Source organism: Cardiocondyla obscurior, linkage group LG16, assembly GCF_019399895.1.
Source record: "Cardiocondyla obscurior isolate alpha-2009 linkage group LG16, Cobs3.1, whole genome shotgun sequence".
Classification (NCBI taxonomy): Eukaryota; Metazoa; Arthropoda; class Insecta; order Hymenoptera; family Formicidae; genus Cardiocondyla; species Cardiocondyla obscurior.
Window position 1 is genome coordinate 1207505 of NC_091879.1, and position 1145199 is coordinate 2352703.

At 41.7% G+C, this 1145199-nt stretch overlaps 70 protein-coding genes, 9 long non-coding RNA genes and 2 other non-coding genes across 164 annotated transcripts in view; 39 read left to right on the forward strand and 42 right to left on the reverse strand.

The window, feature by feature from the left end:
- The first annotated feature begins 83084 nt into the window (after positions 1-83084).
- Positions 83085-84630, forward strand: Mrpl46 (mitochondrial ribosomal protein L46). The gene is made up of 4 exons (XM_070667777.1): positions 83085-83242; positions 83589-83954; positions 84082-84224; positions 84317-84630. Exons 1-4 carry the CDS (start codon positions 83191-83193, stop codon positions 84587-84589), a joined length of 834 nt encoding a protein of 277 aa, XP_070523878.1. The 5' UTR covers positions 83085-83190; the 3' UTR covers positions 84590-84630.
- Positions 84571-86302, reverse strand: LOC139109014 (18S rRNA (guanine-N(7))-methyltransferase). Of its 4 annotated transcripts, none has more exons than XM_070667781.1 (6): positions 86107-86302; positions 85864-85975; positions 85717-85754; positions 85459-85637; positions 84958-85384; positions 84571-84840 (listed from the first exon to the last, which is right to left on the reverse strand). In XM_070667781.1, exons 2-6 carry the CDS (start codon positions 85900-85902, stop codon positions 84696-84698), a joined length of 828 nt encoding a protein of 275 aa, XP_070523882.1. In that variant the 5' UTR covers positions 85903-85975; positions 86107-86302; the 3' UTR covers positions 84571-84695. The 4 variants fall into 4 exon arrangements, with proteins under 4 accessions (XP_070523882.1, XP_070523881.1, XP_070523879.1 ...); XM_070667780.1 differs by having other exon boundaries at positions 86077-86302; XM_070667778.1 differs by having other exon boundaries at positions 86045-86302.
- A 1538-nt stretch (positions 86303-87840) lies between these two features.
- On the reverse strand, positions 87841-93107 carry Eif4a (eukaryotic translation initiation factor 4A). Of its 2 annotated transcripts, none has more exons than XR_011546763.1 (8): positions 92961-93107; positions 91567-91684; positions 91221-91368; positions 90880-90989; positions 90524-90799; positions 89489-89940; positions 88917-89149; positions 87841-87909 (listed from the first exon to the last, which is right to left on the reverse strand). XR_011546763.1 is itself a non-coding variant. In XM_070667764.1 (8 exons), the coding sequence occupies exons 1-7, from the start codon at positions 92981-92983 to the stop codon at positions 89005-89007; spliced, it is 1272 nt and encodes a 423-aa protein (XP_070523865.1). In that variant the 5' UTR covers positions 92984-93107; the 3' UTR covers positions 87841-87909; positions 88959-89004. The 2 variants fall into 2 exon arrangements, 1 of the variants encoding a protein (XP_070523865.1); XM_070667764.1 differs by having other exon boundaries at positions 88959-89149.
- Positions 93108-93432: 325 nt separating this feature from the next.
- LOC139109002 (uncharacterized) lies at positions 93433-96439 on the reverse strand. 2 transcript variants are annotated; one of them, XM_070667750.1, is made up of 4 exons: positions 96305-96439; positions 95281-95465; positions 94902-95083; positions 93433-94818 (listed from the first exon to the last, which is right to left on the reverse strand). In XM_070667750.1, the coding sequence occupies exons 1-4, from the start codon at positions 96315-96317 to the stop codon at positions 93645-93647; spliced, it is 1554 nt and encodes a 517-aa protein (XP_070523851.1). In that variant the 5' UTR covers positions 96318-96439; the 3' UTR covers positions 93433-93644. The 2 variants fall into 2 exon arrangements, with proteins under 2 accessions (XP_070523851.1, XP_070523852.1); XM_070667751.1 differs by lacking the exon at positions 96305-96439 and adding an exon at positions 95639-96296.
- Positions 96440-96523: 84 nt separating this feature from the next.
- On the reverse strand, positions 96524-99433 carry LOC139109011 (activating signal cointegrator 1 complex subunit 1). 8 transcript variants are annotated; one of them, XM_070667770.1, is made up of 9 exons: positions 99210-99433; positions 99028-99135; positions 98442-98675; positions 98192-98301; positions 97803-98121; positions 97379-97539; positions 97187-97305; positions 96947-97104; positions 96524-96659 (listed from the first exon to the last, which is right to left on the reverse strand). In XM_070667770.1, exons 2-8 carry the CDS (start codon positions 99045-99047, stop codon positions 96991-96993), a joined length of 1077 nt encoding a protein of 358 aa, XP_070523871.1. In that variant the 5' UTR covers positions 99048-99135; positions 99210-99433; the 3' UTR covers positions 96524-96659; positions 96947-96990. The 8 variants fall into 8 exon arrangements, with proteins under 8 accessions (XP_070523871.1, XP_070523877.1, XP_070523876.1 ...); XM_070667776.1 differs by having other exon boundaries at positions 98442-98591; positions 99101-99135; positions 99210-99432; XM_070667775.1 differs by having other exon boundaries at positions 98442-98628; positions 99101-99135; positions 99210-99432.
- Positions 99434-99705: 272 nt separating this feature from the next.
- LOC139109005 (ADP-ribosylation factor-like protein 6-interacting protein 4) lies at positions 99706-102119 on the forward strand. 4 transcript variants are annotated; one of them, XM_070667762.1, is made up of 3 exons: positions 99706-99903; positions 100307-101495; positions 101567-102119. In XM_070667762.1, exons 2-3 carry the CDS (start codon positions 100318-100320, stop codon positions 101694-101696), a joined length of 1308 nt encoding a protein of 435 aa, XP_070523863.1. In that variant the 5' UTR covers positions 99706-99903; positions 100307-100317; the 3' UTR covers positions 101697-102119. The 4 variants fall into 4 exon arrangements, with proteins under 4 accessions (XP_070523863.1, XP_070523864.1, XP_070523861.1 ...); XM_070667763.1 differs by having other exon boundaries at positions 100310-101495; XM_070667760.1 differs by lacking the exon at positions 99706-99903 and adding an exon at positions 99910-100046 and having other exon boundaries at positions 100310-101495.
- Positions 101786-104025, reverse strand: LOC139109017 (uncharacterized). Its single transcript, XR_011546767.1, has 2 exons — positions 103892-104025; positions 101786-103821 (listed from the first exon to the last, which is right to left on the reverse strand). It is a non-coding gene; the product is annotated as an uncharacterized lncRNA (long non-coding RNA).
- LOC139109007 (mevalonate kinase-like) lies at positions 103084-104486 on the forward strand. The gene is made up of 2 exons (XM_070667765.1): positions 103084-104043; positions 104208-104486. The coding sequence occupies exons 1-2, from the start codon at positions 103084-103086 to the stop codon at positions 104484-104486; spliced, it is 1239 nt and encodes a 412-aa protein (XP_070523866.1).
- A 555-nt stretch (positions 104487-105041) lies between these two features.
- On the forward strand, positions 105042-107127 carry Psf3 (DNA replication complex GINS protein PSF3). Its single transcript, XM_070667782.1, has 4 exons — positions 105042-105174; positions 105291-105429; positions 105519-105648; positions 105719-107127. The coding sequence occupies exons 1-4, from the start codon at positions 105069-105071 to the stop codon at positions 105944-105946; spliced, it is 603 nt and encodes a 200-aa protein (XP_070523883.1). The 5' UTR covers positions 105042-105068; the 3' UTR covers positions 105947-107127.
- On the reverse strand, positions 106043-134094 carry Hnf4 (Hepatocyte nuclear factor 4). Of its 7 annotated transcripts, XM_070667753.1 has the most exons (8): positions 134078-134094; positions 132230-132369; positions 113562-113763; positions 113282-113376; positions 113006-113151; positions 112451-112730; positions 109135-109293; positions 106043-108651 (listed from the first exon to the last, which is right to left on the reverse strand). In XM_070667753.1, exons 2-8 carry the CDS (start codon positions 132321-132323, stop codon positions 108179-108181), a joined length of 1449 nt encoding a protein of 482 aa, XP_070523854.1. In that variant the 5' UTR covers positions 132324-132369; positions 134078-134094; the 3' UTR covers positions 106043-108178. The 7 variants fall into 7 exon arrangements, with proteins under 7 accessions (XP_070523854.1, XP_070523853.1, XP_070523856.1 ...); XM_070667752.1 differs by lacking the exon at positions 134078-134094 and having other exon boundaries at positions 132230-132707; XM_070667755.1 differs by lacking the exon at positions 134078-134094 and having other exon boundaries at positions 109135-109272; positions 132230-132687.
- Positions 134095-135354: 1260 nt separating this feature from the next.
- On the reverse strand, positions 135355-136823 carry Rpl35a (ribosomal protein L35A). 2 transcript variants are annotated; one of them, XM_070667783.1, is made up of 4 exons: positions 136753-136823; positions 136093-136329; positions 135780-135938; positions 135355-135422 (listed from the first exon to the last, which is right to left on the reverse strand). In XM_070667783.1, the coding sequence occupies exons 2-4, from the start codon at positions 136324-136326 to the stop codon at positions 135399-135401; spliced, it is 417 nt and encodes a 138-aa protein (XP_070523884.1). In that variant the 5' UTR covers positions 136327-136329; positions 136753-136823; the 3' UTR covers positions 135355-135398. The 2 variants fall into 2 exon arrangements, with proteins under 2 accessions (XP_070523884.1, XP_070523885.1); XM_070667784.1 differs by lacking the exon at positions 136753-136823 and adding an exon at positions 136705-136724.
- A 60-nt stretch (positions 136824-136883) lies between these two features.
- On the forward strand, positions 136884-141969 carry Oseg1 (intraflagellar transport protein Oseg1). The gene is made up of 16 exons (XM_070667749.1): positions 136884-137054; positions 137408-137517; positions 137589-137709; positions 137787-137997; positions 138063-138136; positions 138208-138478; positions 138559-138720; positions 138803-139100; positions 139173-139543; positions 139620-140012; positions 140083-140497; positions 140572-140798; positions 140869-141256; positions 141355-141524; positions 141603-141764; positions 141842-141969. The coding sequence occupies exons 1-16, from the start codon at positions 137002-137004 to the stop codon at positions 141926-141928; spliced, it is 3513 nt and encodes a 1170-aa protein (XP_070523850.1). The 5' UTR covers positions 136884-137001; the 3' UTR covers positions 141929-141969.
- Positions 141970-142282: 313 nt separating this feature from the next.
- On the forward strand, positions 142283-144099 carry LOC139109009 (uncharacterized). Of its 2 annotated transcripts, XM_070667767.1 has the most exons (9): positions 142283-142421; positions 142492-142647; positions 142733-142863; positions 142936-143068; positions 143143-143265; positions 143321-143404; positions 143468-143620; positions 143678-143806; positions 143876-144099. In XM_070667767.1, the coding sequence occupies exons 1-9, from the start codon at positions 142283-142285 to the stop codon at positions 143983-143985; spliced, it is 1158 nt and encodes a 385-aa protein (XP_070523868.1). In that variant the 3' UTR covers positions 143986-144099. The 2 variants fall into 2 exon arrangements, with proteins under 2 accessions (XP_070523868.1, XP_070523867.1); XM_070667766.1 differs by having other exon boundaries at positions 142733-143068.
- Su(p) (prostaglandin E synthase Su(P)) lies at positions 144041-145946 on the reverse strand. Its single transcript, XM_070667768.1, has 5 exons — positions 145585-145946; positions 145438-145512; positions 144905-145242; positions 144691-144802; positions 144041-144473 (listed from the first exon to the last, which is right to left on the reverse strand). The coding sequence occupies exons 1-5, from the start codon at positions 145876-145878 to the stop codon at positions 144111-144113; spliced, it is 1182 nt and encodes a 393-aa protein (XP_070523869.1). The 5' UTR covers positions 145879-145946; the 3' UTR covers positions 144041-144110.
- A 247-nt stretch (positions 145947-146193) lies between these two features.
- Positions 146194-149339, reverse strand: Ilk (integrin linked kinase). Its single transcript, XM_070667789.1, has 7 exons — positions 148822-149339; positions 148367-148532; positions 148098-148290; positions 147940-148020; positions 147378-147820; positions 147055-147285; positions 146194-146896 (listed from the first exon to the last, which is right to left on the reverse strand). The coding sequence occupies exons 1-7, from the start codon at positions 148908-148910 to the stop codon at positions 146750-146752; spliced, it is 1350 nt and encodes a 449-aa protein (XP_070523890.1). The 5' UTR covers positions 148911-149339; the 3' UTR covers positions 146194-146749.
- Positions 149340-149442: 103 nt separating this feature from the next.
- Pngl (N-glycanase Pngl) lies at positions 149443-152090 on the forward strand. The gene is made up of 6 exons (XM_070667788.1): positions 149443-149888; positions 150022-150293; positions 150373-150582; positions 150654-150828; positions 150905-151327; positions 151407-152090. Exons 1-6 carry the CDS (start codon positions 149667-149669, stop codon positions 151971-151973), a joined length of 1869 nt encoding a protein of 622 aa, XP_070523889.1. The 5' UTR covers positions 149443-149666; the 3' UTR covers positions 151974-152090.
- A 565-nt stretch (positions 152091-152655) lies between these two features.
- Homer (homer protein) lies at positions 152656-158008 on the forward strand. 2 transcript variants are annotated; one of them, XM_070667791.1, is made up of 7 exons: positions 152659-152943; positions 154029-154185; positions 154278-154409; positions 154493-154738; positions 154832-154978; positions 155056-155331; positions 155434-158008. In XM_070667791.1, the coding sequence occupies exons 1-7, from the start codon at positions 152918-152920 to the stop codon at positions 155617-155619; spliced, it is 1170 nt and encodes a 389-aa protein (XP_070523892.1). In that variant the 5' UTR covers positions 152659-152917; the 3' UTR covers positions 155620-158008. The 2 variants fall into 2 exon arrangements, with proteins under 2 accessions (XP_070523891.1, XP_070523892.1); XM_070667790.1 differs by having other exon boundaries at positions 152656-152943; positions 154493-154978.
- A 1687-nt stretch (positions 158009-159695) lies between these two features.
- On the reverse strand, positions 159696-163218 carry LOC139109034 (uncharacterized). 2 transcript variants are annotated; one of them, XR_011546773.1, is made up of 3 exons: positions 163085-163218; positions 161946-162572; positions 159696-161850 (listed from the first exon to the last, which is right to left on the reverse strand). It is a non-coding gene; the product is annotated as an uncharacterized lncRNA (long non-coding RNA). The 2 variants fall into 2 exon arrangements; XR_011546772.1 differs by having other exon boundaries at positions 159696-162572.
- On the forward strand, positions 161017-166194 carry LOC139109023 (annexin B9). 6 transcript variants are annotated; one of them, XR_011546770.1, is made up of 8 exons: positions 161017-161155; positions 162967-163008; positions 163463-163844; positions 163974-164053; positions 164136-164382; positions 164534-164715; positions 165228-165415; positions 166013-166194. XR_011546770.1 is itself a non-coding variant. In XM_070667794.1 (7 exons), exons 2-7 carry the CDS (start codon positions 162979-162981, stop codon positions 166061-166063), a joined length of 972 nt encoding a protein of 323 aa, XP_070523895.1. In that variant the 5' UTR covers positions 161017-161155; positions 162967-162978; the 3' UTR covers positions 166064-166194. The 6 variants fall into 6 exon arrangements, 4 of the variants coding, with proteins under 4 accessions (XP_070523895.1, XP_070523897.1, XP_070523893.1 ...); XR_011546769.1 differs by lacking the exon at positions 166013-166194 and adding an exon at positions 165776-165955; XM_070667794.1 differs by lacking the exon at positions 165228-165415.
- A 99-nt stretch (positions 166195-166293) lies between these two features.
- Positions 166294-167947, reverse strand: LOC139109028 (uncharacterized). The gene is made up of 4 exons (XM_070667819.1): positions 167254-167947; positions 167060-167164; positions 166862-166954; positions 166294-166777 (listed from the first exon to the last, which is right to left on the reverse strand). Exons 1-4 carry the CDS (start codon positions 167381-167383, stop codon positions 166446-166448), a joined length of 660 nt encoding a protein of 219 aa, XP_070523920.1. The 5' UTR covers positions 167384-167947; the 3' UTR covers positions 166294-166445.
- A 371-nt stretch (positions 167948-168318) lies between these two features.
- On the forward strand, positions 168319-175717 carry Crebb (Cyclic-AMP response element binding protein B). 14 transcript variants are annotated; one of them, XM_070667797.1, is made up of 8 exons: positions 168321-168468; positions 169312-169524; positions 170058-170207; positions 170321-170444; positions 172101-172190; positions 172715-172858; positions 173238-173307; positions 173434-175717. In XM_070667797.1, exons 2-8 carry the CDS (start codon positions 169333-169335, stop codon positions 173576-173578), a joined length of 915 nt encoding a protein of 304 aa, XP_070523898.1. In that variant the 5' UTR covers positions 168321-168468; positions 169312-169332; the 3' UTR covers positions 173579-175717. The 14 variants fall into 14 exon arrangements, with proteins under 14 accessions (XP_070523911.1, XP_070523910.1, XP_070523898.1 ...); XM_070667801.1 differs by having other exon boundaries at positions 173247-173307; XM_070667804.1 differs by having other exon boundaries at positions 168324-168468; positions 169312-169425.
- A 103-nt stretch (positions 175718-175820) lies between these two features.
- Positions 175821-177474, reverse strand: LOC139109033 (uncharacterized). Its single transcript, XR_011546771.1, has 3 exons — positions 177335-177474; positions 176701-176744; positions 175821-176487 (listed from the first exon to the last, which is right to left on the reverse strand). It is a non-coding gene; the product is annotated as an uncharacterized lncRNA (long non-coding RNA).
- A 211-nt stretch (positions 177475-177685) lies between these two features.
- On the forward strand, positions 177686-185223 carry LOC139109027 (transmembrane protein 47). Of its 3 annotated transcripts, XM_070667818.1 has the most exons (7): positions 177686-178137; positions 178537-178678; positions 179053-179131; positions 180304-180490; positions 180564-180713; positions 180799-180861; positions 180969-185223. In XM_070667818.1, exons 3-7 carry the CDS (start codon positions 179081-179083, stop codon positions 181181-181183), a joined length of 666 nt encoding a protein of 221 aa, XP_070523919.1. In that variant the 5' UTR covers positions 177686-178137; positions 178537-178678; positions 179053-179080; the 3' UTR covers positions 181184-185223. The 3 variants fall into 3 exon arrangements, with proteins under 3 accessions (XP_070523919.1, XP_070523918.1, XP_070523917.1); XM_070667817.1 differs by lacking the exon at positions 178537-178678 and having other exon boundaries at positions 177687-178137; XM_070667816.1 differs by lacking the exons at positions 177686-178137; positions 178537-178678; positions 179053-179131 and adding an exon at positions 179190-180196.
- Positions 185224-185738: 515 nt separating this feature from the next.
- Positions 185739-191747, forward strand: Man1 (LEM domain-containing inner nuclear membrane protein MAN1). Of its 3 annotated transcripts, none has more exons than XM_070667785.1 (11): positions 185739-186358; positions 187124-187800; positions 187881-187989; positions 188067-188257; positions 189130-189350; positions 189416-189544; positions 189627-189756; positions 190199-190466; positions 190547-190771; positions 190863-191047; positions 191196-191747. In XM_070667785.1, the coding sequence occupies exons 1-11, from the start codon at positions 186180-186182 to the stop codon at positions 191321-191323; spliced, it is 2442 nt and encodes an 813-aa protein (XP_070523886.1). In that variant the 5' UTR covers positions 185739-186179; the 3' UTR covers positions 191324-191747. The 3 variants fall into 3 exon arrangements, with proteins under 3 accessions (XP_070523886.1, XP_070523887.1, XP_070523888.1); XM_070667786.1 differs by having other exon boundaries at positions 185740-186358; positions 188085-188257; XM_070667787.1 differs by having other exon boundaries at positions 185740-186358; positions 188088-188257.
- Positions 191748-192678: 931 nt separating this feature from the next.
- Unc50 (Unc50 RNA binding protein) lies at positions 192679-194820 on the forward strand. Of its 2 annotated transcripts, XM_070667814.1 has the most exons (6): positions 192679-192996; positions 193232-193383; positions 193464-193650; positions 193810-193940; positions 194031-194132; positions 194207-194820. In XM_070667814.1, the coding sequence occupies exons 1-6, from the start codon at positions 192905-192907 to the stop codon at positions 194341-194343; spliced, it is 801 nt and encodes a 266-aa protein (XP_070523915.1). In that variant the 5' UTR covers positions 192679-192904; the 3' UTR covers positions 194344-194820. The 2 variants fall into 2 exon arrangements, with proteins under 2 accessions (XP_070523915.1, XP_070523913.1); XM_070667812.1 differs by having other exon boundaries at positions 193810-194132.
- A 364-nt stretch (positions 194821-195184) lies between these two features.
- On the forward strand, positions 195185-196493 carry Chrac-16 (chromatin accessibility complex 16kD protein). The gene is made up of 2 exons (XM_070667820.1): positions 195185-195470; positions 195653-196493. Exons 1-2 carry the CDS (start codon positions 195336-195338, stop codon positions 196052-196054), a joined length of 537 nt encoding a protein of 178 aa, XP_070523921.1. The 5' UTR covers positions 195185-195335; the 3' UTR covers positions 196055-196493.
- A 33-nt stretch (positions 196494-196526) lies between these two features.
- LOC139109026 (transmembrane protein 199) lies at positions 196527-197487 on the reverse strand. Its single transcript, XM_070667815.1, has 2 exons — positions 196916-197487; positions 196527-196830 (listed from the first exon to the last, which is right to left on the reverse strand). The coding sequence occupies exons 1-2, from the start codon at positions 197340-197342 to the stop codon at positions 196586-196588; spliced, it is 672 nt and encodes a 223-aa protein (XP_070523916.1). The 5' UTR covers positions 197343-197487; the 3' UTR covers positions 196527-196585.
- Positions 197415-198471, reverse strand: Muted (biogenesis of lysosome-related organelles complex 1 subunit 5). The gene is made up of 4 exons (XM_070667821.1): positions 198370-198471; positions 198164-198246; positions 197671-197859; positions 197415-197582 (listed from the first exon to the last, which is right to left on the reverse strand). The coding sequence occupies exons 1-4, from the start codon at positions 198386-198388 to the stop codon at positions 197415-197417; spliced, it is 459 nt and encodes a 152-aa protein (XP_070523922.1). The 5' UTR covers positions 198389-198471.
- A 1176-nt stretch (positions 198472-199647) lies between these two features.
- On the forward strand, positions 199648-202302 carry LOC139109032 (uncharacterized). The gene is made up of 4 exons (XM_070667822.1): positions 199648-199703; positions 200127-200271; positions 201074-201145; positions 201499-202302. The coding sequence occupies exons 1-4, from the start codon at positions 199648-199650 to the stop codon at positions 201631-201633; spliced, it is 408 nt and encodes a 135-aa protein (XP_070523923.1). The 3' UTR covers positions 201634-202302.
- On the reverse strand, positions 200326-214232 carry LOC139109035 (uncharacterized). The gene is made up of 3 exons (XR_011546774.1): positions 214129-214232; positions 200650-200939; positions 200326-200530 (listed from the first exon to the last, which is right to left on the reverse strand). It is a non-coding gene; the product is annotated as an uncharacterized lncRNA (long non-coding RNA).
- A 3884-nt stretch (positions 214233-218116) lies between these two features.
- Positions 218117-275921, forward strand: LOC139108890 (uncharacterized). The gene is made up of 3 exons (XM_070667545.1): positions 218117-219641; positions 264663-264894; positions 272744-275921. The coding sequence occupies exons 1-3, from the start codon at positions 219522-219524 to the stop codon at positions 273070-273072; spliced, it is 681 nt and encodes a 226-aa protein (XP_070523646.1). The 5' UTR covers positions 218117-219521; the 3' UTR covers positions 273073-275921.
- A 3808-nt stretch (positions 275922-279729) lies between these two features.
- LOC139108894 (uncharacterized) lies at positions 279730-290976 on the forward strand. The gene is made up of 4 exons (XR_011546740.1): positions 279730-281593; positions 281753-281790; positions 285530-286033; positions 286150-290976. It is a non-coding gene; the product is annotated as an uncharacterized lncRNA (long non-coding RNA).
- A 5744-nt stretch (positions 290977-296720) lies between these two features.
- On the reverse strand, positions 296721-302735 carry LOC139108884 (4'-phosphopantetheine phosphatase). Its single transcript, XM_070667536.1, has 13 exons — positions 302234-302735; positions 301405-301687; positions 301140-301323; positions 300965-301057; positions 300587-300734; positions 300268-300458; positions 299839-300113; positions 299627-299779; positions 299455-299542; positions 299179-299383; positions 298924-299081; positions 298631-298800; positions 296721-298516 (listed from the first exon to the last, which is right to left on the reverse strand). Exons 1-13 carry the CDS (start codon positions 302346-302348, stop codon positions 298171-298173), a joined length of 2409 nt encoding a protein of 802 aa, XP_070523637.1. The 5' UTR covers positions 302349-302735; the 3' UTR covers positions 296721-298170.
- Positions 302736-303063: 328 nt separating this feature from the next.
- On the reverse strand, positions 303064-306577 carry Alg9 (alpha-1,2-mannosyltransferase Alg9). Its single transcript, XM_070667542.1, has 12 exons — positions 306304-306577; positions 305973-306111; positions 305688-305893; positions 305498-305611; positions 305304-305414; positions 304922-305204; positions 304576-304692; positions 304153-304366; positions 303878-304019; positions 303660-303789; positions 303372-303502; positions 303064-303277 (listed from the first exon to the last, which is right to left on the reverse strand). Exons 1-12 carry the CDS (start codon positions 306381-306383, stop codon positions 303136-303138), a joined length of 1809 nt encoding a protein of 602 aa, XP_070523643.1. The 5' UTR covers positions 306384-306577; the 3' UTR covers positions 303064-303135.
- LOC139108893 (cilia- and flagella-associated protein 300) lies at positions 306536-308041 on the forward strand. The gene is made up of 6 exons (XM_070667551.1): positions 306536-306861; positions 306956-307037; positions 307155-307224; positions 307283-307455; positions 307553-307725; positions 307800-308041. The coding sequence occupies exons 1-6, from the start codon at positions 306536-306538 to the stop codon at positions 308005-308007; spliced, it is 1032 nt and encodes a 343-aa protein (XP_070523652.1). The 3' UTR covers positions 308008-308041.
- LOC139108885 (uncharacterized) lies at positions 308031-314953 on the reverse strand. Of its 5 annotated transcripts, none has more exons than XM_070667537.1 (12): positions 314590-314953; positions 312970-313209; positions 312612-312762; positions 312485-312532; positions 312172-312356; positions 311946-312066; positions 311352-311874; positions 311063-311268; positions 310744-310981; positions 309729-309945; positions 309484-309656; positions 308031-309414 (listed from the first exon to the last, which is right to left on the reverse strand). In XM_070667537.1, exons 3-12 carry the CDS (start codon positions 312743-312745, stop codon positions 309316-309318), a joined length of 1944 nt encoding a protein of 647 aa, XP_070523638.1. In that variant the 5' UTR covers positions 312746-312762; positions 312970-313209; positions 314590-314953; the 3' UTR covers positions 308031-309315. The 5 variants fall into 5 exon arrangements, with proteins under 5 accessions (XP_070523638.1, XP_070523642.1, XP_070523639.1 ...); XM_070667541.1 differs by having other exon boundaries at positions 312956-313209; XM_070667538.1 differs by lacking the exon at positions 314590-314953 and adding an exon at positions 313940-314328.
- A 2518-nt stretch (positions 314954-317471) lies between these two features.
- LOC139108889 (CD63 antigen-like) lies at positions 317472-326987 on the forward strand. Its single transcript, XM_070667544.1, has 5 exons — positions 317472-317660; positions 324614-324811; positions 324989-325165; positions 325388-325588; positions 325843-326987. The coding sequence occupies exons 1-5, from the start codon at positions 317601-317603 to the stop codon at positions 325915-325917; spliced, it is 711 nt and encodes a 236-aa protein (XP_070523645.1). The 5' UTR covers positions 317472-317600; the 3' UTR covers positions 325918-326987.
- A 128-nt stretch (positions 326988-327115) lies between these two features.
- Positions 327116-329612, forward strand: LOC139108888 (tetraspanin-31-like). Its single transcript, XM_070667543.1, has 7 exons — positions 327116-327567; positions 327636-327722; positions 327902-328157; positions 328279-328512; positions 328790-328948; positions 329057-329251; positions 329323-329612. Exons 3-7 carry the CDS (start codon positions 328077-328079, stop codon positions 329443-329445), a joined length of 792 nt encoding a protein of 263 aa, XP_070523644.1. The 5' UTR covers positions 327116-327567; positions 327636-327722; positions 327902-328076; the 3' UTR covers positions 329446-329612.
- A 481-nt stretch (positions 329613-330093) lies between these two features.
- On the reverse strand, positions 330094-500607 carry LOC139108883 (uncharacterized). 5 transcript variants are annotated; one of them, XM_070667532.1, is made up of 16 exons: positions 500351-500607; positions 496996-497413; positions 432643-432723; positions 432068-432290; positions 382497-382607; positions 347499-347632; positions 342010-342100; positions 338273-338494; positions 337657-337921; positions 337041-337497; positions 336549-336813; positions 335957-336326; positions 335542-335822; positions 335187-335420; positions 334969-335119; positions 330094-332620 (listed from the first exon to the last, which is right to left on the reverse strand). In XM_070667532.1, the coding sequence occupies exons 2-16, from the start codon at positions 497034-497036 to the stop codon at positions 332334-332336; spliced, it is 3213 nt and encodes a 1070-aa protein (XP_070523633.1). In that variant the 5' UTR covers positions 497037-497413; positions 500351-500607; the 3' UTR covers positions 330094-332333. The 5 variants fall into 5 exon arrangements, with proteins under 5 accessions (XP_070523633.1, XP_070523631.1, XP_070523632.1 ...); XM_070667530.1 differs by having other exon boundaries at positions 338246-338494; XM_070667535.1 differs by having other exon boundaries at positions 332484-332737; positions 338246-338494.
- Positions 500608-504880: 4273 nt separating this feature from the next.
- Trnav-uac (transfer RNA valine (anticodon UAC)) lies at positions 504881-504953 on the reverse strand. The gene has a single exon. It is a non-coding gene; the product is annotated as a tRNA-Val (tRNA).
- Positions 504954-505515: 562 nt separating this feature from the next.
- Positions 505516-510288, reverse strand: LOC139108891 (CD63 antigen-like). Its single transcript, XM_070667547.1, has 5 exons — positions 508526-510288; positions 508148-508336; positions 507817-507981; positions 506950-507141; positions 505516-506703 (listed from the first exon to the last, which is right to left on the reverse strand). Exons 1-5 carry the CDS (start codon positions 508586-508588, stop codon positions 506641-506643), a joined length of 672 nt encoding a protein of 223 aa, XP_070523648.1. The 5' UTR covers positions 508589-510288; the 3' UTR covers positions 505516-506640.
- Positions 505520-505591, forward strand: Trnad-guc (transfer RNA aspartic acid (anticodon GUC)). Its single transcript has one exon. It is a non-coding gene; the product is annotated as a tRNA-Asp (tRNA).
- Positions 510289-510337: 49 nt separating the features above from the next.
- Positions 510338-521644, reverse strand: LOC139108892 (superoxide dismutase [Cu-Zn]). Of its 3 annotated transcripts, none has more exons than XM_070667548.1 (5): positions 521200-521644; positions 514461-514533; positions 513885-514094; positions 513287-513537; positions 510338-511498 (listed from the first exon to the last, which is right to left on the reverse strand). In XM_070667548.1, the coding sequence occupies exons 2-5, from the start codon at positions 514518-514520 to the stop codon at positions 511396-511398; spliced, it is 624 nt and encodes a 207-aa protein (XP_070523649.1). In that variant the 5' UTR covers positions 514521-514533; positions 521200-521644; the 3' UTR covers positions 510338-511395. The 3 variants fall into 3 exon arrangements, with proteins under 3 accessions (XP_070523649.1, XP_070523651.1, XP_070523650.1); XM_070667550.1 differs by lacking the exon at positions 521200-521644 and adding an exon at positions 517729-517872; XM_070667549.1 differs by lacking the exons at positions 510338-511498; positions 521200-521644 and adding exons at positions 512816-512880; positions 517729-517872.
- Positions 521645-524660: 3016 nt separating this feature from the next.
- On the forward strand, positions 524661-528811 carry LOC139109066 (superoxide dismutase [Cu-Zn]-like). Its single transcript, XM_070667883.1, has 3 exons — positions 524661-525248; positions 527317-527541; positions 528125-528811. The coding sequence occupies exons 1-3, from the start codon at positions 525081-525083 to the stop codon at positions 528377-528379; spliced, it is 648 nt and encodes a 215-aa protein (XP_070523984.1). The 5' UTR covers positions 524661-525080; the 3' UTR covers positions 528380-528811.
- A 160-nt stretch (positions 528812-528971) lies between these two features.
- Positions 528972-530062, reverse strand: LOC139109077 (uncharacterized; the record flags this gene model as incomplete). The annotated part of the gene is made up of 2 exons (XM_070667893.1): positions 528972-529720; positions 529879-530062. Coding segments are annotated over 2 exons (420 nt in total), but the record flags the coding sequence as incomplete, so codon positions are not given.
- A 320-nt stretch (positions 530063-530382) lies between these two features.
- On the reverse strand, positions 530383-538403 carry Nasp (Nuclear autoantigenic sperm protein). Its single transcript, XM_070667878.1, has 3 exons — positions 538218-538403; positions 532768-533430; positions 530383-532655 (listed from the first exon to the last, which is right to left on the reverse strand). The coding sequence occupies exons 2-3, from the start codon at positions 533428-533430 to the stop codon at positions 532005-532007; spliced, it is 1314 nt and encodes a 437-aa protein (XP_070523979.1). The 5' UTR covers positions 538218-538403; the 3' UTR covers positions 530383-532004.
- LOC139109064 (uncharacterized) lies at positions 533454-537535 on the forward strand. Its single transcript, XM_070667880.1, has 5 exons — positions 533454-534089; positions 534397-534624; positions 535921-536028; positions 536116-536253; positions 536429-537535. Exons 1-5 carry the CDS (start codon positions 534011-534013, stop codon positions 536692-536694), a joined length of 819 nt encoding a protein of 272 aa, XP_070523981.1. The 5' UTR covers positions 533454-534010; the 3' UTR covers positions 536695-537535.
- A 291-nt stretch (positions 538404-538694) lies between the features above and the next one.
- On the forward strand, positions 538695-541807 carry Rpl4 (ribosomal protein L4). The gene is made up of 8 exons (XM_070667879.1): positions 538695-538810; positions 539386-539563; positions 539764-540009; positions 540135-540259; positions 540587-540685; positions 540831-541102; positions 541268-541427; positions 541606-541807. The coding sequence occupies exons 1-8, from the start codon at positions 538808-538810 to the stop codon at positions 541723-541725; spliced, it is 1203 nt and encodes a 400-aa protein (XP_070523980.1). The 5' UTR covers positions 538695-538807; the 3' UTR covers positions 541726-541807.
- A 91-nt stretch (positions 541808-541898) lies between these two features.
- Positions 541899-546006, forward strand: Hps1 (Hermansky-Pudlak syndrome 1 protein). Of its 2 annotated transcripts, XM_070667876.1 has the most exons (9): positions 541899-542234; positions 542404-542672; positions 542865-543334; positions 543488-544115; positions 544374-544494; positions 544559-544672; positions 544764-544852; positions 545220-545374; positions 545456-546006. In XM_070667876.1, exons 1-9 carry the CDS (start codon positions 542118-542120, stop codon positions 545461-545463), a joined length of 1971 nt encoding a protein of 656 aa, XP_070523977.1. In that variant the 5' UTR covers positions 541899-542117; the 3' UTR covers positions 545464-546006. The 2 variants fall into 2 exon arrangements, with proteins under 2 accessions (XP_070523977.1, XP_070523976.1); XM_070667875.1 differs by having other exon boundaries at positions 545220-546006.
- Positions 546007-546405: 399 nt separating this feature from the next.
- LOC139109060 (BRISC complex subunit FAM175B) lies at positions 546406-549020 on the reverse strand. Its single transcript, XM_070667877.1, has 6 exons — positions 548804-549020; positions 548551-548641; positions 548030-548345; positions 547780-547920; positions 547315-547636; positions 546406-547102 (listed from the first exon to the last, which is right to left on the reverse strand). The coding sequence occupies exons 1-6, from the start codon at positions 548888-548890 to the stop codon at positions 546692-546694; spliced, it is 1368 nt and encodes a 455-aa protein (XP_070523978.1). The 5' UTR covers positions 548891-549020; the 3' UTR covers positions 546406-546691.
- A 195-nt stretch (positions 549021-549215) lies between these two features.
- Positions 549216-553546, forward strand: LOC139109067 (histone H2A). Of its 2 annotated transcripts, XM_070667884.1 has the most exons (4): positions 549216-550266; positions 550592-550933; positions 551069-551204; positions 553433-553546. In XM_070667884.1, exon 1 carries the CDS (start codon positions 549343-549345, stop codon positions 549715-549717), a length of 375 nt encoding a protein of 124 aa, XP_070523985.1. In that variant the 5' UTR covers positions 549216-549342; the 3' UTR covers positions 549718-550266; positions 550592-550933; positions 551069-551204; positions 553433-553546. The 2 variants fall into 2 exon arrangements, with proteins under 2 accessions (XP_070523985.1, XP_070523986.1); XM_070667885.1 differs by lacking the exon at positions 553433-553546 and having other exon boundaries at positions 551069-551208.
- LOC139109078 (longitudinals lacking protein-like) lies at positions 552491-553882 on the forward strand. The gene is made up of 2 exons (XM_070667894.1): positions 552491-552670; positions 553433-553882. Exons 1-2 carry the CDS (start codon positions 552491-552493, stop codon positions 553880-553882), a joined length of 630 nt encoding a protein of 209 aa, XP_070523995.1.
- LOC139109065 (uncharacterized) lies at positions 553880-559365 on the forward strand. The gene is made up of 3 exons (XM_070667881.1): positions 553880-554065; positions 557604-558019; positions 558128-559365. Exons 1-3 carry the CDS (start codon positions 553981-553983, stop codon positions 558338-558340), a joined length of 714 nt encoding a protein of 237 aa, XP_070523982.1. The 5' UTR covers positions 553880-553980; the 3' UTR covers positions 558341-559365.
- Ninac (STKc_myosinIII_N_like and MYSc_Myo21 domain-containing protein ninaC) lies at positions 559352-579130 on the reverse strand. Of its 3 annotated transcripts, none has more exons than XM_070667873.1 (24): positions 578195-579128; positions 574503-574761; positions 574170-574351; positions 571868-571972; positions 568529-568920; positions 568358-568448; positions 567924-568019; positions 567644-567829; positions 567216-567404; positions 566932-567131; positions 566492-566832; positions 566154-566364; positions 565900-566041; positions 565330-565785; positions 564840-565129; positions 564529-564779; positions 564341-564409; positions 564007-564185; positions 563450-563670; positions 561316-561410; positions 560977-561209; positions 560590-560771; positions 560423-560507; positions 559352-560248 (listed from the first exon to the last, which is right to left on the reverse strand). In XM_070667873.1, exons 2-24 carry the CDS (start codon positions 574723-574725, stop codon positions 559943-559945), a joined length of 4725 nt encoding a protein of 1574 aa, XP_070523974.1. In that variant the 5' UTR covers positions 574726-574761; positions 578195-579128; the 3' UTR covers positions 559352-559942. The 3 variants fall into 3 exon arrangements, with proteins under 3 accessions (XP_070523974.1, XP_070523973.1, XP_070523975.1); XM_070667872.1 differs by having other exon boundaries at positions 578191-579128; XM_070667874.1 differs by lacking the exon at positions 561316-561410 and having other exon boundaries at positions 560977-561115; positions 578191-579130.
- LOC139109069 (uncharacterized) lies at positions 563139-603473 on the forward strand. Its single transcript, XR_011546782.1, has 5 exons — positions 563139-563226; positions 572111-572163; positions 601836-602199; positions 602378-603004; positions 603297-603473. It is a non-coding gene; the product is annotated as an uncharacterized lncRNA (long non-coding RNA).
- Wnt10 (Wnt oncogene analog 10) lies at positions 580789-595259 on the reverse strand. Its single transcript, XM_070667886.1, has 4 exons — positions 592747-595259; positions 586872-587128; positions 583011-583294; positions 580789-581387 (listed from the first exon to the last, which is right to left on the reverse strand). Exons 1-4 carry the CDS (start codon positions 592851-592853, stop codon positions 580872-580874), a joined length of 1164 nt encoding a protein of 387 aa, XP_070523987.1. The 5' UTR covers positions 592854-595259; the 3' UTR covers positions 580789-580871.
- An 18685-nt stretch (positions 603474-622158) lies between the features above and the next one.
- Positions 622159-651631, forward strand: LOC139108747 (protein Wnt-6). The gene is made up of 5 exons (XM_070667277.1): positions 622159-623697; positions 635342-635562; positions 648960-649079; positions 649396-649595; positions 649875-651631. Exons 1-5 carry the CDS (start codon positions 623630-623632, stop codon positions 650334-650336), a joined length of 1071 nt encoding a protein of 356 aa, XP_070523378.1. The 5' UTR covers positions 622159-623629; the 3' UTR covers positions 650337-651631.
- Positions 651632-670375: 18744 nt separating this feature from the next.
- On the reverse strand, positions 670376-687330 carry Wg (Wnt family member 1 wingless). Its single transcript, XM_070667870.1, has 4 exons — positions 687066-687330; positions 679933-680192; positions 671305-671579; positions 670376-671056 (listed from the first exon to the last, which is right to left on the reverse strand). The coding sequence occupies exons 1-4, from the start codon at positions 687164-687166 to the stop codon at positions 670502-670504; spliced, it is 1191 nt and encodes a 396-aa protein (XP_070523971.1). The 5' UTR covers positions 687167-687330; the 3' UTR covers positions 670376-670501.
- Positions 687331-697511: 10181 nt separating this feature from the next.
- On the forward strand, positions 697512-750178 carry Ndae1 (Na[+]-driven anion exchanger 1). 15 transcript variants are annotated; one of them, XM_070667866.1, is made up of 24 exons: positions 718201-718597; positions 724979-725103; positions 726537-726674; positions 728951-729016; positions 731263-731401; positions 731575-731794; positions 732174-732297; positions 733009-733185; positions 733855-733917; positions 735890-735985; positions 737093-737196; positions 737499-737684; positions 739059-739265; positions 739520-739932; positions 740110-740275; positions 740362-740520; positions 740941-741090; positions 741204-741479; positions 741656-742045; positions 742124-742231; positions 742565-742699; positions 745565-745746; positions 745970-746084; positions 746705-750178. In XM_070667866.1, exons 1-24 carry the CDS (start codon positions 718584-718586, stop codon positions 746780-746782), a joined length of 3831 nt encoding a protein of 1276 aa, XP_070523967.1. In that variant the 5' UTR covers positions 718201-718583; the 3' UTR covers positions 746783-750178. The 15 variants fall into 15 exon arrangements, 14 of the variants coding, with proteins under 14 accessions (XP_070523956.1, XP_070523955.1, XP_070523967.1 ...); XM_070667855.1 differs by lacking the exons at positions 718201-718597; positions 733855-733917; positions 735890-735985 and adding exons at positions 697512-697556; positions 714212-714299; XM_070667854.1 differs by lacking the exons at positions 718201-718597; positions 733855-733917; positions 735890-735985 and adding exons at positions 710816-711023; positions 714212-714299.
- LOC139109057 (uncharacterized) lies at positions 717433-718094 on the reverse strand. Its single transcript, XR_011546780.1, has 2 exons — positions 717732-718094; positions 717433-717640 (listed from the first exon to the last, which is right to left on the reverse strand). It is a non-coding gene; the product is annotated as an uncharacterized lncRNA (long non-coding RNA).
- Positions 750179-750344: 166 nt separating the features above from the next.
- On the reverse strand, positions 750345-752492 carry LOC139109055 (putative gustatory receptor 28a). 2 transcript variants are annotated; one of them, XM_070667869.1, is made up of 4 exons: positions 751056-752492; positions 750871-750939; positions 750715-750804; positions 750345-750641 (listed from the first exon to the last, which is right to left on the reverse strand). In XM_070667869.1, the coding sequence occupies exons 1-4, from the start codon at positions 752172-752174 to the stop codon at positions 750540-750542; spliced, it is 1380 nt and encodes a 459-aa protein (XP_070523970.1). In that variant the 5' UTR covers positions 752175-752492; the 3' UTR covers positions 750345-750539. The 2 variants fall into 2 exon arrangements, with proteins under 2 accessions (XP_070523970.1, XP_070523969.1); XM_070667868.1 differs by having other exon boundaries at positions 750715-750939.
- A 1090-nt stretch (positions 752493-753582) lies between these two features.
- Positions 753583-758084, reverse strand: LOC139109079 (putative gustatory receptor 28a). The gene is made up of 7 exons (XM_070667895.1): positions 758070-758084; positions 757019-757123; positions 756714-756797; positions 756318-756361; positions 754099-755215; positions 753917-753985; positions 753583-753852 (listed from the first exon to the last, which is right to left on the reverse strand). Exons 1-7 carry the CDS (start codon positions 758082-758084, stop codon positions 753730-753732), a joined length of 1557 nt encoding a protein of 518 aa, XP_070523996.1. The 3' UTR covers positions 753583-753729.
- Positions 758085-758323: 239 nt separating this feature from the next.
- Positions 758324-764545, reverse strand: Jasper (JIL-1 anchoring and stabilizing protein). The gene is made up of 12 exons (XM_070667867.1): positions 764287-764545; positions 763510-763580; positions 763228-763388; positions 763020-763144; positions 762596-762782; positions 761752-761847; positions 761328-761658; positions 760932-761106; positions 760796-760849; positions 760640-760705; positions 760418-760550; positions 758324-760313 (listed from the first exon to the last, which is right to left on the reverse strand). The coding sequence occupies exons 1-12, from the start codon at positions 764365-764367 to the stop codon at positions 760036-760038; spliced, it is 1758 nt and encodes a 585-aa protein (XP_070523968.1). The 5' UTR covers positions 764368-764545; the 3' UTR covers positions 758324-760035.
- A 756-nt stretch (positions 764546-765301) lies between these two features.
- Positions 765302-771733, forward strand: Wit (wishful thinking). Of its 2 annotated transcripts, none has more exons than XM_070667917.1 (12): positions 765302-765471; positions 766434-766713; positions 766898-767000; positions 767101-767298; positions 767403-767636; positions 767779-767934; positions 768035-768217; positions 768325-768494; positions 768571-768769; positions 768876-769076; positions 769160-769381; positions 769466-771733. In XM_070667917.1, the coding sequence occupies exons 2-12, from the start codon at positions 766549-766551 to the stop codon at positions 770500-770502; spliced, it is 2868 nt and encodes a 955-aa protein (XP_070524018.1). In that variant the 5' UTR covers positions 765302-765471; positions 766434-766548; the 3' UTR covers positions 770503-771733. The 2 variants fall into 2 exon arrangements, with proteins under 2 accessions (XP_070524018.1, XP_070524019.1); XM_070667918.1 differs by lacking the exon at positions 765302-765471 and adding an exon at positions 765874-766051.
- Positions 771734-771810: 77 nt separating this feature from the next.
- LOC139109106 (tRNA (guanine(6)-N(2))-methyltransferase THUMP3) lies at positions 771811-774521 on the forward strand. Its single transcript, XM_070667925.1, has 7 exons — positions 771811-772539; positions 772649-772761; positions 772851-773376; positions 773494-773672; positions 773739-773918; positions 774007-774141; positions 774223-774521. Exons 1-7 carry the CDS (start codon positions 772452-772454, stop codon positions 774388-774390), a joined length of 1389 nt encoding a protein of 462 aa, XP_070524026.1. The 5' UTR covers positions 771811-772451; the 3' UTR covers positions 774391-774521.
- LOC139109108 (probable ribosome production factor 1) lies at positions 774476-775954 on the reverse strand. Its single transcript, XM_070667929.1, has 3 exons — positions 775217-775954; positions 774873-775137; positions 774476-774754 (listed from the first exon to the last, which is right to left on the reverse strand). The coding sequence occupies exons 1-3, from the start codon at positions 775782-775784 to the stop codon at positions 774577-774579; spliced, it is 1011 nt and encodes a 336-aa protein (XP_070524030.1). The 5' UTR covers positions 775785-775954; the 3' UTR covers positions 774476-774576.
- Positions 775955-776092: 138 nt separating this feature from the next.
- Bet1 (blocked early in transport 1) lies at positions 776093-777508 on the reverse strand. Of its 2 annotated transcripts, none has more exons than XM_070667932.1 (5): positions 777183-777508; positions 776997-777073; positions 776791-776913; positions 776554-776720; positions 776093-776489 (listed from the first exon to the last, which is right to left on the reverse strand). In XM_070667932.1, exons 3-5 carry the CDS (start codon positions 776807-776809, stop codon positions 776334-776336), a joined length of 342 nt encoding a protein of 113 aa, XP_070524033.1. In that variant the 5' UTR covers positions 776810-776913; positions 776997-777073; positions 777183-777508; the 3' UTR covers positions 776093-776333. The 2 variants fall into 2 exon arrangements, with proteins under 2 accessions (XP_070524033.1, XP_070524032.1); XM_070667931.1 differs by having other exon boundaries at positions 776995-777073; positions 777444-777491.
- A 300-nt stretch (positions 777509-777808) lies between these two features.
- Positions 777809-780332, reverse strand: LOC139109105 (multiple epidermal growth factor-like domains protein 11). The gene is made up of 4 exons (XM_070667924.1): positions 779938-780332; positions 779661-779739; positions 779071-779507; positions 777809-778989 (listed from the first exon to the last, which is right to left on the reverse strand). The coding sequence occupies exons 1-4, from the start codon at positions 780090-780092 to the stop codon at positions 778161-778163; spliced, it is 1500 nt and encodes a 499-aa protein (XP_070524025.1). The 5' UTR covers positions 780093-780332; the 3' UTR covers positions 777809-778160.
- A 357-nt stretch (positions 780333-780689) lies between these two features.
- On the reverse strand, positions 780690-793273 carry LOC139109104 (uncharacterized). 2 transcript variants are annotated; one of them, XM_070667922.1, is made up of 10 exons: positions 793155-793273; positions 792950-793071; positions 792422-792548; positions 787213-787390; positions 785454-785571; positions 783255-783511; positions 782765-783046; positions 782308-782538; positions 782039-782179; positions 780690-781903 (listed from the first exon to the last, which is right to left on the reverse strand). In XM_070667922.1, exons 2-10 carry the CDS (start codon positions 793054-793056, stop codon positions 781767-781769), a joined length of 1578 nt encoding a protein of 525 aa, XP_070524023.1. In that variant the 5' UTR covers positions 793057-793071; positions 793155-793273; the 3' UTR covers positions 780690-781766. The 2 variants fall into 2 exon arrangements, with proteins under 2 accessions (XP_070524023.1, XP_070524024.1); XM_070667923.1 differs by lacking the exon at positions 792950-793071 and having other exon boundaries at positions 793155-793265.
- Positions 793206-853838, reverse strand: Ance-3 (angiotensin-converting enzyme Ance-3). 4 transcript variants are annotated; one of them, XR_011546783.1, is made up of 15 exons: positions 853600-853838; positions 851057-851290; positions 849128-849286; positions 848876-848972; positions 848132-848275; positions 847667-847858; positions 847420-847517; positions 847129-847298; positions 846921-847045; positions 843967-844309; positions 817210-817353; positions 808861-809027; positions 805988-806153; positions 804592-804835; positions 793206-793295 (listed from the first exon to the last, which is right to left on the reverse strand). XR_011546783.1 is itself a non-coding variant. In XM_070667921.1 (14 exons), the coding sequence occupies exons 1-13, from the start codon at positions 853651-853653 to the stop codon at positions 806005-806007; spliced, it is 2076 nt and encodes a 691-aa protein (XP_070524022.1). In that variant the 5' UTR covers positions 853654-853838; the 3' UTR covers positions 804521-804835; positions 805988-806004. The 4 variants fall into 4 exon arrangements, 3 of the variants coding, with proteins under 3 accessions (XP_070524022.1, XP_070524021.1, XP_070524020.1); XM_070667921.1 differs by lacking the exon at positions 793206-793295 and having other exon boundaries at positions 804521-804835; XM_070667920.1 differs by lacking the exons at positions 793206-793295; positions 804592-804835 and adding an exon at positions 805195-805689.
- On the forward strand, positions 822014-824367 carry LOC139109107 (uncharacterized). Its single transcript, XM_070667928.1, has 2 exons — positions 822014-822174; positions 822840-824367. The coding sequence occupies exons 1-2, from the start codon at positions 822163-822165 to the stop codon at positions 823968-823970; spliced, it is 1143 nt and encodes a 380-aa protein (XP_070524029.1). The 5' UTR covers positions 822014-822162; the 3' UTR covers positions 823971-824367.
- On the forward strand, positions 829924-833346 carry LOC139109111 (uncharacterized). The gene is made up of 2 exons (XM_070667933.1): positions 829924-831287; positions 831471-833346. The coding sequence occupies exons 1-2, from the start codon at positions 831011-831013 to the stop codon at positions 832397-832399; spliced, it is 1206 nt and encodes a 401-aa protein (XP_070524034.1). The 5' UTR covers positions 829924-831010; the 3' UTR covers positions 832400-833346.
- Positions 834680-837137, forward strand: LOC139108899 (probable serine/threonine-protein kinase kinX). Its single transcript, XM_070667557.1, has one exon. The coding sequence runs from the start codon at positions 835797-835799 to the stop codon at positions 837135-837137; it is 1341 nt and encodes a 446-aa protein (XP_070523658.1). The 5' UTR covers positions 834680-835796.
- On the forward strand, positions 840331-841699 carry LOC139109109 (uncharacterized; the record flags this gene model as incomplete). The annotated part of the gene is made up of 1 exon (XM_070667930.1): positions 840331-841699. A coding segment is annotated over one exon (1263 nt), but the record flags the coding sequence as incomplete, so codon positions are not given.
- A 15763-nt stretch (positions 853839-869601) lies between the features above and the next one.
- On the forward strand, positions 869602-884422 carry Wat (worker-enriched antennal transcript). The gene is made up of 3 exons (XM_070667385.1): positions 869602-869985; positions 880475-880607; positions 883433-884422. The coding sequence occupies exons 1-3, from the start codon at positions 869977-869979 to the stop codon at positions 883549-883551; spliced, it is 261 nt and encodes an 86-aa protein (XP_070523486.1). The 5' UTR covers positions 869602-869976; the 3' UTR covers positions 883552-884422.
- Positions 884423-904263: 19841 nt separating this feature from the next.
- LOC139109112 (uncharacterized) lies at positions 904264-908929 on the reverse strand. Its single transcript, XR_011546784.1, has 4 exons — positions 908687-908929; positions 908152-908461; positions 907014-907103; positions 904264-906917 (listed from the first exon to the last, which is right to left on the reverse strand). It is a non-coding gene; the product is annotated as an uncharacterized lncRNA (long non-coding RNA).
- A 27317-nt stretch (positions 908930-936246) lies between these two features.
- On the reverse strand, positions 936247-939352 carry LOC139108926 (trypsin-2). The gene is made up of 8 exons (XM_070667614.1): positions 939222-939352; positions 938639-938769; positions 938475-938569; positions 937970-938129; positions 937780-937890; positions 937459-937608; positions 937070-937289; positions 936247-936368 (listed from the first exon to the last, which is right to left on the reverse strand). The coding sequence occupies exons 1-8, from the start codon at positions 939280-939282 to the stop codon at positions 936331-936333; spliced, it is 966 nt and encodes a 321-aa protein (XP_070523715.1). The 5' UTR covers positions 939283-939352; the 3' UTR covers positions 936247-936330.
- Positions 939353-985934: 46582 nt separating this feature from the next.
- Positions 985935-1071664, reverse strand: Heca (hdc homolog, cell cycle regulator). The gene is made up of 5 exons (XM_070667693.1): positions 1069836-1071664; positions 1067857-1067953; positions 987852-988040; positions 987523-987708; positions 985935-987115 (listed from the first exon to the last, which is right to left on the reverse strand). Exons 1-5 carry the CDS (start codon positions 1070588-1070590, stop codon positions 986942-986944), a joined length of 1401 nt encoding a protein of 466 aa, XP_070523794.1. The 5' UTR covers positions 1070591-1071664; the 3' UTR covers positions 985935-986941.
- A 16156-nt stretch (positions 1071665-1087820) lies between these two features.
- Positions 1087821-1145199, forward strand: part of LOC139109131 (uncharacterized) — a 57589-nt gene continuing 210 nt past the window's right edge. Inside the window, exons 1-2 of the long non-coding RNA XR_011546788.1 lie at positions 1087821-1089096; positions 1089213-1089256. This is a non-coding gene — a long non-coding RNA (uncharacterized lncRNA). The remainder of the gene's footprint in view (positions 1089097-1089212; positions 1089257-1145199) is intronic.
- On the reverse strand, positions 1113788-1114849 carry LOC139108822 (chymotrypsin inhibitor-like). The gene is made up of 3 exons (XM_070667416.1): positions 1114693-1114849; positions 1114333-1114430; positions 1113788-1114079 (listed from the first exon to the last, which is right to left on the reverse strand). The coding sequence occupies exons 1-3, from the start codon at positions 1114742-1114744 to the stop codon at positions 1113999-1114001; spliced, it is 231 nt and encodes a 76-aa protein (XP_070523517.1). The 5' UTR covers positions 1114745-1114849; the 3' UTR covers positions 1113788-1113998.
- Dhc93ab (Dynein heavy chain at 93AB) overlaps positions 1128130-1145199 on the reverse strand; it is a 22318-nt gene continuing 5248 nt past the window's right edge. Inside the window, exons 7-35 of the mRNA XM_070667957.1 lie at positions 1144917-1145184; positions 1144269-1144812; positions 1143832-1144149; positions 1143295-1143649; positions 1142851-1143122; positions 1142237-1142617; positions 1141861-1142009; positions 1140735-1140980; positions 1140101-1140629; positions 1139469-1140033; positions 1136993-1139386; positions 1136478-1136839; positions 1135831-1136307; positions 1135404-1135668; positions 1134963-1135312; positions 1134586-1134848; positions 1134187-1134483; positions 1133934-1134103; positions 1133550-1133853; positions 1133006-1133475; positions 1132209-1132763; positions 1131837-1132137; positions 1131345-1131626; positions 1130847-1131148; positions 1130529-1130656; positions 1130246-1130460; positions 1129818-1130174; positions 1129605-1129753; positions 1128130-1129450 (exon numbers count right to left, since the gene is read on the reverse strand). Of these exons, the coding sequence (XP_070524058.1) occupies positions 1129156-1129450; positions 1129605-1129753; positions 1129818-1130174; positions 1130246-1130460; positions 1130529-1130656; positions 1130847-1131148; positions 1131345-1131626; positions 1131837-1132137; positions 1132209-1132763; positions 1133006-1133475; positions 1133550-1133853; positions 1133934-1134103; positions 1134187-1134483; positions 1134586-1134848; positions 1134963-1135312; positions 1135404-1135668; positions 1135831-1136307; positions 1136478-1136839; positions 1136993-1139386; positions 1139469-1140033; positions 1140101-1140629; positions 1140735-1140980; positions 1141861-1142009; positions 1142237-1142617; positions 1142851-1143122; positions 1143295-1143649; positions 1143832-1144149; positions 1144269-1144812; positions 1144917-1145184 (11563 nt within the window). The 3' untranslated portion in view covers positions 1128130-1129155. The remainder of the gene's footprint in view (positions 1129451-1129604; positions 1129754-1129817; positions 1130175-1130245; positions 1130461-1130528; positions 1130657-1130846; positions 1131149-1131344; positions 1131627-1131836; positions 1132138-1132208; positions 1132764-1133005; positions 1133476-1133549; positions 1133854-1133933; positions 1134104-1134186; positions 1134484-1134585; positions 1134849-1134962; positions 1135313-1135403; positions 1135669-1135830; positions 1136308-1136477; positions 1136840-1136992; positions 1139387-1139468; positions 1140034-1140100; positions 1140630-1140734; positions 1140981-1141860; positions 1142010-1142236; positions 1142618-1142850; positions 1143123-1143294; positions 1143650-1143831; positions 1144150-1144268; positions 1144813-1144916; positions 1145185-1145199) is intronic.

Consider the following 1145199-nt stretch of genomic DNA (forward strand, 5'->3'; position numbering starts at 1 on the left):
GACACACTTGAGCGTCGGGGGAGTCTGCTAGACCCTTTATTGGCAAACGCCGCTAAGGTGGATATCTAAAGAGAATTCGAACTTGAGGAACTCGAGTTACACATCGGCGGAGTCGAACGCGAATTTCGAGTAAAGATGGATAAGAGAGGAGTGCAAGGCGAGGAGGATACCAGTTCGAAGGTGGAAACCGCTTAATGTTCCAAGTTCAAGCTGAATCTGACCCAAGACTTACAATCGTACGCTTAATGTGGGGAGCCTAAGGAATTAAAGGGAATGATAGTATTGCGAAAGACTGTATGGCTTAATGTAGATTAGTGTGATATATAATACAGCTGCATTAATTATTACCGAGTTATTTAATTTGATTATAATTTTAATATTGCCGTTTATATAAGTTTAACAAAAAGTTAAAAAAAAAAAAAAAAAAAGAAACTACAATTAATTAATTAATTAATTTGTTCCTTATTGAGATCGTGTTTCCATCTCGACCGCGCTTGTCGCAAAAATTGTGCGATATAATTACATTTTATAATTGCGCACGTATCAAAGAATTCGCCTGTACAATACCGAGCTATGAAACAAATGGCTTGCTGTTGAAAATGGGAGGTAAATTGAACAATTTCACGGCGGATAATCCAGGATGGATTCGCTCGATTCGAATACACGTAGCTCCGAATGCACAAACGCGTACACAGGCGCAAGTGCCGGGACGAGTCATTTGAGTGATGTAGGCAGATCGAATGTTCTTCAACTAGTCAGACTTCGAAAGAGTCGGAGAAGGAGGGCGAGAGAGAGAGAGAGAGAAAGAGAAATAAAGAGAAAAAGAGGGTGAACGGAGGGTGAAGGCTCGAGCAAGACACCGGGAAGAAGCAAGCCGCGCGGGGTGGCCGACAAGAGCCAGGGGATTCGCGGGATGTTCCCGCAGTACGGATTCACGGAGCGTTATGATTTGTGCTCGCTTAGACTTCCGTCAATAATTTTACAGCAAATTTAACTCGAAACTTTCCGCCAGCCGTGTTTCGTCCCCTCCCACTTGCGTCGCTCCTTCATCCCCCGCCGCGTACCCCCGATAATTCACCGTGGACGGCTCTCGACACTCGCGTAAAAAACTTTCGGCTCATCTGCCACCCCTCGTCGCGCTCCCCCGCCGCGATGTTTATTCGTTCGGATAACGGAAATGTGATTGCTTCCAAGAATCTCGATGATTATCGAGAGCTCTATGCCTCATTAATTGCTCTCCCTGACTTCGAAATAATTGACGATTAATAACCGACCCTCACGTCGTGTGTGAAGAATGACGAGATACATTATCATCTCTGTGCTTACTAGGCCTACATTATTATATCCGCAATAAGCTGCCGAAATTATACGTATATTTTAAGAATGATATCGTACGAGAAATGGTTTTTTTAATTATATATAATTAATAATTGATAAAAAAAATTATTAATAAATGTAAAAAACACACTTTAAATATCGACGCAGCGATGTGCATTACGACTACAATTTACAAACGTAATAATTTATTAAAACTACGCTGTACGTTGTATTAAATATTTTCACCGGGCTATCGGATTACCGAGAGACATTATTAATGCTTCTGCCAACATACTTATCAACAGCCTTAATTTATTTCAGCGTTTATTGGAGTATCGTATGTAAAATAAAATATTAACGAATGGAAAGTTGAAAATAACACGGGAAGAGTAACTCGCGAGCTGGAAAGTCACTCTTTCTGTCATTTTGTTAATAGATAACGACAGCCGTTCTCAAAGTTGATTGATTCAAAAGCTTTCAAGAGATTTCCGTTTAGAAATTCTCAACGTATTCACAGCCGCGCGCTCAGAATTAACTCTCATGCTTTGTAAATCATAAAAAGTGCTTCACAAATCAAATGAGTAAAAAAAAAAAAAAAAAAAAAAAGAAATTAACACGTTAAAGTTCAATGTTAGAAACGGCGGCGGTCGTCCGCAGATCTAGAAAATAAAACGGGTGAGACGGTGGGAAGGGTTTCCGAGCAAGGCTAAGAGAAAAACGGAACGGGTGATACGGGCGTAGAAGAAATGAATCGACGACAGGAGAAACGCGCGTTCATCCGCGCTTACGCCGATCCCGTGCTTCGTCGCTATAGATAGACGCGTGCAGCATCGCCAGCACGCATCGCGTACGAGAGCGATGAAGAACGGTGACGCGATAATTCGGGTTACGGTCGTTTTCGGCGTCGCGACGCCGATTCGCGTATTGCCGCATCTCGAATCCGCCGTCATACGATCAACCCGATCATAAGAAAGGGAGAAAAGAACAGTAACGATAAAAAATAAAGGGGAAAAAAGGGGGCGAGAAGGGAAAAGAAAAGCGGCAAGTACGAGACAAAATCGGGAACGAGTTCGCCAGTGAGCACGGGAGCGCGACACGACGAAGGGATCGGGAGGGCAAAGAGGTAACGGTGACACTTAACTGTGTCTGAATCCAGCCGCGTGCATTGTTCGCCGCTAATTTTAGTGCTAGCTGTCGCTTTGTCCAACGCTTCTATAGCCGGATCGAGGAGAGTCGAATGGTCTCTATGTTTCCCTCTTCATCTTCTTTACCTTCGCGCTTTTCTTTCTCTTTCTTCTTTTTTTTTTTATTTTTTTTTTATCGGGACACGATGAGAAAAAAAAAATCTTGGTGAAAACGAAAGGACCTTGTAGAGGAAGTTTTGCCGAGGAAAACTTTTGCCGTGATTCGTGCGCATAGTGCGTGATTTAAATCGATCTTCTAGTTACAGGATACCATCAAAGAAATTTTTTTTTTTCTACAATGCAATTTTTTTTATTCAATGCAAAATATTATTTTATGCATTAGGGGACGAATTTTAAGTGAGCAATATCCGCGTTTAATATGATTTACTTGCGTTTGCCAGTGAAGACATGGTATTTTCATCGTCCATTTACCGTTAAATATACTTGTCATCTCGTGTTGACGTTGGATACGATCTTCATGTCGAGTAAATAAAATTCAGACGTTCGCAAATAATTTTCCACGCGATGCAAGGAACGAGCTCGATAATTAGCTCGATAACATTAATTTCAGTATTAAATTGTCACGGATATGAAATTATGTAAAAAGAAAATCCAACGAACTATTTAATATTGAATTGAATTGCATTCGAGATTCGCGAAGTTAGCACGGCCCCCGTAAAATAGTGATATAAATAGTGATATATAAGAATTAGAAAAAAAAATTAGGACCATTTATTAAAAAATCAGTTTTAGATCATTTAAAAAAATTCAATTCAATTCAATTAAATAATTCGAAACTATTTTTATTTAATTTAAAAAAAAAAAAATTTTTAACCCGAAACCAAATTTAATTTTATTTAAAAATAAAATCGGACCATTGAATTAAAAGAAAGACTAGATTTGCCGCGTAATATTAACAGTATGAAGAACGAGACCAAAGAAACTCAATTCTTCAATCAAAAACTTCTAAAGCTACGTACGCGGCTTTCTTGCTGCATCAGAATACAGTTATAAATATTTCACGGGCACACGCAGATTCCAAGGGAGCCGCCGACGTATCTCATGGGGCCTACAACGACGAGGGTGTTTGCGCGAGTTCTTTTTCTATTATACCGTGATTTTTTATTGACGAAGTGGACACTGTGGTCTCGCAAAGGGTCCGAGGACATCTATTACTTTGTTACTTGCTTTTTTCGCCGCTGCACACCTCAAATACACGAGTGCGCGCTCCCACGCTCACATATCCGGCCGCGTGCACGTACGAGGCCGCCTCGCGACCCTTCTTCGCGAAGGGTAGAAACTCGGATCGGAAAAGGATAGAAGGTAAGAACGACGAGGATGAAGGTTCGCTCGCACGCTCGAAGCAGGAATGAGAAAGAGCAGCGGAAGAGAAAGAGAGACGGCACGGATAAACTGACGTACTGGAGGGAGAAAGCGCGAGAACAGGTCAGTTTTGTCCCAAGCGTGCAATGCTCGAGGCCATAGATCACGCAATATCAGTTGTCAGGCTGACTCGAACGGATCGAATGGCGGAGGCGATGGGGTGGACACGGGACTGCCGGGACAACTGGACACTGACTGTCCCTGAAGTGCGAGTGATGACCCTCGGGGGAGCCCCCCGGCCCATGCAAAAACGTCGCGGCCGATTCCCCCCCTACCCCTCCCCTCCGCCCCACGCCTAGGTAGACCCTAGACTACTGTCCGACGTCACCTTTTCCCCGTTTATGGCAAAGGACACATAAAAAGGAATATGTAACGAAGACCGATAATTCACGTTGCCGGTTATTTCTCCATACGAATATTCCTGTCTCCCTTGGTCAAACTAACCGAGGAGAGTGAAAGAGAAAAGGGGAGAGAACTTGGGGTTTTTTTTTTTTTTTTTATCGTTCGAATTCTCGGACAGCGGAGATTTCTGTTGTCCGGGAGGGTTTGAATATGGTTTGATAGGGCCACCGCGCAATCGGCCTCTATGTGTTTCTCCGTTCTCCGTTTTCCCTGCAGACCGTGAATACGAAATTGCCCGGTCGCCTCACCGGTGCCCCATTCGCCGCTGACTTATTTATGTGATTGCCTATCGAGTCGATGAAAAACAATGTGCAACAGAAGTGTAAAGAGGCCAGAGGGGAAAGATCGATGGGTATAAGGGTGATTCTTCTCTATCTTTCTTGACCGTTTGATGTAATTCCAACGGATTCTCTTCGTACTTAATGTCTGAGATATACAGGGTGTCCCAGGGTTAGTGTGATAACGCTCGTGGGGCGATAGATCTCGACAAATTGAACGTAAAAGTTCTATATCATTTTACGTTTTTTCAAATTATAGTCGAGATGTGAATTTTTAAAAATTAATAAAATACAGCGAATAAGTTCCACGCTGTAGTAGAAAAAAGCACAGCCTACTCTAACACGCATGTAATAATATTTTGTCGTATTGCTATTTCGAATGTTATAACATCGTACGGCTTTTATAGCGTCAGAAATAGACAGGACACGCGTCGCATAGGGAAAATGTAAAGCAAAGGTAGATCGAGGCAATGTAGATTCAAGTGAAGAGCCTAAACAAACATGCTTGCCTTTATTACTACACCTCTCTTTGCCTCCTACCGCCGTCCTACTACATTTCACATGACATTTTGTCTTATTTAAATTTTATCTTATCTACGTGCTAACACATCGAGTACTTTAGCGTTTAAAGATATTGCTTCGAGAAGATTGGAAAGTTAATATTATTTATCAAAAAGCAACTGATTTCCTTTGCGCGAGCTATATTTAAAATAAAAAATGCAAATAATAAAAATTTACTAAAAGAAATTTTTTTGATACGTAGCAAAATAACAAAGTTATATGCCGTCGGAACGTAGCGAATTTCAGACCCGTTTGATCAAACTAAACCGCACGTTATATAGAATTGTCGATTTCTCATATAACCGTTGGCTGATTTTGAGAATAGACATGCGCGAACGATTATTTCGAGGGCTGATCATCCCGTTAAATCCTGATTCGCAGTTGCCCAGAAGCACCGGGAAGTAATCAGACCGATAGGGCAGTTAAATAGCATCGTAACCACGACCGAATTGTTAACACGTGGAACACGCAACGTACATGTTGCTACGGGGCACAAAATCCGTTTGGTCGAATCTCCAAATCTGTATTACGCGCGTTTTCGAGATCGGTTGTGTTAGCAGTGCAAAAGTATAATGCAAAATACCGGAAAATAGCTCTCTTTATCTTAGAAAATTAATACAGGAAATTAATACAAAAATAATCAATAGGTATTATTGCAAATATGCTGTTGTAGATTTAAAAATGTCAGATATCACAAACGAAAAAGTATAGTTAAAAATATTTAGATACTTAGGTAGTGTATTCAGATATAAAATGAAAAAATTAGATTGACTCATTTTATTTTTGCCACACCATAATTATCCCGTCACTGCCAAATACAAATCAAAAGCCAATTTAATGTATTTGGCAGTGACCGGAGAATTATGGGAGAATTAATTAAACTTTGTTAAATTAATTATTAAACAATGTATGCCAATCTAATTTTTTAATAATAACTTTTTTAATAACACTACTTTATATTAAATAATTTTTGGTGCCCGAATACTTATGGGAGTCACTGTATCTAATGTAATTTTAATTATGTTATACATATAATACAATATTATAAATATTAATCTACATTAATACTATTTTATTTTATGTTACAGTCACCGGCAGCATCTTCAACTCCGCTGATGCTCATGCAGATCGGTGAGTCGCATGTTCTTTTTTTTCCTTTTTAATATAGTTTGTAGAAAAATATATAACATGTTAAAAAATAATTGTAATAAAAATGTATAAAAACAAAATTATTAATTAAACTGAGAAGAGGAAATAGCCTCGAAAAGGCGATATGCATCAGCGAAGCAACTTTTAAAGAAGCATTAATTTTTCTCTAAATAAAAATTGTTTTAACTTGCGTTAAAAAACCGAACAAACTTATTTGCCAACCTAATATATTTTTCTACAAACTATATTAAAAAAAAAAAAACATGCGACTCACCGATCTGCATGAGTATCAGCGAAGTTGAAGATGCTGCCGGTGACTAACATAAAATAAAAAACTATTAATGTAAATTAATATTTATAATACAATATTATCGAAAATTGACGTAAGTATAACATTGCATCCCGATCGAAACTCCATAAACTCAAATGACGACTTTATACGGTTACCCCTAGATAGATTCGTATATTCGGAGATTGATCATTGTATCCCTAACGTATCGCTAATCGTTCCTGTCAATCATCTTGGCGTTTTGGTACGATAAAGCACTATTAGATACTCGAATGAAGTAGAAGAACGCTATCCTTGTAGCGTACTTGCTGATTGACGTTACACACTTTTCCAGAAAGAATGTAATTGATTAGCAATTTCCGGAAGAAAAACTTCTTACGAAAACCATGCACTTACGATACACGTCTTATATGCAGGCAAAAAAAAATGAGAAATATAACCCAGGACATTAAATAGATATAACAATATTAATTAAATATGAGAATTAATAACGAAAATTGTTATTTGTAGCGTATTAATATTTTTTAAATATTTTTTAATATTTTTAATTTAATATTTAATTAAACACCTATTTACTTTACGAAAAGAAATATGGATCAGCGGAGCAACTTTTAAAGAAGCATTAATTTTTCTCTAAATAAAAATTGTTTTAACTTGCGTTAAAAAACCAAACAAACTTATTTGCCACAAGGAATAAAAAGAACATGCGACTCACCGATCTGCATGAGCATCAGCGGAGTTGAAGATGCTGCCGATGACTGTAACATAAAATAAAAAAGTATTAATGTAAATTAATATTTATAATATTGTAATATAAATATTTTTTTCCTTTTTAATATAGTTTGTAGAAAAATATATAACATGTTAAAAAATAATTGTAATAAAAATGTATAAAAACAAAATTATTAATTAAACTGAGAGGAGGAGGTAGCCTCGGAAAGGCGATATGCATCAGCGGAGCAACTTTTAAAGAAGCATTAATTTTTCTCTAAATAAAAATTGTTTTATTTTAATATACGTTTAATTTAATTTATTCTTTTATCTTTACAGTGGAATCCCTTGCGAGAGTAGTGCAGTCAAAGAGGAAATGCGAAGGCGACAAGTGGAAAGAGACCACGTCAAAAGGTAATTCACGAAAAATTACTAAGGCAAAAATATATTTTTTTTTTTATTCAAACATGAATAATGTGTCATAATTTGTTTGGTGTATCTTGAGAATAGGTTTTAACTGATATATTTTAGATAGCATATTATTGCTTATATATTCGTTTTATGTTTATTTGGGTGGGAATGGCTGAAATCTCACGCATTTTTTGTGGGATATCGGCGTGTTGTGGCTCGGGTGAAAGCCGGATCATCCACAGATAACAGGGCGATAGTGGGCATGAGAAAAATTAGCGATGTACGCACGCTTGTAATCCTGTTGAATGGTAGTAGGATACATCAAATGGTCGGTCCACGTGACAGGAAACGTGTCGAGAATTATGGCACATCCCCGCTGCATTTCGACAATAGATCATTAAGTTGTATTAAGAATACATTACGGCGAGACACCCGCGTTGCAAACGGATAAAGCAGATATTTCTCGCGTTTGCGTGGCGGACTGTTCGTTTTTCCATCCCGTTGTACCGCCGGAGACATTTAGTTCGGAATAGAGATTGTGCAATTAGCTTCTTCACGTGCACCGTACGTTTCACATTTTGTGTTCCAGATACATATAGTTTTAATCCCGTATTTACCTTGAAATTTTATATTTTCTTCGCGACGAACATTCTCTTCACGGAGGAGAGAATTTTTTTTTTTCTTTTTTTTATCTCTTTGCGACGAATCGTCATGTTCGATTGACCATTTGAGCGCTTTAGGGGTGCATAGTCACCGGGGGATAACCGGCCACGCGTAAGAAAAAGGCGTATTATGTATATTAGGGGTGTCGAGGATCAGATAGCCAGGGCATTTAATAATGCTGTTCCTGTCAAAACATACAGTGAAACCAACTGAGGGTATAATGTAGATAAATTGCTCCATAGAGAGCGAATGAGGGAGAGAGACAAAGGGTGAAAAAGATCGTGGATGAAAAAGAGAGGCGATAACGGGTGTGAGCTTAACCCCTCCCTTAGACCCTCGTCTCGGCTATTACTTGTTACCGTCTCAATTGCATGAGGGGGGTTGCTGTAATATGAAGTCGAGAATAAAGTTTTACACGTAACTATATAAACAGTATAAAATATATTCGCACGATAGATCTACTCGAAAATTAACAGTAAACGATTATTACCGCGCATCGACTGGCGAAATATTCGGCATAGGTTTGCGTTTAATAATATATTGAATATTTGGTGACACGGTGAGGGTAGCTATCGAGTCAACAGTCCTGGTGTTCTGTTTTTTGGCATGTGTAAACTACCTGTGTTAAGAAATTAATTTAAATATAACGAGAAACGATATTCTCTTATTATTAACGACGGTAAATAGCAAGCTCGATTCATTATAAATTCATTAATCGAATCTGATTGATAAATTGTTAATTATAAATTATTTGAACATTGTAAAAAAATTAATTTAATTTGATCGACTGATACTTTATTAATAATCGAAATGTTTGTTAAGATAAATTTTTATTAGGTACTTTATTTTGATTAAGTATTAACAAAACGATATCAAATACGCGATTAAAAAAGAGAAAATAGTTTTACAGACATATTGTTACGTTCATTTTGTGTGGCCATTGTATAGCCATGTAGAGACACGATTGAGAAAAATACCAAGCTTAACGATAACAAGCGGAAGTCAGTGTGAGAATTGGATTTCGGGAAACGGCAGATTTTACTTGATATTATCTAATTGAGCTAACATGGAAAGGATACGTCGTTCTGCTCTAACTTCATGGTCGGTCGTGCGTATCTTCCGGCAAGAGTAGATCCGATCTTCATTATTTCTCGCGTGTTTGAAATAGATTTTGGAAAGTGGTATGAGTTTTGATGCTATCTAACATGGTTAAGAAACTTCGAGTCTTATACATATAATTAAAAAATTGTCACCGAATAAATAAATTTATTATTTTTATTTTAATATTAATTTTTATCATCGATACTGTTTTGCACGATCAATATGCAAAATAAAAGACCATAATTTTATACACACTACGAAAAAAAAAAGAAAGAAAAAACGCAATAGGAAAAGTCACGTAAAAAGTAGAATAATTATTGCGGTGTGCTTATGAAGGAAGAAAAACCTGATAAACTTCAGTAAGAAATACTTGTTAATCGGCAAATGAAAGAACGCGTATAAATTTCGCTTTTGAAGTGCATAGCGAAACGTCGGGAGGGAAATCACCGTAGACACATACGTATCGTTCTTTGTTTCCCTCGCGTGTTACTCTTTTGTTCATCCGTTAGCCCCGATAGCGATGTCGAACGAAGCAAACGATCTCTCGAGCGCTCGGCATGGTCGGCGGAGCGACTCGTTGTGATCCGATAAACGGATAGATATCCGTCCGCCTGCCTAACCGGCACCACTATAATTAACGCTGACCTCCTGACGACCCACCGGCAATTTTAGTAAGCGAACGATACGAAACACGGACAATCATAATAATCGCGGGCAAATCTTTCGACTTGTCAATCAGCCGACTGACACACGATGGTGGGTTGTTACCCGCCACGAGTTCTCTCGCTCTCCGGGTTTGCGTGTCCTGAAACGTGGCGTTGCACGCTAACTTTGCGAATGCTCGGCTATTAGCCGTGCTTTTCTTACTTCCTCGTTCGAGCCCCTCCGCGCGCATCCTCCTCGTCATATCCCTTTGGCGTGTGCAGCCACGTCATTTACGATAACGCCGAAGAGTACACCATTCCGACGTCGTCGCAACATATTCGAGGGGATAGCAGATGGGTTATGCATTCGCGGCTAGTTTAACGTACACCGCTGAGTTTGAATCCTATAATCTACAAGTCGAATGCGCACCAGAGAACCTCGCTCCACACTCTCTTGCAGGTTGCCGGTGACACTGCCGGCGCTATCTCGAACGCGGGATCATGGCCAATGGGGCAGGGGAGGGAAATGAGGGGGGTGAGGGCCCTACGTAAGCCGGTTATCTAAATACCGTAAATAACAACATCCCCCCTGCCCCCCTTCCTTTCTCGACACTGTGAAGAAGAGGCCTTCGGCCATCTCTCTATGCATCATCCCTTTTCGCGCCTCCGTTTTTTTTATGAACGTTCCGCAATCCCTTTCGTGCTCTTTAGGTTCGACTTAATTGCTATTTTATCGAATTAATGCGCGCGCGCAGCGCGCGCCTGTATTGTTCTAGTTACGTATAAATTTTTGTAAAAATATTATTATGCAATATCGATATTAATCTACTTTAAATACGAGCGATGTTCTCGCGTATCTGGCGGCCCGTGCACGGATATTTTGCGCCGATTCATACAGGGTAATGAAAAGTTGGAGCTATAGGCGAGAAGATACGAAAAGGGACAGAAGTGTAAGGGGGTCAGGAGACAAGAGATGGGGTTCGGGAACGAGGAATTAGAGAAAGTTTTCGAGGGTTGTACTGACCCCTGTTCGCTCATTGTTAATATTTAGGGTAGCCCGGCGCCACGAACAATGCCGAATGTCCCCCAACGCGCAACGGGGAGTGTCTAACGTTAACCTGTTTCAGTTTTAGGCCGCGTATACTCAGCACGCGTAACGCAGCATGTCTGTTCTCGTACACACGGGAGCGAAACGTCCTCGCTCGCAAAATCCCCCGGGTTATGATTAATGGATCTGGCACATATTAGCGCCCACTTGGTGCACCCCAGTTGAACTTCTCCGTTCACAATTTGCATTTGCAATTTAATGATCCTCCCTCAAGGCTGATTGACTTACATAATCACGAAGACTGATTTCTCACACGTCTCGATTGCCACCGCTCGAAATTCAGATTTGATTATACCGTTAACAGATATTACAAATCGTTACGACACGTTACGGTTGTATTAATTGAAAGATAGATTTCGTCTGCTTTTTCTTGATTCTTTTTGAAAAATGTACCGCGTTCATAGATAAAAATTTATTTAGGAAATAAAGAGATTTAACTAATTTTTTTCGCGAGATATTGATATAAAATAATTTGATATATTTTTAGTCTTCGGAATTATAAGTCTTTCGGCGAACAACAACGGTATATATTTACTGGGAATTTGTTGCAACCGATGCAACTGACGACTATTGTAGTGCAGTATAGTAACTATCGCTGGGTCAGCAGATGGACCGAACTGACCGATGCTTTCAAGGGGACAATAAAGCTCATACACATTGTATCTCACTCGAGTATCCTATTGTAGCCGTATGTGAATCCGTGTCGTACCACGATCCGATAATTGTGATTTCACCCACGAACCATTTCGACGAATCACCAAAAGACCGTAACGAAAGCGAAGCAATATTTTCTGCCTCTGAATCATGCGCAAGGCATTTCCTATGTACGTTGAAAATTTTCAAGATATCGCATCGAACAGACGAAAGAAAAAAAGGAAAAAAAAAGAGATAGAAAAGACAGGAAAGATAACGAGAAAAACTCGCAAGTTAAAACAATTTTTATTTAGAAAAAAATTAATGCTTTTTTAAAAATTGCTCCGCTGATGCATATCGCCTTTTCGAGGCTACCTCTTCCTCTCAGTTTAATTAATAATTTTGTTTTTATACATTTTTATTACAATTATTTTTTAACATGTTATATATTTTTTTACAAACTATATTAAAAAGGAAAAAAGAGCATGCGACTCACCGATCTGCATGAGCATCAGCGGAGTTGAAGATGCTGTCGGTGACTGTAACATAAAATAAAAAAGTATTAATGTAAATTAATATTTATAATATTGTATTATAAATATTAATCTACATTAATACTTTTTTATTTTATGTTACAGTCACCGGCAGCATCTTCAACTCCGCTGATGCTCATGCAGATCGGTGAGTCGCATGCTCTTTTTTTTCCTTTTTAATATAGTTTGTAGAAAAATATATAACATGTTAAAAAATAATTGTAATAAAAATGTATAAAAACAAAATTATTAATGAAACTGAGAGGAGGAGGTAGCCTCGGAAAGGCGATATGCATCAGCGGAGCAACTTTTAAAGAAGCATTAATTTTTCTCAAAATAAAAATTGTTTTAACTTGCGTTAAAAAACCGATGCACCTACGATACACGTCTTATATGCAGGCGGAAGAAAATGAGAAATATAACTCAGGATATTAAATAGATATAACAATATTAATAAGACATTTACATTTTCCTGTTTACTGTAATTGTTTTAATAATTAATAGAAATAATAGAGAAATAAATTGCAAAAAAAAAGATATTAAATTTGAGACAAGATTTCTTAATGAGCTTGCTTGGAAAATATACAAGTGTTTCATTAAACAGTTAAATAAAAAATAAATTAGAAATGTATTAAATGTATTTTTTCAAATAATGGACATTATTTTGGGCGTTGTTTTAATTTAAATGTTATGTTTGTAGGATGCAGTTCACTGTGACTAAATCTTCAACCGCTGCGCATCGTATCGGTGAGTGATTTTTTAAATTGAATATTATAAGAAGCAACATTATGAGAATGAATATTACATGTGAAAAATTAATGTTAATTAGAAAAAATTCGCACATATCGTGATTTCGTTATTTAGAACTCTTACTCTTGAAATGTATCGAGCAAGAGAACAATTATACAGTTTAATATTAATATTTTTTAACACTTTGTTATTGGTAGCTCTTATTTTTTTTTTTTTTTAATAAGCATCATGCAATGAGATAATTATAGTGCATGATAATAAATCTATAACATATATCGCAAACTTTTATTAAAGTATAATTTTAAAACTTGATAGAAAAAAATGTGATAGTAAATAGAATAATTTGCAGAGTATGAATATCTTTTCGCGAAACTTTTAAATCTAGGAAGACGTCGTTTAGAATTCTTTACGTGTCAGCGATGATACATCTGAATTGGAAGTAAGAAAAGAATCTTATTGTTCGATAAACTTAATCGGTTGAATTAATGTAGGGTTGCCGAAACCATCCTTCGAACTTAGCTTCGGTCATTTTTCTAACGCAACGAAGTGTAACACAGGGCGATGCGAGCTTCGAACAGGTGAATGAGTACGGGAGGGCACGAATGATGAACGTTGGGGGTGCGGGAGACCGATAGAGGATACGGGCGTCGGATGGTGTTGGATCTCTTGACGGGTGCATCGATGTCCACTAGCTCCCAAGGGAAATCCACTTCATGATGGGAATCCCATTATTTCCCGAGCGATATAAAAGTAGGTAGTCCAGTCGTCCACGTGCTGTCCAGTTGAGGCTATTCCGACGGCCGTCCTCTATCCTCCCACGCCACATTGAGGCTCTGTTTTTCTCCGTTTCTCTCTTCTTTCTCTTTTTTGTTGTCTGCCCCATCTCCCTTCTCCCTCTCTCTTCTCTTCTCTTTCTCTCTTTTTCTCCTCTTATACCATTACCATTGTCTCCTCTCGTTCGCTTCTAGATCTCACTGTTCTCCGTCCATTCGCAATCCATTTGATTCCGAGCCTGTCTCTCGAAGGCGACGCTACTACGAAGGACCATTTTTAGTTTAGACTAATACCATGCACTGCCATGAGATACGCAATTTAATAAATGGATGCCGATCTCGAGTGTATCACCGAGGTCTCGGCGAGTACGACCGTGACGTTCGGACTTGCGATAGAATCGGAGGGGAAGAATACGTTTCGCGCATTTGATTATTTTCACTAAGGCGTCGGATATTTCTTGTCAATTATTTAACGGGAATAATAAATTCGCGCCGGGCAAATTATTACGCGTAAAATCACGACTAGATCGAGCGGAATCAAAACGCCGTCGCCTGGGTTTCGCGAAAATAAACACGTTCGACAATTCAATATCGTCTCTCGATTGAATCGAGAGCGCGTACGGTCGAAACGATAGAAGCAGGTTCTGTGTTGGGAGAGCGGCTTGATAAAGAATTCCATCCCGGGGGCCGTGGAATGGTCGTACAAGGTGCGGGCAGTATAAAATAAATATGTGAGACGCAGGGGGTGGCACTCCAGAAAAGATGGACGCCTAGAGAGAGGGCGTGAGAGCTCGGCACAGCCTTCGTAGTGGGGAAGAGAGCGGGGAACGGGCTAGGTTGGGTGGACCGTGTGGAGATCGGCTGCAGGACTCGCGTGTGTGTTGGTGGGTAATTGATTTCTTTGATACCACCCGCGCCAAAGGAACATTGTAGATGCTTGCCTGCGTACGTACGTAGAGGCTCTCGTAGGAAGGGACGGACGCTCCTCTCACTTTCTCTCTCTCTTTTTTCTTCCGCTTTTCCTCCTCTCTCCATTTCACCCTCATAGGAGTCGACAGCGGGCAAAGGGAGGAGGATCCTCCCTAGGATATAGAATGTAAGAAGGGGGTAGAATTGAGGATGGTGGCGGATCTACCGTCCTTCGGATCGATGGATATCTCTGCGCCGGACAAGGCCCTCTACCCTACCCTTCCATCTTCTCCCCGAGGATGACCAATAACAAACACCGTCGCTTCTCTCTCTCTAATGGAGTTTTTACCGATAAAAAATTCACTCCCTTTGCTCCTTTTTCCCGCGGACGGTTCCTACCCGGTTTCCTCCACTACCTTACTACCACTAGCGAACACCTACGCCCATTCGCCCGACTGACGGACCACCACCATCCCTCTGGCACCTTCCAAATGCTGCCTATGAAACGACGCTTTCTTCGCGACATCTCTGAGTTACGACGGTCACGTTTGACTGAGAACACTATACGGAGTACCGTAACGAATAAGACATTTTATTGAATTTATGATTCATCATATTGAATTTATGATATTTTTATTTATGATTAATTAAAAATGAGAATTAATAACGAAAATTGTTATTTGTAGCGTATTAATATTTTTTAAATATTTTTTAATATTTTTAATTTAATATTTGATTAAACACCTATTTACTTTACGAAAAGAAATATGTAAAATTTTCTCCGTGCAATTTTGTTCTTGTATAAAAAAGTTAAAAAAGCGATTTAGGCTTTGAATAGAGGAACAATGCGTTTGCAAAATGCTGCGAAACCGGAGAACGATTTAATTACACACCAAAAATGATTGGTTAACCGGAATTCAGCCGTATACGAGAATAATTAGACGCAACCGGGCAAGTCTGTAGTATCGAATAACGTCAACAATGGGAGATCTAATCAGAATCGACTATTACAATTCGCTGATACCGATTGATCGTCCGCGCATCTCGCTATCGCTTACAAAGCTCGCAAGCGCATGCTTGCACATTGCGTGTTTCTCTGTCTCACTCGCTCCCCTTTAACCACGTCTCTCTATTTCTCTGTGTTGTACGCAGTTGCAGATGCAATGGAATACATTTAGCCAAACAAGAAGCATATATAGCTTTCTGCATTTCACGACGTCCAAACAGCAATAATCAAACTAATTATGTTTGCATCGGCGAAGTCATCCGAAGCGAACAGTGGCTACGCAACTTCCTATTGCTCATTTACTTTACGCTTCCGGAAAAAAAACCCCCTCCAAAATAAAAGAAAAAAGAACCCAGCTTTTTTTAATCGTGTTTTTCGTACAACAGAAAATACTTTATATGTAATTATATCAAATTTTAATCGCAATGTAATGTATAACGTAATTGAAATTATTTTCTACAAACTATATTAAAAAGGAAAAAAAAGAACATGCGACTCACCAATCTGCATGAGCATCAGCGGAGTTGAAGATGCTGCCGGTGACTGTAACATAAAATAAAAAAGTATTAATGTAAATGTAAAATGTAAAAAATGTTTTTATTTTATGTTACAGTCACCGGCAGCATCTTCAACTCCGCTGATGCTCATGCAGATCGGTGAGCCTTTTTTTCCTTTTTAATATAGTTTGTAGAAAAATATATAACATGTTAAAAAATAATGGTAATAAATGTATACATCTTTAATCAAAAAGTATTATATTTTTTAATCAAAGATGTAAAAAAATTTTATACACTAAAAAGTATAATAAATATTTTATAAAATTTATTTTATTTATTAAAATGGTATGTGTCAAATTTTTTTAAATTATTACGTACGGATTATATTTTAAAATAAAAAGAAAAAAAAAAAAAACATTGATACACTTTTTAGAAGAGTATATGAGAAAATAAAAATAGAGAAAAAAGAGAGACTCGTTTTCGTTTAAGAGTAAAAATGTGATAGTCGAGTTTGGCTTATAGTCGAAGAGTCGAGGAGATATGTGCGCGGTCAGTATGCCGTAGGGAGCCACAGACTATGATATATCTTATAATATTACATACGAGAGGTCAGCAATGAAAACTAAGTGCATATGAGAATTCATGAGGTTATAAGATTGTGAAAAACGGCAGGAGAAACTAAATTCGTGTATTTCGAAAATTATTTTCTACTAAAGATATTATTTCTTTATAAATAAATTTCAAATTAGGTTTTTACTGTAACTTTTTAAGTTACAAAAAAGGGTTTTTTTTAATAAATAAGTCTTTATATAATATTAAAATTATAATTAAATTAAATAACTCGATAATAATTAATGCAGCTGTATAATTTTTAATTAAAGCGTTTAATAAAGTAATCTGATGTGAACGATAAAAAGTCATCTAAAAAGCAAACAAAAGCTGTTTGAATTACGAAGAGATTTCTTATTATACAGTGATACTTCGGCCCTAAAATTCGTACTTTACAGCGGCAAGGAAGAGGGATCACCGCGTGTGCCTAGACTTTGACTGTTTATCTACCGGCTTTTATGTCGGATTTATGAGGAGGCAAATGGAAGAAAAACATGACTGGCACGTGTTTATTGTCAACGTGCGCAACTTCGCCATTGTGCCATACCGGCCTGCTAGCATTTTCTTCCCCGGCCATATCTTCTAGTACTTTTTCTTTGCTTCTCCACCTCATCCTACAACGTCCAACGCTACTTCTCACGTTACTCCGGAGAGCTTAGCGCTCGTAGACATACGACACGTAAAGGTATAATGTTGAACAGTACTCAGCCGTAGTTATCGCCATATGTGATGTTGCATTAAACGCGACTTTGTTATGCATCACCAATTTTCTACGAGACATTATTTTGTACACCTAGTATAATTTATTTGTAAAGAAGAAAAGAAAAAAAAAAAAAAAAAAAAAAAAAATACGATTATAGAATATTTTATGTATGAATAATGTAATAAAAATTTTAATAAATATATACTAAAAATATTTTCTTCCCGAGTTATCCTGCGAAATTAATTTTAAAACTTCGTGCGTAATATCCTTTAAAATAACATCGCTTTCAAATTAAGTGTGACAATAATGTGGTATTATACAATCGGCGAATTCGCATTCGGCCACCCGTGGGATCGTATTAAGATAACGCGAGGTCTTTGAACACGGCCAACGCACGTGTGATGATCGCGGTCGCGAAATTGTCGTTACAACTGGCAGTGCCGATGGCGCGGCGGAGCGAAGAATGCCGGGTATATCGATTTGAGCTCAATAAAAAAGTCATTTGAGAACTGCAAAAGCGTCGTATTGGCTGTAAAACGTTTGGCGGGTGATAACATCCAGGCGATGGTTCGCGAACGGTGGACGACCGTTGGTGGCGGCAGTGGTGGGTGGTTTCCTGTCTGGTTGGCTGACTAGGTGGATCGCGCTTCTCCTTTCCTTTCGGCCTCCGTTCCTTTCTCCTTCGCGAGATCAGAGGGATGGCATAGAACGGGGCATGAGAATAAAGCTGCGCCGGGTCAGAGTAGGGGGAGAGACGAAACGAGAAAGAGAGAGAAAGAGAGAGAGAGAGCGAGAGAACGTGGATGCTAGAGATCAGACTGTTATTTAGTTAATGACTATTCTCTCGCTCGTAGGCGCTGCCAGCATTGCGACCAGCTTGGAATACAAGATCGTGTTTGAGATGCTTGGCGTGCTGCTGCTGTTGCTGCCCATCGGTTGTTGTCGGTAACCCCGGATAGCGTGGATTCGGACTCCGGACAGTTTCGAGCAAGGTATCCCCCTCGAAGGTATACCTTACATTATCGCGTATATGTATATACCGAATGCCACGAGCGAAGTACGCGCCGTTTGCACTGTCGTGCGTATATCTTTACCTCGCATTGTTGATAATGCACTGAATGTTTCATTCGCTTAACGCGCACTCGGTGACAAAGAGGGTCGCGAAGAATCTTACGTATGTACAGAATAACTATAAACGTATTTGGTCTTCGCGAAGAAGACCGAAAGACACGGAGATTGTGAGTTCTATTCCGTCGAATAATTTAAAACTAGCCCTGTGGTTAAATTACTGCGTGTGTCTTGTGAAGAGAGAGAAATGTTAATTATTATTTATTTGATTTAGCGCAGGCCACGAAATTAAAAATATAAAAAACGTTCGGGCAAAGACCTTTTTTTCTTTTTTTTTTTTTTTTTTTTTTTTTTATTCGCAATAAATGTGAACTTTGTAATTTCTTTCACAAGCTGTGCAAATCGGTAGCTATCAATTTTCCATTCGTTCCTTCTTCTTTATGAAAATCTGTTTTATAAGGCGGCACGGCCGGGCTTACGCTGCGCACGATAGGGATTTTTGTGGGAGGAGGGAAGGGTCCAGAAAAACGACGAGGGGCCACGGAGAAAGGTGCAAGATAAAAGTAAACGCGGGTAGATGCATGACGATGGGAGGAGAGGGCAAACGACGGCGGGGCACTAATATCGGAACATCGACGGCCCAGTCGACTTGGGATTCGAGCGAGCTGGATGTTTAATTAGGAGCCAACGAAGGTAGTATCCGTAAAGGGACGCTAGGTAGGAGGGAAGGGAGGGGGGCGAGAGGGAGATTTGCGAGGGAGTACGAGTGGGAAGGCGCGGAGATGGAGGGATTCGCGATACGCAAGGATAGGAATATCTTTATGTATAGGTGCTTATAGCTATATACAAAGCGCGTATACGTGTGAGCGAGAGTAAGAGAGCGAAAGAGAGAGAGTAAGAGTGAAGGCGAGAGAATCCCTGTCGTTTCCTCCTACAGCTTATCCACCTCCATTACTCGATGGAGCTGGTGAGAGGCAAGAGAGAAAGAGAGAAAGGGAGAAGCGAGGGGAAGGCCGGTGAAGAAAGAAGGGAAGAATGGCAAGAGAGCGAGAGAAACGCAACATAGACGGCCAAGGAATTGTCTGCGATTTTGTTTTACCTCTCGCGGCTACCTCTCGATCGCATTCATCGATTTCTCACACTCCGCGCTTTCTCCGTTGCTCCGCACGGTCGTTAACCGAAGTCTCCTCCTATGTCTCCACCGTCAGAAAGAGACGGAAGCTGTGTGCGAAAGAACGCAAAGTGGCCTGAAATCTTCGTGTGCGCCTCGTTGAGTTACAGCCGTTGTGCAGTTACAGCTTGTGCCGCTGCTACTACAATCTATCCTTACAAAGGGCTTGCTGCACGTTCGCGATTCGGATGTTTGGAGCTGCGGCAGACAGATAAACTCTTGGAATTAGTTCTCTGTACTACTGCGCTCGCTTACGTACACGCAAACGTGAGAATTATCGTTCCGAGCGCGTTGCATGGAGACGTCAGTCAATATGTTGTACGGGGAAAAACTTTTTTAATATGCCGCCTTGATCTCCGGCGCGGCATCGACGCGATACGGGTTATATGTATTTTTTAATAAAGTTATAACTTTGATATATGTATACACCCGATTATTACTTTCAGCGATAAAATCTATTGGACGCACGCCGGCCGCCATCGATGCTTAATAATATTGCAAGTTTTTATGAGATTTAATTGTATTTCTAGGCCAACAACGAGTAAAAGAAAAAAAAACTTGGAAGAGACCAGAATGCAGAAGAGCAAATTAATTAAAATCGACGTGATTAAATAAATTATGAGGAACCATTGTTAAAACAGTAATAATAAAAAATAATAAAATAAAAAATATATATACGGTGGAAATAGTAAGAGGATTGGTAACTTAGCAGGCAGCCGTTGCCGTCATTGTTTCGGGATTGGATTTAGTGTTTCGAAACCTATACTGTTTTTCATTCTCCAGGAAAATGTATGAATCGTGTTATAGAGGCTTTGCGAGTGTGCGGCTAATGGCTGCGGAGAAGTTCCGTCTACCACCCTAAATCTACCTCTCTACCATCGACTCGCATGAGCACACATAAACCGTACACCGATATCTGACGTACCGGTGTATTAGTTTGTCCACGCACGTTCTCGCACGCGTGATTCGATATGCATGTACACATGGATCGCATACCTAAACGCTCCACTGTGCATTCACACTCTTAGCTTCATCGACACAAATCTCATTTCACGACAGAGGCTCGAAAAAGGGATTAACGACGACCACTTTTCGCGGAGCCGGTTTTAACTTTCTCGATGGTTCATCTATTAAAACGATTACTAACGACAACCGAGCAGTCCTAGAAAGGGTTTAAGCTCACCGTCACCGCAATTGCACCGCCCGGCGACTTTTACCCGATCACCCTCTGTCTGATTCAAAAGTAACGTTAATCCAAAAGGATTTATGTAAAAAAAAATGTATAAAATAAAAAAAAAGTATATCAAGATATTATTATTTATTTTTCGCATTAACTACCTATCCGCAAATGCATTTTTTAAAATCCTTTTTAGTTCGCAGTTTACCGTTTTGTCATAAATATAAATTTTTCGCATTAAAAAAAATATTTTGCAATATCGCTGTTATTAAAACTTAAACTTGATAGTTTTGTAAATTATAATTTTTTTTTTTTTTTGTAAAATTAGTTATATAAAAATTTTCTACGTTAATTAAAGACAGTCTTTATAGTATATGCAAGCCAATGTATTTCTCATTAATTCGAAATTAGTATTTATATAATACCACCTTGGATTATGCATAGATTCGACGTAATGTTAACGCGGCCGTGAAAAAGAATGGAACGATTATACCGCAGTTCCAGGATCTACATCAAGTTCTCACAAACGTCTACGTAGATTATCAATTATTAAAAACACGTGGTCGAGTTACACACTGAAGCTTTTCTCTCATCTCGCCGTTTTATTTCCACGAATCTCTGTCGCGACTCCATATTGCTAACTCACATGAATCCAATCTGAGAGTGCTATCGTTCTTTTTAATGACATGAATGCCACGTGACTCAAATCGTCGAAGCTTGAAATTTGCGGCGAAGCGGTTTGCGAAGAAAATCAAACCGCTAGACAAAAACAGATACGTTACTTTAACCAGCGAATCATTCCACGTAAGTAGGTGGTATATTTATAAATACTTGTGTGCCTGAAAACATTTGGCATACTCTTCCTGTTAAAAAATATAAATTCGGAAGCGATAAATTAATACAATTTTAGATACGGTTATTTTAAAAAGTGTCAATTACGTGAAAATCGATTTCTAATGTTTTCACATCAAAAAAAAAAAAAAAAAAAATCGAAATATTAATTTTGTTTTCAAATTTTAAAGAACAAAATGTTATTTCTGCCAAACTGTGCTGTACACAAAAATAATCTAATAAAAAAATATATGCCAGATTTTGCGTAAATACAGAATAATTTACTAATACATGATTACGTTTTAAATTTATCATTTAAATAGAAATTAATACGTATTAATGTTAAAATTGCTTTCTTTAATAACGTTTCTGCTCTGTACGTGTAAGTGCACGTGTCGTAAGCTTTATCTTGAAAAGAGAAGCGCTTTTGCTCAGAGAAAATACGAGAAATATGGTGAAATATCATTAAGCGCACATATGTGACGCTCTAAACTCCAACGGTAACGATAATTGCATTATCAAGGGCGAGGGTCGGCGATTTTCGGGGTTCGAAACGAGCTTTGCTGTACGCGGGGTCAACGATACCGTTCGCTTGACCCTAGCTTACGGATATAGCGAGTAAATGTAACTATGGTCAGTGTGAACGAATACCACGTTATACATCATTAGACCCCGTGAGGGCTTCGATGAGCCGATCGTGGGTGTCAGAGAATCGCCAGATGGCCTTCCGCTGCCAAACGACGACGATATGTTTAGGGAATAAAACGATCTACGCGCATGCCTTGCCTTCGCTTCGATTTCTAAGACGAAAAGTGATTAGACGCGAGATATATGTTCTGAAATGTCTCAACCAGATGAGCCGATTATTTGTTTGTATAAAAAAATAATGCTTTACGATCCTATCGAATTAATTATTTCTTTGTCAATGATACGATCACGGAGTCATATTATTTTTAATTGTAATTATTTTTTTTTTTTCAGATAAAACTTTTTTTTATCAATAAATAAATGAGTTAACTTAAGCTGCCAAAGTACGAGCAATGTATTGAAATATCTGAAATATAACGTCGTGATATCGAGTGGTATCGAGCGATGACTCAGAACGAAATTGTATTTCTCCTTCTCTCGAAAGTGTATTTCTATGTAAGTATTTATCGTAACATAATAGTAGTGCAAGGAAGGGGGTAAGGAAAGCGGCCGCCTTCACTCCATCAAAGATGAATCGAACCCTCCGGACATTCGTAATTAGGCTACACTCAGTTAGTGGACGCAGCCGGGCCGTAACACGAACGAAATGATTGGCGGCTGAGCTACCGAGGAACGAGAGCTTAATGAGAGCAAAAAGGAAGGACGCGGCTGTGTGGGGTCCGTGTATGATGGTCAAGTACATTCGGAATATCGCAGCGCGCTGATGATGATGAGTCCACATGTTCGCGTACACGCTTCTCGGTCTGCCTAAAGTTCGCAACGGGGGTAAGCGACGCGCAGAGGAAAGGACACGGGAGGGGCTGAGGGCCAAACTCCCGCGGGAAGCTGCTCGATTTTGAAGTCCTCTGGAGTCGCAGACCGTGCGCCACCGCCAACTCCCTTTGGAATTCCTATCGTATAGGAGATTTAACCGTATAGACGACCCTTCGACACACTCTCTTGCCTAGGTGCCACTCTTCAGTCCCACCCGTCCCTCTGACAAATCAATTCGGACATAACGTCGTAAATACGGCACAGTTGCACAGACGAGGGAATTTACACAGTCGGCGATGGCACTTCGGCAGCCACTCGAAATGCTAGGAACGCTAAATTGATACGAGGAATCAATGCGAATTCCCGACTACCCCATGCACCGAATTCTAAACTCGAAAAAGATTGAAAATTAATCCCGTTAATAGCAACGAACTGGGACGCTAGCCGGTATTATTTAGCGCTCCGAAATTGAAAGATGCTGATACGAGATTGCGCGCTTTATAGAAAGTGAACGTTGATATAATCGAGTTTCCATCCCGCATTTCATTAAGTTTTACGTCTTTTATACGCCGCCACGCCGGCTCAATGTGACAACTAGCCTGTAAAACATGTGCCTTCGTGAAATTTTATCTACGCTCGTGAAGAGGTACTTGAGAGTAGTTTTCAAAGCGAATGATTGAAATGGTGCTCGATCAACACACCCAAGCGTATCGGCACGACAATATGAGAGAGGGACGAATCGTGATTCTTATCCGGAGATCTGTGCCATTTCGCTCGCTAATAAAAAATCTAACGTATCTTACGTAATATCCGCGGCGTTTACGCTTTTTTACGCGTTAGGAATCTAATAGTTTCCTTTACATTTTCGAAAATTAACGGTTTGATCGGCTATTTTCGATTAATCGAAACAATTCGCTTTCCATCAAACATAAACGGAAGAGAAGCGCACGTATCGCGTCAGCAATACGTACACATGAACACATGTAATTTCGATCGGTGGTATCGGTGGCCTGGCACTGTATGATGCTACAGCTGCAGGCACCGAGCTCTATAGCGTGCGATGGTGAATTGTACGTGATGTTGTATACGCAAGGCTCACGAGATTCCTAGGGGTTGAGAGAGAGAGAAAGCGGGAGCGCGAGGGTGGTTATCCCGGAGCTCTGAGCTATAGAACCTTCCTGGATGAGTACCGAGGCCAGGATTAGTGCTGATTGGTTCGGCCTCGGTGTGATTAGAGATGTTATCAGCGAGGTTACGCCGCACGCTCCCGCTGTCCGACCGTGTATCACTGTTACGAGTTTACGTTCTTGCAATGTCCATCACCATTGTTGACCCACGAACTTCCCGTTTACGATATCGCGTCGTAATATTAACGTGACGAGTATCTCATATTAACGTTTTTCTCTTATTTATTATTTAATTATCATCAAACTTTCTTTTTTCAATTAATTAGTATTAATTGTACGAACGAGTAATGCTCTATACGATAATGTACATAAGAGAAATTAATATAAATAATATTTGTTCGCGACGTTCGCGTTTATTATTTCTTTTAGAAATTTTTTTCAATCCTTTCTATTAAAGAAAAAAAAAAAAAAAAATTTAATAAAATGTAATATTAAATTTTGTTAAAAAAAAAAAATCGGATATCGATTCAGAAACGTTACGCGTGTCGATATCGTCACGAAATCGATATCTTCCAAAAAAGCTCTTTGTGTTTCGACTAAAAATGCACCCACCAAGAAGAGACAGAAAATGTGAAAAATACGTGCTAAGAGTCAATATAGATAGGATAGGATAGAAGTGTCGAATAAACAGCGGCGCAGTGTACCCGGAGGTAGGTGTCGAAGAACAGGAATAACCCGGTCGTCTACCTGCTTACATCACTGACCGAAGGAAGGGCGTCAATTCTTCACAGATTGTTAAATTATTACACGAGGTTTATGGCGAGCGTCGAATCGATGGGTCGTCGGGTGCGGCCACATCGGTACGCCCGACGCCGTCTCGACTTCCAATTAGCAGCTTATCGTTTATTGGTTTTCGATATTTGTTTTCCTTTCGTGAAGCTCATCGAAACATCTCAAACGCTTCCGGCGGTACGTACGCTACTTTTCGAAGAATGGAAATCGGTGGAATCTTTTTCCACCACGCACGGAAACGTCAAAGAGGCATTGCCGAGAACGTGCGCGGAATTCATTAATCGATATATAAACAGCGGGGGAAAAAACTGTTTTTTTTTTTTATCTCGGTTCGTTTTCAAGCAGACGTAAAAAAAAAAAAAAAAAATGTTAATTACTGCCGGGGCGTTACTTTTGTCAGTCGATTAATTACCAGCAAATTATTATTATTAACAGCCAAGTAAACGTAATGTTAATGAAATAAGACGAAGAAATATTTCGAAGAAGGGGAGAGGGGATACATTTATAATCGCAACGAGTGATGAGAAAAGTTCGAGGCGACTTGTGCCCGCTTCGAAGTGAAAAGGGAGATGTGAAAAAGAGGGGACGGTTCCTGCCTCCTTCACCCTCTTTTTCCGCCGCGGCGGTCGGGAAGAGGGCTAATATATATCAGCAAGTAAAACAAAAGCCTCGGACAAACAACAAACGGTGATGTGTCTACCTCAAGGATAGAGGCGGCAAGGGAAATGAGGATGTAGCGGGGAGGGAGACGACGTAGGCGAAGGGTTGGTACGTTCGGTGGTGAGAGGAAAGAGAGGGTTACCGGAGTGAGATATATGGGGAGGCTTTTAGTTTCGTTAATGGCTATCTCGCAGACCGATAAGTGCCGAGATCTGTCTACCTTCGCTTGCTTTACACCTTTCTCGCTACGGCTGCTGCGCGGTCGTGCCTTCGCATTTCTATAAAAGCTGAAAAAGACACGATACCGCGAAAAGGGGCCCCCGCCGCGGTACTTGAAACGATCGTAAACGATTATGCTTTTATTTTAACGATTTAGTTGCATATATCTATACGCTGATTTCTATAAACGGTAGTTCGGTGAAAGAAATTTGCAGAAAATTGCAAGCAATATAATACGACATAATTTGAGTATAATTTAAAAAATCAGAACAAGAATTAAATCTCTATAATATTTTAATTTTTAAGTATATAAAAACAAAGGACATAGCTTTTAATTAATTAATTTTACATTTATATCTTTTGATGGAAGAAAAATTTATTTTATTTTATAATTTTTTTTTTAATTAAAAGCCTGCATATTTATTATAATTTTATTTCGTCTGTTAATTAATATGTTCGCTTTTATATTACGCATTTTCAAATAAATTAACTCTACATAAATTTAAAGTTTCGCGGATTCGGGTCGAACGGAATATCACCTATTGCGCAATCTAATTATCGTATGTGTACTCGTCTACTTCCTTGATATTATCCACCGGAAGATAGGTCATCTTTTACGATTACACGGAATAAAGCGGTGAACAAGACCGGCGCTGATTTATGCACGCACGATAAATGACAGCGACGTAGTCAACATAACGAACGACTTAAAATACGTGCTTTACTTGTTTATCTATGTAGGAACTTGTATCTTCACCTCTCTTTCTCCCTCGGTTCACTTACGTGCATTGACTCATACGTTCGTTCTCGCGTCTTCCTATTCTGTTCGCGCCGCTCGTTCGCCAGACGAATTAGCCGGATTAATTGAAGCGTTGCGAACGATACGGACCTAAAGGTTACGAGAAGTAAATTTTCAACTTGGAGACAACGCTTCGAGGCTTGGCTGCGACATTAAAAAAAAACGTACGAATCGGGACGAAAAATATTTTAGCGAGTTATCGCGTTACGGATTAGGGGAAAAGGGGAGGTGGGAGTGGGTACGCCTTTATAAATGCTCGTGGTAGTTACGCAGATGACGCGCTCTAATAATTATAGCTCTGTTGCACGGTGTAGGCCGGAGCGACCGATCCGACGATGCGAGTTGAATGGCGGACGAGACAGCCTAACGATTACCGATAATCGCACCGACATGCGGCTCGCGAAACGTGGAAACACGTCAAAATAATAGCACATCTATAGTTTTCCCAGACGCGCTCGATACAAAAAGACACGCAGGGAGAAAGAGAAAGGAAGAGAGAAATTAAGGGAGAGAGAGAGAGAAAGAGAGAGAAAAGAAAAATGGAATGTTTCCTCTTCGAGCGAAGGCTGTGAATGACCAGATAAAAATAATACGGATCCGCAAACGTTTTGCCAGGAGGAAATAGATGGAACGTAGAAAGGTATTTGGCACGATCGGAGCGTGCATAAAATTTGGCAGACCATGGGATGAAATACGGGAGTAAGAAAGTAGAAATTCGATCGGTCCGATCTTATAGGCTTCCTATATACTTTCTCAATGCGCGCTTCGTAGCATGTAATATGATTCTCTCATCAATACGCGCAGTTGATGCGATTGATCGAAGTGAGGAGTAAAAGATAGGTAGAGGATTAAATCGCGAAAGAAATCGTATACATAACTTGTACGTAGCTTCTAACATTGCTATAAAAAAAATATTCCCGTTAAACTATTCGTAAAAATTTAACCGAAGCAATCTGCTGATAAAATGTAACGTTTTTGTTAAGCGAGGTAATAGGTAATAGATTTATACATATAGTCGAACGGTTGTGCGTTCTTCGTAAAATTCCTGCCCATGTTCGACTTGATTGAAAAGCCGCGAAAAACGGGATAGGCTCCTCGCGGCGCATATCGCGAGCCATGATTGGCTAATTGGGAAACCCAATAGTTCTAAATTAATCGGTATCATTAATAGCACACGCGGGGACAGACCCGAAAAAAGAGAGAGGGTGCCAGACTAGATAGAGTAAGAGATCGAAGCCCGAGAGAAGAAACATTTAAAAAGTCGACCCGGCATACCGACAAGTCAGCCGCGCAACTCTTCCTCTCTCTCTCTTTCTATCTCGCTTCGTCTGCCCAGCTAAATTTATCCTAAACGATGGATGAACAATGGTTACATAAATAGAACAATATGCGTAGCAGTCGAGAAGAGCGAGAGAAAGAGAGACGGAATGGAACTCGTTCAAAAGTCACAATCGCCGTCTCTCGCTTCTTCCTGTCTTATTTCACGATGCTCCGAAGGCAGCCGTCTCACTTTCTCGTCTTTCAACGCCTCTTCTCGTAGTCGTACGCGTCGAAAAGGGGAACCCTAAAACCGCCGCTTTGCTGCTTTCGGGAGAGAGACTCGCGTTCCGATAGACATTGCGATTCTGCATTCAGTGACGCTTCTGTTTCATCGAAATTTTATTTACAAATACTCGCGACCGAATTGTAAAAGGCATTCAACATTTTTGTACACGTGCTTACACTTTGGCGCAGCATATAAGTCTCGTCTTTTAATTGTTAGCTTTAATCAACGGCATCGTCGCGTAATACAGACACGCACTTGCGTATCATTGTGCAATATTATAAGATATTATCTATACAGATTAGAGAAAAAAACGTAAACGCGAAAAGAATTTATATTTTTAATAGCAACACGAAGTAAAATTAATTTACTTTTTATTAAGTTAAAAAAGAAAATAATTTTTTTTAATTTAATCGCATAATTAATATTTTACTTGACCACTCTATTTCAATAAACGACCCATTCTCGCGTTTTAATATTAAAATAGAAAATACTTGTTTCAAGTGTAACGAAAAAAATGTATCCCAGGCTGCGAATTAAAGTAAGTCACAGCGCGTGGCAGATACTCACGGGATCAATAACTAGTTTCCCTTATTGTTATGGGGGTCCCCGACAGAGACCGGCAGTTCTTACTAGAAACAAAAATGCACAATCTGTCCGGATAAACATATACGTACGTCGAGAGACGAGCGAAACGAGGTGGTGCACCGATGATCGCATAAATTCGCGGCACGACGATAAAGCTCGTTTAAAACGCGAATGAGAGAGAGAGAGAGAGAGAGGAAGAGAGAGGAAGAGAGAGAAAGAGACAGCGCGAGAGAAGGAGATAAAAGACGTATAAATACGTACCCGGGCGTGTTGTGATATTAATACAATCACGGATCATTCCCGAGTTAGCCGGCAGCCGTGCGCAGACACTAGATTGTCTGAATCGGGGTGAACGACTTTATATAGCTTAGCGGAGATAGAGACGGAGAGAAAGAGGGTTCGTTCTTACTTCTCGCCTTGTTCGGATAGTTTGGAATCGGAACATCTCTAGGGGCACGCGTTTTGCGGATACGCGCGTACGTGAACGCGACGACAGGTTTTCCGTGCGCGGTAAGAAATCGATGACGCGTGAGGAACGGAAACGCGTTGCCCGTTGACGGTATTTTGCCACGGCATTTTTCCTTTCGCAGCTTCTTTTTTATTTAATCATAAAGCTGCCCCCCCCCCTCTCCCTCCCCTCCCTTCGCTCTCCAGGAACCTCGCGCAGTTGTATCACGTACACTTTTTCCTCCGGCGCAAAAGATCGTGAAACCGATGACGAATTTATTACCGGTTTTTATCGTCGACTCGGTTTAATGGCGTAAGATGTGTCTCCGTGAAACTATTAACGAAGGAATCGGAGGATCAGACCGTACTGCACACGGTATTCTAGTACGCTCCGCGGAGCGGAAGTGATCTTCACCGTCTCTTTCCTACCAGTTTATCGTATCCCTTTTCTCTTACGTACCGGTTCCTGCCGTGCAATCGTGACCCTCTCCTCCTTGCCCCACCAACGCTCCCCCCACGGTAATCGGCAATCCGATCAACCGGAACCTCTCCAATCCACCGACCCAGACCACAAGTATCTCGCTCGAGACCGCTTCTTCGACTACCAATCATGCATTTACTCAAACGTCCCTAATCCCTCGAGGACTCTTCTTCAAGATTGTCACGTCGTTATTATTCGGAAAACTCCGACTGACCGCACATATTTACCGAACCCACTTAGCCGTAGGCGCACTTGTTCGATCCAGATTGGATAAACTCGCAATTTTTGCGAAACGGCGACTCTTAAGGTGCGAGAAAATATCAAGCGTTAAAAAAACGAAGATAACGTCGAGGAAATTCAATTTGTACAGCGCACGCACGCACGCGATTTTCTCGACCACGAAATAATATTTTAACCTCGGTAGAATTAAGACGGCAAAATTTTGTTACAAATAGACGAACTGTTCGTTAGATTTATATTTCGCAAGTGTGAGTCGAACGCAAATGAAAAAGCGTCGATACCTACTTTCCACCGAGACAATTAGCAAATCGAGCAGCTATCACCTTAATATTTCATAACGCAAACGCAAACGAGATCGTTCGTATACTCGATATTTTATCGTTAGTAAAAAGTGTGTCAGAAACCTTTTACACCGTGCAAATTTGATCTCTGAATAGTAAACTCGGTACACAGAAGTTGCAATAGAGTAGCTTTTCTCGCATTCGTTGTAACCGGAGCTTCAACCGGGAGTAATAAAGTGTAAAAACGTGGGGGGAAAAAAAAAAAGAAAGAAAAAAAAAAAGAAAAAAGGGGGAAAGAGCGAACAAAATTGGGAGTTGTTCGCAATATTCCAGATTTATTCATCCCACTCTCTGACTGCGCGCAAAGTGTTATGCGCGCGAGAACAATAGGGTACAATCGAGATGCCATCTGGTACACGACGCAGCTCGTCGACGCAGTAGTGATGCGTATCGTTACCAAATTAGCATCATAATAGCGACGGTTGGTGTCGGCAGCAGGTAGCCGTCATTATTAAAATATTATAAACTTCTGATGCGTTGCGAGGACGAAGCCCACTTACGTCATATCGATTCGGTTTGGGTGACCGAGGCGATCGTAGCCGGGTGAAGGGGGAAGGGGAGAACCGGAAGTAAGAGCGTGGGTATTATAACGCGAGGCGACAGGCTCCGTCGCACTTGTTCAATGCTGTACGATTCAATAACACCGCCACCCAATACATTTGTATAACTATGGGGACAACGCGCTATCTGGCGATACTTGGATATTATGGCAGGATTCATAGGGTTTCGGTATTGAATTCGGTAATTAAAATTGACACCATTGGAATTAATATTATCGAAGCAGATTTGTTTCCACTATTTGTCGATACGATAGTTATATTAATCTCGTACGTTGAACGTACGCTGGAAGACAGATTTGGCGTTTGCTGCACCGACAGCAGATAGCGAACGTAACTTTAAAGTCGTGTGAGTCGAGTTTCACATGTGCCGCATATATGTACCGCGCCGGCCCGTTGCCGATGACTGATTTTGGCCCCCGTTCTCTCATTCCCTGCCTCTGTCGCCTACGGTTACGTACGATAGCCGGTGTCGCCGCAAAAATCGTTATATTTGCTTTTCGGTGTACATGAATCATATTTTTCTTTCCACTCGAGAGATACGTGACGCGCATTTGAAATAAATAATTTACGCAATATTAAATATATCGTCTACCGTTCGGCATTTTGAAAGAAATCAAAGTAGTATTTAAATCACAAATTGTACGCCGTCATTCCAAGTTTTATTTTCTGGATAATATAACTGAACGAACGTTCACCGGACCATCAATGGTCGGCGGTGTGTGTCTAATCGGTTTTGGAACCGTCTTAACGGCCTGGCGCGGACAGCGCAGAACCGGATTGCAATGTGGTGAGGAAACAGAGTAGTGGAAGAAAGGGAAGAAGAAAATGAAGAAGAAGCGCGAAGGGAGAATCAACGCTCGATGAGGAATCGATGATGACTATGCGCATATCCGTTGTTCGGCGTCCTTGAAAAGGACCATTCCCACCTCCAGGTGTCGGTCACGGGTAATCCAACCTACTGGCTCGATGTAACGAGCGGATCGAAATCGCAAAAGAAACCCATATTCGTGTCAAAACAACCACCGAAGTACAGACCCGACTCGTTTCTCCTCATCTTCCAGCAGCTTTGCTCAGTCTTCATCAACAACTACCTCCGGTGTAATGACGTACTTACAGAATAAAAGAAAGCGAAAGAGAGACCGTCTTGATGAGCAAAGTAAAATTGCGGTTGATATTTATATATTTGTTTATTATAAAAGTTAAAAAAAGGAAAAAAAAACGCGCAGTAAAATAATTTTTCATACAATTTTACGATATTTGAATTTAGAAGGGGAGAAAAAGTAATTAATTAATGTCAATTATATCGATTTATCGTTAATTATTGATCGGTGAATATTGATATTACGCGTCGATATCTCTCGCTTGAAAATTAATACGTCGCTCGAACGTTGTCCTGTTCAATTTGAGAGTCACTGCAGTTACAAGTAGCTCATATAAGTGTTTCTACTAAATTAAATCCTATTCCGATGATGAAGAGAGTCATGTGGGTATGTTAGTGTACAACGACATTGAATGGACCAGCGTCAGGAGACGGTGGAGGGATGCGTCGAGGTGTTGAGATTCCGGGAGCAAGAAATACAAGAATAACTGCGGAGAATGCTAAACGTACCGTGACTTATTGGAGGAGTGGAAAATGAGATTTGGACATTGAGAGTGTGAACGATGATCTCATTTCTGAGAATACAATGCACGTCCATCTCGTCGGATCTTTGAAGGAAGGTGGTCGCTCATCGCTCTCGCGTGATGCGCGTACGCGTCGTAAATCGTTATTTTCAGAAATTGTCAGACATAACACGTACTCCCAGCGGATATCCAAGTCGTTCAACCACTTATTATTTTAAATACCTGTTTATGTTTGTTGAGAAAGATTATTTGAGGCTTTAAAACAGTTTTTTTTTTTTTATTCTAAGTAAAGAATTTTAATTAAATATATGCCATATGTAAATGCGCGATAAAGTCTGCAACGTATTGAGCTCGAATCTGTGGTTTCGCTAAATTCAAATGATTACACGGATCAGTCATCCCTACAAGATTTCACGAAACTGTGAGGAATACCTATGCTCTGCCATCTCTTGGAGAGTTTCAGGACTTCTTTGACGCTTTTACGTATTTCGTACAAAAAAGAAAACCTTCCTCCGCTTTGGGAATCACAAAAGTTTTATCTAAATCGTCAGCGCAGTCTCGTCGATCAAGCGCGACTTAATTAAAAAGACGCGAGCTGGTAAATGAAATGCATTTAAAGATACGCACCTCTCATAACTGACGAGTTAAATATATTTAATTATAATCCTTCGTACGCAATTTAATTTTTCTAAAAACGTTCTCTTTAAAGCGTTCTTGTTTAATAAGATTTAAACAACATATACAAATGCACAAATGTATAAAAGAATTCACGCCCGTCTCTTTAATTACAAGTATACGTAAATTTAAACTTCGATAGAATAAAATTAGAAAGTAAAATATAAATTAAATAATCGAATAAAAATTGAAAGTCAATTAACCGATGATATTCAGCTACGATAAATAATATGCACGTTTGCAATGCGTAAAAGATCGATGCAAATGTTTCTTGAAAAACACGTGAAATTAATACAATAACGTACCGTGCGATATGATTCGCTCGATATAGTTTTAATTCAAAGAATTGCGCGCAAGAAAAAGATGAAGCTCCCTCGCAAACTAAAAAGGACCGCGACGGTTCTCACATTCTCGACGGTCTTTTAAAGAGAAGAGTTCCACGAGTCCTTTCCCATCCTATCCTAGTCTAACTCCCATGAGGAGTCGCTCCCGTACGCAGACCAGATTTATGTGTAAAACTCCCGCGCACTGCGTCGTCCCGGTTGACGGTGATGCCAGGAAACGATCCCTCAGGACTCAAGAATAAACTTACTCTTAACGATTGGGAGATCTACATGATTGTCAGGACAACGCGATCATAACTTCTAGCGCGGCCCTATCGAAATTATTTCGCTCGCAGATGTATCGTTTAACGTGATACGTTGCAAAGACTTTTGCAAGTACTTTAAGCACAAAATAATAAATAACTATTATTTAAAAAATATGTTATACTTGTTTAATATGTATGTAGTATAAAATTGATTAATAGAATCGATAGAATTTTAGTGATTACATTTACTTCACGACTTATAATAATTTATATGAAACGGGAAAATTATACGTCAAAGAAATAATCTCCTTGCCTCGTCAAGACGCGGAAGTAAAGATATACGGCTCAGCAAAATTCCGTGCGTGCCAGAATCATCCGAAAAAACCACCTAATAAGTTAATCATGAAGTTACGCAAGGTGAAGAAAATCGTGAGCGTTTTACAATCTCAGACGTTTCGCAGCTTTCCAACGTTTTCCCTAAACTTTTACTGTCGCAACTTTCCCTGGGAAAATTTCATTTTATATCGCCCTACCTGTTATTTACCAGAAACTTATTTAACGCGTACGACTTCTCTTTCTGTTTTTCTTTTCTTTTAAATGCATTTTTCGAATACTCAACCGCCTTTTCCTTAGACTTGAGTAATTTCCACTTTCTGTAATTATCCAGTTCGCAAGTTACCGCATACGGTAGTTCGCACTCGAAATCATAGACCTTGCAATTCTACGTGGGTACTATCGTTCGAAGCAAACTAATGTTTCCTCAGGCCACTTAATAATTCCGCACGCGGTGCGTAGACGCGTGACCTGGACAGTTCCCACGCACGATGCGGAACACCACGCACCAAAGTGACGTATCACATACGTGATCATGTTCTAATGCATCGTACGTTTCTTCGGAAATAACAATTAGACGGCGAACGAGGCTACTTATAACGCAATCTTACGACTGTTAAAGAATCTTAGTATTGTTCCTCCTGAGCAATAGAAATTACATCGTTAAAAAAAAAATTACTATTTGCCGAAAGAAAAAAAAAAAGTTTACACCTTCTACTAAAGTCTCTCTTCACTTTCCTCTACGAAAATTGCTCGGTGTCACGATTAAGAAAATAAAATTTTTTTTTTTCTTTTTCTTTTAATTTTATAAAATTTAAAATTTACGAAACGTTAAGCTGTCGGTGCGTTCGTCTTATTCTACGTTCGTGGAGAAGTTTAACTGTTTCATACACAGAGAGAACGCCTGTCTTCGCCGCAATAAGAATAATATTGTAATGTAATGAACACAAATATACGAAACGTAATAACCGTAAAGAGCCGATTTTATTCCCGGCGTTCGGCATTAAACGCCGAGAATTCCGATGGAACGGCCCAGCGTCTAACGTTATTTTATATCTTCATCGTCGAGTTCGCCGCAAAAAAAAAACCTTTCTCGCGTACCGCCATTCGCATTGTGCGCGCGCTATAATCATATTCATATCTGATCCGAATAGCAATTCACAATCTAACCGTACGTACAAATATCACCATACTGACGAGCATGTAAGTATTATTATGCGACGGCATGATAGAGGCCTCTTCGGCATTCCGTCATGTTCGCGTTTCCCAGATCGAAATAATGCTATGCGGGCATTATAATCGTAAATATGGGGCCGCACTTGCCCGCGTGAGATATCTACATGCCATCCGCCTATTTCAGAAGTGAATTATAATTTATTATTACTACGTATACGCGCGGAATAACAAACGTAATCGCTGATACACGCGGTTTGCTCTTTCACGAACCAGGTCGAGTCCCGATCGATCTTTGAATACTTACGCGCTCAGCTCGTTATCCGGCGCGTCAATCAAACACCGAGCCAAGTCATTAATTGAAATCGAAATATCAAAGGATTTATAACGATTAATAAATTTTATTGTTAATCACGTTTAACCACGGGACTATAAATATTTGTCTAATGCCTTACAAAGTTTTTAATTTATATTAATAATGTTTCAAGTCTATGTATAAATATTGAAACAGTATGCGGTTGATAAAATTTTTATGTATTTTCCATTAAGCGTCATGGTGATTCCATAATCAAGATCTTTAGTTCGACATCTACTATTCTGTACATGAGAACTTATGGCTGTTATAGGGGCAGCCGATAAATCGAAGAATTCGAGTGAGGAATATCAATTCGCGAAGTGGCCTCCACTAAACGTGGCACGACATTGAAAGGAATGTAAATGCGTTATGAGTACCGGCCCAGTTCTACAGTGACACGAAGCATTCGTCAACGTGTCCGCTTGTGGCTTACAGATTGCCCTATAAATGAACGGTAGTCTCAGAAAACGCATGATACAAACTATAGACCGTACGTGATGCGCAGACAAGTCGAATTTTGTGAAGAAAAGAATTGTACGTGATGATAAAAATTCAAAAAATCAATCTCCAAACATTCCTAAATGTGCCAACGGTTTGCTTGTGCCTACGAAATTGAAGATATATCAAATACGTGAGCCGTGTGTTAACGAAGAAAAATATAAACTTAAGCGGGAACACTGACGAGGCGACAAAGATAATCCAAAAAAAAAAAAAAAAAATTACTTCGTAGTAAAAATAAATAATTACTACGAGAATATTACACGAAAAACTAAAACCGCGAAAATAGAGCGAAAGTATAAAACATTAAAATATAATCTCGAAATTCCCTCCCTCTCAAAAGCAAAGGAGATAAAAAAAAATTTTATATCAGCGATTTAATATTAAATGTCAAGTTTAATATATAATGCCTTAATGAACCGTGAAATTGCATTCGTCATTATTGCAATAAATCACGCGAGAGTTTTTCCTCGTCCCTCTGGTAAACAAGTGATCGCGATCATCGACAACGATCGAAATCGATGGGGATTGGCGCGTATCGTTAAAAGCAAGCGGACCACCAAGACCGGCGGGGCAAGTATCACGGTGTCAATTAATGAGCCCCCTACTCGGGACCCCGGGATTCTCGAACGTTATATGGAACGGTCTCCAAAGAGAGTCCCGCGGAGAAGCAAAAGAAAGAGTTCCCGAGGCTCCTGTGGTTTTGTCGCGCGATTCCTGGTAGGCAGCCATAATAAATACATAATATGCACATAAAGGCGAGCCGGCGCGATCGAAATGATCAAGAGAAATCCTCACCCGTTCCCGCCGCTCCGTGGGTGGTTCTTTCAGGCTTCGCGTCGTGCCGTTTCTCGTTCAAACGCGCATTTAACCCGGCAAAGTGAAAATCGCATAGTTTTCCCCGCACGGCTGTCCGAACAGCTGGGCGCCTCTGCGAGCATTCATTGTTGAAAGACGTAATCTACGAGGCCCTAAAGTTTTTATCGCGCCGCTATCTAGAGCGTGATGTAAAACTTTTCCCGCTAAAATCTTCCCGCGCAGTTGTATTATAAACGAGTCGGTACATAATGCAACGCCGAGAACGGACTGATTCATCTTGAATATTTAGATTAATAAAATAGAAAAAAAATTTGTTAATGGAAGTTTAATAATTTTCCTGTAATAATAATAACTGTAACGTAGATAAAGCTTTTTTATTTCAATGTCCCTTGTTTGACTACCGTATCAATTTTACTGCGATTCTTATATTTCGGATAATGCCAGACTTGGCTTTTTGACGACAGCCTCACCGTCACACGTTTTCTTTTGCACGAGTTCTGCTGAAAGCGCGCGTTAGAATTGCACGAAAGAGACTAAACAAATCGCTACTGCCGAGATCAGAAGCGTGCACGAAAGATGCCTAGGTTGAACGAGGAAGGACGGCTTTATCTCGGCGGTGGTCCACCCGATGGAGGAGCAAAAACGCTGTTATGGAAGAAGGAACGTATAACTTATAATATACATCCATCTTCGAAATGGTGCAAGACAATATACTTGTCTGATAATAAAAAATATCAACGCTTTAATCCTTTTTTCGTAAAATTAAATCGCGCAATTAATTTAAAATACCAACATTATTATTATTAAATACACAAACTTACGCAATGTATGCCGCGGCTTCGAATTTTAATTCCTACATATTCAATAAAATAATTTTCTGCACCAGTTAAACAAAAAAAATTATATTCTTTTTTTTTTTATGACTCTAAACTCATCCATATTAGCGTTCACCTCTTCGCATTAATATTTCTTCGATTTCTTCCGAGAAATGTTCGGGTATTCGAGTATTGATGCAAACGTGTAAAGTTTTACGGAGGAGAAACCGAGATGTTTCTCGAGCTTATGAAATGCCAAAGGAGTTATGCATGATTCGAAAAGGTGATTCAACGTTTATATTGAACGGGAGCTAATGGGGATTCGAGCGTCGATGAGGCTTCGACGACGATGAACGTTCACGTCCGTCAAGGGAGCCAGGTCTCCCGATGTTTTTACGCCGACGTGCCAGTAATTTACAGTCGGCCGTACATGGACGGTTCGGTAGCCTCGCGATACGTCAAATTAGCCCATATATCATGGCTTTCTTTACCGATCCGTCGATTTATGTGCATGCGCGTAAGATAAATTATTAAATGAGTATATACACGTACGTACATATACGTATGTATTGCGATTACGTGAGGCGAATTACGCGTGTGCATACGCGTGTGCGTACGCATGCACTTTGCGAACATCATCGTGCACTTATCGTCCGGCGTATTTATAATTGCAAATTAGATCGTAACAATAATGACGGTTTCGAAATCAAAGTACGCTAATAATCGTTTAAAATTGAACAATCGTCGATGGGACAAACGTTTGCATGTTTTTATACATTTATTACGAGTTATAACTCACATTATTAATTGGAGACGAATCTAAAAAAAAATTTATTTAAAATGTAACAACCGTAAAGGTTCGACGGAAGTATGTGTGTTTACACAAACGCACGTGCGAGATAGGCTCGAAGGTATTCAGAAAGTTAAAACGCGGACGTGCATTTCTTTGTTTTTTAATTAATTATCGAAAGTAATAATAACCATCACATTTGAAAATATTTTTAATTTACAAGACGCCTCCATGATATCGCGTCTTGAATTTCTAATTTGCGTCGCGTTCCCCCCGTTTTTGTTTGCGAGAACATATGAGGAAACAAAAGCCGAAATAAATTTGATATTAATTCCAGCGGAAGAATTCGCCCAGAGATCGCGAAGTACGACATGATTTCGAAATCCAATCGACATCGGCCAATAAAACTGTCAAACGGTAAATCTTCAGGAGAGAGCACCTCCGGCTCTTGGAAGGTTGTAGCGTTGTATTGACGTGAGTTATCAGAGATAGAGAACACCGGGAGAGAATCGGGGTGGATGACTCCCTCCTGCTCCCCGCTCGCTTACCCTCGTACACCATGATTCTATGCTGTGCAACCCTCAGCACGGGATTGGCTTTACCGACCTCCGCAAAACGGAGGATGGAGAGGCGAGAGGGAAAGAAAGAAACAAAGAACGACAGAGAGAGAGAAAGAAAGACAGGAGGAGAGAAAGAGAGAGAAAGGGAGAGAGAGAGAAAGAGAGAAGCCGCTGGGCTTGTCTCATTTTACTTTACAAGAGGGATTTAAAAACGAGGAAACCGTTTGACAGTTATTGCAGCCTCGCCGACGCACACCACTACAACCCAGCCTCCCCCTCTGACTTGATCTACCGGAACTTCGAATTAAATCTAATATATACAATAAACAAGAAAACAATCAATAACAAGGGGGGGAGGGCCATCCTCGTTTCCCGTTGGTATTCCTGGCGTCCGTCGCCTTAAGTCGACAGTGATATGTCGATAATTAAACGCCGATTTTGTGTGTGAAAGTTGACAAGAATATAAATCGCCCGGCCGAGACGTATACAAGGCTCGTCTTAACTTAAATCGTGAAAAATGACAGCGTTTTATTGCCGATATAAATTTCAATTACCGCGCAAAAATAAAATAAAATAAAATAAAATCTCCAAAAATCTGTAATCGCTTCAAATGTGATAATTATTTATTCCTACCGTGTTTAACACGGGGACCTGAGGCGCCAGGTACTCTACATTTAAATAAAATACGACAAAATTTATAATGCAGAATAACCGAATAATACCGCATATTTAGGCAAATATATTACCGATTCGTATCGATTAAAAGAACATTTACGCTTAACTAATGCATCGCGCGCATAAAAGTTATACGTATAAGACGACTTTTTCAGTTTTATAGTGATTTCTCATCCGTTGCTGGACACACCGCGTTAGTTCTTCCGGTCATTAAATCCAATCTACTATGTAATTTGCAGAGACATTATACGGACTGATTAAAATAATAATGCCGGGCCGCCATAGTCAATGAGCGTGACGCGACGACTCCTAACCGAACTACCTTATGAATATTGATCTGCATCCGGTGTTTAGTGATAAATAAAACCATGTGGCATCATTCTTACATATATATTAAAATCACAGTGGAATGGGGAAAGAAAAAAAAAAAACCGGACGTCATCGATATCGATGTCATCGTTCAGTCAACTTCTATGGTCCTACGTTCTTTTTTTTAATGCGATATATTACGAGCCTTCTCCCTTTCCCTCCCAGATACTAACATAATCATATCGAGGCTGAATAACATGTTTTTCTTCAATGCGATTTATCGGCGTATTTGTTTCTCGATCGCGAGATACGCACCGATTTATTTTCAAAAGTAAATGGAATGCATAATATAAGTACAACGGTTAAATACATAGAAAAATGGTGCTTTGCATAAAACGGAAGGAGATAAAAGCTGATACTAATGCATTTGTGATTTAAATGGGAAGCAAGACACACACACGTACGCGCGTTCCACCTATACACAGGGTAAACCGAAGGAACGAAAAAAGGATAACGGGCAGAGTTGCAGGGAGCCTGCGAATAAGCGCCGCTGGTCTTACCGCCGCTAGCCAGCAGAGAACCCCCGCTGACATTAGGCCCCCCATCGACACCTGACAACCTGTTAGCTGCTGCCAACAAATTGCTTTGCATCCCATTCAGCTTGCTAGCGCTACCATAGCCAAATTATCCACTTTCTTATCCTAAATAGATTCCTATCCCATTTCATTAATTGCCTATTGTTTCTCGATATTTGGTTAAATATTTATGAGCTACAACGATTTTAATCGTGATAAATTGCGATTATTAAATTTATTAAAATAAAATATTATAACCGTTTGCCTTTAAAAAAAAATAAAAATAAAAAAAAGTCACGTTGAGTAATAAAAAAAAAAAGAAAACGGAGATAAAAAATACAGTTAACAAGTGTGACAAATAAGAGAAAAGTTAATAGAGAATAAGATAAATTGCGCATTAAATTTCAGGCGTGAAGCAAAAGCGTGCGCCCTTTTTCCCTACCTAACGATCGATGGTGGGAGATGAAAACGTCGAGCGATGTAATAATCCCGTAGGCGCGACGATATAACGTGACAATTTCTCGGTGCATTAAAGGGGACTTACATATTTTATGGGGATTTTTGCATATAATTTTACGGCGCGTTAGAGCGACATTTAAATACGGCAGCTGGATAAACAGAGCGCGACGGTCCTATTCCTTTCCCATCTCCTCCCCCCCCCCCGTGGACAAGTGACGAAGGTGAAACGACGTTAGATTGGAAAGAGAGACCGAAACGACAAAAAGCACGCGGGGGAGTGAAAGGGAGACGGAGCGAAGATAAAAAGGGGTCCCACAGGAAAAGAAGGAGAATGCAGCTTACGCTACCGAGAGAAGAGAGGGTGTGCATCCGCGATCTGTTTGCACAGCATGCGATACATGTGTTCATGCACCGAGTCTAAGGGCGGCAGAAACGATTTGACGATTCACTTAAAGGCTAATCTCCCCACGACGTCGGACGATCCGTTCCGATGATAACCGCATCTGCATCTTCATACAAACGATTTCGTTTCTAAACGCGTGGCTGGATAAAGGATGACGCAGTAGATGCGATAACGAGATTGAACGCACCTATTATTTCGTAAATTGCAAAATAACACAAACGCGCGAGAACTCGCGCGCGAAAGAAAAGCTGACGGTAGGGTAAAGGTATTTTATATATTAAAAAATGAAGAATAATAATAATGACGCGTAGAATATTTTATCGTAACCAAATATCTGGTGTCTGGTAATATTTGTCGAGCAGATATACATTTATTCACAACCTGTGAATATAAGTGATATTTGCATTATAATACTGCTATTGTAGGGAACAATGTACCGGTATCGCCAGTCTTTATGCACATTGCGATCAATTAAGCAGATATTTCGTTTCCGGATCGGTCAAACGTAGAAAGCAGCATGTAGATATGATACTCCTGTCGATAACATTAACGAAACAATTTTCCTCTTCCGCCGTTCACGTTATACACATGCAGAATATTCCAACGCTAGCAATTTTAATTTTAATAGCAGGTTTAAATTTTCTGAATCCAACTTAGTGGAAAAAAAAAAAAAGAAAAAGGGAAAAAGAACAGAAAAAAATCAAGAACAAATTATAATATAACGCGTTTGAATAACTATAAATAAAAATTTCAGCTGCTGATTCCTTTTTGAATTCAAATTACAAACCTGTTGCATTATTAATATCGTTTTTATATCATTTATTATGCCGATACACGGGCGGGAAATTAAATTAGTGCTCGCACGCGTAAACTCAATGGTAAGAAATCACGTCTCCTCGAGGCGCAATTACACGATCGCTTGGCACCGCTTTTTATTACGCGACGGAACGGAAAGAGATGGTCGTCGAGCGTGCGGCAGCTGTCACGTAGGCGCGGCGAAATAATCGTAATAGAATTGTCAAAATTGGAGTCGCGCGTTTGTTTTATACAAGTGTGAATCGATGTGAATCGCGCCGGTAGACGGGAGGGAGGACTTCTTTAGCGAGAGGCGCAACGGATCCGTGGAGAATCGTTTCCCCGGAGAATTACCGGGGTATTATATCGAACTGGCAGAACGGCGGGATAGGGGTCTGGTGCAAATGGAGTAGCCCGGCGGAATATGCTAGTGTCACGAGGATGCTTACTAATACCTCGGATTATACAGATATCTCGACGGTATATCTTATTCGCGCGATCGCGCACGGTGTACGTATAATACGCGCGCCGCGTCTTTAGGAAATTACCATATCGCGATAAAACTCAACGCGAGGGTTATCGTTACTTCTTGCGTAAGAAAATTACGCGTTGCCGGTACTTAATTTACGGACAACAGACGGTACCACGGAAGTATCGCAAAATCGCTGTTATTCTCTTATACTTACGCGTATCTCAATAAAATTGTTAGGATTATTTCACGGTTGAATTTTAAAAATACGTCCGCAGTGGAAGACTCGAAATTTGTAAAGTATTGATAATCGAAGAGAGAGAGAGAGAGAGAGAGAGAGAGAGAGAGAGAGAGAGAGAGAGAGAGAGTGTCCTGTACAACTTTATTCGCAAGATGGGTCTTAGAGATGAGGGTGAAGTCCGGCGCGTTTATTACGCGGATCGATTTAAGAGGCGTCGCGTCATTGTCTAAATTAAATCGGGATCGGCCGGTTTTCTCGGACGACGAGCGCATATCACGTCGTGCAATGAAACGGTCTAACGGAGAGAAGTCGGATTGTAGACAGTAGATGGGGTTGCCAGATCGCGTAATGAAATATGCGTGACGAGAGATCCCACGAGTCCCGGGCTCGCTCTACTATTACTCAGTTCAGCTCAGCCCGGCGCGGTTCAGCTCTGCTCACGAAGGGTGGCACGTTATATTATTCAATTATGTCATTCGAGTTATACGCACGGGCCTGCCAAGGTGCGACGGGGACAGAGGGCAAATAGATCGAACAAGCGGGGAGGCGATAGGGGGAGGAGAAAGAGACAGGAAGCGTCCCTTTCTCTTCTTCCTGCAAGCCGGCTGGTAAGGCCGTGTTTGTGCGTAAGTGTGGCTCCGTTTCCTGCTTCAAGGGCGCAGCCATTATGAAATTGTAGTTACTCGATTAATTTCACCCCGGGCGCGAATTATCATAAGATAATAGGCTCTCCCCCAAGTTGGTTCGTTCGCGCGCGGGGCCAAGTTAGCGGTTCAATGAAATGTTTTATTGCCAATTACGGTGCGCCATTGGCGTCCTACGCTGAAAGCACTTTGCTAATTATTCCGCATGGACAAGCCTTCCTTTAACTTATGTAAAAGATTTTAATTGCAATTAAGACGAATACGCCAGCGAGTCCCAGAGTCCTGATAAAATACCGAGGAATTATAATTATTAACACGCGTCGTCCGCGCTTCGTTTTAATATTGCGTAATTACTGCGGGATCGCCAGGAGCGTTTACAAACTATATACGGCAATTGTAAAATAAAATAAAAAATATATATACATACAGTGACTCCCAAAAGTATTCGGACACCAAAAAATTTTTAATATAAAGTAGTGTATTCAGATACAAAATGAAAAAATTAGATTGGCTCATTTTTTTTATGATACATTATTCATTTTACTTTAATATTGTACAGTATTAATTTAATAAATTAATACATACATTGTTTAATAATTAATTTAACAAAGTTCAATTAATTCTCCCATAATTCTCCCGTCACTGCCAAATACATTAAATTTGCTTTTGATTTGTATTTGACAGTGACGGGATAATTATGGTGTGGCAAAAAAAAATTGAGCCAATCTATATTTTTCATTTTGTATCTGAATACACTACTTTATATTAAAAATTTTTTGGTGTCCGAATACTTATGGGAGTCACTGTATATACATATATATTTTCGCCTGAAAGAAATTTTCGCTGTAGACTGCAAATATGCTCTAGAATGAAGTGCGATCGGCCGAGAAAAGACGATAAGTTTGCGCTGATAGATTTTCTTCCGAAATATTACACGGGGGATAAAAAATTGTTATTTAAATATTTTAATTTGTACTTGGCATAAAATAAAAGATTTATATTGTACGTACACGCAACTCTCGGCAGCGTCGCGCCGAGTAGAACTAAAAAAGTTTATATATTACTAAACCGGGGCATTTTAAATTTCACATTATTTCTTTACCAAGTGAAAACGGTCGAGCGTTTATAAGAGGGAACTAAACGGAGATCGTAAACGATCGGGGCACGTCAATCCGCGCGCGGAGTGAAAAACGATTGATGGAATCAATGATCCAGAAGTTGACGTTATTCGGAAACAGCCAGCAGAGCCCAGCATCATAATATCCGCGTCTTCACCGGAAACGCAAGCAACGCGTGGCCTGCGATGGGGGAACGACGGATACAGTTCCGTGACTCGTGCCAACTAGTCGGAACGATTTACTATTATAGTCCCCGTCAATTCTACTCGTGGACGCGTTTAATAAAATTCGATGAAGCCCGTTTATAAAATGCCGCGCGACTTATAACGAAGCTTCGCGACGCGCGGCACCTTTTCGCGACACGTCGACGGGAGTCCCTCGCGTCGAGATCGTGAGATATTTATCGCGAAATAACTGGAAACAGTCCCGAAACTTTGTCCGCACATAACACGCCGCGCGGTTTAAAGTCGTACGTTTGAAATTGGCGCACGTCGGGCGAGAGAGCGCACGAATTCGCCTTGAATGAGTCAAAAGAGGACTCGAAGCTAGACGGTTTCCCCGGGGAACATCACTGCCGTATCCGGGACTTTCGTCCGTCCGCTTTGATTTATGTCCTTGTAAGTGACGTCACTCGTGTGCGTCCGCCGCGTTCTCCCGGCGCGATACCCCCTCGTGTGTGCACAAAGGATCCTCCGTCATATTATCCCGGGCGTAGCGTATATAAATGACCGAAATTGGGACTTATTGTGTTTGTCATCGGCACGGGAAATCTTTCGCGCTGATTTATTATCTTTACTTTCGACCGCCTCGTCTTTTCTCGGCCGATCGCACTTCATTCTAGAGCATATTTGCAGTCTACAGCGAAAATTTCTTTCACGCGAAAATATATATGTATATACAGTGACTCCCATAAGTATTCGGACACCAAAAAATTTTTAATATAAAGTAGTGTATTCAGATACAAAATGAAAAAATTAGATTGGCTCATTTTTTTTTTGCCACACCATAATTATCCCGTCACTGCCAAATACAAATCAAAAGCCAATTTAATGTATTTGGCAGTGACCGGAGAATTATGGGAGAATTAATTGAACTTTGTTAAATTAATTATTAAACAATGTATGCCAATCTAATTTTTTCATTTTGTATCTGAATACACTACTTTATATTAAAAATTTTTTGGTGTCCGAATACTTTTTGGAGTCACTGTATATTAACAACACGCGTACCTTTCTCTGCTCGGTAGAAACGCGTCTTTTTTTTTTCCTTTTACTCTCCTCGTTCGCTTTTAGCGCTTCGCAGTAACGACATCGTTGAGCCGCGTAAAGGATAATCCTCGATAACGATGTCGTACATTCCGAAAACAGCGTCGGATGGATCGATATATATTTACGTAAGGGTGACTATTCGTTTCATATTTACTTTTGTTAGGAACGTGTTAAAGCGCCGATAAATATAACGTGCGAATTAACGCAAACGTCGCGCACGTGTTACGCGGATATCGACGCGAGACCGGAGACTTATTCGTCTATCCAGAAAATAATCCGGAGATAGCATCTTCTCGCGTTGCCGCATCCATAAGCGACGAGGTAGTCATTTTAGGGTTGACAAGAATGGGGGGGTCGTGCGCACACGGAGATTAAAGATTATTTACGAGATGACGATAACGTTTTTAACGATAACATCTAACGATCGGTCTTCAAAGGGGAGAAACCCACCAACCGTTTTCACGACAGACTAAGCGAGAAATGCCGCTCGTCACGAAGCGTTCATTTATCTATTGGCTGGTGCCTCTGACAGCCACTTGGCTTCGATACTAACGTTGTAACCATCGGCAGAAGATAGTTATTAATTATCACAACTACGATTATACATCGCATTCTACAGGGTGTCCCACCCCATATTGACAAACTCTCAGAGTTAGATAGGTCTCGTGGATACAAGTCAATAAGTTCTTTGCCGTTTTGCAAAATTCACGATAGTTATTGAGAAAAAAATTAATTTGTCTAGCGCAAAAGCGACAAGGAAGCTACGCGTGAGTGAGCGCGACAGCCTCGTCTGTCGCGCTCACACGCCCGCAGCTTCCTTGTCGCTCTTAAGTTACACATTTTAATTATTTTTTCAATAATGGTTGAGAATTGTACAAAATGGCATAGAACTTATTGATTTGTATCTACGAGACCTATCTAACTCTGTGAGTTTATCAAGATGGGGTGAGACACCCTGTATATGAAACGTAGGTATATCCTACGTCGAATATCATCGGATATTAATTTAACCGCGGTCTAATAAAAAGTTCTAATTAAAAAATATGTGAAGAAATAAACGAATTGGTTAATTATATCATCCTAATCATTCGTCAAATTTATTTCAAATCCATCGCGAGTCACGCGGACGGCGTGACACCTGAAGGGCCGGACTGACAGAACGAGAGGAGGGCCGGACTGACAAAACGAGAGGAGGGCCAAACTGACAGAACGAGAGGAGGTCCGAGTTAAACGAACGAGCAGCAATCCACGGCACGAGACGGTGCAATATACGGATACAGATTTACCTGAGCGTAAAAGGTTGAACGCGAGCGTGATCGTAGTCGGAGAAACGATCGTGCAGGGATTGTTAAATAAATTTTCGAGCCTCGATAAAATAATAAGAATAACCGCATACTGCTTGAGACTCGGCGGGCGAGGCACGAAAACGGCGGATGCACGCATCACGCCGAGCGAAGCGAAAGTCGCTTTACAAATGCTAGTAACGAGCGTGCAGGGAGAAGCATTCCCAGACAAATATACGCGATTGTTAAATAAACGAGAAATTGCAACCGACAAGCAATCTATTATCGCGGATTCCATTTATCAATAAAAATTCTGAATCAATACACTTCAAATAAACAATATCATACAATATACAATATCATTATATTATATTGTTAAAAGATATTTTTAACTCACCGGTTCGATGCGCAACGGCGGAGTTATGCTGCTACCAATAATCCTGTAACATAAAAATATAAAAATTACATTGTAGATATGTTCAAATAATGTTAAATATGTCTGAATTAATTTAAATAACGAAAGCTACTTATAGATCAAAAAATGTCGCGCGACCTGAATAACGGTACTCGCGAAAAACCGTGTCTAAATTAATTTAAATCACGAAAACTATTTGTAAATTAAATAAATTAAACTAATTCGCACGATTCTGATAACGGCACTTACGTTAATAAAAAATGCAAAGAAAAAAAAATAAAATAATACGCTACGTATATTAACTACCGGCGATTCGTTAGTTTCTTTTCTAAATGTTCACTTAAAACAAAAGAAAAACTTTACATAAATAAAATATTTCTAACATTTATTTATTACAACCAAGTACCCGTGTGAGGTAGTATCTTTATTATATAATCTCGACTGTCGGCAGGCGAATATTATTATGACGACGTGACGATAGCGTGTGATTACGTACCCTGCCTGTGTCGGTGAACTCTAAGCAGCGTGTCTCGCGGACTACGCATTGTACGTGATATAAAACTACGCCTGCCGATCATTACACTGGACGTTATATTTAATACACGACGAACTTGTACATACCTGATGAATGCGTTGCGATGTTCGGCCTCGTTGAAATTCTACCGGCCGCGGCACCTCGACTGCTTTCGTTGCCTTCACTGCCGCCTCCGCAACGTCCAGGAAAAATGCGAGTGGTAAAACTGAAAGATAATGACCAATAAATATCGTCAAAACTTATTCGAAAAAGCTCTGAATTAAATTTCTAACGCTGAGAATTATCTTTAATTTCGATTTAAATCGCTCTTTATACGTTTTTAGTTCCAACTAAAATCACATAAAGAGAAAGCCTAGCCGAGATAGAGGTTAATTCGTATGATAGAAATGCGTTCTTAATTACGTGTCGCGTACGCGGAACAGTCTGAGGAGAAACATATAATACATTAATGAACTATAATTACCCGTAGGTACGAAAGTAGCGCCCACGAGTACTCTCCGCAGCGAGATGATCGGTCACGGACGTGATCTTGCCACAGTCGATCGCTTTCTTGATTGAAAGCCTAATTTTTGGTCCGCGCAGGAACTACATCCTTACTCGGTGCGCACTTGGCTGGGACTGCAATGGCAAGCAAGAAGGCCCAAGGTCGAGCTGCTGCGCGTGCTGCCGCATTGCCCCACTGTCTTCCACCTTCTGGCTGCAATCCGTATTATATTTTTCGTTCGGTCGTTTTCTGAAATAAGAAATTCTATCGTTATATGACAAACGTTACACGTCGAATATTATATGTATTTAATTATATTTAATATTATACGTAAATTTTATGTCTCGCGAATTCGTAGCTGAGAAAATAAAGCAACAGTATCTGGTCTATTAAATCTAATTTAATTCGCGTATTTAACGTAGAGAAAAAAATATTAACATGCATACGAATGCATATATAAATCTCATAAAACAAAATAAAAAGTATTTAAAGTACTACAATACATACGTCTGCAGTAAATTGCTAGAAATTATTAAATGTAAAAAAAGGTTCTATTTAATGCGGAAGAACCGAAAGTAAATTGACGCGTGCGTTTTGTAATGTCGAGTATGATTAAAAAGGAAGAAAGAGGGTAAAAGGAAAAAATTATTGTCTCTTTTCATTCCGACACAATTTACGCAACAAAAGGAAAATAGCCCTTTAAATGTATTGAAAATGCTGGGTGATATTGGACGCGTTTAGTCAACCCGATAAATCAGGAGGGGCATAGATGAATGTCGACATAATGTAAAAGAGAGAAAAAGGGAACGTCACTTACTGTCAATACTCCCGCGAATTTGCAATATCTTATCTTCGTGTTGTCTCGTCGTTTTTTTTTTTTTTGTTATCGACGTCTTACGTGCAAATGTACCCGCGCATTATTCATGACGGTGCTTCATATACCGCGAAATTGAGATAGTAAAAATAAAATGACAATAAAGATATAAATAAAAATCGGGTACGGCTACCGTAAACTTATTTGTAACAAATAAAACAGTCGTAGTCATTCTAGTTTTACGTTCCCAACAGATATTTGTCATGATTTAATAAAATAATAATTTCTAAATTGATTTAAACTGAGTATCTAAGTTTCCTCATTAATTATTTCATCAAATCAGTTATATATATTTTTTTTTCTTTTTCTTTTTTTTTTATAAAGCAATATTGCATTGGCACAAGTTTTCTGAATTTTAATCATTGAATCTTTTAACAACTGAAGAGAATAAATCAACGTTAACTCAGTCACACCTTAAGTGTTGAAAAGTCTCTTTGGCGTACACATTTGCATCCGTTATCTTCGATTAAATTCCGGAGGAACAGGGAGGGATAAAAACGATGAACTTTATTTTATAGCTAACGCGAGGGAGTCGGCCTTTGGGTTCTTTAGAGGTAGAATATGTTTCGTATCATCATAGGGGATTTAGCACCGTCTCCTTCCTATCCATAATGCTCCCGTCCGCCTAGCAGCCATTTTGAATACATTCTCACCCAAGGAGAGTTATCTGCGAAGCGTTTCGATTTCCCATTTAAAGTATCTTATATGTACACGTTCTCCCGGGGAAGGATGCGCAGGAGCATCGAGAATAGACGGCGGAGAAACGGATGTCTGAAAATATTAGCCTATTTGCCGTTATTTCACCGACATTCCCATTTCCCTCATACATCACGAAAACAATCGCGGAAAAAGAAAAAAAAAAAAAACATATATAATTCAAATCCTAAAAAATATAATATCCGCGACATTCGATATTACAGAAATTTATCAACAATTAACATTCCGTCCCGACGTATTTCCTTGATTTCCAAGGAAAGAGGAAGAGGCGAACGACGACCGCACCGTGCCTCTCGATAAATCGCGTTATCGATCGCGGGAAAAAAAAAAGAAAAAAAAATAAAATAAACGCGTATTAACGTCATCACGCTTCAGCGGCTGCTTTCGCATTCAGATCTCGACGACACTGAGTAATATACCCGAGCGGGGGATAACTTTTTTTCTTTTCGATCTTCTCGGGGAAAAGAGAGAGAGGACCGCTGATGGGTGGCTGAAAGAAAGAAACGGTGGTCGGTATTGGCTCGCTAGCGGCGTATGCTTATTTTAATTGAAACAGTCGAACACCACCGCCACTTTGCCCCTCGCCACTGCCATGTCTCTTTCTCTATTTCCCTTACGTCCCCGTGCCCCTCTGTCCCATATAGAAGGCGACAAACTCTCCCTCCACGGTGCCGGCGCCCCTGCCGTGTTAAAACGACCTACCGCCGTGCTCACCCGGAGGATATTGTTTCAAACGAATATGCAAATCATGAGCCAACCCAGAACGTGGTCCGCTGTAATTTCTATTGCTTCCACCTAGCGGGCGACACAAATAGATATCCTTAACGCTCCCCAGATCTAAAGGAGAAACGTGCGCCGAATGTGCTCCGCGCGAATCCAGCTTCCCTCTCCGCCGCCTCGCTATCAGCTACGTACCAGAATTTCCGCGGACGCGGCGGGGAAAGAGCGAAAGCAATTCTGCTCAAAGATTACCATTAAGGGTGTAAACAATTTTCATTAAGCCGGCATCGCGCACTCACTATTCGCAACGCGCTGTTCGACTTTATCAGTAAACTTCAAGGCAAATCGACTGCGCGAGCCAAAGTTAAAAATTTACACGCTACGCCGCTCCGTATGTTGCTTCAAGTGAATCTCTCTTTCATATGAGCGCACAATACCGTGTAATGTGGGAGAATAAAAAATGTTTCGCGTATTTTTTTTTTCTTTCATCTACAAAGTTTTATAGCTGCGGGTGCAATAATTGTCTTTCAATTTCCGTTTCATAATATTAATCGTCTGAATTTTATACATTATGTAACATTTATACAATGAAAAAGAAAGAAATTAAATAATATTCAGCAAATAAATATATAAAAAAAAAAAAAATAAAGATTTCTTTATTAATACTTAAATTGCAAGTCTTAATCAGAGCTGCATTAAAGACGAGATCGACGCGGAAATTTTCCAAACTACACTGCGGGAAGTTTCATGTCTACGACGTAGTATTTACGTATCGACTCTCGCGGGTGGCGAGATCGATTGCAAAAGTTGTAGAAACCGTACCTCAACACATATAGAACGTCGTCTATACGTACCACTTCTAAATATCTACGAGCGAAGCAGCGAAACAAGTATCCACTGTTTTCAAATCTAGTTGCAAAACTTATTCTGTCTTATATACAAATGACGATGTGTCGAACTTATTTTTATTTTTAAAGTAAAACAAAATAATTGAATAAAATTATTAAAATATAAAGATGATAAAAAAAAAGAGAGAGAAAGAGAGAAAAAAAAAAGAAAAAGGAAAAGTAACAAAGTTTTTACAGAATTTACAGAAAAGCTGTTCGAAGCGGTCGAATCAGCGGTAATTCAATTTTACACGCCCGCGCAAAAAAATTCGCGAAAAATGCGAGGACGCGGGAATATAATCAGGCGTGTTTCTGAAAATCAGATTCCCTGAACTAAGGAGGAAGGAACCGAGATCGATGTCCTCCAGCCAGTCCGGGGACGCTAACCTTCCCCGGCTCCGAAGCCCGGTTAACTAAGTGAGAGAGTGACCCGTACTTTGTTCCCTCGCACCGCGCCAGCAGGAATATATTGATAGTCAGCTCAAAACTCCATTAGGGCCGGCCAAGTATTCTCTCGTAAATACGAAAATGCTATCCCATTATTTACTGGTTAATTGGATTAATGAGACTCGTTATTCCGTGGAGGGCCGTGACTCGCGACCCACTCCGGAGTCTCTGTCGTAGGAGAGAGGAGAGTTAAGAGGGATGGGTCACCCGGCGGCAGGGTCACGACGGCGAAGGATGAGAATAGGGAATAAAGGGTAAGACCGCCACGTGAACAAATATGTCCCGACACGTCGCCAACGCACGCGCGCGCGTGTAAATCGCGTGAGCCGGCGATATTTTACGATGTAATCACGGAATTTAGAATTTTATCGCGGGATAAATTCTCCGAGATTAAGCCGAGAGGCTTAAGCCTACTTATGATCCTGAGATTATTAAGTCTCAATTTTGATTAATATGTGCGCACCCTTGTAAAGAATTAACTAAATATTATTCACTTCCATCAATATACAATTTTACAATTTTTCTAATTTATAATTATAGCTTATAAAAAATAAAATTCGAGAGGTTTAATTTTCTTAAAATAATGTGCGATATGTGATACGATAAAAATTCGATGGAAAGAGAACGCACAGACTTGCACGGCTTGGACGTACAAATTGCATATACGCGATAGAATTAAAATATGATTAATATTCATCTAAATATTGAATCTTATAAGACGGATTATTTTCCCAGCATTAAAAAGCTTCTCGCCGGCACGCTCGCTTCCGTGTTTCGACTCACCGCACCGTCGCGTTAAGGGTTTCAGCGACAATTAATTATTCCTAATGCCTCCACAAAGTTCGCGGCGCCTCGCGCCGGTTTCGATTATTCGCGTGTTATTGGAACGATAAATCAAAGATTCTCTGAGAAAAGCTGCGCGTCAAACCCGAATTCCGCGGGAGGGATACACTTTTGAAATGGCAAGCCGACTTCATTAATCAGCGGTACCACCGTGTCAAGGGCGACCGCACTCTGGATGCCGTATTATATAGAATAAAATTAATGAGATACACAGAAATACACTCTAGTTCCGGTTCAGCGCGACGCGCGCGATCTCGTAGTTCCGACAGAACGATCTCCCTTAGATTCAGTCCTGTACATATCGCTCAATGCTCTGAGTTTGAATTAGACACCCCCTCCCCCCCTCCGAACACTTATATGTACATGTACGGCGCGATCGTAACTCAAAATAAAATAGATGCATCTTTCAAAATATCTACGAATCCTACGGAAAAATAAATGTAATATAAAATGTTAAGAATTTATAAGTATATTAATCTTGTATTAATCTCTTTGTCTTTGTATATTATAATATTTTATTTTAATTCCACATTGCAGCAGCCTATTTTCCCCATTCGTACTTGATTTACTTATCCCTAACTTGATAGTATTAATTTATAATCGCGAGCTATTTCATACGCGCGATACGTGCACGTCAGCCGCTGCCGAAATAAAAAGATCGAGTCCTTTCTCCGCCAAGTTGTATCAAACTCGGATGCAATTTCGGATATACGCAACTAGTCATGCAACCAGCGGTCCGGTGATAGTTTGAGCGCGAGAACGTCGCCCGAAGGACGAAAGGACCCGCCGCGCTGTCCAACTTCCACCCTCCGCGCGTCCCCACCATCTCCGTCATCACGCACGCGACCGCTACCCGCAAGCAAGTAAGACAGAACGAGAAACGTGGACAGCGTGCCCGCTGCCGGAAAAGCGTAGCGGGCGCGACGAAGAGACAAGAAGCGAGAGCGAACGAGGAAGGGAGGAAAACGCGGTGAGAAACGGAGAGTGGGTTGTAGCAGCAGCCTCTGGTTCCCCAACGGGATAGCCCAAGGGGGGTGTAAAGATGGCGGCCGAGGAGGGAGAGAGAGAGAAAGGACGCGCGTCGGTTATGATAAGGCGATGCTTTAATGACAGCGCGTTTCTATGGCAACGGGCGTGTAGGGGCTGGCCGCCGCGACGCCCGGCGTCGGTCAGCTCGGGGGGTGGAGAGTGCATTGAGCGGCCAGCCGCCATACTAGTGGACACACAGCCTCGATTCTCAGGGATGAATTTCTCTGTGTGTGCGCGCGTGTATATACTCGTACCATTCTCGCGCTCCCCGTTTTACTCTCCACTCTGCCATTCCTCCTCCCTGATGCACACACGCGCGATCGTCCTCTCCTTTCGTCTCGCACGCAGGGGAGGAGGAAGAGAGTTCCTTCCATTCTATCTGCTCTTACATCTACCATTTCCACCTCGGCCTTTGTCTTTCCATAGCTGGGGCACGGCGAAACCAGTAACAACGCAATGTTATCTATCTTTCGTATTCGCCACGAAGGACACGCTCCTCCGCATCTTGAGAATTCGAAATCTTAGAATCTACTTAGGTTTAAGAAGAATCTTTTCTTAGGAAAAAATCAACGCGTTAATTGACGCGGACACGGACCGTATCGGAATAAATAAAAAAAGTTTGCGACGGGTGCAAAACTTATATAAGTTTTCATAATTATCTGTAAAAAAATTGTATTATTTTGACTCAATAAAAAAAAAATAAAAAAAAATTAAATTATTATGTAATTGAATATATGAATAACTCTCGGACTTTCGCTTAGCTTGTGGCGTTGCGATTTCAATTTGCCCATTTCGCCTTAACATTAAGACATACATAAGGATTCCTCAAGTTATTAAGCGGGCTCAGAAGTTTCCCCGTAAAGTTCGAATTCCCACAATTAAATGAAGCGTACGACCCCCTGCGTGCGAGAATCTAGAACCTCCTCACCTGCAGAAATTGCTCGGGACACGTTAGCCTTTCAGCGGGAACATTTTAGGAGAACATCAAAGAATCTTTAATCGTTTTGCGTGCGATCCCCTTTACACCGACTCTCAGTGAATATCCTCGATAAGCTGGGAGCCCTTCGTCAGGGTATACATACCGCTAACTAAATTATACATTTCGTCAATTGCCACGATAAGCAACTTAAATGTATATTAATATTCATAGAATACACGTTTCGCTTTTAAATACGAGAAATTTTATGTATAATTTTTTTTTAATGCATTAAATACCCTTTTATATTTGTGAATAATTATATAAAGTGCCCAAGAAAATAATAAGTTCTTTAAAGACCGACTTTTATAATCTTTTCACGATATTTCATGATATAAAATAGAAACGAAAAGCGTATGTGGCATGCAATTCCGGCCTCCGTCATTTCCGATTCTCATCTAAATCTGCGCGCCTGTCCTCGCTTCGGTTTTGTGCGATTTTCGAGCTGACACATTCGCGGCACGATCACACGTCGACCGTGAACGCGGGAGCGCATGCCGAAAATTTAAAAACAAATCTCCGTGGACGACGCGGATATACATACGTAAGAGTGATAACGGAATTTCATAGTAGAAGCTCCGAGCAGACAAACCAGGCATCAAGAGTATCCGAAAACACACAAGGGATGTTTAGGGGAACGCAAACACACCGTGTCTCTGCATTATGGATGCAACGGAGTGGACCGCCACCCTAGTGCACCCTCTCCCTCCCTCCCTCCTCCCCCCCCGTCGTCCCCCTGATCTACCACCCCCGTTCCCCCGGCTTGCCTTCTCTTTCCGGTCCTCTCTACCCTCTTTCCATCTCCGTGTGCACCACGCGAGATGGTTGGTTGGGCTGGCTCCGGGCTTCACCCCCGCTCGCATTTATTTATAATCAAATTCCATGTATACCGGCAGCCGGTGCGGTGGCGGTCTGAATTTCTATCCGAATGTGTACACACTCGTCCGCGAGGAGGTAAGCGCGAGCGCAGACACGACGACACACATATGCACGCAGACGCGTACGCACCCTCCTCCCCCCCGGTGTACACATGCACGCGCACGGGTGAACGGACACATAGATGAACGCGCGCGAGTTTCGAGGGTGGATTCTTTCGCCTCTCTCTTCCGCTTTTACTCTTTCTCCCTATCTCGCTCCCTATCGCGGACGGGAGCGGGAAAGCGCGGATTCGCTCGGCGGTCAATTTAAAAATCAATATTGACCGAGGAGCAGCCAATCCTTTATTTATCGACGCGGATTGTTGGCTGCACGGGAGAGACGCGCCAAGAAGATTGCTGCTCTCTCCCCCTTCTTACCACCCACAGCATCCCCTAGGTTTCCGCTGCCATGTTGTTCCAAACGCGTCCTGAATAATGCGGTCATCCTCGTTACAGTCCCTCTTTAGACCGTCATGTTACAGTCCGCTTCGCTTCAGCAATGAAAGTTGTCAAAAGAAATGCGCGTAGCCTACCAATTTCTCCAATCGGCCACAATGGCATTGAATTAGTATACGTAGATATTATTACTTATCAATACAATCACCAAATAAAAAAAAAAGTCGATTTCAGAATTAAAATCTAATAAAATAAGAAACAAAATTCAAAATAAAGTTACATTTGGCATCGAAAAAAATATTAAAAAATTATAATAAGAATTTTTAAGCAGAGAAAAAGATTTCATAGTAAAAAAAAAAAAAAAAAAAATTAAGTTGTAAACTATATTCTTTCCTGTTATATTATTTTACATTAAAGTATCTGCGCAACGGACGAATAAGACGGTTTTAAAAGAGAGACTGAAGCGTGGATGCTATGAAGAGCCTGATAATCATGCAACAGTAATCGCTTCCCAGAATGAATTACTAGGTCCATTTTTTAGATTGATCGTCCATAATAGTGGGTGTTTGGGATTGTGGGCTGATCAAAGCGGGAGCTGAGGCGGAGTCGGGAAGATGTAAGATTCAGCATCGAGGGTTCGACCCTCAGTATCCCTCCAACTCACCCTTCAGCAAGGTACCCTAACCGACATGATCAAGAAAAATGATATCGCCCGCTCAAAAGCAGATGACTTTTTGCGCAATGGCGGACGCAGCTCCTTCTTTCACCAGACGACCATTTGTTATTGAGAAAAATATGGCTGCATCATTAAAAGACTACTCAAAAGACAAATTGCTCGAATTCTATGTTAATTTTTTTTTTTTTTTTTACCAAAATTAATTTTACTTTTACTCATTTAATATTTTACTTTATTTAAATGAATATTTTGTATGTATAATAAAAAAAAAAATTTAATTAGATAATATTTATATAAAATTCTAATAAAAGTGTGATTTTGTTATATATTAATACTGTTAGAATTTTAATCATTAAAGTTCACAGTCCTAATTATGTTATCTGTAATTCAAAGATCGCGGGATATTTTTACATTATAGCAATCATCATTCTTTTTCATTTAACCCCCATTAAAAGGAAAAGCGATGAATCAGAGACACCCTATAGCACTTCCCGACATTATCAAGATTTATTTTATCAAATTGTGTTTGCTGGCAATAAGACGTATTACTTGAAAATATCGTATAATAAATATGTATTTCTTATTTCGTTTTTAATTATTTTTGCCGGCCTAATATTTTGTTCAAGTTGAACGATAACTAACATAAAATATATCTTACTGCGGCCTGCTCGACCGTAACGGCCCGTACCGAAAACAACGGAAATGCAGGGCCACCCCCTGCCCATACGCACGATATGTCCATCTTCAAGCGCGACGGACACGAGGCGGTCGCCGCGCAAACAGATCAATGCTTCGCGTTCCAATATAAACAGTATTATTGAAACAAAGCGGGCGGGACGGAGGTGTAGCTGGATGAAGCCTGGCGCGCGCGTGTGAGAAGGGGACCGAGGGATGAAGTTGGGGCAGGAAGAGGACAAGAGAGGTAGTCGGGGCGCTCTCCGGCAAGGGCAAGGGAGGAGTGAGGACGAGGGGTAGCGAGCGAGTACGGGGGTCGTGCGGGTGAAGCGGAGAGGAGGGTGAGGCGACCCGGCGAGGAGGATGAGGGTTGATGTTTCTGCCGTTCCGCTGGGTTGCGGGGAATGAACGAGGGGAGAAGAGTTATGTTGCCGCGATATTGTGCTGCGCGGCACGAGCGAACCTCGAGGGGGTGGCTTCCTGTTCCACCACCCTCTCCTCCTCCACCTCCGGCCAGGATCTCCCCCCGTCCCTCCCACCCCCGTTCTCCGTCCCCGCTGGATTCTACGCCGCGCCATCTCGTCGTATCCTCCTGTTACCCCCCTTCCCCCCCTGCCGCCGACCGCGCTCTTGCTCCCCCTTGTCAGACTCACGAACCCATCGACTGTCGATTCTGTATTATATGTCAGGACCCAAACTCCTTGATGCACGTACCACTCCACCGCCACCTTACCCCCCTGTCGGTCCTTTTCTTATATTCGTCGGTAACTTATAGCGCTGTCGGTGTTTTCTTCAATAACGAAAGAAACGTATCCTCCACCTCGGATTCGCTCACGACAAAAAACGACTTTCCACGATCAGACACAAGAATTGATGCTGCAGAAAATAATAGCCGACGGTATCGGCGAAAATCTAATCTTAAAGTGATAACGTTTTATCGTTACTTTTTTGTTATTATCACTTTCTTATCTTATTTAAATTAAGTGACTCTGCAACGACGAAGTTTGATTTACTTCCGATATTTTTGTGAGAGATACCAAAGAGGAACGTTTAAGAAAGTGTAACTTAATTATCCGATCGTTAGATAACAATTTATATCAAAAGTTTCATATATGCAATTCGTGAATAATTCACATAATAATCATATACACAAATGATACGTTAATATTAATATAAAATGCGAGCAAAAATTTATTAATATGACTGAATGTAATTAACTTAAATTAAAAATAAAAAAAATTAAAAATTAAAATAAAAAGAAAATATGACTGTATAATGTAATTATCGGCGCGCACACGTATACAAACGATTTAATGAAAATCCGTAATCATGTATTGCGGCAAGTCAATAATTTGTAACGGAGGTTTCCAATTCGGATGGACATTGCGTGCGGCAATTCTTGCCTGATTATTAGCGCTACTACTGTGGCGAAGCAAGCAGTCAATCAGGATAGCGGACTATTTGGGTAGGTGGGTAGCTTGCTGGACGCAGTCAGCTTGGTGTGAAATTAGCGCAGATGTCGTGGCGATGGTTCATGCTACAACTTCTCTGTTCATTTTCCACGAGAATGGCTCGGGAAGGGGTCGTCGGCCCTATCTTCTACCGCCCGTCTCGGATTTTCAGTTGCTAACATTAAGCAATCGTTGACCCAATTAATCCGCCTCCCCCCCCCCTCCTACCCACACGATATTCTACAGGATAACTCTTTGAGGAAACATAATCCCGTGGTATTATTGCTGTTAATCAGCGAAACTAATTAGACCTTTTCGGTGGTTCGAGCAGCCGGCAGCTAATTTTCCGTTCGGCATATATCCGCGGCGACTTGGAAAATTGTCACGCGCCGCGATTTATCAGATATAAATCTTTGCAAAACGACTACCGGGGCTTTCATCCTCTCGCGTACATACAAAACGACGAAACAATGGCCGTATTTAGTCGTGAGAAAGGGATTTTTCATTAGGACAACCTAAGCCCCGATGCGAAAGGATTAATAGAAGTTATAAAGTAGAGCCCGAAGAGGTGGAGGAACATTACGTGACCTGACTCCGATCGAGTCTTTCTTCAGGTTATATTGCAGGTTGCCGTCGTTTCTCATTCACCCCCCACGGCTCATGCGCATCACATCTGACCAATAGAATCGCGTGGTCCATCTCTGCTGCTGACCAAACCCCTTGACTCGTACCACTCTTGCCCCCGAGATACATTCCCCCGCGAAGAAAAAAAAAAAAAAAGAAACTTTGAGACCGGTCTCCCCCTTACCCCTGGCAACCTCGCCACCCAGCATACCTATGTCGAGTGTGTATTTTCTAGAGGAAACCTCATCAACTCCATCGAAACTCCATTTCTAAGAACGAAATTGGAAAAGACGGAGAAATACGTTCGATTCGATGTGAACGATATATGTATAAACCCGAAAAAATATCAGATATAAAGATAAACTATCTCGAGAGCGATACGCTGAGATAAAACTATTTTTTAATTCTTTCCTTCTTAATCGCTATATATCAATAAAAAAAAATTTTTTAATACAAGTATGTGATAAAAATTATTAATTGACGTTTTTTTCAAAATAGTTAAAATAATTTTAAAAGATCAAATAAAAGGTGAAATTTTTCTTATAAAATTCCAGGATACCATCGGTTTTCTATGAATTTAAGGTCAAGAATAAATGTAACATAGTACGATAAGAACAGGCTTAGCGAAATGACACGTAATCGCGGTTGAAAGCCAAGAAACGAAGAATGTGTTTTCACGAGAAAACTGGCTTTAACGACTCGACAATTCGCTCTTATCCGCCAATCTGGCGTTAACCATGGCGCAAGCTTTCTCGCGGAACTGTCTGGTCGGGCGCGTCGAGCATGACTGGAGTGCGACGTGAATAACTTAGTAGCTCAATTCTGCTCATCCAGCACCGGCGAGAGTTGGCTCGGCCTTCAACCAGCGCAGTAGCTACATCCATTCTTCGCTACTCCGCAGTAATATAATATTATCCGAGCATTGTACCCGACTAATTAGTTATATTAACGTCGTGCGACCTGATTACACATTCGGCTCGGCTATCTCAGACTTACAGAATTTCCAAACGTATATTAAAATTTGTTAATTAAATTAAATGTAATTAAAAAGCTTAAATTATATGTAAATTAAAATTTGTACCACCGTGCTACTTGCAATGTGCTACAAATGCATGAAATATTTAAAGTCGGATGCATGTTATTTAAAAAGAAAAAAAAAATTAAGTATCGCGTTATGTTTTTAATATTAATTGTTAAAAATATTGATAGCACCGAATGGAATGGCATATTTATTAAAGTAATGATACTTGCAGAAATAATTAAGATAGTAACAATCGGAGAAGCTAATCTCGCTCGCTTTTGCGTGTAATAATAAGAGGCGGGCAATAATTGCGGTACAAGTACGTGCTCGCACCGGATAGAGTTTAATTCTGAGCGATATTATAATTAAGTGGTTCCCAACGTAATGGTCGGCGTCACGTCAAGTAGTAACACCGAGGTTGGCGCTCATCATACTGCTTAGTTCAAACAATCAGCGACCCGATGGTAGCCGTCACGCAAACCCATCTTTTGCCCCAACCAGCGTTCTAATATTCTATATAAAAGATCTCATATTAGCTATAAAAATATAATTGTAATAACAAATTTCTATAAAACCGAGCAGAAAATGCAAAATTAACGAGCCACTAAAATATATAAAATTCTATGTACGTGTAAAATAATATTTTATTTAATTGCCTGTAAAGTTTGAGGAATTATTGAATAATTATATGATTATTAGCAATCCTTGAAAGCGTAATTAATAATATTAAGCGCGTCGTTTTTATGCACTCTGCTAATGTTTAAATATTTATTTCAAAAAAAAAAAAAAAAAAAAGAAAAAATGCAGAAGAGATTTTTATAAAACAAATCAGACAGCAACCGTGATTCCCTGAAGTCCCGTCAATATGTATATTCAATTAATCAACATTCACGATGACGAGAAACACGTCTTCCGCCACGCAAATTAGCGTACGTCAATCTGGATCAGACTTAACACGCCGTTGAGTCGAGTACTCTACCGATCGCCGAACCGCAACCGGAAATTGGCCGCTTGGTTATCAAAGTTTGCGGTTTGCGTGTCTGCCGAGCTGAGCGGTAAATAGGCGAAAAGGGAGAAAGGTATAGGCGGATGGGGTGAGATATCCCCATTAATAAGCGAGCAAGAGATAGCTGACTCGTTGAATTAGGGTGCTGAAGGTAAATATTCATTTCACGATTGAACTGACTCCACCAACCAGGTAATTTTTTTTTTCTCTTTTCTTTTCTTTTTTTTAAGTATTTTTTCGTTTCTATGCTGTTACAAAATTTGCACTTACTATAAAAATTAAAATAATTTCTTTTTTAAGTTTATTAACAAAATGAGTATTACATGTGAATAAGTATCCACATGAAAATTATTTAAATATTTATGCTTGTACATAAATGCCACATAAATGCATTTAAAACACCATAGAGAATATTCAATATAAATTTCAAAAGCGTTATATTTAAAAGCACAATTATCTGCTTTCAAAAAATTGAACTTTCTAATAAAAACGGATATGTAACTATTACGGGTTACAAAATTATTTGCTCCACGCGTAATATTATACATTAAAACCTTCGCCCCCCGATACAGAGATATACGTTATATTCCGACAAACAAATAAACGTATTTCCAATTTGCATTTGCACTCGAGCCGCGCGCACGATTGTTCGTCCACGGTGGCGCGCACTCGGAATCAACGCGCCGACCGCGATGCGGATGTCGTCGCGAGTTGAATAATAAATTGCGCCGTTAATTGAAACAATTAATTAATAATTCATGATAGGCAAGGAGAATTTGCCAGGCGGATAGTGAGCGAGCGTGCGGATCGGGATGGAAAGGGGTGCCTGGCCGGGGTGGGCGCAACGAGGCGGTCGTCGCGGAAGCTTGTAATTTGCGTCACGAGTAATGCGCAAAAGCGAGACAGTGAGGAAAGTTGCGGGCGCGTAGGACGCAGACGGATGTATATACGTCTCTACCATCCTGAATATAATTTACTTGAACAAACTAAAATCCCCATCGAGAGCGCGCCACTTCGTCGCGCCTTCTGCCGCCCGTAGCTTGGCATCCTTTTCGAGGACCTGTCGCGTCTCGTCGCTTCAGTAACCCTCGACGTTCTCCCCGTACTCCGACCTATGAAAACCGCTCCGATCGGTCCCGCTCAACCCCATCGTTCCGCGATTCGCCCGATTCACTCCTTTACGAATACTTTATAAGCCGGAAGACGCGGCCCGATACCGCTCAAGCTTTATTCTCTATTTATGTTTAGTCGCGACAAAAAAAAACGAAAAAAGACGCGACCTTCTTTCAGCGTTCCTTGCTTTTTTAAAATCAATCTCGTGTATTTAATGGATTATGGCACTGAAATAAAGAACGGTGCATTTTCGCGCCGTTCCGTTGCATAGATTACTCCCGGCGAAGAGTAACCGCGCAAAAAATAATTCTGGTTATTCAATTTGATGAAAAACCTTAGTATCAATTTTTAATACAAGTACGCGGCGAAAAACGTTTAAATATCTATTTAGATACACGGTCCGCGCTGGACAGTGACTAGACGACCGATAACAGACAGATTTAGTTTCTTTTTTTTTTTTTTTTTTTTTAAATGACAACTTTATTTTTTAAAGATTGTCACCAAATAATAAATACTTTCTTATAATTTATGGCCAGTACCAAGCTAGTCACCAGTCAAGAAATATATTTAATCAGCGCGATCTAACCACTAGCTGCAAAATCAAATTAGCTAAATAAATTTCCACTCGGGAAATATTGTTTTAACCATTAAAACAACTGCTACTTTTGCAGCATGTAATACCTGTCCTCGAAAGCATATTCAGCGGGCTTCGGAATTTTATATACTCGATATACGTAATAATACTCGACGATGATGAAAAGCGGCATTAAAATTTGCAAAACGGTAAAATTCTATCTTCGACTAATGGAAGACACGTGTCGGGCGGAAGATTCTAATCAAATCGACTTAGAGCGAGCTCAATCGACTTTCTTGGTGAGATGCGGTTCAATCCCTGTGTGCGGACGATAAAAATCCAAAAGGATAGAAAGCTGCAGGTTCATTTCATAGGGAAGAGCAAGAGACGCGCGGGGTGCGGAAAGGGGAAATGGGTACAATCAGTAGGAACGATGAGGGGGCGGTGGGTGGCGGATGGCGGAGAGGGATGGAACCGTCGTTCATAAATCTCGATAGATTACTAAATCCCGGGTTTGATGAAACTCTGGGCTGGAAGCGTACATACACGTATGTCACCGCGCGACGCGTACGGTTACGCGTACACGCACACGTATAAGTCGGTGTTGGTATCGCGCTAGCTCATCGGGAGCCGGGCGCTGATAACATTATCATAAAACGGCAATATCGTGCGGATATTGACTCGACAGAGAAGCGCGCCGCTATGTTGTCAGCTGCTTACCGTCGAACCTAGCTTAAGAAGTAATCTAAAACGTGGTTTCACGGCTCACAACTTTTTTTCATATGCAAATAATCGAATAAAACAGAATCAGAATTTCAGAAATCACGATGACTTTTGAGCCACGTATCTTCCACGGCTCGATTTACCGCTGCGCGATCCGCGGGAACGAAATTGTTATACGTTTTAATGTAAAATGAGGCAAATTTTTGTTAACCGTGCTGAATCATTAAGCCTTAAAAGATCCTGTTGTAATATTAAGATATCGCGTTCGAAGTTTGATGAAAGCGAGTCTAATCCAAGACGGCATCGGAATACTTCAAAGACGCGTATCGTCTTTTCTCTCATTTTCTCTTTCTCTTTCATCCCCCGGTAGTTGCCTCGCCAATAATGTCTAATATAGCAGAAGGCCTAGATGATGAGACTTCGTCCCGCCTCAGTTCAGTTCAGTTCAGGTATTAGATTATGAATATTCATGGCGGTGTGTCTGCGCGGTGCTTCATTACACCTTCCCCCTCCCCTCCCCGCGCCCCTGTCGCCTGCTCAGCCTCCGCCTCGGTTCTCCGTCTCATCCTCTTCTTCTTCTCCACCCTCGCCTCCTGATCCGGCAGCAGGCGCGTCAATCAATATGCAACACCACACCGCGCTTTGCTTATCTTCCGCAGTTCCCTCACCCACACGAATATATTCGCCGGCCGATCCGCGAGAATATCTTTTCTGATTCATGCCGCGTCTCGCGACGATAATGATCCGCCGGCGGATCGATACGGAGATGAGACCGTTCAGAACCCATTAGAACTGTTTCCCTCAGACTCGATATTAGCGTTGTAACCTGATAGGCAAGATCGACTGGTCGGTTAAATATGCGGTGACAAGTCCATTTAGCTTGGACGGCGATGAAGTAAATTCGATGCACGACAGACAATCGGCTACTTTGAAATATGCAACTCTGAGATTCACTAATTTGCTAAAAGTTTAACGAGACTAAGAACAACGTGTTTGATAGCTAAATTTTTTTTTTGTTTCAATTTTTAATACGCCCAGCTTAAAACAGGAAATTTTTAATGCAGTTAAAAACAACAGCACACATTCAACATTGATTTCCAATAACAAAAAGGTTAAAATCAAATACTTTAAATAAAATGTCTAGATAGTTATTGTAAAAACATGATTGGACGCCGAATAAATGATCGAATGTCATTACTTCATCTATTGATAAAGTACCTTAAATATTGGTAATACCGTTGCACATAATTAATAAGATCTACCAAATTAGTAACAACTCGACATACATCGTTAACAGAAGCATATTGAACTATTCGAATGAATAAATTTTCACGACCCTCTAAATGTGTTTATCTATTAAAAATACACATTGTCTGTTTATGTAAAAGATACAATTAACGATAAGACAGACCTTAAGCTCGTTAAACGAAATTTAACATGAAATGTATTTTATCGCGATACTCCGGTCAAAATTACGCATTGAACAGTTGCTGAAAGCTTAAAAAGCTCCTGCTAATAATAAAAAGTTCACCGCAAATTATAGATCGCGCTAAACGAACGTAAGAATTGCGAAAGCTATTAGCGGTGGCGCGTATCAGCCCGTGATTGCTGGCGCGCGCTCTCGCTTAATCTGCCAGACGGCAGACGCGTCCTATTAGTCACTTGGCCGACGATCGGGCACGATTTGACGCCCTACCGTCGATGGAATTAATAAAGCGCGGCCGAGCAATCTGCTCGTACACACCAGGCCGGACGACGGGGATACCAGCGGTGGCGGCAATATAGAAAAGTGGGAAGCCCGGGAGAGGGGGAAGGGGGGGAAGGAGAGGGTCCTCGGAATCAACGTGGTGGAGAATCCCCCGCGGCGACGACGACTGCCGACTACTACGGACTCGTTCGGAACCTGCATGATTTGATTAGCCTCAGATTGACCCCACGAGCCATCTCCCCGCTTACACTCTCGCTTTCCATGCGCTCCGCGCCATGCGGGGCTCTAATCACTCACGAGACGGTTCCTTTTTACTCGGTCTCATCCCCCCGCGCTCTCCTTTATGCTGCGCAACCGACACCCGCCGCGCGCAGCGGCGCGGATAGCGCCGGCGACGGCACCCTTGCCCTCCCTTCCGCGGCACCCTCGGCCCTCCGCACCATTAGTCTTACGCCGGGCACTTTATGTCGGGAAATTTGCAATCTTTCCATTTAATATATCGACGGTGCGCAGTGGCTGGAGGCATACGATTTGAATACATTAGCTCGACAGGAAGGCGCTTCTCGCTTCTGTCTCCTCGGCACGAATACCATGGTCGATATACGTCAGGACAGCAAAATGCGAAGCCACGTCACGTAAAGAAGTTCGCCGAGTTACGACGTTGCAATTTTTTTTTTTTTTTTTGGAAATAAACGATACCTTTTTTTCCCAAATTCGAGAGAAGCCGTTCAATTAATAATAGCATATTCTAAGTTTTCTCGAATAGAAATTGATGTACGGTTAAATAAATATTTTATTTTTATAGCTTTTAAGAACGTCATCGACGTAACGGATCTTGAGTAAAATGGTATCAGAAGTAAGGCTAAGAATTCTATGGAAATGAATGGAAAAAGAAGAAAAGAGTATTGGATTAATCTGAGACAAATCTGTATAAATGTAGTTAATATTGAACATAAGGGGACATGATATTAGTCAGGGTGCTACCCTCTCGAATTCTGTCCACCAGCCACACCCCGAAAATGAACGTTGTCGCAGTTCATATTTGGCATCTGCCCCGATATCCTCGAAAGTAATTTCACCGGTTAATTATCCCGACGTAAAACAAAATTCGGAAGTTGTGGAAAATTATATAATAAAAAATTAATACCTTAATGACGATTTAGGCATTCGTATCGAAACTCAATAGTTCATAATAATTTTAGCAAGATTAGGCGTACTACTTATAATTCGATTAAATCTTAATCTTAGACGAAAATTAAAGAAAGAAAAAGCGGCGGACGCGTAGAAAAAAGATCCACGAACATTTATTACTCATTACGTTCACTACTCTGATCACTGAATTGACATCCATTAATATCAAGCATGATAATTATCTTTCTCGAACTAAAAAAATTAAAAAAAAATTAAATTTATATCCCATATAAAAAAATAAAAAATAAAAAGTTTAATGACATCTTTAGAAAAATAGTTAAGATATTTTATAGTAATATAATATATTTTTAAGCTATTATTTTAATTATAGTATTTCATTAATTATCGAACAAATGTTATTTCTTCAAATAAATACTTCCGATATTAATGTTGGTCACTAAGAAAAAGTAACAAAATAAATCAAACTACTTAATAAATAATACAATGCTTTCGTTAACAACAACAGAATTTCATGGGCGATAATGATCCGAGTTAGCCCGTAAGAAATGAAGAGGGTTTTGATGAAAAATGGAGATGTTTGCACGAAGGGAAACACTAGTTCGTTCGCAACATATACTATCTCAAGCATGGGAGAAAAAGACTGAAGAAGCGTAAGCAATAGACGAATCATTCATTCCAAGGACAAGATGGCTATCGTAGACAAGATATAAAAAAAAGGAGAACGTCGCCGAAGGCGTAAGATTTGTTGCCATAAAGAAAATTGCTTGGCGCTAATGAAGAAACATTACCTCGGCAATATTGCGTCCTTATTCACTACACTGTCTTGCATTTATGGATGAGGAGATAAAAAGGATCGATCGATCTGAACAAATGGGTTAACGCGTGTACTGACTTTAACATTAACATATTAAAAACCTTTGAGAATATTTACCGCATTGCATGTATCGAGAACAACTCGTGACGTGTTAAATCAAATTTTATCAAATACCGCAGCATGCTACGAGATATTTAATAGAACGAAAATTCCACGTACAAACGCAGAAATATGTATAATATATGCGGCATTACGTAATATATTTGTTACAATTGACAAAATTTAATGAATACCATTAATGTGATAATATGATAGAATTTTCAAAGTATTATAAGCTATTTCTTTTTTTTCTTTTAATTTATATTAGTTATTTTGTTGCCTACTTGTAATCTATCGTAAATTAAAAATTCTAAAATCAAGAAATTTATAATATTCATCATATCGCGCTCTGATATTATCGTGCCACAGCACGGTATTGCCGTGGTCATTCAGCGGTCCCGTCTTTCTCCCTCGCATTCATTAAAATCTTCCCGACATCTGTCGCGTTTCCATCCGTTAGATCGATCGACGTTTCTCGTCTTATGGTCAGCCCGACAAAGAGATACAGTCAGTAACACGCCGATGATTTGTGAAACTGTCCGGTCAGCAAGTATGCCAAAATGTATATGGCTTCGCGCAAGCGCAACCCCTTTTTCCGGCGGCCCCATGTATTGACGCGGTGGTCACTAGCAGAACTAGAGAACCCTCACTGACCAGCACCCCTCTATTCCGTTCGGGCATCCATGGAGAAGGCTGTATGTCTTACGGAATGCCTATGATGCTTTCTCGCACAACCCCTCCAAATCCTCCTCCGGCATCCCTTCCGTCCCGCGGCACGCCTGTGCATCCTCAACTTCCAAGCACTCTCCAGCACCCCGATTCCCCGAGTCACCCTCTCTATCTTTGTTTCTCTCTGGACCCGACCCCATCTCCTCTGACGGCCACACGCTCGTGACAAGTGCGAGGCGGCCATCCAATAACCCACACCGGCCACTGGCCTCCTCGGACTCCCACCTTCGACGCCGCCATAACCAGCCAAGTTATTGAGGACACGAAGAAATTAAGAAACGGACGGGGATGCGTTTGTCAGTTTCTGTGTTTTTTTTTCTCACAATCTTTCTGCAGATGATGAGCGCAGAAATGCTACGCATTTTAAATTAACTTTCTTTTTTTCTGTTTGTTCATAAAGTAATCTCGCTAGAAACTTTGTACGACGCAACATGCGATTTTTTAAATATTTAATTTGCTAAGAAAACTCAAAAAATGAATATTGAATATTTAATTATATTGACAATAAATTATTAGCACAGATGTCTGTATTATTAAAAAATCTGTTATTAATATTTATCGTACGCTTTCATTTTAATAATAGTTTATAAGAAAGGCGTAATATTTTATGAAATCTTTGATAGATTTATTTTAAAACTAAAGTTAATTTGTGTAGAATGTAATGTTAAATTTAGTCCGTAAAGTATAATTCTTCAATGCTTAATCAAATTAAAATAGAATAATATATACCAGTAGCATAATAATTATTTGAAATAAAAAAGAAATAGTATTAAGGAAAATCAGATAATTAAACCCTTTTCTTTTTTTTTTTTTTGAGTTTTCTCTACTGATAGTCTATCAACGAAATACAAATTAACTAAAATTCAATTTTCATTACACGCACGTACAATTTTTATACGATTCAATATTATTTATAAGAATGTATATTACACGCTGTTTAATTTTAACAAACGAGCAAATAAAAGCAGATTGAAATCTCTTAAGCGGCAACATTAAATCTTGCACAATTAATATCTTTCAAATATCTCGCCTGGGAAAGTACGTGCGTCGAGATATCGAGTGTGTACGGATCAGTCGATCTGCTGCTTGTAAGAGTCAGGCCGCTATTATTAGGCAAGGCTCATTGTAAACGATAATGCGTAAAGAACAATCCATTCTTCACAATGTACGGTTTGAAATAACAGGTGCCCGAGTGCTGTACGGTGTTCATCCCGTATTCAGACGAATGGATGAACATCGTGTGCTGACGGTTATAGTCCGAAACGTTGGAGATGAGGCACATTTATATAGGCACGCACACGCGCAAGCAAGTCCAGTAGTCGGTCCAGTGGCCGTAGCTGCGGCCGGCAGCTGCGGGGGTGGCGATCGGGGTTTTCCCCCCTCGGCCGTAGGAGGGTGGCGAGGCGTTGATCAATACGTGAAGATAGAATCCGATGCTACCCATCCAGCCATTCCGTCTCCCCTCCTCCCCCCCTCCGGCCCCTTCCCTCTTTGTCCCCTTGGTTCCTCTCCACCATACGCCAGCTCGACAACGCTACAACCGCCGCTGCCCGGTCCGGCTGAGGGTATCGCGGCTCAATCGACTGATTTGTCACCCACGCATCATTTTCTTCGAAGGAGGGTGGATTTCTCGAAGCTTACTGCAGAGAGCGTCCAAGCCTTGCGGCGTTTCCATTAGCGGCGAAACGTTTAATTTTACTTCAGCATGAATCTGCACGATTTATCCTCACGCCGATGCCGTCCAGCGGCAATCCAATGAAATATTATTAATTAACGAGCACGATCACGTTTGCGTGTACCTTCGTCCGCGCAAGCTGTTGAATATCTATTCCAGGCTTTGTAAATGTTATACGTCTGACGAGTTTTAATAAAAGTCAGCGCGTAACCCGCTCAATAATGCGAAAGTCCGGTACGATGTTTGCGATATTTAAGGGAGAGAGACTCGAACGCGTTATGCAGTTTATTAAGCGAATAATGTAAATTATGTTGAAACTTTTTCGTTGTTGAAATGTTTTTTTCTATTTGCCCGTGGATTAATCAACTCCCATCGCGATTCAATAGCGATTTTAATCGTTGTATTTCTTTGGCAAAGAGGGCCCGCTTCCAGAATACGAAAAACAAAATTACTAATGCGATATTAGCATAGAGAAAATAACAGGTAATTTAACACGGAAGGATTAGTGCGTTAGGAGGGTCTAAAATTTTGCAGGCAGGCAGAGGGAAAATGCCAGTCCGGTAACGGGGCTCGCTCTGAAAGGAAAGTTAAATCCCTTTACAGTTTATACGACGAACGCTGGTGTTCCCAACTTAGCTGGTTTAGGGTCATAAACCTTGCCCGAGCATGCAGAGGAAAACGCATTTATAACTAACGTAACTCGTATCCCGCTTAGCTAAATAATTAAAAGATACGAGAGAGGAGGGGGTTGCGTTCCTCCTCTGCCGCTGTGAACATTACTGCCATTACCGTCGAGCCTCAATTCCCTTCAGCTGTCAACTATATTATATACCTTCGTTACGTCGTTATCATTGCCTCTGCTTCATGTTATAAAAAAAAAAAAAAAGAAAAAAATTAAATTAAATTAAATTAAAAAAAAAAATCTTTCCTATATTTTTATTAATATTACATATTATATATTCTATTTAAAAATATAGAAACAAAATATAAAATGTAATATGCCTTCCTGCATGCTTATAACTGGATAACGATCAAAAGTAAATTTATTTTCTCAGATTACTTTTCACGTTAGATAATCCGCACGTCATTTATATCCTCGATTCATTATCCTTATTAGATCCGCGCTGTTATTCTCGGAAAGAAACGCGTGATGTCACCCTGGTTAGATAAACGTATGCGCGGGGATGATAAGAGCGAGCGGTCATTGGACTGTTGACGAGAATCGGTTTAGCGTGCCGCAGTGTAAGAGGCAGGGACCAACGTTAGCTTTATGTTAATCTCGGCTAGCGGCGCTGCGGCTGACAACGATGCTGTCGCTGTTAATATCGCCCGGTGACGTAGTAGTAACTAGTTGCCGGTATACCTGCCGGCCAAACTGCATTGCGTCGACATAGTCTGGGAGCGTACGTGTGGAGTATGCAGCCTGCCGCTACGTACTCTCCTATGGTGTACGCTTCGGGGGTGGTATCGCACGATATGGTGTGGCTGTACCACCGAGAGGGTGGCGACAGGGGTGGCAATCAATATGGGCCTCAACGCAAACACGGCGCCGCTGTTGTACTAACATCAAATAGGCGGATAGCGACCGGTCGCTCGCCTCGTGTGCATTGTCTACTCTACTGCTCTGTATAAACCGACCGCTTTTCGATATTTTTCGCCCGGCTGATCGAGTCGGGTTAACCGTCGCCGATCGTGCCGTCCCCGATATTTACTTCACACGAAGACGTTGCTTAATAAAATTTATCAGCCTACGCGAGTACAATATTAAATCTAGAGATACACAATCTAATTAATTATCTCCCGTACATTAGTTTTTTTTTTTTAATAAAAATTATAAATTATTATAAATGTTACACGCCCGCGTACTGTTACGTACGCACGTGAAAAAAGATAGTTTGCGAAACTAAAATAGGAAAGTATTTTGTTGTTCGAAACCTATACGACGTCAATGAGCGTGCATAAACGAAAGTAATTTGCAAGTCACTTTTGGAAAATGAGGAGTTGGAAGAAGGAACAAGCAGCGTGCAGTAAAATTCTGGAGAGCATCGCACAATAAATTCGAGGATTGCCGAGTACAAGGAAGGCTACAAAATTCCGCACTCGGAATTTTCTTCGCCGAAGTAGAATCACGCGGGCTGCGAGTCGCCGCCACCCGCCGCCGCGTTGCGCTCTACTCTCTTCTCCCTCGACAAGGCGGAGCAAAAATTCGATGGCGGGAACAATAGCGCGAAATAAATTATGCAAGATTACAAAGAAGACAGCACGGGCCGAAAAGGAAAGGGGAGGGGGGGACACTTTATATTATCCGGGGACAGCGGTAGCATAATTGCCACCCGGGCCACCGCCGTCCCTCGATCTCTCCCCCGACCGTTTCCTTCCACCCCCCCTGCCGTCCTCTCGTTCCATGTTCCTCGATAACGCCTCTGGAAAATAGAAGAAGACGAAGAAGTCCCTCGTTATGAGATGCGAGCTGGTTTCTTGCCCAGCTGTTTTCCACCCCGCACCACCATTCTTTAGTAAGATTTCCCCAACGTAAACATCCCAGCTCTGGTTCCAGCACACCACTCCACTCACTTCGTTCCATTCCACTCGATTCGGCCTACCATCCGCACTCCTTCAATCCCACGGAATGAGCTTTGTTTCGCGCCTCTATCAAAGAGTATACGTATAATGAAGTTACATTTAATAATACACATAATTTTATGAATAAGCAGATCGATTAATAATTTTAAAATATATAATAAATTATAATTTTAATCGTTCGTTTTTTTTATATCTTTTTGCGTAAATTAAATTCATGTTTTCTCAGCTAATCTGATAGTCAATTTAAATGTTGAATTTCTTTCTTAAAATATTGAGAGAGGATCTTACGATTAAAGTTCTGTTCAACTATTGCCACGATGAATTATTCCCGATGTAAGACGGATGTTTAGTTAATAATATCTCAATTTTTTTAATATGAAAATTAAGAAAATAAAGTTATGTGTGCAGTATATAGAAATATTAAAGCTGCTTGTAACGATGAAGATAGTCTTAGGAGGACAAGGTTGAGGGTGATGGAAACGTAAGATGTTAATGAGGCTGGAGGGTTCGCATTCCAAGCGGCCTCCAAGACTTCCAAAGATTTCTCTCTGGTGACGTCAAGATTCTGATCCTTCACGAGTCTTCAATCTCGACGCGCATGTTTACTCTAAATCTAGTTTTTTCACAAACAAAATTTATAACGCGAAGAATCTTTGAAACATTGAAACGTAACAAACTCGAATTTTTCAATTATTTGATTTCTTATCAAAGTTACTTTATCATTATGATATCGTTAATAAAATTTTGATCATACGAAATATTTGAAAAATACATTTATAATTAATATTACAAAATATTTTTAATTATTTTCTCAATCAGAATCGCGCGCCTTCATTTTCCGCGGTTTTTTTCTTTTCTTTTTTTTTTTCCCCAAGCATGGTGGTGCGCGGTGACCACCCCTCGTGCTCTTAAATTATTGTTGTTTGGGGTGGAGCATACAGCGAGGGCGTATCATCCACGAGATATGATAACTCGGGGCTATGGATTGGTTCGATTCAACAGACCAATAACATTTCATGCTTGTTCCATTCATAACTAGATATCATAAAGTACCGCCCATCGAAAGAAGTCCTCTCTTACGTGCAAAATGCATAATACTTATAATCAGCGAACTGTTCTCATTTATTACTACGTTTATTATAAAATACACGTGATAGATGAAAATTTAGATTTAGATTTCAAACAAAAGTTTTCTCTAATCTCGATAGGTTATATTTATTCGAGAAAGAAAGAAAGAAAGAAAGAAAGGCCCTTAATCGTGATTAGCGTAGTAAGATTCTCCGTATTATAATTTTCTAAGAGTTCAAGAAGATTGCAAACGTCAGGTACAGCGGAACGCTTAAGACGTTTGAGCAGCAATGAGGGGATGAATTGCGGTGAAAACGTTAGGTCGAAGCAAAGGGGGTATTCGCGGGAAAGAAGAGAAAGGGCGCCGGGGGGGAGGGAGGGAGGTAAAACCAAGAGATAGAGGGTTGCTGTCACAACCACGCCAGCCGTTACTTCTGCTCTGGTAAATTCTGCGCTCGCTAGAACATCAGATGATGTTCCGCCCATTCGTCTGACTGCGATCGGTTTCTCCGATGCTTCAACGAACACTTTAATCCTCCTTTTTCTCCCTTTGCAACCAAATCATTGCACAAATGACACTTTTCGTAAACGGTATACTAATTAAATGGCAATAAATTACGTAACAAATATTCTATAATTTTTGTCGTAACGTAAGAATTAGATAAATGTAAATATTTTTAAAATAATTAAAAGAAAAAAAATTATTAATTTGTAATTATTAATAACTGTACGAAACAAATTTTAAATGCGTATCGCGAAAGTAAAATAAAGCATAAGAGCGAAGCTGCGAGATGAGAGAAAATTCTATACGCGTAAGCACGAGTAGGTATGAATTCTTGATTGAGCGCGTCGAATTCTCCGCTCGGGGCAAAAGCATTCGGAAAAAGAGAAGCAGTCAGAGCGCGGAAATTGCGGCGCGATCTGTTTCAACCTTGAATATCAGCCCCGCATCGTCGCCCACGAGAGCGTTCAGCCGCATCCCGCGTGGAATATCGCCCGTTTAAAAAGGGAAACGCCGCCAAGCGCATGAGAGCTTTTTTCCCTCCTCCCATACGACGCATCAATTTATACGCGGCGTTGAGAAATCAAGCGAAGAAGGCAACCCTAGACGCGCGCCGCTCCCGCGCCGTGCCGCGTTCTCGGTAAGCGGCCCCGTTTATACGCCGATAGGGATGAAACTGAGGGGTGGAAGCTTTGTTTTATACTTATACGAGTTTGGGCTCGTGATGTATTCCGACAAGGAGGACGAGCGTGTCCCGATCGCGAAAACAAGGAAGACGGAAAACACGTAGGTAGGAAATGGCAGGGCCGACAGCAGGGAAAGTAAACCGAAAGTGGTAGGGGCAAATAGATATCAAACCGCGATTGCCATTTTTACTTTCGCGAGCCGGCACGCGCGGATCTCGCCCCCCTTTGCTCGGGGGGTCCGGCTTGCGATTTTAATCCGTATCGAGCGACGAGCACGCTCGAAAGAGAGAGGGAAAAAGCCGCCAAAAGGACGTTGAGAGGGAAAGTGACGGCGACCGTCGCTTTTTCAGTGATAGACTCGCATTTTCAATCGTACTAATGGGCGAGAGCTAAATCGCGATAATATTTCGCATGCTGCGATGAATTTTATAGATTGAGCAACAATAAAGATTGAAAGGAATGCTGCGAACGATGGAACAGTTGCACAGAATTTTTTCCCTCTTTTGTAAATTGTTAATACTTATCGAAAGAATAATTCGTTTTTTATCATTTTACGCGACATTTCCTCTGGTGAGAAATTCATATACTTCCTACACTTGTATACGTTTTACATTCTTTATATTTTAATAAATATAAAGTTTGGTGGTGCATAAGGATTTATTCTTAAAATAAAAATATCGCGTAAAAGTAAAAAAAAAAAAAAAAGAAAGAAAAAGAAAAAGGTTGAAATAAATGTCTTTGTTAGAAAATACTTCCTCCGCGTTAAAATGGAAATAATCTGATCGGCAAGAGTCGAGGCGAAGCGTATCGTTCGGCAAATATTTCGATAAATCAGCGCGACCATGGCGAAAAGCGGCACGGCGTAGTAGTAAGGTATACAACACATATCTTAACGTCGTATAAATCTCCCACTGGAAAATTACACCAATGCGAGATAGACGGAGAGATCGCGAAAGAAAGGATGAGAAAGAAAGTTTGCATCGAAGGTGGGCAAGCACAAGCGAAGTTGGGGGAGGATAGAAAGCACGAGACTCCCCTCAATCGGTAAAGGTGAGGTGAGAGTAGAGGGCGAGGCGAGGCTCGAAGATCCCGGGTTGGGGTAAAGAGTATACTTCCCCTCTCCTTTTGCCACCCGCCACCCCCGCTGTTACCGGCTTCTCTTCTACCAATACTGCCGTCACCATCACCAGCACTATCCCGAATCCAGTAGTAGTAGCAATAACAGCGACAGTAGCAGCCAGCAGTAGTAGCAGCAGCAGTAGCACCGGCGACAGCGGCGGTGGTGGCAGCGACAACAGAACGCAGTAGCAACAGCAGCAGAGGCTACAGCGGCGGCGTCGGTGGTGGCGGTGGAGGTGGCGGCGTAGTAGCAGCAGCAGCTTTCCCCACTTCAGAAGAAAAGCACTTTCATAAATCTGCCAGCAGATATATGTGCGCACAATTTCCGAGATCCGGCCATTAAAGAGCCGCTCCTCGGCTATACCTCCCCTACTTCGTCCGTTTCTGCCTCTTCTATCGCTCTGAACCAACCGGTCCACCCTCTTCCTCCGCCGCCCGTTACCCACCCCTGCCCAGCCGCCGAAGCGGCGTGGATATAATGCGGCCGGGAGCCTGAAAGTAATTCTCTCCGTGGTTATATCTTGATCTCATCCCCACTCCGTTACCCTCTTCCACCGCCGGCTCCTCTTTCTCGCACAGCTACCTTCAGAGAGAAACCCTCGAAACCATTGCTATGAAGAATAAACAGCTAAGCAATGCTAGCGAGCTTGCGATCACCCACCCCCATCCGCCCGCCTCATCTACCATTCCGCTCCTTTCCACCTGAACCTACCCCGACTCACCCCGAGTCGAAAACTCAACGCGTTTAGATAACGTACTGAAATGCCTCACGGCACACTCCACCGCCTACCCCACCTTCTTGCACCCTTCCTACCTTCGCTTCCACCTCCGTGCGCCACGTGGAATTCACCCTTTTCTCGACGTTCACACAACAAGGGGAGGGCAGGGGGGGGGAGGGAGGTAGAGTAAGGGCGCGCGGGATGAGTATGCCCCGGATATCCCGCGGCGTGGAGTAACACGCTGTAAACAGTTTACTTCTAAATCGGCGAGTTTGCTATATATTTTCAGATAGGGGCTGACTTATGCCCGCCGACGCCCCTAGTAAGCGTCGACCGTTTTTAAAGATTTATCTTGGCGCAATACGCCGAGACGAAGGCCTGCGCCATTGCACCGAGCCACAATCTTTTACTTTGAAAACGTTTCTTCAGACAAATCTTAAGAGCTGGAGATTTCATTAAATTCCATAATTGTTAAAACAAAAAGATATAAGTAAATTACCATGACTTCTTCCATTAAAAATTTTATCAGAGATAATGCAAATAAAATAGTCTCTATTCCTGTTTGTATTGCTATTTAAAATAATTAATGGGTCTAATAATTGTTCATTAAATTAATAAAACAATAAAATAAATTAATAGTAAAATAATAGCGTATATGTTAAAAAAGCAAGTTAGTGATTTATAGAAAAAAAAAAAAACAACGCGAAGAGGCTATCCGGTTTCCGGTAACAATAAAATTTGATAAAGAACGACGAAGTTTGCAATACAGCACTCTCGGCTCTCATTCTCAGCTGGCTATGGAGCTTCTGGACGTAGCAAAATAGAAGGAGAAAGCGGAAGTGAAAAAGGTGAACGCGCTTCTATAAGCGCAGCGAGACACTGTTACCTCTAGTCACTTTCAGCACAGAAATAAAAGTTCAGTTAAAACTAAATCATATTATTTGTCGAGCTCATTACATTTAATCTATGTGAAATAATTTAATGTAGATTATTAATCAATTACGATTAATACCTGATATATTAAAATTAATTAAAAATATACGAAGTTCTTTTTTTCCAATTAAAAAAAAATTAAAAAAAAAAAAAAAACCAATTTAATTTTAAATGTATGTTCGTCTAAAAAAAAATATTATCAATTTATATACGATAAAAGTTTTGAAAAATTAATATTCCACAGCATATTGCATTGCATTTATTAAAACTGAATATTTATTTCTGTACGCGAGACGCTTGAACCTTGTAAAAAGATGCTCGGAACTAGACAGAACTGACCCAAAGTGCTAAAGACTATCTACGGGTGAGTAAATATGACTCTACCGCATACGACCCTCACCTATTTCGCTGTCTGGTCTTAGGATCTAATTCAGAGGAAGAGCGAAGAACGGTAAGGAAACGGGGAAATACGGAAATGACGGAAATGAGAATGAGAAAGAGAAAGATGAAGGAAGGCACGAGGCGAGAGAAAGCTAGACAGAGGTGTAGAGAAAGAGAGAGATGAGAAGGTAAAATACATCAAGATTGCATCCCCACTCAACATCACAGAGGACGGGAGAGGACGTTCTCCCCTTCTCGTGGTCGCTGCAGGAGAACGTGAGGGAGATTGTAGGTGGATGAGGAGGTAAAGGACGACGGGAGGGTGGGTGCCGGTGGTGGTTGTGGCTGAATTCAACGGGGTGTACCGTCTGTTGCCAGCCCCGCCCGTCATATTCCGCGAGGGCCAATCCCGCGAGCTCTTTTTATTAGATCCATAAATCCATCATATCGGTCTCACCCCATGGACCGTACGCCCTCGCGTACTCATTGGTCGGCATTATGATCTCACACCTACGCGATCGTGAAAGTTTATGGCGATGCGCGATTCAGATCTGCCGCGCCTTTGGCGCATTGCGGACTTTTCTTCACTCCGCCTCGTTATTAATATTGAATTTTTCCTACGTGAGAAAAGCGACCGGGACGAGAAGGCCAAGAAGCACCCTTCGAGGGTGCACGCCAAGAACTTGCTCGCGGTGGTGCTCGCGGAGGAGTGGTACGCTCTCGTGTGTAGGTGGGTTCAAAGGGGCACCTATGTTGGTGGGGTACACTAGATGCGCGCGCAAATCTTTTAACCCTGTTGTGCAGACCACTGTCCACTCTTCGCCACCCTGCGTTCTTTCCTCATCACGCGCCCTACGTTCCGACGGGACTGACGAGACGTCTCTGCCGGAGGAATCGGAAATTTGCCCGGTAATGCAACTAACACTACGACACGTGCCTTTCGCAATATTTCAAACATATTACAGAAATATTTAAAAAAAAAAAAAAAAAAGAACATTCTAACCGGTTAAAAAAATTCTACCGACTTTAATTCATCTACGCTAATGACTAAAAATAAAATTAATTTTCTATTTTAATATCTGACAACCCGAAGAAAAAGTTTGTCGCGAGATAAGTAAATTAAGCGAAGCTAAATATATTATAATCACGAGGCAATCATTCATAACTCGAACATGATCACATTGTGTAAACAGGGGTGTTTCAGTTCCCAGAGGGCTAGTTCTCTTGTCCCCAAGGAATTGCAGGACCGAAAGAAACCGACGATGAGCGGGAAGCGCAGGAGCGGGGAAGACTCGAAGACCATCAGACTGCTTGACGGACGCGAGGATCAATATCCTCCGATACCATACTCCGAAAGCTATATACGAACCCATTTCCACCGCCAATAAAACGCCATACCTACGTGTATTGCGCTATTCGGGCGATTCTCTTCCTGGCCTCCTATTGGCCGTAAAACACTGGTCGGCTGAAAGGTTGAATTTTATCGCGGGGAAAGAAATATCGATGTAAAGGAGAGCAACTCAGGGCGGTACGCTACGTACATATACACAAACAGTCGCTACGTCTGTTGTGCGTTACGGTAAATGTGTCGGTGAAACGTTTCGCGTTTTCCATGATCTCAAAACGAGAAAACGAAGAACGATGTTTAGATTCTTAAAAATGTTCGTCTTTTTAATTAAAACAGCGCGAACGTTACAGAAGCAAATTTTTCAACATCAATACAAAGCAGCAATTATTTCTTTTATTAAAAAATTGCAAATAAAATCATTTACGAAAAATTGCTGCAGATAGATAAAAATTTAAATAAAAATAAAAATGTTTACCGATAAAACGATATTTGTAAAACTTTCACGTAGCCGTAGGCTCAAACTGTCGAGCTTGAATCGAATAGACGGAATGTAATAACTAATTATTCAATCTCTTTCTCTCTTAAAATATTTACAAAATCTAGCTTTAACCGCGAATGCAGGAGGATATTCCGCAAACGGAACGCCGAGATAGAAGAATCTCGTGAATATGGATAAGACACGCTCACGCGATCTCATTGGAAGATCCGCGGCTCCAATCATAAGACGTACCGATATCGCGTTACGCTATGATATGACATTATCATAACGCGGCCGGTTTATTATTGGTCGCGGGTGTGCCCTACTCTGCCTCCTTCGCTCCTTCCTTTCTTCCGTTCTTCCAGCCACCCCCGAGCCATGCCTCGACGCATACGTTTCTCGGTTGGTGAGGTGGGGCTCAAAGCCTCCACTACCACCCCACTGCCAACTGCCGCTTCCCCTTCTAACCCCGACCGCCCTGCCGCCATCTCCCCGCCGTCCTGGCTACCCTCCACCCCCGCCCGAATTATGAGGATCAATACACGAGGAAGCTTGCAAGGGCAGCGCCGACGCTACTCGTTTATCGACCTTCTTCGAGCGTGGACCTTCTTCGTCTCACTGGACATCCGTAGGAATGACGGCATTTCAGTCGCCAACTTTCGCGCACTATTATTTTTTTTTTTCTCTCCCTTAACATCCCCCTTTTTCACGGCTATATACATATCGCGAGATACTTCTTTAATATGTAATGTAATGATAGAATAAATGATTGATACATATCCCTTTTCTATTTCTTTTTTTTTTCTTTTTTATTTATTTATTTTTTTTTTTTTTTTTTTAGTCAAAAATTGAAAAATGATAAAATATGATTGTTAAATATTAAATACTTTTTTTAATCTTCGATCAAATTCTACAATTGATTTATTCATCGATTATATTAGTCGGTCTTATAATTTCTTTTCTTTTTTTTTTTTTTTTTTTTTTTTTGTACTAATATGTTTTTCAATAATATAGCCTTCCATCGATTTTATCGATGTAACATTTATCTTTTTTTTAACAAAAATACCGAAGTAATTAGTGAGATTCAAATCAATTAACATAATTAGAGTTGAAAATTAGATGTGTCTAAATAAACGAGATAAACATCAAAAGAGAAAATAAACGCTCTCATAAAGTCCTATTTTTCAATTAGTTTGGATTGAATTTGATTGAAGATTTGAAAGCTTTTCGTGTAAAAGCAATATTTACTTTTGTTTTCTGGTTTTAATTGACCCTCCCCTTTTTTGTGAAAATATTAAATATTACTTATAAAATAGTCTTTAAAAATCATAAAGAATTAATGATAGTCTCTCAATAATATCAAGTGTTCAGGATTTCAAATGTTAACGTTTATATAGATATATTATTATAAAAATGACTTCAAGTCTTTTGCTCAAATGCAGCCTTCTATTATGTAAAGTGCCTGCAAGAATACCTATACATAACGAAAGTAAGAGAGAATCGGATACACAAACTCGGCACGAAGCACCCGCATGGTCTCATATGTGCGTGGCTGGCATTATATTGCAGAACAATCGATACATACCGTCAGCACACGATAGAGCTCGAATTCCCGGCCCCTGTTGGCCGAACTAAGCTAACCGACCCCGCACTGCCGTCCCGCTCAACGACCACAAACTGCCTAGTTCTCCAACATTCGCGTGTCACTTTACATATCTTACAAGACGACGACCACAATCTCAAAGCCGTTCGAGCCACCTGTTCTCTATGCATCGCGTGGACGTCCGCAAAAATTTCTTAACTTCTACTTTTAAATGGCCCACCCAAATTTCTAAATACGCATAAGTAATTCATTAAAATCTAAAATACATAAAAATAAAATAATTTTTATTTATCTTTGATGTACTAAAATATATAATAATATTAGTTTCGTTTAGGTCTTAAACGAAACTCCCGAAGCAAACCCGACGAACCGACTACGGCTCGTATGTTCCACGATAACGGCGACGAAAGTTCGTTAGCTTCCTTAGATCATCGTCTAGGAAAGCAGAGTCCCGGTTAAATTATACGCTCGAGGTATCGGATCCACCCACCGCGGCGGCGATGATGGTGCGTGAAAAAAGATCGCGGAAGTTGATTGCGCCGGCCGACAACTTCGCTCAGAATTATATCTCGACGGTACGAAATATTCGACAGTATGATTAACTTACGTGACGCCGTCCACCGCCCACCCAACGCCTGCCGTTGGCGACTCGAAAATTCCTGTTGCACTATGGACCATTTTCGACGACGACTTCTCGCACGTAAAAACTTTTCCGAGCAGCAATTATGCTTTGAAACGTAACGGATGCGAAGCAAACCGGCCACAACGCCCTCCTAGCGGTAAGCGCTGATTGGCCGCAGATCGGATCGAGACATCGAACGTTGCGAGACTCAATCTCGACGTATATGCCGGAAAACGATCGCAGCTATTATTTTCGTTAGGTTAGGAATAAGAGCGTCAAGATGTTTAAACAAATTCTCCGATCCGGGTGTAATTTAAATGAAAGTTTACCGGGTAGGTAGAAACAATTGCTTTCTTTCCCTTCTGTTCGAATATTAAAAAATGTCAGCTTAATTAACGCTAAATGGACCTAGCTGTGTAGTGCTTAATTTTCAATTTGTTCGTAACAAATTAATGTTATTTATTCATTTTTATTTCGTTAACGTAGATTAACTTTGATCTCACCTCGATTTACTTTTTATCGTTTTGCAATTTCTTGACTTAAAAAAAAATAATAGAACACTAATTAAATTAGGACTAAATTTAATTCACATTGGTGAACATTAATGTTTTAACTGTATGTATATTGTATGTAAGGTTTGGTATATTGTATTAATATCTTATTATTTTTTTTATACAGCTAAATTACAAAAGGTAGCTGCAGTATGTTCTAATGTAATTCAATATCAAGACGCCCGGATGCTTACTACTGCCAATACAAAAAAATGGGATTTATATAGTGCTGTCTGCTTAGAACGTCATCCAATTGTTACACAGTCAATGCAAGAAATAGAAGCAAAATTTCATAATATGTTAAAAACAATTGAATATGAAAATAGTTTAAAGTCTGATTATGAATTAAAAAAAGAAGCAGAGAATAAACAAGAAAAATTGAACAAGACAGAAAGTGTAGATGATATAAATGTTGTAATGCAAACTATGCAAGACATTGAGGATATTTATCAAGAGGAATTAAATAACTTTAAATTTGCACCTAGAGTTACAAGTATGCATCTTTCCTGTGTGTATACATAAGATAAAGATAAGATTAATTTTATGAAACCTGCAAAAAGGAAAAAACATATGCAAATAATATTTTTATCGTTGTAAATAATTATTTATGTTATTTTTAGAATTTGACGAACAAAACATAACGTCGTCTTTAAAACGTAAATTAGATAAAAATTTATTATTATTAGTACAGCAAAAAGTAGGTGATGTGCATTACTGGTTACCTCCCCAAGGTATTCGAAAGCAAGGAGAAACTATGAGACAAGTAAGTTTATCATCTTTCTTTAGTTAATTTGATTTGTGCGAATTAACGAGTATAAAATATAACTGGATGATTATATTTATATTGTTTTTCAGACTGCAGAAAGAGTATTGCAAGATGCATGTGGCACAAAAATAAAAGTAAAATTTTATGGAAATGCACCTATCGGATTTTACAAATATAAATATCCTAAAAAGCTTTGTGAGCAAGGAAATTATGGTGCTAAAATATTTTATTTCTTAGCAAAATACACGGATGGAGATGTTTCTAATGACGTAAAACATCAATGGCTGGATCATGAAGAATTAAAAAATGCATTACCTAAAGAAATAAAACAGAGTATTTCGCAATTTATATTATTTCCATAAAAGAGTTTAATAAAATATTAAAGTCATGCTTTAATCTGTTATCACGTTTTCTTATTTATAATCTGAAATTATTAAAATATCGTTTTATATATTACGAAAAGACATTTTAGAATCGTCCAGATCTCTTTCGCCCAGTATATTTTGAATCCTGTCGAACTTCTTTTCCTTGTCGTCGCCGTCTTTCTTTTTTCTCTAAAATCCAATTTCTACTCTTCTTTAGTGAATTACCTCTAGCCTTCTTTATATATTCCCTGTAAATACATAAAAATTATAATTAGTTTTAAAAAACAAAAATATAGTTACAAAAATTTTTTTAATAATTGCCAATTATGAAATAAAAAAATATAATAGATAACGAGAGAATCAACCTTCTTGAATTAGCTACAGTTTGTCTATCTTCATCCCCTGTGCCTAATGCTTTCGGAAGTGGAACAGCTCCTCCCGTCATTAAAACTAAAAACATTTTCTTTGCTTTTGTACTATTTGGAAAATCTACAACAACACCACCATAAAAGCCAGCTTTTATCGCTTGTGCGGTAATCAATTCAACCTGTTCACTGTTTTCAGGATAGAATTGTAAAACAGCTCTTGCATTCCTTGATAAACAAGCGTACAATGACGAAAAGAAACGATATAAACGTTTTGTAGGATTGTGTGAAGCTTTGTTTGCATAACACAACCACTGAAGTGCAGAAATGCTAACAGCCCCATCAAATGTGCCAGCAGTAAATGGCAATCCTTGGCCTATATCTCCCAAAATTAAATCACCATCAAGTTCTCTTTCAACAGCCACCTCTAAAAATTATTGTGTTAATATATGTATGTGTATAAATATAATTAAATGTATATAATATAATTAAAATACTTACTAAGCATAGCTAAAGAAATATCTACACCTATCCATATATGTCCCTGCTCTTCCAATACACTACCACTGAGGCCTGATCCACAACCAATATCTAAAAGCAAACAGCTCTGATCTTCTGGTAGCACAAGAAGTTCTATTGCACGTTCACACATTTGTTCTTGAATTTCCATCATACGAGTGCTACAAAAACATGTATTTTATTATAAACATACAGTAAATATCTAAGTAATATTAATATAGAAGTTACATAAAGATATACCTGTGAGTATATTTATTGGCTTCCTTTTCATCATAAAACTATGACAGCAAAATTAGAATTAGTTTCTTTCTTCACTTAATAATACTTTTATAAAATTTATATTTGCAAGAAAAAATAAATTTTAAATCAATAAAGCATACTACTTACCACCTCGGGTGGTGCCATAAGTTCCGGACGCTTAGACATTTTGATTAATAATAATTATTCGTCTGCCAATCCAATTTTTAGCTTTTATATCCGTTCCAGACTGTTTGCTGTTCTACTGATAAACAATTTTATAAATACCTTCTAATACTTAAAACAGCCTTATTTAAAATTAATATTGTACAATTTTCTATTGAATACATTCTAGTACTTCACCGATTTCCAATATAATCAATAAATCAACACCTTCAGTATCCTAAACTTGTTTGACAAGCGCGTGTAGCTCACGAATGAAAGCGAAACGTAACCTAACTTATTCTCATCCTCGTGGTCGACTATATAGGAATGATAGATGTAGCTCCAGCTTCCACGTGAGCACAAATAATTAGCCATGGTAGAATGTATTTTATCTCGACGAATTGATCACATTCTAATTAACATAATAAGCTAGTAGAAAATTAAAACTTCTAACTATAATAATCTTTATCTCTTATATTTATTGTCCACATAATTAGTAAAATATTAATTTTTATTTAGTTCATAAAATGTCCGATATTATTGGATTGTTGATTAAATTGACCTAAATTCACTAAGAACAATCGTTGATTTTATAATAAATTAATAATTGCATAATATTTATAATTTCTAAATTTTTTATGTATATTAAAAAATATAAAAATTGATAATCTAATTATATTAACAAAATACTTACACAAATTATAATAAAAGTACTTAACATTCAAGTGTCGTGTGTTTGTGCTTGTGTAGTCTGTATAGAAGTTAATATTTAATTTAACGAAAGCTTGATTACTTCGTTCCAAATTTAATATTTTTAATCTGAAAAATAAAAGTAATTTATTAAATAGTTTCAAGAATCAATATGCGACAAACCACTTCATAATTTGAATGAATTCCAAACAAAATTTAAACACTAATTTATACAGTAATTTAAAAAAAAATTATATTTAACGCATTAAAATTGTATTTTATTAATTTATTTTAGGTAGCATATAGGGCACATTGTTTTTAAAACGTAAATTTGTTTATTTTTACGTTATGTTACGAAGTTAAATTATATGACAAATACTTACGCGCAATTTAAATAATTAACGTAATATCCATTATTTCAAATATATGAACTGTTGCTTACATACAATTGCTACAAAATATTTTTATTAAAATGCATCTGCAATTGTGTATTTTTTATATTCTTAAAAGTGACACACACCAATCTCCCATTTTGCATTAAGAAATGATTACATGATTTTGTTTCGATAATTTTAAATATAATTTTGTACATAATGCTTATTCGAATCATAGTTCACTTAATGGTATTGATAATACAAGTATAATCAAAGGACATTCACGTTTATTATATATTATTCAGTTTATACGTTCAGTCATAAATATTATTTATATGATGTATAAATACATTAGACACACAATGGTCCATTCCTTCAAGATCCATTTATATAATATTTACAGTATTTTTAAAAACTAGTTTTCGGAAATTCGAGATAATTTTGCATTAACATAAGCCGTATAAAAATGCGTGATCAAAAACAAATGTTAATGCAATCACAAATCAATAGCTACAAAATGCATACAAGTGCTTACATGATTTACGCACTCCAATTTTCGAAAACTATCATTAACACTTGCAAATTTACGATTAATGACGACAATAGAGTATGATATCGCAATATTTTTAATAATTTTGTAAAGACATGATACAAAAGTTCTCACAAGACAGATAACATTTCAATTTAATATTCGGTATTTATAAGTGTGCACAGAAAATTTATACGTAAATAATATTTGCAAAGAATTTTATTAATAAATGTAAAAAAAATCTAAGAATTTATTATTTTATATCATTAATAAGAATGTAAAAGTATAAAAAAGAAAAGAGAAAATATATATTGTTAAAGCCTATAAAAGGCAGGAGTTTAGAGAGGTAATCGATTTACAAAACTTGGATTTTGAATCAGGAAATCTGGTCTTTATTTCCAAAAATATGTCGCCCACATCTGGACTGTCCAAAACTGCCTGCAAATACAAATAAAAGAAAATTGTGAGAACTTTTTCGGTATATAAACTGCAAAACTTAATCCCAACGCGGAGCACTTCAGACTTTGCGAATCTCACTCTTAACAGTTTGTCCATTCAGGGTTTTCATTGTGAAATTGGATAAAATTTAATAAGACAATAACTAATAACAAAAACCACATTTTCTTAAAAGGTCAAACACTTTATTTAATAATAAAGATGTGTGCGCCTGGGATTTAGGATTATACAAAAAATTCATATCATCTAAGCTTGATTATACCTCTCCTCCGGCAACGCTTGTGATTAAAGTAACCCTTCCAATACCCAACTAAACCTCTGCCTAGACAAACAAGTTGCAATCGCGGTGATAAAAGCATGAAATACAGACTATTAAAAATAAAAGAATGAATCATCCAATTAGAAATACCTTGTGAAATAATAACCCGAATGAGAAATTTTCGAAAGCAAGACTTAAAAAATCCTATGACGACCATTGAATTTGTGGCAGAATAAGGATATGGACGCATTCTGAATAATATAAAACTTGTTGCGACAGTAAGAATAAAAATATTATCGAATTGCGCCGGGCTGCGCTTTTCGTATTTTGCTAATTCTATTTACCACTTTGTGGTGTGATATTTTAGTTGTGTGGTAATATATCCCTATATTATTATTAAAAATTAAAATAAAAAATAATCTTGATAGCAATCAGTACCAGTAATACCAATGATAGTATAGTATAATATTAATAGTAATATTAATAGCGGTAACGATAAGAATAATAATTATTAGCAGCAGCGGCGGCAATATCAGTAGCGGCAACAGTAGTGATAATTACACTAATAGTAATAATAGTCGTACTACTATCTCCTGTAGCGCAACAGATAACTATTTCCGTAATCTACTATTATAAATCGAAATGAATACGAAAACGTTGGAATATTTTGGTTTAGATCGCGTTTACATAAGCGATATAGTTCACCAACTCACTCAATATATATACTCACACACCATGAGAGATCGATCAGCTGAGAGCTTCTGTCACTTACTTTTTATTATTTTTTTATTATAATGGATTATAGCCAATAGTCGGATTTAGATCAGATCAGCGACATTCATTGGCATTTCATCGATGTGAGTGTTATAAAACTGTTCGATATCTTTCAAGGTTCGTTTATCTTCTTCTGTCACAAAGTTAATGGCCACACCTTTGCGGCCAAAACGACCACCACGACCAATTCTATAAATAAAAAATTAAGAAAGATATAAGTATTTAAATTTTAAAATTATTAACATTATTTAAATATACGTGTTTAAGTTTTTAATTATACATAAGTATTTCAATTTTTGAATATATATTAAAAACGCAATTAACAGATTTGTATTTTGTCATACATATGTACGAGATTAAAAAATTTTAACACTTTAATCGATGTAATTAAAAAAAAAAAATTTAACTTTTTAATATTTTCCTAAAGTATATTATTAAGATTATTAAAACGTTATAAAGAAATAATTTATATTTTTTATTATAAAGTTATTTATAATTAAAATAAAAAAATTTAAAGTAATTACTTACCGATGGATATAATTTTCTCGATTAGAAGGTAAATCATAATTAATAACAAGCGAAACTTGTTGCACATCTATACCACGAGCAAGAAGATCAGTAGTGATTAAAACTCTGGATGATCCAGTTCGGAATTGACGCATAATAAGATCGCGTTCTTTTTGTTCCATATCTCCATGCATAGCCGAAACAGTGAAGTCACGTTTATGCATGCTGTCTGTTAGCCAATCTACTTTACGCCGCGTATTGCAGAAAATAACGGCCTGGGTAATGCTCAGCGTGTCGTATAAATCGCAAAGAGTTTCTAACTTCCAATCTTCACGTTCGACGTAAACGAAAAATTGTTTGATCCCCTCTAAGGTCAGCTCCTCTTTTTTAACCAAAATACGGATGGGATTCCGCATAAAACATTTAGATACATCCAACACGTCGGATGGCATTGTCGCAGATAATAATATAACCTGTAAAAAATAATTATATTGTATTAGAAAAACGAAGACTGGAATTTTACACAAAAAAAACCATATCTCGATGCAATGTGATGACCAATATCATGTCGTAAAAATTATATGAAGGAAATGAACTGCATTTACCGAAATGTTATATTATACATGTGTGTGCAATATAATAGCATCATGCTATGTATAATAGGTATTTTGTAAATTCTTGCTCATTACAAACATACTAAAAGTGACAAATTGATCATTAAAACATTATGATTATTATTAAACGTGCTATGCACAATAATTGTTTGCATTTACGCCGCTATTATTTCCAGACAAAAGCTAACACATTTTATGATATGTCAATCTGGTGTACATTTGTCAAAAATGACACTATTGCGACGCACCTGCATTTTAGAATATATTTGTTAACTTATTATAAGATACACTGCAACTTTTTCGTCTTGTACGATTTGTGGACTTGTCCAAAAAAGATACTTTCTAATAATTAAAATAAAAGTATCTATTAATAAAACTATTTGTTAGACAGTAATTGTAATAAAAAAAATCTACATTGCTCCAAAACATTTTTTATATTTACCTGCACTTCATTAGGTAATAATTTGAATACGTCGTGGATTTGATCCTTAAATCCTCGAGAAAGCATTTCGTCGGCTTCATCCAGCACAAACAGCTTGATGCTACTTGCTCGAAGTGCTCGTCGGCTGATCATATCGTAAACTCTCCCGGGCGTCCCAACAACCACGTGAACTCCCTGATCCAGTTTTCGCATATCTTCGCGAACGTTGGTACCTCCAATGCAAGCATGACACTCCGCATGCATAAAATCTCCTAAAGCGATAACGACTTTCTGGATCTGGAAATAAAAATATTATTAGAATTTTCTTCATATATTACGTGCGGCATATTAAAACTTTTCCAACAAGAATCACTTACTTGTTGAGCTAATTCACGGGTTGGTGCGAGGATCAAAGCTTGACACTCTTTGATATTAGTGTCAATTTGTTGCAGAATCGATATTGAAAATGTTGCAGTTTTTCCAGTACCTATAAATAATTAAAAATATTGATTAATGCAATGCAAAGTAAACTTTAAAGCAAATTTACATAGCAATATTAATTATTACGGGAAAAACCGAAGTTAAAAGACCGAAAACAAGACGCCTTATTATAAAATATAAGATTTCAATTTTAAATTTTAACACGATATATTTTCGAAGTCATATTTTTGACTTTTTAATTGAGATTTCTTCCTTAATATGTATTCAAATCTTTTACCAGACTGGGCCTGAGCAATAACATCGAGCCCCCTTATGCATGGTAGGATGGCACGTTGTTGAATTGCAGATGGTTTTTCAAAACCGTAAGCATATATGCCACGTAATAGTTCTTCCTTTAAGTTCATCTCGTCGAAGTTTTCCACAACCTGTTAAGGTAAAATTTATTAGTAATATATATTATTTTTATGTATTAAATTTAATTATTGTTCTAACATTATTCGAAAGCATTATATTTTGACAATTTTAACGATATTTTTATATCATGTAATTATCTTTCAATTATTGGTTCTTTAAATTATTAAAAAAAAAATTTACATTTAAAAATACAACAGCAAGTCACTTACAACATCCCAGTTGGACTCGATAATACCATCGGGGTCCATTCCGGGAGGTCCATCGTATGTGGGTTGTTCGCTTTCACTAGGACCATTTTTTGAATCCCCCTGCCATTGATCATCATTTCTAAAATATAAAGATAAGATATTAATGTGAGTCATGATAAGATTAATAATATTAAACGTGAAATCAAAAGCTATATCATAATTGTACAAGATACTTGACAAAATGAGTAAATAAGTATGTGTACACACATATAAGACGATTGTTAAATAAACGAGTCATAAAATATTTGCGTAATACATAATTACATTTAATTGCAACATACCATTATTCCGATAAAAAGTAAAATAAAAATTTTAAAAAATCCCACTTCTTTAGTACAAAATGTGAAATCTCTCGTTACACACACGTCTTTACTTCTACTATTTGCGATAAATAATTATTTCATCGAGAATATTATTTAAAAAATATCGGAGCTTAGCTGCTGCAAGAGATCGATAATATCGGTCACGGCGATCGAGCGATGACAGACTACTTTAAATCCACGTGACCTTGAAAGCCGAACTTTTAACTCTACGAATGCGATGAAATTGCGCACGTAGTTTCTGGTAATCGTGTGGATTAATGGCCATTTTTGCGTTTTTCGCGTGGAGGACCGAGGGGAATCGGGCCGAAAAATTAAGGGCCGCGTGGTCCGATAATCATCATCAGCCAATTATTCCGGCAATGACTCACGCGTAAGCGTGTCGGAGGCGCGAGACGTGTTGCTTCGCCGTGGCAGAGAACGTGCGAGCGATGACTATGCGTCCGGTAGTGCGCAAGGAGCGCATGGGTCGCGGGTCAGCGCAATTGATTTTTCCTTCTATCCTCGACACCCCGGGCACTGGGAAATCGCGCGAGAAGCCGCTATTATAATTACGTAATTTCGGGTCGGGAAAAACGTGCTCGCCCGCCAAGGTATGCACGGGGTCGAACGAGCGAGCGAGGAAGCGAGAGAGAAAGAAAGAGAAAGAGCGCTTCACCCACGCTAACGGCGTCGGAGCTGAGCATGCATACCGTCGAGTCGCCGCCGATCTCGTCACCGCGGTCGACGATCCACGGCGATTCCCCGCCGCGAGAAAGAGGTTAAGCGTCGGAACGACGTGGATCCCAGCCGTCGGTCGCCGCGAGGGGCAATGTGACAAAAACGACTGCACGCCATGTTGTCAGTCTCGTGTTCCCCCGTGCATCCGTCGATCGCGAAGGCACACTGCATCTCCGCCGGCTGTATTTTAACCCGCGCGAACGCGTATTTCGCGACGCGCGCGATTCGCGATTATCACCGCGTGAAAACGGCCGCTTCGCGACGTCGAAACGCGGCCCTGGCGCGCCGTTATACACGAAAAATGGTTCAACTTACCTTCTCTCTGCAGTATGCGACATGTTCAACTCGCGAGAGCTCGACGGAAAGGAAGAGCTCGTGTGGCGTCACGAGGAGTATTCTTGGTTCTGCCACTCTATGGCGCTGCTTGCCTACGGCTCGTCCGGCGTACCGGAAAACGCCGGTTACACGGTTTTCAGGTGCGCGCGAATGCCGTCGAGTGAAGTTAGTGTCGCCGCGCTGATTGGCCCGATGGCATAGTTACGAATCGCCACAGCCAATTCGGATTTTTCCTTACAGGTATGATTTTAAAGTTACTCCACTTGTTCGTGATCGGTGATTACCGCGCATGGCGGAAGTGACATGTTGCTCGATACCTCGCGACTGCGATGATGGAGGCTTAATGCGGCAACTACGAACAGCTGGTAAACATTTTTATAAAATTACTAAATTAATCGTCAGTAGAAAATTACATTGATTATAATTATACAGTCATCAATTATCAATCAAGTTATTATAAAATATTATTTTATTATTTTTTAATCAATATTCATACATACTTTATATTGAAATTGTGATTAATTCGCAATTTAAACACCTGAACTTGTATTAAAATAATTTATATTGTAATTTCTGAAAAAAAAAACAATTTTACAGAATTGCTTGTTTTTAAAAAACTTATTTTTACAGGTACTAATTTCTATTTATAAGTATCTAAACCACTTATATAAAGGCACAACCAAGAATTAATAGTAATATCGCAATTGGAAAAATCATATATGCACCCATTCGTGGCTGGCAGACAGAAATTAACATGCCAGCGTTGTCCGTTTCGTTATGCTCTATACCATCATGAGTTGGTATTTCGACAATTACCCTATCCCCTGAGAGTGGACTTATACTAAATGAGCATTCGGTTTGATTAATACACGATTTTGTCACATTTTCATATTGAAAAGTTGGTTTATATATATCAAAAATTGCGTAAATATCATTGGACACAATATCGTTGTCGCTATAAAAAATGTAATAATAATAACCATCTTGTTGTACGTGGTGATTAGCTTGCAAGTGTTTATTATTAAGTAAATAGGAGACATCAGTGCATTGTTCTGATGGTTGAAATTCATGCGCCAGCAATATTTCTCCGTTGTAACAATTTAGTAAATCACTTTCGAAACTCGAAACAGATGATATTCCTTCGGAATTAGATGTGTAATTTTTGTCAGCATTGCCACCATGTGTGAATCCTCGATCTAATAAAGACGGCGGCTTTATAAGTTCTCTACTTCTTTTCAATCTCTGGATATCTATCTCAGTTTTCTTCTTTGTTTCCTGTTCTTTCCGTTCATTATTTATATAACGTAGTGTTCGTTCCAATTTTTGTAGGCGCTTTATTTTATTATCGATTTTACTATAGATATCCTTTCGTTTTCGCTCCGTTTTATCATGCTTATTTTTCTTCTTATAAAGTTTGATATGTCTTTCTTTTCTAGTGTTTTTCACATTTTCTTGTTGATTATTTATGTATTCATTAATATAAAATGTTGCATTATGATACAAACTCTCTAAACTTGTTAAGTTTTGTCCTGAAGAATACGCACGTGCGTTATTATCTGGCTTTATCTTAATAATTTTTTTTGAAAATGTTTTAGAACTTATGTTGGTGACTGATTCATTTATTTTATCGATATTGTACGTGGATTTAGTAGATTCGGTTGTAGTTGTTTCTTTAGAATCAATTTCTTGTGCATTTGATTCATATATTATTTTAACTTGCTTGTTTGCTCCTGAGAAAAAGATTTCTTGTGCTTGTTTATCGTTATTATGTTCCAAAAGACCACAAGTCCGTAAATTTTTTTCTCCCTTTACCACTAATATAGAAGCTCCTTCAAATCTGAAAAAAAATTTCCTTATTCTTTATATACATACTATTTACAAAAATGCATAAAATTAAAAGAAATACAATTAATAGTTTACCTTGAACATACAGAAAGTGTTACAGTTGCATTTTTTAATAGATAAAATCCCCAATACTCCAATGTGTCATCAGGTAAATTCATGCTTTTTTTAAGTCTTATATGTTTTCGTTTTGATGTAATCTCTGGTCTATGAGCCATTTGAAAAGCATTAAAAGTGCCATTCATTTTTAAAATATGTTCCTATTAAAAAAAAGCAGTTTTAATTATAATCTACTTATAAAACATAATAGTATGCTAAATTAAAAAGACTGTCTTTGATTATTGCTAAATTGTGCATTTTATTATTTGTAACAAATATTTAAAATTTTAGATGCAGATAATAAAATAAAACATAAATTATTTTGAAAATAATATTAAACTGTTTTTTATTTTCTTACCGAACAGAATATTGTTGAAATTCCATCATTGATTTCAATAACATCAGATTCTGTTACTGCATAGGCGACATCAGCATAAAAAATATGACGTAGATACAAAGGAATTATTATAAGAGCAAATGGCAAAACACCTATTAATATACAAAAAACCACCAATCTTTGTACACCACGCATTTTTGTTACACCTGCCAAATAAAGTAAATGTTATTATCTCTATTAGTAATAAATAAAATATTAATAAATAAATTAAAATTATATACACTGTATATTCTACAAGGCAACAATCAATATTTAAATGTATGTTTTTACTTTGTTTTCACTACCATGATAATACTTTATAGCATTATTAAAAAATCACCTTTCCACATGTTTTAAATTATAAGTATACACTTCTTTATTATAGAGTTATAGAGTTACGTCTTTTAACTTATTTAACAAAAATTAACAGCTTTGTTCGTATATATCAAGAGCTGTAATTTATAAACTTAACATATACAATGCTTAGGCTATGTTATAATTACAAGTTAAAACCAGTATGTGCTTATTTTATCAAATTTTTTTTCTGGAAAAAATTAATATTTATATTCACTGTTTTATTATTTACAGAACTTCAAGATTCAAGCTTTGCGATAATTATTTTAATTTAAACTAATTAAAACTATTTAATAAAAGAGGTTAGGCATTAACAAAAGCTGAACAGATGGAAACTGAGCTCTATTGACAGTGTGATAAGAAAAATACATGATTAGAATTCAACCAATGTCGTAGTTGATTCACGTCTTATATTGATATAAGACTATAAGATATATGATTTTTTAAATGTCGTAGATAACCGAGATACATCCTAAAGTTGATTGAATCACATGTTTTTATTCATACGTTTTTTTAGCCAACTCAAAATTAAGATTTTTTTTTTTACAAATTACGGGAATAACTTCCAATTAACATGAAATATTTCTTTGTAATTGCATCACATAAATTATTACATAAAATTCTATAAAAATACAAAATTATTTTTTCCTACCTTTATTTTCCATGTTTAATTAAAAGCGCAATATCATTTTGGATATACCGATCTTTTTTACATAAATTCGATTTTTTTAACACTTTGTTAATACAGCGACAGTTTTCGAACTTCTTATCTTTTAATGTAGAAAAATTATATAGTAGCTTCTTAGCGAGTTACTTCCAATATGAGTAGTTTCCCTTTATTAGCATGTGTTCTTTCACATTTTTCAGGTATCCGTTAATCTCCGGAATTCCTTTCTTCCTTTTCCCCCTTCCCTATTCTTTGAATCATTTTCTATTCAAAACTTTTAAAACTGTCTGAACCAATAAAGTTTCACTTATTCAATTACTAAACTTCCGGCTCACATAACCTTTGGAAACAATAGAAAATTCGTTAAACATAAATTTAAAATTACGTTTAAAATATTCTTATATAGAAAAAAAATACTAAAAATAAGAAATCGACACAACTACATGACGAAAGCCACATTAATCAAAGTGGAATAAAACTACGTAAAATAAATATAAAACAATCATATTTTCAAACTTGTTCCATTTAAAATATCTTTAATTAAAAAATATAATAAGTTAAACAGAAATTAATATTATCACTGTATGTACATATGTTTTATATATACAATATAATTCTTTTACTTACTTTTTGCAATACACAGAGATTAGTTACAGTTGTAACACCTCAACCTAAAAAGTAATGCTACCTAGTGATTGATAATAATCGTTTGGAGGAGCACTACCGAGGATAGATATATCTATTTGATTAAATATTGTTTCTCCAAACGATGTATCTTTATATTCCTAAAAGAATAAATATTAAATTAACATTATTCCATAAATTGTAATAAATTATAAACAATTCTATAAAAATAAATTCTGTTACTTTTAATATTTCACTTGCATCATATCTTTTTTTATATTTTCCTGGAAAATTCTTTTTAAAAGTTGTATTCATAAAAGTAATATGTAATTTTACATTATCATCTTTCTGTTGTATTAAACCTAAAATTAAAAATTAATTCAAGTTCCTATATTTAATATTTTTGGAAAATATTAATTTTTTGTATATTATTACCTATATCATTAAAGTATTCAGCAACTTTATTAACAAGTTCTTGCAGTTTTTCACTCTCTGCAATTTGTGCATACAAAACGGCAACATCAGAAGGGTCATCATTCATTATTGCAACTCCTTGTAACTTTATATTTATTGGCCCAGTTTCTTCAAGAATAGGACTGTAATTACATATAGAGCATTGTTTAAAAACAGGTACGAATTTATTACATTTATAATTCTATATAGCTAATTACAAAACTAAATTACATGGTTAAATAATAAATGTAATTTAGTTTCGTGATTATAATTATAAAATCAATTTAGACATTTTTAGATCAAAATAATTAATTATACTTTTAATTTCTTTAAAACAAATTTAACAAATTAGTGAAATGGGCTTAATTAAATATGTACTATTATTACTGACTCAGTATTATCTTACCGTATCACATAATCTCTACACCCCGTGAGAGCTTCAACAGCATGTTGTTCGTCGTCATCATCAAATAATTTAAGCATTCCAATAGTAATGTGTAACTTTTCTGGTGTTTGAAAAATGGAATTATCAATGTTATATGCAGTTTTACCATATTTTTCCAATACATTATTCTTGAAACAGTTAAATTTATCAATTATATCTTTTTTATTTAATGGAATTGACAAAAAATGTGTAAACTGTTTCATCTCTTTTAAAGTTTCTATCTGCAAATCAAGCCTATTTCTTGCAGATATGATACCCTTACGTTCATTTCCATAAATAACTATAAATAAATGAACAAGATTAAAAATATATATTTAAATAAAAATTAATTAATATAAAATTATTTTTACCAATATTTCCATCTTCTCCTCTTTTTGGAATATAAATGGTTGTTTTTGTGTCATTTTCTAATTTTTTGCGTGATGCATTTTTTGCACCAATTATACGTGCATAAAAAACCCTAAAATATTATAATAAAATTTTGTAATATAAATTATTATTAAATATTAGCTTAATTAATTTTTTACTATATTATATATATAATCATTATTAAATTCTGAATATTATTATTATTATTATTATAAAATAAAAGATACCTACTTAGGTACATAAAAACTATGTGAAAAACCTGAATCACTTGGTATTATTTCAATATCAGTTTCAGATTCATCATTTGAACAATTTAATTCCATGTCCTCTGTATATGGGGCTGATGTATGAATGTTATTCCAAGCTGTTCTTTCATAAAATCTATAGCAACGTCCATCAACCCAAATTAATTCTGGTTCTAATATATCCATTATAGAAAGTACAATATTTTTTATACAAACACTCCTAAAATTTATGATGAATTATTGATGCATTTTATACAAACATAGATTTAGAAAATTGATTCATATAATATATTTAACTTTTACCAATTACAAATTAAATATAAAATTAAATATAAAAAATTAATTTTATAAAGAGCTTAATAGTTAAAATTATATGTATATATCTTAATAAATTATTTTTAACTAACATAATATAATTATATTGTAGATTAATCGTTGTATAAAATAAAAAGGTAATTTATTAATTATATATTTTAATCTTGCATTTAACTGTTAACTTATTTGTGATAAGCTTTTTATAGATTAGAATTTACTATGTAATATGCAATGCATAAACTAAATGCAATGCCTACCTTCTCAGTGCACTTAACATTAAATTATTCGATATTGACAAATATATAATAATTTGCTCTGTTTTTTACGTACTTCAGTTATTACTCAATCCTAGAGAAAACAATCTCCTGTGGAAACGTAAAATTAGTGGAATGACTGTCGAGTCGCGGTCGAATCTGGTTTGGCACTCTGGCGTACATACGTGTTATTTAATTAATTTTTGTTTTATTTTACCATATTTTGCTTTATTATATTTATATTGTACTGTATTTTGCTTGATTTTGTCCAATTTCTCGATATCATCGATCTCTATAACCTCTCGATGTATTTGCAGCGACGATGACCAACGATGGCGGCTGTATCTGATATACGCTCCCGCCAACTCCGTGGCCACTGGTGGCCACGCCCTTTTTATAATGGTTGCCTCTTTTACTAATCAGTAGTATGTTTAAATAATAAGAAATAATTAAAAATAAAATAAAGCCAAGTAAGGTAAAATAAAAAATAAAATAAGGCAAAGTTAATAAAAAAATTAAATTAAATAATTTACGTCTCGGATAGTATTAGAGGGAAATTCGTCAAATTGAAAGAAATTTAGTAGATAATTTTATGTTAATTAAATACGTACGATTTTTTAGTACAACTGTTATTAATATACATGTATATATTTTTGATTTTTTATGCATTTTATTACAATTTAGCGGTGGTTTATCATCGTTGCATATAGAATCCACTACCAACAAAAAAACTACGAAAAAGGCAAGTTTGAAAAACCCTAAATAGCGTGGATATATGAGAAGCCGTCTTGCACGCCGTTTCGACTTTTCGAAACCGGAATGTGTAATGGACCTGAATGGACCTAGACTAGATAGAGGTGATTAGAAAATAATGAGCAGGTAATTATTGGCACGTTTTGATCAGTTACCAATCTTTCAATCAACGAACTTTAATAAGCGGATGAAAAATATATAATTCTTCGTTCGATACGACAATTTTACGTGACAAAATGTAACACTCGGCATGGCGCACGACAGTAAAGGTTAGATTTCTGTAACGTATTGTAGTAGCCAAATACTGATAATTTGTTGAGAAAACTGAATCATCCCTGACTCAATAATTATGTGTATTACATATATTTCGTTGAATTAAATATGCTTCATTAAAAACGGCAAGATTTATGTCATTACGAGTAATGAATAGTTTTGTTCAACGCGAAATAATTTAACTATGTCAATCACTTAATATATTTTAATCCACACAATTTTATGAGATTGGCTTTTAATAATAACGTCTTTTTAGCAGATTACGCGATGAATAATTTAGAAAACCCAGCTATGGAGGCAGAGTTGTCCGATAAGAGTAAGGTAGGTAGGACGTTGAAAAGACGCTCTCTTTCTTCGTCCAACAATGACTCGGAAAAGAACAAAAAAAGACGAAACGTATGTAGCAAGGATAAAAGGAACAAGTCTAGACGTAGAAGTAGTTCTAATAGTTCTAGGTCTTCTAATATTTCCAACTCAGAAAAAGATATGTATAAAGTAAAGAAAGACAGAGGCGATGACTTACGATACAGAACTAAAAAATATGAAAATAACGTAGAATTACAAAGAAGGAGATACAATAATGATTACAGAGGCAATCGAAGGCACGGCAACTTTTTGAACAATCAAAGAGATTATAACTATTCACGACCTTACAGATATCATAATTACAATAGAAATAGAAGAGACATGCAAAATAATTATCAATATAGATATAATAACAGAGGCTTTGACAGAACGTTCAATCAGAATAGATCCAGAGTATCAAGTTATTATCGAAATACTAGCCATGATGGGACTAGTCAGCCCTCACGAGAGAATAGTTCACGGGAGCATACGAATCGATCGAGATCGATCTCTAAAACGGAAAAATCTGAGTCGACAAAAGATAACCTAGACTTTAACGAATCTGTAAAACAGAAAGAGAAGAAAAAAACTGAAAATACACAAAGTGTAGCTCAGTCAAGCCGCAAGAAATCAAAGAAAAAAAGATCTTCATCTACGTCTAGTTCTTCCAGCGTCACAAGCACCAGCAGTGAAAGTAGCACTAGCAGTTCTAGCAGCAGCAACAGCAGTACCAGTAGTAGCAGTGATACTGAGTCCAGTAGCAGTAGTAGCAGTATTGATAGCTCAGAGGACGAAAAAAAACAGAAGAAGGCCAAAAAGAAGGCTAAGAAATTAAAGAAAGCCATGAAAAAACGAAAGAAGAAGAAACGAATGAAGAAAAAGCTAAAAAGAAAATTAAAGAAGTCTGCATCTAAGAAGAAAGGACACAATAAGAAAAAGCCTAAGGAAATGAAGCAAATTCAAGAGGGCAAGGAGAAAACGAAGGAAATATCAGACGTAATAGAAAGAGCGAAAGCCATGGCGCCTATGACAAAAGAGGAATGGGAGAAAAGGCAGAGCATCGTGCGCAGAGTGTACGACGATGAGACCGGGAGACACAGGTAATATATTGCAAAGCAACTAAATTCTTATTTAAAATGTCTATTAAAATAAATTGTATATTTTTGTAAAGATTAATCAAAGGCGACGGGGAGGTTTTGGAAGAGATAGTTAGCCGAGAACGTCACAAGGAAATTAATAGACAAGCTACGAAAGGGGACGGCAAATACTTCCAGACGCACTTGGCGATGAATGTTTTGTGAAATATATATTTTTGTGTAAACCTAATTAGAAAGCATAATTACCCTTTATATATATATATATATATATATATATATATAATATATATATAATTTATATATATATATAAATATATATATATAAATTACATGTTATATAGTAAAGACTTAGGTGTAAGTTATGTGTGTATATACCTATATATGTATGTACGTATACGTGACTTATATTTTTCCTTGTTATATGCGATACTGTCTCACTTAACACGTTTTATAATGTATTACGATTTTGAACATTTATCTAAGGGTATACTTAAAACGTTATTATACATTACAATCGTAATTCATGCGTGGATCATTGAAAGTTAGATTAAACTTAAATTATTTTATTATTATATTCCTATTAAACATATAATATGTAACGTATCTAAAATAAATTTTTATATAGGACATTTTTTTTTCATTGAAAATTAATTCAATTTACCCAATTAATATAAAAATTAAGTTTTTGATTTAATGTTAAAATTCCACAGATAAATCTTTATGACCGCCTTTCCGATTGTTTTAAGCTACGAATGAGCAGAAGCGTAATATAACGCGGCTAAGTTTACGCAAATATATAAAATAAATGCAACCTTTAACATATTGCGATTTTAATCATTATTTTTATTACGTTTGATGTAATAAATAGGAAAAAAATTAAACTTTAAACAGAAATTTAGACACAAGTATTAATGAGGAACAAGGTTTTTTTATAGCATATTCTTAACATGCACAACAAGCATATTATATTCTATAGTTATTAATACGTTTGTTCACCAATTAATAATATATTAAAAAGTAAATTTGTACTTTGCTTGCATATTATGAACAATAAAAATGTAGCCGTTGCAAATAAATTAAACACAAGTTAATAATTTTAAATAAAAATTCCAACGGTGAAAATGATCGATAAATATAGCATGTAAATATATGTTTCATGAAACGAGTAATTATTTTTCATATTTAGTCGTCCTTAATAAAAAAACAAACTTTAGTTTCGTGTATTGTCGAAAACTTCGTAGAGATGTAAATAAAGTTGATGTTACGTTAGCTGCTCAGTCGACTTTGATCTGTTTCAATTTACACTCGCTCATATGATTTGACACACGTTATTAAGTGAGTAATAAATATATATTAATTTAAACGTGTAGGCATACATTTAATTTAATTTATATTTCGATATTAACTTTTCTTAAAAAATTAAAATAGAAGATTCTTTCGTTACAAGTACTAAAATAATAATAAAAAGTAAAAATAAAAAAACCCAACTAAAACGGAGAGCAGACGTTACATTTGGTTATAACTAAATTATGACAAGTTACAATACAGATAAAATTTAATATTTACAGATAAATAACAGATAATAATAAAAATGGCATCGAAACCATCACCCGCAAAAATAATCGAGTTCAAGATATCCGCACCAAGCATAATGAGCTTACTCGGTGAACGATTAGACGACTCTCCCGTAATATCAGCTGCTCTTAATTTACGTACAACAATGAAATTCGAAGAATTACCTCTTTCGGCCAACGTTATTACCATACAATATCTTAAAGTTGGTCTAAAACATGACTTACCTTTACCGGAGTTCGTTAAGTTTTACAACACTTGTACCGAAAATATGGATTTATTAAACGAGCGAGTTGTAGAATTCCTTAACTCGACATATAAATTTCCCAATTGCAGAAGGCTCATACACACGCTTTATTATTTGCTCGTTAGTATCCTCCATAAAGAAAGCTTCGAGCTAAAATCATTTGCGCTGCACTTATTTTCGGAAATTGAAATCGACGATGGGCTACCCTGTCCAGCATCATCTACGGTATGTATCGCGGCATGTCTCATGCACTGGTCACAATTACAAAAAGGACCTCACGATACATTCGACGACGACGATCTCGAAGTTATTGACACTTATGCCAAGTGCTATGGCACAATTTATCCTGAACTTGACGAAATCAACGTGACTGCGAGCGTATTTGGCTTGATACGAAAATTTATTATAAACGAAACGGGCTCGTCGTTAATCTCGACAATCGAGGTACAGGATCTCCCAACCATCACCATTCTGCTAGTAAATTCAAAAAAGACGCAAAGCATCGAAAACCTGAAAGAAATTAAAGTGTTACAAATCGAAGACCAAAAGGAGCAAATTAAAATATTAAAAAATAGCGTACCAGACGTTTTTGAGTCCATCTGGGAAAACATAGAAAAAGTGTCGTTAAACGCTTATGATCTATTGTTCAATCTTGCTAGAATCCATGGAAATTCAGAGGAGACTTTTCAAACGAGATATCTGACTACATTGAACTTGTACACTGAATTAAAGGTAATTAAAAAATTAGTTACAAGTGTCTTATCGCCAAGTATGAAAGAAAAAAAAATCTTGCACTCTTATTTATTATCGCATGCTTTTGTTACGAATATGGAATATTAAATTGCGTATGCCAAAGCATCGCAACCTAATCCAATTTTATTTTTTTTGTGTTTTAGACATTTATTTCTATAAACCAAAGCTTTTTGCAAGCGTTGAGACTGACCAATGCTGACATGGACGAAATTTGTCTGATCGCACGAAAGCACGAAATGGCTGGGAAACATACCGACATTTGTGGGGGTAGATACGTATTTATTTTATGTCCACTAACGATACTTGATTCAAGCACAAAAAGAATTGAACGTCTCATGATAAACTTGCATGAACGCGGCTTCACCGTCAAAAAAACGAATTTGGCACAAAAAGGAGTAACGATTGAGCCAGAGGAATACTAAAATTATTGTATCCGAGCTTGAAAGATTAAAATGTATCAAAATATATACTATGGCATCAGAAAATCATCCAAACTGTCTTATCGAATATTTATTGTTTCTTATACGCGATTCAATGACAATTACTTGCAATTCTTTCAATCCCGGACTGTCTACGGCTCGCAGACTTTCTAAAGATTCAATTTCTTTAACACGACTGCCTTTATAGCAACCAATTTTGCTTTACACTCACGTAAATATAACAGTTACGTACATTATGTTTTTCTTTTATGTTCGACCATCTTTAGCTGACATATGACTCGTTGTCAATGTGCGTGAAATTGCTTAGTATTAAATCTGTCTTCCGTTGTTTTATCACCTACATTATCATCCCACGTTATTTCATAATCGTCGTGTATTGGAAATTAAGTGATAAAGTCTATCAACGTTCCGTAAGAGGCGCTAACTGTTGGTCTACGAGTAGAGCCAGATGCCTCGATGCAGTTTTATGTGGCTAAGAAGCGAGTGCCAAAATAATCCAAGAAGAAGAAGCAGTTTTATCGCGAACGTTTGAATGCTTCTGAAAACAATATTAGAAGAGAAACAATGACGCAAAATTATAGTTACACGCCGGATTACTTTTCTCTGACAGATATTTTGTGCACCGAGGAACGAATGTCGTGCACAGTAGAAGTTACGTTACCTCGATTAGGTATGCTTTTTTGTATTTATACTTGTCAACTCTCATTATGTAATAACAATGTAGATAAAAAATTATATTCTTCATAAGGAAGCATTGCTCGATGTTGTATTTTGTTGCACGTATAGGTTTTTTGGATCCTTCTTCCGAGTCAGAGGATTTAAAGCAAGGTACAAAATTAGAGTTTCCACTGTGGTCAGCTCAACAGCTGAATGAGAAGTCAGTGGTCACTGTTGATATACCTAAAACCTACAAAAAGGGTTATAGGTATGTATGTGTCTGCAAAGTGAACTTAATTTCTATTAAAATGTAGAAAAGTTTTCCATTGATTTACTTCTCATATATGTATGTTGCAGAGAAATTTTATTAGCAGATGCTTGTACAGTTGTACTGAATAAATGGAACCCATATTATTATGAACTGGGAATGTATCTAAGTAAATTTAACAATAGCGATTGTGAAATGATAATTGACAGTTTACTATTGGTAAGTAGTGTCACATTACTTTAATTAATTTATTCATTAACTTGTATTTGCTAAATTGTGTATGTCTCAGACTTTCAGATCGCGATTTAGACTGATTATGGACTGGGCACAAAATCCTGTTTCTGATCCAATGCTCAATAACTTACTGCCAAGGTTAGAGAGAGATTTATTTCTTACGGGCAGAAAGGCTAAGCTGCAATTAAATGAATGGTTAAAAAAAGGTTCAAGTGTCATTGAAACTTCACAAAGTGCTGTAAATCTTAAAAAGCGAAAACGAACAGATTACGAATTAGATTGAAATTTACATACATTATATGTGTTAAGACAAAGTACAATTAATAATTATATATATTTACGCAATTTAACTTTTTTATACGATATTTAACAAACGCGATTGTAATATTAAATAAAATTTATTGTCTTATACGTTAAAACTACATGTCCCATTATTTAAAAATACAAATATATATCTGCGTAATTTATTACTTATTAAATAACAAAAATTTTATACGTATATACATATGTATATCTTTTATATCTGGAATCAGTCACATTCGAACTGTCAACAATATATAGAAAGGATCATACAACATAAAGTGATAATATCTATTTCACAACCCATGACTAAAAATTGTTAAAATATCTTAGAGCTATAAAACACTAATATATTACACTCTTTAGTGAAATATCATTTTATTATTAACAATGATAATCGCGTACGTATTTCTTTTTTCTGCCATTACTTCATATCTTATATTAAACGTTAATGTTTATTAAACTCTTCGTACAAAAATATAAAATATATATTTGCCGGGCTAATTTGCAGTATCTACGACTTATATTAAATGTCTTTTTATATAGTACTATGCGTTGTGAAACTTTGTTTATATACTGTATGTACGTATATGTACGTAATATTGCATACACATGGAAGACCATACAGAATATAATGATGCAAATACGGCACATGAATAAAAATTATTACAATAAAAAAAGTCCAATTGCAAAATTCAGATAAATGAAAAATAACCAGCAGTGGTTAAACAATATCAAGTAAAATATTTCTCAAATCTCGATTATTTAAAGTACTTACATATGTTGCATGAGTTTGTTTTTAGACCAAGGTCTGTCCGGTGCTTTCCAAATGAGAATGATTCGTTAGTTTCGATTATTCGCACATAATCATACTTGCACGTAATTATTTCCATGGTTCGTAAATGTTCTCACGTATCACTATAATATAACAATTACAGCTCTCATCTCCGAGTGACCGATGCATGTTTGCACGATCAACGTATAGTTTATATTACATTATAATTCGTACTCATACTTTACTATTTTGTTAATTTTACTATCTGATTATTATGCTATTGCTTTCTATCCGGCCGTAATGTCAGTGTTGACATCTCGCTAAAGACTAACACCGCGATAAGATGCACTAGCCATTTTTTGATTAGGCACAGGCTGTCGTGGCAAATCGGTTTATCGCGCGACACTCGCATGCGTAAAAAGGCCAAACGCCTGTGTATATTTCTCATCACTACTAACGGTAAATTGCATTGCAATGGCGCACTTTTCACTTTGCGCGGAACTCACGCACGACGAATATTTTAAGCGCGGGTCCCATCAAACTATTTTAAGACTATATCTACATAATGCTTACATGGACACAGCTACACTTGGAATGTTATACATTGCTGCATCATTTTATTTACACTACGTTACGAACTACAGTAACGTTATTCACCCGATTCGAACTGAGCATAGTAATAAAAAAAAAATGAAAAAACAATATTTCTCGTTGTATTAATGTTTCCTATCATTTCTGATTACTTAATTCAACTTACACATATATTTCTGTATGTACAGCAATAGTAAGTCGTATACGGCTTTACGTATCTTAAATCAAGGTTTGAAACCGATATTATTTTAATAAACTCAAATTTTGACGTCGTAAAATGGAAAGTACCAAGGATATTGATTTCTTTTTGGATACTAACGAAGACACGTTGAGATTGCCTCGGTTTCAGGTTCCATTCCAAATTAAGTTGCTGAAAGTTATAATTGTCAACTGTATAATTGTATTTTACTCGTTACCTTTCAGCCCTAGCGCGGACTTCAGAAACGACCTGAATACTGTCGCAACAGTAATAATAGCAATAATATTGGCAGGACACGATCTTATCGCTTATCACATTCATCTTGGTCGGCGATTAATCATTATCTGTACAGGTGCGGGTCTTGGCTGGATAATCAGCCGCAACTAGGAAACGTGATCGCGGTACGTCGCGTCGTTAATTTTATAATTACATAAAACGATATACTCTCACGAGCTCTTTTGCACGCTGCAGCACGTGTCGATCTTCCGTTTCTTCCTCTCGCCCCGCCTCGTTCCGCGAGCTAACGTCAACGATCACATTTCATTCGACGTAATACGCGCCGTTTTATTAATTGAGCAACAAGTTTTTTTTTTATTTTTTGAGCAGAATGTCGTTAGCTATTCAGCGATAAGCTCAGTTGCCGAGGTTAGTCAGAAGCTGGTCTCGGGTTCGAGGCTGGGCTCCTGCTTAAAATATCTAAAGTCCTGGTTCGGTGTGAGATCTCTCAGGATCATGACGGGCATCTGATCGGCTTGTGGGCTCAGATTGCCGGTGTTCGCTGGTGTCAGCGGGCTGCTAGGGCTTTCATTGCTGCTCATGTAGCTACCGGGCGCGGTGCTCGAGATCGGCAAGGTGGTAGCAGCCCCGTTCATCTCTGACGTAGTGCCGCCCAGGAATATCTCTTGAAGCAAATTGTCAATATGTGCGACCCCGAACAGCCTGACAAACTGGATCTGTTCGACCATCTGCCATGAAATTGACTGCAAGGCCGGCAGCATCAGCAGAATATCTCCGAAATGCCCGGGTAGATCACAGCGGTGATCGCTGATGTGATTCTCAAGCTTTATCTGAATGTTGTGACGAAGCTCTCGGACCGTTTTCTGATCGCTCAATCCTTTCGCATCTAAAAAAAAGAAAAAAAAATGAGAAATTTATAAAAGCGTAATTGTGCGCTAGTACAAAAATTTCTGTTCCTCGAAGGCTGCGATAATTCACTTTCGAGTTAACGTTACGTTAATTATAAATTCAACGACAAACGGAAATACTACGGAGAAATATTGAATTAATCGGCTTATTAAATCTTGGCACATCAACTGGAATGCGCAAATTTTTTTTTCCCCGCTCCGTCTCTCGCCGATTTCTATTAATAAGCGATGATTTGCGTTGTTTATGAAAGCCTCGCGAAACCGCGAGGCGTGATTGCCTCAACAAGACCGAATTGATCGCGAAGAGCACAGAGATTATTGCGAAGCGAATTGCATTCGATCTATATTAACGGCGCGCGTTTATTGTCTATCGCACGCGGCAGTGTTTCTTCTATTTCGTTTGATCCCGCGCGCATAATCTCTGTCGCGAACCACCGAACGATCCTTCGATGAGAACTTACTTGGGTCAAAGAACACGATGGCTTTGAGAAAAGCGAACTCCGTGTCGTCGATCTTGATCTTCTGAAACGGTTTTACCAGCTCGTCCATCACCCTGATGCCCACCTTGCTGATATCCAGATCCTGCTGATTGCTTCCTTCTACAAATTGCAATGATATTACTGATAGACGCGATTACGCCGTTGTTCCTTCGCTCGTTTCACAGAGACTGAGTCCGGCAAAAAGAGAAGAAAGGAAAAAAAGATACCTCCCCCTCGCAGATATTACCAAGCCGATGTTTGAAAATCGCTTTTCCGTCCCAACATCGTACAAAGTAAAAGCGGAAAATCGAAATCATTAGCAAAGCAAAGTGAAAAATCTCTTCTTAAATTTTTTTCTAAATCAAAGAAATTTTTTCCGCCTCGCTGAATGATTATTTGGAAACTCGGTTTGTGCGCGAAGCTACATTTGGAATTTTAAAATACAGACGAATAAGAGAAAAACTTTTTGCATCAGCTCAGTAAATGTAGTCGAACCGAACATTAATGTTCATGCATTAACATGCATTTTCAAAGTGGCACACAACAACATACGAATTCCGGACTCAGTTAACCACCTAAGCCCCGTAATTGTGCAACGATAGACAAGACATTCAGTTAATAGAAGAATAGATTGCCAGCCGGTTTAAATTAGTTATTACATTATAAAAGAAGCGCACATTATCCTGGCTAAAAATTTAAATCTCGAAATACGCCGGGGAAAAGCCGAAAAAGTTCTATTCTTTTCTTTTTTTTTTTTTTTTGGTCCCGGCAATAAAATATCCCAGTAGTTAGTAAAATTTTTGAATATGATAATTTGAATTTGAATTACAAAGAAATGAATGGCAAATCGATTGCAAGATGCAATTCAAATCCAAACTTACTAAAACTATTAATCTGTTACGCATGTGTTGCGCGTATGAAAAAATTGCTTTTTGTACTGAAAGTATTCGAACACTTGTAAACATGGATGTTAAAACTATGGCACTTTCTGACTTTCGAAAGAAATGTCTGTTGCTATTTATTGGCACGAAGCTAAAATTTAATTAGTGATAAAATAATAATTATTTCCTTATCCGTGCATTTATATAAATTTGTCGTAATTACAAAGATTTCGAACTGAATGAAGCGCGTGACCTCCAACACCAAATCTCTTTTCATTAAGTTAATTACAAAATGAGATAACATTCTGCCCGAAAATGTTTTACATTGTAAAATACGATTAGTTCGCGACAAGATACATGACGTGGCGCGACATTCCTTTTATCGATCGGCATAAATGAAACTTATCTTTATAATGGAAAAAAAAAAAAAAAGAAGTGATTTTTGATCAATGAGAAATTAGAATCGTGTAGATATTGGTAAACGGTATTTGTAACATTTTTAACGCACAGTACAAAAACAATCCAAGCACATTTAAAACATCGATATAGTAAAAAAAAAATATATATATATATATATATATATATATATATATATATAAAATATAAAAAAATTGTCGAACGCATTTATGGTATATTATGTAAAAGACTACACAACGCAAGAATATTTTTGTGTCTCGCGACTCACCATGTTAATCCGATAGGAAAGACCTGTGTATTTACCGATAAAATATTAAAATATTATGAAATCGTTGGCGTGCACGTGCCTTACGTACGTATCGACAAGAAAGCTATTTGTGGCCGAGCGAAGGCAATCACTAGCCTCGCACGAGAAAATCTTTCGTCTTCTCGCTGGCAGGATTGCCAGTTAAATAAATTGAGATGCGGTTTACGGTTTTATTACGGGAACGCGAAACAGGACGTAATGTTTTGGAGGTAAAGCAAGCGTTCGGGCAACGAAGAAATCGCGGCGTCCACGATTTACGTGAACGGCAGAATTACGTAAGCAAAAAGGTGAAGGTCGTTGCCGAATCGGATATTTAGACGAGAAGGTTCTCTTTCGTACCGCCGCGTCGGAGGGGAAAAGAAAAAAAAAAAAAAGAGAGAAAAAACGCTGGCGTAAGCTACACACAAAAGGACGGGTCGCTTCAATATCGTCTTTCGTCGACGCCAGTCAAGATAGTTCCGCCTGCCCTGATAAGAAACCACATATTTACGCTATCGGAATGTTTCCGAGATATTTTACATACGGTGGAAAATTGCATACACCGCATATTCACCGAAAAGATTATTATTTAAGCTCCGTGTTGAAACTAGAAAAAAAAAAAAAAAGACGAAGCCGGCTCTTTCATAAGTTTCGTAACCTTTCGCAGATTTATTCAAGTCAATTTAAATGTGAAGATGCACGACGCCGATGCAGAATAAAGAAATCGAAAATGTATTTTTAAAACAGTATAATTCTCCCATTAAGAGGTTCCTGTTTTATTCCGTTATTCATCATACTGAATTATGATATTAGAAGCAAAGGATCACGTGAATCTTTCACTGCGCCACATCGAGATGAATTGATCCTCTCGCACACCGTCGTGCGTCTTCAATAATGCAGATTGATGAAAATATCCCGAAAACTTCCCTGTCCAACTTACGGATTAATGAACATAACGGTAAATCTTGATTACTTATTGTGGAATCGATTAAAAAAAATGTATAATAGTTGAAATAACATACATATTTACCCAAATAAAATTTTCAGAATGTAATTTAATGTCGTGAGAAAAAAAAAAATAAAAAATAGAGAATGAAAAACCTGTCTTCCGTCATATTAAAATCTCAGACGCGAAAGGCGTTCTCCTGATTATCTTACCCGAGTATTTTGTCCTTATATTAATCACAGCACTTCGTTACTTCATACGCGTAAATGTCCTGACCGCAACGAGTTGCGCAACGCGTGCCGAGAGAAAAGTGCTCAAGATTTGCCTAGCATTCACCTCATGCGTCCCACCTTTATCCAGAAAGAGCCGTTACCAATCCCGAGGAACTCTTAAAAACGTATTCCCCTCCGTCCACCCTCCGCGAGCGCGTCGCGTTTTCTCGTCGTGTTTAACATCGTTATTTAGCGAAGCATACAAACGTTAACAAGTGTGAACGGAGCGCAAAAGCTGGCGTCAAACGCACTTACGAAACCACGTCGAGAGATATCTACGCGCATTTATGAACGCGGATCCAATGAGACGAATGGCCCGAGAGGATGCTGAGAAGCCGCGGTTCGACCGCTCGAAAGATCTCTCCGGCGCGAGACGTCTCACGGCCATTAATCTAACGCGGGTTTTTCCACGCTCGACATTGCCCGCTCCGTTCAGGGGAGGAAAAGTCCAAAGAAATATCCCGCACGACCCGATAGTTCCGCGAGCTCCACGTACCAGGACAATTTCTCATGATAATGCAATCGTTGCCGAGCAGCAACACGTCCGTGAAGTTCCTGCTACGCCTCGCCACTCCCAGTAACAGGTGCTCGCCAGCATGGGCCCTCAACAACGCGACCTGGTCGTCCAGCGACAGCGCTTTGAATTCGTCAAAACACTTGGCCCACTCGATCAAAATCAGTAATTGCTCCTTCATGCTATCGCACACGTCGTTTATCCCAGCTATCCGCTTTGTACTGAGGTCGATCTCGCCGGTCGGACTGTCTGGCTGCTGAAGCTGCACAAACCATTCCGACCGTCAAAGGAAGCAAACAATTTCAAAATGTACATTCGAGAGAAAAAAAAAAAGAGAAAAGGGATAATGTTTCCTTAGCGTAATATATTTTTTACAGAAGCGTGAAATAACTGAAATAAAAGGAACTAGTGAACACTCAATATTGAAATAAACGGTGGCGGATGAGCGGTGGGTCAAATTTTCATGCATGCGTTAACGAACGAAGAATCAAGCTTCATGAATATTCAATTCAGCTGGGGGTCAAGCCCTCGACTCACCTCTAACCCGGTAACTTGCTTGCTGAGCATTTCGGCGCGCGCGTCCGCTTTCACGACATCCTCCTTCGACGGACCCTTATTCTTGTCGGGTGGGTCCTCATTGCTAGGCCGCCGACAGCTTATCCGGTCCCTTTCGTTTTGCACGGCTGTGAAAATTAGCAGCACGTTTTCTCGATGCTCAACGTCAACTCTTCGCTCCACTGTTTCCGTATGCCTTTCGAGCGCAAAAGCTTGCGGCGCGCGATAAGCGAAAGAAAAAAAAAAAAGAAAACTCACCTTCTTTTTTCATACCGGCCCTAAAGCATTTCCGTAGTCGGCAATACCTACATTGATTTCGTTTGTCCCTGTCGATCGGACACTTCCTTTGAAATCTATTTAAAAACAGAAGAAGAAAAGAATAATTTTTTTTCTCTCTCTATTTTTTTTTTTTCTTTACATAAGCCTCGCTATGTTATTATACATCACTTCGAGCTTCGAAGTCATTAAAACGTTCATAAAAAATAGGTATTCGTCATTAAATTATCACAATACAGAAGTGTGATGATAATAAAAGTACCTGCATGTGTACTGATGATTTTTTCTAACCGATCGGCGAAAGAAACCCTTGCAACCGTCGCAGGATGCGGCACCATAATGCTTTCCCGTAGCGCGATCGCTACATATAGCACACGTTTGTGAAAGAGCGGCATGGACTCCTGGACCGGGTAGAGTTAGAACAGGACCACCCGCTGCTCCTGCACCCATGCCCAGATCCGCATCTATGGAATATAAAATAGACAAATTTTTATTTTATTTTATTTTATTTTTTACATTAATGCGCCATACAGTTTTTTGTGCTATTATTATATTAATATTTCAATTAAAACAAACTTTTAAATTTAAAATAATAAAGATTTCCAAATATTAGCTATGAAAAATGTAACAGGAAACATCTCGCAATACATATTTTATAGAAATTATAATATCCTACTTAAGTCTTCTAAAAATATCAAAGTATTAACATTAAAAATAAGAAAATTTCAAAACAAATTACCATAATGATATTAAATCGAAGAATTGCGCGTTAAATATTATTAAGTTATGATCCCCGACGGTGATATTATGCCATAGTTAATAAATTTTTACTGCGAGAATAATTTTAGATTATAATAACGTGGATATATCCGCCGATACTGGGTCAGTAGGGGTTAATTATGCAAATCATCGTAAACCTTGAAGAAATGCATACAACGATAATATAATATGAATGATAAACCGTGAATATTCAATTAAATTCAAGCTAAGATTTGTACAATGCATACATGAAAATAAATGCATTCGAGAATGTTTTTTTTCTAATTTTCATGGACGAGTCGTGTAATTGAATCTTCTTAGTCTTCGGCATCTAATCACTTTCTTACATAAAAAAAAAAAAAAAAAAAAAAAAACATATACATATGAAATTGACTTCTTAATTCACATAGAGTAAAATAAAATATTGCTAAGTGTGATACATTTATAATTTCAAAGAACTATTGACGTAATATAATATCGGGATAACGTGTGAACAGCTTAATACCTCACCGCACGAACGTTTAAATTCTTATTTTTAATTAACTCTCGTAAGTGCCTTCAAGAAATACCGGAGATACAGATGTTGCGCGAAAGACGTAGATCCGCGGCCTTGGAATAATTTATAACGTGCGATATAATAGAGTTAATTGATACGTGATATAATTTTTCTTCGTTCTTGTTCCCTCCAGCGAAACTTGCTCAATTCTCTCTTCTTTACTCTCTAATTAACAACGTGTGCAGACCGGTATTTAATTGTGAGAGATATTTGCTTACAGAATTCTATATATAATAACGCCAGACGAAAGGAAATCCCCAACGAGATCGGCCAGATTAAAAATCGCGATACTCTTCCGACCTCTCCCCTCCCCTTTTAATAAGTCTCGCGGCATTATTATCATCGCGAGACGTTATCGTCGCAAGTATAACGTACGTTTTAATTATTTTCAACATGCAAAATAATGAAAATTCAGCTGACATTCACTCTCGCGGCAAGAAACGAGCCGAACGAGAGAATCAATCAGCATCGCGGAGAAGCAGCGACAGGTGATGAGACTAACGATCATGTCTACAATAATTTTAAATAAAATATGATTTTTATTACAATTCCCGGTTCTATTTGCGCGTCGTATACGTAACATGAAAGCTAGGAAATTTCTGCAGTCTTATCGGCCGTATCGAATTTAATTTTGGAAGCAACGAAAAGCAACCGGAAGTTAGAAAAGTCTCCACGTTAATTCGCCGGTGCATAACTATGCTTTCGGTGAGAATTTTTAATTCGAAAGCTTGATCGATCAAGACGCACAAGCTCGCGGATCTGAAACTGGTAGTTTCTACGCGCGACAGAAAAATAGAGCGGAGCTTTCGAAATCGTTTGCGTAAGGACTGTATTTATGATCATATTTCCATAACCTCGCGATAGAACGTAGAAAAAACACTAGCAGTGTTACATAGGCGATCAGGGGGTAATTACGGTTTGCGGCAAATAATTATTCGAGAGAAGTGGGAAAAAAAAAAGAAAAAAAACCCACCGGCATGCACAATGCGGCACGTGTCGCTTGAATTATCGCCGCATGCACACAGACATTGGATTTATGTAGTAAATCTATTTTTCTGGGCGTAATAACTTACGTTCACAGTGGATATTTAGCGACCAAAGGCGGTTGTAAGATTCCATTCTAATGGAACACATCACGCTGATGACCAGCGCGAGCAAACTTAAGTAATCATTCTCATTTTTACTTTCTAGTGAAATTCTTTTCTTCCATCGCGGTTTTTTTTTTCTTTTTTTTTTTCTTTTAGTATACTTTACGATTAATTTAACGAGGCACCGAGACTTCTAAACGAGAAGTGAAAAAATTCCAGATTTTTGTATGCTCAGCATGATATCGTCGCGGCTACGGTGATATTTTCCCGAATCGAAGACCGGGTTGTGTTTATCGCTTCCGCAACCTTGGCATTAGGAAGGAAAACGGGGTATTATCGGATGTCCGGGAATCAGTCTCCTACCTTCATCCTCTCTCTTTCTCTCTCGCCGATCGAGGCGTCGCGAATTCCGGACTTTGGAACGGCTACAACGACGCCGCGAATACCCTTCGCCCCTAAGATCCCCGAGAACGCTATCATCTCTCGCCTAGACCAAACGGAGCCGCACCGTATGTGTGCCGAAGTCTAACATGGTGACCCGCATTCGTTCGCTCGCGTGCTACAATGCTGCAATGTACCTCGGTGAAGTTTGAGAGGAAAAAATCGTCCAGGCAACGCAGGGTCTTCCGAATAGAACTGCGTCCACCGCGAGATACGCAAAACGGAACGGGTGCGAGAAGATGAGAAATAAAATAGCGTTAGAAATAAAAATAAGCCCCGTCGCGACAAAGAAAATTATTACCGTACCATACAAAAGAAAAAAAAATAGAAAAAAAAAAAGAAAAAGCGGTATCCAGAACAAACTCACGTCAGCAGTGTTACGTGGTTTTGTGCGCTGTCTTGCGTCAGCAGATCGCTACTTCGCTGAAATTACAGTTAACACAAAAATCCTGGCCTACTTGAACGCGTCGAGGAATTTTTAAACGCTTGCCTTTGAGCGAACTCTCTTCATAAAATTATAAGTATAGCTGTTCGGGGGCTTTTCTCTTTCAAAAAAAAAAAAGAAGCGAGCGACCAGCCGCGTTACGTGATAATAATCGAAATAGACGTCCAAGTAATCAGTAACGCGGAACATCTTTAGAGGTCTACGTTAATTCAGTGAAAACGTTTGCGCGATCATCCTTCGCTCATCCTTCACCTATCTTCGTCTCGAGGACGTTCTTGCGAAGCCGAAACCCTCCCTCCTTCCGCGAGAAGCGCGTTGCGCTCACGCCAATCGGCGCTGCGCCCATAAATCACATATTCATAATCGTATGCTTCGCGCGTCGTTTATCTGCAATAGAGATGCGTCGAATTGAGGACAATCACGAGAAGAAGAGAAAGACAAGAGCCTGCGCCACGAAGATACAGTTCGCAGAAACGGTCGGATATCGAACGCGACACGTAATTTCTTCCGGTGAATAATTGAGCAAATCGGCTGACGTGTCTCGCTCCATTCCTCCCGCGTTTTATCTCGCTAAAAATTGCACTCGCAATCTCCATAAACCGAGATTAATCGGCGCGGAAGCCTTATCTCGTTTCTCGCGCGCGGCATTCCGCGACAATGCCGGCGCTGTTTGCGTCAGTCAATCACAGAGTTGTCCTATCATTTTTCTAAGAACCGCCAAGTCGAAGGTAACTTCACGGATCGCGAAGCCGGATGGTTAGTTGACTTTAGCGCGACTCCGATAATTTCGTTCGCTCACGTCGGGAAGCAAAATGATCAAACGGCGAGTGATAACAAAGGTGGAAGCTGATTCGGATTCCGTCGGTCGACCGACGTTGCAGCGTTTTGCGCGATAACTATCCGAGATCCTTGAAAATCGAGAGGCATTGTCCGTTAAGCTAAAATCAATTGAGCGACAGCCGGTTAATTACACGCCGTTTGATAGCTAATAAGGTACCATGAGCGGACATTGCGTTAACGTCGAGCCGGCGGAAAATTCGTAACGCCTGAAATATTTTTGCCTTACGCGGCGCTAAGCGTGCACGTGGACGGAACGCGGTGTGTCGCGAGCGGCCTTTCTTGAACAAAGTTTGCAGCTGACGAGTGCGAACCTTTTTCAGCTTTCCTCCCGATTACGTCGCTAGCGAGAAGAAAGGAAAAAAAAAGAAAAAAAAGGAGGGGGAGGAAGAAACAGCCGGAAAGCACGCCGCTTTCGTTCCTAGACGCGAGGGCCTTCTCGCGATGCGGTAATCGTGATAACGTAATTATCCTCTTAGTGCTCCTTTTCTCCCTTGATACCAGTGTTTCATGCTTTCACTTTCGTGCATCACTTTCGCCACGTTATCGTAACATGCAAAGTCGCCGCTTTTTCTTTTTTTTTTTCTTTCCTATCTTTTTATTTCTCAAGAATCCGACAAGTCAGATTCTACGCGCGAGATCGTTAAAGAGTTGACGAAAGAAGCGTCCTTTGACACTTGGCATTTCAATGCGTAACGCGACACCGCGATCCGCGTCAAGGGGAAGCAAAAAAAAAATTGCTCTTTTCTCCGGCCGTCTACGCAAAGAACCCCTCTCCGCCTTCAGGTGTTCAATTGATATCTACTTAAGTTAATGCAACGGCGCGATTACGACACGCGGCAGCCGTGTCGCGTGCGTGTCCTATTATGTTACGTAACGTCTCTCGGTTCCGACCGCGAGAAAATTAATGGATTCCAACTTAATACGCGCGGGGTAGCGCGGGGAAAGGAAAGGGACCGGCCACGCTGCGTCGTTCCTACCTTCTTCCTCTTTCTACACAGTAAAACAGCGCGGGCTAGACGCTCGTCATAGTGACACTGCGAATCAATTTGCAGGCTATTAATTATTTATGCATGCTCCGCCGGCGGAGTAAAACGCTTAAAGCCGCTCGACTCGTCGGTCTTTCCTTCTTCATTCTTTTTATTTTTTTCTTTTTAATTTTTTTTTCTTTTTTTTTTTCCTACTTTTGTAGATTTTCAGCGGTACACACGAGTATATTGCCCAGTTTACCTAGGCTGTTAGCGCAGTATTAGCATAGTCAAATAGCGGTATAAGGGAGGACGCGACCGAAGAAAAGAAACGACGTAATTACTCCGGGGCCAGCCTTAAAACGCGCCTTCCTGTTGACCAAATCGACCAGCAGCGTTCAATTCGAAACGTCAAACAGGAAACCGAACGTCCGTCGTACTTCCGTATCATCGCGCGGCTATTGTCTTTTGCCGTCGTTTAAATTTTCTGAATACGACGAGTCTTAATGCAAGCCGGGAAGGGTATACTCGCCTCGCGGTTTATCGAGTTATTCGGCGGCGGCACCGCGAATAAATCACATTTCCAGTCGCAAAAAAAAAAAAAAAAAAGAAAGAAACATTCATAACATTTTTAAATCGCAAATGTCACGCACTACAGCGTTTAATCCCAGACATATATTATGCTGTTTCGAAGCCGAGAAATTCAGAGACGCGCGATTGTCGCACGAACGTGATCCGAAGTATCTGCACGCCTCGCAAAAATCGACGGCGGATGAGCGCGTCATCATTTTAATTTTAGTCCTTTGTTTAAAAAAAAAATTAATAATAATAATAATAATAAGCCTGTATTTACAGCGCACTTTCCAATATAGTCTCATTAATAATTCATATTACGACCAATCATTAAAATAAGCGTAAGAATATTCCGTGGTGCGATTGTCTGTTGTGCAAATTCGGAATAAATAAACACTGTTAAATCCACGTTGTCAAAGATTTTCAGCCTTTCGCACCTGTCAAAACGGCGCGGTTTTACCCGCGACAAATCCCCGATATCTTTCGGTAATCTTCCGATCGGCGCAATCGGGCAAATCTACCCGCCGCGTATCAAATTAATATTTTTGTCGTTATCCAATCTTGATACGCGCGAAGAATATTCGAGGAAAACCGTGCCTCGCGGCGATAAGATTCCGGGACTCTTGACAAATCCTAAGTTAGCTCAACAGAATTTCGATTCAATAAAATCGCTTTAATCAACGCTGAGAATTACTGCAAAATTTAATTGCGCATGCAGATTACAGTCAAGTAGATCACATAGCGGTCGGTTTAAACTTTTTTTTTTTATTCGATGAGACATTGTTGAGTTATTATTAATTCTAGTCGCGCGTTCCTTTTAATTTCCATTTCGACAATTATGTTAATCTTTTACTACTGGTAGTAGGCGCGCAGGTGTATGCGTGTGCCTGTACGTGCCTATATTGATGCGTCAATCACACGCATGCAGACGCGCGTCACGATCCGGCGCCACTCGACATATGTAGAACGCACACATGCAGTAGCATATGATCAAGAACGTTTCATCCGACTGATAAAAACCCTAAAACTGTAATTTTCTAAATAATATTCAATGCTTTCGTAAACTACACGCAGTGTCCATTATTCTTTTTATTGAGAAAAAAAAGTCACGTGCGTTATTTTAATTTTATTTTAAATAACAATTATTAGTTGTGTTACATTAAAGAAAAGTAAATTTAAAAAGTGATATAACGAAAGCGATGATTTGTTATCACGTGAAGCAAATTATGTACCAATCTTCGCTATGTTAATATTAACCCGTCGTTCTTTCCCAAGTGTTTAATAAATTTTTTTTTCTTTTAAGAGTAAAATGTTAAAAAAAAAAAAACGTTGAAGATAAAAATATAAGAATTATGTTAACGCGGATACGCCACTGCCTTGTGCACTGTCTCTGTGTGTATATTCGCATTGCGACGCCGCTGACGATAACACGACGACGTGTCAACTGGAATGATAAGGGGCTTCTCTTTCTCTCTTTCTCTATCTCTGTCTTTCCCTGTCTACTTCTCTCTCGCACAGCAGAGATTTTTAATTGCGACGTTCTCTACCCGAGGAAGCGCTGCCGGCAAACCGAGGCTTAAGATCTATTTACTTTAGCTGCTTCCTTCTTTCTACATTTAAGATCAAACAGTTGTACGTTTCAGCCTTTAGAAAAAAGATGTAATGTAAAAAGCACATTTAACAATATTTCCGGATGTACAACCTAAAGATAGTCGCGATATCTCGAAACCGAAAGCTCTACACGATAGATAAAAAGAAAAAAAAAAAGGAAAAAAAAATTGTTTCTTCAGCGGAAGACCTTCAACGCCGCTTTTCTTTTTCTTTTCTTTAATAAAAAAAAATCTTCTTCGCATATTAAAATTGTTTCTATATAAAAATAACGCGTTTACATAAAATCAAAACCTTTTATTGCGCAATACTAACTTTCTAAGTTAACTACTTTCGACGGCTTCCTTTTTACTTTATTCTATTATTTTGCTCGCCGTTTCGATACATTTTACTTGCGGGAATGTTGAATGCGACAAACCTCGCTCTTTCTCGCTCGCGCAGTGAAATTATTTAAATTATCGTTCTCCGCCGATGTCATGAGTGATATATTCTAAAATGGAACAGCAAGTCACTCTCGAGCTCGCTTAATTAATCCGGAGACCGCCGATGCAACCGGACCTCGATACGCAGTGCGCAGCCACACACGGATGCGGAATGTCACGCGAAAACGCAAGTCACGTTTAGGTCATGGCACAATTAGATCGAACGCAAGCCGACGGCCGTCACGCGCGCAAAACCTCCTTCGGGATGATCGCCGTTGACGCTTCTAATCGTCTCCGGAAAGTTTTCAACCGCGCCGCGTATCGCGGAGATATTTTTCCTTTTTTTTTTCTCTCTTTTTTTTTACGCAATGTCGAATAAACAACCGGAATTGAAGAGCCCGGGTCAGATAGAGTGGTCCAGCTACTTCTTTAGGGAACTAAGAAATTAAATTTGCCGAAGCAATACGCGCGTTTTAAAAACGAGGCATGCAGATATTCGAAATAGGATAAAAACGTTGAACGACTTTTTTTTTTATTTATTTATTTTTTTTAAGAGAATTAATTAAACTCTTGATGGGTCAAGTTAATCGAAGAGTCTAACTTTTTTTTTTTTTTTAAGAAAATCTTAATTCGCACGCAATTGTTAATTTTTATTTCATGAAACGGTAAATTAAAAAAGTATCTACTGAAACAGGATTTGTATTATTAAAATAAAAAATGTGACTTATTGTTAGTAATAGACGACGCACGTTTATCAATTCAATGAATGTCTGCGATGATTTTTTGCATACACGTAATATGAATAATATGGAGTCTTACTTATCTGCGAGTTATCTGTCTCTGTCACACACGCACACTCATACAGCTGATTCATCAACTCCATTCGTTATACAATAAAATATTCCTATCAATTTTAAAGAAATTTCGATTATGTTTCCTAGCCCATTTTGCAGATCGTGTCTTACACGTTTCCTTCACTGAAATAGAATCTCGTTACGCAATCGCGAGACTAATTTGATGACTTTGCGATATTAGCAGAGTGGAAGATCGCAGAAGTTTCCGTGCGTTAAAATTAAACTTGGAAGAAAAAAAAAGAGAGAGAAAAAAAAAAAGGAAAGAAATATAAAAATAAAACGTCTCGGATTTATAACTTCATTGATCAACGTGAACTTTTTGTGCTCGCTTCAATAATAAAAATCCAATTACGGCGAACGTTCGTGACAGATCGGTTGTGGTGCGCGAAGCGAAAGTGACGCGTAACAGAGTTGATAAAGAATCTCAACATTGTCGCAATTGGAAAATGATACTTATCCCCTTACGATCCTCCGTTCGCAAACCATGACGAGAATGATACGATAATGCGACGCATGCAATGGAGAGGATAAAAAAGAAACGAGAGCGCACCTGCCAGGCCCATGACGACACTCTTTTTCCACCAATCGGTCTCCGTGCCGGTGCCCCTTTCGATCTCGACAAAATCGGCACTCTCTCGACCGCGGCCGCGATGTGTTTACTTTCTTATCCGCGCGCGATATAATCGAGAGATCAGTCCTGGATCGAACTCTTACGTTACGTCCGTCACCGGTCCACTCCCTCCTTTGTTTTCCTCCTCTCTGCTTTCCAGAGTGAAGCTTTAATATTCATACGACCCCGACGGATAATCCACCCCCGGTGTCGCCTCGTAAACGAAACGACGTGGACGAGCCCCGACGCGGTGCCGAAAAATACGCGGGACGATTGAAAAGCGACGATCGCGGCGGCGTTAATGACCTTCGCCAGACACCACGGCGACGGTCCGATGACGACTGGCAAACAGCTGTAAACGTACGCACGTTTTGCCGTCGTGCTTTGCCGCGATTCCGCCGATGGTGGGAGGCCCAGAGCTGCGAGCGCGAGCGTTGGGCGCGATCGCGACTCGCCGATCCTTCCGCGGATCCTTTACGAATGCCGAGGAGCGCGAGACGCCGCGGTCCTTTCGCGATTCCTCTCGAGGACGACTTCGGAGGAAGTTTCATTCTTTCTTTCTTTCTTTTTTTTTTTTTTTTCGATTTTAGGGAAAATTTTCGGCTTTTCGACTTCCCGTATCTCTCGACGATCTTAAGATACGGCTGCGAAATAAATTCAGAAGTATATGTGACGGAGATCGCGGTACGATACGATATCGTTTATCTGATTGCAACGAAAAACAGTCCGTTACGCGCGTGCGAGTCGAATAGTTCTTTATCGTTGCGACGACGGCCGCGGGTAGGTGCGTCTTTGTTATTCTGGCCTATTTATTCGCGAGAGAATTCCCTACAAAGCCAGGTGGCTCGGATGGCGTTGCGTCACTACGTTCTAGGGCCTGAGATCGGACGAAGCGCAATTGCAGCGTGCGATCTCTTTCGCGCGAGGACCTACGTAAGCGTCGGAGCGAGCTAAAAATACGGAAAAGAGGATGCGCTTTGTCAAATATACACCGCCTCCCGCATATGCACGCGTTTATCTCATTCATAGACTATACACGCTGCCGCTGCAGCTGCCGCGGAATTTTTAATCACGGCGCGGATCGATTAATTAATTACGATTCATTATCAATTATATGTATAGCAGATCTACGAAATGTAAATATTTAAAGTTTAAAGTCTAGTCTGAAATTTAATATAGAATAAAAATTTCTAGCGATCAACAGATATACATTTAAAGCAATAATTTATATTAAAAAAAATTAAAAAAATTAGTTTTACGCATCTGCTTAATGATCGAGTGTTCGACGTTTTTTCGTGCGCAAAACAGCATCGCGACGTTATATCCGCGTCATTCATTATTTTTCTTTCATCGGCACGCGCGGCTGACTCCATATCAGCCACCAGACGGTGACAAAGAGACTGCTGAGATTGCTTGCGTTTTTCGCGCGAACTCAGTCAACGCGAGACGACGTGTAACAAAGCTCCAGCTGGGTGGACGAATACCAGGGGATAAGGAGATAGGGGGCGAGAAGAGAGAAAGAGAGAATCAAAGTGAGTCAGTTTCCCTGCGATAAAGCACAATACATCGGAAAGCTCCTGTACCCGACCCGCACCGGCGAACAATGAGACAGCTAATGAAAGTGTGATTCACGCCACCCGTTTTCTTCACATTCGCCTCTTCCTCTTCCTATCGCGAGCTTACTCGCGCTCGCGCTTGGTATCGCAAAGAAAAAAAAATAAAATAAAAATGAAAACTACACGTAAACACGTAAAAGATTATGCGTGTAATTTTTTTCTTTCTTTCTTTTTTTTAATTCACCGGTGATTTAGCGTTGTTTGAAAAATCCGCGAAGGTGGCAAGCGACGATCGCGATAATTTCACGAGCGGAATAACAAATACCGAGAAAGCGGGATACATCGGGCGTAATAATGCCAGCCTAGTATCTTTGGACGTCTGCCGTATGTACTCTTAGATTTTCATATCGTGTCAGGCGAATTGTACGCGGCTGATTTCTGGGGCGTTAATTGCGAGATAAGTGCAGTAAACACGACAACATTTCGCTGTGATGTAATCGACGACATGTCCCGAGTTTCCTTTCTTAACAATTTCATATCTGTTAGATAAGTGCCTCTCGATTTGAAATCAATTTTATCGAGTTTATTGTTAGATGATACATATCATATCCACGCCCGAGTTGCGTGGGCATTCGAAAAAGAAGGGGATTTTTTCGAAAAGTATAAGTATGTATGTATATACTTCCAGTGTGATTATGATAAAAAAAAAAGAAAAAAAATTGCGACGTATATTAAAAGCACGACCTAACATACATCATTACAAATGATAACATGATCGTATTTAACGGCGGAATCCGTGAAACGATAGAGTTAATAGTTTATCTACCATTAGATAATACATCCAGTGTAAATCTGTCCAGATTAAAAAAAAAAACACACATTTTTTACAAGTAATATTCTTCACGATGCTTTTTTCTGTTTCAGTTTTGTATCAGAAGATTATTTACGTCAACGCAAATAATCCATCAAATCAAAAACTCAAGAAGTAAAAATGCAAATGTAAAATTTTATGTAACGCCCATTTGTAACATTCTTTTAAGTAAATTTTCATTAATATTCCGATTTTCGTCTTTATTTCTCGTTCTTAAATTTTAGTAATCTTGAGTTACTGAATTTCGGGTTTTTCTTTACGATCGTAAATATCATCGTTGAGTATGTGATACAGAAATGAAAAGATATATTCGTAATCTATCTGATATCATTTAAGTGCATTGATAACAGATTAATTCAAAACAGGTTAAATATATAGATAAAAAGATAAACTATTTTTTTTCCAACAAAAAGAAAATAAATTCTCACAAATTAGTTAATGGGCGCGCGTTACAAAAATCTTCAATGTCTCAAACATATTTTTACTTCGGCACTTAAAATTCATTAATTATAAAAAAAGTTATCAGGCATCTTTAAATACAACTTTTACGTGTGTGTGTTTTTTTTTTCCTCTCAAAAAGTAACACAATCTTTTTTCTGTTATTATAGAAATATGAACTCACAAGCCTCGAGATATTCACAAGCGCCGAAATCAACGTCTGGCTGGTCAATTATGTCGAAGGAAAAAGTATCGTCGTTGAGCTTCATCGCGGAGTGCTATTTCTTTCGCAGGTGACGATACGATGCGGAGCAAAAAAAAGAATTTACTCTCGAATTGAATGGACGAAACGTCAAATGCCGCGAGCACTACTATCACGAGTAGGGATTGGAGTGCGATTTGCGATGATCCGGAGGATCCTAGTCTCTAATCGTGGACATGGCTTCTCTCGGTGCCGAGGATACAACTACGTGGAGTCGCACAAAGTCACGGAGGAGCTGTGCACAACAATTTGATCTCGACGAACGCACTAAAGTGTAGGATAGAATTTTTCGTTTTGAGAGATCTCGCTGGGGTAGAGACGGTGCCTCGCAGTGGGAAAGAAGGAAGGGAGGATCCGGGAGGGGAGGAACGGCTCGGGACTGATAATCTAATCTTGTCCTTCTCGCCGTTACACTTATGCACGCGCGATGCACTATAGGTTCGTTGAAAAGTTTTCCAATGGAAACAATTCAGCAAAAAAAAGAGGGGAAAGAAGGAAGGCGTGATTGATGGCTGATCCTCACAAGGATCAAGAAAAAAAAAGGAAAAAAAAAAAAAAAGAGATGGATTAATGTCATACGGTACGCAAGCAAATATCTTAAGAACACAAAAGAATTTAATGTTTTTAAAAAGAACTTGCTTTTAACTACGGAAGATGTTTATCTCTCACGCTGAAGTACCGGAGGTTTTTTTTTGGGTACTTTGAGACTGTGCGCTACTGTATTTAATACGTTAAAAGCCAACGTCCTATTTTCGCGTCCCGTAATTACCGAACGAAAAAGAATCTCGTGGTAGAAACGATAGCTGAGGAGCGTGCGTTTTCGGTCCTCGCGGTGCAAAGCACTGTCGTACGTAACGTCAAACATTGTAAAAAGCGTCAAAGGCGCGTATCAACTTCGTACAACGGCGACTTAGTCGCGAAGATTATGTAAATGATGATCATGCGAGAAAAACATGGCAATCAGTGTGCGCGATAGAATGGCGTCTGCTGCAACCAGGTCGAAGAAGTAAGTGCTCGTCATGATTTTTTGCTACGGCAGACCTGTCATACCAGTTTCCCCTTTGCGACAAAACAATATTTCATTTTTCAATGTCCGTTTGGCAGTTTTTACGTGTTTTCTAAGTGTTTCTCCGAAGTGACATATTATTTCATCAATTTCTTCCGCGTTTCTCCCCTTATCGCGCCTTCTCTCTGCGATGAATCCGCGAAGCGCATCTATCAACCGAATAAAGTTCCCTACAGATTCCTTCAGAGACACATGCGCGTATTTTTCCTCGACTTTTTTTTTTTTTTTGCGGTAGACGCATGAGTTTTAGTTATAAAAATGTGATTAAGTGATTAATAATTGTCGAAATGGTATCAATGGGTCGCGTTAATTTGCATTTGGGGCATTGCAATAAGCTACTCGTACGATAAGTGTTCGCAGCAATCGGGATGACCTATCCTAACAATGCACACAAACTGCACTTCAGGTTGCGCCGATTAAAGCTGCGATCAGCAGCTAATCTCGCATAAAAAAAAGCAGTGATGTCATATCACAAGCAAATCCTAACTTTCCGAGGTAATTTGTCACGTTCTATGGATTATCTCTCGCTGCATTTTTTTTTTTCTTTTTTTTTCTCTCCAAACCGACTGACGTAATGCGCTCGTGTACGCGCGACAAATGTGGCGAAACCGCAAATCGCGACACACGCCTTTCCTATGAAGCGAAAATAATCGTCGGGTATAATAAGCAGCATTATGCGTAACGCCGCATTACATCTGCGAATATCCATTCCTGCGTGTTGCCGCGAGAGGTCAATAGGTCTCTTTAACCTTCGCGGTACCTTTTTTTCCGCTCTGTCGCGTACGCGACGCGTTGAACACATGACACATCCGTCAGAAATATTTTTAACTAACACTTACATTTGTATAAATATAAATTAATTACAATATATTATTACTATTACTATCAATCTATAATTATACCGATGTAATAATAAAATAAGTGAATAATTGTGGAATGTAAAATTTTTTAAAGGTATAATTTTATACCTTTAAAATTAGGTCTTTAGGAATATTAACGTCTCAAATTTAATTCGCCAAAAGTTCTCAGCAATTCTCTGGATCTATTAATTTCTCTCTACGTTGCCTAAGATACATCTCGCGCTTCAGATTTCGTAGCCGAGAATAAAATAATGAAATCCGTTGATAAAGGTACCGATATCACGGCAGATAACGAGCTATCTCGTTATCTTTACTGAAGGAAAATAGCTCAAAATAATCAAGAACCTATTGTTCGAATATCTACCGATAACGCAAAACACCATATAAACGTATGCAATGCACAATTTCACGTATAACGTTAGGCATAATGTCGTGGCGTTTTACGTATTATTTTTTAAGCGTCTCACGGACATTAAAGCTCTTTCGTTTAGAACAAATAATGAGTACGTGACGAGTGTGTGCTATTCTCGCATGCAAATTCATCGTCGATCGATTATATGATTAAAGATGGCTGATTCCGATCAATACATTATAAAAAAAAAAAAAAAAAAGTTATTATAAAGTGTATTATGCAGTCGTAGTGGTACCTATACGTATACGCATTATTACGAAACGAAGGAAAACAGATAAGCGAAATCGTTGCTATTTTCGTATTTGATTAGATCTGCTACATTTTGCAATATATCACAAGCAAGAAATAATTAATTGATAATAAAAACTAAACATCGCATTTAATAATGGCTAACGCACTGCACTCAATACAGCGAGATTGCTTTGCATTGAAAAATAAATACTTCAGACTCAATGTTATTGCACATAAAAAAATTATTTTGTTGTATAAGGATTTTATTTTTTAATTATTATAATTTCTTTTAGATCTGAGGCACAAATTAAGCTTATCGCGTGTGAACATATTATTTAAAAAAAATCTATCTAACTATAGCGTTAATCTTGAAACATCCGTAAACCTCGTTTTAATATAAGAATGACAATGCATTTCGCACAATGTTTATTTAAAGAACATTATTAATTCTTGATGCATTTTACTTAGTAATACTTTTTAATAATCCCTCTTTCACTTAATATTGAATAAAAAAAGGTTCAAGATTTTTCAAGATGTTTTTCATTAAAAACTATAGGCAACAGATGCAAATTATAAATTTTACGTTAGACATATTGCATTACATAATTCCAAAAAAAAAAGAAGAAAAATAAAAAAAGAGCAGATTGAATATTTTGTGATTCTTAGAATTAATCAAACAATTTTTAATTGACTTCTCGAGCAGCTGCATTGTGCATAAAATAAATGTATTGTTTTAAGAGTTTTCGTAACATTAATTAATAAAAAGATCTATTCCGTGGCATTTTTTTAGAATTCGTCCTCAGTATTTTTTTTTACAATTTAGAGATGTGAGTCGATGCAATGCGCGAGCATTCAAAACTTCGCATTTAAGAGAAATACTTGTAATCTGGCGATAATGGTCTAATCATTGGCGATAGCGTGTGTATTTATCGGCTTTGGTGCTTATCTCTAATAAGTTAAAAAAAGAAAAATAAGAAGCTTCTGAAAGTAATAGAGAGCGGAAAGCTACAAAAGAGAATTTCTTAATTTAAAAGAGTGAATAACTCTTATTCGTTAATTTACTTTGTCAGGCTATGATTCGCGAAATATTCCGCAAAATATTTTTGTCTAATATAAACAACCGAAATAATTAAGACAATATATTAAAATAGTCTATCGCGTGTTACTTCTTTCGAATCTTTGTCGCAAGCAAACACTTTCATTTTTTACGTCCATATTATACTTTCTAGATTACGGCGAGGACCGTAATACAGAATTATTAAGAGTTCCAATTTTTAAAAAGGGGAAGAATATGCGACAGCAATTTTTCTACGAATATGTACATGTGTTCCAAATATGTGAACGCTAGTTATCGATGAATCCTGATCGTTACACGTGTCTTCGCACGCGTTTACGTGTTCAATTAGTGCGCAACATGATAAAAAAAAAAAAAAGAGAATTTTGTCGCGCACGATAATGTTCTCGCGCGGTATCGGTAATTTATTTCATCTGCACCGTTAGACAGATGCGATTAGAGTACGCCAAATCGATGGCGCTAGACGATCTCGGCGACCGTCGTAAAACTCGGGCTCTTTCCTCCTTGCCGCGGGTTATCGGCTGACCTTTTCGCGGCGCGGTTTGCTTATAACGTTTATTACAGCCGCCGATACGCCACGACGAGGATGCAACCTTCGATTTGTCATGCAGTCGAAACGTGTCGCGTACCACCGACAAGCGAAACCCGTCCGGCGAACCGTCCTTGGGCGCCCAAGTATGCCCGAGGGTGCTTAGGCAAAGTATTCTTTTTTCTTCGAAAAGAGGAGTGCTTATGCATACATCTAGCCTTCGCCTAGCCGCGCAGCTTCGCCACGATTTCGAAACGTTTCTGCCGATATTCGCGTTTGTGGATAAAACCGCTGAGTCAGACGTTACGATAAAAGGAAAAGAAAAGGAAAAAAAGAAAAAGAAAATTAAGAATATCGTCTGCGATGAGTATAATTATAGGAGGATGCAGAGAAAAAGAAACACGCGAGTCGCTAGTAACGAGAGTGTTACTTCATATTTCCCTAGTTCTTTAGGCGTTATCTCACGTAAACACGCTTCTCCGTACGCGATACTCGCTCCCGTCGCGCGAATCGTGGAAATAACCGCGCGCGGATGCCACGTGCTTTGACCAAGACGCGCCGCCGATGGGTTACCGTTGCTCAATTGAAAAGCTCGGTGCAATAAATCAATTATCGCAAATTGAAAGCAAAATAAAGTGTTGCGACATAGTTTGTGTCTCAAACGCGCGAGAAAATCTCGAGAAAAATTATTTCACAACGGAATAAAAAAAAAGAAAGAAAAAAAAAAGAAAAATAAAAAATGGAAAATTCATTAGAAATAAATATTTAATTTCTCATCGTATCCGCAAAAAATCTATTCTTTCAAGAAGAGACCAATCTCGGAAAATTAAAATTAAAACCAAAGGCTCCCGGTTACTTTTATATAATTATAATGAGATTACTTGTGCCTTCTTGCAAGTAATATTTATTATACGCAAAGAATTAATTGTCGTCAATCGTAGCAACGCGGTACAAAAAACTTATCGTGGTACAAATAATCTCGCATAATATAAATTTGTTCCCGGAAGTAGTATTAAGTATTGTTAAATGACAAACATGCTAGCCGCGCACGACTTTTTTTTTCTTTTTAATTTTACATCATGCACAACGAACGAATAAACATCTTCACGAGTCATTTTTTTCAGCGTGCCTTTATAACGCGACGTGAATTACAAAATAATGTCTCATCCTGCTATTTTCAGAATTTCTCAGCCGCTGTCAGGAATAATATTCGTAATAATTTGCTTCCAGAAAAAAAAGGGGTACCGTCATTTTTTAAATTAATATAATAACCATCACTCAATTATACCGCGTTATTGCCAATCGGCTCGTCGGCGATAATGATCCTTCCTTTTCAAAATACCGGCAATCTATTGATGTGAACGTAATCGATTATTCGGTTGCCATTTCAAAACACAACGTTCACTATTAATAATGAATTCCGAATCGTCCACTCGATTCCTTCGTCAACGTTCCCGAGATATCGTATACAATTAAGTAGATGGTTATTGTTTCTAAGGGGCATGATCATCATTTTAACTCTACTATTGATTTGTCGAACCAGTCGCGGTTTAAAGACGCAGAGTCGTCGCGAATTTCGAATATCCGCTTGTTTTATTTAGCGCTGATCTTTCCGCTCGTGTCAACAGATCGTTATGAAGATTCTTTTCGTATAGCACGCTGACGATTCATCGCAATCGATTAAGAAACCGCCATTTTGATACTGCGCAGCCGGGGTCCCTGGGTTATCTACGGGCGGCGGCATGGCCGTCGCGACCTTATCTCGCGCGCGGCTTCTTCATCTCGCGTGAATTTTTGTGCACAGTCGCCGGCGTGGCACAAAATGTGCGTGTCTGCAACCGATTGCATAATAGACTTCCCGATTTTCGTACATGTGCTCACGCGCGCGCTGGCCTCTATTTCTTTTTTTTCTTTTTTTTTTTCCTTTCTTTTTTTTTTTTTCACCGTGCAATCGTCCTTCGCAATGAGCTATTTGTGGCATTGTGAAGAGACGATACGCGACAAGTTTGCCAAAACTGTTGCCGCAAATCTCGCGGGGGATACTCGGCTTTGAAGCCGATTAGAAAAAGCTACGTATTTTAGACGTTCGTTACATAGCGCGGGACGTGGCCAGTTTTCTCGCCTCGTCTCAAGATTAAACGCACGGGACTCGATTAGAAAATAAAATTAGAAACGAGAACGGTACCGTTTGTAAGAAACAGAAAACTCGCGTTGCATATGTGCGCTCTATAAAAATAATATTATCAATTGCGAGACGGCTTTCTTTTTAAATGTTGCACACGCACGGTGCGTTCACACATTCTCAATGATAACTAATACCGTGGCAAATAGAACGCAGTATTCGAAAAAAAATCCAGAATAACAAGGATTGCTTAATCAGCTAAATCGCATAAATCACTGGTAAAGAACGATCGCTCGTTACGTTGCGACTCATGCGTCTATAGGTACTTGTGTATATGTGAAACTTACCGCCGTTTGAAGACGAACAGAGCGGCGGATGTCCACCTCTGACGATCACACTGTCCTTGGCGGCCACCAGCTCCTGAATGTCGTGGCCCTCCATGTCAAGGTCGGGATCGCCCCCGCCGCTTGCTCCACTGCACCATCAACTGTCAAGGACGACGTAAATCGGATATGAATGTCGTTCCGTGATCTCGGGCACTCCGTAAAAAAAAAAAAAACTCGAGCACCGTTTACGCGCGGAGTCGCGTAACGCCCGCCCGCCGATGCGCTCCGCGTTTTGCCTGAAACCAGCCGTGTACGCGCGTCGCGACCGGCCGCGTCACCTTCAGGGGGTTGAGAAACGCGCCGCTCTCCCTCGCCAGCGCGGCTATTTCGAAAATATCACCGCGCGGCACCGCAGACAAGTCCGCACCCTATCTGCGATTCGTCGTCTTTTAATCATCGCGTGCTTTCGGTGAGATTAGAAAACGAACTCGACGATCGAGTGGGACAGACCCGCAGCAGCTTGACGCGTGATTCAAACGCGTTCGCGATTACGCTCCCACGATATCAACCGATCACGCGCAATCATCGCGCGCGTATCAAATTGATTCGGTCCCGGATGAGTGGGATTTCAGGAAGGCACGGATCACGATAAGATCTGAATTTGGAAAATGACGCTTGTAATCGATAACACGCCGTAGATAAGGGCGATTTTTTTGTCTCGCTTTTCTCTCTCTCTGTCTATTTCTTGGCGTATAAACAGACTGCAGAGAAGATGCGGTTTAAACAAGTTAAAATTAAAACGCCCAAAATAGTCTGGATATAAATATGAGTCGACCAGCGATTCATCTACAGTTTTGTAACGCTTCTCGGTAAATATGTAATTCGCCCGCCTACTGAAATTAAAGATGCAATCTAATATAACGCCCACAATATTTAACGTTGTCAATAAAAAAAAAAATATATATATATAGTACTTGAGAATCAATACCATCTCAGTTTCTTCGATTATAAAGAAAGTCTTATTTGCAGACATTAGAATAAATCTCATTCGTACAATCGCTCGTTCACGTTTCATCAAAATTACCGTCAAGAAAAAAATTAATATACATTTTTTCTTTTTTTTTTTTCTTTTGTTATATTGCCTCTGAATTCAAAACGAGGAAGAAGTTTGTTCTCTTTAACTGATAAGACGTCAATTACTTTTCAACTACTCGTGTCCACTGATAATCGTACAAAATTGATCGCGGGCAATGATCTAAACACACGTTTATCGATAAACAGAATATTTTTCCTGGAATTTTAACTTCAAATTTACCTTTAAATTAAAAAAAAAAAGTTAAACTTTAAATCCTCGAAGATATTGAAAGTGATTACAAAATAGTTGATAAAATGTCAATTATTATATATGCATAATACAGCGTACGGAAATACATAATGTAAAAATTAATTTCCTATTTTCATTTACCATTCGATACTTATTTCAATTTCAATCCACGGTAATGTTCGGTAATCCCAGTAAGCTCTTACGAAATAAGATACGAATTCGCGATACAACGGCGCTCATACCGAGACGTATTTATGGGGAACATAGGGCAGCTCGTTGTTAACAAAAATCATCATTGAGAAACGAGTACGCAACGAACGCAGCTGCGCGTTTCTATTGTCGTGATCTCGATCGTGTTAAGAGGATTAAAGTACCACCGCGAATGACTGCCATATCGGGACAGCTCTAGGAACAGAAAAAAAAAAAAAAAACGATTTCAAAAGCTAGGCAAAGACATTCCAACGAACTGAAAGACTTTTCGAGCCTGATCAAGTGTTGACTAACCCGACGTGTCGTAATCAATATGAACCTGTTTCGTCACTTACTGCTCAACTTATTTGCCAGAAACATGAAATAATCCGTCGGAGTTGATTCTAACCGCGGACGAGCGAGATCATCCCGTTTATACCCGATATTTCTTACGCGTACGATCCAAGTCGGTTCCACGTTGCATCTTGCATCGACAGGAAAACAAGAGTGAGAAGGAGAAAAGATGGAGGAAGAGATCTAACCTGATTAATCCGATCGCGGCGCCTCCGTTGTCCGTCTGTTTTGCCACGCGCACCGTTCCCAGTCAGTGACACCTCAATAAAGTTAGCGGAACAACTTCGGTTTTCGTAAGTTTCTAATTTACGTTGTCCCGCTAACTTTATTGAGGTTGATATAATTATTAAATTCAACAAAATTCTATCTCTCGAGTCGTTGCATGGAAATAATACCGTGAAATTAATTCTGTATTTTTATTGGTTGGTAACAGTCGCGATATATTTTACGCTTGTTTCTCGCGTTATTTATTAATTTTTTTTTTGTATTTTCTTATTTTTAATGTTGATTTGCAACCCTCTGATTCAATGTTATGATTAATTTTACGAAATTTTATTTCTCGAGTAGTTATTGTTACATGTAAGACTTAGTTCCGCACTTTTATTGGCTGAATTCTTTCGCACAAAATCGGATGCTTTTCCGAACGTTTTTTCGTCCCTTTCCGTTTATACGGATCTCGATTTACAGCTCCCGAATCTAAAGTAATTGAAAAGTTTTCTTTATTTCTCTTTCGTACGATTTCTAGTTTTAATCCCGTGTCTTTTTATTTCTTTCGAGCCGCAAGATGCTTTTTTAAGGTTATGTCCGTATCGAGCTCTTTTTGTGCCTGGGGAGATAATAATAAAAGACGGTAATTACGATGTAAAGGTTACGTATCTGTTCGTGGGAAATTCTCACGGCGGAGTTTACAGGAATGCCGATTTCAACGGATTCTTTAATTTCTCACTGGGCAATAACGAATCTCTGATGAACATGACAAAAACGAAATTGAAATCGAAACTGATTGAGAAAAATTTATAGTTATAAATAAAAGTGAAATAAATCTAACTACAAGATGTGGCTTATGCTCACTTTGTCAATGTGTAGAAATGTCTTTTTATACCGTTTTTGATAACACTAAAACAAACCATCCGCATGCTTCGCGTGTGTTATTTTTCCGAAGGTCCTAATTCGTGCGCGTCATTATAATTAGGGGCATTAATTAATTACAATTTCTATTTAATAATTACAATTGAGTAACCTATAATCGACGACGGGTTGCTGGTTTAACAGACTGAAATTTTAGTACCAAAAGGTATTTATTTGATTATATTTAACAAGAGTTTATACTCGACTGGGATACAGCATCTGTAACAAAAAACAGTCAAAATTAAATATCCACTAATTCACTGCATAGAAAAATTTGTAAGTAAGCTTAAGTGACAAAACATAAAACTCAATACATCTACATATACAGGGTAACCGAAATAAAATGTCAAATCATTAACTGTAAGAATGACAATGCCGAGAGCGAACGTGACGGGCGAATAACGCCATCGCCTGTCGCGCTCACGCACATTAAAATTTTTTCTAAATAACAATCAATAATTTTAAAAAATAATATAGAACTTTTCGATTTCAATTTTAATTCTCTACCCAGTTTTATGATTTGACATTTTATCTCAAACAGCCCGGAATAAAATTATAATGCAAACTTTAGCTTACAATTCTGATTCTGTGACCCATAGCTTTAGCTGGCAGATTTCGCTTAAACTTAGCGCGAACTGATCCACTTGCACCATGAGGACGAGTAACTTTGCCCCAAATAGCCCTAACCTTCGTTTTCTTCGTCGTCTTTCCAGGTACCGGGGTCTTGTTCTTAGCCTGAAACAATTATATGTACAAGTTAGTAATAAATTAATCTTCCATAAACTTAAGAAAAAAAAAAATAAATTTAATGATCTCACGTATTCATTACTCGAGTTTAATTATTAATTCCTTTTCTAAACAATCTTGGGCAACACCAATCAGGCCTTACTTTATATACGTAGACGCATCTCTTTCCTACGTAAAAATCTGAATCGTTTTTTGTGCTAGCTCCATCAATTTTGAGGAGGGCGGTATGCTCGTGTTGGTTGCGCAATCCTCGCTTATAACCGGTAAAGATCGCCTTGGCATACAGCCGTCCGTGCCTCTTAAAAGGCCTCTTCCTCAGCGGCGTTTCCTCCGGAGCGCCTTCTTTTGTTTTCGGCGCTTTCGCTTTGCTCGTCATTTTCTAAAAGAATAAAACGATTCAGTAAGAGCACCACAAGTATGCTGAAACTTGACGAAGATTTTTATGGTTATGTACGATAAAAATAGCAAGGCAAAGAAAATGTAATTTTTCACCGGACATTTTACAAAACTACCTTACGTGCAAAACTAAATATATTTTAAAATGTAATAATTAACGAGTGCACATGACGTATTATATCGAGCGTACGTTCTATTGTCACGTTGTGGTTAAGTGCCACATAAAACCGATCGCGACAATCCGTCAGAATCGTTAAAAATTAATTAATATATAATAAAATGAGTGGTTGTAAAATAGCTCGAAACAATAGCGCGCAAGGTGCTCTTGTTATTTATGCAAAATGATCAAATTACGTACGTCTAGATTTTACTAATAAATACGAAAATCAGTCTAAGTAAAACGTACCGAATGCTCGTCACGGACGCCACGAACTAAAAGGAAGATCTGAGGACCCTCTGTCGACAAAAGATATAACACAGTCGTCGATTAGTACTCTACCGATGTAGCAGCGTCTCTCGAAACGGTGCCACCCGCGTTTTACACGGTTTTGCGGTTACCATGGAAACAGTGTGAATGCCAAACAAATCCTCGTGTTTTACGATACAGAATATTATTGCTAGCCGATTTTAGGCAATCTGTGCTGAATGTGACAGAATGAGAGCACATCCAGCATGGGTCGACAAGGTGCAAGAAAAGTCAGATCAATGGTAAAGCTTTTTAATTTGCAATTTACTATTTGGCGGTTATTAATTGATCTATGCAAACATGCCGAATGAGAATGCTCCGAAATCTTAGAGTGTATAAAGCACGAATTCGTTTATTGAACTTTCACCGAACAAGCAGTTTTTAAATAAAATTATAGTAACGATGTATATAATATTAATTGTATAATTTGTTCGTTTTTTTTTTTTTTTTTACTTATATTTGCAAAAATTATTATTTATTTTTTTAAATAGATTTATTAAAACGAGCGATTTTGTTTCACTTAACATTTATCGATATATTCTTTTTATTTTCCTTTGTTGCTGTTTGTTAGAAATTTAAAGTGATATTGTTTCAGTATATATGATCTGTGTTTTAATCCTGATGGCACACAGTTGGTTGTTGCCTCTGGCCAGCAGGTTCTTGTATATGAAACAAATGATGGTGCTTTGATTCAACCCTTAAAAGGTAATTATCTAAAAGAATTTAATGGCTTAGATTTTCATATGTTTTTAAAATAATTAATTTTTTTATTGTAGGGCATAAAGACACAGTCTACTGTGTATGCTATGCAAAAGATGGTAAAAAGTTTGCATCAGGTGGGGCAGACAAAAGTGTTATTATCTGGACTTCCAAACTTGAAGGGATATTAAAATATTCGTATGCTTTACTCTTGTAACTCTTAATAACACACAAACCTTTAATCTTTGAGTAATTAATAATTCTTCTTTGTTTAGACACAATGAAGCTGTACAGTCAATGCATTTTAATCCCGTCTCGCATCAGCTTCTCAGCTGTTCGCTTTCGGATATCGCCTTTTGGTCGGCGGAACAGAAAGCTGTGCAGAAACACAAGTCTGGAGGGAGAGTCAATTGTTGTGCATGGACAACAGATGGGCAATACTTAGCCCTTGGTCTTGCAGCTGGATATGTGTCTATAAGAAATAAAGTATGTTAAATAATATATTTTTTATTTTTATATTTTTAATAATGTATTTTTTTTTTTTTTTTTAGAACGGCGAAGAAAAAACGCGCATTGAACGGCAACTTGGAGTGCCAATTTGGAGTTTATCGTGGAATCCTTTACAGTACATTTACACACATATATTAAAAGTATAATTATTATGTATAAAAAAGAAACTAATTCATATTTACTTAGGGAAGATGGTACTGATATTCTCTGCATTGCTGAGTGGAATGGAGTCATCTCATTTTACACTATCGGCGGAGAAGCTATTAGGCGAGAAAGATCATTGACTTTTATACCACTTAAAGTCACTCACTTCCCGGAAGGCCAGTACCTTCTCGTTTGCGGTAGTAATAAACAATGCCTGTTAATGACGCACGACGGCATACAGCTAGTTAACGTAGGTGGAACATTTTCGTCTTGGGTATGGAGCTGTGCCGTCCATCCAACTGCTTCGCATGTTGTAAGTACTGAATATATTTATAAAATATATATTTATAAGATATTTTATTTAATGATTTATTATTTAACAATTTTTTTTAGGCACTCGGTTCTCAAGATGGAACGATAACATATTTACAATTAACCTGGAGCGTGGTGCATGGCCTATATGGCGACAGATACGCGTACCGAGAAAACATGACTGACGTGATAATACAACATTTAATTACGAATCAGAAAGTTCGAATTAAATGTAAAGATCTGGTGAGTTTAATATTTAAAATGAATAAGTAACATTGTATATAATAAAAAATATAATATACCTTGTTGCATTTAAACATTTTAGGTATGCCGAATCGCGGTGTATCGAAACAGATTAGCTGTTCAGTTACCCGAGCGTGTCATCATTTACGAGCCGTCCGGCACCGGTGATGGAATGCATTATAGAATACGAGACAAGCTTAATCAGATGTTAAATTGTAATTTGTTGGTTGTCACATCGAATCATTTGGTTTTGTGCCTGGAAAGACGTTTGCAGAGTCTCTCATTTGCCGGGATAATAGAAAGAGAATGGATACTTGATGGACTCATTACTTACATCAAAGTTGCGGGTGGTCCTGCTGGACAGGAGTGTTTAATTGCTGGTAAATTTGAGTAGACATTTTATATTGTCTTGCTATGATAAATTAACAATTCTAATATGAGTTTGATGCTAGGTTTGAAAAGCGGGCATGTATTCAAGATATATCTCGACAATCCATTTCCCGCGCACATCGCAAAAATTGACGATGCCGTGAGATGCTTAGACATCAGCTCTTTGAAGGAAAAAATGGCAGTGGTTAGCGAGGCTGGTACCTTATCCGTGTTTGATCTGTGCACGGGAGAAAAACTACAAGAATTCCAGAATGTTAATAGTGTCGCGTTTAACATCGCTTTCGAGGACATTATGTGCTTCGCGGGCAACAATTACCTTGCAATTAAAGTTGCAAATTTCTCTGAGTACAGACAAAAGTTTTCCGGTTTCGTTGTAGGACATAACGGTTCGAAACTGTATTGCTTGAATGGCTCCAACATTATGACGCTAGAGGTATGTGATGTTATGTAAAATGTGTTACACTTTGTGAACATTATAACATATATAATAATATATTTTATATTTATAGGTGCCACTATCGTTATTCATGTATCAATATGTAGATATCGGATTGTATAGCCATGCTTATGACATAGCATGCTTGGGCGTAGCTGAATCAGACTGGCTTGCTTTGGGTACAGTATGCCTGGATAATCTGGAATTGAACATTGCGTATTCGGCGTTCGCGCGAGTGAAGAAACTACGTTACATAGAGATCGTATCTGAGGTAGAAGAGAAATTAAAGTCAGGCGAATGGGGACGAGAAGCGTGTATGGCTACTGCTGCAGCCGCGATGGGTAGGCTTCGCGATGCGGCGAAGCTTTATCAAAAAGCTGGTTTGCAGCAATATGCTCTGGATATGTACTCCGATTTACGTATGTTCGATATTGCTCAAGAATTTATTGCTTCCGGTAACACGCAGGTTCGTTTGCAATTATCACAAATTAAAATTTATTAAACATCAAGTTTAAAAAATTAATTTAAATCTTTAGGATCGTACAATATTATTACGACGACGAGCAGAATGGGCGAAAAGTTTGGGCGAACCGCGAGCTGCGGCCGAAATGTTTCTCTCTGCAGGAGATATTGATCGTGCTATTAGTATTATCGCCGAATATGGTTGGATCGACATGTTAATCAAAGTAGGCAGACAATTGGATAAAGCAGACAGAGAAAATCTGTCGATGATCGCTAAAAAACTTAAGCAGCTGGGCGCATCTCACGGCGCAGCGGAAATTTTTAGTCGGCTAGGGGACGATCCTGACGTTGCTGACGTGCTTGTAGATGCACAAGCATGGCCTGAGGCCTTCGAGCTTGCAGAAAGAAATCCGAAATTAAAATCACGAGTATACGGGCCATACGCACGATGGTTAGCGGAAACTGGACGTTTTTCCGAGGCTCAAGAAGGTATTAATTACTGTTGTATCGGTCGTATATCGAGGTATTTAATATTTATTATTTAATATTTAATATCTGTATAGCGTTCCAAATGGCGGGACAACCAGAGGAATCAATATTCGTTCTTACGATGCTGGCTAATAACGCTGTGACAGAAAGAAGATTTCGCGACGCATCTTACTTTTATTGGCTCCTGTCGCAGTTGACTCTGAATTTATCAAAGAGCGTGGAAGAGATAAAAACGATGTTTCTTAATTATTCTGACAAGGCGGACATTTACTACGCGTATCACGAAGTGTACAAGTACCTGGTACGATTTTAATACGTTAAATTCAGCACGTTTTTTTGTATTCTTCTCTCATAACGCTGATATATTCCAGGAGGAACCTTTTACGTCTTTAATGCCAGAGGCCTTATTTAACATTTCGAGATACTTGCTCATGAAGACTCAAAACAAACGATTAGAAGGCATCTCGAAAATGATGATAATGTATAGTTTAATGAAACAAGCGCGAATATTAGGAGCTAACAAATTGGTTATGCAATTGTTGGACCAATTACGTTCGATGAAAATACCTGTGAATCTTTTGGCGCAAATGGAAACGTCAACTTTAGTTGCTAGATCTTATCCATATCGTGATCCGGAAGAATTATTGCCTCTATGTTACAAATGTTCCACGTTTAATCCATTATTGCCAACGAGTCATGCCTCTGGTAGTAATTGTACGCAGTGTGGTTTAAAATTTCAACATTCTTTTGTTATGTTCGGTAAGCACGGGATTTTAATTATGTACTTCGCCTCATAATCGTAATCATAATCGTGTTTTAATTTTAATAGGATTATCAATTTTGGTATTTGTTCATAGAAATTCTGCCGCTGGTTGAATTTGAATTGGAGGATGACATCACAGACGAAGAAGCTGAAAAACTGATAGAGGAGCCATTACCTTCTCCCGACGATATCGCAGTTAATGATCAATTTACCGTAACTTCCAGCGAAGCCGATCTTTTCACCGTTCGTTTATTGAAATACGAGGTATAGTTAGATGCACGATCGCATAAAATATTTATTTATTAATTTTTTTTAATTAAAAAACTTACGTGTTTGTTACAGGAAAAATCTAATAATTCCACTGTGACCGTCGGAAGAGGCGTATTAAAGAGTATGGATCCGTCCACTGTAATAATTATTAAATGGCCTAAGCCGTTTAAGACCAGATATTTTCGAAATCTCTTACCTGATCTGCAGATTAGCTTGTGCAAGTGTTGTTTAAAGGTAAGTTATAAGCGGTGCTGTTTTAAAAGATCAAGTTTTATAGAATCTTGTTAATATATGATCACACGATGTTTCAGTTATTTCATTCAGACGATTACGAGCTAGCATTGTTACGACACGGCCATTGTCCGTTTTGCCGAACACCAAACGTGACTGCGGGCTAAGATAATATAGAATAAAAAATTTGTTATAAATCATGCATATATGTTAGATTTGTTAAAGATATTTTAGAAATGTTTTAATTATACGCGAAACAGAACAATCAAACATATAATATTTGTTTTTTATACGTAAAACTTAGCAATTACGTTATCTTTTTCTACTTTTGTTACTATTATAATTATTACATTATTCAAACAAATAAAACAGGAATACAGCTGTCGTACAGTTAAAGAAACAGTAAATCCAAGAGTTCGACTACGTGCTAATTGCGGTGATTACTTAAGCACACATTTGTTCCGTTATCAGTATCTCCTGAGACCTAAAGTACATTCTCGAAATTAGTTGCATCACCAGACATGATCAGTGCACTATTACTTGCCTGCGTTACTCTTGTATCTGTCATAAACGCTCAGAGTGTTAATTTAAATCAATCGACAAATTCGACAAATAATGCTTTAGAGATTAAATCCTTTAACTCCAACCATCAGGGAAGGTGTAAGTCATTTAAGGAATATTAAGTATTATTTAGATATATGTCTACATCTTAAACAATATATTCGTTCAGTCTTCCCGCTATTCAGCGTCGTGCGTTTCGCTAACACCGAGTGCTTGTCGAGCATCGATCAACTTAATGGCACGTGTTTTACAAGACGGGAATGTATTAATTACGGCGGCAATCCGTCAGGACACTGCGCTAATGGATTGGGTACTTGCTGCGTATGTGAGTAATGCAATAGAAAATATTATAAATTATAAATTATTATGCGTTTCAAATATGCGTATAAATAACATAATATTATTTACAGTTCAAAAGTCTTGCGGCTCCACCACCAATGTGAACAACACGTATTTTGTAAGCCCGAGATATCCTATTACTTACCGAGGTGGAGAACGATGTACGATTACTGTGCAACGCTGCAATTCTAAAATATGTCAGGTAAAATGCATATACATGGATTTTAAATCAATTCCCATAAATTATATTTTACTTATTCTCTCGTATTTGCAGTTACGACTGGATTTTCTGGAAGCCACATGGGCTCAGCCGAATTCAACAGGGTTTTGCGATCTAGACGTGTTTCTGGTATCGGGAGGCTCATCTACGGTGCCTCGAATATGCGGAGAAAACACCAACCAACATGGTAAGACATTTCTAAATTTTCATAAAGATTCAAGGAAGAATTAATTAAATCATGATTAATTGGATTCTTTTTAGTATACGTCGATTTCAATGGAGCAACGCCGATTACGATATCTGTTGACACTAACGCGGATTACGCGTTTGATCGACGTTGGAATATAAGAATTCAGCAGATAGCATGCGATTCTGTGTGCAAAGGTATGTTTTCATTATTACCCTAAGATATTTTTAAAACTTTAATTTCATTTTTTAGCACCTAATGGATGTTTGCAATATTATAAAACCATCTCAGACACCGTAATGAGTTTTAATTTTGGTACAACGGAAAATGCCCGAGGTACGCGTTTGTTAAGTCACAACGAATCATAAATGAGCAGTCTGAAACGAAAAATTATTTTAGCGCCTCAAATTGGAACGCGGCAGATGGTGAATCACCGTTACGGCGTGTGCGTTAGGATGGCTTTAGGCTACTGTAGTATCGAGTGGTCGCAAGTGGATAGATTCTCCTTCTCCGTTTCTGGAGACACAGGATCGTCTGATTTAGACGTAATAGGTAATTTTAAAAAATGTCTTATTTCTCACAATATTTAATTTTTATGTATTAACACAGGCACAGATTTAGTAGCGGAATCCGGGACCAGTTGCACTAACGATTTTATAATTATACCCGATCCGCGTGAAAATGGTGTTTCTGTTAACACTGACAGATTTTGTGGAAATGGATTTATAACCAAAACTTGTAAGTAATCACATGAAACATTATTAATTAAAAAGGTATTAATTTGCTTTTTTTTTTTTACATTTTTAGCGAACTTGAAGCCATTTATACTTTATACTGTTACGAATGGCGACGAAATACAAGACGTCCAAAATAAGGGCTTCGCGCTTATGTTTCGTCAGTTACCTTGTGCCGTTTAAGTGTATTATGATTATACATTAAATTCCTCTGATGAAGAATAACGTAATCTTACTGTTAATGAGCATAATCATAATTTATTAATAAATGTAAATAAATAACTCTATATGTACACACATCATTATTATTATCTACTCAGAATTGAACTACCAGAATGTGTATCGACTTGCTCTTTCACAGCATTGTACCAAACGTCGATTTTTGTGTGAACTAACAAATCTCGGAAAGCGTCGCAGCCTTCAATACTTTTTAAAACGCCGTAAACAGCAAGATCGGATAGATCAGGCTGGTTACCGCCCATGAACGTAGTACCACGCACCTTAATAGCACGCAACCAGTAGTTTGCCTCATCGTATAATGATTGTCGCACATCTTCTTTTAAACGATGTTTCTTCTTAAGTTTTTTCCCTATCAGCCACATCGCCGTCGCACCTACATTCACTATTAACAACTGTTCCCACGTAGGGAAATATTCCTTCCATCTTCCAACCTAAATAAAAAAATATTAATTCTATTAATATTATTTTCTTTTTAATTTTAATAAATATTATAAAGCGCAAGCTTCGCACGTGTTATTTACGATGCATTATTTCTTTTATATTTAATCATTTTCGGCAATATTAAATTACCTTTTTTATTTAATTGTAATTAAAGATTAAATATTATTTATTCGATTTTATTTTATTTTCTTCGATATATTTACTCACTTCCGAAAACCAATTAAAAGTTCTGTAGGATTCATCCAGTGTTCTGTAGACGTTCGGCGAAAGAGTGTGAACAAACACCTCATCTACCCATTTCCTCCATTTACGTTCCTCGCTGGTAACAGGTATATTAAAATTAATTAATTAAAAATTAATTAAAATTAATTTAAAATAAAAAAAATATAATTATCGAATCATACGAATAAATTTCACTTACATGATATCGTTCATCGATTTGTTTTTCGGCAACTGCTTATTAAACATGAGGAAATATTTATTTATCATCTCGTATTTAAATTTACCATCTTCATCGCGTATAGCTATATTCGGATAATAATTAGCCAGTTCTTCAATTTTATAAGAAGTATCGTATAAATGGGAGGCAAGAAGCGACACTATCATGGTGCTGTCATTCAAGGGCTGATAGCCCTCCTCCACTTTTGTCAACAGGATCGGAACTTTCTTATAAGAAGACCAACCAATTTCTTTACGAAGCACTGGATCTACCTCCACAATATCGTAAGATATCCCGTAATAATCCAAAAATACTCGAACCTGAAATAATAATTAATTTCAAATTAATTTAAAATAAATTAAAAAAAAAACTAGCTTATCAAATGTCAATGTTATTCCGTATGGATATCATTAGACTTCTTGCTACTGAAAGAACAATAAAATCGTAAAAAAAAAAAAAAAGCAGCGGTTATCTTTAATAGTTCTGTTCCTCGAAATGTTTGAAAGTTTGCTCACTTTGCAACAAAAGGGACACGTCTGGTATTGAAACAAGGTCAGCTTCAAACCGGTGGAATCCACTGGGTACGCAATCTGAAAATAAAACGTGCGCAGTTACGTCGATGCAAAACGCAGCGGTTTTTCGCGGAGCAATCGTCGGAATACCTTCCGGGACGGTGCGACCGGCGGCTTGTACTTCAGCAAGACGGTCTCCAACTGCGTTCCTTCCAACCCGATGTTCTTCCGATCCTCGCTGATCCTGTAGTAGGCATAGCCTGCACCTACCGCGATACCGGTAGCCGCTCCGATCAGGCCGAGCTTTAACAAACTGCGCGTCCGTTGTGGTTGCTGCACAATCGTGCAAAGTGACCTAGACGCCCCATTCTGACTAGCAATGTAAAATTTATTAAAAAACTTTACTCCTTCCGTGAAACGGCCGAGTTTGCAAACCGCGGCCATTTCTAGGTTATCGGATCAACTGTTTGAGTTCTTGACGCAATCACACAACACACAATCACACACCGGCACTATCTATACTATATTCAAACACATTTAAACTATACTAATACTATACTCAAAACATATTTAAAATTTATAAATACACTGTAACTTTTTTCTTCGTATCTTTTAAATTATTTCTTCATACATTTAATTAATAAATAAAATTAATTTTTAATACTTGTAATTTATTAGAATTGATTAAAACTGTTATTAAATTATTTCTTTGATCCAGAGCAATATTAATAATCAGCTGATGGAGAATTAGATATAAAATTATTGTTTAAATATTTTTATTAAAGATACATATTTGTTCCAGTTTTTTAAACGAATTCGATGTAATAGCGTTCTACACATTTAGGCTTATTAATTATTTTGATTCTAATTATTATACATATAATGCACAATTTAATATATTTGGCGATACTCTGGCAGAAAACGTGTCACCGAACATTTTATAAAAATATGATCTTTAACGTATGTAAATAACATTATTAGTCTATTTTTTTAATATTAAAAATTCTGGCGATTTTGTCAAATAAACAAAATTCCAGTTACACATTTACAAACTCATTTTATAGATTAAAAATATGAACGTGCTTGTACGATATTCATAAGTTTAAATATAAATAGTTAAAAATTAGTTCGTTTAGAACTTGTTTTAGATTTTTAAAGGCAGTACTCGTCCACTTGTGGAATACAGTGTTATAAAAATATTCTATCATTGTTAATAACGATTTTTCAGGCAGTTTAATAAATATAGAGATTCTTTAGGCACTATTAAAACTGTATCATTGTTTCTTCTATGTTACTTTTTATCGAATATAATTTTTCAGCGTTTCATCTTGTCGAGAATCGGCACAACCATGTCAAAGGACGGTCGCTTGCCAGGATCCTCGTTCATGCAAATTCGAATGAGCTTTGCAAGATGTGGAGAAATGCCCGGCGGTATGCTCACACGTAAATCTTCCAAAGCAATCTGAAATAAATTATTATTCGGTTATTTTTCTTAATTTAATGCTTAAATATAAACATTGATATGTAAAACGAGATTTTTTGCTAGAGTTACGAAGAAGAAAAAGAAGATTTATAATATACAGGGTGTTCTATAGTAAAAAAAAAAATCGTTTTGCTCACCTTCATGCCACATTCCATAGGCGATAAATCCGCGAACGGTACTTCTCTGGTAGCCAATTCCCACAGAAGGACTGCAAAGCTCCACATATCGCTAGCTTCGTGATTGATGTCTACCGGACGCTTGCTCAAAGCTTCCGGCGACATCCATGCCGGCTCATAAATTCTTCCGACTTCTTGAAAAGAGAACTTTGCATCCGCCATATTCACACGAGCTGTTAGATCCTCATCAATCTGAAATAGAACGTAGGATGATGAAATTTTACGTCTGTTTATTCAACATTATGAACATTTAATTAGTATAATTACTAATTATCCGAACTCACCATTATGTGCTTACTGTTAAGGTGAAATCTGCATCTATTCTGCCGATCCAAACCGTGAAGGAATGCCATAGCTCTAGCAACGTCAAGAGCTAATCGAAGAGCACGTGCCGTATCTACGACGACACCCGTTCCGCCGTGTAAAAGTCGATGCAAGCTGCCACGCGACATGTACTGGGAGACAGTCGCTAACTGCGGCGGTTGATTCACGCAGCCAAGAACTGGCAGAACGTTTGGATGAGAGAAAATTCTCAACTTTGGGAACTCCTCATTGAAATCCCTGGAGATACGAGCAGTACATTCACGGACATTCAATATTTTGGCAACGATATCGTTATTTTGCCATCGCCCTCTCCAGGTTTCGCCGCTCGGTGTGCTCGCGAGATGCATATGGAGAGATAGATCTGCCATACTTATCCCTTTATGCCTCGAAAGAGTTGCGTCTCCTGAAAAATAATTTAAAAAATATATATTAAAAAAACTTACTTTTTTTTATTTTTTTATTTTTTTTTTTAAACAAAAACACTCTTAAGAGACATTTTTTAGAGATTTAAAAAATATTTACGGCTTCTGGTCTTCAATCCTAGCCAGCTCTGATCCTTGAACTGTATTTTCTTCAAGTCTTGTCCATATTCCACTGCCAAATCTAATGAAACAAGAAATAAATTCGGTAAATGCAAGTGGAAGAGTAATTTCAGAATACATATATTATCGTTCACGTACCGTGTAATCTTTTAGCTAAGACACCTCTGGCTTTATCGAGAGGGGTGTCGCCGTCCTTGTTGGCGATGGATATGAGAGCACCGGCTGCAACGAGTTCCTCGGCAATCGCCTGATCTCCCCAGAAACAAGCGTAATGCAGGGCAGTGTTCCCATGTTCGTTTGTAACATTCACGTCGGCACGGTTTCTAAGCAACTGTAAGTAAAGTTATTTGCTTTAACAAATAATTCTGACAATCGCAAACAGCGTTATTTAATTTTATTTTTATTACCAATTGCACTATTTCCTTGTGTCCGTGTGCTGAAGCTAGATGCAATGGTGTATCATCTCCTCTGTTGGTGGCATTAACGCGTGCTCCTCGGCTGACCAGCAATTCCGCCAGCTTTGAGTGGCCTTCCTTGCAGCACCAGTGAAGTGGACTGAATCCGTGATCATCTCTACAAAAAGAAATTTAATAGTAAGATATTTTGCAATGAGATAAATCAAGATTTTTTAAATATTATTACGAACAAATTCAATCCGTTCAATCATATCTGCCGGGTATTTTGGTAATTAAATCTTATACAAATTTCTAATTCACCTATGCTTCTTAGAATATTTAGGAGCTTTTAAAACAGAATAATCTTTACAGAATCGTTCAAGTTGTCCAGCCAACCTAATTATAGAGTAGGAGGAACCATCTGGCAGAATAAATCTTTTCCAAAAAAGGAGTTTCGAAGTAGTTACCCCTGATTCATATCATGCTCCGTGTCGTCCAGCCAGACGCGGACCTGCATAGCATTGCCCTCGCGACACCATTGAAATATATCTTCCATCTTCGTGCTGTTATCACGAACTAAGGGCGTAAACACACAGGCGACGCGACGCCACGAGCGAGCTATATCAAGTCGTTCGTGCTCCCAAACGGCCAGCCGTCATACGCTAAATATAGCCATGTTCCTGACACTAATACCAGCGTGGCAACCTCATTACTTGTTGTGCGCGCTTAACGTCAGTGTTACTTAAAAAATAATATTAATAAAAAAGAAAAGCACGCCCGTGTTAATTAAAATTGCACATCTCGAAGATTCGGCCGTCGAAAGGTCGTGGTTCCGCGCCGAGTCACCGTGCGGGTGACCATATACGAACCGACGGCGAGATACACACCGACACGCACAGAGAAGTCAGCCCACACCAGCGGTGGGCGGACACCTTCATCTCCCTTCGCGTTGCGTCCCGATGATTGCACTCAATGAGTATTTAACGGAGCAACGGAGCAACGGAGCAACGGAGCGTTTCCACGAGACGCCGTCTAGCTCCGTTCTGTTTCGTTGCAAGCTCATGACTGGCAGTCTGCTTGCCGTCGATAAAACATATCCACGTGCCTTCTTTTTCTCGCGCGAACTCACGCGCTTGTGTCTGTCTTCGTCTTTGACAAGCAGGTCGTGCTGATTCAAGCCGGGAGAGCTTCATCTTATATCCTTCGCGATCAAAGCCGTGTAAGGAGTCAGCAAAAATGATGACAGACGGACGTCCTACTGCGAACGCGAGCAGATGATCGCCGACTGTTCGAGTGTGCGATTCACGTCACCATGGACGACAGCCTGGAGCGTTGCGTGAGGTCCCTGGAGGAAAACGCAAAGAATGTGCGCGATGAGGCTCGACGAACCCTCCTGAATATCTGCCGCAATGTACTGGAGTCGCCGAACAATCACAGGTTCCGCGAACTGCGGCTCAACGACGAGATCGTTATCGAAAAACTTCTGCCAGCTATCGGTGCCATGGAGTGCTTGTTCGACGTCGGCTTCGTCGAGGTCGGTCGAGACGCTAATCTCTCGGATTTCAATCATTGCTATAACGAGATATAAGCTAATGATTATACATGTTTGTCATTTAATTTGAACAAATTTGTCAGAGTTTTTGTTAAGTTATTATTTATATTAACAGGATGGAGAACGCATATTCCTACCGCGAAACGCATCCCTTTTGAGACTCCAGAGTCTATCAAGACTATTATATACCGCGATGGAAAACAGTCTTATAATCGACGACGTAGACAAAGTCTCTGCAAAACAAAAAAAATTCTTCAGTAGAATTATTAGACATTACCGCTATATTATGTACAACGAAGATCCAGATTTGCAGAGAAAGGCTAGGCGAGTCATACCTATTGCAGAATTGGAAATTGCAACAATGAAAAAAATGAGGGATCTACAAAAGTAATAGTCACATTTTTTTATCTTCTCTATGATAAAGTTTATCTTTATATGCTTACCTTTTCGTATCTCGTGTTCGCAGATCCGTTAAGTTAGGCGATGCTGCTGCTGCACAGTTTGAGGAGGAACTGATAGCCAAGGATTTATTCCTGGTTGAACTTCTACATTGGTTCAAGTATGAATTTTTCAAGTGGGTTAACTATTCAATATGCCTGACATGTTCCATTGAATGCTCGTACGAAAATGCGATACCTTCTACAGACCCTTATTGTATGAGAATAGAGCTTCATAGGTAAAATCTTTTTGATAGAACCACATGTGAGCAATTTTGCAAATACCATTGTGACGTTAATTCAATCTTAGATGTCCAAAGTGCAATATAGTTGTCGAATTTCCTCGTTATGCGCATCCAGAGCCTCTGTTGACCCTGAGACGTGGTCGCTGCGGGGAATGGGCCACCGTTTTTACCTTTTTATGTCGCTCGTTGGGTTACGATGCACGGTTTATACGCGACGAGACCGATCATACCTGGACAGAGGTACATCGAATTATTATTCATAAACTTTAAAGTGTTCTTTAATCGTAATTTTTTTTTTTTTTTTTTTTTTTTTTAGATATGGTCGGCGTCAAATAAGAGATGGGTTCACATGGACCCGTGCGAAAACGTTATAGACAAACCGTTGATGTACGAAAAGGGATGGCAAAAGAAGCTGACGTATATAATAGCTTTTTCCAAGGACGAAGTGCAAGATGTTACGTGGCGTTACACACGAAACCAAGAAGCCGTCCTGAAAAGGCGAAAAATTTGCACCGAGCAGAGTTTAATAAATTTCCTTCAGTCGCTAAACGATCATTTGCAAACTTCTGCCGGCTACAGCCGCGCGCGTAGGGAGTACGTCACCAAACGAAAAGTATTGGAGCTTGCCGATATGCTGTACATTCCCAATGCACAGAATAAGGATTCCGACGACGAGACTTACGAGGGGCGAACCTCGGGTTCTCTTACATGGCGATTGGCACGCGGTGAAATTGCGCAGGTACGAATATATTACAAATTTTCGAAGCTAAGTTGAACTAAATTTTGTAACATAATCGCTCAACTTTTTTTTTTTATAGGCTGACACAGAAAATAGTTACGTCTGGGATATTTCCAAGTACGGACAAACGTTCGAGCTGCGATATAACGTCGTTAAAGATTTATATTACGTTGTGCGTGATGACGAAATTTTGGAACAAAAATCCGGATGGCTAGAAGGGATAAACGCCACAGAGGGTGGAATCTTTCGTAAAATGGAGAACGATTGGAAGGTGGTTTATTTGGCGCGGTCGCAGCAGGCGAAACGTGGCCGTGTCAAATGGGCTTTTGAAATCGCGAACTCTGAATCGCGTTTAGAAGCATTTACCTTAAAAGCTAAGTCTGAGGTGTTCCAAGGAGCCCAAGTGTGCTGGGAGATCGAGGCCACTTTTGACGACGGCAAAGTGATCGTCATGCCTATTCCCAACTGCGAAGATTTTCACACGGAAGATGTAAGAGAGGCGGTGCGCTTGAACGTAATTGCGACATTATCCGGTGGCCAAGGCCAGAGTGCTTGGCAACACGCTCAACTTTTTCGACAGAGTCTAGACAACACCGAGAAACCATCAATGAAAATTAATATCCAATTGAAGAAGCGTGAAGTATGATATTCTAAGATGTACGCTCTAATCCAACCCTTAGAATAAATATTTATGACCTTTTTCTGAAAAAAATAATTTAAAATCAGATTCATGTTACATAAAAATGCAATATTGTTTTACGTATCACCTGTTCTTTTATGATGTCCAGAGTGAAACTGCTCGCGCCAGTCTACATTTATATTATTCACCTTCCTTCCTTTAATAATCTTTTTCTATATATCAGGCGAGAAACAAAGCTGATATCGTCGAAGTCAACTACCGAGTAAATTAATTGAAGTTCGTTTACGATCGAATCCTCGCGGAGTGCGAAAATCGAATGGATGCTGCTGCCAACCACTCAGAGCGGCAACTTGGCGCACGCGGGTTTCTCTAGGTATGTTTTCCTGTTTTTTCACGGAGAGCGCGGAAAACGCCGGTGCGCACGGATTTGAATGATCGCGCCGTTACGTTCGCGGCCTGAAGAATCCGCACGCGGCGGCTTCGAGTCGGCCGGCAGGCGCGATATTCCGGGCGAATTCGACTCGTCGTCTTCGCGAAGAGTGGCGTGGTGACCGCGAGCGCGAGGCTGACGGTGAATGGCGCCGCGGGGCGCGGAAAATCGATCGCGCGAGTTAGGTGAACCAGTGACGCGAGTGCTCGGCTACGTTTATGCCGTCGCGTGACCGTCGTCGCCGCCGCGCGACGCCGTAGAGGAGAGCGGTGCGTGAGGGAGCGCGAGTAGGCGCGCGGGGAGAAGGGGGAGCTCTCGCCGATGGCGGCTGTCAACTCGCACGGATCCCAGCCCTCCGCGCGGCGTGACGCGACGTAACGCTTCCGCTAGCGAGTCCTCCTCGCCCTCGCCCTCGGGCCGAAAATAGCCGGTGCGCGCGTCCGCAGTGAGAAACCGCGCGGCGGCACGAGCCGCGAGACTGCGCCAGCCGACCGTACCGTGTGCCACACCAGCCTCTTATATGACATCGGGCAAGGAGACAATGGGGTAAGTTGCGCGATCTTCCTGGGCCGCGGTCGTCCTGGCCGTGGATCTCATCTCGCCGCGGTACCGCGCGCCTTTTAAGGACGCGCCGGGTGGCTCGTGCGCCGTACCGGGTTCCCCGGTGCACCGCGTGCCGCGGCTACGGCAGAGTTCATTCCTCACCCTCCGCCCTGCGAGGGTGTGTGCATGTATGCGTGCCTACGTTACGTACGATGCGTGTGTGCGTGCGTGCGCGCCGCGCCTGTCGCCGGCATCCCCGTCGCGGCACCGCATCCCTCCGCTTCGCATCTGCTCCGCACCGATCTGCTTCGCTCTCCGAAAACGCGGAAGACGACGGAATCTGGTGCTCTCCCTCCCCCGCGCTGCGACACAGCGCCGCGTATCCTTTTCTCTCTCGCGCCTGCTGGCGTAAGTTCGTCTCCCTCTCCCCGACTTTTGATCGCCGGCCCGATTGACACTGATGCCGCGCGTATCCGGGTAATAGAGCAGCGGATAATGCCACTCCGCTTTCTTTCTTCCGCGAGAGATCTGTCGGCGGCGCTCCTCCTCACTGCCGGAAAGGCGACGTCGATCCATCCGGCTTCAGCGAAGACGTCGATTCGCTCTCGGAAGCTGAGAAGTTCTCAAAATGCAGTAGAATATTAATTCTATAATTTATAATAATTTATCCGTACAAGAGCATTTTTTTTATTAACAATTTTTTTTTTAATTTCTATAGCTGATGTTCATTTAAAGTTGCACGGATGTTATTAAATCATTCGTTTAATTTAAGAGAATTAATCTCTTGAAAATTAAAAGCCCGAAAGTTTTTTAAATGAAATAATTTATTGCTCGATAAAACGTCACGTGGAATTTTATTTTCCCTGTTGATGTTTAAAATACAGATAGGCACAATGTACCTATCTTGCCGTGTTCTTATTTTACGCATTTCCTTCCGCTTCATCGTTACACGCAGCAATTCCATACTGTATATCTGTAAATAATGCACTCCTGTTAACTGGGTCGGTTAAAAATAGATGCTTTGTATCATATATGGAAGATCCGCGTACGCACTCACCCTCTCATTATTATTCTGTAATTGATTGCAGTGAACAACCAATTTTCATGTGCAAGGCGCACGTGTTTCACATCGATCCCAAGACCAAGCGGTCTTGGGTGCCGGCGTCATCAGCAGCAATATCGGTGTCGTTCTTTTATGATTCCACCAGAAGTTTATACAGAATAATCTCGATCGAAGGAACAAAGGTAATTGACAAGCGTACGTCTGCTAGAATAGAAACGATATAGACCTGTATGTTCAGCTAAATTTAATTTCTTTTTTTTTCTCTCTTTTGCAGCCCGTTATAAATAGCACAATCACTCCAAACATGACTTTCACCAAGACATCGCAGAAGTTCGGTCAGTGGTCGGACGTCAGGGCGAACACCGTGTACGGCTTGGGCTTCGCGTCCGAGGCTGAATTAGGGAAGGTTTGTGTCGCGATTGCTCAGGAAAGCTTTACAAAAAGCGGAAGGCTTGGGTTACGCTCAGAAATGTTTTTCTTCGTTAACAGTTCATTGAGAAGTTTCACGAGGTGAAGGAGGCTACGAAGCTGGCCAACGCAAAACTGCAGTCAAACAGCTCTTCAGTCACCCCGGCCACCAGCGCGAACGTCAGTCCGATTACGTCCCGGTCGAGCGTCCCGTCGTCCGAGCAGGATCTCATAGACCCGCCAAACTCCTCGATGATTAACTCCACGTCGGCGAACAACCAGAACACGAATGCCAATATGATTTCCGCTCAGAACAGTGTATCTTCGGTAAGCAGCAGTCCTTTACCTGGTAGTTGTCAGAATAAAGTGGACGACGAATTGAAAAACGCAGTCCATTCAAGATCACAGAGTGTTTCTCAGAGTACAGAAAGTCCACAACATCAAGGGAAATCGTCGAGTATGAGTTCAACGCAAAGTGGACAGTCAGCTGAGGTGCAGCTGAAATATGAAAACGACAGGTTGAAACTTGCCCTGGCTCAAAGTTCTGCTAACGCTAAGAAATGGGAGGTACGATCACGAGGAATGTCATATTTTTATAATTGCATATAACATATAAATAATAAAACCACGCCATTTTATTACAGGTTGAGTTAACTACTCTTAAAACCAACAATGCTAGATTAACAAGCGCGTTACAGGAGTCCACGGCTAACGTTGACGAATGGAAGAGGCAACTGCAATTGTACAAAGAGGAAAATGCTAAAATAAAGCTTAAGTATGCTGATCTGGAGGCTGGTAAGATTGCGGAAGGAAATAGCGAAGCGCTAAGATTGAGAGTCGAAGCATTGGAAAGCGAACTGAGAACGCGGAACGATGAAATCAAAGCTCTCACTGTGGCCACCAAAAATAAGGATTTCGTGGTATGTACATAGTGCTCGCTAAAACTTAATCGGTATTCGCGTTAACGTTGATGTTTTATCATGTTATATTTGATTAACGAATATTTCCATTTATTTTGTAAGGCTCTGCAAAAGGAGAATGCGGAACTCCGCGAGATGTTGAATGTAGTTCATGAACAATTAGAACTTGCGCTGAGTGCAAACAAAGTTCAAAAACAAAATTTGGATACGTTAAACGCCAGATTAGCCGGTTACATACAGGATTTGGTAACTGTACATCGAGAAATTACAAATACATTGCAAACCTAAGTTTGCACCATAGGGGAAACCTAAGAGTGCCTCTCTTAGGTCTTTTGTATTTATTGTAAGCGCGATGTACGAATGGATGATATAGATAAATAACAAAGAGAGAAGTTCCGAGAACAAATAAGAAACCGAATACAGATTAATCGAGCAGAAAAATTATAGAATATTGAGATAAATGTCTCAAAAATAGTACACTACAGAAGAGATTGCTCCCTGAACATGTATTTAAATTGGATCGATCTGATCTGTTTGAAACTTTCTTTTAAAGGATAGGTTTTGTGCCATAATCACGCTGCTGTTATACAGAATAGGACATTGATTTTACCATCTGTTCTTTAATTTTGTAGTTTGACTTTGTTTAAAAAAATTATAATTTGTTTCTCTCGTCTTAAAGTTGAAAAAAAATTTCTCACGTTTCTTTAAAACAAGTTCTGGAGAATTAAAGAAATTGACTCGATGCTCACCTTAATATTTTTTCTGAATATTGCATTGCATAGAAAGTTTTTGCATTATCCGCAGTCTCTGCGAGACATGGTAATAACTTTCTTTTCAACAGTTATATTATTAGACTCTCATTCTAAAACGTAGCAATAACTTTGCAGTTTGATTATTAGATAGACTGTTTTTTAGAGTAATAATAGCAATGTACAATAATAATTATTATTACAGTCGTAATTTGATTATAACGTAGTTTATAATCGAATAATTATTTGTAATTCTCACAAATTGAGAATTTAACGAATCTATACACATTTAGCAAAATGTGAATACTATTAATAAAAAACTGTTTTTTTCGGCGAATTCACAAGTGACTTGCAAGAAAATTGAATGGGAGTCTAGTGATTTAAGTGATTAAAATATAAAGTCAAATGTCACATGTCGACCAGATACTGGTAGATACGGGTAATAAGGGGAGACCTTTACAAGCACTGGAACACATTTAAATAACTTAAATATTTTATACAATAGACACTTTGAAGGTTTTCTATCGTATTAAATAATGTTTAAATTATTAAATCTGCTCGAGTGGTGAAATATTTCGTCTCTCTATGGATCATACAGGGTGTCAAAATATACAGCCAAACTTATACATTATTAAAGTGGTCGAGCATGTGAGGAAAGTTTGTATTGAATCTCTGTCCATATAAAACTTTGTATTAAGGAATTCTAAGAGATAGTCCATTGCTCTGCACAAAACTGCTCTCGTTTTTATAATTCTTTAGACATGTTGCTAATTCAGAAGCGAATGCATGTCAGTTATGATTTACACTTTGGCATAACAATAATTAAATTTATTTAAGCAAGACATCACAAAACTAATAAACTTACATTAACTGTAGCAGAGCTGTAAAAAAAATGTAGTCATTACAATTGCGATTACGATTACTTGTAATCAAAGAACATGATTCCCGATTACGATCGGTAATCATGTTTGTCTTTTGATTACGAGTAATTATAATTATCCAGTTATTGATTACCAAAATAGCCACTACTTATACAGCTCTGAACTGTAGCAGACAAATAAGGGGTGCTTGTATATATAAATAGAAAAGAAATATGGACAATAAGAGAAATCAATTTCAAGCAATTTATATATAGGAAGAAAAGAAATGTTGTATTAATATCCCTTTTATATTTGTTTTATCAGTGATAATTGTAATTACTTTTTCTACTTTAGATCGCATTGAATATTTTATAATGATATGATATGACTTTTGTGTTACTTTTTTACTTTTCTACTACAATTTCAATTTTAGAACAATTTTAGATGTAAGACGATAATGACAAATACGAAATTTTCGCAATTTTTAGAAAATCTTTGCGCAGCGTAGATTAACTAAGTGAACATAACAATATCTTCTCTGGAACATTGTTTAAGAGTCATTGCTTCGCAATACGTATGAGATAACTTTCGAATTTTATTTATGTAAATGCTAATCATGTGCCTGATTGACGATATGCAAAACATGTTTACTACATTGGCACATGAAACATTGGTAATGTGTCTGTGATAATTTTTATTTCGATATGCATTACGTTTTTTATGTTTTTGTTTTGATTTAAACATTTATTGCTCTTACACTAAAAAAAAAATTCTATAACGTTTACTGATAATCTTTTTATAAAAATTTTATATTTAATTTTTATTTGTTATGTTAGATGGAAAATATTTCAGATGGTAAAGTTAGGTGTCCTACTCTGTGAAAGATACGTACAATTATTGTTGAATTTGACGTATGCGAGCACCAGTCTTATGTATAAAATACAGTAGAACGACGACTGTCCTAAGTGCGTGTTTGTGAGAGATGTTTTCATAAGAGCGTTCCTGCGAATAATCCATCTAGATGAAAGAATGCACAAAAAAAAAAAGAAAAAAGAAAAAAAAAGAAAATATTCTTCCAACAAAAAGATCAAGATGTCTGATATCAGTATGACAAATATAATACTGCTTCCCTGAACGCATTAGCTAATATTAAAGTATGCATCCTGCGCCTCTCACAACTACTGCGTTTCAGTGCTATTGTATAATTAATATATATAGAGAGAAAATCATTTCAAGTTTCACGCGCATTTTCTTTTGATCACAAATACTCAGACCTGGTTGACAAGTTCATAAATGAAGGAAAATGCAGTGAACCTGGAATGCTTTGTACATAAATTTATTTTAATTTTTGAATTTTGCAGTACTCGCGCACTATGCCTCATCATAAAATTTATTATCCATGCTCGCTTATCAACACGATCACATTGATTTTGCATCAAATCGAAGTCGCATTTGACGCTAGATAATATATTAACAGAGACATTCGTTGTAATTACATCAAGCTTAAGACTGTATGACTACTGAAGGGTTTAAAGCAATGTTATATTTATCGACGGAATTATATATAATCTTGTTATTAGAGAGAGAATTTATGTTTTTAAGGAACATATACGTATATTTCTAAGTTTAGACTCGTCTACTTTTATAAATATTATTTTTTATTGAGATTGTTTGCTAGGATTTTTTTTGTTATTCTTATAGTACTTCGTATTTAATATGTACAACTATATTTAATGTTTTTTTTCTTTTTTTATTATTAAGATAATCGTTATTCGTAATACTCATGTTAATTTATATCTCGGATAATCGACGTTTTACTGTACAATATAGGAATAGTTTGATTTTCCATGACATGTACCGAAGCTAAATAATTGACGCATGAACGTGCGCATTTATAATTAAGTAATTAATATATGCACTTATGTATTAAACCCATCGGAGAAAATGTGTAGTAATTTTAAGTTGCGTCTTGGCCGCAGATTTATAGACTCTTTTGCAATTCATTTTCGTATAGAAATTTAAAGTTATGTCAAATGCATGTTTGTTATATTTTTTATTGTACGAATATTGGAACGCGCATTATCATTATTGTTGCTGAAAAAGCGTTACTATTGTCATTGCTATTGTCGCTACTTCTATTGCGATCACGATACTATTGTTAAGTCACTCTCTTAATCTACTATTACTATCGCTCAAATCTCTTTCTCTCTATACATCTATTATTGATATCTTCATTATCTATTATTGCAAGTGGCATTGTCGTTAGAGATATTTTAATTACCGGTATTACAAATACATTGTATTAATTGCGCCTGCAAAAATGTTTAATAGATACATAAAACATATCAAGAATGTCACACGATTAGCATAACATGCGTTTCTCAAATTCTTCCTTTTCTTTTCTTATTTTCACTCCCACATAAGAGATTACAGTTACCCATAACGTCTATGCATTTAATGTGAATAACATTTTAGTAAAATCCGTATTATATAGCAGAACTAATTTTATTTTATGTTATATTTGTATTACTCGTGCAGAAAATTTTTCATTATCATTGATTTATGAAATGTTTGATACACGTTGTATAAAACTGTTCGTAATACACGGTTTTAATTGTACAAGGTGATTATCACCGATTATAGAATCATACGTGTATGATTTGAAAATGTGTATGAGATGATTCCTTTACTACGCACAACTCGGAATCGTCGATCAAGACATGTTCTGATGTATTCGAAAAAAAGTTATTAGAACTGTATGTTAATTTTTCTTTTATAAATTCTTATACAGTATGTTGAAAATATACATTTTACTGTTAAGACAATGTATCATATTCTGCAAAATGCGAAAAAAAAAAGAAAAAACTGATTATCAGGATATCCGTCATGATTACGGATGATTACAGCTCGTACGTTTATCGCTGCACTGTAATTGTACAGCGCTGAAACGTATAATGGGAACGATTCGCACAAGGAGTCGAAAAGTGAAATCTCTCAAAGTGGTAAAGATGAATAAATCTAGACAAATTTTTAGTAGATTATTTAGATAACAGGTGCAAGATGCGCTAGGGTATGCACTTTTGATCGAAAAAGTGTTAAAGAGATGGATTTTTAATTTGAGGAATTGGAAACAGAAGCCTCGCTTGCCATATGTAATCTTAATAAAACATTTTCAGACGGGCTTGCGGTGTTTTCTTTCTAACATAAACTTCGCATATGAATTCTTAAGGGTACTATTAATCCTTGTATTAGATACTGAATGTCAGATTCATCGAATTCCTATGAAATGAGTCGTTGAAATCTGATTACAGTCTCGAGTGAATAAATTTACAAGTAGGCATGCATGCAGTATGACGTTATATGTGCATAGACAGTAAACGTAGATAAAAAAAAATACTGTTCTGCATTTACGCGCATCTACACATATAATTAAATATAAATACAGTCAAATAATTTAATCCTTTACCGATAAATCCACCGATATTAAAGTTTAAGTTTAAAAATTTACTGAAAATTAATCGACCTATGCTCCTATCACTTGTTAGTTTGCACAACTCGGCCTTGTATTTGTTACAGACGAATTTGCTTTTAACTAACAACGCCTCGGTGTTACAATATACTTATTTATAGTTGGATCTCTCTCTGCGATTCATAGGAAAATGCGTGACTTGTGAGACGCTACGTACGTGTCGATTTCGTCACGCATTCTACGTGCAGCAAACCGTCACGATCAGTTCTCATTGAACCAAGAATTGTGAATCATATACAAGTGAGTAACATTCATTACGTATGTACGTCTTAGATTTTAATTTTCTACCTATAGTTTTCAGGAGTGACAAGTTGCTTGGGACACCCTGTATATAATACGTTTCTGACACAATAATGAGATATAATTTAGTAACATCCTATTATGTAATACGTCCGCCCTTGGTATCTTATATAAATGTATATATATATGCATGTTGTTTTTGTTGTAATCTTATCGATTTTATATATGACATCAATTCGTTAGTTTACTCGCCATCTTTTAGCTTGCCACAGGATACTTCGTTCTCCACGTCATTATTCGATGCTACGTCGACAACCCCACCAACATTCTCTCTCTCCTCAACGCTGTCCTTAATATCGTTGCTGTCTGAACGTTCCCACCCAGTTGGCGAAGCATCCACAATCGTATAGATCGAAGAACTTCGAAACCGGTGTTTTCCGCAAATTGTAAGTGAAATTACAAGTGTAGTGTCATATTAATAACCGGTTATTAAATTGTTTGACGTATTGAAATTAACATAAATAATAATTTAAAAAGTAATCTTAAGAGATTGATATGTTATTTCGTACAGACGTAATCAGTTTACGTTAAAACGATGCACGGCTCTTTCATTAAATAGCTGACTGTGATTAAAAGTTATCAGGGTGTTAATTACGTTGTTTGTTTGCACGATTTCAATAATCTTGGCTGTTAAATTTTAAATTTAACTTTAATGCAGTCAGTCTTATTACACAATCTTTGTTCAGATACTGACTTCGTTAAAAATTTTTTTAGACGTATTAAATAATCTTTTTTCAAAAATATATTACGCATTTATATTCTTCTCAGAGGAAGAACGGTTATTAAATGTACATGAATCGCAGAGAGAATCCGAGAATAAGAAACAAAAAGTTTATACGTACCTTTTTTTTTCGCTGGCAATTATATTAATGGGTTACGGATACGTATTTCAACTTTTAAAGTTCTTCTGTCAAGACCCATAATTGTCATCATTAATATTTTGCGAGACCAATCATCGAAGTAATGAACCGAACAATCGATATCGATTTTATGTTTCTCGTATTACATCCATTTCCTGGCGCCGCGTCGCCTTGAAAGCAATATAGGTTTGGTAGGGATTGCCTTCAAGGATACTCAGGATCTGAAACAAAAGAATTTATTTCGGTTAGCGTAGAGTTGTTGACAAAAGAAAAACAAGCTTCAAGCAAAAACCGAAGTTAAAGTAAATTCCATTACCTTAGAATTACTATTATTTAATTAATTTATTACACTTATCGTTATTAAATTTTGAAAATAGAAAAACCGCGAACAATATTATAGCATTCACGTCTAGATGACTCATATAATTAGAAACCATTCGGTGACGTTTCGCATCAGAAGACCATGTGAGAGTCAAGGACCGGTACCGGTCTCATTTATCTCGCGTTGTCATTCAATTCCGGGTTTCATCCGGCAAAAAGTACCGGCACCGGTATCGTTCAGTGCCTTCGTAGTCGACAAATGCGAACGCGTATCTTGCCCCACCAATGAGAATTCCTTTCCTCTTCTCTCTATGCTGTTCCTCGACGGAAGAGGCTCTCGGCAACAGCGAACGCTGGGTGCGAGGCATTAGTTAGTTGGCCACCAGAACCGGTACCGTTTCATAGAAAGAACGCATCGTCGAAAGAGGTAAAGCAAGCCACACCCTGTGGTCTTGTGTCATTTCGCCGGTATCCGCTCGATATAATCCTGCATAAATCTGCCTTCCTTTGGCCATTAAATTCATACAAAGTGATACAACAGATTCTCAGTAATCATGTAGCAACAGGCGAATAAATGCGGGGTGTTACTCGATGAGATCATCATCACGAACGCGAGGCGTATCTGAAATGAGTCAAGGACTAAAGCACCGCGTCGCCGGATCGCGTGTTTGCACGCATTAGTGGTGACAGAGTTATCATCGCAAAACATCTGTCTTTTAATAACAATTATGACTTTCACATTACGTTAAAGTGCCACTATTAAAATGCAAAACAAAAAATTTAATTAAGCCACAAACTCGTGTTTTCTAAATAAATAATTAATATTCTTAATATCTGGATATTAGACATTTAAAAAAGAGCTATCAAAATAATACATTTAATAAGCCTAATAAAATTTTCGATTTTGAAATATGTAGTGCTAGTTACATTATCAATTAATTCTAGATTTTTAATTTCTTATTTGATATAAAATACATTTTAAAAATATAAAATACATCTTTAAAATGTGTTTTCAGAAAACCAGCAAGATGGCAGCGAGTCAATATTATCACGTACAGGTAATTTTGTATGTTAATATCTTATAGCATCGCAATAAAATCTTGCATTAATGACTGAGCAAGATGAGTGACTCACCTCATTATTTCCATTTGTTTTAATCTTTTATCCATCTAAACGGACAACTCTCGTAATATCTGCAGCGTTATTTTTCAGTTCAGAAAAAGAAAGAATGCCGTTTAATTGAATTACCACAAGAATTTTATGTCACCTAAAAAAATAAAATTGTATAATATATATGATATTCACAATGAGTCATATATCGATACATTAATGCAAAAACCAATCGCATTACCACTCTTTCCTAATTAAACAGAAAAAATTTACAAGTCTTTTCAAAAATGTTATTTTAAGAACCGAATTAATGAGCTCGTTATAGTATATTTAACACATTTAGCGTGATAATTAATTAAAAATTGTTTTAAGCTAAAAATGCGAGATTAAAAATACTTTTAGTGCACGCCTACCGTGTATCCGGCTGATCCTTTCGATCCCGAGGCGGATGCCAGCCTTTTGCGAACCGCGATGAAAGGTTTCGGGACTGACGAGCAGGCTATTATTGACGTTTTGGCTCATCGTGGCGTCGTGCAACGATTGGAGATCGCTGATAAATTTAAGACCATGTACGGAAAGGACCTCATCTCCGAGTTGAAGTCAGAGTTATCCGGAAACTTCGAAAAAGTCATCCTAGCTTTAATGACTCCTCTTCCCGAGTATTACGCTAAGGAATTACACGAGGCCATCTCTGGCATGGGTACCGACGAGGGTGCACTCATCGAGGTTCTCGCTTCCTTGAGTAACTACGGCATCAAGACGATTTCGGCTGTTTACAAAGATCGTAAGTCATAGCACTGCCTTTTTATCTAGAAAAGAAATAAAAAAAAATTAAAAAAAAAGAACGTATAGCATTTCTAAAATTTTTGGTTTAATTCTAAATTACTAATATATTGTTAATTTATTTTTCTAGTGTATGAAAGTGAGCTGGAAGATGATCTTAAGAGCGATACCTCTGGTTATTTCAAGAGACTTTTGGTGTCATTGTCTTGCGTGAGTAACAGAAGATAATATATCATTCCGCACAACTGCTTTGCTAATTGTTTCTGCTTTTCTTTTTTTTATTAATTATCAGGCCAGCAGAAACGAAAGTCCGGACGTCGATGAAGGAGCCGCACGTGAAGACGCCGAGAGACTGCACGCTGCGGGTGAGGGCCAATGGGGTACCGACGAGAGTACTTTCAACGCAATCCTTATCACTAAGAGTTTTCCACAGTTGCGAAGGACCTTCAAAGAATACGAACGTATCTCCGGGCACAGCATCGAAAAAGCTATTAAGCGAGAATTCTCTGGTTCTGTCGAAGATGGCTACTTAGCTGTGGGTAAGAAATGATTAAGTACAATAAATATAACTAATTCATTAAGTTTTTTTTTATAATAAAAAGTAAGTTGCTGTTCTTACTGTTAATCGTGCTGTTTTTGCCACATATGTTTATATCTTCATATTAAAAACTGTGAATGCTTTTCTTTTAGTGAAATGCGCCAGTGACAAAACTGCTTATTTTGCCGAAAGATTGTACAAAGCTATGCGGGGAATGGGTACAACCGATTCAACGTTGATACGCGTCGTTGTGGCACGATCGGAGATCGATCTGGGCGATATTAAGGATACTTATGAAAGACTTTATGGAAAATCTCTTGCTGAAGCCATCGACGTAAGTAAAAGCAGCTACTTCCTAAAATAAAAAATAAATTTTGTTAGTCATTATTTCAGCCGTTTTGTTTGCTTTTTTTTTAAATGAAATTTAAGTTTTTTATTTCTGCAGCAATTAAATTAATAAGAAGACACAATAATACATATAACGCAATGAATGTACACATATATGTACAAGTTTTAATATACCTTTTAATGATAAAATTTTTTAGTGAATTTCAGCGAATTAATTCTATTTATTAATTTTTTTTTTCGTAATTCCAATTTTTATGAAATACTTTTAGACTCAATTTAAATCCAACGCTTTAATTCTGCGGCTTTTACTTATTTATTTAATACAGTAATGCTTCGCCCACAGTCAAAATGTAAAATTACGCATTTACATCATAATTCTCTCACGTATATACTTATATATGCATTCACAATTGCTAAACTATAATAAAATAATAATAATCTGTTAACTCACGTACGAACTTTGTCTCAGCACATCATATAACGTTCCATAAATTTCAGGACGACTGTTCAGGCGACTACAAGAGACTCTTGCTTGCTCTTCTCGGATGAACATATTTCAATCGTACAACAGACCCTTTTCTTGAAAATTATACTTCAATGTCGCGAATATTGCATAGTGCTTCATTATACATATTCTGCAAAGATCTTGGTTAATTTATTTCTTTATGTTACGCTGGCTGTTAATGGTGAATTTTATTCGTGTTATTTATCTTTTGCGCTTAATTGAAGTGACGTGTGTAAAACAAATTACAAAACAGTAAGAAACCTGTACATAACAATAAGTACGCGTTTCTCAATGAAGATCGAGCGAAAATTGATCTACAATTGGCAATTTGTATATTAGTACAAATGAAGTATTATTATTAATTTAAACTTTGTTGAAAATTTATTCCCTATTATACTAATTCTATTAATTGGTTTAATCATCGCCGATTGCATGCATGCTTGTACTAGTTGTATGTACATAAATACATAAACGTCACGATTTTCTCCAAGCTAATGTTAGCTTTTAATTCTCCTACATTTTTTTTTTCTTGCATTTCCAGAACGATTGCGGTGACGACTTTAAGCGGCTTCTGATCGCACTATTGAATTAATGAGCTCGAGGAGTTATTTTCGTTACTAAGAATCCAATCAGATATTTAACATTGAGTGTCAATAATCCGAAAGCATGTAAATGTAACACATACATTTATTTGCAATAAACGTATATGTATATCCACAAATTATCCTCGGCTCATTTTACTGGTGATACGCAAGAATATCTTTGATTTCTTTTTCAGAACGAATGCGCCGCCGAGTGGAAAAGACTTTTAATAGCAATGTTGAATTGAAAAAATCTTTAGAAACTGTAAGAACAACTATAATTAAACGAGATAATTAGAACAGAAACAAATAATATTTAAACCAATGGATTATAATGTACAAAACATTTATAATACATGGTAATCAATTGTTAAATGAACGATATGCATTTCAGATTTATAAGATTATGATATGTAAAAATATAATGTAATGTTAGCATGCCTATAAAAATATAAACTTATAAAATATAATAGCCTGCTAAACCAAAAAAAAAAGTGTATGCTTTTCTAGTGCAAAACTTAAACATTTGTTAAACTAAATAAAATTTAAGCATCTTAAGAAAATGGCGTAAAAAAAAAAAAAAAAAACTTATATTACTTAACTGATCTTAAGATCCTTCGTTCGAGGTATTTATACCATGATTACATTAGGTAGTGTATCTTTTTGTATTTTTTTCCGAAAGAATAATGACCAATTATCTTCTATTTTTTTTTGTATAATTTTTTTTTTTTCTTGTACGTTTTCAATAATCTCGTTTATATATTTTATGTCACTCGATGATTTAAAATGCAAACAACCCAGGTGTATCTTTGCGATTGTAAATTTCATTATTTTTCCTGAGACTTCGAAACACGCGTGAAACTTGTCTTTCTTAAGTTCTATATCGTAAATTCGTAAGCAAATTTCAGCATCAAATAATTCATAAATATCGTCTCCAAAGCAAAAAGGTGGCGGATTTCGAGCTAGAAAAAGAACATACGTATTTATATGTTCCGTTTGTCGGAAAATAACTTCGTATATATACTTTGTACGTAATTAAGTATTACCTGTAATTGTCTCGTTAAAAATTATCAAGTTATTAAAAGTCAATGTGAGTGAAATCCCATAGTCATTGTCCAGGTAAGTTGTATTTATGCATACTACTCAAAAATGAACGTAAAATTTCAAAAATAAAAAAATATATAAGCAATAAGCGACAAATTGAAAACAATTTGTTACAGTACAGACTACAAGTAATTACTTACATGTCCCATTTAAAGAGACTAAACCCCAATTTAGACGTTGGCAGCATCCGCAATCATATTTAATACATTCGCACCCACTATTGTACACTTGTATAATAAATTTGTCTACAAAAAGAAATTTTTTTCAGTCGATATACATGTATACTTATTTTAAACGCATATATTATTAAAAAGAAGCAAAATTTAATACATACTATGTGGCTCGATAGCCGATGCGTCCAATGTCGACATTATCGTATGACCCATCACTTCTACAACTCCAGAGCAGAATAATATCCCAATAAAGGCTACGCTCGTAACGTTGTTGCAACGTAAACGTTTCATAATTGTTTTAGCCCGCTATTTTTAGTACTTTGTACTAGCTAACGTGAAATCTTGTGACAGATATCGTATTGCTACTTCGAACGACTGAGCTTTGTTCAGTTCCTTCTGATCACGCGTTCACAACTAGCGAGCTGCGTCCTCTCCCTTCATTTTTTTCTCAGTAAAATATTGTTGTAATACGATGCCGTGAAATATGATTCTTCGTTTACTGATAACGATAACCTTTATATTCTTTCGCTCCCACCATCTAAAGGAAGTTTCGACAAAGCTGAGACAGTTATTCTTCACCAAATGCGACAAGTACAGACATAACATCTTGAGTCTTGATCATTGCTACGCTTCGCGACTGTTTCGCTTTTTTTTTTTTTTTTTTTTTTCTTTTTCCTTACAGTACTTCGTATTCAGACGTCTGAAGAGAAAAAAGAAAGGTAGAAAAAGTATCATAAAGAAAGTAAACAAATTGAGCGATATGTACCTGCGTTGAGCGTGTTCCCGATCATTTTCTAACGTCTAATGCAAATCGCGAATGAAGCCTATATTTATAAATTACGATCGACGATGCGGCAATTTGTACATTTTACAAATTTGCATAGTAATAAGACGCAAACGACTGTGATATACGTCACGTATTACAAATGTCTCACGCGAAGTATGCAACGAACGAGCGACAAGGCAAACGAAAAGCGCGCGAAAAAAGAAAAGGAGACGGGAGTGCAACGGGAGTGCAGCAGAGCGGCGGAACGAATTGCGGGAATCGTTGGTCGCGGTTGAAAGCGGCGACCGCACGCGTGACGTGCGTAGAGGCATACGTGAAATCAGATTACGCGGGGTCGAAGTGCGGTGGAGGAGAGGCGCGACGGCGGTCAACGGCGACATCGGCAGCGAGCAGGGAGCAGCAGGAGCAGCAGCAGCGGCGGCGGCAGCAGCGAGCACGACGGCGACTGCCATCTTGAGCGTGACGCGCGACTCAGAGGTCGTGGGCTCCACCAGTGACGAAGCCACTGGAGTTTTGACGTGGCTGCTACGTACCTGCCCGACTGCCCACTCCGATTGCAGCAAACTTGGTGACGAGAAATACGTAACTGGTAAGTGCCCCGGCTGGAGAATAATAACAACAACGGGCCGTGGACCAGCGCGCGCTTCCTCGCCGCACCGCCGTCGCTCGCGCGCGCGATACGGAGGTACGGTCCGAGGCGCGCTCGGCCTCGTCGTGTTTCGCTCTCGCCTCGCGGGTATCGCCCGCGCAACGCATACGCATCGCTCTGGCATCGCTCATCCGCTGCGCCCAACGGCGATGCCGCGTAACATGGCGACACGACGGCCGCCGAAGAGAGACCGCGCGTGTCCGCGTACAATCCCAACGGCCGACACGAGGTGGGTTCGTTTTTTCATGGGCTCACATCCCGCGGCCGCCCCGATGTCCACGGCTCTCTCCCCCCCTTCCGCGGGTGAGGGGAACCTGCCGCGGGTTACGCGATCGCGCTTCCGGAGGACGTGGGATCGAGGGTTACCCTTGCCATTTTACCCTGACGACAGTTCCCCGTCGTTTTCCGCCGAATGAGAAAGAGAGATAGATAGAGAGAGAAAGGTGGATAGATAGATGGATTGCGACAGAGAGAAAGAGAGTGAGAGTATGAACGCGTGTTTATTGTCCCCTCCCCTCTTCCCGCCCGTATTATTTTTAGCCTCGCTTATGTAAATGACGCAGTAGCAGTCATCCAGCTCGTTGGCGGGACATTTAAACGATTCGCGCTTTCTTAAGTTTTCCGAATTGAAAAGTTTGCCGTGTTATGATCAACTATATGTAGCAGTCGGGGCATTCAAGTTAATTGTCGCTTAACCAGGCACGTTTGTTTTTTTTTTTTTTTTTTCTCTCTCTCTTTCTCCATATGTTTGATATTTGTATTACAGCGTGTTTTATATTGCAGAGCTCGCGAGGTAGCCGGGCTATGGAAAGTATGGTCGAGGAAAATGGATCAACTGTCGATCCGTTGTCCCAGAGCTCCCAGGGTGGCGACGCAGCACCTGCAATTGCAACCTCGGTACAATCTATCAATAGAACACATCAGCAGCAAACTCATCACCTGGTAGCTTCTACCAGCATTGTGCAACTGACGCTACCCTCGTCAGGAACAACACAGGTATACAGGAGACTCTCCTGTGTATCTATGTCCGATTAATTTGCCATCTCTTTGTTTCGGAGCATGCATATACCGTTTATTTGTCCTTTATTACCATTATTGTTTCTTCACGATGTAAGAGCAATCCGATTTAGACATCTGATCTTGCATAATGCTGGTTGCGTCTTGGGAATGCGGAATGCTTTCCCAAGATCATATTTTCATTCTTAGATTGTAGAACATTACGAGTACGTCTTGAATATGATACTGTATCAGGTGCACATCAAACATACGAATTTTGAGTGTGTTAGAAAATTTATTTAAACTAATTTCAGCTGGTTTAAATATAAAAAAATGTAAAACACAGTAAGCGATATGTAACGTTATTTTTCATAGTGTTAGTAAAAGATATCGATCCGCGTGATAATGAATACAGTATCGTATATATAAGAGATACTAATCATATGTAATGTGTATTTAAAATTGATTTTAATAGCATAATAATTCATTTGATTTAATACTCGATTGATATTTTATGTGCGATATTTGTGCAGGTGCAATCGGTTATACAACCCAATCAACAGTCCGTGATACAAACCGCCACAAATATACAACCCGTCGCTATCTCTAAAGGGAACGTTATCTTGGTCAGCAAACCCAACTCCGTTATACAAACTGCCCAAGGTAGTTTGCAAACACTTCAAGTAAGTTATACATATTAATATTTTTTTTAAACTTTAATTTTGACGTATATAAAAATAATAATAAATGTAAATAATATTAGAGCATTAAAAATATGATCCCAATTTTTATTAAGGTGGTTGAAACTGCCAGTGATGACAGTTTCTCAGATGAGGATTCACCTAAAAAGAGAAATATTCTTACTAGACGACCATCATATAGAAAGATTCTCAACGATTTAGGTGGAGGGGAAATTACAGGTAAGATAAATTTTTTTAGATTAACTATTTCGAAACGTGCTCGTAGACATTCTGTCGTGTAATAGTTCATTGTCATGGTACAGGGAATATAATTTTGCGTTCTCCAATCTTTGCACATTTCGAGCTAATTGTATTCGTATAACTTGCCTAGCATATCGTCCTGAATGCAGAGTTATGGAATAGATATTAATAAATGATTCGCGTATGTTAAATCACGAAAGACGTTTACGTGCATGTCAGTTCATACAAGTTAGCGTATGAAAGAAATGTATAATTATGTAATATTAATTTATTTATCAAAAGTATATACCTTGAAATTATAAAAAAATTTAACCGCGAGATTGTCTAGCTTTTTTAATTTGTCACTGATTAATATAAATATCGTTTTTTTTCCTTTTTTTATTTATGTTATTATAATAGTATTTCTCAAATATTATTACACAGCATGATGTAATGAATATTTGTATCAAAAATTTTCTGGCACCTTAGATTAAATTATAATAGGTAATATAAGGCTTTTCCAAGCGTAATTAGTTACTACGTGGTTAAGTAAAATATCGTTTATATTTTGTACAATTGTACAAGAGAAGTATGCCATACCAAGCTTGTGTATAGAATAGCGCGAACGATAAATTAATATTAGAAGCAAACATGGGATATTATTAAAATGTTTTTAAATTAAAAAAAAAAATAGAGATTTTGGAAAAATGTTTAGTTAAATTGTTCCCTCATTACCTTAATAAAATTAATACAAAAAGGAGATAACGATTGATAAAGATAAAGCTTTTTATATTAAACGGTAAAAAAATGTAACAAATTATCGGATTAACGATAATTAATTCTCACGTATATGTGGTGTGTAAAAAGGTAAGTACAGTTGACGGCAATATTAAAAATAATAAATGTGTTGATGTTTTATTAAAAAAAGGAACATTGTATATATGAGAAATATATTTAGAACGTCGGGGCAAGTACCTAAATATTAACATCTTTATCAAATTAACCTTGCATGAAGTGTAAATCGTATCAGCCAATTCCTTTCCCATCTTTGATTATTCAAGGATACATCTTTATTAATTTTTAATTTGGAAAATAAAGTATGCAAAAAATAATTATATATATATATATATATATATATATATATATATATATATATATATATATATATATGTATATAAAAGATACATCCATTTATTGTGTGAGTAATTTATGCAGAATTGATTGTAATTTCTCTGTTTTTATTTAGAACTTAATTATTTTATCGTTTAATATTTGAGAATTAATTATCTTCAATAAACGCTTCTAAATATTTTTCTATTTCCTTTTTGTATGAGCTGACTGCACATAGCACAATGATAAATATATGTCGTATAATCAGCAGCCAGAGAGGAAATAGCTTAACAAATTGTAATTACACGATAAAATTCGATTTTGTTTTTACAATTATTGCTACATTTTTACTTTTTGGGCGCAATCACTTGCAATGGAAAATAATTGATATTATTCAATGCGACATAGATATACGATTTTGCGTTTTTTTAGAAAATAAAAAGAGCAAAAGTAAGCGATACATTGTACATAGAATGATGCACACACGTTAGCGGCACCGGTTACGAGCTAATTGTAATGGGGGTTTGGGTTGATTCGGTGTTACAGACGGTCGTTTGCCCCCCTTAGAATCATCCTCCGAGTGTGATTCTAACGTGGACAGTGAAGTGTCTTCCCATTCGCTCCATTACCAAACAGGTTGGTTATTTTATCTTCCTTTTACGTATCTTTCCTGGCTGTATTACGTTCCACAGGTTATCCATATATCTAGCTCATACGTTCTTCTCTATACCGAGGGAGATGATGTTAGAGGAGTACTCAATTTAAAAAAAAAAAAAAAAAAAAAGATTTTTTTTTTAAACCAAAATCTATTGACATTTTATAATTGTCTTCCATCCCTGTGTGTACTGCCTAACGTGGTATATCATTTCTCACGATACTCGCTTGGTGTGGCATTCTTGCTTATGGGATAATATCAATGTAAACGTGTCATTTGGATCATTCAATGGAAAAAAAAAGGAACGGTAAAAATTTAAAACTTTCTAAAGACCCACGATATCATTACGTGTCATGCATATCTTTTTCAATGCAGATGCATTATCATTTTAAGTGCGTTATACACGGCACGTATCGTTTAGAATTTCTTTCTTTTCTCTAAAAAAAAAAAAATTAAAAAAAAACACATGTATACGTCTATATTTCCGATATAATTTGTTTTACAGTAATTCCTGCCGGTACTATTCAAATTGCAACCCAAGGGGAGGGTGTTCCGGGGCTTCACACGTTAACTATGAGCAATGCGGCGACAGCGGGTGGAGCTATAGTGCAGTATGCACAGGGCCAGGACACTCAATTTTTTGTCCCAGGTGTGCTTTTGCATCATTTCCTGTCAAAAACTGTTAAGAAATCTCTGTTTCTATTATATTACAATACTGTATTGTGATAATAATACATTGTTGTAATATATTCTATATTGTTTTAGATAAATGTAGCACATTATAATTAATTTTCATCAAAATTTCTATATTCTATATTATTGCATGATATAACATGTTAATTTAACGCTGTCATAATTTTTAATATTTAATTATAATATAAATAAACGTCAATAAAATTACTTTTCAAATTTTATCTTAATAAATTAATAAGTAAAATAAAATAAGTTAATAAAAAAGAAATATTATGCAAAATTTTGACACACGTAACATAAAAAATTAGAAAGTGCAGTCTCTTGCAATGTTCCAGCTTACACAGGTCACGGGGTAGTAGTGGAAGATGCTGCACGAAAGAGAGAACTGAGGTTGCTTAAAAATAGGTGAGTGATAAGAATAGATTTATCATATATAAAGTTATGCCTTATAAAATTTTCCTATATTATGTACATAATTATGAAAACATCTCCGTGACAAAGAATTCTTATATCTATTTTTAATGTGTGCAGAGAAGCGGCGCGTGAGTGTAGAAGAAAGAAGAAAGAATATATAAAGTGCTTAGAAAATCGTGTTGCGGTGCTGGAGAACAGAAATCAGACGCTAATCGATGAACTGAAGTCGTTAAAAGAATTATATCAGCAAAAAACCGACTGAGATTGGTGTTTAAAACCTGCGCGACAGTGTATCAAAACTATTATCCAGTCGATGAACCTGTACATGTCTTGTTTGTGTACATTATCCTAAATGTTGCTAGGGGTAAGCGATGGTGATGTACATGCATTCTTATAGATATTTATCTGTAACATACTGTATTTAAGTACGAATACGAAGGCTTGTGAAACTTGCTGTTACTAAAGCGGGAAGCCAAAGTTATAAGACACGGAGGCAGCAAACACGTAGGCAATATATCAGTCTCTATTTTGGGTAAATATGGCGCATTTATTCCGAGTTGAATCTGCGTATTTAAAATTTCGATCTTAAAGACTGGAACAGTTAGATAACTGGCAAATGATATTCGTGTTTGTTTAGCATCACTGTCTACCGACCGTTTGTACTAGATGAAAGTGTGTCTTGCATCATTATGACACGCTGCAGTTAATTTCTTTATATGCAATATATATATATATATAGAAAAAAAGAATATATATGTACGGAAAGAGTTTATGCGCTAGCTGGAAATAGCGTTTCACTTTTGCATGAAAATATTTATGTAAATAATTTTAACATACTGTGGCTTACATTTGTGCACTAGATGACGTTTGAAATATTCATGATAGATTCACAAAACACTTTGACAAATAGATCAACAAAAATTGGAATATCTCGCGTTGTATTCGCATCTTTTAAAATAATTATTCTTTAAAATGTAATAAATTATTTTTCAAAGAAAGCTTTAATTTTACTATAACAGTATTTTTTTAAATATTGTTATACCGTATACATTTGGTGCAATTAGATTACTTGATGGTGTAATAATTTGAGATTGATCTACGTATTATCTATTTCGTAACGTAAAAAACAAAAATGGACAAAGTTTTTTATTTGCTGTGTATTGCTACAATACAATTTGTTATCGATTTAACAATATGAACGAATTTCTATGTATATATATATATATAAACCGTGTTATGGCGAGACGCGCTTCCATCTACCATAAATAGGTCTTAATATATACGATCATATATATAATATATGATCTGTCACAAGATAAAACCATATATGTCCTCTAGTTTCACAAAAAAATTGAGAATTCTGCTTGAAAAAGAATGCTTTAAAGTCGAATGTTCTATAAAAGAATCTTGACATTGACGTAGGAAAAAATGTAAAATGTAGTTATATGAAATTCGAGTGATATAAGAAAAGAAGAAGAACATAGATATCTTATTGTCATGTTTGCATCGTCTTTTTCGTTTGCTGTATAAAAGTGCGTACAGAGCGGTACTACGTCATTTAAAAAATGAGCAAAATAATTCTGTTTTACGTCTCGTCAGAATGCCCCGTTCAATAAGCGCTGAACAACACAATTTGTAAAATATGAATGTAATATACATCTGGAGTGCCTTGAAGATTTATGATAATTGTGATATACATATACATATGTTGGATACAAAAGAAACGCGCAACATATGCATATGTATGTATATACGTATGAAGGAAATTATGTTGTAGGTAAATATGGGTAGATATATATATAAATATATATAATATTTTTAAAGTATATTATTAATATAGTTTTATGTACTTGACACATGCAACTCTATCACGAGAATTGTATTATTTTTTGGAAACTCGTGTTCCCACGTAATCTCATTATCGTCGAATCGATAACCAATTACTGACACTGCGCAATGTATTGCGAACCATATGCGTGGTTTTACCATGAAAAGATAGCGTTACAAATTCAAATAAAGAACATAATTTTTTTAACAAAAGTTGCAGTTGATGACGTATTGTAAATTTTAGTTGTCTACTGGTGCAAATCTTGAATTTATTATACATGAATTACATACGTTATCGTAAACGAAAAAGATAAATCCGATGTTTTCTAAAGCATACAATGAACGTATGAAAATTATTTATAACAAGATAGTACATACCCAAAAATTCGACGCCAGACACATGTTTAGAATTTCGTATTTTATCGGTCCCTCTTAATTATTCGTAGTTTTGTAATGCTAACGCATAATGAACATTGTCAATTTATGAAACTTTGCTTAAAAAAAAGAAAAAAAAAAAAGAAAAGAAAACAGAATGAAAGAATCATTAGAGATAATAAATGTGCCGTATCCTTTACATGTGCATTTCATTGTCGCCACTGCATTATTAAGTGTTTGAGAATACTCAAACATTTATTTCAAAAATTAAATTTTGCTTTGCTTACTAATAAAATTAAATCTTTTGTTTTTTAAAAGCAGTACCTTTTATTGAGTTAAATTGTTATCTACAGAAGAGAACCAAGAAGCTTTATTCTAGTGAAATCTAGTGCAATATTAAATGCATTTTTTAATTATAAGTTCTCATTATCTTTATGCGTCTTTATAATTTGATGATTGAAATAAAAAGTAGTAACTTATTTCTGTTGTCTTTTAATTATCCTCTAGGTTTTTGACCGTGTGCGGTGTGGGATCTGGAATGATATGGGTGGGTTGTGCTCCTAATGACCTTGCTACGGCTACCGACGTGACTTCCTGCACTTCGAGGGTATGCTGGATAGTCACGCAGTCTCTCCTTTTACAACTTTTGTATTAAAAAATTGAATGCATTAATTATAAGCAGAGCTGTAGAAAAAAAAATTCCTACAATTACGATTACAAATAATCGTAATCGTCCAGTTACTGATCACCAAAGTAGTTACTGTTTAAACAGCTCTGATTATAAGGCATATACACAAAAATTATTCTTACAATTTATATTTAATTTTTAATTCAACATTATTGCAATATAAATTCTACAAATAAATTTAATTAATTATTGATTCTTTTTTTTACAGTTTACATATACTTACACAGTGTCAGTTATCAATTTTTATCTAATCTATGCAAGTATCTTCCTTTCTTTTCTCTCTGCAAAAATAAAATGTAAATTAGCAATTTTCAAACAACAATATTTTTTGTGAAAGAACTTTAACTTATTTCAGTTGGTAGTGCATGTAAAAATAATCATAAAATAAAAATGTTTGAAAATTTTTACTTCATACATGTAACAATCATCCTATTTATTTTTATTTACTATGTATATATGTTAAGAAATATTAGATTTATAACAGTGGTTCTTACCATTTACTTACACCAAATGAAAAAATTATCTCAGTGCTATACCTCTGAAAAATAAATATTAACAAAATTAATTTATATATTTAAGCTTTCTCAATAAATGCGCAAATATAAAATATCTCAGTTGGTAGTGCATGTATAATTATAATCATGATTTCATACTTGGTAAAATTCATCATGTGTGAGTATTAAAATTTTTTTCAAGCAAGATAAAAACGTTTTAAAGATCAAAATGTGCAAGAATACAACATATATTAAGTTAACAAATATAATTCTAGTTTAAAATTCAGAATTATCACTAAAAATGCAGTCTTGAAAAAAAGAACAGATTCTTTGTACTGGGCTCAAGTTCTCAATTTAATTATAACTCTTTTTATTAAGCAAAATCGACATGGTAATTAATAATAATATGTGCATTTCCAATTTAACGATAAAAATTTAATTGTATTACGAGTTAGTAAATTGTAATAAGATCGACAATTTCGGTAGATGCACGTGGATTGCGAATCGCGGCGAGCAGGTTGCCCGAATAACCAAGACTTTTCACGTTCAATCCGTATTTTAGTCAATTAATCGTTGCGAGCGTCGATTATAAAATTCTTTCGCGTTAAAATTAAACGTTATTGATTTCTTTTACCTGTTTTAATATTTCGTCGTATTAATTTAACAGAGCACGAAACGACCCTTCCACGATGGCTGCCCCAGCTAACTTGCTTAACTTGCTCAATGCAGACCGCTGACGACGGCATCTATTTGAAGACGATATTCATGAGTTTGATTTGAAGATCCCCACCCCTGGCACGATTTCATCGGCTGAACAAAACTCAACGTTTTTCGGAAATTAAGAAGATCACACTAAAGATTTTGTAACGGCCGAAAGACTTTTATTAATAAAAATCATAAAGATATTTATTTTCATTAAATTGGAGTATGAATATTATTTATTTTTTACCCTACATGTGAATCGGTTTTTAAGATCTAACTTCAGAGAGCAGACGGTGCATGAAGGTGCAAATTAGATGTACTATCGAGCGACCGGAGCGACCGAGCGTTGGTTATTCACGAATGGAGCGGATGACAAAATACGGATTTATCTTAAAATGATTCATCGGACCTGCAAGGCGTGAGCCGGGCGTTAAACATGCACCTGGAGTAATCTCGGGCTGCACGCTCCCGTCGACTCGCTCGACAAGAATCTCCAGCCCGTGCATTCATCCGCAAGTCGCAAAAGCTGACGAATGTTCGCGGCGCGTACGAGGTCGCGACAGTAAATCCCGAAGAAGAGACGAGGCGGTATGGACGCGTAGTTCTCGCGATAGAGAGGAAAAGATCTTTACTCCCATTTCGGATCAGGATTTGTGGGTCCAACTTTAACCTCGAAACCGAGCTCGCGTGCCAATGGCACGCGTGATAGGACGAAGAGAAATTTCTTTCTGAAAGGTAGTGGTAACGTACATACAGTTTCTCTGCGTGAACAGACTCCGTCTCGACGAAGACAAAAATCAGATCGCAAAGTTGAATGTAAGGAAACGGAGACAGAAACCTGAACAGAACTCCTGGCCCGTGTAAATTAAAACCGTACGAAGTAGCGTAAGGGACGCTTTTTCTTTATACGTTTTTTTTTTTTTTTAATTTACTTTCCAGATGTTTTGCATACGTCTCTGTTGTTCTTATGTTTAACTTGTATTTCGATTTCTGTTTTCTCGCGAGCTTCTTTAAATGATGCAAATTCTTTTCAATCGTATATTATGCATTCGAAATTCAAATTTTGAAAAGGACAGAAACAAAGAGACTTGATGCAGTTAATGAAATTAAAATGTAAGATGTGATGGTGGACAGGGACAATGGATGGAGAAAGGAGCACTTAAGATGGATTGCTCAGAGATGAATCACATGTGGAATGTTAGAAGTGAGAAATCTCAGAGAAATATATTAGCAGTTTCTTGATTCTCCTTCTTATTCTTTGCTTGGAGATTTTGTGGTGTGTATCAAAGTTAAAATTGTAGACAGAGATAGTATAAAGTCAAAAAGTTTGACACTCTGCTGCATTGTTAAATAAGTGCTGATCAAAGTTTATATCATTTGCAATGTAAGATTATAATTAAATCTGAACTAAAAGATATAGAGCATTTTTCCTTTTTATCTTTGCGATATCCATGGGTATCCTACAAAATCACATTGAATTTATTTATTTTTAGTTAAGTGTACTGAACCAAATTTTACTTTGACTCCTTAATGCATCTTGTTTGCCTTGTTTTGTTCTTTTTTTTTAATGCAATAATTTTAAGTTAATTCACACAGAAATTTTTCTTCCACTATTTTCGTTTTTTAGTTACATTTTTTTTCTTATTTCAGCCAGTACAAATAAAAAAAAACAAAGACAATGCCTCAAACAACCACTATTGAAACTCTTACCGTGACCAGGCCACTTAAGGTAAATTTATAAATTTTAATTATAACAATTATTTTTTATTGCATATAGAATTTACTTATAAATTTTGTATATGCTGTGTATTAAGATTTTAAAACAAAATTTCAAGGTATTATTTAAGAATATGAATAATCTCAAGACTATCAGAATTACGAGCTATTAAAAGAACGTGGAAAATATATACTGAACTGGGAAAGAAAGAAAGAAAGAGAGATAAAAATATTAAAATGAAAGATAGGGCGAAGAAAGAATGGGAAAGCGTAGAGATTGGCGCTCGCGCGCATTGCGCCGCGACCTTTAATGGGCGCTGATGGGCGCAGCCTCCCTGGAACCTAGAATCCGATTGCCTCCCTCTCCCAGTTGCGGAGAGTCAGTCGCTCTCGCTTGAGACGCGGTTTTCTCCCTTTCCCTCCTTCTAGTGTCGGTCATTAAAAATCGTTCGAAGTCACGAAGGAGGGGAGAGGGCCACGACCCGAAATACTGCCATCGATCAGCGATCCGTCCGCTCTGCGAGAAAGAGGCGAGAAGAAGAGAGAGGGAGAAAGAAAAAAGAAAAGAGACAAAAAAAAAAAAGGGAGCAATCTGCGCGGTTCGCATTATAGGGGGTTGCCCTCGTCCGATAATACGCTGCGGGCTCGCCAGCGCGACAAAAGCCATTGACCCACGCACCCGTTAATCAACCCTCCCCCCATTGGCCGCAATCCACCACGATTGTCGCGCGAAACCTTCGACGCACGTTATTTCGTGACCCGCGTATCTCGGCGTCTTTTTGGGAAAGCGAGAAACGGAGGGTGGGTTCACGCGAGTCCGTGAATTGCGAACGTAAGTGTCCGGCATTGAAAGAACGCCCTGGGGCGGACGATGTATCGTACGCGCTACCCTGGAAGAAGCGTGTCGTCGTCGCGCGTACGTCTTTGAAGGAACGCCGCGGAGAAGCGACTTTTCCCGACCGGTTGCCGTCGACCCGAGCGTGCTTTATCTCCGCGAATCGTGATTGCGAACTCGTGAAGTGAAATGATTATGTACACGGTCGCCGAGGATCATATGGGTGACAACGAGATCGCGCAGGTATCGCGTTTCCTCTACCCTTGATGTTCTGCGACAGCAGATTTGAACGGTGGCCTACTGATTTCTCATACGTCATTTTACTACTACATTTACTTGTCTCTTTACAGGTGATCGCTTTTATATGCGGGATCATAGTGGTTCTACTCATGATAATGGGCCTGGCGTCAACCGACTGGTTGATGGCCCTGGGATGGAGACAAGGGTTGTTCGCCCACTGCATCGAGGAAGGCGCTCCAACGCCACTGCCCTTCAACATGCCTGACCCTCCGGGATGCTACCCAGCCAGGGATAGCGGTACCATTCGTTTCTTAGCCAAACGTTCTGGTTAATGCTAATCGGGATTGTAATCTCACATTTTACCTTGTAGCCTACATAAAAGCGGCTGCAGCCTTATGCGTGGTGTGTCTTTTGACTGACATCGCTGCGACGATTCTTACCGGCCTCGGTTTGCGTACGCAAGATCATAGGGATAAGCACAAATATTATAGATTTGCAGTATTCTGCATGGGTGTTGCACGTGAGTATTATACAAGTTTCTTTCTTTCCGTTCTTATTTCAGTTTTATTTTCTACAATCTATTAATATATGTATATCTATTTCAGTGGTGTCTCTCTTGATAGCATTGATCATATATCCCATATGTTTTGCAGCAGAGCTGAATCTTGGTAACTTTTTAACTTTTTTTTGTGTAATTTAAATAAATAAAGGCGAAAAAAAAAATTCTACGTACGCGGTTGTAGTAATGTATAAAGTAATATAATTTTCTTTTCAGGAAATCGAACTAATTGGGAATTTGGTTGGGCATATGGTGTCGGTTGGGGTGCAGTCATTTTCCTAGTTGGAGGAGCAGTATTACTGTTGTGCGAAAAGGAAAGTGAAGAAATTTATTATAAGGAAAAGAAAACCGTTCGCGATGATATAGGAAGCGGCGGTTCCATGATTGGCATGGGACATCACGCTGGACGAGGTGGAACGCAGCTAGCCTAGTGGCATTGCTCCCTGCCCGATGTTGTTCTCTAGACGATTTGTTTCATCTTTTTCTGCTCTCACAGTTCAACACATGCGCATACGAGAAGGTATACAAGCCTATAAGACCGATTTTTTTGATAGAGCGTTTTTAGCTAATGCAAGTGAAACTACCCTTACGGATTCTCTGACCAATCTAAATTTCTTCAAATACATATACAAAAGAATGTTTGGTGGCCTTTCAGAAAATTTAAATATTTAAAGTTTTATACAGTGTCTTATAGTAAACTATCTCTTTTCAGGAGCAGATAGAATTTATCGAAACAATTAAGAAAATTTTATGTTATATTAGATTTTTTAATTCATATTTCGGGTATTATCGTGAAAAATATAATATAACATAGGATTTTCCTACTAGTCTCGATAAGTTTTACCTACTCCTGAAAAAAAGATAGTTTACTATGAGACATCCTGTATATTTCATGTTAAAAATTAAGAGAAATTATTGGAAAAGAAATAGTAACGCTAATTGTTTTAAAAAAACAAAAAAAAATAATTGACTGGAATTTGGTCGAAGAATCTGTCAGTCGGTTTTTATTATCGTTGTTCGAAAATATCTGAGGTAGATATAATCTGTTCATTAGATGGGTGTGTATTACTATCAGTTTGATAAAAAGTATCTTATTAAGGAAGTTATGAAGAAGAACGCACTTTGTTCCCGACTTTTTTTTTGTATTTAACGATAAATTTTTAACTGACAATTTTGGGACCATTATTAGCTTTAATTTTGTTCATATCTTTCCATTTTGCATAATCTTGGACAATTTTATACATGCACTCGTATAATATTTTTACTGTAATTTATATTATAACAGTTTATAATTAACGTTATGATGACGCTGCATTTATTGTCCATAAACTAAATTAATAAAAATGTAATTGTCATCAAGTTTAAAAGACAAGCAAAGATTCCAACATTTCATAGATTTCATCACGCCCGATAAAAATTCAAATCGTAAATATCAATATAACATCGGGATTGGGATTTTGGACACTATCTAGTGCACACATAACACAATTATATCTAATTCATTCTACAATAACGATTTTCTTTATCCTTCGCAATTTATATTCTTCTACAATGATAAACATATCACATTTTATTCTATTTCCTTAATTCGTTTTTATCTGTACAAGTTGCCCCAGAAAAAATATCATGAAAGTATATTTTACTTAACACATTTTACGTAAAGTAAAATAAAATATTTTAAATGTGCTGTAAAAAAATACTGGGATATTGATAATATTTTACTGACCAAGTATACATAAAAGTATCTTTTTTCGTTAAAAAAAAAGATACATTAGCATAAAAATAACACATGTGAACTATAGTAGAAGATCAGTTTCGTAATTATTTATGATACTGAATGCTTTTAATATTATAAACTTTGAAAGCTGAATTTAATTGTTGTTTCTTATAATATATTAATTTGCTTAATAAATGCAAATATGTTTGAAAGTACTTAAACAATACCGTCCAAACGTTCAGGATATTTCTGCTGGGGTAACATGTGCATTTGTGACCAAAATTTGAATAATTGAAGTAAAGATACAACTTATATTGGCCTATCATCGATACTTGTCCCTATTTTTTTAAGCAGCACCGTGACTAAGAACAGATGATATATAATGTAAAACTTATTATAAAAATCCAGATTTGAGAAAGATACGTTTGAAAAACTTGTTTTTAATTTTATAATATATTTTCTTGTATGAAATCTATAATGTCGTGAATAATTCTTTTCAAGCTATTTAAAAAAGTTTAATATAGCTTCTTGCATTTTTTTTCCAGTTGTTTTAATTACGTATTAGCAACACTTTTTTTTCTGTCGAAAAAAAGTCCTCAAGGGACAATGTGTTGATGTCAAGTAATTTTTTCATCAGACTTTTTGTAAATGTGGTGTATATATTATAGATATTAGTAATTTATTATTAATTTTTATGCACACACATTACACATAATTTTCTTTTTTTTTTTCCTTTGTTTCTTTTATTTTTATTTTATATATAATCTGCGTATATTACTAATATATACATATATATATTTATACTGAAAATCTGCCAATTTCATTATGCATGTCATAAATTTTCGATATGCGTAGCGTGAGGGCACACCCCATGAGGAGGGAATAATTTACTTAATATATACCGATTTGATACAAACCTAAGCTATACATAAAGCGCTTCATAATTTTAGCTTTTACATTTTATTGTCGTAACGGCTGTAAATTTTCCTGATTTACGATAATAAGGAACTTTATCGTAGACTGACAGTTCTAAGTAATTATCGTTTAAAAAACAAAGCGCATGGCTGAGATGACGTATGTCTCATTTGAGCCTTACATACACCATTTATAAATGTTTCACTAGTTACTCATCGTGAATAAAACACAAAGAAATGAGCTTGCGTGATGGAGAATGGCTCAACTAAGGCTTATTGTTATCACATGTATTATCATTTTTATCCGTTTCATATCGTTAACAGCGTTGATTGCGGACAACATAAAAAAAAATTAATTAATTCATAAAATAAAAAAAATAAAAAATAAAAAAAAAGCAAAGACTGTAGTAGCATACGTATGTATTGGAAAAAAAAAAAAAAAGATATCCTGTATAGCATGCAAAGCCGGAGGGTTCTTTTTCGAATGCTTGAAGACGAAGTTTTTACATTTCAAGAAAAGCGAAGCGTAGCGATATCCATCGTTTATAGCGTATATCTTTGAACTTATTACCTCATGTATCTTTTAAGTTAATTATTAAGCACAAGACACGTTTTTTAAGTGCAGGATGAAATGGAGGCAGCTCGGGCAGATGTTATTTATTGCGTTATTTGCATTAGATATGTGTACGTACATATATGTGTATATATAAATATATTATATATATATATATATATATATATATATATATATATATAGATATATAGATATAATATTTTATAAGTACGTGTAGTTTATAGCATTATATACTCAGACGTAATAATCTGATGCGTGCAGTTTGCGGTATACGGCGAGTACGGTCTACGTTTTACATTGAATTCCTCATCGCAATACGACTTCTGTATGCTTTCGATAGCAGAGAACACGTAGCACGTTTGTTGAAATATTTTCGACGATGCGATTAAGAGGAAAAAAAATATTAAAAAAAAAAAAAAAAAAGAAGAGAGAAACTCAAAAGACTATTAAGAACTGAGTACAACGTTGTTACATTATATTCTGCTTATACAGTAGATTTTCTATTCTTTAACTGCTTAAACAATTTTATCGCGCATGTAGTGATACTTTATAACGTATATAAGAAACAATACTGCGACATAAGAAATTAAAGGAATTACCGAGTGTGTGTAAACGAATTCGTGATTTCTATATGTATGTCGTAAAAACATGCACATAGCATATAAGACAATCTGTTACGTCAGTCTCGTGTATATGACTGTATGTGTGTGTAATTCCGTCATCTATTTGCAAAGGGGAGAGATAAAAAAAGCTTATTATGAGTTGAATATTTGTCGTCCAAACGTATCGGGGTAAACTTTTTTGATAAAATTAAATAATATACGTAGATTAAGTGTTCGAAGTCTACGAAGTGGATTTCTCCGCATAATTAACGGCGATGTGTTACAATTGAAATTTCTCGTTTGCAAATCGTCGACGGGATCGCGACCACTGTTCACCGAGTAGATTTGTCATTCTCCGACTCTTCGTCGGGCAGCTTTCGGATAGAATTGTACAACGATTCAGTGTAATGAGTGAAAAAAAAGCAAAGGAGATGCGTTGCCATTAACTGATTACACTGATTGTTTAAACGTGCATTTCATCAGCGACACAACAGTTGTATAGTTTCAAACCATATACATATCGCATTCGTATGTATGCTGTAATAAGTATACCATTACATATAAGCACACGGATCCTATAATATATTCATATACTGTTTGTGCGCCATATTCCAATGTTAACGTATTGTATTGTACAAAGAACAAAATGTAACGTTAAAGCGAACACGTTGCGTACTTGTGTATTAATCCGAAGACCACTTTAGACTCTGTAATCATTTTTGTGTGTATTTTAAGTAGCTTTTTCTTAAGTTAATTTTTTATAATATAATTTTCCATCATTATAATTTATCTTAATTAAATTTACATTTCCTGTTTCTTTCAATGTTCTTTCATATTACGTGACGTAGGAACAATGTCGTTTGCAGATAAGTGCTTCTGAAATAATTTCTATAAATTCGCATTTATTAACTTAATTATTTTATTTTATTTTTCTTTTAAGTTTGATTCTGATTCAGTTTTTGGTATTGCAAATATAAAAGTTCCCGCTATTTTGCCCAGCCAACTTCGCGAGTCTCGTCGCGCTCGTGATTGGAAGATCCCGGTCGCTTCGGGATACCTGTCGACCATTTTGAAACACGCCGACGACGCCACCGTCACGAACGCACGCACGCACACGACCGCGTATCTTGTATGCGCGCGACCGCGACCGTTAGAAAATTGCGCCATTTTTCTTTTTTCAGTTACCGAGCAAGTTGAAACGCTTCGCTTGGAGGAGTCGGAGGAGGCAGCGGACAAGCCGCGCGATAAACGAGACGTGTGCGGTGAGACGGGCCGCCGGGCAGTGGTGGTACGTGCGATCGTAAACTGCAGGATCTCGCCGGTTCCGGGGACTGGTCTACGGGGCGGGGAACGACCGGGGGGTCCCACGGGCGTCCACGTGCGTGGACAACCAAGAGGAGCGGCAACGGCGAGTGAACGTGCGTGCGTACGTGCGTACGTCCCTCGCGCGAAGGCGGAGGATCGATCATCGATCGAAATAAACGGGAGCAGGGACGTCCGCGGCGCGGAAACGTCCCGCGGCGTGACACGGCTGTCGCCAATCGGGCGTCGCGTCGCTTTTCGTAAGCCAGGGCCACCGAGGTACGTTTTCGGGATACCACTACCCGGCCGCGAGACAAAATGTCGGTGGACGCGCTCAGCGATTCCGAGCTGCGGACGAAGCTGATGGAGTACGGGTACCCGGTGGGACCGGTAACGCAGACGACCCGTAAGATCCTCGCCAAGAAGCTCAAGAACCTCATGGAGGCCCGTGGCAGCGGCGCCGCGGGGACCGCGTCCCGGCACTCCTTGGCCGCAAGGTGAGCGCTTTCCTTCGGGGAAGATACACCGACGAGAATTTTTATTTCAGTTGCTTAGGCGCACGTGAAGTAAGCTCGATGTTTGAGCGATAGGAGAGAAAGAGAGGGAGAGAAGCGCGAGTGGACCGTCGAGAGACCGGTACGATTACACAGGTTTCAGATTCGCGCGAGGTCAGCATGCGATAACGATTCTTGACATTCAAGCAGTGATTGGAAATGCAATGCTTTTCTCTATAGCACCTATCTCGACTAAAAGAATTATTGTTCTACCTCCTGATAAATTTGTCTATCAGGCACTCGTGTCTATCTTTATTTTTCACTCTATGTAGATATAGATAGACACATGTTTACCTAATAGGCAAATCCACCAAGAAGTTGGAACACCCGGTCTCAAATGAGAAAAGATGCATGAACTTGTAATGTTTACGCGTTATTTTTGGTAATGTGTAATAAAAGCTGTATTTAGATCATCCTTGCCGGTAAAAATTCATAATGTGTGTGGCATAAACTAGATTTTTAATATTGTGATAATAAGAATATTTAAATGCAATCGTTATATTAATCTAATTCATTATGGAAATTGTTTAAAAAATACAGCTATTTTTTTTCCAACTGAAATGCAAATTACCGAAAAAATTGAATTTTAGTAAATAAGATAAAATTTAAATTTTTTTTACATAGTTTTAAATTGTGTAATAGACATATATGTAGAATGTGTTTTGTATTTGCATTTTGATATTCTTTTTTTTTTCATCTATGCATTAGATATAGCAGCGACGACACCGATGATGACACAAGCACAAGTGTCGTGAAGAAAAAAAAGAGCGCAAACCTACGTCGGCAAACGTTGGCAAATCCTATGCCTCCACCTTCGATTATTCCCCCTGATTCTGCGAGCGCAACAAAAAGTACAGTTAAGGAGAATTTGTCACCGCCACATTCGGACTTTAAAGACCCTAATGTTGCGACGCATTTTGACAATTCGAGCATGCCTTCCGTAACTCGTACGAGCTCTAAAAGCACGCAGAGTAAATTTACTAAGACACAACGGGTCTATGCGTCTGACGGCTTAGAGACCGGGTCGGATTCGGATGTCGTCGAGGATGCTGGAACTTCATATGGACGTACATACGACAAGTACCTGGGCAACACGAGCAGTAGATTATACGATTCTCGAGTTTACGATCGTGGAAATCTCGATTACGATCATATACCGAAAACTAGACCTGGCCCTACGCTGAAGGAAGTTAAGTACAACATTTCTCCTGTAAAGCCGAGCGTTTCTTCGATTTCGCCAGCGAAGGAGGACGTGAGTGGAAAGGATAGTGCAAATCAAAGGGATCTCCTTGCAAACTATGACACCCCATTTCTGTCAGAGTTTACAAGGAGATTAAGTTCACGATCTTCTTTGATTAACACATCTCCATTGCCGAACTTAAAAAGTATGCAAACTTCCTAATGCGATTAAATATATTTCAATACGAGACATTTATTCCGAATTAATTTTTTTCGATTATTTCAGGTCCTACATTACGCCATACTTTATCGTCTGGTTTAGAGGTGAAAGAGAGAGATTCAAATGGCCACTTTTCTTCCTTGAGGAACATGTACTCTCCATCGAGTCAACCAAGGTATATATAAATTATTACTTTAATTGAATTTTATATGTAATATAACGAGCAATATTTAGCTCAAGATGTGTTAATAGAATTTGGAATGTTTTCAGCAGAGCGACTTACAAACCGTCGACAACGAGTACAAACAGAGAAGATGTACGAAACAATCAGAATATTGTATCGATGGGTCTTGTGGCAGTACTTGCACTATTCTTTGTAGTCCTTGCAATAATATATTTGGGACTTGGTGGGAAAACTGAGACGTTTCCATCACTTTCATCGGGTAGGTATGCAGAGATGTAATTTTTGAGACGAATTTTTCAAGAATATAATTGTAATTAAAGATAAAGAGAGATTTCTAAGATGTAACGATTTAATTTTAAATAACAAAAATGCAAAGCACAATGTATATGCTATTTTTTAAAATTGATTATGGCCTATAATGAAGCCAATTTATTGTACATTAATTACTAATTCTTACTAACGTCCACTTATTATTTTTATAAAGTTTATAAAATATTAAAGTAACTATTTTAAACTTACTAAATTAGAACTACAAGAGACTCTCTTGCATATGTATTTTTCTTTTTTTTTTCTCCATATATATATATATATATACATGTACAATAAAAATCGCATCTCTTGAATTACGTAATTTGAATATTTTATTTCCTTTTCCCGTTTTTTTATCTATGTATTTTAGTATTTTAATGTGTATCATTAAATTTAAATAAATATTATTTATTAAGTAAGAATAGAATTTATTAAATAGATCAAATAGATATAAAGTTTAAAAATGGGAGTTTATCTCAAAGTTAACATATTTGTGTCCATTATTACATGTACCTTTATTTTTTGAAGATATCGATATTTTAATAATTATCTTGACATTCTTTTTAATCTCTTGTATGCATTATATAATAAGTACAGTTAGAAAAATCAATTTATGTCGTATACAGGAAAAAAATTATATAGAATTTTAAATTAAAAAAAAGATTTACTTTTAATTAAATAAAATAAATTATTATTTTTTTATTTACAATACTCCTTTTATGAAAGTTACTGATTTTTATGTGAAATGTGAGAAAACCAATATGTTAAAAAAATCATACATTTATTCCTACTTTTCTTTACACTATATATTTTTCTTTATAGATAACAACGTACCGCAATGTTTTCTCGATGGAGCTCCCGATCTAAAAGCACCTGGAGTAAATTGCATCATGAAGGAAAACATTGACTCTGTATTACAACTGTTAAAACGTTTACAACCCATTTTAACGACAAAGGCGATATCTAAAATATGCGAAAATTCAAATGAGAAACCGTATTTGACTGATATTGATATCGTACAGATGTTCACGAATGAAAAAGTGGTAAGTTAAGAATATAATGTAACATATAAAGTATATAAATGTATGTTAATAATTTTTACTTTCAGACAAGCCTTGAGGTGAAAGAGGATTTGCATAGCGCACAATTTTTAATCATGAAGAATCCGAAATGGGGTATCTCTCTTATTGATATAAATGATGAAAATGGAGAAATTACAGAAACACTGGATACCCTTGTAAATATATATACTTTAGGTTTAATTTTTAAACGTAAGAATGCTACCAATGTCAACTAATACATTTGTCTCATTGTTACAGGATAAATTATTTTCGGCTCGTTTGAATGGAAAAATTGGAATGGTGATTTTAAATCCTGAGCTGCCAATGCAATGCCTCGTTAAGAACAAACTTTTTACCATTTTTTCTTCTCTGCTCGTAATGGCAATCGGTAAAGTTTTAACAGACTGTTTATTTGAAAAAGCTTACTGAACTTTATTTCGTGTTATAAGATTCTTACGTGCATGCTGTTAATACAATGTATTTTCATAAAATTACTCTCTCTTCTTTTATAATGTAACATAAGCTATAAGTAAATTAACTGCATTTTTTAATAATTTTATATACTTTGACAAAATAATTTCGTTTTTAATACTATGCTATCGTAAACTAGAATTGTTTTGTAATAAGGTATCATTTTTTAAATCTTAAATTAATACGATATCGTATTTTTTTATGTTAAATGTGTAATAAAAAAAAGTAAAATGCTATTTCATATGAAAAATTTAAGTGATATCTCGCAAAATAATTTATGTTTGCGGTACTGTTGTCTGTATACATAAAAATATGTATTGTATATCGAAAGATTTGTAATAGTGTCTATGTATCTTCAGTTTCATTAACAGGTATCGGAATTTATAAGTTGTATCTTTGGTATTTGAGATACAAGAGAGGTACGGAGAGAGAAGTATTTAAGCTTGTTACCGATATTATAAGTATGGTTGAATCACATCATCAAAATGCGCCCGCGCAATCGGGCACGCAGGATAGTTTTCTTGCCATAAATCACGTTCGAGACAATCTCATTCCACCGAAAGATCGTAAAAGAATGTCTGGTCTTTGGGAGAAAGCAGTCAAATTTCTAGATGAAAATGAATCTAGGTACGATAATTTTTTTACAACTTTCTCCATTTCATATTTTACTGACGGATAAGTGACAAGATATGATTTTGATCTTTCAGAATTCGAAGGGAGGTACAGCAAGTGGCAGGAGAAGAGTTTCACGTATGGCGATGGCTAAATACGAACAACAGTTCAAACAAGTCTCCAACGCAAATGTCGTCTTCAGGTAAAAAGCCAAAGGTTTGGCAAGGACAAGCATTCGAAACGATGGAGGGATCGGTTAATAGCTTGCCTTCTTCGCCAACCCCTTGCTTGAAAATCAGGCACATGTTTGATCCAGATATGTAAGTAATATACGTGGGAATTATAATCTAAAATTAGTACCGGATGATTTACTTTTTTTTATACTACCATTGACTTTATACTATAATACAGCGAAACTGAATACGACTGGGTGACAAGAGTGCAGGACGCTATTTTAGAAAAATGTGGAGAGAGTGTGAAAATACTTCACATTCGAGTAGACATTTGTAGTCGTGAGGGTTGCGTTTATATGAAATGTATGTCGGAGGAAGACGCTGGCAAAGCTTACAGGGCATTACACGGTTGTTGGTTCGATGGTATGTTAAAAATCATAATTTTTTTTTTTATTCTCTAAAATTTAGTTTTTGAACGATGTAATCATTTCGTATAAAGTTTTACTAATTTTATTTTTATTTACACGCTGTAATATTACGCTTCTTAAGATAGTCTTAACTTTCTTTTCAGGTAATTTAGTAACTGTGAAGTACCTGAGATTAGAACGTTATCATGAGCGATTTCCGGATGCCGCCCGCTGCGTGACGCCTCTTAAACCGAGTAACAATCAACGATTATCTATGCAGGCGCATTACTGACAGAGTCCAGCGGAGGCAAATTAAAAGTTCACAGTTCTATTCGGACGTTCGCAGGAAGAGTGAAGCTCGCGTTCAAATCGGACACATTTATCCTGCTGACTAGAATTAACGGAATCTGTCTACTTTTTATTTATTCCGTGATGTCATACATACGTGCCGTACACAGCGCAAATACATGTTGTAGGATTGAAAACACTTATATTTCATAAGGACATTTTCTTTTTAAATTCGCTGTTTTGTGTATTATATTCTACTTTGTATCTTTTAATGAACAAGATGTGGGAGGAGACGTGTTTTTAATAGTTGCGTAATAATAATAATTATAATAATATTATTAATAACACACACACACACACACACAATAACATTAATATATAATTAAATATGCTTTTGAAAAGCTGTAAAAAAAAATATTTTAATCCAAGTTTTATAGTATTTTCATGTAGGAATAATATGTGCGTAAGCTAACGTACATACATCGCGTTCTCTGTAGGCCTAATCTCCAGAGCTAATTCACATCAAGTTCTATGAAGCGTATATGCAAAGAAATTAATCGATCGTGTATTTTCTAATGGCATCACAGCTTTAGACAAGATTTAGCTTGGTATCACTATGTTCTGTATTCTGAAGATGTAGTGTTTGTCTTTTTTTTTATGGCTAAGAAGTTTTCGGAAAGCCGTCACTTTTCGAGAGGTGGTGATTAAATAAGAACTACCGATTCCTGTCGGGATTTAAATTTGGATTCCTGACTTACAGAAATAGCTTATGTCTCAATGCGCTTATCGATTGTATATCTAATAACTTTAATCGTAGTATAGTCTCTTAGATATTAGACACGATCGTGTGATTTCTTTGCGCGTACGGTTACGCCATCATTGACGAAAATATCAATTTAATTTAAGATTCAACAATATTTTTTTCTTTTTTGATAATCGAGAGAGCTGTTTTTTACGATGTATTATAAAAATGTACAGTAAAGTAAGATTAAATCACTTTGTAAAAAAAAGAAAAAAAAAAAAAAGACATGAGTTAAATGATGGAACGGAAACCGAATATGTTGATGTTGTTCAAGAAGAAATAAAATTGCAGAGTGAGGAAACAAGGTATATTCTATGCGTTATAAAAGGATTAGAGTATGTGCGCGCACAATTTATTGTGTAACAGTAAGTTAAAGAAATATGATAAATAAATTGGAAAAATTATCTGATTATACCTACCAGCTAATGATTGTAAGTGAATTGACGCTGACCGTTTTTAACTGATATTATCGCGCCTGTAATGCAATATTAATTTCCTAGCTTATAATTATCTGGAGTCTTGGTCGTGATAATCTAGCGAGTGTAACACAATACTTATTTCTTGTAAGATAAAGTATATTTTCTTATCGTTTCTGTCTTGTCAAGTACGTCGGTTCCTATTTCCCGCGGTTTCGTCATGTACGAGAGGGCGGTAAGAGCACAAGGCAGGCGTTTTCGCACTTGTCATAATACACGAAGCTAACCCAAAAACTCGTTCCCGAAAGGAGATTATCAACGAGATGCTTATTTGCTGGAAGTAATCACGTAATTAAAAAGCTCGAACATGAAGTATTCCACTTCGCCGTCGACGAGTCGTTGCCACTCGCCCGTTCCGACAGAATTCTCGTCTTCGCTGCCGATGCCGATCGTTTACAGGTAACGTCGTATTTGCGTTATATATTTTTTTTTGTTGCAATTTAAGCATTTTTCTATTTTTTAAATTAATAATTATACCGACGTAATTAATTCCCGTTCTGTCCATTTAACTGGACACTTCGCGAGATACATATTTCTTTTGTTTTCGAAATAAATTTTACTGTTTACGTTTCATCACTCTGTTATACGCTGACTGCTTTAAAGTTTGATAGAAAAAAACATTGTTGAATTGCAGGCATAACTGCATGGGGGCGGCAACAAAATGCTACAAATATCTAAGAAAACTACTGAAGTTTGAGCAAATGGATTTTGAATTCGCCATTTGGCAAATAATTTTTCTCCTGGTGGCACCGCAAAAAGTATATAGGAATTTCCAAAACAGAAAGCGTATGTCACAATGGATCAATTAATGTATTAAGTATTATTTTATGCTCTATTGTTTTACATTTGTGTGCCTATCTTTACAGAGACAAAGTCACAATTTGCAAGAGACGACCCGGCATTTCTAGTACTGGTGACATGCTGCTTCTGTATATTTACCATGAGTTTTGCACTAGTATTGAGTTTAACATTCTTCCAATTTATAAAGTTATTATTTTATATGGTATTTGTCGATTACATAGCCATTGGATTGTTAATAGCAACATTATTTTGGCAAGTATTTTAATTATCTTTATGCTATGCCAGTTTTTCTTTTTCTTTCTATATTACTGTTTCTCTTAAAATAAAAAAAAAACTTTAATCAATTTGAAACTTATTAATTTAATCAATTCAACTTAAATCTACAATTTTTAACTTTATGTTTGTTTTTAGGTTTATAAGCAATCGATATTTCAGGATAGATAAAACCCAAGATGTTGAATGGGGCTACGCGTTTGATATTCATTTGAACGCGGTGTTTCCTCCATTAATACTTCACATTTTACAGTTATTTATATACAACGGTACGCATATATTTCTCTTTGGTAAAAAAATTTACGCTACCCCGCACGCTTGTCAGCAAACATTGTTTAATGTGTTTAATCTTTTTGCAGCTTTGATAAATAACAATACGTTCTCAGCGCGATTTCTCGGGAATACCTTCTGGCTAATAGCTATCAGCTATTACATTTATATTACGTTTCTCGGCTACGCAAGTAAGAATGCAAATAGTCAACGGAATCTACTTTGCTTTACTATCGCGTGTCTCTACTTGTTATTCTTATTTCAGATATCGAAATACTCCATAACACACATTTGATATTGTCAGCTTTGCCAGTATTGTTGCTGATATACGTCGTAATGCTATGCGCAGGTATGAATGTCAGTTATTCCGTTATGGAATTTCTTCATCAAAGGGCTCTGTGAAATATTTTACTATGGTGTTGTGTATAAATTTCGAAATAACAGCTTGTCGTGTAGATCCCTCTACTCTGGAATCGACGAGGCAGGGTTATCTTTTCACTAAACTTTAATCCTTGCTCTCATTTTATGTACTTTCTTATTCTACGATCACGCGATAAATAGGAGAGCAGCGATGAAAAGTTCAAGAGAACTACATTATAGAGATACAACTGTTTACTGTGTAATATCGAATGGAGTATTGTTTGAAAGCTACAGGCTATTTAATGATCTTGCGTATCAAAAATAATCTATTTTTTTTTTCTTTTCTTTTTTTTATCATTTATATTCCTAAGATAAAACTATCGAACACCACGATTTAGTACGATCCGTATAGTAGCTGAAGCGAATTTTTTTATGCGAGAATTTATTGTGATACTGTATATTAGCTCGTCAATAATAAAGAGTGTTGAAGATATCACGAAATAAATTTTAATTTAGAAATCTGCGTTTTTATTTTTATTTTATTTTATTTTTTTGAATTTAGAAACATGCGACCAGCTGAATTAAAAAATCAAATAAAGCAAGCTTCTCATTGTCGATCATAAATTTCGCTGGCAGCGGACGCCCTGCTTCGAACTTCCTTGTTCGTTCTAAACTCCTGTTACTTTTTGAACATTTTAGCCCGATTCTCTTTATTCTAATTCCTTATATCTCAGCTGGTTGCAAGTTCTCTTGTTTGATTTTACCATTTAATTTTACCAACATACAACGGGCTCTCGATTATTGGGAAAATAAAAGCGTGTCTGGTAAAGTGATACGAGTTTCTTTTCTCTCGCAATTTCTTAGTTTGTGCTCTACAACGAAATCAGCACCATCTGTAACGTGAGCAGGCATCATCGAACTAATCGGTACACTTTAAATCGTGGGATCTGTTACGTTTCTTATTTACGCGGCTTTGCTTTGCGATTTTGTTATATAGAAATAAAAGTAGAAGAAAGCGCAAATAAATACGCATAATGAACACACAAGCCCCCTCCGTGAAGATGAAGGAGCTGCGTTTGCCAATCTCGAGGGTGAAGACGATCATGAAAAGCTCGCCTAGCGTCGATACTGTCGGCCAAGACGGCTTGTATTTGGTTACAAAAGCTACGGTAAGGCATACTTGAAGGTTAGAGTTACAGAAAAAAAGAAAAGAAATCCTTTGGATATTAACTGATTAATTTATATTCCGCGACTTTGTTAATAAGTAGCCACTAATGTATTAAATATTTATTTTTTATTTTAGTCTCTGTACTATCATCTTATTAATTTGGTGTTCGATACTCTTTTGTAGGAACTCTTTATACATTACTTAACAGAAGAGGCACATAATCAGAGTAACAAGGGACCTGCTTTGGATTATAAACACCTGGCAGAAGTGGTACAGACTAACGATACACTGGAATTCCTACGTGAGATAATGCCGAGAAAGATAACAGTTCGGCAGTTTAAGGAGATGATGGCAGCCAAAGAGGCATCTAACAGCAGCAGCTCTTCCGAAAGCAGTTCGGATTCCGACAGCGACAGTGATTCTGAGACAGACTCCTGTTCAGACAGCGATGAAACTAAAGGGGATAATGGCAACTCGTCGGGTAGCGAACGAGAGAGTGAAACCAAGGAGAATGGTGGTTGCCATTCAGATACTGATAAAAGTGAGAGCAGTGTGAAAAGTGACAGTGAGAACAGTAAGAGATGAAAATTTCACAGGTTTTTAATGGACAGACTCCAATTATTTAATGAACATAAATTTATAACGTGTTTTAGAAATTTTTGAATTTGTAAGAATTTAGCTGGTCAAAATTACGTATTTATATTGCTTAACAGAGTCTAAATTAATCGCCAGTCATTAATAATGGCTTGAAATTCAGAAAAGATGAGAATTTATCTGAAGTGAGAGTTTGTCTAAGCTAAAAAGATATTTTTATATATTTGTAACTGATGAAAAACAAAAGTACATTTAGGTGTCAAGATTTTTTTACATGTATTTCCTGTATCATTTGCATTTTTTGTATATATCTTACAGGATTTACAGTTAATGCATTCAGTTATGTTAATCAAGTCTTACACTAGTTGTATTTATTTATAATCATTTAAAATTATTTTTTATTCTTGATATTAATAAATTAATACCACAATATTCCGTTTTATTTGGTCTTTAAAAATATATATTATGTAGCAATCTTATTGTAATAAATTTTCTTTATTTTTTATATAGTACAAGGTTAACTTAATCTCGATGCAACTTATTCGATTTGGCTGTGACATCAAAACCATTCTCGTTTAATTTTATAGCTAGAAAGTATATCTCAGCTAGCGCTATAATTAGTGCACAAATTATACCTAAGAGTAATCTAAATCCAAAGTCTAGGTTTCCTATTATCAGTTCTACTCCAATGAATCCAAAAGCGAAACCAGCTATTACAGAAAATATAAACTGTGCGACGGCGATCAATTGTTTATTTATCTGCTTCACTGTAAAATAAAATATTAAATAGTCACGATCATTTTTTTTGTAGGCATGCTTAAAAAGTAGATTGAGAAAATTCTGCTTATTTACTTTGATACGCGATCGTGTCATCCGGCAAATATTTCCGCACAGAATCGATGCTCTTTGTCATTGTCCGGTACTCCCTAGCGTTTTGCTGCGCCGTTAGTTTCTGTATTCTAGCCTCTAACTCTGGATTTCGCGGCGTCTCTTTCGGCGTTGGTAATATCACATCGGAATCATCGAAAAGTTCGTGTAGATAAATCTTTTCCGTCGCGGTTTTCCTATACTCTTTCAGGTATTTATTTAACCACTTGAGATCGTATATTTTTAATGTAGCGTTTACTGTCTTTTCTTTTTTAGATCTCTTCGATTTGCGCAAAGACGCGATGCCGTCTGGCGCGCCATCCACGTTTTTTACATTGTGCAAAATAAAATCTATCAGTTTTTTAGATGGCTTTATCGTTACGGTGGGATCTGTAATCGATTCTAGTGGCATATTTAAATAAATGCAATACGTCGCTCGCTCTGCCACTTTATATCTCAAGGAAAAAGTTTAAAAAATTATTTCTTATAACGTAATATGCAATTTTTTTTCTAAATCAATGTAGAATTCTTTTATCTCGGTTTCTTTCTCTTGAAACGTCTGATCAACTTTTTGACATTTGTCACTCATATCATTTATAAACTTTTCCCATTCTCTTTTTCTAAGTAATCTGTTCTCGCTCAAGGTATTCTCCTACAGACATATAAAAAATATGTGAACAAGCTTACTCTTTCTTATGCTACTGGGAAAAAAAGAGAGATATAAAAATAAGTAAACGTACGGTATCAAAATCTTCTTCCTTTTGCAAAACGCGGTTGCACATACTCAGTGCAACATCCACGTTTGCTTTAAGACTGGGCAAGTGGCAATCGCCAAGTTGCTCAGTACGATCTAACTGGTTCTCCTTTAACTCGGTCGTATACTCGAGTATTTTGAACAACCGTTCCGCTTCTCTATCAGATCTTTTATCCTAAACGAGACAAAAATCAAACCTATGAATCACGTAAAACTCCGTGCAATTACATTATTCAATATCAATATTCAATACTTTAAATACTCAATTATATAAATTAAAGCAAATATAGCTTCTATCAATATCTTTGTTTACAATGGAGTTTTGTGTACGAGCTTCATGATTCGTAGGCTATGTCAATGTATCTATATCCGCATTTCTAATGGAATACATCTAATGAAATTTCCGATTTATCAACGTGACAATGACACATATCGACATGGAGATAACGTGGCGGTGAAAATACCGAGTTTGTGCCCACCTGAAACTCTCGCAGAAGGAACGTAACCTCACCCTGAACGAACGGACGATGGTTGAACAGTCTATTCCAGATCTCGCCCGTGTCTACGAAAATGAAACAAAAAAACGCGTGCGACTTATTGACAGAGTGGCAATGCTTACCGTATATAAGAATTAAATATATGGTTCGCCGAGCATACGTTTACGGCGATAACGTGAATGCCGCACCTTTGATGACGGACGCCATGTTATACGTCGCGAAATTGGCTGAGACAACGCGACATCATGTGATCGACTATACTCTACTACTGAATATCAGAGGCACCGACTTTGCGGCGGTGCGTTTCGATAACAAGTCGGGCGCTTTGATACGAGCGGCACCAGCTACGTGTCGCCACCGTTACAAACGTGGCCTAGTAGCACGAATCGCTGATAAGTTAGACGATTAATATAAAGAGGAGTTCAGTAGTACGTCAGCGACTAATCAGACAGATTTTTCTTTAATAGAATAAAATAAATGATTAATATTGCGATAGTTTTAACTGTTTATTTCCTATTGGTTTTATCGGTTTTCGTTGGAAATCCCACAGCATTTATTATTAAAGGGTGTATTTCGAGTAAGCTTAATTGGAATTGAGTTTCGGAGCTAATTAGTTAATTAATTAATGTACATAACTATGTTTAAAACAGTATGTGTACAATATTTCGAGCATTTCATACGCAGCATATTTTTCTATTTCTAAACGCTGCTAAATATAGCAAAGTATAAAATAAATATATTCAGAACGCGGTTACGTGTATTAAGATTCCGAAGCCCGAGTATCATATTTTACGTTCGCCTGCCGTTTTATTTATTTGTTTATGTCACTGTTATTTCGTCCGTATGCCGTGGAGACCAATTTGCTCGGGAAAAATTCTTCAAGTGGCAGTTAAAGTTCCGAAGTCTCGGGCGATCAAAGATCGCGGAACATTTCCCGGGGAATGAGCGTCGAAAGGTGCAAACAAGTAAAGCTATTTCGAGCAAACGTGACGCGAAGAAAAAGAAACGGGCCAATCGTTGAAATACGAAAACGTCTCGTTGCGTGCGCTCGTTTAATGATGGTCTCCGCTTTAATGGCCAGAATTCTGCGTTCATTTTTGCCTCTTTTTTTTTTTTCCCCCCCTATCGAGACCATTAACGTTGCACCAAACGACACGAACGTACCCACGCGTTCGACGATAGTATTCTAGGATTACATCGCGACGGTGATAATCTCTGTGGGTACGCCGCGATTGGATACCGAGGCAAAACTCGAACCACCGCGAAGAGGACACCCGCGACCAACAATGGTATCGCGTGATTAAGCGCGCATTCCGACACTTATACGCCGACAAAATGGGAGCTGAGGGGAAAGCGGGATGATTATACGAGGCTACATATGTTGCCTACCGCCTCGATCGCTCGTGATAATTAAGGACAGGATTCACTCGTGACAAGATCGACCGTGAGGTGCAAATTGGACTGCGATGGAGATTGCGGCGAAACGACTCATTCTGCTGATGGCAATTTTGCCTCTCGCGAGGTCGTAAGATGTCATTATTGTTTGAGTGCTTTTGTATTGTACATATGAGAATTGTTAATTTCTTTAGTTGATTATTATTATTAATATATATATATTTTTTTAATTTATTAGAATTATAATTAGAATATTATTATTGACTTGTTAATTATTAATTTTGAAAATGGGAAACATATACGTATCTTTTAATTTTATTTAATTGTTCTTGGTAATGTGTGGATGAAATAAAATGATAATCTCTCATGTTACGAAATTATTAATCTAACGTAAAAAAAAGCAATGTCTTTCTCTTGCAAATGACTAATTAATTCGTGGGGGGAGGAAGTTCAGTAAGTTCCTTTGTAGTGTGTAATTTTATTCTCACAATTAATCGCGCAATTATTGCAATATTGCTCTTAATAAAAAAAAAAAAATGTACTTTGTCAGGCAAGAGGAAGTTGTGGAAGGTGCATGCAGTTGTGCAGCCTTCCCCGTTGGAGGAACGAAACCGATAATAGAACAAACGCTACAATATTCCGTGAATTGCAAACGAGACGCCGCTGAAAACTGCCAGCAATTATGTGTCATTTTAGTGAGTACACTTTTGTATCATTTCCTTATTATTTTCTTATTACATTTGCATCTTCATTAATTACGAAAGACGTGTTATTTTCAAATCGGTGGTAACGTAGTGCACGACTTTCAAGCGCGTCGAAGCAGGTAATCAAAGAGGATAAAAAAGTACTAAAGCGCTATTTTTTAAAAGATTCCAATTTCAAACTACGAAAAAAAAGTCATGCGACTTACCAATCTGCATGAGCATCAGCGGAGTTGTTGATTTCTGCCGGTGACTGTAACATAAAAAAGAAAATATTAATTTAGACATGCCAGTAAGTTAACAAGATTAATAAAAAAAAAAAAATATAAATTTTTTTTTTCTTTTTAATTTATTTTAAAAATTAATCCTCACCTATGAGTTGCTCCGCCGATGCAGGATACCCGTCCCGGGCCTGCTCCTCCTCTCAGATGGGACGTGACGAGCCATCCTTCCGCGCACAAGTCACTCGCGAACGCGCCCGGATGAATTACTGTCGCGAAAATTACTTAACACTTACGCGCGTTATTTTTCGGCACTCCCGTAAAAAATTATGCGCAAAAAAGAGGCCCGGTAACTGGCGGCATACGCGAAACGACCGACGAACCGGCTAGCGGTTCGTATAATTAATAATATCGACGGTAACGACACTTTTGTTCGTCGATCTGTAACAAAAAAAAATATATGATTTAATAAACGGCAACAATAGAATTGGTTATCAGTTAATTTAAGCCTCACACCAATTTTTTACAGATAAGATACAACGAAATAATAATCAAGACTGATGTGTTTCTCTTAGGCAAAAATTTTTCGACATAGAGCGCCAGTGCTGATTTGCGAGAAACTAGATACCCACGTCGAGAATCTAAAGGTGAGCGGTATAACACATTTTTTTTCTTACGCTTTGCAATACATTTAGTATTTTCGCAGACACGTTTTAAAAACGTAAAATAAAAAAAATAAAAAAGACAAAGAAATGTTCTCCAAATTCTCATCTTAATATGCAAAGGGTATTTTCGCGAAAGAAGTGGGCCGTTAAATAAATGCGATTGAAGTCACGTGTATAATACGAGCGAAAGTAACGAAAACGTAATTATTTCACGCAGATAAAACGCGATTCCGTCGCTCTGGCTGTTTCGCTCGTTCGACGTTTTTTAAATGGCAATTTCTCGCGGTAATGGAACAGGCACGTTTTGTTATCTAATCCTTTTGTTTTTCACGCAGCTGGCTATATACACGAAGTCGTGTGATACGGATCTTTGGATGCACACCGGTTTGGCGGAGTACATCGAGCCCATTTGCTGCCGTGGAGAGAAAATAGTTACTTGTGACGAGGCGACGTCGATAATAGAGAATTAACGAGCTCATATTAGATTCATTATTCCCCGCTTACATCTACCGCTCACGATATAATTAATAAAATATAACGTGCGATGTAATCAACGGCACCGCTGCGTGCGGATGCCACGTGCTATCACATTGTACGCGTTCGAGCTTCTTGACCTTCGCAATCGGCGATTTTCCGGCCGATTTATGGAATAATCGTAATTGTAAGGATATTATGTACGAACAATAAAAGTGCACGAGTAACAATGGCAGGTTGGAATTTATGTGGAATTCAAAGAACGCCGTTTCGGAAGCACCGCCCGATGCATTTATATGCATTTATATATATATACTATATATATATCCTTTGTTCTCTTTACAAAGCTCGGATGCCGGATGCTGAGACTGCCAAGAAGTCTATCTGCCATTGAAGTCTCTATACAAATGCTAAAACTCGAGCTTAAAATACAATAATATCGGCGATGCAGCTTCAAAATGTCTGGCTCCTCGCGAAACGAAAAATCCACCTGCCAAGAAATTTATTTGCACTTCGCGCGAAGTTTATCCTTCGTGTGAGTTATCGCGAATGCAAGCTTAAATTATAAACGAGTATAAACCGCGAATAAAGAACGGCGGCTCGCCGTAGCGACATTTATTTTTAATAAGTAATATAATAATTTAATTATTTTTTATAATTGTTAACAAGGGAAATTGAAAGGTTTTTGAAATTGAAGATTTCAAAATAATTATTTAAAAATGTTCAGAAAAAACTTGCGTTCTAGCGCCGTTCCCTCGCACGTTCTTTTTATTTAACCCTGTTTTAGTTGTTCACCTTTCAAATTGCCAATTCAATTCTGTTCTCCGTGCTCTCTTTTATCCGCCACTCTTTCATCTATTACAAAAGCAAACCGAACAAAACAATCTCTAATAGACATCGTAATAGAAGCGCTTAACAGACGTTTTAATTCGACTCAATAATTCTTTTTTCTTAACATCTGTATTGGATTCCGTCTTATATAAAATTTTAATTAGGTTTTCCTACTTCGCGACAGGAATTTATAAATATACGTATGATAAAACATTCTGCGAAAAGCTTTTCCTTTACCGCGGCATTGAGAAAAATATAGGAAGCACGCGTCCGATAGAAACGCGTCCGTTCTCTTCATGATATTATAAGCTCCGATTATCGGAGGAGATTTAATCCCACTTGTGCTCTCACCTATCTAAAAGTCATAGTTCGCTCTAAAACGCGGGCACGCTCGAAAGCATTATACGGTATTTGTTCCCGACCGAATCTTCTTTCGCAGGGTATAAATGCCGCAGCCGATTGTACGAGGTGTATCATCAAACGTGGAAATCGTGCGTACCCGATTTTCAATAAAACGCCTAGCGGACTCTGCCCGTTTTTTTTCCATCACGATAGAAGTTTCAACGAATTTCTCGGGCTGATAAAAAAAACAAAAAAAAAAAAGAAGAAGAAGAAGAAAATAAAATACGCTTTAGAATTAGGGATAGCATTAACGATCGCAAGCTTACGCTACCAAAGTCTCAGGCGGCATTGGGCAGAGATGTAATCAGAATTTTCCCTCGCTTTTCAGTCAATTTTGTTCCGACCCAACGGAGATTTAATCGCAGGCTTAAGCGCGGAAATATCGAACTCGCGCGTAAGCCCCAATAAGCGATAGTCTTCGAGGAAAGTTTCCGCCAGGGCGGAATCGATTCCGAAATTATCGCTCGAGCGTAACTCGAATTTCTCGCGTACCACCCTGTATGCGTCGAGCCGATTCTCGGCAATTGCGGTGTAAACGCGGCCGAGAGAACCTCCCCCCCGTTGCAAAACCCTGGCTTGAGATACTCTCCATTTTGACGACGGCGTTCTCGGAGTCGTCTCTCAGAAGCCGCCACCATTGAACGGTTTGTTATCCCTTTCCCGTTCCCCGCCCGACTTCCCGAGGACCTAACCGGAGTCCTTCTGCGAGATTCAACGGGGCTGGAGCCTCTCCACGTAGAGCTTACCACGGGGCCCATTGTACCACGGGGGTTTTGTCGTCCTTACCTCGCTCGGTTTTAATGACCGCGCCCGTCTTGGAAGGTGATTCCGCGCCGATGATCGATACGCTCGGCTCTTGTCTCGTCGCGCAATCAATTAACTCGATCAATGGTGGGACATTAAAAAAAGATTCCCCGCAAAATAAAGACGGTCCTCTTACGACGCAATCGCATCGCCGAACAAAAAAGACTCGAATAACGAACCCGAAGTCTCTCCTGATTAATTTTCTAATTAATTACAAAAATTTCTATCGAATTCTTTTTTTTTTTTACGCGTTTCTCGTTTAAATACGTTTAATTTAATCTATTTGTAAGTTAAGCTAAATCGGGCTGCACTCGACAACTTTAAATCCCACGTTTGTAGGAAAATTGTTTATCGCGACGGCACACAATTTCGCGGAGTGCTCCACCCGTTAATTTAGTGGTAATTCAGAATTCATTCGGCAATATCTTCCTTTGCGCTCGCATCGCCCACATATCGTTACATCGGTCGCGGTAACGACAATATTAAACGAAACGGAAATTGAGGTAACTAATTGCGGGTTTCCGGCTTTAGTCTCATCGCCACAAGATATTACGAGAAGTGCGCCCACGCGCAAACACACGCGCGTCGATATCAACCCCCGGCCGCCCTCCCCGTGGCTCGATTAAAGGCCTTGTTACCTTTCCACGTCCCGTCACGTGCCACGCGTCGAACGTTGTAAAGGGTCTGATGCCTCCGCTGTTACCATCGCCATGACGATGGCACGTGAGTCAATCATCGGCGAATATCCACGCAGGCCTGGCCGGCGTCCACGAATCGCCCGAATATGGGGAACAGTCGAGGGACGCATCGATGGAACGTTAATCTTTTGACAAACGGGCGAATTGCTCCACTGAGAGCGAGCTTTCCGTAAAGACGTAAAAAAGAGAGAGAGAGAGAGAGAGAGAGAGAGAAAAAAAAAAAAAATTAGTTTCCACAGCGCAAAATGGATTATTTACAGTCCTCGACCAATTCAGATGTTACGAATTGCAAATTTTTCCACCGACTACATTAACGATGCCGTTGTTTAGAGCCGCGTGACGTGTCGGGCCATTAATACCGAGTCACTGGCAGAGCCGAGCATAATGAATGCTCTCGTACGGGGAGGAAAAAAAGTGATCGAAATAAAACGAAGCGGTGGGCCGAAGCTAAAAGGGGAGCTAAAACGAGGAGAGGGATTAAGTTTTTGTTCATAAAAAGATTACCGGAGGAGAATCTATAATCAGATAAATTCGCTTAATGAATTATCGGCAGGGGATGATCTGGGCTGGCAGCCACGGAAGCAATAACCGAAAATGACTGATTAGTGAATAGTTGATCGTCTAATATAACACGTGAATGTCAGAACGTTGAATATTCCATTCATTTCATAATGCGAGTTTGCAATAATTTACATTAATATTAAAAAGAAAATTGAATGGTCTTTATTAAAAGTTATAAATTTATCCTTGAGCGCGTATAAATCAGAAGAATTATATATTCCACTAAATTATTCTCATAAAAATGTAAAAAAAAAAAATTTTAATTATTTAACTGAATCTAATTTAAGTTACAAATTTCTATAGACAAGTTAAACAATTATTCATGAAAATTTTCGGTCTACCTCTTTTTTTTTTCATTTAATCCCCAAAAATACGTGGAATTTTAAACTTGAAAAATTTAAATTAATACGAAAAAGAACCTAAAATTGTAGACAACAACGAATTTACAATTTCTAATATATTATAATACTTAAATAAAAAAAAATAAAAAAAAAACTATATTTTATTATAAAAATCGTACTCGTGAAACGTATTACTTAGCATTTAAAAAATTAAATGACCAATATACCAGAACAAACAAATACTCTTCACGTACAAAACATAAATTAAAAAACGTGCATAAGTTTGCCCAGGAGTACAATGTTAATTCGCTAAAGACACTATCGTCGTAATATGTTTTATATATTTTAACTAAGAGATTCGAAAAATTATTTTATCATGCAAATGATTATACAGTCGAAATATTAAAGGAACGTGCAAACGTGAGACGCCGCGCGCGCGAGCCACGTACGCCGCCGAGAGCCGTAAGTCCGCGGTTGTCGTAGGTTGCAAAGTGGTCAGCTGACTGTGGAGGGCAATGCCCTCGCACCGTGCGCGCGCGAGACACGCATACGGCCCGCTGCTCGGTCGCTGGCGGAGGCACGACGGTAGGAATAACGCAGAGAGTAGGTCAGCGCGATAGCTGACCTACTTCAACTGCTGCGTGGCCGGCTGTTCGCGAATCGGGCATCATGCCCGTAAGGAACGACGCAAACACCGCGCCCGCAAGTCCCGACAAAAGCAGCGATAACGCGATAGACAATCGTACACGACCTGGTTGCGGAATTTCCCTGACCCGTAGTTCGTTGTTGAAAATTATTAAATGTAAAACTGTTTTCTTTTACATAAAAGAAACGAAAGTATATGACCGCTCGCAAAGCGCGCTCTTTGTAACGTCGAGTAAAATTAAAAAAGAGCTTGTAATGTGTCATAACAAAAAAGAAAAAAGAAATAAAAAAGGAGCGACGGTCGCAAGTTACTCGTAACGAATAGCTTGTTGCGCTTGCTGTAACGTTGTAATTGGGATTAAAATATCAGTGTTTTTTCAAATATTTCCGTGTTGTTAAAAGTTTTAGTTTGAAATTATATCCCAATCTATCTACGTGCATGGTACGTAAATACGATTATTGGCTTTAATCCGTGGTTTCCGCGGAAGTTTGGCGCTCGGTCTATGTAATTTTGGTTCATCTGGACCAGTTCGAACGTATAGGCAAGCGCTTAGCGCATATACATCTTCCACGGATAAGGGTATGTTTATGCACGTGTGTTTACCTATTAGCGACACGTCGGACTCGACGGTACGACGTCCGACAAGCTTTGTGATTGTTCTCACCTAGCAGTTCGCACCTTTGCATATCCATCATCTATGCCAAGCCCGCTTAGCTGCTTTTCTAACGCCGGTGCTCGTTATCGCCCGTTATTTTCGTGCGTTCCAAATAAACGGCCCGGTTGTTTTCACTTCCGTGAAACTCGCTACCCTCCGTAAAAGTCGTAATTTTGATATTTTCGAATGAGCGCGGAAATTTCAGAAACTCCGAGAGATACAAAACCGAAATTGATTCAGCAAGTAATAAAATTATTATACGCAATAAAAAAAAAAAAAAAAAAAAAAATAAATTGAAACGATACAAATTTAATATTACTGTAAACAAGTATGAACCATTATTTCGTAAGCGCGTGCATTACAAAGTGCACCCTCGGGAGTGAGAAGCGCGTCGCGGTTTGGGCAGGATGAGCGGGATTTCCGGGCAGCATCCTGATCAATACCACGACGCTAATCGAGCGCGGGAGAAGTAGCGAGATAGATAAGTCGACGAACAGACGGACAGATAACGCAAAGGGGAGATAAAGAGGAGAACATCGGTTGCGGAGGACGCGAGTAATAGTTTGGCAGAGCCTGTGAGGCTGATAGGCATGTCTGCGGGGTAGCCCCGGCTTCAAGAGCGGAGATTACTGCTGCGCTGTACCGCGCGGCCCTTCACGGCTCGCCCGGCGTTCGCAGCGAATTTCGGTAACAGCGGAAAACACGTGTCCGCGAGGCTGGAAGCGTTCTAAAATCCCGGGGAAACACGCTGACGAGCACGATTCCCGAAATTCCCGAGGGAGAGAAAGAGAAAGAGAGAGAGAGAGATAGAGAAAGAGAGGGAACCCTTACGAGGGGCAGCAATCTCCATGATTACTCCCAATTTTGGAATAAGATCCCGAGATTCCTCCCTGGCGTAGCATAGTCTTGGGACCCGCTGCTTTCAGAGTCGCGAAATGCGCGCGTGTATGAGCGACGCGGGGGTGTAAGTAGCTAAAGACAGACTCCGCGCTCAGACCCCGTCGGGGCTCGAGTCGGATGCTCGATCGCGGGCACGAAACTTCGCGCGCCTGCTCCGCTTATTAACTTATTGCATCCTCCAAGTTGCCGCTAAACTGATATTAATTATCGTCCCCGTCCCGGCGCATCGCCCTTGCCGATCTACTTCGGCGGGGTTCCGCGCCGACTTTCCGCCGACCCACTTTCGACTTTCCGCCGGCACTTCTTACTCGCGTTCGCCCGCACGTCGACTCCTACTTCCTTTTTTCCCCATTTTTTTTTTTGTTTTTTTTCTCCTATCCCCGGCGCAAACCGATCGCGCGACAACGTTATTTCGATTCGCGCGCAGTTTGTCAAAGAGACAAATTTTTCAAGCTCCGCTCTTTTTCCTCGTTTTGTCGCGCGAGAGAAACGCATTGTTTCAGTTTTTGACCAGCGAATTCTCTAATCTCGCATTCTTTCCTACGCGGAGATTAATTCCGGGGAGAGGTTTTGTTCTGTTCACCTTGATGATGCGTATCGAAATTAAAACGAAACGACAGCGCGATCGATAGACCGGCACAAACGTGTAACATTTATTCGAATTACTATTGGAATACGAGGTACGGTAAAAACCCTATCGCGGGGACGTGATTTATTCGCTGGCGAAATTGTTTTTTTTTTTTTTTTTTTTGCGCCCGTGTCCGCACAATAACCGAACGCCGATCTCGCCCGGTCCGGTTCCTAACTCTTCGCGCGGATTCCATTGTTTAATCGCAAAGTTCTTCGCGCACGGTTCACGTACGCGTGGCACCCAGTTAGGCACTTTATCAAGATGCATAATTCATTACCGTGCCCCGAGATCTCTCCCCGCTGGAGCGGGGGAGAAATAAATAAATACATAATGCATCAGTTTTTCGTGCCGAGTCGCGGTATCTCGAGTACGGGTGCGTTAAGGGCGCGCCGTATTTTCCAGCTTATCTCCCGGGTATACTTAACGGACGAGGATCGTGTTTGCTGCGGAGGACGGTGCCCGGGGAGCGGCACGTGGAAAGACAGAAAGAGAGAGTATCCCGGACCCGTAAGTCGTTGCCGAAAATGTTTTCTCGTTCCGTGCCGGCTGTTTGTCCGAGTATTTGCGCGTCGGCTATTGACACTCGCTCGCAATCGCTCGGGCACCTCCTTCTACCTCGCTTACGGGGCCACGTAGAAACCCGGCGCTTGTGTCTAGCGCGGCGCCGCGAAGTTAAATGGAAAAGCAAATTTATTGACTCTCGTAAGAGGCTATTGTGTGCGGGAAAAATTTAAAGGAGCCGCGCTACCGGAAAATCGGCGAGATACCTTCGCGCGCTTCCCTTCCGCGGGAGGATTTCCCGGATTAAACGGCGGACTTTGCGCCGAGAGGTATTAGCATTTGTCGGATCTAACGCGGTAGTTTCCCCGACCCAGCTTCAACACTTGACGGTGGCTGCGGGCTACAGCCGTGGTCGTCAACGACACGCGGCGTTTCGAAAAACTGTTACAAGTTCTGGCGCGGAATGCCAAAGATCGCGACGGCGAAGGGAATGCTGCGATAACCGGTGGTTCGAAAGAGGTTGAAAAGGTATTGAACTGATCGCAATAACACATGCTGGTAACGCGAGTTTTTTTTTTTTTTTTGGACACTTTAGGAAGTATTTAAAAAAATCATGGGTGAATAGACGGACGACGTTTTGAAATTTATGACAGGAAAAGAGAGATAAAAAGAAAAAAAAAAAAAAAAAAAAAAAAAATTAGATTACAAAGTAAATATTTAAAGCAAACGAATTAAGGCGAAACAAGGAGTTTTCCTGTAATCTAACTTGGCGTCGTAAGATCAAATCATGTTCAATAATGATATTTATTTTTGGCGACTATCCGTTTGGCTAGCTAACAAGTTTCGTTCGGAAATAAAAGAACTCGCGCGAATTCAATTTATCCGCCCAACAAGGACCTTCCGTTAAATTCGCCGCAAATATCAATTGAATTTTAATTCGAGCCTCGTTTATTGAATAATAAAAGCCGGGCAAGTTCCGATAAATGTTAATCTTTCGTGATTTACCTTTCGAAAGGTCGACCCCCGGGCAGATGAAGAAGTGCATTATTAAAAATAACCGGGGGAGTAAAGCAACGAAGGGGTTTTCCTTATCGCTTCGTAATTTTACGGGAAAGATCAAGCGGCGGTCTACGCTCCGCTGGGTCCTACAATCTCGCGTACGAACTTTCCCCGTAATGTGACCCTGATTGGCTGCCGGGAACACTCGCGATAGCGGGCAGAGCAAACGTCATATCCGATTTTCACGGTGCGATTGACTCGGTAGTCGGCGACGGGCCTGGCGAAAATGGTGGTAAAGTCAACACGTCGATAAAATCCTACCTCGTCATCGACAACGGCAGCCGCCAGGCCACCCGCGGCACCGTCATGACTATTAAAATATTAGCGTACGCGCACCCATGCTTCCCCGCCTCGCGTCCCGATACGCCAGAAGCGCGACACGTCGGGCAAATAAGCGGGATTGCAATTAGAAAAGTAGAGACTTCCCGGGACCGATGGATGTAAATTTATTCATGGAGTTGGTCGAACCGATCTGATCGATATTTTCGCGAGAATCCCGCGGCCGCTTCCGATTCAAATTTCGGAGAGTGCTATTTCAAAAACGTACGTCGGAGGTAATTTATTTCTCAATTAAAATAATCGGGGCTTGTAAGGAGTAAAATACGAAATGTAGATAAACGTTAATCGTTTCGCTAAACGTCATTTTTTTTTTTTTTTATTAATAACTCAACATGCTTTTCTTTTAATTCAATTAAAGAAAATATTAAAAAATTAAGATTTAATTAATTGAAAAAAAAACAACAAAATTTTAATTATTCTAATTTCTGTCGTATTTCAATATGTAGACTTTATTGCAAGCGCAATCTGTGCTCCGAAATAATCCCACCTCGATCCCGATGTATGAACCTTCTCTCTCACATCGCATATCTTAAACGTCCAGCCCCGGGTTTCACATTCACTCGAGGATACATCCAGTTCGGTCGCTCGTTCGTTAACGCGGGCCCGGGAGCTCGGGGGTATTGTCGAAATTAAAAAGAGGGTAGGGACAACGACGTCGAAGATATCGCCGGGTTTAATTTAAACGAGAGAACGATCCACCGTTATCCTGCTCGTCCGTCGACGGCGGTAATGGCCGAACCCGTTGTCGACTCGTACTACTTGCCGCATCACGGATGCGGCACGTTTCAGCGAGCAGTTGCTGCGATCTCGCTTTTATTTCACGTCGTAGTCGTCGTAGACTTAAGGAGAAATAATCATTGTCCCTTTCTTTCGCACGTTCGCGCTCGCTGATACGTTAAAAAAAAAAAGAAAAGAAAAAAAAGAGAACCGAGATTCGAGGTCTTTAGTTCGAACAAGTCGAGTCGACTTACCGCAACGCGATTTTTTTTCCTTTTTTCTTTCTCGTCTCTCCTCTTCATTTAAGTGTCAAACAATTGACCGCGACTGATTATATTGGACTTTAAAACCTATTTTAACATCCGCGCGGTCTACGCGGGGCCACGATTTTCCTCCGCGAGAAGTTTTGACGCGCATTTTCCTCGCCGCGATATGTATTAATTCACGAGCGGAAAAATGAGAGGCAACACGCGACGTAATTTTATTACGGCAAAAATATCGCGGAGAGTAAGGGAGACGAATGTCCATAATGTTACGCACACAGCGCGGCAGAAACTAGGTTCAGACCGCTCTTTGAAACACTGTTATGTTATCATTACCATTCTGATTTTTTTTTTCCCCACGCAGAACCTCAGAAAGCGTTAGTATAATTGTTCGCGGCATAAATTCCCTTAAATACACACAACGCCCGCAAACTAACAGTGCCGCGTGCATTTTTATATCGCGCTACCACATTAATGAAATTAATCGCTAATCAAAGAAGAGATAGCTTTGCAACGGGAGCGCGAGTTGTTCGGCCCTCGGCGAGTACTTTGTTCGGCGTAATAATGAATGAAAAACAAGCGGATTTATCGCGGTGGGCGTGCGTAATAACGGAAATGAAGCGAACGGTCCCGCGAGTATTATCTGACAAAACTTTAGCTTTCATTAGCGGGTAAATCGAGAATGCGCGCGAAGGGCGTTTTGATTTCCGCGAGCTACACGCCTATCCGTGTAACTGGCAAATATTTAACCGCCGACCGTAATTTTTAAGCTAAACGTAACAATAATTCCTGCCCGCGCCGCCGAGTGTTCATTAACGTTGGAGGTAATATGCGCCGCGCACGTCGGCGCCGTGTATCTCGTGCAGTTAATTGGTACCGTGCGCGATATCCGCGCGCATTTGATAAAATTCTGACAGCCGGGATAAGCGGTCCGCCCGGCAAATAAACGCGCCGGCAGAGATTTGGATCGCCTCTCTTTCTATTTCTCTCGGCAGAACGTCGCGTTCGCTGCCAGTTAAAACTGTAAATTTAATTATTTAATGTCCGCGCGTAACTATATTTAAATATAAAATTCTATATGCCCGTGTGTACATAAAAATACATATATATCTTAGCCCTCGACTCGTCAGATTGCACCTAGAAGTACCTTATTAAACAGATCCTCCCTCTCCAGGAAAAATTAGCGCGCTCTCGTTGCGACTCCCCTGCGAGTCCATCCCCCTCCCGTCTCCCCTTCCGGGCTAATGCTCGCGTTCCCGTTTTTTAAAACTGCCTTAATGGCACTCGGGCGCAGTTGATAATCTCCCTCCTACTTTAATTAATCCACTTGTGCGAAATGCAGGCAAGGAGTGCATTTCGACGAGGGATCGGCAAGCGAGATTTTCGAAGCGCGCGCGTAACAAGCTTATCGTATTTTCATACTTTCCATACTCTTACTGCAATTTCGATAAGCGATCGGGTTACCCCGCGTTTACATTGCCGCGTTTGCGATGCCGCCACCTAATCATTATAAATTCCGCGTTGAATAATTCCGCTGGCGGCGACGGCACGGCGAAAAGAGCGCAGCGAAAAAGTTTATCCTATCCGCGTTGATTCGCCTCTTCAGAGCGAAAGGAGCCGAGGAAAATATGCATGAGACGATGCCTTTCTAATTAACATTCGGTAAAGCTTGTAATTCTAGTCCGGTACGAAACGAACAAGCGTAAAATATGAAATTGCCGCTTATAAATATTCACGGTGGAGCAATGCATTACGAAGCGTTCCGATGATGGAGAACGCAATTTCGGTATTGATCGATACCGATATGCTTTGTATTCATCGAATATCATTAGTAAATACGTCGTGTTTGACTGGTCCAGCTCGCGAGCGCGTGACACATAAATATTTAACATGCGACAAATAGTCTGGCGCAACAAAATTATGCCGGCCGAGTGCGCGCGGCGCGCTTAACTTAATTTCTTATTTACACTTTTTAGTCGCACCCACCCTCAGAAAATCATTACGCGTCGGCGAGAGACGGCCGGACGGATAGTCGCCCCGTTGAATTTTACCTGCATGTATTCGCGATCATTATCGGACTGCAAAAGTGGGGATTAAAATGAAGAAATAATTGGCAGTTAATGTAGTCACAAAGTCAAAAGAGAAAGGATCGCGCGAGGGGCGAGTACGTAGTTAAACGGCGAAGCCCTTTGATCATTCTCGTTGTGTTGCGCGACACGAAAATAATTATTTTCACGAGTCACGCGCTTTCGCCCGCGTCGATTAGTCACATTTATAATCGCGAAACTTATGAAACGCGGCCGACCGGCAAAAAGGAATGTTCGGGCTGAGAGGGTTGAGTTAACAATCGATCTCCTTAGAGAGGCAAGACTGACAGCCCGTCATTCCGCTAAGTACGGGCTAACAACTTCGGAGTATAGTTCTCCGCCGAGAATTCGTGACGTCTCTAAAGCGAGGAGAATTAATAATGCCATAAGCAGAATGGTAGAAATTGGGATGATATTGCATTTCGACGGCTGCGCTTTCTTTTTACCGAAAAAGTTCAGCTTAGCAAGATCGCTGCGCGCCGCGAGTACACCAATTATCTCGTAACAAACTAGAAAACGATAATTCTCTCTCTCGCTTTTTTTTTTTAATTTTTTTTTCTTTTTTTTTTAATAACAACGCGGCTCCGTTTTTTCGAAATCGATACATCACAACAGTCTTGATTAATTCCAGAGTATAAAACAAGTTCAGAAATTTTTCAAATATTTCAAATATTTTGCATTGCTTTAAATTCTGCAGCATTATGAATTGTAAATTTTTGCGGACAATATTGAATAAATCAATAACGAATAAAAGCTTTATTTCGCAGTAATCAGTACTCCAGTCATTACGTATCTATTTTGTATCGTTTAATGAGTAATCTGCCGTTTAGTTAATATTAATAAAAAGTGATGACAAGTATCGCTTATTTTTTTTTAATACTAGAATAAACCATGCGCACGTTTCGCGTACGTTATTTTTTTAAAAGACTTAATTTGTGCGCGTTATTTTAATTTGACACATTAATTATAATGGGGACAATAATTATATTGGTTGACGACGTGTTGCCAATTTAAGAGACCAAATACCAAATTATAAAAAAAAGTCATTCGACTTACCAGTCTGCATGAGCATCAGCGGAGTTGATGAAATCTGCCGGTGACTGTAACAAAAAAAGAAAAATATTAATTTAGACATGCCAGTAAGTTAACGAGATTAATAAAAAAAAGAGATAACTTTTGTTTTCTTTTTAATTTATTTTAAAAATTAATCCTCACCTATAAGTTGCTCCGCCGATGCAGGATGCCCCCCGGGCCTGCTCCTCCTCTCAGATGGGACGTGACGAGCCATCCTTCCGCGCACAAGTAACTCGCGAACGCGTCCGGGTGAAGTTAAAATCCCGAAAATTATTTAACAAATGTTTCGACACTCCCGTATTAAAAAGAATCGTAAAAAAACGCCCGGTAACTATCGGCAGCCCCGAACGACCGACGAACCGGCTGCAGTTCGTATAATTTCGAATCGGCGTGCGGCACTGAGCGATGCGACGCAGCGGAGTTTCTCTTGACCTGAAACAAAAAAATAAAACAATTATTTAGTAGATATACAATTTAATTAAATGAAAAAATTAAAAAACGTTATTAAAAATCCAAAGAAAAAATTGATATATACCCATGGGTTGCTCCGCCGGGGCAGGATACCCTTCCTGGGCCTCCTCCTCCTCTCAGGATGTCCGCGGGATGTCGGGTTGGTCTTCCTCGAGTGGTAGAATATTATCTGAAACAAAAAGATTCAAGTTAATATGCTGTTCTATTCAATGTATTACTCAACGCGTAATGTTTATGTCTTACCGCGCGCGTGTTTTGGCGCGGGTGACCCGACGCGAATTCCAGCGCTAGCAGAGCTAGCTCGCACCGTCCCTCCCCTGCTCCCCGCGCTCCCCGCGCCTACACCCGTAGACTCCCGAACCTACGCAATGCGAAACGAGCCGGCTGATCGCCGCTGGCGAGCCCCCGTCCCCTTTCCCCGTGCTCCTTGAGATTGCCGCGCCGAAATAGAGTAGATGGGACGTGTCGAGTCGTCCTTCCGCGCACCGAACACTCGCGGGACAGTCCACGCACTCCCGATAAGTCCTCGATCTCGACACAAAAGACTAGCCACGACGTAAAACAAAGTCGAAACGAGCCGCGGTATAATATGTTCCCCGCGCACTTTATCGTCCTTAAGTTCCTCAAATATCACTTGCTCGAAACGGGAGGAGACTCTGAGCCGCGACGGAGAATACGCGAAATTGCGGAGCGATTGGCGACACGTGCTAGCGCCCGTATTTCCGCAACTAGGTGTTCTGTGCAAGGCACTGCGGTTCGTAGGGCTCTAGGGCGAGGCGAGACATAGGTACGCGAAGATAAGCCGCGAGAGAATACACGCAGATGCCTCGATATCCGTCTCGAAAACCGGAAACCGCTCTCCACGTGGCAGAGTATCTTTTCGACTGTGGAACGGGTCGCGTAGATCGTTCGCGATCAGGCGATCGATAAAGCGCTGTGATTGGTCGGCGCGCTATGGTACCCCTTCATCCCCCCGGACCGTCGCCGAGCGCCAAATACGATCGCTGGTGGTTGCGGGTGGGGGCGCGGGAAAATCGCGAAGACTGTCTTTGTCAGGAAATATTAATTAAATATTAAATTTTTGATTTGATAGCTGACTCACGTTAGAAATTCGAGGTTCAAAAAATAAGCGAATGATAAAAACTAAGTCTTTTTGCAATCACTCTTTACGCTATCAGTTAATCCTAACTATCAATTTTTATTATATTTATTTCTATCATAAAGTTAATATATTTACGATATTATTAATTATTTAATCAAAGAATATATATATTTCCGAGGAAAGCTTTTTAAACGTTAATCCTACTTTTTCTAATACCTATACGGAATAATTCATCAAAAATTAATTGATATTCACATATCAAATGGCACGTTTCGGATATATTAAAAATAGATATTCCATTATAAGATTAATACAAACCGCATAATTAATTCACGTTAGAAAACGCGATTAGACCGCTCTGCGATGCGATCTTTGATCCGCTTTTTAAGAATCGGTTTTCGTGCGTTTAAACAGAAATAAACTTTGCGCGTGTAAATGCATGTTACGTGAGAGGTATTTTACTTAAGTACTTGAGCGTACAAAGAGCAAACTTGGAAAGACACGTGTCCGTGCTCCGGGCGCTTCATACCGTCCCGGACATCTCGGCTCTCGATCGCCGGTTCTATCAGCGATGGTCGAGAGCGCGGTCTACGCCATACGGCGGTTTCAATGAACGAATTAAACTCTCATTGTAGTGATGCGGTCACCACGACGGACATCATTCGTTCTCTCCCCGCGCTCCTCGTCACCCCGGCGTCCTCTTATCGTCTTGATCTCCGCGCGCTCCACGAGCTCTATCTTTCTTCCCGTCGTTTCCGGTACGCGGCTCCCTTCCCACCCGTCGTTTCCGTCATTGCTCGCACATCTCTTTGCGCGGTCCAATGTTTTCCCGCGCTTTTGACCTCGCCGCATTTTGCAGGCAGCGAAACGTGAAATTGCCATTTGATAGTTACAATTATCGGGAAATTTCTTATTGCCCTTAACTTACGTAATTGAACATCGATTAGGAGTCGGAGATTAATCCGCCGCGTTTGCATGAAAAAGAAGAGGAGTCGAGAAAGAGAAATATTTACGCGCCCGAGTCGAGGCATGCAAATGCAAATAGTACATCTACCGAAAATAAAAGAGCTTTTCTGTCGTTATATGGCTTAGGGATGAAGACGCCATAATTCAAAATGTAAAATGCCTCTTCTTAAATTTAAATCATCGTTTTCAATCACGATAATGTCAGCTCTCGTACGTTTCCACTTTTCCGAACAGCGTGCGTAACGAGGCGTAAGACATTAAGACGTCGGTCAATCAAAAGCCCCTATCTTGCTCGGCAGGAATTCTCAATTCGGCCATTGTGCCTCTACGAGAGTAGTTTGGGGTGCGAGATATTTGGCACAATCAATATGATGGTAAGTAACAACCTCGAAAGGCTTTCATTCAAATAAAAAAAAAAAATAAAATAAAATAAAACTAAAAATTGGCGAAGTTTTTATTTCCGCACGCGATCTTCTTATTTTTATATTTTTATCTTCTTTTTATCTTTATCTTTTAAATAAAAATTAATTTAAACGTGCAAAACTAAAATTGTGTAAAAGAAGAAGAAAAAAAAAATGTTCGCTATAAATATTTTGAGCTAACGTTTTATAATTTGTTGGTTTATTCGCGAGAAAATCATTTTGTAACTATCTACTTTTCTACAGAAATAAATCCGCGAAAAAGGAAGACGAAGGGATTTCTTACAAAAGGAAAAGTGTTTCACTTATCCCAATGTTTATGGATCATGTACGTCGTAAGATCGTCTGAGTTAAAATTATTTTTCCACCGCAGCACGGAGGAAATGTTGCCCGGGGAATATTTTCTTTGGTTTAGAAAGGCTCTCGCGTCTTTCATTTCTAAAGTAAGATACCTTACGAGAGATAATTCGTTTCTCAAATATACTTATACATAAAAAATAACTATGGTAACGTTAAAAAACATATTTATAAATCAAAGATCGATTTCTATTTTTCTCCAGAACGTTCAATAATTCCCTCCGCAAAACGCGCGTGCGACGAGGATGCATAAAAAAAAAAAAGAATCCATCCGCGGATCGATTTCCGTCTTGTTCGTCGAGCATTTATCTCTTCCCATTAGAGTCTCGCAATTCGGAGCGTCTTTATCGCGTGATGCCGAGGTTCCGCGAGACGGCCGCAATTCCACGGCGAGCGGGGGAGTAACAGTCCCGCCGACCGTCCCATATTGTCTCCGTTTTCAGATTCCCTCACGGTCCTCCGTCGCTCTCGCGCCCACCGTCGTTATTCCTCGTTTTCCCCACTCGCTCTTTCCCTCTCGGTTCGCCCGTTCTGGCGCGTCGCGACGGAGGAAGGACGGACGTGGGTGCCGTGCCGTGCCGAGCGAGGACCAGCGCAGCCACGGAGAGCAGCTGGAACGTCAGAGTGCCCTCCGACTTCGTCGCGTACACATCCCTCCCGGAGAACCGCGGCCACCGTCGGCGACGTGTTGCGATTCGCGTTGCGCGATCGTACGCATACGCGAGCGGGTGACCGAAAGAGAGACAGAGAGAAGAGAGAGAAGGAGAGAGAGAGAGGAGCGCGAGTGGTCTACACGTCTCTCCTCCATTTATCCGTCTATCACGGTGGACACCGCCGGCTCGTGATACTGCGACTGTCCGGAGAAAGCCTGCTCGCTTTCGCAGTCGCGGGAAGGGGCCAGGGCGGAAATTGAAAACGACGGCAATCCGACCGGCGGATCGGAAGGAGAGAAACTGAACTTCATTCCGCGCGGAATTGCGGAGCTCGCCTTCGGGAGCCTTCCCTGCGATTGCATCACCGCGGTATTTCTGCCCCCGTATCTCGGGAATTATCTCCCGTGGATCTATCGGCGGAAACGTACCGTTTGATTATTGGGGATTTTACTACGAGGCGCCGGGCCGAGGGGTAAGCCCTCCGGAAGAATCGGAGCCCCTCTTTGCCGCGGATACATCCGCGGTGGAAGCACGTAGGATCTCGTAGCTATCGCCGCGCGCTTCGGCGGGCGAAGGTTATCCCATCGGTAAAACCGTTCGACTCGAATCTGTGGTGCAGTGACGTTGGTTTTTCTCGAGTAAAAAAAAAAAAAAAATCGGATTCGCGCGTACTCAAGTGGTCGGAGATAGGATGGTCATCTGGAAGAAGCGACGCTCGTAACTCTTCAGTGGCGCGTCTCGACGCGCGGTGCGCCGATTTTTCGCCGCGGGCAAAGTTTGAGGAAAATCCTGAGGCGGTGAAGGGCCGGTGGGAGATCACAAGAGAGATCGAGTACGATGCGCTGAAGGAGCGCCGATTATCGCCGGTCAAAAGCGGGGCGGCCCATAGTAACGCTCGACATTAAGTTCAATCGCTCCGGCATCGGTACGGTCAGATAGTGTAACGGCGATAAGGCGCGGCAAAGTAAGAGCGAGAGAGAGGAGCCCGAGAAATTCAGCGTCTCGTGACCGGGTTAACTGATGACTGTCACGATATCGCTATGCAGCCGCGATTAAGTGTCTCGTTGTTTCAATAAAGCCTGTCCACAGTAACGAGAGAAACGTATAATAACTTCGGATCGTCCTGAAATATCAATCGGACGGGCGATGCTCGCGGCGAGAGGTGCGAAAATAAAGAGCCCTCGTAAAAGTCTCGATTGAAACTCGTTTTCCGAGTCGACACCGGCGGAAACAGACAGATGTAAGTGAAGCACCCATCTATCCGAGAGAGGCAAGGCACATACGCGTAAAACGCATCGAGCGATCCAGTCGCAAGGTCGCGGCGTCGCGGAAACGGCCGCATTAATTGCCCGTAATTGGGCTTTCTGAGGCTCTCGCGCTTAATTAGCTCAAGATCTAACGTGAACGATGAAGTGGTGCGTGCTGGTGTTGGTATTCGCCGGTCTGACTATGGGCGACAACGCCATCGATACGAAGGTCTTCAATTGCCCGGAGCTCAATTCTCAAGACGAGATAGACCTCGACAAGGTACGTGCGCGTCGTCGTGATCGCCGTTCCCTATCCGCAAACAAACATCGGGGCGAACGAAAACGAGTATTACATTCGCGCGTCCCTCGCGTTTCCCGCTTGGACAATTTTACGGAACGAGGCGCATTGTTACGTAAAACGACTTCATCGGGAAATGCCGTTTCAATTTGTACGTTCGAAACGAAGCGCGCCGCGCGGTAAAACGCCGCTCCTGCTTCATCCCGCTTCGCGGAGTTATCTCGGAAAAGACGCGGCGAACGAACACCTTTTTATCCCGCGTAATTTTTAATATTCTTCTACAGTACATTAGTTGCATAATTACAGACTATTCTCTGCCTTCTACGTGTCTGCTGTCGAATTAAGTCGCTCGCTCGGCACTTGTCAGAAATATACCGCGTTTAGGAATGCTTGAAGAACACGTTCATTGTTTTTTTTTTGTCTTTTTTCTTTTCTTTTTCTCCGGCAATTTAATTGAAAAACGCGACAACGGGTGATAATTGACGAGAATCCGTAGTTTCTTTTCTGCAACGTGCAGCAACGTTGGTCCAGTTGTTACAGATACATAAGGTGGCGTGGCGGGATAATATATCAGGCTTTTAATATGTTCCCCGTCATGAGCATTACCCGATGCCCGCCGATAATTCACCGGTGTGTCATAAGCATCACTCGTAGCGGCCAGACATGCATTTGCCTTAATATAACTTTCGCCGGGAAAATTATCGGGGGAGAAAAATGCTTGTTGCCGTACGAGCGAGCAGCGCGGTCACACCCCGATGTCAGATAATTAAAAATCTGCCAACGTGATTTCGCGCGCCGACGCGCGGCGCATTAATTCCACATTAATTAATTATTTCGTTTAATTTTCACGTCTCATTAAATAAGGATGAGTTCTATCGATGTTATATCCGCCGTGCCAGTTTGCCCTAGCTTAACACAGTCGCCTTCGTACATTGATAAACGCGTCATAAACGTTTCTGAAATATTCATAAATATGTTCGCCGCTCGTAATTCTCTGCGATCAAAGTACGCATCTTTTTAATTCGTTCGGGAAGATCGGAAAACTGGAAATTCCGGAGTGTAATACCTACGTTCGGACGTCGATTCGAATACACTGCGCCCGATAAGTTTAATGCTAATAATGTCAACGCCGTTTCTGAGGTAACGTTCGCTTTATCAGCGAATACAGGTAACCGTGATATACAAACGAAAAAAGAAAACAGAAAGATCGTTGGAGGGCTCGTTAACTCGGTGATATTTAGCTTCGAGCTCGAACCTTTGTATTATATTCAAGCGTGTGTACAGCGAGCCCAACCCAATTTGCTTTGGCTACAAATTTTACGTATTCAACAGCTAAAAAGAGCCGGGAATGACAACGTCCGTTTTAACGATATTTATCGCACCGGCCGCAGAGAATTAAGACTTCGACAAATTAAATTTTAAGAGCGGCAGCTCATTTTTTATTTAAGTAAAAACTTAATGATTCGCGGAATCGAATTGGCGAGGTTTAGGTTTTTGCTCAAACCGATCGAGTCTCCTTCGTTAAATGATTATTTGAAAGACATGCCAGAAAGAAAATCGAAAAAACGCTAATCTTGTTACGGTATCGTTTGTATGCGCGACGTATATGTCCTCGCGCTGTATATGCATGTACATACATACGTGCACCACGGCACGTCCATTGATTAAACCAGATTTAACGGCGCTCTATGTGTCATGGCCTCAAAAAGCAGGTCAGCCGGTTCTTCCTTAACGAAAAAAAAAAAATAAAAACTAAAAAAAACCCACCAAATTTTATTTCCCCGGTTAATGGACGTGTGTGAATTTGCATTTTTGTTAGTACATGAAACGCCACTTTTGGCTCACGTTGCGCAACTATTTTCGAAGTAATAAAAACGACTTACGTGATTAAACAAACTGAAACGCACGTGAGCATCATCAACGAGATCGTTTGTCGGATCACAGCGGATGTCGAAACAATGGTAATTTTTCTTTCTCTTTTTTTTTCTTTTTTTTTTTTTTTAATTTTTCTTCAACGCAGAGGATGTGTGCGACTGTGTACAATTGGCGTTACAATTGGACGGTACAATCGTTATGGACGAACCGCATAATGGTTCGCAGTTGGGCGCAGCTTAAAGTATCGTTAATTCAAAACAATTACGAGTTCCTGGCACGCTGCCTCTACGAAGTTGTCGGACCGCTCCGGCTTATATAGTTACACATGGAGTGCATTAAGTGCCGGTCATAATTTAAACGGCCGCGTCCAAGACTTGTAATTCCAATCCCACGAGATTAGCTCGGCGCGTAATAAATGAACCACGTTTTTTTTTCTCTTTTTTTTGTCACTAGCGTATCTCCAAGTGATGCAATACGCGGCGAGAGCGTAGCGATGTTAAAATTGTTAAATCCATCGGTTAGAATGCAATCGTTCATGCAAAGAGTCATGCCAGCCGGTTAACTCGTGGACGGGATTACCGGGGTCGAGCGGTGCTCGAATTCCGGTTGTTACGAGTATTTGAATTCGGCGGAACCACCGCAATTCGTTAATTGAACTATAATGTCTCGTAATATCTGACATGCACGGATGCGGATTATCGATATGCGCCGGGTTACGCGATACGTGAGGTTATCAAAGTCGCGCCGGCGGCTCTGCATCACGCGGGGTGCATTAAGTGGTCGTTATGAATTAAATCGTCGTGTTCAAGACCCGTTATTTCAATGGAACAAGGTTACCCGCGCGGTAATATGTAGCTGGAGCCGCTGCGCTTTCTAAGTATTCGATACATTAGCGGCGATCAATAATCTTCAAGCGCCATAATTCCCCAGCCCGCGCACACACGCCTCGTCAGAGAAAATATATATACCGTAATTTTAGTTAAAAAATAATTCTCAGCCGCTTAGATATTTTGCTCGTGCCTTTAAGTTCGTAGAACTTTAACGGTGTAAAAATAATCATGTAAATTACTTTGGGAATCTTAAATAATTGATCCTGCAACGTCAGAAACTTTAATAAAATGTTTTTGTGATTTTAATTTAGCAAGTTAGAACTTTATTTTGTCTCATCAGCGCCACACTAATTGCTGAATTTCCTTGAGAATTTATATCGCGATATATTGAGTTAATTATCTCAATAATGCCGCGGATTTTAATTTGCCGAGAATGCTTTGATATTGAACGATATTTATTCACATAACAATTAAATATGTAATTATAATTTTTTAAAAAATAAGTTCCGCCAAACTTCATCAATTACTTATCACAAGTCTGAATAAATCCTGCCTTGTTAAAACTTGAAGGATAACGTACGCGAAAAAGAATGATGTTAATTCTTAACGTACACAGAAAATAAATATAATTTTTTGTTTTAAGGGTTACGAAGTGTTCGCACAAAATTGCTGCAATTAAAAAAATATTTTTTTTACTATTTTTGGCATTGAAATTATTTTAACACAGGTTTATTTTATTGCATTGTTACGTATCACCAATTTTCGAACAAACATGAATTTAATTATTTTGACTATACCTTTTTTTTTTCGATATGTAAAAGAGAGAAGGGAATGGAAGGTAGAAATTGCGATATCGTATACATATAAATTGAATATTAACAGAATTTTCCTTTCTACGACATTTCATAAACTATCTTATACTTTCGGTTGAATGGCGAGATAACGTTCGAGACACTATTCTATATCTTTCCCCATATCGCCCGCACGAGCTGGACTTGTGTTACATTATTATCAAAGCTCCCATCGTGCAGCAAGCTTTCGAGGTCTCTCTCTCTCTCCTACTCTCTCTCTTTCTCTTCGTCGTCATTCAACAGGGTTTCTATGAACTGCGTCCTACAACCGTGCAATGAGCCAAGAGAAGAAGTTCAACTCCACGATTTATAGTAGTAGAAAAATAATATCTATATTTAAGAAAAGCGGAAGGAAATAAAAAGAGTAACGGACAGAGAGGAGGTTCGCGGAAGAAGTTTGAAATAGTTTCGAGGGTGCTTCGTGTTTTATAGCCAAATAAAAAAAATTTTCTTTTTTAATCCGCGGTGAAGTCGGTGTTAAAAATAAAAATTAACAGATTGTCAGGCAATAAGAAATAGTTGATACAATTATATATTAAAATGCTAGAATTTCAAATAACCTTTTTTAATTATACCAGAACAAATCATGCGCGCGCTATTTTTCGATATAATTTCATTTTTATTACCCAAAAGAAAACCAATTCAAAAGATGTTTTACTAAATTAAAAAAAAAAAAAAAACCTGATTTGTTCTAGTCTCCTATGTTAAAAAGTTGGTGCGTTACGCATGAATTAACTTGTAAAGAAGGAAAAAAAGAAAAAAAAAATTAAATTTAAATAGAATAAAAAATATAATTATATTATATTTTTTATTCTATTTAAATTTAATTTTTTTTATTTATTTTTTTTATTTATTTAAATAAAATCATGTCGGGATTTAAACCCGGTCCACCCCCGCGCTCCTCCGCACTAGACGGGTATCATAGACGCTCGGCTAATTAGCCCTTATAATTATATTATATTATTTAGTCTATTTCAATTTTTTTTTTTTTTTTTTTGCAAGTTAATCTATCCTTGGAAATATTAATAGAACGTCCGTAATTCATATGTTTTGAGAAAAAGGAAAATTTGTATTGAGAATAATCGGTGCTATAAAAACCTATTCTTAGATTAAAAGATCCTTTGTTATGTCTAGAAAAGAAAAAAAAAGCTTATTGCCGTTTTTCCTTTTTCTTATTTTTTTTTTTTTATATTTTCACGAGACCGATTTGTTATTCGCGGAGCTGCGAGTTGCTCGTATTTCGGGCCAGTTGCTCTAGAAAAGCATGAAATAAGCCGTTCTCGTAAATGGTTCGTCTGTCGTGGGTTGAGAACGTAACGGCAAACTGCATCTGCGGTTCTTTCATTTGCAATCGCGTCGTAATGGCGAACGCGAAATCGGTGCCACGGCAGGCGTTATCTTGCTTGTTAAAAAAAAACACCCCTCAAAAAAAAAAAAACCAGAACAGAGAGAAAAAAAGAAGAAACTTTCTTCCGCGCTTTCCGTTGAAAAGGCTTTCGGTGTAAGTTTTCGCGGCGCACAATAAACCACGGTCATTTCTCATTGTGCCATTTGTATGGCGCATTGAGAGAGGGGCATTCACCGACGACATCGAAATTTATTTCCGGATTTATCCTTTAAACTTCTCGCATCAGTAATTAGCGCGGCTTAGAATTTATCGCGGCAAGTAGCAGGTGTTTGCGTTATAAGCAGCAAGATTGCGGATATTAAGATGCAGTATCTCATACCGGGACAAGTTTTAATTCGAAGGCAGAGAGGAAGCCCTGAACTTCGCCCGCCCGGAGATTAATTCGCAGCGGGCTGAGCCCTTTCATTTTTCGGAAAGAATAGAGTAAGAATGCCGTTTCCCCGAAATAAGGGTTTTGCGCGCGACAGTTTCCGCACGTGAAACGCCCGGTTATTCCGTGACGTGACTACCCGGAGAATCTTCTTTCCAAAATTAATCTCGAGTTCAAAATGTCATGAACGCAGTCCCGGAGTCCGCCGGGCTTGTACGTCTTTCCGGCTGGCAGACGTGCCGGCAGGGACGCGGATTAGTGTGTGTACGTGCAAGCTGATAATAGTGCGCAAATATGATATAACGTCGTCGCGAGAATCGTATGATATGTGCCACGACACGAGTACAATCGCGCCGTTCACCCGTCGTCGCTCCTTCATCAGCGGCACCCACCGTTCCTATTCGCGATAAACGGATAAAGCGCGCGTCCACCTTTAATCATTTTTCGATTAACTTCCGTACGACGTTCAAAAAAATATCCGGCGTTACGGCACGTGAAACAAACGGGTTCCGCTTATCCGTCGTTCTCGCTCGATCTCGCGTAGTGCGAAATACCTCAAGAGCGCGACTCGGCCTCGAAGATTTCATAAAGCGCCTCCTCGGGGCTCCCATTTATTTATGGAAATCCTTTCTAATGCCGACCGAGGGGAATCTTCCCGATCTCGCGCTCCGCCCGGCGCGGGAGGGGGGAGGGGGGGAAAAGCCTTTTCGCCTCTTGACGTGCGCGTTTCCGCACGGCCAATTTGACATAACGTTTCGTAAACCTCGAAAGGGCCCCATTCTCGTTCGGCGCGGGAGGAAACGCGAAAAGTGCGGCGTATCGTCGCGTCTGCGAGGCCAGGGGAAAGCTTTTTCTTTCCCTCCCGCGCGTATAGCTTCCCTTTTTGCCGCGGCGACGAGGCCACGAAAGCCAGTTACGACGAAAGTCTTGCGTACTGAATATAAATTATGGCAATAGCGGCGTAGAGGCGGCTTATGGGCAAGCTGTTGCAGCGCGAAATGCCACCCCACCCCATCCCCCTCCGCCGTAGCTTTTGTGCGGCGACGCATGCATTTGCACCTCCGGGAGGCGAGCGTAAGAGAGCAAGGTGGGAAAAGGAAAGAAGGAAACTTTCTCTTTCGGCCCATATCCCGTATCCGAACTTCTGGAACGAATCCTTCGTCTCGGCAAATCCCTTTGAGGTCGAATACGTATTCCGTGTGCACGTTCGGTTAAATAACTGTGTATCGCTGGCGTATTGTCTGAAGTTTGCCTTGGCACCGTGCTCCCCGAGCAACGCGTTCATGCAAAAATATGCACATCGCGATCTCCGATTATAACTTCGCGAAGGATACAAATTTCATATAAAACCATGGGGCCCTATCAATAATTCATCGGGAATACGTATCCGGCTTTAAATAAAGAGAAACGGCGCTTCGATTCCGCCGCGGCGTGTTTAAAATAAGTCAGACCTGCCTCGTGGCGTATAATGAATGTGTCATTTATCCCAAAAGATACCTCCGCGATGATAAACGACCCGCCTGTCGCGTGACGCGCACGGTGAAACGTAACAGACAGTTTCTCGTTAGTTAAACATCGAATCCCTCATCGCTTTTATTATCAATAAAGCCCGCGATACATATTCGCACCGTTACGCGAGTCCCCGTTCGACTTTCCGTCTTGTCCGCTTGTATCCGGGAGAAGCTTTTATGACGTTACGAGGGGAAGAAAGTCGCGGCTCGAAACTTTCCCTCACCTCCCGGTGTTCTCTTTACACCGCGGTCTTTTCAATTTTCCGCCGCTATTAGCGATTAACATTAATTCCGCGGAAAATACACCGACCGAATGCAAAGCGATGCTGGGCGCGCTTGGAATTACGGGCAAGCTGTTGCGGCCGTTGAATTGGCTCCAACGACGTGCCGGCGCGCTCATAATTGCGAGCATGTTCGCACTGGCAGTTTTCCACAAGGTGAAAAAGAGCCTCGGCCTTCTATTTCGTCGGGGAAAAGGGGAAGGGGGAGGGGGAGGAGAAAAAAGCAGCGGCGATATCGTTTTTCAGTTTTTCGTGTAACAGCGTTTTCCCTCGTCAAAGGCGCATCTGCTGATATCGAAAATAATCGGGCGCGCAAAAGATACGGTCGCAATAAACTGTCCGTCCGAATGCAGCCGTCAAAGAGGGATAAAGTTATGGCGTTCCGTATTATATCGCATGAAAATGTCTGCCAGTGTCAGATAATGTAACGAATAACGGCGGGCGAGCTGTGAAAATTATTGGCACTGTTTGTATATCGTATTTCACTGTCAAAGTCCACGGCAAATCGGGAGCAATCGGCGCGCGCCCTCGATAAATTTAAAAGCGAAATTATCCTGCTCTTTTGGCTCGCGAGGCTTTTATACAAGGGCTGTACTTCAGGGCTGAAAGAGTCGTAATAAATCCTACGTCTAAACGCCTTATAGTATTATAAGATAAACCCTGTGTTTACGACTCGTTAAGATCCATATTTCGGACGCGTGCGAGCGCGACAACGCCGTCATGTCTCGAGTTACGCGCAACCTGTCGCGAAAGTTGCCATTTCCACGCCATTGTCACATGCATCGGTAACTTCCTGAGGAAATTTTCCTCTTCACGAGGAAGTCGGATCCCGTTATTTCGCGCATCCCCTTTCGCGGAGTTCTTGAACAGTTTTATTCAGCACGTTGATAAGCACGCGTGTCGCGCGTCAGACGATCAGCTTACGATATTCGTGAAAATGATGGAATAATTTTATCGTGGCTGGTCGTTTTAATTTTTTAATAAATACTTGTTGCCAGAGTTTTAATACTTTAAATTTTTTTAACGAATTATTGAGAAAAGACTTAAATTTTTTTTCTTTCTTTTTTTTTTTTTCCGGAGAAAGAATTAAAGCAAACACCTTTATCGCAGCAGAAAAGAACGAGGGTTTTTTTATTTCTATTAATGTGTGCAAACTGTAATTCCGTATTTGATTACGTCATTTTTATAATAAATTTAAAAACCGTAAAAGTACAATATTACATAAAATGCAATTATATTTTATAAACTAAGAATATTATACGATTTAGGTCATTATATTTTAATAAAAATAATCATGTTGAAAATATAATTTTACCGGGATTTTCAACAATCGTATTTCAATTTCAATTGTAAATTGAAACGCGTAATTAAATATTTTGTATTCCGGACATATGTATGTCTTCGGCCGTAATAATGTATATGTAAAAAAATAATGATTTAACGCGGCAGTTATATTCAAAATATCGATAAATTTCTCACGTGACGTTTATCGGTATTAATGTAGGATTATCCTATATATTAGGACTAATATATAGGATTACTCTGCATATTAGTTTAACGTGAAGTATTACATTGCAGGATTACTGGATTACGGTATTACGCCCACCATATTGAGACAGCGAAAGTTTCTAATTTCGACCAACTTGATGTTCCCAATTTCGTCCTCGAATTCGCCGTAACTTGTTCCTTGGTTGCATCAAGTGTGGTACACACCCGCACAAATCAAATTCCGATCGAATACATTTACCCGAATCAAACTCTGATTAAATGCGTTCGCAACTTAAGTGGCTAAATCTGCTCTATTTAACTTACTGCATCAGTTACATTCGTAACTATTTTAACGTATATAACGGATCTCGGTGGCATCCAGTTCCATTCTCCGATTTCGGTCAATTAATGCTAAGCGGCGAGATCACTGCATTTTTTATTCTTAAAATCTCGCTTAATAAAAGTTCCAAATATAATACGTTAAAAATATTTATTTCGATAACATACGCGTCAATTTTATTTTCTTTAAAGTCACATAATTATTTTTTTTAATCCAAAAATATAATCGATTTGCACGCGCCTCGCATATCGGTGCCCGCGATTAATTTTCTGGGCTTCGCTCGTTCGAAAATTCGCCAAAAAATATTATTTCTCTCTCACATATATTCGCGATATGTTTACCCAGGCGGGCGGCCGGCGATTAACATAAATTCTTGTTTAAAAAGCATACGCCGGGCATAAAACAGCCACCGTCCCGTTGTCGCCGTTCGCCCTTATGTATGCACAAGCAGGCCGCGACAGCGCGCTGCAACGCTCCGGTGAATCTCTCCGCTGTAACCGCGTCCGCGAAGCTCTCCCTTTCTCGAGCCCGCGGAAAAGAATCCCAATGTTTCCGTGCCACCGGGCGGAAATGCCCGCTTCCCTTTGTAGCCCGACGATTTACGATCGATCGGGATTGCGAGGAGATTTATTAGGGGACCTCCATCCTGATCGCGCGACTTCGAACGCGCGCTCGCCGCCGCGTTTGAATAAAAGCCCGAAGGGGGAGGGCGATGAATCGATTGTCAGAAGAGACGGCGCGCGGATATTTCATATAAAATATTCCCTCAATTACATTTACGATAACACGACCGTCGTCTCAATATTGCCGTACGAATATGTCCGATTTGCGTGCCGCGGGCGACACGTGTCGGCTGTTTTTCGACTCTCGCGAGCGACGTTCGCGCCTCGTGATTCCACCGATTAAATGACCCTTGAACCGGACTGCGGACTGGCGCGGCAGTTCCAGGTACTTTCCAGTTAATAAGGGTAATCATTACACGTTATGTTACGGGGATGAGGGGGAGAGAGAGGAATCACGCAGAGTTCGAAGCGGAGTCGTTCGACAGGTAAATTTCGAAGTACTAGGGCGGATTGAGCGCGATCGTGCTCGTCGTAACTACCCGCTCCGAACAAAACGGGATACCGGGCGATTACCGCGAAATCTATTTTAAATTCGCCTTTAAAGCCGAGGAGGATCCGAGTAGTGGCTTTCCTCCGAGATTTATGACCGTCAGAGATCAGGGGAGCTCCGCGCTTTCGCGGACGCCTTCATTTAGCGGAGGGATTTTTCTTTTTCTTTCTTTTTTTCATCAGACGTCTAAAGATATCTTTTTACCTACGGACTAATTAAAATGCGGCAACGAATGTGGGGAAAATATTCCGGGAGTCTTGCGTAATTGATAATCTAGTGCGGATAGCCGAACGCGCACTTTTAATTACGGGCGATACCTCTTTGACGCTATTATTGCAATATCCAATTCAATATCCAATTCAATATCTATGATAAACCGTAACGGTCTGCACGCTGCGTCCGTAACAATTAAAGCAAACCTAATCTAGCATTTAATAGTATTGCGCAGCATGTTATTTGATTATTCAATAATCAAATATGTTAGCGCGATTATTTGATAATTAATAATTACATGATAGGATTGCTCCATCATTTGCAATAAATGTAATCAAAATACCGTTACGTGAATTCGTATATTAAAAAAAATTAAAAAAAAAATAAAACAAAAAGAACAAAAGAAAAAGGGAGGGAATAAAAGTTCATCTACACATCTTCGGCATACGATGCCCCCGGCGAAGTCTTCTCGAGAGATATCCCGAGAAAGCCCGGTACGTGCAAAAGTTTCGTTATATTCAAGAGAAACGAAAGCTGCTGAACGAACTTTTATCCCGCCGTTTGATATCCCGCGGAAAAAGTTGGGCGCGTCGCTGATCAGCTTGATAGGCTCTTACGTAATGTGTACCGGGTGAATGATCGATCGGTAGCTGTCGAATGGGAATCGAGGCCAGGAAGATGCTGCGAATAAAAGCGGCGGCAAATGTTCCGTGACATTCTGATTTAGCCATCCCGATAGCACGCTTTCCGTGCACGCACGGAAACAGCAGGTGATTCACGAAGGACAACGCGTGCGAGAAACGAGGTTGACGTGAAATGCAACGCGACGTACAAAAAAGAAAAAAAAAAAAAAGAAACAGAGCGCGAACTCCGACATTTGATTAACTTTTGCTGCGAGACGGTAACTTTTGATCAAATTTTCTTCGGCGACAGGGAAAACGAGAAAGCGCGTCGCTGCTTCTTCCTGTTCTTCCCGTGTCTTGATTGGCAATCTGGTTATCGTCGATTCCAATTTATGTCTCGCTTAAAAGTATCCATAAAAAAGTATCCATAACTAGAAATGTAAAGCGCGATAAAGTTGATAGGCATATTAATGGGGTTCGATTTTCGAGTTTCGGTTGCAGCTTATGATGTTTTCGTGCCCGAGATATTACCGTTTCTCGCGCCAGGTATTCAGTTTAACCCTCACCCCGTTTCTCGAAATGAAAGAAAATCGCGCGGACGTTTTATCTGCTTTATGCGCGACATCAAAATTTCAGCAAAACTGGGCAATCCTATTGTTTTCCGCCCGGTTAGATTTCATGAAGAATTGATGGGAACCTGCTCTCAGACAAAAGTGGGATGAGTTAAAGGATGGTATTTCGCATCGATTCTTTTCCGAGCGAGAAGGGTGGGTTCGGGAGAAAGATAGAATCCCTTTCAGCATCTAACGAGAAGCTAAATTAAAACATTACGTCGTTCGGAATGTACGTTACATAATTAATTAAAGCGTAAAATTTTTACGTTTCTAATCGCACGGGTTTAATTATAAGTTTCGCATATTTACGAATAATATCCATCGAAAATTAATAATAGTTTTAAAATTTAATGTTCATAATATAATATATATATATATTTCAACTTTGTAGTATTTCTGTTCTTCAATTAATGTCGCAAAAAGAATTACGTGATCAGTCGCTATTCTGCAAGTGTACAATCGCTTTTTCTCTTGCGCCATCGAAGCCGCGTGGAAAAATCTCTGACGAGAGTCAATTTGCGACAAACAGGGGACGACGAGAGCCGATCCGACGACTCGATTCGATAATACAGAAACGAGCTCGTGACCCGTTGTAAGACCCGCGCGCTCCGTCCGGATCTCTTACGTAAGAAAGGAAGTTTTTCAACATTTTCCAAACAGCGGTTAACTTGCCCGACTGCGACTGGGTAAGAAACGTCCCCTTTTTACCCCGACTCTGTCGAAGAGTGGTGGTGCAAAGCCCTCGCGATTCTGTCCCGATCGATCACGATCGACCCGGAAGTCCTACAGATGAGCGGGCATTGCTTTTTGTTTCACCGCCGTTTTAACACGCTCATACAAGTCGTGAGAGAGAAAGAGAGAGAGATAGAGAAAGAGCGTACGAGCGAGCAAAAAGAAAAATGTATTTCTACGTAAATGTAAAAAAAAAAAGCAATTTATTATTATACTTTGAAGTGAAGCCTGAAGAGGCTATAATATCGAACATATCGCGATGCGTGCATGCGTTTAACGAATCGCAACGCGAAGTTACACGGATAAAAACAATTTACGTTTATAAAGTCCAACATTGTTAACATTAAATATGTGCCAATAAATTTTCTATTAAAAAAAAAAAAAAAAAAAAAAAAAAGAAGTTTAATTTATATACATTTCGTAACACTTTTTCTTCATTTTACCCCGCTAGTTCTTTTTTACCAGAAAAGCTTTTCAGACGTAATTCCACGCAGAGTTACGTTTGAAAAGTCTTTTAACTTCAAAGAGAACGAACGCGGTTGCAGCCGAAATCATCAGAAGACACAGGAACAAATACGAGAACGAGAAGGAGACAGGAGATACGCGAGAATGCGCGTATCCCGGGAAATCTTTCTCTCTGAAAGCGTACGGATGGCATTAATAAAGCGGGTCGTAAGTGCATAATATACATAAGCCACCCTCGCAGTTTTCGCCCGCGGTAGAACGTTGCATTTCAAGATTGCGTCCTCGAGACAACTTCTTGGCGGTGTGTCTCCGAGGCCACGGGGCTCGTAAGAAATTTTCGGCGTGACTTTCCGCGGCGCGACCGAGAGACCCGGAGCTTTCTCGCGTCACGGCTGTTCAAGATTCCGTGGCAACCGGCGAAAATGTCGGGCGAGAACGAGGAATATTCCCCGAGACCACACTTGTGACATACCGGCCTGACGTCGCGCGACAACGCGAGCTCGCAGATGCGACGCGATCGTTATTTCATATGCACACACCTGCTTTGGAATGTGCATTCAGCGCAATGGTTTAATAGAACGACAGAAGGAGGTGAGACATGGAGAATACGTTCCCACTCTGCGCGAACTCTTTATTTTTTTTTCCTACGGTCACGGAAATTTTGGTTGAAAAATCAACGAGCGGTATACGCTTGTTAATTGAAAACTTCAGTTTCATCGAGGGTAAAGAGAAAACTTTGGGTTATTAAGGAGAGAAAATTTTCCCTGGAGCGGTTTACGGAATTTTAAATTTGACATTTAAATTCGCAGACTACGGAATTCGCGTGCAGAGAGACGCGGATATTGTTGTATTACCACATCCGCGGAAAGCCCGTCTGTGCTCTTTATAACATACGAATTTGAAAGAAAGTTTCCTCATATTTGCCCGTCATTGTACGAATGCACCGAAGGAATATGTTCCTCTGCGACAGACAGGGTGCCGAGCTCGTTTGTATTCAAGATCCGCGTTGTCTGACCCGAAAAACAAAGCGAGCAAGTCGGCGGCTATATTTTTTGAAGCAGAAGCATGCTATCGTGACATGCGTCGTCTTGTCGCGATGGGAAAAAAGAAAGAAAAAAGAAAGAAAAAAAAAAAAAAAAAAAAAAAAAAGAAAAAGAAAGAAAGAAGGAAATACACATTTTTGCAAGCTTTTCCGCGTGTTTTGGTGAAGCGTATAGCGATTTTAAATTCTACACGATCAAGATTAAAAAAATAAAAAATAAAAAATCTAATAATAAATAAAGATTACGACTTCGTGGCGTAATAAACTGGGGCATTATTTTTATTTGTCCGCGGGGAGAGGCGATAATGGGAAACACGAGGGTGAAAATATTGCTTTCAGAACTTTTACAGAAAGAAGGAGGGAACGAGAAGGGCGAGAGAGGTACGCAACGGCGCGAATGATGTAACAAATTGCATTAGTTGGTGCGACGCGAATATTTCCCATAACACATGTTAACCGGAACCACACGCCGCGAACTTAATTATTTGATTGACGCACGTGCGCACACGCTAATAACGGAGTCATACGTGCGCGCGTACGTTTGTGGCCCGGATAAACAACCGGCGGGCCAGAGGGCTGCATAATTCCACGCGAGAATAAATCCGCGAATTTGAAGAATCGTCCACTGAAAGAGCGCATTCGCGACGACACACGTACGTTTTCCGAATCATTGCGCGAAAGAAATAAAAAGAAAAAAAAGAAACAAAACGGCGAGTTTTTAGCCGCGAATTTGTGTCTCGAGCCTCGGATATTATTACGTGTGACTTTTTGCCCGATTAACTCTTCAACGTCGCAACGAAGTATTCGCACGATTCGGAATTCTCATCTCGAAGGCTGCTGTTTCTTTTTTTTTTCTCCTCCATTTTTGAGAATACTCAAGATTGAAACGGGAAAACGCGACACGCCGGTACATCGCCAGAACGAGAGTTTCTCAATATAGAATTTTTGTAAATTAGTCGAATCTTCCCCCTTCGCACGTAGAATTGTACTTGAGATGGAAATAAGAAGCTATTCTTGGCGTTTCGCGTGATAGTCGCGAACGATCTTGGCCCCGCGGTGCTGGATACTAAAATCGTCGCTTCGCACGCTTTTTCTCTTATGACTTCAATCCAATCTGCATGCATCACGCCGCGGTACATAACGTGCAGACTATGTACTTCGCGAAACTATGTACTTCTATACACGATACGTTACCCTCTTTATTACGCGAGCGGGCGAACAGGCCGACATGCGCAAACGCACAACGCCAAGTTAGCGTTTACGCATCGGTGGGTCGAAACGAAATTTAAGCGGCGCAAAAGGAAATTTAAAGAAACCAGATTCATTAATATTGACGCACAAAGAAAGCAATCGGATTCGTTATCATTTTTCGTTCTTGCTCACTTACATTATTTCTTTTTTATTATTTTTAAGCTGTCGTTTTTAGTACCTTTAAATATCTCAGTGATATTGATTTCCTTACACGCGAACCTGTATTTTCGTTAATGTAGCGCGAAAACGTGGTTTTTCACGTAAAAGTGTGGAAAAAAAATATTACGTTGAGGGAAAGCAAGAGAAAGGGAGAAGAAGCCGCAGTTTTATATTCTCGCCTCGGGTCCTAGTTTACCAGCATATTCACGTTTGATATCACGTAAACCTTGTAAATTGTAAAAGCGTTATCTTTACATGCTTTTGAAATCTCTCACAAATGGTATTCGACGTTGGGAAAAATCTATTGCAACCCCTTCCCGCCCGAAATATCTCATTTTGACTTTTTCATGAAGTAACATATCGATTTACAGTTATTTGCAAATATGAAGATTCAATATGGTTCTATTTAGATATAAATTGAACGATGTAAAATCAGAATAAATGTTGTTTTTAGTTATATATAAAAAAAAAAAAAAAAAAGAGAGAGAGAGAGAGAGAAAAAAAAATATTGAAAGTATTTTAACTCGACACCACTCGATGTTTGTACATGATATGACATTTAAATCGTTTCAATCTATGTCACAGTATTTAAAAATATTTCCCTCTTGCTCTCCTGCAATAATACTGTCAGCGTGAAACTTTTCTCGTCGATGATAACTTTTTAACCGTTTCAACTAGTAATAACGATGCGGAATTTCATAAACGATCGCGTAATTGAAGTGCATTACTGTTGTATGAATAACGAACGCCGGCGCAACCAAAATACGCTATCGCAAAATGGATAGTAGACGGTGCGTATACAGTTTGGCTTCGTAAAGAGAATATGTGATTTATTTTCCCCGGAATTTTCTGCAAATCTCGCCCGAGTGAATACTAATTGCGTTATTAACTTGAGATACAAGAGCGTTATCGTCCGGTCATAAATCCCGTTCGCAAGAAATCTCGTATATTAATACAATTTTTATTATCGTGAGTAATTACAATATTGTTAAACAATTTTAATTAAAATCAAAACTGCTACAGTAAAGTTTCATAATTTTTAATTGGCGTTTTAATTTGGAGCTTTTTAATTCAAAAAAAATTTTTATGTCCATACCTTTAATAATTAATTGCAATGCAGCTTTCACAAATTTCTTTTTTTTTTTTATTTTTTTTTATTTATAATACTCTACATTTTGTCAATTATTTAAAACGTATCTATTGTTGCCTACCTATTTTCGGCAAAATGTCGCGAAAATGAATATTTTTTACCACCACGTGAAAGGGGAATCAAGCAGTTCTCGCCATGTATACTCGCCAGCTTACTTTAATTTCTTGGCAACTTTGAAAATTGAGTCACCAGAAGGAAATTTAGGCGAAAATGATTTAATCGCTACAGCCGCAACTTAAATGGGTTTTCCTTATCTCGGGCGCAACTTTTACGACATCGGCAATTTAAGTAAGGTAACTAACGGTGATACAGCGTTTCATGAACCAACATGCAAATGGGGGTGCATTTACTACTCGGGTGAAACCGGGAATAATGAACGGCGGCTGACAGAAATGCAATATCGCGAAACAGATAATAAACGATCACATTAAGCCCAACATGCCATAATATTCTTTTGTCTGGCCCCCGGAATTCCTGCGCTCCTCCTCGAGCGTAATCAGTTAAAAATATATCTCTCTTATTAAATATCCCTCTCATTTTCGTTTCGAATAAATTAAAATTAAATATCTCGCGCATAAACGAATTGTCACAAGCGTGCTAATTTATATAAATTTGAATTTTAATCCAATCGTTAACATAATAATAGTTCATTAAAAACAAAGCGCCGCGTGCTTCTTTGCCGCCGAGCTTTGTCCGTGTTCTTCGTAAATAATTTTGTCGCGCGATAATGGCATATAACTAGCCATTATTAATTGCCCCGCGAAATTCTTCCCGTTATAATCTGTTCTACGAAACGATCCCGTATCGCAGCGTGCGAAATAGCCGTTGGTAAATTGCAAGCAGCAAAACAAATTTTGATCGTCCTCTTTTTTTTTTTTTTTTACCTCGGCTTGCCGGTGCAGGCGCGGCCCGCGAAACACGTAATTACTGTCGATAATTTAATGGCGTGTGCGTGATTAGTGCCAGGCGGTACGCTGATAAGCAAATCATGATGTGCGAACAACCGCCCGGTTGTCAGTTATTCATTGCACAACCGTTCAATCGAATCGTTTATGAAATTCATTAAAAGAACCGAACATAGTTGGATTTGGAAGTGCTATTTTTTTCTTTTTTTTCTCTTTTTTTTTTAGCTGACCTTTTAGTCACCCGTGACGTCACCGGCGACCTCGGTTTCTATTTCATTACTCACGTACGGGCCGGCCGATAAAGTCCAATTCGTAAAATGCGTCGACCGACGGGCTAGAGTCGCCGTTAAAACTATTTTCGTGGCGGGATTACGTTCGTCGACGTATAGTGAAAAGCGACGCCGTGTGACCAAGATACCGCGGTGCGACCAAGATTTTTCATTGCATCTGCGCTTTTTTTTTTTTTTTTTTAACGAATGATTTATCCCGAATCGCGGATAGATTTTGCGGGAAGAGCTGGTTAATTTTAAAAGATGGATCTGTATTCGATTTGTTTAGAAAAATAAGTTATTTTTCACATTTCCGCAGTAAGAAATATTTATATCAAATTGAAAAATAACATTGTAAAAAAAAGAAGAAAAAAAAATGGAAACTATGGGAATAAAATATTCGTGAACAGCAGTCGAAACAAATATTTGATATTTCATATTTTATCGTCTCTCGCTGTAATATACTTATCCATACGCTTCAAATATGCATATATACCTTTTAATCTTATATCATATTTCACGACATACGCATACATCTTACATCTTTACGTTTTGCCTCGCAAATGTGAGTTTACTATTTTGCATCCGATATGCTTTCACAATCAAGCATTGCACTAGTCGCGTAAAATGCAAGTGCGCCTTCCATAAGGAAACAAAAAAAAAAAGAGTAAGAGAGGAAAAAAAAAGAGTAAAAGAGAGATAGAGCGAAAAAGCTATAACGCAGAGAAGGCAATGCTTGATGACGCATGCAAAGGAAGGTTGATGACGGCAAAAAGCTGCGAGCTCGCCGCAAATTAAAAAGTCCTGTCCGCGTCGGAGTCCTGGGACCTGTCCGTTATGCATAGCAGCGGGACACAATGCGAGAGAGGGTCATATCGAACGCATGTGGTATCTGCATATTGTGTTCGCACTCGGGTCACCAGAGCGCGAGACGCGTTTCGGGCGCAGCGGCCGCGCGTTACAACGCGGGGGTTCCCCGTGACACAATTATCTTAATAACGCTAGTTTAGGTCGAAACAATTAATTACGATCCGACGTATGGGGAAATAATCCGGGGCCGCCCTTTGATCCCGCCGCCGTCTAGCGTTCCGCGCGTTACCGTCGAAATAAACGCGTATGAATTTTTCACGCGTTGCGCAGGAAAACGTCATCGTGACACATTTTAAATATTCAAATGTAAAGTAATGGCACGTTACTCATGCTAACTTGTTTCGACGGCCCGTCAGACACACGCTTTCGAAGTTTGACACCGCTCGATCGTACGTCGCGGGGGTACATCATGAATAATACAAGCGCATATCCCGGGTTGAAATCTATAAAACCAATTTCGCTGCTACACGGCTTTAATTTGTACATCCTACTCAGAAGAAAAATATTATTTAATATTAAAGTACGTTTCTTCATTTTTTTTTTCTTTTTACTTTTTTTTTTTATACGTTACTCGTAATTTACTTTTCGCGAGGTCTCTTTATCGAAGAGTGCTTTTTACGAAACGAATTGGACGAGTTCTATTAGAGAACTGTGTGCTCGCGATAAATATAAAATGCCAGCTGAACCGCGTATGCTTTATAAATGTCGATAAAAGTTTCAATAGAAAAAAACTTCCCGCATACGAGGGGTTATCAGGCGAATTTGCATATTATAATTGAAAGAGTAGCCGGATGGAAGATAGATATTTATAATATGTTAAAATTATCATCGATTTTAAAATTCCACGCCAGTGGTACTATCGCGCAAATGAATCGCGCGTTATTTAATAAGTAAACATATTTATTACTTAATATAAAAACTTTACAGACCGATCGTCTTACGTACGAGTGTTTTCTTTCGATTATAAAATCTCGTGGATTATTTTCAAAGCAATTTCCGTAATACTGCTTCCGTAAAATATCATTTTAATTTTTAGCGTCAAATAATACTTTTTCACAAATAAAGATAAAAAGTGCGATAATACGTAAAGTTATCCGACGTCCAACATTTAGGTTGTCAATTTAGACATCCGGCTTGGCCGAATTTCGTTCGAGCTAAATATACAGCCGGTTTGATCCAGTGCATTATAACAAAATGGAAAATAATAAAATGTTGATGAGTGTAACTGTATTTTCGTAAAAATAATGTCCCTTTTAGATTCTTTACGTCCGTAAAGCCACGGAAAATTCGAATGAAATATTTACGCTTTTAATTCATCACATAGCTGTAAACGTTATTTTGTATTCATATCATAATGAAGCGCCATGCATTTCGAACGTTAAAAAAAAAAAAAAAGTAGAAAATGCACGCGTTTTAAGAACGCAGTAAAAATTTTACGCGCTGGTGAAACAACCATGTAATAAATATCCATTTGCACAGGAAGAAAAGGGGAGAAAAAAAAAATTTTGCAACTAACGGAAACGTTAATGGCCGAATGCGAAGGACTATTTTCTGCGCGATGTCGTAGGCAAATTTAATTGTGGAATCAGGAAATGAGCGTATCGCTAATTCGCATTCCCGATTTGGCGGATGTTGATGCTCCACTAATCCGCATCGATTGCAACCCGCGCATTGCTCCGGATGTAAATGCACTTGGTCCATTCGCACGCGGGTGCCATCGAAATGCGACAAAGACAATCAATCTTCGTTGCGCCGCGGTAATACCTGACCCGTTGTGATTTTTGGCGCGGGATCACGCCACGAAAATCCCGACAAAGGCCAGGTCCGGCGGCTTTCTTCCACGCTCTGATTCACGAGGATTTACACCGGGGATATCACCACAATGGAAAACCTATCACACAACGTAATTCCTAAAGAGTTCGAGGATCGTGTACCGCATCGATTTACGAGAGCCTCAATTTTCCCTTAAGAGCTTTCTTGCGCGGAACCCTTGATCCGCGCTCGCGAGCACTCTACCATCGTCCGCAGGTGGCCGGGAAATAAAAAAGCGATCGCGAAATATCCACATCGCAAAAAGCGTCCCGTAACTAAGTTCCCCGGTATGGACCGTAAATAGGGCTCGCTAACTTTTCGCCCCGGTGCGGTCCACGACCGCGAAAAAGCTTATAGAATCCTGAGCCTGGAGCGCACGTGTCCGCGGGACCACGTTTCGAAAATAAAATTGGGACATTTCCTGAAACGGCACGTAACAATCATTTCCGCAAACGTGGTAAAATCTAAGTCCCCGCGTAATCGATAAGCGACAAATTGTCGCGTCGTGAAATATTACACGTGTTGAATAATAGCGCCTTTTACTTTCGTTCAGGACTTATTCGAATCTACGTCAAGTGGTTTAAATTAAATTTACTCGATACATTTAATGGAAATTTTAATTACGTACTCGCTCTCTTTCAGCCTTCTCCGTTAAAGCGAGCTAAACAGATAAATTCAATATAATTGCCGCGAAGCTATCGGTTGCGATATAATTTAACACGACGATGCGCGATAAGTTTTCTATTGGGCGAGAAACAAAAAAAAAAAAAAAAAAAAAAGAGGGTGAGAGAAAATCGCAGGAATGCTCGCGCGATCCTTTTGTTGCATACGGCTTCGGTAACCGCATTTCTCATCGATAGCCTACAGCTCACGGCAGAATCTCGCTTCTCGCGCGATTTGCATACGGGAATGCATTCGGGATATACGTCATCCGGCGAGTAAAACATTCCCGGCGTGGATGAACATCGGGACGGGGCGAGAGAGGACGAAAAGGGTCGAGCGCGAGAATTTGGCGTGAAAAAGACCCGCGTACAAAAGGGATCGCGAAACGGCTCGGCCGTGAACAGGAATGCATTCTATATTGTGACGTCCGGAGTCGAGAAGAGAAGCTCGCGGATAGCGCCGGGATAAATTCGCATACGTGGGTGCATCAACGAGGGACGCGTGGAACGAGAGATGCCTCGAGGGGAGAAAAAGTTCGCACGAGATGGAAGGAGTATCGATTGCGTCTCCTTTCCTTTTTTTGGAGTATTTTTTTTTTTTCTTTTTTTTTTTAAGCTAGCTTCCTTTCAACGTCATAGCCGCTTTGGTCTACGAGCGACGAGGTTCGAGAGTACGGCTCGGAATCATTTATACGATGCGTTGCATGCACGAGTTTTGACTGCGTTCGAATTGAATCATGAAATCGAAATTGAAGAACCCTCCGTCGCGTATACCTCGCCAATTTACTTTCACGCGAAAACAAAAGCAATAACGAACAAAACGTTGGAATGGTCTTATTTTGCATCATAATTGCGCAACGTGTTTGTAATAAATCTGTTAATATTTTTATTATTTATTTCGATAATTTAAAATTTAATGTATTGAAAATATTAATGAGGTATTCTTCACTTTATGAGGAAAGAAAATGAATATTAATATCGTGGCAAATTACACATATTGTGCTTAAAATTTTCGCTCGAGTGCTGGTAATGATTAAAACTTGTTCTAGTTAAAAATTTTCCTCAACTTTAAATTAGCAGTATTATATTTAGATTGCATCGCTTCGACGTGGAATGCGCAAAAATTTGAACACTAATTGAAGGCTCTTGAAAACCGTAGTCAATCAAACTTCGCTCGAGTTGAATTATATTTCGAATCTGGGATTTTATAAAGTTACAGAGCTAGTCGAATACGTAATTACATTTCGTGGATAATTTATTAGTAAGCCATTCTTATGTGCGTATGTATGAACTTTATTTTATTCACGCGCTAATAATTTCATGTAAATATTTAAAATTTTTCACATCACGTGCCTCACGTTTTTCTTCCTTTATATCTTCGGAGAGCCGCGGCAGGTACCGCTTTTGCTTTTATTAACATAAAATATGCGTTGCGATAAAAAAAAATATATATATATATATATAACCAGCTGGGGTAGCTGACGAACAAAATGTAATTACAGTTAGGCTAAACTACCTGCTACCATGGCCGTTCGTCTGACCGAGCAAAGGGCGCAAGAAAATGCATCGCGTGACCTACATACCCGACGTAACACGGCTTTCGTACCCACGTCACGTGCATCTGTATCGAAGATGCATTTTTATCGATTAGAAGTCGCATTTCGTTCTCCGCTCTCGAAATTTATTTCGGAACAACTACTACATAAATAACCCAAACGCATTTGCCGTCGACAGCGAATTGAGTGAAACGTAAATTTAGAATTATTTTTAATTAAATCATATAAATAAATGATAAACTTCTGTTACCTTTCTTTACTTTTTTATCTATAATAAATTTATATAAATCCAGTTCTTCTTATTTTTATGTTTCTCGACACCCTTAAACCTGCATTTCACTCCCACTATCTTCCTGACATTTATCGCACTGCAGCTTGTGGAAACAAGTACATATACGAGTGCATATAATGAATAAATGTATGTGGGCTATCCGCAGTGTATTGAGTTCAGAACCCGTGCCCCTTTCGCTAAGCTCAAAAAAAAGAAAAAGAAAAAAATTGACTGTGCGGATCAGTCATCTCTGCGGGATTTTTCAATCTTTCTAATGACGACCTGTTTTCCACAAACATATCCCTTTGCCGCTGCTTTTCCATTCCGCGGTCACTTATTTTATTCGTTTTTTGATTTTAATCTCTGGTTGTGAGGCAAGTATTTCATTTACGGCGAACGTGTGCCAGACTGCACAATGCCAGATAGTAACTCCATACGCGATGGAGCCAGGAAATCGTGCATCCGCGTGGCGTTGCATTATGGACCGTGCCATGATTTCCCTAACACCGTATTGTTGCGCCTGGCAGTGCATTCGCGGAATACGCGACTTAATGCGTGGTGTTTGTCGGGAATAATTGCGCGTCGAATATCGCATGCATAGTTAAGTCGTAGCGCGTAAAGTGCCGCATTCGCGTCTGGTGCCGCGAAGTGCGCGGAGTCCGGAAATAAAACGTTCGAAATTTAATTGAGGACACTCTACGGGGGAGTTAGCGGGGTTCGATTGCACACTGTTTTCGTTGTGTGAATCGCTACTGACGCGGGTGTGAGAGGCGTGGTATTCGCGAGAGAGTTATTACAGGGTGAAAGAGAGAGAGAGAGAGATAACGAATATTAACGCGCATTAACACGCGATTGTAATGCTTAATTACTATCTGATACCAGCCTGCATGATAGTAGATAATAACTTTACTAGTTATTCAGGAAACTAAACTTCGATGTACCCGGGCAACATCGAAGTGCACGGACTAACGTAATAAACACGGAATATAACGTGATTATAACGGTGTCCTTTGAATACGCTACTTCACGTAATAGAACGGGTTTTAATTGAAATACGAAGGTTCGAAGGAAGGAAAGTTTCTGCGGGCGAACATCATCCCGCAGTATTTTTTTTTTATTTTTTCTATTTAATTTATAAATTAAAGCAAAAAGTATAGTCAGGCTCCATTAGCAAATTAGCAGTGTTCGATTAACATGCAAGTGACTACAAAGAAGTAATAGGAAAATGAAATTTGGATTATATTCCGTAGCAGATAAATAATACGGTGTGTTTTATTTCATTCGGGCAAAACTGAGTGCGTTGGAGAATTATACAGCGGTGATTATCATCGATACACCGGGTCCGCGCGTAAATTCGACGAGCACATAAATTGGAGGTAAAAATAACCCGCGGGCATCGATTACATAATGATTTCCTGCCTATGGGAAAACGCGGCGTCGCGGCCGGCGCAGTTACAGCATTGTAAGGTCATTCGGTTCACGAGAAATGAGATCGATATACATATATGTATATGTATAAAAGCGAGAAGTAGAAGGACGCGAATTTAAAGAGGTCTCTTAAATAATTTTGCGATAAAGAAGAAGTACAATATAAATCTCTCGAATTAAATTATATACAAAATTAATTGTGCATTTATATAAATAAAAAAATTGTTCAATATAATTTATTCCTATTTTAGTCATTAAAAATTAAAGCTAATTTAAAAGTTAATTAAATTTAATTAGTTTCGAATTATTAATATGTTAAAAAAAAAATTCCATTTTGATTCAGCGAAAGAGTTTTAATTTATCGCCGAGATAATGTTATGGTTTTGGAAAGGCGCGATTTCGTTTTCGCAAGTTCGATCGAGCGAAGGGGTTTATATACACCTGAAACTTATTTCGGTCCGCATGCAACGGGTTTGATCGCATCTCTATAGTCCTCGCCCTAATGCAGGCACGTCACATCATGCACCGGAGAGGCAAGGACTCACGTGCCATGACCTACATTCGTCGCCTCCCGAGTCTACCTCGATTCCCTTCCGCAAATGCAATCGCCGACATTAGCGGCGCTGCACGTGACTATAACGTTGTGTATTGCGGTGCGTTTAGGTCAACGCGATTACATGCGACGTGCCGAGGAAAACCTCCGATGATTGTATCCCGGGCTCGGATGTTTCACGCACGGACGCCCGCATGTTCCAACCGTGACGCTTATTAATTCCGAGTAACGCACGATCTCTTTCGGGTTTTCGAGCAGCGGCGTCAGAGATGCGCGGAAAAAAAAAAACACGCAAGGAAAAAAAAAAACGCCGTTCTCTTCGTTCCGTCAAATTTCTTGTTTTAAATTTACTTGCTTGAAACGACGCGCGTTATCAGAAGAAACTCATTAAAATATGAACGCAAATTTTGTTTTTAGAATGCGCAGCGCGAAAGGAAAAATATGGAGGAAACGCACGTTTGTATAATTTTATTTGTCCGTACTGAACGCGACGTGACGGCGTACCTTTTTCTGCCTATACCGCACCGACAATTGTAATGAAGTTACACCGCCGGGCGGGTCATAATGTTAATTCGCGTTTGCGTGTTTTAAATTTCTACGCTCATCGCGCGTTACGTGCAAATGGAGTGCGCGCTTAATTGTCCGGTTTATACCCGAGTAACATACCCCTCGTGCCATAACAGCCGAGCATTGATAATAATTAGGTACCCTACTTTTGACGGTACACGGTTCCAAGACGGGACCGTAACGGCGAAAGAAAAATGAGATACAAAATACAATTATCCGAGGCCGGTTCGTTCAATTCCGAGGGCAAACATTCTGGCATGGTTTATGGCCATTCACGACGATATTTTCCATTTCGCTGCTAATATGAAAACCTACCGAGGGTAATTGTTTACCCGGCACTCCAACAAGATCCCAGCAGGACACCTGAAGCGACGTGCTGACATATTGTCGAAGCGCCTCTGTCGCAAGCTGTCCGTTAACGCGGTATATTCGACGCACTGACAGACAAGAATTTGAGAAATTGCCGGAGCTGACCGTGCGCGTATACTTCGAGCCTAATTTTTACGTTCACGCCGGACCGAGTTTCACGCTCGCGGTCCTTATACACGAACAATTTATGATAAGAGAAGCGAACAGGGAACTGCTGAATTGAATATTTGATTGGAATTGCATTTCGTAGGAGATTCATGGAGAACGTAAAGCTGACGGAGAGTAATCGGAAGTCAATAACTAAAGAAAAACATCTGCCTCTAAAGACTTCTCTGATATACTTATAAATTTTCATTTAAGTTCTCAAGGCGGGCGCATAACGCAACTTAAGGATGATACTTTAATAAGATCACACTGCCCAAGAAGCTATTTGCCCAAAGACATTGAAAAGTTTTTAACTGCGACTATAGCGGAGATTACGAAACTTTCGTAAACCGTTTTCTTTTACGATCTGATCCCGCGCGCGTTTACGTTGCCCAAAATATGTGCGTTTACGCGGCCGAGAGAACGAGAAATGCATCGAATAACAAGAAACCTTACTGAGTGGAAATTTATTTAGCTAATCTAATTTTTACAGGTGGTTAGATAAAGTTGTCATTTAAAAAAAAACAAAAAAAAAAAAGAAACAAAATCTGTCTGTATCGGTTGTCTAGTCACTGTCTAGCGCGTACCATTTATCTGAATAGATGTCTAGACGCTTTATCGCTTTATCGTTTACTCTTATGTTTTGATTTTACGCAAAGCTCGCTCGACTGCCGAATTCGCCGAGCAAACCGGTTCTTGCTGCCCGCTGCCCGCGCGTCCACCTTGCGAACTTGGAACGCGAGGACTGTCGAATGTAAACACACGCACGTGCTCACCCGCGGGGGTCAGTGGACCCAGCGAATTCGGCAGTCGAGCGTTGCGTAAGGTCAGAACGCGCAGTAGACTAGTACGCGGCGAAAAAACATTTAAAAAATATAAAACATAGGTAACGGTGGGAATCAATTTCCACTCGGGCAGTTGAAACAAAAGTGGCGTTTTTTAAAATTAATTACGCGATTCATATCGGTCTTGTTGTACTCGTTAAAACATAATTTGTTCCAAATGCATTATTAATGTGGAACTTGGTTGAAAGTCAAAGCAATTACGACTCAAAGTTACAAGTTTAACAAAGTGGAGTTGTAATAATGTCCCGATTTTATAACTGAAAATCAGTATATCGCGATACTAGTCTAACGATTTTTCCGGCATGAAAACGTACAAAAGTCGAGGACGCCGAGCTGGCGGCTGAGTTTCTTTGGAAGTTCTTCTCCCTTCTCGTTAGCGCCATTACTCAAGCAGATTGTCGTCACGTAAGGGTGGAACGAGCAAAGTCGGCGCGCGGCCACGAGGCTCGCCGCGGTGGTTATTAAAATTATAAATTATGCGTGTCAGGCATCGCGGCCCGCGAAATTTACGCCGTTCGCCATTTCGTAAATTCCCGCAGTCGACGGTTTAATCGCCGCGGCACGCGTCATGCATGTCGCAAGCTACTTTCTCCGACAACGGCTGTTCATTATCGGAAGCGCGCGAGGAAGTCGTGACGAGAGGAATATAATCGCGAAGGAATTCGTTTGCGAAGATATAAAAGAAAAGCGGAAGCCACTCGCGATCTAAATTGTATTATAGCTATATCGTCATCTTCTCCGAGAAAATGACTGTCTTCGTCCCCTTGAATCAACGTTGCGCACCGCGACGCCCCGGGACGAGCAAATAACGCGGAGAGGGTTCTTTTTCCGCCGATGTGCCGCGACGTGGAAACGAGAAAATTTGAATTTTCATGCAGCGCTGATTCGAGCTTCGCGCTGTTACGCTTGCCGTCTCGTTAATCCTTTCGCCGGAATAAAGCGGAGGTACGGCCGACGTTCATTTCGGTCACACGCATTAGTTAACGCACCACCGAAAGTTCGCTTGTTACTAAATAATTTCGGCACACTCGACGCGGAGTGTTGACTCGCGATAAGAATTGCCTGGAAGATAATTTAATCCACCGTTCTGTGTGATTTTGTACAAATATTAATCAATATTCCGAGTGCGTTAAAAGTTGACGCCCGTTATTAAACTACGACGATTATTATTTATTTATATTTACATATAATATTTTTTATTTAATATTTTACGTTTTAATTTGAATTTTGTATCACGATTTTTATTAAATATAAAAATAAAAAAGATTTACGTTTATTCGATAATTTGATAAATAAATATTGAACAATACTCGTTACGAGATCTGTATGCAGTTAAATAGTTTAAAATAATCCAATGGTGTCAATTATATTCCTTTACCCGGGCGTCTTTTTTTCTTTTTTTTAATAAGTAAACCGTACAGAATAAATACATTCATGACGTCCGGCATAATGGTGCAAGCGTGAAATGGGACGAGAGAAGTTTGAAACATTTTCGGCCGTCATTCTAGCGACTGTTTCGGCAAAGAAAGCAAACGGAAGCGGTACATTCAAAGACATGCGCGCAGGCGTAACAAAAGGATCAACAGAAGAAGGTAGAATCGTTCGTTCCTTTGAAAAGCAAACGGCAGCCTTTACTTCTCTTTCTCTCTCTCTCTCTTTCTCTCTCATGAATTTCTGCATCGCCAAGATGAAACGCGAAAGCTGAAAACTTGGAAGCCCTTGGCGAGCAGCGCGCAAGACGGCAGCGCAGGCTTAACTCTACGAACAGGCGGTCGAAGTTTCGGTTAAATACAAAATATAATAATGCCGTGGGCCGCGCTAATGGCGCTCAGCACTGACGCCATAGAAAACTTGGTCCGCACCAGCCTAAGTTTAAATGCAAATTTTAGCGCGCGGTCCCTCCGCCTCGCCGCCCTTATCTCCCTTTTATCTGCCGCTGTTTCGCCGGAGCACGTTCCGGCGTGCGAGCTGCAGTTGATTTGCGAAAGCGTGGCTGCTTCACTGAATCAATCGCATCGTAACTCAAATGGTAATTTCGCGCTAATTCGTCTCATTCACAGTCAATCGATCCAAAGAAGCCCTACGTTTTGACACGACCTGTCTTATCGCACCAGTGCAAACATCGCTGGACGTCGACCCGATAGCTTTGGAAGCACTTTAACGCGTAAAATTCCCGAATAATTTTCCCCGTTGCTTAATTTTCCATTAATCCGAAATTAATTCCGCGTCCTCGCTATTGTTAAATATGCTGCTAACAATAAGAACATTATGATACTAAATCGTCGGAGTTCACTCGAATGTACGACACAATAAACCCACGTTAATGGCATCCGGTTCAACTTGGCGGAAAACTTTCTCTGTTCCGAGCAGAATAGAATTTAACGTTAGTCTCTTAAGCCGAAGTCCCACCGGAGCTTCGTTCCACCCGATGCTTTCTTATCCTTGAGAAGTGCTTGATAAATAACGTTCGATTAAAGGATTAAGCAGTATACATGTGGCAGTGTCAGCGAACCGCTAATGGATAACAGTGAATTGAAAAGGCTTTTTTTATTTTTTTTTTTCTTTTTTTTTTTGCGTCAAAAGCGACCACGTTTTCGCTGATACGATCCGTTTCTGTTTCCGCTTGCGTTTTGCTGCATATTGCCAGCGCGAATCAATCGCGAAAGCCGAGTATTTTTTACCGCGCTTTTCGCAGTCCTTTTAAATCGATCGCGTGCTGCAAAACATCCCTCGCAAAATATTCTTTTATAAAAAAAGAAATAAAAGAGAAAAAAAAACACAACAAAAAAAATCAACCCCAGCTTTCTGAACTAACTATTCGCAGCTTTAAGTTAATATCAAACGCATTCCACATTCATTCCTTCAAGACTTGATTACAGCGACTCGTATCTCAAATTATCAAGCTCCACTTGTTTATCGCTGAAAAGTTTTCCCGAGTCCGAGAGGGTTCTAGCTATTAATCACGCACGCACGGTGTCGAAATTACCGTCGTCTAATTATTCTCCGAGGGACGCGGGAACTCGTCGCCGCAAATTAGAGCGCGAGAGGCACTTGGCGCGGCCCGATCGTTATTTCGCATCGGCAGGATCGAAAAATTAATCGATCATCTGGCGACGACGGCGGGAATTCCGCGACAGCGCGCAGACTGACAATCCGGCGCAGTTACCGGCGCGTCCGTTGTCGGATTTGGAAACGTTGCGCTTGCCCGGATTAAGTTGAAATTGTCAATTTAACAACCACTTCGGTTTCAAGTCAATATTTTTCGATGCCCGGCCACCGTCCGTTCGTTGGCGGATTACCTTTCCGACGTGAGCTGGAATGGCCACCGGAGTTGGGACGATTTATAATTGCCCTACAATTCGCTCGTCGGGTGAATTACGCGCCAGCGATTTGCGCGAGTGAGATCACGACGGGAAAAGATAAATATTTAAAACATACGCGGCCGCGCGTAACGTGCCGCACATAACGACAACGTAATTTAAAATAAATTGAAGTCTCCGCCGGCCAAGCTGTCTTTTACTCGTTTGTCACGTTTATATTTTTTTTTTTTTTTTTCCCCAGGGCGAGTATAATTATCTGCGATGTTCCCTCAAGTGAGATTTCCGCAATGGCCGGCGTATTATTTTCTTTTAAACCCACCCGTGCGTGGCTTTACCCCGCGCGTCACATATTGCGGCCGTTATTCAATTTCATTCCAATTACATGCATTTAGCGTTACACGCGAAAAAATATGCATTAAAAATATCCCCGGTTCGTGCGGCGCATCTCCCCGTGAAGCAGCTTAAAAGCAGCGTCGGGGCCCCCGAAACGCCGCTCCGCGGCGAAAGCTCTCGATTTCAGAAGATTTCAACCCGCCAATCCGGGATTTCACGGAGATTAACAAACACGTATTCGCGCGCGTTGATATCGCAATGCCAGGGAACCGGCACTGCTGCAGTATGCATAAGATTCAAATTCGCGGGGTGGACCGCGTCGCGGCGACAGCATATCGTCGCTTTTACACGCGAGTCTCCGTAAATAGCTTTCGCGAAACGCGAGTTTTTGTAAGCATTCGACCGCGTGCGTGCGCGCGTATCTTGGTACCGAGAGATTTGTTCCGCGCAGGGGATAACCGCAGGCGGCTAGAGGGATACTGGAAAATATTTGCAGTTTCCGCAAAAAAAAAAAAAGAAAAAAAAAAGAGAAAAAATCAACATTTTCCCGATATACTTGTGAAATTTCACATGCATCTGCGGCGTCGCGGTTAAATAAGCGATGCCGTAAGTGCCCAATTTGTAATCAATAGGTCATCCCAGCTTACGTCGCGGGCGTTAATTAGCTCGACGTTTTCCGCACGGCGGACTGGATCTTGTTTCCGATGTTGTGTTATGCAAATTATGCGCGCGACACAGCGCGGCGCGGTGCACATGCATTATAAACTGGCAACATGACAAATATATTTTCAATCGCGCTTATCAAACTCGTATAAATGAGAGACGCGTCGACGACGCGGATAATTAATGCCAGACCCGCGTAATCGCGCGTACCAGGTCTGATAAAATTAGTGATATAAATATTACATTGTAAATGATAATTGGCGCCAAGATAAATTCGCCATTGTAGGCATTTTAGGTAATGAACGCTCAACCTGCGCACGTAATGTACAAAAAAAAAAAAACAAAAAAAAACCTCCGCCTGCATACATTAATAATTTGCCACGAAAAATTTTTTATTTCGCAAAATTGTCAAATACTGCTGGCTTTAATCATCGATGATTGATCATTATCTTTTTCCTCTTTTTACCGTGGCAAAAATAATTTTTTATTATTATTTAATGGGAAGCGCACTAATGAAGTACGCGAGATAAAAGCACATTAATTCTTTAAATAATAAAAAAATAGACAAAAAACATTAAAATAAGAACAGATAAATTTCGATTGCAATAATTGAGAGGAAAACAAATCAAATTACACGTTTGCTAATTGTTTATTGAAGATATTAAAAACAAAAGTTTTTATGTAATAAAATTGTCTAATTAAGAATTTCCGTATTTTATTTGGAGAAAAATATGCCACGGCAAACAAAGATTGTATTGACGTTTATCTTTATTAATCAGTTCCGTTTTCACGAGACGGATCCAAAGCTTAATGCAGAATGTATCAAATTATCGTTGCATTTTCGCGCTTTAGCAAATGAGCTTTTTGATAAATCCAAAATCAATATCCAATATCTCGACATCGGAAGTCGCAATTTTGTTTCAATTCTCGTGGCACAATAACGCGCAAAATAAAGACACCAACGTGATTCGCGTGAACCCGGTTCGCCCGTGGAAAAAGGTGCCTTCTTCTCGTGTTTAAACTTAAAATTCCCAAGAATTTTTTTTTCAGACGAGCACGTTTATATTTGCCGGAGACTGACGGAATGGAAACGACCGGGTGTTCGAATTAATCAAGTTCTCGTTAAACAAGCAGAAGTGGGACAAACGGCGCGGCGGCTTCTTTCTGCGTTTCTTCCGATGTCGCGCGCAGACGTTTAATTATAACATGCCCCAGCTGTGCCAACGTAATTCATGGTGGTATTGAACTTCTCTACCGCGCGATACGTCGCTCGATTTTTAGCTAGCTTGCAAAGTAGTCTGCTCTAAAATCACTTTATCCTTGCTTTATTCTTGCTCTATTTATCCTTCTTCAACCGCGAGAAGGATCTTACCGCAGCAAGAACGGTATATTCGTGGATTTTCCCGTTAAAGGTTCTCCTCTGTTTTTACACGAGCGGTCGAACGTGACAATTCGCGATGTATATACCCGAAAAAAAAAAGAGAAAAAAAAAGAAAAAAAGAAAAAAGAAAGAAAAAAATAACAACCGGGCTTAAATTTTTTTTCCCCCCGTAATTTTGTACGTTTTTCTACGAACCGTACCATTCTTGCGTCATTCGCAGATGAAAAAATAATATGAAATGATATCAATTCCGCACGCCTCTGTTCTCGCGGTATTCTGCGAAGTGCAGGGGCTGATATCGCGTCGTCCACGGATGGCCATTTAATTTCTTTTCCGCGCCTCGTATTTTGCATAATAAACTCTCGGGGGTGTTTTGCCCGCAAAACGTCTCGTCTGCGCGACGGCACCCGGAAGAAAGACGGATTTTCGCACCGGGCTAATCACCGTCTGTTTTAAATTTCATTTCGAGACACTCGCGTACGTAATCTCGCGTCGAGATTTCCCCGGCCTTCGTTTCCCTTTAATTGCTTTCCCCGCCGGATTATTTCAACGCACTTAAGGATATACCGGGTTACCGTCCGTTTTATCGGACTCGCCTGGGCAATCGCGAGACGCTAAATTGTTAGTCGAATCGACATCACCGCGGACGCGGCTCGCTTTTAAAGGGTTATTGAAAAACTTTCGTCCTGCAGCTTCCGCCGCTATTCCGAATCGAATCGCGCCGGAATATGGTAGCCCGGAGTGTCCCCCGGACAGTTTATCGTCAAGTGTTTCCGATCGATTTCTTTATCAATCCGTCGGCGCTTGAAAGAGAAGAAAGGAACGCAATTAATCGGCTTTCAATGGCCCCGCGAATCGCCCCGGTATTCTATTTCAGTTCGGATGATTAATGGAACGTTTAATGGCTTCTGTTAGGCCGCGAATCGGAAGACACAAAGCGCGAACGTGCACGTGAAAAATGAATGAACGGAGACGCGTGTTGGAAGCGCATTCGAACGTAGTAACGAACTGGGAATAGAGTATTCGCGCACGCTGTCAGGTGAAATTGGTTCTCTCATTTTGCAAATTACACGGGATGCGGAATCGCTCCCCGAGTGACCTTAACAATAGCCGAAATAATTGTAATTACTTAATGTCTCATATGCAAACACTGTGATTTTCCGCGTGTCCTATTTCTGCGCGAGACACTTCAGGGTGTACAATTAGGGAGCCATAAAGACCCGGGACGGTTAATTGGGGAGGGAAACCGGCCTCTCCAGCTGTGTGTGAATGCGGCGTAATTTACTCGCGGCGACATCCTGCAATCGGTATCGATAAACCGTCTGGACCGCTGTTTAGCTGCGGTCGCCGATCCAATCAAGCCGCCAGCGTATCGCGGCCGATTGTTTTTTTTTTTTTTTTTTTTTCGTATCAACGCGACTCCTCTGTTCTTTTTCTCAAAGATGCTCAGACACGCGGAGCGACGCGGGGCAAAAGAACGACATTCGGGGAAACTGCGATCGTACAACTTCACGAAATCTTATAGCTGGTCACGGGGTAAGCATCGCAACCCCCCGTGCGACTTGCAAACCCCTCGGGCGAGCACGAGCAGTCTGCGCGAAGCCATAAACGTGAGGCGAGAAACTTTGGAAACCTATCAGTTTCGACGGAATTCTCCCAGCGCTGCTCACTTTTCCACGTTTCTCCCGGGGTGGGAAGACTTTCGATCATCGATGCGACCGATTTCAGCGACAACGGGCAAATCGAGGAAATAATAGACGCTTAAACAATTCCGGAGTTCAGGGTCGACCGCGTAACGTCACTGCGGAATTGTCGCGACAATGGGAGGACAGCTGCGGTCTGGGAATCCGCGATTGTACCCCGAGAGCATTCGTATTACCCGACCCCGAGGGTTTTAATATGGGATCTCGAAAGGCGGGATGTTCGCCGCGGCGAGATGCGTCAGCGTTTCATTGCTGATATCCCGGGCGCGCATGCAAATGCGGCGCATAAGTTAGCATAAATAAGGGCTGTTCGAGCGCAACGGCTGGAGGGTGCTAAGACAACTGAGCCTATATCGAATGAGCCTTAAAAGCGAAACGCGCGCACGCGAGATCAAAAGGTTTCCCCACCTTAAAACGCGTCCTCGAAAAGCGACAAGTAAATTATTTTCTCATCTTCGTTCGTAAACTTCGCTTAAAACTTGAACATTTAATTTCACGTACTTCGAAATACAGGTATTAAGCTTGTCCCACTTTAATTAACTTTCTCATCGAGACGGATTAATTTTACAAAAAGTTTGTAATACCCTTTTAACATTCACGAATTTATCGAACTGATTTATTCCAATTTCGCTGATCGGCGTCGATTGAATTTTCCCGTTTAATCGCATTCGATCGTTCGCAATTATCTTTATTGAGGACTTTATTAAATAATTACAATCGAAATAAGTTTGCGTTATTATCGTACGTTTAAATAGTAGCTGCTTGGTGATAATTTCGGTTACACTTTGCAGAATTCAATAGCTTCGGAAGATTTCGCGTTTCACTCATTATACGTCTCTCTCCGTCATCGCTTCAAAATGAAGTAACGTTACCGAAGACGTATAATTGAAAATGATAATGATATTCGTGAGAGCTTTAGTCCCACCCGCATCGTCGAAATTCAGTCTGCGAGAGAGTAAATAAGCGCTTTCGGAATAAACCTGCGTAACTAAAACAAACCGACGACGACGTCTTACGTCAGGTAATAGTTCCCTTGGTATCAACGCGGCGTAAAATGTGTGCAAATTAACGTCAGTTTTGTTATAACATTCTAATGAATTCGGCGTTGCATTAAGTATTCACGCGAATTATTCATTCATCAGCCTTCCCCGGGAATTGTTGCCACGTGCGCGAAATCAGGAAAGAAATATAAAAATAACTGCGTTTTTTCAAACTTCTACATTTAGAGAATGCTTTTTCGTTTCATCGAACAAAAAAAGAAAAGAGCAATTGCAAAATCATAGAGCAAAATTATTTATCTTTTAATAATTTCTTTTTTTTGATCATTGGATCGTCATATTCGAATTATCTATTTTATTTTCTTCTCGTCATATAAATATTTTAAAGGATTTTCTGTCGAACAGATTTCACCTAGATTTCAATTATAATTTAAAATAAAAAACCGTTTTTCTTATATGTCTGATTACTTGATTAAGTTTAATAAAATTACAATGTTTTAATACCGAATTAATTATTCCGAAGAAAGTTAAAATAAATTAAAAATTGATTTAGTTTATTCAAGATTAAAAAACAACCTTTTTTTTAATTTACAGTCTTTCAAAATCCCCTTCTTTTTCTTAATAATTAGAAGAAACTGTGCGCACACTTTGCGCTGTTTTCCGACAAATTCCTTTTCGTGCGCATCATTATAAATGGAATTATTAATTAATTATAATTCCAAACTAGGAAAAAAAAATCAAGCGACTTACCAGTCTGCATGAGCATCAGCGGAGTTGATGAAATCTGCCGGTGACTGTAACAAAAAAAGAAAAATATTAATTTAGACATCCCAGTAAGTTAACGAGATTAATAAAAAAAAGATAATTTTTTTTTTCTTTTTAATTTATTTTAAAAATTAATCCTCACCTAAGAGTTGCTCCGCCGATGCAGGATGCCCGTCCCGGGCCTGCTCCTCCTCTCAGATGGGACGTGACGAGCCATCCTTCCGCGCACTGGAAACTCGCGAACGCGTCCGGGTGAAGTTAAAATCCCGAAAATTACTTAACAAATTTTTCGACACTCCCGTATTAAAAAGAATCGTAAAAAAAAACGCCCGGTAACTATCGGCAGCCCCGAACGACCGACGAACCGGCTGCAGTTCGTATAATTTCGAATCGGCGTGCGGCACTGAACGATGCGACGCAGCGGAGTTTCTCTTGACCTGAAACAAAAAAATAAAACAATTATTTAGTAGATATAAAATTTAATTAAATGAAAAAATTTAAAAAACGTTATTAAAAATCCAAAAAAATAATTGATATATACCCATGGGTTGCTCCGCCGGAGCAGGATACCCTTCCTGGGCCTCCTCCTCCTCTCAGGATGTCCGCGGGATGTCGGGTTGGTCCTCCTCGAATGGTTGAATATTATCTGAAACAGAAAGATTCAAGTTAATATGCTGTTCTATTCAATGTATTACTCAGCGCGTGTTATTTTTATCTTACCGCGCGCGTGTTTTGGTTGCGGGTGACCGGACGCAAATTCCAGCGCTAGCACGCTAGCTCGCACCGTCTCCCCCTGCTCCCCGCGCTCCCCGCGCCTACACCCGTAGACTCCCGGACCTACGCATTGCGAAACGAGCCGGCTGATCGCCGCTGGCGAGCCCCCGTCCCCTTTCCCCGTGCTCCTTGAGGTTGCCCCGCCGAAATAGAATAGATGGAACGTGTCGAGTCGTCCTTCCGCGCACCGAACACTCGCGGGACAGTCCACGCACTCCCGATAAGTCCTCGATCTCGACACAAAAAACTAGCTACGACGTAAAACGAAGTCGGGACGGGCCGCGGTATAAAATGTTCCCTGCGCACTTTATCTTTCTCAAGTTCGTCAAATATCACTTGCTCGAAACGGATTGAGACTCTGAGCCGCGACGAAGAATACGCGAAATTGCGGAGCGATTGGCGACACGTGCTAGCGCCCGTATTTCCGCAACTAGGTGTTCTGTGCAAGGCACTGCGGTTCGTAGGGTTCTAGGGCGAGGCGAGACATAGGTACGCGACGATAAGCCGCGAGAGAATACACGCAGATGCCTCGATATCCGTCTCGAAAACCGGAAACCGCTCTCCATGTGGCCGGCGTATCTTTTCGACTGTGGAACGGGTCGCGTAGATCCTTCGCGATCAGGCGATCGATGGAGCGCTGTGATTGGTCGGCGCGCTATAGTACCCCTTCATCCCCCCGGACCGTCGCCGAGCGCCAAATACGATCGCTGGTGGTTGCGGGGAAGGCGCGAGAAAATCGCGAAGACTGTCTTTTCGTGGACATATTAATTAACAATTAAAATTTAAACACGTTAATATAATTATTAAAACCAAACGAGAGAATCAATCATAGTCATTTTAAAGCGGCAGTAATAAACGGCAATATTAAAATCGATCTACAGCTAATTCAAGCGTCACACCGATTTGTTTTATTTAAGATTACAAAACGACTAAAGTTTGAATATCGCACAATGATTGCTCTGTGCAATAGTCACAAATAATATCGTATTATCGATTATAAAATAAAACTGTATTTGCATTATTTTATATAGGATTGCGGAGATGTGGAAATGCCCACCGTTTGTTTATTAATAAACGGTCATTCACTACTGCATCTACCTCGCCACGCAGCTGCAAATAGCATTGGAAATGTGCCGGATTACATACGAAATTATATACGCCTCATGCTCGTAGCCGTTCGATTTGATCAACCGCATTGGTCGCTCAGATTCAAACTCATTGTTTTACAACATATATAATTACGAGAATTGCTTGCAATTGATGTGGTAGATTATAACTCTACAGAGTGAAAATCTTCGTCCAATATCGTTCTCCCAACTAGCGCGATATTTCACCGACGTGAGGCCGAGTTTTAACAAAACTGCCGAAATATCTCGATATCTTGATTAAAAAATGTTTACTGTTTCAATTTAGAAAAAAAAAAGATGCATATGTAAAATAAAAAAAAATAAAGAGACTGTATAATTTAGGAACGTTTAGAACTACAACTAGCCGGATAAAAAAAATTTTTTACGAAGGACACAAATCTGAATCTAAAAAGTAAAACAAAATAAACTGGCGGAATTGTAAAGTATCGTTTTAAAATAAAATGGTGGTGTTTCGGGACATCCTGTATAACGGCGAACGTTTCGTTTCAATGCTGCGGTTGCATGGCCGAGCGCATATTAAACTGTTACAAAGTAAAATTAGTTTGATTAATTCAAGTCGTCGACGGGCTTTGTCGTCGATCCAATCGATCTGGCGCGTTTTGTCACGCTCGAGAAAATCACGATGTACGCGGTAAAGTAACGCACCATTTCCGTGGAAACTGCCGCTACAAATTACGCTCTTGTTGAATCACGCGGCCTCTAATCTGACTCATTAGGATAATAAAATCCACTTTGTACGCGCGCACGACGCGGACGTGATAAATGAGGATAACCGCTCGAAACTTGATTCTGTTCGGCACGAGTTTAATAGTTCTTGCGCTCGCGAAAAGAGATGCATTAACAGAACTAGATTTGATTCCCGCGAGCTTTATACGCGACTAAGTTTTAATAGTTCAACGCTTTGTTCGGAGCGTATTTTCCGACTCGCCAGAGGTTTGTCGAATTTCCCTTCTAACTCTGTTTTTGTTATCGCGAGCCATGCCGCGTAAAATTCGCGAGTTGAAACGTTATTGACTGCGTAAGAGCCTGTTGCAAAATACGCGGCGAGCGCAGCACCGCAATTGAAATTCGGCCGTCAATCTTGCGGGCGGCTCGATTAGGGGGCCATTGGTGAATGATTAAGTAATTTGTTAAATATGTAAAAAGTCCGTAATGGGAGAATGAAAATTCATCGAGAGCGCCATTGTTCCCAACTATAATAGAAAGTCCGTGGGATCATAAATCATAGCCTTCTGCGCTATTTCGAGAGGGAAGTAATTAAAGTTAAATGATTCCACTAGCATATTGCGAGCGCGATTATTGCAAGAAATTTATAATGGCAGATAGATTCGAAGGGATAAGCGGCGGAGAGACCGTCGACGACTCGCCATCGGCCCTCACGTCGAGATGAAAAAGGGCCAACTGTCAACTGCGCCGTCCGGGGAGTATCGATTTAAATATAAAAACGATGCCGGCGGAAAGATATACGAGAGGCTTACGGTATCTTGACGGTCTTCTTCCTTTTTTCATTTTTAAGCTCGCCGCGCGCCGACGGGGCTGGGGTTTGTCCTACAGACGCAGGGGTTTGTCCCGTGAACCCCGAAACTCCTCTCTACGCCCTTAAGCCGCCCGTATTCTCGCACCTCCTTTGTACTTTGTCCGGCGCGTAAGAAACGTCCGCGGGTCGATTTATTTTCAACGGAGAGCCTTAAAGATATCGAGGAGAATAATAGAGGAAGATAAAAACAATACGTTCTGATATTCAGTCCTACTAAATATTTCATACAATCGACTACGAGAATTCGCAATTTCTACCCGTTATTACAATAATTCTACTTCCGGTGGGACTTCGGTAAATTTTACTTGGCGAGAAGAGATCGCGTAGAGTTTTTATTTTAAAGGAAGCTGTACTGTAATTAATCGCTCGGTATTCGAAAGCTAGGATCCTCGATGCTTCTCCTAACGAAATATAAACTCCGAATTAATGAAAGAATTGAGTTCGCTCGGCTAGGCGTTGCACCTGGATCTCCCCCCCTCCCCTCCCTTCCTCCCCCCGTACATAAAACTGCTACCGATAACGAGTCTATGTGCGCTCGAACGAGGTGCCGAATCGATGAGAGGCGAATTTCCGTGTTTTAATTAAATTCCTTTTGTAGAGACACTGCAATGTGACAATTTATTTTACACTCGACACTCCTCGCCGTGTAACCACCCTAGAGACGATTTACTTTCTATGTCGTATGACGTTGCCGCGTGTTCGCTATGGCTTTTAATATTGACAGTCACATCTGGTTTCGACGCTATCGGCTGCTCGAAAATTTCGACGACACGCAAAGGAAAATAACACCGAAAAGTGATACGCGAAAAATCGATCTCTGTAATTCCTAATAAACCGGACGGAGAGGAAACATCTTACGTTACGCTACACGTATGTTTTAACGCAATAGCGTGGCACGATAAACTGTATCATCGCCGTGAATGTTAAGAAACCCCGTTTTTCATTATCTGATACTCGGGGGAGATGCGCCACGTCGCCAAAAGTAGAATTTCATATCGCAGACGTCACCCCGTAAGAATTCAGCGTCCAGTGTCGCGCGCGGAATTTAATAAAGGCATAAATACAATAACGCGCCGCATATGGTTCCGGAAACGATCTCTCGCGGTTGTCCTTTTTTTTTCCTTTTTTTTTCTGTTCCGCCGCACTCCCATCCCAATTTGCGATCGCGCGCCGTCCCAGTTGACGCAATTTTTACCCGCTCGTCTCTCGTCCGTCGGTGATGCGTCGCGACGACGATCGTCGTCGAAAGTCGTAAAGATGCAAATGCAACGTCTCGTCGGAAGAGATTGCCAGCTGTCCCAAAACCGCCTGGAAACCCACCCGATGAATCCACCATCCCTCTTCAATACCGTCCCGAAAGCCACGTTCTCGTGGGAATCGTGAGTCGGACTCCTCAATTCGCAAATATGCATTACGAGAGGCGAAAGGGCAAGTATTTCGGAGACGGCTTGGAGGAGCGTATACCTTGCCCGGGGTATATTCTCGGGATATTTCTCGCATGAAGCTGGTAAGGTACAAGCTGCTGCCGCGACCAAGAGAGAGAGAGAGGCGAGAGAGAAGGTATTCGAAATGGAAGAGGAAATATACGAGCAGCAAACCGAGTTCGGCCAGTCGAATATATATTTGGATGGCTGGCCCACTCTTTCTCTTGTCGCGTGATCGATGAGGCAACCGAAACGAGGTTGGAGAACCCGGGGGAAAAAACACGCGTCACGTTCGCTCCCCCACTTTTATTTTTTTTTGTTCCTTCCTATTTCGGGAAATTACCCGCTATTAGCGTACGCGTACGGTAATTTACCTCGCTACTAATTACTGCAATATTCCCGTGAAAACGCTGACGTTCTCGTTACGATAGCGAATGCATAAGTCACGAAGCACGTCCGTGCCGGGTGTCCGGTAGTGTCTAATAAACGAAAATTTATCCCCGCGCGACTCGACGGTTTATTTGCCGGCAATTTTGCCCAACATCGTGTCGCCGCGTCCGGACAAAACGCATGCATGTTATTCGGCTTGTAATTATAATTCGCGAATTTGCGCAGGGCAAACTCGAGTTCATCGGTAATTTCTTGGACAGCGCGAATTATTACGGCGACAGTGTCCTATCCGCGGTGCGTATTATTAATTAACGTCGATGAAAAGGTTTGCCCCAAGTGCAGACATAAAATAAGCTTGACTCATAAAATAAAAAAAAAATAAAAAAATAAAAAAAAAAGAGATACATTAATTACTGCTATTAATTAACTGCGAAAGTTACATATTAAATATAAAAAAGAAGCACGGTCGTTTTTATAGGGTGTCTTTAAACGTACTTTTGCGCAAGTAGCGGAGATTTAGTTTGGCAATGCGTCGAGCTTAAAATCGCTGCGGCCTAGCGGCGGTTTTTATCCGATTTTATGCGGTGAATCTTCCTACGTGAAAAACTACTGGTTAAAATAAATGAACGTTAAATCTACTAAAGGGATATAAGATTATACGGAACACCGGGCTTTTAAAGCCTCGCGCGTGATTGTTAAACAATTTCACGTCGGTGATACGTTCAATTCGCAAAAAAAAAAAAAAAAGTATATTTATATTACGTTTGCATCGCGTCCGAAATGCCACGATGAATGTACCAGTTCATCCGGCAAATAATGTGATTTGTCGTATCCGGACGGAATTGAATTTTATAAGCGTAAAACTGAAAAATTGTTGCAGAAATAATATTGAAAAACCGATGAGTAAAATATAAAAAAAAAAAAAATAAAAATAAAATAAAAATAAAAAGCTAATAATATCGATGAAGTGCGCCAGAAATAGACCTATCGAAACAAATTAATATAAAGCATTCAATTAATTATAAGTATTTTTAATTTAAAAAGTAATTGGTTTCTCGCGGTATTTATTTAATTAAAAAGTTTTCGCTGTGCTTTTTAGACTTTTTAGCACTTTTGGCATTGTTATATTTTCGATTTATAATTTTCGACACTGTCTCTTTCACGAATCCTAATGTGTAACGACTAAGCGCAAGTTGCATTGGACTTTGATCATTAATTCAGTGGCTAATCGGAAGTACCCAAGGAGACACGTAATGTAATCGCATTACACGTAATAACGGCCGGACCGGCTGCTGAATATCAATTAAACTTTTCTAACTACTTTCGCAACTTGAATGAAGGCCTGTATCTTCTCGGGCATTGTCAGCGACATAAATTGCACGGCGAACGCGATGATGACGCGAGCTATCTATTGCGAGCGGCAGTTTCGTCTTTTTCAGGTTGATTAAACTTCCCTTAATTTTCGACATACGACTTTATCCCGGCATTGTATATGCGTTATTTATAAGACAGAATAATAAAGGAACTCGGCGAAGTTCATTATCGGGCGTGCATCCGGGTTTCTTAAGACTAGTAAGAAGCGACATAAAGACGGAGCCACAGAAGCTTATTTATACAAACTTCAACAACGTAGTCGGTATTTTTAAGACTAAAGAAAACTTGGCGCGGATCCTTCGCGGAGGATTAAAATTATCCGCGTTATCTTTTTCCGCTGCTATTTCTTGTACACCGAGTCATTATTCCGCGCGCAACTTGAGAATGGTGATAGCCGATGTTACATGACATAGAATATTAATTAGATGAATTTATAAGCGTTAAATTGATTTTTATACAAACTCTAATCTTTCGAAAAATTATGTGCACGATTACGTGTCGTTGCAGCTTCTGTTTTCCGTTCGACGTTATTTTCCGGCGGCACGTTTGTTAAAAATGAAATTGTTTGTCGAAGATAAATAATAAAAAAAATATATATAAAAAAAGAGAAATAGCACAATTGCAAATGAACGAGCCTGATTGCCCGAGCGACGAGATGCCCACGAAACGACAATTGAAAATTTTTTTTGCGGTCTATTCGGCAAAGGCCATATTTATTATCTCGTTAATTTTAATCCCCCGACCATGCTGTGTGACCCAGTATCACGTTCACCTCGACGACAATGATTTACGGCGCTTTTCCGGTACAATAAAGCCGGGGTGTGTACGCACATACGTACATGCACGGACGCAACACACGCGGATCGCGCGTATCTACTCGCTAGAAACAGGAACCGCGTCGATTTTTATTATTTTTCCCATTTCACTTGTATACGCACGGAGTGCCTCAGAAATACCGAACGACGTTTCCGGTGAAGGACTTTCGATCCGTAAAAATGCGGTGAAAATGCAAAGTGCAGCTTTCGAATAATTAACGATTGAGCGTGAAGGACTTTCGATAAATTCCCTCTCCATGTCCCTCCGTTTTGCCCTATTTCTTTTTTCAATTTTTTTTTTTCCTCTCTGGCAAATTTAAAAGGGAAAATAGACGGAAAAAGAAATTAATAAGCACGAATTTAATAAAGAACGCGCATTTTGCGTGTTCTGTGAATATCCGTGGAGCAACTGAAACGCGGAAACTCGCTGGGATCCCGAAAGTGAAGCAACTAAACGAACCTTCGCCGACCTCGGACCTTCGCAGGGATTATTATAGTCATTGTTAAACGAACTCTCCTTAGCCGGTTCCCGCGGGCAAAACTGAGTATCGTACCATCTGAGCTCAACAAGTTGATAATCTACATCACCGCAGTGCATCAACTTTGAACCTAAGCGCTTTCACTGGGTACATTAGCATCGTGCTTAACATAGACGAATTGAATAAACAGTTACCTATATTTGATACCTATATTTATGAGCGCGGTACACAATTTTACGCGTAAATTACACCGAAAGCCGAATCGAGATTTTCCCTTTATCCCGCAGATAACAAGACGGAATAAAACTTGCGCTTATTACGTGCCGGTAAAAGTTGGCCGCTGTGCTTTCTAAAGATCGTGTTTCTTTACAGAACAGCCGCGTTACGTGAGAAGGATCGTCAAGTTTAGCTTTCAGGGAATACCTTGCGACCGATTTTGCAGTTTTCGCTATTCGACGCCGTTGACGTGTAATCGAGTAGATGTTTGATCTTCCCGAGACTAGTTCTTTGTACGATTAATCATCGATTCCTCTAATCCAACTTATTTAATCGCATCAGTCAACATTACTAAAATCGATCATCTACTTTCCTTGATAATATCCGCGATTTAATATTACGCTCTACGATTATTTCCTCCCTGTTATTTATCACGAGGCCAATAAAACAAAAAGTCGCCAAGTTGCGGGATCGACCGGCACTTTAGATAATAAAAGATAAATCTGACAAATAAACAGCACACAGATTATTATTAAGCGGGCTTTTAATATTACGCAATCCGATTAGAGCAAGATTTTCACGGAGGTATAAAATTAAAACGATCGAGCCGAAAAAATAGGAGCGCATTATGCCGATTGAGAGATTCGGCGGTTCTTCGGCTCTTCACGATATTATTTCCTCCGGACATAATCACTAACGGTAGCGCGGCCAATAAATCGCCCGTAATTTGCTTTAAGCTCCTCACGGAATTATCTATACCTACTTTCGCCAAAGTTGTTGGATTACTCCCTGAATCGACTCTCTCGCGCAACACTTGGTGTCTCTGCACTTTCCTCCGTCTTTAAGTTCTTTGACCGCTTCAGAACTAATTTTCCCCGAACGAGAAATTAATTTTCTTTTTTTTTATTCTTTTTCTTTGCAATTTTTCAACTAATCTTTTTTTTTCAATTTTTTTTTTAATATTTCAGAAAATGAAACTTTAAGACAAAATCCTGTTTACAAAAAGATATCGAACGATAAATGCCTTGTTATCTATTTAATGTATAGTATATGTATATGATTTTCTTGTTCCAGAAATTATTCAAGTCGATTTTACGAAGACGTTTTATTTTACAGATAATGGGCAAATGGTACGTCGTCGAAGTTTTGGAACACAGACTGGACCTCACGAAATCAGTGAGCGGCTCGTACGTTGTCGACTCCTGTCCGATCGTGAAGTTAAGGCCGTTAGATAACGCTGCCCTGAGATTATTATGGACCGAGGAGTCTGGGAACGTGGAATACTTTTTCCGGATACCGGATGTCTCCAGGAAAAAGGGCGTTTGGCGAACCATGGTTTCGCAGAACGGTAAGATTACGTTTCACGCGCTTAAACTATAATTAATCATTCCCAATTTCCACGTAACTTCAGTTCAAATATTTTTTCCCTGATCTCGAATCTATTTTCGTCGTTTTCGCATCTCAAAAAGCCGTGTTTAATCGAATAAAATTTATTGTTACGCTTTTACAAGATGATTCTCTCATTTGGCTCACTTCGATGCCACGAGAGTAAGTGTCCGCTTACTTTTTATTATTTTTCCCCACGTAATATATTTTATTACTACAACGCATTATAAAAAAAAATTATACGACTCACCGATTTCTGCACGGGGGTCGGCGAAGTTGAAGATGCCGCCGGTGTCTGTAACAGAAAATTGATAATGTCAAATATTTCTAAATTGAAAATTATTACTGATGATAATAAATTGCAAAAATAAAAACAATTAATTTTTAATATGGCATTAGTAGCAGTCTGGTTACGATAATAATTCAACAACGGTGTAATTGAATTAACGAGTAAACGATGGCTGTTCTCGGTTAGAATACGTAAATTAATATTGAAACTGAACGAATTAACTATTAACGGTGCGCAAATTAATGCGTTTGTATACGTTTGATATCCACGCAACCTTGTAAACTAGAACCTAATGCAAAAACGTATTTGTATAAGGTGCAATTGCACAAAATGTGCCCGGCGATTAATAACTGTTTGGTGAAATTGGAGTAACACGATTTCAGGTTCTAACTGCTTGTGAACAAAATCGATCAAAATTGCGGGTGTGTGGGTGGGACTTTGCCTCTCCACATCTTAATCGAATCTCTTAGCATTCCGCTTTTCTCGATGAGTTCTAAAGTATCCGAACCATTCCAATTATAAGACGAGTTACGGCTCTTATTGCGATTGATTTTCCATGTTATACAGTTAGCCGAATTAAGAAACCTTTCGCGATAAAACTGGGAGTCTTAATTTTTCAATCACTCTCATGCAGCGTCTCTCCTAATCGATCTTCCTCCGAGTGTCTCTTTAGAGACTGAGAAGTTCGAGTTGGGGACATTTTAAAATTTCCCCTCCCCAAAAAAAAAAAAAAGATTATTAATCTTTGTAAAACGCACAACGCAATTTTATCGTACAATTTACAATATTTCTACATTTCGAACAATTTCGTGCGAATAAGCGAAATTAAAACCCGTCTGAAGTTCTCAATTTATCTTAACCAAAAGCAAAAACGTATTGTGTTTTTTGCACGTCTCGCATTATTATTCTCTCTATTTTTTACTCTAAATTTTATCGATCTACCGATAGAAACAGAAATAATTTAAAGTAAGAAATAAATTCGTTAATAAAAAAATGATAATTGGAATCGTCGTTTCGCGAGAAGCTTCTCCGTTTCCACGAGAAGCGACATATATCCTATCCAGGGTGCAAACTTCGGCGCAGAGTTTAAAGTTCTTTCGAGAGTGATTATCATAAGCCAGTCCGAATAACCGATCACGCCGCATTTGCCGGACGGGTGGTCGAAAGTTTCGGGGACAACTTCTCGCGGAGGGTAAATTGGATTAACGATTCGGCCGGGTTGATCACGCCCAAAGTTGCATCGGCATTAGGAACGTGCCATTAGGCGAGCGGCTCTTAAGACAGATATGCGCTTTGAATGGATCGTCAAACGAAGACAAGAATTTGCGACGAACAGGCGTCTCTCCATCACAAAAGAATCAATTGGAATTTATTCGCATCGCAAAAAAAAAAAGAATAAAATAAAATAACTTCAATATAAAACAAGTGAAAAGAAAGACTCCGAGGCAATGTGTTGCATAAGGAAAAAAAAGGACTCTGTGCTTCAAACGAAGTCTTCTTGTGTATAAAATTCTTGATCAATTCTGAATTATATTCAAAGTTAATTGGCAATTATAATTGTGACGATAAAAATACAAGAGAATTAATTTTGACACAATGGAAAAGTGAAAACCAGAATGAAACAATGTAGTGATACTATAATATTAATAAACGTACTGCGATAAATTAATATTAATTACGGTAGAATACAGTGGAAATGGAAAATCCAAACGACGAAGTTGGTTATTTAGCTGTTTGATATGCGGCTTGATTGATGACAGAAATAAAGATCTCGACAAGAGAAGAGATACGAGATTAAATTAGTCCGACGAATCTGTTTGGCTGGCTGGATAGTTTCTTGAACTCCGATCTCTTTATTATGTTTGCGTCCATCGGCGGATTAAAAGCGTAGATTAAAAAGTTCGTTCAACAAAAAGCAGAACGCTGATTCCTATGATTCGAAACGGAAGGTAAAAGTGATCATGAACGATCCGCGGAGATTCATTACCGTTATGTTAGTCAAGAGATAAAAATCTACGAGGCATCTTAGACATCTATTTCCTTTAAACGTAGTATATGTCTAAGTTTCTATAAACCTTCTGACCAAATTGAAGTTGATAAAATCGTTGTGCAGTACATTGAAGAAAATGTCGATTATCTGGATCGAGTTAAGGGATTCGATATAGTTGTTATCCGCGCAAAACGTTCGGATAAGGGAAGACGTAAAACGAGATATCAAACAAAGAAATGCTTCCCAGACGGAGCGAACGATCGCGTATCAATGTAGTGCGCCCGGGACGCGATTCGCCATCGGCAATTAAAATCCCAAGACCACGTCGCCTAACGATCTTAATGAATTCGTGGGGATCGTCCGTGTGATTATCGGTTAACCGTCAGTTGAGCCGGGATAGGATTCAGCCGTCGTAAGCCGGCGAAGTCGAGGCATCCAATTACGACTGCCGGCTGTCGAGGAATGACGGGGAACGCGGAGAATTCGTCGCGAGGTGCTCCTCCGAGGAAAAAGCGCCCGTCGACGCGGAAAATAATTTTTCAAAAGTCGCACGGCCATCTGCTCTTTCTAATTTCTTTCCGGCCGATTCTGCAAGTTCCATCCCTTTCTTATTCGACCCTCTTCCGGCGAACAACCACTCCGCCGAATAGCTTGTCCGATGCTATTCTTCGCTATCGGCCAACAGCAAATACGGGATCTCGTATAATGGCGATCTGAGCAGACGCGGAACGTAATGCGGATTGAGGTCTTCCCGGGATTTCGTTTCAGTTCTGCCTGCCCGCCGGGGTATACTAATCCGAAAACCGAAAACGATCTGAACTACTACCGCGGGATAATATGCCGCATCGCGAAACTGCAAAAGTATATATATATATTCCCGCCGATTGATGCACGGCCGTTGTTTGTGAAACTTTCAGGACAGCCACCAAGTTCGCTCCTACACTAATCTCCTCGCGAATGAATCTTCATTCGAGAAGACGATGCTTCGGTGAAATGAACAACTCTCATGGATCTTTAAGAAGGGAAAATTAACCGAGACTGCTCTTAAAAAAAAATTAAATAAAATAAAACAAATACCCGTTGCTTACAATTTATATTCAATGACGAAAGTGTTTTAATAAAATTAAAAAGAAAAAAAAATTAATTAATTTTAATGTTCCTCCACGTATATTAGGTTCAATAAATTTTTATGTACGGTAATTTTTAAGTAAGTGTTCAAACGTAGAAACTACATATCTTGATCGATCCGGAATTGATCCTTCGTTAGCGAAATTTAATTGATCGTAAACTTTCTTTGGAACAAAAGTGATAATTATCGCTTCCGGGCTAAAAATTTATTTCGATTAAATTACTAGAGAACATTTTTTAATTACGTTTTGTGTCAGAAAGTTCTCGTTAAACCCAATTTTGACCCAGTATTTCAATATCGAGACGCCAGAAAAATTCCGGCGTAATAGAATTCCTGAGAAATATCTTTCTATATTAGAGTAAAAGAGACGGAGAGAGAATTCTATACATTTTTGATTGCGTGCGCGAAAGTGACAATTGATTATTTTACCTACATAAATATGAGCACAGCAAAAAAATACGCACCAATGTATATACGTGCGAGCAATTAAATTTATTCTGTGGTTAATTAAATTTCGAGACAACAACGCCGGATAAAAGGTAATAAAAAATAAACATTAAATATCTCTCCGACTAAACAATGGGCTTTTAAACTCTAAATATAATTTTAACTCGTGCAAAATTTTGAAATTACACATATCTTGCATATCTTGCCGAGTGAAATTGCACTCGCGCTCGTATACACATCCGCGCGTACGTACGCGCGCATAATCAAGGTAATCAAATACGTTTGATTACACACGAATATAAGAGAGGCGGTCTCGCGCCCCGCGAGATTTTCTTAACGCGAAATAGAGAAACGCACACGGTCAAAGGCCACTTTTTTCATCGGCGCGGCACAAGCCGACTTTATTACAAAAAGTTAAATCAATTTCGCGCATTAACCGGTCCTTGAGCCGGAGAAGCACGAAGATTCGCTCGCGAGTGTTTTTGCCATTTTATAGACGACGCGAAATGAAAACTTTACTCCGACATCTTCTCTCTTACCAAATTTAACTTCACTCCCCCCGTCTCTCTCCCTCCCCTCCCCCTCGACTTTGGCCGGAAAATCTCATCAGAGCTGCAGCTGCCGTACTTTAGACGCTAAAAACGAAGATCCGGGCCAGTTTTTCGCGATGGAATTCATAATTCTCGCGCCGCCTACTTGGCGGCTACTGGACGCGACGGTTGACGAGACGATGAAGAGACTCTTGGGAGAGAACTAATATATGGATGTAAGTGCCGCCTACCCGGAGATCTAACCGCGGTCGGAACAACTTCACGGAGAAGATAAAGACCTCTTATCCTTATACGCGACCGACCTAGTTTTCAAACTCGCAAACGCGCGGCGTTAACCTTTTTTTAAAGCTACGCTGGAAGCAAGAAGATGCACCCGTAAAATTGCTAACATATTAAAAAGTCCCGAAAGATTTTTAGCTTGAGCAAAATAACGTTCGAGAAAAATTAATTTAATTTACGTAATAAAACTTCCCTTTTTTTTTTTTTTTTTTTTTTAAGTATTGATTTTTCGAAAGCCAACAAAAATTATACATAACATTTACAACTTTAGAGAAAGAGGGAGGAACATAATCATTAGGTTAATCGGTTAATTGGTTTGCTTGTTAATATACGATTGCTCGGTTGTTAGTAAAATGTACCGCTTAGCTGTTAATTTATAATTGTTTACATGCGGGCGGAGAGAGGTAAATTGCAATCCATCGCTTCCACCGCTCAATTTCAAGTGGTAATATACATAGTGGTAGTTAGCAAAATGTAATGATAGTGTTGGTCTATGGGAGCGAATTTGAATATACTGATCGGAATAACGGTACCGACTGAAGCGATTACGTTGCAGATATATGCACCGCGTATGATGTAAACAGTCGCATTTCCATTGTGATTTTAATATAATTTCGGCTTTGGCGCAATCGAGAAGAACCCGACTAGGTAGCCAATCTAATCGCAGTCACGTAATTACAGCTCGTGTCAGGACGCACTTTCGATTTTGTTGCCCGCGCGGTTGTTCACGTCACTTTGCTTAATCACCGGAACGATCTATTCGCAGTAAATGTCAATCGTAATCGTTTCATTGAACCGACATTTCAATGAATTGTCGCCGGCAGTATTTTGTGACAAAGATCGATACGTTATGTATCTACATAAAAACGGCGTCGCTATTCGATAAATCTTTTTGTTTTTTTTTTTGAATTCTAAACGACGTATTAAAAATATCACTTGTAGACGTTCTTAAAAAATATAAAAATATTGAAAAACTGTGTAAATAGAATCGTGCTTATTTTTTTTTTCTTTAAAAAAATTATCCGCGGAAGCTATCAAAGATTAAAAAAGAAAAAAAAATTAAAAATTAACAATAAATCCGGTAGAAATAGATTCTCTTTTCTCTGTACACGAATTTAGTTGGAAACGTAACAGATGCTTCTAAATGCCGGCATTAGAGTGCTACCTCCAGTGAAATATTTCCGACGTCGCGCGATGATCCTGCGAAATGTGGAATGCATATGCATCGCTTATGGTCGCTGCACATTGCGCATATAGATTGTACGTACACGTGCTTGCCGTCTCGTCTCCGTATATTTCCCTTCATAACGTTAAGTGCGTTCTCAACTACGTAATGAGCCGTAATATTGCGTATTTCCACGGCGCACTCGTATACTTCGCATCGTCACGAGTGGTCGTCGAATCCCGTCTCAACTGCGTCAACAAGTGGAATGATAATCGAATCATTGCAATTCTGATTACGCATCGCGTACATCGCGTTTCCAAACAGCGGGTCGATTTATAAAAATTAAATTTATTTTAATTGCTCGCGCATAAACGCAAGAGACAATGCTCGATTCTAAATTCCTTCGTATCGTTCGCGCAAGTTAAACGGGTCGACACTTTGCGTGAAATACTAATCCGGTCGATTCACTTTAGATCGAACATTTTTGCAGATTAAACGTTACGCGCCGGTTGGAGTTTATATCTCAGGATTCGGCAGAGTGGTTGAAACTTACATTTGTCAAAGCCTCGACTTAGTCCATTAAACGTGTTCAGATAAAAGTGCCAAGCCCGTGATAAATGATACTAAATACAATGGTATTGCGCTACTATTTGTTACTGGCCGTAGAAGTTTCTAAAGGAAACACTTTGGTCTCTTTGTAATTTCGTGTTACTCGCATCAGCTTTTTTATTGCCTCGCAATGCTCGTACTCATTACCCGAGCTACTTAATCACTTCCCAAGTACTATAAGAAGATTAACTGAATTTGAAAGCTCATCGTCTGGTATATCGCACGGTGCCGTATATCATTTTCTATAATACCCTCATTTAAAGCGAATGATCAAAGTGTAATAGTTTTTAATATCGTTGGCACACTACGGTGCGCGCGCAATATGTAAAAAAATATTTGCGTCGCTGTCAAGCTTGGAAAAAAAATATTAAAAAAAAAGAAAAAAAATTATGCAAGGTAAAACGGTAACTTCGCAATACATTTTTATCACATTTTGTTTACGTTTCTACTAAAACACTGAATAAACTACCTCGCGGGTGCATTTTTCCTCTTTATAAAATTTTCTCAAAAATGTAACAGTGTCCAAATGTCTTTTCTCGCCTATTACATATGCACGCACATTACATATATTTGTATGTAATATCGTGACGCGTATCTACGTGAACATTGTATATAGGTGAAGTATATAATGCTTCGCCTCCTCGCCGTATCAGTAAAGACAGGAAATTGGAAAGTCAAGCTTTCGCTGCTTGCTCGATCCTTCTTTATTGTCGCGCTTTCCTATCCTGACAATATCTGAGATACCTAGTTCGAAAAGCTTTACAGGCTGAAGAGTTTCATCTATCATCCTCGTCATTAATGTCGTGCGTGTTGAATTTATCGAACTGGCTTTAATTATCAGATAAATTTCACCGGACACGTCTGAGAACTCTTGTTCGAATGTTGTTAAAAATATTTGTGTAAAGAAAAAAAATTTATTTCTTTAATAAGAATCTGTAAGCGGTCGGTTTAAATTTCGTCAGTTTTTATCTTTCATATCACGACAAGTTATTTTCACGTGAAACAAAAATCCGCGAGTACAAAGTGTCCCGCTTCCACTACCGTGCCCTTCTTCCCATTTCACTCAAGAGCGTTCCACGTGAAGATAAAACTACTTCGTAAAAATAGACTTGTCGTCGACAGACATTTATTTCTGCAGTCGCGACAGTTCCGTTTGTACAAGAGATTCTACTTCATGCAGCGGACGGAAGCCGGCGCGAAAAGCCGGGGCAGGAAATTCGATAGGGAGGCCTCTCTCCCGCATAACCTCTCTCGTCTTCCCCTCCTCGCCCCCCTCCCCCTCCCCCCTTTCCCTAACCAAGCGTATTGCGTCCCTTTACTTTTTCTAACCTGGCTGCTGATTTAATTTGCAGGTACCTTAACGGAGAAGCAGAATTACATGCAGTTCTTCGGCAGCGTGCACGTAATGAAAGCTGTTGCCTCGGACATGGTGTTGACTTTCTGCTCCCGGAATCCCAACAATCAGCTCTATTCTCTACTACTGTCGCGCGAGCACATTCTGCCGAAGAGCGACAAACGGGGCGTTCACAAACTCCTGGAACGCCGCAAGCTGAACCTCGTCAGCATCCGCGAGACTTGCGTGAACGGCGCCGCCGGATCCAGGCGGGGCGCGCTCGATCTCGTTGCCTGGGCGATCCTCGTCGGCCTCCTCACGTCGGGCGTCCTCAGATCATGGCAATAGTGAAATTAAACGGACGATCGATCGATCTCGAGACGCCCAGATCGCCAGATCGCGCCCCGACTGTGTCACTCCGTCTCAGACTAATTAACGCGATTATGCTAACACTTTGGATGCTGCCGCGCGAATAATCTTAGAGAACGTTACGCCGGGTTACGGAAATCCGTCGACGTGCACTCGACGTTACACGTGTTACATTAGTTACGTGTAAAATATCCGTTGCGTCGAATTAAATAGTAATTTTCACGTCGCAGCTTTCCGTGCAATTTAAATTCTCACGGAAGAATTTTCAATTACGGGACTAAACTCTCTTTTCTAAATTTATATTACGACTTATTACGCTATTATAAGCCATTTCAACCAACAGGTTGGTTCAATGAACGGATACCAAAAGAACGGTGCCAGTATGTTCCAGTAAAATAAATGATTGTTAAACACATTAATATTAATAAAATTTAACTTGAGATAAATTTCAAAAAAAATTTCTCATTGTAATTTAATTCTACACGGGGCAATTAATAAGCTCTAGTCACTGTACTATTTTTTTTTTCTTTTTTTTTAATCTTTCATATAACTTTCAGCGTATCATCCACACGAGTCAGTTTTTAGCGAAACGAGAGACTTGCATCCAAGGGGTTAAAATTATACCGCACGGCGACGGACGCTCGATCATTGACATCGAAGGTTCCTTCTGCAATTAACTTAACGCCATCGCGCACAGTCGGTCGACATCGCGGGGACGGGGGGTTGCGATTTAGATCCGCGGCGTGCCCGGTCTCAGGTAATCGCACGGAAAGGACGAATCGCGCAGACGGGATCAGCGATTCGGTGGCTCCGAGACGGCGACTTTTAAGGGGGATCGAATCGCAAGGAGCACAGCGAGATTGAGTGCGGAAGGAGCATCGATATCATCTGCGATTCCCATGCGGAGGGGCTTCCTCTGTTTTATCCTCTTATAGATCCCCCGGATTCGCCGGTCACTCGAATATTTCCCGACGAACGTCTTCGCCGTCGCTTGTTCCCTCGCCGAGAATGAATTACCCATTAGGCGATTTTTCTTACGCCCCCTCGCCAACCCCGTCTTACGTTATCGCGGACTGCTCGCGGACATCTCGCTCCTCGCCGTTCCACACGGTTTTTAATCAAGGACCCTTTGTAGCGCGAGCAAAAAGTTCACCGGGGAACAAAGCGCGCGTACCACGGGGGAAGGGGAGGGGGGTTATTCTTTTCCGTGGTATGTCTTCGAGTCGCCAACGTATCTTCTCTCGCAACGAATTCGCTAAACGAGGTGATTTTGCATCGATTCTTGTTAAAAGTCGCCTTTTTATTTCTTTTTTTTTTATTCTATTTGGCACGTTTGCAACTGTATTAGGAGAATAATTATTTCTGGGCTAATTATCTTACTTTTTGCACGTAATAATGTTCCTTATTATGCGGACGGAAGTTTTCGCGAGCGGCACTCGTCGTGAGAATTCGGGAAGAAAAAAGAAAGAAGCGCTCTCGAAGTTTCGGCAAAGTTGTTAAAATCACTTTGTGCTGCGACGTGGTCCCCTCCCTCTCCCCCCCCTTCCTCTTTAATGGTGCAAATCCCAACGAAATCCGTAACAGAGGGAATGCAGGAATGACGGAACATCAGAATCTCTTCCGCGAGAGAGCCGCGTCGGGGATTTTCCACAAATACTTTTCCGATATCCGCGGGACGCGCATCCGTTTGGCGCATCTTTTAACATCCCTTTGACCACGATGAGGGAGATGTACGAGCCGTTCTCTCTCCGTCCCCCTGTTCTTTTCCTTCAATACTCGTCCGTCAGAAAAGTTCCTTCGAATTGCCTTATCGCGGAGAACATCTCGATGCCCGACCCGCGGTCCCAACGATAAGAGCGCGGATTACGACGAACGGGAGGGGGGAGGGGGCGCGGTTGAGAAATGGAAGTGCGGGGCCAAGAAGTATCTGCATTCTTGTGTGTCTCCATCAAATAGGCAAAGAGACGGCAAGAACGAGAAAACGAGAGAGAGAGAGTGGATGAGGTATGCTCTCGACGATGTCGAGTTCCACTGATGCGGCAACCTCATGTAGATTGCGGAACTGTCTGAACGGCGATAATGCCGCGGGAAGAAGCTCCCCTCCGAGATTTGCTCTCTCGCCTTTTTCGAGGATCTCTGTATACGGGGTGCTCTCGGGAGCGAGACCGATCGCGGTAAGTGGTCACTACTGAGTACTCGGTCCTGTATTTTCAATAGCAGCGGGAAAAGCCGCGGTTCGCGGTAAAACGTTGCCTACGTATAAAATTAAATCCCCGTTGACTTATGATATTAATTTATTTACGCAGTGTTTCTCTCGTAAGAAATAAAGCTGATAAAAATATATTTTAATCTCTATTTATCACGCGACGGAAAATTCGCAGTTACCTTTCAAAAGACTATTTACAATTGCTTTTTTATTATCGCGCTTGAGATATATAACGTAATAGATTCTTTTTTACAGAGCCGGGTAAATACTGTATAAATCCAACGCTCGTAAAGTCTTTTCCGAGACACCCTGTATTACCTGGCCCGGGTCACGTACAGCTCGCGAGTGTCGCGACGTCGTCGCGACGTCGGCGTCGTTCTGTGTTTCGCTTTGCGCCGCGTAACGAAATCACCAAAATCTCCGTGCTCGCGCCTGGAATTTTCAAACGACTACGCAGCAAATGGATAACCACCCAAATTTTTCAAGAGACTGTCCCGGCGATCATTGACTCGCCAGCCCGATCGGAATCGAACGAACAACCGCGCAAATCGAGTCTTTTGCACGATTATCAAATTAATATCACATTTGGGATAAAGATAAATAAGAAAAAAAAAAAAAAGAATTTATATGACGACCACCAATAGCTTTCACTGTCGAATTTTTATACATCTTTCAATGTTTTTAACGTTTAAAGCGAGAGGTAGTATACCGTGTTGGAATTTCTACACGCGCTTTATCGAAAAATCGATGTTTATGGATATCACTTGAGACCGGTCCAACGTTGCGCATATTTACGATAAGTAATTGTAATTTTGGCTAAAGTTCCGAAAAGGTTTCCACTCCCCAATTCTGACATCAAATTTTGTAACAACGTTCACCCCGATAAGATAAAAAACCGAACTATTATTTTCACTGCGAAACAATCTTTAACATACGATCTCACGCATTAATAAAAATTGAAACCAGAGATAAGCGTAAAAAAAAAATATTTTCTCTTTTATTCATTGCACGAATGGATTTAGAATAATTTCGAGATTATCAACGCTTTTCGGAACTTCGCTCGTAATTTTAAGCAAAGGATCTAAGTGTTCAATTTAAATGAATCGATGCGATTGCCGCGAGCCGCATAAGCAATGTCTGTTTTTCAAAGGGAAAAAAAGATTCGGTCGCGATCAGAATTTTATTCTCCGAAGTAACCGGATGCTATACTTGATTAATCGAATCACGACGTTTTCTTCCCGCGTCCTTTTCACGGAATAAAATACTGTCTGCGATTGACTTTTAAAAAAGATTTGATTTATGCGGCTCCCAATCGCATCAATGCAAATAATCACGCGGTACACGAATGATTCGTGTCTCTGGAGGAAAAAAAAAAAAAAAAGAAAAAAAAAGAAAAAAAAAAGGGAACGAAATCGATCGCCGTTCTTCCGTATGAGCTCGAGACACGACGAACAGAGATGCATGCCGTGCGTGTTACCGGATGTTAGAGAATGTAAAATGACAATAGGTTTCAGCGGTGAAGCTGATTCTGCGAGGATGGATAGGCGCAGCGAATTGCCGAATGTTTAAAAGTCTAAACTAACGAGCTAAATATCGTACGTGGGGGAAGTGATGATGTACCGTGACGATTTCACGTTCAATCTGCAATTCTCGAGTGTTTTCTCTACAGTCGTCTAGGATTAAGAACGTCGGTTATCTGATAAGCTACGAACGTAATAAAAATACGTAACTCTTAGCGTCTCTGTTGCGTGCGACACGAATTTCATTGTTAATTATTAAGTGCCATTATTTTTCCGATTGACTAAATTGATGTACAATCGTAAAATTATATAAACTGTATGTGTGAAGAGAGAGGGGGAAAAAGAAAGGGAAAAAAAAAATAGCTTACTTCAACCGCGAGTAATAACTCTGGAATAGCACGAGATAATAATTTCGCTTTGAAATATAAAGTGCTACTCGAAATACAATAATTATATTTATCATTTTGTTAATTGTTTTATATATATATCTCTATGAAGTGAACTTATTATTGATTATCGGGATACCGTTATTACTAGAAAGTCTATTATAAAATAATAGTAGTTGTTAAAATAATCATATTTATATATATATAAAATGCCGTAAAGATATAATAATTATTGATCGAGTAATACCAAGTGATTGTGATCAATGAATTTAATCTGATTAAATACAGAAATTATTGCAGCAAACGATTACACGAATATATTCTTTAAACAGCGTGATGCGCTTAATAAATTCCATTATTAAATTCCATTATGTGTTTACAAAATTGTCAAAGGAGCATCCAAAAAAAAAAAAAAATTGATTCAATAAACGGTAATTAAAATTAAAAAAAAATATTAATCTTAATAATTTGTACCTCAATATTAGAACAATGGTTGAACGATTCGCAAGTGCGAAGGAAAATAAGACAAGGCGAGGGAAATAACAAAGTAATCGTTTACGTCGGCACGGACATTTAAAAGAAACCGCGGGGGCGCGTGTGAGAAAATTATCATTAATTAAGGCCGCCGCGTTGATTGCAGTAAATTAATATCGATTGTGCAATAACGTTACGGTGCGCTGTAAGGGATGGAAGGGGAGGGGGGGGGCGAGTAAACAATTAAAGCTCACGATGGGACGCGATTAAGGCCTGGCGGAGCTCGATAGCTCAGGAAGGAAGGCCGGTTTATCGATCCCCTCCGCTCGAGAGTTACCGTACCGTTGTTTCCGTAACGTAATGTCGCGCCGTTATGCAGAATTTACGAGGTTGAGGTGCTAACCACGCGAGAGCCGTGCCATCAATTTTTATCACACTCACTTCCGAATTAAGCTTAAACACGATATTTCTCTTCGGAGCGCACGGTGGATTTATTGAACGATTACGCCGGAATCCTATAATTTGCGTTACGACCCGACTGCGCATTTCTCACATCGGTGTGCGCGAAGCTGTCTATACTTCTCTTTTTTTTTTATTTTTTTTTTTTTAATATCTTGTCGTTTATTGAAGAAATATTATCGACGCCTCGAATTCTCTGACAATCCTTCCCGTAACTCGAGAAATCTGAATCCCGAGGCTGAACAATTTAACGCCGAGCTTTCGCTTATTATCTGATAATTATCGCTTAATTATGTTCGAGCAATCAAATTAACATTTTTTAATTTAGCGTTACTTATATAGATAAATTTGAAAATGCAATCGTTAATTATATTTTGTTCGATATTCAAAGAAAATGTCACGCTCGGTTACTTAATGTAATTAGCGGAGTAATTCAATTTCTATTCTCGCGAATTTTTAAAATTATCAAGATATCCGATAATTTTCTATTTACGAATACAGAGAAAAAAAAAACAGATTCAGAATTCGCATTTAATTCAAATCGCTGAATAATTAAGCCATTGAAAAATATCCGTTAATCGCGCCACAATTACCAATTAATTAACGCGTGATAAAATAAAAATGTACGAAAATGACATTTGTGGCGAAGACATAGCCTGTAATATATCTTGGCTTCGCAGGCAAGATATTCGTGATATCGATCGTAAAAACTGCCCATAAATCGCCGTTAATTCGCGTTCTCGCGAACAATTTTAGAGAAGTAACGACGGATATATTAAAGAGCTCGTTATTAAATTATTGTATACTCGACGCAGTGGTCGCGCGGGTACCGCGCGATGTTATGTTTAAAATGCTCTAGAGTCTTTATTTATTGTACAAAACGCTGGACATTATACATAGATATATATACCATGTAAGTATATGTATAAGTCACACATACACGATCTATAGTACCTAATACGATGTAATCGTATGCTTATTGTGTGTATAAATATGTAACAATAAAAAAGTTCTTCGACGTTTCACGCGTCTTTATACGCCTCCCGTTCCCTCTCCTTACATCTCGCGGGTTATTTTTCACGGGAAATAATAGCCGCATGCTTTAAAGTGCGGAGCACTTCGAGGATGTGCTTTCTTCCTGCGATATTAATTTGCGAAACTCTCGCCTTACGCGGCCGCGTCGAAAGCGGCGAGAGCAACGGTTGCAGCCGGTAACATAATGCATTCTAACGTAACGCGTTACGTCACGTAACTCGGTTCTGCAAAATGCAACGGAAAGTTTCGGGAACTTGCTGCTCGCGAGGGAAGTCTCGGGCAGGCGGAGTCGGGAGTGAGCGAAAAAGCTTTCCGAGCCGCTCATATATTTGCATTGACGAGCCCGGAGGTAAGACGCAAAATCTACCATCGGCAAAATCGCGAATGCCAGACACTGATAGGCACGGGAGCGATCTATCATAATCGCTCGATACGCATCCCGCATTTATTTAAAAGTATTGGAACAAAACAAGAACGCTATTTTTCGAGAGGACTAAATTCGTTTAATCTGTGGTCGACGACGCGTTACCGTTTCAAAAAATCCTGTTACAAATTGTGACAAAAAAATTATGGAACTTACCGGTCTGCATGAACGTCAGCGGAGTTGTGAGATTCTGCTGGTGACTGTAACAAAAATAGAAAAATATTACTTTAGACATGCCAGTAAGTTTACAAGATTAATAAAAAAAATAGATAACAATTTTCTTTTCTTTTTAATTTAATTTAAAAAAATTGATATTTACCTATAAGTTGCTCCGCCGATGCAGGATGCCCGTCCCGGGCCTGCTCCTCCTCTCAGTTTGCGTGTCGAGTCATCTTTCCGCGCACAAGTAATTCGCGAACGCGCCCGGATTGATTACTGTCGCGAAAATTACGTACGCACGTTACTTTTCGGCACTCCCGTAAAAAAGACGCCCGGTAACTAACGGCACACGCGAAACGCCCGACGAACCGACTGCGGTTCGTATAATTACTAATATTCGGCGTGCGGCACTTTCTCATTTAACGATGCACAGCAGCTAATCTGCAACAGAAAAATGAAAGAATTATTTAGCAGATATTACAGTGAAGCATTTAATTCGGAAGGAAATGTGATACTTACCCAGGGGTTGCTCCGCTGGTGCAGGATATACCCTTCCTGGGCCTCTTCCTCCTCTCAAGATGTCTGCCGGATGTCGGGTTGGTCCTCCATTGGTAGAGAGTTATCTGAAACAGACAAATTAAAGTGAATATTCTATTCTGTTCAATGCGTATTATTCAGCGCGTATTGTTTTTATCTTACCGCGCCCGTATTTTGGTTGAGGGTGACCGGGCGCAAATCCCAGCGCTAGCACGGCTAGCGGCGCACCGCCCTTCCTTCTCCCCGCGCTTCCCGCGCCTACACCCGTTGACTCCCGGACTTGAGCAATGAGAAACGAGCCGACTGACTGCCGCCACAGCACAGTATCCTTTCCCCGTGTTCCTTGAGGTTGCTCCGCCGATGCAGGATACACAGGACGTGTCGCGAAGACCGACACTCATCGCGTGATCAACGTATCTGTTCGACTGCGCAATGGGTTGCATCGACCGGCAGCCCGCAGCGATCAGGCGATCCGTGGAGCGCTGTGATTGGTCGGCGCGCTAAGGTCTTCTATCATCTCCCCCCATCCGTCGCCAGCGCCGACTACATAGCTCAGAGGTCAGACACGATCGCTGATGGTTGCCGATGACGAAGAAGCGCCGGTGCCGGGAAAGTTCGCGAATTCTTCAATGGTTTCCTTCAATGCGCCATGATTGATACGTTTACGCGGATGGCACCACTGTCCATCTTTTCGCGAGAACGAACAGTACGCGTAAAAAGATCTGTGTATCAATGAGTCGCAGGATTTATGTCGAGTGACCTCTGAGTGAGATCGTCTCTACGACGAACAGTGATAACTATTGACGAATATCTGGAATATATTTGCGACGTTCGCGAGCAATGATCGCTTGCTTGATTGCGGCGTTCATTCCATGAATATCCTGTGGCATGTAGAGTCTATTCCTGATACGTCTCGAGCAAAGAAATGTGATCACCGAGGATCAAAGGAGGAACAGAAACGCCAAGTTACTTAAAGACTTTGTTAATGGTTTCGTCAGGTAGTTTATACATTCTCATATGTTACGTTTCATGTGAATTAAGTGATCGACAGATCGACACTACTCTCTGTGCAAAGTGCAAGCCAATAGTGATTTCTAGGTTAACGAAATTGACAAGATTTTACAATATCATGGAACTGAATGTCATCATGTAACTTTAATTGAGTGCTTTTGATGAGTCAACTACATATAATCTTTGGAACTGCACCTGACACTCGTGGAATCATGTGAAGCCAGCCAGTATTCCAGAACACCTCATCGTTGTGAACTTTCAATTATTCATGGGCAACTTTTGGTTCGCTGTTAGTATTTTATTATTTTATTAGACCTGCTTTATGTTGGATGAATATTAACTGATAAATATTTTTGTACGGAATTAATATTTTAGTTAATTCTCGAAGCAATTAATATATAACATTGTAATGTGTGGTGCTAAAAACTGAATGTATTATGTGTTACAGATGCAACTATGTTTCTTTGCTGCTGCTCATCGATATTGGTGAGTACTGGTTTTTCTTTCTCTCTCTTTTTTTTTGCTTTAATGCTTGCGATAATGGATCTATAAAAATATGTACATATTTAGTTGAAAGCAAGCATAAGAGTATTACTCTACGCATTATCTTCATATGGATATAATCTCATACAGGTAATGGGATGAAATGAGTTGGCTAAAATTATAGTATAGATTAATGATCTATTTAATCTTGAAATTAAACTATTAACTTATTTAATGTACAATATTTCGAAGTAAATAAATTAGTAGAGAAATGGCAAGAAATAAAAAGAAAAAATTGCCAGAATTATAATATACGTGTAACAAACAAAGGTAGCTCGGTGAAGAAAGTTGGATAGAGTTTTATTTTAAATAATTCTGCGGATAATTAATCGCTTGGAAACTTTTTAAATACTTTAAACTAAATTGTTTCAATTCCTCCCTGCACTTTACGCCATTCGCCCCTTTTGCTGGTTCATCTATCAATTATTCGCGTATATCCGCTATGTACATTCAAGTGATCCTTTCTCGCATTTTTCCCAACACCGTCTTTCTATCTCTTTTTTCGTATTCCTCGCTATCCTGCGTCCGATGAATTTTTTATCTGCATTTTTTTTTTTTAAACCAGCTAGGAGCTTTTCTCTCCCTCGGTTTCCATTCTTCCTTGCTGATTCTCTTCCTTTCATTGTCAGCAATTCTTTACTCGTCGCTTCTGCGACCCGTATGAGGTCGCGGGAACTCAAAAGAACCGAGCACATAGCGCCAGAGTATTTCCCTGGAAAGTTTGAGTTGCGTTTCAACAAATGACAACGAAAGCGGGAGTAGGAACTGATTTCGATTACTTTCCAATATTTGAAAATGGAGTGCGAAAGTTACTTGCGGTTTAAACTTGTTGCACGTTTTGGTTTAATATAAAATTCGTGAAGAAAATGAAATCTGAACCCTCGCCGATGAGATATATTTTTTTAAACAACTCTTGATACTCTGATTTATTTCCATCGCTTATTAAATGAGTCAGTCTATTTGTAATGCAGCTCAAATATTTTAGGAAACTGCGTTAGTAAAGATATCATGCCGAGCACGTTGAGGGAAGAATTGCTTGACGTGTTCCGGCAAAACGCAGTATCCATTAAGCCATCCGTTTAACGATCGACTTCCCTAACAACACGCCGATTACCTCATCGAGGAAATTAGCATGCTAATTATCACGTGGGCGCGACGGCACGCGGCTTTTCGTTGCGGCGTGGCACGACCTCTCGTCAGGCCGGGGGGAGGGAGGTAGCAAACAAGACCTTTAATAAATCAGCTAATGGACGCACCGGCGGAATTGCCGGGCTAATTCCGGGTCCAGGAAGTAGAACGGGTGACAAGGCGGGTTACGGGTAAAATTCCCGTGTGTAGGAGTTACAGGGCGCATCGCGGCGGGCCGTGTATTCTCGAGTTCGCTTCGTTTTACGAGGCACATGCGAGTAATAAGAATTACGTTCAATTAGCCGCACGTTTTGACGCGCGTAATTTCCGGTTACAAAGTAAAGCTTGCACGCCGTCGCCACTGGTCTCGACTCGTTAGACGTCTGTAAGCTTGTTAACAGATCGGGTGGGCTCGAAATACTTAAAAACATCTCCTCTCCTTCGATTATTCTCAGCGAAAAATGTTTTTTTTTATTTTACTTCCGCGTGATAATAGATTCGAATCCACATCGTTTTGTCATATTCCGCTTTAAGACACGGTGCTGAAATGATACGAAGACCGGATGCGCAAAGAGAGTCATCGCGTAGCTTCTTATCCCGCGAAGTCCTCTCGTGATTATCTACTTTCTTAGACGAGATCTCAATAAATCGTTCTTTACCGCGGCATGGAGTTAATCCTGCAGAAGCAATCTCATCTCAACTTACCGTACACAGATCCCCTCGTGCTGGCTTCGGAAATGTTTCCGGGGTTTAACGGATCCCCGACCGCTACGGGTGAGGACCGCGAAAAGGAGTAACGTTAAGCGAACTAAATCCCGGCACGATGTAATATTTGCTTGAAATGCTATTCAAGAACCGGGCAAAAATTTTCGACCGCGAAAATTCGCGGGGAAAGTTTGAGGGCGAGTGGAATAACGCGTTGCTGTTTTTTTTTTTTTTTTTTACGTGCATTGTTGCAATCGGCATTTTACGTGCTTTTAACAGGCACATTGTTTCCTCGTGTCCATTTGAAGCTACGGTGCTTCAGTCAAGCAAAACTTTTCTCCTGCGTCAGAGACCGTCGTGCAAAGCGTTTTCGCTAATTAATACGGATCCTCCGCGAAACGTATCATTTATCTCGTAATGCAGGCACATATTATAAATCAGCTCTCTCTGCAACGTGCAAGCGCGACGGTCGAAACTCGTGCGAGCGCGTTCATATTTTTCCGCACTCGTAAAACTCTACGGACATTCGACTTCGAATTTCGCAGCACACGTTCGGCTTTATATATATATAAATTTTTTTTTACTTTTTATGCGGTATTTGATTTTACACTATCGCCGCTCTGAATCGTAAAGAATCAGAACGCACACTCGTTTCCCGAGCTTCGAATATGATATGTACTTGTTACAAAGCATTTGTTAATCTCAATTCTTATTATAATTGACAATTTTTTTTTTACAATCCGGTATAATCTACCGTGGAATAACGACGATCTTTTATTTTCTTTTTTTATTACCGTTGCGTCTTTAAATTTTTATTATCCTGAATCTTTAATATCGAAAAATACATTTGTCAAAAATTTATTTCCTGGCATTAAATTTTGTGACCGCTTCGCAGTTAAGACTGTCTTGGTAAGATCGATTTAATAAAGACTTAAAAAAATCCTATATATTAATATGTTCCTGGCCAGGACAGTTTTCGCGATTTTCCCGCGCCTCCCCCGCAACCACCAGCGATCGTATTTGGCGCTCGGCGACGGTCCGGGGGGATGAAGGGGGACCATAGCGCGCCGACCAATCACAGCGCTCCATCGATCGCCTGATCGCGAAGGATCTACGCGACCCGTTCCACAGTCGAGAAGATACGCCGGCCACATGGGGAGCGGTTTCCGGTTTTCGAGACGGATATCGAGGCATCTGCGTGTATTCTCTCGCGGCTTATCGTCGCGTACCTATGTCTCGCCTCGCCCTAGAACCCTACGAACTGCAGTGCCTTGCACAGAACACCTAGTTGCGGAAATACGGGCGCTAGCACGTGTCGCCAATCGCTCTGCAATTTCGCGTATTCTTTGTCGCGGCTCAGAGTCTCCACCCGTTTCGAGCAAGTGATATTTGACGAACTTAAGAAAGATAAAGTGCGCAGGGAACATTTTATACCGCGGCCCGTCCCGACTTCGTTTTACGTCGTAGCTAGTTTTTTGTGTCGAGATCGAGGACTTATCGGGAGTGCGTGGACTGTCCCGCGAGTGTTCGGTGCGCGGAAGGACGACTCGACACGTTCCATCTATTCTATTTCGGCGGGGCAACCTCAAGGAGCACGGGGAAAGGGGACGGGGGCTCGCCAGCGGCGATCAGCCGGCTCGTTTCGCATTGCGTAGGTTCGGGAGTCAACGTCGGTAGGCGCGGGGAGCGCGGGGAGCAGGGGGAGACGGTGCGAGCTAGCGTGCTAGCGCTGGAATTTGCGTCCGGTCATCACCCGCAACCAAAACACGCGCGCGGTAAGATAAAAACAACACGCGCTGAGTAATACATTGAATAGAACAGCATATTAACTTGAATCTTTCTGTTTCAGATAATATTCAACCATTCGAGGAGGACCAACCCGACATCCCGCGGACATCCTGAGAGGAGGAGGAGGCCCAGGAAGGGTATCCTGCCCCGGCGGAGCAACCCATGGGTATATATCAATTTTTTCTTTGGATTTTTAATAACGTTTTTTAATTTTTTCATTTAATTAAATTTTATATCTACTAAATAATTGTTTTATTTTTTTGTTTCAGGTCAAGAGAAACTCCGCTGCGTCGCATCGCTCAGTGCCGCACGCCGATTCGAAATTATACGAACTGCAGCCGGTTCGTCGGTCGTTCGGGGCTGCCGATAGTTACCGGGCGTTTTTTTTTTACGATTCTTTTTAATACGGGAGTGTCGAAAAATTTGTTAAGTGATTTTCGGGATTTTAACTTCACCCGGACGCGTTCGCGAGTTTCCAGTGCGCGGAAGGATGGCTCGTCACGTCCCATCTGAGAGGAGGAGCAGGCCCGGGACGGGCATCCTGCATCGGCGGAGCAACTCATAGGTGAGGATTAATTTTTAAAATAAATTAAAAAGAAAAAAAAAATGTATCTCTTTTTTTTATTAATCTTGTTAACTTACTGGCATGTCTAAATTAATATTTTTCTTTTTATGTTACAGCCACCGGCAGAAATCAACAACTCCGCTGATGCTCATGCAGATTGGTAAGTCGCATGACTTTTTTTTATAATTTGGTATTGGGTCTCTTAAATCGGCAACACGTCGTCAACCAATATAATTATTGTCCCCATTATAATTAATGTGCCCAATTAAAATGACGCGCACGAATTGGGACTTATTAAAAAATAGCGCACGCAAAGCGTGTGCATGGATTCATCAAGTAATCATAAAATATAAATTAAATTTTAGGAAAGTAAAGAGAGGTTATTTTCTTATAAAATAAATTTTAAATAAATATTAGGATAGATGTGTAAATGGCTCGTAAAATTGCTTTTGCGTCAATGGTTAAAATCGAATAATTTTAATATTTTAAAAGAGGTTTAGTTAAAGTTTTTATTTTTTATCTCGAGCGAAATATTCGAATTATAATTAAAAGATATTAAAAACATAAAGAGAGAGTTAGATTCTTCCGGATTTATTTAAAATCCATGTATAATGTTCGTGTTTCACACGGCGTTATCCACGAGGGACGAGATTTCAATAGTTTCAGGTATTATGGTTGAGCTCTGTTGAAATGTTACCGTAACAGGGATTGAAGAGCAGAGTATGCGGAGACATATTATATATTTACATTGGTGCACGTAGTTAATACCGCGTATAGAGAGCACTAGACCGTTGTGTGCATTGGATCTGCTTTCTGTGGAATTGCTTCACATCTAGCGTTTATTATCTAGATCGTACTTCTGCGAGCTTATTTATTTGTCTTTGCGTATCCGTTCCGCGACTTGCGGAATAAATTTCGTTAGATAATTTTCATAATATATTTCCTTGACACGTCTCGCATTCCAGAAATGTGCAATTAAATTATTAACCGAAGCCATTTTTACGAAATCTATATCCGTTCTACATCTATATATTCTACATCTATATTCGATAAATTTGCAGAATACCATTCTATTTATAGTCTTTAACGTATTGCATAATACAAAATATAATTAAATGATTAAACACGTACATAATATATATTATAGCATTTTGCATTATATATTATATTATGCAATTATATTAATATATAATAACACTTAATACACGTTGCGTTTTAAATAATTATCACAAAAATATATTTTATCAAAATACATTATATACAAAATATATATGTAAAATATATATGTCGAACGCAAATATAAAATATGTTAATATATAATATTTAATCCAATTCCACATCGTGCTAATATTGTTAAAAAAAATCTTATTCGCTCGCCGCCCAGCGGCGGAGTTGCTCAGCCTCCATAATTTTATAACATACAAATGAAAGTTTTAATTATATTAGAAAGGCTGACAATAGTTTCCACCGTAAAAAAGAATATTTACGCGCTTCTAATTAGTTTATTAGTTAAATAATTAAAAGTAAAGTTTTTCTTTTTTTTTCTTTTTGTTATCTAAACAACAGTGCTATTAATTTAATGGAAAGAAAAAAATATATCCTTACCCCCAGGGTTGCTTCGCCGATGCATAGAAACGAACATAATTAATAAGTTGAAAACTTTATTGCGGTTGAACTTTCTTGGTTTCATCTGCGAGGCGCTTCGAGATCACGTTCTTTATCACTCGTGATAAACCGCGGTGAAAAGGGAGTGGACAGCTTAATTCTTTTTTATCTTCTTATTCCGTAACACACGTATCTCTCGCTCGTCATCTTCTTCCCGCTTTCTTTCCACGCGCGCAGCTCGGGGACTTCTCCCTTACATTTCTCCCGGGCCGCGTCTGAACTTAACACGTGTAATTCTTTAGAGTGGACATACACTCGGTGTTTTCGCGGCCTGATAAAAACAGTATACGACTGCGGGCGACGTGAACTTCCGTGAGTTTCGCGGCGGTTCGAATTTCGCCGACAAGCGCGCGCGACGCTTCGTACACGCGAGATATTTGTAGGCATTAATATCAAATGGCACTGCTGCTCGCGTTCAACGCGCGTAATCTGATATTTTCGGTTATTACGTTTCGACAATGAATGCACGGTAACGATAATAATTATGATAATGATTACATTACGTTACTGTAGTAAGATAGCGGCCAGGTAATGCAAAATGCAACGTAACGCTGATGTGCATACTTAAATTAAACACGATATTATTTATCTTTCGCGATGTCTTTCTTCTCCCGTTGCTGCGACGGCGGAAAATAGACGCGGCAAACACCTCACGTGTCGATCGATGAGTTAAAGACCCTTTACAAGCGTTAAAAAATTTTTTTTTTTTTTTAAAGAGCACAGAACTCAGATACAAGTTTCCCTTAACTTTCCCTTACTCGTTTCCACGAGCGTCACGATTGTTCCACGCAGATGGCGAATGTGACAATGCCCCGAACGCGGATGCTGTATCTGTCACAGGTAATGGACACACATCTCGATAACGTTCGAGCTCGACAAGGCGCTCATTGTCACCCTCATCGCCACAGAAACTCGCTTACACTCGCTGGTATTGATCAGCGCGTTAATAGTATCGATTAAAGAGAAAGCGCAGTATTGATTAGAATAGATAAAGAGAAGAAAAATATATATATAAAAAAAAAATAAAAAAATAACACAACAAAAAATAGCCTCTTCGATTAGATATCGTTCACATTCGTCATAATGAGCAATAAAGTCGTTATGTCGCGCCGATAATACTCGCCCGTGGCTCGCTCGTGATCGCCGGACGATTAAATCGCCAGAAAAGACTGGCGTTGCTTATCAAACGCATAATGAAAATTAAATCCCGGATCGCGGTCTGTCCGGACCGGATCGACGGTTGGGAAATCCTGTTGCACAACAGCCCGTCGTTCTCCACACTCCGCGCGAGAAACGCCTCGGTGCTCCGACAAGCGATCGTTGAGCTCGTGTGTACGCGGCGCTTCCGTCCATGTGCCTGTGCCTGCGGCATTATCCGGCGGTTCGTGCAAAATTCGCGGAGGCGTGATCGTGAGCAATTCCCTCACGCGCCGATGAAGCGATCCTTTCACCGGGGGATCGCCGATAGCAGGTGAATAAACAGGCACGTATGCCAGGGACCGGAGGGTTGAGCCTGGCACTTCATGCTGGCTGCTAATGACGCCGCGCTAACACACGCCCGGTTGAGAAATATTTTTCCCGCCTTCTCCGAGGTATCCGCTCGGGTTTTCGATTTTTACCCGCGTTAATCCGTATCTTTGCACCGCGGACAGACAACAAGTTGAAAAAGCACATGGCGTTAGAAAGAAAAATATCTATCTCTTTGATGGCGTTCAGGCCGTCTCCTTAGCTCTTCGCGCAAGGTTCGATACTTCGCTTATTTGAAATAATTAAGTGCTTTTCAAGCTCGTCTCCTCGACCTCGTGTTACTTAAAGTTGACTTTCTGGAAGTGTGTGGATTTTTTTTTTTCTTTTGTACCGTACGCGTAAAACACCGCTGGTAGAATAATACAAATTAAATTTAGAAGTATAAGGTATTTTTATTTTTTTATTTTTTATTTTTTATTTTATTCTATCAATTATCTACAATTACGATATGTATATTGTTAGCGTCATGTAGCAGCGTAGGAAGGCGTTGAAGCTGTTTTGACGTGTGAATGACCCGAGGGTACAAAGTGTATATAAGCTTCCGTGTGCTCTCACCATTTTAATCTGCTCCGCTCGATTTGACTCTCGAATAAACGAAGGCTGTAAGAGAAAAAGCCGCTGCAGGAAACCGTCTATTATAAAAGGGCTGCCCGAAGTGAACTCGGTTTCTCTCTCTCTCTCTCTCTCTCTCTTCCCCTCGAATTAACTTTTAAAGTTCTTGTCGCGCACTTTCTAACGCTTTGAATAAAACAGCACACTAAATTATGCAATTCGACGATTCGTAAGCAACGCAAGGTGTTTCCGAGAAACTAATGCTATTAACTACATTTTGCTAATTATTGTTATCAAAATTGCACCTCGCAGCATTCTTCGTTTTATCTTCCTTCCTTGGCTTATCCTATCTACAGTCAGTATTGGTGAAAGAAAAAAAATTAATAATTTTTTTATATTAAATAAGCAAGCGCGCTCACTTCAAGTAGCTTTTACGCTTACTGAAGTGGAATATCGTTGTTGATTCCAAATCGTAACTTGACGCAATCCTACTAATAGCCCTGTGATAACGAACTCGGTCTGATATTGCGGTCAAACTAATGAGGGAAGCTTTCTTGCGAACGCGCTCGGCCGCGTAATAATAGAAGCGCGGGAGACAACAAGGTCTTTAAGAAGGTGGACCTTTGCGTCCGAGAAGACGCATCCGTATATTCCACCGTGGCTTGAACAAGTTGCCTCTGTGTCTCTTGGAAATCTTTTTGCTCCGTTTCCCTCGCGTTTCCCTCGCGAGTACGAAAGTCCGACCGAAGGCCCGCCGTTGAAATAAAACCACCGACGCAGTTAGCGATTAACAGGAATATAAGTTGCGTTGATTCAAAGAGCGCCGAGGTCACCGACGATTGCGACGATCAACCGCGCGTATACGATAATTCGCTTAAATCGAAGGAGAACCTTGTTGGTAACGAGCCTTGTGGTACTAGTTAACCGCTTGTTAAATTTCGCTCGAAAACCCGCGGCACGCGAGCCCAAGTTTCGGGCTGCTATTACTTTTTGTACGTATTAAAAAGACGTTCAAGTAAAAAATGGAGGGATTTATAGATTTATAATTAAATCGTTTAATTCTAGCTGTAAGTTATATTTAAAGAAACTTTTTTTTGTACGCTTTGCTGTTAAGGTTTTAGTTGAAAATTAAGATTGCTTCTTGTATTTAAAGAAACACTTTTCTTTTTTTTTCTTTTTTTTTTTTACATTTATTATAATAAAATATTAATTGAAACAAAATGTTAGATACAATGCAGATAAGATGTTTTGGAAAAATTAATTTTTACGTAACTACTTATGAAATAATGTTATCAAAATTTATGAAGGCTCTTGATATTTACAAAGATATTCATTTGATCAAAGTCTGGATTCCATAAACCTTTTTGATTGCACAAACGCGTATATAGGATAATTACGGAATATAATTGATGCTCTCATTATTCATGTTTCTTCGCGGTATTTTTCCGTATAACCGTATGCAAAGGTATCTTCCGAGCTTCCGTACAGAAGTTTTAATTCGAAATACAAACAAACGCTCTAAAATCCTCGTATTTTTCGCCTCTATTTATCGAAGCGGACTGGAGAAAAAGCTCGTTGTGCTCTACTGTATTCATAAGACTCGTTATTATCTGACAGCTTGTTATGGCAGTAATGCATGGGCTTAGTGTTTCCTCAAGAATTTATAGCGACCTTGGCGCAAAGAGGAGAACCTAGGCCGTCATAAACGACACAAGAGGGATTCAGTAATATAATGGGTTGACTCATCAATTAAGATTAATTACGGTCTTTTGGTCGTTCCTTTGTCGGAGCTCTATAACGTTTTTACGCGAAATCTAAGCCGGTAGCGTAGTAATCAAACTATTCAAAGTATTAATAACGAAATGCTTTTTAACGGATATTATTTTGTAATAAAATACACTTAGAAATTATCAATAACGCATACTTTGCCGAGGTATATCGCATGTTATCTGTTAATTAATATTTTAAATATGGATTTTCTATAAACATATATGTCTATACACATCAACATAGTTGCACGTATTTTACTTAAAATTATTAAAAATTGTTTACCTCTTAAAAAGAAGAAGCATTACAAAAAAAAAAATAAAAAAAATAAAAATAAAAAATTATCTAATTATTTAAATAGTAGATTTCTCGGAAGAAATAAAGCCCTCGTAGTTGAGAGTGTTTTACGGATCGAAGTGCGATAATGTGAAAATAACAAGTCGCTGCGAAGGTCCTGAGAAAGGTATCTATTACGACGTGTGATTTTCAACAACAGACAACGTCATGCTCTTAGCGCGGGCGGTGCGGTTTCGCATCCTGGAAACGTGTTCATTAGCATACTTCGATTAAACAATGTCCTTAGCAAGCGCGTTCTCCTCTCACGGGTGGGATGGGAAGTAAGTGCACGGAGAAAGCTGCGGAAATGGTCCGCGGCGATACCAGCGGGCGAAGCGGAATTATTTATCTCGCGCTGGCCGCGTGGCGTCCAGGACCTTGATAAATAGATCCTCGCGCGAAACGTTGCAGCAGGTTTCCGCCAGTCCGCACTCGAGAAAGGACCATTAGGTAGGGATCCACCGTGGCGGTGGCGGCGGAAAAACGAGAACGAGGATAAAGGAGGAAAAGGGGGGGAAAAGAAAAAATAAAAAAAGAAAAAAAAAAATGAAAAGCAGATCGGTCGGCATGCGGGGTCGGCGGAATAAAAGCGGCCGTTTATAGTCACCGCTGGTTGCTGCCCGTTCTTTTTCATCGGGCGCATCGCTATGGAAAATTGAAATAATTAATCGGGTGTCCGACTCCGTTTTTCCTCTCTTCTCGTTCATCCTCTTTCTCCGTGGCTCTTCCGCCCCCGATCGGAGGATGCATCCTGCCGTTATCGTCGCGCCCGCGATCGCGGCTATGAATCGCATTAATCAACCGACCGAAAACCGGAGTTGGCTTTCCTCCGTCTTTAAACACGCGTAAAACACATCCCGGCGTATTAGTTCCCTCACCGCGGAATCGAGCGGTCTACAGCCGATGCTTTAATCATTTGCCCAGGGGGTGCAAACGCATAACGCAAGAATACCCGATAACGTCATAATAACTCTTCGATAAGCCATCTCTCGTGCGATAATACGCCGACGAGTCAATATCGTGTAACGTTACAATAACATAAAATGATTAAATGCGCAACGCGGCCTCGTGTTTTGTATTTTAACGAGTGCGCCGCGAATGCGCGAGATGCGATCCAATTTCCTGGACGATAAAAAAATTAACGGCGAAACGATGAGATTAAGCATTACCGTTGTGACAGTAAGGAACGTTACCGTGATTAAAGAATCACTTTGCGCGATCATTAAAGTATTTTACTTTATTGCGGCCGTTAAAATACGCATCTCGTATTATCGCGACCGAACGTTTCAACGTAGCGATACGTGAAAGCCGCGCTTACGTGATCTGCATCGCGGCCGTTTATATTATTTAATTTTGTTAATTAAAATATTAGTCGACAATTCGAGCCGCGCGCAACACGAACTCGCCCGGAATACATATCTCAGTTATTTACACGATTTGTCCATTCGGGGCTGTTTACAAAATCTTGTAAGCTCCTCGATCTAGACGAATCTACAATTCGAATCGGAAATCAGAATTCCATCGGAAATTTTACGCGCTACGTAATACGGAAAAATATTTGAAGAAACGGATGCACGCGCGTACGTACGGATAAAATACGTATTGTACAAATTCAACATTTACCGCGTACAAAAGTGTAAATAAATCGTAAAAAAAATTATATATATACTCTGAGAACGGATCTCACAAAAAATAAATTTCATATCCCCAAAAAGAAACCATCTATTTTATTTTAGGCGACGTTACGTTCGATCTTTCTAGCGTGTACATGACTCCGTTTATCGTTTAAATAAGTAATACACCTGATTGCGGGTCAATTGATATTAGCGACTAGGTCCCGCGCGGTTTCGCGGTAAGCACGTACGGAAAATCTAGAACGCAACGAAATGACAAGTGCGCTTTTTACAAAGTGCACTTCGGCGAATAATGAATACGCGCGTGCATGGCTCACTTTTTACAGCCCGCGTAATATAAATAAATGAATAAAATCCTCTCGTGATCCGCGTCAGATTGTTTCGCAACGGCAGGAGCGCATCCCGGTTTGAAATATTGATCTGGTCGAATTGCGGTGTTCTATCAAAATACATTAAAAGGACAGGCGGTTATGCTCCCCCTTCCCCTTTTCCTCTTCCGTCGAGAGATATATCGGAGGTAATGTAAACTGCGACACTTCCGGCCTGCTCGATCGATTCGAAATATCCAGTGACAAAAGTAAATTGATGCCGCGCGAAAGAAGAATGCGCGTCACAATCGCCCGCGGAATCTCTTCTGCGTGCGCGTGCACGTTCTTCGTTAAATCTATAGCGTCGCCGTGAACTCGAAAAGCATTTGTGCTTTACACGAATTCAATTTTTCCTCCGCTCCCATTCGTTCCGTCGCGTTTGTAGCGCGTAAAAAAAATTCGCCCGGCAAAAATCGCTTTATTGTGCGCAGTGTTTTAATTGCGGGCCGCGCCGTGGACTTTCGCATAAATTTCGTGAATGTTTTTCTTTTTTTTTTTTTTTTTTTCCGCTCTCCCTGAACCCGCGCACGAAAATTAAACAGTTGCATGCAAAATAATAGCGCGACTGCTCACGCATTATTGGCAGGTAGAGAAATTTCTCTCTTTACGTACAATTAATTGGAATTTTCATATAATACGATTTTGATAGGAATGGCGATCGTTGATTTTACACGAATTAATATGAATACCGTGTACGTGTGTTAATGCGCGTTGTTTATTACTCTAAATTATTTATTGTATTTTAACCATTCATTACTTTATTATAATTTGGTTATTTGAACAATTCAACATTCATTAGAAAGGGGACATTTTTATTTCAAAATTAATTAATTTGTTTAAACCCATATTTCATTTAAATTATTGTACGGCCACAAATGCGACAACAAAATTGTGTTCTGCAAATCATATGGAAATCGGAATATTCGGCATCTCTGTAACCGACGTTAAATATAACAATTTCGCATCATATCGCTCACGTAGCGCAGTTTCAACACTTTAATTAAACGTATTGTAATTCCTTGTAGATACGCATTTTACGTACATTTGAAAGATTTGAACCATCCAGTTTGAAAAATGAAAAATTCTATTCTAACCAATGGCGCGTGCAATTCGCGAGCGAAACCATTCCTTTGCACAAAAATGTTATTGGAAAGCTTTGCTTTCAGTGAAAGCTGCCAGCTTTGCAATTGCATCTAGTTGATATTGGCGGTCTTTTTTCGATTTTTGCGAAATTGTTTCAATTTTATAAAATTCCTTGTCATATTACATCGAAATCGCGGCGGCGCGCGATTCAAGTCGCGCATACCTAATTTATTTCTTAAATATTGCCAAATTATCGTATAAATTTATATAGAAATACAATTTGCTGAAGTTAAATCATCTTACATAAATCGATAAACTGCACGACAGACGTAATTTCCTTCGCTAGTTCGTTTTGTCAAATTTCTATCGGTGTCATCTAATATAACATAGAAGACGTTCGGCGAAGCGCGTACGGGGAGATAGAACACGTTGGCCGTCTCGTGCGAGTGGCCCTGTATATTGGAGATGAAAGATTCATGGAGCTCGATGCAGCGTCGAATCTTAGGTATTTATTTCATGTAAGATACACGAGCCTGTATTTTCCTCTCTTGCAGAACACGATGTCGCATAATAATGGGGCTTAATTCTTGGGCGTTTACAGTGCAATGCTGCGTGTAAAATGAATGAATTTTCTAGCGACAATTATTTTACAATAATGTCCTTTTTCTTTTTAATTAAAAATTTTAATTTAATCGAACTCACACGCAAGTTAATTATTTTTTTCTGTTTTAATATAAAATTTGAAATTACAAAAGTTAAACAGTTAATAGATTTTATATGATAAACTGTTAATTAAAAAAAAAAAAAAAAAAAAAAAAAAGGTATGTTAAATATTATCGTCGAAAGTACGAGCTGTCGTAGAGAAATTCTATTTTTAACCATCTGTGCCAATAATTCGATGAGGCGACTGTATAGGATTAATAGCGTATATAGCACATACAGATTGGAGGTGATATCTGAAGGAGTATCGATTATCACACCGGTACAAATTGGGAGATAATTGGCTGTGTCAGCTTGCGCGCACCGGTCTGGTTTCTCGACTGGACAATATCGTGCAACGGGAATTTAATAAAGCTCCGACTTGGACACTGCGTAGAACGTGGCTAAAAGAAATGGACGCGAAGCGTGTCTAGCATGCACAGGACCCTCTTTCCTTCGTTTTTGCCCTATCAACCAGTCCGCCGCATTTCCCAGTTCTTTCTTTCGCGACTTTTTTTTCGCTTCCTTCCTCGGCTCTCTTTATACTTTTTCATGAATGAAGTCTATTTTCGAACTTTATTTCCAAAGTAAAAGCTATCGATTGGTGTTATAGTACCTACTATAGATTTTTTTATTATTTTACTCGTTTTATATTTAAAAGACGGATGGACCTTTTTTCTATTCCTTCGTTACATCTGATTACGAAATTTTTACATATTTTACAACTTTGAATAAAAAGACTTCTAATTATTAAAAAAACGCGTGGAAAAAGATATTTTTTCGACGTCTGTAGACCGAGATATTCTTTTCATAAAAAATTTATTATTATTGAATTTCGTTATTAAATTTAACTTTGTCTTGTCATATTTTATTAAAATTAATTTCTTTAAAGGTTTTAAATAGGAAGAATGCAATTATACTTTGCACCTATTGACTTGTGATTAAAGTACGTATTTGTCACAGATAAACAATTTTATTACATAACTAAAAATATTATAAATTATTTTTAAATATATACAGGAAATTGGGTGAAAATAATAATTAGAAGAACTTCGATAGAATTTAAAATATCGCATTTATTTATTATCGTAACAGGAAGAGACTAAATAGAATAATATCAGTTCTTACAGTTTGCACATATTCATAAAAATAATAAATACCACGCGGAATTTCGCAACATCTTTTTAGGCGTTTTTTAATATATGTTAAAAGCAAAAATATATTGCATTTAATAATAACTGACATTCTGTGTAGTTGTACGGTATACAAATCTCGAAAATTATAACTTAACTTACAACGGAGACAAAAGAAAATTACATCGTACATACGTATTTGCACTGCTGCGTTATATATTAATTACAATATATATAAATATATACATTTTATTATATATTTACAGAGATAATTTGAATTTTATTTATCACGCGAAAGAATTGCTTTTACACGATGTGTCATAAGTACATTTCATCTTACTATGTCACTTTATGCATTCATCTCTCTCGTTTAATCACTAGTACTCTCCGAAATTGGACAGAATTGATAATTTAACTCAGAATTCATTAACCTGATTAGAACTAGTTCCACAAATAGTTATTTCTGTTTGTTTTATATTTATCTCATTAAATCATAGTATCACAGAAAATTTATTTATTATTATGTAGTATAATGTAGAGATTTTTCTTTTACAAATTAATATACATTTTTTTTTAGTAATTACGCCAACTGCAAATTATGTATAAAAACAGATTTATTGTCTTCAACCAATTATTTATATAACGTTTTTAATCATTTATAATATAAAATTCAGCACTGTTTGCTTATATACATAGTCCTAGCTGTAAAAAATAAGATAATTAACGACTTTTTTAGCATTAATTGTGACTGTATGAAGAAGGTTGAGCGTATTACAATAAATCGTTAATTTACAAATTAAAAAGTTATTAAACAACGATGTTGTTTTAGAATTTACAATTTTTTTAGCTGTTTTGTTGATTGTATTTAACATGCATAGATATTTACGTGGTAAAAAGTCATACTCTCTTCATTCGCATAATTATAATGAGATAAATTATGAAATATTATTTATAGATCTTACACTTTGATTTCAAAAATATTTAAACTAAGAAATCCAGAATTTAGAAACTAATGGCATGTTAATGATAATTTTTTGAGAACTTGAAAAAACCAAGAACACACTAGTAATACATCAGTTATTACTGAAACATACTGAACAGTTATTATAATAAAAATACAAAGATAAAATTTTATTGATAGATTATCAATAAAATATTTTCTCTCAATAGTCTCTTATATTATATTGACGATTATCTTAGATGATCACATGACGTATCTGTATGTTTAAATCTAATTATCAGTGCAGATTCGATCATATTTCTAAAATTTAAGCGTATTTGCGCGTTAATTCTTAAAATTCTTTTTTTTTGGAAAGCAATGTATCATATATTTAATTATTAGTTGGTCTGGAAAAAATCGTGTATTGCTCGTTTTACACCGATACTTCGTTCGTCTTTATATCATTAGAATTATCGCATTTGCAAAGTTCTGTTGCCTCGCCTGTACATTTTAATAGGCAACCGTCTTTTTTTGCATCTGAATTTATTTCAATATCTTGGGTCTTGTCTATCGATGGTTGCTCATATTTGCATATCACAGCATACATATCGCCACCTAAACGACGCGCTAGCCATCGATTTTTTACGACTGCCAATTTTAGACATTCACATTTCATCTTAGCATGAAAATTCGTATGTAAAGTTCTACCCATTCCTTCGATGACTATGAGATCCACGTTGTGTTTCACCATTGCAAGACACAGTTCCAAATTCAGACGACTAGTAAATGTCAAAATAATATTAGTAAATTAACATATGCATATTAAATTATAATACAGCTTTTACATTACAAATAAAATATCGTAATTATAATATATATGATAAAACAAATACCTGAGATCCAAACAAGGACCTGCTTGTGCAGTTTCCATAGCAATAAGAGTATTATTCTCTAGAGCCTGTTTGATAACGTTACAGATTTTTGAAGCATCTCGTAATGTAACGACTAATTCAGGATAAGTTACATCATTCAGAGCTGGCATAGAATTAGCGCACAATATTACCTAAACAAAAAAAAGCATGAAAATCGTATTGCAAGCAGATAATTTTTATAAATGATTTAATAACAACTTTTTAAAAGTAGTTAAAAAAATATGAATTAAGCAAATAATGTCAGTAGAACTAACTTTAGTCCCGCGTTGCAACAAATCTCGCGCAAATGGTAGAATTCCAAGAACTATATCTACACCGCTATTGTCGACAAAAATGGCTGCACAATTGTGAGGTGGTCCATTCAGTAATCTGTGTATCCAATCGTCTAAATTATCTTCTAGCCATGGTCTACCTATAATTTTCATAATAAAATATTATTTCAACGCGCTTTTAAAATTTACAAAAAATTAGAAAGAGAGTATTGTATTAAATCTCATTACTAAACTTACCCGGAATTTTTACTTGCGCTTCTTCAAAACCAAAATCATCGGTTTCTAATAACTTTGCAACATCTTTTGCACCCCAATCAAATATATTACCACTAAGCACGCCAAGAATCAAAGTGTTTATTTTTTCTGCTCCTTCTAATTTGTCTAAAGCAGTTATTCGATCATGTAGATGTTCCAATGCTTTTTCATTTTCTTTTCTTTTTTGCTGTAAATAAATCATTATATGATATATAAAAGTTTCTTAAAAAGTAAAAGCTTATAAGTATTGTTACTTACATGTAAATATGGATCTGGAAAATCGAATTCTTTCATGCAATGTTCAATGGTATCCAATAATATTCTAACCGTAAGTGCTCCATATGCACTGCAAATTTACATTACAAATTAATAACTCAATAAATAAAGAACTGGGTTTTTACGCGTATTATCATAACGACGATAGACTTACAAAGGTTGAGCGTGAAAATAATGCAATCTGTTAATGTATTTCTCTTTCAATTTTAATCCTCTATCTTTTGCTGTCGGACTATGCGGTTGACTGTGAATAGCTCTCGACACAAATTTATCCACAGATTCTTCAAAACATTGCAGCCAATAGTCTCTATAAATATAAAAGTTTTTATTTTATTTGAATAATTTGAAATTAACTGGAGGTCTTACCTTGCTTCTTTATCCTGAGCGAGATCTGTAGTATCAGGATTATAAGACGAGGGATCTTTCAGTAGTGGACAAAATGTAACAGCATATTCTGCTTGATCGATTTCTAATTGATCGACTTTAATTCCGAGATCGGTCGATACAGAATCTTTGAAACTCGATGACCCGGCATAATTTTCCAACCAGCTGTATTTGTCTGTTTGTTCTGTACCATATAAATATGCTCCAATTGCCCCAAGGTAACCTTCATGGCGAAGAAAGAGAGGCGTTACCTTATCCTAAATAATGGATATGTGACAGCAATGTAAATTATAGAGTTACAAAATTACACATGCATCTTGAACTTTAACGTTTAATTAATTAAAAAAAAATTATTTTATTCAAAAATATAACTCGATTTATCGAGAGAATTGCAAATAGATGAGGACTAACATGAGAATAATATTTGATAGAATAGGAGATGGCGTGCATTGACAGTGGATGGTTACGAAGAAAGTAGCCACCAAAATAAACCTTGTCCAGATTATAAACTGTTGCATACAAACTAGCTATGTGTCCAATATCATTGCTAATAGTGAACAATAAGCTCCTCGCTAGATCGGCTTCAGAAAATGTTGGCTTCCCTAAAACATTATTAATAAATTTGAAGTCCCTTGTATAAATTTCATAGCTGCTAAATTCTCTTAGATTTTTCACTCTTACACGAAGAAAAATTTTGTTATGCAAATATTTATAACATTATTTTTCTTACCACAAGCCACCGCTTTGCCAAAAGATGATGCAATAAGTTCTCCAGATAATCCTTGTGAGGAATAATCGCCGCCATAAATATCTTTCACTAACATATCTACATTACGGTGATCTCCTCGTTCTGCAAGTTGCAGCAATTCGTCAAAGTCCTAGTAGGATGTTTTTAAAGTCATTGTTTTAATACATATTTATATATACAATTCACATCACTCAACGGTACTACGACGGAGTAGAATCCTCTCGTATAATAATTTATTTCACCATAATTTCATTTCTAGATATTTATAAAGATTAAACATAATTCACGTCCAAATTAAAATATTAATTAACGTGCGTGTGCCATAACAGTAATAAAAAAAAATTTACATAATTATCATACCTTTCTCTTTGTAAGTAACCATCCCAGTCCCCAAAATGTGCCGCCTCCTGTAGCTGTACCTCCGACTCTTTCAAATACTTCGTCCGATTCTACCTATAAAAAAGAAAAAAAAATCTTTATCGGTAATTTGTCGTTAACTTAATAGTTATAAATTTACCAGATATCTGTTACTTACTTTAAGAATACTAACTCCACTACCAACGTTAACTAGCAAATATGGAAATATGTTAGGTCCGGCTGGTTGAAATTTATATTCAGGATTTGCATGTCGGTGGTATTCGAACGCTTCGCATGGTATATTTTTAAGCAAGAAATTACAGCCCTTTATCAAACAGTGTATCTCGTCTTCTTTATCAACTCTAAAGTGTTATCTTATCAATCAGTAAACAATTCAAAATCTGCTTGGGCGAACAAAATTGAAAGTACAGAGTAATACTTACAACAATCCTAGTTTCTCTTGAAGCAATGAGGTATATTTAAATGCTCCACCACCAGTAACTTTAATACTTTTCCCATGAAAACGTTCAACATCCACTAAATTCTTTTTGACAAAGTCTAAGCAGTTTTCAATATATCTAGTCTCAAACTTAACAAAATGCAGTCTGTTGCCCTCAAATACTTTATATGCTCTTTCTCCACTGTTCCTTAAACCTTCCTCGTCTTCATAAAGCGCCTTGCGATAACTCACCGTCGAGTAATAGGCAATTTTGGTTAGTGATAATCCTGAAAATATACAATATTAATTAAAATATAAACTTTACTCAGCTTCTAAAAATTCTGCAAAACTTGCACATTTTTTCGTAATTGATTTCTTTGTCTTAATCGCGACAGGCAAAATCTGATTAAAATTATTTAAATGATAGCATTATTTCGAATAATAGTGACATTTAAAATAATTTTTTTTACACTCGAAGTATTTACATTGAATAATTAGAAGACGTAACATAAATATTCCCCTTTCAACATTCATAAAAGAAACATAAAATTAAGAGAACAATTAGAGAGAGAAAAAAAACAGACAATGTATGAGTAATTCATTAATTTATGCTTCACTCGACTATTAACGAATGATAATTATACAAGTCGAAGCGTATCGGTATAATTAAATACGCGATAGTGTGCCGATCCGTATGAGAGATATCACGTTACAGTGCTATGTTCGTGTACGACGCAAATGTCAACCGCGGTGCGGTTTCCTCGCAACGGTCCGCGTTAACCTCTCGCAGGGGTCAGGAACCGCGTAGGGATCGATCACGATCGGCAACGTACCCACGTCTATGGCGAAGGTCTGTGCATTTTTTAAATTGGCGAACACCTCGACGGCGGGCGGCAGCTTGATGCATCGTGGATGCGATCGTTCCTCGCCGTCGATCTCCGCTGCCATCCCTACGTCTTGAATACGACGATCAGCTCCGTTTCTTCCACGTTTGTGCGACACACCGACACCGCGGCACCTTCACAAATATTTAACGCGACTGGCAGGTGGCAAACGCACCTACATCACGATCGGCTTTTAGATAAGCAGCCCGCGATCCATCGCGACCGCAATCGTACTTTGTCTCGAGGAGGAAGAATTCTTCTCGCAGGAGTCGAAGGTAGTTTTCATTTCTTTTTTTTTTCTCTCTCTCTCTCTCTCTCTTTTTCGCTCGCGAAAGCTTTCCCCTCCGCGGCACCTAGAGATTTATTTATCTCGCGTTTAGTCGACCGGCGCAAATTTAAAATTGGTTGCGACAAACATTTGTTTACATACGTATGCACTTTGGATAAAACGAGCTGGTAGATAGAAAGACAAAGAGGGATGAGGAGACAGAAACGTCAGAGAATCTTCTTTACCACACGCATTTGTAATATTAGGTCGGTTCTTTTTATCTGCATTTCTTGGGTCTTTTATCTTTTGTTTTCTTTTTTTTTCTTCGACGTAGAAAAAAAAAAAAAAGTATAAACCTTGTTAGGCTTCTTGTGGAATAAGAATTGGCGTCAAAATTGGAATATATGTGAAAGACAGACAGATGGGATTCAGTTTTTAAATTTACATTACTTAGCTAGGCTTGTAGGTATGACTCTTAAAGACTGTATGTTTACATTATTAAACAGTAAAATTACTTTGTAAAATAATAGATTTAATTTTTCTCACATCAAATCTGTTGTTTAACAAACATTCTCTCTTATGCTTAAGAGAGCTTTGAATTCTTTTGCTTCGATGACGAAAGAACAGATTTAAACTTATTACTTTGTAATAAATTATATGAACCATATGTACAAAACTTATAAGATACAAATGGAATGTAGAAAGCTCTAAAGAACGGATGCGATCTGAAACATAAATAATAGTTACATTAAAAAGTAATTTTATAAATAACTTTCTCACTGTATATTATAAATATACATGTAAAAATTTTGGACTTACTTTGACGCGTCTAGAAATTTAGAAGATTTTATAACAGTAAACTGATGATTCATGCGGGAATAATTCGGTTCTAGGGTTGTTTCAGTTCCTATGTCCAAGTCTAATAAAAAGTGGCATTTGTTTAAATTAAACTGAAAGCAAAAAAAAACAGCACTGTTAATATATCTATAAAGTTTAGGACTGTTAATGTATAAAGTTTTTAATTTCGGTTGAGTAATAATTTAAATATTTGCTACAGTTACTTAGCAACAGATAACATTGTTACGCGCATACGAAACAGATACTTACGTAACGCGATGGTTCTTCTTTATTTAGATCGTTAAAATAAGGTTGGATGATACTTGTTGCATTTTCATGATCTGAAAAAGGTTGAGGTAATTGTCCTTTAAATTCAGATTTCAAGTATTGCAGCTTCCAGCTAAAAAAAAAGAAATATTCAGTATTGTTTAAATAAGATATTTGTAATAGATTGTGAAGATTTCTTGTAAACTAATTTTGCTACTCACTTATTAGACGGAAAGAAAAAATTACTGGGGAAACGATGCCACTCTTTTCCAACACAAAAATTTATATTAATATCGGTAGGTACTTCGCCTTCCGTTCCTAGTTTGTTAACTTCAGACATAATGGTCATGGGAGCATGATATCCTAATGCATAATGATAAATTTTATTGTTAATCCATGAGAGATTCACGCAAGTTTCAAAAATTAATTTCCACAAGTGTTTTTACTATTATTTCTGCATATTATTTAAACATGTTATTAAACAAAATAACTGTACCTTTGTATATCGCCAACGATCTTGACAGTCCCAAAAGACCACACATTACCATTGCCAAAATGGTAATATCAACGGTATATTGCAAATAGTGATAATTAATATGCGATGGATTAAGTTTCGTTCTAACGTAAAAGTATAACTTCTGTACAATATCCACCGTTATAGCACCTGCTAAACAGATCATAGGGTACACTGGAAACAAGAACCGTTCCTCCTGTTGACATATTCATTTCGTTAATTCTTCAGTTATATATTTCGTAAGACGATTCGTTATATGCATATACAAAACACATTTGAACGATTAAAATATTAAAAAAAATAGAAAAAAATTTAACGTTTTTTGTGTGTAAAAAAACACATTATTTAAATGTATTTAATTTTTTCTTAATGGTATTGATATAAATATTACTTTATGATACGTACTTTATGTGGCTGAAAGAAGAACACAAGAAGCCACAGATATAAAGGAGCTAGCGAATACCAATAAGAAAGGCATGAACGGTCTCTTGGACGTGCCGGCACGATCAACGACACTAAAAACTATAAATTGTACTTAAAATACTATTAGAATATATATCGTATATTATACAAGATGTTTTATAGTCACGTTGATTTAAAATAATAATTTATTATACAAAAAAGTAGTTTAATTTAATTTTAAAATTTAAAAGAAAACTATTTTAAATTTATCAAGAAATTTGCAATTTGTAGAAAATACACGATTTCTGACATCTTGTACATATCAAATATAAATTAATAAAAATCTTACTAAACCCAAGGGTGCGAGTAATGCGCCAATAAAGACAAAATTAAAATTCAAAAACCCATTGATGATGTAATAACTGAATGGTTCAGTGCCATAAAGATTAGGTCCATGGCTGGTGAAAACATTATAGAATATAATGTTCAATGGCGCGATGACAAGTTTGCCGAAGTATAAAGAGTCCACCCATACCATTGGTATTGCAATTACAACTGCAGATATAATCACCCATTTTATAAATTTAATCCAGCCCCGTTTATGTACCAACATTTCCACGGCAATGGGAAGTCTGAAAAAAGAGATAAGAAAAATAAGCTTTCCCCTCTATTAGGATGTGCATTGTTTTAAAAGTATTTTTCGAAAGTTTACATTAGTATAAAAAAATTACCCAAGTAGCGCAGCGAATGGCCATCCAAGTAACGACGAAATAGCAGTAGCAAAAATAGCCAATTCATATTGGCGAGCGTACCAAGCTGCCGTGGCGACTGTACTCAGGTACCTGATAAATGTTGAGAGATAATGTATAGATCAATTATGTATCGAGAGATGCAAATAGGTTTCTCTCATTTTAATTGTATTTACATCGAAAAAGACGATGGTAAAAACGCAGTACTGGAGATATACATTCCAGAGCTGAGAATAAGGAATACTAATGTAAGTCTCGCCACGTGTATTCCGAATTCGCGACAAACGCTCCTAAAAAACGTTGCATTACATAATATAAAAGGTGATAGAATCGTCATTATATTTACATATAAAAAAAAATGCTTACTTGTAGAAGTATACTTCAGATAATGTACAACCTATAGATAACAGAATTCGTGTAAAGCAGAACACTGCCAAAGGATTTGGTTCCAACAGGTAATGATAAACTTTTGCTGGTACCATGTGAATTAATAAGTACATATACGAACGTAAGGCATATTCAGGACTATATTCCCATGTTTGCTGACCTGTTCCATAGAGCAAGTAATGACTCTAAAACAGGACACAATTTAGACAGTAAAATACATTTTTTTAATGCAAGAAAAAAAAACGTATTGCAATATAAACTTACCGGTTCCCAATAATTAAATGTTTCATCACAGTCTGTTATGTGGCATGACATAGCAGAGCAAAATCTTGCCAACAGCAGCACTTTAAAAGCTGTATCATAGCTAGGATAGACAAGCCCTATGTCGGAAGACTCTTCTGGCCTAATAAATAAAATAATAAATAAAATAATCAATAAAATTAATATGAAATACAGCTGCGAAACAACACATGATTGCGTGGTATACTGATGCTTTAATGATAAACAGCTGACAGGTTAGGTGGCATGAGTTGCCTTTTAACGTTTCGTTTAACGATTTACAAAATCCAAAGAGAAAAGAGAACGCTGTACGCACTTTGAGAATCTTCTTCCATTGATTTTTTTCAATTCTTTCTTCGACAAAACGAGTTGTCGTTGACGTTGGTTAGGTGCCATGATCCTCGCTCGCTGTTCTTATTTCTTGCCTATTTAGGACACTTCACTTCCATTATAACGTACGTTTATTGATATCAGAAATCGATACCAAGAAGTAGGAATCGTAATTAAAGTTTCATTGCTACGTTGAACATATTTTATGAGGATACGAAATGGCAAATGTCCTACACACACGTATGTTTTCCACGACAGGAAACGGAGCGATCATGGAGGATCGCTATCGCTCAGTCCATTTAAATTTGAATTTTTGCGGCAACGTGATATTTCTATGTAATTATTTTTTTTTTACATTTGCAAATTGTATCGTATTTATACGTGTATACACTGACATGAGTGGCATGCATGATAGAGTATATTGTTTCCATGGAGATCAGTGTGTGAAAATGGAGATTGATCCGAAATTCACGTTCGTGCCGTTGAATGCGAAATTTTATGACGGGATTAATGATAAAGATACACAAGAGTATCTACGTAAATGGTGACTTCGACATTTTAATTAATCATAATTTTTTATATCGAGCATAGTTGATCTTCTAACTGTAATAACACGTTAAGAATCCTCACGTTTTCAGGGGCTTGAAAGGAAATTTCGTTATTCAGAATTTTTCATTTAACGAACCATTTCAACAGTATCACAAATATCAATTAGCTGATGTAAGTTTAATCTCGTGTTATGTTTCATAATTATAAAATTATTATGACGAAGAGTAGAAGTAAATTATAATAATTCTCTGGTCGAAAAGAGACTTACATTTATTGATTTTTATGTAGGCATTTTTTAAAGATGCCACTGTGACGAGAGAATTATTATCTAAACAAAGCTGTGCCTGGATGAAACAAGGTATTGTGATAATTTTAATTTAAAGGGAATTTATTAAAGTTTAAAAGATATTTGTTAGGTATACGAGCGTCAAGTGTGGAGATAAAACAAGTTCCATGTTCAGTCTTAAGTATGTCGTTCTTTGATAAGATGAAGAATCCGAATAACAGGATTGTACATAATTCTGGAATGATTTGTAAGAGATATGATTCGCAAATTGAAGACTTCATTGTGTCTGACAATTTACGTGGCGTAAGATGTTTTCATTTAAGAAAAAAATTACGTGAATTCTTCCAAATTGTAGAGAGTCTTGGATGATATATTATTTCCGGCTTTCCACAATTTTTAGATGCTTTTAGATGAGGAATCAGAAGAATACAATTTGTATTCGGAAGATGAAAAATGTGAGTTTGTATTTCGAATTTTCCAAATGCTCGTTCTTGGCGGAATATTGTGTCAATTTGAGGACGTACTACAACCATATCTGGATATCACTAAAACAATTTATAAAGATCTCATAAGGTTATTAGTATTTACCAAAAATAAATTTAACAAGAATTAAAAATATGAAAATGTCATTACTGTGTTCTTTCTAGAGTACAGAAACGGAATACTTCAGATGATTTGTTCGTGAGTACTTTGGTATTAGAAGTAGTTGCTAAAGATGATAAAGACCAAGATTACTTTCCGTCTGATTCAGACAATAGGCAAAACATCGCATTTCTATTGATAGATGCTAATTCTCGCGAAATCACAACTTTTATACACCAATACGGTGGATACTGTTCTGCAAATCTTAATTAATCGCTTTTCTGCAAAATATATTTAATTACATTTATCCCCGCATATATATAATTTGTGTAATTTAATTAAATACAATTTTTTTTATTGTATATAAATAATTATTTTACTAGATTATTATCGGTTTTACATATGTATATATAATTTTTTCACATGTGAAATACACAAGTTATTTCAATCGTCACGAAAATTATAAAAAGATTGTTTCTTGCCATTATTGTATTTAGTTTAATTTTTAATATTAAACTGAGTTTATATTTCATTAAAATTGTAAAGTATTTACAATGCAAATCTTCTTTTACGCACATAATATTACCGCACGTATTTGCTAATTGTTACTTATTCTTTAGTTCTTTCTTGAAATAGATAACATTTTGCAAGATATATAGAAATTCACAAAAATTAGATATGCATGTGCCTATATTATTTCCAGAAGTATATAAATATATAAGTATGTAACACTTGTGAAATTTATATATAAGTATACAGAAAGTGTGTCACGAAAGCATGTTCGCTCTATAAAATACTTATTTTAAAGCTTGTTACTCTCGTGAAAAACAGTTTACTTTGAATAACGACTATTAGCCCGTCATTCTTATGACTTAAATATGACTAGTATTTTATTACGCTGCATTTTTTTATCATACAGATATGATGTAATTAGTCATTCTTAAACGTCAATTTTACTTTTACTATCTTGCTTGCATTGTTACGAGCCTTTTCGTTTACAAATTCTCTTTTTAAACCATTGTTGTTATCCGCACAATAATGTTTTACATCGTTATAAAAATAAATGTCCTAATTATCAATATAATTTAATAATATAGCTTATAATAGAAACATATTCAAAAAATTTAGAAATATTACAATTTTAATTATTATGAAAATGTGTTGGCACACGTATATTATTCCCAAATAAAAAATTTGGAAATACATACGTTAATGTATTTTATCGAAATTTTAAATAATTCTAAGATTATAATAACCACTTAAAGCTAATCGCCAAAGATTATACGTATTTATATCTACTTTTATTTATAATTAATTATATATATGTATATAGAATATATTCTATATATACATAATCACTTTAAATAAATGTATTGATGAATTAAAACTATCGATAAAAATAAATATAATACCGGTTTAATGCGTAATTTCGTATAGAAACAAAATGACACTAATCACAGCACTTTTGTTTAAAATTAAATAACACTTTTATAATTAAACGATTCTTTTGATTAATGTTTCGATTTGCGCTACTATCCTGCCTGGATAATGTTTAACATAATTCTATGCATTATGCGTTAATTAACCCTTGCAATAACAATATTTACGTAAATGAAATAGCGAGTTTTCCACACACCTCGCTTGGGATCCATACATATTAATTCTGCTAACATCGGAGATCTGTAACAAAACGACGATATAGTTTGTTAGAAAGTTCTTATGTCTTCTACAGTTATTTTGAGTTTTTACCTTAGTATGAAAAGTATTCTTCGCAAGATCTTGACTAATGCTAACTTCAAACAACGCGTCACCTGGTACTGTTCTTACTTTCAATTGGTAAATTTCAGTCGTTACTTTAGTTTTGGCACTAAAATCACCTATAAAACCGTCTTGATCTCCGGATTTTCGGAAATTAAGTAAACCTAAAAATATTATAGGCGTTAGTTTCATTCACAAATGATATTTGTATTTACTATATCTTGCATGTACCATACCTTTGGTGGGTATTAGCTTAGCAGCCCACAAGATCTCATCCAAATGTAATATCGCGCATATATTATGATGTTCTTCGGTATAGCCATTGAGGAATTGAACGAAGTAGTTGGCAGCAGCTACGACGTTTGCGTCATCAATTGAAACTTCTTTCCATCCGAGACAAGCGCACCAATGTGGCTCTATAAATGCATCTGCGCACGTTCTATCCAGCGGTATCTAAAGTATCACATTTAATTATTATTCTTTTTTTTTTTAATGATAATTAATTGTGAGAAAAATAAGTCATATCAGTAATGCAATAATTATAGTTGACTTAATAATTTAGTCGTAGTTTTTGAAAGAAGCTAATAGAAGCTGGGGTTCGTGCTTTAACACAGATAAAGTATATCTGTAGTAGAGATTAATAGGAAAGGCGCAATCTCGAGATATGGAGTGGTGGGGATTCTCCACACAAAGCAATGCTTTTATTTATCGGTATTACTCATATCTCGGATCGTGTCACGCCTTAACGTAAAGTAAAATGTGTGCGATATCTATTTGCTTAGATTTGAAAAAAAATACTCGAAAATTCTTTCTCAAATAAAACTTGAATTGAATCTGTGTATACGATGTGTACCAATTTGCAGCGAGTATGTGTTTGTAAATTTATTTATTATTTTATCGCGTTTTTTCTTGTGCTTGGTCTCCACTAATTTTACATATTTCCGCGTTAATCGCACAAGAAAAATATTTCAGTAATCCTCTTTCTAATTAAAATCTAATAATATTTTATTGATATTAACGATAACTTGACGGTTTCTAACATTCTTTTGGAAAAATTAATTTTTTGCTGCATATATTGCAAATAATTCTTTTAACTTTAAAAGAAAAGAAAAAAAAAAGACCAAATAAAACGTTTGTTTTTATAAGTCAAAATAAAGTGCCTCGCGTGCATTTATGTCAACTCTAAAGTTATACTAAACAATATTATCATTATTTATTCTATTAATATTTTAATGTTTGCAATCAACTTACCTTATCAAACAAACTGATAGCTCTTTGATGACGATTTCCATTTTTTGGTGTATCAAAATTAAGTATATTTTCCAATGTCTTGTGTATATCAAAGGGTGATGTTAAATATTGTGTGTTATACACAAAATTTGCATATGCTTGTGGATGCACTTGCTTGAACCAAGGTGGAAAAATGAAAGAAAAAAATGGCAATCTTTCCTCTTGCTTGCCTTGCAAAGTATTACGAATATCCGCAAATCTATACAGAAATCATTGCTTACATGTATAAAATAAAAAAGATATAATCTACTAACACTACGTCTAAAAAGAATTCACAAACCTGTGTCCATGATCACTCATCAAAATTAAAATAGTATTGTTTAGATGCCCAAGATTGTAAAGATCTTTCACCCATGAATATAAATCATCGTCCACCACTCCAATATCATTGTAAGAATCGTGAGAAAGTTCTCCGTGAAATCCAAATGCGAATTTCGGTTGATTTTTATACACATTGAACATCGTTTTTATGTAATTCATCATTACCTAAAATAAACATATATCTCTCAATAATTATAAAAAAAGGTTTAATATATATAATTTGAGGATAAACTCATGTTTATACGTACGACATGACGTGGAGTGCCAGCTATGCAAAATTTGTTGTATGTTTTAAAATATGGTGAAGCGGCTAGATAATACGTGCGCATATAATGATGAGTTGGTTGCTTATCAAACCCTTTTAAGCGATAAGTAAACGTTCCGATATACGGTACATCCTCCATAAAACCTGTTATATATCCGTGTTCTTTATATTTATTCCATATCATGGGATATACGTTAACGTAGTTCGAGTTGCGAATTCGTTTTCGCGTTTCTGGTAATTCAAGTTCGATCTTGCCGGTTAAGATTGGAATAAGTGCTTGCGGAGTGCCATCCCCTACGATATTGTATCCGTCCAACACCAGAGCATTCAGTTGTTTTATAAACTGATAAGTCTTTGGCAGCTTGCGAATGAATGTGTTTCGTGATAACGAATCAAAGCCGAACATAAGCACGTTCAATTTTAGGCCTGTGTCCGGCACTATCTTCCAATTGTGCTTTTGCTTGATATACGGATCGTATTTCACACCTGCGAGTATACTATGCCATCTAAAAGTATTTTACGATTAGCAAAATAACAGTCAATATGTTTCTGAAAGTAAATAAGCAAATTAACTAACACATTTCCACTCGTTGACTTGCATCTGACATCTGCAAAATCGCTTTCCCTTAGAATGTAAAAATCATCAGCCTCTATGCCATCTAGTAATTTATTATTATAATCATCTGTTCTGATTATTTCTAAAAAAAAGTTAAATTATTAAATAACGTAAAATAATCGTAACAATTTTATGCTAATTGAAAATTATTGCAATCTTTATTCATGTAATATAATTTTTAACTTACCACTAAAGATGCATCTTATTTGTCCATGCTTTGCCTTTGCTTTATTACTAATAACAAGTCTTGCTCCTTCTACTGATACCCAATCTTCTGAACCACAAGATAAAGGTGGTACATCATGTATAAATTTCATTATTTCTGGACTAGAAATATTTAACTGAGGAAACTTGCATGCAACAACACCTTCTCTGTAATTAGTAACAATTAGTAAAATAATTATTTCATTCTTATTATATCTATATCAAATACACAATAATAACTGGAATGTTATGTTCAATTTGTCACATTAGTCAATGGGAAGATATCGCGTACGTACCTTACATAAGACTGTTCTGATTCTTTGATTAACTGTGATATGTACATTCTGGAAATATTAAAAAATTAGATTTAAAAATGTATGTCAATACCAATACTGAAGTAAAAACATTAAAAGTGTCACTTACAATTTGTTTAAATTTGACATATCAGAATCATTAAATCCTAGCTCTATTCTTATCACTTGAACAACACAAAATAAAAGTGCTATGCATAATCCAGCTATTATACAGCGACGAAAGTGGCATGCTGTGACCCTCATATTTACTTGGTTTATTTCTGCAAATTTATTATTTTATTAAATTTATTTTATTCCTCTTTGTTGTTTGTTCTTGAGCACACATACTGTTGCTATTTTGTTTTTGTAATTTTCACCAATTAATTAACCAATCAACACATTTATGATACTACAGATTGAATATAAATCACACAATTCAAATAAATTAATAAAATGTCAAAAATATATTTTTACATGTTCAAACATACAATTGCTGGTATAAGAGTGGCATTGATTCCAGCTCAATCTGGCATACAAGACTGTAGCATCAGAACACTGTTGTACTGTTGGCTGCTGTGAGAGACTGATATTAGCTTATTTATATTTATCATAATATATATGATAATGGTATGATATATTGCCAGATATCACAGATGTGAATATAAAAAACATTATTCACTGCTCTCATTTTCACGTCATATTAATGCTGCCACTTGTCCTGTTGAATCCTAAAAGTTTAATGTTCTTTTAAGTTAACTTTTTTTTTTAACACTGCATCGATATTGCAAATTGTACATGTATATTTATACTCGTTTATTAAAGCATGCAACTACTTTGCACCTAAGTATCTCAATAAAATACATTATTAGAACCGAATCAATATTTCCAAGGTGTTTCGGTGAAGTTTATAATTCTCACGTTTCTTAACATTTTAACGATATAAAAAAACTTGTCAATTGCATTAAATTTACAGCAGAAAATAATTTAAGTATCCTGATGTCAGGCGTCATTTATATGAAGAACTACGTATTGTGTGAATATTTCAGCATATGTAGACAAAATGACTTTCAACAAACGAACGACCTAAGGCCTCCCGATCGTGTCAAATGTCGCGAGTTGCATTTAATATGCGGATAAACTTTAAGTGCCGATTTAGCGGCGTTTGCCGCATTATTAATAATTTTGGCAATTATATGTGATCGTCCGCAAGGGCCGCGAGTAAACTGCACGCACGTTGAGAGATGAAATAACGAAGATGTATGTCCGTATTGTAACCAGCGACAAGATAATTCCTGAGAGCGTCCCCGGCGTCAATCAGCGGCGTTTTCGCGACGGACAGGTTCGGCGCGAAGTAAACGCATGGCACGCCTGCGAGACAAGTGCAACGAAGCGATGCAATTTAACGCGTATGCATACACACATACAGTAGCCCTTCTCAACTAGCGTTGCACGGCGTACCAAAATACAGCTGAACGAACAGCTCGTTTCCCTCCCTTTATATATATATATGCATATATATATATGTATATATCTCTTTCTTTTTCGTTCGGTCAGTTGGAAGACGAATCTCTAAACAGTCCAGCGAAGCACGGCGCATCGGCGTCGTTGCTCATTTCGACGTGTTCGATATTTTGGACGAACGCAGACGTCTCGTTCTCACTATTTCGACAAAAATCACAGAGTTTTGCTTCATTTGCGTCACGAGGCACCACGAGAGACACCCGTACGAAGCGTATTCATGCATGTGACGTGCGCACGCCCGACGCATGTGTGCGTAAAGGTATCGTCGCGTGTACCACAATGCAGCTTGACTGACCACGGACCCTTTGGAGAGTTTCAAAAGATGCCTTGTGACTTTCCCTTAAAAGAGAATACTCTGTCCCTTTCGGTCTTTTTTTTTTTTTTTTACTTCGGCGTGAGTACGAAATAAAAATATTAGTCGATAAACTTTTATTATTTATTAATATTATTATTGATTTTTTACATTCTTTATTGTTATTGCGTCCAGCAATGTTAGATAAAATTTGAAAACCTTGGAAGGAAAAGAGCGTCTAAGAAAAAAAAATAATTTGACCGACTTAAAAAGAAGAAGGAAATTGATTACCAACCTGGAAATGCAAGCTGCAACTCATAAAACACAATTCAAGCAAAACGTACGTGTTCTTGGAACGTAACAGTCGACTATGATAATTGAACTAATTCATTTAGCACGAAAAGACGTGCTTCTCACGAAGCGTCGCAAAGGCACTTGATCACCAAATGTCAGATGTTGCGTAGCGTTAATTTGTTCAGTTACGAATGATCATCTCAAATATATATCAGCTTGCACACTGTGGGCGACAGCACGTCGAAAACCGAGCACGATCGATGAATGATTACGACATCGTGCGACGGAAGTTCCAAGATAAGAACATATCCCTCCGACGAGTTACTGATATAAATTTTTTTTGCAGGTATCAGTGAACGATTCGAGATACAGCACGAACGAAGGCAAAGAAATAATCACAGGTGAAACTGCTATGAATTAGGATATGTTGGCAGTAAGATATCTCCGTCGTGGAAATATTGTATCGATGCACAAAACAGGCAGATCCTTAAAGCTGCATAGATAATGCCGAGTTTAGTTTTAGAAAAGAATTTGCTCAGGTAATTCTGAACATTAATTATTTTATATTTACGAAATATATACTAGCGAAAGTAAAATTATGTAATTTTGACGAACTTATATCGATTTCAAATCTATCTTTTGAGGTCCAGTGAGAATAAATTTGTTAACAAATTTTGGGAGATATTAATTGTAATTGATATCGTATCGAAGTTTATATATAAACTCGTGTTCACGTACTACTAACGCGTATTCGCGTGTTACATGATGCCCGTTGATGTAGTACTGTCAGCTCTGGTAGTTTCGTATGCATTATTTCTAATACTGCACAATCGATAGCACGTAAAAAGCGAATATTATGCCAGCGGAATGTTTATTTTATTTATGGAGTTTGCATGGAGAAGTAATTAACTATAAAATACAGCAAGATGTTATATATTATATATTTCCATCAACAATAATATATATATATATAAATTTATTTTTACAGAATTATTTGGTCAATATTATTCATATTTAGAAATTTTATTAATAAAAGAAAAATAGTTTTAATTTTTTTCATTATTATCTACTACTGAAGTTTCTTTAATTTGATAAATGTGCTGTCTATTAAAATACTATCCAAGATGTAAATGATTTAATTTAATTAATTTGCTTCTTTTATTGTGCCTTTTTCTACTTTATTTTATTTTTATCTTGCTCTATTTTACTTTAGTTGGCTTTATTTTATTTTTAGTTTACTTTGCCATATTTGACTTTATTTTTATTTTATATTAAAATTTGTCTGATTTGTTATTTAGTTATAATATTTAAATCAACGACCGGCTGACTATATTCGATGGCGCGTTGACGTTGAAGTCATCGGTGGCGGGCTTGTAGCGGATTTTATAGAAACTAACATATTTTCTGTGATTTGATTGATTTTTCATGAGCCAATCAAGTGAGAGAAATTTTTGTTAGTTAAAAAGAGATCCGCTACGAGCCGCCACCGACAAATCGAGATAGCATCGGGATGGTAACTGATGGAAGTCGACTTCGACGTTATGAATAATTTTAATGACAAAATGACATTATAATGTCGACAATTAAAACAAAATTAAATTGCACGGAAAAATCAATTTTGGAACTATTAGGTAAATAATTGCAGAACACTGCAAGATGTTGTGTTTTATATTTTTATTAACAATAAATATATTTTTACAGAGTTATTTGGTCAAAATTATCTAGAGGTATTACAATATTAATTGTAATTTTACTAATAAAATAATTTAGTACATGGCTAACATTTATAATTATTCTTTGTAGGATTTCGATGGTACGTTAGATTGCATATCCCTTGCAGTAACATGTACATTAAAAAAAAAAAAAAAAAAAAAAAAGAAGAACATTGCCTTTTGTAAGCTGCAAAACGATAAGAGAATAGTCATTAGAGATTTTCTAACTTCTGGTATTATTAAAATTATTAATTTTCACGCTTATCTCGTACGTTGATTGACGTAAAAGTTATCAACAATTTGTAAAGTATCAAATAATTGGTTTAGAAGGTAACATAATAAAGAGGGAAAAAAAAAGCAGCAAGATCTTGTAAATAAAACAATGTGAAAGAAGATGGGAAGTATACATATACGTGCTGGATCAGCGAGGTATCATGCGTGTTACACATGTGAAAAGAGTATTGAAAACTTGTTGAAACTTTTACGTGTAGCCTAAGATGGGTTTTTACTTAACCTTGTGGCAAGGAAATTAATTTAATGATTATTGTAATATTTTTTTTAAGTACTTAAACACTTCAGATAGCAAATTTTAAATTTAACATTCAATGTTTTTTTATTTATAATTACGAGTTTTATCAGAATACATGTAGACTTGTTGAATTGAAATCACTTCTTGAAACTTGATAATCCCTGCGATCACTGTATGTTCAGTTCAAGATAAAATATACTTTCGATACTGATAAAATCGACAAGATAAGATTGTCTAAGAATAAATTTTAAATATAAATCATTAATTAAATATCTCATTTTAGATCATTAAGTTCTCTAATCATTTCAATCGGCCCCGCCAAATGTTATTTGAAAATACTGCTTTTCAACATATTACAATTATGTATTGCACAATTATGATTAGAGCTTGTTTTAATTCGTCGTTATTAATTATTTTTAGGGCTCGCTGTCGATTAGCGAAATCGCTATTTCGTGGTATCGAGATATCTCTCGATACTGCAAAAATATCTTGCCGGCATGCGTTCGCCGAACAACCCGGCTTTTCCATATCTGAAGCGGATTTTTTTTTTTTTCACCGCGAATCATCGGATAACTTCGGACGGACTCGGCTGCGGCCGTCATGCTGGCGCCGCGCGGAGCGTCGCTTGAATGGAATTTCAGTTGCAGTCGGTCAGTTAAAGCCGACTTGTCGCGTGTTTTGTGTGCGTGAGTCCGTCCCGGCTACGAACGTCCTTTCGCTGAAAGCGGTCGCCTCCTGTCTCTACGCCGAATCGCAGAACCAACGATCAAAATGGGGTGTGGAATGGGAGTGATCAAGTACCTGCTCTTCATATTTAACTTCATCTTTGTGGTAAGTGTAACTTGCCCTACCAGGCCCCGCGACGGCGCCATAACCAGCCATCGCGTCTCCGCGTATCTCGCGTTGAACGCTACTAAAGTGGAAAAAAATATGCAACCGCGACGGAAACGCTTCTCGAGCTTTGCTCGCGTGTCGTTTATTGCTAGCTAGAAATAAAGCGATCGCATGTTTTCTCGCCATCCTCGACCAAAGCAGCCTGTGCGACGCCATCAAATTGGGCCGATTACGCGATTCAACCTCTCGCCTCGATCGAGCCCAAGTTCACGCGGCTAAACCGGTCTTCGTCCCCGACTCGTCGGCCTCGTCGTTCCTTTCATTTTTTTTTTTTTTTTTTTTTAAAGGAAAACAGCTTCCGATTCCAATAGCGGCGTCACGCGTCTTTACGTTCAATTTGTTTCTATTTTTATCCTTGTGTGACGTTCGTGTCATTTCCCTGATTAGAGTCTTGATTGAAATGCAGCGTCGTAAATACTTTGTCGGCTGCTTTGGCACGTCCGCGGTGTTTACATAGCCGGCTCTTCACGGAATCCGCTCACGGGCGACGATTACTCAACCTCACGCGGGTGGGATTTCGTCCTTGGAAACGCGCAGCCTGCGGTCTGCTCATGATCGCGTGCGTGACCGATGCAATTTTCTCTTGTTTCCTACCGAGCAGCATTTTTTTTTAAAACAATTTAAACGTTTCCTTCTTCGTTCACGAGCCGATAAGATCAAGCGCGGTCCAAACGGGAAAACAACATCGGCTACGTGCTAAAATTCTGACTATCTAACCGTGTTTACGCTCGAACCTAAATTGAACTCTACAAAGTCGAATAATTTCGCATAAGTATGAAACTAAAATTATGTGATATAATGTAGCGGCTTTATTCGCGAAGCGTCAGGTCCCACCGGCAAACTTTTAGACCTTTTTAACTTCATCACGTTCTCTCTTTACTTCACTTTAAAGTAATATAAAGCGAGAAGCTTGTTGCTCGCTCTGAAATAATACTTTCGTATATACATACACCAGCGATCTAGCGGCGGTTCTTAATTTCTTAAATTTAAATCAAGTATTCAAATAAATATCTTAAGTGAGTTCCAGTAGTATTTAACGATAATAGGGCAGCTTAACGGCCTTTACACTTGGCGATGCCCCAAGTGCTCGAGCATGCGAAATGCGAGTTAAAAACGGGACAACGTTATACACACACACATACACATATCGTGATGTCGAGAGGCATGCACCGAGTTCGGGTTCAGGTTTCAATGCGTACATACACTGTCATATATATAATAAATGTCTCATGACCACTGACTCACGGTGATAACAAAAAATTTCAAGGCTGCCACGTCATGCCTCCAGTCTTACATTTAGCCGGGCCCATTGTCCCCCGATCGCAAATATTTATTTCTATATTAGTGACACTCGGCTGGACAATAGCACTCGCATTATGTTGTAAAGTAGACTAGCAGCGCACTCAATTCGAAGATAAATAATTGAAATACATGAGGAACGTTTTACATTCTTCACGAGCGATCGTTAATCATTGATTAAGTCAATTATTCGTTGCATCCATCGATTAATGCGTCGCAAGACGATTTTATATGTTCTAGAAGCTCACGATATCGTGCCGAATGAATCGAATGATGATTTCGATTGGTAGACAATGAGAAAAGTTAATATATAAAAAAAAAACAAAAGTGGATAGACTCGGAAGAAAATTATACGTGATAAACGTGAATTATTCCACTTATTTTTTTTTTTAATTAGTTTATTTTTATGATCATGTGGCAAAGACCACATCTCTCTCCGTCGCGAACAGCGTGCCTTGATTCAGGAAAACAGTTATATATATACAGCTTTTAATTACTTTAATTATTTTAATACCTCAATTACTACTCTTAATTACTTTAATTATCTAATGACGTGACTGAACATTTTCGTCTGGTATTTATTTTTATGACGTTAGGCGGTTGTTCTCTTCTTTCTTTTCTTTTTTCTTCCCCCTTTTTTTTTCATGATCACATCGGTTACAATGGTCGTTTCTTACAGTTTCACAAGAGAAGGCCTTCCCTCGTCTTTCCTTAGAATCATCGTTGCGCATTGAAAAAAAAAAAGAACAGAAAAAGTACCGTTTAAATTTCGTCGAACGCCAGCAAATTTGTTTTCCCGGACAAAGGATTATTGCGTAAGATTATTGCGTCTCTCGAATAGTTCCTCCCTCGGTCGAAAATCGATACACAATGGGCGAACAAACTGGTATTGAAGTCACTATATGAGTCATCATAAAAGTGCGTATCGGCGTAGGGAGAATCGGAAAAAGACATAATCCCACCGAATCCGCCGACGTAAAATCTTGCGCTTTATACATATATTCTCGGTACACCACTATTCCCTGTTTCGCAGGTATATAATCTTATCAGAAAGCTAATAGCATATATCGAAAAAAAAGTATTCCATTACTGTAGATATAATATCTTAAAAGCTTGCGGTTTCATGTAGAATTACGAATCAGAGTCGGCTAGAATACACGTAGAATATAATTGTGCAAAAAAAAAAAAAAAAGAATTTGCTCAATAGTTGTACATTTGGGAGCGGATCTAGTAGAAGAAAAAATTTAATTGCAGAAGTATTTCGTAATCATTACCAGTGGTACAATTATATTTGCATGCTTGCTTCTATTAATTTAATTCACCAAAATCTCGTTGGATTAATTATACGCGACGATAGTCGTGCGATTATTTTTGCTTGTAGATAAACCAGATATTTTTGCATCGAGATTTTAATCTCTAATTGATTTTTATTAGACGAATTTATCCTTCCGGGAATTTTCCTGGTGTTTGGTTCTTGGACAAGCGGATATTGCTTTTTGTTTCCTCCCTTTTAATATCGCGTTAAAGCTTCCTCCGATTTCCTTAAAATCTGGGTCGCGTTCCCGTTTCCTTTGTCGCTCTTCCGAAGTTACGATCAGTTTCGTAATGGAAGGTTTATTTATGGTGATCACGTATCTCCGAGAATCCGTCACGGAAAGGTCAGATTATACGTCTGTAAATGAGAAAGGAAGATGGTCAATTTTATGGGCGTCCTGGAAAAAGCGATTTTGCCCAGCCTTCATATCGCGTTAAGTTCTCGTGAATTAATTTTCCTAGCAAAATATCATCGTGTTCACTTAATCTCGGTCAATAATTACAGTCGTTTGCAGAGAGAGATAAAGAGATAAACAGCTATATTAGAAGATGCAACATTAATAGATACATGTATATACTTGACAATGCGAATCGTTTTAATTGCTCTTTCAGTTGACAACTCCTATTGTTTTAACAAGCTGACCGGAATATGCAACGTCTAAATTAATTGAACGTCAATACCAGTTTATCGTCATTTACAGAATTGCTCCATGAATATTTATCGACCTGCTCGTACGTGTGAACGATGAACTCTCACTTCGACTCATTTCTGTCACGCAACCAGGACGTAAATTATGTTTATCTTTTTGTTCTAAAGTTCAGCTAGTATATTCACGACAATATTTTGTCTATTCTAATTTCGTGTGTTACAGAAACATTTTTTTTTTAATAGGAGATATCGTGCACTCTTAAAAATATATTTCGAGCGTTTCGATTAATCAATTATTGTCAATGCTAGATTATAAACATCAGTTCTCGACAGAGATAACGATTCGCAAGAAGAAAAGAAACGATAACGGTGTATGTTCGCTTGAGTACTCGTTATGATCGCCCGTACTATTGCGTTTTTACGTGTTCTTTTATCGGAAATCGCGCAGATACTTTTGTTATCGGCTCTCTCGATTTTTACGATCACTTACGCAATATTACGCACCTACGTGCAGTGCGAAGGTATGTACGTATGTATGTACACAGGGTGTGTCCAAGAGGCGACAGTCAGAATTATCAATGATCTAGAAAGAAAAATGGACTGTCCAGCCTTCACGAATAGCGAGTAAAATTCTGATTTCGTTAATTAACTTATAAAGAAATTAAAATTAAAAAAAAAAAAAACGAATTTACTCGAGATAACTTATATTCATTATCAAAATTAATGCAAATTTATATGTTAAAAGATTGACTCAAAATTTCATGCAATTAAGCATCTGACATTATTTTCTTGTACAAGTGTACATATAATTCTTTTTATTTTTTAGCAGATAATGAGTGCTGCGTCGATACTTTATCAGTTAGTTTTATAACATGTTTGTTTGACTTGTCAACGATATTTAATACAATTGAAATATTATCTAAGCGAACCACTGTTTATCAAACACCGATTATATCATTCCGAGGAAAGATCGCGGGCATTAAGATCCGCCAGTTTTTTTTTTTTCAATCGAAGTACTACGACTTGTGCTCATGAGCCAGGCCTCTTTCGTATTAAAGTAGCACTTTATGCAAATTAGTTTATTACGCGCGCCCATTATGTGTATTAAATTTCCAAATCGAAATCTATCTCTAGAGAAATCAAACGGATAGCTAAAAGACACAAGGCACACGATAATTAGGAGAGCAAGAGAAATATTTTCTTTTAACTTCTGTTGTTAATTCTCGATACATTAATTACTGTCTCGGGACACGTTGAATTACGTGGATGTTAGAATTGTTATCATAATTACTATCTGAAAAGAAGAATGGACTGAGTTTTACTGGCAACTAACCGGAAGATGGATTACTTTTTTTTTTTTTTTTTCTTTTTCTCTTTTTCTCTCTTTTTCTCTCTTTCTCGATAAAAAAGAGAATTATTTCGTTAGCGTCATCGAGTCATTACACCGGATATGCTTGCTTGCGAGCTTCCTATTACTCCAAATTACATTGCATGTCCATAATTTTAAAACAGTCAGGCTCGCACTCAGATTTTCCACATCTCGCTTATATTTTGCACGACGTCGCTGGTTGCACATTATGCGTTTAACAGCATAGGTAATTTTTTCGTCCTTCTCGGCTCGTTCGCCAATATCGCCGGGGCATTCCCTGGTGTCTCATTTTCTGTAATTATTGCGTCACTTTACACACACATTACGTGCAAACTATCTTCGCGCGATTGTGTGTCTCGACCGCGAAAATTTTCCACATTGCGTCGAGACGTTTATAGCCTCTCGGTCGACAATAAGCTCCCATTCGGTTAGCGAGATAATACTTTCAGCAGGCTTTTCCGCCTCCGGTATTTTGCGCAGAGAAAAAAAAATTCGTACGTGAACAAAAACATTCCTACGCGATGTTAGAGATGGAGTTGCAGACATAAAGTGTTTCAGGAATGGGTTTTTTTTTCTTTCTTTTCTTTTTGTTTTTTTTTTGTTTTTTTTTAATTGCAAAACGCTCGCAGACTCTCCGTGGTTTATCGCGGGAAATTTGTTCCGTGCCATGATAATCCTAAGAGTGAATTTACCATTCCGATATCGGAGATGATTAATTGTTATTCGCGTTCGTTATCCGGAGTTATCTGTCGCTACGGAGAATTTCGTGATACACGCTTCTGATACTATTAAGAATATATGTATATTGCTTTTTATCGATGATACGGGAGGTGTATTTCGTGAGCGAGTCGTGGTTTATTTATTACATTACGTTTCGAGTATTTCTAAATATAATATTGTTAATTAAAAGACCGAGGAACGTGCTTTTCGTACATTATCCCATTAGGATTGCAATTTTCTTGCTTTCAGTATGTTGCATCTCTTTTCACTGTCGCCTTCAATTTTATTTGCTTTACAAAATCGGCAAGTTTCTCCTCCGCAATGGCGCGTTTCTGATTTCCTCTAAGTGTAAGCAAATATTTTATTTGGACCTTGGACAGAGTTATCCACACCGTTGGCGATCGATTCTTATCTTATCGATTATTGTACAGTAACCGGGAAAATCCGTCTGAGTTCTTTTCGAAGCCACGACACTCCTCGACGTATAGTACTTAAGATTTTTCAGCTAGGGAAAAAAAAAAAATCTGAACGAGTGATGGAATTTGCGAACGAAACTTCACGTAGACTTCGGTTCCTCCCTTTGGGCAGTATTAATCACGCGATGAATACATCAGTTGCTTCTGTGAAAGATAATCGCGATAGCGATGATCGCCGTGATGATCGCATCGTTTCGAGAAGGAAGTCTCGACACCGAAGATAGATCGTTGAACACGCAATGATGTCATCTCGGGGGACACATGTGCACGCACCGCTTCTTATACTAAAATGATTAGAACCGTGTAGGCAAAATAAAAGCTAGGCTGTCTAATAAGAAGCAACTGTCTCCCAACCGGGACGCGATGAACATCGTCGTATAAACCTGGGAAAATTAATTTCAAAGAGTAACCATTCGAGCACTTAATTAATAACTCCTGTATTATTTTATTTTTAATTGATTTATTTGAATGTATTTGAATGGAAGAACTCTGAAGGGGGTGTTAAGTTAATTCGACAATCTGGGCAAATTTTAAATTAATCTGTTTATTAAAAATGTGGATTATTATTATTAAAAAATATTTTTTTTTTTTCTTTACGTTGCCCTTTTGCTGCTGGTCACTTGACGATACATACCGAGATATCTTGGAACAAAGTTCTGGCGGTTCTGAAACTAGGACGGAAAGTATAATATTAAAGGTTGAATCGATTTGAAGAACGCACTTAGACTGTTCACGTCCTGCGTTTCACTTGCACAGTTTAAGTGTATTAGTCGGCCTGTGACGATCTCAAGAATGACCATAACACGTGCTGCAGCGCGTGTAAAAATAAGGTATGCCACGCGTGCGCGCACGTACGGCGTCTCAAGGACGATCTCCAGAGGTATCTGGGTCTGCTCGATGCACACCGGCGGTCGTACACCATATCCTTCATCTATTTCCGTCTTCTTAACGCATTGGCCGGAAATTTTCGAATACAAGCTTGCCGGCATCTTGTAACGCAGATATAATAAATAATCCAACACACATACGTACGTGTGCATTAAAACTATATATATTGTTTCAGCTCTGCGGCCTGGCCATTTTGATCGTCGGCGTTTTAGTGCAAGTGGGAAAACAAGATTACTCCGGGCGCCTGAATGATTTCACTGAAAACCTCACGATCCCGGCGGTGACGTTAATCGTCATTGGCAGCATTATCTTCGTCGTCGCTTTCTTAGGATGCTGCGGTGCGATTCGCGAGAGCCATTGTATGATAGTCACGGTAAGCCCAACAGCGAATTTCACGCTTCTGTGACTCGAGAAGTCTTTCACGAACTTGACTTGTATTCACGTATACGTGTATGAAGTATGATGCGTCACAATTTTGAAAATCAAAGTTGAAGTCATACATTAGACAATTGTCCATAATTGTGGTAATTAATATTTTTTTTCTTTGTAGTTCGCATGTTTGCTCTTGGCAATCCTGATCATACAAGTAGCTATCTCGATCTACGTATTTGTCTCTGCGAAGAATACCGACTTTGCCTCTTTTAAGGACGCATATGCGAAAGAACTCTTCTACAAGTACCCGAACGGAGGAGAAGAGAAAGACATCGTTGATTCCATACAGAAAGGAGTAAGGCTATTTTTCAGAATGTATTTAATACATTCTTTTCACATACAAAAATATTGTACTGTTATGCAAATATAAGTCTTGTAATAATGCAACTATTATGAATTATATCTTGAACAGAATAATCGAATACAACATTGAATTCAGTATATTTTAAATGTCATAAAAAAATTATTTAGGTTTCAGAAAAGGATGATTATTTAAATATGAAATGTACTTTTGCAGTTAGAATGCTGTGGTGTTCAAGAGCCCCAAGATTTTATTAAAATAATTGGAAAAATTCCACCAAGTTGTTGCGGTGATATTAAAGACGAATGTAATCAACAAAATGTTTACAAAAGAGGTTGCGCAATTGTACTGGAAGATCTCTTTAAGTCTGCTCTTACGGTACTTGGAGGTGTCGCTGTGGGTATTGCTGCTGCAGAGGTAAAGAAATACAATCTAATAGAAAATTTATGTACAATAATTAGATATGTGGATGTATAGAAGAACGCAATATACATGTAAGGTTTGTTTCAAATTCTGATGTAGACAAAACTCAAAATGGGGGCTTAATCTATTCGAATTTCTAAACGTATAGCATTAATGCACATTAATATCAAATACATTCTTCAGTTTTTTCACTTTTATGTATATGAATATCGCGAGATAATACATTAATTTTTTATTTTTCTTTTTAGCTGATTGGTATCGTTTTTGCACTATGCCTGGCGAATTCTATAAAGAACGCTGAACGCAGAGGCTACAGTGTGTAAGAGTGGAGCACAACGAAGGATGCCTTCGGGCAGAAGACTTTTAAACACGCAACAACAATCTTACCTTCTACCGTCAACATATTTGCCTATAATATGTGATAAAAACTTTGCGCTTTACAACAAAATTAAATTAAATCTCTTTCTTTTTTTTATTCTAAGCGGAATAGTGCAAGATGTATTTTTACGTTTTCTTGTCTAATTTCTTTGCAGTCGTGATTAAGGTAAAAAGATAATACGTTTTCAATGAAACAACATAATTTTTCGTTTACAATTTAATGCAAAGTTCGCCATTGGCAATATGTATTATCGTAATTTATCGTTTCGCAGACGTCCACCTTTTTTTTCTTGTGAAAATAATTCGTTTCTTTTTTATACAGTTGTATATATATTTTGATATAGTGCTGCTTTAATTCATATTTATTCTACATAAAAGTCTAAACGTAAAAAAAAATTTTTAACGTAATTATTTAATACATATACGGGATTGTTTTGTGAGAACGATAGTTCATAAATAAAGATATCGAGGTACCTTCGCGGAAAGCAGACCAGTGATAGTATTTTGTAAAGTTAATGTTATAAAGATATTTTTTCACATAAAAAGCTACACAAATCGTACCTGCGGAGAAATCGCATTGCTGTTAAAAACAGAGTTCTCGTATGTATCTTTATATATTAAAAAGAATTTCACTTTGTTTGTACAGCACAGTACAGATATTGTGATTTAAAAACTTATTGATAAATACATATATATATATATATTTTTTGTCTTATAATAAAAGGTTACTGTATGTAAGTGATTCTCGTCACCATGCTTACGCTCGTTAATGAACGCGATTGATGCGCGTTTGTGCAATATTTCTGTTCAGGCACGATACGACGAAGTGTTCGAAAAGTTAGGCATGGTTCGAGAAAATATATAAAATTGATAATCCAAAGTTACAAATTTACTCGTCGTTTAATATGTGAAATTACCATTATTGCTGCTACTGCTGTTGCTCTGTCGTTATTGCGAGATATAATTATGTATATCCAGTTTTTTGTATTCATAACATAAAGACAAACGAAAGAAAGAGGTTTTATTCGACTCGTCATATTCCTATTGTTCTTTTTTTTGTATCGTTAGTTACGTACGATCGCACGTAATTGTAGGCTAAAGAAAAAAAAAGAAATTATCAATCCTATCCTTTTAAGAAGCCGTGTTAGATTGAATCAATTTCATTATCGCTAGAGAGAAGCCAATTCTCTGTCGTCGCTTTTCGCCGGCTTTTCGTCGAGGTAGCGTCGAGAGTCAATCTTGACAGTGGCGTCTCGTAGCAGATTTTCTTTAAACTAAAAAAAATTTCTTTTATTTAATTGGTCCATATGGGCCAATAACTAGCGAGCACCGTTTGCGCCAATTTCGCAGCAACCATTACGAAAAAGGCGTGGCCTCCAAATTGGCGGGAACGGCACTCCGACTTTATTATCTCTACACTTCCTATATTTCTGATACTTCCCTACCATTTTCAGACACTCGGCGCCGCAAAAATCCGGGATTGACGGATTTGTCATCTTGTTTATTTTCAATTTCTCGGTAACCTATATACGGACGCATGATTAAATTACTATCTTTGTTTAATTGTTATAAGGGAACGATTATTTACTTGATTGGTAATATATTTTTTAATATCATTGGGTAATTAATTTAATTAAAATTTAATAACATTAATAATTTTTAGGGATAAACTACTGATGTACTTCGACTTTGCGAATCGTGTGATTTGTACTGTCTGGTATTTAAAAATCAGATTTAAATTTCGATATATGTGAGTTTTGGCAATATCTTAACTAATAATATGTATAATAATAATTTGAGATTACAAAGCAACCATCATTTACTATTTTTATTATTATATTATTTATTAATTAGTATTCTTATTAATGTAATATTGCACTGATACATATTCATTTGACTAATATGAGTTTTTTTTTTGTTTCTTGGAAGTAATGAATCCAACAACATTCAGCTGTTATCGCGTTATCATATCTGAGGCATTGATCATTATTATATGATACTGTGAATCGCAGAGTTTGGACAAGTAGTTCGTCACGTTATTTTCAGACGTGCTGTGCGGATTTTTTTTCTTGAGCTGTAATTGACGACGTGATCAACGAGCAAAATGGGTATATTTAACAGTTTTTCGTGCAACACGCCGTTATTCGAGAAATCTTTTTTCTACCTGTTTAGCAGTTATCTCATAGTAAGTAATAGCAAACAGACATGTCACTGTGACGCTACGACAAGACATAGATACGTATTATATAATAAAAATTAAAATACTATGTGATAATAGTAATGGATATGTGCGAAATATTTTGCAGCTACGTGCGGGAGGCACATTAATATGGAGTATAATAATGCAACTCAACATTCCCTACGCTTTCACGCATATTGACACGTTGAAAAAGGGAGTCCTGGCTTGGACAAATATTTTAATCGGCGTCTGTGTCGTTGTCATTATTTTTGACATTATTTGCGGCATCTACAGCGTGGTATATTTCGACAATGCAAAGATAAGGAGTCGATGCACTAATGTTACGTGCATGACGGTCACGGTGAGCCTCCTTGCGATATTGTTCTCAAAATTATTTTTTTATATAACTTGTAATGTAATCTTTTCTCTTATCGCATGAGAGCTCGTTCAATCAACATGTCTTATCACCAATCAATGATATTTTTCTAAAACGATTTACGACACTCTTGTCTATTAGACTCTCGTGGAAATTCAAATTAAGATCTTGTAATAATATTATAGCTTTATTTAACTGAACATGATTGAACTGCTCGAGTTATCCTATATTTTGTCATATTAATTACGCTGTTTTTGGACAGTTTGCGATAGTGTTCTTGTGTATCCTGATTGTACAAACGGCCGTCGCAGTAAACATAATTACGTTCAGATCGACGTTCATTACCGATTTTAAAAACGCTTTCTGGAATTATGAAGTATCTGTAGATAGCACGAAGTTCGTTGACGATGTTCAACGCTCAGTAAGATTTATTTATATTTTAAATATTATAATATAATCAAATGTAATGTCGAATATGTTTAATGTGACCTGCAGATCAGGTTCAACGTTACTAAATAATTTTTTTCAGTTTTATTGCTGTGGTATTTATTCCTACCGAGATTACTTGAACGAGTTCCGTCGAATTCCAGACAGTTGCTGTAATGATCATGATCATTTATGTTCGAGCGCACAATACAGATTCGGTTGCGAAACTGAAATTTTTATAAGGCTATACGGAATCTACTCAATGGGCGTTTTCACCATGACTTTCTCCATTGTCGAGGTAAATGGGATTATCTGGAAATTATAAAAACCTGAACGGATATCTTTTAATAACTCAAATTTTTTTTTTAGTTTGTGGGTTTAATCTGGGCACTGTACCTAACAAACTCTATAAGGAAAAGAAATGTAATAAAGCGACAAGAAATGTTTTTCAAACAGGGTTTACAATACAGAAACAATGCACAACGTTTTTAATTGACTTTTAATACTTTTTGATCTTTTTTAGGAAGCATCTAGTTTGCTGGAGAAAAATAATCAATTACCATTGCAATTAGTGCTGTTGTTTGTTTCGCCGTTACAATAAAAGTAAATTTTAAATCTTTATAAATAAATTTAAAATGTAATTTTTTTTTATGTTCATATATTGTCGTTATTTATTAAGTTCAAGAGAGTATAACTTACATTTGCATTGAGCTATGATACAATACTATGTACATCGTCGTTCAGCAAGTCTCATTTCACGTGTTTATCGTTTCACTTTGCCGTTACCGCGACCGGGAATAAACGGGACATTGCTGTTCCAAGTGTAGAACTTACAAACATCTTAAAGCTATGTCATTAGTCTATTATGTTCAGGCTGCAGGACGAAAGTTGTTGTGTCCTCCAGAGAAAAGTCTTACTCCTCCGATCAATTTTACATAACGATTAAAATATTACCCAAATAAATTACAATCTTTCAATTAAGGTTAGTACAGCGACAACGGAAGTAATCCTTCAGGATTATTAATTAGCACTAATTAATTACCCTGCATGATCTAACATTCTGCTGATATAAATTAGACATTTTTTAAAATTGTTAATGGTGTTTCATCATCCCTTATTATATCCATATTATTTATATCCATATTATTTAATAAATAATGATAGTGGAATATATATTATTTGTTTCAGATTAATCTCGTTTTAAATACGATTGATAAATAACGATATGAAACATTGTCAATATACACAAAGATAATACTTAAATATTTTTCTATTCTTCAATGTTTGTCAATTGTTGTCAGAAAATATTAATGTCGTATTAAAAAAAATCTTTGAAATTCAATTTTTAAATAAATTTCCAGGTGCTTGTTCTATAAATAACAAGTACGAAGCAGTGTTCATGATAAACGAGGCTAGAAATTGTTATAAAAAAATTTTCGTATCTGCTTGACTAGAACAGCAGCAGCGCGAACAAATACGAAGCAACTTTTAACGTCCGTGCAGCCTCTCCACCTCGAGTAATGAACCTCGTCATACGAGTATACAGCTATGTGTAAAATGTCTCGATCCCTAGCAAATCTTTATCTTAAACGTACGTACGCTAATGATATTACGGCTATAATCCGATTAAACGCGTTACTCAAAAATTCGCTCGTCCCGGAGCGACGAATTTCGTACAAATTACGCCGAAGTGATTCCCTGTCGTCGTTCACGCAACAAATTAGTCGTTATTTTTTACGCACGAAATCTCTCTCTCTCTCTCTCTCTCTCTTTTACAATCTACTATGTTACAAAGTTCGGAAGCAAAATGTACAGGCTCGTTTACGCTCTTATCTCTAAAGACAGAAGAAAATAGTTCATCACGCGTGGATCGAATTGTCAGTTAACGATATTTGCGGCTCTTGATGCTCGTTGATGATGATGGGGACCGGAGGGTAGGAAAGGATGGTGGAGTATAAAATACCTAACGGTTCATAAAAAATCGACGAGTACCTCTTAATCTATACTAAGCTCACTTTGGAAGGTGATCGTGCCTTGATGCGTTTCGAAGTTATGATTCAATGATATTCAATGTTGCTTGAAATGCGTTCTCGAGGGAAATAATATTTTTGTTAATCAAATGCGAGATCTCTGAGAGCCAATTGCTTAACAAAAATTGTAATTTGTCCTCAATTTAAAAAGTTGAGTATTAAATAAAGTTGAATATAATCGCAATCTCTCTTTAAAATTTTATTGGAATGCGTAAATATTTATCGATAAATCTACGTGCTAAGAGAGTGTTGCTATTTAATTTGCAAGCCGTCAGAGACCTTGCTTTTTTTTTAACAATCGTATACAATATTCGAAATATTCGTAAAAAGACTATGAAGGATAAGTTATATCTACGCCTATATCGTCAATGTATGTTTCATTCTGGTACGAGAGCCTTCCAATCGTGGCAATCTGCGTTTGTCGTACACGCTACATTAGTGTCACAGATCGACTACAGCTTACATATCCTTACCGCTAATTCTTTGATTAATATTTAATCGCACATACCCATTAGTAGATCCTTTCCATTTAAAAAGTTCCAAGTATAATGCAAACGTAACTCAAAATTTATTTAGCTTTACACTGAAAAAGATATATCGCTGTTTCTATTTAACTCGATACAGACTGGCTCTAGCCAGGAACAGTCTAGGATGTAGATCTAGCTTGGGTCATTTTATCCTAGTTCATCGCCTTCTGCTTTTGTTTACCTTCGACCACAATGAGTTGCTTGTAAATCTCGAGTAAGAGGAAGCTCGCAGAGAAAAGGAGACGAGACAAACCTTGTCTCCAATTGTAAATGTATTGACACGCCACGTTTCGAGTCTTGCAATTGTTTACTGGCAGACAAACTGCCACTAAAAAATTTCAAAACTCGAACGAGCATCGAGGATATTGTAGGATAATGTATGTACAAATCATTCTCTTCTCGTCGTAAGAAGGTAGCGGAACAACATAAATCTAATGTGACATTTTTCACGTGAATATAAAATAAATGATCTTTGACGCATCCGCTAACATATCTAGTTGTGACCTATTTATCTTTTATGATAAGTAGAATTCGACATTTTGATTTACTATTATATAATAGTCGTGATTAGGAAAAATATTTGACAATGGTGTTGCGTTTACTGAACTTATGAAACTTATACGAACAAAACCTCTTTTAGAAGAAATTATATTATACATGTACATACGACATTAAAAAAAAAAAGAAAAAACACTAAAGCAAAATCAAATTCTTTTAAATTGAATTAATTATTAGAAACAAAATATCGCATTTTATCAATCGGAAAGAGCTCGTGTTAGACAAAAATTTCCACGCGTTTTATAAAATCTATCCGCCGTTAATCCTAGAGCGGTGAGAGCTTCATGATGTCGCTGTTGAGATCAGCAGACGGTGCATCATCGTCCAGGTCAAAGGGGCTGCTGTCCGAGCCGAGCGAGGAGGGTCCTGCCATCATCGTCGTCGTGGTCGCCGCTATGACGAACTCGTCGAGGAAGTCGAACGAGGCCACTGCCTCGCGCTCCTTGTCCCCGTAACGCACGAAGAAGTCATCGCCACGGCCAATGATCGACGGTCGGGACGAGCCCCAAGCGGACGGCAGCCGTAGAACGCGATGCGCCTGAGCCGCCGACGCTGAAGAAACCAAGGGCACACAGCAGCGAGTCAACAGATGCTGCTCTCAGACTTCACTCGATTGACTCGATTTTGCGCTCTTTCTCTCTCTCTCTCTCTCTTCTCTCTATACCGGCTCTAGCAGACACAGAGTAGCTCGGCTTAGCACTCTCACCGTATTCACGTCTCCTTCTCTCACCCTCTTTCTCCCTATTTTTCTTTCGTTCTTTCTTTCTCTTTCTCACTCCTTTCTCACGCCACCGTTCGTACCGTTTTTTCCGCCTTCCACTGTCGCTCCACCGCACCGGTTACACCTCTCTCTTTATTTTTATTGCAGAATTTAGGCATTTGGCGGGTGCACGACCGAGTGGATGATGCAGTGCGCATCGGACAAATTGTGCGTGCGAAAATTTTGTTTTAAAAAAATTAAACTTGCTTCTATAAATATGTTACAAATAAGGGATAGAAGTTATGTGGACTTATAATACTGTAATACCTATTCCTAAAACTTTTAATTTTAGTTCTAAGCTTTAGATCACATTTAATTTTAATTGAGCTTGTTGCACGCTATTTGTCTGATGCGTTTTTGTATGACATGATTATGCTCAAAAATAATGATAAATTAGAATCATATATGTACATATATGATACTATTATATGATGTTAAAGATGTTACATCGAAGTATGAGAAAGAAATTCATTCAGGTTACAATTTTACGTGAAATTAAGATTAGTGATTGCTAGCGAAATTAATAACACAACATAGGTAGGCGTATAATGAAATAAAGCATTTAAGAATAAAGATGAAAATGTTGAAACGGTCTTGCACGTGCCAACAAGGTTTAAATATTAGCAATTCGTTCGCAGTATAACGAGAAAGAAAGTAATTATTCTCAATTTATACCCTAACGCAATTCCACTTGAGGGGCTGTCCCATTTTAATAATATATGATATTTATATATGCAGTCTCATATATTGTACAATCGCTAACGCACGTATCATTTTTAAAAAGATATTGAAATTGCACCTCAACTTGCACTCTTGTCTAAAAGTCTTCGGATGTTTTGAATTGCTTTTGATAGACAGTTATACGTTTGATTATCCATATAAAACTAAATGCATTTAAGAAATTGCACTACATTTAATTATACAGTGTAATTTCCATCTTTGATTATGTATGTACATACACCTTTCACCGTTTTGATTATTTATATGACATTTATGTTCAATGCATCTTCTTGCCCCAAGACTTTTGGACGGCAATGTGTGCCAAGTAGGCCACGCAGATATGCGTGAACGAGATGGAATTGCGTGAAGGCGCTACGCCAGGAATATTCTCTGCCGGTTAATAATTCTGTTAGTATAAACCAATGGTCAGTCCGTTGTGGGCGTAACACGTGGTTCAGTTCAGGACGAAATAGGTTCCCCGGCGCGGCAATGCATTCCTTCCAATTGGTCATGTCGCTTATAGAAACTGATCGTCACTAAGCCGAACTACGTAGCTTTTCTTGTGACAATCAAAGCACACCGCGTAGGAGTTACCATCTGAACAGAAAATATGGAAAAGGCTATGTACAGCGAAAAGGCTACTGAGCGCGAGCGAGGATAGTAACGCCGATTGTACTGTAATTGTACTGTGTTAATTGCGGGTGTCCAAAGTAATTGAGAGTAGATAAAACAGCCGCTCAATCGAGTGTAACGTGACGAGTTAAAAAAATGTAACATCGACTTTAAATGTGTGTAGCGAGAAAGATGTGAATGTGTTGCCGTCTTGAGCTTACGAGAGCAAGCGCTGTTCGCACACCACCTACAGAACTCTTTAAAGCATCGTCAAGCTTGTTTCTTCCAATTTTAAGCGACTAAAATAATTAGAATATCTGAATTATCGTCTAACAAATACATAACTTTTTCAGTGAAATTGAAAAAAAGCAAATAAAACATATACACATACACGAGTTTAAATATAATCCAGGATTGGATTATTAAAATATTGGATATTCAAATTCATTGAAATTAAAATAGAGTTCTGTGTATATATGTGTAATACAGAACACATAATCTGAAATCAATTTAATGGCGTTTTATTCATTTAAAATAAATTATGTATATAAAATTCAGATATTCTATATTAAATGCTTTAGCTTCAAAGCTTTTTGCATAATTCCACGCTCGTCAATTAATAAAATAAATCTATAAACAAAAACCATGAGATTGTTAAACAGTTGTTGATGGAATATATTAGTCAAAGATTAGTTAAAGAGAATGATGAAGTCGCATTTTAAATTGTGGGTTTTGCGCAAAGTGAGTGGTGATGCGCGAATACGGCATGGCAAAAGTGTCTACGGAGTAGATACCCGAAGACCAATACCTTTCTTTTGCCGTCGATACCGATGTAATCTGTGTAAGTGGCGATAATCAGGTGGTTCATCCCCCGAGTCGCTCCCTGCCGAACCGCTGCTCGATGTCGCTGAGGAACTTTCGCTGCTTGCTAGCATCACGTCTAAGAGATTAGCTCTGGCCTAAACGAAAGTTGTGTTTATTTTTATAGAAGTAAAATATAATTTGATATTTTTGCAGATAACTCACCTTAGGGTCGGTGAAGTCAATGTCACGTTCAACGTGAACCCATCCTGTCGGGCAGCAACAAGCGAGATCAAGTTTCTCCAGTGGTACTTGCGACTCGTTATTAGTATTACTATCTTCGCCTTTCCGTATCATACGATTTAATTCGTCTATAACATCCTTAGATGTGGCGCGTTCATGGAAGCTCAGTGTTCGATCTCTGCCCTCTACGAGAAGTGTCGCTCGTGCCGGACTGACCTAAACGTTAGGTTATAGTTTTTTATAGCAAAATTAAATTACAAGCTTTTCGCGAATTTTTCTTTTAATTTAAATTTCTTTTTTATGTAATTTTGAAAAGTATTCGGAAGTAAAAACTTACAACTGTACTGGGCGTAGAGGATGTCGCAGCTTCTTCGTCCTCCTCGGGAACTGCTCCTAATTCTGATGGAGCTACCGTTGTATATGTGATACCACCGTTACACGACACGGCGCTCACAATTCTTTCTTCGGACGCCAACGGTGGTACCTGTATCTGATCGAGCAGTTCGTCGTTGCTACTAGTTTCGATTATGTTTCCGGTATTGTTCTCTTGAATGAACGATCCTTCTGCCTCCGTCATCTTCGTCTCTCCCGCAGAGTCATTTTTACTAGAGCTCACATCTGTAAATAATACGATTTAAAACATATTCATAATTTTAATTTCAAACCTTTTATCGCTATATTTAGAAAAGAATTTTTTAGCGTAAAACGTTTTTTTTTTTTTTTAGTTAACCAATATGATTACTCATAATCACCTTCGGTCGAATGAGACATGTTTTGTGACTCCACGGGATTATTTGGTAGCTCCGCGAGGTACATCTGTTGTTCAGCTATAAAAGATAATACGCTCTGAAGCGCTTGTTCTCTGTCTGGTGGCGGTCTACCACTCCTGGACGACGTGCTTGCTAAACTTTTGGTACTCTCGAACTTTACTAGTCGGTAAAAATCTCTGGTAAAGTCCGTGCCAATTGATGGAGTGTCGGGATCGTCGCTGCAACCGGAGAGCGCCGCCGACGAACGCTTACTCGAGTTTTCTAGGGCACCTTCTTCGCTACTCCAAGATGCACCGGGACTCGAGGCATAGGGCCAAGGTCCGGTTGCTCTCGCGTCCATTAAAAGTGCAACCTAAAAAGGTAAAGGCTTATAATTAACTTTTAAATTACTAAATACATATTATTAGCATGTATCTCACAATTTTTAATAATATTTAGAGATAAAAGACAGATAAATAAATATCCAATAATTTGGGATGTTAAAATTAATATTTTCGATAAAGTTAGATAAGAGAACCAATCTGTATCGCGAAAAAATATAAACGTCGATCGATATCGTATGCATTCAACATACAAGTTCTCCTCCAGTTCTATCAGCGAGGTAGCTTGCGCCATTCCACAGACACTCGTTCGCGTCCTCCTCCAATTCCAGGAGATTATGCTCCTTGATTGCAGGCAGGGCGGGCGTGTTTGTAGTGGCTGGTTGCTCCTTCCACATTGATTCATTTTGTACGAGATCCTCCGTGGACAAAGAGAAACTCCAATCCTCTAGCTCCGTTCTGTCGTACTCCAATTCGAGCAAATCTCGGTGCTGTTGTGCGCTTCTACTATCGTCGAGCCTAAAATCCACACAATAATCAATTTTCCAATATATTTTGACGTCAATATATCTTATAAATTAAATCAATAATATTAATAAAATAATAAATTTATATATATATATAATTACGTTTATGTTAAAAAATCACATTTCACACATTTCGCTGTTACATTTTCCTAATTAAGTCTTTATTCACAATAATATGTTATTTTCAGCAGTATGTAGCGTTATACATAGTAAACGAACCTGAGCCATTGTTGCACATACTCGGCGTCCCAGCCCTCCTCCTCTACCAACAATAGGGAGGACGATCCCATGGGGCTAGGCAGTTTGTACGGTGTGAAATTGGTGGTGGTGGTAAGCTTGAGACAAAGGTGACTGTCCGAGAAGCTGCGCATCACGTGCTGGTAGGGCAACAGATCCTTAGTCGGCGGATAACTGTGGCGCGGATTGATACCCACAGTGAGGTTCAGAGGTAGGAAGAGAACGTCCGGATCGCCGACGTCAAGAGCAACGAGGCGTGCATCCGGTGACACGTCACCCTCGGTCTCGTCAGTGGCTTCCTTTAGGTCCTCAAGGCCGCGCGCGGACGGTTCTTGACGCGTGCCCTCACCCTGCACGTCGCTCGACATGGTCGAGTAGCCCTCGTCGCGATTGCCGCTCTCTGGGCTCTCGCTGCCCTCCTCCTCCGACGGTTTTTGCGCTGCAAACAATTAGTTCAAATAATTTCCAATAACCGAGAATACTACCTTATCTTTTTAAATTCTTACATCATATAAAATAAAGTCACGATAAAAAAATATTTTTTTTAATAGATAAGTTTATGATAAATGCATCAATCATACTTAGAGAGATTTAGTACCAAGAGGTCTGTTGCGTCGGCATTTAGTGGTTGCCATCACGGGTATCTGCAGATTGAGAGAACGCGGCCTTGAAAGGGGGACCCAGGAAGGATCCAGGCCTAGAGTAGCGACCAGTGCGGCTGGAGCAGCCTCGAGGATACCTTGGATGAGTTCGGTGGGGCTTCCAGGACTGGCAGCCTGCGCCAAAAGTCCCGACAACGCTCGGTTCTGAGCCTCAAGCTCTCGTATACGTCTCTGCAGAGCGCCTATTTCTTCCCTGAGACCCTGAAAACGTTCAAAGATCATCAGTATTTTTACTCGACGCATTCCGTCACGCTGGTATTATTCCACAAGCGCAGTAGCGGGGAGAAGCGTGTCGATTAATACATCCCTCAAAAAACTTTTCGCGTAAAAGATAAAATAAAATCTAATGACTGACAGTGAATGTTGAAATAGACAGTACATGAAAGCCATCGAAGACCAGTTTACGTTCTCACCATAGTGAACACAGATTATTCTGCAAGAAAACGAAAGAAAGAAAAAAAAAAAAAGAAGACAAAAAGCAAGTAGAGAGAAGGGTGGGGTGGTAATGAGAGCATAGCGATGAACCTTTTGGGATAGGAGAGCGCGGACCACCTGGTTGGCGACGTCGTCCAGGCACCGCTCGTATTGTCGACGCTGGGCGTCGGCGTCACGCGCTAGGGCTGCGTGTTCCGTCTCGAGGGTCGCCAGACGTGCAACCAACGCGGCGTGCACTTCACCGGCGCACGCTGCCTCCAGGCCTCGCAGCTGGCCTCGCATCGACTCGTTCTCCAGCTGCAGTTTTGATATCTGCGCCTGGTACTGGTGCACGCGCGTCTGCAAAACACGCGTGAGAAAATTATTCCTGGCACGCAGCAGTCATATACTACCTTTAAACGGTGTTGCGGAGAAACGACGCGAGGATATGGAGACGTTAACGATATTTCATGAACTGGGCTGCGAAAACGTGATAAGCATAATCCGGATATCGTTGCGAGATGCGAGGATGCTGCGTCGCGGTCGGGCCATCAACGTTAACGGTAAGTCTCTAATTAACAACTACAATAATTACCACCGCTGGTACTTTATTCATATACGATGTGCTATAACGATAGCTTTATTATAAAAATTATTTCACCTAAATATGTCGCTCTCGATGTTCTAATATTTTTGCGTCGAAGAGATTTAAATCACGCAGCGAAGTGGGAGGCAGCTCTAAATCTGGCATTTTAATTTCTGGGGCATTTAAAGATCATCTGGTGGAACGTAAAATAAATTACTTCCCGGCGAACACTTTCGTGCGTATTCGGCGGCTCTAATCTTATTTAAAGCGTTCGCGACAGCAATCTCGGTCTTAACTTAGTGTGAATGCAAAAAAAAAAAAATAGAAAAAAAAAATTGCAAGCCAACGAAGGCCGGAGGCATTCCATAAATATCCGACGTTATAGCGCGAGCTGCAGCTCGATTCCCGGCAGTCGTTAAAATTAAGCGTTAATGGATTGTTTCGATCCTATCAAGTCGAAGTGACTCACGGCCACCCCGTGCAACTCCTGGGTGCTAAACGTCGTCGTGCTCCGCGTTTAACTCGGTCACCGTAAAAAGAAAATCGACCGGTCGAATCGCGGTGATTTAAATATTCCCGGGCGGATATTTCCGCAATTACCCCGACGAGTGGTCTTATTGCGGAGCGGAACCGCTCTTAAATTATCCACTCTTAAAATACCTGGAACATCCGACGGTCTTCTTACTCCTCTTCCCGAATGGGAGTAATTACTCCGTGGCGTACGCGTGACGATTGCCATTTGCCCCTTAAATACCAACTTGCAAGGGCCACACGTGGAGAACATCCCACAGCGAGAGGCTATTATTACGTAAATGCGCGGAAGCTCTCGTTCTAAAGTACGAAAGTTTATTTATTTTTTTTTTTCTTTTCTGTCTCTTCGCGAACTATTGCAAATTATATCCCGCGCCGCCACGAAAGTATTTTAAGTCGGTGACTTTTTTAAAGGGAACGAAAATGTAATAACATTTATAAATTTAAGTTTCCCCATTCTTTTATCTCGTTTAAAGGAGATTGTTTCGTCGCGTGTACATCAGAAAATTTTTCCTACGTTCATTCCCTTTGTCAAGACGCCGCTATCGTTCCTTTTAAAGTTGGAGAACGTCCGACTTCTAGCACCGGCGGATGGAGAGGTTCAGCTTGCAGCTGAGGTATTTAAAAACTTTAACCCGCCGCTGGAGTTCCCTTACTTTCGTTCTCAAACGGAAGTAATTACGCGGCGGCGAGGTTCGTGACCGGTTCGCTTCTTTTATTGCCCTTTACTTCGAATCGGAACTCGGTCTTCGGAGACCGACGAGCTCGGCGAGAAACGAGCTGGAAACGTTACGACGAGCGATTTCGAGCGCATTGTTTATCGGCGGTCTCCTCTCGCGACTCGCGGTCGGGCAATAATAACCGGTCGTTATTAGCAGAAAGGCGTTTAACGTTGAATTAGTGCCGCGGAGAACCCTGTCGGGGACACGGGTGCTAATAGAGGGTGCGTGTGTCTGATTTATAACAGTCGGCCCTCGCTAACACACCCCCGCGTCGCGCCGCGCGAGGAAACCAACGATTTTCTGTCGTGCCTCGGTCTGAGGGAGAGTAAAAATGCAGACCGTCCGCCTTCTGCGAATTCTCGTCGACACACGTTATTTCTCGACGATGCAGATCCCCAAGTTCCGTACATATTACGCTTAAGGGAACAGCCAGAAAAATTCAGACCCCACAGTTTGACGTCAAATTCACTTACTTCGGGGTTAATAAACAAAAAATTGAACGTCAGTTCTTTTTTTTCTTCCACCATAGGGAAGAAATAATAACTTCTGCGACTATGAGATATTGTTGTAACGTACATTTTTCTAAATAATAAAATAAACTAAAATATTGAGCGTGGGCTCAAAGGTTCTCCCTGATAAAGAATCAATTCTGCTTCGACGCGTTTCCCCAGCAGATCTCATCTCGCTGCTCGATCTGACTCGACAGAATTTTTTCTTTTTCTCTCCGTGGATTGTCACCGATCCGCGCGCGGCAATAGAATCACATTCGTGCGTTCAGACGTAACGTTATACAGCACGTTTTTCGTGGAGATTGCGCGACTTGTCATTGACAGGCGGTGTGGCGGGTCGACATCGAACTCGGGGATCGAGTGACGATCGATATTAAACGTTATTTCGTGGGGAACGACGATATAGCTCCTCTTTCTCGCCCTTTCCCTCCGTTGCTACCGCCGCGGGGGGGGAAGGAGAGAAGACAACCCTCGGCACGGTACGACTCTTTTAGGGGCAAACCGCCCGTGAACGAGATAGCGCGCGTGCCGTAAGGATCGGCAGTAAACGTCCGCGTTTACTGTTCCCTCCCTTTATTACCTGAGCCCCCGGCATACGCGCTTTACGCCGAAAATCATCGTTCGCGAGAGCTTTACGAGAGTTCGCGAATTGTGGAAACGAGAAGCAAGAGCGCGAGAGAGTAGTTTTATCGGGGCGATTCTTTCGGGGCGGTACGGCACCATTCGTTCCGGAATTGTTTCGCGATTCGCGCGGCGATTGCTCTGTATTTATTTTAAAACAACGAGGTACACGAAAAATTGTTTAAAAATATAATTTGTCGCAGATTTTTTTGAAGACAGAAAATTACGGAGAATATTACTGAGAAATATAATAGCTTAATTAAATAATTTGCATAAAGGAAATATAAATCATAAATCTTCAGCGGGAGCTGAAGTCGTGGAATTAAATCGTGGCTGGGACGATGCAGGGTGTGTACGGGATACAGGGCAAAGCCACCGGAGGACCTGGCGCTACTTGACGTTTAATAATGGGAACCGCGCAAAATTCGGGTTTGCAACAATACCCGGGGACAATTCGGGCCGACGTGCTCGCGCGCGCGATGAAATACAATAAGGGCTCGTCGCCGTGAAGGAGACCGGTATTATTGGATAAAGGGAAACCTTTTACGGGGACTGTCATCGCGCTGCGGCTTCCACGCGAATGCCGTACACCTCGCAACGCGTGATTCCCTAACAATAAGTGCCCGATTGTCTGGTCGGCTCATCAACGTCGATTATCTTATGCGTGTGTCGTCACTTCGCGCAATAGACGACGTGTTCGTTTTTGCAAATCAAATACCCGCTTGGTACATTTTTTTCTAAATTAAATTCTTTCTACTTAAAGTCTAAAATAAGATTACGAAGCCTGCTATTTTCGACTCACGTTCGTTCTACGCGAGATTACGGAGAGGGAATTTAGAGAAAGTTATTCAGATAAGATCTAGCAAGTTACTCAACAATCCGTGAGGATCAGACAGCCTTACGTACTTCGTAGGACAATGTCAGCGCCGTTTTTTCCTGCTTCAGCTGTTCGGCCCGGTGCTTCTGTTGCAGCAGACTCCGCGACGACTCCTCCATCCTGCAACAACAAATCAGAGCCGTCAGCACGGAGAAGCACGCGGATTTTAATCCTCGTTGAAAAGATCCTAATTGAATGAGCCATTCTCGTAGCTCCTCGGTAGCGTTCTATTGTGCCGCGTGGAAATTTATTTGCCCTCTCGTCGGCCTCGCCTTGGCCCTGAAGAGCCTCGCTTTCGGCAGAAGAGATTCCACTCCTGCGAAATAAACTCGCCGAGAAGATTCCCTCTTCCGCCGGTACTCTCTATTCTCATCTTGGGCTTCGCTCTATGCCGGAATTTTTTTAAATCGCAATATTACAAATTGCTAGATACGGGCGCCAAGAGTTGAACTCACAATGCTTTCATTTAAATAAAGTAACGTAATATAATTAAATAAAATGTTAAAGTCGTGAAGTATGGACACCTTTCTCTAAGACGTTCCACAGTTTTAACAGTTATCTTCCAACTTTCCTCTGGTATTTTTTTTTCTTTTTTTTTTTTTTTAGATCAAAGCGTTATTAAAGTAAGCGTTTTATTTTTTTTTCTTTTTCTTTTAGCGGCTTCCTCGTTTTCTCGCTGTGAAGCTCAACTTGTTCCTTTCCGGGTTTACTCGCGAAGGAACAAATCGAAAGATCAGGATTTTTGTTTGGTGAACTTCCTTATGCGCGAACGCACCGCGGGGTTAATGATCTGATTAGGGATGCGAGGGCGCGGCTGAGATATGAAGCCGATTTAAGCTTTTCGAGGGAGGCTTTCGAGCGAGAGGTTGCCGCAGCGCCTGGCAACACCCTCCGTCTTCCCGTCGGCGGCCCCCACAGGACAGATATCGTTGCTTATGTCCTTGGTGAAGTAACTTTCGCGCTGGTTACGAGTTTCAATTCGATTGTACTCCGTTGACATTTAATAAAGGTAAATTCACGGCTTACGCCCAGAGAAATCGCGATCGTTTTCGCTAATTGGATAACCAAATGCGCGATAAGAATTAAATACATTGATTGCGCAGATATATTTTTAATATGCACCATGTGTATTCCAGCAAATATGTTATCCCGGCTGTATGAACTTTATTTATATACTCGCAACAAATCTAAAATAATTTTAAACGTACTAAAAAAAAAATTTGAGAAACAGGAATTTAACCCACGATTTTTAGGATCCTTCATGATTTTATTCAGAAAAATAAGCAGGCTATTTTTATTCGTAAATAAAATGTGTGTGGAATTTTCTGTGACAAATAATTATTGATATTAATCCATTAATTATGCTCAATGTACGTACATTGAGATTATCAGGTTTAAACATTTTTTGGAAGCGCCGAGGCTTATTTCGTTACTGTTATCGCTCGCTGTTTTACATTTTTAGTTAGACGAAGGAGTACGAAAGACCGCGCGAGGGCACGATCGATCGTCGAAGTAACACTCGCAATTGCTGCACCCTTAAAACGGGGCATAGCTCCCCCACACAAAGCAGCGCACCCTCGCCCAACACTTTCTCCTCCGCCTTTCTACTTCTCTCTGTTTTCGCTCGAAACACATGGCACGGGCAAGCCGGTCCTCATGATTTACAACTGTTGCTCGGCAAATTCGATTACGATGATTCTGGGGTACCATGCAGTCTCGAATTGCAAGCGGAAAGATGGTCGTTAATGCCACAGTGTCATTCAAGAACGTCCACGCCGCTTGGCCTCTCTTTCAAATTTTTCCCAAATTTTTTTTTTCAAATAAACAACGCGTACGCAATTTTTAAACAACGGACACGAATAAATAAAAATATATATATATATATATATATATATATATATATATATATATTTTAATCGTCCGCATGTATTATAAATTTTAAATAAGTCGAAAAAAGGGAAAGGTCTCGCGTGGAATTTACATTTTCCATTTCCCAGGACAAATCTCCGACGTCGGGGTGGAGGGGTGGCGGCTCCTCCGGCTCTGTGCTATTGTAATTACTATTTACACATGTCGGTAGTCGCGTGAGAGGCGGCGGCACGCACGACCCCGACGCACGCACGCGCGAGCTCCGCAAACTCTCCGCAGTCGGCAGAATAAACAGGTATCAGCGTTCAATCGCGCGCGCAACCGTTAACGCAACGCGCGCCCTTTGTGCGTCGGAGTCATTATCATATGGAAATTGTTACGCCCGCCGGTTTTACGCGTGTCGTTGCCGCACCGCACCGAGGACACGTCGATCTCGCGTTCGTTAACGCGTCGCCGTCGCGTCGAAACTTCATCGGCCACGAATCACTCGTTTTCCCGCTTACGAGGGGACGATGCGCCCCGTAAACTATAACGTCGCATAACGGCGTGTCATCGACGCCGACGGGGTGGATGGGAAGGTTCGCGCTATCGTACGGGGACGAAGATTAATTTCCGGCGAGCGCTTCGACTCGCTTTCACGGAACTCTGCCTTAACAAGGTACTACGTCCCAGATTGCAACGCGAGTCTTTCTTTCCGGATTCATACCTGCCGCGAATGGGAATATTATCCCGTTGTACTTCACTCCCCCTTGCGAATCTTCGATATTATAAACCAAAATCTACATGTTTTACGTAAGCTACAATTTCACATTAATTTTTTAAATCGATATTACAAATTATTAATTTAAATAGTTTCCAATCACGGCTGGAATAATATTTAATTATTCATCGCGATGCGAATAAGTTATTCGATATGGCACTTTTTCTTATTTCTTTTACTATCTTGTTGTTTATTCAAGTAATTTGTCGGAGAAACGCCACTGAGTGAATGCATTTTCAAATTGTCTGTCTGCGAGAAAATCCGAGAAAATCCGAGAAGCGAAGAGCCATACGTGTGCCGGTTCCCTCTTAGTTTCCATTTCCTTCCTTCTTCGCATATACGTACAGCTATTTAGGCTGCATTGTTCCTACGTGTGGTTAATAGGATTCTCTGCAGCGACGCCCCGAAAGGGCGAGAGGGCCTGGAAAATTCAATTTCGTGTCCGACCGCGTAAAAATAACGCCGCGCACCCGTTCTCGCGGGCCGGCCGTAAAAAGCCACTTCCAGTACGAGAGCCGCATTTTTAATTCCCCGCGATCGCGACTAGATTCCACGCGGGAAATGCATCGCGCCAGAACAAAAGATCACGTTTAATTGAGCGGTTGGAGCGCGCGTTTCGAGATGCCGAAGCTCGGAATTTTAAGTACCGTCCGGCCAACGGTGTAATGACCGCCCTAAGCCCTACGCGCTCCGTTCTTCTTATCGAAAAGCGCTGCCGACGAATTACCATAGAGAAAACACTCGAGATTTATGTCGGCGATAAAAAAAAAAGAAAAAAAAAAGAGGGAAAAAAAATCCGTCCGTGACATGTTCAACACTTTCGCTGGCTACAATTCTTAGAAAACATCTTACGTTTCTTTTTTTTTTTTTATAATGATCGCCGAACAATTAAAAAAAAATACGTATCTTTTTTTTTAAGTAAATGCTTGTGAATTCGGGTATTTAATGCTCGTCGCAATTAAATCGGACATAAGGAGTGATGCGAAGACGCAGAAAGGAGGAAGCAAGCAGACGCATCGCAGCGTGCAACGCCGCGATTATTCATTCACGGCGGAGAGGACCGTCGTGCCGACATATCCGGCTGCTTATAATGCATCATGTCGCGTTGCACGCTGTAAAACAGGGATATCAATTTGCCGTACACGCATCGCTCATGCGTGCCGCGTGCTGCGCCGTGCTGGTAGACGGGACATTTTTCCCTGAAAGCCGCGTGCACGAATAAAAGTCCGTAGGTCACACGAGGACCCCCGAAATTCCATCACGGCGATCCTTACGGTTATTTCGTTTCCTAATCTCAATACGTTTAGTCCCAAAATTATTACGTGCCTACGGTTGAGATAACTTAGCCGAATTACCGTTTTGCAATGTCGAAGCAGATTGTGATTTTCATCGCAAGTTTATCGAGCCAGCCAGTTTAATTTCAGCGCGTTATTGATTTCTAGGCAAAATAAAAAAAAAAAAGCCAGGCCTTTTTATTCGAACGGTATCGAATCAAAGGACTGCGTTTGAAAGGGGCTCTTCTATCGTGCACTTGGCGAAACGAGCCGCTGGTTTTGACAGAAATGTACACGAGAGACTTCCTTCGCGACCAACCTGCGCCAATCTATCGAATTATTCGGCAAATAATCCGCGTACACGCGGACCCGACGATAAAGAAATCCATTTATGTTCGTTAACGTTTCTCTGAAAGGATTCGATTCGGCTCTCTCCGAGATTAATAAACCCACTTATTTGAAAAATACTCTTTTAAAATGGATAAAGTTATACGAGATGAGGTACCTAATCTTTGATAGGAAATTACATTTCTAAATTAAAGCGTACATAAAATAGCGCGTTTATAAAACAAATGTCAATAAAAAAATAAATAAATAAAAAAAAAAAAAAAAGAAAATAGGCTTCTCAATGTAAGATTGTCTCTGAAACGTATGGTCGATACATATATTTTCATATTTATCAGCTATCAGCGTTGAGAAATGCGTTTAAAAACCTCGTTAATCGACACCGCCAAGAAGCCAGCCCTATTTCGTTTCGGGGAGGTCGCGATATCGCGACGATGTTACGATATTCGCGTCAATAAATCGGACCAGGGGAGGGCGACAAAGGCGTAAGGAGATTGCTATTTAGATGGGTGAATCGCGGGGACGTTATGAACGAGGGCCAATATCGATGATTTACCATTGGATCCGTCGGTTATTGCGTGAGAAACGCACGCGGGGTTTCATTATTTATACCTTACGCACAGGTACTTTTATATTTATGTATCGCACGCAGGAAATAAAATGCCGTCTGCACGGCCGCAAGTGAAATAAACGATTTCGCGGAGCGGAGAGGCCGCCAAGGAGCGGGAAGAAATCGATTTCGCGCGTTACACGGCGGGCTCGAATTATTGGTGGAAACTTCGTAAGCCGATTTGCATCCGCGACTCCCTTTCGCTTTCCGCTTGCGTTACTCGGACGAAAAGAAAAAAGAAAAAAAAAGAAGGAAAAAAAAGGGCAAATTTGGAAGAGAATTAGAGTATTCGGACGCGCTTGTCTTTCTACAATAATCTCCATTAAAACTTCCGAGTTTCAAACTCTTGGTCAAAAAGTTCATCTGCCATTGTCGCGTGCTTCCAATAAAAATTCACGTTGCGCGTATACGATTTCTTACAAGAAAGGAAGTTAACGTATAATAAGTGTAGCACTAAAGTGGACGACGTCCTAAATATTTTCTCTCAAATAGAGAAATTTTCCGAGTGTTCCGGGAAAATGTGAAACGCACGGAGGGAAGAAGGAGCCGTGAATACATTCGAGATTTATTCCGAGCAAAGTCGGAGCGAGATTTTCAACTTTGGTTTAACACTTTCGTCGCGTTCCCTCTCTGGTGCAGTTATATTCTGAAGTCTCTCACCTGGCGAGCTCTCTCTGGAGATGATGGACTCTTGAGCGTGTTCTTTCAGCCTCGGCCGTAGCCTCGCGCACCCGTGCCTCGGCCTCCATTCGCTGCCGGCGTTCTCGTTCCACATCTCGTTGCGTGGCCTCCCTCTGTAACAATTCGAGCGTTGACATTTATTAATGACGGTGCCTGGTAAACGGAAAAACGCGAGGGGAGAGGGAAAGAGAAAAAGGGACGGTAATTAACGTGGACGGAGTGACGCGGGCAGCGCAAAATTCAGTGTCGACGCGCGCCGTTCGAAAAAAAAAAAAATCGTCATCGCCGCGACAGTTGTGAATAATGAATCGGCAATAATGACGTCGATACGAGCAAACGCGGCATATCGCGGAAAGGTATCGCCGGCGCGAGTGTGATTAATTAATGGCGGATTTAATAAAGTGTTCGCAGTAGCGTCGCGCGGCGGCCGCCGCCGACTGCGGTGTTATTCGTTGTTCATTTCACCATCGGAGGCGAGGGATGTTAATTGACTTGTAATTAATCAGCGCGCACTCGTCATAATTTATTCGCGGTAACGCGCGACGAGCGGCGCGATTAATAAATCACCGTCAAACTGACCGTGCTTTTCATCTGCCCGATTGGATGGAACGAGCGGAGCTCTCGACTCGACAGTCGCCAAATTTTTGGCTGATTGGCCTGATCCCGAAGATCCGGTTTGTAATTTCGCTGAACTGTATCGACGAATGTGTCGGAGGCGGAGAATAAAAATAACTTCCCGAGCAGGTAATAGTCGACGGTGCGTTATTCGCAAAATATTTCGGGGACGCTGTACTCGCGATTGTCGCGCGGCTCATTCAGGCAACTAATCGCATAGGCCACTGCAAATAATGGACAATCGTTACCCGAATAAATTATTCAAACGGGAATGGTGATCCCCGCGCAATTCTTTCCGGGATAACGCCCAACTCTAGTCCGCAGTAAATCTGGAACTTGGTGAAATTTACCGGCGGCGGTGTCTGATCCTCGCCTGGTGAACCCGGAATCGCGGCCTCGGGGAAAAATGCACGGGACGACGGCCGAAAGAGCTCGTCGATCTTCGGATCGTCGCGTCGGGCCAGCGTAGCAAGAATTATTCATGAATTTAAATCGAAGCGCCCGCACGCCACATTGATTGCGCCCTTCCGAATTCGCGCGGGCGAGTCCGGGCCCGCCGGCCGTTCCTCCAAGTGCCATCAATAATTGTGCCGGACCAATGTGCCGAAAGCAGTATTTCACGCGATTTAACCCGCCGGTAACCGCGGCTATCTCGGGACCGGCCGTAAATTGTAGTTTGTCCCGGCCAGGAAGGACCAAGTTTCGGACACGGTCCGAGATAATATATATAATGCTCTCAGATTTGCAACGGTGGCCAGAGGATTTAGAAAAAAGACGGACGATTAGATTAATGTAGAATCTTGGCCGGGTTTAATTACCAGAAGACAATTGTGCGAATTTCTGAAAGGCAAAAAATAAAAAAATAAAAAAACCCGGGACAATAGTGAATATAAAAATTAATAAAACGTCGGTAGTTCGGACTCGATAATTGAAAGACAAAATTAGGTTAGGTTGGTCGACTGCGATAATAGAAATTAAAATAACGAACAGAGTAACAGAAACATTTTATACAAATTGTGATATTCGTCGAGAGAAAATACTCGCCTTTAAAAGCATACTTTTCGATAGATGTCCAACGTCCATAATAATTCAAAACATGCGCTTTGATGTCCACGCGTCCTTTATATGCACAAGAAGGTTTGCGATTTTTCCCAAGGCGGCGTTTACAATCGCATTCGTAAGAATTCCGCCAACGTCGACGGATATCGTCGCGATCGAGCGAAAGTTCGCCGAAGAAAGGACGCCGGTGAATTCGAGGAGCCCAAAAGGGGAGATATCGAGGAATACAATCTGGTAAAAGCCGGGCTGACCGCCGCTCGCGCGCGGAGGGTTTAAGGAACGGCCGTAGCGGATTTATGGCAGCCTTAAATCCTAACGAACGCTCCTTTCCACCCCCTCGACGATCGCTTTCCATCGGGAGTGTCGTATTTGCGAGGTTAGTTTCCACTCCGGGTGCGATTTTCGGCCCTAAAAAGTATCGCAAATGTTGCAAAAAATAATATCCGGCGTAAGTTTCTACAACGCGATGCGCGGGTTAGTTTACGTACGTGTGTGCTCGTGCGATGGTCGTACGATTATCTTGGAATGCGCTGGGTGACGAATATTTAACGTAATGTTCGTATAAATTAGTTTGTTAAATCCTGAAGTTCGTACAAGTAACAGCGCTGTTGGTCGTTGGAGAGGGGGGAAGCGCGGTGGGGAAATATCGCGCCGCGGCGAGCGATCTAGTTACTTCCCCCTCTCTGTCCTTCGCCGACTGTTGAACAGAGAAGACGTGCCTCGCGGGAGAGAGACTTACCGCGCGTACCGAAACCGCGACGAATATTCGAGGTACAGCGATGCATCCCGGTGCGCTCTGGCTTCTCCAACGAATGCTCGGTACACGGAGAGCACCTTGCGAAAAGTGTTCGTTCGTTCCAAGTAAGTGCCACTGCCGTTTGCGCGTTATTAATTAATACTCGCGTTTCTGAGCCGATTGCCCGTAACCCGCGAACGATTAATTTTCAACCCTCTTTAATCAGACTTCGAGCAAGGTGATCGTAGATTAACTTTGCGGGTACTAACGCAGTTTCCGCCGATCGTGGAATTTCCGCGCGGTAACGCCGAAAGGTAATCGTCAATCAGTGAAGTGAGAAGTCGGCTGAAATAGGCCTCGATCGACGAGAACCGCGATATATATATCTAGCGGGCTGAAATTCGTATTACATTGAGCATGATCATCGATATAGAATTCGGTATAAATTCCTTAGCCTGTTTGTGCAATGGGCTTCTAATACGTAGAGGGCGAACAACAGAAGTCGCGGTGCGGGTGAGCAACAGAGGTCGCGGCGCGAGGGGTACGTGATTTACGTAGTTTACGTTCTTGCTACTTTGACTACGATGGTTGCTGATCGAGCGCGCATTAACTACATCAGTGCACACGCCGAAAAATAACTTACATCCACCGGTTCTAACAATAAGTTAATATCCCGATATATCCCGTAATATCCGACAGCACGGATTATCTTTTGCGACGTATACTAATCAAGTGAAATTATTTTCTGTTTCAGATAAGAATCGAGAGAAAAAATAAGAGAAGAATCGACAGAAGAAGCGAATGTGCCGTCGCCGATATATTCTATAAACGAACCGCAGCCGGTTCGTCGGTTTGTTCGGGAGTGCCTCACAGTACCGCGCGATAGTAGATTATTATTCGGGTGCGGATTCTCGCGAGTGTCCTGTGCGCGGAAGGAAGCCCGACATCCGAGGACATCCTGCTGAGAGGAGGAGGAGGCCTAGGAGAGGCATCGGGCCTTGGCGGAGCAACTTTAAGGTAAATTATATTTCATATACTTTGTACTATTCGCGATATTATTAACGTTTGATGTAACAATAAATAACAATTAAAATAAGAAAGAAAAAAAAAGAATAGTTTTTCTTGGTCCGCCAAACGACGATTCTCCTTTAATAAATGTAATAAGATTTTTTTTTGAAATGTAAATTATTTAGGCACTTTTAATAATCAAGATATGTTTGTATGTTACAGGTTTACGTAATTCGCAACTCCGCTGCTGCGCATCGATTTCTCGGTAAGTGACAATCATTTTGGAAGACAGTACTTTTACAATTACTGATTATTATTTGCGCTTATTTAATGATTGAAATTTGACTGTCGTATTTATACAATCGATTTTTACGAATTGAAATACAAATTTGCATACTTGAGATTGGTACCACGAGACAAATAAATATCGCGATCCGACTAAAGTGACGAACTTTTGCAAAAGCAAAAAGCTATTGGTATGCAAAACATTTGATTCGGGTGGGCATTTAGGAAGATTTTACATCTTTGAACGACGCCGCGGAGGCGAAAGCCTTTCCCGTCGAATTTCGCGAGGAAAATCGTGATTTTACGACAAGCGAACTTTCCGCTATTCGAAGTCAAGCAAGCAGAAACGAGGACACTCTGCGTAAGACGATAAAAAGTAACCGTCTCTTTCTCCCGTAAAATAAAAACTCAACGCGCGTTAAATGTAAAAAAAAAAAAATAATTTAAAGATAAATCTTTTTTATCAATTAAATAAATAACGTTAGTCAATTTCATTACAACGCTAAATACTTCGCTGGAACTCGACTTGAATTCGGAAGTTTCGTAACGCGAGCTTATAATATCGTTGCCCGTGTATACGTGATTTCGTGGCGGGTGGAAGCTCTCAAAAATATCGGATCGTCGTTTAACGTGAGAAAACCGATGTGCTCTTCAAAGGCACCCCGTGGAGAAGCGTTCGGATAATCCTCCCGCGGCGAGGACGCGCACGTGCGTGACGCAACTTCATTCGGGACACGTGCGACGGAAAGATGCACGAGGAGGCTCGGTCCTAATCAACGCGCTGAGTGGGGGGCTGCATCGTCGAGCGTGGCGAATAATTAATGAGGCGGCGACATCCGAGGATCATCGCACCTCGGAATGCACTTCTTAATAATTCACGCGAGATCCTGGGACCCCGCGTGGTTCATCGATCGAGTCGCTCGTCGCCTACTCGGGCGAGAAGCACGTGGTGCGCGAGACGGGAGAGGAGCGCGGTGGCTAAAGACGAGGAGGAGGCTCTCGGCGAGCGCTTCTGGTCCTCTCTCGGTACTTCGCCGGATTGATAGCTGGGTCACGTGCCTGCGATCCCCGATATACCCCTCTCTTCGCGAGCACGGCGAAGGAATCGCGCGATAAATCTTTCAGGCCGGCTCGCTTTCGCACCTCCGAGAATCGTGCGGCTCGTCTTCGCCCGCGAGAGCCCGCGTGGAAATACCGGGGTGGGTGGTTCAAGGAGAGCGAGCCATTACAATAACACAGACATCCACTTGATTCGCCGCGTCGAAGTGGTCGCGGCACACAATCGTCACTCCGCTCTCCGCGGGCCGGAGTGTCTCCGTTTATTCTGGGCATTAAAAATATTCCGACCGAGGGTCGTGCGCCCGGCTATTGATTTTGTCGCGTCGAAAGTAAGTGACACCGCAGATAGCGGTGATATAATTTTCATCGTTCGAGTATTATCTCGCGTATAACTTATACAAGTTTCGCTTCAACCATGCCGCCCGGTACGATAAACGACTTTTTTTTTTATCAAACGGCAAAGAGGTAAAGCTCCGAGAAATGGTGGTCGTTCGCGATACAATGTTTCCTTTCATGAAATTTGGAGTAAGAGAATCGCGTGCTCGGCCGCCGGATTTCTAATAAATAATTAAAAAGAAAAAAAAGAATTGAGCTTGAACGTGACGTAGCGTTGTTGCGACTTGCGGCTCGCATGCATGGGCTTGTTGATAAGAGGCACGGTTGAGATGCGTTGTCAGTAGAAGTAGCCGCTATCGACGGCGGCTATGCACTGTCGGTGCATTATTTCGCGCGGTATAATGCGCGGCGAACTTTTTACATGTCAATAAACCGCTTGAAAAAGTTTGTCCGCTTGACACATTTAGCACATATAGATATACGCTGTCTGGAGTCTCTCGAAAGTTCGTATCGAACGCAGACGTGAAAGCCATTCAAAGCTTATTAAAATATATTATATAGAATTAAAATGCAGTGTTAGAAAATAAAAAAGAAATTTAATAAAAAATTAATAAATAAAAAAAAAATTAATTCAATAATTAAATAGCGACTGTCTGTGAAGATCTAATGAGTTCTATTCTCTCTTTCACTCGTTAGTTATTTCTTTCAGTACAAAAAATTGGGTGGGTATTATTTTACATTGAAACAACAATAACGATTCGGAATTCCGCTTTCGTAGGCTGTAGTAAAATTATATTTGTCGATCAACAAATCCGCAAGGATCACGAATGCGAGAGTACGCGCGAACGCGTGAATGCCTCATTCATCGGCAACGAAAGAGTATATCGTGAATGGCAGTCTCTCACGAGTATAGATATCTACGAGCAGATACCTGCGAGCGCTTTTAATGGTCCGTGAATTTTCTTGTTTGCCTTTTTCATCACTCACGTGTTTATCACAGTACCGTTCATTCAATCTGCAACGTCTATCGTCTTTATTCCCGAGCCTTTATTACTCACTTGAGCATTAAACAAAATTACGTACTACTCTGTCATAATTACGAATATTAAAAAAAAAACAAAAAAACGCGTATTGTTTCGAATTAAATTGGAAAATAATAGAATTGCTATTCGCAATTTTTTTTGCGCACCCGTCTTCTTTTGGAAATTGCGTTCACGGTACGTGATCCGGCGAGGAAGGGATGTTTTTCGAGAGCCGCGTGTCAACCCCCGAAACGAAGAACTCACCCTGCTCTGTTTAGTGAGATTGGTGCCCATCGGCTGGCGATTTTGCGTCGTGGTGCCGACGGCGACGTTGCGGCCACGCACGCCGTCGGCCGCGGGACATTCCCCCGGCCCCGAGGGTGCAGAGGGGCCCACCCCTCTCGCGCCCGTTCCCCAGCTCGGGTGCACTCGCGCGGCCACCCTGCTGTCGCTGCCACTCGCCGGGCCCTCCACCGGTCCCTTTATTATAAGTCGTGGCAAGCCACCCCTGTACGACGGCCCTTCACCGACACGATCACTACCACCACCAGCACTATCACCAACGGTGACACCACCACCAGCGACACTATCGCCGTTCGTACTACTACTAATGCGCCCGCTGTTAGCGTTACGACTATTGCCGTCGCAGCTGCTCTCTCGACCGGCACGACTACCATCGGCTACGACGACCGCACTACCCTCCGTCGCCTCCACCACCCCCGCGTCTTCCACAATCGACTCCGGCACCTCGGACGACAGCGCGAACCGTTCAGCGAGCTACCCTTTCGAACAATGTTGTCGCAGCTGCTAGCAAATCGTCGCGCAGCTGGTATTTAATTGTATCTCGAACTCGCGTGGCGTACGGAAACTTCGCTCTCGCAATTAAAAAATATTCCCGAGCGGATTCCTCTCGTAGTCGCTTAAGCTCGTTTATCCGGCTTAGCGTAGCTCCTTTGGTTCCATGAATACTTGCACCACTTATTCGAGTTAGGCTTGTCGAGGTAACTTGCGGGCCGCGGTTAGGTCTCCCGAAGCAGTTCTTAGAAGATACGTACAAAAGATATCACGAATTATCGAGGTAGAGGATTCCGCGGGCCCGTGTCCCCGCGGGACTAAGGCAACGCTTCCCGTCGGCTGAGCTTCCTCGCGTCAAAGACGTTGGAGGTACGTCAGGACCGTCACGCAGGCACCTTCGAGCGCTCGGTCATCTGCGCGAGTCGAGGAACATGTCCCTGTCTCCCCAGAATAATCCGCCGTTGTTTTCGTTCTCCTCGTCAACTTCCGCTTCGCACTTCGCCGCTGGACATGTCCCTCGCGCGCTCGCTCTTTGTCATCCGAGTCGTGGGCGACCAACTTGCATTCTCGTGTTCGCCGCCGAGTATGCCAAGCGACAGTAAGCAATCCACGTCGTTATCGTCGTCGTCGTCGTCGTCGTCGTCGTCGTCGAAAAGAGCCACGAAGAGCCACGTCGCACGGCGACGCTTTCCGACCGACTGACGAGCCCGTCGCCGTCGATTAACCGGCGGACGGCGTCGGTCGCGGTGGAGGCAGTGACGGTAGTGGTGGCAATCTTCCCGTCTCTTTCCATCCCTTTCGTCGGCTCTGACTCACTACTTACAACCCTCGTGAGCGCGACCACGCGCATGTGCGCGATACGCGTTCGCTTACACGAGAACTTCCGGTTGCACGTTTGCGCGCTGATTCGCGTCACCGTCGTGCCGAGACGGACGTGTCTAGCTTGCGAAATCCTCCCGCGAGCGGTGACAAAGGTAAGATGTGGAACAAGAGGCGAGAAACGAGATTCCTTTGTAAATTAGAGGTTGCAGAGAATGACGTTGGAATTACGATTAATATACGCGTATATTAATGAATTAATACAAAAACAATAATATCCGTATACAATATATGTCGCAATTTAAAGATATTTTTAAAGCTTCGTCCGAACAAATCCGGCGTTCGCATAACGTCTCTTTTTTTTTACTCTCGTCTTTCATTTCCTCGCGGAAGTCTCCTCAATTATTCGGCTCGTCGAGACGTCGTACTCGGAGCTATCGCTCAAAACGGAATGTCATGCAAATACCGTGCTTCTACCAAATTGCCCTGGCGGGCATCAACATTCAGACGACATACCGTAGGTCGGTTGCGGGACGGGCCCTGTATCGATAATACCGCGAGAGAGCTCGCGGGCGGCCTCGCCTTTCATCCCGCACGCCCGCAGCTAGTCGATGGCAGAGCTTCCCAATAAACGGGAGAGATCTCGGGCTTTGTGACTGCCAGAAGACAGATAAGGTATGCCGACGATAGAAACGGGAGGGTCTAACTCACGATAAGGACCTGCCTCCGCGTCCTCGGAATCCTTCGTCCCGGCCGCGCATATTAAATTGTTCGCCCTCACAATGTCGACTGCCACCCCGGCGATCCCCTTTTATCGACGACTTTCCACGATATTGGCAACCTGTTAATACACTTTGCCGAATGATTCGCGGAAAGTCGAAACGTACGGGCATGCCAAGTCACGATAGCGAGTCACGGTCACTATTAGCAGGGACGTTTTATACCAATATTGGGGGAATTGAACGATCAATGCCGCTCTGGTTTAAAAGCTCGGGAGGGTGACGTTGTGTATTTAAACGACATGGGACTTTCACTTTTCATTAAACTCCGTAAGGTTACCGAGAGCGTTTTCTCTCATAAAGAAATAAAAAAAAAAATATTTTAAGAGCAAAAGTTGTTTTTCTTTTTTAAACGTATGCTTTGAAATAAAAATTACATACGCTCGCGTTGCTTTTTTTTTTTTGTTACATCGAAAGTAGAGAGATCACAACAAACTGTGATTATCATTATTATCATTTTTTTTTTTAAGTTAGAAATTTTTCGTAAATGCCTTTTTTTTAACAGTTGAAACTGCCAGAAAAGTTGCGTAAATGTTCGGAAAAAAAATCGATAGCGTTATTCCGGTGACGACCAACCCTTTCGTCGTCGTCGGGCAATCGTCGTTTCCCTAATTAATTAAATCGCACCCCCGTGTGCTGTTCCATGCGAACTACGGTTACGGTCACAGCCAGAAGTAGGCGTCGATTTAAGTTTGGTTCAATATTTACAAGAGATCTGTAATACATAATTACAACATAATGGATATGTTAATAAACACGCCGGTGTAATTATATAAATCCCGTCTTTTAACGTTTCGGCTCAATCTCTTAAGAAAATATAAATATTTCTTGAAAACTTTAATGCCAGCTTTTAATCGTGGATTCATAAAAACGTTTGCAGAAATATTATTTAATCGTCAAGATTACGATAAAACAATCGAGATCGCGAAAGGCGCGAGCTAATGAGAATTTACCCAGACATCAGCTGGCCTCCAATTATGACTTTGTAATTCCGTTCACGCGTCTCCCTAATGAATTCCAACTTCGATTGGCCCGTAATATCCTACGGCTGATCCGCTTCTTAATGTTTTAATGGCGAGTCGGGTCGGCGCACCTAAATACGAAATGACGAGGACGGCTTTTCCAGTTTTGCGCGCGCTGCGGAAATTCGACGTTTCAAATTTCCCTTAAGCTGATTTCAACGTGGAACAACCGCCGAACCACCTCAGCCCGCCGCTTCCGCCGTCGAGTCAACCTCGCGCGGTGATTTATCCGCGGCGAGATCCGCCTTCGAGGACCGTACTTTCATTTTTAACGTAATGCGAAAAATATTCTACCGGCGTGGCGCTTTGAAAAAGAAAAAAAAAAAAATTCATAGGACGCATTAAAGGACGCGAGGGTCCGGGATACATAAACATGAGGGATTATTTCTTTAACGTGCGCGGAAATGGTGCGGTGCACAAAAGGGGTTTTTCGTTAATACTGCTCGCGGTGATCGATGCATTTTCCTCGGTGACTGGCGTGCTTGTGAAAATTAATTCCCAGCTCGTACACCTTTACGATATTTTTTATGTTTCCATCGTAAAACTCACGGCATTTGATTTTCCATGCAATTTCGACGTAAAAAAAAAATATCATCTAATTCCTCGCAATTGTTTCATTTCCAAGCCGTCGAAACATTCTTCGCGGATAGATCCCCCCACGTCCTTTCGGCAATATATCTCCACACGTTGCAATTTAGTTCGGTGTAATAAATCTCAGTTTTGACAATCAAGAGGTATTTCCGTCGAGATGGAGAAGCCGAAGTTAGAAAAGTTTAGATCGCGTATTAGAGGATCAGGACCCCGTCTGTGTTTCTTCGTTCTCCCTGTTGCACGTGTACTCGCGTGTTTGTTCATGGACTGCGCTATTTTCGTGATGCTCTCGAAAGGATGTCTATAGGGGTGGATTTCGCCATCCCCTATTAACCGTCCCTTCCTTTTTAAACACACATACATGCGTTCGTGAACGCCGACTATGTCATCTTTGTACATAGACAGAACACGTGTATATACACAGTGTTTCAAAGTTTTCTTTCGAGTTATTTAAAAAAAAAAGAAAAGTAAAAACTATTTTAAACGTCCCGACAATTAAAATTGTAATGAACAAATTTTTGGCAAATTTAAAATTAGTTTATCTCTGGCATATTAAGATTTTTAAAAGCATTTCTAAGTATAAATCTCGAAGGAAATTTCGTCTAAATTAAAAGTGGCATTTAATTTAATTAGTCACTAAATCGTTTACAAGTAAAATCTTGTCGAAGTCTTTGATATGATCTAATGAAGGCGAAATTAGCGCACGAACAATGGTGATCGATCATTAATTAAGATCGGAATAATTAATGTCAGGACACCCTGTAGACAGACGAGGTACACGGATATGTGCCTTCACGGTAATTAGCATGCATCCAACAGAGCTTAGGGATCGCCAGGGGTGTCCGAATAATCCTGCGTGATCTACGCGCGTTTCCGATACCCATATGTAGTGTGCTTATGGTGCCTCCTGCCGCAAACCCCCTAATACAAACCCTCCCCCCTATCCAATACACAAGCGACGGGCACTCGCATTATAGCGCTCGCGGGAGGCAAAAGCGGACGGGCCCTTTGAATAATTTGCCTCTCCCACGAGAAGAGGAAAGGGGCGGTGGGAACTGGACACCGGCTTTATTTGTTTCCCGGAAAAAAAAAATCAACGATCCACATCGATCGTACCTATTGTTTAATCACCGCTCCGAACACAGCCGGACAAGATAAACCGCCGTCGATTCGGGAAATTCGCGGCGCACCGGCGAAAATCGCAACCAATATCGCAAACGGTTTTCTTTTAATTGAATCGAATTTGTGAGAAAACGGGAATACCTTCAATTGATTTAATTAAAAGATTAATATGAACGGCGCACGTTGTACTCGATAAAAAAAAATAAATTAATTAAATTGCACGACGTTATTTATGGCCAAGTGGGATAATTATAAAATGCACAAAATGCTACAAATTAAAAGTGTTACGGTAAAAAATTATTTTCGCTTATCTATCGCATTCGTTTAACGAAACTCACTCCTGAAGAGGCAGATACCCCAGATTTATTTACGTAAATGAATGCTCGGCAATATCGTCTGTGTCGGCTTACAGATGGCAAAACCGCGTGTGGTTTGCGAGCTTGTACTTGCGACGATACGCGGGTTTTCGTGTCAAATATCAAGCGCGTCGCGGTATGTATCCCCGATGTCAAAGCGAGACGTGAAAGCACGTCTCGCAACGGAACACGACGGAGCAAAGATACGGAGTCTGGCAGGAGAAGAACGATAGGGGTGGCAAAGGGGGGGACGGCGGCGGAGAAGGAAAAGGTGGAGAAAGAGAGACCGAAGGCCGGAGTCTTGATTTAATATTCCGCATGAAGGACTCTTCGCCGAGAGCTTTTACACGCTCGACGCGAGCTTTTCAGCGTTTCTGCCGGAATATGAACAAGAAACGGCATGTGATGATAACGCTGAAGAGCTTTACGTTGAGTTTCTCGCATTGTGCCTCGAATACTAAAGAAAAATCTGAATAGTTGACGAATTGAGAGGCGACTCGAATCGACATTAATGCAAGTATCTTTAATATTCGATACTTACTTTCGTTCATTAAAATAATTATTTAATTATAATAATTATTTGCTGTTATTTTTATTTTAAAGAATTTAAAATTACTTCGTAGTTTAAAAATTGCTAGTGCTCGTACAATAATCTGTTTCGTTTAAAAAAAAAAAAAAGAAAAAGGAAACTATCAGTTTCTCCGCTCCTTTTGTCTCTTTAAATAATAATGTTCGCGTCGCGTTCGCGTCAACCCCCGATAGGTAGAACACAATCGCTATTCGATTCCGTTCAGATTTTATCAGGCCGGTCGATACGCGCCGCGGAAGAGTAATGGTTGATCGTGAATAACGGCGTTCCTTCGGATTGGGTCAGTGAGGCCAGCCCTTTCTCGTCCTTTGTCCCGAGAAATCCCTGACTAATTCGCCGGGCGGAAGCGGCGCGCGCTCTTGCGCCCGCGTGCGTTTTCCCCATTAATTAAGGAGGTCGGGGTGCGGAGTGCGCCCTCCGATAAAAACCTTTTCGTCGCGCGACATAAAGTCCCCAGGGAGAATAACGGCGATGTGGGCAAACCGGGATGCGGCCCAGAGATAGCCGGGATATCGCGCGGGGTCGAGCGATATCGCGCGCGGCTCGAAATCTCGGGATATATATACGTGCGTCATTATGACAATCCGGACATTACGGAAGGGCGGCGGGCAAGCGAAAGCCTTCCGGATACCGGGCTGGCTATCCTACGGAATTCCGCGATTCTACAGCGTATTAGGATTACCCGAATTATCTTCAGTGCTATTTACAATCTCCTCAGTCGCGGCGATACGAGCGGGAAATACACGCACGATGGCACACACCTCGTAATTACGTTGTAATTAATATAATTCGGTATAATCTGGAGCTCTTGGGAAAGAGGAAGCGTATATAATATTTAGTTAACATATTATATTTTGAAAGAAATATAATATTAAAGAATTGAAACGTTACCTTTTTTTTATTTTTAATTATTAATTAATGCAAAAAGAGGTTTTAATGGGGGATTTATTTAATAAGTAATTTTTATTCCATATTTAAATAACTTTTTCCCCATTCATGACTCTTCCTAATAGTATCCAGTGTCAGGGGCAAGAAATTATTCTGCAAATAGCCATTTAATTATGCAAGATGGTCCATTGTCGAAACGACATAGCCACGGATCAAAGTGCAAAGTTGTGTACCGATCAGCTCCGTCTGTCGTGAACCGACGGTACAAGCCTGCCCTAACCTCGGCTCAGTCATTAGTCATTGCTTAGGTTTCTAGTTTCGGACGATCAGAATGGGTTACTAGGGTACGATTTACAGCCTCGCGGGAGTTTTGTTTGCCGAAATACGAGCGTGTAACTTGTTCCAACTAATCTCTCACAAACCGCAAGAAATGGCTCAGAATCGCTGAGCGTTTTTTTCTTCGTCAAATTAATTTAATTAATAATCCCGCATAATTATCAATTATTAATTCATACAATTTTATATCTACCTTTTTATATTCTCAGTAATTCTTAATATTATTCTTGCTGAACGATAAACTAAAATCGGTCGAAAAACGCCGCGTTCTTTTCTCAGGGAGATATCGCGCGGTTTTCAGATATGCACGTGAAGTTTCGGGCGAATTGTGTGCGCGCTTCGGTGCCCCGATTCTGTAACGGACAAGCGTTATTCGTGCGTATAGACGGTGCCTCCGGTAATTAACGCATGACGATCCGCGGCTAATCATCGCCCGGAGGAATCGTCGAGACGTGAACTGCTTGCGTATCGTCCGGTCGACTTTGCTCGCTGCGCATCTGCGTCCTTTGATCTGGACCGGCAGCGCGACAGCCGACAGCGATTCGCTCTTGTACGTCGCTACCGTGATTAATAGATCGTTCGCTCGGTTTGATTGTAAAAGTGTGCGTACACTTAGCGAACGAACATCAAACAAATAGCGAACGCGATTATTCATAACTAATAAATCATCGCGAGAGTAACGTATATCACCAACGTGCTCGCTGCTGTGTTCGTTCGCTAAGTTAGTTATTTTGAAAAATTTCAAAATTTACAGAAAACCAAGCGAATCTTCGCTAAAGAGAATTTTCCATACTTAAATAATTCGCAGATAACGACAATTTTTTTTTATTTCACCTCGACAAGAAAGCGAACTTATATTTTCTTTTTCGGTAAGAAGCTCGAGAGAGCATTCACGGGGCAAAATAGCGAGTCGAGGACAAGGATAATTAATTGCGTGTACCGAGGCGAGGTTGGGCGTGATAAATATGGAGATAGGCGCGTAAAACATTTAAGCTACGCCGATGAAAAATTTATGAGGACCCTTTGCGTTTCATAAAAGACGCGAGTCGTGCGGAATAAAATTCGTGCAGCTGGCGAGTTTCTCGCGGTATTCGAAAGTAGAATGGCGAGGGATGTCGGCGCTATCTCTTTCGCTCTTCCCTCCCCATCCCCGTGTCGACTCTCCACCGTTATGAGCTGACGACCGCGCTTCGTAACGAGGAATTATAGCTGGAACCGACACCGGAGTCTGTACAGAATCCAACGAGCATGAATTTCACCCGATTATCGGATACGCGTGGCCCATGCTAAATACCAGTTCGGACGCTGCAAGTGAAATAGTAGAAATCCATTAAAGGGCTCTGTACGGACATCGCCGGCCATACCGGGTAGTACGTTGTTTCGAAACGACGTGAGATTTAAAGAGAGTCGCGCGTAGCCAGGAAACTCCGAATAAAGCTTTCGAATAAATTATTATCGCTTAAATACGTAGAAATTAATTTATCTCAAATTGATTTGGCTGCATAAAGCGCTTAAATATCATTAAATCTTACGTAAATGTATCCGCGGTATTGGCTTGAAAATCGTTTGATAAACTCATATGATATTTTTTTCCCCTTCGGCCAATAATTTTTCTTTTAACAATTCAAATATTGATTAAGCATCGGCATAATGTATTTTATTTTAAATATGCAAAATTCGCCGTAAATTTAGACTGAAATAATATGCCTGGGCTGTTGTAAAAAAATTTCGTAAATGGGAGGAGGGGGAGTGATATCGGTTTCCTTGCCGCAATTTATAAAACACAGTGTGTGCACGGTGGCCGGAGCCCTCCATCTCCGCTCGAATCAACCCTTCCACAAAATACCGCGGCCACTGTGTTTTTCCACCCTTCCGATCGTATTCTATCTCGCGGCCGCAACCGCGTGTCGTTCCGCGCGCAGGCATCCGTGCACAAATACGCGCGTGTGCGTGTCGCCGCAATAAATATGCGTGAGCGATAGGAGATTAATCGCATACCGTAAACAGAGATTACCTTCCAACGCGAATTAGCCTTAGCGAGTGATTCGGAAGAACAGTCCCTCCCCGCGGGAGCAATGAAACCGTGCGCTACACAAAGCCGGGGATTTAAAAACAAAACTGTACTACCGTGTGCATTTTTCAAATGCCATTTCTCTCGGGTAAAATATATATACGTGCGTTCTCTTATTCAAAAATAAAAGAATCATTCGGAAAAGTGTCGCAAAACTTCCCTCTATGAATACTAATTAACTATTTCCGGGGCCGACGCAGTTTTATCGCTCTTAATTAATTTCCTGCGAGCGGGAAAAAATAGGAAAAAAAAAGAAATTAAATGTCAGAAAGATGACGCGATGCCGACGGTACTTTACTTCATTTCGTTGCGCGATTTATGTAAAAGATACTTCCGAATCGTCCGACTATTTTAAACGTTGAGTTCTCTCCGGAAGGCAATTTTTCACAGCCACCTCGGGTAGGTAGATGGGAGCCCCCTGGATTACGGTAAAACCCCATCCGCGATTGTTTTTCACGACATTAATGATCGATGTCATCGAGCGTGTCTCGCGGCGACAATGTACCCGTCAGGTTGTTTGCGACGCCGTGTCGCGCCGCGTTGCGACGCGTCGCGTCGTGGCGCCGCAAGATCCGGGGAGGGTAGAATTTTCCTCTTTCACTCCTCGGCCCTTCGTGCTGCATCGCCGCCGGCCCTCGCCCACCCTCTATCATTCATCCCTGACGCCTTCGAATTTACTTCGACCACCCCCGAGGGCCCATTCTCTTTCTCTTTTTCTCTTCCCGCCTTGGCGTATTGATGTATCGCCGCGCTCGGATTCGCATTACACCTTGGAAAAGCGCGTTGATCAATGTTCTAGAACGAGTGGCGGATGCATAAGGGATAGTTCTTAGATCGTATCGAGTTTCAGGCCGATTATCGATTGCTGCGATGGCTCCGTGATTTCAGAACGGAAACTTAACGCGATATCACGTCCCGTTAAAAAGACAACTCGGGACATTTTGTAAAAATAATATAAACGTTCCGCGCGTATACCGAAAGTACAACGAATATTCGATAAACAGCGATGTATCTCGGCTCGGTTCGACTTCTCTGACAAATGCCCTGGACATAGAGATCACTTGTAAAAAAAAAAATTCGTCGTTCGTTCAAAGTAAGTGCTATCGCCATTTACGCGTTATTAATTATACTCGCGTTTCTGAGGCGATTGCCGTAACCCGCGAACAATTAATTTCGACCCTCTTTGACCAAGGTTCGAGCAAGCTAATTAGTAAAGCTTGAAGATAAATTTTACTGGCGCTAAACAGCGTTTCTGCCGGCCGTGGAATTTCCGCCGATCCGGGAATATTGTTGGTAAAACCGAAAGTTTATAGTTGTCGGTCAGTTGAATAGGTGGTCGATCGAAATGAGATTTGATCGACGAGCATCGCTGTACATTCGATAGTTAAAAGCACGCGATATCGACAGCAATGGTAAACTCAATATTCGGCATAAATTCATTTGCGCACGTGTTACCGCTGCGTAGAGGCTCTCCCCGCAGGAAGGCCGAGCTCAAGGCGCTTTTTTAATAGAGACTATCGCATTCTATTATTTCCTGTTAATTTAATTTCGTAATTATAACGCAATTCACGCGAAAAATTAGAATACAAACAAAAGACGAGACACGGTGAAATCGTATATGCGAGTATTCGATTAGAATGTAAATCGCGAGAGAGAGAGATGGAAGGGCCGCTTTTGTACACGCTGCGTTTTGATAGCATTACATAGGAGGTAAGATCCTTTGTTGTCCCGGTGGTTGCTTCGCAAGCGCGAGGGTGCGGATCTCGCCGATGAATCGATGTTAACGGCGCGTGTGATACGAATCTGCATAACTAATCGTCGGTCTTTGCACCGGCGTTTTTCGAGCCCCAAGTAAAGTCGTTAGTTTCCCTTTGAGACGCAAATTCGGGGTCGAAGTAGGAGGGGGGGGAGGGAGGAGGGCGCAACTGGGCGGTATGCCGCAGAGACAAAGTCGCGCGGGAGATGCTGCAAACCGCCGTTGTACCGTTTGCACTTTTGTCCTACAAGGGTAGAGTGCCGCCACGCAGTTGAAAGTAACCGCAAAACGCGAGAGCCCACGACCGCGTGAAATAAAGTCGCGGGAGTATCAAAGCCGACGACGCTTCCGGCAGGACTTTAAATACGATGTCGCAAGATCTGCATGCGACATCGTAACGTAGGGAAAGGCGAGGATAAGCTTTCTTCTTTATTATGTATATAAAGGGACGGCAAAGTCAGACTTGTAATAAAATGCCGTAATAAAAGCACCATGAAATACAGCGCTTGATACTAACACATTACATTGGACTATCAAACCCTCCGTGCTGCTCTCAAAGTTTTTACTGCCGGCATGTATTTTGATTAATTAAAAAAAAAAGGAAAAAAAAAATTCTATTAGAAAATATTAATAAAATATTTTATTAATACTTCTAATTCTGTACTGAAATTTTCTAAATTCATTTTTTACATCTCCGTGACTAGTTTCCGCATTGCTTCCGACATTTTAAAAATTAATAAATATCTCGTGGCTCGGTCGTTTTCACGGCATCAATCTTGCAAATGTAATTATCCATTTATTTATCCAGACGACGGAAATTACCGGCAGAAATTACACGAGAGCAATCACGAGGATCAAACACGTTTCTTGCGACGGCGGCATAAAATTTTACACAGCCCGTTCAAACTGAAAAGAACCGTCGCGTAACGAGCCCTCTGGTCTAATCCCCGCGAAAGTCGTCTCGATCGCGTTTTCGACCCGGATGTCGGCCGCAGGAATATTCCTATATGATAAAAACGAAGGCAATTTGCCAAAACGTCGGCTTGATGGCTACACGACGCGCTTCCCCGGTAGACAGCCGCGACACGAGGGTTGCGTCTCGGTACTTCGAGGTTTAGGGCTTTGAGAGAAGGGCGGATAGGGCGAAGGCAGGTCGACGATGGCGCCGACGAGGAGACGACGTAACGTTAACGTGGGACGAAAGGGGGACCGCGTCGCCTCCCTTGAAACGGTAGGGTCTTGGGTCCAGAACGCGGGAGGATATCTCGCAGGAGGAAAGTGGGATGTAAATTGCTCGCACGTACATTAGTCATCATCACTCGCAGCCCTCACCTCAACTTTGTTCGGGGAAAGTATCGGCTAACCCTCGTTCCTCCCTTATCCTCTCCTTAACCTTTTCCTCATCTGCCACGCTCGCCGTCATCGTCGACGTCGTCTTCTCGACTTACTCTTCAGTTCCTCACATCGATCGCTTCCCTTTCTCTCTGTCTAATACTTGCGCGATACTTTAGCTAAGTCGTATTCAACGCGACAGTTTCTCGTGGAGTCTCTTCGTATAGATTTTATGGATTTAATCTCGTGGAATCTTCCGTTCGCTGGATCTACTTCGCGTCGTACTCGAAAATTTCAACGGCGTTAAACTGTCCTATTAATTTTTATATACGCAAGTTTTTTTTTTTTTTCGAAATTTATCTCTCAATTGTCTACGTCTCTGGAATTTTTGTGAAAAAAAGGCGAAGTCGAATCCCGTCACGTTCGCGGTATCGGCTTTTATGCGTATTGTGTACCGCGGACATCTCTCGACAAACCGTAACGGCGTTAATTTATTCGGCGTCTACAATCTACGTTACGCGGCTTCTCTCCTCGGGAACGGAATTTCCCTTCTGTCTCGCCGTCATCCTCGCCTTGTGCGCCGGTGGATAAACGACGCTTGTCTAACTTCTATAGAAATACATTTCACCGTGGAGGGAATTGCTAACAAGTTGCGCGCCGGGCTCTCCCGCTGAAGTTTCGTTTCGCCTTGATCGTCTTCGAAGCACGCGGCGCTTTTCCTCTGATCCGAGAAGAAGCCATATCGCTTCGGCTCCGTAGAATATTAATTTACAAAGTTCGGAGAAATACTAAGGCAACAATCACGACGTACAATAAAAAAAAAAAATACACAAAAATAAAATGCACAAATTTTTCAATTTATTTTACATTTACATCTATAGTTATCGAATATTTAATTCTGTTAAAAATATTCCGACGTAAAAAAGGCTGAGGAGAACTGTTAACCGCCGATGTTGAAAAAATATTTTTTATCGGCACTGTATTTCATTTTTGCTTTTTTTCTTTTTTTTTTGTTCATGTTTTACCAGTATTTTTAATTTGGACCGCGCAATAAATTCTCAATATAATTTTAAAACCGCGCCAGCTCAAGCGGCAGCGATTACTCGGCGGATCGTTGATTGATCGGGACTGACATCAATAATTACCGTGCGTAAATGCGTGGTCGGGTTTTCAGGTGCAAACACAATGTTAATTAAGCGCTCGCTCGCGGCGCCGCGAGCGTTTGACGCAAAAATCTCTTCATTATAACTTTCGTGAGATTTCGAAGCGACGAAGGAGGATGAAGTAGCTCCCAGGAAGAGCTAACGGAATCACTTTCTTCCTTTGGGACCTTCCAGGGATATTCAAGCGTCTCGGGGAGTAAAGCGGTATTCCGAGTAGTTTCGAAAGCAATTACGATTTCCAGAAGGCGGACAGCGTAATTGAATATTACGCGAGCGGAAACCGCTTTCCTTCTTTTCGGAAAAAAAAAGAAAACATGAAAAAGGGAGACATAGAGAGAGAAAGAAAGACTTTATAAAGTCGACTATAAATTTTAAAAGTTTTTCGTAGAAGATGCAGGCAAATCGACGCCTATAGTGTCCCCTCTTTGAGTCTTTTATTAAAAGCATTTTACCGAAAGACGCCGCGGCGATTTGCATTCCGCGAAAGAAGATTGCGCGCGCCTTACGAATTATGCAAGGTGCATAATATTTAAAGTTTCCATTTCTCACAGTTTCTTCTTTGAAACATCCTGTCCGCGTCACCGATTATTTCGCTTTACAACGTGACATTTATATTAATCCTAACGTCTCCCCCCAAAAAATAGCGACGTTACAGTTTTAATTTTAACGAGACGTACCGAAGGCTTGGGGACACGTGCAAAATGCATAACTCGTCTCTTTTTAAATTTTGTAATAAAAAGTGCACATAGAAATCTTATTTAATTAAAACCGTTTACATCTTGTTACTCTTTGCTTCTACCCTTCGCGAACTCTTGTCATTCGTCACTTTTATTTACAATATAAACATTTCATCATTTAAGGGTTTAATGTATGCAACGGAAAACAGAAAGAGAGAGAGAGAGAGAGAGAGGTTTTCAGCTTCGCGGCTGTTTCCGGAACGAGACGAGGGCGAAAGTTTTCGCGAGAGTTATCGTAGCGCGAAATTTTAATCCACCCTTTGCATCCTCGTCTTTTCCTGCGTTTTCCCCTTCACGGTCGGCATGCTTTTCCGGCCCGGGGAAAGGGTGGCCGGATAAGAAGTTGCAAAACGGGAAACAAAGAATATTAGCACGATTAAGCGAGAGTCCTGCGGCGTACGCGGCGGGGGTTGTCCTTTCGTTTATTCTGATCCAAAATGGGGCTGCGACCTCCCCCCTTGTCTGTTTCGGAGAAAGTAACGATCCGAAGGAAGGCGTTTGTCGGAGCTTTTTCGGCCGTTCGATCCCTTCGCTTCAATGGAAATTTCCGAATAACTCTTAGGGAGGCTATCGTCGTTATCAGGGCGCGGAGAAAAAAAAAAAATAATAATAAAAAAGAACGAAGGCATACCGTAGACACCGAATTAAAAGCACGAAGCGAGTTCGATCCCTTTGAAAATCCGCCGGTAGAAATACTTCTAAAGATCCGCCTCGTTTTCTTTAAAGATTTCTGCGCTCGAGAATCTGTCACGGGTCAAAGGAGTTCGCAAAGCGAACTGCTGCTTGCCGTATTATTTTTTCACGTAGTGTTTCCGGTTATTCGCACTTTGTTTCATCTACAGGTGCTTTGAGCAATTTAATGCAGATTTTTCTCTCAAAGATAGACATTGATAATTTAAGCATACTTCATTCAAGGATAAAAAAAGAGAATAGCTAATAAAATACCGGTCATTATAAATAAAATTAATTGAAAACGTTCTTCATTCAAATTAGATTATACTCGATTATAATTTAAAATCGGGTAAATAAAAAGTCAAGAAGCCAAAGGTAATGATTTTATCCAAGTTATTATTTATTATTATTAATAATCGAATATTTTTTATTACATCGTACCGTCATTTCCGTATCATTGTCGCATCGTATCGTCATTTTCGACGACTTCGAGTAACTTTTTTCTCTGGACGGATTTTCAATGATCCGGCAAACTCTTTCCGACAGGTTACTGGCGAACTTACACCACTCGTGCGAGATACTTAATCGATAATCGTGCTCGCATCTCACGAGAGAAGAGGCTTTCCCGTGGAAAGCCTCGTCTCCGACCAAGCAGAGGTTGTTCCCGCGGGAATGAATGACTGATGAGAATCCGTCTTTCTTTTTCTTTCTCTCTCTCTCTCTCTCTCCCTCGCGCCGCAGAAAGCGGGATTTCTGCCGCAATTGTAAGATTCACTTTACGGTGACGTCCGAGATAAATTGCGGCCGCATGGAAATATCAGCGATACGTCAACACCGGAGAAAACGGCGTGCTCCTCCACTTATTGTTGCCCGCTTGCGTCATTATGCAGACGGATAATTGACGGCTGTCATGGTAACGCCGCCCGAATGTGCAGCGAAATTATTTCTGTAATTTCCCGGGGAAAAGTGCCGGAAATTGCCGCGCGCATCGTGAGAATATAAACAACGCGTATAAATTTTTTTTTTTTTTTTTTTTACCGAATAACTGAATTCTCTCGTCGAGATTTAAAGTGGTATTTTTTTCCCGACTGTAAAACATGAATATTTTATTATACTTTTACACGATACGGAAAAGTAAACACACGAATAAAGCCCGCAGAAAGTTCTTGTCGAACAATTTTCATTATTTTCATTTCCCATAAACAGATAATATTTCGTATTATATATTATAGTTCTATTGCATTTTTCTACTCGTTATACATAAATATGAAATGCCGTTAAAGTTACGCGAGCAAGTAAATTCCGGCAGCTGCGTGAAATGAAATCGATACATTTGCGCGAATCTGACACTCCCGTTCGCGTGCCACACTTTCCTTTTTATTCGGCAAAAGTTATATCTGAATAGGCGTCGTGCCGAGGTACGCAATACGCGTTTAGGCTTCTGTAGCCGCCGACCATTATATTGTACTCCCAACAAACACAACTCGGCGTTTCGTTTTATCGCGGCGACATTTGCGGCTTTAAATGCGAGGCTCGTTTTTGCCGACACCGAAGGCTACGGGTTAATATCGACATGTTCCACCTCATCCCTGCGAGCTTCTTCCTCGGGGGAGGACGGAAAAGCCGTCGCGACGGCGCCACGGGGTTCTATACACGCATTGACAATCCGCGCGCGCGACTCTTACGGCCGTCTGATACACTTTCATGCTCTTATTGTTATGACTGTCGATTCGCCGTCGTTGCCGTCCACAAATTTGCCATTATTCGCATGCCGGGATCTCTCTCTCTCGCCATCCTCCCGCGCGGCTTCTCCGAGCGTTGCACTTGACAACTATTACCGGACCAAATTGCCGTGATACGAAGCCCATATTAATTTGTTGCTATAGATATTGCGTGCAGTGGAAAAAAAAATCAATCGTCACTCGTACGTACCTATAACAATTTAATTTTTCAAAGTTATTCGCCGCCGGCGAGATCGTTTGCAATTATTGCGGCAGCGAATTGATCTATCATCTAAATTTATTTCCCGAAGTTTTATCTCCTGCTCTTTTAGATCCACTGTCTGCGTAGTTTTTTTTTTTTTTTTTTTTTTTACGCGTCGTGTTAAGTCAACGGTACTTCGAGTATAATACGTTTCTTCAAACTCTATTAAGCACGTATCAAGTGAGAGCGTTTTTCGCGGCGCATTTCACGCTCCCTCGGGTTTTTGGCCGTCCGTCTTTGCCGAGACATTTTAACTTTTTCCGTGCTTTCTTGGCAATCGCCGATGCGGCGCCACATTTATGGACGGCGAATATACGTAGACGAGCCTTCGGTGAGCTTCCATTAGGACCGCGGGCGTACTCGATACGCCGGGTCCGATTTTAATGGACTAAAAATGCTTCCCACCGTGTTTACCCTACCCATCGCGGCAGCTGCTTGGCTGATGGAACGATCGAACGTTATCTTCGAATTCCTTTCCCTCGAAACGTAAATAGAAATTCTCCGTCGTGCGCGACAACGAGAAGCCGCAAGCCTCGTTATTGGACCCGACGGCTGTTTTCCGTAGTCGAAGACGTTCCCCGACGACACACGTGATCCCGGGAGCTTTTAGTGGTCCATCGGACGGAAAAGCGCGAAGGAGAACGTTTGCGAACTTTGCGTGCGGGAGAAACGGTCGGGCTCGCGCGTACGTGGATCCGTGCGCCATTCAATTAAGTTATTTCCGGTTCCACCGCGAAGGGTTGCCAGCCCTCGGGCCTGCCAGACCCGCGTACGTGCATCCGGGGACCCTGCGGCCTGATGTCGTGATCGCGTGCGGAATAGCGGCCTCTCGAAGCGTCCGACGATTCTCGCCGCAACGGCGTGCACGTAATAACGCGCCTTATTTCTCGCATTTCTCCGCTGCGGCAGTTAACAGACTACTTCCTCGCCGTTCGTAACGAGAGACGTAAGGTCGGCGGATTAATTAGGTTTATATCTCTGGCCGCGGCGCTTGCCGGTCCTGAATCGCGGGACTCATAACCCCGAGAATTAATTTTCCGTTTATTAACCCCCGGCGCTTGCCGGCGAGTGTCTAAGGGGAAGGCGCAAGCCGAGAGAGAAATGGAAGGGGCCGTACTAACTCGTCGAAAATTTCGTTATCTCATTATGAAGATGAGAGTATAAAGAAGTACCGCGCTGCGCGAACCTGACGTCGGCAATCGCCCCCGAGTTTTGACGCTCGAGAACTTCATCCCGATACATTTTTCTCTCGCGCCCGGAACGATTACTCGGCCAGAGCGTGATTTAAAATTCGATTAAAGTAAGTAACTCGCTACAGTTGTCTATTGCGATCTACCTAGCTTTATTTCCGCTCGTGTATCCGGCGGCGAGATTCTCCCGGTGCTTCGGGATTAAATAAATGCCTCGAACCGCGGAAGTTCGGGAAACACGTACTTCCAGCGGCGCCCGAATGCGAGAAGTCTTCGCGAGGAGCACTTCGGCGGAAGATACTTCTCGCCGGGCACGGCGTTGCCTTCGGTTTTCGTTCTCCATTCTTCACGCGAAGTTAAAGAAGTTGGGATATTTTTTTAGCAAACTAGACGTTAGCGTCCGATGCCCCCGAGCAGCGAAAAAGAGGGTAAATATCGTTGAAGAAGATAGGACGAGATAAAGAAAGCCAGAAGGCGGAAGAGAAATTTGCCTCATTTTGTAAAATTTAGTTTAAAAAAAAAAACAAAAAAAATTGCAACGAACATGTCTACATTAATATTTTTCTTTTTATGTTACAGTTATCGGCAGAACTTTACAACTCCGCTGGACTTCATGCAAATTGGTAAGTCGCATAATTTTTTTTTTTACGTAGTTTGTAACTGAAGCGTGCGCATGGTTTCTTATAGTAAAATACAAAAGAAGGAAAAGACGAGGGGAAAATGTATTGCGTATATGAGAGAGATTTCTGTGCTCGATAAACGGTTACATATATATCTATAGCTTATCTTTCTGTTGAACGAGAATTTTCTCTATCGTGCTGTATCGTTCGAGAGTACATCTCGTCAGGGTATCGTCCCGTAAAAGGACCGTCGAGGGCCAAATTTCCAGCGCGGTCGTAAAGTCGCTTTAAAAGCGATCCCGGCCGCCGGGATAACGCCGCTATGTTCGCTCGCCGGCACGACCCACTTCGGCACGATGTTTACGCTGCGGATTTTCGACGGGCCGAAGCCGCGATAGTGATTTCGCACTTAAAGAAGCCGCGTCCGCCTTTAGATACACGTTTTACGCCTCCGAGCGTCGCAACAGTTTAGGTCCCGGCCGGAGATACGGGGCCGCGAGTTATCTCGAGCATCCAGGATCATTCGAATCCTCCACCGGAAAACGGTAAAACGTAGTCAATGAAGCTGCGACTTTTTGCGTATCGGTAAAAACACGTACACTAAATTACGAAATTAAATAATAATCATCAGAATAAAAATCATCGTGAAACATAGTAATGTATATTTTATGACTTTACGTGATTGGAATATAAATATGTACATGTGTATATATTTTTTTTGCACGGAAAGAAATCTAATTAATTAAAAAATATTCTTTTACAAATTCACCAAAATTGTATCGCACGGTCGCACTCGGCTGCGCCCGAGTTTAAAATTGAGTCAATTCCGCTGAAACTTTGTTAGACTGAGTTGTCATGTAGCGGTGAACGCCGAAAACGAGAACTCGATAAAATTACACTGCAATGGAAACTTTGTTCGGTTGATCCACTACGTCAAAGTTTGACGGGGGGGAGGAGAAAAAAAAAAGATAGCTTCAACATTGTGTACATCCCTTCAATCAATATCAGTTCCAATAACGTTAAAAAAGTTTCGACTTGAGCAATTTCGGACTATTCGTTTTCAATTCCGGCAATTGTGGGAAACTCAATTTCAGTCGCGATGGCGTAGTTTTTATAATTCAAGAAAATTATCCCCGCGAAGTTCGCTCTCAGCGGCGATATTACTCGTAAAACTACAAGAATTTGGAGTATCGGGGAACAAGAGAGGTATGTTTGCGAGTTCCTGCTTCGCAGAACTATTTGCGCTTCTTGGAATCTATCATTGATGTCCCCCCCGCGTTTTGAAATCGCGATGCATTAACGTTGATTTTTATCTCAATTTCACTGTTAGACGCTCAATAATTCTTCGGCAAACTTAATACGATATTTCGTAGCAATCCGGTTGTTTTCCCTTTGTTTGTTAGCACACCGAGACGTTGATCGGAGATCCGGATCCGGTCGGGAGTAGCCTGTCCAAACAAGGGTGTCGTAACGGAAACGTAATATTCTTGTCTGACCCTTGGCTTCGGTTTCTGGCACCGGACGTAGAACTCGAAGCAGCGATGTTCGTTCGTTCGGCGCCAGATATCGAGCAAGTAGAGAAGCTAGCGTATAAGTCTGCCGGGCGACGTCGGCTCTTAAAATTCACCTTCCCTCGACCGCCACCCCAAATTCTCCCGGGTTAAGTTAATAGAACGCACTGCCGCGAACGGCAAGAGGGTTTCGAAGCCGTTCTCGATTTCAGGACTCGATGCTCCATCGAGCATATCGATATTTAAGGATACCGGCCAGCTGGAAGAGACCGCTTAACTGCGAATAAATCCGAAGTTACGGACGACTTTCTCGGGAAGAAAAATAGTTAATGCGATCGTTGAATTCGCGTAATTCACTCGGCGATGCGAGGAAATCGAATAATCGAGTTTACATTATTTCTCGTATCTCAGATAAAATAATAATTAACACTTTCAGGCGCTCGATTAATAAACATTTTCTCCCATCGGCCTACCCGTTAGGTTCGTTCAATAATTATCGCCGCGATAATTATCAGTCGCCGTAACGCGTGCTTTCCACGTGAAATCACGCTTCTCGCTCTCTCCCGCGACCGTGAAGCGGAATGCCGCAATATAATCGGACATGATGACGCGGCGCAATTTCAAGGAATAAAACTTGGAATGCATTCGTATGTAAAATAACTTTTAAGCCTCCTTCTGGGTCGTCTTCGGGACAACGGGCGTAGAGAAAGAACGGTCGGCGTGAGTCGCAGGCAGCGGGCTTTCATGCCGGGATAAAAGGTCCCTTGGTTATTGCCTGCTTATTGCGCTGTTTTGCATGCCGCGGCGTCTAGGAATCGCATTTCTTACGTGAAGTGCACCGCGCGCGTCCCTCTTCCCGCCGCCGCCGTCGTTGTCGTCGGACGACAACCACGGCGACGTCGAGACAGGATCGTTTACAGGCATTCCTCTCCCGGTTGCTCCCGAATCCGCGAATCCTCGCGGCTTCTTCGCGTTATTTGTACGACCTCCTTAAGGTAAGAGCATTTGAAATTCTGAATTCCGAACACCGACGCGCCGCGAAGAAAGGATTTCACGGGTGGCCGAAGTGAGCTCCGTTAAAGACGAAAGAAACAGCCAGCTACGGGGAAGATCGTCGGCGGTACAAAAAAAAAAGAAAAAAAAAAAAAAAAAGATTCCGCTGCTCCATTTCTACTTGCAGCTATCGCACTCGTTACGATAATGACGTCGTCATTGCCGCTGATAAAACCTAATTACACGGGAATCACAGGCGCTTATCGCGAACGGAACAAATCGCATTTCAAGAATCAATTCGTGGGCGCGGGGTTGAAATCGATCCTTTAAACGAAACTAATATTCCTCCGGTTTGACGCTAATGCGGTAATATCCATTACCCCGCGTGGCAACGTTTGCTCGTTAATCGGCGCAATTTGCAATTTCCACGAAGAGCGTGTAAACGGCCCCGGCATTCGACCGATCGGGTCTATCGCGTCGAAAGAGGAAACCGGCGATTAGGCCCGTCGCGATGAAGTAAATGGCTGTTGCGAAGATAAGCGCAAACTCCTAAGTCTCCCGTTATGATAGTGAAACGCGCGAGGCGCGCGCCTCATTAATTCGCCTAATGGCGCGACTAACTAATACTGATTAGAGCGCGTGGTTTACGCGGACGTTTTCGTTATTTATGCGGAGTGGTGATTACGCGCGCGAGAAGTCTCCGACGTATATCAACTCCTTGTAAGTCAGCCGAGTGCAAACGGGTTAACGAAAAATCGCTTCGAAGTCTTGTAGAGATAGTTTTAAAATTGCGAGAGAGAACGTTTTAAAGATTTTTTTTTTATTTTTAAGTACTTGAGAGAAATACTTGACTCGTTATTTTCTAAAGTTACATCAGAATAAATTAATTATGAATATTAAAAAGTAAATTATGTACGTTAAATGGCGGTAGCGTTAAAGTTTTTTAATGTTGATTCTGTAAAACCCATGGCAACGTGACTGCGTTGCAGTATTTTCTTGATATCCTTTTTGAGAGCCGCGGAAATTTCGACGGGGTATAAAAGTGCGTTGCGGCGTTTGTATGCGTAATGCACGAACGAATGGTAGTGCTTGAAGAGAATTGTTTCGAGGATAATAAGACGAGCGAACGACGTTCTCGCAGGACGATTATTGTTACGAACAAAGAGAATTTCTCTCTTCGCCGATACGTCCGTGCCGTGCCGTTGCGTGGAATTTGCGCGTGCATTTCTTCATTATATCAACGTTGCGTCGCTTAAAATCTACGGGAAGGCCCCCATCGTCTGTTGTTCGGAACCCGCAGGTCGCGTAATAAAAAAAACGGCCGCAGTGCAAAAGTAATTCCATCCGGCTTTGGGCGCGGAACGACGTTTATTAAGTCGTAATAAATGCGTTCTTAACGCCGGCGGCCTCACGGGAGAGAACTAATTCCTGCTTTTTGTCGCGGCGGAACGCGCGGAATCATCGCCCTTCGGCGAGCCATCGCGATGACGTCGTCAGCAAACGTCGCTCGGGGGAGTCAGCAAAAAATTTTGCACACTCCGCCAAAACTCTTGAAACTGCGTCGTGTAATGGACGAATATATAGGTGCTACATAATAACTTTTGAGATAAATGAAAAATGCATGAATCTCAAAGATTAAAAAAAAAAAAAAAAAAAAAAAAAACAATAAATGTCTCTTGCAAGTAATATGTGGAAACAAATTGAAATTTTTCTAATCGATACAAAAGTTGACGTTATAAGTCAGGATTTCTTATCGGGTTAGTTTTCTCAAATAAAAGCGAAGAGAAACGCAGGCGTTTAAATACGAATTTCTTTCTTTTTTTCTTTCTATTTCTTTCTTTTTTTTATTTTTTATATCAGACCGACTTCGCGCATTGTTCGTCGACGATCGATAATACCTTCTCGGCGAGGTCCGCGAAGTGCAAGGGTGTCTGACACGCGTTGCGACGCGTGGTGAAATTTTATCGGCTCGCCCAAGAATGGGCCGCGAGATTGCCTCCACGTAGAATAATTCACTCCCCGGGTATCATCCGACCGCGAGGTGCGGACCGGTCGGAGCCCTTCCGTCGCGCGGGGGAGATTTTAAACTTTCCTATCCGCGAGAACGGCGATATGGCGAAGTTCCTACGGTCTAGACGAATCCTCGCCTCGACGTGAGGATAATCCGATACGGCTTGCCGGGAATGTAATTTACTCGAAGAAGGGGGGAAAGGACCCGCGCGCGTCACCGTCGAACCCCCCGGTGAACCTCTTTATCCTTCCGTCGCCCCGACCGCCGATCCGCTTCTCGCGGACGCATTTTCCGGGTTGTATTAGATTCCACCGTCGGGAATTTTGTAAATACAATATCTTGTCCGCGGCAAAATGGCAAATGATCCAATAATTCTCCAGACGTATATCGAGTGAGGACCCCTTAATAAATTACATTGCTACTTTATCGTGGAGCTTGCCCGCCGGGATAAAGTACTTTACAATTTCCGGAGGCAGCGGAATACCCGTCTCGCACAAATATTTAACGACAGTACTGGAAAACATATTACCTTTTTAATACTCGTACGTCTTAATGATGTCGATGCAAAGTTCTGACGCGTCGTTATAAAGCGTCCGTGAGTGTAATTAATTTTGCATTTTGTTCGAAATTGTTATAATCCTTTTAATTATTATTATCCGTCGTAAATTTTTCCGTAAAATCTTCATCTCTTTCGCCCGTATAAATTATTATTATTCGTATGCTGCATAATGAATCTTATCGAGCTCTTATTAATAGCGACGTGAAATAATTATATCCTCGGTAAATATGATCTAACCGGCGCGCACGTAGCGCGATCCGCGGAATTAATGAGATCGGCAGCTATCCAAAACTCTATCTAAATTACGCGCTTGGAAAAATGCCAGGATAAATGGAAGTCAACGAGGAGACGACGACCGCGTGCGATAAGCGAGCGAGTCGCCGCTCGTCCGACCGGTAACCCGGGACTTCTCTCGTGCGCGTTCGATCTTCGCGCGATCAGCAGGCCCGGTCCCGGTCCCTTCTAATTCCCCCGGGTCGCCGTGTTTAATTTCGGCAGAAATTACGTGGATTTAACTCGCCGCGGCGGCGGCTGCAATTTATCGCGGCTTACATACCGCGTGGCGCCGACGACGTTCGTGACTGGAAAAGTATCAAGTGGATTTGCGAAAACGCCGCGGCGGTACGTCCAGCTCGGATTACCTGCGCAACTCGCACGGTGAATAATTAGCCGGTCCCCAGGAAGAAAAAACGAAACATAGGAAGGCGCGACCGTACTCTTATTCTCTTCCCGCTCGCGCGACGTAATTAATTTGGTCCACCCGCGCCCGACATCTTACGCGGTTCCCACAATTCCGATCGGGACGCGTAGCGGCGCGCACGTTTCTCGCCCGGCGGAAAAGCGCTCCTGACAAATTAATGCTGATTGTCCGCGCTGAAAGATTTCGGTGTAATTCGAGGTAATTAATTTAATCAATTGCGTAAATAAGACTACATAATTAGTTATAATTACGTAATTATTTATAATGAAAAATTTTGTCGCGCTTGCAATCAGCGTAACGAGCTCTCACCCTCTCATTATTATATTTTATCCTGTTTTAAAAAATTGATGTAACGCGTAAATTAGCTGTTAATTGTTACCGCTTAAAACCGACGCTGATTAGTTCACTCTCGTTTGGCTTGCCTCACGCCAAGCGAGAGTCAACGTCGGCTATGAAATCGGCGATTTTGAGCTTTGATTTAATTTTAATAGTTAATTAATATGTTCAGCAAAGACGGTCTTCACGATTTTCGAGATCGAGGACGACCCGGTGGAAGTACCGTCTTTGTCTGGACATATTAATTAAATATTACAATTAAATCACACGAGAGTAACGAATAGATAGGCGCAGGGGGCGGAGGGAGGCGGGGGAGGAGAGCGAGAGCGAGCGCGAGCCTCTGTGCCGCGCGCTAGGTATATTCCCCCACCACTCCCACTCTCGCTTTGTCCTTCTCCAGCGGTAGAGCGAAACGTACGTACGCAGCACGTGCTCCGTACGTATTAAATATCTACGCACAATCGACGGGCCAGGAGCATATAATCTGGCGTGAATTACCATCCTGAATTAATTGTGCGTGACCGGCGACCACGTCTTTTGATACGAAGTAAGTTAAAACCACGTGTACGTGTATATTAAATTCGCGTCTCCTTGTCGTTAACGAAGCGTGCACGAGTGCAGTCGGGCTCGGGGGAAGAGGGTCTCGATCGACCAGTCTGCGATAGATTCGGCATATATTCGTTCGTGGTATAGGAATGCGAGGCCTCAAAAATCTTTTCGCTATCGTATTTTTATGGCTGCGTGGTGTGACCGAGAGTAGAGGTCGGTCACACGTGCCACGTACACATCTCGCGCGGTGATCAGGTGAATAGTACATAAAAATGTGCCGGCCGGTCGGCTACCGTAGTCGATTGTATATTATTATAGAATATTAGCTGATGCAAACTGATCTTCGCGATTGATAACGCGTACGTGTCGAGTATCTGTGAAGTGAATACTTCACATAAAATACTTGTAATTATTTGTAACGCAGCACGTCTAGCTTTCGTTAATTTTGCTAATAAAATATAACTTATTTGTTTCAGATTAAACCAGAGAAAGATATTCGGCGAAGAAGCACCAACCAGACATCTTGGTTAGACTGGCTAGTGCCGAGAGGAGAAGGAGGAGGAGGATCTAGAAAAGGCATCGAGCATCGGAGAAGCAACCCACTGGTAAGGATCAATTTTTTTTATCTTTACCGTTTTAACTTAATTTTGTGGTATTAAATTAAAAAATCAGAAGCGCGTATAATCTTTTTTTTTTCTAAATAATTATTGAGATCTCTATAATTTAATTTTTTCTCATTTATTTGTTACAGATCATCTCGCCAACACTCTGCTGAAAAGTGTCGCACGTCTAAATTATACTAATACGAACCGCGGCCGGTTCGTCGATCGCTTCGAGAGTTCCTCACAGTATTCGGACGTTATTCTCTTAAATAAAATTCTTTTAACGGGAGTGTCATGGACTCTATCGTGCGAATTAATTAATTTTTGTAACAATAATTTATCGGGCGCGTTCGCGAGTGTCCAGTGCGCGGAAGGATGACTCGACACATCCCAACTGAGAGGAGGAGCAGGCCCGGGGGGCATCCTGCATCGGCGGAGCAACTTTTAGGTAAATATTAAATTAAAAAAAAAAATTTGTATTAAAAAAAAACTTTTACCATTTTTTAAAATTAATTTTATATACTAATTTACGTGTCTACATTAATATTTTTCTCTTTATGTTACAGTCACCGGCAGAACTCTTCAACTCCGCTGAAGCTCATGCAGTTCGGTAAGTCACATAATTTTTCTTTTTCGTAGTTTAAAATTGGGGTCTTTAAAAAATAGCGCGCGCCTAGCGCGTGCATGGTTTCTTCTAGTCAGAATAAAATTACAGTTGCGCAATTTAAATAAAATTCGAGATTTTCGTATTTCACCGCGCTCTCACGGCCGTAATTAAAAACCTGTCGATGCCGCGCGCGCTTGTGACGTACGCGTCTATAATTAAATTATATGCAGCTCCATGTAAAGAATCAATCAGCTTATCGCTCGGTCCCGAACGCCTAGCAAAGAGCACAAAGGGACGCGGAAAATAGCGAAACGCCACGTCGCGTCGCACCATATCGCGCCGCAGGTTTAGGGAGAGACGTGATCTCGCAACGACGGCGGGGATGATTCGAAGAAAATTGACGGGAGGGCAAGTTCTTTAACTCCGACTTATCACCGCGAAATGCGTGATAGATAATCCCGATCGCTCGCGGAAAACGCGTGAATCATCCGAGCAAGTTGCAGCCGAAGGGTTTGCTCCATTTCCACCCTCCCATTCGTTCGCGCTTGTTTTTGTCACGATGTATCAAAGGGCCGGAAAGGGGTGGCGGTTGTAGGGCCGGGCACGTCAAAAGCAAGCAGCGTCCGCGTTCTGGATAGTTCGTCTTAGCGGAAGAAGAGACCGCCTTCTCTTCCCGGGAAGTAGATTAAAAATCCGCGGACGAGTTTGGAATATTACAGCTGGCCGCATACGGTGCTTTTTCGTTATTTCGGTGGAAACGTCGAGGTAATTGCGGGGCGCTTTATCCCGGAGATTGCGCCGCGGGAAATGAAGTGTGCGCTCACGGTTATGCGCAATAATGAAATATCGCGTAAATGTAAAAGTGTCGTGTGAAAACGCGAGTTTTCTTGTGTGCCAGCGCCGTTGCCGCGGATATGTAAACTTTATTATGGCGCGGCGACCTTACCGCTGTCGGCACGGTAATTTTTTTCCAGCGGAAATTATTCTTCTGTTTTAAGAGAACAGGTCGGAGTTGGATTTGAATCTTTCAGTCTCGTTATTTGTAACGAGGTTCGCAACAGCATATTCCGCGGCAGCATTTGCATACTTCATAAGTAAAAGAAATTAATATTTTCTACAAACAAAGTCTTTTTAACACTCGCGGTAAGAAATTTCGATCCATGTGCGTTTAAATATTTCTTGGCTCTATAAAAACAATTAAATTAATATCGCGAGTTACACAACTTAATTTAAAGGGGACAAAAATTATCTTTAAAGCGCTGATCTAAAGATAACTAAGTCAGATAGTTTTCAGAAATAATTTCTCCACATTTATCAGCAGTATTAATCAAAAACAACGCGCGAGAGATTTAATATCGCGAGATTATCGGAGATAAGAGGATAAATCGGTCGGTAGCGTTGGCTGTCTCGCTCGGAAGTGACATAACGCAAATAAACCTAACCGACGGGAGAGAAACGCGATTACGTGAGGGGGCAGAACCGTTTTGCCCTCTATCCCGCGGACCAAGGAGTTCCTGCAGTATACGAGGTCTGGTTTACGAGGGTTGTCGTTATCTGATACGGTGAACGGCGCCGAATGCCGCCGCAGAGTAGCGCCCGGGCTAGCCGTGCGGATAGGTAGGTCTGGTCCGAACCGAAACCACCGCCATCATCAACCTCCGCCACTTAGACCGTCCGCGCGATTGCAGCTTCGTCTCGAGGAGAACGAACCCGAGTTAACGGATCAGCGGTTCCGTGCGAGGAGATCGTAGTTTTCAGGTGCTCCGACCGACCGAATGAAACCGGGCGTCCGGCGTCTCGATCGAATTGGCTACGCGCTTCCGAACCGACCGTAACATATTTTGCCATTCTAATTTTCCGATACCGAGACAAGGGGAATATACGGGGATAAAAGTTTCAGCGGCGGAAACACAGCCTTAAAATGTATTTAAAATATTCTGCAGCTAATAGTCGCCGATTTGCCGTTCACATCATTGTGATATTTAATTAAAAAAATAATTATTTTGTTTCATACGCGAACAAAACGGTTTATTTTTGCGACTGCCGACTTTATCAAATTTTTATATTCGTGATTTACGTTGGTTTTCGTAATTTGCATTGAAAATTATTTAATTTGTTAAAAATAAGAGATAATCTGTTGATTATAATGAATCGAAAGCGAGCGGTACCTTGTTGATCTGCCGCTGCAACTTTGTGATCGTCGCTCGATCTCGCTGAGCTGCGATTCGTTCAGCCAGCAGCGCTTGCTCCAGCTCTTGAACTCGTTCCTCCAGGCTCTCCTGTAGCATTAAAAAAAACAAAATAATAAGATAACGCCATTCATCGTAATATACAGACAAGCGTTTCAATCGCTTGTATACGAGAAAAATAACGCGGCCTCGTAAATAGCTCGTGTAACGATCGAGAGCGCCATTACACCAATTTCCAATTAACTTCTCGCCGAGCGACGCAATTTCCGAAGTCCGTTCGTAACTTTCGGCGGGATATTCCCGACGTAATTCCCGTTACCTGAGTTTTAAGCTGCCTTAACGGAGGCTTAAACTTCAAGGAGAGAGATCACACTCTCCTCCGTATACTTGGAGATTACGCGCCGATGCACGTCGGAGAGTCGGATCCCCAAAGCGAGAAACCTTGTCGGTCCAGTCGATTCTTGTCTGCGGCTCGCCAAGAAAGATATCGACGCTCTCGAGTAACCTTGGAGTGGCCGTAAAATAAACCGGCAACCGAGAAATTTTTGTCGTCAAGTTCAAAGTCTGCTATTTTATTCGACAATAATTTAATATCACTTCGGGACAACCAGAATTTTTATTCCGCGACTTTTAAATATTCGAAATATGAAATTCTCCCTCTCTGTTCGTCGTTGACAATATTTCAAGCCGGGAAAAAAGAATTAATTAATTAATATTAGTTATTAATGCTGAGAATATATTTTTTTATATATTCCGAGTCCTTGTAATCTTTCGAAAGAATAATCCAAGAGTTACATCTCGAGAACTTCGATTGGCGAGAGATTACGGTATTCGTTCGTTAGAATTGGAGCTCGTCCAAACGGGGAAAATCAACCTTTTTAGTCCCGCGCCGCAATCTTCGCGAAAAGGTCGGGGACCGCCGGCGCGGTCATAGAATTGATTTACATCCTTCGTAAGGCATTTCTGATTATCAGCGACGGTTATTGGGACACTGGGACGGAATGGTAATGAGCGAAGCTCCGCTTGGTCTGCGGAGGCTGCAGGTCGCGATTTGACCGTAAGTATTGGGCGCGCGATCTATTAGATTCGAGGCGACGCCAACGCGGCAGTGGCGGTCTCTCTTCACCCCCTGGTCCTCGATTCCTTCTCGTATACGCGGGACGTATTCGTATGCGAGGGCACGTAGTCGCAATTCACCCTTCCCGAACCCTCGGCCGTCGCCGATGCCGCGTCGACAACGTGCAGCCATTGTTTGCCGCGAATGGCTCTCGTCCCGCACGCAGCAGCTGCAGGAATATTTACTTTTAAATTCGCACAGCCGCGTAAGGGAGACGATCGCGCGTTTTTCTCATTGCTCTTGGAAAATAATTACATTTGAATTTTGCGTAATTAAAAAAAAAAAATTATCTCAGCGACTGCCAAAAGTACTTCGTGTTAATCGATAAGATTCAGATTTTCAATCTAAAATAAACGATTGTCTTACAAAATCTTTCACGTAACAAAAGCGTAACGTAAACGCTCTGTTGCGAGTAAAAAAAAAAAAAAAAAAAAAAAAATGGCAATGCACGCGTTGCGATATTAAGAATTTTTTTTTCCACTCGAAATATCGAGGTGGCTAATAATTCAAAGGAAAGAGGAAAATCGTGAAACGGGGCTTGCACGTCGCTTCTGATATATAACACGTCTCGAATAATTATGAAGCTGCGTGGTGGAAGAGCGTAAAGCCTTTCGTGACGCGCGGTCATTCTTTTGCCGAGGGAAAATGTTGCAGGTCGCTAGATCGGTATGCGAGATTCCGCTTTATGTGGCACTCAAGTGTGGATGTTTGCTTGCTTTGTTCTGTCGGGTCGACGTTACGCATGATAAGAAAATATATGAAACGTGTCCCGATATTGATTCAATGATAAGGCGCTTTAAATATGCCAGCAGCCCGGGGAATTAACGAAGGGAATAAGAGATCACGATGCACGGGTACGCTATCGATTGCGGGCTATCGAGCGATTAAAATTCTTTGCTCGCGCAAACGTTGCGCCGACTTTATTATTGTCGCTGCATTTCGCTCTGGCGTTCTCCAAGGATTTACGGCCGTCCCGCAGAAGGAACATAATCGATGCCCCGATCACTATTGAATTGCCCCGCAAGAGACCGCGCGGGTCCGAGACAAAATTATCCGCGATCGATAAATCATCGGTAAGACGCAGCGACGTTTCATTAACGTTAACGTCCTGTCGCGCTAAGCAAACGTTACTTGCACGCGTTTATTTTCAGCGACCGTCGAGCGACTCGTAAAATCCACCTGTCGATGAGACAAACGATCCCCCTTGGTCGTCCGTGATCAATTAAACTGAAGGAAAATAAAATAACGACGAGCTCGAGCTCAGCGGTAAAAATTGCAATTTACGTATTCGTGCGTGTAACAAAAATGTTTCGAGTGTTTTAAATTTTAAATGCCAATCCGTACCGCGTAACATGTCCGTAATGCAATATTATAACATAAATATTGACGCACCTCCGTGATATTCGTATATCTTTTATCACGTCATTATTCAGCAAAATGGTTTAATTATGCCGTATCGCTTGCGCGGCGCGGCCTAGCCGAGGCTGAAATAAATATCGCCGAGTTATAATCGTGTATCATTTATCCGCCGCATGCGAATATTCATTCGGCTGCCCGGCGGTATAATCCGATTATGAAATTATTTATTTCGCTATATTACGACCGGGCGCAAACGTCAATAAATCAAGACCGCGAGATGTCGGAGGCCTCTCGCGTGTCGCCGCAAATATTCCACGGTCATTTAGCAAAACGCCCTTATCTACCTCTCTCCCTCGCGTCGAGGCCTGCAATTATTACGAGCGCCGGCGAGAGGTCCGCGTAGCCAGCAGCTCTCTCTCTGCGTAGAGCCTGGCGAAGGGTCGAAGGGTACGGCCGGCGGTATACATGCCCGAGGATCCGTAGAATTAGCGCGGGGACTTCCGGGACGTCATTTAAAGCGCGCGGCCCGCGCGACGCGATGAACCCACTCTATATGCAGAGATTCCGTTAAATTGCAAACGCGTCCCTTCTCGCGGCGGCCCGTCGAAAAGGGTGGCCCTTCCGACCAGGGAAGGGTTAAGGTATTGCCCTACCGGCGGTGTGTAATCAGACCCGACTGACTCCTGAACGCCATCGGAGCGTATCTGCGTTCCTGCTTTCCGGAACACCGAGAGCGCGACGGAATACACGCCCGTGTTAATTTCGGCGATTAACCGCGACTCGTCTTTAATCGTCGGATATAAATACAAAGCTCGGCTGAATCGAGTGAATCGAGTTACTCTCACGTCGAAAATCAATTTTCGGTCTCTTCGCCGGGATTGATTGCCGAATTACGATCGAGCGAAGGGCGAAATTAATGCTTACGAAAATCGCGGTGACCCAGCCGGAAAATTAAATAAACGTCGGGTCTTGCCGCGATTCGACGGCTTCGCGAATTGGAACTAGGGCAACTGCGTTCGCGAAAAGGGTGCCGCGCGAATCTCGGCGCGCGAACGCGCGGATTCCTGCCCTTTCACGAAAATTTCCCAAACCCGTCTCCTTGCCGCCCTGAATTATGGTCGTGATTTCCGGCGAGGTGGACCTTCCGGCTTGGCGGAAGTCCAGCATTTCGCGAAAGTGCGCGGATAAATCAAACCGGCGTTTTTCGGACTGCCGGCGCTAGCAAGGCGTTAGTTTATTGCCATGTAAATCATCGGCACCGCGGTCGATAGAAAAAATACGCCATCGGCTCCTGTAGGCCCGCGACGAAGCAAGCGGAGTAGCGTGCGTAACAGAGATTTGCCAGAAATAATATTGACACCGAAGGTGGACGGGTATATTCTGAGATTTGTCGTTATTTTCGCATGAATATTACCTTGGAGCTCCGCCAGAGTGTTCCGCCAACATATTGCCGGATTTATTATGATTATTCCCCTCAGACATAAGCGGAGTGAGGTTCCCTCCTCCCCCTTCCCTCTCGCTTAAAAAGCGTTCGCCAGGATCTTAATTAAATTCGTAGTCTATGGCGCGGTTTTCGCGCATTACTCCTCAAATATCACGTTGTTCCACGGCTCGTAATTCACGCGGGAGACAGGGCTTCTTCCTCGCAACTTCTCCAACAATCTATAGCAGCCGATGTATCGACTAGGCTTGCTTTACCGGTTGCTCCGAGGGCGCGTTACATCGCGTTTTATTACCGTGGCGTGCGGATGGCATGTACTCCAACGGAGGCAATAGTGACGGAATTTATAGGCGAAAGTCTTACGACGTTTCCCTTCCGTGCGGTATAAGCTTTATCGACGTGTTATTATCTCTATTCGCTCGCGCGCGAGCGTCCAGATTTCATTTCAGATATTTATGGACCTGTCTCTCGTCCGGGCGTTCTCGTGTCCGGCGTCGTCGTTCTAACGATCGCTCTCCCCCGATTACACGTCCATCCGCATTGTTACCGTACGACGCGAGAGCGAGTAGCCGATCGAAAGGTCGCCTTGTTTTGAAATTAATCTGGGTCGCGCGGATAATGAATTACGGCCGCTTAATGACGGGGAAATATTTGACCCGAGCGGCGAACAAAGCGTCCGCATTTCCGCACGTTTGAAACTCACCCGGGATGTGTATTTTGTGCCATAAACCTATTTACTCTTAACGACATAGTCTTTTAAAATTGTATAATGTAAAAAAAAAAAAAAAAAAAATTCTGTTTTAAACAAAGAGATTTTTGAGCAAACGGGTCTGTGAAATTTCGCAAATTTATCATAATACGTCGGATCAAATTTTCGCCAACGTTAAGTCCCCTCGAAATCTCCGTCGCTCCTGTACCGCGTTACTTTCAAAGTGCTCCTATAAACTCGTCCATTTTTTTTTTCCTCCCCCCTCGACTACTTTCTGCGCGCAGGGTTTCGCTTTATAAGGAAGTTGCGAGAGTGTCGGCAAAGCGCGCCCGGGAGAATTGATTCCCTCGAAAGATGAGGCCGAAAGGGGTGGCTAGGGACGTCACAAGAACCGGGAGGAACTGAAGATTAGGACATCGGAGGAGGACAACGAGGGGGAGACTTCCTTTTCCCCTCGACACGCTTTTACCTCCGTCGCGAACGGAGACATTTTAATTTACGGTCCCCCGTCGATATCGCGCCGCCGCCGATCCATTTCAGCGGAACCGCTCGGTTTTCTCTCGCCTTCGTCGAATTCATATTGTCGTGCTTAAAGAAACGAGAACAATAAGATACTCCTTAAGAAATAAACGAAACGGCGGGCGATCTTATTCACAGTTCGATGCCCCGCGAATAATTTCCCGTCGGCTGAAATTGCGACTCGGTATGATTCGCCTTGTATTAAGAAATGCAGTTACAAATTAATCTTTCGCGTCTCGAAGGAGCGCGTTAAAGGGAACGAAAAAGAAATACGTTTTCAGACAGCCGGACGGGAATTATTTGCATTAGCGAGTAATTTGTAGGAGCCGTGCGATTGTATTTGCTTAATCACGAAATTTCCACATGTCGCACGTGCACGGCGAGATAAAATGCTAGAAGACCGGTTAATGCAAATGTGACGTAAATCGTTCCTCTCCGAATGGAAGCGGAGCAAGGAGCGAGAGCGAGTAGTTACGGGCGAAGGCGATGTTTTATCGGGGGGACATCGATCTTTTTGCCCACTTGAGATATTTCGTCGCGTTCTGTCCGATTCGCCAGGCAGTCCCTCGATGCACGTCGTGTAAAAAGGCACCCGGAATTGCATGCTCCGCGTCGGCAGCGAACGGAATTCGAAGGGTGGTGCACCTTTAAGGTGCAAGTCCGCCACGGTGCTGGAGGACGAAGAACAATGGGGACCGGATAAAGGGGTGCGAGGTCGGCTCAGAGATGGCGAGGAGTACGGGTGGGATGGCTGCTCAGGCCTCCCTCGTAGACGAGACGCGGAAGAGAAAGGGTAGCTTCGAGTAGAGCTCGAAGGGTGGCTAATAGAAACGAAGGGCCCGTCTGTCGTCGAGAAACAAAGCCGTACAGGTGCTATCGGTGAAAGATCGTAGCGTAAAAAAAAAGGCAGAAGGAAGGTTAACGATCGATACGCAATACCCAATTGATCCAAAAAAACTTTAGGCTTTTTCCGATCTCGAACCAATCTTTTCTAATTAGAAAAAAAAAAAAAATAAAAGATATCGTGTGAAATATAACGAAATTTAGTTACGAACAGAATCTAAAATAAATAAGTTTTAGTATTAAAAATATTCCGATCTTGAACCAATCTTTTCTAATTAGAAAAAAAAAAAAATAAAAGATATCGTGTAAGATATAATGAAATTTAGTTACGAACAGAATCTAAAATAAATAAGTTTTAGTATTAAAAACATTGTTAATTATATTTAATAAAATTTATTTGGAGAAACGATTATTTTTATAAGTATCGAGTTTAATATATTCAATGATGCGGAAGAAATCGCGGGTAGGATTTTCTTCTCGAACGAGGGTGGAAGATGATAATTTAACTACAATCCTATAATCTGTGTAGACGGCTTCGAGGAATTTTACGTAGCTGCGAAATGTGAGAGATCGCAGATGAACGAGAAGGTCTAAACGGCGGCACGCCCAGTATTTGAAATAAGAAATACCCTCGAATTCCCGAAAGTCGAGGGTGAAAGACGGGAAAGGAGTCGAACGAATAAGAAATGAGCGCGCATTCCTTAATCGGTCGATATATTTCCCTGAAACAAAACGAGATTTTTCTTCCGAGATTTCCGCGATTATTGCCGGAAGATAAACGAGTATTTCACGACTAATTCCAACTCGGAGATCTGTCTGCGCGGAAAAAATGTAATTGGGGTGAATAAATCTAGTTCAACGTATCCGAATAACACGCGTAAAATCGGTTTAATAATCGCAATGCGTCCAATAAATAACGAGAGGAAAAATTATGGCCGTACCAGATTGCAATCTCATTTCGCCGGTTAATAATGAGCCCCTGTTTAATCGTTGCACAGACATCTTTAAATAGATCATCTCGCACAGTGTGTAATCACGAAAAGAGTAAAAGCGAAATAATCACGCGACACGGAAGATTGCGTTTTTATTTAAATCCCATTCGCGGTGCCGTTTCCCCGCGACTTGTAATATAACAGGGGGAGAAATATTCGTCCGGCGAGAATTAATCCCGGGGAAAAAAAAGAAAAAAAAAAAATTAGATATTCGCGCCAGACTTCCGTGCGTGTGGGCGTGCGTACGTGTGTTCTTTTCGCGACTCTGCTCTGCGAGTGATAAAGCAGTCTCTCGCAGCCGGATAGAACGAGGGATGTGTGCATCCGCCGCGATTGATCTCGCGACGAGATTCTCACACGCGAAATTCTCCTCCGCGGCATTCGGGTCGTATTCCAGATAGGTCAATGGCATTGATCGCAATATCGCATATCCGCCTTGGATACTGCATCGCGTGGGACGAACAAGTAACGCCTGGCTGCGAAGCGCATAATCGCCGGCGGCAATCGCAACTTTTCAACGAGATGGGAATTAAATACGACGCGCGAAAAACTGAGTAATTGACATGTGAAATTACGAGGCTAAATAAGAATTGGTTTTTTTTTTTTTAAAGAAAGATCCTCGGTATCTAACAAACCCGCGTAAAAGCCACCGTAAATATCTCCTCGGCAAGCTGTTCATGAATCATTTTAAGCGCCTGAATAACCTTAGATGAAATACCCTTTTCTCTCTCTCTTTTTTTTTTTTTCGAATAACGGTGAAGTTCGAGTGATCATTTTTGGCGTCGAGGTGTTTAATCCGCATGACGAAGCGCGACAATGTCCCTTTTAGTTCCAGCGACGTTTATCGACAATAAAATCAGCATCGCAGTCCTGTCGCTGCCACGTGCGACGGTGCTTGCAGCGAGGCGCGAATTGAATTCGCAAATTGCATCTCGCGTAAATTGCCGGGATCGTCTTTAATCCCTCTATCGCTCTCTTTCTCTCGCCCCGAGCTCGATCCTAATAGTCGTAAAGGGTAATTCGTGGATGTCCATCTAGCGCGAGCACGCCGTCGTACGGGAATCTGTTACGGTACATTAACTTTAAACACCGCCTATTCGGCGAAATCGCAGCTGGACATCGTAACGTGGCTCTCAGCTCTAATCGATAGTGGCCGAAGGATCATAGCGCGATTTACGCAGCTTCCTTGAGTTCCAACATGCTTCGAATAACTTGTCGACAGCGCCATTAAATATAATACATTTATCGCGGCAAGACCTTTTAAATAATTCTATCAACAAAACTGTATCGTTAAGTTTGCCGTAAATATCTCAAAATTTAATATCTAAAACTACCATTTTATTTCACGACGATTTTCTACAAAATTAATACACATAAAATTTTGTCTTATTTATTTTTATTGCGTAAAATAATAAAGCAATTATAAGTCTTTACGTATCTTCACAAATCGGGAAGAGGTTTCTGCTGATAATACCCCTACACTTTAATCGCGGAAGTTCCGCAACGGCGGCGAAACTCGATACGCACGCCGCTTGATTGAATCTCGTGCCCTTTTAAGTCTTAAGAGAAACGTCCGGGAGGGTGAGGGGGAGGGAGGGATCCTCAGGACGAGGACGAGAAGCGTGTCACGCGGATTTTTTCCGGCCCATTAAAAGGGAGCGTCCGCTTTGAATTCGAGTATCTCGAGTAATTACCAAAGATAATTCGATGAGGGTCCAAAGCCGCCGTGAAGAGGCCAGCGGTGAAGAGTACCAGCGTCAAGATGATGTCAAGAGGATAGGTCGAAGGTTGTCTTGAAAGGAGCTTGATGTAAGGAACGCGCCGGGATATAAAGAGAACAAGAGATTAAGGAGAGCGAGAACGGCAGTGAGCGGCAATGAAACGAATGGAAACCGTTGAGAGGCGCGCCTCCTTTCTTCCAAGGAGCAGCGGTCGTAAACGTAGAGATCGGATAAAATTAAAAAAAAATAATAATAATAATCCAACATTTAGTAAATTATTCAATTATGCTAGATTAGATTATTTGATGAAAGTAAATTTTTCTTAATTTATATTTATACAACTTTCTTCAAAATTATTTTTCAAAGTAACGTCGTCTTTACTTTTCGATTTTCATTAATTAAATACGATGAATTAAAGCGATACTTTTCCGGCATTCGCAAGCATATAGAAAACAACTTTCTCACTCGCGGTAGGACGGGGGCAGGACAAAATAATTCTAGCCGGTGCTGTCAAGTCCTTTGTCTTTCGAGAAACAAAGAGATGCGCGGGCGGTATCAACGGCGCGCTCACTGGAAAGTTTACTTTGATTAAAATTGTTTTAATAACACACCGAGATGTTTTGCGCCATTCAAATAGTTCCGCGACGGCGTGCGGAATTATCATAAAATAACGCTGGCTGCGACGCTACGTATAAAACTGTTGTTTTTCGACATTTGCGTTTTCGCGATTTTCGTTTTAATCAGAATTTAATGATCAGAGCGATGAGAGAAAAATCTTGTGGAAATTTTACGTTTCGCGTCTCTTCTAAAACAGACGTATGTATATACTCGTTGAATAGCTAAAATTTTATACATTCCATAAAACCTGATAACACTGACAAAAAAGTTTAAAAAAGAAAAAAAAACGATAATAAATCTAAAGATTATCCCGGAAGGTGGTTTAGCCTGTACAACTACTTCGAGGTATCATAAACCGCCTTCTCTAGCTTGTTGCGAAAAGCGAATACAACATGTGCACGTTTCATCTCGTTGAAACGACCATCAGTCACCTGCATCGAGATTGCGCCATTCGTCGTACCGAGAAAATCTCGTCTTTTCCTTCCATTCGAAAAAAAAGTCCCGACTGTCTCGTTCGCGAATTGCATCTTCTGTAGATTAGCGTCCTTGGCGACATCGCCCTCACGTGGGAGTAGTCAAGAGAGATTGCCGTCGTCGTCAAGTAGATCCCGAGACTCATAAATTAATACGCAAAGCGCAAAGCCCGACCCCGCTCCTCCATCTCCATCGCTCGCGATACTAATCGATTACACCGGGCACGCAATTAAATTACATCGCAATTATTTTACCGCGATCAATGTTACACAAGGCGGTATTAATAATTAGAAATCTAAACATGAACGGCCGCAGCTAATTAACGATCGCACCCCTAATTGTCCTGCGTTAATTAATTCCTTGTGGCAATTATCGTGTCAATTATGGTACAAATTAAACAACAATTATCAAGATGTGCGTGTAATTGTCCATCTCGATAATTTTCAAGCAAATATTAATCTCGAATTCGCAGAATAAGTATCTAAATTAAATTAAAAAAAAAAAAAAATTGATTAAAATCGACTATTAAATATTCTTTGCATAACGACGCATATCAAATCGAATATATTTAGAAAATAACCGTCGAGAATTCTCGCTCTGATTAAAGACCGAATATTATGACGTCTCGAAAGATTTCTGCAAAAAACAACAAGTGAGCTCTCTTCGTTATTACGAATCTCTCTGTACGGTGGTTCTTTTTTTTTTTTTCTTCTTTTTCTTTTTTTATCTCAGCGAGAATTCTCTCCAGTTTCTTAATCTCTCTCCGCTTCGTTCTTGCATTTCAACCGCAATAACATCGCCGTCGTACCGAGTGATCCCGGCTCTTCGCGGTGGTCCGCTCGTTAAGAATCGCGTATTTGGCGACAGCCTACGGCACAGGTACAGGATATCTCGAAAAAAGATTGGGAACGCGACGAAGAAGGAGGAAGTCATTCCGTGCGATTTTCCCCTCGTCACGTCACGGACCGATACACGTCGCGCGCGTTAATCGCGATGCGAGATTACTGCCGGGGTTTCCTCTCCGTATTACGATTTCTTCGCGACAGAATTATGCGAAACGGCGCTTTCTCACATACTGCCCGCGCGAAAGGAGCCCGACGTCTAAATCTCAAGGAGGAGTGAAAAATTACATTTCAAAATCACATTTCAACGTGCGCGCGAGAATTATCGTATTATTAAAGCCGAAAGAAGCGCTACAAAACGAGCGTCGCTAAAGAGAAAATGACGTGAGAACGAAGAGAAAAATAAGCCTCAGATAATTCTGATAATAAGATATCAAATAAGAGATGATTCTCTTATTGCGCGACTAGCTGTGATCTTTTCGAAATCGCGCCGATACGCTCGATGTTAGAAATTTACCAAAAGATACCAGCGACGATTTAGGTTATTACATTAGTTATCAAAAATTCAAGAAATAGTGTTGCTCGAAAACATTCCCGAATTAAACTGCGAGACTATCGACGATCCGCGACTCCGGTACATCTCGACAGCTCTCGCTATTTGTCGCCACGGTTACGGAAACAAAATGATTAGGGAGAATCTACGAGACGAGAGCCCTTTCCACCTGTTTCCCGGTGGCCCAGCAAAAAGGGCCGAAAGTAAAAGGGACGGTTTCGGGGAGCCCCAGCGGCAGTCACGTAATCGCGTAAGCCTGCGCCTCGGGACGGCAACTTCGTTTAAAGCGTTGTTCCCAATTATGCTCGTGTTAATCGCCGTCGTTGCGCGGAGCAGCCTCGCTGATTTTATTAGCTCGCGCGAATTAGGAACGCGAAACGGGGCCTCGAAGTCGTTACGAAGTCGTTTCGCGAAAAGGGCTCCGCGTCGTCTGTTCGCCTATCGTCGGCGGACACGCAATCTAATTTTTGGGAGACGACAGCTGTGCCGGTCCTCGCGCGTGTCACGTCATAGCTCATTTATCGTTCTGGTGAAAAGACGGTAGCAATCACGTCGGCTGATAAGCTCCCGTCGAGCTCCGACGAGTTCTCGAGATCTCTCTTACCAACGATAATTTAAAAGCCTTCCGCTTTAAGTGCATTTCTCGAATAGAATAATTTACTCTTCCGCAAAATAGACTACGGCGATCCGGGGCGTATCACGAAATTTCTCACTAGACGGTTCATTATCGTTCGCAAAGATGACCGCAATAAAAAAATATATAAAAAAAAACCGGATTAATGGTATTAACCATGTCTACTGCCTCGCGAGCACACGGCGACTCGTAAATTCGCCGCTGGTTCGGAAACCGCACGATGTTTTGCGCCGTTTACTGTCTGCGCTTTTTCCACTATAACCATAATTGGGTTTCTCCGACAATGAACGTAATTTATACGATCGAAAAGAAAAGTGAATCTAGCATTTGAATCTTCTTCCAAATAATAGGCATTATTAATTATAATTATTAAAAAAAAAAACAGCTGATTAATTTTCATCACATTTTTTTATACCTTCGAAAGCTCTTTGGCTGCGTATTATCTATTATCGATTCGCTATTATTTCGCAACGAGCGATAGTAAAAAAAAGCCCACAAAAATTATCAAGTGCTTCTGTAGCACCACTTGCGCCAGGACGAACACCAGATTTGCCAGCGGTCGCGCGAGGGTTAACAGCGAGCACGAATCGGCGTTCTGGCTTATGTTAAACAGACGCGGCTGGCCGGTCCGGATAATGGCCCCGCGCGTTCGTGAAAGTGCTCGGGCGGTTGCGAAAGGGTCGCCGATGCCTCTTCAAGGTGGCGGGTAGCAAAATGAATTACCGGCGCCGTTGAGCCGTGAAAGCGCGAGGGGAAGCGGAGCGGAGGTAGATAAGTGCATAATGCGATTAATACGCGAGCACATCGGATCGCGCGACTCGTCCCGCGAGAAAGGAACCTAGGCCGCAATCTCGGCGCGTCAGTCGCGGATCGCTGACCGATCCGGAGAGGAATTCGCGTGGCGCGGAAAATGTTTTCGACCACCGCCGGCCGCGGTCACGGTAAACGTGGAGGTTTAATGCCCAATATATCTCCCCGCGAGGGAATTTATTTTTGCCGTTACCGTGTAATCCGACACGCCGCGGGGAAGCGCACTCGCGGCGTCTTAATGGCCATTATAGCCGGCGTTAAAGAGACGCGCGGGGGACGCTGCGAGTGAACGCTGTAAATAATCGAACGCGTTTGCAGCCCGTCGAATTACATTTGCATCTGTAAAGTAGAGACGCGAGCGGGCGAGCCACTCTCCCTGGCTGCTTTCGGACGCGAGAGAGGGAGGATTTATGCGGCCGTTCGTTAGCGATGATATAGTGGCGTATCGTGTTGCGCGGAATGCGCGGTTTCAGCCGGAAGTGCGTATCGGCAAGCGAAGGCGAATTAAAGGGACGATCAAGTAAGAGCCGCGGCGCGGATCGGTCTTTAATCCGCGCTCGCGCCGGGGAAAAACATGTTCGCTTTAAATTGCAACGATAAACGTAATAAATATCTGTAATACAATATATTAAAACCATGTACGAACTTTGAAGCCGGGATGCAACGCAAAAAGATAAAATGAGGAAATCCGATCGCCGCGTCGAGCCGAATTCGAGGCATCGCTCGAAATCGAGATGTTAATCCTTAATTAATAGCGAGGCGAATTAAAATAGATAGCTTTTACTCCCGACTTGTTATTAAGGAATAAATTTACAGCTTAGGGCCTATAATTTCGCCCTTACCTCAGATATTCGTGACGCTCGAAAGCGGGGTGAATTTTCTTAATCAAGCGGCCGGTAATGAATTTCCGACGAGGTAATTCTCTTTCAAAGGAGGAGACCTTTAATTCGCCTTGAGCGCGCACGGAGGAGCGGGAGCGACGAAGATAAGCCGGCGTCGAGAAATTAGCGCGATTATGCGAGGCTGCTCTTTCTAGACGGTCGGCGCGGCGCGGCGAGCGGCGCGATAACGGATTCGAGTCGCGGCGGTCCGTGGCCGCGATGGTATCGCCGTCTCGCAATCAGGCCCGATTAATTGCAACGACATGATAACCGCGAACACAATAAGCCCGCGCTCCGCGGGCGGTGAGTTCCCGACCGCGTTGTATACGCGCGTCATGCGTGCAGGTGGACTCGCGCATATTGCGCTATTTATCTCGCCGCGGCGATAAGTGCACGCGTGCTGATTATTGTACTTTTTTTTTTCTTTTCTTTTTTTCTTTTTTTTGCCCTGCGGAGTGCCTATGAGAAATGAGCCTTCGCTAGCTAAATCTGTGCAGGCGCCTACGTCAAACCTAGCCCCCGCTCTCTGTTGCTTACCCGATGAGATTACGCGTCGCGTTTACTTCCTCCGAAATGTTTATTGCGCTATTATTCACGAAAATGCGTAGATAGGTTTATGAAACGTGTGTGCAGCGTGTAAGTGTGCGTGGGAATGCCCGCAGTGCATTAAGCTCGGATCCGTGGGCTCGCTAAGCCCAAATGACTGTGCGGATCAGTCACTCCTGCGGATTACTATCGTTCGATCGGTCAGCAGTCGCTTCGTTTATTTAATCCACGCGGGATTATCGATGCGATACATCTGCAGCTCGGTATAAACAATAGACAAAGAAGAAAAAGAATAAAAGGAAAATTCGATTGGCGTCGCTGTAAAATCCGTATCTTTGTCGTTAATTTATATAAAAAAAAAAGAAACCATAAATAATTATTTCTGTTTCTCGAGTCTTCGGCAAAATAACATTTCGCGGAGCATGCAAGATTCATCGTCGGTGCCATTTACCGTGGACAGTACAGCCCCGGTTGTCCCGATCTATTATCTAGGATACCATTCTAAATCGCTTAATCAGATTAATCCGTCCACAATTACAGATAATTGCCGCCTGGCATCACCGTACGAGCTCAATTATCTCCTAGTCCGTTATTACCATCCTCTCGAATTAATCCCCGCTCTATGAAAATAAGAAAATAAAAATAGTAAAACAAAACGAAACTTTTTTTTTTCCAATTAATAATTAATAACTTTAATAATTCATTAAGACTTTCTAGGCGCAATTGTACCTTATAAAATCCGAAGTAGCTTATTTCCGGTTAGTTACGTCTCGGTACTTTAGCTTTATCTTTGCCGTGGCAATTCTGACCTTCTTTTTCTGTCGGTGGTGCGCGATATACGGCGGTTACTTGTAGTTTGCGTGCCGGTCGATGCACTTCCGAGGATACGCGCGCCAAGTCGAATGTCGATGCACGGCGGGGGTAGACAAAGGATTGATTACATGGCAATGTTAGGCTAGTAAGGGCAGCGACCTTGCGCCGTCAGCTTATCGATGCGATTTAGCCCCGATGCAAGGCGTACAAAGGGCAACCTCGGATGGAAAATGAAAGCCGGACGTGCAAGGAGAATTTCAATTATCGGTTAACAGATGGATTCGGCTCGGCGTGCAGCTCGTTGCAGCAGCATCGCGATGATGAATCCCTTCGCGAATCACCCGGGACTTTCCGTTCTTATCGCGGCGATGCACCCGATCTACGAGCTCCGGCGGCACAAAATCTAGAATTTCGCGGCGATCTAGTTTCGGAAATGTTTTTTTTACAACGCGACTCGAATTTTGTTTGCGCGATAATTGCATAGGCTTGGATAAAAAAAAAGAAAAAAGAAATGAAAGTTTATAATAAGGACAAAATTTGTCAGTAATTTGTTATTAATATTCTGTAAAGTTATTATTATTGGTATTATTATTTCGGTAAGCACAGTGGTTAATGTGCTTTTTAGAGATAACTGATTTTGCAATCGACTATAATTTTATCATTCGGGTCCAAGAGACTGCGACTAATTTCGACGGAAAATACGACGCGATGAACGTGATACTCAGGCCAGAGGGCGACATTAGATAGTACTTTTCGGCTATTTGACGTAAGGATTTACGCAAACGGACCTCTCGGGCCTCTCCGCGGCCGCGTCTGTTTTTCTTGCGTGTTTGTCTTGCGACTTACGGTACGGCTTGAAAATTGGTAAAGCCCGTAATCCCGCGGGGTTAGTAAAGCCTATGTTTATAAAGTATCCGAGACTCGCTCTCTAGACAAAGAACCTCGCTTTAAGTCCCTCCCGATCCGAGCCTGTCTGTGAAGCAAATTTTCCCTCGCGCTTCCTTCACCTTTGTCCGCGGCGTTCCGTGACGTTATTTTTCGCATCAGCTGACGCGCGACCAAAGCAGTCGATTTCAAGTAGAATTGCATTTATTATACCTCGATCTTTAGATCCATAGAATATCAAACGTTCCACTTGCTGGCTCGGAATATTCCGCCTCGGCGAAGAGACTCTCGCTCCCGGTATTTTACACTCATTTCGTTTCTCTCGGGGTCTTCTCGAGTTAATAAAACTTATCATACGTAGTATATATTTTTCTTTACGTAAAAAATTACCAAAAAAAAAACAAATAAATATATAAAAAAATCCGGAATAAAAATTCTTGAGCGCCCGATTAATAATTCACGTCTCGCTACTTTTTATCAAGATGCAATTATTTCCAAATTCGTTCAACCGTGAAGATAAAGCAAATGCAGAGACGCCTGTATTTTTTTCCGCGCAATAATTTACAAATAACAGGAGCACTTAGGAGAGCGCGCGCTCGAATCGATAGCTATTTATGCTCTTAAGAGCGCGGGATATCGTCGGAATGCTATAAGCGACCCTCTCGGCCACCGGCTCGGGAATCTCACGAGCCGATGACCCGTGCTCGCTACCAGGCGCGATGAATCACGGGCCGCCGCGATAGAATTGTTCGTTGATAATCGAGTGTGGCGGCCACACGAGAGACGGTAAATCATACGTCGCATTCGCGCGAGCACGAGAAGCAAAAGGGCCCTCTCGTTATCGGTCCATTCGCGCAAGCGTTGCACCTTCCTACGTGCGAATGCAGAAATCCAATGTTCGATTGCGACGCACAGTCGCGATTTCGAAACTTACTTCCCGGTAGAGACGACTTTTTCCATAATCGTATAAATAAATGCGAAGTCAATCATTTTGTTATTCCGTTACTCCGAAGTTGAGCCTAATTTTTTTTTTATTGTTAATTAACGAACGCAGAACAGGAAATTAGATCTCTGGTAATTGAAAAAAAAAAAGTCACAAAGACTTGTTTGGAATTGTTTATTTTTCACGTAACAATTATAATTAAAGTGAAAAAGAAAGCCATTTTGACCTGTAGTATAGACTCTCCCATTTTAATGAGAATGAATCGAGTAATGTCTGGCTCTTGGAAACTTACAACAGTCATTTCCATCCGCGCTACGTTCCTGCGCGAAGGTAAGAGACCGGGCTCGTATCCTAAACCATTTCGGAAATGAGTGCTTCGCCGTATCCGCCATCCCCGGGCTTTTCCTTAAGGAAGCTTCCACGAGAAAGCGTGTTCCGCCATGCGATCTACACGTGTTCGTCTCGTTGCTCCATTTTTGTCCTTGAGGGCCGATCGAACGTGAAATTACACGGTGGTCTTCCACCACGTGGAAGAGATAAAGAGAGAGGGGTGGAGGCGAGATCGAGAGAAACCAGAGAAACGAGAAAGGGAGGCGGCGAGACGGTCGGGCGGAGGACCCAAGGCGGAGGATGGCGGTCGACGACGATAATGTCCGGCCGTGAGCGTTATTCGGGCGGGTGGATGTGTTCTTATCCTGCGCCAGGACGACTATTTGTTCCACGCAACGCGTAAATTACTGGCAATCGAGCTCCGCGACCGGAGAAAGCGGAGGTAGCCGACGGACGGACGCTACGTGTCTGTTACCCTCGACGTCTAAGAAACGCTTAAGCCGCGCTCGCTAAACGGAATAAATTATTTTTCGCCGATAACGAGTGATTTATCTGCGCGAGAGGTTACGCAAACTTGTAAAGTGTCCCGTAAAAATATTTTACCCGCTTCAACGCAAGAAGTTAGCCGATAAGAAACTTTGCTTTACATACAGCTTACGCGCAGTCCGTGGCTACGCGAGACGGTAATTTCGCTTAAACGTCAGGTAAACAAGTGCGCAGAGGTAATTCCGTCGTTTACGCAGAATGCGGATCTTTCCGAGCCGAGATCTTCCCAGCGGGACTTAACAAAAACGTTTCTCTCTATTATCTCCGTAGCGTTTCGATAGCTCGGTCAATCTATGCGTCCATCAGTTACCTTCTTGCACGTTTTTTTCCCCTCCGTTTGGTTATTCTTTACATTTCTCTTCTTTCTCGTTATTGCCTTTTTCTTTTTTACAATACCCCGAATCTACTTTCTTTTTTTTTTCTCTCTCTCCCTTTTGCTCGAAGCGCTACAAGTCTCGCGTTCGCGAAACAGACTACGGGCTACGGCACGAAAGATTCCTTTCCAGACCTCCCCGAGGACTCTTTTCGCCGCTAACGTCCGTGCACCATCCCTTCGCGCGGTCCTCGATGATCTCTTCATCTCGACGTAACCCAGCCTGCTTCGTAATTGCCGACAGTCCTTACTCCCCTCTAAATGGCTCGCGGCGATCCGGATACTTTGGTCTCGCCGAGAGAGGCAAAACTTAGACTTGGCCTAACAAGTGGATAATAGATCGCCGAGTTACGATCGCTTATTAGACGATTATAGGAGGCTGGAAGTATTGTATCGTAGATACTCGAGCGAACTGCATCGGCTAGTTCGCAAGCTGTCTGCGTATCAAATGCTAAAAAATACCGGTTTCTTTAATAATATAATTCCGCAACGTCTACAATCCTGCAGGACTTTCGAGCATACAATTTCGAGATAGCTTAATTACTCGCGATATCATTAAGTACAGGCATTTAATATCATTAGCATTGCGTAATCGACGAGCGACTCGACGAGTCGGACAACACTCGACTTAATTTTCCGGCCGGATAATTCTCGTGTCTGTTAACCTGACTGCCGCTTGCAAAATTTATGATATTAAAGATCCGAGATTCGCGCATTTGCATTTTAAAAATTTCTCCCCCGAGTTTATCGGTATATTTCACGAGGGCCGAGAGGTGCATAAGACCGCACGAGTGCACGGGAGAAGATGTTCCGCGAACTCCTCGTGAATATGCATCGCGCAATACTTAGCAAGAAGAGTCGTCTTTTCCACTCACCCTCGATCTCTCTCTCTGTCTCTTTCTACCCCTCTCGAGAATTATTCTCAACCGCGGTTCTCTCTCGACGATTCCCTCGACTAATCGGTCAAGTCGAGTACGTTGCGACTTTGTAATTGGCAAAACGGCGACGCGCACGCAACCGCGCCGTGCAAATCGACGTCACCGACGACGCCGGCGAGCAGAAGTCTGCGAAGCCCCGGAGGCTGTTTGCGCTCCGCGCCGCTTTTTCTCGCCGCTCAATTGATTCGAGTGCCAGTATATTTTGACAGGCCGCCAATACTCCTCGAGGCGTGTATCAGCGCGCGACAGCAACGCGAATTAAAGAGAGAAGGTGGCTCGCGAGATAAGCGCTGATGCACGTCGCCGTATACACGCCGCTGCACTCCGATAAATTCCGTCGTTTGCATACCCACGGTCAAGATCGAATCTATTTATACAGCACCGAATAAATAAAAAAAAAAAGAAAAAAAAATATACATCTCTTTGAGAACGTCATGCTGAAGTTGCGATAGCTCTTCTACTTCTCGAGCAAGATTAAAAAAAAAAAAATATCTTTACGTGTGCTACATGAAACTAATGTTCTTCTAAGTATTTCGAGTTTTATTCTCGCGTTTATTGCAGCCTCGAGTTATTTGCAGAGCAGACTCAGGTGCAACGTTACACCGGTAATCTTGAGTTATCCGTTACAAGGTGCCTAGAAAATTTTGTGTTAAAAAAAAGGAAATAAAAAAATAATTACAGCTTGTCGCTATTTCTGGTTCTAACAAAGACGATCTAAGGTATATCGAATACCGCTGCGGTGGCGTTTAGTCCGTCTCGGTGATATCTCGAGGAGAGCTCGGGTTCGCGATGTAGACATTAGGATAATTGCCTATGCTGATCGTTCGTTCTCGTCGTGGAATTGATACATCAGCGGCGCCAGCTCGTTTCCCGGATTTATCGAACAGGCTCCCGATATCGTAGGGGACGTTGGACACGCAACCGAGAATAGGTAGAAAAAGCTGCAGACGAGGCATTTTCGCGGCTTCTAACGTAATGCGTTCTTCTCTCTATCGAGTTGATTTCGTTCGATAGTTCCGGAACGATTCTTGGCTCTTACATGAATGAGGACGAAGAAACGTTAAGAACATAAAGCGTCTGCAACTTTTTTGCTCGAAAAAGAGTAAGCGTTAGTTTTCAAAAAGGTTTTGGAACTCGGTATCGGTTCGATTTGTAATTAATATTAGGCATATAAAATTATTTTATAACGCGTTGAATTGTGCAGAGGTGAGCGAGAGAGAGAGAGACGGGCAGGTAGCCGGGGGTGGGAAGGATGAGGTGAGCGGCGTACGTGCCGCGCGCGATCTACGTTCCTCCACTACTCCCACTCTCGCTCTATCCTTCTCCAGCGGTCGAGCAAAACGTACATACGCAGCACGTGCTCCGTACGTATTAAATATCTACGCACAATCGGCGGGCCAGGAGCACATTATCTGGCGTGAACTATCTTCCCGTATTAACTGTGCGTATCGGCGACTACATTTTTCGATAAAAAGTAAGTTAAAACCACGTGCATACGCGTACATTAAATTCGCGTCTCGTTGCCGTTTACGAAGTGTCGACGAGTAGAGTCGGGCTCGAGGGAAGAGGGCTTCGATCGACCAGCTTGCGATAGATTCGGAATATTCGTTCATGGTATAGAAATGTGAGGTCTGAAAATCTTTTTGTTAAAGTATTTTTATGGCTACGCAGTGATCTAGAGTAGAGGTCGGTCGGTCTCGCGCGCGGTATACACATCTCGCACGGTTATTACGTTAAACGTAAATATGTGCCTACCGGTCGGCTGCCGTACATAGTCAACTGTATATTAATATACAATATTAGCTGATGCGAACTGATTTTCGCGAGTTGTAATTATTTGTAACGCAGCACGTTTAATTTTCATTATTTTTTCTAATCAAATATAACTTTTTTGTTTCAGATAAAAATCCAGAAGATGACTTTTGTTGAAGGAACACTAGCCTGACATCCCTGTTAAGAGTGCCCAGTGCTGAGAGGAGGAGGAGGCCTAGGAAAGGCATCAGGCACCGGCGGAGCAACCCATTGGTAAGAATCAATTCTTTTATCTTTGCCGTATTAAAAACTTAATTTTGTGTTATTTAATTAAAAAATCAGAAGCGCGTATAATTTCTTTTTTTCTCAAAAAATATTCAGATGTCTACAATTTAATTTTTTTTATTTATTTGTTACAGATCATCTTACCAACACTCCGCCGCCTGCATATCCGTGAGTCACACGTTTTCTTTTTTTAGATTTTAAGCATTTCGGGTGGGAAAAATATTTATATTACCCGCGACACAATTATATCATTACATAATATAAAAGAAATATTTAATACACCGCGTCGGTAACTTAAAATAATAAAAACTTTTAAAATGATATAGGTAAATTAAAAAAAAAATTGTATTAATTATATATTTTGTCTTAATTCCAATTTCACATGTCAATGTAAATTGCATACATTTGTATGGAATTTACGTTGATATAATTACAGCTCAGCACTACTTTGGATTTTTATTTGAGCGAAACAAGAATTCTGTTCAGATAAAAATCCAAAGGAGAAAAAAGTCGCACGCCGAAACTATATAAATACGAACCGCGGCCGGTTCGTCGGTCGCTTCGGGAGTTCCGCAAAGTATTCGGACGTCATTCTTTAATATAAAAATTTTGTAACGGGAGTGCCATGGACTATCGTGCGAAAGTGATCAATAAAAAATTAATTTTTGTGGCAATAATTAATCGGGCGCGTTCGCGAGTGTCCAGCGCGGAAGGATGACTCGACACATCCCAACTGAGAGGAGGAGCAGGCCCGGGGGGCATCCTGCATCGGCGGAGCAACTTTTAGGTAAATATTAAATTTTTTAAATAAAATTTTTATTAAAAAAAAACTTTTACCTTTTTTTTTTTTTATTAATTTTATAAACTAATTTACGTGTCTACATTAATTGTTCTTTTTATGTTACAGTCACCGGCAGAATTTTACAACTCCGCTGAACTTCATGCAGATTGGTGAGTCGCATGGTTTTAATTTTTTCATAGTTTATAATTGGGGTCTTTTAAAAAACAGCGCGCACACGGTTTCTTTTAATAAAATAAAATAAAACCGAGAGCACAAAATATGTGAGAAAAACTGCAGCTATATATTTTCACAAATATTACGTATAACATTATTTACCGAGCCTTCATTAGCGACATAGTCTCGAATTAATAACGGTTATTATTCCCGCTATAAATAACCGCCGCGCAAACAAGGCAGTAGCCAATAATTAAATCGCCGAATCAATTGTTGAAGTGACAGAATGTTATTTGCATTCGCGTTGCGTTTAACTGTTTTATTGAAAAAAAGCTTTGCGGTATGAATAACACAGACCCCCTTCAGCAAATAAATAAATTAGAAAGTAAATACGCGGTGAGTGCGATCGCTCACCGCCAGACGGTATTATACGTGAAATCTAAAATTCCACGTTTATGACGGACATTACCGTACGGCGTGCGAGCGCAATGCGAAATGCGAACGAGTGTGGGGTGCAGAGGAAGAGGTGAGCGCGCACCTTGCTTAGGTCCTGGGATTTAGCGAAACCCGAGTTAATTCGGAGGCGGCTTGATCGTCGGCCATTCGGGCCCCGTTTTACATTCAAATCTCAGGGTTGGTCTTGGAGTCTTGAGGCTGGACCACGCGCGCGAGAAAAGGGCTTCCGCCCATCTCTGAATTACGGTTCTCTTTCCGCTGTCTGCGCCCTATTCGGCGCCTCCGCTTTCCCGAGTGTATGTACGTGCGACCCCCGTCTCTCGTCGACGGCGGCCTTATAAGCGGTCCCCGCGAAAATGATTGCTCCCACGTGAGATGTCTGGCTCATTAGGCATTCCTTCAGTCTGCGGTTATGCTAGCGCACCCGCGCGCGATGAGGGGTGGAGGAATACAGACGGATAGATAATGCGAATAAGATTCTAGGACCGGGCGGGCATAGTTGGCCAGTTATTTACACGCTCGACTGCTTATCAATTGCGTCACCCCGTATAAACGCGGCACGTTTCGCAATTCGCACGCGTCGTATTTGGCGCAAAAAAAAAAAAAAAAGATTTTCTCGTGCGCTAAAATAAAAATTTGCCCGTCACCGGGCGCTAACTGCGGAACATATGGCTTTACCTATCTCTCAGTCTTCGTGACATCATTATATACTTAACGCACGCCCCGTCGTTAAAACTATCGTCGTGATTTTTTGCTCGCGATACCTTCGTCAAGTTCTCCCCTTCGCGAACGGTCGCGAGGTTAAAAAGGCCGCTAACCGGCCTTGCGCGCTCGAGCGGGGGATCCTCGCGGCGTATCGCACGCATGTGTCGGGGATTAAATGCTGTTAGCGCCGAGACCGGAAAGTTTAAAGACCGGGAAGCGAGGGAGGGAGAGGGGGGGGGAGAAGAAAAAGGACTTCTACGGGACCTTGCAAGGTCCGGCGGCGTTGACCTTGGCTTTGGCGGCGTCTATAACGCGATTAATGACTCCGGACCTGCGGCTCGCCCGTGGAGAATCCCGTGCGGAAATCCACGCGCACGCACTCGCGTCGCGGAATATTTATCCCCCGTGCTTAATTGTTTTCCGTAAACGGCCGTGGCGTTAAACGGCCTGCGGCCATTCCGCGGGATTATACGACGCCGATACGCGGGAGACGCGAGAAATATCCGCCGCGGAGAGATCTTGAAACAGCCGAGCGATGCTTGGAGCGGAGATTTATATCCGTTCCTGTCCGTGGAACAGCACCATCGATAATCCTCTAATCGCCGCGCGGCCGCAACGTTAACGAGACGCTATCTCCCAGATCTCGTAATCGAACGAGAAACGTGGAAGAATTCAATTTCCCTCCGTACGCACGATTTCGAAATAAGCTCGGTTAATTAATTTAAAAGTACGCTTCGCGATAAATTTGCACAATTTATTGCTTTAATAACGTAATTTTCAAAGTTAATCGACGCGTTACGACGGAAATTACGACGATCGCGTATCTAATCGAATTGACCCGCTATTAGTTTACGGAATATATAGCGAGAAGCTTCAGCATTCCGCTATTTCGCGCTCTTAATATCTTGATCGTCAAAGAAGCATACCTAATGCGTATCGCAATTATAATCAGTAAAATCAAGATCGGTCACTTATTTCGATTTTTCTTAAACAAACTTCTGTCCGACGAAGGTGTTCATAAAAAGATTAAATGTCAACGAATATAAATCGCTTGCAAAACGAATATAAATTGCTAACTATAAGAGTACATAAATTACAGAAATTGCAACGATTATTAAAACAAAAAAAAAACTCAAAGAGTACTTTATGAACGTATAAAATTCGATTTTAGAAAGGAAATTTTCTTTTCGCTGATGCACTTTCCCAAGAGAATCTACCCTCCTTTCAATGTACTCTAATTGCTAACTAAATGGAGTATCCCGGTAAGAAATCCCGACACGGTAATCCGCAAGAAGCGGTTCGCGAATTAACAACTCGTGGACGAGCCGTGCTTTCTTCTCCTCCGGGAAGATGGATTTTCTAAGAAATCGCTAATTCCGCTTTCATCAGCGAGGATCAGGAAAATGATCAATTTCGGAGTCGGGGTTCGCGATCACGTACTCGGATATTCTCCCGAACGATTATACACATTGGTTGAACGTCTTTATAATTAGCGTAAGAACGATTGAGAAAAATAAGTTGAAACGGAAGCATGCCTCGCGATTATTACCTTTATGACGATGCGATTCAATTAAATAAAAATTATCAAAGATCTTCTCTATCGATCTCTCTGCGGTGTTATCGAAAAATCCCGGCATACCTCTCGTGAAAGTCTCGCGCGAAGTGGAACGTTTACGTCGGACGAAAAAGACCGGGCCTCGGAGTCAACGAGATAATTATTCCGACTTCGCCGACGCGGCCAATCGCTCGTTTTTCCGCAAATGCGTTCTCAGTTATCGCGAATCTGCATTTGGCCGGTGATTGCGGGCTCCTCGTTTGCATAATTCGACGGAAATCGACGGGCCGTTGAACGTGCCAACGCCGCTGGACATCGCGGACGCATTACCGGCCGTGCAAACACAACCGGAAGATCTCAGGTGCGCTTTCAGAACGATATGCATTCCACCGTTTAAAATATACGACGAGCGCGCCCGATCAGTTACCCGTTTTTATTTGCGCGAGATATTTTATGCGAGAATGGTAATGCTCCTTCGAAAGACTTTCGTGTACGGAAAAAAATTTTTTTTTTTTTCTTTTTTTCTCCTGTTAATAAATCACTTAGAACAACTGACCGCTAATGAACAAATCGAGAAGGCCGGCTCATTAATCTTGTAATTGGTCCTCCTTACTTTCCTGCGAGCGTCAAGCGAGCGAATAAAGAACATCTCACGTGATCGGGGGGAATTATCTCGGCGCACGAGCACTAATCATCGTCGTTTATCGCGCGGCTCCATAGCGTCTCTTCGGCATCGTTCCGACAACGAAATGTTCTTTCTCGTACAGTAAAAAAAACCGGGAATCAATGGCGGAGAACAAAAGATTTCTTTCGGCCTAAGGACGGCGGAGAAATAATGAGCGACATTTAGCGACGGTGCGTCCTAATGGCCGGAGTTAAATCTCGGCGTCTACTCGATGAAAGATCGCTTGAGATTTACGGGAATGCGGGCGAATCGCCGTAGCTTGTCGCGAGTTAATAATCGCTGGGGAACCGACACGGGTCAGTCCCGAGGGAGAAAAGTGGTTCTCACAGGCGTCCCTAGAATCAGGGCTCTTCGATTCAACGTAACGGCTAACAAGGAGAGAAGCTTAACGTTTATTAAACTCGTTGATTTACGCCCAATGACTTAAATAAATTTTTTTAACAAATTTCTCGATAATAATTCACGTATCTTACGAAGATATATCATAACGCACTATTTTCTTTTTATATTAAATCTCTTTATCGTGCAGAGGTAGCGACAGAAACAAGAACGTAATTTTTGCGATAGCGTATTTTCGATGATTGATGCAGTCCGACTGTGACGAAGTCAATCATGCGCCGACAGTTATACCAGATCGAATCTTCGGAGACGAATGTGCTGATTAATCGAGGGTGAAGTCGAGATTCCCTTTGTCACAAGCGGCTATATCTGACGACCCGCAGTGTCAATCGCGTAATTATTAGGTGATCGATTGCATCGAGCGATCTTAATCAAAGGTTTAAATGCATGAATAGATAACACAGCGAGAAGGGTAAATTACTATTATCATTATGTTCATATCACGTTTCAAAATATACATCTAATTGCATAACCTTCCTAATTATTCCGTAGTTAATTAGAAGATAATTATATCCCCGATCTAAAATGTTATTTTAAATGTCTAATACATTTTTCGAAATTACGGCAATAATCTCGCGCAGATCGTAATCTTCTTGTGCCACTTAAAGATCGCGAGTGTAAAGAGAATGTTTTATCCCTCTTCTTCCCATTCTTATAATCCATCGGGGAATATCCGGTAGATATTGAGAAAGATAAGGTCCTCCGCCTCTATTCGCCGGTAGATCGAGACGATATTGAAGATACTGGGAGACTGAGAGCCCGTCTCGTTCGAAAGTGGTAATTACACAGTGCCTCGGCTTCAATTAAAGCTCATCCCGGCGTCATTACGCGCACAATAGTCCGCCTCGATTTCTGTCCGACAATTCTCAAGTTACGGGTTTTATTTTAAATTTCCGTTTGGAAACGGAAGTGCGCGAAGGCAATGCATTTTTTTTTTTTTTTTTTTTTTTTTTCTGCTTAATCGCGACGGTGCGATTCGCCATCGTCGGTGGCGTCACTCGTCTCGAAGAAATCGAGCGCGAAAAAGAGAAAGAGACAGGTAAAAAGATGGGGGAGGTAAAACGGGATGCCCATCGGGCATAATTAAACTTGTCGCTGAAAAAATGAGCAGCCACGAAGGCGCCGTAAATAGAGGGAGAACATTTTTGAGAGGAGATGAGCCATGAGAATACAAGTCATACGAGTAGTAATTAACATTCTGTCGACAGAGGAAAAAAAAAAAAAAGCGGAACGGAGAGAGATACTGGCTCATCGTAAGAGAGAGAAAATCGTTTTCTCTTTATGCTCTCTCTTTCTCTCTTCCTTTCTTCCCTTCGGTCCGTTCTTGCTCTTTTTCTCTCCGTAAGTCTCCATCTCGCGCGAGAACGATTTCCTCGGTATCGGCAAGGATAAAGCGGGCGATCGAAACGCAGCCGGTCGAGCGGGACCCAGACCTCCTCCGCCGATAGGATCTAAATTAAACAGCTAATTAATTGCTTGGTCGAGCACGTTGCGATACAGCCACGCCACGGCGATTAATCGCTCCGCTCCCAAATCAGCCGTCGCCGCGATTTGTCCCTCCCTCCTCCGCCACGTACGCGAATTATTACGTCATTAATATGTATGCATGCAATCCCAGGAGGAAGTACTTTGCCGGAGGATTACGCAGCTAATTTTGAGTGAAAAATGTCATATCGATACGGGCCGCTAATTCGGATTAATAAAATATGAGCGTCTCGGATGTTTACAGCAGCGCCACGATGATTTACTTATCAATTAATCGCTAATTCACGAATAATATATTTGAGAGGCTATCTTTAGAGACTTATGAGAACTAGAGATTTTTTTTTACGTTACCTACCACGATAGGGAATGTAATTGGAAATTACAGCCGAAAACGCGGAGAGCGCTGAGAGTCGTACGAAAGGAAGCTTACGGCGGGACCGCCTGCTGTTTAATTGACGGTGTTTTCGACCGAAGCCGAGGTCCTAAAAATCATGCGAGTATGAAACAGGACATTGCGCAGCGCTCTTATCGCGATGTTTTCTTTTCTCTGTTAACAACTGTCTTAAAAAATTTTACGCGTTATTAAATTACAAGTTACCACATATAATTTTCAGATAATATATTTAATTAAATACCGCACTTACATAAAATATATTTACTATCCTCTTCTTAACGATCTCTTAATTTTTAGTATTTTTTATACTATTATTTATTTCTTTCTTTGCAATTATAATTTCCGAATTAATTAATTTAATCAAGTTTTTTTTTTAATTAAAAAGATACATAACAAAATACATTTGCGACATCCTGTTTCATATTTACTCTATCTATTTTCCCTTTCTTCCTTCTGACGTACCCTTGCGATTCTCTGACATAATAGCAAACAGATTAACTTTCTCTTCCGCGGATGGCAGGGAGAAGCTCTCTCAGAAGGAGCACGTGGCGAAATCGCTTTTGCGCTGAGCCTGAGTGAAAGAATAAAGCTCGCTCCCGGGAGTGAAAAGGATAGTCCGACCCATCTCGTGCGCAAAGGACTTAACGAAATCCTCTCATCCTCACCGTCATTCCGACGAGCTTTCCGTAAAACGGCGTATTATAACCGCGTAACGAGGACCTCTTGGGATCCGGATCGCGTACAAGCTTAATCGCGAGAAGCACCTATCCACAGAACAACGCTGTGCGGTCCTCTCGAGCGAAATTCGAGCACCGTTTACTCTTCTTTCTGGTTGCCGCGGTGGTAGATTCTTAAATTAGAGTTAAACTAAAGCTGAAATAATTTGGAATCTTTATGGCCCTATATTAAAATTTAATCAAACTGTCGCTGCGTGTCCGTAAAACGAATTAAAAAATCTAAATGTATATCTTTTAATCTTTCTCTCTCTTCTTCTCGATGCGGATAAATAAATTTAAAAAATTATATTTTTTAAAGTTCATTAATACGCGATGCGAAAATTCCACGAGTCAAAGAACAGTCGAATAAATTGCAAAATAGAAAAAAAAAAGAAATCATAAATAGACTTTATCGTTACAATTATATATATTTTTAAATCGAATCTCAAATCATCTCGAAAATATATATGAACGTGGCGTGGCTAATAACGAAATCTCACTCGATCTCGTTGTCGAAGTTCGGCGGAATATCAAGAGGCAGCCACGCGATTTTTTTACGACTCGATAAATCATGACGCAAGTGAAGGCAAGGATGTGATCCCGCGCGGTACCCTGGTCATTATTTACGCATCCTGCCACGAGCAGGACGAAGGGCCGGGTAGCCATTACGTTCCTAAACCCCGGTAATGTTGCCGGGTCCCGATGCGGCCTCGGAGGAAAGTATCTTTTCCGCCCTTTTCCGCGTCGTGAAAACCGCTCGTTGCCTAGGACGGGATCAAATTTGACGAATGTATTTCCTATGCGCAATCACCTTTAAAGGTGACACAATTACGCGCCGTCGCGAATACATCATTGCATGCCGACGTATTAATACGTATAAAATATTTTCTTATTTTATTTTATTTTATTTTTTTTAATTATAAATTATTATTATTTTTTGTTATTTAATAAAAGAAAGCTTGGGTTACGTGTGCCGGAGACTCTTCGAAATATACGCGATAAATTTTATTGTCCTTCTAATGATCAGGGATCACAGGAGCATGTCATGAAACGAACATAAAGAACCCAGTATCTTAGCGTTTGTCGTCGCGTGAGAAGAGGTCACTTACTTTCACGCTACGAATAGGATTCAAGAGGTCGGCCGCTCATTTCCGCCTCTTCTGCGAGCATTCGCGATCGCGTTAATCGCGTGTCGTGCCCCGGCCGAGTCACTTTTCCGCCTCGATAAATTCTCGCGCGGATTTTGCCGAGAGATTGGAGGAGAGCCGAGGACTCGGGCGCAAACGAAATGCGACGATGTCGCTTCTCGTCATTTGCAAAGGGTATCTAAAGGGTGGGAAAACAAAAAAAAAAAAATTAATCTTTCCGCGCAAACATGTCCTTAATTGCCCCCGCTGTTATTTCGACGCCAAAGTTCAAACGGTTATGAATAAAACAGCTGTCAGATAAAAAAAGACCGATAGCAAAATCCGCCACGCGAGGGGTAGACAGATCTTTCGATATTCGCGACGGCGTTGGGATCGCGATCGCGGTATTTTGTAACATGCGCACACGGACGATGCATCATCCGGCCGTCACCGGGTGTCATTAAGGATCGCCGCGGAAAAACCGCCGTAATCCGCGCGCATCGCAGGACGCGTCGCGTCGCCGCGGACCGGCGAAGCGCAGCTGGTTTTTGGCGTACCGACATTCAGGCACCAGGTGCCGGTGTGTCGCCGACGGAATAACCAGTTTAAATTGGCCGAGTGAAATACTGCAAGGTACACATGAGAGGGCTAGAGCGAAGGAAAGAGAGAGGACGAACGCGGGGCGGTAGAAGGTGGTAGGGCGGGAGCGGAATGGCGCAGACATAGGACTGTCCGGTAAAGGACACGAGCTCACCCCTGAATAGGATTCGCGGAGTCCGATCCGAAAGCTATAGGTATCCGACGAATATAATGCCCTTTGTTCGTCGCGACCGGTGGCGTTTAGTTACCCAACACTGCGAAGCGACACGTTTGCCTACTATTTCGGTTCTGATTAGCGCGAAAAATAAAAATGACAAAACGAGGAAGTCGAAACTTTTCAGCCGTCAAGAGAGAAGGTGCGACAATGACCGGCGCAATCAGCGATCGCGTAATTAAATGACGGTCAACGAGTTCGTCAAACGACCGCGCGAGGCGAGGCCGACGTCGACCGTGAAGATCGCAGAGCAAATTTTAACACGTGAGGCTGATTGCGCCGGAAAAAGGACGTACCTCGGTGCTTCGCGAAATTAGAAAAGTTTGCGATTCGAATTTGGAGAAGGCTCTGGTCCTAGAACTGAAACCTTTCGAAGTTCTTCTCGATCGCGCAGATAATTTTTCTTTAACCGTACGTTATTACGCAAATATAATAATTATACAGCTCGATGATGAAAAGGGAAATACCAAATCGTGTCTAGGTTATGCAAATAGACTGCTAATAATGTATCAAATCCAGATGCAAACAATGAAATAATTAATTCCCCGACTCCCTAAGGGACTACAAAGGGAGTCTTCTCCCCGAGTCCTTCGAGAGGGCAAAGCTAAGGGTTAAAACAAACATGGTTCGATAACCACGGAGTGATATTATCAGTTTGTACGTAAAACTGGATAAATTATGAGAACGAGTTGTTGCCCGCGGACATACGAGATGCTTATTAATTAACGACGCGACGTTTAAAAGCAGTGGTTCCTTGCTGCAAGAATAAATATAAAATATATAAATCAATTTGCAGACCCAATTTTGTCAGTAAAAAAAAAAAAACGGAGCAGAGGCAAATCTTCCCCGCAAATTCTCGTAAGAAACATTTACGTCGAAATAAAAGGAAATAAAAAAATATATAAAATACTTGAAAAGAAATGCGGGGAAATAACTTTTTTAAGAGACATGAAAGTAAAGTATGTGCTAATCTAAGAAATAATCTACGACAAAAGTAGAATCGTAAAAACCGTGCGGTAAGTGGAGCTATTAAATAAAAATAACAGAAAAATAAATGACGCGATAAAAAAAAATGAAGACGCAAATCTCGGATTTTAAAATATATACCGCGGCTTCGAGAGAGTTGCCATCTGCGTACAGACACGCGATTTCGGATACAAAAAATTTCGGTCCCGTCCAAAGTTTCGCGAATGCATTGCGCGAGTTCGACCGCCACGAGCGACAGGTACGTCAGTATTACGGAGCACGTAACTGTCTTATCGAAGAAGGGCGGCTGGGCAAGTAAGTGTTCATTCAAAAAAGGTCAGTCGACGAGCGTCTGGAACTTTACGGCATCGTAAAATCCTTTAATGACCGCCCGGGAAGATCGACATTACGCGCATATCGCGAGCAGAAGAAAACGAAGGAAAGAGAGAGAAAGAGAGAGAGATAGATAAGGAGACGACGCTGGAAACTGCGGACAATCTTCGCAGTCTTCAAAATGTCGCTTTAATATTGCCCTAACAGCCTTTCCGTGAGTTCAAGTACCGGCTCCCTCCCGGGAGGATATTGCCGTCTTAGCGCTATAGTACAAGCCTTCGCTTGTGTTTCAAAACGATCGGCCACACAAGCGCTGGCCAGGTGTATTGATTTACGAGTACTACACGAGGCGACGAGGAAGAAAGCGAGGTGCGATTACCGATGTTAAAAATTGAGAACGCGGACTCGGGTTACAGTAGTTTACGCACGTGCGTTTCGCACCAATTAACAATCTCGGAGTTAAACAAAAGTACACCGTGTGTACTAAAAAAAAAAAAAAAAATTAATAGAAGGATCTTGTAGTAATTAATTTTGAATTTAAAGCAAATATATTTGGGCAGGACTCGTAGAAAGAATAGCGACTTGCCTTTCCCGATGCCCCTTCCGCAGGGCTCACGGAAGTTACTTTCGTTATTCCAACAAAATGAGCGTTTCAATGTATACGAGATCGTTGAGCCACCGCGCGCGATCACGAAATCCGCTCGTTTGCGAAGGCGAGCGCTACGAGTTTCGAGCACCGTTCCGTCTTGTTGTCAGCTCCGCGATCCGCTACGACGACTACGATCCTTCATGCCGACCGTCTAAGATTCGAGGGGTGGTTTTAGGGAGCATCATAAAGCAGAAGCACCGAACGGCCGGCGACAAGTGGCGCGCGCGGTATCAAATCACCGACGTCGATCCGCAAATTTTTCGCTCAGAGGCGACTCGTTTAATACCGCTCTCGATGAATTAAATGAATAGATGCATGAAGAGAGGAAGTACAAGCGGGTGGACGGCCGACATAACTTCGACGAATTCACGCGTATCGAGAATGTGGGCCAATACATCTCGATCCCATTTTAGCGATACATGTATACATAGCATTTTCGGGTGATAAAATAATTTGCGGGAACCAATGACTCGTTCGCGAATAAACACGGAAGATTTTCGTGCGTTATTAATTAACTGCTAATTAATTATCTAGCGACTAGGATATCGGAATATCCGAAAAATTTTTTTCATCGAGGTACTGGCCGCTTCGTGCCCGCAACGCGAAAATAATTACGTTAACAAGGCCCGCGTTGATTTTAATCTCTCGTAAAAATCGACTGAAAAGTTCATCGAAGTTATCCCGCCGGAAGTTTGCGCGTCCATCAGAACGATCATTAATCTTTTGACTGTTTCAATTGAACTGATTATCGCACGACACGCCAGCGGCGCATTTTCGTGCCAAGATTAACAGGACGAGCGTTGCCTAATCGAAGAATAATTCGTGATTAATCTCCTAGACGCGATTAATCTTCCGTAATGGTCTAAACCCGCCTGCTAATCGACGCTGCAAATCCGCCTCCGCAAATCGAGACCAAATTGGGTTCGTTAGCGCACGAGCTATTATCTCTCTATCTCTCGGCTTTAAATAGACTAAAACTTTTTATTCGTCGCGTACAAGAAATTGCTAGAAAAATTAACAAAAATAATTAATTAACCGCCGCGGTGTCGTGTGGACGTCGAAAATAACGTAAGCAATCTCCACGACTGGACACGTCGCCGATTATTGTTTCTTTTAATTAATGCGTGCCACCTGTGCGCGCAATTATGATAAAGAATTGCGACCGCGAATTAAAACGCTGCTGCAGATTGTTCGACACTCTCGCCGAGAACGACCGAAGTTAATTTCGCACGGATATATATATTTTTTTTTTTTTAATTATTATTTTCCGCGGTATATCGACGGCATGCCATCTGCCGCGGCGGACTGCCAATCGTCGCCAGGAAATTCATTAGGAAAATACTCGCCGCGGTGGTTGGCGTTATGGCGAACGCGGTTTCGAGGGTGTGCAGAGAAGCTAGACGTAGGGCGCGGACAACGAGGGGAGGGGGGGGGAGCTCACAGGAGGTACGGCGGTAATACAAAACCGAGTCGGGGCCGGCCCCGATGTGGGTGCCGTACAATCGAGAGCAGAATCGATAACTCATCCACCGGTTCCGCGCACCACCTGGTCTATCCCGGTGTGTCAATCACGGCGCGGCGTTATCGGCGATGCCGAGTGCGCAAACTGTCGGCGACGCGAATTTATCGTGCCACCGTGTGGCAGCGGGTAGCACGTCACGTCCTACACGTGTCCGAATAAAGACCCATTTAGACGGAACGATTGTTAATGCCGTTATCGATTGCAGTAACGACGCCGCTGCAATATCCCGCCGATGCCGTTCGAATAAATCTCAAACGTTCTTGCAACATCCCGAACCCGAGACGGTAATTGTTGCACTTTAAGCCGGCCCAGTTTCAGCATTTAATTTGGTTCCGGCGAATGCGCGAGATACACGATACGTCTTAATTCTATACGTAATAGTGCTTTAGAGCTGTGAGTTTTGTTTCGAGGGAGCGCGATCAGAAATTTGAAATTATGCCGCGTTTATCTCGCGTAAAATTGCGATTTATATGGAAGCCCCTTGGACGAGCGCTGTATCATGTACGATTCTTTTTCTATTTAACAATGCCCGGCCAGATACGCGTGCATCAAGTGCCTGTGTGCTCGAACGAGATCAGTAGTAACGGAAATCGATAGTCTAGTCTAGACTGCACGTTGCAGTACTTCGCTTATCGAAATTTGTAACAGTAGAAAGCCGCGGCGCAGAATTTCCTGATCGTCGCTTCATTAGAAATGTAAATTATTGTTGACATTCCATAAACTGCTACATTAATGCAAACATCGTGGAAACGTTACACCGCTTGAATTATTAAGTAATCAATATATTTTACATATGTATTTTGCATATGAGACGTACAGTCGATCATACGAGGCCAGTTATTATTCATGCAATAAGAAATCTTTTAAAATTCTGCGCTGCATTTTCTATAGTAGAATTATTTCTACATTAAAGTAACCTCACTTACACGTTTCAGCGTTGAAATTTGATATCAGTACATACCTGGAACATAAAAAGAAACATTACGTTAATAATAATGATAACGACTTCATAAAAAATATAATTTTATTCAGCTCACGATGATAATATTATATTGACGAGAAATAAATCATTGAAATAATTTACATGAAAAAAAAATAAGTCCGAGTTTCACTAAGGTCCTTTTTATGTAAAATGACGCGAGATTTTGAGGTCGAGCGCTGATTTATTAGAACGATTTGGCGGGCACGTTAGATTTCCCGGAAAAAAAACCCCTAGTTTGTTAAAGGACAAACGGTCGCGTCGTTGAAAGCTTTCGGAAAAAAAAAGCACCGTCGACCTGACAAATCGCGCTATATTTCGATAGCACGTCGGAGACGGGCAAACCGACGGCGACGGAGCCAAAAGGATGCGGTACCTATAATGGAATCGGAGAGATTACAACGTCGAAAGCGCGGATTTCCCTTCAAAGAGTACCCTTCCCTCTCTCTCTCTCTCGGTGTAGCCCTTTTTGTCGGTCATAATCTCGGCTTGCGAGCGTGGATCCTTGGATATTTCATAATTTTTCGTCTGCGCCCCGCGAGCGAAGTAAAAAAAAAAGCATCCTTTTTTCTTGTTCTACGGGCTAAGTTTCGAAAAGCCGACTATCGAGGAGGATTTATAAAATCCAATAAATTTCTGGGCTCCCGCGAAATGGCCGGATTATCGAGTGTTCGCGTGTCACGGGGATGATAGGTTTCGCAAACCCTTATATATGCACGCGAACATCGTCGTCGTGTAAATCAACTTTAAACTCCTTACACGGAATATCTTCCCGATTCCGAGTCCTTTGGATTTTATTACGCGACTTTTGTGCACCGTCTTCAATCTTCGATTCTTAGGATTCACGTCGGGTTTAACGATGTTACGTACGGATCTCGTAAAAAATTTTTTTTTTTTTTTACGAAGCGCCTGGTGAAGACTCTTAATTAAAATCGTTTAAAGCGGACTTATCTCGACTGAAGGTCCCTTTTTTTTTTCCCTCCCCGTACACTTTCTCGGGGCGAAGGAAAACGTCTGAATTCAGCAGAATCTACTGAGTGGAAATGGTGCCCTAATCGCGAGCGGAGATGAGAGGACCGAAATGCACTATTAGCGCGACGCATCACGTGGCAGTCTTATCCCGGGATGAAATCTGCCACCCTTTTCCCGCCCTCGCCGGCGTTCTTCGTGGCACAAGCGTGCGGCATTGTTCGACCATGTCGTCGACGATGATGGCGAGCCTTATCTCGGTGGTCGCGCGTGACTGGGCGCCCGACAGAAGACAGCGGGGATAGGATAGTCTACGGTCGAAAGTCCGGGGAGGGCGACAAGGGTGACAAGAATAAGGACGAGGGGAAGAAGGAGCGCCAGAACGGCGACGTCCGATAACGCTCTTCTCTTGCCTATCGCGACGCACAAAACGCCCCGACGCGCTTCGAAACGTCAACCGATGCATCGGCGCTTGCGATTGCACTTTCCGCCCACCCTTGAACACCCCTTTCGCTCGCTTCTCACTCACTGCCACCCTTCACGGACCGATATTCCAACGTTCTTTCGACTGTAACACGGGTATGATGAAAAACCGCATTTTCGCTTTGGAAAATTGCTATTTTTTGTAGAAAAATTTAATATGGGGAAAATTTAATTATCGACCGCGTATCCGATGAATAAAGAAGATAAAAACCGCTTCGATGAAAAATAAATTCTTAGCTAACGCAACTCTTTCTCGCTGTTTAAAAATTAAGTTACTCGAGCACTTTTATTTTGCAAGTACAAAAGAAAATGAATACTTCTAATGTACACGATGCAGCGTGACGATGCGAAACGATTATTGTCGCCGGCAGTTCGTGTCATTTTCCGTTGCGCTTTCGCCGCGATGCCTGCCAATCGCGCTACCGGTCGCGCAAGCAGCCAATTAAAATCTCTTTGGCGTCGTTTTTAGAAGTATACCGCTAGGGGAACGCGAGCTAATGAATTCTGGCGGAGGGTGTCGGGCCGTAAATCCCTCGGTTTGCTGCGCTCGACGACGAGACGTCGAAGAGAACGCTAGGCGGGCGGAAATGCGAGAGAAGGGAACGGGAATGAGAAAGTCGAGGCATCGCAGAATTCCTGGTGCACGAGGCAATCGGCAGGTGACGGGATCGATGCTCCCCGTCTGCCGGCTTGAACTTCCGACCCCTTTACGAGACATCGGTAACGTAACGTATAGCGAAACGAAAATTTTAAAAGCGTCGATCGAAGATCAAAGGCGATCGTAATGCCGACGTTTGATTGCTCGTCATCGTGACAAGCGCGTGACAGGCACAAAGGGATCGAGCGCAATTCCGCGGCGATTGGTTTCTATCACTGATGATTGTGACGTAAAATAAAAATTCCGAGCGATCTTTAAACAAACTTTGCAGCGTTAAATTTGTCGAATCTAATCCACGGTTGACGAAGAAAGGTAGTGATTCAGCGTATTCCGAGATGCGATTGATCAATTATTTAAAATTACGACTCTATACTGCCAGTTATTTTATTAAATAGAAATCATATTCGTTCAACTTTCTTAAAAAAAAAAAAAAAAAAAAAAGTTTTGTCTTTTCTTTTTAACATTCATTGTTACACGTAACATTTGACTTCAATTTAGAGGGCTTGTCAAATTTTTTTAACGCCACTCCATCGGCTCGGTCGTGTAAATCGGAAATTTAATCATCGAAAGCGCACGGAAAGTAATTCAGGATTAACTCGGAGGCGGTTTCGATCACCTCCTTTCAATTCAATCAGCAGGAATAGGCATTATATCAGGGCAACAGCCGAAACAGCTGAGAGGAATATTCCATCCTCCGGCGCGACAGGAAAAGGGATCGATGTCTCCCTCTCGAGAAGGGAGATTCGCGCCTAACAAGGATCGCGTCGTCCCGGCCGCGCGTTAACTTAAACCTTTCCTCGTCAATTCGAGCCTCCTCCGTCGGGGAAACAACGAGGATTGGAAACGGGGTGTTAAACGGGGAAGAGATGAGGGTGGATTTATGGAAATTTCGGCGGTCCGGTCGAATAGGGCGTTCCGGGCTCATCCGTAGGAAAGCTTTTTCCCCTTCCCCCTTCGCTCCGCCAAAAAACATCGACGATACGCGAGAGTTTGCGTCAGGGCTGATCTTTGATCTCGCTAAAAGAGGGTACGGAGTCGTCATCGCCACGCGAACAGAACGGGACAATTGTTCCCCGACGGGGTACACACCTCCGATCGTGATTATCTCCGTTCGGTTTTAAACGAGGCAGCGAGAACAAAGCGATAAAGACGGTCGGAGGGAGGGGGAGGGGAGAAAGAGGAGGGAAAGCATGAGAGATCAAAGGCCCGTCGTTTTCGACTAGACAAGTTACCGCGGCGGCTTGTTTAGAACGAAGCCCCGCGATGGACAACGCCGCGGAAGTGGAACTTGCGCTGGTAGTCGCGAGATAACGAACGATCGTGATAAAGCGAGAGACCGGTAATTAAGATCGCTCCCCCCGAGGCATATACTTGTCGATGGTTATACTTGTTAATCGGTACCGCGGTTTTTGCCTCGTCCGCCGAGCGCTCTCGCGTTTATCTTTCGGTTAGCAATTTTCCCGTAGCTTGATTGTTATATATTTTCGATTAAAAAAGGTAAATATGCCGTTAATACGCCTTGACAAACCTCGCCATCGGGCGCGCAAACTCTTCGCCGAAAAATTTCACCATCGGCGGATGCTTTCTTTTCGCTTCTGATTAATAGACGGATATCGCCGAGATAACGACGTCGGCTCGTTCACCACCGGTGAAATACTAAAAAGCCTGTACGTGTCTCCATAAATGTTAATTAACAATAATTACGGTGCACCCTCGGTTCTGCTTAACGCCCTGAAGGATTGCTGGCCGCCCGGTAATAACCAGCGGATATCTGCTGCTTTTTACACGTCACCCGAGAGGCGGCTAACGAGAAAATATCGTCAGGCAGACGTGGACGATTCAACGGGACCTGCAGGACATATCTCGCCCCGTCGCTTCCGTCTGTTCCGCGTGTGCCGTTATGTCATTCTACATGTTTCAATTACAACGGGGAAAATTAGATATACCGCGCTTTTGTTTAGTCAGCGTTATCATGAGCACCGGATTCCGCGACATTATTGCGTTAACTTGTTATACGATGCAATATTTGGAGATGTAAATGATTAATGAAAGATACACCTATGTATACGCGCCGGATTGATAGTATTTTAAAAACAAATAATTAAACCTCTCGACGATCGCGAGACGTCAATTTAATTCGCCGTTTAATATTTGTATTTGTTGAATAAATAATTTTGCCCGCGCGTTATCAGCGTTAACTGAGTTAGCGCCGTAACTTCGACAGCTCGAGGCCGAATGATCGGCGTATCTTTTCTGCGATCGCAACTAATCAGGGACAATGATTGCGTTACGATGGGAATTCGTTCGTTTCGCGAGCTGACGAAATGGCCAGCCGTGTCGGAGAGAGATCGTGTTCGTCGATCGCGATCGGCAGTGTGGTAACTCGAGAACCGCGGTAAAAATAGGTGCTAAGTGCGGCTCGCAACAGGTTCCCGACTTCCTGCAATTCACGCGAGGTATCGCGAAACTGGTGGCACTGCGCTCTCAGCCGCAAATTTTTCGATTAATCTCAACTCGATTGGATTTTTTTTTTCTCTATTTCTTTTTTTTGCTTTCTCTTTTTTCACTCTCGACAACGTTATCGAAAAGTGAAGTAAATGCGTCAAAGATGATAAAATCGTTTGCATCTCTTCAAGGATACTTTATCAGTCAACTTCCGTGAAATTTTTCATAGACCACGTAGAGCGGTAAATAAAATATTTAACTAAAGAAAGGATTAATAAAAAATTTATTTTTAAAAAATGCTCATTTAATTATTATTAATTATTATCGTCGTTATTTTTAAAACCGACATTAAAAGAATATAAATTACAATACTCGCGGTATCTTACTTATTGCGCACCGAGAAATTTCCAGCGAAACATCCTCGCAGAGACCCCGCGCGCCGCTTTTATTTTCGCCGACATGATTACGTTAATCATTCGTTTCCGTAATTATGCAGTTTGCGGTTTAGGGGGTCGACGACTAGCAATGCGACCGCAAGTAATCCTGCAATTATCGTGTAATACTGCTGATAGATCACGTCACGAGCGGCCAGCGCTTTCCGTGAACCTCGCGCTTGGGAATTTTCAGCGACACGCGATACCGGCGCGCGTTGCGCTAACAACGGCCCCGCAATTTCGCGACGGCGGTCGTGGAAATTTTTGGCAAACAGTTGGAAACGGCCTCGTTTGCATCGGTTACGCGAGCACCGCGGGGGACCAAGAGCGAGGGCGCGAGAGCGGGGCTTCAATTCGGGTTTACGATCCTGCTAATATCGGCAAGGGGTCCGAAACCTCAAAGGGTCGAGTAATTACGTCTGTTGCTGCCAAACTATATACCGGCCGTTATATTCGAGTAGGCGCCAAAGTGCTCGAAACGCATTCCGTCCCGTAATTGCAAAAAGGGCGGCCAGAAATTTGCTGGGGAAAACACGCGTATCTTCGGATAACTTTCCCAATTTTGCCGCTGCGAGGGATTTATTAATAAACCTAAAAACCCACGCGTCCCTCGTTCTCTTTGTAAGATATGAGATAATCAAATTAATTGATAAAAAAAAAAGACCTATTGTATAACAATTTGATAATGTGCTAAAATATTAAATTACTCGATTTAAAAAATAGCAAAAATGTCAAGCCGACTCAATATTACAATTCGTTTTAAGGGGAAAAAAAAGAATTATGAGCGAAAGCTGGAACGCATAAAAAAATATTATATCATCGTCTCGTATTATGTTCGTGAACAGTATCGCTATTCCGGCGGTCGGTTCATCCAATAAGTACGATAACTCCCCCGACTGTTTGACTAATATCGCTATTAATGGATAATGAAAATTTCTGAGCTGCGCGCGAACTCGCGTTAACTGCGTACATTAACATTCGCCGGACGGAGCGAAATGCAGCTCGCACGTTCCGTAGCCACGCCAACTTAGGTAGGTACTGACTCGCGTACTTGCGCGTGTACATGTGTATATATATAATATATAATATATATACATATGAGCTATTATTAGCCGACCACCTGTGCGACCCGAGGCAGTTGCTCTCTCACAATCAGCTGCACACGTCTTTGGTCTCTCTAGGGTTGTATCGATTCCGAGCTAGCACCCAGCTTTACCACTCCGATCGACTATCTGCGCGATACCGGTTTTCAGGAAATGAGATGAGCCAATTAACAGCCGCCATTCGCGTCGCGAGATCGATCGGAAATGACTGGAAGCGTACAGAGCGGGGATGCTATTAATATTTCGAGATAATATATGAATACTCTTAATATTTGACGCATAAAAAAATAACTCGACGTTAATTCTAAATAAAATTAAAGATGAGAGTAATATGGAAAAGACGGGAATATCTTTTGCTTTCACTAAGAAAAATTCGTCTAAATAGATTTCTTGTTTCTTTAAGGGCGTTAAAAATATAATTAAATTTGTAAGTGATTGTAATAAGTAATCATGAAAAAAAGTTTACGGATTATAAAACAAATTATATAAGATGGAAAGATCGTTCTTTCATCCCGATTCATTTTCAAACTTTCATTCTCGAGCGACTGCTTTTCACGGAATATTAGCTCAGATCACAGGTCGCTGCACTAAGTATGATAAATGGCATTTCGTCGGTCGGACATTCACGCGTCCCAGACGCCGTAAGTTTCGTCAATAATCACCGCATTCGGGCTTCTAGTCATTAGGATTCTTTATACCGTTTCATAATTTTAAAGATAGAGCCGAAAAGGTCGACAAAGAAGCCATCCGGGCATTCATTTTTATTCAAACCTTCGTGTCGCAGCTGCTGCTGCCATCAGCAAAATACGCAGCAAGAAAAATGAAACGCGGAGAGCAACAAATTAACGGAAAAATACGTTTCCGCTAATAGAACATTGCATATATTTTATCGAATAATTATAATAATAGGTTGCTAATATTGCGGTTAGCGTTAATTATTATTAGCACTATCTAGCTAATGCTCGTACCAACCCGTAATTAGAAATAGTGAGCAGCGGTTTTCTGAACATTACTCAATTCACCGAAATCGGAGGCGAGTCGCGCGCTTTCGAACTCCCCTCCCCCCCCCGACGTTCGCAGCCAGCATGCAACTGCCGCAATGCAATTCCGTAAAATTCAGCGCGGCTCGTAACGCCGTTATTTCGGCCGGGTCGAAATAATTGAAGGTAATTCTCGGCGCTGTTGTTTTTAACCGATCGGTCCCGGCCGCGCGGCGATTACGTCGGCGCGCGTACGCGATTTAATTGTGAAATCCTCGATATCGCGACGTCTGAACATGACACACTGTTTACCGAATCTGATAATAACGTTGTGCGCGCCGGCGTCATTAACGGGAAAATAGAAATAATCGAGTTCGCGCGGGGGTAATGCTCGCTCCGCCCGTGAAAACAGATTCGATTAAAAAGGGCCGCTTTGGTAGCGCGCCGCGGAACAAATTATGCCGGCATTCAATGCGGTGTACGCGTGAAGTGCTCGCAATGTAATAACGTGACAAAAGACCTGGTCGTGCGAAAGTGTTGCGACACACGCACCGGGGACGGGATCCCGTGAAAATTTACGCGCGCCGTACGCGCGACGTTATTTTTAGCCCGGCCGTTACACAATGAGTAATTAGATCCGTTCCTCGGGATCATATATTTTCCACGCTCTCGTAAACGGTCTGATTATCTCGTGAGTTCCGTTCGTTACTCCCGCACGGCGATTCCTAATCGCGATCGGAGTCCCTCCTCCCGACTCGCGTACCGTACTCTGACGTGATAATTAAGTCGCAATCTGTAGCAAAGTGCACGATCGCGGAGCTAACGTAAACTGACTATCTCGGCATGAGAAGGTCGGCTAATCTAATTCCCGAGACCGCCAAGCCACCGACGCTTCGTTTGTCGAACAACGATAGATAAAATCCGGTGAAACAAGGCATGAAATGTAATTGATTAATAAATTAATTAACGAAAGAAGGAGACGCAGTTCCACTGTAGTCTTGGTAATTGTGACCGCGGGTTTTCAAATTTTCCAAGACGAATTTCGCCCACTCGAGCTTCAATGTTTTAACATTGCATTAATTATAGCTTACATTCTAAGAGCTAATTACCAAAGCTCGAGAAGCCTGTTGGACGTCGTTACTCCTTTCCCCGTCTAATCGCGCTATACGGCGCTATGAAATCGCTAACTGAATCGCTAATTAGCCGAGGCCATCGACGTCAATTCGCGCCTAGCGGGCATTAAACGCGCGAGCGTGGAAAATAACGGCGGGAATGTAAATTCTCGTCTGAGAGATGAGTTTTTGGACCCGCCGACGCGGAACACTTTGATGTCCTCCACGTTTACGAGTAGCGGATCTCGCAGGTGGTTAAAGGGCTATAAACGTTAAACATTGCCGCGCGTTACGATTCGGCGTGGAAACGGCGACCGGCGAGCTCACGGCGTGCAGGTTCATCTTAAAGATGATATTTCAGTACGTCCTTGAGCCAGACCGTCTCTTGGCTTCGCGTGCAAGTCGTCCGGCTTGTCATCCACAAGGCTGGGCGCGGTGTACAATGTACTCGTGAATCGATAAATGGAGCTCATGCGGGTATTTAGTGTCCTCTCCTTACTAAAATGTTGCTCAGTTTCTGGTTTGCGCGACACGCGTCCGACTAATGGCGACAGCTGCCCCTGCCTTCAGATTAAACTTGACATAATTGAATGTTACTGATTAACGCGGTAAATGTGTATTTGTATATGGGGGTATTTATATATGCCAGAACTCGACGTCTTCTCGTTGCCTGCTCTTTCGATTTTCTTACTGATGTACTCGTCCGATGACGGCAGCTGCGTTATCTCGCGCTTGAAATTACACGGACGATAAAATTTTACTATTTAACACCTCATAAAGGCGCATTGATGTCCGCGTATCGATTTTTTTCCCGAGTAAAATAAAATAAAATTCTTATAAGTCATATTATACATTTATATATTTTAGAGCTTTACTTTTTTTTTTTTTAATTTAAAAGCGATTACATTTTTTAATTAAATTGTACAACGTTTTGAAATATATTTGATTTTGAAATTGAGAGGCCTAGTTCACGTTAAAAATTTCGAGCGCGAGCGTTGAGATTGAATGTAGTCACCGGTTGAGTCTATTCGAGGAAGGACGATGTGCTGATTTTAGCCTTTGATGTTATCGCGATATGCCAACGGTAATGCCAGAAAATCGTCGTGCTCGATTACGTCGGCTGCCATCAAGGAGAGCACATCTCGCGCCCGCGCCTAGTTAATTAGGGGGTTTATAATTAGTCGCGTATAAACTCCCGACAATTATGCGCGTGCCTCGCACGCGCACTAATTAACGAGGACAACGGCCTTACCCGGGCGAACACGAAAAAGCGCTGCTCGTATACTTTCCATTGTACTTTAATTAATCGAAGAGCCTCGCGCGCACGTTAATTGGAAAGCGAGCCGATAAAGTTTCGCTTCTCATCGCGAAACCTCTATCCTGCCTTCTCGTTTGATAATTTCTATAGTAATTAATTCGTTTCACCACGTACGTATAACAAAGAGAACAATGCAGATTTGTCGACGCGTGCAAAAATCGACGTGCTTTCACTTGTCCCACAGATGCAAAAATTACATCTTCCCGCACGAGCGTGTAGCATTCGCGATCTCTGAACCACGGAGGAATCGAGAATTAAAAAGAAAAGAATTTTTTTTTTCCTAATTGACGTAGGCGACCGCGCAAGTTTCTTCCTAATCATCGAGGCGGCCGCTGGGTAGGAAAGTGGCGCGATGAATTATAGTTTTGCCGCAAAGTTGAATAGGAGACGCTTTTGAATTTGTCGAAATATCTGTAAACGAAGGAAAACGCGGTGCTCGCGGAATATGCCGTATAATTAATTAGAGATACCTATACAAGTAATATATTACCCCGATGCTGTAAGTGCACCATCCATCATATCGTAATGACAGTGATGTATCTTCGGTGCTTAGTAAAAGGGACGCGAGATTTCATCTTATCTAATAAGGTAATTTACAGTGCGTGCGAAATCGTCGTGTTCGAAAAATGTTCCGTTGATCGCGTCGCAAAAATGACGCGCTATACCATTCACCGTGTCGTCGAGTTATTATTACGTCGGGTTGATAATACCGAAAGAAAAAGAAAGTCCTTTTTATTTTCGTAAAACTCTGGCCTTATTTATTTCACAGCGAGAAACGTTCCACGCGCTGGATGCTCTTCGCCGCGGGAGTCTTTTAAATGCCCACTTAAAGTATTAATTATGCAGAAATTCACGCAAGCACCTACGTAGCGAATCGCACGACGCGAGATTAGAGATTTCTAATTGCGTTCACGCAGTGTAGTAATTGCGCGGAGCCCGCGATTTCCGCGGCGAGATATTAATGATGCATTACACGGCCGAGCGTATTTCCGCCTTTTGAAAACGTCACGCGCCCCATTCAATATTATGAATAATGCGCCATGTGATTGCGGCGATATTTATAGTCTATGAAAACGAGGTGAAACCGCTACCAGATGTGCATCGACCTAAAAACTCCTATTACGGTAATTTGTGAATTTCAATAATTAAAATATCAATACCGTATCGCGATATAACGCAAACTGCGATCTCGAACGTCAGTCAAAATTAACTCCTGGACTGGAAATTTATCTAGCTAATCTGATTGATTCAGAATACAATCTCATTGTCTCGTGTAAATTCCACTTTTTTTTTTCCTTTTTTTTTTTTTAAATTTAGGTGCGCAAAATATTAATAAACGTTAAATCCGCGAATTATCGCAGGCGTTAATTAAATGCACAAAATTCCGCGTATCAAAGGATCCCCGCGATCATCTCTTTCGGCTCGTCATGCGCGATAAAACGGTAGCTACCCATCGTATTTTTGCAACGATGATCGCGGCATAACGAAACAATGGGCATCGCAGTGCGATAAAGCCGGCGACGCCGCGCGTGCATTCACGCGAACGCGCGTGCTGCCGTTGCAGCGACGCAACTGCAATTGCTACAAAGGAACCTTTTGCGCGCCGAGCTCCATCGACGCAATAGCACCTCTAAAGACGTTAAATATATCAAGATAAAATTACCGATGCACCGCAGCTAGTTATTTAACGCCACTTAAATTACATACTCGTTCGAGCGTGGAAAAAGTTCTTAACTGCGAGAAAACTAATTAAGTCACAAGCCCTCGAGACTCTTTTTTTTTTAACTCGTAAATATACTTTTTATCTTTTATCCGCAACGAACAAAAATATCAACCTCAATCTTAATTATATGTAACATATTTTCTTTTTTTCTTTACAATACGAATCGTCGGTCTAAATAATTTTCAAGATAAATTTATATTTAAATAAAATTCTAATAAAAAAACGTTTCTCGCTCCGTTTTGCAATTATTATTTGTAATAATTTATTCGGAGAAAAAGTTGGGAATAAATTGGAGTGAGAGTATATCTCGAATTTCTTTTCGCGGGACGTTGGCGAACGGCGATTGCGGCCCTGCGAAGTAGTCACGGACGGTGCTCGTCAGCCGAAATTCCGGCCTTTATTCGGTACGCCCGTCGGCTCGAAACGAGTCGGCTCTCGCGTATCGGCGACGCCTACTACTATTGTCGCTGTCGTTCAAAGCCCGCGTCCGCCGCAGCGGATACAATATGGGACTGTCCGTCACGAAGGAAAACCGCGGCGTTTTCAGGAAGGGAGAAAACGCGTGTCCCGACACGAAGCGCGTATTGCGCGCGGTGCGGTGTATTCCCTCTCGTTTCACGGGACGCCGCGTCGAGTCGATCCGGCCTGCCAATCTCCGCCGTATCGTTTTCACCGGATGTCGGCATCTAGGCGGCTTTTTCCCGGCGATCTCCCGCGCACAATGCGCCTAGGGTAATATATGGAAAGAGAGACGCGTTTTCCCATCTTATCCGACGTGCCGCTTGTCACGCGCGTCATATCGGCGAGGGGGGAGACTTGTCGACGTTGAATCTCCTCGGCGAGTTCGCGAGAGATTCCCGACTACATTTGACGACGCGGAAGAGCACGCGGAAGAGAAAAAAGTTAGGTTCGCACGTCGAAGGATTACAAAATAAGTTTACAGGCGTTGCATTCAGTACGCAAGAAATCGACGATTTACAACCCGATACGCTCTGTAAAGAAGGAACAATTATTTTTACGGCAAGATGACTTTCGAGTGAATCGGCAGCGCGCGCTCCGTGTACGGCGCGGCCTACCGATAGGATGGCAAAGTAGCGCGACTCTTCTAATTCATGCTAATTTCCAGGCGGAAACTTTTTACATCGCTTAATTCAATTAGTTCCGCCGTTTGAATGCGGCAATTAGCATATTAACCTGACTAGGCACGAACCTCCCGCGAATCTGAACCGGACTGAGTCGCGACTTTTTGATTCCCGTACCCTTTCACCGGGGTATCCCCCCGCTGCTCATTACCCGGGGGGAGGCCTGGTTCGAACGCTATTATGATGCAAATTGAAAGTTAATATTTTTGCCCGTGACGAAAATATTATCGTGGCGGGAAGTAGCAGGGCGTCGTAAATCCATGACCGAAATCCAATTTGAAATCGCGTCGACGGAGTTCGCCCGGATAGAATTTGCATAATCAAGTTGTTCAATTTTGAGGGAGGATACCACTTTCAATCCGATTAATCTTTCGTCAAGACGGTCCACGCGTCGATCGCTCGTCAAACGACGGAAACGTAATTAATCGTATGTTTAACGAAAGCGCAAAAACTTTTGTGGGAGAAAAAAAAATGGCATGGCACTTAAATTTTTAACTCACGTTGAATGCACAGCTCTGGCTGGAACGGGGGAACAAAAAAAAAATAAAAGAAAAAAAAACGAGTCTCGAAGGTCCAGTTACGGATAATTTAACGACATTTCGATTCCCGAGGAGCCGAAAGAGTTCGCCGCGAGATCGATGCAGTCGAGGGTCGGATGGGAAAAGTTGCCGGGCCCCGAGAACCCGGCTGGCGTGCTCATCGTCGAAAACGCGGAACGGACACAATAACTGATCGCTCCTACAACTTCTTTCGGCGAGCTCTCATTCAAGGCCGCCGGGCATTGTCGGAAACCTTCTACGGCTGTCCGAATGAATAACGCGCGCGCTTTTGTGCGCCCGTCGGAAAACGTTACACCGCACTGTTAATAAGTCGTATGATAAAATTGACGCAATGAGTTCGGCGGACACGTGATGTTCAATGGAATAATTAATGCCGGGCGTGCGGAACGAGAGCACAGACGTCGGGCTATCTCGGCGCATTAATCGGACGTGAATATCTCTATATCGCCCCGATCACAAGGTAACGTGATCCTGTAAATCTACCGCAAGATATATTCATTTAAAAAAAAAAAAAAAATTATAATTCAATGAAACTCGCGGAATTACTATCAATTAACAAATTCTACCTTAAATTTAATATTAAAAAAAAATATATATATATAATATATATATTATATCGCGGAAAATTGTCGAACCGTTAATTTAAATCAGTTTCAATCAGGACAGGTTTGATAAACACGGGATAACATTTTCAGCTGAAAATTTCGTCAGGAAGCAATCAAAATCGAGGAAATTAAATCGCGAATAAAATTGTTATGTTCAACAACTTTTTCCAGGATGCGCTCGTTTTAAACGTAAATTGCATTTCGCGGCGATTGAATTGGAACAAAGTTTCTATACGCAATATAACCGGCAAGTTAATTCAGTTCGAGGGTTGTTTAGCGTATGCGCAAATAAAATTTATTTTACGGTTTCGAAGCCGTGTACAAATTTTTCGCGAATTATAATTCCAATGTATCGCATAACGAAAAACGTTTAATAAAAAAAAAAGGGGGGAGAGGGAGGAAACGGGATCTGCGACTGTTATTCAAACTTGATTCGAGATAAGGCGAATATTCCGCCGGTCACTCAGAGAGATTTCCTGTAGCTTAAATCCCCGGCGTCTTTGTTAAGAAGAAAAGAGGCGAGGAAACGCCTCGATTAAACTCATGCAAATGCGATTGCTCGTGACGTTGAGTTTAATATCTGTCGTGCTTTATAAAGTCACTGCGCGCGCGTGAGAGGAGGGTCAAATGAATTTCATTAACTCGTTAAGTCCACTGTCGCCGGCCTCGTCGTTGTCGACGTTACGTAGCACGCGAAACATCGTTAATTTTGGAGTAATCGCTGTATTGGCGCGTGCAGCGAATATCCTCTCTTCTGGTGCCCTAATGATGACGGGGAGAGGTAACACGAGAGAGAGCGAGAGAAAGGGAGAGAGAGAGAGGAAGGAGATGCGATCCAATTTACTATGGAGATCCTACGTCACCCCCGTCTGTCGAGGAAATCAATTACGTCGAATGAATACAACATGAAGGGTGTAAAGGGTTAGCCGCGAGTCCGCGACCGGTGACCGAAGCTTTGAGCGACGCGAGATCGAACGCGAGGTGGAAATTTCAAGAGCGAGACCCCGAGCGCAAAGAGCCGAACAGATTTGATTTGTCAGGACACAGAAATCGCCGTCGACAAATCTCGTTACGCCCGATTCCGACGTTCGTGATTAGGGCTTAAAAGTTCCCTGCCCCCTTCGGCCGAGAAGCCACTCGATATCAAAGTCTTATAAGAGCTATGCAAGCAATCTATGAGAAAGCGTTTAATGAAAGTATCAGCAATTTATATAATATATAAAATAATTTTGAGATAATTATTCTCGTAAGTTATTAAGTTATTATTAGACTTTATCACAATTGTTTCGAGATTTTTTTTACCGAAACGTTTAAATTACGTTAAAAGCAAAAAATGAATCTTAATGTATCAAACCTTGGCGGGATCGGACTTCTCCTGCTGCTCGTTGAAGGTTTGCGAAGCTCTCGACATAGTGTTCCTTCGTGGTGTCGTTGTGCCATCTTGCGAAGGGCGCACGAATTCGATTCTGCCACCCTCTACCACGATGTTGGGGGCTGGTGGAAAATTTTCCGTGTTACCGACCGTATCGCAGTAGCCCAAAAGGCCGGCTTTCTCCCCGTATAGGGGATGAATTTGCCTGCAACAGAGGGTAAAACCTCCCTTAGAACGCTCCATCGGCGATAGATGGTGCCTTGTATCAGATAATTTTAACGAGTTCTTTTTTTTATTCATATACATTCTACAAAATATACAATTGATGGAAACGATTTTAAAACAAAGTTTGAGAAGGAAAAAAAGGTGAGAAATTTAATATTTTTAACGAGCCCGAATACAAACGTAAAAATATTCTTTTACCTAATAATGACGATTAAATATAAAAAAAATTATTTAATACAAAATAAAAGACTTTAAAATATTAAAGATTGTTTATAAAGTATTAATTAACTACTCGGAACATAGTTGCACAGTTGTAATATTAATGAACTTACCTGGGGGACGGTATGGCGCGAGGTTTGTCAAGTGCCAGATCCGAGCTTAGGGGTGAATCGGGTCCACGGCCGCTGGAAGCCCTGTAACATAAACGAAATTATTGTTGGTTAAATTAGTATTCGAAAGCCGAGGGCTGATCGATCGGGACAGCTCTGTTCGGGTCCGCCGTCAAACCTCAAATAACGCGTGGCAATTAATTTTTACACGCGACACAATTCACTTGTACATAATTACACTAATAATTAATTCACATCTGAGAGCCAAGAGCTTCTCGCGAGGGGGAGAAACGCAATTTCCCATTATTCGCGCACTTTCCATCTCGACTTACAACGTAATCATGCCCGCTCGATTGAAAGCAAACGAGCCTCGATTTAACATTCGCGCGTGTCAGCCGATAAACGATTAGAGAAGCCCGTTAGGCACGCGCGCGTAAATCCTCCGCGAACACGAGGGGGCCTCCGATCGAGATGCGCTTTCGCGCGCGAATACGAGAAGCCGCGGGGGCTCTTACGGCCGAGAGTGTCGCGCGAGATGAGAAGGACCGGGAAGCTGCGTTGCGCAAAAGCCGTGATTTCGCACGTACGTATTCCGCTTGCGCTCAATGCACCGCGACTTCAATATTCATATTTCATCCGGCCGTCGACTAAATATCGACCGTTGATTCTGGCAGCCGACGTGAGCTAACAAGCCGCGAATAATTCACAAGCCGCGGAGTTCGACGGAATAATAATTTGACGAGTTAAATATTACGGGGGCGCGCGCGCGGTGACTGCGGAATGAAATTAGATGAGAATAAAGTTACGAGTTCACGCACCTAGGAATATGTATCTTTACGCGCGTGGAAACGTCACGAAGACATGATTTAAAATTGCAAGAGGCTGAATAGAAACGAGGCTCTCGCGATCCCGAGTTTCGACCGAAGCGGAGCTGCTATCGAACTTTTTATAAATATAAATTATTAATAAACGTTTCCAGAGCAGTTTGCGGATATTTTTATATTTTCGTGCTTCTCTACGTTTTACGAAAAGCTCAGTCGGGAAACAATAGCCGTCGATCGTGGAGACAGATCGCGCAGCCCCGTCCGCTTACGCGAATCCGCTCGGTGGTGTTTTTGCTCCTCTCTCGCTCGCTTCCGCTCGCAAATCCTCTCAGACCTCCGCATTTGGAGCTCTTGGCAGCCGCTCAGACGTTTGCGATGAAATATCTAGCACGAGTGACTTTGATCTTCCATGGCGTGCGCTCGAAGCAGCGAGGAGATGCGCGGGCGTGCGTGCGTGCGTGTTCACGCTCGCCCGCGAATGCGTGCACGAACTGTTTTGAGAACCAGGAAGTTTCGCTATTACTGTATGCGTGAGACGTTTTCGATACTCGGCGTAGAATGTTAAATTTCCGACGCAGTCATTTTTAACTTCAAAGAAATTTTAATAAACAAGTATCCTGAATTCAGTAAAAAAAAAAGAAAAAAAAATAAAAAGAAAAAAAATTAATAATAAAATAATTTAACAAATTTTAAAAAGTTTGCCGAACATTTTCAACTAAGTCACAGATGAATTCTTACAAACCAAAGTATCGGGTACGATTCGCGAGTCTCTTCCCGGTTCTCCGCGATACGATACGAGATAAGTGCCGCGGGCTTATCGCGACACGCCATCCGGGAGCGACGTATTTTGTAAGCAAACTTAAATGAGATGGCCGAGGAATTAATGGGCTCGCTTCAACCGGACTCCGAATTTACGCGCCGCCATGGGACACGCGCGTATACCCGTCGCGCGACAGCTGCGCCCGTATGGAAGAGGCCCAGCGAAATCTCGCTGACCCTCTTCCTCGCATTCTCGCGCGGAATGAAGGGTGGGTGAGTCACCCTCGCTGAAATTCTAAAACCGCCCGTTTCCCAAAAGTCTATTACGGAGCACTTAGAGTCACGCGCCTCGGTATTTCTGCGCGCAGCCGCTGGACCGTGCCTACCGATGATCGTTGCACCCGGCTGCACGCCGAGAAGTCGACGGTCTCCCCCGGTGATTTACCGATCCGCGTTCGCGTTCGACGAACGCCTCTTTCACGCCCGGCCCGGACAAAGGGGTTCGCGAAAGTCCGACAATCAATTTTCCTTACCGTTGCCTCGGGCGAATAAACGATTGCCGCGATACTTAAAACCGCGGTCTTATTTCTGGACCTCGCGTTTACAAGGGGAAAAGATAACGAGACGTGTGTCTCATTATCGGCGCGAAGCGAGAAATCTTCTACCGTGACGTGCGACGTTAACCTTTTCGCGCCGCGGTGTTTATAGAGTTCAGCCGCATTCGAAATTTCGTTCAGGAAATACAATTTACGAGGGATTAAGGCGTGATAGAGCGCCGTTGGCGCGCAACGGGAAAAATATTTCTTCCCCTTCGCGTGGAAGTCGCACCGCGTCAATCGTGACGAATTGCAGAAAGAGAGAGAAAGAGGATTCCGGGCTTTGAAATCCTTTTCACAAATGTCACTCGTTCTTTCTTCCCCGCGATAAAAGCCGCGCATCTGAAAAGGAGCTCCGCGAAACGCACGGCGACACTTAGCCGCACCGTTTGTCCCCTTTTTCAGCGGTGTCGTTTGCTTTCTCGTGTAACTTCGCTCAATTGCTGGGTCGTTAAGTCGTAACTGAGAAAGATTGGAGAGAGAAAAAAAAAAAAAAAAGAGAGAGACAAGAGACAGCTTCGAATATTGCACAGGCGAATCGGGCAATCTCGGAAATTCACGCGTCGCGAATTGGAGCACAGAAGCGTCGTCTACAACAGCGTCGTCGTCGTTGTTGTGCGAGACGTTCTCTTGCTCGAGAAACCCAATTTGTCGACCGTCGGCGGTGGTCGCCTTTATGCATCGTAAAAATTACAACGTGACGTCTTCCGACGTTCGCGAGGCGCAATGGCCGAAAACGAGTTATTTCGCGCTGCCCGTGTCGGCAGCGGGAATAAAAAACAGCGGAAACGGCGGGCGCCTTTGAAAGAGAGTCGACGGAGAAATAAAATAGCTGCCCGGGCAAAAATGCCAGTCGCGTAACGATCGTGCAGTCGCATTTTGCTGCGGGTAGCCCGGTAGATTAATGCCACAATTCGAGAATTGTCATAATTCTAAGCCGCTTACGTTGCTCGGTTAGTCCGTTGCCAGACAGATTATATTACAAGTTAAAATCTCGGCGATTTAAACTAATTTAATAAAGGAACATCCCGATGTTAATTTAAAAAAAAAATAAAAAAATAGAAAGAAAAAAGAAAAAAAAATAGCCTCGATAAAAAATGTTTTAATTAAAAATCTTTACAAATTCAAATAAAAAATACATTTCAATGAATAGATAATTTGATTAAAACGATTTAAATCAAAACTCTTTTTCGGAAAAATGTTAGCGAGGAGTACTTTTATCGCGATTTGATTTTAAGGGCGCAAGAGAGCCAATCGTAAATTCTCGGCGATTGGGAGGACTCGGGTGACAGAGTAACCACGCGATTCACCGAAGGAGCGCTCCTTCTTCCTGTTTGCACGCTGCATAATCCGCGATAGACCGAGGTGCAGCAGTCTGCAAAGCCGGTAACGGTACACCCGCCATGCGAATATTCCTCGAACGGAGCCGGTGTCGGATGTGCACGTGCATTAGCGGGCGTCGGGTCTCTTCGTCTTCGCGATGTAACATTATATTCCTTCTCCGCGCGAGAGAGCACGGGCTCTCTACGTCGACTCGCAATGTGTCGCCGCGGTTTGCGCGTCGTGCGGCTCGCTAACGAGAACGTTGGGAAGGACGCGCAATTATTTCCAACGCACTTGCAACCACCACGTGCGTGTTATCCTCGTATGTAATGTAACGTAATATTTCAGAGGATCGAAATCGAGAATCAAAATTATTGGCGTTCGGCGTTACGGACGATAGCGGCCTTATAAAAAATACCTCCGTGAACGATAACAGCTGATACTATTTTATTGTTTAAACGTTTGTTTTATGTCTCGATCAATAACGTTTGTACGAAATTTAGAATTATATATATTATAATTGCGCATAGGTATCATTCCGCAAAATATATTGTGTATTAAAAAAAAAAGAAAATTTAATTGTAAGATATTAATTAAAAAAAAAATACCGCGTTGATTCATTACAGAGTTGAAATAATTGTCGTGGACATCGACGCGATTTGCCATTCTGTGTGAAACCTCGAGAATTATTAAATTCCCGTGCTTGGAAATCGGATTCTCCCCTCGCCGTCCATTTGTACGCGTTCACTTATGAACGAGCCGTAAGCCGAAATGTCGAATGGCTGTCGAACGGTTTTCGAAGGGTTTCGCGCATTCAGGGGTGCCGTCGAAATCCCGCTGAATTCCCGCGAGACGTGATCTTAACAGGCCTCGAAATATTTCATAAGAGGCTGACTATCCCTGCATCGACGAGATCTCATTCGGCTAGTCGCGAAAAATGACATGATCGGCTTATGCGAGCGCAAAACCTTTGACCTCTGATGCAGGTACAATTCACGACGGACGTGAAAGCACATGCTTCTCCTTCCGCTCTTTCTCTTACAAATTAACCAAATTTTTTTAATACTTTTGATTAAAAAAAATAGATTCGCGCTTTGTTAAATATTTTCGTGACTTATTAACTTCTTCATTAAAAAGAAAAAAAAAAAAATTGATCAGCGAGTCAGTCGAGTTTTACGATTCTATCGTTTACTGCTCTCGCATTTACGCTTGATTTAAAGAGAAGGCTTCAACGTCGGGTAGCCCGAATGACTTTCAGCGAGTACTCCCGTTTATTAAAATCCACATTTCCCCTCTTCGGTGGGTGTGACACTCGCGGTTTTTCCAGCCAGAAAACGCAGGGCGAGGTGGGAAAGAGATGCGCCCTTAATGCACATTTCGTGCGAATCCGCGTTTTTTTTCCCGAGGGCGGAGGTGCTTTGCGAGAGCGCGGATCGCGCGATAAAACGCGGAACGTTAAAAAACGCCCTACGGCTTTCACTCTCCGTTACAAAGGGAACGGCGTATCCCACCTTTTTTCCGTTCTCTCGCAATTCCCTCCTTTCGCGCGCTTATCCATATCGCAGCTCCCATTTCCGTCGCCCTCCCCGCTACCCCAATTGGCTCGACTGGCGAGGCGAAATGCATACCTGTGATCGAGCGCTTCACAAAAATGTTCGAATTATGGAAATTATAACGCGCCGAGTCACACAGATGGGCTCGAGAGCTTTTTTCCGGAAGACGAAAAATCGCTAAAAGAGATTGCCTCAAAGCTCTTAAATCCGACGGAGGGGGGCTACACGAAATTTTATTCCGATCGAAATAATACACAGATTCAATCAGATTTCAATAACAATTTTGCGAGTGCCATTGTTTCGTAATAAATGCACACTTGGAAGACCATAAGTGCATCTGGTCGCAGAAAATTTATCCCGGCGGCAGCTACGAAAAATTAATTAAATATTCAATCAGTTTAATTGATTTATTGATATTTTGTTTTGTTAATTTTATAAAAAAAAAAAAAAAAAAAATTTTTTTTACACAACTCGTAAGAAGTTCGTAATAAACAGTTCGTAACGACCCTGCCTCTCGTAACGAGAGGCAAAGTATAACGCGTCGATAATTCGAGAGCAATGAGGGCGAGACGAAAGAGCAGCGGGGCCGCGTAAACAGACGCATCGCTTAGAGAATGCACCTGCACGCAGCTCGGTCACTATTTCTGGTCGCGCGCGATGGCACTCGCTCGCTCCGGACACTTCACGCGCCGCTGAAACGACGTTATATTTACCGCTTCCTCGTGCCCGAGCTCGGGACGATTCTCGGCTGCTCCTTCTCGTTCTGGGTCAAAAGTCTCGCCACCGACGACGGAAGAAGCCGAGGGGAACGAGCCCGCGTGAGAACAAATTTCTCTAACAGTGGGAACCAGAGCGGCAAGACGCAGGTGTGTAATTGCCGATTTTCGCAATCAACTTGATTCACGACCGCGTAAACGTGCGTAAAAAAAAAAATAAAAAAAAAAAATGTGGGTTTAAAATCTAAACAAGTTAGGATTACTAAAGAGTACACAAAAAATATTTGCGGCGAGAAACCTTGCAAATAACATAAACGGCGATAGTAAATGCGCTTGAAATACCGAGATTAAATTAAAATAATTAAAACTTAAGAAGTATTTATTCTGTTAAAATTTTCACCCAACACGCTGTCCTCTGAAATTATTCAACGACGTGTAGAATAAACTTGAATTAATTAAAATACAAAAATTTCCGCGAGGCAACAATAACAACTAGTTTCGAAGTGTTAAAAATTTTCTGCATACGAGACTATCTTTCACGTGGCGTTTATTTCAACGGCGTTTATCTCGACTCATTACGTTCGAGTCTCTTAAGTTTCCTGTCATAGCGGAGCAACCGGGTCGACAAACAGGACTCGAAAAAGCAAAGGCTACGAGGACACATCAGTCTCCGATCTTAACGACCCTCGTAAGGGAAGAGGTGAAAAAAGGCACGCGGCAACGTTACGCGACGCCAAGACATATAACATCGCGAGGAGAAGCGGAACGCTTGGAAAAACACTCGGCTCGATCTTCAAACGATAACTACTTCCGGCCGGATGTGCCACTCACGAATACCTTTCGCCCGACGGCCAGGGTGCAGCGCGAGTCGAAGGGCGGGCGAATCGTCTTTTCGTATTCCTCCCGCTCGTCTCTCGTGACTGTCAATTTTGCTTTGATAAACGCGAACTCGATCGGTCGGTGAATCGACAGTTCTGGAGGAGATAACCCGGAGATAACGAGACGAAAAAAGTGCTCGAAGCCAGAGTGCTTGAATAAAACATTGAAACCACATTGTGGATTTTCTCGTGGCACTTTTATGGTGTTAATTTCAAAAGTACGGATCAGAAAAGATAACTCTCGATTTATGACAGGTAGAATCTCCCCAAAACGACGACCATGCACTTTTAAAGTCAATAGTAAAAATTATCAATTCGTCTTGTCTCGTGCAATTGATTAAAAATTGCGATAAAATAAATTTAAAAATTATTTATATATTAAAAAATAATAATAATAATTGAATATATTTAATTTCAATATTACATCTCCGTGTATTTCAAGCGCCTCAATCAATTTACCGTCACCACGCCTAAAGAATGCGACGCGCTAGGCTGCGCAAGTTAATTCGCGTCCTCGCCTTCCGCATCATTATTCGAAAATCGCGTAACTGGCTTCGTGAATGAACCGCGGGAGGTCAAGCGCGGGGCTGGCCCGTTAGAGCGACAACCACGGGCCGGTTTGGAGTGTCATGCATCAGCGAATGATTACCGGTGATTGTCGGCGCTTGGCTAACTCGCGTGCGACAATGGCTTGGTCAACGTTCGACCCGTTCGAATACGCGCGACATACGGCGTTGCATTATGCAAATAAACGTGGTGGAAGCGAGCGAACGGTGTGCGAGCAGTATGCGCGAGTTCGACGAAAGATCTGTCGTCCTCCTCCTCGTCTCCATTTTATTTCGCGACGTTAACGGGTCTTTTAAGGACGTCGGGATGCGCGCGAGAGCGCAGCGCGTCTCTCCGCGTTCCGGAAAATCTATTTCGGGTACGCGCATCGCGAAACGCAATTGCCAGCTGAATCATATAGTCGAGCACCCGCTATAACTCTAGGCGATGCTGATAGGCGACTCGGGCACGAGCCGTGAGTCATTGCGCTGTTGACAGAGTCCGCTTCGCAGCGGCTCCTATCCAGGTCGGTTATAAATTCGTTCGCCTCGCAGGGTGGACGAGCTGAAATTCTCCCTTTCTCCCCCCCCCTCGCTCATCTCGGGATCTAACGAAACCGCATGTTGAATCGAACCGAACGCAGCGAATCGCGCGTGTTGTAGCGGACGGTCGAGAGTGACTCCGACGATCGAATTAATCGTCTTCTCGAGCCGGCAATTAAGCGCAACTCCCCTCCCCCTTCTCCGTGATTAAACGTGGAAGCGCAACACGTAACGTAATTGCCACGTGCGTTGTTTTTCCCCGCCCTCGATGAACTTATCACGCGTGACGTTTAAGGAACAACGAGCGGAGTGATCGCCGAGTATTTATAATTCAAACATAATCTCGCCCTTCGTTTTGTATTTTCTAATTAACAGCTCGGGACGAGGCACTTTAATTCGTCTTCCGTTCTTTTATTTGTTCGAGAATTATATCTCGATATTTTTTCGCGAAATCTCGCGACGCAAGGGCACCCCTCTGTCTATCGCAATGAGATAAATAATTGCAAACGCGTGTTGCTCAGCGAGATAGGCGTGCAAAGCTGCAAGTTGCGGCGGCTATTCATAGTCCTCCGACCGATTGTACCGTAAGATTTATGCACGGCGGGTTCTCATCGCCGGCAATGAAAATCAAATTTGTAACCGCGACAGCTTCCGGCCGGCAGCTCGTCGCGAGGCAATATTCAGCCCATCGTCGCGGCCGTCCGATAACGTTAAGCCGGCGACCCCATCGCCGCGTATTGCTGTCCAGAAAGCTGCATAATGTACGAAGAGATATTATCGCGCGACCCTCGCGCACGTCGGTTCGCATATGGTACCCGGCGCGACAGCCTTTCACGATGGTTCTCCCGTGGGAATAATTAAAATTCCTCGTAGCGCCCCTCGAGTTCGCGCGATATCAGATGCCGATACGCCGCGTCAATCGGCACTCGACACTTTCGAGCTGTGAATCTTGAGTCTGATAAAATAAAATTCGAACGCGATTAGAATCGTATCGTAATCCGTTGATCTCGCTACATCTCGTTATCGCGCGGACCTCCGATTTTCTGGGCGGCTCTCCCGGACGTTCCGTTCACTTTCTCCGGGCGGACGGAATAAAAGAGAGAGGAGACGCGGGAAATTGTGCAATTTTATGGCGCGAACGCAATTCCGAACTTTTACGCGCGTCGAATTTTCCGCGTGGCGCGCGGGGGCCGTGTTCCGGACGTTTCCGTACCGCCGCTTGCGTTTTTCATCCCCTATGGAAAAACATTGGACGAGCTTGTTGGAACAACAACAACGGGCCTGCCGCGGGCGAATTTATCGAGAACAATTTTCCACGCTCGTTCTCCGCTCGAGCTTACATTCGTAGATACGAGGAGGGGGCCCCGGATGCGCGGGAGAGCCGCGTGGGTTATCTCCCACGCGTGTGCACCGAGCGAGTCGCTCCACTTGAATATTTATTCGTCTGTTCGAGTCGCGCCGACGATTGTAACGACGATCGAAAGAGCCCCGGCTTGGGGAAAAAGCGTTACGTGCCTCGAAAACTGGTCGCGCTCGCCGCTCGCGATTCGATAAGCCTGTTAAACTGGAAAAAAAAAAGAAAAAAAAAAAATCTAGCGCCCTTGGGGTCCATAGTCGCCGGTCCGATGTGGTCCATTGGTAACACTTTGGGTGACCAAGCGGACTAGTTTTAGTATTACAGTCGCCGACCGTATACTCAATGGTTACGGAGCCATTGGTACCGCAGTCAATGATGCTCTCGGTTGAAAATAGACCAACTATTCCGGGACAACAAAGGGAACTGTGATATGACCTAACAGACGTATTTCTCGCTCAGTGGAATACCTAGTGGCTCACGTAAAAGTCCCTGCTTTGTGTCGGCGTAATTGATCACGGATATGTTTCTGTGTACACGATTCTTACGAGGCGCGGAACAATTTTCGCGGTTTATTCATCACTTTTGATCGAACGTAAAAACGTGTCGTCGTTAAACAAACAAACGAAAATAAAAAATGCATCTCGCGGATTCTGCGGGAGAGGGATGGTGGTTTCAAACCAGTTTTACATAATATCGATGTGTATCGACAACGCATCATTACTCTTTACCATTATCCGGCGACGGGAAAGCAGAATGTAATTTAACGTCATTAATGCCCAGCGATGGGATATTAAGGGATGCAACTGTATTATTAATTAAATTTCGTCTCTCTATATTATAGATCACGCTCTCTCTCTTTCTCTCTCTCTCTCTTCCTCTGTACAGAAACAAGAGAGCGTGGACCTATCGAATCCGTAGTTGCGGCTAGGCCTAAACACGGTTGAGTTACACGAATTCGGGCGCATTTCATTATCTCGATTAAGTGTTACGATCGTAACACAATAGTGCAACAACAGTAACATTGCAGCAAGATATTATTGCACATAGGAAACGCGAGGCAGTCCGGCAAATGAAAATATTACACTGCGGCGGTACGATTTGCCTGACGGTGCATTCGAGCGTTCTGCGCGACAGATTTAGTTACGCTGGGATCGAACCTCCAGCGTTCGTCAATTCCTCGTTCTATCGTCAATGACTCCGCTCATTAACCTCCGGCTCGATTTAATTTCTCATTCGAAATCATACGTCGAATTAAACCGCCTATTTTGTCCAAATAATCGTCTCGATCATATTTCCACGTCGCTATTTATTATTTATTTATAACGCATGCATAATGCATGATGTATAATCACGGCTCTTTTATAATCTCGATTATCCGCGCTCGGGCTTTGATATCGCCGGAATATCCGCCGTTTATCCAGTTTAGACACTTGACAGCTCAGATTACTCGTGAGGTAATTCGAAGATCGACAGGTACCACGTTCTGCAACCAAGGGCTTTTGTTCTCTCGATGGGCGATCCGCGCGAGTATGCACGTACGTCGCCCTAAGGTACTCGGGATATATCTAAGGTCCAAGCAACAGAGTAACCTGCCCGCGCGCGTCGTGCAGCTGCGCCACGCAATCAGCGGACGCACTCGCGGCGGGATCGTTACTCGTCATTACAGAGTTACACGCTCGAATAGCCGACGTTACAAATTACAGAGACGGCCAACGTACTCCTTTTCCCTTTCGCCCTATTCTCCCTAACACGTTCTTTCTCTCTCTCTCTCTCTCTTTCTCTTTCAACTTCGCTAACTGCCTAACTGCCGTTCGCGGATAAGCGACCTCCTCTGCTACGCCGGTGGAATCGCGAGAGCATTGTTATCAGGATTATCCACATCCGCGGCGACTCGCCAAATTAACCAGAACACCACTCTCGTGACGCTCGACAACCCCTCGAGCTCGCCCGTTTCGCAGCGCGAGGATAATCCCTTCGCGTTGTAAGAGATTGTAATATGTCAGATTGACGTTCCGCGCAGCGATACTGTTAAACTCGAGCTCTTCGTGGAACGTAGAATAGAGGTGATTGCGATAACAACCCTGCGAGTATAACACGCGACATTCCGCGGTTATCTTTCGTTGCGTTTGCGACGTTTGATATTAAATTAATATTTTTCTTTTTTTTTTTCTTTTTCTTTTCGACATGAATTTATTATAATTATCAATTTTAAGTCTATCCTCGCGCTTCTAAAAACTAAGTTTACTATTATTTATTGACCGAACCGAGGCTGCGCCTTAACTTTAATTGCAATACGGTCTCGTCGCTTACCATGAGATTACTTAGACGAAACTTTGCGTACCATTAGCGCCCGATAACGATCTCTCCTGCAGGACTCTAGAAACCAGGATTACATGTATCTTGTTACGATTCTCCGGAGTATATTAAACTGCTTTCTCGCGGGTTGATAATGCAACGCGGATAATGGGAATGGACGAAGTAACGACAAAATAATGAGTAAGACGATTACTCCTCGCGATGCATTATACTAAATATGTATAGCGAATGACATTACTTTTCTAAATCTACATCCGTTTGCGTCAACAGAATCGATTATTTATGCGCAGACAATTTTTAATTTCTAAAATAATTACATTTTTATAATGGCAAGATACTTAATCTAAATGTAAAACGCTTGGAAATATCCACAATCTTTCTTTCTTTTTTTTTTCTTTTAAAAACGTTTAAACTTGTTATCAAAATTTCCCTGCTCTTTTTATCTCTTTGATACGTCGCCACTTAATTTTCACTTCACGATGTTACCTTGCCTACGTAATGGACTACTTGACGCATTTAATATTCTCGTTGAGCATTACTTAAAGCATATTAATTACTTGTTCTTCGTCTTATGATTACAAGATCGCGCGTAGTTTGCGTTCTCTTGTGCATTAAACAAATTTCGAGTGATTATTTACGAGAAAGATATTCCCGAGACGAGAATGCCGGAAGACGCCGGGATAAAGGGAATGAAACAGAGACGGGAGTATCGCGCTCTCTTTCCTCGATGCTGAACGTGGGGAGGACGGGGTTTCCACGGGGTTGCTTTCGCGTAACTTCATTCGACGAGCGACGGTCCCGATGGATTCGCCGCTCGCGCCACCATCACCGCAAACTCGCCGGTCCGTGTCTAATTAGTAATTACGATTCATGAGAGCGGCGAGCTCCGTTAATCCCACATCGCTCCTTGCGCTCCTGCGCCCGAAATCGTGAAAGCAATCTTATCCGCGCGAAACGAGCTATTAACGTACGACGGGATTAATTCAACGGATTAATAATGCGAATAATCGTGCACTCGTCGCCGATCATTCCTCGACTTCGATAAACGATGCGCGGAGAACGATTCCCTCCCTTCCCCCGAAGGGAATATTATCTTGCTTGGTTCACTCGGTTAATCCCAGCGTTTGTAATATTAAGAAGGAAACTTTTAATTTTCCCCGAACGTCGTAAAATAATTTCAACGTTTCTCAAAGAGCCGAAGCGCGATTATGAATTCCGTGTAAGCGAGAGGGATTTAATATCTCGTTACCGTAAAATGTAAACTTATTTATTGCGCGACTAGTGTGCCGCGCAAATAAAAAGCTGGGATGTTGGTTTTGCATATGTTTGTTTTCCGTTACGGCAGTGGTTTTCCAAACAATGGGGATGCACCCTTTTGTAAGGGTGTTCGAAACCGCGATAGGGGAAGCTGGTATTTTCTCACGGGAGCAGAAAAATATCGGAATCATATAAAATGTTCACTTTCGTGCTACAAATACATATTAGTGTCTAAATTTTATATTAATAATTATTCAGTTGCATAAAATGAGCTGTTTGAAGGTACATAATCGAAACAAAAAATGATTTTTGTTTCAATAACAATCGATAATTTTATAAGATATGTAAATTTTCGTTTTGATTCTAATTTCCTGCCTAGTTTTCGAGATCAACGTGTTGTTTAAGACACTCTGTGCATCGGAATTATATTGCTTGAGATATGCATTTCGGCGCTTCTTAATCACGTAGCACAATAGTCCACGGAAACGTTGTAAAACAATGATCAAGAAAATAAAGGCAGCAATTTATATACCAGTCACGTGCCACCCACCAAACCATTCTTTACGACACACAACGTTAAGAGATTTCAGTGTTGCAACTAGCACTTGCCTACACAAAACTTTCTTTTGGTCTTACTTTATTATCCCGGTCAATGGAGTATATTCATTGCCTGCTTTATTTCGTAACTTTACATAAAACCCTTTACGAATATTAAAGTTCCTATTCTTCACGAACAAATTAATTTCTGTTATGCATTATTTCTTCTTATTTTTTTCATAATAATTAGTTTTTTTTTAATTAATAGATAGTTAATATATAGATATAAATTCGTCGAGAAAAGACTATGTTAAATTAGTATAATAAGAAATAGAAATTACATAAGGAAGCAAGGTCTCCTAGATCGAGATCTCAAGAGAACAATTATGAAAATTAATTAATCGAAGCAGAAAGACATCAAAGTTAAAGGTCGAGGGGCCACGGGAGGTACTATATGTTGGCCTAAATATTGATTTCCTCCGCACGACATTCCCTCGGCACGCGCGCGAACATTTCTCCTGACAATCGTGATCAAAGGCTTGCCACACCACCGTATATATCTCGATGGTCCACACGCGACATATGCAGCCCGCGAATTCGATCTCTCGGCGGACCGCAGCTGCGGCTGTCTTCAAAGGAGAGGAACCCCATAAAATCGTAATATGGTCAGTTAACGCGCCATTGGACGACGAAAACATCAGACACGGTCGATCGCGCGAAAATCCGACGACTGCGTGGAGAAAACGTTTCCATTAACGAGCAATTAAGAGTTCCATTACAATTTTAAATTTCGCTCGATCGGCTGGCTTCGATCCGTCGCGCGTCGCGCCCAGTTTTCTGCTTTGTAATAAAAAAAAAAAAAAAAGATTACGCGCAGAATTTATCTACCACTTCGTTGTAGCTACATTCACAACTCTAAGAATATATATCAATATCGAAAACAAAGTAAAATTAGTGAAGTTACCCAGACGAATGTTGAGCAAAAGTTCGAAGATGCAAATTATTTAAGATGTAGTTTAATCGGGTGGGAGAAGGGAGAGGAGCACTTTTCTGCTACAGACAAGCGACTCGATGCAATTTCCTGTTTCGTGCGACGAGAGTCTTTTTAGATGGACCAACCGTAAATTAAAGCAACGACGGACGACGTAACGAAACTGTCTCGTGGAAGGCATTTATTTTAATTAAGGTCGCCCGTGCTGTCTGTCGCTGATGTTTTCAGGCGTCAATTTCGATGTCGTTATCACGCGTTATGTCAATGCCTTGCGCAATGTACTTAGCATGTGATATACGCACGGTACACGTCTCTCGCTTCGTGAATTAATGGCGCACCGGCTCCTGGAGAGCCGGCGCCGCGTTATGACGCCGATCGATAGAACGTGAGAATACAATATCAACGCTCGATCAAACGAGATTGAGCACGCCGGGTTTTACGATGGTCCTTAGATTATTTTCATCCCAATCGATTCCGTGCGAGGGCATCGTAAACCCGAAGAGACAAACTGTAAAAGTGTAGCCGCGCGGCACCACGCCGTAAAGTTTCCTGCGCGACTCATCAAATTTCATGTGCAATATTTAAAAAATGCGTCACCGCGGTATTGTCCATCGAAAATCAAGAGTACCGTGGAACCGTCCGCGAGCGAGATGGAACGATAAAACGACGAGATCGATTTTAGGTATTTCCATTGGAACGCAAAGTTAAGTCCGTAAATTAACCAGAGTGATATTCACAGTATGCATTAATTCAATAATAATTTTAAAAATAAATTTAATTAATACAAATATAAAATGCCCGTAATTTTTAAATTTAGATCGTCGAAAAAGAAAGAAAAAAAAAAGAAAAAGGATTACGTAACTAATCTCACGTAAGATCAAATTGCAGTCCCAGAAATATCCATTTAAATTAAGTATGCATTTTTAAAAAGTCCCACTTTTGTTTGTTTCCACTGCGCTTATTACAGACATCGATAGCTCGCGCAAAAAGCTACCACGCATGTATGCACCTCATTTACGCTCGCTTGCACGAGTTCCGTCTCTTCTTTCTCTTAGCACCTCTTCGCATCTCCCTCCCGTTCTTTTTCTACCGCCGCCGTCGACGGTTATTAGCGATGCACGCGTGCAACGAACGATGTGCATCTGCCCGCAAGCTGGCGACCGGCTGGCATTAAACGGAAAAGCGGGACAGCGGGAACGAGGGATTTAACGTCGTGTCCGCGGTCGGCGACGCTGATATAAACGACGTCGCGCGCTTGTTAAACGGCCGCGGATTCTTCGGTGGTCCCTTCTTCGGCGGAGCCGAGAACGCGGATCGATTTACGCGTCACCGCGAAACTACGTCGGCTGCACACCCAAACCATTGTAACTACAACCCGTCGACCGCCACGAAGAAACGTTAATCACATCCGCGAAACGGCGCGAGTATATACTAAGCGCGCGCAAAAACACCGCTCGTTCCTCGTAATATGCAGAGTTTGCGGCGACCGATAAGAAAGTAATAACTCCGGTGCGGTTTTCGGTGCACTTCCCTCACCGTGCGCCTTCGTGCGGCACTTCCGCGCAAGTTCTAACCGGCCGTTCGTCTCGAGGCGCATTGGGAATTTATTCGGGACGGTTTATTTCGAGAACGACGTGATCCGAATTCCGAGCTGCTCGCATTTGTCACGCGAGAGAGTTAATTGACGAGTCGCGGCCACCGGCACGCTTACGAAGTTCAACCGATTTCTAATTCGACGCGGTAACGTCCGCATCGTCGTCGTGCAGTAAATGCAGCGCGCTACTTGTTGTCGAACCGAGGTGCACTTTCAATCGACACACATAGCAGTTTACTTATAATTATGACGAGGACGTCGTAAATCAGCTTTGTCGGGACCGGCCGAAGTACGAATTCAATAGCGATCTTAAACTGCACACGGGTCATTAAATAATGACACAGTGCTCGATCACGCGTCAAACAATCGTACGAGTTTTCGCACTCGACGTGTCGCTTTACGAGATACCATACCGACGACGCGCGGTTAATAAAAGAACAATCGAACCGTCAATTTCACGCACGCAATAACGCATCGGGATCGAATCGGGAGTAGTAAAAAAAAATTTTTGACGACGTATTATTTGAGCATTCAAGGTGAGTTATACTGTACAATAAAACTCAGTAAAAAAAAAAAAAAAAAAAAAAAAAAAAAAAATTAAAAATAGGTATAAGCTTCTTGTAATTACTTATTAATTACTCATATTAGAAAACTCCATTATTTATAATTATTAAAAAAAAGGGATAAGCAAGCTGTATATTTTTATTCTGGCGAAATTAAATTTATTCAAAATCGGTATAATTGCAAGCGAGAAATGATTGATTGTCAAAGGCTGAGAGGGTAAAACAAATTCCGTGGCATTATTAAAGTCAATGTTAACGATCGGTATCGACAATCATTTAGCTTCAAGCAGCCTCGATCAGGCAAGGAGACGTCGAAGAATAAAAAAAAAAGCGCCCCCGATATCGGCACTCCTTTCGATGAGAGCGATGGAGAAAGGAGACCGAAACTCGTTTCGGGAGTGCCCTTAGGGCCCTATCCGGAATAATTGACCGGAGGAGGAAGACTTCTCCCTCTTTCCTCCCCCTCCCCCGACCTCTTGCCGCTGCCACTTTCGTCGTCAATGGATAATTTGCTCTTTACTCCGTCCATGCCGGCTTATCCGCATCCATTTTGATGCAAAGCCCTTACCGCGCGATCCGATATCACGCTCGATCACTTCGGCGACAGAAAAGAAGGACGATGACAGACAAGCTATCATGATTGTGCGTTTATGCGCGATTGTGAAGAAGAAGCATCGTTCCAACTACTTATTTTTTTCTTTTTTTTTCTATCTACTTGAAGGCGTAGTAAAACTTTCAAAGGGAAGATACCTAATTTTTCAGTAACGTAAATCGAAGCTAGATCACTCAATGAAGCATAAGTCTTTAATTTTAATTAATTTAACGTCACGTGCGTAAAATCGATAACCTACTGTATTCGGAAATATTTTTGTTACTTCTTTCTTTTCTAGTTTAGTCGCTCCGGAGGTTCGTGCAAAAAATACGCGACGTGAACGATTTAAAAAAAAAAAAAAAAACGTGTTAAGTCTTTGCTAAAGATTTCTTTCTCATGCGGTTACGCGGCGGGATGTAATAACCATGTCACAGATTTTTATTCAAATTAAATCACGTTTAACCCCGACGGCCTTTTCGGACTTCACGTCGGTCTCGAATATCTCAGCGGATCATCCTCGCTATTTCGACGGAGAAAAGGGGTCCCTCGGTTTTTAGGGTGCGGCCCGCTATTCCGGAAAAGAGCATACCGTCGTCCCCCTACGGTACCATTTGGCCAAAACGGTCGTTGGAATGAGATTATCCAGTAATGGCACGAGTGCCAAAGAAAGCCACGTATACAGAGGTCTCGAATCTGAGACTTATCGTATTAAGTGGCCAAGCTGGAAGCGAAGAAAGAAGTCGAGGGGGCCTAAATAAATGCTCTTATTATTCACTATTTTGTCACTTAATTGATTACATGTCAAACAAAAAATTTTCCAAGAATTATCCACACGAATGCAACAAACTTTGCGTACACGAGAGACATAAATTCACGTGAAATAAAATAAAAAAATATATTTTTTCGTACTTCGAAATTTCCTATCGCGAAAAACGTAGAATCAAATTTCCGAATCGCCAGAGGCAACAGTCATGCAGACCGCTCGCAGACGGCGTGCGGCGTATTTGCAACGCAAAAAAAAAAAAAAAAAAGCGATTTATTTTGGTCACCTCAATTCCGGACGATCGAGATGACGATCGACATCGCGTCGTTCCGACGACGGAAATCGTCCCCGAGATTGCAAATTGATCGTAAAATGTTGCGCGGATTCAACAAACTATAAAGACGACAGGACGCGAGCAATCAAACGAGCAATCGTGGAATCCGAACACACGTTTCGGATTCGCGTTCGACGCGAATCAATTCGAGGGTCGGCGTGCGACACTAAAACAAACGGCGCAAGGCATCGTCATCGTCATCTCGATCTCCATGGGCTTTCGGGGCTTTTGCAAGAGACGATTTTACGACGGCGTCTTTACGAGATCGAGTGAATAAGCGGCGCGAATTTATAGTTTCAGTACATTTATGTATGCGCTGAATGCGCGATCGTTGGCAGGGAACACGTCGTAATGGAATCGGCTTCTTCTTGCTATCGTCTACAAAGAGAAATCCGCATTTAAAATACGAGCAACATCTGAACCTTGCCTCGGAATTTTAATATAAAGTGAAATAAAAGAAATAATTTATTATCGAAGACGAAATTATCACGACGGCAAGAACGCCGCTGAATTAAACAAATTTAATTAATACCCGCGATAATCTGACATAAAATTTGCGTGATAAATTTATAATAAAAATCTTCAATTAAATCTAATTAAATTTCTTTAGTTTTTGTCTTTTATAAAAACAAGCTTTTGAGAAGTTAATATATACGTATATGTTTTCTTTTTCGCAATGAGATTATTAAATCTACTCTGTAATATCAATTTTAATATTGAAACGAATTGAATCACGCAAGAGTGAGTTTTATTGTACATCTATGACCCCGGATGAAAGGAATTGTCACCCTAATTCGAGCGAGAGGACCCTCCGCGTACTAGAATACGTGCTCGGCATTGTTACCATTGTCAGTTTTGTTACGACACTATTGTGAAACCGGTCACTCTCGTCGAAACTCTACTTTATTTCAAGAAGCCCTTCGAGACTTCTCGTCATTACAATGGAACTGCTTCCATTATACGATGACTTTCTTCAATAAAAATTTAATACACCCGCGTAAGATTAAAATATCGATCCCCTTGATGTTTAAGAAAATGTCGTTAGAATATCGGTGTCCTTCAATAATTTTAATCCACGTAGAAAAGAGTTTAATCGTTCGCGATCCTCGCCCGTTCCTCGATACGCTATATGGAAAATGAAATTCTGCACTTTGGCGCGGCTAAAATTTACACGTCGACCTTCTTGGCACGCGAGACTAAATTTTACGCAGCTGCGTGACATCTTGATTCGAGACGCGTCGTCTCGACTGTCGTGTCTCCTTATTTATCGCGAAGTGATCCGAGTATCCGTCGAAAACTCCCCGAATTCTCGAATTAATTTACGCGTAAATGCAAACCCCGGCGCGCGGCATCTACACCTCGCGTCGCTAATAAACATTTATGCATACGACAGACATAATAACACTCGGTGTATCCTGGGAAATATATTTCCAATTTTCATCGCCTCGTCTAGCAATTTCGTCTTTATCGCTCGTACGTATCTTCGTAATGTAACAATATAACGCGCGCTTATAACGATATACTTATCATACCAGTAAATGTCAGAAAGTTACCTACATTTTTGGCCTGTTTTTTATTTTTTTTTTTAACAAAATCGTCTTATCATAATTTCAAATTTTCTCGCAAGTAGTTGAACGAACAAAATTGCCGCAGGCTGCATGCTCCTATCGTGTGCTTCCGTCATACACACGTCGATCGCAATCTAACGAGGCGTTCACCTCCCGGGTTTCATCAAGCTTAATGGCTGGCGTAATTAGCGGCGAGCGGAGCGACAACTTTGAACACCGGGCATGTCTTCCGCGAAAGCGCAATGAGCGCATTGCGATTGCGTGAGCGCATCGCGGCTCGTTGCACCTGTCGGGGGAGTGCACCGGCGTATGCTGCGCCGGTTATTTCGGGAGATCGTTCGAGCCCGCGTTGCAGGCAGCGTCACACTGTCTGTGAGGCACACGTGCCACGGCGCTAATGGCTCATTCAGGACGCGGCCAAGCGAATTGAAATCAAAGAGGCCCCGACGGACGCGAACGTCGGGCTAATTCGAAGACCGTCGCGGAATCCGCGCGATTCTCCGCCGACGGCGACGCCCTCAAAGTCCGCGCATCTCTTCGGTTGCTTTAAGACGCTATTTCGCGGTCGATGCCACTCCGCGGCTTTTGTACCACGCGGCTCGAAGATTATCGGCATGCGCGGTTATTTTTAGGTAGACGCGGATCTCGTAAAGTTTTCCCTCTCTCGCCCCCGATCTTTTCATCTCTCTTAAACAAGCGATACTTTGCCGATATCGAGAATATCCTGGTATAAGAATTTAAAACCAAAAATTAAAAAGAAAGATCAAAGAAAAATCAAGATCAAATTAATGTGCAAGATACGATATTCTCGACGAAAGTCGAGACGTAATGAGCTGAAGCAAAATATACGGGAAGTTAAATTAGGTACTGATTCGGGATTAGCTTATCAGACTTTCGCAAACTTTAAAAAAAAAAAAAATTACGCGATGTAAGTAGACCGATAGGAAAGAAATTTTCATTGTAAAGCGTCACGCCTTAACTTTCCGCCAATCTCAAAGTTTCGTGAAGGAGACCGGCTTCCAATTCAAGCCGATGTATGTACGTACAAGAAATTGCCTGCCGGCCGCCCTCGATAGGTCCGCCGCCTCCACAGAATGGAGCAGTTTAGAAGACACGCGATGCATCCATCGTAGCGCGGGATGCACGGGAACGTGACGTGACACCGGATCCGCCTCCGGTTGCTTGCTCGGTCCGAAGCAATTCAGTCGGCATCGCTCGGTTATTACCCCTGAGTAACTTCTCTCGGGTGTTCCATCCCTTTCCGAGCAAGTGACGGCGCTTCCTCCCACCCGACAGACGGACAAATCGTCTCCAGCGCCCGGAAATTCTCCCACGATCGCACTCGGGAATAATGCGGCGAGGTCCCTGCTCGCGATCCTCGGCCACGACGATGATTACCGGGTCCGGAGGGATCCGAGTGCAACTATCGAGGCCCAAGTCGCGGCCTGTTTGCCATCTAACTACAGTGTGTCGAAGAACGGTGCGCGTCGTATCGCGGAAGACTGCTCGCGATCGTAGTTGCGATCGAAAAACAGGCGTGGCTGCTGTAACTTTAAATCGAGGGTGAAAATTGAGAAAAAGTTTACGTGAAAATTGAAATTGGCGATTCTGAAACACTGCAAATTCTTGCATCTATTTTGCGTTATGCATTTGCGTTATGTACACATTTTTTTAAAGATTAGTTTTTTTTAAAAAAAAGAAAGAAAGGAAAAAGAAGGCGTTGAACTGGACCATTGTTCCTTCTCTCTTCACGAGTTTTATTCGCGGTTACAGAAGCACCGGCGAGCTATCTCTCGTCCGAATATTACGATCGTAATTCCGGCAAATCGCGTTTGACTTCCTAAATCACGCGATTTTCATGGGCGAGCCGATCTTTCATGATTTCCCAGATTCTCACACGGCCGATATTAATCTGACGATTTATAGAGAACGGCGGCACCAAAAGGGACGAAATTCATGATATTCCCCCGCCCTCTTTCGCGCCGTATGTCTCCTAATAAAGTTTCGTCCCACTTTATTGCGAGGTTATTGAATATGTTGTCGTCCATTCCTCATCGTGATTTATACTTCCTGCCTCTACCTGACGCAGTTAAAGATCCTCTCCTACGGCCGTTGTGTAAATAATTATGACGGTATAAAAGTTTCCGGGCGATCGTCAACGTCCCGCTAAGCCGCAGTTGAAAGGGAAAAAAAAAAAAGAAAAAAGAAAAAAAAAGCGATGTCGAAACGTGGACTTTCTTTTTTAAAGGCTATAAGTAAAGGAATAAGCCTCGGTCTTTTGCCTTCCTACTGTACCTGTGTCAAAGGTAACACGAGTCTTGTCCTCGTTCTTACATTCGACTTAGATTAGATCGTATCTTTTGTACCTTCCCTTTAAAGAACAAATCTCGGGAAAAAAATGTGTGTATATGATGTGTAAATGTATGTAAGCGCTTGCAAGTGTTCTCAGCTCGGATCCGTGGGTGTTCTAAGCCCGAGTGACTGCGAGATCAGTCATCCCCGCGGGAATTCGTGGTAGCTAAGTAGATTTCTTAGGAGGCCGATAGCTGTGAAAATGAATTATGAGAAAGCCGTAACTCTGCCAGTCGCGATATGATTTACTGGCGAAACGTCTAAATTTTCTGTAACCTCCACCTGTAAACGTCTCGAGAACGATTTGAAATATTTTAGACAAGTTTAGATAAGCCTTTGACAAAACAATCGAGACATTTGATATTTTAATCTACAACTTTATGTTTTAAAGACCAGCCATTATTTTTTTCTGTAAGATTTTTTACCTTTGACGCTAATTTGTTTTAACTCGTAAATATAGACGATGCAACGAAACTGTTTCGCGGAGAGTGTACTACGAATCGTATTAATTAACCGAGCACTGTGATACTTTTTTTTTTTTCTACCGAGAAAAGAGAGAGCCGATTATGCACGAAACGACGCGACATGAATATGTACCACGCGTCTTAATACATCTCGCGTGTTTAATAACCTTGTGTTTTTTAGTGCGGAGGAAAGTACATATGCATTATGCATTTTTTAATACACGGAGGACATAAAGTTTGTAGTTTAAATATTCTTTTCACGCTAGGCTCTCAGAGTTGTCTCTCTGTGCGTAAAAACTAGATTGCTGTATAATAAAGCTGTAAATAACATCCTTTTACTTATTCGCATGCTAAACGTCTTCATACGGATTTTACGCGATATTCGAATACAATTCATTATAAATGAGTTTATTAGCAATTTGTATTTCCTCTTCCTGCTATGTTCACAAACTGTATGAGAATCTCTGTGTTACGTATCGTCCGATTAATTAGCCCACTCGTGAATATACATTTCAACGATCGTTACCGCGTTTTTTTTAATTTTTTTTTCGTCACCGCGTTTTTTTTAATTTTTTTTTCGTCACTGCGTTTTTTTTTTAATTTTTTTTTTGTCACCATCGCTTTGCCTTGTCGGATCCGAGTCGGGGAGCCGCGTCTAGACGATAACGCTCAGATCCGTGTGATGCTCGCTGAATACTGGAATTACGACTACCGGTTTTCCTTTGGAAGCGCACCAGAGAGACTCGGGACTATTGCCGCGGTATTTCTTCCACGAAACGTATTACGAAACATTCGCGGAAAATCTTGACCCGTTACGTCGGGCGGACGTTCACCCCTTCCGCTTGGCGAGGCTCGCCTGCGAATCACGCTCGCGTATAAATAATTTATTTGTCTCGTTATTATACACGTAATTTACTCGACGTCGTACGTGTCGAAAGGATAAGATAACTCGTGTAATCCGCGATCATTAATATATATAAAAAAAAAAAAACAGCACGACTTGTGAAATTTCGACCTTTTTTGCGCGGTAGATTAATCACGTGACACATCTGCGAAGAAAAAACGGGAGGAAGAAAAAAAAAGGCATCAGCAGTAGTTGATTTAAAATATACCTACTTAAATACAAGTGTAGATATTGTTGCCCGCGTGAGAATTTTTGTTGAAGGAAACGCGTTGCGTATGTATGAAGGCAATCAAGCAGTCATTAGCGTTTTAATGTCTTAAGATTGCTTATCAAGATGGCAAGTGTGTATGATTAATGATGATTAATCTTGGTGGTAGCCTATGGATTACTCTGCAGCGGAATCCGTTCGTTTCGTTCCCACCCAAACTTTCGCTTTCGCGCCGTAGATTCACTTTTAACAAATTTAATTTCGCAAATTTCGACAAGGGTATAAGATCCTACCAAGCGCGAACATCCGTTCAGCGTTTTCTGATCACGGCTGATAGTTTCGCGCTTCGATTTCGTTCGATTTTCACGCCGCGGTCGCGTGCGATAATTGGGACCGACGCGATCTCGGACGCGATCGAGATCGCGCACAGTTTTTTTTTACAGTAATTTTCATCGGCCAAGTGAATTTACTGTTTGGGAATGGCCGGAATAGGCGTTCCCCCGGGAGAACACAACAGTCTGTTATCTCAATCCCTCATCTGCGGCGAGAGCCGGGCGGGCGCGCCGAGAGATATCTCCTCCCGCTGTCTACAACTTTTCGACCTGTCCCTCTTTTAGTAAACTGGTTTCGGACTTTGTTCCCTAATAGGATTAGCGGGATTAGCATCTGATCTTGCACTGCCAGCGTTATACCTCTTCTCGCGATACGCATCTGCATGCGCGCGTATGTGTGCCTGGCTCGTTAATGCAATACGCGACGGCGATCCGTGTCCGCGCCGCCGATTCGAATGCCGGATTAGTTCGAGGAGAACGATTTATTCTGTACTCACGTAGACACCCCCGAATCTCCCGCCTTCCCGCTCCTACCGTTATGCTGCCGTTCATTTATCAAAGAAATTCCCCGCGACCGGTCGACCCCGCGTTCCGAAGACATTCGTTACCGAGACTTTTCTGAGAAGGTGTTTATTAGGAAAGAGTATTTTCCCGGGTGATTAAGATCCTATTCCTCTCATCTTCCCTCGTGGAATTAATTCGTGCCTTTTCTATGCTGCAACATTTCATATCGCGGTAATTAAATTCCGGGAATAAAATTTTTTTTTATTATTTTAGAACGAAGCTGTGTTAAAATTCCTTGGACGCGTTTCTCGAAATGATCTCTGTTTCTTTCGCGTATTTTTCTGTCCCTTTTTTCCTCCTGCATACAAATAATGTTTTAAATTTTTTTTAATTTATTTACTCTTCGCTACAGTTTCCAATAAACTCTAATCCGTCATTCCAGAATTTTTATTACCCGTAAAAGTGCCGACTCTTTCTTCGCGTTTCCAACGTTTATGACGCGGTACGTTTATCGTACGATCGAAGGCGAGCAAGTGGAATACGGAATGGGGGGAGGGGAGGGCGATTTTCGTTCCTCTTTTCTGTAAGCGGATGAAACGGGAGACTCAACGAGAGTAGCTGACGTGGGAACCTCGTTCTCGGCGAGGCGTAAAGAAATTCGAATAAATTCGTCCGATACAATCGCGTCTTCTTACTCGACTTCTGAGTCTTCTGACGGCATTGTATACGCGTGACCGCGGTGACTCTGTCGTATTTTTTCCACCCGAGAACGAAACGAAAAGGAATTTACCCTCCGTAACGAAACGCGGGATAAAGATCGCTGGTTCACAAAGGTAGATCACGTAATTTTCGTAAATCCGTCGATTACGCAAGTGTATAACCTTTTTCAAGAAAAAAATAAAATAAAATAAAATAAATCCTCGAAATAATATAATAAAATTTTGTAAAATTAGTAACCAGATCCAAATTTTTATTATTAATATTATAAATTATATTCTGGAACAAGATCTATTATTACAGTTTTTCTAAAGTTTAATTAAAATTATTCTCGATTATACTTGTTATAATTGAATACTAATTTAAAACAATTACTTTTCAAATCAGTGGCTACCTGAGAGTTATAGTTTGAGATTGCTTGATAATAAAACTCTCAAGTGTTCATCTAATCTTATGATCTGGGGTAGCGGAAAATAAAGAGATCGACGATGACGGGGCTAAGATAAAATCCTCGAGCTATTTCATCGGATCCGGTTTCGTAGAAAAAAAAAAAAAAAAGAAAATCACCGTCTTTGCGTTATGACGTCACACAAATGTCTACTTTGCTTCTCGAATCTCAAATAGACGTCACCGTGTTCCACCAATAAATTACGTTCGCTCTTCTTACGCTGTCCCATTATACGCGCAAATTAAGTAATAAAAGCACGTTAAATCATCTACTTGACGTGAAGTAAATTAAGGACACGATTTTTTCCGCATTAACGACACGTCCGTTCTCCTTGGCTCGCCTTTCGATCACAGATCACACGGATCTATCCTGAAATCGTTCTTCGGACGGTAAAACGGAAGCGCGCGGTCTTCGGCGTCTTCGCGTATTAAAGCCACAATAAGAGTACGAATAACGCGGCACCAGAATAAAACAACTTTCGAAATAACTGCGCGCACCTTTTTCTCCGTATCTCACGAAACTTCCGAGCCGCGCGCACCCGCCATTCATCGGGCAATAAAATCCGCTCGTGTGTTAAGCGCCCCGGCCGAAGCGATGCTTTATGCCCCCGTTACGACAACGGACGATATTATCTCCCGATATCGACGGGTGAACCGTGGAAAGGAATCCGGCGCTGTGCAGAACCGACAGATTTCGTAATAGGGAGCCCGAGAGGCACGGCCCTCCGAGATTGCGAGATTCGCGGGGCGGAACCACCCGGGAATCCTTCCCCTCGGGTGCCACGTCAGGTACATGGCACGCGTGTGGTCCTTGGATCGCTGACCTCGGTTTGAACTACGAAGAGGCGCATAAGGATTCTGATGTACGAGCGCGCGCGAGCGTTACTCCTTCGGATGCACTCCGCTTGCATCGCGATGCGCCCTTCACGTCACTGTCTTTTTTTTTTTTTTTTTTTTTTTTTTTTTTACGAACGCGAGAGGGTCCGGGGATCTCGAAATATTTACGTCTCCGGTGGACGGACAGCGGGTGAATGAGAAATAGCCGTCCATCGAGGTCCGCGCGCGGGACACGAAAAAATTTATAAGAGCCGCTCGTAAGATTTACAAACGGAATCTCCGCGGTCGTAAAGTGTGATCTGGAAAAAATACAGTTCGTCTAACGGAACGGAAAAAGGGTGAAGGAAACGACGGGATTAAAGCGGAAACGGCGCCGACCTAGGTCTGCAAGCCTTTTTTTTTCCTCCTTTCTGGGAAAAATGTTGAATGAACGCACATTACTATTCTTTCATGCCGAGGGAACAATGAAATAATGATCGCTTCCTGCCATCGTGCTCAATTTTAGTTACAATTTTATAGAATTAAAAAGTTCGCTCCAAATGGCGCGCCAATCACCCGGTCTTCCGACCTTTAATCTAAAATTGAATTTAATCCCCGCTCTGCGAGGAGAAAATGTCCGCTCGTAAGAAAGAAAGCATCAATCATCTCGTCTTACCGTCATTTAAATATTACGTCACGGAATGGATAACGCAGCGGCACAAAGTTCACCTCGAACGTTACACCGGACAAATCGGGGGAACGCGATGCTAACGGGGTTTCCGGTGCAGTTGCGACGTGACCTAGCCGGTTAACTATATACGCTCGGTGTTTTCGCTTTCGCTCGTCCGCAATCAGCCGGTTATCGCGTATACCGACGATATGACGTTCGAGAAAGCGCTTCTGAATCACGTTCACGTGGCGCGGCAAACAATTCGAGGAAGCGCCGAGCCGCACGCGTGCACCACGGCTCGTCTTATCGAGTGGTCTTACCGAGCAAGATCAGCAGGTAGTGCACGTTGCACGGTCCACATACGCGCATGCATACACGTGTGCCTTTGGTTCCCTTGACTCTCTCGGTGGCTCCATCCGCGAGCGAATAAGATCGGCTCATTTCCTGATCGTCGAGATAATGTTACGCCATCGTAACACGGCCGGTTGATATCTGATGGCCCGGCGGTGCCCCGCGGTGAATTTTTATCCGGCGACAGGCTTTCGTGCCTCGCTGCCGCCGCCGATTCCTAAGACCTTTCGACTCACGTCGGCGCTTCGTCGCTGATACTAATTTGACAGGATCACAAAAGTAATTGGAAATTTTATTCCCTTTTTCGCGTCGCTTCATTAATAGGATCGGTGAAGATCGATGCTGCTTGTATGTATGAATACGATAATAAAGATCAGCGACGATCGCCGATCGAGCCCGACGCACGGAAATCAATCTTTTTTTTTTTTTAAATCATCGAGATAATTTTGATTGGGAAAATAGTCATTTATTTCTTTTTGCAACCGGCATTAAATAATTTTCACGATTAATGTTCTAATTAATTTTACAACATTTTTCCTTTTTATTTGTCTGCAAATTAAGTGAAAAAATTTCATCGTTAAGAAACTTAAAAAGTAGAAATTATTAATCGATAACAGAACCGGTGACCATTTTGTAAAAGTTTAACCGGCTTCGTGCAAAAAGAAATTTATAAAAAGATCCTTAAGGATCTAGAAGACTTATTAAATGTTCCTCGGTCTCAAAAGTTCCGAGAGTTATCCAAGTTCTGCTATTAGTCGCGACGCAAGGTGTCACGCGCGAGTTGACAATTAATTCGCGCGACACACAACGGAGACGTGTTCCGAATCGGCAAATTCCCAGACGTATCAAAAGTTGCGACGCGCGAATGACAGGCGTCATCGCGAGTTAGTCGACGGTACACACATCGGCGTTAGCCCGCGCGAGCCAAGGAACGAGGAGATTACGCTGCAAAGATGCAACTGGCGAGTCGAATGTCGATCTCGCGGCCGCGCACGCGATAGGAATCTGCAAACCGTTGCATTCTGCCTAATCGCTAAATCCCGAGACGCGACGTGGCGCCCGGTTTACGTCACGATGCATCGAACAACGATACAAACTCGGGGGATTCATGTCAGAGGCCGAACTACCGTTGTCTCCCGGGGCTCTCTAGCTGCGCGGATTGAGACGTTTAAAGCAAATCGTGCATGAAACAAAGTATCGGCAGAAAAAAAAAAAGAAAAAAAATTTTACCTAAATCCTAACATTAAGTACGTACAATATATTAGATACGTGACCTGTAATTTCCACTTGCCGCGATTTGCAACGCGTCAAGACTTTTGAATTCGTTAGCTGGCTTAAAACGTATACGAGTGACACGAGTAGCTAATTTCATCAAGAAAACCATCCCCGCGGTCAATAGGCGCGCGCGGATTAATTAGGCATTCTTAATCATCATTTCGCCATTTCTCTCATACAATCCCCTCGACGTGGACGAGGATTAAAAGGCGTATAATCGCCCGTTCGGCGCGACGCAACGCAGCGGGCTCCGTTCGTTAACCGCATTAAAACTATGGAGCCGCTCGCGCGACCGCGTCGTAATCCCGAAGTACCGTTCCGCGGACGGGTCCGCGAATAATTTAGCTGTCGTTGTTGGATTTGCGAATGTGTTACAGCTAGATTATATCGCGCAGTGCATCCGCCACGCCGCGAACAACACGTAGTTAATATGCATGCGCGGCTTAATTTGCATTAGCTCGGCGCGGAGTGGCATTACGCGCGCGGAAACGACGCCCGAAGATACGGAAGAAGAAGCGGGAAACACGGGGCAAGATCGTTCTACGAGTTCAAAGGACCGCGTGCAACTCGTGCCGAAACTATTCCCCCGCGCGTTTCTCGCTCTTCCGCGAGTTGATTCGCGCAAACGTTTTCCCGAGCGAGTCGTGTAATTAGAAGAAAGTTGCATAAATAAAATTCAAACAAAAACTTGGGAAAATACAGAAAGCGTGGACGATACTCCACTTGACGATACTCGGTACACGCGCGTCGCAAACTGAGAGCGATTGATTATAACAATTTTAATTAATGCTTATAACAACGCTACCTCTTACGCAAGCCTCTAATTAACGCGCTCGTTACAGTTACATAAAATATCGTGCAATTAGTAATCGACTGTTCAATCGCGGGCCTCAGTTCGTCACCGCAATCGTATCGATTAATTTTCACGTGCCTCTCGCTTCTTACATTTCCGGACCCGATTCAATTACGTCTACGTGCATTAATCTCCCCCGTTTTGCTGAAACGTTACGGGGAAGAATAGTTAGCGCGTGTAATGGGAACCGCCTATTAGGCGGACCTCGTTCAGGTGCGTCGTAAACGTGCCGCGGGAAGAAGAGATGGAGAGATAATATAAAGCGTAGACGAGAGTCTAATGAACGTAGGTAAACAGGGGCGGACAAGTTTATCTCGAGAGTCGCCGGCGTGCCGCAAAGGGAAATTAGCGCGCTAATGTTATCTCCGCGAAAAGCAATTAAGCGTCACGGTAATAACACACGTCGCGTCCATAAAGCCGCGCGGACGAGCGGGCCGCCGACCGCCGAAAATTGAATACTTATTAGCGTGCGACCGCGGAAAATTCGTATCGTCAAACTGACGGATCGAGCCCGCGCCCCCCCCGACTCGTTCGCCCGAAGGCAAGACTGAACCGCGAATTTAATGAAAAATGCGCAATTTCGAGGGTGCTCTGACGCACAAAGGGCAATCGCAGGCGCATAGACGTGAAAGTCATTATCGAAGATGAGAATTCGGATGAATTAACAGAACGTACCACTCGCTTTAATGGACTCCGTTCCATTCGCTCGCGATGCGGAGCCGTTTAGAATCCTGAATATTTTCCAATTGTATTACGGAGCGAACGGTATAGCGTGGCATCCGGAAAACCAGCTCTCATTAACAGTTAATTGCGTTGGAAAGGAAAAAAAAAAAAAAGAAATGTGCAATTCCATGCTGTGGGATTGACGCGATCTCCAATAACGACATTGTTCCCGTTTTTGCGTTCCACCGTCGGGATTTAAATGTATCTGGCGTGCCTACGGAAGTGAAGAAGCGTCGCAAAAATGGAGGTTTATCGCGACGCGAGTGTGCTATTCACGCTGAAGCGCGGAGGAGGAGAGAAGGGGGAACATCCGGCGCGCAGGATGCAAATCTTAAGTCGCAAGAAAGTCCCGGGGATGCGAGAAGAGAGGGATCATTCCGGCGCGCTCCGATGCTGCATTACGACGTCGTGAAAAAAATTTGCCACGTCCGATTATTTTTCCGATAAGACGTGCACCGTAGTCGCATCTCTGCTCTCGATTCTTGGCTCGCTCGATATTCCTTCTTCCCCTCAAGGCCTAACGAACCTGCACGACCGCTCATTAGACGCCAGCGTTTATAATAAGCGTTGATTTAATCGACGCCGAGCGCACATAAGTCGCGCCATACGACCGTACACGTGTCTCTTTAATGCGAAAAAAAAAGGGGAATTATGCTAATAGAAATCTTTTTTTTTTCTAAATTCGCAGCAAGCTTAGCTACTTGCGAATAGCAGTTAGTTTCCGCGAATTAAATTCAGACGAATAAAGTTTTAAGCTCGATCTATTTAATTTATTTCTTAATCATATAAAGCGAGGTCCTTTTGATTTTTCGGTCGATCCGAAATATTACAATTAAATCGAACGAGAATAACGAATAGATAGGCGCGAGGGGGTCGGGGGGAAGCGGGGTGGCACGGGGTGAGAGCGAGCGCGAGCCTACGTGCCGCGCGCTAGGCATATTCCCCCACTACTCTCACTCTCGCTTTGTCCTTCTCCAGCGGTCGCGCGAGCACACGTACTACGCACGGCACAGCAAGCACGTGTCTCCGTACCTCCGTACCAAAAGTAATTCGCACTTTCGTTTAACGAAAACCCTTCCGGCGCGATAACTATCTTTTCCTCATTCTCCGTGTGACGAGCACTTGTGGCTACGTATTCTTTCTTTAATGTAAGCTACATCCTTACTTATTCGCTCATCTCTCTGAGGTGATCTTTCTATTTCATGGGTATTGTACAGACTCGCGTTATTCTAATTAATTGTTCGGGCTTTTTGTTTGCAGGTAACCTGTGCGAGGACCAAGTTTAAACGATTTAAGAGGAAGCTAGTCCTTCTGACGGAAGTCCTGATATTCTGAAAGGAAGAGGAGACCTCGGAAAGGCATCGTGCAACAACGGGGCAACTTCAGAGGTAAGAATTACTTTCTTGAAACTAATAGCTTGCCAACTAAATACTTGTATCATCTCTACAATTAAATTTTATATTTCTTTTTTGTTACAGATCGACGCAGCTGCATCCGCCGTCGTCAACGAAAGTGTCGTTACCGCCGATATAAGTGAATATACGAACCGCAGCCGGTTCGTCGGTCGTTTCGGGAGTTCCGCTAGTTAACGGGCGTTTTTTTTTCTACGTTTATCTTTTTACGGGATCGCGTTCGCGAGTGTCCAGTGCGCGGAAGGATGGCTCATCACGTTCCATCTGAGAGGAGGAGCAGGCCCGGGGGGCATCCTGCATCGGCGGAGCAACTTTTAGGTAAATATTAAATTTTTTAAATAAAACTTATATTAAAAAAAAAACTTTTACCTTTTTCTTTTCATTAATTTTATAAACTAATTCACGTGTCTACATTAATATTGTTCTTTTTATGTTACAGTCACCGGCAGAACTCTTCAACTCCGCTGAAGCTCATGCAGTTCGGTAAGTCACATGATTTTTTTCTTTTCGTAGTTTGAAATTGGGGTCTTTAAAAAATAGCGTGCGCGTATCGCGCGCATGGTTCTAACGTTATAAAGAGATTAAAAATTCACTTCGACTTCGAGATAAAATGCAACGCGTCAAAAAAAAAATTTAATATATATTTTTTTTAATATAAATTGATAGAAGGACTCTCTTAGTAGTCGGTATCTTAAACGGTACTTAGACCGCGCCGCTTATCAGTGCAAGCGTCCTCGGTGATAAAATCTCATCAAGATATTTACAGGGAAGCGAAATTTGCGTAGAATCTGAGGAGCCTATTACGCTCCCGTTTAATGATATTTTGACTCGAGCGAGATAATAACAGTAAAAAAAAAAAAAGAAGTGCGGTCGTGAATTGTAAGCGTCTCATTAGAGAACGTTGATAAAGAGTAGATTAAAAATCTTATCTCGTGAGACAAGGGATAAGTGTTACAGATATCGCGTACTTAAAGGCGCTCGTTACGAGCCAGGCAGGTGTAATTGCATCTTGAGATGCACTTGCGTTTGCTATCGCGCCAGGAAATCTTCGACTGTTAGGCGAATTCTCTTTCCAGTTAACTATTGTACAAAGTACCGGCGGATATGCAGATACCAAAGTTCATCGTTACAATAATTCATCTCCATACGAACCTCTAATTGTACGGTTTATTTACTTTTCTAATTTACTTCGTGCTCGGCGTAATTAACGTTATAAATTAGGTCGTTGTGAGTTTATTAACGGCGCAACAATAGTTATTGTTACGCCGTTAATAAACCCGCGGAGATCTAAGACTCGATTCTGTAATCAACACCGAGACTCAACGGCGGATTATGATTTTATCTCCATCCGCGATAAAATAAGCAGTAATTTAGCCTCGTCAGATAAATCACGAGATATCCGTAAAAGAAACCTTATCCCGCGAGTTTCATATCGCGAGTTTACAGAGTGGTTTGTAATTTTTAATCGGTATAAGAAAACTAGGCGAATAAGAGCGCAAAAATTAAAAAAAAGATAAATAAGCAAAAGAAAGGAAAGGTTTTCTTTCTTTTGTGTTAAAGCGAAGTGAGACGTACGTTTCAATTTCCGTGGCGAGCGCGAACGGAATTAGAGTCGTTAAGCTTTAGAGGTTGATTAATTCGTCCGGTATAGCTAATCTCGCGATTAGGATATCAGCGCGACCGGTTCGAGCAGTTTTGCTGGGCAGGAACTACGGTTGTGCACAAGGACGGGCGGCGTGCTTCCTGATAAAATGCTAATTCACTCGCCGACAATGCCGGGCCAAAGACCCGAGAAAGGCGAGCGAGATGAGGAGTCGGCGGCGGATCGATACCGCGGGGAGGGCCAAATCGCGAAAACCGGGTCAGATCTTTGTCGGTATCGATTCTCTCGAGCCTCTCGGGCGAGCCGGCAAAGACAGGCGATTTAACGAACCGCGCGTTTCTCCCGCGCTCATTTTTTTCAACCGGACCCCTTTCTCATCGTACTACAACGACACGTCGCGCCGGATAATCGATACCTTTACGGAAACAATTAGCGCCTAGTATAAGAAGGTAATCAACTGTGAGCGTCACCGCCGGAAATAAGCACTACCTTGCTCTATTATTTAATCAATATTGCTCGAGAGAGAACGGATAAAACGGATAGGTTACAACGCGTTTCATAAGTAAGAATCGCGTATAATCGCGGAACGATAAGCGTGCACTCTTAATTGCGTTACCGATTATCAATTCCAATCGCTTAAAATTGATAAGCTATTATTAGCTTCTACGTTAAGATTTTCGACTATAATTATTGTCACGTATAGCATATAACTATTGTTATAAAAGGGATTTTACTCCGTCGTTATTTAATATTGCCGAGTAACATACGCAGCTGTGTCTTTGCGCACAGTTCACGGAGCCACTCCAAGATTGAATCGGAAAATTACTGCTTATTTGCGTGCGATTACGCAGGCAATGAGGCGAGCACGCACGCGGCGCACACACGCACAAGAGTGCTGCATGCGTGACATGAAGAAATCCAGTCGTGCCCACGCATTAGGCGACGTAGAAAAAAGAGAAAAAAAAAATATAGAAAAGAAAAAGACATCGCTTAGTACCGGCGTCCGAGATGCAAGGCTAAATGAAGATTTTAATGCAGCTGCCGTGATTAATGGCATCGACTAGGATAAATTGTGTCGCTTTTATCTACGACGGATTAACTCTCTTTACTGATCTCACATTTTACGAACACGGTATCATCCTTATTTATTAATTGGTCGCACGGGATTCTATATTTTAACGCGACAAGTACGCTTCTTAGGCTCAAAAGAATGTAATAAAGAGATAAAAATAAAGAAGATGTCTTTTCTGAGGGAGGGGGGTTTTTTTTCTCTTATTAAAATCGAGATAAGCTGAATGATTTATTCATCGCACGAATGCGATCGAGAACGACGGGAGCAATCTCCTCAGGAACGCTGCTCCGGCGAGCCGCGCGAGTTTCTTGTCAGGATATTCCGCGGCGGGAGAAAGAGAGAGAGAAAGAGAGAGGAAACTCGCGTGTCGGAAAACGTCGAGATGGAAATAACGTCGGCGAGCCGAAAGAGACTTCTCGTCGACTCTAACCGCGAGCTCAAGCGGTCGCGTACAAGAGCATCGCTCCGGAGTGAATTCTACCTCCTACAAGCATCGTCGTTTAAAAATAATCACGCATTCCCTTCTCTTCAGTGACACGAGCGACGCGCCGCTGATAACATAACGCGGCGTTTACGAGCCCCTCAAATCTTTCACGGCAAAAAATCACACGTATCGCCATGCGTGGCCTTTAAAGCTCCTAACGAAATTGAAGATAAATATTTCAGAGACAGGCCCTCGGATATTTTTCTCGTAGTAATAAATGGCGAGCGATAATATTAAAAAATGCAACGGCGCAACGATTGCAACTAGCTCCGGCCGAAATCGTCGAAAAAGTAGGTCTCTCGCGAAGGTCCGACGGCGTTTTATAGTCGTGATTTACGTTGACGTGTATGATATCGAGCAATTCAAAGGAAGAGATAAAAACGTGACCGGAAGAAACAAACTTAAACCTAAAAACTGATAAAAATGCAAATCGTCCACTCGTTTAAGAAAAATTTCGTAAAAGAAGTCCGACGTTGATTACGCCTCGATAAACGAAGGTAACGGCGGGATTTGTCCCCGGCAGCTACTCTCAGCGTAACTTTCCGGATTCATAATCAATGACATGGATCATCATTCTTCCGCGAGCGTAGATCCAAATGATCTGATTTCATCCTCCGTTGCACTTTCAATGCCGCGTTGCGTCTTTCGTCCGAACTTCGCCGAGGTTTTGTAAACGCGAGGACTCGGTTTTACATCGAAATAAAAAATAAATAAATAAAATAAAATTTAAAAAATCTCATATATTATCGAGTTTACTTTGCACGATATTCTGGACGTCGCTGGCGTCGCTGCAGCAATCAAATTAACCGAAAGTGGAAGTTTTGGCCGGCGCGATTACGGGACCGGGTGTTTTAAGTCCGCGGCATAAATCTAGGCTTCACAGTTTCTTAGGTTTGTCAAGTTTAAAGCCGGAGTGCTCACGGGGAACGAAGAAGAATGAGGGGCAAGGTGCGGCGACCTATCGCGGCCTGCTGCCAGCCGGTTACACGCCGGTGAGTATCGGCAGCGATCGCGGCAGTAGAGTTGACTCATCCGTTCGGTAACTATTCTCTGCCTCTCCTCGCGAACCCGGTGATCTTCGAGGCCCCTCTATTCCGTTCATTCCGCTTGGTTCCACTCGGCTCGTCGCCACGCTCTCTCTATCATTCAACGTTCCCGCGGCTCGAATCGCCTTTTTTAACTCTTATCGGACCTCTCCCGAGAGAAACGCTTTTATCCCAAATAAAAAAGAAAGAGAGAGAGAGAGAGAGAGAGAGAGAGAGAGAGAGAGAGAGAGAGAGAGAGAGAGAGAAAAGAAAAAAGTAGATTTATTTCGTTCGTAGAATGAAATATGGAATGTTTTAAGTTTCACTTGCCAGGAAATTTATTTCAGCGGAAATCAATCTTCTGTAGATCGGAGAAGGATGCTGACAAATTTTACACTTTCTTATAGAGACCCGCGCGAACGGAAAATAAACGTGCACCGCCTGTTTATCAATTAAAATGTTAGAAATAAATTATTATACTTCAACGAAATCAAGTTATAAAAAAAACAAGATTGACAGCCGTCCGATAAATAAAATCTGCTTTCTGCGATTAATAATTTTGCGATTTAGAGAGGAAAAATCTCGAGCTGCACTCCACGTCCACCTACGAGTTTCCTTACTTTGTTTCCCCACCGTTTATTGATCCGCGGATAGTCTCCCGAACTAAACCAACGTGAAAAACAACGTGCAGTTTTTCCCTCGGTCCCGGCGCGCTTTGTAACCGGAGAAAATCGGACCTTACGACCGCCGCAACGCCGAGATACCGGGCTAGTAATTAGTTAATTGCGATTAGAGCTAAACGGGAGAATAGGATGCTTTTCCGTTCGGATCTCGCGCGGAATTGTCTCGAGTTTAATGCCGCTCGTAACGCGCCCGCAATCCGAGTTTCTCGCCATTACGTGCATAAAACATTTAACAATAAGAAAAGATTAAAAGAGAAATTAATGTTCGAAGTACCGGGCTGGTTACTTTACTTCGGTGTCCATTAATTATCGAGCACGGACGTGCACGTGAAATACGAAATTGAAAACGAACGCATTTATTAAATTGCGTGCGCGAATGCGAGTGTATAATTTCGTGTAATACGAGGATTATTACGGGTGGCGTCGACCGGCAACGTAAACACAATAAATAAGCCTTCCTCAGTTTCCGTCCAAGTGAGATTCTCTACATATATGTATATTTATGCTCACGTGTAAAAAAAAAAAAAAAAAGAAATTGATTAATATGTAAAACCGTTTGATACGGAGCGGCGAAATGCTACTACGCCCGCAATTAAATTTGCAACGAGAAGCTCACCGGTACAATTAAGTAATCGGATTACCTTCCATAGGCCAACTTTGCAAGCGAATAATGCACGGCGCCAGATTGCAGAATGATGTAATGCGCGGGCAAAGAGGATGATGAACGTTTACGCGTAATACTAATTATTATTATTATTATTTTTTTTTTTTTAATAGAAAAAAAGGAACCAAAAATAATTTTTTTTTTTTTTTACGTATAAGTGATACAAGCTCTTGCAATTTCGGACGCAAATTAACTAGCTGCGGAGCTAGCTCAATTCCGATAGAGGGCAAAATATTTCGCGATTATCTCGGCGTTCGTGAAACTGCAGGAAGAGCCTTGTCGAGCGGAGAATGCGTTGACCTTGGACGCGTGTAGAATCGACGCGAGGCAGTTTCATAAGAAACAAAGGTGAAAGAGAGTGGACCCGAACGTCCAGGCGGCCCACACACGACGAACGGGACCGGCCCGAGCGGTAATGTAGTTCAATTAGCGTTAACTGGACCCGCAATGATTTAGGCAAAGAGCGCGCCCGCTCGTTTCTCGCCAGAAATGCCACGCGTAATTCACGGCAACAATCCACGTTTGATTGCGGCAAATTAACTGTCGAAAGACAACCGTGATTCCCGACAAATTACATATCTCCAATGCGCTTTGTCGTAAATAAAACCGACGAATTAAAAAAATTGTTTGCTCGTAAAGAAAATATTGAAAATAATTAAGAATCGCAAAATAAAAAATTTAATTGAAGTTATTTTTATGCCTAATTGCAGAGAGTAATTGCAAATTTCGGTCAGCTGCCAGTCTTTAAATTTTTCTGAAATTAATATCTCATCGTATAGTACTATTTAGCATAAAAATGATGTTAGAAATTCGAGGTTGAAAAATAGGATCAGAAATAGGTCTTTTTATCATAATTCTTTGAAAATAAAATTTTTCTTTCGTTTAAGTTGCATCGAAAAGAAATAGTATATATATTTTCGTGCAACTTTCATTATTTTAATTTCGCAAGACCGATAATTCGAGCACGTGCCGAACAAACGTAACTGCAGAATGCGAATGCGCGCACCTGCTTCTGTCCCGAGCGAGCGCCGAACAAACGTACAGGGATACTTGCATATTAACGTATGCACTCTCAAAGAGACCGCGATGGCGATACGGCGCTTATATGCACGCCACGCGGCAACGATAAAACACATCGTTACGAGCGGCTCGCATTGTAAAATTGTGCGCGCGTCTTTCGAGCGCGCGATAAGCAAAACTTGGCCGGAATTCGTCCACCTGTTGCGAATATTCGTAATTGAGATGCGATTCTCCTCGCGATTGTCCAAGTAAATTACGTCGCGCGTTGCAAAGAACGTGAAATCGCGCGTGCTTCCGTTTGCACGCGCGAGTACCGTGGCTGTTAAGAATCTCGTGAACCATTTACGAAAAACCTTCATCGAGCAGCTAAAAAAATTCTACTTTAATATCTTTCATCTTGAGACGTTCCAGCTTTCACCTCGTTGGAATCTGGGAATTAATAATTTGTGGAATTCCGTGATTCTTCTTATTATACACGAGGGCTCGGGCGTGATTTTTTGCGCCACCGGGTGGCACTTCTGACGAGTAGGGGGCTCGAAGAGATGGTGAGAAAAAAGGGCGGCGAGAGAAGTCGCTCTCTCAAGTATTTATACATCTTCGCGTTCGCGGCTGCGGGAGATAGGCGCTTTTCCTAGTAGACCCGGAATAGATACAGAAAGAGAGAGAGAGAAATGCCGAAGAAAGGAGTCGGCGGCACGTCTTCGCGGGCCCTCCGACCTCTTACGATCGCATTTTTAATTACAATTTGTTTTCTTTCGCGCCAAACGTGCGAGCACCTGTGCCTATATCGGCGTTCCGGGAAAAGTCACGCGGCGTACCCGCTCCCGGCAGGGCTTTCAACAACGATCGTTGTTTATTCTCTTTGGGTACCGCGGGTTATGACCCTGTTTGCGGGAGCTTTATCCAAACCCAGATGCTAAATTCCAATTTCCCCTTCGGTAAACTCGAGAAGCTCAAGTTCTACGTCAAACTCGGTAAACTCCGTTAGCTAAATTGTACTTATTAGTCTTTAATTGACTTTTATGTAAGACCTGGGAGCGCAGTGCTAAAGAAGTAGAATATTAAAATTCCTTCTGGACGTCGTTTTCTGAATTTTCCAGTAAAAACAATTTATCTTAGTAACCGACTATGCATTTATCTAACATGCCATCTTTGATTTTACAATTAGATTGTCGACGGTTCTGTTTGAGTACCGAAAGTCATACGTGAGCAACAAATGTAATATTATACTTTTTTTTTTTTTTTTTAAGTCATTAATCAACTCGTTAACGCCAATCAAGTTAATAACCGAGTAATGTAAGCATTATGAATTTTTATTTGATCAGCTCGCTGAGCTTTAATTGCCTTCCTCTTAATATTCAACTTACTAGATGAGTCTACTTATCTCGGGTCGCATCCGGCAGCGTTTAATTACAAGACCGTTTCTTTTCTTGTCGTTACATTCACGAATACTTAATTACCTCGCATTAACGCGTGCGGCGAGTATTCGGTTTGGCGGAACAGTCGGATTGGCATTAGTGGGTTAAAATGACGGTGCTCGAAAACCAGCGGCACGCGAGCTGCGGGCTGCATTACGAATGGATCGGGACTAATTGCTTCACGCGCCTTTCGGTTAATCGTCCGACTCGCGCCGGCTGCACTTGCATTTCTGATTCGGAAAGCGGGCGGTCTGACTCACCGGCGAACTGTGTCAGAAAATGGAACGCGACTTCCGAGAAAAACGACGATCCGGCCCTCCTTCGGCTACGTTTCTCTGCGTTCCGCGGTTTGCGTTCTCGTATTGGCAATTAGCGGCGAACGTTGGGTGCGCGGCGCGAATAACGGGTGGCGTTGAAATATCATTCTCGATCCTCGATCAATAATATCGTCATTTCTCAGTGTCCCGCGCGAGCTTGCGGAATGGCAGAAGGATTTCTCCCTTTGAAATAACCCGCTCGCGAAAAGATTTCCCCCGACTATATAACCAGAAAATAAGAAACTTGCACATACAGTCTGTATTTAGCAGTATTATTATAAGTAAGACTCCTATTTTTAACTTTTCACTAAAATCGAGATATGGAAATGTATAGTTTTCAGCGATAATAAAAATCTGGAGCACAAGCGAGCCTATATACGCCTCTGCTTTTAGACCGGATGGTTAATTTTACAGCCTTCAAAAGTAGTTTTAAAGCAGAATGCGTTTAACAGCTTTCTCTATAATCTTTAAATCGCTCTGGAAAGCGCGGCACACTTCAATTAAATGCACAATCAACGAAACAATCACGTTTGACAACTGCCGTGGAATTCACGCGCATTAATTAGGTCTCGAGAAAATGTCGCAGTAGCGCCGCTAATTACCCCGATCGTTTAATTGTGTTTTCTTTCTCTTTCACGGCACTTTACCTCTTCAAAAATATTTAGCTGCAGATTCGCTGCGAATCGTCCCAGCAGTGACGTTTCCCTATGGATTTCACGTAATATCCGTTAATTATCCTCGAGCACAGTTTATTGCCTGACCTAATTAATCTTGCTCTACTGTAGCCCGAGCGGCGGAGAAAGGAGACAGGTTATATCGCGTGAACTTCCAAGAGCAATTATCGACGTTACGCGCGACGTTCAGCCCCGTATTAATAAACAGTTGCCCCGTATTAAATAAATTACACTTAGCATTCTGTTCCCACGTTAACTGGCGATCGATAAATTTCAATATTGCATTGCTATTACCTGCACAGTCGCTGTAACAAAACGGCAAGGCAATATTTACCGATATCGAAGCTTTATCGAGGATGCCGATGCAACGTTACATATGTCGAACGGAAAAAAAAAATGAATAAACTCGTAACGTTCAAGTGAGAACATGAACAACCGTATTAATAATTCAAAATACCTCGCGTGTTTTCGCCGACTAATTATACGTATTAATTACCGCAACTTTTTTTTTTTTTTCCTTTCCCCAGAAAGTTTCGGTCTCGATTGTATCGCGGCATGTTGCGACTCCGTTGTTACAGCTGTAATGATTATAGCGAGGCGTGCAATTAAAATAATTGCGCGCATACAAGTGTGACGATCCGCGATACCCCTTCGTGTCATTTTTATTTTTCCATTCGCGTGGCAAGCGTGAGCGCGTGCTAAAAAAAATTGAGAAGCCGTACGAGAACGCACGCGGACAGGTGCTTCTCTCATCGCCGCGCGGATAAAAAGCAGTGCGTTGACTCCGCCGTGACGCGAGGACGCGCTTCGTCCTGCTCTTACGCGGCGGAGTGTCTACTTTCAATAGGACTCGCCATTGATTCACATTTACTCGACTTCCTTCTGCGCTCCTTTCGCGTCTCACAGTGGCGTAACGAGCGTGAATCTCCTTCCGTCCTGTTACGTCTCTACCTCCCGGCTTGTTAAACTCACCGAAGACGCATCGCCGTAAATTCTAATTTCACCGGCAAACTCCCGAAAAGGATTTACAAAAACGCCGCGATCCCGCGAGAACGAGTCGGCTTGCTTCGGTTGACAAGCGTATCTATCGAAAATCGTTTACGGATGAATAATGATATTAATATTATCTCTCGCGTTTTTACCGCGCGTTGACACACATCGATACAGGTAATTTATTATTAACACGAGTCCCATAAAGTACAAATACAGATATTTCAAAACGGATTTCCTGCCGTCGCACGCCATTCTCCGAGCTGCATATGTGCATGCAACTCGGATCTGCATCGGCGAAGGACAAAGAATGCGCAAGCGGGCTATTTAATACGAGGGGTCGATTGATATGCGGTCGGCGAAGGAGACGAGGACGCCAACCAGTCTGCATCCGAGCAGCCCGGTTTCTCTCTTCCCCATCCGCCTTTTTCGCAGCATCCTGTGTCCCTCCTCCGCGTTTCACCTCGCCTACCTCACCTTCGTCCTAGCGATCGCATTCAACATCTGTCGCCGCGAGACCGGCCAAGAAAGCGAGACTATGCCGGATGTTGACAAAGCCCGAGCATCGACACTGACGTTAAGTGTTCGCGGTTTTCGACGAGGTTGAATTAAAAAAAAAAAAAAAAAAAAAAAAATTACAGATAGTTTAGTTTTAAAATAAATTTAAAATATAATAAAAAAACAGATATATCGTAATGACTCGACTATTCTACAAGCAGCCACTCTCTAGCGGCCAATTTGCCGAAAGATGTTAACGTTAAATGCTAAACGGTCATATAAATCACCGACTTTCCGCTTCCGTGGGAACGCAGCTCGGGGAACGTCTCAAAAAAAAAAAAAAAAAAAAAAAAAATGAAAACGGGAAGGCGATCGATCATCGGCAGAATTATGCCGGCGCACACGATTCGCGTAGTACATCGTACCGCGGTTAGGCAATAATGATTTATGTAACCTTAATACCGCGCCGCGCCATTTATCCGGATTGCGAATATTGTTTCAGATATTCCGATATAAGATAGACGCGGGATTAATGGCGACGGGGTCTGAAAGAACGTTTCGATTATAAATGCGCCCCGGCGACGTTCCGGCAAGTAAGCAAAGGTCGTCCCTTTGCTGGTAGCATCGCTAGCTCTTTCGAAATCTTAATCAATCGTTCGTAAACCCGACAAGCCGTTCCAGCCTGCCAGCGAAAAGAGAATCGACCACCGAGCACGCGGCCGTTGTTGATCCATCGCTTTCGACTCCTCGGCAGAGCTCGGGGATGCTCATTTTTCATCGCGAGACGCCGTCATCGCGAAAAACCGATTCGCGCAAAACAAACGAGGCCATCGCGTCACGAAACAATAACGTCGAACAGGTGCTACGTCCGAAGCCCATTCTTTACTCCTGCCAATTTCCTTTCGCGAAGCAGTCGCGTCCGCTTAAAATACTGTTATGCGAAACAATCCGTTTGAATTGCACCGATTGCGTAACACATTTCCGAGGCAATAACCGAAGGCGCGGAGGTGGCGTGCCGCGAGTAAGTCTCTTTCAAAGTACGCGTCGTCGATAATCGAATGACGGTGCGTGGCGAATAAACGCCGGTGGATTAATCGATCGGCTCGCAAAGCGACGAGCCTCGCGCTACGCTATTGAAAAATTCACCGAGAGTTAAACGGAAGCAATACGGCCGCGAGTAGATTTTGAAAAATTCACGGATGCGCCGCCGGTGACATGGTCCATTGTTGATTTCCAGCGGGTGTGCGACACGTTGCAAGAACGACGTTGCATTTCAATTCCGCTCAGAGTGCAATCGGCGAGATTGCCGATACCCGATCGCTGCGCTTCGCCAATTTGCTCGTCGATCTCGTTACCGCGCACGACTATGCAGTTGTTTCAAGTCGGATACGATACGCGCGGCCCATTATTTACCGAGTTGCCATTGGCGGAAAAACCGTGCGTCCAATTTCGGAAAACGAAAATTAACTCGCGACACGAGGGAAAAAAAAAAAAAAAAAAAGCAAGTTACTGATTTGAGAAGGTGAAGCGACTTGCGAATTGCCGAACAACTTAAAAGAGCACTAGATGAAGAATCGCTTTAATTATTATCGAGCATTTTGTAACGAAAATGCAGTAGGAACATCTTTACAAAACCACACGAAAACTTTTTATTTTTAGCTAATTATTTTTAACTTATATTTTTTTTTTTATTTTACTACTTGAAAATTTAAAGACACGAAAATTTTAATAAATGTCGAATACGTACAAAATCTATCTGTATAATAGATTCAGTAGGAACTCGCTGCGCTATAAATAATTTCAATTAAGGCAAAACAGCAGTCTTGCGTTACAAGTAGTGTATTAATCAAGCCGGCAATTAATATACTCAGATCAATGGGATTCCGTAATTTAATTTCTACCAACTTCAAATCAACTCTTTGATTTACGTTCTCCCGAGCGAATGCAAAATTAGTAATTACACTCTCGAGAGCGAACGACGTAGTAAAACGCGCGCTTTAGAATCGTTTGCGAAACGCATGCGGTGACTTCGCGTAATTAATTATTCGCCGGGCGATTAAAAGTCTCGCGTCAAGTTCACGCAATACTTCTTTCTCGCAGCACCCACGTTTGAATTGCCGTACGTGTACACGAGTCGTACAATAATTACTCCCTAATAGCGGAGAACTTCGGCACCACGAGCTTACCGTTAATGATCATTATTGCAGACACTTTTATATCTCGATTTAAAGCTTTCGGATTCGGGACCTTCGGACGACGCGCCTTGGAATTTTTTTGTCAAACGAAAACGTAGCGAGTGATTGTGTCATGTAACGACGGAGCACAAGGACGACGAAAATTGCAGAGTTGACCGAGTACGAGAATAGTTTTTGGCGTACGATAGGGGATATGTATATAGGTTGCGGAAAATGTAAATTATGCGGGAGAGAGAAAGATGCAACGAGCGTGAGATGTCTCGACGATTCGCTCACGTAGTTCTACCGTTGCTCCTTCTCGTCGGAAGTCTCTAGAGACGTGTAGTATGCTCGCGATGACATGGTAAACGAATTTGGCGACGTAAACGCTTTGCGCCTGCAAAACAGCACGCTAAAATAAAATATCGCGTCGTAAACGCGAAAAAAAAAATTGACTTCGAACACTTTCCTCTTATAATTCGCCCTTTCGATAAGCAGTTTGCGAGAGTGTAATCTCGCGAAATTAATATTTCGTAATTACACGTGATCTTGTAAGCCTTACATCGAGGACAAATTATTCTCTTCTCTTTTTAACTCAAATATGAACAAAAATTCGTTTGATGTCAATAATCAAACATTCATTTCTGCTTGCACAAAAAAAAAAAAAAACTCTATTGATTTAGTTAATATTTGCCAGACTGTTATTTTATTTACGTAACGTGGATTCGACCGCATACGATTTTATTTTTTCGGAGGATATTCTCGCGGTCGTATAATTTTACGTGTACGAGAAACTCAGAGTTTTTTTTTTGTTTTTTTTTTTCCTTCGAGAAATATAAACGAGACGACATTGTAGAGTCCGCGCGTGGCTTCATCGCGATGAAACAAAGCAATACCGCCGCGGTTGGAATTTGCGTGGGCGTTATGCACCGACTAATCTGCTAATTGGAAGACGTACGGACGCGCAGAAGCAAATTGGGCTGATACAGAGCGAGCCGCGTGACGAGAACTATAAATACCACGACGTTGCGCGGGTGCATCTTAGGCGATTTCTGCCGGCCGGCCGGTTTTCTGCGCTCAGATGCGGAATGCCGTGCCCGGCAGGATTTATGGCGCCGATTACACCGACCGGCTAATGAATACGCGAGCGACGGTCCGTTTAGAACTTTTTGATTGAACTATGAATCCGTGAACACGCCGGTAGATTTACGAGCTCGTCGTCCCCCTACGAGATGCATTCCATCCCATAAATTTCCCAGCACGACTCAATTCAGTAGCAGTTAATTGACGATCATTCCGCGTCGTTGCGTTATCTGTTCGTATTAAAAAAAAAATTTTTTTCAAACAAAATATTGGAAACGCTCGATAAACGGCGGGTGTATCGTGGCACGTGAGAATCGCACGAGTAACTAACCCTTCAGGGTTGCTTGCGTGACGAGGGTAACGAATGATGAATCATTCATTTCGCACGCTAATGGCAACGCGCGACGTCTTTATCGCGAATTGTCATTCCGACAATTTATCATGAATAAATCCGTGATTAAATTTTTTTTATTTATAAGGTAAATGTAAAGTAGGCGATTTTTTTTTTCTTTTCTCGGAAATACGAACCGTTTCCGCGCGGAAGCGCGTCTAGACTCCGACGGCTCGGAGATTAACAAGGGCGATACGTTTCAATGTGCCACCGTGTATAACGACTCGAGGGGTCTCGAGGGCTCGAGGGTGCGCGGTGGAGATCCCGTTGCTTCTCACCCCCGAGAAACTAGGTGACGTACAGGCTTACTGAACATACTCCTATAAAAAGTTCTTAACGACCTTTCTAAATGCATTCGGTGCCTCATCGCTACCGTCGTCGCGCGACAAAGGCATCCATTAGACCGACGTTTCGTTACCTCGAAAAGCGACAAAGGCCACCCGACGCGCCGGGAGTGTTCTTTAATAGGCAATAAGTAATTTTTTAACAGCCTTCGGTAAAGCCATTAGAAACAGCGCGCGATCGTCTCGTGACGATCGCGCGAAAAGGGACCGAGCGGGGATCTCGAAAGCCGCGACCGATTCGAAGAATCAAAGCGCCAGCGCGGCGGAAAAACGGGACCACGGTTGCGGACAAGTGCTCCGACGGTTTTCTAGACAGAGCGGAATTCGGATAGCGGAAAAAGAGTATTAGCTAAGCGAAATATTAGTTAAGCGAAGGCTCGTGTCGCTCAGATTCGTTGAAACGAGTATCCGTAGCAATTGGTAGAGCGACGTGTCCGCGAGAGTTGGCCAGTTGCCAATATACTCAATAACCCGAATAAATTATATTTTTATTGATATCGACTCTGTTCCGATTATTTTTATTATTTACAATTTACGTAATCATGCATTTCTGCAAATCTTACGCGTTGTTCTTTCCTCTTTTTCACAATATTTTACTTAGAAAAGTGACGCTAATGGCTGATAAACAGAGAGGCTGAGAAATACATTTACAAGCATATACCATTAAAAGCGCAAAGTTCTCTCCCGAGATTAAAATAAACTTAAAAGAGCTCAATAAGCAGAAATCGATATCCTGCCTCGGTAGTTTTCCCATTCAATTTTTATCGGTAGACTGCTCTTAAAATGCAGGGGATACTGCTCTCAGGGACGATTGTCACCGCCACTCGGAAGTGGTTTCGGTATCCGACCACTTCCGGCAGAATGGGCTTTAAAACACCACTAGAGTTCGATGGGCGACAACCTGAGAACCAGACGTATCTTCGAGCGGAAATACGAGTCGTCGTTTTACGAGATACATTGTGGTTCCACGTAATCTTAAACGACACGAAACTTCGAATAACGCTGCGACGCAACCCGCGGTTCTCTCGTCGAGTAACAAACAAAAGGAAGTCGTAAAGAAAAGTAAAAAAAAAAATATATATATATATATATATATATATATAAAAAATAAATTTTAATCGCATATTACGCGATCGTATTAATAACTCGCATAGATTTCCATTAAAACCTTTCCCCGTTACATGAAAAACGTATCGAGCTGTTGTTATCCGACTTTCGCGAATCCATCTTTTTACGTAATTCGATATTTTAACGAAACCCATCCGTGTGATATTTTTTTCAGTCCGTTTCTCTGTGAAAATTATAACGCTTCATTATTGTAACGCTCCGCTGCGATATTCGTGTATCACGTTCGTTCAATTACGCCGCACGGTTCAAAAAACAGGGGGACCCGAACCCGCGAAAAAAAAAGAAAAAAAAGAAAAAAAAAAATTATTCTCAAAAACAACCCCGGGGCATTTGTTGTGCAAACAATCTGGCACGAACGGAATAACTCACGCTGCAAATGAGCGAATTGGCTCGCGTTACATAATTGCATCAAATTTTCTTGCATCGAGAAGCAGTCAGCGGACCGATGAATATTGTGTGACCAACTACGCGAGCGTCATCACGCATTGTATATCAAGCTGCGAACGATCCAACCGGCCTAAGTCATTTTGTTTCCCTCCGTTCGACTCAATTTTCCGGGATAACATGTAATTTCGCGTACACCCTCAGGCGAGGATTTTGTACAACGTTGTAGTTCAGTGTTTCTCAAATATTATCCATCAAACATTTTCAACTTCGTCTCGCACATTATTCTTTTTTTCTATTTTTTTTTTTTAGTAAAAAAAATGTATGTACACACTAATATTACTTCCTTTAATATCGAAGGATAAATCTAATATTGTACTTTGTTTAATTTTAATTAAATTACAATTCCATATAAATGTACGATTCTATATAAAACTATATTTTTCTAAATGCCGGTGCGGTTGTTATAAAAGATAAAAAAAAATGTAAAAATTGTGAAGTTAAATTTCGATAATTAATTCTATATTTCTCTGAATCTCAGAATAATGTAAATAAAAAAAAATGTACAACTAACGGAAATAATTGCAAAAGCTGTAGATATTACTCGCGTGCCTTAATTCGAGAAACACTGATGCGGAGGGTTCGAATGGGTCATTTAAGGGTTGTTAGTTCCGCCGCGGGGAAAAACACGAGACGGTGGAAACGCGAGAGGATGCAGATGCAGCCAGGCGTGCGCGCACTATTCTCCCATGCGTTTTCCCAAGAATATCCATCGGTTTGCACATACTAGAAACAAACGACCACGACGTCCGCGCGTCTGCCGGATACCTTAGCGAGACATGTAATTATTCAGACGAACGAAACAAAACATGTTTATGTTGTGGACTCACGCAGGAAAACGAAAGAGATGCCTGTTGACCCGAAAAGTCCCGCAAAGTGTAAAGAAACGTGATAAATTTTCACGCGAGGAACGACCGTCATTATTCGACACGTTAATTCTTTATAAACGAAATTGCCAATTATTCAACATAATAATAATAATAAAAAAATAACATATTAAATATACATATTAAACGCAATAGCGTTTAATATATATATTTAACACGTTGTTTTTTATAATTATTATTAATTATTATTACATATATTATTATATATTATTATTATTATAAGTAATAACTTACTATGCCCCAAGGAAAATGGCAAATAATCGCGACTTTTAATTACACGTCTCGTTATCAAGATATTCAAATGCACGAGGAAAATTTCAATACTTATCTCCCACGCTCGCACGCGAAACGCTCCGCGTGTGGTCGGCTAAAATCGTCCTACAGAATTTGCATTCGCCCGCCGCGCGACAACGACAATTGTGTTCTATCTTTAGCTGCGGATGAACTTATGTCTAATCTCCTCACCTTTTCCTCACCACTGACACGGAACTGCATCGCGTTAGCCGAGAGCCGGATCGAAAGGTCAGCGGGAACAGCCGCTTTTATTTTAAAACTTTTAAAGCGGTTATACGGCGCGAATAAATTGTTACCCGACGAAACTTACGTTAGTTACGTTTCTGCCGAATTTTTATTTGTACCAGGCGCGGAAGAATATTCGAAGCACGAAAGGCGTGCCGTGCCACATTTTCATGAATGAAACCCGGCGTAATCGATTGCGACACTTAAAGTCGGCACGGCGAGAGTTTGAGAATGAGCGGCACGTCGCGGCGCTTTCCCTCTCTTTCTCTCGCTCCTCGTCATCTTCGTGTCGCAATCGTCGATCTGCTCGAAACAAGTCATTACCTTTTTCAACGCGCGTGGAGAGCCTCGATCTTTCATCTACCTGACACGACGAGAGAACACTCGAATTTACCCGCATCGCTGAATCGAGCGCTAATTTTGTATGGGCCGCGAAGAAAGACGATTAAACTCCTTACGTCGAAAATAACATACGGCTTCGCGTCGGTATTTAAGTCCGTATTTCATCACGCTCCCTATTAATACTTAACGTTCAGTGCGTCGTTTAATCAAAGTGCGTCTCCGCTTGTGTGGCCGAGGGAAAATTAATAACTCTCAAATTTTAATTGCTAATAACAATAATTAAAAAAAGTAATATCGAGGTAATTAACTTTTCGCGAAAAGATTTAAGTATCTCAAAAGCTTTTACTATATTTTGCATAAATAATGTGTGTATTTAATAATTTTTAAAAATTAAATAAGCACAAAAAAAAAAAAAAAAAAAAAAGAAGAGCACTTTAGATTATTCGCAGTTCGTCTTTAGAGAAGATAATATCGGTTACGTCATATCTGTGAATGAGAGAAAGTGCACGACTGCTTGGACACTGTGCAAGCACAGCAGCAGCAGCAGCCCGACAGGTACGAGAGTGTTTATACAGCGTGCTGAGGCGAGAACACGGTTTGCACGCTCATCGCGTACGCGGCAAGTGAGTTCGGCGACCTCACGCTCGGCTTCTTTTCGACCGCTCAGAAAATGGCAAATACGACAAACTATTTCGCTTCCCTTTAGCTCGTAAAGGCGCTCACGTTCGAATCAATCCGCTCTCCTCCTTCCGGGAATCGGTCCCCGAGAAGAGGGACCATTGACGCGCGACAATACTATCCCGACGACAAAGGAGTCCGGTTTCCGTTTACGATATTACACCCGCACTCGAATAATTCACAAAGCGGGTTCGGACGAAGTCAAATTTGCGCGAGCGATTTTCAGAGGATCGAAAAAGATTCATTGGTCGCAGAGTGCCCGATATATTTCCCCCGGAAATGTGATAATGACGATAATAGCAACACCAATTTCACGAGGACGAAAATGAGATCGTAATTTTTCGATCGCCGACACGGCGCGCACATAATAGCATTGAATTTTCATGTAAATGGTTGAGTGACGGCGAACTCTCAAAATCACCGGAGATTAAAGTACTGGGAATTAGATTTTAATTTTTACATCAATCGAGACATAATGTCTGTAATGTGATATAATTTTAAAATAAATTACATCACGTAACGCACTTCGGTTTTAGTCATTAAATATTTCGCGACGGAATTAAACTAACGGCGCACGCAATTACGTTAAAGAAGTAAACAATAATCGCTTTAATTCGCTGGAAATGTTAAAAAGATTTTTAACGCTATCGTGAGCTTTATAAAAATTATCACATGTGTATTTAATGATTAAATTAAAAGTCTTTTAAAAATGTCCGATACTTTGCAGCGAGCGCAGCCGTCACGTGGGCGGTGCGAGATAGAAAATTTTTATACACCGCGTATTTTCTCGAAGATAGAAAATTTTATATGACATACAATTTTCTACTTGCACGAGCAAACTCTCCGGAAATCAATAACACAGTAACCGTACTTCACAGAGTAAAATCGGCGAGGAGGGTGCTTTCTCTTAGACTGATCGGGGGAGTATTAACGTGACCGGTCAGACGGAAAAATATCACGATGCTTACAGATAAAAATTGTCGGGCAACTTCTCCCCTTTGTTTCTTTCGCTCGACGACGTCGCTGAAAAGAGCCAAGGTTTTTATCTTGCGACGCACACAGCATCGAGGTGTAATAAGAGAGCGCGTAACGGTTCGACGTCGTTAAACTGTCGGCAACAAGAGTAACCGGTTGATAGATCGTCGGGACGTTTAAAGATAATCGAACGCGCGAGTCCAGAGCGTGCCCTCGTCCTTACTTTGAATCCCATAATTGCGCGACAATCGAACGGTATCGGGCAAGATTTGCGAATAAAGATACACACCTCCGCGTTATTACGCGATCGCATACGGCCAGCGAGCATATCGATCTCGTCATCGTAATAACCGACGCAATACGACCTCACGTTTTATCCGGTGCGATTTGCAGATTAATTAATTATAAAATGAATTAATTACATTACGGCAAACGAGACTGAATTGCATTGACCCTCGTTACGCAGCTCATATACGATCGGTGAGCTGTACGCAATACTGTCACTGGGCTTAAATCGCGGAACATTATCAAAGAGATTTTGAGAAGGTAATATTAAATTCTGCTGCAACGCTCGTTTACAAGCGCGCTTGTTATTTGAGGCTTGTTCTTTTATAAAAAAAAAAGTATAAACGAAAAAAAGATCAGAAAAGTTCTGTCGTCCTTCTATCATTTTTAATATATATATATATTTTTTTTTCTTTTTTTTTTTGCAAAAAAAAAGAAAGAAAATTCCCCCTTTATGCAAGATGTCAAGATTATTTTCCTCGAAGCTCGTCTACCCTTTTGAAAAGGTCTGACATGGATTATTTGCCCAACGAATCGTGAATTTTTTTTTCTCTTTTATATGTATATACCGCCGTAAAAAAAATTCAGTTGAATTCTTCGAAAATCCGAGAAAAATACGAGCAGGCTGCGTAACGTTCCGACGTGATAACGATCTCCGGGTAATTCCCTTCTCCTCGACGGAGAGGGAAAGCGCGTGGCCGGGCAATTATTTTTTTTTTTTCTTTCCTCCTCCTGTGAAACAGATACTGTACCGCGATGAGGAACAGGTCAATACGGAATAATGTAGGAATCGAATTAGACTCGCGTTCGTCGACCTGCTTCTAGCCGGGAACCAAGGTCCTCTCGACCCAAATAAAAAGGCGTCATCGAGCACGTAAGAGGCAGTTGCCTGCGAGATTAAACGGAGTAAACACTAAATACGACAACGTTGAATTAAATAAAAGTCTAAAATTTAATTAAAACCATCTAAATCCTATACATTGTTAGTAATAAAACCGTTTCGCTAAAATTTCTGCTGGATGCATCGAGCATAGTCTAGAAATAATTTAATTAGTCTAACAAATTATGCATTTCTCTCGAATGAGAAAACAAGTAATTATCGCGACTACGTTACCCAGAAAATTATGTTCAGTACGTATGAAGTTCAACATAAGATTACGGTGGTCGATTAATACTTAAAAACAGCGAAGCGAGTTTAACTTCTAGCAAAACGAAAGAAACGGAGAGAAAGAGAGGAAGGGAAAAAGTAAAAGAATATTTCTTTTATGAGATTCAGTGTAAATACAAGAGCAAAGGAGAGTTTCGTAAATTTCGCAAAAAGAATATGTGCTGTACTTGCGAGAGAAACCGCTTTAATTATTCGACCCTGACTGTAGTAGGCAAACAAATTTCTAAGGGTAAATTAAACTTGGAAAGTACACGCCGTACCTTTATACATTTTTTGCAAAAAAAAAAAAATGTATATACGTATGTAACAAATATTTATGTATTACAAACCAATATGTATCGCGAAGCCTTATAAAATATTTCTTATACAATCACATCAAAAAAAGATTTTCTGGCTTTTATAAATAGTAGCTATCTGTATTATGCAATTATAATTATTTTTTTAATTAAGCGAAAAGAAATATAATACTAAAACGTTTGAAGCTATCGCGGTGGGGAGGGTTTTTCCGAAATTCGACCCCGGGAAAAAGACGTTCGAAGTCTTTTATTTCTTGTCAGAAAAATTCTTCGGGAACTTTTGTGCAATCTCGAGAAAAACCGGCGGGCACGGTCGGCACTTGGAATTTTCCAGAGCACGCGCACGTTCGCGGGACCACCCGTGACCGAGTCTGAATGTCGCCGGGTGGAGGTTTATTGATTGGGCTAACTCTCGGGTGCCCCACCCGTTGTACCATCCGCGAATATAGTACAGCTGCTCGCCCTCGGCATTACTGACCTACTACCATGTGGCGACCCTTACCGGAGCTTAAGGTTTGCACTCAAAGTGGAATTTCGTAGAGGGGAACGAAGGGCCCTGTCGATTCTCTTTCCGAGCGGCGGCTCGGAGTAGAGCTCGAATTTGAATTCTCCGCACGAGGAATTAATTAGCAGCCCGACCCAGTTGATTTACCTTGTTTCCCTACTAACGAAATGAATTACTTTTTGACAAAACGAGGAGAACTGCAGAACGGAACGCGGTAGTAACCCAGATACCCCCGTAATGAAGTTTAAACTTCCTCCGAATGTTGATTATTAATTTGCTGCGGATTACACACGCTCTTTATTAAAATAAAAAAAAGCGAATACTTTTTTATTTAGTATAAAAAAATCAAATACGGGATAGATAGAATAACAGATTGCTTGAATTTTTATAAGTCGAATAAGATTTTCAATACGACACTGATAATAATATCGCACACAATTAAAGAATTAAATTAATTATACGTAGACGTCTTCTTGAACTACGACAGTGAATTATGTTCTAACCCGATTTGCCCGTAATTCGTTTTAATTAATTAAATTAATGATTCGCCGAAAGAACTACATTTTAGATTACGAAAGAGTGCACACTCGGCAAACGTTACGCAAGCGATGGGTGCCGTCTACCATAATCTACGCTCTCGGGCTTATCGTAGCACTTCCAGGTGTTGTAAGACACGCTCGTGTCGTAAATTAATGATAATGAAGACCGAAACGTGGATGCGCGGGGTTTCGCAAGCGGTGCAAGCGCATAGGATACGCCATAATAAAATAATTCAGTATTACGAGACGGGATTTAATGTAAGACTCGCGCTGTCATTCCGGTCGTATCTCACGCTGAACTATTTGCGCGTAGCGTAACAGCCGGTTTATCACCCTTTAAACGGCCCAATGTGTTACGATTATTTACGTTCCTGCTGGAACTCTTCTCGCTCAACGATCGACTATTTGTTGCGTTAACTAATATCCCACCCGCGCGCGAAAAAAAAAAAGAAAAAAAAACTTGACGCGGCACGTACTTACCGGAGAGTTAAATAATAATCTCTAACATTTGCTGCGGCACCAGTCGGTCCGTTGTCTAATTATGTGTAGGTACAATATCGTAAATATCCGGCAAACATTGTACTAGTTAGTTACGTAATCGCGTCGCGCTTACGTTACGCCTTTCTAAGCGACGTTGCGCTCTCCGCGTCTGAGAAACGGAGGCGTTTTCTTTTAATATTCGCACGGCGCTTATTTCCATACGGAAATGATATATTTTACGTGTTTTGTGAATAAATATTCGAGAAATACGGTACGCCCGCGGTACAGGCGCAGATAAAACGGGGCCCGATTTACGGACGGCATACGTAAAGCCGTCAAATAAAGTAGGATTTCAACATTACGCTCATTATTCTTCCGAATCTTTCTACATGGGATAAAATTATCATATCTCTCGCTTCTCGGTTGGGGGGGTTTTTTTTTTCTTTGTCTTTTTTTTTTCTTTTTTTATTTTGTATTTTTTTTTACCGACACGGAGAGACGATTCGGTTCTACGTGAAGGCCTCGAGGGAAGCCAGGGATCTCGGGGATGTAACAGAGGATCCTTTGTTCGTTTCTCGCGCGGTATACGTTCGCGGTCTCCGCGACGCGTTCGTCGTTTAATAATCGACCTCGCGGCAACAACAACGCGCATTCGTGGTCATATTGCTCGCTCGATGATGCATTATTTCATTGGTTACCTAATTACCCATACGAACCGCGCTCTGTAATGGTCAACCCAGAAAATTAGCTGTTACTTGCCGTTAATTATGGTAATCGAGCACGTTGACCTCTTTAACGTTACAAAATGTGCAGCCTTGACGGGCTTCCTCTTTAAAAAAAAAAGAATTGTAAATTTTAGATATAAAATAATTTAACTCATAAATAATTTAGTATTTCAAAATTTAGTCTTGTCCATCGGTCATTAAAAATATAATTTTTTATCGAAAATTTTGTTTATACCACTGCAATTTTATTATTTAATCACGAGGTACCAGATAAAACATTTATTCGTTCGACCTGTCGCGTCCTATCTATCTGTCCTATCCTAACAATCTATCAAGTTTGTAGTAATTAAAGAGAGAATGTTCAATTAGGACACTGATAATTTCTATTATACACGAGCCTTTCATGCTTCTCTACTATTGAATTTAATCCAGTATGACCCTTTAATTAGTCATAATCAATTCATACATCTCTTATTAATTTCGCCTCTAATTACAAATATTCACGCTTGATTTCACATCCTCGCAATTGCTGTATCAGGCGAGAGACCTTGGACGGAGTGCGTATTGTCCAGGTGCATCTCTATAAAAAAACATGACGACGCTCGGCGTCGTGTATTACGTATCGCGCGATAAATTAATATACATGTGTGTGCATACATTAATCTAGCGACAATTCGAGTCCGTGAATGGAATCAGTGATTGCGCGTGGCGGCTAACCCTTCACTTCTATCTCCTTAACCCCCGTGAAACTGGTACCTCATCAAGAATGGCAGAACTTCTTCACAGTTCTGCTTGCATCCGCGAAAGTTCTACAGTTCGTAGTTTTAAAAATAATTCCATTGATCGAAATTAAAAAATATATTTAAAAAATGTAAAAAAAAAAAAAATTAATATTTAAAAATATGAGGTTTTAATTTCCCGCGGCATTATTAGAGTTTTTCCACATAATCGCACATTGGTCGCGCTTATCAATTAAAAGAATCAATTTACGGTCGCCCAATCAGGTCGGTTCGTTGTCTGCAAAATCGAGGGAACGAAATCTCACTTATGCATGTAGGAATGACCAACAAAATGCCATTCAGCCAGCATGAAATTTTAGCGAGCAAAACGTGATTTTGCCAGCGATAAATCGCCGTTAATACATATGTGACGTTATTTAATCCAGCGCGTAAGTGAAATACACATATTACAAGAGGGAATTTTATTTATCGTGAAATCTCGATTACGCGGAATTTTATGTGTCGAAAAAGAGCAATTGTTTCCAAAGCCATATAACAAAAGCGAAATATAATTATTCTTGGCTTTGCGAATATTAATTACTAGATAAACATCAGATAATAAATTTTCCTGCGCTTATGAGAACGAAAAAAAAAAAAAAATCACAAAGACGCGACCGCATTGACATAATAATTATTTGAATTGCGCAATGTGAGAGTGCCCGCGGATGATATTTATTAGCCTACGTGCGGGATCGCCTTCGTTTCTGAATGTGCAATTGGCGAGATTGCCGGGTTCGATCGACGCCTCCGAGCTTAAAGTCAATTTGTACGGTTTGCCGCCGATGAATCATCCGAAGTGAATGTACCGAGCGTGCGAGCTTCTATTTTACTTCGGAATAAACTGCACAACCTAAGCGTAGTACATAAATCACTTGTGTAAAGAAAAATAATTTCCTTTTATATTTTTTTTTTACATTAAGTTTTCCGCGCGCGACGTAAAGAAGCCTTTAAAAATCGACAAGGATTTAGTCGAGCGTGAGAAAAAAAAAATTTCCTTCGTCGGTCATTCAGAACGAGACACTCGCTCCATTTCGTTTTAAAATGACTCACTTCAGATGACCATCCAACGCCAACGGAACTAGAAAATCACTAGCCACGTATCCTTTCTGTAAAAACACTGTTTACGCGTTCACTTTTGTCCCGCTTCGCGTGACTCACTTGCAATGATCATTACGAATGAACCGTGTAAATTTGCCTCTGCTCGCACGATCGAGGGATTACTGGACCTAAACAGGCGCTTTCACGTTTTTTCTTTTTTTTTTCTTTTCTTTTTCATTGGCGAGCAGTCGACCGATATTTCTAATCCTCAAAAATGCAAATGCTGATCATTCGCGTTGGTCAATTACAACTACTTGATAAATAATAAAAGTCATGCATTCCCGAAGTCTTCTCATAAATCAAGATATTTTTTGTCGCGTGACAATTGACATTTGCATTTTTCTGATCGGTCAATTGAAACCGTATTAATAAGTTGTGCAATGTATATACGTAAGAGAGCAGCCTTCAAGTATTTTCGTTCTAGTGTACGAGTATTGTGACGTCAAAACCGGACAATCGAGAAGCTTATTATAGTTTAGGTCCTATCCTCTTAATGATATAAAACTTTATAATGCGACTTTATAATTTTGCCACAATAGTAAACTCATAAATGTATTAATAATCGTCACAGACTAACGTACACAATCATTAAATTAATCATAACTATGCAATTTAGTTATATCAATATTAAATTAATACGCATACATCCAAATCTCGCAATTTAATTGTGCCAGAAATTACGAGGGAATTAGGAAATAATCGAAACTAATTTTTAAAGCCGCGCCAAGTGTCGAGGATAATAAACCGAGCCGGGCGAAATAAACTGCCCCACGTAAGAAACTTAAAATTGAAAAATAAGAAGAATCTCTCGGTGCAGTCGATGTTAATATCAAATAAAAAAATAAGCAAACCCGAGCGCGTCCAATGGCGCATTGTGCGCGATACGACACGGGTGATAAAATATAATACGAACCGGTCCGCGAGAAATCAAAGTCTGGCACGATACGAGACCGCTAAGTGGGCTCTTGTGCGCTGTTATCATCGTCTTTTTTTCACGGGCTGTTGATACCCGCGCTTCCCGGCCGCCCGCTTTTAAGCGCTGGAATGCATTAAAAGTGGCCATACGGTTTCATCGATTCCGTAACGCGACCGGCGACGCGTGGGAATGACGGAAGTAGTCCCCGGAGCGGTGTAAATTATGTAATATTACGTCGCGTAAAACGTCGAGCCGTTCGAGCATCGCGAGCTGAAACGAGACGGTTGAAAAATTCGTGAGAGCGCGGAGCTTATCTTCGCCACAATGTTTATTTAACTCTCGGTGTGAATGGACGTCAGTTTCTGAAACGTGTTTGAGATATTCCGATGCTTGCGTTAACATCTCCGCGAATCTTTAAAAAAAAAAAAGAAAAATCTTAATTCAATTCCGAGACGCCAATACGATTTTATTCCAATGCAACGAGCAACGGAGCCGCGCGATCTTTTTAACCGTACGATGCTGCAGCGCTGCACGCAAGATCGTATTAATGCGATAACACAATCGCGTTGCACGAGCGTCCTAAGGCGCAACTTCGTGTAAACTATATTACAATTCATACTTTTAATTTAATTTAAAATTGTGATAACCTTAAAACGCACGGTGTACTTTTTTTCCCCGGCGCATCAAATGCGTTAATTTAATTAAACAACAACGTCGAAGTGGGAGTCCGTCGCCGATTTGCGGCTGCATTAGCGTAATGAATTAATCTATGGAAGAGTTTCGGGAAATTTTTTTCATTACTGAAAAAAAACCGTTGTGCATTTTAGGTAAACAGCGCCGTCGTAATATCAATGCAATCTCGCGGGCGTAATTGTCGCTATGCAGCTACCACCGCACCCACATTTTCAATAGTTTGCGTCACATCGGTCCGCACCTCCGCCGTCGGGATAAGAGAGGTCTCTTAGAGATGGCTCTAATTGTACCGTAAAGCCAAACGCAGCGGAGAAATTGCCCGCGCGTCAATTATTCCTTTACTCGGCGATACTTTTACGAGCGTAGCGAAATTGTTCTTTCACGAGGGAATAAGACGTCGCGCGATGGGAGAAAGGCGCCTTTGACAATGCATAATAAGAAAGACATTAAGAGTAGTAAAATCAAACAAACCGCTTGTCTCGCGGGTTCGTAGAAAATGTTCACGGAGCTCGACTGCATTTCGCGGTCTCTGTGGCGCCGATTGTGTGTTAAACGCAACATAAGATAAAAAAGAAAAAGAAGAAAAAACAATTTTGTTTGCTATTGTAAACTCGACATTTTTTTAAAATGAAATCGAAACATTTATAAAGCGAGAATGCGATTCAGAGCCTATTGTTTTTGACATACATTATCCCGTCGTAATACGTTCGTAATCCTCGGTGAAATAATTGCTACATTAACAGCGTAATTAATTTAGAAAGACCGGACGCAAATTGTCAAATTTAAAAATTACGCTTTTAAAAGTTACGTAAAAAAAAAATATAATAATCGATAAAACTGTGTAAAGTTTATTATATTTAAAACTATACAGCTTTGCAAAAATTAATTCGGCACGTTTCACGTAAAAAAAAAAAAAATAATAATAATTCAGAAGTTGAATAGATTTTAATATTTAATTAATATGTCCAGGCAAAGACGGTCTTGGCGATTCTCGAGATCGAGAACGACCTGGTCTAAGTACCGTCTTTGTCTGGACATACTAAATAAATATTACAATTAAATCGAACGAGATTAACGGGCAGGTAGCCGGGGGAGGGAAGGGGGATGGGGAGAAGCGAGCGCGAGCCTACGTGCCGCGAGCTAGGTATATTCCCCCACTACTCCCACTCTTGCTTTGTCCTTCTCCAGCGGTTGCGTGAAGCACACGTACTCACTACGCACTGTACAGCAGCCACGTGTCGGTGCCGAAATTAATACGTACTTGCGTTTAACGAAAACCGCCCGGCACGAGAACTATCTTTTCCTTCCTATTATCCGTGTGTGGAGAGCACGTGTGATTACGTCTCCTTTCCTTATAGTAAGTTATATCCTTACGCGATCATCTCTCCGAATTAATCAGAGGCGCGTATAATCTTTTCTTTTTCTAAATAATTATTGAGATCTCTACAATTTAATTTTTTTCATTTATTTGTTACAGATCATCTTGTTAACACCCTGCCGAAAAGTGTCGCACGCCGAAATTATACTAATACGAACCGCAGCCGGTTCGTCGGTCGTTTCGGGAGTGCCGCTAGTTCTCGGACGTTTTTTTACGATTACTTTTTTGACAGGAGTGCGTTCGCGAGTGTCTTGTGCGCGGAAGGATGGCTCGTCACGTCCCATCTGAGAGGAGGAGCAGGCCCGGAGGGCGTCATGCATCGGCGGAGCAACTTATAGGTGAATATCAATTTTGTAAATTAAATTAAAAAAAAATAAACTTTTACTTTTTTTTTTGTTAAACTTACGAACTAACTAGCATGTCTACATTAATATTTTTTTTGTATGTTACAGCCACCGGCAGAATTTTACAACTCCGCTGTATGCAGATTGGGTAAGTCAGTAACTTGTTTTTCTTTTCAGGATTTTCTTTTTCAGGACCGCCGAAAAATAACGCGCGAATGTAATCAGTAAATTTCGCGTTTGTAAATTCACGGTCGGGGTGTTCGCGAGTGACTTGTGCGCGGCGCGGAAGGATGACTCGTCACGTCCCATCTGAGAGGAGGAGCAGGCCCGGGGGGTGTCATGCATCGGCGGAGCAACTTATAGGTAAATATCAATTTTTTTAAATTAAATTAAAAAGAAAATCCTTCTTTTTTTTGTTAAACTTATGAATTAACTAGCATGTCTACATTGATATTTTTCTCTTTATGTTACAGTCACCGGCAGAACTCTAAAACTCCGCTGAAGCTCATGCAGTTCGGTAAGTCACATAATTTTTTTTTTTTCGTAATTAAAAATTGGGGTCTTTTAAAAAATAGCGCGCGCATAGTTTCTTCTCGTAAAAAATAACAAGTATGTCAAACACTTCGATCGTGTTCATTTATTGGTAAAACAAACGAGTCTTGTGGAAATTTAGCGAAAAGGTCTGTTTTGCGAGCGCTTAAAAATTTCATAAAAATTCTGCGGTGACGAACTTTCGCGACCGAAAATCGATGCAATTTACGGACGGTGCATGTACCGAGGAGCATCCGTCATCAGACCGCAACGCGTAACAATGAAACGCGATACGAGTATTTGAACGCGTTCTATCTCCCTTTCGAAAGGATGGAAGCTCGGCTGACTTTCCAATCACGTCTCTGGATTTTATTGGATTTTCCGACGATACGCCAATCACTGTTATAAAATAGGAAATGAAAGAAGTGTCTCGACGTTGCGTAGCGTTTCGTAGATAACGAATCGGAAAACGTCTCGATGTTCCGTCATTATATAAGAAAAACAATTGCGGTAAAGATAATATCTATTATATAGACGAACTTTACGTATCGGCTCGATTAAAAGAACAAAAAGCGATTGAAAAATTAATCAATCAAAACGAAAATTCTTGGTAAATTTTTACGTTATTAATAATAAAATATTCGTGAAATATAATCAAACACGGAATAGTTTCATAGAGAGTCTCATCATCATTCAACGCACCTTTGAAAAAATGCTTCACCTGTTTCCAATATAAGTGCGTTGACCTTACTGATCGGCACCTGGTCCTGTCATTGCCCTTTAAAAATGCTAATACGGATTCTTTAAAAATCATATTCACGAATAACTAAGGGAAATAGTATTTTCAAGCGAAACGTTAACTAAACCAATTTAATAAAATAATAATAATAAATTAAAAGCAAAATACCAGCAGAATTTAAATTCCTGTTACATAAATTTTCACAATTATTATTCTTTGTCAGAAACAAAATGTTTTTAATCTATTTCATCCTTTTCTTTTTTTTCTCTCTCTATTTTTTTCGTCGAGTTTATATTTCTGATTAATACTTTAAAAAAAAATTTAATGTTAAAAATTAACGAAATTCGAGGCGGCAATTGTACGTTCAGAACGCTAAAAAAATTTTAACGCGTTCTACAGTTCGGTCAGCATACATAGACTATAGAGACGTTTGATAAACCATGATACGTCGGAATGTGTTGCTCAGTTTGAAAGCAAAAATACAACTCGAAACATGCGAGATTTTCACGAGCGATGGTCCGAACGGACGTCGACTCGTTATATAAACACGTGTCAAACAGCGAACGACCCTGGTACGTGGCTTCAAAGCGAAAGCGAAAGAAGGGTAAAACTTGTCAATCCTCTACGACTCAAAAGAATTTAGAAAGAAATTAATATTAAGTTCTTCCCTGTAAATTAAAACCAGCCGAGTTGCAATTGCCAGCTTGTGGATTATTAATATCCGACGGTTCGTTGACTTTGCGATTTACATTATTTTAAATTTTGCATACTTTTTGCGGAAACATCGATGCGAATTTCAATCTACAATCAAATGCATCTGGACACGAAACCGTGGCGTTAAATCGTACGAAAGCGCGCGATTTTCCACTCCGTTTGCCGCCCGTTCGAGCATCTGTCTAAATTAGTCTCGATTTATCTCCCGTGTGTGACCACTCCGGTAAAATCTTAAGTGCTAATGGCTCCCTCGGGCATCCGACAAACGCACGTAATTTCATTAGCGTGCAGAGACTTTCTGTGGCACGGCTTCTATTTTCCACGCATTTCCCGCGATTTGCCGAAAGAGAAAGTCTGTTTGTTGAAAGCGCACTTAACTCGCCGCTAAAAAGTACTATCGACACACCGAATTGAAGTATCAATATTTGGCGTGTGCCATAAGCCATCGAAAAAAAAAAAAAAGAAAAAAAATTTGTGTAGACGTTAATTAATTAGAAGCTCTATTTTAATTTGATATTTCTCCTCAAATATCTTCTCTAGTGTCGGAGCTAATCGCGTCAATTATTTCCGAGCGCGTCAAACGTCGAGTAAACGTTGCGGTAAATTTTGAGGTGAATTCCTGGGCGAGTCTCTTTATGCGAAATATGAAGGGACAAGATCATAAGAGCGCCACTACATTCTAGCGAAGCAGTTAAGCGGTTATGCTCCCGCGAAGAAAAGATCGGTCGCAGTGATACTTCTAAAATTAGCTCGCCGCCGTCGCCGCCGCGGCGTAACTTCCTCCCGGCGAGTACGCGCGCCCGCGAGTGTCGTGCCGCGTAAATTCCTGCGTGCCGACGTGGGCTCGCAACCGCGCGCAAATTAATTGCCACCGGGCCTCAGAAAAGTTGCCTCGAAAAGCGCACTTCGTGTAACTAATCCCGTCCGGCACCATAAATTTCCCGCTACCCGCTGTTCTGCCCGCGCTGTTTCCACTCTATCTCGGGCGAAGATGGTGGGCTCGATAATGACTTCACGTATATACGACGGTGGCGCTCGCGCGAAAGGTAAAATCGCGAAGAATTGGGGGAAAATATATCCCGGGACGCAAAGCGTCAATACCTGATTTCGCGTCGCGTAATTACACCGAAGAAAAAATAAATGGCGATAAGAAGATAAGCCTGACGCCACGCGGTTAATAAATTTATTAGCTCATCGTTCTTAGCGCGATATTCGCGTCGAAACAGTTTGAGCGACACGTGACGCCCGAATAATTGCTCGTCGACAATGCCGTGACAGGCGAATCAAACGACTGTCGCGCGCCGTATCGACAACGCGTCAACGTTACAATTGACGTTGCGCTTCCGCGAGATCAGGTTAAATCTCCCCTTTCGGGGAGATCAACGCGTCAACGGGCGTCTTAAAAAAGAAAAGTAGGCGACGGCTTGGTCGAAATCCTTAACCCGCCTAATTCGCGCTGCGATAAATTATGCTAACGGTTTATGTCAGCACGCACGCACGTTATTGGCAATTGCATAAATAATTCCGTGAAACGACTCGTGCGATTACGCGCGGTCACGCGTCGCATAGTTTTGCATAATGAGCTCGGATCGCGGCCCGTTTGAAGGAAATTATCGCGACACCTGCCGCGGCCCGGGCCTCTAATTGATACCCACCTCGCGTCCGTGACGAGATATCGACGTGAAAGGAAAAAGAATTGAAAAAAAAAAAAAAAACATTTTTTTTAAAAAAGAAGAAAGAAAGCGATAACACTTCGCGTTATCAGTAACACCGAAAACTGCAACGCGGTTAGATATTTTATCACGTACACCCGGCACATCTCGCGATTAAGACCTATCTCTCTTTCGCGCGTTCGACGCTTACGTGGACCAGGCCGAATTACTGCTAATTGATAACCCGCGGTAGATACATCACGGCTTTATTAAACGTCACTGCAATCTTCACGAAAACCACCCGGCGTTGTATTCTATCGACGTTATCACCACCTTCGATATTTATTTTAACTTCTTTGACGTCGAGAAAATTTACTTGGAGAGTTCTCCTCGGGGATATCTTTAACGCACGGTGGCGTGAATCAGTTCTATGCTTGGGAATAGGCTGAGATTGCGTTCCCTACCTTTTCGATGGCTTCCAGCGCCGCTTCAGCACTCCCAGCATGAGTGGACCGACGAGGACGAGTGAGCGCCGCCAACGGGGTCCGGCTTGTAGTAGTTTTCAAGCAGCACCAGCACTAGAACGGATCACTACCGAAACTGCACAACCACGGGACAACTTCAATCTTTCCGGTGATATCTCTATCTGTCGCGCACGCGAGTCACACCATCTCCGTCGTGCGAGATATCTTTTTCTTCCGCGCGGTCTCCAGTCCCTCGCGATCGTGATAACGTACGATAACGATCGGTGCTCGCAGGTTAGACGAGCGACGATCCGACGGGTCGTTCCTCCTGTACTTTCAGTCACGATGGACCGTGCCTTGTGATTTTCAAGCAGCCTCTTGTCATCCTCGTCACTGTGCGCCTTTACTCGCCGGACACCTGCAATCGGAAAGAGTTTCCGCTTCGTTAATTATTTACCTTTACTCTTAATTATTTCGTAAGATTTCTAATTATTTATTTTAATCATTCGTCAAACATTTTACTCGGCGATTCGCTCTTTCCGTGCCGCAGAATTGGAATCGTGCGTGATTTTTAAGACGCGAGTTCGCTCAGAACGTAACGCAACGCTCGGGCGGATTCGGTATTTGCCATTCACAAAGGACCTCGTTAATAATGAAGCATGTAGCTCGACAAATATTTATCCCACTTCCGGAGTCGCGGAATAATTTATCACCCATCGAGAGAGAGAGAGAGAAAGAGAGCCGGGCGTCACGTCGCCGTCAGCCGTCGTCGAAGGAAAAATTTGATCGATAACTCTAACGCGCCCGAAATTCCGAGTTCAAATGCCGATATTCGCTTTTATCTAACTCGCTTTTACATTTTCATCGCCTAATTGGTCGGCTGGAATTGAGTTGGCGCGTCGCGCGAGGCCCAGTGATTAAAGATTGAATTATGAATCACGGCCCTGTAATTAAGGTGATAATTAATCGATAGTGTCTCCCGAGCAGACGGGCATATTTCGTCGGCTAGGAAGAGTAGGGAAATTGATCCCCTTCACAAAAGCTGCACCCGGTCTTTCCGTCCGAACGAAAAATAACGGCTTTCTTTTCTTTTTTAAAGCCGTACAGTTATCAGGCCCATTAATACATTTATCGTACAAATCACAAGAAAATATTACCTTGTTACACGAAGATTTCAAAAGAAACGCTGCCAGCGAAGGAACCCGTATTCGTAATTATTATAACTGTTTTAGTAGCGTATTACGTTACTCGAATCCCAATTAAATGTTTATAAGCGGTTTAATTGCCCGAAAGTTCCAAGAAGCTGAATCGACGAATTTTCAAAAACTTTCCCCACCCGAGTAACTCCCCTACGCTTCGAAAGACAGATGCATAAATATACGTTGCTATCATTTCTGCGGCAAGAGGCGCAACGCTGTAGCGTGATTTGTAAATCACCCCGACGGCCCCGCAACGATGAAACGCGCGCAAATCAAAAACCTTTTGTTCCGCGCGGTGAAAAAGTAACGAGCGTGACTGCGTTCTGGAAGCGCGCGACGGCCGCCGATTTTCCCATCCTCTCTGCAGGATAAACGCGAGGCGAAATAAAACGTTTAAGCCGCCAGCCAGAGCGACCTTGATTCGCTTTCTGAGATTATTGGTTCGCGAGCAATCGCGATCGATGCGGCCGACCGTCCGATTGCCGCGAAATTGCATAACCCACGCTTAAAGGCTATTTCGGGTCTCGAATTCGCGGTCGTGAAATAGAAATGCGAGTACAAATCGCGTTGACAAATGTCTCAAAAAAAAATGTCTCCGCTTCCCCGGTTTTCGAAGGCAACGCCAAGATTCAAATTATTTCCACTTACGCCATTCTGTTTTTTTTTTCGATACGCTTAAACAACGAAGACAGAAAGACGTCGCGAGATAAAATTATCCGAGTTATTGTTACTTTTTTTTTTCTTTTTTTTTTTCCTTTTTTTCAACGCGAATGGAAAGCGACTGACGTAAGGGTGCACGATCGCTTGCACGCGAAAATAATGTAATTTTTATAACGTCTACGAGCGAACTGATGTTAAAAGCGTCTCATGTGGAATATTAATGCGGGCGTATCGGAAAACTGTTGCGCGAATCAAATCGCATTTGGAAAGAATGTAAACGCGCGCGATGTATAAATATTCCATCGGGAAGCGAATTAAATTTTTTTTTAATATGCTTCAAAAATCAATATTGCTATTTTGCGTAACCTCGGACGAGCGGAAACGCGTTTCGCTCCCGTATCCTCGATCGCGGACGTGCGGCATTGAGCGGCGAGCTCCATTATTGAGATGTTTACTTTCTCGCCGAGCGAATCGACTTATCGCCAATTATCGCACGTCGATTAAGCCGGAGCGGGTTTCCGTTTAATGACGCTGCTCCGCGACGCGGGTGATTATTTTTAGAAGGAACGTTTCAGCCCGTGAAAAATTCGTATCGTCACCCGTTAATGAGACTCGCCGCGAATCACGCGCGGAAATTCGCTCCGCCGATTAGCGCTAATTTTATCGATCGCAAAAGGGACGCTGTATTTATCGTCCACCCGCAGCAATTCGCGATACGCCTGGGCGTCGCGTTATCCGTCAACCGTTGACTGAAAATCGAAAACCGAGCGCGGTGCAATTATTGGCTTCGAATACACGCCGGATTTAACTGAATCGATTCAAAATGGCCACCGAACGCACCGAGATGAATTAACATCGGCGCTCGGCGCTAAGCGCGTCCCGCTCGTTCGCGTTGTAAACGAGGCTTGGTGCCCAACCGTAACGAAAGTCGCCGCTCGAAAATTTCAGAAGAAACGCTGGGCGACGCGGAGAGATACCCGCCGCGTGCATGTCGAGCGATCCCGTTACGCGCATTATTAAGCCCCGCGATCAACGGCGTGAATACGTGTCGTCGAGTTACCTCGCAAGCCGCTTGATCCCCGGTCGAACTACTCCGGTGCTCCGAAACGGCGAGTCGAATGGCGAGGGAAGACGTACCCGCCCGCAGCTCCGCGCCGCGTCACCCTCGTCGCGGCGTGAAATTGGTGACGAGACGCGAAAGAAAAATGACGACCGAAAATGTCTTCCGGTTCTCGCGCCTTCGAAGCGAGATCGATAACGGCGAGATTTCGAAACTGGAGCATCGCGAGAACGGCGTCGGGGCGCCTCCTCCCCCGAGCACGACGAAAGATCCGCGGGCGATTAACTGTCCGGGCCACGTAACCCCCCTTATCGAAACGGCTCGACGAGCAATCGGCGGCGTAACGAACGGCGCAAGTAACGGCGGCGGGGTGGACGCGAGTGGGCGAGAGCGGGTGGGTTAGGTAGTAGCGAGAGATATCGATCGGTTTACTCACCTCATTTTCGCCGGCTCCGGGGGTCCAAGGGCAGCTTCCGGTTCCGCCACCTCACGAGACGACGGGGACGTGTCGTGCGATCGACGATCCTGTTGCTGTCGGCGCCGCGGCTCTCCTACGCATCTCGGGGCGCCGCGGGTGCGACGGTGTGCGCGCGCGACGATACCAGTTTCTCGAAATTCGACCCGGTGACCGCGATTCGGCGCGACGCACCGACGGGACGGACGGACGGACGGGCGAAATCGAGGCACGCGAGAGGAGCGGGATCTCCGCGGCGACGGCAAAGCCAACGGGACGCGCACGATGAGTCCGAGAGCGAAGGAAGATTGTGGATCACTCGCGCGCGCGTAACGCGAGAGAGGACAGCACGACGCGACACGAACCGACCGCGCGCCAGACTCCAACTGACTACGAGCGTCTACGACTAACCGCGAGCCGGCACGAACGCCTCCACTTTTGCTGCACGAGAACGCCGCGGTGGTGAGAGGAGCGCAGGCGCTCCCCGTCCCCCTTCGTTTCCCCGTACCTCGTCACGAGACTAGGAACCATCTCGGCCGAGCAGATTCGGAGAATCGTAGAGGAGCCTCGGCGTTTTTTGTTTTGGGAGCGTTTTGTTTCACTCAGCTGTTCGACTGTGCTTGGCTCGAGTACGAAAAATATCCGACGACGAACATTCAGCGAAGTACTCGGCGTGGAAATTACGAGGTTCTGCCTAATAAAACGGGGAGAAAGGTACGCGTAAGTATATTCAGTAAACGATACGGGGGGACAGAGGGAGTGAGAAAGAGAAGGAGAGAAAAAGAAAGAGAGAGAGAGAGACAGAGAGAGAAAGATTTTTAGATGTGACTCTCGGAAAGTAACTAAAACATTTGCATTGAAAGCATTGTAATATAACATATAATATTGAGATTTCATATTTATGAAGTCGCTTAGACTGACTTAAAGTATGATATACCTCACAGTTTGTCTTCTCATCCTTTCCCTTTGCCCCAACGTTCCTCTTTATTCTACGCCAAGCGGACTTCCGAGTTCACTTCGACCGAGTCCCGATTTGCACTGGACGACGGTTAACTTTTATTGCTGCCAACAGTGTTCAGCGTTTCTATTGGACGTGCGGCCAGAAGTTTTTGCCTCCAGCGCGATGACCGAAACACCGTTGGTAACCCTGAAAACAATCGTTACTTTGTTTAAACGGAACTTGATCGAAGCGGATCTCGACCGAGGTGTGCTGTCGAAGATTCTGCTGCAACAATTCCAGCCCGTACGGGAAAAAAAAAGAGTCCTCGCGAAGTAAAAAACTCGAGAAACAACGTGAGCATAAAACTATCTCTTTATGACGGATTCTTTTTTCACCGTGAAACAGAAAAGAATCGGCCAAACTCACCACGAAATAATTAAAAAATTTTCTCTTCTTAATAGATAATAATATCGGTTTCTTCTTCTATTTCGAATAATTACATATATTAAGAAATCGTGCTGCAAATATGACAATGACGCTTATCATACAGCGTCCGTTCATCAAACATGAGATTCTTCTCCAGTCTTGAATGTTACACTTGGATGCAGTATCATTAGCTTCACTGCTCTTGTTCTTTACATACCTCTGTCTAATGTACATTTATTTTCCAGATAAAACACACGAGGCTACCACCAACGTCTAACGCTTTCACGACGCATCGCTATTTTCGGACGCCGATTATGTATTCTTATTGTGAAACAGCAAAAGAATCGAGTGAAATCGCTATAAAAGGATGGAAAGTTTTTCTTGCTCTGATGGGTAATAAATACTAAGCTATATGCAGTATTATTTATATATTTATATATATGTTTTATAACTCTTACTTCTGGAATATCTGTAGATTGTGTCTAACGTACATTTACTTTGCAGATAAAACACATGAGGCTCCGCCAATTAACGTCGAATGCTTCCTGCCGTGTCGCATTTTTTTTTGGTCACCGTCATGTATTTGAAACATAAAATGATTGATTGAAAATTTCCCTTCCTTTAATGGTTAATGAATTTTATATTATATGCAGCTTATATGTATACGCTTTATTACTCTTACACTTTTAGAATACCACAATTTTCTAACGTACATTTATTTTCTAGGTGAAACGCGCGAGGCTCTACCGACGTCGGACACTTCCGCGATACGTCTTCCTTTTTTTCGGACACAGTCAAGTTGCTTTGGCAGCATTACCTTATCGTGATCTTCGCCAGTGCATCCGTAACGTGTCGATGCAGGAAATGAGCCCACGGCGAAGATCATCCGTTAAATCGGTGAGTCTTTCAAAGATTAATTTAAGGGAGATATTCATTTTTGTTGCCCGTGGAATTTTCATTTGAAACAGGATCGTGCAATTATAAACCTTTATCAGCACGCATCGCTACGCGAAATGCAATTCAGGCAACGCGTTCTCGCTTATCACTGACGTATCGCCATATAATTTTGCTATTTATGAACACATCATTAAAGCGCGGTCCCCTCGCGCTAACTATGGCACGATTGTATAATATCGCAGGGCGATAAGATAAGATAGTCAACATATGTCGTGTTTGCGTTGCAATAAAAGTTATCTGATGAAAGCACTTTGCGAAATTGTGTGTGAGAAAGTTACGCCACCGAGAATTAGCTTCGGTTTCGTTAGAGCGTGATGCACAATATATGTTTTCCTTTTGTTAAAATATTTTATTCGCCAATATTACCGTCAATATTAGCCGTCGACTGCTCGGCGAATTATAATGTAAATTTGTGTCGCGGTAATTAAACCAACTATGAAAAATGTCAAAACTGAATCTGTGACTCGCGCGTAATTGTAAAAGAGCTGCTTCTTTCAAGAAATTCTCGTGATTCTGCTTTTAGATTGTCGGACACGCCAGTCATTCGTTCCTAGCAGTGAAAAATTAATTTAAATGCAACACGAGTTTTCTCATATTGTGCTTCACGCTGCTCCGCGAGCGTCTCTCCAACGTGCATATTTTTAAATCTAAATGAGATCCAGTAACGAGACTGAATCTCCACGTGTCGTCCGGGACATGCTAAAACGTCGTATTTAGCTGCGGTTAATTAGCACGCGACGACGTGCCGATTGTTTCAACTCCGTAGACACCCCTGAATCCGAACATAGCTGAGCCAAGTGCTCACGCATCGATTTCTCCCTCGTTCCCGTTGCAGTTCGAAAACGAGGGAACCGTTTCGCGTACGGACTCCCCCGCGTGTAGACGCATGTATCAAGGCTCCACGCCGACACTTGCCAGCATCCCTTCTCACTCGAACTCGATTCCGCGTGCTTCGTCAAGCGGAAGAGTTAAAACGGTCGTCATTCTTCCGAAAACGTTGGCAACAAAAGAAATCGTTCTCGCAATCGTTTCTGATGCATAGAGTTTATGGGAAAAGAGATAATTGAAAAGGGAGAGGCTTTATCATTTATTTGCTAGTTTTAACAAAATGACAACGATTGATAAAGCGTTAGGTAAAAAGAAGTTAGTCGGTTCGTAATGCATCAAGTTTAAAAATTTTGATGCGAAGTCGATTAGGTATAAGTCCAGCAAGTAATGGAAAGTAGGTTTTATCCTTGCAGCGTTGTTTAAAATTATTAATACAATATTTAACAGTTGAAACTTTTGGATATAAATACTGTAATTATGTAACAAAAAGTCTAAGAGAAAAGGGAAGAGATTGCTTCTCATTAGGAAAGAGCATAGGACGAAAAAATTTCGGAGTTAAGTTTAGCTTGCATGAATGATGGGCTGAGTAAAGCCGCAGGTGAACGTCGCCGATATTCATTGTCTGGCTGAACCTGAACCATCTGGTTCTCCACCTGTGCCCAGTCAACAGTTTCTTTGCCGGTGCAGCCAGCGTAAGTCCGGTTTCAATCTCAGAACTCCTGGCATTTTATCTCGCGGCAACAAAGTGAGATAGCTAAGTAGGATAATACCGATGTATATTAACAACACATTTATGTTGTTCCCGTTTGTTGCATACGGATGAAATTTTAAATAGTTATCTTTAATGTAAAAGAAACAAAAGTAAATGACGTGCTCTGCAATTTCTATTTATGATGAAATTAAATGAAATAATAATTAAACGTTAATTATATACGTTGCTCCCTTTTTTGCATGTACCACGTAAAGTTAATTCGATTTCATGTGAATCAAATGAACACAATATCTCTTTCAGTCCTTTGTCAGATATCCATTACTGGAATATTATTGCATCATAATTTTACAAGCTTTAAACTTTTCTGTGATCGTTATTGAAACGAGAGAAAACAAAGTGGTAAAAATAAAAAATTTACGTTGTCTTTAAAAAATTTAAATTAATTAATTAACTTGATATTTGTTATAGTTTGAAAAAAAAAGAACTCTTAAGCAAAAGAACTCTCATATTTATGTAGAGTGTAACTAGGGCAAATTACTATAACAAATTGAATAAGTAAATTAACCTTTAATTCTTTGTTGTGATATATGTTGTACAATTAAAAAATGTTTAAAATAACAATATTACAACGAAGAATAAAAATTATAAGTGGTTCCGGCCGGGATCGAACTGGCGACCTTCTGCGTGTAAAGCAGACGTGATAACCGCTACACCACGGAACCTTGGTGACTTAGGAAAATTATTGTACCCATGTCTGCATGCTCAATATTAATATATCATCTTTAGTCTCATCTAATTCCCTGCTACTTGATAGAATTTATTTAGTTGGATAAAATGTAGGTATTTGTTCATAGATTGCATGTGGCAAAATGATTGATAAGGTATTAATTTTCATGCTGTTACACTCGATCGATAAAACACGTGGCTTTGTCTCATGTCATACAGATGGCAACTGCAATCTACTGTATATGTCACATATGAATTACTAAATTTGACAATTTATTAAAATTTTTTTTTTTATATTTAACTTTTACTTACTTTATTTAGTTTGTACATTCGCGCTGTAATTTTTTTATATTGATTTTGTAGGAAGTAGAATATAAAATAGACGTAACACTTGTTATTTATTGTTTTATCTATTTTATTTTTATTTTAATATAAATTACAGTGAGATAAAATTTTTTTAAATAATTATTACATAAAATTTACATTTATGTCTTATAATCAAAAGATTTCTTAAAGTCAGATGATCATTATATTCCGTAAAAAGTATCTTAGAGGACATAAGTCCTCGGTAGTATAGTGGTTAGTATCCCCGCCTGTCACGCGGGAGACCGGGGTTCGATTCCCCGCCGGGGAGGTTTTTTTTTCTCTTATATTCTAACTTTATAGTTATTGCATTGATTTCCACTTATATGATAATTTTTTAAATATCTACATTAATAAATTTATTTTAAAGAATTTTTTTTTTAATTAACAGAATTATTTTTGCAGAAATTTATTATTTTGTTTTACAGAGAATGTAACATACATTATACGTATAACTGAAGAATAGACACGTCAAATTAAAATATTAAAAAATATTATTGTACATAGGAAGATGACAATTTATAGCTGTTAGTGTAAATACTAAAGATAGCATAATTTTTGTAGGATTATTACATATATAAAATCTTACGTTTATATGCAAGCTACATTTGCATTAAGCACACACATTTATACCATTCATGATCACATAGATAAATCGATTTTTAAAATAGGAACAAAACACTTAGTACATTTAATAATATATAACACTATTTGTATGTATATATGCTACAAATATCGTCACAATTTACGTCAATAATATCATTATTCTATGTTTTGAAAAAGAGTTATCGTATATTTTACTATATATGAAATATATAATATATATATAATATAATATAATTGTAAATTAACATTTTGAGGAACATAATTTTTTTTTTTTTTTTTTAAATAAAACAATCTCTTATTGGTGTTCATTAAAAAAAAAAGATATTAATACTATTTATATTAATAATATCTTTTTGTGGAAATATTTCTATAATCTCCGCGGTAATACCACTTAATTATGTAATGTAAACGCAAAGCATGATGTATATTGTTACATGATAAATATACATAAATACCAAGTGTAATTACGAAGCTTAAATTAGATCTGTTGTTGTGCTGAGGCGAGGATAAAAATATCGTAAAAAATCAATGCGCGACATTAGCCAAATGAAGTTAATAATTAATTGATAAAGCTCGTCACTCATGGCTGAAAAGAATATATAATTTTATCCTTTTCATAATATCAAGCCGAATTTTATCATACTTTTATTGGCAAGACAGCGAATTTTGCAGCTTAGCCTAATGCAGCATGAAATTAAATTAATACACTTCGTTTCATTTGTCGCTTTCCTTTTTTATGGATGCGGCGAGGCAACAGGCAAGAACGATACCGGCAATCTAAAAAGAAATTAAAATAAAACAAAATAAAATATATTTTTTTTAATATTGCCACAATAATTTGATGCATGAATTAAAATACGCCTTTGTTAAAACAGATATAAACGTAATTTTTACATCAAAAGCTCTCTTTTGTTATTGCGCCTTTAAAGTCTGTTTAATTTTATCATAATAGTAAATTGCAGAGCACATAGAATTAATTTGGCGTATTTAATTAAAATATCTTGTAAAATAAATTTTACTCACCTCCACAAAAGCTATTCCGATACCCACGCCGATTAGGACTGTAGCTCCATTCTGAACTCGCATTTCCAGCTTACTAAAGCATCCCTCTTTGTACATATTAAACCTTGTGCATTGCATTTGTATCGGACCTTCGCAACAGGATACCGGGACCGAAGGCCAATCCATATAACTATCCACGCCGCAACACTGTAACTGTTGTATGAGCAATTAAATTCAATGCATTAATCAAATTTAATTAGCTTGAAACATTTTTTAAACATTTTAATGTGGCTTACTTGAATGATTTAATAATTAATTCTATTTTTCTCGTCACTATTGTCGGCAAAGCGAAGCAAAAGTATTCAATTGCACGATTTGACTATATAACGTACGATGAAAGGCAGATATGGCAACGGCAGCTAACAAACGTGACTTTAGCGTCGTGTGCATCGAGTTTCACATGTATCGCATGTGAATATACCGCGCCGGCCGGTTTGCCGATGACTGATTTTTCCCCGTTCTCTCATTCCCTGCCTCTGCCACCTATGATTACGTACGCTAGCCGTTTTCACCGCAGAAACGGCCATATCTGCCCTTCGATGTACATTTACAAAATTGCTTTTGTCAATGCAAATTGTAAAATATTAAGTATTTGAAGATATACGATCTCGCGCGGTAGGCCAAAGTTTCGAATAGCCAACGCATTCGTAATGCTGAAATAATTTTAATTGTCTATTTGCACGCGATGATTATTTCAAGTAACCCAACCCACCCGCCATTATAGAAACCATTGTTATCTTTGTGGCACGGAAGCTATACTGTTTCATCACCTCACTTTTGTATCGACAAATCCATTAGCACGTTGCGCTCCAGATTCAGTGTGCTCACCTTTTTCTGTATGTTATCCCAGGCTTGCTTGTCGACTTCGCTATTATTCTTCAATGATTCCTTCAGGGTATCTTTCATTGCCGTGCTAAAGTCGCCCTTTAACACCGCCGCCGCTATGCCCACCGCGAGCTCGATCACGAAAATTATTAACAATGCGGCCGCAAACTAAATTAATTTTTGAGATAACATTTTAGAGATAAATATATTTAAAAAGTATCGTCAAGCTTCTAATTATTTCGATAATTATTTTTAATAGTTGCGTGACATAGATTAAATTTTTTTTTTGCTGCAAGCTGTTTAATTACTCCATTTATTATTTTCTTTGACTCACCGCGATTAGCATGTTGTAATGCTCTTTTATCGCTCCGTAGCATCCTAAAAAAGCTACGATGAAAACGATAGATCCCGCGACTATAAGCACTATAGGCGGTGCCAATATCCTGCCTTCCACAAAGTGATCAAATTCACCGACGTCTGACAACACCACCGCTCCGGCCGCGATAATGCCTATGCCGGATATCTGAAAAATTTAAATTACAAAAGAAAAAAAAATTATACTAAGCAGAGCGCAAATTTTCAAAAGATCACGCCAATTTAGAGAACGCGTATCACAATCGACCGAGTCCTTTTGCGCGTCGCATAAATTTTGCGCAAAATTTTTTCTCGAACTAATCAAACGTATTAAAATTATTTCCTCGCTTTTACTCACCGCGAAGATCAAATTGAAGACGAACAGGACGTATTTGATGACGCTCATTCCGCAGGACTCCATGACGTGAGGTTGATAGTCTTCTCCGTTGAAGGTGTTCAAATTTTATTTTTGTGATTTTACTGTTTTGAAATTCGGGAGGGTTTAAAAAATTAGACACATAGTCAATCGGGTTGCGTTCCGTGCGACGACCGTGCGGTCAATGGAAGCAACCTGGGTGGTGCTCCGTCGTTCGAGCCCACAGGAAAGGTTTCGATCGAAATCCTCGCTCGCGTGGCCGCCAGCGTGAAGGCGGGAACATAGGTTTCAGGTCGAAGTCCTACGTTATAAGTTCGTTATTGGTCGTCGATTCTAGGTGAAAGTAGTTGTCGTGGTAACCATGGTCACTTGCTCTTTACCATTGATCGAAGCACACCCTAATGGTTAAAAAAAAGCAGCATACAAAAGATACAATCTCTATTTGAATATTGATAATCTTCGTTAAAGCCTTACGAAACTCCGTTTCGAATTTGGCGTCCCTTTGTATTCCGCCCCAAACTATCGATTTGGAGACAGTCGACGGGCTCCCTTTTGTTACAACGTCTTTACGATCGAAATCAACTACAATTCTGGAAATTAATTTATGAGAAAGTTTCTTCAACGGACCTGATTTTGTGACGGTGGAATTAATTGGGCTTTCTATTATTGACAGGATATTAACTGTTGATTCTGTTGTCTTTATATGTCAGTACGAATTGATTAGATGTTAGCATTTCTGGTGATTTTTATTTTAGAGCGTAGACACGATACGTTAAAATTAATTTTCAAGATTTTAATTTAAATTAATAAAAAGTGCTCCAGTGTAACGAGCCGTTCCAAACGTTAGCGCTATTATTAAAAATTGACGTTTTAATTAACATTTTTCTACATTTTGCAGTTAATCAAAAGCAATTTTTATTATTTAACAAGACGTTTGACATTAATGTTACTCATAAAATTTATTATTTAAATAACAAATAATTATTATAATTAAATAATTTTTATTAACTTTTTCTTTTCTGCGTTTATCACTCTTTTTTTTATATACGAGCAATGATGCTGCAGATTACTTCACTAATTTACGAAGTGGCAAAAGGTTGTTGTAACGGACACATCAATTACTTGACTCCACGTGCATTATTTCGCGCCGCATCGCGAGCGAAGCGCTCTCGATTCGTTCATAGAACGAACGGAATCCGCCATAATTTTATCGGAGATCAAAACAAACCGCTCGTGAGCATCGTGCTAAACGATTGCCCCTCGCAGTTCAATAACGTCACATTATTTACACGTGTCTACGTGATAGAACGCAAAAAGTGGGTCATACGTAGGCCTCGTGGCCGCTCCGGCGAGTTTTCGTTTTCGCGATTCGATTCGCTCGATAAGCATCTACTTTTTTCCTTCGGATATTACTTAGCAGAAAAATTCAAGCGATTCGTATGCATCTAGAATTTCGCGCAAATCCAAGTCGTTTCGTGCTACGGACATCTATGTGGGTTAATGAGAGAGCACACGGTAAACATAGTTATCGCGCTCATTCCTCAAGTAGCTGCACCTGCACGTAATTCTGCATGCATAATGATAACACGTCACGACTTTAAAGTTCACCGCTGTATGGCCGAAACATCTTTTTCTACCCCGCTCGTCGTTTACTCTGCCGTTCGCTTGATATCCGCGTGGACGAGTCTATATTAAAAAACTATAGCTTAATAATCTAAGAAATTATTTCGTGGCTAGGCTCGAAGCGGATCATTATAATCGTCGTGAAAAAAAAAAAAAAAAAACACAAGACAGTTTTTACATCAACGAGGAATTTTATTTTAATAAATATGAATTCATTGTACATAAAGTTTGCGATAAAGAAACATTAATCGAAAGAATTGATAATATAACTTGTGATTCAGTTAATGCATCTGCAGTTAGAAAATAAAAAAATGTAAAACAAACGATAGTATATAATTGTATAACTCGACTTTCAAAACGTTCACGTTAGAAATATGAAAAAAAAAAATTATTGCATTAACCCTTTCGCTACGACGACGCCAAAGGTGCGCGCGTTTCATTGTTTTTGGCATTTCGAGGTGCTCTTTACTAGAAGCAAACTTCGAAGCAAGTAATATATTCTAGATAATACACTGATATAACGTCGAACAACACACTTAATTTAGAAAGTGAATGATACATATCGGTCGATTCCAGTCGCCCATGTACGAAGGATATTTCGTGACGGCCAACTATGTTTATCCGCGGTAGCGAACGGGTTAAAAATCGATAATACAACTCGATATTCTAACAAATAATACTTAATAAACTGATTCAATCGAACGGCGAATGCACTTTTTAATTAAATAATTAAGTAGACGCGACAGCAGATATACTTTACGCTCGACGGATTATTTGCCCGTCAAATATTTCGCGTTCAAACTTACGGTAATTAAGTACTCTTAAATAATATCGATATCGCACAATAATTAAATGTAAACGTAAAAACTTTCGTTGCTGATTCGTTACCGAAGTTGGAACAGTTGATCGTTCGGCGTGTCAACTCAAGTAGCTACGCTAACGTTTCGCAGACACTCGTACGTACATCGTAAATGCAATTAGAATTAATCAGCTTACTTCAATGAGCCTTATAGTAATCGGCCGGTAAGTCACGCTCGCGTTAGAATAACGATCGCCAACATAAAGCCCCGACGTAATGCTCCGCGACGTCGGTGAAAAACTACGTCGTTCGCTGATATTGTTGTAATTGACGGTCGCAGCCACCGCCCGGTTCGTCAGCTCGGTATGCAAATGTAATTTTACTTATCTTCGAACGAGACGCAAAATTATTCGGAGCCCCCGAAGGATCGTTAGAACTTGACGTGTTGATAAGCAGCGAGGAGGAAGAATATCAGGAGGGTCGATACGCTCGGCGTAACAAATGAACCAGAATTCCAACTGCCGTTCGGCGACCTAAAAGCAATATTGGAGAAATCGATAATTGTTCTTTTAATTGAGCTTCGCAATATTACGGCGAAGCGCGCGGGGGTTAAGGGTGAAAATCGTAGGATTTACATTTTTGCAAAGTTTTGCCATAACCTGCACGTATCGTCCGCCGCGGATCTAATTACGTGCAAAAATGCTCTACAGTCCACACACGCGGAGGCATGAGATCGTATCTGAATGAAAATGAAATGCATTCTACATTTCGTCACGTCACATAAATCAGAATCTAAAATTATACGCAAATCGTAGCGCGATGCGCGGCGGTTAGTCGGAAGCAAATAATAAAAGTCCCAAGCGTTGTTAAAAGCATTAATATTTATTGGCGTTGTTCGAACGACAAATATACTAACGTGGAGACAAAAAGGGAATACATAAAATGCGTTAAAATGTCGTCGCGGCTGAGGGTTTCATTCAAAGCAATGTGACACGTAAAAAATTCACCAAAAATACTTAGAGACATTTACATTTTCATAGCAATATATTTTATTGTAATTTTTATTATGTTCTTTAAAAGAAGGTAAATATTATAACTGTATTATAACTTTTGCGATTAATGTCCAGCGCGTTATTTATGATACTCGTTATACGATCGCCGTGATACTACCTTTGAATAATTGTTATAGAAAAGGGTGATATTAACTTTTCGAACTTTACTTGTGCTTTACAGAGCAGACTCATAAATTAGCAAAATATTATTACACCGCGCCGTTTTATTAGCGTGGAACTATAGTCTGAGAAAAACGTAGATTAACTAATCTCTCTTAATTACGCGAAGGGACATAACGCGCGCGTATTGTTTGCATTTAAACGTGCGTGTTCGTGAAATAATTTATTAAAGTATTCCTCGTTACGCCTTTGACACATTTAATTTGTTTAGATATTATTTAGTCTTCTCTTAAAGTAACATAAAAAAAAAAAGAAATTTAAACAGAATAAACAAGGGAAGGATGTATCAGGGAAACACAGAGGAATAAAACAAGTTGTTAACGTATCATTAACAATTTACATACAAAAGGTGGACACGCTACGAGACAACAGCCAAAGAGAGAATTACATTACAACGCATTTACACTGAGAGCATGTCGTTCGTACTAATTCTACGTCTACTTCTCACTTTATTACAAATAATAATTTTTTTTTTTTTTCTTACAAACCACATAACATGTATACGACAGAGTATTTTATAAGGGAAGAGTTGTACAGAAAATAACGTCTCGACAATAGTAGGTCAGTCCTAATCAAACGAATTTCTAATTAACGTTCTAATCTACGAAGTGATATTGATTCTTTTTTTTTTTTCTCTCTTCCGTTAACCGTTGACATTTTCCTTCGAAGTACCTCAGATTTTTCTGTAATATGCAGAACAAAATGAGATGCAGATGTTCAGTTTCGTTCTTGATGAGTCTCGTGAAAAGGGTGCGAGGATAGGACAAAATTTGCTACGCTGAATAAATGTATTTCCCGTCGGTCTAATTTTTTCCGCCTGACGTCTATAGTGCTTACGCGGCAAAATTGCAACATACATGACAAATAAGCGACAACAACGAAACAAGCAATAAGCAAATGAAAATGTAGATACTTATTCTGACATCGTTTTATCGTAAATCGTGAAAATTATTATACTCTGACGGATGTTAGAGAAACTTTTTTACTGTTTTACGAAGAAACAACAACAGAGGATGAAAATTCGGGCGTGAACAATTTCTATTTAGAATAAAATAAAGAGTAATGTGTATTCATAAAGCGGTAACCTACGCGATGCCAATGACGCCGCAGGCCCAACGATCACCAGCATTTCCAGTTGTCAGGGACAGAGAGCTATTGCCTTTGCCAAGATCGTCCTCGCCGGAATGTACAACTATGGATCGCCCTAAAATGCTGTTCGAGCCTTTCAGCGAGATAACGTTGTCAGTGATATTTATCGTCGCCTCTCCTGCGGAATTGGCTTGGATATTTCCTAGATCGCCAACGTGTCTGACGGTATCTTCCGGTGCGCCGTGAGTGGCCTAACGGATTAACAATATATAGCGAAAGTAATCGAAAAAGTAATATTAACGTAGTCAATGAAAAACTGACGAAGCAGAAAGAAATAGCCAGAGAGACATTTAACGTAGAAATAGAATTTTCTTTAAAGATTAAAAAAAAAAAGAGCCTGAGAAAAACGTGCGCTAAAAGAAAAATTTTGTTAAACGAACTGAAGCACTCGGCTATACTCAGATTTAGTTGATACAGCGAAAACAATTTTTTTTTTTCCACTGTGCAGATTAAACTAATCTCTTTTAATTGCGTGAAAGAATATAACGTGCACGCGTCTAAGAATAAACGGGCGTAATTGTGGAATATATATTCTCACGTTATCAGGGTTGAAATGTCCTCCCGCAGATGTGCAGCCCATAGTCAGATCTCCCTTCTCGTGCACGTGAAAACCGTGCGACCCCTCGGAGAGTCCGTAGATCTTGCCGGTGATAGTAACGGGTCCATTTGAAGCGGATTGTACGATCTTCAAGTCACCCGTAACATTTTGCGTGGAAAATGATGTCAGGCGAACGACTGCTATCAGGTCCTAATTTCAATTCGGTGGCAGTCAGTGTAACAGTAATAGCGAATTATCGAATTAAAATAAAAAATAATTTTTTAGAGGCGAATTAATTCACGGACAAAAAAATATTTTTTTTTTTTTTTATTTTAATAAGAATTAACAACGTATTCCTCGACTTTCTGATTGTATTACAATCTCTATTCACGAATGTCGCGTAATACATAACCGCTGTTTAATTCAAAGCTACATCACGTTATCAATTATAATCAACGCTCGTCAGAGTAATCATTCGATCGTCATACATAATAATCTACCAGAAAATCGATTGATGATTTATTTATTATTACGGAAATGAATTAATATATGCAATACTCGGATTATAATACGTACCTCCTCCGCATATGTGACAGCAATTACAGCTGCCAATAGTAATGCAACCATTCGATTCATCGTGCGTATTGGTCTGTAAATAGAACGGCAGAAAATTGATTGATATTTGTCAAGAAAATATCGAATGTCTCCGGATTATAGATTGAGATTTGCACTTCATATATACAATTAGATTGTAATTTAATCGATTTAAAGGTCAGTCAGGCGAGGGAATTAATATTAACTGTGACCTCGCACGGAAAGGACTAATCGATAATCTGCGCGACACAGTTTTTCAAGTCGCGCGATTCAGGAAAGCAAACCGTTATGCATAATTTCCGCAAAAAAAAAAAGAAAAAAGAAAAAACGTTAGGGATAAAAACAAGTGCGTTGACCAGCTGAAGGCAAAATTACTTTCACGTCACTTTGCATTATCAAAGAACTATAGGAGGTCAGTAATTTTAAACTAGCGAGCCTTTTTTCCTGCTACACGTGTGTTAGGCGTACGTGTACAATTTATTTCTTGTTATTAGTTTAAGCTATTAGATGACCTTCGCGATACGCACGAACTACGTTTTGATACGGCATACGTGAGTTTCTTCGTGGTTAATTAAGGAGATTGAGTAATTTTTTTTTTCTTTTTTATGTATTAAATGGACAGCACAAATCATACTGTCAAGCCAAGTTAAATATAAAGTTGATACCGAGTGTCCGTGTTAATTTCCGTGTATACGTTAATACATTGCACCGCAATGAGGATGAGACGTGACGTCGTCGAATGTTATTTAGAATAGTTGCAAATCATCATAAAATTTATTATTTTTACTCGGACTCCCATGAGCGGCCTACGTCAAATGCAGGATCCACGAAATTATGTTAATTTATGTAAAGCTATACGAGGTAATGTTATCGCATGATCACCGTCAAGTCATCAGATATTCTAGGTTTCTATCTATATTGTACGATTTATTTAAATTTTTTTTTCTCTCTTTTTGTTGCTTAATTTATTGGCAGAAAATATTTTTTTTTTAATATCTCTTTTATTTTATTAATAATCTTACGCGGCTTTCATAACGCATTTATATCTGTATCAGAAAGTTATCGTTTTTCTAGTTATTTTGCAAGGAAAGTTCAACTTCTTTTATTAGAACGTTATGCAATATCTGACGTTTCAAATCGTTATTAATTAGTTATTTCTCACGAACTCTTTACAGAACACGAGTACAAACTTATCGAATTATTATTTTTTTTTCTTTCTTGTCAACTTCGATATGATTGGCTCCAATAAGAAATCTCTTTTCCTCTCATCACCATTATTTCCCTCGTATCTTATAAAATACAAATATTGGTATTTTATCACGATTATTATATTTCTCCAGTACTTCTTCATACTTAACTTATCTCGTTATCTCACGCTTTTCGTTTCGACAAGTATACATTTATTAAAAGAATTTTTGTCGACGTTATTAGGATAAGACGCTGGTGCTTTCCCTCTTGAAAACGTTTCGCACAAAAGATAGAATAGATTTCCTACCAATATCGAGATGTATCGTGATTCTTGGTATATTATAGTTATTATTAAAATTAAACTTTTTTTTTTCTTTTTTTATATAACAATACAAAATTTTTACTTATAATATTTATATAATTAGAATTTATCTCAACGTATATATAATCATCAAAAATATTTCAATCCGCTGGAATGCAGGCACCAGCTGGAAAGTTCACGGTTCAAGGAGTAGCGACTCGGTCCGGTGCGAGTCAATTTAGCGGTACGTGTCGCAAAATTTTTCCATGACGGGCCGGATACCGCGGAAGGCGAACGAAAGCACCGTGAACTCGGAAAATGCGGCGCGAGGCGCTTCCGAGGTAACATCGATCCATAGCAAAAGGTGTTCGTTCACAACACCTGCGCGACTTCATCGATCAGCGTTATTCATGCGTTTTAACATAAGCACCGCGTGAATTGATGGCGCGTTTCGCGGACACCCGAGCAAGCACATGCACGCGGCGATGTATTTCCATTTTCATCGCAAGACCGGCTTTACACGTCATGTACACTCTGACGCTTCTATCGACTGTTTCTACATTGAGTTAGATTAATCAGAACTTATAGCGAGCGTCTTGTTATGTTCTCACATTTCTCAGAATTACACGTTATTAGTTGCAAAAATTTTGCGGTATTAATTTCAAATCGATATGAATAATATATACGATCTAATAAAAGTTTTGGATTTAAAAATGAAAAAAAGCTCATAGGATCTAATCGTGATCTATAATTTGAAGGAATTCTACAAGAATTAATCATGAAAATTTATTTCCATGAATTTAAAAGTAAACTCGTTTGCATTCTACAAATTATAACTTTTTAAAATATTTTTTAATAATCTTCTTTATAAATAATAATAATAATAATAATTAAAACAGCCACGTACAGACCTGGAGAAAATATTAAAAATATGTATTGATGTATTTTGCTATTTCTTCCACGGTGTGACCGTAATTTGTTTTATGCTCATTTAAAATGTCGTAGCTAATTAAAATTGTTTAGGTATAATTTCCGCCGTTATCTCTCCCGATTATTAAACTCCAACGAACCGCACAATTGACCACGTAATTACTAAATTTAACATTAGCCTATCTACGTGCATAGATATTGACATTATGGATTAACGTGTTACATTCGCTATTTCTGATAGATACGTAGGATGGCTGTAGTTTTGCATTTCTGATAACAAGCTACTATATTTAGCAATTTCCTCTTTTACGACAAATATAGATAAAATCATAATATTCGAAAAAGAGAAATATCAATGGTATTGAGATCGTTTTATTCAGGCATCGCCCGTGAATTATTCTATGTAATGAAAATATCGATTCGCATTATCGACGTTAGCCTCATTTTCAATTATTTTTATCTTTCAATTACAGCTTGCGAAGTTTTCCGTTAAAAGTAGAAACAGAAACTAACTTTTTTTTTTTTTTTTTTGAGAACCGAATGACTTGGCTGAACAATCAGCGTGCCGCGGGCGTTATTTCGAAGACTCGCTAGGTCGGTCGCGAGAATAAACTTGGGAATTTGAAATAAAATGGCAGGAATCGAGAAAAGCGCGAAATTTATCGAAAGCAGGGAAATTGTACGTTGACGATTCGTCTCACGTTCGCGCAAATAAAATCAAATTACGCAACGGTGCATATGTCACGGCGTGGAGTTTCGAGGCGGCGCGATAGTCCGGCGATCCGGACCGACCGGGGAGAAGCTTGAACACGAAAAGTGAAAGGAACCTACCGGCGAGCGGGCACTATTTTACTGGGCACTGAATGACCGAATGACTGACTGGCTGACTGCGGATGCTGGGTCCATGTTCCGCTTATATCAGCACGGTGCCTCCGTGCAAATTCCCCCACTCGCGGGGTAGACAAATCACGCGCGAACAAGTATCTTATAAATGATCATGCACCGACGGCCGGATGACCGTCGAAGATAACGGAAGATTCTGGACCCTCCTCCGAGTCCCGTGCCCGGCTTCTTTCGATTAGCCAATCGAGTGATCGCCGACAATTGAAGATATTATAAAACGTAATAATTCTGCCGCGACACAGTTATCACCTCTGATAAAAAACGGTGAAATGGTGTTAAAACACGTTGCTGCGTGATAAAAACCAGGGGATAAATACGAGATGATTGACGCTCACTATTTGGAGCAACGCCTGATAAAGATCGAAGCGTATACGTGAAATATCGATCACTGGGTTACGAAATAATCTTCCAGTTTACGGTGCTTTTGTTACGGATTTTATTATTAGAGGGATAAGAAAAAAATAATTTTTATTTGCACGGTATTTGATGAGGAACGTCGTCGGTTTAATTAATGACCGCGCAAAACCCGCGACGTAGATTCGGATGTGTTTATTGGCTTGGGTGTTAGCAGCTTAGTTTTGATTAGAGGTGACTGTTACAAGGAAGCTAGCGACGCGGCACACGGCGCAACATACGTGTCGTTTGAATTAATAGGATAATAGAGAGAAGGATGTTAGATATTCACCGACGGGTCTGTTCGAGTAACCAGTTGCAATAAATATGTCACAGGCGAACTTACGTGAAACCTGCCGCCGTCGTGAAGGGTAAAATTAGCATTATTAGCGATACATTAACACCCACAAGAAAATCATCGAGCATTAAACCCGTCGTTTTCGCGTGTGAAGTCGATCCGCTGAGGCTCGACTCACTGAACTCGTTTTATTCATCGTAAATATCGCCTATATAAATTGAAAAAGCCACTTAAAAAAAACGATAGTTATAATTTTTTAGAGGATATAATTATAATATTTTATAATATTTTTTTATAATATTTTTTTAATAATATTTTTTTATAATATTTTTTTTTTAAGAAACGTACTTTATTCTCGTTGAACTTTACTCACGCCGGGTTAAAAACAGAATTAATAAAGATTACTTGATAATTGTGGATTTAGTCAATTTTAAAATTGCATTTCAAAAAATGCACTGTATTATTAAAGATTAATTAATCTCGGGGCGGGAGAAATATCGTGATTCCGAAAAGCAACAGCTTTCATTGTCATACGGTAAAAATCCGAGCAATCAAAGCATATTTTTAAATTAATCGAACGAGATTGATGGACGCTTATAACGCATCCCAACGAAGTGGGGATAATTGTGCTTCGGATTGAAGTCTCCTTTGTGTGCCTGGTTTCTCTTTATAAAGGAAACCGGATATTGCATTTGCAGAGCTTTGATTGGCAGTCGGGCTACGCAGCAACGTTTCACACAATTGGGACTTTGTAATTATCACTTCCGGCCGAATATGTGTATAGATAGATAATTTAATTAGCAAGGATTCCGCGACGTATAAATCGGGAAACATCTCCCGTTCTAACTAGATTTCGATGAATTTTTCGCGCCGCAATATTTTGCGGTAATTATATCATTAAATTATATTACTCGAAATTTCTGCTCGATGTCGATTACGCCTATCGGTTTTACGTGCCTAAGAAACGTCCAAAACATTTTCCCTCAATACTCTCGCAATTATAGGGAGCTTATCCTTGAGGTATTATGATTGATGTAATATAATGCCTGCGAAATTGATCAGAAATTGCGGGCGCGGATCCACCGTTGAATGCAATCGTTCAACAATTACCACTTTGATCTCGGAAATATAGCGTGGCGTAAAGATATTCACTCTCGCCGACGTGATACGTCGCAAAATAAAAAGACACGCGACGTTCGTAAAACGTCGACGTCGAATGTTAATGTGGCTGTCGCTCACAGGCACGGTGCTAGACACGTTGTAGATAAAGAAAAAAAAAATTATAAAATAATAAAAGGAAAATAGTGGGCTTGCCCGACGCGAAGATTATGATACGATTTTTATTCCGCGACATGGACGGCGAGTGAAATTTTCCGTCGAGAAATTTTTTCGACATCCCGTTTAACAACCGTAACGAGGAATCTTCAGCAATTATATTCATATTTAGAAAAATCTTCCACGTTACAAAATGATATACAAATAAAACGAACTTGAACAATCCGAGAAAAACGATGTCAGGAAATTTTTGTCTCGTTCAGATATTTCTAATTATTTGAATTACTAAAAATACGAACGTAAGAATAATAATCAATTTGTGTTAGGTAATAAAAAATGGGTTATAAGTTTAAAAATTGCTGCGAAATTATTTCAGAAAAAAGCTCGTTTAACGTGTTTGAAGAAAATTTTTCATCGTGTGTGTACAATGCTCCATTAAAATGCACGAATCCACGATTTTTATCACGAAAACGATCGCGTTACAGTGCAATATAACGTGCGCAATACTCGCTAAACAATGAGGGTTTCACATAATAAATAAGTCACCGAGATAATCGCCGCATTTTTGCACATGTGCCTGGTATTATATTCTCTAATGCGAGACTTATTTCACCGCTTGTAAATTCAATATACGGTAAATACAGATAAGCAAATAAGATACTGAAATGCGATATACTAAAAAAATATGACTATCAACAATAAAAAAAATAATAATAATAATAATGAATAAAACTTAGCGTGAACGTTAAAATATTTTTTAAACAAAATAAACTAAATTATTTGTAAAAAAAGTTTTCCTCAATTACTAGATTACATAAAGTGCAGATATATTTATCCATTGCATTGCAATTAGGAAAAGAAATTAATGGATGGTATTTTATTCCGTTTTCTTCCGCATACTCGTATTCTTATTTCTTTTTTTTTTTTCCTTCATTAATGTAGACGTTATAAAGGAAAATTACAGATAGTTCTTATTGACAGTACAATGTTTAATTAAATTCAAAGGGTATATTAAAATATTAATATTAAATTGATATTTAACAGTATTGTCACAGCGCATCTCTTTAGACTTAAATACGAATTCGCTATGTAACGATTATTAATACTTGTTCCCAAGGTACTTGATATCTACGCGAGAACTGGCCAAAAATGTAAACAAGCTAAAGTTTACGAATATCTCTTTCGCAAGTTCCGAAAATAATTTCGCTTCCAGCGGTCGTGGAAAATTCCAATGGTACGCGAAATGTGTCGCATTAAGCCTTCTAATTATACGAGTCATTACTGAAGTAGTGAGTCAACTTTTCTACGCGTGAGTCATTTTTTTTTTTTTTTTTAGAAAATAGGCATGTTTATCGGTTGATTACAAAAGTATATGTTATTGATAAGTTTTTTTTTTTTTAATTTGAAAGAACATTTCTTTCTTCTTCACTTACCTTTTAACGGCTTCCTTCGACGTGATGAGGACTCGTCTACTGCGTATAGTTGCGAGCGCGACACTGCTTTCTAGATTGCTTCACTACGTGACGCACGTTATCGCTTCCACACTAGATTACGAGTTTTAAAATTCCGAGCATCGATTGCATTTCACGGCGAGAGGTAAGCCTGGAGGAATCGAGCCCGAAACAGGTGCGCGAGCCACGAGGAGACTGAGAGAAGAAAGATCGTTCTCTCGTCACTGGCGCTGTTATCGCGATTAAGCGACTTTAATGTCGGTTCCTTTTCAAAGATGGGTCGCTCTTGTATGTACACGATCGGTCGTCGACCCCCTCTTAGGAATCTCCTCTCAAGTTTCTCGGTGAATTCTCTCGATCTTCTCTCCGGCAACGGCGACTCGCAACTCGCGAGAAATATTCTGCGGAAATTTTCCAGTCGCCGTCTGCCGACAGACTGCCTGGAAAACGACCCGCACCTGCGTTATTTTTCTGACGTAAGTAGGCAACAAAATAAGAATATCTTCCACTTTTCAACTGATAATATTCAAGGCTTGCGCTCTTCCGCCTTTTTTTTTTTTCTTTTGCAAAAAGAAAAAAATAGAACAAACAAACGCTGGTTCTCACGATTCAAAGGCCGAATTAAAAAATTGCAGATTAATCATTAAGTTATTCTTTACCGGTAAGACAACTTGGAGAATCGTACTCTTCCGTCGTGTAATTGAAGAGAGACTAACGTTTAAAGCTTTTAATTACTATTTTCAATTGCGTCTATAAATTCCAACTAAGAAAAAAAAAACGAGTGTATTGTAAAAAGTAACGCAACATACGTTTGACGATTCATGCAATATGAAATATAAATTTACTTTGTTAAATAAATTAAGCAGGTGGGAAATAATTAATGAACAGTTACCACCACGCGAGCAGAAGAAGTGTAATAACGTTGACAGGAGCACTGGTTAGACGTAACTGAAACTTATGGAGAACAGTTATGACATTCGCCTTCCTTAGAAAGCCACGGGTATCTACGTATGTACCTTGTCTTATGTCCCCTCTTTTAGAACATTAGTCATTGTGGCACCAAGGTTTCACGGACCTTGTGCAATGGTTTATAAGCGGACTATACCTCGATCGAGTTACGTCGCTTTATAACGCATCACCCAGATTTCCTCGCTTTCGGGAAAACGAGGTAACTTTGCTTTAATAATGCTATAGAAACTTTATAATTTGAAAGCGACATTATTTTAAATATAAAAATAATATTTTATCTCTTTCTTGTTAAAAAAAAGAGGTTGTTTGATAGATACTGAAATGAAATATTGTGCAAGCATTTTTTCTCAATCTGTTTTTTTTTTTTTTTTTTTTTAATGAAACGTGTAATTATCATTTATTTTGAATTTTAAAAAAAGTTGCAGGGTTCTTTTTTTTTTTTTTTTTTTTATGAAGTAGATGTAGACTTGATGTGAGTTAGCGAAGAAGTTATAAGTCCGACATATCGGCGATTGATTCAGGCGATAATTAAGTATTGGCAATGACGAGCGGGATGATTGGCAAGGTTTTCTTGTGTAATAATTTCTGTCGATCAGCGAGAAAACAAAACCGCAGCTCCTTTCATTGACATACTCTACACTCTTGCCGGCGATGCGCTGTAAAGTGGCAATGGCGTTGTAAACGGCGTCACGATGTTACAACGCACCTTCACGCTTCGCTGCCTTGACCCTGTGAATTTCTTCTCTCCTGTAAGATAAAGATTACCTTGGTCACTTCGAGGCGCGAGTCTTCGACGTCGCCGTCGATGTTCAAAGCGCATATCGCGAAATATCTTTGAAGGCAAACTTCGGTAATTAATAACGCTATTCGAATGAAGATAACTATCTCGAAAGTGTCCATCATACTGTATAGAAAATTAAAAGTTTCTATATTATCATCGTTGAGCTCAACGTTATAAAATTCGTTCGTTTGTGTCGCAATTATGCCGCAATTATGAGTAATTAATTTTCAATATTACAAATGTAGAAAAGTCTCTTAAAAATCTCAGAGTCTATCTGCATTTTGAAAATTGTTGGGTAAAAATACAAATTCAATGAAAGCGCTACCTTTATTAAATTTTTATTTTACTTCTAAAGTTTTATTTAACTTTGTCTTGATATTTAAGTAATGTAAAATAGAAAAAAAGAAAAATAATTATAATTTGCAAATTATAAGTCTCTCAGAATTAGTTGCGGCCCTAATTTGATCCGATGGCACTTTCAGTAGTTTCGTGTCTTTCGAGGGACATCTTGAGGACGCCTACTATTTCTATCTGGCTGTGCTTGACCTACACGGGTCTACAGCCTTTACCTCGTGTCTCTTCTTCTTCTACTCCCGCTTTTTCTCATTTTCCTTCTCTTGCCCCCTTCGTCCAACTATCTCTCGTTGTTTTCCACGGACGAAAGAATTTTATTGTCACGCATAATCGTAAATCATCGCTCTAACGCGATTAAAAACCCGCGTCACGTCGCCCGGTGCATCGTTTCCTGGGATCGGATTATAGCAATTGCGGAATTGAAGAATACACCTCGCGGATCATTAGCACGCATCGTGAATCCCGCAATTCCGCGGCCGCGGCGACATTCGGCTTTCGTTCATGCATGCAAATGCGGACGATTGTAACTCTGTAAGTAGAAGCGCATACCGCGCTTGGAATATTCAGGAAAGACGTGCAGCGTTTTCTGGCTTCTGGCAAAAATTCAATAAAGCACCCATATAAACAGTAACGGAAAAGAATCGATTATTATTCACGGCGATGTCGCGTTCTCGCGAGATTTATTAATATTCAAACACCGTTACTTAAAAATGCCGACTCCACAATTTTACCGCATACCGTTGTTAATTAAAAAAAAATGTTTAATCTCATATAAATGTCCCAGTTAAATTAAATATATCTTGACTGTGCGGAGAAACAGAAGTTTATTAATTTTAACTTTTATCAGGAAACCATCTGGCTCAATCACCGCTCTTGCGCGATGAAGAAATTCACGCAGTGGCTATCGCCGTTCCGGTCGGATAACTAGGGAGCTGTTCGTTTTCATAGTTTTTCGCATCCGCTCCGGGGTCGGTTAGATGACTGTGTCTAGATTAGCCCGCGAATATCAACCGCGAAGTATAAGCGATCCATCAGCCTGCGGCGGAGGCGCCCGCAGGGCACATCTCGCTTTCACTTGGCTGGTCTCGCGCGTGGACCACGTGCGTTGAGATGCTGTGCGCGGCCGGATGCATGCCGAGAGCGGCGATGCGCTAAGCCGATGCACCTGGGAAAGAGGAGGATAGATGTTTCGCGTCTCGCCGATTGGGGACCGAACAGCGATTACGCGATCGCGAGATCGCGTCTCGTTAAATCGGTATCGCTCGCTCGCGATCAAGACCCCCTGGTGCCACGGCGCCCCTCGGGCTTAACACCCAAGTACAACTTGCCTTGTCCTCGTCGTGACTTGCCGATGACGCAATGCATAAATACACGCCACGGGGAATCGGAACCGGTGGCTTCTAGTCCTATCTCTGCCGCCGCTGCAGCTTCTTCTTCTTCTTCTTCACCGAAGAGAGCAGTCTTTGACGAGCGGTGGTTCCGGAGGCAGCTTCTTGATCGGTACGGCTTTGAGATCGTTATCGTGAGAAGTGGATGAATCCCGGGCTGCCAGATCTTGTGGCAATCGAGCCGAGAAGGAGGAGGTAGTGCAGCAGCCAGAAGAAGGAGGAAGGAGAAACGCACCAGGCAGAATCTCGGAGACTCCGTTCGGTTCCTGCCATCAGACTCACTTTATCCTTCGATCGACTTGGAGGACTCGCGAGGACCAAATTGCTTGCTAATTCCCTCCGGCACGTCCTCAGGACTCTAGACTCGCGAGATGTGGTCGCTGCCAATAGTGATCGGTATGATCGCGATCGTGAGGGCCGGGCCCTACGACAGAACGGCGGACTCGATGAGCGACAGAACGCTGTTCATTAGGAGTCTACCGGGTTATCCTGGGACCAGGAGCGATCTCTACGAAGTCTACATGGAACCATATTATTTTGTACGTATTTTTATGCTTTTTAAAATTGTTTTTAATTGTTTTTTTATTATTTTTTAATTTTTTTTTTTTATCGATTTTCGATAAACTTCTGACATTCATTTTAAAACGTAATTATTATAATCTGCTTAATTAATCTGTCGCGACATGTCTGTTTAATGTAATTTAATTTTCATATATTTCTATACGTAATTTAGCTTTTATATACCACACTGATTTTATAAAAATTATTAGATTGTATTATCGTAATATCGCTTTTATTTTAATTACAACGAAACGTTTTAGTTTTTATTTTATCAGTTTCTTCCACAAGTTTGAGTTCAAACGCCATTCTTTATTAAATAATAAAGTAATTTTTTTCTTTCTTTTTTTTGTATATAAATTACTAATTAGTTTTATTTTGCGTCTTTAATTGTTTTGAATCTCACGCGAATCTTATCGCGACCTAAAACGGATTACATAATCTCGTTAGACTCGTGTGAAAATGTTCAGTGAGCACCCTTTCACTTTTCTTTCAAACTTTAACTTAACTCTTCTTAACGTCGCCATTCATCGAACTTCGATCTTCCTTGATTAAAGGCAGTGCGTAATTTTGTTGCCCGATATGTAATTACCGTATACGCGGCAATTAGTATCGTTATATTTATAGGCATACGTGCAAATAACAGCTGTTAAAAAGATTTCCGTCGAACGTTATTGAAGCAGCAATCATCTGTCATGCGACGTTACGTGCTAGATGGTGCAACGAGGATCGTGTAGAATGCGATAATTCATTATTCGCGTGAGTACAGGCGTATGAAGGAAAACGGGTTGCGTTAATTCATCTTACAAATACATATTTTGCAATGAAAATCTCTATCGATAAGTCGAGCGATGCATATTTATTAATCATACATTGATACATGATTATATAATTTTGATACATCCACAAAAAAAAATTTAATAAACATAATCTCAGGCGATTTTTTTCATTATCGACGCGGAAGATATATTAGCATTTAAACTGTAATATAAACGTATATTAATGAAACAAACGTATTTATTCTCTTTCGAGCGGTGAAACGATGCACCGTCTTGCAGGATCATTCTTTCTTCGCGTGCGCCTCGCATTAACATTTCCACGCGCATGACTTCTTCATTCCTCCGCGATGAACGTGACGATACAATTCATCGAGTTCGTCCATCGGCGCTTACTTTATCATTAGTCATTAACTACATAGTCCATCTTTGATACGCGGAAATTTGCATAATTAGCCATTAAGTTATTTAAACATCGCGAAGGACGCCGACTGGCGCGCGTCGTTATGCCACGAGGACGCTTTCACTGCAAGCGATCGCTCTTCACCTATGTCCCATGCAATTCTAACGAAGCGGCGATTCACTTGGGCCGACCTTGCATGCAGTTTCTAGCCGCTTCATCGTCGCCGTAGATTATATACCTCCGATCGCATTGGTAATTGCCGACGTTACCGTGAAACTGCAACCTCAGACAAAAAAAAAAATAGAGAAAAGGGAACAAATAGACAAGATTCGACATCCGCGCGAGTCGCGTAAGGTGAACCAAGGTGAGCCCGAGCGGTGCAACCCTATTGCGAGCCAGTTGGCTGATTAAATTAGATAGGAAGCACACCGTTCCCGGGTACGCTACGTAGTGTGTATCACTCGTACACGATTCGCGGACGCATCATTATCAATTTCCGGTCTTGGCGTTCTCCCGCGGGACTCCGCTCGCGCGGGGCGGCATTTATGGATTAATCGAGCTATAATCGAGCTGTAACAAATTGCTTCCGTAGACTCTCGGTCGCGTAGAATTAAATATTCATTCCGTCCAACGTCGCCAGTCTATAGATCCTCGATCGATGAAGTCATTAAGATGTTTGCAAACTTCTTTCTCAACATTTTAGCGTATTGTCTTTAAATGTGAGATAAATCTTAGACGAATTTTGCGGGTACATCTTTGAAATAATTTCTCCTTTACATTTTTGCCGAGTGGTCTTTTATTACTTTCGTTGACCTCTCTTGCCAATCCTTTTAACGTCTAAAATAATTATGATTTTCCTTTAATTTACAGGCGGTCGGTTTGAAGGCCGTGGTGGAAATAAAAGCTCTCGACGAGAACGGCTCGCCGGTGGACGGACCCCGAGGGATGCTGACGTTGGAGCAGTATCCCGAAGGGGTCAGGGTCACGGGCAATATCACGGGATTAAATCCGGGCTCGCACGGATTCCACGTGCATGAAAAGGGGGATCTGAGGAAGGGCTGCAACTCGGCTGGACCACACTTCAACCCGTACATGGTACCGGCATTGCTATCTTAATTTATGCGCGTTAATGCAATTTGAATTGCAATCGGTTTGTGGTGTGAACAGCGCTTTTCTCTCGCATAGAATTGTGGCGCGATACATCGGAACATCGTTCTCGGGTTTTCTTTTCTCATGTCAGTGGCCCGAGGATGATTATAACTTTGAAAGTATTACAAGGATCCGCATTGATAAGACGGGCGTGGTAAAATTTCGCGCGCGATTTCCATCGTGGGGTTATTAAAAAAATAAAATAAAATAAAATAGTCTCTACTCCTTTCTGTTAGTCGCCGCTTTTACAAATCGTCGAGTTAACTTTCTTCGACCGCTGAGAGAAAATTGATTTGAACGTCGAGTAAGTTTAACTTTCGAATTAATTTCCCGAAGTTCTGAGGGGGAGGCAGAGGGATAACTGGATCACCCTTGCCGCATCGAATCTCCCGAACGCAAATGCGACGCGATTAGCGAAAATTGATAGTCTCGCGCCTCGTAGATTGAGCCGTCGCGATCTCGTCCGCGATAACGCATCTCCCTCTCCCCGGTTCTCGGTTACGGTAAACGAAGAGTGATTACGTTTCAGGTGAATCACGGCGCGCCGAGTGATCCGTTACGTCACGTCGGCGATCTCGGCAATATTGAGGTCGGGGAGGACGGATCGGTGCGGATCGACGGCATGGACCACTATTTGAGCCTGGTAGGTGTCCGGGGTGCGATCGGCAGGGCCCTGGTGGTCCACGCGAAACCCGACGACCTCGGCCGCGGCGGAACCGAAGAGAGCCTCAAGACCGGATCGGCGGGCGAGCGTGTCGCCTGCGGCGTCATTGGGTTCTTGTAAAAGGTTTTTGGCGAACGACGAATTTCAGCCACTGCATGCACCACGCGCACTGAAAACTGTACTTTCGTATCAAGAAGAAAAAAGTATAGTCCAGTAAATCCTTGGCGCACACTCCGGTACGCACAGATTTTGGTGAACGAGATGGTACACCCCTCTAGCTAAGAGTATCACACGTCTTCCTTATCTATTTAAAATTCAGTCGGATTATATCTGCGTCTTTTTATAATTTTATATATATATATATTATAATTAACCTTAATCACTTAAAATAATTGTTTATAAATTTGTGTACAACAGCGGGCAAATTGTACACGCTGATGCATCCACCCCAATTTGCCGAGAGAAATGTTGCATATCGCGGCTCCGTTCATTACTAATTTAATTACGCCCATTTGTACCGACCAATAAATCACGAATATAATTGAGCACTTATCGGGCGCGTTTTGCAGACGTTTATTTTAATTTAACTTTTCGCTTTCTGAATCACGAAAAGAAAGTAAACGGTTTTAAAAACGAAATTCAACGTCACATCGATGTCTCTTTTCTTTTTCTTCGTGTCTAGAATAACGGTGAAAATAAAATAATACATTAATTATATTAAATGATAATAACATTTATATTATGTAACAATTCACGTGCACACAAATAAGTTTTCGTTAATAAATTAGGAACTTAATGAAAAAACTCAACTTGACTATGTTGTAACAAGATTTCGTTGCAATTACTTTCGTTGTCGATACATTTCAGATACATTACCAACGAAATACACAACCGTACATAAAAAAGAAAAAAAAAATAAGTTAAATAATTCGTAATAAAGAATATGAACCGCAGCGTCCTCGGGTCTTTCAACTGAATGCAGTTTATTCTTACACGCGCATAATATTGTTACATAATTAAGAACTGATCATACAAAAGAAAGAGGAGAAGAAATGGTAAAGTAAAAATAATAAAAAAAAACGAATCATCGAATATTTTTACACGAATAGGTCCTTCGCTTTTTCTGAAGACGTTCGGAGGACGGGAGTAGTTTCCGACGAGGCAATAAGAACTGGATGTGGATTCTAAGGTGGAAATTCGCTGAAGCTGCGAGGCAGCAGATCTATCAGTTCGTCCTCGACGACGTTTCCGAATGCAACCGATATCCTGGGGGCTTCGGCGAAACTCCGCGTATTTTCTCGGATGATCTTACAGGCTCGCCCATCTCCTCGAGGGCCTGCAACATCTTGGTCACCACTTCCGGCGACGATGTTCTCTTTGTTCCCGGCGCATTCGGTCGATGCTGAAGGTCGTCCTGGCGTGGCTGCGCCGACAGCCCGAACGTTTGCGGTTGGAAATACACTGCGAGGACGTTGAACCCGCGATTTAAGTACTTGTCGTAAAACCACCCCCGGGTCTACGATATCGATCGTTTTTTTTTCCCCGGGTTACGCCGTTAACAGCGGCTGCAGCGAGCCAAGACAATAAAAATTTTATCATACAGCGAAATGCTACATTACTAGGAACATCCTGGACATCGTAATCGGAAATATCGTCCAAATTATCCGCATTGAAATCATTGCGGCCGCATCTAAAGACGAACTGTATACAATCGATGATCAGCCTTCTTGATGATCTCCACATAATCACGCGCAGACATGTTGGCACAAGATCGTCGCTAATTACGACGTGGAAATTACACTGTTACAATTTCGTGTCATCGTGATGTTGACAGAAGTGGTTAGGTATCCTTCTTATCTGTAAAAAGCCGTAATAATATCGAATCGAATTAAGTACGTTGAAGTTCGTTAAAGGGATCCTAAAGTGGACGGCGAAATCAAACGGGAATGATAAATAAGAAATTGCAAATGTCGGTATTATCAACAAAGCTGGTAATATCAAAATCTGTAATTATATCCGAATATATATGTGTACATACGTTATCACGTATTGATAAAAGAGTCGGGTCGATTGTCTGTTACTTACTACGGAAAAAAAAAATCCGAGAGAAAGGTACGAGCAGATAAAAAGACATTACCTCAACATTTATTTATGTGATATTCATACACAATCACTTATTCTTAGTTGATCTCTTATATCTACAGTTCAAAACAGTACTGCATGTGTGTGTGTGCGTGTGTCGAGCCGCTATGCAGCTAAACTAAAATAAATACATCATAATCTATCTCGGAAGCTACTATGGACCATTCAAAACTGGTTAAACAACATTAACAAGCCCTTTAAAAATTAATCTGGACCATCTAAAAAGAACTTGCTACAATAATATAATAAAAACTATTTAAAAAATTAATATAAGATACTTAATTAACAATGGAGAAAAATCACACAAAGCTACACAAGATTATCCAAATAAAGAGAACTGAAGAGTTGGATGTACAAAACAACCGAGAAAGAAATATTCAACACGGTAAGTACCCTTAAAAATATACACCTACGTGAATTGTGAAAAAAAAATGTATTAATTAAAAAAAAATCTCTTTAGGCTACTGTTTGGATTCTTCTCGAAATTAAAATGTACTGATAATGAAACAAACATTATTCTCTCGAGTTGATTTTTGATGCAAAGCTGCGTTTGTAGTCAATTTTCTAAAAACGTTCTCTAATCGTTTTAAATATTATAAAATTTATAATTAAATTCCAAATCTATCCAAATAATTCTACAACAGTTTCTTTCATGTTTTCAGAACGAAAAATATCACATACACACATTAGTCTCAGGAACTCAGGGTTTCTATTCTGTATCTTTTAACGACAGTTTTAAAAGATACAGAATAAAGACCCAGGTTCTCGATTGCCAACTGAAAATTAATTATCATTGAATAAAACGGAATACAAAGATTTTTCAGTCTCGCTTAGTATAACGAACGTATTTGCTGGGGTATAAATTAAAATGTGTATTACTTCATAAAGAAGTCATATTTCTATACAATTAAAAATATCTAATTGTTTGAACTAAACAAGTTTTTTTTTTGCAAAAATTAAAGAAGAAATTGTAACCAAATACACACACACACATTGAATATTTTTAAATGATATTGACTTTCACTCAAAAACTTCAAAACTCATAGAGTTCAAATCCTTTCAACATCCGGCGAGTTGTAAAAACTTAACACATTTCAATACAATAGAATTTGCCTAACAATGAATTTTTAATAGGTGTCTATTTAATGTAGAATAAAAATTCTAACGGTTATTTAGACTGAAAATGCTAGGAATGATTAATCAACGATTTTTTTTTTTAAACATACCGCTTTATACAGCACTAAATACTTCTTATTATCAAGAAAAATATCAAATTTTGTTTTCTTGATGATACGTAACAAACTGCGATTATAAAACGATTTTTCTTAATTTATAATTCCGCCGTGCAATTCAGTGATTCGATTTTTTCAACGGTGTTTAAATAGTGAGTTTCATTTTTACTAGCGGTTTTAAAAGATTATTTCTGTTGATATCTACACCGAAAATAAATTCATTGAGCGACAGGTAGTCGACTTTGTAGAAAACACTAATTTTTTATACATCAGCAAATACTTCTTCTACATTATCGAGAAAAATATTAACATTTTTAGTTTTATCAAAGTTCAGATTAGTCTATTTATCATAAAAATCAAACTCGCACTTCTCACGCCACGTCTTTCTCTTTCATTGATTTCTTGCAAAGAGAAGCAGATTCTTCTTCATCTTCCGCTTTGCGCTTTTTTCTTACCAGATGCGATATATCGCTGGCAGGTTTGGACGTACTGCTACCACTTCCAGAAGCCTCATTTGCTTCACCATCACTGGAGCACCCGTTCAATCTCTCCTCTTTAATATCTTTTAGCACATTGGCTTCTTTCTTTAAGTCTTTAATGTCCGCGATTTTTTCCTGAATTTCTGGAAGGAGTTCCTGCAACTCTTTGATCTCTCCTTCAACGGTGTAAAAAGGATCGTCAGATTGAGGCGGGTCATCCTGCAAAGTCTTTAAATATACGATCTTCGCTTCTAGTAACGCAGATGCTTCATTAAATTGCTCGACGCTGATGTCAAAGTTGTTCGCCATCGCGTGCGCCAATCCAAGCTGATAATGAATCTCGGCAATCGCTCGATGATCACGCGGTGTCATCTTCTCTAACAAATTCAAGCAGGCCTTGAAATCAATCAAGGCGCTCTCGTGATTGCTACCTTCCATCGCGACCTCACCTAGAAGGCGATAAGCCTCAGCTAAAAATTTCCAGCCTGGTGGTCCACGTTTTACGAGAACTAATTTCGCCAATTCCAAGACTTCCCAAGCAATCTAGAAATGGAAATTAAATATTAAAATTATTTTTAATTGAATAACCATAGCAGATATATTTATTCGATATAACTTGATCAATTTTCTCAATATTAGAATTAGCCAAAATCACCTGTAGATTGTTAATTTCGTCTTCGTCATTTTCCTTCTCTACGTCCTCTTCTTCCGCCTCGTCATCTTTTTTATTCAGGCCGCTACCCGAAGCTCCACCATTATGTTGATCGAAATCTCGACTGCAGCCAGGAATCTCTTCCTTCTGCTTATTTTTTTGCTCGATCTTACTATCAGCTGTTTTATCGGACTCTTCAGTTTTTTCATCCTTTTCAGTCTCTGTGTCTTTCACGTCCTTCGCATCCTTCGAATCTTCTTTCTTCTCCGCTTCTTTCTCAGTTGTTTCTTGCTTATCCTCCTCTTTGCCATTCGTGTAAGGGGCTTCTGTAGTATGATTGTTTTCCGTTACGGCTCCTTCCTCGGTTTCCTCCTCTTCCTCTTCCTCTTCACCCTGTTCGTCTTGGCTGGCTTCCTCTGACCCAGGCACACCACCTCCTAGCACTCCCGCCTCTTCGCGTGCGAGGCCCAAAAGAGCTCGTCCATAAAGTAGATAAAGCTCGCCCATCTCGTCGCCGGTTTCTCCATGTTCCTGTGCAAGAAGCTCGCAAGCACGAGCTAGAACGGCTACTGCGAGATGGTAATCGCGCACCAGAAGGTGGCGTTTGCCTTGAGAAATTGCTGTCGCGGCGTCCTTGATCGGCACTTCCTCCGACACATCGGCCATCTAAAAAAAACATAGAAGAATTACATAATTGCATGTACAATTATTTAAAAAATGACGATATTAAAGTTGCAACTTCGTAAAGTATACTAATAATAAAAAATATTATTTAAAATAAAAATTAATAGATAGAAAATCTCTACTATGTTGTATCTCTTTCTGTAAGTCATAATTGTTTCACGTCATATTAATAAAGTATTAGAAACAAATGTTAACAGAGGCAAACGAGTTCCTTAATTACAAAGAGATAAGTTATGGTTATTAATTTTGTTTACGGGTTTCCGAGAGAGACACGAGTTTCTGTCATGCGATTTAATTGTTTAAAAAAATTTAAATGTGCGTAGGTGATGAGTGGACATCCGCAGCATCCACGGGTGGGGATGGGGAGAGACCGGGTGGCTGTGGGTCGATTCGTCGTGGCGTTTCGACGTGGAAGGGCGGAGGGCGTCCGCATCGCTAGGATGCCGGGGAGAGAAAATGAGAAAGAGCAGGTTCCAAGGATGCACGTCGGCCAGTAACAAGTCGGGGAACGCGAGCGTCGCGTTGGAGGCATTGCGCCCTGGGCGCCGCCGTCCAAGATCAGATGGAGTCAAGTCGCGTGCCCCGGGGCCCTGCTTCGCGTCTCATCTTCCTTTTCGTCACCCTCGTGCTGACCGTTGCAGGTAAAGAGACGAAGAAATTCGTACCCCAGAAGAAACTATCCCCTTTCAAACTGTGAAAAATGTGAAGATCAATGTAGTCTCTTTAGCCAAATTTTCAGCAAGTTGATGCAGAAGACGTATTTTATTAAAAAACGGGGAACGAAATTACGTAGTTTTAAAATACTTAACTTCGACTGTTGCTCAGAAGAAATTTTATAATCTTCTTGCTTTCTTCTCAGGAAAAAAAAAAAGAAAAAAAAATTATGAACTAAGATTTGATAGAAATATTAATATTTCAGTAACATAATTTTTCTTTTTGGTTTCTCAGCTACGGGGCTCTTATGCAGTGCGATAATGTCCGATCATTGGGAAGAGATCAAGTGGGACAAGGAAGATCTGATCCGCACGAACATCAACCTCACGTGGTATCTAAACGGTCAGGTGGCAAAGCTAGAGTCTTCCGTTAATCATCGAAATAGGCATCATGCCGTTAAAACTTCGTCCTTCCTAGTTCCCATGCATGGCGGGATTTGGATTATGTGTGTTTCATTATCAGGTACAAGTTAATTACTGTTTTACTAACATTAAATTTAGATAAAAGCTCGCACGATATTTATTGTACGCATTTTAATATTTATATGCATTATCTATCGTGAATGAATAATTTCTTAACGCTTTCAGTTTATTTCTCTTTATCATGGCTAATTCCATACTTATTATTAATTTAAAAATTTTGAATGTTTTCAGTTCTGCTGATTTCAGTAGCAAATTACTAATTATAATTATCTTCGTAAACTGTTATCGTTAAATAAAGAACAGACTACAGATGAAAAAGAATACAAACTGGAAAGATTTCCTACGGAAAGATAAAATCTATTCGCGGTTCTATGCAGTTCTCTTTGATATGTAGATCTTATTAAAGATATGAATACGATCAACGCTTTTGTTTTTCGCTCACGGCAATTGAAACATTATCAGTCTCACAAATCGGCATACGAATGAGGTCTGGATCTAATAGGGCGATTGCTCAAATCTACGGAAAAAGCAGAGATCACGGTCACGCAATCGTATAGATACTCTGCACTTAAAACGTACGTTTCGGCGGTTCGATATCTCCGTCCAGAGTCAAGGTGGCATCTAAATATAGTCACATGTGCAATATAGACAAGGCAACATCTATCTAATTCCAGCACAAGATTCTTATTACACTTTTGCGAAACACAATAAGCATCGTCAGTTGTTGTTAAATTTTGATCTTACGGCATAATACTTTTCAAAGTTTTACGTGGACAAACTGACTTCAAATAATTCAAGAAGTTGAAAATTGATAGGAAAAGTAGTTTTCTAATGAAACGTTGTGATATTTGCAATTTAATTTTAATATAACAACTGCTGTAACGATATAGTTTCTCTCTCGTTTAATCGAACGGATGCAACCTTGAAGGGTACTTGAAGAATTTGGAATCGTAATTGTCTCACTTAGTTATTTTTGCCAGAATTACGTTCATAACGTCTGAGCACGCTAAGCAGTACCTAGTACTGCTTGCACTACCTTCGCGCGTGGCATTCATATCACGGCCAAGGTGTTAGTTTCCTACCGTCAAATCTATCAAAATTAAGGGATGTATCAAAAATAGAACGGAGCTCGTGACCTTTGTTATTCGACACTTTCTCTAAAACCACCCACAGTCTTTTTGCGTGACCATTTTCTATTATTGCAATTGATAACTTTCAATTATAAACGAAATACACTCTGCTGGAAAGAGCTGTAAAAGCAATTGATTATATTTTATCCATTTGGCTAAAGTAAAGCTAAAATTAAATTATCGCTAATATATATTTTTGCTTTCAGAGGAAGAGATGCAGCTATTAAGTCAAATGAATTTTCCACAAAAGAGATGCGTTAATTACTTGACGCCGAATGAGGTGCACGAAGAAACTCGCGGGGATTGGCAAAACCGTAAGTAACAGGGAATTAAATTTAAAAGCAAAGTTTATTTTATTCTCAAAAAGCTCATTAATTAATTATTTGAATATTTTATTTCAGGAATGCAAAATCTAAGTATCTCATGCTCTTTGGTGTGCCTAATTATTTTAGGATGCGCTGCACTTATAGGATTTTTCGGATTGTGTAGGCATCAAATATCGGCCGTCCTAGTAACAGGAGTGATGTACCTTCTTGCAGGTAAATTTATCTAATCAAGCAATCTAATAAGTATTACCAAACTAATGATCTAGATCTAGAGGAACAACGATTAAGATTTCAAATCGTTAAAAATGGAAAAAGAAAATAAGTCGATTAGATAACTGAATTATTACAGTAACAGTGAATAATTTGAGAATCACTCGTTTTATTCTAGCAACGTTTGCGCTGTTCACGCTCACAATTATCTGCTTCAAGAGAGCTCAGAATCGCGGCGGGACCAAACCATTAGCGGACGGGCCCGAGGACGGCGTGATCGGCATGCCCGTTTTTCGCAATGTCCTCAAAGCGAGGAGAGTTACCACCGCGTGGAGTATGGACCTTGGCTGGGGTGGAGTTACCCTTTGTGCCCTTGCATCGGTCGCCTGGATCCTTCTCAGTAAAATCATGCGCTTCAGTCCGATCGCTGCTATGATAGCGTAGCAGTGGGACGCCTTCGAGGTCTAAGGTCGTTTCTCTTTAAGAGAGCTCGTTTGCACCAAGTTAATTAATCTCGAGTGTGTTTATCTCCTGCTGGATATTGTTAGACTTTAAAAGTATTAATCTTTTACATTGGGAATCATTGGTCCTAGGAATTGAAATCTCGAAAAGCATCGCAGATTGGAGTGTATGTACTTCTGTAAAGGTCAAGTCTGTAAATGACCACCTCGAAGGCGATCATCTTCGGGTGCCTTTATCGTGTATTTATTTTATTTGTATAAGTTTATTACAGACACCGAAAGAATTAGGAAGAAAATCGAACAAACAATTATAATTGTCGCTTCATGGAACTACTATGTGTGATTTGAGTTGAATTTGAGTTACAATTTAAAAAAAAAAAAAAAAAAAAAGGTAAGATGTAACACATTCGTACTGATTTTCTCTCGGCATTCTCGCCAATGCACACTAAATAACTCAGGTATTAATATCTGTGCTATATAAAGCAATATAAATGTAAAGCAGATAATAATATTACTACAAGTGCTATATAGACTAGCATTAGATAGTTATTAAAATTTTGTTTAATTAGTTTTTATTTTTTACTTATATGAATATTACTGTACAGATAAACTCCTATAGCTTCTGCATTCAATACTACTTTTAGATAGTTATTTGCGCAATCAATGCCTCTTTTTTATACAACAAAAGCAACAGTAAAAAAGCTGTTTGTACAAATTTCTGATATATTGTTGCCTATAATGTAATACGCAAACGCCTTACAATTAGAACAATAAGCATATTTCTAATGCATAAAATAAAAATGTTAAATGTTAAACGGGAACAAGGTGTATAAAGTGTGCATTAATTTCTCTTAGATTAAAAAAAAAAACCAATTTAGCTAAAAAGAACAGGCCTCAACAATGTGAACTACAATTCCACGCGCTTACTTAATCGATAAAACAGACCTAACGTAAACCTAAAAGGCGTCTTTTTCAGAGACCAGTTTCAGTTAAAAATACTCATTATTCTCCCCTCCGAAAAAACAAAATCCTCGAAAAACGCTCCTTTTGTACGAGTGTCAAAAGAATATGTTTCATCTTCCCCAAATTTTTTCTTTATTAGACTCTCCTACCTTCCTCTCGTTTCTACCCCTCGAGAGCAATTTCCTTTCCCACATCGAGCGCGAGAGTGTGGAACTCTGAACAGTACAGCTTCCAGCTTCTATTTATCATATCGATTGTACGTATGTATGTACCTACATACGCACACATTTACCGAAAGCAGCACGCGGTCATAAATAACGTTATTGCAGGCCGCGTATTATTTTTTCCTTCCCCTCTCCCCGGCCCCTTATAATTACCCGCGTAATTAAAGCAGCGAGTCTCGTAGAGGATCCGCTTAACTCGTCGGAGAGGAAGAAACGAGGAAGATGTTGACGCCAGGTAGGATTCGGTCGCATCGATGTAACGGCGAGGTGTATTTTTTTTTTTTATAGCTAGGTGTTAACGACGTTGGTGGCCACGTACCTCGATTGGTTTCCTAGAGTGACGGCGTTACGCCCGCTGGTCGACGTCTTCGAGCACACGAGTCGCAAGGAACCACGCGGGCGAGACGACACAGGCAATTTCCGTTATCACACGCGTGAGCTGCGTAACCGGTACGCGGGCAAACTTTACAGGAGACTCGGCGCACGGTCATCGACGAACACTTGCATAGACGAACCACTTGGCCGGTGAATCCGGCTCCGTCGAGTACTAGAATCCGCCGTGACGACACCACCGCCGCGACAAACCGGCCATGCTCATTACCATTACTAAACAGAGATTATTAATTTATTAATTTTAGAAAATTGAAGATTAAATAGAAAGTACAGTTTGATTAAGTAAGAAACTTAAAAACTCTCCGAACCGACGTTGAAACTCAGCTCGTAGCGATTCTTTTCTCGGGATCGTTCCCGATTGGCGGATCATCCGCGTTCGCGCGCCACTTCCGTTTCTCACGTTATGCACGCTTCTACTCTATTCAACCTTTTCTGCCTGTGGCCAGACAACTCGATCGAACGTGGTCTGGTGAAATTTACGTCTCATGCGTGAAAAATAATAGGAAGGAAGGCGAGATGGTAAGAAATTCCAACGTCCGCGTGTCAATGCACGTCGCGGCTTTATTTCTTTCTCAATTTCGCGCGAGTGCCCGTTCAATTTCGCGACTGATCGCTGCCGTTCGTTCTTCCCGTTGTTCCTAACCACTTTCCAGATACCATCTGCAATATCCTCGCGAACGTGTCCGGTGAATTCCATCCTGCGCCCTGTTCGCTCGGCAAGGGCCAAGAAATCGCTTGCGTTGCCGTGAAAAATCTGCATCGCAATAATTCGCGCGGAATTCATCGTTATCCCTTCTAGATGGAATATGCACGTGTCGCGGTAACATATCCGGTGCGATCCGCCATGACGGGTGTCGCGACACGCGGATCAACGCGGATTCTGTGTATCGTTAAGTAAGGTCCTAATTAAAGTCGTATTTTTTACCAAACTAATTTAAATCTTGACGAAATAAAGCTTTGATACTTCAAAAATAATTTTTTTTTTTTTTCTTGACAACGGGTCAGCTGATTTCATCCTTCTACATGTTTTACAAAGAGATTTGTACAATATGAATTTATGAGTCCTTAACGGATTTGTTAAATATATTTTTCAGTCGTTATCAACAGCACGACCACTTGTTACGGTGTACACCGATAAGAATGAGACATCAGGCGATACGATTTCTTTGCCATCTGTCTTCAAGGCACCAATTCGTCCCGATATCGTCAATGTTGTGCACCAACTGATTTCTACGAACAGAAGACAGCCGTACTGCGTCTCTAAAGAGGCTGGTAAATATCGGTGTCTAATAAATATCTTTATTAATCTCGCATGTAATTATTGTACGGTAAGCATTTCACGTAAATGATACGCGATGGCCTTGCTACGCGTACATTGGACGTGAGACGCTACCGCGTCTCTCGATATATAAGTAACAAATAAATATGAAATAAATGAACATGGTATTAATAAATTCCTTTGTTTTATACAGGTCATCAAACCTCTGCCGAGTCATGGGGTACTGGACGTGCCGTGGCCCGTATACCTCGTGTACGTGGTGGTGGTACTCACCGCTCTGGTCAGGGTGCGTTCGGTAACATGTGCCGAGGCGGGCGCATGTTTGCACCCACCAAGCCATGGCGACGTTGGCACCATCGTGTCAATGTAAATCAGAAACGTTATGCTCTTGTTTCTGCTATTGCTGCCTCTGGTGTTCCTGCACTCGTGCAGTCTAAAGGTGTGTGTGTGTGTGTCTTTTGCGTAAGAAAAATTTGTATGGAAAGAAAATGGTATTCTAAAAAGTATTTTTAATTTATAATTTTATTTTTTTTTTAACATCTGCATTTTTATATTTGTATGCAGGACACATGATCCAGGATGTCCCGGAATTTCCGCTGGTCGTTTCTGATAAGATTCAAGAATACACGAAAACTAAGCAGGCTGTTGTCTTTTTGAGACGCATCAAGGCTTGGAATGATATTCAAAAGGTTTTGATTTTGAAAATTATATTTTACGCGACGTATTTGTGTGCACCAATAAATGTCCGCGTCTTTGCTAAAGCCAAATTTAGCTTTGATGCTCCTAATAGGTGCTAGAAAAATATGGTATTCAGGCGTTCTTTACTAGTTGATTTACTCCTACTAGCAAGGGGTATGAATTACCAAACAATTTTGTTCATAATTTTTATTAATATTGTACTTTTTTAAAGTACGAAATAATTATTTATCTAATTGATTAATCTAATTCTGATTTATACTATAAATTTTTTGTTAGATTTTGAACAAAATTATTTTAAATTACATTTTATTCGTTAGGTGTATAAATCTCAACGTTTCCGTGCTGGCAAAGGTAAAATGCGTAATCGCCGGCGCATTCAACGACGTGGACCCTTGATTGTATACGGCCAAGATCAAGTAAGTAGTTGTTATATTTTAATTAAAATTATTGTCTATATTTTCTTCAGATATAAATTACAAATCAAATAAATTTTATTTATATTTGTATATGAATTTAATCATTAAAGCTCGGAGTTGTTACGTAATCTCTTACAATTCGTAGGGCATCCGTAAGGCATTCCGGAATATACCTGGCATTTCTTTGATGAACATCAACAAGATGAACTTGTTAAAATTGGCACCTGGTGGCCACGTTGGACGCTTTGTAATCTGGACGAAGTCTGCTTTTGAACAGTTGGACGCTCTTTATGGAACTTGGCGTAAAGAGTCTCAGCTTAAGAAAGGGTATAACTTGCCCTTCCCTAAAATGGCTAATACGGATCTATCCAGACTTCTGAAATCTGAAGAAATCCGTAAAGTCTTAAGAGCACCTAGGTAATTAAAAAAATTATACATAAATATTACTCGGACAATTTAATTTGTGTAAATATAGTATATTTTTTAAATTTTGTATTTTCAGCATTAAAATACATCGACATATATTTTATTTTATTTACAATGTATAATATAGTTGATACATTTTATTTTACACACTTACAGGAAGAAGGTGGTGCGTAGAGTGAAGAAACTGAACCCGCTGACCAACACGCGGGCTATGTTACGTCTCAATCCATACGCCGCAGTTTTGAAACGCGCTGCTATCTTGACTGCGCAAAAACGTCAGCGCGAAAGGGATGTTGCTCTTGCCGAAAAACGAGGCGTATGTACAAATGTGTCTTACTTTATTTTATATATCGTAAAATTTACTGAATATACATGTATGCAATATAAAAAAATGTTGAAGAGATTTAAATTAATGAGACTTTAAGACAAAAAATTAAATAATTACTTGAGTATATTCAATAAATTATTTAAACATTTAATTTTATATGTTGCAGATACCATTGCCGAAAAAATCACGAACATCCAAGACTCTCGTGCTTTTGGCAAGGAGAAAAACTCAATTGGCAAATTACAAGTCAGCTGCTGCTGCTGCCAAGAAACCAGCTAAAAAGTAATCAACAAGCGTCGATAACATCAACACTGTTGTAAACCGATACTTTTTATTTCTGTCTTTAAATAAAGGGTGGAAAAATATAATTCGTCTTTTAAACCTATATATTTTTGTATGTTAATAATTAATTCTTATTAGAAAAATTTACACTTGCCGATAATGTAAGAAGCTTCGATACTAGCACAGTATGATTTCTCAAATACCGATGTTCGGTAAACACTTTAATATTGACACCAGTGATGTCGACAATTGTCATCCAAACACGTCAAGCGTTTTAAAGCAAATAAGTTAAACTTAATTCGTGTGCTTTAAGACACAAACTAACGAAAACGGAGTTCTTTCTGTTTACATGCTAAAAATACCCGCGACAGTTACACGTTAAGTTGCAAGAACAAGATGAGGGCTATATTGATATTCGACCATCTAAATGATGTATTGTTTGTAAAATGCAACAAAAAGTTTGGAAACCACATTTTGAAGCTGGCAAAAATGCAAGGATTACTTGACGATAAGGTAATATATTAATTTTGACATTTGATCGCAATGACATAACTAACCTCCTAAAATTCACGATCTCTTAAATTTGGATTATATTGTATTATTGCATTCTAGATAATTTAAAAATTATTCCAATTTACGATAAATTAATGTTTTATTAACGAGTAACGAATATTTGTTGTAGGATGCCACCAATTTGGAGGATTCCATACCAAGTGCAAACGTTATAATGCAATTATTTTCGCCTATAGTCACCTCACAATACGTGATGGCTTCGCAATTTGGAAACTCTTACACCTCTATGAAATTGCAGGATGGAACCAACATGGTGTTTGACGAGTACATTGGCTATACCTTTATGTATATCGCTGCAAAAGAAATAGAGCTTATGAAACGTACACTGGGAGTCTGTGTGTCCATTGTACGACATGTTTGTGGTCCTGATATCGCAGTGTAAGTATTCAACTAATAAATTAATTCGCATAATATAATTAATAAATGGTGAAATAAACATGAAATGCATGTGTAAAATATTTATAATTTTTTTTTTAAGATTATAAATTTCGATTATTTCTTAATTTTAGTGAATAATAATGAAAATATGATATAATTATAATTTAATAATGGCTTTTGCATTTTTTGTAGATTGAAAACCAATTGGCAGAAGGTACATCTAGTATCTTCTCTATTAGATGCATGGTCTAATTTAAGAAACTGCGAACAAAGTATGCTAACAGAAGCAGTGGAACAGTTATCTGTAAATTCCGAAGTAGCATCCTCTGTTCTCAAAGTATTACATGATGCTTGCGATAAATTGAAAAATTCACAAACTGAATTTGCAAATTTGCACTTGCTGCTTCTGGTGGGCTCCAAGTTTCTGTCTCTGTACTCTAGTAAGAACGCTCACGATCTCTGTGCCTCCGACATCTTGCTAATGATCTTGCTATGCTGGGTGGTGAATAAAAAGCAAAGTGTTCAGTCGGAGAGCAGCGATGATTGCTGTGATAGCGATATTTTATTACCGGAGAGTACTATTTCGAAAAGTGATGAAATAAAATTAAACTTTGGAACTAGGCTGGCCGCTCCTACTTCAGAGGATATTACAGATCTCTTTAGTATGTTTTTTGCAGCACAATTGTTTTTGATAATAGACATACATTCTTATTTGACATCATAAAAAATATTTAATAAATATGTTTCTTTAAGATCGTAATTAACAAAGAAATAACTCTCAATTAAACTAATTTATAATTATCTTTCATTTCTAGGAGGTTCAAGAGAATCTTCTGTGAATGAAGGCCTTTCTTCCTTAACTGAAGACGATCTCTACAGTCAATCACTTATCCTCGGTTACCAGCATAATTATACAGCTAACGCAGTTCATGTCTTCCAGTTATCAGACTCTATTAATTTGATAACAATTGTCGAAGCCACAAATTTTTCTATTTCTTCAGGAATATGCGATAGTTTTCATTATTTAAATTTATTAAATAATTTGCAGTTTCAACGAGACATCGACGAATTAAAACCAACTTTTGAAAACCTCGATACAGCAATTAAAAAAGTGTTGGAAGGAATTAAAAAAAATCGTTCTCATGTTGGAAACGATGTCGATATGTGTCAGAAAAGATTACAGACTAAATGGGACTTTGTACGGAAAAAATACAACGATCTGTTGCGTTCTAGAGATCTCGAAGTAGTATTGCAAATTGAAGCAAATACTTCTGGCTTCATAGAAACTTTGAAAGAATTATTACGTTTGATCTGTTTCGACAGAAATTTTTTGAAGCAAGGAAATGATGTTCTCACAACAGTTGGTAGACTCGTGAGACAGAAGTTGAGTGATTTCAGTGATTTCCTGAAAGTCAAAGCCCTGAAGAACTTTACTCTGGGATCATATCCTTTTCTAACAAATTTACAACGAAATTTCGTAACTTTTTTCCTGAGTAATTTTTTAATTATTTTAACGAAAAATGGAGGAATCTTATTATTGAGAAAAAAAGTTGATATACAAAATTTTAATTTATTAAAAGAATTAATTTTTTTTAGTTAAAAATTGGCCAAGTTTTTTTAATTAGTACATAGTTTTTTTTATTTAATATACCTCCTTAATGTTATGCATTTTTCCACAAGAACTTCCCTAACAATCAACAAATATCTTGAGGAGTTTCCAGGTCTAGTGCATTTCATCTACATCGACAGGAATACTCACAGACTCGTGGCACCTACGTTAGATTTTACGAGCACAGAAACACTCGCTCTAACAATGAAAAAAGTAAGTCATTTATAATTACACAATCAAAATTTATAATAAAAATTTTTCGAACTTTTATTTTTAGATTTGGAATATGGTTGAACAAAGCAGAATGCATTTACAAGAAGGTCATTTGTCAGTTATGTGGAAAGACACTACATTCAATTATTCCTACTTCTTATGGTTTGAAGACAATTCCGTACGTACAAGTATATATTTAAGGCGTGAATTTCGTTCATATTTTATGTTAAGATTTTATATTAAGACATTCTTTTCTTTTTTATTTGCAGGGATCTTCACCACCGAAATGTAAAGTTTATCTTAATTATGTCATGAAAAATTTTCCAGTACCAGGAATACTTTGCGGAGATTATTACAGGTTATTACTTTGAACCATGCAGGTAAGATTACCAGGAGGCAGCGTAAACTATACTCGATGGCGACGGATATGAAGCCAGGGAAGGAAATCGCCCGATGACGATTTTGGTTGTTCATTTTCGTGACTGTAGTTTTCATCCCCTTGACTTTTTGGTTTTACCCCCGCAGCATTACGCTTCCTCCTGGTATTCTTACTTTCATGCTTTGAACTATGTTCTTTAGTTAAATTTTTTTATTTTACTCTGGCATTTAAAAAAATGTTTTGATAAAAAAATTTTATTTCAAAAATTTAAAATATTAATATAACCGAATGGTCAGCCACTACATCACGAAAGACTAATATTCAACATGTTTTTTTTTATGTGCAGAAAATTAACCGAGACGTGCTTTCCAAAACTTTCACCCAGCAAAGTACGAATCTATGAACTATATTGCGTACATTTAGGGCTAACTACATCAACTTGTGTCTTGGAACATTCCCGCAGATTAGCAGCTACTATCTGGGAAGTCACTGGAGTACCAAGTAATCTTGCGGATATATTCTAAAATTACATTATTTAAAAAAAAAATTTTAGCTCTATGTAATTTTAATTTCACTTTTTAGATCTCTAAATGTTAGTTAATGTGCTTCAAAGGTTAAACTTTAATATATTCTTAAATTTTAATTCTTTAAGAATATCTCGTACGATATTCGAATTTCTGTGATATTTAGATTCCTAGACTTGCAAGTTTTCATTTTTATATTTTTATTCTTTTCGTGATATTACTTTCATTTCTTTAATTGTAAAACTTCTTTAAAAACGCGATAAAACTAAACAATTTCAATTAAAATATTTTAAATTTAATATCTCCATAAATTAACATATAAAATAATGAAATGTCAGTAACGATGACAGGTAATAACAGGAACCTTCCATTATTTATTAAAAATTTTTCTTACTTTTATCACATTGCTAGATATATTTCGTTTGGTTTGAATTACTTAGGATATTATTAATTATGTAACTATTAATTGTTATTGTTTTATTTATACAATACAAAATGAAATAATCATTTTGCATTTTTTATTTACAAAATGTCTTTAATAATTAATTGTACTAACAAAAAGCTTATACATTTTGTAATAAAACATGTTCAACTTCAAACAGATATATAATGGCACAATAAACGATATAAATCAAATAATAAATACAAAATGAGAAACGAAATAAGTAATTAATATTTTATCAATTAAGTTTTTGGAATTTTTCCACAAAATTTAAGGCACCTATAAGTAGAATGATATAAAAATCACTTTTAATTATTGAATAACGTTTTCTCCTCAAAAAATTCAAGCGTAGTTTTTTTTAAGCGTAAATTTGTTTAATTTCTTTTAATTTTGTTTTTTATAACATAAGATTTCTTTTAAATTCTTAAAGCTCTGAATAATTGAAAGTTTAAGAGAGTCTAAAAATACGATTTTTTTTAAGTTTTGTTTCTTTACTCAAATGTGGAATAGTATCACTATTGCATTTGTCCAGATTGGTCTTTGCGACCTGGGATAAAATTAAGTACTATTGAAATAAACAAATTTATTCTATTATTTACATCAATAAAACTTTATTAGTTATTCATTTTACTTGTGAAAAAGTTCAAGAAAGTCTATCGTTATTAAAAAGAAATACATTTTTTCAAATAATCTTTTTCTTCAAACTTTAAATTTTTTACGTTAATTAAATAAACAAAACAATGGATTTAAACTTTTTCTTTGTTCTTAGATTAGTTTTCATTTTTCAAAAAAATATTTTTTTAACAATCTTCTTCTCGATTCATCCTATTCTTTTTTTTAATTCTCAGTTTCTCACCTGTAAACGCGGGAATTAAGGGATGCGGCAGCAGAACATTCAGCGTCAGAGAAATCTTGTTCTGGATTAATGTTTTTCTCTCGAGTGGAATGTACCTGAGATGTTGTGCCAGCGCTATGATGTCCTTTTTTCATTCCCAATGTAAATTCAGGGTTATTTCGATCTCTACCTCGACCTCTGCCCTTAGCTACACTTACTTCACTATCTTCTTGGCATATAGACTCATTGACGATGTCTGACATAGGACGCCTGCTATTAGCAAAATCCTGTTGATTTTGTTGATTAGGGCTTTCTTGTGGACTGTCGTATTCTAAACGGCGAGTTTTTTCTTGATTCTGAATACTTTTGCTAATGCTGACAGCAGTATTTCGACTCTGTGTTCGACTAGTAGCAGTAACTGGTTGAGTCTAGAACAATATTTTATACATTAACGTCTTTTTGCTTTTAATTTCAAAATAACTTAATTAATTTATTAATGTATATAATTATGATATATTATAAAAAATTATAAAGAAAATATTGCTTGTATCAAATTTTCGATTAAAAAAAAAAGTGCAATTGATCCAAGATGTTTCATATTTAAGTTTAATTTCATAATCAAATTTTCAAGACGACATACGCAAGACGGGGTGTGTTCTCTTTGGAGACACGTGCCATCGCTAATTTTCATCTCATCTCTCGTCAAGGAATCAATTTTTTCTGAAAAACAATTCTCTTTGCTTGTTTTAGAGATCCTCTTGCAGCTCTCACCGTTCACCTTCGCTTTTCTAGTCAATCGCTGACCTGCAATCTTGTCTTTCAACTCACGGACTTGTTTTTCTAATTCAGCCACTTCTAGATCAGACTCGCACACTTTCGGGATAAGTGATATTAAATGCCGTTCGGCAGCCTTCTGAATCATCATAGCGCAATCTAATCCACTTGTTCTTGTCATATCCAAGCTAAAAAAAATGTTTAGTTAATTACCAATATAATTATGTGTATATCAAAATATCAGAAAAATCGAAAGTTAATTTTTCCGAAAAAAAAAAGATATAATTTGATATAAAATAATCTAACAGTTAATGCACTAATATTTACTCACTTCAATGATTCAATCAATTCGGTAAAGCCGTCAGGTGCACGCGTAGATTTTCTTACAGGTGTTGGCTTATAATCTGAGCCATCATGTCTAGATGCATCATCACCTAAATTGTTTATTCTCAAAGGAACTGGCTCAAACATCCTAATACAAATTGTAATTTAAAATATAAACTTGACGTTCGTTTTTTTTTTCTCAAATGTTAATAAATAATTATAAAAGTTTCAGATTAATTTTTGAGCTCAATATATACCTTCCATTATGCCTCAGGAACACATGTCTGAATTTATGGGTACCACGTGTTTCAGAGGTGGCAGCATTGAGAATGCAGGTAAGAAAAAGATCTTTTCTGCAGCTATTTCCGTCCAAAAAGTGCGAGGCAAATTGTTTATGCAGTATTTTGTCTCTTATCGTTGGAATTAAGCTATTGAAGTTTCGATGAAAATGGTACCAACCGATCACCTGTTTGCTCTTGTCATGCACAAAATCTTTCAGTTTCTCCTCGTCAATTCGACCTGCGGAATCTTGCACGAGATCAATCAAAGGACACGTCACAATAGTCTCCACATCTGAAAATGTTTGCATGTGTAAATGATAAATGATATTAATAATCGTAATAGTAGAGCAAGAGTTATAGTGACGTGAATTTTTTTATTTGCATCTTCTAAAGTTAAAATAAATTTATCCTCGTGTTAAGATGTACTTTCTGCACTCGCTCGCCTCTCTTTCGTTGTTTACACGAAATACCTGGATTTGCGAGAAGATTATACTCACTAATGTGAATCTTGACCGTCTCTACTTGCTTATCAGAGTCCGTGTAGGTCTTAACAATGAATTCGAGCACCTCACCGAGGAGAAAACCCATCTGAAAGAATTGTACGAAACGTTAGTCTCTCGACGTTAACAAGCGTAGCGCCAAGAGGTTATAAGACAGTAGAAACGCGATTAATTATCAGGGACCGGCTTCTCGCGCGACGACGAGGAGTTCTGAGATTATACTGACAAATCGATATACAATTTGCTTTACCTGCTCGCCGACGCTGCGCACATTTTCGTAGAACAGCAACGAAAGCGCCGCGCCCGAGATAGTAACGAGCAAATCGCCGTCCGCCATGTTGACACCCGCGCTCACGCTCTGACGTTATGTCATGAAGTAAGACTACCTTACTTCATGGCTCGTCTTATCTTGAATACTTTACGTGTTACGTTTCCATTATTTTTTTATCGACAATGTTACTGACATTGGATCACACGTTTTATTTCTACAATTATGTCAAAATGTAAGGAAAGAAACAATTGATAAAAACTTGATTGTATAGAGCTCAATTACATACGTACGAACGATGCAGTGAAGCAGCAGTTAGCCAATGACGACGCACGTACGAATCGTCGCGGTCGCGCGGCGAACTTGTTTCGCTATTGGTCGCACGTATCTGTTGCGATATGGTATAAATAGCTGAGCGACGGAAAATGGCGGCACTGAAGGGCGAGAATTCGCAACGAGCCGACGGTGTCGTGTGAGTCATATCGTTTCGTTGAATCTCGTCATTCTCTGAGGTCGCAAGCATGTCTGGCCGCGGCAAGGGTGGAAAAGTCAAGGGAAAGGCGAAGTCCCGCTCGAATCGTGCCGGGCTGCAGTTCCCCGTTGGACGTATCCATCGACTTTTGCGAAAGGGAAATTATGCCGAGCGCGTCGGTGCTGGCGCCCCGGTTTATTTGGCCGCGGTGATGGAATATCTCGCTGCGGAAGTGTTGGAATTGGCAGGTAACGCTGCTCGCGACAACAAGAAGACCAGAATTATACCTAGACACCTGCAGCTGGCTATCCGCAACGATGAGGAATTGAACAAACTGCTCTCGGGCGTCACCATCGCTCAGGGTGGCGTGCTGCCGAACATCCAGGCAGTCCTGTTGCCGAAGAAAACCGAGAAGAAGGCTTAAGAACATCCAGGAAAAAAAAAATGTGTAGGCCGAAAACGAGCAAAAGGTCTTGCGTTTCGTTAGAACATCAGAAACAGCAGCAAATAAAACGGCCCTTTTTAGGGCCACCACTTTATATGTATATGATGTATATCCTTGTTCGTAATTTTTTTTTTTATTGATTATGTGATTTCACGTATTAGGTATACATTGATATCTATAAATAAAATAAAATAAATAAGATATAATGAACATAGAATAAATGAGTCCACTAGCATTCGTGACGCTAGTGACACTTGCACACCGACGTGCTAACTGCGATAAACGCAACGAGGAACCGGCAGAACCGGCGAACAGTCGCAGAACCGCTTGCACGAGACTTAGGTTAGATCTACAATGATGTAATAACGCATTCTACAGTAAGAAGTTTGGTTCTCATATTCGATTATTTCTTGCTAGAGCTGTTTTCGCGTCATATGTGCAGAAACCATAAGGTTATTTACGTCGACGCAACAACACAACCTTAAAATCAAAGCCTTTACCGGACTTAAATCATGCTTCCCACGTTCCGTATGTAAAAGCCCTTTTTATCATTATAATTAATTACAATTAATTGCAGTAACGTCAGAAAGTAAATAGCGCGCACAAAGTACGTACTGTACACGCTTTGTGATGTCTAATTATAATTAATTAAGAAAAAAAACAAGAAGAAACAATTTGGTTTTCAGGATTAATATATTTACGTATAGTATATACATATATTTTATTATACAAATTTTGCTTCAAAGTTTTCATTAAACTTACGATCTCTGGAACAAGGAGATATTATATATTTATGTTAATTAAATCGTACTACATGTATATGAAAATTATTGACTTATATATTGTTTTTCAGACGATACCGTAAGAAAGAAAGAAGGAAAAAAAAATTGAGGAAACTACCGTGACAGGAAGTAGCAACAATTCTAAATGCGATACGCGAAAATTGGAGGTTATCGCGTGACTTTTATTCGAAGATTTTCTTCTCATGCAACATTATTCTGTAAAAATCTGAGTAATATACCAAGCGGGGTAATCTTTGAAGCATCATGTTCCGTCTTTCTGCAATCATTTCTGCATGGAGATACATTGTATATATGTACGAAGAGCCTGTATGCACCGAATCGTTTTTCAACGATATTTCTCTAATTGCAAATGACAATTAAGCATGCGATAAAGACTAACATATAGGAACCAGGTAATGGATGGAAAGTTATTAATTTGAAATTTTAATTTATCCGTAGAAATGATATGAGATAAAATTGCACTCCGTTCACTATCTACTATAACTGTCTGTTTTTCCTGTAATTAATACAATAAAATTTTGTTTTAGGAATCATCTGTATGTAAGATATATCTACGATGGCGTTGGCGAAGATTATAAGAAGAGATAGGTAAAGTTAATTGGAATATCACCAAATCAGACAAGATTTAAGAATCATCTGGATACAATAAAAATTAACAATCACGTAAGTTTCAATCATTTAAGTTTTATTTTATTCTTCGTTCTCTCGTATATTTCTTCTCATTTAGACAAAGTTTTGTCGATTAAGAAAAGGAATAGAAAAAGAAAAACTAAAAGAATTAAGACGTTGATCGCTTCAGTTGATTTAAATAAATTAGTTATTTCTTCGATTGAGAAAATAAACGCGTTGAAATACTGCCAAGTTTTTGTTCGGTGCCTTCGTGCGCCTTGACTTGGTCGTGAAGCAGGCAGGGTAGAACTCGGTGGAACCTTAACGATCATGAAAGTCTGTTATAGGCACGAACTCACGCGAGCATGCATGCACGCGAGCGGGCACGCACGCACGGCACGCACGCACGGCACGCACATTACCGTGCACGCGGGAATTGTCGGCCGTACAGCAGTTGAATATACGCACGCGAGCACGCACGTAAACACATGCACGCATGCACACCCGGCCTTTTTTTTTAATGCGATTCTACCGTGCTCAGAAACGACGTTGACTTTCGATCCGTACCTCTGCTTTTTTATACGAAAAATATAATATCTTACAGACGATTGGGAAATAAATTACAATAACGCGACCAAATGGTTTGTTAATCTAAAGTATATTTAATGGACGACATAGAAGGAAATAAAAAGAATTTTAATTTAACGATTAAAAAAATATATATATATTTCTAAGAACCCACAAGTTTGGGTAAAAAATCAATTTGTTTTGTAACTCGGGAATTCAAGAAAAATTATTTTTCTATTTCTTGTGAGTTATCTGGATCGGATTCGATCGTGAATAAATTACTCGAGGATTCTTACATACGGTATGCATGTTAAAATAGGTGACGTATAAAGTTACAAGCGAAACGTCTTCCGCGATGAATTACGAATTTTTTTTTTTTTTTTTTCACGGATGAATCTTATTTTCGCGATTTTACCGAGCCCGAGGCAGTAGCCGGGATTAGGTACATCGAATACAACTACGCCGAGACGCACGTAATTATTTATTCCGTTACGATGCGTCGCGTGACGCGGCGGAGTACAGCGTGCCGGAGCGTTCCGGGGCGTTTGAACTTGGCGCGCCTCCGCCAATACTTGACGGGCGGCCATGCTCGCGATGTTCGCTCTACCGACTCCAGCGATGTTTGTGCGTGCCTGGCACGACTGCAGCGGTCCCACTGTCGCGCTCGCCGTCTTCGTCGTCGCGTGAGGTGAGGAGGCCCACGGACACCCACCGCACGGTGCGACAGCGTCCCAACAATATACGAACGTGTCCCCGTTCGAACGCCGCGCGTCATGTCAAGTCAAATATGTCTAAAGTGGAACAGTTTTCTGAGCAATATCGCGACCAGCTTCGAGAGTCTGTGGGAGGAAGAGGGCCTGGTGGACGTGACTCTCGCGAGTGACGGACAGTGCCTCACGGCGCACAAGGTGATACTTTCGGCCAGTAGTCCCTTCTTTAAGAAGGTCTTCCAGGTAAGCCTCGTCAAGGACGATCCTCGTACTTGCATGCGACGAAACTGACCGTCCACCACGCCGTTCGTCTCGGACATGCTCCGCGTCGTCGTGCACGCGTGTTGTTGTGCGACAGGCGGGCAAAACGATGCGTTTGACAGCTGTCGCTTAGCCTTCGTGGACACTGTTTTTCGTCGAAGTTAAAGGGCTATTACTGCGACTGTCGTCGAGTTAAACGATTGTTCATTGCACAGAGCTCGTTGACTCTTTAGCTCCTTAACTGGGACAATTTCCTGGCTTATTCCTATTTTCGTTGGCGAACGGTAATACGTTTCTAGGCTTCCTATTCCCGAGGCAGGGAATCATTTTGCGATAGCCGTTTTAAATTTGTTGTGACGCAGAGTGTTAATTTTAGCATTTATAAGAGCATAGGTTTTATTTATATCGCGGGGGTTTGTAAAAATAACGATAGAAGTGATTTTAAATAAGGAACTAATTATACAGTATGAAACTGTACGAATAATAATACTAAGTGCAATCTATCTAGTTTAAATTAATAAATTTTTGTATTTTATGCATTTTAAATATTTCATGATTTTTTTTTTCTTTATTAATTTGTTGCCAATATAATTAGTACAAAATATTTCTGAAACAATGCATATACTTTTGAAAATATTCTAAATAATATGTAATAAATTTTTTTTTATGTACAAATATGATGAATATAATAATAATGTATACACTAAGTTCATTATGATCTAACAGTTTTATTTTATTTTTTAGACAAACCCATGTCAGCATCCAGTTATAATACTCCAGGATGTACACTTTAGCGAGCTGGAGGCGTTATTAATATTTATATATAAAGGAGAGGTAAATATTGAGCAGAAAAATTTACCAGCTCTTTTAAAAGCAGCAGAAACGCTGCAAATTCGGGGCTTGTCTGGTGGAGATATTTTTGCAAACGAGTCCTACAAACGGTTGGCTGAATTAGAACAAGCAGTGGCTGAGAATGTGCCATTGAGTAAGGATGAGACACCCAAAAAGAAACAGAAAGTTAGCAAACAACAAAATAATTCTATTTTAGAGAAAGCATTAACACCTAGAATATCGCAGTCAGAAAACACAAACGAATCTGCAGCCAGCGATCAAAGCGGGAAAGATGGAGAGTACATGTTGCCTGAAACTTTACCTAATCCAGTGTATCATAGTTTGGAGATGAAAGTTAGTTGAAAAATTCTGATCACCACGATAAAGTGTGCGTTATGTACAATGGTAATTCGTGAAGTACAGCAATTAATTCAAATGCTTTTCAGATAGAACCATTGGAAATGGCGGTAGACGATCTTCAGAAAAGGTCTCCTTTAGATAAAGACCCAGAGAGGCTAGACACGGGACAAACGGATGGAAATCAAGGTTAGTGCATACATATATTGAAATATTTTCTATTTTATGCAATTTAGCACACATTATGTTGCTATAAACGGCCAGTTATATGTTATAAATTATTTTCTTATTAGAAAATTATATGTTACACTAAACTATACTGTTGCTAATATCTTAATTTATATGAAATTATTTACAAAGAATGAAGAATTAATTACAAAGATCAATTAATTAGCGATTTTAAAGATGTGATATGTGCACATAAACGTATATGTATTTAGGAAGTACCACATTTTATATTTTTTTAGTGTTTTTTAAATTAAATTTATTCATTTCGAATATTCTGTGATGAAAAGACGTAACTTGTGTGTTTTTAATAATTTTTTGAATGTACAAATTTAGCATGTTTAGCACATTTAATACATAACTTATTATTTTTATTACTAATTAAATGAGCCAAGTCTTATAAATATATACTGGATTTTGTTATTAGTTTATGAATAAAAAAACGTTTTGTTAAAGTTATTGAAATAACAAATTCTAAACTAATATGGATATAATTGATAATATTGATTTAATTTGCTTTTATGAACATCAACTATTATTTAGCATATATTGTTCTTTAATATCTATTATTTTTATTATCACATAATTAATATTACCACGTGCACAAATGTTGTATACCATTGTATACACTTATTCGCTGTTTTTGCATATGCCGGCGGCTACTGTAGTATCAAAGCTTTTTCTTTGGTACGGCAGATTGTAGCTTTTTTCGAATATTCTGTTCGCTTTCACCGCATATTCTGTTCTGCTCGTTTTGGCGCGCCACGTTTTCTTTATTTGCTGTGCTAAAAGAGCTCCGTGTACGAAAGGTAGAGGCTAAAGATTGCGTGCACGAGTAAAGAGAACACTATCGAAAAGACAATGAGAGCGACGTAATTGGTGTAAATGTTAAATATCCTTTTAGTTCATCGCATCACTGTTAAAGTTGTTTGCAGAATTTTTGATACAGAAATATATTATTGCTATCTCAAAGCGCGATTGATTCGTAATAATTGTAATTCACGCAAAAATTGAGAGTAATCGGCACGAATTTAATTTTTGTCATTCAGAAAGTTTATGGGAATAAAGCACGGTTACGGCATTATGCTTAAATCGGTAGCGCATAAGCGTACGTGCGTGCATGCGTGAGCAGTGCATACATGAGATGGAAGATGCGTGATCGGTCCTTCATTATAGCCTTTTTAATGTACCCTCGCTCGCATTTTCTTTATTGTGCGCGTAATTCACGTGTGTGGGGCAGCCCGTGTCTAAAGCGCGTTGTGCTGATATGTGTGGCAGGGTCTGGGAACAGCCCTGCTGAAGACATTTCCGGTTTATCTGGCTTGTCCGGGCTAAGTGGATTCTCGGACGTCAAACCACTGCTTTACTCGTATCAGCATCTACCTTACGCCGATCTCCTGCCAAGCCCGGACATAATCTCAACCTGGGCATCGTCCCGACCGATGGATCACTTGGCATGCGACCTTATGAAGATCCTCTTCACGCCGGAAGAAAGGATTCTTTGTAACGTAAATGGCAAGATGGGCAAGCAGCAATTCGACAGCAACAAGATACATTTAATAAGAGAGGTCCTGTTGCACTTTAGCGGGATAGCGCCTAATAGCATCGAATGGGAAGAGGCTTGGAAAAATTGCGTTACCAAAATCGACACTAGTAATAGGGGTTTGAAAAGGTATTTGTTTCAGAGACGCTCAGTTTATACCCAATGACTAGGGCGTTTTAGGTCAGGGGTAAAACGGAAACGTTTCCACTGGCTGGAATAGGAATCGTTCTTTTAAATCTGTCACCCCGTTTATTCTCGAACAAGCGTCGTAGAGCGACTCGTTCCTCGCTTATTCCTCTTTGGTATAAGCTTTCGCGCTTTATATTTAGGACATTGTAAAGAAAAAGAAAAAAAGAAAAAAATATTGATGTAAGTAGACAGTAAGATTTATGCGCGCGTAGCATGTATAGCTAGGGGAAGAAGAGATGGATGATCAGGTCGGCGTAAACTAAGATCGCGGAGTCAACGTGCATTAGGAGTTTGCGAAACGTTCGTTTTACCGATTCACGATGACGTTTCTAGGCTGTAGATATCGGGGTGACAGGGTGACTAGGAAGAGCATTGTAGATGCGATCGAATTTTATTTATACGCTTCAGGTTCATCGCTCGGCGTGATGAGCGGTGAACAATCGAATAATTCTAAGCCTTCCTCGTAGTTTCTTTCCAGTTTTTATCTTGTTAAGGGAAATCTCGAGATAATTCGTGTGATCTGTCCTTCCATTTCCCCCCTTCGCACACCGCGTTCTTAAAGAATCTCCCCGCTTCTCTCTCACGACGCGCTCACAATGAGGTTGATCATTCATCCGCCCATGTACCTTTGTTTTACACGTAGCACCTTAAAGTAACATTCCTGATTACTACTTTAGTTACGGTTCATGTGAGAACTCGCTTTTACGGTAAAACGCGGTACGATGTTATTAAAAAGTTGGCGTATATCGGAGAGACACGCGAGTCTCTCCTTCTTCTTCGCACTCGAATATACACATCACGTACTCTTTCACATACACATCAGTACATTGACAAGATGCGTACGTACATGTGCGTTCGTTATGCGGAAGTATGTGGTATATATACGGGCGTGCGTATGCGATACGTGTATCCAGTTAAAGTATACGTATTGTGTATGTATGTATGTACATATATGTACGGGAATATGCGTTCGATCGTGTTGACCACGTGCGTGCGTGAACGTGCTGCACGATCACGGCAGCTTTATGTACACTTAAAGGAGAAAAGAAAAAAAAACTGTAGTTATTACGACAAAAAGGAATAGTGATATAAGACACTGCTTGTAGAGTATTTAAATTGCAGCAGAAAGTCGCTCAACATGCGCCACGAACTATTAGGGTATACGTTGCGAATCAACGTACGATTTTCATCGCGCATCTCTTTCTCAAGACCCGCGCGAAAGTGTTCTTTGATCTCCGTTTACTTGTAAAGTCGTGTCGATTTTTTTTGTTCTCGTTTGCGCGGTACGAGCGTTGATCATCGAAGCACACCAACAGCGATTTATTATTTAAATTAATATTATTGTAGACAAGACAAACAACTCGTCGCAAATAAACATATTTTACATTTTTAATTGTCTCATTTTTGATATTGTATTCTTTTACTTATTGCAAATATTTATTTTTCAAATGTATGAAAATGTAAAATTTAATTGTATTTTTTCTCATATCTATTTTATATTTACAAAAACGTAAAAGTTTTAGATCTAATAAATACATTTTTTTATATTTTTATATTCTAAATACTACAAAGTAGAACTGAAAGTAATAATTAATGCGAATAAATTTGTATTATTTAAAGTTAAAAAACAGAATATGCGTTGAATAGTATTTTTAATAGAAAAATTAATTTCATTATTATACCACTGATTAATGTAGCCAATATTTATTTTATGTATTAAATAACGCTTGTGAGAAAATTATTTAAATGGTAGATGAAAATGTTTTACAGGATCGTCGAAGCCGATAGTAACAGTAATAGCTGAAGCTCGTCACACCTCTCCAGATCCCGAAACGCACAGAAAAGATTCCTTCGCAGTTGAACGAAACTCACTATGGAATATATCGAAAATATTGGAAGACCCGTCACCTGATTTACCGAATTATTCTCGTGCTGACCAAGCAGAACAGTCGGAGTCTTCAAATTTTCTGAGATACAATCCTGGAGTTTCGCAGCCAGGTTTTCCTGCGTTTGTCGAGTCTTACAGTACAGATTTATCAGAAGAGACTATAAAAGGTGGTCCAGCATACCCACCATTTCCTTGCCCTTTTTGCGACAGAGCGTATACGAGTTGGGGTTTCCGCAGAAGACATATAAAAGCTGTCCATACTATTTCACCATCTCTTAATTGCAAATGGTGTTTACAAGTGAGTATAAAGTACTTTCATTTTTTGAAATAGAAAGCAATCAAATTAAATTATATGTTTGTGATTTGCATTTATATGACAAATACTATATGTTTGTAATTATTTTAGGTTCTCCCTACACACGCAGCGTGGAGACGGCATGTGATATCGGCACATAATCTATCAGCTAGTGACGCACACAATGGTCTCTTAATTTTAGAAGAAGCACATATGGTTCTGCAAATAGCGCGTCCTACCAGATTAGATACATTGGTTAACATTATTAAGCAAAGTTCGCAACAAAACTGTGGTCATGACACTACTCAATCGGATAAAGATTAGGTAATGATTTTCAATTACAATTTATACCTCAAAAAATTATCAATATTTTTCTAATATTTAAATGAAATTTATATCGCTGATGAGAATCTTGATGACACCATTGTGTTCGAAGAAAAAATATATAAATTATTTTTTAATACTTATAACTTTTAAATGTTTTAACAGATGTGGAACAAAGTAGTGGGACTGTTCTCTCCCTCAGTTCCATATCTGCTTGTCAGTGTACGCTGAAAGACAGATATGACGACGGCAGCTAGCGAACGTGACTTTAGCGTCGTGTGCGTCGAGTGTCACATGTACCGCATGTATATACCGCGCCGGCCGGTTTGCCGATGACTGATTTCTTTTCGTTATTATTCTCATCCCTTGCTTTTATCGTCTTTAAGATTACATACGCTAGCCGCTGTCGCCGCAAAAAATGCCATATCTGCTCTTCGGTATACGAGTATTCATAATATGTAGATGTATTTATCGTGAATATGTGGGTATATATATATATATATATATACATATATGTTTGTTGATCTTAATATTTTTTATCTATAACCATCAATAAAATGTGAATAATCTTGTACTTTGCATTAGGCTGTCAGAAATTTATTTTCAACAATTTTATTGAAAATAATAATCTGAATATTATTTTCGAAAGATTACATATTTAAAAACATGGCAAAATAACACATATTTTATATATGTGAACTACTGTGATGGATATATTTAAGAAATGATGTTATATGGCCAGTATATATACTATATTCTAAATTAAAATTCTACACTATAATAACTCGTGAAATAAAATACGAGTTTTTTCATATATCGTATACATTTTGTTATTTATTGAAAGTTATAATTTTATAATGATAGTTGTTACAGCTAAGGAATTTTTACGAGAAAGAATCTATAACACTATATATATATACGTATATAAATTGAAACAAGTTTTTATTAATTTTTTTGTATATATTTTATTATAACTTTTTAGATAATGTTACAATTAACATGTTGATTTTTACTTACATTATCATTAACAGATAAACTAAATTTTTATTATTAAAATATTTGTCTTTATATATATCTTTTTTTATGAACACATTATGTGCATTTAGCAGTACTATTATGTATATTAAACTATTTATAATATAATTTATTTATTCAGAGTTACTGATGTACTGAAATGGTTATTGTTTGTATTACTAGAGAAATAATTAAATTTTCTACAATAATAAATTACGAATAAATTATATTTCTCTCAATTGTATTAATTAATTATTCTTTTAGTGTAACTACTAGGTTGTTTAGCTAGCAGGATTTTATTAATCAACTTTTTATTATTTATTCTTTAATGATCAGGTCGAAGGTACGTAACAACAGCTATGAGCGGTAAGTAAAATTTTAATAAGTTGTTATACACGACGTTATTTTATCGTACTGGTACAGATTTATGTTTTTTATTTAATAAATTAAATTGTTATATTGATTTTTAATTACTAATTTTTTTTTCTTTTTTAGATTACAGTTCTCGAAAAAATACACAAAGAAAAATAATTTAATTAAACATTAACATAATTAACTGATTTTTATGTGATCGCTGCTTGTGGGTTTTCAGAGATCAGCCACATAGCCTTTGACAACAATGCCTGGTGCTATCTCCGTGGTAACACTACTTTTAGCGCCTTCTTTATCCCATGCATTCTTATTTGCATATTGCTCTGACATGAGAATCATTTCATTTGGATTCCATTCTAACGAATCTTTGCGACTATCGTCACTCCTGTAGACAATATGTGATTTATCTAAATTGTTACTACGATTATAAGATTTTGCTATTGATTCTGATGGCATAGCGCTCTCGTATACAGGATTACGTTTCATCGAAGCACGCTGATGAGGTGTTTTCCGTAGCATCGCCTGAAACAACAATTCGTTTTGAAGAAGACTACTAGATATAACATGCAGCTTTCTTTATAAGTTTAATTTATAGTTTTTATATTTACAAAAAGTGCACATTATACGTATATAATAATTGTATACTGTACGTATGTGATTGTAAGAAACTAAAATAAGTTGATATTTATTTCTTACTTGAAAGTTGAATGGAGGTGCATCATCATTTTCGTCGTTGTTATTTCTGCGTCCGATCATTTCTAATTCTTTAATAGGATTTGCTCTATAAAGAAGTAACAGTTGTATTATAAGAAAAGTTTTTTTTTTTTTAATATTAGGAATTTTTGTATCAAGGATGTTTATACCGAATATCATTATAAGTATTACGATTAATTCTGTTGTCAGACTCCCGGATTGTACTGTTTTTGTTTTGAATATTTGGTCCATAATTTTCAAAATTATGCTTTGATGAAGATTGCGTTAAAGTACTGGTACTTGGTACTGATGGCGATAATATTTTCTTATTAGAGTATGCTGATCCAGGATTCTGCGTATGAAAAATAAATCTTTACATATGTATATTAAGTTATTAAAATGTAAAAAATATTGTAATTGCATACTTTAACATTTTTCAATATGTTTTACAGTCTTATCTTAGAAAATATTGAAGAGAAACGTTATTATAAGCTTTGATTTAAATAATACGTAATTGCAAGTTGAAAGATTTATTAAATATGATTGTAACAACTCACATTTTGTTGTAAATTTGTGGAATAAGAAGTGTAATGCTCGGAATAATGCACAGAACTACGTTTATTCGCAGATTGAATGCCAGAAGTATTGTGGTGAGATGGCTCTTCTGATAGATACTGGATTGGAATATTCGGATCTCTAATGAATGGAATGTTAATTAAACTTTGTTCGCTGTTAGACGAGCGATGAAGCGGCATGTGATGAGGTGAGTTTGTTGTTTGGACTTCAATATCTGCCAAAGTATATTATTAGAAAAGATATTGGAAAAAGGAGCTCGCACACATAGAATAATGAAACATTTTTTAAGTTAATTTAGAGTTTCTTTACAAAGAAGGTACCTCTAGTGTGAGCATTTTTATTAGCCCAGAGTACAGTTTGTCTACGTAATGGTGCATCCCAAGGGTCTTGCTCGCTTATTGTGGATGATAAAGACCTGCGAAAATGTTTTTTTTCTCTTTTTTAATCTATAAAGTATGCTTTTAAAATTTCCCTTCCTTTTTAAACAGAAATTACGATGTGCGATGAGTATATCATTCACAATAATGCATTTATATATGTAATTAATTAAATATCAACGATTTTAGTCCGGATTACAATTGCAAAATGTTAAAATAATTTTTTTTAATTTCCCGCGCGTCTTATAATTGTTCTATGCGCACAAGTCAGACGCGCATTTGCTATATTAACTGCATAGTCGCGCCATGTCTCGTTGCGAGAAGTCGTGCCGTACCGCTCTGCGTTTTTCGTGTCGATTAGCCCGTTGAAAGTGTCTGATACTTGTCAAGAAGTGCAGGAGACATTGAGTAAGTATAAGATTATCATTGCAATATATCAGTTCGTGTATTGTTTCTATGCGTTACAAGATATTGGATTTTCTAGAACGACGAAGGTGATCAGCTGCACAGTGACTTTGTCGGTTGTGCACCTTCACGCCGTAGTTCCCATTTCGTCGTTGCGCGAACAGGAGGCTCCGATATCTTCCCCCGGGTTTTCGTGTCGGTTAACCCGTTGAAAGTGTCTGATGTTCGCCAAGAAGTCAAGGAGGGCAAGAGACATCAAGTGAGTATTGAACTATCATTAAGATATATTCGCGAATTTGTCTCTATGCGTCTCGCGATATTCGGGTTTTCTCTGGAACGACGAGGGAATCTCGCGGTCGGCGTATGCGCAGAAATCGACTGCGCATTTATCTTGTCGGTCGCGTATTACCACGTCTTTGTACTCGCCATAGTTCTCATTTCGTCGTTGCGCGAACAGGAGGCTCCGATATTACCCCCCGGTTTTTCGTGTCGGTTAACCCGTTGAAAGTGTCTGACGCTCGCCCAGAAGTCAAGAAGGGCAAGAGACATCGAGTGAGTGTTGAACTATCGTCAGGATATATTCGCGTATCGTCTCTAAGTGTCTCGCAATATTCGGGTTCCTTCTGGAACGACGAGGAAATCTCGCGATGCGTAGAAGTCGACTGCGCATTCACCTTGTCGGAGTCGTCGGTCGGAGTCATCACGTCGCTGTAGTTCCCATTTTGTCGCTGCGCGAACACGGAGCTCCGATATTACCCCCCCGGTTTTTCGTGTCTGTTAACCCGTTGACAGTGTCTGACGCTCGCCCAGAAGTCAAGAAAAGTAAGAGACATCGAGTGAGTACTGAACTATCATTGAGATATATTCCCGCATCGTCTCTACGCGTCTCGCGATATTCGGGTTTCTTCTACAATTACTGGGATGTCACGCGAAGGTAGCGCAATCGTCTTATGCGTTTAAAGTCGACTGTACATTTCTACGTCGCGGTATAGTCGCGGTAGTTCGCGTTTCGTCGCTGCGCAAACACGAAGAGACAATATAATCCCCCATTTTCTGTGTCGATTAAACGTTCAGAGAGTCTGCCGTTCACGAAGAAGTGCAAAAGACAGTAAAGACAATCATTGCCGTCAAGTAAATCTGGCGAACGATGGAGCTACGGTGGGACGACATACGTGTGCAAATTAAACGTGTGTTAATTATATTTACGTCGGGCTTTCGCGTAGAGGTCGTGTCGCGGCGCGTCGCGTTGTTTTTAGGTTAAGTTCGATAACTGTGCTCATAAGTGTTACGTATTTAAGGTGACTTTTATCTGTGAGGAACGAAACGTCGAACGAGGACTGGAAAACCGTCGCAGTACTTCGATTCTGGTGTGAGGAGTGAGTGCCTTTCCTGCTTTTGGGGATCATTCAGCCTACTACGACGTCGCAGAAATCAGGCGGAGTAATATTGGTGAGTAAATGTCCATATTTTATTTGTCTAATCTAATCTACCTTAATTTAATTCTATAAATGTTTGTATGCTTGTATTTTGTACGTAACTTTAAAAATACAAGTTGTAAAGTATTTGATACCATTCATATATCCAAAGTTATCTATTCGCGTGTAACTTTTACGTATATTATCAGACATATATTACATGAGTGATAGAATACAGATTACTTTAAGCAACTTACCCTGAACGTTTGACATTCGTATTCGAAGGATTATTCATGTATGTCATATCGAAATACGGGAGCTCTTGTTGCATATTGAAAGGCAGTTTATGGACTTGAGGTGGTTTCATTTCACTTATGTAAGCATCTACTTTGGCGTTCGGGTCAATTTTTGAGAGGGATACAACATGTTCATTAATTTTTTCCAAAGTTGCCACTACAGATTGACTGTATAGATGAACCTATTACAAACACATTTATTTATAATTTTGCTCGTGAAAGTTTGAGAGTTTTTATACTTATCTAATTCTTAAAAGAAGTACATTCAGAGATTGGGTATAATAAAATGCAAATTGTGGTAGATACTATTAATTATTAATTAAATATTTTCTATTTGTTTTCGAAAAGTATTTTGTTAAACCTCTTAACATTTTTGAAATTGAAGAAAATAATAGAGTAAGGAAAAGTTGATTCCAACTTCTTATTAGTTACTTTACTTGACAGTAATGACTTTTGTGCTTTTAATTATTTAGAAAGAAAGAAAAATAAAAATTTGTTAATTAGAAAAAATAGAATACCTGTTGTGAAAATTGTACAAAATCTTGATAGCGAGCTGCACGATAGCGTAGAAGGACTTGGAACATGCTTTTCGACCTCCATTTACTGCAATAGAATTTAATAAAATTTTTTGTCTCTTGACTCATCTCTTCCTTAAGTACAGGTTTCATGTCCTTTCTTACTACGTGTCCTCTGTATGCTGAACAAGCGATAATTAAGAATGAATACTTTGTATTGACTTAAAAAACAAAATTCTTACATTAATACTTGGAGATAAGGCACAATGAGTTTGTAAAGTAGAATCACATTTTGCACAAGGATCAATGTTACTTTATAAATTTTTTTATTACTTACTTTTTTGTATCAGTAGTGCTGCTTCTTCTTCTGAGAATGAAATACTCTTTTTGATTGATGCTTTTTTCACTGAAACATTATTAATTGAAATGTTTGAAAGTTTATCGACCAGCAAATACAAGATTACACTAATTAAACTAGTAGAAATAGTATTTATCACAATTTTGTTTAATCAGGAATTTAATTACCGATTTCCTTCTTGATTTTCGAAGCGATGTTCTTGCGTGCTAGGAAGGCGCGCATCATGCACTGCACTTTCACGATTTTTCTCACTTGAGTCTCGTACAAACGCGACAAATATTCCTGATTATAATACTGTAAGAAAACCTTGGTTTTCCCGATAATCCAACCTTCCATTTTTAATCTGATCAAAAGTAGTCTGCAGTTATCTTTCGTCATTTCTACCGTCTCGTCGAAATCGAAGGCTAGAAACTTGTATCTGTAATTGAAAACAGCCTCTGCTGTTATCTGTCAATAATTTATAAAATCATCAAATTACCTTCGGATAAATTCTTGAAAGGGCACTCTGTACGGATATCCGCATCGTCTAGCTTTCGCGGTATCGAGAATTGCTAATGCTCTAATTTGTTGTTTGACGACCTCTCGGTAAAAGTTGCGGGGAGCATCTTCGAGATCAGAGCGTATGCATCTGACGAAGTGCATACCGTTGTTTCCCGAGCCTATTGCGAGATTTTTCAAAATTTCGAGGCTTGTTGCTTTAAATATCGACGAGCATGTTCGTAATTTGCGCGTCTGCGAGTACTGTCCTTTCGACGCGGTGTTATATTTCTATTGAATTTAAATACTTTCGTTATGACGTAATTTAAAAGATCAATTTTTATGAAAAGTCTGTTTTTAAACGCTTTAAATATTTTTTTTAATAAGATCAATAAATTATTCGAAATTAAATTGAGTAATAGTTGCTGTTCAAATTAACATACGTGCACCTTGACGTGAAAGACGTGTCTACTTAGAATAATTTTACTTACTCGAAGCACAGAAGACTCCTGCATGAGTGCACTCCATTTCTTTTTCGATGTTTTCTGTGCGAAACACGGCTCGGGAACGATCGTTAGGTTGCCTGACTTGGTTAGCTTGTTGGTGAACATTTGATTGACCGATTCGTTCGAAGAGGATCTCATCACGTTGATCATTTCCGGCGGTACGAAGTCTCGATTTTTCGTGGCAAATTCGCTGGCGTCGTATGCTAGCTTACCGGCATAATGTGCGACTGTGAACTCATGCGAACTTACTAGTCTTATGTGCATGCCACGTTTGTGTTCTTTGATCCTCTCGAGAATGTACTGAGCGTCCTGCATATGCCGCGAAGCGTCATCAATAATGTGAAAAAGGCCGTTTTCTTTACTCATCAATTGATCAACTGCTTCCTTGTTATCGTAAAAACGTAATCGTTGTACGGGCACGTCTTCTTCTTCTTGTTCTTGCTGAAATTACAAAGCAGTATATGATTTATTTCTTTATTCGATGTAGAGATTCCTTGTGGCGATAGTAGAAGAAAAATAGAAGTTAACATTTTTTTTTATTTATTAGCAGCTTACCATTTCCCAAGCAAACACTCGTTGATTATAATAATATTGCATCTCTTCATTTATTGTATTAACAAAGAGCTGCTCCAGTCGATTTACCGAGAAACATTCAAATCCAAAGTAATCAAGAACACTGATGGAATATTTATCACCACTGAAAATAGAAATTAAAAATTATTAGTACAATATTTTTATTAATATTTATTAATTTTTTAATTATTTTTTTTTTTTAATCTGTGTTTCTATGAAATTTTCGCGAAACTTACTAAAGGCTACGAATAAATGAAAGTTTGTAGTTGAGGATATTAATTATCCAATCTACTAAACGCTGATAAAGGGTGTTCGCCAAGATATCTCGTGCCTCTTTCGCTTCTTCGCAGGTGTGTTTTCTACGTGTCGCTGATCCTCTCACGACCAAGCAATAGTTCATTAGGGCCCAAATAAATTTCTTTGAATCTAAGCCTAGAAGTTCCGCCACTGTAATTCGAAGCAGTTAGTTAATTGTTACTCTGAACAAATATATTGTATATTTTAAAAGATTTAATGTATCAAAATTAATTTCTTGTGTACGATAAGATAGAATTTTTCGGATTCGAATTTTTACCTCCGTTAGCAATTTCCTCGTGGTCCAAATCGGCCTCTCCGTTGTTACCCTCAATAAATCGAATCTCTCCGAGTATCAAAATAGCCGCAAGCATTTTCCAAATAATTTGACAATGCTCCTCCATGTCCATAAATTTAAAACATTCTCTAAGTTCCTTGAATTTAATCTCATTATTTTCTGGATCGTTTCTCACTTTGAATGCTCGTTTCTTTTCAGTTCCTTTGTCGGTTATTCTTAGATAACGAAGTTTTCTTCCGCTTGGTAGGAAATACGTTTTCAAACTTCCCAATGCATCAAGACCGTCGTAAAAGTAGTAAAAAATGTGGAAGTTGGATTGATTCCTGAAAGAAGTCACTTCCTTGTTATGATCTTGATAAAATTGAAAGCGTTTGAAGAATTAAAATCTTCAGCTAGAGAATTTGCGCCGCACATTAAATTACCTATCGCGAATCGAAACGCGCCACTTTTCCAACTGATACAGCCAGAATATCGCTCCCGATGCTTTGCCGGTTGACCCGAACGTCGTCTGCACTTGTAACATGCATCTGGTCGAATTGGCATTCAGCGGCGTCGACGCGTTTGTAAAAGCATGAATAATTTTTATAGCTCGCAGCACTCTCGCTCCGGTATCGTGTAGACCCTGGAAAGATGCGAACAGGTTTTCTCGTAAATTTATTTACGTTACACCGTTACTAGTTAGTGAATTCAAGTTAATTAAATTTACCTTCCCGAGGAACATAAGGTGTTCCACTAGATGCAGCATATTGGTTGTTTTCCCAGAATTACTTTCACCGGCCAGTAAAATATGCTGAGACTCTTCGTTGAGCATGACATCTTGAAACGCGCTGTCTGCTATCGAGTAGATGTGAGGAGCGTTATCCGATCGGGATTTCCATTGATACTTCGCGTGATGCTGCGAATACAATTATTAAAACTAAATTAAAAACATAAAATAATTGCCCGGTCGCACAAAGCTCATGCTTTTAATTTTACGTTTGCTTTTCAATATCTTTAATTTATATTTATGTTGGTGACTTACTACTTTTTAACAAAAATGTATTTATTGGTTTCGGGTAAGACACAAGTAGCGATGTTATTTAACTATTGTGAAGATTACTCGTCGGAAAATTAACGGTCTAGCTTGAGACTTACGTGAAGGCTGTAAATATCGTGCTCCTCGTTAGGATTTATTATCAATAAAATGTCGCCGACAAACGTGTGATATTCACCTCGCCGCAATTTCTCGCGAAGCTCATTTAAAATCCTGTCTTCAGTCAGGATATCTAGCGCCGCTAAATCCTCCGTGAACATATGTTCTAATGGATTATCTTGAGAAGTCTATTAAGTAAATTAAGATTTTTATTTTTTTTTTAATATTATAAATTGCAGTTTAATTTGTGCTTTTTTTTTTGCAATATGTACAAGTCGTTACCTTTAAGAAACCTTTACGAACTATTGACTCTGCTTTTCTTTGCCTTTTTCCCTTCTCGGAGAGATCTATCGTCAATGTTTTAATCTCTTGCGTTAACTAAAAAATCATGATGTATATATTGACTCCTTTGATTTTCATAGCGACTTGTATACGTCGATTAGGATAATTGCAGACTTTAAAAAAGAAAAGGCAGGTTGAACGTGTCCATAAATGATGTTAATTTTTTATATTTTAAAAGACGTCAATTATTTTTAATGAGTAGTACACTTTATCGTTGAATATTGTCTTAATAATTAATCAATCGGGAAAAAAAATAATCGAATGTACGAATTTAGAATCGAATGCTTTACGCGGTCGATTTTTTAAAAATAATCGTGCGTTGTATAATCCGCCTCTTCTGATTCGAAGTTTACATTGCCGAAATCATACATTACAGGATAATCGTTTTCGGGTAGTTCCGAGAGAAAGGGATGTTCAATAATCTCCATCATGTACGGCCTGTTCTCAGGATTCTTTTCTAGGCATCTGAAACAAACGTACCGTCGTAGCTCTCACGTGATTTCGTTCGCGAGTAAGAGATTTTTCATATCCATCCGATTACGTACTCCGAAATGAAATCGTTGAGGTTCTTCGACCAGTTGGCGGGTCGATAAAGAGTCGGCGGTGGATTCCGGACGATCTGGAAGAGTGCACGTGTCGGATGCATGTCTTCGAACGGTGCCTTGCCGTCGGCTAGCTCTATCGCCGTGATGCCGATCGCCCATACGTCGACTCGGCTGTCGTATCCATTGTCGGGTCCGCTATCTTTGTTACCAATCATTTCCGGCGCCATCCAAGACGGCGAGCCTATGTAGGTGCGCCTTTTTTCGCGCTCGTTTTTCATTGCTTTCGATAGACCAAAATCCACTAATTTCACCTCGCCCTCTTTCGACAGGACGATATTGTTGCCACGAATGTCTCTGTGAATTATGTTGTGCTCGTGCAAGTAGATCAAAGCCTGATAGAAAAAGAAATAAAAGGAAAAGGAGAAAAAAAGAAAAAAAGAAAAAAAAAAGCAATATGTAAAATTTGATTTAATTTTTTTACAAGAATTACAAAAAAAAAGTTAAACGTCGTATAACGCTTTGCGCAACAGTCTGAGGTTGCACCTTCGAATTTAAGAACAAAACGAACGTAATATCTTTGAGGTACGGCGATGCGGAAGAGGAGCTAGCAACTCGGCACCTTTAGCGTCTCGCGAGAATCATCTTTATAGATTTACTGCAAATTGAACAATCTATAATTTGCGGCCCGGCCGTGGTTACAGCGCGTAACAAGCGCGGGTCAGTGAGCAGTTCCGACGTGGCATGGGCATGAAATTATTAATACCTGGTTCATCAGCGAGTCGCTTCAAAGCCACACTCCGAAGCTAAAGCTAAGCCACCTCGCGAACTTTCTCATTACGAACCCGGAATTTTGCATTTATTTCTCCTAAATTCTGCGATTTATTTTGTAATATATTTCCATCTACATCTGCAAATTGTTTCGTCAAAGTTTTAGACAATTTTAATTATTTACGATATCACTCTTATTCTAAATTTTTAATATACTCGCATGAAATATACTTATATTAGATAGTATTCAACAATGTTTCGACAAATGAGAAATATAGAAAATATCGATAATAAATGTTCGTTGGCCAGATGCGTAAAAAAAAAAAAAAATAATTACGAGAATAAGGAAGGGCCTTCCAAAGGATGAATGAATTGTTAATTGGAGGATAAAGATTAAACGGGATATAACGATTGTGCAGAAGAAGCATGCTAGTAGTCTCCGCTCGTCTCTCGTCTTTTATCCGCTTCCCGCTGCTCTCTTTGTGTTTCTGTTTCGAGCACTGCGCTCGCTGCGCACTTCTCTTCGCGGGCATTTATTTCGCGTGTAATTTGCCGGCATTAAACGTCAGCGTGGTCTGATTTACCGCACGAGTGACCGTGGACGAATCGCTACCGGGCCCATGGAACACGTATCTGCGAGGAAAGAGCGTAGAGGGAGTCGAACGGGTGGAGGTTAAGGAAAGAGGAGAGACCGAGGGGTTGCGCGTACAGTTCCCAAGGTGGAAGAAGGAACAACGTAGGTAATCGGGGAGGTGAGGAGAAAAGGCGGGGAGTGCTGGACTCGGTGGCGAAGGGCATCGGATTGTGCGTGCACGAGGCATACCCGAAAGGTAGACCCACATAATGATTTAGTGACAAACTGCTTGGATCGTAAATATTACCGCCGTGAGCAACTCGCGAGAGAAAGAATGCCGGGCCTATTACGCGTGGTGCCCTTTCGCCGCGCTTCCACGCCGAGGTTACGGAGGAAGAAGTGGCTTTTGGCAAAAATATTGTTTTAAAAAGAGATCAACAATTAAATATAAAAATGTGGACGAATGAGAATAAACGCGAGCTCAATGATACGCGAATCGAACGGAAATGGTCGCTTAGGTTCCATCCTGTAGCGTGCATCGGTCGTTGGTTTCTTTTTTTTTTTTTAATTTTCTTTTATTATTATTTTTTTAATATTTTTATTTTCCTTTTTATTTTTTTTCGTCTATATATAGATGTGATTGCTTAAGTTCGTTGAGAAATGAGCACGATATCCTCACCAATTACCCGACCTCCTAGGAGAAACCGGAATCATGGAAGTATCATTGTAAATAAGCGAATCCGTTTTCCGTGACCATTAACTATTAAATAAGATTATAGCAATTTATGAAACGGAAGGGCGTTTAGCTTTTTGCATTTTGTTTTTCTCGCTTCTCTCCTCTGGTTTTCTTATTTGGATAGTACTCGAATTCCAATTTGTGCCTTATTCGTACAGTTTTTTTAACTCGCTTCCTTATTCGTCACAAATTTTGCTTTATCTCTCTCGAAACTTGTGGAAAATTAAACGGCACGGCTTACGTTTTACGATTATCGTAAACGAGGGCAATATTCCATTAATGCGGCGGATTAAATTTATTACGATGTTACTGTATCGCCCATTAATATTAATAATGACGAAGGTAAAAAATGAATACGTGCAAGCCGGTTGTAACTTATATTATTATGACGTGAATTCAGGTTATCGCTTGGTATTATAAATTGTGGTCTTGCTAAAGTATTTATTAATTTATTCGCGCGTCTATACATATATCTATTTTTCTTTATATGCAACCAGCGTTGCGTAAAAATTTAATTTTTATAAAAAGTTTCTAAACGCTTCTTTGAAATTTTAATCATTTATCGCGCAGTTAGCCCAATTAGAAGTATTATTTTTGCGTAGTCGCGAAATGCCTCGCTTTTTCTGTTCCTTGTAATTGCACAGCGCGAGCATACTTCGGTGCCAATGCGTCTTCTGTGTAATCAGAGGGATAACCCGCCGCGAGATAAAAGCATCGCCGGGACATACCATCGAACATAATTATATCGTAATAACGCGACTATTGCCGTGGCTTATACACCTACTATCATCATTTCTGTCGGTTCACCGACGCGCTCTGTCATGCAAGTAATATTTATTACGTTCCGTATCAAGAAAGGCAGGAAGGAAACGGAATGACGAAGGCGAGGAGGGAGGGAGGGGGGGGGAGGATAGCGAGGGCAAGGGGTAGATTGCGGCACAATTTTGCTGGACATTCCACGACGGCCACTTCTTTCTCAGTCACGACCTTTCTCAGCTACCACCGTATATACCTTCTCATACCCGAGCAAAAACTAATTAGCTTACTCGAGCTTATCCATTTTTTCGGTTATTATCGAGATATCTTCGGGTTTTAACATCAACGATTTATTGTTAATCATATTCTTTATGCGAAAAGTATCTTTCCTCATTATTTATTTCAGGTATTGTTGTAATTATTAAATTACGTTTACGCGAGGGATATTTTAACGGATATCTGTAATTGACTTATTTTATACATTGTCGTTTTTTTTCTAATTTACCTTGGTTACTTCTCTTAAAATGAAGGCGATATGTTCCTCCCGTACTTTTTTGTCACTTGCGATCATTCCACGAACGAGATCCATAATCGTTCCACCTTCGCAGAGCTGTAACATATAACGTGATGTTGTTAATTGTAATAGTTAATTTATTCAAAGTAAAAATTTGTTAAAATTTATACGCTACGGCAATTGTTAATTTTTCCTTTTCTATTTTTAATATGATTCTGTATTTGTGTGTTACAGGATCACGTCGTGACTACGCTGCCGTGTACTCTCCGCCGCTGCGCATCAAATCGGTGAGTCAAATATTTCTTTTCCATTTTTTCTAATTTCAACTCTATGATGTTAGGGGTGGAAGGAATTTTATGTTATACCATCTCCAGAAATTAAGCATCCGGAAAACTTTGTAATCAAAGAGCATAATGAACTTCGTGCCTAATTACGTCTATAATTACACGAAACGTGCGAGAATTATGAGTAGACGTGAGCCATCGCTTCGTATACATTTATCTTTCGCGGATTATTTCACGCGAATCGTGGATAACAGATTCATCTCTTTCTCTTTCTCACAGATTTAATAGAAATTTTTTTTTTCCAAGCCGCCGCGCTTTCTTCGTCACATTAAAAAAAAAAGAAAAAAAAGGATGAACGTTTTAATACTACTGTTTTGCATTTAGTTTTGCTAAAGTCGAATCGCAGGGTATACGCGACGATGAGGTACTTCTTTCTTAGATTTTACCCACGGTGAATTCGCGAAAGGCTTTACCGAGGCCTTACGTTCATGCCAATAAAACTCGCTCGATATGAAATACCACCGGCGATAAATCCTTGCCACATTGTCGTTGCGTGTCTCTTTCTCTTTTCCCCCCTTTGAGATCTTGGCGCTCGTTTCTGCCTTGAGCCGACTTAAAGTCGATTGACTTACAAAACTGCTATTCGGCCCGCGCGCTGCACCGTCGACGAGATGCGTTTCTTTTCTACCGCTACAACAGCCTCCGCGGCCCGTTGCGCCTTTATTGCTTGTAATCTCCGGCAACGAGCAATCAGCGAGCTTAACGTAGCGACCGTCGACTCATTACGTTTCTTCGTTGTGGGTACTTAGCTCGTCTCCGAGGCTCGCACGCGAATTCGCTTGCCGAAGTGAGTCGTGAGATTCAGGAGAATTTCGTCGTTTTTGGCGTATTCACGCGTCGCCTTTGAATCTTCGCGAGACGTGAAGGAGAGAGAGAGAATTGATTGAGAATGTGGGTGGTCGAAGTTTAAAATATAAGAAGCTCTTTTGAGCAAATAAGGATATTAAAGTATTTCATAATATCTCAGTATCTCAATTGTTTAAAATTATTGCAAAATATTAGAGACATTGAGTGTATCTCGTTTTTTTTTTGTATTTTTTTTTCTTTTTTTTTTTAACATTTCGCGTTTTGTTTTTATGATATAATTTTTGGAATCAACAAATAAGAAAATATATGTTTCGATGTATTATGCAACTTCGAGATGGTTGGTAAAGCAATCTTCTTAAAAAAAAAAATTTGTGTGTCGACGCGTTCCAAACGATAAAGGTGTGGTCGAGAAAAGGTCTTGGTTCCTGAGACAACTCGGTGGATTTTCGAGTGCATTACGTAAACTCTATCAACGCTTTATCCGAGATAAGTAATAATGTTTTGGGCACACACCGCGGAGGTCCGTCCGTAAATTAGAACCGTGACGTGCCGAGCCTCACCTGCGTACACGAACGAGTTTAATGATTGTTTAATGGGGGCGCGTGTGTCGTAAATTATCCGTGTATTCGACGGTCTCAAATGCTTGAAATTGCCTCCGGGTTCAGAGCATGGCAACCCTCGCTTTCTCTCCCTCTCTTCCATTGTCTTCCTCAAACTGCCTTCATCTTTCGCTCTGCATCTCTGTTTCTTATTCTGTTTTTCTTTCCCCCATTGTCTTTTTGCTTTTTTTTTGTTAGGAAATTACAATGTTAAAGGATGCATTATGGTATATTGCGCGACGTCGATAGAAATTTTGCTGTGACTTTCGGCACAGTATCTAATAAAAATAATTGCGATAACAACACGTCTTTGAACCGATTCAGAGTTCATAAATGTTCATATATGTATTGTAGAAAATATATTGGAGATAAATTGTGAAGAAATATTTTATTTCTATTTTTATGTTTTTTATTATAAAAAAAAAAGACGAAAAGATAAATTGTAATAATGTTGGTTAATGCTTTTAAATTTAATTTGTTTATCCAATTATTTTTATATTTACGTCTATAATTATCATTTTAATTTAATTTTTTAAAACTTACCTCCATGACGAGCCATATTTCGTCGTATTCAGACGTCTTTGCCGATCGTTTTCGATATATTCCGTAGAAATCTGGCAGATTTGGATGACCAGAAAAATCGCGAAGAACGCGATACTCTTCCACAATTAGGGACTGCGTCTCTGGCGTGAGCTTTTGGACTTTAATCGCAACTTTTTTATTTCCTGAAATAATCGATGTATCTTTATCTCTGCGCCATATAAGTTTGTAGATTAGCAGTTTTCCTGCGCTTCTATATTTTCGTGATTTGTGTCCATATGATTTTACATTCGCGTCAACACGTACGATCATTAATGCACCGTTTTGTTAACGTACCAGCTTGCTGATCTATTCCTTCGTAAACATCGCCGCATATGCCCACACCAATGCGATCCTTTAGCACATATCTCTTTCCTGGATCTTGAATGCTGTCTAATCGTTTAAGAGTTACACCACCCGTGTCGCGGTTTCTATCACGATTTTCCATTTTCCCCGGATTATTTCGGACGTCGTCGTGCCAATCGTCGCTTCCTCGTCTCCCGTAACCGTAGTCATTCATTTTAGTAGATAGATCGTATCTATTATCTAAAAGATGCTGGAACAAAAATGAGAATATTTATTAAAAATCTGTTGTTCTGAAATAATATTCTATCGGGATTAAAATTAACGCGTTGAATTATCGCGAAATTATCAACGACGTAAATAAAGATACATGCGTCTTTACGTCTTTGAAAAAAAAAATCGGGATCGATATCTTCTTCTTATGATCGAGTCGCAGGATTGAAAAATGACTTTTCGAACGTTCTTGGAATATTTTATGAAACGTCAGGATTAGGGCGGTTGAGTGTTTTAGCAGCCCCCCGTTCTCAGACCACAAAGATGAGTGCTAATTATATTCTCCTCTCGAGTGCCCCGTGAACGAGTGGTAATCGCTAATTAGTACCTTACTTCCTGAAAGCTTCGGCGGGCGTTGCCGAGGAAAGATAGGGCGAAGAAAGGATCGAAAAGGCGTCGCTGGCCGCGAACCTGACTTGCATCCCTGTCTGTTTATCGATCGTACGTTTTAATCGAATTATACAAAGCTCGCGCGTCGAGATTCGGAATTCTTTTTATGCAAACAAATTAAGACGCGTCCATCGGAATTTCCCTTAGAATAAAAATTATATCTCTTGATTCGTGAGATAAAAATTAATTACAAACAACTTTGGTGTTAAATTTGTCACTTTTGTGTTAATAATTTATTGATAAGATGGAGTAACGTATAATATTTAGCAAATACGGACAAAATTTTGTAGACTCACTCTGCGTATTAACACAGTAAAGAATTAAAAAAAAAAAAGAAATAAATAGATATGCAATTAAAAGTTAAAAAGTTTTTTTTTTAAGTGTCTTTTTCGTTTACGCTGTAAAATAATCCATTTATAATTACTCCGATTGTTTTCATTTCTCTTTTCTCGGTTAAGGACGCAGTTGATAAGCTTCATGAAAGCGTGCCATTTCTAATTGGATTATTATTCGGTTTTAAGCACAATTGTAACAAAACATGCAGTCAAAATTTTATATGAAAATATCTATTTTTTCTCCCTTAAAAGTTTGAGTTTAATTTTTCTATGTAAAGGAAAAACTTTTTGTTCAATATTTCTGTGTTATCTTTACTGTGTTTTTGCGCTTGTACATATTCGGGGATTATTTCAATTAATTAAATTATATACCACGAGACGCGTACTTTGTTATCGCGGTTTAAGCGTCGCGCCCACGATGTCTCGTGAAAAAAATTAATCTGCCCATTCCTTGACACGTATCCGCGGATCTCCGCGAAACTCATATAAATCCCTAGCTATGCACGAGTCGGCAAGGAAACTGCCAAGTATGCAGGGCGAAGAAAAGAGAGGAGTCACGTTGTTAGCCAATTCATTTATTCTCGGTAGGTCGGCGCCCGTCCGGCATAATCCGTCGATTTGTCGGCACGGCGTGTCCCGTGTAATGTCGCTTCTTGCCGCTTGTAATCGAGTCGGAGGAAAGGAGAGCGACTCGAGCGAGAGAACGGCGCGTCACTGACTATATGTGAACGGCCGTAAGAAAAGCTACTCGATCTGGAGAACGGTCGCAGTTCCATCCTCCATCTTCCACTCCTCTTGTCTACTTGCGGCGCCCCGCAGGATCTTCCTGCCTCTGTCTCTCTGTCTTTGCACCTTTTCTCTTCGTCCTGAGCTGGTCCTGCGTCGCTTTTTTTTTTTGTTTTTTTCTCTCCTTTGTTTCTTTTTTTTAATTTTTTTTTATCCGCCTTGCACTGATGCCGATGCAAGTTTATTGATACGGTGGGGCGCTAAATTATTGATGCTCGACTGCACGCCGCGAGACAACGAAGAAGGAAAGGAGGAGGTGGTCGCGGACGGATCCTGCGATTTCAGAAAAAAGTTTTCCGCGTCACTCGGCTCCGTCACCGGCTTCCCGCCGCTCCTTCTCGCTGTCTCCGGCTCGTTCTCTTCTGCGTATTAAACAAGCGAGGTGAACTCTCGAGCTCCGCGCTCTTTAAAAGGAAGGAAGAATTGCGGGGCAACGAAACGCGCGTTGTGAGAAAGTTTCGCGCGATATGTATGAGGAACCATTGCGAGGTATGTGTTAATAGGGATGAGTCGACAATCTCCCCTGATCTTTTCTGACTTGACTCCTTTCTGAGAAATTGATACTTGTTCCCCCGTTTACATCGCTTCATGGAAAGCCGATTTGAATAATCGCTACTCCTTGAGAAAAGCTATTATTACATATCATTAGATAAATGCTGTTTTCGATTCCTTGTAAGTTTCCAGCATCGCCATTGCCAAGAAAAATATTACCGTGGCGATGAGATTTTTTTTTCTTATTTTTTCTTTCTCTCTCTATGATGATGGCAATTGGTTAGGCCAAACCCAATTCATACCGTTCTAGAAATTGATCTAATCGCACAATCGTGTTGAGTAACGATTGATTGGTATATATCGGCACACGCGAGGTAACGGCAAGGTGTAATTGCCGCGAGGCAGCCGCTGCTCTGTTGCAATCTCCATTTGCATTTCCCACGTGATCAATTGACGCATGCAACGTATAGAGATCAATAGGCTTCCCGACAATTCGTTTCTGCGCTTTCTACGAAATCGTACGCCTCGCCAAAAAGTAGCTGTGGGAAAGTTGATATCTGTTTGGCCCGGAGGACGGTCGCCTGCCACACCGGAATGTTAGCACCGCGAATCTCTGGGAAGAAACGGCAACGGTAGTAGAGTGGCAGAAGAAAAAAAGAAAAGAAAAAAAAAGAAAAAAGGAACAGAGGGTGGGAGACAGGGGACCGAAAACGAGCGTCGTCGGATCTGACCAGATTCGGGACCAGTTGAAAAGGGTTCGGCACTCCTCCCGCTGGAAAGCATCGCTGGTGAACCGCTTACAAGTAGCTCGTTTCTTTCCCGTGCTCGCGCAAGAACCGTGTCCGCGGCGGCCTAGTGTCGGTAATCGTTATTTCTTCTACTTTTTTTTTTTTTTTAATTTTTTTTTACGAGCAATTATTTCCGTCGCGATTGAAATACTCGGAAGACTTTAATTCGCTTACCGTCACAGAAATGATATGCTTAGTATTGATTAATCATTGCTCGAGTAATATACAGCGATACCTTAAAGTGCGCGCGACGCTAGCGCGAGTCGTACCTTTATTCTATTATTTCCAACTTCTTCTTTTTTCCCTTTGTTTTATACAATCGTTACGTAACTTTTATTTTACCGTTTTAATAAAAAAAAAATTTCTTTTTAATAAAAATAATTATCTGCACGTGCTATAAATAACTTAATCAAGCTCAATCGCGATACATTACATGAAAGAAAAATTTTTTTAGCTTTATTAGTACCGAAGACATTCGTGTTAGTTTCCGCCGTATACCTGTCGCTCCTCGACTTCGTTATTTTTCCCGTATACGTGACGTTTTTTTTTTTTGCGCGGGTCTCGCGATACGGTAAGCGTGGTGACAATGAAAAGAGAGCACGCGAAAATTGTACTTACTTACATAAGAGACGCCGCCTCTCTTAAGTCGCACGATAGAATTCACCTCTAATTAAAACGCGTCGCAGCAGGTCGTACAGGCCCCGCGGCGTTCACTCTTGCAGTGCCAACTGCGACTAACATAAGTACACTACGACGCATTCGTATCGAGTGGCGGGCATAGTGTGCGAGGGGTGCGATGCTTGGCTTCCATGATCCAATAATACCGACTTAATTAGCTAACTGTCTAACTCCAAACAAGCCTGTTAGCTCATTGATTTCATTCGCCGGACTATCGAGCCGCTTCGCTCCTCCATCTTCTTTTCTTAAGAGTTTTATATTATCTTTCATTGTCACGAGAACGTTCCGAGTTCTATCTAGAATCGCACGAATGATCTTAGTCCTCTCCTTTACTTCTCTTACCCTTCAGGCTTTTCAAATTGCTCATCACGGTATGGATACTAATAAGTTCGCTGCGCGCGACGGAGCTTTTCAGGGCTTAATCTTCGGCAGACATCTTGATCTCTGTTCGCGTGGATCGGAATTATTCGCATGGAAAAGGAATAATTTTGTAAGACACTTTAAAGTTTGAATTTTTTAAATTTATTTATAGTACATGGTAAAAGAAAAAAAAAATTAAAGTAAAATAAGTTTGAATAATAATTATACAGAAATAAGAGTCGTTAATTTTATATCTGAAGGTATTTAAAATATTTTTGGAGAACCACTTAGTGTTGCGCTTTAAACTGTATACATTTTCGAAACACGCGTGCCAGCAAAAGTGCATAATTATTACGATCCGGTAATAAAATAAATGAAAATGGAAATAAGCGAGATAAATAAGTAAGAGGAAATGATTGCGCTGTATAATACGTGCGCGCGTTCTCATCTACTCTTATTCCTCGGATCGACACACTTTGGAAAAAGATTTCTCGGGGCGGCGTACGCGCGATTAATGCACTTTATCGCAGCTTCTTCAGAATCGTTCTGCTCGCTGTCGTTGTCAAAGGGAGCCGCTCGCCGTTCGCGAGACTGTACAGTTAATGCGGATGCGCGTCTTACCAGTCCTTCTTGCCTCGCGAGTGTTTCCTTAGATTTTGACGTTTTATCGCGGATGTATATATCTGCCTCTTTTCTTAACAGTCATTAATTTAGCAGATTTTTTTATTTTATTCGCAAGAACCCATAAAAACGTTTTACGTCTCTGCGAGCTTATAAAAAAGTAATTAACTTTTCTTCGACTCGCGAAGATAAAAAGTGACTCGACGATCTAGCGTGATTTGTGACAATCGATACTCGAATACCGGAATAATTGAGCAGAATTGAAAATTTATTTGTACTTTTTTTAGAACGCGGCGTAATAATGCTGACGGCAGTAGTAACACAAGCGTGTCGTCAGACAAAAGCACAATTAGAAATAAATACTCGTAAGACGATTAGTTTTAATTGTTAATTCCGCGGCTTTAATTAGACGATTTTTTTTTTTTAATCTAAAGATTAAATCAACATGGTTTCTACCAAAATTTTAATGCACACTTAGGTGCAATCTTTAATAAAAGAAAATGGAAAAGAAAATTCGCTGATACGGTTAAGGCGATTGAAAAGAAATACTAACGGTATTAAAAATAAAAATATTATTTGATTTTGTAATAATAATTCGACAGAAGATTAAAAAATAGATGTGATAGGAAATATTGCTTGAAGGAACTCTCTTTATTGTACGCGCATTATTAAATTGTGTACAATCGTGTCCGATCAAACAGGACACACCTTTCGTCTAATAATACTGTGCTCGAGGTTTTACAATTCACGTAGAAGTTAAAAAATTAAATATTAATTAAATAGAGCGTTATTATAAATAAATTATAAGTTTACTTAGCCTACGAATCATTTTATATTACTCACGTCATTACGGAGTAGTTCGTATAAATCTCTTCTAACACGATTGGATCTTTGCGATTGAGTCATGGTTTCTTCGCCACTCGATCCAATCGTTCCGTGATTATTAAGAATCGAAGTGTAATTTCCGTAATCGACGTTTAGTAGAACACGATTTATGTCAGTCAGTTTCGCATGATTAGTGTGCTACATTAAGAATTATTAACGCATGATCTAAGATTAGACTCTTCGATAATGTACAAATTCGCATTTATTCTTTGTGAATATAAAATTTTCACGGACAAATTTTGTAAAGTTTGCAACCGTTAGGGTGCTTCATTATAAAAATTACGTAATTTTGAAGCAAGGCGTAATTGCGTATGTAATTAAAAAAAAATTGCGTCGTTTAATTATACTTATGATAATTATTGTTTCTAAAGACTTTTTGGCTCGCGTGGAAAGTAATTTAATTTTGCCAACAAAGATTACCTTCTCAGTACGTTCGCGGAGATTCATAGCTGGCAAATAAATTTACTTCGATATCGTAATATCCCAGATGTAATATCGGTATGAAAAGAATTCTAGTTCTAATAAGAATCATATTATAAATCTTATTTACGTATCTCTTGATCGATTCGGACAAATAGCCTCGTTGCGCGTATTTTGGATGCATCTTCGAAGTTAATTTCTTCTCTCGTCGTATTAATGATCTGTCGTCGTCGTAGCTCTCTTATCAGCTCGATCACGGTAAGGAAGGATAGTTCTTGCAATTTTTCGTCAGTCTTGGACTTCCGTATTCTCCGTCCCGTTTTCTTGATTTCGCTTTATTTGCAAACCGTGATCCACTCTTCCACCGTGCAATTCTGACATTGTACGTGGCAGCACCAGTGGAACTTGCATCTGCAGCGTTCCGTTCGCCGCTGTCGCACCACGTTGTAGCCTCTGCCGCAGCACAGACTGGCGCATCCGTCCCCGCCAATGCTGGTCTTGTTGCACTTGCGGCCTGCGGTGCCAGCAACGTCGATCATGGGGTCCCGCTCGCAGAAATTTGGCGATTTTTGGTAGTAGTAAAGCTGTTTAGGGAGATCTCGGATTTTCCTTTTCCGTCCGCCCCCGCGGTGCTTCTTCTGCTTTTGCTTCCGACGCGACCCTCGAATCCTGGTCGACGGTATCACGCTGCCCAGATTGCTTTGCGTCACCATTACGGCATTTCTGAAGCGGTCCTTCAGGGTTTTGCCGATCACGCGAAAATCCGGGACGATCTTCCAGCAGGTTTTCAGTTCGCACGATCCGGACATGCCGTGGCATTTGCAGCGCATCTGCATGTTGTTCGCCAACGCCTGGAATTATGCCGGATTGATTAGTCGTGAAAGAAATTTTAACTAATTAAAAATGTGATGATCAGATTTTTATTCCTGCCAAGTATTTGTATTAAAATGTATACATATATTATTTTTAGAAACTTAGCGCGCACGTGCTCGTTGAATAGAATCTAAATTAATTTCAAATTAGTTTAAGAGTTTAAGAGCGAGAGAAAAGAACCTGCGGCCGACCGCAGTCATCTTCGCGACCACTTTGTATATCGGTTGCGCGACAAAGTTCCGCTAAAAAGTTCACTTTCACGTCGGTTGACTTTATACAAAACGGTCGGTCGGCTTTTTCATTTGCGACTGCCACGGTCGGGATCTTTTTCGCGCCGAACCTTCGGTCCAGCGGACAAGACGGACGGAATCGAATCCTTCCCCCAGGATTGCGATATCCGCGACACCGTCGTCGTGACGTCGACTAAAAAACGCCGGTTCTAACACGCTGTACAAACAGGTACGAGTTGTTCGGATACGCGGGGTGCGCAGAGTGGTCGAGAGGGTAAGAGAAGCCGAGGAGGGGAGAGAGGAGGGGCCCAGTTTCTTTTAAACAAAGAGGTGTCGCGTACAAAACAGTTAATGAGTCTACGGCTGGGTGGTCCAGCCCGGGGCTTCGTCTTAATAACGTCGAGGCGAGAGAGCGAGCGTGGAGAGGTCCGTGAAAGAGAAGAGAAGAGTCGGCCTCTCGCCTCCTTTTCCTCCCCTGCTCTTTTTCTTTCTTTTTTTTTCTTTTTTTTTCCTTTTTTCTTTTTTTTTTTTTTTTTTTTTTCAATTTGCCTCTCTTCGTTTATCTTTCTTCCTGGCTCTTTCGCTCTTTTTCCATCGCGGCGATGGGCGAGATGGAAGGCGACTGCGCATCGCTAAAAGTAAAAGCCGGGATAGGGGAGGGGGGAAAGACAGAACAATGAAGAAAGGATGAAGAGAGGCGAATCGCGCGCGCAGGATAATTTGAAGCTCTCTCACGGACCCACGCACGACGGCGTGCGCGCTAACATTATTCGCGGACGGACGGATGCGGCACGCGATTACGGATTCGCTTCCTCTCGGGATGCCTCGCCGACCGTTTAACGGTACATTTCTTACGCGCGCCTGCTTTAAGATAGCGCATCACTTACCGCCAGATACACGGGACTGTTATAAGAAGGCCGTAATCTCGTTGTAATAAGTTATCTCAAACTGTAACTCGGCTCTCTCCGTCAATAGGATCCTTCGATGTTTACGCGCGCGTAGCTCGTGCCATGAAACGACCGACGTATTACGCGGAATATCGTTAGAGGAAATTTTACAGGAGCAAAGAAACGTGCACAGTTAAAGTAGGTGCAAGACGGAGTAATTGAATAACTAGCTGTTTCTTCTAATTTAATTATGCGACGTCGGGAAGTGCATATCATTGTCTCAAACTCACGAGAACATATGCGTTGCAGAATTCAAAATGTTTTTTTTTTTTTCTTTTTTTAACTTCGCAATTTTTCAAATCTAAAACGTAAATTATAAAAGGGGAGTTTTAAACGCGTAATATTTTTATCTCTCTTTCTTCGTTGACGTTAATATAAATCGTATAGAGTTTAATGGTGACGAAGCTGCGAAAGTAGGGCTTACCAGACGACCAGCTTGGTTATTGTGTAGATTCACTGTAGACTGTATGTCGCCGGCTTTCTCCTGCGTGTCTAGGAACTGTCTCGAGAATTCCATGCCGTATTCGAGGTTGTGAGAGCAACCACCCCATTTCCATTGGACATCTCTTGCATTCGTTGGTGTATTATCCGTGTAACTCAGAGGATCGCAGCTGCACGAGAGTAGGCGGCCCATGCTGCAAGCACGAGCCACGTTATGTGCCACGCCAGCTGCCGAAATAGCGAAGGCGAACGCGGTCTCTCTGTAGCCTGTAACAAGACGTGATCGATTGTCGGCCATTGCTTGCAATTCTGTCTCTGTTTCGTCGTGAGCGAGCTCTTATATAATTTATCCATTAAATTAATATATAAAGTACCGCAGGGTTTTTAAAATTTTTTTTTATTTTCCATGGATAAAGAAATAACGAGATTTCAGTGGTTTTGACCAAACTATTACAGACTTAAGAATATTTTATTAATTAGATTTTATACAAATCGTGAATGATACATTTATTTAATTTATTTGCATGGTATGGAGCGTTGGTCTTTTGATTCGAATAATAGAGCTAATGCGACAGTGTAATAAAGTCAGGGTTGAGGTACTCGCGAGCACAGTCGCGACAGAATGTGCAGCGAAACGTCGGGAAGATACCCGGTGCCTCAGTTGTCTCCGTTTAGCAAATTGCTGGCCGTCGTGACAGCACCGGCGAACGGCGACGCGGACGATATACGCAGGGTAAACGATATCGCGCTCGGTATCCTCTCCTATCGTGAATAAAAGGTGGAGATCATGAAGCAGCAGGGACACCGGGGAAGCCGAGTTTCCGTAGAAGGAACTTCGGTAGCGAGTTCGGGACAGAACGAAACGATGGGCCGACAGACGGACAGCCATCAGGCGCAGTTCAGAGGTAGATTATTCAGCCGTCCGTCAAAACAAAGTGCGGCCATCAGCAGCGGCGGCCGGCGGGCATCCACTGTCCGCATGTATAAACGATCTCGCGACGGGGTGCCTGAAGCGATACGACGCCAAACTCCGTCCTCGCGAGAGATCTGCGGACAAATCGCGATTTCTCGCCCGATTCCACGCGGAAATCGCGAAACCGCCGTGAGATGTCTTTTAGCTTTAATAGTAGCGACAACTTAATAGCTCGTAGGTGCCAAATATTTTATTTTTTATTTTTTTTACAAATTGATTAGAACTTTCATATTTAATATATTTTTCATTACCCGTAACTTTTAAGTTTCTTGATCTCTAAGCCGAGCAATAAAAAATAAATTTTAGTATAAAATATCACAAATTATTGTGTACATTATCGTTATAATATTCAAAGAAAAAAAGAGAACGTAATAAATAAAAAATTAGATTACTAGGTTGGATAATTGTTCGTCGTAGAAAGCAATCGGACAGCTGGCCGCTGATTACGTCGCTCTTTGTTAATCGATATTGTTAAAAGGACTTGAATCCCGAAGGTCGTTACGGATCAAAGCGTTTTCTCGTGATCTTTCAGGTCGATAGGAACGTTGAGATGGGAATTGGGATCGTTTCTATTAGTTTTCGGTGCGTATATCGATCGTGATCCAGGATATTAGTCTTCAAGGGGTGTACCACGCACCGTGCAATGAGACGAGTGTACCCTTTATGTGGTCTTACGGTGAGAGAAATAGTTGGAAGTTTTCGCTATATATGGATATTGGCAGCAACTGCTTTATAATGCAGATAGCTACCGTGCTGCAAGGCCGTCGTTGTCTCTCGGCAACGAGAGAAATAGAGGCAGCGTGTAATAAATCCTTTGCGGGTAGTTGTAAGTCTCTTCGTTCACCGAACGGTGGAGAGCTCGAAGTGAAAGATAGGGAAGAACGCGTGCAGCTCCCTTCTTGTCGCGGCAGCCTTGATGTAGCGATTCAGTGACGAATGGCCGCGCTGGTTTCGCGCTATTCTCGCGTGCCAGCTCCAAATCGTTATTTAGATAACTTAATTATCTAGGTTGATCCGTTATCTTCGTCTTGTAACGAGGGTTCGATAACTTTCCTCGATCACGAGTTTATTTCGTATGAAATTTTTTGACTTCAGAATTTTTGTTAAAAATTAAAAGCGAAAAAGAATTCGATTTTGGTGATATTGAAATTAGACAAAAAGAATTTCTTTCTCTTTGACATTTTCGTATTTATATCTGTAAATCTCGTCGTTGTGGCGCATCGTATCGGTATAAGCAACGCGACAGCCGGTCCGGTCTTCTTGTGTGGGCTCAACGCTTTTGGCCGGAGCGGTCGAAGATCGGTTCCGTGTACTTTTCATAATACATTAAGTCGTTTTGCTGAAGTCCGACGAAATCGTGACGATAGGCGAGAGAAGCCGGGATAGAGGGGAAGTAGGGTAGCGTTGAGAGCAACGAGAGGGCAAAAGAACCGTGTCTGAGTGACTTGAGCTATGAGCTTCGGTTCTTCTCGAGATACCGAACCCGAGGCCCAAATTTGACACGGTGGATTTCTCAAATGATCGCAGACCGTCTCTCCACCTGGCCATCGATATCTTAAAAAGGGACAGTGGTTGTTAGTCGCGCCTGGTAAGATATAAGCTTCTCGGAAGCTATTGCCCTCTGACTGGAGCACCAAAATCTAATAACGGTCGAATCGGCTCGTTGCCAAATGCTACGAATAATCGATGAATCGCGGGTCATTTATTCTCGCCGCGAGAGAAAGTTCTTATCGCGCGAACAATCGCGCGAGTAGTTAATAAAAATAACTTAACAGCGGTACTTTCTACGACGTTAAACGACGATAAAAAATTAAGACGATTCGCTGAGCTTTTTTTTCACGAAGTTCGAAAGAAAAAAAAAGTAGATTACATTCGTAAATGAACAAGCTTTTGAAAGTATTCTTTAAATTCTACGATCTGGTAGGGCACGCTTTACATAACTTCCGAAAAAGTCGTGGAATCGACACCTTCTCCTGTCTCGCGAGCAAGAAAGGCGTACCGATCCATGGAGGCAGATAACGAGGGGCCGGATGGGAGAAGCGAGAGCCCCCCAGGTCTGCGGACGACGAGCTTAAGCTTTCAGGTCAGGTGCGCCCGATGTCGCGCTCTCCGCGCATTCGTCCCGCACGATATATGTTTCCTCTTGCGGCGCACGTACGCGCCACGACGAATTTATATGTCACACCGGAATAGGCCGACCGTGGGGGCAGGATCTTCTTATGGAATTGGGACAGGTTTTCGGGGTCTACCGCGGGGTAGGTAGGTTACGCCGTGCGCTTTGATTTAAGGAAACGCGTCATCTCGCCTCGCCTCGCCTACACCGTCCCGTCAACGACGTCGTAAAAGATTCCACTTTGTATCCTCTAAGAAACCCGTATGCAAGCGATTACACGATGAGAAATCACCCGGGAATTTTTGTATGTAGATGCGAAATGCCACGACGAAATTTTCTGGTCATATTCGGTTATTTTTAGCATGCCCCGTGCAATTTATGTGCGCCTCGAATGCCACACGTGTAAAGCCATGGGTTTTTTTTTCTTTTTTTTTTATAATAATAATATTTTTCTAACAAATGTCGCGGATAAACCTGTGATCTGGGAATTATCTTATTAAAAAGTTACATTGTTACGAGAAAATTATACGATACTTACGGCACAAAAACTTTCATCCGCGTACTATTTTTCACATAATTTCAGCCGCCATTTTAGTCTCTTAATGGAGTCTTAGATTTCGTTCATTTGTATTTATAGTGCGAACCGAGACGAATTTAATGATCCAGGAAACATTAATACGCCATTAGTAGGCAGGTAGATTATTAATCACGGCTTCAGATCTGATCAGATAATTTCACTCGTTAAGTATTCTTAGTACCTCGTTGAAGAAGGACGCTGCTCTGTTGAGTTCTGCTGGTGGGTGTGAGCGACGAGCAGTTCCACCTGTGCCACGTAAATTGATGCTGACATTCGGAGAAAGCTAATTGCAGTCCCTTTATCGCGGCTACGGTAACGTCGGGATTTCTGTGGCAGAGCTCGCGTTGTTCTCTCACCAATCCTGGTAAACTGTTGCATATCGTCACCGCGCTACCGCTCACCCAATCATCCACAGAATTGCTCATGAAGCAAGTTGCGCTGAAAAAAAAAAAAAAAAACGATCGTCGTTAAATTACTAGGTCGAAAATTACGATAATGAAAATCTTTTCTTACTCCTTAATCGAGATTAGACGAGTAGAAATAAACACAGAACTTTGATATTTTTTTAGAGATTAATAAAAAAAGAAAAGTGCACGATAAACTACGAATAGTTATTGATAAGCTAGAGATCGCATCGTAATCTTTTCATCGCCGTTACTTTTCTTCTCAGTTGCGAACGTACATATTAGTTTAGCCATGCGTCGAGTGTAATTAGTGACGACGTTGCGGAAGCAGGGAAGCAGCCGGTCAAGCTCGCTATCTGGTTAAACTCGCGAAACTGATTATCATTGAATTCTTCGCTGATAACGGTGTGCAAGCAACTGCGCCGCGGATAATCATCGGGTATTGAGATACTAGAAAATGTCGACGCCTGCGAGACGAGCACGAATAGAAGACGCTCAGACTCCTTTCTAAAACGGCTCTTCGTCCTAATCCCTTCGATCGCCCGCGGAGCTTTGCTCGCGAGAAATCTTTTTTTAAAACAATGTTTTTCTTTTTAATTAACGTATTCCTATTTAATGTCCTATTTGCGTCACTTAATAGCGATAGCTTTTAGCAAACTATTTAATTAGCTACCAAACGGGATAGCCAGCGCCGATGTTTGTTTTGAGCGGCGATTTCTAAATTTCACATTCGGAATGTTAATGGAAACGCTTGAATATCGAGATGCCGGCCTTGCATCTTCGAATCTGTGTGGTTGCAGCACTAATCGCGGCGGTCTGGAGCACCGGCTTTACGGTCGCGCGCGGCTGTGCGGCGGGGCACTTTCGCGCACGCGTGCACCGCACGCGAGCGCGTCCGCTTTCCTTCGGTTTTACGAGGCCGAGGTCAAGAGGTGCGAACGTTTTCAAAGAGCCGATAAAACCGTTTCTATCTCGCCGTCTGTTTCTGCATCCCGCGGCCTCGCGCGGGGAAGAGATGACAGGGAAGGGTCCGCGCGCACCGCTCCTCCCCCTTTGCCTCCCCCCCGAATCACCCTACGTTCTGTTTCTGTTCTTATTCCCGGTTCGGTCGCGATAACGGCATCCATCTCTCGGTAGAGGAGCTCTTAAAGCGCTATCTTAAGCGACGGCTGCTGCCTAATGGCCGCGTATTACGGTGCACCGGGTGTTAATTAATTTCGAGGTGAAAAAGAAAAAAAAAAAAAGGAAAAAAAAGGAACGGCAGAAGCGAGCGTGCATGCGTGCGCGTTCTCATATAGTCTGGGTTACGTGTGTTCGAGAGCGCGCGTTGATACGAGAGATCGAGAGAAAGGAGGGTTGGTTCCGTTCACTTCGTCTGTCGCCGCGAGGACCAGCGAAGTTGTTCTCTGTTACCACGTGGTTTACCCAAAAGAAGGCTAGATGACCAAGCCGTTAAAATTTTTTTTTCGACAGCTTTTTTTTTATTACCTGTTAAGCGTATTTACAGTTAGTAAACAGTGGGCCATAAACTGAACTCTTTTTATTAAATTTCGTTGGATTAACCTACTGCTATCTCGGACTGAGTTCTTTTTTTTTTTTTTTTTTTTTTAATGTATAGATAGTTTTTAATATTTTTCAGTTTCGGTAGTGTTAATATGCTCGAGAATATTTTGATAGATTTGTAAATTAAATTAAATCTACTTTGACAAAAATGCTCTTAAAGAGGAATAATAGTAAAATGTTGTTATAAAACTAATTTTCTTTGTGTAGTTAGTGTAGCAATCTAATTTGACAATTGTTTTAAAATGATAAAAATCGAATGCAGCAAATGTCGAATGTTTTTTTTTTCTTTTTTTCCCCCGTAACGTATACATTCAACTAAATTAACTGATATCGGGATACAGTAATTTCATGGTAATTAATATAGTTCGTTAAAATTTGTACACGTGGTCAAAGTTCCTTATCCACGATCATTGGAGCTCGCAGATTAGCCGACAGCGCGAAAAGATCGTAGCTGTAGCCTTCCTCACGATCATTAATCTACTCGCGGCGTCTCGGAGCGGTTTATTTTTTTCTTCGGCGGGGTTCTCGTTGGAGTTGTAGGGTCTTTGCGGGGATGTCATGGGCGGGTGCAAGGCTCTTCGTGGGTCGCTCGGTTATCTGCGGGTACAAATTAGCGGACGAGCTTCTTCTAAAGTAAAAGCTGTGTATAGCACCCGCGTGAACGAAGAAAGAGGAGTAAGACGAAGAAATCAGCGACAACGAACTCGGGAAAGGGGGAGAGGGGGAGAGAACGGAGGAGACGAGGAGAATGGACAGCAATAAAAAGAAAAAGTGAAAAGGTCCTGCCGCGATACTACGTAGTGTGGGAAAGAACCGCGTACAGGTGGGAAGGGGGCGGGAGGTTTTAGGGTCGCGAAGGTTATTGAGAGCTCCCATTACCGGTACACCGTTGCACCGCTGCTATCTTTCGCGCTATTGATGATCTACCGAAAGCAGATTAATGATCTTAACTCCTTCAACAAATTACGGAAGACGCTGCGTACCTGCGAAGGAAGTTGGATTGTATCGAGAGATTCCTTTCGCTACCACTCGGCTTCCCCGCACGAGTATGCGTCTCACTTCGCGATAACTTTGAATAAGAAACGAGCTTTACCGTCGCACCGTAAGGCAATGATTTTATAGAATTTTTCAAGCGACTATTTCGTTGTAGCGAATAAAATTATTAAAATTTTTACTTAAGGTTCAGGAAATTAGGGCTGTTTTAAGAAATCGTAAGTAATAATTGTGAAGTGTTAAAAATACGGATAATCGTCCGTTTACATTTCTAGGCTGAAGTAATGATAACGCAAGTTAAGTCGATTTATTGACTCGACAACGCGCTTTTATCAGCGGCCGTTATAGTTTCGCTTCGGGTGCTCGATCTTATGGGAATCCGATGGGCAAATCGGAGACGAGATACACGAGCGCGTGTCCCGCATTTTTGCAATAATCTAAGGGGTCGCAAAAGAATCTAAGATGGCGACAACGCGAGGATGCACGTGTTTTATTTAATTCCTTCCTCCCCTTCCTCCCCGTCCCGTTCGCGGAGATGAGAGAGGAACACGGTACGGAATTTCGCGTCTAATGGGATATACCCAGTGGGAAGAGAGAAATAGTTTTTTCTTTTTTTTTTTTCACGATCCGACCCCGCGAGAATACCTGCGGTAGATATCGCGGCGCCTCGCTCTTCCCTCGATCTTACGAGAGTAAATCGATTTCGCGGCAGGTACATTGTCGGGAATGCGATAGGCCGCGAATTACGTTATGTAGATGATATCGCGTGAATTATGGCGATTTGTAACTTTGCGATAAATAATTTCTCAAATAATAATTAATTCGTCATATATTCGATCTCGCAAAGCGGTCGCGTCAGCGTTCGCTCGTTTCTTAACAAACATTTAGAACCCCGCTATCTTCTCTTCGTCGATACGAACTCCTGGAAAGTGACATCACTTAAAATGACGAGCGATGTAATTATAACGAACACAATGCATCAAATTCTGTCATCGCATACATATATATATTTTTTTTCTCGTCGCGATTTACTCGTGCTATGCGAATCTGTATCGCGCAAAAAGATATGCGGCGGTATATATCAGAGAAAGCCGCGTGCACGCGCGTCAAGACGTTAATGATGCGCGCGAACCAGTTTATTGACTATTATATCATCAGAACCGTAATTCAATGCCGTCCTGCCAGTCCAGCTCGCATAAGCGCGCGTTCGTACGTGGATCTTCACGCACACGCGCACAGCCGCCGTCTTGTTCCCGGATGCTAGGCGTAATTATTTACAAGAAACCGCGCGCGGGTCTCGGAGGTGGCTATCGAAGCCGTCACCACTGACGAAGAATCGCTCGTGTGTATATATTTCGAGAACTCGCGGCAAATCACTGGCGATTATCTGGTACGATACGACACACGCCGGACGTCGACGGACGCCGGAGCCCGTGGTATCACGAAACTCTCCGCGATTATAAAATTAATTACTTGGCACTTTTATACGCGCGCGATACTGGATTTTATGATTATAGCGTCTGCGATTGAAAGCTTTACAAGTTTTGCCAAGCGGTAATCTTGTTATTTATCAATATAACGACTTCATGATGAGAATCCTCGAGTGTTGTATAAGTTAATGAGAGGGAATATTATTATGGTAATAATATTAATGTTAAACATACACCAGAGAGATCTTTAAAAGAAGTAACGTATCTCAGTTAATAATTTAATTCACTCGCGTGTACTTACATTCATCTTTGAGATCACCTATTATTTTCGTAACAATCTTGAGATTCTTTTACAAGTCACGCGATATTTATAAAAAAATTTTATGCTTATTTTTCGAAGCGATCGACTTCTTAATCCGCAAAGCTCGTATCGCTTGAGAATCGTCGCTTGACCGATATGCTTTTCGCATAGAAAAAAAAAAAAGAAAGAGAGTGATAGAAAGAGAGAGATTCGTTCAAGACGGTCCCGATGCATGAGGCGCGATTAGTATTACGGAGACTATAATAAAGATCGCAGCGGGATTCATTCTTCGTGATGCGGAGCTCGGTTGGAACGGTCTATTTGCACTTCGTCATTGTGCGCCTCCATGGAACCATCGATACGACCACCGGGTCGAAGAAGCACACCCTATTGACGGATTCTTTCCGCAGAGACAGTGGGAGCCGAGAGAGGAGACGCGCCCGAAGTACGGATATACCGTGAAAAAAAAAAAAAAAAAAAAAAAAAAGAGAGGACGAAGAAGCCGGCTGTGCTACCGCGCTCGTAAATTTTTCTTAGCGAGATTAGACACGGCGAGCCCGTTGCTCGCAGCAGCTTCTTCTCGGTTGTCCCGTGACATTGTCGTGTACTTTTCATCACCGACTGGTCAACGTGCGTTTCGTGAGCGAGCTCGCGATTTGTAGCGCTCCGTCGCAGCGGACGGACAAAGCGGGCGAGAGTGACGTTTTGACGTCTGCATTATGGTGCATCGCGGCGCATCAGAGTATCGTGTGGATCGAAAGACGGGGGAGAACTTGCTCTCCGGAAGAGTGTTTTCACAGCGACGCTGAAGTGCGAGGTGAAGAGAGAGAGAAAGAAAAGAGACGAAGAGAATGAGAGAAGGGATCTTTTAAGGATCGTGAATTGCTAGTCAATCGCGAAGGGCGGATAAGATATACTCGGGTGAAAACAGATTGGCTATGATACAGCGAACAACGAACATGTAATGAACACGTCGGCGTACTCGCGTGAATTAAGAACGGCACACACTTCGATAGTTACTTTGCAAATTTGATACGCAAGACACGCTTCGCGTAAGATGCTGTATGTTAATTAGATAGAATGAGAAAAATTATATTTCACATTTAAGGCTTGAACACGTACAGGGATATATCATAGCAGTATATTTTTTTTATTTAATATTAAAAAATATTTAATAAACATTTTTTTTTTTTTTTTTTAATCTGGACAGACTTTTATCTCGATAAATTTAATAAGTTTACGATACGTGCTCCAGTTATTACAATTATAATTAAAACGAATATGATTGAAATACGGAATTCTATACCAACAAAATTAAGGAGGTTACCACAATTGATAGATTATAAAGATTATAAAGATACTTACGGGCGATGCTCGAAAAGAATCAGCAGCAGAGCGACGGTGCGGCCGATCCTGGCGGTGATCCTGGACGGCGGTCTTTCGTATGCGCGTCCTGTACGAGACGGAGGCATCCTGTCATCGCCTCGAGGACGTCTTCTCTTCTTTGCGCGGTTTGCCCACTTTAAAAGAGTTGAGTGCAACCCTTCGTCCAGGGTTGCACACCCCTAGCACCCGAACGGAAGGACCCCTCGTTCGAGATGATGCTAAGGCTGTGCTCCTATTCTTTATCTCTCTTTCTCTTTCGTTTTTTTTTCTCTCACTCTTTCTTTGTCGCTCTTTCCGCGTTCGCCTTTCTCTTTCTCTTCCTGTACTCTCCGGTCCTTCTCCTACTCTTCTCGCCGCGGTGCCTGTGATCAGCAGCCTGGCACGCGTCGAGAACTCCTCCTCGCCCCGGGCACCGGCGCTTCTCCTTTGACGATTCGAGAGCTCCCAGTTTTGCTGCTTCGAGGGTGCGTTTCGAAAACTACCCCGGCGCAATAATATTCCGCGGCGATCGCACGATTCATCGGGCGCGTACGCGTCTTGATTCTGACTCTCGTAGAAGCTTTTTGCGTCGGCACGCTCGCTCGCCGAATGACGAGATTCGTTCTCGATGTGTAATCACTTTCCTTTTCGTGACTCGTTCGTCTATATAGTAATCACGCTTCCTTTGACGAACCGCTTGCGCATATGTTTCCGATCAAGTCTGCTGCGTTTGCCGACGAGAGCGAGTCCTTGAGGCGGCACCGTTGAATTTTGCTGATACACTTATCTTTGGAGAGAAAATACTGTTGTCTTTCGAGAGCAAATGTGAAGTGTCACAACTTTGCGTTCTCCGAGCTTCGTCGAGGTATACGTTGAGGTCACTATCACTACAGTCTGTATCGCGCCGGCTTTATTTCTGTCTTTGGCATTCTCTTCGGTTGCATAAATATTTCAACATAGCTCGCTCCTTGGACGATTACTTCATCCGATTTGCACTCCGAAGTCGTAGATTACGATTTTTTTTTCGGTGAAATCGATCCGAAAATCTGGTAACGTCATGTCTTTCACCCTTCTGGATCGTCTTCTTCTTCTTTAGCTTTCGCCCGTCGGTAACGAGGTCCAGGCGGATCGATCGATCTTTTCGATGTACTAGGCAGAAGGCGAAAGAAGGGCTCGATGACTCACTCGGTACTTCCGGTGTATGTGCGCTCGCGGCGAAGTGTCAAGCTCAAATAAAAGAAAAGTTGCCCTCTGAATCCTCCTACTCCTTCCACACGCGGACCATCTCTCCCCCCCTTCCCCGTCTGTCGGCTACAGGTCCTCTTCCTCTTTCTCTTCAACCACCGCCTCTTCTTCTTCTCTACTGTGGTTTCTTTTGCCTCTCTCCCTTGTAACCGCGCCTATCTCTCGCTTCGCTCGTGCAAACAGTCAAATAGCAAACTTCCCGCGTCACATACAGTGCGACGGTGACGACAGAGCCAGGCGAGGCTTTGAGGATTGCGGAAGAGGAAAATGTGGAGGATCGGATGAGAAGGAGGAGGAGGGGGGGGAGGAAGAAAGAGAAGAATTCCGTTTTACGAGAGACTGTAGAAGTAGAGGCGTTAATGCGTTTGATCGGCTCGTATTAGCGGGGTGAAGAGATTTTACGTCGAGAGAAAGGCACGATCAAAGATCGGCTGTTTGTCGAAAAGCTGCAGATCAGACGGAGGCGGTGGGTGAGAAGTTCCGCGAGGACCGTCTGGGAGCACAATTGAAGCGAATCGAGTGTGGTGATCGAGACGAGTTTGCCCAGTCGCCCGCGAGGAACGCGAGAAGGTCACGCACTTTTCGTTATCCCCGTGCTTTTTTTCTCTCTCACGCCCGTCGACACCGACACCACGCTACCGTAGAGCTTGAGAGATAGACAGAATCTGAATGATTCCGCCTCTGTTCAAGACCGACGAGGAGCTGTCAGGGAGATCGCTCTGTCTATGATGAACTCGGTGCGCAGTGCGCGGCTACGGGGGCCCTCCTCGCCCTCCCATAGGGAGAGAAAGGAAAGATAGGGAGCAGTATAGGCACGAAGGAACCAACTACCCCCCCACCATAGCCACCACCATCCGGACACGACCACCACCACCATTGGCCTCCACCCCGAGATTCGATGCGAGAGACGAGGAGAGACGAAACGAACCACCTAGACAAGGACGACGTGACGATGAGAGGCTGCGATGAAAAGAGCGGGAACGATGGAGGTAGAACGCGCGCGAGCGGAAAGAAGACGGAAAAATGCGTTGACCATAGACCGTTCCTTGCATATCTCGTTGCTCCTTTTTCTCCTACTTCGAATCTATCTTTTTCTCACTTTCCGTGTGACTTCGCCTTATTCTTTCAACAGATAGTCCGAAGAAAAAAAAAAATGCTTTCCTTCGAATCAGGTATAGATGCATTCGCAACTAAAATTTTCGCTCAGGATGTTTATCATAAAGCGATATATTCTCTTTTTAGTTCTGCGTTTACTTCTACGTTCTGATTTATAATCATAGATACGCAATTTTTAGCCATCGACATTACTTTATTACTTTTTATTTATAATATTATAAAATTGTTAAATAAAAAAAAATTTGCATTAGTTACAGTAAGTCATAGAAGTTGGTAAATAAAAAAAATAAAAAGATAACTAATTGAAACGAGTGCAGTCGCTTATGCATTCGAACGTCTTGAACGATCTCGCTTTATTACGTGCGAGAAAAGACGGATCATTTTCGCGTATTTCGCTATTCCCGAAGGATTTTACCCTTTAGAAAGGAAGGAAGGAAGGTTGTCTGAGATCACGTGACAGGACAAGTAGGAGGAGCGAAATCCCCCTACCTAGCATCACTCGGAGGAGTCAATCGGCATAATTGAGACTTATCTTCCACCCTTACACAAACTGCCGGCCGCCTACTCTTATCCCTCCTCTGCTTTACATTCTTTCTTGGATTCTGATTTGTACAAGAGTCATTGATGTTGGTTCATTGATGACGACTCGTTAACGAGACGAAGAAATGAATAGCACCTTATGTTATTAATTATCAAATAAAATTTATTAAATTAATTTGCTTCGTTACAGCGGTACATGAAAATATCGAACATCAGATGAAACGCTAAGAGAATTCGGTAATCTTCGCTATGACATTTAAATAGAGATATACGTTTCTAAAATCAATTTATTTACGTACGTATACATGCAGCTTCTTTTTATCATTAAAGCACATAAAAAAAAAAAAAGAAATTGAAAGAACGGTAGAGAGACGGATTCTCGAATCGAGACGCCTGCAGCATTGATTATTTAACGTTTCCTCGTTCGCTCGTTCTCTTTAAAGCCAATTAGCAGTGCATCCAATATAATATCTAGTATACGAAGATCTCGGCTGATATTGCGATCGCGAGAGAGCCATAGCGAGGGAGCGGAGGCTCCCTGTCTATTTTCCCCCTTGCTCCCGGCTCGCCTTCGATTTCTCGTCGACGCGATGTGGAAGTGCAGATTTCATTGACGTGGTCGCTGAGCTGGCAATTAGCCGCAACGACCCCGGCTCATACACCGCGCTCGTAGTCACCCCACCGTGCCACGTGGTCGAAGATCAAACGACATTCTGGTACAAAGCGCCGCGAGCAGGATTCTCTCTCGATAATCGTCAGCGACGCCGGTCACATGGACGGGCGATGAGTCCGTGGTGGTTCGTTTGGTCACCCTCGCTCTCTCAACCTTTGACCTACGCTTAATTAGGATTTACATGCCGGCAAAAACAGGTGTGTAACTCGGCAATCGGGCGCAATTAACGAAATCATTAGGTCAAACGAATGGCGGGATTAAAATCAATTCCCGGCGAATAAGAAATGATTAAGAAAGTCTAATTGAATTTCGTATTCGTTTAGGTATCGTTTGTATAACGATAATGAGGGCGGGCTTATGACAATTTATCTCGACGTCGTATCACTTTATACTTTTTTCATAAATGCTTTATGAAGAATATATTTAATTGGAGTACCAATGCGAGCAGCTTGATTTAATTAATTTTATGTTATCGGTTGTTCAATCTTTTAGTTATCGCAGAGCTGTGACAAAAAGGAAAGAGACGGAAGCAGACTTTGCTTAATTAGGTTTAGTTTTAATTCGTTTCAATGAGCAGCTCTCGATTGTCGCAATTCGGCCGTAAATGCGAATCGGCGCAGCCTCGTTATCGCATGTTCCGAAACTAACAAGCAGCGGTGTCTGTACCTTATGGCGTTCACCGTTATCTCGCATGCCACGGAATTATAGGCAGATCAACCGGCGATTTATCGGCCATTTACCGCGGCGCATACGCTGCTGGACACGTGGTTTCTTTTGCCTCGCGGATGAGCCACGTTCCATTCGTTTCGTAGAGAGACACTCATTGCCGGTCTCGATACCTCGTCCCGATAACATCGTCCGTACTTCCAGAGGAACCACTGGAAGCGCGCTTCTTCTGTTCGAGCTCGTTTCTGGCTTTTTTTTTTCTCTCTCTCTCTCTCTCTCTCTTCTTCTTCGTCTCGCTCTTCTAGACCGTGTATCCTCTGTCATCCTATCAAGGTGCATTACTTATCGAGCTATCGAGTGTCCTGACCGTGATCCTGGCACGCGAGCGCTGATACGATCGAGCCACTCGATCATCCTATCGCCGCGCAATGCACCGTCGCTTGGCAACCTAATTGGCCGACTTAAAAAAAAAAAAAATAAAATAAAATAAAATTCTTTCATGAAATGCGAAGTGTAAAAAAAAAAAAAAACAAAAAAGAAAGAGAGAGAAAGGAATAGGAAAAAAGAGAGATGATATCGTGCGCGCTACCAATATCTGCAATAGGATTCTTAGACTCTAAGATTCTCTCGAGATCCGACATTTAAACCAAGTAGAGATGGTTAGCTAATTAAATGTTCTCGTAAATATTAGCGTGTTCACATTTGTACGTTATTGCGACGCTGCATTAACCCGGGGACTGATTTACGCTACGGTGAAGGAGGGAGATTACTTTAGGGTTCGCGATTGCCGTATCATGGCTGTAATTTATTGCACGATTCAATGCTAATGATCGTTTTCTCGAACGGTGCGCAATGAAAGGTATCCCGCGACGTTCACTCTCCTATTTTAAACTTGTACGCACGCACGTTTTTCACTTCGGCTATCTTGGGGGGGAAAAGCCAAGTGTTTCTTGCGATCTGAAATAGTAGCCTTAAAGAGGCATTGTTTCTGACAAGTGTACGATTCGCCTGTTACGCCTGTCGATGTCTATTTACGGCGCTAAAAAAATCGTACGACAAAAAATGCGAAGGCATCGTTGCAGAATTCTTATTTACGTAATTTCACGAGATCGTTAAAATATTACGCAAATAAGATAACGTAAAATTCAATTTCTTATATATTTAGTATTTTTTCTAGCTACAATTTATTTCTAACATTTGATCGGCAGAATAATTAACTTGCGATCGTAGTTTCTATTATTTTACGTAATTATATATTTTTAAATATAACCTCAGAAGGGTATTAAAAAATTATACATTTACAACTTAACAATGCGTGTATCTCGCTGGATGAAACTGCGCACCTTCTAGCACAATAATTGATTGATGCGCGTGCAAAGCGTAGTTTTGTTTTCGCAAGGTAGCCATTATTGTGTCTTCAAAGGGAAGAGGAAGCAAGAGATCGCAAGAACGGGGGACGCGATAGAATGGCGGTGTGAAAATCGTCGGTAATTACAGTCGATCGTCTTCGATCTTAATTGAGACATCCGCCCGTTAGCAAGAAGTTAACTACAGGAAGGTAGTGAAGAAACGATAATATGCGCGCTATCGTTTCTTCGCATAATATCCTATATACAACAAAAGTCAGCCGCAAAAAGCGGTTTATTAGAATTTTTATGAATTTCGCGCTTATCCTGTTCCATAAAGGGCGAATATATCTCGTTACAAAAGCTCGCGTGGATGCATTCACTTGCTTTATCTCTCGCGAAAAATTTTCCTCGCCCCAAGAAAGAATTTTTCTTACGTAGATTGCGAGATATTGATTCTCTTATTATTAGAACCGATTGGTAATGTAATTGTATCCCAATTGTAAAACTATAACACCGTGATTTTAGTAACAATTTCTTTTTTTTTTTTTTTTAATATTTTCCGAGGCAGGTGATGAGATTTCTGTACGACAGTAGCCAACAATTCGAAAGATTCGCTCGCCACGGATACGCTAGAAATTATAAACCCGTCGGCGTACCCGCAGGGTACGTCGAGGTCGATAGGGAGCACTCTGGAATGTTTTAATAATATGCATTCCGGCGGAGACGAACTTTTGAAGTTCCGGGGATAGGAGAAGGGCCGGCAGGGATGAACGTACTCGATCCTCGGTACACTCTATAACGATAATAAGCCTTCGAAGCTGCGTAAAGCTTGCTCACGGTTTTTCGCGGGCGATATTAAAACTCGTTTACTCACGGGGTGAGCAGAGCTCCCCGTAATTATAGACTTTCACCTATTGCGTGCGGGCTGACAGGAATGACGACGTGTTTGAGATAAGTGAGATAGATAAGATAATTTACAGTAATCCGCGCGAGCGGCAGGATATACGCCTCAGACTTGTGCGTAATAAATTTCTCGATCGTTACTATGTACATGGCTCGGAAGATACTTATGTCTCGTCAAGGAGACAGTACCCAGATAGAACACCGTGATGTGTCTGCCGGTAAACATTTTACATAATTTCATCGTTAGCGGCCTAAAAAAATTTGTGCTGCTAAATGAATTATTAAATAGAACTAAAATTAGAAGGCAGATATTACGGGCAGTATTACCTAGTAATAATCGCATAAGCACGCGTTAGATAAATTTCACTGTTCTATTTTTTAATTAATAATTATTTCTTTAATTTTTCCGCATCGCTTATTATTCTAGAAATAAGTAGAAAGAGAGTTTAGGACAAGGTAGTAATTATCTTGGGGACATTTATATATTTGATTTGATTTTTTTTTATGCGGTGCTTTTTTTTTTTTTATATTAGGTCTTTGAAGGTTTCGGTTTCGGTCCATCTGAAAGGCGGGCAGGAAGTTTTTGACAATTCTATTATGGTAGTCAATGAAATTGCGAGCTCTGTCATTAACTATTATATTAACTAAATAAAGCGGTCTAAATAAGTGCGATAACTCCCGGAAGAAGGAATAATAAAGAAAGAGCTACGCACATGTGTGTCACGCCTCCATCCTTTCAGTATCACGGCTGTGTACCCATTTGATCGTTTCAACGCAAGATTATAGTCGAAAACGCGCTGCTGAATGAAACGTTTGACATTATAAATGTTCCGAAAAAAAAAGAAAAAAAAAATAAAATAAAAATCGAAATGTCGATTCCGAATTTGCAGTACAAATATGAATTGTTTGCTTTATAACTTGGTAGTTTATTTTTTATTACATTTTTAATTATTATACGTTTTAATTTTATTAAAACGTTAATATCGTCTGTCGAATTTTCATTGGGAGAATATCGACTTTGAATTCGTTCAGGAGATGAGGGTTTTTTTTTTTCTAACTGAAAGGAAGAGCGGTAGCTCAGGTACGCATTATTATAAGTCTCGCTGCAACGTGGTATGAACAGCAGTGGCCGGGGAAAGATATCCATTGCAACGTATAACGCTCGATCGCACGATCGACAGGCCGGATACGTCGAACGTATCATCGCCGTCGTTTTTTCGTTAAAAGGCACTTGTTGGAGTGCGTCCGAGCGTGATCGATCTGCTCGTTAAAGTAGCCCCAATAATCTGCTTTCGAAGATCATAGAGATTCCGCCCGTTTACCACACGCCCGTCGCAGGGAGCACCCTTCTGGTTCCTAGGCGGAAGGACCTCGCGTTTACCGTGGCCGCACCCCTCGAACGCATCCACGCGTATACGCAGCGTCCATAGAAAAATCGAGAGAGAGAAAAAAATCACAGCCGAGAAAACACAGTACTTTAAAAAGGAAACAAGAACAAAGTCTCTTCGCGGCGAAACGACGACCTTTGGTCGTCGATATCTTTCTTTCTTTTTTTTTTTTTTTTTTTTCGGAATGCAACGCGTTACAATGGACGCTTCGATACGCGGGAAATCCTTTTTTTTCGTCGATTTTGGTTGTAACTATTTAAGAGGTTGAATGGTTCTTATAGGATGATATTCTCTATATGTGTGCCTCGAGTTTCCCTTTATTGTAAAGCATTGTGCTATGTGCGTACACAGGTGCACACCCCTCGCGAGAAAGAGAAAGGGAGAAGCAACGTTAAGCGAGGAGAATGGATATACATCGATATCGTGTTCTTTTCTTTCCCTCAATCGATTATCGGATGATCGGTTTACAGTAAGTTATCGTACGAATTAGGGTCGTGCCATGAACGGATTAATGCTGATCTCTTTGACAAAAAGTGCTTAGGAAAAAGGGGAATATATATATATTTTTTTAGTTAAGTATTAAAGAAAGAAAATTATAGATTTTTAATTAAAAAGAATTTTTTAGAATAATAATCTTTCTTAATTCAATCTCGGATATATCGTTAAGAACATTTGTAATCAACATTTAGTTTACTTATACGTTAAATGAATATTTCGTAAAACTGTATATTACATTTGTTATCACGCGCTAATCGGCGTTGGGGGTGCGTAAACAGAATACATAACATAGTCACGGGCGCGCGACCGCTGTACTTGCCTCGTAGGACGTGACGTCACAGTGGCTAGAGCTCAGCCACGTGTCGCGCCATTCGTGTTACGTAGTGTGCAGCGTGCGGAGCTCTCGCCGTACGCAGTTGAAAAAGTATGAACTTTGATGATTAAAGCTGTCGGTTCACGTGAGCTAGGTGATCTGATCACTAATCTATTCGCGTCGAGTACTTACGACGTGAATATTTCGTATAGAATATCCTGAAACGATACCTAATCTGTAACGCAGTGATTTTATTCCGTCGTGCAATCGACCATGTCTCTCTTTCAGTACGTTGATCATTTTTCTATCATGTTATAAAGTATTCTCTTTTGTAATTACGATCTTGTCGCAGTGGGTGAGCTCTTGAGAATCTAATTTCTTGTTCTTTGTCTGTCTAGATCCGGAGAGGTCAACGTATCTTCGTCGCCGATATTAGAGAACGTACGGTTATAGCTGGCTTATCGGTTTCGTCTTGGGAGGGCTATTTAAGCAAATGGGCAAGATAAGTTTGTTAAGTAATTTTTGGAAACGGGAGTGTCGTACTATACCGCGCGAGAGATTTTATAATTTTTTACTTTTTATATTAATTTTTTTTTTTTTTAATTTTTTATTTTAATAAGTAAATTAGCCCACGCGCGTTTGATAGTTTATCCGCGATATCGCGAGATTTCTGTACGGAAGGAGGATTTATTACGACATCCCGGACATCCTGAGAGGAGGAGGCCTCGGAGAGGCATCCTGCATCAGCGGAGCAACTCTTGGGTAAGGATCATTTTTTCTTAAATAATATCATGCAGTACCTTTGTCGTTTCGATAACAGAAAATTTTATTTTTAATTATTTATTTAATAAACTATTTTGAAGCGCGTATAATTTTTTTTTATAACTGTTGAAATTACTTTTAGCATATCTATAATAAAAGTTAATATTTTTTGTTACAGTTTCATCGTTGCTAACAACTCCGCTGCAAGGTAAGTCCAAAAGCTTTTTATTATTATTAAAAAAAAATCGCGTAAATCGGGACCTCGGGTAAATCGCGTAAATCGCGTAAATAAATTCGCGTGTGTAGAAGTAGCAGCAGTAGTAGTAGCAGTAGTTTGTATACGTATATTAATTGACTGTATATTAATGTGCAATTAAGTTTTTTTTACAGGTTAATGCTGCTCGGATTTCATCTAATTAATAGAATATATTATTTCACTTAGACAATATTTTATTCAAAAATTTTTAATGTCGTCGCCGCCGCTCATATAAACGAACCACGGTCGGGGTTCGTCGTGAACATCGTATTAAAGTAATCCGGCGACCGAAATTTATGAACTTTTAAACGGGAGTGCCGCCAGTATTGTCGCGCGAATAATTTCAATTAATAATCCGCGCGCGTATTCGCGAGTGTCGCGAGTGACCTTTGGATGATCGTAACCTGTGGATGATCCAGACCTGTGGATGATCCAGACCTGTGGATGATCCAGACCTGTGGATGATTGTGACCTGTGGATCTGACAATGAGTGCTGAGAGGAGGACCAGGTCCAGGAAGGACATCGGGCATCGGCGGAGCAACGTTGAGGTAAATATATTTTTTATTAACGTAACAATAAAGGTAACAATTTTTCTTGATTACTTACTAGCTTGCTTTATCACTCTGATATCTATTAATTGAAATAATAAATGCAAAAATAAAAGATTAAAAAGTTTAGAGAAATATTTTCTTGCAAAGTTTTTTTTCAGAATAAATAATTATATTTTTAAATATCTCTGTTGAAAAATTAATTAAATTCACGTATAGAAATTAGATTAAAAATCGATAATTATTATCTTATACATGTTTTTCATTTAAGTTTTATGTTTGTGTGTTACAGATTATCATCATGTCATGGCATCATCGTAGCTGAACTCCGCCCGCGTCGCATCGAACCGTGAGTGACGAATTTTTTTTATTTAGGCAGCGAATCTACGACGAAATATGATAGTAATTAAAAATATAATGATTGAAATATAAAAATTCCAAAACATTAAAATTCGTAGATTCGTTGTCTCTCTATAGTAGCAGTAGTTAGTTAAAAAGTAGTTTAGTTCGAGAATGGAAAGACCTGCCGTCTTTCTCGACTACTTGCGGCACAGTCGACATTCTCGATTGCTTTGCGATCCAAATCCGTATAAAAATATCGTTATCTTACAATCCGTCTAAATATCGTAATAAAACATCGTTATCTAATTCGTTTAAATATCGTAACAATTATATTCCCCCGATAAAAATTTAATTTAAACGTAAAAACAATAATACTTAAAATTTACAAAATGAAACAAACTAAAACTGATAGCAAATCTCTCGATACTATAGCGAGCAAATCGAGAAAATATAGGCATCGTGGAAAAACGACAATAATTAAACAATAAATTCTTCACATTTTTTTTTATTACAAAAAATTTTTTTTTATACATAAGAAAATAGATTTACATCAAATTGCGAAAGACATTTTCACTTCTGTTCGTTCGTAAGCGTGAGAAAGAGCGCGACATGCACCGAGATGCATCTTCTGTAGGTGAAGAATGGTAGCCCGCGAGCGAGAAGGAAGGCCGGCGGGCCGCCGCGTCGGGCCACCATGCTCGCCTATTATGGCAACCGAGCCATGGGGATTCGAAGAGTGGCCCTCGACCAACAGCAATCCGAATAAATAAAAAGGGAAAATAAGATATATGCGTGTGGGTGTGGCGGCAGGCGGGACTCGGGCTCATTGCCACCTCCGAAGCTGTCGGATCTCGCACTCGCCGATAGCTACGCTGGTATGCGTTCGGAGGTTTCATGCTTGGTCGTATACCTCGCTTCCACACCTTCGGGATCTCCGGCCGTGATTCTTTTCCTCCGCTTAGCGATTATTCCGAAACATTTTTCAAATCATCGGCAGATGGTTTTTGAACCTTGTAATCTTCTGTCTCGAACAAATTTTTGCCTGTCTTCTTGCGTAGCATCTGGCTAGTTTTTCAGTCCGATTCTAATTCCACGGCACTTCTAGATCCCATCAGGTGGGATTTCAGCATATTTCCTCCCCTTTTCTATGTAAGGAATATTAATATCATTTTAGTACATTATATTTTATTCCGTAAACAAAAAAAAAAAAAGAAAAAAAATATTAACGATTTGGGAGGGAAATATATTGCGAACTTTAGAATTATTGAACTGCCGTGTATGTTATACATACACATAAATAAAAATTCATATCGCTAATCTTGAATTATGTTAAGTTGTTCGTTCGTGGAAGACATCAAATTCGTTCTTCCTTTTTCTATCGCGTGTTCGGCATAGCAAACGCGAGAACGAAGGATCGTCGCGAGATCTAGATCGTGTAAAGGGTTGAAGTTGATAAAGTATCCCCCTTCCGAGCGACTCTTATGGCCTGCGACTGGCGATCACTATCTTTCGGAGCCACCTACGAGAACGGAGATTAGAGCCGGTCGAGTAAGTGTGCCCCGGAGAAGCCTAATCGCCGTTGTTCTACTTGCGGCGAGATCCGATTAGAATCTCAACACCCACGCTCGAAAGGATGCTTCTGAACATGCGTTTGTCTCTGCGTCACGTTAACTTTGAAATTTTATTCAAACGCGCGATATGGCCTCTTTAATTACACGACCGGAGAGAGCATAAAAGTCGAAGCTAGGATAGATATGCGCTGCGCGCTGCATACACGAAACGTCCGGTAGTGGACCTAAATGCTTTTCCACTAATGGAGAGCATTATGTCTGCATTAGAGAAGCAGGGAACGACGTGGTAAACCGAGTCCGTCTCGACCGAACTAATTATAATAAACTGACACTTGACAAATCGATCGTTTTGGAACTCTCACTAACAGAGGCAGAGTTTAATTCTAGCTACGGCTACCTTTTCATTTTTTTTTTCTTTTTTTATATGTATATATATATATATACATAGAAGAAAGAAAACGACTCGTTATATTCTCACGGGAAAAGTTAAAGGATTACGGTTTCTAAGAAAAGTACGCTCGGAGACCTCCCTGAGGTTTTTCTATATTTTTTAGCATATATTTTAAAAGAAATCCGACTAGAGACAGAGCTAGGAAGTTTCTGTTGAAAATACTTATTGTTTGATAAATTTTTTTCTGCGAACGAGACGTTGGTAATATCGCGTTCGTGGTAAGTTACGTCACCGAAAGCGGAGTCTACGTTGGTACATCGATGTAACTTCGCGGCGAGGGCTCGTATTCGCCTCGTTCAGAGGTTTCGCGCCGGCGGTTAATCCTGAAATATTAAACGTCACGGTGGTACGGCCGCGAGCGGCTGTATTCTCATCGCGTATCTAGAATCGTTTCCCCATATACTTTTCTGGAATTTTAAGTGCACCGTGAAAAAACAACGCGCCGGGGCAATGCGCGCGCGTTTCCGAGCGCACGACGAAACGGAAGGGACTCGACAAAGCGGTTTTATTGGCTCGTTTGTTCCCGAAGGTGGCGGTTTCTTTGTCGCGACTAGTAACGATCGTTTTACTACCGGTTTCAACGATTAGGAATATCGTGACGTTTTGCAAATAAAGAGGGGAAAAGAAGAAGGACGGGGGGGAAGGGAAGGGCGGGAGGGGAGCCGCCGAATGATTTAGCGCTCGTAAACGATCGTAATCAACCGGGGCCCGAGCTTCGTCGGTGTACCAGGCACTTTAGGGTGTTCAGGAATTACGGGGAGAAATATATTAGCTAATATAATATAAGAGTACCTTTACGTTCCACTTGACAGGAGACACTCGGCTCGACAGGGATTGCAGCTGTTCTCGGCATGATAAGCTTGCGATACGAGCACGTTTATCGGCAGGGCCTCTTCGCCGGCGTGTTTCGCCGTAATTCTTTCGCGTGGACAATATTTTGAGCATACTTTGTACATTTCTTATCGCGAATTTAAAATAATTTAACGTTTGTCGGGACAAATTTGTCACAGGCGTGCCGCGTTCTCTCTTCTTTTCGGAATGTGCGTATGGTAGGCGAAATTATCTTACAGTCGATAAATGAATTTATTTTAGAAAATTAAAGCAGCTAATTTTAGAATAGAAACAAAGTGTTCCGATAGAAAAAGAAATATATACATTATATATAGATATCGCATTTACGATTAAATATATTTTTACGTGTTAGGAAATACTGTCGAATACGAGATACATATTTTAAAAAGTGAGGAAAAACGGTAATCGCCGGGTCTGAATTAAGTGCATTTTCAAAAGTGGATATTCCAAGGATGTTACGTCGTAGTTTTTCTTTATGTACCACTGCTGCAATTCGCGACGATTCACCGAGGCGAGCGGGACGAAAATTGATCGAACAAAGAAGTGTTAATTGCGTTATTATGAGCGACTAGCTTATCGAGGGCTCGTCCATCCACCGAAACGATCGCGATCTTATCGCGCCACGTCGTCCATTGTACGATTATTAAATACGATGATGCGGCTCTATTATTCAAGTATCTCTCGATGGCAACGATCGGTGAGAGCCGATCTTCGATCCTCCTCCCTCTCTCCTCCCCCGCCCGCGCGATCGAGTGCCACGAAAAGATCGACGAGACTTCCTACGCCGCTGCGCGGTAGGTCCCTCGATGTGATCCGCGATGATCTCTGTTTCGACAGCACTATAAATAACGATTTATATGATAATTGCCTCCTATTTTTATTTAAAACATATGACTAGCAGGATATGCATATGTAGACGCAGTTTAGCTTTTCGCCGACACGAGAGGCATTTTGACCGAATTTATTAAAACGCAAAATCTTTCCGGGTGTTCACAAATAATTGTGCAGAATTATTTTTAGAAATACGGTTTCGTACGATTGAATTTTCATAGCTCGATCAATCATGCGATAATATTTGCTTAATAATTCGACGTGTCCGAGCGATTACGATTATTCATCTGAATTGTTACGCCTCCGTATTTACGGCGACAGTGCCGATCAATCTTATTCAGCGGGCGACGTTTACAAGTTAATTGAATATCTCGTCTGTCATAACCTTACCGTTGTATCGGCGCGGTGACAAAAATTGATGGCGAGCGATACGTAGCAAGAAAACCCATTACAAAGTCAAAACGTAGGTTCTACCTTAGACTTACAACGGCGATTTAAAACGGAGATCTCGATCGTTGTACCGAGGAGAGACCACCCGTGCAATCACGTGTGCGCGCTCTCGAGCATATAACGCATTTCTCCGTGAAACTCGCCGGAGGTCGATCGCGATCTACGATTCCTCCGTCGGTGGATGGATCTTCAGCCGTATCTCGAGGGAGTCGTGGGATTCGTCTCGATATGTCGGTTTTGGTAAATCCAGCACGAGGCTTTAAATCAAATTCTACATCTTTGCGCAATTTCCTGCAGGTTCAATTGTAAAAAAAAAATAAAGTATTTACTACTTAGTACAATTGTTTGTTGAAATGATAGAAATTGACTCAAAATTTATCTTGATATTTAATGACTTATTAAGTTGACGAATAATATAAAAACTTTGCGAGATTATTGAACTGCACGTTTTATAATTACTCTCTTAAATTATTTTATTCGACCCGGTTTTGTGCCCTTAATCCTATCACGAAAAGTAAACTGTAACCGTTTCGTCGCGAATGCCATTGCTCTCGCGCGTCTTACAATTATTTATTTAAACGTTCATAAATCTCGATTGTAATCGATACCCTGATGAACCTATTAGCATGGCTCTCTGTCTATAAATAATCCTGAAATAATTTATCGACGTGTTCCTTTTGGATTAATTTATCTTCCACTCGGTTTGAATTACGTCGTTGTTTTACGATCACGAAACATAAACCACTTTCGTTGATACCAAGCGATTGTTTGGTAAAAAAATATTTGATATATTCCGATCAATTTATTAAATTTACTGTTACAATCGACGAACGATGCAGCGACTATATAATTTTTTTTTTTTTTCTTTACTTTGAGAGCGAGATATAAATAGTTCTTGAAATATCTTAAAATAATTTAATTTACGTTTACGTAATTTTAAATATTAAAATTAAATATTTTATGGAAGCTAGCTGCTGCGCGCACAGGAAAGATATACGCGATATTTAAATATGACTAATACGCGATTACGAGAATCGATGGGTATTTAATTAAAATTCACGAATACACGCGCGCGAACACGTAGGTGCTCGTGTGCAAGGAACACGTGTCACGCGATGATTTATGTCTATATGAACACGAGAAGACAAATTATTCCGAGGCTCTTTACACGCGCGCACATGCGAAAATGTATCATACCGAGCTGACCCTCCTCTTCTTTCTCGCTTACGAGCAGAGCCCGCTGGATCGGGACCGGCATTTATTAACGTTTTGTTTATACTTCGCGATTAGAGCTAATCGATCCTCCGGCGAAATGAGATATAATATAGAGCCGTGGCGGACTCATAAATACTCATTTGTGCGAGGCGACTCTGGATTTTCACCGCCCAAGTTGCCTTCGTTACGCTTATACGGATTAAATATGCGAACTTGTGTACATAATTAACTGCCGCTTATTAGCTGCCGGTTATATTTATTGCACCGCGACGATCGTTTTGCAAGTATGAGTGTAGGGTCGCGAGATCGTGAAATTCTCGGCAGGCGATGATAAAGAAATATCGATGATTAGAAAGCAAACGATAGTTTTTAAATAAAGTAATACCTTTACTTATTAAATGACGAGATTTATTTAATATTTTTATAACTCAATGACTTCTGTATATATATATATATATTTTTTTTTTTTATAATTAATTTATACAGTTTCTGTCTGTCATAAAATGCTATTAAATATTTTTTTCTCTTTAATATAATAGAAATAAATTGCCGACTACGCGTTTTGCATACCAATAGAGATAATGACACGTTTCGCGTGAATAATTGACTCCGTTATACCAAAGAACTTCTACAGCTGTAGATGAAGCAATACATAATCTGAGCATACGTCGAGATGATAGATAATATTCCAATGATTAGGAATTCTAGAACAGGCGTATACGGCAACGTAACGTTCCGAGATGATACCACGGTTGCGCGAGTTAAAATGTTAGATAGTGGAAACCTGTGTTCGTGGCAACGCGTTGATCCGCGAATCGATTAAGGATCGTTACGTTACCTCATATTACGGTGCTCCTAGATACAACGGTGGCAGGTTACACGTAGATCGGGGCCAATCTGCGATTCGTTTCGGACACTATGCTTGACCCTTTCTCACGCTACCGCATCTTCCCTCACGATCAATCAGGAAGTAATCATCGCAAATTTATTGTATCACTGTTTGGTCGTTATCGCGGATTTGTCACGCGATTAACTTGATTTTCGTACAATGCAAATCAATTTTTTTTTTGTTTTTTTTTTTTATATTTTGTTTTCTTTTTTATTCCACGAAAGTATTTTCAATAGATTCACACAAGGTAAAATTATTTCGGTGAAAAATTGTCTATTTATATTAATAATATATTTGTAATATAATAAATTAGATAAGAATTAAAATTAATATTTATACCGCTGCGTTTGCAATCGATGTTACTGAGGAAGTTAAGGCGATATTTGAAATTTTTCTCGCGTGATACTTAGTATAATTAAGATTTTGTCACAAACTCAACGCTGGAAGGCGATATTTACGGCGATACTTTCTTTTGTGTGAATTTATCACATGATATGCTACGTAATGTAATCTTCAAAAGCCCATAACGTATCGGCCACCTACGAAGCTAGCATTCATGAATGATGTTCCGGCATTATTTCTCTTGTGGGAACCGTTTTCTGTGAGATTCCGCCGAGATAAAGAATTTTATGAATGAAAGTAGCCTGCCCATTTCTACCGCCGTAGTTGTTGCTCCATTTTTCACAGTTCTCTTTTTAAATTTTAGGATTCTCGCATCTATATATATCTATCTCCTTTTTTCACACGCATTACAGTTCTCTTTCGATATACCTGGTGATCGTTCCGTGAGGTAGAGACGTCGTATTTTTATTTATTTTTTTCTCTTTCTGCTCCTTCGAGCCTCCCCATCTCGATCTTTCTTTCTCCACCCTTTACGTGGTCCACCTACTCCGTCTCCCTTTCTCTTTTCGTCTGAACTCTTTATTTTTTTGGAGCAGCATTATCTCATAATCGACCGGATGATTCTGCCGTCCACCAGAATGGCATGGCCTGCTGAGCACACGTTTGAGTTCGTTAATGTTCGCCGTGAGAGTGGATCTAATGAATTTGATGACTCCTTTCTCCGTTGATCTTGCCTCCTTCCCAATCGCGCATTCTTTGCCAGCTCTTCTCTTTCTCGCCCGAAGCGTATTTCTTCGGTATCGACGTAACGCACGGGTACGTTTATGATCCCGGCAATAAATCGCGCTGCTTCGAGACGAACATCTTTCCGAAAGACTCGAAAGTGCCGCACTTCCGGAGACAAATAACATTTCAATAAGTATATTATACATAAAATCAGTTTATATCGTTTGTAATAACGGGAAAGTTATGCGAGCATAAGAAAAAAAAAAAAATTTTGAATTAACAGGAATATTTTAATCACTTTACAAAATAATAACTGTAGCTTAATATTTTAAATCTCTACATATACGTGTTGTGCTAGATAAATATAATATACTGTCGAAAAATATATTATTTTATTAATTATACAATAGTCATTCGAATAATAATCGAAGATAATTTTTTAAATAACGAGCCCTTGCTTAGACAGACGGATTCGTGTATCGAGACTGATATTTGCGCTTCGTTATCCTCGCGTTGAGGTGCCCCCAGGACTTTAGTAGAAAACAGACATTACGTCTACGCATTGGAACTCGCTGAAATAGGTTGAAGTAAGTGACGGTCACCACGGCGCGATCGGGGGTGACGGGGGGGGAGAGGGGGAGAGATTTCGTAATTAACAATCCATTTTGTATTCGGCTCACCTGATCGCGTCGTGTGCGGTCCGTGACGTCATAATTCGGGGCCCCTTCGAGGCGTACCGCCCCCTTAATGCGAGCCCCGACACCTCTCGGCTCTGCGATCCAGCACGCACTTCCCTCTCTCTTCAGTCTTATTCTCTTTTGCCGTACGAGTGAGGTACGTGTGAAGGAAGAAGAGCCCCGCGAGATAAACGGCGAGAGTAGATGCGAGCAAGAGAGAGGGGGAGTCTCTCCCTCGCTCTCTTCGTTCTCGCGATGCCAGGAGATGCCTGGATAGTATATACACTTCGAAGGCGGTCAAGGGGGATATAATGGCTCGGTCGGACTTCACACGATGCCGACTGGTACACCGGCCCGGAGGATGATACAGAGTCCGGTGAAGTCGCGTGAGGGATAGAGAGAAAGAGAGAGAGAGAGAAATAGAAAGAGAGATGAAACGAGAGTGGACCTCCGAGGAGAGGTTCTGAAGTCGCGGAAGAAGCTACCACCGCCTTCAATTCTACCTCGATCTTCCCTGCGGAACGTTCTGATCGTTCGGTCTTCCGGGAGATGTCGGCTGTGTTCTGACTTCTTAGTTTGGTTGCTAGTTTAATCTCGTCTATGCGACACTAGTGTCTCTTTTCGCTGCTCTATCAACGATTATAAGCATGGTGATAATAACGCGACCTACTCGAGATAGTAAAGAAAACACGCTTGTCTAATTAAAGGCGCGTGGATGTGGGCAAGCACGAGACAAATTGTAATAGTTTTTTAACGATGCGCCCGGCTCTGTTTTTAATATCTGTTGCGAATATCGCGTGTCGCGGGTCCCGAGCAAAGGGAAAATAAAAAGTAGCTTGAAAGAAAAAGAGAGAGAGAGAGAGAGAAAGGGAGATTAGGCTGCTCGGAGGTGTCAGAGTGAAGGGAGGGTGGGAGGGGTGAGGAACTCCTCGTGCAGAAGAGTCGAAGGGTGGGCCCCGTTACCCGGCTTTGTACGAGAGGCCCCTTGCCGCTGTCAGCCCGCGGGGGCCTTATTTCAAGACCGTACCGAATCAGGCACGACAATCGCCCTAATATCCACACGAATGCCGTGCCGGAGGCCCCCACGGTGCAACGGAGCCTGGCCGATGAGGGAGGCAGTCCGAGTCCTCGCGATGAGTAAGAGATCTTTCCGTTTCTTTCTTCTTCCCTCGCTCATCTTTCTGTTCGTCGTTTTCTAACTTTAACCTCGCGTGTCTCGAAACGTTGCTGGGTTTTGACTGTCTCTCGTGAAACTAACGCGCTTCCACCTCAAAACAAATCGTGAATGCTTACGAAAACATTTCCAGCCGCGGCCCGAGGTTTTTGATCCTCTGCGGTGAAATGCCAAGCCGCACTTCGCGTGTTTTTCAACAATCATTCGGATCACGCAATTGTTCCTTTCTTTAACAAGTAATATTATTTAAAAACTTTTTTTTTATTCGTCTCTCTCTCTCTCTTTCTTTTATTCCAAATATCATTTCTCAATCTCATGGTTACGATTATGCAATTTATTGTGCTTTCCAACTGTTAACGAAAAGCTCGTACGATATGCTAATTAAATTCTTACGTGAGAAATTACGAATGAGAAGCCGGTGGCTCAAATATATCCGAGACGTGATGTTTTATATTGATCTTCTGTACGTTCAATATATTATCGCTCGCGATTAATATCTATCGTTATCAATCATTAATAATCTACTATGGAAGCCTTTTTTAACGCCCGCGCGGGGAAAAGGGGAGGGGGGAAGGCGGGGGAGCGGGCCTATGTCAGGTTCACGGTGTAAAAACACGATGTTGCTGACGCAACTATGTCCGTATTGTCCAAAGATGCGGCGCGTCATTAGTGGAAGCTTCAACGCTACTATCGTGCGCTTCACGTCGGCATTCAGCGATTCGCCTCGTGGATTCGTTCGCGGCGGGCTCTTCCGAGCGAGTAGGTGGCTAGCAGCTAGCCGGTCCCCGGGACGGGGGAAGGGAAGGTCGAAAAGAAAAAAGGAATCGTTTAGAGGGGTAATGGGGCCCACGGGTCCCGTGTTTCGGTTTACCGAACGCGCCCGCCACAAAGCACCCAGCGAGGGAATAAACGCAGTCGTTACGGTGTTTGCGCCAGCATTTAATTGTTTGCCCTTTTCTTTTAGTCCGCGTTTTTTGTCTCTTCTGCGAGAGCCCCCTTTTTTTTTTCTTTTCCGTCTCGACGCGATGTTAACCCTCGGATTAGTTTGTAACGAAAGGAATTTATGTAGATTAATTGAGGCTGTTTTGCGTACACGACGTGCATAAATATTTCTGTCGCAGTGAAAAACGAAATAAGCTTGTCAATTCAATTTTATACATTTTTTTTTTTGTGGTTAACGAAGAGTCGTCCGGAAGAGCATAACGTTCATGGAATAGTAAAAAAGAAAAAGGAAAAAAAAAAAAAACTGCTTGTATAATTTTCAAACAAAATTACTTTATTTGCGTGAATTATTTAAATTACAAATCACACAGTTATGTATTATCTGTATCACGTAAAGTCGCTTAGTTCGAAGTTAATTTTCTTCGGCGGTGCCAAAGTGCATAACTGGCGGTAATCGTCGTTCCACCTTATTCTCGCCACCGAGTTCCGAGCCCCTTTTATCCGTCCCGATGAAAGCGAGTCGTGCATCATGGCGTGGCTGATAAACGGATTAAGAACTTCGGATCTAATTGGACCCCGACCCCGATTGTAAAAGAAACCCTCGTCGGACCTTACTGCCGGCTACGAGATTAAAATTCGTATGGTTGGCTATATGTATTTACCCTTCTGGAGAGCTTATCTCGCTTCCATTGCCGGCCTCCAACCTGTCGTTGAAGAACCTGCGCCTGTATTTACCCACATTTCCCTCGGGTTTCCAATCGCTTTACGGCCCTAATCATCGCTTCCGCATACTTTGCTCGCTCTTGGCCGCTCGGTCGTTATCGGCCCTGTTATCGAGACTAATACCCGTGACTGTTGCCCCGCAGGAATTTTTAATAACGAACTTACCCGTGTCGTATATCGCGTCCACCTTTTCTCTCTACGTCTCCTTTACCACTCGAGAGAACAGTTCGCTCTGTTACTTAAAGTCAAATATATCGACGGAGGTTATCACTGTAGCCGATCGTTCAGAGATACGCGTTTCTTTCGTAAGTAGCTCTCTCGCGAGAACGTTCCTAGTTTAGGTCAACCGCTTGCACGTTTCTTACACATTGTCAACGATATCCGCAATGTTCTACATTTATGGTAATATTATTATATTACAATACAGTTTATTTAATAAATAGTAAAGCGAAGATATATTATAGATATACCATTTTTTTAATTACAAAGTTCTGATACCTACGTATATTAAAAGCAGTATAAATACTTACATAAATCTTAACAAAGCTGCGTATTTTCTATTCGAATACGATTTATAACTCATAAATTTTATGCAATTTACTGCTACCTTAGTCTCAACTTTTTTTTTTTTTACTACAGTATATGATTGATTGAGGCCTTCTGCCATTATAAATTTTGATTTTCGTAACGCGACGATTGAAAACGGCATTCGCGCGAAATCCATAAACGGAGGATATTCAAAGAAATTGACGAAGCTGTTGCAAAGGAGGAAGAAAAGAGCGCGGCGCGAGCATGGTGCCGCGGTACCGCGGCATAATAACAGAGCGCCGCACACAGGCCGAGCTAGCTGATGACTTCATTGAACTGGACCCGGCTCGGGCCTCGGGCTGAGGACCTCCCTGAAACCGCCTCAAATTATAACGCCGGCTCAGGCCCAGGCCCGCTTTTGATGGGCTTGAGACACATTTTAAGCTTCTAGCGAGGCACAAACAGGTTCAGCCTCGATTTCGCAGGACGCGGATGACAGAAATTTCCATGTTCCGCGTTAATTATCCTCTATTATTAGCCGATTTCGAAATATCTTTAGCTCCGGGCAAACGCGACGGACGTATAAGGGTGCTCTTGTATCGTTAGAAGGGAATAGTTTAATTAAAAATAACCCGACGCGATTGAGTCGGTTAAATGCAAACGGCGATTGAACGTTTGCTTTCAATTTTGAGACACGGGAATGAGTTTGTAATTTAGTCGCACACGAGCCGCGTGTTGCGAGTTCGCGGGTACACGTTGCGGCTGTGATCGATATCGCGTAGATGTTCGTCGACGAGAAAATCAAACGCGCCACGATAGTTAGATATTAAAAATCGCGCGGAGGCACGGAGTACATCGCCCCAGATTTATGCCCGAGAAGTCGTAATATTCGAAATGGTCCCGATGTAGATGCGACGCGTAGATACTTGGCATAAAGACGATTAGTATGCACGGCGCATACGGTACGGAATACGTAAGGGGATTAACCACTGAAAATATTCTCACGTTTACACAAACGCGATACTGTTATTAACGTTACGTGTCGTAAAGGCATTTCTGTCCGGTTTACCGGAGCGAGAAATTTAAAAAATTAATTAAAGAGATATATGTTTTTTTCCACTAACAGATTAATATTATATATAAAATTTAGCGGAGTTAATTTCTTTTTTTTTATCGCATTAATTTTTTATATCGTTCGGTATTTTTAAATAATTCTATTTTGACTTAATTTTATATAAAAATGCGAAATACGTATGTTTTTTTATTTTTTTTTATACAAGAAGGAAAAAAATATTAAAATTCCATATGAACCGATGAATTATTTATGATATACCGGTTGGAATATACGTATAGAGTATCGAGAACTCGATCACGACAATGATATCGCGGCAGTGAAGGATGATAAAAATTTGAACGACATCGCGAAACAAGCGGAGGAACACGTTGCGCACGCGAAGTCGTCCAGCTCGGCCGGGTCAGGCCCCGGATTATTCTCCATTTCCGTATTTCCTTTGAACTTTTACGCAGATCAAAACGTAGCTACATGTTTATTCGTATGCATTAAATGGTAGATTCTATGGGGAATAGAAAGCGAGCATGCAACGTTTCGCGATTACATTTAGCTTACGTGAAATTTACGAACGGGCCGGCTCGTAATTACCATTATAGAAACTCGTATTCAGGAAAAGGAGAGATAGAGAGATGGGATGCGAAAGTAGCGGAGGTGATTTCCGACGGGCGAGGTAAGAGAGAGACGGAGGAAGAGAAACAGAGAAACTACTTCGTAGCCGTATCTCGAGAGCAGGCCTTGAGAGACGCGTAAGTGCCGTATAATTGCTACGGCGCGTTTACTCGGGCATCTGTTTACTCACTTTGATCGCAAAACGCGCCGAGCTGTAATAAACGCCCATTGGCGATCGCTCGAATCGGTTTCCATCTTGGTAAGAGCGTGCTTATTAACCGCAGAAATGGGCTGCCGATTGGTATTCGCCGCGTATTAACAACGCTACATGAACGTTGTTTCGCAACTACACGCCCCGGTGGCCTTTGGTAATTAGGAAAAAAACTTCTTAGACGAAGGAGGTAATAGCCCCCGTCATCGTGCGAGAAAAGCGTATCTATCACCGCCATCGTCGAGATGTATTCGCGCCAGATTTGTGACACTCGATCGCGTTTGACAACTTGGGTTAAGTAACATTAAATGCAATATCGTGTTTGCGGCCTTCGAGAATTAAAAAAAAAAAAAAAATAAAATAATAAAAAAAAAAAAAAAATTAGAATTTATTCCCGAGGAAAAGGCTCGTCGGAGATCGTACATGTCTTAACGAGAATCGACGAGTGCAAAGATTTGAAAGGATATCGGAATGTAGATGATAGAGTGGAGCGCAATAAATCGGCGAGACGTCACGATGCAGAAAAACGGGCGGATTCGTTTCGTTTCGCTCTTTGTCGTGGGACCGATGACACGCCATCGGTCCCAACCGCAGCTCCTGGGTCCGGCACTTGGTCACGAGCCCCCAGTTCGACCGTCTGCGACGCGGCCTTACGAAATTCGCGGCAAAAAATGTCTACGGATCTCCCTTCACCATCTCTTCCTTATCCTCGTTCTGCTTCGCCTCGTCCGCCTCGTCGCTCATAGATTCGCATGATTAGGTTCGAGATCGCGCTTCCAAGATTTCACGGCTGATTCTTTGATTGTTCAGAGTTGTGACACACGGAATTAATATAAAAGATCGCTGATTTCTATAACAAAATTCGCAATTATATATAATAAATATAAATATATTTAATATTAATTACATATAATTTTTTTTTAATATTTTTTTTTATAAAAAATTAGATTTTTGTTATTTCAAAAAAAATATAAAAATTGTCAACTTATTTCAATAACGTGGAATTAATGTATCGGGCATTAACTCGGATAAAGGCAGTAATCTCTCTCGGAGAATTTAAGCTTCGAGATGTTCGTTGTCATGAAATTTCATTCCGTAAAGTAATTAGTAGTCAGGCGAAAACTCTTGCCGTTCTCGCGGAGTCAATTAGCCGAATTGATTACTAGACACCCGTGACTTCGGTCGTTATAATGATCCGTTCCTATTACTTGCCGCAAATGCCCGGCGTGCCTTCGGCCGAATGGTATGCAGAACAGCGAGGATACCGAGACTCGGGACTGAAAAAAATCATGCCGGTGGAGCATTCTGCAGCTTTGTCGAGGCACGCTCATCGCGCGTGTACATTAGTGTGTCTCGTCCCCTTTTTTTCCACGTCTCTTTCTCGCTCATTCCTTTCCTCTTTCCTCTATACTCTCGTCATAATAAAAGAATCTGTTCCTCCCTCTATAACGCCGCTCCGCCTCTACCGTTTCGACAAGCAACGGCAGCATGTTCGAGCAGGTTCTCAGGAATTCACGACTCATGCGGCGACCGGGTGTCCGGGTGAAACGGATAATGGCATTTAACGAGGAGGAATCGTTGCACCGGGTGCACTGAGCGAAGCTCAAATTGCCGGGTCAGGCTAATGTACAAATGATACCCGATGACGATCGTGGGGTATTGTTCTAACACTTTTCTCCAGGCACGTTACTTTTCGCCTCCGATCATTATCTCCGTTAGATTCTTAATTTCACTGTTTTTATCGCTTTAATCTTATACGATTGCTGTTCGATAAATCGAATAATTCTCGTATTCGTCGGTAATTAAAATTATTAAATTTAAATTAATTCTATTTTATTTCAATTGTTAATAGACTGCCAAAGTATATTAAAAAATTTCTCGAAATATTGATGTTTATTAGGTTAAATGATTAATAGATAGTGTAAAGTTTTTTTTTTTAAGCGCGACACATTAATTTTTATTTAATTTGTAATACACGTTGCGCGCTGTATTCATTTTTATATATAGAAATACACGGGCAAGGATAGATTATTTTGCAGAACTGATTGATGTAATTAGCTCGCAGCGGCCTAATCGGAAACCGCGGAATTAATATGCAAGTTCAAGCATAACGTTCGCAGGGGGAGTGTAAGAGGGTCGGACGAATTTGGATGATAGAGAAAGAGAACGAAAAAGGTGGCGGGATAAGAGAGGTGGCTCTCCTCGTCTCTGAAAACTGGTCTGGTGCAGTTGCGGTCTTAGGAACAGAGGAGAGTCGAAGGAGCTGCATTCCCCGGTAATTAGTCTCACCCATAAATTACTGGCTATTTCGCGTCTGTGTTGGTCACGAGTCGGTAACACCCGTTCCACCCTCCCGCCCCCGGTACGTTCCGACTTCCCTTTCTTCTCTTCCTACACTTCTTCGTAGCAGTTGGTTACTCAAAATCTCTCCTTCGCGTAAATGACAGACGCGAGGTGCAAGAACGCGATACTCGAACATTCCGCCGATCCGCCGACGTTCGCGCACATTTTCTGACAATTTATTTTTTTTAGACTAACCCTCTCCTTAGCTAGTGCTAAATATAGCTCCGCGGGACAAGCATTTGCATAATTCGGCGCGGAATTGTACGTTTGTTTCGGCGAGTTAGATATTAGTACGGTACCGTGTACGAGCGAGGTATCTAAATATGGAGAGATGTGCTACTTAGTAACGGAAGGTTGTAAGTGCCAGGAGGTCCGATTCTATAGGAACGAAATGGGCTCATCTTTGCCGTAGGTCCGCGGACCTGTTTTTGACCAAGTGGATCTCTCGGGGCGTTGAAGAAAGGGGCACAGGACCCCGCTGCTAAATGAGCTGTAATACGGACCCCCGCTGAACTTCTCCTCTCCCCGTCTTGCCCTTCTTGAACCATACTCCAAGATATTCCCCCTCTCTCTCAACGCTGCTTAAAACCACTCACGCTGCTTGGGCCGCAGGTTATGATATGACCACACGAGACGACTTCTTCTGCTGTCGACTCTTCCTGCAATATTTTTGCTTCCCGGGCTCACCTTTATTTTTTCCCTCTTTCATCGCCGCTATTATCGCCCTCGTCTCTATCACTGAGATCCCATCAATGACTGCCTCATTCCTGGAGATTGCGCGTTTAAAAAGAAAGAGAGAAAAAAAAAGAATAGGAAAAAAAGAATCTTACAGAAATAGCAGGCAAAGAAAAGAATTAAGAAAGAAAATGAGAGTATTAGTTTTTTTAAAGAAATTAATTAGTCGATGGAAAACGTTTCTAAAAGATAATTTTTTATTGGCACCGAAATAATACTTGTAATTATTATACAGACAAATTTATATGTAATGATATTATAAATTACATTACGAAATTATATATATACATTTTTTTTTTTTTTTTTTTATATTATTAAAGATAAAAATCTATTTTAATTCGACATTATCGGTGATACATTTTCATCTGCGGAAATACCGTTTTCGTCATCGAGCGAGCTAATTTACAGTTTGTTGTCCCAACTATTATTCTAAGAAATAACGGGAAATAGTCGTGACATCGAGAACTATCGCTCATAAAACTATTCGGTCAACGAAGCAGTTGACCTGCGACTTAGCGGCCGATCCAACAATTAGGCCAATTCCGATTCGGCTCTATAACCCGTACGATCGATGGCACGGAAACGATTAATTAAAGAGTCTTAATTATTAGACGCGCCGCGAGGCTTCTCAAGGTTCATCGTTCGTTTTTCAAAGGCGACGTATCTCGATCATAAACGAGAGGAATCGCGGAGAATTTAAATCGTCGAGCTCTCGTAAACCCGTAACGATTCAAGTTATTAGTTGAATGTGATCGTTATTGCGCGGACGCGAGGCTAGATGCATAGATTGTAAAATATCGCCATGTAACGCGGCAGTAAACATACTCCTGAGAGCTATAATTACCGTACGTTCCGCGTAATGACGACTGTTAAAAGGCTTGAGCGCCGCTACCGAAATAGAACGCTGTTAGCGGCAGAAGCTGCATCTATTACTAGGCCGCCTTCTCGCGTAATAGAATTCGGAGCGCCGATATACGCGCTCACGCCGAACCGACCCGAGTGTTCGGAAACCGGTAAAGGCTTGCGGCCGCGCGAGCGCTCGCGGCTTTGTCGTGGCGGCGGAGATGAAAAGGATGTAGCGAGCCACACGCCGACAGCTTAAGCCCTCAATAGCCCTCTACGACGGTGCCCGCGGCGTGTACCGGAGCCATGATATGGTGGGAGGAGGCGAGGTAGAAAGAGCAGGTCGCCGGTCGAAAGGAGGAAGAGAAAGGAAGCGAGGGAGAGCCGAGGCGAGGTGGCGGGTCGAAGGGAAACGAGGCATGAGACGGCTACCGAGCGGAGAGAGCTCACCTTCACAAAGCATCAGAATGGGACTTACCGGTGCCCCGTTATTAGTCCTTACTTCGCTTCGTACTCGTGTTGGTAGGGCCAACGCGGAGAGATCGGGGATCTCATCGCGTCGAGTCGCGCACACAAGGCTCTTTCCGTGCGCCTCGTCAAGGCGTACGGCGACACGGAAAACGTCAGGATCATCACCGATACCTGCTTTTCTCGTGGCGCTTCTCAATCTGAAAACTCATCATCCGGTAAAAGAGCTTTCTTTGTCGCGCTATTGGCAAAGGGCGATGAAGAAGCGGACGGGGAACGGGCGACTCGTCGGGCGGGATTCACTTGACACGGCGCGGCAAACTCCTTATTACGGAAATGAGAGGATAGGAGGGTGGTAGAGGGATAAGAGGTATACTCGAGCGTCGAGCCGATCTTCCAGATAATCTTTCGATCGAGTCTTTTATTTTCGGCGCAGTAAATCATACCCGCAGCCTCTTTTCAATTTCTCGCTTTAATTTTGTAACGCTATCACGATAATGATTAGATTACTTAGGAACGAGACGAGATAAACGTGATGAAAATTTTCTTCTTGATTTATTGACGTGAAGTAAATTTATTACAAAATTATTATTAAAATACTTAAAATATAATTACGCGTGCGTACATATACGCGACGTATATTTTTTACGAATTACATCTAGGCTGTCGATCGCGAGTAATAAAACAATGGGAGTATTTTAATACGTTTCAATGCATTGTTTCAGCGGTAGTTTAGGGGAAATAAAATAATTCTATTAACGCTTCGTCAAAATTAATAATGAAACGCTTTCCAGAAGTCCCCAACCCTTGCGCTCGACATATATTTTATCGCGTCATAAGAATTCGTTATACGCGCAGCGTACCCCGGATCATTTTTTAATGTCCCGAAGGCCGTGCTATCTCATTGCGACCTGTTAATGATTTCTGACCGCTATTATTCATCGGCCAGCATCGCGTCTATCACCTTGACATCGCGCGTTCGAGTCCCGAGACGTGGTCGCGCCTCCCTCCGTGGGATCCTAGGCAGCGCGGCGCGAGCAGAGAGGATTCGACGAGCGGGCCTCCTCGTGTCGACGGGTTCCGTAGGCGAGTTAAAAGAGGAAAAGAGGGGTTCGGTTGCGTTTCGTTGCCGCCGAGCGGCGCTCACCTGCCTAGTCCGCAACAGTCTCGTACGGTTCGCTCCGGCCAGGAGCCTCGCCGGCGATCGCAGACGGCTGCACCTCGCTGTCTCCCCTACCATCTCAATTTTTCCACTTACGCCACTTTCTCACGGGCTTTCCATCCACCTGCCCCCCCACCGTTATTTCCGTCCTTCCGTCCACTTCCCCCCTCGTTCACGTCTAAAATTTTACGCGCGTCGTACGAAAATTTTTCGCGTGGGCCGCGCTTTCCACGACACGTCGACTTGCCCGAAGGATCTTCAGCGTCTTCGTCGGAAGGGGATGACCTCTTTTCCGAGGATCGCGTTTCTCGCGACGTCGAGGGCGTCGTGGGCGTCGGTGGCGATGGTCTTGCCGCGGCGGCGATGGTGATGGTTGTTGTGGTGGTGCTGGTGCCGGTGAAGAAGAGGAAGAAGAAGAAGAAGAAGAAGAAGAAGAAAACGGCCGTATATTGGTGGGGACGGTTCTTCTTTACTCCCCAGAACTGGTGGGGGTAAGGCAACACTCAAAGATCGTGGTGACGTAGTTCTGGCAGGAACGCGACGCGTTTTTGCCCACGTAGCGAGAAAAGAGAACTTTTCAACGCCTCGTCCGTACTTTACGCAGTTGGTACTTTTGGAACAGAAGAAGAGAAAACCACAAGGCTTGAAGTAAAAAGAGAAGGCGGAGGAGAAACGTCGGATACTTTGACAGACATAAAAGAAGGAAGAAGAGGGAGCCAGCGCATGCGGGAGAAGGACAAGGGGGTGGTTGTGGAGGGGAGAAAAGAGGAGGCGAGTGGTCCACGGGACCGGAAGTCAGTGCACCTCTTCCGGGTCTTTCTCGTATCGCGAGCCCTTTTTTCGCAAACTCGAAGACGTGTATCTTTCGACGGAAGAGTATTATCCCGATCGTCCAGCATTTTTATCCCGAATACGATCATGAGGATCGAGTGTTCACCGCGATCGCCATGGCTGCGTACTATCGGCATTTTCACCTCGCGAACTGTGCCGCATGACGCAACGTTAAAAATAATTCTTCGGTAGACGTCACGACGAGAGGATCCTCGCGAGTAAATCTCCCTGCGAGCGATGACCATTGTTCTCCGGCGCCTCTGTTTCACTTCTGAGAAAATTTGTTACGCCGCGGTGCGGGAACGTCGAATCAACGGTGGCCTCAAGAGGAACCAGGCGGCATTTTGCGGGCGATGATTTACACGGTGATGTCGAGGCTGGGACCACACGATAAGGGAGTCGCGCGGTAGAGGGGCAGTGCGTCAGTTTGCGTGCCAATATTCGGCCACGAGGTGCATTCGAAACCGAAGAACCGCGGTACTGGTGAATTCGCGGCGGTTCGCGCTCGACTCGTCTTCGCAGCCGGATACCGATGAGCTCGGGAATATCGCGATCTCGCTATCTCTGAGTGCGCAGACCCCGGGACAAAGGAAACGTGATCGGTGGTCGGTTCGAGGGTGTTATTAGGTGCGGAGGGGATGGAGATGCGCCCCGTTCTCGTGGCGATCTGCCTCCTTCTCGTTACCCCCATCACCGGCTCTTTCTGGTGAGTGACACATTTCCTTTCTGTCCTATTCCCCTCATTTTTTTTTCTCTTTGCATTATTTTGGTTCAATTAACAAATAAGTTGCACTCAATGCATAAAGTTTGCGTTATAAATGTAATTCGATTTTTATTTTCCGCGTATGCGTATATGCACAATTTTTTTCGAATAGATTTTTGTGAGATTTTTTTCCCCCCCTTTCAGATTTATTAATCTGGAACGTAATGAAATACTTCTCGCTTTATTATTTTTCTGATTATTTTAACGCGATTATCTTAACTGGCAGCAACGGTTGTCTCCGCGATAGGAATAACAACGCGTTTTTACTTCCTCCGTCAGTCTCCCGAAAAATGAGATAAAGAGAGATCAACCTTGGCGTCATTATACGTGACGGTCATAAAAATCGTGGGTTAAAAAGCACTAGTCGTACGTATAGCGCCGTAGCTTATTTTACATCCGCTTTGCGTACAGCTAGAAAAAATAAAAATATGAAATAAATATGAAATAAAAAGTTCCCGTAATAATATCATTAATATAATTTCTTAAACGTAATTAAATTTTCGCGTTTTAATGATTATTACAAAGTTTAAAAAAAAAAATCTTAGTATGTCCGGTGATTACTTCGTTCTTACTTTAATTTCATCAAGTACTGGCACTGATATTACACTCACGTCGATACGAGATCGTCGCTTCGGTTGCATTTTAACGCCAATACTAGGTGAACGTAAAGAACTTAACGAGTGCTCCAGTTTCGAGGTGCGTCATCTGGGTTATCAATTACGTCGCGCGTTACGCGCACGTAAGATGAGTAATGGCGCTATAAATCCTCCTTTGGTAGTTATCCATGCTCTTATAAGCAAGCTCCGTCTCGAGATTTATGGCTTTATTTTGTACTGCGTAAGGCGCTCATTATTGACGGTGCAAGCGCAACTTTGTCAAATATGTCTTTATTTCTGGCTCGCGATCGCAGGTGAATTTATTTCGCTTGTTCATGAAATTATTTCGTTTTAGCTTTTCTTTTTTTTTTTTTTAATAGCGAAACGATTATGTCGAATGAAATCTTGGAATATCAAACGTAGCAATTACCGCGGAGTCGCGTGACACTTTCAGTAGCTACCGTTAAATCCCAATTATCTCGACGAGTAATAATAAATTACTTAGTAGCTTGACACTTTGTGTACCTCACTTTGTTACGTAAATGTTTGCACGGTGATAGAACGTTATCATGCCCGTGCCACTCGGGGATTGCAGCATCCGGAGGCGGGCTATGCCGTATCTAGCGTGAATTTTGTATATATTATATTAACATGGTGAAAGTAATTCGATTTTATTACATTAAAAGTTAGAAATTAATTATTTTTCAATTTAAAGCGGTTATTAAATGACTAATTGTATCGATTATTAATTAGATATTCTTCGGGCAATTTCTGAATGAAAGTTTTCTCTTTCTTTTTTTTTTCTTTTTTTTCTTGAGCACTTTATTTATGATGGCGCGAGCTTAGCAGTGTTAAAAAAAAATTGCTTTCGAGAATGAGGCTGGCGTTCCTCTTGAGACTGGTTAAATATTTGTTTCCGATTTAAGACGGATTTCTGCATCCTGACGATGCTGCGAGTCCGCACCTTGTTGCTTTCTGGCTCGTTTACCTGTCGCAGCCGTCGTTCACGGCGTGTTTGATAAATATATTAGGAAGATGACGGTTTGTGTTTCGATAACAGGTACTTAACGGCCTGGCTGGAAACTCTCCGCTCTTTCTGCGGTGCTTCGTTCATCATATGCGAGTTAATCTCCGACCACTATCGCGCATGAAGACACGTGTCGCACCGTTTTATTCGCTTCAGTAGTCGTCGCGGCGCATACCGCGGCTACAAAATTCGGCCGATACATGCCTCACAAATCTATTAGAGTAATTTTTACAGGCAGCTTCTTAATTGCGAGATCATCTAGAAATAAAAGCCTTAAATTTTTTTTTATAAAGTTAAGATCTATAAATATTTCCACCGAATCGGCAAAATGTCATCACGGCGATCATCTCATTCCTGCGGAATGCCGGCCTTGCTCCGAAAATATTGCGAACATCATAAATCAGTCAATCGTACGATCGTTCGTCATCGAGTCGCGCATTACGTCCTTCCCGCGAGTCTTCCTAGGGCTTCGCGAGGACCCGGGGCTCCGATTATCCGATTGGAACCGGATTCCCTTTCGTCGATCGGCATTCCTCGGTTTTTTCGCGACGAATACTGCTCTATCTTCCTCTCGTTCCCTTCTGCTCGCGCGCCGCCGCGTCCCTCCGTCCTTCTCGCGCGGTCCTCTGGGAACGAAGGGACTCGCGGAGGAGCCGAAAGAGGATGGGCAATTCACGAAGGGACAAAGACGATCGAGTGGAGGAGTAAAGAGGTAAAGAAGTGAGCGAGGATGGACAATGGTCTCGCTCAAAGCGTCACCCGTAAATCTCGTTGAGCGCGTATAATTTGTAAGTCGGCAGGAACCCCCCCCTTCGCCCGCTTGGTCCCCCCGTCGTTCCTCCGGCAGTCCACGCTGCCTGCGTTTCTTCCCTCCCGGGATATACACGAAGTTCGTCGTTCCACGTTCCTACGCGGCAATCGTATGTCCTGGCCGGCTCGTGCATTTCTTCGAAACGCTACACGTTGAACGCGATAATACTGTCGTTTTTTTTTTCTTTTTTTTTTTATCGGTACGCTGTAGAAGAACAATCTGCTCCGTCGTGAGCCTATCAGATAGTATTCTTATCTTCTGTAGTCTTACAGCGCGAGCTGCTGACTTCAGATGAAACTTTAATGAAAGACCAAGGTACGATAACGTTTATTGTTCTCCGGCCAAGAATAAGCCAGCATACGTACTCTTCGATCGCGTAACTTAACCAATTGTTAAAACAAATTTATAAGTATTTTCAGGGTACACGTCGCCTTTCTACGGTCGACGGTCGCGCGCGATTTGTTGCTACAGTTCTCGCGATTTTTTTTTCCCTCTCCGGCGCGCCCCGCGATCTCCGCGGCCGGTTGCGTGAAATTTTTTACGGGCTTTCCGTGAAATCACCCGTGGAGGATCACCGTGATTACCAATTATGCCACGGACCATTTCGATTTTCATACGAGGTGGGCGTTACGCGTTTCGCATTAATAAGCACCCGCACGGCCGCCGCACGCGCTTTCACGGCGCTGCTTCGCCTCCGCGAGCGACGCGATCGAGCGGCGGATAGTCGACGCGATCGATCGATCGCAGGTGCGTGGCACGCAGACAGGTCCAGGTACGCGCGCAATAGATCCGGCCGGACGCCGATGTATCGTTATAGCGCGCCTCGGCGATAATACGATAGCGAGCTCGCGAACCCGGCCAATAGGCCTCGGTGGGCAGTCCGCGGCTACCATCCTGCTGGTTGGACAACCCGATCCGCTCCCCCACGCTCTCACCTGGACCATTCTCTCGTTCTCTCTCACCTGCTGTATATTCATAATCATAATACCGCACGCTCGCCGCGTGCGTGAACACGCATGCGCTTAGATCGCGCGTCGGTCCTCCGCGAACTTACGAGCTGCGGCATTCGCGATCGGCGAGAAACCGCGAGGAGGATTTGTTTATTAAAAATATAATCTAGATTTGATTATCCGTATGCAGTGCGGTAAACGAGGTTCTATGTTACCAATTACAAACAGCGGGAAACGATCGGCGTTAGTTAATGATGATAGCTGATACGCGCATGATTATTAATAATTAATTAATTTTTTTTTTTATAATAAATGTGGTAGGTAATATCGCTTGGAATTGATTTATTGTAGATTAATATTAATGGCGTCGAGGTTGTTAAATTAGATTATATTAAAATAAATTTGATTACGTATTCTTATGCGCGGTCTGTGATAATTCACGGTGCGTTTTGCGTGGAAAGGCGTACTTTACGACACGCTTTTAATATGAGTATTATTAGTCCGGATAGCGCGTAATAATTCTTGATTACTATAATTACACGATATACGTGGCTGATCGTGTCGATACGCGAGCAGTGACGTTGGCGCTAAAACGGTCTTAATCATAGGTACGAATTTTATTCTCGAAACATGCCAGGAGTGAGATCTAAGATATCGTAAATTGACGATATTCTTTCGCTTAATGTATTCGTAACTGTGCATTTAAACGCGCGAGCTCTCCTCCCCGCGGAGTAAACAGCTCGGATGTAATATTCACTTTTACATAAATTTTTTTGCAATTACCACAAAATTTAGAATAAAAATATATTATAAATCTATTAACGTGCAACGTGATTAACGCGCGAGCGAGCCAATATTGTAGATCTTTCTTTTATTTCCCGCGTGGCGAAGTTTTTGATACTTGTCTTCAAAGAGGGGTCTCCGTTACGCGGCGCCAACGTAAACACATAATTCATCCCTTTTCCATCTTATACCGCGCGCATAATTCATCCCCTTTCCATCGTTCCACGTACGGTTAGGTGGATATGCGGTTTCGCCGTTGCGGCCGGCGAGATTCAGCGGGATTAAATATAGTGCCGGGCAAATATATATTTTTTTTTTCCAGTCACGAATACCCTCGATCATTCGCGAGCGAGCCGCAGTTCGCGTTCCGCTATTCGCGAGATGGAAATACGATAGGTGCATAACGCCACGTATTCACATGCGCCACGCATGCCAAATTAATGCATGCGCGCATGTGGAACGACATTCCGGCGAACGTTACATTTCAGCGTGCAGCGTTACTTTATTACGGCTGGGCTTTATTACGTAAAATAAATACAATTTATTTAACATAATCAAATTGATCTCGGTTAATTATCTTATTTAGCGGCCGAGAGTCGATGTTACTTAGTATTAAACGCGAGGGAAAAATTAACGGCGCGCGCGTCTTTGTACAAAAGATTTGCTCCAGGAGTGCCCGAGCAGTCATTTAACGGTGGTTGTAATCAGCAAAACCGCTTGTCGGTTATCCTATAATTACGACCGTTTCCGTCGGTTTATGGTGACACTCGCCATAAATTCGTCGCGGTAAGGTGAATCGTAAAACGTTCGCGGGTGATAATAGTGAGAATCTGGTACCCTAATTATAGTTTTGTCGACGCTGAATATTACATTTCTGGCGAAGGAAACGCAGCGGGAATCAAATTCGCGCATCTTTTTTCTTTTTTGTTCTTTTTTTCTCATTTAATCTCCTTCTCGTCAAACTTTAATAACTCACAAATATGCTCTCATAAAGTGTAATTTTGATATGAAAAGATTATTATAATGTTAACACGAGCCGATCAAAATTGCATTCGCACTCGTTTAACGTCAGTACAACGATCCACTCATACTTTCTTACGACAGATATTATTTAACATTAGCATAATTAAAAACGATTTAAATAATTATCACGAATTTTTTTTACACATGTGTTAGAGAACTTATAAAAAATAAGGCACTTGTTCCGAGAACAAATTTTTATTAAACCCACCTGTTCTAGAACAGTTCGGTTTGTATAATGTCAGATTTGCTTATCTTCTCTTTTTTTTTTTTTTTTTTTTTTTTGCAAGCGGTACGTTAAAGAAATGCTCGATTTGTCACGACGCGGAGCATGTCAACCATTGCCGGGTCAAAATACAGCGGGCATAATAACGGCAAAGAGCCGGCAATGATACGGGCATTAGAAACGGGGTGGTTAACGACGGGTGTCCGCGGTTAGGAAATGAGGCCCCTTGCTCTCGAGCTCTCGTGCTCGCACACTGGCTCCTCTCTTTGCGCGAAATGCAGCATGGCGTGACGCAACAACACGCACCACGTGCGGGCCACGCACAATGCTCGTAATAATTTTCTCTCCTCCTCTCGCGCTATCGCTTTTTCGTTTATTTCTACTTTTTTCTTTTTTTTTTCCTTCTCTTCCTTATTTCTCTTCGTCTTTTATCGACATTCTTCCCCTCTCCCTCTTTTTTTTCTTCTTTGTTTCTCGCCTTGGTCTCTCCGAGCTTTGCTTGGTCCTGCTCCGTTACCGTCACTCGTGTACTACCGTGCCTATAAATGATTTACCGGACGTTCCCCTTATAGAGTACCAGATTGGTCATGGCTTCGCTGCGCCAATGGTACGGTGTTAATGCGACTTTATGCCAGGCGTGAATGAGTACGTGGCCCTTTTTCAATTTGAACCCTCGGTCATTCTTCTTTCATTTATACCACTTTTTTTTTCTTTTTTATTCTTAGTCTCTCGCTTATTTAATATATTATTTCTACAAATACATAACTAGATAAAAATTATTATTTCTACTAAGTTTATTAATTAATTTTAATAAACAGCGACACGTTATACTTGTTCGACGCTACGTTTATAATTATTTAATAATTGATTAATAATTCAAGTATAACTCTGTAATTATTTTTGAGACTTAACTCGTAAGATTTACCGTTTCGTCATGGATAGACCGCGATTGATTTTGATATAGAATGTCAGACTTGAAAAGGGTGAGAGGAATCAAAACGGGGAACATAAAAAAGAAATTAATAAAAAGGAAAAATATCTGCGTGTTTGAACATGCCAGATGAAGAATTCAAAATTGTTTTATTGGCGCGTGCAAAACCGCATATCAGTTATGTACGGAATTTAAAGATCCTGTCATTATCACAGATTGCTCGAACTTTATCGATCAGATCCCAATATCGGTTTTATTAAGGTGAATGCATACCACGCATAATTTGTTACGGTGGGCGCGAGCTCGCTCACGAATTCCGAATCTGAAGAAGTTGATTAAAAATTCGTACAATATGTTGGTGAGATCGCGTGTCTTTTTCTCTCTTTTTCTGAGAGCGTTCGAGCCGGCATCCAAGCTTAAGCAGAGCACAAATTCTTCGAGATTCACCGAGAAAAAAAAAAGGAAAAAAAAAAAAAAATTATCGAAGTAAGCTGGTCCCGGTGACCCTTGCCATCAATTTGTTTGGGACATTCTCGGGTTAAATCAACTTGGTCCTTTTTCTACCCATGAATCCTTGCTGAATTCACAATCCTGTACTACCATATGGTCCTAAATCCACTTTTCTTTTTGTCCTCTCTTCGTTTGTACTTATTGTAAGCTTGATCACGCTGCAGATCTAATCGTAGCTTTCGTGACAGATTACTCTAGCGGTAAATCCTAATTATATTTATTTTGCAAAGGCGGAAAATTAAACTTAAAAACTTGTCGTTCTGCTGTTTCAAATTCCATTTTCGTCAGGGATTTTTTTTTTTATCGGCAAAATTATGAAAAATCGAGACAACGATACGTAAGTGATAGAGTGGCTTCGTTTCGTCGTAATCTTTTTCATTCGCATGATTGAATGCATGCCATCTACTTCACATCGTCTGCGCGTCAGTACTACGCAATGATAATGTTCTTGGTCACAATAATTTTAATGTTTTTCTCTTTACAATTTCTTCCTGTTTCGTGTCTTTTCCTTTCGTTTGAACTGTTCGGAGAGTATTCGAGGAATCTGCTGGTGGGCCTATCAACTCGTTTTCTTCTCTCTCTCTCTCTTTTCTCTCTTCTTTTCGCGGACTCTCTCTCGTTGACGCGATTTCTTTTCTTCTTACACTCGATGAGACGTTTTCTCCTTCTCTCGCGTACCCCTTATATTCCCTCTCCCCCCGTATCCTTCCGCTGGTCGCTCGGTTCTGCAAACCGGCCGGCCGAAAGAAGCCAGCAACGCTGCTCCTCTCGTCACTGTCTATCTGAGCAGACAGCGTGGAGCTGCCTTCGAGCAAAGTGAGGGCGTCTAATGAGGCAATAAATAAGTCGGCCGCCCTAACCGGCCTCTCCACGCTTTTCGTTCGCGACGACGTGTCCATCCTCGAGTTCTTTTCTTGCCTCCGCGTACACGAGGTGGGGCCGATCTCCTCGATTCTAGCCGGGATTCTCTTCTTCGTCCCCCTTTCTCCCCCTTTAACCCCCTTCGAGTGTTCCGCTGGCTCGATTGTCGTCGATTAAACCGAGTCTTCCCTCGTTTTTTCGTCTAGTAGCGCGGATCCACGGGATGCCTTTTTGCGAAAGTTGATACCGCAAGAAATGGAATACAAGCGAGTGACACGGGACTGTTAAAGTTCGTTACGCAGATAAATTCGGCATGTTGAGTTTTGTTAATTTAGGAAACGATAACTTGTATAATAGTTGTTTTTTTTCTTTCTTTTTTTTTTCTTTTCTTTTGCTGTTTTAACTTTACTTTTGTTAGTTCGTGGAAAGTTACGAAATCGCAATCAGCGGGTGGAAGACGAATGGCAACATAACGTCTGACCACTCCGATTTCCATTAACTCGCCTCTAGCGGGTATTAATAGGCGCGGGTGCAAAACATTCGCGGCGCTCGTCAAACGCGACGTGTTTGCAGTAACGTTGTAACTTTATTATCCGCCTCGAGGATTGGTCTTTTAGTATCGACGCGCTTGTGGTCTCGCCGTTTATTTGAGTAACGGGGTGAGATGCGCGTGGCCACTAGGAAATGGGTCTTTGAAGTCAAAAGGTCGGGTAAACCTCCGGCTTTCCTCTACTCGCGCGCGACGCTTTTCTGACGGAAACTATCGATGTGAATTACCATGCGAAATGAAAATAGACTGAGGCGTCATCGCGATGAATTAGCAAAATGCACCGAATGTTATATCAACTCTTGCCACATTACGATTAAATTCATCAATTACATATGTTTTTGATAAAATTAATTATTTTAGATATATTACATAATAGAAGTACGCGCATTTTTTTTTATTTTTTTTTTTAATTAGCGCGAAACAGCAATTAAAAAATTTGCAAATTTATTTTAATAAACCGCGTATAAATCTGCGTACAAATATTTACCATTCTGCCACTGGACATATCCAAACATTTTCATTCCCTCGTAAAATTCATACGTTATAAGACTTTTACGCCACCACAATAGACCGCACTTAATACAATGTTTAACTTCTCGCGTATTGCAGCTTCTCAGAATCGCTATATCTATGTCGCTCGTCTATTATCTTATGCCTAGGTTTAGTTGCATTCTCGCGCAGATTGATGCCGAGTCAAGAAATAGTACACGCGTTAATTCCAGGAAGATTTCGCAGCTTCTGACAGCTGGTCGTGATCTAAGAGAACTGAGAAACATGCGTAAGATTAGGCTTTAGAAATTCGCCTCTTTTAATCGATTAAAAAAAAAAAAAAATTGAATAAAAAAAATTACGTGAAATATAATGAAAAGTATAATGGTAATATTAATATGATATAATAATATAATAAAAAATTAGGAATAATAATGGACGAAAAATGTAGGACATTAACAAAAATGTAGAACATATGTTAGGAGTAATACTTTGATGAATAGAATCTTGAGAATATCCCGTTTCAGACAATAACCGCAATATGTTTTATATGAACGTTTTTCGTTACGGGAGAAAAGACGGGGTACCGTTCCCCTTTCGAGAACCCTCGGAACAGATTGAAGAAGCTTCGGCGCTTGTCGTCCGTCAGACTCTATCGAGACCAAAGGCCTTAACAGGAATATCGACGAATCGAAGTTCCTGCAGCTTGTACTCTGTCAGTGGTCCTGATCGTCCCGCGAGACGTTACATGTGCCATATTTTGCTCCAACGAGAGCGATGCTGCTCTCCTTTCTCTCTCTCTCTCTCTCTCTTTTTCTCTGTTTTTTTTCCCTTCTACTTTGTCAATGCCACTTTCTATCTTCGTTTCGCTCACGCGCAAAATCATTCTTCGATCTTTCGATCCTCGATTTCACGTGAAGTCTCGTCCCGCGTATCATCCCGCGTATCATCTCCGTTCTTGTAGTCGTCGTTCCCGGTTATAGTCGCCATTCGAGGTGGAATCCTCTTCGCCCAAATGACGATGTCACTCTCGTGCACGACTCTCCATGTCGTACTTCTGGCTTCTTATTCCCGTTCGTGCAGAACGAAAAGCTGGCGCGGGGTAGGGCAAGGTGGGACCGGGGGGATGAGAAAGGGAGAAAAGACGGGCGAGGAGGCACATTAGGAACGGGCGCGCGAGCAACCGTCCTTAACGGAATTATTGCCATTAAGGTCGTTGCATTCCCGAGAGGCCGTCGTGTACGCGCCCCGGCATCCTACCGACGCAGAACTAATGATCTTAATTAACGTTTCGTAACGAAGGTCGTCCGGACTGTCCTCTTTCTTCTTCTTCTTCTCCATTTCTTTCTCTTTCCTCTCTAACCCTGCGCGCCCCTACTGTTTCTCTTTTTATCTTTCCGCCTTCGTGCCCGTCCTCTGCGCTTCTTCCTCCTTGTCCTCCTCCTTTTCGTCTTTCTGGTACCCTTCTGCCTGCAAGTTCTCCCCGACTTCGTAGTTCCCACCGTTCGTAGTTCACTCAGAATCCATTTTGCTTTATCCTTTCTCACTTTTTTTTTTTTTTTTTAGCGCAATCATCAGGGCTGTTCCTTCCCCGCTCTTTCTCTCTCTTTCCTCTTTACACCCTCTCAGCGTACCCGTTCGTCTTTTTCGTTTCTACAGCGTCTTCTTTTACTCTCTGACATTTATTTCTTCCTTCTCTATATTTTTCCTTTTTATTTGAGTCGACTACGTCCTCACCAATTTAATGCGCCGGAACTTGAATTATTGTAGAAGCGTTAGCGTGTTCAGATTTGATCGTCGCTCGTGTCGTTACTGATTGAAAATCAGTTAAAGATATTTCAGTATTTGGAATACGCGAGGAGAAAGATAAGAGAGGAGCCCGCGAAAACAGTAACTTCCATTGGCATAATAATTTCACATTATGTCGACCGCAATTGCACGGCGTCAATACAATTACTATAATTTACTCGTCGTTAGTAAATTACCTGTATCAGGCTAACATCGCCGCCACTTTAGCAGCCCCGTCAAACAAAACGTAATAATATAGAAATTTTCGCGCGTTCTTCTCGCTTTAATTTGTCGGTTTGTTATATAATTCGTTATCATATTTTGTCACATTAGAACGCGATCGAATTATTCGAGTGGCGAAAAATTATTAACGATAAAGTAACATTAAAGAATCCGTTGAGAGTGAGAAATATCTCGTGTCCAGGCGATGCTAATGGAGTAAATCCGAATTCGCGCGCAAATAGCGAAGTTCCGGCTGATTTATGGGACGCGACGGTGTGCTCGGGGGAGAAATAAATTCTAATCCAAACACGAGCGATTAATCGTGAGGATCCGGGGAGCTGCGTCGAGGCGCGGGCTCGCGGTTGCGGTGCCGTCGTGAGTCTACGGGGCCCTAGAAGGAACGGATAAGTGTCACGAGAAAGGAAAGCTTCCGCTTAATCTTACGTTCGCGCGAAACCGTACATTTTTTTTTCTACATCACGCGCGGAAAGATATGGCGAAGCTAAATAACTGGCAACTTGGCCGCGGGATTTGTAGCTTCCGTAAATTATTCCGTGCGTTTCTCTTCCTCTCAGACGCGTGTCGCGTCCCGAGGAGACAACGTTGCTCCGAGCTCGTCATGGTTCGCGTGACTGTATCGTTGCCTTTAAGGTATTGAGTGCAAAATAAGTTAATTAAATGCCACAAGCTTACAAGTTATAGCTGAACTCAAATTTATATTAAAATTTCTTTAGGGTTATCGTTAAGAAATAGTCCCAGAGTTATACTGTATTTGATATGTACGGTGATACATTTAATTACGTATTTTAATTATCGGATTTAGGACTGTAGGAAGCCAGCTGGTGATGGACCCGATGCTTGTTTGTAAAAAAACAAGACGGCTGAGAGGGAAGCTGGCTGACATTTGTCGTAAGGAGCCGTCTCTGCTAAAAGAAATCGCGAAAGGCGTTCAAGCGGGTACTAGGGAATGTCAATATCAATTTCGAAATCGACGGTGGAACTGCACGACCGTCCGGAGATCTCTCAAGAAAATTCTGCTGCGTGGTAAGTTTGCCGAGGACGGCGCAAGTTGACGGCGAATAGTTTTTTTCGAAAGTAGTCGGGAAAGGGGAATTTCGGGGTTGAACAATACCAACGGATATAAATCGTCGGGACAATCGATTTCTTTACATTTATAAGTGAACCCTGAGGATCCGGGCGTGTTTAATTCGCCGCGGTCTTTTGCGCATGTCGGACACTCGATCCCGTAAATTCGTGAATCCGGTCGCATTATTCGCGAGTCACGGGCGCAAGGTCGGGCAGACGTTATTCCGGGCCCAGGCCTCGCCCTCTTGTCGAAAAAGGGATCCCCCGGCCCTACGGTGCCCTTTTCAGGAGCCCTGAGGGGGAGGAGGGAAGTGGGAGAGAGGGGGGGGGAGAGGCCGCGCGCACGACAATGCACACGCTAGCGGCAGATTACAGGGCGCTACTCGTTCGACATTAGGCGAACCGGATGTCGATTACACACTCCCCTACAGGGCCTGAGGGCAATTCGTTACGATTAAATGCCGGTGCCCGATCAGCACACCTCCAGAATGGGCTACCCCTTTAGGACCTTTAAGGACCTTTCTACGTGCGGGGCCTTTAAGAGGCCCCTCTGCGAGCGGAGCATGACGTTGACCACTCTATACCGATACGAGTCTATTAACGATCGTAAAACACAATGCACAACAATGGCCTCGGCATTTTCATGTTTTCATTTAGGATAATCGACTATTATTTAACGAAACGTGATATCACATTATTAAGTGTTATTTCAATTTATATTGTTTTATACTTATTTGCATCTAAATAACTATTTTTTTAATTAGGTTTACGTAGCGTTTAATCGATTAGGAATACATGTGTTCAACAATAATGCAGTTAAAGTTAAATTAATTTTTACAGACATACTTATATATATAAAAAAAAAGAAAGAAGAAAATAATTTGTCGGTATTTATGCTATTACGTAACATAACGTCTTTTATTAATAACATTCGATGATATAATTTTATTTTATTGCGCAACTTGGAGGAGGCACGGCTTTCTTTTCTGTGTTTTCTTCTGTATTGTACCGTGCGCCTTTTTTTTCAGTTCGAAATACGAACGGAATAAGTAGCAATTATTTTTAAATTAGCCTTAATGGGAGATCCTAGGAACAGTGCTTCGGTGGCTAGAAAAAAAAAAATAAAATAAAAAAGATAATGACTATTCTCTTTAATGTTGGGACTGTTTCGACACGTATACGGCTTTGAAATCAAACCTGCGAGGTGTCGCAGTAAATAGTAGCGTGTAGTAATATGATAATAATGATAATGCGATCGCTATTGCCAACAAGGATAACCGGCCGGAATGATTGAGAAATAAAAGTTCCACGAATTACGTTATTATAAACCGCTTATGCCATTTCCGCGTTCGCGTCATTATCATCCGTTAAAAAAAAAAAAAAAGAAAGAAATTAATTCCTTACGACTTCCTTGTTTCGTGCCAGCAGCGAGCCCGATCGATTTTCGTATTATCTCGAGATAAAATAAAACTTCCGTCGAACAACGTCGTCCTCACCTCGAGCGCAATAAGTGCGTTTCATCGTGTCGCGGACCGCAAAAATCGTTGTGACAAGTGCGAACGAATTTTTCTTTTCTGTCGCGATCGTTGACGGGTCGATCGATTCCTCTTCGCATAATCAAACGCGACCGCCTTCTTTTTCCGCGGGGTAGGATCCGAATCCCCGCTGTTGGATACGTAGGTATTCGATGAAAGACGAAACGCGTGGTTTTGCCTGGCAAGTTGGCCGCCCGATAAATTTCGGATGATTGGCCACGACAACCAAATCGAAGACAGCGTGTCCAATAGTCCGCGCGCTGGTTTCCTAAAGCCCGCTATCAGATCGGTGTCTTATGGTAGCCTGACAGATTGACACTGTCCGTCGGATATTAGTGGCAATATGTTCCCTTAATTAAAGCCTCACTGCCACGACGGGCCGGTCTTTTCGATTTTGTCTTTCGCTTTCTACCCCCCTTTTTCCTTGGCCGGTTCTCTCGCGATCTAGAGATCGCCGTTCAATCCTATCGATCGTCATTTAATGCGGGATCGTCGGGGGGCTATCTCAGGTAAAACGCTAAACGCGGACGCGTGTGGAATCCGTGCCCGGCGATCGATGATCGAATTAAGCACGACACCGCCGAGGATGCCTGATGATCGGCATTCACTCGTGAGATGCGAGAGATAGTAAATTATTAACGAGACAGCCTGTCGGCTCGAATAAATAAAGCGATAGTTTAATTAAGCGAATTAGCGTCACGCCCGGCTGGTGCTTAAATTAATGCTTTCATTAATTTTTTAATGTTTCGTAAGTCTTGAACTCATCCCGAAATATTCAGTTTCATCTCTTGCTGTTGGATAAAAGTACAAATTATATAAAAAGAAATTGTTATACAGAATATTACGTAAAACTAATTATTTAATATTTAGTTCTATTTTTTATAATACAAAAAAAAATGCTATTTATATTAGAAGCAGATAAATATATTTATAAAATAATTTTTCTTTAATGATGAAAATACTTTATAATTGATAATAAATTTATCATAAAAATAAAGGGGGGAAAAAAGAAATTAAGGTAGCGACAAATCAGTTCATCGAATAAAAATCGCTTTGTGTAGCGAAGCATTCAGTGAAGTCGAAAATTACGCTCTAAAAATGGTAGGTCTCTGTCGGGAAAAGGTTGAACAGCAGGTACATAAATCTCGTCTACAGAATCCATTATTGAATGGTGCGGATCGATGACAGGGGTGGCAATGTGTTAACCGGTCGTTCCGGGTGACAATTCTCGCCGTCGTCATTTATCTGTGACTCCGTTCGCGGACAGCTCGCCCTAAGAAGTCCCATGTTATACCGTTACACCGTTTTTATTGGACCGTTTCGTAGTCTACTCCACGTATTCCTACTTCCGTATTTTGCACTGCACTTTACTCGAATCACCGTTACCAGGAAGTTTTTTTTATAAATATTATTAAATTATTGTTAATATTAGCTCACCCACAATTACGTGCATTTTATTATTAATTAATTTTAAATCTTGTTCACTGAAAATACAGATTTATCAAAGGCATCGTAAATAATATTCATTGAACACACGTTGAAACTATTATCTGCTACAAGCTGAAGACAGATCGCGGTTAGAAATCTAGGCGGGAGAAATATACGACTTTCTAGGCCACCCGTCTCGACTAGAAAGATTTTAAGGAACACGTGGGGTCTGGCTACCGAATCCTGCTATTGATCTATTTTTTCTTGGAACATTTGAACAAAAAAAAAAAAAAAAAAGTGTATAAGGAAAGTAAAAATAAGAATGCGTTTTCTCTTTTCAGTAAAAAAAAAAAAAAAAATTAAAACACGAAATAATACAATAAAAATTTAAATAAATTTCTTTTATTTTTGCTTTACAAATGTACAGTCTTTTTTTTTTTTTTTTTCTATATGACGGAAATTAAAAATTCTTACTCGCTCTAAAACAGATGAAATCCGATTACGTCAAGTATCGTTGGATAATGTCTAGAAACGATACGCTGACTGAAAAGAGATACCTACAGGTTCTTGTTTTTCCGAGCCGAACATTCGACCAATACATCAGAGGTCGATGTCGCTTATCTATCGTCCACTCCCGGATGCGTCCTCTGGGGAAAAATTCCTAACGGGTAGGCAGGGAGGAGGGGAAAAAAGCGCATGAGTATCCACGCTACCGGCGGCGCCTATCTTAATTCCCGATTGACGTTTATTTATCTGGCGACTTTTAATTTTTATGGGCGCGATCCGACCGATAGCTTAGGCTCAGCAGGTAGCTCCCGCTGTGTGGTCCCGGGGACCCCGGGGGCCTCCGGTGCCTGGTATAACATTCGTGGACGAGCAGCACCTCTTAATTGAGGGGTGCCGCGTGTCGCGATAAGACGAACACGGGCGTCAAAAACCCGTAGAAAGAGCTACCTCTGGGGTAAAAGGGAAGCAGAGGAGGGCAGGAATTTATTGTGCTGCCCCGCGCCGCAGAGATTCCCGGCTCCCCCCCCCCTCCTCCGATTCGTCCAATCGATGGGGTTCCCAAATTAAGAGAGTGGTTTTCTTCATTCATCCCGAGATTTCACGGAATTCACGGAGTGACGAAGAAAACGGTCATCTAAGTGGTCGCCTTTTTGAATCAACAAATTGCCCTCTCTTTCTCTTCTTCTTGCGTCTTCGGAGTCCAAGCGGGTAGGAGTGAAGGAGGGGCCGGCCCGAGGCGCAACGTAATGATTTTATCCTTTCATTGAGAAGAAGTTCGAAGTCAACGGTCCACTTTATGGGCGCCTCGAAAGAATTTTCTCTCGTGGTTATTACATTAAATCTCAGGTCTCAAAGATAGAGGTGTCAGTATAAATCGCATCGTTTCGATTCGTCATCAGGCACGTCGTTTTCATGGAGACTTTGTTCTACTTCGATCGATTACGCTTCGCTGTCTTGAGATTATCTCGCGGATGGTTTCTTTTCTTTGCGGTTTTCCAACTCTTTAACGAGGATGCTCACCTTGAAACATTAATAAACTCCATTTCGTGCCTACGTCTGTTTTTAATGCTTTTCTTTCATAAGAGCGGTCGCAAAATCGTTTACGTTTCTGCAAATTAAAACTCCTTTTCAGGAGAGATACAACTGTCGTCATAAAGTCATATTTGAATATGATTTTGCACGTTTTTAATATTTATATGATATTAATATTTAAAAAAAAAAAAAAGAAATGGGCTAACGTCGGACGTAAATTTTTTTATACAGTTGCAAGGAGATTTTAAATATCAGTTTTTTTATACAAAATAGTTGATAAAACGAACATAGGCAGTCATAATTAAGATAATTAAAAAATAAGTACATATACAATACGCGTATAACTTTAATGTATAATTATATATAGCTTTTTTTGATTGGTATTATAAATTATTAATAAATATCCATAATTTATTGGAAGAACGGGAGACTAAAAAGTAAGGTGCAGGATTTCTCGATATACAAGTACACTTGATGAAAATAAAAAAGGCGCTTTACGCGTAATAAAAAGTGTTACCGTGGCCTCTCGACGAAGGTGGTCTGACAGATACGTTTCTCGAATCGTTTTCAACAGGGTTGGCTTGGGTTATCCCTAATAAAATAGAGGGGCAGCGAGTTTAGTGGAATCTCTACTAAATCGAGGACTAATTATTCGGCAGTGAGGGCGCCGGCGATCCCGCTAATATCGCTCGTAAAATCTTCGGCTCATCTTATTTTACGATCCTCGGATGACTCCTTATAGAACACAGAAATGTGTGAAACACGAGGGAACGCTGAGGGCGTGAAAGATCAAATTGGAGGAATTCAATGCCAAGTTTTACGAAGACGATACTCTTTTTAACGTAACCGTTTTATTAATTGAATTAAATTTATTTATTAATCGATTTTTTATTATTTTATTTTATTTTTTTTAAAGAGAAAGAAAGAAAAATTGTATACGTTTGATTATATTTTTCGCCGATTGATTGAAATCAGCGCGCGAATATTTTGCTCGGCGTTTTTTTACGGATCCTAACTTGTCCCTTAAATGGGTTAAGACTACGCGTTAAAATTAACGCGAACCCGAGGCAGCTATAATCAGAGGGACTGAAACGGATTTAGCGGCATGGCGCTAAGTGTTTCGTCGCCTCGCGAATGCGGCGCTAACTAATGCGCTCCGTATAGGATTCCCGGCTCTTACCCGCTTTCGCGTCTCTCTCTCGTTTCCCATGCAGCAAGTACGAAAATTAAATAACGCAACGCGTACGTGTCAAACACCTACTAAACTGCCTTTAAAAGGTATTTGTGTTTCGCGTCGTTCGGACTTGGCGAGTTCGTTTTGTACCGATGATTGTTGATCCTTCGCTCGTTCGCGATTATTGACACCTGTTGGCCATTGCCGGTAAAAAAAAAAAAAGTCATACATTTGAAATATCAAAACGTTTTTTAAATAGCACGTGTCAAATAATTTTTTTTACGCGTTTTATTAATACCGTCTCTCTTAAGTGCAAAATGATTTCGCAACAGTTACGGCCAGAATTTGGAAGTGCGTTTCAAGTCCCGCAGTCACGTACCGGGCACTGACCTTGCTCCTTCACTCCGAGCAAGGTCAGTGAAGCGAAATCGACGTGACTGCAAGCTACAACCGTCGAGAGCACTTTTGCCCACAGTGGACCGTCACCCGCGGTGCCACTTCTCGGGAATATATCGCCGTGGGGGGTTACTCTGCCTCCGGCTTTCGAACAATATTGCCGAAGATACACACGAAATATTATTAGCGGGCCGGATGCTGGAACGAGTGGGGCCTACATGAATCATTCATAAAGCACAGTAGCAGTGGCACTCTCGTGACAAGAGCCAACAATGGCGCAACCATGAACGTCGATCATGGGAGCGTGTCGTGCGAAGGTGAAGGAAAAGCCTGATTTTTCTCGCCTCGAGCGATCGTAGAAAACCGGTAGGAAGGAAATTATCCATAACTAAAGAGATATCTCATGCGACCGGTCCCGACGGGCATCGTATCGCGGGTATATACCTAGGGAAATAAATACAAAAAGCGATAGGGAGCGTCGACTTCTTTTCGCTTTCCTCTCCCCTCCCACCCCCTCCCCCCCTCGTTCTCTTGGCGAAGAGGACGAAAGCCTGCGTCATTTTATTAACACTATTAGCTCCGATGTTAACCGTACGTGAACCGCGTGCATTCCCGGCAAACGAAAACTATAAATGGAACGAAATACACGAGGCGCAACGCATAAAAAGTATCTTCCGTCAATTAACACATTTTTTGCGGCGTAATTTATATATCTCTATCGGTTGGAATTAATTTTAACGATGCTTTACTTCGAAATCGAATCTAATTTATATTTATATCGGACTGGATTTATTTAATCTTACGGTCGCATAATTTTTTTTTTTTTTTCTTTTCTTTTTCTTTTAATTTTGTTAATTGCTACTCTGACGGACAGGTAAATGAATGTTTTGCGATTGCTCTTTATAAGAACAGTTGCGCCCGAAAGAGCAATGGGCTCGCTGCGCGGCGAGAACGTCCGGCCGGTGTCCCTCCCTACAAAGGATTGACAACAGCAAACAGTTTAGTGTCCTATACGTTTATTGTATCACGACTACCATACGTTTAACTTCCATCGGTTCGGGAAGCTGTGGGAGGCGGGGGTCGCAAGACAGAAGGGAGCCGACGAAAAAAAAAAAAAAAAATACGCCGCGGGACCGGGACAGATCTGTTACTCCGTTAGACTTCGTCGGGCTGACATTTGAATGCTCCGTCGATTCCACGGCGTCGAGAGAGCAGAGCGGGTAAACTCGAAGAAGGAGGACTCTCGCCAAGCGCGGTTGTCGTCTTTATATTGCCTTCCTCTCGTCGTATCTTATTGGTTTTTGTCAAACTTGGGCGCATTTCTGAGCGAGTTCTACCCGACACGGGGCGAAACGGTTCCGGGGAATGTTTCCGCCACCCCCGCGCTTTTTCGCGTTATATTCGTAAACAGCGGCGATACGCGAATCCGCATATCTCGTTTATCGGTGAATTCTCTCTTTTTACGACGGCTCTTTGAAAGGGGATCGAAAATAGTTTACGGCGAAATTCGCGAATCGGATGCGCGAGGCGCAATTAAAACTTTATATTCATATCTCTCGTGTACGCGATGTACGTAAGTATTCGTGCGGAAGGCGTGCGGATAGTTTTCGCTGCGCGTTAGAGGATATGAAAGATGAAATGATAGCACGGCCGAGCGCCGTCGTTTCCCTCGATTTACCCCCGGTCTCTCGTAATTACCGGCGATATCTCGTGCAACGACGAGGCAGCGCCATGGCGGGACCGCGACTTGGGCGCGCTTGACGAGAAAACGCGGTGGGCGCGCGAGCGAGAAGGAGCGAGAAGAAATTCCAGCAAGAGCGGAGAATCCCAGCGGTGATATGGCGCGGCGGACCTCAAAAATCCGATGGAATCTCGGGGAAAAGGCGAGAGCGTGCCTGCGGAGCTCTCCCGGCTGCAATTGGTCATTCGGCGATTTTTGCCGGCATTCATGCGTCCATTCCTCGCGGTATTTATTGGGAAGATTTTCTTCCTCCCCCCAAACCTCCCCCTCCCCCGGTACGCCCCTCGGAGGCGAGCCGAAGAGCAGGCCAGCGAGAAGATCTAGTACTCGCGCGAGCGAAGCCCGACCTCGCTGTGCGCGCTTCCTTCCATCCTTCCCGCCGCGGACGCGCTCGCCCTCGCGGAACTCTACGCGCGCTATCTTCCTTTCTCATTGAATATTCCCCACTTTATTTACGGATGCCCGTCAAGATTTATCGTCGTTCGCGCTGCTCTCTTCGCTTTAACCCGCTTCGTCTTGCTTTTAGCGGTCGTCCGCCCTTTCCTTTCCCGTGTTCGTCCTACGCGTCTAATGTTACTTCCTTCCTCCCCCTCCCGCTCTCTTTCTTCTTAGTCTCCCTCCACGTTAACCCTTCGGTAACGTCGATATTTTTATGACACCACGCACCACGAAAATGATACATAGAGGAAACCTGGCGTACGGGCTGATGTTCCAGGGATAGGTATCGTAAATAAAATCATTCCGTGTTGAGGATATTACGTGCAGTTTCGTAAGACTCCGTTGGACCTGTTTTAGAAATAATTCTTCGTGCCAATTCCGTTCCGAGACACGCGGCGCGTGACGCGAAAGTATTGAGAGACAGAGAAAATTGCGATAAATGTGTTAAGGACAAATTGTGGTCGGCGCGAGTAAGAAAACCCGAAGACATTTAAACTAAGATCGATGTTAAGTACTGCTATCTATTGCACATGAATCGGTGCATTCGGCCCGATAGATCGTCCCGCGGCTAAACAAATCACCCCGTTAAGAACGCTTGATAGCATCTACGTGCGCCGATCCAGCGCATCGCCGACGTAATTCCTACAATAGCGATCCGACGCACCGTCGCAAATTGCTTGCGTAATCCGATCGATCGATTAATCACCGCGGGATTTACGAGGGATTTGTTAACTTAATAAAAAAAAAAAAAAAAAAAAAAATTGCTTGCACTTGCTTTCGCTCTTAAACATTTTTTCTTATATAAATTATTATATATTTTTATATTTAAAATATCGCATATAAAGTTTCACTAATAATCCGTGTTTTTAGATTGAATATTATCAGTATTGTCTTTTATCGGCTTACCACGCGCGTTAGAATCGCGTTTAGCGAGCGTTAAAGCCGCGCATAGTGGCAGAGAATTGTAGAACGCGATCGTGCTGTTCCGCAATCGACCTCACATAATTGACGAGCCAAATGTATCACGATCCGTTTCGACGTGACGGCTGCGTTCGCGACATTCCTCGTTTACGGTACAACGTTGAAAGAACGCCGTACGCTGATGCGCCGCGTGTATTTATGCATACTCGATGTAGTCGACGTTGACGCAATTCGCGTAATAGCCGCGAGACAGACGGTGCAATCACTTTTTACCCATAAACGGGGCTTTGGTACGCCGCCTCAATCCTCCATTAAAGGGTTCGGGTATGCTCGACATTATTAGCATTACGCGAGGTTCGTAAAACTGGTAAGTGCACGCCGACCATCTCGCGTAAATGTTCGTCCTTAGAGCTCGCTCTATCCTCTCGTTTCTTTTTCGTCGAAGGTTCGCATTCGCGAGTCAGAATTCACATAAGGCCGCCGCGATGTTACGCGTCGCGAAGAAAGAAAAAAAAAAAAACGAAAAGTGAACAATTGTTAGTACTTCGAGATGTTATTCATTAAAGTTTTGACGTTTATATTAATTTATTTTGAACCTCGCGCATCTTTAAAAAGTTAAAAGAATTCGGAAAAAAAAGAGAACTGCCTTTCGAATTCAGGAAATGAAATAATCCGTCGCGCGATTGTAGTTTATTGTCTGCCGAGTTATTCCTTCATCTGGAATGACGAGGACGAGAGAAGAAGAGAATATTGCGAGGGGCATCCAAGGTAGAGACGCGGGAAGGATTGGGAGGGGAGGGAGGGGGGAAAAAAAGAAGACGACCACTCGCAATTAAACACGGCGTAAGTCCCGCTCTGAGGATAATGCCCCGGAATGTTGATAATTGGCTGAACCGTCCGGGCGACCCGAGACGAAGGGCCCACAGGTGCAGCTGGCGGCACGGCACCGCGAGATCATCGGCTCGCGGTCCCTCGTGTCTAATTGATTCGAAGTGATTTATATTATCCGCCGTTCTTCTGCACCTCCGGCATTCCCCGAGCATTGAAGCGACCATCAAAATACTCGGATAGATTATCGTTCGGTAACGGGAAGAATCGCAGGACCGCGAGATCGAACGGTTTTCTTTGTACGCTTTCGACCGGCTGTATTTCTGTTAAAAAAATTTTTCACCGTGAATTTAATTAGTTAAATATAAAATTAAAATAAAACTTTATACGACTGTCCGTAAAACGAAATTTACGAAAAACAAATTTGATAGAACTATCACCAGAATGAATTTCGAGAAGCTCGGAACAAATTTTAACAGCGTCCGGAGAGTCCGAGTGAGGGGGAGGAGGCTGCGAAAAAAAAAAAAAAAAGAACTGCGGGACTTTCGTAAACGATCCGGCCGCGTGAGCTCGAAAGAGCTCGATGCTTCCGTCATGTTAAAGTTAAAGGGCCGGCGCACCGACTCCGGAGCGCGGAGGCTGAACGCCGGAACGAGATAGAGCGTGCTATCGATCTCCGCTCGTGAACAGAGAAGCGACGAACGCGACCGCGCCAGGAGCCGAGAGAGGAGAGCTAGCCGGGGCTACTCTCCCGTTCTTGAAGCTCCGATATCAGATCGCTCGTATAAAACTATCGTATCGTTTAAATACGCACTGAAAGGTGAGGCGATGCATCAGAAGATACGCGGGCGATGGCAGGCAGCCTCCTCTCTTTCCTTGGCCTGCGTCCTCCTGTTCCGTCCGCGCTGTCGATCCGCGCTGAAGATACCCGCTTGGAATCCATGGGAACCACAGAGAACCAGGCTTAACGCGTATAACCCCTCCCTGCCACAGTGGGGGCCTCCACCCGGGCCCCTCGAGCCTCATCTCCGCGTTTCCCTCTGGCTTTCTACCCTCGATACATATACGTTTCTCTTTTTTCTTTCTTTTTTTTTTTCCTCTTTGTTCGACTTTCTCTTCTTGTTCTTTTTATATTTAAATCGACAGCATTAGATCAAATTAGTGCACGATTTCGCTTAGGAGTCTAGAAACCTTAACGGTTGAATATATGAAAAGTATTCCGATTAACATAAATTAATAAAAATAAATGGACGAAGAGGATAACAGTACGTATTATTATTTTCTGGCGCTACATCGATGTCGCCGTCTTTATATCGGGGATAATTGACGGAAGATCGCTCTGCGAATTTCTGAAAGGGGACGAGATGCGATCGCGACACGACTCTGCATTGCCGATGCATCGCTGCTCGATATTCACGATATGGCTACCGATTTCGCTTCTTCCCCTTTGCGCTGGAATCCGTAATTGGGTGGGCATTCCACGTTATGAGTTAATTCCGGCGTGTCGGTGTCGGCAAAGATTATATCGACGCGAAGATTCACGGGACGATCTCGATTTTCTCGATCAGCATTTCGCAATAAGGTAAAGTGAATGGCGATATCGTCAGTTTAATGAAGAGACGGATTCCTTTCGAATTTTGCATTATGTATGTCGGCATAATGTCCACAAATTAAAAACTACTTTATCCTTAAGCCTCTTAGTAACTGCATCGTAATGTTATTACGCGATTATGTAAGCTGTCGCATTGCATTACGAAAAACTAGACTTTATATACTTGTTTATCCATGAAGATAAAATTAATTAAATATCTACACGTTTCTGAAAATATATAATAATTCTCAAATAAATCTAACTAAAAGACATTCGTATTAAAATAATTTTTAAGATTAATTTTTTATTTTTAAAGAACCGCGAAGGGGATGCAGGATAAATTTAAGGAGAATACAGAAATAGAAAGTAGGTAATAGAATGCATCCCTTTTGCAAAAAATAAAATAAAATAAACCGGATGCTCGTGAAAGCAGAGACAATGGCTAATCGGGGCGGTGGCAATCTTCCGTTTTAAAAAGGGGTGAAATTCCGCGTCGTGAGCATTGTCGGCTTAATGATTGAGTGGAGACATGACAGGTGAAACCGAATACACACGCATGCACGCACACAACGCGGAGGAATTGCACCGGGCGTGAGTTCTCCGCGGGTCCCCGTTGTACACCCATCGCAGCCAGACAAGCGTGAGCCCGAATTGTGGGACCCGATGGGCGTCTGCTCCCAAAAGGACCTTTGACGTTGACGATACCTCTTTCATACTGGCGAGCTGATCTTTATACAGTCCGTTGGCGATCGGCGCCACCCACATCTTACGGAACTATTAGATAGAATTTTGCAATTCGATATCTTTAGGCGAGGGTTAGTGCACGGATTTCAAGGTGAAATGATTGAAAGAAGCTTAAAAGGCTGGTTAGTGTACGTTCCGAACCGCCAATTTCAATCGCGAGGGCGAGATTCTTAACGAATTTGAAGACAGACCGATAGGCTTTAGAAAATTATCAATGTCTCCGCTGTAAGTAAGTAAGCGAGTAGTATATAAGCAGGTCTAATATCAAATTATACTTTCCCTTCCGTGTCCGTGTTCTATATTTGATACTCTGATAACGACGCATGGAAATTTTAATGATTTTCCAGATGGCTCGGTTTTATTGTTGCCGTAATTACTATCTTCATTACAGATTTATCTTTCACAAATGCAATTGGCCTAGATTATTCAATTATTTTTATTACTTATTTATACGTATTGTGCTACTTGTAATGGCGAATGAACATAGCAAATACGCGAGCACGTAAATTATAAATTATAAAAATTACAAAAAAACGACAAATGTTATCGAAACCGATTATTATAAAAAATGGGTTTTAAAAAAAAATTTTTTTTTTTTATTGACGTCGCTGGCTCTCCCGATAGACGTATTATATCTGGCGTATTTCACGTATTCCTAATGATATCGTTAATTAATGTATTCCAAGAGTTTCCAGCGCGCAGATATACGTAAGAGGGTTTTAAATTGTCTTATTCGCCGGCTGACGCGTAATCCGATTTGTTTCTCGGGCGATCTGATTGCGCGCGACCTTCTTCAACTTTCCTCGCCTAACCCTTGCCGACGTTATCTCCCGGCATCCACCTTCGTTTGAGACTCCATGCGACTTGGGAAAGATTCTTGCCGACTTTTTTTTATTACCGCGCGTATATGCGCGCCGGACGCGCCTCTTCTTGTTTCGCGATCGGTGATTTACGTTCGGACCGCGCTACCGCGGTAATAGTCCATTAATTGATCTCGGATTCCCCACCATGTGCCTCCAGATACGAGGGAGACAGGTTTCGTGAACGCCATCACCGCCGCCGGAGTTACTTATGCGGTTACCAGAGCCTGCACTATGGGTGACCTCGTGGAATGCTCCTGCGATAAGATGACGTTGAAAGGTAAAAGGCTTACTCTCTTTGTTATTTAATCCGCGTATTCGATTTCCCATTAATTCCCCCATCGGAATTTACAGTAATTTATAAGCTTTTAAAAAGCCATTAAAAATAATTTCTCTTTTTAAAACGCGAGAGAAATGTATCTCGCTATTTTATTTCGAGAGAAAATTACGGCGTGATAATTATTTTTGTTGGTTATTTAAAAACGGCCGGGGATTAAGATCGTTCGTAAAGTTACGGGTGCAAGTAATTGACGGGCCGTTGTCGTTCTCTTCGCATTTGTATTTTTGGAGATAGGAGAAAGTAGTAATTTTTACAGGTAACCGACTGGCTAAGTTCGCGCGTACGGTCGAAGCGAAGAAGAGCTTGCCGACGGACGGAGACTGGGAATGGGGAGGTTGCGGCGATAACGTTAACTTTGGCTTTAAAAAATCACGGGAATTCATGGACGCGCCTTATCGTAAAAGAAGTGATATTAAAACGCTGGTAAAGCTCCACAATAATGACGCTGGTCGTCTGGTAAGTTATTATTTTATATTTTTATTTCTAATATTTCAATTTTTTTTATTTTTGTATTTTTTATTTTTTTTTTAATTATCTCATTAATGAAGACGATTAACGGAACCTCCAACGGATATTTCTTTTTCATTGTCGACTGTTGAATAAATCTCGGCTTTAATTTTCGTGCACCATTGTTGGAGTGCAATTTGAAATCGTTAGATTTTTGCTAGAGTGGTGTTAGCACTTAGATTAAATATACATATTACGATTCGACGCGCAACGTGCATACGTCTTTAGGCCGTGCGCAACTTCATGAGGACCGAGTGCAAGTGCCACGGGCTCTCCGGCTCCTGTACGGTGCGCACTTGCTGGCGCAAGATGCCACCGTTTCGGGAAGTTGGAAATCGTCTGAAGGAGTCCTTTGACGGCGCGGCCAAAGTAATTCCCAGCAACGACGGTCACAGCTTCATCACTGAGGGCCCTACGATCAAGCCACCCGGCAGATTCGATCTGATCTACAGCGAGGACTCGCCGGACTTCTGCAGGCCGAATCGGAAGACCGGCTCATTAGGGACGACAGGTCGTCAGTGTAACGCGACTAGTCCTGGGGTCGAGGGCTGTGAGCTCCTCTGCTGCGGCAGGGGTTACGACACCAGAATCGTCAAGGAGAAGGTCAATTGTCAGTGTAGGTTCCGGTGGTGTTGCGAGGTGACGTGTAACACGTGCCTCGTAAAGAAGACTCTCAATACTTGTCGCTAGTGTCGGCGTAAGTGATGAAAACTTGTATCTGTATCTAATTGTGTTGAGAATCGAACTTATGCGATAGTTCGTCCCGCATGTTTTGATTAATTAGAGGAGGCTGATGAGACCGGTGTCGAGACAAACGAGTAAATTTAATTTTTTACGCGTAGGTCAAACGTGTGCCATAACGGTGGGTCAGAAGATTATCGATGCGTAGAGTTTTGAGACTTTTCTATTTTTTTTTTTTTTTTTTTTTTTAGACATTTATTCAAATTTTCCGACGAGAGGTTTAGTTTCGACGGTAGCGTGATTGAAGGATTTCGACTCTTATCCGTTGTTATCACTATCGACTTTTTTTTCGACACGATCGTGATAATGTTTTCTTAATAGCATTTGTAATATATCAGTTCTAGAATATAGTTCGATCGAGTGTATCAATTTTAAAATATGGTCCGACGAATATTCATTGACGAATATTCAGGCGATATGTGATTTACAATTTATCGTGGCCGCGAAGGCCTGGATCGAATCTAGGTTAGCGAGATGAACGTAGAATTTCTGAAGAGGTTTATCGCGCGGCGTCGTATAAACACGAGAAACGGGATCGAGAACGTCAGTAGTGCATGCGCGAGCCAAGTCCGGCGCAAGTCGCGAATACAGTCGAACAGCGATTTCTCGCGTTTCACGAAATAGCTCGTATCTTTGATGAATTTCTACGGATAGTTGATAATTTCAAAGCTGGATAACTCGAACATTGAAAGGAAATTAATATTCAACGGAAAGTCTAGTGACGATCAACGGTGGAAACGTAAGATTGCAGTCGAAGATTTGTATTGTTACAATTAAAACTGGTCTTAAATTCCTGTTGCCTTTTAAACTTTCGTTTTGCGCAATATGAGACTGCTACTTTCCTTTAACTAGCAATAAGGTAATACCGATATAATAATAATTTACGCTAATATTATACAAGTTTTTTTTTTTAATTTAACAAGACATCGTCCCAATAATGAAACGTGTATTATGCAAATTTAGATTTTTTTTTTATTTTTTTTTTATAAGAACATTGTTCTGACAAAGTTTTATAAACTTTCTGCTATATAGAATTTATTCTGCATATAGTTGTTATTACCGTCGCCAACGCTGCGCGAGGCGATCATGTTTTGGGCTTTCCACGTATCTCCAGTAATATATGTTAAGATATACATAAGATACCGCAATGAATTTACGTATTATCATAACGCACCGGTATTCGCATACAGCAATGACGGTGAGTCGCTTTTTCGCTTTAAACTTTTTTTTTCTCCCCCCACTTTTTAAATAAACGCTCATTATCGATTCTCGAGTCATACCTCGTTACAGGGCTTGTTGTGTACCTATATAAGACTGACTCTATTATTTGCAATTTCGCGTAATATGAATTTAGATAAAATTATACTCACGAATCTCATTTGTTATTATTAAGGTTTGTCAATTTATCTGAAATGACGATTTATCTTAGAGTGAAAATATATGAAATAATACTTGAAGCCCCAGTTTGTTCAATCCAGTTTTAAATAAATTATTCCTCTTACGTTGTCGAGATCGCAGGTGAGTAGTTCCATTTCTTTGTGTACATTAATTTCATTGTTTTAATTTGAGACTGAGCATGCCAACAGTCTTTAGTTCTTTTCGTTGTTTGATGTTAGATATCTTCGTTTAGTTTGCTTTCCTCTTTTTCTTATTTTAATGATAAGCCTTATTTGAACAGGATACTTCAAAATTTTTTGTCAAACTTAGAATAAAAAAAAAAAAGAAAAAAAAATAGAAAAAGAGTGCTAAAAGATTAATCTCGAAAGATGTTTGACACGTTCTTGGTCGACGAGGAATTTTTTTATCCCTTCGTGCCCAGAGACGTGATAATAAGGATAAATTAAGGAAACACCGAGAATGAGAAGGCCTCGTATATCAAGGCGTCGTGTAGAACATGGGCTTTTACCTGTAATTCAGGTTTATACACGACAGTCATACGGGCAGTAAAAAGGACTACCGCCATTTTTTGTAAAATAGTTTTACGGCCACCATCACGAGGAATTTCGCGTAACCATAAAGGTTTCCGAAGGCTCGCGCCATATCGCGTGCATTCATCGCCTCTCGGCGATAGCGGAAGCCATAAACTGAAAAAAATTTCTTTACCTTGTTTTATTTATTTTTTTTTTTACATTTCTTTAGTTTCTTGGCGTGACATTTTTTTTTTTTTAATTTATTACTTCAACCTTCTATAGGTAATTTAATAAAATATAGAATTCTTTCAATTGTTATACTTATCCAGCGTGAGAAGAACACGTTGTATATACGAAATAATTAAAAAAGAATAGCTAGGTTTATTTACAGAGTATTTTCTGCATAACATCACGAGCATCCGAGATTACTTGATCAACGGCGATTCACCACCAGCGGTTCCATGCATTCCCACACAAGCCACCCTCCGCCTTCAAAAAAAAAAAAAAGAAAAAAAACCCTCCTTAAAGAAAAGACTCTTAGAGAAGCGAGCTTACACCCTCTAATTTAATACGTGACGCGGCACGGCGCGGCGTGCGAGCGCGTCCGGGTAAAAGTCTCTTAATAGAGAGGTCGACCTCTCGGAGGTACGAAAGTGGTGAGGCGCAATTAGCCCCACCAAGAGGGACTGTCTGGGCTCGATTAGCCCATGGCCAGGAGATTGGTCTGCCGCGGGATGACTGGGTGGTCCAGGCGGGGTAATTTTCGGCTGCCGTCGACGTTCCCCTTCGGGGGAAAAATGGCCCCTCGAAATTGGCCCCGGAGTTACCGTGCGCCGTCGATCCACGACGCCATTTTTAGAATCTCTCCACCTTATCCCTCCTTCCGTCCCCCTCTTTCCATATTTCTGCCATATCCTCGCCTCCCCGGGGGCCGACAACGGAGAGACGCTCTCCCGGGAGAGGAGAGGCTTCTCGGTAATTCAATTTTGGGAAAAAAACGCGCTACACCGGTTATTACGCGCTGATGAAAACATTGGATCATCAGGAACGGTGTGAGAATGCGGTTTCAGTCTTGGCTTTACCGTCGGCCATCCCGTCGGAGTCCGCGGACAAAATGAAATGATATAATTTTAAATTAATTTATTAACATTTTTATTTATTTTTATATATATATATATATATTTTTTTTTTTCCTTTACGTTAAAGTTACCGCTTTTTAATTAAAATCGTGGTACTTTCGAAATCGCACGAGTCAAAGTCCGAATTAATTAAGTCTAATTTAATAATTTATTACTCCTTTATTATCGCTTTACCTCACGTGGGCAGAACGTATTTATATTAAAATTATAATCCTCGAACGACGCGGGTCCGAAGTCGCGTAAAAAGTGCGGAGGATGTCAAATGTACACGCGGGAATCTGCGCTCGCGGGTTTTACGTACGACGGGAACTCTCCCACGGCTTACGACTGTCCAGCTCTGTTCCCGGAACGATTAGGCGCGGAACAATGGTGTCCGCGGAACGCACGTGGTCGTGACGCGCGACAAAACCGCAAAATGCGACCGTGATTAATCGTCCCCGGCCGCCCTCTTCGGCCGCGCAAGAACCACGTCGTACTACGGGAACGCGCCGTGACTCTATTTTCTTCTCTTCGGGGGCCTCATGCCACGCTCGCGCAACCCTTCCCGCGAGCCGCGCGCTTAATGCGCGAGCACTCGCCCGTTCCACGTCTCGTGGAAGCCGATGATAAATTTCCACGACAACGAGCGTCCCCTTTGTACCCTTCCTCACGCGCTGCTCGGCTAGGTGCAGCAACCTCCGTTGCATTTTTCGCCCGTGCGCTGAATGTGACGGGAAAAGCACGCGCCGGATACCCGCGACGCGAAGCCGACATACGGGTATTATGTATTTGGAATAATGTCCCTGCTTACGATAGACACAGATATATTTACATATCTTTTTAATTTGAAATCTGACGCCTTATGGTATTAAAATATAATTTTATTTCGTATGCGTTTAAATAAAATTTTTGAATTAAAAAATTGATATCTTTGAAGAATTTTTATATAAAAAATCCGCGGGGCTGAATTTAAACTAAAAAAATGCGTGCGTATCGCGCGACATTCCCGCGATCGATTAAGTGTTTGCGTGCTCGCTTGTAGCAAACAAAATGCACTCGTGGAGAACGAGGGTCCGATAAGAATACCGTCGAGCATGTACCGTCGCGACACAGCAAATGACCATCAGCCTCGGGGACTAATATACCCGAGCCGAAGCGTTCATCGCGAACTTACACGCGCACACTTTACGCACACGTCCGCGAACGTATCGAATTGGACGTTGTACGCGAGATTACACGTGCAAGTCGCAAGCTGCAAGTGTACGGGGGCAAAGATACCGAGGCGCCGGAGGTGGTCGTCAGCCGTTTCGAGCCGGGCGCGCTGCTCCGACGCCAATATTAATTAAACGATCCCATAAGCGCCTAACAAACTGGCCGTACGTTAGGCGGTTTATTGGGGTCCCCGAGCGGGACGTTAAAATGTTCCAATCTTAATTAGGTAGGTGTTTACAGGAGGATAATTCCACGGGCCTTAAGCCGCTGCACCGTTTCCACCGGGCGCGGGCCACCGGGCACGACGGCGCGCGGGGCCCTCTCTCGCGACCGGGTCCTCGCGGTCCCCCTTGCGAGTCCACTTCTCCTCCGTTTCTACCGCGTCCGTCGGTTCCACTCCGATACGACATTACGGTGTCCTTCTGTTGCGCCTCTTCGTTTTTGCACTCCCCGGGGATGATCTCCCGATGTCCGTCTCGCCGCCTCTTGCCTCTCGCTCCCTCTCGCTTCTTCGCCGGAGAGTGCCAGAAGCACACCTCGAAGGACGCGGAATACCGATTATGGTGGCGGAGGAGGTCATTGAAATCTTTATGGTTTCTTCAGCTTCTCGGAATTTCGACGCCACCGATTTACACTGGTCTTGCGTAATTATCTACCGGTATTTTTTTCCTCCCTTCCCTCCTCCCCCTCCTCCTCCCTTGTGCTGCTCTTCTCTATCTTCGGGCGAATCAGCGAGGGAGAGAGAGACGAAGTGACGCGGCGAGAGAGAAGCCGCGGCGATTCGACGGGGAGTAATTTTCGTTTACTGGTACGGGACGATAAGATTTTTCGGCGAAGAGGACTTGCAAATTAAGCGGCAACGTACGCATTTCTTTACGTCACAGTAATTGAAGGAGGAAACGTATAGCTTGATCTGATAGTCTTGAAATACGAGATAGCCAGCAATCCGGATAAATGGATTTTGCTCGGTCGAACGTCGTGCGGTTCGAAGATCTTGCATCGAGTCGGTTAATCAATGCCCTGGAATAATACGAATTATTAAAAAAAAAAAAAATAAAATAAAAACATTTGTTAACAAAATCTGACGTTCCAGCGAAAAGCTCGCGGTATACGAGAATTTCAAATTCCGCTATGCAGCTACGCCAGGCCGCGGTGCGCTGCGTAAACAGCAATTTGCGCTCGTTAGAGTAGCATTTAGGAGCACTTAGCGCTTCCTCTGGGCGACCTTCCGCGTTCTCCGGACAGATTAGGCTAATTCTCGTGTTAGAACGATGCACCCGCAACCGCGGAAGAGCTAGGCATGATAGAGCGGAATGATAATGCGCGTCATCAATCTTCGAAGGTTTTTGATTCGTGAAAACAGAATTTTATCTCACGTCTATTTAAACGCAAAGTTCTAACCTTTTTTTTTCTTTTTTTTTAAAGATTTGTAATGTTTCGCTTACCCGAGATCTCTGTTTTATTCGGAGGGTCTCGGATGGACCGAGATCGAACGCACCGCTTCCACACTTCATCCGAGAATCGTTAATTAGGGCTCTCAATATTCGTGAAGCATGCGGCTGTATATAAAAGTCGAGCGTAAGCTTTTGTGACGAGATTGCGTCTTTTGAGTGCCTGGGCCTCTTAATGCGGAGCCACCTTCGTGTAGGTAATTAGCGAGATTTCGGGACAGTCGTGAACCTGTCGAAAATGACATACGCAAAACTGTCGGAGACGTGATTGGGGGATCCCCCAATTTAACAAAGTCTTTTACGTTACGAGCGGCACACCTTTGAGACACCGCGTGCACCGAACGCATAGCATACCGTTGCGCTAGAGAGTGGATTATGGGAACTTACCGATTTTTTGCCCGCTCGTTGTTAAGCTCTTACACGGTTTGTTTAATAGCTCTAGTTGTTTTATAAAAATCGCCTGTCATTATCTTTAGACTTCACCGTCTGCGTTATAAATAAATTAATATACAATTTTAATTTTTTTTTACATCGGCCGTGAATAATTTTTAAACGCACAGCGTTAAATATCTCCGTGCATTTTAAAATAAGGTTCATTAAATGCATCTCGAAAATTTGTATTTTAATAATCTAAAAAACGATTACGTATAATTTTATTTAAGTAAACTTCAACCAACATTTTTTTTTCTTTTTTTTTTATTTTAATTGATAATTACAAAAGTTTAATTTTTCTGATAAATTCCTCCTGATTTGTTTAATCGCTCGAGAATTGTTTTGAAAGACTTTGTTCATCGTACGGTCTTTGAGACACCGCGCGAGATGCTCGTAAGGGGTGTTTAAAAAAGAAGCGACCCGAGAGAGAGCGAGTCGAGTCGGCACGACGCGTCTCCGACGCGTACACGAGGCAGGACGATAAATATCTTTATGCGCTGCACGTTGCAAGCGCGCACGACATTGTGGGCAATGGTCGTAAACCGACATGTTCGTGCCCCCCTCGCCCTCGTGTCGCGCCTCCCTTGACCCTTCTCGTGTACCCGATGCCAGATTATACGCGCTGGACCGCGGCACCGACAACTTCATCCGCAGGGCGCCTCTGATTTATCCTTATTAATAAAACTTTAAAGTCCTGTTAACATGTGCCGGAATGGGAGGGAATAGGGACGGGGCTGCCCGAGGAAATGCATAACAGGGTGAGAACGTAGGCGGAGAGAATTCGTCATGACAGCGAAACTATTGCTGCGTTCGATAACGTCGATGCTCGTACTTGAAAAATCGTGAATCTTACAGTAAAAAAAAAAAAAAATTAAAAAGAAAAAGAGCGAAAAGGCTGCAAATAAAATAAAATAAAAATTACAAATTTAATATATTACATTTCAGCGTGTTTTCTGCGCGCTAACAGCTTTATCTCTACATTTATTCTAGAGTTTACGATAAATTCGTTGTTGTGACAGTATACGAGACTTTATTCTGCCTTGTAATAATCTTTTATCCGACACCGGGCGTGTTTTTTAAACGTGCTAAGTAGAATGTAAACGCGAGAGGAAGAAACGTCGTAATTGCGAGACAATATCGAGTCTTCGATCGCGTGGGCTCAGGGTTTCTCGATTCGGTTCGTATTACGACCACACATCGACTCGCAGCGGGGTGCATCGCGCGCGACCGCCGAGGGATGCGCCGTGGTGAGGGAAGCGCGGGTGAGCGAGACGCACCTATCCACGAGGTATCAGGCATTATTAAAAGTGCATAAAGCCCGCGAGGTAAAACGCGAGTTATGGCCCGGCTTGGCTGTGAATTAAGGATGGGTGACGACAGAACGATGCGAATACGAGATAAAGGGAGATATCGTGGCCTCTAGGCCTCGCGCGTCTTCTCTCTCTTTTTTTTTAATATAAATGTAAATTAAATATATAAAAACTAATCGAGGAAATATAAATTAGATTGCGGCCGTATAAGAATTTCGGAAGTACCGTATCGGAAATTTGAAGAGATGTAATCCGATGTTATCTCAATCGCGACATTTTTTTTTTGTTTTTTTTTTTTAAAGAACAGAATGAGTCGATACATTTGCTGCGACGTTCGCGCGACGTTTTCTAACGCGGGTATGACCAGTCGACAGTAACGAGAGCATAGTTGGCGTCCTTGCGTGGGACATCCGAAAGATGCCAGGCCCTAATGAAGCCGTTTTGGTGAACGGGCCCACCGTCCCGCCGGTGGCTGAGGGGGAGAGATCAATTCCTTATCGACAAGACTCGATCTGAGATCGGCGTTTAGGCTCGCGATTGGCTATCGATTCTCGAGAACTTCGCCTTGGAACTCGAACGTAATTCACGATCCCCCGTCGTCTCTTATTCTTTCCCTCTCTTTCCCATCTCAGATCGCCCGATCGCATTTGGTCGTCTCTCGATTGAGACGCCCGTCGGAGTTGACTGTGCACCCCCGCGGACGACGATCAACGGGCCTGATAGCGGCTCTCTCGTCATTAACCATTTACTAATCTCGATGTCTCCACGTCATGACGATGCAGGACAATAGTGGCGGATAGTAACTGACATTGATACGAGAATAATTACAATGAATACTTCTATATGAGACAAACACGCGCGTACAATGCCGATGTCAATCCTTTCGAGTTTCTTTTTTTTTTTTTAATTTTTAATATTTCTCTATATATATTGCTGTCGGCTTTACATAATCTTTTTGTGAAGTAGATTTTTACCATGTCGCAATATTATAAATTTACAAGCAATAACGATATATTTGAGTTTAAGCCTCTAGTGAACGTCTCGTAGAAGCTATCGGTTCGATGTGACGGGAACGGACAACGACTGTCTTAAGCGACGGCTCAATCTCGCGGAATGCGATATTAATTAGCCCCTTCATCCCGTCCCTTAAACGGTTTGTTTCACGAGGGCCGGGCAGGGAGAAGACGCGGCATGTCTTGCACTTGTCCCGTCGTTCTCTCGCTCATGTCGCGCGTCCACCCACGACGGCCGCGATATGGATGCTGGGCATTTAGCCGGCGGTGCGCAGGAAGGCCCTGAATCATCGCGCTCCTACGGAATGGTCGCGTCGCCATTACACACGTGGACAGTAACATAATGTAACATACGCACGCGCTCACGCAGTCCGACCACCACCCACGTGGCGGGACGATCTCGCAGCCGTGGCTTCGTGGAGGAAAGTCGATCGGGAAGCGGATCGTAAATCTCACACGGCGACTTATTACGACACGTTAATTAATGAACATCTGGCAACAAACTGTCATCTTCGTACCCGGTTTATTGAACGCACGCGATGCAATTTATTTCTTCGTTCGGATCGGTATTGCGAGAATACGCAATTTTTTTTTTCTTTTTTTGTTTTATTATTTAATCAAATTGTTAATATGTAAGGTTGCGTAAGTGATTTATTATTTCAGTTTGAAACTAAATCGCATGGTAAATCTTTACTGTTATTTTAAATTGTATAAAACTGGAGTTAAATTCCGCAGCTGTTTGCCGTCGTAAAGTCTCGTTGAAAAATTCTTTGAGAGATTAAGAGACTTTTATATAGACGTACATAACTTTCGGTCGGAAGAAAACGAAAGCGGAAGAAGTCTTCGGTGCGGCGAGCAAAGTATTTATCCGTAATTGTCGCTAATTAACCGCCGATAGTATACCGCGATGATGTACGATACAATGCTAGTAACTCGTGATATTTCTTTAAGGATTCGACGAGTAGATTATTTATAGCTGGATCGATCGGGTCGAGTCTTGGAATCTCAGTATATTTATTGCGGAGTATCGATGTACGTATCGATGGAGCCTATGGTTTAAGGATCAAGATGTTAGTCCGGTAACGAATCGGTTGGCATGTTTCATTAATTACGGGAATAAGAAATCATCGCGTGGTTTAATCTTCGAGATGATTATCGTATAGTTTAAGGAAATGAGAAATAAGCCTAGCCGCGCATTTTCATTGCCCGCGATTTATCTGCGAACATATGCGAAAGCCCATCTTCGAACGTGAGGCCTTCGTTTAATTTTTAACAATAATTCACCATCTTTTATTTGCGTATGTAATTACAAAGTGCAAAAGTCGGGGAATATCTTACGTTTTAAGATTTAGATTTCAAAAGTATCGCCGTATCGTTTGTCGATTAACAAGTTGACGAATAATTATAACACACACGTAAGGGAAGAAACTATATTTAATTATATTTTATCGCTTTTAATAAATCGCGAATTAGAAACTTATGCAATTTGAAGACTTCCTTTTCTCGTTCTGCCGTTCTTCTTCCCGTTTGCGGAATGCTCGCATCATCGAACACAATGACGTGTCGTCGATGCGTGCTAAGTGAGCGGTTAGTTAGCCGCGGCAATTAGCATCAGTGTCGCCGGTCGACGGATGCTGTTGCTCCTGTCGTTGCTGTCGCCATCACTTGACGCTTCTCAATCGAGCGCGCGCGACACGCTCAGCTGCCCGGAAAAACGGCTTTAAAGGCTACTAAACTGCGCGTCAATAACCGATCTCTCTTCGCATTGTACGCTAAAACTACCCGTGACCGAATCGTCGAATCGAGGAAAGATTGATCGAGCCATTTCTCGCGACTCTGCGAAACCCTGCGCCGCAGATCGAAGATCGCAATCAAGCGAACAATAAACGCTGACGTTTAAGACTTATATTCGAGTGTAAGTTTTCTGCGAGATAATTTAATGCTGACTTAATCATAAAAAAAAAAAAGGGGGGGCTATCTTCTAATTAGCGATTGTATCAGAATACACTTTCCGATCCGTTTAGCTCCGTCGAATTAGCTTACAGCGGATCCCATCCTATTAGCATGGGAATTACAATTCATCGTTCGTAAATTTTTCTCACTGCGATTCCAATACTGTGAATTCATTTGCGTTCACGCCCTCGTCTCGCCGCCCGCCCTTCGTCAGACGCGAAACGATTCGAGATCCCGGAGGGCTAGGACTATCGTGGGGGTAAGGACCGACCGGGTCCGCCGTGAGGCCGGAACGGAGGCGAGGAAAAAATCCCTTGTGGTCGCAAAACAAAATGTCACGTAATTATCGCAGTAGGTGTTCCATCGCGGCCCCCTTCCGTCCTCGGTGCTCCCCCTCTCGCCGGGATAACCTTCCGTAAGACCCCGGCGCGGAGCAAAAAGCGCAGCGAAAAACCACCAGGAGGATCGTAAAACGGGCCCGTTTATGAGCACCAACGCGCCCGAGAGGAGAAGAGGGCGTTTCCACCGGCTGCTATAATAAACATTCCCTATCGGTCGGCTAGAGGCGCAAAGGAAGCACCTGCGGTTTCTCGACGCGGCGGTTTTCTCATCGATACACGTCGCTCGCTCCCTTTCGCCGCCGAATACTACCTGAAATTTTACGGTTAATTACCGTGCGATGCAAACAAAATAAATTCTTCTTAATTTTAATATTAAAGGAGCGGTTGTCAATTAGAACTGGCGACGCCACGCTTTTATCCGTTAAATTCTAAGAGGCCGCGAAGGTGAAAGTAATACCGGATTTATCGCCGACACAGTTCCCCGACGTATTTCAACAGCATAAAGTTATTTTTATAATTAAAACGAGTGCACGAGGCAATTGCTTACGCGCCAGGAGGATTAAAGTAGGTTTATCAGATTAATCGCCGAACGTATTTCGAACCCGCGTGCTCGCGTCGCGTGCGCGATGCCGCCGTGCAGATGGAAATGAGGGAAAAAACAACAGGAGGAACAGCAACGGCAAAAAAAAAAAAAGAAAAAAAGAAAAGAGAAAAAGAACAAAAAAGATGAATAAAGGGGTGAGGAGTGAGGGAGGGAAGAAGAATGGTGAACGAGGAGAGCGAAAGGGGCCGGGTGGCGAGCTCTAACGTTCGGACACCGTTAAATTATCGTTATTGATTCGTAATTATCGGGAAATAACTCAATAAAGGGCCTGTGGATTATGGTGCGGGCCATCAATAAAATATCAATTTCGATAATGGCCGCCGGCCCCGGAGGATCACGCGAGACCGCGCGCGAAGGGCGGAGGAGGGGGAGGGGGATGGGAAGGGTGCAGGGGAGAGGACCGTAGGGCGATTTTGACGCCTCTCTTTCGCGGCGGCCTTGCCGCGTAATTACGAGCCTCGCGGAACACGGCGGTGGGTCCGGCCGGGCCCTTAAGCTTCGTCCTGTCTCTCGCTTCTTCTTCTCACCTACCTTTTCCCTCTCTTCCCGCTGTCTTCTTCTTGTTTCTCGTGCCTCGCATCTCCCTCCGTTATCAATACGTATAGACGCGCGCGCTGTCGCTCATTTAGCCGATATTCTCGGCGACTAATACGAGGATTATCAAAGGGAGGCTGTGAAAGAATTAGTACTCGATACTAAATCAAATGTCAGAATTGTTCTCAATTATTGTACTTGGCTGTAATTAATTTTTTCTTCGTTTTTCGAAATGTCGAGAGTACACACTCGGCAGATTAGACGGATGCGTATCGCAGTTGAATATTTGTTGCCTTTGAAGGTAGGCGATTACAAACTAATGCCCGAGAGAGACCGGGGCCATCGGGTAATGATAATCAATACCGTATTGCAAAGGCATGATTACGCGCGTTGCTTGTTACGTATCGATGTATCTAATTGCGCGCGTCCAGCTCGCGGGACGATTGCGACGCTCGCCGCAGAAGTGATGCTGCGAAACGCGGGGCCGCTCATTAGGGATAAATCGACGCCGCGCACAGGCGCGCGTAAACGTGATAATAATAATCGCGAATAGACTGCCGTTACCCCCCCGGTTACTTATCTCCGTGTTCGCTGCACTTGTTCATTCGATAGTACCGGAGTGCCTCGGCGCTATCCAAGGACGTCGAGGCTGCGAGGCAACCGCGATAAGACTTTAGGATTTACAAAATGATATCTTATTTCACACAAACTGGCATCTAAATTATTGAGTCTATGTTTCCGGTGAAATCGACCGGCGAATCAATTTTTTTTTTTCTTTTTTTTTTTAAAGGCCTCGCCTGGCTTTCCGTTCGAACGATCGACGGGGCGATCCCGTAACAAAAATCTCAAACACCGAGGGCGTTAGCCCGCGCGTATATAAATTACTGGTATAATCTCTGGCCCAAAGCGTAAGGAGAGAGAGCGAGGAGAAACGCGCGGTCGGAGGAAGAGAGGAAAGGGAAATGGAATGATAGAGGAGCGAGGAACCAGCAACGGCGATATGGGTGTTCCTACGAGCCGATGGCTTCCTGGAGAGAGAGTTGCCACTCATGCCGCGTAATGCAGCCGTGCGCCGTAATTTTTCGTAGCCCCGCGACGCTGAATCCCCCGTCCTCTAATGCACGACAGTTGCGGCGTGCCACCTGTTGGAACGCTCGCCGGCGATGGAACTGTTCGTCGATACGGCTAAGTGTTATCGCGGTTCGCAATCTGTCGAAACGCGTGAAAATTCACCGCGAGAAGAGCGTCGACCGTATCGTAAAATAAAAATAACGATTCGCGTAACGTGAGGGGTATTCAAAGGGATCGTCTAATGTCGTTGCTTGCCCGGCGAACTTTTTAAAAATTAAATGCGACAGCAATATTTTACACGCTGCCGTCGGTGGGGCTGCAGATTATTAAAACAAACCGGCAGAAGCGACAATTATGCATTTCACATTTTAAATGATAATCGACGGTAACCAAAGGGAATTAAGTTTTTGCGCGATTAATATATACTTTCTCGAATTTAATCGGCTGAATTGCGCGACACTTTGTTCTCGCGTTAAATCGATCGTCAAGTCTCGATGTTCAAAGGCGCTCACCGATAAAGCAAATACCGCGACGCGCGGCGAATCGGTAATCCCTCGTGAGAGAAACGACGTGCTCGAAAATCGTGAAGAAAAAGCCGGGTATCGGCGAATCACGACGTAGCCCACCATCGGCGGCGGTAACCGCGTCTTTGTTTTGACGCCTCCGATAGATTCTGCTCGACTGAACGCGAGACATTTCCAATATCGTAAAACCATTAATTATCATCCTGGTCCTGGTGTCGGTGTATCGGATCCGTCGGATCCTTCCGCCCCCGGCTACTTAGGTGGCCGACGGCGCCTGGGTGATGTATTTCAGTGTTTTTGTCCGACATTAATAACGACGTTGCTCCACTCTCTTCGGCATTTTAAATAAAGGGACACGTCGTTTCCACCATATACGTATATATATATATATATATATTTTTTTCTTTTTTTTTCTTTTCTTTTTCTTTTTTTTTTTTTTTGATGGCTTGTTCCTCTTTTCCCCTTAACTTCGCGGGCAGCGACGCTGGGTCTGGTGACCGTTATAATTTCGGAGGGACTAATTTTCGAAGCCGAAGTCGCGCGAAAATCAATCCCGAGTCACTCATTACGTGTAATTGCTGCCAGAGGGGCTCGCTAATAAAATCATGTCGAACGATGTAATTTCTAAAAGACATAATTCGTAGGCTAATAAAAGTCGGTAATTATGCTATCAAAGGAAAGATAATGGTGAGATTTTATATCGACGCTGTGATTATATACCTAAGTCTCAACGAGTATCGCGTCGGGGTATAATTTCGAAAGGATAAATTCGATTTTTAATAATGTGCATTTCAATAAGCATACACAATCATTTTCTCTTACGAACTGAAGAGCAACGTTGAGGCTCTTATTTCAGGGACATGTGCACGTTTATTAACACGCCGTATATCATTACAATTTTCTTATCGCGGTTACATTTTTTTAAATATTTTTTTATGCATTGAGAATTATCTGCGACGTAAAACTCAGTGCAGCGATATCAGTTTCAATCGCGGCCACGCGGTTCGCGCTCCCGTTTTCGGTTCTGAGAATCGACGCGAAATCCGAACAAGTGTCACGGGCAGCCGCGAGAAAAGAAGTTCAGAAAAAGGCAAGTCAGCCGAGCGGAGAACAGAGCAGAACACTGTGTGTGTTTTTCGAATTAAAGGGAGGCCAATTGTTGATTTTCCCGGGCGGTGCCTCAGTGATTCGTTACGCCACTCACGGCGTCATCTACGCTTCTCGATCTTACGAAAGGGAACACGGCCACTGGACACGTATTACGCGCTTCGATCCTCTTCTTCCTCGCCTTCTTCCTCGCCCTTGTCCCTCCTCCCCTCCCCCGCTCGCACGTCGCCGATATCCACGCCGTCGCGACTTTCTGTCTCTATCTCCAGAATTAAGTCATTCATCGTGCGCCGAGCCAGAAAAAAGTAATGAAACCTCTCGTAGAATCCATGAACGTGTATCGCCTCTGGGACCCGTGGCGAACGCGATACGTAAATCTACCCGGTGGTGGTCAGGGGGGATTATCCACGGAATCACGTCCAGGGTGGTCCGTTGCGCTCGCCGGGTTTTTTTTTTTTTTCTTTTTTTTTTAATGACTTTACTTACTCGTTGCTGACTGTTACGGATGAAAGAGCAAGGATAACGTTGGATTTCTTACAAAGTCAGATTGTCACCTCTTTAGAACCGCCTTTGTGAAACGCGAAATACCATCTTCTTCTCACGTAGCGGCCGGCTGATTGGAGTTATCGAGCTTGTTAGAAAATGTGAGCAGCCTCTTTCGTAAAATAGTACTTTGCGTTTAAATATTAATATTTATCTTTAAACAGATAGAAGTAAACGCGCGGATAAAAAAAAGTGCGGTCCACTTTTCGCGGCGCGACATTTAATTATAGTTATTTTAATAATTACTCGAGATCGTAAAACGAAAGTTGCTAAAAAAAAAAATATATATCTTAATTTTTATGGAGGCTGGAAAAGTTGATCGCGCGCAGCCGAAACAATTCCGTCCGGCGTCGCGCGAGGCGATTGCGAATGAGAACATCGGCGGCGATTGAAAAAAAGGAGGGTAAGAGGGGAGGGAAAGAAAAGAACTTCCTTCGAAAGTTTTAGGAATGAAAGGCCGAAGGATTCGAAAGGAATTCGAGTGTCGACCGACACGTTGGTACACGCTGGTTCCAGGCAACGGCCAATCCGCAATTTTGTTCCCACAGTCGTCGGGAGAGACGCGGATTCCGCTGGAGATTCTCTTTACTGGTCCCGCGGAGAACGGCCGGAGGAGGGAATGATCGAGGAAGCGAAATGTGACGAAGGGAAGCGAGAGGACGGGGGCAAGGTGGTGCGCTTTCGGGGGCTTTAAAACATGCCAAAACGCCGATAATTCGACGGTGTGGTCTCGAATGTCAGCCTATATGTTAGCCTTTCCCACGAGCGGCCGCGACGACGAGCCCCAGGTCCCGCCAAAAGGGATTCCAGCCATTCCTATAACCCGGCGACGACGTGGACGACGGCGACGACGACGATCCGGCAGAATGGACCACCTTCAACCCGTGCGATCGCAAAAACAATAAATTAGTTGATTTACGTCGACGTTTTTTTGGATCGGTAATCATCTCGGAGCAGTCGATCAACTTGCGAGGTGATTGATGGAAAATTTAAAAGCAAAGAATTTTTTTTTTTTTTTTTTTATTCATGAGAATATCGTCCTCCCGTCGCCGCTGTACTTTAATGAAATAAGTTGCGATATTAAATTATTTATTATTTAACACTGTATTTTATTATGAGCGCATAGCATTTAATTAACTGTGTTACGAAAGTAAAAGAAGCAGATGGAAAAATGCGCCGATACCTTAGACTTTCATAAGCAATAATGATCCGTTCGTGAGGGGCTCTGTACGCGTATCAGCGGCCGCATCCGACTTACGTTACGTGAATACGAAATGCACAGCACGGGAATGACAATCGAGTGCCTCCGCGTGCGGAGTTGGCTCGTGAAGAGGAACCCATCAGGATGCCACGCGCGTGTGTTCGTGCACGACACGCCGCGTGTCGTTCCGCCCGCCTGGTTGCCCCGATTTTATCGTCCCGGGGGCTCTTATAACCTCTAAATGTTTTCGTCGCCTCTATCAGATCGCGGCGCCGGGGACAGGGATCGCTCTTTTCTTCGCCGGCGAGGGAGCGATGCGAAAGATTCAAATGACGATAGAGAAGCGCAAAGGAACGTAGGCAAAAAGTGTCGATGACACAACGGCGCACTTTACATTCAATTAGCTTGTGCCGCCGTCGCGTTTTACAATGGGTCCGGTCAATAAATTAAAAAAGCAAGGTAATTTTCTTCGAGGACGCGTCCCTAGGACTCAAAGGAAACGATGACAATCTCTTTTTAAATTTAAATGAGAGGATCTCCGCGCGAAAGCTTCCTTCGGAAGGCTCCGAAAGATGCGGCACGCGAAATCGGCACGCTTTAACTTTATTCGAATTTCCCAGGGGTTCATTCAAAAGCCGCGGAGTAGTCGCTTTTAACGACATGTCGTATTTATCCGCGACTCTCCGCCCTCCCAGACGTCCGTTCCATTAAGCCGACGCATCTACCAAGCACCTCGGCGTGATCGTCGGGATCCAGGATCGCATTCCCTGAGCTGAAACGAACCGCACGCGTGACGGTATGCGTAATAATAGTAAAACTGAATGAATCCACCTCAGTCGCCTCCAGGACGCGCTCGTGCTTTTCGAGAATGCGAGGATGGTGGCCGGGAGAGAAAGAAAGAGAGAGAGAAAGAGAGTGAGAGAGGAGGCGAAGGGAAAGGGCTGGCTGCCGCTCAACGTCGAGCTGGCCCGGGGTAAAAACCCGAACTCACGAGGGCGGGGAAGAGAAGGGCTCGAGAGGCTGCTGGTGTCCGCTGCTCCGGGTGGGGGACTGAGGGGGTGGGTGGGTCAGGTAAGATCAAAGGGACCGCCGTGAGAAGTGGTCCGGCTGCCCGAGATTCTTGTCTGCCGGGACGCTGGTAGTCCCTCTCTTTCGCTCGCAAGAATTTGTTTTACTATCGTGGTATCCTATCCACCTGAGTTCACCATCTCCGTGCGTGGATCTCAATGTGACGGGCAATCCAAGAATTCGATAGCGGAAGCTGATTGGCTATTACGTAATGACATAAGCGCCCGATTGTTGCATAAATCGTAGTCGATAGCTTGATTTAATCTTTACTTACTTGACGTAACTTTCAAGGGGCTTTGGGCACATTGCAAAATTGTTACGACGTTTTGAATTAATATTAAAAAAATAATTTTTCTTTTTTGCACGCGCACAGATCTTAAAAGTAATATTTATTTGCGGGCATGAAGAGCAGATGAAAGAACTGGTGAATGATAAAGAAAGAGAGATATGCACGAGGAGAAGAAAGAACGGAAGACGGAGCATGTGGAAAAAAAGGTGAAAAGGGGGCGGGCGAAGGGGAGAGAAAGCCGGTAGGTCGGCGGTGGAGTGTTGGTACCATTAGCGCGGATGCCTGTTCGTATGCGGTCAGGGTCCTTTTATCCCGCGCGGAGATTCCTGCGGGATTCCTGCGTTCGTTATCATCGCGTGCAGCATTCGGTGGAAGGCTGAGATGCAGGAAGAAAGAACGCGATGAGAAAAAGGAGGGAAGAGCGAGAAGGGTGAGACGGGACCGAGGGGGGGTGAGAGCGAGAAGAAGGGAAGGATGAGGAGAGCCGAACCAGTCCTCTTCGGGGCATGAGCCTCCCACGACATTCACTCGGCGCAGGAATTATGAAGTCGTCCAGTTGGGGAACCAGTTGGCTATATTTCGCGGGGAGTACGTCGACGCCGGCGCGCATCGTGTAATGGGAAAATATTGAATAGTCCTGCGACACGGGACGGCGCGTCGACCGTGGGGCCGAAGTTCGAGGGATTGCTCGTACATTTCATCCGCGGACATCCGCTATCGAGATCCTAGCGCTCGAATGGAGACCCAGCCTTTGCGAGAGCTTTGATCTCGGCAAAATCAACCTGTCACTCCTTCGAACGCACGTCGCGATTTAAAAAGAAAAAATTCATAAATTATTTCATTAAAAAGATAACGTTAATTTATTGTTTTAATTTTAATAAGCAAATAATAAAATTCTAATTATATTGTAATTTCATAGCGTCTTCTTCGTTAATATGTAGAACGAGGATAAAGTGGGATTTAAAAATAACGTAACAAAGAGCTTTAATTTCGTTATTTATTTCATTTTCTTATATGTTTATTTGTATAAATTACGAGCATTATTAATATATCTAGTATGCACAACGTTGGAATTACCTTATTTACTGGGATTTTTTTTTCTTTTTTTTTCGCATTCGAAGAGTAATTCTATTTAGCATTTGTAAAGGATATTTTTAAACCCGCGGGATTCTCGATATCCCGGTACGCAATGAAAGGGGATTAGAAAAAGAGAAGAAAGATATATGTAAAAGATATAAAAATAATTTACCACTCCCGACGGTGGAGGCCGTGTCTTCGTCGCGCGTATAAAAATCTACCTGTATTTACAATAGTTTCTTACGAAGATATATATATATATTGACCACCGACTGGCTCGTATTACTGCAAAATACATCGCTATAATTTATTTATATACAAGTATGCGATCTGTATACGAGATTGTCCGTTTTCCCCGGGGGAGCGAGTGCCTAGGGTGCGAAAAAAAAAAGGGAGGCACCGTTTAAATAAATAATCCTTTCGCGAGACCGCGACGCTCGCGTTTGTCGTCAATAAACGTCACTTTTAACCGAAGGCCTCGCACGGAGGAGAATAAAATAATTGAAGGCTTCCTTATAACATCGGCTTATCTATCGCGAGTAATAATCCTCTAGCGAAGAAGGCGAGCACTAATCCCATTTTGATTAATGCACGCAGAGACGCGAGGAATCGAGCTCGAAATGTTACCAGTGGGGAGAGACGATATTTCCTTCCGCCGAGATACATTTCGCGTCTCCGATCGGATGAGAAATGCCCCGCAGCGGCAGCCTTAAATTATTTTCCTCTAGTACATGACATCGTCGCAGCTGAGACGTCGGAGCCTTTATTGTGGGGCAGGGGGGAAGGGGGGTTCGGTCCGATCCTCGTCGGTGAACAGCGATCAAGCGTGCCCGGTGCGACGGTGGGCATTTACACCGGTGTTTTACGCCGCTTTCGCGCGTCCCGCACTCGTTTCTAATGTTAAAGCCTTAAAAATCTACGATCGCACGAACGCTTCTCACCAACTCAGTCTTTAATACGCGCGCGACGCGACGTAATAAATATGTGTGATTCCGTTCGTATCGCGTAATACTGGAGACGAGGAGATACCGCGGGATCACGCGGGGACTCCACGACAGCTTCGAGCCCGTCCGGCGAAACTCGCGGCAGTCTCTCGCAGAAGCAAGTCGCCGATTGTTCACGAAAGAGACGACCAGAGTCCTCTGAGTTTAATAAAAAAAAAAGAAAAAAAAAAAAAGAAGAAAGAAAAGGATTGGTCTCGTCCATCGAGTGTCTCGACGTACCGTTACACCCAGGATTAATCTCGGAAGCAAAGCAAGCTCGAACTTGAGTTCGTTTTAACTCTGCCTCCGAAAATCGAGGGTCGCCTCGGAAATTAATCAAGATTCCGGAATATCTTGCGATCGAACTCTCTCTTCACAGGCACGTGTGTATCGTCTTTTTCGTCCTGCAGAGCTGGCACTTGACCTCGCAGCACCAGTGGAAGGTGCAGGAGCACCTCTCGATCACCGTCACCTCCTGAGTCTTGTGGCCTCTACCGCAGCACATCAGGTCGCACCCGTCGACGCCGATGCTCGTGTCGTTGCACTGCCGGCCGTGAGTGCCCAAAATGCCGAGCCTCGGATTCTTTTCGCAGAACGGCGGCGACGGTTCCACGTAGACGAGATCTTTCTGCCCGGGCGGCTTGTGCTCCGGATTGAACGGCTTTAGCTGGAAGTTGTACCGATGCCGGCGTCCGAGGCCGTCGCGGTGCTGGTGCACGGAGTTGCTCGCCGAGTTGCTGGTGATGGCGTTATTAACGCGCGCGCGTTCCGAATTACTGACCATTACCCGGGAAGCCCCGTCAAAGCGATCCTTCAGGTTGTCGCCGACCACGCGGAAGTTCGGCAGCCGCATCCAGCAGGTCTTCACCGTGCACGAGCCGGACATACCGTGGCACTTACATTCCTGACGCATCTCCGAAGTCACGTGCTGTAAACGAGTAAGGCCAAGTTCTGTAATTCTTCTCGCAAATTAAATTAATAATATTCGCGAACGCTTTCATATTTTTCTCTTCGTATAAGATAATTTAAATTATTAATTTTTATTATATTATTATATAATAATATTAAATAATTAAAAATATAGTAATATTAAATAATTAAAAAATAAAAAAGATATAATAATATTAAAATAATTAAGAGAAAAAGAAAAAAAAAAGAAATTAAAAGAGCGCTTACCGCTCTGCCGGCTTCGTTATTGTGCAGATTCATCTTTTCGCGGAGATTCCGGCCACGCTCGCCGGTGTCGACGAAATCGCGGGAGAACTTGAAGCCGTATCCAATGTTGTCCGAGCAGCCACCCCATTCCCAATCTCGTACGGCGGACGATACGCGCGATTGGTGGGTGTAATCGCAAGAGCACGACTGAATGCTTCCCTCGCTGCATGCCCTCGCAATGCTGTGGGTCACCGCCGCGCTCGTGATGGCGTAGATGAAAGCGGTCTCTCGGCAACCTGCAAGAAGATCATCGGAAACTTTACGCGTGCGGGAAAAACTCCCCGTTCAACGTAGACCGAAGTGTCGTTCTACTCAAGTCAAGTACTGTAGCACGTACGCATATAATTCTTTAAGCATATAGCGCTTTAAATATTATACTTTGAAGACTTTCGTTTTATTTTACAACGTGATATTTTTAAACGGACATACGATAGACTTTTGAGAGAATATTAATTTCCGTCTGTATGGATATTACTATTTTTGTGCTCGCCGAGAGTGTTGACAAAACTTTCACGGTGCTGGTCGCGTAGGAGGTGAATGGTGACGTCAAGCAACATCTCAATCCTCCGCGAGAGACTACCTGCGCGAGAACTCCTCGCAGGTGGAAGCGAGGGAGAACAGGAGTGCTCGTAAGAGAGAACGACAAGAAGAACGACGGGAAAAGAGATGAAGGAGGGGAAAGAAAGAGCGAGAGGCGAAAGACGGTACGTGACCTTAACCCTGAACTGACCTGAAGCACCTCGACCTTATCTGCATAAGGTGCAGGTGCGTGCCGGCTCCTTTTGTGTCGGTGAAGATATCGCGCGAGAAAAGAGCAGACGAAACAATTTCATAAATTGCGAGCTCGCACCATCAAGAGACAGTGTTACATTGTCCCATTAGTGAAAATATATTACACGGTGCTTTACATTTTAAAATTAAATCTCAACTTAAATATTTAAATTAATTTCCTGTATCTTTAAATACTTTTTTTTTAAATATAATTAAAATAAAAATGTAGTAACGCGCTTAAAAGAAGAGGAAAGTATACATAGATTTTAGTTTAGATATAAGATTGTATTAGTTAAAAAAATTTTTTTTTTTAACTTGTAACTATTTAATATGTTAACGAATTAATGACGAGCTCAACTCTTCGGATTGATTAAACATTAATGGGAAACTTACTTCGGTCGATTAAACGCGCGTGCGTATCGAAACGATAGAATCCGAAAAATTGAACAAGAATAAAATGTTAAACTATTCAACCGCGGACTAGGGCGAGTGCGATGATAAACGGATCATCCACAACGAACCGTTCTCGGCCCGAAATTCTAAATTCGTTACGAGTCTTTTACATTACGTTACGTTACGACATAGTGACATCTTAAGCTCCCTTTTTTTTCTTCTTTCTTTTTTTTTAAACCAGTAGTGAGCGTTGAGAATAGATAGAACGAGGTCGAGACAAAATCCGGGAAGAAAGGGAAGAAGAAAAGAAATGGGGCTACGATTTTTCCTTAATCTTAACGTTGGCGGAAGCGAGTGAGATGAAAACGCCGAAGAAAAGCAGAAAGATTTATGCCGTTACACGACCCATTGTCACGGTGAATTCTCGCACCGTTTCCTCTCTTACCCGAAATTCGATCGGTTCCAGATATTATTTATCAGAATGTCAGACTACCATGACTGAACGGATTACACCGTTCGTAATTGCATTGCCTTCTAGACGAGGCACCTTCAATTCGAAGACTAACAACGAAAGCATGAAAGTGTCACAAATTCGTTTAACAGGGATAGGCATGAAGTCTGAGGGGGTTGAATCGTCAGCTTGTTGAGCAGACAGAAAGAAATATTGCTACGTGCTATAACATAACAATCGCTAAATTTTTGGCGATTTTGCTCAGGCGAAACTATTCGGTTTAAAGAATTTCTTGCTGCCACTGGAGATGCACGAAACGCGATATTTCTTTCTCTGCAGTTATTTTTTTGTTTTTTTTTTTTACATGTTTTTCTTGCCCTCGAGGAGAATAAATTCACATTGATTTGTATTTTAATATATATCCGTATTAAATGAGAAACAGACGAGAAAAGAAGAGAAAGTAAAAATCTCTTGGGTAGCAAAAATAGATTAATCACTGGGTTCTCTACTTTCTTCTTTTTATTGTTACGAAGAGTTGTAATACGCTGCGTAATACTTGTTTATACGCGTCTTCCGCGCGATAGGAACACGGTTAATTGCTCGCGGCGAATGCCCTCGATGAACTCATTGCTTCGTCATGGATTTCATAATTCGTGGAAACCGATTCGTTCGATTTTTCTTGGTTTTTACGTGTTTTATGATTTGCAAACAATCGCTCTGCGATAAGCGAAGTCGCGCTCTTATATCCTCGCGGTGCGGAAATAATGCCGTTATCGGCACGTGTGCGAGATTGTAACAAAAAGAAGAGGTAATGGTAGAAAAGAATAAATAAAATAGAAAAAGAAAAAATCAAATAAAATAAGAAAAAGAATAAAAAATAAAAATGAACGAGAAAAAGAATCCGACGAAGAGATCCGGCGCGAGGAATGTTCGGCCGATGAAACAAGAAACGCGACTTTCGATAATCCCGGTGCCGCGATTGTTTGCCCCGCGACGACGTGAGTACGCCGTTTTAGCTTGTTCCGCGTACGATAAATAGTTCGACGGCGGTTTTATCGACTCGTTCAAATAGTATGAGCAAGTTGGAGGCGCAGCTAGAGTGTGCCTGCAGGGTAAACACGCGCGCGCACACCGATGGGAAGTTCCTCGGCCGGCGCGTCTTGGTTCGTAACCCGATGATGACCTTGCGGTATTAGGGACAATGGGGGAGGACCTGGAATGCGGCCCCAGAAATTGGTGTACCACCTTCGAAAAGTCTTTTCGTAAATGAGTTATTTATAAAAGATGTAAATGACAAGGCGCGAGTCTTATTGCGAGGCGTTGAATTAACGGAGCGGGGACGTACGGCTTGGCCTTCCCGATGTCAAGTCTCGATGAAGTAAGCCGCGGTGCCTCGACGACCGCCGTCGTTTTTCGAGATTGTCCTAAGCGGCATCGTCGCGCATCTTTACGAGAGACATTTGCGTCTCGGCTGAAATTCCACGGAGATAAAATCGTTAGGAATTATTGCTACTGTCGCGGTCCGAGTACCTGTCAGGAGACAGAACGAGTTATGATGTAACCCACCTACGCGTGGAATCTAAAACGACGTACTGGCGACGGTGGTCCCTCTTCCTCCCCCTCCCCCTCCCTCTCCCCGACGACGATATCGGCGACGTGATGATTTATGTAGATGTGCCGTAATACAGTCATTAGACACGAGATGATGGCCCGCGATGTCAAGCGATAGGCTGCGCGTAAAACCGCTTACAATGATTCATTATGAACGTTATAATGAACGGAAAGATGAATTTATTACTTGCGCTGAGACAGGGATTGCCGTTTCAGCGATTCGAGATGTCAATGTAAAGAAAAATGCATGTTTAAGAGACTGGCTATAAAAACGACGCAGAGAAAATTAAGTTGTTTATTTCAAAACGTTGCCGTATATATAAATTAACAAGAAAAAAAAAAGAAAAAAAACTTGCTAATGCAGTATGTCTTCGAAACGTAACAAAATTGTCATCGCGCGTCCGAGAGAGCTTTATTTTAGAAATTGTATTTCATCTCTAAAAATAATCGCGAACTATGTCCCCCGATACGCGCCGGCCAAGTATCTCCGGCGGCCGTATGAATGATTCGCGACAACAACTCGGCGTGGCTCGAAAATAAGAAAGGCGAAGGAAAGCGAAGAACAGTCCCGAGGAACTCGAAGACCGCGGAATAACACGGCGCGCCATATAAACCCGCGGGAACGAGAGCGGGGCCCCCGTGGAAGCAAACAAGATGTAAAAATCACGCGAGGCCCATTGGCTCGCGGCTCACGTTTTCGCAAGAAACCGTGGCGTGCCGTCGACACATGTAGCCCATCATAGGCCGCGATTTATGGCCGTGGCAAAAAGCGCCTGATGTCGCCGTATAAGACGCGTCCTGCACCGCTACGCGCACCGGGACAGATATTGATTGAATTTATCCCGCGAACGGGCTGATTAACGTCGATATCGCGGCGAAAATATTCGAGACGCGTCGCGATCTCGCGCCGCCTGGATTCGCGATGGCGATAAGATTACGGACGTTCGTCAATATTAACCGAAGATTAAAAATACTTGCGCAATTAAGCGCTGAGCGACCTCATTAATCCGTTGCCAAAAAAAAAAAAAGAAAAAGAAAGAAAAAAAAAAGACGAACGACTCTGACTTTAGGATTGTTCATTGTGCAATCTCCGGAATAAAGTAATCAGTTGGCAAAAATGAAATTTGCTACGGATTTCCGCTCCGTATCGTGTCAAGTCCTTTGTGGCTCTTCTTTTTCTCGTGCCTTACAATTTGCCTTCTGTTGGAACGCGTGCTATAATAGAATCACGAAGGCGAAATGCAAACCGCCGCGGAGCTGCAACGTCATTTCGTGGGATAGGGTACAGGCCCGTGACTAATCGCGAACTTCTTTCGCTGATTGGTGGCTTTATTGATAAAGCATGGCCGGGGTGAAAGATGATTATTTGCATGTTATCTCCGCCGATCGGGATTGAAATCGCTCTTATATTTGTCGTTCCGCCGATCACGTAGAAAATTTTTATCATCTCGTATTATTTCGAAATTATTTCACCACGGCTTTATTTTTATATTCGCCGAGGCTCGAATTAACTCTCATACGGCGGACGAATCGCCGGAACGGCGCGGCTCTGTCCTCCTTTTTTTTTTTTCCTTTTTTTTCTCCTTTTTTTTTCTGCGACTCGAATGATTTCGCTTGTGATCGTCAAAAATAATCTGAGAGAAGAGGAGACAGTGTTATGCGCCCGATGCGGCAGTCTTTGCAGTTTACCGAGCAATTAGGCTGCGTCGCTTGCTTTTGCGGACCACGGTGTGTGCCGAAGTGGAGGCAAACGGTGGTACGAGAGAAAGCCACGAGAGAAAGGAGCAGAGGAGTACCCGGGAGAAGAACCGAGATGGTGAACGGCGGGAAGGCAAGGGTACCAATGCGGTAGGTGGCTCTTGGCGGCGAAATGATTACAGGCCGCGAACGCACTCACTACCAGCTATAATATCGAGTACAAACGCAGCCAAAAGTATCGAGTCGGAGCCCTCCGAAAAATCCTCTTCGCGACTCGCCGGGCTCGGAGGGGAACGAAGAGAAGGTGAAGGAATTAATACCGCCCGCTCTCTCGCCACACGCGACGATTACGTATTATTTAAATTTAAATGCCGTATATTCAGCTGTCTCGTATTACCTGTCGACAAAAGTCTCTCGCATCGTATACATATTAATCGACGCCGCGATTTTTATCGAATCGCTAATTGTGCGCGTTTCCACACTCTGACACGTGAATACATTAAGACCATGTCTCGCTCGCGTGTTTATTAGAAATTCCACTCGCGGATTGACAACTCGTTCTGTACTTAATAATATATTCACGCGAGAGAGGATTAACGTCCATATAGAGTACCGTATGTTCTCTAACTTAGTACTTGAATTTCTTAATTAGTGGCTCGAAATGTATATGAATTTTTTTTTTTTTTTTTGTCCCTGGCAACAAGTGGCTCAGAGTGAAGCATGGATTTCTGCGTGACTTTCCGTTTTTTTGTAGCAATATATATGCATATTTGCAGCCTCGCACGCAACGGACCCAACGATATTAACGCGACGCCAATAGACTGGTGTTATCCGGCTCGGAGATCTACACGTCGCCATTATTACTTTCGCGGTTTGCGTTTCCAACGTGACGGCTTAAATACGACGGTAATCCGGAAACGGCCGTTTAAGCCGATGTTCGACTGCAGAATTCTTTCCGGAGTCCCCGCGCTTTGATCTCCTTATTCTCGAATGCAACAAGTACGAGGACGCATTACCGGTAGTTGATAGCGATCTGGTGTTTCCCTTACGCCAGCACGGCGAAGATCACATCTCGAGAGGATCGAGGACAAAGAAGATACGAGAAGCGAGAGCGGCGGTGAGAAGAGCGGAGGAAACTGGTCCGCGCTCACACAGGGCGATGAAGAGGAAAGGTGAAAGGTCGAGGGCCGTCTCGTGGAAGCTGCAAACGATCCTGCAGATTGTTACGGAAAAAAAAAAGGTATGAACCGAAATATAGTAGCGATCTATTACTAAAAGTTATCACGTTTAAGTTGCAAAAAAATTTTTTTTGTAAAAAAGAAATCGTATATATGATTAAAGAAAGATTAAAAAATGATTAAAAAAAGAAATAAAAGAAAGTTATTTTCAAAAATTATCTTCTTTAATTCGCGCGAATATACGCAACACCGGCGAACGCAGCTACGACAGGTTATTCGTGTGCATCAAATTAATATTTCTCACAATGGCCATTTAATCCTGACAGGAGGAACATTACGATCGATCTTTAAAACCGCGTGACGCGCTTTTGTATCTCACGATTCATACGTAATCATTTTCTATCCCGCTCTGACAGAACAATGTATCATAGAAGTGCGAAGCGAATGTAAAAATGGATTCCCGTCCCCACCGGCGTTATTATCCGTGAGTGGCTTTCTCGCGGCTTGATTAACACGTCAAGCGTTATGGATGCCACATGGCGCTCTCACTTTTTCGTTTACAGGTGTCATATAAATGCCGCATGTTACCGTGACGCCCGTTCAATTTACGGAATTTTTAATAACCGCCGCGCCGCGTCTTTATCCCTTAACGGCAGCAAAGTACAGTAATAACACGCGAGAAGTGTATAACTCTTCGAATAATACCTTTGACGCGTATGCAAAGGAGCGCATTAATACGTTGAATTAAGTACGCTGAATATCATATCAGCTCTTTTACGAATGGTTTCATAAAATGTGGACTTCATAAATTTCACGACGCGCGGTAATAACCCGTCAGAAAGAAATGCTAAGAAAAAAAAAAAAAAAAAAGAAAGAAAGAGAGTACAAATTTGCGATGTCGTCTATAAAAGTAATTCCGATGTAACTTCGAATCGAACACAGTTAATCATTTTTCGGTTTGTCGATACGCAACAAATGTGCGTAGTAACAGCTAGCGAATTACAATCGGAGGGTGAATGAATAATAGGGGGCCAAGTGTTGTATACGGAAGATACGAGTCTATCTGCGACTATAGACACCGGTGTTAGTCGCAGGCGAGCTAGAGGGAACATCTCGTATTAACCGCCAATGCGTGTCACCCCATCGCGACGGTACGATCTCTTTTTCGCATCTCGTGTTGCAATGTTACAACGAAACGTGTCCTGGGCGTCGAGGCGGGCGTGTTACAGGCTCGTGAAAATAACGCGCTGCTCTCTCGCTCTCTACCCCTTTTTTTTCCCTCTGCTCCTCTCTCTCTTTACGCCGTGTACTTCTTTTAGTTTTACTAAGTGGCCATATGGGGACATTCGACATAATGGGGTGGTAGCGGCTCGAGCGAAAAAGCTCGGCTTACAATCGCCTCGACGAGATCTAAAAGAGCCGCAGGGGAGCCAAAACTGGTACGAGAAGGTCCATTATCAGGTTGCAAAACATACATCTGGTCGGTGAGGGCACGTGCCCGGAGCCCTCGGACGAAGGGCACGCCTCCTAAAGCCCCCCCTCCCTCCCCTCCCCTCTGTTCCTGTCGTCTCTTCTCTCCTCAATCGCGGCACCGTCGTACCCTCGTCCTTCTAACCCCACGACGACTTGAAGCCTTCGCGCTCTATGCACTCGATCTATGCGATCGTTCGTATTCGAACGAGGTGTTAATGCGCCTTGTCGAAAGCACCGCGGGTGTCCGATCACGGCCTTTAAATAGAACTCATTTATATTCCCAGCGAATACAATTATTTATTACGATGTGTTTTAACACTTCGTGCGGGAAATTTGTTAGCTAGAACTAATCGGTATCGCGGAAACAGCAGCGACAATGAATTTGTTTCAGTCTAGCACGACAATTTTTTAAAAATAGGTGATGTTTTTAAATCGGTCCTAATATTCGTCGAAAAATCCACGGTTTATCTCGAAGCTGTTCGTTCGGCGATGACGCATTACGATGACGGCCTTATTACTTAATCTACCGAGTGTTACGAGTCATCTTGAGCCTGTGTTGGCTTAAGCAAATCGACAGATTTGTCACTTGTGATCTTAATGGCTTTAAGTGATTGGACTTCTCTCTCTCTCTCTCTCTCTTTCGTTCCTTATTTCTTTCGCTGAAACTTGTTTCCAGTGAATCCCTATCACTAGATATCACGGTACAACGGATCGCCTTTCGAAACGCGGAATAAATGCATTTTTAAGTAGTTTATCTATCATTTTATTGCGACTTTAATTTCCGCGTGGGAGCGAGGAGAGCCGGCACGTGATTTCTTTCGCTTTTTTTTTTTTTTTTTAATATTTATTCTGATGAATTACACGCGTTTTTTATCACGAGAGTGGTTAATAGAATTAATTATTTGCCTCGTTGAATGCAAATGCATCAGGCAACGTGATCGACAAATTATTGTAGAATACTTTCGTATGATTAATTTTTTCCTGCGTATGCTACGTTGTATTCGATCGGCTTACCTTTGTCGACAATCTTGCCGAAGAGATTTTTCCCTCTAAAAAAATTTTTCGTCGAGCAATTCCACCGCCGGTTACGAAATTGATGCTGGCATTCGGCGATAGCTTGGTTCGCGCCCCTCGACACCGCCATCAGCACTCCTGGATTTTCTCTAGCGAGCCTCCTCTGCTTTCTTCTCAGAGTCGCGTAGACCGGTTCCATGTGTATGGAACCTGCTGACATCGGTAAAAAATTATTGGGTTCGCCCGCTTTTGCAATACCCCTAAAAAAAAACAAAAAAAATGACGCATTATTTTTCATACTTCGTCGTGTTTAACATAAAATGAAACTCGTAAGGTATTTATTTACAACAATGAATAAAAATAATAGAAGCAAAATTATGAAAGAACGTTTGCGCTCTAAAAAAAAAAAAAAAAAAAATTACGGGGATAACGAACGGGTCGAGGAAAAAAAAATTAAAAAATGTGGGAAGGATTTGTCGTCAAGAGTCGTCCCTCGTAATTTATTACAAAGGTATCCGCGGAAAACGGTCCCCGAGATGCTGGGCCGTTCGCGGAGGTCTACCGTTCATTTCGGACAATTCCTCGGAGCTAAAAGAAGGAAATCGATTCGGCTTACGTCGAGGGCTTCCTGCCAGACGCGGAGCGTTAAGGACGTGTTTTCAAACGGGGATTCGCGTTAATGAAGAGCCTTTGAGTAAAATTACTCCGGCGATGGCGCGGCGCTCCCTTCGTCCGGGGGGAGAGAGGAGAAGCGTAATCCCGATCGTATATCCTCGACACGAGCGTTAAAGCGTACATCGTATGTGCGCTTTCGTGAAATTATCAATTTATATGCAGCCGCGTTCGGCCGCGCTTAAAGCAAGCTCCGCCGCGCGGAGAGCTTAATGCAACGCGATCGCCGATAAATTCCCTTAATGAGCCCCCTGTGTGTTCGTTTTGGCGAGCGCCGTGCGCGTCGTTATCGTACGTGTCGCGTATTACATGGCCATCGTAATGTAACGCACTAGGTATCGAGCCATATCGCGCGAATAAATTTTAATTACGCGGCAATTCCGCGAACGATAATGCGCACCGTCATTCGCCGCGATTGCGTTTGTCCTACCCGGCGCACAGGTGCGACAGGTGCGATCGATCCGGAAAGAGGGAGGGCCACTTTCAACTTTTACTAAACAGCTTTAATTCCGATATTCAGCGGTTATTTGCGGACACTGCGTATCTCGTACGTTTTATATGTCGACGTGTATTAAATTTTCTTCAATTATTGCTTAATTTCGAAATACGACTGTGTATTTAAAGACTTCGCACAGCTCCTCCGATCGCCGCGCTTACTTATTTATCATTCTTAATGTTGAGAGGAATTCAATTTTTAGTTTGTAAAGCGAGGTGCGCTTTATTTCGTTGAAAAATTTTGAGCACACGATACTCTGTCTTTAATTTGCTTTTTCAAAGACGGCGGATTTGGATTTTATATATATATATATATTTTTTTTTTTAATTTACTGTTTTATATCGGAATAAGGATGGACGCTTTTAAATATTGATATTATATTTCTTTCAGCGCGAGATTAAATGATCGCATTTGTTAAGAATCGCTCGCGAAACGCTTGAAACGATGTGTAACTTATGAGCGTTTAAGCGTGCGAATTAAACAACAGTCGTCACCGCGAAACGCCAATTTCGGTCGCAAAAAAGTGCGCTTTTAGGAGAGAAAGAACGGGCAGTGCGAAAGAGAGGAGCGGTGAAGGTGGATTAGCACGAAAGACGAAACTGGTTCAGCAGTTTCGATCAACGGTAGCTCGCCGTGTGTATATAATGCACGTACAGGGTGTATCGGTGTCTACGGGATTACCTGGGAATCTGCCGATTTTCAATGCATTCGATTTGTAAGGCGTTCCGAAATCGTGCAGCGTCAATTATTTGCGGCGGATAAATTAATAGATAACGCACGCGTACGATTTTCAACCGGTACGTTTGCCCGTCGCGGTACGGAGAGAGCTCGCTTTTCGATACACCCTGTATGTATATAAATCAAGCTGCCGCGCGAGTCCAGCCTGTGAAAGAATTCGCGTCTCGATCGATCGAGCATCGCGCAGAAAAACGTTTAAATGCGTTCACGGTGCGCCCTTCGTGGGAAGAGGGACGTGAGGGTCCCTCAAAGAAACGCTGGACCCGCGCAAAATGCATACTGATCAACCGGGCGGTAAGAAACGAATAGCCCGGGGCTCGAACCACGAAATAATCACCGTGGCCGCATTGAAGTTCGCAATCGAGAGTGACTTTATACACATACGCGGCTCGCACGACATTAGTTTTACAATCGTATCCGCATTCTTATCGGGATGGCTGTCGGCGCGCCGACAGGGTGCCCGAAACAAAAATATACGATCGGCGATATTTAAAAGACGGCGCGAACGTGGCGTAATAAAATATTGACGCGACACGAGTGTCATAAGCACCTCTCGCGGGATCAACTCCAATTTAAACAGAATCGTAAACGTGTCCAGCTTGACGGCGCGAGGAAGCGTCAAGACGCCGTCGGGTATTTATTGTTCTTCGAGAAGCGAGACCAGGCGGTAGACGCTTCGCGCGACCTTTATTTGAAATAGCTGGCGCGTTCTAGGATCGGATCATTCGTCGTATGGCATAATAAACAGGTAATCACTGTCGCCGCGGCTCCGTCGACGCCCCGTGGTCGCCGGGCCGGAAATTGCGGGCCTGACAGAAACCGGGCCTTCGTGGCGGCCACCGGTGAAATAACTGTTACCCATCCGCCACCGAGATCTCTTCTCTCATTGACACCCACGAGTGGGCTAAACAAACTGACGTTCGAGACGCGCGAGGTGGCAAACACGTGGCTCGATAAAAGAAGACGCTAGTACCGCGATATAGAGTTGGAAATAGGTGCGATGCTCTGTCGGAGAAGCTTACTTTTTCCAGTTAAAATTAAAGAAAAATTTCGATTATTATAATATCCGTTGAAATCATAAATAATAATTATGAACATAATTAATATTAAAAAATTATTGGAGATGCGAGCTAATAAACGCGAGAAAGGAAAATCGAGAAAACGCAATGCCCCCGATCATTTTCCCGCGTCACTTTAGGGAACGAGACGTAAAAAACGACGGTGTCGCGGTGCGCGAGAATCTTTCTCGTTTCAGGAAGCGTGAACCCCAGGCGCTTGAACGGCGGAACGGTGTCCCCGGATGGGACAAGATCGTACGTCTTATCGAGCGTATTGCGCGAATAAAATAGGGTGTAATAAACATAGGATTCAATGGCGCGACGTGATCTTGGCGGGGCACCACCGCGGCACATCCGGAATGCACGCGGAACCCACATAGCGGGCCCTTCGATTCGTCACGCGGCGTATCCGCGAGCTCTCGCACGGGCCGACGCGACGTAATGCGTTCCGCGCTCAGGATCGTCGGCGGCGAAATACGATGCGCTCGCATATACGGTGCATTCAATAAGCGGTGTCCATAAATAAGCCGCGCCGCGGACCGGTTAGGATATATCTATTGCTTGTAATTTACGTCGGGCTTGAAAAGCTTCAGGGACGACTCTCCTCCATCTCCTCCACCTTCGTACACTTTCTACCGCCAGACGACGGCCGAGACGAAAATAATTTATCGCTCCGGGACGAGAGGGGCCGCGGGCGGGGAAGGGCGAAGGGCAATAACGATCCCTCTCCTCCCTCGACGTCACGCGCCCGTAGTGACAAAAGAGTATATTAAATTCGCGCCGTTATCGCGGAGCGTCCGCAGCGTATCGCGTACGTTTTAAATGACTCGCGTACTTTTGTGTTTGTCCATTCTTTTTTTCTCTTTTTTTTTTTTTTTAATCATAGAAATAAAAAAGATATTGATTATGAAAATAATAGTGGATCTATCCTCGCGCGATAAGCTCATTGAATCGAGAGATAAAAGTGTGCGAAGCTCATCTGACGTTTCGACGCGCAGGTGCCTTTAATTATCGCAAGGGAAATTTATAGCGACAGATAATTGTTTCGTTAGTGCTTGACCGGCAGAAATCAACGTGTCCTAGACTCGCGGCGTTTTTGCTCTGGTCCCGGGTCTAACAAGTGACACGCCTTTCCCCGCGTGTGTCAGCGTTTCTTTCCAGCTCCGCGTCGGAGCGATCCCGGCGTATGTCATCTCTGACGCGAGCCCCGTCCATATCCAGAACGACAGAGCGCCGTGAATCAGGCCGCGATATCATGAATCACGAACGGTGGAGACGTCGCGGTTACCGATCGCGGGGCCCGGCGATGTCTTTTTCATTCGGCCGACCGACTTCTCGTCTTTCACGTCGCCGGAAAGCCACGGCTGTCGCGGTCCGCGCACGCCTCGCTCTTGATCCCTCGTCCCTGAACCGCTCGCGTCAATAAATCGACCACACTTGAGACTACCGGTTCGCGATGAAAGCGATAGATATAATATTGTAGCGATCATTAGGCCTGCGATCGTGCGGCAAGATGCGAATTTAAAACGCGAAACGTGAATGATTAATAGTCGCGGACGTAGCTTGTAACATCCTGTTCGGCGTTTTATTTGTAGGGCACCGTAACGTGTTCTTTTCACCGACAAGAGCGCTTTGTGCCAGCAGCGTGGCGCAGAGGTGCGCTTGGATCGTTTCGTAAAGAATCTCTGTTTAAGGAATTTTATTTTAAAGCCTTGTAATTTAAAGCTCCCATTTAAGGATACTCTAAAAAGGGAAAGTTCGTGGTCCACGATAATACCGTGGAGCTTGTTATCGATAATTATTTGTACAATCTGTTCCCGCGGCGTGACGAAACGAACGCGTCTGGCGGTATACGTGATGGCATTCGATAAAAATCCCGCGGACACGCGAAGCTCGGGCGCGCCTTCGCGGTAACGAGGAAAAAGCACGTGAGACTTAATTAACGACGGTAAAAGTAATAATCTCTGCCGCGCTCGCGCTTTAAAAATCCGAAAAGTCGCCGTGCGCGCGAGAGCGCTTTATGTCGCTTTATGTGAGGTGTAATTATTGCCCGCGTCTACAATTAATCGTCACCATTAGCACCAGATGCGGCCACCCACGACGCACGATGACGTACGCTGGTTCGACTCCTTAGTCCGTCTTACCGAACGTCGCGTTGTACCTGACAATCGATGGTTTTCAACGTGTCGTATCCCGAACAGAAACGGGAAACTTTTGAGTTCCGCTTATTAAAGACGCTTTTTTCCTTTTTCCTTTTTTTTTTTTTTTTTCTTTTTTGCTCCCCGTCGTTCCAACATTTTCTAATAATGACGCTCCGAATGACTTGGCTCGCTTTAATAACTTCCAATTGAAATTAATCGTACAAGGACGTTGATCGAAACGCGAGAGGTTACACGCGATATGCGGCCGTAGACGAAAGAGAGCGGGCACGTTCGCATTTCCTTAATTGCTGGCAAACGATGCCATAACAACGTCACAATTCGCGCCGACTCGAGTGCCGCGCGGAACAATGCGCGGCCGCGTCGCTCTGATTAATTTAGCGGCGATAACAATCACCGGCGAATCGCCGCGCAAGCCCTCGCGCGAAAACCGAACGAGCCTACGACGTGATATATCGCCAGCGATTTGCGTTATAGGTGGATATTCGCGGCAGTTACCCCGCGATGTAGTTGCGCGAACGCGAGCGGCTCGATCGCGCGCGTTATTTATGGCCGGACTAATGAAGTTAGTCATTATCTAAGGCATATCGTGCATGCAAGAAACCGCGAATCGAAACGCAAAGTTAAAGTCATGATTAATGAATTAATAACGACATGGTGGACGAGAGACGCAAACAACGTTGCTCCCGCGATTAGCACGATAAATGCCGGAGCAGACAGGTGTTAATGCGTGCGCGCACGAGCGCACGGCGTAATAATTAATGCACGAAGGTCAATGCAATTGAAGCGCGGGATTGCATTTTAATTGGAAGAAGCTACGAGCGCGAGAAGCGTTATTGGTCACCGAGAGAACGTCTCTTCGCAATATGTGTTCCTTGCACGGTGCAGGCCTGCCGTTTAGCGAGTTCCTGGGAAATGTGTTACGCTAAACACGTACAGAAGAAAATAAAGATGCAAAGTAAAATGAGATATTTTAATTTCAAAGTGTATGATTTTTATTTATCTAAACTAAAAAAAAAGAAAAAAAAAAGAGTATCTTTATTTCCTTATGCATTTAATGGCTAAATTGATGCAAGCGTTTCCTTTTAATAAATTAATTGTTTAATAAAAAGTTAATTAATTAGTCGACAAAAGCGAAAGCGACCAGATAGGCGATAAAGTTTTTAATTTTCACGCCGGCTGAAACTGGTCGAAGATCAAGGGCAGGTGGAATTGATTCCATGCGATTTTTATTCCCGATGATTCAGCGATTGCAATAATGATCTTAATTAACGCTTGAATCGTTAGCTGTGGTGTCATCGTTTATATCCAAGAAAGAGTTTTTATTTTTTTTTTTCTTTTTTTTTTAAGAATGTCATTAATTGAGCCGCAGGAAAACGATCTCTTGTTATTTATCGAAAATATCAAAAGTTGCTTTTTTGCACGTGCAATTTGCACGCATTTCAATCAAAATTAAGCAAGTTATTCATTCACCATTAAATGCTATTATTAACTATAAGAAAAAGGAAAGAAAAAAGAGTAACTAATGTGATTTGAAAAGACGAGACTTTCTATTGAAGAAAAAAAAAAGAGACATGAATATTAGGTAGATCTTAATTTCTTCGTTAACAGTTATTTCAAGATGTCATCAGAGCAATTTCAACTTCATTATTCATGCATCAAACAACAAAAAATTACGAAAATCTCTACAGTAGAAAACATGCAAGGCTGATGTGTACTTTTTTTTTTTTTTTTCTTTTTTCCTCCATCTCGGAGTTCCTTCGATTAGTCAAGTCCATTCGATGACTTTGTCAACAGGTCTATTAACCGCTCGGTGCAACCATAATTTATTTCAAAAAGGTTCGCGCGCTAATGTCGGCGATAAAATATTTTACGACGCGGCGTATTTACAAGCGTGCGTTCGCGGAGGGAAAGAGAGAAAGACGACGTGGACGTGGACGAGGTAGGAATTCGACTGTACGCCGGAGGTAGTAGTAAAGTAAAATTCCAAACTCGCTCCCTGATACTCACCACCACGTGGATCCCCTGCCGCGATTCTTGTTCCTGGCGATCTCCTCCTGCGACGCGTGCACCGTCACCGAGAGCACGATCAGAAACGTCCAGAGCCTCATCTTTCGGCGTGCGTGTCTCGCCTGTCGCTCGTGGTCCCGGAATGTCGCGCAAATCCCGCTCTCGTCGCTTCTTATCTCCGATCTCGGGGCTAGCACCGTGCACCACCAACTATCACTGAACGAACATCTCGCGATACCCGCGTTCTCGATCCTTTCGTCGACCGCGAACTCGGATCCCTCTCGAATAGGCACTCACGGGGTCGTGTGCATGACCCCGACGCTAATCGCTTGATAAGATCGTCCTGGGATTTAAGCGCGGTCCTTCCGGGGTGTTTCGATAACGGTCACTGATCACTGCGTCACCCTCGTTTGAGTCCTGGAGTCGACGTCCGACGAACCGTATCGGAGCTGACCGGTGTTATCGAAGAGATGCAGCCGTCCCGTCTCTTCTTCTATTTCCCTTTCTCTCCGCGAGCACTTCCGCGCCGATTCGAAGACCTGTCTGCCGTTTAGCGCTAGGCCCGAGCGTTTTCTTGCGAGGCTTGTCAAAGTGCCCGTTAGATCCGGCAAACACCGTGACGTTTAGGATCCTGTTGCTGACTGTGACTGCTCCGGGACGTAAACCGGCCACGAAAATTCACCCCTCCCGAAAGGCCCTTTTTCGAAGGGTGGGTGTCACCCTTGGAGAGCGTGCGAACGAGCGATCGGTGGTGGGAGAGAGACCGAGCACAAAATGGCCCGGGAAGGTTTTTATACCTGCCAACCCTCCTGGGTGCTGCCAGCCGTTTGCTTAGGGTCAGGTAAAGCACTCGGATTCGGAAACGCCACCGGATCTCAGGCGTTTAAGCTTCTCGCCTAATCTCTCAGGGGTGACGTATACGCGTGCCGCGCTCTGCTCCTTCCGTTCCGTTCATCTGTCGAGCGTCCGTGCCAACTCTTTGCTTCCTCGATGAGGAGGTCCTTTGAGCGGTAATGTGTGACGGAGGCGGCGGTGGCGGTGGTGGTGACGCGCGCGCGTGCATGCGTGCCTGCCGCGGGCGTGCGTGCACGCGTGCTCGTGTTGGGATACGACGATATAAGGCGATGAAGGGGAGAGCTGTTCTATTCGCCCTTTTCTGCTCTGCACCCTCTCTATCTCTTCGTCTTTGTTCTTTCTTTTTTTTCTTTCTCTCTCTCTCTTCTTCTTTTTTTCTGTATTCTTTGGTCGTTCTCTCTCTCTCTCTCTCCCCTTTTCTCTCTTCGTTCGTTCGTTTCGCGTTGCTCCCGCGCTGCTTGGGGGGTACGGTGCAACGAGTCGGAGAACCAATACCCTTCGACGGGCAAGTATAGGCCTCGGCTAGCGACTGCACGCGCTCCTCCGCGGAAGAGCCGATCTCTCTTCAGAGAGAGAACGGAACGTTCTCCTTTCCCCCCTGATGCGGTGGCGACCACTGGACCCCCCCAAGACCGATTAAATCTCGCTCCGCCTCTCCCAGCTCGACTCCCGCCTTCATGTCTCCCTCCGTTTTCTTCCTCCACCAGTGTGAGCTACGACCTCCTCGATTTCTTCCTTCAGCTGTGTTTCTTGTCGCCTGCTTCATTCTTTTCTTCGTCATCGACATCACTCTCTTATCTCGCGCAGCGTTCGCCGACGCGGCCGACGATCTCTTTTTCCTATTTCTGCTTTTCTCTCTGATGCTGCCTAGCTTGTAATTCATCTTTCTCTTCATACCTCCGCGAGTAAAATTCCAGATTTTATTAGATTTAAAACTATAAATAATATTCGATGTAAAATATTATTTTTTTTAATTTATTACTCTCACGATATACTTGTCAATTATTTCTTTCTTTATCTTGACGTTTTACAAATAAAAGAACATGTTCTCGCATCTAGGTTTTGCCAATACCGAAGATACCTTAATCGACAATGCTTCTCTCGACAGAATCAGCGCAATTCTCTTCATCAATTGTTAGCTGACGTAAGAATTGTATCTATTTTATCATGGCGCGTCTTCGTTTCTTTCAAACGATGCTAACAGCTTCTGACAGGTTTTCTGGCACTTCTAGCAAACGTGGAGTGCACGTGGTTCTCATGGAAAGGGCGGGCTTCGTTAGGGCTACGCCCGGCGAGGCTCCCACTACAAACCTTCATATTCCTTGCGCAAGGAATCTCTGTCAGGATTCCCCACTTTACGTCTACTCCACCGTTTTCTCTCCCTTCCATTCCCTTTTGTCGATCGCGCTCACCCGGTCCCTCCACTTCTTATTTTTTTTTTTTTTTTTTCCTTTTCCTTTTTTTTCATTCAGCTCTTCCCTCACTGCGGCCCAAGTGCCTTTCCTCCTCTTCTTTCCGCCGCGCGTCGTCGAGTCGCCTCTCTTTTGCCGGGAATGCGTGAATCGAAAGGCGGAGGTGTGCACCGCGCGCATATGTGTGAGAACGCGGGACAGTGTACCTATGGAACTACTAGCGAGGCTTTTTTTTCCTCCACCTTGAAATTCTGAAAGACCCCAACGTAATGTCGTCCATGCCGGAAATTTTTTCGCCGTCTGGACAGGATTTTTACCGCACAATAGCGTCTTTCTCTATTGCAACGATCGATATTAAACGATCCAGTTCGAGGATCCGCGAGCGAAGGCGCAAGTAGCCTTTCTGAAAGTTAAGGTTTAGATAATTCAAAAAAATTTTTGTGCGGAATGAATCCTTCATCCCTTTTTTTTTTTATTTTTTTATTTTGCACGAAGTATTTTTACATGAATCATGTAATACGTTTGCGCTTTCGAACGAGAGCTATAAACGAGGTACAATCGTTAAAATTGATAAAATACCAGTCGTAAGTGAAATATAATGACGTATTGACTTTATACATTTTTCTCCATTCTTCACGAAAATTATCGCCGTTGTTGCCGCGTAAATGTTGACAGACTACGGTGTTAAACGCGGTTAAACATTTGTCAGCCCGCGTGAACAAATTTATTTGTCCCGATGCGATAACCCGAGGGGAAAGAAAACGGCCTACGCCGGCCGTATCGTTTTTCGCACCTACTAACGATAAGAATAAAAGCGTGGAAGAAAGCGCGACGAATGCATTCTCTCCCGTAAATGATAGACGCGGCGAAAGCCACCGGCGATATGTACGTTTGGCCTTTTGCCGAATAACGTATAATTTGACGGTAGCTCGAAAGGCGGATTCGACGATACATCCATCAGTGATAACAAGTGACGAGGTCAGAAGTGAGATTGATGAAGCTGAAAAAAAAAGCGCACGCTGCCGCAATCAATTTCGCGCCGTGCTATCAATTAATTTTTTTTTTTTTTTATTCGTACGTTTGACGAGTTCGCTCAATCTTTATGAAATTTACATTTTCATCCCTTTCGTGGCGTCAAGTAAGTAGAAAGATCGCAGCGAAATTTGGGGATTGTCCGGAGACGGAAAAGATCGAGAGGCGCCGTTACGTAAATCATTCGCGTCGATCGCGATGGGAGATTTTCTCGCTTCAAAGCCTTTCCGTGTTGATTTAAAGGCGGACGATGCTAATCCGTTTCTCTGTGTTTCCGCGGTAACGAGGATAGGAGCGGCATTATTTGCCGAGGAGAGAAGGCGAGGCGGTTTATCGTTAGCCGGGCAAAATCCGAAGCAATTACGCGCGGAATGTTTAGCCGTTCGCCGCGGAGAAGACGCGGATTGCATGTTTCGCCCGAAGCTCGAAGTTCACGACTGCGTACTGCCCGTGCCCTTTCGTTTTCCTTATTATCGCTGAATGATTGTCTTGCCGTGTTTTAAAGTTCTCGTGTTCATTTAGAATATAATCTGCACGTTCACGCCGCCCGTCGTCTCCGATAACAAATGCTTATTACCGATTCGCTCGGTCCCGTTCGCATCGAGTGTGAAGCTGAGCGGTTCAGTGGAGCAGCTCGTCGTTACCAAAAAAAATAAAATATAAAATAAAATAAAATAAATTAAATTAAATTAAAAAAAAAAAAAAATAAAATAAAATAAAAAAAAGAAAATTACTGTTTGCCGGAGTTCAACGCCTAATTTTATCGCGAGCGTCTCGCGAATCGTTGCAGATGTCCGCTTTGGCATCGTGCATTTTCCTCACACCTCCGCATAAGCAGAAATAATCGTTCCCGCCCGTAAGTCACGGACGAGTGAGTCGTTACTATGTATGATCGCCGAGAGCGAGGACGTGGATTCGCGTGATGGACAGCCTGTCTGTACCGTACTTAAGCCGACGCTTATGATAATTACTTAATGCCGCGCTTCTCTCTCTCTCTTTCTCTCTCTCTAAGAGTTGCACGCACGTATAAATGCGCGCAAATGCGCCGCGCGGCTTCTACGAATCCACGGCCGATACGCAGCCACGTTTTACCAGCGACTAAACGAAGCGTCCGGATAAACGCGATGCCCAGCCTGGTATTAATGCTACATCCGTGCCACCATTTATTGTGCGCAGGCACATCCTGCACACGTAACGACGACTTAAAATAGAATCGCGCTCGTTACGAGGATAAAAACAAAAAAAAAGAAAAAAAGGGAACTCCACTTGGCGCGCGATTCGTAATCATTTTTCCCCCTCCCTTCACTTTTTACATTAAATCCGGTGATTTGCACAAATCAGGTTTGCGCGCGATATTATTTATTAGCCGTGATATTTTTGCGGCTTTCTTGTGTTTTTCAATTGGCGCACGATTTAACACCGCCGGGGATAAATATAAAGATCATTTTATTATTATACGAACAGATCGCCAGCACGTGGCTTTTAGCGCAGATAAGCCCGCGAACGATTGAGCGATAAATCTTTGAATTATCAGTTCCTTCGCGCATCTGGACCAAGCGGCGGAATCACGGGCCGGGTAATTTAAATCTGGTAGCTTGAAAACGATACGGACTTTTTATATATATATATATAAATACCATCTCGTAATTCCCTTGCGGTGTATTATGAACGGGATTTATTTTTGGAAATATTTACGTTTAAAATACATGTCGTAATACGGCATGAATGGCACTAAAATAAATGAAGCTCTGTTACCCTTGCGGGCGCATTGTGAAGATCTTTCTTTCGAGGTTTGTGTTTGGCAGAAATGTGTGTCACGGGAGAACAACGTCGAGAACTCTCCGGGGATTTAACGGAGGTATAAAAAAAAAAAAAAAGAAAAAAAAAAAGGGGGGATACAGAAGCGATAGTTCTCTTAAGGCCCAAGGTGATGAGATCCACGCGGCTGTTGTGAAATACTAATGGCGGTGCCGCAGAGCATTTTCCTCTCTTCGAGAGCGGGGCCTCTCCTTTTCTCATCTCCTCGCCCGCCCTTTCTCGTTCCCTTTTCTCAGACCCCGGCAGTTACGTACGACATCCCGGACAGCGGAACGAATTTTATGGGAGACCCGTTATGGGCCACCATGATCACACCGAAACCTCCGTGACATCCGTCGATAATGGCGACCGAAGTCCCTCGATGAAGGCCTCCGACTCCTCTACTTAAATTAAATTCCGTGAACTCGTTAATAATTTTCTTTCACGATTTTTGATAATACGAAATACGAAAGTACTTTTAAACTTAATTCCCATGCGAATACGTAACGTTCTGAGTTTATTCAGCGACAACGTATAATAATATAAGGCTGGGGGTATCTTCTTTAATCGCCATTGTGCGGCTTGCTAATTTTGGCAAGGGTCAGATAGTCGATTGAGAGGTCTGTTTGCACCTTCCGCGGTGGCGTGCGCGTTGTCGTGCTTCTTTTTGAAAGTCTATTCAGGGTGAAAGACGAAGAGGGAAGTGAGAGCGACGGAGAGAAGCGAGACGTGGTTACTCATAAATCTAAAGGCCACACGTTCAAGGGGGAGGCTCTGAATAGGTGTAAATGAAGTTGCGGCCTGCCGCAAACTCAGTCGGACCACCCTGTATATTTTGTCTCCTGTACACGCCGCGGGCCCGCCTCTCTTCCTCTCGGTCTCCTTCATCTCGGCAAATAAATAGTCCCACGCGCACGGTGGGCCTACCTATGGTCTTGATAACAATGTCGACCTCCTTCTAACTTCTGACTTCTTCCTTTCCAATCTGTAGGGATCTTTACCACGCCACGCCTACCACGGGTTGAATCAGGAAAGAACAAGATATATAAACTGCGAAAAGATAAAAATGCAAGGTATGCCGATGCTTCGAATTTCTCCGAGACGCGCGTAACAATCCCTCCGTGAATTAAAGTAATTTTTAATTCGCGAGATTATATTCGGCAGTTTTTCTTTTTAATGGTTTTTTTTTTAATTAAATAAAATATTCAACCCTTTTATTTATAGGTATCTTATTTGTAACATTAGTGGATTAAAATAGAACATATTTTTTTGGAAATTCTTGACGTCTTAAAATGTCAATCAGCAGATTAGACGAGGCAGGATAAAAATTAAAATCTCCTTAGCAGAAATTGTCTGGCAACCAGGGATTCTTTTTCTCTGTTTTTTTTTTTCCTTCTTTTCTTGTTTCTTTTTTTTTTGTACGCCTGCTATAGTATGGTGCAAAATCTAACGCTAAATGTGTCTAGGTTCCTCATAAGAAAGAATTTCAAAATAGATTTAAAACGTCTTACAAAAAATAGAAAAAAGGAGAACAGAACAAGTTTAAGAGGGTATTGAAAATGAACTAGAAACATTCTTGAGATTTTAAGAAAAAAAAAAAAAATAAAAAGAAACTTCTGTGTCGCCGCTTATACATTCGGCTAGTTAATGAAGATCAAATGTTAAACTGCATTAAACTAATCCAGGCTTCATCCTTTAAAGAATGTATCCGTGGCGCTACCCACTACGTTGCGCGCCTTTGAATCGCTCCTTCTCACAGTCCTCTCGAAATTCGTTTAGACTTGCCTATTGGAGATCTTTGATCTTCGTGATCTGCTACCAATAATCCGCACCCCGATATTGAAAAGCCGCTCGTTTTTCTTCTTACTCTAATCTCCGAGATTTAAAGGCGATATCCTTCAAGTGGCATATTCCGAGAAAGTTGTCAACAGTGTTTCCACCGGTAAAGCCTTGTTTCATGCGACTTTTTAACTTTTATCTGGTTTTCCTAACTTCATTTCTCACGGCGTAACTAACGTTTTGAAAATGACACGATACTAAGCGATAATCTCATCGCTGTTGCAAAGAGCGGAGGGCCTTGAATTATATTTAATTTCGCTAAATAACGTAATTTCGCCGCCGCCGAAATTCTCGCTTTTCGTATACGTTCGCGCGTCGCCGGTTCTTGATATTGAATTATTTCCATTCACAGGAACGACCGGGCAGGTATCTCTCTCACGTACTCCCGGGGTTTCGCGCGTATGCGTGACTTTCTACGGCCACCCGGGACACCTATGTAAGATCTCTGGGGCGGGGTGCGAACACGTCGGGGGACATCAAAGGACCCGTGAGAGGTAATTATTGTTTCTCGATGCCGGGACCGAGAGCGGAACCGTGAGCACGGTGGCGCCTGCACGATAGGCGATGCCGTTCTCACCCTGTCCCTTTTACCTCCGAGAAGGCTCATTTCTTGCCGAGGTGAGACGGGACAGGCACGGACGGGAGGAGAAAAGGGCGAGAAAAATAGAGAAAAGAAAAAGAGAAAAGGAGAGAGATAGAGAGAGAGAGAAAAGGGGGGAGAAAGACAGAAATAGAACAATCCCGAGGCGCTCCTCCCGGGACACCCTTAATTAAGAGAACGCCATTCGACCCGCGACCGATTCCTCGCAGTCCGGCATTCCGAGATTCTACGCGCCGCAGCAAGGTCGACTCGACGATTCCATCGTCGGCGCTCAAGGACGGCGTCGATGACTAGGCTCGATTTCTCGACGTCATTGTAAGAAGCTTAAACTGAGGTGTCGATCTTCGAGCGATAGAGATATAGACGGGGATTAAAGGACAGGCGTGATCGAAACATGTCAAAATCTATTTCCTCGATCAAATACTAATCGACGGAGCCCGACTTATTTCCTAATCGGCGAAATTAATTATATATTTTATCACGAACGAATAATGAAACGTACGAGCAAAATTGAATATCGTAAAAAAAAAAAAAAAAAAAGAAATCGAGATAAAAATAAATTCTTTTAAAGAACAATTAACGAAGATGTTGAAATGAGCGAGGAAGCAGGGTAAGGATTCTTATCAACGGAATTTAAATCTCTCCGTATGCGGGATAGCGCGAGGTGTTCGGGGTATAAAGAAAATTGGACGGCGGGGTCGAGGGGCCGAGGCGAGGTAAGGAGAGGACCCTCTGCAGTCGGCCAGGAGGAACATAATGTTTTCATTAGGTCGCGATCATTATCTGGCCCCAACTGAACGAACGAGCAAATGCCACGGGCCGCATAGCGCACACGTATTAAGACGAATGGCCGCGGCGACCCGGTAATTAATTACGGCCTCCCCCAGTGTTACTAATATTAATTAATCCCGTGCGTCCTCGGGGCTCACGTAGCGCTGCATGACCCCCGCGCTGGTCGATGCGCGCGGGTCATCGTCTAGACGAAATCGTTGAGGATCGCGAGCCACCTGTTCGGGGAATCGTCCCCGGCGCTGCTTCTCACACACTTCAATCATTAATTATTAGCCCGGCGGTGAGGCGCATTGCGTCACCAGCTTGCTCACGTGTGGGTTAATGGGTACGCCGAGAAAGAGGTCAGATCGCTTTCATTCCGAGTCATTAATAGCGCCGGATCGAACGGACGTCCGAGCGATATTGCGCGGTCGTACCCCCGGCACGTACGGTAAATAAACGCGAGGACGTCGGAATATGCATCCCGATGATCGATTCCTCGAAGACGGCCTGCACAGACGACGAGTATTGATGACGTTACAGATACGTTGGTTTTTTACGCGAACAAATGGCTTTTTAATTGATTTCAATTTACGCCGCAAGTATTTTTCTATGAATGCGTTCGTGGAAGTGATTAAATACTTCGTTTCTTTCGCTCGCGGGCGCTAGTTCGATTTCCATGGCGAGGGAAGGAGACTTTCCGATCTATGAATCGAGGATATTCTTCCAGTCGGTAGCGCGACTGTCAATGACGCGACGGATCCGGGAGAATAACGGTGAGGTGGACGACAAAAAGAAACGGAGACACGTCGACGCATTCTTCGCGTGACAGGACGCGTTAATACGCATCCATGCGATCCGACGAATCGATCCGCCCGAGAAATGACGTATCGCGGGCCTGTCGATTCACAGATGAAAAAGAAGCTTTATAAGACGATCGCCTCGCGGCTGATCTAACGTAAACGCGTTTCTTGCTCGTGCCCCTTATTTTTGAATCACCGCGTGGGATGAGTCAACGCGGTAGATAATACCTTTTATCGGTCGATTCTAATTAAATATTTAATAATTAAACGCGACATTAATTTCTTTCATTTACTTTGCATTATAACGACAATCAAGCTTAAAAGAGTAATTAAGATTTTTATCGTTACATTTGAGGGCCATACTTTTATTTCATTCGTATAGATAATTCTTTAGAAGGCATCTATGCGATTTAATTTTACTAACATGACGATTTTTTTTCAGGGGAAGACGCAACGAGTTCGGGCGAGCTCACAAAAATAGAAACGTAAACAAAACTCGGCGTCGAGCTCGGCGCTTTCGAGAACTCGGTACGAGAAGGACAGCGCGCAATTGACGATCGCACCTATCGCTGTCTTGCTTCCTCTCATGGTCGTCTCTTTTGCTCTAAGGACCGAAATGCAACGGTCAGTCTAGTTGCGGAGCGTCGGTCGCGAGGACGCGTCGTTAATCGCTCCGCGATCTCGCGTATTTTCGACCGCGGGCAGGACGATCTCGCGTACGGACAAGTGTCGTCGTCGTCGACCAGAGAACGGACAATCATTTTCTGCGCTCCTCTGTTACTCCAATCGTCGTCCGGTGCTTCGTTTCGCGGCTCGAAAAAGTGCTTCGGAGAGACAAGGTTATGTAGCGAGTGCAGCGCACAGAGCGTCCGACGTGAACTTCGTCGCGCGTCCGGCGTGTCGCCGACGCCTTCACTCGTCATCTCCTTCGGCGAAGTTCATCGGGTACCGGTGACCGCCATTTCGAGAGCATTAGATCCGCACCTCGCCCGTCTTCTACGTCGCGGTCGGGACTCTCGTCGGGATCGAGGACGACTCGGCGAATGTAAGCAACGCCCGCGAATATCGAGAGTGCTAATTTATACGACGAAGGATCGTCCGACGCGCTTCTTAATTTTAATCGTGAAAAATCGCCGCGATAATCGGGGGGGATGACGGGGGGGGCGTTATTGTTTCGGTCGTTCATCTCTCGAGTGGATGTTAGTGATTGTGATTACGTCATTCGAAGTGGTACAACACGTCGAGATAATTCTGGATGCTGCCACAGAAGGAAGGAAGGAAAGAAGGAAGGAGGGATGGAAGGAAGGACGGGCGAACGAACGAACAGAAGGATGGATAGAAATCAACCTAACCTATCTCGATCTAATCGAAAGACACAAATGTAAGTAAACCAGCACTTTGTAAACCGTAGATCACCCAATCGTAATTATCATAAAAGTATCGAAATCTAAATAACGCGCGCGAGGCGCGCGCTTTGTTCTCTAGTATTCTCTAGTTCTCTAGTTCTCTAGTACGGAAAAAAAAAAAGAAAAAAATTGTACATGCTACAAATTATTAAGATATTTCATTCATAACGCGATCCTCACTTTCGGACCACCTCGTAGTATGCGAGCCGCGTGATTCGAGACCGATACGGAGTCGATCGGGGGCTCCTTTCTCTTCTTCTGGAGGTGGTCTAAATGAAGAAAAAAGTAACGAATGCCGCGGGCTCGCATTAATAAATCGGCGGGGATGCATGGCGCGTAGATCATCGTGTCGCGGGCCCACGATCCATGCGAGAATCCATGGGATGTTCGGAGTTCCGTGCAAGGTAGAACGAGATAGGGCGAGGGAGAATCTTTTAGGGAGAAAGAGGCGGAAGGAAGAGGAGGCATGAAGGGCTTTTTACCGAGGAAGATTCGCCTCTTCTTAATTGCTCCGATTAATTAGCCACCACGATTTCGCTATGGCTAATGGGCGGTCGTACGTTTTCCCGTGGCCCCGCGGACACGCGGATATATACGTTTTAATAACGTTTCGTTAATCACGCGACACGCGAGGCAAATCGGGACACGGGCCCCGCGCGTCGGAGACCCCTCCCGATGGCCCCCCTTGCGCCGACTCTCGTTTCGCGAAGGAGCTGAAAAGAGCATCTGCCCTCGCGCTAAACGGAGGTCACCGTTTGACCGAACGGAGAAACGGGAGAGTGAAACTGTTTGAAATAAGACGACAATTGAAACGATAACGGGTACGCATTGCAGCTGAGTAGATAATAATTTTTATTTAATTTAAGTCACACGACGCAACGTGGTATACATATATAACGATACATTACTCATCCCTTTCCTTCCGCGTCCGGTTTTTTTTTAATTTTTATTTTATTTTTATTTTATTTTATTTTATTTTTTTTTATCCGTCGAAATTCCTCCCGCGAACCCCGCCGAATTAACCGCGCAGGAGGAAGAGCGTGCGAAACGAAGAAAAAGAAGATGACCGGTATATCTCGTGCCCTCATCTTCGCTCTCTTTCTTTTTTTTTTTTTTTTGCGCGTTTACTCTTTAATTTGCTGAAGTTTCTTCGGAGGGCAGTAAGGCGGTCTCGCGATAGAAAAAAAAATAAAAAAACTAAAATAAAAAAAGGAACCGATAAAGTTAATATACCGAATGACTACCGCTCGCAATACAACCACACGATTCGGTACTATCTCTTAATCGATCATCGAATCGTTCTCCTTTTCCACGTTTTGGCCTCCTCTCGTACCTCCTCGTCTTCCCTGCGGACTGGACGCACTTTCGAGACGCATTCTCCGGTTTCTTGCTCGGCTGCGAACGGGACCTGTCCCGTATTTTCATTCCCGGGTAGGAAAAAAAAAAAAAAAGGGTTTCTTCATCCCATCCTCTCGTCGTTCCTCTTTCCTCGCTTCTTCTTCGCCCGCGGGAGTTTGTCTCCTGCCTCCCGCCGAAAGTCTCTTCCGGACGAGCGTGGAGTCGCGCACGGGAAAGACCGTCGCTACCAGCTGCGAGAAACCGGATCTTGACGGTTAATTAGTAGCTCCGATCATTCGAGAATGAATCGATCTACGCGAGCCACCATGCCCCACGATTCTATGGGTGGTGGGTTACGAAAGCACGGCTGGTGTCGTATACTTAGTTAACTTCTTTCTTTTTGTGCACAAAAAAATATATGTCCGACGCTCGCTGTGTTAACTATTGATTTTATAAATTAATCTCGTTATCGCTATCGTTACTATTATCGTCTGCTGAAATTAATGTTAAAAAGTTGAAAAATTGTCGCTGGTAATTTCGAGGTAACGGTCGCGATTATTATCGCGTTGGATTTTATTAATTCCGCAAATAATGCGGGTGACGAAACGAGGTAGAAATAAAGATGCTTTTTAATCAATGGCGGAGAAACTAGCCTCGCATTCATTCTATAAAAACACCAGGTGGAATCGTGAGGGGTTGAAGGCCCGGCGGGAATTTCTAATATCGATGTACGTGTGTGCGTGTGTGCGTGATGGCGTAAGACCGTATCCTGCCGAGCGCTAATGGATTGATTCTGGGTGGCTCAAATCCACGTAATCACAATGACTATAGCTTGAATTTAAAGTTAAAAATTTCGTGATCGCGAGATAACTTTGTTCACACCGTCAATAATATATTTGCCGTGCATAGCGATATATTTACAAATGGTTAGACTTGCTGATTTCTAAATTCTCTTAATTGCTAAATCTATAATTAGCAAAAAGGAATTGTACACTTAATCCACGATGACAAGATAAGCTTGAGCCGTTTCCTCCCAGGATGTGATTCATTTCTAGGAAACTTTCAACGGGACCGGTGAATCATTATTTTCGCGGTTCCTTAGCTATTTCCGGAAATCGTTTAGACGGCTCGATTTTTTTTACAAAGATGTTGACTCGTCGAGTCATCGGGACTGTAAAAAAAAATTAATTAATGTAGCTTCGGTTTGCTTCGATTATATTTGCCAAGCTGGAAGTTTTACAAATTTATATTATATTTTACTGTTGACAAGATAATAAAAAAAAAAGAAAAGTGTTCGAGTCTTGAGCTTGTGGATTTTTAATGGCTGGTTTGCATTCACAAAAGATCGAGTCGTACTGTACGGTCGTGTTCAGAATTCGGCAAATTGCGAAAGGAAAAAGGTAAAGACAGGTACACGGATGTAGAATAATAGAACGTTGAAAAATTCAAAGCATCATACTGATGAACCATCATCGCTGTAAAATTGTAGGAAATGATAGATTATTTGTTATCCAGGTGTCCGGAAACATCAATACCAAGCATGGAAAATTAGAAATGTTTTGCCCAACCATAAAATTCGAAGAACAAGCAGGAGCCATGGTTTTGTAACATCTGTGTGGCTTTTTTTTTTTATTTCCATGGACCTACGTGATAGAAACATAAAGAGAAAATACAAAGGAAAAAGACAGTCATAGTAGCCAGTAGATAAATTTCAATAAGAAAAAATTCTTTTTAATAAAAATTAAAAGAGATTGGAGACGCGTATTATATTACTTAAGTTATCACGAAAGAAATGAAAGAATGTTGGTTTATTAATTTTTTTCTTTTTTTTTTTAATTTTTTTTTTGTTTACTTACAATGTTTCTCCATGATCATCTTCATCGTTAACGGTAATAATGTGAAAGCAGCTTTTGTAATCATTCTGTGTTGTGCCTGAGCGCAACGAATTAGTGGACGTTGTGGTAGGTAAGATGCATGGTAATGCCAACGCCACCCAAGTTAAGACATCCTTTTTCGAGAGATAATTAAGCATCCTGTCGTAATTTTCGGCGCGAAGGAACGTGCAAAACCTCGCTCCACGGGCGGTTTTCCAGAGCCTCGAAAGGCGTGCGAAATCGTTAATAATTCTCGAATTCTCCGAAAAGGAAGGAATAACTGACATTTCGTGTTGGCCGAACGAAATGGAATTTTAGCTGATAAAATTATATTTAATAACAAGCAGGTTCTAATTTTTTAATATACCGTTAAACGTTAGAAGATACCTTATCGAAATAAAATTAGCTTCGGCAAGTGTGCCCTGGGGCTACTAACGTTAGGACGTGATTTAATTTTCGCTATCGTAAAATTAATTTTCATCGGGAGCTTAATGACGCGCGGTCGTATAATGATTTATCGTTTACTTGTACTTTCTCGATATTTCAAATAATAATTTTAAAAAAAGAGAGAAGAAAAAAAAATAGAGATAATTATCTTGTACCGCGCACAAAGGGCGAGATACGGATCTAGGCCGTCGTAGGTATTCTCACATTTATTATAAAAAGGTTGTATAGGTACAATGAAGTAGTGACGGAGAACGGCAGATGTAAGAGCTTCTCGAAGAGATCGCGTAGACCTTGTGCGAAATATTTCTCCTAAAGCGGAACGGGCCGAAATCGAGGGCCAAATTCCGAATTAGCCATCCTCCGTGGCTTTCCATTGAAGTTACTTCCGCGACAGAGCCGCATCGTGCGCATCGTCCCTGTCCTTGGCGGGGGCTAAACGACGAATTTTCCCGAATTTGTCATAGCCAGGTGAGAGTATCGAAGCGCGTTCCCTTTTTATCATATTTGCCGGCCCGGATGCACGCTAGTTAGAGCCCGGTCAAAGGGAAATCTCCCCTTCTTAGATTTAAACCAACGACAGTAAACCGCGGGATCCGTCGTCGAAGCCTGCGGGAGAGCAAGGGTGGTAAAGGGGGAAGAGGGGGGAGAGGCTTACCTGACTGTGAATGGGCATAGTTGTCACCCTGTCGACACGATCGCCTCCAAACTTTTATAGCGATCCAGGGCATTGTGACAATCTCCAAGTACCATAATCATCTTCGACCTCTCAATCATCTCCTTTCTTAAAGGCTTGGTGGTCACCGTCGAAACGTTTGTGGTTTCCTACAACATAAAATCTAGTATACCGCACGGTATACGAGCATATTTTAGCTCGGGGCCCGTACGTGCCTGCCGATATCTGCGGTTAGTAGCGATTCGAGCGATAAAATGTCCCAATAAAACGAATGTAATTCAATAATCGAGTAGTAAACGAATACGTTGAGTAAATTTAGAACAAAGTATGCTTTCAGGTGGAGCATTAAAGTTATATCTCGCTCGCGTTTAACGCTTTTTCGTATTATCCCCTTTTACATAAAATTTTACTAAGAGGTATAAATATCTTTTTGATTAATTTATAGATTAGTATGAAAAGTGGTTATATTTCATCCGCGTGTCGTATTAAGAGATGAGCGTCATTTCATAAGTTCGTGTTAATGCTGGCAAGTGCAATTTATTGGCTACTTGTGTCGCAAAAGACTTTTCGACATACATGAATACGTATAACGTAATTTGGAATAGATGGTAGCATTATTCAAATTTTTTAATCGCCGACTTCGCGACATCCGTACCGTTTCCCGCAACAACGCCCGGTGCGATCCCCGGAGACTTCGGTGTCTAAAATACCAGCTAAGAAATTAATAATCCGTTAAACGATTGCTAGCGGACATAAATTTATCGCGCGACCGGTATTCCGAGTGTGGTCCGCTCGAAGGAGAGGGAGGGGGAGGGAGCATCGTTCACTTTCAGCGCGACACGGCGATAAATTAATAGCGGATCGACGTTGATGAGGGACGATAACGATCGACGCTTCGCCACTGCTATGCAAACGACTCGGTGGCAAGCGCTCGGCGCAAAAAGAAAAGAAAAAAAAAGGAAAAAAGAAGAGAGGATCGGGGAGGAGGCCGCGAATGTTTAAAGGAATAGTGAATGAAAGGAAGTGAGACAGATAGATAAAAGAGACGGCCGATCGCGGGGAGAAGAGAAGCACCTACCGTGGAGGGACGGTAGAGAGGGTGGGCGAGGGCGGGCAGAGGTAAAACGAGGAGAGGACAAACACACGAGGAGGAGCACGACATTCCAGATGCGCTGTAACCAATTTGTGAGCCGGACGATAGTGACAAATACACGATATTGCCATAACGTATCGCCGTGGCATGACTATCGGTCGAAATTAATAGTCAACGCTGCTGACTAATAGCCTCATTAATTAACGATCCGCGGGGCCAGATTAGGCTAATCCGGCTTAATTTAGTGATCGTGCCCGTCGTTCTCCTATCCACCTACCTGTCCGCTCCGGCTCGGCCCCGAGAGGGCCCTCCCGGCTTACCTACGCGCGCAGGTAAATCCTCCGGACCTCTTGTCCACCGGCTCCTCCGCCCTCCGGCGAGTTCCCTCTGACTCCCCGGGCGCGATTATTCGGACGGGTTTCTTATATTAATTGAAAAACACTCGGGGAATTTTCAACTCTTTCGCCCCGTATACGCGATTTGTCGCCAAGTCCACTTCCCGTTTCGAGCTTATTTTCAATCGGCTGCTGATTTAATACCCCGCGTCCTGAAGGGATCGTTCCACTTCTCAAAAGATTACGCTGAAAATACTTAGGGCTAGTCGCCGGAAAGCTCGTATTTTTTTTATTCGCGAGAGGAAAGCGAACGGGCATGGTGAGAATGAAATAAAGAACAAGACGTTTGAGAAGAGATTAAAATATATCTGTTCACATTGCCGGTGATTTTCTACGTATCGATATTTAAAAAAAAATTAAAATATTATATTGTAATAAATACATAATTAGTTATTTATTAATTTGCAAAATTAGAGAAAGAAATATCTTTTATTGGATTATCCGCCTTACGTTATGAAACATATTAATCTAATATGAAACCATGCCCGGCTTTTCTCGAAATATGGATTACAGAAAGTTTTGCGGGCGTTACATTGCAGGTGTTTAACGGCGCGTAAGAGCAGAAAGAGGGTTTTATAGTAGCAGGTACATTAAAATGGCGGCCGGTTCGGGGATCAAGACGCCTGCAGATCGGCGACAGTCCCGATATATCTGTTTGCCTGCATGAAGTGCGTTCAAGCGCGTTACAACTCAAACCTTTTAGCCGGTTGTTTGCACGGCGCTTTGTATTCTATTTGTACAACCGCTTAAACAACTCGGGCTGGACGTAAGCCGCATTGAAGCCCCCTCGAGCGAGTTGTGCGAACCCTCGAGCGGAGTCGAGGAGGCCACTTTCGTGACGAGCCGCATCGATGCTCACATCAATGCTTTTCCAATGCGTCTACAAGCTTAGTTCTTAGGTATTTCCTTTTTTTGACTTGAACGGTGATCCTTCAGGTGCAACCTCTTTGCTTTATTTGAATTTTCTGCCTATCTTCTTTATATCCTTCTTAAATCCGTCGATTATTAACATAATTTTTTTTTTTTTCGACAAATTAAACGTTAATAAAAGAGATATATTCGGGGACAAAAATTACAATGCGAACACTTGAATTCTATTATTTCGAATATTTGCACGGGCAAATTTTCGCTCCATACAGCTCGCTTACGAATTTATTAAAGAACGTATAATAAGATCGGGTGGGTAGCTTATGAAACGCTAAGAGATTTGTATTATCCAGTTTAAAAAAAAAAAAAAGAAAAGAAGAAAATAATAACGTCGTTATATTGTCAGCTTTCGGAGAAAGCATTGATCCCGATGTCCACACCGTGACTAATCTCCATTGTCGGGCGTTCGTCGACCGCTATCCCTGAAAGAATACCAAGGTATCGTGAGAAACCTCCATAGACATGCCGCGGTATCTGCGGCATATTAGTACAAATGGGGAATGATGAAACGAAGCCGGGAGGGGAGGGGAGGGAACGGGTGCAAGCAAAGGGCGGTGTGGATTGTTAGCGATTAACTTTTACTTAAGAGGTACCCTCACTCGGGTCGGCGTCATCCCGATGATGTCGTGCAACAATGGGGCACTTAGCCGCCGCGAAAGCTTAAGTCATCGTAACGACCAATCGGCAAGGGCGCTCCCTCCCCCCCAATTATCTCGGGGCAAAACAATTAAACGCGACCTGCGGTTGCCTCCTGGGATCGCGCTAATGCCCGTCACTGCATAAGCGGGGGCCGGGATTCGGGACTTGTGCCTTGTCCGGCAGGGACAAAGGGATGTGCATCTTCATCCAATTAGGCGATAATGGAACACGGACGCGCGTTTTGCCACGGGGCGCGACGGAGATGATTCCCCAATCGCTCGGCGATCTTTTCTCCCGCGTGCTAGACGTTTTTGCGCCGTCCCGCTCTTATATACTCTATATTGTACCGTCTGTATTAGTGCCTGCGGAATAATCTCTTTCTTTTTCTTTTTCTTTTTTCTTTTTTTTTCTGCGACTGTAATTTGCAATGGGTCTCGACACATATCGCCTCTTGCACGCTGGCTTGTCATTGATATTGGATTTTCGAGGAGAGAGAAAGCGGGACGCACACTCACGATCAATCTGTTCTGAATGTCCAGACGTATATCTTATACTACAAAATTTAATATACATAAATGTAATTTAATGCTCGATGATGAGATTTTAATTTTTGTAATAATTTATTTTGATTAAAAGACGTGAATAATCGAATACAAGTTAAATAAAAAAAAAAAAAAAAAAGAAACACAAAGGAGATTCTATGATTTAATTTACAAGATATAATCAAATTATTCCGAGGTACAAGTTGTTAGGGTACAAGATCGTAAAGAATTGCAGTCTCGTAGTTCGCAGGGAAAGATGAATCGACACGTGGGACCTTTCGGAAAGTTTGAATGACCAATCGATCCAGTCGGTTCGGCGATTAAGCGATCAAGATGTTATGACAATTTTATAATCGTCTAACGTGATGTGAATCCCCCTCTCCCCCCGATTAACTAAGAGAGCGTGAGATTGATTCGTATGGCTCCGGCGCACGTCGTTTTCCTCGTTTCATGTGTCGTATAATACTACGATTACCACATGAAGGCGCGCACCGTCATCGATCATCGAAACCTTCGACTTTCTAACAGCCCACTGATTCTGAAACGGCATCTTACGGTCATTCTTATGAATAAACCCGTGAACAACCCAAACCGTTCTACATGTACCAGATGTTCTTCTGGTATTTAGTCATAACTACGTGTTTCCATTAGGGGAAAAACGCGCTTTTTTTTTATGAATAAGCTTTGATGTCCGAATGCCACTGTGATAGTTCTCTTTTTTTTTCTTTTTCTTTTTTTTTTTTTTTATTGCGGCCTGATGGCTTTCAACACCGAAGATACATATACTCGCTCTTCGACCGCGAATGTCTTCGATTTGCCTAAGCAAACGAAAAGGCCATAAACGCGTGCTAGGCCCTTTCGACCCGACATTAGCATCGCTATCAAGGTACCATCAGTCCATGTGATTGCTTAATCCTGCGCAGCACGAGCGTGCACGGTCTTGGGAATGAAACTCGAGCTCTCGATTGCCGTTAGCCTGCAATAAAAATAAAAAGAAAAAAAAAGGGGGGGCCATTCTCGAAATGTTAGAACGACACGTATAATTTGTGAATTACCTGTCCGCGTAGCACGATTTCGAAAACGTCACTTTTATAATTTAATAATTATTACGATTTTGTTAAATATTGTATTAATTATTCTTCGTTTATCTGCCTAAATTAAATTTTAAATAAAATTACATTTAAAATGTAGCATTATAATTTACGAAAGAAAAAAAAATACTTTCTCTTTTAATAAATATATATTTTTATTGGGAATTAAAAAAATTATATAAAATATTAATATAAATATTACCACAATTTTGATTGTCGCGGGATATCGTGCTTTAATTTAACGTATCTTGGTAATAAATAGTGATGTTCGTGTAACCGTAATTTATATTTCTATTTTATGTGCGAAATCACTTTAGTGCATCCATAAACCGTCGTCATTCTTAGGTAATACGGGAAAAACAGCTAGGCGTACCGTTAAGGGATCATCTCGTTATGATCTTTGTTGATCTTAAAGGAGCTTTAAACTCCAAGATTATTTTGAACGTTCAGGCGCCGATTGCCCAGTGGAATTTAAAGAGGACTCTTTCACCTTCCAACAAATATTTGCTAGCAATGCGGCCGGGAAAAACTATGCTATAGTGCCCATCGATGTCATTCGAGCTAGCTTCAAGCTCGTACCGTCACAAGTGCACTGCAAACATGGGACCTGTCGACACGAAGACATCGATTTTCACGAAAAATATCTATTCCCTATATGCTCAATCTTCTTCAAGCCCGGATTTTGCATCGTGGAAAAATTATCTCAAAATTATACTCGTTTCCTGTGTACATACCACACACGTCTTTTATTAGGTCTCCCAAATTTTTTCTTTTTTTTTTAATACGCATTTAAAATCGAAATAAATTTTCCTCTTACTTTTATGCAGTTTATCCTTTTGCTTTACGAGTCTTGGTATAAATCAATGCTACATTATCGGAACAAATTAATGATCCGCTAGAAGAGATTAGATAAATGACTATTAAAAAGAGAAAAAAAAAGGTACCATGCGCTGGCACTTAAAATTAACGTCCGTCAATCCGAGGATTATTATTTATTTATCTAACGTAAAAGTCTATCGATGAAGAAGAACTCGGGTGTCAGTCAGACGGATGTGTCGAGGTGCTGATCTGTAAGGTTGCAGGCAGGTGTCCGGGGTAAACTATGCGGATAAATACATACATATACGCGCACCCGATAATATTTGACTCGAGAGTGAGAGGAAAGGAGGTGCGCCGGGTTTGTTCCTGCCTATGCTCAAACATAGAACCTTCGGCGCGGACCTTGCCCGGGCCTTATCTCGATTCTTAAACAAAGGAAATGTCAGTGGAAGAGCCACGCTTCCTTATCTGATTTTTTTCTCATCGTCACGTCGAAGGCCGGTGCTGTCCCCGCGGCTCGCTTCCGTATTATTTTTTCAAGTTCATAACCATCCTCGGTTTAGGAGGCCCCTTCATTCATTGCCCTTCAATTTTCGCCGGGATTTTTTCCCGCGCCGGGTTACGAGGCGAGGTGCCCCGTACGATTGTTTTCTTAAGATGGTGAGATGATCGAGCCCTTAGACCTGTCGGAAAGAATGCGCGCTTAACAGCTTAACGGCTTTAGCCAATTTTCGAGGATACTGATCTTTGGTACGAAGACGGCGCTTAATCTATTGTGACGCTCGTCAAGTCAAGTGTGTCCTGCGGGATGACACGCGATTACTTTGTTAAAATACCAGTACTTTAAAGTAGAACATTATATAAACTGTCTAAGATGTAGGTACGTTGCAAGATATTAATTATTTTTACATATACTATATATATATTTTTTTTTTAGCCTGTTAATTAATTTATAATTATGTTTAAATTAAACTATACGTATTAAACGATAAGTATAATAATCTTCAGCTTCTCTTTCATTTCTATTTTATGAAAAGAATTTTTCTAAAGTGTGAGACATTTTAATATTATTTAATGATAGATTACAAAATTAATAAAAAATTTTTTTATTATAATTTAGTTGTTAAATTAGGTTAATTACTGTAATAATTAGTCTTTTGGCCTCTTCTGTGAATATATACGCCATCTGCTGGAGATATTCATGATTCAACACGCGAAACTGTATTTAGAATGAAACTATGGTCATGATAAAAGGTAAAAGATTCGAATTAATGATTACATTTAGTAATAAATGAAGAATAATTATTAATTGATGTAAGAATATGTAATATCAAGGCAAATAGTATTCACAATAAGTAAACAACGTTATTGCACAGAAATCTATTATATCGATGTCTCGAGAGCTCTGAAACGAACATGTTACCAACATGCAGTTATAATGATAAGAGAAAATTTCGACAGAAATTCTTTATCTTTGGAAAAAGTTGGGAAGACTTGACTGTCGGTCATACGTCAAATTTTACTTATTTATTAAACTTTATATTATAAATTTAAGAAGATTATATTAAGTCCAGATATTATATATTTTTACCTGCCGTGCAGATATGAGATTTCACAATTTTATACATAAATTGTATGCAAATAATATATTTAAAGCAACTGAACTTTCGTGTCTATCTCGCAGGACGTGTGTATAAAATCAAAGAATATCGCCGACGTCAATCACAGTCCGACGAGTGACATGTTAGCAATATGTCAGTTATTTAGCAATCAATTTTATCAGTATATTGCAGAAAATTGGTTTGACTCAAATTGCCCATGAAACTGTGTTCCACTTTCGGAATTTGTAGATGCAACGACGGCGGTTCGATGAGAACAAATCTGCCGAGTGCAGTTTTATGACGGAGAGGATTTGCGACGAGGGTCACTCGCGAATCTACGATAAATAAAATTTACTGACGAATGATGTTAGGTGGAAAAAAAAATTTTCTTTTTTTTCTTTTATTTTCCATAAAACTAACTCTAACTTTTAAAAGCAGCTCGAAGTTTCGTGTCTTACGTCGCGCTAGATGTATGACGTATTTTTCTGCAGGATATAGAACTGCTTCATCAAAGATAACTTTGTTTACTTTGTTCGTTACTAGGATTAGAGAAGTTAGATCATAAAATTACCAATCGACCCAAACGCGCGAAGGTAGGACGTATATCTTGCGATCCAACAATACGAAAATTAGATCTATTTATTCCACCTCGAATTTTGTAGCTTTTAATAAGTTTAGTGTGAATTATTATTTATTGTACCTGCAGATAGCTGAAATTATTATCTAAGATATAACCAGTATTATATACTGTTCATATAAGACAATAAAAATTTTTAACGTTTTAATTAAACTAATTAAATTAATATTAACCGATAAATTAAAATAGAATTTAATTATTAATTTTTTTTTCTTTCTTATTTGTTGTAATAAGTAAAATTAATTTTTATAGTTTGTTAATGTATCTATCTGTATTTCTATCTCCTTTAATTCGCTCGCAAAGTAATACATCTAAAGTGTATCTATTAAATCAAACTCCAACGCAAGAATTTAACACAATTAGCCTTTAGTCGGTAGTTCGTACTCTTTGAGGGCAATGAACGACCTTCAGACATCCTTCCACCCAGCCCAGCATCCCTATCGAGCCACCCCCAGAATGTAGACTTTGAAGATAGTATCTGTCCATACCGTTCGTTCTGAATATTTCATAGTATAAATGGATAATAAAAGGATACACGTGTTTGCGAAAAACAAGTAAAATTTTTGACAATAATCCGCTTAATTCTTTCATAAATTGGATACCGGTCTAAAACACTTTTCGACAAAACTATAATTTAGACGCTACAAATACCAATTATAGACCCGCAAAGAAAAACGTAATTACAACCGAGCGATAAACAGACAACGACTCGTCTATCCGTTCTTACGAAGTGTCCAATTTTCTTTCTCGTGCATCCTATTTTCGCGCTACGCGCGTGGAAGGTCGCATTTGCATTTTAAATGTTCGTACAACTGCCAGTATTGCTAATTCGCGGCCTAGGTCGTAATCGTCGCCCGTCGCGGATTTACCGAAACGTTTACTTTCACCCCTCGCGGGTATCGATCTGCCGCGGAAATCGCCGCGGATAGATCGATGCAGGCGTGATGACAAATCGCGGATGGGTACTTTGAACGCGGTAGATTGCCGATGGACGCTAACGCCAGGAGACGGCGGGGCTGGTCGAACGAACGAGGAGGAGTCCCATCCACGTGGATCAATACCAAAGAGCGTGCAGGCGCCTCCACCTTTTGCGCGAAGCAGTACTCTCGCGCCGCGGACACGCGCCGCACGCTCTCCACCGTCGATCCCTTCGTGCAGAGGCCCCGAGGGTTGGCACGGGAAACGCCGCCGTTGTTCGCCGGCGTTCTCCTTCGTCCTCACCTCGCGGGAGGATGCGAGTCACCTGCCACCCGCGAAAGAAGGGCCGTTAGATCTCGTGCGCGACGTGCCTTACCCGCCCCCCGCTCCCGCCCGATGCACTTTTCTCTCATCTTCGTACCGTGATACATCCGGGTATACACGAGAGGTACTCTTCGATTTGCTCGCTTTCGTGTGGAAAAAAGCTCGCGTGTGCTCTGGTCCCGCTTCTTCCTTTTTTTTTTCTTTTTCTTTCTTTTCTTTTCTTTTTTCTTTTTTTTTCCTCTCTCTGTATCTGTCTCTCTTTTTTTAGACACGCTGTAAATTTTATTTCTATTTTTTTTTTTCCTGCAGTTCTGTGAATGTGTTTACTTGTGTTGCTTAGATTTGCTTTTTATATTCGGTCAAGTTATGGAAAAGCAATTTTTACGTCTGCATGTTGCAGCTGGTATTACGATGTAGAAAGAAGTGAAGGAAGATTCGTATATTTCCGACAACTTTATTCAATAGTTTATTAACGGTTCATTGGATACGAAATTGTATTAGTTCGCTGTCTCGTTAAAAATGCAAAAGTCGCTTTATTTCGTTGCATTTCACTTGGAGATATCTTTCTTCGGAGATATTTTACTTTGCTTTTCTTATAGCATAGTTGAGAGTCAACAAGAAATTGGTCTTTACTTTCCTTAGTTGTGAGATATACCTTCCCTTAATTACAGTTTCTTCTTGTAATTATTTAAACGTATTAATTTAACACATGCTACACGTTTATTTTTATTTTACTTATTTAATTAAAAAATTGTGTGTGCTTGCAATCTCTCTCTCTCTTTCTCTCTCACTCTCTCGATGTTTTAGGTAATATATGTTTCTAAATGTTTTACGTAAAATAAGTAAAGTGAGTTAAAAAATAAACCTCCCAGTAAAATACGTGTGTATCACTATGATTTCTTAATAAGAATAAATATCTTTTTTTTTGGTAGGAGAAAATTATCACGCTTTTTAGATGTGGTGCTCCGCATTATTGATTTTCCTTACGATTTGGTGTTCTCTCTCTTTCATTTATCGTTGCATAATTGATTCCGACACAAAAGTAAAATTCACGATCTTCACAATTGTTAGGCTGCGAGTGCTTTAATAGTATCCGTTATGTTAATAAATCTGATGCTGCTGTTTATAAAGTATAATCGTTTATTTAAAAGGTATCAAAAGTTTAATTTAATTTTAAACTTTGCTTTTACTTTGACGCGACGAGACCAACGTAGGATTAAAAAAAGAAAAACGATTTATACTTTCTTTTCTGTCAAAATTTTTTTTTTTTTTTTCACGTGTTGCGTCTTGTTTTTAAGTACATGACACGTGCACGACACTAACAATGTTTCAAAGAATATTATAACGAGGCTGGATATTTTTAATGTCGCTGACAAGTATAAGTGTAGGAACGAAAGTATTATTTTAACGTGTGAAAAGATTTTAACAAAATGTTCCGTGCAACTTTATCTCTCGTCGAGCAATCAAAATTTCACAGAGTATCTCGGAAACGGTTATAATTTCTCTAGTCATGAGAATTAAAGAAAATTTTAAGATAAAAATCTCCCGAGATTCTTTACCACGGACGAGCGGTAAAATTAGATAAAGAATACATGATGGAAAAAGAAAATTTATGATAATAACGAAATATACTTACATTACATATTCAGAGCTTAACGTTTCTTTCTTAAGGGTCTTTTTTTTCTTTTTTTTTTTTTTTCAATTTTTATTTCTATGTTTTAAGAGAAAAATGAACAGTAACACGGATATGTACACTACGAGAACAATTCAGGAATAGGAAATAAAGTATCGTTATGAAATATACATCGTAACAACGTATATGTACACTGAGGGACAGATATTGCGTTTGTCGGAGCGACGACGGCTTCGTGCACACTAAGAGGCGACGGCAAATGCCATATCTGCTTCTCAGCGTGCACACATACGTATCATCGATATTCGATATTCGATATCTTTGTCCGCTGCTGCCATTTAACGTCTTAAAAATATTTCCTGCAGACGTATCTTTATTGATGCCGCATTTTGCCAATCTGTCACGCGGCCGGGCGTAAAAAATAATATCCCGCATTGTATTATATCTTTGCGGCTGTTACGTTTTAGCTTGCAACAGCTGTACACGCGACTTTTATTGCGAGTGCACTAAACTCTTTCCTGGCGATAAGTGCCGCTGAACTCGACACAATGAGACTTGTTTTACTTATCACATAGACACGCTTTAAGCGTCGTTTTAATCTTTCCGTCAGATTTCGTTCGACGCGTTACTTTCAGCAAAAAAAAAAGAACTTTTTTTTGTCAATTAGAAATTAGCGATTCACCGTCGCTGGATAAAATGGATATAAAATTCCCAGGGAATTTACACGGGAATATATTCTGTATGAATGCTGATTGTTCTTCTTGTATTTGCAAAGTGCGCTTATAGCACGTCGGAATTGAGTCGAGTTTCTAGGGCGAACCAACGGCACTTCCTGACTATCAGTTTGCATCGCAAGTGGCCTTAGATAGACGCCGAGGCGAAAGTCATTGTTGTACTTGGTGACAGGGCGAAGGGCGGTTCGCGTTCGATCGTTCCGCTCGTGGCGGTGTCGCAATTGCGAGCGATAGGGCGCAGGTAGCGAAGGTTGCATGAATTTGTAACGAAGGCTTTTTATAGGCAGCATTTATCCGTGCAATTCGCTGCCGGCCAGGTCAAGGCGACGCGACAATAAACTCTGACGAATCGACGGCTCGCACGCTTAAAGCGACCATCCTTTAATTTTATTCAAAACTTCCCGTGTCTTTTTTTTTTTTTTTTTTTTCTCCCAAGAGATCGTTATCGACCTCGCCCGTGAAAGTCAGCCGCCGATAAAATCCTTTTCGCGATCGTCCCACGTTTATCTTCTTATAAAATTAATATCGCGCTAAAACCTAATCGAGCAGAAGACAATTTCAAATCGAATTGTGGTCTTCGGTTCTTTTCAACCTGGCTCGAGAAAAGTTTTTCCGCGTAATTCCACGTGGATGAAAGTGCTCCAGGCACTGCAACACTGTAAATAATTCAATACTTAATCCACTCGCTTTTTGTCCCCCTTTTTTTTCTCTCCCTCTTTCATTTAAGAAAATAACGAGGCAAGTTCGCTTCGTGAAACGAGGAACACGCGCTCTCCGACCTTTCTAATCTTTTTCCAACATGAAATCTGAGAACTGTTGCTCGCGAGAAAACCGTGAAAAGGTGCTTTAATTAGAAAACATTGAGACTTCCGTTGTCGATTGCAATCCCAGTGATTCTAACCACGTGTACGAAGTATGACGTCTTTTTCTTTCTCTTGTTTGCAGTCATGCGGGCCGTTTGATAGAACGTGATCGACCCAGGGGAAAAGAAGCTACAATTGGGGTGTAATCAGGACTGCTAGTAAATCAGGAGGTAAGTGCACACATCACTGTTTAATTAATATTTCTAAAATGTTAAAAAAAAAAAAAAAAAAAAAAAAAAGAAATTTAATATATTTATAACGTAAAGATTAAATACACAATAATTTCGTTGCGTTAACTAATTCTGAATTTAATTGAAAGACTCGGTTCGTTTAACAAAAAAAAAAAAATATCTTTTTTTCCTCATCGTGTTTGCGCTGAGCCTAGATATTTCCAGACTAGAGTCCGTAAATTTTGAGCACGTGTACACGATGATGGGAGATTTAAATTCCGAATGAAGTACGCGATTGTCGCGGACCATTTAATCCGTTAGCGTCGCGTCACAAAATTTGCATTGCGTAAGTAAAGCAACAGATGAGCGACAGACACTTGCGATTAACCGCACCGTATCTGTGTATTTTGAACAAACGTCGCGGCACGAAGACAGATTAAATTATTTGAAGCGGTAACGCTTATCGCGTTCGAGCGCCGAGGAAGGAATTATTATTTACGCCCGCCCGATTATTTGATATGCGAAATGTTTCCGAGTCAACGACGTTGCGCGATGTGAAATTGTCTGGCACGTACTGTGAGTCACATACCGGTTATCGAAAGATACCACCGGCTTTGACTGATTGACTTAGGTGCCGTTATGATGGGGATGACGGACCGGGCATTATCATCTCATCACGCGCTCGTACGAGATACACGTTAAATTGGGCTCATATACGATTAACGTATGCTGGCACTGTGCTGTCTAATTTATCAGACAACAAGGGCGGGCCGAGTGATAACGAGGAAAATGATGAGACGTCGGTGACAGGATACTATTTACGAGTCTTTAGTGCGTACTGATTGGCTCTAAAAAGGCTCACGGTGCCTAAACAGACGATAATTGAGGAACAGTTTAACGCGAGGGGCGCTGTAAAGGATGAAAACTCACTTCTCGCGTCATACTGCGCACGCCACGGTGAATAGAGATGCTTAAAGATGAATTAATTTTCTTTAAATGGAAAGTTTATAGGCAGTTTACTTACATCGAAAGCCTTTCGAAAGCCAAGTACCAAGTCACCGGTCTCAATTCAATACCGAATTCAATTTTTTTTTTTTTTTTTTTTCGAATAGTTTCACTCGATAAAACTTTCATTAAGAGGCCTTGTTGGGAATACTAACGAAAATAAAAATTTTTGAAAGATGATATTGATCGTTAATTAAATTTCAATTTTGTGATAAATGGAAAAAAAAACTTTCTAAATTCTTTAATAAATATTTAATTAAATTTATCAAATTAATTTTATCAAATAATACGAGATAGTGCTTTATATATTTCTTCTTAGTTGCTTTCGATCTTTTTTAACTAGCATGTTTCTTCGAATAAAAAAAAAAATTGAAAGACGAGTCGCCTATTGTACAAATTTGATAGTGGTAAGAATACGGGCAGTGGCTGTAGAACACATTGTGTAACAGCGACAATACTGCATGTATACGAAAGTTTACGGCATTCAGATTCCCTGCTAGACAGCGTGTCGTGTCTCTCATCAAGCTTTGCAATAGTGATAACAGATGGTTTCTTCAATTAGGAAGCACAACTTTCCCTCTCTCTCTCTCTAGCGAATACCTGATAACGAAAAACTCGATAACACGCAATGTACCAGGCTTAAAATTTTTTTTTTATCTTGCGTGCGAAATCAACTGGGCTTAATTAATCCTACATTATTATCGAATTGATATCAACTCGCTGTCTCTGGTTCTTAGCAGTTTACACCGCTCATCACCGCACGAAAATAATCACATGCTGTAGAAATCTATAGATTTATATAATATAATTGCATAATAAAAAGGAAAAATTTGGAATTAAATAGATTTTTTTTTTTAATGACAAGCTCTCTTTGGTTTATTAAATATCAGTTATAGCGTTCCTTTTTTTTTCGTTATTTTTTTATAGCGATTAATTATGCAGGCATTAAATAGTAATTTGATTATTAGAGTTATTTTAGCTCATGAATATGTAGAGATTCACGATTTCTAGGTATAAGCGCGCGATTAAACAAGTCGATCGTATACTCTTACGCGACTATGACCATAAATGCTCGGTATGCAATATTCATTCGCGTGATTAATTATTTATGACGTATGCGCTATTTGTCACTCCTTTACGCCAAAGTGTCGAGTAACGAAGATTCCATCGGAATCAGTAATGTTGTTCGAAGATTGTTGCGTAGAATTATTTCCTAACAAGTTACATTTATTTCAAACAACTAACTCCCCGCATATTTAAGAAAAAGAAAAAAAAAAAAAAAGAGAAAAACACTTCTTTTACTGTCAACGTATTCACATCACGCAGGCAGAAAAACCAAATTTCACGTCGAAGCCAATTTTTAACGCGACGCGCAAAGTTAATAAAATATTAACTCGCTTCGATAGTGTTTAATTATTAACTTACCGGGATTATAAAAGTAAAACGAGAAGTGAAGAGGCGCCGGTGTGCGCCGTCGACAAATGCATATAGTCTTATTATTGGAAGACGTAATTTTTACAGGTAGAGAAGCACAATGCAAGATGTAAACGCGCAAATAGTCACGGCATGCAAATCTTTCCCTTCTTCGCAGCGTCGTAAATGTCATTGCTGCGTCCACGTGTGCGTTCGCCGCAAGGTAATCCCGCGTTCGTATCCGTACGTGAAACTACCTACTGTCGCAACGGTGTAGTACGATGATTTCCAATGCGGTGGTATTAGACGTTTATTTTTTTGTATAATAAAAGATATGTATTTAGTATGTGTGCGCAACGACACAAAGCAACAGGTGCAATCGACGACGTATATTAAAGATTACCGATTACACTTTGAACCATCATTAATGCGCATGAAAGAAGAGCAACATCATTTTTTTTTTTATCCGCGTCATTAGCCATTAGTCATTTTATTGCCCGCGTATTTATCGCTAAATATCATTATCGTCGATAAATAATTCATCTACAATCGCCAATTTCTATCGCGTTACCTTTATCTCTTATCTCGTTACATCACTCTCGAGAAGCTTTGTTTACGTTGAATTAATTATATTCGAATCAACGTACGCTCCGCACGTAACGCTGTAACAGCTTAAAATTATATAAACGTCTTTTTATTTTAATAAAAAAAAAAAAAAAGAGAGAGCTTTGCAATATTGAAAGAGGAGTAAGCAGAAGCCAATGGGTTATCAAGAGTCGCTGTTTTCCAAATAGATCCATCTTATTTGAAGAGTCAAACCCACGCTCGGTACGTCGCAACGATCGAAAATGTTTACACATCATGAAATAATATTCGTATTGCGTCATTAGCATCGGCACGTCGATAATTGAAACAAGATCATCCTATTGAAATACCGAGAAGAGAAAATAATTTCTTTTTTCTTTTCTTAATTACAAGTTTTAGTCACATAATAGCGTTTTTATCATTAATTACATATTTCATCAGCTAATGCCGCGCCGGTAGTGCGGTATCGCGTGATATCGAGTCGAGGAATCAACTTCGTTAATTGGGAATCCAGCTCGGCGATCGGATAAAGCGCCGCTCCGAGAAATTCAGGATGCCTGGGGTTATAACCGGCCGGCGTCTTCACTGGCTGAAGATATTCGCGCGTCCTAACGCTCGTCCGCGTGGATGATCGCGTAGAACGTACTGGGAACTGGGTGCCCCTGGGCTCTTCGGGTGCCGCGGACCCCGTCGTCGTCCCGGATGACCCGGCGGCATCGTTTACCCGACGATTGTCACATCGTCACCGATTTCGAAACGACATAATAAATACCCCTCCCTTGATGAAGCTTGACCGGATCCGCGAGCCGTATCACGACACTATCTGGGCGGAGTTTCCTTATCAGAGTCACCGGATGACTGTCTCCGCGTTGCTGCTAGCCACCGACTGGTCGCCGGAGGCTGATCGCCGCTACCACCGAGGAGAGTGCGATCGGAAGCTATCATCTGGCTGTCAGCCGATGGTAAACAGTCCTCCGGCATACACCGCGGCGCGCAGACGTGCGTACGTACGTAGTGCAACGTTTCCACGTGTGCATATGCGTGCATATGTATGTGAATAAAGAGTTAAAGAGGGAGAAAGAGAGAGAGAGAGAGAAATAATTGAATGCACATTCTCGTCTGTCCACGCGCGTGTCGTCTGTATTTACTCATGAAGCGGGGCGACTCCGACATGAAGACCATCGTCTGACATTGCAGCCAAAAAAAAAAGTGCATTCTCTGCCGTGCTCGTAGTTGCTCTCAAATTTCATCAGGTGCAACCACCGGTGGAGCTCTGAGAAGATGCAACTGAACAAGTAGGATCTTTAAAATAATACTCGCGTGGTAATATCTACCTTTGATTACTCTTAATTATAATTAATTTTGAAATTGCAATTAACTTTTCTTTTTTTTTTTTTATCCCTACATCATATCGTATTTCTTTTATATGATAACTGATAAAGTAATAAGAACACTGGATGATAGTACCGCGAAGGTTGGTTGCTATTGATTTATATATTTTTTTTTTTTAGTGAGACTTGTTAATAAATAATTAAATTAATATACGTAGGCGTACTAATCGATTATCATTTTTTTTTTTTTTTCTTATCTGGCGACAAATGTTGTTGTCGTGTATCGTTATGAAAGTAGCACGTTATATGATAACACTATCTGAATTAAGTATTTGAACCGCTATCTCGATGAAAGCGCTAGGTTGATCGATTCTCGCACCTGAGGCAACAACGTCAGTTACAATTTTGCGTTTACCATTCTATCGTATTTATACAGGGTCGCGAATTGTTTCCTCAAGATTCTCGGTGCACTCTCGACGTCGGCTTTCGAACGATCGCTGTAAAAATACAGACGCAGAAATGCGCTATCGATGACGATAACGTGTTAAGTATGCCAGTCAATTTCATAGTGTGCTTTGATATCCAGTAAGATTTCTTTTAAGAATTCCTGACACTTTTACACAGAAAAGTTTCTCGCGAAAAAAAAAAAAATATATATGTATAAAATGTAAAAGAATTTACAAAAACTTGAGCCAGATATTTGAATATAAAATTGACATATAAAACACGTTTGATAGATAAAAATTAAATAGTCGACCGACCGACTTGTAATTGACTTTACTAATCATACCATTGTGCATTGCACGAAACGCGTTTAATTCCAACGCGGTATCCTTGAATTAGATTCACCTTGCAACATGAAACGTGAATAGAGATAGCCGGCCGCGCAAACGAATCTGCTTTTTTCCGCGCACGTATGCGCGCTGTCTCGTTTATAAAAATCATAAAAGGATAATTATTTCACAATATCTCGCTGGTGATCACGTGCTGACCCGCACTTTGACCCAAGTAACGTCATGTGAATTCTCTTATCAGCGTTTGCATGCGCTCGATTCCATGTACAATGATTATATCGCTATCAAACTACCGAACCTGGAAAAAAACTATCTGCTTGAAATGAAATTGATAATCGGCGTACGATACCCAGGTTTACATTGCGATTGCATTTCCACTATCTCGATTATATATCACACGTCGAAAATATGCGGAAACGAATTACAGTAATATCTTCCTATTTGCGTCAACGATCGATCGCCGTTTTACGCAAATTTTAACAAATCTCAATAGCAGATGCAGTTGAGCGATACAACTGCAACCTCTAAATATATACGTATACATCTCTCACTATATCATTAGAGCGAATATGACTCAGCGCAGAAATTACGTACTGACGTAGTTTAAAAGTTATTTCAGACATGGTGAAAAAGAATGAGGTTGTTAGAAAGTAATAGTTTATTCAGGGACAATCGACCTTTGACCTCTCCTTTGCTTTAAACGAGCGTAAAAAGTCTCATTGGTATTTAGAGTGATAATCGATTGCTTTTTTTTCTCCCCCGCGCGCTCCTCTCTCGTTTACGAGAATCTTCAGGTCTGCAACTTTCTTTTTAAGATCGAATAATATTTTTTTCCCCCATCTACTTGCATGTACCGTTTTATAAAATCACTTTCGACAGGTTTCCGTAAATGACTTATGTAACGATGCCACGTTAATATACCTTTGACGTTCAAGTCATTAAACTTTTTATCGGTAAAGGTACCGTAGTTACAAAAAAAAAAAAGAAATTTATACAAATAATTAATAGCAAATATACATATATGCATGCATTAGTTTCCTCAGTGATTAATATTATTCTTCGGTTTGTAGTCAATTAGTAATAATTAATAGTTGTAATCAAATTTATCAAGTCATTTATACTCGTCTCTCACAACTCGTTAACAAAAATCATCGGGAGTATCCGATTTTTAGTGCTGAATCCACCGTTATTGTTGAGTTTACGAGGCTCGCTGAATGCCATCTAAATTTTAAATGTTATTTAAATTACAAACGTATGAAACTGTGTTTGGATGGTTAAACGCTTGATTTACGGGGTGATAATTACGATGCAATTATCATATCGTGAGTCATGGCTATTAATCTTACCTTATATCATCGTATATCATCTCCGATTACTTTTATCGTCATTCTAGCCTTTTCGCGCGGTTACTGCTCGAATTCTCAGTCTTAAAAATAAATATCACAACGCATGTGTGCATAAGATAATGCTATTAATATATATCGCAATTCGTTTATTATTCTAAGTCTTTTTTTATGAGAATATTATTCGACCAATTAGCACATTGACACGCAGCGGCTATTGCAATAGTTTTCATGAAAAGGAATGAACAATTACTTAATAATTCATTCATTTCTTTTCCGGTTAAATATATTTTTTTTAATTAATTTCTTTACCATTGATATTTTTTACGCTCGTTATATTATTTATAAATAATTATAATTACGACAAATATTCCAATACTTCCACGCCGTCGTACCGATAAAGCTATTGCATAATTTTTCTCTTAGCGCATTCGAGATCAATTACTGCGCTGCAAATTTGGAGAGCGTTTCATAACTAGTTTTCCTATTAGCAATTGCAATAATTGACGAATGATACATTGGACATTGATCGTTCTTAGATTCGACCCATCCGTCAATTATGTAATTAACGTACTGACGAATCAACTACCTTCGGCGATTACCGTGTATTACCATACGTGTCCCACATAAACGATTTGCAGTTATTTTCATTATTTAAACCGCCAATTATCGCTGCATGCTCCACGGAAAAGTGTCGCATCACAAGGACCTTTTCATTTAACGTTGTCGCTCGTTAATGGTCTCATTCGCCAGTCCCCTTACCTCTAAGCTTGATAATCATCCCGAGCATTGTCCGCTTCCTCGTCCGAATTCGTTCACTTGCCCTGAAACCGGAAGCGCGGTGCATCTCTCTTAAGATTTTTCTTTTAAACGGTATTAACTAATTTTTAATAATTTAACAATAATTTCTCTCTTTGCTCCTTCTCTTTCTCTCTCTCTCTATCTCTCTATCTCTCTCACTCACACATATACACGTGCACACTTCGTTTATCAAATCACTCTCCTTCTATTAAAGAGACAGCTCGGACGAATAGGTCGTTCATTATGTAGAGCTACATACGCATAGGTACAACCAGCGTAATCGTATTGTGGTAATTATCCACTTGACGGCTCGTAATCAGTAGTTGACAATTCGATGACGACGTGATCCTGACATTCCGTTCACCGCGTGCGGCCTCAAAAATGTACGAGCTAATCAATGAAACGTGCACCGGCGTTCCCACAATATACATTTCTTTACGAGACGTGTAAATTAATAATCTATCTAGCTGGACCTCAAAAAAAACTTTTTCTTTTCTTTTTTTTTTTTTATATAAAACTTCGGCGTTGATACGCTCGGGGTACGCGCGGGTGAGATGCAAATCTTCAAATAGCACTCGTCGAGGACGCGTAAACGCGGGGACCGCGGCGTCGATGCTATTCTACTGTCTTTCTCCGCGAAGGCACTGAAGCGGAGGCGACCCTGACGGCATGTGCATGCGTTGCCGCGTTTATATCGAGCGCCGCGATTGCCTCCGTCGCCATGAGCTGCACCTGGCAGCGCCCACGAAAAAGCAGATTAAACGATCCGTCTTCCCCGCCTTGGGACTGGTTCGCGTCGCGTAAAGCTCGCCTTCGCGCCAGTTGCATCCGCGGCGAGGTATACGCGCGGTACGTTTGACCGTTTCCCGCCACGTGTCGCCGGGAAAGTGGTATAAGAAATGTCGCGCGTCCTCGGCAAACATCAAAGTGCTCGTGGCGTGTGATCGAACGCCGTCGCGACGTTTGGGAATCGTCGGTGTCCGGAGGCGAGCGAGAAGAATTTCGCTCTTCTCTGCCAACAAGGTAGCGAAGTTTCGGACAAAGGGGGAGGAGGTGGAGACCCTGCTTTTAATTTGTTTTAATCTCTCCCACCCGCGCGCTGCCAATGGCTACCTAATTTATATTGATTTTATTTTAATTTTATTTAATTTTTTTTTTTACATTTACCGGCGAATGTAACAGCGATAGACAAGCTTAGAGAGCGAGAGGACCTTCATGGTTAAAAATAGTTGTCTCCGAGTATTGAATGAATGCAAGAAGCTTCGAATTACAGAGAGGGCTGTGATAATTTTTCTGGTGCAGTTAATATAATTCGGCCTTTGTTACATGATGATGGAGGACGAAATGCTTGTACAAAACACGTGTCAAAATTAACAACGCGTAGGTTGATAATCGTAGTGTACCACATCTTTTTACGTCCTCATTTATATTATGACGCATTGCCTGACATAAAGAAGCATCACGATGATACGATATATTACACTTTATTTAATTTCGTGTGTTGTCCTTTGTTAAATAGATGTATTATTATTAAGCTACGTTATCAATCCTTTTATTAAATTTTACATTATTATGCAAATAAAATTTATTAATTAAATACATGTTACGCAGATAAATTTACAAATTGTATTTAAAAATATTCCGGCAAAAATTATATTAAAATTATATGTTTTTTAATGCAAACAAATATTGAATTTAATCCAATTTTATTTGCGTATGACTTTCTTTCTTTTTTTTTCTGGAAATATCAATGAAAAATGCTATCGAAAAGCAATGAACGTGGTTGTCTGTTGATACAGTTTATTAATTAATTATGCCACCGTCTCTGTCTCTTTCTCAACATTTAATACTATGATCAATCATTTAGTTATAAATTACTGCATAGAAATTCGGTGTCTCATTAGCAGGAGGATGACGGAAACGTGCAACTCTATTCTGCGAAACTACCGCTTACGTTTCAAAATTATTTCGCGATTGGCATGGGGACTTGGACGTTTCTGCAAGGACGAACGCGAACGGAATATCAAAGGAAACGTGACCATAGCGGTACAATCGATATGCGGACGTAAACGTGTATGCGCAATTGTACTCGAACGTCTATCTCTCGATTGCTTGAAAAAAAGAAAAAGAAAACTTACATTACTATCCAGTAGTACTCACGTCAAACTTTCGTTTGCATATATCACTTGAATATCTTGGCTCGTTCAAAGTTTCCATCAATATTCACTAGTCGCAGTCGCAAGAAAATTGTAAAATCGCGAATGAGCAAGGTATATTTTGTACTGACGCGAGCGATAGATTTAGATATTTTTAACCGCTGTTTTTATTTCTGTGGTAAACGTCGCCTACTTACAATAAAATTGTTTTAATAACCGTTAATAAACGTGAGAACAGAGGAATGTCGACGCAAAAGGAAATTAGTAAATGTCTCAGAGGAAGAAGATTATTACAGGGCAAGATGAAGATATCATAACAGACAACTACATTATTATGCTTATTTCTACTGAGGAAAAGAGTAGAAAATACTTTAAATTAAAACGAAAGGGAATTCTTGGTAAATCAAAATTAATAACGCTTGAATGGTTTACGTGAAATTCAATAACAATGCAATTATCAAGAATTTCGTGTATAAATTGTAATTTGAATATCGAGGCGAAATTAAATTTTTATTAAAAAAAAGAATAAAAGAAAAAAGAAAGAAAGGGAATTCATTAAAAATTGAGGCGAAAAATTTACCTATTTGAAAACATTGGTACAGTCGTCGCAACATAAATATGCATTAAAATTTTTTTTATCGTAATAAATCAAGTGTTTAAATAGGTGTGAAGCAAGTAGAGTGCGCTTAATAGCTAAATAATTACATATAAGGAGGATTAAAATGAATAGTATGAAACTTAATAGCATGGAAGCGGAAGGAGAAAGATGAGGAGGGAAGCAGTTGCGTGCAAAGTGACTCCGACGGTGGAAGCTTAATTATTATTAACTGGTGTCAGTAGTTACGGACGGTCGTGGACGAACGCCTACGAAATGTTTCACGTCGACGTACGCTCGTGTGAGCACGTTTGGCGTCGACGCCAAAATGAATGGGGGCAACTTTAAGCGCGTATTAAATATCGAATGTTCCCCGAGTTAGCGGACGAAGCGCGAATCGGCTTTTATTAATATAAAACACCAGCTGGTGGTGTCCGCGGCCGGTGAATTTACCGTCGTGAGCACGTACCTCGGCGAAGGGAACAAAGTCGCGAATAAACGAGTCGGATGATATTTCTGCCGGTTGAGAAACTCGTTAAAGCTCCAATAATAGAAACGGCGCGGCGGTGTTAGCGGACGGAGTGGACCGTTGTCGCGATCGGTACTTATAATTAAATTGCGATAATTAAATAGAAATGTTTAATTTAATTTCGCAGACCGTGGATGCAGCCGGGAGCCGGTAGTGGCGGGGCCCACCCGGGCGGGACAGGTGACGACGAGGCCCCAAAAGACCCGGGTGCACGGATCACCCATCAGTCTTACACGGAGAAGGATTATGAAGGTAAGCAGGATTCAGACGGTCTACATTTAGTTATGATTTTTATAAATTAGCGGGATGTTATTAGACTTATACGTTATATGATTATTTTTTTATTATTATTAATTTTTATATTTTTTATTTTATTTTATTTTATTTTATTTTATTCGCGCATTTATCAAAGAAGTCCTTTGCTATACTTTGTTCTTGTTTAATAATTTAAATAAATTCACGTAATGAATAATCGAATGCCGTACTTAATGAATAGAATTATCCCTTACGCTGCGTAGGTTTACACATAAAAAGGTAAAAATACTTCGGGCTCCACAGGAAAATAATTAAAAGAGATAAGTCGAAGTTACATTGTCAGCAAAATGTGGGACGTTCAATTCATTGATGTTGAACAGCTATATTCGACTTATCGAATCCGTTTCCTATTTTCGGTGGCTCTGTTGGAACGTGCGAAATATTTGATAAAATGTTCTCCGGCTTACATATTTCTGCAGCGAGTCACTTATAGAATCGGTTATAGATCTCCTGGAATATATTTATTTATATAATTTACTAGCAATAAATGACGTAAGTAAATTTAACTGAACCGAAAGTACGAGGGCACGGTTATCATTTTCAGCGATTATTGGTGTATTGAGGCGATGTAAAACTTCCACAATCGGCGACTTGTTTTATAAGTAAATGAACGTGAGATGAGCCTCGGCTGAAATATCGGATATTGTCCACAGCAGGCAATAACGTGCCTGCATTTGCTGTAGGTCAATCTGATACGAATCCGGCTTCGGTGTTTGCTCGCACGGCGTACCTCGCGCGTGCAGGTGCTTCGAAAATCGTTACTTCGTTAAACACCGACTGCGGATGGATATGGGCTTGCGACGAGGTCACTTCGTATCGATGACGAAACGTACGAGTAGAGGCCGTACATATTGTGACGGTCCCCGAGTGGAAATTCATCTATCTAATCCGATTTTCCAGCTGGTGATTAGATCGCGCAGATTAAATATATTTCTTGACTCGAGCGTTATTGGTGTACGTCATTCGCAAAGTTCAATCGTTCGTCCGTCTAGTGTTACGAAATCGTCATGAATCGTTGACCTTTACACCTCTGTAAACTCAGTCCAGCGCTTTGCGGCTCTTATTCAAATAGCTTCACGTGTAAATTAATCCTACTGTGAAAACACACCTAGAGGCATTTTCTTTTTTCTTTTTTTTTTTTTTTTTTATTTCGCTCCTGCAAAAGCAAAGCTGTTCGCTTCGCGTGTACACTTATGCAGGATTACTCGATTAAATCGACGCCGACCTAATTTCTTCTCGTACGGCGAAAGAAAAAGTCCGCGTCGCGTGCATTTTTCATCAGGGAGAATTGCTCTAAACCCGACCCAGCTTCCCTATAGCGGCTCGCAAGGCGCTGTGTTTGACGAGGCATCCCTTTCATCTGCTTCCAGGTCACAGGGCGCACACGGTGTATGTGGGCGTGCATTTGCCGGGGGAGAGGAGACACCGTCGGCACCATAAGCACCATCATTCACAACAACGGCAGTCGTACCCCTGTGGTAAGGAGGACACCGACAGCGATAGACCGAGTAAGTGGATCCTTCACTTCTTTTCCCGCGCGGCAGAAAGTTGGTGCGACTCTTTGTCAATAACGACGTCGCGTCGTGCAATACTTCGATTCTGTTCCAAGCGGTGACAAAGTATCGCTTAATAACGAACGCACGAAGTAACGTGTGAAGTAATTTGGAGCAACTCTATATATTTTTTCTTCCCATTTTTTTTTCCTTATTTTTTTTTCTTTTTTTTTTAATTTTTTTTTGTTCGCGATACCAATATTAACTTGGTCGTTCTCTGACGTTAAGGGATGAATTTATCGCAGGACGCACTTCTGATCGTTTATCTGGAATAAATTCTATGTCTCGCGTACACGCACCGGAATTAATACCGTTTTATTAGCCGGTGCGTGCGCGTCTGTCCATCGGTATGCGTTACTCAATTAAATTACGTATAATTTATTCGGATGTCGCATTCTCGTGTGGTTTTATGTGATAATCTATTATTGATGTATCGTTCGCTATCGTATTCAACATTCCTGTCAATAAACGGATGTTTCAAATTCTGCGGCCTGATAGAATATTGCGGCGGAGACTAGGATTCGTGTGTGGGCGCCCATACGAAACGTTAATTACGCATGCAACATTATCTGAGGTTTCGATTCAGCACATATGAATTCACGCGGCAGTTATCAAACCCAAATACATATGTTAAACTGCGGTGTATTGCATCTTAAAGTAGGAAAGTTTATTATTGCCTTCATTTTTTAAATTAAGGATAGTTAATATGCTGACGATACTTCAAATCACGTTGTCGAAACAATAAACCTTTCAAGTCTTATAAATATCGTATTTATGCCACGATATTGGTACTATTTACAACTCGGAATTTGGCATCGACTTGTGTTACATTTTGTATGTTTCAACAATAATGCGCATGTTGTTAATACGTAAAACGAATTTGCTCGTGGCTTGGACATTACGCATTACTTGATTAAACTTAATGTCTGTAAATATAAAGTGTCTAATTTGTTAATTATTATTTTATTTTATTTTTTTTTTTTTTTGCTTTTTCAAATACTGTCACATACATTTTCCGTCTTCGTTATCTAGAACGGTCTGTAAATATAGCAATAAAAAGAAGACTGCGCCGGTCTAAAAATGAAACGAGGGTCGCCCGCTTTTGTATTTTGCAGCGCCGCGAGCTTTCGCACTTCGTAACGAAAATCCTATTATTTCGTCCACTCATATTTAATCTCATTTCGAAAAATTCTCGTCGCGATTTGCGCATTTCACGGAATTATGACGCTTCACTGTTCGAAAAAAAAATCTGCAGGCACTTTTTTTCGCGGCTGAAAACAGCTCGCTGATGCTTGGGGGCTCACTTCGCGTGTGATGTATTGCCGCTTTTGCGGAACACGCTTTTGTCAAATCGAACATGGCAACGCGCCAACCACTTGTCGAGACTTATCCGGGTATTCACCCTAGTTTTGATACGTTGAATACGAAAAAAAAAAATATATATATATGTATATATTATCGAGAAGGGCCGCCGCGAGTCTTTCTGAATAGAAGACACGAGACTATTTTTATATACCGCGATCGCGCAGAGAAGATACGAAACGAAGAGCATTTTTCTATTAAAATAATTCTACGAATGAAATATCGAGCCTGCTACACACGTCAAATAAATATCTTTAATACACGGTGCAACAAATAAAATATAAATCTCGTAGGTAACATATCTTCGGTAAATCTAATATATTTCTTTTTCTTCGCGTAGTAAATGTCTGAAACTCCGAGAGAGCTCTGATTAAGTATAAAAGTTTAGCGGAGCGTTACAAGAATGACGTGAGCTGGTTTATCAAATGATAGCGAACTACTTAAATTGTGGCGCAGGTACATTCTATTTGTATCAGCAAATCTTTAAGATAGAGTTAATCAATGCGCCGTCAACATCTTTTCGTCATAAATATCCTTGTGTTTAGCAAACACCCGTCTACACGACAAGACAAGTGATTAAGATATTCTTCATCGCGAACAGCTGAATCAATACCGTAATTCTTGTGTTTACGGCTCGTAAGTCTCTAATTGAGAACAGAAATGAGTAGACCCCGCGGTCTACACGACCGACGGGTTTGGTAAAACAATTTTTTATTTCTCGGAAATAGTTTAATTTAAGTTACGCTGCGTCGCCGATGAATCTACGAAATCTTTTGTAGGCCCGCGAATAATTTTTTTCGTAAAATATGACGCGCACTCTTTCAAAATTCAGTTTTCTCGGTGATACGGTAATACCGTTGACATTACAGGACAATTGTTGATGGCGCGCAGGGGTCGTCTCGCTAGCATCTGCGACCCCGCCGGCGAGATGATATGTAAGCCACTCTTCTGCATACATACGAGACTTTTATGTGATGCAAATATTTAACGCGACATCGCTCGTGCATCCTACAACGCGACGAATCTCGAGGCACTCTTGTCCGAGAACCTTCGCGGTTTTTATTATCTTCTTCTTCTTTTTTTTTTTTTTTTTCGCGCGAGACACCGTCGGCCGCGAGCGCTCTCCCGGAGATCGCATCCCCGTAAAAGCGATAACCTTAATTGTACTTTAAGCCCCGTTAATGTAACATAATGCCACGATGTGATGTCAGGTGTCCGCGATAATCACGTCACGTCCGTTTATCAGAAGACACTCGTGCGCCGCTCAGACGTCGCCTTGATTCGTTGATTATCGTTACATAAACGGCGATTCTATTGACATTGCCGAACGCATTTGCGCTTAAGTACCTTACGTCGCGACGCGTGTTGATTCGCAAACTGCACACGTGCCCGGCACGAATTACGTACGCCGGGAGTATGAAATCCAGTTATGCAATATCGATTGCGAAAAATATTTACAGCCTTGTGGGATGTACGGGCAGTATTTAAATTTTGACGACGCACGACACCACACATAACAGAATTTCAGAGGAGGGTAAGAACGCTATTTCCCCTCGTAAAATATGGAACGCGAATAATGAAAGTTTACGGACGATAATAAATAAGTGAGCACATCGCTTGTGACGATTTTCAACATGACTTTATGATGTCACGGTGAAATAATAAAATTACTAGGAGATTTCTATTGAAAATTGTATTATAATTGAATTCCACTTGAGTTTTTTATTTTTTATTTTTTTTAATTTAAAATGCTTTAGAAATTGCAAGGCAAATTTTATTCGCAAATATTATTGAAATAAATATAACGTTAAAAAAAAAAAAATAAAATAATTAAAAAATAGCACGCAGTGAAAAATATTTGTATTTGAATTACGCTTTAAATAGTTTTCTAATAGACTTCATAGGTCAGTACGATAATTAATTGACCTTAAAGTCTTTTGCCGATATAGAATAGGTCGGGGCTGCAAGATAGCTGTTTTTTTTTTTAATTTTTTTTTCTCCTTTTTTTTTCCTGCCATTTATTTTATAAAATAGTACTTTACCCAACTCTAGCAATCGTAACTTACATTACACCACAGGTTACACGATCGTTTTAATTAGAAATTTTTTATCTTTCATTCTGCTTTCTATGTGTCTGGAAGAAGTTTTCTAATGTGCATGCGTCATCTACCATGGCGTATACAATATGTTCACACATATACGTATATATTTTACGCTATTTGACGGTCGATCGATCAACGTCAACTTCCTTTCACTCAGCTTTGAAATGGACGCGGCCATATTCGAGGAGCGTTTTGGAGGAGTGAAATTTTCTCCCTTTCTTACATAAGTTTTCGTTGACGTTAAAAGACGATTGTTCCGGCTCGTGGTAAACTTTCCTTATCAACCGAGAATGTGTCTTTAATTTCGCGTACACATATAGGTAAACGCGCAAATTAAGTAGCCGTCAAGTAAAGCTTATCGAGAAGGTGGAACAATCGGACTCGAGTAACTCTAAATACTTTCGTGCTAACATCCCTCATTTCTTATCAAACTTTCTTTCTTCATCGAATTATTCTCATGATTTTTGTAGCATATCTCTCAAGACTCTTTCTCTCTTTCTGCTGACATTTTACTAGGAAAAGATCAAAGATTTCTTTTATATATATACAATATATTATATGCAACGTAGTGTTTCTTTCTAGAGATTACGTTTATTCGCTGAAATGTGCAGGAATAAAATGCAACATGGCATGTTCTGGAAACTGATAGTGTACTTGCTTGCATACCGTTTTGCACGTAAACAAGGATAGTTAATATATTTCAACAGTTCATCGTTTTATCTCTAATTGAAGCGCTCATAAAAAATTGCCATTCTTTAAATGTCTTCCCGACGAACGAATGTACATAATGAAGAGTTCAGGCGAGAATGCCTACCGTTGCAATATTTATTAATTATTGTACATAATTTGCATTCGTCAAGTTCTACAATCGCGTTCAGTACAGCATTTTGCAAGCGATGTCATCTTTCAATAAATTTCTTATCTGTCATATCGTGTTATACTTGACGTATATACTATATATATATTTTGATAAATGTCTCTCCTCTGTATAAAAATTACTTGTACATACTTTCGCATATCTTTGTTAACGAGCGCGACTACGAAATCGGAGATTCATGCTTTGCTGCGCAATTGTTTAGTCACTCCGCCAGCCCAGAGAGTACAGTTCATCCTCGGCGAGGAAGTCGGTGACGATGCCCACGAATCGCATCCGCTTTTCTCGGAGATGGAGGAGCTTGTCAAGGACGGGGATGAAATGGAATGGAAGGAAACAGCGAGGTAAAACAAAGTTGGATCGCACCTCGACCTCGTCGGCTGAAATTTTTCGAATATGTTCGCGTATAATAAAATATTTCTTAAACAATCCCATTTCTTTTTTCTTCTTTTTTTTTTCCTAAGAAATATTGTTCAATGTTATATGCAAATGTTAAACGTGAATGTATTGTACGTAGATGGATCAAGTTTGAAGAAGATGTCGAGGAAGGTGGCAATAGATGGAGCAAACCTCACGTAGCCACTTTATCGCTTCACTCGCTCTTCGAACTAAGGAGCCTCCTTTTAAATGGGACGGTCATGCTCGATATGGAGGCAGGCAGTTTAGAACAGATAGCCGATCTCGTTCTCGATAATATGATCAATAAAGGAGTACTGTCGGTGGAGCTGCGGGAAAAGGTACGAATATAAATGCGCGAAGGAGGGTCATTCAAATATCTGTCCATTAAAAGTTTTATCGCGATATCTTTAGAGCACAAATACGCTTTTCATCCTCTGCGCATTGTCGTAGATATAACGCACACGTACGGAGTTCATTCATGTGTCCCGTTAAAACCGGGGCTTAGATATCGGTGACAAAGCCGACACGCTTTCATCGGCGAAAGCCCGATTATTGATTTAATTGTAACCGAATTGCGAGATTCCGATTTCGTAATTCTATCCTTATTCGCGATATTTCTGATTTCGCGAATCAATACTTCGGCACATCGGCCACACGTGCACCCTCCCGCCCCCTTTCCCGATCAATTGATCAGACGAAGTATTAATATCATTTCAGGTGAAAGAAGCCCTTCTCGTCCGACATCGACATCAACATGAAAGACGTAAAGACAATAACATGTCGAAGCTACCGATCATAAGATCCCTAGCCGAGATAGGACGTAACCATTCCTCTTCAAAGAGTAAGTTTCACGTTACTTCACATCTCAGTACCGGTACATTACTTTTTGACAGGTTGCCGATGACTCCACACTATACATAATACTTCTAACATCAGGCGTATTGGACGCTCAAAAACACAGAATGTCTCGGCGTGATTAGCACCACCCCGTGTTTGTCTACCTAACATGCCCGTTCTCAACGCGTGTGTGTCTTTCCTTTCCTCCCTTTATTCCTCTTTATCACTTCTAAATTATATTTGATTTATTATATAATAATTTTATTATATAGTATAATAAGCGAATATTAATTTTTTTTTTTTTTGCAAGAAGACACGATATTCCTATGTCCTAAACTCTTATTTAAATTATTACATATATTTAATTTATTATTATTTGCGCTCACAATGATTTGAAATGATGTATCATCGGTACATAATAATAATTTTTTTTAAATTAAAGATTGAATTAAAATCGAGGCTTAATATGTTTTTTTTTTCTTTATTTCTCTTTCGTCAGTCTTTAATTATGTCGAATCGTTGTGAGCTCGTTTTAATTTAAGTTGTCTTAATTTAATTTAATTTTTAATCCAACTTTATTTTTATTTTTGCCTGCATTTTCGTTGAAGACCACCACGATGACGGTGGCGGAAACGAAAGAGGGTCTCGGGGGTCCATGGGTCCTAGGGTGTGCTAACTTTTGTTAAAACACGTACGACACAATCGACATTTTCAGATTGCGACTGTTCATGTGGTATGCATGCCTTGTTGACGTCAGATTTGCAGGATCGTCGCGATCCGAAGGACACTTACGTACCGTCCGTCGCCCGTAGTAGCAGCTGCCCGAATTCGAACACGGCCCCGCTGTCGAAAGAGGCGAAAGACCTCAAAGGGCCGTACCTTCTAGTTCCAGGTACAACTTAGGCCACTTCGTCCGCTAAATGGCCTTGGATAGCGGTGCTTTCGTCGCTTTTCTAACCACACCCCAATGGAACAACCCACTAACAACTATAACACGCGTGTATCGATCGCTTCGCAAATTCTAGGTCTTAACGCCGTCGAAATTAAGAGCAATCGCGATTTAAACTCGGCAAGCTCGAGCCTAAAAGACCCTTCACGAGTGAGTCCGACGAATCGAACAGGCCGAATCGAATCCTGACGCGACGAGAAAAATATAATTTTCGTCGGAGATAATTTTTTTTTAATTAAATTTTAAATTAAAAATTAAACTAAAGAACGATTTATGATCGTGAGTTTGCGAGGCGAGCGATACGTTTAGCTGTAACTAAATATCATTGGATTGTGTGTCATAGTGCGTGCCAATCGAGCAAGGATCAGGACAATCTCGATTGTCGCTGGATCCGTCCGCGATTCCGTCGGATTTACAAGCCAAGTCATGGTCATTCTCCCCAACTTGCCTGTTGTTTTCTTGGTGATTGTCTTGTTAAATGATTGTCAGTGTGAAAATATTTGGCGCCATCGCGACCGCTCATCGCTCTCATCGAGTCATTTCTCTTCCCGTTCCGGTGCTAAAGCCGTTCCGAAATCTGTCACTTATCCATAATTTCTTTTCTTTTGTTAGACGAATTTGGCATACCCCACGTGGTGGGATTCACGACGTGGTTCGCGATGTGTCCGCTGAAAGGTTAGCTTGCCAGAATGGTTTACTCTCGATTCTACGAGTCTGCACACAATTATATTTCTCACTTATCTTCCGTACATGCTAAAAGTCTCTTCTCTGCCGTCTCTCGTGTCTTGTCACGTAATCTCGTGATCGACGCGCGGCGAAATCTTTCTTCCGATCTTTTGCCGATCCTTCTACTATCTCGATGGACTTTGTAAATGTTTTATTGTAATGCACAAGAATTTCAACTATAAGGACACAACATCATTTAACATATATCTTTCCGTACGGAACAAAAAAAAAAAGAAAAAAAAAATTATCCCTGACAGTGTAATGAAGAGAGTTCGTGTCGCATAAAATTTCAGAGATTAGTTTAAAGATAGAAAATAATTTATGATTGTTTTTTTTTTTTTTCTTTTCGTGAGATCGATTAAAATAGTCGATGATTAATCTACAGAATACAAAACCGAGTAAATGCCACTGTCTGTAAATATGTGTCCTTATCGACAAGAGAGTAAATGTCGACGACACTGCGAAGATAACGCGTCTGACCTATTCTAGCCATAACTACTGGCGCCCGATATTACCTTTGGAATACCGTATACATTTCTGCTTTTCAGTTTCTCATTCGGCATCGATTAAATTTCATTGCAATTTATTAATTATTAATAAAACTGAATAAGATTAATTGATCGCCAACGCGATACAGCCGGGCCAGAAATAAATCGCGACTGGTATCGTTTTATTATATCATCGACTCGTAATGCATCTAATTATGTTACCTTTTGTTAATAATACTGAATATTTTCCTTCGGTAAAAGCAGATAAGATCAGACAGCGATATTGAACGCAGGACGAGAGCACGGAAAATTTTTATGTGTTCGATAATGACGGGTTTACTTCCTCTCGTACGTCACGTTACTGTAATTCACTATTCAGTCTCATTATTCATTGATCAACATGCACGTTCCTCTGTTGACAATATGGGCCAACGTTTATAACTTCGATCATGAGGCATGGATATTTCTTTGTGATCTTATCTACGTGCACGTTACTTGATGTAAACCCTGTCTACTGTATATTCATTAATGTGCATTTATGGTATTTAAATGTTATAATCGACTAAATCTCTTTTTCAGTGTCCTAACTAACGTATCCCATTTTCCTTGCAACGCGCGACGAAGCGAAAGGCACAATTTTCGTCGGTCACATTTTGAGAAACGCGCGGGCGTTTAAAAAAATGTAAAAAAAAAATTAAATATCGAGTTTCATTAAAGAAATTAAATACAAAATATTACAGGAAGATATAAATAATTAGGAGTAATTGCCGAGCTTAATAAATTAAAGCTGGATCGCGGTGTAAATGAAACCGTCGCGGCCTTCTGAAGTTCTTGGTTAATTAACGAGACGTTTCGCGGTTCATGGTATCATCTCTCGAGTGGCGAAAATTGGTAAACTAATCGAGTCTCGCCATGAGAAATTCACCGGAACGTGTGAAAGTAAAGCGTTTACGAGAAAGTCGCGCAGAGTCTCGCGACGTCGTTGCGTTTCGCACGCATTTTATGTAAAAATAGAAACAATTGCATGTACAATTGTATTCCTCCCTCGGCAAGAAATGTTTGCAACCGGCACGTGAAATACTCCGGAACCCGGTCGTTTGTATTGCACGCAATGATTTCTTCCCCGATCAAATTTTCAGATTGAGATTAAAACACCGGTGCAAGGTGACTATTTTTAACTTTGTCTCACGATATATTCTGTTCTCTAGAAGACTATAACGCGACGAGAAACACGAGACTAGAAAGAAAAAAAAAAAAGAAAGAAACGGTGGTATGACATGCAAATGGTTGATTTTTTTTTTTTTTTTCAGGTGACTCTGAAATTAAATAATCGCGAATTACTTATTACGACGGCGAGAGTCCTTTATTCCTTCTTGCACTTTCCTGTGTAAATAAAGTACGATCCTGGTGTTGTGTTTCATGCTCATTTTTAGTGGAGGAATCGAATTCCGCCCCGGCGATCGCCGGCGCAACAAGTCAGGGCGGTGGAGCAGCGCTGAATCCTGGTAGCCGCTTCCTTACGATACCCGGCGTTCCCGGTAAACCGCTTTTCTGTGCTTGCTTCTCTACTCAACCACACTTTAACACGATCGCGAGCCGCATTAGTAGTCAAGTTTCCGCACGTAGATCAATCCGCAGTAGAAATTATTTAATGCTGTTGACGTGCTCGATGAATGAGAAAACCGTCGCGAGATCGGGACGTATTGCCATTAAAACGTACACGCGCTCGCGACGAGAAAGGGGTTTAACAAACTCCACTTAAACTCCGAGAAATTATCGAAGGTACTTTACCTCGACTTTGAATAACGATGGCCGAGTCGCAAATAACGCCAGACGTCATTACGCCTCCCGTAATTTCGCGAAATTAATTGGATACGACGCGGAGATGATAAAAAACATTCGTTAAGTATTAGACTTGTGGGGAAATAATTTGAGAATTCAAACCCGTAACAAATGTGAGAAAGAACAGGTACGTTCATTAATTTTAATCGTCGCGAACAGAATTAAAAAAAAAAAAAAAAAAAAGTCCGAGCGAAATCCGTTTAAGTGATTTCTTCGTTCAGAATTATTAAAGGAATATTAACTTTTGCAACGTGGAGAGACTTCGTAACATCTGGGGTTTCAGCGATAAGACTATTACAGAAATTTACGATAAAGTTATCCTTGCGATGCCAGTTGATTGTCCTTGACATTTTACGCAAGGGTAGAGCGTTACTTTGAACGTTGCGAGGGTTTCGATCGAATAATATTCATTTGATTTGTTCAAACGAATTAATTAGTCGACGTCGATTATACGCGCTGATGTAACAATGATTTAGAAATAATTGTTAATATATTAATATATCCGGTGATCGCATCGTGAACGAGTCTGTCGATATCTCTTCTGATTACGCTCGATTATTATCAGATAATTAAATAGCTATCAGTTATTTTTTAATTTATACATAATAAAAGATAAGAAATTAATTGCGCGAAAATGCGATCTGTCTTGCGCGTGTAACTTGGGAGGATTAATGACGCACGGGCGGACGAAAGCCATTTAATTTCCTGCTATTTTCCTGCATGCCAATGAAAAGGGTGTTGTTACCCGAGCCGCCTGTTAAAATGCAGTAGGCAGTAAGCCAGACATTTTTCAGGCCAAGAACCAGGCAGCAACGGCATGGACCGGAGTCCGAGCAGCGTGTCTATCTGCAGAAATCACAGCTCATCTGCTTTGGAGAACGGAGACGCTAATCACAGGGTTCGTAAACGCTAATATTTAGAATCAGATCCTTGAAAGATTAGATTTACTTCGTTCTAATATGTCGTCGTACGATTATCTTCGTAAATTATTATAATTACAATTTGCAATTGGAATCGATTATTAACTTTAGATATTTATCTTTAATTGACTGAGAAAAAAAATGATTCGATGGTTTTACTAATTTCTACGATCGTGAAGTGGCTTTGTTCAAGGCCCTCTCCCCTTTAATGTCAAGATTGGTCTCCCATATCGCGGGCAGTCCAATTTGAGAGAAACTTCAACGTCTGCTTTCTCATTAGGCTAACACACACTTTATGAGGAAGATACCACCTGGTGCTGAAGCAAGCAACATACTCGTCGGCGAGGTCGATTTTCTCGACAAGACCTTGTCCGCCTTCATCCGACTAAGTCAAGCTGGAATAATGGGGGATCTGACAGAAGTTCCTGTTCCGACGAGATTCATTTTTGTTCTCCTGGGACCTATAGTAAGAACGCTATTGCTTTTATACATATAGAGATTTGGATTAAACGCGAAAAATGAATCAGTAGGAAATTAAATTATAATCGCGACCTATTTCAACCATCACTTTACTCGCCTATTATCCATTGTACGTTAATACGCATACTCTTCGCTCTCGTAAATCTACGAAGAACTTAACGCGAGACACATTTTCGAAACTTAAAAGATTTAGATTCAAACTTCGGCTGGAATGATATAACATCTCGTCCACTAAATTATTAATATTTATTTATCTGACGTATAAAACTTCTTTTAAATATGTTTGAGTAAAAAAAAAAAAGAAAAAAAAACGAATAACTACGAACTTGCACAAGCACAATTTAACTTTCTTTCTTTTTATCGAAGTAAATTGTATGCAGATTCAAATTTTTATTTTACTTGAAGTATTTAGAACGTCGACAAAAGGCATAAAATAAATTCTGTAATGCAAATGAAATTTACGACTGCGATGCTATCGAAATTGCTGCTGCATGTCTGTAGGCAGCAGTCATTAACGAATTCCTTGAAGTCCCTTTGTGAATCGTCGATTATCAAGCGCGAATCGATATCTCTTTACCGCTCGGCTATTACAATAATATCAACGACTTATCACAGGCAATCACCTTCCACTACTCAATCTCGAACGGGTCGGGTCTAAAAAAAGAAACGTAACTAGTGCGAATCGAAACCACTTGCGATATTTTCCCTTCGCATTAATGTACACGCACGTTTATCTAAATATCTAATTTAAGACTAGAGAAGGCCGTCTCTTCCACAGGAAGGATAATTAAAATCCTTAATAAGCAGTCATTATGCCGACTGCGTCTGCTGACTATTGTTTCGCAAGACCTATACGTAAAGTAATATCACCTTTACACGAATGCAATCTAAATATTCAATTGCGCGGTTATTGTTTTAACTTGAACGATGTCATTTACAAGCGGTTTTTTTTTTTTTTTTTTTTTTTTTATTAAATATATTTTATTTTTAAAATTAAATATTTTTCTTATTTTAATTGTAGACAAAAAATTATATCGATTTATTGACGTATAAAACTTTACGTATTACCTATGAGCTCAACAACGCTAAATCAAATTTTAATGACGTCTTTCTCTTTAAATAAAAGTGAAGTTGTTTTGCGTCATTAGTTCTTAGACTCTGTACATAGTCGTTATGCGATAAAAATTATTTATCGATAAACAGGGTACTGGTTTATTTTCGTACGTTACACGTGGCTGATAATCTTCTTACAAAACCTTCGTTTATCACCTCGTCTTACGTTATTCTGTTAAGTAATTATATGCGGTAAGTTACGCAACAATGTAGGAAAATTATAACTACTTTATGGTATTACTTTCAGGGCGGGATTTCGGGTTTCCACGAGATTGGTCGAGCCATGGCAACTTTAATGTCCGACGAAGTCTTCCACGACGTGGCTTACAAAGCGAAAAATAGGAATCATCTTCTAGCTGGTATCGACGAGTTTCTAGACGCCGTGACGGTGTTACCACCAGGTGAATGGGATCCCGCGATTAGAATAGAACCGCCAGCCGCTATACCATCACAGGTAAGAATATAATCTCAGGAATTAGAAGCGATATAATTTTTGTGAGTCTAGACTTTTATATAAATGCGCGAAGATAATTCCTATCTTTATTAGCGACAACGGAAACACACACTAAATTAAAAAAGAAAAAAAAATTATTGTTGCGTCCGTAATAACGAAATCGTTAAAATATATCGATTTTAACGCCTAGTTTTAAAGTATAAGTTTAAAAAATATTTCATCACTCCAATCGCAGCTTGGTTTGACGTTCTCAGGAAGTCAGAAAGAGACCTAAGGAGGAAAAGCCTAAGGAAGAATTCGACGAAGAAGCCGACGAACAGAAGCTAAGAGAGGAGTCTGGTCTCTCAAGAACCGGCAGGCTGTTCGGCGGTCTGATCAACGACATTAAGAGGAAAGCTCCGTTTTACGTCTCTGACTTCAAAGACGCTCTCGCACTTCAATGCGTCGCTTCTTTCATTTTCCTGTACTTTGCCTGCTTGTCGCCCATCATTACTTTCGGAGGCCTTCTCAGCGAAGCCACCGGGAAAAATATGGCTGCTATGGAATCGCTGGTTTCCGGTTTCGTTTGCGGCATAGGATACGGTTTTTTCTCTGGCCAGCCATTAACTATACTCGGTTCCACCGGACCAGTCCTGGTTTTCGAGACCATTGTCTACGAATTTTGCAAGTGAGTCTTAAATGCATCTGAATTTATTTGCATTTTAATCAACGAGATTTTTTTTTACGTTACAACACGATGAAGGTAGATACGACAAATGTGTAAAATATAAATTATTGTTACTATCGAATGTTAACGTTTCCTTTTTTCGAGATAATCTGATCAGACTTGTTATTCTTTTCGCAGGAAAGTCGACTGGAATTATATGTCTTTCCGTTTCTGGATTGGTACATGGATTTCCATGATTTTAATCATTCTCGTGGCTCTTGACGCAAGTGCTTGCGTTTGTTACATCACTCGATTTACTGAGGAAAACTTTGCCACCCTTATTGCTTTTATTTTTATCTATAAGGTGAGGAAAAAAATCGTACTGCTATTTAGAACGCTGTGTCGTTTTGTTATTGGCTATTTAATATTTTGTGCGTATATACGTTGTAGGCTATCGAAAATGTTCTGTCGATCGGCAAAAAATATCCCTTAAACACCTCTCCTAGCGAAATGTCGGACTACGATTGCTGGTGCAAACTACCGAATACTAGTCTGCCATCCAGTTATGACAACATGAATTGGACGGCTTTGGATAAAACAGCTTGCGAGGTGAGATGTTAAAAATAATATGCGAGAAGCAATTAAATTAAACACCGAATCGTCTACGTACAATTAATCGAACATGTTAGACAATTATGTAATTGTATTACGAGATTTAAATCTGCTGAAAGCGCAGGACTACGTTTAGATTACAGAATCAAAGTAGTTTTCGTTTAAACTCCTCGTGTAATCTTCGTATCATAAGAGAAATTGCAAGTTGCACTTTGCACAACGCCTTGCTTTCATGTTAATGACAAGAAACACACAGAGCATACAAATCGCTCGTTACGCTAATGATATACTTCTTCTAACATTTTGAGAAATTACAGGCTCCTGTGAGCAAACTAAATTACTAGGTGTTCGTGCACTAGCAAGAAATCTTTGAGTCAATCCAGTTCGCTTCATACTGTGTTCGTTATCCTCTTTCAGAATTACAATGGCACTATGGTAGGCGATGGCTGCAGCATACCGCATTACGTACCCGACGTGTTCCTTATGTCAATTATCCTATTCATGGGCACGTTTTTATTATCGGTGGAGCTCAAGGATTTCAAGAACGCTCTATTCTTTCCCTCAAAGGTAGAAATATATGCTCTAATTTAAAAAAAAAAAAAAAATTACAAGCAAAATTTTATCATTTTTTTTTACAATAATAATTTAATTTTTTAAAACACACATTTATGTTACTTTAGGTGAGGCAAGTGGTGAGCGATTTCGCAGTCATAATCGCGATTTTCTCGATGAGCACACTGGACCATTTCGTGGGCATTTCAACACCGAAATTGGAAGTGCCGGCGGAATTCAAACCAACATTGGAAGGGCGAGGATGGATAATCTGGCCTTTTCAGAAAAACCCGTGGTGGAGTGCTATCGGAGCATTTCTCCCCGCTTTATTGGGCACTATATTGATCTTTATGGATCAGCAAATCACGGCCGTTATTGTTAATAGAAAAGAGAATAAGTTGAAGGTTAGTGCTTCACTGATTATGATGCATCAACGATTCACGCATATGTTCTCATCAATGAATGTTACATGCTTCGAATACGAAAGAGATTGCGTTATAACGACCAGTAGTTTGCAACGGAGCACAACGATATAATAATAAATTGCATCGATAATTTTGCTATGTCTAATGTTTTCCAGAAAGGATGCGGGTACCACCTGGACCTCTTCGTTTTGGCAATTCTGATCGAGATATGCTCGGTGATGGGACTTCCGTGGTTCGTCGCAGCGACCGTGCTCTCCATAAATCACGTTAATTCTTTGAAGTTGGAATCCGAATGTGCCGCGCCGGGCGAGAAACCGCAGTTTCTGGGTGTCCGCGAGCAGAGAGTTACTCACATACTGATTTTCCTAATGATCGGATGCTCTGTGCTCCTGACACCGATGCTGAGGAACATACCAATGCCGGTGCTGTTCGGTGTCTTCCTGTACATGGGCGTCGCGTCGTTAAAAGGTCTTCAGTTCTTTGACAGAATTCTGATAATGTTGATGCCAGTTAAATATCAGCCGGACTACATGTTTCTTCGACAGGTAAGCGAATGACTTCGATCATTTTTCTGTCTTTAATGCTGAATTTATAAAGAAATAATTTTTTGAATTTATTTTTAGGTGCCGTTGAAACGTGTACACATGTTCACCGCGATGCAGCTTACTTGTCTTATCTGCCTGTGGCTTATAAAATCCTTTAGCCATACCTCTATTTTGTTTCCTTTAATGGTAAGTCGTGAATTTCATGCTTTTTTAATTTTACAATCCCTCATTGAAAGAGTAATAATTTATATTAAATTTTTTTAATTATTAATTTAATTTAATTTTAGAATTACGATTATATTCAAACGGAAATATAAAGTTATGCTTTTCCAAATATTTTCAAAGAGAATTCTACGGGAAATTAATTACTTCTTTCATTAGTAATAAAATATTTTATAAATTAAATTAAATTATTAATCTCTCAAAATTTAATTTTATTTAAAAGATCAATATGTGCCTCTTGGTAGATAAAATTATTTTATAACATATTTTAATTCAGACTGCGTTGAATTTTTGCAGCTCGTGGTAATGATCGGCATACGCAAATCTCTGGATTTCATATTTACGCAACGCGAGTTGAAAATTCTCGACGACATAATGCCGGAAACGACCAAGAAACACGCTGATGATCTTCGTAAGCTGGAGAACGGCGAGGTTAGCACTGCGGCACGAATATTAAACGCCATCACCTGTCGCAAATAGCATACAGACGGTGATCGCGTGGCGACCGCTCGCCCCGTGGTCACCATAACTCTCTCCGACTTTGGGGAATCCGCCCTTTGTAGAAGAAACGATGTATATTATGACGAGAGATCAAACGAATCACCTAAAATGAATTAATTTTTCGTTGCTGCGCGAAACAGATTCGAGTTAAGATATGAGATCTCCACATATGAGGCTAGAATATAATTTAATTTAAAAGCGCATTATTATACATAATTTAAGAGTGCCAATTCGGCCTTTAATAATGAAAAAAAAAAAAAAGAAAAGGAAAGAAAAAAAAAAAGAGTATAAACGGACCAATAATTTCTACGCACATTTTTTACTGTTTCGTCGAAACAACACTTTACTCCTTTTTGCGGTCAACAATTTTTTTATTTTCGCAATAGCTATTTTACCGCCCAAAATAAACTAGGATGACGAGAATGGTACTGCACAAAAAAAAAAAAAAAAACACGCTTACGGTCTGTTTTCAGTCCGTAGGAATTTTTTTGAGACGCAAATTGAAATTTGCCATTTGACAAAAGTACACGATATATTATTACTTCGAGCATTTGCGCCAAAGATTTATATATATATTTTTTCCCAACGAGTCAAGGTCTCGGCCTCGTAAGCCACCCTCTCGTCTTCCACTCAAAACACGTGCCAAACAATTCTTATCCTCAAATCCAAGTGGTATACCGACCGACCAGTATTAAAGTAAATGTAATGATAATCGTTGTTGAATTTTTGGACACGGTAGACTTTTTTGGATGCCGTAATCTTAAACGTTTTTAACGATAGCATCGTTGTTGTAGCGAGATTAGAGTAATGTGTTGAGTGTTGACCGTTTTTGCGAGCGCTTCGAACACGTCGACGGCTACCCGAAATTTGGTTTCGTGAAACACGAGTTCGCACGGAATTTTAATATTAATTATTCTTCAATGGTGAACCGCGCGCGATAAAATTTCATCGGTGTCTTCATTGATGTGTGATGTCTTTGATGGGAATATATATATATATTTTTGTTTGTATAAACTTAAGCGAATTTAAGATAGAGATAAGAAAAGTGCAGGTTTGTTTCTTCGTTATCACGCCTTAACGTAATTAAAATTGAACAATACTCTCGCGAGTACAATTACGGTATAGTCGCGCGAGTGGAGCACGACATTGCGAACTATTAACAGTAGTCAAGAGAAATTATTGCAAGATGAGCAATACTGTATCATTTTTTTTTTTTTTTTTGTTCGAGTAAATAAATGTAGCACTTCTATATAATTCTAACATTCCAACATTACAGTAGACAAAGGGCTGCTTTGTAATAAAATCATGATCAGTTCACCATGGGAGAGTACCGCTTTCGCTGTATTGTAAATTTTTTTAATATGCTCATAATTGATACTACATGAAAAGCAGGCTGCCTATCCGAACAATGCCAACGAAAATATTCATCGAGTAGCGATCGACACACCACGATCGATATTCGCGATTTGGCGAAACAAAGTATCTGTTGCATTTAATATTATCGCCATGTCGCTAATATCTCTCCATTGTGTACTATTCGAGATTCTTGTATCGATTTAATGCGCCGTCGTACACACAACTCATTTATCTTATCATGTGAAAATACATTATTGTTTCGAAACACACGAAACCTCTTTGTAATTCCAACATATCCTAACACAATTAACGATAATGTAATTTACATGCCTACCTCGCAGCTTCTATTTATTTCTCACAACAGCCAAGTATTTCCGATTATCCAAAATTTATTATATTAATTAAAAAATTCGTGATATACAATAAATAAAAAAAAAAAAAGAAAAGAAAAACACGAGGCACACTAACAGTAAATAACCAATAGCTTAACGTTTTGTACGAACACTGTAGTTAACACGAAATTTAATTACTTGCTTCAATATTTTTTGTTAATTTGCATATTTTGTTTGATTTACTAACTGGTTGACGTAGTCCAAGAAAATTTTAATAACAGCTAAACTGCAAGATAATAAATTACCTTTTCATTCTCTTAGAATATATTAGCAAGGCTCTCGTTTAATTGTTAATTTTTCAGATTCCCTTCTCGTTAATGTACGATCAAATTAATAACCATAGAGACAAAACTCCTTTTTTTTTATAATTTTCACGAAGACCGAAATTATGAGAAACTTGTATAAAGTGATGTAGTTATATAAATTTTCGAATGACACGATAGAATAATGTCATTAGGATATCATACTTGTTTGATTATCTTGACACGAGCGATCGAGCGAGATTGTAACACCGTGTAAGCGATAGCGTGCTCGTTGTTAACAATGCAATTAAAGACAGAAATAACTGAACGGAAGCACACCATGACTCACGGAGGAGAGTGACGATTCAGCGAGAGAAAATGAGAGAGCTACTGAAAGAAATCAGGCGAGCCGGACAAACACGGAGATATCGATACGGAAATCGCAAACGAAAAAAACGCCAGTCGTCGAATCCTCCGCCTGTCATCGGTACGTCGCTATAAGTGCACGTCCGTAGTTTCGCCGCATAATATAGACGACCGTTATACGTATATATTTTTTTTTTTTTCGCAAACGATTCGACGAACATCCTAAGCTCGTTTTGTAATCGAAGAGACTGTTCGATGAACAAACGCGGCGATGCACATTGTGATAGATGGGGGTGAAAGGGAGGGAAAACAACGTGTCACGCCTGCTTCCCGGCAATTTTGAAGGCAACGCAAAGTGCGCTTGAATTTATGCATGGCCTGAAAAACTCACCGCGCACGCAAAGACTGAGAGTTCATACTTTGTTTCATTCGTCCCGCAGGAACAGAACGAAACGATGGGGTACGGACCGCCGGGAAATATTCAGATCTCTTTGGCGAACGGGAACATCATGAAGATACCTCTGGCGAGTATCAATATCAGCGAGGAAGTGAACAAAACTGGTATCTGGCAACAAGTCAACGAGGGGAATGAAAAGACGAAACAGTCGAAGTCGCTAATTAAGTAAGTATCGAGCCTCGATCAACTTTGTTGAGTATTTGCAAAGGAATCGATTTTAAAAATAAGACGTGGAGATTTAATTTTGTCATAAGGAACAGTATTTACTTCAATTTCCTTCACGCTTGACGCGTGAAGATTATTTTAAAAGTTATTAACGTGAATACCAACTTCTCATTGCTGCTATCTAATTTTTGAACTTGATTAAGCTTGTAATTGTCTGAGGTAGCGTGGGAAAGCAAAAGAAACATCCGAAGAAGGACAATTCGTTGCTGGCCGACGAGACGACGAGGCTGACAACGATGACCGAAGAGGACGAAGACGACAGTGGAATCTCGATCAAGGTGACATACGTAAATGATTCTAAATTCTAACTACCATCACCATCACCAAAAAACCGACAATTTATACGGCAAGACACACAGCAAGAGCACCAATACACCGGCATGCAACATATCCCATGCACCGCTGCTGTGAGTAAACTTACAAACGGGGATGGCATGACGATCCTCTTCCGAGTTGACGTAAAAAGCAAATTCAGACGCGGACGACCCATCGCGGATAACGTGAACCTTTTCCATAAACGACGAGAGCTATTTTTATTACGTAACGACGACAATAATAGCGTTTTAAAATGCGTAGTAATTGCACGAAGGTATTTATGGTGATTTTTGTTTGCAAGCTTACTTTTTTCGTCAGACAGTTTTAATAACATTTAAGCACTACAAAGCAAGAAGCTTCTCGCACGTGTCATGTACTCTTGTTTCGTTTACGTTAAATAAAACTGCTTTACATTTAATAATCTTCACTAATAAACTATACGGATGTGCGTAATATATACATATCTTTACATAGTACTTTAAACGTTTCTCGTTCCTTTAAATATGTTGTGTATAATAGCGAGCGATGCAAAGCAGCGATGCGAAATAATAAAATTAATAAGTATTTTAATTTAATATTTCAGGTAGATTTAATACGATCCAAGGAAAGCATCAGTCCTTTGAAAGCAAATGGTACTACCTCAGCAGAAACTTCCGTTTAACAAAAAGATAGCAGACATAAATTTACATTAATGCAATACACTTCTTTATAATACAATTAATAATTTTCAAAACTTTTATCTCTAGAATTTTTATTCTGCAATCTCTATTCATATTAAAAAAAAAAGAAAAAAAATGCCATTTAAGAAACATAAAATAAATAATTTAATTCTCAAAAGATTTATATTCTAAAAAAATATATATATCTACGCTTCTTTATTTATTTTAATTGTATTATATTTGTACTATATTTTCAAAAAAAAAAAAAAATGTAACGCACTTTGCGAATACTCCACAATTTATATTCAACTGTAAATGAAGATCCATCGCATATATTCTCAATGTGTTTGTACATAGAAACAACTCAAGATTCGCCAATAGTATCCAATTGTGATTCTTCGAAACCTCATATTTCATTCTCGATAAGATAATCATACGTGCTGCTGCAAAATAGTCTATTTTAATAGTTATTTACGCAATCAATTCTACTTTGTTAATATCACAAGAGATAACAAGAAGTGAACAAGAAACGGAAGAAAACGATTTGAAATAATGAAAGGTATAGGAGACACGTGGGGTCTGTTCTCAGCTCGCTGCACTGCTGAACTGGTACGCATCAGTGGAACAAGTTAGAGTAAAACAAATATATTTTCTTTCACTCTAACTTACTGCACCAGTTCATTGTGCAGCGGCTGAGGACAGGCCTGTGTTTTAACGTTTAAGTGTAACGACGAATGATATATTATACTAGATGAAATCTAAGAAGATCTTCTATATCGCATCTTCTCTAGATTATACGTTTAGATCGACAATTATTGGCTTATGTCAACGGGACAGATTTACGCTAGTCAATAAGAACGTGCTTTGTGCTAGAGATTTGTGAAAAAAAAGAAAAAAAAAAGAAAAAAAAACGCGCACACTTTTTTCAAATCGTAATGTAACACCGAACGAATATACGTGGCATTTATAAGACATGAGTGCAAACTGCAAATAAAATTCGAGTTCTCACAGAAAACTGAATTCCCTTCGTTACTCGAGCTCCAGCAGCATTCGAATATTCGAATAATTAATTCGGAGAATTAATTTTCACTCTTATAAATATATACGAAATAAATGAAACAATTAAAAAAATAATAAGAAATAGTAATAGAATGATAAATGTAGTATCGCGCGCAAGTGTCCAAATACTATGAACCAAATACTCGAGTGTGTGTGTAATTATTTGAATATTTGAACACTGGCTGCTGTAATTTTATATTTATCATATAAATTAAACTCTGATTTATATTATACAAAGTCGTTAAAAAAAAATTAGTAAAAAATATACTTAATACTCGACAAAAGTTATGTTATGCAATAATATATGACTTCGCATATAGCAGTTAAGTAGTTCAAGTAATTTTATGATCATATGTATATGCCAAAGAAACCCCGCAATATATAACATATACTAATACTTCCTTCGAGGGATATCTCATATGTTAAATATTACTAGAAAATGTTGTTACGCGGCAATACATATTAAAAAAAAAGAAACGCAAATTTAACATTTATTTATTAAAAAAATTGCTTAGATATTTTTTATTCATTCTATCAACAATTAATACGATATCTTGGAGAACGAGAATTGTAAGAGCTATTTTGTAAGCTAAGAATAGAAAAAAATGTTGTAGTATAGATGAATTTATAGATAATTCATAGACAATTTGTTCTTCATCCTCTAAATTATAAAGTAATGTTAATAATATTTTTAATTAAAAAAAATATTATTGTGCGATTTTTACAAAAGCGGCCTTTTAATACGAAAAAAGAAACTTCTTTGAAACATTCGTAAAATTGTCTCTTGCTCGCTAAAAATAATTTGAACTGACTTTATTCTTAAAATTTTAATCTAGCCAAAATCTTGGACATTAAACTTCTAAACTTTAATACCGTTTCATTTTATATATATTTAGTCATGCCCAATTGTGACAATATTGAGATATATTCTAATTAGAATGAAATTTATTTCTTTATCGCAAGATTTTTGACGAAAGTTTTTACGTATTATAAATATAAATGCGATGTGTAGATTAATAATAAAAAAAATCCCTTGAAGGATATTCATTGTTGTTCATAATTAAAAAAAAAAAAGAAGAAAATGTAACTGTCAATCTGTACAATCTGCGATATGTAATAAATAATGCAATTTTGTGATGTTGCTAAGTAACAATGAAAATATTTGATCAAATAAACAGTTACTTGTTAATTAAAATTATTCAATTTAATTTAATAAAAGTTCTAGAGTAATTTCTTGAAAGGAATAACTCTCCAGCTTTGCTTCTAATAAAACAACTTAATAAATTATAATTAACTTTTTATATTAAATATCTATATACATATATATATTCAAAAAAAAAATTTAAAGCTTTTCGATAGAATATTTGCGTTAACAAGTAACTAATTTAAATTGATTCAGAATTTACTGAATAAAAGAATCTTTTCTCAAACGATCTGTGATAAATCTATCAATGACGAAAGAAATCAATACAAAAACTTCATTCTTTAAATCAACTAGTTATTAAAATACAATCTTTTATTATATACCAATGTTTGTATCAAATTTCTAAAAAAAGAAAAAGAAAAAAAAAGAGAGAAACTGAATAATTCACCAAAGCCCTCAAGATATACACATATATTTTATACGGCTTTTAGTTAACAGGTAGTTTGAGAAAAAATTTGACGAAGTAAAAGGCACGAAAGAAAAATTATTTTGCAACGTGTATTTAATTCGTAGGAAGACTCAAGGAAGGACCTACCGTTAAAACAACATAAAACATTTATACCACATTGGAAAGTATAGCCGTACATACTTTTAAATAAATTTTTTACACAAAAAAAAAAATAAAGAAGCATATATAAATCATTTAAAATCGTGCATTAAATTTGTTAAGCGAATGTTGCAATATCAGCTGAGTATGATGTAACTTTAGAAACCCAGAATGTCGCGTCGTGAAAGACAAATATCAAGGAGTGTTAAAGGCATGCCCCAATCTTAGACGCAAATAGTAAAATTCGTGGATATAATGTATAATATGAGAATAATCTAATAAAAAAATAAAAAGTGTACGATGTATATGTTAATGCGTTTCAGCGGTGATCTTCGAAGCGTTAACGAAGAGAAGTACATTCTTCTCTCATTCGAAGATTACGCCTATCGCAGTGAGTTCACGATGACGAATGGGCTATAATCGCCGACGTAGTATTAATTGGTTGTGATTAGATAGGGAAGACCGCGTCTCGGAAATTAGTTTCCGAGTTGACAAGGAAAGTAGCTGATGCCTGTTCATTATATCTTTAATCATACTGTGTTACTTTAAATAAATAATGTGCAAAAAGGAAGAAAAAAAAAAGAAGAAGCCAGAAAGATTTGTTACTTTCCTACACCAACGTACCTAAAATACTTCTGAACCGATATAACAAAAAGTATAATCGTGATGTGAGAAAGTTGACTAATATATTTTCTATAAAAAAATAAATTATCAATAATTAATAGGTAGCATTAAGAAGAAATGACACCGTCTATAATGGAAAAATCTGCATTAGAATTTTATTATCTATTATTGTACTCCATAATAACGCTATTTAACTTCGAGTAATATAATGCATATTAAATATATATTGAATAAATAGTACAATTTTTGTACATTTAATGTAATCACATTTGTGATACACGTTAAGTCTATTTTTTATTTTTTTTTTTTATTACGTTGATCTTAGCTAATTTTCCTTCGTACAATTGTGATGCAATCTCGACGAATGTGAGCTTCCCATTTGAAATTGTATGAGTATCACCAAATACGTCACCACCGTACCGATCAGCTAATAATAAAAGTTATTAATTAAGAAAATTTAACCCGTGTCAACCTGCTTCTACGATATTATATATTCTCACCGAATGAAGAAAGCTGTTATCGAGCACGAAGTATCCGTTAGCTGTAAACTGTATCTTGCGATGCAACAATTGAAGCGAAAACTGCTTGAGCTGCAACAGATCATCGAAAATTGTTTGTTCCCCCGTGAAAACTTTTAAACAATTTCGTGGTCTTACCTCTGATTTTGTCTCTTTGCCTATCGCATAGCTCAAGAGATTATGTAGCATACTGCCCGTTTTTCCGATCTAAAATAAATTTATAATTGAAAGGAGGTCGCGCATTTTTTTTTTTTTTAAACACTCAAGAGCTTTAATTCCAATTGAACCTATGTATATTCTATACGTCGATTAAAATGTCCTACCTCTTTCAAAATCTTAGTAATTATATTGGTGAGAAGAGAAATAGGATAAATCAGAGTTAACAACCAGATGATAGTGTTGATCAGAGCCTTGTACTCTAACATTTCGTCGGCCGTTAGCAAGGGCGAGATAAAAAAGTAGCCGTTGTATATCAACGTTAGAAAGAGGAAGGTGATGCCGAACAACACCGGTAGCGAATAAAAGTTCGATATGTCCTCCGAAATTTCGCACAAGTGACAATGCATGTCTCGCAGTTGCAGCAGCTGATGAACGGTGGAATTACTGACTACGACGCGACGCGTTTGATAAAGAGACTGCGGTCGAAGGTCGGGGGTGCTAACCCTGGTCAGGTTCTGTATCGCTTGGTTCACGTAGGCGAAGTTCGCCTGAATGATCGTGACCAGCATAAAATACTGTATAAGCATCCAGCCAACGTGGAACGTCGGCAGGATGTCCGAGAGCCAGGAAATCGGGCCCGCTCCCCAGGCAAGGTTTTCGGTGATGAGAAGAACAATTATAAGGCAAACATTCAGGACGCAGACAACGGCTAGATTGCAAAGGACACGTTGCCGACGCAGCGGACGGTACATACAACACAGGCGATTTATCTCGTGCTCGATTTCTATCAACTGATTAGCGAGTCGCACTAGGGATCTCTGATCGATCGAGTAGGCAAGTAAAATCGCGCAGATCACGAGGGTACCGAGTACGGTTTGAAGGACCTCGATGCTCACAGTCAAGTTCGACCTATTCTCATAGTCCCCATAAAGCCTGAACGGTATCGAGAAGTAGTTCGAGCCGATCATTAAGCTACTCAATGCGACGTTATAAACGATCCCACATTCGGAATACTGAAACGTGTACGACAACTTCTTCTTTCGCGTCACGACACGATGGGCGAACGTCGCGAGGCCGATAATTTTAAAAAATATTATCAACGACTTGAGCAACCAAAATGAATCCTGATGCGACTCCGATGACTTTTTCATCATTTTTTGCTCGCTAACTTTTTCGGTGTCCACGCTTTTTTTATTTTCGACGAAGGAATTGATTTTGGCATCCGTAAAAAATAGATTCTCAACCGAGCTGGGGACATCATTGCAATGACTATTTTCATCCATAATTTTAATTTATAACCGATACATGCTTCTCCTTTTCATTATATCTCGTAAATTTCTGCGCGTTCACGTGAAGTTCACATATATTAGTAAAGCAACACATAACGACTCGTGAAATACCTTCTATATTTTAATTCGGCTTTCATGACATAATAATTTCGTGTTTAAAATGTTCGCGTGCGCGCGCGAAGATTTTTTAAACTCGCACATTTTAAATCTCGTTTATCGAAATGTTTTGCGCGCAACAAATTACACGTGAATCAATAATTCAACGGCCTTTTACGTTATCGATATCTATCTTTCCAATTACTCCGTATCAAAATTAATTGCGCCCGTTTAAACGTCATATACGATCAATTACGGGGGGAAGGGTTTGATTTGCTTTACGTGCACTCGAGTTTGTATTGCAACTTTAGTTTTACAAAGTGGCACTGAGCGTACGCAATGTGACGCCTCGGTAAATGTCTTTCTCGCAAGCATTATGTATGCAAAACATTATTAAATATTAAGTTTATAAAAGTCACAAACGTGTGATAAAGAACGTAAAATCAATACTTAAGCTCTATATCAGACGACGCGGATCCTCGGATAAAAATAATCAATTGCTGATGCGTGTGTTACATATTGTTAGTGGCATTCACTGGAATATTTATTACTTGTGCGGTGACACGATATATGGACGCGATAAGAAAACGGAGTACCGTACTTTTCTGCCTCCGCGCTGTCTCCAACAATTGTAATTTCAAGTCGGATAATCGCACTAATTGATGGGTGTAACTGAAAAACAGCTTCGCATAATTGCGTTATGAAGAACTGTTTACCAGTTACGTTCATTAGTCGTCGGGTAGTCAACAACGTCGACTTTATGTCATAATTATCTGGTATACTTCAGTTTTTATACGTGACGGAATTATGGAAAAGTATTTTTATAGAATTGGCTGCGATATAAAATTAATTTTTTTTTTATTTATTTTGTATTTTAATTATAGAATGATTTTTTAATTATTGAATTTATTTATCGAAACCGTTTATAAAATTATATACCGAAGTGAGATTTGCTCGGGTTCAGATTATACTGCGGAATTATCTGTTTTAAATCTTCTCTATATGCAAATTTTATAAAAGTATAATTGTGATGTGAGAAAGTTGACTAATATATTTTCTATAAAAAAATAAATTATGAATAATTAATAGATAGCATTAAGAAGAAATGACACCGTCTGTAATGGAAAAATCTGCATTAGAATTTTATTATCTATTATTGTATTCCATAATAACGCTATTTAACGTCGAGTAATATAATGCATATTAAATATATATTGAATAAATAGTACAATTTTTGTACATTTAATGTAATCACATTTGTGATACACGTTAAGTCTATTTTTTATTTTTTTTTTATTACATTGATCTTAGCTAATTTTCCTTCGTATAATTGTGATGCAATCCCGACGAATTTGAGTCTCCCATTTTAAATTGTACGAGTATCACCAAATACGTCACCACCGTACCGATTAGCTAATAATAAAAGTTATTAATTGCGGAAATTTAACCTGCGTCAACCTGCTTCTACAATATTATATATTCTCACCGAATGAAGAAAGCTGTTATCGAGCACGAAGTATCCGTTAGCTGTAAACTGTATCTTGCGATGCAACAATTGAAGCGAAAATTCCTTGAGCTGCAACAGATTCGAAAATTGTTTGTTCCCCCGTGAAAACTTTTAAACAATTTCGTGGTCTTACCTCTGATTTTGTCTCTTTGTCGATCGCATAGCGCAAAAGATTATGTAGCATATTGCCCGTTTTTCCGATCTAAAATAAATTTGTAATTGAAAGGAGGTCGCGCATTTTTTTTTTTAAATACTCAAGAGCTTTAATTCCAATTAAACTTATGTATATTCTATACGTCGATTAAAATGTCCTACCTCGTTCAAAATCTTAGTAATGATATTGGTCAGAAGAGAAATAGGATAAATCAGAATTAACGACCACATAATAGAGTTAATCGCAAACGTGCACACGTTTAAGATTTCGTCGGGCGTTAGCAAGGGCGAGATAGAATAGTAGCTGTTGTATGTCAACGTTAGAAAGAGGAAGGTGATGCCGAACAACACCGGTAGCGAATAAAATTTCGATATGTCCTCCGAAATTTCGCACAAGTCATAATGCACGTCTCGCAGTTGCAACAGCTGATGAACGGTGAAATTGCTGCCTACGACGCGACGCGTTCGATAAAGAGACTGCGGTCGAAGGTCGGGGGTGCTAACCCTGGTCAGGTTCTGTATCGCTTGGTTCACGTAGGCGAAGTTCGCCTGAATGATCGTGACCAGCATGAAATACTGTATCAGCATCCAGCCAACGTGGAACGTCGGCAGGATGTCCGTAAGCCAGGAAATCGGGCCCGAATCCAAGGCAAGCCTTTCGGTGATGAGAAGAACAATTATAAGGCAAACATTCAGGACGCAGACAACGGCCAGGTTGCAAAGGACGCGTTGCCGGCGCAACGGACGGTACATACAACACAGGCGATTTATTTCGTGCTCGATTTCTATCAACTGATTAGCGATTCGCACCAAGGATCTCTGATCGATCGAGTAGGCGAGTAAAATCGTGCAGATCACGAGGGTACCGAGTACGGTTTGAAGAATCTCGAAGATCACATTCAAGTTCGACCTATTCTCACAGTTCAAATAAAGCCTGAACGGTATCGAGAAGTAGTTCGAGCCGATCATTAAGCTACTCAATGCGACGTTATAAACGATCCCACATTCGGAATACTGAAACGTGTACGACAACTTCTTCTTTCGCGTCACGACACGATGGGCGAACGTCGCGAGGCCGATAATTTTAAAAAATATTATCAACGCCTTGAGCAACCAAAATGAATTCTGATGCGACTTCGATGACTTTTTCATCATTTTTTGCTCACTAACTTTTTCGGTGACTACGCTTTTTTTATTCTCGACGAAGGAATTAATTTGTGAAGGAATTCGGCTTTCGTGACATAATAATTTCGTGTTTAAAATGGTCGCGCGAGCGCGCGTGAAGATTTTTTAAACTCGCACATTTTAAATCTCGTTTATCGAAACATTTTGCGCGCAACAAATTACACGTGAATCAATAATTCAACAGTCTTTTACGTTATCGATATCTATCTTTCCAATTACTCTATCAAAATTAATTGCGCCCGTTTAAACGTCATATACGATCAATTACGGTGGGAAGGGTTTGATTTGCTTTACGTGCACTCGAGTTTGTATTGCAACTTTAGTTTTACAAAGTGGCACTGAGCGTACGCAGAGCGACGCCTCGGTAAATGTCTTACTCGTAAGCATTATGTATGCAAAACATTATAAATATTAAGTTTATAAAAGTCACAAACGTGTTATAAAGAACTTAAAATCAATACTTAAGCTCCAAATATAGAACTAATAAGACGACGCGGGTCCTTGGATAAAAATAATCCATTGTTGATACGTGTTACATATTGTTAGTGACATTTACTGGAATATTTATTACTTGTGCGGTGACACGATATAAGGACGCGATAAGAAAACGGAGTACCGTACTTTTCTGCCTCCGCGCTGTCTCCAATAATTGTAATTTCAAGTCGGTTATATTATATAATCGTACGAATTGATGGGTGTAACTGAAAAACAGCTTCGCATAATTGCGTTATGAAGAACTGTTTACCAGTTACGTTCATTAGTCGTCGGGTAGTTAACAATGTCGACTTTATGTCATAATTATCTGGTATACTTCAGTTTTTATACGTGACGGAATTATGGAAAAGTATTTTTATAGAATTAGCTGCGATATAAAATTAATTTTAATTTTTTTTTTTATTTCTTTTGTATTTTAATTATAGAATTGTTTTTTAATTATTGAATTTATTTATCGAAACCGTTTGTAAAATTATATACCGGAGTGAGATTTGCTCGGATTTAGATTATACTATGAAATTATCTGTTTTATATCTACTCTATATGCCAATTTTATATACCTTTCAAATCGCTCATCTGCATCAGAGATTCTAGATTATGTTTTTTATAAAAACTAGAAGAAACCATGCGCGCTCTACGCGCGCGCTATTTTTTGAGAGACCTCGATTACAAGCAGGGTAAAAAAAAATCATGCGACTTACCAATCTGCATGAGCATCAGCGGAGTTGATGAATTCTGCCGGTGACTGTAACATAAAAAGAAAAAAATTAATATAGACATGCCAGTAAATTAATAAGATTAATAAAAAAAAGAAGGTAAAATTTTTTTTTCAATTTTTTAAAAAAGAAAAAATTTATATTTACCTATAAGTTGCTCCGCCGACGCAGGATGCCCGTCCCGGGCCTGCTCCTCCTCTCAGATGGGACGTGACGAGCCATCCTTCCGCGCACTGGAAACTCGCGAACGCGACCGGGTGAAGTTACAATCGCGAAAATTTATTAACACTGCCGCGCGATACTTTTCGGCACTCCCGTGAAAAAGATACGCGCAAAAAAGACGCCCGGTAACTATCGGCACACGCGAAACGACCGACGAACCGGCTGCGGTTCGTGTAATTTCTGATCTCGGCGTGCGGCACTATTTGTCGCTGAACGATGCACTGCAGCGGAGGTCCTCTTGATCTGTAACAGAAAAAATACAAAATTATGTTGCAGATATTACACTGAGAGCCGGTTGTTCCAACTTCCTGGCAGACTTACTTGTCAGGTAATCATATGTCTATCTTTATCTACTTAGAAAGAAAGATAAAGATAGACATATGATTACCTGACAGGTAAAACTGCCAGGAAGTTGGAACAACCGGCCATGAAGCATTTAATTCGGAAGGAAAAGTGATACTTACCCTGGGGTTGCTCCGCTGGTGCAGGATACCCTTCCTGGGCCTCCTCCTCCTCTCAGGATGTCTGCGGGATGTCGGGTTGGTCCTCCTCGAATGGTAGAATATTATCTGAAACAGAAAGATTCAAGTTAATATGCTGTTCTATTCAATGTATTAGTGCGCGTGTTTTGGTTGCGGGTGACCGGACGTAAATTCCAGCGCTAGCTGGGTTCACGCGTACCGTCCCCGCTTCTCCCCGTGCTCCCCGCACCCACAGCCGTTGATCCCGGACCCACGCAATGCGAAACGAGCCGGCTGATCGCCGCTGGCGAGCACCCGTCCCCTTTCCCCGCGCTCCTTGAGGTTGCTCCGCCGAAATAGAATAGATGGGACGCGTCGAGTCGTCCTTCCGCGCGCTGAATACTCGCGGGATAGTCCACGTACTCCCAATAAATTCACGATCTCGATACAGAAACTGAATACCACGTAAAGCGAAGTCCGAGGCGAAGTCCAAGTCACCTTTTGATTCTTCGTTTAATTCTCATCGGCGGAACGATACCGAAAACTTGTACGAAGCGGCGAACGAGACGAATCGCGATATTAAATGTTTCCCGCGCACTTTATCTTCTTTAAGTTCCTTAAAAATCACTTGTCCGAAACGGAATTGGAATCTCGGCCGCGACGAAGAAGACGGGCGAGGTGTAGACAGTTCTCACCGTCCTGACAGTGGCAGTCACAGAAATCCGAAGGAGATCGCGAGTGAAACTAGTCGCCGAAAATGCCGGACACTTCATATATTTTGTTCACGACGTAACTTTTCCTCACCGAAGCACAGAATGATTAATAATTGCAAAGCAAGTTGAAAAAAAACATCCTCACACCCGAATCTTTACAATTATACAATATTAAAAAATATTTAACCATGCTCTTTAAATAATGTTCGAAATGCACTTGACTCTCGCGAGAACTACTGCGCATCTGCGACGTCTAGCGGCCGGCATAAACTGTTACGAATTTTTGTAAAAAAGATTCCAATATTAAATTAAACCAAACCTCAATGTTTTACGTACCTTACCAATTCAAAGTTCATCATGCTGAAACGGAATCGTGCATTGATCATTAATTAATTTTATTCTTCAGAATTTCTTACAAACATAAATAGTAAAACAAAGTAATTTTTTAATGGTAGGATAAAATTATAGATAGATTGCAGACTTCATTAAAAGTAAAAAGATTAACGTTAATAAATTTTTTTTTTTTTTTATATGAATGCGCAATCTATCTATATAAAATAAATGCATAGAATATAAAATATATTCAACGCTCTAATACCTCCGCTACAATAATTTATTTTAATTGTCGACAAAACGTTTCAATACAAAACTTACATCGTCAATAATCATATAGATACTTTCTGCAATATACTGGATATGTTACTATTAATTACAAAATGAGATTTAATACTTACCAATCATTAGATGTTTATATTAATTGCCATATTGCCCACGATAAAGATGTAACATTGGCCAAAAATCGTTTGCTAACTTATCTTAATTTGTACAATTTTGATATCATTTCAGAAGCACTTTGTAATTTTATTATTATTTATAATTATAATAGCAATGGTTTCAATAAAGATAATAACTTATCTATACAAAATAAAAAATAGAATAAATTGACGATATTTTACGAACAATTATATTTATATATCATAAATATTATTAAAGAAATATTAGTACATATTAATACTATATATTTTTATCTGTTATAATGAATATAAGTAATGTTATTTCTACGTAAAAAAAAAAAAAAACTAGACGATAAAGATGGAATTTGCGTTAAAAACGAATTGCAAGTACCAAGAGAATTATATTTGTATCGTTCACTGCGTTATAATTCTTATGCAATGTGATATTTATTTCGCTACCGTGAATTATAATAACTAAATAAGTTTTGTGGGACAATAACAGTGTTTATGTGCTTTTTTACAAATTTTTTCCATGGCACTGGCTGAATATATAAAGATAGTATTTGACACATGACAGTATTATATTACTATCAAGTAAAAATACTTCTTATCTAATTTTATTCACTACATCAGCCATTTTTATTCCATACTATCTGACAGTGAATGTTTGCCTGATATTGTCTAGTTAGTGATTGCAGATATTGCATCAAGTAAGAATGAGTGTATCACGACATATAATGTGATTATTTTTTTTTTTTACAAATTCATGAAATAAACTACAATAGAGAACTCATTCAAAAGATTATTTTTCATTTACATAAAAGTGCTATCGATCGCATTCACAGAATTAGCTTAATATGTTTTTACAATACTTAAATCTTCATTTGATAACATTCTTTATTTGATAATATTATTATAACAGCTATTTGCATACTTATTTATGTATATATGTAATTTGTGTAACTTTTGTTAAGTAATAAAAGTAACTGTATAATTGTGCTTGCACCTACTGTGTTTTTGTATTTAAATGGGCCATAAAAGAAAGCACAAATAAAAAATAAATTTTCTTAAATGTTTTATTTCTTTGCGTTTCTTTATTTTTATTAAAATGCAAAAGCACACTAATACGTGCAAGCACAGTAACACAGACGATTACACAAAATTTCTTTTTAATTAAGAAACTGAAATATAAAAATAGACAATTAATGAATTAAATTTTAATAACACTTATTATATATTATATATGTAAGCATTACATGATATTCTAAGCCTGCAAAGTTGTAATAAGGAATAGCATGTTAATTTTAAAGTTACGTTTTAAACATGTTACATTTTACCAAATTTCGTCATATTTCTCCTAATTATTATAAAAGTCGTCTGTAACAGTTACAGAACTGTCAAAATGGTTTGCCACATGTAAAACATAAAAAAAGGATAATCATTAAAAAATCATATGAGCTAAAACATTGTTTTATGAATGCGTCCGATATACTTCAATTAGAATATCTTTTTTTCTTTAGTATCATAATGAAAGTAAGCAAAAGTTTATATTAGATGGAAAAGTTTACATCTGTTACTTGGCTGCTTCGTCTTTAGAACTCTCACTTCTAGTAGGCACTTCTGCTTCTACGATTCTTACAACAGTTACATCTGACTCTGTTTCCGTTTCTGTTTGTGCTATTAAGTCGGTTTTTGTAGTTGCTTTTGGTTCCGATTCACGTTTCGCCTCTTGTTCTTGTCCACTTTTTGTTTCTTCTTCTGATTTCTCTGTTGACTCTGATATAATCATTGCATTCGTGTCCAGTTGTTCACCACTATTATCTGCATGTAACTCTTCCGATATACCTATAACTGTATATAATATTAAAATTAATAAATATCAAAATACATTTTCATAAATCCAACATATAAATTTTAACTTTTTAAAATAATATTTTTACATATAGCTAACTTACCTGAACAAGCAGGATCCGACATCAATGAAAATACCTTCTCTTCAGGCATATCCTTCGTCAAATTTTTAAAATAGATTACTTGATCGGAAAATGATTGCCAAAATGATTGACCCTCAGGTATAGTAAACATAGCCTATAGATTTTTTATTTGATAAATATGTGATAAAAGAAATAGGATAGATAATTAATTAATAATATTTTCAATTCAATATAATACATTACCTTATATTTGTTATATATGTGCTCAGCTTTTTGTCTAATCTGCTCCGCTTTTTGTTTAAAAATATTCTACAAAAATTAATATATTTTAGTACAATAAAAATAATTTTGCATATTTCGCAAGTGTTACAATATAATACAAGTTAGCCTTATACATACCCCTTCTTCTTCGCTTAATTTCCACTCTCCTAGGTTCCCAATATATCGCCGTAACTAATATACAAATATATAAAAGACAATTAATAAAATTAATATATATTTAAAAGATTATTTAAAAATTTGACGTATTACTTACCCTTTTTACTGTTTCAACGATGTGAGGGTGTTTCTTCAGCATTAAAGGATCAATTGAAAGAGCCAAGATTTCATCCATTGCTTGCAGACATTTATCTGTGTTGGCTCGATCTAGTCCAAGATTAGATTTTATTTGAGCATCTAATTGTAAGAGTTGAGCCTCTATACGAAGCCATCTAAAAAATAATATTTGTTTAATATAAAATAAATAACACTTTAATAAACTTTAAAATAAAAAAATAAGGTTTGTTCTCGATAACTGCACTGCTGAATTATTGTGCAGCAAGTTAAAGTGAAAAAAAGTATATTTGTTTCACTTTAACTTATTGCATTAGTGAACACCAGTTCAATTACCGAGAACAAATCTGTATTAGTAAGCTGAATAACAGGATTATACCTTAGTTTATAAGTTTTACGATGAACAGATCCATCTTTTGCCAAAAGTCGTTTCGTTTCTTCTGGTACATTATACTCCAAATCTTTCACTTGCTCTGGTAAAATTTCACCACTCTCTAATTGTTCTTTGAGTTTCATAGCATCTCTAGCAGCTGATATATCCCATTGTTTTCGAGCTTCCTCACTTTCAAAGGACTTTGGCATGTTTGTGCGTAATTTAATGCCTACATATTCTCCACCATGCGTCTTGAGAACGAGAAGTGAATTTGGATCAGAACAAGTACCACCCGATATGATGGTTCCATGAAGTAACAAATCCTCATTATTTTTTTCTGTAAATTAAATAAACTGTATCTCTCATAAACACATTTTAAATAATTTTAGAAGTTAAAAAAATTGAACTATTCACACAATAAGTTGCCTACTTTCAATAGCAGCTCTCTTTTTATGCGTCACATTTGGTGTTATCTGATGCTCACTAGGTTCTTCGTTTTTCGCTCTACGACCTCGGCCAGAATGTTCTAAATAGATGTAATAATTAAAATCGTATTACTGTAATAAACACAAATATATATAATATGTAAAAAGTAATCGACTTTTTTGCAACTAATGATTAACACAGATTTTTCCTATAAATAAAATTATACGTTTTCCCGAAAAAGAAATTTACTAGAACTATTAAAAACAAGTAGGGACAAACAGAAAAATCATATTTTCAAAAAAAATTATATTATGAAACTTTTATTAATTAAAGATTATGTAGAGATACATTCATAGATAAAAATTTAGATTTTTGTATACGAATTAATGACAGTTGTTCCAACAGAACTAATCTTTTTAATTTTTTCGTAGACATATGCCGAGTTTCATTGGATTCCTTAAATCTTGAATAATTTTCAGATTTTTCTGATGAAGTCTGCGATTCTTCATCCACCATTAAATGTGATCTCCCTACTGTAGGTATACCTTTAAATATTAGTTATTATCAGGGTAATCGACTTTAATTTTGCAACAAATAATGTGTCGTATGATATCGGTAGTGAACAATAAAATTTCGTAATTAAAACAAAAATAAACGGGATAAATAGTTTAACTAAACCCATTACTAGAAACAATAATGTATTAATTTTTATATTAAAAAAAAAGAGCTAAAAAAGTCGATTATTTCATATTTCATATATTGAAATTGTTTAAATATTTTTTATTCATAAAGTTACAGAATAATAAATTCTTTAAGACTGACGACTGTTATAAATATGTAGTTCTTACCTGTATTGGTATCCGTTTCATCCGAATTCGAAAAATCTGCAAAGCGTTTTGGTTTAATCTTGCGTCCACTGCGACTAACTACTTCTTTAGGTGACTCCTCGCCTTGCGAATCAAAAGCAGCTTCTTGCTTCGATGTATCATTTGCAGGTTTTCTTCCACGTTTCTTTTTCACTTCGGGAGTATCTTGCTACATTACGTGTATTTGTTAGATGCAAATATTTGTTTGCTTACAATAAATATGGAAATATTTATGAATAAAAATGTAAGGAACAATCGCACAAACTACTTAAACTTTAAAAATGTTTGTCGGCAATTCCTTAATTTCTCTCGGAGTACATTTATCAATAACTGTTCTCTTAAGCAGTATTGCAAACCATACATTAATACTCCAAAGTATGGTTTCTATAACAAAAGCATTGCTTACCGGAGTATTTGTGTTTGATGTAAGAGATTTCCTTTTCAAAGGCTTCTTTTTTTCTCCCTCGTCTATTACTAAACCGGTTTCAACATCGCTATCGGTGGTTGCTGGCAATTCCATTGCTTCAGCACCTTTAAACAAAGTATCAATTAAAATAATATAAAATAATTTTCTTATTACAAAATGCCATTATTAACCAGATATTATTAATTACTTTTAATAGCAGCAATGTCTGCCAAAGGTTTGTTTCTATCATTTTTAAGTTCTTGTTCAAGTTGCTGCATGCCCTCATGAAAGAATTTTCGTCGATTGGGTTTACCGTATTTGTCTTTGTTTTCAGTATAAGTATATAACTCGTCAACTTTGCAAACAGCTCTAAAAAAATATAAAATAATACAAATATAAATATTTTTTTAATAATATTATAATTTATAATTAATAATATTATAATTTTTATAAAAATTAAAATAATGAAATAGATAGCGATAGTACTTACGTCTCTCCTGTACCATAAAAATAAACATTGTATTTAGCATTTTTTGAATTTGGATCATTAACTTTTTCAACCTGCAAACAAATGAATATGCGATAAACAGATGAAGATACAATATATAACGAGCAGAATCAAAGCATATATATTTTTTTTTTTTACAAAAAAAATTACTCCATTGATGTTCCTGTTAGCGTGAACGAATGACATTGGGGGAGAACCGTGCACCTCCAAATTAATTCAAACACGTTTTATTTTCATATCGTATTGACACACGTGCATACGTGTTAGCTCGGGCATAACGAAATAACTGCTAGGGTTACGTATGTATATGCATCTGATAAGCATGCAAATGCCAAACAACGTTACCATCTTGCCACAAGACGGGCCGCGTTAGGGGGTTAATAATGCGCGTGGAGGTGCAATGTCAATGATTATGTACACAAATGGCAAATTAGGGAACATCATCGCGAGTGACTGGCGACGCGGTCTCAGCTCGACCAACGACGTGCCCCTCGGCGGGTTATCATCGGCGTTATCGCGCGTTCCCGCGCGGATCCCGCGCTTTTAGCGCTCTTATGCGAGGGTCGCGGCCACGGGACGCAGCCGCGCGCAACAAATGGCGATTTCTAGCCGCAGCCTTTGAATGATTTACCCTACTGCGCCCGGTAACGTCCCGGTCGGGCAATCGCGAGAGCGACGACGACGGCGTCGCAATCCGACGCCCCGATTACGGAGGACGATGCCGTGGTGCTCGGCGTCGGCGTCCAAATGCGAACTCACCTTCGCTGGCCACGGCGGGTAACCTCGTACTTTCGCGAACACCTTGTCGCCGGCGAAAAACCTCTTCAGCAGCTTCACCATATCGCGGGCGATCCGCTTCCGCGGCACCGATTTGGACGATTCCACGCTCTCGCTTGTCGAATGCTGCGCTGACGGTGTGGCGTAGTTAATTACGACGATGCATCGCACAAAACACCGCAACAACCGCCATTTGCACGACAAATGCCGAAAACACGCCAGCGACGACACGACGCCGCGCGACAATTGGCCGCGGCGGCGGCGGCAAGCGGCGGATCTACGCGCGCAAAGTGAGCAAGCGCGATTGGTCGAGCGGCACACGTCACTGATCAGACTTGACCACTTGCCGAGAGAAAGAAATGCCAATTAATTTCAATTAATTACCAGAGTCGTCGATCCCATAATTTCCGCCTAGTAATAACAACAAGGAATGAATAATTTATTTTACAATTACGAAAGTTTGTTCAAAAGTAATTACGATCACGAGAGTTAAATCGAGATTTAGTTGTTCCAATCTTTCTCTTCATTTAAAAAAGAAAAATATACAGTTAATTTAAAAAAATTAAGAAAAAATTAAAGAAAATTAATACTTTATTTTTTAATTAATAAACAAATCGAAATTGCAACGAGCCGATCCCGTGTAAGCTCGCTCGTAGAATTGGCACGTCGGCGATGCGTTTGTGAATGCGCGCTTAAGACGGGACTCAATGGACACGGGCTACCTCAGAGAGCTCAACTCCGAATTGCGGCTTTCACGCGCACAGATGCAGAGGCTCGTCTGTGTGAAGCCAGCGCTTCGGCTGCCGTCGGATAGGAAAAGGACAGAGCTATACATTGTCTGTCCTACTTTTTCGCGGATCTGCGGTAACTGCCGGCGACGCCGCGAAAGAGTAGGACAGTGTATAGCTCTGGCCTTTTCCTTTATCCGACGGCAGCCGAAGCGCTGGCTTCACACGGACGAGCCTCTGCATTTGTACGCGTGGAAGCCACGATTCCGAGTTGGGCTCGCAGGCCTGCCTGTCAGATAAACGAGTATTCACGCGACGCTCGTTATTTCGAGTGCGCTCGGTGGTGGCTCGAAGAGAATGGTGCGATGTCGCGCTCGACGACGACCACGACACAGCACGTAAACCGCAACGTAGTTTTACGTGAGCTGCCCAGGAAAACGTAAGTACACGCCGCTTCTCCGTCAACGACGTACGCCGCGCGCGCTCGCGCGCGTTTTCCCTTCGTCTTCGCGAACTTATCACGGAACGCGCAAGAGGATCCCCGAACTCCTAGACACGCGTCGCCGATTGCGTCGAGGATCGCGTCGCAATCTCGCCCGCCGTCGTTGGGTCCATTGTCTCCCCAACGTCGGCGTCCCGCGAACGGGATCGGGTCGGTTTCCCGGCCGCTCGATACCGCCGTCCGCCTGACCGCGTAAAGCACCTCCGATTAATCAGTCATGTCACAGACGAGATCTCGCATTACTTTCCGCTGGCTAAATTCGCGTCACGCGACAAGATCTGCACGGAAGGATGAGAGCGCGCTCGAGGATCGTCGCGCAGGCAGCCTCGCTGAATTTAATCCGAGTCACGATGTGTTGACACTGCACGGTGAAAAAAAAGGATAAAAATGCGTCGTGTGCATATTGATAAATGTTTAAAAAACGACACGTTGATTTTGCGTTACGCGATTAGTGTAGCTTCATTGGGTACCCGACGTGGAAACCGCGGCTGATCAATGTACAGAACTAATGCATTTCGTAAGGATTTGCATGTGGATTATACGATGATTTTATTGTCTTTAAGATTATAGGGATTGATAACTTTTTTTTTACGCGAGACTTTTTCGAAAAAGTTTCCGAATGAAGAGCAAATATTATTTGTACAACATATGTCTTGTATCGAATGGATAGCTGCAACTTATTTCGTTGAAAACCTAATTTATTGTTTATAAATTGTTAAATTAATGTATCTGTCTTCTTAGTGAAGAACGAATAAATTCTATGTTCTATAATCGAATTACTTTCTTAAAGAAAGCTTATTAACAAATTAAAAAATTCATAAATTGTAATATGCTATATTTAATTTATATACTTTTAATTTGCCTTTTTTTTATTATATTTTTTTTATTATGACAAACAGATGAACTCAGAATCTCAACGGCCGCGTTGTATATTACTGTGATGAAAGATGGCAATTCTTAAGGAGCTCTGGTTCTGTTGAAGTGGTTCTGGTTCAAGAGGCCCGCTAAAGTACAATGAGAGCCATTGTATCAATCGCGCTGATCACACTGCTGTATGGCATAAGCTTGGTCCCTATCAATGCCATTAGAAGATGTGCTAGTAGAAAGAAAAATGTTGAAAATCTTTCTTTGAAGCAGAACTCGGCAGGCGTACCTGAAGATACATCCGATGATCATAATGTAGGTTCTGCAATAAAATAAATTTATAATTAATATAATATTTTTTTCTTTTACAAAATTGCAACTTTGAATTTATGTAAAGAGTATAATTAATTATTAATTATTAATATATTACGACTTTTACACATTTTAATTGCCAATAAATTAATTGCGAAGTATTTAGAACAAAACATCTGATTTTCAGGTAAATGAAGATGTCAAATTTGAGATATGTAACAATTTTTGTCATGCCCTATGGCAAGAAGATAAAACTGCAAATGGCACAGAAATCACTATTTTGTCTCAAGGTATATATCGTGAAAGAGTTAAAAAATTATAGCTAAATGCAAAAATATTTATTTATAAATAGCATATAACTAAAACATTGCATTTCTTGATATGAATTAGGTTGTTGGAAACAATCTGGTGAGCAAAAATGTGAAAATACAGAATGTGTTGCACTTCAAAGATCGACAAAGGCTTTGAACAATACAAAATTTTGTTGTTGTCACGGAGATTTCTGCAATCTTAATATTACGAGTTCAAATATTGCCGATTTGGACGACAAAATATTGAATCCTCTTTCTTCACAAAAAAATCAGCCAAGTAAGCTAATGATATTAACAGCAATTGTTAATTATTACAGCAAAATAAATGTGGTTCAATTTAACGTTTAAAAAAAATTAATAAGTTTTATAATATTTTTACAGCTACAGAGTATCTTGAACAATTAAACTCTGAGCGATGGATTCTTATTATAGCACTCGTCGTAGCATGTACATTGCTAGTAATATTTAATGTAGCAATGATTATATATAGAACGTATCACAACAATATTTTATTAAGATTAAGAAAACCACCTTATAATGATCAGTTCATGGATAGTACAGCATTAAGAACTGGTACTTATACAGTTGACCACTTAAAACTTGCAAATATTGTAGGTATGTACTTATTAAACATTCTATAAAATTATTTAAAAAATTGTATTTTTTAAATTATTATTATATTATAATTATTTATTTAATGTTGCAAATAAATCTCGTTATACAATTTTATTTAGTATAACTTAAATTATAATTACAGGTCAAGGACGATATGGATCAGTTTGGCAGGGTAGCATGGGCGATCAAGACGTTGCAGTTAAAATATATCCATCACATTATCGTAATTATTTTCAGAATGAAAGAGATACTTATTGTCTACCTTTTATGGAGCATCCATCATTATTAAGCTATTATGGTTGGCATTTTTTTTACAAAAGAAATATAATAATAAGTTTTTTTTTTTATTTTAATGTTTAATATCAGAATATAAAATTTAATTCACATTTCTCGATTAGGTGTGGATGAAAGAATAAGCATGGAAGGTAGTATTGAATATCTTTTGGTGCTCAGTTTTGCTCCCGGAGGTAGTTTAACAGAATTTTTACGAATGCATACTATTGATTGGAATACATTCTGCAAAATGAGCCTTTCTGTAGTTAAAGGCCTTGCTTATTTACATACGGATATACGCAAAGGTGGTACGTATTGCATTGCTTGCTTAGAAAGTATAAAATTGTTTTATATTTTTTACTAAATTTTATTTAACATAAAAAATATACTAATATTAATAACTATTAAATTTTAGATAAGTTTAAGCCGTGCATTGCACATAGGGATATAAACTCGAGAAATATATTAATTAAAGCTGATGGTACTTGCTGTATTTGTGATTTGGGATTAGCCGTTCAAATATCTGGATCTAGATATTACTCTAATGGAGAGGAACAACATGCCGAATTAAAATCTATTAATGACGTAAACATTTAAATATTAAAAAATTATATCTTTACTATTATAAAATTTCTAAATCAAAATCTATTATTTACGGTAGGTGGGTACTTTAAGATACATGGCGCCAGAAGTGTTAGACGGTGCTGTTAATTTACGAGATTGTGAAAGTTCTTTGAAGCAGATTGATGTTTATGCAATGGGTTTAGTCCTTTGGGAACTGATTACAAGATGCTCCGACATTTATATTTTTGGATCGGCGGACGTGCCGCAATATAAACAACCGTATGAAAACGAAATAGGTTAATAAATTAATCTTTTTTTTGTTAATTACCATGTCCATTGGCGCTATTTCAATATCGTTTGTTAGTCAATTTTATTTATAAAGTATTTTTAATTATCTTTTAGGTCTTCATCCAACATTTGAACAGATGCAAGTCTTAGTATCGCGTAATAAGGCCAGACCACTTTTAGAGGGTAATTTAGTAGATAGACCAGGAATACGTTTGATTAAAGAAACTATTGAAGATTGCTGGGACGCTGATGCTGAAGCTCGTTTAACTGCTTTGTGTATAGAAGAACGACTTTCAGAACTGCAATCTCATCGTGGTATGGCATTTATCGATTATATTTAGAAAACTAGAATTTTTACATTTATTTGTATTTTCTACAAAAAAAAAAATTAATTACAGTAACAATGCATTTTACCGATGGAAGTCCAATGGTAAACTCTCACTGCGCCTTAGTGCCTTCAACAACAAACAGTCTTTATAGTGAGTCCTTGCATCATGACAATTTACATGTTGTTCAACTTGCATTAAACATGATGCAAGATAATGATACAAACGACAGTGCAATAGTTGAAAATTTAGTTACGTTATCGCCATCTGACAGCGTTGCTCATGAACATAGTTGTAAGTAAAGATATCAATATCTAAATTATTTATTTTAAATTTTCGCGATATTATTTTTTAAACATTTTCGATAATATATTTCAGTCAAAAATTCAAACGAAGTAGCGACATATAATCATACTCAAACGCTTCAGCCGTATCAAGGCAGAAATCCATGTATGGAGAGAAATTTAATGTTACAATCGGATTCGTTGGAAGACTTGGGCTGTAATGGTAACATTCTCGTCGATAAATCACTGAAGCATGCGTGTAACGATCAATACAAAACTGGTACAGAAGCACAAGGCTTAGTTTCGCATGATTACTTAAGTCAACATACTACTCAATTGACGCAACTTAGGCCGGCAACGCCTATCCCATATGTCCAAAATGTAATTTCTGATGAAAGTTCATCTTCGTACAGTAAGAAAAAGCAAACGAATATACAAGATACGTCTCTTCAAGAGAGTCCACGAAAAAAACTGTTTGCTTGGCCCAATTTAAAGAAGCTGCTCATTAACAAAAAAATGTATCCGTATAGCAGATACCAAATAGATAGAGAAGATTCTAAGTCAAATTTATTATCGAAACAAAATGTTCAGATTAAAACTGTTGAAACAAACGTAACAATTTCGCCTGGGGGAAAGTATGTAAATGGTATCATTGGTAAAACTTCTACATCAGCAGCGGAGAAGAATGACAAAAATATCGCACAAATAGGGAAACAAAACCAGTATGAAAATGATATTTCGACATCCAACGCGCGCCCTTCCACTTTGCCACTCGTAAATTTAAGAAGCAAAAAACGAGAGAATAATTTAAGCAGGCAAGAAAGCATAGATAAATTTAATGCAGTGTTTAATGTAGGTTCCAATGTAAACAACGCATTAAAGGATCCGCATATGAGAATAAAAACACCTGGTGATTTGCCACCATCTGTAAGGAAAATTCGCGGTCGTGCGCAATCAACAGCGCGATTCTCGCTTTACGATGATCGCATGATGTGCAATATTTTGAACGAAGAGGACGATCAAAGTGACAAAGCCATTTGGAATTCTGTGCCATTTGGTATGGATCTCGGTGATAGTGATGGAAAACATTCACCAACGAAACTCGGTACCAAAAATGTTACATGCTTTTAATCAGATATCTTTGTATTTGTAAAGTCTTTATGTCTTTAATTATAGTCAGAAAAGAATGAATACTATAAGGTATCAGCTTCAATTTATGTACAGAATTTATGTATAAGAATAAGTAAGATTTTATACTCGATGCAAAATATATTACTGCGATATAGACATAAAATTTTATCAATTTAATCAGTGAAATTAAAAAAAAAGAATAAGATTGTACTCGGAAGTTCATGCTACTCAATTTGTCATGTTATATTGGTGACATACTTTGTGCGTAATGAATGCTTTTGATAAAGCAAATGATTAAATATGACAAGTGCACATAACAATTATAAATAGAACATAGAAAATCAAATTAACGTAATTTATACATATATACGCGCTGAATTATACAAAATTAATTTCCTATAAAATTGTTTTCATACATACGATGTTTATGAATTGCCTTTTTTATATTCTCAATGTTTCTTTTTTCAATTTAATAGAATTAATGAATTTAATGTAATTGATAAATATGGACAATCAATGTTAACATGTACATCACATAAGATATTGTTAATATCTTGACATATAATTGTCTTAATTTTTCCAGAGCATTTTAAAAGAACTAATCTCTGTGTAACGTAAAACAATCTTTTAAAATGTCAATACTTACAAAATATTTGAACGCGCTTCAACTTACAAAAATTGAACGCGCTTCAACTGATATTATTAGCTCAAAGATTTATAAAATTATAGACGAAAGTACGCGAGGTTCACTTTTTATTATTCATTTTTTATATGCGTTTTCTTCGCGAGAAGGGACTGTTTACTTTTTCTATACATATAAAATATATTTTAGTTTTAAACCAATTATGCAACAAGTTCATTAATATATACTTATACGCAACGATATTTATCAGATATATGAATCTATAATTAATACAAAGCCATGGATATTATAGGTGAATGTAATTTTAAAGTAGAGAATAGTAAAAAGATATATTTGAGCACAAAGTATAATTGTATCGGGTTATATAAAAATTATTTTTCCTGATCCTATGAGCTCGTTGTAAATATCTGTAGTATAAAGAAAAAGATTGTTCAAATGCGTTAAACTTACTTGTTATGTTATGTTATGTTGGATATCGTAAATTCTTATGTTATACATTTTGCGATACTTTAATGTACGACATGTTATATTTGACAAAATTAAAGTGAGTATGATTATGCAATTCATAATAAAATATGTTTTCTGTCATCAATGTTTTTTTTTTTTTTTTTTTAATTTAAAACTAACGAGTTTAATTGGACGCATATTGTGCAATGATGTGTATTAACATCGTTGCATACATACTGATTTAATTCTAATGTAAAGCAAAGTATATGTATAAATATTTTAAATATAGTAAAGCACTTCCAGATATTCCTTTCAAATGTTATTAAAAAAAAAAGACATTAACAATCGCGACTCAATTTTTTAGTGAAATTATAAAGGAGAGTCGTATCGGTTGGACGACTTATATATACACTCACCGTCAGGAATGGCGTTCGTGGTGTTGCAACGGCGGTTAGCATACGTGATTTTGGCGTGGTGTGCGTCGAATCTCACACGAAGCACGCGTGTAGATATATAGCGTAGCACCGGTCACAGAGGACTGAGGGAAAACGCGGCCTACAGTAGGCCGCCTACTACACGTCTGCACCTCCCCGCACTCAGCGGCCGAGAGAGAGGAAAATCACTTACACCAGCCGGTCATCGCAGCAAATACTATATCTGCCTTTCATTATACGTAGCATTGCTGAACATTAACTGATTCATACAGGCACTCGTACAGGATTGACAGAGATATCAACGATCAAGTAGCAGTCGATTAAAGTAATTAAAATTCGGCCGCGACGTCGAACCGTCGGACTCGCGCCAATATTGTGCTTTTATCGCTTTATCTTTCACGGCGGTAGATTTCACCTAAGGAACAATGAGCGCCAACGAATCTGTGAGCGAGCTCTTTACAGAATCCGACAAAAATGACAATATTTTTACGATCGGAGTTACCGTGGACACAGGTACGGAATTATTTATAAATTTGTTCATGAATTAAAGCGAAATCCACGTGTTTCTTAAACATAACCTACGTATAATAAATAAAAAAAAAAAAAAAATTGAACTATGCAGGTTTTGAGTGGGAAGCGATCGACGAATACAGGGAGAAAATCGACAAGGAGGCCCGAGTATCCAAACAACGTGGAAGGATTTATTTTAATATTGATCGGGATCATCTTGCAAAGGTACTTTTTCTTGCAGCTTAAAATTATTAATTTTTTTTAATAGATGCAAGAACTAAAATGTTTGTTATATTTTGTTACAAATATTATAGATTCAACAAATGAGATCAATAGATCATATCTTTATAGTAGCTGATAATGGACAATTGTCACTTACTAATGATAAAGAATCAGATTTGCTCCATATAAGAAACTCAGACATGTTTCTAAAATCAGATAGCAGATGGAAGAAGACTCTTGAAGCATGGAAATGTATGACAGCTTTCAAAGGAAAAGTTTATCCAACAGTTGAAGAATATAATGCAGCTAAGGAGCAGGATCTTGTAGTTAAAGCAAAGATGTTGGAAATGCGTAATAAAAAAAAAGAAGAGAAAGATGCTCTTGATTGGGATGTATCAGAAATGAAAGAAGAGAAAGGGAAAAAGAGGGGTTCAGATCCTTCAAAATCTGACGAAAATGATGTACTTAAATATAGAGTAACGTGTGAGAGAAGTGGCAAACATGCAATTGAATCTAATGAAGTTGCTAGAATTATTGGAGAGGTAGTACAAGACAAATTTCATTGGATAGTTGACTTATCCATGTATCATTTGGAAATTGTCTGCAAATTAATAGATGGTATGAAAAATTAAAATAAGTTAAAAAACCTGAACATTAATTTATGTAACAATACCTTAAGGATCAATTATATATTTGTAGAGCTAAATATTACGAGATTTTTTTTTTATGTTTCAGATCAATTAACAACACATTTACGTGTGACACACAAATCCCTGCATAACAGAAACATTATGCACTTTGGGCCAACTACTCTTAGATCAACCATATGTTATAATTTATTAAAATTAGCAGTTCCTAAACCCGGAGATATAATAGTAGATCCTATGTGTGGAGGAGGTTCCATTCCTATAGAGGTAAATTTATTATGATAAAATTAGTACTTACTGTGCATAAATTTCTATTCAAAATACAAATTTCAGGCTACACTAGCATTCCCACACACGTACATCTTATGCGGAGATAATGATTCGAGAGCTGTGGATAGAACAAAGTTAAATATGAATGTCTCTACAGTTGGATGTAAAATAGATCTTGTACAATGGACTGCTGCAAAATTGCCATTCAAAGATTCCATTGTTGATATTGTCGTTACTGACATGGTATAAAAATATCTGAAATTTTTTTATAATTAACTTTTAAATATTTGTATAGTTTTCATAAAAAATGATTTTTTTAAACAATTTACAGCCTTTTGGTAGAAGAAGTGGAAATAAGTCGTACAATAAGATTTTTTATAAAGAATTTTTGTTAGAGCTTGGCCGCATAGTAAAATTAAACGGACGAATAGTTCTACTTACGTATGATAGATGTAACTTCAAAGACGTAAGTATTTATCGTAATTATAAGTAAAAATTAAATTAATTAAAATATTGTACTTCAGTTTTAAAGTAATTTTTGTTTTAGGCTTTGATGGCAGCTGGCGATTTATTTTGGGTAATAAAAATAATTGGTGTAAATGTAGGAGGCCTTCCAGCTGCAGTTTACGTTCTAAATCGCACTCAAACATCTCTTGATCGTTTCAAACCGCGTGTAGCCAAGCAGCATAATTATTCAACAAACAAGAAAAATTAATCTATTATAACGACTGAAAATTCTTTGACCAAGATATTACATTTTCCAAAGTATTTTTATAAGTATTAGAATATATACGTTCATATTTTTGTACGAAATCAATAAAGTTTATTTACATGTTCAACGTAAAATCATAATTATTTTTTTCAGCAAATTATCTTCCCAATAAATTCGAAGATATAGAATTCACAAAAAGAACTTTCTTCTACTTGTCTCCATGTCGTGTCTACGGCCTTGTATAATCCACTCGTAGTCACCGTATTTGCTATCGAATGTTCCATGTTGCAGCGATCTTAATTTCAAAGTGAATCGTGGTCCTAATTCTCGTAATCTTGGTTTTCCAGTCTTTTGATTAAATTCATATCTGAAATATAATTTATATTAGATTCAGATAATTAGTTTTATATATAATAAATGTTTTTGTACGGAGAAATAAACTCAAAGCTTTTAAATTTTTCGAAGTATTAAAATTATAAAATTACCTGTGATGTCTAAAAAATATATAATCTCTCTGATTGTGAAATGTAACTACTCTTCTCCCTTTAAATTCTGGTTCATAATGAAACAGTGCTCCTAGCATTCTGCCAATGGTGAAACCTAAGCGAGTAGTAAAGTTATTAAGAATAACTTCCGGTCTGTGTTCCGTGATCTCTTTGTGACTGCGCTTTAAATCTGTTGTTATCTTAACGTTAGTCAGCTTAAAATGCGCGGTAGGACCATCTGGCAGATGAACAACCAACATCCCATCTAATATTTAAATAAAAAAAATTATTTTCTAAAGAACATTTATTAAGCGTATTATTTTATTTAATTAAAAAGAAATTACTTGGTTTGCATTGATCTTCATTAACAATTATTATGTCTGTAAAGTTTCTGGCGATAGCACTTTTCACCATTTTCTTAACGCCAGAACGATTTCTATATAATGAAATGGAATTGGGTACCATTCTTGTAAGCTCTCGACCAAAAATTCTCGTCTTTCTGTTGGGATTATCAGCGTATGTAATGAGCACTTTAGGCTCGTACGCTTGCTTGTAATAGGCAGAGAATTCATCGTGCTCGCACTCAACTTTGAGCTCCTCATTCGCTTCATCGTCCAGGTCACCTACTATCGTAGTCTCGTCCTTCTCCCGCAAACTTTCTAAAGTATGCGGCACCTGCTTCGGAGCACCCTCCTGTATCTTTGTCTTTTTCGCCGCTTTTTTCGCTTTCGCTCGTTCTTTCATTAATTCCTGACATTTCTGGTATCTTAAAGCCTTACATTTTATATGATTAAAGTTACTGTCAGACGGCAGCAGAACTTTTGAAGTTTCCACCGTCGAAGTACTCGGCTGATTGTCATTTTCCTCTCTCGGTCGGCTCAGAGGATTTTTTCGTAAAGCTTTAATCTTCATCTTTCAAATTCTTTTATTTAATTGTAAACGTTCAGCGCACTTTTGCGCTTCTATAACCTATTCTAACCAATCTAACCTTTAAAAAACGTGTTCGTATCCACGAGGACCACGAGACTGAACAGAACATACGAAACATACACACACACACACACACACACACACACTAGTGTCACCAATATCAAAATGGAGGCGCTTTCTTTATTTAATTCCATGATAATTAATTCTTAGTAAAAATAATTTTTTAAAAATTGTAATAAAATATAAGAATATAAATCAGTACAAATTAAATTTCTTTTTCAACCGTATCATATATTTATAAAAAAATATTTATTTCTCTTCCCCAAAATGCCATTTTTTATTACTCATTTAAAATAAATATCTTTGTATAGTGTAAATACAACAACATGTACAATGTTACTTTATAAAATAAAAATAAAGTTCTGTACAACAAAATAATGTAAATGATTTAAGCTAGTTAAATGCCTTATTTAAAATATTTATCTTAATTACGTTTTATATACATTTCAGTTTAACTATGGTTCTGCACAATCATTTAAATTTTAAGACTATCCACAATACGAAAAATACTGCTATAGAAAAGAGAAACAAATACAAAATGTAATAATTGTGGCCTGCCTTGGATAAACGTAAAACACGTGCCACAGAACCAAACAAGGAGCCACTTGTTCGTTCAAAATCGTCGTCCTGAAATAAACATTGTAGTATTTTTAATTTTAAATATATAATAAAAAAAAACTATTTAACTAACCATATCCTTTAGCATTTTATCTTGATATTTGACTTCATGTCCAATGTCAATGGACAATGATTTTAAAGCATGTATTTTATCCTTCAATTCTTCCGTCATTCTTTCATTCTCATCCTCTACAACGTTATGAGTAGATGTACTTGGTAATGGTTCATAACCATAGCCTCCTGCAAGAAAAAATTATGAAAATATAAAATAAGAGCAGACCTTTATACATTTGCTAAATCATTGACTCACCTGAATGAGAGCGTCGCATTTTGTTAGCAATCTTGACCGTTTAGTAGATAAATCAATCTAGAGGAAAACTATTTTATCGCACAGCACTTTTAGACTTTTCCAAATATTTAAATCTCTTTTTATCTAGAAAGATATATTGTACGATTAGTTGAATTATTGAAATTTATATAAATATAATATATATATATAATAAAACAAACTTACACAGTTAAGTAGAAATAACAATATTTCAGATAAATATGTTACCCGTGCAAACAAATTGCATTAAACGACAATAATTGAACTGAAAAGATATTTATTTTTAACATAACCTCAAAATAGGACAGTGCTTTTGTATAATTTATTTTAAAAATCGATTAAAAACTTTTTTTTTTAATACAACGATAATTTACCAGTTATAGAACATACAGCCAACCAAAAATTAAAAAGAAATTTGTCAATATACATCAGAATCACGTTTGTAGTGACGTGTAATCGTAGACATAAGTAAGGTTAGACTGCGCGTTTGACTGAATAAATGTACGAAACTTAGAAGGCGACAGCATGCTTTGAAAAGTTTTGTCGGTACGAATGATAGTGGGAGTTTTTAATAGAACTGAAAAACGTCAGATTTGTCGAGATCAATTGAGATATACTACTGAAAAATAAAACACCTGTCGAAATTGAAGACTTGCACATTCAACAGCACAGAGGATACGACAAACAACGAGAAAGTTTGATATACTAGAATAAACCATGCGCACGCTTTGCGTGCGCTATTTTGCTAAAGGTCCCAAGTCGTGCATATCATTATAATTGGGGACATTAATTAATTATAAAAATTTGTACATGATTACAGGTAGTGTTCCTGTGATAATCTTGAATTGTATCCGTTTACTGTCGAGCCGGTCGAGCGCATCGAAAAAATACATGTATTTTGGGAGTGTCTTGTGTGCTGATGGAGGATTTGTCTCGTTCCAAGAGTCCTGAGAGAAGGAAGAGGCTTCAGAGAGGTATATAAATTACCTAAACTGTCAAGAACTTCTAAAAACATTCTTTTGTTTAGAAATTAATTTTAAAAAATACTTAAAAATTAGTATACTGAATTTTAAGATACAAATAAAAGGAAATAACGTGTTGAAGATACCTGTTTCACTTAAGAGTTAAAAGGTGTATATATAAATATATATATATATTTTTTTTTTCACTGATGCTCGTTACATACTTGTAAAGTCAAATTTTACAGAGTCACGTAGAACGAAAAACGCGACCAGAGATATCGTCATTTTACAATTACTGGTGTCTGCTGTTATACAAAATTTAACGGATCGTGAAACGATCGCAAAGTCGCTGAGGTAATATCCAATAGCACGTTGGGCTTATCCATTTTTTTACTCTTGTGGAACGCATCTTTGCCGGCCTTTGACTCCGGGTTCCTTCCGGTATCCTGGGTTACAGATGCAGAAGTTCGGCGCGCTGCACACCCCATTGGGACATCCGCCCGCACACACTGGCACGCATCTGGAGCCCGTGATGTCATGAACGTCGTGGGTGTATCCTTGGTTGCACGTGCACTGGTCCGTACCGGTGCATCGGCCGTTTAGACACGGGTACCGGCACACACCTACCGTACCGCTGGTATCGTTCTGCCGGATGCAACTGTTGGTATCTGGATCGCTGCGGAATCCCGGCTCGCAGACACACAGATTCAGGCCGACGCAGCGGCCGTGTGGGCCACAGCCGTATCTACACTGCGAGAGGGTCGCGTTGATCGTGGCCGTCTCGCCGGAGATGCATCTACCGGTGTCCGGATCGACGGTGAATCCCGCGTGGCACACACAGCGATTGTAACCAACGCAGGTGCCGTGCGGGCCGCAACCGTGTCTGCATTCGCCGATAGGTTGCGGCGCGGGAATGCATCTGCCGGTGTCGGGGTCGACGATGTAGCCGTAAGCGCACTGCGAAGAGCCGGTGGAACTTGGAACGCATCTACCGGAATACCGATCTCGCGTGTACCCGTGCCTACAGCTGCAAACGTTGGGCGCAACGCATTCGCCGCCGTCACAGCCACTTGGGCAGTTAGGTACGCAGTCTCCGGTACGGTTCAACGTGTAGCCGCTTCTGCAAACGCAAACGTTCGGCGAGGCACACTCGCCGTTATGGCAACCTGTCGGACAATGGGGAACGCACGACTCGCGGTCACCCGGAGGATTCGTATACCTGTAAAATAATTACATTTAAGTCCAACAATAGTTATTATATTCTTCTCTTAGAAGTAATATAATTGCAGGTTTTTATTACCCCCGATCGCAAGTGCACACTCCCGGTCCACTGCACACGCCATGCAAGCAGCCACCCTCGCACGCGGCCACGCACTCCTTGTTCTCATTCAGAACGAATCCTGGCCGGCAACTGCAAACGCGCGGCGCCACGCACTCGCCCTGCCTGCATCCGTCGGGACAGATTGGCTTACACCGACCCTCGACCTCGTCGTAACCCAGCTTGCACATGCACACCTCAGGTGAGAAACAGTACGCATTCTCTTGGCATCGGTACGAGCACACGGGCATGCAGACACCGTCCTCGGCGCGCCACCCTGACGGACAGCTGCAGACGTTCGGCGCGGTGCAACGGCCACCGAAGCAGCCGTGTTCACATTGCGGTTCGCACAAGCTGCTCGTTACGTTACGCTGGTATCCATCGCAGCAGTCTAGAATGGTGATCCAGCCATCACTGGGCTGAAAAAAGAAATTTCTCTCGTTAGTCAAAATTAGACAAATTTTTTTTAAATAGAATCATTAATATACGTAATTAGAGAAAAGACACATCTTGATGTAGGCCAAGACTCACTCCGGGTTATAAAATTAGAAGAAAAAATACCGTCTACTTACAGGATTGTAACCTCCGGCTGGCTGAGGAATGGTATTGTAGGGCGATCCGCTAGAGTTTGACGCTAGAACGTGGCTGTATCTATAAGAATAGTAGTTGATTATTTTTACATTAATATTTTAAGTTATTTTTCTAATTTATTTCATTCTAATCTAATTAATTTTCTTCTAAGAAATTAAATATAAAGAAAAAAAAAAGACGCGAGTAGAAAATAATGTTGAATCGATTATAATGTTGTTGGGAATTACGACGTTTATCTTAAATTAAGTAATTACATACGGTACTCTTTTGTAGCAAAGGCCATTTTGCGAGGAGTTGGTGCCGTAGTTCCCATTAGGGTAAGGTCGTCGCTGGCCACCTTTCACCCCGTCGATTGCCCAGGTGCCGGCACCAAGGCACACAAGAACAATTAAGTAAATCGGAAAGCCCTGCATGTTGCACGAGCAATCGCGAATTTGCAACTGGACTCTTATTTTCGGTCAGAGTGTGAGCACGATCGCGATAAGGGTGTCGCAGGGGTCAGCGGTCTTCCTCTTCTTCTTGTTAAACTTGTCGTTAAACTACGCAACATTCTTGTTCACGGAAACCTTATCGGTTGTGCGTATCGATATGCCGGGGAGACCAAATGGGGCCGAGCGTCGTTTGTGCCAGTTTCTTCCACACTTTTACCCTTATCTAATTATTGATTAGGTCATCGCTATTAACTGGGCCGTAATTGACTCATTAGGCACGGCTTTAATCGTATAAATAAATTATTGATCGCGCGCACGCGAAAAGCGCAACGAGATAGCGTATCACAATGGAATTGCGGCTTAACTGTATTTGTGAAAAAGACTGCGTGACGTGGCTCACAAAAATTATCGAGCTCTTACAAGATTTTTATAGGCTCTCGATCGAGGTGGTAAAATAAAGTCATTTTTTAATTGCATTTAAGTATGCACGTTAAACAAAAAAAAAACATAAGAAACAGTAAAATTTAAAACATAGTAATAATAATATATAAATATAAAAGCTATTAATTAAGAAACTGATTCAATTAATTTGTTTTATTCTAACATACGCAATTGCGTTATGTTGTATGCTGCATTTGCATGTCTTTTGTGTACGCAGTTCATTAAAAATCTTGCTCCACTCGCACTCAACATGCTGTTTACGTAATCCAATTGATACCATTTTACCAATGGATACACGAGTGAATCAAAATGATAATAAGATGGGGCGTGCATGAATATGTTCAATACGATAAATTCGCGGTATTTGTTTATTTAATTACGATAAGCTAGTGCTGACTGCAAATAACATTTCCTTGAAACGAGCGCGAAGAAAAATAAAATGCATAACGAACAGATACATTAAATTATCGCATGACATGGAAAATTTTTTCTCTCTCTTATGGAAAATCCCAGAAAAAAAGGATGGCAGATAATTAAAGTGGCATGTTTCTCAATAATTTCTCCAACTAATGAAAATATCGCCGTACGTGTAAAATTATATTAACATATTAAAAGTAATAAAATAATGTAATAATAATAGTAAAAAGGAAATAACAGATAAATCCTCATGCAATTATAATTCTACAATTTAATTAATTTACTGATAACTCCTTAAAGTAGTTCACAAATATGGAGAACGACGTTAGAACTTATATATATTTTTCTAAAATACATGCGTTGCGTCATCTTCAAACAGGACTTTTGTTCTTTGGTTTCATTTCAGCCTCGAGGCATAAAAGTCATTAAGTGCGCTTCCTCTCGCGATAATGAATTCGGTATCATCGTCAACGCCTCGTTGATTAACTTTTTATCACGCGATCCGTAATAGGTTTCGCCTAAAAATGTTTTAAGGTCTTTCTACGACCGTTACGTACTATAAAACTATGACTAAAGATACTGAGTAGATTGAACAACACGAGAAAAATGTTATACTAAGAGTTATTATGGTGTAACAGTAATTGTGGGCTATCTTGGAATTATCCTAGCAAGCACATAACATTGCAGCAACATTTCAACGTTATAGCAATGTCACAGCGATGATCCTACCGCGACACTGTATTAATTCTTGATATAAAATTAGTACCGTGTGTGAATGCAAGTGAAGTAGTTTTTCCGTCACAAATCCTTGCGACCTGTTAACGGATTGGTCTCTAGCGGTATTTCTTCGTACAAAGGCTCTGAGTTGTCCGAGTTCGTATGCAGGCGTATCAGAGTCGCCGATGGCCGGTCGTAGTGACCCTCTTGCAACAGATCTGCAATTGGCAGTGGAAGAATTGTTAGATAATTTTAATTTTTAAATTAAAAAAAATCTGTTAAATGGTTATTACAATTATTGTATTTCTTCACATTGTGACGACAAATTTGAGAGAGAAAGAGCAAAAGCTTACCGCGAAAATTGCCAGAAATTCGCAGCCCGATCATAGCGGCGCCGTTAGCGTAAGTGTTCAGCGATTCGATGCCGTCAAGTGTCAGTATTGTTTCCGGTTCCGTGTTGATGGCAAATACAGGATTCGCGCGGATCGGTGATGCTGAAATCACAATATAACATCAGGGAATGTAACACAAAAGATTCGACATTATACAATTAACGAAATCGGTGTCTCGCCGACAGTTTTAAAGAGAGTGCCGCTGTCGGGATGCCACTCTCAATACTCACAAGGCAGAGTAGTGTTTGCCACCCCCGACGTCTTTCCACTATTCGCGCCCTCATGCTCTCTTTCTTTGGTCTTTTCCTCGTCGTAGACGGCAAGACGAATGGTCTCGAACAACTTGGAGCGCATATGAAGGACCATGACCACTGCGAGCGAAGTCAGGCCGAGGGAAACGATCGCGGCGACGACAATCAGAGTGATGTCCAACGAGATCGGCGCTGACGCTTGAACGGCGTCTGTCGCAATAACAAAGTATTGTATATTATGCCAATAAAAATATTAATTATTATACAGTATTTAATCGTGTTTCTTTAATCGTGGTAAACTGTACTCGAAGGTATTAATGTCAATCTGTAACTTCTAAAAAAAAAAAAAAAAGAATAGAAGTCTTTATCAAGCAATTGAGACTTGATCAAAGATCTTAGTGCGAATTTCTTGGAGTGCCTCTGGCGTAGGCAATACCTTTCTGAATAGTTTTCACGTAATCGATATTTGACACGCCTCCATCGTTCTGTCTGCGAAGAGCGTCTTTCGTCGCAAACTTTGGCCTGTCCTCAACATCTCTTCTGCGCTCAGGAACAGAGACCAAAACGATGACCGGCCGAGCAGTGGTGGAAGTATCTTTCGTTCGCGCTTCGCTCGTTAAGATCTCTGTGTCTTTAGGAGGGATCGCGATCGAAATCGCTGGAGGATTCGTCGTTTCCAAAATATAATTCACGTCGTCGGTCCAATCATCGTTGGTTCCTAAAATCAAATTTACGTTTCAATTTCACATTAACGTAATATTTAATTTATTTGCTGCAGTTTATTCAATTAATTTTCTTTAAGTGTGCATAAAATTAAATTAATATTATAAGACTTTTAAATTTATAATAGACATTACAAAGCGGCGCGCTCAGTACGCGCTATTTACTCTCGCTTTAAATCAAATGTGTTTTATCTTTCGTCTAACGTTCAATAGTTTCCCGCGGCTCGAGGGTGATCTCCATGTTCTCCATGTTCTCCATGTCGTTTATTCCTGAGGATTGTGGCGAACGATCGGTGGAACTTTCAAACGGGTACAGTAAAGTGGGCGACGTTTGTTCGGCCGACGAAACGTCGTCAATGCAGCCTCCGGTTACGGCGTCGCACTCGTTATCTCGATTTTGACATGCACACTCGTTCGTACAGCTTGGACCCCACTGCCCTATCGCGCAACGTTCCTCGCATCTGTGGAAAAGAAAAGATCATTTTAGCGTAAAGATAAAAATCGCGGATGCAAGTTTATTAATTAATTTTCTTCGATTAATTAATTTAAGTAAATTACAAGTGATCGATCTAATCGGTCGAATATTGCGACGGATATATTAGTTAGAGACGGGATACATTCAACGAAAGATCATTATTTTATATTCAGCGTATGATGCATTTATTTTATATATAACGCTTTAATTTTCGTGAGATGAATGAAGTTGCTCGACGTCAAGCGTTCGCGGCCGCGAGCAGCGCATGCGCGATGGTGCGCTGTGTGCGTCCAGTTTAGCTACTCCACCTGGTGAAGTCCACCATGTTCCGTATTGCCTCGCCGGAGGTCAACGGTAGTATTTCCGCGCGAACGTCTCGTCCATTTAGGATAGTTTTCTCGTCATTTACGTGTGCTACGTTACATTCGAGTCCCCGAGCCGTTTCGTAACTCGCGAGTGAACGAATGTGCCTAGTTCGATCAAGGTCTGAACAAGCTGGTCAACGATTATCCCAAATGTTTCCGGTCACGGAAATTCTGTAACTTGACGAACAGAAAGATCAGCGATGGAAGAGAGTATCGTCGATCAGTTCGTTCGGAGCACGCGAAATTCGCTCGAAGACTATCTACGAGAATCGCGACGTATTCGGGTCGTATCTCGCGCGGTGCGGACGGCGTCGAGCCATGACGGAACAGTGGAGGGCAGGAGCCAAAGGCAGTCGAAAAATAGGTCAACGGGACTTACGATTCCATCTGACGGTGTACGTGGGTCGCGACTCTTGCGCGCGCGGTGCGGACGGCGTCGAGCCATGACGGAACAGTGGAGGGCAGGATCCAAAGGCAGTCGAAAAATAGGTCAACGGGACTTACAATTCCATCTGGCGGCGTACGTGGGTCGCGGCTCTCGCGCGCGCGGCGCGGGATCATCAGCGGTGCGGCAGCCGGGGGAAGAAGAGGTCTAAAAATAGGTCGACGAGACCTACGACAATATCGCGACCTACAGTAAATTTCGGCGGCGTTCGTGGCTCGCGCGCGCGATGTTCAGCCATACTTCGAGCTCGGACAGCGGACTACGATGCAGCTAGCGGATTTCAATACGCGCCGTGTATTCTACAGGCGGAGAATACTGGTAAGTACATTTTTATATTGATGTAATTATCAAGTGATTATTAAATAATTAATCACGCAAAAATTTGTTCTATTTCAGACGAAGATGCAGATGCGAAGCTGGATGTTTTTCGTCGCCGATAATAAGTGAACGGATTGCAGCCGATTCGCCGGATTATTTCGGAGGTGCCATGAAGAATCGCGCGAATCTGATATTAATCTGGGAATGCCGAGTGATTTGTGTGTGCCATAGGAGGATCCGGTCCAACATGACTGACTGAGAGGAGGAGGAGGCTTCGGAGAGGTGTCTTGCATCGACGGAACAACTCAGGTGAATATAAATTTTTTTTTACATAAAATAAAGTCGCGTCATTAACAGATAACTTGATTTTTAATTTATTTTTTTGTCTTCTAAATTAAAGAGTCAATTAAAGACGCATATTTTTTTTTTGCAAACAATGAGTTTTAGCATCTCTACAATTAATATTTTTTAATCTTATGTTACAGTCAGCCGCTGTATTGTCAACTCCGTTGCTGCGCATCGACCGGTGAGTCGAATAATTTTTTTTTTAGGAGAAAAAAATCTTTGGAACTTCTTTTTAAATAGGACATTATACATAAACAAAAATTAGGAGAGAGTAAGGATCCGATAATGTACAAGTAATACGTTTCCGGAATTGTTTCGTAAAATAACATTCATTTAGCAGTCGCATAATATTTCTTAATCATTTTAACAATAAATAAAAAAAAAGTAATAATAATAATTAAAAAAATATCGTGTCAGAAGGGTTAATAAATGTCGTCATTAATATTTAAACTCACCGAGGTCCTTGAAGTCCCGGAGAACATTGACAGACGCCGTTTATAGGCTCGCAAGTACCGTTCTCCCCGCAATTGCACGCCTTCGTACATTGTGAGCCCCAAGTTCCCGCCGGGCACGCTGCAAGATAATTAAAGCAGTAGTAAAAATAACGCGTTATTACTATTATTAGTTAATATATGAGCAAGCACCGTTTGCCGCACACCGCGAGTGTGTTTTGTATGGTATCGACGTCGCTATTGCGTTACGCGATGTATCTGATCGGCTCTACGCCGCCCACGACCTTCTCGAACGCTCGCGGGAAAGTAGCGGCTTCGTAACTTCCGGGCTTCCGCAACTTTCGAAGCGTTCCCCGATCGTGTTGACGCAACAGTCGCGTGCAACCCGCGAGTTCGGCTCGTTTGACAACGATAACCCAATCTACCACTTATCATCAATCTTGCCGCAACCGTAGATTTTTATCCGGGGACCGCGAAAGAGGACGCGAGGATTTTTAACTTAAATGCCACAAAGGGTTGGACTTAATAATATTAGTAAATTAATATTTCACAAAATTAGAAAGTTACATTTAATTAATTCAAATTAAATATAATATTTTTAATCAAAATTAAAAAAAAAAAAAATTACAAAAGTAATAAATAAAATAATAGACATTTTTGTCTATTTTTACGAAGACCAAGACGGAATTTTTTAGTAACCCTTATTACGTTGATTTTTTACCAATGGCCATTTAATGTCACCTCGCTGCGGCATGTCGATTTTAACGAGATGCGTCGTATACCGATTTCCATTATTACGATTCGCGTGGAAGTGTGTATCGCCGTACGCTGGATACCGTCATTTTCACACGCGTCGTTCTCGCGATCGTGGAAGGTCGGCCCCGCGTTTCATGGAGCGTGAAATTTCTCGTTGCGTTCCGCCGCCGCTACCCGTTTCGGATCTGCTCGCGCTCAATCTCGTTTCACAATCGCCGTCGCGTCCGCGCATCGTCTTATTTTCTTAATCCCTCGATTCTATTTTCGAGCGGCGGAGAGAACCGTTGCGAAATTTGCACTAGAGAATTTTACACGGACCGATTAATTACGCGGGGCCTTCTCGGGGTTTGCCGAAGCTGCGACGGGCCGATTATGCATGTATATATATTCATCGTTGTTTATTGCTTCGGTTAAATATACTCTTTCGAAATGTCATAGCGATTTATCAGCACCCAATTAGCACTGCAAACATTATTCCGTCCACTTTGATAAATAGAAGACGTTGCGAATGTTGTCAGCCGAGGAATTCATTTCAGCCTTACAAAACTTTGCTTTTTTTTTTTCCTGTTTTTTCCTTTTTCTAAGATAGCAGTTCTTTAGGTCGGCCCGATAAGCGCGTCGACAACGATGTAACGCGTAGAAGAATTGCTTTAAATAACTAGCAATTGTGTAATTAATGTTTGATATAGCTTTCAATTATAAATTGCAGCGCACGTAATTTTTACTATAATTAATATAGTAGTATATTAACATGTTTTTAAATTAATAATGATTTTTTTTTTTTAATCTTTCGTTTAACATTATTTATTGCACGCATATCTTAGAACACGAACAAATCAGGCTTTCAATTTTAAGTTAATGAGATCGGTTTTGTTTTATCAAAATTTTATCGAAATAAATTTGGAAGTCATTCGCAAGTCTAGGGTGCAAAAATATATCTCTCGCATTTATTGAGGGGGTTTACCGGTTATTGACTCGATACGACTTGATTCTTCTCGTAACTTACCGCTGGTGCAGTCATCTCCGTGATATCCAGGATCGCATTGGCATTCGTTCGGTGCGACGCACACACCTGCCACACATTTTTCGCAAAACGGTAAGCAGCTCGCATCCGTTTCCCCGTCGCCTCGAGTCGCCTTGTACCCCTCGCAGCATTCCTCCGTGATCTTCGGTTTTATCTCCGTCTGCATTATACGTTTCAAAATACACATTAATTTCATTCAATTAATTTCTAAAAGCTCTACGTCGTAAGACTCGTATAAGTACCGCTTGACCGCTTTCGCGTGCCGCGGCCCTTTAGATTTTAATTGGCCCATCAAGACACCTGTCGTGTCGGAAAAAAAAAAAAGAAAACACTTTTGATTTCAACGCGAGAGCTCTTCCAGAAGCGTTTATTCACGATTTCGGCAACGATTCCTCTTTATTCCCGTCTCATCCGCGTTGATATAATAATTAGACAATTCGACAGACCGACATTCGTACTACCTACGCAAAAATAATCAAACGTGACGTCTAAGGAAAGAAAAAAAAAAGAAAGAAAGAAAAAGTACGTGACGACACATTGTCATAATTTTTTATTTATCTTTTATTTATTTTCCTCGAAAACGATTTCACCGACGACTTCGAGTATGAAGGACGCCGTCGATAAGGCGGCCGTTATGTCACTCTTCGAAGCACCGTGATTTCGATCATCGGCCGCCCAGAGAGTAAAAGTGAGAACGGCTGGCGTGGAATGTGGAGAGGACACGCAACGGCGAGCGAACCGGGCGATCTCGCCGAGAGAAACGAGATGAGTTGCGCGGAGCAAACTCTTCGTAACGCGGACTCGACCGGTCGAGCGGCGTGTAAAAATACCGAAGACAGTAAACAGAAAAGCGACGTACGGGGAGGGAAAAAAAGCAACGCCTGTTTAATTTAAATTATAAAAAAAAAAATAAAATAAAATAAAAAAATAAAAAGTTGACGAAGTCGAATGTTTGACTTGCAAAACGATTTTTTTAACGCGCGTTATTACGCAAAGTCGGCGTCTCCGGTTTTTCAACCGTGCGTTCGGCACGATGTCAGGAAGATAACGACTTCATAATGCACCATTACAAACAAGGTATCCGATACATAAACCGAATTGTACGCAAACTGATTGATGCACGTGTCATGAAATTTGAACGTTCCCCTTCGCTTTCACCCGCGGCGCCGCGAAGGTTTTATTATCTTGATGCGTGTACACGACGGAATTACGAAATTATTGTTGTTCTTCTTAATTCGCTTTTCATAAATTTCATAACTCGTCGAATGTCGAAAGTATAACGCGCGCGGGACGTTAATTTATTATGTCTTGAACAAAGATAAGTAACAAAAATAATAAACCTTTTAAATCGATTAGTTTTCCCCGAGGCGAATAATAAAATATCTCGATAATCATTATCATTAAACAATAAATTATTATTTAATATATATTTAAAATTCTACTTCAGAATTAATGATACAAATTGGATTAAAACTTGCCGTTGAATCGCGCCGCGGGCCTCGATTTCTGCACGCGTAAAATTTACTTTAGCAGTGAACCATTAAGTTAATTGATGAACACGTTCCGCGTTTCGTCATAAATCACTTGGTATTGTAGATCTTTGCGCTACCAGATGCACTGGGACCCGACGTTAAAACTCTTCCGTTCCCACTAAACGCCGTAACCGGCATGATTAATTTGCGCAGCGAGTCTCTCGCTTACGTAACGTAAGATACTCTCTTTCGCGAAGGGGAGAGATTGGTAACTTATTGATTACAATATTACGGTCGCCGTGGGGATCACGTGAAGATACGTTGAATTAACACACAAATGCGTTAGACGTCTTAGTACAAACGCAAGACAATCGTTGCAGCCCGTTGCTTTAATTAAAACAAAACGACGCGATTCGCACGTTAGTTTTCGCGAATAGAGCCGGTAATTAGAAAAAGAAAGATTACCTTTGTGCACTCTAAATCTTAACTGGATGGAAGAGTAATAACTGGTTTAATCAGCTGAGAGGAAAGTAAAGTAACTTTTGCATCCAACCACAATTTTATAATATTCCTAACAATAAATATGATCGACTCGATTATCGATTATATTTATTTGTTAAAAATACCGTAAAATTACAGCTGCCGCTGCAATTTATAGCAACTACTTCCATCAATCTAAATTTGAAGCGCATAAAACGGTACCTACGTTAGGATTCGCGGCGCTTTGAGGTCATCTTTGCGTCGGCGTTGCATTGTCAATTACAATATCGGCTGCTTGCGAAGTCGACGCGCGTACCGTGTTTCGCGGTACGCCAAGGAACCGAAGCCTTCGATCGGCGAGGTGAATTCATAAGGTACTACGTATTATATACGGATTCGACGAGTAGATTTCGCGGGTGCGATAAACGCCTAGGTTGGCCGGGGCGCCGCGATGAAAGCTGTAATTGTTTTGCATCGTAACTCCGCCATCGCGATGTAACACGACGCTTATCTCGCGGGGCTTTAAGTAGGTCGATAGCGGATACAGCGGGTAAATGTTTCCGTCGGGTCTCCATTAACTTACACGAGTCATAAGTACCTTATCGTTAGAAATATTAGAAGTTTACGGTCGATTATAAAATTAAATTAGACTTTTCTCTGCGTTCACGGTGGCTTTATGCTGGTATTTAATCTATTTATGCTGGACACCGTCTGTAAGTGTTAAAGTCTATGATTTTCTAAGATAGTCTACGGTTACTGCGACGCGATAGTGATTCTCAGTATAAAATTTTCTCCGTGTACGACACCGTACTTGGCGCGTGTGTTACGTTGCGAACGTTCTCGTCCCGGGCGCGGATACACGCCTCGCGTTGAAATTTCCATTTTAGGCCGATCGTTTTCCTTCGACTCTGATACCACGCACGGCATGTTGATTACGAAACGCGGCGGCGCGAAGCGAGATCATTTCACTTCCGGTCGATACAGCCCGAGACCCTCGGAGAGCGCGCACGAATTTTCAGAGTCGGGACTTTGGTAGGGCCCTGTCGATCTAATTGGCGAACGAGCGATTCGTCGGGCTTGCGAAATCAGACGAAAAAGTTTCTCCTCGCATCGTTTCGCGGATTTTGATACCAATCAAATAATAAATTACGCAGGCTGAAAAAAAGAAACGCAAAGAATATACAAGTTTTAATCTGAAATTCTTTTTAAATTAGAAAAAAAAAAATTAGAAAATCAAAAAAGTTAGTTTTAAGTTAAAACTTGCATATTTAAATTCATGCAAGTTGTTGTTTCGTTCATAAATGAGATAACAGTTTCAATTTAAGAATATCTTTTTTTTTGTGTAGTTGTGGCGATAAAAAAGTGGAATGAAGCAATTATTACTTAATTACACTATAATCGAATAAATAATAATTAAGTTTTTAATCGTGAGCCTTTTTTTTAAATTCAATCTCTAGCGATGTGTTAACTTATTACATTAACATAAAAAAACTTCGCGTGTTTAAATAACCCGCGATGACTCACGGCTTGATACATGAAAATTTTTATCTTTCAAGATTTCTGTATTTTATCTATTTGATTTATGTAGAAATATTACGTGCTCTTTGTGTTGAAATTTTGCAAATGTTTTAAAAAAAAGTTAATAAAATTAAAATTAAAAAAAAGGAAGAAAAATTTTTTTTTAATTAAAATTTCGGACTTTGACATTCTTTCGTGCTCTTCTCAAATGTATGTAATTTAATGCACATACATAAAGATGACAATATATTACACTTGTTTTCTGCAAAAATTAATGACGCAAGATGTGATTTTTAAATAAACTTGAATATTGAAATCAACTCAAAACTATTCTATTCCGTATTAATAAAGATGTACTTAAGGCATAATATTCGCGTGGTCGATGACATGTGGAATTTTTTTGTACGCCAGTTACGTCATTTATTGGGACTGACCTTGTTTGCACAACGCGCGCCGCGTCTCATCATCATTAATCGGCAATTCATTTTCGTTTCATCGAAAGTATCCCGGCGCCCGTGAATCGCCACGAGATTTTACACCGGCATTATTACGTTCGCGTTCTCAATAATTCGTGTCAATTGCTAATTTAAGCGACATCAATTATATAACGTTTCTAACGACAAATATAATCAACTCAATTATATTAATTTTTTTAATTAATTTGCTCTTTTAATAATTTTATTTAATACGTTTTATTTATTATCAACCTGATTATATTTATTCATTAAACTATTAATAGACACAAGCGACACATGGCGTGCTCTTGTCGCGATCGCTTATGTAGACTTCAGTCGATCTCGCGCCTGCAATTTCCGTCAGCTCCGTTCGTTAACGTTATTACGCGATCAAAGTGCTCGTACCATTTTCGGAATAACATCTTCGCGTGCAGTAACGATTATGATATCTTTCCCGCGCCCGCAGAGAAATTGTCTTCGCCGTTTACCCGGTACGATGCGCCGGCGCGTTTCGCAAATTGCCAATTTCCGGCATTTCCCATCTACGGGACGGGGTGGTGCGCGAAAAGAAAAAAAAAACCCGCGCCGCGGTCTTTTACGCTAAGTCTTTTTCAGCTAATCGCCGGTTTCTGGATTGTTTCGTAATCCCCGGGGACGGGACAGGTTCCTCCTCCTTTCGGCGGGCGGCTCGCTGCCGCCGATTCCGCGTTTCACGGGACGTAATTGCGATCGCCGCCCGACATTCGAGCGCGTACGTGCCCACGTTTCCTTTTTATTTATTTACTTAATCGGACCGCTGTTAATGCGCGGACGGACTTTCCCTGTAATTAAGCTCATATCGCCGGGAGAGGAGGAAAGAGAGAAAGAGAGCGAGAGAGAGAAAGGGAGAACGATGACGCGGCCGCGAGAGAACGACGGAGAGTAAAAGGTAGAGCCAGCAGAAGCGGAAGAGCAGACCGGGTTCTTTTGCGGGCCTGGTGCATGCGGGGCGTTTTGTCCGCGACGCGTGGAACGATTCCGCCAATCGTTTTCCATTCACGCCGCCTGGGAAACGACATTTTTCCATAACGAGCCGTGGAAATGGGGGTTTACGTAATCCTCTTCCGCGACGCAATTTCGCTGACGCTGGAGTAAATTACGAATCTATTGTCTCGTGAACGTATATCTTTTTTTTTTCCCTTTTCTTTTTTTTTTTCGGTTACGATTATGAAGATCTTTGATGAAACGATGTTCTTTCGTTCGTAATATGTTTAACGTAAGACTTACCTTCACACGATGCCGCTGTCGTAGTTCGGTCCACGTTCTCGGGCATCTCGGGGGAATTTGTAGGCACCAGGTGAACGAGTTAAGCACGACCGGCTCGGTATAAGTCTCGTGCGACGTAACCGTGTAACTGTAATGTACGTTTGATTAGCTACCGACTGGTCCGCGATTCCCTTATCGGGCTTACAGCGCCAGGCTGCAAGGTGCACGATAATGATTTATGTGCGCATTACGCGCGTTGCATTGTCAAGGTTTCCAGGTAAATGACTTAAAAAGAAATCGCGTATAGCTTGAAAGTGAATTACATCGTTCAAACCAGCCGCGAATGATTTATTCACGTCGGAATTGAAGGTAAAATTCTTCACCGAGAGAAAAACGTAATTACTCTTCGCCTCAATTATAAATTAACGACAAAATTGAATATTAAAAATATTATTGAATTAAAAAAAAATTATATTAAAAAAATTAAACTATTACGTTTGCAATTTTAATAATTATATACGTCTTGTATATTTTAATTTTAATACTAACTTCTCTACTCTTGTGCACACGTGATCGCCGGTTAACGCGCTAGCGATAGACACTGTTTCGTACGCCACGATCAGGATGAAGAGCCGTGAGATCTGCGAGAGACTCATTTCAATAAAATTGATCTAAAAAAATGTTCCACGGTTAGATTCCTCATGACAGTGATAGTGAATATTAGGTAAAAAGCAACTTTTTGCGGTATACTTACTACAAAGAGTAGAGATACTTTTTGGGTCGCAAGCACGATTTCTTCAACAGATCCCACATCGATAAGACTCCGGTAGTTATCGGCGTTGTACAAGTAAGAGTGATCCTTCCATCCTCTTGTGTATCACCAGCCGGAAGTCGGCTGATCAATTAAATAAAATAAAAAAAAAAAATAAAAAAAAGGGAAGTTATCGAATGAAAAATATCTTATATTTTAGCAGTAAAGGCTGCGTTCAACAGAAATGTCACTTTTGAAAGGAAAATTCCATCGCGTCTCTTATCGCATTGTCGTGACACTTCGTACGGAATACGATCGGAAATTCACTTGTCACAAACGCGCGCGTGACGGAGGACGTCCCCTCCGAAAAGAGTGTTCTCTTCGGGAGGAAGTATTAACTGGTCTCAATCGTGGTGCTACACAAGTGCGACATTGAACGTGTCAAGTGCGAATGTCAAAGTGCGAATATCGTGATGCACAATATTTGCAGGGAAAAGAGTTGATTTTTAACCCTCAAAAGGTTCACTATATATTTTTTTTTTTACTTAAAGTATTTTTAAAAATTGTAACTCCAAATATTAAAAAAAAAAAAAAAAAGAAAATTAGATAGAAGTATAAAAAAAAATTTGTAGAAACTCTAATGTTTCAAAATCGCTCTGGATTACCGAATTTTAGTTAATTTTTGTAACGCGTTATTACAAACAATAGATCGCGAAAAACGAAAGGGATTGAGAATGCGTAAGAAATAGAAGTTTCACGGTTGAATAGAATCGCTACCATGGTACATTAATCCGATTAACTAATACCGATGAAGGCCGCAACGAAATTTCACATATGCCACGTAACGCGAGATGTTTTTCTATCCTTCGTAGTTTCACACGGGACAAAAAGTTCCAGAGAGATGTTCAATCGCTTCGAACGCGTCGACCAGCTGGTTTAGTCGTGAGAATCCGATCTTTTTATTAGAAATATTGCAACAGCCGGTTCTATAGCATTTCGACAGAAAGAGCTTGTCGAAATACGCGTTTTCTAACATCGTTACCCTGAAAGTTTAATTAAGATACACAGCGTTGCGGCTTAATTAGTTCTGTGGTGATTTAAAAAAAAACTTATTGAATAATCGAAGCACCGAATTTCTCTCTCTCAAACTTATATTATATGCACCTGTTTATTTATTGCACTTCGGCATTCCCGAAAAGAGAAGTGACTATATTTTCTTCGTAGCGCACGTGTTATTTCTGTTTGCACACAGCTCTTGCACTATTACAATACGGAAGAGAAATAAATTTACTCCCGTTTAATGAATTCCGAGGGTTAACTGGTCGCGATACTTATGTCTTTTAGCATTTTACAGCCGCCTCTGTGTTTTATGACTTGTACGATTATGCGAGCTCGCTGAAGTGAGACGTCGCGACGGATTTACATACGTCGCAGTTCTCTCGGAAGACATTAATTAACCATCTAAGTAATCGAAATATAAGTTTCAAGGATGTGCATTTAGTAATATTAATTCAAAGGTCGTCAACTTTTTCGCCGACGCAAACGCTCGCGAATTATTTACTTTGGAACCGCTGTATAAATGTCAATATTGCATATATCGTTGTAGGTGCATTAAAAAATAAAAAATATAGTCACTTTTGATCTTAATTATATCTTTATAATATCAAACGTTTAAAGTTAAATAATTTCGGTATAGAACAAAAATAATCATTCTTCTCATTGAGCGGACATTTTTCATAAAAATATATTCGTCTAATCAAAAAAAGAAAAAGAAAAATCTTTTTATAGTCAGTGTGGTCGATTTAATCTTTTTTTTTTACCGCCATAGTCAAGTCGACTATATTTGTCGTTAGAAATTTAACAAGATCACAGGTTTGCGCATGAACTTGGTTTTCGCGTGTCAAAAGTTTGAACGCAATAATACGGCCGGGTCGTATCATCGAATTGATATGCAACAATCACGCGATGTACGGATACGTAACGAGTCTGTATCCGCTTTAAAATTCACTGCGCGCGCCGCGCGCAAGAAATTCAAACGGCAAATGTCGCGATTACACAATTTGCAATTATTGAGCCGCCTAAGCCGGCAAACGCACCGAGCCTTATGTAGGATTGTAAAACCGGTGATGAAAATGTAGATGCAAATTGGCCTCGGTCCGCGTTGTTCTCCCGTTTACATTATGTGCTTCGCCGATCGCCTTTGCGAGCGATTATGTAATTACGCGTAATTAGTGCAACCGTGCCGATTAAGCTGGAAAAAGGAAACAGTTTTTCCATGTAGTTTGGGATGAGGAAAGCGCGAAAAATTAAGTCAAGTGCCACCGTAATCGCCTCGGTAAAAGGAAAGAGGATGTGCGTCATTTTATCGCTCGTTTGGAGATTTAAATATTTCCGTCATACGGGCTGATCGTCTTTTTCCACTTTTCTATTAATTTTTCCTTTTTTTTTTCTTTGATAATTTAGTAATTATTATTGCAGCAATAATAACGAAATATAATAGAAATAATATTAACAAGATTGTTTTCTAAAAATGTGTCTTGAAAACGTTCATGCGACTGAAATTTCTGCAAAATTCTATTACGCGCGACGAAAATGATACCCGTTCGTCTTTTACTCACCCGATACGCTTCGGCCTTCGATTTAATCCACGTAACTCCTGTATAGCTAATTTCGATTCACCATTTCTCACAGAACTTCCTTGGGAAAAAAAAAAAAAGAAAAAGAGGCACGCGCGATATCGTTACGTGTCGCAATTCCGGGATAAAATTCAAATCAACTGCTTGTTGCACGGACGGCCTCCGCCTTGCGTGATATGACGTTGTGTCGAAATAAACGAAACGCTGGACCACGGTCGCTGGTTCTTTATCTCATGGGCGCGCGAGAGTATCATCTCGCGGTCGCACGCAGATGTGCCTTCGGAGTCGGGTTTTCTTTTTTTTCTTTTTTTCTTTTCCCTCGATCTCGGGATTGATCTTTCTCTCTTTCTTGCGAGGGCCAAGCCCTCGCTCCGGGAAATGTCACTGTCGCTTTCACAGAGCGATTCGCAACTGGGCTCGTAACGAGCAATTGGCGTCGCCGGCACTCGGAATGCACTTGTGGCACAATGAACTCCGACCCACCGACAACTACGACGAGCACGACGACTGCGACAACGATCGCGCGTGGAGGGGTACGAGGGGGAGAGAACGCGGTCCAGAGGGGCGGTCGGGCCCTAGATGAGAAAGATTCAGCTTCCACTATGAGTTTGTGATATTTGTCACGGTGGAAACACTTCTCACATCTATAAAAGTTGAGAGTTGACTATGTCTGTTCATTAGAAATGTTACAAAATTATAGTTAAGGCCGAAAGTAACTATAATTTTTCTACGAGCGCTCGTTTTTCAAATAGAAGCGAGACCACTGCCGCTACTATCATGCCGACGCTTCAGCTCGCAGAGCAGAGTGCGGATATCCTGCAGAGACATTGACATTGCGACCTACCAAGTGTCGCTGAAAGTCAGTTATAGAACGCGAGAACCAGAGATCGTAATTTACAAGTTCTTTTATTTAAAAAATTTCTAAAAGTTGTACACTGAGAATAAAATATAGAACTCTTTTTATTTTTCTCAGTGTATATTTCGTGTAAAAGAATATCTGTTCTTGCAAAATTTTTATAGAAAGAAAATGTTATTATTTTTAAACTTATTTAAAGTTTTAGAACATTTTTGATTTTTGCGAAAGGGTGAAATTTGCTCGTCAAAGAATTAAACGAGTTCGTTGTCGAAAATTCGCCGCGGACTCTAGGCAAAAAGCGACGGCTCGAGAAACAGCGAAAACGTCGTTGTGCTCTCGAAAAAGTAGGCTACTGAAACAGAGATCGACCTCCCTTGCATCATACGTTTACGGAGGGGAAAAAAAAAAGAAAAAAAAATCGCATTCGGTCTCACGGGGATCGATGTGACATTTCTTCGATCACGCTCGGCCGCGCGACGGAAATGGTAGATCGATCGGGCGACAAGCGTAAAATATGAGAGCCCGTACTATTTCATAATGTAATTTAATATAAACTCGTGGCTTTCGATCGCGTAAAATCGAGGTAGCCGCTCCTTGGCCTGTGTTATTTTACACCGCCTGTTGCGTCATTGTATTAAGCTGATATCTATTTGCAAATCGATAATGCGCGCGATTTTCCGTATCCCCTAGTCGTGAATGCCCATGATACACAAGCGGCAAATTTAAGACGCTGCAAACGAAATACGTAAATTTTTACGCGAGACTTGATGCGTGAGGCACGATCGATCACAATCGCGATTTATTTTCACTCGTTGCCGCCGGACATGCTAAATCGGACGTGGATGCGACCGATGTCTCGCGTTAGGAAAGAATGGGAATGGATAGGCGAAAGCCGGAGTTTCGAGTTGTATGTCGGAACGACCGAGAGCAGGCGGGTTCGCGTAATGAGATGATTGGGAGGGCAATTCACCGCGTTGCCTCTTGTTCTCGCGGCACGTAATAGATCGGGCCACAGCTGGATCGTCGTTCGAAGCATCGACCGCTTAATACCGTAATGCCGCACAACATCCTGCTAAATAGAGTAATTAGTAATTACGAAGAAACGCCCCCGGCTACCTATTTCGCTAAGATCGGTCATTGTTAAAAATTAAACGGCCTTGGACAACTTTACCGCGTTAGAATTTATTAAACGGAAACTAATGCGCGCAGCTCGTTAAATATTCCGATTAAAGTTTAATATTTTAAGTAATAAGCAATTAATAATTAAAGAAATAATTTGTTCGTCTAGTTTACATACTACGTTGATATTTTATTATTATTATATATTTATTTGAAAGTGATTTAATTTTAAAACCACGTTGAAATAAATACGTCTTTTTCTCTTTATTCACACTTAGCTGCACAGTTACTTTGCATTTTCAAATGCCACTCCGCATCCGCCAATCTCAATAGCGCAGGCTTTACGTGTGCACTCTATCGTGCAATTGCAGCCGGCTAAACAAACATTTCGCAATGCAAGCCGCAGTAACCTCATAATAGGTTTTGTACGTACATATTGTGAGTCAGATATCGTTCATCTGCACGGTGGTTTTTGGTGGTTAACGAAAAGAACGTGAAAATAACTTCGGTAAACGTAGATAAAAAAATTTTAATTGATTAAAGCTTGTTAGTAAAACAATAAAAAAATTATTAAAAAATAATTTCGCTAACGATTGAATCTTATTCGTAGCTGATCAATTTAATTTATTATTAAAAAAAAAATTATTATAAGATATATTCCGCCTTTCATTTTCCTATAAAATATAATATAAAAAAATATATATATAGAATTATGAGATAATATGTAGCTTAGTTAATTATATTACGCGGAAAATTTTTTTTGTCGACCGACTGGCGTTTACCCGACGCCCGTAATCTCTTCTTTAAGTAATACAGAAATTATGCATTTCCCCGTCGACCGCAACTTTTTACGCGCCTAATGCCCGCCTTTACTTGCCGATTTAATCTGATGAAAGTAACTGTCGATTTCTTGCAAGTTTTATTTATTAAATTCACGTGGCTGGTGTCGCCTGTCCAGACATTTAGCAAGTCTTATAATATCCGACAACTGGATCGGTGAAAGATATAGATACTTTCGATCTCAGTTGTAATTTTATGATACTTCTGACGAATAAATGTAGTCGATTCGGATCGATTTATATTTATTCGTTGGAAATGCTATAAAATTACGGTTGGGGCAAAATTTGTCCTTGCGGTATGCGAAAGGAGGGAAAAAGGAGAATATGTCGCGTTAATTACTTTCCTACGTAGTGGGTGTTTTTTTCGTGCAAAATTCCTGACCGAATTCCCGCTGATTCGTCGCGGCACAATGAGAGAAAAATTCAACCTCGCCTATAATTTTATAATATTTCTAACAATAAAGTTACCTTCGGACTCAACTATAATCTCATGACATTTGTAACGATATACATGTAATACACAAAATATGAATCAATTATACATGTAATAGTGTTCATCGTAATTTATCGTTGGAAGTATAAAATTATACTTGGGTCCAGAAATAACTGTCTTCTTGTCTCGGAGTGACGGTAAATACACAGGGAAAATATTCTCCTGAGAATTACTATGGTGTCGCAGTAATTGTGGACCATCAAGAAATTATAAAATTAAAGTACTATGCTGATATTTTATCTACGTGCGCTAAGCCATTGTTTGCTACAGCATCCGAGGATAACTGTATTCTTCTCTCACTGTGGATGTCGCGCGCCGGCGCCGCCGATTAATTCCTTTCGCAATTTTGTGTGAAATCACGCATAGACTGTTGCTTAATAATTTACGGTGTATTCGGACGTTCGCGTTTGAAATAAACATTCTCAATTTGTGGAAACGTGTCGCAAAACGGCGTGTACGGATTATTGCTGTATTACTTCCACGCGAGGTCGGCTGTTAAGCACAAATAGTTCCTTTACACGTAGATGCTAAATAAGTTTTTTTTTTTTTTTTTTTTTTTGTAACTTTAAAATATTCCATCATGTTGAAAGCAAGTAAAATTAAAATGAGAATAATTCTGTCGATATACTTCATTGATCGCTTATTACTTGAATGAGAATTGTCAAATCACTTCCCGCGGCGTAATTAAGCGCGGCGATTTGCCGGCATCGGGCAATCGAGGAGAGAAAACGGGGTCGAGAACTACGAACTCGCCCGTGGCATTTAGATCGGACTTAAACTTCTCGTCCTTGCCGTCTAAAGTGGATAAGCGATCCGCCGCCGCCGCAAGGAGCGGTCGTCGTAAATAACATGCATCTATTCGCTTTTCTGTCGTGCGTTTCGTCCTGTAAGGTAATACGCTTACAGAAATTTTCATGCCGATTTCGCGTCGATCGTACGACGATACAGGCGGCTGTCGCAACCGGCGCAATTATCCCTTGGGCAATCGCGTCGGGGAAAATCTTTTTGTAATCACCGACGTTTGCGAATGCACTTTGGAGAAATGTGTACCGATACGTAATTGATTTTAAAAATAATGCACTAACGCGAGATGAGGCGATCATTGCCCGTTTGTCTGCTCGCGAGAAAGAGAAATAGAGAAGGGAGAAAGGAAAAGGTGAGGGGGAGAGAGGGGGAGGGAGGCTTCGACGTTAAGCCCGGTAATTGATGCAACTCTGCATCCGCGTCGGGGACCGCCTCTGTGAGATTTCGATAGCGGTTCGATCGGTGGTAGAACGACGCGGAACAACGGGAGTTGGGTAACGGCGAGGTTACGCTAATATTGTCGCGTAGTTTGACGCCGATCGGGTGAAACCGCGGGGCGAAACCGGGTCCCGGGACCCGGGGCTACGCGTTGCGTGGGATTTGGAAACAGGAAATAGAAAGCGGCGGCCGCGTTGCGGAAATTTTTGCGCGCTCATCGGGCATTTTAATATCCGAGTAACGGCGAGTGGGAAATCGACGTATCCCGCGGCGCGATCGGTCGAATTTCGTTATAGGCGATAAATCACGGCGATCGAATATCGCGTTAACGACGAAGCCCCGGCGCGTACGGCGCGAAACGCGTGATTGCGACGCTTGAGAACCGCCGGGTACGGGCAGATCCGTCCATTCTTCGGCGCCTGGTGAATTATTGCTGTCGTTAATTATAATCTTTTAGATAGAGGTAATTAAAAAGACCCGTGACAAGAAAATTCACGTTACGCCTGACTTACATTTCGCTCCATGCGCCTATTATTTTATCAAAACGAAAAGCAGAAGTCTTCACGAGGTCTGTTAATGAACTTTTTTCGCCCGATGGATGAAAAGCGTATTCAAAATTGATGAAACTTCGAAATATAATGTAACATGCTTCAAATTTCTCATTTACGATCATTTCAACACGCGTGGTTATGAAATTAATTTTATCTGATTTTATAAAATTTATAGCAAACCTCTTTACATAACCAGCAAAAAAACATGCTATTTCCCTCTATATATACTCGTAATATATATACATATATGTACCTAAGTTCTTACATAAAAAGGTTATTAAAATTAATGCGCGTGATAATTAAAAAAAAACGCATATGTTACGTGGCAGCAAGGATCAATTAAACTGGTCCCCGCCTTTCGGTCGGCGTTCCTCGTAGAATCGTCGATCCAATTGCGGGAGACAGTGACATTGGTGCCGCTCTACGGTCTCGCATTGCATAAGCGCCGAGCATTGTTTCGCTGGAAACGCTAATTATAATTACCCTCGTTACCGGTCAAGTAATGCTAGATATTATTCCGGGATACCGTTGACCCCGAGTTTATTTCGCGGACTTAATGGCCTTTACGATCTCCATAACGATCTCGATGCCGTCCACCGTTTCTCAAAAGTTTCGCCTTTCAAAAGGCAAGAAAACCTTCATTATCCTTCATTATTTGTCATGCACGTTAACCGTAACACGATTATTCTTTATCTTCTCGAGCAAAGCCAGCGGACAAAAATAATTGCGTTAAATTATTTCACGCCAATTTGATATTTTGTTCGTAGGTGACGAAAACGTTAAAAAAAAAATTACTTAAAATTGAAAGGTATTATTTCATAAATAAAAATTGACGTTTCAATGTTTATTGGGCTCAGAATGAGTTAAGTCATCGATTCTGCGATAGAAAGTTCGACCCGGTGACGTCGTTCAACATACTTCGAATTAATTAGTCAAATTTTACACACTGGCTAATTTGATATGCTAGAGAGTTAGATACGGCTAGTGTCTCCCGGCACGAATTTATCGCTCAATCTCTTTGAGGTTGATCGCTTTCACCGACAGTTTCGAAACGTGTCGAGCCGACGCATCGCGTGCCCGCAACTTCCTTCGGTCCATTTCGCGTTATCTATCTCCCATTTCGCGTCCAATTTCTTATACGCTCGACAAATGTAACGTAACCGATCGCTCAGCATTCCGGTGATCAAGCGCCGGTATTCGCGCGCGTTTATCGTTGACAGTATCGTAAAAATTACGGTTCGGTTCACGAGTAACTATATTTTTTTTCTCTCATCAATTGTCGACTTCACTTCTACGATCTACGAAATACGCTGCACCTGTGTCAATGTTAGCCGGGGAGAGGCAAAGGTTCGTGCTCGATCTGCTTTCGGGATCACTTTCACGCATAATTTCGAAACAGACGGTTTCGTCGGATCCTTTTTTCTCCCCGAGGGATCTTAATTAAAACGATCACATCCGATTCCGGGACCGGCGACGAAATCGCGTGCATTTTTTTGCCTCACCCTCTTTTCTCTCCTCCATACTTTCCTTCCTACCTCTTTTCTACTTCTCTCTCTCTCTCTCTCTCTCTTTATTTTTTTTTCTTTATTTTTTTTTTCTTTCTTTCTTTCCCTCTTTCTCCTTTCCTTTCTCGCCAATTTCGACCGGTCGCAAACGCAGCCGGTGGTTGCGTCGCCGCTAAAACTGTATATACGCGCGCGACCAACCGGTGAAAGTGGACGAGAGTGGCCGTCGGTTCACATTGTGCGCCTCGCGGACGTTTTGCGGAAAGACACGACTTCCCGGTCTTCCGATTACGCAACTGGCCGGACCAGTTTCGGGGCGGATCGTTTCATGGGCGTCGGAACGGCCCGATCGTGTCCGGTACGTCCCGTCCACGACCGGTTTCCATCTGAATTTATATATAATAATTGATCCCCAGAAGCTCTCGTCAGCGTTATCCATCAATATTGCTTAATCCTAGCATTATCAGCCGCGGAGAAACTTCCCTCGTCAATGTCCGCTTTCGTCAAACGTATCCTTCGCTCTTTATTACGAAAGAAATTGCCGTAGAGATTAAAAAAAAAAAAAAAAGAAAACTATGTGTTTAATTCGCGAAGTTGCTGTTGTGTCCAGAGGACCGATCATTAATAACCGAAGTTATGAAACTTTTTGGTACTCTTCGATTAATTTATAATGCTGAAAGGCATGATTTAATTAGCGACTATCTTATGTTTATTATTTACGGTGACGCCTTTGGCCGAAGAGCACGTAACGTAGATAAATTATGTATTCCCGAGAATCAGCTCGAGTTCTTTTCCAGATTAATACGCGGCGGATATGCATCGAGCGGAATACGAATCGCCGGTTAGCGCGTAACGAGCCGACGTCTGATGTATCGCGTGAAGTAATATCTCGCTTGCGTCAAGGAGGAATTTCAAAACGATTTCGGAATAGAAACTTTGAATAACGACGACGCTTAATTACGGCGGGCGGCAATCCACGATTCCGTAATGGGATAGATCGATTTAAAACTAGCCGGACACGACACGCCGGGCACAGTTTATGCTCTTTTAATGGCATCCGTCGATTTTCACGACTTTTATAGTCACTCCCGAATAAATTAATCGATAAATTAATTTAATTCAATGTTTGTAATTTAATATTAATAAATAAATTAATAATCCCGCGTTGAGTCTCGGCTGACAAAATTCTTCTTTGGAATGGTGGAAATTAATTGAAATGAACCGGTTCGCGGCGGGAATTACCTCTTAATCGTGATAGAAAAGAGACGGGCGGGAGGGGGGAAGAATAATTAGTGCAATTGCGCGTCGTTAATTCGGCGAGTCAATTGCGAGAATGCGGGAAGTCGACTTCACGGCGAGTCGAAGGATATACGAGAAACCCGCGCGACTGGTATTGAAATCAGGCATTCCGCTTTCGTCGGAGCGAGTATTACGCGTGAAATGGTATGTATCGCACCGGGGCGATAAGATCAGAAATATTTCCGGTCGCGCGATGAAACGCGGTACGCGCTCGATGACGCAAGGCGTTTCTTTTCTGCCGATTTCCGCGTCTTCGGCATTACGCAAGGGCCGCCAGGCGGACCAGTTTTCTGGACAGGGATCACCTTTGTACGATTACGGCGGCATACCATTCGCGCAAACAATAACGGCGTTTCCTCCACGTGAAAGCTGACGTCCTACGCGTCGATGCATGCCGCAGAAATCGGACGGGAGAGCGGTCGTAAAACAAAAGGCTTTAATAAGCGCTCCCGCCGTTGTGTAATTTTACATTAACGTTACAGATTATTTGTGTGCCTAATTTTACGCGCACATTCTGAGAGAAAGCATTGTGCTTTTGAAAACACCTGTTTATTATGCAATTACTTATTCAGATAAAAATTATTCCACGTTTCATGAAAATTATAATTGCAAAAAAAAAAAAAAAAAAAAAAAATTACAACTTATCTGAATTTATCAAGACTTTTAGTACTAATTAATTATCTAAATATGTATGTGTTATAAAATCTTTTGGGTATATTATTCGTTGTAATTTAAAAGAACGCGGTCAAACATCAAGACGTGTAATCGCGTATTTTTTTTTTTTTTGGACTCGAATATAATTTTATTATATTTTTAATAATTAATTAATTCAATTCATCAAAATAAAATTAAACTAATGGGGCTGGATTCAAAAGTAACCATATTACTCTCTGAGCTTACCGGTTATTCCATGGCAAAAGCGCGATTTCACTCGGGCGCGATTTCGCCAGCTTTCAATTACGCAAGATAAGGGAGCCTGTCTGGCGTGGCTTTTGTCGTCGACTTGGCTTTTGTGTGGCGCCAATCGGGCGGAATTTTTTTTTTTTTCCTCCCCCAAATATCAAATATTCTGCCTATAACTTCCTTCTTCAGGCGAGAGTCAGAACGCCGTTTAACGAGCTCCTTTTGTGCAATAATCGTGGACCTAAAAAGAAGAAGGAAAAAAAAAAAAATAATAATAATAATTCAGTTTAAAAAGCAAGGATCCCTGACTCTCGATTTTGTAATCCCGTTAGAAGAATCGGAGTGCCCGGAATCCGACGCTTAGAAAACGAAACCGTTGGCGTAAGGATGACGTAACGACCTCGGCGAGATGCCGATGGTCGTTTTTACTACGTGATTTTATTTATCTAATCAACAGTGCCAAGAATCACAGGGCCATGATTCGTTCGAGGGCGTTGATTTACGCACTCGCTTCCACATTGTGAGAAGAATAGTTATAAAATTAGCCGTCTGTAACAGTTAAACACGATACGTATTAGATGTTTAAATTAATGCTTATAATAAATGGTATAATAAATGTTTAATATATTAAGTAGCATTACAATTGTACAATAAGATCTACGTAGTAGTAATTTCGTAAATGGACGGGTGCGACTTTTTTACATCAAGTGAACTGGCACACACACGGGCGCGCACACACACACATACACACGCGCTTGACAAGAATGTACTTTAATGTAATTTATTGCTTGGCAGAAATTATTTGCCATTAACTGACCAGATATAATCGAGCGATCAACTGTGTTCGTGTTTAAGGTTTACCGGCGATGTTCGTTGATAGAAAGACGTAGTTACTTTTGGTCTCAACCATAATTTTATGATATTTCTAACTGCAAATATAGTCGATTTAATTATATCATCAACTATACTTGCAATGAAAAATATCATTAAATCATAGTTGAGGCTAAAAGTGACCTAATGTTTCTTTCAGTGATATAAGAATGTGATTTGGTACGTTTTGGCAGCCCTCGAATGAAACACTGGGCTATGATAACCCTGAAAAGTTTTCGAACGTTAGAATTCCTTAAAACTTCCTTTTATTCTTTATATATATTTTTAATATATTTTTTATATTATATTATATATATTTTAATATCCCTATTTTTTTTTTTTTTTTTTTTTAATGTCTGATGATCAATTAAAAAAGCTCTAAAATTAATACACTGGTCCAAAGATACAAGTAAGAAAGAATTAAAATGACCAGGACAGCGTGCCATGCCGTTTGAGGGTTAACAGCGCGGCGAGTTCTCTCTTTTAATTCATTGCCATCAATGCTCGATGATAAATCGATTACTTGTCGAGTTGTTGCGTTCAATATAGCGTCGACACGATCCAGAGAATCATCGTGGTGCCTATCGCGACCCAAGGCGCGGTGATGGACGTGCCGCCGTTATAGTAGAAGCCGCTACCGTACACCTGTAGACCCGCGGTCTCTATGCTCCTTTTGCAAATGTCTCCGTCTAAGTAACAAATGGACACATTATTAAATTAAATCTTATAATTATTATATTTTTAAAATCATCGAGAGTAAAAAATATGATGGCTGGATTAAGAAGTAATTATTTTTCTTAATTATGGCTGGATTAAGAAATAACTATTTTTCTTTCGATGCGAGTCCACCTTTTTTCTTCATGGCCCTGTCTCTTGCCGGTTTCGCGGACACGTTTTTCGGTTTCGTCCTTTCGTCCGGATCACGCGTCGTCGTTCCGCACGATCGGCGAGCGATTTTAAGGGGGCCTTGCATCTCGGGCCTTGGCCAAACGGCGATTTCTTACGCGCACCGGTTAATCGATCCGATGGAAGGTGCTGAGCGTGGGGAATGGAAAACGGCACTTAATAGCAACACGTATCTCGTTATCTCCAGCACAATGCGCTTCGGGTATTACTTCATTCGGCTCGCACGACGTATTAGCGTGATTTTTTTTTCCCCCGCTTCGCTGGCGCGCCCGAGAAATCACCGATCGCTTTTACGATTGAGCGCTGCTGCTGGAGAAAATGTAATAACGTCAATCTCTCTTCTCGGATGAAACGCGATAAGGTAATTGGCCGCTCGCGGTACCGCACAACGTTTTTCAGATTTTTTCTTTCTTTCTTTTTTTTTTTTTTTTCTTTTAAAGTAAAGTGATCTATCTTTCAATTATAATCGCGGCTGTGTTCTTGCATTCAGCGCGCGTAAATCATACTCTGTACTTTTATTTCGTTAATACACTGTGTACTGAGAAAATAATAATGTAATTATGTTCAGATCTAACTATAATTTTATAAGAAGAATATATATTTTTTTTATAAAATAATATAATTAGAATTATTTATATCACATATTATTTTTATTATATTCTTCTCTATTTAAAAGTCAAATAATCAGCAAAGTGACGGTGACATATCGAGCGATACGCTCGAGCTGCTCCCTTCGATCTCCGCGCGCGTAACGGTACTTGAAACCGCTTCGGCAAATCATTATCATCGGTCTGATCGAAAAGTTTTCGCTCTTTGTTTTTCCGTTATATCGCGCGTGATCCGTAACGGGAGACACGTCGTCGGGGTGAAACGAGTGCGGGGTCCGGCTGAAAGTGAAATTATATGACTGGCGTTCCACGGTTCTTTCTTTCTGTTTTTTTTTTTTTTTTTTTTTTTTTTAACCGCGATGTTACGCACGAGCGTACATCTGTTACTTCCAACGGAGTCGTCCTCGCGAGAAGGAAGCTCCGCTTAACGCACCGAACGACCGTTTTGCTGGGGCAAACGCAGATTTATTGCCGCATTTCTCCGGCGAAAACGTGTGCCCTGAGAAAAAAATACAGTTGCCTCAAGTTATTACGATAGCAACATGATCGTGTCGATTATATTTGTGGCTGAAAATGTCGCGAAATTATATTTGTCTCAGTGGGTGACACCATGGTACGATTCTCGGTGAAAAATTTTTTTCTCCGTGGGCTGTTTTCGTTGAAAAACATTAACAAGGCGTGCGCGTACGATATATACGTATGTACTACATCGGCGTTATGCAATCGCGGACTGCACGCGTCCGCGTGGCGTTCGGATTCAGGTTAAGCTAACGATACTAATATACGTTGCCTGCATAACCGTTGCAATCGGGTAAAACGAACTCCTGCAATGCAAATTGGTTGTTCAGAGCGAACTCTCTAGCATTACGCTCGTGTCTTTTCACTTTCCGCGGCTAGACATGACGAATATCCCTGCCATGACTAATCCACCTTCCTATTTCGCGATTTACATTTACCCCCGCCGTCTTCTCCCGTCAACGCGTCTCTTCATCACCGTCAGCATCTTCTTCTTCTTCTCGGCTTTTCGTATTCGACTATAAATTTACGATATTTTTAATACGACCGAGTCAATAAAAAATTTAACCGAGTCACCATATTTGTCGTTATAAATATCCCGAAATTATACCCGGGTCCAGAAGTAAGTGCACTTTCCTCTCAACGCGGAATATGATATCGTTTACCTTACCGGGTCCAGGATCCTTCGCCGACGTTCTCGCACGTTTTGCCTTTCTTCTTCCCAAGGCGCACGTCGACAACTCTTTGATTTACGCGCAGCATAACGGTTCTACTTTATTTAGGAGAATTCATAACTTATTCCGCTTCAAGTGCGCCGCCGGTGGCTTACGAAACGCGCGTAATTTATGGGATGAGCACGGCGTCCGCGTATCCAAGTTTCTTCCCTCCGTGCAATGGGTTTTTATGTAACGCGCGCGACCCGGCGTTAAAGGAATTTGGCAAGATGCACCGTTCGCCGCGCGCGGGCCGTTAATCTCAATAATTTCTCCGCCGGATCGTAATTCACAAGTCGGGGAGTGTCGTCATACAATGGACACTCGTAGCGCGCTCGCTGCGGCGAAGTGGCGCGTGGGAACTGCAACCTTCAATCTGTTACAGTAGGAAATTGCATAATTTGTGGTGAGTTACGTCGAAAGGCAATCGCGCGGCGGCCCCGGCGACGTCATCGGAATCGATCTCTGGCGCGCTGTATCCGGCCGTTGTAACATTTATCTTTAATTAAGGGTGAACGATATCGCCGTAGATCGGCACGCGAAATGTCGCAATGGAAAAAAAGAAAAAAGAAAAAAAGAAAAAAAAAGAAAAGAGTGGTTTGAATCGTGCAAACGAGCGGCTTATCTGTTGCTCCTGTCCCCTTTTCTCTTACCGTACGACCAGCCGACCACCTCGCCCGTTCTCAGATTCTCGGTCCTCAGCCAGTCCTCTAATGGCCGGAAGTACTCCCGAAGAGCGGATCCGTCTAATCTGAACTCGCCGGTTGCCTCTCGTAGCGTTTCCTGCCACGGGATGGACGAGCCCCTCTCCATTAATCTCCTGTAAACAATAAATTGAGTTGAGTTAGCTGGAGGAGTTTATTGGAATCAATTAAAATGTTCAATAATTTATATTTTATCGCATCAAATTATTTAATAATTTATATTCTATTCTTATAAATTATTTAATAATTTATTTTCCGTTAAATAAAATATTAATTTATTTATAAAAATACAAATATACGCGAACTTGTCGAAAAATATAGATCTTTAAATTGATATAGGAAATAATCGATTAATTTTTTATCAGGTTACTTTAATGAAAATATTTTCGATGGAATTATTTAGCGAGAATACGACTGTTACTGAATGACTAGGGCGTGCAAAAATGCGCGGTATCTTTTGCTTCGTTCCGCGAAATTGTTATTCTCTCGCGGGGTCGTTAGACGGACGGAATGCACTGCCGGCCAAGAAAAAGAGATTACGCCGTATAGAGCGATTACATAAGGGATAATCTCGATGATTCCCGCAGGTGAATATTATTCAGTAATGCGGCGCCACATTATGGTGTTTACGGCTCGACGTTTCTTGCTTTTCGCACGGAAACGTCAAACAAGAACGGTTCAATAACGTCGAGAATCGAACCGACGAGCGACACGTGGTGCACAATAAAAGCCCGATGGTTTAATAACCTGCGATTTTACAGCCGTCACGATTTCACGGCTCTATCCATCGGGATACCGTCGTACTTCTATTTGGTTCCGCGCCCCGAACGCCGTAATCAATTCGACGACGAATCGCAACGCGGTTTTAATCCGCGCTACGGGCAGTACATCTTGCGTTATGACGGTGCGGAATGCCAACGCTAAATTTATTGCGGCCCGTGGTCGTTCGGAATTTCACCGGGAATTTATGTCGACATGGATAATGTCGATACCTTCGACCTCGCAAAATTGATACAGACTCTTCGCAGGTTGCCCGTACATTTTTAATGTTTCGAAAAAAAAAAAAAAAAAAAAAAAAAAGACCGGAGTTCTAGTTATTCCTGCAATAATTTTATGAATTCGATTTTCCTTAATTAAATCTAATTTTCATATAATAATATAATCAATTTTTTATATAAGAATAAAATCGATAACACAAAAACCACTTTAAAAATTAGTAAAAATTTCTTGTATAAAAATTAAAATAATTAGTATATTAAATCCCGAGAGATAAGCTAAGAATCAAGAGTTTCGGGAATAGAACGGCTAAGAAGTGTTCCGTTTAAACGACTTTAAAGGCGATGCCGTGGCATCCTGAGAACTGGTGCACATAGGCGGCTGTTTAGACGCGCGGCGATTACGCAACGGTGGCGGCGGTATCCCGGGCCGATCTCCCGCGGCCTCTCAAACCGATCGGCGGATCAACAGCGGGCTCTCGCAACTTTTCCTTTATGCATAATCACGGCGTATCGCAGCTACAGCGCAATGCTCGCCAGACAGATTAACGGGCTCTTAACTCCAACCGAATTTCTTTAAAATCCATTTCGCTCGATCGTAAAACGTTCCCGTTCTTTTTTTTTATTTTTTTTTTTATCGGCGGATTATATTTAATTTAATGTTTTACTTATATTTCTCTTATTCGGCTAATCCCCACGTTTATAGCGGTAACTTTTGCGCGCTTTTACATTCCCGATTTGTGAAACCGGAAGCAATCGGTATATATATCGATATTAAATCAATTAATAGCGCGCCGCAGGAATGCTCTGCACACCTTCGACTTTGTGTGTATTTAATTAATATGCCGATTGCATTTCAGCTTCGAGGAACGTCTTGCATGGCGTTCAGTTACACGACGGACTCGCGAAATCAGGTCGCGCGAGAGAAATCAATCTCGGTAATTATCGTATGTACCCGTGATCGCATCGGAATCAAATTCGTGCGTTGATTACATCATAGTCCGTCAAACGACTGCGGTTTGTGTTATCAGAAAGTACAACCGGCGAATAATGTCGATTATTATCGCGGCGCCGGCGTCCTAAGAAAGAAAGAGAGAGAGAGAGAAAGAAACGGAGATATGGGTTTCTCACTGACACCGATTCCGTCGTTCAAACCGTTTCCGGCTACTTGCGTGAAGTAAGACGCATTCGCGTGTCTGCTACGTCTCGCTCGTGGAAAATGATTCAATTGGGGGAAAAAAAAAAGAAAAAAAAAATAATTATTTGTCTCGGACAGCTCAATTTTTCTGTCAATTTGACTCTTCCTCTCTCTCTTTCTCTTGCTCGTTATTTCAGTCTTCGGTCGCAATTTATATCGATCACATAATTTCCGGTGTTTGACACGTAGGCGAAATCGGTACTTTCCTGCCGACGGTGCAGTTTCGCAATGCCGCGATGCTGCGTAGAGGCGAATGCTTTCCTGGCGTTGGTGTGTCAACAAGCAGGTGCATAAACTTATCGCGAAAGTATAATAAAGAACGGCAGGCGGGCTCTTCTCGCTAGAATTAATTTCGGAATAGTCAATTAAAAGATACCTAATAAATTCGAGAGGAGTGAAATTTCTGGACGATTTACCGCCGCAATTAATTATCCCGACTAACATCTCAATATAATCCTTGAATAATTAATTACGTCTAAAAATAGACTCTTATCTTGTTTCAACAAGATTTAGAAAAAGTATTTATTTAAAGCATTGTATTTAAAAAGTAACGAAATATTTAAACAAACTAGAATCCAAATTAAAGAACCCTCTTTTTAATCGTGAATTTTTCGCAGAAGACACTTTTACGAATTTTTGATACTTCGAAGATAAGTAATAAAAAAAATTAAAGAAGATTTCGCGTAAATGACGGGGTTGGACTTCCAGTTTCGCGGGAAATTTCGGATCGGACGATGAAAGTACCACTGGAAGATTCGCAAATAACCGCGGATTACTCTAACCGAACGGATGTGTAACGACGAGTTGAAACGGATATGATTGCGCTTCCATTGTCGGTCATTTAAATCGCGTTTCGGTTTCTGCGATCGTGGGCTGGGGTGATTTCATGGCATTCAGAGGTTCTAAAGGAACTGCAGTTACGCGGCAGTTATTCTCAATTGCGCTCAAGGCGTAAATGTTGTACAGTGTGCCGCAAAACCTTCCCCGACGCGTGTTCTCGACCGGCGCGCGGCACTTTCAAGCGATTCCTTTCCGATCCTCCGGGCCCGCGATCGTCCGTGGCGTTCAAGGACGAAGTGTTGATTTGCATTCGCGCTTAAATCACCGCCGTCCGCGTATAAGTGAATGCATAAGTCAGCCGCGATGTTGCGCGCCTTTTTTATTTTTTTTGCAATTCAGACACTCGGATACGCGATCAAGTATTATCGATTAATGCGAGTACAACGAATACGGTAATGAATAATCTGATATAAATATAAAATATGAATAAGTAATGAACTCGCTTGAATAATTCCGCAAGCGGAGGTTCTAGTTCGAACCTTGACCACAAAATTTATACTATACTACTTAAAGTTGCTAATTAAAGACCACAGGGAGAAGATACCGCGTCAAGTTTTTTTTTTTTTTTTTTTTTTTAACTAAAGGAGACGTTGATTCTCCAAATAAAGATCCGATCAATAATATTTAATAAAATTTTTTTATGACATTAAAAAATCTGACTTTAACTATATTTGCTATGAGAAATATAAAAAATTATAGTTGAGGCCACAAGTAGCTATATTTTTCTCTCGGTGAAACAGACTCTTGCGTTGGTTTATGCGACGCACGCACGTTATTTTGGCTTTCGTTTTTTTTTCTTTCTTTCTTTTTTTTTTTTATTCTACTGCATACACCGCATTTTCGCAATCGACGCTATCGCGAGCGAGAGTTCGAGATCGTCCTTCAGCTGCAGGAAGTCGGCGTGATTTTAATCGAAATCGTGATCACCGTACGGTGAACAATCTCTGATTTTCCGTTTAGGTGCCGATGTCCCGTCCGTCATACAAACACTCGTATTGCGAGCTTGAACGACGAGTAGACACGATAAAGAAAGAAACCGGACACGTTTAGAGATACTTTAACAATATACGAAAGCGATATTAATTCATTACATCGTGACATTCGTGACACACATTTATCATGAATGAAAAAGTCGATAGAAATTTCCCGGTCCTTTATGCATTTATTCACCGACATACTTCGGCAATTAATTTTAAGTACCGATTACGGTAATTACTTGATGATCAATTTTTGGTAAATAATTAGTGAGTTATTAATAAATCAAAACAGTTAATAAATTGAGATAAATAAAACTAAAGAAAAAAGAAAAAAAATTAATTTTTCGCTACAATTTCACACACGATAACATAAAGCTGCGTTACAGTGTTCCATAACGCAATTACATTTATGTTCTATCGCGATTAGTTTGGCTTCCACGAAAACGCCATGCGGCGACCTGGCCGGCCGCCAGGAGATTTCGATCTTCGCGAATCCGAGCGCCTTCCCAACGCGGAACAATCCTTATCGAGCTTCCGCTTGCCAAGGGGATCATGCAACTTTCCACGTCTATAAAACTTTGCTCGCGTTACGCCTGCAAATGCGCGCAAACAAGCTCGTGGGGCTCTATGCTCGCGAGTGCATCGTAAAAGAGACGGGAGCGTTTCCAACATAAATTATCACGTTAGAATAAAACCGCTGCCCGACGCTTTTTGTCATTTTATGTAACTCTTTAACGCGAGGCGCGATTTCGTAACCATAAAGGGAAACAGCCGTTTCGGATAATTCGTACGTTATCGCGCTCCTTTTGCAGGAACAAAACGTCACGATACGCAGCGCGAGAAAATATCATACCTTCGAAAATCGCGTTTATCGCCGATTCGTACGCGGCAACAACTTTTTACGAATGTCGAAGCCCGTGCTACTCTTGTACGAACCGCTGCGGGAACATTTAGCCACGTAACCGGTCGGAATTATATAAATATTATATCGATGTGTGATATTAATATAGCGACCGATTGTAAACGCCCGTGTTTTTGCAGCTTCGCCGGGTTTTACGCCGGTGTGATTACGCACGTTTGTCGTTCCACGAATCGCGAGATCCCGCGAGCTCTCGCTTCCCGCGGACGGCTATCGGTGGGCTCATTAATCATTATCGTCGTGCGTTGCACGGTACCGTTATCGTTTCGTTCGCGCGAAATTGCAGAAACAACGCGACGCGTGCACGTCTGGCCGAGACATCGTGGCGAAGTTGCTGGAGACCCGGCGACGATTTCCCTCTCGTTGACCCAGATACATCGAGCCAGATCGCCCGCCGAGAAGGCGAGGAGCCGGGGATCCGATCGCGAGGCGATCGGTGATATTATGCTCGGCCACGCGCGAGCCGCCCTCAATGAGATTCAGCGTGAACAAGTCGCGTGGGTGACGACGGGGATCGTTTGTCGGGCATGCTGAGAGAAATATAGCGAACTCTTGCCCTTAGCTATAACTTTATGATATTTCCACCCACAAATGAAGTTGAATCAACTACATTTAGAAATATCGTGAAATTAAATATTATACAATGGGTACAAATTAAATAATGAGGCCAACGGTAACTATATTTTCTCCCATCGGTGTAAAGTCGGTGCATAGACGTTCAGATAGATACGCAAAAGAAGTAGAAGAGTGGCCGGGATTGTGTTCCATTTGGGAGTTAATAAAGGCGCCGTGTCAAAATCCGCGGGTCTCGCGCCAGCGGGTCGATATGATCTCAACAATAAGCGTGATTACCATGGCGCACGCATCTCGCAACACTCGCCGGGGATCGCGATCGCGTGCATAATGCGCGCCCCGTAATCAACGACGCAAAGCCGCAATACCGAACGAAACCTCGATTGCCGCGTAAGCACAGAAGACGCCGCTTTTGCGCTAACAACGGCCGCCTAATGCTACCTTTCCCGAGGCTGTCGGCGGTATTATCGCCCGCCATATCACCGTGTGTACATTGTCCGCATTTAATTTTGTGATTTATACGGCCGCTCGCCTTCTAACAACTGTGCTTTAGGCGCGCTTTGTTTTTTTTTAATTTTTTTTTTTGCTGGGAGCCGCACGATACGCGACACAGTTTCTTGAAAAGGACAAGCGTTAGCAAATTTCTAACAATGTAAAGATAATTGAGATAATTAGAAGCCTTCACATTTGGATTATAAACGGAATTGTGTGATTTCTAGAGAAATACTTTTTTTTTCTTTTTACGCAAATAATAAAATATTATGTATTAAAAATTGAGAAATTTACAAGGTTGAAACATTTCGAAACGGACTCGAGTCCAATTTAGAATCGTAATTTTTTATCACAATTATCCATTATTATGTTCTTTAATGAATTCAATGAATTCAAGCCGCGCGGTCATATTTACCTTATTATTGAGGATTATTTGGAAGGCATTCACAAGAGTAACGTTGTAAAGGCACACAATTATAAATGTCGAAATCGTCCTAGAGATTTCATGCTCCATATTCTAAATATAGTTACGTGAGGAGTACGTACGTAATGGACGTGATTGAGCAAACGAATAAATGCGAAGTTCAACTAGGTGCTCCAATAGCGACGATAAAATTAAATTGCGAACAATCTAGTTTGACATAAATAAATCGCTCTTTAAAAAAAAATCTATCATTAAAAATAGTTTTTTATTTTAGTGTTTTACAACTGACGAGTATATTTCGATTCTAAGCGTGTAAATTTAAAACTCACCAATTAATTCAGCGAAATGACGGAAAAAAAAAACTTACGATGTCAACGTTGCTTAACACGAGCATGTTATAAAAATTTTTTGAATACCAGACTTAGTATTTTATCTGTTTTTAAATTTCTCGCGATGGTCGGCGAAATAACAAGCCTACAAACAGGACACGGCGATCTTTCTCCTTTCAGGAAGTCTTGGTTCCTCGTGTCGCGAATCCCGTGTGCGTTAACTTCGCGTAGAAAAGAGAGGAAAAAAAAAAAAAAACGAAAGAATTCTAACCTTGAATCTTAAGAAGATTCGTAGACAAAATGTCAAGACCTAGAACGAGGCGTCGATCGAATTTACGACCTCGCTTTGCCGTGAAATTCCGCGGATTCTTGACATTTCGAGATGGCGATCCGGCTACACAACCCTCGGACCAGGCCGACTCAAGAACGTCTCGTTTTCGGGACTGGAGCATAATTAGCGAATTTTCGAAAGCGATACGAGCGACTAAAGATAATCGCAGTCGTATATAGGCTCGAAAATGTACCGAATTTCCAATTTACTCAGCAACGTTTTTAACGCAACTGTGACCTCAAAATTCAAAGGCCGAGGAGTTGACCGCGTTGAACTTTGTAAGAATAATTAAATAAGAATCCAGATTTAGTCGCGTTTACGTAATTCAGAAGTTTATTAAGATTGTAAATTTAAATGGCACTCTTGATACTGCGAGCCGCAGCCTTATCTTTTAAAAAATATGACAATTTTTTAAGCGTTCTCCAAAAGAGAGAGAAAAAAAAAAACCCTGCGCAGTTAAAGCGACGGGCAATGATGAAGTAGTACATATCATTGCGCGGTTTCCTTCGTCCTGCTTCCTTTCTCTCCGCGTTGTGTCACTCTCCGTGATCTACATTTTTTTTATCCGACCTAGATTACACAACGCGCTTTTTCAATTTAGCGTTATTCAGTTAATCTTTCGTCCCTTGGCGACGTGCCCGAGTGGGCTTTAACGCCTAGCGTTCCTCAAATATCATTATCCCGAATGCGCGTCGTGCAAATTGAAAAATTCCCCGTGTCGACATCTTTTTTCAATTATACATAATTAACGTCCGTCGGCGTCAAACAAGTTACTGAGTTACGTATTTATCTGTGCGTTTTACGAGGCTTTAATGCGGCGTTTAACCGGCACTTGTATATTTTTCTGCCCGCGCGGTGCGTCCTGCGCTCTCGCGTCGCGGCTACCTGCCGCGGACATCGAAACGGCCCGAAGTAGGCGGCGTGGCTTTTTCAATCGTAAAAAAATATGACGTTATACGCAAGCGACGTGAGAAACGTGTCGTTTTCTCCGCATCTCGGGAGTTTCCGTTTCACGCTGTGAGAACAATATAGGCGCCTTTTAGCTTCAATTATAATTTTACGATATTTCCAACTACAAATGTAGAATTTACTTCGTTATTAAATTAATTGAGGTCACGATTAACGAAGTTTTTCTTACACCGCTTGGTACGAAGGAAAGCCAGTGGCTTTCCGATTTGACGTCTAAATTAATAATTTAATTGATTTTGTAAAAAGCTTACCCCAAAATTCGGCCGGCCTCGGGCTTTCTGTAGAAGTCGCATCTGTGCAGCGGCCTCCTCGGATTGTCGACCCCGAATCTCTGTCCCGCGGCTTGACATAACGTGCGATATAGTTGAAACTGTAGGACCCCGGCCACGAAATTCCTATAAAATATGAGAGAAAGCTAATTATAGCTTATATCATACACTTCTCGCGCGTATCTCGGCATACTTAATGAAGCGTTGAATCAGCCTCGCTCGGGTAGAATTATCGCGGCGTGGGTTCGATCACGAGAAGCATAAAGTATTCGGTAATGCGAAACGCTGACAGTCATACGATATCAACGAGACTCCCTGTCGCACTCATTTAATTAACTGATTTTGTATCGCATATTAATCGAGAGATATCGCGTCTCGAAAAATACTACAGTAGCAGGAATGACAGACGAAAGTTTGTGCAAGACAAAAATTGGATATAAATCTTGATAACAGTTATAAATAAAGTAACACATTTAAATATAATTTTTTTTTCTAACATACTACTAAAAAAATTGTTCAGCGATACATCAGACATTAAAAAAAAAATATGTTAAGGGTATTAAAAAAAAAAAAATAAAAAATAAAAAATTAATGATTTAAAGAAAGAAAAAAAAAAGTGTTTTGGGTTAATGTAACTCAGTGCTGCATTCGTGAGCTGAATGTACATGTTACATTTACCGTTTGTTAAGCCCAAAGTGGGGAGTGGTGTCGAGCGACCCGATTACTTATTCATGACCGATCTAGATTCGAGTCGAAACAGTTCTAAAAATAGTCAAATGCGCTGGTCACGTTTCGGGCCGGCAATTTTCGTGGGCCTTGAAGAGACCCTCAAGGCCAGTGTCGGTGAGGTCGCCGGGGTTACGGAGATACTTCCGGCGGTTTCTATGGCTCTAGTAGTAACACGACGACGGGGAGTCTCGTCTTCATTCGCGCGGCCCGGTATTGCCCGTCAGGTTGATTGTCGAGAAAGAGAGAGAGAAACGTTCGGTAATAAACCGGCGAGCACGCTGTCGTTTCACCGAGAGCCTCTTCATCGGCAACGACCTTTACGTAATATTATTCAGGCGATCCACCTGGGGGACCGGGGCACGGAATTACGGTCGTTACGCCGGCACTTCCACTTTCCACAACTGTGGGTTCTCTCTTTCTCTTCTAGCTCACGTAGTATAATTCAACATTTGTATTTATACACGGAGAAAAGTTAATATTGACAAGGGTTTTTTTTTTTAGTGTCGCAGTAGTTGTAAACCATCAAGGAGTTAGAAGATTAAATTAATATGCCGTTATTTAATTTATCCGTGCTAGTTGTTGTCTGGTGTAAGCATTTAATTATCGACATCAGAAATTTAGTTGCGGCCAGAAGCAACTGTATTTTCTCTCTCAGGGACTCTCTGTTTCGAACGTAAACTCTTCGAGAGACCGATTATCGCGAGTTAAAACAAGACGCGGCGGGATAATCCGGTCGCGCGACGGGATTATAAAATTCCGCATAAATTTCGTCGCGGATTACGAAACTCGTTGCGAGAAGGTGGCCACCTGATTTCGCAGTCGCGGCTTGCCTTTACTCACGTCAAGCTTCATCGATTGACCTTTCCTACCTGCCTACACTTCACGGGTGGGCGGGTGCATCCAAATGATGTCGCGGGAGTAAGTGATCGGTATTCAAGAAGAAAAAAACCGTCTCGCGAAGAAATGCGATTGAAATGTGTTACGCGGCGGAGTTGTGCAGTCGAAACCTTCGCCCTGAATGGCCAGCCAGGTAGTTTCAATCGTGTCCGATCTTTTTCACAAGAAAACGGTAAAACCACCGAAACTGGAACCGCGAAGCGTTTCTTGTTAATTATATATAATTAATAGTTGAAAAGACGAGATAAAAATACGGTTGTAACAAAGTCGAACAAAAAAAGATACAACGAGAATTCGGTAATACCGCGTAAATCCTGTCATCGACACGCGCGGAATCGAAATTAATCCTTTGTGAAATAAATGCATCTCAAATTGAAGCCCCACTGCCCGCCGGCTTGACTTTCTCTCATTTCGCAGCTGAAATTCCATTTCAATTTCCCCTTTCTACCTTGTCTAATTTCGAGAGAATCGGTCCCCGCCGCATTATGAAACCGCTTTCGAGAGCTTTTGCCTCTGACTGTTCATTGTTACATGACGAAGCAAGGCGCGCGAAATTGTATCTCTCGAAACGGGAAAAGGGATCTCTTTTCCTCTTCCTTCATTCCGCGTTGCGGAACGCACGTCGCTTTCGCCCCATGAAAAGAAAAAAATAAATAATAAAAAAATAAAAAAACCCAGAAGGAAAAAAAGGGAGACTTGTACCCTGTGCGCCGTGGTATCATTTGCTGGGTGGAGCTGATATAACGCCGCTTTGTCGCGTAAGGTGATCACGATCTCGTGGATAATGCGCCGGTAAACATCGACATACTTGGCCGCACGCGGAGGAGGAGGAAAACGGAACTTAGTCGGGGCCGAGCGAGATCGTGCCGCGTGTCTCACGAAAGGGAGCGACGGGGTGCACCCACGAGATCGGCGTGAGATAAAGCGATCTGACGCGCTCCGCGTGGCGTTTGCATCTCGCGAGTGCGCGTGGAAAAAAAATGCATACCGCCTTCGAGTGAATACCGTCTTACAGGACGAAACGGATGTTTAAGTAAATATTAAAATTGACAAATAAAATTAATTAAAATTTTTATCACACCATTATTATATTTATTAAAATTATTATATTATATTTAATTTAAAGGTTAATCGTCAAGTTATTCTGGATCACCGTGATCCGATATTTCGTTCGAAGGCAAAAGTGCGAGGACATAATTTTTGTCGAGGAAGACCATTACTTAAAAGAAAGAAAGTAAATGAAGTAACTGCTCTTCTCGACAGTGGAGTGATATTTCCCTCTGCGTGCACGCGCACTATTACGTGGCGCCGTTACGAGGCGTCGGGGCACCGCTTACGAGGCCCCGAGGTGCGGACGAAAACGGAACGGCAATGGCGAAAGGGAGAGGATGGATGACGATGTCGGTCCGCGCGCGATTCGCGTGACCGTTGCAGCCGATCGCCACGAAAAATGACGTATCGAACGGCATGTAGCTGAAACGTGCGTTACGTTGCGTCACTGCGGCCAGTTCGCGGAGAGGTGTGGGGAAGAATTGGAAAACGAAAGGAATTTCTGTGTCACTCGAAAAAAAAAAAAAAAAAAATAATAAAAGAACATTGCTCTTAGTCACTCGTTGAACTGAATGCAAATTGTCGAGCTAAAATAAATGGAGTACCCTTTTTTTTATATATTATTTTTAACACACAAATGGCATTGAATCAATTATTCACTACTTCGAGATTTAAATAATTTAAGGACCATGTTGCATAAATTTGATATCGCGACTGAAATGATAGAAGAATATCTGCGGGTTCGATCGGGCAGCCGTTCGGAAGCGGCGGCGTGGAAAGTGGGAAATTTACAATGTCGAAGATATACGGCGGAGACCAGACGTAACGCCGGAATGTGAATTATGTATTCTCGCAGGGGAACACGGAATTGTAGGAAAAGGATGGGAAATTAGTGTAATTTGCTGACAGAGAAACTGGGTTGGCATATGTCAATGTCCTACGTATAACGCGCGTGTGTATGTGTATCGCGGATAGGTAATTTCTCGCGCAAAAAGAGGCGCACGAGGAGTGTCGAAAGAGGGATTATATTAACGAAGCTTACTGAGAACATACGATTTTCTCATGTTCGACCAGACAATAGGTCGCGTATAGTTCGCGGCAACTCCGACGTTTCGCAAAGCGCGCAATCGAAGATTGCGCGTTTCGACGATTGCGATTCGATACCCCCCCGGAAGGGCTCCGCCGATTTCCGTTCTAGTCGCGGGGTACCGAGAACTGCTACGTTGTCGGAAAAGTTATAATTTTTATAATAATAATAAAGAGAAAAATAATAAAATATTATAATAAAATATTAATAATAAAATAATAATAATGAATAAAAAAATCAAATTTCTTCCGAGCTTAACTTACACTTTTCAGTCATATTCATCATAAAAAATATAAAATAATAATCGAGTCTAAAAGTAAATATATTTTTATTTCAATGTGATAAAAATTTAACGGCAGACTTCAACGCGTTCCTTCTCAAATCGTGCGTTTCGAGGCGGAGGTAACCCTAATATAGAGAATCAATAAAACGCCAAATATCGACAGAACTTGATTTCCAACTTTTTTTTTATATTCAACTGGTATCGACGTAAATTTCTCCCTCACGCGTAAGAGATGTCAACGCCGATTGACAGCTGCGCTGACGCGTGTCGCGTTCCCGCACGATGTATCCATATCGGCCCGACAGATTTATTGACGAACAGAACGCGATTAAACTTTGGGCGCCTCGTTACGTGCGAAGAGGTGACTTTTCACGTGCCGCGTTAACTTGTACGCTCGTCTAAACTGGGAAGGCACGCGGACATGGTCCTGCTGGCAGCTTCCGACACCGTGGGGCAGTCCGCGACGGTAACGATCGGCACGCTCGCCCAGAGAAAGTATCGTATAAAACCAAAGCTTGAAGGTACTTGCGAAGATATGCGACGAGAGAAAAAAAAAAGAGAAAAAAAAAAAGGAAGCCAGGCGAGTACTCGAAAGAGGAAGAGAATGAAACCTGTTCGTGGAAGAAGGAGAGAAGCGTTTCTTCGCGGCTGTTCGCAGGGCGGGGGAGGGGGGTGGTGTCCGTCCCAGGGGGGAGTGGTGGCTCGAGACGGTGGGACCGTCGTCGTCGTAGCTGAACAAAGAGGCGTAACGTGGGGGTACGCGACTTGGGGCCCCGTCGGGCCCCCGGGTGGCGAAGGCGAAAGTGTGCCGCGTATATAAGGCCAGGAATCGACGGCAATCAGCATCCAGTTCACTCCTGGACGCACCCGGAACGTCGCGAAAGCAAAAATGAGAATCCTGGTACGTCCATCGCCGACTTTGCGGTCGCCGCGTCGGGGATACTCTTCGGGGAGACACGCGTCCGAGAAGTGTAGCAAAGAGACTCGGGGGGAAAATAACGGGCGGAACAGTGACCGGGAGGAATCTTCAACGCGAAGGGGAGGGGAGAGGGGGGGTGTGAATCTCTCGGGGAGTCCGTGAGCAAGTTTCTTAAAGAGTGCTCTCCTTCCGTTTTCAAACGGACCTTGCGATTCACCGCACGTTAGTAATCTTGGGCCGCGCGATTCTCGGAGAGTTTCACTTTGCCGCGAAGTGAACGAGTCATTTTAGTTTCCCGCGGCGTTTCAATTTCATTTAGCTTTTATCCCGAGAAAACGTCCGCTGCATCGTGCGGTGATGTACTGCGGATTTAATTCGAGACGAGAAACGATCCTTCATTTTCATACATTTTTTTCTATTATTTAAAATTTATTTTCTTATTAAACTTTTACATTCCGCGAAGACCTCGACGACATGTGCATTACTGCATACGTTATTAGTAGAAAAGTTTACCTCGCGGATGCAGTTCCCCGACGTGCGTCACTCGGTCGATCCCGGATGATAAATCGCAACATTGACATTATTTCGCATCGAGCGTGAAAGTAGAGACGGCATTGGATTTTTTTTTTTTTTATATTATTTTTCAGGTCTACGTGGCAGTTGCCGCCCTCGCGGTTGCATCTGTGCTGTCGGAGGAGACCGCGAAAGCCGAAAAGTCGGTGGAGAAGTCGGAGAAGAAGCAAGAGAAGCGCGGCTTGCTTGGTCTCGGCTACGGTTACGGTTATGACGGCGGATACGACATTGGCTCCGGCGGACACATCGGCCTCGATATCGGGGGTGGATATGGCGGATACGGAGGATACAGCGGAGGATACAGCGGAGGATACATCGGCGGAGGATACGATGGCGGTCACGACCACCACCACGTAAAGACCGTGACCGTCGTGAAGAACGTTGCCGTGCCCTACCCCGTGGAGAAGCACGTGCCCTACCCAGTAGAGAAGCCCGTCCCGGTGCCCGTCAAAGTGCCCGTGCCGCAGCCGTACCCGGTCGAGAAGCACGTACCCTACCCCGTCAAAGTTCTCGTGAAGGTGCCCGTGCACGTGCCGGCGCCGTATCCGGTAGAGAAGAAGGTCCCATACCCGGTTCACGTTCCAGTCGACCGTCCAGTTCCAGTCAAGGTCTACGTGCCGCAGCCCTATCCCGTTGAGAAACACATTCACGTACCAGTAAAAGTACCAGTGCCGCAGCCGTACCCCGTCGAGAAGCCAGTCCCGGTGCCCGTCAGGGTCCCAGTCCACGTGCCTGCTCCGTATCCGGTCGAGAAGCCAGTGCCCTACCCCGTCAAAGTCCTAGTTGACCGTCCCGTCCACGTGCCCGTACCCAAGCCGTACCCCGTGCACATCGAGAAGCCCGTGCCCTACCCGGTCGAAAAGCCGGTGCCCTACCCCGTGAGAGTACCCGTTGACAGGCCGTATCCGGTCCCCGTTGAGAAGCCTGTGCCAGTCGCCGTGAAAGTACCAGTACCGCACCCGTACCCGGTGGAGAAGCCAGTACCCTACCCGGTGGAGAGGCCCGTGCCGGTGGCGGTTAAGATCCCGGTCGACAGGCCGTATCCCGTTCACGTCGAGAAACCAGTGCCCTACCCGGTGGAAAAGCCCGTGCCCTACCCGGTGAAGGTGCCGGTAGCCGTGCCAGTCCATCACGAGCATCACGATCACGGAGGCTACTACCAAGGTGGATACGAGGGCGGTGACTACGGTTACGGTCATCACTAAATGCCGCTACCTCTCGGCTGGGCCGGTCCGCCGTCGTCGCGCTGAATACTCGCGACGACGGCGGATCGCCGCGAGGATCTTGTCTTAGGATTACGAAGGTCACCGATCCGAAAAGCGTTTGCCGTGCGGCGCAGCGATATCCGCCACTTTGTACCTGGACCGGGGACGATCCCCGGTGGACGATCGCGCATCGGGCGACCGTACCTTCGAGCCCGATCGCAACGAGAACGCGACACGGCGACGTGTGCCAGTTAGGAAGAACGAATGACCAGTAGGGGTGTACTCGTCTTTAGCGATCTTCGCTCGAGGGCAACTCGCTTGTCTTACTTTTGTACCGATATTAGCAAAGTATATGTATTTTTGTACGGAAAATAAAATAAATATTAATGTAAAGTAACAGTGCGCGTTGGCGCGTCTTATGTAATCATTTCACTTTCCTCAGTCCTCCTTTTTTTTTTTTTTTTTTGTAAAAGAAATAATGTATTAATAATAAAAGAATATTAATTAAAACAACGCGCGATTAAAACATTTTTGACAACTATTGAAATATTTGCAAATAACACACTTATGTAAAATAATTGTAAATAAAGCTCTAACATTTTAATTTTAATATAATATATATAAGTCTTTATGTAATATTATATGAGTAATATCGATATTAAAAAATAAATGTAAAATATAATAATAAAATGTCATTTATTAAAAAAAAAATCCCGGGAGTAATGTTAGTTTTTCAAGACAGCTCGGATCTTTACTCTTATCTGTTTATTGTTCATAATAAATGTCACTGTATTCCATCGACAGCGCGAAATTAAATGACAAGTTCTCGACCCAGTTTCCGGCTCCGAGTTTCCGTCGAATCGATAACCTTGATCGTAACCCACTCTGCACTTTATTCTAATTCTTTAAGGACGTCAAATATATCCAAAAACTCGCTGAGGTTAAATTTCCTAACGTCTCGCTAAAAAAAACTACTTCAAGAATATTTTTAACGTGAAAAGTATTTCGAATATATGCAATCATATCCTATTTAAAAAATATAAAAAAAAAAGAAATATAAAGTTAATAAAATTATATTCGGGACTAAAAGTAACTGCATTTTTTTTTTCAATGCCTTCTGGTCACCGATGGTCGCAGGCGAGGCCTCTCCGGTGCATCCGCGACCAATTTCTCGCCACGACCCACTTCTTTGGCCGGGAACGCGCGGCTTTGCCACTTGACTCACGACTTGAGGCAACGGCTTACGTGCTCGTCTCCGACGCGCGGGAACGGCTTACGCAATCGCCGCCATTAGCGCACGCGACGTCGAGGCTGAAAGTAAGAGTCTCTCCCCTTCGCCGGGAAAGATCGCGCGGTCCACTTCCCCTTTCGTCCGTTTTCCAGGCCCCGCGGTGTCCTTTCGCTACCTTCCTCTGCCCGTCCTCCCGCCGCGCCTCTTCGCCTTGACTCCCCGCGATTTACCGTAAGACAATTATCGCGCGACGTCACTCTGCCCTTCGTTAAAAAAATAAAAAAAAAAAAAAAAAAAACAAATACATCGTGTCCCGATGCCGGGAGATCCTGAGATCACGAACACCGCGCGGCGTAACGTGAGAAGGCTGGTAGCCTGCTTAAATGTCAGACCTTTGACGGACTTTAAATTATATTTGCGATTTGAGATTTGACCCTTCTTCTTTCCGCGCGAATCGAACGAATCTCGTTTTAGCAGAAATCCCATCCTGACATTTAATCGTGCGTCGGAAGATCGAGTTGCCGGTCATTGTCGCGATCGACACGCGAGAGGACATATCGGATTCCGTATAGTAATTATGCCTCGCGGAGACCCCAGGCGGACTTGCGAAATTCAATTTACCAATTTAAATCAAGTGGAGGTGAAAATAAAATCGTCTTAAACACACTAATAATTTAAGTTTCGCCATCGATTATGTTTATCCACCGTGGCTGGTAATTCCGTTACGAAATGTCCTATCACCTAATCACTTAGAGTGAGAGGATCCTAAGCCAGTTATTTGACATTTCATGCGATATTTGTTTCATCTCTGAAACGAAGCTGCCCACGCACGTTCGTAACGTTAAACATCGCAATCAGGATAAAGTAAAAAGAAAAAATTAATTTTTTTATTAATTAAAGACTTGTCGCGTTTGCGAAATTTAATAAAACTTAAACTGATTAATTTTATAAGTTTTAATTGTGTCTATTGTATTATTTTATTTAACGAATTAATTTTTTTTTACTGAGAAGTTAAACATTTATGTTAAGAATCGTTCATTAATGTTCCAGAAATTAATTTAATATTATAATTTATTGCATGAAGATTTAGAGAGAATCTCACAAAAGAAACGGCGTTTCTCTGAACTGCTTCTGACGACGGTAACCGGTAAGGCAGCCAGTCGCTTTCACATTTATCGTCAATGAAGTTATTTGACAATTTCCAGAAATAATTTTTTTTAAATTTATTTTTTTATAATTACGAAAAAATATTAAAAAGCTTCACAGACTTTTTAAACATTAAAAATAAAAAATAAACTAGTTTAAAATTAAAAACAAGTTTCTAAAAAAAAAAAAAAAATTAATTAATAATAATTAAGCTCAATTGATGACTTTAAGGCATAATTTTAATGTCTGTGTTAAAATCCGATTTTGTATTTTTTTTATTTTGTGCCTACCGCGCGCCGATATTTTAAACTGTTGCGATTTGTGCAATTTATCCGGAATATACCGTCGTGAGAAATAGTATCGACTGCAGCTACTACAGATAATGTTTAAACGGCGATGAGTATTCAAGATTAATATACTCTAAATTGTACTGTGAGAACACGATACGCGATAAACGAAAGTAATGACGCGAACGTATCATGATCCACTTCTTGCTCTCCGATCGACATTTGCAAAGGGGCGTTTGATTGCAATTGCCCTTATAAACGGTAATTTGTTACAATTTTAACCCGGGGTCATCAGTCGCAATGCAGTTGTAAAATAACACATGCAGTCAATAACTATAATTTATCGAATTTTTCCCCAAATCTTGCTGCATTAAAAAAAAAATATACAGTGACATCCAGACCCCAACCATAATTTCATAATATCCCCAATGATAAGTATGATAAACTTAATTCTAAGTGTAATTAATTCGAATCATATTAATCATTAAAAATATCATAAAATTATAGCTGGCTTAACAAGTAATTATATTCTTCTCTCAGAGTGTCGCCCATTACTCCCCATATTTTGCTAAGTTCAACGTTATGACTTGGTGACGTAATAACCTAAAGCTCTTATAGTTATCGCATAAAATTAAAGAGAGACGTAAAGAGTTAGAAGAATAAATAATGAATATAATTAAAACGGCGCTATCTTTACGTCGCCTTATACGAGCTAGAAAGTACGCGCTTTAATAACGGAGGCGGTCTCGAGAGTGAAGGCAAAATCTGTACGTAAAGACGTAAGAAAGTTTACGAGCGTACGGAGCATGTGGTCCCGTCGTGATTAAAAAGCGATAAAAAAAAAAACGTTAATTGCGAAGATAGGTTCACGCGCGACGAGTTTATTTGCTTTTAATCCGCAAATATCGCGTTTAGCGATGATTTACGAACTTACGATGTACGATTCGTCTTCTCTCCTGCTTTCAGCGTGCGGGTAACTGGCCGGTCGCGAACGTTTCAGGCTCGAATCGAGTGAATCTCGCGGGTCCGAGTGCGCCATGTAAAGAGGCGTAATTGAAAAGTACATTGAAAGATGAAATATTATTATACGATTAGTCGCGCAAGACTGACTTCTCAACGAGACGGTCCATCACGCGTGAGAGGAAAGGAAAATTACTATTATCGTTAGAAGCCAGCCACGTCGGCGATTTAAAAAAAAAATCGTATTCCCGCCCGCGAACGGGAATCTCGGCAAATTTATTCTTACGTTTTTATTCGCGCACTGACGCGTCTTTTTCCTTCACTTTATCGCTTAACGAATCACGCGCATTTATGCCATAATCTAGATATCCGGAAGCGTGAAGCGCACCTCCAAAAGTGGTACGCGTTTCCGTTCTCAACTTCCTCGTCTTCGAATTGAGAGCGACCGATTTAACCGAATGTTGTTTTAGATGAATTTTAACGATGCTGTTTGCCGCATTGAGAGAGAGAGAAAGAGAGAGAGAGAGAGAAAAATAAATTGAGCCTCAACTATATTTTGATACTTCTAACGATAAATATAATTGATTCAATCATTACGGCGATGAGAATGGTCAGGTCAACTTAATTTATTCATTAAAAATCATCGACGGCCAGAAGCAATTAATAATCTTTTTCTCTCTGAGCGCGACAAAGCGTCGAACCGTAATCCCTCGTGAATTGGATTTGAAAGCCTCTCCGCTGCGGTTTCTCTCAGCCTGTGGATCCTCGATAAACGATCCGTCCGTTCGGCCGAAGCTCTCTCCGAGAGCCGTACGCGCGTCGTGAAAAATTTGCGAAATATTCACGAGATCGCGGGTAACGACGTGTGGACCGCGCGACTAATTATCGCGATAACGCGTCCGGGCACTCGAGCGTTAAATCTTCGGGCACGCGAGCGCGTAGACGAGAGACGATAATGAGATTCGGTGATCCGCGGACCGCGGCCGTGATCGCGTGCCCGTCGCGAAATCCGAACAAAACGATGTGCGCGCGACGCGGAACAACCGGAACGTCATTTTCTCCTCGGGATTGGAAAAATTGTGCCATTCGACGCGATCGCGTTGCAACGCAATTACACCGCAAAACGTCTCGCGCCGTTATCGCTTTTTCACGCCGCCGAGAAGAATATAATCTGACTCGATTATATTTATCGTAATAAATATCATGAAATTATAGTTGATAAAAATTATAATTGAATCAATTATGCTTGTGGGTTGGAGATATAAAATTATAGTTGCGGCCGAGAGTGATTATATTTTTCTCGGCGCGAACAGACGTCTAATATGTCGATCTATACGATCGATTTGCTTTCTTTGCGCGAGTTCAGTTTACCACCTCGAATAATAAGCCCGTGTGCGGTATAATCAACTCAAACGCTCCAATAATCTAGTAAAAAACGAGTACGCGCGTTAAAGAGAACGGTTTATATAATTTAATTAATATCGGATATAATATTAGATAATTCTTTCGCGAGAGTAAAGGTGAGCCTAGTTCTCGATTACATAATCCGCGGAATTGTTTTATATAATTTAAAATTAATCGGCACGTGTTCGTTGTAAGAGAAAAATCTAGCTTTCAAACATCGCCATAATTTTACGATGTTTATAATATAACTGTGATCGAGTCAATCGCATTGATCAATTAATCAACCAGTGTAATATAATCAAAATTTAATCAAAGTAATAAATATTATTTAAAATTAAAATCAATAAAAATTTCTTTATTTATTCCGATTACTTAATTAAATAACTGAGAAATTATTACTCTGATTATCTTTTAAATTGTACGATAATTTTTTCATGGCGTAATTATACAGACTCGCAGTCAAATATCGTAAGTTATAGTTTCTGGGGGAAGAAGGATCGATTTTTAGCGATCGTCCAGGTCAGTTGCCCGTCCGGCTTCGCGTAGGTTTCCGTAATCACGCCAACGCAAACGGGTCTTTGACACTTCACTTTCTGCGTACGACAGTTACTTATCTCGGCGAGGCAACGGTGCGTAGAACAGAAGTTTAACCTGTTGAATTTACGGCCGTATCTACGTTTTAGAGTGACCGATTATGTTTCCGGCAGCAAAGACGTCGTCACGCATCGGAACGAGTAACATAACGCTCGGCGATAAAGATCGTTGTTACCGATACGAACGATTGGTACTATTAGTAATTTAGTAGCTCTGTTAGACCTTTAGAAAGTTACTAAACGCAATTGTTAAACGTAGTAGTTTTCACAATTGACATTTTATTTTCTTCCTCTCAAGTTAAATAATTAAAAAAAAAGAAAAAAAGGTACTTTTAAATTGACAATGTTAATTTCGTACATAAGAAAAACAACGATTGAGTTAATTTGAATATACCCGAGTGGAAATTTATCTAGCTAATTATTAGGTAACGTCGGGAATCAATTTCCACTCGGGTATAAGTATTAATCTAAAATTTATTTTTTAATTTAAGAAAAACTCTTTTTGAATATTCCAACTAACGCAATATGAGATTAAACGTTTTCAATTTAAGAATAACTTCTTTTCTGTAATTGTGTGAATTAACGTAGCGTCAACTCCTACTCGCGATCGAAATCAGAAAACTATCGGGGCTCTGTTGTAAAAGAAGTGAACGTCTCGTGCGTTACTATTTTTACGGGCGGGTACACAGCAACCATTACTTTTCCAGATGATTCTCGCCGCTGGGAAAAAAAATGATTTTCACTCTCGTAGTTCGAGGATAATGAAACGCGAAAGTGATCCATCCCCTCTTAAAGAAGCTATCGCGTGTACCCAGCTTCTGTATCGGTAACACGCCTCTGCGGCTACGTATATAAAGATGGTAAAAGTATACGACTGATCTATTTACTGTTAACTCGAGCAACGTGCTCGAAGAAAGAAGAATCTATTCTCAGAGAGGAAATTTCTTTGCCGCTCAGAATGGGACATGGGGTACGTCTTTCTATATCGTCAAAACGTTTCAGTGTCGCTGTGAAAGAGTGTCGAAAATTATATTGTGTTGTGCGAATTTTTTGTCCGAAAAAATGTGCTCGAATTAAATTAAAAAATTAAATCCTGTTGGATTGCAATAGAGTGCACGATGTAAATTTTTTTTCCCGCAATATGCAAGTATCATAAAAAAAAACATATGTGTTAAAATAATTAAGCTATTTCAAAAAAACTTCTTTCAGGAAATAATTAACTTCTTCGATTTATGTGATAAAAGTATATTAAATTTCCTTTTCTAAAATCAATATAATTCTTGTTTTATTTAATCGAGTTGTGCGTAAGGAAAAAACTGTAAGTCGTTTCGGAAAAGAATGTTTTTTTTTTTTTTTTAATCTTTTTGGGTTTGATATATAAAATGCGAAATTATCTCCGAGTATTTACTCTGTACTAAAATGCGGAAGAGATTTGTGAAATCGCTTGGGTTTTGCTGTTCACAGGGACACGCGAGGTTTTTATTGCCGCTCTTTATGGCCACTGCAATGAGTTTTCCGATTCGCAACAACTACGATAGACGCGTATACAAGTACGATCACTTCCCCGTGGCACGATATGTTCGTCAAATTGTACCGTTCCACGTAAGGCAAAGTAGAGCCAATTATATGCCGGAAGGAAGCGCTTACAACGTGGATGTATTCAAACCCGAACAAGAGGAGCCTAAAGACAACCTATGTAAGTACTTTGCTGTTTAAAAAAAAATGTATAAAGTTGTCTTTGCAGAAGTTAACACATTTATTTGCCCACGTTATAAACAGCTTGTAAGATAAAAATTAATTTAATTTTTGTTATACGGTTTATTAAAGAGTTTTTTTTTATATTAATTAATATAGTAAAATAATATAAATAATTGTTTAGTTTCAGATTCTCACGTTCAATCCTTTCCTCATAATTTCGAAAATGGTTACGACAAAAACTTCGCCGTTGAACTGGCCAGCGGAGGGAAAAGCGAGCAAAGCGTGCACGATTATCAAGTATTAGGCAACGACGATAAAACTGTTACGATCGTGAAAAAGGTCGCTGTACCGTACCCCGTGGAAAAGACCGTACGCTATCCTGTAGTGAAAAAAATCCTATATCCGGTCAAAGTACCGATCCCGCAGCCGTTCGCGATCGAGAAGAAAGTCCCGTACCCTGTAAAGGTCTACGTAAAAGTTCCTATCAAAATCCCACGGCCGATACCGGTCGTCAAAGAGGTCCCATATCCGGTTAAAGTCCCGATCGATCGCCCGGTGCCCGTCAAAGTATTCGTTCCGAAGCCGTATCCGATCGAGAGAAAAATACACTACGAGGTGAAAATCCCGGTGCCGCAGCCGTTCCCCGTGGAGCGGAGGGTGCCGGTGCCGGTAAAGGTGCCGATTCGCATACCTCAACCCTTTCCAGTCGAGAAAATTATTCGCTACCCCGTGAAGATTTTCGTGGAGAGGCCGGTGCCGATTCCGGTGCCGAAACCGTACCCAGTACCGATCTCGAAGTTAGTCCCGTACGCGGTAGAGAAGCCGGTGCCGGTTCCGGTCAGAGTTAAGGTGGAAAGGCCGGTGCCGTTTGCGGTGGACCGACCGGTGCCGGTCAAGGTGAAGGTCCCGGTGCCGGCGCCGTATCTGGTCGAAAAGAAGGTGCCGTACGCCGTGGAGAAATTCGTCCCCGTACCGGTAAAGGTGCCCGTCGAAAGGCCGGTGCCGATTCACGTGAGCAAGCCGATCGAGTACCAGGTCGAGAAACCTGTTCCCTATCCGGTGGACGTACCGGTCGCGGTGCCGATCGAGGAGGACACTCAGCATCGATAGACGCGCAAAAATTAACTAGTTTATCATTAAAATAAATTATTAATATATTGTAAGACTACGCAGTTGTCAGAGGCGCGGCGTGTCGCGACACGAGGATGTAATGATTAAGGAAACGTAAGATTTATGCAGCAGACCTGAACACGATGAAGCATTTTAGACATTTATTACTGCCCGTACTCTTGGGAGATATTTATTTATACTGTATAAAATTTTCTACCCCCGAGTGTTTGTAAGAAGCCTGCGTGTACGTCATTATCATATATTATTACTGCACTCATTATATATTTGTGAAATCGTGATTTTCATCGTAGTACATAAGTGTTGTTATGAATTCTTGTAATGTGAAATAAATAGTTAACGTTTAATAAAATAAAAAAAGTAAAATAAAATAAAATAAAAATTAGCCTGATCACGATATCCCGAGTTTGAATTCACAGTTTAAAATCTAAAATATTAATTTCGCAAAAATTCAATCGAATAAATATCTTGAGAAGGAAAAACAGTTATACATAGTACTTAACAAAACAATGTGTGTTTTAAATTTCTTTTTGCCATGGTTTCAATATCAATTACCTTCGCTTTCGCGGCCTCGTAACCGGAATGACATGTCGCAATTAATCCGCGTAAGGTATAGTCAATTCAACGATAATGACCGTGATTGCGATTGCGTGATATGTTCCTCTTTTTATAATACTACAAACAGTTGATTTAATAATTTTAGTAATATTTAGTACAAATTAAAAATTTGCAATGACATACGCGAGAGCATTGATTTTAAGACAATTAACATAATCTAATGATTAAAAAAAGTCACTACATCCCAAGATATCTATTTGAGAACTCCTTTGATTAAATCAAAGCCGAGCACGTGATACAACAGATCTTAAATCGACTTTCAATTTAATTATAAATTCCCATTAACTCGCATCACGTTTCCAGATTAGTTTCGGCCGAGTTCTTCAGTAGATACGCCTCTGTATAAAATAGAACTGTGCTGCTTGGATTTATAACACTGGCTAATTGCAGATCTGAGCTTATTTTGACGGCAAAAAAAAAAAAAATAGGCGCATTGTGTTAGTAGAAACAGAAGTCGATGCAAGTGCGTGGATTTCTGGCACAGGCTAACTGTAATTCCAAGATTACTTCAATGGGAATCACAAGCGCACTGTGCTATCTATCTATCTTGTCAGAGAAATGATATCGTTTTCCATCATTATAAAAAATTAATTGTAAAATCTCAATTCTCGCGGTTTCAAGCACATCTGAATTTACGATCTTTCGCGACTTTCACTTTGAACCGTTGCGACTTAACGCCGACAGGCGTATTATTGGATACTATCGAGAGACAGTTCCAAATCTGCATCTCGAGAGCCTCTCGGAATTTCCGCGGCGCGAAGCGGTGCCGCGGTTAACGTACTTACTCGCGGCGCAATTACGGTTATACGCCGCTCTTATATCACTTTATGCTTTTCTTTACGGCGAGCGCCAGCTTTACGAAATAAATGATTATAGCACGCGTAACAAGTATCCGAGGCGGCATATGTTACGATTTCACTCAGGCGCTTCCGTGTTGTCAAGCACACCGGCTGCGATCCGCGTCCGATCCGCGTACACCCGGCGCATTAATATTATCATTATTATTATTCAAAGTACAGCGCGATACGTTCTCTCTCTTTTTTTCTTTTCATTTTTTTTTTGCGCCGTTAAAATATCGGTGCGCGGGATAAAGTCGAACGAAAGTGGAGTAGAATCGGCTGTCGCCCGGTCGGGGGTGACGAAGGGGGCTCTTCTCTTTTTCTCGTACCTCCGGGAAATATCGGAAGAAAGTTTCGAGAAACGTGTATAAATATAAGCGGTTAAGTGGTTAACGCAGCCGCGACCAAGCCGGGAAAGTGCGACTCCGCGGAGGTGAGACACGACGCGGGGAGCGCTTTTACACCGGTTCGGTTTCGGTTTCACTTGGCGCTACTAATCTGGGAAATTCGTTCGAATTACTCAATTTGTTGCCAAGGAAAGTACCGATCGTATCGCGCGGTACTCATAAACGTACGCTATTTGTTTCTGTTAATAAAAAAAAAAATATATAGACGCGATTGAATTACATTTCCCTGGAAATATGGCGTGTGGTTGATGTGAGGAATACTAATCGTTATATAGTTAACCTTTAATTGCAACAGTGGGTTATGATTACTCAAAACGATTTTTCAAACTTTTTATTACTCAAGTCTATTTCATGTAATTAGATTTCCCTTTTATTATCCGTTCTCGAAATCACCCCCGCGAGACTTATGTTACATCTGCACAATCAGCCACGTAATTCGCGGTACCCTGAGCGTCGACGAAAAACGTAACAACTACTGCTACCGGAAGTTCACGCGGCGACAGATGAGAAAAACGTCGGGGAGGGATTGCCGTTCGTTGGAAAACGCAGCTGGACGTTCTGGGAACGTAAGAACACGGCGACGCAAGAATCGTTTTCAGTTTTACGATTTGGCATAGAAAGTGCTTACTCGCTTTCGTTGGCCACTCGTAAATAATATCTTTAATCTGGCATTCTTCTCGCATAAATTAACGAACTAGAACGCGAGAGTAACCGGTGACGCACGCATTTATGTCAAACGTTTAATTGCACAGAAAATGTTTATTATTTTGTTAATTTTAATCCGCGCTATTAATTCCGTATCAAATTTTAAACGCGTGAAAAGATCTTATTTTCGAAGACATTTAACAGTACATACAAAATATTTTATATATTTGTAAAAATTAAGTTCACAATCGGAAATTTTTAATTGAATTTTAAATAAAATAAAATATTTTTATTATTAAGAATTATTTTTAAAAGAGAGAAATAATTTAATATTAATAAAAACAATAAAGGTAAGCAGAAAGTTCTGTAGTTTAACGATAGAGAAAAAAGGAAATTTTTTTTTAAATAAAAACTTTTGCATTTTTCTCAAGAAGACCGGCGCTGCTTAAGCATGCTGCATCGGCTTTAAAGCAGGTAGCGTAATTCATTCCCGGCGAACGATCGGCGTTCGTAATTATGCCGCAAAACAATGATGATCATTTGAGCGTAGATAATTGTCACGAATAAGGTACTGCAAGGCTATAAAGGTCTAGCTGGTTAAACCGGCGAAAGTCGTCCACGGTGTATAAATAATAGCTGAACACCTTTCCGCTTAGATTCAGTACCCATCGATCTATCGTCTTGATCGCAAAGGCTATCATGAGACACCAGGTATTTTTTATCTATTTAATTTACTAAATTTTATAATTTTTGACATTATTCCTTTGCGAATATAAAAATCTAATAATTACAGAGATTTAAATTTTTCTAATTAATATTAAAAGATAAAACTTTATTTTTATTATCATCGCTATTATTAAATTTTCGAGAATGTTTGATCGAGACGAAAAATATTTTTTGTACCTTTACGTAATAAACTTTTTTAAACAGCGGGAGTGTCTGATAGCATTTTTGTGCCTTGGAATTGCCCTCACGTCATCGGCTAGCAAGAGAGAGGAACTCGAAAGGGCTGCCGAGCTCGCAGTGGAAAAAGCAGCCGAAAGGGCGGCGGAGAGAGCAGTAGAAAAGGCTCTCGACGGCGGAAATTCTACGACGGAGTCTAAGATCGTTAGCGAGTCCTACACTCACGTTAAAAAAAATCCTGACAAAGAAAAGAAGGAGGATGACTTTAACGATGGCCCTGGGTACGAACCGGTGGATGACGACGTGGAATCAGAGGAAGACGTGGACGACTGGAGCGGCTATTCGCAACAGTCGGCGTTCGCGCCTCCGTACGTGAGCGACCTAGACTTCCACGCTTGGTCAAAAAAGGTTCACTTAGGCGATTTATCGAGCTCCTGGAGAAGGTTTCCCAGAAGCGAGCTGCCGCGCGAGCAAGCGAGTTGGACAGAGACGCGCGAGAAGAAGGTCGTGACCGTGGAAAAGAAAGTGCCGATCGAAAAGAAGATCCCGTATCCGGCTTACAAGAACGTACCCTACGAGATCAAAGTGCCTGTGTCGCAGCCGTACGCGGTGGAGAAAAGAATGCCTTATCCGGTCAAGGTCTACGTGAACGTGCCGGAGACTTATCAGGTCGAGCGGCAGATTCCCTACGCGGTGAACTTCGATAACCTCGTGCCGTATAAAATCGAAATGCCGCTGCCGCTGCCGCAGCCGTACGCGGTCGAAAAAAAAGTGCCAGCACCGCAGCCCTACGCTGCGAACAGGCCGGTGCCGTACGAGGTCAAAGTGCCGACTCCTTACGAGGTAGAAAAAAAGGTGCCGGTGCCCGTGAAGGTCGCCGTTGACCGGCCGTACCCGGTGGAGATTGCCAGGCCATACCCGTTAGAAGTGTCTAAGCTGTACCCGGTGCGAATCAAAGTACCCGTCGACAAGCCGTACCTATTGCCGGTTGAGAGGCCGGTGCCGATATCAGTTAAAGTGCCTGACCCTCAGCCGTATTTTGTGGAGAAGCCTGTTCCGATGGAAGTGATGAAGCCCTACTCCGTCCCGATCAAGGTGCCCGTGAACAAGCCCTACGAAGTGCACGAGACGAAGCCCGTGCTGGTCTCGGTGAGGAAACCCTTCCCGTACTTCGCGCAAGTGCCGGTACCGGTCAAGCTCGGTTGGAGAACCAAAAACAGTATCAACGATAAGGAAGATCAGCTGGAAAGCGAAAGCGCGCAGTTTTTGCGGTTACCGTGGCCGGCTCGCGACTCGTTCAATCGATGAAACCGCAGATGTACTCGGTAATGAGATACGATCATAACGAGATACTTTTGTATTTCCGCGCGCGCGTCATTATCGTAGAGTATTTTATTAATTTTGACAGAAATATTCTGTTGCCAGAGAATAAAATATTTTTACGTAATAATGTGCATGTTATAAATTGATACATTAATTTTTTTTCTTTTCTTTTTTTTTTTTTTTTCAAGGAAAGCAATCGCATATAAATATTTTATAGCGTAATTAAGGGTTATTTTTCTTTTTCTTTTTTTTTTTTTTTTTAGTAACATGCGATGTATTCGGGAAAGTTTCAAATCTCTAATTAAACGATCATATGGTTAAGTGATTAATCTTCTTTTAATTACATAACGCAGAGCTCTCTAACAGACTTACGCAACGGGATGTGCGTATATGGACTTTTGCCAATTTATATGAGTTAATTTAATTTCTAATTTTAATGTGTATGTAAATAAAATCGAAACACGATTTAAATCGCTTTTCCCGGTTACTTTCCTGTCCGTTCTCGGTCGATTAGAGGAGGAGAGGAAGTGGAGAACTGTCATAAAACGACGGTAATAAAACGAGGCTTTGTTCTCATTACAAGGAATACCGCTAATTACACAAGAATTGCAAACAATGAATTTTTTTTTACCCCAGTACCTGCATCGAGTTTTGTATTCTGAACTAATAGCTCGGTAACGGAAACGAAGTCTTTGTTTCAACGCAATTAGAATAAAGAAAATATGTGGCATAATAAAAATAATTTTCTAATATTTTACCTTTACATATTTTTACGCTTGTGAATTTAATTGTCAAAAGATCTTTTTTATATAATTAATTTTACCCACAAATTAAAAAAAAAAAAAAAAAAAGACTTTAAATTGCGTGTATATTTATTTAATTTAATTACCACATTTTTTTTTTGCTCGAGTAATTTAATAAAAATATCCTTTACAAATTAATCAGTGAAAATGAAATTTCCGCCGGTATCACGAAGAATCTCAGCTGCGTTTAATCTGCTCTAATTTTAGCCGACGTAATGTCCGAGCACGTTCACTTTTTTCTTCTTCAGCAATAATTAGTCTCGCTTACTTCTTTCTATTTTTCTTTTTTCGTTCTCTCGCCGTGTAACTATCACTCGCAGATACGCATCTAACTTTGAATGTTGAATTAAAAATTAAAATTTTGAGCACGACTGCGCTCTAAATAAATTTATCCCTAGTCTTCGATCAAGTAAGGTAACTCTCTAACTTGATTAATTCGTTTTACTTTTCTCCATGCATTTTCGCGGAATAAATATTATATTTTAAGTAAATATTAATTTCTCGCTGGACATAACGCAACGATCGTCCACGTCTCTCATTTAATTTCTCTTTCTTCGCTGTTGCCTTCAATTAACACGCTTTTAGTACATTCTCTAATTGCGATAAGCAATTAGATCTGTTACATATGCAGCCGAGTCTGCTAATGATTAGCGATGCGGAAAGCGTTCGGTATCATTGCGCGCCTCGTTTAATCAAATCTCCGATCGTTAATCGCGCTCATTATTATCGCCGCTTTCGGATTCTCCCGCAATAATGTCAAGTACCGAGGCGAGCGTCTTCGAATTCGGAGCGCAAGAGTGTCACGGTTTGCCTCGCGGCGTTCCTACAAAAAGTCTAAGCGCGAAGTGGCTATTACATTTTAAATAAAATATTTATTCTGCCCGCGCGCGTAATGCCACGTTCGTCCGAAATCTCTCGTTCGATTTCGAACAATCGTTTTCCGATTCGGAGCGCAGGAGTCGCGATTTGCCTCGCGGCGTTCCTAGGAAGTGTAAACGCGGTCAATCTCACGGCGGCCCGCAACGTTCTAGGATCTGTATCTTCTCCTCACCCCGTCCCCCCCAGCCTCGCGCCGGACACTTTTCACTTTTCCTCTCCTCCTACCATTCCCGATTCTTCCTCTCGCGCTCTCCCTCGGACCGCAGGGGAGACCGTTAAGTCTCCGCCGTCGTGTACCTCGTCTCGGCCGAGAGAACTTACGTCGCCCGTCCTTCCGGAAGGGGGGAACCGGATCCGGAGGGGGTCGCCACGGAATCCTGCCGGACGGCCGAGAAATTTTTCGAGATGTAAAACGGCAGAGGGAGATTGACTGGGCCGAAAGAGGAGGGCGGATGTCGAAGGAGGAATGGAAACCATTGGCGTGGATAAAGGAAGATCGAAAGGACCAAGGATCCTTGATCTCGCGAGAGTTTAACCTGTGGATGCATCGTTAGCTGACAAAAGAGTGGAATAAATATTTTTCAAACGTTGAAAAATAATCATCTGTTTGTAAGATTTCTTTTTTTTCGGCAAGATGCTCACCGCTGATACCAGAACTATTAAAATATAAGTTAAGAAAATGTTATATTAAAAAAAAATTGTTTCTTCCCTTTCTGTCTCTTCGTTGAAATAAATAATTGCTTCTCGCGTTTATTTATTTTGACTGACAGGAGAGGTGGAACATTCTCATTTCCGACGAGCGCACTTTCTAGTTTTGATTCTTTTTAACAACGAAGGAACTTCCGGTGTTCCGTAATTTTCCGCGGCGGCTACGCTGCTGGTCGCGATTATGGAAGCACAGTGGCTTGTGTCTGAGATTTATGAAAAGAAAAAGAAAAAAAATAATAATAATAAAAAAAAGGAGAGGAAAAAATGGCCGTAATGCGCCGTGTACGTCGGGCAAACGTCAGACGCGTGTGTTTCACTTTTCCGCGAGAGTGCAGAGGGGCTCGCGCGATATGCGTCGGGGGAAAGCGGGCTATAAAGACAGTGGCACCTTGGGGGGAAGCATTCAGTAAAGTCTGGACATTGACCAGATCGTGAGAGACCTGGATAGACATGAGAATTTTGGTAAGTTCGGGGCGAAATTAGTTGAACTCCACTTCGCTTAATCATCCTGCCGAGCTTTCGATATAATTTCAACGACGCACACTAAAAACAGCCGCGAGAAACGTTGACTCTTCATTAAATCGTTTATAAAAGTTTAATTAAAATTTAAATCATCAAATAATATTAAAATAAATTAAAAAAAAAAAATTTAATAGAAGCAATTGAAAGAAATAATTATTTTAAAGAGCCATCTTGTACTATCGGGGTCGTTTGTGATTCTACTTTCCGCGGCATTTCTTCAACGATTCAAGAGATAACGCGTCGATACCGCGGGGGCGAGTGACTGACGCAACGTGTCTCTATTGCAGTTTCTCACGGTGTTGGCGGGGCTTTTGGCCTTGGCCGTGTGCGAGAAGAAGAAGGAGCTTAACAAGCAAGTCGAAAATGCCGCCGGCGAGAAGAAGCAGGATAAGCGCGGGTTAAGCCACTTCGCGGAGGCGGATTTCGGGGGACACGACGACGGCGGTTACGGTGACGGCGGCGGCTATGGTGACGGCGGTGGCCTCGAAATCGGCGGGCACGATTTAGGCGGCGGAGATCTCGGCGGACACGACCTCGGCGGCGGTGATATCGGCGGCCACGACATCGGCGGCGGTTACGGCGGCGGTTACGACGGCGGCTACGGTGGTGGCGGTGGCGGTGGCGGTGGCGGTGGTGGTTACGGTGGCGACGACGGCGGCAAGATCAAACAAATAACGATCGTGAAGACCGAGAAGGTGCCGTACCCGGTCGAGAAAAAGGTCCACTATCCGGTGGAAAAGGAAGTGCCTTACCCGGTCAAAGTGCCGGTGCCGCAGCCCTACCCGGTCGAAAAAAAGATTCCCGTACCCGTAAAGGTCCTGGTAAAGGTGCCGGTTCATATACCGCAGCCGTATCCGGTCGAGAAGAAGGTACCCTATCCCGTTCACGTGCCGGTCGAGAGGCCAGTGCCTTACAAGGTATACATCCCGCAGCCGTACCCGGTCGAAAAGAAGATTCACTACCCCGTGAAGGTGCCGGTGCCGCAGCCGGTGCCCGTGGAGAAGCCCGTGCCGTACACCGTTAAGGTCCCGGTTCACGTAGCGCAGCCCTTCCCCGTCGAAAAGCCGGTCCCGTACCCAGTGACAGTGCCCGTCGAGCGACCGTATCCCGTTCACGTAGCTAAGCCGTACCCGGTCCCGGTTGAGAAACCGGTGCCCTACCCGGTGGAGAAGAAGGTGCCCTATCCGGTCAAGGTCCACGTCGAAAAGCCAGTGCCCTATCCGGTGGAAAAGCCAGTGCCTTACCACGTAAAAGTACCCGTACCGGCGCCGTACCCGGTGGAGAAGCCGGTGCCCGTGCCGGTCGAGAAGCCGGTGCACTACGCCGTGAAAGTGCCTTACGATCGACCCGTGCCGGTCCACGTAACAAAGCCGGTGGCCGTGCATGTGCCGAAACCCGTACCGTACCCCGTAAAAGTGCCGGTGGCGGTACCAGTGCACGAGCACGACCACGGATTCTCGGGGGGTGACGGAGGCGACTACGAATCGAACTTCGGGGGACACTTCGGGGGACACGGTGGAGGCTATTAGCATCGGGACCGCATTGCAGTGGAGGATTTTTTGCTTCGTTAAAATGGAAGAGAAGACACAGCAAAAAGGCAAAGAAAACGCGTTGAGGTAAAACAAATAATCAAATGGGAACTAAGTTGATTCGACCCGACGCGATTTCGTTCACGATACTGTACATAAAAAGAGATATAAAAATATATATGTACATTCGCGAGGAAAATTGGAACTAAACCAGCATGCTGATCAACGGAAATTAAAAAAAAAAAGAAAGAAAAAAAAAATAGCCATTGGGAGTTTCCGACGTTGGCGAGTTCTCCACTGCGCCGGCATGCATCACAAAGCACAATCGCGATAACACTTCTTCTACAATTTTCGAACGTCGAGGAGGGAAACAGAGCGATGTGACTCGTAACAACGGCCAACGGCTGGTCTTTCGTACGAGAGCGTTAACGAAGCGTTTTACTAGCGAGTCTCTCGAGTTCGTCGCTCGAGGCTCGCGCTGGGAGGAAAATCTAGTCTCGACTGCAATTCGATGATGTTACCAACCGCAAATATAATTGACTCCGACATTTTTATCATTACGATGGCTCAGTCAATTGTATTTGCACGTAAAAAATATCATGAAATTATACTCGAGGCCGACACAGTGAGTAGATTTACCTCCCAGCGCGGGTGCGCGAGGAAAACGCGGACGTATTTATTTTCCTAGCTCGGCGTCGTCCTCGCCGTGGGATCCGACGTGAAAAGATGAATCTGCAGAACAGCCGGCGCGAAAGACGATTACGGGTCCCCGAGCCACCGCTAACGATTTCTTAGACACGTAGTATCGACACTTGAGTATTTACGAGAACACGCGCACCGCGTGCTTCTCACAACGTTGTAACGGACGTCCCTGTACGACGTCTCTCGCTTCTTTTTAATAAAAACCAAAGAGCAAAACGACTGCGTTGGAATTTTCGTCCCTAGCCTTCTCCACTGCCGTTCTCTCTCGAAAGAGATATGGAAACTCGTTTGTTTTCACACGCCTGTCCTTTAATAAATCATGCACACTAAGCAACTTGCGCCTCTTGTACTCCTTTCCCTTGCGAGCGAAATTGAGTCAAGTAGCGAATTGATATTCAGCTTGAATCCGAGTACGTCGGATTTCATTCGAATTTCTTTCTCCGAGCGCGTTGAGAAAAGAATATAGTTATCTTTAGACTCAACAATAATTTAAAAAAAATTTTAACGATAAATATAATAAACTCAATCGTACGTATAATTAACTCGATTATATTTAAAATTAACTCAATCGCTTGTCGTTAAAAATATTATTAATTACAGTCGGCTTCTATAATAAATAAATTTTTCCTCTCAGCGTGAGTGAGCGAGACGAAATATTAACATCGGACCGAGAGCATTTTCCGCGTGGGTTTCTCACGTCGGCGTCAACATCCTTGAACTTCGTCTGGCGTGACACGTTACTCGCCTTCGATCGCGTGTATTCGATACTCTATTACGACCGCCGTTCCGGCTTCTTGTTCCGGCAGAGAGTCGGAAAGCGGTAGAACTCGGCGAAAGGCATTTTCGTAATTTCGGCCGCGCACGCGGAAACTCGCCCGATAATTAGCGCCGCTAAAAAGACCGCCATGCGTAATTAAGCCCCCCCTCCCTCTCCCACCCCTCGGTTTCGATGGAAACGGGACTTTCCTTTCATCTAGCATGACTAACGAAGGAAAGAGTTGTAATACGCAACACTTCCGATTCGATGATATCAGCGCCCTGTTCTACCTCGCGACCTATCGCTCATATCGCGCAAATCTCGAGGCCCGACTCGTTCGCGCATCGCACCGCGATTGTAATGGGGAGCCGGAGAAAGGGCACCCCGCGCCTCCCTTTCTCCGAGCGAATCGCGCAAGAGGAGGAGCACGGGATCGCGAATCAAAAGTGAAATCGGCCGATCTCGAGGCGCGCGGCTACGCAGAATTGTTCGCAATGGGATTACTCGCTTCGGGCATATTGGAAACTACATGAAAGCGCGCGTGGCAGGTGTTCTCTCGTTGCCAAATCAGCAAGACTAGATTCGAGATAATAGGCAGAGCGCGGCGCACGTGCGAAGCGGTTTATCAATCGGACAGTATTATTGTAAGAAGTAATATGTTATTGCACGGGGGTTTCTCCCGCCGTCACGTCGTCCACAGGTTTCTCACGCGCGGAGAAAAACCTAGTTACTTTCGGACCTAATCGCAGTTTTTTTTTTCTATTTCGAACAATAAATAAAATAAAATTGATTACAAGTATTATTCCATTTATCATATTTGCTAATAAAAATATAAAATAATTATTCGGCCCGAAAGTAATTATATTTTTCTTTTACCAAGTTATCGCAATTATTATAATTTGATGAGTACTCACCGTATGTAGGGGATGTTGGCCGGGACGTGGTATTTCGCACCCGGATCGAAGTCGTCCTCGGATCGCAGGACCGGCGGCTTCGTCCCCGTGTACTGTTCCTTGATCCGGTGCCAGTGGCAATTGTACTCTTCCCTGTTAACGTAGCCGCGGAAGACGTCCCATCGCCACCTGTCCATCGCGATACTGAAGGGCAGCAGGACCAGCTTGTCCATCGCCAGGGCGAAGAGGTAGTTGATGTCGGCGGAACGCTCATCGATGTATCTGTTTGCCAGGCCTAAGGTCTGCAGATGCTGCGGCGTCGCAACGCTCAAGGCAATGGCTTCGCCAACCGCCTCGTGGAACCCTGAAAAATCACAGTTTAATAAAATTTAATAACACTGAAAAAATAGTTAGAAAATCTCCTAAACTCAATTATAATTTTATGACAATTCCAATGATACATTTATGATTGACTTAATTATATTTATAATTCACTGATTAATCACATTTGTCGTGTATAACTAATTACAATATATAAATTGTAATAATGTAATAAATACGTGAAAATCTAAATTAATAAACGGGCGTTTAAACGAGCGAATAGTTATTGAAATAAGAAATTATAACTAACTATGAGTAAGACTGATGGTTAATTTTGATGAATTAAATTACCGCAATGTTACCGTTATGTGACTTTCTTGGAGTAATTTAACTCATCAAAATTAACTACTACCAGGCTTACTCATTATTGTTAAAAAAGATCCTGCGTGGCCCGAAACGTTCGCAATTACATTTAGTTACACATCGTTATAATTTGTTATCTCACTAACAATTATCTATATCAAATTGATTTATCTGATATAAAATATGCCTTTGATCTTTGTAATTTCTCGTAACGATCTGCCCGTTTAAACGTACCTTTATTTGTTCATAATCATTACAATCACGAGTCTGAAAACTGATACACCCGCAAGGAGACGCGAAAATCGCTGCGTTTGCTATCCTCAACAGTTATTATTAGACATTTTCGCTTGTAATGGATTTCATAATAATAGTTATCAGTCAACAGATTTAATTTAATTTGCCTCTCGCTGCTCCGCTCAATGTTATCTTCACGGTATTAAGTTATCTCTTTCCTTCGTTTTTAATAATTTAATTAATTCTCTGTGCAACGTGATTTCGAATTTGGAGTACGGGCGCGTGCGTTTCGAAGCCTGCCTATTTGATAATCGAACGGTGAAAGTCGACGTCGGATGAAACAGATGGCTTGTCGTTGAGTTCCGTCTACGATTATTGCAAAGTTTCTCGAGGTTCTCCGCGGATAACCCGGGTGACTTTTTTTGCGCCCGATGCGATTCAATTCGCTGACCAGGATGTAATTACAGTTAGCGCGGATTAGTCGAGCGTGGCAGATGCGACGCTGATTATTCCCATATTTCGTTTTCTTTCTTTCTTTCTTTCCTCGCCGCGCTTCCCCATGCAAAGCGCGCGCACGAAAACTTGTAACACCCAATTAATCCCGGCGTGATTCCGTAATTTGGCATTAGCGTTAATTAGCCATCGCAGATACACGGGGAGCGCGGAATGCAGATGGAAATCCGTGATAAAAGTTACTCGCGAGCGCGGACAAAGTACACCGGCGAAATAAACGACACTCTAAAAGAATTCCGAGTTGCCGCCAACAATAAAAAAAAATATATTTTGTTGCTTTTCAGCCTCGAATAGAACTTTATGATATTTTAAACGAAAGAAGCTTAGTCAACTATTATGATAAATAAAATAACTGCGTTAATTATATCTTTATAGTTAAAATTACCATAAAATAAAATATATACGTGATAAAATAAAATTAACAAAAATATCTTTGAGGTTAGGTTTATCTCTCAGCGGAACGACGCGACGTCTCGAGCGGGTAGCGAGGCGGAATCGATGGATACCTACAATTTCCGCTCACCGATTTTCCGCTGGACCGATCGGCAAGGCCACTGTTCCCGGCGAGATTCAAAACAATCCGTGCGCTCCGGCGAGGGGCGAACGACCGGGCCCGGCCGGCCGCGGTGAAAGCGCGATTATACCGTAATAAAAATATTTTAACGCGCGTCCGACGCCAATGCACGCGAGTAACATCCACTTACGAGGTACCGCGTCGTACAACCTCGAGCGTGTCGTACTTCGCTCTCGCTTTCGCGCTATTAGCCGTAAGACGCGCGCGGGTCGGCTGTGCCTTCCGGAAGTCGGGCCGTAGCTTACGCAACGCGTTGTCGTCCGTCCGGCATGCGTGCCGTCATCACAATATCCCATCCTCCTGTCCTAGTCCCGCGCTTTTCTTCCCGGCCGTAACGCGATTCCTCCATTATCGCGTCGCGTCGGTGGAATATCAGCACTAAAAGCGAACGCTGGCGCGTCCCGCGAGAGTTTTAAAAATTGTTTTAGCTCCAGCGATAATTAATTATAAAAATAAAATATTTGTCTTTTACTTTATAATCTCTTTCGTTGTTTCGTGCTTCGTTCATGTTGCACTTGATTTTTAAAAATATTTTGGAATTTGTAAAATTTCTAACCTAAAAGGTACTGTCGGTATTTATAATGTTTGGGTTTAATTTAAAATCTGTTTAATAAACTTGATCTTGAATTAATACGATATGTATGTACATTTACCGTCAGGAATGGCATTCGTGGTGCTGCGACGGCGGTTAACGTACGTGATCTTGGCATGGTGTGCGTCGAATCTCACACGAAGCGCGCGCGTAGATATGTTACGGAACACCGGTCACAGAGGACTGAGTGGGAACGCGGCCTATTACACCTCCCCACCTTACCTACCGAGAGAGGGGGAAGTCACGTACGCCAGCCGCCGTCGCCGCTCGTCACGGCAAACGCTATATCTGCTTATCAATGTACGACTCGCGGAAATGTATTACGTATTTATGTAATTAATTATGCATTGTGTAATAAATAAAAAACAATTCTTTTACCTGGGTTAGCGCCGTCACGAAATTCGCGCGGTAGACCGCTGTACCGCAAGAAATACTGGATGTGTGCCATTTCGTGATGCAAAGTTATCAAATCCTTCATCGTCACTTTCGTGCACATTTTGATTCTGAATATAAAAATAATTATGCATTAGAAATATTTCAATTACTGTACGCATTATAGGTAATTATGTGGATAATTGTTGTAAACCTGTAGTCGATACGATTGCAAAAGTCCCACGCGGACGCCTGGCAGATTAGTGGCCGGTCACCTGGATCAGCGATTACGCTTCCGGCCCAAAACTCCGGCGGCATCGCGCTCAAGTTCAAGGATAAGTAAAATTCCTCGGCCACCCGAATCATGTCGATGGGTGTATATCCCTATGAATACATGACTATTAATACTAATTACATATAGCAACTGGCAATATCAATTATATTCTTTGTACAAGAACACAAAAAAAAATTAATTAAAATAAAATAAAAAAAAAAAAAAAATTACTTGAGCGCGCATTTCCTGCGTAACGTCGGGATATATTTTCCCGGGATACGGCAGAGTAACATCCAAGAGATTCGTCCAAGATTGTCCCCATATGTTACCTGTAAACATTGAATAAAAAAGTAATTATATAAAATTATAGAATTCAACTTAAACTAATGATTTTTTATTTATTAATAATTATTGCTAATAAGATGTGTAATGCTAAACATTTGAAACGTCAAGATAATTATTTTTGCAGTGTTCTCACCGAGAATGTGAGATGGAAGAGCTGTGTGCCCACCAATTCTCTCAGGTCCATAGAGATCTCTGAGCTTCTTGCGCACGTAAGCATGCAATTCTTCGTACAGCGGACGTATCGTTTCCCAAGTCTCGTCGACGTCTTGTTGGAAATTGGGAGACTCGTAAGGGAACATCCAATACTCGGCGGCATCGGTGAAGTCTACGAAAAGAAATAACATCATTTTCAACATCAAAAGTATAAACTAACGTCTACGATTTTTAAATCAAATTAATTAATGCAAATGTAAAACACTCTTTTTATACGATATAAATTAAAAGCATGACAAACTGCAGGTGATAAAAACTAAATCTAATGATTCAGTATTTAATTTGCACTTTTTTTGCAATCTCGAAATTATATGCTGATAGACGTCTTCAGTGTCGTTGATTCCGTTTAATGCGTCACACTTCCGGAAAATAAAATTAGACGTACTATTCATCCTTGCAGCATCATTGGTCAGCGTAACGAGCTGCTGATATAAGTCCTTAATCGGTTTACCGCTTTTTCTTCTCCATTCGGTCCAGACAAATTGTAGCTCGTCCCAATCCCGACTTTTTGCCATGATTTGTGAAATATCTGCAATAAAAACACACAAATATTAATTTAAAAAAAAAGGAGGCTAATTAATAATATTTTATTATAAACAGAATATTATCGCTGTGAATATTTTGCAAAAATTATTGATATAAACTATAAAATGTCTTCATTAAATAACGTAAATTCCGATGTGCGTGGGCGGTGCCAGTTAAACATTTCGCCGCACACGCTGGGCGAGCTAATTAAATTCTGACATTAAGCTACATTTAACTGCGTAGCGTCTTCGCTCAATTAATTAATTGTTCGCTTTCTATTTGCGCGCGACTCGCCAAGCTCCGGGGCCGCGTTCGTTTCGCGTTTCAAACGAGGGATTTGCATTAAACATAAAGATAACAGACAATTAGAAGCGCACGCGACCGCCGCGACGCGCCGGGGTTTTCGTAAATTAACGGAAAAGAAGAAGGGACTCTGCCTCACTGAAATCCTTTGCGTGACGTATTCCATTTTCTTCACACTTTCATGCGCATTTTGGACTTACGTAAATCCCTTCCCCCTTCCCTCCTTTTGTGGAATTTCGCGGCGACGGACCGTGAACGCGGCCGGTCCGATCGTTACTCAGCGTGATTTGCGATGTATTACCTGGATATAAGCGCAGCCCGCATCGGAACGGATCGTTGTAGGCGCATATGGTCGCCCCGTTGTAAATCGCAAGCATATCATTGATCAGGCGATTGTACTGCAAAATAAAAAAAAAACAAATGTAACGAGTAAGAAAATTTAATTCAAAAAATAATGTAATAATAAAATTAAAATTAAAACATTAAATTTAAATAGCAGTAAAGTCTCAAATATAAAAAAATACTAAAGTTTTTAATTTTAAAAATAATTTACCCTGTCGAGTTGATCGGGTGGCAAAGCCGAAGGACCCACCGCGGACAGGTAGCGGAGTCGTCGCCTGATTATGGGATCCCTGATCGCGTTTACGTCGATTCTGGAGATCAGAAGCCAGGCTTGGTATTGGAAATCCGCGTACAAGCGTTGCGCGTCCAGCTGAAATCATAAATTAAATGTATTGAAAGGAATTTTCACATGAAACGAAAAATAAGCTTTTCCGTTACACTATTAAATATATAAAAAAAAAATATATAAAAAGATAAAAATTTTAATTACAAACAACAAAAGTGACGTTACGTTATCTCGCACTAAACTTTAATTGTATTAATCGCGGTGACGTAAAAAAAAAACTAATCTCTCCCGGCGGGGTCGATTAGGAAACGCGGTTGCAGTAAAGCAGAAATCGGCAAACGACGGTTTTACCGTTAGAGATAAAACCGCGGTATCTGCGTTCTTCCTAACAGTGGCCTGCATTCGAAGAAAAGTGGTTAAGAAAGTGAAATTACATTCGCGGCGAACCCTTGTGCACTTAGCACGCGGCGCTGTCATTATTTATTATAATTCAATTGCACGTGCAATCGTAATATTTAATAATATTAATAATTACGCTCACTGTGTTCGGAAATCACGAAAATATTTACATGAATCACACGCACTTATCATTATATTAAACCGCGTAATACGCGAATTCTAGTTACGCGTTACGTAGTACGGTTCCACGTACAATGACAGTACGCACAGAAACGTAATCTAACACCAGGTTACAGCGGACATCGCGTAATAGACGCGCGATTAAATTATTCTTTTATTATCCGGCCGCTACGCGGTGTCGCGGGGGAAAAAAAAAAGAACGTCTAAAAATATACGCGATCAATTAAACACGCGCAATTATCTGAGAGTACGAAAAAAATCCTCCAAAGAAATCTCGGCGATGGGTCATTGATACTTCCCATGCGATAACGCGGCGGACACGTCGACGACGTTCTCCGCGGAAAAGGAAAACGGGCGCCTCAATTATCGTCAACGTCACGCGACGCGCGGCTTTCGCATTGAAAAGTACAAAACTCCCGTTTCTCGGCGATACGGGACGGGTTGCACAACCGGCCGGAGTGATTATCGACGACAATGGTATCGCCTGGGAAAACTTCCCGCGGAGGCGCTCGGCCTTTTCGCGGGACAATGCGAGCGCATCTCGCGCCGGGAAAAAAATTGTGGACGCCGGGTGCGCCGGTCGATTGACAAGTCAATGCGCGCGGATGCCACGAGGAGAGGACCAAGAGGAGGTCGAGGTTCCCTGGCCCCCTTCGCGCCCCGAAGACGAGTGGAGAAATGCACGATTGTACGCGTTTTCCATTTTCCACGGCTGTCACTGCGCTTTGTTGCAAACCTTTCTCAACTTTTGCCTTCGAGCCGCGTTTTCGCACGCTCTTCGATAGCAATTCGCTTTAATCTTTCGATCTAATTTTTTTTTACTGCCGCAGTTGGTGATTATGAGTTTTTTTTATTGTGTTCAAGAAGAAGAGGGAAAAAAAAAAACACGCTGGAATGCTTCTAAGGTTTAGCTTCTTATTTCGCGCTGGTTGCGGTGTAAGCTCATTATTCGGCTTAAAAGTAGCATCTTTTTAATTTAAAAAAATTGTCTTTACAAATTGGTATTTAAATTATGTACAAAATCGTATTTTTCTAATACTCACGAGAACGATTTGCGCGAAAATTAATTGTTACATCTCGTAAGATAGCCTAAATTGTAAATAGAGGGACACGTATGCGGGTCTCTTAAAATTTCGCAATTTGCCGACTAACGGGAAAGTTTCGAAACTGATAAAGTGAGATAAAGTTAACGAAATTCTAAGTTTTGCAAAATCGGGGGAACTCAGAATTCCCTCGATTTTCTTTTAAATAAATTTAACGATCGTTTGTTCTTACCGCCTGCAGTTGTGTGTACTCGTTGACGTTGGTCTCGTACGCCCACTGAGCTATTACGTTGGCGCTACATCTCTCCGCGCCGAGGAAATCTAATCTAGCTAAGATATTCTGATAATTAATTTCATTGGGCGGCAATTCTCGGCCGGGATCCTGTACATCGTCCCTGTACGGCGGCAGGTCCAGCTGACCGGAAACTGCCGATAACAGGCAGAGCACGAACGTTGCCCATCTCACCTAGATCAGACAAATTTATTAAATGTAACTTAATACATAGCTCGAGTATCTTCAAACATAAAATGTAAAAATTAAAAAAAAAGTTTTTTTTTTTCCTAATAAGTTTTAATTATTTTAATTTAATTTAATTTAATTTATTATATTAATATTTTTAGAATTCTTATATTAAATTTTGTATTAACTAATGTTATACTCGTTATTGCATTTAAACTTAAATATCGCCGTATATTTGGTATGCTCCATATACCCTTGACATTTTTACTAAGTGGAGTACGCGTAAATAAGGTTGACGAACTCGGCCGCACGCGACGCAATTGATATTCATCATCGACCCGCGTACGAACGAAACTCCCTCGTTTCCTTCGTTTTTCGGCTTGTCGTTTACAATGAAATAATATGGTTTACACAAGTCACATAATAATAATTTATCTCGTCATGTCTTTTACTTCAATTTGCCTTGTGCGCGACGTATGAATAGAACGTAAAACTTTCAGAGTTTTTCCGGCAAATGAGCCCTTCTAGGCGGACGGTAATCAAACACGGTCGATCGGAGAAGATAAAGCGACGTAGTTCCCGAAAAACGAGCGACTGGGGTTAACGACCCTTTGCTAATGGTTCGCCGATGGTCTCCTAATTTCGCACCCTCCTCGTACTATTTTCAACGATTATCGAATTGAAACGTAAAAGTAAAAACCGGAATATAACGTGTAACTCGCTGTTTCCCTTTCATTTCTCTCTAAATTTATTATAATTACAAAAAAAAAAAAAAGTAAAGGTAGAAACCGTCGTCGATCCAAGACGTTTTAATATCTCGTATTAACTATGAAACTCGCATATTGAGATAAAAAAAAAATAATTACTATTGGCTTCAACTACAATTCTCTCTCGATTTGTCAAGCTACTTAATTCTCTACTTTTCCAACTGATCAAACTCCAATTCAATCTCAATCCTACCGTTTCACCCGATGCCGAAAACGTTTGGTAACGTGTACGGCGTAACGAGGCTCGGCTTTCTCTCGCGAGACGACAATTACAGTCAATTCGCGAAGCGATGGGGTCTTCGCCGCCTTCGTGCGAGGCTCAGCTACCGTGCCAGAAATTACCGCGAATTATCGCAGGGTCCTCCCGCGCATTAATATAGAAATTTCATTGTCTCTCGAAATCACGCCGCGACATTATGCGCCGAGGCATTTATACGCAATTCATTTGTTGCTCTCACGGTCACGTGTTACGTCTCCGCATTACGTACTTCCTCTCATGAGAGGTGCAAGTCTACCTGTGGCGGCGGCAGTAGGTCACCCGTGGTTGATCGAGACGCGATGACCTTGATTCGGCGCAATCGCGCTCGTTGAAGAACATATATTTTTTTTTTACATACTTGCTCTAACGTGCTAACGTGATTCAATATTTCACGGCGCTCTGGCTTAAGTAATTGTTTCCTTGCGTTTCCGTTATAACGCGCGCGGTTTAACGAGACTCCTTTGCGAGCCGATGGCGCCCGATACTTCTAAGGGACGGAAGCCGATACCGCAGCGTCGCGAAGATTAATGGAAAATAATCCAGGCATGCTTAATGAGCGCGCAAATGAGGTCATTGTTGCACGTAATTGTGATACGCTTTGAGCATCGTGCGTTATGATCTAACGGAGATGATTCATACCGAAAAATGTGGCGTCTGCATAATACGTTTAGCGGCGGTTGTTTTTGCGCGGAACCTAACATTAATTCGAGTACGCTGAGAAGGAAATATAATTAGTTTTCGGACCGACAGTAATTTATTTTTGTGATTCATCTAACGATGAATATGATTGAATTTTGTGTACAATTTTATATCGATATTAAAATATATAATTATGTACGAGATCGAGTCAATTATATTTATCGAACGAAATATCACGAAGTTATGACTGGGCCCGACGAAAACTACACTTCCTTCTCGGTATATAAAACGCAAAATGCAATACGGACGGTAAAAAAATTTGCTTACGAAACTAATTTCAACACTCGGAGAAACAAAAATAAAATAAAAAAAAAAGATCTTATCAAAATAACGTTCACGATCTTTAACACTAGAAAGAGCGCACTCGTTACTCCGTTCGCCACGGAACTCTCCTTTATCTCCGTTCTCTCACTCAGCTGTTATCGAACTCTTCGACCTTTGCCCGATGTTTCTCCGGTAGTGAATCGCGAGATCTTTTCGGCATGCAAAAGCAATCCATCGCTCGCATGTCCACGTCAAGGATCACAAGTAACTTCCGCTCATTTAGCGTTAAAATCACTGACGGTTGAGAAAAACCACCCCCGACTTACGAGGCTGCCGCCGGCGCGGTCCATCTCCCAGGTTCCACCGAACATTAGCTCCATGAAAGCCGAAATTCGCGTCAGTCCTGGACAACGGTCATTTACGATCCCCGATAAACCGATCGATCGCGGAGGCGCGACGGTTTTCCCTTCGCGGTCGTCGTACGAAATTCCGTTCCACCGATCGAGCACGACCAACACGAGCGACGGTCTCGTTCTGCCGACGCTAAAAGCCTCGTGGACGACGTCAAGTGTACATTTATCCCTGCGAAGCTGTTCGAACGCGACCACGAGGAGGTCATCCGTGGCGGAAAGGGTGGGGGATCCGCGCACACCTCGTTCGTGTCGTTGGTTCGTCGGTGTCGCAGGCTGCTTAGACGGATTGTCGTGGGAGTTGGTGGAAGCAGCCGAGGACGAGGAGAAGAATAGCTTCGACCCGTCACATCCGAGGGACAAAGTCCCTCCGTCGCGAGAGAAATGAACTTAAGCGTTATAACTTTCAAAATAAAACAATAAATTCGCGATAAATGAGAAAGACTATTTTTTATCTGAAATCATGTCTCAGGTTAAAGGACTGCGAGAAAGCACGGCAATTAAAATTGCGCGAAAGAAGGAAGAGCAAATGAAATATAGGAGCGCCAAGCAGACGTAACGAGAGGCAAAACGATGGGGGTCGAGGGCCAACTGGCCGCTGATTGCGACAGCTCGGAGCTCTCACGTTGACAAGTCATTTGCCGACTCCTTTCAATGAGGCCCATTGTCTATCGAGCGCACGTTTGCTCTTTGCAACTTCGTAAACATTTAAGATTTGTTTTTGAAACCGCCGGCGAAAAAACTGTACCGGAAAGGCAAGACATAGAAGCCGAAAATAAAATAAAAATGAATTAGGAATGTAATTAATGTAAGTTGTTTGATTTTATATTTTTCTATTTGTTTCGTGCCACGTCCCTGAATTTATTTACGTTTCTATAAACAATGATTCTATTCTTGACAAAAAAAAAAGGTAAACGGTTTAATGAACGACGCGCTAAAAAATTGATTTACAAATTAACTCGCGGTAACTATGAGTAATCAAATATTTAACGATCATTTATTCCTAAAGACTTGTATTTAAGATGCTTGCTCAAGTTTCATTGACAAAAGAAAAAAAAAAGAAAAAAAAAAAAGTTGATGCATTTTTAGATTACAAAAATGAAAATGTTATTCGACCATTACCAGAGTAAAAACATCTGTGAAGTGCTTAATCATTCCTGCTTAATTAACTAGCGCTATTCATTCAAAAATTACCATCTACAACTTGTTTGATATTTCTGACAATCAATCCGTATAATTAATCGTTTTCCGAGCACGTAGATTTGTCAACGGTGATTATCTCTCGAAGTTAATACCTCGCCCGTTCATCATGAATGCTCATAAACTATTTAATTATTGCCACCATGCTATTCACGTAATCGTTATCTCCTGAATGCATGACGCATTTCAAACTTAAAATGTTTTTGCTTTATTTTTTCTTTTACGAGGTGTGCAAAACACGGAGAAAATTTTATCGTAAAAAATACTACGGTATTAAAGTACACCGAGACAAAAGTACAGATACTTTTAATTTTCAAATATTTTTAGCTAACAAATCTTGTCCTGGGTTACCATAACTCCGTGGTCCACTCGAGGGTTTATTTAGCTTTGTAACTTAAATCGATATCGCGCAATAGAATTTTCATATTTTCTCGAGTTTTTCGATCGTTAATAAAACGTCACACACGTGAGAATCGACGCGGAGTCTCGCAACGCATTTAATAATTAGCAGGCGGAGTTATAATTTCGTATTTAAATATCTGTCAACCGCATAGTGCGCAAATTCGACGTCGGTACACCAACGGCACGTAGAACTTTTTTATTATTCAAGGTTTGTTTATCGTTAATTCGCGAGGTACCACAGGTAGCGAGATAATAACTTTGTACAATTATAAAAAGATATTCCTTTTTCGCGTTGGTTTTTTCCTTTTTTTTTTTTTACGAAACGCATGTGTGTTTTGCGTGATTAACGGTAACGTGCAAAATACCGCATGTTATTTCGACGATTGCAGTCAATTATGGTTTTATAAATGAGTATCTAGTAAGTGCGACGCAGGACGAAGGACGGCGGCGCAAGAAAAATTCAAGAGCATATTAGGACACGCTCAAGGTAAGTGAAAATCGCCATCAAATGAGATTTGCTGAAGAAAGATTGCATTCAATCTGGCGGAAACCTTTTTTACTTTCTGTCAGGTTTTGCATTATAAAACAAATATGACTTCAAAATTTGCAAGACTTTCGAAGATTTCTTTTAAAGTATTTACAATTTTGCAAAAAGAAAAATATTTTTTCTTTTTTCTTAATATTTCATTAATTTTTAAATAATAATCTGTTAAATATAAATAAGAATTAATTTTTAATTAAATTAATTTAATAAAAATGTTTTAAGAATACCGATGTCGCTGAAACTATTAAGCTTAATTGACAAGTGATTGTTTCGAGTGGAAATGACAATCTGCAATCTCCGGCTGTGTAAAAATGTGCGAACATCTCGTATCGATAATTGTGATTGTTGTCGTCGTTCATTGAAGCAAGTTGTTTATTCACGCTCGCTTGCGTGCTAGGGCTCCTGCTTAATGATCGCAATTATAAATTTTAACCGCAAATGCACGTGATACTATTCGCCAACTTTTATTTCCTATTGCTCGAAGGTAATTGTGATTTCGAGATTTATTATACACGGATCATCAGCCTTGACTTATTTCTAAACGCACTCCTAGCCGACGTGTTGTTACACACGCTGGTTGCGTTCTGCGATGCGTGAACAAATATAGCACCTGTACAAAGCAGGAGACGCACACTGGAAGAAAAATTTAGCCTCAACTATAATTCTATAACATTTAAAATCATAAATATAATTGATTCAACTCTGTTTACTACCACAATAGTTGAGCCAAATGTATTTGCTTATTAAAAATGTTAAAAAAATTATATTTGAAGCCAAAAGTAAAACTCTTTTTTTCTTTTTATCTCGATGCAGAATTCGCAGAGATCGTGATTCGTCTACGATAGATCTCAAAATCGATGAATCGCCGAGAATTCGCGCGTATGAAACATTCACGAGTGATTCTGCGAAGCCTCGATTGAAAATCGACGTGCAATTTCCAGCATCGCGAGATGACTCACAAGCTCGCGAGACCGACAGTGCAATTACGGTCGGTTTCATCGCGACGACACGTAACGTTTCCCGATTTTAATCGATCTCTCTTTCTCTCCAGAACCACGACGCTTCATCAGAATTTAAGCCTAAGCATGCCGTAATAAAAAAAATAAAAAAAACCGTAGTTTCTTCTGGACCCAACCATAAATTTATGATATTTCTAACAATAAATATGACAAGCTCAATTATATCTATAACGTGGCTCAATCACATTTATCGTTAAAAATGTCACAAAATTATATTCGAGTCCAAAAGCAACAATGCTCTTATCTCAGCTCGCGGATATGGAATCGGCCCGCGCGTACGCGTGCGTTTCTCGCGCACCAGCTGATCTTGAACTACATGTGCCACTTGGCTTTCATGATCGGGCGCTCTCTTTGACAGCAGCGGCCGCGCCGGGTCCGCCCGTAACGATAGCGATTAATACCGGCAGCCCGTAGTAAAGGAGCGTAAATAGCCGCGCCCAGGCCGGCTGGGAGGACAGTCTCACGACGATCTGGAATGCATGTAACTGCGAATGGTCTAGGCCACCTCGCGAGTAGACCTTGGCGTCGTTATGGCGAAGTTCTTACGTGCACACGTATGTGCATATTCCGCGCCGCGTGATGCTGGCTCGCATGCACGGTATACCCGTTTACATAATTCCGCTCTTATACCGCGGGTATTGTATAATATAGGAAAATACACCTTGCCGCATGTTTGTTCCCGGGCGAGTTCGAGTTTAGCCGTGTGAGAGATTCACGTAGGCTCTTGCTTCATACTAAGAGCAGGGAGGGAAGGATTTTCTTCTCGCGCAACGCGTATGGTACTATCGTCATCCGATCGATTGTGTTGAATCGTTGTATTCAAAACTGTATGCGATAGGTTACAACGTTGATTGTATCGACAAATAGTAACTATTAAATTTTCTTTTTTTTTCTTAAATTAAAATAATAATTTTTATTACTACTAATAAAAAGATTTAGTTATTATTTCAATTTAATATTTAAGATATTTTGAGATTCAGGAAAAATGTCGCTGTCAGAATTTGCCCGTGCAGATGTCTTACTTGTTACAACCGTGTACCGGTTCCCTGCTTAGACTCGGACAATGCTAATCTCATTGGCAGATAATGCGCGGTCTCACGCACCGACCGCAATTTTAGTCTCAAGTACGCGCGAACGTGTATATTTATACGATACAACGGTGTGTCTCTCGCGATTTTTTATCGCCGCTGGGCGGACCTTAATCGACGTTCCTTTTTTTTTCCTTTTTATTTTTTCACGTCACGAAGTAATATCTTTAGACGAACAAAACGGCAGGATGACGTTGATACTTGCGCAATTCGCCGCACTCGAATGGTAGTCTAAGTGGCACAAGTCGCAGAGGATTTACGTGAAATTGCCGGAAATGCATTGAACGTTGTTACTTGTATTTTCGATCATTGTCATTCATATATACAGTTAAAGCCGATTCTCCAATTTCCTTTTCTCGAAACGTTTCCGACGACTCCATAAATATGAGCGGATCTTTTCTATTTCATTGTTTCCATTTGACGTCACTTTTTTTATTCGGAGGTGTCTTATACATTTCTACTTTGACGTCGTTTAGATCTATTACTCAATCTGTTCGATCTGCATACACGAGATTTAAACAAAAAGCACTCGAGAATTAGATGTAAAATTAAAGAACATCAATTTAAGAACGTCAGGCAGTTGTTTAAAATTACTAGCAATTTGACATATTATATTATTCGACTATATTAAAATGTGTAAGAGCACAGGATAAATATAACTGTTCGTTAATTTTTGTTTTCACAAAGGAGACTTCCCGGCGCTTCCTTCTTCGAAGCCTTGAAATTAATAAAGCGTGCGGCGCGCGTATATTTATGAACTAGGAATTTTCTATGCATGTATTATCATGCGATAACAATGCGACCGTAATGAGTGCCGATAATTATTTATCTCTCGGCGCAAAGCCGAGAAAACGTGGGAAAGTGTCGAGATGAGTAACCGGTGTTACGTTGTTAAGAATTATGCAAAGCAGAACGCGACGAGGCGCGTGCGGATGTGAAGACCGTTCGAACGCCCGATTAAATCCTTTGCACGAAATGTGAAAGATCTTGTTGAAGAAAAATGCGAACGACATCTGCAACAACTTTCTTCGCAATCGATTATACTTTGCGTTAGATTACGCGATAAAATTTTATTTATAATAACGTATTAAAAAAAAATTCTTTTTTGTGTTACAATAAAATATTAATAATCAGAATTTGAAAGTTGATCAGACTCGTAAAATTAATGGCCCGAATTATTTTATCCTGATTTCCGCCGAAGTGAACAGGATCGCCCGGTTTAACGAGATAGGCTTGACGAGACAAATCAAGCGGGAAGACAAATCCCCGTGATGCGATAAAATTGATTTCACGAACTGAATCGCGAGTTAAAGCAAGAAACAGGCCTGATTGCCGGTCTTCAAGGTGATCGGTGACCGAGAAATAAGTAAATCGGAAACACGTAAGGCGGATGGTGTATTACATAAAGTTGCTACACGCTAAATAAATCGGCGAAACGAGACGCGGATAATGCGTACGCACGTTTGCGTTGCACACGTTAAACGTCTACTGACAAAGAAGTTCGCGTATTTAATTATAGTCAATAAAACGAGATAAAATAAGCAATTTCGCATGTGAATCATTTTTATTCACCTATAAAACGCAAATGACGTACGTCATCCCTTGAGTTGCAGAACTCAAGTCCCACACATTAACAGAAAAATATAGTTTTTTTTCTTTTTCTTTTTTTTTTTTCTCTTTACCTCAAGTATCAATTATAATTGTATAGTTATATAAATTTTTATTTTGAGTTTATTTCACATTAATGCACCAAGCTTTACGCGCATGAACTCTGCACGGATTACCTGTCGCAAGTTGCAGCCGGCTGCTCGCGAATCGACATAGAACGAGCCTTCACTCGTGCGTTTGATTTCGCGTGAGAGCAAGGGCAATCTGTAACGCTGTGCAATTACTGTGCAATTACGAGACATACGATGCCGGGATTAAAAACCCACCTCCCTATGTTTTTTTTTATTTAATAGAAGAAACCATGCTCGCGCTATTTTTTGAAGACCCCAATTTATAAACGGCGAAAAAAAAAAATGTAACTCACCAGTTTGCATGAGCTTCAGCGGAGTTGTGCAGTTCTGCCCGTGACTGTAACATAAAATGAAACATATTAATATAGATATGTTAGTATTTAAATTAATGTAAAAATAAAGCTTTATTATTATAAAGATTTTATAAAAAAAAATTAATTCTCACCGAAGTTGCTCCTCCTCCTCTCAGAATGTCTGCGAAATGTCGGGTTGGTCCTTCCTTCAATGGTCGAGTATTATCTGAAACAAAAAAATTATGATTAATATTCTGTTCTGTTCAATGTCTTATTGAGCTATAGATTTTTTAAGTCAAAATCGAAAATTTATCGAGAAAGGCTTTTAATTCATGCGTGTTGAAAGAACCCACCGTCCATAATTCTCACGTCTAACTCCCGCGCGCTTTTACCGTCCCGATTTGACGTGACAATCCTTGCCGATCGCGCGCGAAATACATCTTTTTTTTTCTTTTTCACCTATCGCCGCCTGGACCCGCGATTAGGATTCTTTTTCGCGGTATTACGTAGTCATCACCGTAGATTGTTGCGTCGACGGTTGCCCCGTACTCACGACCCTGCTGTAGTCTCTGATTCACGCCGATTGAGCAAGAGGCAAGCCTTCTTTTTTCCGCACACGTACGCCGCCGATATGTGTGTCGTGCGACTCACCACGCAGAAAAGGCGGAGAAAAATTTGTTATTTAACAACACGCCAATTGCGCAAATCCCCGGGGATCGCTGAAATTTGCATAGGGCAGTCTGCGGCGTTCCTTATCGCGATATTCTCTTCGTGAATTTTAATGCGACACTTCTCATAAATTTCCCTGTTTGTCGTTGGTTTTAATACCGCGGCATGTAATTTCGTTGAATATAAATCTCAGCGCAATTCGCGACGCACGTTTGCCTGCATTAATTTAATATTTGTACACTCGTTAGAAATGCAGCAAGAAGCTCCCCGTCAGTCTAGAATACGACGTTTCCACCGGTTTCTAAAACCTGTTTTCTAAGACTTTTCTTGGAGTGCTTGTCGCGGAAAGAATAATTAACAAATCATAAAAAAAAAGAAAAGAAAATGTTTTTATTCTGATGTTTAAAGAATGTATGTATATTAATATTATACGTAGCGCGAACAAACATTGAACAATTTTTTGCATAGAGTTAATGCTCTGAGCAGTTTTTTCGTGCGAAATTATCTACGATAAATTCAAGGTAGCGAAGGATAATTATGGTCGAGACAAAGTATCGAATCATTCTGATAATATAAATAGGCGTAGGTAAATTGAAGTTTGGACAGATGTTAGATTAAGTTGTAAAAAGACAAAAAAGCAGATATATTATGTAAATAGTTAAATAATGCAAGAGTAATAGATTGATATAATAATTAACTGAAAAAAAAATTTTAATTTAATAATAAATTATCAATTTATTTATGCGTGTATGTCAAAACGAAGTCCAATAAACTAATATAATTTAATAATTCCGATTGTTAGGTAAACTAAGCTAAAGTCGGGCGGCTACTTTTTATAGAGGTCAAGATCAGAATAAGATACAGAATTTGTATGTAGAATACGTCGTCATCTGGTCAAATTACCATGAATTACGGCGAGGCGGATTAACTCTAATGTCAGTCAATGCAAAGCTGCGACGAACACCCGAACTTCGTAACAAGGACAAATTAACTCCCGTTGGAAATATTAGAGACACGCTTCTAAACTTAGCGAGACAATTAATTACCGTAATATATTTAACATTTAAATTTATTAAAATTAACGACAAGGTTACACTAAGTAAATTATTATTAAAACGCACGAAGCCTTCCCAGGAATAAAAAATTTTTTTTTGCGCGACATTGACCGAGTTTACGCTTTCTTTCCTTCCAAACGTGGCTAATTCTTTTGTATGTAAAATGACATCGTGAGATCACAAAACTCCATGTGCAGCAATTAATTTTATCTCCGGACGGCAAGAGGATGATAAACGCGATAGCGCGAGATGCATTATTATGCACGCGGATTATACTATTTTAATATGTTACTATCAATCTTGACATCGACAGTCAGCCATAAGTACATTTAATTACGTAAATCGAGGGAAATAAGTGGTTCGCGCTGCTGGGATTTTCTTTGGCATAAATCGCAGTTCTGCAAGAAACTGAGAGACGTTCGTTGCGTACAATCACGATGCAGTGGCCGAGCTCAGAAAAAAAAAAGATTTTAAAATTCAAATCTTGATATTTATTTTCTTGCGTATTAAAAAAAAAAATTAATGATAAACTACGGTACGATAAAAAAAAAGAAATATTTTTTCTATAACACATTTCTCGAGAATGTTATTAGAAGAGATGATGTTTGAGAGAAGGTTCTACGACAGTCCCTAGTCGATAAGTGTACCTGTAAAAATTTACGCCTCAGAGAATTCAGTAATGACTTTCGGGCGCGTCATCGATATGAAACACCGGAAGTAGCGGTGATGATTATCGCGAGGTAAATTCGCTCCCTGTGATCCCGGACGGCAGAAACTGTCGCGATTTCGTGAGTCATTGAAAATGTATTATAATACATAATTGCCCGGTGCAGCGATGATGCCGCAGGTGAACGAGGAATAATTTCCCGGAGATGAATGACGTGACGGAAGATTATTTCTAATCGACATTTCGTCATCTTTAGAGATATTTCTGCAATTTATGAATGAAAAGAACTGAACGTCTTGAAGAAAAAAAAAATCTGTTTTATAATTCATCATTAATCATTTTTTAAACATTTTACGTTTTAATTATATTCCTGACAATTGTAAATTATTTCCGAGTGCTGCAACAAGATATATTTTCCTAATTAAAACTTTTAAGTAATTAGATATTTAAATTTGACTTTCATTAAAATATAAAAATTATTACAAGATATGTTTTATAAAAAATATTCTTTTTAATAATTGAAAGACATAATTAGTAAATACAAATAGTACTTAAATTTCTGATTGGGTTAAATTTTAAACTTTGAACTATCGCCACCAGAAAAGAATTCTGCAAGATGCGAGACATGATAAGGTTGATAGCAGCACCATACTGACTGCCTCTTATTCTACCGAACGACGGTAAGAAATAACCATCAAGCGATAGTAACAAGTAAGAGCTACAAGGATATTCTACAGCTATAAATCGTGCAGATATCTGTCGTTAAATTTAGACAAGATAACAAAATCTATATTGTAAAATACTGCACAATAGAATCAAAATTCCTTTTCCCAAATTACTCTCTTAAAAAAATTTTTTAATATAATAAAAAAATAATACGTAAAAGACAAGATTATAATATAAAGTAGTGAGAATTCTACCTTATCATTGATAGACGATTATTTTTAATTTTTGCATCTCTTGGCAAGTTAAATTTCTGCAAAATGTCGGAATCCCGATTTCTCGTTTTTCTTCTTATTGAAATAATATGATTAAACGAACTACAGTTATCGACGTTTAATACGACACGTGCTGTCTGTGCATCGCTATCGCAATCGTTCGATCAAGTCGTTTGAGATTTAAAGGAATTCCTGCGTTACGCAAATTTCCACAGATCGCGAGTGAATTGGCTTGCTCAATCGAATCGCTTCAATCGGAATACGCGTGATACATGGAAGAATGGAATTTTAGTCGATTTAATTCGCGCTTAAGTTACAGCTCTTGCGTTATACAGCTGCGAATACACGCAATATTTTATATCGTTATAAAAATCAAAAGAAAATAATATAATTATTTTAATAAAAATTTGTTTTTAACTCTCGCGAATTATTAAAGTGTAGATTAAAATTTTGTGCTTAGAATTTCGATACGCAATTTTCTAATCAACACCAGAGACTGCATTTTCGGGTCGCTCGTGTTACGCATTGCAGTCACGCAAGTAGGTACCGCAATCTTTGATAAATATGTCGCTTGTCACCCGACGGGATATTAAGAATCTATTAATTGACGTCTCTCTTCGAGCGTGACGTCGCCCAAGCCGCATTTCTCGGGGATTTAAAATTCTACGGTGGAGTTTTAAAATTCTCCGCGCGATAAGACGGGCTAAAAATTAGCCACGAGTGAATTCCCGGTCAGGTGTACGATTTTTTAATTAGAGAGGCGCGACGGAAACATTGTGCAAGATATTGCAATCATTGCGGCTGTTTTCTTGGAGAAGCATCGTCGCGATTGATCGGAAGTGATTTAATTGCGCCCACTCAAACCCGCTTTTGCCCGCCGATAGCGTTTATCGCGGAAAATAACGGAAAATAATAACTCCGGACACATTTGATAACCGACCTAATTCCTGCTCGCAGTTGCGTCACGCAGTTCCTCGTTTACGTGTTTCTAGCTGCGGGTGCTATTCGGTTTCAGATCAGTCGCAATGGTCCGCGAACAATCGAACATTTCCAAAGGTTGTGCAAACGCGAGTAAGCCTGATGGGAAACGTCAAACCTTTGGCCGAGCTATTGTTACCCCTGCCAACGTTTTTTTTTTTTTTTTACCTCGGAATAACATAGGTATATGAATTAAAAAAAGAAGAGAAGAGTTTTACTTTTTCTTTCGTTCTTCAAGTTTTTTTTTTTTTTTTTTTTTTTTTTGTCAATATTGATTAAGTTACGTTACTCGACCTTGCTTAATATTTCCAAAGGTCTCACGTTGAATATTACATACTTAACGGCGATTATTAAAGAGCACAAAATCTGCAATGTTAATTGAAATAATTCTAACTGTAATTACAGTGTGTGGGAATAATTTGTATTTACATGTCACTTCCTCCTTTCTAATTACGCACTGTAAACTGACTTGTTCAGTCAATTTGAACGATCGCGATAATTAATTCTTTTAACGCTAAAATATTGATCTTTGATTGTAAGTGGCATGCATGAATTGACAGGAGTAACTTCAATTTCAAAGTAAATTTAACATAAATCACGGACAATGATAAGTGCTGATCAACGCTTGAATTAAAAACGAAACAAGTAATCACGTATCTTTTGTTACTTTACTTCGATTATTATTAAACCTCGAAACCTCAAGACGACACTCAGTCAATTGGAGTGCGATCGACCGTGAACCGGACGTGCACTCCTCGTCCTTGGCACGCCGGAATTGCCGCGAAATGATTTATAGGAACGTTCACCCGGCAGTCGGAACTAAAGGAGAAGCCTAGAAAAATTCTCGCGAGATACAAGTGCATTTCGTAATTAATTATAATTCAACAAAATAATTTAATGACTTCGCACATAATATCTATATCTTAAAACAAATATAAAATTCAGCTCCAATCATTATTTTCACGTGATTTGATTAAATGCACGATCAAAACAATTAAAGAAAAAAAAAATATATATATATATATTTTTTTGCAGTTACTCGATTTTCTTAAAACAACGTAACGCTATCGGCTTCAGCAGACGGACTTTCAACAACGACCTCAAATACCGAGCGCGACCGCTGGTTCGTTGTTCGGCTTTCAGAATCAAGCCGAGCGACAGCCGCGAATAATTTTTCTTCAATATTTCCATCACCGCCGGAAATGGGCATTCTTTGGGCTTCCGTTCGAAAACGAAATTAGCTCACGGACGTGCAAGGCGCGTGACGCGTCCAGCGAATTGTCAGGCTGCCGCTCGCAAGACGCAGGCGGGTAATTAGCGGTACAAGTGCACCTTCCATGAGGTCGAGCCGTTACCTTGCGACGCGGTAGCTCGTTAGGCTCATTCTTTCTAGATCTGCTCTTCGTCAATCCCTCGGGACGATTTTTGCAAGTGACAGCAGTCGTTTATCATTTAAAAATGCTCCGAGTTATAGTTTCAAATCTCCCGAGGCCTCGATTATTTCAAACTTTGCATTGCAGTGGCATTAATAATAATAATAATAATGTAACGGTAATTTATTAATAATTGCGTGTATATTATTGGAGCCGCAATGACGAAGCTCGACACGCGCGAAAGTGTTAGAAATAAAAATACCTAAGCGTATACCGTCCATGGGACAGTTAGAAACAACGCGTTGTTGTCTTCGTGGCAAGGATTTATATTCTTCGATGAATATAAAGTAGCTTCGCATCCTTGATGCGAAGATCAACATATAATTATATTATAGATATAACGACGAGAGCAAGAAATTATTACGTTAAAAGACGTTATTTCACTTTAACTTTACACCGTCGTAAGGTAAATGAATTGGTGACGTGACAGATACGTAGACGTATAAGAACGATATTTTATCTCTCAATTAACTACGCTGTCAACGACAATTTAACATAAATTGAAATCGCGCGTCAATAAGCGAGAGCGTATGCAAGAAAAAAATTTTACGCGCGGCACGAACGACGTGGTAAAATAATGCAGGTGTATAAATTACCTAAGCAATAACGAACCCGATAACGCAGAAGATAATTTCCCATGGTAATAACCGGCAATTAACCTTTTTTTTTTCCTCAACAATGTTAAATTGCCAATGATGACGACAATTTTTGCTTCCGCGTGGTGTAAAACGACGAAGCCGATCTATCAATCTACAAGTAAAATTTTTCAGATGATATCTCGATATTTCTGCAATAGATTGTCATATGCGATTAGAAGGAATAACCGACGATAAAAAAGGAAATTCACCGTTCGTTACTCTGAAAACTACACTCAAAAAAAAAAAAAAAAAAAAAGATTAACCCGATTATATTTATAATTGATTCAATCATATTTTTCGTTGAAAAATTTTTCTTAATGAATTTCAACTCCGCGGACGTAAATCGCAGCTTCCAGCTTTGTTTGCCGGCCTCGTTGGACGCTAAACAAATTAATGATCCATTCAATGCCGTAGCATCCTCCACAAATGATCCTGCATAAACATTTTGCTCTTTTTTTTTCCTTTTTTCTTTTTTTTTTTTAATTTGTTTTTCACCGCTTCCTCCAGCTTATACTCCATTAAGTGACTAATGGCCTTGTTATACTTTCATAAGTATCATTACCGTTCCCGTAATTGATTATACAATTTCGCGACAATACGTCGTTCACGGTAATTGGCACGTCCTCGATCGGTTTAATCGGGATTTTCCCCTTCGGCCCGACTTAATTCGCTTGGTCGACCGTCGGAAAGCAGATCGAAATTCGAAAATGCGCCGAAGGCCACTTCGAGGCGGAATAAATGATCTTCGCGCGGCTGTTTGCCGTAAAATAATTCTCTCTATTATTTAATTGTATAACGCAAGATGATCCTACCACAGTTCGCAGCGGCACGATTACGAACGCTAATAACGCGTGCTGTTATTTTAGAACGAGGCTTCTCGCTGCAGCTCTTTTGCGCGCGATGGCGAGGCGTGATTAGCTCAAAAGAATTGTTCGTTGATTTACAATCAACGCCAAGACAAAAGTGGCGCAAGCCCACGTGCGCAACGGTCGTTTTATCGCGAGCAATCACGGGATTGTTATAATAAAAGAATTATTGCGTGTCCTACCCCCGCGCGCGGCTCTGGCGAACGTGACGAGAGCCACGCGGCGCAGACAGATTTAATCTTCGCGGATTAATCGTCGGCGGCGATGTATCGGTGCCGTAAATCCTCCCCCTAAAGGGGATGCTACGAGAAGAGGAGGCGACGGAGCCGACACGCTCGGAGTATCTTCTCGGACGAGTGGCCTCGCTAATTAAACCGAATTTAGGCGAGTGAGGCCGCAAGCAACGAAGGTCCCGCGAGCCTTCTCTCGGATCCGCGGCGCCGGATCACCGGCCGGATGTCGGAAGAACATTCCGCGCCGTTTTCTCCTTGCGCGTGACGTCGCGGCTAATTGGCGGCGCGCTAATTAACGGGTTAAGGTGAGAATTTTTATTTTTAACGAAGGCCGGGAAAACCACGGCGTACGCGGAGAGCTCGCCGGGGCGATCGGGCGCAATAAATGGGTCAGACACAGCCGGTTGTTAAATCGAGGATCCATTTCGACGTTGATTCCGCTCGGCGAAGTAGGATTACGCAGGCTGTTTTGTTTGGCCCGCTCGAAGTTATTGCGCGATTACGATCTCGCAAACTCTGAAGCGCGGTTTCGTATTATCAAACGGTCGCGAGGAGCGAAATTGGTCTTTCGAAGAACGCTAGTTTTAAAGACACCAATTTTTTTTTATCTTTATTTTTTTGTGTGCAAAAACTAATGCACGAGTTTCTTGTCAGAAGTGCGATAACGCAGGAATGTTTTTTTTCCTTCAAGGTGAGAGATTGAAGAGTTACGTAAAAGAGATAAGGTTAATTTTTTACTAATAAGACGACCGCGTGCGACCTTTTACCACAATTATCGTGCGAGTGTCACACGACGGAAAGTTTTTCTTCACATCGGAAATCACGAGGCGGCATGAGAGAATAGTATATTACGGTATCCTCGTGCGCGGCCAATTATGAGAATTAAATGCGGAATTACAATAATGATTATGCGACTGATCGATGCTATAAATGTTAAGCAAGCAGTCATATAACCGCGACTAATCACATTCCTGTTCCTTGAATCCGGTGAATGATTTAACCTCACAACTAATCATAATTAATTTAAGTAAGATTCTGTTTTTTTTTATACAATTTTTTAAAGATAGAGATCTACTTGTTAATACATCTCAAAATTTTTATTATTATACTAATTATAATTTAATAGCTGTTTTAATGGAGCAAGGTTAAAAAAAAAATTAATTTTTGCCGCTGCCGTGAAGTCACGGTTTAATCGACAATTTTAGAAGAAAGGGCGCTTGGCAGTTCACAACGAGATGTTTGCATGGCAAGACAACATTCTGCAACGCCGAATGACGTCATAATGCCGCACTCACGGAACAGAGATCCGGATTCCGATCGAGAGCATGATGCGATAGGCATTGAGACGTTAAGTCTGGAACATGCATTAAGCACTCGCGCATGCATTATTTTTCTACGGGAGATTATGCCGGGATAATTTGCCGTCTCTATGATTGACCGGCGGGAGAAAAGTTCTTTGTCGCACGTAAAAAAAAAAAAAAGTGTGACTCAACTGAGATTAATCATAATTTGCATTCTTATTTTCTACTCCGTTCTTATTTCAGAATATATTAGTTTGAGCGATTCTCTTCCTCCTATTTTCTTTCTTTTTTGCGCGTGCAGTTTAAATTTTTCCTCGCAAAGCTCTCAAACAGTCCAATTATGCGAAGACTCGCTTTAAAATAAAAAAATACTTGGAAATCTTCCAGATTTCCATCTAGAAAATTTTCTTTTACAAGCGAATATATAAAATATTTAAAAATAAGATTTTTAACTACGTGCAAGGTAAAAGATAAAATAAAATAATAAAGCGAACAAATTAAATGTTAGATTTAGTAAAAATTTTCAAATTTAAGTATTAAAGAGTTCTCGAGCTTTAAAAGTTTCGAAGTGTACCCCGTAGATTTATTTATGGGACCACTTTCGTCGTTCTTTTTCCTACTTCTCTTCGCGATTCGCGGCATCTAAGTGAAGGCGCAAAAATCTCGAGCTGATCGTCCGACCGATCTCGCCCTTCTCGCGGAGCCGCATAATTTCCCGGCAGCGGCCTCCGTGGTGGAGCGAAGGTTACCTTGACCATCGCTCGCCCCTCGGGAGGGTAATGATTCGGGCGGGGGCGCACGACGGGGGAGAGGAGCAGGGTATCGCGGATGGCCTCCAACGTCGACATATATAAGTCCCAGGATCGGCCCCCACCGGGAGTCAAACGGTCCTCCGCTGCCAAGACGGCAAGCCAGCCTGCGAGAGAGCCTCCGACACCTGGGACCGCGAAGGGAAATCACGCCGGGCACTTTGAACGGCTCGCGTGGTAGGCGTTACTTCTGGACCCCCACCAACCCCCTCTCGCCGTCCGCGAACTCTCCGGGAACGTACCCCCGCGTTGGCAGGTGGCACACCACCGTTGCGCGATACTCCTAGACGCGCCTCCGCTCAACGGGAGTGCAGCTGCAGTTGGTGGCCGACCTGTGCACAGCTCACGGGGCAACGCGGAGAACGCGGCTAACTCGTTCCAACTCGCCGACGTTAGTTTCGGGGGAGACCCAGCGAGAGAAATGAGGATCGTAAGTACGACGTGTCTGTGATACGGTATATTACGCTTCGTTGATCGCGGGATACGCGAGAAATCGCGAGTGGCGGAGTGTTCGTTCCTTCAGTGAGATCGTGCCATTAAAATCTGGTGAGGTCGTGAACATTTATGGGGAACGACAAATTTTTTCTTTTTTTTAACCCACGCGGATCTTCGAGCTTAAAAGTTTACTCGCTGCTTTACGAAAGTCGTCGTCAACGTGCAATTTAAACGCGTAGATCTGATTTGATTCTAGATCATATTTTTGCAATGCATTATCGATATTTATATTAATTTTGATTTTAATTATTAAATTATTCTCAATTTTTAATTTATTTTTTAAATTATTTCTAATTTTTATTTTTATTTTTAAATAAATTTTTCCTTTTAAAATAATATACCTCTGAAATGACTGAAGAGCCAGACATTGTGTCAGGTTCATTGCCTGCGTAGGCAGCGTTGCGTTACAGGTAAACAATGAATAAGAATTTTGTTTACGTCCTTTCGACATGAAGGAAAAAATAGATTTCCAGCCGCTCGACTTTCTACATTCTTATTACCACAGCTTTGTGTTCGGTCATAAAGCGAAACGTGCCTTACCTACATGCCTCACCTACGGTTCGCTCGGCTTGACCCTGAAATGACGAATCTGCCTAATAATTCCGGGCGCTATTTAAAAACCCGGAAGAAGAAGAACCAATTCGAAACGATTTTGCATTTGTTGAACGCAACTCTCGATCTGAAAACTTTAAACAGACCGCGGCAAACATTTTTTTTTAAACGCGTTCCCCGATTTCGAACTTTCGTGAATTCTACGTTTAAAGATTTTAGCCGACAAGTAGGTTCAATTAGCCACGATGGATGGTGCGGAATAATTATCTAGAAACGAGAAATCTCGAAGGCAATTATTTAAAGAAGGAGAAATCATTTCTGCAATTCGACTTATTCCGTGATAATCGCGGCGCTACCCTTTGACACATATTCGCGCACGCAAACGGCGACAAGATGCGGAGATAAGCCGGCGGAAGAGATCGATTAGCTTCTCGCGGGCAAGAGAGATGCGCGTGAAGATAACGGCTGCGGTGAGCGAAGTCCGCGAGCATTATGCAGCCACGGAGTTCATTCACGAGATCCCTAGCCTGTGGCGAGACAGGTCTGCGGCCTTGCCCCGGGCCGTTCGATCGTTCGTTGGTGAACCGACGTGTCCGGCGAGCTTTAGATCGTTCACACGTTACGTAATGCGTAAACAAGAGTAGCGGGAAGATTCTCCTCTAATGGCTATATCTCTGCGACCGATCCTTTCTGGATTGGAATTCAAATCAACTCGACTCAACTCATTCACAATAAAATAAAGAATTATCGTTCGTAGTCTTTTTCTTACATTATTATTAATTTTTCTTTTAAATTTAAATTTACATTTTATGTTGATTTTTTAGTTAAATTTATATTTAAATTTTTCTATCTTTATTTTTGCGTTATAAAATGTAGCGTTACTGAATTGTTAATGGCACCTGTTATCACTTTTAATTTTTTTTTTATCTAAAATAATTTTTTCCTTATTTTAGAATATTAATGTCCACATTTGTATCGTATCGTGTTATAGTGGTATCATAAAAAAAAAAAAAAAAGACGAAAGGGATTTTATCAAATCACCAGGAAAAATGTGAAAATAAGTGTCATTATACTGTCTCTAGTAATGTCATATCATTATCATCTATTAAGTACCAGTTTTTAAATCGTGTTCTAAAAATTGAAGTGCTCATTAAGGCACAACGCACGTTTATATAATATAAAAAAATTTTAAAAAAATTAAAAAATCAAAAATTGTCACGACTTACGTAATTAAATTAATTTGGCGGAACGTGATCTGATCTAATTTGCAAGCCGCGCTGCGCACGAATTGAGAATTCACGATTAGCAACGGGTCTCCTCGGGTGAAAATTACGCGAGGCAATATCAGAATGATGTTTTCCAGGTGATTTTTCCGAACGAATCGCGAGAAAGTCGTGCTAATAATCTGAACTGGTTATGCAAACTATTAGCGAAAATTTCGTAACACCTTCTTGGCAACACCATAGGCTGTAATTTCGTAAGCATTGGATTTATCACGTGGCTCGGGTTAAGTCATGGGACATTAATGGTGCATTAGCAAGCAATTATTTTAACATTGCGTTTATCTATAAAATATACTTTTACAACGTATAAAAATACGTTTAATTACTTTAGTATAACTTACGCAGTTGTAAGGAAATCAATTTTCTGTGTACAAATTAGGAAACTAATCGCCGTGAAAAACACATGTTATTAATTTCTAATTATTTTCACGTTTTTCGTAAACTTTTATTTATTTCTATTCCGTAATTTTACTTAAATACATTTAATTTTTCTTTTCTTTCTTTTTTTTTTAGTTTTTAACTACTTGTATATGTTGATAATTGAGCTCCGACTTTTAAAATTAAATAATGTTCTCGCGAGATTAAAAATATTTTAATTCTTTGTATCGCGTGTAGATATCGCGATTGAACTGTGGAATTAAGTTATCTGCATAAACGAGCGTGGCTCTCCCAGAGATAAACATGTTGATTTAGGTTTATTACAGGCGTAGTCCGAGCGAATTTAGAGCGCATGAATGGTATGCAGAAGGCTACAATTGTGTCACTCCCTTCGCGATTTCACAAGTGGTTACCGGATTTACGTGCGTCCGTGTGTACACGTACACGCACGTCTATAGTGCAAAAATGGTACAATCTCGGCGTAACGCGATCGAAGTGTATAATTTTCTGCTCTCCTTTATTATTTTTCCTTGAAGAAACCGCAAACTTTTCTCGTTGGAAAAGTCGTGCCGATTATTTTAATTTGCAAAACGTTAACTGATCTTTAATGCTAATTAAGAAATGCCGTGACGACTGAATGTATTAGTGTCTCGAAATTATTGCGTAGCGTATTGTCAGCTGTTTCTTTATTTCCGCCGGAGAGAATGCGTTTTGTCGTACTTTAACAGCTGTCGAAGCGTGGCAATCGAAAATTTTTGCCTTTTACGGTGTTTTCTACTTTCTTGAATCGAAATTACCCCTTTCACAAAACGTCGCGAAAAACCAATATGATCACCGATAACACAATGCGTGGAAATATATTCGCTCTTATTTCCCGTTACATATGTCTAACGAAGGGGAAAGGAGAGCACTTCCTAGTAGGAAGAGGAAATAATAGTGGAGCGCGCTGCAGTTTTCTGGCAAAGTGGTTAGAATCGTTATAAAATATACATACGTATTTTTTATAATATTAAAAACGTTACGTTAAATTTTATTATATTAAATATATTATTAATTTAATATTTTTCTGACCTAACGTATACTTGAAATACGATATTTTTTTATTCATACATTTCATATTTCTAATACGCTCTAATATTATGAGTCACGTCGCCCGCTCGTTTTTTTTTTTTTCAACACGTTTGATTCTCTTTCTTGAAATGGCTGGCTTACCGCCAAGGGCAGCATCGCGATATTACACAGAGGCGGACGAGCTTGTCCTAGAACGAATTTAATGCGTGCACTTTCACTCGGTAACGCTTTACATGATATACCGTGAAAACGATGCGCTCTTACAACTCTCGCTTAGTCGCGGGCGCAGCCAGGGGAACGAGACTTAATTAAATTCGTCGGCGGATTCACCTAATTGCGCATTTGGAGCGAGATTTTCACGGGATTTTCAAATCGCGGAAGGATCCGAGATTTCGTGGGAACGATGACGCTTTGCTGATTACGTAAAATATTATAAGATATTACGTAAAAAAAAATTATGTTCCAAAAGTTATTTTTAATCACGTAAAATTGCTGGACTAGTGATATTTCCAACGATATATTAATATACATTAAATAAAAATAATGTATATAAATAAAAATTAATAAGTATGAACGAGTAAAAATAATTTATCGTTGGTAATGTCATAAAATTATGGCGGGTCCAGAAGTAATTTGTGTCTTTCTCTCGGGGCAGATCGATTTTGTAAGAAAGCGTGGTCACGAAAGGCGAGGAAAGTAACGTCTTTCGCTGTGAAAGAGAGGCGTCACCACGTGGAGACGCATCCGTCGCCCGTGACGTGTAATTTTCCGCGGCCGTACCGAGAATTCCTGCATTCTTGTTAAACAATAGGTCCCAGTTCTCCGCGCACTTTCTTCGCTCTTTCTCGCTCGAGCTCCGGCGCTCGTTGCGATTAAGCCCGCGTGATTTGAGCGTGTATCGTAAATGCCTTCCGCAATATTGGCGCGCTGTTACACCTTACTTCTGCGAGAGATAGAAAACTTTGCGGACCGTATCAAAAGGGAAACTTCATGCGGGCATAAAAGTCAACAGGCGCAAAACTACGCATGTTGAATGACGTGCTTGTTATCATTAACGCGGCGTATTTAATCGCGCTTTGGCAGGATACTAACTCAAAAAAAAAAAAAAAAAGAAATAGTTACTTGTGGACCCACCTAATTAATTATTGGGTAATTTAATTTCAACAATGTAATAACACTCAAAGACCTGATCCTACGATTATCTTCTTAATTGTTTCGAGGTGATTCTTTATCCGAATTTATCGCAATCGCGTGGAGTTATGAAAAATTACAAGTTCTCATCCCTGACTGTTTATAGGATTACGTTAAACGAGTGTAATCCTTTCGCATTCTGCCTTTTGTCTAAAAATAGCGGGCTTTAGCAGAAAAATGACGATGTTATCTCGAATGGCGCGATTTGGACATTACGCGGATGAGCCTCAATTACGACACCTTGCATTATATGGCGAAATGCGAAGACGCAAACGAGCTGGTTGATTTTCTTAGCAAACAGCGTTAATCAAAACGTACCTCGTCGTCGTTAAAACGTGCGTATTTCACAGCAAAAAAAATAAAAAATTAAGTGTATAATTTAAACAAAGTGTTCGTATCGCTGCTTCTCGTGTGCAAATGAGTTTAGTTTGTATGCAGAAGTTACCAAACGCGGAAGACGTTTTATAATATCGGGGAATTTATTAGAAATCTCTTTTCCGAGTTATCCAGTAAAAGTAACGATATTACGATTTGCAATACGCTCACGACTATCAGAAGTCATAAGTTATGCCGCCGAGGAGAAAAAAAAAGCGTCGAGTTAATTACATTGTCTCTAATGAAAGAGTCATGAAACGGTGCCGCGAGCGAGTGACGTTAACGGCATAAAGTATAAATCTCAATCATTTCATATTGAAATCGAACGAAGCCGTTCGTTTAATATTGATTATATTCAAAACGTATAAATAATACATAAACGACGTTATATAATATAACCGTACATTATTTTACGCAATATTATTGATTACAATGATCGGCATAACAATCGGTAAAAAGAGCGAGTATTAAATAACGAGGAACCGATTTCTCCTCGGGACTGTAACGACAAAATTAAGGATCTGCCTCGCGATTAAATGCTTTAAAATTGTTGATCACCGGGTTGGCAGGATTCCTTCTTATGCCCGCACAATCTCTGAAGACAAATTAATTGCGCCGACTAATGTTAACGATGTAAGAGCTCGGGAACGGAGATCGAACATTTCACTTGCCGACGAATGCGGAAGTGCCACCTTCACCGGGTAGATCTCGTTAAGTGCCCGATCGCGGCCTATCTGGATATTCGCGCGTTATCATAAAGTAATTGTATTATCGCCGTGCCAGATTTCCTTTCTCTTGAAGAGCGGTTTCTCTCCCTCATTCTTTGGGTTACCGATAAAGATATCGTTATCGATTCGAGAACACGAGTCGAGAGTTTATTATTAATTCGTAAAATAAAAATTTGCGAAATAAAATTCGTAAAGTAAATTTGCAGCTAGGTTCGAGGAACGATTTCGTGTAAGATTCTGTTTAAATGGAGCAGCCACGAAGCTCAAATACCGAGTGAAAGTAACAATCCGCTCAGTTGCGCCCGTTAAATAAATGATAAATGTATTTAGAACCGTTACATTAGAGATCACCAATATCTTTTGATCGAATCTGTTCAATGAATCTCTTGGCTCTTCCTCAATGCGTCAACGGGCGGAAAAAAAGATCGGTATTATTCCACTCGCGTGATATAAAAACCTGTTATGGTCTTGTTAACTCGATATATAGGTGTATAAATTAAGTAGATAACCCGCGTTTAATTTATCTACTTATATATACTGATCTAAGGCTAGCTAAGTTTATTATACCGGTTTGCTATATTTTTTGCTTTAGATTTTTTTTTTTTTTTTTTGTAGGGTTTGCACGAATAAAGATACGCGGGTTCAATAATTGACATGTCTCGCGCTAATAAACTTGAAACGTTAATTCGACAACTCTATACGCTGGGATAACTCCAGATTAATCAATCTGTCATCGATTCGTGGAAATACACGCTAATGACACCAGACATATAAATAGCGGTATAAATCGCGACATTTTTGAGTTAAAATTCCTAAAATTTCTCCCAGGTATAAGCTTACATTTTCCACGGTGATCAAGCCTTTTTCTTTTTTTTTTTTTTTTTTAATTTGTGCCGACACGAAAAATGAATGTGTCGTGAACTTCTCGCGATATGTTGCGTCTACGACAGGCGGCATCCCAATATCTGCCGAAGTGCCGATCTCATAAATTTCGGCAGCGAGACATGGCGCGATGAGTTATCGCGTCGCGGAATGAATATTCATTGGAATTCCGTCACGGAGACAAAACAGCGGCACGAAATACCGTATAATGAAACTCAACCCGCATTCCTTAGGGTTTCCCTCGCTTCGCGGACAGCGGGCATAGCTTCCGCGGTGGACGACGTCGGTCAATCGGCGATATCGCGACCGCGGATCGAATTGCCGCGCGAAATCGGGCTATTGCGAGGTACCATGTGCAATTCTTTTTATTTTTTTTTTCTTTTCCACGCGTGTTATGTCGATTGCTTTTTTTTCCCTCCCCCTCTTTTCCACGCGATCGTCCGCGTTCGCGGCCGGAGATATCTGGCCGGCGTGATCTCGCGTCACGGTCTTACGCACAAGTGTGCCGCACTTTGTAGGCGACCTCGTAGAAACGAAGGCGGCGAGGTGCCGATGGCGAACGCAGCGGCGAGCGACGCTTCTCTCTAAATTCGCGAGAACAGAAAGTCGAAATAATATCAGTTTGACCGAATTATGACGAGTTGAGGCCAAATTAATTAAATTGTGACAACTCTGCGGCGTTATTTTTTAATTATAATTTAACGTTGCTTTCATCGAATTATAACAGTCGTACATTTTGGTTGGAATTTTAACAAATAAAAATTAGTATTATTTCGACTTTCTGTCCTTTCCGAGTTTTCCTTCACTTTGCGTCACTCTTTTAAACTCGCGCTATCATCAGAATTCCCGCCCGACTGACTATTGTGTCGTAATCGCGAGGCTGATCTGCCGAAGGCCCTCTCCGTCGCGAGATCTCAGAAGTCAGCATCCCGACGGAACGTCTTGCCTTCACCTTCACGTTAGAACGAATAGAGATGACGGGGGACTGTCGCGGCGTTCCGGCGCGTTCGCTTGAACAAGATTGCTCGTAATTTCATGCAGCCGATTTCTTCTCCGCGTCTCGATCCTCGCGTCTGATTCTATTATCGCGTGACGATATGCCGCGAGGACGTGAAAAACTTCAGGGAAAGATGTAATCGCTTAAATTAAACCGTGCTTCAAAGAAACAAGCTAGCGTGTTACATGAACGCGATTCTGTGAACTGTCACTACGTCGTCACTTTGTTCATTTCACTTTCGTGCGAGAACGAAAAGAAAAAAAAAAATTGATTCGCCGACGTTTAAATAAATTTTGAAGCTCCTGCTTCTGTTTTTTTAATTTTTAAATTCGTTTTTACTTCGGCGGAATAAGTTCGATAAGTGCGTTCTACACGAATCGATCGCGATGTGAACGCTGTCGTAACGTTTCGCAGATCAGCCTTCGGCGCGATCGACGGTTGTTTATTGGATGAACGGCTAACGAACGTGAATTATGCCGGAGGCACGCGACTCGATAAGAATCAGAAACAAGAAAGCGTGCGTTTCTGGAAAAATCGTACACAGCGGCCCGGCGCGTTTGCCCTCTTCTAATGGACGTTATTAATTAAAAGTTCTGTCAATCCGCCGTCCCGCGACCGTGCCCGCACCGTTGTACTTCTCTCTCTCTCTTTCTCCTTCTCGAGTTTATTCCTCGCGATACGATCTTATTTTATTCCGTGTTTCGTCGAGCTCGCGTTATTGCGCGGCTTTCAGTTTATTACGCTTCGTTAATAGGAGCGCATTAACGAGCCGTTGCATTACGCCTCGCGAGATAATAACCCACCCGAAATTATATATATCGAAATGTTGGGCACGAAAACAATTTACGACCCGCAAAAAGCGGATAATAAAATCGTTACAAAATTCTGGAATCCCGGTGCGACTTCGAGAAGGCTCGCAAAAATCACGGCGTAACTTCCAGGGCGCCTGAGTGCGCTCTCGCGCGATTAACTCTCGGCGAGAATTCCGTTCTGAGAAATCACGCGCGATCTTAAAGGCAAACTCTACCGAACGATCGGTAAATTCGCCTTGGCATTGCACGACGAAGGAAAATAGCGCGAAAAGAGACTCGAAAGCGGCGGCCGTGGACGGCTTCACCTTGCCTTTGATACAGAAATCTCGCTCCGGCCTATTATCGCCAAAGCGACGTAACGATCGAGGCAACCTTTAGCGAGCGATTACCGCGAGAGCCGATCTCGTAATTGCGATCGCGCGTCCTTCGCCGAAGCGTCTTCTCGACGTGCCTGACGCCTCGTCGAGAGGAGTCGGTCGTAAATCGACCACGATGATTTCATCAAGAGGGCTTTACGTAAGAAAACGTCAACTCGAAAGAGAGAGAAAGAGAAAAAAAAAATTGAGGCTTACCTCCCCTCGCTCCTCCCTCGGGTTTGCGCAAGAAACACATAAAATTCGTGGCGCGATAACGGATTTTCGACCGCCGAAGGCTTGCGTCATTCTAAGCCGCGGCTCTCTTCGTTAATCTCTCGATTGTGACAGTATTTATCTTGCGACATCGCGGGGCGCGAAAGCACGAGGATCGACGGCGAATCGCGACGGTAGCTAAGATCGTCGTCGGTATTGAACTCGTTGAGAGAGGAATATAAGTTCGTTAACCATAATTTTGTGATATTTACAACGATAAATGTGATCGAGTTAATTACAGATATGGTTGAGTTTATCGTATCTGTCGTTGGAAATGTCATAAAATTATGGTCGAGTCCAAAAGGGATCATTATACTTTTCTCTAATTCTAAGTGTTCGAGAATAATTCGCCTCTCGCGGCGGGTCCAGCAGATTTTTGTCGGGATTCTATCTCCAGGCGGCTCTAAATGCACGCCGGACTGTTAAAATGAAAACGTTAGGTGGCACGTTTGCTCGTTTAACATCCCGCGAAAAAGACTGTCTAAAGAAGTGTGTCGCGGCTCGCGGCGCGTTGAAAACGCGCGATCGACGAATCGATAAAGCGATTGATCGGCCGTAAAAATTGTCACGTAGCTTCGTCACGGGCGATATAACTTCGTAGATCGCAAACGGCGGTGTTTACAGATAGGAATATAACTCCTGAGGTTTTACAACGCGTGATTTTTTTTTAGCGAAGAACAAGCGTCCGACATTTAGCTCGCACTATAAAGTCAATCTCGACGATTTAAAGCCTGTACTTAGCGTCGTTACGCGAACGGTATCGTTATTTAGCACTTGACAGGCTAGATCGACCCGAGACACTCAAATCATTATTGTAATAACGGTCGTTTTTCGGACAGTCGGTCTGAGTGACCCTCGCGATGATTCGATCGCTTGTCGCGGGGAACAAGTTAATTTCGTCAAGCAGCTGTTGCTTCGTGAGAATCCGACCGATTAGACATTGCGTGAAAGCGCTCCTATTTTATTGTAATTAGCAACTGGCGACTTCGCGCGTGGAACTGGCGAAAAATAAATTCCTTGTTGACTTCTATCTTTTCGTATCTATGTAAATCGCCGCGACACAGTGGACGTGCGAACGCTCATTAGGGAAGATTATCTCTCGGTTGAGCGCGGCAATCGCGTCCCATTCGCCATTCACGGGACGCGATTGCCACAGAATTTCGTAACGCGGTTTAAAAATGTGAGATCAAATGTTTGAGCCGGGACGATTTTTCCTGCCTCTCTTGCGAAAGAAAATTTTCAGAACAATATAGATAGATGCTCTTGTTTATCTCTTAAGAATTTCCACGAATTTAATTTGATTTCCACATTGAATTACGTTATCGTTGCACGTATATTTTTGTCGCGGTTATGAAATTTTTCTGGTTGTAAAAAATAAGAAGAAAAGGTTTAATTTAACTTCGTTTGTCATGCCAATAAATAAATATGCTTCGAATTTAATTATCACAAAATGCCTACCTCAAGATAAAAAATCAATGTAAAATAAAATTAAGGAAACTAAAAAAATTATGTATTCCTAATTACAGATTCATCTAGTCGTACTTGTCATGGCCGTCCTGGCGAGCGCCTCGGCGCAGGATTTTAGGCACTTTTTCGCGGGATTCGGTCCCTACCAAAGCCTCCGGGCAGCAGTTAATAGGGATCCAAGATCGAATAGGGGTAAGTCATTTTAAATTATCAATTTACACGAATTAGAAAAAAAATATCATTACCAACCAATTTCCATGTATCGTCTTACAAAATTATAAATTAATTGCAAATCAAATAAATTTCTGTCGCTCGTAAGATTCTCCGCGGTGACCTTTCCCTCTCGTCGTCGCGGTTATTTCAATTTGCATAATTCGAGGATGATTTGCTAGCGTGTCATTACCGCGCCCGATTGCTCACTGCTAAAACAATTACGTTTCCCTTCTTTCGTTCGCGCGCTGTTATTAGATGACTCAAAGTGCATCGCCGACCATCCGCCGTACAACTTCTTCGGAAGTGTCTGTTCGCGCGCTTGCGTATCCTCCACGTTATCAGGAAGCCGGGAATCGTGCAATTACGATAATTCGCTCTTGTGTTTCCTTCTATTTGCATATACGCCGCGAGGAAACGGCCTCGTTTCGTCCGCAAATAATGCCAGGCGCTCTAATGCCGCGCGTAGAATTCTTCGATCGTTTGAAAGTTCTTCCTCAACGCGGTGGAATTCTCGGAAACGAAGTTACGGCGTTATTGAGAGATGTAACAGGGCCATAATAACGACAATTATTGCCCCGGCGGGAACCTTAATGCGACGGGGGAAAGCGCGTGGCTTCAATTCAAAGATTCAAAACAATTTCGGCGATTTCGTTAGGCGAGATATAATTTTTTTCATTTTTAATCTACAGGCTGCGCGAAAAAATCATTTCGAATATTAATAATCGCCGCGGTTGATTAGCCGCGTTTATTTGTACAATGCATTCCACGGATAATTGACAATGCAACGATCGTTTTTATGACAGTCCGCGTTCGCTCGGCCGTAAAGATCCGAGATATAAAAGGTATGCTCTATGAAGTGCGCTGTCGTATAATCGAGCAACTGATTGCGATCAGGAGGAACGGGCCTGAATTGAATCATGCATGTAATGTCTTGTTATTGATGCGGACTCTATCGTGCGCTTGGACAGCGTGGAACTTTTACCGGAACAACGTGGCTAACTAGGGATTTACTCGAACACGTGCACGCGTAACGGAAGGAAAGGTAGGCCCCGTTAGCGTTGATAGCTGTGTCGAGAACTTCGTGAATTATAGGAAAATTTTTAAGTATTTTACATCGATATCTAAACGACTTGCACTCTCTTTAATTTCTGACTTGCATTAAAACCGTAATATTTGTATATAATATGTACAATTAAATTGAAATAAATTTCCCCTCCCCGGAATGTTACAATATCGTTGCTGACGCCGTCGTTTATAAGACTCGGACATTATTTAAATGGCCTGCGCGGCAGGATACGCGATCCTTGCAACCTGTCCGGGAGTTAGTATGCGCATAGCGGAGCGCGGCACTGAAACGAGTATCAAGTTCAAATTTACGTACAATAAATAACGTGTCATACATCACACGTCTGACGGAATACCGAGCGAAATAAATCACCCTTTAATTTGACAGCTCGAAAAAACTGACCATTCCGGTTAACGCGCGATGGAAATCCAAGGGAGTACATTCACGAGTGGAAATTCATCTAACTATTCTGATTTTGCAGTTAGTGGTTAGATCGTGCAGATTAGATATATTCCTGAGCTAGGAACTAACTTGATATTAGCCATAATTTATAAGGAAGTATTTGTTATTTCGTGACTATCTAACTAGTACTATTATTGTATAAAATTTAAAAAGTGAGGTTTCAATGAAAAAAATAGAAAAAAAAATCTGTGAAGTATACGTTTACACTGTCCAGTGCGGGCCATGTAGCGAGACAATTATTCCTGGTTAATAACGATCTAGAAAAGCTAGATATCACAACATTCTTCGCCGCGTACTAGCCTATTGTTTGTCAAATTGCGGTTTATTAAATTTCCGCAATAATTTCGCAACAAATCGAAATTTTGCAATATGAAATAAATAACGGAGCGTTTCCAATTTACTCTCCGCATCTGCAATTCTCAATTATTATATCGATAACGATCAAAATAATCGCTTAGAAAGTCATCACCGGGATAACGTCGGAAGCCCTGTTCAAACAAATCGTCCGTTTTTCTACCTTTGAATATTAATAGCGATTACTCACTTGAGGCGTGCTCACGTATTCTATTACAGATTTGTCGAATAATGGGAGAAGAGTGCCAGACGAGGCTCTGGCGTTTCGTTACTCAAACGCCACGTTCGTCAAGATAATTATCTTAATAAATCTAGATGGTATCTGCGTCTATATAATATTATCATGTCGGTAGATCGATTAATAATGCGGGCGCATGAACAACTTCCTCGTGCTAGAAAGGATTTCCCACTACTCCCTCATAAGTTGCCGGCAACTTTCCTTTAATGTCACGTAACGCCGCGGTGCCATTAGCTGTTGCGGTTTGTTAAATAATATAATATGCGCGATGAATGAAACACAATTTAAAGATAATTTTCGTGTAAAGTTAAAATTTTTGTTCGAGGCTCTATTGATTTTTCAGACGGACTTTAATCTTTTCGGTTACGTCTGGAGATGTACACTGAAATGTACAGTATTAATTTTTAAATAATATTTTTTTTTATTCACAGGCAAGATATTAAAAAAAAAGAATATGTCAAAAACGTAATTCTTTCGTTAAACTTTCACGAAGCTAAGCCGAATGCTCTTCGCTCTTTAACGTCGTGTTTCACGAATCCATTTACTACGTGCCGTCATCCGTGCATCATTGCGTCGTCAATGACCATGAAAGTCGGCAATGATCTTTAATTTACGCATGCATGCGATCGACTCTTCCTCAATTATCTTAACTAGCTCTAACGAAATTCAATTCTTTTTCCGCAGGCCCAGTTTTATTTCCACCTGGACCGCCACCTAACTCAGCTGACACCAGCGGTGTCGTCGTAGGTGCGAGCGGATACGGATTCGTGCCACCCAACGCAGGTAATTCCTTCGGATTCTGAGACTCGAAAAAAATCACGATTTACCCCCGTCCGCAAAACAAAAAACAAAAGCAAAGAAAAGGAAAAAAACAAAAAAAAAAAACAAAAAAAAAAAAAATACACGAACAGATTGAAAGGGAACGGTGATGGAACACGAACCGGCGAGCCTTTACGCGACCAGTCTCTGCATGTCAAAGACACAAAGACAACCCAAAGAATCGTCGAGGATAACGGGATGATTTAGAAAAGAGAGAGAGGAAAGGAGTAACGTCTCTCATCGCGCGATATCTCGCTCGTTTCCTCTGCACTCGGACTTATGTATAAACACTATTTATTGTTATCATTATGGAAATAACACAGTCTGCAATACACGCATCTCCCAAAACCTTTTCCCAAATCTTTTAATCGCACACCTAGAACGCGTGGCCGGTGTCTATCGTTCTGCGAGATGCTCGAAAAGTCACGCAAACTTCTCTGATACGCACGTTAACACTTTAACTCCAGCAATGGCATCGTTAAAACGAGGAAAAAAAAAAAAGAATTTTTACACAATTATGCTGTTGAATAAAGAGCTCGTTGTGTAAAATTCTCCGAGAGAGTCTTTAAAAAAATATGTTAAAAATATTATTAATATTATATATTAATTATCGTTATATTCACGGTGGCACTGCTGGCACTGCTAAATAAGGAACGTTAATATTTAGAGGAGCACAATTTATTACTAAAACCTGCAACGCGGTATTTTGATACGTCGCGATCGAACGCGGCGAATCGAAATGCGATCGCAATTTCGTTGCAGCCACGCGACTACACGGACACTCCTGACAATTGTTACTAGCGTTAATAAATATGTGAATATTGTAAATTAATAAAAAAAAAAAGAGAACCTTCAGCGAATGTTGTAATTTCGACTATTCTCTATGTAAAAATTGGCCTATTAAAAGAGTCGCCCCGGATGTTACCAATCGCGACTCCAAAAAATTGGTAATAAAGACTGCAAAATTCCGTTCCCTGCCACCTTCATTCGCGTCGAGTACGACAACCTACTTTTCTCACTGCGGACTTAATAAAAAAAAAAAAAAAACTGTAGATAGATACTCTAAAATGGTACGACAAAAGGTTGCGAGCATGCATAAAGCTTGAACTATCGACGTCTCGTTTCGCCGATTGCTCCGAAATCCAGAGATTGATTCATCGCGACGGCGAGACGATACTAATACGTGGTACGCGGGTCTCGTAAGCAATTAAGTATAAAGTTATTTCACGCACAAAATTTCGTAGGATTCAAAGTTACAAGTTTCAACAATTTTACTGTTTACGAAAATTTGTGCGTGATAGCATTAACGTGCACCGTAGCATGTCTGGTGACAGGAACGCACTGGCGGATAGGTATCTTAATCTCCTGCACAAGGTAAGTCCGTAAAGCGAATTAATCATTTCAATACTCGCGGTATCGCGGCGATTAAAAAAAAATGCCGCAGTGAACGTTCCTCCGTAATTACACGGCGGCGCGCAATTTTTTAAACACACAACGCGGACTTTCGTCATTATCTTATTAACCTTGCCGGTGGTGCGCCCCGGCCGAGAGCCGCTTACCGATCGCGACTCGGAAAACGAGATCTCGCGCTCGTTATTAAATCCATTCGCCGTTCGCGAGACGGGTTCCCTTGCGTAATCGGATCCCCTCGGTTTCCGCGACGTAACGCGTGAGTCTCTTCCGGCAACTTGAGCATGCCCGGCTTTCATTTTCGCCGTCCTTCGCACCTGCGAGCGTTGGATTCATCAGCCGGCGCAGCGAGACGCGGCGCGAAAAAGAGAAGCGAGAAAGAGAGAGAGCGGAAGATCGGTAACCGAGAGGATGGTACCTCCGCACTTCCTCCTTCCGCGAGACGCGGGCAAGCGCACCTGCGCACCGCTTACCCGGGCCGATTTTTCAGCCTTGGCTGCGCGATTCGGTGAAAGCGATTTCGACGCGACGGCCTCGCCGCAAAACTCGTTTCGCCGTAACCTTACTCAAGTTACTCCACCGCGCGTAACAGGTGTTACGAGGTCGGCGACAAGGTTACCTTTTTGGTTGGCCGGCGACACCGGAAGAGATGCTGGGGATCAACGATCTCCCGATCTCTGGCCTCTGACCGTGCGCGGTCAAGTTCGATCGGTTTTTACTCCTAGCTCGCCAACAATCGCGTCTCTGTGCGACGCTTCTCGATCGCGAAAAAGCGAATTTATGCGTTAAATAAAATATGTAAATTTTTGACCTACGAATTTCGGAGAAGTGTTTTTTCTTTTTTTTTTTTATTACTATTTTTTTTTTATTACAAGCGAAAGTCATCAAGGCACGTGGCACGCATAAAAGTAAAGTATGCCTTTCTCGGCGACGAGATAAGTTACGTAAGACGTTCAAGCGACGCGGTTAGCGAATTCCGTGTCAAGGAATATTTATTGGAGAGTGACAAAGCGATCGGGCGAGAGCTGAATTCGGTATTATGAGATCAATCGTAAAATTTCGTACCTCGCAGTTGTTGCGACGTCTCGAGAGAGAGAGAGAGAAAAAAACGGAGATCGCGATATTACGTTCGTTACCGTCTCCTGGAAGATCAATGTTACTCAAGAATGCCAGGTGTCATAAAACTCGTAATCGGCGGAGAAAAGTTGCGAGGACTTTCGATTGCGTGATACTGTGAAATGTAAAAGTAGCGGAGAAAGAATTCGCTATACGATCGACGCAATCGTATCAACTCGACACAATGAACTTCCCACGGGCCGGCGCATGCTTCGGCGAAAGATTTTAATGAGGATTTAATTCGAATCAGTTCAGAAATTCTAACAGAACCGAATAAAAAAATCTATCTTTATTCGCGATGTGTCGATCGCGAGCTATCACGATAACGAGTCGAATCGCGGCAAAAGAAGAGCCGGCATGAAACTGGCGCCGTTTCAAACGGCCGCTCGTTCTCCCCCCCGATAGTCATTAAACCCGACGATCCGCATTTAATTACGCAACACGCAAAAAGTGCGTTTGACCCCTCCGGGCGTCCTTGACGAAAATTTATCTGGGGCTGAAAGGAGGAGGGTGCGAAAGTCTTCCCCGAAAACTCCGTCGACGCTCCCTGCACGAACAAACTCCCGTAACTTAACGATATCTCCGTTAAATACTTCTTTTTTTTTTTTACGGGACATTAATTTGGACGAGAAGACGCCCGAAAGAAGTTTTTAATGACTCGGCGTTCCGGTACATTTGACTAACCAGCCGCAAGTTGTAACGACGACTCCGAGAAGACTGCTTTTGTTTTAATAAGCAAAAATTAGAGCCTACAAGGTGTAGCTTCAAAAGTAAAAAATTAATCAATCATATTAAAATTTGAAAAGAATAAGAATTTATTTTCTACGTTTCAGGATTATTTCTATTAAACGATGAGCTGCTTTTTTCTCGGTTCAACTTGCTTTTTATCTTTCTTTCTAATTCAAAGAATTAAAATAAAATTAATAACGTTTTGAAACGCGTTCTAAGAGTCGACGTCGCTGAACGAACGCAAAATGAACAGTTTGATTGCCCGAAATATTTTATTTTTAAATTAAACTCGGCTATCATTTGCCGGCAATTATTTTTGAACGGTCCCGTTTATCAGGACGGTCTAATTGATTATTATCGAAACCGGGGTGGAAAATCCTTTCGGCTCCCTAATGACTTCCATTTGAAACCCCGTTTCGTTTCGCGGTCGACTTTATTATCGACGCCGCGTACAATCTTGCACACGTGTGCGAAGGGAGAAACGGGGCGCGGCGGAACGCCAGGGGACCGGAAAAGCGAGCACTTGCTAATCAAAGGGTAGAAGACGAAAGGGGATGAGGTCAGCTCGCCTTCGACGAACGGCGACAAGGTGACGAGGGTTCTGTAATTAGCAGCTTTGAAGTGGTATCACCCTCGCTGCTCATTAGCAACGTGCAGGTGTTCCAAATATTGGTACTCCAGAGTACTTTCGACGACGGAATCGTAATCGAAGGTCGCAATGAAATGTTAAACGGATTCTGTCGAGTTCACGGATCTCCGGAAGTTCTATCGTCGAATTCGACGGAATCGAGAAAAAAAAAAGAGGTAAAACGAAGCAAACGCGGAAGAAAGAAAGAGATTAAAATTCGAGCGGGAAGGGAAGAGAAATAGGAAATCGGGAAAGCGATCTCTCCGTGATTTCCGATGATGATGAAGAATCTGGCGGCGTAAGCGACCCGGAAGCGCGGGTTTAATTTTCCCCGCTTCGGCCGTTCGCGCTTCCGTACTGAAGACAGATGGACCGGAATGACCGTCATTATAAATTCACAGCGCATGACTTACGGAGCCTTTACGTTTAGTTTTAAGTTTACTCGCACGATAGATTTACGAGAGAAAAATAAAAAGCAACAGTTTTTCTAGTAATTTATCTTCGAAATAACTTGCGACGATCAATCCTCTCATCGGTGCAAACCTTTCCTTGTTCCAGGTTACTTCACCTACTTCTACTACTAGATACCCGGGCAGCCGGGGTGCTACAAGAAGACGTCGGCGTGAAGGAAATAAGGGCCAAGGTTTCGGACGGCTCGCGAAATCGTCGCGGTAGATCGGCGCGATAATAAGCGTCCATCTGCGGAAGGCCGGGCCGAAAGTAGTACTTTTCTTCTTGTTTTTATTACATTCAACAATGGCCTCCCGTCCGCCGTGATTGGCAGCGTGGGAGCACGCCTACTTCTCGTGAACTTTGCCGGGTTGCGTAAAGTTCGCGGGCTAAAGGAGAGCTATTAACGCGACGTACGAGCGAAGAGAAATACGTGCAATCGTACAATGAATAAGATTTTTCTTCGAGAGACGTCGGAGTTTTCCCCGAGACGCTCGATGCGCGAAGTATGCAGGCCTTAACTTAAGTCTTAACGGAAAGTTCAGCGCGGAACAACGCGGGGGTCCGTGTTTTCCTGCCCCCGGTCGATTTAGGGATCGAATCGTCAAGAATGCCAGCGAGGCCCGACAAGTCAGCAGCCCAGGCCATATCGAAATTGATATTACGCCACTTACGGTCAGCCCCGACACGGTAATCCCGCGCACGGAGTCCGCGTAATAAAGTCTACGAAAGTACAAGTCGTATTTTACGGCGCACTACTACGGGTATTTGCGCCTCCGCGTGGCGGTAACGCCGAGGCGTCTATAATTAGTCGCAGCCAGAAAGCGCGGTCCCAGAACAAAGCGAACGAGACTTGAATAGCGATCCGCGCCTATGTAGTCGACAGGTATCCGGTTTGTGTAACGAGATCGGGCAAATAGAAGTGGGATTCACTAAAAATGATTGAGAGCCGAGCAGTTGTTCTGCTCCGAGAGAAAAAATTCAGCCTCGATTGTAACTTTATTTTTAGTAAAAAAAAAAAAAAAAAAAAAAAAGGGTATTCTTGAATTGAGAATGTTGATCTCACACGTTGAGAGAAAAATATAGTTAGATCTAATCGTAATTTTATTATATTTTTAACGACAAATACCATTTGATTTAATTACATTTATAATTAATTTGATCTTATTTATCGTTAGAAATGTCGCACTTTTCTTCTCTAACCGCGACTATAGTTGAAGTAACAATATTTCTCATTAGAAATATCGCAGAATTATATAAGTTTACGCCAATAGCTATGTCTCTAGCTATGTCTCTTTCTTAGTCCACTTTCAATTTAAGAACACTTCTTTTTTTCGACTCGGACATTTCTAATTACAAATATAATCAACTCCACCACCATAACGGTCGACTCTACTGTATTTACTCGTTAGAAGTAACGTGAAATTACAGCCGAAAGCAACTATATCTTTCTCTTGGTGCGCGTCGACCGAGTTATTTATTGCGGTTGTCGATTACTGCGCGATACGTTGATTTAATTAAGCGTAGGTAGCCGTTTTCGGGCAAGTAACTTTACGATTTGCCCGTTACGGATTGCTAATATGTGCCGCGCCAAGCGGCTAGATATAATGTATTTGTACGTATGTAAATGTGATAGAGAGAGAGAATAAGGAAGCGGCGCGAGGCCGCGAATCAATGGACCGCCGTTACTTTCGTTTCCGCGCCGTTCAGTCATGGTTCTTTAAACGCGAGAGATACGCGTTTAAATACCCGACGGCTTCCCGACAAATCCGTTCCACGTGCGAGAATACAGCTGTCTTCATTGATCCGTGGCAAAAAAAAAAAAATTAAAAAAAAAACGTCCCCGCATTCCGGTTAATTAAACTTTCAAGCAAATTTTGCGCGAACCGATCTTAGGCGATTTTTGTAAGCCTTCGTACGAGAAGCGTGTAAATACGACGTAATATAATATAACGAATATTGTTTAAAACTCCGCATCTGAGATGATTTTATACAGATTTAGCTTTAATTTACCAATGGAGGAATAAATTAATTAATTTAAACGAGAAGTGTGCGTCGACAGTATTTTAAAGCCGAAACGTGCATCGATCGCATGCGTTTAAAACACTTTAAGAACAAATTTAACTTTGTAGAAGATATGTGTCTTAATAAAATAGCATCGTAAAACGAAACGTGACTATAAAAAAACGATTATGTATAAAGGTAAGTACGTTAAAACGTATAAGAGTGTACTCTCCGCGAAATATTCGCCGATTACGGAAAAAAAAGGTTCATTACAGGCGTTAATTAGCTTTACGAGGCGAGATTAACTCGGGTGTGGAGCGTGAATATGTCGAAGTCAGCCCAGTTCGTTGCTTAAGGAGACCTCGTCCCGGAATGAAATTTGCCAATAAAATGATAAACACGACGGCCGGTGGGTCTTATCCGCGACGAAATCTGCGGTGCACGACGCTCGCACCGACGACGATAATTACCATCGGCCGCCATTATCCGCGTTCGTGTATTAGCAATTACGAAAGTTTCCTGCAACCGTTCGAGCGCGCGCGGAATATTCGAACAACATTTACGGTCGACTGTAACGCGAGACTCTTACCCGATCTCCGCGAACGGAGAAACTGCCAATGTGTAATGAGAGTTTATCGAATCAGAAGTTGCACCGGGAGAAAAATATGGTTACTTTTGTCCTCACCTGTAATTTTGTGATATTTCCCAACCACAACTATAATTAAATCAAAACTTCTTTTTTTATAGCATTAAGAAATATCACAGAATTATAATTGATGCCGAAAATAATCGTATTGTTCTCTCAGCGAAAATAATCAAAAGTGGAAGCGTTTCGTCAATCAGACGTTTAAAGCTATTAAAAAAAAAAAAAAAAATAATAGTATTCTAATCTTAGATTTTGCGTTTCAAAAAAGAACCAGGGTTTTCGGAGTTATCGAGGCACGAGACAGTTCTAATCGTAATCCTAATGGTCTATCTGGAGCACGTCGTCCATAATCCGCAGCTGCAGAACCGGTTTCGTTTTAATTACGTATGCAAGCCATGCAAATTATTCTATAAGTGTATCGACTGTATTATTTGCTAATAATAATTGGCAATAATTAGCAAATTCTCGCACGAGTGATTATTAAAAGATCCGAGAATTCTCCATTACACTGCTATATTTTTTTTTTCCTTATTTTTTTTCTAACAAACGTTCGATAATCGCGACGTATCGCAAATAATCGCCCGACGTATTTTCACGCACGATTCGCTAATCGTTGTCGAGTGAGAGCGTTTCGAAGCGAACGAGATGAGAGATCCGCGTGGGAAATCGATCTCATGAGAATATGACCGATTTTATGTATTTATGCACCTTCGCACAAGAAACGCGCGATCGTGGCGGAAATTGCGGACACCGCAACGTCCCTCTCGTAAAACCGGTAGAATTTTCCATCTAAGGAAAGGGGCGCGAGATTTATTGCGATATTACGGCATCATGCTGATTGCGCGAGATTCATGATGTATCATGTATCCGCGCGACGATAAGGATCTGCCGGGGAATCCGCTGAGAACCGAGTCGTTTATTCGTTCCAGAGCCAGCCAACTAGAGTTAACACGTGTTCGTTAACTTAGAGATTCGAAAGCGTACGAGAGCATCTACACGCAGCCAGATTCGCCGTACAACAGAACCGTTTATCCCAAACAAGAACAAAATAATTTCTTTTTAATAAAAAAAAAGAAAAAAAATTTTTTAATAAATAAAATTTTGGAGAAAAATAATATAAAACAATTATCACTTCGATATATATTTATAAAAATAAATAGCGCGTCTTCAATTTTATATCCCGAATAATCATGGCAATTTGTGATTCCTATTCTAGCCGAAAAAAAATTAACGTATCGTAGTCTGTGTGTAAAACCGTGTTTGCGCGATAATGCGGCAATCGATACTAATAAAATCGCCGCTCGGTTTTGAACAAAGCGTTCCCGACGCAAAGATGCTAATCTCGCGTGCGTGGGACGGGAGAAGTCGCGGGGAAAGTCTCTTTCAAGGCGAGAATGTCGCGCGAGAGGGAGATTGCTGTTGCTCGTCGCGAAGACGATGTACTTGTCGGCCCGTACAAATCGGTGCTACTTTCCGCCTCCGTGACGAGGAAACGTCACTCGCGCGCCACTTTTGCTTTCCGCTCCGAGTATCGGGGTGCTTCCAGTCTGCCGAACAAATGTTCAATCGATTATCGGGCCCGAGGTTGGCTGCTGCAGGCCTCCGCCTGCATCGGCGCTTATCGAGTAGCTGTCGGGCTCACGTCGCCGCGAATTTCTAAAGGCCCCAAGATCCGCGTTTCACTCCTTCCAGGCGTGATTATTGTGTTCCCGTGGCGGTGACTGCGCGCAAAACGGCCGCACGTCAATTTTCGCGGCTTCGTTTTCAATTAAGGAACGCTCCGTCGATCGGGTATTCACGGTGGGTCTGCTTTTCAACGAAATGTAACGACGGCCGAGACCACGACTCGCTCGCTGAGAAAGCTCGGCCTGCCAATGCGTGCTTTCGTCACGAAGCTTCGCGATAGACACCCGATATAATTTTAACGTTCATTGCGCAACTTATTTTCTAAAGCCATCGTAATAAATTTTAATGAATAATTAGAGGTAAGAATAAAAAAAAATATGCATAAATACGATCGGTTTTTCCTGCACGTGCGAAGTGCTCCGCAATCTTCCCGCGGTAACGTGACTAATACGACCGATAGTAATTTACGTTCTTTCGGTTTCCAAAGTATTTCTAAATACATATATGTACATACTGGAGTGCTCATTACAGCAGCCGGCGCGCGCGAAGGAGATGGGCGCGTTATTTATTGATGCTTACCGCGAAGCTGAGAGCTCTAAACGCGATGCAACGAATACTTCGCGAGCCTTAAAGCGACGTTCTAGTCATGTTGCAAGGAAAAAAAGAAACGAAAAGAAGAAAAAAGAATGTTAGTTGCAACATTATTGTTAATTTGGAATATAAAAAGCGAACGCGATAACGAATAATAAATTGCACGCCAAAGTAACAAATAAAAATCTTATAAAATTCAAATAAAGATCACATAAATTTAAATATAATAAAGTTAATTAATGCACCGAGATAAATATATTGTACAATATTTTTAACCACAAATTTAGTTGAGTCAGCTGTATTATAAAATTCTAGTTAATGTAAATCGATTAATTGTCTGTAAAATTAATTATAACAATTATCATAACGTTATGTTCGAACGATATTTCTCTCCCAGTGTGAATCAGAACTATTTTCGTGGATTGTAAAACGCGCGCTTGCTTATTGCATATCTGCGTATCAATGTTAGATCCGAGAAGTGCGTTGCATCAGATTTTTCACGCTTTATCGATTGCATTCTTGCACGTATGTGCACGCAACGGCCGTTGCGTGTGTGCCCCGTCGCGTTTGCACTTGACACAGATCTCGAGCGGCTCCGTCGGGGTATAATACGTTTCTCAGCGGCGTATAACAATTGCGCGTCGTTTACATAACATTAAGCTACTCGCGTCTAACCGAAAGACACTGCGGGCGGTTTCGTGACCGAGCTCATTAAATAATTTCCCTCGTCATTTTCTGCATCTTGGTGGATAACGCCGATCAAATAGCTCGCAAGACTGTCGCGGGCAACAATGTAACTCGAGAAATTACTCTCATGATTTGGCTATCGTGCGATTGTCAGCCGGGACAATCGACGATGATAAGAAGCGGCTAGGAAAAAAGGAGGGCTCGGCGAAGTCGCGGAGAGAAGGCCGACAACACGGCGAAACCGAGGAAACGTCGTTTCTCTCTGGCATGCGATTCCAGGACGGTTATTCCGCTTTATTGTTAAAGTTGCGATGAGCCAGGTAACAAAGTGCCTGTCTCGCAGGGGGGAAGACGACGCGAACGGACGTGCGAGTAACGAAGGGAAATTACGAGGTGAACGACAGACTCGTCTGTAACTACTCGCGCCCGAAAACGACATAAATTCTAAAGTAGTCGCGAGTAAGAGGAACGTTAAATTTATCTCAGAACTTTTTTAATAAGAACGAAGCACCATTTAAAACGAGAAACGTGCTTTTATATTCCGACTCGTTCGCGACGTGTACGAGCCATCTGTGTATAGCGACGGTGGGTGAACTTTTTTTTTTTCTTTTTCTTTTCATTTAAAACAAAATCGAGCATTGCCGTCTACGTCGATAAACAAAATGGAGCTACAAGAAAATATCCTATATTTTCTTATTTTAGAAAATTAAAAAATTTGATCTCAAAATGTGCAAAATAAAATAAAATTAGAACTTGTTGTAAATAAATTTTGTATCGTTATTAATTTTTGGCCGAAAATTATTCACGTGTTATCGCAGAAGAAAATTACTCGTAAATCTCAAGTCAACTTTGGAAGGTAAAAAATTAATTCACTCCGTTCAGCATATTTCATGTCAACTTGTTGCAATACACGTTTTTGCCGTCGTGTTGAACTGAAACCATGCCGCTATTCAGAAAGAGAAAATGGCACTACGGAGCATCGTCACGCGATGTAAAGAGGAAACGTCGACCGCGCGTGCAGCTCGCCAGTAGTTAGCATTAAAGCGATCAATCTTCTAGAGAGACTGTGAGAATTATTATATGCGTGACTATGTAACAGGGGACGAGCAAGACTAATAACCGGCCTGTGTTATTAAGAACTTAACGTAAATACGTACAGTTCTTTTCATGCGCATTACGTTGAAGAAAACGTATTTAGTTGTAATTAATTGTGACTTCAACTGAAATTTTATATTTTTTTACCAGACACATCAACTATATTTGTGGTTAGAACTATCATAGAGTTAAAATCAAAGCCAAAAATAATTAGATATTTTTTTAACAATTTTCCCTAACAATAAGTACAAGAAGGTGCTTCTTACTTGAACGGAAGTTCGCGATATTTATTCAAACGGACGCATTAATCGGTGACCTACGACTTCTTATCGAGATCGGCTCGTGATAAAGGATTAGATAATGGTGTCGTTACACGTAGACTATCGATTGCAATTGATAGTGGTATACATTACAATCTCGTTACATAATAGAATTAATCACCCAGGAACACACCGCAAACCTATATGACTACCAGAGCGTGCGACTTGCCGAAGCAAATATCGTTCCGCGTTTATTTAGACATGACTCTATAATCGCAGTTCCTGTAATATTATTCTCGCGCTGCGGTCAACGATGCAAATGTCAACGATTTTAATCTAAAATAAAAAATTAAAAAATCATAATCCAAAGACGATACTGTAATAAAAACGTGAATGGCAATGTCTTCGATATTCTAGTGGAAATAAAAAAAAAAAGCAAGGTAGGAATGCATCCTTGGGGCGCAATCTCGACCAACTTGGACCTAATCAAGAGGACCCAGCGGAGGTTAAACATAAAAAAAAGTAGCGCGGCGATATCGTTTCGCCTTAATTACCGCGGGAAGTTAAGGACGCGGCGGTGAAACGTGCGAGCTGACGCAATGAAATTTTTCATATTTAAAGGGACGCGAATGGAAACGTAAAGTGACTTTTCTAATAAGACCACGTCTAGAATCAGATGTTAATTTATTCGCACGATGACACGAATAGACGCGATTGCCGCAAGAATCGGAGGACCAATTTTTTGGAACACCGCAATATTGCGTATATCTATTAAATTAATTAACAATCAATAGTCAAAAATGGGGAAATTAAATTAAATTAAATTAAATTGGAGAACGCGTATCGCGCGGTAAAAAACGCTTTTGAGCGTAAACTTCGAGCACGTGTCGCGAGAGTTATGCAAGGCAAGAGAAGCTCTTGTGCAACGCGATTCGAGGGATATCCGCCGGTTTTTCGCAGGCGATAAACCGCATGATACCTCCCACGCGATTATCTCACGTTTTTACACGCCGCGAGACGAAAAGCCGATCGACTGTGACGACAAGGGTCTCGCGTGCAGATCCGATCCAAGACGAAGCCGCGAGCGGCGTGTTGCAAAAGCGCACTGCCAGCACATCACGAGCGAAAAATACGTCAATGTCGAAACCGCGCGATACCGTCGCCTCGGAGAGCCCGCCAAGACATTGGACACCGATCTCGGATTATCGATAATTGAGCACTACTCTCGCGATGTTCTCACAAGTGGCCGACCGCCAGCTATTAGAGCCGCACGACTATCGAGACCTTCGGAAAGGGATGCAATGAATGTCCGAAAGACAAACGACACGTCAGCTGCGATATGAAACTAATAAATCAATATTCAACACGTGAAATATTTCTCTCAGCGTCAATTAGTCGCAAATCGGTGTTTTAAAAAAATTATAAAAAGTACCGACAACGCTGAACTAGATATTAAAATCAAACAGTCGCTGTTCCGTAATTCGCGTAATGAGGTACAATTTGTTACAGCTCGGACTAGAACCAACGAGAGTGAAAGTACGCTATAGCGTTTACCATCAAGGTAGAATATTGATTCACTAGAGCAACAGCGAGGTTTCAACCATTCCCCAACAGGTGACACTTGCTGTACGAGCTCACTCTCAGAAGACAATCGTATAAAATTCAAAAAATAAAAAATAGGGGAAAGAAGTGAATAAAATTAAATTCCGAATTTTATTATGTGCTATGAGGGTAAATTAAATGAATGCGTAACAAACTAAAGATTATATTTGAATCGAGAAATTTATGAAAGATAAGAGTTGATCAGACTAGCTTGCGAAAGGTTCAATTGTTGGTACGTACCAACCCCGGTCGTGAATACCCGCGGGGATAGCTGATCCGCACAGTCATTTGGGCTTAGCGAACCCACGGACCCGTACGTACTCCACACGCGCGGATATTCGCCCACGTTTGCATATATTATACACGTATACACATTTTTGTAAGCAATTTTCCATGAATATTTGAGGAAAAGCGGAAGCAAAATACGACTGCCGTTCAGAGGGAATCGAAATAAGAATAAAGCGCGTCCATGTCTTCGACTTAAACCGAATGGGATGGCGAAATCTGAAGCGCGTATCTCTTATTTATAACTCTTTAAAAATGAAAGGGATAGTTTTGCAAATAATTTTTCTATCTCGTTGAATAAATATTTTTAATTGATTTGATAGGAACCGATATTTTTGTTAATAAAAATAATTTAATACAATTACGCAGTTTCTTTTTTTTTATGTCTTTAAATTTACTTATTTTTTTAAAACTTATTTTTGTTAGGATTCTAGAAATTTGAGTGCGTACGTTTTAATGTACCGTGCAGCTTTGATGCAACCTTGTGCACCCGGAAAGAATATATAAAGCTCATTACGCGCGAAGACCATTAGAGAAGACCACACAGTCAGGTCGACGACATGAAATCACGTTAGCAGGTGGAACAACGAAGCCCATCTCGAGTTAGGCCAGTTCGAGGGTCGGCGGTCTTAAGTCCTTGACGGGATTACGGTAATTTTAGAAAATTTCCACGCTTCCAGCGCACTTAGTCACGTCGTCGGTGAACCCTCGCTGCGCTTCGTAACTGCGTCATTATTGCATCTCAAGAGAACTCGCGCTGCACCGAGTTATCTCACGCGAACGTAACTCGGAATGCCCGCGAGTTAAATTGGACGGGGGATCAAGCACGGGAAGCCATTTGAATTTAGCGAGAGCATCGAGGAGCTGCCGAGTTTTCGGAAATTCCGTCCGCACCTCGATTTCCGCGCGAGACGCGCCGGCTTGAAAGCGAAAACGCATCGATATTCGAGCGACGAAACGCCACGACGACGCGTCGGGTAGTTTACTTTGTATTTCGCAACATCACGCGTTCGAGTATGAGATCCTTATCGCGACTTCTTTGGGGCTCGAGTCTCGCGAGACTGCGAAAATAGAGATTCGACTCTTTCCTTCCGCCCTTTCCACTGCCGCCGAGCCCTACAGAAGATCGAGGAATCCCTGCCGATCTTCGAAGATACGATCTCCGGTGACACTCGCGATCAAATTTTATACTTTAAGTGAAAATTCCCGCCCGTCCAATAATGCCTAAGTACCTCGCGACTGATAAAACAAAAAAAAATCGGCCTATAACGTATCCCCCAAACATCAAAATCACCGTGAAACATTAATAAACAGCGAATAACATGGGAAATATATAGCACATTGCCTCGCTTTTTCCGTCTGCATTAAACATCACGTGTTTCAGACTAAAAAGCCTGCGGAATAAAATCTGGCGATTGAAAAAAAAAATAAAAAAATAAAAAATTAAATTAATTGAATTAATCTTCTGTGCGTTAAAATTAAATCAAAAATAAAAATCGTGAAGTACAGCTTTAATTGTCATTAACGCACAACAACGTGAGATAATTGAATGCTGGCGAAAAGTACAATGTGGAAAAATTGCGAAATAAATTGCACGCCGCGTAATGTCTTTCGTAAGAGATCCATTTGTTTATTAAATTCTAATTTTGACGTCGCGGAGCGAGACTTCCCTAATATTCCCGTCGGGCGCATAAAGCCAACCGAGATGCGTGTCCATATCGCGGGCGATGCAAATATCTCGCAGCACTTTACGGATTCGTACAAAGAGGTTGTGCATAAGCAGACTACTTTACAGATTGAAGAGCGGAACACTTGCCGCCGTTGTTTCAACTACGTAATGAAATTTCGTATGCAATCTGGCTTAATTGAATATTCAGAAAGCCAACTCGTTTGAAGAAGCACGAAGATGTAAGCGAGTTGTATTGCGACGAGCGAAATCTTTCTGGGAAATGAGAGAAACACGCAAAACTGTCGCCTCCTGTTCAAGACGTACCGCAGATAAATTTTGTCTGAGTCGTAAAAGAAAAATATATAAAACTATTCGATACTAGAAAAAAAAATTTAATTTTAGCAGAAATTTTCAAGGTTCGCTAATTGCGAGAGCAAAATTGTACAGTGATCTGTAACAGCAGAAAAGAAAAATGAGAGACAAATCAAACAAGCCAAAGAGAAAGGATCCGTAATCGGCATTTAAGTTTCCCAGTAGCGCGATCTTCGTTGTAAATTACTTCCCGCCGATATCGAGCACGTCATAAAAAGCGAGCGCGGTATTTTCTCGTTAGATCGCCCGCGCAAAGGGACCTCTTCTCGATGCGAAGGCCCGCGGGGTCCCGAGCGGCGTAATAAACTTTTATTCGTTGACTTACCCGCCGAGGCACTCGTAAAATCGTAATTTCCGCGCGGCGCCTTAGCGCGAAAACCCTGATGCTTTCCTCTCTCTAAGGGTATCCCGGCATTTGCATCTTGCCCCGCCGCGCGTTACATTCCGTAAAACGCGAAAGTAGTTTCCCCCTTTGTTTGCGAACGCGCGTTTCGCGATGGGACGTGCCACGGGCGCGTTTCTGCTCGGGCGATAAATTACATTCCGCGGACAGAGTCGCATGTAAATCGGTGATCCTCGGCGGCCGTTCGCCCGTGCAGCGTGCGTGCACCTCCGCTTTATGAAAATTTCTTTCATTGTCTCCGTACGTGGGATCGATACGACCGGAAGAAAGCTAGTTTACTTCACTCGGCCACGTGCGACTAAAGCTCCGCTATCTGCGTACTGCGTGACTCGACTGACTCTACCTCTACACGGCTGGAAATTTTTATTATTGTTCTCCTACACACGTAAATCCTTTACGGACAGTAAACTTTGTATTGTCTGAACATTAAGTGTTATAAGTAAAATTTATCATACGGTTTTCACGGGCCAAAAATCAATTTTCAATTATTGATGTTATATATTAAAAACTGTCTTTCGATAAATTAAAATAAAATATATATATATATTACTAGAAATATTTTCTTACGACAGAACACGATTGTTCCCGTAATACTGAAATACTGTCGCTGGGAGAAATCCGCCCTATCCCTATGCTATATCAAGCTCGCTAATTTACGATCGGCGTGCAAGCGAGCTCGCATCACGTCGTTGTTGCGCATCGATCGAGGGAAAAGAAATTTACGGTGGCAATTAGCGCGGCAATGTCTTGCGAGCAGTTAGCCAATTTTTATTAGCCATTATCGTAGCTCCCGTAGCGTTGTGCCTCGCGAGCTGACCTGTACTCCATCGCGGCCGAATTTTTACGGGTCCACGGGCCTTCCATTTTTATGACGGCGCGTGCGTTGGCAGGACATCGCCCGCTGCGGTTTCATCGCGAGAAGAAGAGAAAAAAAAAAAAGAAAAAAAAAAGAGAGAAAAGAAAGAACGGTACTTGCGGTGACGCGCGCGGGGCCGAAACAATTAGTCGTAAATGTCCTCGGGACATCATATTACGGAGCGACGGAGCGGCGGCTTTTATCGCCGATGCATCGTTTCGCCTTGATGGCCCCGCAAGGGACTCCGGCCATCGCTCTCGTTTCCTTCGCGAAAGAAAGCGACACGTGAACAGAGCTCCCATATGTGGTAACGACCCGAGTCTCGTGCGCGACGACGACACGTGTAGCCCAATAAATGCGGCAAATTGTCGGTAAAGAAGCCGCATCCCGTGAATTTTCGACGGGCGGACGTGGGGAATATGTTGCCGCAATAAAAACCCGAAATATATGCTTCGCGCTTAGAAACTTTCGGACAAACGTTGTATTTAATTCGCAAGATTGAAAATTATTTGTTAATAACTGTTTTCTAAGTAAAAATCGTTCTCGTAGCAAATCCGCGAGATGCACACGTGAAATTTTAATCGAGGAGGAGGGAGGAGGGGGCTTTTCGCAGACACGCACGGCGTAGCTTTTCCCTCACAGACGAGTGAATATTGTATTGCGGCAATGACAATAGTCCGCGCCGTTGTAAATGTACATTTCGCCGAGAAGGAAGCCAGCCCCATGACGGATTTTCCTTATTTCTTTATGAATTCAGTCCGTCACCCAGGTGACGGCAGGGGAAACGCCGAGATGCGAAAATAATTCCTCTCCAGACGGTCGTTACGCTGTCGTTAACCCATTAACGCATCGATCAAAGCCGAACAAAGGGCGGCCGAATGCCGCGCCTCGCGGAGCCGAATTTTACGCGCATCGCCCTTTTTCTATTATTCCTATAGAGAGTCGAAGACGCGGAAACAAAGAACTATTGTAAAAAATGCCGCAAAAGAACTATGAACAAAAACGCAGATGCACTGTATTTTTTACGTGCCGCAAGTTCCTTCGAAATTTCGACCAGTAAATAACCGATTTAGATTAATTAGTTACACTAAAAATTTTATACCAAAAAATAAGATTAATTAAAATTTTCGACGTTGCATACAACAACGATTTGCAATCCGCATGCAATTTTGATTGTTTTTCTTTCTTTTTTTTTTGCCCGTCCCCATATTAATAAGTTACTTCCCCGGATGCATTTCTTTTTCCGCCCTTAGCGCTCCTCCTCCGAGATCGTTGTTATTGTTTATCTACGCGGGGAGTCCAAATATCGCGGGGGGGCCATTACCCTAAGAAACGCGGAGGGCAATTACTCTCGCAGTTTTGCCGCGGCGGCGCGATTTACGGCTTCGTATGGCGATGTAATAACCCATCTAAGCCTCCACCGGCGGCCCTAATCCCGAGTTACGAGGACCCGGGAACGGTTTAGTCAATCGTACGGCCATAATGATATCGTAATATCGCGCGCCGCGGAGGCGCGCCGCGAGATACGGCGCTAAGCTAATAATAAATGAGTTTGTTATTCGGAGCGCCCGCGTAATCGCTCTCGTCCCGTTTATATCCGGCGTGCAAGTTACGTAAGGGCGTCGCCTTCCTACCTAAGGGCGGACTCATACCTGCGAAAACCGTCCCGAGAGTTTGCCTATTTAAATCGCGGCATTAAACGGGCGCCCGGTCGTGCAGAAGTAAGTTTCAACGTTAACTTCGTCGAGCAAAATATCTGCGAGAGATTTGAAGTCAAATGTTTGCGAAAGTTCGCGTTTCTAATAAAAATGAAAGCTGTATTAAAAAGTCGCCCTGTACGCTGGTTATTAAAAATAAAATAAAAACAAAATATCCTCCGCTCATAATTAAATGGGATTTACGTAAAATTTTGTAAATATTAATAATATTACCAATAATAGTCAATTAATAAAATAATATACAATAAATTAATCAATTTAAACGTATTACATAAAATAATTAACGAATTTAGAGCCATTTCCATTCGCAATTTGTTACAAACTAAAAACATGTAACAGTGGCGCGAAATAAAACGGCAGTATCCCTAGTTATTAGCTCGAAGAGCAAATCAAAGATTGCAGACGGCCCTCATATTTCCTGTTACGATCGGGAAGTTATAAGAAAGACAAGCTATAAAAATAATTATTGCTTGTCAAATGACAGTAAGAGACTCTCTTTCTCTTTCTCTCTCTCTCGAGTCGTAATGCCGTTAACGTCAACCCCCGGAACGTGAGCGCTAAGGGCGCGCGAGCCTCCGTAAAAACGAGCCGGCAAGGGGGCGAGGACGACGTTCTAACGTTTCATTTCGCTGCACGGGAGATTAACGATTCGGAAAGATAATTCATTCGTTCGACTACTCCGGCGCAAAAAGCGCCCCGTCCCGCTTGAAACGAGCCGATATCAATTCGCTCGCAGCCTTCTCGCCCGTCTCTCTCGTTTCGAAATTGTGAGCAGAGCGAGGACGACCGGAAAAAACGGTGGACGGACGAAGACAGAGGACGAGATGAGGTATTTCTCATATCGGGCAAACGGCGTCGGCGAATAAAAAGAAACAGCAAATTTAATTTGCCGGACAAACGACGGATTTACGGCTGTAATTGTCTCAAAAGCCCAGACGGGCTCGGAAGTAATCCGCGCGATCGGCGACGAGTAGTGGCCGATCTGCAGTTCGGGATGCTGCGATGGACCGTTTACACGCGCAAGAAGACAACGCGACGGCACTTCGCGATTTCATAGAAAATCGTCCGTTTTCTTGCGCTCGTTCGCGTTTCTTTGGTTCGACGCTTCGTTATCGCGTTATCCGTGCAAGATTATTTCGTTTCTGGAAAATTTTTCCTCTCACCAAAGAAATTAAAATTCTACGTATAATTGCATAATTGAGAAATACATCGCAAACACGTTGCAAAATGATTGCAATTTTTGCTCGTCCTATCGATTTATTTCATCGCGACGGTGCAGCTTTTGCGTCCCCCCGCGATACATTTCGCATCGCCGAAGCTCCATTTTCCCGGCGAATATCCATACAGTTATTTTACGCTAATTTTATTTGCCTCCCTTTCGCGTGTTATTTGCTTTATGCTCGTGCGGTTATTGTTGAATTTATGAGGGCTGATGCTTTCGTATCGATCTCCCGGGGCCGCGGCGCCGAATCAGTGGAACACTCAAATCATATCAATATCTTCCTACGTGGTTTATCCCGCGAGGAGAGATCATGCGCCTTAGAAGCGATTCCAGCTATCCTAATGGTATGTATTATTCACGTCGGTGAACCGAATCGAATCGAATCGGAACTTCAAGCCGTCCACCTACGGCGCCGTTTCTTTCCGTTCGCGACCGTCCCGGTTTTAACAAAATTTCCTCCCGCCGTGGAAAAACTTTTATCGCATCAAAACGCAATTTCTCGTGCATACGACGCCGATACTTATCATAAAGCACAGGTCTCGCCCCCTCGATCGGCATTCCCCATGGTAAAGAATCAAAAATTTAGATAACTCCCGCTCTCGGAAATTTATAAAGCGATGCATATTTCAATAAAGGGATCGCCGCGTTTCTTAAAACCATTCTCGAACGATGCTTCGAAAGCCGATCTGAATAGACCGCGTGCGTAACCCGCCCTTGACAATGCCGAGCTCAGCGGACCGCTTAAGACAGTTGAGTTATCAGCCCGAGTCGCGTCGCAATAATTCCGGAACGCGAGCGAACGCGCCACCGAGAAGAGAAGCGCAGACTTTGTTCTCGACGGTGACAAACGCCTGGCAAACATCGCGACGCGGCGCAGACGAGAGAGGTCGACGGGGGTGGCGGCCGGGTGGCAGCGACGGCGGCAGCTGGGGAGGACGGGGCGGCTGGCGTGTTCCGTCCGACGGCCACGGCCACGACCCACGACCGCGGGGGCTACGGCCGGCCCGGGCGAGACATTGAACTCGTTGCACGGGGAGGACGGGCAACGAGCATCGATTCGTCTGCTCCAGAAACGAAAGCTCGGGGGTCCTCGCCGTCGCGTCCCCCCTTGTTCCCGCCACCGCTGCCACCGCCGGCGCGCGGCTCGTTCGCTCACCTTCCACCCCCTGACGAGCCGAGTGTTCGCCCGCGCGGTCGAAGCGGGTTCGACGGTGGGTGGAAGCGCGCGTTCAATGATACCGGCACTCGTGACACGGCGAGACGACGCGCGCGAGATCGGCACGACGATCGATCGCGAGCGAGTTCGATGAGGGAAGTCAGGGGGTCAGAGGGTGCAAGCATCGAGCCCGCGCTCGCGAGAGAGTCAAAGTTGATCGACCGTGACTTTAATGGAAAAAACTGAGTAAATGATAGAAGTAATTCGCCGACACACTCGCGACTGCTTTTTTCAATTCTGAGAAGATTAAAATGCGAAAAGCGTTTATTCTGAAATCACGGTTACGGATCCGTCCTCTTTCGCTGATTGAAAGGGATGCCAGGCGAAATAAAGCGTGGGTGAATAAAACCGGAGGTATCGCGAGAGAGGCCGACAGGATGGGGCGCCCTTATCCAGTCCATCTTATCGGACGCGAGTTATTTAGTCACGGTTACGTTAAGGGATATTTACATAAGCACCGGCGGAGGGCCGGCATTATCCCCCGCGTAAACAGTAAATAAGTCCGATCCGCCGGCGATCTCGGAGTCGGAGGCTTCCCACGTTTTCTCGTTACCGTATGCTCGGTATCTCGCAGCCTCGCTTGGAAGAAAACCTACCACCTACATAAACGTTATGGTCTTAAGGGGCTGGCAACCCCTCGCGCGACGTGGAAGTCCCGAAATGCGCCGTCCTTTAACGCGATAAGCGGCAGGTCGGGATAAGGCTTCTTACGATAGCGCTTTGTTCAGATTGATCATGTATTAACGCGTCACGAAACAAATCACGCGCGATGAAAAGAAGAAATAAAGGGCACAACTTGCTGACGCGTCCGAGAAAATATTTTCTTTCGCACAACTCCGTCTTTGTAAGAAAGTTTATATCTACTAAAATGGAAATTTCAGCAGTCTCGTAAAGAAAATGTATATTTATAGGCCGGATATTACTTCAGACGCGAGAAAAAAATAAGCAAGCGTAAAGATTTAAGAATTAAATTGTTTCAAGCTTTTTTTTTTCGGTCTCTGGATTTTTCCACGTGATAAGAAAAAAATTCCGCAAGCTTATCATCGAACGCCACAGTTCGTTCGCGATAACGAATGCCACAAGAAGCAGTCTCTGATGTTCTCAATTCAACAAAATATAAATTTCCTAAGAGCATAAGAACAGTCGTAAAAAAAGAAAAAAAAAGTCTAATCGCGCGCGCCGAAAGGGATAAAGATGCTGCGGTCTGCATCTGCGTTGCGTATCTCAGGGGAACGTGCGATATAAAGAAATGCCTCGACGATCATCGCTTAGAGGGATGACTGGCGTTGCCATTACAACGTCTTCGGCCACCCCGTGGGAGATGACCAGAAGACTTCCGCACGCGCCATCGACGGCTACATTGACGTTCAGCCACGCGGGAATTTCGGTACAAGCCGTCCCGATAATCATTTATGTGGAACAGAAATGGAAACGGGGACCCTCCGCCTGATCTAATCGCGCCGGCTCGATCTCGCAAAACGTTTTGCAGGCTGGAAAATTGCTGAGACATTGCCCACCCGAATAATTTTTCTAACGCAAAAAAAAAAAGACGATCCTACGTTCCCACGCATAGTCATGCGACTTAGAACTTTTAGAAATTTTAATTTATATGTGTTTAGATTATGTTAGAACAATGTTAGAAAATCAATTTTAATTTTAGTTGCATGATAAAAATAATTAAAATATTAATTCCTATTTATTATTTTTCTAGAAAAAATTCTAAGATTAAAATAAATTTATAAAAATATAATAGTGCAGTGTGATAAATATTTATAGCAATTTCTCATTTATTTCTTGCTTGCGCGGTCGAAATATAGTAATAAGTGCGATATATGTGCACGGGGACTGACGTAATAAATTTAAATTACACGTTTGGGCTTGCCAATCCTTTGTCACAACATATGAAAATATATGGAAAAGCATAAAACACGACGAAGCACCCCGCCCGTAAAATTACCTTAAGTACCCCAGGCTGAATTTATGGATTTATATAACGTCTTTGCATCGGCTCAGCATCGGGGAGCTCATAAACGCCCGGGCTCTGGGGCCCCGAAAGGGGCTTTATTAATGCAAACTCTTGTTACCCGTGTAAAGTCGTAAAGCGTGAGGCTTTTGCACCTAGCTCGCGTACAGCCCCCGCCGTAACGATCAATACCTTCAGCTTTACAATCGCTAGACACCCTATAACGCGAGAGAATCTGCGATGTTTTCCCATTGTGCGACACAATGTCATATTTCCTTAATTCCCTCATTTACGACCGGTCGTGATAAATCCGGACGCGACGACGATAAATCTCCATCGCTCTCCTAGTCCGTCGTACCACGCACGATTAATCGGCTTAGCTCCAATGTGATCCGCATTCTACCACGTATCAGACAGCAGAATGTTACTTAAAGTAGTTAGTAACTAGTTAAATATGTACAGTAATACATAAATATAGACAAAGTTATTTAATTATATGTAATTATGTAATAAAATCATTGTTATATTAAATAAAATAGCTATTTAATTATATATAAAATAAGTTAATAAATGATAATTGTTCAGTGCAATTAAAATAAATTACTACACGTGTTTTATCTTGGATACACTTAAGTACTATTATATGTCGTTATATTACACGTTTAAGGCAATTAAATTTAATTTTTATAGAATTTTGGATCACATTTGAGCTATTACGATTTGAGTTATCAAGAAAGAATCTTCTCATTCATTCTTAATGAACTGGAGAGACTAGAGTTGACAAAATCCTTTATGGACTTACCTGTAACATACAAAAGAGAACAAAAGAAATTAATATCGGTCGATTTTGTTACGTTTTCGTAAAGATAATTTTGTTTAATTATATTATTAAGCTTACCTTGAAATCACTCTGCTGTTGCCTGCTGCCTCTCCTAGGCCGCCTCCTCCTCCTCTCAGTCATCGTCGACAGGATCCTCCATGGGTTTATCTGTAAACATACACAAAAAAAAGAGATTAATATTTATTGTAAATTTACTTTCAAATCATTCTGTCGTTGCCAGCTGCCTCGCTGGCAACATACGCATATTTTTTTAGAATTAATCTATGGAAAAATTTTTGGGGTTATTTGTACTTTTATTTTTTGTAAAATACAATAATGTTCGCATAACAAAATACATATTAATTCTTTTCTCGTTTTGTATGTTACAGATAAGTGACACAATAAGAAAAAATTAACTTCCGCCAACGCGGTCAGAAGCGCTGACTTTGGTCAAAATATTCTGCGCCCGGCGTATCGCGCTGAGTCGCACAAGTTAGGAAATCAGAATCAAGAATTCGCAATAGTAGATCTGTTCCCAAGACCCGCGGGGGAAGCGGCATGTCGTAACGCTTGGCGATAAGGAAAATGTAATGTGCCTAGGAACCGAGCAAACTTCCGTCGGTCGAGCTCTCGTACTTTCGGTTTCCCTTGTGAATCAGCCCTCCGTCGCGAACACCATCTCGAACGGCATGCCGTCGAAAACCCTGTACGCTTAAACCCCGCGGAATCCCCTACCGAACTTGAAAGCATTCATCCGCCAACCTTCCACCGACTGTTTCCGCGCTACGTCTTTGCCGGATGCTTCTCTGATCGATCGTGGACCATAAAGACTCAAACGGGCGTTTCGTACGCCTGTAATCCGGTGTGTCGTTCGCAGAATTTAAATTTACTTGACCTTTCTGTGATATTCCGTATTAAAACCGCGTTTTATGAGCATAAAGCTCCATAAAAGTGTTAGGTGATAGATATCCAGATTTAAAACACATTTATATATAATATAAACTCATGAGTTATAGTAAAATACAGTATTAAGTTATACTCGTATAAAATACATTTATAAATTATATATTTTATGAAAGCATATATTTTCAAAGCTTTTCAAAAGATCCTAATTCGCACGAGTCATTATATTTGGGGATATTTATTAATTATAATTTCTATATAATAATTACAATTGAGTAATGTACAGTTGTCAGCGTGTTGCCCATTTACTTACATTTGCAGCTTTTGATTAGATCAAGGTAGGTTATTTTCTATCCTTTCATCCTTCATCCTTCCTCCTTCCTCCTTTCCTTTCTCCAGTGGCAGCTTCTGGATTATTCTGATATGTTGTAGTACTTCACATCACTTGATACAGTAATACATTGTTCTGACAACTTCGACCACAGCAAAGACTTCCTTCTTTCTACGCCTTTAGGTTGCAGTACCGGTGCCCAGAGCTTTTTGAATCGCTTTGTCCTGAGTCCAGATCACTTTCAAGGTCTAGATCACTTTCACTTTTCTACTTCTATAATTTAGATCGCCTTCTGTAACATGAGACACGAAAATTCAGTCTTTTTTATGGCACTCCCGATCAGTGTACATACGCGAAACGGAGAAAGTACTGGTCACAATGACACACAAATTTAATCTGTAATATGAGTTTCTACAAGATTTTGATTGCGAACATTCCATCTTCGATGCTCGCGTACCGTCGCCCGACTACAAGTAGACTGAGTTAACATGGCGAAATACAGAACGAGACGACTCACCTTCATTTGACCGGTCGAATGTCGGGATGTTCTGTGCGGGACACTGCACCCATACTGCACTGCAGCCATAGAGCTCCCAAGGCGAGGCGAGACACAAACACACGATGGATGAGCCGCGAGGACACGCAGATGCCTCGATATCTTTCCCTCGACGACCGACACCCCGCGCGTAGTCGGCGTACCTTCTCGACCGTGCAACGGATCGCGTAGACTGTTCGCGATCAGGCGATACGTAGAGCGCTGTGATTGGTCGGCGCGCTAGGGAGATTACGCGCTGACCAATCACAGCGCACCACTAGACTCAGGTACACGATGATGAGCCGTGAGAGAATATACGCAGATGCCTCGACATCTTCGCCTTGAGAATCGATGCTTTCCACATAGCCGACGTATCCTCTTGAATACGCACTACGCAACGGGTCGTGTATACCTGTGGTGTAGACTGTCGGCGATCAGGCGATTCATGGAGCGCTGTGATTGGTCGGCGTGTAATTTCCCTAGCACGGGCAACCAATCACAGCGCTCCATGAATCGCCTGATCGCCGACCTTGCAATGATGTTACGTGCTCGTTCGACTACGCACAAAAAATACGCCAGTTACGTGGAATGCATGGGTTTTCGAGACGATGTTGAGACATCTGCGTGTTCTCACGGTTCGTCGCCGTGTACCTATGCCTCGCCTAGCCCTGGGAGCTCTGTGAACGACCCGCAGTGTCCCGCACAGAACACCGCCGATGTTCGTTCACCGACATTCAATCGAGCAAATAAAGATGAATAATCTCGTTCATTATTCCACTGTGATAGTTATGCAACGTTCGCGATCAAAATCTTTAGAGACACAAACTCCGGATCAAGTTTGAGAGCATGAGATGTGCACCTCGCCCGTCTTCCTCGTCGCCGAGAGTCTCATTTCGTCTCAATAAAATAATTTTTGTGGAACCTGAGGAAGACAAAGTGCACGGGGAATATTTTATATCGCGACCCGTTTCATTCGCCGCTTGACACAAGCTCTCGGTGTCGTTTATTCCGCCGACGAGAATTGACTAAAAAATCAATCAAAGGTAGCCAGCTTCTTGTTACAAGGTCAAGAACAACTCGAGTGAAACAACGCCACGAATATCGAGAGTGCAACGAGAATACGATGAATGATCGTTCGTTTTATAACGACGACGATTTGAGAGTTCGGAAATGACGGTAGATCTCGTCGTGGCGAATAAACGCTTCGTTTTTTATTGTTTTAGAGAACGACGCCTCGAGCTCGCCGAATGCATGTAAAAGACGTCAATTAATTAACTCGACATTAATCTCGGCGTTTCTGAGAATTCCGCGAGAGAAGGACAGCATTAACGATCAGACCTATTGCTCTCTCACTCTTTTTACGCGGTCGTCTCTTTCTATCTAAGGGCCGAAATCTCTAACGGTCACTTCAGTCTGGTCGCGGAGGCTCGGGCGTGTAAGACGTGTCGCTAATTGCTCCGCACTTACGCGTATTTTCGGTCGTGCATAGGATAATGTCGCGTACAAAGTAGTGTCGACCGCGTCGATTAGGGAACGGACAATCATTTTCTGCATATCTGAAGCATTGCACTCGTCGTTCTGTGCTTTATTTCCTGGCTCGAAAAAGTGCTCCGGAACGACAAAGTTACGGTTGCGGACGCAGCGCCCGGAGCGTTCAACCTGAATTGCGCTGCCCGTTCAGCGTTACCAACTCGCTAAACTCGTCATCTTCTACAGCGGCATTCAACAAGTTCCGGCAACTGCCATTTTCGGAGCGTGTAATCTGCACCTCGCGCGTCTTCTTCGTCGCGGCCGAGTCTCAATCCGTTTTGAGCAAGTGACTTTTGAGGAACATTAAGAAGATAAAGTGCGCGGGGAACATTTAATATCGCGATCCGTCTCGTTCGCCGCTCGGTGCAAGTTCTTCCCGGTGTACCCGGTGGAAGTAGGCAGCGTCACGAATATCGTAACCGCAAATTAATACAATGAATAATCGTTCGTCGCGATTCGTAATTTAAATCGTAAAAAATCGCCGCGATAATCTACCGTCATTCGTTCGATTGTTCGTCTCTCGAGTGATACTGACTATAAAAAAACAGCAGAGCAGTGTAATATAGTGTCGAGTGATTTGGATTACTACAAGACGTCAGGATAATCCAGAATGCTGCCACGGAAAGAATGCTGCCAAGGAAAGAAGGAAGGAAGGAAGGAAGGAAGGAAGGAAGGAAGGAAGGATGGAAGGACGGACAGATCCCACTCTAACCTAATTGAGAGCTACAAATGTAAGTAAACTGACAACACACCGTAGATCGTAGATCGTAGATCATAGATCGTACATCGTAGATCGTAGATCACTCAATTGTAATTACCATAAAAAATTATAATTAATTAATGTCCCTAAATATAATGACGCGCGCGAATTAGGATCTTATGAAAAACTGCGCGCGCGGTTTCTTCAAATATTTTATAAAAAAATATATTTGTAAAATGTATACTTTACAAATCGTATACTTTAAAATGTATACTTTCCTTTTAATTATCGAAGAAGACATATTAATGCCTCGTGATTTTGTATAATAATAAATTGGGCGGGGAGGTTAGAGAAAATTGCTAAGGACCCAGGATTTAACGAAACCGTTCCACTAAAATTCTGAAACGATATAAATCTCCCGAAAATGGTGGCTGCCAAGCTCATTCTCATTTCTTCTCTTGCCTCTTCCGATCGTAAACCCCGGCAGCGAAGTAGTTCACTATATACGAGAATACTACAGGGAGAAAGCGAGGGTAGCAAAACGGCAGCGGTAATAAAATGTGTAACATTAATGAGATAGTAAAAGTAAATCCAGCGCTATCGTCAGTTTCGCTCTCAGATAGTATATATACCCATTTGCCAGCAAATACAAGGAGAAGTCGTTCAATTTTCAGCAGTTTTAAAGTCCCTGCGGAAAAATCTATTTTTTGAGAAAAAGCTAAATCGCAATTTAATATAAAAAAAAAATAAAAATAAAAAAATATACGTATTATATTTATTCAATTTAATGCAAAACGTTTTAAACATACCCGAGCGGGAATTTATTTAGCTAATTTGATTTTGCAGCTAGTGTTAGATCGCGCAGATTAAATATAAAACTCTCTTCAAAAGATAAAGTTGTCATTTAAAAAGAACAGAAACAAAATCTGTCTGGTATCGGTCGTCTGGTCACTGTTCAGCGTAGACCATGTATCTGAATAGATATCTAAACATTTCTGGCCGCGTACTTGTTTACTGTTTTGTTCCAACCTTACGCAAAGCTCGCTCGACTGCCGAATTCGTCGGACAAACCGGTTCTCGCTGTCCGCTGCTCGCGTGTCTTCCACCTTGCGACCTTAAAAAACGCGAAGGCCGCCGGCCAGATGTTGACACACGCACGTACTTACACTACCGCGACGGTCGGCGGGCCCGGGATAGGTCAGGACGCGCAGCAGACTTAGCACGCGGCGAAAAACGTATAGACATCTAGCTTTTCTAGCTCGTTATCAGCGAGTAATAATTATCTCTCATCTAGTACGTTTCGAGCGTTACATATCCGGCTCGGTGCTGGACAGTTTTGCTAGGCAGCCACGAGATGAATTACGAATTGGCTGGCTAATTAGGTAACGGTGGGAATCAATTTCCACTCGGGTATTTTTCAAAAAATTATTAAAATGCAATACGTATATTTTTGTATATTTTTCGATTATCTGCTTGATAAAATGTGCAGTTTGAAAAATGCACGTTTCGGTTCGCTATACGTACCACGTGAACATTACCCCGTCTTCTCCATATGGAGAACGCTAGGAAGATACCGGGATAGCGGAACTTATATGTGTCGAGTTAAATTCTCATGCGTCCTGCGACCGCCGGCGGAAGATTGAAACTGCGAGCGCGTAAATCCAATTTCTCCGTAGCGCACGGCTCGAATTCGAATCTGTTCTCCGGAAAGTTATTTTCTCCCCGTGGCAAGTTCGGGAATAAAGTTGTCAGGACGTTTTGTGAATAAAACCCGCTGCTCAACCGCGGCTTCCCCCGGCCACGTGGTGCGCCGACAAAAAGCGATCATGCATAGTCAATTATTCGACGTTAATAATTTCACGTGAATATCATCCGCTTGATGAAATTTTAGTCGGGGGTTTCTTTAAAAGTCAGATGAAGTCCGGGACGAAACTTGGTGCCGCGAGAAGCGGCAAGTGTATTGAAAAATTGTAAATTAATTTTACGGTTTGAAAAGACGTCGGTTTTCCGGAACGTTCGTCCGACTCTCGCGACGTTGTTTCAAGCCCCCTCGTATGATTTTCGAGATAATCACATTTGCGCGAAAAAAAAAAGAAAAAAAAAAAAATTGCCGCATCAATTCGGTCGTCCGATGCCCTTTTTCTAACCCCGAACAAAATTTTAATGCGATTTCGCCAAGTGAATAATTTATGAGTCCGGAAAAGTAGGCGGCACATGCATTTTCATGCAAATTGTTTGATGATCTTGCGAGGCGTGACTCACACTACTCTCGACGTGAAGGGAGTGAGTGTTCCTGTAGATCCCAAGTGGTCGACTCTTTCTCGATCTTTCCCTACTGCGCCGAATAATTAAATCCGACTGCGTGACTGGCGATAAACCACGACTACCTGCCGTAAATCCGATGAAAGTATTCCTTCATTCTCTCGTTCGCGAGGCGGAGGCCGCCGGTGCTCTTCAAGCACGTTACGTATTTGTGTCCAGTCAATCCTTCCGATTTAACTTCTAGATTGACGTCGTGAAATTGAATCTGAATAGTAATTCCAGGTGCAATTATCGCGGATGTGTTTATCATAGTTTCACGATAAGTCGTAGCTGTCGACAAACTCTAACTTTTATACACGCATAATTTTTTAATTATTATAATTATTATTGATCTATATTAAAATAGCAATTGAATTAAATTTCAAGACTCAAATTTTATTTCGAACATTAAAATAATTAAAAAAAAATTAAATTATTAATTATACAGAGGTAAATAATTTTCTTTCTTTCTTTTTTTTTTTAAATCTAGTTAATATTTGTTATTTCAATAATTAATCGGTCATTGTACTTAAATTCATCGGTAAATTTTCATTAAATCACCATTTGCGGGAAGGTGAGAGGGTCAAAATGCTCGCAGCTAATAACGGATTCTGTTGTTCCGGCGACGCGAGGTAATTAGCGAACGCAATTAATTTTACGGCGGCTGTACGGATTGCAAGTGGCGCGGTGTAAGGTGCGAGAGTGCGGTTTGCTCCAAGTCGACGTGATGCAATCCGTCGGGTTACTTGATGTTTTAATGTCCGTTTGCTCGAGCCAGCCCGTCGCGATCCCGCTTCTTACCTGCCCGTCCATTCGGCTCGTTCATTTAATCGCAGACAGCGAGATACGTTATGATGAACTTTGATGGGCAGCCGCGTTAATGGAGATTAGAATGGGATTGCAGCTCTCGCGCAGCGAAAAGAGATTAAGTCGACGTCGAAATAATAATGGCTATATAAAATAATCCGTATAAAATAATAAGTAATAATTGATGCGTTACGTAAGAAAAAGTTTCCCATCGCGCGTTTTACGATGCAAAACTTACGTCAAGTGTGATAAAAAGTTTTATACATTATTATTCAACGCGCTATATAAAAAAATGTAGCATATAAAGCTCGAGCACGAAACGGCTTGTTCAACAAGGCCGCCACTTCCCCTTTCGTATTAGATGAATCGGTCTCCAGATTTTCACGTTCCTTCTCTCTCATTTGTTTGCCCGGGAATTATCGTGGGCAAGGTAGATTGACCTTTATCTCGCAGTTCTCTTTCACGTGTTTGCCCGGCGGTAATTCAGTCATGTTTACCCAGACGAGGCGAATCTCGGTGCGCGCCGAATTGTTGCGCTGGACAGGAACGCGTGTATCGCGTTACGGATTTAATTTATCCTCCGAATCCCGCCGGTACCACTTGCGTTCGACAAAGTTATCTTAATTGATACAGCGCGCATTTTACGAATTTGTAATATCGTCGGAAAAAATATCTCCGCGCATTTCGGCGCGTTACCGCCGTTGTTATTTGACGGCCGTTCGCGATATTTCCTGCGTATCGTGTCCAGGGTTTAACGAGAAGGGGTTTCGAGCGGTCAAACAAAATGTACCCCGGCCGCTGCACCGGTCGGTCGCCGTGTAAAAAAGAAAGATAGGAAAAAAAGAGGGGTGCGCCATGCCGCAATTTGAAATTCAAACCCCTGTCTGTCCGTTTCATCCTTCTCGCTGAAAGTTTTGCTGGGTGTATCGGGCGGTGAGATTGGAAACGCGGGATATACGCTGATATTTCATTGTTTCCGGGCCAAGGTTGCGATTCTCGCCGGGAGTAAAATATGAAGATTTATTCGATACTTCGTAAGTTCATCGGGAAAGAAAAATTGCGTCAAGATTACAATTATTTTTATTAAAAAAAAAAAAAATATTAAGTATTGCAAAGACTCGTCGGTGCTTGAAATTTTTATTTGAAAAATATCTCCAAGATGTGAGAAGTAATTTGAAGTAATATTCACTTTGTTTCGTGTATGATAACGTTCTCAACATGAATTAACGTAGAAAATATAAAACGGCGCCCAGCTGCCGACGTGTCGATTGCTTTCTCGCATTTTTCACGCCTGTGAAAGGGTTCGACGATGAAATTCGATTAGCAAACTGACCGACGTGCGACGGATCATTAATCCTGGGTCGAAGAATCACTCGCGGGGCGCGCCGACAGGACGGTCGCCGTAAGACAAATTGCCCGCACTTCGTTCTCGACCTTTCGGATGCACCGCCCTTTCGTAGGTCGCAAACGGAGAAAACGGGGAAAAAAAAACGGACAGCTCTTCGGACCTTGCTCAAATGACTCACTGGATCTACATTATAGGAGTGAAAGCGCGGGGGTGGACGAGGGTTTTTTTTATCGGGGATCTTTTCCTCCGTTTTTCCTCTTCGAAACTAGTCGATCTTCGCATACGGTAAACTGATAGAAAATTTCACCCTCGACTATAATTTTATGCTAAATTTAATTATAAATATAGTTTATTCGATCGTTACGGTAGTGGAAATGGAAACGAATATTCGCTGAACATATAAAGAATAAATTAACAAAAATTCCTTACAGTTCTCATTTTTAAACTAAAAAGAAAAAGAAAAAAAAAAATCTTACCTTCAACCACGATTTTAATATTTAAAGCCACAAATAAAGTCGACTAGCAATTTCTACTACCATAATGATGTCAACTGCGTTCGCTAGAAATGTAAAAAAATTACAATTGAGGTCAAAAGTAACTACATTTTCCTCTCAGTGCACAAAAATGAAAAAATGCGCGGATCGTCGAACACGATTCGTGATCGCCAGATCACGAATATTTTACACATGAAAACGTTTCTTTAATGACAAATCCGAGCGGTACAATTCTCGAGTGCACATGCAACACGATCAATGCCTTTACCCTCATCTCGCGCCGTCGAAACAGTCCGGAGATCTGTCCCGGAAGGGTCGACACCCACAATCCTCGCGAATACACGCTCTCCCGTTTTCCGATATCGATCGCGGTCCACCCATCCCGGTTTCATGCTAACTGTACAGAATCAGTCTAGACCATTTTTTATGCTTATCCTGGTTTGCGGGAAATCAAAGGGAGATAAAAAATGACCGCGCGACCGCGGCGCACGGATTATTTTCTTCGCGAATCACGGAGCAAGGGAGAAAGAGAAGCACTCGCCTTTCACGATCGTAGAGATTGAAAGTGCATCGACTTTACTGGAATTTTCTTTTCTTTTTTTTATTTATTTATTTTTTTTTATTTTTTTATCGGCGAACTAATCTACCAGAATCTCTCGACAGAGCGTCCTTGGATAAAAATCGCGAGTCAAGCAATTGGTAGAAGAGATTGGCTTTCTTTCCGTGGTATAATATTCCGCGATAGAAGTTTTGATATCTTTTTAATTCTGGAACTTAGTTGCCGTCTTGCGATATTATCATTTTTATATTTATTAAACGGTACAGAGTGCGCCTCATTTATTCTCATTTCCTTGGCGTTAAAAAAAAAAACTGTTTTAATTTAATAATTTTTAATATCGAATTACGAATGCACGTGCATAGCTTTGCGTGGTACTTATATAATAAATATTTCCGGTATATTTTATTTTGCGTAAAACTTGCCGTCCTCTTCTCAACGTCGCCGACAGATTTGACGAATGAAAGTAATTTCGCGCCACAGGAATACGTAACGCGGACTCGTTGTGAATGACGATCGGTCGCCCTTCGTTCCCCGCTCGTTACACCGTTTTCCGACTTCGTCGTTCGATTTTTAACTCACCGCGAGGGCCCGGGACCCCATTACCCCCGGCAACGTATTCAAAACGGAAAAAAGGGTCGGTTGATCGATATGTAAAATTCACTCCCGCGACCCGCGCCTCGATAAATCGTACCGGGGAAAACTCTTAAAGAAGCACGTCGGGGTGAGGATTTATCGCGCGGTGGCCTCACGTGCCGATTTATCAGATTTGAGATATTCGACGCGGAATGAATGCTCGGCGGTCGTTTCTCAAAACGTTTGCATTTCCGCGGGCGGCAAATGGGATCGCCAGCCGAGTGCAGCGACATCGACCGCGGAAGATTGATTCGAGTCTGGATTCCCGTGAGTCGCAGCGGCGCTATTCGCCACGCGAAATAGAGACGTCCGATAAGAAGTCGCGTCGCGTAACTGGGTCGGCGATATTATGGAAATCCAGTGGCGTTTCAGTCGATAAATGCGCCGATAAATCGGAGGAGATCAGATTTATGGGGAGGAATCTTTATCTCGAAAGATCTTGGATCCCGTCCAGAACACGTTGACACCACCCTCGCGCGTGGTTTCCCCGGTGCGTGTCCCGGAAGTCGTGGCGAGGTCCCTCTTACTCCGGACTTCCGCTCCCAGCGACGATGACGGCGCTCCCTTTCGCTCTTTCTTTCCCGGCCTCCCCTTTCCCGTCGTCCCGCGACGTCCTCCTTTCCATTTTGGCTTTGCCCTCTTTGCTCGTAATAACGGTAACAGCGACAAAGCTGTACTCTCACTCGAGACCTTTGTCCGCCCTTCGACCTCGGTGCCATCGCCATTCACGCACAAGGGCCGCGTCCGAAGGGCTCGCCTAATTAATTACCTTGCCGCCGCCCGGCGAATCGAGCGAACTGTCGCGCGCACGCCGCTGATAAATCCCGATCGCGCCGGAAGCGTCGTTTCGTTGTAACAGCCAATTCCGCGAGTGTTACTTTCGCCCGTACGGCCGAATCGGAAACCGATGCGTCACGATAAATATTAGTTTTATTAATAATTATGCGCGAGCTGCTAAGTGTTATTAATTTTGTCAATAATTACTAATGCCATTGACTGTTACTTACCTTGCCAATATACGGTGCTAATTTGCTCCCCCGGCGAAATTGTTTCAATTGCGATGCAGTTCACGGGTAGCGGCTGATAATTACATTTACACAAAAGCACTGACACATTTATACTCGTTTTATTTACGCGTGCGACGACACGCTCGATATCCAAGTTTTCACGGTCAACATCTCCGATTTTGTTCTCGCTCGCCCGTTAAGCCCGAAGTTCTCGAAAGGGGCGCCGAACAGCGAATACGTGTTCCGTTAACGAGAAACCGTTGTCAGTCGTCCGTATCCCTCGCGGGACGCGGACGGAGGGACTTGGGAGATCCTCCGGAGAGCATCCACTTGCCGTTCGCGTCCGGGAAAGTGGGCGACGCCAAGTTCCTCGAAGATATCCGCGATATCCGCGTGGGAAAGGCCCAGGAGGGACCCTCGTGATTTCCCCGAGAAGTCTTTCTCCCCTTCGCCCACTCTCTTTTTCGCGATCCATCGAAAAAGACTGCGCGTTTAGAAAAAAAAAATTTATAAAAGATATATATTGATTAAAATATATTTATAAAACAATATATTGATTAAAACATATATATTTACGAAGAAAAGTATATTATAGATATTGATCTAATTTTATATTCGATTATATTCGTGGTAAGAAGTGTCATAAAATTATATTTGGGACCAAAGGCAGCTATATTTCTCTCTCAATGTACATTTTCTTGAAGCTTTCGATGCGACGAGCCGCGGGAAAGTCGTAACGCAGCGTTGACTGCGCGACAAGACGTTCGCGGACCCTTCTTTCGGCTCACGGTACCCTCTCGGAATTTATCGTCGCGAAAAGAGCGTTAACGCCGGCACATATAAATAGGTGACCCGCGACGAATGTATCTTGCCGCGTCTGTAGGCTGCCCGATCGTTCCGCTCGTGCACGCGACAGATTAATGTTCTTGGGAGGATTCTATACACGCGGCACGCTTTATAGGTCATCGTGGTCGAAATTGGTATTCGACTGTATCGTGACAGTAACAATAAGCGAGCTTGGGGGACTACACAATGACTACATTAAAATCTAGCAACCGGTAAGCAAGTAAGATTTTTAACTGGATGGCAAAAAATATATTTGTATAAAGCTCCATGGATTTAAGACTTACGTAAAATTATATGAAAAAAAAGGGTTGTAAAATAATCGTAATAATTTTTAACAAAGACGTCAGAAAAGTAATGAGACAAATATGTGTCAGGGTAACGTCGCGCGTAGTAATTTGAATGCCCAATTACGGCTATTATCAGACGCTACGGTACGTACATTTCGGTGGGAGCCTGCGACAGACGGTTGACCGGAATTACTGGCCATACGGTAAGCTCTTATAGTCGGGAGAGACAAAACCGCCCCCGGATTACGGGCACGTCGTTATTATTATATTACCGGGTCGCCCCTGCGCGCGTTATTTCGATAAAACGGTCCACTAAGGACACGAGGCGCCGGAACCGGCTACGGCACCGTAGTCCCAGAGTTACGTCTTTGAATTTACGAAGCCATAATTCAAACGGACCGCCCTCCCACGCGGAGGGAAACACCGCGGGATGAGCCCTACCTCGCGATGCCTTTCGAGCAGAGGGCTCGGCCGGAATAGGCTGGATGTAGTCGCCGGGACAAAGAACCCAACTGCGCTTTATCCCTCGTCCTCACGATAGATATATGTCGATCTTGGCGCCGTGTATGGTATCGATTTGCAGTTACACTCCTCGCGCTTTTCCTGTCATAACAGGGAATATACGATTTTTGTTTCAAATATTCGATAATCTCTACGACTTGTTTAGAATTTTTTTTAAGCACAATTATCAGTATTAACACGTATTGGTAGTCTGTAATTATTTTAAGCAGTTTTAATTAATTTTGCAAATACATAAAATTATTTAGTTAATTTTATTATCTTGTGCCACGTATTGAAAATGCACTTCAATAATTAGGTGCTTAGGTGAAATTGTTTAATTTTTTAAAAAAAGTATATTTGATCAAAAAGATTAAGATCTCAAAAAGTTTCAAGGAAAAATATTGAACCCCGTGCATAATCTCAAGACTTCTTTATCAATTTTTCACGGTCGACTTTCAAACCCCATTTGGAGCACTGGCGTCCCCGAGAAAAGAACTTTACCGAGTTTAAAGCTAAAAGTCCCAGCCTCCGTAAGACGCTTCCTCGAGAGTCACTCTATAATCGTCTTTTTACATAAATATGTATTACGTCATTTTTGTCGGGAACTCAGAGTAATTTTCCAATATTGCTAAAAAGTGCGCGCGTCAATATCCCGAGACAAATCGTTCTCCAGGACACAATTGACACGTGCCGGACATTCGAGAGCTTAGATGACTTCCGACGACGCGAATTCGCCATTCGAAGGAAAAAAAAAAAAAATAAAAGAAAGGGCAAAAAGAAAGGCGGAGATCGTCTTCTCCCTCGAGCGTGCTTTCAGGTGCGGACGAAAATTGGCCGCGCTCGTTCCGGGCAGACAATAGGCGCGAATCGTAAAAACGTCGCTGCCAAACCACGAAGGGCGCGAGCAAAGACAATCTCCTCCTCTTTTACGGGGCCGTAAATTAATCCGGGGCGGGAAGAGGAGCACCCCGAGTGTGTTCTCGCCTCGTAACGCGACGTGCAGACGGCCGCTTAGAAATCGCGGGCGAACAAAGAGTCCGGATGCTGCGTCCCCGCATCGAGCCCGGGCTCGAAGCCGATCGAATCTAATCCGACACAATCTGCTTCGTAAATAAATCACACTTTATTCGACATCCATACTCAAAATTATTTTTTTATGCCTCTTGCAATTAAAAATGACACGCGATATCGTGTTAAATTTAAGCGTAAAATTTTTCTTGCCCAAATAAATTGTAGTATTTCGAATTTACGCGATTTTCCGTCCATCGCGTTTTTAGTTAAAATAAAAGGCTCGTATCTTCAGAATAAACATTGAAGCCACGAGGTAGCATCTATCTATCTCTCCACATAAACGAAATACAACGGAAGGAAAGAGAAAGGCGTAGGAGAAGCGCGAGGCAAGAGCGACTTCGTTTTCTGAGTTGCGTCGGCGGGTTTCAGACCGGAATTGAATTCGCGAGCGTGTCGTGGCCTGCATAAACAGGGACGAAGAGAATCCGTCCGTATGACGCGGGGGGTGCAGCCGCGTTCAAAGAACGACAGACGGGAAGGAGCGTAGATAAAACGGTATCGATTCGGACGGGAGATCGACGACGACCCGGTCTCGCTTTTCCCGTGTCCCTTTCGAGCTATTGAAGTAGGAACCCTCTCGCAATCCCCGTGTCTCAAAGAATTTGTTTCGGGCAGCTCTTATCGGTCGCATCTCAGCCCTCGACAACGTCGATGGCAGATAATTTTCAATTTTAAAGTTCCTCGCTCGTCGGGGAAGGAAAAGAAGCCCGCGAGAGACCGCGAGAGATCTTCGCGAACGAACTCGGAGAACGCATCCCTCAAAATGTCAGATAAAATTGTACCCATGACGTATGCACGGTGAAAGTCTTTCGGCTTCCTTGCGGCAAGAATGCATTTCGCGAGGGGAGGAAAAGGGGGAGAGGGAGAAAAGTCTGAGGGGAGTAAGCCTTGAGGAGCTTTCAGACGGCAGAGAGTGCCGTCTACTTGCACTGTCGCAAATCTTCTCACGCTCGATTCTAACTCTCAACCTCGTTTATCATCGAAGACCCTTCGGAGTCCTCGCGCAAGGGTTTGCCGGCTCGCGGATGCACGTCACGCTCGTATTAGGAGGCTCGCGCCTTGTTTACGCCGTCATTTGCCCGGCGATGGATGATTTGAATTCGTCCGGCGCATGCATCGGCGAATCGCCGTGAATCCCTGAATCCCTTAGGGAAAGAACGGTCTCTCTAATGTTTCCTCGCCCCCTTGCCCTCGCAGACTCACCGACAAAGGAACGAAGTGGTGCGCGTGTTTTCTCGATCTTCGTTATTCTTCGCTAGGCTTGCGTACCGTAGCGTGCCGGGAACAAACGTGGTCGAAATTTAAATCGCGCACCCCGCGCGTTGACCTCTGATTGCGCTTTTCGCGTTCGATAGTCGTGCAAATTTGATTTGTCCGATACGTCATCGAGACAGCATGTTGAATTTATAAGAAAAATACGATTTTATTCATTCTTCACGCTTTCTGTATGAAACAAAAATAATAAAAAAAGATTGATGAATTGCTCGTGAAATAGATATCGGCGTGTTTTCTCCGAGGCGATCGTTTCGCCCCGATTACATGACACAGTTTCTCCCGGTGTCCTCCCTTTGTCGTTTTCCGACTTGCTCGTGGCGCCGGCGGGGCGGCACATCCGAAAGTTTCCTTGCAGCTGACAGATTCGGTTTCCGACGACCTGTCACTCTCGGTGGTTAACTCGGAAAATCAACTTCCGACCTTCGCCCCGCGACCGACCTGCTCCCGAATTCAATTCCGCGACACCGAGGGTGGACGTGCAAGAAAGCGACGGCAATTTGCGACTTTATAAAAATTATAATTGTTTTTTTTTTTAATTACTTTCAAACCGCGATCGCCAGTCAGTTCGTCGCGATTCTCGTTCGCGAGCTTTTACGTTCTCAAAAACATTAAAACACCAGCAGTTTCCTTTCTCCAGGATTTAAATCACAAAAGAAACGCCATTAAACTTTAGAAACTGATGAATAAAAATTATAACTCGGTCAAGAAAATTCTAAAAATTTCAAGAATAAATCTTAACTACTTTTCATATTGCGTTAATATTCTTCCGATTTAATTTAACCCACCAGTTCAGAGAGAAGACGTTCATTGCTTAAAAAATATGTCGTCGTTAATTCTAACGAAACAGTATTGAACGGCGGAAACTTCACAATTAGAAGTTTCATTAAGGCGGCGGCGTGCTCCGCGAATCTTATTCGCCAAATGGCGAAACTCGCCCGATAACTGCCCTTACATCCAAGTTCTAATGCCGATGAGGTTTCCCTTCGGGAATTGATTTCGTTTTACGAGCGGCTTCCTTTCTCTGCTCGGAAACGTGCCCTCCTTCGTTCACAGTCGCAAACTCATTCGTAACGATTTCGCGAACGCTGGATATACCCTCAGTGCTCATAAGTCTCGAAAAAAAAAAAAAAAAAAAAAAAAAACTTATAAACCGTGAGAATTAATTAAAGCGACGCTTTTAATGAAAAGTGCGCTTGCCACCGCACGCGCGGCAAATTATTTCTTTGTTCGGCATTCGGACGAGCTGCGTTAACGAACAGCGACTTTTTTCATTTAACGCAGACGAGGATTACAATTACTCGCCCCTCTTTCCCCAGATTGATTCTTGCGACCGGGATAATTAAGCTTTCCGCAGCCGATGGGTGTCTTTAGGCGCGGCGACGTCATGAATATGCAGACTGTACTTCTTTTTAAATATTTCCTTTACTCGCGAGATTGAAGCCTCCATCGGAAAAAAAGAGGCATCGTTATTGGAAGCGAGTGCACTCAAGGGATAACGGACTTCGTTTCTCCCCTTTTCCCTGGTAATTTCTAGTAGTTCGCGAAGAAGCGATTTAACTTCGCGTATCCTTGGCGAATAAATTTTGAAAAACGCGAGGAGAAAATTAAAAGTTTCCGGAAAATAAATAATGAGTTTCATTAATACTTGGTACTTTAATCCGCGATACTTTAATATCTAACGGGTTGATTTATTTAACCGGTTCCTTGCCACGCTCTCCTTGGCTTTCAAATTTATTCAGATTTATTTATTCGTCTAAAAATTAATAAGCCATTTATTAAGTCGAGAAGTGATAGTCGGGACGCGCGTGTAAATTAATATTTGTGTGCGCGTATGCTTCTGTGAAAATCAGTACGAGTCCGGAAATGTATTCCCGACGAATTTCCGCAATTAGAAACAGGAATCTGCTGCCGCGGGCGCGCAGCAGTCTGCGAGCACGCCTCTTTAGCTTCAAAAGCATGACGCCAGACTGACAACTTCGCTGCGTCGTCATCCGCGGGAAGATTGCCTAATGAATCCGCTGTGAGACAATGAAGCGGATCCGGAACGAGCCCGACCCATTGTGCGCCGGGACTATTTCATTACAGAACGGCTCGCGAGCTTTCCGAGACGACGCTGTCTCTCTGATTAATTCACCGGAGCCGGATCGCGCGGAACGACTTTTTGAGAAAACTAATCGTCTCGCGTGTCGAAAACAGGCTCCCTCGATTGCGACTTTTCCTTATTTTCCGACGCGCAGTGTCGCACCGAAATAGTACCTCTAAAATGCGAAATCGAAGGAAATCCCTTAGAAATTATGCGTTATTTGGTTTTAGCTTTTCTTTTTCATTTTTTAAAGAAAAAAATGTTATACGTTTAGTAATTTTTATAAGCATGCATACGTGTATATCTTACGCTGCAATGAATTCAATTCGATTTAATGCGGCGGTTGTAAGATAGGATTAAATTATAATAATTAAATTTAATTAAATTTTAATCGCTTAATATAAAAGTTCACTCGCGCGCGATAGGATTCTGAAAAGCTCATTTGGCCACGTCGGTTGCGCGCTATAATTAGTCCGAGATTTTTTCTCGCTCCCTCGAAACTAACAATTGCACCTGCGAAATCCTTGGCCTTGAAGCACGACGGAAATATCATCGGGGAACCGTTTCGAGGACGGGGTAGGGACGCGATGCATCCTCATCTTTCTCTCTTCCCGTGCTCACGCGATATAAATCACCGCGTCGAACAGGAACGGTGGTCCCCCGTGCTTTTGTCCCCCGAAACGAGTAAATATTCAGCATGCCTGTGTACAACATTTATGACAAAGTTCGGCGGGCTCTCTATTTATTATTCATGGACGGCCGGAGGGGCGGCTCGCTCATCGTCCCGGTGACTCGTTCGGATTTATTTTTCTTTTTTTAAGCACGACGGTCGAATTAAAAAAGTTTTCCCTTAATTAATACGGCGCTGCAGGTTCGCAGGGCGTGCTTTTGGGGGGAGAGAGTCACGGCCGTGTTTGGCTTCCGAACCGGAGGGCTCCCGCTCGCGAGATCGAGATTATCTCCTCCTCCCCCCCTTCCCTCGTCTCGTTCCCGCGCGGCTAATTCCCGCGAAGTTTTGTTTTAATTACATAAAGACGCCGCGAAGTACGCCTAATTACCGAAGGCGCTCCTTTGCGCGGCTGCGAGCGATATCGGACTGATTTAGGACGCGGGAAAACGCCGCGGAACTTCTCGTGGATTTGCAGCGACTGTTTATCTTCCGCGAGCGCAATTTTAAAGTCGCCGTAACCCTCGATGAACGTCGGATAATTCGCGAGTAATTGCAGGATCGATCGCGCCGTCTGGAATCTTGGCGATGCTCTCGTAATAATTTACTAATGACTTTAGAATCCACCATGTAAAAATGGCGTTTAGTTGAAACAAAATAAAATCTTTTGCAGCGCGTTAAACTGCGTAAGGGTGAGACGTACGAGGGGCGCGCGGGGGGGCGCAGGTAGGGAGAGGTGGTGGGAGTGCGAGCGGTAGGCGGCTAGCGGTGAGCGCGAGCCGCCTACCGCTCGCACGTACGTGACTTCCCCCACCACACTCATACGGCACAGGTAGATCATACAGCACGTAGTTAAGAGAGCACGCGGTCGTACCGGAAGTGAGGTGAATATTCGATATACGGAGACGTATCCCGACACGAAACGCATCTTCCACCCTTCTCTTCACACGGAGAATACGGGCGAACAGTTCCCGTCCCTTTAAAGTAAGTTTGATCCCCATTTACGTTATCATACGCATATCACATGTGCGGGTTAACTTAGCTCGTCGAACGATCGCTGTAGATCCTCTTCGGGTCAAGCTGGGCTACGGGCCGAGCAACCCGATCGAAAATGCATTCCGAGTAATAGGAGAAAAATATTCGGTATTAATTCCGTAGTGCGACGCGTATCGGTGTAAAGCGGGCGAGATTGAGCAGCGGACGCGACCCAAAACATCGCGTGGTATTCACGTGATAACCTTGCGCTCTGGCTAGTCGAACACGCAGTTAGGACGCACCGAGAAATATCGTTGATTAATATTCGTTGTTCTCGTTTCCGTTTCAGATGAGGAGAAGACCGCATCCCATCCCCGACATCCTGAGAGGAGGAGGAGGCCCAGGAAGGGTATCCTGCCCCGGCGGAGCAACCCATGGGTATATATCAATTTTTTCTTTGGATTTTTAATAACGTTTTTTAATTTTTTTTATTTAATTAAATTTTATATTTACTAAATAATTGTTTTATTTTTTTGTTTCAGGTCAAGAGAAACTCCGCTGCGTCGCATCGCTCAGTGCCGCACGCTGATTCGAAATTATACGAACTGCAGCCGGTTCGTCGGTCGTTCGGGGCTGCCGATAGTTACCGGGCGTTTTTTTACGAATCTTTTTAAAACGGGAGTGTCGAAACATTTGTTAAGTAATTTTCGGGATTTTAACTTCACCCGGTCGCGTTCGCGAGTTACTTGTGCGCGGAAGGATGGCTCGTCACGTCCCATCTGAGTGGAGGAGCAGGCCCGGGGGGCATCCTGCATCGGCGGAGCAACTTATAGGTAAATATAAATTTTTTCTTTTTCAGAAAATTAAAAAAAAAATTTTACCTTTTTTTTTATTAATCTTATTTATTTACTGGCATGTCTATATTAATTCTTTTCTTTTTATGTTACAGCCACCTGCAGAAATCAACAACTCCGCTGATGCTCATGCAGATTGGTAAGTAACAGAAATTTTTTTTTGTAGTTTGGAATCAGGACGAAAAATAGCGCACGCGAAGAGTGAATGGTTTCTTTTAGTATATTAAATGCAGATTCAAAGACAGGGGTCTACGTTTGCGCTCATAAAGTGCGTTTGCGTTAAATTCGTATTTCATGTTTTTAAAACAGCTTAATAAATCCTTGAAGCGTCGCGATAACTTAATTATTCGTTGCTTTGTGCGCGAACGGTATAAAGTTTCACCGGCGATCTCTCGGCGAAAGAAAACGCAGCGGAGTATAATCTTCTCTTCCGTCGTTTAATTTTTTTTAAACCTTGTGTCGTGTTTTATCGGTAGACGCGCGTCATTGAACTTAAAGACGTTCATTTGTATTTAATTAGCGCCGCCAGCCGGGTTTACGAGAGGAGTTCGTATACTCCGCGCGCGTCGATTGTACGCGAGATAGTCTACGGCGCCGAGACAAAAGGGCGAAGGATGGCGACTTGAGATAAACCGCGCGGCGTCTCGATTATCTAGCTCCGTAAATCGTGCGGGAGATTCGCACGCCTCCGCGCTCGACAACTTCATCAGGACGCGACGACCGACTGCCAAAGTTCTGATGAAGATGGCTCGTTATGCACGAAGTTAGGAGGCCTTCCCTCGGAGGCCACCCCCGTGGAGAGGGCCTGCGTTTTTTATCCTCCGCGTCGGGATAGTTTATCGTTTCCCTCCCTCGAGAACAGACGTTCGCTGGCTGTGCAGGTCTCTCTCTTTTTTTTTCACGCTCATTCGCTCGCGATCTCTTTCTTTATTTTTTTTTCTTCTTTTAACTCGTTCGCTCGCTCTTTTGCTTGGCAGAAAAACTTAATAAAAATAACGATATTACGGCTCGCAACGGGGTAGTGGCGGCAAGGGTGGCAATTACCCATCGGCCGGTTTTCTTGCAGCACGGTAAATAAAGCCGTCGTTACGGCTGCCGGAAGATATATCACACGTATATGTTATATACCGAAGATATCGTGAACCTCTTTCGGTTTCGAAACTCTCGTTATAAATAAATTTGTATAAATTTGTAACGCTTCAGGTATTTATTAATATTTGGCTGCGAATCTTCCTGCCACTTAACGATTTAATACCATTTTACATTAATGAACGTTGAAAGAATCATATTCTGCTTGTTAAATGCTCTGCATCTTTATATAAAAAGTTTTTTTTTTTTTCAAATATTAAACGTCTTTAAAAATTTTTTTTCAAAATGTAATATGTAATAAGCAGTAAATTGCGACTTTCCATTTTTCGACGCAAACACAATTTATGATGGCGATAAATATATAACGCAATTGCCGCCGTTAAGATAGCACGATTTGGTGAGGCAAATGTACGGCGAGAGAAAAAATTTAAAAAAAAACCCGGAGAAAGGATTCGTGAGAATGAGGTAGATTAGGAGAAGCTACAGAAATGTAACTGTCCCACGGGCAGATAAAAGCGGCGAGACAGTATTGACTCTAATTATCAGAGAGGTGTCCCAAAGGGAAGGGGGTAAGGCCATTTAGATTACAACCGACCACGTGGAAAGCGTCGTTATCACTGACTCGAGTAATACGTACGCTCGTTTATTCGAAAAATTAATCCGCATCGCATTCTTCCGTTGCATTAAACTGAAATTAAAACGGAACATCTCACAAAAATATATAAAAACCGTCGATTTAATCACGTGCCGTTTACAGCACTTCAAGAAATAAAAAAAAAATATCGCCATCGGGATTTGAAAGGGAAATTTGACACGTATGTCGCGTAACAATATCCCTCGATCGCTGAAATAAAAAATAAAAGTAAAAAAAATAAACGTTTGATATGGCAAAAAAGAAACGTGAGCGGCCGTATTTCAGAGTTATAGCGGCGACAGGATCGACGGCAAATATTTGTGCCATTTCCGCGCAAAGGCGCGTAATTCCGCGATTTATGGGGGGATGACCGAACGAAAGGGTACGGGCGCACGTCGTGGGATCGAAAAATACTCCCCCCCCGGAATTTCGACGCCGGTAAAAAGGGGAACCGGCACCCAAACGACCCCTACCAAAACTGCGGGGTGGATTCTTTTCCGCCGCCATTTGACGGCGCGCGTCGCACGACTGCAAACCGCTATTTAACATGGGGAAAAATCAATTTCCGCGCGCGGCACGATGATTTACTCTTTCAAATCGTCCGCTAAATGAGCACCAGCTAGGACCCCGTTTCACCTCGGATTAGCGCCCGTAAATCACAGACTTCCACGCCGTTAATGCGCGATTCATCCGGCACGTGTTCACCGCCGGCAATCGCTTTTTTTTTTTTCAATTTAAAACGAGGCTTACGAACACACCGAGTGTAATTTTTGACACGCGAAATAAGACGAAAAGACCTTTTGCACGTTTAGATCAAGTTGATTAAACGATTTAAGCAAGCAATAATTTTTTTACAGAAAAATCAGAGTTTAACAAAAAATATTTCCGTGGCGCGGAATTATTTTTATGAAATTTATTATTGTACGCGTCCGACGTGTAAACGACGTGACGTAAAACGTAGTCGGGGGTTCGCCGCCGGTCGGGACGGCGCACTTAGAAAATTGTCGAAGTCAATTATGCAGTCTACTTGGCGAAGTTTCGCGTAACGGGCGCGGCGGGCCGCTGCACCTGTCTCGTCGTTGTTATCAGGACAATAATCGATTTATCCACCGGACGAAGGGCTTCTGTCTGCCGCGAGGAGAGAGAACGCGTCTGTGCCAGGTTGTTTTCGCGCTAATTGCTTTCATTTCCAAATTACGTTATGCGTCGGGAGAGCCTAAAAGCGGGCAGTACAGCAGACAGCGATGCCGAAAGTGCGACGGGCGCCTAGGCATGGTGGGTACAAACTTCGTCAATATCACTGTCAGCGTAACGCCAGGGAATCGCGAGATTTGCCACCGTCGCTTCTAACGATCTCTTCCCGATTTAGCAATGACAATTAGCAATTATTAAAAAAAAATCTCTTTTTTTATTCACCGAGAAAATTGTTCGCAAAATTATTATAACGAATAACCTCTGGTTATTTTATTATATTTTATAAATTTTTTTTTAAGCGGTAAAGATATCGCGCTTCGCAATTCCATCGATTAGGTTCTGATTTTGCGTTTCCGAGAGCGGCAAGTTTTTTTCTTTGCTAAGCGAGCGTTTCTGAAACACGCGCGGCTCCCCCGGTTCCAATTTTGGAATGGACACGAGATTCTCGACAGTCTTTTTTGCTCGCTCGCCGGCGTCCCGCGGCGAAAGCGCCTCTCCGAAGGCTCGCGGACAAAGAATCGTATTTTTAACCGCCTCTCGTTACTGCACCTCAGGCAACACTCGGGGCGCCGTTCCGCCGTCGAAATTTCCTCGTTACTCGGGCTTTATGTCGCGGACGTTAAAGAGAAATATGAACGACTTAAGAGCCGCCGTTAGGTGCATGGGCGAGGGAAAACGAGCGCGGGGTGTGCAATACGGCGCACCCGATTCCGCAACGACGAGCTCTGCGTCCCGTGGCCTCACAGGAACAGCCTGTTCGACACTTGGATAACGACTCGGCAATCTACTTCAGGTTTAATCATAGCGCCGCGTTTCCATCCATTTCTTAATACCGTAAGAAGTTTCATTAAAAAAATTCCCGTATATAATTCATGTATTTTTAACGTATAATTTAGAATTATTAATTATTAACATCTCTGCGAGTTTTGTTTTTTTTATTATTTTTAAGAAAAAGTTTGGAATCTGAACGTAAGTGCAAATAACGTCGCGACTATAAGCGGGAAAGGACGATGAAAAATTCGGAGAAATATTGTATTGTCGGGAATACGGCAAATTAGCTTCGAGTCCCGCGGCGGGCTTTCGATTGTTGTGCGCGGATCGCAAACATTTTTCGGCCGCCTGGAAATATAAAGGTCCGACCGCGGCGATAATTGTAATGCTCGATGACCCGTGACGGTGCCAATTGAAGATAATTGAATTTCATGATCGTACTAGCGCGCGACTACAAAGCCCGAGCGTTTTCCCCCGCCCGCGCGATAATCTGTTTTCGTTGAATATTCCTGCTAACATTATTCCAATATCGACGCGCTTGCGATATTGATTGCGCGCTTTATGTATTTTTCATGCAAAAACTTGAAATATTAAAAAGCATTCGTTGTTGCGCAGGCAAAAATTACGCGAACCCCGCCAACGCGAAAACAATACCTCGACAGTTTGCCCATTAAATATTTCCTCGCAATTTTCGGGACGTTCAGGAATTAACGAAATTTATTTAAAACGTGTAGTGCGAAACGTATAATGCGAAACTTGGAGAATATAAGATTAAATAACAAAATTTGAAGTATTTTTTTTAATTTGAGTCGATAAATTCGCAGACACATTTCTTCGAGTATACAAAACCATCCTTCGGAAAATTTTTAATAAAGTTTCAATGTATTGCGATAAAGAGATGAGATATGCGCACGCGATGTGAGAAAAATTTAATCGCGCGAAATCAATATATTTTAATTGGAACGATTATACGCGGCGGATCTTTTTCGTATCTTGTCGCTAAAGAGTTTTCGCTCGGCGACATTCTCGCCCGAGATAACCCAATTTGCTTTCCCCTTTAGTCGAAATAGAAAGAGAGGGGTGGGGGGGGAGGAAGAGAGGAGGTTGTTGGAGATCAATGAAGAGGCTTGCCCTCGCGAGCGCATGACCCGGTGATCGTGACAAAATGCAGATTCGTGAACACTTTCTCTCGCGCCCGAAGGGGGAGAAGGGCTCGCTCGTTCCTCCCAGCTCGTTTGTCGGGGAGGGCCATCCATTCCGCAGTGAAATCACGTTGCCGAAAGTTTCTGCTTCTTATTCCCGACGCGGCGCAACTGGAAGATCACTACGCGGATTCCCCAGGAATAATAAACCCCGCGACTGCTCGATTCGCGTCAATTTGTTTTCGTGAATGTAGAAATGTAGGAACGAGACGTGGCAAAGAATACTAATAAAAAAAAAAAGAAAAAGGAATACGCGTTAAGATAGTATCGGTCGCGGAGCAGAATCTCTTCGCGATCTACCAGTATCCGAGACAAAGCGCGAGAAAGGGAATCGATATCTTTTTCCTTCGCCGTGAAATCTCAAGTACGGGAGGTACCCTTGTCGGTCGTGATCTTCCGCTCGCGAGACGCAGGGCGGCGGAAAGGTACATCCAGTAGCCAAGGGCAAGGGCTGACAAATGGTGGAGATTTAAGCGGCGCAACCGCCGGCGCGCGCGCATTTTTCATCAGCAAGAAAAGGGCGGTTCACTCGCTGCGTTAAGTAATTGCATCCCGACGTTCGGTGAAGGTAAAAGGAAGGCGCGGTGAAGGGGTCAGCGCGGAAAAGAGAGCGAAAGAAATAGGTAGGCAGCTCGAGTTGGAAGTGAGCTGTGAAATCAGTTATTGAAGTTTGCATCGCGAGTCCAGTTCCTCAAAGAAATCGCAGCATCTTCACTAGAATTCATCTCGCGACGCGCAAGCTCTTTCCCTTTAACGCAAAAAAAAAGGAATTTAATTACAGTAAAATCGTCAGAAGTGACTTGGAAGAAATAAAAATAATCACGCGTCGGCTTTCAACTTCGCGGTTGTCTACGGAAAATAACGAAACACTAATTTGTTTGGCGCGGATCCGTCGATGTGTCATATTTACCGCGGCGTCGCAATCAAGCAAAAAGCAGTGTGACAAAATTTATTTCGCTTCCTTACGGCGACGTTCCTTTCGTTCTCCTACGGGATTCAGCGAAACCGTGAGGAAAATAACAGCTTGGTCTCTTCCATTTCCCGCGGTTTCTACAAGAGAGTTCTTAACGACTTCGTCATCCATCGCCGCATTCGCGGCGGCTATAACGAAGTCGAGAGAAGGAAAACGAGCGGTTTAGATTCGACAATACGAATTTCGTAGAGGCATTACCTACCGCTAGTAAACGCTATCGAGAAATTAACGGCAAAACACCGAGAACTTCTCGCGCCGAAAGTTATTAAACTCGCGCGTTACGATACACATAATCCTTTTATTAAAACGCGGATCATCGTCCAGCGGCTGTTGTTCCTTCCACTCGAGTAATCCGCGAAATCACGTTCGATTAGGAGACTACCAGTCGCGGGACGCGGGCTGAATTAATTGGAGACGACTTCGCGCGCGTGTAACAAATTAAAAGTTCCACGAGCGTGGGAATTAATTAATTTCTAATGCGACGGGGGCCGCGGAAGTCTAGTAACAGAAGCGACGAGCGTCTCGTCTGTTTGCCAAACGGTCGCCTCGTGTTTGACGTGGAGAGACAGCCAATTAGCCGTCTGCGTCGCGTCGAAGAAGATACGACTCAAGAGTCTTGGGGGGTAAACGCAAATAAGCGACTCAGGAGTTCGCCGAGATGGACGGCTCGTGGAAGGTGGGCGAGCGCGGACAGGTAAACCGACGCGGAACGATCGCCGTAGAGGAGGACGGAAACGTCTGAAGAAGACGCGAAAGAGAAAACGCAGCCAGTCGCGTTTACATTTAATTAATTAGTCGGTCAACGTCGGCATCCATTGCGAAAGCGGGGGGAAAACCGGCGGGCGGCCGCTGCAAGTCACGTTTGAAACGTCATTTCTTTCATCTTCCCTCGGGAAACTGACGCCGCTGCTGCAAACGAGGGATTTATCTCGTTTGAATAACGAAAGTACGTCAAAAGCGAAAGTCAGATCGCAAATGAGAGAGATATGGATGTATAATTAATGCAGCGATCGCGATATCGAACGTTCTTTTTATCGTTGTTTCGTTTCTCCGCTTTTTAAATTGAATATTTTAATTTGAAGACCGCGAATGCTTATGCGGGTGGGTGATTCGAAAATATAATATATTATATAAATTTGTATATGATATTTAATTAATAAGGAATTAATAATTAGTGTTTGAGGAAGTTTACACCGTCCCGCGTCTGGTTTTACGTTTTGTAAGTAGTTAACTAGATCGTTTATAAATTTATTTAAAACTTTATTTTCCAATTGCGAGGAAAATTTAATATGCATTCCGATAGCCGTATAAAAATTACAATGTTTATCTCTCGGACGGTAAGCTTGACGTTGCCTATTTTGTTACCGAGGATAATATTGGAATTTCCAGTCACATCCTCGGGAAACGACTTTCTCGTGTGTCTTCAAGTAGTTTCCAAGCGACCATTAATGCGTAACGAAGTCATTAAGTGAGATTCGTTCCTCGAGGTTGGCGCTCCCGCGCGCCATTTCGCAGCTTTAAATGCGTCGTAAAATCATTCTTGATCATGGCCCGCCGTGCTCCACGACCCGCGCCTAACAATTACCAGCCCCGATTAAGTCACAGTCTTTCACGTTTACCAAAGAGAAAAAAAAAATAGGGGGACGCCGAAATCTCAATTACGTCGTCGTTTCGTCATATAACGGTGCGTTTCATTATTTAAAAACGTTCGGGTGGGAAGTACGGTTTAAAATAACCTCGATGAATCATGCGGGATTTATTCTGCGAGGAAAACCAATTGATTTTATGACAAAGACGGCTCAGGTAGAACTTATCCTTCGAGCTCTACGCTTCCAAAATGCCCACGCGCGGCCGGATCGGGCACGCATGTGCAATTAGTATAATGAATTCGCCCACGAAGTACCCGTCGAACGTGTCATTAATAAACGCCTTCGTCGAAGGCCTTTCTCCGTCTTCCTTCGCGAAGTGCAAAGTTCCACGTCGAGCGTTGCGCGCTTCTTTCGGTACGTCCGACAATCGGCAACTCCGACGTCTCGTGAATAGTCCGCTGACGTTCTCCGGATCTCTATCCCTCTGCCTTCGATTCCGCGAGTAATTAAAGAGAACTTCGCCGCTGGAAACCCCGCCGTGCGAGTTTAGCGTCCGCGTTGACGAAGTTGCTCGCCCTCGCAAGAGCGGGAACTTTTAATTTATTTAAAACCCCCGGCGGTATAAGGAGAGAGAAGAGAAGGTCCGGGAGATCTTCTCCGCGCGGGCTCAGGTTCCGTCGTGTATCCTCTAATGAATTCTTATTCGATCTCGGGATTGCCGAGGTCGCGAATGGACCCTGTCGACGCGTGCAAACATTCCGTCTTCCCGCTCGCCGAGGGAGCGACGGAGCCCGAAAGCCGCAGAAGGCATTGGGAAGGTCGTGAAAAACACCCTCCTTAGGTTGAAAAGAGCCCCGGTGCCGGAGGGCCGCGCGTATCAGAAGTTACGTTTATCAGGTGAAACGCTATCCACCGTAGTTCTCACCCGTCCTCCCGTCATCCCTCTTCATTCCTCACTTTTGTGACTCATCCGTCTACCGATTTTGCACGCCTGTCTCCTCTACTCCTCGTGTTTCCTCTCGCATCGATCGCGAGTCCGCGCGACCCTGAAATTCCCGTAAAAAAGCACGTTCTATCTGTCACAAATTAACTCGGAAAACGGAAACGGAAATTTACGTTCACGCGAGTCACGTAGGATAAATTTTTACGCAAAAAGATAGCACCGTACGCTAGTTGAAGTGACGAACAAAGATGCTATTTCATATAAATGCTTCAGACGAAATACTTGATTGTAATTTTAATTAGTTTCCCGTTTTTCATCATTTTTATTAATCGGTAAAAATTTAAACGACAATGTAACGAATCGATCAAACGACAAATAAAACTTTTTTAACGCTTTATGTTTTTTTTAATTTTTTTTTTAAACATATACCTATTGTCGTATATTTTTTCGCAAACAGCGACGATAAAAATTCAGAATGACAAATTACTCTCGACACGAGTTTGATGAAAACGGATTTTAATATTTAATTCCTGCGCCTCTCGAGAAACAAGACGATTCAATTCGCCCGAATAATTACATCGACGTTTTCCTTCGGCTAGACGAGGGCAATTCAATTTATTAAATTTCCATAATCCCCCCCGACTGCTCCGTGCGCGCACGCGGCAAATATTAACGTGCGAAATTTATATCCAATCTAAAAGAGCCGCCGAGAGTCTCCGCGTTTCTTTGACGCGGTGCTGCTGCGCTCGCTCAGAATTTAATACCGGCGGTGCAGCGAAAGCGGCAAAGAAGCTCGCGGAGCGCACCGTGAACCGTTTCCCCCATCTTCAGCTGCGAGCAATCCGCTAATACATTTCCCGAGATATCATCCACCGTGTATTAAGCGGGGATATATATGAGCTTTTTGCACGTCTGTACCGATGTCGGCTTCCGTTTGAGATCAAAGCGTATACGTGGCGATATCTGCCCTTCTTTTCCACTCTTTTTTTTTTTCCAGTTTCCTCTCGTTCATTTTCGTATTTCTTCGCGTGAAAAGTAGCGAAAAGTCATTTTTTGTATTAATCTTTTCATGACGGAATTAGAATGTTACGTATGCACGTTCGTGAAAAATGAGAAATTAAAAGCAATCCGATATAATACGAGAAATTAATTGAATTCATTACTATAAAATAATTACGGGTTTTATACATATGAATAATTACATATGAATAAATGGCAATATTATAAAATTTTTAATAAAAATATTATACAAAATTGCATATGAATTCGTCTTTATTATATATTTTCATTTTTTTAATCTCTAACATACAGCGATGAGATTAATTTTTTAAATATGTATTTATTTGTAAAGAAAATAATATTTGTTTAACAACGTCAATATCGAGCAAGATTAATTCTATCCCTTAATGTCACTGATTGTGAGATATCGACAGTTAGAATTGTGCAATTGCTTTATCAGAAATCGATCGCTACGTTGCGTTTTAAATACCATAACGGTTTATGAAACGCGCTCGACAAATACGGCCTAGACGATAAAGAACGAAGGCGAGATAAATTATCGATGGATTCAAGTTCAGCCCAACGTTATAAAATAACAGTTAAATATTTTTTAAGCGTAAACACTTTTAATCAACCACTCGACGTACGAGCTACGTAGGAAACCTCATTAAAAGAAAAAATAAATATAATAAAATTAATCAATATTAATTTACAATCCGATCGGCTGTAATACGCGATGTTTGCTTAAATCTTCAAATGTGACTGTTCGAATCGTAAAATCGCGGCTTTGCTAATTTTAGCCTTTATTTATTTCGCGAGATATTTCGCTCGTCAAGTCGTATATGGCCGAGCAGCGTCACAAACACGCTCGTAAACTCCGATATTACCACATTTCCTCCATAAAACTGTTTTTTTTTCTTTTCTTTTTTCTTTTTTTATTTAATAATGTGTTCAAACACATATATCAGCGTGTCAACAAGGGATCTTGACTTCAAGGTTCAAATGTAATTGATAACGGTGTAAAACAAAAAGGATATTGTCATCGCCGTAATCGACGACGTGTTAGACGTGCCGTGATTTCCGCCTTTTCGTCGCTCGATTATCCTCACCGCTTCCGTATTAGTTGTTATCCAGTCCAGGTAGTGGAAAACGTCCGCGTAGACTCCAGGTAGACGTGGCTCGGCGCATCCGTTGCCACCTGACACGATCCCGGTTAATATTCCGTCGCAGACCATGCCGCCGCCAGAGTCACCCTGCAATTCGAAAGAAAAATAAGCGATATCGATTGTTTAACGAAAATTACGTCGCTCGTGAAAAGCGAAGATTCTAATAAAAATTAGATCAGATGACAAGAATGTAATTAATAGAAAATTAATATAATTATAAAAATATTTAAAAACCGTTCGTAATAAATGAAAATACTTGACAGGCGTCGCGTCCACCCTCCAAATATCCAGCGCAGATCATCCCCGCTGGCAAGTCCGTCACGTTTACGAGTAGCTCGCGGCATTCTTTAATGCTTCGCACCGGCAGGTCCACGTATAATAAGTCGGGTGACACTATCGGGATGCTCTGAAATAATTTCAACGCGTCTTTAGTCGCTTTACGTTTTTTTAAACATCGGATAATTCTCACTAGCAACGTCGGGTTCGCCTTCGTTGCTTAACGAATATCGGAGAAAAATATAATCACGTCTCAAGTAATAATTAATCCCGTTATAATTAATAATTAATTGTGACTCACCGACGACAAGTAACCCCATCCGGCTACTTGACAAACTGTATAGGGCACGAATGGGTTCCCTGCCAAGGGCACATTGCGCACTTGCGGCGTGAACGTAAACGGGCTCGTTAGCTACGGGAAGCAGACGCATGAATCACGGTTGTTCTGAAAGTCGCGCGAGAATCGCGCGGCGAGTAACGCGAAGTCATACTTTTAAAACGGCGACGTCGTTGTACAAATTTACAAGATCGAAGTCCGGATGAACCCTGATATCTACCACGTTGCTCTGCTGCCGCGTCGTCGTGTCGCCGTTCAACTTCACTATCCCTCCAGCGACTGTAACTGTCCACGGCTCCACGACACTCCCATAGCTACGTAATTAATAGTCTCGTTCATTTCCGGTTTAATTTAATTTGACTATCAAATTTTATTTAATTATTGATTTAATTAAATTTCAAATATATATTAGACACTTTTCTCGAACGCTTCTCTATTAATTCGCAGCGTGTGCAATACATAAATAAATTAATTGATTGATCAATGTGTCGCAAAACAAGAAGATAATGAATATAGATTAAAATATATCAGATCGCTGAGATATCGCCGATTGACTTATCGCGCAACAATAATTAGAAATTGTAGATAAAACAATGAACAATACAAAGCATCTTCGTTAGCGATGCTGGGGATAATGATCGAGATAGAAATTGGCTTACAGATACACGCAATGCCCCGCTGTCAGAACCCAAGAGACGCTAATTAATGACCCGCCGCAAAAGTGCTTTTGACTGTAGCTGCGCATTAAAGACACCTAAAAATAGCGTTTCTTTCAGACAAATTAAAATCTTTGCGTCGAATTAAAATTGCCGGAAAACGTTACCTGATGAGGAAACTGCCCCAAAGTTGCCTCTGTGCCGTTGACTATGCGACCGATCAAACCATAATTCGCCTTTTCCAGCTTGTTCACTTGACTCTTCGCGTTCGGAAGAACGAGAAGGTTGGCCAGCGATCCTTAACGTACGAATGATAATTATCGTTATCGACAATCGTCGTTAAAATCACGCGGCAAAAATCGATTTATGGAAATTAACTGAATTGATAACAGGGTTATTGCACAAATTAGGTGCTTCGCGTTATTAATCGCGGCTCGGAAAAATTATTTCCCGGATAAAGCGCGATAATTATCGGCCGGTTTAATGAAAAACTAATTAACCGTCGCGATTTCACCCGGGCGCGTTTAATATTCTATCATCCCCCGATCTCGTCGCGAGAGTACTTCGGCTCGATAATGCGCGCTAATGAAGCGTGCAGGATCGCCCTGAAATCTCCCTGCTTTCGAAAACAAACGATGGTTATTAGAAAAATTGGTAATCGAAGGAATTTATAAAGGCAATTTTTTAATTAAAAAAAAAATGTAAGTTATAACACGTAACTCGTATCCCTTTTTTTCCCTTTACACTCACCTCCGGAAGCGAAGAGCAGGATAACCGAAACCGCCAACAGATGCAAGGTAGCAGACCGCATTGTTCTCCGTGATTCACGACCGCTCGTCACCTAGTCGTTGTCACGTGGCAACTGTCCGCTGCCGACAATCGCGATGTACGTATATAAAAATTCGTTGTCGCATCGCGGTCGGACAAAGTCTTTATCGTAGCTTTATCCGTTATCGGTTATCGGTTATTATCTCGAGTTAATTGAGACTGGATTCCACGTCCGTTGACGTACGTACTGCCGACGCGGGAATTCCACCATTACGCGGCCCTCGAATTCCTCTCCTAATTGCTTTATATTTTTTTTCTCTCTCTTTTTTACAATATCGCACCCTGGTACTTTCATTTCCGATAAGTTTTACCGAATAATTGCTATCGTTGATAATTTCCCCGTTCTTGCGATGGGTTTCGATCTTCTTTTTTTCTTTTTTTTTTTTTTAAAATACGTCTATGATTATATTAATAAGTTACGAGCGGAGGGAAGAGCGGCGATAATATCGATTCGTGTGAAAAGTCTCATCGCCACATATGCGAAATTGCGACGTCATCGATGACGGCGCGAAACGATACTTGCGGGGAGATTGCCGGCCATTCTTCTGGAAACCGATGAAATTACCAAGTAGGACGGATAAAAATGTCCCGGTAGAATTTTCGAACGCCACCCTGGTCGACATATCGGACAACGACAAGGGTGGCTCGGGGATAATGAAATTCCGGAACGGAGGGGGGGAGGAGGCTATGTCCGCGAGCGACTGCAACGGGCAGGATGCTCGCTGAAGACGACGCTGAACTACGAATTGCGCGAGCATCCAATATGCAAAGTGCTTGGTAGCTGTTCAACTCACCCGCTATCGACGTAAATTACTGGAATATTGTTGTTCCTTCCACCGCTCGTCCCTTTCTTCCCTTAACGCTGCGAGATCGGCCGTCGTCGGTAACGAAAAGAGAGATGAAAGCGACAGATATTAAACCAGAAATGAAAAATGTTAAGTTCAAAATAATAATAAAAAAAAAAAGATAGCACAAAAAGAATTATTAAAAGAAAAGATTCGTAGATAATATTAAAGCGACAGAAGAGCGGTATGATTAAATTGGACGTAATCAATCTCTCGTTTCCGAATTTTATCCCAAACCCATTTCTTCTTCGCGTATCGCGTTAGTTTAATAAAAGATAAGCGAGGGTAGAGGGCACGTCGCAAAATTACGTCTACGACGTTCTAACTGTAAATGACGAGATGTATCCCGCGGATAATGAGAGATCCAAATTCAACAGTACGATAACGTGGCGGTGAAGGGCGAAGAGGGCGAGCGGGGAGGCATCGTCGAGGAGGGGCAGAGTGCGTAGGGCTGATAGGAGTTGCCATTACCCACCCCCGTGTTCGGTCCGACTCCCCATACAGCGCGACACGGCGTGTACAATCTCCGTGTGTCCGGCGGGGCCATCGAGGCGCCCCGGGCGCCGTCCACCGCAGAATCGTATTCGATCGGTCCACTCGGAAGCACGCCGGCGATCGCGGACGGCACACACCCCGCTCGGTTTAATATCGGCTATAAAGGGGGAGGTGGGAGTTGCGAGAGCTAACAGCGACAAGCTCGTAATTTAGTCCTCTCCCGGGCGACCCTTCCTTTTCACCCGCGATACGCGGGCGAGAGCCTCGCGATCAGATTTATCCACGAGCGGGTGTGAGAGCTGGTTAGCGTGGCGGGTAGGTACGAAGGTTCAGATATTATCACGGGTTGAAAAGGATTCGCGCGTATTCGCGCGGCGCGCGCTCCTGACGCATCGGCGCCTTATCGCAATCGCGGTTAATTAGTAATGCGTCCGGGAGAGGCGGGAAGGTAAATAAATGACCCGACGGACGCTCCGAAGGTGGAATTACATCGCGTGCGCCCTGAAGAGAAAATTACGCGAATAATTGTATTTCGTATGAGTAACGAGACGCTATCGTATCTTTTGAACATGTCGAAATTAAGTGAGAGAGATTCCGCAGCAGTTTCAAACGGACTTCCGGAACGCGAAGATAAACGCGCGGGCAGACAAACACGCGCTCGTGTAACGCGCGTACGGGCTGATCGCGAGATGCATATTCAGGCGGAATTTAAATCCAATCTTGATTTTTCACGGTTTGTTTCCGACCGGGGCTCTCTCGCTCTTCGTTCCCTCGCCCTTCACGCGGCTCGCGTCACTTTACTTCGGCGCAATCTCCCTTCCGTTTCTCTTTTCTTCTTCGATCGTTTTACCCGCCGCCCTTTGCCACCGCCCGGGTTTCTCTCCCTCTTCCTCTCGGGGCTCTCGTTCCCTCTCGAGGCGGCTTTCCTTCTGGATCGGGACGAGCTACCTCTTCTTCGCTTCTCTCAGCCGCGTCACGGAATCATTTTCGATGGAACCGTGGATAATGCTTACGGAACGTAATGATAAAGAATAACCGCCGGTTACGATCGCGGATGCTGCGGTCCCTGGATCGTTACTTAGTTACGGGAAAAAAATTTGCATAGTCGCGGACACCGCAGTCAACGGTCTTTCTTTGGTCCTTTTTATCAACCAATGTATGTAAATCTCCGATCATAACCAGTCGATGATTTATCGCGAGCTTATATCGAACCTACTCGCATCCTTGCTACAAACTACAGAACAATGCGCGTCGATTTCGTTAATTGTAACAGATGGATAAGGGTCCGCTCGGTTCAGATCATTGTGATACGCTTCCCTATCTCGCGGTGATATTATTTCAGTCAAATTAATTTATTAATATACAATTTGTAAGCACGTATTTTATCATATGGCATACTTATCAATTTTCGGGGTGTTTAAAAATTAATTAAGAAACGTGCTCGATACACGAAATGCACTTTACTGAGGGCAAAGGCGACCTTGGCGCTTATATTCATTCGTTCCCTTCGGGAGGGCACCGTTCCACGTTACGGAGAGACGAGGATGATAACCTTGACTGCGTGCGGCCAGTTAAAGGGCCGCTCAAGGTCTACCAGACTGTCGGTCGCTGCGCTTCTCGCGAAATAGAGAGAATCCTTTCGGAGGACGCGGTCTTTTTCCAATTTCACGCGAACGCGGATTGCACGTTCCGCACTCGGAAAATTACATGCCTGGCACTGAAACGCTAGACTACGTGGCGAACTTTACCTGTAATGGCCTGTGAAACGGCGAGTGGAGGCGCGGCGCATAGACAGACTTCTGAATCGACGTTACGCAGTTTAAATGGCACTAAAGGGCTTGAATCAAGCGCGTCATTAGGCATCCGTGCTACCTACTTGCTTCGACGTTACTTCGCGGAAGTAGTTTGCAGCAGATAAAGTCCGTAGGATCGGAAAAGTAAATTCTAATTGCGTCTACGCGAAACTGTTTTATTAACCCGCACATTAAATTTTAAGTACGTGAAAGGAGTCTTCGAGATCTTGTACTTTGCTTGCATTACTCCTTCAATCTTCAACGTCTCTGCCAATCTTTTTGAGTAATTTTCGAAGAAAGTTACAGTTTCCGACAGGAATCGATTTAAAATTATGTATTACATTTTGTTTTTTTTTAATTACAATTTTGCGAAAGTTATAACTAAGATTTATATTTTGAGTCTAAAAAACATTCTTTCTAGAAAACTATTATTTGCAATAATTATTTAGCCGTAAAAAATTATTGGAGAAAAAAACAGTATTAATTTTAATATTTTCCAATTGTCACAAAATAAATAAAAAGCAATTTAAACGACGAATCGAAACGACGACCCTGCTAAATTTTCACGTCACGCGTATTTCACTCAGATCGTTGATACCGGTCGCTCTCCGGCAGTTCCTTTTAAACTCATGCCTAATAAATATATCGCCGGCTAAAACGCAAGCTGAAACGAATACGCGGCACGAATAAGAAGCATTGGCACCGGTGGCGTTCCTCAAAGTTAACTCTCTTTCGTACAATATTCGCGCGTCTCAACCTTAACCCTCGGCCCGGCGTGGTGAATTTTTTATGCGATTTGCCATTTCCATCTGCGCGCGAGACGGTCGCCGCGCTTTCGTTGCCACCTTGGCGTTCTCCACACGCCTCCGCGAGGCTTTTTCCGGCCGGCGCGAGTGCGAGTGACGTTTACTTGAGCTGATGGCGGGTCGGAGTAGATTTTTCTTTTTTTTTTTCTTCTTTTTTCCTCTCTTTTCTTCGTCTCCTCTGAAGCCAAAATTGGGTTGCGCGCCTTTCCCCGGGCCTCTCTCGTGGTAAAGTGGCTCGCGCGTGCCTCCTTGAAGAAAATTATGTCAAGTCGTCATTGTCGGCACCATTAACGATCAGCGCTTCTTCGCGACGACTCTCTCTTTCTTTTCTCTTTCTCCTCGTTCTCAAACTCTCGCTAAGAGGACGCACTCCGACGAAATTGCAACTCGCGTCGACGTGAATCAGCTACAAGCCGAAATAAGGCGTCGTATCGTGGAGGAAGTGCAGGATTCTCCGAGGATCTCGGAAAGGGATAGCGGTTGCCCGCAAAAAATGTTGATAACGCGGAGTTTGCGCGTCGCGCCGCCGCGTTTTACGATTTCTGCAAAAAGCGCGGCCGTTAGAAGCGTTTCCCGGATACAAAGACTTCGAGGGGACGGTCAGGGTTTGGTCAGCGTTTCGCTAACGGCGTTTCCCGCGACGCGTGCACCTTTAACCCCGTCGCGAGTAAATTATCCGCGATATTTATACCTAGGATTTCTCGCGTTTGCATTTTCTATTTTTTCTTCCCTCCGGCGGGCATATCTTAAAATCGCATATTTAATTTCGCACGTTACGCAGTTAATTACACAGCCAAGTGCACGCTCCGTCGTATCTCGGGGATAAACGGAATAAATCTCGGCGGCGGAGGCGTGCGGGCAACAGTTCGAGCTTCAAAGTCACGGTTATTCTATCCGACATAATGCAACGGAATAGCGTACCTGTCTCACCGTATTTATGTATCGCCCCGCGAGATCGCAATCTCCCTCTCAGATGTATACTCGGCGATACGGCCGGCATTCCAGCGCCATTCGTCAGCGGAAAATACATGCTCCGCAATTCCCCAAATCACGCAACCCCGCATCGACGCGTTTACGATCGTTATTATTGAAGCTCGGGGAGGAAAAAAAAAAAAAAACGGCGTGCCGTGCAATTAAATAGAACGCGGTCAATTATACGTAAAAGTAAATCCACCGTCGAGCCAGGGTACTTTTGGCGCCGCCAGATATTTTTCGCCGTTTACAGCTGGGTAAACCCGAGAGCACGCGATGCGGTCGGCGTTCAAGACCGGCTCTCCGAGAGCCGTCGCGCTCGCCCGCAGCCATGGCAACCGCAGTCATGCTCTTCGTGTTACATAACCGGGTGCTTGTGCAGCCGTGACCTCGATCCCAGTCGGTGACTCCGTCTTCGGCACGTCCGTGCCCCCTTCGCCCGGCGCGCGCGCGCTTACCCTCCCCGACCCCGCCAGCATCCGCGAGGACCAGACGCCTCGGGTCGAGCCACCCACAGACGAAACAACCACCTTCCACGAGCCGGTCTTTTCTCGCCGGCTCCCGCGCGACCCGCGCGTTCACCATTTTACGTAAGGACTCCGATATTCGTCCGCGGATCACTATCTCGCGACGCTTACGTCATCGTTTCTCGCGGCCGAGAGTATATATAAGCCGGTGCCGAGATTCCGGAATATTTATTTGTCTGAAGGAGACGCTCGAGACAGAGAAGAGAGTAAGAAAGAAAGAGAGAGAAAGAGAGAAGGTGTAATTTTTACATTTGCAAGGTAAATGTCGCGTCGTTCCTCCTACAATCGTTTCACGGCCTCCGTTAAATCCGGAGGAGAGATTATGCGCGGCGATCGGTCACGCTAATTTTTGTCAGGGACGCGGGAGAAGAATAGCGGACTACCGCGAGTACCGCTCGTTTTTACCGCGGAATCTCCTCGAGATGCATGACGTGCCTGGCGATCGTAAGTGTCCATATGGCGATCCCTCCGTCTTTGTTGGCCGGAGTAATGCGCAACGTGGGCGCGTGCATGGGCAATATTCTCGACGGTGCGTGTCTAAGACGGAAATATCGCGATCGCAATATCGATAATAGCGGGCGCCAGCGTCCGTAGAATCTCCTAATGGCAAATTGAAATGCCACATCCGTCTACTCCAACACGGTCGCACTAACACTGCTTGAAAAAGAGTCATTCGCGTAGCAACGTTGCGATAAAAATTTACCAGAATTATATTTGTAATTTATAAATTACAAATAAATTAATTCTTTTTCCATGAATGTTTACGATCGGAATTATATATTTATAATTTATTAATTATGAATAAATAAATTTTTTTTATATAATTATCTATAATTGAAACAATCATAGAAATTAGCCGAGAAAGTTTGCCGGATCGTGACGCCCCTAGTCCTTTCGCAGGACGTCGTTTTGGAGAATTGCCGATGATAAGAACCTGCAGAGCATATACGAGAATGTATGGCGCGTAAGCCGCTCCCCATTTCGGGAACATACACCAGACTCGCGCGAATACTCGCTCAAACGTGGCCTCCTTTATGCGAGGCGCCGTAGAAATAGCCGGGGTGTATGGCGATACTGCTTATTGTCCCTGCATTATGCCGTAATAGAATCACTTTGTTACCGCGCAGACGATTACCTTTCCTGCGTATCGGCGCACACGAGCCAAGCGCGTCGCATTCTCAGACGTTAGTTTCGTAACTCCGTTCTCAGGTAGATGTAATCGGCCCAAATAATACGTCCCCGTAATTTCGAGATAACGAATTTGTAATCTACGACATTCTCCGCCGGCAAGAAATAACGTGATGATCTTGGTGTAGTTAAGATCCATTGCGTCGCGTCTTTGTTGCGATCCGATTGGATATTTCATGCTCGAAATCGTTCTCCCTGCTTGGAAAGTAGATCCTGGTTTGACGACCGCAATAAGCTTTGGTAATTAGATAAAATAGGAATGCATAAAAATTACTTAAAAAAAAACTAGATAATTATATCATAATTAATCGGATTCAAATATTATATCTTTATTGTATTGATTAATTTTTAATTGAGATATTTTATTTTTATTTATCATAGTTTTGAGAATCTTTAATAAATCCAAATTTTCGCGTTAATTAAACGAAGCGCAGAATTTTACATTATGACAAACGTGTATTTAAAAAAATGAACGAGCTCGCTACAAATCCAAATTAAAATTAAAACTCACAATTAATACATATGAGACAGTGGCAAAGCTCCCAATATGCAGCACACAGTTTTCTTTTTCCTCCCCCGACGATCTCGAAACGTGGACCGCAAATTAATGCGTTAAATTACCTCTCATTAACTCCAAATTTTTGACGCCACCGTGTCGCGTTACACGGCGCGAGAATTTAATTGCGCGACTCCGAGCCTCCAAAATGAAATGATAAATAAGATACGCGATACGACGAGCGCAAGTTGCGGTGCACCGGCCGCAGGTGCATCCGCACCAAAACGGCCCCCGAGGATCTTATCTCCGCGGATCGCATCGCGACAAGCCCAGGCCGGGCCAGGCAACAAAGAAGAGAAAGTCCGGCCACGGGGTGAACGAACGGAGCCGAATCGGCGTCGCGGCGTTTTCGAGAGCCCCGTAATTAGTCACGCAACGAGCGTAACGCGAGTGCAACATCGCCGGTACATCGGCCGACGCCAATCGTGAGACACGATAACGCCACAAATCCCCGTTCTCAGGGCCTCGTAAACCATTTTCGGAACGACTCGCCGATCGCTATCTGCCGCGGTTTAATTTTTGACGAGGCTGGAAAGCATTTCGTACACTCGCAGATTGGCCCGCACGTTAATGGAAGGAATTTGCACGCTCGCTAAATATTATTCCATGTTACCTCCACGGTTCTCGTGATGTTTGCTCGTATAAAAGTGCGCGATAATAATTTTGACGGCGAGCTCCGCGGTTTCCCGCAGACGGGTTCTCGATAATGCCGCCACGTCGGACTATATCTTTTTTTTTTATTTTTTTTTTTTTTTTATCTTTTTTATTTTTGAACGGCGTCTGGCGGCGCTGCATGGGTTTTATCCGAGGAATCAGACTGTGACGGACTCGGGGAATTTCATCCGGTGGCACGTAGCAACGCGGATCGAACCGGCGTGTGGGAATAATACGCTGTGCCATTAGCGTAATTTAATATAGCGGCGTCCCTCGTCCAGGAAATGCGCGACACAGTTGCACGTTGTCGCGGTAGGACCCGATTACTCGTCTGATTATCGGGCATCTTTTTCCTTCCGATAGATCGTTATCCTTTCGCGGGCGATAATTAGCGAAAATTTTTATCGGCGCGGGAACTATTACGATTATATAAATTAATACGGCAAAAAGAACGCGGCGCGCTATACAGTCAAGAGCTTCGCGTTTCGATGCTTGATTAATGTTTCAAATCTGAGTAATTTGTATAAAAAAAAAAAAAAAGAAAATGAAAGCGATTGCAGGCCGAGGATCGATTAATTGACGAAGAAGTTGTGCGCGCGACACGATAATTGATTCGAAACCCACTGCAGGCTGCGAACAGGCTGCTGTTGCCAATGACGACTTGACACGCAGATATATGGCGTTCATACAAATGCATACATAAATCCAGAACTGTCGGTACCACGAACGTCGACGGCTGTCGGGCTGGGCGCAGCGATCGAGCAGTTCTCGAGAGCGTGTAATTCGTTCCGATTTATTTGTTCCTCCGAAAAGCGGCCCACGTCCCTCCGCGTCTTTCCGCAACACGCAATTATCCAGCGTTACGCGAATGACCCGCGGGTATCGCGATTAAACGAGTGCTGAATTCGCAACGTTCGATTTCCGCGCCACGGTTTGTTTTCAGAGCGAATGCTGAACATCCGGAAAAATCGGTGAGCCGCGGAATATCACAATTTACGGTGCAATTATTTATTTTTATTATTAATTAAAATTAATGATTAATTTAGTTATCATTTAAAGTTTAATCGAGCTTTATTATTATTATTATTGAAACAAACAAATTAAATTAAACCAAATCAAATTGAATTAGATTAAATTAATTATGTCTCATGATTTATGATCGCGAATCGTGCCGCACCTCGATCGGCGAGGTGTCCGAAGCGGCTCGCGTGTACCGGCATGTGCGGGCCCGATCGTTCGACGTCCCGTCGTCAAAAATTGAACAAAGGCGCGCCGTCGCGGGCAGTTGCGCGTAAATTACAATATTGTAAGTGGCGGTGCCGTGATGCTGTCCCGCATACATAATAAACCGGTGCAACATGCGCGCGCGGTGTACTGTGCGGCGATACAGCCTAGGCCCGGCATTGTGACGATATGTGACGGTCGCGTTTATGCCACGGGGGCGAGCGTGGCCATTAACGTCGACCACATTCAGGGACATCCCTTTTCCCCATCGACGACAGGGCGATCTCGACCGCCTCCCCGTCGCCGCCGCCCTCGCGCAATATCACGGAATGCCCAGCTCTTATAATGTAACATGGCTGGCCGTTTATTACGAGGCACGCCATAGAGTCAAGAGCAGAGCATATAATTGGCAGAGAAGCTATGAGACGCTGAAGAGCACGTATTACGCGAAACGCAACCGTGCGATCGCGCACACGTGGATACATACGTGTGCGTGCGACACGCGTAAAATGCCCGCCCGGTGAAATGGAGTTTGATGAAAAAATATTACGAGGGGTGGAAATGCTTTTCGTCCCGCATATATATATAAAAAAAAAAGAAAGAAAGAAAGGAAAAAGTAGAGTTAATTGTTATTAACGACGAATCGATACTTTAAGTCAAATCATCGAAATAAAATCTCGTAAATTCAGTACTTTTAATCTTATTACATGCAAACGTAATTTCATAACTAATGTAATAAAAAAAGACACCGTTAATATTTTTTCAAACAAATGTATTACGAAATATTAAAGTAAGCGTCATCAGAAATTTCCGTAGATGAACTAGTTTTAAGCTCAAGATTCTTCTCGTCGATCGAACGTATCGAGCGTCGCGAATTGAACGGTGAACGTAGATTCGTCTTAATTCGCGTAAAGGGTCCTCGCAGAGTTTTTTTTCCTCTGGGTTCGACCCCGGGATTACCCGAGAAAAAGTTCCGGCGGATTTACTACCAGGGACTTCGTTAGCGTTCGTCGGCCCGCAAATGAAAACTTATGCCCGCGCTGTCGCTTCCAAGCACGAAAGAGTAAGACTGAGGTGCAACGACGTCCCTATACAGATAAATCGATCCCTTAATCTTTTGCCTTTCGATCACATCTTGCTCGCAAATACACGTCCCCGTGACACAATTTACCATCGAGCGGCTTCCGGCAAAATTAATTTATAGACTAATCTAAGGAAAACTGTGATACGTTAGCTCTCCGCGACCTCAAACGCGACTGAAACCCGTTCGGCAAAAATCGCGTCGGCAATCTGGGGCGTGCCCGATGCGTAAATCGACGACTTCGCCGGGAAATGAAGCGAGAAATCGCGGTTAGTGAGACGCGCGGGCCGGTTATCTTGGCAGCGGTTTGGTATTTTCGCGGCGGTTCGCGCTGGTCCTTTTTTCCGCGGCCGGAGAAATACTGCCAGGGACTCGCCGCTGCGAGATCGTCTGTACCAATTAGCGCCGGCCGCATTCGCGCTGCCGTCTAACGGGCACCGGCCGCGCCGATAAACCTATCCCCGCGTAAAATACAAAACCGATGTCATTAATCTCAATACGAAGTAGTGGCTCGTAATTAATGCGGCTACCAAGGGCGGCCGGTACATTAGCACCCAAAAGTACGCGCTCTCCGAGCGACGCAACAGATTGCGCGAACGCAGGTGCACGTCAGAGCGGGTAAAATATAAATTTTCACATGTCGCAATACGCTGAATTTATTATTTACAGCCGCGACGTCTCGTTCGTCTAAATAGCACGTTTCTTTTTACGGTGACTGGCACATATTTTCTCGCGGGCTCCTCCTTATCGTCCTCGATCGCCGCTCGAATTTTCCGCGGACCGCTAATTAACGTTTGTGTCGTTGCACCTGTGAAATGCCGATCGGTGCGCGATTGTGAAACCCGATGAGATCGTCTTTCCCATAGCCGGAATCGCCCTAATTACCGAGAATCGGCTCGCCGCCGGGCGAGCAGCGTTAATTCGATACTATCGCGCAGCAAATGTAATGAAATTCGGCCCTACGTCGGGATCGAAGGGCCGCGCCCGCACGAAAGGAGGAACGGTCGCGGAGGGAGAGATAAAAAAGAAAATGCATTCTCGAGGCGCCCGGTGGAACTCAGTGTCGCGTTACCAGCACTCTGCCAATCAGGATTATGTTGCGCGCCGTTATTGGGTCTTATCGGGGCATCGAGCGCATTTCCTGGGGACTACACCTGTTCGCCGCCGCGCGTAATCGACTGAAATCTCGTCCCGGGTTCCTTCCGCTGTGAATTAACGAAAGGCACCTCGCTCGCTTCGAAATCCCATGTGCGACCGGAGGAAGAAAATTTTCTTAATTAAACTCCCGCGTCAAATTTAGATAAACGTCATGTAATTCTGAGTCGTGTTAGAAAAAAAAAAAATATATATATATATATATATGCGTAAAAATTCTCGCTTCGTCAAGATTGTCGAATAAGAACTCGATCGATTGTTTTTAAATTTCTATTTGCGGAAGAAGTCAGAATTTGTTCACGTTTTTGCCGGAGAGAACGGCCGATTGCAATCCAATTTGGACGACATCATATCTCTCTTAGTCCCGGCAATCGTTCTAACTAGATCTAACCCTTCGTGCTGGACGGCCCTTCGGTACGAGTGTCGGATTAGATTTAGCCGTCGTTGGAGGCGAGCTTCATAATGACCGGGAGGTATAGGGCGGGCCCATTGTGCGTTCACGGAGGGCCGAGGGTCGGCCAACTTCGCCCCGGAGGTATTGACGGCCACGTAGGGGCCGCGTATCCTGAGCTACCCTGGACGAGTTAGAAAGTCATTGTTTGCGACATCGAGTGGCGTTCCCGAGAGGCACAAAGATGTTATTTCCGACGGCGGTTTGCTAGAGCTTCCGAGGCGTAGCTGCGAAATGAGATCGATATCCGAGAGGGACACGCGTAATTTACGGGCGCAAACTTTGCGACAGTCATTTGCAAGCGGAATTAGACACGTGCTAGCGTGACGCCAGCCTCGCGAAAAATTGGTAGATATCGGAGAAAAAAAATATAGGGGAGAAAAAAATAGAGAACTTTTATTATTATTGTTCACGTGGACCAAGTTGGTACAGATTAAACAAGCGTGTACTAAAAGAAGACTATAATTACTCCTACCACCCATTTATAATTTATGACGTTACCAACGATAAATATGATTGCGTCATTATCAAATATTAGAAATCATAATCATAATCAAATATTAGAAATATTTTAAAATTATGGTTTACGCCAAAAGTAATTGTATTCTTCTCTCAATGTAGAGAACAGACACACTTCGCCGTGCGGAGATTTGTTCGGCATTGTCAATCGAACCGCCTCGCATTTCGCAAATCGAAACGAGAGGCGCGGTGTTTGCAGTTCGTCGACGTATAGGCGGAAATTTCGAGCGGCGCGCACGCAGGCAGTCAATAACGATCGCAGATTGCTCTTTGTTGCTAAAAGCCTTTCGCGATGTGAGAACGCGAGGATACGGTTACTCGGGAATTACGACCCGGCGCTCTTTGTGCGGCAAGATAATAACGCGGTTTTCGACGTGGCCCGAAACCGACGACGGGCACCGAAAGGGAAACTAAGCGAATTACGCTCCGCGTCGGTGCCTAATTCGATGGCATGTGCTCTACAGGGAGTGCGTGGCCCACGCATCGGAATGCACGCGTGTCTCACGGTTTAAATTAACGCACTCAGGCGAAATTGTCTTTTGATACGGCGCGCGTGACTTAAATAATAATCGCGTGAAAATTATCCGCAGCTCCCAATGTTCCTTTCTGAAAAAATAGAAAAAAAAAAAAAGAAAAAATTTAAAAACGATAGAAACAATTAAAATAAAATACCATAAAATAAAATAAAAATATAAAACATAAAAGTAAAACGTGAAAACGTACATGTTCGAAAATGTTTCAGCTTTTTTCCGTGGAGAAATTTTTATTAAAATTCGTGAACGAAATATTTATTTTTGAGGATATTAGATTAGGTTCATTACGAACGAAAAGTCGACGGGCAAGTGAAACGGACCGCAAGCGGGTCCGATTGTTTATTCCATTGTTACAGCAGCTCGGACACGTGTACTCTTGCGCTTTACACGGTTTAATGCCATTTCGTTGAACGTGCCGACAATAGTGCGACGAGTTGAAGTTTTCGATTTTACCTACACGGCGGTGTTCGGCCTCTCTCTCTCTTTTTTTTTTTTTTTTTTTCTCCTCTTCGCGCTTCCCGCCATCACCGGTGGAAACGCAGTCGGCCGAGCACGGGAGAGTTTCGACAGTCGTAAAACTTTCGTATTGTCCCGCCGGTCGTTTTACCGGCACCGGCGAACCGACGCCCTTTGTCTCGCGAACCGCACCCCTGCAGAAGCGATTCGACCCGCTGACTGTACTTCGGGCTAGGCTCGTACTCAAATTACCCGAAGGTACTCCATCGCAAACGGAGTACACGCCACGTATACACGCGCCCGCGTGTGTATTTTTTTTCATTGTCCGCCCGCCGCAAATGCACGCCGATGTATTCTTTTACTCTGAGCCACTCGTTCGCGCAAAATTTTGCTCGCTGCCAAAACAACCGGAGCGGAAAATGAACGGCCGGGCTGTTTGCATTCGCTCACGCCAATGTTTAGCATATACGTTTAATTTTTTTTTTTTGTCTTTTTTCCTTTCTTTTCTTTATCAAAATCTAAAATTGCGAATAGTCGATTATTACTTTATTTACTTCTGCACCACAATTAATTTCTTTTTGCGTCAAGAGATATCATAAATTTTATTTTGATGTCTAATTTTAATTTATATTTTACATTTTTAATTAATTGATTTAATTAATTTAATTATTTATTTAATTGATTTCGTTATTTAATTTATTTTTGATATCCCATTTTAATTTATATTAATTTTCAAATTAATTTCTTTGCGCGTTGTGTATAACGTCGATTGAAGTCAAATCATTACGCCGAACCGTTTCGTAAATTAAATAAGAGACAAAGAATCTTGGATCGATCCGAGAGCCTCGCGCATCCCGCCCTTTTCGTTCCGAGTAGCTTCGATCCCTCGTACGTCTTTGTGAATCGACGTGGGAATATTACCAGCCATACCAGCTCGTTACTAAAGTTCGATGGTAGATACGGCGAAGGATTCTCTATGAAGACTTTACGTTGGTTAATCGAACGGGGTTCCCGTCTCTTATGGGGAAGTTTGTCCTATATGGCGCACTGTAGCGTGTGGTAGTTAATTGCGAGACGTGATGAACTCGACTCGTCCCGTCTCGAGTCTCTATCGAAAGTTATTTCTATTCCCTTCGAAAGTTCTACATACATAGAGATTATTTGTACCGCTCCGAGTATTCAGAATTATCGTAGTTCGTATAAAAAATTTTATCAACAAAGTAATTGAAAATCAGAAAATTTTATTAACAAATTGATCGACAATTAGAAACGCATTCTAAAGAAAGTAAAAAAAGAAGATAAAAATTATTGTATGTCTTAATCAGAAAAAAAGCGATTAATTAGGAATTATGAAAATGACGAAACTGATGTATATGATACCGCGAAAAAAACCCCAGACGCAATATATACTCGCCAATTTGTCGTGACAGGAATACGACGAGATCAGGGCAACGCAGGCGAGCAACAAAGGCTCGTCTGCAATCGCCTGATTAATTTCGCAAGACAGTGAGCTCTGCCCGCTGGGGCGCTGGAAGATAAATGAGATCATTTCAAGACGATCGCGTCAGACCGACTGTCAGACGTATCACCGTCTCACTACAATTGCAGCTGAGTTTACGTGATTGCGATCAATTAAACAAATATTAGAGACGACGCGGTTGAGCGCGATATCTCCATCGCGTAGTTACTCACGCATAATTACTCGTAAAAATGTCTCGTGCCGTTCGCACATCTAACAGCGTTATTTGCATAACTAGACATTCTGGAGCACGCAATTTACTTTGACGAGAGGATACGAATGTCGCGAGAAAGGCAGTAATTAAATTTCTATTTCCTTTTTAGAATATTAATTAATTAATTAATTAATGATTTTTTAGTAAATACAAATAAATTCTTGATAATTTTGAATTATTAAAAAGAAAAATTTATGTACGACAGAGTGAAATTAATTTATTAATTGTAAATAGACGAAGAATTCTGGGTATTTGCCCAACATTTTAATTAACATGCGTGATTGCCGCACGCATTCCATTATGCGAACATAACAGGGGGGGAATGCGCAATAGCTCTCCGCGAGCCACCCCCGTTCGTCTTTGCCACCACTTGCCGCAATTCCGTTCCGCATGCGGATACATGCGGCTGCGAGAGACGAGCCCCGAGCGCGTGTGTTCGCGGATAAACATTCTGCGCACGTTTCCGAGAGACGTCTCCGTACGCGAGATGGTACCGAATTCCCATTACGGCCAGATCGTCTCCTACCGTCGAGCGCGCCGATCTGGACGGCGATCTAACGACCGATTTGCGACGGTATCGCCCGGCATCCGCGTAATTTCGGCCGTGGCCCACCGCGTATCAATGCCGCGTGTTGAAGCACACGGGTTGAATCACCGGAATCCTTCCTGAGAATACGTACGGTCACGATCACGCGAACCCGCGGGGACGAGCCTCTCGAGTGACTCGGTTTGCTTATCGTCTGTGAGATAGCATCACATTGCCCGGTCGTTAAAACTCGGTAGCCAGTAAAATCAGCCATCACTGCGCCGCTCGAGCGGTGTAATGCATTTCTGAATATCCGTTACGACTTATTTGTATTAAAAGTTGGACAGTTGATCGTCGAATGAGATCCTGAGTTAAAGTAACCCATTTCGATTTTTAAACATTGAAATTGTTAGAAACTTAGAAACGAAAATTTCTTTTCTTTTATTTGGCGTATAAATTTTTTTTTTAATTATTTTAAAACTGTATATTAGATCTCTAAACTAATTAAAGAAATAAATTAATAAATAAAGAGCAACCAGGATAGTTTGTCGTTTGAGGGTTGAAGTCGTTTTTCCACGTTAGTTTTGCAAAGTCTCATTATCCCAACGCAATTCGATGGCATAATTTTTGAGACTACCGCGGGAAACTAGCGCTGGCAGAATTTCAAGAGGCCCGAACGGCCGAGCAGAGCAACCGCGGGCAATTTATACGAATTAACTCACGTACCACGAAACTTTCTGTCTCATTGTCGAAACGGCGGTAGGCGAGCCAATGGGTGACGGCCGCGCGGCGGAATTCGAGAAATTCCGACCCGACGCGAGGACAAACGCGCTGCCCGGGAACGCCATTTCGCACGGAGGACAACTGCAGTTACGATTATGGGAACTGCGCCCTGCCCCCTCGGCGTCCCTACTTACAGCATATTAGCGACTCCTGAGACGGCCGTTATACGGGCTCTTACAAGCTAGACCGTAACATTGCGCGACGCCACGATTGCCGACCTCTGGCTCTTTCCCTTCTGCCTTACGTCGGCCTCCCAGATAATTACCGCGCTTACACGTCACTCGTTTATAAGAGAAGACCCGAGTCACCTGCCGCCTCGAGAAAATGACGTCGATCCGCCGACCGTAACTCGCAGCATCGTAACGGCACACCCGAGAAATTAATTACTATTAAAATTAAGAGCCGGTTGTTTCAACTTTTAGATAAATTTCCGTCGGTCTTACATCTTTCCTTTAGAATAGTTTAAAATAGGTGTATGTTTAGTTGATAGGCGAATTTGCTGGGAAATTGTAGCAAACAGCCCTAAACTATTAAATTAAAAAAATTAAACTATTTTCTTGCTACTTAAGGATATCGTGTTTGACGAACGCCCTTCGGGCATTAATTTATCCCGCAAGGTGGAAGCTCGACTAAGTTTCAATGACGGTACATAATTAATCGATCGCCCCGGCCCGGACGAGTGCTCGATCGACTAGATATTAGAGTGTTTACCCAAGCTTCGCGAAGCCACTCGGCGCATTGTCTGTTTGTTGCGGGAGAACGGCACGGCTCCCGGAGGGCTGTCTAACGACATTAGCTCGGGATTTGTCTTCGGGGCCGGATACGGCCGCGAGGGTAGAGCGGGAGGGAGGTGCTTGCTATTAATATTACGCTGGTATCGCAGCCGTCGTGCTCTCCGTCCTTAAGGGAGATACGCGTGTAGATAAGGCGACGCGCGTCGGCATCGCAACGCGGGAAATGAAGTTGTACCCATCGTTTCTTATTGAAATCACGAAACGACGGAACGAGCCGCGCGCGTTTCTCCCTGAAATTTACAAGGTAAAGTTGTCCCCGTCGACGCAAAGAACCCGAGTGAAAATTGATTCCCACCGTTACCTAATAATTAGCTAGCCAATTCGTGGTTCATCCCGTGGCTGTCTGGCAAAACTGTCCAGCACCGAGCCAGAAATGTAACGTTAAAAACGTACTAGGTACAAGATAATTATTGCTAGCTAATAACGAGCTAGAAAAGGTAGATATATAAATGTTTTTCGCCGCGTAACTGGTCTATTGCGCGATGAATTCTAGCCGAAAATTATTTTAATATCTCGAAAGCGTTGCTCGTTAATTCAACAACGAGTAGGGTTCCATCGAGCTCGAAGTATAATCATATAAGCAATGACGCCGGTCTGTTTCGCGGTAATGACAGAAGCACGTTCTCGCCCCCGGGAGCGACCCACGTAAGAGATGCTTCATTAAATACTCAGGTCCCTAAGAGACCGTTCCCTTCTTCGCGGCGAGTTGACGAGGAGCAAAGGGAATGATTATAATAATAATTACAAAGATATTAATAATCGCGGGAGGATAACGAGATCCGCAGCGGGCTCTAATGGACTTCCGGTAGCGGACTCGCGCTCCATTAAGCCACGGAATGCGGTCGCGTATCATCGGCGTGAAAATTAAAATTTCACTGTTTACCGCTGGTAACGCGCGCAACGTCTGAATCATCTCGAGACATCGTCGTCAGCACTTGACCGCCCTTTGCCCGTCTCCCTCCGCGGTTTCTCATCAAAGGAGATTAATAAAACTCGCCGGCTCGGAAGTGCCGAACATTCCCGGTGTTCGCAATCGCGTGGCTTCGAACGCGCGTCCGAATATAAATGCAAATTTAATTTCGCCGAGGAAACCGTGCAAATTTTTCCGGGAACGCCGAGGGCTGTGTTACGTCGAAAATGGCGGCGGAGAAAACGTTATTAATAACGAGAGGGTGACAGAAGGCGTCTCCCCTAAGTCGACGCGAGACGCCTAATGACAATTAATTTAATGTCTTCATCGGAAAGCGCGCGAAGGGACCGTCTCTGTGTCGCGACGACGACTGTTGGAGACGCTTCCGTTTCGGGATGCGAGAGAGCGGTCGCAGAATCCGCTCCGGACACTCGGTCTATTAATCACGAATGACCGCTGCGCGAATAATAATAAATAACAATTAATCTCGAATTCCCAAGACGGTTCTAAACCGGCCCGGTGCTCTTCGCAGTGATTGTTCGAGTAGCACCGCCGTTCACCGTGCGCTTCGTCTCGCAAAAAAAGTATTTCGCTCACGGGACATAAATCATTGCTAGATTTGAGTGCAGTGCGTCGCGATGCAAAGGGTGGATATCGTGTTTAGGAAATTTTTGATGATTCCGTTCCTCGCGTTTCGATCTCGCTTAAACCCACAATGCCTCGAGTTTTTTTTTTTTCTTTCTTTTTTTTTGCGTGCTCGCCCAGTTGTTACGAACAAGTTTGAAATTGTCACGGCTCTACAGCGGGTCCATTAATCAAGCGCTCGAACGCGTATCTTTTGAATGGCGATTGATCCCGCGCCCCAAATGGATTTTCGCCCGGGGCGAGTCGCCGCCGCGACCCGCTTGCCCTCCGAGAGCAATAACGACTTCACCACGGCGATATCGATGTATCGTCGGGCCCGATGTCTGGCGAGTGACACGGTATGTTTTTCGGGTTCGAAGGTGTGCTCTCCGCATGAAACCGCACCCGTGGAAAATATAACCGCGGCCAAAAATTTATCGCGTTACACACAGATTCGCATGCCACAAACCTTCGCTCCTTAATAGCCACATTAATTTTTGCACAATGTAAATAACAGCGGATATAAAAGTTATTCAAATGAAAATCAAATCGCCGACAAAAAGAATTCAAGAAGTGAACTGTCATTATAAAACAAATTAATCTGTCTATCATCCGTCTAGACAATGTCCAGCGCGAGTCATGTAGCGAGACAATTATTCCTGGATAATAATGAGCTAGAAAAGTTAGTTATCTCAACGTTTTTCGTTGCGTACTAGTCTGCTGCGCTTCTTGACCTAGCTAACGCGCGCCCGACTGCCGAGTCCGTCGTTAGATAATGTTAGGCTCGATCTCCACTTGAGGATATTACGCGCCTCGTTATTTTTATTTTCGTGATTTAAAGGAAATATAATTATATTAATTATTTTTCGCTTTAAATAAAGTAAACGCAGATTGAAATAAAATTTTTTTTTTCCTTTAAATTAATGCTTTGCGACCGACGGGAATCGAAATAAATGATATGTAAGTAATCGTAATTTAAATTCGCGCGTCGGGGGCGATATTGGTATGGAATTTGGATAAAATATCGCGCGCGTGTAATGAATCGTAATACATTATCGTTCGTGAAATATTTCCTCGGCGGGTCTCGCGCCGTAAAAATATATGTCATTTATAATGCAGCTGGTGCTGTTAGGAATTGCCGGTTATAAATTTGGTTGATTAATTATAATTAACGTGGTCGTTAATCTGTCCAGTGAATATCATTGGTGTATAATTAACGCAATAATTATGCTGTGTCCATCACGCATTTATGCTAATTTGATTCGTTGTGAGAATAATAAGTACTCTTTTTTTTCGCTTAAAGAAAAATTTACACATCTCTCTCTCTCTTTTGCCCGATTAGGCTATAATTTAAAAAAATATTAATTTATATTTTACAAATTTGTATTTTTTAAATTGATATTTTTTTTAATGATATATTTCGAAAATATACCAATGTGAGAGGCAAGTCGAGCGTTCTGAGTACGAGATAGAATTCGAGTACTCCCGCGAAGTCAAGATCATATTCCCTTTAAAGACTCCCGCGGCTCTATCTCACTGACCAATAGAGGAGGACCCCCTTTTCTAGGTCGTTAACGGCGATCGTTAAGGCTAGAGCCCTCGATTGGCCGGTCCCCGTATATTTTTCCGATTTCGCCGCTCACTCCTTTGTTCCGTGCGGGCCTCGGTGACATTATGCGCGATAAAACCTGACGGGGGGCGGGCGCCCGTGATCTTACGACGCGAGAAGCACTCGGGGAAACAAAGGGCCGTCTAGGCCGTCCCGAAGCGGGGGTGAATCCTACCCGTTCAGCCGTGGCGTCTTCCCTTCAGGGCGCGGCTCCGCTACCTACAACGTCTTACTCCGCGAATTAATCAGCCGGGAGACCTCGCAGGCAGAAGGGCATTTAATCGACTCCGAGATCTCTCGTAGCGGTGCAACTAATTTCCAAGCGCGGGCAATAATTCTTCGAGAACGGTCTCCGTAGTCGACGATCTTTGCACTTTTCGCTCGGCGCGAAAGTAGATACGCGAAAGCATTTTTCGCGAAAAGCGTTTACGCGACTAAAGAATCACCGGGCGATCGAATTACGTGCGCGACCTTATCGGGTCCTAAAGGGAACGGCTCGGAGTATCCTTCGGTACAATTTGCAGGCGGTAATACGGAGCGTTACAAGCGTCGTCGCCGTTGCGACGACACCCTCGACGGGAATCGCGCGGGTAGGTCGACGACGTGTCCGTAATGCGTCGTATATATGCGTCGTGCGTTCAGGCGGACGCATTCAGCTCCCTCTCAACGTCGACACCCGTCGCCCGGTCGCTTCCCTCGTCCAGCTTCCCTCTTCGCGGCCTCCTACGTCGTCCGGATCCATCGTCTCGCTGCCACAAACGACACTGGACGGAATTCCGTTGCGACGCTGGCGTCCGATGCGCCGGAAGATCTCTCCCGTCTCTCCTCGACGGGATTTCTCGCCGCGATCGTCCCCTTCGCCGAGAATCCAAAAAGCTCGACGAGCGAAATCGCGTTCGATAAATCCGACGAGATTGCCGTATAAGTTCATCTCCGTGAAATATCGAGGTAAAATTCCTGATGGAAGCTGAAAATCCTCAGGAAAATTACGCCGCGCGACGTATTTTCTTTATAAATCGAGTATCGAGTATCGAACGTTGAGGAAATTTTTTTTTTTTTTCAGAATTTAAAATGCATTAAAATTGGAACCCGACGGGATAAAAAATATAATTGAAACATATAGAAATTAGAATGTAATAGAAACATTTTTTTTAAAATAATATTTGCGACGAATAAATGCAGTATAAAATTAAAACGTGAATCGTGCAACGTCGTGACGTGCAATAAATTAAATTCTCCTCTTATTTATTTATTTAACAGAAACATTATGCTATTATATATTATTTTACGTTAAAATATCAAAGAGGGAGGACTCGATAAAGGAATTAATTTCTCTTTAATCAGCTGCTTCTTGTCGCTTTTATCTCATATATTATATTTTCGAGCCAAGACTGACGTTGTAAATCTAGCGACATTAAAAAAAAAAAAATTATTTCGCATAAATGATATCGCGCGGTATCATTTATCCTGTCTCAGATCATTCCAGAGTAGCGTAAAATGTTGCGATCTCTTATTGCCGCGGCAGAATTCGCGTCGCTTCTTTTCTACGTCAAGCGTAGAAAGAAAAAAAAGTGAAACGCCGCTGCGACGCGGCGGGGTGAAATATTTTCAAAAGCCTCTCGTAAAGCCGGACGTCATAAAAGCGCGTATCTTCGGTGACGTAGAACCGGCGAGGGGTGGCAGGGAGAAAAGAACGGTGCGCGTAAGATGAGGAATGGCCGAGGCGCGTCGTCAAACGAAATGGCTTATGTGTTGCCGCTAGGAGCCCCGTAAGTATTTACATGCTTCCGCGCGGCCGTAAAAACGCGTCGTTTGAATGGCGGATGAAAGGACCGCGGAGGGAATATGATATTCCATCGCGGAATTTATAATCGAAGCCGAGGAGCCGCGGGGGAGAGATCACTGGGCCGGAAATTACGCGCGAGCCTCGCCGGAAGAAGAGGCCGAGCTAGGCGTTCGGATCTCGCACAAAACGCCACGCTACGGGTCCCCATAATAATCTCTCGCTCTTGCATAGGTATTTTCCTGAAAACTCGATTTTTCAAACGAAATTTACACTCTTGAATAAAAATCGCTGAAAAAGTAATAGAAAAAAAAAAGCTTTTTAAATTATATGCGAAAGCAATTTAGCACTCGGGAGCAATTTATTTGGTTTGTTAAATAATAAATAAAATATTTTAAATTTATACAGAATCTGAACTTAACGCATCTCGTCGACGGTGAAGGAAAGATTACGTTACGTGTGTACTTTCAGGACGAGCGCGATGCGGCTGTAAAAATGATATAACCGTACGTTCGGGCATGTATAAGTAGCGCGAAAGGGAACGCGAATGAAAGGGACGGCAGAAAGGGATTCTGACTCGCATTTACATGTTTCGGTAGGTAGCCGATCGTAAAAGCGCGTCTGCTAGGTGAACCTCCCTCGCGACATGAAGAAAGATCAAATGGACAGACATTGAAACTGAAAGAAGGGTCAGTACTGCGTTGGGTATTTGCGCCTTTGATCTCGAAAGGGAGCCTTGATATCGTTGAATAATATGGCGCGCCAGTTCTAAACCTATTGAATCCACGCTCGATAGAACCTGAACTCAAAAAAGCCTCGTAAAATAAAAAATAAATTTAAAAATAAAGGATTATAGAAAATCATTATTTAAAAAAATATCGCGCCGTTCTATTAATTCACTTTCATAATAAATTCCGTATTAATTTTCACACTTACGAAATTTTGTTAATTATAAACGTATTCCATTATCACGCCAAAGTCTTTAACTAAAAAAATGTATTTTCGAAACATTTCTTTCGAAGTACGAGTGAATAGAAAAATCCCCTTTCTGCTATTAGAGGGACTGTTATTCCTCCCTTTAGGTCTTTATTTAAAGTTAACGCTGTCCGCTCGGACAACGAATGTAATTTCCGAAAAGCGTGTCCCATTTCGAAAGTCCCATCGTAGCGCCGGGCGAATTTTCGATTCATCGAATCCACGGGATGCGCTTCAATGATTCAGGCGGTACAAATTTGCAGAAGTTTTCCAATATAAAGCCATTACTGTAGGGATGGAACATCTCGGTCCCTTCGTCTAGTAAATAATCCAACGGAGTACGAGACCCTTCGGACCATCGCCGTGCCTGTTTTCGCGAACCTACCGACAGCCTCTCGGTCGTTTCCGGATGGTGGACACTTCAAACTGCCTGAGATAACGAGGTCCGGGCAGCTGCGAGAATAGGAGAGGCTCGAGAGTTTCGCAAAATCGAAACCACGGCGCTCGCTCGAGTGGTCATCAGCTCTGCTTAGAACACTCCAATCGGATTCTTCGCGGCGGTTTGACGGAAAACTCGACTCGCGTTTAATAAGACGAGATAAAATTCCCTTACGAAATCGATTCCGCGATCATCGGGCGAAATAAAAATTTTAGGTAACAGCGAATCAAAAAATAATTAATAATGATTTTCGAATAATTTGCATATTTATTGTAATTAAAAATATTTCAAATAATTTTGATCTTAAAAAAAAATCCCTTTCTCTGCGTTAATTTCTTTGGAAGGGGCGGTAGAGAATTCTCACAATGGGGTATTAAAATTTAAAATACTTGAAAGATGAGCTGAGAGGAAAAAAGGAAGAAGAGTTCGAAAACGCTCACTTTTCAAGCACGGATCTATAAGGTAGGAGGGCCGCTTGCTCTTGAAATCGTACCCCGAAGACAGGCAGTCGCGGGGTCGATAACCAATTAGCTAACCCCACGACAAGGGGTGGAATTACGCGTAAACAACGCAGGCAGTAGCTAAGGCAACGAGTTTTAAGGACATCGCTCTTGAATTTCCATTTTCTCTTTAATTTGGCTCGTGTGTCACGATGTCACGTGGAAAAATTAGAAAAGGGGAACTCCCGTTCGAAAAACTCCAACGTTAAAATTAAGAGACTAACTGCATTTTTATCTGCGTGCTTGAAATTATTATAGAATAAACGGTTTTCTTTATTTTTATAAGAAAGAATGCGAGTGTTCGAAAATATGTCGTAATATAATTAATATAATAAATAATGATATATAATTTTAATATAATGTTTAATTAATATTTCCAGGCAGAGACGGTCTCCGCAATTTTCCTGTGCCTCACTTGCAACCACCAGCGATCGTGAAGAATCGGAAAGGACTTAAGCTTCGCTTTCGTGGACTATCTCGCGAGTGTCCAGTGCGCGGAAAGATGACTCGACACGTCCCATCTGAGAGGAGGAGCAGGCTCGGGATGGGCATCCTGCATCAGCGGAGCAACTTTTAGGTAAGCATGAATTTTTTTAAATCAAATCTTGATTAAAAAAAAAAATATATTAATTTTTTTTTTTATTAATATTATATACTTTCTAGCATCTCTACATTAATATTTTTTTTTATGTTACAGTCACCGGCAGAATTCTTCAACTCCGCTGTAACTTGCAGATTGGTAAGTCACATAACTTTTTTTTTTCATAATTAGTAATTAAGTCTCTTGAACCGGTAACACGTCGTCGATCACAGATTATACGAATTGGGACCTCTCGAAAATTAGTGCAGGTGAAGCGTGCGTACAGTTTCTTCTAGTTAGTATTAAATGCAAATAAAATAATTAATAGGTAGATAGGTAAATTAGTTTGAAATCGCCGCTGACAAATTAGGTGTCGTAATTAGAGAACCGTCGGAAAGACAACTACGAAAATACAACATCTCCTTTATATCGTATAAAGTTATTCGAGCGAGATGATGCACGCGTCACGTCACGCGACGGAGGCTTAGCCGGAGCCCTGCATAGCCGATGGACCGAGCGAGGGATGCATACCAAGCAGCCTTTTTGCTCGCCAGCAAATTTGTCAATGGACCTGGGAATCCCGGCGAGTCTTCCCTTCCGAAAATGCCCTGGCTCGTTCCGCACCCTTATCTCCCTTTACGTCCCGTCGATCATTCCCGCCTATCGTGTAGACACGCTTCGCTGCGCGAAAATGCGAAGGTGCAATCTTTCAGCTTCGGAGAATAAGAAGTCACGAGGGTCAAGATGCTTCGAATCCGGCGACACTTGTCCGCGATCTTTCTTGGCACCTTGGCCTGCAACAAACAAACTCTCGCCATTCTCGCTTGAGATTCGTACGGATTGCAATCTAAATAAATTTTTACAAAGTACAACGATTGTATAACAAATTAAAAAAAAAAGAAAATTATTATTTTCTCTTAATATCAAATTAATTTAGTTCATTTATATTGCGATTTTGATTACGTTAAAATTAAATTAGTAATTATTCTTATTAATTGCTTCAGTCGACGCGTAATACATTTCCTTATTATTTACGATAAAATTATTTCTCTTCGTGCTTTTCTTTACTCGATCGCGATGCAAAGTAATCATTTGCCGGCGAATCGTGTCGTTAAGTAATCGTCCGCAGAGAGAGACGATCTCGGTAGAGGACAACGTCCGGGGAAATCGGGGAAAGTGAGTACCGAGCTCGAAAAATAGATGGATGGTCGTTCGCAATTTGGTCCTCCAATAACCACGACACAAAGTAGCCAATTTATAATCCCCTCCCACCTCAGCATCCCCTTCATTGGATACTTTTATCTACGTGCTTGCACCTTCGTTCTCCGCGTTTCGCTGTCGCTTCTCCGATCGCGTTCTCTTTTTTTTTTTTCTTTTTTTTTTTTTTTTATTTTGTCTCGTCGACCAGACGACGATACACGATGACGATAGCGCAGCTCACGGGCAATGACCCAGGAAATTAAATTTCTCCATTAAACCTTAATCGCGACGAGTGATCGTCAACACGCGAACGATCGTCGGTCGCTTTAACTCGCGAGACCGGCGGACGACCCGCTTATTTAATTACAGATTCAGAAATAAAACTAAAGTCGCCAATCTTCCAGTCTCACGACGTTTGAAATACTTTATCTTAAATCAGCCACGTTCTCGACGGATACGCAGCATCGAATTTCCGGCTTCGTATTACGGTTGTAATCTTTATTACAGACAAACGGTGGCAGGTTCTAGTCGGCCGCGTTGGCGTTAAACTGCCGTGCAAAATGTACGTCATTACCTGGATCCAATCAATGTAATAAAAAATTAAAATTTTATACGTATGTAAAGTACTATTATATAAAAAAAGCGGAGAAAGAAGAAAATCGCGTTTGCAATCAGTTTTCACCGTATTAAAAACCGATTCCTCGGCATTCCTAAGCGCGACAGATAACGTTGTATCCTGGCGGAGAAGTCATCCTATTAGAAACCCATTCGGAAATTTTCCTCGATCGTGCGGATAATATTTCGGGTGGGCTGTATTTACGACGGCGGCGCGTCCGGTCACGCGCGGTCCGCGTACTCACGCATATTTCGGCGGACCGCCCTAACCAAGGGCCTGAAGCCCGTGCGACACGTGCCGGGCTCCCGTAACATTTACTTGCGCATACCTACTTCTCGGTAACAGCAATCTTCGACGGTGAACAGGGAGTCGATTTTCACCCCTCACGTGGCATGCCCGGGGAATTAATTGCTTTCCACGTCGGATCGGAGGGAGCCCGGACAAAGAAAGCGGCCCTCTGCGAGGAGGAGGCCCCCGCGAATCGAGTCGCCCGCTCGCGATCGATCACCTCCGGGCCGAAAAACATCCGGCGGTCTATAACTCTCGGCGGATAGTCCTCGCCGCCCGCGAACTCGATCGATTCGATAATTTAATCTCGGATTACCCTGGCAAGCGAAGATTTACGAAGCCAGAAATAGGGCCTGCGGAAAAGAAAAATAAAGTGCGCAGCTATTAATCCGCCAATCTACCACCGATCGTGGCACGTGAAACGACCTTTTAACGCGATTCCGGCGAACATCGCGCGACGACGATAAAGCGCTTTCGCGTTTTACGAGCGTGTAGACGATATACGAAGTTACTCGCGGGTTACGTCGTTATTGCGGTATAAAATTCTTTTTTCTTTTTTTGTCGTGAAAAAGTGTTATCGAGCGTATTAATTTTCGAAATAAACTCGAGCGTTCTCGCGTGCCTCCTCAGCGAACAAAGGAACAGTCGGTCGGCGGCGATATTGAACCCCGTTACACTTCTTCCTTCGGGGAGTCCCAACTGTCCGTGAACACGCTTAACGTTCCACAAATTGGGGCTCTTTCCTTCGTAATACCCGTGTCCGCATCCAGCGGAGGGCCAAAGTTGCCAGGGGGTTACTTCACGGCGACGTTCCCAGCGGGACGAATTGTAAGAGGCCGCAGGAGGGCTAAAGGGGGTGGGGGTGGGCGGGGTCACGCATCGTCGATTGACGGATGGGTCTTCGATTACGATGGGTGACGTGCCGTATAATTGACCAGGTGTCGCGAATCAGCGAAAGCTGGCGGATTCATGAGTCTCGATTAATCAGCAGAAAACGGCGCCTCCGTGGAAGGGAGAGGCCGCCGGAACTCCCGCCACCGATCGAACTCCCATTATAAGACAAGGGGAGTTTATTTTCCGTTCGTAATCCACGTCTGTAAAACCGCGGTAAAGGCCGATAATTTTTATTTCCAATCGCGAAGCGGCGATAGATCATCTCCTTTACGCGTTTATCTCGCGGGAATATTTACGAGCCCTCGAACAGCTTCGTTTAACGAGAAAAGTTTCGACCGTTTAATTTCTAAAGTACGACGATCAAATGTCGTATTTTTACTTCCAGAAAAGAAAAAAAGACAAACGTCTCTTTAATTAAAAAGATTTTCTTTAATTTAAAATAATGTTGATACTTGACTTGAAAGATAAAAGGAATTACAGAATTATTATCAATTATTATTTCGAAGACGCTTGATTTATTATATTTATTCACTTTGTAGTTCTCTGCTTTTATAAATCGAAGATTAGGTAAGAACGGGGAAGGTTTTTTGTTGACTAGGAAAGGATAAATAAATCAAGACACGATAAATTTTTTTTTTTTGCATTTCATTTCATTTCACCAATATCTTTAGGATAGTGGCATTAAAAAATGTTTATTAATATAATATGTATACTTTCCTTAAAATCATCATCATACTCGTATTCTCATAGCGTAATAATCATAATATATAATTATTGTAATATATATCTATATTTATTTATATATAATATATATTATGTTTATATGTCTTGCATATAGAGAATAGTCAATTAGATAGTAGGTTGTGTATGCTTTTCTTGTGTTTTTTTTATTCATCATTATTTTTTTTTTGTTTTATTCGTTTAATATTTAATGTATAGGTATTCCATTACTAAACATACAAAAGCGGTATAAAGCTCGATCCTCACACGCTGTCTATTTATAGTAATAATCCATCGCGTTCTTACAAAGTTTCCTTAAAAATTGCGTTACGAAATACGTTTTTTTGTCCGTTTTTTTTTTTTTTTTTTACCTTTTTTTTATTTTCCTTTTTTTTCACCACATTTTTAAACCTAGGCGTATAGCCGCGTAATGACGCTAATGCTTAAAAGTGTATTTCCTGTTAGAGTTACCGTTTCCCGGTGGGCCGCGCTTCGCGCCCCGAGGAACCAGTAAGGAAGAAATGGGGTTCTCGGCGGCGAGAAGGGAGCGCGACGGCCGGGAAAGGGTGGACGTACCCACCCGAAACTGCCAGGACTCATATTGACCGTGTCCTCCGCTCTGAGAGTAGAGCATTGATTAATTAACGTAAACTCATGTGGCGCGACGTGGACGACAGGTCGCCCGACCTCCTCGGATCCTTGGCCCTAGGCCGAAGGGAGGAGGTTGGGCGGCCGGTCGACGGCTTCCTGACTAAAGTATTAAATGTCTACTACACCTGTATGTGCGCGCGCGCGTGTATGTGTATGTGTGTACATATCATCGAGTCGCGTCTCCGAGAGCCCTTTTCCGCTTCTCTTTCTCGCCTCGCGCTTTCTTGCCGGTCCTTAGGCCCTTAGGCGTCTCTACGAGGCGACGCGCGATCTCGGAGAGGAGATCCGGGATTTTGTGTTAAGCACTAGCTCTCGACCGAGACACAGTTTATCGATATCATATATACTCTCTCAAACGCGATTCTCACTCCCTTCGTTACTTTCCGCTTTGTGTGTTTCTTTCTCTCTCTCTCTCTCTCTCTCTTTTGTTTTTTTTTTATTTTTTATTTTTTCGTGCGTCTATCTTCCCCTCAAAGTTGCTGGCGGGTGCACCGCGTTCGCTCCCCTAAATTCCGTGGATCTTTCTCTCTCGTTCCGCGCGGCCGTGATCTCGACTGCTTTTTCGCCATCTACAACGCTGCGAGTAAAAATGCATTTTAGTCAGACAAGACTCGAGGTCTTATTATCGCTCGCACCACTCAACTTTACCCATTTTCCTTTCGCGAGACGCGCGCGAGCAATCGCTACGGGAACATTTACAACGGCCAGCGCTCGATGTTCGCCCTCACGAAGGAATTCCTCGCTCGACATCTCCCTTCGCCTAGTTTTCTTAGTCGAGAGCACGTCCGCGCGACGTATCAACTCGTCAACAATTCGTCGCCGCGTCAATTGTCGCTCGCCAAGGTGGAGCCGACGCGGCTCTACCAACGCATCTTTCATTTGCTTCTTTTTTTTTCCTTTCACAACCAATATCTTAATACCAAATATATTCTCCTTAAATCCTACCTATTCGCGCTCAGAGAAAAGTTGCAGTCTCTTTCAGAGCCGACCGTGATTTTGACATTTTTAACGATAAATGTGATCGACCCAATTAGAAAATCGAGGAAATCACACCTACCGCTAGAAATAATAATAATAATAATAAAATGACGGTCCAAAAGTGACTGTTTTTTTTTTTTTCCTTTTTTTCTCTCAACGCGCGTTTCGCAATTATACGTTCAACATGCAATATAAATAAGAGCTCGTAAAGGAACTTATACATTTGAACATTATACAGTGCCTTTCTCAATGAATCGATACATATATTATATACGAATTATGTAAAACTCACAAACATGTACAACTTTCAGCACAAAGAAAGAAACAGCATTATACATTATACCTTTCATTTGGATTAACATTACGCCATACATCGATAATCTGAATGACGGCGACGCACGCCGCCGCCGTCGAAACTTAAACTATAACAATCTGAATATAAACTCACGATTATAATTCCCTCTCACTTTCGTTTCCGGAGCCGAGATGACATTTACTGCCGGTGACCCGCCAGCTAAAGGTACAGCGTAGTATCTAATAACCCGAGTTAGACTCTCGCCCTCCAAGCCAACCAAACAAATATAATCGCATACAATTACAATACGAATTATTAAATATCAACTCTTATACTCTAACGATAGAATGATCATAATGAGAGTTTGGCAAGCGCTAGGGAAATAGTGCCGATCGTACAATGTGTGTATCTTCTGTATGTATGTGTGTGTGTGTGTGTGCGTATGTATCTTCTGCGTGCACATTTATTGTTTTTTTATTCATTGTGTGGGGCAGCGTCCCGACAGAGGCGATCAAGGAGACGATCGCCCGGACGCGCACCGGTTCGTAAATGCTTTCTCTCGCGTGAAAAATGTTAAGCTTAAAGATCTGCCTAGAATAATGTCGACAACAGGCGAGCGACGCCTTTGTTAATTCCCTTCGGTATTTACGATCGATCGAGCTTGATCGATACGTCGCGAAATGCTAGACTTCGTGGGCATCAACAGTTTCGAAAAAAAGATGCACTCGATGGTTACTCCAGACACGTTGACGTTCTTGATTTATTGCATGCGTCCTCGAGGAGAATCTGTCGACAAGGAGCGAGGCTGAAAGCCGGTCAACTTCGTGAAATTTCCTCGCCGGAGGAGATCCTCGCGGCCGCAGACAACGAGCCACATTTTAGTACGCGTCTTTTCCCGTTCCTTCCCCCCCCTTTTTTTTTGCAAATCCACATTCGAATAGATTTTTATCAAAAATATATTTATCTATGTATCTGTGTATACGTTTGTCTCGCATCTCTTTCCGTTTTCCATTTTGCTCGCGGCGTCGACCGTCCACCCAACGCTCGAGTCTTACGTACGGATATTCGAACGATCAAGGAACTCTTGATGGTTCGGATATGGAGTCGTTGAGTCGACGGTGTCCGCCGGAATCAGCGTCACGTCGACGCTCTTGTCCCCCTGCGGGCTCGTCACCTACGATCGCACGAAGTCTCGCTGACGAATCCGGCCCCGCGCGCGGCCGGCTTTCTCCTTCCTCCCTCCTCGTAATTTCACCCCCTTTCCCCCCGAGTCGTGGACGCGACATTTAATTAAACGGAGATCAGTCTCGAACGGTCCGCGATCTGTTATTATCTCGAACACTTGGCCGTGCGGCCCTTCAAAAAACATCGTATAAAACGCTCCCGGCAAAAAGCTCGTAGGCTGGGAAAAAGATTATGTTTCTCGAGTCTTATCTTCGGCAGTTGCAAGTTACGTTCGCGAGATGCACTTCCGTCGACCGATAGCCGCGTGCGGTAAAAAAATAAGTGCAGGACTCGCAAGTCCCTTGGAGGGCCGAGGCGAATCCTTTCCCTCGCCTTGGTTTTTAACTTAACCTCGAGGAGAATTCGATTGCGCCCGAGTTTTCTTATTACGTTTGATGTGAGCTTTTGATAAATTCACGGCCGTTTCGTGCCGAGATACCCGTGGCCGACCGCCGGTCGACCGAAGTGCAAAACCTCGCTGATTATTTTCATTTATTGCTCCTAAATAGATGTACGTGGATCGCGTGAAGATGTGTATGCATGTGTGTGCGTGTCGGTTACGTGTACATATCCCATAGATAATGCGTCATTAAAGGGGGAAACAGCTAGAAGAGATAATTCCTTAAATAGATTATTAGTACTCTCGTCTATCCACAGGCGGGTGCATGCAATAAACACACCGAGCACTAACTACGATACCGATTCCTCCGAACTTACGTGTCTAATTCGCGCGCGATCGGCCTCGCGCGGCTCCCGCCGCAAGCACGCGCCTCGTTTTACCTCGTGGGCTGTAAATCGCCACGTCACTTAAGACAAGCTCGGCGAGGACTCTCCTCCGCGAGCGGCGTCACCCTTCCGCGAGGGACGACTGTCAACAACGGGATCAGCATCGAGAGCGCGGTCGAGCTAACTCTGAAACCGCCGGCTTTGAGGTAAAAACTCGCGTACCGATGCACGTCGATATGAATCGAAAATCATCTCTCTCGTGTTTGCATATTCATAAAAATCTACGCGCCTTGCGAGGGTTGCGAGGGAGGGAAAGGGAGCGGGAGCCGTGGGGCGCGCTTTCAAAGTTATCGCGACGAGCCTCGATGAGGATGCTTCCTGAGAATTTTCAAGGGGGACCGAGCGGGGGGCCGCGCCTTAAGTGCTAATGGCAGTCCGGATCGTTAACACACAGCTACATGCGCGTACATTACGTGTGATACCTCGCTAACAGTGTTAACGTTCAGCGGGCCTAGCGTCAGGTAAGTGTTTACGCGGTACACCTATCATATAAACCATCTCATTTAATTTTCATATTTCGTTATCGCAATAATTCCTACACCAGGGAAAACATCGTTAAACATTATCTCTCGCCTAATATTACTCTGTTCTTTTCTCGTCACTCGCTCCAGTTCACTCTCTCGCGCTCAGCAATAATTAATAATCTTCTTTGTCGCCTCTAATTTGTCACTTCTTCTCTCGCCTCCTCTCTCTCGCTTCGCGCCTCTCCTCGTCTACGCCCTCGTCGTCTAATATTTTACTTCAGCGCTCGATATAGTTACTCGTATTAGAAAAATTTGTACTCTCATGGGGGAGGTATCGAGGGATACAGCTGCCTCGCTGCTTTACAGTTTTTTTCGTGATCTGAGGGAACATCTTACCCGGTCTCGCACGCCGTCACTTCCCAAGCGACGTCCTTCTTGCGATCTGACGTCGCGCAAAAATTCTCTTCTCTCCCGTCCTTGTAAAATGTCCCAATTCGTGTCGGGTGTCAGCCAGGTGGACCGAACGAGACACACGACGCGTCCAGTCGCAAAATTAATTACAAATCACAGTATTGATAAAAAAAAATTTATCTGACAAATAAACCGTTCTTGTCATTAATTAAAATTTTTTATATTAATTTTATTTTGATACGTTAAAAATAAAAAAATATAAATGTGTTCAAAAAATTACTATATATTCTGAAATTTTTATGAAGATAAAATGAGGATTAAAAAAAAAAAAAGAAAAAAATTAACAATGTGACAAGAATGTCGACCCTTTTGCCGACATTATTACTTGCGATTGGACTGTCGCGGGCCGCGTCGTTCATTCTGCGTCCTTGATGAGAACTGGTACGGTCGAACGAAACGGAGAACTCAGTGGCTAACTGGCGAGAACAGGGATGAGGAGCCCGGCAAGGTGTTAGGGGAAAAACGGAGTGAGACGGGTTGATTTATCAGGCGATGGATTAAAGATCCTTGCGAACCGCAATCACTCTTCTCTCACTCACGACCGCTAAAGCGAGCCACGATCGCGCTCAGCGTCGCGAACTTCCGGGTCTGTAGCTCGCAGTTTCGTCGAGAAAAAGATAACGTCGCAAAGCGCAGCTCTCGTGAATTTGCAACGCGAGAGTCGATCGTGGCTCCGACTAAGCTACACGAGAATGGGAAATAGCTCCGTTCATGCATAAGTAGTACGTATACGCGTGTGTGTATGTATGTGTGTGTTACCACGTGCAAGACGTACCTAGGTAGGACTCGATACGAATTAATGACGCTTTAAGGAGTCCTCGCTGCGAGAAGGACCCGGTAAACGCATCCTAAGCCCTGCGAAATCTCCGATCAAACAGTACACCGCTAGTGGTAATACGTAATATGCCATTATTTGCTATCACACTATTATATGTACGTGTACGTGTAAATATCCATATGTGCGTATATAAGTATAATATCGGCCGAACCGACGTGGCGGCCGTCTTTAGCAGGTTCCCTTCGAAAAAAGCCTCCGACCTCGCGCGACCACAGCTTCAAACGTTTCCCTCCCCCTCGTCGCCCTCCTGTTCCCAACAAAGTCTTGCCAATTATTTTCCCGATTGCTCTCCGCATCTTTTTTTTTTTCTCTCGATCGAGAATCGCAGGAAGGCGAACGAGAGTCACAGGGTAGGGCAGTAAGACATGGAAAGGCTATCGCAATTCGCTGTTCCATCCTCTCATCCTTTTTATCATTCGTAGCCATCTCGCTTCTTTTCCTTTTTTTTTTCTTCCTCGTTCTTTTTCTCTCTTTCGCTCACCGCCTTCGGGAAAAAGAAATAGATCTAAACGTCCGCGATCGGAGATAAAGCAGGAAATCGGAAAGAAGTCTACGCGCGGGACGACGTTCCGCATCGCTCGAAGTCTCGATTGAACGCGAATCGGAAAGAACTCGCTCGTTAACTGGGACTCCGGCGGCGATACGGCGGCAAGGAAACGCCGGACTGTCGTTAAGCGCGCGCGGTCAATTACAGTTCGTCGCGGTAACGACGTCGGGAGGATACGAACGAATCTGATTTCCACGAATGACATCTGTCGCGAAGCACGAAGACGAAGGATTAAAATATATAAAGCGACGAAGCGGGAAAAAGTACGGTTTGCTTTATCTCCGTGGATTGTCAAATTAAAAAAATCTTTATTCGAGTCTCGTTAAATAAATAATAATTTATAGAATCAAGTTTTTCCAGCAGATTAAAAAAAAAAAAAAAAAAAAAAAAAATTCGTGCGAGTTGAAACGATGCGTTCCTTCACCGGTACGGAGAAAAAGAAATAAAACACGTACAGGATAAAGAAATCGAACTACCCGAAGTGCAAGAGCGCGGCAGTCGAAAGTCCTTGTCGCGTCTTGATTGCAAGTTTGATCCCATTGCAAACGATACCGGACGTTGATCTCCGGCGGAGAGCGGCAATTTCTTTTTACACGTCTACCTCACTTTCCCCTCTCTCTTCTCTCCTCTCTTGGCAAAAACACCAGACCTTTCGTCACCCTTCACCCCTTTCCACAAACTTTCCGTTCGGTTGTCCCGTTTGGTCCGCACTACCAGCATGATTATTCGCTTTTGCATCGCAAAATGCTTGTGTCTACTATGATTTCTTTTTTTTTTATTTTTATTTTTTTTTTTTTTTTGGATCGCTTCCATGCCTGCCGTCCGATCGGTGTCTCTCCTCTCGATTCGCTTAACAACTAAGTGATACGACTAAATGTTTAAAACTATCGCCTTCGGGTGAGGTCTCGCCGCGTCCTCGCGCCGAAACGAAGTGATTATAAAGGGGCATGCCCTACATACCTACATGGGATTAATTATCAAAGATTACATCGACAAAACGCGGACCGCGAGCGAACCTGAGTGAATCATCGGGCAGGGACTAGCTTTCTCAGAAGATCGCTTCGACGCGGCACGATCCGTCGATCTCTGCAGCGCTGCTCCGTTTCTCGCCCAGCTCGTCACCGCGGCTCACGTTCTCTCTGTCACTTCTTCCCTTACGAAAGGTTTGTCTCTAACGTACTTAAAGGGCTAAGCGGAGGCGAGTCTTCGATTAGTTCTCCGATTCTCTGCGATATTTGTTCCGCGCTTTAACGTTCACCGAAATTGCTGACGAATTGCTTGCCTTAAACTAAACTTAACGACGCCTTAATTTTGATAAATACTATAATACCGTGTTCGTTTTCCGCACGATTCCTCTCTCTTCGAATTATTTTTTTTCACGTGATCGACGTGGCGATCGCTTAAAAAAATAGGGTACAAAAATTATTCATCTAAATCTGTGAGATCTTACCGAATCTAAAGTCGCGTATTTTCCGTATTATTCCGTTTCTTTTCTTTTCTTTTTTTTTAAATAACACAGCCGAATAAAAATGCCCGAATTACGTCTAAGAAACTTATACCGAGAATCTTAATTTTTACCGCCTGAACTGCGTTCGTTCGAGGAACGCCTCGTTTTTATTCTCTCTTTTTTTTTTTTTTCTTAATTTTTATTTCGTAAAAAAGAAGTCTACCCTTAAAATCCACCGCGAACTTAGCCCCCATTAAATAAGCGCAATGACTACGAAAGTGCATCTCTTTCGGTCGAATTTCGCGTTTTCTTTTTTCTTTATTTTCTTTTCTCTTTTTTTTTAATTTTTTTCTCGTTCTCGCAAGTTCGTCCGTTAATTATTTACCGCGAAACGAGTGCTACGAAGTTACCACATTTGAGTCGGCATTGTCGCAATTGGTGTTGCTTTACAGTGACAGCGCGATATCTACGTCACGTTACATTCGTCGTCGCCTTCGTTAAGCCCTCGGGATTGGTAGCTCGCGGGGGTTTTTTCGACAGGCCAAACACGAGCCGTTCAGTCAACAAGAGAAAAATATAGTTACTTCTAGATTCAATAATAATTTCAAAATATTTCTAACGATAAAGTGATTAAGTCAGTTATACGCAAAATTGAGTCAATTATATTTTTCATATAAAAAAATATTGCAAATAATATAAAATTACAATTATTATTATAAATACAAGTAGAGTATTTAGAAATATAAGATTATAATTTGGTCCAGAACTAGCTAAACTTTTCTCTCGGTTCGCGCGGGTCGCCTAGCAAAGAGGCCTCGATTTATCCGGCACGTCGCTCCCGATCGCGGCGGTTCCTCGATTCAAGGAGCGCAACTTCTTCCCGCCGAGTCGAATGACAGCCCAAGAGAACTTGGAGGAGTCGTCGCCGGACTTAATCCGGGATCCATCACGCACACCTGTTAACTATTAGCGTGCCGGGGGATCTCTTCGCGACTGAGACGACGGGCGCGAATGGCTTTTCCCGCAATGATCACCGCTCACGAGCACAAACCCGACACGTCGTTTACATCCGGACGACGTTCCGCGTAAATCTACTGACTCGGGGTTACAGGGCCGGGATTAGGGGGTAGATATACATATATACGTGTATTATATGTGTAGAGATATAATATATATGCTACGAGTGCGATTAAATGCACGATTAGGAAGGGAGTAGCACATCCACACGCCATTCAGACACATCCCGCTAAGGAAATCGGCTGCAAACGAGTTACTTTTGGTATTAAAGGGGAGGGGTGGGAAAGGGAGCTTACGAGCTAGCGGCTAATGCATATTAAATCCTTAATTACAAGTTCGCGCGCGAAAGCCACGCGTGTACCGCCCAAGCGCAATCTTTCGCTGCGAACTTCGTGAAAAATGTGAGAATGAGAAAAAAAAAAGATAAAGAAAAAAAAAACCGATCTTGTAGCGTTAGAAGTGCGCGACTTCGCGGTGCGCTTGTGATAAATATCGTCGATCTGTTTCCTGAAACTTGCGAAGTTTCAAAATTGGCTCACGACTCGCGGAAAAAAAAAATAAAATAAAATAATAAAATAAAATAAAGAAGAAGAGGAAAAAGAAACCGGATATGGAAGCCGTGAACCAATTGTCTCTTACATCTTTCGTCAAACGTCCCAACTCGCTCTCTATTTATGTCTTCGTTCTTCGCTTTTCCTCGCCTCTGCGCGTCACTCTCGCCGGTTTTCCACGCGTGCCGACGGGATTCTTTGTTTTAGGCCCGCACACCGACATCGCGGGGTCACCGGAGCGACGAGTTCAGGGGGAGTGACAAAATTAACGAGGTCCGAAACCGAAACGTTAACTCGTCCACTTACGGGATAATGTCTTCATCTCGAGTATACTTTTATCCCTCCTTCACTCACAATTTTCAACAACTCCTTGGCACATCACTTTAAGTGAACAATCCCACCGTTTCTTTTTTTTTTTTTTTTTTTTTTTTGAGCGAAGGGAGATCCGCAGAGAAAAATCGCGTATGATTAAACGATTCGATTGTTCACTCTCTAGTCCTCAACAATAGTTCTGTAACAGCGTCCGGAAATTTCTATAAGAACGTGTGCTGAACTCGTCGCCGCAATGCGGAACACAACGCGACGATGCCGCGAGCGTTGTTAATTAGGGGAAAAAAATTTCCGCGTGTCCCGGTGTTTGTCTTCACAATTCGGAGGTACGCGCGGAGGCGAGGTAGCTGTGTAATATGTCAATAACAACATTATGCTCCTATGTACATTTGTACCTTGGCCAACGTATCCGATCGACTTCGATTACGGCCGAGCTCCCCAGCGGGTTTGTCGGCAAAGTCCCGCGACTACAATTCGGCCGCCTCTCGATATAGTAAAGCCCAGCTCGAGCTGGGCGTTTTTCACTCCTCAGCTATTTGCGATCTTCTTACATTCTTATCAGCAGCATTTAATCTCGCGAATCCTCGCGGGGGGAAATCGAGAGCTCGGCTCCTTCAACCGTAGAACGTGAAAGACAGCCGGTGTGTGTACTATTTATGACGTCGGCGAACGGTGCCTTCTGCTCTCACGAGCGATGCCTGCCGTTCTCTTCGGGGTGCCCGGACTCGCCGGAACCATCCCTCGCTGTTTCTGTATCTCTCTCTCTGTCTCAATCTCTCTCTCTCTCTCTCTCTCTTTCTCGTTGCAAGGAACCTTTGAAGGTGGTCCTTATGAGAATCGCCGATGATGAGTCCGGCGCGATTAATTGGCGAGGCACGCGAGTCGCCGACGTGAGAAAAACAAAACCGCTCTCCAGTAGCGCACTCGATAAAATTTCTTCGTCGTACTAACGTCTCAGTATAACAATCATTAGGCAACGTACATTAATTACATCACTTACGGGATAGCGACGGAGGTGGGAATGAATACGGATGGGGGCCGGAACGAGGGAAGATGGGTCACGGGAAACTCGACTATAGTCCATCAAACGTCGACGATTCGCTATCAGGGGATGTGGAAGAGGAACACCGCGAAATCTCGTGCCCTGAAACTTAATCGGGGGAGACACGGAGGCGCGAATTCCGTGGAGCTACGCGCAATTAGCTTCCCCCTTCGACGCTACCGTTGTCGTCTTTCTTTCTTTCGTTAGTTCTTATGTCTCTCCGCGTTAAAATCTTGAAATAGAGCGCGGTGGGCGCGACAGGTATCGTTTCCATCCGTTCTTCTCTCACTTTGTACGTCTTTCGATAAGAATGCAGCGCTCGACGAGCGGCCTGAACGCCGCGACTCGATTTCCTAAACCCCCCGCACGTTTAATCTTCCTTTCCAGCGTACGTATTCCACCCCGCTTGCTTCTGCATCTTTTCCCTCCTGCGTCCGCAAGTACGCGTATTTTATTTCGCTTTGCGAGGCCGGTCGAAAACCGGGCTCGGCAATATGGTATACACGAGTTAACGTTCATTAATGAATTAACATCACAATCAAACTATTACAGGTTCGAAGGGCGCGCCGACCCTCCGGCGGGCGCGTGCTCTTGAGAAAACGTTAAAATTGAAGGTCCGATTTATTTTATATTCTCTAAAATATATTCAACAATTAATGTAAAAAAAAAAAAAATTTTTTTAATTATTATTATCATTATTTACAGTATAAATAGGATGCGATTTTTCCCAACGCCTTCTTACGTTTTAAATTTCAACGCCCACCGAAGGGTTAACCGTCACGAGGACGACTCTCGCTCGTCGAGTCCTTCTACCTTCGACCTCATGACGGTTAACGTGCGCGGAATTAAACTCTTCGAGAATCAATGTCCCCCGCTTTGAAACTGAAAATCCTCCGATCGAGCTGGTAACACTCGAGGTTGAGTTCCGATACGACAGTTTCAGCACGGGGGTCATCGAATATCCGGGGGGGTAGAGAGGGCTGGGGGGTGATTTAAAATATAACTGCCTTCAAGTAGCGCGTATATTTAGTACAAACGAAACGGGAACCGTCGCGATATCATTCACGGCGCGATAAACGCCTCGCGCGATCTTCCCGGTAATACGGTAGTGGTTACACGATTAACTATATGTGTACTTAATGCGTGCACACTGATATAACATGTGCACGGTACGCCTATGCATCTAGTGTATCGCCTATCGCTCGTCATCGCGCTAGAAGCGCGTGACAAAAAGAAAAAAACCTGGCGCGGATTCACGCTCCGTCGGTGAAGTGAAAGAAAACGCGAAGAAAAAGGCCGATCAACTGAGGAACGAGCTGTCGAAATAAAGAGAAGCGCGAAAACTCGAAAGGCGACGCGTCGCCAGCTTAAATAAAACTAAGTCCGCTCGTGGAGGAATTTCGGAAATCTCTTAATGAATTCGAATCCAGAAGGCTAATTAATTAGCGTCAATTGAAAGTGCCAAGCACAAATTATTATAGGTAACGGATGATTAATTGTATGAATAATTTTAGATTACTTTGAGAAAAAATTGAGCCGAGCTGGAAGTAGACGATTCTACTTTAACGAACGTAAAAAAATTATTAATTATTAAATTCGCTCTAATAAAATAAATATAATTATTATCGTTAGAGTATTGATCGTTATTCGTCTGAAAAATCCATCTGGAATCAAATCTGCACGCCGAGATCGATCAGTTAAAAAGAAAACCTTTCACGCGACATTGCCACGAACGTTGGGCCTCCTCTCCGTTGATCACATAAAGTTATCACTATTTTCGCGCACGCTCGCGCACGCTCGTGTAAATAATGCTGCAGAAAATCATAAGAGAAGACTCGGATTAACAATCGCAAATAATGCATTTAAGAATCGCAAATTATGAAAGAAAAAAAAAAGTAAAAAATAAAAAAAAATAGAGACATTTTATTTCGCTGCATTTTGATTCGCAACGAACTCTGCTTACCGATCTCTTAATTCGCTGCAACGACTGCGACTAATAAAAACATGTCGAGCATGTGGGTTCGTATATGTGTGTGTGTGTGTCGTTCGTGTATCGCATGACTATGACGAGAGATCACGAATTTTTCCAGCGGACGCGCGCTAATCTGGACCGGCGGTCCAGGCGATGATACTGGAGATCGTCGCGATCGATCGGAGTGTCGGCCATTCGATATTCCGCCACTTCCGGTCCCGCGATATATATTTCCTCAATGAAAAACAATTAAATGCCGCGCGCGGTCTGTCACGCTCCTCCTCTGCGTATCGCGAAGGAATCTCAGCCCTCGCCGGGCAAATATTTGCGATGAAACATCGACACCCACGAAATTCGCCCCGCGAATGGTTCCAGCCATTAGATATTTAGCGATTCCCGATATTTATTCCCTTCCTCCCACCGTTATCGCAACAACGAAACGTTGCACTGCGATCTCTACGCGTCGTCGGATGAAGTTCTACTCGCGATTCGCCGTTTACACCAGATTTATTTCTTTTCGCGTCAGAGAAAGTGAAGCGTGTCCGCCTTTCGTGTCTCGTCGTCGGTACCGTGAAGTTTACCCGCGGTATTCGCGCGGTTTGCTTAATGCGATCGAAGTGTGCGTGTATGATCTATCTCGGTGTACCTCTAGAAAGCCCGTATACGTTGCTTCGCGCACATCCACGACGTACACGCTGAGAAACGTACGTATATATAGATTTATATATACATGTACTTCGATATATAGATATATATATATACCTATAGTTGTCTAGCACAGCTGTAAAGACCCTTACTCGCTAAAGAGACAAAAAATTGATGATTCTTAAACGTACGTATTATTCTTTTGTCATATAATATATATATATATCTATCTATATATATATTTTCATATATATATATATATATTTCTTCATCTATTAATTTTATCTCATATATCGAATTATTTAAACGAACTTTGACCGACGAGAAAACCGTCCCCCACGTGTTCGCGGCCAACGTCGGGCCGCGTGAAGAGACTCCGATGAACAACCGATATAATTACTATACGATTAGTACGCGATAAAAATTTCCCTCTCCCCCTCGCCTCAATCGTCGCTCGGACATCCGCAATATGACACGATAGCTTATCACTAGGACGATTCGCCCGGTCGTCGACCCGATTTTTGCTCGAAGACGTCGCCTGATTTCTCTCGTTTGCCGTACCCGGCACGCGGTCTTTTCCGGACGCGAACTCTTTATTTTTCCACTTTCGGCGTGGGGCTACCACCCCCGGCGAGGCAGAAGGGTGCGTTCGCGATCTCGCAGACCCTTCTCGAGATCGATTCTCCAGGTCGATCCTGGCCGAGTTCCCGCTCGCTTCAAAGTCGACCGGCGCCGGAACGGAGTCCGCGGGGAGGGAAATTTTTGCACCCCGAGGCGATTCCTCACCTTCGCTCTTTTCTCTTACCCTTCCCTCCCCGCGTCACATTTCTCCTCTGTGCCACCCCTATCTCTTTGGAAGCCGGGTGAACGACCGGCGAAAACGAAAGGGCGCCTTAACTACGAGAAAACGTCGCTATATATAAACTTACTATTTATCGATGATTCAAACCTTCATTTCTTTCAGTAATGACTCTACGCTAAACTCTATTCATAATTCAACCATTCGTAACCTCTCTGCTCCATCACGGAGATCCTCCCACCCCCCCATTCCCTAGCCCCACGCAAACGTACCACGCTATTCGGATTATATAAAATTCACAAACGTGGAATATATCGATTATTCGGTAAACCCTCGGGCGGCGAGGGGGCGACGGACGCCGAGGGTCCGAGAGCCTTGGTGGAGTCGTCGACAGGGTCGCCCCGCCGCCCTCGCGCCCCAGTCGTCCGTATAAAAAACACTGATATACAAAACGTTCACTAGATCGACGTCAAACGTCGGCGAGTGGCGCGACGAGAAACCGTTTGTCAGCCGAGCTCGCGTTGCAGCTACTTCCGGGTGTGCCTGTCGTTCGAACGCTCCGCGGATTTAAAGTCTCGGAAAAGTTTCTGCGCGGAATTAACAGACGGAAGGCTCGGCAATCACTGGTACTTGAAAGCTCCAGACACGCTGCTCGCGCCGGAAACGGCTGCAGACCGTACAACGCGTCCGATTGGCTGGATATGACTAGCTTCCTGAGACGCAGAATATTCGTAATCCGCGAAGTCGAGAGCGCTCTCGCCTCTGTCTTCCCGAAAAAGGACCGGAATTTTTTTTTTCAGGCGTGTCCACCTTTTCGTATAACTTCCTCGTCGCACGTATTGTTCCTTTCGTCGAATACGTCCTTCGTTCCTCCGTCGTGTAAAGTTGACGACGTGCCGGCCAATCTGATTGGGATATCACAGTGGAGTGCTCCGATGGAGCGTCGTATGAGAGACCTCGCGAGGGCGTCAGGCCACCTGACGTTCTCTCGCGCGGTGCCGTCGTGTCTTTCGGAGACTGTCGCGAGATATGACACTGATAATCACCGGGGAAATACATAATCTTCGAGCGCCGAGCCTTCCGACAACCTCGCGCGATGAGAAAACCGCGTTCTCGTCCGGTTATAAATGTATTTCTTTGAGTCTGCAAGTTCGGGCTAACGCCGAGTGACCTCGCGAACGGATTCTGTGACCCTGAAGCAGGTGGTTTCTCGACGCGCCACTATCGCCCACGCCGGTTGATAAAAATAGCAAAAGTACAAAATCACTATAGTAATTACCCGAATAAAAAAGATTAATCCTAGCGTAACATTAGCCTTATTAACTACAGAGCTAAGCGCGCCGACGCGCGATCGATGATAAAGACACTCACTTGCTGTCCTTTTTAGAAAGAAAAAAAGCAGCGGCTCGCTACGACGTACCGTCAGTAACGAGGAAAGGTAATCTTTTTTTTTTCCTCTCCCCTTTCGCGACAAACTCTTCGCGTAAATGTTCGTCGTCTTTCTACGTCCGAGAACCCAGGCGGAAGTTCGAATCCGACCGGGACACTTCCGTCTCCATGCATCATCGAAGTTGTAAAAGAATGAAACTAAGGTGCTCGAAATGCTCTCAGGCTAACCTACGACTGCTTGGCGGCAACGTAATTGATCAAAAAATTGTCTAAATTCTGGGAGGAAGGCTCCTGGGTGGTTTTACTACTATGACCAATTTCCGGCGAAACATTAACATCGAAATACTAATCGTCAACTCTAAATTAACAATGAAAACCGTACATTTTTATCTCGTATTATTTCAAGTCATTTATCTAAATCTTTTGCTACTTGTGTCAAAATAAATAGATAAACGCGCGGTTTCGTGCCACGACGCTCTAAAATTTCCTATCGCCGCCCACGATCAATAAGTTGCGAGACAAAGCGATCGGCAATCAAAGAGAATGGTACGTTTAAATGTATTTCGCGAACGCTAGGAACCTCCCTAATTTTTTCTTTCTTTTTTTTTCTTTTTGCTTTTTTTTTTATTACAAATCTACGCGGTGAAATGATGCTCGCGACCGCGTTCAGGCCGCGGCAAATAGTCATGACCTTCGGAAAGTCGATCCTCTCGAGTTCTTCGCGACGGAAACTCAGAGGAGTGAGCTGACCAACGCGTGTATCGCTGGTTCTCTGTGAAAATTGAAAGCAGTAGGGAGTACAGGCGACGCGCGCGTCCATGCACGCGTCATGAGTCGTCGCGGAAAATTTCTCGTACACGTTTTCGGCCGTCGCGTTAATTTTGAAAAAGGAAATAAAAATTGATTTACTTACCTTGAAAAAAAAAAAAAAAAAAAAAAAAAATACCTTGCACCTTCGTTTATAAAAGCCAAATTCAAGTGTCTCGATAGAATTTTGTGCAGAAAAGTAAAGATTCGCCGTGGCCGACGGGTTGTTCTTTTCCGACTTCGTCGTATTTCGCATGTGACAATTGGAGTCCATTCTCGACGTCTCTGGCGTCACTTGCAAATTTTTACCGCACGTGCCATGAGAACGAAATTCAACCCTCCTTTCGCTGTTTCGATCAAAGCGGCCGTGCTGCACTTTTTAATCCGCGGAGGTGGCGAACTCGATAAAAGGTAACTCGAACGAAGAACGACGAGAGGTGCGAATTGCGAAACGAAACGTGGAAAAAAAAAAAAAATAAATGGGAAGGGACGAAAGACGGAGAACGTTAAAACGTTGCTTCGCTTGGCAATTGCTCGTTTGGCACTCTGAGAAAAAGTACGATCGAGACGAAACGAGTCGGAGGACTTGAACGCGACGTCGTCCTCCGCTATTAAACGCGCGAGAAATTAATTAGCGCGGGAGTTCTCTTCGGGAAACGGCCGCGAATTTTCCGACTCGGCTTTCTGAAGAAAGAACTCCTCCCCGAACTCATGAGTCTTGATGCCGTTCCATTAATTGCGCGTGAATTATTTTTTTAGATTTTTCTTTTTTCTTTTTCAACCCCCTGCTTTGTTATCTCGCTCCTTTTTGATCTTTCAATAAGCTGCGAATGTACGCGAAAACTGCGTGACTACTTTACTAATAATTTCAATGTTTCTATTTTCCTTTTCATAATTAGTTTCTTATGATATATAAAAAAAAGTTCGCGTTCTTTGAACAAACTATTATCTAATTATAATAATCTCTCTTCGGAGAGGATTTTCTCAGTGGCTAAATATTAAACAAACAGCTTAAAGTATTATCTACAAAAGTGCTGAAAATTCAAGTGCTTAAATAATATTTAAAAACCTAATTTATCAGTCGCGAATTAACGCCGTGTTATTTTTCACATCTCGAATTGATAGCGCCATAAAAAATAAAATAAAACATAAATGCAGATTCCTTCTTAGTCTTTTACGTAATGTTGAAAAACGAAAAAGCGCGCTCGTATCGGATGCGCCGTCATCAGTCATACGTGCAAACAAAACAGTACTTTTTGCTTTTATCGGACGCATGGCCGATGAAAGCGACTAAAGGCGCCGCCGAAGTAGTCATGCAGCCTCCGCGGTCGACATCGCGTGGTACACTTTCGCGCATGAAACGCGGGGCGTCGTATTATCTCCTAAATACACCGTACGGATTAAGTATACTTTTTCCTTTTCTTCTTTTTTTTTTTTTTTAAATCGAAGTAATGTAAAAAAGGTACACAATCGACTATACTACCTTGAGAACGGTGGGCGGTCATTTTGCGGGACGGCCGCTATTGGTGGACAGCAACGACCAGCATCGCCAGAGAAAATAAAAAGAAACGGAGGTTCTCCCTCTCTTCCCAAACTCGGGTTGTGTTTTCCACTTCGCGGAGAAAATTTTGTGCCGAGAATTAAGCGCCGCGGTAACCGCGGATCATCTCGAAATTGTCGATTCTAAGTGTCGCGGCGGACAATTGGCCAGTTACAGAATTTGATCTTGCGATTCCCTGATAATCCAAGTCTACCACGACGCCGTGGTTAACTCTTGGAAAAAAATTTTCTCCATTCGATACGTTATGTACACCGGCTACCTCGGACGATCATGACTTTCCGCGAGTCCCGAGCGATCGGTCCACTTTAGGTAAGGGCTCGCCCTTTACGACCGGCGCGGAAATTCCTCGCGGAAAATCGCGACGCGCGATAAAAGCCCACCGAACGAGCTCGTGGGTCCCTAAACAAAATCAACATGGCCGCCGTAAACGTATAAACTAATAAAATGTAAAAAAAACAACGTGTTCTCGATTATCTAAGTAACAAACGATAGTTATTTCTTCCCCGCCCAATCTTTCCTAGAAAGTAGCCTTCTCTTTTCTCCTCCTCTCCGTTCGCAATGAAGGAAATCGACCACTCTCTGTGTCCATAAATCGTTTATCTCTGCCTAAATTTATTTCGTGTATTTCTTTTTCTTAAAGCGATTCCACTATGCATCGTGAAAACGGGAGACGACGCGGTTATCTGGTCACTGAAGTCGCCTACCGTCTGGAATAGATGATTCGGTTAATTAAGAATCGTATAAAAGCAAATTTTCGCAACAGAAGGGCTTATTGATTAAAAACCATCTATACCAGAAAGGCACGGCCACTTTTCTGTGTGACAATCGTTAAAGTAACGTACGCGAATAAAAAACATAACCGTTTATTTCCGCAGAAACGCGCGATAGATGCTTTGGAAAGCTCAAAGAGCGACGAAAGGAAGAGAATAAAATACACCAATATGCAAATATCGCGTCGCGGATCGTCAAATGCTCGATAAGCCCGGCCGTCTCTCGTTCGGCGTCAAGCCTGAACAAACAAATCTACAATCAATATTAAAAAGAAACATGTTTAATTTTATTAGCACTACGGAAATGCGCTAGGGGGCTCGCGCACCGTCGTCGCATAGAGTAGCCGTTTAATATTAAAAAAAAAAAAAAAAAAAAAAAAAAAAAAAGAACAAAAACTTCTAGGGAATTATGCGGAGATAAGGCCAGCTGTCGACCGAGACAAAGGCGTCTGGAATCGCGGGCACGGTATCCGTCCTCTCCGCCGACGCGAATTAACTTCAAATCTCGACTTCCGTTTTCTTTCCCGTTTTCTCAGTGAATTTCATCAAAGGTCGAAAGTTTGATCAAATTTACCAATCGAGTCTGTTAATCCGCGTCGGTGGGAACGACTCCAGCTCTGGTGGGAGTCAATCGGGCGGATTGGATAACGTAAATCGGGGAAGAAAAGATCCCGTGCGCGTATTCCACCTTTGGCGGTGTCTGCTGGTGGCGGGGGGGTGGATTCTAGAGCACGGTCGTTCGGAACAGGGAAATCGACTTGTAGAAAAGTGGGCACAAGTCGGCCGCGTTCGCGCGCATACGCCGGCGGTTCGCTAAGTTCCCTAATGGTTACGGCCACTGGCTGTAGAGCTGAAACTGCTCGCGGGTGAAGCAGGCCGAGAGCGGCTTCACGAAGTGGGCGTCGACCGCCCTGCAGTGCGGGCAGCCGAAGACGCGGCTGTAGTCCGAGTAGAAGTTCAGCCGTTGGTGAGGGTAGATCAGGGGTTTCTGGCAGCTGTTGCACTGGAACGAAAACGAAACGGACGCTACGTTCATTTCGTTGCTCTCCCTTGAGCGGCGCGGGCCGACCGTGGCGAATCGGCGGAACGAGCACGCAGTTTCGATCGCCTGATTCGCCACGCGTTACTATTTTGTACTGCTTGAAACATTCGCAATCCGTACTAGCGTCTCAAGTCGCGCTTGAGCTAATTAACTTGTAAAATAAAAAAATTAAAAAAAAAAAATTAATAAAATAAATTCCGGTAAAAATATTAAATTGAGAAAAATTAACTAAATAAACCGGGAATAAAAATTTAATTTAGTTTAAATGACTCGAAGATTCTATTTCGATAATCTACTGCACGACGTATTAAAGCTCGTGAATGAAGGGATTGAAATTTAATCGAGGTAAAATCAAATTCTGGGCTTACCTTGAGCCGCTCGCTGCAGCAGGGCATAGCGGCGAAGATGTCATAGCTATACATGGTACCGAGAACCAAGCTCGAGCCATCCCACGGTTGGGTGCAGAAGCGGCAGCGGACGGGTTGTCCGCCGCTGCCTTCTAGGCAGCTCATGCACACGGCTGACAAAAATTGTGTGCGACCCTCGACCTTCACCTGAAATAAAATCGCCGAAAAAAAATTAATTTTATATAATTTAATAAAATTGTAATCGTTATTTTTAATTAATTTTTTTTTTAACGAGAAGAAATCGAAGCTCGTAAAATATTTCGGCAATTTTTTTTTATAATAAAACGTACCTCGGCGCAAGCAGGTGAATGTTGTCTCGGTGACAAGAAAAACGTCCCGTCCACTAACGGATACCTGTCGAAAACCAGCATGGCCGCGCGGCAAAGGACGCATGTAACTCGAGACCATTGCAGGGCGGCCAATGTTGATAGAATAAAGCATCTGGTGTCGTCGTTGCCATGATTACCCTCGTCCTCCATCTGGAAACAAACCATGAAACCCATCGTTAGGTCGCGTCACACCAACTTACACAAAAATAGTTAAAAATAAGTAGGAGACCATCCGCAATAGTTTTCACTTCGAATCGAGCTCCCTTTGGAATTTTTCTTTGGAAAATAGAAAATCACGAAGAAAATTAATCCGTCTTTTTTTTTCAAATTGATAAAAAATACAGATTAAAAATTACATGCCGATAACAACGCTCTGTCCCCGAGTCAATCTTGTTTCCCGTCTACTCGCGAAAGTTGCGATAGTTTGATTGCAGAATCTACGTCTTTAAAGTTAGCGAAATAAAATGAGCAGAATTAATTCTCACTAATGCTTTTATTCGTTGCTCATTTGTTGCTAAAAAGTTGCCAAAAAATAAAAACTTGCAGAGTAACAAATTTTTATTTTTTGGCAACTTTTCAGCAACAAATGAGCGACAAAAAAACATTAGTAAGAATTAATTCTGCTCGTTTTGTTCCGCTAACTTATAAGACATGCGGAATCTCCCGATCCGAGAACTTTACGCGCGAAGTAATAACGTCGGCGACGTCAACAAAGCCCGGGCCCGCCCCGCTCGTTAAACCAGTTTCCGTGGGACGTTTGCCGTAGCCCCCGGGGGGAGAGAAGTGCGCCTTGATACCGTTGCCGTAAAAAGACCGAAAGCGAGGGTGGAAGGCCCGGTGTTGCATCCTCCGAGCCTCGCCAGCGGATAAACTGCGAAGGCGGTGGCTGCGAGGCGCCGTAAAATTTTTTTCGTGACTAGTCAGAAGGGCGGGTGAATTAAAAAAAACCAATTTATTTTCCATAGATTAATTGACAAACGAATACTGGGTTATGATAACCCAAGACAATGTTAAAAAAAATTTTTTTTATACTTCAAATATTACCAACTTTTTTTTCTAACGTGCGGCGATAAAAAAAAATGTTTTAAAATTTATACATTGAATAGTTGCGTTTGAGGGTTGAAGCGGTAAAGAACAGAGATTCGGGCGGAAGTTTTGGAAAACAAAAGTCGAGTGGCGAAAGGCAAAGATAACAAGAAGGGTTTCCAAAAAATTTTCGTCAAATCTTAAATAGTATCTTGAAAGTCTGAAGTAGAGTTCTCTTCCGAGAAGGAAGTGAAGTGAAAGATCTGACGACGGTTGCACCGCGGTAAAAACGGTCTTAATAACGAAAGGAGAAAAGGACGAAGCGCAGAGGCGAAAGAAGCACGGGGCCAGGGAAACTGCAATAGGAAGGAAAATTGAAAAGTAGCGTCAAAAAGGCCAGAGGACCGGAGACGGAGGAAGCGGAAACGGGGCGTCTCTGCTACCGACGGGGAAAAACTGTTGCCAGTAGACGACATTTATAACCATAGTAAATAACCGGTCTTTCTACTCTGTTACTTTAAGGAAAAACGTAAAATGGGCGGCGAAAAGATGTTTGCGGAATACAAAAGTAGAGACGCCGCATTACTGCGTTCCTAATAATTACCTGCTACGCGATATTACTCCCGCAATTAACATAAAAAAGAAAACAAAAATAGATATCAATTATTCCAAGTACATGTACACAAAAAATTAAATCAAGAACGTTAATTTCATAAATAAACAAAAACACTGATTGTGTTAATTTAAATATATGTTTTAATTAAAAATTAATTTTCTTTAACTTAAACCAATTTTTCTTTTTTTTTTATGTTTAGAAATAGCGTTAAAGTGAAATCAATTTTTTCCCTAAATTCACAACGGCAGGTCGGGATAAGTTTCTCGCGTATCTCCCTATTTACTTCGGGAGCCCAGAAACTCGTTTGCTCTTTGTTTTCGTCGATACGTGACGTCCCGTTCATCCGCGAGATTCCTCGAAGATGAAAGTATATTTCCAGACCGCGCGGAGAGGCTTTCGAGTGTTTGAAGTGACCGAGGGACACGAGTGAAGAAGTAGGGAAGGAGAATACGGGAATGAGGGAATAAACGAAAGAGAAAAGGAGACACGGGGGAGAAAGGAGAAAAATACCCACGGTCCTCCGACTCCGGCGTATTCGTGGATTCGAATAAAACGAGAAAGAAAGAGAAAGAGATAGAGAGAGAAGGCAGGAATCCTTGACGCATTCTCGGATGCTCAAGAGACCCATACGTACATCCATTTATCCGTCCACATATCTCGCCGTGAGTACTCAGCGCCGATGTCGAGGAAATAAATTGAATTGGGACGTCGCGAATGTACGAGCAACGAATCCGCGGACGTGCGTGCGCAAATGTACAGGCGGATGTACATACTCGTCGGTCGTCCCTGTAATTTTACGCGGCCGACGTTAGGACTAATTGCGGGGGACACTTCGCGCGGCACGCGTCGCGCGAAATCAGGAGGAAAATTATAAATAACGATCCGCGCGATCGCGTGCATCCCGACAATGCAAAGAAGGCGTGGAGGCGGCGAACCCTCTCGCTTCGCACCCCCCGACGAGACTGCCTAATTACTCGTTTAAGATAAGATTTCCATCAAACCTTCAGCGGGCGGTGTGATTAACGGCGCCCTTAAAGAGCCGAACGACACGGCGGACGAGATCGTTGCCCGCGATTTAGGGGCATTTAATTCGCCCGACGTGGAAAATCCGCCGGGAAGACGATTGATCGCGATAGCCGCATAAACCGTGTGAAAAATTCACACGTTTCGCACAATAACGCGAGCACCGATGTGATTGCGTGTAAATAATGAATATCGACAAATGGAAATAAGAAATCTCTCCCAACGAGCGAAATGATCAACGATATATTTTTTTTCTCGGGGCCTTCGCCCCCTTTCGATTTACATCCCCGGCAGTAAATTTGAATTCAAGCGTGTCGTTTATAATTTAGGACGAACAAATTGCCGCCCACCTTTCCGATGTAGGCGCGCTGCCGGCCGCGGGCGCGCTTATTTCCGGTGGGATTCGCGCGGCCCCCGCGGAACCCTCGTCTGTCAAAAATTCTTATCGCGTGAATAAGTAAGAACGACACGCCGGGTGGGGTGATCCCGGGGTAGCTTCGTGCTTCCATTAACGCGCGCGAGGAGTTACGCAGCCCTCTTTCACATTTTCCTTGTCAAAATGGCGCGGAGGAATGCGCTTGCCATTTCGCGCTTGATTTCCCGACAATGTAAATCCTAAATAAAAATTATGCCTTAGGTGTTTGTTAGATTCCGCGCCTCAGAAACTAAAGTAAAAAAAAAAAAAAAAAAACATAAGAATTTAAAATAATTTTATTCGTGATAAGAAATATGTAAGAAGCCTTCGGCGGAGATAATAAACTTAATCTGATAAGAATTATTAATTAATAAAATTAAAGAATGTAACGTCTATTAATTTTCGCGTTTTCCTATTTTACGTTTTTTTTTTGTAAAAATTATTATCAAGTTTAGTTAGCCGCAATAAATCTGTCTAGTATCGGTCGTTTAGTCATTGTCCAGACCTGCTTTCTAAATAGATATCTAAACGTTTTTCGCCGCGTGCTAGTCTACTGCGTGATCTGATCTTACGCAACGCGCGCTCGACTGCCGAATTCGCCGGATCAGCTGGGTTCCTCCGCCCGCGCGGACTCGATAATTGCCGTCCGTAAAGAGCGCTGTAAATGTCAGTCACCTGCGTCTCGAGAGTCTCTCGCGCGGAGTTTCACCGGAAAGTTTTGCGAAAAAGCTTTAACGACCAAGGCGAATGTCGGCCGCTGCTTCGGTATTTCGCTTTGCATAATTGCGACATAATTCGCGCGCTTTATCGCTCCTCCGTGTCTTTAATGTCCCGGAAAGTTTCAGAGTTCGGTCCCGGAGCCCAACAGCGGGGCGAGCGACAATACCTCGTTAGAGCCTAATGTCGCCGCAAAAGAACTAGGATTCGAGGGTTGTAAACTACCTTGCGAATTGCCGACTGTCCCTGAAACCGAACGATTTTAATACCGTAAGAAAGTATAATCCGCGATAGAAAATGCTGGCATTCATCCGGCAACAAACATAAAAACTACGAGTGATTAGAAAAATAAGCAGATGCGAGACAAAGCTAATTAATTGAACCGCAAGGTTCAAGTATGAAAAATTTTTCTTCCTGTAAAACACTTTGTGCCGGTTTTATTTTACGAATCTAAATCGACTTCGAAGCGGAAGAAAGTCGCGGGAGAAAGTCGTCGGCGAAAATTGGAAATACGGGGTGAGATAAACGCGGGGGATGCGCGCGTGGTCCATTTACAGATGAATCGGAGGGAGACGGCCGCGCGATGGCACGTTTTATTGCTAATAGGATGTTGCCCGGTTAATTCCCGGCAGAGAACCCTTTATATTAAGAATTATAAGATTAAATTAGGTGAAATAAATAAATAAACGGTTAGCCATTGTCCGCCGTAGCATTTAAACTTCTGATTATATGATGATCCACAACTACTTTAATATAATAATTTTTAATATAATATTTCTTTTTTCCCGCGCAGTCTTTGTTCTAGGTTTATTTCCTTCGTCGCGTTTTTTGAGTATCCGTTTATCCACCGCGTGAGAATCCGAACTCTAAAATGTTGATCGTCAAGTTCGAATCTCGCTCGTCGAGGGAGAATTCTGAGTCGCATGAAAATGTTATCGCGTTTCCTTCCTCGTCGCCCTTCAGCGTGCCACAGTCCTCGTTCTCCTCCTCGTCATCGTCGTCGTCGTCGCGAAAAGTCGTCACGGGGCTGCGTGGGACTTTAACGCAGGCCCCCGTCGTTTTACGAGCCTTTGAGGAACTAATTGCGCCGCGCGGCGCGGAAAAATTTACGGCCAGTTTTCACCTCGCGCTAAGTTATCGCCGGAGAGACGGGGCTATTATCGCCAGAATGGACCGCTATCTGGAATGCCGGAAAGTAGCCGATGGTTTATCGCCACTTACACAACGACGGGGGGAGAAAGGGTGTTCCGCGTTTATTTCGCCAATCTTCTCGCGCGATTCGAAAGCCAAGACGCGCGATTAGCACGATTTACACATCCGGACGTTAAGAAAAAAGCTGCGACTTGATTTTGCAAGCGGCCTACCTTCGACGAAGTTGGCGAAAGATATTTCGTATTCCCGCTTATTTATTTATATTTTATTTTCTTTTTAAGAGAACATGCATTGTGGATCAAATTAAGATTTTTTTTTTAAGGCGAATTAAATTATTCTTCGAGAAACAATTTTATTTGTGCAAAATTCCGATTAATTTGTCGGAAACTGTTTTAGTAATCTAGATTATAGAGCGAGATTCGTGATAAATGGCACGAGCGCGACGGGGCACGGTCGCTTCTTTTTCCCCGAGCCCGCGGTGGTCGTCTAATAGATAGAATTGTATCTCGCCGCGAGATCTGCCAGGCACCCGCGTGTACGAGGGTGGAGAACGGTTATTACAAGATTATATTACGACGGAATCTCGTTGAAGCCGCTTCACCACGGGCCACCCCTTGATCATATCGCGGCCCGGGGGGGAGGGAGGGCCTCGCCCAGCAATTATTACTCTCCGAATCGCTTTCAACGCCACCAACGTCGGACGCTCGGCTCTTTCCTGATAAATCTCCGCGCCGCCGATAACGCACCGCGGGCACGTCGAGCGCTCGATTTTTTTTTCTTTCTTTTTTCTTTCTCTTCCGCAACACGTGGCGTGTCTCGCGTAGGGAAACTCTTCTTCTACGTGTCCGACAATAAGTCCCACGTGCGTCGGCACGGTCGTCGGAGGAGCGAAATGGAGTGAACGACCGTTATTACGGGGCCGTAATGAGAGAGGCGGCGGGAGGGAGGGAGAGGGCTATTTTTGGATAGGAGAGACGTGCGGTCAGAGATCGCTCCGAATTAGGAGGGACTATTTTCATTACGTGCTTCAGCCCCCTCGCGAACGAGACGAAGGGGGGTCGAATAACCTCGAGAGCTGTATTTCCCTTACGCCCGAACGGCCGGGAATGGCCTACCTGCATTTATCCCGCTATTTTGCTTCTATTACGTCACGGGGCGCGCGCGGGGGAGGTCTTCGGAAACAAAGAAGCTCTCCCCGACAAGAGGCGAATATGTTTCCTCGTTCTTACCGGCGGAAAAGCGACGTGGAAGGCTTTTAGCCTGGACCCCCTTCGCGCTTAACCCTTCGACGAGTTGGACGTGAGGAGAAAATTAACCAACGTATATTTTGTAGAGCACTACTTACGGACGGCGAAACATAATAGGATTGTTAGGTGCCGAAAAATTTATGCGATGGAATTTATTACCTTTTTTTTTTTAATTATATGTATATAATTATTGATATATTTTTTTTATTCATATTTAAGTTTCTTTATTGATTTAAATATAATTTAATAATTATAAATTTTTCTTTTTTTCAGGTAAGTCTTGGCAAAATGTTACTAAAAGCGAGCGAATAAGGGCAACGGCCTTTCCGTAGTCGGTGAGTAATATTATTAAAGAATCTTCCCTGCAAAAATGCGATCACCTCACAGATGGTCGTAAAAACGTGGGATTCTTCGAGAAACATCGGCATGTTTTATTCGCGAAACCGAGCGTATCGCCCAGCTGCTGCAGCGTTGTCGCACGGTGTCCTTTTGCCTTTTCCTTTTTTTTTTTTTTTCCACCGTACTTTTCGCCCTGCAGATTGTTCGGAATTGGCATCATAATTCGCGCGATTGTCAAATAATCGTCGGGAAGCTTTCGCTTCTCAGTGAAGCACACATAAAATCAATCGCGTTTTCTCACGTTCTTTTATGAAATAATGCGTTATAAATAATAAAGTAAAGAACGAAACAAAAATGTTTTCATTAAACACTATTAAGAAAAAAATTATTTCAAAAGTAAAAGTAAGAGTTTCTCGAAAATTTATAGAAATAGACTTGGATTTTAATTTCCGACACTCGGCACGACGTTCAGAGAACCCTTTGAGCCGTAGTTAAGTAAACAACCTTCCCTGCGCAAACGCAAGACAAGCGTTCACAGCGAGACAACATAGCGGGCATACTAATTACAACGTTACATTGTCGCCGGCTCTCGAACACCGGACGATCCTAAATTACCAAGAGCGCGATCGGCGAGAGACCGGTCGTGTTTTCGTGCTCCAGTAAGTTCGGCGGTTCTCTATCGCGTACCGTATACAGTATAACGTAGGTAATAGGGATAACGTCCCTTCCTCACGGCCGGTTACTTCGCCTAACGACATTCAAATTCCATTAAAGTGCCGCGATGCGCGTTAACCGGCGACTTTCGGATCGCAGTATCGATTCCTCAGGACGTAAAACTCTTCCCGTAAAAACTAACACAAACAGAAGTAAAAAAAAAAAAGAGAGAAAAAATTAATAATAAAAAGAATTTAATACGTTTGTTACGTGACGAAGTCCGACGACCATCTCGCGCCTCATCAAAAACGGAAACGGATAGATTAGCGAGAGCTAATGGCAGTCGCGGACAGGACTGCCGTGACATATCAAACGCGTAATTCCGATACGTAACGTAATTAAAGCCGTGGCGACGTCCATTTACCAGATATTCGATTAACACGTCCAGCGCCATGATAACCAGACGATGGGGGACTGGTTGATGGGGATAATTAAACGTTACGTGTCCGATTCTTGATTTTTAATGTAGATATGGGGAGGGAGAGGGGGCAAATAAATAATAAGCTCCCAGGTGCAATTGCCGCTTTCACTCACTAAAGAGAGTCCGCTAAGTTTTCGAAGGGAGAGGTCGCCTCGTCGTAGAAGGCGAAACAAAGCGACGCAGAGAGGAGAAAGGGCGAAGGGTCGAGATCCCGCTACGGCGGCAACCCTTGAGAAATTTTACTAGGAAACGCACCCGATGAATTTACATAGAAATTCGCCGTCGGGGCGCGCACCTCGCTCTGAGAATTAACTCGGTTACGTCTAATGAGCGCCGAAGATGGCGAGAGAAACTTTCGGGAGGTGTTGTCGAAAGGGTTGCCTTTCGCGATCGATCCCGGCGCGCATCGGTTGCGTTCTTAGGTCGGCACGAGTGTATTAAACGCCGGACGCTTCTCGTCGAGGAAGAACCGCGAGCGAAGGGAGGGAAAACTTGGGGAAAACCACGCGCCGGAAACGAAGAAAAGCACTCGCGATACCGCGACGAAGCTCTGTCGCAGCTCTCAGGTTTAAATGATAAAATTACTAGGTCCGTGTATAAGCCTGTTTGTAAGCTTCTTACGAGAATTAACTATCCTCGTAAAATTAGCGGGTAGGTGTAAACTCTGTGCTCCTCGATTCCCAGCATCCCCCACCGCGACTCTCTTCTTGAATTCGGCCGCCGTTTCTTGGATTTTTTAATTTAGTATGGTCTTTTGTAATATATTTTATAGTATATAGTATGGAGTATAGTTTTTGCAATACCAATGGTGCAGAACAATTTGCAAAAGTGGGCGATAAATAAATAAAATAAAAATAAGGAAAATTCAAAAATTTTTTCCATTTTTAACATTCCGCTTCGTTGCCACTCACGTCGTTATCAAATTTGCGATGTAGGCACGTCACGTATTCACCCCTGATACGTTAATTATTTATCATGCGGGGTGAATTTATTCGCCGGTGACGGTACAGTTACAATGCCGGCTGAAGTATCGCTGGGATTCGTTTTAGCGACGAGATAACTGCAATTTTCCCTCGAAATATGAAGCCAGCCCTCCATTTTGCGATTCTCGATTATTACGGCACATCGACGAGATATAAAATAAAACGACATGTGCCATTTTTATCAAATAAATTTGTCGCGTTTTAAAATAACATAAAATCTAATTTTACAGACAAAATTATTTACAAGAGAATTAATTAATTAAAAAGTAAAAAAAAAAATAAAATAAAATAAAAGCGAAGTAAGACACGTCAGGGTTTATTTTTTCTTCTCACGAAAAAAAAAAAAAATAGCCCGATTAGATTTCGATAGTCCTGTCGACGAGACAGTTTCTGTTACGATACCATCGTCGATAAGTTAAAAAGGGAAGGTAGCAGCTTTCAGCCACCCTTTTGTTCGGGGACTGATAAGAGCGGCGCGCGTACACGCGCACTCGCACCCGTGCGTGAAAAGTTTCCATGCATATCGCGGGAGAATCAATAAAAGCGCGCTCGCGAGTCGTCCATACCTTGTCGAAAAAAAAAGCCCTTCGCGATTTGCAGAAGATAACTGCCGATGGGGAGAGTTTCGCTCCCCTCGCGCGGATTATAGGCAGAATTAAAATGAGAGACCGGATGAAAAGCTCCTCCCTCCATTTTTTTCTTTTTTTTTTTTTTTTCACATGCGTCGACTCGCCCGGTTTATCCGCGAGAAGCCTTCTCGCCAGATCGTCGTGAAAGAGAATCCGAAGTCGTGCACTCTGCGCTTCCACATTCCTCAATCGATAGCTATCTGAAACGAATCTGCATCGAGATGCGAGGACTCCGAGATAAAATCGTGCGATTGGACGGCCGCCGCTAGATCATCCATTTGCAGTTGTTTATCGGATGCTGCATAATTCATACATGGAACGCGTAAATCGAATCACGCTTCTCGTTACCGAGATATCAAAAGTAAAATTATATTTTCACGTTTAAACGAATGGTAAATACAAATCGCCGCTCCGAGGTTGATTTATTCAAGCTTTGAAAACTTCACAGGCGAATATAATGAGAGCGCAAAATACTTTGGCGAGATCCCTTTGTTCCGGTAAGTACCCGAAGGAAGACCCCGCTAACGAGGTACGGAACGGTAAAATTTTCAGAGCGGCCGCGGTTATTTCAAATTTAATATCCGAGGATCGCCTCCTCGTTGACGATTTCCTGATCCGCGGGGGAATTCTCGCGTGTTCCGGGAACAAAAACGGGCACAAAGTCCCCGCCTTGTTTCACGTTTTAATTGCAGAATCGAAATTAATTCGTACGACGAGTGCCTCTCTCGAGGATGTAAAATGAGAAACCGCGAAACGCGGGCGTGTTCAGAGAAGCCGTCCGCAGCTTCCTTCTTGCTTTGATATACGAGGTGGCTCTCGGATTTACGACGGGAAGGAGAAGGAAAAAGCGTCTTCGCTGCGGCGGCCGATCAGAGTTATCGCTAATAAATTGGTACAGAAGCGCGCACATCGGTGGAGGACGCGCGCCATAAATCCGCTCCGTCTTCGATTACTCGATTACACAGCGCGATTGATGCACGCGCGCGGAAGATTAAAGCCGGCTCTAGCCCTCTCCTTTCCTCCAAGGGCGACTTCTCTCCCGCGGGGAGCGCACTAAAACAACGATCAGCGTAAATTCATACGGCGGATTCTCGCCCAAGGCGAACCACCCCAACCGTGACTATCCATAAAAATCTCTGTCCCTTCCAGTAAAGAAGATTGCAACGACGTTCAGCGGTACCAGACACGACTATATATCACGCCGTCCCACTACGCGGCGTTCCGCCTCGTCGTACGTGCTCTCGGCACGCACGCACGCACGCACGCACGCACACGCGGCTTCAAAGCGAATCGACGACGCCTACAGCGGCGAGCGGCGGAATTGCCGCAGTTAAGTACGTGAAACGTGCTCCCTTCGATCCAAAGGCGACTACATGATTCCCGAATCACGCTTGGCGATAGATTTTAAGTCCAGCTGTAGCTCCGCGACAGCTTTCAATTTCCGCGTTTTTTTTATTTTTATTTTCGCAAAAATAATTTAGGTTACCAAAAAGAAAATTATTTTTATAAAGTTAATAAATTTTTATTAAATAATCGAATGTTGCGAATACACGGTAGAATTAGCCACGGACGGTTCTCGCTTTTCTAACACACCCGGTACAGTTACGCTGGAGGAGAATTCGCCGTAACGTAGCGGAGAGAAATGGCTCCTTCAGTCCGTATAAATCAGCCGCGTGTCGCCGGTCGAGAAGGCTGGGTGCTCGCCATGTACAAGCCCCGGCCGACAGCGCTAAAGGTCGAACCTACGGGACGCTAAGGAGATACACGGGGCTGTTCCACCCTCGCGTATCACGGAAGGGTGGCTGCAGGGCGTGAGGGAGGAGGACCCCCGCGCTTGAAATTTATCTCGCTGCGTTACGCGAACGCTCCTCGCAGCAGGAGGCGCTTGTCATCGAGCGTTCCCATCGTCGTCGAGCACTTCGCTCCAGCGTTCCGTCCTTTGTTCGCTCTTAAGAAGATTTGGAGCCTCATCATCGTCCTGACGGATACGACGGTCGCCCCTTTTGTTTCCCCGAACCGCGACTTTCCGATAAAAGCGCGCGTACTCGGCTCCGAAGTAACGTCGCATCACCGGTCGGATGTACAAACACGAATCGGCGAGTTCGACGTGATTAATAAAGTTCAACTTTACGAATTCGACGGTTGGTTAAGAGCGTAATTTTGATTTCGACAATTCATTAATCGCGTTCTGACGCAGGGTCGAATCGAGAACCACCGCGAGAAAGGCGGGCTTTATCTTCCCGGGTTCTCCGGAACTTCTCGTAAGCCTAATGTGCCCAGTTGGGAGGGAGGGAAAATGGAAGGCGAGACTTAAGTATCTCTCAAAGCGAATCCAGGCAGGACCGGCTTAAGGCCGCTCGAGACGACCATCTGAACCCCGCGTCGGACCCCCGTACGCGTTTCTCCGCTCGCTTAAATTATTCAGGCAAGTTAAGCTATCAAAACGCGAAGAGGAGACACTTCGCTCGTCGCGCGAATGCCAATTTTGACCGCTGTCTTTTAGCGGACGCTATTTATATTTGCGAATTTTGAACGGTGCGAATATTCGCCTCGGCCCTGAGGTAAGAATGTCCTCTGGGCGAAGGGGCTTTCGAGGAAATTGTGGTCTTGAGCCTCGCACACAGACTGCGAAGGCAATCGTCCTAATTGCCGGCCGGCTACTCAAATGCGAAGTTAATCATTTCGGACGGACGCGCCTGCTTGCTACTCCTTACCGAGTTACCACTACGAGGCAAATCGATTTAGAGTGATACTCCGGGATTATTTCTGTACCAGATCGCGAAAACGTGCAGCGTGATAAATAAATGTACAGCTGTGAACGAATGTTACTCGAACCAAAGATCGTCCGTCCGTTTTTCCGGCTGGACACGTAAAATCTCGATGGGCGCACGATGCTAGAAAAGCCGGGTGAATAACGTCGCTCCGAGAAATGCCCGGGAGAGCAGATATTACGCAAGTTGTCAACGGTCATACGTTTTATCTCGCGTCGGATTCATTTTCCGGAGTCGGTGTATTGCCGCTCTTTCTCGAAGCGATTAGTGGACCGTTCTTTCTTCTGCGTCGTTTCCTGCCAATCCCCGGGCGCTTATCCGCCGCCTTTTCGGGAACGACACGTCACGGGCGCGCTTTTTCCCCGCGTTTTCCGTCTAATTTCTGACAAAGCGCTTTCGAGTTTCCTCCTCGAGCTCCTCCGGATTTAGTGGAATCATCCGTCCAATTAACGGCGGCTGGCCGCTCGCCGGGGTCTTCCCCGCTCCGGCTTCCAGCTGGATTTCCCGTCTTACGCCCGATTCCACGTCGCGAAAGCGTCGAGAAGTACGGCGGTAATTCAATCCAGGACCGAGGGGACCAGCTTGCCTTATATTTCTTTCGTTCTCGTCGATCTTCGTACGCCGCGCGAGGATCTACATTCGGACGATCGCGCGAGCTTTTATCAGGCGCCGTTCTCTCGAAGCGAATTATCTTAGGAAGGGGGTCGATTAATTGAACGTGGCAATCAGCGTAATAATAATAGCAATAATAATTAATGACGTGATATTAATTTTTATTTCGTTAGAGCCACGAGATTGAGAAAGTTATTTGATGCAATATTGAACGAGCGTGCAGTAATTATTAATTTAACTTTCTCATTTTTATTTCTATTTGTATCATTATTTATTTTACTAGAAATAAGTTTTCTTTTCTGCGAAATATGATATCGAGATCGAAGTGGGTAGGAATGTTCTCTGTTAGAATTTAATTTTCATTTATTTAGAAATTCGCTGGAGTTTTGTTTGCATTTATCTCGATTGCACTACGAGCTAGCGGTACTGCGGCGATTATGCAATTCTCATCGAGGAATGCGTCGGGATGATCTTCGGTTGTGTACATGCGTTAAACGGAATTTGTGAAAAGTCGCGCAATCGCCGGGGACCGCGTCTCGGCATCGAGGATCTCGCAATATCGGGATTGATTTATCGCCGCTCTCACAATCCGAGCGACGGGCACCTTGTCGCGCCGCGGCCAGAGGAAAAGGAGAGGAACGTCTGTCTCGTCTCATCGAAGCAACACGGCCCCCTTTTCTCGAGACGCGTGTACGTAATCTCGCATGCAGTCGGCAGCGGAAAGAAACGGGGAACGCATTATTTATGCCTTTCTGCTTTTATGGAGGTTGCACGCCAAAGTGCATCTCGTTTCCTCCGCTCATCTCAGCTCGCTCCTCGTTTCCCGCCTCTCTCGATAGATCCATCGATCGAGGATACGTTTTCGCTCGGTGGCTCGTGTAATCACGCCGCGTGTTCTCGCTTCGTAGACATGTGTCTCGAAAATCTCAAGCGTTTACGCGGAAACCGCAAAAAAAAAAGAAATAAAAAAAAAGAAAAAACATTTCTAATTCTGAGCATTAAAACGAGATTGAAGTTAATCCATGTCGTTAGAGACGGCACAAAAAGAAATAATTTATATAAATCGCAATAAATATATCAAGACGCAACGTCGTGGCAATTACACATCGAGTTTTCGTTTCGACGTGTTGCGCGCTCGTATACTTGACGTCTGCGCGGTCGAGAGGCGACAAAGTAGCGCTAGGTGAAGCCAAGGGGAGAAGAAAAAGAGCGTCGCGAGGAGACAATGGCATCCGTTGCCGGCGACGGGACGAGACGGGACGGCATAGTGATTGATCGGGAGGCACGCCGCGCGTCACGAAGGTGCGCGCTGCAAGAGAATGAAAGGGAGCAATAATATCGCCGGGGACAGGAAACGTTGCGAAGCGCGGACGCAATTGCATCGCGCGCGCATCAAACGCGCCTCGCTCTCTCTCCCCGCGTTTCGACATATCTCAATTATTTCGCTATTACCATCGCGGCACCATTTTCCCAACGCGGAATTGCGCCGGGCGATTTCGTTGCCCGGCGACGCGGGGATGATCGTGATCAAAGCCGGCTGGCTGCTGCTGCTCGCGTCGTGATTAATGACGGCTCGCCGATTAGCTCTCCGACGCGTAAAATGTTGCTCGCCCAGCCGCGGCGAGTGTACGACATTCCTCGAATTAGCGAATAAAATGTCCGACGTTTTTTTCGCGAAGCACGAGCTTCTTGGAGGTGAAATATTCCCGCAGATGTCGAGGCCACTTTTAATTACGCGCCGCGACGTGTCGGGACAAAAGGAAGCTGCCGGGGAACCGGAAAGGGGACATAGCAGGGAGTACGCGGGACGTTGAAGCACGGTGAAGGGCGAAGGGGAAAAAAAGAAAAAAAAAAATACGCGGCCATAAAACATTCGTGCAATAAAACTGCCTGCAACAACGGGCAGGCCTGCATATTTTAAGAAATTAATTTGTCGAAGGACAAATTGCCTCGTTTTACGAGATGCGAGAGCAAGAGAATGCGAGCGTGCTCGTCGAGTTTAACCTTCTCGATATCTTTTTTTTTTTTCTCTTTACGCCCGTGCCTCCTTTGCTGATTTTCCCCGAGAAGGGTGAGAAGTCGCATGACGACGCGGAGGAAGGGAAACGGGGGAGAGGCAGGGCGCGACGATTCCTGCCTGTGTTTGCGAAGGGACGGCATCGTAGAAAAGTCTGTTGCGGCTAATTTGCGCGGCCATTAATCTTCTCACCTCTCATGGTCTTGAAATTTGGACTTGGAAAAATGATAGCCGAGCGTATTAATTTTCGCAGAAATAAATAAAAAAAAAGAAAGAGAAAGAGAACCGGAAATTGCGCGAGCGAAAGGCACGAGCATCATCTCGAACAGAGTCGAGCGATATTCCGCTCTTTTTTAAATATTTGTTTTAATTTAATAGTTAATTATTCCCCATTATAATTTATTAATTTAATACCATTTAATTACACGACCGCGGCTTCGATTAAACTGCAATTCAAAACGATAACTCATCGGCAGTGTCCGAGCGGCGAATAAAGGCTTTTTAAATGGAATTTGTCCGTCTTATATCTTGCTGCCGCCGGCAGAATAAACATTTCGAGACGAGAGCCCGCAAGACAAATACGAAAATAGAACGGATGGTGATGGGCGAGCGCTTGGAAACCAGGTTTCCCCCGCGGCTTAACCGGATTTAATTAACAATCGTCACTTTTTACGCGCGGGCATTGTTTTCCACGAGGAAGCCTTTCCCCGCATCGACTTGCATTAGGCGTCGTTTCAGCGAAACGGACATGATTATCGACGGACGACGGCCAGGTTCAACGCACTGTCTAGCTCGTCTAACGTCTCTATCGCGCGATTGAAATTCCGCACGATTATTCCGCGACTTCCTCCAATGAATATCGCGTCCGCAAGGTCATTGCACATTCTCCTCAAAGGCGACCAAAGAATTCCCAAGTATTCCCGCCACGCAATTTCCACGGACGGGAAAGCGCGCCCGACGAAACATTTTCCCTCCAGTTGAACACTAAACGAGATATGCAAAAAAAAAAGAAAAAAAAAAGAACTCGCATAAAAAAAACATTGTTAATTTAAGTTCCCTCGAATATTTCAAAAATACATTTCGTAAAAAGCATCCGCGATACAGTTGTAAATCATAAAATACGGTTTAAATATAACCCGCGATGGAAAAAATAAAATAAATAATTAATAAAGGAAAATGGACCACCTGCATCAATCAAGAGATAACGCATTAATTTTTTTTTTTTTGTTCGTTAATAAATACCGTGGATAAATCCACCAAGTGCGTAGACACGTGATAATTACATCTTTAATAATCGGGTGGGAAGCAAACTTAGACCGGTTGATGTCCCACGAGATTCGTCGGAAAGTAGCTCGGCAAAAAGCTAAGCAGGTCGCTTCCTTGTGAGGAAACAATGACCGGGCGTAATAACACGAGTTTCCTTGTCCCTTATTGATTTCCGCGACGAGTCGCCGGATTAATAAAGATCTCAAAGGAGCCGGAGCACGGAGACACTGCCGCGACGACGTTCCCCCAGGCCGCGCGCTGGCAGGCAATCCATTCGGCATTATTGGCATCGGAGCGAGACGGAAGAAAGCATCGGAAAAGTAAATCGGTGGAAACGGCGCGATGAGGCCAATTCACAATAAATGCAGCGAGCCTCAAAAAGCAGTGGAAAAATAAATCGCTTGTTCCGGAATTTTCAAGCGCAATCGAACGATAATTGATCCATTCGAACATTAGTTAATTGAAAAAGTGAATTCGAACGTTTTCAAGCGCCCTGCGGTAAAATCCTTCGACTACGTGTCATTCCATGCCGCCTCCGATCAATTATTATTTTTTTTTTTTTCGGGCAAAAATCAATCTCGATATGTTTTACCACCCCGGGGAGAAGAAGCGGAACGTTCCAGATCGCTCGGACGACGGAGCGGAGAGAGAAAGAGAGAGAGACCGGTTTGCGGCGCGATCGGAATCGGGCGAGTGTGGCCGGACCGTTTCTCCGTCTTCATCACTGTTCTCGTAAAGGGACTCGCGGGCGAAAAAAAAAAAAAAAAAAGGAGGTGAGTTCTCTCACTCCACCGGATGGTGCGAATCAGTCGCGTCGACAAACGGTATAAGTGTCCCGGCGAAGGCTACGCTCTCGCGAGGCACAGACGCGAACGCGGCAGCATCCAGCAATTGGGTCGCTCGGTGACGAAAACAGATTCGCGTGTCAAACCGTCCGTCGCCCGTCGCTCGGCTTATCGATACGAGAGTCGAGAAATAATAACGTATCGCGCAAATTGGCGGAAGCCCCGCCGCGGAATGCGGCGCGGACGGTCACGGTTGTTGGCTTTGGTAAACGCCGCGTGTCGGGGCCCTAAAACGAACGGTATTAATAAAGTGTGCTGCAGCGTCGACTGAACACAATTTTACAACCGCGCAAATAAAAAGTCACGTTCTCGCCGGGCGTGTTGCGCCTCGCAACACGCGCCGATCGCCTTGATAAACGGCGCGGTAAACACCCCTCCGCTAGAATATTAAAATCCGTCACCGCGTGCGCGTAGGACAAAGCGCGCGTACGCGCCACGCTGTCGCTGCTTGATTAATATTAATCGTTCTCTATGTATTTGTCACTGTTAACGCGAATCGCGTCGCCGCCGAGAATTCTACGAGCTGCTGCGCCGATTGATCAAGCGCCCGGGAGTTTTCGCAAGGTAGAGAGGCGCGAGATGAACGCAACGAATCGCAACCATTGTCCCGCGAATTCCGCACGTTTGATGCAATAAATAAATGAATTTCGCTCGTCAACGAGATGCGCGAAAAGCTGCAAAGACAAAGGCCCGCATTGACGCAGATCGCGAACAAAGACAGGGACGATCCCGAGGGCTCACGGGAGTGAAGATTTCGAGGATGCAAATTTCAACGAGGCGCTCCTTTTCTCCTCATTCATCCTTCCCCCGCTCGAGACGGCTGTGCCACGATTTACAGTTACTCCTCGCGCTGAATGCAGTCCGCATTATGAATTTTATCGTGACGTCGAGTGACTCGAGCGACGTTGAATGCAGCCTCGTCACGTCAGGCGAGACAGTTCGCGCGTAGGAATACGACGCGTACGCGAATATTCCTCTTCAGAGTATTAAAAAAAAAAAACTAAATAAAACGGAGGCAACCGGGGCTCGTCGCGATCTTCTCCGAGTTTCTCTTTAATTTCGATTCAATTTTATTTCTCTTTCTCGTCGTTTCCCAATTTAAGGTCGGTCGATAAATATCTCTCGCTTTCCCAGACGCGAACGCCTTCGAGCAGCCTGCTTCCTTATGCAGACAAGCTTCGGCAGACGATCTCGCGACGCGTCGTGCAATTCGACGAGACCGAGAGAGGCAAAGAAGGCCGAACTCCCGATCGGAAGGAAAAGAAAAAAAAAATAAAATAAAATAAAAATAAATAAGAACCGAGAAGAATGCAAGGCGATAGCGCACGCGACGCCCATTGAATTCGCGCAGAGTGGCTCCTTTTTATTCCATCGGCGCGACGATAAAGAGATCGACGCGGTGGAAGAGAGTCGAACAGCGAGCTCCATTGACGCTAGGCCCTCCTCTCCTCTCCGGGAGAGCGATAGCAGCTGCGCGATAACGCATACGCGCGTACTCCGGCATAATGCGTAACGCTATTATATATCGGCGGTCGGCGATACGCGCTTATTTCTGCGGTCAATTTATTTATGGGGCCTGGCTCCGATACCGGACGACGGATGACGATACGCCGGGCGAGATACCGGGCCGACGGGCGCAAGCGAAGTTCCTACGGAAGCGGGCCGGACAATACGGACAGCTCATTACGTTCGCGGAGCGTCACACGGCGCACAATCGATATCCTGTTCGAGCACGCTCGCTCAGTAGGATTAAAAAAAAAAAATTGATAAAACCGTTGTCGAATGACGGTCACCGGTGAAGATTACGTATTCCGCGGTGTACACCTAACCGATGCTTCCTTCCAATAGTACGACTACGTTTTCACGAAGTTGCGTGTAACGCCGACGCGAAGCAGCGGCTAAAACGAGGTGATAATTATACCTCCCGTCCTTTTACCGTAATCTCGCGCGAATTCGCACGCCTAGTGATTACAGATGTTGATCCCATTGTGATTAGAGGCATACGTTGGCTCGCGAGGCCCGTCGCAGCGAGACACCACCTCTCAAGTGACGCTTCATGCGATCGTACAATGCAACGAGACGGCTAATCACGAACGCGCGCGACGGCGGTACTCGCGGTGGCCGGCTAACGGCAAGGCCAGGCAGAAAGAGAGTCTCGCGGCTCTTTTTGGCTCGCGCCGGGGCGCGCGAGCTGTCGCTGCGAGCGAGCGAGCGGGACGAGAGAGCCGGCGCGGCGATACCACGCGAAGAGAGGCCGTTGGCCCCACGGCCGACCGTGCAATGGTGCAGTGTGCAACTTCGCCAACGCGAGAGGGGGGAGGGGAAAGCGGGAGGGCGCAAACTGACGCATGTGTGTACATGCGTGAGAGTGCTCGCGCGAACTTCGCGCGAACGTGTATCGTCCGCCAAGTCATCCGCGTGCGGGGGCACGAGAGCGTACGAGAGCCTTGAAGTGCGGATTGCGTGTGGGTCGCGTCGCGACGAGAGAGAAATACCGAGAGAGAGAGAAAGAAGAGAGGGAGGGAGAGGGAGAGAAAGAGAGACCGCGTATACGTTAGTTCGTGTCTGAAGAGTATTTGCAAAACCGGGGTTTCAAGTTGTCACGACGCGAGCGCGCCGAGCAAATCGATGTAAATGAATGTGCGAATTAGGGAAATATCGGCTCCTCGAACGCTCCTCTCCCGCCAGCTCCTCGAACAAAGTAGAGAGATCCAAGAGAAGATTCATTGAGACCCGACACCGTTCGTTTCTTCGCGGATTTTCCATTTTCACGATTGTTTGTAAAAAGTACAGAAATTTTATACGTTTGTCATGTAAGAAAAAAAACGTGTTCAAAACTTGTATCTTTTGATAAAATGTAATTGAACAGTTTCCTTCTTACTCTCTCTCTCTCTCTCTAATATTAAAATGTTTGAAATTATTAATTACATTATGATTAACACAAAACCGTATGACAACACAATATTGCAAATACCCATTACATTTGTAACACGTGACAGCTGACAAAACGGATCAATTTGCGTTGCACGTCGTAACCAGATATCGAGAGGATTAGAGCTCAAATTAACAAACGCGCGCGCATACACAGACATAATAAAACGATGATTACATCATCCCGCGCGTTACGTGGCCCACTCTGAAATCGCATGCCTTCCTACAAACAGAATCGAGCAGCGAGGGGTCTGCGAGCGCGAGAGCACGTCGGAAAAATGGACAACGAAAAAAGAGCGAGCAATGGAAATCGACGAATACCAGTCGCTGTAACTCTCGCCTCCGTGAAGATTTTCGAAGTTTATTTTTCGAACGATTCTTCGAATGATGTCAAGGTGTTTGCGCCTCGATGAAGCAACGTGCCGGCTGGACCAGACGCAACATCTTTGCGGCACGCATTCGCGGCGATGATGCTGCTCGAACGTCGTGCCGACATGTGCGACACCGTGTGTGCCGAATAAATTTCGCTGATAGAGCCGAGAAATCGCACGAAAGGGCGAGAGGCAAGAAATGTAGGGCGACGGAGCAGGCGGGCGGGGACACCAGACGAGTTTTTCGCGCAGTTCTTTACCCGTGGGAAAAAGCCAGACTTCTGCTCTCTTCTCAAACCGCCGCGTGATAAATAACCGGCCGGGGAAAAATCGGCGGACGTCGGCGCGATCGAGAGGCGTGAAGTCCGAATTCGGCACGCTCTTCGGCCGATCTCTCGGTCATCGCGTGCATCGTCACAGTATCGCCATTTGACTTGACCAGGCTCGGGCAGCCTGGACCACCTCCCCCCCCCCTTATTCGTCGAGTACAATAGCTGCGAGGCTGATTGTCGTCGACGGCGAATACAGCGCGCGGCATAATTTAATTTCTCTCGCGACACAATTTGTCAGCAGCAGCCACGATCAGCAGCACGCGTTTCCTTTTTTCAATATTATTATTATTTCTCTCTTTTTTTTTTTTTTAATTTAATTGTTGACCGAGAAACCGGTAAACTAGTACTTCACTCGCAGCAGAAACTTACATGGCTCACGAGTGGCCGTTTAAGGAACGAGAAAAATCGCGTTCTCTTGCAGAGAGATTTTCTTTTCCGCGTTTAGAAGAAAGCCGCGACGTCGCCGAGAGCGGCTCTAACGAGCCGATAGGTGATATCGGGACGCGGTTCCCATCTGGCCCCGGTGCTCGAATCCCCCGCGGCATTTCCCGGTGAGATTGTCGCCAGACGGGAAATAAATAAATAGAAAGCACGTCAGCCTCGCGGACGCCGCTCCCGACTCTCCGTAGGAAATTGACGTCAGAGCGCCGGCTACGTGTTTCTCACATACATTTCGTTCCCCGGGAACACGGAGGACGACGACCAGAATTCCCGTGCCCCCGGACACTTTTTCTTGCAATCGCGTCGCCGGTTTCGTCGAATTGAACTGTTATATCTAGCATCCACGACTCTTCTCGATCGAGGAACGAGTGTCTTGCCATTCTATATATATTTTTTTTCTTTTTTTTACAAAAACGGAGCTTTCCCGCGAATAGCGAGAATTGTTCAGATAGTGTCGAATTAAAAAAATAATCAACGGATTTGCATCGCGTACCTGTAGAAGTCCCTACAGTTGCGCAACGAACTTTCGGTCCCCTCATGCAGATGTTAGGAAATTAAAACGCGCGGCGACGACCGAGAAAACTTTTATGTGGCAAGGGTCGAAGATTGCGCAATTAACATATCCGTCTTACACGCCCAGATCTAACGCGCTATATTTACTTTTCGACCCTTTTAACCTGTTACAGTCCACGAGAACCGCAGCCGAGATGCGCGTTTATGCCGGTCGGCGATAATAAAATTAATTAGCGATAAGTCCCCGCGCAGAAGGCAGCGAATCTATTAACCGGGGAATCTAAATTTTTAATCTTTCGAAAAGCGATAAAACGCCGACGATCGAAAGAAATATTTTGCTATTTTTGGACGCCGGCCACTCCCACAGAAAATCAAGCGAGGCCTCTGGAGATTAGAATGCAAATGTAAAAGAGAAAAAAAAAACCCTAAAAAAAAAGACGTTACACAATAAGCGGGTAGCACGATAGATTTGTGAGTATTTAAAGATCTGAAAAGTGTTGCGCGCGAAAGAGAATTCCAGCGTCGAAAGTTCAAGAGCGATTTATTTAAATACCAACGATAAGACGCATGTGGAAGTTTGTTCCCGTCTCAGGAAGCGCGTGAAAGCCGCGAGCTTGACGTTAGAATAAAATTTATATCATCGCGAATCGTTGTTGTAAACCTTCCGTCACTTAAACACATCGCGTCTTATTATCCCGCAAATTCGCGTGACAATCTGGTCGAAAAATAAGTGAAGTTCTTACAGATGGCTTTACCCGAGATACTCTATCGGGGGTCGCTTATTCAATAACACGAGATAAGATCCTCAAAGCAACGTAGAAAATTTCGTAAGACAGCGGAGGCGGCGTGTCAATCTTTTACTCTATCTTCTTCAGATTGCGTAACGTTATTCAACGCGAATCGAATACAGTTATCGGTTCTGAGGGTTGTGACAGTGACGGAATTAATTGAGCTCTTAGCATTTAAACGTCTCTCAGACGTTTGAAGCGACCAACGATTGAAAACAATCGGAAGGACCCGACAAATCGCGGGAGCGTGTAAACGACAAGAAAGTTTCGGTGCGTAATTGCGCCGGGAATGACGGACGTTCGCCGAATGGCTTTGCAAAAACGAGGTCAACGATAAAAAAAAAAAAAAAGAAGGTCAACGAACCTTCTTTACCTTCTTTCGCGCAGCCTGCATGAGCGGATTTTCTCGCTGGGCTTGCGGTCTCGGTTGGTGCGCGCCGCGCGTCGAAATACTGAGGAGCCAGTTGGACGACTTCGCGATAAACCTGATCGCGTCGGTGCTGCCGATCGGCGCGGTGCTAGGCACTCTCTCGCCGTGCCCTTGCCGGTCGACAGGATCGACCGGAAGTGGACGATAATGGCCCTGGTGTGCCGGTGCGTTCGTCGTTGGCTGGATATTGCTTATCTGCGCCGGCTCGATAGTGCCGCTCTACGTCATCGGCAGAATTGTCACCGGCGCCTGAGGCGGCGTGCGTTGCGTCCTGGCACCTATGTATACCGCTGAGATATCCGAGAAGCATATCAGAGGTACGTCGCCTCTTTTCCGAGCGATTGATTCGAAAGACAAAGTAGCTAAGATAGTGGCTCGATCATGCCCGCTGCTATTTGACAGATCTTTAACGATAGCCGTCGGAAAGTTAAGACGTTGCTCGCGCGAAGAAGTCGATATAAATCTTACGCGAGACGAGAACGACTTCGGACGCGGTCGATTCGACGCGTAATAGCGCCACGTGATATTATAATGTGAATAATCGGGGCGCGGAATAGCGCGGAGCGATGTTATTAGTACCCATCATCATTCAGCACACGAGCTCGTTCTCCTTGCATCGCTAATGCGCGCGCGCGCAGTTCACCGTCGTTTATCCGAGCGACAAGAGGCGAGGAAGAAGTAGCAGTTACATTATGCGGCTCTTCCTTTTTCGTAACAGGAACGACGGGCGTTTTCTTCCAGCTGCCGTTCGTGATCGGTGTGCTGTACGCGTACCGTACCGGTTTCACGCGAGACGATCGTCGTGATTTCCAGCCTCTGCTGCACCGCGACCGCTCGTGTTCGACGCCGACGATGGTCTTCATGCCGGAGAGCACGTTGTTCTACTTGACCAAAAACAAGGAGGAGGACGCACGAAAGTGCACGCGGTTCTTCCGCGGCCCCGTTTTCGATATCGAGCCGGAGATAAGCGCGTTCAAGGTTGACTGAGCATCGCAGCCGCTCCGATTAAACTAATTTTTACACTTCTCGATAAAATCAATTACCGTTCAATTAACAATTAATTATTATTTTTAGATATTTGAGAATCGCTACGTAATCGGACAGCGCTAAGCTTTTATCGCTCGGCTTAAATAACTCCGCCGAGGATGTGGGTGTGTAACGCGGACTAAAATAATTTCTAGATAAATGAATTCCTGCCGGGAAGTGGGACGCGCGATAAGCGGCGAGATCGGCTACGCGAAGGATGCGGTGGATAAACTTGAGCCGCGATATTACGTACGTGGCTACATGAAGCGACAGTCATTGGCACGAATCGAGTCAACTGCTGCTCGCAGGGGCACCCCCGCAATTGCGCGACGTGCGCGTTAATTTATTGCACTACTTTATTCTGACCTTGGAGCACCGCTATCACGAGCGGCGGGCATAAACCTCGCGGCATTTCGTCTCGCCAAGAGAGATCGTCTCTTTCCGTTTTAACGACGAGCGCAACCAGTTGACATTACGCTCGCACGACGCTTTCGCGACTCGCAGTTTCCCCCTTTTCCTCCCCACCGACACGTAATTCGCAAGCCGGTGAAAAGGTCCTCGATAAGCCTCGCGTTCGCCGTTCGCTCGAAACGAGTATACGTATACATAATAATTGTACGAATTGATTTGAATTACATAAAATTAATTATACGTCTCGCGATAGATACGATTAATGGTCGATAATAAATGATCGAGCCGATATCTCTTTTTCTTGAAATAAACTATTTTTTTTTTTTCTTTCCAACAAACGATTAATACGGACCTTGGCAGATTTTCAAGCACGATTGCTCCCGTTCCGAGCTACATGTCGCGTATCATGATGACGTTGTGTTAAATACGACGAGGGAGCGTGTAAGAATAGAATCAACGCCGCCAGCCAAGCGTATCACTAACCTAAGCCAACGGAAAAGCGATTGTCACCTCCTACCGTTGAGACTCGTTCGCGGGCACTCGAACCGAAAGATCCATGCGACCGGCGACCTCCGTCGTGCCGCAAGATCGATCAATCTCAGCGTTAAAGATGCGAAGTGTCGCGACTACTAGGACGAATCAATTACTTTGCACCAGAAGCTTGTCATCGAATTCAACCGCGTGCCGGCGGTCGTGATCTATTTAGAAATATCGTCAAGTTATGGACAAAGTTCTAAGAGTAACTAAGTTCTTTTCTCAGCGGCGCGAAATCGAGGCGCGTCCGCCAGGAAGTTCTCCGACAGTGTTCCTATCGGGCGAACACGCTACCGCGTCTCGAGTCCCGGTGAAGGGGGGACTGACGACGACCGGCGTCGGCGTCGGCGTCGCGAGATAATGTCACATTCGGGCGCCGGCTCAGCTCGCGCGCGCGTTCAATTCTCCATTGCATCGGCGCGGCGCGGGCGCGAAACTGTCGCGGTTGAAATTACCGGAGGAGATTGGCGCCGGCCGTGCACGGCGGTCAGGAAATTAAATGCCGTCCGCTAACATTGTTTCCGACGAAAAAAGAAGAAAGACAAGAGAGATAGCGATGGTGGCTCGCGATAGAGTCGCCAGTCGCGTCGGATCGATGATCGAAAGCGTTAACTCGGCGCACGGACGAAACGTTATTAGCTTAAAAAAAGAATTAATTTTATAAAATTTTTTTTATAAAAAATGATTAATTTAAATAATTACTTTGTAGATGAATCTTCAGTTGCGGGATTAAATGCGAAATAAACCGCTAGAACAAAACTCGTTTAAATTTTTTTAATAATTAAAAGATATAAATGATCGTTGCTGGAACCGGAAATACAGTTTTAATACGCTTTACAGTTATATCTTTTTTTATTTTAAGTACGACGAGAGCGCGATGGTACGGAAACGTTCCGCGGCGTGGCTTCGTGCAAGCGCGCATTGCGCGCTAATGCGCTGGCGAGAGTGCATTGTGCATTATGCAGCGTGACATTGTGTCCTCGTTGACAATGGCTGGGCGCGGCACCGGTCGGATTCTCGATTTGGCACCCTCCGAGAAATGCGGGAACGAAGGTAGACGAAGAAGAAGAAGAAAGTCTGACGGACGCCGGTCGTCGCGGCATACAAATTCGCGCGTCCCAGCAAAGGTGGAGATCTCTCCTACCACCCACCGAAAGAAACGGCAGACAAAGGGCGGCGGATTTACCGTATCCACGTAGATAGCGGTTTGCGGAAACGCGCGGGACGAGGGTGAACGTCAGGAGGGAGGAAAGCCCCCGGATCGTTTCGCGCCGAAACCTACGACATTGGCTTTTATGCGCGCAATAATGCGCGCCGGCTGCGGAGGTCGTACGTAGTCGAAAAGCCGGAGGTTGGAGACTGCACGGAATCTCGGGGAGACGTATTTTTTCCAATTCTGCGAAATCGCCGTCACGCCGGTACGTGCAAATCCGTAGTGTACCGTTTCTGCAAATAACGCGGTTTTTTATTTTATTTCCCCTTTTTTTTTTTTTTTTTCCCCCCTTTTACTCCACGTCGTCATTTTTTTACATCTGGGTTTTTTTTTCTTTTTTTTTTTTATGACTATCCGCAATTTTTGAAAGCAAGTTTCGCGCGACGGATTTCCAATTTCTACGTCGCCTTCGACGCTAACTTCTCTCTCAAAACTCCAAGACACTTTCATGGACGGCGACGCTCAGCCTCGCCAACAGATCGGCCGCAGATCGCATGTGAATAATGCACGACGATGTCACCGCCACGCATGCATTTGGAAAATAAAATAGCACGCGGAGCGAAAGGCATTCTGAGCGTAGCAATTATATATAACCCTAAAAAATATTTCGCGCACACTCTCTCGCGTGCTTTTACGCGGCGCAAAAATATCTTGCCCGCATATCTTCTGCGAGAGTAACCGGAGAAACTTGCGCCTAAAAAAAAAAAAAAAATATGTCCGAGACGGTTACGAACTGCAGCTCTATATCTTACCGCTCGTGTTTCATAAATTTCGAATATCGATATTGGGAGCAAGGGCATATCGAAAGCGGATTACGCGAAACGCAAACGCGCGTAAACGGATAAGCGAGAGACGCGAGACGCTGGACCACTCTCTTCTTTCCCCCGCGGCCCCTTCAAATGAAAGATTTAACAAAAGAAACGAGCTACTGGCGTATATCCTCACATATTGCCCGGCTAAGCGGATAAGGATATGGAACGCGGGATTCTCGATAGGCCCTTCGGCGGCACAAAGGAACGCCTGATTGCTCGTGGATGATTTACCGCGGACTCGGACCCGCGACACTCCGCGATTTCCGTCCTGGATGCGCGCGTTAATAAAAACCAGTCGGAACGCGACGTGGGAGAACGTGCGTTCCTGCAGTTGCCGTGAGTCCTGTCTGGATTGCCGAGAGATACTTAAGTCTCGCCTTCCATTTTCCCTCCCGACCGGCTGGCACATTAGGCTTACGAGAAGTTTCGGAGGACCTGGGAAGATAAAACCCCGCCTTTGTAAAAACACCTAAGAGGAGATTTGAGGAGCAGCTCACTTTCGCGCGCCCGAAAAGCGCGATTCCGTCTTTCCGCGTTATTTCTTTCTAGCCGTAAAAACTTTGCTTTGTTAAGTTAAGGAAAAAAATTGCAAATAATCAAATAAATGATTAAAATGCATTTAGAATCCACCATGTAAAAATGGCGATTATTGAAACAAAATAAAATTTTTTGCAGCGCGTTAAACTGCGTAAGGGTGAGACGTACGAGGGGCGCGCGGGGGGGCGCAGGTAGGGAGAGGTGGTGGGAGTGCGAGCGGTAGGCGGCTAGCGGTGAGCGCGAGCCGCCTACCGCTCGCACGTACGTGACTTCCCCCACCACACTCATACGGCACAGGTAGATCATACAGCACGTAGTTAAGAGAGCACGCGGTCGTACCGGAAGTGAGGTGAATATTCGATATATGGAGACGTATCCCGACACGAAACGCATCTTCCACCCTTCTCTTCACACGGAGAATACGGGCGAACAGTTCCCGTCCCTTTAAAGTAAGTTTGATCCCCATTTACGTTATCATACGCATATCACATGTGCGGGTTAACTTAGCTCGTCGAACGATCGCTGTAGATCCTCTTCGGGTCAAGCTGGGCTACGGGCCGAGCAACCCGATCGAAAATGCATTCCGAGTAATAGGAGATAAAATATTCGGTATTAATTCCGTAGTGCGACGCGTATCGGTGTAAAGCGGGCGAGATTGAGCAGCGGACGCGACCCAAAACATCGCGTGGTATTCACGTGATAACCTTGCGCTCTGGCTAGTCGAAAACGCAGTTAGGACGCACCGAGAAATATCGTTGATTAATATTCGTTGTTCTCGTTTCCGTTTCAGATGAGGAGAAGACCGCATCCCATCCCCGACATCCTGAGAGGAGGAGGAGGCCCAGGAAGGGTATCCTGCCCCGGCGGAGCAACCCATGGGTATATATCAATTTTTTCTTTGGATTTTTAATAACGTTTTTTAATTTTTTTTATTTAATTAAATTTTATATTTACTAAATAATTGTTTTATTTTTTTGTTTTAGGTCAAGAGAAACTCCGCTGCGTCGCATCGCTCAGTGCCGCACGCAGATTCGAAATTATACGAACTGCAGCCGGTTCGTCGGTCGTTCGGGGCTGCCGATAGTTACCGGGCGTTTTTTTACGATTCTTTTTAATACGGGAGTGTCGAAACATTTGTTAAGTAATTTTCGGGATTTTAACTTCACCCGGTCGCGTTCGCGGGTTTCCAGTGCGCGGAAGGATGGCTCGTCACGTCCCATCTGAGTGGAGGAGCAGGCCCGGGGGGCATCCTGCATCGGCGGAGCAACTTTTAAGTAAGTATAAATTAGAAAAAGAAATCTTTTTTTTTATTAATCGCATTAATTAACTGATATGTCTTTATTAATATTTTCTTTTTTATGTTACAGTCACCGGCTGAATTCTTCAACTCCGCTGAAGCTCATGCAGATTGGTGAGTCGCATGGTTTTTTTCTTTGTAGCTTACAATTTGGGTCTGTTAAAAAATAGCGCGCGCATGGTTTCTTCGAGTAGCATAAATAAATCCTTAAAAAAAAAAAGCTGCCGGCTAAATCAAACGTAACAACTCAGAACAAGCCCAGATCGTAAAGAATATTTCGCAAAATTTTTTAAACAGAACCTTGATCTAAAATCTTGATCCATAAATTTTAAAAGTAAATAACGCGCACGTAATAATATTCCAAATTTCAATATACGAGACGTAAGACGCAGAGCTGAATTTGTAAACTCGGCAGAGCTTCGGCGCAACGGAGAAAATTTCCGCGACGAGATTACGTTGCTATATCGATGTAACGACAACGGCATAGCATCCGATTACACGTGTAGGAGGATACACGCGACGACGCCAGACCATATTAGCTTACTCCCCTGCCCGCCTCTGTGTCCGCCGCGCTGCATCTATCTTGTCCCTATCTGCTCGGCGAACGTGCACAAAGTCGAAGCGACATCCGAGAACCCGGAGACGCGCGCAGAATTCCGCGCGACAGACTTGTGCGAGGGAAAAAAAAATATAGAAAAAACGAGGCGATAATAAAACAAGACGCGATCGAACGGATCGACACGGGCGTTGCGCGTAGTAAAATAGTACGCGGCGAAAAACGTTTAAATATCTAGCTTTTCTAGCTCGTTATTCGCTAGTAATAACCACAAGATAAACTACGAATTAGTTAACTAATTATTAGGTAATGGTGGGAATCAATTTTCACTCGAGTACGTTGCAGTTCAAGACTACCAAAATCGGGAGGGTTTCTTTTTTTAGGGCGGGAAATATGAAGGAAAACGATAGAAACTGAAAGTCTCTTTTTGTCCGATTCGGCGAAAAAAGTCGGAAAGGGAACCATTTTGTCGTCCACTTGAAACGGGAATTTCTTCGGGAGGGTCGCGCCCTTTCGGAAACGAAACGGGCGAATGTGGGCTAACGAGATTCACGTTCAGGCACCCAAACAGAGTCGCGATCGCGTAATATAGAAAATTTCGAGTAGGCGGCAGCCTCCGACTAAAAGAATGTAACACGGCGGGCTCGTTCCACGTGCGACGCTCGAAGAGAAGTTTACCGCGACATTATTAGTGCGACGACACTCTGCGCGCGAAGCATCGATGCTTCATACATATAAATTCGAATGCATAATCGATGAAAGCGAGCGTCCACCGAGCGACGGCAGCTGCATGATAAATGGACGCGTTGGAGTCCTCATCATCGTCGTTGACATCGATCGGGAGAGGAATACGCGATACTCCGGCGGAAAAAAAAAAAAATATTATCTCCTCAGTGAAAGTCGCGGCTGTTCGCTTTGTACGAGGACTTAGAGTTGCGCGGATGGCGTGATGCTTAGAAGTTTTCACTTTAACGCGTTGTAAAAAACTAACAGACCGCGCTTCGAGTAAGATAGCGAAGAAAGAAAGAGTACCTTCCGTACCTCTTTTCCAGCATCCGTTTTGTCGCACCGCCACCCGCAGCGAGTAGGCTCGCGCGAAAACGCCGCGCTTTCCCGAGGAAGCCGAGCATTTCCTCCCGCCGCGTCGGGAGAAAGAGATTAAAGCGGAAAGCAAGAGAATCTGACCGAGCGCCAAGCGCGCCTGAAAATAGCCGCCGAGACACCCGGGTTAAATTTTCACCGGACACACAGCGTGCGAGAGCTGGGATTTTCGTTTTAGGCGCTCCGCGCACGCCTTGCGTGCGCGCGGAATGTGCAAATTAGCGAATTGAAATAGCAAATATGCGATAAGCGCCCGTGAAATTCTGGCAAGCGCGCGGTTAGGTATCCCCCGAACGGTTACACGATCAAACGATTGAAAATCATACATCGTTTAAAATGTTTAAAATTATTATTGATTTACTATCAATTTACATTTTCCTTTTTATCAGCCGCATTATAGCTTTTATAAATGCTGTGTCGTGAATTACTGGCGCTTGTATTACAATAATAAGTTCATGTAGAGAACGCGTGTGGGGTTAAAAACGGGCAGCCGTTGCTTTGTCTCCTATCGCTAATCCTCCCCGGCTCTCTAATTCTTCCCGCGCGATCGTTAACATCGTCCGCCCTTAGAGAAACCGGCATCTCCCGGCTTTTTCCCCGGGTGCCCTCTCGTCCCACGGGAGAGGATCGTCCTCGGTCTATCAGCCCCGCGCTTGTCGGCAGTCAGCCGCGACGATAGAGCGTAATTCCAGGCTCTTATCAGTCGGCACCTCCGACCTCGGGGGACGCCTTTGTCGTTAGAAGCGGCGAGCCAGGAAGAAGGATAATCCTCCTTGCTCTCCGACCGCCCGGCGAGGGGGAGAGGAAGACATTTCGCGCTTCACGGGTGCTCGTTTCAAAGTCTCTCGGTTATCTCGGTAGGAGAAACGCGAATGTGTCGTCTGAAGAGGTGTCAGGGTGGCCGGAATTTCCTGAAAATGGAGACCGGGTGACGGAAGGTTATAGACAGAGACCTGAATGCCGTGATGAAGAGGGGGAGGGAAAGGGGAGGGAGGGAACGGAACGAGTGTAATTCCGCGGCCACCGGTAATCGACGGCATTTGCATGCGTATCTTCCGCGCTAATAGGTCGGCCGAACGACATGAAGCGAGTTCCCACCGTCTATTCAGGTCTGAGGACCAATTGTTCCGACTTGTAAATAATTTCACTTTAACTGGTAATATACTGCGTGCCTTTATTCATTTAGAAAGAAAAGATGCAGACGTGGCAAATGCCTGTACTTGCCCGACGAAGTTACTAAAAAGCTGGAGCAATTTTGGCCCCTCGAGAGACTTTTTCTCCGCGAGAAAACAATACGCTACTTTCGCTGGATATTAATAATTAAAGTAACCGCGGAATAACGAGGAGCTTTAAAAAAGAAAAAAAAAAATACTCCCCAACTCGAAGCGTAAAATACGAAGGCGCGCACTTTGCGCAGCTATTATGTCGTAAAATGATGAAAAAGCGCTCCTCGTTCAATTTCTCTTCCTCCCCTCCTTCCTTCTTCCCGTAGCTTCCGCGTCTTCCCTGCTTTTTCCGAGCGTTTACGCGATCTCGTTTTCTTGCGGGATAGGTAGTCCGCGAATGTCGAGCAAACTGCGCATTCCGCAGCGCATAACGTCGCATGTGCAAATCGTCGCGAACGGAGGGGACTCGGGAACAAAGATGAGAGCCGCTCTCTCTCGTACGGAGAACTAAGACGCCGCGGAGGGAAGGGAAGGGGGGCGGGAAAGAAAGACATCGTGTAATCCCGCGCGCTACCAGTAATTAGCGACATTTGCATATCTCGCCGGCTGACTGTCCTGCAAAGCCGGGAGGAAGCGATTTACATGCGAATGGCCGCACTTCGAGCGGCACAAAAATGACCGCGCTCCCCGTAAATAAAGACTGTTTGCGAACGCCGGGGAGCCACCGTGAGAGAAACCGCGCAAGCATTGCCGTAGGGCGAGAAATCCTCGAGTGCCCTCGCGGAACGATCGTGAGGTGCGAGAAGAGAATTTCAAGAAGACCGGCGATCTCCGCGGAGCTAATAGAACCGAACGAACCGCGGGGACTTGAATTAAATTAGATTTCTTCCTGTAAATAAATCGCCGAGCCTTTGAGCTTTCGAGGAGAGCTCTGGCGAGGTGGATTGCAGTCGCAGTTGATTACCAATTACTCGCAATTAGTCGAATTTTCCTTTGTCCCGTTGCGACGATACTACAGATGCGATTTGAGGAAAGTAATTTGGAGGAAAAAAAAAAAGGGAAACGGGGACGCGAGGTGGATCCGTTTCTAATTATCTCGATGCTCGAAGCGACAACTTCTCGCGAAAGCGATAAAGACGGGTTTGATCGGCAAAATCAAGTTTCTTTTTTTTTTTTAAGCTGCGTTATACATATAATTATAATATTTCTCGCAAAATGACTTTTTTATAATTAATTAAAATAAAATCGTGATTTAATTAACATTGGAATTATTTTGTAACGTCAAAGATTATTTAATGCTTTGCAAAGTTATATTTCTTTTTTTCTTTTTTTTTTAATCTCAAAGACCTGTTTAAACACAGAGTAAATGAAGATAGTAACCATCGCGGTTTTTCAATTAAAGTTTCACCGAACACTTTTTTCTCGTAGACGCAGCTCTTTGAGCGGCAAAGTGAACGAACGGTTTTAAGGATGGACGCGTCGAAATTTTGCGAAAAGAAGTCTTGGCGAGTGGTTTCGCAATTTTTACGACGATGATATATCGCGCGTTGCGTTTCATCGTGTTCCCGCGCCTCGTAATCGTAATTTATGATAGCACGCGGAGGATTCGACGCGGGCAACCGGCGGCGACATTTCCCGCGAGCGATACATAAAGCCAGACAATCGTTAAGGACGACTGCCGCGAAGTTTACGGCCCCGCCGCGTCATAACTCACCAGGGGCCAATTATTGCGGGAACAATGGCTTTTTCTCTCGTTCGGCTATTACAGCGCCCTCCCGCCCGCTTCCCTCGTTCATTCGGTTTTCATATAAGTGACATTGCTACCGACTCGGTATTTCGTTACGTCATAAATATACGGTCGCGGTTATCGGGGACACAGGCTGTTCTCGAGTGGCACCTTCGTCTACTTCGAGAAATTAATCCTTGCACGGCAAACTATCCTGACGACTCTATTTCTTTTTTTTTTTTTTTTATACACCTCGAAAATTATTGCATTATCTTATGAGCCTTGTTTTAAATCGATACGGCAAACATTAAATTAGAAAAAAAAAAACATTTTTTTAATTTTAATTCTAATAGTGTAAAAGCGTTCCTAGGTTTCCGTAATTCAATGTTTGATCTGAGGATTAATATCTTATAAAAAGTAAATCCAAAGTCGGGCGTGAATATTTAACGCTCGCAAGGAATCTTTGCTCAGCGGAAGATTCTCTCGTATTAACCTATCCTAACGCGTGCTCGACTGCAGAGTCGTGACAATTTAACCAAGGCTCGGAAGACGAGCGGTCCAGAGTCTTTCTCAAAGTTTCGCAATTCGCGTGGCGCGGTCCAGCCCGTCGTATTCGCGGAATGCGAGCCTTTAGAGTACGGAGTCGTCGGAGTGGAGAACGCAGGTAAAGATCGCAGACGTCGGGCGTTAAGTCCGTTAAGAGGAGGGGATTCCGGCATAAACTGCTTATTATTATCCGCGGCGGAGGCGCGATAAAAGCCTGGGAGTAGGTAGGAGCCCGGGGATTTTCACGTTCGCCGCGGTAACGGCGGCGTAATATACGCGGACGACAACCCCTGGGGGTTGCGCGCCGCTAATCCGGGGAGTTTCTAGTCCGCGAACGCTCCGAAGAGACACGACGAGGCTCGAGAACAGGTGAGCTTTCACCCCGAAAACGCCGAGTTAATCCGGGAAGAGCGAGATATCGGCGTGACTGACGTCGACATTGTCGGAAAATGCTGCAAAGGCGCATAGGTCCGCGAATTAAGTGCGACGCAAAGAGCGGAATGTAAATCGCTGCGAGATAAGAGCAGGGATTAAAACTGATAGCCGGAAGATAAGGGTCGAGACGCGAGAGCTTAGCAGATTACGAGCGTAATCTGAAATTATTATATTTTGATTCGGACCCGGGGGGTTTGGTTGCGCGCCAAAGATCCCGACGATTAAATCGTCGATGATGAAACAAGCGACTGATCGGTCCTACAATTTAAAGAGAACGTTCGCACCCAAATTATTCAAGTAATCAACACCACCAATTGCGTTTTAAATTAAGATAAATGATCCTGTCGCTTATTAAAAGTTTACAAATCGCTTTTGTTTCAAAATTGTTTAACTTCGAAAAATCTGTCGATCGAACCGTCGATTATTATTAATAAAATGTCAGCGCGGCGGTTCGCATTTGCGAACGATTAATGAATTGAGTCGAGACGTTCTCACGGGAGTAAAATTTCAATGGACTTCTTTTCTTTTTTTTTTTCCCCCTTTTTTTCTGCCGTTATTGCCCCACCTGAAAATAATCGTGGGCGAGAATCTCGCGTTGGCGGCCTAACGATATGATATTTATTGCGGGCTTCCTCGTCACGCGATCGCGAGCCGCCGGTATTCCGGCCGCCAGGTTGAAACAATTCACCGCGGCGATCCCGCGTATAAATAAACCTGCGATCGCCGATCGGAGCCCTCCATCTCACCGCGGCCTCGCCAGACTAAATATAATATCCGCGATATTTCGCGTATAGGCAGAGCGCGCCGCGTTAACCTCGTCGCGATTCCGCCGCAAATCCACTCGATATTAACATAATTAACGGATATCCATGCAGTTCGCCGGCGTACAAAATGAGAAAATCTATTTCGCTTTCGAAGGCTCGAGAGCGGGGAGGGCTGGAAAAGGGGGACAGAGACGCGCTTTGAGAGCCGCGGAACGAGGGGGAGAGATCGCGCGCACCCGGGATATTGAATATCGAATATCGAACGTGCCGCGGCGTCGCGGAAAGATGAAATATCCCGCATCTCGCATTCGTCGGACGCTCGCGCCGGAAATGGCGATCGGACGAGACGGGAATTCTCGGGGCCGGGGGTTTCCGCTCGCGGATTTCGCGTAGCACGCGCACGCCTCCTCTATTCATTTAATTGAGCTACCTACGACCGCGCGACGGGGAGCCGACGATGAAGTACCGGTCTGGCAGGTACGAGGGTCCCCCTTTTCACCCCCTTCCCGGATTGATTTACGATCCCGCCTCGGCGGTAATGGAACGCGCCTTGCGGACCGGCCTGCGGAAAAGCGTCTGGTGTCTGTCCACCTCAAGGAGCGCCGTGTTAATAATCGCCGATCGTTGCGAAGGCTGGGCGAAGCGCAAAAACCGGATGCCGCGAGGGGGCGGGTGAGCATTAGAGAAACCAGCGGCAGCTTATCGGCGTTATTGTTCTCGATAACGTTCGCGAAGCGCGATTAATTTTCGAACGTCGGGAATTCGATCGAGAAGCGCGTCGCGAGAGAATGATTTACGCGGTCTCAAATAATGGCCCGGCATGACTTATTTTTCTCCGACACTTTTATCGGTGACTAAATATCCGTTAATTCTAATTAGTCGAATCTCCGAAATAAATCTCGAGGATGTCTCCGGACTTTATTCCGGTTTTTACTCAAAGCACGTCGACGACTCTACGAGCTTTCGTCGTGCAATTAACGGGCTAACTAGCGGGACGTGCGGCAATAAAATAGCACGACACACGTGATCGTCATCGGACAAATTAGCAACGCGACATTTAATACCCGTCGATCGCATAATTTTCACCCGTCTCGAACAAAAAAACAACACCTGCGACGTAAACTTTCAAGAGACAAATTATTAAAAAAAATTCGCGTTCCCTGCCGCGGGCTCTGACTCCCGCATCTTCGCCAATTACGGCGCGATCGCAGAAGGGAACGAGAAAGTCGGGTAGCGAAAAGTGGGACGGCCGATTCAATACCCCGGAACGAGATACGCACCGCCAATATCGCGGCCGATAAATCGAAGGCAAATAAAGAATATCGTCGGACTCCACCGCGATCAACTGATTCCCTATCTCGCGAGACATTTGCGGTCGACTTGACAGCCTTTGACGCGTGGCGTTGCAGCAATCGGGAGGGTGGGGGGAAACGGAAGAAGCAACGCGAACAAGGAGAACGCACTCGCGGTCACGAGAGGGCCCTGGAAGAGGAGCGAAAGAGAGCTCGGTTCGTTCGGCGCGGCACTCCCTCGTCTGTCGACCCACGCCGGCTATCTCGCGGCCTGCCACGCGATATTATTATGTGCACATGCCCATGTATCACGGACTACCTGACAGATCGGGCTCGCGTCTGCACGGGAGAGCGAACAGCCGGGGCTAGGTGTGGTTGATACTCGGCCGCGTGTACGATAAAATAAACGAGCTTGTCTCTCCCTCTTTCTCTTTCTTTTTCGAGTCCCCTTCCGCTTCGCGCGCGATCTGTCATTCCCTCTCTTTCTCCGCGCCTCCCCCGTCGCTCTCCTCTCGGCCATTCTGCAACGACGCCTGCACCGAAGTAACTTTTAAGGTCACAGACCTCGATGCCTGTCCCCTTCGGCCCCCGTGCTCGGCGAAATGAGGGCGAGACATCGCGAGGAGGATTTCTTACGGGGTCTCCTCTTTGCGCGAAGACCGATTCGCGACGCGCCTCGCATCTCGCACTACTTTCGCGGCCGCGCCGCCGCGACGTTACGTGTCAGCGGCAGGGACGCTCATCATTCCATTAAAAGCAATATCGTAATAGCCGGCTCGGACGTCGCGCGGTGCGCGATGATAAAACGATGCGGTGCGCGATTACCGCCTTGAACGCGTGAAAATAGCCGCGTTCGCTCCTTATTAATTATTCGACGATGCCCGACGATGGACGAGAAGCGGTCGGCGATTACGCGAAGGAAATCTATGCAGATGCGCGACCGTGAGTGTCACGGTCCCGATAAATTACTGCGTAGGAGAGTAAATGGCTCTCCAGATAGTCTTCCCGGATTTAGAGAACGTCTCGTAGGTTGAAAAAGCTGCGCCTTCGGCGAAATTCGCGAAAAGTGCGTTCCGCGGCGAAGTACCTAGCGGTTCGCGAGCAACCAGCGCGATGGTGAGGCGAGTGGCGGTCAAATCGGAATAACAAGAACGGCCGGGTGATCAATTAGATTCGTCATCGTACAATTGCGATCGCGCAAGGTCAGCCTCCAACCTGATTAATTTAATTACACGCTCGGCGCGCGGCTTCGCAGCGCGCAATGTACGCGGCTCGCTCGAACCGGCGATCTTTTTATTTGTATAAGCAACGGGGTAATTTCGGGAAAAAGCGGGCGGGCTTCGAGGCGGATTTTCGCGCGTCGTCAGCGTGATAATGTCAGCCGCGGTGATAGCGATTAGGAACGGTATCGTGACCGGAGCCGGCGAAAAGTGACAAAACGCCACGATTACCGGAAGGCCATCCCGCGGGAGTGCGCCGGGGATAGCTGACGACACGGCCGGGACCTCTTTGGAATTAACTACCGCAGTGAGGGCCGTTTCTCAACCTGACCGTAGCGGCCCCCGTACTCTTTAATATCAGTATTTTTTTCCTCGGGCGTGGACAACCGGGAAACTCCGTCCGAGACCCCCTTACCCCGCGGAGAAAGGCGCACCCTTTTAAGCCAAACTAAACGCGGACGGATAATGAAATCTTATTCATCATTTAGCCCTGAAATAAGTCTTCCTAACGAAATTTTCTTCGACCCGGGCTTACAAAAACGTGGATAAATGTCGAGATAACGCGACGGGACGGCGAAGTTACGCCTTCGTTACAAATCATTTGATACAGAAAGTTAATATTATAAACCCGGACTATGAATTATAAATAATCAACGCGTTTGCGCATTCGTGAGAAATTGTAAGCGTGCGTTCTAATAAAATAAATATTAACGCTCCGTTACGCAATATCTCGTATCGTGAAAACGACGACGGCGAACCCGAAGATAAATCGATTCCGAATCGCTGCCCTCGTGAAACTCGACACCGGGCGTCGTTTTTTCGGGAGGAAAGAGAAGACAGGACGGTGAAACCCGGCGAATTCGAAAATTCTAATCGCTCGGGGCTAATTCGCTTCGTTGACTTTTGATATTAATCGCTTACTGCTTTCGCAAAGAAACCGGTTCACATACTCATTGAAGTTCTAAAATATACGCGCAGGGCCCTCGGTGCTTTAGAAAAGCGTCTCAAAGAGGGATCTTGTTACGGGAAGTTAAAAAGAAATCAGAGTTCGAGGAATGTTCGAAACTAATCGAAACTTTGCTCTTACGAGAGAGAACTCACGGCCGTGTCACATTAATATGTATCCCGCATGTTTTATTTTTTTTCTTTTTTTTTCCCCACCGAAATCCCAAATTTAAGCGAAAAAATTTCTTAAACGCGCCGCCAAAAACCTCGCGGATGAATTATTCAAGTTCCGCCAACCGACGGCGGGGCTTGTTAACATTTTAACGACGTTCCGTATCGCGTCCCGCGATTATCGCCAATTTCCAGTTCCCGATTGTCGAACGACAACACGCGTTAGTCCCTTCCTCCTCAGCCATTATTCACAAGGATTTTAAACGTGAAGCGTACTTTGACGTCGCGAGACGCAATAGAGTCGAGTCGTGAATTTTGTTTTCTTTTCTTTTTTTTTCTTCTCTCACTTCTTCGCCGACGCGACGATTTATATGTTTTGATGTATCGCTTTAAATTGCATAGATGTGATCGCGTACCTACAAACGATTACTGGCACCGGCAGCGGAGCGATTCGTTTCGTGGGGCGCGATCGACGAGTGTTAATCCGTACGCGTCCGCTGCAAGCTCGCAATTACAGGCAGATTAATCACGATCACGCGCATGCGATCAGCAGCCCTGCAATTCGACTACCTTCTCGCCTGCCAGTCACTTTCGGCTGATGCAAATAATATAACGGAGCTAATTGATCGAAAATTTGAAATAACGTATGTTAAAAACGGGGAAGTCTTTTGCTGCAAAAATTACGGCGATAATATGAAAATAGTCGCAATCGTATCGCCGTTTACTGGAAGCGGCTTTCACGTTCGCGGATACGAGGGCCGTTTCGCGGGATATCTGAGATAATTTACAATACGGGTCGTACTGCGGCGTGCTCTTTTAAACTGCTGCTCGCGGGCGCGGCGAGAAGCGAACAGTGCTTTCGTATCTGCCGGCCGATAAATTACTTTATTACGACTGACGGGAATTGGAGCGGGCGCGTAGGCCCGGCGAATCTCCTTCGTGTTGGATTCGTGGGTGGCTCTGCGGCTCCGCTAATGCATCGCGATACTTTTAAATTATCGCCGATTATTTTTTTTTCTGCTCGCGCTCCCCTATCTGAATGTCCACTATTGATCGCTTTCGATAAATTGCGACAAAAGTGCGGCCTCGTTGCGCAAATAACTTATCCAGATGCAATAACGCTCGTTTAATCGCGAGAATTTTATCGTTAACAATTTTAATTGCCACATTTTAATAATTAAAGTACAAACAAAAGTAATGTCGTGTTATATTTTTTTTTTTATTTTTGAAGTAAGTCGCTTTTAGCAAAAATTACCCGAGTGGAAATTGTTTCCCACCGTTATCTAATAATTAGCTGGCCAATTCGTGGTTCAACTCGTGGCTGTCTAGCACCGAGCCAGAAAAGCTAGATATCTAAACGTTTTTCGCCGCGTACTAGTATACTGCGCGTACTGACTTATCTAACGCGCGCTTGACTGCCAAATTCGCCGGTTCTCGTTGACCGCCGCGGTAGTATGAGTACGTGCGTGTGTTTACATTGGCCGGCAGTCCTCGCGCACCAAGTTCGCAAAGTGTTGGACGCGCGGGCGGCGGGCGGCGAGAACTGGTTCGCCCGGCGAATTCGGCAGTCGAGCGAGCGTTGCGTATGGTCAGCTACACAACAGTAAACAAGTACGCGGCGAAAAACATTTAGACATCTATTTAGATACGCGGTACGCGCTGAACAGTGACTAGACGACCGATACCAGACAGATTTTGTTTTTTTCTTTTTTAAATGACAACTTTATTTCTTGAAGACAGTCACCAGTTGAGAAATATATTTATCTGCGCGATCTAACCACTAGCTGCAAAATCAGATTAGTTAAATAAATTTCCACTCGGGTAGTTATCTCTTTCCTGTTTTCTGTATAATTTTTATGAAATAAAATTATCGTCGCGACACGAGTGACCGTTAAAAATAAAATTACAAAACTGGCCGGCAAAACAAAATTATACATATGTTACGATTTTTTTTTTTCTTTTTTTATTGCATCCCATCTCATCGGGCTTATCGCGACTATTCCGTCATTTAGCGTGATAACCCTCCGACTGTTGCGGAATAGGCGAACAATAAACATTTTGTCGTTACGCCAATCAGGTGATAAGAGAGCAATAAAGCTCCCCCAAGTAACACTCTCGTGAGACCGGCGGCAATGACCTCATCAGATCTCGATTCACACTTGAAAATCGTGCATTACCGCAGAAATTAAAATGCGAAACAAAAATCATATCTCCACGATACGTCATTTCTGCGGAATAGGGCATTAAATCAAATTGCGACGTATCGCGGTCTTTAAAAAAATTTTAAAATAATGCGTTTTATCTTCGAGGGAACGAATCGATCATTTAAATTGAGAATTTTCACATTCTTCTGGTGAAGTTTCAATATTACTTTCTTTCCTTAAATACGTGAAACTATTAATGGTCTTTATTATTATTGCAATATTATTACAAAGACAATGAGTTAAAAAAATGAGTTAAATGAGTTAAAAAAAAATTTATTTTAATCCCGACGTTTATTGGCTCTCTGCTTTCTCTCACGTCGTATTTCAAAACCCTCGCGAGGAAAATTCCTCAGGCTTGTCGGGCGATGAGACGCTCGTCGTCCCGGCATCAATTTAAATGTCATGTTCAATTCATAATCCTCCGGCCACGTCCGCGTTAGCCTAATTACCCAAAACGATGTACTTTGCCGGATGCGTTCCGGTGACGAAGGAAGTCTCCGTTATAAATCGGGGGAAATGGGAAATGCACGTTTGCGAGGATAATCTTATTTTTCTTTTTTTTTTAACTTGCGACAAAACGACGAAACCACCATTTAAAACGGTCCAAGTGTTCTCGCTTTCACGCCGCCGCGACGAGGCGCGAAGAATCTTCCGGGATGATTTTCGCGAAACATTATTCCGTCCTCGCGCACATCTAATAGTCTACAAAACGAACGCGACAAAGAAGAACCGGCCGCGAGGAACGATAGTCGACGCTGAAATTCCAGAAGGCCTATCTTCCCCGATGGGGTGACCCCACCCCGATTTAGGGTAGGACGACAGTGTTACAGGGATGCAAAAGGATTCGCCAAGGGCGTAGCTCATGTCTGATTTACTCCCGAAGAGAACAGCCGCTCCCGGCTAGGATTAATTTAACGGATTCCTGCGAGATTAAACCTGGCCGCTAATATTAATTCAACTCTCCAGAAGCTCTTTGTACTTTATTAAAAACGCGTACATCGGAGGCGACTGTGATGAAAGTCTTTGTTTAGTTCGACACGAAATTATTGCGCCGCCTTTTGTGATAATTTATTATCTTTTTTTTTTTCTTTTGTTAAAGTAATTAAAAGCAGCTGCTTTTCCGACGGTCGCGTTGCGCGACACGGCCAAACGTCGCACTCGTCGGCAATTTATCACCGCTTCGCGTCGGGGTGAATTCTTCATACGCCGAGGGAACAATATGCTCTCGAGTTACGGAGAATTTTTCTCCAGGCACATATTGCGACGACTCTTATCGTTTCGCGTTAGGGGAATTCCATTCGCAGGCATTGTGCCCCGTTTTTTTTTTCCCATCTCCGCGACGCACAGTACGAGGCCCGGCCGATCAGGATTCATACTTATACGGTATTCGGCCGTTATATCGGTTTTATTGGGCACTCTGTTCGTCGGTTGTCGTCCGCTGGAACGACTAGGGTTATTTGATTAGATCCGATAGCTGATTTTCATAAGAATTGCGCGAATCGTAGACGCAGAGATCTCGTTACATTATCATTTAGAAGAAGTTTAACTCGATGCGTTATTTATTTACCGTTATCTTCACCAAGGCATTAGGAAAAAAGCTTGCTGGCGTCTCGAGAAATATTCGTCGGGGGCAGACGAAGTTTCGAAAATTTTCGAGGGATTTATGCGGCTAATGGAATAGGCGGGGTGGCAACGTTTTCGTGACAATCGGTAAGGGCTGGGAGCGTTCACCGGGTGCATAATGAGGCCGCGGGAAACAAACAGCTCACGTCGAATTTCCGTTATTTGATATTTCGCATTTTCTCGACACGCGCCGCCGCCGCCTATCTCATTTCTAGTTACGTGGGCGAACTTCGTGACTAATCAGTCTACGGGCCTCGTCAGCCGGCCGTTGACCCCCGCCGACGTGCATTTGCATTTCCAATTTTTGCGTCTATTGGCGAAACCAGATATCGAGTCCACCGCTGCTCGCCGGCTTCGAACGCCAAATGAGATCTACCTCTGTAAGAGAGAAACGCGACTCCCAAAGCCGCGTTTGTGTATATTACTTTATTTTAATTGCGCGCACCGGGAAACAGGATCTAGAGAGAAATTGTGATCGGCGACTATATTATCTTTTTTTTACTGCATTCGTATATTCATAATCCGGCGATTTTTTTTAATTTTTCTATATTACGAGCCTAGGCTAATGGAAGAAACTGCGAGGCGGCTTTTAAGATTCTCGACGTAACTCCGGACTTTCTCCCGGGAAATCGCGATTGCGGATGGTGCTTGCCGAATCCGCGACGACTCGGCGCGCGGTCTCGGAAGCGCACAATGTACGGCGGCTCGCTCGAACCCGCGATCTTTTATTTATATAAGCAACAGGTAACTTTGGAGGAAAGCGGACGGGCTTCGAGGTGTTCCTCGTCTCGCGCCGCGGATTTTCGCACGTCGTCAGCGTGATAATGTCGGCCGAGGTGATCGCGATAAGGAACGGTATCATGACCGAAGTCGGCGACCTTGTACGTGCCTTGCACGTACCTGCCGGAGCATGAGAGCGCGGTTGTACGTGCAACGCGAAGGCAGTCCTTGGGAATTGCATCTAGAGGATGCGATCCGGTCGAGATCTTATTCTCCGCGCCGCGAGAAAAATTTAGTCTATAATTTTGTGACGCATTCATCCAGAAATACAACTCTGACTCGATCGTCTTTATCGTCGCGGTGGTTGGGCTATATAATATTAACTCGTTAGATATAAATAATTATTAACGTTGAATTAATTGATAATTATAAATTGCCTCATCGATAATTTAATCGGTTTAAAATTCTAGAATTATTATATTATAGAAACGACCAAATTAAATAATAGGAGTAATAAAAATAAGATGGAAAGAAATGTGCAGCTGAGTGCCGCCGCGGTCAGCCGAACGGAGCTCGGTCGATTGTTGCGCAATGCGGAGACCGGCTCTCCTCGTTTTCTTGGCTTGCAAACAACTTATATAATACCGTATATTTATCCGGCGGCGCGGGTTTACTGCTCCACCGACACCGTTCGCCGCACGACGCGGCGCGCGTTGCGTCCGCTCGCGCCGGCGGAATACGCGCTTATTATACGCAGTTAGTGTCAGCATCTCATTAAGAAAAACGTCCGCGGCAGGGCCAAGGGAGAAGCTCCCCGTCGAACCGGAGGCACATGAACAGAAATAGGACAGGTTTCCAAGGCTGCGTTTATATGTATATAGAGTGCACGCACGCGTGCACACTCGTTCGCGACTATCGTAATCGTCGCAGTGCCTCTCTCCCGCTCTTCCCGTTCTTGCCGGAGGTCCAGGGCGACGCAGCCTTCGCGGAGGGCGACCTACGCGCGACAAGAAAACAGACCGGCGGCGTTCATTCATGCCCTCTCGAACGCGCGTCGAGTTTTGTCGCGACGTCGCTCCTTCATTTCCCTCTCGCGCAAAAACGTATCGATTTCAACGACTGCAATTAAAACGACGCTTATGTAAAACGAATGGGAGGGAAAAAAGTCCTAGGTTATATCGTACCTCAACGTTTTATTTAAAAACCGAGATTAAATCTTCCCCACGAGTCCGGGAAAAATATTAAATTACCAATGCAATTTTCGATACAATGGCAATGTCAAATTCTTAAAAAGAGAAAAAAAGAGAAAAGAAAAAAACGTCATTTGTGCTTGTAATCGCATCCGCTTGCAACGGGGACGACATCTCCTGCAAAGAATCGCAAAGTAATAGCAGAAGTAAGCTGATAGGGGCGCGCGGGGAAAAGGGAAGCAACGAGTTTGGGGATTGACCCTGAACCCCGACCTCGAGGCCGAGAAACGCCCCAAGGATGCCTTAAAGACGACGGGGCGAGATGTTCCTCCCTCTAGCGCGCGCATTTCTTTTTGAAAAGGTGGAAGTTGCTCTTAATTAAATTCCATTCGAGGGGATACAATCTCTCGCTCCTCGTCGCGTCGTCAAATCCAACAGAGTTCTCGCGTTATTATCGGTCGCGCCTTTTTTTTCCCTTCCCTGCCCTCTCAAGTGAAACGTTCGGTTTAAGGCGTGTTCGGCGCACTTGTGGACGTGCCGATTTTTAAAGAAAAAGATATGCGCTGGCATTTTTCATACTTAACTCTTATTTCCAATATAATGACGTTGTTAGTGCAGCGGCGTGAAAATTATTGAGGCCGCAAGCAAATTTTCCGCACGAATTTTCTTTCTTCCGCACGATGTTCTCGTATCCTCCGTGACATATTCACCGCGTTTCGTGTTTTACGATTAAAAAATAAAGCGACTCAAGCGGGTTAAGTTTTCAATTATTTTTTTTGAACTCAGCGCACCGAGAACTTCCTTCGAGAAGAAAGACAAATGTTAATTACGGAGCTGTTCGCGATCGAGGAATTGTGAAAACCGTCAGGTCGATGGAGCCGACGTTAATTGGCCGACAAGAAAAGAAAAGAACAAAAGAAAAGAAAAAATAAAACACAGAAATGTGCGCGTCTCTCGTTTTCATTTCGCCGACGAGAAGGAGGAGGCTTTATAAAATATTAAACGCGCCGTGACGGCTGCATATTTCCCTCCCGGGTTGATTTTTGTCTCTCCGCAACCTTAAAAATAACCGCACTAAATATTGGGAGCTCGACGATTGTACGATCGCGACGGGTGTCGAGGGCCGTGACGAATGAGAAAAGGGCGAGTGCTTTGATTTTTACGCGATATATCTCGCATCTAGCGACGATCCCTCGAGGCTAAAGTTCGCTGACGCGGTCTGAAAATGAAGGGAACGCCATCCGAATGGGAATAGACACTTGCTTCTTCGCGACCACCTCTATTTTTATCTACCTGCATTATAACGCTTTCCAAAATATCCCGCTTTTGTTTCGCTACGTAATTCGCGCGGGGGAATTTATGCTAGATTTATATCACTCCGCGAGCGCACCTCAATTACAGACCCTAATGTGGACTCGCGTTGTCTTTAAAATGCAAAGGCTGGCGCGCATTCGTTTTCTTTGAGGAAATTAAAGAGGGTGGCTGCAAAAGGACATGTGTCTCTCCTTGTTCCGCATCGCGGTTGGTCTCGTATCGAAGAGTGAAAGACGTTGCGCATAAATATCTTTGATGAAAAGAAAAAGAAGGAGAGCAAAAGCGAGAATAAAAAGAGAAAGAGAGCGAGCGTGTTTCCCCATGAACCATCGGATGGGATTACCATAATGGCCGCATCCTTCCCCTTTAGTTCGAGCATAATAGATCCTCCCGCGTTCACCTTGATCCGCAAACGAGTCACGATCGTCGAAGCTCGGTAACCAGAACGATCCGAGAATCTGTAATTTCGACGGGGCGTATATATGACGACGCGATTTCAGCCCCGCGGCCGAGTGACGCTGCTTCTTCCGCGACAAATAAGGACCTTCTCGCGACCCTCGGAGACATGCATTATCCTCCATTCTTCTCCTATCGCGGAGACATCCTATCGCCGGGGAATATAATTAGCGGAATCACGTGCCCCGCGAGCGGAACCGGACGATACGTCGATAAACGAGCCGCCTCGTTGTGGCCTACGTCGCGCTGCACGAAGGGCAGAACGCCGAATTTTTCCAGACTCTGACCTACGCTCGATTGGGGCTCGCTCGCGATAACTTAAGTGGCTGGAGCCTAGCCGGTCGCGTTTCTTTAAATCTTCTCACAAAAAAAAAAAAAAAAAAGAAAATAATAATAACTGCAAAGTATTTAATTTTAGAAAAATTCTACATTAATTCGCTTCTTTTAATCACTACTGTTTAGCTTGAAAAAAATAATTATATAGTATCGAAATACGAAATAAATATTTCAATATGTTTAACATAGTTTATTCTTATCGAAATTTACAAGTTTGCGAATACATGCATTTACAATTATCAAAAGCGATACATCGATTCAAGTTCCTCGAGCGCGGCTGGTTATTCGTAGCTGCTTTTTTTCGGTTTCGTTTTCGTTTCAAGCGGCTGGCTTCGGGCAAAGTGCACATGCACCAGAGATACAGCGGCGGGTTTAGGTCGCACACGCGCGAGTAGAACGGCGCGACCCGTTGGGGGCTCGTTTTGTGTGCGTTTGTGCGTGTACGCGGGATGGGCGAGTGTATGCACGAGCGATCGCCAGCGTTGGGGAAGAGGGAGAAGAAAGACGAAAGGGCCGCGGGAGGCGAGGAGGGCCGCCGCTTGTAACCTTGACCGTGGCCACCTTCTCAGGGCCACCGAGCGAGAAGCCTGGAACGCTCTAGCAGCTTCCAAGGCCAACAGCATGGAATCACGCCACCGCGATGCATTTAAAGAGGCAGAGAGCGGCCGGGATGCTGCTAAAAACCCGATATCGCCTTGCCCACACGGAGAAAATTTTATACCGAGAATATCGCTACGGCGTCACGGTAGTCCGTGGATCTATCTTGAAATTATAAGTTCGAATGCTACGTTGAACAAATGACTTAGCCATAGTATTTTTAATCTCGTAATTCCACGATGCGGCCTTTCGCGTTGTAAAAACCTCGATCTTTCGCTACGCGGATCGTTAGGGGGTTTAAAATGTGCGAGCTCGAAAACATCTGGTGGGCTGTCGAATTAATTGGCGCCGTAAAACGCGCGGTTTACGCCGCGCGGCGACCCGATCTGACATTGTTGCGCAAACCCACGGGGCGTCATATACGGCTCGGCGCCGGCTGAGTTTTCGTAACCGAACACCAGCTCGATAGACAGTTGTGTGTATTGAGTGGCGGCCGCCGGTCGCGGGGACGGATTACGTTTCTAGGAAGTGTCGCACACCGGACACCAAACGGCACGCTGTCGGAGGCGCGAGGAAGATCCTGAACGTATCACTTCGCGGAGCAACCTGCTCGTCGCTAGCTCCTTCCGCGCGCGCGATGACGACTTCGCCACGTCTGCGACCGGTTACTCAGCGTTTCCGCGAACTGCGCCGTTCGTTCGCGGTAATATCACGTTGCGATCGGGAGGCAAGTGCGCGGCACGCTGAAAATAGCAAGCGAGCGCCTAGCGATCGTCAAGCGAGGCGTGTGTGTGTGTGTGTCATCTCTATTTTTTTCCCCGCGCGCAGACGTTCGCGATAATGATGACTATTGACGAGCGACCAATCGGTGCCGCCGGGAAATCGCATGAACGGGACGTTTTGTTGTCGCCGCATCGCCACGGGACACGTGACGCGTGTTTTGCACATTCGCGAAGTGCACGCGCGATTACGCAAACTCGTCACGTTTATCGGAAAGCGTCTCGACACAAGCCTGACCTGTCTTAATGCACCGACTTAATTCAACCTAACGTCGGTCTGTCGATTGTTGCAAATTAATGAGCTCGATAAGCGAACTTCGAGCGATCGTAGCAACTTTGCGGAGACCGAATTTTCGACTCTTCCCTCGCCTCGCAACGTTAGATCGCGAATGATATCACCGCGAACCGTTTACAACGATAGGTGCATCAGAAAAAATCGCGGTCTAACATGTCTAATAATTAATGTAATTAGAAAAAAAAATTATTTTAAAGTTGTAATTAATGAAATATTTTTTTTTATATATTTGTAGTATGTCGTGCCAGCTTTACAGACACTGATAATACGTTTCGTAATAATTTGTTAAATAATTACCGCCGTGTATTTCCTGCGAGCGTGTGTGTTGCGCGCCGAGAAAAACACCGGGAGAAAAATTTACCGTGCAAAATTGTTGTGAAATAATATCTCGCGTTCCCTCTTTTTTTTCTCTCTTTTTATTGCGATACAACACGGTGAGCTTTTCTAGATTTTAGTATTATTAGACAGACGCACGGAAATACATTTTAATTACATACTCGATGTTGAGTCGCTGAACAGGAAAAGAACAGAACTACGTCGGAAGCAATATCGATTGCGCAGCCGACGGATGCATCTATCGCGCCCGAAGTGCGCATAACTTTGATTTTTCTAACGCGATTTGTATTCATGACGGTCTCATCGTCGGGCTTTCAATATGCAAGCGAGCCGCGGCGACGATAAAATTTCGCCTTCGCGAAAAACTACGCCGAAACGGTAGGAAACCGTTGCGAAAAAGCGGAAAGGAGGAAACGCCGCGAAGGAGAGGTGAGGACAAAAGAGAGAGGGCTCGGCTTGCAGTTCATGAATGTTAACGACGAGTGGGCGAGGCGTGTCCCCGCTCTCCCGCCCCCCTCAACCATTTCGGTTCATACATATTTGCATAAATTTGGCAAACAGCTCGTTACGAATGCGACGAGTGCCGCGCGCGAGAAGCGCGTGTGTTTGGGTCAACGTGTGAAGGCCGTTTGGCACCTCGCGAGTCCACGCACTGAATGGCAAATTTCCGACTTGCAATTATCTCGCCTCGTCACGGCGAGAAGATCGACGGAGTTTACTAAAGGTTCGCGGAAAAAAAAAAAAAAAAAAGAAAAAGATCCAGGGCGACACCTCATGTCATTTGTCAACGGCTCTCGACTTTTGACGATAAACGCGGGCTGCTAATTAAACTTAAAAATATTAAATTTTTTTAAATAGTACCAAATAATACCGAGAAATTCGTATTACAGGAATTATCGTATTACAGGAACACGTATTATCAGGCATCAAATATAAACACTGAAAACACGCGAGCCGCCAGCTCGTATCCGTAGTTTCTGCGGGTTACATATGCCGCAAACGGGAGGCGCGGGGACGCCAGATAAAGAGATGAGCTACCGGAGGGAGGGAGGGAGAAACGTTTTCGCTATAATTAAATGTGGCTGGTAAAAGTTTCCCCTATTTTCCGAGGCGCGTACCGCAAATTGCATGCGAGAGGCCGGCGTGTATCGTGCACACGAGGAAAATGCGAGCCGCGCCTCCTCCCCCTTATCCCACCCCCTCCCCCTTATCGAGCAAAGCGAACACGACGTTAACAAACCAATTAGCAGTAAACCACCTCCGGGTCTGTAATAATTTACACACTCGTGCGCGGAATACACGCGTACGAAATGCGTGAGACGAGGCGGCGGATCTTTCTCGTCTGGCTCTCCTCGTCCTCCTTAACTCTCGCCTTCGAGGAGCCCCGACGAAACCGTGCAGAGACCGAGAGAAACGAAAGGACGGCGGGAAAGGGCGGCGGTAACCCGGGGGAGGAGGGGCGCGGGCGGCCGGAGATAACGGGATCGCGTAAATAAGGATCCGGGCGGGACGAACTCTGGCTGCTTGGCTGGCGTTTTAGGTCGGTGATTTAGCTGGCGGGTCGTCGCGGGGACGCGATACAAGCGAGCGTATTTGAAAGAACATCTCCCGCCCTTTGTCGCAGCATCCGCAACGTGTCGCGGGGACGCGGGAAGGGACCTGAGAGGAAAAGAGAGCGCGATATTGAGATTTAACGGGAGCCCTGGAGTGGTTCCTGCGGGAGAACTTGGCCGTCGAAAGAGCTTTGGAATACACAACGCCGTTGCGAAAACCCTCACGGGAAAACGGAAGCGACATTCCCCGTCGCTCGCGAAATGTAACGCACCTCTGCGACAATTGTCAACGGCGACGACACGCGAATCTGCATGCGCCCGGGAATTATCCTTAACGTTCACGGCGCTCCTGATACCGTTTTCACGGTAATTTAGCAATTCGACTCGACTCCGTCGATTAAGAGTCAGCGTATGTACTTTGAACGCCTCGCTGCGTCCCGAATGAATTTTAACGAAGGTGCCTTCGGTATTAATTACTCTATTATGTTATGTTGAATAAAAGGAGATAGACGGTATTTTAAAATTAATACCGAACCCCTGCATAGACTATGCAATATAATATATTATATTATATTATTAAAAAAAAAAGAAAAAAAAAAATTGAATGTTATCTCAAGTTTTGAGCGCGCATAACACATTAGTCGTCGCGCTACTTTTGAGTTAATAAAATTCCGATACTTCGAATTCGAGTGTGACGCTCGCGAAAGATATCGCAGAGGGCGACTGCCTTTTGACACATATTCAAAGTATTCCCCGCTTGGTTGATGGCGAACAGGATATTCCGGCGTCAAATTACGTATTCCGTAACACGCTCGTGTAACGTTATAATATCGCGAAGCCTCTCTCCGTTTCAGTCGGGACAATGAGAGGGCCCGAAGCAATCTTCCACGAGAAATTCGAGCTCGGATCGAGTCACGCGGATCGGCAACGAATTATGATAGTCCAAGAGAAAAAAGAAGAAAAAAAAAATATTAAAGATCGTTACAACCGGCGGGAAGCCCGACCGCGGCGGGAACGATTTCGGATATCGATCATAATGCGAAATGTCTACTTGGCCCTTTAATCTGTATTCATACTGCCCGTTTATCGGACTCGATACTTTCGGCGTAACTACGGGGAGTTTTGCTTCGCCACCGCTCGTTGAAAATCTGCGGCGGGAAATTCGTGCTTTCTGAAGCACGTGAGCATATAATCTGCCGAGTTTTCCCCGCGCTGTGTAACTGCGGGGCGCGGTCGAAGGGGAGAGGATTAACCTTTAGACGAGTTCTCAGGTAATCCTCTCTCTTTGGCGAGATTCATTCGGGGGTCTGTTATCGCGTCGGGGATAAGTCCGCTTACAAGGACCTCCTTACACGAGCATTCCGACTTCCTTTTTCTCACGCGCGTACGTGTCCCGGGCGTGCCGAGGAGAAAAAAGGCTCCTTAACTCGCCGAGACTCTATTTCGGTTTATTGGATGGCTCTCGTTCTCGATTCTCTTCCCGGCTGCAGCCACCGTCGATATTCAACCGCGCTGGTACCTACTCGTAACGCCATTTTCTCGATCTGGCTAAATCTAAGCGAGCGAATTACCGCAATTTCGTTCTCCACGGGAGATCAAATCGAAAAGCTCGGCGCGAAACTCGATTTGTCACCGTAAAAATATATTATTACATAAAATGTATAACAATACAGTATTATAAATTTCTATTTTAAGATATACAGCGTCCACAGATGAGGCTTTATAATTTTTTTTTTCTTTGTCCCTTTCGCTTTTCTCCCCATTCGCCGGTGACAGTTTCAGTGACGAGTCGAGTACGCGCACAGAGCAATGCAACACAATCCAGTTGTTCCGTAGAGACTAGAGGGGTAGAGCCAAGGGTGCAGGGCGCGCGCGTACCTGAACGTGACACTCGAAATCGCACCCTTTCAGGCATCGTCCGGCCAGACCTATCGACAGCGTGCCGTTGACATTGACCCTCAAAGACGACGGCTCGTGTCGGCGACAAAAGCTTCGGGGATGGGATTTAACGAAACACTGGGAGCGGGCGGGAAAGGGAGATTGAAGAGCGACTGGCTCTGTTTGTGGACATCCGTTTGACGGATCTCGTTCCCGTTCCCTCCGCAGTATATAAACAATCCCGACCGATACTTCTAGTGCCTCCATGCTAAAATATATTCTTCGATAATCGCCAGAGATGATTTTCTGTTTATACCGCGCGTGACATATAACATGAATAAAACAAAAGCTGACAATAGAGAGATAAAAAACAAAAATTGATTAATAAAAATTAAGAAAATATATCACGACTGATATCAGCTTTGTCGGAAATTTAGGCGACCGAAAATAATATCTGAATTACTTAGATATCTTCTATCTATCTCCGAGAAGCAAAAGTGCTCGCGTGACCAAAACACGAATTTATATCAGCTGATAATTTTTACGAGAACATGAAATCTATTAGATCATCGAATCTATATTTATACGAACGTTCTGTTCGTTTTTACACGTTCCTGACCGCGTTACAAACTCGCCTCAATGCAGACACACCCATTAGAAAATTTTTGTGAACTGCGAAACGCGCGAGAAAAAATAACCCAAAAAAAAAAAAAAAAAAAAATTAAAGTGTTTGAGCGTCGCAATCGTCCCCCATTTCGTGTCCACGATCTATACATTTATACGAAATGTGGAACGTGTTCGCCGACTCGTAACTAAAAATATTCCCGGGTTCAGATACATAATTTAGCAACGATACGACCACCCGATATTTTTATCTCACGCCGGCCGTAGAAAAGAATTCTACGTTATCGCCGTGCGAGCGTCGCGTTCGAGGATAAGTGCGAGGTGCGAGTACGTGACTTTGTCTATAAACAAGATAAAGATTGGAATGCCATCGTTTCAAGTGTTTATCGATAGATACTCGGACAACATTGTGCTAATTAGCAGCCGCGGGGAACGGGAAAATCACGGCGAGCTCGCGGTTTTTCGCGAGAATTTCTGCACCACTTCGCGGGGTCCGGTCCAGCTTCTTTCGTAACTTAAACGACGCCTCTCGCAGGCATTTTTCCAAGTGGACGGGCGGCGTCATCTTGTTTACCGGCCGTTATTTGCGGGGTTCTAATAAAAGGCGAGAACGGAACGCGAACGAAAGAGAAACCGAACGGAACTCGGAGGCTGCGCCTATAATTTTTTTTTTTTTTTTCTGTTTTTTTCTCCGTCGAAGGGGGGCTTTATCGCGTTTTTTGCGCAGTTGGGCGATAACACGCGACGCCCTTCCGGCGTCTCGTATATTCGTCTGAGGTGGACGCTTTTTGTTTGCCGATAACCATCCGTCGTTCTACTCTGTTCCTCTTCTATTTTTTTTCCTCCCGTTTTTTTTATTTTTTTACATGTAATAAAATTTGCTCGCGCTCGATCTTTATTTTTTTTCGAACATCTCGTTGATCCGTGCACGATTTCGCCGTCGAGAAAGATGTGAATGGTTAATATTTGCCGCAGGTAGAAATCGCGAAGCGGACTTCTTGCCTGAAATATGATTATGACTTCAGTAAGAGGAGAGATATATGTATAAAAGATGCGATTGAAAACGTCAGTGCGATTTAATTAAGGAAGTCTACGAGCGAAACTTATGAACTTATTTATGAATAAAAATGAGGCCGACTGATTCGGAATATTAAGTATAATAATATTGACGGATGCAGCGCTCTTTTCGTCATGCAATTTCCGATTTATTATGTCATCGTCGGTTTTGATTTGAAGAATTTTTTGAGGGGAAGTTTCTTTTTTAAGGCACGTGTCTATCGATCTTACGAAATCGAACTTTATATATTGGACAGTAATCCGCGCAAACAGCGCATTAATTTCACCCGCGATCCGTGGACTGGCGCGTAACGCCTGGCTCGCTCGCCGGGAAAATAAAGTTTTATCCCGCTCGGCTCTTGAATATTAACGAGTTCTCAGAATTTATCTCCATCCTTGGCGATCTTCGGCGAAGTCTTATCGGGCTCCGGGCCTTCTCCGCGCGCGAGATCTTTATTTACCGTGGCTCTGCATTCCAGAGCGAGAGACGGTTCGATTCACACTGGCACGCATAGACCGCGCACACATCGGCAGGAAAGAAAAAAATATGCACGCACACGTGAGCGAAGTTATGCATATTCGTGAATGTGCCACGAGTGTGTCACGAGTACGGCACACCCAGTGGCGCTTAGTTTCGCATGCGAGATCGTCGGCATGAGATGAGATCATCCTCGACGGTCCCTCATCGTCGGGTAACGAGATCGCGTCAACGGCGGGAGAATCGAACGTGCAGATTTGGGCGTTCCGGTCGGCGTCCTTGAGCCGGGACTCCTGAATTCGCTTCACGAATTACTTACGAGGCGCGTGAGGATCTTGCTAAGAACGGAGGCCAGCCGGCTAGCCACGTGAAACTCCTGCGAACAACGGCGACGAGGACGAGCAGGCACATCGCGCCTTCGTACGTGCCTCGTCTACAGAGAAAAAAAAGAATCCCGTCGCGTGGACACCGCGGCTCGAATCTTGCCGAAGCGGGTCGCAGATGCGCGTTAATGAGTCGGGGCAACGATAATGGACGTGGCTGAGCACACACACAATGGAGCGCGACCGGTCTCGTCGCCGGCTACGGCCGATGTCGCGTGAAAATTTGTACAGGCTGCCTTCCTTAGCACTCGACCCGTCCTAAGAAACTTACTTTGCGAGACGAACAAGCCGAGGCAATTTCTTTCCCACACGAAGTAAGCTGCGTCGCGAACAAAAGGGAAGAACACTCCAAGTTCTAATACGAGAATTTCTAACGTGGACAGAGTAAAAATAAATATAAAGGAAAAAAATCTATAAAAATTCTAGTCATTGATCAAAGAAAAATCGCATTTAATTACACAGCGATAAAAGTATACTTGTTTATCATAGATATCATCGCGCTGTATCGGTGATCAATCAATGACTAACGTTGCGCTATTACCGCGACGCAAAAATAGAATTTTCTCGAGCGTCTATCTATAAAGTGCCGAGAGTGCGTCGACTTGTTCGCGGTAAAGTTGGTTTACGGCTGTCGCTGGCCGGGGCTATTCATAGTGTACCGACGTGCAATTGCATAAAGCTGGTGGAAACGTTGACCCTAAAGTGTTACGTAACTCGTGTCTAGTGTCGGCTATCAGCGAAACGATAACGCCACCGCCGTGATAGCCGGCGGTCTACCGCCACATATCTGCGAAAACGTTTGCGCGCAGATCACCGTACTATTCGCAATCATCCCCCTCGCGTCTTATCTCTCGCCTCGCTGATGCAAGAAACTTTATTATCTAACCTTGACGCGGCACCCACGACAAAGGAAGACGGGGAGAGGCGAAAAAGGGGCCCGCATGGGGCGGCTCTCCGAATTTCGCGGGCACGTGTCACAGTCACGGGTGGGAATTTTGAATAGAAATCAGAGATTACAGGGGCTTCGCGTTTCGAGAGTTAAGCTTTTATTTTAATTAAATTAGCGAATTTACTTTTTAATTAAGATTACTTTAAAATTATCTCGGGGAAAGAAGGGGAATGTTGTTTTCAGCTTTAACAAACATTGTCCGTTAAAAAGCCGGGTGGATAATCTTCGTGTACATATATTCGACACTTATCGTTTATTGCCACTGTATTAATATTTAAATGAAGAACACGTTTGAGTATATTCTCAAGCGTTAATTATTTAATAATGAAAATGTTAACGAACAGTCCGACGCGATACGTTGTACGACAATGAGACTAGCGTAATTTAAAAATTACTTTTATTAAAAAGAATAGAAATAAAAAAAAATTAAAAAATTATAAAAAAAAAAACAAAGATATTAAAAAGAAAAAATTTAAATCAACGCCCTGAGAATAAATTTCAGTCGAGTACTTGTCGGACGCGACACACCGAGCTCCGTACGATTGATTAAAGAACGGGAAGCGAACGATTTTTAAATAACGCTTGCGATTCGCTTTAGGCGTCGGTTCTCGTCTTTGTCCGTGTCGCAGGAGGGACAAACGCGCGATTGTGCTGGGAGGGAGAGATATAGCCATCGATACCACACGCCACTTTCATTCCTAGAGGACAAAGGGACGTCCCGTGAAGGGCGGATTATGACCGATGAAATACCGCATTAAGGGTCCCAGTACGCCGCCGTCCGCCGGATCCTAGAAACGGGCGCGCACCTGCCACTCGTCCTGTCCTCAATCCGGGACTCTCTCGGCTCCTGAGCGGCCGGAACGGAATAAGATTGTTTCTCCCGCGCTCTTATTTCGTCCCCGTTCCCTCCCCGCAAACGCGCGCATCGGTCACGAATTTCATCTCTCGAGAGAGTAGACAAGCGTATCCGATAGCCGCTTATTGGATTCGGCAAGAAAGTACTATTTTTCCCCTTTTGCCCGCGCGGCACCGCGGAGGGGTTGGACTCTTCGTTAAGGAGATTACCGAGGCCGCTCGACGGACGTTAATGTGCATCGGAGATGTACATTAAATCAAACGCGCAATTTAATTAAGTAATGCCAAATGCGAAAAGGCGAGGGCCGAATAATTCAATGGCGCGAGATCAAAGCGGACTTAGGTCGCCGTTGGGAAATACATATCTGCTTACACGCGGTGCATCTCTTTCTGCCGTAAATTAAAGTTTTTATTTTATTTTATTTCTTTTTTTTTTATTTAACTTCTTTACGCTCATCCGTTGAATTTAAACGCTATTTGTTTAATTTACCGTAATTATAATGTTCGTTAGTCTTGTGCAACGCTCGTTCGTCTCTATTTTATTTATTCGTAACGTCAAGCTGGCATCAATATTTCTCGACCTATTCGCGTTCATGTTTTCCACCTGTCTTTATTTTTTACCTATCTGTTCTTTTTGTTAAAGGTAATTTTTTAATTACGCTAGTCTCATTGTCGTGCAAACGTATCGCGACGGCAAAATGGGAAATAAACGAAAGGGAAACGTATCGGGTGCGCAAGTATTTCGATTAATAGTAAAGTTTTCTCGAGAGTCGTCTGCGTCGAAACGAAGAGTGGACGGAAACGACGAGGAGAGCCCGAACCGATCAGAGACACGATTGAAAGAGAACTCTCGCTTCTCTCCATTCACTTTGGAAACTGCGAAACTTCCCCGACGGTTTCGCCGTCCCTTCGCTAACTTCCTTATCCGCGTCGCGCTCTTTGTTCTCCAGTGCTCCTGTTGTCGGGCTGATTTGGAGTCCCGGGGAACAAAGCTATTTCGGTAAAACGTCACTGATTACTTTGGATACGGCCGAACCGTTTTCAAACACGACGTCTCACTTCCAAACAGAATTTCTGATCATTCTTAATCGATAAAGAAATGTTTTGATTTTCTCCTGAATACTTTTTGATAATCATTGCACTGATAATTAGCAGAATGGACTTGATAACCTGAGATAACAAATGAAATTATCATTAACATTATTTTTAGCTGATAACGAAACGGTTTTAAATTTATTAAAATAATATTCTTAGAAATTTTTATATTATTTTTCTTTTTTTTTTTTTTAGATATTATGCAATCTTTTATTATTAACATCGTTGACAGAGATAAATATTCCCTGCTTCTGACAGAGAATAATCGAGTGGTCCTCGGCACGTCGAGTATCCTTAGCGCGTGATTTTGCCACACGTCCACGTGGTATTTCGTTTTTAAATCGGCGACGGCTGCTTTTTACGACGAAAAAAAAACCGGGCTATGCAAAACTCGACCAGAAGAGGATACCCTCGTTTTGTTCGGTCCAGAATTCTTCCCCCCCCCCCTTCCCCCGCGTACGCGTCGCTTTTCTCGTCCCTCCTTTCGAAAAGTAATTCGAAGCGAGTTCCTAGCGGGACGCGGGAAAATGCTTCTCCCGTACGTCGAGCGTGTCCCTCCGTTTTCGTGAAATTGGAAAGGCACCGGGAAAGTAGCATGGTCCCTGGACGATCGGAGGATCACTAATGTACCCCGTGGCACGCGAGGATGGAAACTCGAGAGTCAACGGGAAGTGATCGAACGGGAAAGATAAGGGGAGACAACATACCTAGATGGAGGCCAAATGTGGGGAGTAAGGTTGGCAGAACGAGGAAACGGATTTGCCAGCCCATCGTACACACAAAAAAAGGAAAAAAAAAAAAAAAGCGACCGGAAACGAAATCTACTCTGCTTCCACGCTTCTTTAGAGCTTTGAAAAATTACGCACCGTTCTCAGATAACAGTGCGGATGTGTTGGCGCGTGTTGACTATGAGAAAACCGGTTGGCGCGCACTAAATCGGACCGCGGGCTACTATTTTTTTCTCCCGCCGTTACGGCCGACTTAATGGCTTTCACGTGTACACCGCCGTGTTCTTATTTTTATTCCGAAGCTCTCCTTCAGCGTGCCGTCTCTCTCTCTCTCTTTCTCTCTCTCTCGGTCTCGCAGTTCTTTTCTCCGTTTGCTTGTTTTTTGTCAGCGTGCCCTGCGATCGAGGAATGCTCGGCCGAAAACGAAAGTAACCAGTCAACAGGCGCTTCCTACGCGTATCTTTTTGGGGACTAGCTAGCTTGCCGATAATAATCGATGCCCGCGAGAATAAACATTTTTTTTTTGTGCCCGGAACAAAAAAGATCAGTTTATATTCGAACTAGAATTGAATATTCTATTCAAGTTCTAATACCAGATTCCGTCCGGCGGAAAATAAAGAAATCAACGCCGTACTATTATTTTAAACCTAGCGGTTTTGAAAGTCAGCTCTCTTCGACGCTCGCTTCCCTCGCGGCAGAGAGCTCGTCTCTCGAATATATTCAGAACTCGATTCCGTTCTCGTGATCTTTTCTCGTTCCTTCAGGAGCCATTAGCCGAAAACTGGTTTTTGAAATATGACTTCGCATTACATAAATGTGCCCGGTCGCGATATTTTCGCGGGATGTAATGTACGACTTTTTTTTCGCCGAGGATAAAACTTTCTCGCGTAGAACAATTTCAGCGCTGAAGCGAGAGAGGAACGAAATAAAAATTAATATATTTTTTTTTTCAATATAATATTGGGATAACAGATCAGAGAGCCGAAAGAATCGAGAGGACCGGTTCTTCCGGCGCGAAGCGATTTCCGTCTATTAATAGACGGCGTAAACACGGCGGGATAACGATACGAGGATGCTCGCGGCGAAAGAAAAACAAGCCTCGCGGATGACAAGCCACGAGAAGACATTGATGGCCGCCGGTTTGTCGGTTACGTGCGTCGAATCGCGATGCAGATTCCCCTCTCCGAAGCCAATTCGTTCGCGAAGTGCCTGCGTGTTCCCGATTTAATTGTATGCTAATACTGGCGCGTCCGACGCGAGCGAGAAAGCGGCTGCCGGGCCCCGCAGCGCTCGTTAATTAAAACGGGGACGAGCGAGGGGACTCAATTTGCGAGTTGTCGCGGCTAATCCGTGCGAGATACTCGCTCCGCGCTGAAAAAGCTTCTCGTTGCGAAGGACGGGAATAAATCCCGCCAACTGTATCATTTAATCTACTATCGAGTTTCAATGCGTTGTTTAAAAACTCCAGCCACATCTTCGTGTGTCTGTAAAACTAGTGCAACATTCTACAAATATTAAAAAAAAAAAAAAAAAAAAAAAAAACTAAAAGTTCTAATATCACTTTGCATAGTTCTACAATTCTTGACGGCTTATTGCCGTTCTCGAAAAAGTTTCCGAGGTTTACGGTGACCCCGCCGCCGCCGGGAAGGCGGAGACAGAAGCAGCGGGCACGTCGAGTATATTAAACTTTTTGTGGAACGCGGTAAGAGGATCGTGTTATATTAAAATACTCCGCTCGCGCGTCTCCCGGAGTGGAGAAGAGAATCGATTCGCGATAAGATTTCAAGATCGCGCTCGTTAATTAGAGTCTCGTAAGGCTTGTCTCTCGCGCCCCGCTTATCAATTATCGGCAGCTCGAGGGGGAAGCAGGCGAAGGAAGGTGCAAATTTTCTCGGGGTTTTCCCCTCGATCGAGCGTCGCGAAGGGAGAGGCCATCAGGCAGACACTGTCTCGGCTCCTGAGCTCATACATCAACTTAACGCGCGGTTGACGGTCTCGCAGTCACGCGTCACAACATTTTCCCCGCCCGCTGCAGGGTTCCGGTAACAAACCGGGGCGGCTGGGCAGCAACTTCCGGTACTTCGGAAACAAGATGAGAGGTACCTCGTTTCAAGAACAGTCTTCAAGAGTGCACGCGTACCTCTTTAGAACCGACTGTTCACGTTGTCGACTCTTAGAAGTCTTGTAAATATATAATAAATTCGGGCTAATAATACAGGCAACGATATAATTTCGCGCGCGCGCGCGGAAAGGGGTCGTTATTTCTTCTTCCGCAAGACTGCGTAACGATGATACAGGGGGAGATGGAGTTTCTGTGCGAGTCAGTCTCGTGTAAAACGCGATAGGACGCCCCTTCGCGTCCCCGTCGCGGGGAGGTTTGCTTAAAATGCGCGCGTGTCGGAAAAGAAGATCCACCGTAAAGTACATCTTTTCCCAGCATCCGCGTCCTACCCCTCGTTCCTCCGCGTCCCACGGATCGTGGCTGTCGCGTGCGCCGAAAACGGTTCGGGTGCACAAAGCGCGGGAGTGCCGTCGCGAGATGAAGGGAAGAGGCATCGAGACGAAGGAAGGAATAAAGGAAAACGAGAAGGTTCAAATCGTCGAAGCCCTTTCCCCCGTTCTCTCTTAAAAACTGTGTTTCGACGTCTCTAAGAAAGATGCTTCATCATAATCCGATGTATTCTGCTGTTTCAAAGGTTACGATTCCGTCCCCGTCTTATAAATCTTCATTACGGTATGCCGAGAAAACGCGATAGAGGCGCGGAACGAGCGGATCGGATAAAGTCAGCGGGGCCTCGCCCGATGATAGATCGACGAATTTGAGGAAGGAGAGGGAGGGTTTCGCGGCGAATGCTGGAGCTCGCGCTGGGCGGCGGATCGAAACGTCGAGACGGAAAGCAGGGCAACGTCTCGCTACTCGAGCACAAAGCCATCGCGAGAGGAGATTTCGGAGGGAAGCCGTGGGTTCTCTCGGTTGCGAGAGGGCCGCCGTTTTCTCGCCGTCCAACCTATATTCCTCCCAGAAGCCTGCCAGCGGTAGCGCGCAACCGGCGTGAAATGCAAGACTCGCACCGGCGTTTATTTTCGATCACGCGTGATATTGCAACCGACAGAAATAAAACTGGTGGTTACCGTGCTTAAAAAAAAACTGAAATGAATAATTTATGAAAATGTAATTAATCTCCCGTGTTGTGTTAAAACACCATAAATGCATTTTTCTTGTTTCTTTTTTTTTTCTCCAAATTATATGTTTATTTAGAATCTTTTCTTATCGTCGTTCCGCGATCATTAACAGCAGGGTCACTAAAGGAAGAGGGCGATTTCTTCGATTCAATTATTCACTTTGGGTGAATTACCAGCAAGCATGCGAGACGAAAATTGAATACCTATCCCGGAGTCGGATCGCCGGATGCGCGTGATAGTATCTCGGGCTTCATTTAAAAGTACCGCAGCCGGGAGAAAGAAGAAAGGGGAGGGGAAAAAAAAGTGCGTCGCGTGTACGATCGATCCCAGGGAATCACTGAAATCCCAAGACAATCCTTCTAACTCGTCCAGGCGGTCGGACGTGACGCTTCTCTCCACTCCATTCGGGGCCGGCTCGCTCGTGCAAAGCGCAATACAACACGCCGTGAATCCGAAACGAGAGCGAGGGTGATTTACCTCCACCCCCCGACTTCGCGAGGAGACGAAAATCCGATTTCTCATACATGCCAACGGCAAAACCCCCGAGCGGCCCTCCGCGCGGACCACCGTCACGCATTTCCCTAGACAGTAATTTTGAGGGAGGCTCCGCGGCCCTTCATTGAGAAAGAGACGGTCGACTTGACGTTCGTCGACATTTTCGAAATCACGCCGCGGACAAAAGATGCGGATCCGTCGAGAGACACCCTCGATCAATTCGATTCGCTTTATTTAAATTATATCTTCAAATATATCTTTTAGTATAATTTTTAGTATAAAATTTTCTTCGCGTATCGAGCACGCGGTGGCGAGAGATTGCTGGGAAAGGGCATAAGCTGGCATGCTTATCCGGCTATGCCTTTTTCACAAATTAATTTTCGTTGGGAGACGGCGCAAGTTGGGAGGCTCTTATCAGCGCGAACTTTGAGTCGTCGGCGATCGGACTGTCCTTGAATTTATCCCTGAACTGGGATAAGAGTCGTGGCTCCCTTGAGAACTCGACCTACCTCAATCGGATCGATGCAAGATAGCTCTATGCTTCTCTCGCCCCACATCACGCACACCAGCATTTTTGTCCGTGAACTTGATATACGCGGGTGATCTCAATTTTTTTTTTTTAGAGACCGAAGGAAAGAACACGACCGGTTAGACATTAAATGCATGTTTTATTCACATGAAGTAGCAGGATCGCGCGAAATAATTTATCTTTTTTTTTCTGCAATAAGTAGAAAAAATGAACGGAAAATTGACAAGTTTTGCTTATTTAAAAGTATAATTTGTACGAAAAATTAAGTTAACAGCCCTTTAAAGTAATAATTTTTTTATAATAAATTAATTTGATTCTTGCAAGTATGCACAGTTTTTAGTTGATAACAATGAAAAAAAAAAAAGTAGAGAAATCGGAAACGGTAAATGCGTGTTCGCTCCTCATCATCATTACGGAGAGAAGCAGCCGATGACCTCTCTTTGACGAGTAGAATTATGAATGATAATGAGCAATGGTTTCTCTTCTCGTGCTCATTAAGTTGAGGAGTCACGGAAATTAAAAGCAATTGTCAGGCGTGCAGTTCCACGCTTAAATTAACGCGAGCTGTTAGCAGACGCGATAATATTTCCCTTCGCACATTTTCTGTCGCATTTGAATATTACGTCTTCGGTATTAACGGCGGAAAAATATTAATATTACTATGGTTAAGAATTATTATTATATTATTATTAAGAATTAAATTTAATATTTCGGCGATGTCACTAGTTTCTTTATCACCGCGGTCGTATATTTTGGAAAGCCACTTCCTGTCGTGCGTTCTGACAAATCGTGGTTTCGCGAGACAAAGCGTCCTCGTCGCGGCTGAAACAATGAGCGGTCAAGCGCTGGTCGGACGGGTGAAAGGGCGAGAGGAAGGTCGGTTCTGGCAAAAGAATGAGGGAAAGAAGTCATAATCGGCGAGACAAATGTTGTTCCTTCTCGCGCCGTATCGTCTCCAGGAAAAGGAAAAGAAACCGCGTGTGTGGACTGTAAGCAGCGGCCAAATATTTGCATGTAAAATTGTAAGTGGTGATTGTAGAAAATTACCGCGGTTTTCAAAAAGCGCGTTTTCGATCCGATAGATTAAGATAGATCCGCTTTAAGTTCAGGGAACGAGGTAGAAGGACTTCTAAAATATTAGCGGACTTTGCGTACCTTGCGGGGCTGATTATTTTGGTCTGTCGAGTCGAAAGTATCGAAATCGAGATAGTCGATGCTTTTGTATCGATGTCTGTTTGAATAGTGTTGTTAAAGTTAAAGAAAAAAAAATCAATAAGTCGATATCCTTAAAAAAAACCTTACAGTACTGCGGAGGAACCTGACGTCTCGAAACCCGGACGCGACGAAAAGCAATGGTAACCGCGAATGCCGTTTCCGTTTTCGTTACGAAGTTGCGTCTCGAGGCACCTTTTACGGAGGCGTCTTCCCTCCGGAAACCGGTTCTCGCGGTCGCCTTAAATGAGAAAAAGCGTTCGTGTTTCCCTTTCTCGAAAATCGTCCAGGATCGAATGGCCCTTTTCTCCCTTCGATCGCGCAGGTCTATTCTCGCACGGATTTATTTTTTTTCGGATTTCTGTAATCCCGCTGGGAATGAGAGAAATCCACCTGAACTAGTGAATCGATGCCGAACGTCGCGAGTGCTGTCACGTCGAATATTAAAATTCGCGAGGCGTCGTCGTCGCTACATCGCGAGGAAATTTTGCCATCCCAGTTGGCGGATGCTTCTTTATTCGCGCCGAAGCGAGGGTTTGACATTTCAAGAAAGTAAAGTAAAGAATAAAAAAAAGAAAAAGAAAAAAAAGGATTAGCGTGAATAGCAAGGCTTTGAGAGTTCGATCAATAATTATACGGACAAATTCGTATAACACGTGAGGATAAAGAAAGAGCAAAAGAAACACGCGAAGAACCAACCGAATATTTAAGCGAGATTGCGTTCCGCGCCGTTCAATCTTAAAAATGCGGAGAATTACCGAGAGTATGCCTTCCGCGTGCATTTTTAACATCGCGATTAGTCGTAATTAGAACGGGGGCGTTAATCTCTCTCGCGCGGGGAATTCCTACCGGTCGTGTATAGCATAATTGCCGGCTTCTAGGCGTTCGTAGATTTTTCCTGACATCGGGTGTCCCCGTGTAATTAATGCAGGAACGACGCGGGTGGTGAACGGGAACTTATTACGCCGGACATTTTTTTTCCCTCGCGGCACTTTGCTCTCACCCGTTTCTTCGCCCGGCGCGTTCGCTTTGTTCGCGCGGACGTCTGCGCTTTTTCTCTCCAGCTTACTCCCACGGGCACCGAGGGGGAGATTCTGATAGAGAAATAGTTGGAATACGAGGCGTAACGCGCGGTGATTCGGCCCTCGCGCACAATGGTTCCGATCCGTCTGCGTTTCCCCGTACCTCCGGCGTTGTTTCCGTCGTTATTTCAACCGCGCTCGCGGAAATACCCCCGAGCAAAAATGTCCCTTTCTCCCCGCGATACCGGTGACTTATGCGAGTACGCGCGAATAATGAGCCTCCGGAAAAAAAAAGAAGAGATCCCCGTACGTCCACTTCAGTCGCGGTACGACAGGCCGAGGTAACGGGAAAGGTCTTTAACAAGTGATAACCGAGGAGAGGCGCGAGATGATTGATAGAGAAAGTTCACCGTTAGGTTCAACCGATTAAGGACCGTATCCCCGACGACCACCGATAATTAATATTATCGTTGTAATAATCTTACAATTAAGATAATTTTTATAGTTATATTAAAATTTTCTTCGTGTATCCGAGTAATAGCATCTGTCGCCAGTGTTCGATCGGACTTGAGATACAAAGTACAAAATCATCCGCGGTAGGGTATGCCTCGAATAAACGCGGCCTCTTCAAAGAGATCAATGGCCATGCACGGAGAGTTGCTATTTTAATCGATAAACACAACGATGAAGCGATAAAAGGCTCGATGATTATCTTATCAATGTGTACTTGATATTAGACCGCTGATAACGCTCAACGATAAATGTGAATAATATCATTTAACATCTGACGACAATATCACGCGGCGCACATCGCGAGTGTGACTAAACTACTCTCACAATTATTCCCGTCGACAATCACTAGCGTGACTTCGGTTCATCTCCGAGATTTTTTTGCGCTAAAGCGGCAAAAAAAAAAAAAAAAATTTCCGCGAGTCCAAATCGATCCCACGGGAGGAAAATTGTTCACGTTTCTCGTCCAACGATATTTCATCGGACGGCGCCGAGGTGTTTTGTTTGCGCAATAATAGGCTCGCCATCGAGACGACTCGTCGGTTGTTAAGCGACGAGGGGGGGCCGCGATTTTCCTCGAGCGATCGCCGATACATCTCGCGGGTTTCCCGCGCGATTATGTGCAAATGCGCGACTAGCGACCATTCGACGATTGGCCAAGCCGCTCACGCAGAACCGAAAGGTCGACGTGCCTCCGCCGAGAGTGCGTGCCTCCTTCTCGTGGGAACACTTGCCGGTGCGATTTTCTTGCGGACAGTGCGCGCGGCCGAAAGGGAAAGCTTTTCCCCCGAAACGATACCTTGACCTCCCGCGGGCAGATTTCGCCGTCCGCGAGCGTACCTTCCCCGTAATAACGTAATAAATCTGCCAACTTTCCGCGCCCGGAGGTCGTTTCACTCGAGTGACTTCCACGCGCGACGCAAGGTATTTCGGTTGACACTATGTTTGCTGGAAGGATTTATATTTTAATTACAAAATTAAATACTATGGCATTCTCTTCCGCGACGTTTCAACATATTATAATTTCAAATATATTTTTTAGTATAATTTTTAGTATAAAATTTTCTTCGCGTATCGAGCACGCGGTGGCACGAGATTACTGGGCGCGATCTAACGCAGACAATTTAATTTAACGCGATCGAGTAAATTTTCTTCCTCGAGTGTAAAATGGGTTATGAGTACCATAGGCGATCTGCGGCACTAGGGTGCTAAGTCCCCGGCGAAAGAATCCAGGATACAGCGACGGGGAGAAGAGAAAGAGAGAGGAGAGAGAGAGAGAGAGAGAGAGAAAGAAAGAGAGACACCCGCCGGGTCGGTCTGGCGGTGTCGCCAGGGTGTCTACCACGGATCATCGGGGAAAGTTGGCGAGCGCAGAGTCAAGGCCACAGGGGGCTGCAGCGCCGGCGTCGGTGCCTCATCCACCCTCTCGCCGCCACCCTCGGCCGCCGCCGCCCGTGTAACCCATCGAGAGCCGCCCACCCTCCCCGCGTCCCGGTAGGCCGTGTCTATGCTGCAGCGACGGTCGATAGACTTGTCTGCGCGCACGCGCAACCGAAGGTCTCGTCAGCTGCGCCATTGATTCCCACCCACCCCCTCGCGCCACCCCCCGGCGCCCTGTCCTGCCTCGGCAGACTTAAAGAGAAGAGGACCGTATAATAAAGGTCGCTAATTTGTGTAACGCCGACGATTGAGGAGCGAGCCGCCTTGATGGGATCAAGGAAGGTCTCAAAGAGGAATAAGGACGGCGCGGAACGACCTGCGAGGACACGCGGTTCTCCGATCGAACGCTACGTCGATGTTCGTGCTCGTGGTCCTCGAGAGAAAACGCGGCCGGGCTCGTTCCCTTCCACGAATAGTATTTTCAGGCGAGGAAGACCCGGGAGAGAGTTCGGAGCAAGCGGTCGGTAACGATTTCAAGAGAGATACCCATTCGAAACTAGGCTCATTCCCGAGTTTACGGCGCAGTTTGAACATTCATACGAAATAAGGAAGAGAACGGGCGCGTTTAATTCGAATTTATGTACGTGCAAATTTTAAGCAGGATCAGCGCTCCCCGTAGATTTTAGTGATCCCGGAATAGTCGTCGGAGTTTTACGACCGCCAAAGACAGAAGTGCCATAAAGTCGAATCGAGCGAAGGAGATAGATCAAGAGGAAGGGCCGGGTGTTAATTAGTTCGTACGATCGTCTATCAAACATTCCGGCGTTCGCCACGACGAAAAAAGCGATTAGATCACTTCCGCGCTAAGCGAACTTCAACGCAAATCGCGGCATTCGATCGCCAAGCGGAAGAAATAACGAGAACGACGGTCTTCGAAATAAAACGGTAGAATCGAGGAAGCTCGCGGATGAGATGCCATTGTATGTCTGTTTAAGATCGGTCGAATGATGGACCAACGGCTCGCCGAAGTCCGACCGGGACTGAGATACCGGATACGAACAATAATTTCATGACTATCGGTCGAGAGGCTACACGGTGCTGATCCCTCGATCGCAAACATCCCGCTCGCATCCCTCCTCTTTCATGTAACCGTAGAACCCGGGGCCCTTCGACTTCCCATTGCACCACCGCGTTGATTCTTCCCGCCTTCGGGCTGACCGTTCCGAGGGGAGATTATTCGAGGCTCGCTACAAATCTAACGGCGGGAACAGCTTCGGTACGATTTCGAAAAGCGCCAGACGGAAAAGAGCGCGCCGTGACTTCGCAAAGAATAAATCACGACACTTTTTTTTTTTACTCGTCACGGAAACCGGCGTCGTTCGACGCTCGCGAAACTCGCGCCTTTTAAACACGACGAACGCAAGAGAAGTTTTCTCAAAGTTGCGCGACGTCTGGAAACAACTGACGGACGCGCAATAGACACGCGTTCTAAAGAGAAGAGCGAGACGAGCATGGTAAACTAAACGAGCGAGTCACTCACTTTTGAAGCGGCGTCTCGCCGCGCTTATCCACCGTCACTTCACACTTGTTGTCGGCTCCCACGGAAAACAAGCGTCGCGTGTAACGGCGAATAAACGATCCGCGAGAGTTTCACTTTAAAGCCCGAAAGTTCGCCTCGCGGATACTCGCTCGTTCAAAGTTCTCGCGGAACTTCTGATCCTGACGCGCGGCGGGGAAACTTGCCGCTCGCGGACGCTGAAGCGGTCGCGAGAAAACGACTGCCGGCAAACAACGTCGGCGAGCGCGACGGAAAAAAAAGAGAAAGAAAATAAAAATCTGTTGATTCAAAGAAATAAATTCTCGTGAGTTAAAAAAAAAAAAAAATTATATCGGACTCGATTGTACAGATACGCTATCGAGTATTCGTTTCCCTTCTATTTATTCTATTTCGTTCATTTTCGTTTCGATCACAGTCAACCCAGCCGTGAACTCGGCGCGAAGAACGCGATCGCGTTTCCATTATTGTATCAATGGCGTCGAAATACCTGGCAGTCGCGGTTTTGACATTCCACTGGCGTCCCGGGCCATCAACCTGCTAGGGGTTGCGGCTAATGTCGTTGATATTCAGGACTCAAAGTGCGAGGGTCGCGTTAATGTCACGGGAGAGGGTTCGGTGTCCAAGAGGGCTGCGTGCGGTATCCACCCCGTGTGGCGGACATCTCGGTCTACCAAGGGACAAGAGGGGAAGGGGGTGAGAGTGAGGATTGGCCCGGGGATCGCCCGGGTGCGAGCTCGCGCGAACCGCACGAATAACCGAAAGGGTTGCCACCTTCACAGACGACGTCCGTGGACTTCTCGAGTCGCCCCCCCGTCGTCCAGCGAACGTTATCCGAGTAATACCGATAATACGACTTTTCTACGAAACTTCCTAGTTTCGGCGAGATCTCCTCCCTTTCGTTTCTCCCCCGAGAAGAGGGAGTCGTAGCGGCGGTCTTCGTCGAGTGCAAGTGACCCACTGGCGCTCGACAAAGGAGATATCCGAACAAAGAGACCCTTTTCGACTCGTGTTCCTTCTCGCGTGAAAATAATCGATGTGGCGCTCTGTCCGTGCACCGCGGGCCTTCTTTTCCTTTTTCCCGGCCGGCTCCGTTTTTCCCCTTTGAAGCGAGGGAAGATCGCCATCACGAGGAAAACAGAAGGGGAAAGCGGATAGATATCAGACCGAACAACGCCCGACGGAACTTCCCGAGTGAAATTGCGGTCCCTAATATTATTGACAATTGATACGACACACGCCTCGTGGCGCTCTTAGAATTTTATCGGGAACCCCCAAGCTCGCGAGAGAAATTGCTTTTCTTCCCGGATCGGTGTCGTTTGGTTCCCGGGATATTCAGAAGCTCAAATATCGCAAATACCGTGCATAAAGCGATACATTCATCGCCGTATCAATTCTAAACAGGAAACGGAACAGCTGTGAATTTTGGTATAAATCTAGCCTTGCAATTTTTTTTTTTTTTTAAGATTTTTAAAGTTTCATTATTTTTATACGGCGAGGAAGGGAGGGAGGGGGAGGATTCAGCGTCTGATAGACCTCTCAGAAGGTTCCGTCGTCGTCGGGCGGTGCCGGGCATTGTCCAGACCGGTGGAATGGCATCCTATTAAAATCGCCAAGATGGAGCCGGTCGAAGTGCCGGGGATAGTTGAAGGGCGGGAAACGCACGGAGTCGTCCCAGGTATGTAACGTCGTATAACCTGCGTGACTTATATTTCTAACCGCCCAATATTTCCCGTCCGTGAAATACCGCGAGCATTCTGGCGAGACGAGCGAGGGACGAAGACCGAGAAACTTTCGGCGAAAAGTTGTTATCGCTCCGGACCGCCGCACCCTTCCACGATCGGAGCAGAGGAGAACGCGGGGTAAATCCTTCGCGAATCCTTTGTTCCGGCTATAATACATGGACAGTCCTGAGTAATCCCTTTGTCCCTGATCCCCCGACTTTCTATTTTCCATTTAACTTTTCTGAGCCCCCTGGATCAGCTTTCATCACCGGAACTTACGACGCCGCTAATTTCGGCGGAATTGAACTCGATATCGTGTTAATATTTAACGGCGTAGGTTAATTAATATTTGAATTAAAGTTCCAAATAAAAGCTGTACTTTTTTCTTTTTTTTTTTTTTATTTCGTCTTGTTTTATTATAAATTTTATATTTCGACATTTTATTATTTTAACAATTATTAATATAATAATTAAAAGCCTCGGTGAAATTGCTTAAGAGATGTAGAAATTGAGGTGGAAGTGTTCCTTCTCCTTGTTTGTTGTTACTTCATTTCGCCGCTCGTAAATACGTTTTGTGGACCATTTAACTGTTCGAACTCCACGCGATGCTTTTAAAGAAAGTAAGAAGGTTCGTCTCGCGCAAGCTCGTATTCGCATTAACTGGGGAGTGCAACGAGCGCATCCACTTCTCGTAGGAATTTACGACGCTGCCGAGTTTCGCAAGTCAATTGTCTGCGCCGAATGAAGTTTTCTCTGAAAGCAAGATGCCCCGCGAGTAACGTTGCCGGCCCTTCGTCAAACTCATCGCGGAACAATGCGTGTAAACTTTTATCGAAGAAAATAAATCCCCTTAACGAAAGAAAACGCCGCTAATTAGCGAGCGATCGCGACGAGATCAAACAAGAGAATATCTTTTGTCAGGCGCAACTAAAGCTTTTTGTTTTTTTTTTTATTAAACTGATAAGTCAATTTTTTGATAAGTTGAAGTCTGCGAGTTCCGCTATTCGCGTTCGGTCGATCTTCCGCAACGGGTAAACATAGTCCGCGCCAAATCATGCAGAAAGCAGCACGAGAAAAGCGAGAACGAACGAACGGGAGACGAGGTGGAGCGGGCACAAGCGCAGATGTCGTCTCCGGATTATCATTAAAGTATGTCTTGCTCGCGTCGGCGAGGCCTCCCTCTTTCTCCGTCAGCTTATTTATCCGCACTTATGCCGTTCGCCGTTGCGAAGGATAAGTAGGAATTAAATATTCGAGAACGGGCGAGAGAAACAGGAACAACGCGGGGAAATCAATACTTGAGCACAGTCCGAGTGGCGTATGTCTCTTTGCGCGCGCACATACACACGCAACGTGCACCTACGCGTGCAGCGACTTTAACGGATACTTTTACTCTCTTGCGCTTTTTCCTTGACCTCGAAATTGCCTACCATTTTGGGGCGCTTGGTTGTGAGATCGGAGAAAGAAAGGATAGTCGGGTTTTCTCCTCCTCCCCCTTTCTCTATTTTCTATCACGACGAAGCCCATGAAATCGCGTCACATTCGTACGCAATCAAGCAAGTTTTCACCCAGAACTAACTCTCGAGAGATCCGGCCTCTCTCTCTCTTTTGTGCCGTTACCCTCCGGGTCGTCAAACCGAATTCATCGTAACGCATTAACAGCTGTCGCGGCCGATCGTGGATCGTTACCGTTTTCGCTGGCAGTCCCGAAATCTGAACGAAGGAGCGGGTGTCACTCGGGGATCACGCCGGCACAAGAGAGACGCGTACCTACAAGCGGCCAGGGTCTTTATCCGTCGACAATACGGCGAAATGGCAAAGGCAGCGGGGTGGTGTTCGATTCGGCCGAAGTGGGACAGAAAAACGGCGAGCGGCGGCGGATAATAGTCGGCTGATTCGGTGGCCGTCAAACGCGCGTCGACACTCCGGCGCGGCGTCAAAAAAAAAAAAAGGGAGTGACGTCGAATTGAAAATTAATCACCATTGTGAAATAATCCGAAGGGTTGTTAAATGACGGGACCCCGTGCTGAAACAGAACTGCACCGCGAGACTCGGTTCCGTTAAGCGACGACTCGCACCAGTAAGCGATATTCCAGCCGGTGGATTAAGATTTCGCGTGCGAGCGCCGGGCACTTGTTTCGCTCTAATCGCCGGCGTGACAAAACGCACGAACGTACGCGGAATCTGTGTTAAATCTCGACCCGACTTTTTATCTCTCGCGACCCCATTCGGGCGAGTTAACGTCATTCGTGCGACGAAAGGAGTTACGAGTTTTGAAGACGCGCTTCAATTCACGCCTCCCCTCTTTCTTGAGATATAATCGCTGTCGCGTTCGGTTTTAACAAAGATATAAATAATTATATATATATAAACATATTTTAATTACGCTCGTGTTTGCGATTTAAATTAAACTCCCGTTGTCAATTTTCGAGCCGCAAATTATTTACGCATCGTTCGCCTTACGCAAATTTAATTATGCAACAGAAGGTGAAAGAAGCAGAGTATTGTGGGTTTGACATTTTGCCAGCTCGGGCTATTTCTGCGGGCCCGGCGCCGCTGACATTCGATGCATTTATCTTCGTCACAGCGTCCGAGAAACAATATTTACCAAGTCGCGAGATAAAGAGCCCGCAGTTCTCGCGCGGCGGGCTGCAATAATAAACTATCGTGCCGATGTAACGCTTAGCGTATCGAGCATTCGACGGAATGATAATATTCGGGTCGTTCAACCGACGCGCCCCGGAGGAAGATTTGTGAGTCGCGCGAAAATAAACATTTTTTTTTTTTTAATTTCGGCAGCGCAAAAAAACGGCGGCAACGTTTTAATTGTTCGAAAAAAAAAAATTGATCACGGATAATGAGCGAGAGTTTTATAAAACTGCACCGTTAATTTGTTTTTTTTTTTTTTTTTTGCCGAGTTAACGAGAAACTGTACTTAAGTCATTAATTATTAACGCATTAACGAGATCGCATATCTCGGCTTGAAACAACTCGACGCCATAGCGGATTGAAAGATCCCAGCCGCAATTCGCGCGGGCTCTTTAAGCAGCCGGTAAGTATCGCCGTCAGCCACTCGCGCGATTTATAGCTCGCGGGGGTGCGTAGCCTGGTAATTAACGAAACTTTCGACGAAGCGTAACTTTTCGGTGAGAGAAGAAACATTGGGAGGCGAAGGAAATCACGTGAATTCGCGCGGAACCGAGAGAGAAAGAGAGAACCAGCTAGCAAAGATAATTTTCGCAGTTCATTGTCAAAGATCCCGAGTTCGGGACCGACTATCTCCTCTATTTTTTCCGACTTTCTTACAATTGGGGGTTCGTCCGGGATTGAACTGAGACGAGTCGACAACGTGAGGTATAATATGTCCTGCAGTTTGTGGTTAGGGGCTTGATGAGGGCCGACGGAAACGGACGGTGGGTATCGGTGCTTCGGGACCAAAGAAGGTGCCGCGCGGGCCGAAAAGAGTTGTGGAATAGGTGCCTCGCGACCAGAGTGCCTAAGTCTTTGGAGAGACCACGAAAGCCGTCGAACGCGGAATAACGAATTAGCGTGGTAGCGCTATCGGGGGCGAATGCAACGCAGAATGGTCGAGTTGCAGGAAAAAAGTGAATCGAGCAAAATAGATCCGCGTCGATAATACGGAATAATTTACTTTATTTTATGTACATTGTGCCGAGGAGACGATTTTTTTGGTGGGAGTAAAACAGGGGGAAAGAAGGGAGATGACGGCGTAGGGGATGCGGAAAAAAAAGGCACCGCTGGGGATTTTTTAGGGTTCCTAAGGACGACCTTATTTAGAGCCTTAACATCAACGCGGACTCCGCTATAGGACGCGGAACGATAAAAAGCGGGTATATAGGCGAACGTAAAATTCGTTACGATCGAAACTTCGCCTACTTCCGCTACCATCCCGAGGAAGAGAAGTAATTACTTACGAAAAAGACTCCGAGAAAGATGTGCGAGAGCTGTTCTTTGTGCGATTTTACAATTTCTGTCTGACGGCACGACTTTAATAAAAAAAAAAAAAAAAAGCTCGTATTCTTAAAGAAACTGTTGTACTTTTAATAAAAGGCACTTTTTAGCGAATAAAAAAAAAATTATATTCCAAGATAATACTTGTAGCGTAAAAATTAAATTATAAAAATTGAAAGTTAATTTATTAGACGGTATCAGATGTTATCAAAAAATTATTAAATTTTACGATAAAAAAAATTATTTAAAGATCCGAGAAAAATTTCAGAAAATTTTAATATTCGAAAACTGTCCCGGGTCATTCAGTGATTCATTGAGGGTCACCTGAGTTTTTCGAGCAACATCTTCGAACTCGATTTGATCGGTGCCCGACTTTACTCGGAGACGAGGTTGCACCGGGAATAAATAATACGTGTTGCAATATCGATAAACCGACGACTCTGATTTTGGTCCTCGCGAGCGCTTTGCATACCGATTCGACCGATCAAAGGTCCCGATGGTTCTCGGCCGCAGCTCGTTAGGGCGCGATCGTTAAGGGTTCGTATTACTGGGACAATCTTGCGCGATTGAATTTGGGCCGCCCATCGATTGAAAATAATGAAAGAGGCTGCGTGAGGAATCGAGCCACGGGTCCATTCTGGTTGAAAAAGGGCACCGGGCATTTCGTATTCTTTCCCGGGAGGGGGGGAAGGGCGAAAGGGATTAAAATTATTTAAGGCCGGCCGGTCGTAATTGTACGATTTACGAGGCCCGCGAGATCAGTGGTCGCCTGACGAATGGCCGCCGGTGCCTTCTAATTAGCGGTTATTGTTTATTCGCGATCGCGTTTTACGGTGGGCGCGACATTTCGGCTCGGCGGCCGCTAATTAATTCGCCGCATTAATCTGTACGTACGGCCGCGCGGTTTTACGCGCTGGTTAAATAACAGGTGATACGCGTGATAAAGTCGGGGCTTTTCTCTCCTAACGAGGCGACCCGCTAGGCGCGTATTAAAATTAATTATCGGCGCGTCGTAACTCCTTCGAGGATTTTGCTTCTCGCGCGGGCGATCTTTCACGCGAGACAGACTTAATTACCATGAAACCATTCTCAAAATATTGTACATATATAATAAGAATATAATAATAAATTTAATAATATTAAAATTTAAAAAAGTACAATAAAAAAGTTTTTATACTACCGTAATACATAAATAAAAGCTATAAAAAAAATAATAATTAGTATCTTATCGATTGCTTCTTCCGGAGAGAAAAGCACGGATTTTTGCAGAAAAAAAGGTAATCGCCGACCCAAGATAACCGCGAGCGACTTGCAGTATTCGTTAAGGGGAAGGGACCTGCCGCGACGTTTTAAGTCGATTAAGCTCTCGCGGTAGCTCGCGATGCCGTCGTCGCCGTCGCTCACGTCCCAAGTAATTGCATACGCAAGTCGGGCCTCTCTCTCTCTCTCTCTCCTTCTCTCTTGGCGTCGCCGAAGGTCCGTGCTCGCGGTTCATGGCGGTGCATTGCACGCGGCCGCGAGTGTTGCATACGTACGTGCAGTGAATGGCATTGAGGGGGCCTCTATCTATAGAGACTAGATTAGAGTGCGTTAGCCTCGCGCCGGCTATACAGTCTCTCCTGCCCTCTCTTCTCTCTCCTCTCCCCCGTGCACGCATCGTCGGTACTGCTATATTTGTAACGGGGCGGGTGGATACGACCGGCGACTTCGTAACTAGCGCGCCTCCGCCTATCGCTGCCGTGATAACCGACGGATTTGCTTCTCGCTATCCGCGCCCGATAACGGATGCTGACCGTGGCGAAGCGCGCGCCTTCCATCTCACGTGCAGGCATCTCCTCGTACGCTCGCGTTCCGGTCTGATAAGACGCGTGACGCGATCCAGCTGATAAAGCGCGACTAGAAAATCGTCGTGTTAGACGTCGGAAGTGATGTCGGAACGGAGAAAATATGACGCTGAGAATTATTTTAGCTAGTCACAGCATTTAATTTTCTAATGAGAGTATTTAATTAAATAGCGTGATTTAATATTAATTAACAGGATTTAAATTTAAATTCGTAAAATGGAATTTTCTCTGGATTCAACAACCTAATACGTTTGTTCTCTTTCTTTTTTTTTGTGCTATCAATCGCGATTTCAATCCGACCACAGGCAACGTCTTCGTTTGATGCGGAATAAAATCGTCGAGGGTGCGCGGCTCTAAGGCTACATTATTCCGTGGAAGATTAAGCCGCCCCCTGACGCGGCTCGAAGCTTGCTCTCGCCAAATATTTCTCAACTAAGCCAGGGCAAATGTTGTACCATGTAAACGTGTGAGGTACGCGACAATGGCCGCGGTAACGCAGCGTAATAACGCGATATATTTCCCCGCGATAGTGCACTACGTTTGCATTCGCCAAATATTTGGCGAGCGCCGTCTAGCACCAGCAATGAGAAAGCCGAAGACCGAACGCGAATCATTCCCTCCCAAAGAAACATCGTGAACTTTTTACCTAACTGGATATTCCTTTGCGTTTTACGTCGTGAAGCTCGAAAAATCGGCAGATGCAATATTTTTGCGCCGCGCGCGTTCTTTGATCGGCGAGTGTTGCGCAACAAGGCTTCGGTTTCCGAGCGTGCCCCGTCGACGAACCGGCGGTTCCAGTTTTTCAATAATACCGGTTTCCTTGGTTCTGCCGGCCGGCCTGGCCAGCCTAACGAGAGCCGTTAGGTAACTCGAGGGAGATCGATTCTGCGCGCGCGAGAACGCGCGTGTGCACGCACCACCGTGCATCGGTAGAGGAGGATGTACACGAGGAGGGGGAGGGGCAGGGAGCGGGGACCAGAGGAACCAGAGTACCATTGTCAGCTCTGAAACACCCTCAGAGTCCTCCCATGGCAACTACGTCCCCGTAGAGTTCTCTCTATTCCTTTTTCTTTCTCTCTCTCTCTCTCTCTTTCTCGTCGCCTAGCCTCGCTCGCGCGTTGTCGCGTCGTCTCGCACGCGTGTCGTTACTCGCCTCGCCTCACGTATCGTCGCCTAGCCTCGCTCGCGCGTTGTCTCACTCGCGTGTTGTCCAATCTCTGGGCCAAGTAGGACGGCGCTTATACTTCCAGCGTCGGACCGATGCTATCCGCGAGAGCTTGCGTTCGCTCTGTGGCCCATTATTTAAAAAATCATTCGAGTTCGAAATCGACTATCTCTATTTTTTCCGATTTTCCTACATATTATTTAATTAATTAATCACTTAATTAATCCCGAGCAATAGCGATTCTTTACTATGTCCAACTTGCGTTTACGAAAGTTATTTCTTTATCTTCCTTTCGAACGGCGTATATTTGCGAATTTTTGAAACACGGTAAGCCGACAAAAACCAAACGAAATCGTACACGAGAGCAATCTATCTCGCGAAGGACGGGATCGCAATCTTCTCGAGAAGGAACTTTCGCCGGTCTATGCCGAGTGGCGCTAAAGCTTTGAATGATACTTCTGTTCGAGGGGGGCAGAGATTAATTAAAAGGACCAGTTCGTAAGAACGACGTTGAAAAGCTTTCTCTCACAGTTCGGTCGCCGAGATAAAACCTTTCTTCCGCGCGTTTCGCGGATCGGCGGACGTCGATTTTCAACGAAGTCAATGTCAACTTTTAAAACGCAGTCAGCTCTCGTTAATTGCAGGCGATATTATGCGCCTTTCGTCGCCGCGATACGACTGATAAAAAAAACAAAAATTACATTTGACGAAAAATAGATAAAGCCGGCTCTGTTGATTTAAAGAATGTTATTTTTAAGATTATCGCATTCGGAATTGTGCGGCTGCGGAGTCGCCGGGCGCGGCGCAAAAAAAGGCGCGGCGCGCGTTTCTCGCGTTTTATCGGCTCTCCTCCACATTGTCGACTAATCTCTGTAATACGGTGTAAACAGCGCTATTTACTTCGTGCGAATCTCGCGCGCGAGCGCGCCTGTCGCAACTACGTTTTCATAACAACACGTTACATAACCGCGCGTTAGTCATCGGGGTGCGATGTGGAGTTCTATCATCAGCTCTAACGAGGAGCCCAAACATCATCACGGTGCGGAGAGAAAAAAAAAAAAATAAGCGTAGGTCGCCGTGGCAATCAAGAGTGACTTTCGAGAGAGGAAAAAAAAAAAATAAAAAAAACGTCGCTCAAAAAACGTATGACAAACGCGACGTTTTCTACAAAAATAGTTTATACTTAGCAGCGCACGATATTTGCTGCTTTGTTGTGACGCTCGGCGGAGAATTATAACGTCTGGCGCCAGCGGTTACGTGAGCGGCGACGAATGAACTTTATATTTCCGTAACACATGCTTTCTAGATCGCAATCCGACTGAAATTCATCATCTACCGACAGTTTAACACGGCACACACCGGTCGGGCGATGAATTATTTATCAACTTTCTTCATTTCGCGCCTAATTTCGCGAGTCCGAGATTTCGTGGAGAAGAAAAACAGAGAGAGAGAGAGAAAGAGAGAGAGAGAGAGAGACGCGCGGCGACGATCGGCGGTCCCGATCGCGATAAGCCACGACTTAGCGATAACGGGCTCGCTTGCGGCGCCATTGCATAATAATGCACCGCTTCCCCTTCTCGGTCAGAAAAGCGCCGGCTGCGGTGCGCAATATTTTTTGTGACCCTCGGTTGACATTCCCAAACAACCAGCGCGATAGAGGGAACGGTCTCGCCTGTAAGGCCGTTGTGATCGACACGCGGTCGATCCGTGATGCCCCGAGAGGAAGGGAGCGATAGATCAGGGAAAATCGCGACCAATTCGCCGAAATAACGCGCCGATACGGAAAAAAAAAAAAAAGAAAAAGAAACGGGTCAGAGCACGAGCAGGTGCGGCCGGCCAGACGGTCAGTCAGTCGGCGGAATAGAAAGCGAATAATCGAAATATAGAAACGGGTACGTGTTATCGAATATTAGTTAGAACCGGCGGAAAAATAAAAGCGAGATCCGTGTGATTCCGGAATACATTTATAGAGCCGCGAGCCTACTGTAATAAAGTATAAATATAGATACATATATTCGAACGGAAAAAAAAAGAAAAAAAAAAAATCGGGTGTTTATTCCTTACACGCTAGAGTGGAGGCCAAGGCCGCGGCCGGTCCCCACCGTACCGCTTCGCTACTCTGTTGACGCGTATCGTACGTCTTCCTGGTGACGCAACTATGTTGCACGGCTCGGATCCGTCGACCATTATGGCGATCTTTGTTGATTCCCGCGCCCGAGTATCCTGGAGCGGCAACCTCACTGGCGCCTGTTGTCGCTCCGTCTGATCGTTCATTTTAATTCGCCGTGCCCCTGCGGCGGCACTATTCCGAGCGAAGAGAGGAGCGAAGTCGGTTCAGAAGCTACAAATGTAACTTCGTAATACCTCCGAGGTACGATCGAGCTCAATTTATGATTCCGATTTATGAATAATTGTTAATACGATTGAGATGCCGTTTAAAAATATCCTACGAGTGTGTATAATTTTCTCAGGCGGAGAAAAGCCGAGAAAAGAGTCAACAGTTGCTTTCGGTCTCGGTTGTAAAATTTTTTTTTCAAGCTTCCTACGAATGCTGATTTAGAAATTGTAATAGTGGAAAAGGTTGAATTAATTTTATCTTCGATTTGAGATATTGTTAGTTATAGTCGATGATATATTGTTATCTCGAGTTATTCTGGACGGTTACGCAACGCGAAAGGCGCGTGCGAAAACGCACGGCTGTCGAAAATGATCGATCTTCGCGGGCGTCGATTGGCCGATTAAACGCAATTAAATCCGCGTTTGCGGTGTAAGGTAAACGAATGATTATTACGCGGTCACCTCGTGCTCTTCAAGGAAAAAAGGAATTCTAGAAAGGAAACAACCGTGCGAGCGAAAAGCGTAGCTCAGGCGGAGCTGGCGCAAAATAGCAGACACAGCGTTTTCCGACCCGACGGCGAGTAGAAATTATTAAAAAAAAAAAAAAAATAAGTTAGAGCGTGTCGCGATAGATTAAGTACTAAGTATAAGAAAGCGGCGTGTTCGCGATAAAGACGGCAGTGGCCGAGTAACGTTAATGAACGAGTGTCGTGTTGTGCAAAAAAAAAAAAAACTGTATAATCCATTAATTATTTATTCTGGCTCAAAAATATTACAGAACGGGCGAAGCGCTTACAGCGGTGAATTTTGATCGAAACGCGTTCTTCAGCTGGGTGAACTTTCGCCTCTTTTCGATTAATCTGGAGTTGCCGTAAAATTATCATTTTTTAAATCTATTTCAATGGACTTGGCAAAAAATAGCGCGGTGGTTCACCCAGCATTTAAAATAAATAAAAAAAAAAAAAAATTAATAAGAGATCGGTTCGAACTAATCGGCGGGCTCGTGTACCGTAAAAGTGGCGAACGCAATCGCCAATTTGTCGTGGCGAAACCTATGGTGCCGAGCCTACTCAGGACCCATCACGACGCGGCTCATTGCGGAGCCGACAAGGTGTATGAGGGGATCAGAGCGCACTTCTTGTGGGCCAATGGGATGTTAATGTAACGCGTCAGCGAGCCGTAGTCTCTCTCGTGCGGAATACCGGACGTGTCGAAAAAAAATCAAGCTAATCACTCACTTTGATGTGATAGGAGTTGAGCTTGGTACGGGGTAGACTGTTGAAAGCGCTGAAGTCCAGGCGACGGGAGAAGATGCCATTGGCGCCGCAGCTTTGTCTGCAAAGCGGATGAAATGGAGCTTTAGACGGCGTTTAACAAGGACAACGTAAAATAAAATACACTTACATCTAGAAAATTGACATTTAGAGAGCCCGATTATCGATATTAAGCGACGTGGATTGTCAGTCATAAAAAAATAATAATAATAAAAAGAAAGAGAGAGAGAGAGAGAGAGAGAGAGAGAGAGAGAGAGAAAAAACTGAGAGGCAAACCCTTTGAAGGGCCTTCAACGAAAAAGTTCGTGTTTCAGTGAGTTTTCCGCGATTCGTAATAACTTCGGACCCTCGGCCTCTCGCTCGACAGCTCTCCCTCCCTTCAAGGGCGCCATACGACCCTCGTTGCTTCCTTTATGCACGACGAAAGCGAACACGAGGTATTTCTAAGCGCGCATGTGTGCCAAACGATAACGTTCGTACCCCGGTCAATTAACGACGCCAGTGATTTTTTTAATGAGGAACGTTCAGCGAAGGCATATCAAATGTCGGTGCGCAGTATCACTGCTTCGCGGTGAATATTAATCGCGAGATAATTTTCGCGAAAAAAAAAAAAAAAAAAAAAAAAAAGCAGATAAGCAGATAAACGTTAAATAATAAAGCGCGAAACGATATGACAATTGCCAGTGGAAGACTGGCAATGTCTCTCCAGTGGGACATCCCTCCTCCCCGCCCTTTCATCTCGCTACAGCTTCCGCTTTTGTCCCTGGGAGCCGATCGTGTCTTCCGAGAAACCCCGCTTATCATTTGGGCACCATCTGCCGCGACGGAAATCGCGCGGCGTGCTTTTATCTAAATATTTGAAGACCATAAAGCGCGGTGAGCGACAAAGTCGTAAAAGAAATGGCTGGATTAACTACGGGCTCGGTGAGACGCGATTACGTAAGAGAACCGAGTGGCAAGTCGGGACCGATTTTGCCTGGCGAAGATTTATTATCAGGACCCATTCGCGCGAATTTAAAGCGGAAAACGTTTCGCATTTTTTCGAATTTTGTGATTTATATCAGGAACCCTGAAATTACGAGCTTGTTTTCGTATGTAAAAAAAAAAAAAGAAAGAAAGAAAAAAAATTTAAAAAAAAAATAAAATAATAATAAGAAAAGAATATTGAATAATCGCGAGAGCAGATACTTTGCTTCTTTTTCAACCACGCCGTTTTTGCGTAACGGACAGTATCGCGGTCTTTCTTTTTGTATGCGTGCTTTACATTCCGAATCTGGTGGTTTTTGCAGTTTTAGAAATAGACTGGTTTTCGCTGGCGTTCTCGGGCTTTCATTCTCACGCGTCTGCTTTAAGGTGTCGCCTTCCCCGGAAGACGCACCCACACGAAAATACGCGGCGAGACGCGGCTCCTTCTCATCTATCATTCTTATCCGAAGATTCGGCTTTTCTTTCCTTAGCGAAGGCTTCGAGGGTTCGAGCAAGACGAGCTCGATGCATCGTTTCTAGTTCGCGACGTCGAGTTTTTTTCAAAACGTCCAGAAATATTCAGACGCCTTACCCGAAGCTTTGTCGATCTCTATCAATCCCGAGAGTAAAACAAGGCACATATTCCACGAAAAAAACAAAATTACCCGGCAGCCCCGAATTAACGTAAGCAAATAATAGTCTCGTCAACGTAGTAGTGTCAAGATAAAGAGTCACAATTTGAAAGAAAACACGCTAACAATTCTAATTTATTAGCACTTCAGTGAATGCGTCAGAATTTGAAGCGTAAATTGCATTAATTAATTTTAATTATTATTTACGTTGAACTTATTTTAAAATATATAAATAAATCAAATCTTTAACGTTAGAAAGTCCAGGATAAAAAAAGAAAAAAAAAATTATGTCGGTCACTAAAGGGTTAAATAAATAGAGAGGAATTAAATTAAGAGAGTAATCACCTCGCTCTGTCGCTAAAGAAATCGACCTTGCTCTTCTTTTTCATAATAGCCTGCGGCTGGTGAAGTGGGCTGACGCTGGGCTCGCTGGTCGCTGGCGGCGAGCTAGAGCCGGTGCTGGACGACAGGGAGCCGGCTCTGCCACGGCCAGACTCGATCATCTGCGCCTCGCTCGTTCCGCGGCCGTTCGCGGCGACGACGTGGTTACCGTGGTTGGGCGGGCCGGCCGACACCGCCAGGCTCGGCCGGGTGTTCTGCCGATTTCGTCGCTTCTTCTTCTTCGCCTCGGCCTCGTCGGCACGATTTCCCGGCATGTTCCCGAGGCCGGGCGCGATCCAGTCGAGGTCCTTCTTCAGGTGGCCGCGGCCGCAGCGGCAGCCGCAGGCCTTGAACGCGAGGTCGTAGCCCTTCTTCGTCCACAAATTCTGATGACGCTGACGCTCGGACCAGCTACGGGCGCGGCCGCAGCTCTTCAGGTACGTCAGCACTGTCTGCTCCCAGGCGTCGAAGCACTCGCGATGCATGAACTGCCCTACCGGGCAGTTGTCGTTGTTGCAAGTGACCTTGACCGCGTCGTGCAGAGCGGCCAGCCGGATGAGGGTGTCGCCTCGCAGGCACTCACCGGTCGGCGTGCAGCAGCGCGTAGTCTGTCCAGGGCCCAGCAAATTGTCGATGGGATCGTTCGTGCCGCCACCATTCTCCAAGAGGCCGCCGCCGCCACCGCCGTGGCCGCCGTTGGCGTGACGCCGTGGTGCCATCGAGATGCTTCGGACTCACGTCAAGGTCAGGGATTCTCCGCCGCTAGTCGTTTCTCACGCACGTCGTCCTCGTAGTCTCTCAAATGGCGATCGCGCTTCGGTATCGACTCGCGGGAGATCTCTCTCGTCCTTCTCACTTCTCGCTCATTTCTGGGCGCGCCTCGCGCGCGTCAGCAGCACGACTGCAGCCGATATCAAGGCAGACGCCTCTTCGGCCGGCAGTCAAGGTCATTCGTCGTCGCGTGTCACAGGAGCGCCGGTCGCGCGGACGGCGCACCGGCGCGAGGTTCCTCCGGGTGTCCGCGAGCGCGCTGGCGCATCGAAGTCAAGGTCAGCGTTGTGGATCGCCACAGGAGGCGAAGTCTCGTACGCGCGGAAGTCGCACTTGCACGTCGGAAGAGCAGCAGCGGCACGGATGCGCGATGTCGCTGGCGCGCGCGCGAGACGACGAGTGGCCGCCCTGGCTCGTCGAATGTCAGGGTCAACCGGCGGCGGTGTACGCGCGCCGCCCCGGCGTGCAACGCAATTTCCGACGGTGAGGGCGCGCTCGCGCGCACGCACGTCGCGTACCTACGACGGGTTCCCCCGGCGCGTGGATTCGATTCCGGCACACTTCAGCGGTCCGCGATACAGTCTGCGGCTTACGGGCACACGGCAATGTTCGGACGATCACACATCGGACACCGAGGCCGTACCGAGCCTACACCCTTTTTCTCCGTCGCCTCTTCCTTCACCGCGTCCAGTTTCCGTTCGTCTCTCTCTCTCTCTCTCTCTTTCTCTCTGCGGAACGAGACGGACGCGAAGCCCACACGGACGCACGAAAAACGCTCGCTCACTCGTAGGGTGCACAGATCACTGAGAGAAGCCGGCGACGACAGCGTGCCGGCTGCCGTGGCGCCGAACGCGGGCGAGCGCGAAAGTGAGGCCCCATTGGGTGAAAGCGAAAGCCATGGTGGGGTTCACGGCTAGCGGCCAATCGATGCGCGCCGTTGTCGCGTACCTCTGGCGAGCTCACACTGCCGCGCCGCGACGGCCGACCGCGGAGTCACCGCGTCTCCCTCGCACCCGCGACCTCGCTCTGTCTGCCTACGCCCGCGTGCCGTCCCTCTCGCTCTTTCGCACAAACCGTCCGTCCGTTGCGCCAGTGTCTCGCGTCTCCTTCTCGCTTCCTCGCCGCGTCTCGCTCGCCTCCACGGCTGTTTTACTTTTCGAACTACGCCCGCGTCCCGTCTCTCTCGCTCTCTCGCACGGCCGTCCGTCCGTTGCCGCCGGTCTCTCGCGTCTCCTTCTCGCTTCCTCGCCGCGTCTCGCTCGCGCGCGCGGCTGTTTTACTTTTCGAACCCGGCCGAACGAACACAGCCTCGCGAATACGCAATTCGGTGGACTAACACGGACCCTTCTCGCACGCCCGTGCGCGCGACGCGGACAGCAACCGATAAAAAGAGAGGACCGAAGAGAAGTTACGTGGCTGACGAGCAACCGCGCCTACGTTCGCGTCGTACCCGGAATCCCGGCGCGATGCACCGGCGGATCGCCAAATGGCAATCGCGAACCTTCTCGACCTCTGGGCGCGCTTAAACGAGATGCCGTCATCAACGAGCGCTAGCCGCTGCACTGATAAGGTAAACGTGAATACGAGCATTCCTTACGATAAGAATAGAGTACGTATATTAAAATGTACGTTGTATCAAGTACCTTGTGAACATCGATCGAAAAGCGATCATAACCTTAGCGTCCAGACACTTTTCGCCGTTGAATATCCGCAAAGCAAATCGAATATACAGACGCCTGTATGGTGCAGGTACGATGCGTCCTCTTAATTGCCTTGAAAATGTCGAGATAATCGTTTCGGCGCATCTTTATATCGAGATCTGTAGACGTCGCGTTCTCGTCGTTCCTCGAGCAAACGTTCTCATTTCTCTCGTCTCGTTCCTCACGACGCTGGCTTACTTTTCTGCCTCACCGCGATCGCGCGGACAACGTCCGCGAAAGAGCTTTAAAGCCCAGACCGAAGCGAAAACCGGGGACGTGTGCAAAATGCTCCAAACGAAACGACGCAACCGCGCACCAGCCGGAGTATGGAATTCCGGTATTCCGGACGTTTTTACGACGCTCGCGTAAGAGAAGCTCGCCGCTTGCTTATTTACTTCGCGTGTCAAACGCGAAAGCTCTGAGAAAGGGAAAAAATAAATTATCCGGAGAAAAGACGCGTCGACATACTTGACCGTGTAATTACGGGTTTTAATCGAATCGCGCCACTTCGCCGCCATTTTTTTTCCCCCTTTTTTTCATTATTATTTATGGCGAATAAACCGCGCCTCCACGCTTATTTACGTGCAAACTCGAATGGACGTAACGCTCTCGTGTTCCCGCGAGGGAAGGAGAAGCGGATGATTCACGACGGGCGCGTTAAAAAAAAAAAAAAAGGAAAGATACAAGTAATACTTTCTACTTAAGCATCCGAGGGCTTCTCCCCGTTTCTACGTGCCGTTAAACCAAGCGCCGTAAATTCGCGAAATGCCACGCGACCGAGGATATCACGTAAACGAACTTCGCGGAAGCGAAGACAACCGATCGAGACAAAGAGCTCGGAATTTTACGAGACGTGCCGCGAAAGCGTCTCCTCTTACTGAAAAGCGCTCTTCTAGTGAAATTCTTTTCGCGCCAATCGGAGACGTATTTTTCTTTTCATTTTCTCGTTATTGTAAAATAACTCGTACTAATTCATGTGTTTTTTTTTTTTTTTGCAGGTTTCCCGAGGACTGCGGGACTCGCTGCTTCGCCGCCGCTCGTGATCACGACCGAGATACTTCTTTCCAGAGGAGGCTTTCCAGAGGCTTCACTGTGCAGGTAAGTGCCTGCAAAATGATTATGCGCTCATCTTGGCGAGATCGTTTCCCGATTAGAGCTAATTGCACCTCGCCGAGGCTCGAAAACCGCTACGCGACCCCGAGGCCAAATGGGCCAGGCCTTTTCGATGCAAATATCCAAGTTTAGGGCTTCGATCGCGTTCCCCGCGCACTATTTACGACGGTCCCGCTTGAGAGAAAGAATCTTCGCCGGCAGTGTTTTTATTCGCAGCTGAAGGTAGTAGAAGCTATCGCGAAAGCGAGCGCGAGAATAAAAAACAAATACATGAATGTATATCGCACGCCTCGGCGATAAACTATAGTTTGTACTCGAGATGCTGTATCTGGTATTTGTCAAGGGGATTTATATCTACAAATACGTTGTTACGGCAATTTTATCGATGACAAATCGGCGAAGCGTTGTCCGTCACTTTGCGATTCGCTCTCGCGAGCTCGTGTTATCGCGTGAGCGTCAGCGAGAGGGAATTGCACAAACAACGGTCTGATTTAACATTAAATGTTACGCTTATCGCGCGTGTCGCTTATCTGCGAAAAAGCGTCGTCATTAACGAAGCGTCTCCTTTTTTTTTATATTTTTTTTCATCATGTTTATTGTACCGAACGAAATACTTACAATCGTAACATACGCGAGGCGGATGCACAAAAGATTTTTCTTTCCGGCCGATATTCTTATCGCCGTCGCTTACACGCGAAATAAAACTCTCGCGAATTGCCTTAGCATGGTTTCCCCAGTCGCGAGCAAATATTCGTTGCGTTAATGCAAATTAAAAATTATGAGAACGCGATAGGCATTGATAACTCCGCGAGTCACATTGGGTAAAAAAAAAAAAAAGTTGCTCTATAAATAAATCATATTTCCCGTTCTATCTCATATTCGATACGATCGTATCGATTTAGCGTCGCGATAGAGCGCCAGTTTAATGAAGCTGGCTAGCAAATGATATATCTGCTTATCAGCGTTTTATCGTATTATTACGGTCGTCGATTTAAATTTTATACGACATAATCTTAAAATATTTTACTTGTAAAAAAAATTATCTGTTCTTCTTCCACGGCTCTCTGTCGTACGTTCGTTTTGCATTTTTCCGCATTTATTTTGCCGTAAGTCTGTATTTATTTTTGCTGGAAAATAATTGAAGACCCACCGCCGAGCTCGCTAGAATGCAGCGGGAAATATTCTTGCGGGTATTCCCGTCGATTCGGTTGCGAGGAAATAAATCGCGAAACATCGATTTGGCTCGCCTTCGGGTAAGCCTGGCGTGTTTTGAGCCGGCTTCTCGACGGCAACGAAACGAGACCCGTATTAGATTACGTTGCATAATTTTATCGGTATCGTAAAGCCGCCGGGAAACTCGAGCGCGCCCAATTCGTATGCGACACCGGCGCACAAACTGCGGATGCTGATAAAATACACGCGTAAATTTCTTCTTTTAACTGCGCGGTGCGCACCGAACGTCGCCGTTCACAAAGACGCGCGGCGCGATTAAGGAACGATTTATCGAGCAACGGGTAAAGCCCGAGTTACGCGATCACCCTTTCGGCCTTCTGTTTACCTGAAAGTTGTTCCAATAAGTCAGGGTTTTGCGATGAGACTTCAAATATTGTCGCCGCGAGTCTAGGCGGAGCCTTTTGTCGAGCCCCGTGTTTGACGAATCTATTCGACACATCGCAGAGATATTTTTTTTTTTTTTTTTTGCCGCGAGACCGCGACAAACAATAAGGGATCGAGAAGGAATCTCGACGCATTTAGTTCACGCGCGTATCTCTCGGGCGGTAAATACCCAGGTATGACGATAAATAACGAGGCCCGCGGTGGATGGCCCGTACATCACACTTGAGCACATTGTGCGCCGATGTCGGGGAGACGGATTCGACTCGCCGGGACGGAGGGGCCTCGCCATTTGTATCGGTTCGTGTAAATATTGTACGAGAACGAGAGCCGCCGTGCCGTTTCGAGCGGCGGGAATTCAGGTCAGTCGGCCCGCTGAATCTGGCCTCGATGGCTGGGACAGGACGCCGCCTGCAGGAACGGGGCGCACCCGGGGAAGGATAATCCACCGTTCTCGAGAGGGCCCCCTATGAAAAAGCTGTTTTGATCGGTTCGGGTTTCTAGGACGGTGATCGTGAATGAGGCCTTAAGCCGACGCTGCACGTCGTGGGGAACGGCGGAACCGAGGGATAGAGAAGAAAGGGGAAGGGGGGCCGAGGATGCAGGCAGACGAGTTTTCGGATGTATAAAGACGAGTCCGGATATACAAAGAACCAGATGTGTCACCGAAAAGAATCGCGTAGCCCGTCCCCGTTCGCGCATTAAGAAGTACCCTGAGCGCGTTATTAGAAATCCGCCCTTCGAGGGTGAGATCGCGAGAGGTTGTACGTTCGAGAAAAAATGGAAACAATCGCGCGACAAAAAAATCTTCCGACGTAGTCCTTTAGCGGCCACGAGAGCGTAAAGCGCGATGCTTTACATTTTGATTTTCATATTTATATTTTTCTCTCGATAAAAATCGTAAATGCGCAGAGGCAAACGGAACGTTGAACACGTCGCGGTCAGGCAAACGTTAAATACTTTACCGCGTAACGGAAGTTATGTATCGCCGTAACGCTCGTGGAACCTCCGAATTTTTACGGAACGTCAAAATTAGACCGCGAGCATGTGAAAGTAGGGCGCGGCCCTTATTACCGAATTCGCGGCGCTCCGCGTCGGCATTCGTTTTCGTCGAAAACGCAATAAAGCGCGTAATCCAAGTCGTCATTGTTGCGCTGCATAGTGGCGCACGGCGCTCATTTTTCACCCCCGGGCGGTGGTACACGCGCGGCCTTACCGCGCGGAGGGTGCTTTTCCCTGGGAGCCTCGGCGGAACGAGCGGCGCTCGACGGGGTGGCTGGCTCGCGGTGCAGAACAGGAGGGTGGGAGAGTGGCGCCCGCTTAGAGGTTGGAGTTTGAAGGTTAGGGGCACCGGGTTGATCGGGTTGACGGGGGGCTCCGGAGAGAGAGCGGGGGTGTAGGTCTAGGTTCAGAGGCGGCATTGCCCGGGGTGGGCGTGCACTTTCGGTTTCAGGCTGCGCATGCCCGCTGCATCGCAGGCCACCAGGGTTTCTCTCCCCCTCGACAGCCGGCGTCAGGGGTCGCGTATGCGCCCCCTCGTCGAGCTTCTACCCCGTGAAACCCACCACCACTACCCCCGTTTCCACCGCCGGCGGCGGCGGGCTTCACCACCACCATCACTCGATCACCGCCACCGTTTCCCCGGGCCACCATCACGTTCCACGTTCTCGGCGTGTCCCTGGCCCACGTTTGTACCAGCGCCGGAATTGAAAATTACAGGGCGCGCCGCTCGCGATGAGGATGAGGGAGAACCCGACGCAACGTCCCGTCCTTCTCGCGCTCTGACCCTAAAACTCACCACGCGAATGTTCCACTTTTCGCGCTTGACGAGCGGACGAGCCAGCCAGAGTCACGCAGATAGCGGAGCTTCCGCCGCACGTGGCCGAAAAGTATGAAACTTTTAATGATTCCAGATATCGGTACACGCGATTTAGATTGTCTCTTCGATCGCTCGAAATCGTTAAAACTTTAAGGCAAAAAAGTGCGAGACAGGGATAGCAAATAATATTCGATAAGCAATCATATATGATGAATTAAGGAGCTCGAGATTTAGGTTCGTTATCTTCCGTATCTTTGCTTTAATCTGGTGACGCAATCTCTGCAGTTGATCTTTTCAAACATGAATAACGTCGATCGATATGAAAGCTAACATTTTATCGAGATGGTATCTGCGTGCACAAAAAAAAAAGAAAAAAAAAACGAGAGGCTTTAAAATAACATATTATTCTTATTTTAATCTAGTTTCTCCTTTCTCGAAAATTATTTATTAAATGATAACGTAGCGCCGCTGCTTTCTCTCGCCGGGGAAATAATTACGCGTTTCAAACTCAACTTTGCCGGGCTTTAAATTGACCGCACGAGGAAGAAGGAAAACCGTTTCGTTTATATAAACGTTATCTGCGTAAATAAAAGTACTTTATGTCAGCGGGGCGTGTTCTCGCTCGCGCCAACGGTGACCTAGAAGGAGCTGCAGGTTGCGTTATACCTCCGGAGCTCGCGTCAGCAAACGGATACAGTTTCTCGTTTGCACTATCGTCCCCGAAGGCGGTCGTGCCGCGCGCGGTAACGAGCAAACGCTATCGCGGGTTTGTCTAGCTGCGGGATAATCTCGTTTGCGCTCAACGGCGTGTTACGCGAAGTTAGACGGGTGATTCTCGAGCGAGCGCAGCTTCCGACACAGAGCCCTTCGTCGTCGGTTCGACGCCTCCGGCGTGTTTGCCGACGGACGGAACTAGGTTAGCACGTCGGCGCGCGAGATGAACCGAGATGATCGCGACAAAGACGGTGACGCATTGTGCGCGACAACGTCGTTGTGCGTGTCGGTCGGAAGACGCTGCGGGATAAAGGATGCGATCTCCGAGCCCTTTTATGCGCCGCGCATCTGCGAGATCGCGATCGGAGGGCAAGCGAATACGGCGCTCGCACGTGAACGCGCTAAGTCTTTAAACTGATCCGATGTAAGAATTATCATCCGTGACGATTTCGCCGAACACAATGCTCCCCGCGACGCCGTTTGTCACGCAGCACGTGCGAAAACATTTTGCGGGCGGCCGTTTCTCGAAGTGATTCACGCCGCCGGAGAGTACAATGCGACACACGGAGGTGCGGTTTATCGGTGAGCGACATCGGTTGTATTTCAAATACGCCGGGCGTAAACTAGAGCCACCCGATCCGTGCGATAATACGACGCGAGCGGAAGTGAAAAATGTCCGTCAACTTTTTTTTTTTTTTTTTTTTTCGACCGCCGAACCGACTTCTTTGATATTTATTAAATACCTTCCGCGTTTAACGCGCGATGATTCACGCTTTCGCTCCGCCTGAGGAAACGGCGCGGCGCTTTAATTACAAAGCGAACGGATTTATGCGCGCCGACGTCCGCGTATCTCACCGTGACGCAGATTTAATTACAGCCGCTGCTCCCGCAGAGCTCGCGCGCGCTCGCACATTAGTTAAGAAATTCGGCTGCCGGCCGATTTAATCGTGCTCTGCAATCCACCAGAATTTAGGCAATACCTCGTCGGCAATGCTTAAAATATATACAGCCAAAATGCAAGCGCACTTTACGTCACCGTCTAGTCGCTTTATGGTTTCGTCGAAGTCACCGTTGCGTCGTTCGCTGATTAATTAATTTTTCAGAGTTTATTTACTCGGTCGGGATTACCGCGTGCACCGCCGCGCTTCGTTGCGATTGACGGCGATTGCCAAATGATCGGCGGTTTTATAATCACGCCGAGAAGAACAAACGTGGATCTCTCTGACGCGACCCGAGACTATCTTTATTGACCGGCTCTGTAAAGAACCCTTGTACCAGCTATCGGAATCTGGATAACGATATATGGCTTCCATCTGTTTTCGATCTTACTCCGACGTATCAGGCTGCCAGCTCGTATCGCGCGTTTCCTCTGATTCGCCGTCTGTATCCGTATTTCGTTGCCCACGCTCGTCTCGGTGCGAACCAGTCGCGTATCCCGGATTTTTCAAAGGAAAGCACCGGCGCTGCAGGAAAAAGAGATCTATCGGTTTCTCTTTTTTTTTTCTTTTTTTTTTCCTGTCTTTGCGACCGGATGCATAAAGAACGAGAGATAAAGGGCGCTCCGACATGTGATTCGAATACGGTATTCTAGCTTTCTCGCTTCGGCTGTGCGAAATGATACGCTTTTATCTTAGACATGATCGTGTTATCTAGATTTTTTTTTTATATACTTACGAATTATCTCGTAAATATAAAAATTAAAGGTAGGCCTGGGTGTCGGATGGCTGGACACCTAGCTGAGATAATATTTCTCGCAACGTATTATTCTTTAATATAAATGACGTCTTTCCTTCAGCGCAAAGCGCTACCGCGCGTTTCGATTCGAGTTCGCCATAATAAAGACCTCTTCGGCTTGTAATTATCGCCGGTGCGGCCGTGTCGATCCGTGTAAAATCCGTGAAAAACGTGATCGGGGGATCTTATCTGCGGGCGCAGCGATGATTTACGATACGGATATATCCCCGGCGTTAACCAGCCAGCCGCGACTCGTGTCGAGCACCGCGAAGGAGGCCCCTAGTGTCGGCCGATCGTCGATAACGGCGGTCATCAAAGAGCTTTCTAAGATCGCTCGGGGTCAGAGGGCGGGTTTGTAACGACGGTTTACAGCGTGTCATAGATAGAGCGATTCGGCGCGGCGCGTAGGGCGGCGGGGAGAGGCGGGGAGATTAAATCCTTGCTCGATTATGCTCGTCGTGGCACCGGCGGCGGAAACGAAAGGAAACACAACCCGGTCCCTCGTTGCGCGAGATTGGATCAGCCGGGGATCTTGTTTATCGCATTAGTCGTGGAATTCCTCGAACGGACGAGCCCGTGGCCCAGAAAGTCGTCTCAATAGCTCGTAATTAGGGAATTCGATTCCTCGAATGGTCCTAGGCGGAGTTAAATCATCTGCGGACGGATCGCCGTGCCCGTTTGCGTATTTTGTTTCCTCGCAAGTTGCGGCGCAAAAGTGTTTGGCCTCGCACGCACGTTTCGCTTGCTCGTTTTCGCGAATTTAAGCACGTTCGCACGCCTAAAGTGCGGCGGCCGCTCGAGTCATGGGAGCGATTATTCTCGCAAGCGTTGTCGCTAGCAGCCCGCACGGTACGCGTTCTTTAGTAATTTCAATTAATCACCGCAGAGGTCTTTATACGCCGGAGGATTAGAATTACGTATCTATTTAAACGTTCAATAATATTCACCGGGTTTAATCGCCTTCGCGCGTGTACCCTTTCATCGACGCCGTTGTAATCCTCCTCGCTTTTTCTGCCCATCCATCATTACGTGACTTTTATCCTTTCCGCCGCTCGCGCGTTAACAGGTCGCCTCGCGTTTTGCAATCGCGGGTTTTTGCATAACAAAAAGAATCGAGGCGTGAGTCCATTAGCGAGCGTGGACCGCGTCGAATGGGAATCGCTGCAATCGCCTCTCCCACGTACGCGGCCGGTGATTAGATATCGAGAAACGACTCGGCTCTAGCTACTAGCGGCGATTAGATAGGACAATAATTGCGGAACAATGACCGGCTGCCGGCCGTTAGCACCGCCGCGTTGCATTGCCGTTGAGAGGTCATTACAAATTGCCTTCGCGAATCGATACGCCCGCACTCGTGACGACACCCATGGTTATCTCCGAGATCGAGCACCTGTGCCGCTGGATGCTGCCACGCGCGCACCGCGCTGCAACGACACGCGCTACCGCGAAAAAAAAAAGAAGCTTATCGAAATGGAATGCCGGAATTGCGTGCGAACGTTGTTTCACGTCTTCGAATTCCTCGCGCCATCGCTAGGCTGCATTAAGAAATTTAAAAGCCATTGCGACGTAACGAAGATTGATGGCCGACAATAAATAGCGATACTTGAAATGATTTTGATTGAAGGAGAGGAGCGGAGACGCGCAGCTCTCGCGGCAATAGTTTTCAAATATAACTTAGGTCAATTTTTCAACGCTAGAACTTTTTTAAAACTTTTTTAAAAAATATTTTCAACGTATTTTTTTATTATAATTTTTTTTTTAATGTCCGGCATGTCGATAGGAAAAGAAATGCTTTAAAGTTATTGCGTTGGTTTCTTAAAATATAAATAAACGAGGCGGAGTGGTCGAAATAGTGGACTGTTTCAGAGTTAATGTTTTATAAGCAAACGAGTTTCGCTCGTGAACTCGCTTCCAGCTCGAGACACGTAACGTTCGGTATCGACCGGTCACGTTGGTGATAATGGACGGAAAAGTAAGACGGACAATTACAGCGGAACGACGTGTAATGATCATTACGTTAATGACCGATCGCGGACCGAGAGGAGAGAGAACGTATTGAACTCTAGGGCACGCGACGAGTGCCGCGAACGATCAAGTGGGTTCCGTCGCAGGGAGGACTTTACTTTTCCGCTTCATCCGCCTTCGCGAACCGTCCTCAACAGAGAAATATTAACTGAAGCGCGTTATCAGCGCAATTCAGGTTGTTTGTTTAGTATTTTTTATCGATAAAGAAACATCGTGCGCACGATAAAGATAACATCGAGTGCGATCAATAGGCTATTTTCAATTAAAAGTATCTCAATTACAATCCATTATCTTTGTCAATAATAACAGTCGGGTGGGAAATATCGATCCTGGTCGTATCTTGATCTAAAATTATTTCTCTTCAGCATCGTACACAAAAATACAAAACTTACGGCATATTAATTATAATATAATTAAATATCTATTAAAAAGAAAAAAATATCGGCCCGTCAAAAGTAATTTAACTGGCCGACTAATTCGCGTAATGAGAAGCGGTTTGGCTTTTAATCGGCCGCGTAAATGCTCGCAGTGTGTCGATCCGCGAGTGCAATTATAAGCCGAGGATATCGCGTAAATTTTCGCAAATTAATATAAACCGTCCGTCTGTTCGTGACTGCGGTGGCTGCTTCGGTGCCTGTTTATTTCCGTAAACGTGGGAGCTTTCGCGGAGCGATCTGCTTTAATCAATTAATTCGGTGTGCAAATGAAGGTTAACGGGCAGCAGGAGGAACGCAGAATTTGCCAGGGAAAATTTATCGCATCGACGTTTTGCTTACGACACCGTAATTTCACGTCGCCGATACGTAGTTAGGTAATCGATCGCGGTCCCCCTTTCTGCGCATTCCGGGCCTCATCGGGACGGAAATCCGAGTTGCGCGCCGTCATGAAATCATAAGTGGACGTCACGCCACCGGCGTTCCTCGAACGTTGAATTAGTTAAAAGGGGATTCCTGGGAACACCGCGGAGATCCACGTACCTATGCGGAACGATTCCGCGGCGTAGCGTCCGGCAATTTCGTGCGGCAATTCGTGAAACACGAACGGTGAGATCGCACGAGAGGAGATACGGGGGTACCTTCGAAACCGATAATTTTAAGGAGAGGAAACTCGCCCCACCGACTCGGAGATGATCGGTTTTCGCGAGCTTGTCACGTTTACTTCAATCGCTACATTAAAAGAAAAAAAAAAAGAATTTTTTAAAGCTTTATTTATTGAATTTTAATTTAGACTTAACTATAATTGAAAATTATAATTTAATATTTCTGACAATATTAATAATAAAATTATTTAAATTATATTAAATAGATAATTAACGTAGAGTAAGCTAAATTTTTCTCCTAACGTATGCGTTGTAAATTACACCGCTGTTTTCGCCTCGTGACGATCTCTCGGTTCGAAGAATGCGTCTCACGTCAACTGCAAAACGGCACAATTGGTCACGGCATAACATTTATACAGCTGGCCGAATGGGTTTCTAGATCGACACTAACATTAAAACACTTGCGACGTTCAGTCAGTTCGACGGTTAACCGTTCCAATAGTACTAGTTTATATTCTTTTTTTTTCTTTCTTCGTTTTTCTTTTTTTTTTTTTCTTCTATCGATAGCTTTCGGATCCACGGTATCTCTCGCGCGCATTCGTTCCGGATTTTCCTCGGGGACCTCTGCGTGACGCGCTTTAGTAAACGAGCGGCTGTAAAATTCCCGAAGCGAGAAATAGCGACGGTGGCCGCGGTATCTCGTGCGAAAATCGGCCTCTCGCGGCCCTGCCGGGCTCGTTAAATTGCACACCGGGCGATTTTTCAATCGCGCGTGTCACCTCGGTCTCACGTAGATAAAGGAAACGCGTTTTACGGGCTCGTAAAAACACCCGCTCGCAAGGGGGCTCGGCATCGCGAGGGTTGGAGGGCCGCCCTCGAGGGCGAGTCAGCCCGTGGATACCTAGGGCCTTTCTCGCAGCGCGCTTAGCTATGCTTGGTTCACGCGAACCTCGGCCGGTTCGATGGACCTGCGGATCGACGACGTTAGCGGCGACCAGTTGCGGGGCCCGGGTTTGTTTTGGATTCAAAACTAGGCCGACGGGTCGATGGCCTCGAATGAATTCCCGCTCCCTTCCCTCCGCCTGAGACTCTTTTGCCTTTTCTGCCACGGTTGCCCCCGTTCTCCCTTTGCCCCGACGTTTGCACCGCAACTCCTCCTCTCCTCCTGCCGCACGGCTTGAGTTGCGCGAACCCATATCGGCTAACTTACGTTACGGAGCTGATCTCGCACGTTGCGTGACCCGTACAATCGTATGTAAAAAGAGAGAAAAAAAAAGAGGAGGAGAGAGAAGGAAAAAAGAGAGCGAGCGAGAGAGAGAAAGCGCTCTTTTGAGGCAGGAACCCCGGTAGTTTCGAGGACAAAGACGGTCGGTATTTCGGTGCGTTTGATGTTCCTCTCGAGTGGCGGCCTGTGTTTCGCCAGGGGCGATGGATGAACTATTTCCTTTACGGGGAATTGGTTTACGAAATAAAGCGCACGCGGATATGTTATTTAGGCATTAACTAATCGCGACGGGCGGGTATTTAACATCTCGAAAACATGCCGTGAGCATTAACAGAGATATTATCAGATGTTACAAAATGATATCAAAGTACACCGTTGCGGTAATTAATTAAAAAGCTTTTTCTTTGTGGTTAAGCTTTCGAATATACACTTTATTATTAAACTAAATACAATCGCGTACATTTTTCTTTTTTAAAAATCACGATTTAATCATGCAATAATCATAATACGATGCGTTATCATCAAAGAATATCTTTAAGAAAAAAAAAAAAAAGAAAAGTAAAAAAAAATGAAGCAATACGGCTACCCAGAATTAAAGCAAATAACGTGACGCAAGTGATGCGAAAATCCCTCGCGCTCTGACATCATCGTTGATTATTTACCGAGTGTCCGATCTCCATAAACGAACTTGGGCCGCGCGAGCGAGGGACGCGAGGGGTCTGATTCAACAGCGTATTATTCATTAAGAGCCGAAGGTTTCAGGGACGCAGGCTCCCCCGGACTCTCTGTCGCGTATCGGCGATTTAACGAAACAATTTGGGTCGGCACGACGGCCCCGCGTCTTTGTTGTGCCAACACGCCGTTTCTCCGGGCCTCCAACGTTGGGGAGGCTTCGGGCATGCCGTATGCTATCGCACACGTACGGACGCGCGTTGCATTGGCACACATCGCTCGGGGCTGACATTTATAAACACCATGTCGTAGCGAGGTGCACACAGAGGCCTTCATTCAGCCGGGGCTTGATTACACGAGCGCGAGATACCGGCCGGGAATTACGAAATCGGACGCGCGGATTTCTCGAGAGAGAAAAATGGGAAAGCGACATACGGCGGGGAGCAGAGGTTTGTAAAAAAAAAAAAAATAAAATAAAAAGGAGCGCGAATAAATTATGAACGCGCCACTTGAGCGCGACCAACGAGAAATAAATAAATCCGGGCGGGTCCGCGGATTTTTATGCGCCGAGATATGCACGTGTTTCGGAATTGAAATATTTGAAGTAGATTGAGACATTTAATTTAGTACCTCAAAAAAGAACGAAACTTAGTTTTATCGAAATATTAAAAAAGAAATTTTTTTTAATAATTAAATTATTTAATTAAATTTTTGTTGCTAATTATTTTTACATTTAAATATAAAATTCTATTTTCAAAACTTGTATAAATGTTTAATATTTCTCGAACGAAGTTCTCGGGCACGTTTTTAAGGAAATTTCTCCCTCGAGAGATCTTGAATTAATATTTTACGTTACATTTACGTAACTTGGTGCGTCCACGCTCTTTCTCCCGACGTGCCAAGTACGTAAAAGGAAAAATTATTTTTGAAGATGTGACCCAGTTCAAGGCGACGCCAGCTGGCGAAACGTCACCCAGCGTCTCGAAACAGCCTTTGAAATTCCGAATGCGGGTAACGGAAATCGTGAAAAGGCACGAGCGAAAGTATCCGGTTCGGAAAAATGCGATAAAGATCTCCCGGCGTTCTTGCCGGTCGTAAACGGCACGGCGATCCATTCCCCATCGAATTTAACCGCACATGCGGGTATAATTTCGTCCGATTACGCAGGTCTCCTTGCACACCGAGGCGTCGTTTTTCAGCCTTTTCACGGCCGCCGCGATCGAGCTTTTTCCGCGCAAAATGAATTACCGCTCGTGGAAAATCAACCTGCGGAAAATCGCGTGGGTGTGTACTTTAATCGCTCGCGTGCGTACCTCGCGCGTCTAACCGCGCAAAAAGCCGACGACGCCGCGAGAACACCGATATCGATCGTAAGTTATCCTCGATAAGCTGTAATTACGCGATTAATTAATATACGAGCGCGTTCTCGCTGCAGAAGAAAAAAAAAGACGTCGACAGTGGGATACGTCGGGCCGTTGCCACCGCCGCGCTTTTTTTTTTTCTCCATTTCAATTGCAGCACCAGCATTCATTTAATCGTCTTTGTATCTCGCGACTATTTTTACCTCGTTGACGTTTATAATACCCGGCTAATTCACAGCACGCAACCACTGCGGAAGTCCTACGGCCTGCTCGATAAATCGGCTGCCGACACGCGCCATTTATTATGATAAACGTCTTCATCGGATAAAAAACCGCTCCCGTGTTTTATTTTACCGAACAATCGGAGTCCCGCGAATATTACGCCTGGAGATCGAGGCCGCGAGATCCGAAGGTTACCGATAGCCGACGGGTTCGTCGGGAAAATTTCTCAGGGTGGGAACGTTGCAGTTTTCCTCTTCCAGCGTCGCCTTTGTCCTCGCTATTCCTCGCGTCTCTCCTCACGAAGATCCGTCGCGCGAAAGACCAGCCGGCGATAAAGGCGCGCTAATCGCATTAGCGGCTGCGAAGTGCAGCGAACCGTCCTTGAAAGAGGCACTCCGGGGTCTAGCGTAGGCCGCCCTTCCAACGGATGAGAGCTCGCATCTCCGCGGATGCTGCGCAAAACCGTATCCGCGCGCGGTCTTCTTCGCTTCTTCTTTTTGGCGCCGTTGACGTCATCGAGGCCCCGCGATGCAAATAACGGCTGGACCACCCGGGTTCTCCTCCGCTCGCTTTGCTTTTCTCGGTGTGTCAGAGGTCGCGCGGTCCACAAACGCGGGAGAGAGCTGCTTGCCCTCTTTAGAGTCTCGCTTCGGTTTGTCCTAAAGCGCGATTCCGTTTTCATAATCGGTGCAGCGGCATCCTCGTGATGGATTACAGCGCGTGGAGCCATCGGTAGGTGATAGGACCCAGTAAAAGCACCATGAAAACCAGCCATTGGCGTTGAATCGAAGCCAAGGTCTAGCGTCATCACTCAAACTGGATCCGCGAGATGTGCAGCGCCGGCTCTCGTTCGCGTCTCGGTCCCGTGGTGAAGTAAAAAAAGAAAAAAAAAAAGGAAAGAAAGAAATCAGGCCGCTCGATTTGCACTTACCGTTAGGCAATGTTAAGTTGCTCGCTGACGATCGTAACGAGGCGCTCTCGCGTTTCGAGCTCTTCCTTTTTCCTCCCGCCCGCAATCGATTTCTTTAAGCACCGCATTCGTCGTGAAACGGTCGGTGGAAATGAAATGACAGCTAATTTAGCGAGGCCTGCCGTCATTAATTTTTCGAGCCAACAGACGTCATAATCCTTCCCTCATTCCTTTTGCAGCGTCTTCCCGCTTGCGTCGAGATAGCTGGGAACGTAGAAGAAAGTCGAGGCTGCTTTAAGCGCGCGGCGAACGCTAACGAACTTGCGCCGATAGAAAAGATCGCGTCACGAGTATCGCCGCTCGAGCAGCGGAATAAATCAATTCGCGGGCCCCAAATTCGGTATGTCGCACGGCGAATTCTTACGCAATAGTTCACGACGACTCCGTCGCCGCGGGTTTCCTTCTACGGGCCGGCTTTATGTAAGCGCGGCGCAAGAACCGGGATTCAACTCAAACGGAATATTAAAGAAGGTAGAATCAGAAGGACGATGGTTTCCGTGACTGTCCGATCGCTTTTTCAAGCCCTTCGAGTTCTAAATGTGAGGATAGCCGTGTAAAAAAAAAAAAGAAAAAAAGAATTATCACACTGTCGAACATAGATACTGCAATTTTGTACGAATAAAAATTAAATTATAAAATATAATATAATAATATAATCTCATGTTTCTTAATTTTAAATAAAAAAATCGGCTTCAATTAAATGTTGATCGATTTTATTATTGCCGTTTATTGCATGTACATTTAAAGGGAGATAAGGCGTTTGCTGCGTGGACGATAGTTAGCGTACGTGACTCTTTTTCCGTCCTCCCCCTTCCACGGCCGCTGAGAACGAGGGTGGTAGGAGTGGGGGCGCGTTCCCCCTCAGTCCTCGGCGGCTGGTGCTTCACGACACATCTACGCATTCGCTTCGTATGAGACTCTACGTACACTACGCCAAGGTCATGTACGCTAGCCGCCGCCGTGCTAAACCCCATGCCTTTATCAGTGTACAATGATCGGGAGAGCCATTAAAGCTACTGAATTTTCGTGGCGCATGTTATAGAAGGCGATCTAAATTACAAAGGTTGAAAAGAGAAAGCGATCTGAATCATGGAAAATTCAGAGAACAAGGGCATTGGTACTTTAATCCGTAAGCGTAGAAAGAATAGAAATCTTGGCCATGCCGTCGAACTCTTGGCGTCGTTTATTCCGCCGACGAGAAACTTGACGAAGATAAAGTGCGCGGGGAACATTTAATATCGCGATCCGTCTCGTTCGCCGCTAGACGCAGGTTTCCGGTGTCGTTCCGCCGACGAATATTAACCGTAGAATCAAAAGGTGACTCGGACTTTGCCTCGGACTTTGTTTTACGTCGTATTCGGTTTCTGTGTCGAGATCGTGAATTTATCGGGAGTGCGTGGACTATCCCGCGAGTGTCCAGTCCGCGGAAGGACGTCTCGCCACGTGGCATCTATCTTATTTCGGCGGAGCAATCCCAAGGAGCGCGGGGAAAGAGAGCGCGGGGCAAGGGGATGGGTGCTCGCTAGCGGCAGCCGGCTCGTATTGCGTAGGTTCGGGAGTCAACGTCGGTAGGCGCGGGGAGCGCGGGGAGCAGGGGGAGACGGTGCGCGCTAGCGTGCTAGCGCTGGAATTTGCGTCCGGTCACCCGCAACCAAAACACGCGCGCGGTAAGATAAAAAAAAACACGCGCTGAGTAATATGTACATTGAATAGAACAGCATATTAACTTGAATCTTTCTGTTTCAGATAATATTCAACCATTCGAGGAGGACCAACCCGACATCCCGCGGACATCCTGAGAGGAGGAGGAGGCCCAGGAAGGGTATCCTGCCCCGGCGGAGCAACCCATGGGTATATATCAATTTTTTCTTTGGATTTTTAATAACGTTTTTTAATTTTTTTCATTTAATTAAATTTTATATCTACTAAATAATTGTTTTATTTTTTTGTTTCAGGTCAAGAGAAACTCCGCTGCGTCGCATCGCTCAGTGCCGCACGCCGATTCGAAATTATACGAACTGCAGCCGGTTCGTCGGTCGTTCGGGGCTGCCGATAGTTACCGGGCGTTTTTTTACGAATCTTTTTAATACGGGAGTGTCGAAACATTTGTTAAGTAATTTTCGGGATTTTAACTTCACCCGGACGCGTTCGCGAGTTACTTGTGCGCGGAAGGATGGCTCGTCACGTCCCATCTGAGTGGAGGAGCAGGCCCGGGGGGCATCCTGCATCGGCGGAGCAACTTATAGGTAAATATAAATTTTTTCTTTTTCAGAAAATTAAAAAAAAAATTTTACCTTTTTTTTTATTAATCTTATTTATTTACTGGCATGTCTATATTAATTCTTTTCTTTTTATGTTACAGCCACCTGCAGAAATCAACAACTCCGCTGATGCTCATGCAGATTGGTAAGTCGCATGACTTAATAATAAAATAAAAAGACATTCGATTGTTGCCGCAAAATTCCGCCTACTCGCATTCGACGGTGATTCGTGGACAATTTTAAAATTATCGCACTTTTATTAATTATTAATTATATGTCAGATAAAATACATATTTCTTTTAATAATTTCGTACAACTGCGAACTTTTCGGTTTTCTCGCGTATCAAAACTTATTAGCTTCGTTCGGTTTTGTTAATTAATTAAATACGAACCATAGACGCGAGGAGCTAAAAAAGACGAGTCGTTTCCGTGAGAAACGTCTCATTTGTGCCATCTGTTCTCGCAGAAGCCAGGCACGATCCTTTGTAAATCCCACGTCCGTCCAGTTCTTGTCGCGAATGCCTTGCGCCCTGGCATATTTATGGTAGAGAATGCGAAGCTGTGTTTAAAGATACAGATAGCAGCGCTTATTATCTGAGCGCTCGCTTAACTTTGTATGTAACTGTAATGATATCAACGTGCATGCAACGCTCTTTATTTCATTACAAGCATCGTTCTAATACCCGTTAATCTTTATTATGACAACGGTATCCCCTAACTGTAATTCTATTAACTCTCATATTTTTATTTAAATTATTCGCGATAATGTAATATCAATAGACTGCACTTTTATCTTTCGATGTGTCATTCGTGTAAGTTATACACATGACCGCGTTATTAATCGCGTTGATTAGTAATAAGCAAGCATACGATCTCAGGATTTTGGGTGGGATATTATATATTGGACATTAATAAATAAATTTTATTTAATTATATATAATATTTAAAAAATATATAATCATATTAATAATTTGTTTAATACTGTACTGATAAATTACAATATTTAAATTGCAAGAAATGCAATTACGTGCACAAGTATGCGAGCACTTGATAAACGACGCGCTCGCGATGCGTGAATCGTTCGAAATCCGTCGCGTTCGCGACGTTCTTTGTTCCCGGGCTCCTCCGGGCTATCGATCGCGAGGAATCGCGTCGTCGCATATAGACGAGATCCGAAGACTGCTGCGAACGACGTCTAAATGGTTTCCCTCTTCCCGCCGAGGAGAGAACCCGCGACAGCCGATACCTAGCGCAAACACTATAATTTCTTCCGGCCGCGTTCTTATCTTTTGACATTTGCGCGCGCCCGAAACGCGAGTGTCACACGCCGGGGCACGGGAACGTGTTCGAGATTCTGTCACTCGCGATTAGGACACCCACTATTAAAGTCCCGATCGAGGGCCGGCAAGGAGAGGCGGGGGGAGAAAGAAACGAGAGTGGATTTATCCGTATCACTTGTACCAGCGGCCTTCCGTATTTTCCGGGAGATTTTATCGAAGAGTTATTTCTGCAATTTTTTTTTCCCCCTACCTTTTATCATGCTTCCGAACGATTCTCGTAAACTTCCAGCGTTCTTATTTCCAAACGCGACAATGAGACATTTATAATCTAATATTTTTTTTAAGGAGGTTAAATTTTGAATTAGATAACAATTTTACTCGGTGGCTTATTTTATTTTATTTTATTTTTTTTTCTCTTTTAAGTATGTTTTAAATACGTACAATGCGCTTCTTCGCCGCGCTTCGTCTCGTTTTACGCTGCTCTTCAGCGTCTCTCCCTTTCCTTTCCGCTTTCTTTCATCACTTCTCGTAGCTGCAGCCGGCTGCATCGTTGAAACGCAATTCGAGGTTGACCTTCGTCTCGTGCTCCCTGCTATGGGGCCGCGTCTCTCCCGCTCACGAAACGATTATTAAGGTCCACGTTCGGCGTATAAACGCACCCTTCCAGTTACTTCCTCCGCGACGAAACGAGATATTAAACATTCACGGGCGGATGCAAAAATATATCCGAGAGTGATTTCGACGTAGAAATTATCGGCATATCGGCCCGATGACGTAATACGCGCCCCGCGAATAATTACAGATACGCAATCTCTTTCACGTCGAAAGACAGACGATGGAGAGTAATGGCTCCGTTCGTTCGCACGACTAATTACCGAGATATCGCCGTCATCGTTAGCCGGTTAATGCCCGCGCGAGCCAACGGTCGACACGCGACTTTTAACACGCGAAACATCCGCGATTGAGATAAGCGCCGGACCCGAAGCTCGGTGCTAACATCGCGCGAGATGAAACGCCGCGTCGTAGACGTTCGACTCAATCGACGTGTATTCCGTGGGCGAAAACGAACGCGCTGACTTCATCCAGCGTGGCGACCGGGAAACGTAAGGAGGACGAGCGAAGCAAGCGCGGTCTGTACGTTTATCAGCCGCGATAGCGAAACGACGGGGGGTGCATCATACATCATTTACATTCGAAGCGGGTTCGACTGCCGTCGTCCAGTTTACAGCGACGTCGAAATAAACGACTAGAAAATGTTCGCCGTGACAGCGCTTGATAAGAACGGCGCTTCCACGTTTTTTGCGAGACTCTTTTTTTTATTTTTTTTATTTATTTATTATTATTTTTTTTTTTTCTTTGAGGTATTTATTTGAGCTTTAAATACTCGTTTCCATTTACCAACCGTACAATAATCGGGACCACCGGCGCTGTTTGTAGTTCCCAATTAACGTACTTCCGGTAGGTCGTTCGTGGTAATTGCCCCCGACGCGGTATTCAACAGTCACTGCCAAAAAGTGTAGCAGTGTGCGCGTAAGCGGGATAAAGTGTAAATGAAACGTGAATACAATGGAAGCCACTTTCGACGATATATATATATATGTATATATTTTTTTTTTACGGGAGAAACGAGTGCCGAAACTGTCTATCGGATCGCACGCCTGTTAACCCGACGGACATGGGATGCCGCTGATGGACGAGCTATTTTCGCGCAATGGAATTCGCGGGATTTGCATTGAAATCACGTCAAGGCGAGAGAGCCGCGTCGCGTGTCAAGGGGATAAAAAAAAGAAAAAAGCACCGGGTTTTGAGAGACCTCGTCGCAATAAACGCGTACACGGGGGCACGAAAAAATACGATTAACCCGCGAAAATAATTCGCAAGTCGCACTGAGATTTTTAAATAATTTTAAACGTAAACTTCCTTCGGTCCTATTTCTTTTTTATATTCGATAAGATCGGCAATATATTTTGCGTTGAATAGCTGAACCCGTCGTATCTGATGAGAGGCACGTTATTCGGGGGAACACATTGAGCGAGTATTGCGAAACTTATCTGGGAAACAGATTATTTCGCTGCAATCTCGGGTTATCGATCGTTTCTACCCAAGATTTCTAAGAGTGACTCACGCTCCTCCTGATTTCACCGTGGCGAACGAAAGCGCTTCTTGAATCGTAATGAAACACTTTTAATCACGTTCGAGCATCACCGTAGATCATTTATTTATATCACTTTCACAATTTTTCCTCTTTTTTTTTTTTCTTTTTCTGCTTGACTTTGCAATTTTACGATGGTGCGTAAAACGAGAAATAAAATTTGTGTGAAGGAAAATGATCAAAACTGTTAAAACTAAAATATACGTTAAATGCATATATTTTTATTTTTAATGAGAAAAATTACAATTTCTGTGTAAAAGTATCTACAAATGAATGCGCGAAGATATTTATCTTTACGTAATGCCACTAAAAGCACTGACATAAAAACAAGTATAAACGCGGAGCGAAGGGTCGGATAAGCCTTATTAACCGTCTGGAACAAAGAGTCTCTCAGGAGTTAATTACGATGCGGAGAATAACCGTCGGAGTGAAGGAAATGCCATGCGAAACGTAACGAAAAGCGTCATAACCAGAAAAAGAGTGATAACGAAAATTGCTTAGCAAAATTATTATAATTATTTTGCAATTACATTTAATGTTCACAATTGTCATAGCGTAGATAAAAAATTATATATATGTTAAAATTAACGAGTCGCTCCTCTTTTTCTTATCTTACAAAATAATAATTCCATTCACTTTTCTAAAAAAAATTTAGGAAAAAAAAATTTTTAAGTACGCCGATTTTATACGCAAACTAATATCGCAGAAGTTCATGCAACTTAAAATAATTCTAGCAATAAAATATTACATGTGATAAAATAATATTACGTAAATGATTAAAAAGAAAGCACGTATGATTGGATCATTCTAATACGTTTAATCAAAGTGACCGTTTCTTTATCTAAGTTTTTGCTTTTTTTCTTGCGCGTGACACATTGAACACACTGCGAATACGGGTGGGTACCATTTTCTGGGTGGAGTCGTTTGATTTTTCACATCGATTCGCGCTGTGAATTTCGTTCGCGCGGCACTCGCGCAAACTAAGCGCAATCGTTCCGACCGCGATTTTTCACGAGAACCGCGCCGCGGAAAACGCGAACGTCAACGGCACCGCGGAGCAGAGCCATCCAACAAATCGCAGATGGCTGCCGGAGACCCACTGGCCCAGTTCCACCCAGTTTCGCTTCATCCCCCTGCATCGCTGCACCCTGCTGCATCTTGCGTGACGTCACTGGCCACCCTCAGCCACCCACGCTTGTGCAGAGGCTATCCCTTCTGCACTGGCATCGCTCCCACTCCCGTCGAGGTTTAGCCCCCTCCCTTTCGGAGGAGGAAAAGAGGAGGAAAAGTCCGCAGCCTCCCCGTTCCTCCAGACGTCCTCCGTTTTCCTCGGACGCGTCTTTTTTTTCCCCCTTTTTTTTGGCGTCTCTGCTTCATTTCTCGCCCTCGTGGTGCTCTCACCCCCTCGCGAGCGCTTAAAAAGAAGCGTCGCGCGGATCGATGCGTTCAGAATGCGAATCTTGCCTCTCCGGGGGTATCCCTCCGCCTGCCTCGTTTAAAAAGAAACATTTGCTTGTTTCGAGAAATCACCCCGGGAGCTCTACACTCGGCAGGAAAATTGCACTTTTACTACCGCTTTTTATTGCCGGCGCATAAAAAGGATTATATCGTCCCCGACGCACAATCTGCCATATCGCGATATACCTTTTGGGGGTAATTTCGACGCGGATATGTCAAACGCGCGTATGTCGGGCTGTTTTTCGCGGACATGATCGCGCGAAAGTTTCGCGAAGTTGTAGCTCGTGAAGTATGTCGATGAAAAAAACGAAAAAAAAAGAGGTTTGCGGGGCTGTCGCGCGTTTCGTAGTAATTTATGACAATGTTTTAACTCGTCAACCTTTTTTCAACTTCGGGCAAGGACTAGTTGCGCGTCGGAGCTTATTTTAGACCCACGTCCACTCGAGCGCTATTGACAGTGCAGATACGGTATCTCGACTCGTACGTTTTCCCGATCGGCATGACATGCCATGGGCACGGCCGTGTAAATGAAGAATTAGTACATATAATACTATCTAGAGTGGAAAAAATAATAAACGCACTGATAAGAGCCGCGCTCCACGGTTTCTCGGCCTTATCACGCGAAGGCGCCACTATCCAGCGGCGGGTTCAGGTTTCTTTTTGCATTCTTAAAGACGATTATCTAAGATATTCATTATCCTCTTATAAATTAAAAAAAAAAAAGGGATATTTTCTGCAACGATAATAATTCATAACGCTTTTGTTAATACGAAAAATGGTGCGTCTGGCATTTCCGACAGTTCCGTTGAAACTTTAGGCGAACGAACGAAGTAGAAAGCCTTTATATCCGGGGGAGGAAAAATATATATTCCGTCTGGCGAAGGACTTCCTCTCTCGTCGTAGTCATTCATAGTTCCTCGGCCACTTGCGATTTCCGGCGTTCTTCCCACAGTAACTCAGACCGCGATCGATGATGACGTCGTGCACCGGGGTGGGCCATTAAACGCACTCCGTCGATTCTCACACGTGTAGATGCTCTCTTTCTCTCTCTCTCTCTCTCTCTTTCTCCCCTAGGTCTCCGATTTCCAAAGTCGATCGTGAATCGCTGAGGGTAAACGTTTATGCGTGCCCGTAAGTCACGCTCGTGAACGGCTTGCGTTCGCGCTTTTATGCGCCGTCAGCAATTGCAGCGCGCGAACTTAGGAAGGCTTCGGTACGTGCGTGCAAACGCGTAGCTCTTAATGAAATTGGCGGATGATGGTAACGAGAGAGAAAGGGAAAGAGAGCGAGAAAAAGAGAGAGAGAGGCCAGGAAAATGAGGCGCGCGGTGAACGCGAGTCGCGGGGCAAGGGAAGCTGATTTACGATGGGACGTGTGTGTTTTAAGCCGGTTGCATATGGGAGCGCGGAATGTGCGCTTTTTATGGCTGAGAAGAATGGTCGAGGTACATAAAGGCGCATGGGGCATTGAAATTCGGCGGTCTTTTATGCGTGCACGCCAGTGGTCGACCGACTGACTGGGTTGGTTGCTTCGGTTGTACCACTTCTCTCCCTCTTTCTTGCTCTCTCTCGCTCTCGCTCGTGTAATATACGCCTTTTAAGGGACCGGCACATTCATTGCGCATCACCAGCAACGCCGTCGAACAACGGAAACCGGTACGCTACCAAAAGCGAGATGCGCGTGCACCGGGTGCAAGGACGCCGCAGATTCGGGCAAAGTGCAGGACGCCAAATGCATAATGTCGAACTGTGAAAAGCACGGGGGGGACGTTCCCAGGAAATAGGACCGGCGAGAACCCCGGGGTTCTGCTCCCGAATAAGCGTTTTCGAGATTTAAATTGCGCAATTAGAATAAATAATTTCGATAACGGCCAACTTGAGGAAAAGTCCGGGCGTAACCGTCGGCGCAATAAGAATCGTGAAAAGCGACGCGATGAATTCTTCTCTCCTCTTCTCCCCCCCGAGAAATATTTTGAATATAAAATTAGCGCAAAGTCCTCGCCGTTAAATTAATTCATTTGAGATCGAGGCGGTCGTATCCGAAAGGCGACGAGTATGAATTCGAGGATTTATTCTTAAAAATCCATTCCGGTCCGCTCACCCGGTTTCCGCGGATTTCAATAAGAATGCGATTAAGATTTTTATCAGCTGCAGGACCAAATAATTTATGCAGCTTCGGTACCATAAAGATCACGTACCGAAAAGTGGTTTACAGCCGTCTCGGGGCGAATTCTTATATTTTATTTATCACTCGAGGGAGCTCGCGTCCCGTTATCCCCTCGTATCGTTCTAATGTAACATTCGCGAAAGAGAGAGCAGATGCAGGTCGCATGTCGCGGCTTATGTCGGGTTGCACGTGGAGAGCGGGACCTCGTCCCAATCAAGCCGGGATGGCGTAGGCGACCCGGGGCGAAAATCAGACATTACGGAGTCTTATACGAAGTCGGTGGCGCAACGTGTGTGTCACTGGGTCACTATATTTCACAGGCCATGAATGGCCAAGATCCTCTCTCGGCGTGCAACGCCGGAGACGCGAAATGGAGATCTCGCACACCATGAGCCGGGTTATAAAAGGGGCGGGGCAATTTCGCGAACCCCATGAGCCCTGACTTCGACGCGTACATCTGCGCTCCCGCGAGGAGAGAAGCCGGAGGAGACGAGCTCGAACAGCTCGGCGGAGGGTCCGCCGCGTCCTCGCGCAGTTTGATCGCATCCGCGCCTCCATTGTGAGCCGGTTCGCTTCGCCCTCAAAAGAAACATTGCGCCACGGTAATCCAGGACGGTTTTTTAAATTATTAATAAGTTTTATTTTATTTTGATTTATATTTGATATTTTTAAATTGTATTTTTTTTTTTTTTTTGTTCTTTTTTTAAATATAATTGATGCATTTAATTTTGAGACATCAGCAAAGAGAAATAGACTAGAATTGTTTTTCGTTTAGGGTTTCGTTTTGTTCGCAATTTTTGTCTCTTACCGCGACTCGGATTCAGTATGTCGACTGACGTTGGTACAGCGGACGCTCCTATCTGATCGTATCGAGAGTGCCAGAAATAATCTATTATTTGCAGTTCCTCGCCGCGCACTCTCGTCAGCGCGAGGAATATTTCATGTCGCCTTGGAAGGCGCCTTGAGATGTCGGAGCGAGCGAAAGTGCCTCGCGGATCGCTCGCAAATATTTATTTTTTGCCGCGTCAGATCGCAGAAAACGAGGTGTAACATATTGAAGTAATATCGGCGTATTACTCCGCGAGACAGTCGATAGGATAGCCATTTATATTCCATAAGCGCGGCGCGCGTATTCAATTTATCTGATGCGAGCGTCTCGGGAGCTTTCGATTCTCATTTAATATATCTGGCGTGCCATGCCGAGTGAGACGTGCGGGGATAATTAAATGCAATTTGCATGGACGTTGTACGGGTACAGGTAACAAAGTGCAAAATCGAGACGCCGCGTGTCGATCGTATCTCCCGCCGTGCAGTAAATATCGCGTGTAATTGCGTGCGGGATCGGAGGAACGACTTCGCCGGAATCGCGAGACTGTGACCCACATAAGCTCGCTGCAGATGCGCTCGTTGCTGTGCCGAGACCAATTTGAATTTGTTTAAAGAACGCCGTATCGTCGAGCGCCTCGCTTTCCATCGTTCGCATTGCGAGTAAAAACTGAGGGCGAGTCTCCGTTGCTTTTCTTAGCTTTTACGCTGAAATTCAAGTAATTTTCACTCGCCATCCCGTCTCTCTTTGACATTTATTAAGCGATATACGATACAAAGCCTTAATGACGTTCAGGGGGAAATTGCCCGAGTTTTTTAGCGGTCGAAATTAAGAATATGAACCGCTGAGCGTCCCAATAAGCCCAGAGGAATTCGCGCGGAGGTTCGAATACGTGACGAAGAGATCGCATTACGAAATCCCGTTATGCCGGCCGAAATTGCGTCGTCTAGCGTTTCTACGTTACAGCGTGATATCATCAGCGGCGCCTTTTTATCTCTCTCTTTCTCTCTTCCTTTCGTCCCCGCGTCTTCTTTCGTCTTCCTTCGCGCCCTTCGAGAGTACACGCGCACCAGCGGGACCAGGCCGAACAAAGAAGAGGCATAAATAATCCGGAGTTTCAAGCGGGCGTACCGATAATTAGATTCCAAGGACCGCCTATTTTGGCCGAAAGTTACGTTAGAAGAAGAATCTACGGCCTCTCGTCCCTCCCCCCCTGCCTGATTCGCTTCTCTCGGCCCCTTCGTCCCTTCCGGCGCCCTCCCGACCCACTTTCGTCTTCTGCTCGTCTCTTTTTCTCTCTCTTTTTCTCTCTCTCTCGTTCTCTCTGCTCTCATCTTCTCCCTGGTTCGCACCCACTCTGGATCCCGCATTGCAAACTTCGCCAGCGGGAGCAAACAAAGAGCGGCTTCCACCCTTGCAAATGCGTTCAGCATATTTATGGCGCCGAAAACTGTCGTACACTTACCGCCGAGAACGCCGTGACGCGGAGGGTCGCAAGCGGGCGCAAAAACACGTAGGATGACCGGGGACTCTCGGCGAGATTGACCGCTCTCCGGATTGTGAAAGAATGGAACTCCGGAGCTGTCAGATTTGCGGTACGCGCGGAAAAGATTATTGATTTCCACCGCTTATTCGTCTCACCAATCTGAAAACCCTAACGCTACGTGCGTTATTCACGTTAATTTTTTTATTTAAAATTATCGAATCCGTCAAATAAAAAAAAAAAACTTCCCGCAACGCGTCGAGAAATCTCGCGATAATTACGAGATCTTACCGTTTGAAATATTGAAAGGCTCGCAAAAGTTTCGGGTTAGAACGGAAAGAGGTAGGACAAGCCGCCCTGCCATCCGCTTTTTTTATTTCCTCTTTCCTCGACACGAAAGACGACCGCGCGCGCGGGAAACGTCGCAATTCGACTCGACTCGGAAGAAAAAAAACCCGGGAAGACCCTGCGAACTGGGTGGCGTCGTTTTCTACGTAAAGTCCCCATAGACCGAGACTTCGCGCCACTTCATTCAGAGAGCGTGGAATAAAGTGGTGGAACTCGAGAACTGCTCCACTTTCAGACAATGGGGAGCAGGTAGTCGGGGTGTCCTATCTCCCTCGCGGTCCGTATCTCGCGTCCGGCGCCCTTTCCTCTCTGCTCGCGCGCGCACTTTTGCGACGCGCGAGGTGACGCGTTCGTAAAAATAGTTACGGGATAATAGGTGTAACGAGGACGGTGGTTGTTACCGCACCGGTCGCGGCACCGGGCCGGCAATCGTCATAAATTCAACGTGCGAACAGTGCCACAATGCACGTTAAATCATCCTCGATCGCACCTAAAAAGGGCCCTGAGTTATTGCGCCCAGCCGAGAGCGCGTATGCGTGTTGGTGCATCCCGTTTATCCATTTTCAAAGGGCTATGAGAAATCCAACTCGGGGGGCGAGGAGAGAATGGGGAGCAGACAGGAATAAGAATGGGAAGTCGTAGTACGCGTATGTTTACAAAACGCGATTTACACTTGTAATTTTATCGCCGCTTGATGCCGCGGAGTGCATTTCGCCATTGAGTTTGAGAAAAATTATTTTATATATAATGCTTTTTATCCTTTTCTTTTTTTTTTTGTTTTTACACGCGCGAAATAATTCCTTTTTGTTCACTAAGGCGTTAAAGAAGTACCTTCGCCGCAGTACTTGGATAAAATTATTTTTTAATAACCGTTGATGAGTGAAATTTGCCGAGACTAACGCGCCCGGATGGACCTAACGAGAGATTAAACGGGCATCTCTTCAAGACGAGGCGCGGTATTGATTTTCTTTTCCGTGCCGCGAACAGACGCAGCTTTAACAAAGGGCCATTAAAATCGGCGATTCTTCACTCTCGGAAACGTCCTTTTTCCTGCCTCTCCTCTTTTTCTTCCTGTATCTCGATCACAAATCTTCCCTTGCCGTCTAGGCCTATTGTTATCCGGTAATAGAAAAACTTTGCAACTCCCAGGATGCCGCACGTTTTTCTCCCATATAAATACATGCACGCGCGATATACGCGAGTCCCGGCGATCAAGATCTGAATTCGCGAAAAACTCTAAGCGCGTTCGATGGCCTCGATTTATCAGTCTCGATGCGTTATGCATCTTCTGAGATTTTTCAACCGTTGCGGGAAAAATCTAACAAAGAAAAAAAAAACGACATAAAAACGTAGATGAATACTCGGCATAAAATATTAAAAATTGTTTCAGATAAAAATCCTGCACAATTTTTTTTTAACTTATCACAAAATATCGAATATTTATTTTGTATAATATTGTTTTTTAAGTACTTTTTTGTTGGTACAATATTGAGAATGTCAATTTTTTTTCTTAAATTATAAACTAAGTAAATGATCGAGCGACGTGTGTGTTTGATAACGCGAAACCTTTCTTCGAAAGTGCACTCATAAATATTAACGACGAAGCGAAGTGGCGTTTCTGGCATCGCTCCAGAGTTCCCTTCGAGTCGCGCGTTTCGCACGTCCTTCGGGACGGTATCAGGGCAGGTGAAGGGATCGAAAATATGTGCGTTACCAGAGGCGCGACATCCGACGGGAACGAAAGTGATTCAGACGCGAGCACGCGTGCTCTCCACCCTCTGAAACGCGCGGCGGGAGATGGGGGGGTGGGCTTACGCTACGCGTCTACAAGGATGACGCGCGATATTTCGCCGTCGGAACTCACCGGGGCCGCATTTTTCTTGATTTAGCGAAACAATCCGGCATCTGAATTTCAAATATGGCGTCTCTCGGCGAAACGCCGCGCTTAGATGACCCCGTGAGAAGTTCTCCCGCGAATTAGTCTCCCGAAGAATCTCTTTTCGCACCCTCCGATCTCCGCTTTCTCTTCCCACGAGGAAAAGATTGCGCACAGTTTCCAGGAAGGGTAGATAGCCTCCAGGACGCTCCCGATGCCGAGATTCGCGTGTATCTGATCAGTTCGATTAGTCAGCAATAATAAGATTTATACGAAAATGTAATAAATTTTATTCCTTCCCGATAGAGATTTTTTTTTATTCTGACTTTCTTTGAATTTATTTTGTGGGTAAAAAATTTTTTTGCGTTTTCTAAGAATTGGTATTTCTCATTTCCTTTATTTTGTCGGATTTTAAATCTAGTTATTTTTTAAATATTAATTTACAATAAGAGTATATCATTTTTATTTTTTACGAGTTACGTGCATATGTTTTCTGACCCAACACCAGAACGAATCGCCGTGTTTCACCGAAGCTGTTTCTATTAAGGGCGGATTCGTAATGTTGTTGATCGTTCTGTGAGGGATTGCGGGCCATTGAGCACCCGCTTCCCGTGAAAATAATGATCCAATGCCCCCGAGGACTATTGGTCGCGCCATAATTTCGGTACCCTCGATATCTCGCGCATCTTCGACGATTCGTCCGAATTGAAGGGCCGCGCGCGATACAATTTTCTGAATCCGAGAGAAGCAACTTAAGACGTTCTCCTTTCGCAGTATTCTTCTTTTATTTATTTTCTCGTTCTTATTCTCGATTTTAACCTCTTCAAAGCTGCTCGAACGAGTGCATTCAGGTGCATCTCCTAATTAATTAAAACAACCTTTTTATACTTTATATAACTCTTCACAATATTTATTTTTTGTCGCAAACAAGCGTCTGTAAATATATTTGCCGAGTAAAGAAAGACGGTGACTCGTGCGATCGGAGATCCGAATACGAGATCTTGATCGAAAGGTCTGATAAATCTATCTTTCCGTGGCAAACTCGGTCGCCCGTACCTAACAGTAAAGGGAATTATAAAAAGGATGGCATCAGGTCGGCCGCCGGGGCGCTCGGAATGGAATTTCGCGTGCTCTGAGCGGCCGGAATTCTCTTTGCGCACTGAGATCTTTATCAGGCCGAGCGAGATGTCGGCCTTGCGCGCCGGCAAGAAAGTAATGACGCGTGTATTGCGCGTTTAGAATTCGCCGTCAAGGTTACTAGAAAGAAGCGGTCCAAGTCGTACGGAACAATGTCAATTATGCGCGCGACTGGTTTCCCTTCCGAAGCCGCGGGACGAATCCTTTCTAATGTTCGACGAGAGGAGATTTCTCGCACGCGAGATTTAGCATCTTAATATTAGTAAAATATTTAATTCCCATGAACCTTACGGACTATCCGTTTCTCCGGCTTACGATTTGGGCGTTTAACTTTTTTTTCTTTTTCTTTTCTTTTCTTTTTTTTTCTTTTTTTTTTTTCTTTCTTTCTTTCGCACTTAAATTGTCCACGTTTCGTATTTGTGAATCGAGCGTTAATCGGCGACGCGGTGGCGTCCTTCGGAAGTCCGCACGTGCCGTTCTGGCGGGCCCAAGGTCGCGATAATTCGCAAGGGGAACGCAGAAACACAGGATCCTCTTGTGCGCGAGCGACAGCTGGGAAGCAGGCAGCCGGGCATGCGGGGTTCCAAGGTCTCCTCGGGGCCCCCATTACGCGCGGGCACGCATACTCGCATACGCGCCGGCACACACGCAGCGATTTACATACGATCCTGCCGTCGGACAAAGAGCTAACCGGTGCCCCGTTTCAACCTTCCGGCGGAATTCGCACACGTGCGCGCCGTAGTATATAGGTCAAACTGCGCAGCGGAACTAGCCACGCTTCTCTCGGGCTCGAATAAAAGGAACGCGCCGCCACCGGGCTCATTACGGCTCTCATTTCGCTTTTATTTCGGGACGCATCGGGAGAGCCACTCGAGAAGACCGATTTCGCTGCGAAGATGGAACTCGAGCCATCACATGTACGACCTGGCAGCTTTCGCTGCGAATCGGAGTAACGATTTCCGCCTATTAATCGGAGATGTTTAATTATCGCGCCGGGTTTCCGCGATGTTTTTTCTCTTTTTAGCTATTGTTTTTTTTGGCTTTCCGACGAGCGCAGCTTCGACGAGTGAAAGGCCGCGAAGAAAGACCGCTGTATCTTTTAAAAAATGCGAGAGTACGCCCGCGTATGTGGGGCGGGTGCCTAATTTACAATCCGTGATTTTTGCCCGCGGCCCCTCCCCCTCTGCCCTTCGCGTGAAGGGTTCGAAGGGCGAGCGCGAAAAGAGGCTCGTCGATGAATCCATATACCGGCGTGTATAAGCTCTCCCATATGACGTATAGCCGTGATTACCCTGATGTAGATCCGTCCGTCCGACCTGGGCCGATAACGCATCGGGAATGTACAGGCCCTTTTCTTCTCTCGCCCCCGTCTTTCTCCATTGGCGAGCGCATCGATCATCGTTGCGCCCGCGATTTTTCATCGGCTCTCCCTTCGCCAGAAAAAAAAGCCCGTCGAGATTGAAAAGCCATTCCGCCGTCTGGGAGTACAAAATGAATATCCCTTTGTCGTCGAGTGCAGCGGCCGTCGTTATTATCGAGGATCCTCCTTCGCGTAAACAGGTCGCGCAATTAGTCCGCCACACAGAGGGAACGTTCGTATCAATTTCGCGGCGTTCAAAATGAGAAACGAAAACCAGCTAGTCTCACGTTCCCTCGTAGAGAAATAATACACCTGAGGTGCGAAATTTGTGACAGTTACGACGGACGTAATTCTTATTCTTCTTTTTTTTTCTTCTTCCTTTGGCAAGAACGAGCGATCTTTCGACGGTGATTTAACCGATCGATTCGATTTTATGGGCGGCTCTTTTTCCGCGTGGTGTCCCCCGATACTCGGCGCTGGTACACGTTGACCTGCGGAGGGAGACCCGGCCATCCGGAAGTGCGCGCTGATTCGCCTTAAATCGTCCGTGGCCAGGAATTATTGCCCGAAATTATACGTTTCGCGTGCCGGGACCACGTCGATTTCGACATGCCACCGCGCGGGCGGCCGTGTTCAACCCCGCGGTTCCCGGACGCGCCACTCCCGGGTGACGGCTCTCTCTCGTTCGAACGCACCCTCCAATCTGACACGATCAGACACGTGACTCGATACAGGCCTCGTGAAAAACGCCTCGTAGAAAATTGAGGAGTCCTCCCCTTTACCCCCACGCCCCGCGGCAGAAGCTCTTGTTTGCCCGGCAAGGACCGGCGAACATCTGCCTCCGCTGCCTGGAGAACGCGCGCGAGCTCCTTTCGGCGTTCGTTACCCGTGTTCAAGATGCGTAAGACGTAAACGTCGAGTGACGCGCGGCGGCTGCGACGATCCCGCGTTTATGGCGATCGTTTATCCGGAATAAAAGCGCGCGTTTTAAGATTCACGGCTCGGTATCGCGCCGCCATTCTTGCGGGTTATCTCGGCGCTATATGCATAGGGGCGAAAGGAAGGGGCGGGGTAATGCAGCACCGGTGGCAGATATGAAGGCACATGACTTACAAGGGGACACTCCCCGAGATAGAGAGCCGTAAGCCGGCTCGTTTCCGCGCGAGAAGGATTCGCGGTGGAATCAGCGTCAAAGGCGACGCCGCGGAAGCCGACGACGTCCCCCGAGATTGATGCCCGCGAGCGAATTTAAAAGTGACAGGGTGAAGGATCGAGGATACTTTTGAAACATCTAGGTGACGTGTTGTATATAGGATTGCGACCGGGCGACGAATCCCGGAATCTCCGGAGGTAGCTAGATAGCGAACGGCGTTCGAAGTCGAGAATTAAAAGGAATGTAAAAAAAGCGAGCTCGTTATTTTTCGCTCAACAGAACTCGTCGCGGGAATAATTCTGCGAGCAATAATAAAAATCTCGCATATTTTTATAACACATGTATTTTTTGGCCGAGATGTAGGTACTCGATAATTATTTGTTCCATTACCGCTCGTAATTAATTTGTTTATTTAACTTGGCGTTTGACTCGCTTGAAGACCGGCGACCGACGTGCGCAATTTAGCTTTTCGAAACCTGTGATTACGTGGACGGTACGCGCCGGAAGACGCCAGTTCTACGCACGAAACCACCGGGACAGCTGAATCCCACCGACCTGTTTTCTTTCACGTTTCCAAATTTAAGTTTTTCTAGCAATCTATACTTTGCCAGTGTCCCTAATTTCCGTTTCGCCGGCACCTTGTGACTATTCGATTGCCCGAAAGGGGATAGCCACCCTAGCACACCGGTAACTCGTAATTACGGGCCATTCGCGTGTCAGGAAATTTTTATTGGCTCTCTCCAGCGCCGTTAGATCGTTTCGGCAGGCACAAATACGTACGTGGAAACGCATTCTCGTGACGAAGCGCCGTATATCTCGTAAAGCTGCGTCGTATCGCGGGTTTCACCCCCCGAGTCTCGTCCGATTTCTTTCGCGATTAATCTCCACGACGGGCACCACCCCGGGCGAGATACTTCCCGTCGTGCCGGCCGTTTAACCCGAATTCGATTTTAATCGTTTCTGCAAACGCGAACCCGAATTCGGCCGGCTGCTCACTTTCGCGTGTCCCCGCGGGAAAATCCGAAGAGAGAAATCGCGCGCTGCGTTGCGTGCCACTGCGAACGATCCGCGCGGGCATTGCGACGCGGAAGAAGAAAAGTCGGCATCGGCGATCGCGCAATGTAGCAAGAACAATTTCGACGCTCTGTATTTATGTCATTAGCGTAATGAGAACACGTCGTGTACACATGTCGGAAACGGAAACCGCCAGTCGACGCGATTCTCAGTTCGCGATCCGCGCGAGCTGGTTCGGATGATTAAGTACCCGGGTAATTTTCGCCAGCCCGAGGATTTTGGAAGAGAAATTGTCCGGCGAGAGCTACGTCAACCGGTACCGAAGAGCTCTCCCGTAAATGTTCATGCAAATGGGAGGGTCGGCTTTTCGGGGTCGGCGATTTTGCTTTTCGGACTCGCTACCTCCCACCGAACATGATTGACAGGGCTGCGTGGAACATGTCGTCCAACCCTGATGTCAAAGGAAGAAACGAGGGGAGGCGGGTTGCCGAGGAGACCCGGAGGAGAGAGAGAAAGAGAGAGAAAGAGAGAGAGAGAGAGGTAGTTCCAGCAATGGCGGATTGTCGAGGGTCCTTCAACGTTGCCACCCCAGTCATTACTTCGGCATTAACGGGGGATGATTCTCCTTCCCTCTTTCGCGGATTCATCGGTTCATCGAGTACTCGAGAGGGCCCGCGAGAGGCGGACACGCGGCGAGGGTAGGCTCCTCCGGGGCACGAATGTCGTGCAAAGTTAAATCGACGGATTTGCCGAAGCGCGGCTACGTACTCGTCGATATTTCGTTATTTCGTATTTTTCTCTCTGCTCGAGCCACGTTTTTTTTCCCCGACTTCGATCGCGTGATAACGACGGGGAGCCCCGCTCGGGAGTGTAAGATTAAAGGAACATGTAAATAGAACTATTATATTTATCACAGGACTTTCTTGTCGGTTCTTTTATTCTAGAACTCAGAGTTTGCCACTAATTATAGGCTTATTTTTTAAGGCACACGTTTTATTTATGCCGAGGACAATTTGACAAATTAATGCCGTGTAAACGTACGGCTGTAAAATGTGCGTTTAAATTTATTCGAATTTAATCTCGTTTGATAAGCGCTTTTTACTTTTGATCACGTATTGTTTTACGAGGGCCGTGGGACGGATCGCTTGGGAAGATTTGGCTTCGCACATTGCGCATTGAATTGCCGCAGCTGCTGCGGTTTCCGGGCCCGTTGGCCAGTTGGCCGAATTGTTGCCAAATTGCGTTCTTCCTTCCACCGGAGGCGCACGTGGTAACGCATATGATTTGCATGTAAAACGCACTTTCATTTTCCAATTACGAGTGCTCGGTGGTACGTAAACTTTTATTAACGATACCGTTCCCGATTATATTCGGTTGGGATCGATAAAGCACTTCATTACACTTGATTTTGCGCACGTTATTTATTTTTATAACGATATTTTACATTTACTCTAAAATCGCGTTGATCGAAATTTCTTGCGGAGGTTCGAAGCAATAAGAATACAGAAATGAAATATCTAATCAACGAAAATGTTTATGGAAATTAATCCTTCGCTTCGATATTTATCTCTCGGGGATCGAAATTATTTTTCCACTCGCTTAGTTCGACCTGAAAGACGTTCTCATTTCGCAAATGGCACTAGAGGCGAGGTTATAGATCAGTTCTTCCTAGAAGCGTAGCCGGTATCGTTCATCAATCTACGCGATCGTAAGACCGCCCGCTCGAAACGTCGACGGTCCAGATTAGCTCGTTCTCCTTTCACGGAGCTCTCTCGTTCTCTTCGCGTAACGAAGGAGGCGATGATCGGCGGCGAAGACGACAGATTGTTGACCGGTGCAGCGAAACGACGCCAGATACGCGCGAATATTTCGCAAGCGAGACGTCAGGCGAGGTCCTTGGACCCCATTCCGGACGTGAACATTCTGCTCCTTCGGTGGTGGCTGCGGCAGCAACGCTTGCAGGTGAAAGGCTGCGAAAATGTCAAATCGCGTACGCGACCGACAATGACTTCCTTGTATAGCGCAAAGTCGATCGCGCTGCAGCAAAATACCCTGTGATAATCGGCACGATTGCATCTCGCGCCGCGAAATGGATTATTGATTGATCACAAGCCGATCCCAATCGCGAAGTAATAAATACTTTTATCGAAGCGTAGGTACCTATTCAGTGGTAATTTGTAGACTGCAATTTTCACAGTGGATTCCCGTATGTCTGATTTGTATTTTAAGATTTTTAATTAATTGATAAACTTTGAATTAAATAATTTTTGTGTATTTAAAATTTAAAAAAATAATATATATATATTTGATTTTTTAAATACTTATTAAAAGGTTTTAATTAAATTCATATTTGTGTAGGTGAGTCTTAGTCAAAAAAATAAATTACATAACATGATAATAGACAGACGGGTTTCTAAACTTTTTTCTTTTTCGAACGAACGGAGTCCACCGCGCGATGTTGCAAATAGGTATTTTTTTTGGGTGCCGATTGCGTAACTGTTATTGCATGAAAAACCGAGAGAACTGCGCACAACTTCGTCGAAGTTGCCGAATAATTATTATGACCGGCCTTGATCGGAACTTCGCTGCCTGTCAGCAGCCGCGCGCGATTGTATCCATCTGATTACACAATCGTCCGCGGACCCGCCGCAACTTCGTTTCGGCAACCCACGCATCGGCCGATAAGAACTACACGAACTATGCGGACTCACGCAAGGTAGCTAACAATTTTATTTCTACACGCCTGACACAGAACCGGTCGCAAAGATCATAAATGGGGGAGCCGAGGTTTTGGGAAGTCTGCTTATGTAACGCGACACGCTATATAACTTTACGTACACACGCGCGACATTATTACACCGTGTTATGTGACTCGAAAAAAAAAAGAAAAATGTTTATGAAAGATGTTATTAAATTTTAAATTTCGAGTCACCACACATGGGTCGATTCAACAACAGCTGATGAATGATTAATTGAATAATTATCTGTTCACGTCGTGTTCAACTTTGTAGCAATCATTTAGTTGATGCTTTAAACCGCAGATAATAATTTATTTTTTTTTTTAATTTTAATCGAGATAATAATAACTCAAGTGTCGGATCGGAACGTTTTAATGTAACGCGTTTTCCGAATGCAATTTGAAATTTGAGTTTAACTTCACGAGGCAATGATATGAAATCATGTCGAAAGCTTGCGGGAGACATCGAGCACATTGCGAGGCGTAGAGTAGCGTTTACCTGCGTGACGTTATATCGCCGATGGCGTTCAACGCTGTCGAGCGGTGCAACGTCCGCGGGCGGCCACCAACTAGTTCAAGGAGAGAGAACATTGGCTGCAGAGCCAAGACTTTTTACGCTCCGCGGCCGTTTATAGCCATCCCGCGTGCGATAAACCTCTGCTTTTTCTTCTTCAACGCCGCGCATGCCGTTTTATTGCGCGCTTCAGATCAGCCGTTTACCTCGCTATTTTACTTCAAATTTTTTTTTTTTTTTTAAGAAAATTGACCCCGAATTTCGGTCGGACGTAAAATATTAATTTGTCGAAAGGAAAGATGAAATGCGGGAGTCTGAAATATATTGCGCTAAGTATAACTTCGACGAGAAGTAATAGCTTGAACAGTGGCTTGCAGAAGGGGTTAATTAAGGAGCTCGCTTGCGGGGCTCGCGTGTGCGTTTATCGCGTTGATTAACTGTCAATTATTCGCCGACGAATGCCGCTACGGTGGATACGCCGCTGAATATGCACGCGGATGTATGCACGCTGGCTGGACCGCCAAGCATCCCTCGGCACGCATCGCCGCAGGTGGAACTGCGTGGCGCACCATCGTGGTCGTGTTTCCCTGGCAACTGGAGAGCCGGACGCCCGGGTAGGGCTGCCAGGTCGCGAATCGTAACCAAATATAAATTTGAAAAAGCTGAGTTCCACTAGGTTTAGATTAGGTCACTCGCAATAAGCCGGGGTGCCGAAATTTACTTTTGAAAAATTTATATCTAAGAAATTTATGTTCTGAAAATCGCTCGAGCTGAAAATAGGAGTCCACGGCACCGAACTCGCGTACGTTCAGCTTTAATGTCGAACGCTATCGAGATAAAAACCGACCGTTTCCCGGATCCTGGACCGCTCGATCCCTCTCGAGAGGGTCCAATAACCATTCGCGAAAAACTCCGTCGTACATTCTAAATCGTCGTTTTGCCGCATGCAGTGCGCGAAAAGATAAAATATTTAAAAAAAAATAAAAAACAAAAGATAATAAAAAATTAATTAAATGCATTGGTACTTTAAGACAGCCACATGGTGGCTGCGGATGATTCGATGCGCTCTTCTTCTTTATTCTTCGTTTAAGATACGGTTCATCTCTCTTTCCTCTGCCGCTTGTCATATCCGATTGCACGAGGCGAGATGAGATCACCGTCGCGAATGATACACGAGAAAATCCTCCGCGTGTTTCCGTGGCAACCAGAAAACAGGCACCCCCAAAACTTCATCGCTGTGCCGCGAGCAGGTGGATCACCCCTTTTACGATCCGTGCATGAATACAGCGGGGGGTGGTTATCCCGTGTCCGACTCTTTCATCCCTCTTTCGAGCTTCCGGTCCAGCTATCGGTCCCCGATTAATTTCCAATGGACGCTCGTAAAGCGCTTTACTGATCGCGCGTGTCGATACAGCCGGCGAAAAGATACATTTTCGAGACACGGAAAGACGTCGCTCTCCCGAACGGAAGGAACGGCTGCAATCTCCGTAATGGAAAGGAATCCTTCGATAACGCCCCCGGCTAGTGAATTGTTTTCGCGCGAAAGAAAGCACTCTCTTCTCACTTCGTCTTTCTTTTTTTTTTCTTTTCTATTTTATTCTATAATTATTATTTTATCCCTATCTTTCTTCGTTTTCCTTCGTGCAATACTTTTATTTTTTTATTTTTTTTTTTACACATCTTTAATTAAAATCACTAATAATGATAACGCTTGTCTCTAAAAACACTCGACTGATATTTCCGTCGATGAATAAGGCAGTTTAAACAATGTGCTATTTTCTTCGTACATAAATCATAAAGGTGCTATCTAGCGACCGTGCCTCTTTTTCCGTGAACGTACACGGTTCGCGAGAGAGTTTAACGCAATCAGGGCGGGAATCACGACGGACGGGGAGGAAGGGGGGTACACGGAAAGAAAGAGAAAGAACATGAGAGCGGCGCAAAATTTACAGTTGATTTATATATGTCGCGAGCAGGCCGCATTTTAATTGCCATATAAAATATCTAGGCGCGAATATCGCAGTCACGGTCCAATTTTATCGTGGAATTCAACGCACGCGGCATGCCGATAACTTATTATCAGTCCATTCCTAAATAAAGTGCTGCAGAACAGGTCTCGAGGCACAGGTTTCCGGACAATAAAATCACCGCGACGAAAATAATGTTGCGGCGTAATAACCACGGTAAGCGACGCAAAAGTGTTGGAGAGAATTCAACTTGTAGAACGTTAATTGATAAATTTTAATTTTTTTAATTTTGAGAAATATTTTTCGACGTCAGGTTTTTTTTTTAAATCACGTACTTTTCTTTGTTACAAAATATCGACATTATTCGGAGTATGATTGGTGTCCCTGCCGATTGGTTCGCCACTTCACGTCGGCGCTTTCTTGGTCGTCTTTGTTAAGGCGTAATTATTTCGTCACGATGTTCTTCAATCAAATATAAACGTAGACTATTCCGGCAGGCAGTAATTAAGAGAAAACTAAATAGTATTTTTATATACCATTATTGCTGTTAGAGGAATTATTTTTTTATTTTATTTTTATTTTTATTAATTAATTTTTTTTTTTTTTTTGCCACCGTATCTGCTCAATCTACCATTAATTTAACTTGAATGTATTTTTTCAATCACGTACTGTGTCTCGAGATACGTTATTTCGAAACAGAAGTAAAAAATAATTACATTTTTAATTGAAAAGAAATTTTAAACCGGCGAGCCAAAATTGTAAACGTTAATTAAACACCGTGCGGAATTAAATATACAAATTCACCTGTATATTTTGCAATTCACATTAAATATCAAACACGAAAAGCAACGTATTTTGTAACTCTGGCTCTGTATTACAATTCCATCGAATTTCATTTCAAGCTCGCGGCTCGATGATGTAATTCAACGCCCCGCGGATATATTCGATCTGTATATCTTATCTCCAATATCTTGCAGATAATTTGTTATAATGTCCGCGGCAATCTGTGTACACACGAAATTTTCCGTTCAGGTAATCAGATACCCCGTTAGTCGAGTGTTATTGTTTCTAACAAATTCCGGAATTATAAATCGCGTTTATTCGCTTGGTGCTTTAGAAAACAACGATTATTTCGCAAAACACTCGTCGTCTCTGCCAATCGTCCGGATGTAAGGCACGCGCGGGCTCGCAGAGATTTGTAGATTCCATTATGGAATTGTTCGATCCGCGTGAACTACGGGTTTACCGTGGACCGCGATCGGGCAGAGCGAATAGATTAAATCTTTGCGGAGAAACGGGCCGATTGAGCTCAGTGAATCAAGTCCCCCCAGGCTTTCCATCATTCGGGAAAGATGCGCGCTTTTTATCTCTTGTTCTGATCGAATAATTCTCCCGCGCCGCCCATCGGCGAGTATTATAACACCGTTCAAACCAGCGATTTCATTCAGATTTATTCATCTGTGTTTCATCTGTGATTAGTATTTTATCGAGGCGTAACAGCAGAGCGCGCTTCGTCCTTTTCAGTGAGTTCTGCGAGCACCATGCAGATAATTTAAAATAAAAATAAATCTATATAAAATATAATATGCAATTAATTTGATTTAAAATGTTGCAATTCAAGTTTTTTTTTTATATTGTTTTTTATTTATTTTTTCTTTTTATTGCGCAAATTACTACAGTTATATTCTGAGCGATGTACATAAATAAAGCCACAACTGTGCTCGATTCCATTGAGGTATGCGAGGCTCCATAATCATACACTTTACGTGCGAGTGGTCTGGAAATTATCTTCCTTACGCAGCAGAGCACCTTCCGCATTGGAGGCTCGCTCGCTCGCGAACCAGTCGACAACGGATCGGCCACGTGAAATATTCTCTCGTTCCCTTCTGCCCCTCGAACGTCGCATTGTCTCTGCCGGTCGACACTTCGGGTTTTATCAGCCCAGCGTATTGAGTCAACCAGCCGGAAACGCATAGCCGAGTAGCCGAGTACGCCTCGAGTTTCCCTCTTTTCTCTCTCTCTCTCTCTCTCTCTTTCTTCGTCTTCGCCGCATTCCTCCTTCGAAAACTGACGGTATAGGTTTCCCGAAGGGTATCTGCGACGATTTCAAATACCGGCGACGGCCCGTCGTCCACGGTATTCAAATGCCGAATGTCTGCTTCGAAGGGATGAGCCGGATAACTGCACCATTGTTCGCCACGCGGACGTTTCTCTGAATGGCACGCGAGCATTTCTTGAAACCTCGCGGCCGATATCATTCCCGAAAATTAGCGAATAATTAATAAAATCCTTTACCGAGCTTCCAGGGGTATTGTCTTATCTTAAGAACAAGCGTTTCTTCGACGCGGCGACTCATCGTTGCAAAACTGAGTCAGTTTCCTTATCGGAAATCAATTCGCAGATTAGATTATCGATAGCGGCAGGAATAGTCAGTTCGTGAGTCTCTTACTCGTCATTGAACGGCGTAATGCGTCGCTTAATTCTATTAATGACAAATTGCCGCACGGCGGGGCTCAGTTTTCTGGGCTGTCGGTCGGGGAAACGAAGGAGCACTGTGACGAGGGTACAGAACGCCTGAGATATTAACCGCGACTTTAATTAATAAAGACATCCGGCCACGCGACTAATCCGATTTTAGGATTGAAGCTTATATTAAATTACTGCGTCTCGATGTGACGTTGCCGCTGCGATCGTATTGCTTTTACCGCCGTTAGGATCTTCGTCGTGTATCTTCAGGTAGATGTCCAACATCTATCTCCGCTCGATTCTCATTTTTACGTAGGAGTAATGAGAACATTAAAACGGTACAAAGTTGCAGTAATTTCCAGGTGTCGTTCGAGGCTGCGTAAATATGTTTAATGCGAATGTGTGCGTGGCTGTCATTCGAGTTCGTAAATTGGCGCATGATTAATCTACGATTATCGCGTCAGATATAACGTGAAAAACACATTAATGGCTTTTGCCAACAACACGTAATCTTACAGAAAATAACGCCTGTTTAAAGTGGTATTTAAATTTTATCAGGAACTTATTTTACAGAGCTCATGAACGGTTTGAGTATTTCGATCTATGAGTAACGACGCTTTGTCGTGTGAATGTTAAAATAATATTAAATGTAATATAAGTACGTATAATATAAAGGATGAGTGTGCAGGTAATAAAAAAAAAGAAAGGAAAGAAGAAAAAAATGGAAAAACTCTCGAAGTATTTTTTAACATATTTTATTAAAAATTTTTAACGCATATTGGCTTTACAAAATTTAGTAACTACAAAATTCAATACAGATTATTAATGGATACAACTACAAATTCGTATCACAACGCTTATTAGTCTATAATCATTTTATAACGATCTGGATTCATGATATGTTAAATAAAACGTAATGTTGCCGATTGAAAATCATGCCTCTTGAACGATTAACAATCTTGCGTGAGTACACATCGGCCTCTCGCATTTCTGACATATCCTTCCACACACTCGCATCCAATTTTACACGCCTGTAAAAGAAAATAAAATAATTAAAAGTTAATTATAGAAATATTTAGAAAATTATATAAGAAATTCTATTTATTAAATAATATCGTAACTTTAAATAAGCTATTATTTTTGAGAACTAGCGAATAATTAAGATCTTATTTCTTTATACGAACAAAGAAAAGGTATAAAATTTATAGAAATATTTAATGAAGTTATTAAAAAAAAGACTTTCAATGTACAATATCTCTTGTAATAAGAAAACGTAATACTAACCAGTGTGCAGACAGTGGGATTTGGGTTCTGGCAGCTTGGAACACACGATGAACCGCAGGTGTTGTATACTTCGTTCGGACCGCAATTAGGCGCAGCGTCTATATAAACGCAATTACAAATTATTTCTTTCGTAAAGATCGAATAAAAATCCATTAAATAAAATAAACTCTATAAAATACATAAGTTAACGTTCTCGCTCTCAACAAAAGTTTACGTTCAAAGAAAAGAGAAAAAAAAAATCTTGACTTTTTAAGAATTAAGTTCGATCGTTTGTATAACTTACTTCTGAACTCGTGCGAACGCCGATTTCTCCGAAATAAATTTCAGTAATTTACGCGTTTATTATTTGATTGGACTTACCGATGGTGACGATCGCGACGATGAGAAAGAGAAGAACTACTCCACGAGACATGTTTGTATCTTCGGATTTCTGTCGCTTGCACTCGAACAGCTGGAGATAGACTGATGATAGCCGTTCGTTCTACTCGGCTTATATACGGTGGTGGGTGGCCTTCGGTCACGACGAGTTGTCTTTCAAGATAGTTATATTTTTTTTTTTTTGTCTCAACGTACTTCCTTCTTTCTCTCGGCTCATCTCACAGTTCGGTACGTGACCATTCGCTCGGAGGTTCAAACCGTTATCGAAACGCGCGATATGAATTTCAAACGTGTTTGCCTATCAGCGAGCTCGTAATCTAATCCTAACTTAGAAACAGATGTTTTGGACTTGTGTTATGAAATCGAAGCGTTCGGTAATCTAAGATGTCAAATCTAGGCTAATAGATTTTTCACATAAAGATAGACGAGTTATTTTATTAATTATCCATAAAAGAAAGTTTTTTTTTATCGAAATGGATTGTAATGTAAAAAAATTGGCATTTGCACTCATTAGATATCTTATTTTATTAGAAGTGAGTAATGCTATTTGCAAAGAGTTTGCTTGCTTGTATACATAGAGTAGTTCTAGATAAGTTTTAGATAAATTTTAAGTATGTGACATTGTTTTAAGCGAAAGTGTACATCATAAAGTTTCTAACACGTTAGCGGTGCATTCGATATTTTTTTTAGAGCACAATCTGACTGAATCTGCAAACATTTATTTAATTTTAGATAAATAGGCAATTATCTTAACCGTTCGAAAATTGATAACACATAGAAAAGTAATGGTTGAATAGGTAAATATTATTCATTGCTTTTAATAAAGTTTTAATCTATCGCTGGTTATAAATAGCTGACCAATCAATTAATCTTTGATTGATAATAGCTCATAACAATATTACATGATGTATTGCAACATCGCTTGTGATTAATGAAAATATTGTAAAGTAGAAGAAATTAATTTAAGTAATAATACATATAGCACGGATAATTTTTAAGACGCTGAGCGTAATCATATTACTATCCATGCAGCATTCATATATGACGTATCTCTTAACATATACATTCAATATTAGCTAATATCTTATTCATTCCGTGAAAACCTTGTTATTTAATCAGCATTGACGTACAAATCTTCGTTCGTTTCTCGGAAATACTGCAGTAAAAAGTAAAAAAACCTAATACTGTCGTCGAGGCAAATTTTTTTTAAAATAAGTTAAATTAATAAATTCTAGTATTTTAAAAATTATAAGATTTTCTAACAGCAATCTATGTTAAAACTTTTTTGTTAATAAAATGGCATAGGTTATATTAAATAATTTATTACTACACAAGGAGATAATGCAGTATCTACTGTATATTGAATAATACAGAAATAATTGCGAGAATATTTAATGCGCTTTGGATTTTTAGTTGGTTGATTTCTAGCATTCTAAAGGATCTACACACTTTTGGTCAGAATTCTTCACCTTTCCCTTTTCGCAGTAGCATCCCATGTTGCATTGAAGCATTAGCTGCAATAAATTAATATCATTGTTAAAAACGGTATTTCCTAGAATGTACGGAATCGCTTTAATCATTACAAAAAATTGTTCAAATTACTGGCGATTGCGCGATGTTTTTCCAATCGTTATCCGTCGACGTTTAAGTCAATCGGTTAGTAAAAAAAAAGAAAAAAAAAGAAAAATAAAATTCGAAGATTTCTCACGAGATACGTTATTATAATTTTCGAAATAGCGAATTATTAAATAGCTGATGGCCGGCTATTAGAGCCGGAACGATGCGGGCGGGACACGACCCTCGCTCGATCAATCAGAACATCTCGGGCTTGCAAAATGCGTGAGGCTGCGTCCACTTGGTCGGCACAGGGTTGACAGTCGCTCAATCCGACCGTTTCCCGGGCACGCTTTTACCCTAAATGCCGTTTCGCCATCGGCGAGATGGCCCAAGTGAATCAGCCAGACCCCTCCTGCTTTCCCTCGTTCTTCTGGCGTTTTTTCTTCCTTTTTACTCCGCGCGAAGAGCGCCGAGAATCGAGTATCCGGCGATTCGAATCAAATTTATTAGAATGGGGAATTGAATTATTGTCGGTACAACTTCTTCCCGGGCTGAAGCGCCTTTTTTCCATTCCGAGACGGCCGGAATAACTTCAAGATGACGCGCCCGTCCAGGAAATCGCGCGATCCACCTGCGGCATCCGCGAGAAACTCGACGACTTATTTACATCATGCTCCGCGACGTAAATAACAAACTTCGTCGGCAAACACGCGCGGTTCTTGCGCGAGAGCTTATCTTATTTTTTACCCTCCACCGAGACGGGATAAAACGTGGGAATCACGGTTCAATTTTCGTATCGCGCGATTCGAAGAAGCGAGCGAAGACCGCTCTCGGCGGGCCGGCGACTTAATTACTTGGAAAACCCGGCGTGTAATTGCGCGCTGCCATTGTCTCGGCTGTCCTATTCAGTATCTCGCGACACCCGGCTCTGACAGTGGAAAACTCGATCGTTGGGGGTCCTCGAGATTTCCCGCCCTCATTCCCGCCGAGCTCTGCGCTTCCTGTGTCATCCCCGACCGGCTCCTTTCACCGTCTGCTCTTTGTGTCGAGCAGTAAGCAGGCGATAATTATCGCGGCTCTGTCCCAGTGACCCCGACGTGGCTTCACTGACCGCAATTTAACAAGCGATACGCACGAATTCCAGATATCTGCCGTTCTTGCTTAACTTCATTCGAGATAAATTTGTACAGTGATATCTACGATACCATAAATGCGAAAGAAATATCGGAACCTTTGCAAGGAGAAAAAAAAAAAAAAAGAAACGTTATATATAACTTTACTAATGCATAATAATAAAATATATCTAATCTTTCGGTAATATTAACGGATAGTGCCGCGTACCGTTTTTTTTATTTGCGCGTAAAAATAGCGCGAGGCAACAATGGATTATGACATAATCCGGAGACGGTTCTCTAAGATGCGCGATAGTCTCACGTATCATTAAGAACCGGGGAATTACATTGCGTCGAATAAACAATATCTCCATTACATCTCGGCCTTCCCCGGCGGCGGTAGATCGCGCGGCATGAAGGTGACTGAACGAATTGGCTTTAGAAAATAACGACATCCCAGATGCGTCATTGCCGTCGCTTATTCAGCGGCAGACGCGAAATTATCTGTAAATAACCAGCCTTCGTTGTCTCAGACACGGAAAGAAAAAAGAACAATCGCGAGCAATAAATTCATGCTTGCAGCGCGCATATTCTTCGAGGACGTAAATTATATCTTGCATAATTTGAGCCGTAATTATCGATTTTAGTTTTATTTCTAACGATTTGATATTATTTTATTAAAAAAAAATTTTTTTGATTATGAGCTAATGAATTATTTTCCTCGTTTTTTGCCTCTTTCGCCGGATATTACTTTTAATTAAATTTTTTTTAATAAAAGATCTATCGTATGAAACAAATTTTTTGTTCCGTTAAATGCGACGTTAATTTTTCGCGTAAAAATTTTTTTTAATTGCCTCTGTGTGTGTGGTATAGATTGCGAAAGATGATCTAGATAAAGTGCATCGTACTGGCAGATAAAGCAAGCATCGCGCTACAGTAGAAATGATTAGATACGATGTAATACATTCGGTAAACATCATATAAATGCTAATGAAATGATAATTGAACTTCAAAAATTACGCTTGTCACTCCGTCAGCAAGAATATGCGAATTAATGACAAAAACATACATTCTTACGACAATGGCCTTAAAATCCGGATTATGCCGTAAGGATGATTAATGCATATAAGATTTTTCTCAAAATACTAAATAATTTATCTATTCCTCGCTCACTGCAGCTCGCGAATCCCACACAGCTGAAGAAAATACTATGGATAAATATACGTATGCATAGATATACGTAAATTTTCAGACGTAAAAAAAATATTAACGTCGTCACAAAATTAATGAATAAAATAAAAACGAACGAGAAGTTTTGAAAAAAAATGTTTTATACATTGCTTAAAAATATACACATATTTTTTAAAAATATTTTTTATTCCACGAATTTATTCTTATAAATCGTGCAAACAATTATTTAACTCCTCGATACGTCGTGTAATGGTTTTACAAAGCGGCGACCTTGCGTCCAGGCAAGCGAATACATTTTCCGCGCGTCTTCCCCGGTGCACCGAGTGCAGATTCGAATAAAGCCACTCTTCCGGAATATTGTTCGCTAACAAGATAATAATGCTCGACTCAGAGTACACACGACGGAAGTCGGAAACCCCGCCTTTCGACGGGATCGGCTTCGCGTTTGCTTTAAGCCGCTTTTCGGATTAGCGAAGCTTCTCTCCGAAGTCGTCGGTCCGGTTACCGATGGCCCGATACCGAAGTAGCCGGCGTTCGAACGCACAATCGCGTAAGTCAAACAGCACAGCCGGTGTTTCGAGGAGGTTCTTCAATATTTGGTCTCGCAATGTAATCCAGAAGTTCCAAAATGCTTCGCGCCACGTTCTTCTTACGTCTAAAATGCGAGAGTTCCCGAATTTCGTGAAACGAACCGCCTCAAAATGTTCGTCGTGACTCTTTACCGAGGAAACGTCGCGTTTAGCGTAGCTTGGAATTTAAAATGCACCGAACGCCGCGCGATTACGAAACCGTTGCTCGCACGAGAGCGATTCGTAGGCTCAGTCGATCGCATTAAAGCCGCGGGCGATCAGCAAACGGTCCACAATGCGGGAAATGCAAAGGTACATTTGATGTAAAAAATTTATACACATTCGATGACAGATAGATAACGAAAGAAAAAAAAAAGATTTTAACGCATCTGGCGCCTATCTGATAATTTTTTAACGCTTTTTGAGCTTTCGGAATACCGTCTTTTGAATCATATTATAACAATCCAATTTTTACACTCAGTAGTACCTCGATACTTCTATGTATCAAATTTCCAAATTTATATATTTTATTTTTTTTACATGCGCTAATGTAGTAATATAATAATCAATTATTAGAAATGCTTATTGCTCTTATGATTTTGACAACCGATAAAAAAATTAATGACTTATAGTAGCACATTTGCAGAAATTAGAGGTAACATAAAATATATTTTTCTTGCTTCGTACAAGCGTAGTCAAATGTAACTTTTGCGAGTAAGTGTAGCCCGAATAAAACGCACACGTGGTGAATCCAGCTCGAGTTTCGCATGCCGCACGACACGTGCGACGATCGAAACCCTCTCGTGCCGGGAGAGCGGGCGAAAGAGAGACGGTTAGATCCGTTGACGTGCGCCAAGAGAGCAAGGAGGGATGGCCGGTGCCTGAGGGGTTGCTCGAGTTCCTGCCGGCATTTGTTTAATTGGGAACCGACATGGTCGCCATGGCACCCCTTCTCGATCGACCATTTACCCGTCTACATGAAATCTCATCTCGAAATTCACGAGCGGCGAAGCATCCTCGAGGCACGCCGAAATTTCTCCGTTTATAGAAACTCCTTTGTTTATTTCTCTCGGCGGGATTGCGGGAAATTCCGAACAAAAATGACCCAAAAAACGTCGTTGATGCAATTTTGTTGCGCCGGCTCTTTTAAAAAGAAAAAAAAAACTTAAACGCGGCTTGCGGGCAAATTTTCCAAATTCGTAGTTTGCAGAAGTTTTAGAGAAGTGTACTTTCGTGCAATATTACGAGCTTATAGCCCCTTTGTTAGTTTACGTGTCGTGCAAGCTGCTATCGCGCAGACCGACCACCGAGGGTGGGATTGTGAAATTTTCTCTAACCAAACATGGCCGCCAGATCAACCCTCCACAAAGCGACGTCGAAACTCCCGGCGCCCCGCCGGAGGTCCCGCTGCAAGGAAACGAGGGTTGAATTCGAAATGGCTCGGAGTACACGTTACGCACTGCCACGTATATTATCGTGAATTTATTTCCGCTTGATTATACCGCCGATTCTCGTTGCGAAACTAACAAATACATTTTTTGCCTTCCGCGGGAGGAAAATAATTGGCTCTCTTGTTTTGCGACGCGATACTTTGTAAATGTAAAGAATTTATAAAGTTGATTGAAGAAAAGCTTATCGCAAACCCCCTCCCTCCCCCCAAGCTTTTGAAATTCTCCGCGTAATCGTTCGTTTTTATTAATAAACTTTCCGAAATTTCGAAACACAAATACGCCCGTCGGGTCCAGTCGACGTGATAATACTTACGTAATAATAATTACTAAATGTAAATACTACCCGCTGTATGAATATTCAATTAATGGACAATAGCTGTGCAAACCGGCACGTATATTTATAAAGGCTACCGAGGATTATCTGCAATTATTGAAGGCGCGCGTCCCCGGCAACTTTCGTTTCTCGAGGCGGGAAAATCTCCTCGATGACATCGCGGAGCGATCCGTGTCATGTTTACACGTCACGTCGCGTCTCTTTACGGCACGTACTAAGCTAATAGCGATTACATAAGCGAGTTACGTAAAATCTGCAGGCGTTGTTGTTAACGATTGTGCGTCCGGTCGATATTTCGGCAAATTAACTGACTCAGTATCCGGATGACTCACGACGCGGCCTTTCGAGCACTTTATCATAATTACGGCCTTATCAGACGTGCAGATTTATCACTCGCGCGATGAAATTTCTCTAACAATTTCGTCGACTTGTCAGTGCAGAAAATTTAACCGTAAACAGGAGAATTTCTATTCCCGCGAGTGGGGTTCGTTATCGCTTCTCTCCGGCTTCTCCTTTCCGTCTTTCTGAAATAAACGTTCGTTCTCTACACCGGCCACCTGATTGGAAAAATAATTGGATTCCTCAAGTGCGCACCGAATAGACAGACGGTCGTTACAACGTTCGCAGAAGGAAGTTCTTACTTTATCAGGGAAACTTGCAAATTTAACGCACCTGTTTTGGCGGAGAAACCTGTTCCTATTCGAGAATAAACCGGAGATAAAAGTGCCGCGGGATCGAACATTGACGCGATCGACGGTCGTATTTATTCCCGCGACGATGCCGCTTGCATTTCGGAAACCGAGCGCTAGATAGCGATTTTATGAGACAGGATAGTGCAACGAGTCACCGGTTGCGTAAGATTGTTTTCGGAGACGGTTCTCGGCAATTTAGCTGGCCCGCCGTTTCGCGCGGTCGCCGATATAAATTTTCGGCGCAGACGGCTTTTTCTTTCCTCGGCGACGTCATCGAATAAATCTCGCGATCGCGATCTTGGAGACGGCAGGCGCATGACATTTACACCGCGCCTGCATTATCACCGCGAGACACGCGACGCAGAGTTGCACGCGCGACGAATAATTCACCCTGGCCCCGTACATCTTCGGGACTTTATCTTGGGGTGAGCACATTCCGAACGTCACGTTGCTTCCGGCCGGCAACGTGAATACCAAACGGCGGGCTGCATATAACTTACGATCAGCGACGCGACCTGCGTCACTCGAATGTGCGACGTGGAAGGCGAGTAGGGAAAAAAAAGAGAAAAGAATATAGAAAAAAAGAAAAAAGAAAGAAATGAACCACCGAGAGGAAAGTACAGTTGCACTTGAATCCATAATTTTAGAATGTTTCTGCACGGAGATAACTTTATTATATACTACTATTATTATGTCTGACTGTCTTGGAATTACGAGATTGAATGCCGCGGCAGATAATCACTAGCATGGATAGATTAAATATTGGATAGTACTTAATTTATTATTATTTAATTATTTTAATATATATCAATTAATTTAATATGAAATTTTTTTTTTAGTTATATTTGTAATTGATTCAATCACGTTTATCGTTAGGGAAGTCATAAAATTATGACTGGGTCCGAAAGTAACTGGCGTTCTCTTTTTCGGTAAAGGTGGTCGGGATATTCTCGATGGCAGAAGTCGGGAATCTGGACCCGTGGGGATGCTGGCGGGTCGACGCGCGTCTAAGGCAAGCGAGGCGGAAATCCTCGTCGGGCTTGACATAATCCTGACATTATTGTCTCGATGTCGGTTCAGACTGTCGAATAATCCCCGGGATTCCGCGTCCTTGTTCCTCCCCGGTGGGTCGCGATAACGCTGGAGAATAGCGCGGACCGGTAGGGTTAACGGCGCCCCGATCCGGTTTTCAATGGCCGATCGATGGCATTTAAAAACGCTCATTTCTCTCTCTCTCGCTCGCTCTCTCGCTTGCGCGCATTGTCGCGCGCGTAAATCCGCGTATTCCGGATCGCGAGACAGCGGGGATTAAAAAGCGCGCCGTCGAAAACATCCCTCCCCGAGCTCGCAACTCGCGATACCTACACCCTTTTCGAACGTGGACTCGTTTCGATCTCTCCGCACATACGTGGGATTGTAATAAAGTCGCTCGAACGTTACGTGATCGAGATTGATAAACTAAATTAATACGTTGCACAATAAAATAGATTAAAATTAAAATAAAATAAAATAAAACAAAATCCATTAATCGTTTAAAATCATATATTTTGTAAAAAAAAATTATTCTTCTGAAAATAATGTACAGTTTTCTTTTTTTTTTTTTTTCTATATTGAGTCAGCGCGATCAGATTAATTTAATGACGCTCGCTGAACAGTTGATGATTTCCGCCGTAAATTATACCTCGAGAAAAGAATAAATTTTTCACAGAGGCGCGCAGGTGTTTTTTTTCACGCAGCGAAACGCATCGTCGTTGCGCAAATTAATATCAAGCACGGCGAAACTACCCGCCGGGGATGCGTTAATCATCTATCCAGCTTCCGGGCGTGTATCTGCGGAGATCCTCCGCCAAAGAAGTTCAGGCGTCGATTGCGGGAGATGGATCCGGCCGGTTTGGTCCTGATAACACGTGGACTTTCCTCACGGCGCTATTACGGCTCGGAATGAATCACGTATCGACTTAATCGCATTAGCAATAAACGCTCCGTTCTCAAAGACCCCTCCGGGCTGCGAATTCGGGTCCCCCGGTTCGCGCACAAATATTAGCCCTTCACTAAAAGTATAGTTGCTTTTAGACTCAACCATAATTTCATGATCTTGCTGACGATAAAAATAACTACCTCGACTTGTAGTTGACTAAATTACATTTATCATTAGAAATATCGTAACATTGTGGTCGAGTACAAAAATAGCTGTTTTTTTTTTTTTTTTCTCGGCGTAAAAACGATTATGGCAATTATCGAGTAGATAATCACTCGCGTGAACAAGGCCGCGAAATGTTTAACGCTTCGCTGTCACGTATGAATCATCTGTCATTATCGCGATATATATTTGCTTCACTTCGACGGCAGTTTCGAAACGTGATACACCGCGAACGCGTAGGAGGGCTTTTAAATTGCAAATTGGTTCAATAGATTTGGAGCCGGTTGTTCTGTGGCGGTCGTCTTCGGCGTGCGCCGGCATAAATTTGACATAAATTTGCATAGATGACACGCAAAACGTCTCTGACGCACGCCGAGATAGCGGTCGTTCCTTTCCGAATTGCTTTCTGGTGAAAAAAAAAAAAGTAGCGGTGGTAGAACAGGCTTGGAAGACGGTTCAATATTATCTCCTTAAAAACATCGGATTTTTTTCTGAAACACTCTTGAATCCTCGCGAGAGAGGAGGCAGGTATTCGCGTCATTAGTCAAAGTTCAAGTACGTAGGGACGAAGAGAGCCGAAACGACCTCGGGATGCATGCCAAATTGTCTCTTAAAAGCTGGAGTGGTATTTGCATGCTTAGGAAGGAGCGCTGGATTCAAAATTTCCAACGTTAGCATTAATGGAGTTGAGAGAGAGAGAAAGAAAAAGAAAGAGCGAGGGAGAAACGGAGGGTCGGTAAACACATCAAAGATTCTAATTTCCACTTCTATGGACACGACGTAAACTAGGGAACCAGTAATGCAAAATGAAAATAACGATTGCGATTGAACGTAAAATTAAAACGGCGATAAAGAGCGCAAAATATATTTATAGCAATAACGCAAAGGAATAAAAAAAAATTTTTTTAAAAAAAGAAAAAGTTTGAGCGTTTTTACGGTCCGATAAATTCAAAGTTGTAAATAACGCTTTCGCGGATCGAGACGAGCGGTCGTCGCCGGCACAATTAAGCTGCCACCCTTAATTAGAACAATATCAAAGCGTCCACCGGAGGAAGGAACACCGAGAGAAAGTCAAAGTATACAATCCGACAGACCGCTGTTTGGCGAGGCTCGAATAACTCGCCTATCGAATAACCCGCCGCGTCCCCGTGTGTATTTCAACGTAAGGGGAGAAAAGTATCTCCGGATCCGCGGCTCGTATTATTTTTATCGTATTTTTGTTATGAGCGAACGGATAAAGGCGGCAGTCTATTGCCGTTGATTTTTGAGAAATTTTATGTGGGCAAATCAAATCGCATAAATTTCCATGCGAAGCGCCGGCAAAAACGGCGAGCGAAAGCCGATCGCGATTGTTGTGAATATACATGTCGTTCGGGGAAAAAGTAATTTTTGAATTTAATAGGGCAATGATAACGCCCCGCGGGTACTCGTGCGAAGGGCGAAGAAGAAGAAGAAAAAGGAAAAAAGAAAAAGAAAAAAAAAATATTCTGTGCCGCGAATATACGCGCGGCTCGAATTCAAGCAGCGGCCCCCCCTGCGTGCCTTCCTTCCCCCACGTTTTTGTTGTAATCTCCCGAGGGATGCATGAACGCACGTACGACTCGAAGCGCGCGACGTGTATCGAGTGACCCTCGTCGGGATACGCTCGCAATATATACAGGAGTTTACAATTTCCGAAGTTTATAAGTCCTCCCCCATGTCCTTACTGCCGCGCCACATTCTGTGGATGTTCTCGCGTTCCGCGCGACTTAATAAAAGGATATCTTCCAGGCGGGGTGGACAAACAAATCTCTTTCACTCCGCCCTCTCCGTTTATCGCGCAGACATTATTTTTCCAGTTAAATATTTTACGTGACAAAATTTTCAAAATTTCTAATTCTTATTTTTTTTTTTTTTTTTTAATATATTTTTAATAATTTTCTTTATCCATATTTCGGTTTGATTTTCTGCGGTATATATTGTACAAGTTTAAGCGAAAATGTCGGTTTTGCTCCGCAAAGCTGTCTCTACGACATTAATGACAGCCGAAGTGTTCCCAAGTACCAAAAATTGGCGGATCTTTACGTGATCGGAATTCGGGATGGGTATCACCTGTGGTCGACAGGCGGCTACGGCGACGCTAACTAACGTCATGTAATCAAGTAAGCAGTTTAACCGAACGATCCGGTTAGGACGACTTAGCCCTCCGTATCGACGAGGCGTCACTAATTGGTTTACAGATCTCCCGGGCGCCGAAGTCGGTGCTCAAAGGTCTCTCTAGTTAGCTACCTCGACTATCTCCGCGGTCCATTCGTCCCTCGCAAATGCCTAATTAATACCTCCCCGGTCTCTCTTCATCTCAACCCTCAATTGACAATTTTCGTGAAGCGTTCAACTGTAGAGTCCTCTGAACTTCGAGATCGATTTTTTTTTCTCCCTTGCGTTTTTTTTTTTTTTTTTCTTTTTACGATCCATCGTCGTGAAATTTCGCGCAAGTGAGATTGCGAGGAAAGAAACGTGCGATACCGTGCATTCTCGCATGGTATGCGATATTCCTGAGATATTCCTCCGCGCGGTAACGAGAAGTTTCACCGAGGCCGAAACGAGAAGGTATATCTGGCACGTGCCGTTCCTCCGAGGCGCGTCGAGCACGTGAATATCTCAAGAATCCTTATCGCAGCTTACTTTCATCGCGTACACTCCGGCGAACGTGCCGAGCCGTGGGCCGCGTGGAAAAAAGACGCGGAAGGATATTTTTGGATTTTTGCGCCGTGAAATGCGATTTTACTTATTCACTCACGATTGTCCGCCGGGTCCAACCGCGTTATGGAATCTGGATATGGTTTAGCTCAAAGCGCGCGCTCGAAAGAAAGTTTAGGGCTGAACGTCAGGCAGCTCCTCGGCGACTTGAAAAATGTCGTCCGCATGCAAAACAAATTGCGCGCTGGTGCTCGTTTCATTACCTACCCCTCCGCGTGGGTGGCTGTCTAAAATCGAGCTTACTCCGCCCGAGAAATTTAATTCTCGGCGGGAATGCCTGAACGTCCCTTAATATCGCGGTCACGACGAGAGCGTCACGGCGCCGTCACCTGCGGCCGGCCCTTTAAAAATGATTAACCCGCTAAAGAAGCGGCGGTCCCGGCCGATGAAAAATGAAGCTCGTCTGCTTTCGGGACGAGACAAAGGGGCATTAACTTCCACCCACGGCGACCGCAGACCTTTCTCTAAACAATGCCGCGGCGCGAATTTCTCATATCGAGCAAACAGAGTGAGCAAACTTGCCGACGCGTAATTGAATCTGCAGAACGCCGAGTCACTCTGCACTTTGCGTCTCTTTTCTTAACGGAAGGAACTTCAGCGAAAGATGTATTTCGAGTTTATTTAAATTTAATAATTTTATGATTTATTATTCGTTTTTTTTTTTTCTTTTTTTTTTACGAACTGCGATCGACAATTTGTGGCTGGAAAGGAGGAAAGAGAAACGGAGTTTTTATTAAATCGTGTGCGAATTTATGAATGTTGATTTTCGATTGAAATCGATTCGTAGAGATCGTAGAAATTGAATTAAAGAGACACAAAATCGTATTAGCAGCGAACGCTAATGAGCGTCTATTAATATTCTCGTTTATTACGGCTGACGAGATGCTCAAGATCAATGGGCCGCATTGTGCATAATCCTCACGTTAAACAAGCTCATTAATGTAAAATTGAATGAAACCGATTGTTGCGAGGAGAAGATCGAAGGTCGGAGTCTTTAAAACGAGAAGAGTGCTCGTCAGCGCAGATTCTCCGCCGAAGCAAACTTTGATTCTTTTCGAAGACTCTTCTTTCAAGGACCTTCGTTATTGAGTTCTTACCGAGACTTCCAGCTTATATAACTTCCACTTTTCAGAAAACGCACGAAATGTAACAATTTCAGTACAATGAGGACTTATCAATATCCTACACGTACTTTTAGAATAGTTCAATACGTTCTTTTTTTTTTTTAATAAAATTGTATAATAGTTAAATTAATTAATTGCGATAAAAACTGTGTTTTACCTTTAGATTAATTTAAACAAAATTTCAGACAATTTCAGTGTCTTTCCCTTTTTTATTTTTTTTCTCTCATGTTTTTTTTTTTTTTTTTTGTAAGAAAAAAAGTTTCGATATCGCTTAACGAGTGGCTGATGCCCAATTAGACGTTGAAGTTTCTTTCGAAGTCCGGAAGTGCGAGTCCTGAAACCAGAAGCGTCCCTATTCCGCCTGACACGCGAAACACCAGCTATTCGAGCCGTTGCTCTTACCCTTCGCCGTCCGGCGCGGCTTAATGAAAACCGTGATTGAAGCCGGTGCACGGATGCCGATCGATCCGCCACGTATCACGGGAAGGGTGTCCGGGAGCCAATCACCGAGTACCGTCAAAGGGACGATAATTTTTTTCCCCGTCCCCTTTCTGTCCGATGGGATTCATGAGTTGACTTTGTGCAGATCGTGCTATTATTAGTCGTATGTTTGCTGCGTGTACGAGGCGTAAGGGTGGGCTAGAATGCAATAATAATAATGTTGTCGATCTACTTTGTGAGAAAAAATTATTAATTTAAAAAAAAAATCTGTTTTATTTCATACGCGCATAAATCAACGTATTACTTTATTAATTTGCTGCAGTTTATTAAATACTTTTTTTTTCCTAGACACGTGTGAAATTAAATTAGTATTAGAGTATGTAACTTTCTTTTTATATTTACTGGCATAATGGTGAGGAATCTCGACAGAAGATTCGGCAATGTCAGACGCGAGATTTTTGGGTTCCTCTCGCGAATATATTTTTTTCCTTCCTTTTCCCGTCTCGGGACTCGGCACTAAATTAAATTGACCGACACTTTGTAGCCGGATAGGCATCGGCTTTTGTTTACTCCGGGACACCGGTATTGATCTTTGACGTCTTCGGAGAGGGCTCCCGGTTACGACGAATGACGGATAATTTCTCCTTTTTCCCTGTCGCGAAAAACTGAACGCAAGTTCGTGAAACGGGCCGGATACTCCTCGGAGACCCGGCATCGTTTCTCCTCGTACGTTTTATTAACTCTCGGTCGATTAGTCGACCTCGAAGCACCCCATCTTCGATCGACCGTTTGGGATTTCCCGTCGAATCGTTCTCTTCTTTATATGTCGTAATTGCGAGTCTGCGTGAGGCATTATATATCTTGGGGAACAAAAAAAAAAAAAAGCGAATTTATTTCAAGCCAAAAATGGTAATCAATGTCGAAAAAACTGTGTAAAATATGCATTTATTTATTCGTATACATAAAAGAGAGCAATTATCAATTCTACTTAAAGAAATACAAATGCTCGATAAAAAGATGATAAATTAATTTTTTTTGTAACAATCGGTGTCGTATATTAGTCAAACAACAAAACGTTATCTAGTTGCTATTAGTTTAAGTTTGCAGTAAAAGAGCCACGCCGGCCAGCGTCCACTTAGCCGGTTTGTCCTTCGTCTTCAAGTTAAATGTCCACACATATGTAGGGCCACGCGTGCGTGTTTTGTACACCGGGCACTCGTACATGTTCCTCAAATCCTGCTTGTCCTGCGTGATCGCGCGTACATTAATCACCGGCATCGCCGGGTACAGCTCCTTGGGCCTGGAGTCGACGATGATTCCCGTTTGGACGTCCCATCGCGCGCCTTCCATAAATATTCCGTGAACGTAGGCCCCGTCCCTCGGCGCTGACCTAGCGAGAACGAAATGGGGGAAGGAAGTCACTCCTCGGTACGATACAGCAGAAGAAATTGAGTTAACGAGCGATAACTATTCTGCCCTCGCGGCCTGGCGCGGATTACACCCGCGAAAACTCGAACTTCCGTCCAATTATGCTTCCTACTCACGTGAACTCCTCCTTGTTCTTCTTGGTCACGTCGCACTGGAGGCACATTTTGTCGAGCGGCAACTCGTGCCTCCTGGCCGTCGACTGCATGATGGCGGTCAGCAGCGACTGAGGATTGAAAAACCCAGCTAGCCACACCGACGCCGGCAGCTGAAAGAGAAATTAATCGTTCCGTACGTTACGTTAACTCGGTCTACATATTTTCTTTACCCACCACGAAATCCGTGGACCAAGTCTCGAGCTCTCTGATTCTCAGTAGCAAGTCGACGAACCAGGCGGTCAGACCCAACAAAGACGGGTAGGCCCTGGCGGCCCACACAGGCGGCACCTGGTCGAAAAACAGCGCGTTCTCTAAGTCCTCCATGTCCGACGTTATAGTGAGCTCGCCTTTGAGGCCCAAGTCCAGCTCTCGCAATGAGCGCTTGATCTCGGTCGTCAGATAATTCATTCTTTCGCATTCCTGAAAGGCGACGATTACATAGGGCGTTCGTTCCTCCACTTTTCCCATGATCTCCGTCATGTTGAACTCTTCGGGCAGCTTTTCGATTATCTCGTCCAGCACTTGCTTTACCTGTAAAAGGAACAAGTATGAGATTATTCATCGCTATGCATTTGTACCTCTAAAAAGATACGCGACGACACCTTTTCTTCCCTGGTAACCGTTTGTCCTCCCGAGCTGCCAGTGTCGCGCGGCTGCATCTCGAAAACCGTTCGGAACAGATTCTCAGCTGTCATCGTTAAGAAGCCGATCTCCGCGTTCGGGTGTAGCCCGTATAAATACGGCGATTCCGCTGGTATAGCCTCGTCGATATACGTGTGATAACCGACTAGGTCCGTGTTGGGAGGCGCGGGAAAGCCTGAAACAGTCCCGCGAATTTATAAAAATATTCCTCGTCAATATTTAATGAGCGAGCGTCCAGCTTACCTGGCGCCAGCTGTAGCTCTCCATCGATCAGATCCGGCTGCATTAATTCTTCAAGGTAGGACACGCAAAGCCTTCTGTCCCAGTCGTCCGTTATGTGGCCGCCATACATAATTTCTCCGAAAAGATACCTGTTTGTACGTATTAATTATTAAACTCTCTAATTCGCATTTCGAAGGATAATTCTATTTTTAGTTGAATTATATATTCGCGTAGCTTTATTATTAAATTTTACATAAATTTAATAAAATCCGGTGTAATTTATTTCTAACAAATCTTTTTAAAAATTAAAAATAAATGTATATAAATGTACATAGCTACCTTAAATCTTCCCAAGGTACTTTCGGGCTCGCTTCCAAATAATTATAGAGCACACTGACGCTGATATTCAGATCTCCCACATTGAAAGGATATATTTTATTCCAACCCTGGGGTCCAAATTTACGACGTTCCGCTACGACCGCGTGGAAGTAGCATAAAGAGAATAAAATCGCTTTGAACTCCGCTTCTTTAGTACACATCTCTAAAGTCTCTTGAGTGAAATTGTCCAGAGCTTTATGCAAATTTGCCTGCATGCCGGTGGGCGGTTCATTTGTAATTTTAATCGACGACTCTAAAATACCCTGAAAATAATTACGAAACAATATCTTAATAAGCAAATATTAAACTTGTTGAATTAAACTTCTTTTGTATTTCGAAAAATAATTACAATTTTTAATTTACATATTAAAAAGTAATAAACAAGAAATACATTTTTTTTTTTTTACCGGCTGCTGTCTTCATTTTCGTGTAACGTAAAAAATAGAAGGATATTCTTACTTGAGGTATTATATGGCCGGCTGGCGTGCTGGCCGGTTCCGCGCTCATGAACATTCTGTAATCAGGATGAGAACCCTCCGCGGCCGTCTCCAATTTCTTCTCCAGTAATGGAAGCCACTTTTTTACTAGATGGATATTTTGTAATACCACCCAGTGTCCGTTCTTAGACGCCTCGTCTATGGCCTGCTCGGCCACCGTTTCTTGTCCTTGGCCGAGAGACACATTGTGAAAATTTTGATTATCAGACATAAAGCCGAGACGGCGACCTAAATCCTCCACATCCTGAGTGCACAATAAAATACTTTTTAATTATAAATATATAAATATATATAACAAATTTAATATGCTAATAAATATAATATATAATTTAATAATAAAAATATATAATAAATTTAATAATTAATTTTTATGCACCAAATAAAATTTTTTTAATTAATTGCTATAAATTTTATATTTTATAAAAAGAAATAAAGGGAAGTAATTCGTAGTCACCTTCAACGGATTTACTCCGGGTGATAGAATAAAGAAAATTGGAGTGCTCGGGCTGGTCTCCTCGTAAGATTTCGCAAACTCCACCGTTCTCGCCTCAATGTACCTCGCGCCGAGCTTTTCCTCGATAAACGCCGCAATGGCATACGTCATTCTGTCTGGTCTCAGCGCCCTCAACATGCATAGTCGTTGTATGGCCGTCTTATTTTTCCACTCTTGAGGAAATTTCTCGCGCTCCGGGCACTCGCACTCCACAAACTTCTTCCAGCGCTTAGCGGAACTCTCGATGTCACGGTCCAAGTTCCTTCGAACAAACGAGATCGCAGCAAGTAAACGAAAGCGAACTACGGGACAACAGTTTCTCATTACGCGTACCGAAATTCCTCCCTCGTTGAGAGACTTCTTATGCCGCCCCAGCTGGTGTTGGTGAGGAAATCGACCGGCGAGGTGACGTGCGGCGTTATGGGGAATCTTAAGAGGAAGTCTAGTTCGCCGGCCGTGACTTCGTTTTTCACCAACAGAATCTGAAAGGCCATCTGCGAGGCGAAGATCAGCTTATCGCACTCGAACAGTCCCCGACTGGTGTATATGAAGACAGAGTACGTGATGCATTCAATCAGATTCTGCACTCTTCCCGTGACGTCAGGCGCGGGGTCGGCTTTCAGAATCGCTTTCTGAAAGACCACGCTGAAGGCCTTGAGTGAAAATTGATAGATAGGATTAATCGTGTTCAGGTCATTTAGAATAAAATACAACAGCGAAGCTCTCGCCGCTGCGGGCCGATATAATTCTCGGGCCGCGTCGATTTGTCTGCTGGTACCGCGAGCCTCCGTAACCTTAGACTCGATCTCTGCAGCAGTGCGCTTAGTCGTTTCTAAGTTCTCCACGAGAGACGTATCTTCGAGTACATTACTGCCGGCTGACGAAAGTCTAAAAAAAAATATATAATATTAATATTAATTATTCAATTAAATTAATAATATTTTTATAAAATAAATAATAATAAAATGAATTAATATCTTATAAATTACAATATTTAAATTAATATTGTAATATTTATAGAAAGTTCTTTTTAGAGAAGCAAACTGTTCTTTCGAGGGAAATTTATTTTGCATAATTTTTCTCGTGTATAAATAAATCATGAATAGAACTATTTAGCGACGAATTTGTACCTCGATAGAAGCGAGTCTTCGAGACTGTTGAGCGTAATCTTGAAGTCGTTCTGTTGTCTGGTAAGTTCCGCTTTTAACTCCTCGAGATCTGGCCTCTCCGCCTTAACCACTTCCGCGAGCAACTGATCCTCCAGACCGTCCCTCGTCACCGTGAAGTTAATCAGCGTCGTTTGCGCCTGCATTTCCGGTTTGTAATGGGGATTAGCTAGCTTCGTGTGCAGCAACAATCTGAACAGGGAATTGTATTCCACTTCCTTATCACCGATCTTAATAGCGCGACCCTTCTTGATTAAATTTCGGCCGAGCAGAGGATCCAGGACGGGATCTACGGTCTCCCCGATGTTCTCCAGCAGAACCGTAGATCCGTTCGCTAATGATAACTCGATCACGTCCAAGTAACCGCGTTGACCTAATCTGATCACCTTCAGATCATCCCCGTACTTCTCCTTGATCCACTTTATACCCTGGAGCTGTAAACGATTTTTTCTTTTCGAGTTTATTTATTTATCGAGTTCGGCATTCCATAATTTCTCCAGCGCCGTACCTGCGGATCTATCATCAGCGGCCAACGATCAGAGTTGGTCAGTATCGTTGCGTTTTCTGTCGACATCCGATCGTTCGGTAGTCCCTCGTTATTCCATTTGGCGATTTGCGTGTCGTCCGTCAGCAACGAGAGCGGATCCAAGCCCTCGGTAATTGGGATTGTCGGCTCCACGCCGCGTATGAACGGCAGCCATTGCTTGTTTAGCAAATCCTGTCGAAATTGTTTTGTGAAACAGCCCACGTAGGATATGAAAGCCGTCACCAGTAGCACGTCGCCGGGTAGCGTCGATGCTTGCTGCATGAAGCTGCGAAAAATGTTTTGCGCAATTTTTACCTCGTTCATTCGACGCAATAAAATAAAAACGTTAGAATAAAAAACGCTCACTTGGCGACCGAATCAGCCCAGCGGACATTTTCGGACGCCAGACCGCCGACCAGTCTGTTCGCTAGTGCGATCGTCGAGTTAGTGGCATCGGCTTCCTGTTGGCATTTTAATTTTTCGGACGTCGCTTTTTCAAAGTCCGCCGTTAACTTCGCCAACTGCTCTTCTAAAGACTAAAAATAATCATCCAAATTTTAATGCCTATATTTGATATGATAATATTTGATATAAAATTTTAGTATCGACGTTTACTTACGGCTACTTTACGTTTAATACCGCTAAGCTTGTCCTGAGCAGCAGCCAACTCCGCGTTTGCATGAGCCAGCGCTTTTCGTTTCGGCTCTACATCACAAAAGACCTCATAGAACTTGATGATGTTGATTACCCAGGCGCAAAGGCCTGCCGCGGCGGCAGATTTAGATCTTACAAATTCCGGCTCGAACTCGGAGTCCTTGAGATACGGTTGTATCGCTTTAATCACCTCGGGATGTATATTCTCTTTGTCGTAATTGATGAGGGAATCCAGAAAGGTGTCCACTTTCGCCATCACGATCTTCGTAATAAAAACAGAAAACGTGACGCTTTTAACGCTTGTTGCGCGGATAAAATTACAACGATAGATCTTCTCGAATCGTTTCGATCGATTTGACAATACCTTGGCGGCTTTCCAGCTGCGATCTTTGGGTACTTTGCCGGATGGTGCCAGGAGAACCATGACCGCGGCGGTTACATTTGTCACAGCGCCAGGAGGCGAACCGAACGATTTTAATTCCGTTAGATTCGCTTTATTCAGAGTATTTAGGGCTTCCTGCGCGGCCAGCAAGGCGGGTTCGGCTTTCAACAAGTCCGCCTCGCAATCTTTTTGCTTTTTCGAAACTTCCTCGGCTATTACGGCTACTTTAGATTCCTCCTCGTCCGCTGAATTAAATAATACATATTATATTAAATTAAATTATTAAGTAAATTCTTAATTATTAATTAAATTATTTTTATTTTGAATATGTACTATAGCGCGAATTTAATATCACAAACCTATCGCCTTTTCTTTTTGAACTTTCTCCGTCTCGACACCAACTATGGCAATCAGAGCGTCCGCTGCGTCATTCTTCTGCTGTAATTCTATCTCTTGTACAGCCAACTTCTTTTTTAACTTATCGACTTCCACAGCTGTTGATCTCAACTTGTCCAAACCGTTTTCCAATCTAGCCACTCTAGCACGTAGTTCGGAAGTTTTTGTCTTTAACAATCGGGTGTATAAGCTTATTTGCTCCAAGAAAGACTTCGGGGTCGTGTAATTATAACGACGCTCGCTACTTAAGTAATGGCGACTGGCGATATTTACGGTGGTGTGTGCGTGAGCCATAAATTTGGCAGCTGATTCTCTGTAAAAAAAAATTTTATCTTATTTTATTTTTTCTTTAATTTATTAATTTATGATTTTACTTTTTTATTTGATAATTTATTGCTCCGCACCTGTAAGTTTCTGGCAGCTCGTTCAGTTCCTGCAAAAATCTTTTTGACACGGACATTAATGCTTCCTGCGGCCACTCGTGAAACCAGTTTATCATCGTACAATTTATAATTGCGGGAAATTTTCTGGACCTGACTCGCAGTGTTGAACCAACGGGAGAAAAGCACAATACTATTCTCAATTGTCGGCGAACGCGATCGATGAAGAATTTCCAACAGTTTTCACGCGTGTCTAGTATACCGGCACCTTTCACCTCGTTACGAACTCCTGAAAAATTTTACAAAATACATTCGGTGACAGTCAACGATTTTAGCAAATAATGATAAATAATAATAACAAATAATAATATAAATAGCAATTTTTTTTCCGCTTTAACGTATCTAGCATTTTAATTAAAATTAATTAATTAATTAAAGTTGCTCTATAGACCTGCTATTATATTTTCCACCTCATCCTCGGCGAATAAATCGGGAACTTCTCCGGAGGCGAGCATGTCATTGATGAGAACTAAGAACTGCTCATTCGGTACTTGCGCGTCTGTCATTAGAAACATGATGCCTAAATTTTTCAAGCCCGCTTTCATGTATAAAGCAGCGAGTTCTAGTTTTAAATCGGTCACGCCATAGCCCTTCTTTAACTGAATCTGGAAGACTTCCAGTGAACTTATAAAGGCCGCTAATCGCGAAAGACTTTGCTTGCCAGAACCACCGACACCCACTAAGAGCGCACTGCCTCTGGGCGACTCCAGAATCCTATTTACGCGACATACGTGCATCATTGCGTCCTCAAAAAGCACTAAATTCATAGCCGCCACTAGATCGTTATAGCTGACCATTGCTTCTGATAACAACCGATGCAGAGTTGCCCAATCCTTGACAGGCATGTACTTCGGTTCTCCAACGCCTCCTAAATATTATACGATTTTTTTAGTATTTAGAAAATATTATACACTTTTATATATCTTAATTTAAAATAATTTAATTAAAATTTTAAACTGATTATTGAATTGAAACAAAAGATTTTTAATATTATTATTTAAAAATAGCGATAGAATAAAATTAACTTAAAAATCAGACCTGCGAAGTGGCAATAAATGTTCGGTTTCTCGAGAATCGCGCCCTCGTCGACTTCCTCCACGTTCTTTTTCAGAATATCGAGTTGTAGTTTTAAGAAACTTTCAATGTCTTTCTCGTCCGTGAGCTTATCTCCGTAGACGCGTTGAGTCTCGTGCATCCAAAGCCTGATTAGATCCACCGGGGACTGTAAGCATTCGTTGCCGCTGAACAACAACCCTTGAAAGCAGTTAGAAAGTTCGCGGAGATTGAAGATGTAATGGAACTTCACGGCTGTCGGTAAGAACATTTGAGCACAACGGTGGTGCAGCTGAATGCTTGCTTGTACGATGTTTGGACACAATTCGGTGACGCTCGTAGGAAACCTAATTAACATTGTTGAATAAATCAAATTAATTAAAAATTTAATTAAAATATTAATCAAATAATTTTCAAAAATCACAATCTTATTCAATAAATTATTCAATGATCGGTAGAATATATTTCTAGAAAATTGTACTTTTTTTTTTAATCGTTACCTGTGTTCTACATTTGCGAGATGTTGCGACAAAATGGAAGTATATATTGTTGTGAGAGATTCGACGTTCGGAAAACTGACGGCGAACACAGCGAAGTGCCTCTGTAGCCTCGGGTTAATCGTAAACGACCCAGCGGTCGGATTCATGCAGCTCACGTACTGGCAGTTGTGAATATCCTTCAGGGTTAGCTTCGTGCGATCATACCAGTGGCCGTAATCTAAGTGCTGTCGGATTAACGTGTGAGGCTGAACGGTACCGTACGCGTCCACCTCCGGCATATTCAAGTCGTCGATGAAGTACACTAGGGTTTTATTTCCCGGCGGCCCGTAATTTCGGCCGGCTTTCTTCTCCAGCGATTTCTCCAAAATCTTCTGTAGCATTTCGGACGATGTGTAGAAATTAAACGGCACATTGGAGACCGCGTAGTTCTCAGATAGCTGAAGAAGTTTCTCGGTGACCAAGACAGTTTTGCCGCAGCCAGCTGTGCCGACTAGCATTATTGGGTGCCTCTCCGGCATCAGTAGGTCGAGGAAATATTTTATTCGGATCGACTCCGACGTATAAACGAGCACAGCTTGCAGCGGTATCTCCGGGTCTAGCTCGAATTTCGGTAGACGCTCCGTCCAGGGCAGGAAACTTTTCGTCTCGTTGTCGATGTAATAATCGAATACCGTTCCTTGCGCGGGAAATTTTACCTGCTTGAATTCATTGGTCCACCATTTAGTGAATTCTACTCGGTAATCCACAGTCTGATCCTGAAACATAGACGAGCCGAAGGCCCAAACGGCGGCGAATACGAAGTAAAGCTCGTAATGATCTTTATGAAAATCACCGGTTGTTAACTCGGGCCTTAAAAGGCAATGGAGAAGCTGACACAGCATCTCAACGTGCGCCATATCGGCTATAGGCGTGATTTTCTTAAATCTCGTTCGCAAGGTTTCGAGGCAGGTAGGAATATACTTGTCAAACAGCATGACCAAGTTTGACTTCTCGTTCGGCAAAGCGCGCTTCTCGACCCAGCTCGTTACGAAAGGATTCCAGCCTAGATCTTGCGGGTTGATGTAAAGAATACCGGCACGCGAGACCGTAGCAGGCGTGGCGGTCCTCAGATTTGAGATCTCGAACAGTAATCGCATAGCGGGCGTGAGAGCAATTCGTTCGTTACTGGCCAGCGTCAGCACCTTGTTGTCGTCCATGACGGTATTTAGCGACTCGATCCACATCGGATCGATGTCTCCGTCCAAGACAATCCACTTCGGATTTTCGCCGCCTAAGTTCGCCTGCTCTCTCATAATCACCGAGAAGAGACCGTCCTTCCATTCGCGCGTCGCCGGGTTAATGATTCCGAAGAGCTCGTCGTTGGTCACGGCCTTGGGATTGAGATCGTTGTAGACCGGTCTTCTCTTCAGGTTGTGATAAGTCTTGAATAATGTTTTCCAAACTTGAGTCTTGCCGGAGCCAGCTATTCCGACGATAAAAACGGAGTGCCGCACTTCTAGCAATTCCTCGAGTTGTACAACCTTGAGAATGAAGCCGTCCTCCGGTTGCAGGCTTAGATCGGCGGCCGCTTGTTTGACCATTTTTTCAAACTCGACGTCTCGTTTTCTGGGAACGTCCAACGCAGGAAATAAATCAGCTATCAAGCCCATGAAAACCGGCAGATCGTCCGACACCACTTTGGGAATGTTGAAGTCTCTCAGAGCTCTCATTAACACTTCCTCTTCTGGTCTGCCAGGATCGCCTCTTTTTAAACTTCCGGCGACCACAAGAACAGATTTTATCGCTCTTAAGCCCCAATCGTAGTGATCTTGCTTAGATAACAGCTCTTTGCACAACGTATACAGCGTGATGAATTTTCTCGCGAGCACTCTTGCGTCTTGAAATCCTTCCGCTACTAACATGATCTCGCATATCAATTCAAAATCTGGCACTACCATAGCGCAAGGACGAAAAAGCGCCTTTAGGTTCTCCGGTAATTCCGTGCGACCGGCGTAGCCAGGATTCATCGTTATAAATATGCCCACAGTCGGCTCGAGCGCGATCGTCTCGCCCATAAAATTAAATTTTTCCTTCTTGTCTCTAATGGCGTCTTGAATTGATTTCACCTGCACGGCGACCACCGACAGTACCTCGACGGTAATTCGATTGAACTCGTCGAAGCAGCCCCACGCGCCGGTTTGCGCGAGGCCCTTGTATATATTGCCGCAAGACTTGTAATCCATTTGCTCGGAGCAGTTAAATACGTACACCATTATGCCAAGGGCTCTGCCGAGATCCTTCGTAGTTTCGGTTTTTCCGGTACCGGCAGGTCCAGCTGGACCACCGCCCATAATAAGATGCAAAGATTGCGTCAGAGTTATATAACATCTATCCGTCAACGGTGTTATAACCAATCTGAAAGCAAAAATATACATCATTAGCTGACAGAAGTTGATAAATAAATTAAATATAATTTAAATATAACGCAGCGTTTAACCTCGGAGTGTTGCCTAGGTATTCGTGAGAATATTTAAACTGTGCGTCGCAAATATTCGCGAAGCAGTCCTTCTCTTTCTCGTCCCATCTGTGCCGCAGCTGACTTTGCCACTGGAAGGCTTGGGCGGTCTCTACCTTCGATTGCACCAGCTTCGTCACGACGTCTCTCGAGTGCACGTCGATTGTGCAGATTGTCATGACTTTCTGCCGCTCTTGCTTGGTTAGCTCGCCTATCAGCAACGTGATCAGCGTGCTCAGTTGCGAGATCTGCTTTTTCAGGTAGTCCTTGATCGAGTTGTCGTAACCTTCTTCGAGCCGCGCGAAGGCCATGTTCACCTCGGTGGTCCACCAGATCTGCGTGCCGCATAGAGACACCTGCGCCGGGTAATCAAACAGCCACTGCTCCCGCGGCTTTTCCTCGTATGCCACAACCGCGTCGCTAAAATAATGCCGGATGGAGACGCGCATCGCTCTCTGAAGGCGGTTTAACCACCCTTCTACGGGGCCCTCGCAAATCATTTCGCAATTAGCAAACTCTACGTACTCGCCATCCTTAGCGAACATGCCTGAAATATAATAAAAAATTTAATTAGTGACATTTAGCGCGAAACGTTATCGAAATTAAACATTTACCCAGAACACGCTTCACCGAGGTGTCTTTAGTATCGAAGTTTAAACGCGCCATCGAATCAAACAGTTTCGTCAAATGTTTCGCGACTATCTCCGGCTGGTTCCCGTTCGAAAGCACGTCCAGTAGATCACTAGATGAAACGAAATAGAATCGCGGAAAGGCGAGGCGCTTGGTTTCGAGATACTCCGCCAAAGCTTTCTCGCACAGTACGAGGCCCTTCTGCAAGATGTCCAAGGCAGACACGAGGCCATCCTTGTTTGTCGCCTCGACGACGTTCGGCGTTTTCGCCATTTCCTCGGTCATCTCTTTGAATTCCTTATCGATGCGGTCGAACCGCTCAGCGTCCACTGGCAACTGCCGCCGAATGTCCTCGGATGACATGAAGATGCTCTCGAGATGCATCCAAGTACGTTGGACCTCGAACCAGATCGTTGTCACCTGATCAGCGATACTCAGCTTTTTTTGCCACGACGATACTTCCTCCAGGAAGTGCGCGATAAATTTTGAAGTAATTAAATTTTGAAGCTGCACCTGAAATTTGAGAAAGAAAATTATTATTTTACGTGGGACTTTCTTAATTACAAGCTGTTAAAATTTAAAACTTTGACTTAAAAATTGAGATATTAATTAAGTAACCTGATTTTCCTCCAAGGTTTCAATCAGCTCTTCGCTGGCTCTTATTAAAGTAGCTCCCGTGCGGGCGTGAACTTCCCTCTCGAATTCCATCTTCGACCATGTAACGTTTAACTCCTTCATGTATTTCTCCATCGACATTTCCTTCACCGCTTTATCGACTATGTTTTTAACTTCCTCCTCGCATTCATGGAGATTCAATTCGAGTAGATCAGCTAGAGTCGTCGATTCGTCCATTACGAATCGAACCTACGTAAAAAATATTGTCTAACGACGTAATTATATTTTCCCGATCAAAAGCAGATACGTATTTTTTTTTTACGTGGTTTATTTTATTCTTACAGTAATTTAGAGCGACGTGGGATGTTACTAAATAATGAAAAAAATGCGATGTGTTTATTAGCAAATTTATTAAAAAATCGTACAATGATTCATACATAATGATAAATAAATAATGAGAAAGTTACATGATGAAACAATGATGGCGAGCTATAAATAAGCGGATCGTGTAAGATTAAATGCTAAGTGTGGCTATTTTTAGTTTTATACTTACATTAAAAATTAATATTAGATAAACGCATTCAGAGGCTTTTAAATATAAATCTTGCGGACAATAAACTTCTAAAGTTGTATTTTCTTATCAGTCAGCGTGCTGCATTGTGGCCATGCTTCTAAAATACTTCATAATTCATAAATAAAACATTCACGACGAGTGCGAGGAACTATCGTGCCGAGATTGGTTCTGTCAAAGTTCAGTTATTGAGAATGAGGCAATGAAAAATGTTAGAAAGTTGACATGATATGCATATGTACAGCGAACTTACGGTCATTTCTGGAGTCATGTTGCCCAGCTTCTGTAACACCGATAGCGTATATATACAGCGGTGCAGCTAGTCTAGGACGTGATCACACACGCGCGCATTACGGGTCTCTTTCGCAGATTTGCATTGTTTTATGTTAATCGTAACGATCGCGTGTAACGTTAAAAAAAAATTGTCAGGACTAAACCGAGCGGAAGGAAAGGGCCTCGAACTTACAGTCCCTTTCGGCCAAGGGTATTTTGCAACTCGCGCGAGTTCGTACCGCGGGGAAACGAACGAAACATCCGCTCAGTGATTTCCGGCGATACCTTAGTGCTGTTCATCAGCTGACGCCAGTGTCTCTCCCGGATGGCCGGATTCTGTAATTCTCCCACGGCGCGTAGCGACGTCAGCATGTTCTTCACCGTCGCTTCTAACGATACGTAAGTATCCCAAGGCCTCATCTCTTTATCCAACGCTGCCGAATAGAACGCGACCGATGAGATTGAAATCGCGTCCTTTTAATTGAGCGTCTAGATCGTGATTTAGCAGGCGCAAAAAGCGGCCGTGCTTCACGAATTTTGAAAAAGGCAATTTGAAAGAGGGGAGAGCACGCGGAGATATTTTATAAAGATATATTCGGGACGTAAGAGCGTGCGACTCCGGGGGAAGTTTTTCAAAGCGGACATTTTCTGAGCTACTAACCGCGTATCTCCTTCGCGAACTTCTTGCACTCGATGTCCATATTCTCCACGTCGATTTTCCTCCAGGGCGTCGTCTTCCAGCCCTCGATGCTGCTCCGTACTATATTTACATAATCCCAGAGCTGCTTGAGCATTTTTAGCTCCCGCCTGCACTGCCTCAGTTGCTTGAACTCTGGCACCATCACTTCGAATAGCGAGGCGGATTCTTGTATGTCTTTCATTTGCCGCTCAAGCATGAGGATTTCTTTATGAGCCTCGTCCAACAGTTCGTACGGGTTCTTGCAGTCGTACTTGAAGAATGCGTATCGCCGAAACGCCTCTCGGTATTGGCTTATCGTGATATCGAACGCGGAAATACGACCGCGAATTCTCGACACTTCCCCTGATTTTTAAATATTTTTATTACATTTAAATATTTGCATAAATAATAATAAAATTACAATAATATTAAGTATAAAGTTTTAGTTTTAAATAATAAAAATATTAAAAATATCTTATTATTAATTTAAAAAATATTGTAATTTTATTAAGTATTTATATACCACTTTTAATTTAAATATTTCGCTAAATAGTATTATCAGGTTAACAATGACAATTACTTTTTACTTTACGTACCTGCTTGCAACGGCGCAACTTGCTGTTTCACCATAAGAGCGAGTTTTTTTGTATTCGCCCATTGCTCCGGTAACTCTTGCAGCAGCACGTTTACTTCTTCGGGTATATCTTGATCGTAGAACTTTAGCAACTCGATGGTTTCCTCTAATGGATGGAACATTTCGTCCGTAGTCGGCTGGCGTTCTTTTACTTGTAACAAGTAGCCCATTACGCTAACTAGAGCCGCATAATCGCCCGGTTGTACTTGTTGTAACAATCCTTCGTCCGCTAATCTGAAAATGCCATGTTTGAAAACAAGAGGCAATATTAAAATTAAAAAAAAAAAAAAAAAAAATGCGTAGTTGATTAATTATATTTTTTTATTATTCTTTTTTTTATATATAGATAAAATATAATCCGTATACTGTGTTAAAAGTAATACTTTGGATTCTGCTTTGAGATTACCTTATAAACGTTCCCAAATCAGAAAGACTGCTCGTCACACGATCGACTAAATGTTTTTTAAACATGCTTGACCATTTGCACACCGTATTCAGCACCGACTGTCTGAAAGGTCTCAGGTCTACCATGAACCAGCCGCAAAATATCTTAGACAGATCCATTTCCTCGATCTCGAGATAAAGGCCCTCGTAAAGGTCAATTTGTTCGCGAAATTGCTCCATTTTCGGCGGCGACTTCGTCGGACCTTTAGGGTCTTGAACCGCTACCATGTCCATTTCTTCTACTGACAATTGTCGGCTGTACTCGAGAAATTGTTGCATCACAACATCTCTGTCGTCTAACCATAAATAAGCGTAACCTAATCGAACGTTGAAACGTTACATTAAAATTAAAAAAATACGTAATTCATATTTTGAAATAAAAAAAATTAGTGTTTAAAAATATTTTTTAATTTTAATCTCAATTTTAATTAAAATTTATCAAAATTGACGTTTTAAACCTGCTAGCAACAATATTAAAAAAAGAAAATCATGTCCGTACCTTCAAAATTACTGCAAAAATCAGTAGCTTCTTCCACAGCAGTAGCTACACTTGTCAGTATCTCATCTTTCATTCCCTTTATATCCGCGTCGGAATCTAATTCTTCGACATATCCAACAGAATCATTTTTCAGTCTCGGTATTAAAGCGGCCATACCACTAATGTCATTTAACAGCCCGAGGATCAGCTGATCGAGTCCATCTGGATCTTCGGGTTCCAGTGATGGCAAGTAATACAAATCTGGCTCTCTTAACTCTAACTTTGCTTCAAGCAGTGCCTCGCATTCGCCAATTGGATCCATATTTTCCGCTAAATAGCCTAGGGGTAATAATTATAAAAAATATTTTGTTTTATTAAAATAATTGATGATTAAATGAGCCACATAATTTATCGTACCATTAAATAATATTTTTTTTAATTAAAAAATAAATGCTAACCTAAAGAGCATCCAACTGCTTTTCGGAGGGACTCGATCACAATGTCGTCGATGTATTTCACGTATTCCTGCCAGGCTTCCTGATCGGTATCGTCAATTTGAAAGAGCCCTTTATTTTCCTCCAATATCGAGTGTATCTGCTCGGCGGCCTTAGAGATCTCCGCGTAACGCTTCGAGACCTTTTCCGAACGATCTTCTAAGGCTAGCAGCGTATCCTTGCGACGGTCCTTGCGCTCTATGAGAGGCGTTTTCGTCCAGGGTTCTAAAATACTTCGAATCTTTTCCACATTCGACTGGGCGGACTTCATGCGTTTCCACAGTCCCTCCACGAGTTCGCCCAGCTCTGTTATGTACTCCAAAAGCCCGTCCGATCTCCAGCACAGCTCGTCTTGTCCGCGAGATATCAGGGAATCGATCCGTGCAATTTCCAGCTCGATCAAATAAAACTCCACGTGCTTTGTAGTTTTGCGCACGTTGTTGTAGGAATCGACTGTACTGCCCAGCATCGTGCGAAATTTTCTAAATGTCTCCGCGCTCTCGGACACCTGACGACGCGATATAAAATAAAAGTTAAACGTCGCGTAAATTATCTTAAGCGGGAAAACTTGATTTTATTCGTTCGTTAATTAAACTCGTTGAAATTACGCACCTTAATCGCCTCTTCGGGAATGTCGGAACGCGACATTTGCTTTAAGTAATTCACTTCCCTTAGCACCGCGAGAAGATCGGGGTCGAAATTTAGTAGCAGAATTCCGTCGGTCTCTCTGGAGAGTAAATGACGGTTGAGACCAGCATCCACAGTTTGCGGCACCGTTCGCGCCCACTCGGTGAAAAGATCGTTTTCCTTGCTGGCGAATATCTTTCTTAGTCTCTCGTAGCGTGTCATTATATTATTGCCCTCATCGCTTTGAACGATTCTGTGATTAAAAGAA

What these genes read in the sequence shown, in the direction of transcription:
- LOC139109011 (XM_070667770.1), bottom strand. Translation starts at nt 99,047, where the DNA reads ATGTTAAGTGCACTGAGAAG. An exon ending in AGGAGAAGATGGAAATATTG is followed by an intron (nt 98,122 to 98,191) that starts GTAAAAATAATT and finishes ATTTATTTATAG; the next exon opens with TTATTTATGGAAATGAACGT. An exon ending in TGAATACTTTAATGATATAG is followed by an intron (nt 97,306 to 97,378) that starts GTAATAATATAC and finishes TTTTAATTTTAG; the next exon opens with GTTTAATACAACAGAAAGAT.
- Eif4a (XM_070667764.1), bottom strand. Translation starts at nt 92,983, where the DNA reads ATGTCGCATACTGCAGAGAGAAG. An exon ending in TATTACCTAATGAAGTGCAG is followed by an intron (nt 89,941 to 90,523) that starts GTAAATATAAAA and finishes TATTTTTTACAG; the next exon opens with GTTATATTATTATCTGCGAC. An exon ending in CGAGAAAATTATATCCATCG is followed by an intron (nt 89,150 to 89,488) that starts GTAAGTAATTAC and finishes TTTTATTTATAG; the next exon opens with AATTGGTCGTGGTGGTCGTT.
- LOC139109007 (XM_070667765.1), top strand. Translation starts at nt 103,084, where the DNA reads ATGGCATCGAAACCATCACCCGCAAAAATAATCGAGTTCAAGATATCC. An exon ending in ACTTGTACACTGAATTAAAG is followed by an intron (nt 104,044 to 104,207) that starts GTAATTAAAAAA and finishes TTTGTGTTTTAG; the next exon opens with ACATTTATTTCTATAAACCA.
- LOC139109106 (XM_070667925.1), top strand. Translation starts at nt 772,452, where the DNA reads ATGAGCGCCAACGAATCTGTGAGCGAGCTCTTTACAGAATCCGACAAA. An exon ending in ATATTGTCGTTACTGACATG is followed by an intron (nt 773,919 to 774,006) that starts GTATAAAAATAT and finishes AACAATTTACAG; the next exon opens with CCTTTTGGTAGAAGAAGTGG. An exon ending in ATAGATGTAACTTCAAAGAC is followed by an intron (nt 774,142 to 774,222) that starts GTAAGTATTTAT and finishes TTTTTGTTTTAG; the next exon opens with GCTTTGATGGCAGCTGGCGA.
- Wnt10 (XM_070667886.1), bottom strand. Translation starts at nt 592,853, where the DNA reads ATGCCTCCGTCTCGTACAGGACGCGCATACGAAAGACCGCCGTCCAGG. An exon ending in CAGCGTCCTTCTTCAACGAG is followed by an intron (nt 583,295 to 586,871) that starts GTACTAAGAATA and finishes GTCTTGTTACAG; the next exon opens with GCTACAGAGAGACCGCGTTC. An exon ending in ATAACCAAGCTGGTCGTCTG is followed by an intron (nt 581,388 to 583,010) that starts GTAAGCCCTACT and finishes GCATAATTCCAG; the next exon opens with GCGTTGGCGAACAACATGCA.
- LOC139109026 (XM_070667815.1), bottom strand. Translation starts at nt 197,342, where the DNA reads ATGCCACTAGAATCGATTACAGATCCCACCGTAACGATAAAGCCATCT. An exon ending in TGACACGATCGCGTATCAAA is followed by an intron (nt 196,831 to 196,915) that starts GTAAATAAGCAG and finishes TTTATTTTACAG; the next exon opens with TGAAGCAGATAAATAAACAA.
- LOC139108883 (XM_070667530.1), bottom strand. Translation starts at nt 497,036, where the DNA reads ATGCTGGGAGTGCTGAAGCGGCGCTGGAAGCCATCGAAAAG. An exon ending in TGCAGCGGCAGATCAACAAG is followed by an intron (nt 347,633 to 382,496) that starts GTACCGCTCGCT and finishes GAATTGTTACAG; the next exon opens with AGGGAGGCCACGCAACGAGA. An exon ending in CATGTCTCATTCGACCGAAG is followed by an intron (nt 335,823 to 335,956) that starts GTGATTATGAGT and finishes TATTATTTACAG; the next exon opens with ATGTGAGCTCTAGTAAAAAT.
- Psf3 (XM_070667782.1), top strand. Translation starts at nt 105,069, where the DNA reads ATGACGCAAAATTATAGTTACACGCCGGATTACTTTTCTCTGACAGAT. An exon ending in AGTTACGTTACCTCGATTAG is followed by an intron (nt 105,175 to 105,290) that starts GTATGCTTTTTT and finishes TTGCACGTATAG; the next exon opens with GTTTTTTGGATCCTTCTTCC. An exon ending in ACCTACAAAAAGGGTTATAG is followed by an intron (nt 105,430 to 105,518) that starts GTATGTATGTGT and finishes TGTATGTTGCAG; the next exon opens with AGAAATTTTATTAGCAGATG.
- LOC139109108 (XM_070667929.1), bottom strand. Translation starts at nt 775,784, where the DNA reads ATGAAGATTAAAGCTTTACGAAAAAATCCTCTGAGCCGACCGAGAGAG. An exon ending in TGAAGATCAATGCAAACCAA is followed by an intron (nt 775,138 to 775,216) that starts GTAATTTCTTTT and finishes TTTAAATATTAG; the next exon opens with ATGGGATGTTGGTTGTTCAT. An exon ending in ATATTTTTTAGACATCACAG is followed by an intron (nt 774,755 to 774,872) that starts GTAATTTTATAA and finishes ATTATATTTCAG; the next exon opens with ATATGAATTTAATCAAAAGA.
- Wit (XM_070667917.1), top strand. Translation starts at nt 766,549, where the DNA reads ATGAGAGCCATTGTATCAATCGCGCTGATCACACTGCTGTATGGCATA. An exon ending in TACGGATATACGCAAAGGTG is followed by an intron (nt 768,218 to 768,324) that starts GTACGTATTGCA and finishes ATTAAATTTTAG; the next exon opens with ATAAGTTTAAGCCGTGCATT. An exon ending in AATTAAAATCTATTAATGAC is followed by an intron (nt 768,495 to 768,570) that starts GTAAACATTTAA and finishes TATTTACGGTAG; the next exon opens with GTGGGTACTTTAAGATACAT.
- LOC139109055 (XM_070667868.1), bottom strand. Translation starts at nt 752,174, where the DNA reads ATGGATGAAAATAGTCATTGCAATGATGTCCCCAGCTCGGTTGAGAAT. An exon ending in TTACTAAGATTTTGAAAGAG is followed by an intron (nt 750,940 to 751,055) that starts GTAGGACATTTT and finishes AATTTATTTTAG; the next exon opens with ATCGGAAAAACGGGCAGTAT. An exon ending in ATAACAGCTTTCTTCATTCG is followed by an intron (nt 750,642 to 750,714) that starts GTGAGAATATAT and finishes TTTTATTATTAG; the next exon opens with CTGATCGGTACGGTGGTGAC.
- Nasp (XM_070667878.1), bottom strand. Translation starts at nt 533,430, where the DNA reads ATGGCCGATGTGTCGGAGGAAGTGCCGATCAAGGACGCCGCGACAGCA. An exon ending in ACGAAATTAACAATCTACAG is followed by an intron (nt 532,656 to 532,767) that starts GTGATTTTGGCT and finishes TTCCATTTCTAG; the next exon opens with ATTGCTTGGGAAGTCTTGGA.
- LOC139109105 (XM_070667924.1), bottom strand. Translation starts at nt 780,092, where the DNA reads ATGCAGGGCTTTCCGATTTACTTAATTGTTCTTGTGTGCCTTGGTGCC. An exon ending in CTTTGCTACAAAAGAGTACC is followed by an intron (nt 779,740 to 779,937) that starts GTATGTAATTAC and finishes CTATTCTTATAG; the next exon opens with ATACAGCCACGTTCTAGCGT. An exon ending in CAGCCGGAGGTTACAATCCT is followed by an intron (nt 779,508 to 779,660) that starts GTAAGTAGACGG and finishes TTCTTTTTTCAG; the next exon opens with CCCAGTGATGGCTGGATCAC.
- LOC139109079 (XM_070667895.1), bottom strand. An exon ending in GCTGATGCTCATGCAGATTG is followed by an intron (nt 755,216 to 756,317) that starts GTAAGTCGCATG and finishes AAAAATCTTCAC; the next exon opens with GCGCGCTCGCGCGACCATTT. An exon ending in ACAAAGAGACAAAATCAGAG is followed by an intron (nt 753,853 to 753,916) that starts GTAAGACCACGA and finishes AATCTGTTGCAG; the next exon opens with CTCAAGGAATTTTCGCTTCA.
- Hnf4 (XM_070667753.1), bottom strand. Translation starts at nt 132,323, where the DNA reads ATGGAGGGCCACGACATTCAGGAGCTGGTGGCCGCCAAGGACAGTGTG. An exon ending in GGCCGGTATGAAAAAAGAAG is followed by an intron (nt 113,152 to 113,281) that starts GTGAGTTTTCTT and finishes TAATTTTCACAG; the next exon opens with CCGTGCAAAACGAAAGGGAC. An exon ending in AGCAAGTTACCGGGTTAGAG is followed by an intron (nt 112,731 to 113,005) that starts GTGAGTCGAGGG and finishes TGGTTTGTGCAG; the next exon opens with CTTCAGCAGCCAGACAGTCC.
- Rpl4 (XM_070667879.1), top strand. An exon ending in TGCACTCGTGCAGTCTAAAG is followed by an intron (nt 540,010 to 540,134) that starts GTGTGTGTGTGT and finishes ATTTGTATGCAG; the next exon opens with GACACATGATCCAGGATGTC. An exon ending in TTGTATACGGCCAAGATCAA is followed by an intron (nt 540,686 to 540,830) that starts GTAAGTAGTTGT and finishes TACAATTCGTAG; the next exon opens with GGCATCCGTAAGGCATTCCG.
- Mrpl46 (XM_070667777.1), top strand. Translation starts at nt 83,191, where the DNA reads ATGTTTAAACAAATTCTCCGATCCGGGTGTAATTTAAATGAAAGTTTA. An exon ending in TTTAAATGAAAGTTTACCGG is followed by an intron (nt 83,243 to 83,588) that starts GTAGGTAGAAAC and finishes TTTTTTATACAG; the next exon opens with CTAAATTACAAAAGGTAGCT. An exon ending in AAGGAGAAACTATGAGACAA is followed by an intron (nt 84,225 to 84,316) that starts GTAAGTTTATCA and finishes ATTGTTTTTCAG; the next exon opens with ACTGCAGAAAGAGTATTGCA.
- LOC139108893 (XM_070667551.1), top strand. Translation starts at nt 306,536, where the DNA reads ATGGCAAATGTCCTACACACACGTATGTTTTCCACGACAGGAAACGGA. An exon ending in ACAAATATCAATTAGCTGAT is followed by an intron (nt 307,038 to 307,154) that starts GTAAGTTTAATC and finishes ATTTTTATGTAG; the next exon opens with GCATTTTTTAAAGATGCCAC. An exon ending in CTGTGCCTGGATGAAACAAG is followed by an intron (nt 307,225 to 307,282) that starts GTATTGTGATAA and finishes GATATTTGTTAG; the next exon opens with GTATACGAGCGTCAAGTGTG.
- LOC139109014 (XM_070667781.1), bottom strand. Translation starts at nt 85,902, where the DNA reads ATGTCTAAGCGTCCGGAACTTATGGCACCACCCGAGGTG. An exon ending in TTATGGCACCACCCGAGGTG is followed by an intron (nt 85,755 to 85,863) that starts GTAAGTAGTATG and finishes TTGCTGTCATAG; the next exon opens with TTTTATGATGAAAAGGAAGC. An exon ending in TATTTCTTTAGCTATGCTTA is followed by an intron (nt 85,385 to 85,458) that starts GTAAGTATTTTA and finishes AATAATTTTTAG; the next exon opens with AGGTGGCTGTTGAAAGAGAA.
- Ilk (XM_070667789.1), bottom strand. Translation starts at nt 148,910, where the DNA reads ATGGAAGATATATTTCAATGGTGTCGCGAGGGCAATGCTATGCAGGTC. An exon ending in GAGCATGATATGAATCAGGG is followed by an intron (nt 148,533 to 148,821) that starts GTAACTACTTCG and finishes TTCTTTTTGTAG; the next exon opens with AGATGATCACGGATTCAGTC. An exon ending in AGGATTGAAGACCAGAAGCC is followed by an intron (nt 147,821 to 147,939) that starts GTAAATATTTTT and finishes ATTATTTTTCAG; the next exon opens with GAGACGCAACTCTTTCGAGG.
- Chrac-16 (XM_070667820.1), top strand. Translation starts at nt 195,336, where the DNA reads ATGAACACACAAGCCCCCTCCGTGAAGATGAAGGAGCTGCGTTTGCCA. An exon ending in ATTTGGTTACAAAAGCTACG is followed by an intron (nt 195,471 to 195,652) that starts GTAAGGCATACT and finishes ACTCTTTTGTAG; the next exon opens with GAACTCTTTATACATTACTT.
- Alg9 (XM_070667542.1), bottom strand. Translation starts at nt 306,383, where the DNA reads ATGGCACCTAACCAACGTCAACGACAACTCGTTTTGTCGAAGAAAGAA. An exon ending in AATGGAAGAAGATTCTCAAA is followed by an intron (nt 306,112 to 306,303) that starts GTGCGTACAGCG and finishes TTTATTTATTAG; the next exon opens with GCCAGAAGAGTCTTCCGACA. An exon ending in CATTTAATTATTGGGAACCG is followed by an intron (nt 305,894 to 305,972) that starts GTAAGTTTATAT and finishes GTCCTGTTTTAG; the next exon opens with AGTCATTACTTGCTCTATGG.
- Hps1 (XM_070667875.1), top strand. Translation starts at nt 542,118, where the DNA reads ATGAGGGCTATATTGATATTCGACCATCTAAATGATGTATTGTTTGTA. An exon ending in TGTGGTCCTGATATCGCAGT is followed by an intron (nt 542,673 to 542,864) that starts GTAAGTATTCAA and finishes CATTTTTTGTAG; the next exon opens with ATTGAAAACCAATTGGCAGA. An exon ending in GGATATTACAGATCTCTTTA is followed by an intron (nt 543,335 to 543,487) that starts GTATGTTTTTTG and finishes TTTCATTTCTAG; the next exon opens with GAGGTTCAAGAGAATCTTCT.
- LOC139108889 (XM_070667544.1), top strand. Translation starts at nt 317,601, where the DNA reads ATGGGGTGTGGAATGGGAGTGATCAAGTACCTGCTCTTCATATTTAAC. An exon ending in GCCATTGTATGATAGTCACG is followed by an intron (nt 324,812 to 324,988) that starts GTAAGCCCAACA and finishes TTTTCTTTGTAG; the next exon opens with TTCGCATGTTTGCTCTTGGC. An exon ending in TGGGTATTGCTGCTGCAGAG is followed by an intron (nt 325,589 to 325,842) that starts GTAAAGAAATAC and finishes TTTTCTTTTTAG; the next exon opens with CTGATTGGTATCGTTTTTGC.
- Muted (XM_070667821.1), bottom strand. An exon ending in TCCTTCTGCGAGAGTTTCAG is followed by an intron (nt 197,860 to 198,163) that starts GTGGGCACAAAC and finishes TGTCTCGTTTAG; the next exon opens with GATAAAAGATCTGATAGAGA. An exon ending in AGGAAGAAGATTTTGATACC is followed by an intron (nt 197,583 to 197,670) that starts GTACGTTTACTT and finishes ATATGTCTGTAG; the next exon opens with GAGAATACCTTGAGCGAGAA.
- LOC139109067 (XM_070667884.1), top strand. Translation starts at nt 549,343, where the DNA reads ATGTCTGGCCGCGGCAAGGGTGGAAAAGTCAAGGGAAAGGCGAAGTCC.
- LOC139109078 (XM_070667894.1), top strand. Translation starts at nt 552,491, where the DNA reads ATGTCAAGTCAAATATGTCTAAAGTGGAACAGTTTTCTGAGCAATATC. An exon ending in TCTTTAAGAAGGTCTTCCAG is followed by an intron (nt 552,671 to 553,432) that starts GTAAGCCTCGTC and finishes TTTATTTTTTAG; the next exon opens with ACAAACCCATGTCAGCATCC.
- Jasper (XM_070667867.1), bottom strand. Translation starts at nt 764,367, where the DNA reads ATGGTGAAGCTGCTGAAGAGGTTTTTCGCCGGCGACAAGGTGTTCGCG. An exon ending in CATCAAACACAAATACTCCG is followed by an intron (nt 762,783 to 763,019) that starts GTAAGCAATGCT and finishes CACGTAATGTAG; the next exon opens with CAAGATACTCCCGAAGTGAA. An exon ending in AATTAAGCGAAGAAGAAGGG is followed by an intron (nt 760,706 to 760,795) that starts GTATGTATAAGG and finishes TAATTTTTGTAG; the next exon opens with AATATTTTTAAACAAAAAGC.
- Ninac (XM_070667873.1), bottom strand. Translation starts at nt 574,725, where the DNA reads ATGAATGACTACGGTTACGGGAGACGAGGAAGCGACGATTGGCACGAC. An exon ending in AGGAATAGATCAGCAAGCTG is followed by an intron (nt 574,352 to 574,502) that starts GTACGTTAACAA and finishes CGATTATTTCAG; the next exon opens with GAAATAAAAAAGTTGCGATT. An exon ending in TTTTAAGAGAAGTAACCAAG is followed by an intron (nt 568,921 to 571,867) that starts GTAAATTAGAAA and finishes TTTTTCTATCAG; the next exon opens with GCTTTGATCTACTTGCACGA.
- Rpl35a (XM_070667783.1), bottom strand. Translation starts at nt 136,326, where the DNA reads ATGACGAGCAAAGCGAAAGCGCCGAAAACAAAAGAAGGCGCTCCGGAG. An exon ending in GATGCGTCTACGTATATAAA is followed by an intron (nt 135,939 to 136,092) that starts GTAAGGCCTGAT and finishes TAATTGTTTCAG; the next exon opens with GCTAAGAACAAGACCCCGGT. An exon ending in TGGGTCACAGAATCAGAATT is followed by an intron (nt 135,423 to 135,779) that starts GTAAGCTAAAGT and finishes TTTTTGTTACAG; the next exon opens with ATGCTGTATCCCAGTCGAGT.
- Homer (XM_070667790.1), top strand. Translation starts at nt 152,918, where the DNA reads ATGACATCGGGCAAGGAGACAATGGG. An exon ending in CTAACGCTAAGAAATGGGAG is followed by an intron (nt 154,979 to 155,055) that starts GTACGATCACGA and finishes ATTTTATTACAG; the next exon opens with GTTGAGTTAACTACTCTTAA. An exon ending in CCAAAAATAAGGATTTCGTG is followed by an intron (nt 155,332 to 155,433) that starts GTATGTACATAG and finishes TTATTTTGTAAG; the next exon opens with GCTCTGCAAAAGGAGAATGC.
- LOC139108747 (XM_070667277.1), top strand. Translation starts at nt 623,630, where the DNA reads ATGGAGATGCGCCCCGTTCTCGTGGCGATCTGCCTCCTTCTCGTTACC. An exon ending in CAAGAAAATTCTGCTGCGTG is followed by an intron (nt 635,563 to 648,959) that starts GTAAGTTTGCCG and finishes ATGTGCCTCCAG; the next exon opens with ATACGAGGGAGACAGGTTTC. An exon ending in CGATAAGATGACGTTGAAAG is followed by an intron (nt 649,080 to 649,395) that starts GTAAAAGGCTTA and finishes TAATTTTTACAG; the next exon opens with GTAACCGACTGGCTAAGTTC.
- LOC139109111 (XM_070667933.1), top strand. Translation starts at nt 831,011, where the DNA reads ATGCGGAAGAGATTTGTGAAATCGCTTGGGTTTTGCTGTTCACAGGGA. An exon ending in GGAGCCTAAAGACAACCTAT is followed by an intron (nt 831,288 to 831,470) that starts GTAAGTACTTTG and finishes ATAATTGTTTAG; the next exon opens with TTTCAGATTCTCACGTTCAA.
- LOC139108892 (XM_070667548.1), bottom strand. Translation starts at nt 514,520, where the DNA reads ATGAATCGAATGGTTGCATTACTATTGGCAGCTGTAATTGCTGTCACA. An exon ending in CTGTCACATATGCGGAGGAG is followed by an intron (nt 514,095 to 514,460) that starts GTACGTATTATA and finishes AATTGAAATTAG; the next exon opens with GACCTGATAGCAGTCGTTCG. An exon ending in TGCGGCGTCATTGGCATCGC is followed by an intron (nt 511,499 to 513,286) that starts GTAGGTTACCGC and finishes TATTGCTTTTAG; the next exon opens with GTCGCCGAACGGCAGTTGGA.
- LOC139109027 (XM_070667816.1), top strand. Translation starts at nt 180,143, where the DNA reads ATGATTATGTACACGGTCGCCGAGGATCATATGGGTGACAACGAGATC. An exon ending in ATTCTGCATGGGTGTTGCAC is followed by an intron (nt 180,714 to 180,798) that starts GTGAGTATTATA and finishes TATCTATTTCAG; the next exon opens with TGGTGTCTCTCTTGATAGCA. An exon ending in TGCAGCAGAGCTGAATCTTG is followed by an intron (nt 180,862 to 180,968) that starts GTAACTTTTTAA and finishes TTTTCTTTTCAG; the next exon opens with GAAATCGAACTAATTGGGAA.
- LOC139108891 (XM_070667547.1), bottom strand. Translation starts at nt 508,588, where the DNA reads ATGGAGTCCTGCGGAATGAGCGTCATCAAATACGTCCTGTTCGTCTTC. An exon ending in TCTTCAATTTGATCTTCGCG is followed by an intron (nt 508,337 to 508,525) that starts GTGAGTAAAAGC and finishes TAAATTTTTCAG; the next exon opens with ATATCCGGCATAGGCATTAT. An exon ending in TCGGAATAGCTTTTGTGGAG is followed by an intron (nt 506,704 to 506,949) that starts GTGAGTAAAATT and finishes ATTTCTTTTTAG; the next exon opens with ATTGCCGGTATCGTTCTTGC.
- LOC139108926 (XM_070667614.1), bottom strand. Translation starts at nt 939,282, where the DNA reads ATGCGGTCTGCTACCTTGCATCTGTTGGCGGTTTCGGTTATCCTGCTC. An exon ending in ACGACGTCGCCGTTTTAAAA is followed by an intron (nt 937,891 to 937,969) that starts GTATGACTTCGC and finishes TGCTTCCCGTAG; the next exon opens with CTAACGAGCCCGTTTACGTT. An exon ending in GTGGACGCGACGCCTGTCAA is followed by an intron (nt 937,290 to 937,458) that starts GTATTTTCATTT and finishes TTCGAATTGCAG; the next exon opens with GGTGACTCTGGCGGCGGCAT.
- Bet1 (XM_070667932.1), bottom strand. An exon ending in ATAAAATGCTAAAGGATATG is followed by an intron (nt 776,490 to 776,553) that starts GTTAGTTAAATA and finishes TGTTTATTTCAG; the next exon opens with GACGACGATTTTGAACGAAC.
- Crebb (XM_070667797.1), top strand. Translation starts at nt 169,333, where the DNA reads ATGGAAAGTATGGTCGAGGAAAATGGATCAACTGTCGATCCGTTGTCC. An exon ending in AGGTGGAGGGGAAATTACAG is followed by an intron (nt 170,445 to 172,100) that starts GTAAGATAAATT and finishes TCGGTGTTACAG; the next exon opens with ACGGTCGTTTGCCCCCCTTA. An exon ending in CTGAGGTTGCTTAAAAATAG is followed by an intron (nt 173,308 to 173,433) that starts GTGAGTGATAAG and finishes TAATGTGTGCAG; the next exon opens with AGAAGCGGCGCGTGAGTGTA.
- LOC139108822 (XM_070667416.1), bottom strand. Translation starts at nt 1,114,744, where the DNA reads ATGTCTCGTGGAGTAGTTCTTCTCTTTCTCATCGTCGCGATCGTCACC. An exon ending in CGTCGCGATCGTCACCATCG is followed by an intron (nt 1,114,431 to 1,114,692) that starts GTAAGTCCAATC and finishes GCGTTTATATAG; the next exon opens with ACGCTGCGCCTAATTGCGGT. An exon ending in ATCCCACTGTCTGCACACTG is followed by an intron (nt 1,114,080 to 1,114,332) that starts GTTAGTATTACG and finishes TTTCTTTTACAG; the next exon opens with GCGTGTAAAATTGGATGCGA.
- LOC139109009 (XM_070667766.1), top strand. Translation starts at nt 142,283, where the DNA reads ATGATCAGTGCACTATTACTTGCCTGCGTTACTCTTGTATCTGTCATA. An exon ending in AGAAAACACCAACCAACATG is followed by an intron (nt 143,069 to 143,142) that starts GTAAGACATTTC and finishes GATTCTTTTTAG; the next exon opens with TATACGTCGATTTCAATGGA. An exon ending in ATGCGATTCTGTGTGCAAAG is followed by an intron (nt 143,266 to 143,320) that starts GTATGTTTTCAT and finishes TTCATTTTTTAG; the next exon opens with CACCTAATGGATGTTTGCAA.
- LOC139109064 (XM_070667880.1), top strand. Translation starts at nt 534,011, where the DNA reads ATGGAGTCAAGTCGCGTGCCCCGGGGCCCTGCTTCGCGTCTCATCTTC. An exon ending in TCGCGGGGATTGGCAAAACC is followed by an intron (nt 536,029 to 536,115) that starts GTAAGTAACAGG and finishes ATTTTATTTCAG; the next exon opens with GAATGCAAAATCTAAGTATC. An exon ending in AGTGATGTACCTTCTTGCAG is followed by an intron (nt 536,254 to 536,428) that starts GTAAATTTATCT and finishes GTTTTATTCTAG; the next exon opens with CAACGTTTGCGCTGTTCACG.
- LOC139109005 (XM_070667759.1), top strand. An exon ending in GATGAGACCGGGAGACACAG is followed by an intron (nt 101,496 to 101,566) that starts GTAATATATTGC and finishes ATTTTTGTAAAG; the next exon opens with ATTAATCAAAGGCGACGGGG.
- Man1 (XM_070667785.1), top strand. Translation starts at nt 186,180, where the DNA reads ATGTCGGTGGACGCGCTCAGCGATTCCGAGCTGCGGACGAAGCTGATG. An exon ending in CGGCACTCCTTGGCCGCAAG is followed by an intron (nt 186,359 to 187,123) that starts GTGAGCGCTTTC and finishes TCTATGCATTAG; the next exon opens with ATATAGCAGCGACGACACCG. An exon ending in TGTTCACGAATGAAAAAGTG is followed by an intron (nt 189,351 to 189,415) that starts GTAAGTTAAGAA and finishes TTTTACTTTCAG; the next exon opens with ACAAGCCTTGAGGTGAAAGA.
- LOC139109066 (XM_070667883.1), top strand. Translation starts at nt 525,081, where the DNA reads ATGTGGTCGCTGCCAATAGTGATCGGTATGATCGCGATCGTGAGGGCC. An exon ending in ACATGGAACCATATTATTTT is followed by an intron (nt 525,249 to 527,316) that starts GTACGTATTTTT and finishes TTTAATTTACAG; the next exon opens with GCGGTCGGTTTGAAGGCCGT. An exon ending in CACACTTCAACCCGTACATG is followed by an intron (nt 527,542 to 528,124) that starts GTACCGGCATTG and finishes ATTACGTTTCAG; the next exon opens with GTGAATCACGGCGCGCCGAG.
- Heca (XM_070667693.1), bottom strand. Translation starts at nt 1,070,590, where the DNA reads ATGGCACCACGGCGTCACGCCAACGGCGGCCACGGCGGTGGCGGCGGC. An exon ending in ATTCACCTGCTTGCGCCGAG is followed by an intron (nt 987,709 to 987,851) that starts GTACGTTTTATT and finishes ATTTTATTTCAG; the next exon opens with GTGAAGGTCGAGGGTCGCAC. An exon ending in GCTGCAGCGAGCGGCTCAAG is followed by an intron (nt 987,116 to 987,522) that starts GTAAGCCCAGAA and finishes TTTTCGTTCCAG; the next exon opens with TGCAACAGCTGCCAGAAACC.
- Ndae1 (XM_070667866.1), top strand. An exon ending in GAAAAGAGAATAAGTTGAAG is followed by an intron (nt 741,480 to 741,655) that starts GTTAGTGCTTCA and finishes AATGTTTTCCAG; the next exon opens with AAAGGATGCGGGTACCACCT. An exon ending in CAGTCGAAGTCGCTAATTAA is followed by an intron (nt 745,747 to 745,969) that starts GTAAGTATCGAG and finishes TGTCTGAGGTAG; the next exon opens with CGTGGGAAAGCAAAAGAAAC.
- LOC139109002 (XM_070667750.1), bottom strand. An exon ending in TTTCAACAATATTCTGTTCG is followed by an intron (nt 95,084 to 95,280) that starts GTAAGAAAATAA and finishes TTTTTTTAATAG; the next exon opens with GAACATATTTTAAAAATGAA. An exon ending in ACACTTTCTGTATGTTCAAG is followed by an intron (nt 94,819 to 94,901) that starts GTAAACTATTAA and finishes ATTTTTTTTCAG; the next exon opens with ATTTGAAGGAGCTTCTATAT.
- Pngl (XM_070667788.1), top strand. Translation starts at nt 149,667, where the DNA reads ATGGACGACAGCCTGGAGCGTTGCGTGAGGTCCCTGGAGGAAAACGCA. An exon ending in TCGACGTCGGCTTCGTCGAG is followed by an intron (nt 149,889 to 150,021) that starts GTCGGTCGAGAC and finishes TTATATTAACAG; the next exon opens with GATGGAGAACGCATATTCCT. An exon ending in ATGAGAATAGAGCTTCATAG is followed by an intron (nt 150,583 to 150,653) that starts GTAAAATCTTTT and finishes ATTCAATCTTAG; the next exon opens with ATGTCCAAAGTGCAATATAG.
- Wat (XM_070667385.1), top strand. An exon ending in GGATCCAAGATCGAATAGGG is followed by an intron (nt 880,608 to 883,432) that starts GTAAGTCATTTT and finishes CTTTTTCCGCAG; the next exon opens with GCCCAGTTTTATTTCCACCT.
- Ance-3 (XM_070667921.1), bottom strand. Translation starts at nt 853,653, where the DNA reads ATGGAGCTAATGTTCGGTGGAACCTGGGAGATGGACCGCGCCGGCGGC. An exon ending in ACCGCGCCGGCGGCAGCCTC is followed by an intron (nt 851,291 to 853,599) that starts GTAAGTCGGGGG and finishes TGTCTGATCTAG; the next exon opens with GTGAGATGGGCAACGTTCGT. An exon ending in GAGGCCGGCCGAATTTTGGG is followed by an intron (nt 809,028 to 817,209) that starts GTAAGCTTTTTA and finishes TATTGTTTACAG; the next exon opens with GAGATTAATGGAGAGGGGCT.
- LOC139109065 (XM_070667881.1), top strand. Translation starts at nt 553,981, where the DNA reads ATGGCGGTAGACGATCTTCAGAAAAGGTCTCCTTTAGATAAAGACCCA. An exon ending in ACAAACGGATGGAAATCAAG is followed by an intron (nt 554,066 to 557,603) that starts GTTAGTGCATAC and finishes AATGTTTTACAG; the next exon opens with GATCGTCGAAGCCGATAGTA. An exon ending in ATTGCAAATGGTGTTTACAA is followed by an intron (nt 558,020 to 558,127) that starts GTGAGTATAAAG and finishes TAATTATTTTAG; the next exon opens with GTTCTCCCTACACACGCAGC.
- LOC139109028 (XM_070667819.1), bottom strand. Translation starts at nt 167,383, where the DNA reads ATGAAACGTTTACGTTGCAACAACGTTACGAGCGTAGCCTTTATTGGG. An exon ending in ATCGGCTATCGAGCCACATA is followed by an intron (nt 167,165 to 167,253) that starts GTATGTATTAAA and finishes TTCTTTTTGTAG; the next exon opens with ACAAATTTATTATACAAGTG. An exon ending in AGTCTCTTTAAATGGGACAT is followed by an intron (nt 166,955 to 167,059) that starts GTAAGTAATTAC and finishes ATTTTTGAGTAG; the next exon opens with TATGCATAAATACAACTTAC.
- LOC139108899 (XM_070667557.1), top strand. Translation starts at nt 835,797, where the DNA reads ATGTTTGATCGAGACGAAAAATATTTTTTGTACCTTTACGTAATAAAC.
- LOC139109104 (XM_070667922.1), bottom strand. Translation starts at nt 793,056, where the DNA reads ATGAGTCTCTCGCAGATCTCACGGCTCTTCATCCTGATCGTGGCGTAC. An exon ending in GCCGCGGGAAACTATTGAAC is followed by an intron (nt 783,047 to 783,254) that starts GTTAGACGAAAG and finishes ATTTGATTTTAG; the next exon opens with GAACCAACGATGATTGGACC. An exon ending in AATTTCTGGCAATTTTCGCG is followed by an intron (nt 781,904 to 782,038) that starts GTAAGCTTTTGC and finishes TGCCAATTGCAG; the next exon opens with ATCTGTTGCAAGAGGGTCAC.
- LOC139109023 (XM_070667794.1), top strand. Translation starts at nt 162,979, where the DNA reads ATGGCAGCGAGTCAATATTATCACGTACAG. An exon ending in AGATGGCTACTTAGCTGTGG is followed by an intron (nt 164,383 to 164,533) that starts GTAAGAAATGAT and finishes CTTTTCTTTTAG; the next exon opens with TGAAATGCGCCAGTGACAAA. An exon ending in CTCTTGCTGAAGCCATCGAC is followed by an intron (nt 164,716 to 166,012) that starts GTAAGTAAAAGC and finishes TTTCTTTTTCAG; the next exon opens with AACGAATGCGCCGCCGAGTG.
- LOC139109032 (XM_070667822.1), top strand. Translation starts at nt 199,648, where the DNA reads ATGGAGATTGCGGCGAAACGACTCATTCTGCTGATGGCAATTTTGCCT. An exon ending in AGCAATTATGTGTCATTTTA is followed by an intron (nt 200,272 to 201,073) that starts GTGAGTACACTT and finishes TGTTTCTCTTAG; the next exon opens with GCAAAAATTTTTCGACATAG. An exon ending in CCCACGTCGAGAATCTAAAG is followed by an intron (nt 201,146 to 201,498) that starts GTGAGCGGTATA and finishes TTTTTCACGCAG; the next exon opens with CTGGCTATATACACGAAGTC.
- LOC139108884 (XM_070667536.1), bottom strand. Translation starts at nt 302,348, where the DNA reads ATGGCAGCGGAGATCGACGGCGAGGAACGATCGCATCCACGATGCATC. An exon ending in GACCTTCGCCATAGACGTGG is followed by an intron (nt 301,688 to 302,233) that starts GTACGTTGCCGA and finishes GTATATTTTCAG; the next exon opens with GATTATCACTAACCAAAATT. An exon ending in TTCCAGATCCATATTTACAT is followed by an intron (nt 299,384 to 299,454) that starts GTAAGTAACAAT and finishes ATTTATTTACAG; the next exon opens with CAAAAAAGAAAAGAAAATGA.
- LOC139108885 (XM_070667537.1), bottom strand. Translation starts at nt 312,745, where the DNA reads ATGAGGGTCACAGCATGCCACTTTCGTCGCTGTATAATAGCTGGATTA. An exon ending in AAGTCAACGAGTGGAAATGT is followed by an intron (nt 311,875 to 311,945) that starts GTTAGTTAATTT and finishes AAATACTTTTAG; the next exon opens with ATGGCATAGTATACTCGCAG. An exon ending in TAAGCTAATACCCACCAAAG is followed by an intron (nt 309,657 to 309,728) that starts GTATGGTACATG and finishes TAATATTTTTAG; the next exon opens with GTTTACTTAATTTCCGAAAA.
- Oseg1 (XM_070667749.1), top strand. Translation starts at nt 137,002, where the DNA reads ATGAGAGCACATCCAGCATGGGTCGACAAGGTGCAAGAAAAGTCAGAT. An exon ending in CAAGAAAAGTCAGATCAATG is followed by an intron (nt 137,055 to 137,407) that starts GTAAAGCTTTTT and finishes ATATTGTTTCAG; the next exon opens with TATATATGATCTGTGTTTTA. An exon ending in ACGAAGTGTACAAGTACCTG is followed by an intron (nt 140,799 to 140,868) that starts GTACGATTTTAA and finishes GATATATTCCAG; the next exon opens with GAGGAACCTTTTACGTCTTT.
- Unc50 (XM_070667812.1), top strand. Translation starts at nt 192,905, where the DNA reads ATGAAGTATTCCACTTCGCCGTCGACGAGTCGTTGCCACTCGCCCGTT. An exon ending in GAATTTCCAAAACAGAAAGC is followed by an intron (nt 193,384 to 193,463) that starts GTATGTCACAAT and finishes CTATCTTTACAG; the next exon opens with AGACAAAGTCACAATTTGCA. An exon ending in TACGTTTCTCGGCTACGCAA is followed by an intron (nt 194,133 to 194,206) that starts GTAAGAATGCAA and finishes TTCTTATTTCAG; the next exon opens with ATATCGAAATACTCCATAAC.
- LOC139108890 (XM_070667545.1), top strand. Translation starts at nt 219,522, where the DNA reads ATGAAGTGGTGCGTGCTGGTGTTGGTATTCGCCGGTCTGACTATGGGC. An exon ending in ACGAGATAGACCTCGACAAG is followed by an intron (nt 219,642 to 264,662) that starts GTACGTGCGCGT and finishes TTTATTTTACAG; the next exon opens with ATAATGGGCAAATGGTACGT. An exon ending in AACCATGGTTTCGCAGAACG is followed by an intron (nt 264,895 to 272,743) that starts GTAAGATTACGT and finishes TTTAATTTGCAG; the next exon opens with GTACCTTAACGGAGAAGCAG.
- LOC139109060 (XM_070667877.1), bottom strand. Translation starts at nt 548,890, where the DNA reads ATGGCGGACGGCGATTTGCTCGTTACTATCTCGGGCGCGGCGCTTTCG. An exon ending in GACGGTCAAGATTCACATTA is followed by an intron (nt 548,346 to 548,550) that starts GTGAGTATAATC and finishes AAACATTTTCAG; the next exon opens with ATGTGGAGACTATTGTGACG. An exon ending in GAGAACACACCCCGTCTTGC is followed by an intron (nt 547,103 to 547,314) that starts GTATGTCGTCTT and finishes ATATTGTTCTAG; the next exon opens with ACTCAACCAGTTACTGCTAC.
- Wg (XM_070667870.1), bottom strand. Translation starts at nt 687,166, where the DNA reads ATGAGGCTCTGGACGTTTCTGATCGTGCTCTCGGTGACGGTGCACGCG. An exon ending in GGCAGGGGATCCACGTGGTG is followed by an intron (nt 680,193 to 687,065) that starts GTGAGTATCAGG and finishes GTTTTTTTTTAG; the next exon opens with GGGTATTGCAAAAGCGGGCG. An exon ending in ATAACGAAGCCGGCAGAGCG is followed by an intron (nt 671,057 to 671,304) that starts GTAAGCGCTCTT and finishes ACTCGTTTACAG; the next exon opens with CACGTGACTTCGGAGATGCG.
- LOC139108888 (XM_070667543.1), top strand. Translation starts at nt 328,077, where the DNA reads ATGGGTATATTTAACAGTTTTTCGTGCAACACGCCGTTATTCGAGAAA. An exon ending in TGTTTAGCAGTTATCTCATA is followed by an intron (nt 328,158 to 328,278) that starts GTAAGTAATAGC and finishes AATATTTTGCAG; the next exon opens with CTACGTGCGGGAGGCACATT. An exon ending in TTGACGATGTTCAACGCTCA is followed by an intron (nt 328,949 to 329,056) that starts GTAAGATTTATT and finishes AATTTTTTTCAG; the next exon opens with TTTTATTGCTGTGGTATTTA.